Source organism: Pezoporus flaviventris, unplaced genomic scaffold (assembly GCF_033815535.1).
Source record: "Pezoporus flaviventris isolate CSIRO_AGI_PZ_B2104156 unplaced genomic scaffold, CSIRO_AGI_Pfla_v1 ptg000063l, whole genome shotgun sequence".
NCBI classification, from domain to species: domain Eukaryota; kingdom Metazoa; phylum Chordata; class Aves; order Psittaciformes; family Psittacidae; genus Pezoporus; species Pezoporus flaviventris.
Window position 1 is genome coordinate 1,382,927 of NW_026892611.1, and position 1,128,228 is coordinate 2,511,154.

Sequence of the window (1,128,228 nt, forward strand, 5' to 3'; positions counted from 1 at the left end):
GTGCCCGCCGCCGGCTTCGGCGTCAAGCTGGAGAGCCTGCCGCTGTCCCCCGGAGGGCCGCCCGACGGCAAGGCCGCCTTCGCGCCGCTGGCCAACGGGCACGGCAAGGGCAAGCTCTCCGGCGATGAGGGCTCGGAGGACGGCGACGACTTCGACACGCCGCAGATCCTGCGGGAGCTGCAGGCGCTCAACACGGAGGAGGCCGTGGAGCAGCGCGCAGAGGTGGACAGGATGATCAGGTACCGACGGGGACGGGACGGGACGGGGCGCACTCAAGCTCCGCTCGCAGCCGCTCGGTCCCGCAGACCCAACAGGTTGCAGGCACCCCGCACGGGGGTCTTGCCCGGTGCGCCCTACCCGGGGACGGGTCCCGGTGCGCCGTGGCCCGGCGGGGCTGTGCTTGGAGAGGAGTGGGCAGGGAGAGGGCCCGGGGCTCTCTGGCCGCGTCCTCCCGCCCCGTCGGGGAGCTGCCAGCCCGGGCGCAGCGGCCGCGGAGGCTCGGAGCGGCCGCCGGCTCCGTTTGTCCGCGTCGGGAGCTGCAAACATAAACTGCGACACGTGGAGCGCGGTGCTATTAATTTATTTCTATAAATCATCAACAGAAGATACACAAAGGGCCGCGATGAGGGCGAGAGCAGCCGCGGGTTATTCATTGCCGAGGTTGTAAAGCGGCCCGGGAGGGCGGAAGGAGGAAACCCCCGCGGGCTGCGCTCCTGCCCGTCCCGGCGATGCTGCTCCGCTCCGGTCCCGGCCGTGCCGAGCCGCCGGGAGCGGGGCCGCCGTCGGGGAGCGGAGGAGCTGCCCCGGGCTCTGCGGGCAGCGTCTGCCCCGGGCCGGTCGGGGCGCGGACGGCGTCGGCTCCGTTCCGAAGCGCAGTTGGGGCCGGTGTAGGAGGGTGGGAGCCCCGCGGGACACCCCTGAGTGCGCCCGCGGCACCTTTGGGTCCGTCCCCCGCCTTGCTGTCAGGTTTTATACCTGTATCGGGGCACCGCCGGTGCCTCCTGCACCCGCTCCCAGCCCACATTGCCTAGGGCAGCCCCGGCTCTTGCCCCCCAACAGCCCCGGTGTCTCGGCACTGATGGGGACACCGCCGTGGTCGTGCCCCAGGCCTGCCCCGGGGGCAGGCGGTGCCTTTTGGGAGCAGGGTTTGGCAGCGGCGCCCGTTCCAGCCAAAGGGCTCGGCTGGGACCCGGCTCCATGCGAGGGGGGAATCACTGCAGGCCGTTTCCATTGGGATCCCACCCCTCCTGCGCAGCACCGTGCCCTGCACCTCTGGGTGCTGCTGCCTGGCCCCAGTCCCCCACTTGTTGCTGGCCGCATCCATCCCGGGATGTCCGTAGGGTGCAGAGCGGGCTCAGCCCCGGGGTCCCTGTGCTCCCACAGGTGTTCTGTGCAAAGTTTGCCTTTGGTGCAAACAAGAGCAGGCACATGTCCCTGAGGAGCCTTTGCAAAGAGCTCGTGTTTGCTCTAAGAGAGGCCTTTGTACTTGGAGAGGGAGCTGGATAGGGGAGTTGGGATCCATTTATTGCAGCTACGCATGGGGAATAAACCCCCTCTGCTCCCGCTCCCCAGGGATGGCTCCGTCTCGGGCTACTCCCACGTCCCTGGGGTGCTCAACCCGCAGCTCCTTTGGGAACGTGGTGCTGGCCTCACTGCCCGCCGTGGCATGGGCTGGAGCTGCCCATCCCAGTGCAGTGGTCCCAAGTGGTTCACCCCAGCCACAGCCCCTCAGCAAGCAGCGCATTCCCTTGGACCCCTTCATGGCTTCAAGGGATGCTTCTGTGTTACGGGCTGGGCTTAAACCACATCAGGGTGGCAGAGGGTGAGTGCCACACACGGGCGGGCTGGTCCCACACTGGCACTGTGCTTCCTCATGGAGCCTGGCCATGGGGGTACCGGCGGCATGGAGAGCCCAGCGCTGGGGCGCGATGCCCCATGGCTCCATATCCCTGCCCAATCCCACCTTCCAGAGCTCACAGATCCCAGCAGATCCCATGGGCCTGGCGTCCAAGGGAAAGCTACACACCCTTGGGGACCCGGCTGGAGATGCCCCAAAGCCACCCCGATATGCACAGGGAAGGGTGGACATGGCACATGTCCCCTCGCTGGCTCCCCATGCGCAGGGGAGATGAGATTCGGGAGGTAATTTCTGAGGGAGCCAGGTTTATGATCCATCTGTGTAAATTCTTGGCATATTTCTCCCAAGGATATGGAGCGTTTTTACCTGTTTGCAAGGCTGACAAAGGGGGTGAGCAGGTCTTGGAGTCCCTGGGGAGAGGGACAAGAGGCTTCCTATGGAGCTGGGATGGGAAATGCCCTTTTCTTCATCAGTGTTGGCGGCTGGGCTTCGCTGAGGTTAATTTTGTGCATGAAGAAAACCCCTTTTCCTTGGTTTTGGTGGTGAAGAACCTTGCGGCGAGGGCCATGAACTGGTTCTCCAGTGTTACAAAGCACTCCTGGCTTGGGTGGGTTATTTTGCACGTAAAGAAGATCGGGCAATTAATGTGGTTTTGTTTCATTTTGGTGACAGAACAAAAAGCCAAAGGGCTTGCATTGAAGCGAAAGCTTTTTCCTCTCTTGTTTTTTAGGTTAAGCAGAAAAGAAAAGCGGGGGGGGGGGGGGGGGGAGAGGTGAAATAAACACTGAAACATTTCATTTTGGGTCAAGTCCAAACATTTTGTTTAACATGAAACAAAATGTTTGGGTTTGGTTTCAGGTTGTTTAACCCTTTTGAATGCGGTCAAGTTGATCTGTAAAGAGAAATCCCTGCTCAGAAAGGCAGGGCCGAGGAATTGTTTTGAAAGTGGAAGTGTGAAACAGGCTGAAACCCTCCTGAAAATAACAAAATGGAGGGAAACGCGGGGATTTTTTCCCCTAATTCTCACCTATTTTTTTTCCAGCCAAAATGCTGCCAAATTCCATGGAAATTCAGAAATCACGTTGTTCTGAAAGCAGCCCGAATTGTGAACTCTGGTGCTGGCTAACCCTTAACTTTGGGCAAGTGATGCCCTTGGTTTATTTGTGAACCAAACAGCTATTAGGAATGATAATGAGCTCCGTTCCATTAGCTTATTATTAATCAGTAATTAGGAGGATCACTTGGGTGACATGCAGGGCTCGTGGCACAAGTCCCTGTGAGCCCCTTAGCTCAGGCAGGGTGGCTGTGGGCTCTGCCTGGCTCCGTTGGGAAGGAGCGCTGCAGGACAAGGACCTGTTCTTTGCTCCCTTCTTGTTGGCTCCCACCTTCTCCTGGGGCAGCACAAGGACCCGAGAGCCCCAAAACCTCGGTGGGTTCGGGGCAGGAACAGGCGTTGCTGTTTGCACCGTGCTCATCCCAGCCCAGGGTCCCGGCTACTGGGAGAACCGGAGTCAGTGTGTGCCCGGGTCCGCATCCAGCTCCGTGTGACCATCACCGTGTTCACAGTGGGGTCCTCCTGCGCGGAGGATGCAGGACTGGGCACAGGAATGATGTCCCTAGGAAGGCTCCGTGCTGTCCTTCCCGAGAGGGACAAAGCCGCTGCCACCATCAGCGCGTTGGCCATGGCCGGGTGCTTTTGCTTTGGATCCAACCAGCTTTGTTTTCGCGCTGCGTTCAGGACAAACAGTAAGGAATCCATTTCTTGGGTTGTTTTTCTCCTCCTTGACAAGTCGAAGGATCCAAACCAAGGAACGAGGTGGGAAAGCAGCCGGGCGGTTGCTCCAAGTGCAGCATTATTTGAGTGCAGGACTGTGACCAGGCTCGGGCTCCGCACTGGGTTTGTCGGTGTTAAAGCACTTCCTTCTAGTGCAGAATAAACCTGGGGCTCTGGGGTACAGAGGAGGTGCTGGTCTGTTCCTCTGCCGTCGCCTTGTGCGTTCCTTAGGGCTAAGGAAGGCAGACGGCGTTTGATTTGTGGCTGTAGTTGTGTTTGTTCCTTAGTTCCCGGTTAGCGGCAGCTCCTCCAAGGACACCAAAGTAACGCGGGTTTAGGAAAGAGCCATTTTCCACCTGAAGCCTGCAGGAACAGAATTCGAGTGTTTAAAAATAGTCAAGAATGACCTAACATTATTGAGAGGTTTGGGTTTGGTTTTCCATTCCGGGGCTTGCTTGGGTTTGTGTGCCTGCTTTGACCTTCACTTCTCCGCCTCTTGCTTATGGCCTCTGTGCGCTGTTGTGGGAGCATGGAATTAGGGTCTCTTTTCAATGACTATTGGGTTTTAGGGATTTATCCCTGTGGGATGAAGCAGCAAGCACAGTGAGTGGGGTTTGGTGGCTGTGCGGAGTCCTCGGTAGCCGGCAGCAAGCCCAAGGGCATGGGGCAGGGTGCGGGTACTGCAGCCGGGGCAGGAAAACCATCCCAGCAGCTCCACATGGGAGGTTTCTCTTTCTTCAGAGAGATTCCCAGTATGGGTGTCCCAAATCCATACAGGTATTTGTGTGTGCGCATCTTCAAAGGGAGGAATTGTAGTGAGTGCAGTAATGGCAGAGATTACCGGGTGGGCTGCGTTCCTCCTTGAAGGATCTGGGTGTTAACGTGACCTTGACGAGCCACAGGGATCCCCTTTATTCTCCCTCCTTGGGTGAGCACCCTGGTGGGCAGCCCCGGGGTGGCCTTGGCACCCTGTGATCCCCTGTCCCACCAGCTCCTGCCTTCTTGGGGCAGGATGGGGCTGTTTTGGGGGCTCTGGGATGGCCATCGGGGAAAGGCAAATGCCCCAGGGTTCTTGTGCCCTTCTGAAACAGGTTTAGGAATAATAATAATAATATTAATAGTGATAATGATAATAATAATAATAATGGGTTTCCATTATGGGAAGAAGAGAAAACCGGGAGCTTTTCCCCCATCAGGACTGGTTAACCCTTGTTCTCCCTCCCCGCAGCGAGGACCCGTGGCGGGCGGCGAAGATGATCAAGGGGTACATGCAGCAGCACAACATCCCGCAGCGGGAGGTGGTGGACGTCACCGGCCTCAACCAGTCCCACCTCTCGCAGCACCTCAACAAGGGCACCCCCATGAAGACGCAGAAGAGAGCCGCTCTCTACACGTGGTACGTCCGCAAGCAGCGGGAGATCCTCCGGCGTAAGTACCCGTGCCAGCGCTCGCCATCGGGGATAACAGGGATAAGGGGGTCCCGCATCCCGGTCCTGCCAGTGGGTGCATCCATGCCTGCTTCCGTGCCTGACCCAAGCTGCACAGCATCCGTCCCAATAGAGCTTTACAAGCAAAATGCATTTAAGGCATAGGAAAACTGCTCAAAAGCGCCTCCTGATCACAGGAGCACGGTTTGGGTTTCCATATATTTGTTAGAGCTGGGAAAGCAATGGATGGTTACACACAATTTGATGCCTTTCCCACCTCTGCCCCCTTTTCCCTTCCATTCCCTGAGGCCCTTCACTTTCTGCAACTACTTGCAAAAAAAGTAGAGAGAAAAGAGGAAAAGCCTGTGAAGGGCTCCTGTCTGCAGCACGGTCCTGGGGCTCTGTGCTATCTAAACTAAGACCAAGTGCCCAGGCTGTTGTGCACCTCTCTTGTATGGGCCAAATTAGCCCCGTTTTTGGCTGAGCTGCAGTTCAGGGCACTGCCACTCCTCCGTCCTCCGAAAGGATGTGATCTCCATCGGACGGGAAGCTCAGAGAAGGGTTTAGCACCCATGCTTTGAAAACACACCTTGAAGCCTTAGAGCAAACAGAGCCTGCTCCAGCCTTGCCCTGCGCTTCCCCCCTTGTCACGGGGGGAAAAGCCATTAAAAAAGAGGGAGAATTCCCCTGCAAATCTGGGAATAATAAAACCCTCCCATTAATCTCCCTTTACTGCCACGGTGACAAGCGCCGGGTCCAGGGCGGGCGGCTGGGGAAGGTCACCTCTAGCGCTGCTGCCCCGGGCATGGGGCTGGTGTCCCACTGCACTGGAATGGGAGCGGGAGCTGGATGGGGGCTCTGTGCAAGCAGAGCAAGGCACCATCCCAGGGGGGCTTTGCAGCCACCCTGCCTGGCTCCTTGCTCACACAAATCTCCCCCAAACCCATTCACCCCCGGCGAGGACCTTGCCCATGAATATGCATGTGCTGCACGTGCCTCCCCATTGAACACCATCCCGCAGGGGTGGCAATATCCGCCCTGGCAGGGCGCAGAGCAGGTCCTTTCCTTGGGGTGGGTGTTGGGGGCACCAAGATGCGCTGGGGTTGTGGGTTTTGGGGTGCTGCAGGAGGGGACACGGGGACACACGCACCACTGCGGCGGCTACAGGCCGGCTCACGTCTGCTCCTTTCTCTTTCAGAGTTCAACCAGGCAGTCCAGGGTTGTGGAAATAGGACAGACAAAAGCAGTCAGGATCAGCTGCTGTTTCTCTTTCCAGAGTTCAATCAGCAGAACCAGGGGGCTGCCCAGCTCGACGACGCCTGCTCCGAAACCCCCAGCAAGAAGATGCGCCGCAACCGGTTCAAGTGGGGGCCGGCCTCCCAGCAAATCTTGTACCAAGCCTACGACCGCCAAAAGAACCCCAGCAAGGAGGAGCGCGAGGCGCTGGTGGAGGAGTGCAACAGGTAAAGGCTGCCCCACGCTGCCCATCCCGCAGCCTTTCTCCCAAAAACTCCATGCGATTCCAGGCTTCCGGCCGCTGGCTCGTGGCACAGCTTTGCTGAGCTTCCTGGCTTCTTTCTGCCTCGTTTTCCCCATATGGGTGATGTTCGGGGCTTGGTGAGCTCCATGTTGGGGTAGGGATGTTGCAGGGATGCTGCAGAGATGCCCTGGAGATGCTGGCTGATGCCCTGGGGATGCTGCAGTGATGCCAGGAGGATGCTGGAGGGATGCCCGAGGGATGCTGCAGGGATGCCCGAGGGATGCTGCAGGGATGCCTGAGGGAATGCTGCAGGATGCCCAAGGGATGCTGCAGGGATGCCTGAGGGATGCTGAAACATCACAGCAATACCAGAAGGAGAGGGGGTGGCTTTTACAGCATGGATATAGTTGGAAAGAGGAGGCAGGCTCCTAGGAAGGGTTTAACCCCCCCCAAGTCTGCCTGGCGGTGCTGTGGGAGCCCCCCTCCAGCAGCACCCTTGTTCCAACGTGTCCCCTTGCACGCGCAGGGCCGAGTGTCTGCAGCGGGGGGTGTCCCCGTCCAAGGCGCACGGGCTCGGCTCCAACCTGGTGACAGAGGTGCGGGTCTACAACTGGTTTGCCAACCGGCGGAAGGAGGAAGCTTTCCGGCAGAAGCTGGCCATGGATGCCTACAGCTCGGGCCAGCCCGCCCCGCACAGCATGAACCTGCTGCTGTCCCACGGCTCCCCGCACCACAACCAGCCCAGCGCCTCGCCGCCCAGCAAAATGACAGGTAAGCCCTCAGCAAGGATGCTCGGGTGGTGGTGGTGGAGCAAATGCGGCGCTGGGTCCTGTTCCTGCTGGAGATAGGGGTGCTGAGCCCTTAGGACGTGCATGGGTAGTCTTGAAGATGGGTACCCTGGTCCCTGGTGCAGCCTCAAGTGATGGTGGTGCGGTGAGGAGCAAGTGGTGTCACTGCAGTGTTACGGCCCCATGTTTTGGGGCTGGGTTTCCATCCTGTCTAGGATTAATTGGCATTTGCTTGGTTGGTTTAATTCACTGGCGTCCCTGTGTGGGCTCTTTGGGGCAGGGAGATGAGCTGCTCTGTGCCTGATGCATCACTGCTGGGGACTTGGGATGCAGCCCACTGGTGAGCACTGGTTTTGAAGGCAGGGGTGCACAGGCAATGCCGCAAAGCCCATAAGATGAAGCAGTGTGTCCTGGGCTGGAGCTAGCCCAGGCTGGGTGCGTGGTGCTGCACCATCCCCATGCCAGCGCGGAGGGAGGTGGATGAAGGAAGCTGCTCAGGGGTGCCGGGCTCAACCTCCACCTCTCCCCATCACAGTCCAGCCCCGTTGTGCTCAGTGAGGAGGCGGCTGGGAGAGCAGCCCTGCCGAAAGCTCCGGGGGGATTTAAGCAGGAGATAACAGCACCGGGGAGGAGAGAGGCATTGTTGGGAGAACAATCCCCATTGTCCCCCTCCTGCCCTCCGCAGCCAATGCACCGGGTCCTGGTGTGCAGGAGCAGGCACTCAGTGATGGGGGGTCAGCAGAGGGGCTGCATCTCAATCACCTCTTGGCACAGCATGGCCAGGGAGGTTAAACTGCTTGGAAATGACCCTGCCTGCCTCGTTAGGCACCCCCAGCTCGTTACAAAGGCAAATTAAATGAAACCCGTGCATGGAGAGTCCCTGCGGGAAGGGCAAGGTGCTCATGGAGAGGAGGCTGAGCTGGGGACGGTGCCAGGCCATGGACACCAGCCCCTGGGTGGTAGCAAGTGAGGACAACCCAAAGGTGGTACCCGGGGCAGGGCGGGGGGGGATGCAGCAGCATCCAACCGCTCTCCCGCAGAGAGACAGGCAGCATCCATCCCACTCCCGGGTACCACTCTCCCTTAGGGCCGGCCCGCGGTGACCACGGTGTGACCCTGCCCCAGGAATGCCCCCGCACAATGGCGGGGACAGGGAGGACGTTTGCCCTCCTGTCACCGGCTGATTGCTTACAAGGTGCCCTACAAGCACATTGTCAGCAGAATCAGCTGTTTTCAGTGTCGGCCGGCGGGGCTCCACAATGCCCCACCAGCATGCAGCCCCGCATTGTCATGGCTCATCCCTGTGCATGCTTAATTGACAATTAAACCGGGCTTTGAACGAACCCCAGCGCCTTTGATGTGCCCCCGGCCTGCCAGCACGCATGCAGCACCCCCGAGAGCCTTTGTTTGCTTCTATTAGGGGATGGCAATTACTGTAACTGCGGGCATTTATCTTGGGGCTGGAGGGCCCTTAAGCCCCGACCTTTATTTTCCCGTCGGAGCAGTGCCAGCAGGAGCCGGTCCCGGCTATAGGGCCGATGACAGCCCATTCGGAGGGGCTTTTGAGCAGGGCAGGAGTGATGGTTGCGGTGATGGTTCATGAAGGGCCCCTCTGGAGGGGTCAGGAGGGCTTGGCTGCAGGAATTTCTCAGCGGATGGTGCTCATATCCATCAGCCTTGCCGAGGAGGAGGAGATGGGCACTGCGAGGTGGGGTTTTAGGACTGGTTTGGGATGGAGCTCAGCCGTGATTGATTCAGGCTCACCTCGACCAAGCTGGGTCCGGCCGGCTTGCAGCTCCCAAAACCGGCTCCAAACCCGTGTTTAAGATGCGACGCCTCGATGGGATGTGGGGCAGTGCTGCCTGGCTGACCCCATCCCGGGCTGGCCATGCTGGGATTTGAACTGCCCTTGCACCGCTGCGGCGGCGTCTGGGGCTCTCAATGCCTTAACAGCTTAATGACGGCGCAGGGATGCTGCCCGAGTCCTGCCCTGCACAGCCCTGTCCCCCCCCCAGGACATCCCCCAGCAGGAAACGATGGGGCTGGTGGCATGGGGCAGCTGCACAATCGCTCCCGTGCCCGCAGACAAAGGGGGCTCGGCTGCTCCTCAGGACATCAATGGGGTCTTGCAAAAGGGGGGGTGTAATGACAGCCGGGCAGGGATAAGGGCTGTAAAAGTCAAACATCCTCCTGGCCTCTTCTTGGGGACCCATCTGTCAAGCCTCAAGCTGTAGTTAACTGTTTGGAGGTAAATACTTAAAGCCGGTCTATCTCGGAGGCTTCTCTCAGACTCTGGACTTTTCCCTTACTGTGGGCTATTATCAGCGATCTTGGTTCCCTGTTTGATTTGAAGGTCACTCGGGGCTTTATCTCGGTGCCATGCCGTAGACTCTGGCTTATGCCATCTTTATCTTCAAGAGCCCCGAGGACAATCGGTGCATTGATGAGATTAGGGGAGGCACCGCCCGCCCGCAGCCCCCCGCCTCCCCCTGCATACAAAGGGACGGCGGCGCCCGGCGGAGCCCGCAGAGCCCTGTCCCCATGGCCGGGGGTCACAGCATCGCCTCCAGCCCATCCCGGTGGTTGGGGTGTCCATGCATCCATGCATCCATCCATGCATCCATCCGTCCGTTCCTGCCCTGCAAATATCAGAGTAGTAGAGCAGTATCAGAGTGCGCACTTATATATGTATTTATATGTATGAATGTACAGTACTTCTAGACTTTTAGCTACCCCTATAGATGGAGAGCAAACATATATATGAATGTACCTTGCTTACATATTTTTAGATATCTCTGTAGATGGAGATAAAACCCATATATATAAATGTACGTTACTGATATATTTTTAGATGCCTATAGAAGGAGATAAGAAAACATTTCTATATATGAATGTACATTACTTATGTATTTTTAGGTATCCCTATAGATGGAGATAAAAAACATATATTTATATAAATGTACATTACGTATATATTTTTAGATATCTCTGTAGATGGAGATAAAAAGCATATATGTATTACTTATATATTTCTATTACTTCTATACCTATATAGTCACATTACTTATATATTTTTAGATATCTCTGTAGATGGAGATAAAAAGCATATATATATATTACTTATATACTTCTGTAACTTACACACCTATATACTCACATTACTTGTATATGTTTAGATATCTCTATCCACGGAGATAACAAACATAAAGATAACTCAGCACCACCCCCGAGATCCTTCCTAAACCCACTTTAAGGGTTTTAACCTTCCCTTAAAGAAGAGCCCATCAATAAACCCTCGGTCCAAAGGTGCTTTGGTTTCTACCTGGATCCTACACGTTGTTGCCCCGGGGTAGGTGCTGGTTCTGATTGCAGACCCAGTGCCAGCGGTTGTAATGTTTTACTGTTGGGTGCACTGTGGGGCTCGGTGGGTACAGGGCGCTGTTAGGAGCTTTTCCCTCTTTTATGGGGGGTAATTAGGACTTTATGACAGCAGCGCAATGGGAGGGTCCAGTCCCCATAAACAGGTTTATAATGGATATAAACTATGCACCTCTGTAACATAGCAAGATTAACACTTTAGGGACAATTTGAGTGGCAGCCCAAAAATCAGAGCTGGCTTTGGGAGGGTGAAAAGGTGCCATCACCAACCCGGCTGCTTCCACGGTGTCAGTGGGTGCAGCATTGCTGAGTCCTGCTTCACCCCTAAAGTCACACTTTGCCTTTTCCACCCCACTGCCGGGCTCCCGATCATGCCGGCTGCATCCCTGTGGATCGGGCTGAATCCCTGCCCCCGAGTTATCCATGGCTGGGTGTGCAGCGTGGCCGGCTCTGTTTTGGGGTTGGGCATCGCTGGTGATTTACAGGATGTTTGCAAAGCTCCAGGGCAAAAGTGCAGCAGGAGCTGCGGGAGGAGGTTGGGATGTGCTGCGCGATGGTGGTGGCACGGGAGTGGTTTAGAAGTGCAGTGATTTTTCTTCTTTAAAGTGCAATTTAATGGTATCAATGGGACATAGAGGAGAACCAAGAGGCTTCATTGCTTCTGCCTCCCAAAGACACAAGGTTGGGGTGTGCCCAGAAAATGGCACAAGTGGAGATGAAAACAGCAAAGGTACCAGAATGCCAGGTTGAGGTTTCCATGCTACTTTCACAACCCCATCCCGAAAGCTGCATCAGGGGAATGGTTTTGCCATCCCTGGAAGCCGGGGGGGGGTGCTGGGGCTGGCTGTAGAAAGCCATGGGGGCAGGACCCCCTGATTCCTGGTTGGCTGGAATGCAGGGTTAAGGCTATGGGAGCCGGACTCCACGTCTGGAAACATGGGAAAGCAGTAAAACAGTTCACGGGCTGTGCAGCTCAGGGACTGCATGAAGCCAGGTCCCATAAACAGACTTTTATGTTATGGCTGTAGCTCCAAAACAAGAAGCTTTTAACAAGGGCAGGCTCCTTGGCCAGGCCCATTCCCAGTGATCCCCATCCTGGCTCCTCTCTTGGGCTGCCGTAGAGGTGGAGGAGGAAGAAACCTCTTTGCATGGAAGCTGCTTCCAGCTGTGGAGGTGCAGGAAGGCGACAGGAGAATGGTCATGGTGGGCTTTGACAGCGCCTGAGCCCCTGCTCCTAAACCCTGGACCCCAAAGCCCCCTGTTTGCTGCAGGAGGAAGCTTTCACGTCCTGGTGCACACCAGAACCATCCCTGTGTGTTCACTCCGGCTGTTGGGATCCCGGTGGTTGTGCTGCCAGGGGAGGTTGTTGGAACAGATAGAGCCCAAAAGCAGGAAAATGGGTCCAGCAACGGGGATGGGGAGGAAAGACAGCTTGAAGGTGGCTAATGCCCAGGTCACTGCATTAGGCTAGGCTGGGCTGGAATGTGCAGTGTTCCCAGGGGATGGGGAGCTCGGATGGAAGCTCCCCACAGTCATCCGGGAGCTCAGTTGTAGCAGTGACAATAGCAACAGCGACGTGCTGGTTTCCTAATATTAATTATTTAGTTTGCCCAAATCCAACCCAATCCTGAGGGCCTATGGACAGCAACACCCCTCCCATTCTAGGAATGGGAAAAACCCAAGCCAGGATAGTTGATGGCTTCCTAAAGCTCTGCAAGGTGGCGATGGCAGAAGGCTTTTAACGTGACAAGTGGTTCCTGGGCTTTGGGGATGCAGAAGCTTGGTGAGAGCAGGGTCCTCAGTGGGGCTGGAAGGTGGTACCATTGCCCCCAGCCCCATAGCCTGGCCTCGCACTCCTCAGCAGAGTTAATCTTCATCAGGGCTTGGAGTCTTCAGTGGGTTTATCAGGAGCCCCAAAACCTCGGTCACCAGACTATCAGAAAATCTCAGCATTGCTTATTGTTCCTCAGACAATAAAAGTCTTGTCCTTGAGAGCTTTTAGCCTCTCATATGTTTTAAAGACAACTTCCTGGCTTTGGGTGTCCTGGCAGAGCATCCTCAGCTGGACATGGCACGATTTTGGGTTGAAATAGGACTCTTTTTGGTTTTGCTGAACTCGAACTCGAGTGAGGATGGAGCAGAAACCCTGGGTTTCTTCCCCATGGGAGCTGCCTGCCCTCCTGGTCTATCTTTAAGATCGTGCTCAGAAGAAAGGGCTCTGTTTTATCTCCCCTGCCATTGTTTGAGCAGCGCCGCAGGATCTCGGGGCGGCAGCGGCTGGAGCACACTGCACGAGGCCGGGAAGAATGCGTGTGACAGTGCCCTGGTTGAGTAATGTTTACCCTGTTCATGGCAGGGACGTCCACTCGGGCCCGCAAACACCCACCTGCCAGAGGACATTCTTGTATTATCAGGGATAAAAGGGGTTTGCTGGGAAATGATCAGGAGCCAGACATCGCGGGAGATCCCTATCTGCGGGACGTGTTTAACCAGCTGATGGGGGACCTGCGGGGGTCATTAAAGAGGCTCTTTGCTGTGATTCGTGGTGGAGGGCTCAGGGAGCTGCCTGCGCTGTGGTAGATGTTTATGGAGCTCGTGGAAAGCTCCTGGACCCCACTCATTGTTCCCTTTCCCTTGATTCAGAGGTATTTAGTGTGGCTCTTAGAGCATCCTTTGCTGAGCCGGCCTGTATCACATCCTCCCTTCAGGCCTCTGGGAGGAGGAGATCCCAGTATCCCAGTAGGACAATCCTTTACCTGGGGATGTCTATGCTGGAACAGAAGAGAAGCTACCATAAACCTCCACAGGCTGAACAACTCCATCCGATGGTGATTTTGGGGAGCCCCTGTGGACGATGCTCTTGCTGGTGCCGGTTGGGAAGGTGGACTTTGCCTCCATGGTTTTCCTTCCCAGGAGAGCTCTGGGCTGTCCATCCCTGCATCCATCCCCTGCTCCCATCCCAGGGCAGTTCAGTGAACCCATAACAAATGGCTTTTCGCCGTAGCCGTCAAGGCAGCCTCGTAAAAGGCGCTTTTGTTTCCCGTGGGTTTTCCTGGGTTAATTATTTGTGATCTGTGGATGCCTTTCCATGACACATGGCTGATGATCCGCTTATCAGCATGGGGGGGCTTAGCCAAATTAAATAGATTGATATGGAAGAGCTGTCCTCGAGCCAGATTTCCCTCCTGGTGGCGGTGGGCTGAGGTCTGGTTTGGAGGGTTGTGAGTGTCTGGTCCCTCTGTGCTCCTGCAGCAGTCTGTTAATCATACACTTGTCAAGAGGGAAATCGGATGTGGAAGGGCCTGGGGGAGAAGTGAGAGTGGTGCTGCTCAGAGCTGGGGTGGCCATGGGCTGTGTGGAGCTGGGAGGGAAGAGCTGGAGGATGCAGAGCTGGTCCCTGCAGCTCAGGACCCCCAGGCTGGTGTCTGAGAGCTGTGGAATGGGCATGATGGATGCAAACGAGAGCACGAGGGATGCAGACCAGTGTCCAGGCTGCTGGCCTATTTTGTGCTCCCTTTCTGAGGCATTGACACCCGTGGGCAGCCTGGGTTGGGTGCTCAGCATCCCTCTCCATAAAACCTCTCACTATCATTTCAGAAGATGAGGTGGGGAGAAGCCGGGAAGCAGCACCCGAAGGAGGAGCAGGCACGTTGCTCCACGCTATCCCTTCCGTTTCCCATTCCAAGGTGCCATTTAGGAGCTTGCACATCCCTGTGCCAAAGGAGCCAAGGGAGCGGTGGAGCCATTCCCCTTTAGAGGCACAAGGCACTGCCCCACCCGTGCTGCCCGTGGGGTGACCCCGATCCTGCCGCGGTGTTTTGCAGGGGTCCGGTACGGCCAGGCGGCGAGCGGCGAGGCGGCACCCTCCGGCACCATCAGCCACCACGGCAGCGGCGCCATGGTCCCCACGAGCCAGGCCGTGCTGCCGCAGGTCTCCCCGGCCGGCCTGGACCCGGGCCACGGTTTGCTCTCTCCCGACGGTAAAATGGTGAGTACACCTGGGCTGGCGTGGCGGCGGCGCCGATAAGATAAGAGGGCCCAGCGGGCAGAGCAAACACGCTTCCCCCCCCCCCCCCAACCCTGGCTTTCACACGCGGCCCATAGCGAACAATGGCGCATTGTGGGGTGCGTGTGTTTTCCATGCTTCCCATAGAGAAGGAGCCCCGCTCCCGGGTTCATTGATCGCATGCCTGGCGGATGGGAGGAGCGCTGTTTGTTTTCGGCTGCCAGTGACACGGGTGTCGATGAAACGCTCCTGCAGGTGTTGGTCCCCGAGCCCTCCCGGGTCCTGCTGGGGAAGTGCGTTCCTGGCAAGCAGGGATCTTCTTATCCCGAGGAATCACTAACCCAGCTCCTGCTTCTCCCCATCCCCATGTGCTCAAGGCTCTAGCAAGGGCTTTGCTGGGCAGATGCCGTTGCAGAGAAGTGGTTGTAAATGCAGGGTTGGGCTGGGCTTCAGCGCCCAAGCGCTCGGGCTGCTCCTTTCCGTGGGTGCCTGGCTGGTGCAAAGCCCTTTGGAGGAGGGCGCGATGGAGTGGGGCAAGGAGGAGGTGCAGGGGGCCAGGGTGGGATGAGATGGGATGGGAGATGCAGGCGCAGGCTGGTGGAGGTTCACGTGGAGCCGCTGCTCTTCCGGGAGGAGGATTGTTCCCTGCTGAAAGCGAAAGTCAAACATGGCTCTGTGTGGCGGGGCCAAGCCCGCTCCTCCGGGGTTTTCACTTCCATTTTCAAAGGCTTGGCTTTCACATCCGCCTCCTTACAAAGCTGGGTGGCTGGGGGGGGCCTCATTGTCCCTCCCTCAGCTATGGCCCCATTCAGTGTTGCCTTTCCTTCCATGCTCTTTGGCTAGCGAGGGTCTCTGTGCACCCGCTCACGTGCTGACCCTGCAAGGCCAAGCATCCCCACCGAGCGGGGGGGATCTTCCCAAGCACAGTCCCAGCCCTCCCAGCACTCTCCCTTCACCCCAAGCGCACCCATATCTCCTCCAGGGTGTGTTGAGCCCTATAACCCTGAGCCTTGAAGCCATAAAATGAGTCAGGACTGAAGGCGGCAGCGGCAGGCACCGGGTGCCAGGGCTGCGGCGTGGGACGTGGCAGCATGGGAATAGAGTGGGTTAAACCGGGAAGAGCAGCTTGAGCACTGCAGTGGGCACTGGAGAGCCTGAAGAGCCCTGCTGAGGTATTCCCACTTCATGGACACTGCACAGCACCATCCGGGACCGCTCGGGTCCTCGGCAGCGTGCGGCCCTGCCAGCTTATCTCTGATCTTGAAGCAGGGCTAGCTGGTGCTTGCAAGTGATTTAATAGAACATGCTGTAGGCTGCGGTTTCCAGTGGGTAAATGTGTGCCTCTGGTACCCCACATGGAACCCGGGGCCGGCAAGGAAGTTGCTGCCTCTGAAGGCAATCGGGGAGGAGAGTCACTGAGGCTGCACAAGGCTTTGGTGGTGCAGGCTCCAGCGTTGCCCTTAGTCCTGGCAGTGCAAAGGGGCTCCCTCAATGCTTCAGTGCCTGGAGGGTCTTTCCCACTCGTGCCATCTCCAGAGGCGATTGTGGGCGCAGTGCTTTGGATCTAAACACCCGTGCAAGGAGGCTGGGCTGCGGGCGAGCAGCGTGCGCTCCCCGTGAGCTGTTTGACTTGTGCAGCCAAGTGTGTTGTAACCTGGCCTTGAGGAGGCTCTGGAAGTGGAAAATACCGGATCAGGAAATACGAGTCACTCCCAGGCCTTGGAATTTATTGATGGAGTTGTTTCAATGGCAGCTCACATGTGCACAACAGACACCGTGTCCAGAGGTGTCGCACCGAGAGCCGCGGGGATGGCTCTGAACGGGGAGCGGCGCTGCTCAGTGCAAGGGGGCTGAGGAGGGGGATTAGGGGAATGGGCAGCAATTAAAGAAATAAGGCTCTTAACCTCCTGTCTGCCCTGGGGACCAGCTCCATTCTGCTCAGCACGCTCCAAGGGCCCTTGTGTGTTTGATCCTTAAGCCCTGACACGAAATGCTGTGAGCTGGCTCTGGCTGAGCTCGCCTGCCTCATCTCACCAGTATCCTGCCCATCTGCAAAAGGGGGCACTATGATCATCACCATGGGGCCCTTTTTACCTGATTTCTGCCTTTTTTCTTTACCTTTCTGAGTTCATATTTCCCACTTTCCCCCCCTAACTGGGGTAGTTAATGAGTGTTGAGAGTCCTCAGCTGTCCCCGAGGGCAGGAGCTCGGGCCTGGGGGACAAAATGGCAAAGGGTTAGGATGTGCCATGTCTTGGCACCATGCTCTGCTGGAGCTGGAAGCTGGTGCCAGCAAAATCCTTCGCCGCTGCTGCTTTGCTATTTATTAACATCACGATTGTGCACCCAGGCTGGGTTCTGTGCCCTGGGGTGGTGGGAGCTGTGTGCTGCAGCAGGATGGCACCGCTCGCCTCTTGGATGGGGGTTTAGGTTCCCCCCCATCTCCCCAGTGAAGCGGGATGAGGACGGAAGCAGCCCCCAGCTGTGTCTCTGATGTGTGTCCTGCTGGCTCCTTGGCAGATCTCGGTTTCGGGGGGCGGGCTGCCCCCGGTGAGCACCCTGACCAACATCCACAGCTTGTCGCACCACAACCCGCAGCAGTCCCAGAACCTCATCATGGCACCGCTCTCGGGAGTTATGGCCATCGCACAGAGTAAGTGCTCCTCTCCACGGACCCCACTGTCCCCCAGTGGGAAGAGGGACCCCCTGCCCGCTCGCTGTCACAGCCCTGTTCTGCTCCCTCCCAGGTCTCAACACCTCGCAGGCGCAGAGCGTTCCCGTCATCAACAGCGTGGCCGGCAGCCTGGCAGCTCTGCAGCCCGTCCAGTTCTCGCAGCAGCTCCACAGCCCGCACCAGCAGCCGCTGATGCAGCAGTCGCCCAGCCACATGTCCCAGCAGCCCTTCATGGCCACCGTGACCCAGCTGCAGAACTCGCACAGTAAGGAAGGGGCCGGGTGGTCCCTGCCAAGGGGAGGGCACTGAGGGCGAGCTCAGGTGGAGAATGGGCTGTGTTCTCTTCCTGCTCACACCCTTGGCTGCCGCCTCTCTCCTGGGTACCAGTGTGAGTGGGATGCAAGGTGCTGCTGTATGGCCGCATCCCGCCTCATCCTTTCCTTCCCCTGTGCCATCAGCTGTACCACATCTCCCATATCACTCTGCTACTGCCCCGTGGGTGGGACGCAGCCTCCCCTTCAGCACCTTGTACAAACTTCCATGTGTTTTCCCTTCCATGTTCTTAAATCACCTGCTTTGACAAAGGGTGGCTTTGTGCTCCCTGCAGAGCAAATGCTTCTCTGCTGTGCCCTGAAGGGATCTGGCTTTGCCCCTCAGGCTCATCCATCACCCCCATGGGGCTCTGCTGCAGTGGGGTTGTGGATCTCCAGTGTCTGGTCCAGCCACAGCCCTGCAGTCCCCGCTCAGGGCGAGCTGCTCCCTGAGGGAGAGGTGGCTTAGAGGCTTTCCATGCCTTGTTGTATCTCGTCCATGTCTCCACGATGCTCATCACCGTGCAGCATCCCTGTGACCTGCTGTAATGCAGCACTCGGCTGCTCTGCCCTTTTCCCTGACGGCTGCTTGTCTCCCTCCTCTCCGCAGTGTATACACACAAACAGGAGCCTCCCCAGTATTCCCACACTTCCCGCTTCCCCTCAGCGATGGTGGTGACGGATACCAGCAGCATCAGCACGCTCACCAATATGTCTTCCAGTAAGCAGGTAATGGCCCTGCAGATGGAGATATGAGTGTGCACAGGGTGGGTGTGCAGAGGTGGAGCAGGGATGTTTCTCCCCTGGAACTGGGGCTGGAGGAAGGTGTAGCTGAGGTTGAGACCTCCAGCACTGAGAACCCCATCCCAGCCCCTTCACAAACCCCTACTTGCGGATGGGGTGATGGGCATTTGGGTGATGGACCAGCTGTGCTGGGTGGTGAGGACTTGTCTAGTGGTACCAGCTGGGCCATGCTCATCCCTGGGGCAGCCTCATCAGAGTAGGAGCATCCTACTGGGGTACAAACTGGGCTGAGAAGATAAGGACCAAGCAGATTTTGCTGCCTTGGTGACCAGGGTGAATCAGCCCTGCTTGAGTCGAGTGGAAGAGCCAGGTTTCGATGCGCCCCGACTTCCCATAAACCTTTATCATCATCCCAGTGGCAGCGCAGGTGTGAGGCTGGACTTATCCTGGCTCGCATCAGGTGTGTGAGGCCTTACTCAGACAATGGTCCCTTTCTGAAAGCCACCTCTGGGGACTGTGGGAAATATGTGGCCCTTATTGATCACTAGATAAATAAGAGAGAGCCTTGAACTTGCATCCAGATAAACTTCCTTACGGAGGTTTGACAAGGGCAGAGGGTAAAAATGCCTGCAATGACCACAGAGTAAATACAGCATGGGATTGCTGCGAGACAGCGCCGGGGATGGATGGTGCAGGGGTGAAGGATGGGGCTGGGGTGGCAGGCTGGGAGCGGGGGTGCTGGGGAAGGCGATGAACACCATTGCCTCCGGCTGGGGTCGGGCTCCGGTGCTTTGTAGTGCTGCGGGGTGACCATGGGTGTGCAGGAGGCGGTCAGGCCTCGGGAGCACCATTTCCTCCGTGCTGCTTTATCAGCCCATCTGGTGTTCACCCAGCCCGAACTGCCCCTGATTAACTGAGCTCCCCCACCACGGGGGCTGCCTTTGATGCCGGGCTGGCCACACGGAGCCCTGGGCACACAGGAAATGTGCCTGGCAGGGAGATAGCGCCTGGCCATCCCCGCTGCTGCACTGATCCCCCCCGTCACTTTGGTTAAAGCAGGACGAGGTCCCACGGCTCAGGAGGGGGGAGATGGGGTCGGGTCCCCAAGAATTTGCTGTAGAATGGTCCCCATGGGTCCATTCTACAGCAAATGGGTGCACCCACCCCGTTAGCCCCCTTGTACACGGCGAACAAGCACTGCAAGCACCGGGGGCAGGATCAGGCTCTTGTTCCCCCGCAGCCCCTGGGGTCTCTTCCTACCAACCATTCAAGCTAAAGCTGGAGAAATTCCTCTTTGAATATTGATTCTTTTTCTCAGGGGTTTCATTAGCAAGAGGTGAATGAAGTGTTAAGGGGGAGCCCGAGGACCCATAAGTGCTGCTCACCCCCCCACCCAAATGGCTCAAATGCCTAAATACCTTGGGTGATTTGGGTTTCTGTTCCTGAATGGGGCTAACAGGGGCCATCCCTTGGCTCCTCCATGCTTTGCCTTAGCAAAAGGCAGGCATGAGGATACCTGGCAGCAATGGGATGCTTCTGAGGTGGGCAGAAAGGATGGGAAGGTCACTTGGATCCCCAGTTTTCCAGTGCAGTTTGCCGGGGAGCACGTGGATAAACCCAGAGGGTGTACAGCCCACATAAAACCCCAATCTGGGGGCTTGTGCTGCTGCTCCTTGAGCAACCCCCTATTTGCAAGAGGAGAGGCTTTCCCCACACAAAGCAAAGCCTCCAGCATTCCCTGGTGGCAATCCTGCACCCCATAAGCTCCATGTTGGATGGAGGGGGGATGCTCCCGGTCCTGCTGGGGGGGATGGAGGTTGGAGTTGCCCCCCCAGCTCTCCCCTCGCAGCCCAATGCTGCGGTTCACTTATCAGATGTTGTTATTTAGACCTGGAAGGGGCAAATACCTCCTGGTTCCTTTGACAACGCTTGAGGCCAAGCCACCATTTTTATGGTGTTAGCAAATACCCGATAGCCACGGCCCGGCCCTAATGACATGTCATGGGAGGCTCCTGGCGTCTCCTTATCTCCACCTTACCATGTTTGCTGTGAGATCCAGCCCGCAAGGTCACTCCCAGCCCCACACCGGGCACTGGGGGGGACCCTGGGTAGGGAGCCCAGCCTGCAGGATGGAGAAGGGGCTGCTGCCACAGGATGGATGCGGTGGTGGATCAGATCCTTCCCCATCTAGTGTAATGGCTTTAACCTGCCAGAAAGGTTAAAAGAGATGGAGATGGGATCTTAAGAAGCTCTTCCCTGTGAGGGTGCTGAGGCGCTGGCACAGGGTGCCCAGAGAAGCTGTGGCTGCCCCATCCCTGGCAGTGCTCAAGGCCAGGTTGGACACAGGGGCTTGGAGCAAGCTGCTCTAGTGGAAGGGGTCCCTGCCCGTGGCAGGGGTTGGAGCTGGAGGAGCTTTAAGGTCCCTTCCAACCCAAACCAGTCTGGGATTCTATGATTCTATTACTGTTTGGGGAGAGGGGGGCAATACCTGGCTTAGAAAGCATGCTCCACCTCGGGGCCAAGCAGAGCTCCCGTGGCACCACTGAGGTCTGGGGATGATGCAGGAGGCGATGCCCCCAAACGCTTTGCCATGGCTTCCCCTCCCGCCTGCCTCTCACTGCGCTGCTCTCTCCTCCGCAGTGTCCCCTGCAAGCCTGGTGATGCTCCACACCTCGCTGCTTCCGCACATAGCAACGGGATCTTATTTTCCACAACATCCCGGAGGTGACCCGTGTGCCGAGCCCGGGGAGTCGCCAGAGCAAAGCCCAGCGCCGCAGCGAGGAGCCCAGCAACCCGGAAAGGAGCCGGAGGCTCGAGATTCCCCATCGGAACGGGCCCGGATTCAGTGGGGCCCACCCGGGACCTCTCCTTCTCTCCGTGCAGTATTTCCAAGCTGTGTCTTGGGGATTTTTTCCTGAAGTATTTGCCTTCCACGAGGCCGCTGGCTCTCCCGAGGAACTGCAACGAGCTGTGCTGGGAACTGGCAGAGGGGGAACATGGATAATATTTAAGTTATACTCCTCCACCCGACGGACTGAGAGGGACTTGGGTCTGTTACGTGGCGTTTGGAAGGAGGAATCGCATGTGCTGTTGAACTGAGCCAATTGAACTGTAAATATAGGTACAGTCTGCTCCGTCCTCACCCTTCCCCGCTCCTATACATAGAGATTTATATAAAAAGAAGTAAATTTTGTCCAATGGATGTAAACTACTGTAATTAAGTGCAATTCTGCCATCTGTATATATTGTTCCCAAATCTCTTCTCTTTCTCCTTTTTTTTGTTTTTTTTTTGTAAAGGTCAGAGCTGAGGGTGGTTTTGGTGTTGTATTTCTCTTCTTCCGTTAAATGAGTTAATTCAAAGGCCACACTGGTCTCTGTGGGAGGACAGGCAGAAGTGTGTCCTCTGCATGGTGACATCCCAGGTGAAGGAAAGATACAGGGCGGAGCCCCAGGCAGGACCTGGACCATCTGCAGGGGGAAAACTGCCACTGTGGAGATCTCAAGGGACTCTCCTGCCTTTGGGGGCTCTGAGGTCAATGATGGGGTGCAGAAGTGCTCAGCAGCCTGGTCAGCACATCAGGCTATTTGGGAAGTGTTCAGCATCGGCAGCTTTCAGGTGAGCCTGTAGCATTTGCTGCTACAGAGGTGAATGGGGCTGCAAGGAATTCTGGTGGGGTCTTCCTCAAGTGCAGTCCAGAGACTCCTTTCCTCCCCTTCTTGGGGCGCAGAAGGTGCCCAGTTCCTGCCCAGTAATGGCCAGTACAGGTGGCTTGTTTTCCACCATTAGCAGCTTGATGATGAGCCTTGCTGGTCCACTCTTATCAATAAACACAGTGCTGCAGTAGCTGTAAAAGGCACCATCTCCCCTCCTGTGAGACACAAGCTCCTCCATCCCTGCTCCCCCTTGTAAACAGATTGAATGCTCCCCAGTTTTACAAACCTTTTGTTAACTCTTGAGCATGTGCCAACTACTGAGAGTGGTTTCAAGAGGTGCCCATGGATGGATGACCACTGCTAAAAGGAAATGCACTGGATGCTTTCTTTGGGGCAAGAAAAGCTCTTTTGCTCTGTGTTTGTACAATGTCGAGTGCAGTGGGACTCTAACTCTTGCTGGGACTGATAGGAGTTGCCCTGCTGTAAATAAGTCATCATGAATTGGAGACCAATACTCAGAATGACATTTAATTTAATGTATACCGTAATTAAACACCATTTCTTCTGAATCACTGCTGCTGTGTGGTGTGTAAATTCCACAGCCATCATCTGCTGTGGTTTGGCAGGAGGTGGGATGCTGGCTGATGGCAGGGATGTGTCCCTTCTGCTGTCCCTTGCAATGCTGATCTGGGTTTCTACCTGCCTGAACATGGTGAGTATCGTGGTTTGTGTGTTTCATATGAAGCCCCAGGTACCAGCCAAAACTAGCAGGAGGCTCTAAGAGATGGGGACACCCTTACCCTCCTAATGATGCTCTAATGAGTTTGCCTTTAGCCCAGCACAGTTTATTCCTCATCCTCTGCTAACTTTAGCAGCTGAGTGTTAAGCAAACCAATTAGGAGCTGAAGGCCAGACAAAGCCAGACCCTATCACTGTTGATGCTGAGGCTGTGGGTCAGTAAAGCAGGAGGGGAGGTGGGAAGGTGTGCTGTGGTTGCTGTAAAGCTTCAGAAGATCTTTGATTGCAAGGAGCTAACATCGCTGAGTGACTCAGAGCACATCAGTAGCTCTTTATGTGCTGTCACCCACCCCTGGGTAGCAGGAGAGGGGAAGGTAGAACGCATGATGGGTTGCTAAAGGATGCTGCGAATGCTACACATACCAATGCCTTCATTCAGAGTAAGCTCTCCCTGATCTAGATTTAACCTCTGGCTGAGGAAACCTTTCTGCCCAGGGAAATTCCATGCAAACTGCTCCCTGAGCAGCCTCTGCAGCAGCTGGCATAGTGATGGGAATGGGGCTGTCCCTGTCCAGACCTTACCTTGCCTGCAGAAGCACTGGGTGCGGTGTTTGCTCCTGTAGACACCCTCACTGCCTCATCAAGCTGTTGCAAAGTACAATGTAATGTCAAATGAGGCTCCGCTCCTGGAAGACCTTTCTTTTCCTCCTGTCACTGCTGGGCATGTTGTGTTTGGCCATGATGCAGTTATGGAGCAAAGAAGCTATCAGAATAACAGCAAAGTTCATTTATGACCTATAGGATTTTACAGGGCTGAGTGATTACTTTATAATTCAGAGCTGTTCACAAGGGAATTCCTCGCACATGAGGATCCACAGGCTGTCAGGAGGCTTTACTGGTCACTCTTCAGTCCAAACCAGGTTAGTGCCACCCTCACTGCCTGCCCCAGAGCCACCATAGGGCTTTAGGAGACTGCGATCATGAGCCCTCAGCGCGGGGCTGTTCCTTGGTGCTTATCACCTCTGTAACTGTGGGAAGGAACGGAGCCAGGGAAGCCCTATCCAGGGCCAAACCCTGCGTGCCACTGATGCTGGAGGGCTGGGACACCTTGGTGCTGGGCTCCCCATCCTTAGGTGTGTGATGGCAGCCTGGTTGTGGTGCAGGCCTTGCTGCTAGAGCAGTGCCGGGGCTCAGCCACCGTCCCCAGCGCTGGCCAGGCTCTAACCCTGCCGCAGCCATTCCAGCTCACATCAGCCAGCATCATGGGGATCGCTCAGGAAGTCCCAGGTCATTCCCATGGAGGAGCAGACGTCCTGCTGGCCATGAAGGCAACAGGGATATCTCCAGGGATACCAAAATACAGACGAGCTATTCCAGCAACTTTAGAAATGCCATTTGGCGCGCAGGTAAACGTAGCACGCAGTTGCACAACAGCACGGGCTCCAAACGCTGCTGCTTTCCAGACTTGTTCTGCCAGTCCAGCCAGATGGACAGATCTGCTGGAAATTTCGGCAGGAAAAGCAGCAGAGCAGCAATGTGGGGCTGTGCTCCCCTGCCCAGTGCAGCCTGCACCCCGCTCCCCATCACCCAGTGATCCCAGCGCTCTGTGATGGGTCAAAAGGGAAAGCATTGTCAGTCCCCTGCGGACAGCAAACACGCTCCTCCCTTTGAAGCCTTTGAGAGGATTTGGTTGGGCTGGTGGTGAAGTTTGAGGAGTACACAGAGAGGAATGCAGCAAGTGCTTGTGTTGGGAGGCCGGGCTGTTGGCAGGCGTTGCCAGCTCCCCGCTGCGGTCTGGCCATGGGAGCAGGGATACGGAGCTGGAGGAGTCCCTGTGCCAGGCAGGAGGCAGCTTTGGGCAGCATGCATTGATCCCACGGTGTGTTTGCAGGTCTTCAAAGGCCTGTGAAATGTGGGAAGGATTGATGGGGGTAAGAGATGTTAAGTCATAAACAGCAGCAGCAGCAGAGAATAGCACTGTGGCAGTGTCCTTTCCTCATCTGACTGAGCGCTGCTAAACACCTTAAAATGCTCTCAGCAGGTAGAGAAAACCCCACTCTTCCTGCTTCAGTCCATCTCCAATTGCTCCTGCAGCTCTGGGTGCTGACCTCCACAATCCCTGCGCTAACCTCTCCACAGCAACCAAGAGACCTGGGGGTTCACCAGCCTGCAAAGGTCTTAGGGGGCCTTGCTATCCCATCACCCAGGGCTGCCTCTCCGGCTGCAAGCAGCCCAGCACACCCACTGCAGCAGTTATCCCACCCCAGTGTGTGTGTAATATGGAGCCACACAAAACCTGGACCTCAGACATCCCACGTTATCTTGTGATTCAAGGAACTTTGATTTTACTTTAATATTCAGCAGAATTAATTCTCCTCTCTGTAATGAATACGCTGCTCAAATGGGTTCTTAATTGCAGATAAATCACAAATCTACACACTCAACTGTTATGCTTTTCAAGTAATAAACCAGATCATTTGTCTTCCTCAGCTGAACAGAGACCAACCAGCGCAGTGTTTCCCCCTTTATGAAGAATTCATTTGCCTTAGAAAGAAAGCCTTAAAAAAAACAGTGCCAGGCTTTCTTGCAGAGGGGATCAAAGCTCCCCCACTGCTGGAAACCAGTTTTGCTAAGTAAGATGTGGGTAAAGGGAAAGAAAGTAAAAGTTTTTTGGGAGCTGTTGGGATTACAGCACCCTTGGGAAGGATGAGGACGCGGGGTCAAGAAGTTGTGACCAGGTTAGCAACACAGGGAACAGAAGGGAAGGACAAAGGAACAGAAAGTGGAAATGGACAGATGAATGAGGAAGCATGTTTCTTTGCCGAAAGAGAATGGATGCTACATCAATTCATACTGAGAGCTAAAGGATGAGGGTCTGTTAATGGATTGGGGGACACAGCAGGGATCAGAGGTCATGAGTGCACTCAGCTGGGCTAATTGACTGTTATGTGCATATTAGTGATGGTGATGCAGTAGGATAGTGGGGAGCAGATATGCAAAGGTTTCCCTGACAAGCACTGTCCTGTAATTACACCTGTAAAATGAAGGCACAAAAGACGCTGGCCTTACCTGGCTGTCTTCAGGAGGGGACCCCATGGCTACAGGTAAGCATCTCTGACCTGATGGGGCTTGTGGTGGAATAAACTTGCTCACCACATTTGCTTTGTAATCTAATGGGGGTTTATTTCAGTGCTGTGTTGGGTATGGAGCAACGATCTCACCTCCTACACTGTCCCAGCAGTCCCCTGAGCACGCCTGTGTGAGATGGGGGCTGTTTTGGGGTCAGGGGTGTACCCTCCTATTAACAACATACTCGTACCTGCTGCGGTCCGGTCCCTGGGGCTGTCTGCCGGGATAACAAATGAAAGGGGGAAAGCATACCTCCTGGGCTCTCCCCCACACAGCAGCCCAGTCCACAGGCACCCTGCCAGCAGCTCCAAGCAGAGCAGGCTGGTGGCTGCCCTCCTCTGCTAGGACTTTATGCCAAACCTGGTGTGTTGGAAGCTCCGTGTTGCCCAGCACGTACAAGTGAGTGCAGGGGGTTCATGTAAAGACCATGAGCTGATCTAATACAGTGTTCACATTGTGCAGTATGGCTGTGTCTTGGGGGGGGGGGTGTTGGTGCCCCCTTAGCTGGCACGGGTGGCTGTGCCTTGTTTGCTGTGGTGCTGATGGAGTGAGAACTCCCTGGCAGAAGGCACTGTGCTTTCCCTTTACTGGTTGGGATCAATGATAGGGAACGAAGCCAGACATCCTTTGCCTTGGGGTGCTCTGCAGTGTGTACCAGAGAGGAATGCTTCTGTGGGAGGCTTTAGGCCACCATGCTCACAAAGCAACAGAGAAAGAGTGAATTCAGCTCCAGTTGATCCAGGTACAGGATCAGGTTGGGAGAGCAGGTGAAGTTTTGAGCTGACTTCCATGGACTTGAGATCCAGCCTCCACGTGCTCTAATCAAAAACAGGATTGCCCAGGTTACACCAGGCTATAGGGGCATTAATCACTGTATCCATGGCTGGGCTGAGCTGAACAGCCTGTGCTCCTGCACTGCGTGCACCCTGCAAAGGCCTTGGTGGTCATCTGGTGTCAGCGCTGAGTTGGCAATTAGCACTGGGTAATTGATAGAGCAGCACTGGGGGAGCAAAGTTAACCCAGCAGCATGACAAGAGCAGTTGCGCTGGAATATGGGATGATACCACCAGGGACTGCTCCTGATGGAGGTCCCTCACTCCTGGCACACGGCTTTCTGCCCCCTTGGAAGCAGAAAGTGCCTTTCTCCTTACACAAAGGGATTTCCCAGTCGACTGATGAAGAGAATATTTCCCGTTTCCTCACTCTGGAACCTGCTGACAACATCTCTTGGCGAGTGATGGATACTGGAGATGATTTATAGTGCTTTGTTACACAAATGCCTCCACATTCTTCCCCATCCTCTCGCAGCAACCAGCAGTCACTTCTCCTGAAGAAAACAAGAGCCTTGGCCCAGGCATGGCCTGAAGGATGCGGTGTCGAGCCTCTGGCCTGCAATGGCTTTACCTGGGGACACAGAGGAGGGAAGTGTTGGCATCGCGGTGCTCTGCACCCAGCTGGGTCTCCGTGTGGCTGCTTCCACCCATCCATCGGGAAGTCAAAAGGCTGGCAAAGGAAAAGCCCCATAAATCAGGCAGGAAGGGGCTGCGGGAGGATCGAGTTTGTGCCATTTTTCATCTCCAAGTTTGTGATTAAAGCAGTGAGCGTTAACGGGGGAACAGCCCTTGCCTTTGTGTCTTAACGCTCCTGGGTTTTGGCAAGACGAACATTTAGCCCTTAAGACTTTTATGACATAAAATAGTTCCTGTAATGTTGTTGTAACTTAATGGGATTCCTGTTTGTTTTACTTCAAAAACACCCGGAAAAATACGGTATTGTTTGATCTGATACCGAGTTCTAGGAGACCCACCTGCGCTACTGGGTCCCGCAGTTTATCACAATGAATAAATACATGAATTAAAGAGATTCTGATCTTAATCTATGCAGAGCCTCTTGATTGCCCTGTGCAGCTGAGCCAGTTGCTGGGCTGCTCCTGCCATTGCCTCCAGCGCCTCTTTCTCCGGGCACTGCAGTGAGGCTGGGTCGTATCTGTGGGAATCAAGGACTGCGTTAATGGGCACATTCTTCAGTTTAGGTGTCACTGGGACTGCTACGGGCTTTGGGTCAAACCTGCACTGAAATGGTCCATGTGGGTCTTCAAAGCATGGAGTCATGGAACGGTTTTAGGGTTGGAAAGGACTTTAAGACCAGCTAGGTGAGGAGGGTCAATGTGGCATTGAGCCCTAAGTGGGTTTTAACACCACAGAATCAGTTTTAGGGTTGGAAAGGACCTTGAGACCTTCAAGTTCGAGAGATCATCAGAATTAGGAGGGTCTTGTAGGACTGAGCCCTACATACTTTTTAATACCCTAGAATCATGGAATGGTTTGGATGGGATGGGTTTAACTGGAAGCAAGAGAAAACATTCCTCTGCTTTCAGTTGTTGCAGTACACAAAGGCACTTCCCCATCAATCCACAGACAGAACATGACACAAGGCAATGGGAAGTGCTACAAAGGCGCTGTTTTGCCTCCTCTGAAACACCCAGGACCCAAGTTTACATCTGTAAGGGGCAGAGCGGCTGTGCCCAGCAGTGATCACCCCTGCTTGTGGCGCTGTGATGGATAGAGCTCAGTGCTTTAAGAGCAGATAATGCTGGTGTAAATCACCACCGCCCAGCCGCAGCCCAACAAAAACTGCCCTCAAAGGCTTTTGTCCTCTCATTCAGCCGAGACCTTCCTCAAAAACAGCGCAATTAACGCGCCATCAGGAACACACAAAAGGACAAAACGCTTATAAAGGTGTCGAACAGTTTTATGACTCATACCGGATTTGGGGTTTCTGATTTGTTTAGACCTCACATAAATGGTAAAACAGAAAGGAACCCGGGGATCAACAACCACCACCCTCCCCTCCCGGCCCTTCCAGACCCCGGTACAGCTGCAGCGATGGGTCCGGAAGGGGCAGGAGGGGGGGACCCACGTCCTTTCCACCCTCCGGCTGCCGACACGGCCGTGCCCTCCTCGGGGGTATCCTCTCGCGGTGCCCCGGGCCTGCTGCGGCCTAGAGCGGCGCTCGGCCCGGTGGAGCCTGACAGCACGGTTGCCATAGCAACACGGCGCCATGACACACCGGCCGTGGCGCCGTTGCTAGGATACGCAGCCAAGGCAGCCCGCCTCCGCGCTTCCGGAAGCGCTCGGTACTTCCGGTGTCGCTGCGCCGAGGCAGCATGGAGGCGGGGGACCTGTTCCGGAGGCTGGGCGCCGGTGCCCGCTTTGACGTGCGGCGCTTCGGGCTCGATGCGAGGCGTTTTGGGGTGCGCTGGCACCGGGGGGAAGGATGGGAAGGGTTTGGGTTGCGTTCCCTGCGAGACGCCGGCTCCAGGGCCCTGTTCTTTCCTTGCGGACGGCGTTCGGGCCTACCCGCGGCCCTGGGGTAACGGTCCGGGTACCTCACCGTTGTCCCCGCGCTCTTCCCGCAGGTGGTAAGGGCAAACAGCGGCAGCGCCTCCCTGGAGAGCCTCGACTTCTTCGGGCACAAGGAGGGAGGCCCTGAGGGGGCTGCTGAGGAGGGCTGGGGGCTCGCAGGGGCGGGAGAGGAGGATGGAGCCGGGGAAAGCGGTGGAGAGACGGTGGGAAAGAGGAAAAGAGGTGCAGAAAGCGGTGAAGGGAAGAGAAAAAAGAAAAAGGCACGAGGTATTCATATATAGATATATATATATGTGTGTGTGTGTGTGTGTGTGTCCCTGGTGGGAAGCCCTGATGGGAGTTCATGTTGATTACTTGTCTCGGTGGACTTTAAATCTGAAGGTACTGTCGGGCATTCTACCAGAAAACAAGAGGGTCCTGGGTTCATTGCCTGTGCTAGAACTAATAAATAATTGGCTAGATTAAAGGCTCAAAACCAGGTTGGACGGGGCTTGGAGCAAGCTGCTCTAGGGGAGGGTGTCCCTGCCTGTGGCAGGGGTTTGGAACTGGATAAGCTTTATGGTCGCTTCCAACCCAACCCATTCCATGATTCGGTGTTAAGATATGGGGAATGTGGCTGCCGTCCTTCTGGAGTCTTCATTAACTTTAGTGGGAATGAGAGAAAAACGGTTTTGCAATGTTCTTTTCTACTAAATAACATTTGTCTGGGTTTTACTCATGAAAGATCTATTTTTATGGAACCTGCAGGAGCAATACCAGAGTTGTTGGAAAGTAACGGGATAAAGTGGATGTCCTCTCTGGAAGCAAAATACGAAGATGCAAAAGACAAAAAGCCTACTGCAGAAAAACTTGAATGCTTGAGAAGACAAAAGGTAGAACCATGGGCTTCTAATGTAGCAAGAGATTCCTTGGATTCTGTGGGCTTTTCAACTGAAAATTGAGGTTCATTTATGGGAGTTTCTGTTGGGAAGAGGGTGACTGAATATGGGGGAAAATAACCAGAAGGTGAATCCATATTTCTTTTGCTTTGTACTGTCAGAGAAAGAAAGAGTTTGTCTTTTGCCTTTTAGATAAACCGCTTCAGAAATCAACACAAGATCAGTGTCCAAGGAACAGATCTTCCTGACCCGATTGCCACGTTTGATCAGCTTCAGAAGGAATACAAAATCCACCCCAAAATCATGGAGAATATTCAGGCTGCTGGTTTCCGGGTCCCAACACCCATCCAGATGCAGGCAATCCCTGTCATGCTTCATGTAAGCTTTTCTGGTGCTGCAGTTGATTAGTATGGGAAGGTTTGGAGAGCAACGTTCTTGCGCTGTGCTTTTAATGATGTATTTTGGGTTACTTCGTGGCATTCATATTTATATGAATGTGGGGTTTTTTTGTTTGTTTTTTTTTTGGGGGGTGTGTTTTGCTTTGGGGTGGTTTTCGTTTTGTTTCCTTAGTAAAATATAAGACCCTTCTTGTTTTCCTTATAGGGCCGGGAACTTCTGGCTTCAGCTCCTACTGGGTCTGGAAAAACACTGGCATTTTGTATCCCTCTCCTAACACACCTGAAACAACCTAGGAACAAAGGATTCAGAGCTCTGATCATATCACCTACCCGAGAACTTGCTAGCCAGGTGGGTGTTGAGGGGAAAGTGGTATCATATTGAGGTACTTCAAAGTTTTCACTCTGAATCAGTAAAATAGCACCTTAGTAAATAGGTCTTTTTCCTTTATTACCCTCATATATCAGAGGAAAAAAAAGCTGTTTTAAACATTTCTTTTAAACCTTTAGTCTTCTGTGAAATAGCTACATATCTAGTGCCTTGGTCTAATCTGAATGAGGCTGAAGATTCTTTGGTCGCATTTAAAACTGCCCAGTGCTTAGATGCTCTTAATCCCTGCTTTCATATTTGCTATAACAGATAACATTTTTGTGATTTTTTTTTTTTTTCCCAAACACAGAATTTCAACAAATAACTTCAATATTAAACTGAAGTAATAGTAAACTGAAATCAAAACTTCAATAGTAAACTGAAATTAAACTTCAATAGTAAACTGAAATCAAAATGACATTTTGGGCAGAGTTCCATTTATATTCAAATGGGCTAGAAAGCTGCATTTTATTATGCTAAGGAAACTAGACAGCGCTGGAACTGAGGTGATGCTTGAAGCTGTATCTGCAGCATTGTCTGCAGGTTTTCTGGTTAGAAAAGCTCATCAGCTCAGTTTAAAAGTTAATTATTTGATCTCTGTTGCTGCCTCCCCAGACACATCGGGAGCTGGTGAAGCTGGCTGAGGGGACAGGCTTCAGGATACACATGATCCACAAGGCAGCTGAAGCAGCAAAGAAGTTTGGGCCCAAGTCTTCAAAGAAATTTGGTAATTGTTGTAACTACTGAAGTGCTTCTAAAAACTGAAAGAATGTCCTTGACCTTTCTCGTCTCATCTGGCCTGTGTGGTTTTGAAGAGCTCAGTTCATACCACTCGAGATGTGCGATGTATTGCTCAACACTAAAAAAGTAGTTGGTGTGGAAGAAGTAGGAATTGAGACTGCCAGGGGACCTCTGGCAGACTGGGTTGGAACTTGTTTCTCAGGGCTCTCTTAGTCTGGCTTATTTTGTGTCTTTTTCAACATTTTGCCTCTTTTCTCTTTTCTTCCTATAGATATACTGGTTACTACTCCAAACAGACTCATTTATTTGCTGAAGCAAGATCCTCCAGCAATAGATTTGACCAGGTACTCAAGAGTCTTTCTCAAATCTGGCTTTGCTACTAGCTTTGACACTAAAGGTTTGAGTAGCCCTCACATCTGTGATGGGTCTGTTAGCACTACTGCCTTCTCCCCGCATGACTTGCTGAAAGGGGAACCTCTCTGTTCCCAGTGTGGAGTGGCTGGTGGTGGACGAGTCGGACAAGCTCTTTGAAGACGGGAAGTCAGGGTTCCGGGAGCAATTGGCCTCCATCTTCCTGGCATGCACGTCCCACGTGGTGAGACGAGCCTTGTTCAGCGCCACCTTCGCCCATGACGTGGAGGAGTGGTGTAAGCTCAACCTGGACAGCGTGGTTCTGGTGTCTGTTGGAGCAAGGTGGGTGTGCAGGTGGATGCTGATTGTCCTCCTTGGGTTGATGACTCTGCTGTGAGTCTGAGAACTGCAGGGTTGTGTAGCATGGAGATCTTTCTCACATGCTGGGAAAAGAGTTTTCCTTTGCTCATTACTTGATCATCAAATAACCATCAGTCTTAGGAGTGTGTTCTGGTGAGATAAGTTTGTCTTGCAATATTTCTTGTTCACCAGCTGGTATTTTATGGTGTTTTTTTATGAAAACCTAAATAAATGTATAAATAGAGAATATATTATAGATTATATTTTTGTATACTCTATAATAATATATAAAGTATTTTATGAAAATGTAGACTTACATATTTATATTGTATTTTGGTTAGTATTTTTTCAGTATTCCATTAATTTTATATTTTATATACAATTGGATATTTTAATTATTTTAATATTATTAATAGTATATTAAACTAACTATGATTTAGATTAGATGTTATTATTCAGCTTTTCAACAAACTAGTTTACTGCCATTTATAATGCTATATAACAAGTGTGGCAGGCAGGCAGCACATGTAAACACGTGTGTCTAACCCCAGTGACAGTAGCACACTTCTGCATTCCTGCTTTTAGGAACTCAGCAGCAGAGACGGTCGAACAGGAGCTGCTGTTTGTTGGCTCCGAGACAGGAAAGCTCACAGCCATGCGGGAGCTTGTGAAAAAGGTAACTGGGAGAGATGGAGGACGTTCTGCTTGTGGCCACACTGAGCTGTGTGTTCTGTCAGAGATTCAGTTTCCTGGGACAAAGGCTTCCCTGGGACATGTGTTAATCCACTGTCCAGATTTGGTGTGCAAGGGAAGTACCTGCCTCAGAAAACTGAGTGTTCTCCATTCTTGACTACGTATTTGAGTTTTGCTTTGTAGCAGTTTGCATTAACAGTCTGTTTCATTTCACTGGGCAGTGTGAGTGGGCTGTTCATATTGGGGGGGGGGGGAAGAAATCTGATTTTGTGGATTAAAATGGCACCAACAGCCAGGAACCATTCCTTCAAAGGAAGTGGAGGTGAACCTGCCTAGTTCTGACTCCCAAAGATTTGACTAGTCAAGAAAATACTCCAACCAAACCAAAGTCTATCCTCTGAGATATAAAATACTGGGGCTTTTTAAGTCTCTTTAGTAGCTTGGGGTCTGCAACCAGTAACAGTAGGAAAAGGACTTGACCCTTAGACAAACTTATTCTTTTGCAGGGTTTTGCTCCTCCTGTCCTTGTTTTTGTGCAGTCTATTGAGAGGGCTAAAGAGCTTTTCTATGAACTTATTTACGAAGGCATCAATGTGGATGTCATCCATGCAGACAAAACTCAGCAGCAGGTAGGAGGATATAATTTCTTCTCAGGAAACACTTCAGAAGGAAAGGTTTTTACACAAGAGTTAGGAAGCAAGTTCAGATTAAATTGCTAAGTCTCTAAGTACCTTCCTTTCTTCTTTCTAGAGAGATAACGTAGTTCGCAACTTCAGAGCTGGGAAGATCTGGGTGCTCATCTGCTCAGCCTTACTAGCTCGAGGCATTGACTTCAAAGGAGTGAATATGGTCATCAATTACGATTTGCCAACGAGTGCAGTGGAATACATCCACAGGATAGGTGGGTGATTGTTCACAAGTTATGGCCTTTATGTCATTTCCTAGATCTATAAGGTAGATGCTGCTGTGCATGAGCAAAAATCCTGAAACCAAGCCTCCTTTTGCTGCAGCATGAGCATCTACATTGCTCGAGCCAGTTTATGTCTGGGTTCAGCTTTCGGTAAAACCATGTTACTTTTTGTCAATCTTCTATGAACCTTAAATATTCAGAAATACATAAGGAGGCCAACAAGAGAGCTGGAGAGGGACTTAGAGCATGTGGTGATAGGATAAGGGGGAATGGCTTTAAACTGACAGCAGGGAGATGAGATATTAGGAAGATGAATAGAATAATGGGATATATTTAAAGGAAAACCTCTCTGCAAATCTTTGTTTGGCAGGTCGTACTGGAAGAGCTGGGCACACAGGAAAAGCAGTCACTTTCTTCACAGAGGACGATAAACCTTTATTACGGAGGTAAACTGGAAACATGATAGAGCTAAAATAGTTTCTTGTGTTTTGTATCGTGTGCTGCTGAGCCATGTTGTGCCTGGTACCACATACCTTCTAAGCACAGTACTGCCATACTTTGGAAACCCAGTGCTACTGTAAAAAACTCTTAAATAGAGAACTCTGTGTCAGCGTGGTAGAACTAAAGGCAGTACAGTCGTATGGGAAGGACTGAGAACATTTCAATGTAAGGTTTCTCTGTGAAGCCTTTCACTAATGCAGCAGGGGAGGAACTAGCATCCTTTCCCTTCTTTCAGTCACGATGCCAATAATGACAAGGTGATGGCTGTCCAGAATTACTTGGTTTCATTCTCTGGTTTTGCTTACTGCCTGTTCCTCATCTCCTTGAAGACTGTACTCACCTAGTTTCCATTTGTTTAAATGTATCCAAATGGAGTCATTAGTTTCATTTAAGCCTTTTATGTCTTTGTGTTTCTTCTTCATCGTACTTCAAATTTGCTTTTGTGTACACAACAAGAAGACAGCCAGTTGTTAGGGATTGTTGTTTTCCACCGAAGATGCTTCCCTCTTGTCCAGGCACTCGCTACCAGTGTTGATCTCTTCCCCTCTCTCCTTTCCAGTATAGCCAATGTTATTCAGCGAGCTGGCTGTCCTGTGCCAGACTACATAAAACACTTCCCCAGACTGCAAAGGTATGTTCACTTGAGTACTTTCCCACTTTGTTTTCCATTTCTAAAGCCTGCAGGAGTGGTGGTGTTGGGGATCTAGCTGTTTGCAGTGTAACTGCAGTTTAGCTGCAAAAGGAATTTTGGACAGGATGGGGGGTGGCCATTTTTACCCAGACAAAAATGGAAACAGAATTCCCAACTTAGGTTTTTTCTGGAGTAAAGCTTGTTTGGATGTCTTGGAGACAGCGTGGCTAATCCTGAAATAAAGAAAAATATATTCAGAGGCATAAATCTGTAACCAGTAAAGGTTTCATTATCTGTTTTACTTACTTTGGATGTTAATTTTTGCCCTTTAATCCTTCATCACTAAATGTTGTTCTCAGCAAACAAAAGAAGAAATTCATTAAGAAACCACTGACAAGAGAATCCATTTGTACCACTCCTGAGTGCTTCTTGAGAAAGGCCAAAAGAAAAATGTAAGTAGGTTTTTCTCAAGAGGAGGTGAGAGATGCCGTTTACCCAGAGAAGGCTCAGCAAGCTTCTGCCACAATACGAACTTATTTAAGTGATAACTGATTTTAGTGATGGTGGAGTTTTAGTGTCAATACCTGTCCTGTGGGAACTGGATTAATGCTGTCAGTTTGTCTCAACATGGTGCCATGTATCAATGATGGCAAGCTGAGTTTAAACCGCTGTCCTTAAAGCTGGGATTCAGAGTAGCTGTCGCTTGGCAGAACTCATCCTCTGTTCTTCTGGCAAAGGGCTAGCTTTGATTTTAACACATAGAGGACTAACACAGGAAGCAGATCTTATGTTGTAGTGATAAAGCTCACAAAGACTTGGTGCGTAGCAGTTTGCTGTAGTGAAGTGGTCATAAAGAACACCGTTACCAGCGCTTTGGGGTGTTGCTACTGAAGGATTTATGGCACAACTGCTGTCTGTGTCATGGCTGTCGTACTTCATACATGATGTTCAATGTGTTTCTTGTAGGAAAACTACCAAGCAAAGTCTTAAGGGAAAAAAGAAAGCTAAAGAAGATAAAAAGGGCAGTAAGCTACAGCCTGTTTCCAAAAGCTGAATAAGAACAGACTGTGTGGGAGCTGGGGCTGACATGTCCATACTGAAGAACAGAAGAATGAAGATAGCTGCAGCAGTGAAGGGAGAAAAGTATCCCTAATGCTTCTTTCTGGGTGAAGATGGATGTTTACCTGCAAGAAAGTCTCTACTGAAATACTGGTAGAGGATTCCTGAATGCTTCTTATAGAAGCTGAAGACTCTGCTCTTGCAATAAATGGCTTCTGGTTCTGAACAATAGTTCAAAAATAGCATCTGTTTGTGTTGCTCTCACACAGTTTCACGTTAACTCCTTGGAAATGCAGTCAGTTCTGTATTCAGATCAGCCCTACTATGTTTGTTAGATGTCAGAAGATTCAGTGGCAGACAATTCCCTAGGCATTAGGAAAAATCCAAGCCAAACCCACTTGTATGTGAAAGTAAAGCCTTTTGCCTCCTCCTTTTTTGCTTTTATAAACTCATTTTGAAATAAGTAATGCTTTACATGTCTGTAACCCTCAGTAATTTTGTACTGTTCCATATGTAAGCCTCAGAACAAAGTCATGAAAGATTCTAATAGAGGGACCTGCCTTGATGGAACAAGTCTGCAGGCTTTATTCCTTAGCTTGGCCACGCTCCACATGTTTTCTACCTTCCAAATGGGTTCTGAGTCCACCGTGGCCATGTCAGAATTCCAGTAATACAGGAATGGCTTCTCCTTTGCACCTCCAGTTCCTTAAGGAGGATTTTCTTCTTGCATTGTCCTACTTAATGCAGTTTGGAAATGGATCCCAGGTCCTTATAGCTCATTTACAGCACATTGTGCTGTGAGACGCTGATGGAGGTCCTGTGTCCTGTTTTACTTGTTTCTGAGCTAGACTTGCTTTGTTTGCAGAAGCACATCTTGCGTTAGATAGGAAGCAGGGTCTTCATTTTGACATCTATGAATGGATAGAAGTGAAGCTGTATATTCTGGTAAATACCAAATTGGCTGCTGCAAGATGATGGATGCGATGTGGAATGCTTAACAATGAGTGAGAAATTAGCAATATTCACCTTTAAAGGCACTGGTAACATGTAGAATAGTGTTAGTGGGAGAGAAAGCAGCTTTCTTACACGAGTGCATGTTTTGCATAGCAGGGTGCAGTTCTAACTGTGCTGAAGATGACAGCACAGCTCTTTCTGAGGTACTTTGCTTTAAAATGAGAACTTAGATCTCACTTTGCTCTTTCTCTGAGGCTGTGTTTGATGAACACCGGTCAGTCGCTTATGAAGGCCTTTAAGCAATGGCCTGTATCAGGATTTACCCTTCCGTCACACCAAGTGCCTTCTTTGCGTGAGCTGAACACCAACTCCACAGCTTCCACGCTTTGTCACGTATTTTATGGAGCTTTGGCCATCCTTACGAAGAGAGAGGAGCTGCTTCCGCAGGACTCTGTCCAGTGCCTCCTACAGCACCTCATCACTTGCACTTGGCAATGCTTGAGGGCCCAGTGACCAGGTAATAAACACCCCCAGTGCCCCGGCGCCCTGGGGCTGCGTTTATCCCCTTGGGGTGAGGGAAGGCCACGGGTGAGGCGGCTTTATCCGCACAGCCTCGCGTTTAAAGCCGCTCCTGAGGAGAAGGCCGGGCCCTTCCGCCCGCTTCATCCCCGGTGCTGCCTCTGAGGGGAGCCGCGCTGTGGGCGGGCCGCGGCCGGGCCCGGCCCCGGAAGCCGCCGCCGCCGCCGCCGCGCTCAGCTGACAGCCGGGGCCGGAGCGGGAAGATGGCGCTGCGGCCGGGACCCGGCGCGGGGGGACCCGGCGCGGCGGCTGCGGGCGGCGGAGCGGGGCCCGCCAGGTCGGTGGTGGCCGAGCGGGGCCGGGGCGCTGCGGGCAAAGGGAGGAAGGCAGATGGGGGGAGATGGAGGTGTAAGGGGGGCGCTGAGGGGGACATGGGAGGGGCAGAGGTAAGGGGGAGACCTGTGGGGTGGAGGCTCCGGGTACCGGTGGAGTGTGGGAGCAGAAGGGGCAAGGGCCCAGCCGGGCTGGGGGGGATCGGGTGTGAGGTACGTGGGGTCCTGGGTGGGGTGCGAGGGGCCTGGGTAACGTATGTAGGGGTTTAGGTGGGGTATGTGGGGTCCGAGGTGAGGTATGTGGTGTTCAGGGTGGGGTGCAGGTGCCCTAAGTGAGGTATATGGGGTCCCGGGGGGGGTATGTGTGGTCTTGGATGGGTTGTGTGGAAAGCAGCCATGGAAGCTCCAAAGTGCATTGTGATTCATTAGCGTTTTAGGAGCCCCCGGCTTGTCCAGGCTTGGGCAGGTGTAGCCCCCTTGCCATGAGGCTCCGCAGCCGCAATCTCAGGCATGGGGTGGAGAGGGGTTCCGGGATTTCACCATCCCTGCGTGCTGTCAGCAGTGATAAATGCTGCTTATCACCGCAGCTGCAAGCCGGAGCCGCTGCTGTGGGGAGCTTTGTGTTCCCCTCCATCCCACAAAGGGCTCCTCAGCAAAGAGGGAGGAGTGAGGAGTAGTGTCAGGAGGAAGAAACAGTGGTCAGAGACCTGTGAACGTGTAGCTGTGTTCCTAAAAAGGCCTTTGAAGACTTAAGTAATTATTCTTTTTAACGTGGGCTCTTGAGTGCTCTTTATCTGTTGTCCTGCTTCCAGGGAGAGTGAGTGAATTTTGTGCTTCATAGATACGGTCCTGAAGTTGTCCTGGATCTCTGATGAGTGCAGTTTTGTTGGTGTGATTTGGGATGTGAGGAGGGCAGGTCTGCACCGGGGTGACCTCGTGTATATAGATGTATGTCCAGGTGTATGCGTGTGCCTGTGCAAGGGATGGGATGCTGTCGTCGTGTTTCCCCATGTGTATAAAGCTGGAACAATCCTTGTGAAGGGCTGGAAAACCCCTCTGACCTCTTAGAACAATGCTGGGAAGTAAGATTATAAGGCTTTCAGAAATAAAGGGATTTAAAAGGCGTTGTTTCCCATGGTTAGTACTGTGGTTTCCTTGAGAATGAAGTCTGGAGGTAGAGGGGAAAAGTTCCTTTCCCTGTGTGGGTTCTTTGCCTTGTTTCACATTGATTTGTGAGGATTTCTGCCACTCACCAATACTAGGACAGCCTGCATTGCGTTGGTAGAGTTGTACTGATGGGGAGTGAAGGGGTTTAAAAATCCACCTGTAGATGGGAAAATGCTGTGTGTGGTTTGGAGCTCTATGAATACAGACAAGGATTTGCTGCTTTCCATGCTCCTGCGTTTGGACTGAAGCTGATGGCTGTTTGGCTTGGGTTTTGGTTTTTTTAAAGCTTCATGTTTAAAATGCTCATAAGAATTCACAGATTTATATTACTGCTTTAGGAGCCCTGTTGCGTAGGGCAAGTGCTTTGTTTTCCTTCTGTTCATTTTATTTGTGCATTGCACACATATTACACTTTCTTGTCGCATGAGCCTAGGTGGTGAAGTGCTTCTGCTCTTAGAACCACAGAAATATCTGCAGGTGCATTAAACCCTTGTGGAAATAAGAAGCAAGAAGCTCTATTGAAACATCATGCTTGATGATAGTCCACTAATCTATATACTTTAAACACCTAGGGTCATAAGGGTTCCCATTGTCTGGAAAGTCATTTTAGAGCATGCAGTCAGCCTGCTATAAATGTTCTTTTAGCCTCCAAGTAGCGTATTGCTCCTTTCAGATGGCTTAATTTATCATTCCCATCCTTTTTTCTTCCCTTTTAAAAAAGGGAAGCTATTCTAATTTGGTTAGTAATCGTTTTGTCTGTTCTTAATCCTCCTCTCGGTGCTGTTATTTGGAGATAACTGGAATCAAAATGTTTTCTTTAAAAGAAAGTTATTTCTGTTACGTTTATCACTGCGTGGTTATGAAGTTCAGTGGTTTTCTGTGGTACTTCAGGTGACCTCAGAGGTGCCTGTGCCTCAGCCATGAGCATCAGGTGTGTCTGGGCATTTCTTTAGCACTGTAGTGTAGAACTAAAGCTCCTGTTGCTCGAATAAAGAAGTTGATGGGGGTTATGTGTGAGGCTGACGTTGGCCCTTGCACATCTGAGTGAGTGAGGTTCGTGATGAACTCAAGCCGCAGGTCTGGAGCACTGTGCTGTAGGAGCTTTGCTTTGCTGCTTTAACTACCTCTTCTTGCAGTGCCCTCCAATTAACTGCAGGGTTTTTTGTCAATTGTTTTCCTTTCAACAGAGACTCATAAATAAGTCAGGAGCTCTGTAGAAAGGGATAAATATTTAATAGTCTGGCCTTTATTTGCCTCCAGCAAGCAGTGGTACCTTGCTATGTGTGTTCAGGTTCCAGTAGGTATGCTGATTTGGAAGAGTTCTTTTTGACTGGATTCCCCAACAAGAAGGGAAAGCATGAAGCTGTGAACATTCATCCATACTTGTGAGCTTTTCAGAAGTAACTTTTGGTAGTTCATCATTCTGACTAAATGAAGAATGGTGTATTTTTATGATGCCTGCAGTTGTTGCACTTGTTCTCTGGCAGTGCTCAAGGCCAGGCTGGACACGGGCTTGGAGCAAGCTGCTCTAGTGGAAGGTGTCCCTGCCCGTGGCAGAGGTTGGAGCTGGATGAGCTTTAAGGTCCCTTCCAACCCAAACCCATTCTGTGATCTGCACTTGTTTTAAGGGGGGATATTGCTGAAGGGGCAATCTGCATGGACAACTGTTGCCATAGCTGAAACCAAATGCAGGCAAAATCCCTCTGTGATTTTCAGCCATTTGTCTTCATGATGTTAATATTTGTGTGCTAATAAATGGACTAAAAGTGACCAAACTGAACCCCAGTCAGTTGAATAGACCTTGGCTGCAGTGTGAATGGTGTGGACTAAACCCCATCCAGAGAAGCCCAGCTCTTGTTTTGGGATGAGGTAGCGTGTGTCTGCACAGCTCTTCAGAGAGAGAAACCAAGCCCTGTGGAGCTTGAGGCTGATGAGACCTGAACCTGTTGGAAAGAGTAGGTGTGTGTGAGTTGTGGAAGGAGAAACTAGCACAGAGTGGTCAGGGTAAAAGAGGAAGCTTCAGTTTTAGGAAGGTTCTGAGTTAGAGGATGAAGTGAAGAGTAATACGGGTTGTCTTGGTGACCGTGTAACCTGCTGTCTGTACGGTGGGTAGGTGCAATTTACTCCTGGATAAATGCATAATTTAAATTCCCTATTTTATCTCAGTGCTCCTGTTACACAGCTCTTTTATATTTATAAACCAGGTTGGCTTTCAGAACTTCCTGCAGGGTTTGAAAGCCTGTCTGCAGCCACCGATGGCAGCGTTTTCTTCTTCAGTTTCTTTTACATCCACCCTTGTGCTGAGGAATATTGAATATCTATAAGTGTGTTCCCTTTCATGGCATTTTGATGTAATAGCTGAGACAGTGGGCGAGGTTCTTGTCTGGTGAATTACTGCTGACGTGGGTTTTGGGGAGCTGCTTGCAAATGAGACTTGAAGTTCTTTGTTGCTCTTTGGCAGCACAGCCCATGCTCTGTTTCAAAGTGAGGGCTAGCAGTTTCCATTAGGGTTTCAGCTGAAATCTCAACAGTTCTTCCTCCAGGTGCACTTTGTCCTTGATACTGGAATGGATATTTTTCCAAGGCACTGTTTTTCTTGTAATTAGGTATAGTAGAGAAATTAGAAACTGCATTATTTTGTGTTTCTTAATGTTTTAAAGGGCAAAAATGCCGAGGTGATGGGGTTCCATGGATAATTTACCTCTATGCAGAAAACTATTCCTAAGCAGCTGAGAACTATTGTTTGGTGCAGGTAATGGTCTTGCTGAATCAGAGACTTCAACAGGAGATGCTTATTCATTCTGCAGTGCTTGAAGGCCAACACTGACAAACTGACCTGTTCCCAACCTGCATAGGTGCCGAGCCTTGTGGGTGATGTGGATGAGTCAAAGCCATTTTAGCGCTGCTGGGGAGGATAAGATCTATTTCTTCCTAGCCTGGCAGCCTGTGATGGTGCTGGTTAGACTCTGGTGCTTTGGGGCATCCCTGTGAGGGGTGCCTTTTCCCTGTGGTGGGGTTGTGAGACCTGAAAGATGAGGGGAAGGTGCTGACCACAGGTGGGCAGGGATGTTGATGTGCAAATCGAGGTAGCTTTTTCAATCATTTACATGATAGATTTTCACCTATCCTTGTTTTCCTCCTGCAGCTTCATGTTTCCTGTTGCGGGTGGTTTAGGCCCCCCTCAAGGTATGTATCATCTTAAGGTTTTGAGCACAAAGTTCTTTGTTTCAGGTACATTAAACAACTTAAAATAGTTCTGCACTGATGCTCAGAAGTGTGATTGTGAATTCAGCTCCACAGCTGGTTTTCCCCTTGAATTCAGTGCTGGTGATCTGACTCTCACAGCTCTATTTATATAACTTTCTGTGCATTGTTGCAGAAGCAGCATTACCAGAATGCTACATTAAAAGATCTAGGAAAAATACATCTCTGTTTTTTAACCTAAATTCGCCTTTAAGATGTTTGTGTTGTTTTGAGTGTGGTATTTAACCTCTTTATGCTTCATCTACCAGCTGTGTATACCCATATTGTGTGGGTGTTGCAAGACCTGGTAAATATTTACAAAGCACAGCAAGACCCTGGGACAAGAGTCACAACCTGTGTGGAAAGTATTAATACAATAGGAGAGCCTCAGCCTTAAATTACCTTTGTTCTCATTCCTGCTGCAGTGCTGTTTGTTTAATTAATGGAAAATACAGGGAGAACTCGTAGGGAAAGCAGAGAGTTTCCTTATAAAAATCGCAGGGACTGATATATGGATCATTCCCCAGTGTGTTGTGTCCCTCCTGGAGTGCTTTTGCCTGTGATGTTCAGTTATGCACAGTTATAATTGTCTCATGGTGTGTTGGCAACAAATGACAGCAAAATATGAGATATGAAACTGCCGCAACATGATCCACTTGGCTTTATCCAGTGAATGAATACACTCCAGCTTGGTTTGTCCAATTCTGTTGAAGTTTAGCTGACAAATCCAGTACCCATTCCCGTACACATAGTGGGCTAATGAAGCTACAGACAAGTTACCCAGCCAGATCGGGGTGTGAAGCTGCCTTGTGAAGTGATGATTTTATTTCCCAAGACTTATCTTCAAAAGCTGCCAGTCGGTTTCCCTCTTCAAGAGGAAGGGACAATTACAGCACCAGTCAGCCTGGTTCATTACATCTTGTTAATTGGAGCTGACCCTTTCACAAATCACAGGGGAAGAAGCCCACAGAGAGTCCTTAGGACTGTGGGAGGATTCATCAGCTTAGTTGGTGGGAAAGCCCTGTAATGATTCTTCCTTCAGACTGATCACTTATCCAGACAGCCCAGCAAGACTGAGAGCTTTTTCCTTCCCTTTGGTGGCAATTAAACAACTTTAACACTAACTGGGAGCTTACCTTATTTAATGTTTTGTTGTAGGGATGATTCCTATGCAACAGCAAGGATTCCCAATGGTTCCTGTCATGCAGTCCAACATGCCAGGCATGATGGGGATGAATTACGGTTCTCAGATGCCTCCTGGACCCATGACCATGCAGGTGAGCGGCAATGAAATACGGACTGAAGTGGGATAATGTAAAGAATTAAAGATAAATTAAAGAATTCTCCAAGTTTCATTGGGATCTGGATGGAGGCACTGGGGGCATACATTACTCACTGTATAGAGTCGAGAGAAATGAGGGTGTAGTGCAAGGATAGCATCAGTAATATTTAAAATAACCTGGATGCTATAGGCCAGTCAGAGATGTCAGAATCTGAACATTGATTTCAGTACACATGCTGTGACACCAGGGTGTGATAAGGGAAGCATGGTCTCAGAACAGGAAAGGAAACAAAAGCATCAACAAGATGGTAAAAAGGTACCAGATGCCACCTACTCCAAAGTGTGGTTAGTAATAGTATTGAATTGTTAAGTCACTGTAGTTCAAAACTCCCACAACACACCTCTTCTTAACTTTGCTTTGTGCTTTTTCTGCCTTTGCTTTATGTACTTACTGTTAAAGTGGTGTCTTGGGCAATGTTTTACATAAGACCTTCATAAACTGATCAGAAGTGACTGTGTCCGCAATCTGATTGTGGCCAATTCGCTTGAATGGTCATATTCCTTTGTAGCTCCAATGCTGGAATTCATAGAATGGAATTTCCTGAGTGTAGGTGGCAATTTATAAGCTTTGGTTTTAAATACCTTGACGTAGGGAGCAAGGAATCTCAGATGGGCTGGATTTTCTCATTTGACCAGTTCTCCTGTTTGTCCCATTTCCTATGTTTCATTCTCATTCTTTTTGTTGCCTAAAGTAACTCTGTCTCTAACTCTGCTGTTGCTAATTGAGCAGTAAGAATGGAAAATGAGGAGCTAATATGTTTTCACTCCTTTAATGTTTTTTCTGTTTAGCACCATATGTGCTTATGTACAAATTCGCACTCTGCTGAAATGGAACGTTTTGGCATGGCTCTGTAGCCAAATTGCTGTGTGACAAACTGAACTGATCACATCTGGCCAAGTCTTTACCCTCCCTTCATTTTGTGAAATCCATAGTAGGAAGATTGAGAGCTGGTCTAAAACTAATGAACGACTTTTGTTCTCTTTTTAAGTGTTCTGGTACCAAATACAAAATGAATGGTAAGAGAAGGAAATTATTTTCTGGACCTTTCTATTTTAAGCAGTCTCTGCTGCTATAGTTGTACCAGAATGTATTTCTCAGCAAGTGTTTCTGATACAGACACAGGTTATTCAGACAAGCCTCCTCTTGGCTGCTGTTGTATCGTGCCTCCCTCCCTTGGACCCTGGATAAGCTGTTAGTGAAATGACTAGAGCACGTTTTGTGGCATCCTTTGTTGGACAGGAGTGTGCACCTCCAACAGGGAATTTAAGAGTATTATGTGATCACTCAGCATAGGAAACAAAACCCAGCTGTAACTCTAGTGCCATCTACCGAGGGACCAGCGCTCTGTGCTGTGGCAGCGAGTCTGTGCTGCTCGTCCAACTCTTCATTTTGAGATCCCCCTCGTCTGCAACGTGTCAGGGTGTCACTGCGAGAGCTTTGGCTTTTTCTATGGAAAAAATGGAGTTGTGTTATTTACTTCTTTCTAGGGTGGCATGCCCTTAGGGCCCATGCCAGCGACTGGAATGCCTTACATGGGACAGGCTTCTTTCCTGGGAATGCGCCCAGCAGCCCCGCAGTACACCCCGGACATGCAGAAGCAGTTTGCAGAGGAGCAGCAGTAAGTGACACTTCACTGACTTGGGAAATTATTCTTTTTAAAGGGGAGATGTACTGTGGAGGGGTGGTTTACTCAGTAAATATATTGATAGTTCCTCTACAGACGTAGTCTGTTTAGGGCTGTAGAACTTTGTTGAGATCATTCCATTGCATGTGAAGGCATCTGCGAAGTTAGTAGTGGCTGTCACCCAGCTCTGAGAAGAAGCAGAAATGGGTACACTGAGCCACCTGAATTAGAGACAGAGCAAATGGAAAAATCAAGCCGAAGTTTGCCATGAAAACTGTAATGAAAAAGTATTTTTAGACTTGTTTTTTAACATCATTTTTTCCTCAGGAAGAGGTTTGAGCACCAGCAGAAATTCTTGGAGGAGGAAAGGAAACGGCGTCAGTTTGAAGAGCAGAAACAAAAGCTGAGACTCCTAAGCAGTGTGAAACCTAAGGTATGTCCTAAGTAACAACTGCGGTGTTTCTTTCTGCAGGCTTTGTTTTAGTGGCTTGTAATGGGATGATCTTTTTCAACAAGCAAATAAGTGGGGAACTAGTATGAGACATCAGGTGACATCTTGGAAGGCAGCATCTGGAATAGTACTTTCCACACTCTTGGTGCAGTGTAAACAGTCTGGTGTTGAAGATGAAATCAGCTCAAGAAAAATAAACCAACCTGGTGTGTAGCATTTGGGAACAGATGGAGTTTCTAGAATATGGAATGTTTGGTTGCTTGTTTGTTAACTTTGGACAAAGTTTTGGACACTTGTGATGAGCTCAAAGGCCAGAATACAAATGGCTGAGAAAGGTTTTATATATTGTTCTTGTGCATAAAGCTTTGCCTGATGACTGGGGAACGCTGTTATGGTGTAGTCTGCAAGAGAAAAGCTTTCTAAGTATGGGAGTTAATGCTGATGTGCTTCAGGAGGGCACTGCTGGAGAAAGAAGGGTTGAATCTAGCGGCAGGCATTGCTGATTTTTGTGTGGATACTGAAAGAAAACTGAGCTGATCTATGAATGTTCAAAAGCGTGTTCTGTGTTGTTCCAGACAGGTGAAAAAAGCAGGGATGAAGCTTTGGAAGCCATTAAAGGAAATTTAGATGGTTTTTCTAGAGATGCTAAAATGCACCCAACACCAGCAGCGCATCCCAAAAAGCCAGGTTTGTCATTTTTCTCATCTTCCAACTGAAACTAAACCACTGCTGTTTGAAGTCCTCAGCAGGGGAGCTAATTCCAAGAAGTGTTTTTATTTGGTGGCACAAAGTGAGTGGATTAAAAGTGTCCTTCCAGCGACTGTTTGTTGCATAAAGTCTTTATCTCTACTGTGGATTTGCTCTTTGGTAATTCAGAAGTTACAAGTGGTTTCTGACAATTTCACATTGTAGATTTGCCCATCCTGCATCAGTTCTGTTAAATGGATGACTGTGGAATTGATCAAAACCGTCTAAATGAATAGACATTTCTTTTGATTCTTATGATCTATTCCTGAGTTTCTGAGGATGAAACAGTCCTTTGAGGGAGAGCATCCCCCCGTGCAGATCCCTGTTATGTCTGGTTTGAAATGGTACCTCTTGATTTGTTTGTTCCAGTCTGTTTAAATAGAATACTTTCATAGCCAGTATTAAGATCCAAGTATCAACACCTTTACATCAAATCTCTGGGAGAGAAGATGCACGGTTGGAAGTGGCTGCTCAGCTTTACCTTATGTTTTTGTTATGTTGACAATAACAGCTCTTCACATCCCTGTCAAGTGATGCATCCACTGCTGTTCCCTTACCCATTTGCTATGTATTCCTGGTATTTGCCACTTCTCCTCCCTTTCCACCCATGAACCTTTTTCCTCATCACTTTCCGTTGTGTGTTCATTCCATTTTACAGATCATCCCACATCATCCCATTCTGCTGTATCTGTTTCCCACTCTGCTTTTGTTGATGATGAAGAATTTAGTGACTTTATACAAGGGCCTGTTGAAATCCCCACACTGGTGCCTCAACCCACCTCTCAGCCTTTTCAGCCTTTCCATTCTGCTGCTGAGGCTGGGCAACTGCTTTCCGAAAAGGCTGTGGTCCAGCCTCCCCCTGCAGCCCAGACTCCAGTGTTACCCATCCTTCATGGTACAACTGGGCAGGTTCCTTATTTTCCTACCTCTGCATCTTCACCCAATATCCATAAAACAGGTAACTCTAAGTATCTTATTTATTACATGTCACCTTCTGTCATAGAGCTACACAGAGTCTTTACTTATTTTGTTGGGGTTTATTTCAGTCTGGCCAAAAGAAGTAATATATAAGCAATTGAATAAAAACGTGCTGATCCATGGGAAAAGGTGATTTAAGTCCCCTTCTTCCTCCCTTAGAACTGCACTGTAAATGCAAGTCATGGGTGGAACCAGACATTGCTAAATATGCATATGGCTGATCTCAGATGAATTAAATCTTGTGTGCTAGCATCTTTGTAAGCCTGTGTAGTAGAAAAAACGGGTGAGATGGTGGTATGAAAAATAACTCTTATGCTACATGGAGCACTTGTGTGCTTCCCCTCTTGGAGGCTAAATGGATGTTGGTGAGAGTAACATGATGAATTTTGCTGGGGTAAGTAGATATTGGGCATTACTGATGCCTAGATGATTATGCAGTGGTAATCCCAACAGAAAATAGTTTCCTATATTCCTACGTGGTGCTTTTTGTTTGTTGAAGTTGTGTATCCATGGTAAGTAAAGGGCAGAATCAGGCTTATAGAAGTGTTTGCACAGGGTGCTGCTATTGGTCTGAGCTGGGATGGATGCTCATCGTCATAACCCCTCAGTGGTACCAATAATACTTTTCCTTTGGAAGTGTGGAATTGTGATCTGGATGGTTAATAACAAAACATAAATAATTCCTCCTGCTGTTTATTCAGGCTCTTCCTTGGAGGAGAAAGGCTTAGATAATGGCTCAAATGACTCTGAACAAGAGCAAACCACACTTAAAACATCCGAAGTTGGGCACAAAGCCTCGGCTGCAAGCCAAGTTCATCCCAGTCTAACCATCAGTGACTGGGGGGTTGTAGGTGGCCAGGAAAGTGGTACCACCGCTGCAGAGGTGCCCAAGGCTTCAGAACAAAACAGAGCAGTTGAAGAGTGTGGTGAGCAAATGAAACATTTGAGAGAATTTACATCTAATGAGTTGCTGCTTGGATGCTAACACACTGTGCACTAATTCTGAGGCCAGGCCTGCACAAGTTTGCTCTGAATGCCTGCTTGAATAATACATCAGTGCCTCCTGCTCCTTGCTAAAAGTATAACTATGATTTTGCTCTGAACTTTTTCCACTCAAGTTTATTGCTGTAATCACTTTTAACGTGTGTTAATCAGGTCTGCTGGTTTCAAATACTCTGTCCTCTTTCTTGAGGGAAGATGTGCTCTCTGAAGATTCCTCTCATTTTTATGTGAGGAAATTTATTACTAAAGATGGTCAGTGTCGTGGTGGGTTTTCATCTCTTTACTTTGAGGAGGACGTGGTCTTGTTAGGTGAAAACTCTTAGCTTGTTTCCCAGACAATTTGCTGCTCATGTGTGTTATGTCTAAAACTACCTGTGCTGTAGGGATCAAGATTTCAAAAGCTGGTCTAGATGAAAACTTCAGGCAAGTTTTACTTCCAACATCAACTGGAACTAAACAGTTCAACTGAACAGCTGTTATCAAAGTTTCGAGTAAGACTCTCCTGTCTGCCAACTAAATATGGCTGAGAATTCCTTTTTGTTTCTAGTATCATTTGATTTTAAGGGGCTGAATTTTGCCAGAGGGATTCAAGGGTGAGAAGCAAGAGTCAGTAGGATGCGGAAGTGAATGGAAGGGTGGTTAAAGCTGAAGGATAAGGAGCCCGGAGGAAGCAGCAAATTTATTTTACTTGGCTGGTGAAATGGAAGGAATTGCTTATATAAAAATGTGCTTGGAGTTGTGGGGTGATTAGAAATTAGTCTGCAGCCAGGAGAGAATCCATGTGGAAGATGAGGAGGTGCAAGGGCATTGGGAAAGGCAATGAATTATTCTGATTTTTGTCAGAGCTCCATCCAAGATGAGCGTAAAATCTGCTCAGGGAGACTAGATAGGAAGTGAAACTGTGAGGCTGAGGGGAAGAGTCCACGCAGTAGAGAAGGAAATAACATGTTCAAAGGTAGTAAAGTGTGGTAGATCATGTTATGAAAGCCTGTAGTAGTGAAGGTGGCTGTGATGTCTTCCGGATCTGAAGACTGGGAGCAGTGGGGCAGTGGATAAGTTTTTATGAACACAGGGTAAGATTTTGCTGAAATTCATCCTGTTTGTGGATTCCCCTGATAAGGATGTCCTGGTGGTAGGTACAAGTTAATTTACTCCCCAGGTAGCCCTAACAGCTGCTATGAAAGTTCAGGAGATGATGAGACTTGAGCTTCTGCACAACTAGAAATTAAGAGGGAGGCAGATGAGGAGCTCCTTATTTCAATATGTATTCTTGCTGTTACTGCCAAATCATTCTAGTTACTAGGTTGAAATACGTATTCCTGCAGTAGCTGTTTGTCCTCTGAGCGCAGTGATTCCCATCTGAAATCTTTGCCTGAAATGCTAAATAATACTGACCAACTATGATCTAGTCTCTTAAGATCTTTGTACTCTGACCCTGTATATCCTAATACAGTTGTCTTTCTTTTTCTTACTGAATGGAACACGTTTAGGAGTCGGAGTATTCCCTTCACAGGACCCAATTCAGCAAATGATGCCTGCTTGGATTTATAACGATAACTTGGTCCCAGGTAAACAAGAAAATGGCATTTAGCCAAGCAGCAACACAAGGTGTGAACGTACGTGAGCTGTTGTTGGTGCTTACTGAGCAGAGTTGTTACTCTGCAGGCGTCAGATGAATCCTGTATCTTTGATACGTTATGAATTTATGGTGGCTTTATGTGCATTTGGAGAAGTGTGTGTTTTATTCATGCTCAATGTTTAATCTAGAATTTGTTATGACAGCAGATTAGGCTAGAAGAGGTTGTGTCGCTGTGATAATACTGCTTTTATGGGTAGTCTGGGTTTTGGCCTCTCTTGTAATTAAGCAGGCTCATTTCTTAAGGCTATTTATCGTACATATGCAAATAACCCAGTAAATAGGAAATGAAATGCTGTAGTAAATATTGATTACACTGAGGTTTAAATGCATAAAGATGTTATAACTATATTTTATATGGATTATCCTGCAATTTCATTAAAGAAACATGTTTTGAAGTAGAGCATTAAGTGTATTTTAAATGAAATATTTCTTTGTGTTAAACTGTAAAGACCATCCTATAACGCATTTAGATGAAACGTGATGATACAATCCAATGCCAGAATGCTATTGCCTTACCTTCTACTTTGAGTATTACTGATTTGATAGGATGTTGAGGCAAAATAGAAAAGCAGTTGTGAATTCCCTTGAAACCAGCAGTTGTCTCTAACACTGACTCCCTTATCGCAGAGTTGTATAAGAAAATCTTAGAAACCACTTTGACTCCTGCTGGAATAGATACAGCTAAACTCTATCCCATCCTGATGTCGTCTGGATTGCCCAGAGAGACCCTCGGACAGATATGGGCTCTAGCCAACCGTACCACCCCTGGGAAGCTCACCAAAGAGGAGCTGTACACTGTCCTGGCTATGATAGCAGTGACTCAGGTATGGATAACCCTGGAGATCAGCATGTTTTGATTTGGAAGGTTTACCTGCAGCTTGGCCAGTACCTGCTCTTTCATGGTGTCAGTAACACAAGCTAGAAACTGGAACTGAGAATGCAACGTGTCTTTTTGATGTTGATTGTCTTTGCTTTTCTGCCTTTGCAGAGGGGAATCCCTGCAGTGAGTCCGGACGTGTTAAACCAGTTTCCAGCTGCCCCCGTTCCTACGTTAAGTGGATTTCCAATGCCGCTGCCTGCCGCAGTGAGCCAGCAGCCTCTGCTGCCCCCTGCACCGCCCGTCTCCATGCCTCTGAGCATCGGGCCGGCCGTGATGGGGATGAGCATCACGGCTCCAGCGGGCGGAGCTGCAGCACAGCCTTCCGGAGGCTTCGTCCCGTCCTACCCGCCCAGCCAGGTCAGCTCGCTCTGTTACGTGGCAAATCTGCCTTGTCCTGGAAAGGGAATTAGCCTGGCTCTGTCTGAGCTACGTAGTGACAGCAGCCTTTAAGTAAACAGCAAAAAGAGGAGCTGAAATCCAGCATGTGACATCTGAAAACATAAAGTCATGCTGCTAAGGAGCGTAGAATCATAGGATGTTCTTTTATTGTTCTTCATTTCTTTCTGGTGGCATTAGAAGGGGTTCAAAAGCATTCTCCATTACAAACTAGTGGCATTGAAAGAGGATTTTAGTTGTAATTAGAATCTTGTAATGCACATTAAATGGGATTTTAAGTTAAACTACACAACAGACTCTATTAGCTTGTAAAGTAAGTGACATTCTTCAGAAGAACCAAGGACTGAGAGAACCTTTGGTTTCCAGCACTGTAAATCATATGGGAGATAAATTTTGCTCTTTGAAGATGTGATTCATCCTTCTTCAGAAAATATTTCTTCTGATGCTTTTGCTGTGTGTATTGATTATAAATTATTGATTGATTTGAATTTATTAATATTTGTCCTGTATTAAAAGATGGCATGGCTATGCTCAGTAACACTTTTAATGTGAAAGGAGCAGAGTTCCTTGTTCCCCTGTTCTTTGTGCATGCTGCTTGTAATCCTGTACACCTTGTGGGTGTTTTGAGTTGGTGCAGGTGAAGTGGAACCAGTGACCATGCTAATTTTGCATGCTTATGTTGAAAGGTTTTTTCCTCTTCTTAAGTCAGTCACGCTGCTCTAAACTGCTTTCATGCTACCTGACAATTTGAAAAGACAACAGAACAGCAATTGACATGATGTTTGTCATTCAGGTAGTAAAACCAGAAGATGATGACTTCCAGGAGTTTCAAGATGCTTCAAAGTCTGGCTCGCTAGATGACTCCTTCACTGATTTCCAAGGGGATGTGGCTGGCTCCTCTAAAGCAGCCAGTTCACAGCACCGGAGCAGGTACCACATCTGTGTATTCAGTATTTGAGAGCTCTCTTAAGGAATTAAATGTTTTCCTCCTTTGTGGGTAGCTTTCTAGCCTGTAATTTGCTTTTGTCACCTGACTTTTACTCTTGCCAGTTTCTTTTAAAGGTTGTTACAACCACAATTAGGCTTTCTGAATCAAAACTGGCATTTGATGTGCCATAGGTGGTTGGCCATTCTTTAGCATTCTAGTCATCATGCTGAGGTAAATTGCACATACAAAGTATGGGGGTGAGTTTTCAAGTGTCTGTACTATTGCACAGGCAATTGGAAGTTATTTCATGCTGTGCATTCAGGGAAAATCTTACGTAAAGCTATTGAGAAAACATACACCAGGTCGGAGGAGTTCTGCTTTTAGTGTGTGCTTCCATTAGAAGTATGACCCCACATTTGTGGGAGTTAATAGAAACCATTTGTTGACATCAAGACCTTTCTTCAGGCCCTGAATATGGACCCCAAAATTAATGTAAAGAGCTTGACATCATACTCTGAAATGCCTGAGAGCTCCAGTGGACAAGGTTTTGTTAGCTCTGTCGTTTCTCTGGCCAGTGCTTAAGCTTTCAATAAGCGACGATAAATCTCAGTTGAAATCTCATTCAGACTTCAGCCGTCTTGGCTTTTCTTTTGGGAGGCTGCCAGAATGTAGCTCGGGATCAGGGAAATTTTGTATAACAGAATAATGGAGCATGTTTGCTCCCTTGGAGAGTTTACAATTAATCTCTCAAAGTCCTGTGATTACAAAATTCACTGTTGTTTCCTCTTGCTGCACATGGCAAACTTTCGTGTGCCTCCCAGGTGTCTAATTGTGGACACAGACCTTTTCTGTTCCTAGTTGCAAACAGAGCTGGCTCTTTCCAGGTAAGCACAGATTACCAGTTGCTTCCTCAGCAGTGACGTCAAAAGGAGACACTAAACCAGATTGTTCTGTTACACGGTGCCTAATGGCATTCTGTGCAAGTGATTTCACTTGGCTGATGTCATGTGTAGCTGAAGATGCTCTCTTTTAAGTAGATCTTGATTTGAGTTAGATGGCATTTTGTAATTAAAGCTGTTCTGCTGTTCAGAGTTTTACCGGAAGCATCGTTTGTAAATTCCACAATGGAAGTAAGTGAGTCCAGCAGTGTTTCTTTTTCACTGCAGCAGCTCTCTTCATTCAGTTGTGCAAGTGTTCAGTTTGGAGCAGAATGGTACAATGAGCTATAATCTAATTGCTTATGGAGCTTTACTTGAAAAAACCCATCTGCAGAGCACAGATGATTAACCATTACATGTGCCAAGACTGCATAGCTAATAGCCTGGTTTGCAGTGATGTGAAATGTAATTATATTACCATAAGCTATATTTTGACATTGCACTGTCTGTCTGCAAGCACCGCAGACCGTCATTAGCACGTGTGTGCAAGTGCAAGGTTTGGGTGTTGCTTGTAGGCTGCTGATAAGGAGATTTAAATGGCTCTGGAAAGATTCTTGCTTCAGGCTGAAGAACGCAGTAGAAATTCATTCACATTTTCAACGTGCATAGCGTTGACTGACATGAACTAGAGGTAAAACACATCATTCATATGTAAAGGATGATGTTGTGTAAAGCTGCCAAGGTCTGATAAGGGGCCTTGCGTGGAGGGCAAGCAAAGCTCTCACAGAATGGCTTCCCAATCTTACAGCAGTTGCTACATGGTGTTATGTTATTGTGGCGCTTTCACTATAGAAAGCAGAATGTGTTTATGTGCAAAAAGATTTGCTTGTGGAACTATGGACTAATCCTTGGTTTGCTCCTTAGATAGCTACCTGAGCTCCCTGATTTGCACTGAGAGAAATTCAGAGTTAGCTTTTCCTTCCTTTAGTGGTTCTGCTTTATTCTCTTAATATGTAATGAAATATAACCAGAAGTAGATAAGCTGAAAGCATGGAGCTGGCAGAATGTCATGCAGTTTTAACTCTTTATCTAGTTCTATCAGGGAGAATTGTCATTACACTGCTCGGGACAAAGTGATAAATGAAATGGTGATTCCTAGGGTATGTCTATGTGCATGTTCTCTCTGGGCTAAGAATTCCTGTGGAGTGAAGCTCTGGAGTGTTCAGTTCATGGTTTGGTGCAAACTAGAATCAAGAATGGAGAAAATTGACTTCTGGCCTAAAGAAATAAGATTAGGTGAGATAAGGTGTGAATTAACCCATCAGTTACCAGCTGCCTGTGTACATGCTCTTATTCCCAACTGACAGTGATGGAGTTACACCAGGTTCTCAATCAAGCACTCTTTTGGGTACAAGCTTAGGTTTGTGTAGTCTCAGTAAGAGGCTCCTTTGCATAAAACCTGGAAATATAGATTTCTTATGGATAAATTATGGAACTTTGCTTTTCTCTCTTTTGTTTTTAGTGTTCCTTCTTTACTAATGCCACTCCCAGGTAATAAGACACTCTCATCAACTGATAAGTATGCTGTGTTTAAAGGAATTGCAGCTGAGAAGCCTGCTGAAAGTACAGCCACTTTTGGAGGTAAAAGTTAAAATACACAACCACTATAAGCAGTTTCTTGTAATGTGTCCTATATCTTGGTTTTGGCATTGATAAGATATTAGTCTTTAAAAACCAGAGCAGTTATGCCAATATAATGTTTACAGTATGAATCCATAATGCCTTTTTGTGAATGTATTTCTTTTCTCATACTCACTAGATGGTGGAGACAAGTACAGTGCTTTCCGTGAATTAGAGCAGCCATCAGAGAGCAAATACTTAGGTAAGCAAATACTGAGGTAACTTATGTGGGGTTTGAGCTGTTTAAACGTATTTTCATTGTATTTTTGTAGCAGTTCTCTATAAGCTGCAGCATCTCCATTGCTACAGTTGTAGAATAATGATGGTTCTGCTTCCCTTAGCAAGAAGTATCCTGGAAAAACAGTGCACTATCCTATTGGAACAATGTACAAATTGTATTTCTGGAAGATTGGCATCTCTCCTTGGTGCTTCTGAATTTTATTTTAAGACAGTATGGTTGGAATTTATTCATTTTAAGGAATTTTATATCCTTAAAGACAGAACAAGATGTTTCTGGACAAAATTGCAACTTTTTTCTCTTGTTAAGGTGGAATTAAACCTTCTCACTCTGGTACTCTAAGAATAAATCTTATCCCTTATATTAAAATTTGTGGTCAACTGGTTTTGATTGGGCAAAGTAAAACCTAGGATAAAGCTGCTTACCTGAGTTCATTCCTGCTCCTTGTTTGTCAGAGACAGAATTCCTTTCAGAGACTGAGTTTCTGAAACTCCTGTAATGTACTTGTGCTCAGTACCTCTTCAGGATTAGACGCATGCAATGAAATGAAGTAGTTTTACCTCTTTCCATGCATATTCTGAACCACATAAAATTACTATATTTACCTGTTATCCAGCTCTGACCACTCTTAACCCTTTCACCAGCTCACATTTCTGATGGAAAAGTTTGCAATTCAGCAGTAAGTGTAGTTTGCTGTGATGTGTTAGTTTTGATCAATGAATAGCAATTCCGTGAGCAGTTGTGTTGTTGCTGGGCCAAGTGAACTGATTTGGAGGGGAGGGAGAATGGAAGAGTGTGTCAGGTGTAGTCATGGTCCTGTACTACTGTTATAAAGAGTATTCTTTTAAGTCTTGGTTAAACACATTTAAAGTATGATATTGGTGCTGAGGAATTAAATGTTAGTGGTGTACTTCTAAAATAGAACAGAATCTGTTCATTGGACACTTGGCTTAAAGTATGCTCAAGACTATAAAATGACAAGTGGTCTAAGTATGCACATGCTGGTGAATGGGTTAAACATTTTTCATGTTCAGAAGATACTGCTTTATAAAAGGTAATTGTGTATGAACAGGAAAAACTTCTAAAGTCAGTACATCAAAATATTTAATGTAAATTCAATGAAAATCCTGTTACCAAATGTTCAGTCAGGTTTGAATTATCATCCTTATGTAGCGTGATCCTACACTTAGTGGGTAGAGGAACCGGAGAGCTGCGCATCTTACGATTAATCGTGCTCACTTTCATGTGAAAGTATCTCCAAGCTTCTTAGTAAAGCTGGAATCAGTCTTAGCAGGAGCTAGAAGATGCCTCCTGATTGAGTTGTATTTACTGAAGTTCTGATCACGCATTCTGTAGTGTATTTAGGTGAACCTGCTAGACTAAAACGAGAGCCTAAAAATGTCTTCACCCTCTGCTGAAGCCCCACAAAGAAACTGCATGGGGGCAATATGTTGAAGGGAGAGGGGTAGAATTGCTTCTGTAAGAAAGCACATATCGCATTGGTGTAAGTGAAATTCAGGATTACATTCCTTGCTTGGCAAATATGAGGATGGGGTGAGAAAAAGAACTTGTGTGGAAGCTGAATAAGACAGATCACCTTTTGAATCTGTTGGTCAAGGTGTGTTTTGATATTAACACAGTGTAAAGGGCATGTCATATGACTTTGAGGCTGTTTGGAAGACTTAAGTGTGTGCTGGAATGACTTAGAATTGCTGACCTGGAAACTTGGGTGGTTCATAGAGGTTGTATTTGCAGTTCTAGGGCTTAATTTAAACAGTTTGCATCAAAACTTCTGACACTGCATGGGCTAATTTGCTTGCTTGCTCGCATGGTGTGAGTATGATGCACTCGTCACTGCAGTGTCTTTAATGATTGTTTCCTCATTGTTCTTGCTCTCAGGAGAGAACCTTGCAGAGTTCAAGCCTGCAGGATCCGATGATGGCTTCACGGATTTTAAAACCGCTGACAGTATCTCACCCTTAGAGCCACCTACAAAGGACAAAACGTTCTCTGCACCCTTCCCTTCTCTGCCCGTTCAGTCAAAACAGCAAACACAAGCAAAGACCTCTTTGAACCTAGCAGACTTGGATCTCTTTTCCTCTACTGGAGAAACCAAGCAGCCGTCCTTTCCACCTGCGTTTAACGCGACGAAATCAGGCTCCTTTCCACCACCACCCCTTCCAGCTACCACTGCCCAACCAGCACCCAGCAAAAGTTCAAGCTTAGCTGATGACTTTGGAGAGTTCAACCTTTTTGGGGAGTTTTCTAACTGCTCATCAGCCAGTGGACAAGACGACTTTGCAGATTTTATGGCTTTCAACAATAGCAGTGGAATTTCCGAACAGAAACCAGAGGACAAATACAATGCACTCAAGCTAGAGCCTGGTCCTGTTCCTCAGCCTGGCTCCTCTGCCAGCGCGGTGAAGAGTGGGCAGAGTTCTGCCCCTACTGCTACACCCACCAAATACGATATCTTCAAACAGCTTTCTCTGGAGGGCTCTGGAGGAGGCTTTGAGGAGGCGAAGGACAACGCGCTTTCTTCAGTGAAGAGCGATGATGATTTTGCCGACTTCCACTCTAACAAGTTTTCTTCCACGTGCAACAGCACAGATAAGTCCCTGGTGGACAAAGTTGCAGCCTTCAAGCAGGCCAGAGAAGACTCTGCTTCAGTGAAGTCTCTGGATCTTCCTTCCATCGGAGGCAGCAGTGTTGGCAAGGAGGATTCTGAAGACGCGTTGTCTGTTCAGTTTGACATGAAACTGGCTGATGTGGGAGGAGATCTTAAGCATGTCATGTCTGATAGCTCTTTGGATTTGCCAACAGTTAGTGGCCAGCATCCACCAGCAGCAGGTGAGGAACTGGTTAGATTGCTCTGGTAACGTAGGTGATGGAGGTTTCAGTGTTCTTCTGTGTGCTAAATTACAGTATTATGCACTGGTCTTTCAGTAGTGAAAGACACTTCAATCTGTGTACCCGCTAGCCAACAGCCCCTTGGCAGGGCAGTGTTTCTTTCTTTGTCTTAGGAGACTATAAATAGACTGAACAATTTGAACTCCAGGCCAGTTTATTTCTGAGATTTGACATCGTCATCATAGTGCTGGTACCTGTCAGCTATTGTCCCTTAAGGGATTTGAGTGGAACATTTTCCAACGCAAACGATGTCGTTCCATTTGCGTTAGCAAGAGGGATGGCAGAGTCTCACTTTAATCTCTTGGGTTCAACAAAGCATTTGGTTTGAGGACTTCATCCACTCTGGGCTTCTACAGGGGAGGCAGAACACTGCTTCATGCTGCTGATGAAAAGCTGTTTAATAACACCACAAGGATATCCCCGGTACAGTGGGGCTTAACCTGTGCAGGCAGTATTTTGCAGGACTGCAGGTAGAAGTATTATAGAGTTGAATTCCTCACTGGACTCGTTGAGCAAAGGGCCTGTAAGTGCTACTCTTAATGATTGGTGACTCCTAGACCTAAACTAAAACCATGGGCTTTTATTTATGAGGGTTTCACCTTCTTTCATTCCCCCTTATGAAAGTCCTCCTGAGGGAGCAACTCAACCGTCTCTGATCTGATCACGTATCACCAATCCAATGCCCCAAGTGTCCTGCTTTTCACGTGTACGTAGGAAGGTGAGGTGTAGTTAAATGTTCTGTGGCCTTCAATAATACAGGTACCATTACTGTGTTCTAGCAACAAGTATTGTGCAGTCAGAGGCTTTTCTGAGCCTACAGACTGTAAGTGTCAAAGCTGTTCCTGCAAGGATTGGTTGTTTTCCAGGTGAAAGATTTCTAGTGGGTAGAGATAAATAAATACACAGTGCTGTAGGTTTGCATTCTATGATATTTTTAAGTAGGGGAGACAATTAAGGTGGCAACTTCGTGGAAGATACTCTCCAACAGGGTACAACGTATCAGGAATAATTTATTAGCAAAGACCTTTCGTTTTCCTCTTGCTGCTTGGTACGATGCCAAGGGGGTGAGCTGTTAAACGCAGCACCTCCAGTGTGGTCTGCAACATTTACTTTGGGTTTGAAAGCACTTTTTCCTAGTATTTTTCTAGCCTCTTTTGGTGGTAGTTTGACTCCTGGAGCTCTTCGACAGGCCGTGAGCTTTTGCCACAGGAATCAGTGCTGAGTGATTGCCGCTTGGGGCAGGAAAAGACTTTCTGGTTTGTTTAAAGGGGTTGGCCGACCATGTGCTTGTTGGTGAACTTTTGAACTCTGAAGTATTAATTAGAAGCTATTTTTATTGACCTTCAACGAGTCTGCACTCTCCTCTGGTGCCAAGCGGGCTGTTTGTCCACAGGGAGAGTTTTACTCCATTGAACTCTGTTTGGGTTTCGTAGCGGAGCGTGCTCCGGCCGACCCGTTACGAATGCTTGTGTGCTTACGTGTTCCTTCCTGTGTGTTTGATGCATTTCAAGCTCTGAACTGCTGATGTTCGAGTCCTCTTTTTTCAGTTTACATGAAGCTAAAAGCAGATTTCTTCCCTCCCCCCCCCCCCCCTTCATTTTCTTCTATCTGTAACTCTAATGTCAAAAAGGGACAGTATCCCTTTGCCATCCTCCCTGCTGAGACTAGTCACTGGGAGCTGTATGTCTGCAAGCACCGTGTAACACCTCCAGTGAAACAGCAGCAGCACAGAGGTGCTGATAAATGATTTGACTTTTCTGACACCCTGACACAGAGGTCTTTATCCTTTGGCTATTGAGATTTCACCTTGCGTAGCTTCCAGGTATGGGCAGGTAGGTTGCTTATGCTGGGATGCTGGGAATTAGAAATCACCGAGTTGCTTCCCAGCCTTAGGTTTCTGAGGGAAGAGAGGTTTTCAGTTTTGCTCTGTCCAAAGGGGATACAGTCTCTTTAAACTTTGCTATAATTCTTTATGTGGAAGGTAGATGATGCTAATGTTGCCTGATTTCTCTTGCATTTACTTCGTATAACCCTTTGAGCACTGGCTGCATGCTGTTAGTTTCAACCAGGCTGCTTCTTTTAAGCCAAATTTATTTCCCTCTAAGACAAAAGTCACATGAACCCGATTCATTCTGTTGCAGCGAGAACATACCCTCACCCGGGTATTCTCAAAGGGTTATCCATTTGCTGCACTTACCAATCTGTAAAGTACCTTTTTCTTTGGCATTATTGGAGATATCTGTATATTTTAATCAACTTCAGGTTTTTTGCTGCTTTTCTAATGTCTAATTTCAACTAAACATTTCCTGTGTGAATGTGCCTTTTCAGATCTGCTTTGGTATCTCTCTTCTGCAAGTATTGACCTGCATGCTTTATTCTGATAACACCCTTCCGAGCTCCTATGTATCACTATCTTTTGTGATCTGTAAGTCCTGCTGTGTTAATAAATATTATCTTGGCATATTTTGAACACGTGGGGATGTGTGTGATTTGTTGCAAACCACCATGTTAAAAGTACAAAGTTTAAAGTCGTAGTATCCCCTTCAGCTGGCCCGTGCCTTTCTCTTGCAGAGCAGCGTGTGAGTGAGCTTCTTTGTCCTCTTCCAACACTCTGACCTCGCGCCCTGTGCACTGCTGAATCTTCACCTATCAGGCTGAATAACTTGTCAAAAGAGCAGGTTTGGAGAGGGGTTGAATATAGTGTGGATGGCAGAGTTGTTGCTGTGCGTTGGTTTGAGGGTACGGAGTTAGTTCAGACTGAAGACAGAGAGAACCTTTTCTCTGTCCTGTTGTCTCCCCATCTGGATTTCCCTGCTGCCAGCCAAGGCTGTGGTGCACCTTTGTGAAGGGGACCAACTGGAAAACAGTTTGCTATTTAGGCCTTTGTGATTGGGAGCCCATTAAGCAATATTCAGATATTTATTTAGCTGATCTAAAGCAAATTAATCAGTGTCCCAAAGTGAAGGCCTCTGCTTCCTATCTGTTTGGGAAGTCCTGCCTTACTAAACATTGAAAATAGCAAACATGAATGCCTTTAAAAGAGAAAAAAACAAAGCAACACCCCTCTTCCATTATGGAGAACCAGTAGCTTATGCCTAGCCCTAAAGCTTTTTAAACTTGAGGGCTTGAGCATAAAGCCAAGAGATTTAATTCTGCAGGGCTCATGTTGTATTTATCCATTAGGATTTCCTATGAACTGATATGTAAAACCTGAAGGTCTCAGTCCTGGTTAAAATCCCTACGTGTAGTACAATCTTCTGAAGTGTCTTTCCCAGTTTTCTTTAGAATATCACTAACACTGTCAAGGGTTTTCCTTATATGATTAAACTGTTGCCATTGAAGCCTCCAGCTTGTAAATCGCCTCCAGCCATAACGTAATCCGTGCTTGCTGAAATAAATTGTTATAGTTGGCTCCAATGAAGGATGTCAAGTTTTCCTCTTAGATGAGATAACACTGGGAAGCAGTGTTATAACAGTGTTCAGCCTCTGTCAGTATTCCCTGTACGTCCCTTGGCACCTCTTGCGTTGCCTGGCCCCAGCAGCGGCATGGCTGGCTTCTAGTTGTCCCCAGGCAGGTTGGACTATGGCTTTGGTGGTTCAAAAGAGATGGGAAGTTAATGGTAAACATCTCAAACCTTTTCTGTTGGAAGAAATACAAACTGGGTTTGGTTTCTGAAGCTTTTGGGAAGTTACTGCACTCCAGCATGACACGGTGAAGGTTGCTTTTTCCAGTCTTGGTCCGCTAGAAAATAGTTCTAAGGGGGAAAAAATGTGGGTTTTGTGATATGTGGACGGATCTGACTTTGATTTTTACAGAGACACGTGCACCCATCCCTCCCTGCCCCATTTCGAAGTGATTTGAGGATCAATACCAGTATTGATGTGTTTAGTCTGAGGGGTGTTTCATGGTCTCACCAGCGCGCAGCTGATGGTGCTAATGACACGTGGCTTTAATCTGAGTCAGAGCTTCTGGGTTTTTATAACAAAACTAAAATCTCCTGTGTCATTTCTGCAAGGCACCACAGAATTGCTGCTGAGAGTACTAAGGAATGCTGTTTCATAATGGTATATTTCACTGAAATCTATTGATCCATCTCCTGTGGTAGGATTATAAGATTCCAAAAGCATGATCAAGTCAAGATTTGCCCTGCTTCGACAGGAATTTGCTGTACGCTCTCCAAAAAAAGCTAATTCAGAACTCACTTTTAACCTCACACAAAAAAGATGGCACATCCCCAAACCAAGGCATTTTCATAGAATTTTGCTCATTTTTTGGGGGTCAAAATTGATGAATTCTCATGAATTCAGATTCTGTTCTTACTAAAAGTGTCCTCCGGGAGCAAATGGTGGTAGCTCCGTAGCATCTCTCTTCATCAAGTGGGATGCTTAGTTAGAAATAATTAATCTCTTTTCCCACTTAATCATCTCTTGCTCTGCAATAATACCACTGATACCCATGCATCTCTCTAAATTCTGAATTGCCATACCAGCAAAAGGAAGCTTTTATTCCATCGGAGGCTGGAACTGCAGTGTTGTAACCGGAGCTCTTTTATTCATCACACGTACCTGTGTTCTTTAAGGCAAAGGCTGTTGAAGGAGCAGTTCTTAACGCTGCTTTGTTATAGCAAAAAGAGTGTTTTATTAAGATACCCACATCATGAAGAGCTCTCTGGGGTCAGCCAATGAGTGCTTTTCACACGTAAACTGCTGCTTCACTTATGAGCCTGGTGGCAAGTTGCTTTGCTGCCTGGCAGGGGGAAAGCTCCTCTCTTCATTATGCAGCAAATGTGCCATGAGCTCAGGTAAACCTTGAGCTTTGCCCTTGCTATGGCAAAGTTCTGATTTCACCTCCTCTATTCAGAAACATCCAGCTTGTGGGAAACAATGCTATAAAGTGCAAAGCACAGCACAGCAAAATGTGGGGTTTTTTTTTCTCCATAGAATAAACCCCAAGCGTTTCCCTTGGATTATGAACTGTTCCACATTCTTATTTTTGATGCTTTTCAATAAGTTGCTGTAGGACTATGTCAGCTGTAAGCCTTTTGTCTCTGAACACAGTGTTCTTCCTGTGATATAATGGTGTTAGGAAAGTTTATTCGCTGGAGTAATCCTTTAACAGCTATCCAAATAAATGTACTGAGTTGCACTGTGACATTCTTCTCAGCTCTTGCACCTATGCAGATGGGTTCCACATGTGCCTGAATTCACCCATTGAGTCTTGCCTCTTAGTCTGTAAATGACTGAAATCCTGTTCTGCCTTCCCTGCCATGACCTGTTGATTCAGGACTTCCGCTGCTGCTCCTGACTGCCCCTGAGCAGGGATCGGATCAGGACTACACCGACCTGGTCCTTAAGGATGGGTTTTCAGCTCAATCTCTTCCCCATTATCAAAGGAATAAGATGTGAATGTGCAGATCCTTGCAGTAGGAGCATCGCTCTCTCCTTGCATTTCCCTTTGAGCACTGAATCAACTGTGATGCTTAAATCTTTGCTGGGTTTGGAGTCAGCACAAGCTGGGAGATAAAAAGAGGCTGCCTCGTACGCTGGTGCTCTCAGGATTAATTGCAGCTGGCTAACATTGTGGAGGTTATTCTGGCACTGCCTTCAGTGCTAGCGAAGCTTTCATTTCGCTTCTTCAACAAACCCGTGTGTTTGAGACCACGAGGTGTGGTTTCTTGTGATCAATTACTGATCCCTTCCACCTCAGCTCCTTTTCACCTCAGAGCCTTCTTTCTCTTCACTGTTGCCACAAGCAGGTGATTTCAGCTCCCCCCCTGTTTGCACTTCTGGAAGCTGCTTGCTCTATGTATTTAATACTCACATTGGAAACCTTGCTGCCTACATGTGGGGTGTGAAGGTTCGCTATTGATGTGCTGTCATGGGCAATGCAGCAGCTGCAGGAAGACTGTCCCTTAGGAACATCTGATGGGCGCCGCACTGTGCCTCGCTGGCCCGTTGCAAAGGGCCTTTTATTGCCGTAACCATGAAACTCCATCCTTATATTGTATATTTTAGCTAATCTATATATTAAATTTTTTATAGATATTATATATATATTATCTTTAGCTAATAGATAATTAGCTCTGTATGTGGAAAGCAGCCTAAGCACAGTGTGCTCCCCACTTCCAGGCAGTAATGCTTAACAAAGTGGCTGAATCCTCAGGCTGGGGTGGCCAGATTGACTAAAGGCTGGTAAACCAGCTTCTTCCCACCCGGGCTGTGTTCAACCCGAGCTGCTGCTGCCATGTGCCAGTTCAGACTGTGATGTCTGCCCAAAGAGCCTCAGCTAAAACCATCCAAAGGCAATGTATTTCTGGTTTAGGTTTGCTTAACCTCGAGCCTGTTTGGCTGCAGGGCTGAGCCCCGGCTGAACGTCTGATGCAAGCTGACAGTTGGTAATGCTGGACAAGCAATGCCACATGTGGTAGAGCAGAGGTTGGTTCGTTGGGGTTTTTTCTGCTTTAATGAGAGCTACCCAGCCCCTGGCTCTCTGTGCCTTTGCTATGGATCAGTCAGGCTTAAACATGAAATGAGTGAATGAGTAGCGGACCCTGGTCCCTGTGCAGGCTCCTTTGTTGGCTCTAATGTAACCAGGCTATATCTCATACCTGCTCATGGCAGTGAGAAGAACCTGTTGGCCCATATAATTGCCAGGTGAGTATGAACTTCGGGAGCTTTCTGCAAAATGATTGGATGTGCTCTGTATTTACTAAGTAGTCTGAAAGCTAAACCATGGTCTGCAATGTTCCTGTCATTCCTGGAACCTGGAAGTTGGCCGTGTAGCCGAGAGAAGCTTAAGCAGCATTTCTGGGGTTTAAAAGCCCTTGCAGCACATTCCTTATGCATTAATTTTGTATTCATGCTTTGATCCAAATCAAGTGTATTAATACTCTGTCGGAGGGGATGGGAAGTTAGCCCGGTCTTCTCTGCGGTTGGGTTTGATAAGGTGAACTAACACGTTAAGATGTTTGAGTTGCTAATGGTTGTATTTAGAGCATAGATTGTGCAGCCAGCATCAGAGAACTGAACCAGTGATGTGTGCAGGCTGGACTGTCTGCTTATTTTATTAGTGCTTCTTCACTGCCTGTGGTGGGATGGTGACTTTCAGCTTAAAATATAAGACAGCATTCAAAGGTCAAGGCTTACGTTTATTAAATGGAGGGGGTTTTACACCAAAGACTTAGGTATTTGTCAAGTTATTTTTGTGCAAACTCTCGTTTAAGCCTCACTGGAACAACAATTCACTGTGTGTGTTCTTGCAGGCCTTTAAGACCCTCAGCAAGTTGCTGTTGGTTTTATGCAGCGTAGAGAGACGTAACGTTTGAACTTCAGCTTCTAATTGCAGGGGTTTGTTTTTCTCAGATATAGATGACTTAAAATGTGCCCCATTTGGAAGCTATAACAGCGGGTCTGCAGTCAGCAGCCTGGCAAGCTATGACTGGTCCGACAAGGAAGACATTCATCAGGGCAAGAAGCTCTCCTCCTTTGTCCAGTGCTCCGGAAGTGGATCCTCTGCGGCTACTTCTGTCCTTCAGAAGAAGGAGACCTTGTTTGGCAGTTCAGAGAACATTACCATGACAACAGTTTCCAAAGTGACAACCTTTCCTAGCGAGGATGCTTTACAGGATGTTCCCTTTGCAGCCTTCGCAAGCTTTAAAGACCCCGTGTCCAGCGCTCCAAGTGAGGATGACCTCGGAGGCTTCGGTGATTTCGCAAGACCTCCATCGGAAGCCCAGGATGCAGCAGCTGAGCAGGAGGCAGATCTCCTTGGGGGTGCTGTCTCCTCAGCCCTGCGGAGAGAATCCACGGATGACTTTGGAGAATTCCAGAGCGAGAAGCCCAAAATCAGCAAGTTTGACTTCTTGGTGGCCACTTCCCAAGGCAAGGTGAAATCCAGTGAGGAGATGATCAAGAGCGAGCTGGCCACTTTTGACCTGTCTGTTCAAGGTAAGTGTGCTCAGGGTGGGGGATGCTCATGATGCATGTGCTTATCAAAGACTGGTTTTTGTAACCAAATCACCAATTAGTTGATGGGGATTGGTCCCAAGGCCACTGGAAATGAGCTGAATTTCTCTTTGATTCCTATGGCATTTGGACATCTTCTTTCTAGATAGAAAATATTGTGCCGAAAACCTGGAGAATTGACGAGCTGGGGCTTTATTAATTTTAAATAGCCTGTGCCTTTATGAGTAAAGGAATGACTTGTTTATAACCTCGCTTTTTAGGGTCTCACAAAAGGAGCTTAAGCCTAGGAGACAGAGAGATAAGTCGCTCTTCACCTTTACCAGTCCTGGAGCAGCCATTTAGAGATCGTTCAAACACTCTAAGTGAGAAGCCTGCTTTGCCTGTCATCAGGGACAAATACAAAGACTTGACTGGGGAAGTTGAGGTAAGGAGTTCTCTGGGGTACGAGTAAATTGGCAGTGACTTCATCAGTGTGATAGCAAGGGTGTTCTGTATCCAGCTCTTTGGGACTTTTGCTGTTTGAACTTGGGGTATGATTCTAAGACAGCATCTTATGTTGGATGTTTTGATTGGAATCTCCTCTTAAAGGAGGCTGCTTCTCTCCTGTCTTTTAAATCTTATCAAGTGGGAGAAGTGCTGTTGCCTGAAACTCAGAACCACTTGACCTTGTGGTCTAAGCCTGTAACTGGAAGTTAGTTACAGCTTGAATCTAATCCCAGTTTTGGCACTGAGACCATTGGCTTTGGGAAATGGCTAAACTTTTTTGGCTGTGTGGTAGTTATTTCCCTTGCTCATCTTGAGAATAGATGGTAAAAGAGCTCAGGTTAGATTCTGCCAATCCCCATTTCTACAACAGCAGGTCTGTAACAAGTGTGCTGGGAGTAGGCGTGCACAATGCAGACCTCTTCCCCATTCAGCTGTGTTCTTCCTTTTGAAACTGGTTATAACTCCCAGAAACCAAATTTTAGAGTTCAGGTGCAAAGGGAATATTTAAAGAATGGGGGGAAAAACCAAGAACAGGTCTGTGAGAAGTTTTACATAGCTGCTCTGCAAATAGTCTCTTAAAATACCTGCCCACTGTGTGTCTGTTGTGATAGGGGAAAGGGCAAGGCAGGAACAAGATTCAGACTGTCCTTTTCTTCCAAATAGGAAAGCGAGAGGTATGCGTATGAATGGCAGAGATGCTTGGAGAGTGCCCTGCAGGTAAGTGCACAGCCTCCTCCACAGCCCTCCCTCCTTCCTGTAGGTACCAGCTCACCCAGTGTTTAAGACCATACAGGCATAGAAAGGGGGGGAATCGGCCCAAGTAGATTACAGCTTTTAAACCCAAAGCTGTCACGCAGCAGAAGCATAACCCCTCACTTAAAGATCCTGTCCTAATCTCCTGTCAGCTGTGATTAGGTTGGCTTTTGCCTCCAATTACAAGTTAACTGGTTACTGTGGGGGTCCTGTGTTTGGGTGCCTTGTTCAGGGCACTGATACCAGCATCTGGCCCACCAGCACTGCTTGAGAAATGGGCTTGAGGCCATTCATTTTCTGGTGATGGGTGTCAGGTATTTCACAGCCAGACCTTCTTTGCATTTGTGTATCAGCCAAAGCTGTGAACGCTGCTATTAAACCATACAGCAATGCATGCAGCTCTTCAAACTGTTATTTCAGTAATGAAAAGATTTGGGGGAATACATTAAGGTTTGAAATGTTCATATTCTCCCCCTGATCTTCTTATAGTTACAGCTTGAATATATAAAACCATGATGGAGTATGGCAATCATGTATTCAATTTGCCTCCTTTTTTTGCCTAACAGCTTCTGTTAGGGACAATCTTGTTGGTAATAATTGTTTTAAGGTGGATAACACCATCATCTTATGAAATTCATTTCCACCAGGTCATCAAGAAAGCAAATGATACCTTAAATGGGATCAGCAGTTCATCGGTTTGCACTGAAGTCATCCAGTCTGCCCAAGGCATGGAATATTTACTAGGTATGTTTTAATGTACCTTGTCTCTTGCACTGGGAGTTCTCCTCTGAAAAACAGCAACACATACTCACTCTTTCCAAAACAGTATTGCTTTTTAGCTTAATCTTTTGCCTGCCCCTAAATAAGGACCAGCTCCTCTGCTCAATAAATGTAATACTCCCTTGAAATACCTGTCCATGACCACCTTTTGTGTTCTGTGCCTGTTCTGTGCTGTTCCTCAGTTAAAAGCTTCAGGAACCTGTGCTGGCAGTGAGTTCTCTGCAATCCCCCGCTGTGTTTTGTGTCAACAGGGGTTGTGGAAGTCTATAGAGTAACAAAGAGAGTTGAGCTGGGTATCAAAGCAACTGCGGTTTGTAGTGAGAAGCTCCAGCAGCTGCTGAAGGATATTGATAAAGTGTGGAACAACCTGATAAGCTTCATGTCACTTGCTGCTTTAACGGTAAGACCCACGATAAGTGATGGCTTTATTAAAACAAATGCTACAATTACACATAAAGTGACTTCGTGGGGTGCCCTAACGTTACAGTTTGTGTTTTCCTCTTGCAAAATTGCCATTTGTGAAGTCCAATTTAGAGCTCTCTGGAAGAAAACACCATTCTTTGTACATAAATAAGAGTTTTCTTAGTGTCTTAATGATGTTGGTGATACTCTATGTGTCTGTGGACCTCTCCAATGAGGGCAGTTCAGTAAAACTGAAGTTCATTTAGGAAGCCAGAATAATGTGGGGCATATTTTGGCTTTGTAAGATCCCTGCAATGAGTGTGAATGCTTGCAACTCAAGAGCACGCTGTGTAGCAGCCCAGGGATAACTAAACTGTTCTTTTGAACTCTTTCCTTTCTCTCTGCTTCTGGAAATGCCCAAGTTTGTTTTGGTTCATGCTACAGACTGAATTCCTTCCCCTCCTCTGAATGGAGCTGCCAGAAAAAGCTCACTTGCTCTGAGACAGTCTGGTAGGAGCTTGAGAGCTTTCTGCATAACTGGGCAAGGGCTACATGGAGCTGTCTGAGGGGTGGCCCTTAGGGAGGCAGCAGCCCATGGGAAGGGTCTGCAAAGAGGCTGGGAGAGAGGACACATTGGGGCCAGGTACAGAATAAATGCCATTAGAGGGCAATAAAATCACTTTGCCAGTAAATGCTTTGCCCTTCTTTGTGTATGTATATTGCAGGAAATGCAATGAGCAAAATGGCTTCATTTATCCATGGTAAAACTCCTAGTTTTAGGGAATCATCTACTGGTAGGTGCTTGATACCATCTTGCATAATGGATCCCTTTAACTCATTATATACTTAAGGAGTCTTTAGCTCTTCGTATCAGTACATCACACCAAGCATCAGTAAGCAGACCATTACCATGGTTATGTTTTCAGTGACCATGTTCATTCGTGGCTTCCTTCTTGCAATACAACTATGGCCACTAAAGGTTTTGGCTTCTCAGTAAACACTCGTTTATAAGCAAAGCCCAGAGTCCTTGGTGTCTGCTTGAAAGACTCATCTTCAGCTCACTGTGATGCCCTGCAAAACAGGTATTGTAGATGCTCAGTCCCTTCTTACACACCTTTCACACATTTTAGCCCTCTCCAGTACAAACAGCTGTGGCAAGCAGGTATTTTTGGTGCTGTCCTGTGTTATACTTTCCATACATTACTGCTTGGTAGCTGAAGTTGATAGATGGGGATTCATCCCTTTGAACTCTGGCGCTGTTGACAGTAACATCTAAAGAGCTATCGGGATCCTCTCCTGCTTTAAGCAAGTGGATTAAACTTTAGCTCTTGAAGTGCTTTTCCTTGGAAGCTCACAGGGATTGCCTTGAAGTCCAAGGCTTGGCCACGTGTTCTCCGAGCCGCAGCAGCTCCTGGCTGGTGGGAGGCCAGCTAAACTGTAAGCAATGGTAGGAGCTGTGAGCAAGGACTTCTCTTACACACACAGTACTCCTGGAGTTATTTACTAGGCAGGGACTCCTCACTCCTCCAGTTCTCTCACATCACCCCTTTTTGTTCCTCTCCTCCACTGGGTCACTGGCAGCTGTGGAACCCACACCTCATGTTTCCATCACAGATCCCAAGTGATGCAGAAGTGCCAGTGAACCAGGAGTATTTTAGCTCAGATGCATGTGCTGGGAAAGGTTGACTTTATCTTTTAAAGGCTTTTGTTACAAGGGAATTTTCTGCGGAGCCTTGTGGTTTTCCAGTGCAAATTAGAGGCTGACCTTCTCATTTGCTTCCCTCATGCATCTGGTAAACAAATTTTAGAGTGCTTTATTAATTTGATTGATTTACTTAAGGATTAAAGGGTGTTTTCTGCAGGATTCCAATTATTCTCCAGCCCTTCCGCGGGGGAGCATGGCCAGCATAGCAGGAATGCGGATTAAGAGCACACGTGTCCTAGGAGCACACCATTTGTTTAAGCTTCTTGTATCTCCAGTCACTGCACTACAATCTGAAAGCAAATCTTCAACACTTTTATGCCATCCTTATGCAAAGCTTCCAACTATCATTTATCTTGTGGCTGAGATGTAAGTGGAAAAGGGGTTATATTCATGTATTACTTATTTGCAGGGTTATTCTCCCATCCTTTACCTCTCTTTAACCTGAGCTTGTGTGTTGCCAGTGACCTTAATTCTTCTCTGGTTTGCTTAACCTTAATACTTTGTACTTCTGTGCCATGGTCTAGATGCAGAAGTAACCTTAGGAGAGAATAACAACTGCCCGTTTTCGCTCAGGCAATGAGAGAGCATCCAGGACAACAGACACCAGCACAGACACCACTTCAAATGTGAGCAGTGCAGGCCGTGCTGGCCCGTGCCTGCTTGCCTTGCAGCTGCACAAATAGCTGTTGCATACCACTGTTTGTCTCCGTCCAGTTCTTCATACACCGAGTTGAAATGGAGCAGCCACTGCCTGGGCTCTCTGCTCAGAAGTTTCTTCCCCTTTTTGATGTGGGAACGTGGAACTTCAGAACTCTTTCCTTTGTAGTCTAGCCCTGTCTTCAGCTGCTCGAGTGTTATAAATGAATGCTGGTGGGGATTGCGTGGCAGGATTGCAAACACACACCAGTGACTTCAATGAAACCACGCAGGGGTTTGTGCAGGAGTGTTTTAGGTCGTCCCTGCCACGGCTCTTGGGAGCAAGCAGATTGATAAGTTTGGTCGTGATGTCTGAAACGTTTTCAGTTACTTTAAGTAACTCATTTTATTGCCTAATCATATAGATAGGTATAAGCCTAATTTTGTTGTCTCTTTTCTTCAGCCAGATGAAAACTCGCTGGATTTCTCTTCTTGTATGCTGCGGCCAGGGATTAAAAATGCCCAGGATCTTGCCTGTGGAGTGTGCCTCCTAAACGTGGATTCAAGAAGTAAGGTAAGTCGAGCAGCCTGTTAAACTCAGTTTTAATCGACAGTTTGGACTTTCATTTAGACCTTGGGTGTGTTTAAAACATTTTCATGGCTATAATTTATAACTGGAAGTGGAAAAGGCAACATCTGACCTATAGATGGGACTCAAATAGTCCTGTGTTACCCTGGGCTTTGGGTGTGACACAGATGTGGATAAAGGGTTAAATTGTTCACAGAAGGGGGAAACTGGGATACTAAGACTTAAAAGGCGTGTGTGTATATATCTGTGTATTAAAAATACAACTTTTAATTACTTTTCTTTATGAAATGCATCTCTGAGGCTCACCAGGAGGGGATTGTTGCACTTAGCATTGCTGGGAGGGGATCCCAGGATGTTTACAGGGTAATGCCAACCCAGTAACATACCCGGGCAGTTTTGCTGACTTTTTGGTTTCAACGTTATTGCAGAAAGAAGAGAAACCTGTGGAAGAGCTTCCTAGCAAAGTATGAACCTGTAAAACCATATTCTCTATAGACTCATTCTTAGTTGAGTGTGGGAGGCTGAGCTGGCTTTCAGCTGTCATTCGCGATTGTATCAATCATTACTCCTTTTCTCCTAGTCATCTTTTGTGACCGTAACACTTGATCTGATCAACTAACACGCTCTAGAGCCTCCCCTTTGTCTTGTCTGCATGCTTGTACCTTGTGAATAGCTTCCTGGTTCTGTGCCTCTTCTGTTGTGTGGTAGGAAACGCACTGCAGTGAGTTTCTGAGTTCGTAGCTGCCTGTGTGTCTGTTGCAGGAGAGGGGGAACTGTAGGGGTTCTGTGCTACAAATACTGACTTTTGGCTATATGGAGTAGGCAGTGGCATTTTTAGCAATCTCTGCAGGAAATCCAGGGTGTGGGGAACAAGGGTAGAATGGGGGGTTTTAAATAGGTGGCTGTGAAGCATTGGAGAGTATCTCCTAGCAACAAACATCGAGATGTTTGAAGCTTGTTCACGGCTTCACATGCTGTTCAGAAGCTCCTATTGTAAAGCGGCTCCAATTAACAAAAGAAAGTAGATCAGATTCAACCTGAAATAACTCTATTATCAAGAATGGCACCTGCCTAAATCACAGACAGATTGGAGCTGATGAAGTAAGTACAGTAGCTACCCACTGGCTGGCAGAACAAGGTTTTATCCTTTGTGGGTCTGTAGCCAAACTAGAGGATGGATGAAACAAGGTGAGTTAGTTGCCAGGCCTCAGATCAGGCAGCAGGGTGCTGATCAGATGGCTCCTTACCAGGGTGTAAGAGGCAAAGTGGGCATCAGCTGTGATGGACGGAGCTTGTCCACTTGTAAACCCTTTGCAGGCTAAAGTAGAATGCTGGGTGTTCAGAGGGAGAGGGCCCCAGCACAGTGTGCTGGGGTGATACCTGGGCAACAGCCATTCTCCACTCGAGTTTCCAGACCCTGGAACAGATGAGACCATCACACTTGTTCCATTTCTTGTTATTTTAGGCCTTCAATTCAGAGACAGATAACTTCAAGCTGGCGTATGGAGGGCACCAGTACCACGCAAGCTGTGCAAACTTCTGGATCAACTGTGTGGAGCCCAAACCTCCAGGTCTCATTTTGCCAGACCTGCTCTGAAAGCAGTGGCACTGAAGATGGAATTTCTGGTCTGATAATGCACGACACTTGGGGTAGATGGTGTGATAGGGTAAGTGGAAAGGCCTGGGGTGTGCGGTTAGTGGCCGAGATTGGAGTTTGGTACCTAACAGGTTAAAGCCACCATCACATACAAATTGCTCATGAAGAATTCCACTTGAAAGGGGCAGGGGTGTAGGGATAACCAGTGTGGCAAAAAAAGCAGCGTTTCAGTCTTTCTGATGGAAGCAGGTTAGCCTTTATATGCAGTGCAGTCTGCTAACCAAGCGCATAAACCTGAGAGAGGCCAGTACCCAGCTTCCAAGAAAAACTGGACTGATTTGCACAGAAGTGACCACTTAGATACTTGAAGGACAGCTTTGCAAACACATCTTTTCTTTCGGTGTATGGACCATGATGGTTTTCTTCATTTGCTGCTCCAATATTACGATGCACGAGTCACAGTAACTCTCAAGGCAAAATGAATTATTGACTTAGAAGGAATCAGGCTGCAGAGCCACTGTATATTTATACTTCCACTGATCTGTACTGTAAATTATACTGTGTTTGTGTGTGTCACTGGTTAGTGCTGGGGGATAAGGACTTGAAGGAATTGTTGACATTTTCCCTATATACCTGGGTTCTTTAGTGCAGGCAGCTGGATTTTAGACCTTGTTGTCTTTGCTACTCTTGTAAATACAGACTCCTTCCTTGGTTTATGTTCCACCTGATCCTTTGGTAGTTCTGTGGCTGCATCACTGTTGAAAACTGGACTCCACTGACAGCAGTGTGCGTGTTCCTGTGTGTATGTATGTGTGTTACCTCTGTCACACCTTCATATGCCTTTCTCCATGGGATGCCTGTGTGTAACTTGTGCTCTCTGTAGTAACGTGTTTCTCTGAGTCAGAGCTGGCAGCACAAGGTGGCCCTGAGCTCCTGCTGCAGGTGGGTGTGATTTAACCCTGCAAGGCACTGGTGGGCTGACGCAGGCTGGGGTTTGAAGCAGGGTGTTGCTGTTGCCTATGGCAGGTACACCTGTATGGACAGGAGGTGGTCAGTGGAACAGCCTAAAATGTTACACATGCATCTAAAATACCCGATTCTCTCTTCAGATGCAGTGTGCAGATGACAGTGCAATCAGCTCTAGTGCTAGTAACAGAACTGTCAACTGTGGGAGCTTCATGGCATTAGTGTAAGAGCCTTAGCACAACAGAGTCTTCCTCAGTGTGCAGTGGGGTCTGCATCCATCAGGTACAACTTGCTTCTTAATTCTTTAAGTTTCTCAGCTCTCCACTAGAATCTCCCCTCTCTCCAAAGGTACCAACAGCTTGTCCAAGCCTTGCCTCTGTTATAAGTAGCTGACACTGGGTGGTTATTTGCTGTAATAGAAATTCCAATGAGGAGAAACGATGCTCCGTATTAAAAAAAGGCTGAGTTATCCTCAACTGCGAGTTACACCAAACGGGAGCATCTTGGCTCCGAGGAGTGCCAGGCGTCTGGCCCCTTATTTACACGAATTAAAACACATCATCTCCCTGCCTGAAACCAGCTCCTTCATGAGCTCAGCCTCTTGTGCCTCCAGCCACAAGCTCACGCTCAGCCAGAGCTGGGTTTTCCCTTGTGTGAGGGTGGCTCCTGCCTTTTGTTGCCCAGGATTTACCTGCGAAGGGGCAGTCACTCCCTGCCTGCTCTGCCTGTCACGCCTTGGCTGTGTTCCTTAGGCAGCACCACAGCTTTCTGAGCACAGACGTGGTCCCCATCGCAGTCAGGGGCTGCTGTACCAGTGCGAGTGTTCCCACTGCTGCCAGGGCTCCGCGTGGCACAGGGAGCCAGCCCTTCCTTTCCCATCCTGAATCCCAGGAGCACTTCAGCATTGCGTGGCTGGAAGCAAACGCCTCTCGTTGCTGCTAGCGAGGGGACTTCTCAAGTGGTTTGGAGCGGCTGGGCTGACGCAAGGCTGCTGCTTATGAAATGCTATATTGGGAAAGGGAGGTTATTGTTAGCGTGGGTTTCCACCGCCGCTCCTGCGCGCTGAGCTAGATGGGCTTCTTGGTTTTCCTAATGGAAAGGGAATGCCACAAATAAAAGAAGCCACGATGTGAGACTTAAAGCAGCTGCAGCACCGGCTGCACTGACGTGAAAGCAGTTTGCAGTGATGTGTTCCTTGCACTTGTTAAGCAGGTGAGTTCCCTTCCGAGCTGCATCCAGCCTGTCTGGGGGACCGTAAAACCAAGGAACCGACATGTACCACTGTAATTGCAGCAGAGCTAAGTGGAGGATGGCACCACTGCAAAGGGAAGGCACAGGCAGTGCTACGGTGCTTGTGGCAAGCAGAAAGTGCTCGGAGCTGCACCCCTTTACGTCATGGGAATATCCCGAATGGTTTGCCTGTTGATACCCTTGATAAAGGCATTGCGCAAGGAGGATCATCTCCCATCTCCGAGTCATTACAGTGACTCACTGTTGCATTCAGCATCTTCCCAGCTCCTGCACTGCCAGCCAAAGCCCAGTGTCCTTGCAATCTGTATCCAAGGTTACAGCATTTTCTACAGCACTTCATCTCAGACCACGTTCCCCCCTTGCTTTGCATAGAGGCTGATGGGCACACTGCCTTTCGCTTTGGTTGTCTTGAATTTCATGACTCTAACTCCTCCTCCTGCATGTTCTTCACTAGGAAACTGGATTTTGTTCCTTGTTTTTAATGTACTTGTTCTCTGAGCCTGCCCTGGGGTTACCTATGGGAAGTGATTTTTATCTATTTGTGTATATTTGGAATTCTACAGGATTATTTGCTTGGCTGCTTAATGTATATATTGCTTTATCCAGTTGTATTCCCAATGCATCCGTGCTTACCTGTGCACTGCAGTTTTTCCATGGGGGAGCTGGGGAGTGAGCAGAACATCCCCAGCCCATTCCCTGCCCATCCATTCCCACATCGTGGTTGAGCATCTCCCCAGCCTTGCTGAGGTTCTTTGTGGAGTGGGAATTGTTCCATTCTATGCTTGGCTCTTCCTCTCTGGCAGCAGCTTCTCTTCACCTGGCTTGGTTTGAGCAGCCCCTTCCTTGACATTGGTGCAGTGATAGTGGAGTTCAACCTAAGGGTGGGATGCAGCTCATGAGAAGCCAAGGAATGCTCCAGTTCCTGGTTAGCTCCTATCAGGTGAATCAAACTGGAAACAAAACCTGCCTTTGCAATAAAAGCTGCTATTGTACAAACTGCTTCTCTCAGAAAGATCTTTGCTCTGTATGGAATCAATATTGAAATATAAATGTCATGATTTTATGAGGAGAAGGGGTCAGAAAACTTCTCTTTGCTTTGTGATCTTTACCCTGCCCTGGGGGCGAGCGTTAGTTCTCTCGTAGAAGTGGTTTTGTGATCAGCAGTTGGAGCAGTTTTGGTTTGTGCAATGCTGAAGTCACTGCTGGTGCTTTAAAGCCTATGAGAAGGATGTGATGGACTTTAATACATTATGAACTCCCTTGATCCCTGCGATGGGTTCCAAATCCTGTGTCGAGATTCAAACCTTGGATTCAATAAAGAGCCTGTTCCCTGTCTGACCGACCTGTGAAGTGGCTTGTTCCAGGATGTTCCAGGATACAGCTAGGAAAAGCATTGGGGTTTGGTGCTTGTTGGTGCCACAGGTGTCATCTCCATGAGGGGGAAGCTGGGCAGGGAGAAACCTTCCTGTGACAAGGAAAACACGTGTCTAAAACATCCTTTGTTGAATGAACACAAGAGGGACTTCTGCAAAGAAACAGCCACAAGTATTAATACCACGGCACTGCTCCGTAATAGAATCCCTAATGGATATTTCAGGTGGATTCTTCATTTCCTAACATGCTTTACTAGGCAATTACATTGGTTTTATAGGTTTCACTTTCCCTTTTGTTTAAAAGTCTCACTCTTGATGCTTTCCTGGCTGATCAGTAGGTTCTTCCTCTTCCCTGGGTACTAGGGCTTTATACTGGGTATATAATCTATATGATAATTCAAAGCAGAGAATTTCAACCTCCCAGTTCTTACATAGACAATAGTGTTAAATCGGACACAGTCCTTTTGTAGGGGAAGTTTACTTTTGCAAGCAGACCTCAGTTTTAGTGTGGTTTTCCCCTTTGAAAGGTCAGGCTCCAGCCTCATGATCAGCCTTGATTTTTCCCCTCTAGTTCCTTTTCTCACTGCCCCTTTCCCTGGTGTAACCCATGGTAAAAATAGAGAGATGAGCAGAGAGTGGTTTGTAAATGGATGATCTCCTGTGTCTGTCACTGAAACCAGGACATGAGCATGAAACCCGAACTGCATGCAGCTGATGGCAAAACCCCCCTTTTATTCCAGTGAGCTAAAAGCTCCTGCTTGCTCAGCTGCAAAAGCAGGAGGAAACTTCCCTGTGCCAGTGTGGGGCTGTGCTTCCCACTCGTGATGCTAAAGGATGTGTTGAAGTTGGTGGGGAAACTGGTGTGGAAGTATCTGGAGGGGGGGGTTATGTGCAGTTTTGTCTAACAACATCCTGGATAATGGCTGAGAGAAGGGTTTGGAAGGGGAATGGGGGGAATATCAAAGACTTTTTGGCTCTGGAGCCCTTGCAGGGTTGAGTTTGCACTAACTCGTTTCACAGCGGGGTCTCCACGTGCGGGACTGGCATTAATGCAGAGCTGAAGCTGTGACAAGCCCCATGACTTCCATGCCCACAGTGGTTGGGAGCACAAACCCCCTGGGTAAGTGGCCTTGAGCCCAATGTGAAGCTGTGAACCTGCCCAGCCATCCTCACTGGGAACACTCTGCTCTGTACAGTGAACTTGAAACCTCTGGTCAAAGCCTCTGCATCCAATGCACTCTGTTCCAGACTTTTATCTTGGAAAAGACCATTAAGATCACAGAGTCCAAGACTGTTCAGTGTGGAACAATCCTTTAACCACATCTGCTGCTCCTTATAACCTCAGCTTCAGCCGGGGCTAAATGAGATAAAACCTTTGATACAGCCAAATGAATGGCCTGGGGTTTGTGATGAGGACCGGGGATTGCAGGACACCCGCGTGGCTGTGAAGTGATCGGCCAAGTGATGGGCACAGACCACAGCATCTTCCTCAAGACTGAGGTTCAGTGTTACACCATGTTCTCGCTGGTACTTGCGGTGCGTTAGCGCGGTTCTGAAGAGGAAACCAACACATGTTCTTCTTTAATCTTTATTGATTTTTGTTGTTTTACAAGTATAGAATCTCATTTAGATCAGCTACCTCAGCATCCAGCAATCTGCTTTTCCTCCTTCAGAGATGCAACAGAGGACACGAGCGTCTTGGCGAGGAACAGGCTTGCCTTGCTCTCCCCATGGGCCTGTCAGTGCTTCAATGAAACAGGCGGCGGCTCTGCCATGGGGAGGCTTCTCCCCCACTGGGGTTGGAATCATTCTCCTCGCACACAGGACAAGGCAAAGCCTTCTCCATGAAGCCATCCTTGCCCGGGAGGGTGAGCGGGTCGCCGTTCTGCGCAGAGCAGCTCTAGAATGCAGCATAACCTTGAGGACGTGGTGATGTAGAAATGGGCTAAGGCAGGTCACGACCGTGCTTAGGGCTCAGTAATCAAGAGGATTTGCCTAATTCCGGTTTCCTGGCAGGTTGCTGTTGGATGACAAGGCCCAGCCCCTTCGGAAGGTGGCCATGCACACAGAGTCCCCTGACCATCTCTCTGGCTGTCCAGTGCGGGCAGGGTCAACCTCTCACTCTGTCTTGAGCCACGTTTGGACCAGATCTCTGCTTACTTCCCACCCAACAAAGAACGCCAGCGGTTTTCAGTAGTGTATCCCAGGACTATTGCCCTGGCATGGAAGGAGTGAAGAAGGATCGGGTATTATTTGCTCTGGATTGTTGGAGTTTTGTGGCTGACAAGGACTGACCTCACTCTTTTTATACTTTTATTGGTTTTTTGGTTTGTTTTTTTTTTACTTTTAATACAGATTAAGAGCTAACTAAAGATCTCAAACACTACATACTGAGAGTCACTACGGGTGGTAAAGAAAACACCAGCACTAGCACCACAGCACCTGCCTCCCTCTTGGAAGAACCCACCACCGCAGGGCAGGACCTCGCTCCTCCCATGCTAGTGCTGCTCCCAAGCCTTTATAGGGATCTGCAAGGAAGCAAATAAGCTATAAATGAAATATCCAGGCTACCGCATCCCAGAGCGCGCTTTGTTCATCAACTCTGCCAAATGCCTTTCTGGTCTTTCCTCCTAGGATACTCATAAACTGGCTAAAAAAAGGGGGGAGGCTTTATGGAAGGAATAAACTTATAAGGAGACCTCATTCTAAATCAGAGAAACGGGGGTGGGGGGAATCCCTGTAGAGAGAAATGCTTTGAAGGGGATCGTTGGCCTTGCAGGTTAGTGAGGTGAGAATTAGTTGAGGTTCTGCTGTATGGTAAAGAACCCCAGTTGGCTGTAGAAGGAGAAGGGAATGTCCCCAGTCTGGTTGACTCAGAACAGCGCGTCCCTTCTGTTGTGCTCCCCGTCTGCAGTCCCATTAAATCCCCCAGTAAGGCATCAGGGGTCTCCTCTCTCTCTCATAAACGTCTGGGATGATGCCATAGGGTGTCTGTACCATTTTAACCGTCGTCTTCCCAAAGAGCTTCCTCTCGTAGTCTATCAGTTGCCTCCAGAAGCCCACGTTGGGGCGTATAACGGGGCGCCTGGACTTGACCCAGTTGTATGCCTCAAAGAGGGACACCTTGTGGTACTTCATCAGGTAGGCGATGCAGAGGGTGGCCGACCTGCTCACGCCGGCGGCGCAATGGACTAAGGTGGCCCCGTGCTTCCGCGCCACGCTGTTGATCTTGTCGGCGACGCTGTCGAAGTAGAGGGAGATGGGAGCGTTGGGCATGTCAGCCAAAGGCACTTTCACGTATTCAAACTGGGGCCAGTTGAAGTTGGGAATCTCGATGGTGGCATTGATGATGCAGGTGATTCCCCGTGAGAGGAGCAGGTGCCGGTTGGAAGCGACGCTGCCCCGGCTCAGGTACAGCGAGGGGGTGATTTGGGCAATGCCCCCCAGGGCACCTTCAGAAAGCATTCGTGGAGCCATCAGAGTTCTCGGTAAGGAGTTGTGGCTTCTGGAGGTCATGGAGGAGCTTGGCACTCACGCTTCCATTATGGGAAGAGATCCAACGGGATCTTCAGCCAAGGGGAAGGATTGTCTGGCTTGATGGTGCAAGGACAGCAAGGGTCACTGCAAAACACAAGCAAGGCCACATGAGCTGATGGAGGAGACCAGGTCTGGGCATGGAAAGGGAAAACCCAGCTCGCCCTGCTGGGGCCTGGCAGAGCTCTTTGGGAGAAGTGGTGTTGGTCTGCACCCAACTCATTACCAAGGGGCCCCCGGGCACTGCCTGGACAGATCCTCACCAAAACCTCTTCCAGCCTAATTAGCTCCAATTACTCGTCAAGGGTTTAGGCAGGTCCCTGTGGGCCAGGCCAGCACGGGTTAGCACGCGGGAGATTACCTCTGCCTGCGCCATGCTCAGAACCAGCAACTCCCCAACTGGCCCCAGTCCAAAGGGATGGTGAGAACCTGCTGCAGATGCCAGCAGCTCCGACAACCCTGCCCTCGCCCAGTGCCACCCTGCTCCCTTCTGAGGGGCAGGATTGGCCCCGCCAAAGTACACAGGCAGCAGAGAGCTGCTGGGTGGAAGGGCCGTGACTCACGTCCATCCGCATCAGTCAGCGGCTCTCGGCTGGGCCGGGAAGTGTGGAAAGAGTGACCTGGTTCTGTCAGGAGCCGTGAGGAAAGCCGAAGCACAGGCTGGGACACGGGAGGCTCTTCTCCTCTGCTCTGATGACTGAGTAATGCTTTGGAGACAGCCTCGCTCTGCAGAGGCTTGGGCTTGCCTGCATGAGCCACGCATCCCTGGCTGGGGCACCCAGGAAGGAGCCTCACTTCATTTCCCCCTCTTCCTTTAGGACTTCTTGGAGAAGGGGATGAGCCCTGCAGCATCAATATGCCCAGTCCCTTTTAGCTCTGTGTTCTCCCAGGCCATGGGAAGGCTCTGGTCAGTACATGCTGGGGAGTCCCTGCTCTGCCCAGGTACATCTGAGCCCAGCAAAGCATCACTGGGCACCACACGGAGGGGACCTGGGGACCACTTTGTCCCTCCAGCCATTAACTGTGGGTCAGAGGGTCCTCAAAGGGCTGAGAGACCCCTCCTGCAGCCCTGACACGACAGCACAGCCCTGCCTGCATCCCGTGCTCCAGGAAGCAGCGGCAGGTCTCAGCAGCGGCTTGTAAAGCTGCCAGGGGATTTTTGGCACGGCTTTGTGGTACGGGAACTTACTGAGCATAACACGGGCTCCTCTGTGCCTGATCCCTGCTGGCACCTCCTTGAGCAGCCCCTGAACCACGGGCCCAAAGCGCTGGTGCTGCACTTTGAGTTCCTGCCCCAACAAGGGGAGTGCTGGTGCAGGGGGGAGCACTCAGCTTCCCCTGCAGGCACCCCAGTGCAGCGCCCAGCGGGAGCAGCAGGGAAAGGCACGTTCTCCCAAAGGAATAAAGTCCTTTGAGCAGGGGGAATCAAGCAGCTGTTACTGGTAACACAAAGGATTTGGGCACTTACCCTTGGTAAGGAAGCGTCCTGCTCCAGATCACCAACGGGCTCACGGGTGTGATGGGCTGCTGAAGGGGGGATGTCTCACAGACCACGTCCAACGCTCAGCTGGGGAGAGAAGAGAGTTCACGGGGTTTACTGGGATCTGTGCTGGACCCAGACTCGATCCCAAGCAGCCCCTCTGCTGAGGTATGGTTAACCCCCAGTCTGGGTGCTTGTCCAAGAACTGGGAGCAGCATTAAAGTCACTCAGTGGAGCCTGAGCTGGCACAGAAGTCATGGCTCAAACATAATAGTTTAAGTAATTAATTTGCTCCCCAAATGGGGATTTTAATGGCTCACCTCCCCTGAGGATGGCTGGGAAGAGTTAGCAGAGGGTGACTGCTGGAGCTCCTCATCCTGCTCACAGCCAAGGGCCTCTGGTGCAGGGCAGAGCATCCCAGGACTCACCTGCCCTATATCTGTGGGGCTGCAGCCACTCCCCACAGGCACCCAGGGCGCTCCTCGGGGCGCTTTGGGAAGGGCTTCGGCTGCTTTCCATAAAGTGGTTCCTGTTTGCAGGCACCAACTGAGCCAGGCATTTGCATGTGACAGGCTGGGGCTCGCTCAGCAAACCGGGGTGCACTGAGCACCCCCGGGACAGCACCACACGGTCAGTGATGAGCAGCTTCCTGCTGTGGGACACGCTGCTCCATTGGGAAGAGCAGAGCACGCCAGGGGGGTGTCCATCTGCCCCAGCTCTGCTTCCTGCCACCAGCAGAAGGGGAATGGGATGGATCTGGGGCCAGGCGGGTGCCCGTAGTCCTGTGTCACAGTCACACACCTCACATTAGACCATGTCCAACCTGGCCTTGAACACTGCCAGGGATGGAGCATTTACCATGTCTCTGGAGTTCCCTGTGGCTCCAAGGGGCTGACACTGGGCAGCAGGAACCAGAACAGAAAGAGTTAATGTTCTGGAGCAGAGATCCTTATATAAGCAAGAGATGAGGCTGCTGCTGCCCAGCAGGAGCAGATGCAGGGGGAAAGATGCTCTGGAGAGGGGCAGGCCCCGCATCCCTTCCCGTGTCCCACAGCAGGAGCCGGCTGGGATGCCATCGGCTGCCACGCGCTGTCGGAGGCATGTGACAGAGCCCGGTGCCCACACGAACCGGGCTGAGCAGCTCCTGGCTTGCAGGAGCCTGGAAATGGGAAGGAGCCTCCTGTGCCATCAGCAGAAGCTGCTGCAGATCAGGAGCCTCCAGCAGGCTTGTGGGTGTGAGCCTCCAGCTGCCCCGTCTCCCACCGCTCCTGCCTGGCCCCAGGGCAGGGGCTGCCTGAATCCTGTCCTGCTCCCATCAAGCTCCCTTTGCCTTTCCCAACGCGCCCTCTGATACAGCCGCTTGGCACCATCTCGTGTCACACAAACCCCACAGCTCCCTGGCCTGAGTTTCTGAGCGGCTCCATCCCAAAGGGATGGATGTGGTGGTGGGCTCCTGCAAAGGCTTTCATTCCCAGAGGATGCTGCCCTTGGGTAAACAGTAGCTGGTGCTGGGCTGGTCGCAACCAGGTGCTGCTGCTCCTGGCCTCGTTTGCAGAGCTGATTCCAGTGAATGGGATCATTCATCTCGGAGCACTCAGCAAATCCCTCCCTAGGCTCTGCCCTGGTCTTCCTCAAGCACAGGGACCATGGTGCTGGGTGCAGGGGGTCCCTGTTGGCACGGGGCTGGGAGCAGGGCAGCCTCCTCCCTCCCCAGCAGATTGGTGGCTTCTGCCATGTGCCTCATCTGGATAATGAGGGGTGGGGGAACCAAGTGGGTAATGACAGGCTCTGGTTCTTAAAGCCTCCAGGTCCTCTCCACACAGCTCCTGGCCAGCACCCTCCATGGCTGGGACCTCATCCGGCACCCACCGGCTCTCCACTGCTCAGGTAAGTCCAGCTGGCTCCTATGGGGCACTGTGGGTCCCTGCTGTACCTCCAGGTTTTGCTTTGGGTGGTTCACCTGTGGCCAGGCCCATAGGGAGATGGGGCAATGGTTGCTCCCATGGGAGGCTGGTAGTGTGTGATCCTGGTCTGTATCCCACCTGCGCTGGATTTCCTGCCATCAGAGTGCCTCCAAAGCATTACCAGGATGCTGCTGGGATGGGTTGTGGATCCAGTGGTCTCCATTGCCCCAAAGGGGTTGCTGCAGGCAGTGCTCGTGGCTCTGTTCTTCCAGGTCTTGCTGAACTGGAGGTTTGGTTCTCTTGCTTTTGTTCCCTGGAATGCATCCTGCTGACAAAGGCTGAAATTCCCACAGGAAAGCAGTCCTGGTTCCAGGACCTCCTGAGGAAGGCTTGAAAGCACCTCTGAAAGCTTAAAAGACAGAGGCAAACAGGCAGATGTTAGTTAAACACACTGTGATCTCTGGGGCAGGAGGGGAGAGCCTTGTTTGCTGGTCTCTAGACAATGAGTTGGCAAATCTGAGCTTCTGCTCGCTTGTTCTGGTGCTGCTGGATGGTTCCTTGGATGCTTTGGGGGGATTTTCCCTTTTCTGAGGGCTCTGGCTTGTGCGCAGAGGCTGCGGCTTGGTTCTGAGAGACTCAGAGTTAAGACTTGCAGCTTGTGTTGGATTCTGTGTCAGCAACGTGGCGCTGTGGCTGTACCTGGCAGAGGTGGGAGCATCCTCAGGCCCTTCTCCCCCTGGGCCATGTGGGATTGTGCAGCTGTGTGACTCGATGGCTGGGGGGGGGGGGGGGGTGCTCGGCTGGTCCCCCTCTGGCTTTGCTGCAGAGGCACTGGTTGTGTTCCCAGAGCATCATGCGGGGCTCGAGGCAGGTCTGTGGGCTGGGGGGGTGACCGGGTCCTTGCTGAAGCAAGAGGAGAAGCATGACAAACGCTCCCTAACGCTGCAGTGAAGAGGAGAGTCAATACTGCAGGTGCTGGAGGAACGAGCTCAGGGCTCTCCTGGCCAGGCTGAAGCCATTTGCTGCTCAGAAGTGGTTGTGGAGAGCAGCACTGAACGCATCTCAGCAGAGAGCACAAACCGCAGCCATCCTCAGGGTCAGGGCCTGCTTGTGCTGAGTCCGGGGGAGCTCGAGGTGGGCCCGAGGCCAGTGGCTGCCTGCTTATCCTGGGTATCACTTACACCCTTATCCAGCAGTCACCTGGCAGAGCCGAGGGGAGGATGTGTGGGAACTGCTGGTTCTTGTGCTCCTCTTCCCATCCATTTGCTGTGCTGGGTCTTTGCTTCCTGCCTTTGGCTGTTGTGGATGTGCTCCCAAAGCTGTCACAGCCTCCTCTTGGGAACATGGTTCAGAACCATCAGCACACGAGGGATGGGTGGCTTGGATTTGAACTGGGAAGCAGGAGGGCAGAGACTGAGGCTGATGGAGGATGCCTGGGCTGAGCCCTCATCGATTCCTGCTCGCAGCCTGCGTTATCCTCCCAGGCGAGCCCAGGCTGGAAGCTGTCGGGTGTTAAATCCAGGTAACAGCCTGGGTACCCAAAGCTGTGAGCAGGCCTGTGCAGCACCCAGCAGGACCCCGTGCTTGCAGCCACACACCGGTAACTTCACAAGGGTTTCAGGCACAGGTCCTGGACTTACCCTTGCTCAACAGCCCCACATCAAACACATTTACTCCATGAGCACAGCCTTGTGCCAAGGTGCAGCTCTGCCTCCTCCACACAGCCGGAATTCGGGCTGCTCCCATGACCTGAGCCAGCTCTCAGGGCTGATGATTCCCAATCAGCCTGTCCCAGCCTGCTGTGATGCTGCCTTTGGAGGGGTGACAGCAGCATCGCAGCCCACCTCCCTTCCATGGGCACCAACAGTGTGCCCTTGCTCTTGCAGCTCCTGCTGCAGGCACATTACCCCACGGTCTGTGAGCAGATTAATGCACTGAGGAAGCCTATGAGGGGTTAACCAGCGACTGTAAACCCCATGGGTAGCATTGCAAGCGTTCACAGACCATCAGGGCATACGTTATAGTTGGAACTTGTAAAACACACGTTGGGCTGAGCTCCTAAACGTCTGGCAGCGCTCTGGATCCCTCCCTGCTCTGCCAGCCAAAGCCTGGCTCCTGATTTCCTATTCTCCCAGCCCCAAAGGAGCTGGAAAAACGGGTGGTGAGGTTTTGGGTAGGATCCATCCGAGGATGCTCCTCGGCTCTCCCATGTGAGGGGAGGCAGCTCCCGCAGAGCCTGCCCACGGGCACGCTGCACGTGCCCTGCTCCCTGCCACGCAGCCGCCTCTTCCTCGCTGCTGTGGGGTTGTGGATTGGGATAGGGATCAGGCAGAGCTGCTTCCTCTCTGCTGCACAGCTGGGTCCTGCCGGCAAAGCCGCTGCCGTAGGGATGGCTCCCGGCTGGCGTGCGGGAGATGGGAATAATCCAGAGCACGTTGGTCCTTGTACGTGATGCATGTTGTATCCTGTATGTGATACAGCCGGGGACAAGCTTCCCTCTGCAACAGGGTTTTAGGCAGGAGAAACAAACCATCTTTCTTGTTAAAGCAGCGTCTGTTATACGGGAGCTGCTGGCTCCAGCGTGCCTGGGGGGAGCAGTGGGAGCACAGGGCTCCCAGTACAAGCCTGTAGCGTGGCCATCTGTATCGTACTTAAACCCTCTGAAACACCCTTTACAAACCAGACCCAAGCCTTGAGGCGGCATGAACAGGATTCCACAGTTGTGTGCAGCATCGGTTCTGGGCTCAGCTGGACACCAAGGGCTGGTTTCAAACCCTGAGTGGAGACAGGGGCTGTTCAATGCAGCTTATTTGGGTGCCAGCGTATGGCACCTGGCTTGCAGGTGGGTTAGAAAAGCTCCTCTGCTCCATCCCCTGCTCCCTGTGTCCATGCGTGACAAAGGGGACACAGAGCAAGCTGCTCTAGTGGAAGGTGTCCCTGCCCCTGGCAGGGGTTGGAACTGGGTGAGCTTTAAGGCCCCTTCCAGCCCACAGCATTCCATGAATCTATGTTCCAAATGCAGCCCCACTTCCCAGGAGGGGTCTCCAGTAAACCTGACTGTGACAGCTCCCGCTGGAGGAATCCCCTGTGGATTCCAGGTAGCAGCTCGTCACAGGCCAGTCAAAGCAGGAATCAAGAGCTAGAAGGAGGGCAGCAGGAAAGCAGATGGAAATGGACTGGTCGTAAGGAATGAGGTCACCTCTGAGCACATCCATGGGGTTGCTTTGGGTAACAGGAAGAGAGGCCAATTTTCATCCATTAGAAATCAAGTTTACGTGTGGCAGCAAACACTCCCTGTGCCAGCAGCACGAGCGCTGGGATTCCTGCTGCTGGGATTCCATAAGCTGCTGCTGAGCCTCCCAACGGGGAGGGACCCTCCGTGCTGCAGGTGGGATGGGGATAAAGGGGAATATTAAGTCTCCTGAGCCCAGGAACCCCAGTGCAGCACAGGGCAGGGATGAGCGGCGGCACTTGTTGAGCTTCCTGCTGGGAAACTAAAACCTGCCTCGTTGTTACTAAAGGCTCACTATATTGTTCTCACTATCTATAACTATTATTACCATGATCGATCACTCTATAGATTTAAGTGGGGGAGCAGCTGTGTGAGACCAGCCCGAGCTGCAGTGCTGGTGCTGGGGAGTGCTGGGCACTGGGGCAGCCTCCGCCAGCCCTGTGCTGCTCAAGGACAGTGGGCAGCGCATTTGCCTTCCCGTTTAAAGCTTCCTACCCAGGGAGCTGGAGCTGCTGTTGAGGGATTCCTCAGCTGTTTCCCAATGGCAGAGCCTTATCTGCTGGCTGTTTGCATTCCTGAGCACTGTGGTTGCTCAGTGGGCTGTTTCCTGAGCGATAAATCAGTGTGTGTGTGGTAAGGGCTGCGTACCTGGAGAGGAAAGGGACTGAGAGAAGCTCCTGTACCCGATTTGAGGCATTCCAGGGAAAGCCACCCCATAAGGAAGGTCCTGCAGTGGTAGCAGGGAACTCCTGGCTCTCCTGGGGAGCGGGAGTGAAGCTGCTCCTGGTACCTGCTGCCTTTCCCAGGTGCCTTTTCCCTTCTCCTCATTCCCGACTTCTGCCCGGGCACCCCGATGTGCCCCATGGCCGCTTCCCTGGGATACAGCCGGTACCGACCCAAAGCAGAGATCCGCTTGAGACTTCCCATGCAGGCTCCTGCATTTCCTTCCTCCCTCCTGCAGTGCCTGATGGTGTAGGCAGGTTCTTCCCTCCACCCCGTACATTTCTAACACCAGATCAGCACGAGCCCTCTGCCTTTCCAGCTCCGAGATTCCAGCTGGAATCAGGTATTGAATTAAGCCATGCAAATTCCAGTATTACCCTGACCAACGAGGAAGCGGCACCAGAGCCTGGAGCAGACCCAGCAGCACACAGCAAGGGCTTGGATGAAATCCATGGGATTTCTCCTTTGTTCCCGCAGGAAGGATAGGATGTGCCTGCCCCGTCCAGGGCCCTTGGTGGCAGAAAGGACAGGCAGAGCTGCAGGCTCACACCTTGTAGGCGTGAACCGACTGAAACCTGCTGCATTAGTGCTCCCCTCCTGCCTCAGCCAAGCCGTGGGAATGGTGCGAGCTTCCCAAACTGGGGACTCCTGTTACCCATTGCCTGGATAGCTGGGGTGTTACAGATCCCATCCTCACCTCCAGGAACAGGGATGGAGAGGCCCTGCGGGAGGAATCTGCCCCCTGCCCGAGCAGGGACAGCCGATCCCGTGTACCGTAAGGGAAAACAGTGTTTTGTCAGCGCTAACCCAGCCACCATTCCTGTGGTGATGGCATTTAGGGATAAACTGACCCTGCAACCCGATATTAGGACGTCTGTCAATACCGGGCGCTCCGGCACACACACCTCATCGCCTGCCCGGCCCAACAGGTCACAACCCTTCCCCATCTCCCCACGGCCAAACGCCACTCATTGACTCCGGCCGGACTCCGGAGCTGAGTCAAGGCCCGCGCACGCAACCGGTCTGGTTTGGAGGCCGGCGAGCCGCAGGCACGCCATGGGGTTTGCCAGCACCGGGGTGCCCAGGGCACCCCATGGGCTCCCATCCCGATGGGCAGGAGCCAGGCAAGCACTGCCCGCGGTGGGGGGGGTGATGCTGGCTTCCACCCCAACCTCTGCGCCGATCGGGAGTGAGTCCGGCTGGGCTTTACCCATCCCCAAACAGGCTCCTGCCTTGTCCTGCCCCTTTTGGGGCACCTCTTGGCACTGCCGCCTCGGTGCTCCGCAGCATCCCAGCACCGCGGCACCATCCCTGGGCACACGGGACCATCCCAGCCCGGCGATGGGCACAGCCAGCTCCCAAACCATTGGGTCCCCATCCAGCCCCAATGCCCCAGCGGGGCTCTAAGCCTCAGGACCGCGCTCTGATGATGGTGGGCGGGGGGGATCTCCTCGCATCCCAACGGGACGGGTAAAGGGGGGGGACCACCGGCTCAGACCCGAGGCGCCGGGGGAGGCCGGCGGTCTCCATGGGGACACGGCGCTGGAGGCAGGGAGCGCGGGGCGAGCTGTAAATAACGCAAGATCGGCGGCGAAAGGCGACAAACCGGTACCCCCCCCCTCATCCCCGGTACCCCCCCATCCCCGGTACCCCCCCATCCCCGGTACCCCCGCCGCCCCTCACCATGGCTCCGTGGCGGCTCCGTGGCGGCTCCGCGGCGGGCGGCGGCCGCGCAGCACTTTTATCGGGCGGCCGCCGGGCTCGGTCTCCGGCGCTGCCACCTGACCGCGGCGCTGCCGGGGCCGCCCTCCGCCCGCCGAGCGGCGGTTTCCAGGCTACGGCGGGGCCCGGCCCAGCCCGGCGCGGCCCCGGGGCGGAGGCAGCTGGCGCCCGGCCCAGCCTTAAAGGCGCCGCGGCCTCGCTGGGGTTCCCGCGGTCCCTGAGGGGATTTTGGGGGGGGGGGGGGGGTCCTGTGGGGACGCGATGGAGGCTCATGGGGATGGCGGTGGGTCAGGGAGGGGCACCGGGACATGGTGGGGTCCTGAGGGGATGTGGCGGTGTGAGGGGGCCCTGTGGGCATGGCGGTGTGTCAGTGAGGGGATATGAGGGGGCATGAGGGGCGCCGTGGGCATGGGGACGTTGGGAGTCCCTGTGGGGACAAACAGGGGTCCCTGAGGGGATATGGCGGTGTGTCAGCGGGTCAGTGAGGGGATATGAGGGAGCATGAGGGGCACCGTGGGCATGGGGACGTTGGGAGTCCCTGTGGGGACAAACAGGGGTCCCTGAGGGGATATGGAGGTGTGTCAGCGGGTCGGTGAGGGGCCATGAGGGGATGTGGCGGTGTGAGGGGTCCCTGTGGGGATGGCGGTGAGTCAGTGAGGGGACGTGAGGGGCACCGGGACATGGTGGGGTCCTGAGGGGATGTGGCGGTGTGAGGGGTCCCTGTGGGGATGGCAGTGAGTCAGTGAGGGGATGTGAGGGGCACTGGGGACATGGGGACATGGTGGGGTCCTGAGGGGATGTGGCGGTGTGTCAGTGTGGGGACGTGAGGGGCACTGGGGACATGGGGACATGGTGGGGTCCTGAGGGGATGTGGCGGTGTGAGGGGGCCCTGTGGGGATGGCGGTGGGTCAGTGAGTCAATGAGCAGCCATGAGGGTCCCTGAGGGAATATGGCGGTGTGTGGGGGGGGTCCCTGTGGGGACGCGATGGAGGCCCATGGGCATGGCAGTGAGTCAGTGAGTGAGGGGATGTGAGGGGCACTGAGGACATTGGGATGTTGGGAGTCCCTCTGGGGACAAATAGGGGTCTCTGAGGGGATATGGTGGTGTGTCAGTGTGTCAGTGAGGGGACATGGGGGTCCCTGAGGGGATGTGGCGGTGTAGGGGTGATCCCTGTGGGGACATGAAGGAGGCCCATGGGAATGGCGGTGTGTCAGTGTGTCAGTGAGGGGACATGGGGGTCCCTGAGGGGATGTGGCAGTGTAGGAGTGGTTCCTGTGGGGCCATGAAGGAGGCCCATGGGGATGGCGGTGTGTCAGTGAGTCAGTGAGGGGACATGAGGCGATGTGAAGGGCCCTGTGAACATGGGGACGTGGTGACGTCCCTGAGGAGATATGGCGGTGTAGGAGTGGTTCCTGTGGGGACATGAAGGAGGCCTATGGACACGGTGAGTCAATGAGGGGACATGGGGGTCCTTGTGGACATGGGGACATGGTGGGGTCCCTGGGGGTCCCCGTGGGGATGGCGATGTGTTAGTGAGTTAATGAGGGGACATGGGGGCCCTTGTGGACATGGGGTCCCTGTGGGGACAAATGGGGGTCCCTGTGAGGATGGCGATGTGTCAGTGTGTCAGTGAGGGGACATGGGGGTCCCTGAGGGGATGTGGTGCTGTGTGTGTGTCACTGTGGGGACAGGGACAAGTGCGGGTTCATGGAGGGACATGGATGGGGCTCTGCAGGGATGAGGATGTGGTGAAGTCACTGAAGGAACATGGCGGGGTCCCTGTGGGGCCATGAGGAGGTCGCAGTGAGGACATGATGGCGTGTGGGGATGCGGCCACATCCATGCTGGGGCACGGTGGGGTCCCTTGTTAGGGATGGGATGTGTCATGTCCCCATGGAGACCCTGCCAGTGTGTGTGTGGGGACAAGGTGGGCTCCCTTGGGATGTGCCAGAGTCCCTGTGGGGACGAGGTGGGTGCCCATGGGGTTGGGGACAGCCCTAGCAGAAGGACAAGCCAGGTCTCTGTGGGCTCGGGACATTACCAAGCGGCAGCCACTGCTCTCTCCTCCATGTGTCAGGAGCAGGGAAAAGGATGGAGCGTGGCTTGGGAATCCTGGCTCCCATGGGCACTGTGCTGGGTGGCCAAGGTGGTCCCTTGCTGGTGGCAGGGTGGGCCAGGATCCCCATGGAAGGGCAGGGGGATCCACATGGCTAATGGGATTCTTTGGCTTCGTTTGGAAACCACCTAACATGGAAGGCTCTGCTCCCACCTCCATGGCAGGGCTGGCAGAGGCAGAGGAGGAGGAGGAGGGCAGCAGCCTCCGCTTTAACTCCCCAGCTGCTGGAGCGAAGCGTTCTCACCCTGGCTCCTTTTGGTTCAGTTTCTGGTGGTGTTGTCGCACGTTCTGGACTGAAATAGCACTACATCCCTAATAGGAAGCTCCCCCAGCCCCAAGCCCTGTGGCTGGTGTCTCACTGGAGCAGGTTTCGTGACTCAGCAGCCCAGATGGAGCCATCCCTCACAGCCCTCAGCACCAAAGCTGTTTATTGCTCCAGAGGCTGTTTTTCCATGAGGCTTCCTAGCAGGCAGCGCGCTCTCCCTTCAAGCCCTGCCTCTCCAGCGCAGGCTCTCGTCACTCTGCGCGCGGAGGTGGGCGAGGAACAGAAATAGACAAATTAAGAAAGCCTCAAAAGGCCAGAAAATGGAAATGTGAAGGGGTTCGGCTCTGCCCCCGCCTCGCAGCAGCCTTGCTCTTCCTCTGCTGCCTCCCTGGAGCAGCAGCACCGTGGGGCAGAGGCAGAGCCGGGGTGATGCTGGGTTTATGGAGCGGCTCAGAGGCAGCAGAACCTTTGGGGTGTCACCTCAGGAGCTGGGGGCAAGGGACCGTGCCCTGGCTTGGGGGCTCTGAGCCATTGCACTGCACCCCCAGGGTGGTGTCAGCCACAGGCGGCATAGGGAGTGATGAGGATGGGGTTTGGGGTGCAGCCTTGGGGGTTCCCTCCCAAGCATCTCACCCCCTCATTTCCCCCTCCTTTGACTGTCATTAAGTGAGAAATAGGCTCTTGCGCAGCCCCAGCTCACTCTGGGTCGTTCCGAACTCTACAGCTGCATGCAGATGTTTTAAATGCTGGTGTAACTCGTGCTCTTAACCTTCATCTGGCCAGGACCTGTGTGTGATTCAGTGTGGGTGGGATGCTCTCCTAGGAGGCAGACATCACTTTCTGGACTAGTTACCCCCTTCCCGTAGGGACCTGTGCATCTCTGGAATGAGATACAAAGACTGTGTAGGGAGAAGATGCTTGAAGCAGGATGAGACCCCCTCAATTACCCATGTGGTGCCTTTGAGCACTGGAAGGGCTCTAACCCACCTCACCGCAGTCCAGCCTGGCAGATACACTCTGTGCTGGGGTGAGCGTGGCACAGCGTGGTCCAGGGCACGTTCCTGAAGGATGTGTCCAGCCTGCAGTCCATCAACTGCTCATTAGGGCTATTAGCTTAATCACACGGGTGTTTTCCTGCCATGCTGGGTGCTCACAGCCGCAGGGGCTCCGGAGGCTGAGTGGGGAGCAGGTGGCTGCTTGTGGCACAGCGCGCAGGGACCCGCTGCCATCCCTCCATCCACCCATCCATCCATCCTCTCCAGTTTCCATGGCTACGCCAGAGTTTACTCTTCCCCGCCTTCAGCCTCCCGCACAGGCATGATGCAAGGAAAGGTCCCTGTGTGATGCTGAGGGCTCAGGGACATGGGGCCTCCTGGGGTTTGGGAGCAACAACTGCATCCCAGGGTGGTCAAACACGGAGCAGCCGGCACTGACCATTCTGGCAGCACTTGTGTCCTAGGCAGATGGCACTTTGGAGAGCTGTGGCAAGGTTTTGGGGTGATGCCTTCTCCTCCTCACCTCCCTGACAACAGCAGGGACCCAGGGGGCAATAGAGGGGATAAATCTGGCCATGGAGCCATCAGTTGCCTCTGCTTCAGTGTGAGGTGACAGCATGGAACAGGGATCCCTGAGCAGGCGCCAGCTCAGGCTGTGGTTTGTTAATGGGGCAAAACAAACCCGGGGTTTTAGGTCACCACGTGTGATTAAAGTGGCTGAATGTGGGTCGCTGGAGGCTGCTCTGGGGATGTCACAGCACGACAGGGATTTTGATTGCTTCCCAGTGACACCGGGAGCAGAGCAGATGGGATGTCCCAGCCCCGTGATCCGTGGGCAGGGGGAGATTCCAGTTTAGGGCTCCTGGGATGCGGCTGGGCGCAGCTGGGTGTGTGGCCATTCCCAGATCCATGGGATGCTCTCATCCATGGGACTGTGAACGAAGGGGAAGTGTTTCCACAGCCCACGTGAGTTGAACCCAGCTGTGGGGAGCTGTGTGTGTGCCAGAGGCTTAGTCACTGCTGGGGCAGTCTTGTGCCTTGCCCAGGTATCCCTGCCTGCTCCTGGCTGTCCCATCACATGGGGCAAAACACCATCCCCTAAGGCCAGTATTCCCTCTGCTGTCCCACTGGATGGGCTGGGGTGCTCTTTCCTGCTTCACTGATGCCCATTGGGGTCCCACACAGTCCTGACCCAGTGCTGCTATGGTGTGCCAACACATGGCTGGGATGTATGTTCTGGCTTGTGGTTCCCTGTGGAAGGACAGTGGGATCTGTGGGGAGCATCCATGTGGGATGCAGGCACAGCAGGACAGGGGAGCTGCAGATACTTGTGTGCATGAGGCTGTATCTTTGCTCCTTGGCATTCTCCATCCATTCCAGTTGAAGGGAGCAGTATGGAAACCCATGTGTTTTTCCTGTGCCACTGTGTGTGCTTTCACCACCACCAAATCCATGCTGGCTTTTCCTGCAAGGTCACTGAACCAGTGTGTCGGAAGAGTGGGAGATCACTATGGGGCATCACTGAGTAGCCTGGATTTTTCCCTTCTTGGTGTCGCACCATTCCGCACACCAGCTCCGGTGTTCCTTTACCCACTGTTGCCGTGCCAGTGCCCTGGTGTCTGTCTCCAAAAGGAGGTTTAGGTTTCACGGGGCACATGGGATGGGAATTCGAGCAGGCACTGCAATGAGGGCTCCTCTTGCCTTCGTTACCAGCATTATCCACCCCAGTGCTGCTGTGGCAGCTCCAACCTCTCTGGCTGAGTCACACCAGGCCCTGTGCACTTGCTGCTGGTGTGACGGCAGTGAGAGACCCAAACCCAGCCCAGTGCTGCTGCTGCTGCTGCTAATGACAGCGAGTCACAGCCCTGGAGAGGGCTCATACCGTGCATTCCTCCTGCCATGGCTTATTAGTGACTAAGAGCTGGGATGGAGCCTCCCCGCAGCGTCCCAGCCCTGGCATCCTTAGTTCCGCAGGTACCTGTATGGGGACGTGAACCCAATCCAGCTGCCTGGCCACAGCCTTGTTCCATATTTAATCTTTCATGTTCACCTGAGTCTCTAATTAAGCCAACTCCAATCCCTAGCTGGGAGCCTGCAGTGAGCTAATGAGGTTTGGTGTTCCTGGAGCGCCGTGTGTGCGAGGCCCACACAGCAGCAGCACACCAAATCCAGCCTCCAGGCTGATGGTTTTTCCTTGTTTTCTCTTTGCTTGAGGCCTGTTGGCAGCAAAGTTCCTAAAAAAGGGGTGTGGGGGTGCCTTTTATATTTTCCCTTTTTTATAGCAAAGTCACGACTGGTTTGAGGTACCTAATTTGGTGCTTTGATTTGGTTGCTTTCTATTGGCAGCACATGTCCAGGATGTTCATGATGTCAGACAACATAGAAACCCCATGAGTTGCTTCCCAACCCACAGCCCAAGCACCCAGGCACTGCCTCAGCAGTGGGCAGGATCAGCCTCTGCCCTGCCCCTGCCATCCCGCCTGGCTGCCTCGTTATTCCAGCATCTTGGTTACGAATAAAGCCCCATGCCAAGGCAGTGAATGGGGCTCTGATTTCCCCGGGCTGCCGCACGAGGCTGGGTGCTGGGGCGAGGTGCGGGTTGTAAATAGAGCAGCATATCCATGGCAACCCCAACTTTCCATTATTGTTAATTACTTGCACAGTGCCAGAGCCGCGCATGGCGCTTCCCGGCGCGGATAAAGATAGATCCCCCTTTTGAAAGCCTCTCCAGATGACAGCAAGGAGACAGCGAGCTCCTGGGAGGCTGGAGCTGGCTCTGGCAGCAGCAATGGAGACATTTTGTGAGGAGTCGGAGAGGAGCCGGGATTTAAAGGAGGAGGGACTGGCTCGGGGCAGCTTTTGTCCCCAAATCCCACCTTCCCTGAGCCTCGGGAAGTGGTTTGGAGGGGCTGTAGCAGTGTGCACCCGGCTGGGAAGAGAGGGATGAGAATAAGGGGCTGTCCCGTGCCTTTCCTTTCCTGTGTGTTGAATGGTGCTCGTGGCAGCCTGGAAGGGAGGAAGCACCAGCAGCTTTTGTCACTGAAGGGGCAGGGAGTTGGTGGTGTTGGCTTGAGCCCTTGTGCGCTGCAGGAGCCTCCTGCAGAAAGCGGGCTCTGTTTGGAAACCAGCAGCACAGCTGAGCCCGCTCGGAGCCTCAGCTGCAGTGTTTGGGTCGGTCTGCTTGTCTCTTCATTGGGTTTTATTCAGTTTTAAGTGCTTTGAAAGCCCTTGAGTGAAGAGGTTCATGTCCTGCCTCCCTCTCCTGGCTTTTCAGCTTGGGTTTGGGCAGTTCAGTGCTTGGTCACACTCAGAGTCCTGCTGTGGTCCCTTTGGGACACAGCAACATCAGTAAGGTTTGCTGGGTAGGGATGTGGCAGGTTTTGGGATGGTTGCAGCAGGGACCAGTGTATTTAGCTCACCTACTGCTTTCTCGTACCAGTGATGGCACAGGAGACTGGGCAAGAGGAAAGTAGTTTGGCTGTTTGGTGACAACTGGGAAAAACATTCCCAAGGATTTACAGCTTACTTTGTCCCTTCCCTCGTTGTTCAATCTAGAGAGTCTTGATTTCTACAGCCCTTAATCTTCCCCATGTAGTCTATTACTGCTGCTTTTCTTTAAGTGTTACTATTTTCTAGGTAATTTTTTAGTGATCCATGCAACCACTGTTGTGTATTTCTCTCCTCTCTCATGGTGTGAAGCTGATGGATATAGATACAGGCAGTTGCTTGACCTTTATAGTCTCACTCAGAGTCCAGGAACGCGGCTGTAAGATTGTTTCAAGTCATTTTGATTTTATTACAAACCAGAATACTTCACATTCAATGGCACCTCAGGTACACAGGGCAATTACTCTTGGGGAAATGAACCTTAAGTAGGCATTGATACAGCTGTAGCTCAGGCTTTTCCATGAGATCCCAAACTTGAGAGCACCAACACCCCACCTGCTTTGGCTGTTAGGTTACTTAAGGGACGTTACTGCAGCATTAATGGAATGGAAGCTCTTTGATAAAGACTCTATTGTCTAGTAAACCGTGCCAAGCCGCATCTGAAAAGAAGAGTCTTCATCATCCAGCTGTATTTCCAAACACAAATGGCCTGTACTGAAGTTGTGCAGTGATCATCTGATGTGACGGGGTGGGGAGTGCGTGTGTAGTAACTTGGAGCTCATCACTGCTTTCTTCATTAACTGGGTAATGTGGTAAGCTGAGAGTAAGGCCCCTGAAAGGGCTGCAGTGTGCTCTGGGTGGTTTGTGGTGCTCCTTGCTTACTCTCTTTAGTGAGAGAAGGCCGGGGCCCTGAGCATCTTCATACTTACGTTCCAGAAGGCTGCTCTGGTTGTAACATCCAGCTTTTCCAGCAAGCAGGAGCAACAAGGACTTAAACCAAGGGATTAGATAGAACTTGACAATCGCAAATCAGGGAGCGAGCAGATGAAGCTTATTGGTTTGTACAGCGCTCTCCTGCTGTGCTCTGTGCTAATATCACATAAAAGCAACAACTGTTGAGGAGCTGCCCTGCAATGTCCTTTCCCATCCTTTGTCACAATTAAGTTAAAAAGACTGGACCACTCCAGGCTCTATTTTTACACCCTCAGGCAAGTGTCTTCTCCTTTGAAAGCTGCTACTGCTTTAGGAGAGAGGACAAGAAGGGAGGGGATGGCATCTCTGTACCCCTGTACTCACACAAAGTCAAAGTGTGACTCATTATGTGCTGCTCTTCTGTCCTCATTCTGGGTCACTGCCAGCATGAAAGTACCGTGCTTCTCTTTTTAGTTACAAGAGGTGTTAGAAACGAATGCCCATTCACATTCAAGAGCAGCTCATATGGCATATGATTCTTCCCAGCCCTATGTGGCACTGGAATTCTGACAACAGCGGTGTTAAACAGCGGAGTCAAAAGGAAACCAGACAAAGAGATGTCAGTTTTCATACAATTTAACACAGCTCCCTTCTTGTTTTTACCAAAAGAAAGAGCCCCAAAAGATTTTAAACAAAGGGAAATGTCCTTCATTCAACACTGTTAAAACCTTTCAGCGCTGTCAAAGTGACTTCAGAGCTGCTTCACGTCTGTGTGCTCCAGTCCAAGCACCCGTGTCTGTCCTCAGGCTTTGGTGATGTACCCTTCCCTGATCAGGAAGTCATAGATTTTCCTGGTCTTGTTCACATCGATCTTGATGAGCGCTCTGGCCTGCGCCAGTCTCAGGCCTCCTTGTTTGTTACACTCGTTCACTAAAGCAGCTTTGTATTCTAAATAGGCTCCAGGGACCAACCTCACCATCTGACAGAGCTGGAAGACAAAAGGTGGAGTTAATAAACACTCATCGCACTCCTTCACTCTGCGATCCCTGTTGGGGGAGTAACACTGGGAATGCTCTTCTGAAAGCACCTTCAAGGTGTGTTTTTGCAGGGACACACACACACGGTAATGGCATTGCGAGCTGTTTCCAGCCACAGGTAGGGAGGGAGGGGAGGAGCTTGTTGGCTGCTGCATTCAAAACCATTCCTGACTAAACTAGGAGGATGAAAGCGAGCTGGCGGCTCACAGGAGCGGAACTATGAGTGTGTCCTGTGTGGGTGGTGTTCTTTGCAAACCAAGGGAAGCACACATGCCAAAGAGACTTGCAACCAGCAGTTCGGCACGCTGGAGCAGAGCCAGGGAGGGCATCTGGCTATTAATCCCCTGCAGCCTAAGTCTTTAATACCCTTCTACAAAAGCAGCGATGCACACAGCCCCCTCTGGAAGGCTGGGATGGAAACTGTGCAGGGAGGGCATGATGTGGTTGCAAGGCTGGTAAAAGGAATTGCTTTCAAAAGCCTGCTGTTGGGCTGCAGTGTTCCCATTTAGCTCCCAAATACCAGCTGCCTTCTAGCTGGTGTGTTGTATTACTCCCGATGGAAATAGTGGCTGTCTCCTCCTTTTAATAAGGAAATGCTTAATGCTTGTTCCTCATTGATGGGAAACTGCAGAATTCAGAGGGACTCAGACCTGTCTCAGCTCACAAGGAAATCAGATTCCCTTTATAATGTCCTAGTCACAATTATTTATATGCTGAATGGAGCCAGAAGTGCCATGTTCCATGGTGAATCTGTGATCTGATTTTTAATGCTGCCATCTCCAGTGAAGGGGAAACAGCTTCTACACAGAGGGGAGAAATCTGAAATTCATCTGTGTTTCACATACACTGAAATCTGCTTGTGGTTAAGGGCAGGTTACGAGTTCTATTGAGAGAAAGAAATCATCTTTTATTTCAATAGTTTTCTGGTGTTGCCTTTCACTGAATTAAAGAACAGGGCTATAGGTGACTGTGGCGAGGGTATGGGACTGCAAACTGTAACACTAGGCTGAGCTAACAACCCATGGCTTAAAGAAAACCGGATTCTATTCTTTGCCACATGTGCATACAAAAACCTTGGTATGTGCCTTTAAACCAGAAACAGGGTGGTGTTCTTTCCATGGCTTTCCCCTGTTATGCCTCCATGGTTCACATGAGTGCTGCTGGGAAAAAGCTACCATAACTGGTTGGGGTTTGGCTGGGAGATACCTTTAACACAGAGCTCTGCTATAGGTTCAATGATGTGTCCAGTGAAGCCCTTGAATCCTCTGCCTGTTTTAAAGACAATGTTCATTAAGTAAAAACAACCTTTCTGCTCAGCCCAGTCTCACAACAGACAGAGAGAGGAGATCACACTGTCGATGTTGTAATAGCACCTCGGTGCTCTCTGCCTGTCTTTGCTAAACAAGCTGATTTGCTACAGTAGCTGAAATTAAGAAGCCAACTGGAAAACCTGAATGAAGCATAGACAGGGCATGTAAGCGGGGTGATAGTCAGAGCACAGGGGACAGCTGGTGTGAGCACGCCTGCACTGTGAAGGTGGTGTTTCGGATAGGTGTATCTTTCCAGGCCTTTCCTCACCTCCTTCTCCTTCTCGTTCAGTTTCTCTGTCCCTGGGAGACCCGTGAGGTTCAGCGGTGGAGCGCTCCGTCTGCCTGCGGAGGCAACGTGGAAACCAGTGAGTAACTCTGAGCACTTTGGTGGTGACTGTTTCTTACCTGCGTTAGCACAGAGGCAATTCAATCCGGGATGTTAACCCAGTGTGATCCAAGTGTTTATAGCAGGGTTATTCAGGGCTTAACAAAAACTGCACTGATCTGATAAAAGGCAGGAGTTTGGAAGTGACAAAGCGCTGTGAACACATGAGACTCTCACACTGTTAACTCTGCCTTGCTAGCTTTTAGGAGGAACTGAAAGACAAATTAGCACCAACCCTCCTTAAACTGGGCTGAACCTCCTGACTAAAGCACTCCTCCAGGCAAATCAGGGAGGTGGGTGCTGCATGGAGGGTGTGCACAGGGTGCAGGGCTGACTCCCGTAGGTGTGAAAGGGTGTGCTCTGCAAGGGTGCTGGGATTACCTATTGCTGGGATTAGCAGCCAGTTTCTCTGGCATTTGACAGCTCCATGAGGCAGTGTTCTTTAGATGCCCCCAAGTACGATGCAGATGTTGCAAAGCCAATGCAGTTTGTGGATTTCTTTCTGTTATGACACAAAACAGTACTGATAGTTCTCTCTTTCACTGTTGGTCATAAACTTTGCTCTCCAAGAGCTGCCTGCTTGTAGGTTGGTTGGTTTGTGTTGCTAATAGTATTTCCCAGTGCTGCTCCATCTTTCTATAGCCCAGAACAAGCATGCTATGATGAGCCATGCCAGAATCTGATTTCTACTCTCTTATAAACCTAGGAAATGCATACAAACTACATTAAAGAAAACATATTACTGCTGTAAAGTCAAGATCTCTCTAGAAGTAAGGTTAAACAACATTAATTTGCTCTCTTGTATATTCAGTATGATGCAGCCTTTAATTACAGAGACACGTGGCAGTTTTCCTGCAGTAGCCTTGCCTTATTCACTATGCAGGATGTTTGCTCAATTAGCAACTATATGGTGTTTTGTTTGGGTTTTGTTCAACATGTGATGCTGGCTGTAAACACTGCCTGCTATCTGAGCTCCACAGGCACAACAATCCATGTTCTCTTGGGCTTTTCACCTTCATGGGCCACTGCATTCTCGACAAGAAGTGAGTTTCATTCTTCACACCAGCCCTTCAGCTGGGGGATGCTGTCCCTGCTTCACGGGCTTTGCATGCCCTGAGATACACAATGCTGTTTTCTCTCCAAAGAACCAGATCTTAGCAAACATATTTAAAACACAGTGCAAACTGCAGTGACTAACTGCTTGGTATTCTGACCCAAATTTCCAAGGCTTCTGGCAGGAATGGGGAAAAACATATAGACTCAGTGTCCCCCTCTGAGTTTACCAGCATCCACATAAAAACTAGTTATAGAGACAGAGCCAGAAGCCAGTTTTCCCTGGCAACATTTAACAGCCTTATAGTAAAACTTTATTCTAGTCTAATTCATTGCGTGCTACCCTGTGACCTCAACAAACAGGATGGAGTTTTGTAGAAGTCTTGTTCATAAAGGCTTTGAGCCCTGAATCTCCTTTCTGGGCACTGAAAGAAGTAGGGATTCTCTTGATGGAAAAAAAAACCCACCATAATTTGTGATTATAGAATTAAAGAATATAAAAGCATATTCATGGAAAAGGAAAACTGAGGTTGCACAGGCAGCCTGTACCATCTCATTCTGTCACTCCCACATCTGCCTTCTGTCAGGCTCCTATTGCTACGGCATGTGCTACACAGCTCCATTAAAGCCCTGGATTACCTTCGTCTTCTAAAGACAAAACTTTGTTCCCACATGCAAATTCTTTCCTGCCTTGTTAATGTAGCTCTAGGATGGGTTTTCCACCTGTAGCCAGAAAGATCTAGAAGCTCAGCAAAAAATCCTACAGGATCTGCAGGTGGAATGAGCTGTGGATTAAGGCAGACTTACACAGAGCTTAACCATGAGGCCTGAGGACTGATGCTTCAGCACTCAAGCACAAGAGCCACTCTCAGAACAGTACTGCTGGTGCATGGCTGGCTTTTTATCATCATCATCAAGCAGTTACCTGAATTTGAAGGAACTGGGACCGTGGGGGTCAGGCCGGAATCACTGAAAAGAAAGGAAATATTTAATTGCCTTCATGTTTTTCTTCTTTAAGAGTAACTGCATGTATTGGCTATTCCCCCCCTCCCAGCTTCTAATAATGACACGATTCACTTTGCATAACCCAGGCCCTGATCTGAAGTAGAAAGGATTCCTACATATTCAGCACCCCCAGAAGGAGAGGATGACAAAAAGTCAGTGAGTGGGGAAATGACAAACCATCTTGTCAGAGCACGTGGATTCAGGATGTACTTCCTCTGCCGTGCAGCTTACTCCTTAAATCAAAGTGCTCGTGCAGGGTGACTACACATTAATAATGCTGCTACATCTAAAATCATGTGAACCATCTCCAGTGTCATCTCTGCACTCATTACTATCCATAAAGCCCTCACTTCCCTCTATGATTTTATTAACAGCAGTTCAGGTCCTGAAATATAGAATACAGAAAACAGAGACTCTTGAGCCTTTACCAGTCACCTCCCTGTCTGCACTTCAACAAGCACTGTTGCTGTTGCCCCCAGTTTCTTGCTCTGCTGAATTAATTGGAACTGGGATAAATTGGGAAAGAATCTGTTGTTATCACACAGAGCAATGTGTTGTCTGCACCTGACTGGAGCAGAGGGGTCTAAATGCACAGCCTTACTGTAACCATACATATCAGCTTGGCGACTGAGCCACTGCTGGCAGGCACTGCTGTCCTGGATGTACTGCAGGACCTCAGAGAGCATCGTCCGCTTCAGGCGCTCCTCATCTCTGGTCTTCTTCAGGTGGTCGTATGTCCTGGCACCTATGGCAAACAGAAACCACATCTCACAGCTGCCTTGGGCAAGATTTGCAGGCTGTTGTTGTTCTGCAGTAGGAATTAAGTGAGAAATTGTTCTCTAGGTCTGGACCAGACTCTGCTATTCTCCCTCATGACGACTACTTGGCATTAGAAGGTATCAGATTCCACCCTGCACCCATCCCCTGTTAAGTTCAGGCCAAAAACCAAACAAAAAAGCTTCCATGATCCAATGCCAGGATAAAACAGGCTATTTCGTTTATGTAGAGGTCTTAGGCCTCTCTCCAGACATCACACTTGTTGACAGGCAATGAAAGTGGCCAGAGATAAAGCACTGGGGAGCACTGTGCCATGACAATATGTACATATGTATTCTTTCTGACTCTTTGCAAAGTGAGACAGCACATTCTCCAAGCCGATGGCTCAGACTAGCTTTAAAAAAGCACAGCTGGACTGAAGCATTGTTGCTAGAGCCCTGTTCAGTTAAAGAGGCAGGCATTTCCCAAAGAAGTCTCTTTATTCAACACATCCTAAATGTTGTAAAATCGTCCTTCCACACCTTGATGAATGGGAATGGGCTGAATAATGCATCAGGTACTTACTGCAGAAGTTGGTGATTCCTGCTGCTCTGTATTCCTGCAGTCGCTTTATTTCCCTTCGCAGCTCAAATTCCACTGGTTTGCCCCAAGAGCAAGCAGAAGGGAAAGCCAAAAGACAAATGTGGGTCAGTGGGAGTGGCAGTGAGTTGTGGTGCACCAGGAACGTTGCTGTTTCTTCTTTGTCTGCATGGGTCAGGTACACAGAACCACAGCCCAGCCTAACCTTCCTGTACAAGTCTGTATCAGATCTCATATTCACTGTGTTTAACACTCCTTGATCACAGATTTAACTTGTTTCTAGCATTTGTGTGCTTGGACAAGTTAAGTTTATCTTCATGCTTTGACAGTTCCTTTGCCACACCCTGAACAAGGTAAGTAACAATAACACAGGTTTTCTGGAAGGCAATTCAATAGGTCTGAAAAACTCCTCCATCCAGGCTCCTTATAACATCCAATATGGTCTTTGAATTATGATTTTCATAACAGGACCTTCCAAACCTTTTCCTTGCAGACAACTCTTTTCCTGCAGTGAGTAAGATGAAATACCCATGTTCTTTTGCTCAGAGGTATTTACTACCTCTAGCTTTTATCAGCTGGCTTCCAGGCATTGCTCAGTTTTACAGTGAGCAAGTTTGCTTCTCTCCAATTTGGCTATTCATACTACTCAGGAGAGCTGGGTAATGCCTGTGCTTGACTCTCAGGTTAACTTGAGGACTTCGCTGTCACTACAATAACAAAACTAGGTTCCAGGGCTTGCACTCACATGTGGGACTCCTGATTCTGCAGGATCATGCTTTTGGTATTTCACTCAGGGTGTCCTGAAAATGCAGTCACAACTGCTTAAATGCTTTGTGCCTCCTAATGAGCAACAATTTTCCCAGTTTAAGTCACAGAATTAAGCAGGATATAATGACTCCTACTGGAATGTGGCTAAATGCATGCTATGATTATGCATAAAGACTTGAGATGATTCAGTGATGGAACAATGCCTCTCCCTTTAAGGTAAGGGACATAATGACCACAGTACTATATAATTATGTAGATATGTAATAGCTTAACATGGATCTTTCAAAGAATTCACCATTTGCTGCCAGCTCCCAATCTCTCAATACAGACATACATGCACTTTAGGGATTTTGTTCTTCCAGTGGTACAGAGACCCAGTAAATGAACAGTGCTCTTTTGATAAGAAAATATTACTTCTAACTCCTGACCAGAATGTTCAGTCAGCTGAGAAATCAAACAAGGAACTCAGACAGAGCTTAGTGGAAAAAAAACACTTGCTGCTCATTTAATGTATGAAACCACAAATGCATTTGTTTTTCTGAGGTAGGTAGATGGGGAGGAGGAGAAAAACAACCTCCTGCCCTCCAGGAGTGGTATATATTTAGGAAAGACTGTAGATGATGCAACCCCTCATTATGCTGATGGCAGAAGATACATGCTAAAATCCTCCAGATACTTACATGCATGGCTCTCAATGAACTTATCATGCTCCACTGGGCCGAGAATCCGGGCAAATCGTCGCATTGTTTCATAGAGGTCTTGAACTTCCTTTGGATATCGCCTTTCCAGAACTAGGGAAGGGAAAAGAGTGACACTCCTTATCTCTCCTGCTGTGAGAATAACTGCAGTAGAACCTGAAGTGAGTACCAGCCCCTGTGATCTGCCCAAAGGTCCAGATTTGGTACACTTCCTAGATCCAGATTTGGTACGCTTCCTAGATCCAGATTTGGTACACTTCCTAGATCCAGATTTGGTACGCTTCCTAGATCCAGATTTGGTACACTTCCTAGATCCAGATTTGGTACACTTCCTAGATCCAGATTTGGTACGCTTCTTGGCCATTTTGCTGTCACAACTACAGATTGCTGGGTACAGAGCAACACAATTATGCAGCCCTTAGAATTCTGAAAGCATAAAGGATGATGTTTAAATGTTGTCTGATGTAGTGAGATGCACTTAAAAGGTCTGTATTTCACCTTCATCCCTCTCCCTACTCAGTGGAGCCCAAAATGCTTCTGAAGAGCAATTCCAAGGCAGTAACGAAAACTGAGCTGGGAATAGTTAGAGCCATCTGGTTGGAAATGGTCAGGGCAGGAAATCTGCTGGAATTCAGACCATCTGAATAGGGTCCAGCATGAATAAACCACACTGGCGCACTGGAAACTGGGAACATGCAAAGCTGTGCTTCCCAAGTAGAGGCCCCTTTAAAGTTAATCAGTTACAACTGATACTCACTCTGAAATTTCCTGAGGTTGATGAGGCCATGATCTCTTATAATCCTGTAATTAGGAGCAAAGTGGTATTAATAAAAGGCATTAACTTGTGTATTACCTCATAACTGCAAAGGCTTCAGAGAAAACCTTGATTCAGAGGGGTCTAAAACCGAACACAGATGAACTCTCCATACCCCTTGAGCTGGCCAGCTGAGAACCATGATGCAGTGATGCAGCGATGCAGCATGGCTTTAATCAGGGTCAGTTTTGGATGGTGATGTGCATTAGTCCAACCCTGACAGCACCAAGCACAAAGGGAGCTACAATTGCTTTAAAGCTTTGAAATTGCCTCTTTAGCACAGATTTTGCATCTGTGGTGTCTTACAACTTCTCCATCCAAAACTGAGGTAATGTCTCATGAAACATGATTTCCAGCCTCAGAGAGGGACAAATGTCCTGCTGCTAGAGCAAGGGTGAGAGATGGACTGTAAACTTCCCCTCTGGAGGAAGGATTTTTTCCATGACAGGTTAGATGTTAAAAAGAGGGAAGTGATTTGGGTAACTCATAAGCTGGAAATGCTCCTGCCAGCATCAGGGAAATGAGCAGAGCGAAAAGGCAGGTAAGAGATTTACAAGTGCATGACAAATACATCTGTCACAGGCTGCAGCAATGTCATGAGGTTATTGCTATGTGGTGATTTGATAAACACCCCACTTTTGCAAATGGGGAGAGATGCTCCAGAGCTGGGCTCATCGAGGTCAGCCTGGAATCTGCTCTACAAAATCATTCCATTTTCTTTAGTATGTATAAAAGAGTACTGCTGTCCCATGTACAGAGGCCTTTCTGAGAGCGACATCAGCATTTTGGTGCCATTTTCCAGGCTTTTGTCCCATTCTGCTGTAGAAACTTAGGAAAACTGACACCAGTTTATGTAACTGAGCCTCATGGCACTTTCTTTTAGTGTGATGTGATTTATCAGAATGGAAATTATACCACAAATGCTTTTTTACCTATGAATTCTAAAGAACAAGGTGAACACATATCAACTCCTACCTGTCACTCAGCAGAACTCTGCTGTATTATAAGGAGAAGGAATGGAGGAGTCTTACTCCAAATTACCAATTCTTCCAGCAGGGAGTAATACAGCAAGATGTCATTTAAAATATTGAACAAAGTCTTCCAAAGTTAAAATAGGAGTTAATGAACACATTGAGTCATTCTCAAAAGCTGTCAAATGAACTGACTAAACTATTCAACCTCACGTCAGCAATGTGGTTATCTTCATTCCGCAGAGGGGAAAACTAACTTAGGGGCCCCTAAGAATGAAAACTTCATGATTCAACCATTTCTGTGGAGAAAGTAGGGGTTTAGCAATTACTTACAGGCTGGCAACTTTTTCCTCCCCTAAAGCAGAGAATGAATTATGGGCAGTCCCTCAGCATTACATAGGGAACAAAAAGAACAGAGATTTGCCTCTTTTTTGTGGTTCCCAGCCCTGGATTTGTGACTGGTTTCTTGGGTACTGTTTCAGCCTCATTCTGCAAAACGCCTGTGTGACTTACAAGGTGTGTTAGCAGGTTTGCTATCCATTTACGTGGATTTGGGGTAGTAGTACGAGGAGAACTGTGTACATGACTTCTGTGCACTAAACAGGACTGGAAAATAGGCTTTTCCCAATTAGTGAGTTGGTTGGAGAGTTTAAAGGAGTTATGGTGTGTAGGGATCTTTTGTGTACAGATAAATATCAGGGTCTGTTAATCTGCCTTTTCTGGGCTGGTACCACTGCTAAAACCATGTGCCTGATCTTAATCTGTGCCCAGAAGGAGAACCACACATCCAAGATGTAGCCTGTTATGCAAATCTCATAGAGGACAGTCTGGAATGATGCTATAGGAAATAACGATGTTTAGCATTAGGACAACACTGGGGACAAAAATGTGGTCATGAAGCAAAGGAACACAGTGACTGCTTGAAAACTCACTTTTTTCTTCTCTGTCTTTCCTTTAACCTGGAATGGTAGATATCTACAACTGCAATCTTCAGAGCTGCAAAGTAATAATAATAATAATGAATACTAAATATTACAGAATGCATAAGTAATCATTGCATTATGCTAATTTCCAAGCTTTTATGTTCATGGTAGGCTGAAATGGTCACTCTGCTTTGCTGTTTCAAATATCCCATGGTAATTTTACAGGGACATAAACTCACTAGAGGATAACCTTCTGCAGGAGCTTTCTTTTGCTTACTCCTTCCAAATACATCACTGCGTGCACCTATGAACCTGGGTAGATCCTAAGAAATCTTCTTTCTTGGAGTGTTTCACTATTGGGACTTATTTGTTCAGTCACACATGGAATTGTTAAGTATTCCTTCTCCAGAAAAGCAGACTTGTCAGATTTAAGGAGCTGAGGTATCATCTTTGGACAAAGGCTTCTTTGCAGAGAACAAGAACTCCAGAGCAATGGAAAGACAGAGTTCTGTGAAGATCTTTGCTGCAGTTCTTAAAAACATCGACAAACTTCTAGCTTGTTAACTTCTAAACTTCTCTGTCTGCCAGAGGAACAAAGAGGATAGTTCATGACAATGTGAAGCAGCACAGGAAAAAGCCATGCTCATTAGAAATCAGATCCTCTCCAAACTCTTGTCTGCATGCACTCTGGCTGATCCACTCAAGAAATCCTTCAGCTTCTTTCTCCTGTAAGCACTGTGTTAATGAACTGGTTTTGGTAAAGTCTTGAAAGGAAAGCTAAGGAGACACCTACCTTCCCTTCCCTCATTCTGTTAAATAACACAAACCTCTAGGTCATGGAGTAAGTGTGGAGTTGGCTGCTGTCTTGGTTGGCTTTTTTAACTTTAATATGCTCTGAGAAGGAAGAGGCTTAAGACTTGACAGGCTGTAGAGACAAGAGCATGTCCCCTTTGAGCCCAACGTGCTGCAGAAACAGGGGTGACCCAAGTGACAGTACCCAGATTCTGCTCCTCTCTAGTTAAAAGAGCGAACCTGATACTGGTGCTTTATTGATTGCACTCTCAATAAGTAATTAAGAAAGCAGTGTGGTTATAAGTCTATTTTAAAATAGGTATTTCTGTGTAAAGCTCAGGAAGCTCCTTGCCAGTTCATCTGGTTCTAGACTTTCTTATAAACAGGGACAGCTAAAGCCCAAAGGCTGTGTGTGCGTTAGCTCAGGAAACAACAGTTCTGACTTACACTTGCTGATCCTTTACTTGCAAATAAACCCCTTCAATTTATACAAACCTGATGTGCTGTCAATCTAGGAGGAAAAGATTATGCATGAGGACAGGAGGGGGGTACAATATTCATAGTTCTTTTTGTGACTCTCTTGTAAAACCAGTGCTCAAGACTCATCGAATGCTTTGGCTTGGAAGGGACCTGTAAAGCTTTTCATTAAGAGGTATTTAAGGTTCCTAATTTAAGAACAAGCACAGGTAGCAGATTTCTCCTTGTTTAAGTATGGGGCCAAGGAAACGGGACACGCAGCAAGTTAAGCATGAATGAAATCTCTTCCTAAGCGGTGGAATCGGTGCCAATTTATGGGAAATATTTTTCTGTCTTTAAACCCTCTGCAAGCTCAGCTCACACTTGATTTCTGGGGTTTGTGTGGGCAGAACTTAGAAGTACAGGCAGAAACTGCACTGAGAACCTCTATAAATGTCACAAGTAGTTACGCACCTACAACCATCGCCTTTTGAGGCTTGCACCTGAGCGCACGAGATTCTGAAGGAAATGAGGATCAACTGGGGAGGGAAGGAAATTCCTGATAGCAAATGAAGGGAAAGAATGGAGCTTCTGCTCACAGAAAAATTAGTATTTGCTGCCACATGCACTTTTTGGAGGGGCTTTTGTTTTTAATAGACATATTCACCCAGGAACAGCCAATTACAGAATCTGGAATGCATGAATAACTCAGGCTACTACACTGTTCCACGCTGCATTGAAATGAGAAAAGAGATGCTGTATGAATGAAAATGATTTGCCTGTGCTTTTCCCCATGGATTATGCTAGGGAGGCAGTTGTTTGTACCGGCAGCTTAAGATAATCCAAGCTGACACCATGTTCAAAGTGTCCATTTTGGGAAGTGATAAGGCCCTTTGAGCTGGTCGGAGTAGCTCGGAAGGATGCGGCGATAGGCAGGAATTCAAGGCCCCTTTCTTCATTCCAAAGAATCCAAATATTTTGGTTTCCCAAGAGTGTGTCCAAACCAGTTTCTTTGCTTTTCATTCCTCTTCAGCCTCATTTGCTCTGCACAGACTTTTCTGAGCACTAATGAGTGAGACCTTTGTTTCACACTCATGAACCTGTTTGGGATGCAAGGCCCAAATAATGGGAAGAATGCAAACCAATCAAAGTTCACAGGCTGTGTCCAGTGTGTGCAATGGCTACCATCCAAATTCACCCTCCCTAGAGGAAAGCAGGACCCTGCCTTCAGAGCTTCTCGGGAGACTATGACTAGAGAAAGAATAAATTCATGTAGTATTTAGAAGGACATTGACTGCCTTGTATCTTGTACAATGAAATGTCCCTGCTGTCCAGCCACATTTGCAGTCTATTCCCACTCATTTCTTGTGGTTTCAGCACTTACTTTCCAGTGTTAGAAGTGAAAATCATTTACATGAGAAGGAGAGGGCAGAAAAAGCCAGGATAAAGATAAATTACTGATGTTATAATTCATTCTGGGGCAAACTTGTAATTCATGAAATATTCAAGCGCTCTGGGCTGACTGAGATTTGTAACTGGTTGTTTCTTTTGATCCATCCATTATATTTGTGTTCAACTGCAATATATATGCTGGCATGCACTTATTACATTGCAAGTACTGAACAGAAGTTGACAGTTCAAGAAGTTAACTGAAATCTGAGGTTTCACACCGTTTCTGCCATCTCACTTATGTTCGAGAAGTGACTGAACAATGTGTGTGACCTCCTGTGTGGTGGGAGGAGCTGGTGTGTCACAACACAGGTTTCTGGGGTCCTCCTAAAAGGCTGCCTGGGAGGCTTTCCACCTGGTGTTTAACTGCACTTTTCTTTCCTGTGGGAATACTGAGAACTTGTTCAGGGTGACACAGGGAAAATGCAATGGTATCAGGAGACAGAGGCCAAGCAGCTCCGATCCGGAGCTTTTTATGGAATGATTGTTACACCATTTCAAGAAAAGCAGAGCAATGTGGAGGGGGAGAGGAAAGAAGGGGGAATTCCATTTCAGTGCAAGCAGCAAATCCTCCTGTGTGTTATGTGCGAGTGAGACATTGCAGCATTGATCTGTGACTTGGGAAACGGAAGAAACGGAGACCGTAGAAATTATCCTGCAGTCAGAGCCAAATACTGAGCCATTTTCTATAGCAGGAAATCCTAAACCAGGTGGCAAAGTATTCTCAAGCAATGAAGCAAAGTCAGCACCTGGGATGTTTAAAACTGCGGGACAGGGAGGATGCAGCTCCTTTTTCCTGTTAACTTGGAAAAGGGCAAGACCTAATCCCGCAGGTTTCTAGAAGCCAGCTCTTTCTGTCCCCAAGAGGCCTCATGTAAAAGAAAACCAGCTGGTTAGACCCTGGGCTTCATCTTTAGAGGCACTCTCTCACATGGGCAGATCCAGGACAGCTGTGGGAAGGAAGATGCCAGAGTTCTTGAGCTAAGAGATCAAAAATGTAGTTGGTCACGCTCCATAACCTCTGCCAAAGAGTTTTCACAGGGCAAATGCCTGATATCCCATACTAAATACTGGAGACGACTGAAGAATGGACTAGAGAACCTCCAATGAAATTATGGGGCGAAAGCTCAGCTCTGACAGACAAAAGGAAGTCTTTATTCACACAACGCATAATGAAATTGTAGGACTCCTAACTCGACTGCTGAACTCGCTGCTGCAGGATGCTATGGGAGCAGGAGTCCCAATGCATACAGTTCTACCAGTAGTCAGTGAAGTTCGTGGAGGACAGGTCCCTTGGTCAAAATGGCCTGAGCACAACCTGTGGCTCAGGGAGCCTCCACATGTATCACTGCAGGAAACGTGGAAGATATGCCAGGAAAAGGATCTGTCTGTACTTGCCTTTTCTTACATTCTTCTCCTGTGCAAATGCTGTTGGGTGCTAACAGGAGATTCTTTGGCTTTTTCAGTTTACCAGGACTTGGGATAGGACATGGAAGCAAGAAAATACGTCTTTTAATAGTAATAAGAAGAAACAGCGTAGAAATGGCTTGATGAATCTGACATGTCCACAAGCCAGTCCCCGTTTCAGTATGTTAAAAGGGAAGAGAGTCTGCCATACGATTCTCTAACCTTGTCTGAGCCAAGAGAGTTTGCATTCCTTAAAGCACTGCTAAATTTCAAAGTGATTTTTTAAGTTTGGAAAGACTTTCTGTATGTAACAGGATTTGTCTGTCTCCAAGGGGTGCTGAGGCTTCAGCTTAGAACTGCCTGACACAGATGGGAGAATTCTGGGGCATAAAGACAGCGCTTTCAAACACTGCATGTACTTATAACTGTGGGGAAAAGCATGATCTCTTTTTCTCTATGGATTAAAACATCATTTTAATAATTCCTGTTATTTGGTATTAAGGCAGATATGTTCACAGAAACCCAGTAGCAGTAATGCAACAACCACCCCTTTCACAGTACGTTGTCACATACAGCTAATGATACTGTGAGTGTTCATGTTTAACACAGGGAAATCAAACAGCTTCAAGAGTAGAACAGTTTCAATGTGTTGCACATGAACTGCATAACCTGCTTGCTGCCTGCATTAATACCTGTTCTGATACCAGATCCCCTAAACTAACAGAGGTTAGGATAAGTGACAGACCTAAGGAACCAGATATAACAGGGGAAATAGGCTATTAGCACCAGAGAAGAAAGTGTTCCTCTTTCTGGATAGAACAAAAGTTGTGCCTTGCTATGATACTCACAAACATTATGTAGATGGAAAGAGTATCTTTCAGCCAGGGAGAGGAAGTAATGTCGAGGCATTGGTGTTTCTGGTTTTAATAGGCCTTTAGGTCTATTTATTCAAGGGGATGTGCTGCTACCTGTTTCCAGACAAACTGCTACCTATCTCAGATGATTTGCTTCTACTTAGCTAAGCTTTCTCTGGAGTTTATACTGGATAAAACATCATTTGTGTCTTTCCTAAAGAGGGACCTACTACTGGTGGAGACTGGTTTCAGTTATGTTCTCCTTTACAACTGGCTGTATTTCAGCAGTGAGTGAAGTGCATTATTCTTTATACAAGTACCATTTGTATGTCAGTTGATTAAGAGCTTTCAAAAGAGGTTTGAAAATGAGGACTGCAGAAATGCCAGTGTTTAAATCCCAGCACACAGAACTGAGATCATTAATAGATGTATATTCACTCTTTAGTGTGTGGAGAAAAAAGAGACCTGATGGAATGCTGTGTGGGCAACTCTGAAACATTGTTTTCAGACAATGTACAGAAATATGGGACTTACCATGCAAAATGTCTGAATCATCTTCTACAAAATCAATATCTCTCAAATCCCATTCAGCATAGTTGTCAAACTCCTGTTCAGAAGTGATTAATAGATTGTCACTAACTAGCAGTCAAAAACGGCTCTCAAGTTCCAGTACAGATAGAAGTACTGAAACCAGAGATATTTACTCATACACGGTTTGGTACAAAGCTCCATCCTTGAGCAACATACATCACAGGGGAGATTTAACTAGGGAAGGTATGATGTGCACCCCCATGGCTGGAATGAGAACAGGATGCTGGGATAGGATAATGAGAATTAATCAGGCAATCTCCATGAATCCCACACTGGGGTGGAAATTCTGCTCAGATGTACAAAACCAACAAGCCCCTATATGGCTGAATTCATGCCTTCATGTACGGGAGCTTGTTTTGCAATAGGAACTGGGGCTCTGGGCCCACAGCTAAAACCACTGCAAACAATGCAGGTCTTTCAAGCCATCTTTGGATCAGCCTCATACGTGCTTCTCTAAGGCAAATGAAACAGAAGCATGCTGAAGCTGACCCCTTTTGCTGAGCGTCTAATTCACCACATCTAGTCCACTTACATAAGAGCCATTCATTGCTGGACATCTGGTGGCAGCAGCACGCTTGCCGTAGAGCCCCTGTGCACAAGGGCAGGGACTCCTTGATGCCTGCCCACAGCTCTGCAGGGCTGCAGCACCACCTCTGCAACTAAATCCTTAATGATCACTGTCCTGTCCTCTGATTCATTTTATATGAAGAGTAAAGACCTATGGGCAGGAGCAAACAAGTGTGCTTTGCCGATCTTGCGTTCAGTAGTACCTTTAAAGTAATGGGAGAAGAGGGAGTCTTACCTCAACAAAGTCTGCTCTCGCTGGCATGTACCCAGCCATATCCCTGGAGAGCAAGGAATCAAACGTAGGCCGTGGGGGATCATCAGCAGCTGAAAACATAAAGGGTTGCAGTTGTTGTGTAGGGCTTTTTTCACTCTCTGTAAATAGGTGCTTCTTTTGCAGGAAAAGTGGGAATAATTAGTTGGAAGAAAACCACCCTGATCGGGCTTTAATTCAGCATTACATGGAGAGCGAGACTGAGTTTACCCAGAGAAAAAGACAGTAATCTGAGATCTTCATAGGACTCTCGAAAGTCAAACGCAGAAATCGGAGGTAATAAATAGGTTATAAAATGTAAACTCTATATTTCAGAGCTCAGCATCGCCCCAGCAAACCTCTGCAGATCACCTGGCCTCAGCATGCAGCTTCTTTTAGTTAATAGCAAGAGGGGTGCTAAATCTGCCATCTTCTGGGTGCTATTTAGAGAGCTGCAATTAAAGCCACATGACCCTGATCTTTTACAGTGCTTCCCAACTGAGGAGCTCAGTGTTTTACAGACAATAAGGGACTGAGGCTCACAACACACTTGTGAAGGAGCGAAACATTAGAAGTCCCAGGCTACAGATTAAGTAAGTTGAGGCACAGAGAACACGGCTTGGCCCAGGTCACATAAAATAACAACAGCCAGGGACAGAACCAAAATTGTCCAGTGCTGCTTTAGCTGAAGCCACTTCAGCATGGAATTTAAACCTCCAGATACCAAGCAATCCCTTTACCCAGCCATTCTGGGGAGCTTTACAATGGAACACGTGCTAGATGGAGGGGAGGGGGAATCCTAAAGATGTTATATTTAAGGAAAACTGGAAATCTGTTAAAGTGATGAAATTTAGCATAAGCTTTTGAAAAGGCACTTTTAAAGAGAGCAGTGTGAGAGGGACAATTTAAAGGGAGTGATTTTAGGACACATCACATCTATACCGAGTGGATGATCAGATGAAAGGTTTTAAAGGCCCAAGTCCCTTCTCAGTTAACATTGCTACGCAAGGTCTAGACAAAAATAACCAGTCCAGGGTGAGAGCTCACACTGGTATTTACGATGAAGGAAACGCTGTTTTACCATGCCACATGTGAATTAGCTTTGAGGTAGCCTGTCCCTTAAATGAATATGCACATCCAGGCTTTTGCTGTGGTCATTTCTGTGAGTGACCATTGCACTGGCTGTGCAGGAACTTCTGGATCTGAGAACCTGTTGTTTGTATCAGACCATGCTGTTCCCTCCCTTTCCCCACTGAACTGTCAGTTGTGTCTATTTGATACACCAGGGATTTACTAGCCTGAAGAAAACCCTACTACTAACTTTATTCCAGTCAGTGAAAGCAAACTGAATGTATGATGCATGCCTTTCTCCACAGCCTGCTCATTCCAGTTTTGGAAGAGCAGAGATCTTCGGGAGAAGCTCCCTGCATGTGCTAGGAGATACTCACGGTGGAAAGGAATGGCTGTTTCGTTGTGCTGCGCCTCCTCGGCCTGCTTCAGGTTCAGTAATGTAGATGCAAACAAGGGGTTGTTGATAAAGTGTTTCATGTAATGTTTCTCACACTCCTCCTTGGATTTTGTACACATCTGGTTGGCTACGTCCTGCCTGAAGTGGGGAGAGGGGGAGGCTTAATATGGAGAACACAGAAATGCTGAGGGGTTTTTACCTTTCTCTAGTGGGAAAAGGTAATTGTGGACAAGAAAGTGATGGCATTGTGTGCAGCCAACTGCTCTGTGGTGCTGTCTGAATTCACATTTTGCATACTAACACTGAGCCAATACTTACAGGTTTGCTAACAGTGCCAGGCAGCCCTTTTCTAGTGGTCATGAGCAATGCAATTCACATTTCTGGTGGTCACGAGCAATGCAATTCACTGTCTTTACAGGAGAAACTCCCTGGCTGACAGCATATACCAAATCTTTTGTACGTGTGAAACCTGAGTATTGTGATTTGAGAGCTTTTTATACTTTCTATTCATTTATACATTCTACCAGCTCCAGGTAATGGTAAATTTGAAGTCTGGAATTGCAGTTTGCCTCTCAAGTTTCTCTTGCGATTTTAACTGGAGGGCAGTGGTTTCCCCTTTCATGCAGCAGTGTTAAACAGGCTTTTTCCAACAGCAAAACAGTTTTACAAAACACAGTCTAGAAATCTTTGGCAAACTTTCTTGGAGAAGTGGCTGGCCAGAAACATGAACTATTTCGTCTTAATGAAACGCCTGGGTAAGTTGAGGACTTTCAATCAATAATCCAGCAGCAACAATCACTGCAATTTCTGTTAAACTGAAAACTGGATACACAGGATTCCAGGAAGAAAAGTCAGTTTTTCCTTTATTTGGTAAAGGCTGAAAAAAGCCAAATGTTTAAGGGAGAAGTTAAGGTTACTTGTATTGCTAAGTAGGGCAAAGTGTACTAGACAGCGTACTTGCAGCACATAACTGCAACCAGCTTTCAGTCTTAATCATGACAGCATTGTACACACAAGAATTCACAGTTCTGTTCCAGTGGAGTCTGGAGTTCTATACTTTTAATACAGCTATTTTTCCATGAAGGAGAAGAGAGAACTCATGACTATCAGTCTCCTTTATTTACAAGTGCATAAAAATCCTGTCGGACAACAGATGTGAACATAACATAAAATATACTTAATGTTTCCAGTGCTCTACCCTAAATATGACACAGAAACAGGAAAGCTCCAAAAATAACAATACCCAGCTGGTCAGCTGTAAGCAAACTGAAACCACCCCAGGTAAGAAGTTCAGTACTTGGTTTTCATGTAGAAGTAAACTGAGGCACAGAAAAACCTTGTGCAATAGCTGAACTCCTTCAAAACACAAGGACTTTAATGTGAACTGAGGGAACTTCTTCACTGGAGGTGCCCTGCATCCCTCAAGAAGCCTTTAACAATTTCCCTGTATATCTGACAGCAGATTGGAAAACAGAATCTGCTACCCTAGTCTGCCACTTCAGCTGCTGAATCAGTGTCTCACCCACAGAAAATCACTGAACGTTCAGTGTGCACTCATGGATTCACTAGCAAGATCCAATGAAATGAAAGGAAAAACTACTCATCGTTCACTGAAGTTGGCTGAGCCACTCAATTCTCACCAGTTTCCAAATCCACAGTCCATCACAGCTTCTAGGAGTGCCATTTCCTCTTGAGCTGTCCAATTAGGATCCAAGACAGGGAAATCTGAAGTCTAGAGAAGAAGAAAGCACGTAAGACTGCTGTGATCCTCTATTCTAATCCATCACATGAAGAGCAAGAACTACTTCTAAACTACAGGGCAACACAGTATATAATACTGATAGTTTTCAACTTCTACTGTGTCCTATGAAACCTGATCAAGTAATTGTTGAATTATTTAGGGCACTGGGCCATCAACTACAGCAAAAAGTAGTTTGCCACTATAGATCTTCTGCTGCACTGTTACATGTTGTATCAACCAGCTGCAATTGAACAGTGTCATGCTATGAAACACAGTAAAAATTACTGAAGGCTTTAAAAATTATTGATTTGGGGCAAGAAAAAACAAGAATAGAGAAGCAAAAGTTGATTCACATGCTTAAAGAAGTCTAGTGAGGTGTATTGTGCTATCCAGGCACAATCAAAGATGTAGTTTTAAATGTCTCCGCCGTTTCATTATGTTACAGGTGGACAATTTGTTTTGCTTCCAAGGAATACTTTTTCTTCTTTGGATGATTCTAAACCTCTGACTGAAAGAATTGCATCACTTCACTTAACTTTTCAATGCAATATTAGTAAGCAAGGGTCCAACTCCTGGGAAGTTATGAAAGCTCAAGAGTAGGAGTTACCAAAAAGGACTATTTACCATTATCTCGTAAGTATGATCACTTTGGTGTTTCTTGTATTCAAATCCTCGGGTGAAACACTGCAGAACAAAAGATGAGCATGATGTTAGGCCCTTACTTCTGCCCTGAGAGCATTTTAACTGTCTCTTTCTTCCTTGTATTCCCTGACCACTGGGTACCCAAGCCTGCCCACCTGAGAGGCTGAAAAAGGTATTACTCTTTTTCTGATTTCCTTTTAGAAAAAAACATAAAAAGTAGGAAATTCTGTGTTAAAATTGTGTTAAATCTTTGCATCTTGCTTGTCTTTTGCACCAAGACAGAACCCCTGTGAATCAACATACTTATGGCAAAGTCAGGTGGGTGAAATAAGCTCGGTGGTATTTGTAAAGTGGATTGTTCCAGCAAGAGAGTATTGAAAACAGTTTTCCTTTAATCTTGGTTCCCTGTTTAAAAAGCACGAGCATGCAGGTGTTTTCAACAGTTACAGTTGTGGTTTTTTAAGTAGAGGTAAATGAACACAAGTATCCCCAGTACACAACCCATGGGTTTATGTATGTTTTACATATCTGGGCTCCTCTTTCAGCTTTAGAGGCTATTGCCATTTTTAAATAATACAGGATAGAACCTAATTATTTCATAATAAAACCTACCAGCACTTTCTGTGCTTATCAGATCACACACACACAACTTCTAAAGAACTGTATCTGGTCACAAATAGTTCTTGTCAATATGGCAACTTTTTCCCAGACATCCATTTGGGAGGGGAAAGAAATGTGTGGGGACAGGGAATGGGTGTTTCATGATGGCTTTTCTTTTCCATGCCATAAAAAAGGACAGAAACGATACCTCCCTAGACATGCAGCAGCATGCTCTGTTACAGAGTCAGGCTGACTGCATGCCCTTACAAAGGTCTCCTTCAGCTGCTCATGGCTCATTTCTTCTCCAGCATTTTCTTTGTCATTTCCCTGTCCCTGAGCAAATAAGTGTGTTGATCCGAGTTTACAGAGACCAGTTATTAATGTGCTCCTGGAACAGCTTGCACTGGACAGGCTTTTGATGACCTTCTCAAAGAAATCAATGCTTATGCTTTTATCCTTGCACTCACCTGCAAGCAGAGGAGGAAGGGAGGAGGCCCACACTCAGCACACTTCACGTAGGGCTCTGTGAGGTACGATGAGCAACCTCGGCATGGAGGCTTATCAAAAGGGTCATCTGTGAACCCAGAAATAAACCTTATGCAACACAAACACTGCAGTTTTGCAGTCACCTAAATTCACTTGTGCCCAGTCATCCTAAGGGAAATCACATAACCTCTCTGAGTGGATTCAAAGGGAAGTCTCTGTATCAGACCCCTGGTACAAGTCATCGAACTGTGCTAGCTGGTTGATTTGATCCAGTACATCAAAGACCAGACCCAAGATCTTATGTGCAGAGAATACTGCACAGACAGCTGCAATCTCCCATCCACGTCCCTCAAGTACCTCTTATGAGCACACTGCTGTGGCTGCACAGGCATCACAGGATTGTTCTGTTCTGTAACCTGGCCAAACCTCAGGCTCGGCTCAAATTCCTGAACCAGGAACGAAGCATTGCTCTGCAAGTTGTTTCGTTCATGGCAAAACAGTCAAAACAGACTGTCAAGTTATAAGGCACATTTTACCCAAGAAAATGGATTTGAACCAGCCCAACTATAAAAAGTAGATACAAAAAAAGACCTGAATTCTCACTGCATCATTCATGTACTCGTGCTCTTGAGAACGGGATCAAAGAAGTGACCCTGTGGACCAGACACCACTACTTTTCTGTCTCCTTCCCCCAGACAGCTGCTAATGCCTTTGAACAACAGCAAACTCTTTCCAAATGTCATCTTATGGTACTTACTACCGAAGGAGGCCAGGCGCTCCATTGCTCTGCCTCGGTAGTGTTCTTACTCCTCTGAGTAAAACCTGTCTTGCCTAAAAGCCCGCAACATAAGCCCTGCCCCAGCCAGGACGTGCAGGAAGGGTATTCTCTCCTGCAGACGTCCTCTCACACAGCCCTCACAGATGAGATCCTCCCAGGGCGTCCTGAAGCAAAGGGCTGTCAGCAGTCTTCTTGAGAGGGACCATCTGACGTGGCTGAGGGTGTTTTCTGTGCATAAGAAGAAATCAAATCCAAGGTAAGAAGAGATGTGGTGTGGATATAAACCAATCCCAAACTGAGGCTTTTGGTGGGAATGCGCTGAGCAGGAAGTTATGAACAGCTGTTATGCAAGAAGGTGGTCTGCACCTCTAAGAAGCACCAAGAACAGGTTAGAGGTGGCACAGACACAGCAGAGCAGAACTCAAGCGTGTTCATGTCGACTGCGTTTTCAGTGTTCAGTGTTCTAGCTTCTATGAACAGGCCTGATTGAACAGCACTTGTACAGTGATGTTCTACACTGCTGCACACCACCGGGGAGCAGAGCTGTGTTACACCGTGGGCGCTCGAGTACGTCTCCCTTTGACAAGGTAATTTTGCTTCTCATTTATTGAGATTCATGTTTCTCTTTCCAGACCATTCCTCTCCCCACACCACGTGAGGAGGCATGCTCCTGCGTGCAGGGACCACGGAGGCTCTACAGCCCCTCCACGCACATGGCAGCTGCTTCAACCCCAGATACACATCCCTGCTTGGATCCTCAGGGAATCGAGAGCAACTTCCAGGCTGATTTCCACCCCATGCCCCCAGGTGACACCGCACAACATCTTGGGGCACACGCTCCCCTCTGTGAACTGCCACCCCATTTAGCCCTATCTACACTGCTGCTTGAACCGGTACGACACGGACCCGAGCACAGCGGCACAGCCCGTTCCTGCGGCAGCCCCGTGCACTCCCCATATCCCAGTCTCCAACCCCATTATCCCAGTCCCTGTCCACCCTTGGCGGACCCTTCATCCCAATCACCGCCAGGCGGCGCCCTCCGCCTCGCCAAGCCCCGCCCCCCCAAGCCCCGCCCACAAGCGCAGCCGGTGAGGCTGCTATAGGAAGCGCTGGCCCCCGCCCGCCCGCTCTCCGTTCCCCGCCCCGCCGGCTGCCCTGACACCGCCCTCCCCGCTTCCCGCCCGCCCCGGAGCGGCTCCTCCCCGTTACGGTGCGGTCCCGACTGCCCCTCACGGGCCGGGCCGGGCCGGGCCGGGCCGGTTCGGTTCCCCGGCCTCCTCTCACCTCACGCCTCGGGGTTGCGCGCCCGGGAGCGTGCGTGCGTGCGGACGTGCGTGCGTGCGTGCGTGCGCGCGCGCGTGCGCGCGCGGCGCCGGCCCCTTCCCGCCCAGCCCGTCCCTGCTGAGGGGAGGCGAGGCGGGCGAGGGGCGCTGAGGCGGAGGGGAGCGGTGCGGGAGGAAGAGGAGGCCGGGGCTCCCCCCGCTGTGCTGCAGGTATACCTGGGAAGAGTTCAACTCAATTCCCATAGCAGTTAATGATGGTCCCTGCCCATCGGGTTTTTGTGGGTTCATTCACCCATCAAGTTTCTGAGGTAGTGAAAGGCAAATCCTGGCTGGGTGTCAGTTGAGAGGGCTTGTAGGGGTAGGACAAGGGGGAATGGGTTAAACTGACAGAGTTTTGGATTAATATTTAGATTATTTAGGTCTTAGAATCATAGGAAAGGACCTTAAGATCATCCCGTTCCATCCCCCTGCCATGGTCAGGGACACCTCACACTAAACCATCTCACCCAAGGCTCTGTCATATGTGGCCTTGAACACCACCAGGAATGGAGCATTCACAACTTCTCTGGGCAACCCATTCCAGTGCCTCACCACCCTAACAGGAAAGAATTTCCTCCTTATATCCAATCTAAACTTCCCCTGTTTAAGTTTTAACCCGTTACCCCTTGTCCTGTCACTACAGTCCCTAATGAAGAGTCCCTCCCCAGCATCCCTATAGGCCCCCTTCAGATACTGGAAGGTCTCCACGCAGCCTCCTCTTCAGGCTGAACAGCCCCGACTTTCTCAGCCTGTCTTCATACAGGAGGTGCTCCAGTCCCTGCTCATCCTCATGGCCTCCTCTGGACTTGTTCCAACAGTTCCATGTCCTTTTTATGTTGAGGACCCCAGAACTGCACACAATGCTCCAGGTGAGGTCTCACAAGAGCAGAGCAGAGGGGCAGGATCACCTCCATGACCTGCTGGTCACGCTCCTTTTGATGCAGCCCAGGATACGGTTGCTTTCTGGGCTGTGAGCGCACACTGAAGCCGGCTCATGTTCATTTTCTCATCAGCCAACACCCCCAAGTCCTTCTCCTCAGGGCTGCTCTGAATCTCTTCCCTGCCCAACCTGTAGCTGTGCCTGGGATTGCTCCGACCCAGGTGTAGGACCTTGCACTTGGCATGGTTAAACTCCATGAGGTTGGCATCAGCCCACCTCACAAGCGTGTCAAGGTCCCTCTGGATGGCATTCCTTCCCTCCAGGGTATCAACTGAACCACACAGCTTGGTGTCATGGGCAAACTTGCTGAGGGCACACTCAATCCCACTGTCCATGTCAGCGACAAAGATGTTAAACAAGACCGGTCCCAACACTGATCCCTGAGGGACCCCACTCGTTACTGGTCTCCAGCTGGACACTGAACCATTGACCACAACTCTCTGTGTGCAGCCATCCAGCCAGTTCTTTATCCACCCAGTGGTCCATCCATCAAATTGATGTCTCTCCAATTTAGAGACAAGGATGTCGTGTGGGACAGTGTTGAACACTTTGCACAAGTCCAGGTAGATGACATCAACTGCTCTACCCCTGTCCATCAGTTCTGTAGCTTCATCATAGAAGGCCACCAAATTAGGCAGGATTTCCCCTTAGGCAGAAGCTCTTCCCTGTGAGGGTGCCGAGGCGCTGGCACAGGGTGCCCAGAGAAGCTGTGGCTGCCCCATCCCTGGCAGTGTTCAAGGCCAGGTTGGACACAGGCTTGGAGCAAGCTGCTCTAGTGGAAGGTGTCCCTGCCCGTGGCAGGGGTTGGAGCTGGATGAGTTTAAGGTCCCTTCCAACACAGACCAGTCTGAGATTCCATGATTCCCTGCCTGCAGGCAGGCATCATGACATATCCTGGCTGTTTCCCATGTGCACTGTGGGTGTCCTTATGGACTAGGTGAACAAAGCAGGCTCCCACTTGTTAAGAACATCCAGCCAGAGGGATCTGACCAGGGCTTAACAAGTCTTGCATTGCATAAGACACCAAAGCTCACAAATGATTTAGCTAGTTGCTTTGTTTAAAATGGTTGTTTTCACATCAGACAGCCTGTGCACCAAACCCTGTGCAGTGGCTGTACACATCCTGTGGTATCTCATCATCTCTGTGGTAGCCCTGTGTGCTATATTGTGGTGGACATGGTACATTTTTACTGGTGCAATTGTAACAGCAGTGCCAACAGTGAAAATGCAGTTTAATGAAGATATTAAGTAGATTCTATGTATGGTTTTGGTGCCCTGGTGCTGGGAAAGGTAAGTGGTATTCCATGCATTTCAAATACTTGCTTACACTTAGGGACTGTTCTTGCAGTAAACTCAACTTGCCCAGGTTGTGTCAAACCCACGTAGCACAGTGACCCCATACTTTTCCCACAGAAACCTCCTGTCATTACCATTTCTGTGCAACATTTTTTATGCTATTGTGAGAAAATGAGTAATTTTGTGTGAAATTATTGTGGTGCCCCGCAGAGCATGGATAATGTTGATTCAGATGAACAGGATCTGCATCACTCTGCGGAAGTGGTACACTGTTCACCGAGAGGCTCAGAGGCTGCTGCTATTCATTTATGCAGATTCTGGGAACTTGATGAGAGCTGTTCTCTGTAGCAGACAGATGTGGCCTTTGGCAGTTCATGTCTGAGTGCTGACAACTGTATTAGATAGAAGTACCTTGCAAATAGATGAGAAATACATTTTCTATCAGCACATGGAAATGTGATGCACCCCCTCAGACTGAGAGAAGGGCTGAAGCTCAACAGTTAACATCTGCATTATTCTTGTTGAGGCTGGAGAAGAAGGTCTGCTATTTGTAAGATGAGTTTGCTACATGTATGCTCCTTGTCTAAACTATTTCACAGCAAGATTAAAAATCCTGGAAATTATGCGTGTGAAAAATTATGGGGAAAAATTAAGAATCTGGAAGAGGCAGGGTTTGAAATGGCAATAAAATATTTATTGATTATTCTTATTCATAGAGTCTAACAGCAGTGTTGGCATTCTTCAGGTCTGGGGGTTAGTGGTCGACATCTTCTGGTTGGACTGAAGGGAAGTTAGCAGCACGCCTGGTGTCTCCTGGAGGGAGCAATAACACACAAAGTCTTTTGCCTTATGCCTGTTCAACTGATTTCCAGCTTAGCAGAGGCCCAAACGTGTTACCACCTGGTCAGTGTTCAGTGGCTTATGTGAAATAGCTCTGAAGGGCCTCAGTTCAATTTCTCAGCCTCTCACTACAGCACGTTTTTCACTACAGTTACACTCTGAGAAGATCTGAATGGATAATTTGTAATGAATAATGTGCCTTTTTCTCCTCAGAAGTTCTAACAAATGAGGTGATTTTCATTTGCTGTTTGAAATTATTTACTGCTAATTTCTGCAAGTTGAATGCTCTCAAGCAGTTTGTTCTGTATGTGTGATATGCAGAAGGCTTCTTGTCTGTCAGCAGGGCTGAGCAATCCGGCCTCACTATAGGGCAGTTGTTAGAGCTGGGTGACAGACAAGTAACTGGATAAGCTGAAGTGACTTGATCCCAAGTCTCAGTGAAAGGTGGGAGTAAAGTATAGCTGTTCAACCTCAGCAGTTCACTTAATGGATAGGAAGAACAAGATTGTATAACTTCTTTATGAAAATGCACCTTAATAATTCAGGGATGTGTAATTTTTTGAGGGGGAAGGGATAGGTCTATCTTCAAGCCCAGTAACTTGAACCTAAAGCCAGGTTACTCTGGGAAGAGCAGTATGGGTTAGCCTATCCCCATACATCCTCCCCACGCTGATGGTCCCTGCTTCCCTTCTGTCTCATTTAGCTCCCTTCCACCTCTGCTTGTGACCATGGGCATGATGATGGCACATTCTGCAGGTGCTGTTTGCGCAGCATGGGGATGGCTGAGCCCACCCAGCTTCCACCAGGGACTGGTTTAGCTGTCTCCTTACTACCTAATCACTTGGAAATTACTTCACTTGGAAACAGCTTGCATTGAGGCCTGCTATCCCTCAGTCAGATTTGGTTGACCATGACCAGCAGTACCTGGGGAAGGAGAGTCAGGCAAAAGTTTCCAGTGCCGCCTTTTCTATCATACATGGAGTTAAAAGCTGTACTGTTTGACCATATGCTGGAACGTGGCCTGCAGGCTGTCTTTTGTAGATGCTGATGCCCTTGATCCACGAGCACTGGGGGAAGGAAGCAAAAGCAGTTAGGGGTCTGTAGGTTATGGTGGGGAATATGGGGAATACCAGCTGTTCAGAACTAAAACAGCACTTGTTTCTGGAGGGGCCATGGTGATGCTACTGGATTTTTAGGCATTAAAGTAATACGGCTTTATGGGAGGAAGTTGGCATATTGCAACCCCTGGTGTCTTTTGTTCTCAGTATCTCCTTCTTATATATACACCCTCCACCATCATGCTTAAATAGTTCATCCTGCAGCCTAGAAGATGAGAGAGGGTGACCTGTCCTTTGAGCATGGGCATCTGCTGGCCATCTGCGAGAGGTAATCCTGATGCCTGAAGGAGGACAGTTTAGAGGTGGAAGACTTTCTAAGGACTCAGCTCATCAGTCATGCTTACAAGGTTGTATTCTGGATGAGTGTGAGGGACTAAGATGAGAAGCTGTTGTGTTCAGAAACTTACCGAGCAGGGAATTTTGCATATACCCACCACTATATAGCACATTGCAAAGGCTATTAGGATACCAGCAATGAACACTTTGAGGATGATACTAAGTTTCTGTCTGTTCAGCATATCTTTGTCATCTGTGGGTGGAATTCCATCTAAAATGAGATTGAGAAGAGTATTTCAGGTGTGTTTACAAGTCTTTGACAGCTCAAAGTTTTCTTCATTTTGGTTGGGCAGGGCTAAGTTGGGTGGACCTGAGCAGAGGAACAGTTCAGAGTCTCCCATAGGCTTTCACAGGAAGCTCTAAATCTCTTTATAATCTCAGAAACTTTTTACCTTAAATTACTTCAAATATCTTTGAGTTCCTGCTGAAAAGGGTGTGCAAGCCCAGCCACAGTGGTAAGGCTTGTAACTTCCACTGAAGCCCAGTGAGGTTTTTAAGGGAAGCTGGGAGCCCTTGTGGAGCACAGTTGGACACAGGTAACTTCTTGTGAAGGTCAGGGCTGAAATGCTGTTCTCTCATTACAGCCGTGGACTGACAAAGTGCCAGGGACTGTTGGGTCTCTTGGGAGAGGCAATACAGCTATTCACAGAAACGGTTCTGCGGGAGAACTTCACCAAAGCTGTATGTGTGAAAGCTCTGTCTTTCCCTACTACCCTTACACTGCCCCTGTGCTGCTTGCATGACTGCAGGGAGCAGTGGTACTTACCATGCAAAGTATGGTTTCTGTGGTGCATCTTTGGGACAGCCAAACCCTCTGCAGAAACTTTCATCTTGGGCAGCTTTGCTGTTACAACACAATCTGACATCCCTTCCAGAAACACTGGGAGCAAAAAGAAGGTTAAAAGCAGATGTTTGCTTCTGTGTAAAGGGAAGAGCCAGGAGCAGCTGAAGTGCACACTGACACAGCTGGCAATTTGCAGTGAAGTGCTAGAGATAGTTTTCTTGCTTGTATGCAGTTTCCAATGTACAGAATTTCCTACAGGTATTAATATTGGAGACTCTATTTGCCAAAACGTCCTGGCCTTCCCAAAGGAAGTGAGAACAGCAGCACAGAATTGTCCCGAACCCTGAAGCTTTCAGTAATGTTAATTCTGGGTCCTTACTTTCTACTTAATAGAGAGATACAAATAGGTTTGTTGTCTAAAATAACTGCTGGGGAATCAGCTGTATGAAATAGGACACTGCCATCCTCTGACATACCTAAACTTCTCTTTGTTATATTGAATTTCCTACCTTTTTCTCTAATGATAAGTTTGTTTGGAAACATCTTCCTGTGCTGTGTTTGTGAAACACACGTATGGCCGGTGGCAGGTTTCCCATCTGCATTGCTGAAGTTGTTCAGGCCGTGTAGGATTTGCTTCTCTACTGTCCAGTCTGTCACATATCTACTCATGTTCTTCAAGTACAGCACATCTACTTGCACGGGGCTTTGATGACTGAAGCATTCCAGAGTCATCACTTTTTGGGTTCTTTTTAACTTCCTCTTGGTTGCTGCTATGCCAGGGGCTGGAAAAGGATAAGAAACATTAGAAATGGCTTCTGTTAAATTATTTGCAATTCTTCTCACAAAAGGTTCAGGCCAGCCCAGTTTGATGAGGTCGCTATAAGGGTCTCTTTGAGTTGGTTTTCTTTCAGCAAAACAGAGCTAAAATTTTGCATGATCTTTTACATGCTTTTTGGTCAGGTGGCTGAGGAGTAGCTGAGACAGAGGAAAACAGTAACCACACGGTGCAGAGCCCTCACAGCTTTCCTCTCCCAGTGGCTCTTTACCTTGCAGGAAGATCTTCAGGCTCTTTACTCTGCCAGCTATGTCTGAGGCATTTTCCACATGACATTTGTAGCCTCTGAGGTCTGAGGGAATGAAGCAAGGACCATTTTTACTAACAATGCAGGGTTAAGTCACTACTCCCCTGTTTTAGTAACTACTTTTAAATGTTAACCTTTTGCTGACAGCAAAAGTGCAGAATTTGAGGTGAGGGTGTAAGGATTAAAGACACAGTTCAGAATATGATAGAGGAAAAGTTAAATTACAAAGGTAGATTTATTCCTAATACTATATAAGGAAGTCTCTTAATGCTTAGTTTAATTCAGTTAGAACTTGCAAGTATGTGACCCACTCACCTTCTCTGCTGAGATTGTTGACCGCAAACACTAAGCTAAATATTAATATTATGAACATAATTATATCTCTTCTTGATAATCTTGAAGCCCTTTTTATCTTTACTGCTTCCTTCGAGTAACGTTGTAAGCTGTTTAAGCAGATACTGAGCGATTAGGAGAGATCCCGAACCTCTCTGTTATCATGCGTCTTTAACCTGGTCAACATATGGAGAGTTTGAAGTTAGAGCCTGAACTCACTGTAGATGGTTCTACAGAAAAAAAATGTTAAATTTGGTAAAAAATGTACCTGAAAATCTTCTCTGTGGGTCAGATTTCCTTTCAGTAGGTACGTCACAGGTTCACTCTGGTCCTGAGTCCCAGAATTAAGCACTGAAATGGGTGAAACAGGGGAAAGTAGTGTGCCACGGGAGAGAGCCCTGAGACACACTGGGGTCCTGGTGCAGGCCACTGGTTGCCATGGGACTGAGCTCCTTCTAGAATGGGGCCCCCATGGCAACGCCCCATTGTTGAAAGACAAACAGAACCCTTACCTAAAGCCTCTTCCCTCAAGGAGAGGGACCTCAGCAGCCTCTCCTGGCCCTCAACACCCGTGGGCCTTGCTGCACAAGCCTGGCTCAATACACCGTGCCACTGGGCACAGTAAAACCAGCACCACGTAATCCCTCAGCCAGCATCACCTGCCCTCACAGGTCTTTTGGCACTGGCAGGGATTTCCACTGCAGTGGTCATGCCAAGCAGGCTGGTCCCAGGCCATTTCCTGCTTTTCAGATTGTTAATAAAGCCTAAAAGTGCTTAGGAAGTGGAGGGAGCCTGTGTTTACCTGCTGGCCCTGGTGCTGGTGTGTGCTGGGTGTGCTGCTGGGTGTAGCTGTGGGGGCATAAATAGCTGTGCATAAGTACAGAAATAAATACAGAAACAAATCAGGCTACTGCCTGCAGGTTTAATCAGAAAGTCTTGGTGAGATTCCTTTAGGCTGTTGTGCGGATGGTTTTTGGAGGATGGGCATTTTCTGTTTTAGACAGAAGGTGGCGATGGAAATCACTTTTTCCTCCAAAGCCTCCGCTTTTAAAATGCTGATTAACCACAGGTTTATGGCCCCCATCACGGAAGGATAGAATTTTGCAGTCCAATCGTCTAAAATAACCCCTGACATTCCAAAATGTGACTGATACTCGAGAGACTCAAGAAGTATTGGCAGTGTTTAAGATGTTTCAGTTTCAAAAGAGAGCAAATGAAGTGGCAAGGGCTTGCATGTCAATATTTATTTTGCATGCCTATTAAGTTTAGCTATTCATGATGGGTAAGGATGGATTTTAGTATAAATATTTAATATTTACAATCTATCAGGTGCTATAAAACCAGATTCTCTTTGCACTTTTGCAGGATTTTCATTTGAGTGTATTCAGCTGCTTTAGTTCAATGTGATTTTTTCAGTGAAAACTGAAAAGCCGGTAGTAGAATAGGAAGAAAAACCCCCAAACCACTATGGTAAAGCTGTTAAAAGATAAGATAGTTTGAGAATCTCACATGGGCTGACTCGTGAGGTGCATGTGGTCTGCTCCATACCTGGCAGGGCTTCCCGATAAACTGGCCCTTGTATTTGATTGTGTCGGTGTTTTGCTGAAGTGCTGTGCTTGTTTATTACTGGCAGCCACTTACTATAAACTGCAGCCTGACGCCAAGCACAAGGAAGGAATGTAAAGAAACCATTCCCCATCTTCCCGTGTAAATAAACAAGGTTTTAACTCTTCCTGACACCGTCCTCCCCTGGAGTGTAGTACAATGAATATGTAGCAGCAAAGCGACACATTTACATGCTCACTCGGCTGAACGCATCTTTTGTTTAGGAAATAGCATATTAATGCAGAATCAAACAAAAATGGTTGCTCACATTCCTCTGCCTGTGAAATGCAGTTCATGGATCTCCAAGGATCCTATTAGGATCGTTTATAGAGGAAGATTTTGTCTTCTCAGTGTGTTCTTGCTCAGCTGATCAGAAACATCTTTAAAAATGAAAGTTTGGATAAGACACTTCTGTGTCCTCTTTTTAAGGATATTTTCGTACTTGCTAATTCTTATGCAACTTCAGATGGAAATCATTTGGAATCAAAAAACTACTGGAAAGAGAATTAGATTATGAATCATTTCAAACAATTAAATATTTCTTTTGAATGTGATTAACCAATACCTTCACTAAAAGTTCACCATCCCATCTACAGTGCTCAGTCTTGCTTTCCAGTTAGTTCTGCTGTTCACTTCCTGGGCTGGGAATGCCGAGACAATCCTAACACCAGTTTTACAGGATGATTTAGGGCACTTCCTGAAGCTGTAAGGAAACTTGGGACCAGTAAGAGCACATCTCGTGCCTGGGTTAGTGATGGCGGCAAACCTACCAGCTGGGGAGAGCGGGGTGTTTTGTTAGTGATTATCCTTGAAAACAGGCAGATATTGTCAGCGTTGCGGGGATTAACATTTCATTCCTAATGTTTAAAACCTTCTGGAACATTTTCTAAGCAGCTAAAACAGGATTTTGCTTTAAAACATGCCCTGACCTTTCTCTCCTTTACTTGCTTGCCAGGACTTGAGGTGTGCCAGGATGGATGTCGTCACTCACCCCCCAAACCTGGGATGATCTTTCCTGTGTTTGCACTGGGATGTCATCAGAGCTGAGAAGAGACCTGGAGCCCTAACTTGGCATCATAAAAGGTACTAACGTTTCCCCTGTATTTGTTTGGCAATGATTTTCTTGCATTATTGAGGCTACACTTGCTTTTTCTGAGATGCGTGGGTGGGTGTTGGGGTTGCACACATAAACAGTGCCTGTGCTCATAACTCATGCAATAGGAGTAAATAATGTCTGTAGTGTGCCTAGTTTATGAGCTTAACAGAAACAGGACCAAGCAGAAATGCGTTTACAATTCATAACGTGATAAAACTGTGGGAAAGTATGGCTGAAGTTTGTAAACAGTCTGTTTGTATTAAACCACAGATCAGTGTGAGGCTTAAACACTTTTTAACTAGTCCTTTGTAGCTATGCTTTTACTTGCTTAGGTAGAATTCACATCCTGGAGTATTTTGGGATCCATTCCCTACTGTACATATACAGGCTTTTAACAACCAGCCTTCAGAATGATGGGTGGTAGTTACAGTGGTGAATGAAATGCTGCTCTGAGGCCATCAGAGCTGAGCATGGCCTGGGGCTGCCTAATTTCAAAATCACCTTCCAAGTCCCTGCTTTATTTTTAAGGTTAATGTATTTGATTTGCTCTTTTTCCTGTTTTCTCTTTGCCCTTTGAATTGGGAGAGTTGCTACAGGATTTAATTACATGGAGCAATCACTCCTCCAGCAGTATTTGAACAGTGTTTATTAAGTGAATGGGTGAGATGGGCAGGTTTTAGCATGACCAGGGTACTCAGAGCACTAGACAGGTTGAACCAAGCACCTGTTGTAATCTCTGGTTTTGTAAGTTCTGTATGTAGCTATTATCAGTGATTTAGGACATGATCCCTCGGCGTGCCAAGTACTCCCCCTCGCTTCTGCAGGGACTGAGCACAGTGGATGATTAACACCAAGTAGCCTTTAGGTCCTTCATAAAAAAAATAGAGGAGGATTTTTTTAAGTAAAAGACACATCTACAGAGGCATAAATTAAAGTATCAATGCCCAGAACAATCCTCCAGGTTCAGTCCAGGTGGAGGGGAGAGCACAGTCTGTTCCCCCAAATAGTATGATTAACCACAAAGCCCCCAATCAGGTTTTCTGGATGTGGAGTACTTGTGCAGTGGGCACAGACCCCACCATGTGCTCCAGTCAGTGTTTCCTGGGGGAGTAGTTCTTGCTTATCCTGGAACCACTGATTTGGCCTTAAAGCACATTTTAAGAAGAAAATACCCAGAGTTTTAAACTGAAGTGGGTGTCTGAGGAGTTTGCTGTTCCGTTACCACTCCTGCTGCTGCTGTGAGCTCTGAGCAGTGTCCTGGAGCAGTCCTCAGGCTGGGGTGTGCTCTCAGGGGTATCCTCTCAAACCTGGCAGGGGTAAAGAGCCGAGCACGTGTATAAACGATACAAGAAACCCCTGTTTCCCCATGAAGCAGAGGAAGGCACAGCAAGGGACTGCTGTTCTTTCTGTCCCTCTGAGCACGGCAGGAAGGCAGCATGGCACTGAGCCCTGCCAGAACATGGGATAGAGCCCGAAGCTGCTTGTGTGGGTGCTCAACAGCACCCCTGGCAGCACTGCCGATCGCAGCAGGAGGAGGCTCTGCCTGAGTAGGGCGCAGGTCCGGCAGCATCAGGAATTAAACTTGAGTCTTTGGTGTGGATTTCAGGAGCCGGGCAGTGCGGCCATCTTGAAATGAAACTTAACAATCGCTGCCCATCCGCACAGCGATGGCTGCAGGTCAAACAACAGGCAGGGAACACGCGGGCAGCGCCTGGCCTGCTTCCCAGCCGCCTAGCACGTGTATCTATCTGCCCGGTGTCCGGGCCGGTGTTCCCGCTCCACGTGGGTCCTCCCCGCCGGGCGGTGCAGAGCCGGGGGCGAGGGGGGATCCTGCTGCTCGGTGTCCGGTCCAGGGCCCCGTTATCAGCCCTGTTGCTTGCCGGTGGTGCGGCCCGCACCGTGCGGGTACCACAGCGGTTTGGGGACCGGTGTGGGGAGCCCCGGGGGTCCCGCGAAAACAGAGACCGGGCGTGGCGGGGGGGGAGACCTCTGGTGCGTACAGGCCAGCCCGGCCACCGGCACCCCTCCCCAGCACCGGGAGCCAGTGGGCGGGTCCAACCGGCCGCTCAGGCCATAGGCGTCTCCTCATTGGCCACGCCCGCACGCGCCGCCTGATTGGTCACGCCCCCCGCAGTGTTCCCTCCGGCAGCCAATGGGAGCGGCGCAGGCGGGGCAAGGTTGGAGGTGTCTGACCTGAGGTAACTCCATGCATCACACCACCGCGGGGGCGTGGCCGGACGAGTGGGGGGCGTGGCCTGTGTAAGGGGGCGTGGCCTGGCGGTGGATGGGGGCGCCGCGCCGCGCCCCCGCCCGCTCCACCGCCCAGCCGCCAGGTCGGGGGCCCGCCGCGCCTCCGCAGCGCCCGGCACGCTGAGGTGAGCACCGCGGCCCGCTCGCCGGGACCCCGCGCTGGAGGACCGGGAGGCACCGGTCACCGGCGTCCCGCCGGGCGGTGCTGCGTGAGCCCGTGGGGCTGGGCGGGGCCGGGCCCGGGGGAGCGCGGGATGATCCGCTCACGTTGTGCTGTGCTGAGGCGAGTCGCGCCGGCCGCTTTGTGCTGTCTGGAGGGCGCGGTGCTCGGGGCTGTAGGCTCTGCAGGGCGGCCTTAGGTCCTGGAAGGTGGGATGGGGGTATCCAGCAGCGGGGAAGCGGCGTGGGGCCGCGCCCGCCGACCGGAAGCCTGGTTCGTTTCCTCCTGGTGCCCCGCTGCTGCCCATGGCCGCGCTGTGGCCCGGCCCCGTCCCTCGTGGGGCTTCCCCGCTGCTCCAGCGCGAAACAACGCGGCATGAAGGCAGCATGGTTTTGATTGTGGTTTTGTCTCCTGCGAGAGGGCTAATTCACCGCCAGACCAGCGTGGGGCCGGCGCTGCTCTGCCCGCTGAGGCATCGCTCCTCATCCCCAGCATCCTCCCATCCCTGATCGCATGTCAGGATCTCAAGGGAAGAGTTCGGGCCCGTTTCTTCGGAGGGCCTGGGAATGCCCTCCCGAAGGTGCTGCGGAGTACTTAGGAACAATTAAGTTATAAAAGCGTATTTGCAGGGCAAAACATCGTTATTGTCACCTCTCTTTTTGTGGTGTCGCTTAAATCTGCCGGAGGAAGTTTTAAAATGGGTTATTAACCTTTTTTAACGTGGCGTATTTCAAAGCAATAGTGTGGTCTGTGCCAATTTATCTGTAGGTGATCAGCAAACTATTCAGGTTATGCCCAGTTCTCCCAGAGACAATGGGATTTACACATACTCTTGAGTGTCTTGACAGATTAGGATGGCTGTAAATACCGGCACTTTTGTGGTCATCAAGTTCTTCTGGGGAGACATAGACATATTTACCTGAGGAGACCTAGGAAGCATAAATTCCACTTGTATGTTTATGTGTCTAAGCTTGATACAGTAAACCTGGAAACAGAGTGGAACTTCTAACCTGTGGACATGCAGTTTGTGAAGTACCTTTCGATACATTGGAAGCAAAAGAGCTTCACAGGGTGCTTGGTACTTGCAGAGAATGTTTTAGGGTAGGGAGTGAAGCGAAGTGCAGTTATTAACTGAGAGGCACGGCCCGGGGGGAGCAGGGTTTGACCCATCAGCTGCACCAAACTGGTGCTGCAGGGAGCTGACCTGGTGGGACATGGGCAGGAGCAACCTGGGTTTGGTGTGTGGTGGTTCCTCTTGGTGCAAAACTCATCCCTGTGCCCATTCCCAACCTGGAGCCCTGCTTCCAGGTGATCAGTAAAAGCTGTTAAGTACTCAACTTGTTATGCAGATACATCGGTTTTTACTTTGTCTGTACCTTTGTTGGTCCTTTGCTTTCTGTTACTCATTCAGTTTGGGTGGTGAAAATACACATCCATTCTGTTGTTTTATATTTGTGTTCTTTACCCCCCTAAGCTCAGTAGGGGCTGGGTTGAAGGCACAGATCCCTGGCCTGTAAACGGGAAACCTTGAAATAAAACCAGTTCTGTTAATTTCCTTTTCATATGACATATCATAGAGGTGCTATTCTGAGTCTTTGACAGAACCTATAGCTCGTTTTCGCTGAAATAATGCCCTTTTCAAAAGTATAATTATCTTCAGAATGGGATGGCTTGGAAATAGTAGAAGCTGAATTTCCAACTGACATTATTTTTGTGCCTTAATGTGTTGGGTAATAGTAAGAATGAGCTTAAAATGAAACTGTTAAAGAAACTTGCAAAGGCTGTCACTGTTCCCTGTCAGGCCAAACATTGTACTAATGATAGTAGAGCCTCAGGCAAAACCAGATACGTTACTGTTTGAATTTGGATTGCAGAGTTTTCATTGCTTGTAGCGTGAACGCCATTTGGGTCTTACACCACGATGCCAGCAAAGCTGGGGAGTTACGGAAGTGCTGGATGTCTTCAGACCTGTAACACGGGCTGATCCCTTCAGGAGGAGGGAGGGCAGCACGGCTTGGGCTCTGTGTAGGTTCAGCTGTCATTAAACGTATCTCTGTAGCTGAGCAGGCTCAGAGTGCTCAGTGTTACGTGCTCTTAAATCTGCAGGGTTGAATTCTCAATCCAAATCCTTCTGTAAATCACAGGGGTTTTTCCGGTCTCTCTGCAGAGTTAGCCTGTGTGCCAGCCTGTTGCCTGCAAAACTATGTCTAGGGGCTATGTTGAGGGTCCTGACTATTTGGGGTTTTAGGCTCTGGTTCATCATTATTAAAACAAAGAGTACATCCACACTGGTTAATGGTATGTGAGCCTTGTCTTGGTGGTCAGCTGAATTCAATATGCGTGCTAGGAGCTGGGGCAGTTATGTCTCAGGCAGAGAATATAACGTGCAGAGGTTTGGTGAGGTGCAGCACTGAAAGCAAAAAGGCTTCTGTGAAGACATCTCTGAGAAAGTCTACATTTTGTTTAGCCCCAGACAATGCTGATACTAATTTAACTGTGAATAATGTGTGCTGAGAGCAAGCTTATGTCTAATTCAGAGCAGTGCTGAGTTCCCAGCTGATTGCAAAACGTTAGTGGGACTCCTGGCTTTTGGAGTGGGTTGGAAGTGTGTTGGTGAGTGAATTTGAATGGGCCTTCATGGATAACTAACTGCTTTTGAACAGAGTTGTACAAACAAGATGCTTGAGCAACACCGGGGCTCAGGAACTGTGGTGTTAGTTTGGTGCTTTCTGCTGGAGTATTGGAGTGAAACACTTCACTGCCTCTTCCTCTGTTTCCTTCTCTGCTTAGCAAGGAGAAAACAAAGCCTCAAAACTTGTTTATTAACGTGTAAGTCCTTGATATGAGAAAAAGTTTTCATTCATTAAGAAAGCATTGAAGCTGCTTTGGCTGTATCCCAGGTTCTTCAGCACTGGTAGCTGTGCCAGCAGTAAATTGTCTGAATGTGATTTGATGCCAGACTAAATAAACATGTAAATATTGTCTCCAGGTTTATATGCACAAACTAGATTGGATTACACTCAGTGCTGTCTGAGCTGCAAGTCCTGCCCAAGCACCTCAGCTAAAGAAGTCTTCCTGTATGGTTTAGTTTATGCATCGATTTAGTCACTGATGGGTATGTGGGCTTTGCAGCCACGCTTCCCCTTCATATCCATTGCCACCCTATCGGTGACCCTTTCAGACAGATATTTGTGGCATTTTGGTCACAAAATGATCAAGTGTGTCTGTAAAATGAACCACCTGTGGCCGCAGTGAAACTGGAGTTTGTGGGAGTAATGATGTCAACACAAGTTGGGGTGTACATAGTTCAGGCAAGTACATTCATGGTAAAAGTGCATGAGCCAGTTGGATCAGTTTCTCATTCTCAGTGATGAAAAGAAAGAGCACCGTGTTTAAGGATTGCACTGCCTGTAAATTCCTTGTCTGTGCTCTAATTAAAGCTACTGTCATGTCTTACTTGTGTTATAACATGGTTCAGTTTTGCTTGTGTACCAGATGAAAGCTGTCATGTTCCTATCAAGCATACCATGCTGCATCCCTGTACTTGGCATAACATGGCTATCATTAGCAAGGACCGCTGAGGTTTTTGTGTCGGTTTAGGATGTAGATGTCACTTGGGAGTTAAGGGCATCAAAAGAGTCCTTCTGCATAGTGAAGTCCATCTTGGGAGAATGGGACCCTGAAGTGAATATCCCCTCATCTTGCCCTTGTCTGTGTTGCTGTATCATGGTTTGTTTTACTGGTGAACTAGTGTCAGCTGTGTCTTCTTGTCACCAGTTCCTCATGAGATTTCTAATTATCAGGGTTTACTCCTGACCATCCAATGCAGCTGAAGGCAGTAGCACATTCAGAAGCTGACAGGGAAAGATTGACATAAGTAGATAGCACTGGCAGAAAGCATAGTTTCTTCTAGAAGCAGAACTAAAATACACATGGGATGATGAGGTGTGTGCCAACACCTTGCTCAGAAGGTGCCAGAGAGACTTGACTGGCAGGCTCAGTTCCTTGGTACTCTGTGACCTGGAGCAAGCCCATCAAGTCAGTTTGGTACCTGTGGCTTTTTAATAACAGCTTTTTGTTCCAAGATTCAGGTAGTTTGGAAAACACAGAGAATTCTTCTTTATAATAATATGTGCTTGTTAATTCTTTTATTTTCCAGTTCGATTTGGAAGTGGATAACTGCTCAGCTGGCAAGGATAACAAGAGGTTGGTGCACACCTGATCTTATAATGCTGTGATTTCCAGCTGCATGTAATTACCGTGTAAGTGCCTGGAAGCCCGGCAGAGCAGGGCTATCAGAGCTGTCCCATCCCACCTGTCTGTATGCTGTGAGGTACTCCTTTGGTTTCTCTATCTGTCATTTCTCAGTTGTAATTATTCTATTCTTTTTTAACTTTGAAGAAAACACATTCATTCCCTGTTGGAACAACACTGGATGTTTGATAGAGTTCTCTGTATGAAGAGATTCTTCTCTATGTAATAACTTTTAATGGAAAATGGAGACCTGAACTTCTGTATTTTCCTGTGACAATTGTAAATCATGCCACTAAGTTTCAATATATTACCATAAGGTGGATACTATCCCCTAATTGATATGGATGTTGTGGGACCAAGAGGTTAAAGTCAGGTTGAAGGTACGGAAAATGGCTGAGCCAGTCTGACAGTTCACTGCTGCCAAAAAGGGGAGGTTTTACTTCTGGCTCCATCATTCCTTACCAGTGTCTTTCTGTCTGATCCCCTTGCTGCTCCTGTTCCACATGCTAACCTCGCAGGAAATGATCTTATTATGTTGGTTACAGCTCTGATGATTCTGTTGAATCAGAGCAGAGGGTGGACTGCAAAGCACCTTATTAACCTCAGGGTTTGTGTTTTGGCTTTCTTTTGTCCCTTACAGTGCTGAGAGCCCAATTTGTAGGAGCCATGGAAGAGTCTTCCCAACCCACCAAACCTGTGGAGAACCCCCACTCTCGCTTTATTATTGGCTCTGTGTCAGAGGATAACTCGGAAGATGAGACAAGCTCCTTGGTGAAACTTGACCTGCTAGAGGAGAAGGAGAGGTCTTTGTCGCCTGTATCTGTGTGCTCAGATTCCCTGTCAGACTTAGGACTTCCCAATGCTCAAGATGGCCTGGCAACCCATATGAGGTATGGATAAAACAGTACCTGGATTCAGTCTTCTTACCCCATCCATTCCAAAGATTCAACTTTATATCCAGGTTTGGCTCCAGTTTTTGTTGTCCCAAAACATCTTCTGGCATTCTATTTCTAAATGACCTCTTGTATGTTTATTTGTATCAAAACCTTCTCTTTTCTGTTGGTTTTAATGAAATAGCTGTGCTTCAATTCCTTGAGCACCTTTCAGACACCTCGGCTATTGAGTGTTGTGGTGGGTTTATGGGCACTGCCTGTCTCTTGTCCTGCTTTTCAGAAAGTTGTCGACTGAGATCTTTACAGGTTTCACTTGTGTGTCTTTCAGGTGGGTCATGTTCCTTGAGAACAAGAATGTTATTTGCTTATTATGTCTTTATGTGGGATTTGCTGTTTTATATGTAGCCAGAGAATTGGCATCACCCCTGGAGAAGGTCAATGACTCCATATTGCTTTTTGGCTTGGATGGAGAAAGTTTTGTTGATGGTTAAATAAAAGGCTGTCACCCTGCAGGGTGGTGATGAGCCAAGACTTGCCGTGATAGCTGCTGCTGCTTGAGGCTCAGGCTGATGTTGGCCTTCTGGCTGGGAGAAGGGTGATGTTGCTCCTGCTCCTCGTTCTTTGTGGCTTAAATGAACTATGAAGTTGGGCTTTTGAGGTCCTGGTGTTAATATTTCTCTGTCAAAAGGCCCCTTTATTTTTACAGTGGTGGTGGTTTGCATACCACTAGTGGGATGTGTCCGTTGGATTTGCTCTGTTACAGAGGAGGTGTCTTGTACTTTTCAGTGTATACAGATGTTTCTTGGTGTCTGGTCAGTATCTTCCATGTCCCCTTCCTTTGTTTCCCACATCCCAGGAGGTCTGGTGGCCAGTGCTGTACTTGAGGCCTTGCCAAGTGCTGGGTAGAGCAAGGAGGTGATGTATGTGGGGAACAGCAGTCCATGAACAATCACACCCTGAATGCTGATAAAGTTATCTTTTACTAGGTGTAGTATTATTTGCACCTATCACCGCTGAATTGCAGCAGCTCATTTCAGGTTACTTTGCCACCTTGTCAAATGCCTTTAGAATTAGATTCTTGATTCCAAAGCATCTTCAGTCATTCCTGATTTGATGGTAAGCTCATAACTGATAAATGACAAAGTGTTGGTGTTGGAATGAATCCTTACCAAAGCTCCACTTCTTGCGTCCTTCCAGTTTAATGCTTTCCATCATCTGAATTCCCACTACCCTGCAGTTGTTTCATGTCTGCTTGTTCTGTTGATGAAAATGGATATGTGACACATCCAAAATGTCATTTTGGATATGTTAAAAAGGCTTCCCAAGACCCAGATTTACCGCAGCACTTGACAGTCCCCTGTTTGCAAACCTTCTTAGCATGGTAAGGAAGGAAATGCATTTCTGAATCCATGCTTTGCTGAGTTGTTCTGGTCCTGCTGATGGATATGTTCAGCCAGCTGGCACTAACATAACAGATGTAAAATCTTAAAGCAAATTTAAAGGGGATTACCTTTCCAAAGGCTGCCAGTTTGGCAGCACAAAAGGTAATTTTGCAGCAGGAAAAATTCTAGCCCTGTAACTATATATATTTTAGGAAGAGAAGAAACTGGATGAACACATGATCATTAGTGTGGAAACAGACAGTAGGAGGGCAAGAAACTCAAGCAACCTTTAGGATGCTGCCTGGCATCGGAGAGCTGTAATGCAATAGGTGTGCAACCTTGAGCTCCTCTGTTGCAACTTGCTTACTTTGGCACTCTCTTTGGAGGGTACTTGACTTCTAGTTAAATTGGAGAGAAATGCCAATTCAAATAAAAAAGTTCCATCATTATAGGCTGTTTTTCTAAGATAAAGCAGGATGGCAGTTCCTTTCATGAGGAGATTTCCACATAGTGTTTGCAGATGGAGAAACTGAGACAAAGACAAGTTCAGCAACTATCCTGCGGTCACTCCGTGACAGTGAATTAATGGAACACTGGTGTTCTTGCTTCCAACTTCCTTTTGGTAATCACAAAGGTACCCCACTTTCTAAAGTGACCAAGATAAATCTGTGGGGAGTTGTGTGCAGTGTGACCGGTGGATCAAGCAAGGTCGAGGTCCAAGAGAGCATATCCTGTTTGTAGGAGTTGCCAGAAATCTTTCCATTCGGTGGTTAGTTTCACACAGGAGATTTTGGTCAGGTGAAGATACAGACAGGTTGTATTTGAGGTCAGGGGCTTTGCTGCGGAGTCCTACTTGGGGAACAAGTATGTCTAAAAGCCAGAATTTAATCAGATGAAAAAGAGGTTGTGAGTTGCCTGTAGCAACAGGCATTGCCACTTCTTTATTGCTCTTGGAAGTGACATTGTGTTGCCAGTTCATGAAGCATAGGTGCTTCAGTAGACTGCTTGGTGTGTGTTCAGTACCTGAGCTTTGCCGGTCTGAGCTGCTGGGAGCCTCCTGTGACGTCTAATCAATCAATCCTGATCCAGCTCAGGATGCTCTGTGTGCCAACTCCTGTTTCTTCATTTGAGCATGCAGAGTGTGTGTGCGCTGTGGTGTTCCATCACCTCCTTATCGATCTTGTTAGGTGTTTATGCTCTTGCTGGGTCAGGTTGTACAAACCAGGCTTCCATCCTGAGAGGGGTCTGTGGACAGCTTTGAGCCAGTTGGCTGCTGCTATAAAGGATTGAGAAAGCCACACTGATAATGAACTTCAAATTGGTGGTGTGGAGCTGTAGCACTCAACAGAGGTTGTGTGTTGGAAGAATAACCACGGGGACTAAAATGTTCTGATTCTTTGTTGCTTGATTTAGAGTTATGTAGTAATAAAAATCATGTAAATGCCCTTCTCGCTGTGTTAGTTACAGCACCTACCATTGAAAACAAGTGTCCTTGAAGAAAATACTCTACTGATGTGCAGTTCCCATCAACAAAATTTACTCTTACTGCATTTTTGTGGAATCAGGGAGTGGTTTGTGTTGGAAGGGACCTGAAAGCTCATCCAGTTCCACCCCCCTGCCATGGGCAGGGACACCCTCCACTGACCAGGTTGCTCCTGTACATAATAAACCCAGCATATAATTGTTTCTTGTTCCTTCTGCTTCCAGACAAAATAATTGTGTTGTCTAAGTTCAGAAGTTTCCACCAGCACTTACAGCTGAAGGCAGTAGTTTTGTTGGCATCCAGTTGTTGCTCATCGTGTGCTGTTAGCCAGTTGCTCTGCTCCATCCTGGGATTTCAGTGGTAGATTAAAACCCTTCTCTCTAAATACCACTTGGAAAGTCTTTGGGTCTGTTTGTTTTGTAATAAATTGTTCTTGACTATTACTAAAATTAAATCCCAGCTTCAAAGGTAGTATCTTGTATCAAATTCTTGTTTAAAATAGACTGAAATCCTGCACGCCTGCTGGTATTTATACATGAGGGCTCTGGTTTCATAAGCAACGGGTATAGAGCACCTGACAGGCCAGTTCACAGTAACTGGAAGCCAAATTTTAGGAAATAGTTTGTCTGTTACTTCTGATATTAAGCCCAAAGAGGCTTCAGCCTTTAACATCTCGTACTGTTTGGACTTCTCAGTAAATAGTCTCAGTAAATTACTGAGGTGCTTAAGAAGAACTAATTGGCTATTTAAGTAATTTTTGAAGAATGCCTCAATTCTAGTGTGGACAGTGGTGTGTTGAGTGTGCCCAGCCTGGCCCTGGGACACTGCTTAGAAACCAGTCCCTGCTTAGAAACCAGTTGTAGAGTGAGTGCACAGAATACTGAAGGAAAGAAAGGATCCTTTTGAGCTGGTTCTGAATTAAGATCAATCCCTTTCCAGTCAACTGTTTGTGGTCAGGAGAAGATTACACTTTAGAGCATTGATCTGGTAGAAATGGTCTTGTAAGAAAGTGGTGCTGTGATAGTATGCACAAATGTGTGATAGAAATGCAGGCACACTTCAGTATCTGCAGGGCTGATGCTGTCACTGCTGCATCCAAGACTACTCCGGCTGCACCAGAAGGGATTTCTGCTTTGCTGAACTGAATCCTTCCCGTTCCACAGCCACTGCTGGCGTTGAAGGCTCCTCCTCCTCCTCTGGCTCTGCTGTCCATGCTCTTGGTTGCCATGATGCTGCTGAAGTTTTAGCGCAGGGGTTGGCATCTCAGGGACCAGGAGGCCAATAAATAAACTGGAATTCCATGCTGCTTGCTGAGATGTTTTCCTTTGCTGTGATCAACTGCTGTTGCCTCAGCAGGTAGGGCAGAGTGATACTGCTGTGTGTTTCTGCAAGTTACTGAAATAGAGCTGTGCATCCCCAAGGAACCCCTGCCAGACCAAAGGCTTTGATTCCATTTTGTTCCCCCTTCTGACAACGAGGGACGTTGTGATGTATGTTTAGAATTTCATCCACCAGGAGAGAAAGGTTGAATTCCCTCCTGTATCTGCTGGAAAAGAGGGAACTTGTCAGGTGTGTTGGATTCTGAACTGCTCTCAGTTACACCGACCACCTCTTGAAAGCTACTCTGTTTAGTGAACACATACGCTTTAAAGAACTTTTCTTCTGCATACTTCTCAACAGTGACAGTTTTATAGTGCTGTAAGAGGTATTTTACTCCCTTTGACTCAGTTAATGTGGGAAACATCATCTCAAAACTCAGTAATTTGTAGGGAGGTATTGCAGAGATTTGTGGGCTGAGGTACCACAGCGGTGACAGCAGCTCTGACTTGCTTACTTATCTGATATTTATAATTGGAAAGATGAGGAGGTTCTGTTTTGCCCCTATCAGAATACTCTGTATCAACAGCTGTGTAGTTTGGGAACCAAAATACTGCCTTAGGCTAAAGACCTGCCCTGAGGCTGCTCAAAACCTGCACTAGCAGGGAAGTGGAGCTGTTTAGCCAGGAGTAGGGAGAAGGCTGAGCTTGTTTTTTTGTGGTGCATCCTTGATTTAATTTCCTGAAATCCTTGTGCTCAATCCTTTGTCAGAGTTGGGTTGAGTTTTGTTGTCCTTGATTTATAGGTTGAAGCACTGATACCCATCAGGGTCTGCATTCAAGCCAGCTGCTCTGTCTCTTTAAAATCACGGGTGAACGCTGTCTCTGAATAGGTCCAGTTTGCTGCCTCCCAGTGCCTATTGCCCGAGACAGAGTGAGCCATTTAGTCCAGCTCTGGAATTCTGCATTCCTTACCACACTGTGCCTGTCCTTGCTCTTTCTCCCTGCCTTTCTGTGAAATCGATTGGAAGGGCAGATCTAAAACAGGAGCAGATCTTGTGGATGCTCCAGCTGGCTCGAGCCTTACCGCCCAGATCAGATATATGTTCACATCAGAGCTTACATATTTGCGAAACGGAAAGCCCAAACTGATGGTGCTGCTGCCATCTCCCCACATCCTTTGCAGGCCAAATCCAGAGGGGGAAAAAATAGTCCATTCTCAGGGTGTGTGTGTGTGCTGCAGCCTCCTGAAGGCTGCCTTTCAAACAAGGCAGCTGATGCATCACTGCCTTTGGAACAAACCGCTACGTCACTGATGGCACTTGGCATGTTGCAGTGCTGGGATCAATGCAGGCTCCTGGCTGCGATGTGCGTCAGGTATGTGGCTCTGATAGATGCTTTTTGTCTTGGAGGCTAGAACAGGAGAGAGCTGCACAGGCTTCCCCTTTGTCTGCCAGCAGGCCTAGGGACTGAAGAGGGGGATGGTTTTCATATTCTATTTGCCTTTTGAGCTCTGAGTAGTGTTACGTTTAGGAAATGAGGTTTGTAGGGAGTGTGCATGTTCCATGGTAAGTATTGTATGAGAACAACATCCTGGGGTAGCATATTTGTGCAGGGATGTTGCAGCAAATCGTGGCTGTTGATTTCCCAGCAGTGAATTCAGCTGAGAGGAGGTAGGATGAATGGCTTTGAGCAGTGCTGAAGCTGCTCCTGTAACGTCAAGCTGTGTGTGTACGTGTGGGATTTGTTTCCTTGCAGCTACAATGCTCAGACACTGTTTGGGTTTGGGGCTGTGGGTGTGGCTTTTGGAGCAGGTATTTGGGAAACTGCTTTTGTGAAGCCTGAAAAATAACCTTTCAGTTGTACTGTGTACAAATTTTAACCAAATCAGGATCAGAACCAGAGGAAATGTAACAGAGCTGTAGATCATGCAAGTGTTTTGTTTTGAAAATGATGGAATATAACATTTACTGCTTGCATCCGTGGCAGTGTTCAAGGCCAGGTTGGATGGGGCTTGGAGCAACCTGTACTAGTGGAAGGTGTCCCTGCCTATGGCAGGGGTTGGAACTGGATTCTATGAGCATCGGTTGGGTTTTGCTGGTCTCATGTGATGGGAACCAGAAGAGAAGGTGACACAGATTTTCTCAAGCAGAGTCTGTAGGTTCATGATTCTCAGTCCTTATGATGGCTTCTTTGGACCCGATGGAATGGTGGGTTTGTGGTGGCCTCCCTGCAGAGGTGAAGGGAAGTGGGAGCCTGGAGAACCGGGGAGAGCAGAGTGTCATGGCTCCATCTGTGCCTGCTGGGTGTGGGAGCAGGGTCTGCAGCACCCCTGGGTGAGTGCTGTGGCCAGAGGCCCCTCAAGGTGGAGCCAGTGCTGATTTTTCTTGCATACTGCTGTTTTAAAAGGAGTTAAATGGGAAAGTTGGGTAGTTTGAGCAGTTCTTCAAGTAGAAACAAAGGCGGAGAGGTGAGAGAGCCATTTAGTTATTAGGTAGATATATAACGTTGGGGTTTTCTGTTTCTTCTTTCCCTGTGTCTTGTCTCTGGTGATTTCTCTCCCCTCTCACTACCACAGTGTGTCGCTGTCCCCTTTACCCTTCTGCTGACAAAGCTTGAGGAAACTGGATCTGCGGAGGGTTGTTTTGCTTACACTTTATCGGGCACATGCTGGTCGTTGCTGATTTTGTCTGCTGTCCTTAGCTCCCTGTCCCCTGTAGTGACCTTACCTTGCCCTCAGGGTTCCATGCTGTCATCATGTGAATGTGACACTTTTCCTCCTTGTTCCTTTTTTTAAGCGATCCTCTCCTGGGTGATGCACACATGTTCCAAGAGTGTGTGCTATGGAATAAAAGCTGTGCTGCCTGCAGATGGCCCTCCACTGGAACAGAGAAATGTGGCCCGGTTGCTGTGTCTAGTTCCAGGCCAGGTTTGCTCCTCGCTGTACTGCTATAGTCATCGTCCTTATCCTGGCCCTACCCCCAAACTTGTAGTTTATGTATTCACATGGGCTCAGTGCTGAGCAAACTTTATTCCTTTCTCCAATGATGTTATTGAACCTTGGAACCCTTTATTTTGATAGCACTTGGAGGAATCTCGTTTCCATTTTAGAGGTGGAGACACAGAGGCACAGAAGCTGTGACTTGTCCGGGTCTCCCAGCTTCCAAGCTGGTGCCCAGTGTGTTCTGTTGTCTCTTGGCTGGATCACTACTGTGCCCTGTGTACCTGTGCAAACTGTGCCTCTGACTTTCTTCTTGGCACCTCTGGAATTGCTTTCCTTGCCACCTCCCCACCCCTCCTGGAAATGCGCTATTAAATCCTACGTGTGGCTTGAATTCTTTGGGCAGACCAGCCCCTGTGCTGCTCCTTTGCTGTCTGCAGTGAGGTGCCTGCTCCCATCTAGGCATGTCGGTTTCTCTGGATGCTGAGGGAGCACATGGGGACAGCCCTGCCGTCTCCACTTCCTTGCATGACCTCTGCTGTGGGGAGCAGGAGCTGGGGCTCACCGCTGCCTGCGGGAGCCGCCGCACATCACCCGGGCTGCAGCAGCGGTGCTGGGCGTTAAGCCTGGTTGCGTAACCTGTAGCTCATTTTCTCTCTTTCCTGATTAGCTGCTTTCCTCTGAATGCAGAAGGGGGAAGCTGCTCCCTGCACTGTGCGTGCTGCGTCACAGGAGAGCGGCTCACACACAGAGAGGGGTGGTGGAAAGCAAGGGACAAAGGTTAAAAGAGCGAAGCAATCTGGGAAGCGCCGCGGCTTGAAGGAGAACTGCACCGAGTGCAAGAGGCTGTTTGCAGCTTTCTCCTGCAGGGGTTTGAGCTGCAGGGCTCTCAGAATCAAATAGCAGCAGCAGCACTAGAGGAGTCGTAAGCGAGTCTCAGATCTGTTCATTCCCTCACTGAGACAGCATGGAGGATTCTGCAGAGCAGAGTCAGGAGATGAGGTATCACATGCTGCAAAGGTAAGAGTTACGGATGTGAGTGTCTCCTCGGTGCAGCATAAGGATACACAAAAAGTGGGAATGCCACTCCAGACTGGGAATGCATACTGCTGTTTTTCCATGTTCATTTCATCCTTTGAAACCTTGCCAGTTACCTTGAGGTATCTGTGCATGCAGTCTCCAAGCAGGATGCTAGAATACGTTTTAGTGGGGGAATCAGTGTTAAAAGAGTTGGAGATTCTGCATGACTTCCTGCTCTGTCAGCTCTGAAGGATAGATGGGTCTTTTGGAAGGTCTTGCCTAACAAAACACAGCATCTGTGAGCTGGTGATTAGGAGGGATGGCTCAACTCAGCATTTATTCTGTTTTGTTTAGAGCTCAGTGTTCTTTTTGCTGCGCTGCCCAACTTCTGCCTCATCTTACCCTGCAGAAAAAGAATCGCCTCTCCTGTTTTGACACAATGTGCAGCCAGTGGTTATTGGTAAATACAGCTAATGTTCTTGATATGTTTGCTGCCACAAACGAAACTGAACTCTACTTGCTCATGGACAAGTGCTTGTGCATTATTTTGGATGACGAACCTCTGGTTCTTTTGACATTTGAGCTGGAGCAGTATCTTTGTGTGTATAGTAGAAATTACTACAGGCAGGATGGTTCCTATTCATGTGTGTTCACACATTCTGACCCCAGGATGTTGATCTCTTATTCCTGTTTTTGGTGTGACTGCCCTCAATAAATCTGCAGTGAATAAACCTTTCTCACTGGACTGTGCTCCTTGACATAGAGTCTGACCCTCTTTAAACACACAAATTTAGTAGAAATTCAACCTTAACTGCACCTTTCCTCTTTTTCTTGCCTGTTAGCTCCTCTCCTTGAATTCCTGAGCTTATTACAGCAGTCTGTGAACTCTTGCTGATAGCGACAAGTTTTAAGTTCATTGATGGTGTTTATCTCTGAAAGTGCAGTTAAGAAGAAGGGAAAGTAACACAGGGGAGAAGCTTTGCGCACCTCACTTGGTCTGTGCCTTTCTCTTTGTATCAGCCTAGCAGGTTACTGGACTGGGTGTGCAGCCAGTTGAATATCCCAGGCTCGCATCTGTTTTTGTAGCGTGCTTTAAAATCACCCCACTGATCTTGTTTCCCTGTTACCTTCTCCACTCTTGGCTTCAGGGATCGCTTCAAGGCCGCTTTCACTCTGCATAAAACAGGTTTTCACTTATACCAAGACTCAACTTGAAGTCGGGCATGGCCGTTTGTCATGGGAGAGAAAGACTGATGTGTCTGAGCTTCAAGGGCTGCTTTCTTGTTGTTCTGGAAAACCTTAAAAACAAAATCAGGGTTTGCCACAGTAGAAGGGAGGAACCTGCTTCGTCCTGTATGGGATAGATTGGCATGTCTTTATGGTCAGATCTGAGCATTCATCTTGCCTTACCTGAAAATGGCACCTTTCCTTCTCATACAGTTCATGGTTGGTTATACCAGATTTGGCACATAGCTTTTTGAGTAGGTTGTTCTAGATGACATGGGTCCAGATCTTCCTTGTTAATGCAAGGTGTAGGCTGTTTTAGCACTGTGATTGCTCAGAGGAAACATGCGTAAGAGAAGAATCTGGAGTTAACCGGACATTTGCTACTGTTTGACCAAGGCTTCTTTCATCAGCAGATTTCTCAGTCAAAACACACGTTACTGCTGCAGAGTTAAGGAGGGTCTGCATTCCAGATGGGTAAATCTTCATAGGCTGTAACGTATTTATGGGGAAAAGTGAGGGGCACTCTGCCTGTTTCCTCTTAGGCTGTCACAAAACACCTGTAACAGCAGCTCATTGCAGCTGGGTTGCTCCAAACCTCATGTGGGGCAGTGATCCCCACAGTTACAGCTCTCAGCTACCTGACCTCGGTGGCTGTGCTTATGAAGGGAGATCTCTAGATGCTGCATGTGTCCTTGTTTGGTTTTTGCATCATGCCCTCCTTGTGGTGTTGCTCAATGGTAGCAGCTCTCCAGCAGCTGATCAGGGCAGAGGTTCCTGATGGGTTTCCCGTGGCCCAGGGGCAGCCAGCAGTGCCTGCCTGGCTCCTGGGGACTGATGCTGCAGTGGCACCACTCCTCTAATAGCGCTGACCCCCTTGGTTGCTGTTGGGTCTTCCCAAAGCACTGAGTTGTTTAAATACCTTCGCACTGTTCATCCCTCCTTCCTAACCAGTCATCCCTGTAAAAGCTGAGGACCAGGTCCTGGTGGCCTGGAGGCAAGGAGTGATCTGCTTCTCTGCCTGGGGAATATGGTCAGGGGGAACTTTACAATGATCTGTGTACATCTGCGCTGCCAAGTTGCCTTTTTCTGTCTCCCACAATTTCCCTAGGCCCAGCATGTCTGGTTTACACCTTGTGAAGCAAGGCCGGGACAGGAAGAAAGTTGATGTGCAGCGGGATTTCACTGTGGCTTCTCCAGCAGAATTTGTTACTCGGTTCGGAGGGAATAAGGTTATTGAAAAGGTAAATTATTGACCTCTTTAGCACATTGCGTTGTGTTCCCTTCCCTTGAGCTAGGGTGTCTCTCAAGAAGGTATCACCAATGGACAGCCAAGCTTAATATTCCTGAACTTGAAAGTTGTGCTTGTGCCTGTAACCTTTGTGTTCCCATTTCATTTTCTGTGTGATGAATAAACATCCCATTGTTTTAGCTTAGTGTGACGGGGGAAAAATTGAGTGAGGGGTTGAGCATTTCTGCAGCTACAGAAGGATTTATGGAGAGCTGTAACAAAAGTAGACTGGAAAAACACTGACGAATGTATTTAGAAATATCATTTAATGGATGAGGTCTCTTCTTATCAGGTATTGGAAGTTTTAGGTACATGTTAGACCTATTTTCCTGTGTCCTTCTGCTCTTTAATCCAAATGAGACATAATACATTAAAGTCTTTAAGGTCAAGCAAGAACCCCTTTCTAACTTGACTGATGGGTCATTAAATGTTCTTGCTGAATTGAATGCTGCCCAAGGAAACTGCACAGCCCCAGAACTGGACCCAGAGTCTGCAGAGAACCGTTTTCATTATCATTTGGTGGTGTTTAGACTCTGTTTCATCCCTGCTTCTAACGTGCTCAGGTGCTGATAGCAAATAATGGCATTGCAGCGGTGAAGTGCATGAGGTCCATCCGCCGGTGGTCCTACGAGATGTTTCGAAATGAGCGGGCCATCAGATTTGTTGTTATGGTGACTCCTGAGGATCTGAAAGCAAACGCAGGTGAGTTCTGAAGACCACTGAAGGTGCAGCACCCTCTCCTAGCACAGACCTCTGTGCCCCCAAGAAGTTCAGTGTTTGTCCGTGCATCACATCCCATTCTGGCAAGTAACTGATCCTTCTGGGAGGAGGTGGAGTACTTCCATCCGTTCCATTTAGGGAATTTTAGAACAAGTCCCGTTTATTAGATTTGCAACCTAAAAGAGCCCTTCTTTGTGTTTGCAGAGTATATTAAAATGGCAGATCACTACGTCCCAGTTCCAGGAGGACCAAACAATAACAACTATGCAAATGTGGAACTCATTCTTGATATTGCGAAGCGGATTCCAGTGCAGGTGAGAAGGGTCAAAAGTACTTCTCAAAACAGGAGCTAACATACTAAGCAGTCTTCTCTCTGGGGAGAAAGGTCAAAGAAATTGAAATCACAGGTCTATGCTAGCACCAAAGGGCACAATGCTTGTTACAGTGCAGTGGATTTCCCAGCATGAATACCTGCAGGAGGTGGAAGGTTCCCTTCAGCCCTTTGCTTCCTTGCACTTAGTTGCTCTTCGACAGCTTCCTGCAGCAGCCTTCTTTGACTTGTCTACAAGATGCAAGGCAGTAGCCCTTTAAACTGAACTTACCGTGTAGTTCAGGGGACTGGTTTGGCTTCTGAATGTTATGAGGTTGTTTCCAGTGGGGAAAAGAAAGATGTTAAGTATCTGCATGCTTCCTGTTTCCACTTGTTCTTCTAAAACAAAGAGTAAATTATGCTATTTTCTTCTGCAGGCTGTGTGGGCTGGCTGGGGACATGCATCTGAGAACCCTAAACTACCAGAGCTTCTCCACAAAAATGGGATTGCTTTCATGGGTGAGGATATACTCTTCTGATCTAATGTCTGGTCCCTATTTTAAGACGGAGAAGTTTAGGGGGAGAAAATCCTGAGTCTAAAAGAGAGCCATGACGGATGGTTTACAAGTGCAAGGTGAATGATACGTTCTTTACAGTAGTCAGAGCAACACACTGTGCTGTCTAATGGTGTACTCTGTTACCAGTCACTGAGGCTAATGAAAACGGATGAGGTTTGGACGTATGCTGGGAATTAGTTCTTGTATGGGAGAATTGGCAAGTTCTCCAACACACCTTTGACTATTGTGGATACAAAATCACAAAAGATTCCTGTTAAAGCAGGTTGTTTCACAAGCTGAATGTCCCTATTGTCATTTTGAAGAGGGTGTTTGTAGTCAGGGTTTCTGGAAAGAGTGGAGTTTTCCATGGACAGTCCATGAAGTCTGTGATCTGGTTAGCAGTGTAGTTAACTAAGTGCTGGAGATGTTTGGTGCAGTAAGCCTCATCCCCTGAACCACATGAATCTGCATGTTAGGTAAAGTTTTGGACACGTGTGATGTTTAAAGATAGGCATGAAACCTAGATTAGACTTCTGGATGTTTGCCTAATGGCTGCTATCTCTTGTGTTTCTCATGTGTTGTTTTTGCTCTTTGCAGGTCCTCCAAGCCAAGCAATGTGGGCCTTAGGAGATAAAATTGCTTCTTCCATAGTGGCACAGACTGCTGGCATTCCAACTCTTCCTTGGAGTGGCAGTGGTAAGAAGGAAACTGCCATGTGCTTATCAAGATCATTCTAGTAATATTTTCTTCCCCACATCTCATCTGTAAGAAGTGTCTCTGCACAAAAAGGTGTTCCAAAGGATGTTCCATCTGTTTAGAATTTCACATCTGTACTTGAGGCTTAGCTACTGTGATATATATGGGTATGCCAGGCAGAATTTCCATGTTGTGTAATGGGCTGTAGCTCTAACAGAACAGCTGCAGTTTCTGGCGTTTCTGCAGTCTTCTAGCATGGAGTGTGTAGTTTTGGAGCACATGGCCAATACTCTACTTCCATGGAAGCAGTATGCAGTTTGAAAAGACTGTAAATGGCAACAGAATTACACAGGGGAAATGAAAGAGGATGTAACTTGTTGCATCTGCTCTCCAGGAAGCAGGAATATCTCTTTGCATTCTGCATTCTCTCTCTTCTAAATGCTTCCAGACCAGTTCCTTGTGGAACTGGATTGTTTCTGCTGTGGCTGTGTTTGACTGCTGTTTGTTTCACTCATGTCTGCTGTGTGAGTTCTCTCGAGCTAAGAAGATGCTGCTTTTATTTCAGGTCTTCGAGTGGACTGGCAGGAGAATGATCTGCAGAAGCGAATCCTCAATGTTCCTCAGGAGCTGTATGAAAAAGGCTACGTGAAAGACGCGGACGATGGACTGCGGGTGGGTGGCTGGTGGTCTGGAGGTATTTGAGGTCTTGCTGGAGAGAGCTGGAGGTTTGATGTATTTGTAACGGGAGGACAAACTAGAACTAGGCTGTCAGCCTCACAGAGCTGAGCCTTGGAATCTGGAAAGCGATCTTTCACATGGACCCAGCCTGCAGGATGAGGTGGGAATTAGGAGAGAGACAAGATACGGAACCAGAGTTGTATTTCACTAAGGACTCTTCTGGTTTTTGGTTAATGCAGGACGGAGGTGTTTTTAATAATGACCCATGGCCTCATACTTGGTCTCATCTTTTGTTGAGTTTCTCTTTGAGGAAGATTTCTGGAATAAGAAATATTGCTGGCACAATGCAGGATTTGGGAGTCTTCCTTTGTGAAGGAAGGGAGTGGGATACATGATCTTTGTGTTACCCAGTGCAACGACTTCCCATCTTTTACAAAAGCTTTTCTGTGAGTTAGTGAATTTAATGACAAAAGATTTTGTAATCGCTTTGAGAAGCAAGAGTCACAAAAGCACTGCTCCTTTTTCCAACTTCAGGCATCCTCTCAAACTGGGATATTTGGTTTCTGTCCCAGTCATGTCTTGGTTACTAAATAGGCAGGCATAGAAGCTTGGACACAAATCAACAGGAAAATAAAGATCTTTTCAACCGTTTTGTACTTACCCATGTTTTTTCTGCCCATCTTGGTCAGGCTGCTGAGGAGGTTGGCTACCCTGTCATGATCAAGGCTTCTGAAGGAGGAGGAGGAAAAGGAATTAGGAAGGTTAACAACGCAGATGACTTCCCCAACCTATTCAGACAGGTAACTTTTCCTGTTGATTTGTGCTGTCTTGTTCTGAATGCTCAGGTTAGGTGATTCTGAGACCCCTGTATCAGAAACATTAAAGAGCTGAAGAAGACTGCGTTATGTGTCAGAGCATGTTTAGCTACTTTGAATCATGAGTTCATGCTTTCTTTGCTCTGTATGTTGACAGGATTTCACTCTATCTGCATATCCAGTACAGTTGTTAAATGCCCAGACTTTACTGGAGGTGCTGAAGAAATCCAAGTAATGGAGGGCATGAGCAATGTAACTCAGAAGTGTTGAGGGACATGTGCCTTTTTTAGCTTGTGAGTTACTTAGGAAAGGTGAGAGGAAAGGAAGTGGTACTGTAATTGTATACAAGTGAACAAAGTGTATTCTCAGCCTTAGGTGGCCCAGGGGAAGCATTATGGCTGTTCCTTGCTTAAAAAATCAATTGGGATGATTGTGACTAAGGTGCTTACAAGAAATGATCAGTGTATTTGTGTTGTCTCTGCTGTAGGTTCAAGCTGAAGTCCCAGGCTCTCCAATCTTTGTGATGAGACTGGCCAAGCAGTCCCGGCACCTGGAGGTGCAGATCCTGGCGGATCAGTACGGCAATGCCATCTCACTCTTTGGCCGGGATTGCTCCGTGCAACGCAGGCACCAGAAGATTATTGAGGAAGCACCTGCTTCTATTGCAACTTCGGTGGTGTTTGAGCACATGGAACAGGTGAGGGGGGCTCTGCAGGTTCTCTTTGCCTTGTGAGGCTCCAGAATCAGGCAGGACTTAGGGGTATTTTTTGACATCATCAGGAGTTTTGCACTCTTGAATCTTCTATAGGAGCAATATAGGGTTGTGTGTCGCACACTGGTTAGTGTGGACTCACATTCCCAATGGGACTCGCATTCCAAAACTGAGTCCACCATGAAATAATATGACAAAAAACATTTAAACCACACTTCTCTCCTATTTTTGGGGTACACGCGTTTTAAAGGCTGCTCCACAGCTGTCACATTAAAAGCAAGCTGTAAGAGTTACATGAATTGTTTGATGCTGAATAATAAATATTTGCTTCAAACTCTGGCTTCTGTAACTTGTAAACCAAAGCTCCTGTGCCACGTGCTTTTCTCTGAGCAGTTTTTAGGCCTGTTCCAAGCTTTTGGGTGTTTTGGAATGCCAGCCAAAAAGTCTGAAGTGGGAGGAATGGATGAACAGAGCGCAGTAACTGAGCGCAGGGTCTGGAAATCAAATGCTCCTTTTCCTATATCCTAGTGTGCAGTGAAGCTTGCCAAAATGGTGGGATACGTGAGTGCTGGCACTGTGGAATACCTGTACAGCCAGGATGGCAGCTTCTACTTTCTGGAGTTGAATCCCCGCCTGCAAGTGGAGCACCCTTGCACAGAGATGGTGGCTGATGTCAATCTGCCTGCAGCGCAGCTTCAGGTGAGTCAAGTGCCCAGGCCCTGGCTCCTGGAGGCTTTCAGAAGTACTCAAACTGTATGAAGAGGCCCAAGCATGAAAAACCTGTTCTGCTGAAGGCTTAATAAAACAGGGGGGTGGATTGTTCTCTGAGTCAGAGTTCTGTGTTAAAACCAGATCACAGACTCACGCTGCAGATGAATAGATTGTGGTACTGATAGAGGAGAGAATATAAAGCCAAGTGTTAGAGAGCTCTCCTAAACATGGCCTATATCTGCATGTGCGGATAGGTGATACATGGCATGTCCACATTTCCTCCTCTACAAAACACCCAGTAATTCAAAGGCCTATTTTGGTCCCCCTCTACAGAACACCCAATAATTCAAAGGCTCATTTTGGTACTCTCTCATCTTGGCATTGATCTTTTATGGCTGGAGCAAAGCTTTGTTCAGTATTCCAATGTATATATATGTATATGTGTGTGTGTGTGTGTGTATATATATATATAGATGTATATGCATCCATCCTATTACAACTGTTTCGCTAAGTTATGGCCTTGCTGTTTGGCTCTTTCTGATTTGGAAAGCAAAGAGAGGTTATTTTCTAGTTGTTTCTCCTGGACTGCTTCAGGTAAAAGGAGTGTGAAGAGAAGCTCCTCTACTCTGCTCTTGTGAGATTCCACTTGCAGCACTGTGTGCAGTTCTGGTGTCCTCAACATAAAAAGGACATGGAGCTGTTGGAACAAGTCCAGGGGAGGCCATGAGGATGATCAGGGGCTGGCGCACCTCCCGTAGGGAGACAGGCTGAGAAAGGTGGGGCTGTTCAGCCTGGAGAAGAAAAGCTGCATGGAGACCTCAGAGCAGCTTCCAGTGTCTGAAGGGGGTTACAAGGATGGTGGAGAGAGGGACTCTTCATCAGGGACTATAGCGATAGGACAAGGGGTGATGGGTTCAGACTGAAACAGAGGAAGTTTAGGTTAGATATAAAGATGTTCTTCCCTGTGAGGGAGGTAAGGTGCTGGAACAGGTTGCTCAAGGGAGTTGTGAATGCTCCATCCCTGACAGTGTTCAAGGCCAATTTGGACAGAGCCTTGGTTTGGTGTGTGGTATCCCTGTCCATGGCAGAAGGGGTTGGAACTGGATTATCTTTCCACCTCAAATCATTCCATGATTCTATGACTAGATCAACTTTAAGCACTGAAATTTTTTTGTGAAGCAAGTTGACAATTAGGAGCCTTCTGTCTCATGGGGACCTTAATATAACAGGCCTTATGTGTGCCCATCCTCAGCTGAGCCAGCCCTGGCCAGCTCTCTCTGGAGCCTTTTAATCACTCAATGGAAAATACTGGCTGAAGGGCTTAAGGTGGATATTACACTGAGCTCAGCTGTCCTGAGAAGTATGAACGTTCCAAGACGTGTCAGTGGAGACCAGAAAACAGGCATGTGTGTGTATCTGCTCTACTGGAACCGCAGCATCAGCTTCTGCAGAGTTGGAGTTAATTCCTCAAGGAATAGGCCCTCTCAGCGAGGAGGGAAACTTACTTAGCAGTACTTTATTATTTGCATAATCATAATCACTATTATTATATGTGTCTTTATCTATTTGTATTATATTTTTCCTTAGATTGCCATGGGGATTCCCCTCCACAGGATCAAGGATATCCGAATGATGTATGGTGTTTCTCCGTGGGGAGATGGATCTATTGACTTTGAGAACTCAGCTCACGTCCCCTGTCCCCGCGGCCATGTCATCGCTGCGCGTATCACTAGTGAGAATCCTGATGAGGTGGGTGCTTTAAACTCGTAGTTACTGACCACATGCTGAGAACTGGGGCCTTACACCGAGGTTCAATCCCTGCTGCTGCTCCCTGCTGAACATTTTGGCAGCAAATATAAAGCATTCTTCCTTTATCTCATTTAGCTGATGGTTCTGTTTAGACACAGCCTGAACTTATTTGTGTATATGTGATGTTGCAGCACAAAAGTGCTCTGGCCTTCAGAACTCTGATTACTTCCCTAATTCTGGATTATTTACTTTTTCTTTAGGGTGTATAGCAATGTCTGTCTGTCTTTACAGGGATTTAAGCCCAGTTCTGGAACAGTTCAGGAACTGAACTTCCGCAGCAATAAGAATGTCTGGGGCTATTTCAGTGTGGCTGCTGCAGGAGGGCTTCATGAATTTGCTGATTCTCAATTTGGTCACTGCTTCTCTTGGGGAGAAAACCGGGAAGAAGCCATCTCGTAAGTAGTCAGAAAAGTGGGAGAACCTTGGGAATTGCTTGGTTTTGTCCTCTTTGATCCAAAGTGCCATGGAAAAACAAGGCTGCTTCCGTACTTGTAGGCGTTTGAAGTTTCTCTCTCTTTGCCTTGTTTCCCACAGCATGGTCAGGCTTCTCATCCTGTCTTGCTTTGCAGTTACACTGTGTTGCACCTACATTTCTACACTTTTTGCTTACTTTATAGTTTATCTTTCTGTTTCATTCCTGCCTTGTGTGCCTACTGCTGGGATATGGTGCAGCTACTGTTGTGTTGAAGTCCTTCCTAGAAAGCATTTGGGTGGTGGAAGGCTTCTAAAAGGAGAAACACTGATAACTTGTTAGGCCAGTGCCTTATAATGGTTTATAAACCACCGAGCATCCTTTTGTCGTGTGGAATGAGGAAGCATCCAGTCACAAGACGGGACTGTCTGACCTGTCATCTAGGCTCTGTTTGTATCCGTAGCCTTTTCTCTCTTCTGTTCTTTGTGGGATGGAGACCACATCTGTCTGTCCTATCTACGCTCCTGACATGTGGTAAATGCCTGTGTGGTAACAGTGGGAACGCCTGATCTATATCTTGGCTGGCTGAGCTGCTCTCATTCCCACCTGCACCAGATTGAAGGAAATTAACATTCTGTCATTCCCAAGCTTGTTATACGGGATCTTGGTCCAGTGCACGCGCTCTTCTGCTGTTACCTTCAGACTGCTTTTCCCCAGCAGCTCATAGGGGGAGCTACCTGAAGTTAACCAGTTTGCACATCGTTGCTGTTAGTACGGGATAGATAATAGGTTTTCTTCTCTCTTTCAGAAACATGGTAGTGGCTTTGAAGGAGCTGTCCATCCGAGGGGATTTCAGAACCACTGTGGAGTACTTGATTAAACTCCTGGAAACAGAAAGCTTCCAGCAGAACCGCATTGACACGGGCTGGTTGGATCGACTTATCGCTGAGAAAGTTCAGGTGCTGCTGCTTCCATTACAGACTACAGATTGGAGTGAGAAGGGAAATGGCATGAGGACAAGCTTGGTGCATGCTGGTTGCAAGAGGATAAGGATTTAGGAGTGGTTAATTTCTGCTTATTGCTTTATAAATTAATATTTTCATTTGCTTTAGTTCTTATTCATAGCAAACAACTCCTCAACCATCATGAGATTGACCAGAAAAGCATCTTAGTGTATGTGGGAATTAAGGCTGGTATTTTGGTTTGCAGTTTGGGACATGTAGGTGGAGCCTCAAGGTGTGATCCAGGAATTCAGAAGTGTGGTTTTCTTTGAAGGAATTACAAATGTAATTGCTTCTATTTGTACTTGCATGGATTCCTTGTCAATTAAGAAAGGTTGGCCGTGAACCAGAAATAAAGCTGAGATTACTTGTTTCTGCAAGTGGTTGTCCAGAATGGACTGAAGCTAAAGGAGATGGAATGGTGTTGTGTACCCTTCCTTTCTAGGCTGAGAGGCCTGATACGATGCTGGGTGTGGTGTGTGGAGCTCTGCACGTGGCTGATGTGAGCTTTCGCAACAGCGTCTCCAACTTCCTGCACTCTCTAGAAAGGTAAAATTGCTGAGAAGCCAATAGTCATGAGCTGTGATTTACAAGTTTGATTCAGGTCCAGTCCAGAAGTATGCAGAGCTTGTTGTCTGCTGACTGTTCACTGGTAGACTCTTCTAGGAAGAGACGGTTTAAAAGCTTGTTCCCATCTCTCTGCTAGTGTTTTCCAAACTCTTGCATGCATCCTTGAACCTATTTGGGCCCCTGGTAGCAGTTTGATGGCTTCTAAAAGACCAGTTTTGTTTTATACTTCACTTTCAAGGGGCCAAGTCCTGCCTGCTCATACACTGCTGAACACTGTGGATGTGGAACTCATCTATGAAGGACGGAAGTATGTGCTGAAGGTACGATGCACAGTGTGGATACCCATCCTCTTGTCTCTTTTACTTGGGAATGCCTGTGCTGTTCTTGCTTAATCTTTGTAATGTATAATTACTGGAATTAAATCTGTGCAGAGTTCATTTTCTCTGCTTTAGTGGGGTTGGGCAATCAGTACTCTCTCCCTTGTGATGATATCCCATCATGTCTTTCCATTGCAATATCTTTCAGGGTCATTTTAATCTTTCAGGCTCAAGACATGGTCTGAATAGGGTGGAGAAAACTTTGTGATTGGCAAAGAATACTGCCTGTTGGGTGACCAGAACTTTCAATTGATGTCTCCGAACATGTAGATCTATTCTGTTGGTGTTTTGAGCCCAGTTTCATCAGCATGACCAGAATCTATAGTATTTTTTCCCTTTAGTGGTGCTTTTTCATTGCTGTGTGCAAAAAGACCATGTTAGAAACACTGTTGAGAGGTTTCAAAACCGAGTGTACAAGGGTTAGGAAATACTAGACTGAAGATTGCCTGTGCAATCTCAATGAGCTTACTTGGGCAAATTTATTACAGTGTAGCTTTTAGTGACATGACCATGCACTGCTTTTTGCAGCTGTAAAGATTCTGCACCTCCAGGATTGTATTTTGGCACCCCTTTGGTGAGAGGCACTGAACAGCACTAAAGGGTGCTCTAAGTGTTTACCCAGCTTCAAGCAGGAGCTCTGTGGCAGAGGCTGTGGTAGGATGCCTTTCTCCAGGGAGAGCTTTAGCTGCTTTCTCCAGGAGACAGTCTCTTTCTTGTTACTTCTCTCGTTCATTAGGCAATATTAGTACATGACTGAGCCTTGTATGTAGATCAGGGTGAAGAAATGGTATATGATTGCATAATCAATCCTGTACTATTAATGCATAGGTGTGAAAGGATTTAATCAAGATTAATGGACAGCATTAGTTCTGGCATCTCTCGACTGCTAAATGCTTGGCCTTGTGATCCCAAATTCTTATGCTTTTCCCATCTAACATAAGAACAAGTGGCTCTGTTCCCCTTCATTTCCCACTGTTGGAGTGCTGGAAAACTGTCTGTTGTGGCAACCAAGGTGCTGTAAATGCTGGGTTCATTTCATGGGCTCCATACTGTTCTTGTGGACCTGCAGGTGACCCGACAGTCTCCCAATTCCTACGTGGTGATCATGAACAGCTCCTGTGTGGAGGTGGACGTGCACCGGCTGAGTGATGGAGGACTGCTCTTGTCTTATGATGGTAGCAGCTATACTACCTACATGAAAGAAGAAGTGGACAGGTAGCAACCTGTAAAGGTCACTGTTTAATTTGCATACAAGCCAGAATTAGGTGTATTGGTGACTTTACACATCAGTTGGGAATGGAATGCTCTCCTAGGAAGGGGCTAGTGGGTGTAGCATGGATGAGTTTAAAGGGAGAATTTGCCTTCGCCTCAAGAGCAGATCTTGGCTACTGTTAGAGCAAAGATCTGGATGTTTGTGGAGTCCATGTTCTCCTGATGGTTCTTTAAAAGTGCCCTTTTGGGTTATTAAAAAAAACCAAAAAAAAACAGAATATGAAAATCTTCAAAATCCTTGAAACCCCACAAGTGCCTCAGAAACAGACCCAAGATTTGCTGTTTCAGTGCATTCCCTCAAAACTCCCTGCAGGGATCAGAGCCATAAGGTCCGTAAATCTCCCATCTTCTGGAACGTAAACCACTGCCCCCTCTGCTGGTTTCTTTTCTGTGACAAATGCAACGAACCTGGTCAGGATTACAAGAAAAGTTTGGGTCACTCCTGCTCTCTCCAGCTTTGCGCTGGACACAAAATGATTTTGTGCGGGCAGTTTGGTGCATGTGTTGAGTGTTCCGTGTAGCAAGTGTCATCTCCAGTAACACCAGGCTTTGTTTATATGAAATCTGGAACTTCCTTGCTTCTGGTTCTGGTAATGAGTGTTTTGTGGAGAAGCAGCACAAAAGTGGTGCACAACGAACCTTGCTAAGGGCTGTTGTGTCTGCTTGCTGATCCTTGGCTTCCATAGACTTAGTTTGATACAATTAATGTGAACTTTCAGATGCAGGGCTGGGCCTTTCAGCTCGGAAGAGCTGGTTGAAGGGGGTTTCTTTAGAACAGGGAAAGAGAGAATGCATTTTCCCCTTTGCATGCTTTCCCCAAGAAATTCTGTTGCAGCGATTTACCCCGTTCTTTCCCAGGTATCGCATCACTATCGGGAACAAGACCTGTGTGTTTGAAAAGGAGAACGATCCCTCCATTCTGCGCTCACCTTCCGCTGGGAAGCTCATCCAGTACGTGGTGGAGGATGGGGGCCACGTGTTTGCTGGCCAGTGCTTTGCAGAAATAGAGGTAAAAGAGTCTCGGAGAACTGACTTGGCTGCAGATGCTGAATCTGCCCAGGCAAAAGCTGCTGTGAGGGGTGAGAAGTTGAATGTTTTGAACCTGGGAACTGAGCACAAGGGATAAGTCACAGTATTTCCTTTCCAGATGTTGTCTTTAACTTGGGCTAACACAGGAATCAGCAGTGACAGCTGATGGGGTGGGGAAGAAATTAAGTGCTTAACAGCTGAAATTGGAGTGCTGATGACTGTATACCACGTGATAAGCAAAGTTTCTCTCAGATAACCATAACCACGATTATGATCTTGCTGTGACACCAAGGCAGAGTGGTGTCCATGTGTACTGTGTTTTCTAGCTGTGGTGAAGAAGGCTGTCTGTGTGTATATCACTGTTTAGTACTAACACAGACTCGGAAACAGTCATATGACAAGATTAAGTAGCAAATAAAGAGTTCTCTGATTACCTGTTCATTTATCAGGTCGATTGGATGAGTTAATCAGTGTCACTCCTCCCTTCTCCCTTGGAAGTTCGTTAACTCTTGGAGAAGAGGAGGATGAACAATTTCTGCATCACTGTGAGGAAAGCATGAGAGATTGTGTAGGAGTGAATGGCTCAAACAGATTTGAGGGAGGGGAGGGTGTGTGTTGACAGAGGGGCAATTAAACCCATTGAGGACAATGTGTAGGAGAAAAATACCAAGCCAGAGATCCACATATTTTATGTAAGTGCTTTTACGCTGCAACAGAGCCGTGGCTAAGAAGGAACCACCTACTCGATTCCTGTGTTCCCAGTTGTGGTGTGTAGTATACCAATGGTAAAACTAAACCATCTCCCCTCATACCCAGCCCTTCTGCACTGAAGGCAAAGAGCTTCTATGTTGATGTAAGGAAGAATCTCTGCAAAGAGCAGTCTGAGACCTGTGACCTCTAGAAAGCAATCCTGGTTCCCTCTGCTAGAAGTAAATGTGTTGCTGTAGCTTTGGCAAGTGGCTCACTCACCTCTAGTCTTTAGAGTGCAGTGAACTCTATTGCAGCAGTAAATTGTATCTGCTTTTTTAATTGTGTTGAATATGGGACCTTCACGAGTACCTATTGGTCTAGGCAGTGTGGAACAGATGACATTCCTGCTGCGCTGGTTTGTGGCCAGTTATTCCATTCTACCATTCACTTTGTTGCCTGGGGTTTCAATCCCAGTGTGTGTGTTTTTAAGCCTTTGTGAAAGTCTGAACCCAAAAGGTGCTCATGAAGGTTTGCCTGTGGCAGGACATTGGCTGCTGGCTCACAAAGCTAGAACACTGGGGTAGTGTGGCAACTGTGTGGGTAACATGTTTCCCTTGCTACAGGTAATGAAAATGGTGATGACACTAACAGCAGGAGAATCAGGCTGCATCCATTATGTCAAACGCCCAGGAGCCGTCTTGGATCCAGGCTGTGTGATTGCCAAGCTCCAGCTGGATGATCCCAGCAGGGTTCAGCAGGTGAGAAGCTGCAGGAAGTGCAGATGTTTGCTGTGGTTTGAATAGGGGAGTGATGTTGAGAGTGGTACAAGATGGTCCTGTGTAAGGAACCAGTTTCAGATGTGTGCAGTGTACTGGCATTGTCACTTTACCACTCATTTGTCTCAGGTGAGGACTAGAACTCAGGTTGTCTCTTTCTTTGATTCAGTGTAAAGTTACATACATTCTTGTTCCCTTCTTACCTCAGTAGCACCGTTGGCCTATTTTGTGTGTATACACAACATGGAACTGTTGGAGATCCAGCTCATAACCTTCCTGTCTCTCAACCAAGTGCATTTTCCACACAGGGAATTCTTCCAAGTTCAGTCTGAGCCTCCAGTTGAGGGTAAACTGGATGTTACCACCGTGGATGATGCCGTGCAGGTGGCTTAGTGACAAACTGTGCTGTTCATTGTGTTCCCAGGCTGAACTGCACACAGGTACCTTGCCTCAGATCCAGAGCACAGCGCTTCGAGGTGAGAAACTCCATCGCATCTTCCATTATGTCCTGGATAACCTGGTCAATGTGATGAATGGATACTGCCTGCCAGAGCCCTACTTCAGCAGCAAGGTATCCATTGGTTCTTTATCAGTTCAAGGTTAGGCTGGCCAGTTTGCATGTCAGGATTCAGGCAGTGCTACCCTGCTAGTGCCAGCTCAGTTCAGTTCTTTTTTTTCTTAGACTTCCTCCCAGTCAATCTCACCAGAAAGTAAGATGGGAAATCCCATTGGTGGCACCCAAAACAAAGGCAAGGAGTTGAGCTAGATCTTTACTGCTTGTCACTGCAGCCTTGTACATGTGTAGCCAGCTGTGGTAGAAGTCCTAGAGGGAGGAGGTAAGAAGGTGGATGAATCTGAGTCAGCTCTTGGTTTAAGGTAGCACAGCAGCTGTGTCATCTATTCCAGCTCTCTCTCTCAGTCCCTGGATTAGCTGTGTGGTAAAACAGTATTGAAGAAGACCTCAATGAAAAGCCTTTTCTCCCTTTTTGCTGCTTACTCTTTTCTTCATACTTGCCTTTACACCAAGTTGTCTCTCTCCAGGTGAAGGGCTGGGTTGAGCGACTAATGAAGACACTGAGAGATCCATCTTTACCTCTGCTGGAGCTTCAGGACATCATGACCAGTGTTTCTGGACGGATTCCACCCAATGTAGAGAAATCCATCAAGAAGGAGATGGCCCAATATGCCAGCAACATCACATCAGTCCTTTGCCAGTTTCCCAGCCAACAGGTGATGAAACCACACTTTATAGGGGAACAAAAATTGATTTGTGTTGGGGCAAAGAGAGAGGGAGGGAAGGCTCCTTTAAATTATCTGGAGCTTAGTTGGACCTGAAGGATGCATTTCAACATGAGACCTTCATGATGAAATGTACTTACCTGTATCACTTGAGCTTGCCTGCTTTGCCTGTACTGAAGGATGTGTGTTCCCTGCTCAGTGTAGCTTTAAACAGGCAGTTTGGCAGCAGTTTAATCCTGTCAGTGGCCTTGTGGGCGTTTACTTATTTGCTTTTTGCCTGGTGCATGTGCTGCAGTGCAATATGTAGTGTTGACGTTAAAAAGGAGTGATTGCAGCCAAGGGAAGCCTGGTCACGTAATGAGGTGTTGGAAGATGATTTCCCCAGTATATGGTACTGTGCATTGATTTCTGTATCATTGTCAGGTCGTTATCTTCCTTAGCACTTTATAAGGCTTTGGCCTTCGCTGGGGTGTGCTGGAGCTCTGGTCTGTTTGGAAGAGCTCAGTTTCTCTGCTGGTTGCTCAGCCAGATTGTCCCACTGGGACAGGGACGCTGATGTGATGGCTCTCTTTCAGATTGCCAATATCCTGGATAGCCACGCAGCCACCTTGAACCGCAAATCGGAGCGTGAGGTCTTCTTCATGAACACTCAGAGCATTGTGCAGCTGGTACAGAGGTGAGCCATTTTCAGGGCTGCTCCCTAACTGTTGGGTGGTTGGCTGGGGTGTTCTGCTGCTGCTTGGAAGATCTGAGCCTGCTCATCTGTGTTCAAATGGTTTTATTACACTCGGAGTCTAAATCACGAGGAGTAAGCCTGCACGCTTCCCTCAGGTCCACAGGGAGGAGGATGTGTGTGGCTCCTGGCACACAGACACATCCTGTTTTGGTCATTGCCGTATGAAAGATTTAACTTCTATCCTGATGCTGATCATGTCTTGGCCATTTCACTAAGCTGCTGGTGTGTGTTACACCTTCCAGTGTCTGGAGTTTTGAGTATTTGTAGAAGAAAAGGATAGTTGGTTGCAAAACATGAGCCTTGCTTCCCATAATATTAATGGCAGGAATTATGCATTCATGTAACAATTGGGATTTTCAGGTATGTTCCTTTCTGTAAGCAAACAGGTTTGCTCTGCCACTCCTGGTGAGTGTTGTTCACTTGTGGGTCTTCAGAAGCTGTGCTTGGTCAGTCTCACTGACAGTAAGTGCTAGGTTTCACTTACTTGCTTCTGCAGGTACCGGAGTGGCATTCGAGGTCACATGAAAGCAGTGGTGATGGATCTGCTCCGTCAGTATCTGAAGGTGGAGACTCAGTTTCAGCATGGTGAGTCTCTAAGAACGTCAAGGATTTGACTTCTGAAAGAACCACACTTGATTCCAGAAGGTCCACATGGACCCCCCTCGATAAAGACTACTCTAACTTTGTGATCAGGGTTAGGGCTCCACATGTAGAAGCTTCATAGTAGAAGCTTGATTTATTTCCTGATTCCTGAGTATCTGCAGCAAAATTAGAGTTGGAAAAACTGTTTAAATTCACCACCCTGTTTAGGTCTCTCTTGCCTGTTTATTAAATTCTATGGAAATAAAATCAAATGCAGTGAAAGAACCCCCAAAAGATCGCTGAGTTGTTTGCACCTGCAGTAGAACACCCGGAAACTGCTTGCTGTTCCCAAGAGCAAACCTCAGCCTGAAACACAGTAGAGTTAAATGCACTGCACTGCTGCATGCAGGCACAAGAGGGCAGTGGAGCACTAGGTGATTTTGAGGCTCCAGCTCTTACAGGTAGTTCAGATTCCACTCTTCTTTTGTCCTGCTCCATTACCTGCACCATCCTAATGGTACTGCAGCTTCATTTCCACTTCAATTTGCTGGTAGTAGAGGATGGAGCAAGTCTTTTTGCTGTTATTTTATTTTGGTTGTCACTGAAATGAAAGACTGAGCTCACCATTCCTCCCTTTTGAATTGCTCACAAAGGAGGTATTTGGTGTTGGAACTGTTTTAACAAGAGTAGGATGTTCAAATTACAGTTTGCAGTTGAGGGCTGGTGGAAGGAATGCTTTATTCTCAGAGCTGGGTGGACCATGCAAAGCAGATTCTCAAAACATGTATGGAGAAAAATAAAGGCACATCTTGTAACATGTATTCCTTAACACAGGGGTGTGGAGACTGGCAAAAATGTGCCTTTCTGATTGCAGGTCACTATGACAAGTGTGTCTTTACACTTCGGGAAGAGAATAAAAGTGATATGAATGCTGTGTTGAACTACATCTTCTCACATGCTCAGGTCACCAAGAAGAACCTGCTTGTTACAATGCTCATTGTAAGTTGTCTGTTGGTGCTTTCGAAATTTGCTGCTTCTTGTAGTTGTGTGTTTGATGCTTTGAAAGGTACTGAATTGATAGCTCTGTTCTCAGAGGTGGAAGCTTCGGACTACAGAAGCAGGGGCAGCAGAGGGGAGTTTCTTCATGTGTTCTTGAGGCACGTAAGCCATGTGTTAGAAGAGACCAAGGACACACTGTCCTGCTCAGTCTCTGTGCACCTTTTGGTTCATGACTGTCCTGCAATGGTTGCCTGTGAGAGGCAAGTGATTTGTGAGCATCTGTGGGGAGATAAGGATGGAGACTTCACTCTTACACTGGGAGGATGCTAGAGGGCTGTGACTTGGTTTAGTTTGCTTCTTCGTCTCCAGAGGCTTCAGAGAGGTCCTGTCTTTATATAGCTCATGGTACTCAAATTGGAGTTGCTTGGGAAGCAAAGCAGTATGCTGCCAGCACAAAAAGCAGATGTTGTAATAGCAACATTTTTATGGCCCTTATTTAGTAATGAGGGTGATATCCTGGTAGGGAATAGCACGAGCCAGCCCATATGGAGGCCCCTGAGGAGTTTCACATGCTCTGCCTTGATGAGCTGTAGTTTAGTCTTACGGGTTTGATGGTGACTCTCTTGGCTTCTTCCTGGTTATGGTCTCAGTCTGATCTCAGGCCTGCAGTGGTTCTTTCGGACCAGTGTACTCTGGTCTGCATGGTGGAATCTGACTCACTATCTCAGCACAAAGCTGGTCTCTTCACATCAGGCCTCTGGCCCTTGGTATGGTGTCCAGCGGGCTTGTGAAAGGATGGGGAATGTCCTGGGGTCAGAATTCCTCTTGGGCAGACATAGATTCCACCCTAGAAACACAAATGAACCCTCATGCCAGCACCCGCCATCACCTTCGCCGCTTCTTCTGGCTTGCTACTCCATGAAAACTTTCAGTTTCATCTACTTCAGTCTCACTAATGGGTAAAACTCCCAGTAAATGACTTTCCCGGGAAAAATAATTAAAACCCGGTTGAGTCCTGTCTCCTTTATTTCATATTTCATAAAAAGCCTCAAGAACTCCTTGTCCCACAGAACGCTTTGAAGCAGGATGAATGCCCCCTTCCTCAAGGCAGGCTGAATTTAGCTATGACAGACTACAGCTAGGTATCCTGCTTTGTAAGAGGCTCATTTCAATACTATCTCCCTCTTCTCCCCGCTCCTTTTCTATTTCATTTTACAAGCACAATGTGGGCTGGCACTGCCAAAAATCTGTCCAGAGTAGCCATGCCCAAAATAGCTCTCCAAAGCAGAAACAGAGTCATCATTGTGCTAGGCTGAGGCTGGGTTTCTTCAATTCCCATCGGTGAGGTAGAAGGACCGGTTCTTTCTGTCTGCCTCTCCTTTCCCCCCTCCTTGTTTTTGTCCTCCTCTTTTCCTTTCTTTCCCTTTCTGCTGTGCCGTGTGATTGTAAGTAACACTTGCCTTAAGAATCTCATTATTTGAACACGGAGCCATATTTCCTCTGAGAATTCTGGAGTAGCTTTGAGCCGGGGCTGTTCATTTCTCAAGTAATCATGCTGGTGTGATGGAGAGAGAAAATGGCAGCTGTTCACAGCTCAGGCCTTCAATTTGCTTCAGAGTCCAGTCACTCAAGTGTGTAATTACACGGGGGTGCCGGGGAGGCCTTAGGCCTTGTCAGAGAGCTGGTTTGAGGCTTTGCTGCTGCCTTTGCCAATCAGTGCAGGCAGAGCCAGTGCGGTGCCAGTTTCCCTGCTTCAGTTTGCTCTTGGCATCCTGATTGTTTCTCCCTAAAACAGGAGTGAAACTTTGCTCTGTCTGGTTTTTCACCTCTGGACGTGCTGGGTGGTGGAGGCAGAGCTGTGCTGTGTCTTTGTATTGGTGTGTGCTGGGAGACAGGGAATGCAGAGAAACATCAAAGCCTTTTCCTTTTCCTTCCTCTGCAGCCATTCTGCCAACCACTGTCAGTTGCTTCCCAATTCCTGGCCTAGGAATTATTACTAGGCAGAAGCTCTTCCCTGTGAGGGTGCTGAGGCGCTGGCACAGGGTGCCCAGAGAAGCTGTGGCTGCCCCATCCCTGGCAGTGTTCAAGGCCAGGTTGGACACAGGGGCTTGGAGCAAGCTGCTCTAGTGGAAGGGGTCCCTGCCTGTGGCAGGGGTTGGAGCTGGATGAGCTTTAAGCTCCCTTCCAACCCAAACACTTCTGTGATGATTTTATGATTTCTACTCGAGTAAAGGTTGACATCCCAATTTGCGAGAGCTTAAAACACACTGAAGGGATCCTCTGATGCTTTTGGTGGGCTGTGGCCTTTTGTTGCCAAATTATTTCTGTGGGGTGGTTTAAGTTTGTCCTCCAATGGCAAATGTCGTGTCAAAATACCTTCATGCTTATCCTGTTATTGAGGTATCCCTGGGAATCCATTAGGGGCAAGGGGCTCTGAGGATGGTTTAGCAATAGTGTTATTATGCCATCCTTCACCTTTTTTAGCTAGCACATTTAAAGCAGGATGGGAACCACTTCATCCTTCCTATGTGTGTTGAAATGTTTGCTGGTCCAAGACTGGTTAGTAGTGGACAATGATCTAGTAAGAGATAGTAGCTGTTTACCTTTGGAATGGCATGTAGCATGAGCTGTAATTTGTTAGTCAGTCTATGGGACTTGTATTATTTGTCTTTTGGGTTTTTAGTTTGTTTTCCCTGGCAGGCTTATCAGTGTAACCTGCTGCACAGAGGTTTCCCTTTTCCCCTTTCTGTTCTTGGATCTTCAGAGGGTCTTTTCTGGATTCTGTGTTTGACATCTCTTAAAGACACCAGCACTCTTTCCTGTTGCAAATCCCAGTTTCATCTCTCATTTCCCTCCTGTGATTCATTTGCCAAGAGAAAAGCTGCTAAGTGCTGGGTAGAAGAAACACATTAGAGGCTCCTAGAAGGTTTCCAGCTTCGGGAGTGAGAGGAAGAGGCTCCCAGGCCACTGAGCCACAGTTGAGTCAAAGACTGGGGGGTTATTCATGGGAATTGAATTATGATTTTACTCTAGCTTTGTGTAGTTTTGTTAGAAGAATGACAGGATCTTCCATTTCTGGTATTGCTGAAGCTGTGTTAAGTGTGTGGTTGGGGAATTGTAGGGTTTTGGGGGGTTTGAGGTGGTTTTGAAGTGGACTTCGGGAGGTTCTCCTGCCAGATAAACGCCTTCTGTTGCTTCACCATGAAAGGTGACCATTTGTTAATCCTTGCATGCAACAAAAGGCATTTCACTACGATTAAATGCTCTTTGGGTTTTGCTTTGCTGCTAGAAGGGAGTTCTTTTGCACAACTGAAATTGGGTAATGGAAAAACGTTTAACCCCAGTCTCTTTGACAAGTCAGTATTTCTCATATGTTTGAGTGCCACAGCACATGCTACAAACAAGAAAATGGGTGACAGTGCCAGTCCCTTCTTTCCTCTGTAGCTTTATTTATATGGGTAAAAGTATTGAGAGCCCGGCATTACAGAGTGATTGAGATGGGGGCCTGCAGAGGTGATGTGGTCCATCGCGTGCGTGTGTAGTTCAGGTTTCAGCTCCTCTGCAGGAGGATGGGAGATGGTTTTCCTCTGTTCTAAGCATTTTCAGTTCTCTTGATGTTTAGGACCAGCTCTGTGGCCGTGACCCCACCTTGACAGATGAGCTGATTAATATTCTGACAGAGCTGACCCAGCTCAGCAAGACGACCAACGCCAAAGTGGCCCTGCGAGCGCGGCAGGTAAGGGAGCGTGTTCAGAATCCGAGCTGATCCCTGCGAGAGCCAGGCTGTGCCGTTGCTGGTCAGATCAATAGGGGCTGCTCCCGCTTGGAGCTCTCTCTTTTGGAAAGTCTATATCTCTTGATGTTTAGTTTGATTACTGTGCAAATGTGACAAGTAGATTACTGTGAGCAGCTTTAACGGTGAAATGAATTAACTGATGGTGAATCACTGTGACAGGCTAACAAAGATTGCAGTGGATTCCCAACCACTGTAATATTTGAAGTACAGATTACATTCCTTTTTTCCCTCCTCATCCAAAAGGTTTTGTCTGGCTTAAGTGGGAGTTTGTGTGGTTTGTGTGACAGAGGAAGTCGAAATACGTGGTTGCTGTGGTTCCTTCTGCCTATATAATCTGCGAACCCAACTAGCTCAGGCTGCCTGGCATATGGAGGCAGCTGTGCAGTGAACAGCCAGGACATGAATCTGGGTTCACCAGCAGCCTTACAACTGTGAATTGATGTGCACAGAACATGGAGAGAAATCTACACAAGAGCTACGTGTTCCTTGCAACCACTAAGGAATTATTGCAAGGAATTATGTTGGTCTTTTGCAGGTTTCTTTTGGCTTTGAATTGTGTTTTGTCAATCTCTTTTAATCTGAAAATAATTGGGAGAACTCTTGATATTGGCAGTTCCAACATTCTGGTACAGATAATAATCTGAATGCCAGATATGTACTTGGATATTATTGTGAGCTTCCTCTTTAGCAGTTAGTCTGTAGGCAGGAAGGAGTGAGAGGGCACAACCATTTCATGGTAATGCCAGCCCCATAGCCTGACCACTTCTCTCACTCCGCAATCCCTATCTCCATTCTGAAAGAAGGGAAGCTGACACTTTGAGGATCACACCTTTTATTTCAGAGCTTGACTATTGAAAACGAATGGGGCATTTGAAGCTGCTCAGTGACCTTATGTTTCCTTCAGGATTGTGTTTGTGTCCTTGAACCATTCAGTTATTGAACCTCTCAGCAGCATGCTGGGGATGGTGCTGCTGTCCTTGTCTATGTCTTTATGTTGCTCTTTCACTTCATTTTCTCCTGCAAGCTGCTTCCCCTTCCTATCTCTGCATCCTTCATGTTGGGCATTTAATACTTGGCACCAGTGTGTCCTGGTGCCTGTGCAGAAGCAGGCTCTGGTGCTGCTCCCTGCAGCTGCTGCCTGCCAGCTCTGCTTTCCAATTAACAGCCGGTCAGGCAATCCCCAGGACTGCAGCTCTGCAGTGCTAAATCACATGCACTGATGGAACTTGATTGAAGCTGTTCCTTTGCTCCATGGGGAACTGCCAATAATACAAACGGAGCAGATACACAAATGAGGCTGGGGAGGGGAGAGAGTTTGCAGCATCACCCAGGTGCCACAGAATTCACAGGAGAAACCAGCCGCCTCTGCTGGGATGGAGCAGGCTGGTGCTGCTCTGGAGGTAACAGCTGATGGCTCAGCATCACTCCTTCCACTGACATCCCCTGTGTGTGCTCTTCACCAGGTTCTCATTGCTTCCCACTTGCCCTCCTACGAGCTGCGTCACAACCAGGTGGAGTCCATCTTCCTGTCTGCTATTGACATGTACGGACACCAGTTCTGCATTGAGAACCTGCAGGTATCTACCAAATTTCTCTCCTTGTTTCCCTGCTTTCTCCTCTCTGATCTCCATGTTTTGTATTAAATCTCACCTGTAGTACCAAGGTCCTTGTGGCTTTAAATTGTATTGTTCTGGTTTGTAGCTTCCCTCTCATATTTGTTTTCATCCCTACGCTGATACCAGAATGATCTCATCACAGTCTACAACCTCCTCGAGGAGGGCAGCAGAGGGAGAGGTGCTGGTCTCTTTCTGGGGACCAGCAATAGGACACAAGGCAATGGGATGAATCTGCATCAGGGGAAGTTCAGATTGGACATGAGGGAAGGATTCTTTACTGAGAGTATGGTTGGTCCCTGGAACAGGCTCCCCAGGGAAGCAGTCGTGGTGCCAAGCCTGTGGGAGATCCGTGTCCGGATGATGCTCTTAGTCACATGGTTTAGTTTTAGGTAGCACGAGCAGGGAGTTGGATTCGATCCTTCTGGGTCCCTTCCAACTTGAGATATTCCATGCTTTAATATAAAAAGGTCATAATCCTTGATGTGCAACAGGAAAAGCACAGAAATGAGAACTCGTCAGGCTTCATTTGGGGTGTGTTTGCTTTTTTTGCCTGACCCCATTTGGGAGACGGGCAGTTCCCTCTTAAAACTCATGCCTAATGTGGTCTCTTCTAGAAACTCATTTTGTCCGAGACATCCATCTTTGATGTGCTTCCCAACTTCTTCTACCACAGTAACCAGGTGGTAAGGATGGCAGCTTTGGAGGTAAGCCTATTGCCATTGAGAAAACCAAGTATCATTATTTTCTGTTATGGGGTGTTTTTTTTTGAGCACAGGATTAGAAGAGCTGCCGGTTGCATGGAAGCTGGCATACTTGGAGCCTGGCATTTAGCAACATTAATATTAATAACTTGAATCTGGAACTTCATTCACTTATCTTCTTTGCTTGAAGAATCAGATGGTTGAAAGGGTTGAAAATGAAGCTGCTGTCAGAGAATGTGGTCAGCCTCTACCCTGTTCTTGGTTGCATCCTGCAAGACTGGCCTTCCTCAAAGGATAACTTTAAATTCTAGTGAATTAAGAGTTCTATTGAGATATATCTGGGGGGCTATCTGCTTCGGTTTTACTATTTTTAAGTCTCTGGTGTATTATTTGTCTCTTTGTCTCTGTCTGCTTCCTTACCCCAGGTAAGCTGATGGTGTTTCTCTCTAACTAGGTGTACGTTCGAAGGGCATATATTGCCTATGAGTTAAACAGCGTCCAGCATCGCCAGCTGAAGGACAACACTTGTGTGGTGGAGTTCCAGTTCATGCTGCCCACCTCCCACCCAAACAGGTCAGATCACGTCTGCAGGCGCCTTTGGAGCGGCAGGTTTAGGGGGGGGCACATCCGATCTTAGCAAAGGAAGCTTGCAACAAAATTGGTGGAGAAAGGGAGAGTCCCAGTGCCTCAAATAAGCACAAACTACTTAAGATAAACCCCTGCATTACCCAGTGCCTTCTCCTGAGCTATTTCAAACCTCAGGAGCTGTGGGGGTTAGGTTCTGCAGTTTGGATTCATTTGCATACAATAGTTTCCATGTATTTTCTGATGAAGTTCAGCTTCTGTAGGCAGTTTCCTCTAGAAGTTTAGTTCTAGCTGAATCCCAAGCCTTCCAAAAGATACAATTCCAGGCAGAATAATCAGTTACTTGGAATTTCAATAAAGAACAGTCAAACATCCTCTGTCCCTTCTGCAGCACTCCCCTGCCAGCCCTTTGTATCTGTTTGGGATTGGCTCTACTTTCAAACCTGGCTTTACTGGATAAGGTGAAACCTTTTCTAGCATGTGTTTTTCTTCTTTTGGAGCCCAAGATGCATGTGTGAATGGGTTGAAATGGAAGTGCTGGAGCTGACATACTGTGGCTTTCAGCCAGTGTTTATCAGATGTATTTCTTACGTCTGCAACCAAAAGCATCAACTGTTGGCTGCTCCATCTTACAGAAGCAGGGTCGCATCTCCGACTGTGTGCTAAGATCATTTAAAAACCCCACCAAACACAAAACCCCAAACCACTTGGTTCTCAGAACCCCTTCAGCACTGCCAGCTGAGTCAGTTCCCGTGTTCTTTCGCTTGCAGGAGGAGCTCGGGGGTATTTTAGCCGCTGTTCTCTTTCTGGCGCAGTGAGTCTCGGTGGCCGCCGGGTGCCACTGTTGGGCTGTGCTGGTTTGCCTGGAGGGCACCGGCTCTATTTTTCTCCTTTGTTTCCAAACATCTTTTTCCTCCTTTTATTTTTGGTGGGGCTGAGCAATGGGGTCCAGTCTCGCTTCATTGAGAACCCATCAGTACATTTTATGAGATGGTTTTCAGAATCTGGTTTGCTAGAAATGAATGACTGTCCTCAACAAGCAGCACAAACCACTCCCGATACAAATGGGACATGCATTTGGTCTCATCTGGTTCCTACATTTCTAGAATATTTGTAAATAATTGCATACTATTTTTAGTATCCCTTTATAATGCTCCCCACCCCCAGCCCTCCTCTTCTTTCTCCATTTCTTCCCTCTGCTGGTCTCAGTTACCTCTGTTGCTTGGGGTTTATCTGGCCTGCCCGTGCTGCCCATGGCTCTATTACTGCCACAAGCTTAATTGGACAAGGTCAGCTGGAAGAGAACTGTTTCCTGCTTGGGGAACTGCTGCTTTGTCCTGAAATCTCCTTTCCCCTTTGTGCTGTATTCGCTGGGGCAATGTTCTGCCGCTCAGTTCTGCTGCTCAGCCATCAGCACTGCTGATGGCTGACTGAAAGCGCATTGCGGTCCTTGTGCAGAGGCCAGCAGGCTTGGGGACAAAGCCACTGCTTGCACAGGCAAGCCCTTAGAGTTCAGTCCCTTGGAGTTGCACCTCAGTCTGTTAGCAATGAATTTGGCTCCTGTTGCTTGATGCAGCTTCTTGCAGTGTGCACCAGCTTGTGCAGCTATTGTGTGCCCGGGGGCTGAAGCACAGCCCGGAGCAGGATACCTGGGGCTTAAGTTAGCTATGTGTGTGGAGGTTTAAGCTGGGTATAAAGGCAGACCTTGTGCTAAGCCCAAGATACAGAAATCTCAAAACTGATATTGTCTTGATGAAGTCTTCTTTGTTGTTTTTGACCATGGTCTACGTCCATCGTTTGTTTTTCTGTATCTTGTGTAGCACCAGCTTTTAGACTGAAAAGCTAAAAATGCATTCCAAGGAAAACCCCAAAAGGCAAAGTATCCCAGCTGACCAAGCAAAAGGTCCCTTGAGGCTTTGAGGTTGCGTTCTGGTCAGCCAGAGAACATTAATTTGGAGCTGGTGTTACTAAGCTCCATCGCATTAGTATGATGCCACGTGGTTCTCAGCACTTTATCAGGTATTTTTAAGCCCTGGTCCCTTTTGTGTCTGATTTCCGTGAACATTCAAGGGCCCAAATGTTACTGGAGCAAATATTCATGTACAGAAAACTGCAAACTGGTAATGGTTACTATATTTAAATTCTTTGGTATTTAACCCAGCCATGTCTTTACTTAATTGTAGCAGCAACAGTCACAGTCACTACTTCTGATCTGACTAATCACAGCCAGCCACTCAGGCTTTGTATTTCTGGCCACTGAACAATTGCCATCAACTACCCACAGGAAAGCTTTAGAGAGGAAAGAAAAACTATTAAATCTGCTAACAAAGTCATAGAAATTCAACCTGCTCCTGGTGGGTTTTGTGGGCAGAAACTGTTTTGGGTATTATTTGTTTAAATTAATAGAAAACATCCTGTTGTAAGAATCCCCACTGATCCCAATTGCAAGGGTAAGACATAGGGAGAAAAACTGCTTATAATTGAAACCATAGAGGGCTTTCCAGCTCAAACCCAGCATCCTTATTGCCCAGTACAAGGCAGATGAGGAGCGCAGTGTAACCATCTGGTGCCTTTTTCAGTAAATGGAGTTTGCCAGCCCTCTCCAAGTAGAGGGCGTTGCAGTAATCCCATCTGGAGGAGGCGAGATGAGAGTGTCCACGGGATGCTGATGGCTGCATGCTGCAGCAGGGTACTGCAGACAAATGCTCATGTGCAGAGCCCCTTGCATTTGGTTAACCTGCCTCTTTCAGTCATCTAGAGTCCTGGTGAGAAAAGATGGGAGAAAGAAATGAGCCCTGTTCTGAGCTGTTCTTTGCTTCCCTCTTGTTCAGACTGCCCTGCTGAGATGGGAAGCTAGTGGAATATTGACTGGTGTTTAGAGAGTTCAGCTTCCTTTGTGAGAATGGCAGGCCAGGTGACAGACACTGAAAGGCCTTTCTTAGGTGTTCAGTGCATGAAACAGTGCTTGCCTAATCTTAGCTTAAAATCTGTTCAAAGAAACATTGTGTGTCTAGGAGAGGGAATTATAGTGCTTTTTCAACAGGAGAAGGGCTTTTTCTAATAATCCCCTTTGCTTCTCCTGCTTTTGGAATAGCCCTTCTTCTGTCTGAAGCTGTAAGGTTTAAATTAAACTGGGACATTGTCTGCTGTAGCCAGCTTTTGGAGCCTGCTGCAGAATGGTGCTGCTGCCCTGCTCTTCCTGAAGCATCCCCTGTCTCCAGCTCATCGTGTCCCCCAGCCAGGATGTTCAGCTGTTCTCTTGCTCTCTCCTTCCCCAGTAGCAGATGTACTGGAGGATCAGAAGGGAAGACCTCAGAGGTAACCGTGTTCCCTCTGTCAGATGCCAAGACAATTGCTGGCAAGGGGACCTAGAGGTGCTGGGTGTACCTCTACTTTGGGGTGTGGCAATGATGCCTTCAGAATACACTGAGCCCCAGAGGAAACTGAAGTGTAACCCAGCCTGGTTTGCTCCCTCTGATGCCTTGGCCATGCCTTTCCAATCCATGCGTGTGCTGAGCCCACGCCTTCCTTTTGCCCCACATGCCACCCCTCTCTGCCACACTTGGCCTTGACATGTCCTGAGGGAATCCCTGAGTCAGGAGGTGCCATTGGAAGGTGGAAGTAAAGGAAGGTTTCCACAGTGCAGATTAAGACTTCAGGTGTTGATAACTGGCTTAGCTTTACCTTTGAAACTCGGTAACAAGCTGTCTGATGCCAGCTCACCCTCGTGTTTAGAGTTGGGAATACACACGACTTGGAAAACATGGACATACAGGCAAATGCCTTACTGCAACTTGCCTAGGCTGAATCCATTCTTGGGACTGCATCCTGCTCTCCGTGATGCTTCCAAGGGTGGAACTCAAGTCTAGTCTTCAGTTTCTTTGCATTTCCAAAGTTAACAGTATCAGTGTCTCAACTATCTTGTGCTTGGCTTTGCCCAGTATCTCCTCTTCCTGTGCTTGTGGATGTTTGTTGACGCCCTACTTGGACTTTGATGTTGCTGATTTCGAGGCTTAAGAGTGGTGCATGATCTCTCCTTTGCTGTCTCTTGATGTTTTATCATCTATGGAGTATTTTGGTTGTTCTTTTTTTGTCAGCCTCTTCCTTAGCTTATAGGTAGAAACTCATTCTGAAGGCTGAAAGCCAAGTGAATTATTGCTGTTTCCAAACAGAGCTTTTACAGAAGAATAAGAAAACAACACTTAGAGCAGGTTTATAGGTTCCCTCCCACTCTCATTTTACTATGATATACTCCTAAGATTTGAATTTCTGACAATATAGGAGTGTTTTCTGGGGACTAAAGGAGTTGTTAAAACAGCCTCTTGTATCAGTCCTTGGAATGCTGGTACTGAAGCAGCCGTGGCTGCTCCGGGCTCTGACTGCACTGCAGACCCAGCTGTACCACTCCGGTGTATCATTAGGTAGCCTGAGCTCCCCTCCTTATTGGGAAAGAGCGGCTGCTCTCAGGAGGGAGGGGGAAAGGCTTCCAGGACACCTGTAAATCCCTGCAGCTCCATGCTGAGGGTTGGATGTTAATTAGCCAGCAGGCAGCAGTAATGTGTTGCTGTTCCCTTGGCTTTGCCTGTTTCCAAAAGGGCAGAATCTTCCAGCAGAGCAAAGAAGGGGCTGTTGAAGGGGCAGCAAACTGAATGGAATGGCGATAATTTTATGCAAATTGGACTTGAGCAGCAGCTTCAGCTTGGCTGAATCACAGAGGGAGCAGAAGAATGAGGGAAGAAAAGAGGGAGAGGAAAAAAAACCACCCCATCAAAATGTATGGTTTGAGGCATGTTTCACAGCCTTCTGTTTAGATCCTTCTGCAGAAATGAAGAAACAGAAGAGGAATGCCACTGGTCAGAGTCAGTGGAATTGCTCTTTCTCCTGTGGTACTGCTGTTAATAACTACAAGTGGGTTATGCAGCCGACCTCTGCTGATTCCGCTTTGCTGCCTCATTTCAAAAGCTCTGCCCGGTGCTGGCACTGGCTCTCACAGCTTGCTCTCACCAGCGGTGCTTTGCATGCCTTGCCATCATTCCATAGGGGAGTGCTCCTGCTGGAAAAGAAATAAATAAAGGGAAGAAAGGGAGAGGCAAGGGGAAACAAATCCCCATTCATCCCGGGGGTGCAGGGGGAGCCAAGGGCGTTTTGGCTTGCTTGAGCAGAAGGAGGCATTGTAACAGTAGAGTGTGTGTTGGTGAGGAGCAGATTCCCGGTGAGATCAGCTTCCCTGGTCAAGAAGAGAGTTCAAATGAGACAAGAGAGAAGGGCTGGGGCTGGTGTGGTGGGAAGGTTTCTGCTCCTGTCACCAGCTACATGGAGTTGGCTGTGGAGGATGGTGCCTTTACACAGCTCCCAGCCCCTTGGTGCTGCCCAGGGCTGAGCAGCGTGGCTGGTAGCTGGTGCTTTATGTCGAGGTGCAAGGGTGTAGTAGCCCAGTGAACTGCAGTGCCCTTTCACAAGGCCTGCTTGCACTGCAGATACCAAACCTCTGCTCTTAGCATGTGGTGGTGACAAGTGACAGTGCAGCTCCTGTTATGAGAAGCCCTCTGCAGCTACCTTGACCTGTAGATAGAGAGCCAGCCCCACAGTGTGCAGCTTGGAGACTACTCCATTCCATTCTGACATCCCCAGGCACTGGGTCTTCTGTTTTCCTCATTGCAATTACTGCCATAGTCTCTTCAGCTCCGTACTGAGCGGCTGGAGTTCCTGGAGCAGGGCAACAGGGAGCCCTTTCTGAGATGGAAAGGAACATTTGTTATGCTGGGGCTCTTTTCCTGTCTGTTTCTGAAAGCATCTCAGGGAGCACTGCACAAGTGTACCCAGTGTAGGAACTGCCAGGCCTCTCCAGACCGTTTTTCCCACCTGAAATAGATCACATGCAGCTTTCCCACTATTTGCCAAGCTAAACAATAGCCCAAAAGGAAGTCTCACACCCCCACCCTGAGGCCCCATGGCCCCTTTGGGTCCTACCCACAGGCTCAGTGTCTCTCCCCACTGCCTCCAAACAACATTAAATACTATTTACCATTGAACAGATAGGTCTTTAGGTCATTTTGTGCTTTCTCCTGTATGGCTTAAGGGGATCACAGGAACTTTTCATGCCTCTACCAGTAATGCACCAAACACACAACCTTGCAGTGACAAAACCAGCTTGAGAACAGGGGTATTTAGCAGCCTTAACCTGGGAATACCCTGTCAGTGAGTACTGAAACTTCATGGCCACTAACTTGGGGTCTTGCCTATGGACAAGGATGTTAAGAAAGTCTGTGGTTTGATCTCCTACAGGTTTCTATAGGGAAGGGGAGGGTGAATGTCCAGTTACATGCTCCCTGAAGCTTCGCTTTCCATCTTGCCGTGTTTGCTGATCTCTTTGTGCAAGCATCCTTATGCATGGTTTTGTTTCAGCTTAGTCTTTACCATTTTGAATGTCAGATCACAGCTGTTTCTACATCTTGCATGGAGCAATATGCAGCCCTGTGCTTTCATGAACGTAGCATGAGCAGTTCTTCACACACGCTGGTGTGAAGATGTGCCCCTCAGCTCTCTTCTGCCTCACGTGCATCGCTAAGCTCTGGTCTGCATGCAAATATGAGAAGAGGTGGACTGGCATGAAATACTCTTATAAATAGCCTTAAGTTCTGCGTGTTCTTCTGGGTATTCAAAGCCTTGAAATGCTGAAAATGCCACGTGTTAAATGGTGTTTGTGCATGTATTTGCTTTGTGACTGCCTTGTTGTGGGAGCCAGTGCATGGCTGCTTAGTGGAGAGGTTTGGCAACGAGGATTTGCCTTGTTTTCCTGAACCTGCTGCAGTCTTCCTGTGTGATACAGTCACTTTTAGCATCTGTGCTGTTTGCCCTTCCATCAGGGAGTGTAAACTCCCTGCTCTGGTCTTGCTTGTGTGCACGCAAAGAGCTTGAGGTGGGTCTGATGCTGTAGAAATGCTGGTACCTTGCAAACGCAGCGTGGTTTCCTGGGGTATGTTACCTGCATGTATGCTCCTTCCCACGGCAGCCCTGCAGGCGAGGTCAGGTGGTGGGTGCCTTCTCATGGTCCAGGAAGTTGAATCCTGCCCCGTTCCTGATGGTTGACAAATTTGGGGTTAGTAAAAGTGTAAACTTGTTGCTGGTCTGCGGATCAGCTTGATGCTAGTTCTTGATGATGGCTGTCACTAACCAATCGGTAACTAACTGTGGTTGTTTGATTACAGAGGGAACATCCCCACGCTAAACAGGTATGGTACTTGTCATCTTTTAACATTTGAAAAGACAGACTAGAAAGAAGTAGCCTAATACTTAATGTTTTCACTTGTTTCGTTTTAGTGCCCTTACCTTTACTTGGGAAGCTTTCAAACATGACTCTTCTTTTTCCTTCCCTTTTGCTCTCCCTTTGTCTAAAACATGTTTTCAGCTTTTCTCTCCCCTTTAAAAAAACCTTTGCATGCAGCAGCCGTTGTCACTAAATTTGCCAGGGCACTCAGCTCATCTGCAGTATGGTACACAGCAAACTGCCAGCAGGATGCTGCTTGTAGGGTCTGGCTTTCGGGACTGGATTCCAGCTGTTGCCCCTCTGGTAGGGTGTCACAGGGAACCAGGCAGTCACTCCTACCTGATACCTATCGCTACCCTAGTTTCTTGTAACTAGCTTCAAGGCTCTTCCACCTCCTTCCCACCATAGATGAATCTACATCTCAAACAGCTGACAGCATGTTTTGTTGTGTTTTGGACACTAATTTTTCCTCCTGTGTCTCAGTTGAAAAGTATTTCTTGTTTTAAATAATACATGAAAAATGTCTGCTGTCTCTTTGTTTAGTTACTGTTCTGTGGTAGTTTTTTGTAGTGGTTGTAAGAAATGTACACCAAGGCATGTCCTGAAAAATATTTCTCTTTCCAAACGTGAATACCTATTATTTATTGCTGCTTACAAGCCTATTTAGGGAAAAATAGTAAAAATAGGTTTGGAAGTCTCCTGGCTCTTAATCAGAAATAAATTACAGGAACATAGAGTGACTTTAAGCATGGAGAGCTATTAATCAAACTGCTGATGTTTTAGACTCTTTAACAATGTGCTTAGGACCAGATCACAGTGGTTTTCTGTGTGTGGAGAGGAAGAAGTCTTAGTAAAGCTGGTAAGTAGCAGCATCAGCAGCCTCCAGTCCCCATCCCCTTCTGCCTCCTGTTGTGGCACCAGTTGGGGAGGACAGAAGCTGAGCTCCATTAGTGCCTTCCTAAGCTCTGGGGAGAGCAAAGCAAGCACGAGTGCACTGTTCTGTGTTGCAGAGCCCTGCCGTGTGCCAGTTCTGTGTTCCTCTCTCTTCAGAGCAGCCTTGAGGGTCTCAAGCATGTTGCAGGGAGCTTTGAAAGTGGGTTCCTCAGTGGATGAAGATGACTCTGTAGTCATGTTCAGAAATGAGAAACAGTTACTAAAGTGAACCAAACCCCAGTTTTTACAAGAGCTGAGTGATGTTCAGTATACTCAGGATCTTGCCCTCTGCCAGGAAGGAATGATGATCGTTAGGAAATGCTGCTTCTGCTTTAAATAGAAGTCTCTTACTCAGTGCCTTCCTCTGAGCTTGTGTAAATGTGTTGCAGTCCTCCTCACTTATGTAAGGGATTGGTCCTGTATGAATGATGTGTGTGCTGTGGTGGACATCAGGCATGAGTATGACAGTAGTGAGTGTCTGGAGCTCTGTGTCCTGTGGCCAACTGCTTGTATTGAGCAGCTGCCACCTTTTAGCAATCAAACCTGACCTAAATAAATAAGGGGAGTTGCAATGTTTTTAAAGTATGGATTAAATGAACTGGAGGAGTGCATCTGGTGAGTAGTTAAAGTGGAAGGCACTGCAATAGGACTTTATTTAATGGCAATTCCAGTGTCAGACTATAAACCCCTCCATTTCTGGCATCAGGCTTTAGGGAGGACACTGTACCACACTGCATTTGAGGAGCAGAAATTATGCTGTGGCCAGAAAAATTGTGGAAGCAATAAGATGGCATGGGTACACTTGAACTTAATTGGTAAAAATTTACTAAACCTTTAAAATGCCAAAGCTTAGAATTATTGTTGTTTATCTCAGCGTTCCACCTGTAAAGCAAAATGTGCATACAGGAGGAAAACCACCTTCAGCTTTGCATAGCCAGAATTGACCTGCCATCGCAAGAAACTCCTTAGGGAATTCTGGTTGTAAAAGGTTATAACATCCTTTCCCAACTCCTTTAACTGTTCCTGTACACTGGGACAATGTCCAGGTAAGGGCATTGATGGCACCAACGCGTGCCAGCCCTGCAGGGGCTTTGTTGAAGGCAGCACTGCAGGTCTGACTTGCTGAAGAAGCTAACAAATGATGCAGCAGTTGTACTGGATAAACAGCCACGCTTCAAGTAGCCAGAGCATACGTGCACAGATCTTTATCCAGGGATGCCCTTCTCTCCCTTGTCTGTACTAACTGTTATCTTGTTGGATTGCCATTTAGAATGTCCTTCTCTTCCAACCTCAATCACTACGGGATGGTCCATGTAGCCAGCGTGAGTGATGTACTGCTGGATAACTCCTTCACCCCACCATGCCAGCGCATGGGTGGCATGGTCTCCTTCCGCACCTTCGAGGATTTTGTCAGGTACGTGGGGCAGGGTGAGGGTTGGGTGTGTTCCCACCTTCCTGGATGGGCCCAAATGGAACTGGAGAAAACCTTTGTCTTGTCTAGAGGCAGGTTTAAATGGGGCTGGAGCTTGTTAGCTAAGTTCTGGGATTTCAGGTGGAAGTTTGTTTGGATCCTTGAGATGGCAACGGAAAGCTTCAGACTGTTATAAGAGCAGTTTGCAACCAGAAGAATCAGCATCTTGAATCTCTGCTGATTGAAGATCATTTATAGATGTGCTGATTTCCTCTAACGCTCTTGTTCCCATGTATGTCGGTGGGAGGATGTGGGCCTTATGATTTCAATCTTGTAGGGGTGGCCAAAACCCACCCTGCAGAACCTTTAGCAGTTGTGAGGGCCCGCAACCACGAGATCTCTGACTAACGTTAGAAGATCCAGGCTCTGCTTTGTTTAGAGGGGTGGAGGAGGTATTGCCTCCTCATCTTCTGAGTTTGTCCTGCACAGGGAAGGAGTTCCTTTCTCTCCCTCCCCACTTTAGCGACATGATTTGTGGCTCTCAGTGCTGTGTGGGCTTGCAGCAGTGTGTTGACTAATACTCCTCTGGTGTATTTCAGAATCTTTGATGAAGTGATGGGTTGCTTCTGCGACTCTCCTCCCCAGAGCCCAACCTTCCCCGAAGCTGGCCATGCTTCCTTGTATGATGAAGACAAGGTACAGCAGTTTTTTCTCTGGAGGTTGCTCTCAGCCTGGAAAGCGAAGGCGTGCAGAACGCCGCAGTGACTGCAGGCTAGATACTTTTCACTGGTTCGAGTGCTGGAAGCAGGAGTTAAGAGCTTTATGTATTTATGTATGTGATTCGTTTGCTTGTTCCACAGCAGGTGATTCAAAGTAGGTGGCCATTTTGTGACTCTGTTCTAAAACTACAACAAAATCTCTTGCTTCCCATGTAATTCTAGTTTGTAGCTTTTAACATCAGCACAATTACAGGATCCACAGCAGCGTAACTGAGAGTTTAGACCCACAATTAAGTGCATCGGGAAATTGAACTGCATATTCAACTACCTTTACCTTAAGTCTGACTTACTTTGTGCCTTCCACCCTTCCTAGTCACGTTACCTTCAGATTCTTCCCTCTGTTCTACCTCTCAGCACTGTTTTGAGGAGGAAAAGATGAGAGGAACCCCTCGGTTTTTGCATTAATGTGGAGTACAGGGGCAGAGGGAGCAGATGGTTCATAGTCCTTAGTAACAGAAGACCAATTTCCCTCAGAGACACAGGTAGCTGCTCCACTGCTCTGTCCTGCCCCCCAACAGCAGGAAACTCTGTGGGAATGCAGTCTGTGTCCAGAACAGGGCTTGGTTTTAAACTGATCCATTAATCTTGATGTGCATGAGTACTGTAGCCTTGTTCCACAATATTACCACCAGCTTTAATGCCCTCAGATCTCTCTTTACCTCCCCCTCACCTCACCAAGGATAACTTCCTTTTCATACTCAGTTTTTCACAGTTAACCACAGGCTCTTGAATGCTGAATTTGACATTTCTCAAAGCTCTAATGTAATTTGTGCTTCCACATTACTGCATTTTGGTGGAGATCTGAAAACACACATTGTTTTGCTCCTACACTTTGAATTCACTTAATTTCATCACCTCTCTTGATGCCACAGTCCTCTAAAGTCCTGCCTGTGCTGTGTCTTGTAAAGAAACTACCTGACCCTACATTCCTTCTGCATCCAAGTGCACCACACTCGGGTTAGCCAAGTCAGATGTGACCATCAGAATTGGATTCTCTAAGTGAAGCTCCTGTTGTGGGCATTAACTCTTATGCCTGTGAAACTTCACATTTGTAAGGCTGCTTGATCAATGATTTCCCTCATGGTTTTCCTTGGTGCGCAGCATGTTCTGCTGAGGCCATTTCCCCATGAGCATCTGTATGTTAGAGTTGTGTTTAGGGATCTGCTTTGAGAACTCCTTGTTAGTGACTGTTTTCTGATGGGGAATGTTTCTTTCGATTGCAGGCTGCCCGTGAGGAGCCCATTCACATTCTCAATGTTGCCATTAAAACAGACAGTGACGTGGATGATGATGGGCTGGCAGCCATGTTCAGAGAGTTCACACAAAGCAAGGTAAGTCACCTGCATCCTCTCCCTGGAACTGTGTCGTTGTGCAGGACGGTTCTGTTTGCTTTGGGAAACAAATAAATGCAACAGTTACATCCTTCATTTATCCTATCAAAAGCCTTACTGCTGCTTTGGATGTAGCTGCACCTTTCTGAAGCCTCTGGGCCATTGTTTCTCTTTGCAGTGTGTTCTAATCCATCAGGTCAGGATTTCTGCCCTTTAATTTTTGGTAGGATAAAAGGCCTTTAAGGTTTTAAATGCATCAGGTGAATCTTGATCTGTCTTCAGATGCTCTGCAAAAATGTCCTGCATCCCTCTCCATGGTGACACAGTTGTTTAAAGGCATGGGAAGTGACATTAAAATGGTCTGTATTTGCTGTATTACAATAGTCTTAATGCACTTAAAGTTTGTTCTCTGTGGTGTTGGCATCCTGGAGCATCTAGTAGGATATTTCTGGCTCAAGGTGGAATTGATATGGTCTGTTCTGTGCCTCTTCCATAAGCATGGGCCACACTGCTGCATCAGTGGTACCTGCAAGCAGTGTGCGAGGACTGAGCGAGTAGCTTCTAAAATGGGGCTGGAATCCACATGGTTTCAGCAGTTCCCTGTCTCTTTAAGGAAGGAATATACCCAAATATTAAAATTAAAACTAGTTCTGCTTTTCATCTGCTTGATCATGCTCCAGGCGTTTTATGGGAGGGGATAAAAGGAAAGAGAGAGGGGGGAAAAAGAATTCCAAACCACATTAAACTATCAAATAGGTTGATCCAAATTGTCCAAATAATCTTCTAGTCCCAGCATGTTGTGTGTGGTTTTTTTAATAGAAATTAGGATCATATACTTGTAAATGACTTGTGGAGGAGATTGAGGCAGTCAGTGTAAATGGAGTTTCTCCAGGTGCTGATGGCTAATCGCTCTGTAATAGCTGTGGACTTGCTGTGAGACCCACATTATTACGATGTAATCAGAATCCTGTTGCTATGCTGTTATTGTCTGCCACTTGTGGAATTTTAAAAGCAATAACAATTTTTGCTTTTTAAATCATGGCATTATTAAAGTTATTTTCTTCCTCTTGCCATGAATATAGTCACTGATGCTCATTTTCAAAGGGCTTAACCTTAGTAAAACATTTCACTCTGTGCTGAAAGGGGTTGTTTTGTTCCTGCTCTGCCTCAGTTGTTTCTTTTTTGTTCTTCCTTTTTTCCATTGCTGTTGCTTTTAAATTGGAAAAAGGAGGAGAAAGGCAGAAGTTTTAGGAGCAGAATTATGAGATCTTAACACTTCAAAAGAGCAGTGATGTGGCAAATACTGACGGCAGCGCTCATTTGAAACTTGGCTTAGTGGAATGTGAGAAAGAAGCAACCAGAATGGATGTTCTCTAATCTACTTGAACCCCCTCCCCAAACGAATAACACCTTTCACTTCTCACCTTTGCAATGTTGACACATCTGGCCTGGGTTGGCTGTGTGCTTGTTGTGCCAAACTCAAGTATGTGCTGCCTCCTTCCTTGGGTTAGCTCCTTTAAACCTCATTCCCCGTTGTTTTCGGTCTCTGCTGGGCTCCCTTCGCAAAGGGATCGTTGCAAAGAAAAGGCCAACTTCCTTTGGCAAAGGAGCAAGAGCGTTTCCTGCAAGGCTTGGCTGCGACTCTTCTGCTGTACTTGTTAGCGCGGCTCAGCTGGAATGCCGTGTTCCCGTGATTCGGTTACTTACCTCTTCAGATTTAATTAATGTATTTGCTGTGTGTGCTGCCAGACGGTCACCACATGAGAAATCCTACCTGCGAGCAGGCTGAAGCGGACTGGGAACTCGCAGCGGAGATGCAGGAGCTTCCGTGGAGCTTTTCCAGCTCATAGGAAGGCTTTGACATGGTTTTGACTGGTTCTGGTGCTGTTACTCCACTCACCTACTTCCATCCTTGCCTTTCACAGAAATCAGTCCTGATTGAACACGGGATTCGGAGGCTGACTTTCCTGGTAGCACAAAAGGTATTTTGACATCTCCCGTGCTGCTCAGCACTCTTCGCTTTCTAGCTCATAATAGCTCTGACACTTCATGTGTGTTTTCCCCCCATTAAAAGCTGTATTTAACTATGTTTAGTTCTTTCTTCACTGGTTTTGTTCTCTAAAATTTGAAATGGTTTTGATGAATTTGCTTAAGAGAATGAATTTACAATTGTAACCATCCTTGCAGCCTTTGTGTTCTTGAATTAATTCGTTTTAATTTTCATCCTAATTGGTAGCTTTCTTCTGCTTTGTTTTTCCCCTTGTCTCCCTGTGTTTGTATGTTTCGTTTGTAAGGACTTCAGGAAACAGGTCAACTATGAGGTGGATCAGAGATTTCATGTAAGTAAAAAGGGCCTAAACCACGGTGGTATTCTTGACCTGAGGCCAGGAGACACGTAAATGACTCCAGGTTTCTCCTTTGGTTCTCAGTCCAGGTTGGACGGGGCTTGGAGCAACCTGCCCTAGTGGAAGGGGTGCCTGCCCGTGGCAGGGGGTTGGAACTGGACGAGCTTTAAGGTCCCTTCCAACCCAAACCAGTCTGGGATCTATGATTTAATGCCAACGTTGGTGTCAGAGTTACGTGGAGTATTGAAATCTCATTTCAAATACAGGAACAGGCCTTTTGCACTCAGCAGGGTCATTCACGTGCTCAAGTTCCTCTTGATACCTGGCTGAGCTCATGACTGCCACATTAATAAAGGGCTTGTTTGGTTTGGTGGTGTTTTGTGTTCTAAAATGCAATCATCAACTTAAATGCTTGTATTTCTTGCATAGTGTGGTGATTTCTTTAATCTTCTCCCTGGCGCTAACTCAGAGGAGTAGTTGAAGTGACTTGTTGGACTTCTCATAATAGCTTTGTGAGGTGGCAAATGTTTGATGCTCTTGCTGCTAAGGATTACTTCTTTCCCCAGGGCTTGGGCAGCAGTGAGGGCCACCTTAACCCTGTTTTCAGTGTGGCATTGTAAGGCATCAATAAGATTTTTATCCCTTGTATATCTGCTTTACAACTCTGGACATCATTAGGAGTCTTGAAGGTGCAAGAAATCCCTCCTGTGCTCCACACATGCGATTTAGCAAGTTGCACGAGAGGAAAAGCAGCCTACAAACCAGTATAAATAGTGTTTGTACAAATGTGGGTATCACCACATGGGAATTGCTGCCGCAGTACAGGCACAGACATGTATCAGTCAATGGCTTATGTAGGAGATAGGATTCTTTGGAGAGGTGTTGGGATCTTAAGGAAGGAAGTTCAGGCTTTAGATTTTAAAACCAGGAAGTTTTAGAGAAATGAATTGATATTTGGGAGTGAAAAATGAAAGCCTGTGAATAATGAATGTAGCATGTGTCAGTGGTCAGAAAGGAGGGAAGGGATAACAGGAGACACCACTAAAAGCTTTCCCTGAGCTGCCATTCAGAGCAACGGACTGCTGGGATGCTCCTGGTTCTGAAGCTGGAGGAGGCAGTGTGGTGTATCACGTGCTTGCAAAGTTTGTGGAGCACCTCTGGGACCTCCTGTGAGTGTCAGTCTTTATTACAGCTCCTGTTCTATCCCGTTTATTACTGGACCAACTATTAACTTAGCCAAGGCCTGGGCTTGGGTTTGTTTTTGTTTTAATTACAGTCTATATAATTAGTTCTCAGCATGTTGAGGTAATAGAGAGTTGCTCCAGCAAGCTTCCAATTTCCTCATCTCATTAGGTTTTTAACGTGATTATTAGTATAATAATCAACTGTGATGATTTCTGTTGTAGCTCTGCACATTCGGTGGTTTGCAGGGTGTCTGGATTGGCTAATTTAGGCAAATTATTGTGATTGTCTTGATGATGGTTGGTTGATTAGAACACAGCAGGGGGATAATTCTTCTGCCTGGGAAATGGAGCGCTCTTTTGGATTTTGGTACCCAAGCACTGAGAATTTTTGTGTGTGTGCACATCTAATTATTATATTTGCCCACCACACTCGTCAAATGCCTTGAAAGCAATTACATTAGGGATAGAATGAGCATGGATGATGAGAGGAGGAATTGGCAGCATGCAGAGGAGGACAGGTAGGAGAGATTTGGAAGAGAAGGGAGGAAATCCGGAAGTGGTAGTTTTCTCAGTGCAGTTGATGCTCGTAGATTCATCTGATGTGTCTGAATTATCAGGTGGGATTTCTGGTGGGATTTATTTTGCTCAGTTGAGGTTGATCAGGTGAAGTTCTGGGGACTTTATAGCAAGTAAGGAAGATGACTAGGTAGATGACAAGTCATAGTTTTCCTTAGGAAGAGAGTATTCCTAGCAGTAATAGTATGAAGAGAGCTATAGAATGCACATCGTTGTCGTGTGTACATCTGCCTCCATGATGGAGTGTTATTATCATTGTATGGCTCCCAAACATTTCCACAGGAATCATAATCAAAAAAAAAGTTTCCCACTGTTGTCTGGACAGTTCCCTGCTACTGTCTGTTAATAATTATCAGTAATGATAAAAACCCAGTCAGGTATCCTCTTCGCATTAGCAGTGAAGACAGGTTTAAGCTTCCTCTGCTGTCTTCTGGAGGGAAACTTGATTTTCCACCACCCTTTGTGCTGTCGAGCACGTAGCTGGTAATGACTCCTGTCATCTGCTGTGCTGTGGTGCTGCCCAGGTCTGCCTGGCAGCACTCTGGGTAGAGCAGAGGGGTTACTCTGGAGGGCTGACACTGTTGTTTCTGTTTTCAGAGGGAGTTCCCAAAGTTCTTCACCTTCCGTGCCCGGGATAAGGTGAGTTGGGTGTTCTTAATAGTTGAGCTTGAGGACTTGCTCTCCTGCAATTTGTCTTCTAGGCTCAGTGTTTCAATTTCAACGCAGCTCTTGGTGTTTCAGCTTCTTTAACCCACCCTCCTCATTGACACTCTTTTCTACCTGTTTGATGCCTCCAGTTTGAGGAGGACCGGATTTACCGGCACCTGGAGCCAGCTCTGGCTTTTCAGCTGGAGTTGAACCGAATGCGGAACTTTGACCTCACTGCCATTCCCTGTGCCAATCACAAAATGCATCTCTACCTGGGAGCAGCTAAAGTTGAAGTGGGAACAGAGGTGACAGACTACAGGTTCTTCGTGCGGGCTATTATAAGGCATTCGGATCTGGTTACCAAGGTGAGTCTTGACCATGCAAGGTCTCTTTCCAAAGCCAGGTCTTTTGAGCCATTTTAGCAACCTGCATGCAAACATTTTACCTGTGTAGAGTGCTGTGTATGTGTGCCCTCTGTTTGCTGGCTCTGCAGAAACATGCCTTCGGGGACCTTGTATTCCTCTGCTTCAGAGAGATCTTTTGGTGGCCCAAGTGGCTTGTCTGAAGTCCTTGCATTTCGAGGCAGCTGTAGTTCCCCTGTGCTTCTCCTGCCCTATCTAGTTTTGGATTTATGCTGAGGGCACAAGGCAGCTGGGTGCACAGATTGGGCAGTGGCAGTTCTGGCTCTGTGATGGTGATGAATCTGCTTCAGGGTTGCACATCCTGCTGAAACTCATGTAACCTCTTTTCACAGTCAGCTCCTTCCACAGATTTTCAAACACTCTATTCTTGGGCTGTGAGGTTTGGAGTAGAAAGTAAATTATCTGTTCACAAAATTTGGCAGGAAGCCTCCTTTGAGTATCTGCAAAATGAGGGGGAGCGGTTGCTGTTGGAAGCCATGGATGAGTTGGAGGTGGCATTTAACAACACCAACGTGCGCACGGACTGCAATCACATCTTCCTGAATTTCGTGCCTACTGTCATCATGGACCCATCCAAGGTAAGATCTCCCCCAGCTCCAAACTGCTGTTTTCATGGGTGTGACTCACCAGAATTAAATGGTTTCTTGTTGCCTTTTATTGCTATTTAAAGGCACCTATTGATTGAGTACAGTTTAATACCCACTGGGGAGAGGCAAGTGGCTTCTTTACAACAGAAGTTGCCACTTTACAACAGAAAGCCCAGGAAGCTGGGACCAGTGTTAAGTGGTAATGTGAAGGCCAGTTTAGTTATTTTACAGATCCTGGAGTTTTGCTTTTCAGTGAAGAAAGTGGAGTCACGTAACTTAACAGAGCCCTTTTGGCAGCAAGGAGGGAAGAAAGCTTTGGGTTTTCTTCTAATCTATGAATAAATATTAAATGTAAGAGTCCAGACCTAGCAGAGCTCATATGTTTAGTGGAGTAACACTGTCCTTCAGGCAATGCAGCTCTCTTCCTCTGTGGGAACCAAGGAATAGCTTATTAAAAGAATGGTTTGTATTTGAAGTGAAACTTATTTTTTCATTGTGTGTTTGATAGAAACAAGTTTAATAAGCAAATAGCTTTAAATGCTCCTCTGTTTGTTACCAAAGTCCAGATTCTGTCCAAGTAAAACATGAGATAAATCGTGAACTTAAAAAGAATTTGTCAGTTCAGCTACAAAAAGTGCCTCATTTTCATTCCCTGATACCAAACCACAGAGATCAACATCATAACTAAATGAACCTTAAACTTTACAGATGCATAAATGCAAGTGTCAAGGCATAAAGCATGTTTCTGGTTAGCAGAAGCTCTGCAAAGAAAGTCCCCAGTAAATTGTAAAGGCCACATTTAGTGGGAAATCAACATACTGTTCATGGCTACCCAAAGGTGAGAGCTGACCTTTCCTTATGAGAGTAACTGGAAGCTTAAAAAGATGACTTGGTTATCAAAGTAAGTGTCTCTTGCTTGATGACTTTTAAATCAGGATTGAAAATCGATGGCTTAAATCGCTTTGGAATAAATCATCTCTTGGCACATCCAAAATGTTTAGGTTTGGGAAGTTCAGAAGAAGCCTGGCTGCTCAGCCCTTGGAATTTCAGCTGCCCTCAGATGTGTACCATGACTTTTCCCTAGGCTGCTGTGGAAAAGAGACTTTAGTTTTTGAAAGACTGTTAAAACCAGCCTATAAATTGCCTTCTTTTAATATGCACCATTTGCCAACAGCACTATATTATCAAGTTTAATAGAACACCAGAAGGCCAAGCTCCAAGTAGTAATTGCTTTGGTGATTTAGAGCACCGTACCGCGTGTGTGGTGAAACATGATTATTGTGGTGCTACACAACTGTTTGTCAGGGGTTTCCTTTGCCTGCGTTCTGTTCTTAGCTGTGAACTGTGCCTGGAGGAGAGGCCGAGCAAGGGGAAGCAGTGGGCACGCTGTGCCATGCTGGGCTGTGAGGTGCCATGAGGAAAAATGGGAGTGATTCCAAGTGCTGTCCCTCAACCTCACTAAGTCCCAGGCTGAGTTTAGTTCCTGCCTGTCTCAAGGCTTGTTGGGATGAGAATGAAGGACACCGAGGTGCCATGGCAGCACTGGGCACGTGCTGCACTTTGGTGCTTCCCTCTCTCCTCTTGTGTGATGTTCCCCAGTAACCCTTTGAGCAGGACCTCGCAGCAGGGGGATGGAGGGGTGACCGAGGGCTGGATGTGTCCAGAAGGGTGAAGGGAATTCTTGTCCTGTGTTTTAAGATCGAGGAGTCGGTGCGGAGCATGGTGATGCGCTACGGGAGTCGCCTGTGGAAGCTCCGTGTGCTCCAAGCTGAGCTGAAGATCAACATCCGTTTGACGCCAACTGGGAAGGCGATTCCCATTCGGCTCTTCCTGACCAACGAGTCAGGCTACTATTTGGACATCAGCCTGTACAAGGAGGTGACAGACTCCAGAACAGCACAGGTACGGTTCCCTATGGCTCTGTGGTTTGATGAGCAAATCATTTTGGGGGGAGATACATTATACCTAATGAAGCTAGATGATCTTTGAATGGACTAGAAGACCTTTGAAGGTCCCAACCCAAACTATTCTGTGATTCTGTGAAGCTCTTCTGTGGGTTGTGGTGTTTTCAGGCGATATAAAATTGCTATTCAACTTGCCAAAGGAATGTAAAGCTAATCTTGCAATAGGTGCGTAGGTGTGAAGAATGCAATCAGTTATGTGAAGTGCATGCCTCCTGATTGTGTTTTATGCACCTTTGGTCATTTGTACATCTGTTTTCCTCTGGCAGAGTGCTCAAAGAAGCAATAGAAAAGCAATTGCTGTTGGTGCTCATTCTGTAGGCTGTAATAAAAAATATTACTAATTATATGTTTCTCTGAGTAGATGGAGAAAATCCGTGAACTTGTCTTTTAAATTCTAAAGATACAGGGAATGACCTGGGTAGGATGATATAAAATTATTGAAGGTGCTTTTATATCATTTTTATGAAGCATAATGGGCTCTTTTGTAATGGTTGTGGCTATTCTGGTATTGCTGCTTTTCATGGCGCAGGAATAGTGTGGTTAACTGCAATCCCTACATATGCTAAAATCCATGGAGCATAGGATGCATGAAAAATATTTAAATACAGCAATGTTTACTTCTCCCTCTGTAATAATCTCTCTGCCATGCAGAAGCAGCAGCAGAATAAATCACTTGGGCACCATTAATGCTGAACACAGAGTGCTGAGTCACCTGTTCTCCTCCTCTTCTCCGTTTAAATGTTTCCAGCAGGCTGCCTGGCCATACAGTCCATCCAGAGATCCCAGGGCAGATAGGGGCTGTGTGCTTTACTTCAGTTCTGCCTTGGAGTGGGGATGGGGAAAGAAAAGAGCATTTTCATAATCTCCAGTAGCTGAGCTTAACACTTGATTCTTGTTAGCCATTTGTGAAGGTCACCTTTGCTCTTAAACTCTGTCTCTGATGAGCTTTATGTTTTTCAAGCTGGGGAATGTGCTTGTGAGTGTGCAGCTTTTAGCAACCTTCCCAGTATTTGATCCTTTTTCCATTATATTAAACCAGGCTCTATTAAAAAAATTTACCATAGGAATTACTATGGAAAAATTATCATAGGAATTACTATGATTAAACTTTGAGTAGTTGAGAGGAAGGTTTGACTTACAGAGCTTGAGGCGCTCGGTTTTTAAGTAACCTCGGTAAATCTTCCCCCTCGTGATGGAGGTTTATAGGATGGGTTTGGGTCTGTGGTTATTTTGAACTTAGAGCACTCTTCTAACAGAGCTCAATCATTGGTGCTGAACTGGGTGCTTTGACTTCTGAAGACTGGAAAAACAGATTCATCATGAAAGAGTGAATGACCCCGATCTCTTGTTCAGTTTCTGTGGCACTGGGTGGTGATGCTCAGTACACATGTCCCAGTCACTTCCCACAGAACCATTCTGAAGCTTTCCAGAGATCCAAGAAGAACTGGGCTCCAAGTGTAGTAAAAGCTCTCAACACAGGCCCTGTCACAAGCACTTGTTACCCTGAATAAATACTTCTCCCATTGAAGAAGCTGCTTCACAAAGGAAAGTGTGTGGAGACTGGAGCGAGCATGAACTACTATTTTTAATCTAAAACTTAAAATAGACTTTACTTAGTGAATTCTTCAATTAATTCATCTTCAATTAGAAAAAGATGTGCTGCGTGTAACATTAGAACTGATCCCCGTTCTGTTTAAACCAAGCCTTAATCATATCTCTTCTCTCAGGCGTGTTTCCATTAAGCATCATTTGAACAGTGTTGTCCCACTTAAGCAGCTCCTCCTGTTCCTTGGTTGCAATAGATTTCTTCCGAGTCCTGCCTGGGTGGAATGTATGGTGCCATGAAGCATGGCAGTTGATAATTCATGTTGCTACTCGGGGAAAATCTTTTCAACTTACAATATCAAAACTTCAAGCCAAATGACATATGCAAGTCTTGACCTAGCTGCCATGATCAGTCAGTGGAGATGCGGGTACCGTGCTCTTCAAGTGCATTAAATAACAGAGTTCTCCTCTCTGCTCCCAGCTATCACAATCCATCGGCATAGATACGGTGTCAGGGGAAATGCTGGGGAATGCAAAGTCGTCTAAGTCACAGACTTTGTTCTGTGGGGATGTGGCTCTGTTCACGCTGCTCTCTGCTCTGATAGGGCAATAAGTCAGTGATACACGGATCCGTGCAGTAATGGTCCACTCTGTCTCCAAAGGGTAGTAATGCGTGATGAAACACAGTGTTACATCCTGTGGGAGTATTAACGTGCTTGTAGAGCACAGAAACAAACCCGATCAGTCTGAAATATCCTGATGATTTTTTGGTGAAATCTGCATGAAACAGGTGTATAGGACCAGTGGATGAAACAGTAATTGGTCTTGTTTTGTGGTGCAGATTATGTTCCAGGCATATGGGGATAAACAAGGACCACTTCATGGGATGCTCATCAATACTCCCTACGTGACCAAAGACCTGCTGCAGTCCAAGAGGTTCCAGGCACAGTCTTTAGGGACATCATATGTCTATGACATTCCTGAGATGTTTCGGCAGGTAAGTGCTCTTGGGGCCTGGTGGGTAGCTCTTAACTTGTATACCTGCAGAGCACTACTATCAGTTGCACCCTTGCTTGTCAGGGCAACAAATGGCCTGAAGTGGCTGACAGGGTTTATACAGCTATGGATTGAGTCTGCTTTGGGAGAAATTAGGACTGTGGATGCACTGCTTCTGTAGTTCCATTAATAAGTCAAACAGCAGAAGCTGGAATGTAAACCAGAGCAAGTGATACCCACGGACTGCTGTCAGTCAGGCAGGGGAGGGATGTTTTGGAGTGTTCTGTCTCGAATATTAAGTCTCAGTGGATTAAATAAAACTATTTGCAGTTGGTCTTAACAAGAATTTCTCTTTCCATTGCCCAGTCTTTGATTAAGCTCTGGGGTTCTATGAATGAACACGCATTCCTGCCAACGCCACCGCTGCCTTCCGACATCCTCACGTACACTGAGTTGGTGTTGGATGACCAGGGCCAGCTCGTGCACATGAACAGGCTGCCAGGAGGAAATGAGGCAAGTTGCCCTTTCTTTAATGCTACTTTTCTTCCCACGTCCTGCAGTACTTTGTGGTTTGGACTAGGTTTGACAATGGTAATGAAAATTTACCAACCAGGCACAAGGTCTATTCATTCACTCTTTCACAGATGAAATCTCTCCCTTGAAAATGAGGTTTTTGTTTCATTAAAAATTAATACCTTCTATACAATGGGTATTTTAACCTCCACAGTAAATGATGATTCCATTTCAGACCCGTGCCTATGCTGGTTTTCCTTCATAATTAAAAGGTGCTCATTCAGCGATTCCAGGTACCTGGGGTTTGTACTGGAGCAAAATCTGTTTTACAAGGCTAAATAGAAATGTTTTCATTTGCTTAAAAAACAAAAAGTAAAAACGTTTTTATGCTCTCCATTGACATATTCACCCTGCAGTGTTTGTGTAGCAGGCACTGGAAAGGTGTGTGCAACATCCCCCTCTAGTGAATGATTTACTTGAGACTAAAAACCTGCTAATGCTACCGGGATAATAGAGCTGCTCCTTCAGGTGAAGCACGAAGGGGCTGTTGTGGTGGGGTTTGCTGGTGTGTCATTCCACCAGCAGACCAAAGATGCAGCACTGAAATGACCAGAGGGTAAAGCTCACTGGTAGAAGATGTGTTTATTTCTTTTGCCAAGGCTAGGTGGGATTCAGTGAGTGAATTTTCCTGCTGTCATTTAAATCTGAACACTTCTAAGTGCTGGTATCATTTATTTCTACTTGGCATCACTGAACTAGCACCATCCTTTTCCTAGATACATCAACTTCAGATTTGCAAAAGCTCCGTTCAAAAACGTCAAGTATAGTGATGGGAGGAAATAGGGGTTTTCATCACTATTTACTGCATGTGTCTTGTCAGGGGAAGGGTTTGAATATGATGTTTGCAGATTGAACCTAATCAGTAAATGGTGACTAGGGGAGCTCTGCGTCCTTGTCTTTCACAGGCCTATAGGAGAACTGCTTTAACTAGTATAATTAAACCTGAAATGAGCTATTCCCTGCATTCTCAGTGAAAGCTGAGGCTGTGGTGCTGCTGTGGAGGCTTATGCCATCATCTTTTTCTCTTTCTCTGTTCTCATTCAGCCTTTGAGTGGATGGTGGCTGGGGAAATAGCGAAGTCCCTCAGGGATGTAGCTCTGTTCTTGCTGAAATTACAAGCACAGAGCTGCCTGGGCATGAACATGTAGTGTTTACTCTGCCAGTATGAATACAAATAGTCTTATTATAAGAGATTCTGTACCCAAAGACAACCAAAAAAAAAAAAATTAGGAGGCTTTTTTAACCCTTGGTAGACTTAGTTATGTTCAATCTGTAAAGAAATTACATGGCTGTTGTGGTGCGTGCAGTGGTGGTGTCTAAAGCACAAGTTCCAGCCCTGCCTCTGTGGCTGTTATGCCAAGGGGTTGAGTTGCTGGAAAGTGAGATGGACAAGGGGGAAGCATGATGTTCCTCTGCATTTTTCAGTCTGGCTGCTGAAGATCCCTTCCTGTGGAGGTATGGACTGTAACATGCTTTATAATGACTTCTAGAATGGAGGTGAAATCCCAGCCCAGGGCTCGGTGCTGAGCCCCAGGAAGTGCCCTGTGCCTCCCTAGGGAGGCTCATGGATGTCAGCCCAGCCTGACTGGAGCTGGACAAGTCGCTGTAGGACCGTGTGCAGCTGGGATGAGGTTTGAGGCTTTGGTATTGAGTTGTGTCACCAGTCACCACCACACACAATAGCACTCATTCACAGCTGAGAGGAAGAGGTTCCAGCAGCAAGCTGAAGGACAGGTGACATTCAGGAGGCGACGAGCTGCTGAACAGATTCATTCCTCTGTGCTGCACTTGCTTTATCTGGATGAGCTGACTTTAGGCTTTTATGGTTTAATTCCTTTCAGCTGAGGAAACACATTTTCACAAAGGCACACTCCAGGTTCTCTTTCCAAAGGAGATGGCTGCAGGGGTGGAGAAGGAAGAGACAGGATGCTAGATAAATTCAGAGCATAAGCCTTTTCTTTGTTAAGGCTGTAAGTGGATCCATTCTCCTTTTGTTTGAGAATCAGTCTGCATGGCATCTGAGCAGAGAAATACAGCATCTTCTCTGCCAAGTAGCAGAGATCCCTGGGGTAACCCATCAAGGTGAAAATAGCTGGTAGCATTGCACAGGAAGAGGAGTCAGGCCGCAAGGAGCAGGAGAAAATCATTGTCATCACAGACTGGTTTGCGTTGGAAGGGACCTTAAAGCTCGTCCAGTTCAACCCCCTGCCATGGGCAGGGACATCTTCCACTAGAGCAGCTTGCTCAAAATGTGAATTGGTTCTGCACTTTTCCACATGCTAGGGACCATTCTCAAAACATGGCACATTTCCTTGGCTCTCTAAACTTGCCTGCATTTCTTAAGGAAGAGTTTTGTCCTCAAATAGATGTACTTGACTTCAGAATGCCAGAAGCCCCACGTACACTGAAAATCACCTTACAGGGGAGATGATCACTAACATAAGAGTTTTTGAATTTGGGTTTGCTAAATACGTGCTGCTTATTATGTTATACAGCATTCCCCCAGCTTTGGTTAGTTAATGGTCAGTGCCAGTGGGGTCTCTGCCTGAGATCCAGGGGTATGAGCTGTTTCCAGTTCAGCCCCAATGAGCTGAGTTACTAAAGAGGAAATGTCTGCTGAAATCTTCTGGCTATGGTAAATCTAGCTGCTCTTTAGTGCATTTCACTGTTGTACTTGGTTTAGATCAGACTCAAACACAGCTATTCCCATTGGAAGTTAGTGCCTCACCACTGTGGTACCAGCTGTTCTGAGGTAGGCTTGTCTTTCCTGCTGGAGCTGTGCTACACCCTATGAACAGTTATGTTTTCTGTCTGTGAAAAGCAGTCAAGACACTCTTCCTCTCAAAGCATTCAGCCAGGCTGAGTGCTCTGATTGTTTTAGCTGGCAGGGAAATTGAGAAACCAGCAGAAAATGCAGGAGATTTGTGGTCAAAGCATTCAGCAGGATGGCAGCAACCGCAATTCCAGTCCCTGCTCCAACACCTGCAGAGCAGGAGCTGGGAGCCGAGTTTCTCCTGTCCTCTCGGAGTTCACAGGTAGCATTCTGTAACCTGTCTGTGTTTGCAGGAAGACCTGTGAAATGGGAATTCTCAACAACTTTCAGAGCACAAGAGGTGTTTCCCCGCTTAGCTCCCTGCCACTTCACCGTAGCCCACCACCTCATTTGGCAGTGATTATCTCTTTGCTGGGAGTCTCAACAAAAGAAGCCAAGGACTTAATGGACCATGAAAATACAACTTGCTCTTTATTCCTACACTGTGCTTGCTCCTTCTGAACAAGGCTCCTGCCTCTTGCCACAGTGCATGGGGAGCATGCAGTGCTGCTGGCCCTGCTGCCTGGAACACATCGCTAATGCTGGGCCTTCTTCCAACCTCTTGTTCTCAGCGCAGCCAGAGCTCTGCCTGAAGTGCATCTGCTGTTTCTTTGGCCTGCAGACGATCTCCTGGATGTTGCCTGCTGGATGGTTTCTGTTCTGGAGCCTTCATGTTAAGCTTGTGAACTGTGTCCTGCTCTCTAATTGCTCTCTTTTTAGGAGTTTGGCGGGGTTTTGGGGTGTTGGGTTGGCTTTTCTTTTGTGTATATCCCTTCTATTACTAGTCTGGCTGCTTTGACACCTCTGCTCATGTGTCAGACTCTTGTGTTGAGCTCTGCCTGCTACCGCAGGATTTCAGTAAGCCCACACCTTTGACAAGGCTGAATGTGCCACACTGAAAAGTGGAGAACAGTTTGTAAGTAATCTCAGAGCCATCAGCTATAGAAGGGAGCTGAAGATGACAGTATTTTATCAGCAGAACCAAACACCAGGTGATAGCTCCCTGCTAAACGCTCCTGAGTAAAGACTGAAATAGACTTTGGGACAAATGGGGTCTAATTTAGTGTACAATTGAGCATATCAAGAACTGAGGACCAGAGGTGGATGCTCAGCCTGACTCTTCAGATAGACACAGACCATTGGAAAGTACAGAGTTTATAGAGGTGGGAAAAGTCCACTTGTAATTGTTTGTAATCTTACATATTTTAACCTTAAATGGCTTTGAAGAAGAAGACTTTAAGAGAAGCCTCTCATTTCCCTCTGTAGTTACATGGCTGTGCTAAAAGGAGGAGATTTCTGTGTTACAGTGTGAACACAGAGCAGTGAGCAGGGCTGGGGGTGCAGAACTGCTGGTAACTCAGAGAGTCTTTAAAACACTTGGTTTAAAGAGTTCAGCTGTTGATTGCAGTGGCTCTGCTGATGGCAGGACCTGTAATGCCCATTGAAGGTGGCTTTACTCTGAAGATTAGCATATTAACTGAAGCCTTAGTGTGAAAAGGTGATTTCCTCAGCCTATGTAAGACTTGTCATTCTTGAGCTGGGCATTCTCATGTTTTCCTAGAGCACTTTATGTGTTTTGACTACAATTTACCATGATCATCTGGCACTAGGACTGCACCATCCGCTGATAAAATCCAACTCGTCTTCAGGGGCAAGGAGAAAGTGAGGGCAAGGAGTACCTGGAGCAACACCCTGTGTTACCTTTCAGCCCAGGCTCACGCAGTGTCCGTGGAAAATGTGTCATTTTCCCTGTTGGCACTAGATGTCACAGTTTTCCCTTCTCAGCAGCATGAGGATCAGCAATAATCCATGATCAGAGCTGGTAGCTGGCAGGCTTTGGAAGGTCTGGCCAGGTGAAACTCAGGATGGTGGTGGACAGAGGAAAAGTCCCTGCATGGCCTGGGGCTGAAAGTGCAGCTTAATGAATATTGTACAAGCAAAGCTTAATAGTTGAACTGCATGTTCTGCTTTGTCACCCCATGTTCCTGTGGTTAATGACAGGCACAGGGTATCAAAACCCCTCTAATGTCACTCTCTGGTGTATCTTTATCTGTCTGTAGCTTCACTGCGTGCAGACTATTTCAGCTGACGTTTTCAAGCCTCACATTCTGCCTAGGGAGAAGTTATTTACTGTTTTGTTTGGAAAACTTCATCAAAAATGTTTTTGTTGGTGCAAAAGCTGCGGTGTTGTTCACAATTGACTTTGTGGGCTTGGAGCAGAAGCTTGCGTTAGATAGAGAATCTGGTTTGGGTTCAGCGTTAGGCCATTTGCTGTCCCCACGAGACACTGCACAAGCTTCATTCCTTCATTCACAGATGTGTGCGCAGTAAAAGCTCCTCTAACAGGTTATTTTGAGCTTTCCTTTTGGTGCTCTGCGTGTCCATCCATTTCCCCTGACCATCAGCCAGCTCAGTGCTCGTTTCCACCCTGGCTTGCCATCCGAGCACCCTCCAGTCTAGTGCAAAGAACCCGGACAGGACAGAGTCACATCTCCTCCAGTCCCTGGTGCCACGTGATGCTTTCACTGAGCAAACCTTTGTCACGTTTCCTCCTGGAACTGTTTCTTCCCATCTCTCATCCGCTTGGCCGCGTGCTGTTGGGAAGGACCGTGCCAATGCGCGCTTGGCTCTGCCGCCTGCGACCGCGGCTTTGATGGCTAAATGACATCTCTTTCAGAGCCAAGAGGAGGATGAAGGAATCCTGGGTTTTGGCATTCCACCCTTGTCAAGGCGTTGAGGCTGAATGCCTCTAGCAGGACATGTGCATCACGCCCTGGTTTGGGGAGTTGGGTCATGCTGAAGATAAACTCCACAGCTTTTGGTCACAGTGTGAGTGGGGATCTGAAGGTCTGGGCATCAGATTTGAATGATGAAAGACCAAAACTTGCTACATCTGGGGATGTCTTTGGTCCCTTTCTAAACACACATTATCCGTGGCTGTGCAGCATCCTGGGGCTGTGGCCGCTGGTTTGCATCCAGAATAGACAAGAGGTTGTAAAGGGGTAGTAAACCCGATGTTCCTTGATTTTACATGTCAGAACATGCAAGTACAGCAGGGGAAAAGCAGGCTTTCATTAATGTTCAGCTTCAGCATTTCCAGTGCTCACATACCAGACCCCTTCAACTGTTGCATTTCCTTTCTTATTATAACTTCTGTATGTAATAAATACTGACATACAAATGTATTCATGCTTTCTATCTATTTTTACATATAAAACTTACATATGATGTAGGTACCACAGAATGGAAAGAAGTCAGAATCCTTACCAGGGTTCTCTGAGCTCAGTTGTCCAACTTAGAGATTTCACGACCCACATTCAGGTCTCCAAACCGGGATGTAAATAAGTAAAAATGAAGCATGATCAAGTACTTCAGCTCAAGCATCACCCTTGTTGTGAGAGAAGCCGAGTAAACCAGCACAACTGGCACGGCTCAAGCATAGATGCTGTCAAATACTAAACTGCTCTCATTTACATCAGCTTTTGTCAGCTGTGCTTCTCCAGGGATTACAGATCCTGCCAGACAGAGACTGTAAAGCTCCCTGTGCCTGGACACCAGCCCCTGTTTGCCTTGGCTGCCTCCCGTTCTGAGCCTCTTGTGCCTTCAGGAGGAGCTGGGATCGGTTTCTCCCCCGTTCCCCTCGGTGCCTGTTGTCAACAGCTCCGGCTGCCACTCGCAGTCGATTTGTAACTGCATCAGTGTGTGTATTACTGTTCCCATCGATAGCGCAATTAATGTTGAAGTCAATTTTGGTGTTAATTTTAGGCCATGATTAGTGTTGACACTGTGTGTCAAACTAACGGCATTTACGAGCACCATGAAAACGAACGTTAGTTAATATCGTGCTTTTACTATCTGTTAATGGTTACATTAAGGCAAAGCGCTGGTGGGAGAAGATGTGTATAAAATTATATATCTAAAACTTGTGTGTAATGTATGTGTGTCGTGCGAGTCTGCATTGCTGCTGTGCTATTCAGGGAGCAAATGACATCTGAGCACTGAATCCTAATCACAGTTTGGAACATCAGAAATAATGATCACTTCTGATCGCAGGTTGTGAATAATTCATCCGCTTTGATTTCCACGTTCTGTCCAGTGATACTTTTCAAACCAAATGTGTTCCTACAGGAGAATAATGGCCCCACTTCTTATGGAAATACCGGGGCACAAATCATTTTGCCAACATAAAAACAGTTAAATAAGAAGGTTCCTGCTTTTATTTTTCCCCTCCCTCTCGCCTTCATTCCTGGGTGTGCTGGGAAGAGAGCTGGGGCAGGAGCAGCTCTTCCAACCTGTGCTGGCTCTTAACAGGAGCCCGTTCTGAAGGCACTGCTCCTTACCATCACCCAGTCTTGTTCTGACAGTGCTCTTATGTGATTAGCTCAGCCTGTCTAATTAACCTGTGAACTCACCACTTTTTGGCATGCTGCCCTTAACTTCAAAATCTCCTTTTTTCCCCTCAAATAGAGAGCCTCCCCTGCCCATGAATTTAGACAGAATCCACGTTGTTCATAGCAAAACCATCCTTAGTTGTGTTCTGTGCTTTTTCTTACTGGATAAATGGCACAAAACATGCTGTGCATGGGGGAGGCAGGAAGACACAAGTTAATAAAGTGGAGCACTTTAATTCTTCTTTTCTTAAACTGCTCCATATTTGTTAGCTATAAACTGTTTTTCTCTTTACTTTGCCCTGGCTAGGTAGTTTTTCCTGTTCTACTCATCAGCATTAACAAAAGGAATTTTATTTGTGTAGAGGATGCACAGTCTCAGGTTAGGAAACTATTCCAAGAATTCTATTATAGTCTGAGTTATCTAAATAGGAAAAGCTTTTAATTTTCCTGTTTTCTACGCTGTCAAAAAATCAACAAGTTGATGAAAGCAAGGAAAATCCCTTAGATGCATAGGTGAGAGCCTGTGGACCCAGTCCTGGGTGCTGATGGAGCTCAGTCACTAGTCCCTAAGCCCTGGGGTGAGTGTTAAGTCACCTGCCTTGCAGGTGAGCTGAGGGTGCCAGGATGTTAGTGCCAGTTCACTGTGGTTATCATGCAGGTTTCTGGCAGTGGCTTCATGTGTTTCCATCTTGCACTTTACTTTGGTAATGAGTATTTAGCAAGTATAAAGCCTGAGCATCTGAGTTGCTTGTGTGGGTTGTGCTCATCTAATGGTGCCTGAAGCTTCCTGGGGTGGTCCTGGCTGATGGGATCAGTGCAGCTGCAGGGGCACCCTGTAAAAGCCCTGTAAAGGGTGGTAAAGAACTGAGCTGCAGTAGGTGTCAGGGTGTAGGCAGCCATCCCTTACTTCTTAATCTTGAAGTCTTTAACTTTGGATTTGCAGCCTTTTTTAACCTGCTGTTTCTAACTGCGGGCTTGAGTTAGCGCAGAGGCACACTATGCAGCCCATGGCATCTCTTTTTCTGCTATGAAAGTCCATCAGCAGAAGAGCAGAAGTCCAAGGAGCCTGCGTGGTTTTGTTTGGGATCCATTAGGTTCCTCTGTCAGGCTCTGGGCTAGTCTCTGTGTACCCACTTGATTTACATCAATACATTTTTTTCCTATAATTTGGCAATAGTACTGGTATTTGAGCAAAGCATCCCACTGGTTTATCCTCCTGCTGTTCAAAGTGCTGCAGCATCTCTCTCTTCCAAAGGCTGCAGTTGGATGCTGAGATGTAACTGTAAATCTGCAAATACTCAGAGGCAACCACATTCATCCCTTATGACACATCAGTCAAAATAGCAGTGGATGGAACTGAGGGGAAGGTGAACTCAAACACCCTCATTCTGTTAACTTGCAATCTCAGCTCTCGGAATGGGAGGTGCAAGGGGAAGGAGCTGCCAGTAGCCAGTTGTAATGGCTTTGGATTGCTGCCTGCTTTACTTCCAATGACCCTTTGATTAATTCCTCTCCCATTTTATTTTTTTTAATGAGCCTATTATGGCATATCTTATTGCAGATGTTGATTGGATCTCAACTGTGTATTGTGCCGTTTTGATTTGGATTAAATGGCACATATCTATCTGCTGCTTCTCCCCTCTCCCCCTCCCGCTTTAGTTCATCATGTTCAGAATTCAGAGTCTCCACAATGAGAGTTTCAACCCTCCTGATAGCAGAGGATGTGCAATCGGCTTGAGGAATGTGTACTCAGAGCTTATGATCCTTGGGCAAGCGGAGACTGGGTGATGCATGTGGCTTTCAAGGGACGCTGCTATTTCCATCTGTTAATGGCATTCCAGGATGGCCAAGTCCCAGTGCAGCGATACGTGGCAGCTGAGAGATGGGAGATGCAGGGTACAGATGTTGCTGATCTCCATAAGATGGGTCAGAAGAGATCATCTGGTGATTTTAAAAAGAGAAATATGCAGCAAAAAGCATTACTTATCCAGGCAGGTTTGGAAAGAAATAGCTGCAATGTTTGGGAAGCAAAAAGGGAAGAGCCAAAGAAATGAAAGGAAGGACAGAAAAATATTAATGGAGGTAGTTATGAATAATAGGATGATTAAAATGAGGGAAGGGTGACAGAGAAACAGGGTGATGAGGTTCTGGGGTGATACCTAGGTAGCCCAAGCAGGTGGTCAGGAGTCTGTACTGCAGCACATCCATCCTCACCCTGGGAGCTCTGGCACATGGAATAAATGCAGAACCCTGCGAGGGCTGTCTGCAGGATGTGTTTTGGATCCATGACAGATCCCTGAATGGGGAAAGAGGGAGCCAGTGTTGGTGTCTGGGGTGGGAAGAGCAATGGAGGATGTGCTGCAGGAAGTCTGAGAAGCATTAAGACTCCCCAGCTGTGTTCCACACTGGCAGCACATATCAGAGCTGGTCTTGTCGGAGCTCCCAAAGAAAATACACCAAGTGCAACACAGAGTAAAATGCATAATTCCCCTCTTTCCCATCTTGAAGATCTACACTTAGTTGTTGTTCTCTGCTCTTTGATTGCAGGTTGGGATGGTGGCCTGGAAGATGACTCTGAAGACCCCGGAGTATCCCGAAGGCCGTGATATCATTGTCATTGGCAATGACATTACGTACCGCATCGGCTCTTTCGGGCCTCAAGAGGATGTGCTGTTCCTGAGGGCCTCAGAGCTTGCTCGGACACATGGCATCCCCCGTATCTATGTGGCTGCCAACAGTGGAGCCAGGATTGGTTTGGCTGAGGAGATTCGGCACATGTTCCAAGTAGCCTGGGAAGACCCCAATGACCCATACAAGGTAAGGAGGCACAGGCAAAGCTCTGCAGCATCTTACATTTATACTGCCTCTTTTAATAGAGGTGAGGGTAGATGTTTGCCAGACTGTTAGATCCAGAGTTTTCCTTGCTATTGGATCTCTCAGGCAGCAGTCTTGGCATATGGAATGAGCTGGTGCTAAATGCTGAAAGCATCCCTCAGCTGGAGCTCTGATGTTAAGAGCAGATTTTCTTGCTGCTGTCTGGGATTAAATCCTGCTCCCTCAGAATGTTCTTTTTGGAAGGGGTTATTGGGAATTTGGAAGGGAGTCCAGGTGGGAATTAAATGAATGAACTGTTTTTCCCTGCAGGGATACAAGTACTTGTACCTGACTCCTCAAGACTATAAGAAAGTGAGTGCCCTGAACTCAGTTCACTGTGAACATGTGGAGGACAATGGAGAGTCCAGGTAAGCACAGATGAGTCAGGATGAAAACCTTTCTGTTCAGTACATGCTTAAATACCTTGCTTAGTAAGGGCATAGTGGAAAAGACAGAAGCCAGTCTGAGGGTGCTAGGTAAGAGGGGATTGTGCTGGGGAAGGAAGGCATGAAAGATGTAAAGGAAAGGTAAGACCCTCATTATAATCTCTTGTTCTGTTTCTTTTTCCTTTGAGCTGCATTCTCTTCCTTTCTGGCCCTTTTTCCTATAATCAGCCTGTTCCTCACGGCCTGTTGGAATGACAGAATGACTTTTCCATGGGCATTCCTCTCCCTTGGCATTTTCTCTTTGCTGTGCTTCTTTGGCTACTCCCATGCAGGCCTATTTCATGCAGAATGAGCCCATGTACTGGTCCTGGCTGGTTTTTATGCACATTATTCTTTAGAGCCTTAATGTTATTTAGTCACTTTCCATTTTCTGGGTAGCAAACTGATTCAGCGAATCATTGGACCTTGTGACTCAAAGGCTGTATGTGTCTCCCTCAGGTATAAGATAACAGATATTATCGGAAAGGAAGACGGACTTGGAACAGAGAACCTCAGAGGATCTGGTATGATTGCTGGAGAATCATCTTTAGCCTACGAGAGTGTTATCACCATCAACTTGGTAATCCCCCACTGCTTTCTGTTCTTCAGACTATTGTCTGCTTCAGCTAAAAACCCTGCTGTGATATCCAGAAGGGACATCTGGGATCAGACTTCTGGGTGTTATGAATTGGCTCCCGTAGGCTTTGAGCAATGCCACTGGCACCACTGTGGAGCTGGGGCCCTTCCAGACTAAATTTAGAACGCTTGTAGAAAACTGTTATTTGGCTTCATATTTGCTCAGTCTCTTAAGTTGCTAAGTCTCTTTTTTTAAAGTAAAGATACCGTGTTTTACCTAAAAATAGAATCTGGAGTTTTGCAGTGAGAACAGATTTCACAGCCTTGTAATACAAACATGTCTAGTGTTATCTAAGTGTTTGAATCAGAGGGGTTTGCCTGTGTGGTAAGACAGAAATCAATGTCATTGCTTTATTTCCTTAAGGTTACATGTCGGGCAATTGGAATTGGAGCTTACCTTGTCCGGCTGGGTCAGAGGACTATCCAGGTGGAGAACTCTCACATAATCCTGACTGGCTGTGGAGCCCTCAACAAAGTGAGTCTTTATGTGTTTCAGTCTTCAGAGCTATGTGAATTGAGCTGGTTTTGTGGGTTCTGCTGGAGACCCGGGGAGCTGCCACCACTCTGTGTCACTGTGCTCAGTCCCTTTTGCTTTCCTCCTTCTGGGGCTCCTTTTGATCAACACAGGGCAGCAGCTGTGGAACTTGCCTTTGCAGTGTCTTTTCTTTGCTCTCTGGTCAGGAAGCAGTCCTTTCTTGACAAGAGCATCATACCGACAGCCAGAGGCACTGTTCCAGGCATCCTGGCTGGAGATTGGCAGGGCACCTCCGCACAACTGCAGAGTAAAGGGCTTGAGCATGAGCCAGGTGAAGGGGAAGAAGGAGGAGCAGCTTCTAACACAGCGTTGTGGTTTAACCCCAGCTGAAACCAAGTCACGTAGGTTGTGTGCAGTGACTAAATGACAGCAGTGGGGAAGCCCACAGCTGGGCAGCATCTTCTTCCACCCACTGCGTACTGTGATAGAGGAAACGGGGCTGTTTCCAGTGTCTGGAAGCTTGTGTTTCAAAATTCATGGGCCCGAATCTCCCTGAGCTTTCAGCCATCCACAGCCTTGTGGCGTGGGGAGCAGTGAAGCCTGATGAGGGGTGTGTGGATGGAGATTTCCCAGGGCTCAGGAATGCTGTGGACATCTCGGCTGTGGGAGCAGGAGGAATGCCTCAGGCTGTAAGGAAACTTACTGCTTTCACTCCTAAAGTGGCTCTTCGTCTCCCCTCTTCGCCAGAGGTGCTTTTTCTCCCTTTGCTGCCCCAAGCCTATTAATACTACAGCCTCCAGCTCCTTGTCTGAGGCAGGCACGGCTCCGTTCTCATCCCTCTCACTGAGGGCTTTGTTTACATGGGAGTTGGGATTGTGCGGCGCGAGTGCCCTTCCCATTGTGCAGCTTTGTTCTCAGGCCCTCTCCAGCACCTGGGGTGGTTGTGCTTCATCGCAAGCTGTGCTTCAAGGAGTGCCTGCCTGACAATGGGAGATAAAAGGAAAATAGTCTCTCGTTGAATTATTTCCCTGAATAAAGGGGGCTCTGCAGAAAATGAAGCATTGATCCTATCAACTCCAGGATGCGGTACCCTCAGTTAGATCTCTTACACACGTCACACACCTGCATCAATGGAAGGAAAAGAGGCATTTGAAGATCCATCCTTTAAAAAGAAATTGAGTCAGTTTAGTGCTTGCTCAAGTGGAGTAAGTTGCCTGGTTCCAGCTGTCATTTAGGAGGGATCGGGGCCCTGCAGAGTTTCCCAGATGGCAGGGGCAGGCTGTTCAGTCCTTCTCTCCTCCTCTCTTCTTCCCAGGTCTAACTGCTCTCTCTGCCCATGGAGTGAATGTTTCCATAGGATTAGATTAATCTCACTACCTTTTAGACACTTAAAAATTAAGGATTCACCCTAAATTAAGGCTTATGTCAGCTGGTGCAGGCAGGAGGAGATGCTTTCTGGGACTGACTTAGCCCATTCCAAGAGTTTTCCTCCCTGTGCATGTGTTTTTATGTAAGCATTGAACCTCTGCCTGGCTGAAGGTCAGGCAAAGGAAGAATCTGTTCCATCCTATCCAGCTTTCCCAGTGAGACAGCAAAGCCCAGACCCAATAAGTTTACCTGTCCTTGAATAGTGGGAGACTGGGAATCCAGTTCTAGTCAGAGCTTTTTGAATGGATGCAGCTATAATTGTGTCCCAGAAGAGTGATGTCCAGTGCTAACCTGAAGTGACCAAGCTTAGTCCAGGGGGGATCTTAAGGAGAGTGTGAAGCAAATGGTGAATGCTAATGCAGGATCTACTTCAGGCTTACCCTCTGCTTCCCTGTTCTTCCATGTAAACTGTTAAACTCCTGTCCTTTGAATTTAGATGGACAGTTTGAACTGTCTTTTGGCTAGAAAGTGCCTGGCCCAATGTCAGCCAGGGCCAGCTAAGCAAAGTCTTCCTTTGTAAGGAATGCAGAGGCTCTTGGGGCGTGATGTATGAGGAGTTCTTGTTTATTCACATGAATAAGACTCCAGAAGGGTCTCGTGGTGGAAACCCATTGTAGTTTTCCTCTGTGGAGTGGGTGAGCTCCGCTGCTTCTTGTTCCCTTAGAGCAGATGGTGAGAAGAGCCGTGCTTTACTGCACGGGAATCAGAGGTTCCAGTCCTGCTGACAGGGTCTGGAGGAAAGATCATGGCTGAAACAGAAGTAAACGCAAACTGCTGCCTTGCCTGACAGTTGGAACTGGAGGTATCCTGACCCAGTTGTATGGAAATGTTCCTTGAGCTTTTCCCAGTTAGGTCCCTGAGATCTGGGACAGGTTTTTCCATTGCTGACTTCTAACTGCTGTCTTCTGGAGGATGCTGTGCAAAGCTTACTCGTGGTCTTGTGTCTACAGACCCATCTTCAGAATGTCTTCTGTCTGGAGGAAGAGAGCATGCAGTGCAGGAATGGGGACAGCTGGCTTTTCAGGGAGCAGTGAGGGGGCTTCGGGGGTGGTTTGAGTTTTGGTTTGAATTTCCTTTATTGAAATACAGGATTCTTTCTCATTTAAAGGGGAGCAGAGGGGGGCTGTGACAAGCGTTCTGTGCCAGCAGATCTGTTGCTGGTCTTGTTCATTATCATTATGTAAAACCAGCCTGAGGGTTTAGGTGTAGAGGGAAAGGTCCAGCTGCCAAAACCAGACTGTAACCTATAACTTAGATGATGAGCTCAAGGTCAATAGCATTTTTAGCTGGAGCTAATGTTTGGTTCTGGAGGTTGGTTAATCGCGTGCTGGCTGTGTCCGTGTCACTGCTTTGTAAGCAGAGAGGCACATCACTGCGAGACACCTGATACCAGGCAGGTTTAAGCACTCTCTCAGCCCCATTGCCTGTCAGGGGTGACAAGAAGCAGCACAGGAGCCGCGTGAGGCTTCCCTCTGCTCCTGATGAAGCTGTCTTTGTTCCTAGCCCACACCAACAGGCACTGGGGGGGAAGACCTGGGCCAAAGGTGGCGATGCTCCGTGGTGGGGGGACAGCGCTCTGCATGCGGGGCACCGGGGCTGCGTTGCCTCCGTCCCCCTTTTGTCTTCCCCCAGTGCATTTCAGCAGGGGGTGGAGAGGTGGAAATGACATTTCATTCCTGTGCCGGGAGCGTGTGCGCGCGCCTGTGCCGAGCCCGCTGACCCCCCCTGGAAATGGAAATAATGATAATGCGCGTCTCCTGACTGCATCAAAGTATCAGCACATCAAAAGCCAGGAGGCATGAAATGCAAATGATAAAGTGAAAGCAGATGGATTGTGCATGATCGCCTGATGCCCAATGAATTTTAAGAGCTGCCGGTTCACATGGGGAGAGGGGCTGAAATAAACACGTTATCCCGGCAATTCTGCTTTTTGTTCTCTGCTGCTCACTCCTGACAATATTTTTTCACACTCCAGCGAGCAGCCACTCCATCTCCCTCCCTCTCCCTCTCCTGGCACTCGCCCTCCCTCTCTTTCTCTCTCTCTCTCTCTAGCGCTGTCTACCTCGCACACGTCTCGGGTCATGTCGCCGCAGCTCCGGTGGAAATAATAAGATCTAAAGCACGAGGTTGTTATTTGCATAGAAATAGCATGGAGCCCCAGGCAGCGCGGGGGAAGGACACAGAGATCATTTGTCTAAAATTTTAATGAAAACTTTTGCTGAGGCAGAGGTTTTTATGTGTATGTATATATATATATATATATATATTTTAACTTTGCCTCCCCCCTTTTTGCCACCCCCCACTTCCTCCCTCAACTCCCTTTCCCCCTGATTTCATCCCTAACAGGTTAATTTCCACTGGTTTTCTCTCTAATAGAGGGAAGAAGAGCCCAGTGCTCCCTGTTTATGCGTTGCTCATCTGGTTCGAGCTTCCAGTCCTCACAAGGATGTTCTCAAGTCTGTGGCTGACCTATTTGTAATGAGTTTGCTCCTCCTTGCCTTTTGTGTTGAAAAGGAAGCCTGTCTTTAAGGGTGTTTTGTTAATGTAAACACATAGTGTCTCTCAGTCACATCTTCTCTACAGAGACATGGGCTTCCTCTAAGGGAAACCAGGTTTAGCAGAGATCTTCAGAGCCCTCTACTAACTTGATACACATCAGTGTTATAGAGAGGTCTTCAGAACCCTCTACTAACTTGATACACATCAGTGTTATAGAGAGGTCTTCAGAACCCTCTACTAACTTGATACACATCAGTGTTATAGAGAGGTCTTCAGAACCCTCTACTAACTTGATACACATCAGTGTTATAGAGAGGTCTTCAGAACCCTCTACTAACTTGATACACATCAGTGTTATAGAGAGGTCTTCAGAACCCTCTACTAACTTGGTACACATCAGTCTGTTATAGAGATGGTCAGCCTGGTATCTCAGTTTATTTTCTGAGTGATGATGAACTGTCCCCCACAACAGGACATCTGAAGTGGTCATCGCATCACTTCTGGAGGTGAAGGGAAGGATGTAACCAGCAGTGTTCTGTTTCCTTTCCTCCTGTTTAGCTTTATTTTCCCCCAGTGATATCCTATAGTACATAGGGAAAGAGGCAGTGAAGAGTCAGAAACCACTACAGTCTGAGATGTTCAAAGCATAGCTCAGAACCAGGACTCTGGGTCTCATTTTCCAGTGTGCAGCCAGCTGCCTGGTTGTGGTGTGACACGTTTGATCAGCAGTTACCCGCTAGCAGCTTGGCCTTGAATCCTTAGTTCATTTGTATTTGGGATGTGTTTTGAGCTCATCAGATGGGAAGAACCTGCATTGGCAGGCTGGGTAACCCCATCCTTGGGATTTCTTTCTGTGGAAGGTTTTGCCTTCAAAATGATCTTAATTTAAACTGTGTATCTGCTTGTATAACCTATTCCAGAGCTGAAAATGCTCAGGAACTAAGCAACCAGGTTAGTAATGCACTGTTTCTAGCACTGAGAATTGGTGGGGTTTAGGGGGGAGAAAACACTTCTGAAGAACAGCTTTTTAGGGGGGTGTTTTCAGGTGAACTGACGAGTGGAACCTTGATTGTTTGCTAAGGCAACACGTAAATATCCAAAGAGCTTCCAAGCCTTTGTCCAGTGACCCTTCTTGAGTAGCAGTTCCATTGATGCAGACACGACTGTGGTGGTGAGGACGTTAACATGATGGGCAGCAGAGTGTATGTGTCAATCGAGTGACTGTGGGTGAGTCCCTGAGGACTTGTTGATACAACAGACCATAATTGCTGCGAGGATCGTTTTGACAATCTGCATTTAAAACCCAACAACCCCTTTGCAGGAGGCCAGGAGAGAATAGCCTTGTATTTTAATTCAGTCCTGAATTGTATTGGCTGTCAAAGCCAGAGCTGAGGTTGATGTGGCTGCTTTTGAGGAGATTGATGGTTTCATTGGTGTAGATCTGCAGCTGAATGGTGGGAGCATCCACATGGCAGGCAGAGAGGAGCAGTGTACATGTGAGAGAGCTTGAACCAGCTCATTGGGTAGTGGTTATCCCCTGCTGTAGGTTGCTTGATGACGCAAGTTTATATTGATGCACTTCAACCAACCTGGCTCTGTGCTATTGGTGGCTCTTCAGCATCTTCTGCCTGCTGACACGTGGGTGTCAGGTGCTGGCAGGGTGTCATTTGGTCCCAGTGCTAACGCAGCCTGGCACTGACCTGATGGTTGCAGGCTGTGGCTGAGGGAAGCTGCAGAGCTCAGTGGTTGTTCTGGGATCAGTACCAGGGTGAGAACATGGGTCAGGGCTTGGGAGGACCAGGCAGAGCTGCTCAGGGTGCTGGGTCAGGTCTGAGACTCGCTGGAGGAGCTTGTGTGAGGAATAGGGAGCTTACACAGTCTGTCGTGTTTGAGTGATGGGTCTTCAGTCTCGCGAACAGTAATATTTACCCCTCAATTTCACAATGTGGAAGAATAAATAGAAGCCCTGTGAGACTGATGCTGTTTGAGGGATTTACTGTAAAATGCAGACTGGGGAAAGCTCTTCTTTTGAGATTCAAGGCAGGGATAGCTCAGTATCTGCTCAAGATGACTCCAGTCTTGGGATTAGATCAAAGCAATCATGTGAGAGCAATCATGTGAGTTAGAACAGCAAGTGCCATCCCTGTCATTCAAAGGAGCATTATAATTATTAATGCATGATATGAATCTTTCTGTAGTGGCACAGCAAGACTATTAGGAAGATAGGTATGGGTGCCGGGTGTTTGAGAATGCTAATCAAAGAGGGTCTAGGAAATGTCAAACAGAAATCGACACTTCAGCAGCATTCAGCATCCACGACTCCTCATGGATCTCACCAAGGTTACCCTGCTCTCGGCTCCAGCAGTGGGGGAAGCAGGAGGAGCTGCTCAGCTGGGTCTGGGGTGGATGCAGGAGGTGATGCGATAAGAACAGGGATGCAGGCTGGTCTCTTCAGCTCTTTCGGGACCAGTGCAGGACCTTGGTGCTGGTGGAGGTCTCGCTCATGTAGGTCACCTTCACTCACACCCTAACCAAGCCAGTCTGGTGTGAGAACCAAGGTCACAGTGAAGCTGTAGTAGATCAGTCCCGTTTTAGCAATGGTTGGCAATAGGAAGAGAGCAGAACTGATTCCTTTTAATGCCAGTGAGAGGCGTTAGCTGCTGGGAGAGCTGGTTGGTGGCAGTGCTGGTCACACAGAGGTCTTTGCTTGGTCTAGAGAGACAAATGTGAGCAGGATGGATGCCTGGACTTTGGAGGAGTGCAAACAAACAAACATTACCCTCTGTTTCTACATTTTATTTTTAATTGCCTTTCTTTAAGTGCTGATATTTGTGTATTGTTCCCATTAGAGACAATTTACGTTCCAGGCATCGCATTATCAGTCCCTTTATGTTTGCTTAGGGAAGAAAGTCTAATAGATTTCTGTTGACTTCTTTTTTTCCTCCCTCCTTCTATCATTTTTAATATGGATCTTGATTGGTTTTATCTATGGGAATGGTGCTGGTGCTGTGTGTGTGTTTATTCCTGCTAAAGAGGAGGTTATTTAGCGCAGTGGCCTGTATTCTGCCTGTCTAAACCTGCCAGGAAAACTCCAGTGGATTCTAAACCCTATATGGGTATCGTCAAACCAGGACTGTATCCCAGTTCCTGGAGGGTTCCCGTGCCTGCAGGGTGTGTTCTTACTGGAGCATTAACTCAGATTCCTGATGTTCACTGGAGCTGAAGAGAAGAAGGCCCAAAATAACTGGTCCTGGCCACCCTTCTTTTGGAGTTTTTCCTCTGTGGTTATCAGGGACCTGCCTGGGGGTCTTTTCTGTAATGACTTGTGGAGAAATTACCTGTCCTGAAGGGTATTCTGGAGGTACTGCCCTTCCCTGGGCACAGGGTGCCCAGAGGAGCTGTGGCTGCCCCATCCCTGGCAGTGTTCAAGGGCAGGTTGGACACAGGGGCTTGGAGCAAGCTGCTCCAGTAGAAGGTGTCCCTGCCCGTGGCAGGGGGTTGGAGCTGGATGAGCTTTAAGGTCCCTTCAGCCCAAACCAGTCTGGGATTCCTTTGGGGTCCAGAAGGTGACGAAGGGAATGGCCAAACCAATATAATGAAGTCGGTCATTGATGTTGTTTATCAGGCTGGGGGTGGATGAGGGACCCCCTGGCTGGGACAGGTGGGATTTATGGGTGTTTGCACCGTGTAGAATCAGGGGCTGTAATTTTAGTTGGCAAAGTGTATTGAGTCCTTTTGATTTAGCACTGACTGGTGGAGTGACCTTGAGCAAACCGGGCGGTCTCTGTGCACCATGGAAGGAGAGCCAGGCAGGGATTCTTTGACAAGCTGTATTTCATTTGGAAATGCCACCTCTGTGAAACTGGAACTCTTCAGGAAAAACCACCAGGTTTGATGAATTTCTCATTTGGAATTTTTGGGGTCAGATAAAAAGTTCTTTTTTTGGGTTTTTTTCTTTGTTTTTCCCAATTGACTTTTCAAAGGAATTTTTTCTTTCTAAGATTTACAAGAAATAGCTCACAATTGAGAAGCAAACATCTTGACCCTCTCTGATGTTTGACCACATCTCAGGATTGCAAAATGTGATGGTTACAAGCCAGACACCTTCAGAAATCCTCATCAGTCCGTGCAAGATGGAAGAGCTGTTCCCTCCCAATAACCTTTTGTGTTGCCACCAGCAAACAGAGGGAATGTCTCCTCTGCAATCAGCCTGGAGCCCTGCTCCTGTGTACTGCTGAGGTGCCTTGGCATCCTCAGGCAGAAGGTAGCGGAGAAATCCCAGCTGCAGCCACGGTGTCCATCTGGATGTGTCTTCCCCTGCTGCCTCTGGGGTGAAGTGCAGTTGTTTTGCCTCCTTTCCCCCCCTGATCTCACCAAATTAGAGCAAGAAAAAGGCTCCACCAGCAAGACCTGCCTGTGGATTTGCAGTCAGTAGCCATCTCCAATAACCATGAGGCTGTCAGCTTCCCCCCACCTCCCCCTGCCTCCCACCTCCCCCATCACTCACCAAAGGGAAAAAAGAGCTGGAGCCACAGCTTGAAATATATCATGCAATAGTGTATCATGAATTTCTTGTGAATCACATTGGTGAAGCAGGTTTATTTATTTCTGAGACTCTAAATCAATACAAAGTAGGTCTCTTAGTTCTGAAGCTGGGATGGAGTGTGAAAAAATGAGCCCATTGTACTCTTAAAACTTTGGGGAAAGGAGATGACAGCTATATAATTCCATTTACCAGGCACTAGGGGCTTTAATGTGAAGGTGACAGGGAGCTCTTTGTGCATTTAGAGCACCATATCTTCTAAATAAAAGATCTGTAGACTTGATAGTGGAGTATAGCTCTGACTTTAATAATCTCCAAGCATTAGACCGAGCCAATATGTTCCCAAGTCAGAAGGGTCCCCCACTGAACGCTCGTAAATTAGAAGTGCAGGAACTGCACACGTTTGGATTAGAAATGCAAGAGCAGGCTGCAGGCAGGGAGAGGGGGCCGTGGATGGGCTGAGGACTCGGGGCAGGGCTGCAGGAGCTGGGCTCTTCCTGGTTCTCCCATCCAGCATTGCTGGTTTGCCCTCTAATGACATGATATGTGTGCGGGGAAGAGCTGAGTGATGGGCATGACAACGGGGAGATACGTTGGGGCTTGACTGCACATAATGACAGTGGGCTTTGGAGTTCCTACACTGTGTTTTCATTCCCATCCTTTCTGCCTGTTTATGAAAAGTAGGCTCTTTAGAGTACGTGCATGTGCCTTTTCTGCTTCGGGTTTCTGGCAGATAATATGAATGGTGGGATGGGAATTGCAATTATTGAAATTATTTGGATAAAAATCTGGCACTTCTGTTTGATATAAACGCATGATATGCTCTGAATAATAACAGCACTTACGTTACCTAATGATTCCCATTCAAGCCCTCTGCTGTCATCTTTTCACATCTTTCCTCTTTGATGGAGCCAATCAAGTTTGCAGCCGAGCCAGCTTCGTAGGGAATGTCTCAACTAACCAGCTTCTGCAAAGGAGCAGAGAAAGCAGCTGATCATCATGGGCTCGAGATGATTAATGTGCATCCAACATGCCTGTAGACCTGTTGAAGATGGTCTTGTAAAGGCTGAAAAGGCTGCTAGAATCCTGGCTTTCCTTTGTACTTCCTAAAAGGTCCTCTGAAGGCAGAAGAAACTTGGTTTCCTATTGTGGTAGTGAGGGGTCCTCACTAGAGACCTCAGAATGGCCAGGTTTGGGGTCTCTGTGTGGGGCCACCAACCCAGAGCAGCTTCCTTTGGTAGCATGCCACACTCAGCGTGGACAGAAACACAGTGCTGGGGTTTCTGAGCTTTCATAGAGTGGGAACAATTCTAATGTAAAGCCCATTTCCTGGTGCCAGAAGCTGGTGTGTTGCTGTTTGGCTGCTCTTTTCTGTCTGTTTTGGCCATCAGATTAAGCACAAAATCAGAGGTCAGTAGTGCCAAGATGGAGGTATGTGTTTGTTGTGTATCTGAGCTTTAAAATCCTGGAACCTGGTCTTTCCCACCCCTCTTGCTGAGCCATTCTTGATCTCAGTTCTACAGCAGCTGACTGCTGCAGCTGCATCTGTTTTCCCTGGAGTGCCAGTAACCTTCCTGCTAGGAAGGACCTGCTTTGCAAACTTAACCTTCCATGCACATGTTTGGTCATTAAACTGATGCCTTCTGTAAGCCTTGGGCTAGTGCTGCTTCCACTTCTGACCTCCTGCTTTGTGTGACTCAGTGGACCTTCATGGTCACCCCAGCCTCTCAGGGTTGAAGTTTTCCCTTTCAGTACATGCTGGCCATAACAGATAGAGGATTTAATCCTGTGCAGTCTTTTCTCCTACGAGTTTCTTTCTAGCATTACTGATTTAGCAATATAGAATCATTTCTAAATCCACTTGTGCCTCTGCTGTGTGTCTTACTGAGGGACATCTGAGTCTCTTTAACTGTATCAGGTTTGGACTTCTCCAGCCGATGTGTTCTCTTTTACCCTTGGATATTTTCTTGCTGAAACATTTATACAGCAATATGCATTGCACCATTTAAGATTGTTAATTGGAGATTGAATTACTTGTCAGCCTTTAAAAATGTAGTCCTCTGAGGTCAGAGATGAGGTGGTTAGCAGAGCTGAATGGATGAGCTATCGCATTCATTTCTTTCTCAAGCCCAACGATCATTGTCTATAAGCTGGCTGGCCCTTCAGTGCCTTTTCACCTCTGGCACTCAATGCAGTCTGCAGCTCTATGTGTGGAGCGCCGTGGCAGGATCTCCCATCGTTCCTGAGAAGCTGGGGAGCACATGGGCAGGAGCAGGTTGGGGACCAGCCCCCAGCCTGGCAGCATCCGTGGAAGATGCCTCTTTAACCCCGTATCTTCACAGTTCCTGTGCTGGGGAGTGAGTGGAACAGCTTGCTTTGCATTTGGACTGTGCTTACGTCAAGATTCTGAGCTTGCATGTGCCCTTATTACGTGTCCCTCTTGCTGCAGTGAGCACACACGTGTGGACATGCACCTCATATGAACAAAGGCAGCGTGCCCTCATCGCTCCAACTTTTACCTGCAGCTAGGGACTCGGTGCCTCTGCTGCCAAACACTGATGGGTAAATACAAAGCTGGCTCAGGACTGCAGAGGGATTGCATTTGCAGAGCCCCTCACCCCGCTCCTCCACTTCACTGGAATGTCTGGAGCACTCGGGAAAAGGAACTGCATATTTATCTTGATCTCCAAAAAGGGATTTAAGGGCGAGAGCAGGCGGTATATTAGACTGTTTTCATTGCCTGTCAGCAGTGGTAAACCTGAGCTGTCTACAGTGTCTCTAGATAAGCAGCAGCAGAGGCCCATTTTGCATGTACATACGTTTGCATTAGTTCATAGATGGGGAGCTTAAATCCTCTTTATTTTTATTTTCCTCTGTGGAAAGCATTTAGCAGGCTTGTGCCTGGCATCTGGAAGCCTGTGCTTTTTCTTTTCCTGGAACCTAAATCTATGCTGCTGTCTTCTTTGCCATGCTTTTTCATGGCACTGATTTTGTTAGGGGAAGATGAAGGTCTCTGAGCTCAGAACGGAGACCCAGGAACGTCTCTGTGCAAAACCACAGCACTGACATTGATTTATAAGTGTTTGAGCTACTGCATAACTGCTGTGCCTCCGTTTCTTCTGGATTTAAACCTCAGCTGACATCTGACATCAGGAGCTTTGTGAGGATCATCTGGTGCTTGTAAGATGCTGAGTTTTGTGAAGCACCAGACCACCAAAAGAAGATGAATTTGGAGTTAGCAATGACGGCATTGGGCCTTACAGCAACTCAAGGCAATGCTTTGGATGGGCTCAGTGACTCCCTGACCCCAGCTGTGATAAACCGAGCTTGCACCAGAGGAAAACCAAGTGGTCCAGTGGAGCTTTAGCACCAGATCAAACTTTTCTATTTTCATATCCCTTTGACACCTTCTTTACTTTCAGCCTAAAAGCTCACATCCTGAGACAAGGTCAAATACTGAGACATGAGGAGTTCCCCTCTACTATGGATAGATGAGTCATGGCCTGAGCCCTTGCTGTAGGATGAGGATGAAGTCAGGAGCAAGCATCCCTTCCATAAGGACCAGGCTCCCTTGGGCTCCAGCTCGGGGTAGCCCTTCTTCCTAGAACAAGCTGCTGATGGTTTAGTGGGGGAGAGCAGGTTGGCTGTGTGTGTTTGAGGGCTTTTGTAAAGACCTAAATGAAGCAGGTAGGTAATGCCCTCTGCCTGTTAGAAAGACTCAACCCGTAAAAATAACAAACGGCATGTATTTGCTAGAATGTCAAAGTTATGAGTTTATTTTGTAATGATGTGCTCCTGCCTTCATGAGGTAAACTGGCCGTGGCAGAGGTGTTATTAGTAATATGGACTCAGCGGAGCAGAAAGCCGAGTGACCGAGAGATCAGTGTATCAGTCAGGGAGAGGGCAAATGGGAAGAGACAGCAGGGGAATGAGAAAAGAGCTGCGGTGTCTGGGCTGAGATTAGAGATGGAGCTGTGCAAGAGAATTAGAAGCCCAGGAGAAGCTTATTCTTTCCAGTCTCTCTATGGAGCTGGTAGGGCTTTGTCTTTGCTCTACCTGCCTTCGTGCACGGTGTTTTTTCCCCAGTTAGAGGTTTAAATGGGTCCATCCTGTCGGTTGTCTTAGTGCAAGTTGGAATTAGTGAGCTTGGGTCAGCACCCAGGAGACCTTGTCATGTATCAGCTTCATTGCTGCCTCCTGCCTCAGTTTCTCCACTTGTGTTACTCCCTTGGGGGTCGCTGTTCATAAGGGCTTGGGAAGAGCTGTTGTGAGTTGTTTGCTCCATCCTTTGGCGCCGAAGTCATCATGACTTGCTGCAGGGATGGGTTTGTATGTATCTCCTTAGCCAACACCTCCTGGTCACATCCCATCCACTGATGGTTTTCCTCTTCCTTTCAAAAGGTGCTTGGACGGGAAGTTTATACCTCCAACAACCAGCTGGGCGGGATCCAGATCATGCACAACAACGGAGTGACCCACAGCACTGTGTGTGATGATTTTGAAGGAGTCTACACTATTCTGCAGTGGCTTTCCTACATGCCAAAGGTAATGCCTGGCCCTGCAGGAGTGCAAGGTTTTCCTGTGCTTGTATGGTCCCTGGCAAAGTGGTTTAGGCTCCTGCCTGAGGCTGTAAGCATTCTGGTACTGAAGTCAACAAAGCAGTTTTTGTCTTAAAGTGCTGCAGGAGCTGGGATGTGGAGCAGCCTGGCGCTGCCTTGGGTACCTCCACATCACTTCCCTGCTGTGCTGCCCTCACTACTCTGGGCAGCAGGATTTTCTGTAAGCAGTGGATTGTCTCCTACTGGAAAGACTCTAAAAGTTCCCCGAGGCAGTAATTTGTAGCAGTTGATGTATAAGTGCAAGCTGCTCTGCAGCCAGGGAGGCAGCAAGAATGGGCAGGTCACCTTCCTTCAGGAAAGAGTGCATGGAATGAGTCAGTGGCCTGGGCACCTTTCAGAATTAAATTGCAACCCCTCACTAATTCTGGCTATGCCTGAAGTTCAAGAGCACATGAAGTGCAGTGCGTGCCAGATGATTCCAAAGGTTTGGGAGAGAGTATGGAGCACCTTGGAAGTTTCTCCAGGCTCTTGCCAAGCCTTTGGAATCCCATCAGGTGAAGGGTTGTGCAGTGTTGGGGGAAAAAGAGAACTCTGCTCGTGTCCTTTTGATGCAAAGCCATGCAGATGAATGACTTCCTTCAATGCTTTTCTTTCTCCCTTAGAGTGTTTACAGCCCTGTTCCCATCCTCAAAGTCAAGGACCCTATAGACAGACCCATAGAGTTTGTTCCTACCAAGACTCCTTATGATCCTCGCTGGATGCTGGCTGGGCGCCCCAATCCGAATCCAAGTATGTAGTTCTTTGGTGGGCAGGGTACTCAGGAATGTGTCTTGTTGCAGGACTGTTTGTCCAGGCTTTGTGTCTGCAATCCAAATATACTTCAGAGCTTAGCAAGTGATTAGTTCTAAACAATTTGAATATAATATATAAAATAGCATACCAATTCTGAGTGCTTGAGGCCGCCTACAATTATTAGTTACTTATAGATATTTTTATGGTTCAGAGGAAAGTCCATATTCAGAGAGGCTGCACACTGAAGCAATCACAGTATTCCTGCAGATCTTTCCCAATAACTGGATTGGAAACCCTGGATACCACTGAACCCCCATGCGTGCTTCTGGCGTTGTGCAGCCTGCGTATGGGCAGGCTGCAAAGTGGGTGACCGTTCCTCCTGCAGTTATTAATGAGTTTGGGGGGCTAAAATGAGATGTGTGATAAACTAAGTTTTCTGGGTTTGGCTAATATTTTTCCATCCCCTCTCCAGTAATTCATCCAGCTGTCTGAGTGCAGCCAGCGCCGGCTTCCGAACCCAGTGACTTCAGTTTTTAATTTAGTGGAAGCGTTAAGGAAAGCAGATGATTCCCTGTGATAAGTTAAAGCAGATATCTCCTAGGTGAAAAGTTAAAGCCATTTATTAGAGGAGATATTGCCGTGATATTCTTCAAACTGACGCCCGACACGAGGCCAGAATCGAAACGATCAGCTTTGGGCTCGCGATAAAGAGATAATTTTGAAATGGATGGTCACATTTTACAGTGGGGCCACAGAGGCAAGGAATGTAGAACACAGTAATTACAAGTTTGGTCTTGATAAAACACTCTCCATCCTGTTTAAGTCAGCAGAGGTTAGCTTGCTTGGATCTCCACTTTTTAATTGGTTTTGGACTTGGGTTTGCAGAAGCAGAGGTGCTTGTTCAGATGAAAGCATTCCTCGGAAGCTGTGTGCCAAGGGATGAAGCTAGGAGGGATTCTGGGGGGGGGTGGTTAATGTGTTTTGCTGAGCTTTGTGAAGCAGGTGCCTCAGAGAGTTGTGATTTCTGTAGTTGTGTGGGTGGGTAGAGTAGCTCAATGCCCTGACATTGGGCTGTTCAGCTTATACAGACTGCACGGAGCTGTCTGCACATCTGATTTGTCACTCCCCAGCCCAGCATCAGCAGTCAGCCCAAATAAAAGCTCTTCATCGTGGCCTTACCTGTTCATTGGAGCAGGGGCCGAGCTGAAATATTGGGAAGCCTTCCTGCCATGGTGTTTCTGCCTGCCGTGCACTGCACAGGTCAGCATAGTGAGGCTTAACTCCTTCATAGTGTCTTTGTAAGTGTCATCCCAAGAGTTCTATCTGCAGGAATACGTGTGGATTGTTAGTGAACAGGTATGTTCTTGCACAGGGGGATCGTCAAATCATAGAATCAACTAGGCTGGAAAAGACCTTGAACATCATAGAGGTATTGGCAATATATTGGAGTTTGTTGTGCAGGAGGAACCCCAAGTCTGATACTGCACTGGCTTTACAAAGGGCAAATAATCCTAGTGCATGGTTAACGTGATCAGGGTATTCGAGGCCTCAGACTTCAGGGTAGAAGCTGACGTATGAGACAAGTCATTTGATAACATCCTCTTCAGGAGCAGCTTGGTTCCTCTCAAGCATTAGGAAGTTGCAAAAGAACAGGTCTGGGAGCAGATGGTCTGCTCCAGGATGCTGACTCCCAAAGCATCCTTGAGTTCAGGGAGAGGTGCATCAGCTGGTGTCTTCTGTGGAGCAAGGAGGCTTTTGGTATTGGAATATTTCATACCAGACTTCCTAAAAGAAGCATGGGAAACATGCTCAGGTGTGTGGTCTGGTTTTAAAACACCACAGGAGTTTTTACGTCTAGTTCCTGGATTTCTTCAGCGTTCCTTCTTTAAAGGAAAGATGAGGCAGAATCAAGAGGAAAAAATGTGAGAAAAGTTCCCAAATAGAAATAAGCATTTTGAAAGACATCGTTAATGACTTTACTGCCTTTTGACAAATGTTTGCAGTGTCTTGAAAAAAACAGTTATTTATTTAAAGGCATGTGAAGTCCCTCTGCTATCCGAACCCCATCGTTTAACAATAAATGATGCTTTTGCTGATAAATTACTGTCTTTATGCAGGCTAGCAAATGAAATAAAGACATGATGGCTGAAGGCAGACAAATGCTCAGCTGTCTAATGTTCCCTTATATTATAATCTATTTAAAAATAAATAAATAAAGAGATGGTGCTGCCTCCTCCAGTTGGCATTTCCAAGCAAGTTTCAGTTGCTGCTTTGATATTGTCTCTTGTTTGCTTCCCTCCCCTGATATTTCCATTTCTGTTCCCTTCCCTTTAGGTCAAAAAGGACAGTGGCTGAGTGGTTTCTTTGACAATGGCTCCTTCCTGGAGATCATGCAGCCCTGGGCACAGACAGTAGTGGTTGGTAGAGCCAGGTAAATGCTAAGGGGTGTTTTAGATGTCTTTAGAAATCAAGTTTTTGTTGTGTTTTGCATTTTTCTGGGCCATCCTTTGGAAGTTGATGGCTGTAGGTGAAAATAAGTCATTACTTGAACAGGATATTCCCCAAAGGGAGTCCTTTCCCCTCACCTTGCTGCCAAGTGGCTCTGCTGCAGGATTCTAAACTGTTCCCCATGGCCTAGAGTTTAGATCTGTGCCTTGGAAACATTTCCAGTGTGGATCATTCTCAGTGTTGCGCATCTGTGATCTCAGAGCTGGCAGGAAGCAGAAGCCTGGAGAAAGGATCCTGTGTTTTGAGAGGATGCAGATCAGAGCTGAGCTCAAAACCCCCTCAGCCACCTCTTTGCTAGCTGCTGCTTTAGTTTTTTGACCCCCTCTAATGGCACTGTGAGTTTCCTGATCTGATTGTCTGCTTCCTCTCAGAGTAAAGCCGTTCTGAAGGAGTACATTTATCTCCCTCGAGTTTCCAATAGAAGTGCTTGAGCTGTCCAGATGCAGCATCCTTATTCTTTGTCACTCCTCAGGCTACCGGCAGCTCTCCTCTCAAGACAGAGCTTCATCCTCTTGCCTCCAGCAGCTCCCAGCTCCTCACTGATGTCAGTGGCTTTGGTTAATTGTCAGCCTTTTGGTTTTTTCCTTCTTTGCAAGCAAGTGAGAGGGAAGAAAAAACCCCTGAAATGTGTGAATGGGATCCTGGAGGCTGCAGGTGTTACACTCGATGAGATACAGTCGTGCCTGTGCATGATGGCTGTTCAGAGGGCCTTAGTTCCCAGCAGAAGTCTGCATTAAAGAAAAACCGTGTATTTCTTTCACCTCCCGCACTGTCAGTATCACAGTACCAACAATCCAGAGCCACAGCACCTGATACCGGTGGAATTCCTTCTGGAATTCCAGTGGCCACCCCTGGGGGCTGACTCCATCAGCCTCAAGCCTCACCAAATCGGTGACTCAAGGACTGGCCATAGCACCAGGGTGTCCCTGGTGATGCTGTGTTTGGTTGCCAGAACAGGGGGACAGGGAAAGACACCACTGCTCCGGGAACACAGAGCACACTGAGGCTCTGACCAGGGTGCATCACCATGAGCCAGTGCTGCTTCTTATCTCTGTTATGATGGTAGCACACGTGGCCCCAGAATTTGGGATGTCATGCCACCTTTTGATACACTTTGGTATTTTTATCTACCATGTGAACTAAAGTTTTATCTCACAAGGTCCTATAATTATTTAAAGGCTTTTATGCTAAGCAGTGTGCTTGGGGAATGAGGGGAAATCAATGATTTGGTAAAGCTGGAAGGCCCATTCTCACCTTCCTTTCTTCTGACGAATTCCAAGTTGCTTTGAATGGACTCTCACATAACAAGTATATATAACAAATGAAACCCACTTCTTTCAAAAGCAGTGGCATTTGAAAAAAAAACAAATCTGAGTGTATTCCTCTGGGATTGTTACTGTAAGTGCTGCCAAAACTCATCTTTTGTATGTATGTTTGGAATATGTGTGCTGGTGGCTGTAAATTGTCTTTTATTATTCTATGGCAACTTGTCCAGGGACACACTATAAAACAAGATGTAGCATCTTCATGTGCTAGCCTGATAAAATTTATATGAAGTATTATGGAAAACAGAAGTTGTTTTGAGCTGTTTTCAAGTTCAATAAATAACTGTAATACTTGGATAAAGATGTTCTTTATTAGGTCACATGGGCCCTAATATGGAAGTTATAAGTTACCGATTTAAGACGGCTTCTGCAATTACGGGTTTCTAGGCAGACTCTTAATCATAGTGAATGGGAATATTTTCAACCCCCATGTGCACATGGGCCTTGTCACTCTCTCTGCCTGCAGCCGTGTCATCCAGCTTGGGGTGGTTGAGCAGAGAGTGTTGGCTCTGCTGGGACTCCCGGCCTGGGAGTAAGCACTTGTCAGCACAAGCAAAAGATGCTCTTTGTCTGCAGGAGCTGTTAGATACAGTGAAAGCAGAGCTGAGAATCCTCCTCGGTGTCACTGCACCCTTCCCACCCCTGCAGCATCCCACAGCAGAAGGGCAAACCCAAACCTTGTCCCCACCTTTCACCCTAACCACTTGGGAAAGGGAGTTTTTGTAAGCAGAGCAGGTTTAGGGTGGCTGAGACATCAGCATTGCATAGACATGCAGCCTGCAGATGTGCTTCTTCAGCTGACAGCTCTTGGGAAAGCAGAGCCTGGGAAGGCTGGGGTCTTCATGCTTGTTTCTCATGGTCAAGGGTGTCAGTGTCAGGTGAAGGGTGGTGAAGATGCAGTGGTATCATTCAAACTTCAGGCTTTGCTTCATTCTGTTGAATTTTTGGTGAGTTATGTCCTAGTTTTTAGAGCTAGATTTTGCTTTGAGAACTGTGACTTCTGCTCTGGAATTCTCCAGCCACATGCCTAAACTCTTCAAAGAGGAGGGAATGCTGCTCCCACCGTTTGCTTCCATCCCTTGTCTCTCTTGTGTATTCGATGTGCAAATCAGAAATAACGTGTTGAAATCTGAGGTTTGATTTGTGTTGCTCGTGCCCAGGCTGGGAGGAATACCTGTAGGAGTTGTTGCCGTAGAAACAAGGACGGTGGAGCTCAGCATCCCTGCAGATCCTGCAAACCTGGACTCGGAGGCCAAGGTGGGTTGAATGTGTGCTCAGGGCTTCTTTGTCCTCGGGAAAGGGCCCTTGCCTTGATGGGATTTTTCACCCCCAAATGTGGGGCAGAAAGTACAGGTGTTCCTTGATAAGGTGCTGATGCCTGGTAGTTGCTGGGAAGAGTGATTGGACAGGAGGCCCATTCCCCAACAGTCCTGCTTCCCTTAGTCTGTGTAATTCCAATCCCCTGCCCCAGGCAGGGACACCTTCCACTAGACCAGGTTCCTCAAAGCCTCATCCAGCCTGGCCTTAAATGATGTGGTGAGAAAAGGATTGTCCTGATTTTTCTGTGGGAAAGCAGATCCCAACCATTTCGTGCTCCTCATTGCTAATTCCATTGCTCTTGTTCTATCTATTTCTGTGGTTTTATGCTAACTCTTACATGAATGTATCTCAAGGCTTACCAGTCTTCTTCCATTCCCAACAGATAATCCAGCAGGCTGGTCAGGTGTGGTTCCCTGACTCTGCCTTCAAGACTGCACAGGCTATCAATGACTTCAACAGAGAAGGGCTGCCCTTGATGGTCTTTGCAAACTGGAGAGGCTTCTCTGGTGGGATGAAAGGTAACCATCAGTTTGGATCCCCTTTTGGTGTGGTCCTTAGTGTGGGCTGTCTTTCACTGGCCAGGAAACTTCTGCTGTTCCCTGCTGTGGCTTAGCTGTGATGACAGCTTGTACCTGTGAACTTGCAGAGCAAAGGGACATACCATGCAGCAGTAGGTGTGGTGACCAAGGTTTTCATTCCTCTCCTCTCCATGTGTGTCTTGTCTTTAATAGGCATGTAGCAGGAATAACGCAGACTATACAAGGTGCAAATTGGTATCAAGTTCTACCCAAAAGATGCAGCGCAACTGTATTTTTATATATAAGCTCATACACAGTTACAGGAACTGGCAAGATCATAGAATTGTAGAATCATAAAATCATTTAGATTGGAAAAGACTGTGAAGATTGAGTCCAGGCAAGTCTCATCTGCAGTGAGAACCGGTAATTGGATGTTAACAGTGCTGTAGTTGCTAACAGAATTTACAGCTGCCAACCTGGGTTAGTTAAACACTAATCTCAGGAAACCCCTTCTGCTCAAAAAGCTTTATATCCTTCTGCCTCAGCTTAAACGTGGGGCTGGGGAAGCCAACAGCATTGCCTATCAAAAATGTACAGGTATCTTCTGTCAACACTGTCTCACTGATGATTCTTCCCACTGTAATGTTGTCTTATCAAGGACTGTCTCCCAGCTCACTCTCTTGGTGGTGGTGATGTTCAGAGGAAGTGAGCAGCTATAACTGCTCAGTTAATGTACCAGCAGTTACATTTTGTACCACATTGCTGCTTTAAATGTCGTGAAGTGCCAAGAATGGGAGATTGATACTATAAAATCTAAATAAGTAAAAGATTACAGCCTCTTACTGCACGTGGCAGTTACCAACACAGGAGTTAGAGATGCACTATCACGGTGAGAGTTCCTGCTCCGGACAGGCTCACAGGGTGGCAAAGGCAGAAGCTGCAGAAAGCAATGCCATTGAGTTTGCAGCTGCAAAGATGGAAGATGGCAAAATTCTTTCCTCTGGAAAATACCTGTTACCTTTCAGGCTGGTTTCTGCTCCATGTGCTGCTGCTGTACTCCCTTTGTGACTTGCTTTCCTTACTGCACAGCTTAGGGGGAAGCTGTTGATGTAACTTTGCCAAGGGTTGGTTAAGTATCATTTTGTTTTACTAAGTTTTGTCAGCTTTGACAGTGCCCTTGGCTGGGCTCCTCTGTGAACTCTATAAACTGAGCTTAGCTTTAGAGTTGAGACCAGAAACCCAAGGTGGAAAAGGCACTACAAGGATTGCCAATACTTATATTGTGTATCCTTCACGTTCCAGCCAAACTGGGAGGAGAAGGAGGACCCATTGTAGTTTGCACGTTGGTCCTTGTGTTCTCCTGCCTCTGGGTTGCTGTTGGGGCTGGCACAGCAAGTGCAGGTTGCTGCTGCTGCTCCTGGTGCTCCTTGGGGAGTTGTTTGCAGGTTTGGTTTCAGTGCTGGCTGGGGATTATGCAGGGAGGGAAAATAAACAATTATGCCACCCCTCAGTGCACACAAACACACTGCCAGGAGCCGACTGCACTGTGGGTAAAATGACTCCAAAATTGTGTGTAATGAGTAGGAAAAGATTAGAGACAGCTCTTGCTATGCTGAAAATTGACATTAGTGGAGGGGGAGAGGGGGGGAAAAAAGAGAGAAACAGAAAAATCAACCCTCTTCCCTGGTCGGCCTGGGAGGTCTAATTCAAGCCATCAAATAAGTAACTAACTAACATCAATAAAGGCGGCTCACAAGGGTGGTGGTGGTTTCCCCAACGAGCTCTCTCTGGCCAGAAGGCTCTTCAGCATAATGCAAAATTAAATTATAAGCACTGGCTGGAATCTTTAGGTGGAGGAGCCATTTGGAAGGGGTTTATTTAGGCGAACCGGCAGTGACCCACGACGGGGAGACATCAAGCGTGAAATTCACTGGAAATTAGCACCAGGGTCTTGGGCTCGGCATGAATAGTTTGATGGCATGAATAGTTTGATAGCATGAATAGTTTGATAGCATGCAAATCCCCACGACATTAAACTGCAGCTTGTGCTACAGGGTCACTCGCAGTTGGTTTTTCATGTTTTACTGATTTTTTTTTGGCCTGGGACAGGTTATAAATAACAATAAATATCTATCTGTATATAATAGATGCAGCAGAATGAAAAGGCTGGTTTAAATCTCTGATTACCTGGCTGTTGAATGGTGGTATTGCTTGTACCTAATGGGTTTAGGAGGGACATTATGTGTCTGCAGCCAATATGTGCCTGGTGTTTACCTTCAGGTCCTATCGGATAATCCAGCCAAGCTGATGAGATCCGTTCCAGCTTTGGAGGTTCAGGGCACGCTGCCCGACGCACTGGAGATGCAGAAAGCTGTCTGCAGCCTCTCTAGCATGCTTGATGCATCCCACGGCCAATATTTACACATCCAGTGTGATGATAACAGCTTCCAGCAGCTCTCACGTCTGTGTGTTGTAGACGCGGATGCACGCTGCAGCTGAGCAGGCAGGCAGGGAATGGGAACGGGTGCTGGGAACCAGACACCCCTGCTCTTCCTCAAGGACTCCTGCAGCATTTTTGTGTTGCAGGTGGCTTGTTATATGAGGTTTAAATGAACACAAGAATTAAATTTGGCTCAGAAATTTCATTTTTCCAGTGTCAACATAAGCCACTTCCTTGCAAGAGCAGCCTGTGCCTAAAATGTGTGTGGAGTTCTTTGCTGTGGAGATGAGGATGGAAGTGCTTGGGTTTTGTTTCAAACATGGTGTATTAGTTCCAGTACTAACAGTTTATCAAGCTGCACCTACCAAGGCATTCTTTAGGAGTCCCCACTTTGCTGAAGTGGTAAGTGTAGGCAGATTGTACAGTTGGGATGAGGGGAGGAGAGAACCCTGCACAAGAGCAGGAACCCTCCTTAGCTTGTGGGCACTCAGTTCCCCTTGGCTCATCTCTGGAGCTCAGCAGGTTCCATGGCCTGGAGCTGCATGTGGCACTGCAGGGACCCTTCAGTTGATTGTCTCTTTCTTATTTGAGCAGGACTTGGTGTTCGTGGTGGCAGCACTTACCATAAGGAGAGATGCCCTGCAGACAGGTGTGGAAGTATTGAGGTGTATCTGTAGCTCAGGAGTGCAGCAGCAGGGCCAGGACCTCAGCAGAGGTTTCAAGTGTGCAGAAGGCCATGGTTGGCATAAATACATATATACAATATTAACTAAGGCTTTGGGAAGTGCTGTGGTGCAGTATCCCCAAAGGAGTAACTGTGCACAGACCCACATAGCTGCTGGATAGCTTTGAAAGTCCAATCCTGAAGGTACTGTGGGCACAGAAAGACTTCCCTGACCTTGCCAATGCCAGGTAAACCTGGAAGAGATTTGGAGCTGTGCATGGAAAGCATCGAGTTCGTCCTCTCAGATGCTCCTCCTCCCTCTCTGCCTCCTTCAAACAAGGAGTGGTGCTTTTCTTCTACTCTTAACCTGGGTAAAATATATACCCTTGGCAGGAGTGACAAATGTATTGCTAATTACACAATTATTTTATTATGTAGCACTAGTAAAAAATGTCTAGTAAAGAATTAATTCCATTAAAATAATTTGAATCAAGCAATTATTTTCTTAACACTGGAATTAGCTGAAAGTACTTGAAGTACTTTATTACTAGCACTACATAATAAAATAATTGTATAATTAGTAATAAATTTATCACCCCTTTTGAGGCCTTTTCTTCTTCACCCAGGACAAAAGGAAAAGGTTGGGAGGTTTGTTTGGTTCTCAGTCCCCACTGTCTCTGCCAGGATTGATGTTCAGTGACAATTGGAGGCAGTAATTTGTTCTTTTCTTCATCAGCATTTGACATTCCTTAAGTAACACGGGCTTCCTTTTGTTGGGTACTCGGACAGTGACCTTGGAAATGAACTGGAGAGGTCACATCAGTGCCTATGGTGCTTTCATACATCTAATATGTATATGCACACACACTTTATATATGCATCTGCACACAGTTTATATACACCTCTCACTTGCTCTATGTATGTTACTGTGTGTAGTATATAAAACTGTGTGTATTTCCCAAAGAATTAAGTGCTTAATTATGCTCATATTAATGCTTAACATTAAAGTGAGGGTTAAAGGACAAGGGGACCTTGCTGGAGTCTCTTTCTTGCCAGAAATGATGGTTTTCTCAAGTGATGAAGGATTTTAGATGTATGGAATTGTCTCGGTGATGTAACACTGATGGCCAGCCTGCGTGTGTGGTACATACATGCAGCATGTTTGGTTTGTTTGCCTTGTGCAGTGGTATTTTAATGCCCCAAAAATGAGGTAAACTGGGAGATGCTGAGCAGAGAACAAACATGATGAAGGGGATTGAAAACACAGGCCTGGGAGATGTGAGAAATGAACACCTATAGTGTGTCTAAGGGAAAAAACCCCACTGAAAAGCCTACTGCTATTTATAGCAAACCCAGAGGAATGGAGAGGTTGTGTAGGGTGGTGGGAGGAGGAGTAATGTGAAATGAATGGGGATGGGGAAGGGTGAGAAGTTTGGTTGAATACTGAGGGAAACTTCATCTGTTTGGCTGTGGATATGCCCCTGAAGAAGTAGTAGATTTAGTGTTTGGGATTTCTGAATGAACGCTTTAAAAAGCACTGGGAAAGAAAGGTAGGATATGGTCCTGTGTGAGCAAAGAGATGGACTAGATGATCCTAATAAGTATTTTTCGTTTCTTGTATATTTGATTTGATATTCTCTATATAATTATGTGTAACAAAATATTATGTATATTCAAGGGTGCCTGTTTCCATTACAAACTACATCCATTATAAACTATATCATCTCACACAAATTCTTTTGCCTTCCTTTTTGTCTCTTTTATTTAAATCACCTCTGGGGCTGATATTTTCAGTGCACTGTCTTTACACAGAGGAGTTGTTCTTATTAAGCTGGAGCAAAATGCCTTAAACAAATTCTAATGCAAGAAGAGAGGAATCACAGCCCTCCCCACACGCTTCATTTGTATAAAGATATGTAAAAGGTCTGGTGCCACAAAATGTGCCATATACTCTACACGAAGGCAGTAAGTCTTGCCCAGGTCCAGTAAGGACACCTGGATCCTGCAGTGTTGTAGCAGGAGGTGGATAGAAGAGCTCAATAACTATTTCTTTCCTGGTTTGACCAGCAGGGTAGGGCTGGAGCACTGACACACTCTGACTCCAAACTCCATGTCCTTCTCCTGCAGACATGTATGACCAAGTGCTCAAGTTTGGTGCCTACATCGTGGACGGCCTCAGAGAGTACCATCAGCCTGTGCTGATTTACATCCCACCTCAAGCAGAGCTGAGGGGAGGCTCCTGGGCTGTCATTGACCCCACCATCAACCCCCGTCACATGGAGATGTATGCGGACCGGGAGAGCAGGTATGGCAGCTCCCTCCAGCACCTCCTGCCTTGCAGCATCCCTCCCTGGCTGGGTGAGAAGCTCTCCGTTAAGAATGTGGCAGTTCATTGCTAGAAGGACCTGGCCACTTTCCAGTTGTAACCTCTGCCCTTGCCTCCTTCTCTGTTCAAAAGAAGTGAGAAACCTGTGGTCTGAAATGATACAGCCAGAGAGCATTGCTTGTTGAGTGGGCGTGCTTCTGTGTCCTCCTGTGTATTTGGTGCGTTGGATAAATAACAGCTAAGATTCTTTCTTCTCTCTTTCTCTTTGTTTTGTCTCCCTCCCCTCTTCTTTTCTTGCACACTTTCTAGCCAGCATTGAACCATTCCATTGCGTGTTTCCCCTTGTCTGATGACCTGAAAGTGCCTTTCTTTTCTCTTTTCCCCTCGCTGATCAGAGGAGGAATCCTGGAGCCCGAGGGGACGGTAGAAATCAAGTTCCGGAGGAAGGATCTGGTGAAGACCATGAGGCGAGTGGACCCCGTCTACATGCGCCTGGCAGAGCGGCTGGGTACGTCCGTGCTGCCAGAGGGGAGACTGAGATGAGCTCTTAGGCAGAAGCTCTTCCCTGTGAGGGTGCTGAGGCGCTGGCACAGGGTGCCCAGAGAAGTTGTGGCTGCCCCATCCCTGGCAGTGTTCAAGGCCAGGTTGGACACAGGGGCTTGGAGCAAGCTGCTCTAGTGGAAGGTGTCCCTGCCCATGGCAGGGTTGGAGCTGGAGGAGCTTTAAGGTCCCTTCCAACCCAAACCATTCCCTGGTTCCATGTGTGTTTAGCATGCTGAGGCTGTGTGTAACGTGATGTCTTGTTGAACTGATTCCTTTTTTTAATGGAACGGGTCTTACAACAGATGCTCCAGTCTAGTTTCTATCTGAGCAATTGCTCAGCTCACTAAAAGCTCGTGGGCCAACCTTTCTGCTGGCCTCATTTCATAGAATCATTGAATCACAGACTGTTCTGTGTTGGAAGGGACCTTAAAGCTCATTTCCTTCCAACCCCCTGCCACAGGCTAATGTGGTATTGTGGTGCTGTTGCATTTGGCATAACAAAGAATCCAGCCAAAGACATTTTGGGCTGCTGCACTATCGCTGTGTGTCTGAGGTGGTTTCGAGTGATGATGTCTGTCTGCTCTTGAGTTGTAAGAGAATAAAACATCCTCTTCCCCTCCTCAGTAGCACCCGGGTGATGTGCAGTGCTCAGTGACTGGCACATCGCTGCCTGTGTGGGATCACTGTGCTCTGCTCCAAATGATCCCAGCACCTGGTATATACCCAACAGCCCCAAATAGAGAGTGTTCAGCAAAATGCACTTAATATCAGATATGTGCTCTCTCAGGGGAATAGACTCTTTAAATAGTTCTTTACTAGCTCTTACTATAAGAGCATAATCTTGCAGAGCCTCTTTTTACCTCCAAAATTGACTCCATTTCAGCAGTGGAAGAAGCCTGCTATGTGGGTATGGTTTGAATTTATAAAGCCTTTTGGGATCCTTCAGGAGGAAAACTGTTCTGCAAATGACTGATAAATCGTGGCTATTGCTGCAGTTACATTTTATTATTGGGCTTTTTTTAATTTATGGCAGTGCAACAACTTATACAGCAAACAACCATTCTGATATGCCTTGGGAAGAGAATAGTAATTGTGAGGGGTGTGGGGAGTGTTGGGAATGAGGCTGTTTGCTGAACACCAGGCTCTTACTGAGGTCTTTGATAGCATCAAAGATATTTTCCTCTCTTTTTTTAATGACAGTGTTTGACACCTTTGTTTTCTCTCCCTGTGCCAATTGCTTTCCGGGCAGGAAGCAGGGGTAGCAGGAGTTTGCAGACCAGCACAAGGCAGCAGTTTTATGTGAGTTCAGGTCTTGCTTGTGTACGCTCTGTGTTACTGCGAGACATGGAGGATGCAGGTACCCAAAAGGATGGATGTGGTGTTCCACCTGCTTGTGTCTGTTGGAATGAAAACCCAGGTTTAATGTTTGTAGTTGCAGCAAGGAGACTTCATTTCACCAAACCTCACTTTTAACCTACATTAAACAGATAGTGTGAGCACACTGCATTGCTAAGACCCAGCACAGGGTCCCAGCAATTGCTTTCCAAAGGTGTTTCATGCTTTGCAGTGTCAGGGCTGTTTAAAGTGGAGTTCCATGCAGTCAGGACTCAGCTACACCTCCGTGCCCATCACAGGGGAGCTGCCTCTCTGGTGATCTAGGCTCCAAATCAGATGTGTGGTTAGAGCAGGCAGTGTGCTGAGCAGTCGGCTCCAGTCCATGCAGATAAATGGCACTACAGCGGGAGCACTGCTGCTGAGAGTATTTACCTTCACCCACCATAAAAAGCACAAACCAACCTATTGCTTCTGCATCAAAACAGTGTCTTGTGTGCGGGGACTGCCCCGTGAGTCCTTTCCCAGGAGCAATCACTGGCTGTGGACACAAAGAGGGCTGATGGTGTTCAACTGCTGGAGCGGTAGAGGAAGGGGGGAACAGAGCCTCGCACCAATTCACTATTGGGTTACCCCTCCATGGGGTCTGCCACCCAGGGTGGGTGCAGGACACCTGCAGAGCACCCTTGAGTCACACCATGGGACCTGCACCAGCATCACTGGAAAAGAACACAGGGAGAAAGAGGGGAGATGCTTTTCTGTCCCCAGTCTCCAAATCCAGCCCCACAAATCCAACCCAGCGCTGTGTGAGGAGGCAGGAGCCTGCTCAGGGAGTTTTTTCCCCCTCTTCCTCTACAGGGTAATTACTCCCAGCAAACTCCATAGACTTTAATTAAAATGACTGCAACACCAGAGCAAGTCACTTACAACTGTACATACCCAGAGCTCTAAAAGCTTCAGTCACTGATAAGCATCTCCCTTAGATGGATCGTAATTGCTCCCAACGTCGGGTGATCATTGCAGTCGTTTTGCCACTAATTCGGTGCCATAGCAGGGATTGCAGGACACAGGGAATTGCATAATTTATTTTTTTTTTATATTTTTTTTTTTTGCTGGTTTTCTTTCTGGCCAATTTAAAATTTGTCAAAGTCGGTCTTCTTCTGGATCACTGCCCTTTGATATTTCGCGCACTCCATTTGCCACAAACAAGCCGCAGGGCCGCAGTTCATGCTGACTCCAGCAGAAGCAGAGAAAGCTCCATTTATCTTACACTGCCTGCTGAATTCTTACTCATTAGCTGGGGGTTCACTGCCTCTCTTTAACCCCTGAGTGGCTGTCATCCCTCCCTGGAGCTGCTGAAGAGCAGGGGAGAGGGAGATGCTCTACATCGTGCGGAGAGCAGTGGGGAGATGGGGGCGACAGTGGTCTCGTTGCAGGCATCTGGAGATGCCGGGGCTGGACTTGCACTTGAGGAGTGTGAGAGCAGGGAAGGCTGGCAGATATTGAATAATTTGACATAAATCTGTTCATTATCAATTCTCCGGCGCGGTCGCTGCGATGTTTTATTAGCCCCATGTTTTGTTAGAATGTCACTCAGGAGCTGTGCTATTACAAACCAGCAAACAGCGAGGAGCAGAGGGCAAGGGAGGGAAGGAGAGCCCTGGTCCTGCCCACGAGCACGGCTCCATGTGCAAGGGGAGCAGTGGTTGCCTAGAAATCACCTAGAAAGGGTTCAGGCTGTGGTTAGGAATACAGAGATTCCATGTTATTTCTTTATTACAATTAGAGTGAAATGTGGGGAAGCAGAATGAAAATCAGCTTTGTCATGGGGATTCTGGGCATGGCACAGTGGAATGCGTGCCACAGATGGGGGGAATGGGAAGGGAAAGAATGGCAAAACGGCTCTGGTTAGAGCAGGGTTGGATTTTACATTTCTATATTCCTCCTGTTGGGTATTTATCTCATAGTAAAGGGAAGCAACTGTTCATCACTTGATACATGTTGTAATAGGGGGAATATCCTCTGGCTGATCCTATGATCTGACTGTACCGCAGGGCAAGGACTTTGCTGGTGACCTGGGGCCAAGCCTCTTTTCTTGAGTGCCTGAGCTCTTCCATCCTATCCTGCCTCCTTCCAGGCTTTAGCATGGAAAGTTAAATTGCGTCTCTCAAGCCCAGTGGTTCTGGGTTTGGGGGTGTTGGTTTGTTCAGTGTTGTAATTAATCAAAATGCTGGTTGTCCTCTTGAGCAACAAGCAAGAAGGATGCTGCTGCTGCGATCCCATCGCTCACCGCGTCTTGGACCAGCGCGGGCGGCGCGGTTGTAACTTTGTCTTCTCATAGATGCTGATTCCCAGTAACTGCTTCTGTATGCAAGTGCTGCTGCATTTAAATTGTTGTTAATTCCCTATCATGAGTCTAGGAGAGCAAGCGCTGCTTTCTGTCAGCTCCCTCCTGGCACTGGCATCTTGCATTCCTCCCATAATAGGGATGTTTTGGCGTTGCATCCCTGCCCCTTTGCTGTGATCCAGTGTGAGGTCTCAGGAGCACAGAGGTGGAAAGACCAGGGCAGAACATCCCACGGTGCAGTCGTACAAGGATATTTCAAGCTCATGTCACGGGGATGTGTGACCTTCGCTGCTGTTTCCTATTGCACCTTTACAACATAAATCCTGCTGAATATTTAGTGAAGCAATTACAAGCAGCCTCATTTAAAGAAACAAGCAGCAATCCGGAGCTGCCGCTCTGTGCGGGGACGTGAGGGGCTCTCGGTGACCTTCCTCCTCCCCTTGCAGCAGCCCCGGGGCTGGGGTGGCCGATGTGTCCCTGGGCAGCCCCCACTCTGATGCCTTTCTTGCTGCCTTGGCTGGATTTTTGCCTGGCAAGAGCTTTGTTAAAGGCAGAGGGGGGAGAAGGTGAAATTTGGTGTGTGGGGGGGTTATAGTTGCAGGTGTTGCCCATCCCTGGCAGTGTTCAAGGCCAGGTTGGACGCAGGGGCTTGGAGCAAGCTGCTCTAGTGGAAGGTGTCCCTGCCGTGGCAGGGGTTGGAGCTGGACGAGCTTTAAGGTCCCTTCCAACCCAAACCATTCCCTAAGTCTGGAAAGACACAGCGATTGATGATCCATCTCCTCAGAGCAGTTGGGTCAGAGGCTTCGATGCTGGGTTTTGCACAGGTCTTTGAGTGAATGTTTAAGGAAAAGGCAAGAAAATGGAGAGGTAAATGCTTGGCTGAGGCTGTGAGCTGAGGGCGAGGGAGGAAATCCCACATTTTACCATCTTGGGCACCACAAACGATCACATTGACTCCGGAGCCTCCTCGCTCTCTGCAGTCAGAGGGATCCCACAGCAGCGTTTCTGGAAGTCCTTTTGTCTGACCTCTTAAACTGGTTGTATTGAAGAAAACCAGTTTGCTACTAAATGTTATGGGAGCCATGATTCTTGGTCCTGCCCAGCCATTCCCATCTGCAGGAGCCTTATCCCAGCACCCACTGCCCTGCACTGCAGCAGGCTCGGTGCCGGCCCTACGCAGCTGGCGGCTCCCTCTGCCCCATGCACATACAGAGGATGCTCAGAGCCCTTTCTGTTTAATGGGGCACAAATCAGACCAGTTCAGGTGTTGCTTTCCCTGCTGGGATGCTTCCCCTTAACTTTTGGAGAGGAGAGCAAATGGATATTCAGCATCGGAGAGGGGTCGCTGGGATTTATTGCTGCAGCTCTTGCATTTGTCTGCGTGGGGAGGGCACTGAAACCTCTCCACCATCACAGGCTGCAAAGTGTGTGTGCAGGTCCCTGTGCCCTGCCTGCAGCTCATCTCTGCACTAGGAGGAGTTTGTAACCCCCAAAGCCAGGGATGGGGAGGCTGGAATCACCCCATGGGGAGACGGACATAGGCCAGGGAAGGGACAATGGGGGACATGGGCAGGCAGGAGCTGCCAGCTTCCTCCAGGGAGCATTTGGGAGCATTTTAGGTTAAATACTCCTTATGTGCTGTTTGAAAGTGGGTTTTGTTGGTTTAACTGGGTCTGTTTGTGCAGGGGGGTTTGGCAAGGCCCTGGCCACTGCTTTTGCCCTTTTACCCTGGTGTTAGTGCTTCCCAGAGCACTTCTGTAACTTGTTTAAGGCAGTTTTGCTACTGATGAGGAAAGAAAAAGGTAAAGACACTGCAGAATGGAGAGGTTTTGGTGCCTTCACCGCTGTGGGGAGGCTTTAGAGGTGTTGAGAGCAGAATTAAGACGTTTACGTGGCCTGTTCTGCTCCTGCCAGAGCAGGGACCATACCAGCACCATGCAACAGATCCCAGCGCCCTCGGAGCCTGCAGAGCAAACTGCAGCCCAAGACAAATGTGACGTTTTATGGCACGTAGAGTGCTGCCTTAGACAGTGCCTTGTGCTGCTGCCAGGTTGGGAAGGTCACCCCTGCTCTGCCTTCCTCTGAATCGCCACCGTGTCTCACCTGGGTACCAAAGCCCTCCGCGTGCTGTGCGCATCGCAGTGTCCTGCCCTGCATCGTGGTGTCTCTGCCCCTTGCAGAGAGCTGCTGCTTTTGTTTCCCTATTGATTAGCAGCCTGTCCGTTCCCGGAGCTCGGTAGCGTTGCTATGATTTAAGCTTTCAGTTTCATTAACTGTCAGGTACCTCTAGAGCAGAGGCATCCCATATTTTAGCTCCCCCCCCGTGCCAGGTGAGATTTGTGGAAGGAGACTTCCTTTTACCACCAGATGACTGAAGAAAGCCCCAGCTCCCTGACGGACCCCGAGGCCCCGAGATCCGAGTGGGGAAGAAAGAAACCCATTCCAAGATATTTAATTGTACAGGGGGCTTACGGGATTGATCGGGAGCTTAGCTTTGTACAATAGTGCAGTGAATAAGAAATGCTCCTGACAAACGATCGATGATGGGATAATCACTCTTTATCCCCCCTCCTCATTGTTACCTCCTTGCTTGCAGGAGAACAGGGTTCAGAAGTCAAAAATCTTTATAGACGCTGCTTTTAAATTAAGCAGAAAATAGACATTGACATATTTGTTAATCTCACCTCCATCATCCCTGGGCCTGCCTGCTCTGCCTGCGCGCCAGCGGACGGGCTGGGGTGCGCCCGTTCCAACCAGGGAGCGGAGGAGCCGTGAGGGAAACGGGGATAGACACAGATTGTGGGGGTTGTAAGAGCAGCTGCTCTGAATTCAAACCTTCCTTGCAGTGCTGAGGCTGGGCAGCATTTCTATTGGGAGGCACGTAATGCCTTAGAAAGAACGGGGTCTGGCCGGTGGCTCGGGAATGTCTGTGTGTGTGTTCAAACCCTTCTGGCTTGGAAGAGGAGCTCCGGAAGGAAATGGCTTGATACAAGCAGTGCAAAGTAGGAAGGAGCAGGGCCTGCACTGAGCCCAAGCCCTGTGTCAGGAGCTGCTCGTGCTCAGGATCGGTGTGTCTGTGCTTGCTGAGGCAGGGATGCCGATGGAACCAGCCTGCAGGAGAGCCTGGAGCTGTGCAGGTGGTTTTACACTGTCCCCGTTTCCTGCTAAATGAGCTTTGTGTTGGGACATTATGCTTTTTGAGGAGGAAGCCCAGTAAATGTCACTTAATTGATGGCTCAGCTCGCTGGCGGTTAAATGGAAGAGTTTCCATGGTGAGCTCTCCCTTGGAGCTCTTGCCTAAGTACTGGTGGCAGGAAATCCAGGCTGGAACCCTCACCCGTGGCTCTACTTGGCCTTGCTGGGAGCTGATGCTTGGTGTTTGTCCCGGCCAGATGCAGTCTGGGCTTCATCCCGACGGAGAAAACTCCCATTCTCTGGGCTCTGCAGGGCTGGTGGCCTTCCCCCCTGGGCTCCCTCTGCTTTGCCCCATCTCTCACATGTGGCTGTGCCTGGTTGCAGGTACCCCTGAGCTGAGCCCCACGGACCGGAAAGAGCTGGAGACGAAGCTGAAGGAGCGGGAGGAATTCCTGATTCCCATCTACCACCAGGTAGCCATGCAGTTTGCTGACCTGCACGACACGCCCGGCCGCATGCAGGAGAAGGGGGTCATAACGGTGAGTGCCATGGGGCAGCCCCTGCGGGTTTGATGTGGGAGGAATGGGGAGTCTGGTGCACGCAGAGTAACCCAGCACCAAGCCCATCAACACATCACCAAGCCCCAGTGCCTCTTCCCACAGGAGCAAACCCTCTGCACCCACCAGCTGCGTCCTGGTCCCAGGACACCAGCGTGTTGTGCACCCCTACCTGATCCATGTCCATTTGAAACCCCACGTTTTCTGGGCCTGATTGGGACGATGGGTGGAATCTTCAAAGCTCAGACATGGGAGTGTTTGTGTTTCTCTTGTGCAAGCCTGTTTTGCCAGTGGGAATAAGGGATAGGTAATTCTCCATGTAAGTGTCGTCCCTCACTCCTGCCTCCTTCTTCACTTGGGCAGGATATTCTAGACTGGAAAACCTCCCGAACCTTCTTCTACTGGAGATTAAGACGGCTTCTTCTGGAAGATGTGGTCAAAAAGAAGATCCACGATGCCAATCCCGAGCTGACCGACGGGCAGATCCAGGCCATGCTGAGGCGGTGGTTTGTGGAAGTTGAAGGCACAGTGAAGGTAAGTGGGAAAGCTCTCACCAAGGGGTTGGTTCTCCCAGGTGGAGTTTGGGTTTGATGCCTGGGTTTTACTTGCCATGCCCACAGGCACTTGAGGTGAGCCAGAAACTTGGGGATGGTGGGGTCAGATCTCAAGGGCCTGGTGCTCCTTCACCATTGCCACATCTCACTTAGCCCAGGGGAGCCCTTGGCTGTCCTCCCTGGGTCATGCAGTGCTGTTAACACCCTGTGGAGCCGTCCGAGGCCGGGACACGGATCTGGGCTCCCCTCGGCGCCATCCTCGGCCTCATCCCAGCGCTGGGGCCGGGAGTCCTTTAACGGTGCTCAGCCGGGGAAGCCGCGATCCCTGCCGCTGCTCTCGGGGTGTTTTTGTCAGAGGTCTCCAATCGGAGCTCGTGGTTGATTCGATTTGATTTGATTCTATTTTTGAAGTCACAAACACTGAGGGGCTCTGGGGGGGGGTGTCTCTGGGGGGCAGCGGCTTTATAAGGTAGTGTCTCAGTGTCTTTAGAAGCGGGCATCTCGTTAGCTAATACATTACACCAATCAAGGAGAGTTATCTTAAGCCACAATTAATCTGCTCCCTGGCATATGTTGATAGGAAAGCATCATGCTGTTTCTTAATTAAAAGCAAACGGATTAAAAATGATTAATAAGAGTATTAAATATTCTCCTAAACTAAAAGCTTTGGGATTCTTGGGTAAATCGAGCTTTGCACAGGTCTGCAACTGTGAAGGCAGCTTCACAGGCCTCGCTTTGTATGCACGGAGCGTTTCTGGCCTGTCTGGGGGCAGAGGCAAGGAGCAAAACCTGGAGTTTAAATGAGTAATAAGAGAAAACAATGAAATAAGCAAAATCCTGAGGTTGAGGTGACAGCACTGCGGTCACACAATCATAGACACGATGCTAGAGGTTTCTTATTAGTGTTAGGTAGGGCTGGGGCTGGAGTAGGGTCTGTGCTTGGGGCTGCTCATGGCAGTGCCAGCTCTAACCCGAGGGTGCAGCACCATCTCCATCATCATTCGGAGGAACACGGCTTTGGAGCAGCCCAGGGAAGGGGAAGACAATTTCTTGGCCTTTGGAACAGGTAATTCAGTGTATAATGAGGGGTGAGCAGTGAGGATGGGTGAGTGCTGCCTTTGTGCTCCTCTCTGGGGTTTAAGGACGTGGGCCATAGCTCAGCAGGATGGGAAAGATGCTTCCAGGGCCCTTGCAAAGATGCTGCATCTCCCCCAGCCGAAGGCTTCACTTTTGGGTGCAAACACCCATTGGATTCTCCTGCCTCCTGCTCACAAGCAGCCCCAAATCACTCTGCTCCCAGTCAGGCCACACGCACAGCTGTGAGCATCCCAAGTGTCCAAGGTTCCCTGTTGCAGCTGCTGGGGTCTGCCCTATGCTGCGCCAGGAGGGTGCCCGCTCACCCCACGGTGCATTGCACCGAGCTCATTGTCATTCTGACTTTGACTTGGTTAGTGATAACAGAGAAGGATAGTGCACCTTTAAATGAGGAGCTTTGTGTTTAATTACCCAAATAAAATGACATAAATATGAATGAGTGCTAATGGTGGTACTTGCTTTTCCGGAAACCATTAACAAAACGATTCTTAAATGATTTGTAAAGAAAATGAGAGGAGCAGAGAGGAGCGAGCAGGCTATTAGGAGTCTCACACACTCCTGAGTTATTATGTAGGCAACTACCAGGCAAGTACCAGGTGAAATGATCTTGCAAAGGAGAAAAGGGGGAGCTGGCACCAAGGCTTTTGGGGATGTGGAGACCCCGAATGTTCCCCCCTCGCCTGCCACTGACTGTGAGCTGGGAAGGGCGCATGGGGAGGGCAGAGCAGGACACGGGGTGACGCGTGGGGGTTGTTCACAGGGCTACTTGTGGGACAGCAACAAGGACCTGGTGGAGTGGCTGGAGAAGCAGCTGACAGAGGAGGAGGGAATTCGCTCCGTGGTGGGAGAAAACATCAAATACATCTCCAGGGATTACATCCTCAAACAGATCCGGAGGTGAGGCGCCCGCGCACGGCCTGGGTTACGGAGCTCGGCCTCTGCCGGGGCTGCGGCTGCAGCTCCTGCCCCTGCCGGGACACTGCACGTGCCTGGAGCAGGATCACACACCAGCAGGGACGTGAGCAGAGGGATCGGACCCTCTGGGGCCATCCCTGCCCTTTCCTGGGGCAGAGCCAGGGCACAGACACTCCATTGGAGTCAGGTAATGGAAAACTATCTTAGATATATACATATATACACACACACACACACACATACACACACACACACACATATATACACACACACATACACACATACACATATAAACACAAACATATAAACACACACATATACACACACATATACACATACACACACATACACACATACACACACATATACACACACACACACATATACACACACACACATATACACACACACACACACATACACACATACAAACACACACACATACACACATATGCACACACACACATACACACACACACATACACACAAATGCGCACACACATATACACATACACACACACATACAAACACACACACACATATACGCACACACACACACACACAAACGCGCACAAACACACACATATACACACACATACACACACACATATATACATACAGACACATATATATACATACATATACACACACATATATACATACATATACACACACATACACACATATAGACACATACATACATATATATACATATACACACACATACACACATATAGACACATACATATATATACATACATATACACACACACATACAAACATATAGACACATACATACATATACACACACACATACAAACATATAGACATATATACACACATATATATACATACGCATATATATGTTTATACACACATGCATATATATACATACCTATACATATATATACATACACGCATATATATGTACGTTCTCTCCTAAAGCCAAGAGAGCTCAGCCCTGAGCTGTGCTGCCCACACATGGCTGAAATATCCATACCTTTCCTTACCTTCATTTTTATTAGCCCCTGACCTCTTGCACTGGTTTCCTCTCTGCTCAGTGTCTTAAAGCCCAGCTCCCTTTGAGTGCTCTTCAGAACTACACCAAATAACCGGTAGAGCATCATCTGCTCCTCCTTGCAGGAGTTTCTCCATTGGAGCCAGTTTGACCCTCACAAGACAAACGAGGCCGAATTCAAACAGATCTTGTTTGGTCATTTTTATTTCTTAAACTGGAGGCCCCTTTTAAAGCAGCTCCGGGGAGCGATGCTCCGGTGGGTGCAGGGCCCCATGTCTGCTGACTCAGGGCATCTCTCACCATCCTTTCCACCAGTCTCTCTGCAGATGGGGCTCTGCGATGGCGGGGTGTGGGTGTGGGTGCGGGTGCTCCCAGCTCTCTCGGGTTCAAGTGCCGGGGCTGCCCTCACTTAACTCTCGCCTCTTTCCAGCCTGGTCCAGGCCAATCCGGAGGTTGCCATGGATTCCATAGTGCACATGACCCAGCATATATCACCCACGCAGCGAGCCGAGATCGTGCGGATCCTTTCCACAATGGACTCCCCTTCGTCAACGTAAGAGCATCGATTTCCCACGCTGCCCCTGCCCGGTACAGTGGAGGATAAAAAGCAGCAGCTCAGAATTGCCCTTTGTCTGCTTGACTGCGCCCACTGTACCGCGACCGGGAGGCTCAGGGAGCGCTGCCACCGGGACATCTGTATTGTTTCCAATCAGACTGACCAGAGGAAGCGTGTTCCTCGGCCAGAGACCCGAGGGAGGTGATGGATAAACACAAGCGCCTGCGGAACCCAGGCCCCGCTGTCTTACCTGTACCTTATTTATTTAACAAAGCGTGACTGGACCGACGCTGCTCAGCGCCACAGCCAGGCAATGACGGGTGCTGCGGCACCGTGAGGCCTGCGCACCGCAGAGCCCGCTGACAAGTGCCAATGGGACCCTGTGAGCGCGTCGCCAAGGCTGGGCTCTGCCTGTGGGAGCCCAGAGCCGTCCTGCCTGTGTCCTGCGGGGGGGGAAGCAGCGCTCTGGGTCAATCTGTCTGGTTACCTGGGAGGAGTGGAGGGGAAAGAGTGTTTCAGGGCTGTCCCTGTGCCCTGGAAGGCTGCGGGGATGGCTCTGGGACCGCCATGGTGTCAGGGCAGGACTCTGGAGGGCTGTTCCCTGCTTGCGTTGCCTTTGTGCCCAATTCCTTTAGACCTGGCCAGCAAACTGCGTGAAAAGCTCTTCTCAGAGGAGGTTAAGAGAGGAGACCACAACGCAGCTGCTCAAACACCTCTGCTCCTCCTGCCCTGCTTACTCAGAGGGGTTTGCAGACACGAGCATCCCGTTGTGTAAGTGCTAATCCCTTTTGTAGGAGTGGGAAACTGCAGCAGAACACAGGGGAGGGGAGAAGGCCAGAGCCACGGACAGCAATGGGGTTAGAAACGCACAAGGAAATCTTGGTCCAGTGCATCCAAGCAGAGGTTTTTCTCCATCACTGCCTGCACACGGGAAGATGGGAATGTAAGAGAAATGATTTCTGGTAATCCCAATGATCACTCTTGGGGCAGGTCAGGAACGTGTGTGGCAGGTAAGCACCCATCCCCACAGGCTGACCCAGCCCAGGCCCCAGCTTATTGCTACACTTTTGTATTTTCGTGCGCCTCCTGACACTAGTAAAAGCTCAGAAAAGGTGGAATTCTGGTTGGAAGCACAGTCAATCCCTAGTACGCAAACACTGTAGTGGATCTGGTCTAACTAGCACTGGAGAGCTTACCCCAATGATGGTCTTAAAGGTAGTTCACATTTTACAGTTCCTCTTTTAATACAGATAAATAGGAAATGTTTTAATGGGAGAGTTAACTAATGATGGTGCCAGTGCCTCACACCTGTACCTTTTTTCCTTCTGAAGTGTAATGCAGCCAATGCTGGAGCTCATCCCAAATCCAGGGTAACCATGCTCCTCCCAAGGGACCAGCAGCCAAGGGAGCCCTGTCAGCTGAAGGACTTTGCTAAGAACCCCAATTTCATTTAAAAGACCTTTTTTCCCCCCTCAACAAGCCCCAAAGCTGCTTTTCCTTATGCCAGTGTGCGCTGCAGCAGGACACACAGGACAGGCAGGAATGTTGACCGCTCGGGGGGCATCCCAAGGTACAGGCACCGGGTGAGGCTCCGCTTCATCCAGGGGCAAACCCAGCCCCTGGGTGGCATCAGTGCTGGTCTGAGGTCGGGCTCCAGCACTATTCCCTGGCAGTGGCACCGGTGCCGTCCCGGCGGTGGACGCGGTCACCGGCAGGCAGGGGTGGGGGAGCTGCCCCCGGGCCGCACGGTTCTGCTGGTGCTGAAGTCTTTCACTTACCTCAACTTCTTTTAATAAAAGAATGAATTACAGCTCTGCTGCCTGCAGTGTCGATGTGTCCCCCCTGTCCCGGCTCACTCCCAGCCCACTGCCACCATCCCGGCGTGGCGTCAGCGGGTCCTGTTCCTCCTCCGTGGATTTATTGTCATCTTTAACATGACACTGACTGGAACAGTGAGCAAACACCCAGTGACTGTCCTTAAGGGGGTGGGATGGTGGCCTTGGACCTGGCCAACAGGAGCCCCTGGAGAGGAAGCACCAGGATGGAGGGTGATAACACAGACACCTGTTGGCAGTTCCCCACCTTAAAGGCATTCCTGTGATGTTAAATGGGGGCACATTTCCCAACACAACTCCAGCAGTTGTTTCTCAACCCAGAATCCTGACAGTTAAAACTCTGGGGGGGGGGCAACAGCAACACACGAGGGGCAGCCCACAAACTCCAGAAACACATTTAAAACTCTTTAGCCTAAAATATCTACATATTAAACCCCCACGAAAAGCAGCACCAAAGCTGCGAGCTCTCCAAAGCCCAAGATCAAAGTGCCATCATCTTTTAACGCAAACCTTTTGTTGCAGCAACAGTCTTAAGAGGGATGAGAAACATCAAAAATACAAACGGAGGCAAACTGTGGCTCTGGTGCTGTGTTTTGTTTTAGTCTCTTCTCTCAATGTGGGCCATGAAATAGGTCAGCTCCATTACTGCTCAGCCTTCCCACAAATATTTAAACCAAATTGAATTGCACACCCAATACCCATCACAATTACAGCCGGCACAATAACTAAATTAGCAATTCAACAAAATAATTGGAAATGCGATTCTCTCTATTCCCCAGCCTCCCCCGGGGCTCCGGCCGATCTATGGGGGGAAAACTCGGCTTTACTAATTCTGCAGCTAATTAGAGACACACTTGTAAATGAAGTTGTTTGTCTGAAAGTTGAAATTCTTTGCTGTTGGAAGGTGGGGGGGAAGGATTAACACAGCCCCTCTGTGTCCCTCCCATCGCACGCATCGTTCCCCGATCCACTGCGTAGCTGCTCTGCAATGTTTGGCAAAGGTGTAACGCCCGTTTGTGTAGGTACTAATTAGCAGCTGTATCATGAATTAACAGCCTGTGGGGTGGAGGGTGGTGTGTGAGGCATCTCCCTTGCTCTTAACTGGCAGCGTGAGGAAAACTGGGTGGGAATCATCCCGGTTACCTGTGCCTCCATGGAGGGCAGAGCTGTGTCATCCCACTGCTGGGCACGGGCACGGGCACGTCACCTCTGGAGCCTCTCTGCTGCATTGCTGCTCAGGGATTACACAGGCTGCACCTCCTCCTGCAGCACACTCCAATCCAGGCGAGCAACCGCTCCGACAGCAGGAGTGAAGCCCTGCTCTTAACAGCACCATCAGCAGACGAAACGGGACTCGTGAGTGGGCACTGCCAGTCCAGGTTCTCCCCATGCAGCCCCTACCCAGGTGGTGACAGGGGACAGCAGGAGAAAAGGCTGGTTAAGCACTGATAAGTGAATTCAAAAGCATGCTTAGTAGGGCTTTGACTCTTATCTCCTCAAACAATGCGAACGAGCAGTTATCAGATGTAAAGCATTTGTGTTACCCTTTAACACTACAGCCAGCTCCCACTCACAAATAGGAAAAAAGGGTAAAACATTGAATGCCCTGGTGCTAGGAGTGTCAAGGACACAGGAGTCAAGCAGAAAGGGGTGGCACAGCACTGGCAGCACCCCAACAACCTGCCAGCACAGCAAACCAAGAGTAGGGCAGGGCCATGGTGTTCTCTGTTAAACACCCTTGATGCACTGACAGTGCAAGCAGCATGAACCCATTCCACCACCACCAACTCTGGAAGCAGCCGATTTACTTCCCTTGATGCCTTCCAGAATGGTGGTTATTAAACCATGAGATTTTAATGATGTTGGAAGACCACACAGCTTTGCTGCTGCTGAGAAATCAGTGCAGGTACAGTTCAAGGGGTGGGGACACCGGCGTCTGCTGGGGAGCTGGAACTAATGGAGGATAGACAGAGGACAGAACCATTGCCAGGATGTGCCTTGGATGATGGTTACACCAAGAGGAGGCCGCTGACAGGCATCAGCCTAAACTAAACCAACTGGCTCACCAATGAACACGGGATTACTCACCATATCCCAGCACTGGTGGCTTAAAGATCAGCCATTCCCTGCAGCCATGGAGCCTCCGGGCCCTTCTCCCCACAGCTCCCTGCATGTTGCTTTACCTGCGACTCTGGCACCTTCACACAGGGACGAGCAGTGCTGCTGGGCTCTCTTGCTGTGCACAAGGTCATCAGCAGCAGAAAGGGAGCAGAGAGGAGCCAACGGTGACATTCAGTGTGTTTTCCACCTGGCAAATCCTGACCAGAGAGCTGCAGGGGGGGGAAGAACAGGAGAAATCAATGCACTTCCCTGCGAGCTGCAGCTCCTGCTCCGCTGCGAGCAAGCACCAAGATTTATTCATCCATGATCCGCATGTTTTCCACACAAAGTCAATACTCACCTTGGCACTTGCTTATTTTCTAAAGCCAAGAAAAATGCTCCATTCTGCACAGGGCTGGAGCCTGCCCCATGCTGCTGCTGCTCCCTGCATCGATCCAGAGGGGTGAGGACCAGCACCGGGGAGGAACAGGGAAGAGAAAAGCTCTGATGGCTTCTGGAGCCAGCAGCTCCCTAAAGACAGGGCAGAAAGGCAGCAGAGCTCCTGGGAGCAGCAGTTGGAGGAGCTGGGTTTAGCAGCATTACCACACTTTTTATGCCCTGCTTTAAAACAGCAAGTCACAAAAGAAACCCCTTTCCCAAAGGAATAGTTCTGTGAGCAGCCCCTCACATGGAGTTGCAGGATCTGCTTTGTGCAGGCTGGTGGAACCCAGCAATACCCATCCCCACACACAGGTGTACTTGTTCTGCTGTTAAACAGCATTCAAACCCTCTGTGATTTCACACAGCAACTTGTTCCAGGCAAGTCTCTGCAGCTGAGCTGGGTCTCTCTTGCTGTGGAGGGCTCTTTTCTCCCCATACATCACTGGAGGTGTTAGGAAGCCAGTTACTGGAAGCAGGTGACTCCAAGACTTCAATCTGTAATGATGAGGGGCAAAAATGATTAATTAGTATTAGGTCTGCAGACAGCTCTGGGGACTGAGAAAGCCTTCTGAGGGGATAGAAGGATAAACCTGTGCTGTAGCACAGCCCTTTTCAAGCAGAGACAGGAACAGAGGGACAGGAGCAATCCCCACATGGAGATACAAAGTGGGATCATCACCTGTGCACAGGGTCTCACCTGAAGCAGAGTTCATGGCTTGGGCTTCCTTCCTTGTGACCTAACCTGTTACACATTTAAAACCAGAATGCATGTTTATTTAGGAACAAAGAACAACTGAAGTGAGATCCTGTAGCCCAATGGGCAGGGAAAAATCCAACTGACCTTCCCATGGAGTTCAGAAACGGTCAACAAACACGTCAATACAACTGCAAGCCTTTACATTCCCATGCTGTGTGCCGGGTGTCCTCAGAGCCCCCAGCACACGGGGATGGGCAAAGCAGTGCTGGTGAAGTGACACCGTGCTGGTGGGGTTTCCTGCCCTGACCACACTTGGATCACCAGGTTACAACGCATTTTAATTGGATTGCTCAAAACACACAAAACAAAGCTCAGTTCACGTGGCCACAAGCAACGGCCCTCGTACACACACATGTATGCACCGATTATTTACGCAAGATAACCTTCACTGCAGATTGATCACAGCAGGCTGACAGATCCCCCTTGCAGGGATTTAATTCCCAGCTTCTGCCCTTTGGATATGAACACCCCACAAGCCCCTCACATGAGTCCTCTCCTCCGGCCAGTTTTACACCCATGCTGGCATCCCCCAGCAGCGTGTGATGGTGATGGTGAAGGTGAAGACAGGACGGCTCAGGGTCATGATTGGCAGAAACGATTCAGTGCACAGGATCAGTGCTGGACTCCACCAGCAAACAGCCCCAGATGTACCCCAGTGCTGTGCTCATCACCAGTCAGCAAACATCCCTGTGTGCACTGAGAGCTCACTGAGAAACAGTGTGAACAGGGAGCTCTGGCTGCCTGCAAGCGAGAGCACCTTTTCTCTGTTTTAAGGCCATGTTAATTATGTAAATGACATTTAAATCCTCTTGACTCGCTGAAAACTAAAGTCACACATTCCAGATATGCAGCCAGCCACCAGAACAGCACGCTCCAGCAATCCCCCCGTCTCCCAAATGAAAATCTCTACGGATTTAATACAAACGTGGGTGACCTGATTGCAGGGGGGGCTGGTGGTCCCTCTGCTCTGAATCGTGTGTGTCCCCCTGGCAGAACGCTGTGCCCAGCTTGTAGAATCAAGGTCAGGAATTTCAAAGAGAACAGTTAAAGCTGGATTGTCTTTGGGAGGAAGCAGAGTTCATTTTCAAGGCAGAGAGAGGGCGTTCAGCCAAGCTGAACCTCCCTGCTCTCCTTTCTGAGCCTGTGTGATTCAGCAGAAACTGCATCGGATGCTCCTTCAGTGGGGTTTTATAGCAACAAACCAGCAGCTGGAGAGACCTTGCTCTGGGTCAGACGAGCAGCAGCCCAGACCAAGGAGACAGCAGGAGATGGGGCAGTGTCCAGTGCAGGGAGAGGAACCCGCTGCTGTGGTCGATCCCTGCTAATTCTGCTCCGGTTCTTGGGGATTGGAGATCTTTCCAAAGAGTGAACGATAAAGCTCTGTCCTGGGGAAAAGAGGAAGGAGGAGGACAAGTTACTTCCCAAGGTCAAAATGGAAGCAGGAGGCTGCAAACCCATCCCCTCCTTAAAATGAAAAGGCCATGAGTAATTAAAACTGCATTCAACAATCTTCATTACCAAATACGGGCGAAGGGGAGAACTTGCCTAAGACCAATCACACGCACAAGGCAAGTATGTACACACCTCAGTGTGCCTGGGTACCGTGTCTCCAGAGAATGAGGTGTTCTCTAAGTCTGCCCTTTACAGACAGGCTTGTCAAGTAAGAAACCAAGATTGAATATTTTAATAGGCTGAGCCCACAGAGCCATGAGGAGGATTCAACCACGCATCTACATGGGACTATAATTCAGCTTCCATACATTGTCTTGGACCTGACGGTACTTGAGAAACAACGAAAACAACCCAGCAACAAGACTCCAATTAATAGCACCCAGGCAGCAATTCTGGTAACAGGAGCAAGCTTCCCTTTTACAAGAATGAAGTGGGCTGGTGGTGTATTTATCTTTAACTTTTAGAACCAAAGTAGCCCGAGATGAGAGATGGGGAAAGGAGAGTGCATGTTTATAAATCAGAGGTATCTGGAAATCAAGGGAAACGCATTGGGAGAGCCTTATTTTCTAAGGCTGGTGTGCCAGGCACACACGAGTGGAGTGATGGTTACAGGGAGGATGGGGTTTTTTCCTCCAGAACACACTGATCATCACCAGGTTTTCAGAGCAGTAACCAACTGATGCATCGCTGGCGGCCAGTGTCTCAGTGGTCCATCAGGGCCAGCACTTGGGAAAGCTGCTCCTGGAAAACTGTCATCACAGACAAGAGGAAAGAGACTTCTCCACTGCTCAAGACTGCATAACACATGGCTTCAAAGGATGAAATCCAGACCTGACAGAGACACTGTGATTTCAGCCGCTGCCTCAATGGAGGCTACAACAGGGACCACCCTCGCTAGGGGCTGCTTTGATGCTTTGCTCCTTCACGGATCAATAAGAGATGGCAACTGGTTTGAAAACTGTCTGCAGACGCTTCCACTGCAGAAAGTTACCTGTCAGCCTCGAGAAAGAGGGAACTTCTGAGGTCTGATGGCAGGAAAACGCCAGCCATTAATCCCAGGAAGACAAGGAACCAAGTATCAGCTCCGGCGATGCAGGAGGATGGACAGACACACATGGACCACTGAGACAAGCCACCATCCTCATTCACAGGGCCACATCTCTCCCATTAATTCTCATTTAGCAGCTAATTAACCCATCACTGCTCTACCCTCAGCAAACGAGGCTTTGGTGAGGGACGTGCCCATCTCCTTATATGACAAAATGGTTGATGCTGTGTTTTGTGTGTACAGAGTGTGAAACCCCAGCTGGAGCTTGTGTGTTACACTGGGAGCGAGCACAGGGGTTATGGCAAGTTTAACACAAATGCCAAATCAGAACACCTCTACAAAACAGGGCTGACGCACAAAAAGCTGTGAGTACTGACACCTCAAAGGAAAAAAGAGGAGGGAGAGGAACGCCTTACCCAAACCTGCACCATTTTCCATCTTTGCTGACTCCTATCTGATAAATGCAACTCACTTTTGCTGTTTCAACTGAGAAACCAGGTGGCAAGCGGCAATGGGGACAATGTGACCTTAAGGCTGTGTCAGTGCTCAGAAGGGAGATGCAGAATGCTGCTGTTTTGTCCTCTGACAATCACAACCCTCAGCCCGGCTTTGCCCCCTCGGCTCAGGCCCCCGCATTACAGCAACGACCGCTTCCCCCGGCGCTGCGATCGATGGCATCCCCGGCCAGCAGCGGGGTTCACGTGCCGGGAGCAGAGAGGGAATGCTCAAAGTGGTGCTTTGATAGGAGATCGTTTCACAGGCAGGTGGCCAAAGCTGACAAACCCCATTGGAAGAGGCTGAGCAGCTCGGGCACTTCCAGGGAAACGTCCACTTTCATTCCTGCTCCCCTCCCTCTGCTATGTGCTGTTACCTCTCCCATAGGATGCAGCCTTCTCCTTCCCCGCACCCCGGTGCCAGTGAGCAACAGAAACCACTTTTGTTTTGCCCACAAGCCTCACTCACAGATAACAAGCTTCAAACCTTCTCACTGCTTGCCAAGCACACCTCAAAGGCATTCTGCAGCATTCCAAGGGGAATTCCTCCCAAACATCACCTCCACTGCACAGAGGGGCTCCTGCCTGCAATTCCTCTACATACACCCTTCTCTTATACATTCAAGGAAGTCCAAATACAATGGGCACATTCTGGGGAATGCCACAGAAACCAACCACAGAAACAGGAGTTTTGGTGGTTTCCTGGTGAGCTGGCAAAAGCCAAAAGCAATGTTTCTTTGCAGCTCACCCTGGCCTTTCCCACTGGTGGAGAACCAGTCCCCTCTGTTTTGTGTTCATTTTTGGGTTCCTGATAGCCTCCTGATGGGTACAAGAGTTCAGGGATCATGGCAGCATTTGCTCCAACCCTACAGATTTTACATAAACAGCCGTTTTCCAAGCAAGCAGGGCCCAGGGAGAGAAATTCAAGCAAGAATTTATCTTCACCAGCAGAGAAACGCTGCCAGCACCAACTGAATCTGACATTCACACCCTGGGTTTCATGGGTGCAAAGGGGGGGCTGCACCCACAGCCACAGGCAGGGAGCCCTGCACCTCACAGCACCCCGCAGCCCCAACCTCCTGGGCTGGTAACCTCTGTTTAAGTCAAAATCCAAGTGGAGCTGTTTGGATAATAACACTGCATGGGCAGACACTGTCAAAGAGCAGCAGGAGGAGGGGAATCAGGTAAATCCTGAAAGAGAACTAATGTTTCATCCTGAAAGAGAACTAATATTTCACCCTGAATGGAAATACCCCAACCCACAATCTTTTTCCCCCCTCTTCTCATCATCTGGGCTACCTTCCTTTTACAGCATCTCCCCTCAGCAGGATTTAACCATGCAGAGAGTAAAACTCATCAATCCTCCAGGTTTAACCTTGTCTCTGTTTCAATTCACCAGGGTAAGTGTGGATTTTAATACTTTCAGCCCCCTTAAGGCTATGCATAATGAACCTGGATTTTGGTTAAAACATACAAAATTCCTCTCCTCCACCCACATATATTAAACACCAGACTTGAGCTGAAGCAACCCACCCTGCTGCAAGCCTGCTACCTCTGGGTAAAGGAAAGGGGACTTCAGCACAAAGAGGTGCTGGTCTTAGCAATGTGCTGAGGAGTAACCTATGCGAGTAATTAACAGCACTTACACCTCAGGTAGAGAGTGTGGAAGAAGCAGGTCGATACAGGGGTCTTCCTTGAATTAAAATTTAACTTACCCTTTATTGCAACCTACAAAAGCAAGTAATGAGCACTAACATTTTTATTTCTTTTAAACTGTCATTTAGGCTGCAGAGGGGATAATTACCTATTTCCACTGTAGTAAGGTTTTATCACCCTTAGTGAGGCATTTTCTAATTTAATATTTTTACTATATTATCATAAAACCTGTTTCTGGAAAAAATGATCAGGAACCACACAGCCATTTGCCATAAAACATGTGTGTGTAACTACCTTGCCTTCATTATTTATGCATGTCTTCAGAGCTGGCTCCAAGGGCTGAGGACAGCACATGGGCTGGATGCTCTGGGAGCGCTGTGCCCAAGTACTCCCCCTTTTCCCAGCCCTAGGGCTCACTCCATGGGCACTCAGCACCTAGAAACTTTGCACAGCCCTTTCTCAATGCACCAGCAGCCTGAGACAAAAGGTGTGTGTGAGGGAGGTGCTTTATTCTGCTCCCTGCACTGTAAAAACAGTCCTGGTTTTGGTGTTATTTCCACCTCAGTTGTGTGGGAAGAGCACGGAAGGGATGTCCCTGCACCCCGGCCATGCTGTGGACCCCCGGGAGGGCATTCCCCATGCAAACCTCAAGCCAGCAGCTTGACTGTCTTCCCATTCACAGCTCTAACACTTGCACAGCCCTTGGCACAGTCACAGCAATGCTCAGGGCTGTGAGGAGCCCCTGATGTGCGCTCTGCAAACAAAGGATCTGCCTGTGCAGGGAAGAGGTGCCAAGGCCCGGCTCAGCACCACTCCATGGCACTGCAGGGATGCCAACCAGCTCCTCAGCATTCAACCTGACGGATTTCATGTCGACAACATGACTTTAAAAAAATCAAATGAAAGGAGCAGTTACTTCAGACAGTTATCAGTGGTGTACAACTGACCGATGGACCTCACCACCCTCCAATCCCAGCTATTGATGCTACACACAGGCAAAATCCTTGCGACAGACAGCAAGGAAACACACATACCAAGGGCCAGAGGGCCCTGGCTGAATATTAATAGCAACAGCACATTTGATCAATCTATGAATCATCAAAATATACATCATTAAAACTGTTAGCAGTTCCTTTGCCCATCCGCAGCAGCACTATTCCACCAAATACACAACAGGGAAAACAAACACCTAAGTGCACATGGAAGGGGAGAACAGCTGATGGTGGGCTAGGCCACTTAATTACAGCCAGCTTACTTCTTGGGTTTAAATACAGTTCTGTAAACGAGCAGAAGAACAATATTAAGGAGGAAGATTCCGTTTCTGGTGGTTTTTTTCCAAGTGTTATTAATACAACATCACTGCCTGAGTCACTGCTGGGCTGGTTTACTACAAACGCCCTCCAGCAGGTTTCTGTACCTTTCCCCATGTACCTTTTACTTCTTCCAGGCCCCAAATTAAGAGGATAATTTAGAATATGCCACAAGCAATACTGAACTGTACCTACTCCAATCCCCCTGACACCCTCCACTGGGACCAATGAGTTTTTAATTCACAAAAGATAGAAAGATAGAACATGACCCCACCCCCCCACCCCCCCCCGAAGAAAGGGGGGATGAAAAACACACACCCCAGATGAAAACTGAAGCTGGCTGTGGATCACTTCCTTGGAAAACTTTCTGTCTGTATCCTAAGAAATCTTTTAGCCAGTGGTATGAAATTCAGATGACCAGGTGCCCAGCAAACAGAGCAGGTTCACGGGAAGATGAAACAAATTGAAGCCCCTTATTTTTCAATTCCTAGCCAAAAAGCAGTACCCTACATCAGCATGAGCGGGGTGTGGATCTGGCTCCATATCCACACACCTTCCAACACGCACTCCCTGCTCCTCTATTTCCCCAGCAACAAACCCATGGTACGGTCGATGATGCAGAGCAAAACAAGCAGCAGTAATCACTGAAGGAGAATGAAAACACCCTTGTCTTTGAGAGCGAGGGGGCCTGACTGGCAGAGCCGAGCGCTGTGCGCTGTGCCGGGCCATGGCATCCACATCCGTGTCCGGCGGCAGCGCGGTGACACGGTGCTGCCCGGGATGCAGGCCCACGAGATGGCACTCTCTCCTCTCACTCGCTTCCCAGCACGGCCCAAACCCGGAGCGTGCAACTCCAGCTATAAATTACCCAGCCAGACGGCTCCCATCACCGTGCCCGGCGCTTGAAGGAGATCCAGACAGGTCTGCCGCAATTCCCCCTCGCTCACGCAGGTCGGGATCGGGTCCTCCAAGTCTGTGCAAATGCTTTTAGCCCCACGGCTTTAAATTATGACAGGTGACATGTGACCTCTGGTTTGTCTCCTGAGAGCAGGCACGAGATTTATAAGTACTTCAGAAAGCTGGTTCCTGCCTAAACAAAGGGACTCTGCACACTTTGTGAGGCTGCATCTGGGGACGGGGCAGGGAGGAGAGGATGGAGATGCTGCTCAAGGTACCGCACCCCAAACTTAACCAGACCCTAGGTTCAGACCTGCCACCTCTGTCACTAATTCCACACGCTTTGCCCTTACACCAGCACACAGCCATCTGCTTACTGACCAGCCCTGAGCTTGGGACTTCTCTCATCCTGATTTTGATCCTAACAGCATTCAGCATTCACATTTTCATCTGAGCTTTTACAGCACAAAGCGTAAAAGGTGGGGACAAGTGGCTGCAGAAGCAGCAAAACACAGGGACGTGCAGAAGGCTGCTCCCCTGGCATGCCTTCCAGCAGCATTCATTTCCCCATGAAATCCATAAAATGTTGCCTTCCCACTCTTTGTTTTTAGACAGGTATTCGAGCAGAGCAGCCACTGTAATGCTGCACGTGAAGTGCCCTGCAGACGTGCACGTAGGCGCACGGAGGGGACCATTCTTTGTGTACCTTAACATCCCATATTCCTAGGATGATTTCCCTCTTTCACAGCTTGCCTGTTTTATAACAGATTTGATGCAGGAGAAGACAAATTGTCTCACAAAGGGAGGATGACAAATCATCTTGCAGCTCTTAACAGGTTATTTTTTTCCCCTTTAAAAAGGAAATTTCCATAACAGAAGCGCCTGTCGTCTTACATGGGATGTCAAACATCAAATGCTGGGACACGATGATTTCAGCCCACTGGCACCAGCCAGGGTCACGTATCCCACTTCACTACTGCAGCCTCAAAACATACAACAGCTCCTCATTCAAATGCCAGCCTTTCTAACAACCGTGGTTAAAAGCAATATGGGATCCTTAACTGCATCTACATGAGCTGACTTCTAAGGCAAAGCCAAAGGTTAGGAGGGTAAAATCCACCAAACAATGATACACAAAGGGCAGAATGATACCAAGGCCATGGTGCCTCAGGACCTACAGTCAAGCCAAGCAGGTTGAGTTTCACAGGACAACAGTAGGTTTTTTCTTGGTTCCCAGCAGAGCTCAGGTCTAAGGCTCCGTCCCCCCATGCACTGTCCCTGAGTGAACTCAGGCTGTGCAGCAGGCTACACATCACCTCCCCAAGAGAGCTCATACATCCCTCAAGGGGGTCCCTGCCATTCCAGGGGGCTCTTCCAGAGGCTACAGCGCCCAGGCAGGAAGCTCACCCTCATACCCACACCTCATGCCAAGAATAACAGCTTCCCCTCAAACCTCAGAGCACTGCACACTCAGAAATGGCCCTCCACGTCAGCACTACTCCCTTTCTTTCCCAAAACAAAGCCAACACAAAGCAGGGTAACCCATCATCCAGGCTGGGTCTACAGAAACTCAGAATAACTCTTCTTCACCAACACAGTCCCAGAAGCTGCTGGTTTACTTGTTCCAGAAATAAGAGCTTGGCTTCCTTTCAGGGACTTCTGTCGTGGTGAATGCATTGGATTGACAATCCCAGAGCCCAAATTCCTCCATTAATCTAGTCTCATGGTGTTTTAATACCCAAAGTACAAAGTGAGCTAAGTTCAAGGCTGGTATCTCACGAACCTTTCCTTTTTTTTTCCATATTAAACTCTTATGTCATATAAGTAAACTAATCTTTTAATACCAGGATTTCCTAGTACGTACCCCCCTCTGCTTGCAGAAAGAGACACTGTGACAAAGCAACTGCACTAAGTCCAAGAGTGAGAATGCTGATGGGGAAAATACACAACATCCTGCCTGAATCCAAGGGAAATGCTCTAATCCAAACCTTGCTGGCAGCTGGATAATCTGTGTCTTAACTCAGCTTCCCAGCAGGCACTGGTCTGCTCCTGCAAGAACAAGAGTGGGCTGGATGCTCTTCTATCAAGCATGACTTGAGGCCAATGGGATGACCTTTGTGGATTCAGGGGCTTAAGTCCTTGCCCTTGGCTGTGGGATTTCAGGCAGTGATTCCTGAAACACAAAGCCTACTACAAGAGGTGTGGAGAGACAAGGCATGGGCAGTACATGGGAGCTGGAAGAAGGGAGCCACAACACTGGCACACAGCCCTGTCTTGAAGTCCCAGTTGCCTGGGGTTCCCACAAACCAGGGACATTAAGGGAAGTGCCACCACAGGCACAGAGGCTATCTGGCCAAGCTACACCATCAGCTTGTGGTGTATGACCAATGCTGCCTGAGGGCAGGGACCAGGTCATGAACTGGTGACAACCCAGTGTGGAGAGGTCTGGGAAGAGCAGGGGAGACTTCCCCAGCTCCTGGAAGGGCTTCACATTGTGGTAGAAATGCAGGGTCTGACGCAGTCCCACCACAGCCAACTTCTTCCCCCTAATTTGGCTCATAAGAGATGCAAAGTCCTCCTCCATAATGAAGACCCATTTGCTGAGGCAAAAAGCAACCTCACTAAAAGCTTGATATATTCTCCCCCCTCTTCACTCAGTTATAAATCCTGTCCTGAACTCCAGCTTGCACTTGAGAACATGTCTCTTTTGTCCTGCCTGACTTTACTGCAGAAAAGCCTCCTTTTCCCTCCCATTCCTGCACTGGTGCCATCTTTAATGATGATGTATGGGTGTCCTTTTCCTCGGCGGTGCTGTGGGGAGGGGGTCAAACATGTGACACCGCCAGCATGTGTATCAACAGCAAATTATAAACCGTGTCAATCCAAGTTAATGCAAAGCTGTAATCCTCTTTAACAAGAGATCAAATCAGTGCCATGAGTTATGTTCATTCTGTAATCTGATAAGAAATAGAGTGAGCCTCTAATAAAAGAGTAATGAGAGCCCTTAATGATGCTGTTAAAAGGTAGCGCCAGTTAAAATATTGCTGTTGTTCCAGCTGATTAGATCACTGTTGCATATTTGCACAATCTTGTTTTACCTGTCAGAATAACCTGAGTCCTCCTGGGAGATAAAGGTGTTTGGACCAAACATCTGCGTCCTTAAAGGGTGTCTCACCTGCAAGTTACTGTCCTCCAGAAGTGAAATCACGATGCTCACCTGACTTAGCAGTAATTTAGTATTACACTTTTTAAAGTGTCTGTGTTTAGTCTCTGTTTCACACACAGGTACACTGCAGAGATCTGAGGATCTATGTATCAAAGCTGACAGAGAGGCAGAACAAAACCAGAACCCACACACAGCTCATCCCAGGAAGAGAGACTTTACCTGACCTTGCCACAACCAGGCTGCTCACAGGGTGCACTCCTGCAGATACAGCAGCTGTGTGTGTGCTGAAAAGATACTCTATGTGGGCCTTCAGCTTGAACACAGAGAAATACACCTACCCAGCACAGGAGCTGTGAATGCACAGATACCTGAGCCCCTGAAAACACGAGGCTGCTCCAAGCTGGGCCAGCTGAAGGCTCACAAGATCCCGTTTAACTACAGCTCTAGCCCAGACCCGCCGTGTCACCTTTGGCAAGTCACTGAGGCTCTTGATTCATGGATTTCTGGACCCAAAAACCTTTGGAGATACGGGCTGTGATTGATCTGTGCTGCATTTCCCAAAGGGTAAACCAGAAAAGGCTGGAATTTTCCCAACTCTGCTGCACACGGTGATACTGAAGGATGACTGTGTTAAAGATTACACCAGACCCTGGAGCAATGGGATCAGTGAAGTACCATAGGTCATGAAGATGGGACAAAAAGGATTTCAAGGGAAGCCACCCTCAAACTCAGGTGAAATCACCACCAAAGAGAGATGAACTCTGTTCTAATCCTGGGTAATTCCTGCCCAAGACACCAGCCCTCTCCTCTGGACAATCACCACAGTGCACACTCAAGCCTTTGCCTCCAGCTTCCTTGTCTTAAGGTAGGTCCATTTACATGGTGATGACCTTGGCCCAATTACAAAAACCTGGGCCCAAGAGCACAATAACCGTATTTAAGTCTATAAACACATACCCTGAGATAACCATAAAAATCACTTCCCAGTGCAGGTTTTAAAATACTACCAAAGAGGGGTTAAAACAGAGGAGGGCTCGAGGCCACCAGTGTCCCACACATTACAACATAATATATGTGAGCACAAGGTTAAACAGCCATGCCCATGTGTAGGGTGCATGAAAAACTGGCAAGTGGAAGATTAATTGCCTGCACAAATGCTATTATTCCAACCAGCAGCAAGAATAAGAAAGAATGTGGCAGTGATGTTGACAAAGGCAGTTATTATATGTGGACATTTCCCTTCTCAAATTTAGGCTGTAAAACAATTCTGGAGTGACTGCTCATCCTCTTCTCCATGCAGTGCTCAGGCTGCTTCTCCTCACACATATCTCTTCTTTGTTTCTCCAGCCAGCAGCAGTGTGAAATGACAAACTTGATGTGCCACATCCTGGGTATCCCACATGCAGCAAGCAAAGCAAGACAACAGTCTCAGACAACTCCCTTCTGCTTCTGCCCCAGTGACAAAGGGCTTGTGCATTCATCAGGAGGTGTGAGGACTTCGCACAACCAACGAAGAACCAGAATGACACCACTCTGTCCACATAGCTTCTGCCCACCCACATCTGCATTGGCATTTACTGGCACTTCCCAGGAATCTACCTTCATTCAAAGGAAATGTTCTGCCAGCTCTGTTTCTACAGCCCTTTTCTACGTGTAGCTCACCGACACACTAAAACTCCTCATACCACAACAGAGAACCCCGTTGTTCAGATGTGTATGTGTTTTGGGGTCGTGCTTTTACAATGCCTGACCAGAAAAAGAAAGGAAATGGCTCAGAGCATGATCACATCCTGTGAAGTGTATACCTGCATTTTCAATCTAGTAATTCACACTTGCAAACAATAAAATTACCTTTTTCTCTCACAAAGGAACCTGTTCTCATTAATGCTTCCCTCTCATGCGTACAGGCCTTGTCCTTTCTTTTTAATTCACTTGCACTTTAAAGCAGATGTTGAATTCTTCTTGCCTTGTCTATACATTGTGCGCTGCTACAAAGGTATTATGGCCCATGGCAAGTGCAGAGGCATTTTAAACAGAGATGTCAAGTGACCCCTACAGAGTGGCTGTGATTTAAAAAATGACTGATAGCTGCACGTGTCTTCATTTTGGGAGAGCTGAACCAAACACCTACAGAGGGCTCATTTCAGACACTGGCCACTCCAGGACTTTGAGTATGTTTTATGTCTGGATGCAAACACAAACAGTGTAAAGCAGGGAGGAAAGGAAAGAAACTAAAGTTAAGTAACACCTAGGTTTTCCCTGTGCAGAGCAAGAATGCCCAAATGTGGAAGTGCTGCTGCAAAGAGGAGGCAAGAATCTGTTCCTAACAGACCCAAATTACAGCAGAGGGAAATTTAGGCTCAACATTAGTACTAAACATGCTAAAGCACATCATGTAGGGAGGAAGCTGCAGAGAAACTGTGTAAGGAAGACTGCAAAGTCTGCAATAGCAAAGGTAAGGCATGCTCTTTGTGTTACAGGTAAGCAGCAGGCATTTGGGCACACAGCGAGGGAAGCTTAGGCTTCTATTTGTGTATCTAAAACTAAAGCTTTCCTACATAGGTTAAAAACTTAAATACTCCTAATACTAAATGACTGATTTTGACAGGCACTTCTCAACAGCAGAGCTCTGCGGCACAGAAGAGGAATCAGAGCCCCAGAAACACGGAGTGACCTGCTCAAGGTCATCCACAAAGCCACTGGCAGAACTAGAAACAGAACCTGCCCGCTTGATTCCAGCATTACCCCTTCCGGGTCCAGGGTTTGCTTGAAAACCTGATCTTGGCAGAAGGGGACACAGCTGCCCACAGGATGTGACCCTCAGGCACACTCGCTGGTGTGAGAACACATCAACTGACAGTCTCGCTGTAGCTGGATAAACCAGCATCAGGAGATGAGTGACTGAAATGCCATTAAGAGGAAGTATGGCGGGCCTCCAAAGTGGCTAATAAACTTAATGTAAGAACTAAGTTCCTGCAGTCAGACAATAAGCAGCAGCAGCTGCTGCCACCAAAGACTCTGTAAAGCATGCAAGCGCTGTAATAACCCGCTCGACGTGGAGAGAACCCCCAGGAGACATTTTCAGTAAACCAAATGTCAACCACTCTGTCCCTACCACAATGATAACTGTGTCGACACAGCAGAACGTAGATGGCATCCTATTAGCTGTAATAGCTTCTGAGGGTCAGGCAGGCTTCGTGCGGTTCGTGGTGGACTCAAGGTGCCTCCTGAGAGGAGTTAAGATAAGGGTTATGAAGATGGCAGGCAGATGAAGTGTAGCTGAGGCCCAAGGAGGCTGTTGTGCACAACAACTCCACCATCCCAGCTGCTTCGATGCACTTCACGTTTGCTGGAGGATTCTGGCTTACAGAATGCATTTTCTATGCAACTTTTGGATCACAAGTGAACGCAGTGGACTGTGAAGGAGCAGGCAATGTCACCTCTGGGGACAGCAAACATGGTGTAACTACTACATTATTAGGATCAGTCTCACTGGGGGTTTTTCACCTTCCTCCCCCCCCTGTGTTCACCCCATTACAAGCTAAGAGTGCCTTCATTCTGGGGACAGAGCTACCTGCTTAATCTGCAGGACAGCGCGATATACAGTGTACACAGTGTGTCTAATCTCACAGTGCTCAAGCCACTTCCGTCCCTCTCTTCCTATATTCCAGGTAAGAGAGTGGAAAAACTGACCACTTTAAATGGCTGGAGGCACAGCTTTCACCCCATACATGCACCACATTTATTTTCATGGCAAGAGGATTTAGACACTATTCAGGAATCAGAGCAGTTTTCTCACTTGAAAAAAATAAGAATAAAGAACTATGAGAAAGATTCATGATGAAACAGCACAGGTCATATTATGACCATAAAACATCTTAGTGCCAGCTTACTGGAGAGCTCTCATCCAGAAGCCTGTGCAATACCCCAAAAGGCAACAGCCTAAAACCAGCAGGTATGTGATTGTCATTTCACAAACAGACAGATGACATCTCTCTCTCTCACAAAGCACAAACATGTTCTGCAACCCAGGGGAAAGATGTTTCTCAAGCTTTCTACATCCATTCACTGGAAAAATTATCCCACCTCCTTCCCACAAAACGCTTGGCATTTCCAGCTTTAGTCTAAAAATGTAATACCAAAGAAAAATGGGTGTAGATGCAGAAAAGCTACCTAGTAACCATGCACAAAACTTCATTGATATTTGCTTCACTAATGAGCACATTAAAACAGTACAGTCTTCCAATAAAATTCCTTGCTCTTTAAACAGACACAAACATAAGCAACATTTAGGTCTTGAGTGTTTCTTGACTGAGCTATTCCAGTCATTAACTGCTTTAAGGAAACACATACTAAACACATCTAAACCAGTTGCCATTTCTGTTAGAAGACAAGTTATCTGTAAGTTTTGGTTATACCTGAAGAGATCATATAACCTAGTTGTCTGTTTCCAAAATAATTCCCCAAAATGAGATTTCAAAATCAGAGGAGTTTTAAACCAGGAATCAAAACGTAGCTACTGAGATTTATGGAAAGTTCTTGTTTGGTGTCACGGTAATTACAGAGTGAAAGCTCAGCCAGAATGCCTGGGCAGATGTGACCAAGACACCCAGGCTATGATGCCAGTGACAAATGGTTAACTGATAAGAAGAAATGGAGGGGGCGACAGACTGAAGAACAGGTCAATATCATGCTGTCATGAAGCCATTTGAGAAACGTAATTAATCTATTACTCACCTGGCATCATCATTCATTGTACAGTGGTCAATAGGTGCCATGAAGCTCACCAGCTTGCTATGGACATGATACCTGAATAGTGCAGGAAATAAGCAGACAGCACATTAGTAACTATTAATGAAAAGGAAGTGTTGCTGCTTGAATAGAAACATACCAGCCCCTGAGATGCAAAGCACTGGCTTTCCTGGTGGCTGGTATCTAATGAGTCAGTAGTTGTAACTGGCAATTCCCTCTCCTTTTCCTCCTCTTCCTGTCTTATAACACGGACACAAGAACAATCAGATGATACAATGAACTGAATGGCAAACAAATCGTTTTTTATCACAGCCAGAAAGAGGACAGACAGCATCCATTAATTGTGTGCAAGTACCTAATCAGGCTCCCAAACAGACAACCCTGAAAACTCAAGAGACAAAGAAACAAGAACTCGTTTTCAGCCTTCCCTTCAGCTGGCATCTTAATCACCTTCTGGAGTTTGTGCCCAAAGAGCCCACTGCGGGCAGCAGAAGCAACAGAGCATCAGATCTTCTTGAGCATCCATCTGCTATCACTTTCTTCCTTGCTCTGTGGTATCTAAGGCCTTAACGGATATCAAAAGCCTACCCTGTGAGCCATACCTGCAGCTGGGAAGCCTTACGCTGAATAACTTCTAAATGGAGCACGTAAAAAGAAGCAAAGGAGAAAGACCTGCGCAAAGAAGAGATGTGAGACAGTGCTTTATCTGCCTCCACTCCTGATCCACCAAACCATTTTTGCAAGCTGTATCGTGCCTTCAGGTACTGGCTCCCCTTCCTGCTCCCAACTCTGGGCTAGGAAAGGAACCTGCAGTGTTTTCATGACTTACATTCAAGGGCTTGGCATAAAATTTAACAGAGGACTGAAAAAATTCAGAATGAAAAGGTGGCTTTAAGCACTGGTGTGTACAGGCAGGGGATTCCAAACCAGTGTCTTTCGGTGTACTCTACAATGCTGCCCACCCAGGTCTGAAATGTTTTATCCAAGCTCCTGCTATTTTTAGAGCTTGACAAATAGCAGGCAAAAGGATTCACAAGCATTTGCCCAGAATCACCTTTCCACTCTGCCACCTTTGCACTCCCTTCTGTTTGCTTATGCAGGAACATTCCCTCAAGGGGATTTTTAGCTCACAAGACTATTTCAGAATGGCTCTTCAGGCACAGCACACACTCACCCTTACACAAGGGCTTCTCTGCACAATCAAGTCTTTGTCACTGTTAATGGAGGGAACTGCCCTGGTCTGACTGTGATGGTGGAGGCAGGGGACAGACATGGCTGTGGAGGGCCAGTTCTGAAACAAACCCCAGGTCAACAGGCTGGACTATCAAATAGTTTGCTTATGAGACATTATCAAGTGATGGGTTCATAGAGATCAACGCTTATACAGGGACAGCAGAGTGGCAGAGGGACCTGGCAGCTCAGATGAATTCTCTGACATGAGTTTGTCTGCCCAGAACTCATTAATGGCACGTTTCTTTAAATGAGCACTTTACACACCCCAGTCGAGCAGATCTAAACTATTTCATTCAAAGGAAGACATCCCACGTGGCAGCAGCACAGGACCAGGAATCACTGACATGAAAAACAGGGTGCACACATCACTCCTTCATGTCTACTGCAAGAAAAGGCGAGTCCTAGCGAGGGACAGCAGAGTTCCAGGCACTAGGTTTCCTAAGCTCAACTGGAGTTTTTAGATGAGCTCACTTCCCCTCTTAGTACCCCAGTTTACCTGTCCATGGAAGGGACAGGTACTCATGGCAAGTGGAAGATCAGCTGCTTTTCAAAGCATTTGAAGATCTTCAGACCCTAATAAATTAGCGCATCTCATCCAAACATGCTCTAATATTGAAGGTTTGCTAAAGGACTGCTTTATTTGCCAAACAGAATTATGAAGGAAGAAACAAAAAGGAAGAATTATGGAGACAGAGGAAACTTAGTATTAATACTTTGCTCTCCAGGATCTCCAAGCCCTTCATGAAACCAAATCTAGACACTGCTGCTTCAGTTTTAGTTGAAGGGAAAGGAAGAATAGAGGATAAGTGATCTACTTGGGGTGACACGGAGTCTCTCAGTGGAAGAACCAGCTTTGGGCTCCAGTGGACTATACTGAAGAGATGCTGGAGTTAACTGCATGTTAATCCAAAACACAGACAATGGCACTTTTTTCTGTTATTGACATTTTCCCTGCAGGGTCAGTGCAACTTTTATTTAAAGAAGGAAAAAAAAAAGGCCCCTAAGATCTAAGAGGCAATTGACTTGGCCAGAGAGCCATCTCTCAGGAATGCTGAAGCACACAGACTGCACACAATGAGAGACTTCCCCATTATTCCTGGAGGTTTATGAGTCTGACTCAGTTGTGTGATGTTGTCAGTAGTTTTGACTGAATCATGAATATATCCAATTATGTGTGATGCTGACAGAAAAGAATATTGATAGTCAATAATTATAGGCTTTTCAGGCCAACAAAGTAGCTCTTCCCTCTTTCAATAAATTATCTTATGACATCTATCTTAAAAATTGCTATGCCAGGCCTGACCCAGACTGACTCCACTGACTTTCTATCAGATGCCATCTAAACTCAGGATTTATAGTTTACTCACAAAAGGATGGTTAATGTTGCGGGTTTTGCAGGAAGCGGTGCAGCTTTGCTGCTGCCTCCCTGCCACTGACACCTCTTCCACCACAAATCATGCAGTCATGCTCAACTCAGGGAGACTCATGTATCTGCTCTGCAAAGATGGGAAAAAAGCCCAACCTATCCTTTCCAGGCTGCTTCCCTTCCCACCCTACCACATGGAAGAGTCTTCCACTGGAAACATAAGGGGAGAGTTCAACCCAAATGAGTGATCCAGGAGTCAGGATGTGAAATAAGCTGAAGCTAAAGAAAGCTGTGATGTGACTTAAGACATTAAAGAGAAATTAGTCACCAAATTCCAGCCGACAGTCAGTGGAAAAGAGGCATCTACCTCACCGAGGTGTTTCGATACATCTTCCCCTAGAGCTGCTACCCACATTTCAATCAGCTAAATATATATTGCACAAGAGGTGTTTATTGGCTTTCATTGGGAATTATGGCCCCAAATCGCTTGGGGACATTTCAACACCTCTATCCAGTGTTTTCTGAGACCAGTGAACGCTCTTGCCAAGACTAATCTGGGCAATGCTCACAAGCTGCATCCAACCAAGCCCTTATTCTAGGCTCAAAGAGCATTAAGATGTCCCAGTGGATATCCCAGAGCATGACATCTTGCCCCTAAAAGGCATGAAGAAGCCTCCCAGTGCACCCCAGAGCCAACCCAGTGCAGTCAGACTTTATGTGGCAAAATCAGAACTGTTTGCTTGCAAAAGCTGGCACCCACCTGATTCTCCTCCCTTTACTGGCTTTCCTGTCCACTTTCTTCTTTATTTTGCTTCGTAACTTCTGGATGGCCAGCCACTGCCTGCAGAATGCAAAAGGACACTTACACAACTAAAGAGCCATGAGGAAAATGAGCATTAGGTACCGTGGGGTCTGAGGCCCTTCCCAGCCCAGCTGCCTATTGCATTTACACAAGTGAAAGAGATCAGAACCTCAGGAAAACAAGTGTGAAACTCCAAATGCCTGTGAAGCTGCTTCACTCCACAGACAGGGCATTTAAACAACGTGCCAAAAAAAGGCAATAACACTCTGAGAAAGTGCTGTCTGATCCCTGCCTATATTGAGAAGGGAAAGCCCAACTTCTCAGACAGAACTTCATTAAACCAAAGAAGTTTTCAGCAGGGACAAACTTCTACCAGTTATAAATATTTCTTCACAGGAACGAGCATCATTTTACCTGATTTATACAATGAAAACTCGACATCAGGGGAAAAAATCTAGCAAAATCCAATTACTGCAATCTTAATATAATCTTAATTACTGTAATCTATTTTATTGTAAAGTCAGATAAATGTACAATGTAATCACCACTTAAATGTAATTTTGTCTATATCATGTTAAATTATAGTGAAGAGCTTTCCATAATATTCCAGACATACACAAAATAAATTTGACACATTGCACTAAAATTTGGGTAATATTTCACAAGGATAAAAGTTATTTCACCATCACAAAATTTCCTAATGCATTTTCTTCCCCTCCCTATACATATACCCCATAGCACTTTTGTAGTGGAGAGCCCTACTCCAGCCTTCCTCTGCTTTTCTACTACTCTAAATTAAAGCCCACAGCTATTTTAAATGCACCCTGTTCATTAAGAGGTATTTGGAAGATTCTTTTCTAACTATAGAATTTAACAGAAATAACAGTTTCCCTGCACGGAATTGTATTTACTTCTGCATCCAGGAAATATTCCCTGATATTGTTTTAACTGGATAGTATCTTTTCTTACAGCAGGGAGAGAGCATACATAGGAATTGCTTTAACTGAGCTCGTGACAGCAGGTTTGCTCCTCTAAAACAATGACAAGTGAGAGCTTGTAACGAGAACAGGCCCAATATCAGCAGCAGGCAGTCACTTTGTCTAGTTCCCCCTCACTAGGGTGGGTTAAGACACCTCTCTATGGATCCCATTTGTACTGCATGAACCACTGAGAGACAGAAATACCCAATGTCTGGAACAAGCCTTTTACAACTGGAACTATCTTCAGGGGATCACAGAGAATCCAGGGCACAGCTCAAAGTCTGGCAAACTTGGAGTCACTGTGATCCGTAACTCAGGAATCTGTTACAGAGGATGACTTTCCTGACTGATGTCATACTGGTTTAATTATTTGTTATGCAGTTTCTTACGCCCAGATGATGCTTTCTACAGCCATTCCAAATGTGACCCTCTACAATGAATAGGACTAGAAACTCACAAGTAGTTCTGGACTGGAATGCAGTGCTGGGGTGAAGCTACTGATGTTACAGACAACTTGCTACTTACCTGCCCATCGCCACCTGGTCATTGGGGTCCAGTGAAGTGGTTTTACGTTCTATGAATTCTCGAAGGAGCTAGAAGAAAGACAACAATCCCATTGAAAAGCACAAAAAAGACATGTTAATGCCAAGAGGCTCACAGGTTTCTCAAAACACCTGGACGCTTCATTTCTTGAAACGTTTCCTCTGCATGAAAAAGCTGATGGTGATGCTAAAAGTTTAAGTTACTGCAGATCATCACCCTCATCCAAAAAGGTCCCCACAGCATGTATGACTAAAGCATAACACCAAAGGCCACTACAAAGAGTTTCTGCATATAATTTCAGATGGATATAGGAGTAGTATAGAGTCGAGTCCCTGGGGTCACTGCAAAGCTTCCCCTGGGGCTGTCAGATGGTCGAGTCGTTGGGTAACTGCTAGTCCCAGGAGCCCAGAGCAAAGTGCACAATCCCACAGAGGGCAAACGGGAGATAAGCTTGGAGGGATGTGAGCAGCTGAGCCTCAGCTTGTGTTTTCAAGGCTGGTGCTGTTCCTTGGGCTTTGGAAGAATTAAACAGACCTAAAAGTTCACAATCTGTTGTGTATACAACTCTCATGGGCAAGAGATACAAGGCAGGCAGATCTGCAGCAAGACCTCTGCCCCACACTTTGAGTAGGGAGGGCAGGGGGGAAGTGAAACACTTCACCAGACAGAAGTCAAGCATTTCTGGGCAGTAATGCTCGCTCCAAGGAACAGCACAGCAAAATAACTTTTATAGCTGGAGCAGGAACACTCAAGCAGACTCTTCTATTTCTTTTCATGTCCTGAGGGTTGGGGTTTGTATTTTTTGCTTCCTGCAGCCAAAGAATATTGTGAACAGTCTTTTTGGATACTTGACCGGTGCTGTATGTTTATCACCACTCACTGTAAATTGTACGTGCTGTGCCTTGGGTATCAGCCAACATATTAACACAGAGAACAGAAATAAACCTTCCAAAACCAAGAGGCACAGACTGCTTTATCGAGGCTGACATTTCACTGACGATGGAAGTTACTGCCACAGCTCAGAACCCAAAACAGAGCCTCCTGCAAACCACAGTCCAGGCAATTCCACATTAATGCTAGAGAAGAACAGAGGAAAAGTGTTTTTCCTCCACCTATGCTGCTCCACTGAGCACAGCTGAGGCCAAAAGCTGTCCCAGGCTCACTGCTGCATGAGAAACTCACTGACTCCTGTGGTTTCTGATCACTTAAGTACTACTGAAGTAAGGAAGAGAAAAGGTCTGCACCCCCCAGAAGAAAACTGCCATAAAGGTAGATGGGTATCATTTTAGGAGACTGTATTTATTATACCTGTCCACATCTTTCCTCTTCTTCATGGCACATATCATATTACCAGAAAAAGAGGGATTCAATCATAACTAAAAACCTGATATGACTGTTTCTAGTTGCTTATTTTTTGAGATTCTGACTGCAGCAATTACATTTAAACACCCCAGGAAGAGAGGCCACTGGTTTATTATCACTAGAAAACAGCAAGCTACTTCTCTGCCCTGTTTATCTGACTGATTCCCAACATCTTTCTGGCACACAATCTATCAGTTTATCTCTCCCACTTCATCACAGTCACTCCTGGCAGCTAAATACAAGATCCAAATCCAGTGTTACACAGACATACGACACAGTAAACCTGTGTAACACCACCACTCTGTAAACAGCTGCCCTTAAGGCTAAGCAGAAATGGGATCTTGGTTCCTAGTCAATATTCTGTCAAAAGCAAGGTGGGAGGGAGGGTTTTAGCAGCAGCAAGAAATGGTGCAGCAGGAGTTTAGTGGTTTCTTCCTGTACCAGCAATACAGTGTGTTTACTGCCCCCTGTTATCTTGCTTCCTTGGCACAATGCACTGCAAAACCCACTGAGCAGTAACAGCAGAGACTAAGGAATGAGAAGACAGTGCACAGACATCCTATGCTCTGACAGAATGAAGCAGCAAGGCATTTTCAGCAGGACTTGGACCCACCAAACCCAGAGCTGGGTAGACTAAGGAGTGCTGCCATGATCTTACAGCTTTGGTCACACTGCTTAGAACAAGATGCGTTTTTAGGGCAGGTTCCTCGTGCTGTACCTGGGAAGGGGGCAGCATCCTGTTGAACAGAATCACTCTCCTTTTGCCATGGCAGTGTTCCCCATGATGGATCGGGAAGGACATAGAGCTGACCTATGCCCTGCTTAGCAGGGATCCCTATTTGCTGGAGGGCATATCCTCTTCTCCATTCACAGAATTAGAAGGGAAAAGCTTTGTGCAGCAGTAGGAGACTAAGCCCTGCACACAGTGGTCCTCTCTGCCCTAACCAGACCACCAGTCCATCAGCCATTAGCTGAGGCAGTTTGGTTGACCTTGGTGCTGACAGCGAAGTGTCCCTTCAGCACAGCATCAACTGCAGGACTGGGGATGCTGCTGGGGAGAGGAGAGAGAGGCAAAGAGGATGGGGGTAAATGAAATAAAGCAGGAACCAGAGGGAAATTAGGAAGCAGAAATAAAAGCTGCAAAGCATCTTACTACATCTAAATAGCGTATGTCTTAAAGCTAAAGTTATAAATCATGCTAACAATGGTTACTAACATAAAAGTGGATGTAGCCAGAGGCTACCACTGAAAAAGTCAGTCTAGACCTGCCTCGCTGCCTTTGGTCTTTAAGGATTTGATTAGTTTTTCCACTTTCTAGCGGAGTCTTGCATTCAGCCCATGCTCCAGAGCCAGCTCGGGCTCAGGATACAGAGGGAATGATAAATTCATTTACTGAATAAAGCAACACTGTTTTCACAGCACAAGACTTAAAACCCTTCCGAAGTGGTAATATTTCATTAAGCTTGGCGATTCTGGTTAAAATTTATTAGTCAAAACGGAAAACTCTCATCAGACCCCATATATTCCATTAGGAGTGATATATGGTGTCTCCCAATGTCTAATTATTAACTAGGAAGTGTAAGTAAATCACTATCAGCATTAAGCCCTGATGTGTGAAGACAAGAGTTTGAGTTAGGCAATTCCAGCATCAAAAGGCTTCGATTTGAAACGTATCCTTCTTGCTTTCTCCCCTTCACCTCTTCACATCTTCCCTGAACTTCAAAAGCCTTAAGCTCAGTCTCCCATGTAAGCAAACACAACCGCCTACTGCAATGAAGTGCAAGCACATCCAGCAGCCTGCAGCTCAACTCCAAGCTTCTCCTACCAAAAGCTGGAAGCAGGAAGACAAACCATGTGCGGAGTGGACAATGGTAAGCAGAAGAAAGTTGTTAATGTGAGTTGATTTGTCTTTGGAACGAAGCGCCGATGACAAGAGTGCTCCTGCACGCGCATTTCTGAACTCAACAAAGCTTTGCTGTTAAACCCAACCCAACCAGACTCCAAAACCAGGGACTACCAACCACGTGAGCAGAGGAAAGCACACGGAGATTGTGTGGTTTGCCAAGGACCACAAAGCCATGTATGAGGAGGGCTGGGAGCAGATGGGGAGAGAGCTTTAAATCTGCTGCACTAGCAGAGAGCAAGGCAGTGCTCCCACAAAACATGTCCAAAGGTGAGAGCTCCAGCAGTGGTTAGTGCTCACCCACCTCTGCTGACACCAAAGGCACTGTTAAATTGACACTAGAGCCCATGATGGGTGCATTTCTAAAGAATTCACCTTAAAAGGACTCCCTGTCTGCGCTGGTTAAAGAGATGCACACAAAGTACATTGTACAAAATTAAAGGGATTTAGAAATGCCATCAGGGTGTTGTTCAAGGGTAATAGAGATTCATTTCTCATTTTAGAGGTCAATTTTCATCTTAGAGGTTAGGTCTCATTTTCATGCACTATCTATCAGTGTTTCTAATAGTACAGTTGCTGACCTTTCTGATTTGCAGACCCCTAAGAATTTCCAGTTGAGACAAAGAGCTAAATATAGCTGAAATAAGCCTGGTGACAAAAGACTCCCTCTTCTTAGACCTTACAGATCAATTCAGATTAAAACCTCACAAAAGTTCATCTATAGTGTATCACAGGAAACAGTCGAGTTTACAAAGCTTAGGAATACAATCAGAACAAAAGGAACACTTTGATGTTATTCAGACCTTCAGAAAAGCCAGGAAAGGTACAGGTCATTCCTGCTACAGTGCATCAAAGGTACCTGCTCTGCCTTGCAAGTGGCACTGCTGCCTTTGAACTCACCAGCTCAGGTATGAGAAGAGGTGAGCAGCACAACAGAGGAGTCAAAACAAGGCCCATCAGGCTCTCTGTGCTGATAACCATATCAAACAAGGGTCTGACAATGCTCACGTTAAAGCAACTGTGTAAAACAACAGACAAGCAGAACCTCGTATGGCTTCTGCCATCTTGGTCACTTGCTAAAGCAGCAGGATCACACGAAGATTCTATACTTGTGGATTGTGAAACAATGAGAAAAGTGGGAGAAAGGCAGACTTCAGCTGCTTGCCTTTAACAGAACACTCTGTCACCCCTTGGCTAAAAAACACTCTCTTTATTAGTGAGGAACTGTAAAGTATTGGTCAATCGCTTCTGTGGGCTTCTCCAGCTGAATGTGTGTTTGTTCCTAGAGACAGTAAACAATTACTATGGTGCAAAGGTCTACTAATGGCATTCCACTATCTTTTAACATGGAATCATAGAATAGTTAGGGTTGGAAAGGACCTTAAGATCCTTCAAAAGCTCAGACAAATTACCTTCACCCTGCTTCACAGAACCACAACATGACATGTCGCACACTGAAGAAATGTGCTGTTGTTAAATCATCTTTTAAAACGGGTTAAAAAGCAGGTCTTTTTTAACAAGATCACTGTAGGAAACAGCAAGGGAGAAGGTAAGTACAACTGGTTGAGTCCAGGAAGGAAGACTACAAACCCCAAATGCTTTTCCTCTTTCCTGAAAACAAAAGTTGACAAAGCTGTGTTTTAGCAGTATGATTTCAGTACTTTTGTTTGTTTGTTTCTCCTTTAGCCTTTGGAGAGATCCATTTTTTTCCTCTTTTTCCTATTTATATGCCATACAATTAGTTAAACCAGCATCAATTACGACAAGGTGCTATAGCCCAGGACTCACCCAGCCCACATTTTACACCATGTCCTGCCCAGATGTAGAAACAAAGCTGTTTCTTCTCCTCCTCCAAGCTCCCACCCCACAGGACCATAACACGATTTGGATTTCTAGCAACACCAGAGAAAATTCAGACTGCAGCTCAAGTATTATCTTTAAATCTCCTTGAACCACTTTCTGCCATTATTTATAATGTAAAAACCAAAAATATGAGATGAAACCACTGGACAGCCTCCTTTTAGAAAGCCTTTTCTCAAAGTTGAGTTTTGTACAGAATAGGCATTGACTTGCATATTTTCTCATAGCCCATTAAGAGAAGTTTCAAATCAAGCTTTAAAACGTGTTATTAACCATCTACCCAGCCATTTGAAAGATACATGCCTGTGATAAGAGTATTGTATTGCCATTAACCTGTGGGATGGTTCGAGACATCTCTTCTTCACACAAAACTCTAAATGCATCTCATTAAAGCCACGAGATCAACTGTCCATATTAATCACTCACCAGTTTAATTAAGGTAAACCAGCTTGTCACAAAGCCACTCTTCTCTCTATTCCTCACCATTATCGACTTTTAATAGTTCACTGCATTAGTAATTACTTGTTTAGGGCATTATCAAATACCTGAGAGAGAAAACCACAGTTTGTGCCCCAGAAACTGCTTTAGGCCAACTCTTGCTTGGGACATGAGTTAAAGTTTATCCCCTCAGGTGGTTTTCTAAAACGCCACACTGTGGTTTAGACACAAATACAACTCGGAACAGAAACAAACTGAGCTAGAAGCATCTTAACAAGAGATTCAGGGTTGCAAGCTTGTGGTTACTCCAGTTACAGCAGGTAGTTGGGATGCTGAGCTAAGAAAAAGGAAGTTAGTGAGATTTCCTGCTCACTTGTGAAAATCATGCCAGTCACAGACTGTGCAAGAGTGGGCAGGCACAAACACTGCCACTTCACAACAGCAAAGCTGCAAGTCCCACAGTTAAACAACATTTTCTCCAGGATTAATTCCTTCCCTAAGTAATGAGGGTATAGATATGCAAGGGAAAAAAAACTCTTCTTGCTACTGATGCTCACCTTGGGAACAAACCCCAGCACACTGCAACATATGACAACCCTCTGGGAGCTACTGGCAACCCTGCCTGGCAAACTGCTGGCCTCCTCTGAAGCCTTCAGCGTTTCCTTGAACATTCCCCAGCTTGCTTCCAACTCAGCTGCTGAAGTCATGGTGATCACAGACAACACTGGTGATTGTGGGTTGTTACAGAATGCAGTGACATACAACGTACCCAAAATTAGGGAGAGGAGGGAGCAGGCGAGCAAAGGAAGAAAGGGATTATGTATATTCCTAATTCTTAGGCGTACCTGCTGCCATCAATGATGAACATTTGTTCTGGGAAGAGCTGCTACCAGTGGAACGCTTAGCATATGAACACTAACCTAATTCCTGTTGGGAATAAACCAATTTCCACTCTCTCCTTTACTAGAGGAGTATTTCAACCTAATAATAAAATATCCACTGTAGCATGTCAGACCAGCAGCTCTCTGGTAGCAGGCTGGAATTTTAAGTCTTAATGCTGCAATATCAGCTGTAATGAATTCTACGTAAACATGACTTGTAAAAATAAGAAAAGCCTTTTTCTTCCCTTAAAGCCATGTATGAAGGAGAGTTTAAAAGGAAAGGAAACGGAGTGGAGCCTCTCACTGCTGGCAGGAATGAGGATCCGCTGACACAGTTTCACTATTCCCAGCCAGTGCAACCCAGGTGACAGTATTTCCCCTGCATTACTCAGCTCAGCTTCACATTACTATTTACCATGGGCCACCACAATAAAAATTATAACTGCTTATAAAACAAGTGAAGAAGATGAGAAAAGGCAAAATGGGATGAACAGACACAACAGAGTTAAACTGTGAACTGCCATAAAATTCCACCAGCCCCACACAGTGAACTCCACTGAATACCAAGACCTGGACAGGAAAATTGGTTTTCCACAGGAAAAACAGATTCATTGAAGAGTTTCTTTAGGATAATCTGTAACAAAATGGTGAAGCTGCTTATTCCATTATTGGTAACTTGTGCACATTCATCAGCTCTCCTTCATTTTTACTTGATTTCCCACTGAAATACACAGGAGTTGGTTTCCAATGTCCTCCTTTATCTGGATGTTTGCTAAACCCTAAGCAGTATTCAAAATAAACTGATCATTAACAAATGTTAATTAGAAAAATGAAAGTCATACTAAAAAAAACTCTGGATCTAAACGCAAATACAAGGAAAAAAGTCCCCACTGAAGTGTACACGTACTCTCTGCGATAAGCATAATGCCCAGAGGTCAGAGATCCTGGGCAACCTCAGCTCCAACAACCAGACACATTGCTGATTACTCCTAAAGAACCAGGTCCCTTTCAACGTTTTATATTTGTATGTCCACACACACAAAGTGCTGCCCAGTTATGACCCATCTGAGAGAAAACACACTCACTGCATTGTCAGCACTCGATTGTAACGCACTCTACCCTCTCTGGGTGCAATGTTCAGCTTCAGTTTAGCACCGTGACAAATAAAGGAAAGCCCTTCATGAAACCAATTTAACTGGGAGGTGACAGGAACCATACAGCAGTTTTCTTTAGCCTTATCATTGAACCGGCTTCAGCTCCCATCTCTGCCAAATCCCACTCAACTGAAGACATTAACCAGGTCAGCGGCACAGGTGCCGCACGCTGTCTGGCAAGGGGCTGGCATCCCCACAATTACTTGCACACAATGAAGCAGTAATCTTTCCAGATCATCTCTCCCAAGAAGCATATTGGGGATGGGAGGAGAGAAAAACAGTGGAAGAGAAGGGAGGGTGGGGTATAAAAAAACCCCAACAAGCAAGAAAGGAAAATGAATGTGTGGCTGCCTCACGGCTCAGCAGATGTCTGTGCGTGATGTACGAGGCTCGGATAAGCTGTCGTAGCCCGCTGCCAAAGAGTGGTAAGTGATTAAAGCCTCCACCAGCCTAAGCACCATATTTAGAGTCCATGGGGTGTTGAAGGTTGCACCCATTCCTTGCTGTGCTGCCAGATGTTGTTGGCTGGTCCTGCTCCCAGTCGCTGTGCGCGGGAGGCAGCAGTTGGTACAGCAAGGAATGCAATCTGGAACGCTTCCGGAGGTGCCGTACATTAAACCAGTGTCACCCATCCTTCACCTCTGCCGAATGCTGAAACAACTCCAATTTGCTGCCACTTCCCTCTTGGGAAATGGCCAAGATACAGTTGTGCCTGGCAGCCCCATTTGTTTTACTCAGGTGATTCTCTTCCCTCAATGACCTCTATTAGTTTAAGTTTTAATTTAGATTAACCCCAGCACCCCAATTAACCAGTGAGGGGAAAAGCTAAGCTGGGACTACTCATATTTCTGAAATCACGATGCATCGAAGTTGAAGTTATTAGAAGGGAAGATGGGCCATTCATCTATTGCTGCTTTTCTTTTACACATGTAACATTTCATGGCCAACAAGCACCTCCCCTGCACAGGTCCACAGGCTGTCAATCGCAGCTATTTCTCCTTGACCACTTCACAGTTTTGTTAAACAAACTTCATTTACTCAGTGTTCTTATGGTGGCCCCCAAAGCTGGGCTTCTGGGTCCACCTGGACCCCAAATTCCACCTCAGTATTATCTCCCTGCCTTACAGATTTGGCCTCTTCAACCACTGATGACCACAAGAGGAGCACTCAGAGCCTTCATAGATGAACCCAGCACCTTCACCTGCCCAAGAGATGTTCCTCAATTGACAGCAGTGCCTGCAGAGATGCTCCTACAGTAAATACACAGCCTGGAGAAGAGCTTGCTCAGTACAGAGTCCTGGCTCTGAGGCAGGCTGCCTTGAGTACATCCCTCACAAACATTAAGTATTCACATGGTCCTAATTCTGCACTAGGTGAGATCTACTGCAAATATTTGTCTTGGACAGTAGGGTTGGAAGCGTGTTGAAAAACTTTGTTGGAAGGGAAAAAAAACCAGCAGCATTAGAGTTCCCTGTATTTCCCTTCTGTAAAACACAGGTAAGAATTGGCAATTTAATAAATCCTTTATTCACCTTTAGTCCTGGCTCTGTACACGAAACCTCAAATTTTAGAACTATCCAAATGCTTCTGGTTAAATCAGTTAACAGAGCACAGGCACGTGGCAACAGCTCTCTTCCACTGTTCTAACACTTTCCTAGCCACTCTAATGCTATTCAGATCAGAAAATTCAGCCTTTCTAATGTGATAATGGTACTTGTTTAGTCCTGAAGTTAAAGCTCTCTGTGGATCATCAGAATAAAATTGGGTTTTGTGCAGTGGGGAAGGACTTATAGTGAATCAGACTCCTCAATATATGGCCATTTCCGTAATGCATAAAGCCGGCACTCTCATTTCTTAAATGAAGCACAAACATGAGGTTTCCCTAAGCTGCAGCCTCCATGCACTGGGTGCACATTCTTTGTGTCTAGGAATTTTGCAAATAAAAAGAGTAACTGGCCTAAACCCAAGCTGGCACAATACCAAGAAAAGTCCTTGCAGCTTCTTCATTCAGTAGGTAGATGATTTAGGTTGAGCTGAGAGTAACTCAGGTGCTCTTGAGGATCTACCAGACTCGTTTTTCATAATGGGACTCTACCCACAGAGAACAGTCACCTTTAGAGACTTCAGTCATTTTTCTCTGGTATAGCAACATTCACCAGCAAGAACAGAGATAGACCTTATCCTGTGGCCCTGACTCACTCAAGTACAGCAGTAAGTTTCCATCCACAGTGCAACCTTAAGCTCATGCAGCCATATATCAAAAGTTGTGAGTGAGGTCCTCTGAGGTACCTACAGAGATTCCAGGTGTTAAAGAGTAACTGAGTTTCACTGGTAAGAGAAATGTAGAGCACAGAACCAACCACATTAGCTCTGTAAGTATTAAAAACCAACTGGAGCCATAATTTCAACACAGATTTACCATCACCTACCTGGTGATAAAAGTCATCGTCATCAAATATCTCCTCATCTATGTCCTTCAGGTGCCTGTTGGACTCTGACTCAGGAAGGACTTCCTAGAAGCACAAAGGAAATACTGAAAGCTCATGTGTGTGTAATTCTGTCCCTAACTCTGATGACATCACGTGCAGCAGCTTGTAAACACACTTGAAGACAGGAAGGCATGGAGAAAACCTCCCAACATAACAAGCTGTTAAGGACTAGGAATACATTTAAAGGCAAAGCAGAAATGCTGCCAGCGCCGAAACAGATTTATGAGACCTTTACTGGGAAATAAATAGGACTGTGCAAAGTCTTTCTGGCAAAATACTACAGATATTTTTAATGTAATGGCAAAAATACATCTTGCAAGTGCAGTAATTCTGCATGATCTCTCAGAATCGAGTATTTATTCATTCTTAAATACTAAATTAATAACAAGCTTACTACTAATATATTCTGCAGGTTATATGCAGTGTGACTTCAGAAGTGACTTTCTGGGTTAAAGATTCTAAACTCCAGAGTAAAACCAGCTCTGTAGCCACTACCTGAAAAAGCAGATTTAGTGACAGCATCATCACTTCAAAGAGCACAGAAAGAGCACAATCACAGACAAAACCTCATTTTCCCCTGTCCAGAACTGGCACAGGAGATAACACAAACACCATAAAAATGGAATGGAAATGTCGACATCTTCTTCTTAGCCATTACATTAAAGGAATCAACACTTGGGTATCTCCTCCATAAACCTCACACAAACAAGAATATTACCTGCTAAAGGCTTGAGCTAATTGTTTTGCAGCGTTTCTCTGCTGCTATAGGGTGAGTTATAGAAAGAAAAAGCCCTTACCAAATTTTCAGGCAAAGACTCAGGGATGGGATGAGTTTCCCGTTCCTGCTTCCCCAGCACTGTATACACGGATCGCTTGGTCTGTGTCCGCCGTAGTAATCTCTCTTTGTCCATCATAATATGATCAATCTGAGTCAAGATTGAACGCTCAAAGGCACCGAAACCCTGCAATAACATTAACTAGTGTCAGATAATGCAGAAAGCTTTTCCTCAAGGCAGCAGTGTTCCTCTATCTTTCCATGTCAGTGGATAAGCAGACAGCATTCCAAGAGGAGGGGGCCTGGGTTTCGTTGCAGGGATTTCTGCTAGGATATTTTATTTGTTCTCTCTCTCTCTCTCTCTCTCTCCCTTCCCAACCTGAGGCAACCTGACGCCTGGCTTAACAAAATGCCTTTGCTGTTCTGGTTCAGATTAACTTCTCAATGATTAATACTGACTCACAGATGTTAGCAGACCCTGGATCTCCGGGTGAAATGATTACCCACTGCATTAAAGTGTACACTTCATGGAGAAGGAGAGCCACAAAAGTCCCTAGTTCTGTTATAAAACACAAACAGCTTGCTGCTAAGCACTAGTGGCATTTTCACAGGGCTTACTTGCTGCTGAAAACTGGCTATGATGAGACTGGCTACTGGGAGAACACCAACATTATCCAAGAATTTTTCCCAAAACCTGGGAAACCATTTGCCCCTGAAAATGTTTTCTACCCATCTGCTCAAAACAAAGGAGAAGAGCTTATGCCTTTGACATCTGAGGGTTGAGTTTCTTTCAGACTCCTGTAAGGCTGGGGAAGACAGCATACTTGTGTATTTAATTCTTACTGCTGTAACTCTCAGCTTAATTTGGAACATCCATGATACAGAATTTCCACATCAGCTTGTTCCCCAAATCTCTGCTGAACAGTAAGCATGTGAGCACACATTAACAAACACTTGCCTTTCCCACTTTGCCAGATGCCAGCTTTGTCTTCTCATGCCACTTCTGCAGGACGCTGTTCCGATAGGTCCTGAAGTCAGCATAGCGCTTGGCTATGAACTCTGGGTACTCCTCCAGCTTCAGCTTTCGCTTGGGGAGGCTCCTCCTCTTCTCCTGAGCCTTATCCACTTGCTCTTCATCACTACTGCTAGGGATTTCATCATCACTGGAACAAAACCACACAGATTAACCACCCTACACCTCTCTAAGGAAACATGTGAATTCTTAACAGCCCCTTCACTACCACCCATGCTCCTTCCACACCATGGTGAAATTTATGGTAAAAGACCCAAGTTTTAGCTCTTTCTGTTATCAGCAAGATTACAAACCAGATGTTTGTTCAGAGTAGAGCAGCAACTGAGAGCTGAGAGAACAGCAGAGAGGGAGGATGGGATGGTCAGGAAGGTTCTGCATTGCCCTGTTTATTGAAGAACAAAAAGATTCCAAAAGGTCCTGTCTTGTTTTGTGGTTACCTCTCAGTTTTGGATTGTTTTCCGTCTACCAGATGCCTCGTGCCTGGGTATTGATAAAGCAGCTCATCCTGAAGCTCCACTAATACTTTCATCAACGCCTCCAGGGCTTTACAACCTGCAGAAGAAGAGACACAAGTGACCATTTCCCACCGGTGAACACTTAGGTTTGCTGCGCTTAGCTTCTCATCGTGAATGTGAATTTCTGCCACAGTTACTGCCTGTCCCATTAACTGTTTTTCTCTTAAAGATGTGTTTTTATCTTCAAACTGATTTATAGCTGTTAATGTCAACCACCACCACGCTGGGAAAAAAAAGGGAGGCAAGGAGGCAGGACTGCCTCTTAAGCATCCACCTGGCTGCACACTGGGAATATACTGAGCTAGCGTTTCATCCACAAACATTCCAAACTGTAGAGCCTGAAGGATTAACATACTAAAGAAGCAAGTACTATGTGCAGAAGTGTCTGATAACACACACATATGACAACAACCTTTCTTGCTGACTCACCCATTTCTCTCCTCTGTGAAGCTCTGAAGCAGATGCCAGCTTCTGAATAGTATAAAGCAACACAAGGGAAAACGTGTATGTGTACATCTCATCTAAACCTGACCTCTGACCTTCCTTTCTTGTATATAATGTGTATGTTATAGGGAGCAGGAGGAAGGCAAGAAGAAAAACCAAACTCCTGCAGGGCTGTGACTACCACTGGTTTCTGTGCCACTGTGCTCACCACACAGGAAGTGTAAGAAATTAGACTGTAAGTAAAATTAAATGTAGCAAGATCTGATCTATGGGGGACACGTAAACAATGACCTGGCAAGTTTAATGAGGAGATTCTGATCAAAAAAGAAGAACTGCAGGCTCAGAGAGCCTTAGAAAGAAAGTGAAGAAAAGACTCGGGTGGAGAGGTGTACAAAATGATTAATATGTGGTGGGAAGTTTAGTTTTACAGGGATGAGTAGCTGCTTTCCAGGGTGTTTGCAGACACAAATGCTGAATGTAGATCTGATGCTGTGTATCCAGAGGCTTTGACAATTTCCCCCTATGCAAATGCAGAGAAAATGGTCTCTGTCCAATGATCTTATGCTCTCCAAGGACACAGAGTTGCAGCTGACTGTGGGAGGGGTTAACTGCACACTGCTGCAGCATCTGCTCTTTAAAAACAGTTCTTCTGTGGTGACCAACAAGCCTCCCTGCAGCACGCTCTGATATAAAACAAGTGTTTGTCTGGGCCTACACAAACTCTCCCTTTGTACATTGCTACACATCAATCACAGCTCAGCTCTTACAGGTAAAACACTTGGCACACTTCTATCCAAAAGCCTAGGCTGAACTTCATACAGATTCATTTCTATTTACCTGCCTCTGGTGCACTACCTTCTACTTTTACAAAGAAGCACTACAGGAAGGGGAAAACGGGCCCTGCCTGGGGGAAGGTAGCAGCACATGGCTTCAGGATCTGTTTTCTGGCAAGACAGTGAGTGGAGCTGCTCTGCTTAACCCCCAAATCTGTTTCTTTCTTTGTAGTTACCATAAAAGAATGGAGAGAACTTCTCACCACTCAACTCTATTTCTTTTTTATAACAGAGGAGCCAGAGATCATGGGCAGAGTGAGCAGCAAATCTCCATCAGCTAGACAGAGACACTGCAAGCAGAAATCAGCCCAGACATTCAGAGGTCTCAATCTCCCACATGTTACCACTGTGATATTGCTCAGTTGTCACCATCTTCAGATAGATTACAGCCTGACCTCAGTAACAGGAATGTCAAGGAGAAGATGCTTTAAGATTTTTGTTGTAGATCAGTTGTTGGACTCATCCTTCCCTGGCTCACAGTTCACTACAGACACATTCTGCCCCCTTCTCTATGTAAACCTATTAATGGATTAGGTTTGCTGTACTTGTAAGAATCATGTGTTAGCATCAAAACAAATCCAAGAGACAGACAAAAGCCCCTTAAAAATGCATGTATTGTATGTGCCTGCAGCTAAAAGATCCCTTGAAAAAGGAAAGTGCCCCTAGCCCAGCCTCAGAGCTCAGCTTGCAGCAGCAAAATCTTCCCAACTGCAACACAGATGAATGTCTCCAGAGCTTCCCAAACTGTTTATTTTCTCCCTGTTGCCTACCCTCCAGCAGCTAAAGCACCCCAGGCAGCTTTGATCCTGTCAATTACAACCGGAGTAGCACTTCAGCTCGTCTGGGCCATGGTCAGCAGGCAAGGAATAATCTGCACTATAATGTGCTGGGGTAAATATTCTACCTTAGATAGACATCATTGTCAGAACTGACACCTTTAGCACTGGGCTGTATATCACCAGCAAGAAACACCTCCGGAGTGTCTGTAGCGAGACACTAAGTTGTAAAAGTCACTTTTAAGAGTCCATGGGAGCCCCTTCACTTTGTGTTCAGGAGTGAAAAAGTTGTTCCAGGTCCACCAGACAGCATATCAATCCACCAAGAAAGCTGGGAGCCAGCACCAGTAAATCAAAGTGTGCCTTTCTGTTAATACTCTCTCATATGTTCTCATTTTATACATCCCTTCACCCAGTCAGAAAGTAGCCCTGGAGTATTTAGCTCCATTCAGGGATAGCACTGCCATGTATCAAAGTGTCAGGAGACCCACACAGAGATGAAATCTGTCCTACTGCTCTCAACCCACAAAAATCAATTTTGTCAATGCCAGTGCTTACAGACAAACTGTCTGTGCTGCTGGCATCCCCTTGTATGTGCACATACATGTGGAGTGGCTCCTGGTACCATCCCCACCAGCCTCCTCCCTTCCTCCTGTGCCTCCACTGTCACTGAAGCCTGAGCACCGCCACACTGGGGACTCGCAGGGAACATAGCTCTTGTGCTCACCCATCACTGTAGGTTCTGCCTTGCTGTAGAAATGCTGCTTCCTGCACAGAAAAATAGCTGTGCTCTTATTCCTGACCTCTAAAAATGGGGTCTCATTTCATCTTCCCAAGCAGCTGTGGAGAGCAGCAGCTGGTGCAGAGCAGCGGGGACTGGCCTCATGTGGAGACACTTTACGTTGATGGAAAAAAGCCTGTGCCCTCAAGGCCAGGCTGTCAAAGGTATTCACAGAGAGCCAAACAGTGGGATTCCCAAAACTGCTCCACCCAGAAAAGCTCCTTGGTGCATCCAGCCAGCAGATTTGGGGTAAGATAGGGAGGGAATCCTAAAAACTGGGGCAAAACTCCCTGAATTTTTAACTCCGTGGCTGCATGTTGCTGGCACCTAACGGGGTGTGATGGGGTGGCAGTGCTCCCTTGCAGAACAGTCTCTTGCTTGCTACTGTGTACACACTATCTGCAAACAGAAACAGGAGCATCCTTACTGTGATGTACCAGCAGGAAACACCACACACCCAGGCCACAGCTGAAATTCAGAGCCCATGCCAAAGCTGGGAATTAAATTACTTCCCCCCCACCTCAATTAAATCTGAGGCTCTGGCATCACAGGAATAGCATCACATGCCAGCTTTTAATTTTCTGTGTATCTCCACAGGCTGTATGAAGTGCTCACACAGGAAAACTGGAACACGGCTGGTGTTTGAACCACGGTTTGCAGAGCAAAGCCAAGCTGCCAAATATTGTGTGAGTTCCTTGTGCCACTACCATGGGGAGTCACCAAGTCACCGCTGCCCAGGGCGGGTGCAGTGCCCCACTCAGATAAAAAAGGAGAGGAATCAAACCTCTTCTACTTTAATATCTGCACATAATGAAAAGCATCTTTATCAGGTACACCCATTTATCCCAACGTTCAGCTGAAGAGGGGGAATTTTCACTCCTTTCAAACGACTGCGGGACAGGAGTTAAACTACAGGTCACAATGGCACTCGATATGCTGGCCTGAGAACAATACTTCTCATTCAAATCCACAAGCCAGCCACTTGCACTAGTCATCCCCAGCAATTAATCCCCCCCGAAACACGTTTGATTAAATCTTTTCAAGCAAATCCTTTGCTTTGCTTTTGTTAGTTCACTTCTTGTCAACATCTATTAAAATATGCCTTTAATTCTCCCACAATCTTAAAAAACACCGATTCCACTGTCTTCAACTTTAATCAACTGTATGGCCGGCATTTTTCATTTCATAATAATGTGCTGTTTGGAATTCAAGAGGCAGGCTCAACATCAATCATTCGGCAAGAATTTTTCCACTGCAATAAATATGCAAATGAGGAGAGGCAGTCAGTCGTATTTCAGGCCCGACTTGCCAGTGTTTTAAAAAAGACACAAATTTATTAATTGCCGTTGGCCAGCGGAATCCTATTACTTTGGGCATTGATTACAAAGCTGTGTGAGTGATTATTGTGCAACTCGCAGGCTATCCAGGCATGAGGAAAAATTATTAAAGCAAGGCAGAGATTATCAACTCGGAATAACAATAAGCCTTAACATTTTAGGCCTCTAACTTCTTCAACAAAGAATTACGCCACAGCTCCAGTGTATCATAATTCTGAAGTCTGTCAGTATTACTTTTGGAGCTTGCTCTATATTCCCAACAGCAGAGCAACATTACCCAGCTAGCAAAAGGCGGGGGGAATTCCTCCAGGTATCACATCTTAAGCATGGGGCTTTGGACAACAGCTTCCCTAGCATTCCCGCTGCGTTAACTCACTGTAGGAGGAACAACGCGGTGCAGGCAGGACTTCACTATCTTCAGTTTTGCACCGCTGTACATCCTGGTGCCAAAAGGCTACTGATAAGTCTAAGACAGATGCCACAAGAGCCAGCATAGGCTAAATTATAGGCTGGGTGCGAGCCCTTTGGCAGCGGAGAGTGGATTCTTTTAGAGGTGGTGGCGAGTTAAACACATGTATCCAGAGACCTGAGCTGAATCCTAGCACAAAGTACTTGTAAATCTGTCCAGATTATTTGGGACAATTGGAGTAACATTCCCTTCATGCTTCCCAAAACACGAGTTTGTGAAATTTTATCAAATGATAGGAGGAAAAAGGCCAACTTTTCTGCTGATTGCAATAAAAAAAGTCTGCTCCAAACCGAAGGCCCAATTTGCTGGTTCCATTGGAATGCAAATGATGCAAAAGCCTTTGCAGAGGGGAAAATTGTATTCCTTCAGCACAAAGGAGCCAATGCTGAAAACCCCTTTCACACCAGCAGTTCAGCTGACTCCCAAAGAGTTACAGAACAGACTCAATTTAGCCCTTTCACTCAAATATTACTGCATTTGGCGGCAAGGACAACAGGATCAGACATTGATGAGTTTGCTAAAAGTAAAGAATATAACTAGATGCAACAACAGAATAAAAGGTTTGGTATTCAAGGATTTTATTAGTGGGGGCTGGGGGAGGGGGAAGGCTGAGAAGGGAGAGAAAGAGAAACCCTTCCATGAAGTTCATGCTCTACTGATTCGCCTCCACCGGCATCTTTTGATATCAGCCTATACCAGGGAGGGGATGGGGCTTTAAAAAATGAGATTTATAAAACCTGATGTTTTACATTACTGTAAATGTAAAGAAGCTGACAGCACACATCCCATCTCTGCCAGGCAAGAACCCCCAGGTACACAGGCAGGAATGAGAAAGGAAGAGGAAATGTGAAATTTCATAGTTATCTAGATATTAAGGCCAGAAGAGAACATTAGCCCATCCAGACTGACCTCCCCATATAACACCAGGCCATTCATTATATTTATCATGACAAGCACTGAGTTTCCATCTCAAGGTAACCAATTGCCAATTAATCCAAGTTAGCTGACATTTGCACATGCTTGTCTGGATGCACTGCAAGCCTTTGTTCCCCTGTATCTTGTTTGTGGAGTACACAGACTCACACACACAAGTATTTAGCTAAACTCTATTTAATTAGCTATTAATTATCTTTGGAAACTCAAGTGCAAGCAAACCTATTTGATGTGCTTAAAGTATGGTGTAATTCCGCGGTCCAGAGTTGGGATGGTATGGACTCTTCTACCACTGCCTGCACTAGAAATTAAGGCAGCTTTAAATAAACCTCAAACACCACTAGTGTCCAACCCATATGGCTATGGAGTTTACCCGTTAAGTGGGAGCGTTTCAGTTTTACCACATCTGTACAAGAGAAGCAGACAATTCTGTTCAAAAAGACTAATTATCACATGCTAAAAGCCTTGGCACCCCCCCTGAGGAAGGGCAAGATGGGTTTTGTCAGAGAAAACCCTCAAAAACCAGACAGAAAACACAAACTAAAACTGCATGTTAAATAAATAAATATCCTGCACTTCACCTTCCACACAGGATTTGTGAACAATTCACAGCCAGCAACAAAAAAACACGAAGTATCTTACTGGTACCTTGCACAGCCCAAATCCTGCACATCACACACATACCGTCGCCCACCTAAACATGCACAAATAACTGAGCTCCAAAAATGAGACCTGTGCCTTTGTCTAAAGCTTCTCACTTCATCTCCCTTCCCTCTCACTCACTGGCATGACACACAATGGCCACCCATGAGCAGATCATCCTTTCTGACCCCAGTTCTTACCAAAAGCTCTCCACAGCATAGGATCATTACAACAAAGTCTACAAAAAACAGTCTGGTTCATTCATTTATTTCAGTTGAGAGAGAAGTCTTCATTATTGTCAACAGGCTTTGGCTCAGACCCAGAAAGAGTTGAATAGATTCTTCATTAGATCAGAGAGAAAAGGTGAAATTTGGGGACACCTGCATCCACATCCATTTAAATCAAATTCAGCCCTGCATGGACTGAAAAGCAGGATGGGTTTTGTATTCAGAAAGTGTCTAGACTAATACAATTCAATTAAAATGAACTACCAGTTTTAAGTAGGCTAGATCTGATCACAATAATTTACACTCAGGCCTGAAACCCAGTTCTGCTGTCACACATTTGCACAGGCTCCCAGTAAAAATCTTCAAAGCAAGAACGCATTTAAGTCCATGATCTTGCCTAGCACCAATTAATCCTGTAACTGCTCTGTGCCTCTGGAAACTGTGCAATCTGCCTGTGCCTCAGTTCCTCCCCCACTCCCCTGTGACACCTACCCTGCTCTGTGTTAATGTATTATCATCTCCAGATGTATGGGTGGATACAGTTTAGTTTTAAAAGCCATCCACAAATAGAGATGATGATAAAATTACAAGTGAATTATTGGCAGCTGATTCCTGCACAGCTTCTCTGGAAAACCCAAAGTCTATAAAGCACATTTCATGTGACAGCTTCCCTCTAACCAGATGTGTAAAATGACAACCAGGTGAAGGCAAGGAACAACCCCACCAGAAGGAGGATGCTGCACAATTGGAGAGGAGGACACCTTGCCAGATACATCCTCTCTTACAGGAAGTGGAACAGGCTCTTTGCTACTTAAGGCAGACTTGATCTTACTCAGTCAATGCTTAACCAGCTTCTTCAACAGGATTTACCTGGATGTCCTACAGAATGTATTTGTTCATTTTTTTAAAGATCAGGAACCAAAGTAACAGAACCCAGACAAAATCCTCTATTCAAAAGACACTAAGAACATACACTAAAGAGATACCGAATAAAATCAGTCCTGAGCTCCTTTCCAGCAAAATATTACAGAAGCAACCCAGAAGAAAATGAAGCTATTCAGTTGTGAAGCATTCATACAGAAGCATTTAATATGCAAGAATGTAAAACCAGAAAACACATCACATCTTTGGAGGTCTCCTGCTGGCAATGAATGTAAGTGGGATTCTTAATCACATCCTTAAGAGGCCTTGTCCACAAATGTGCTGTTTAGTCACAAGCCACAGATACTTGTCACAGGAGCAGTTCACCAACCTGGCAAACCAAGAGTCTTATGCAGGTCCGCACAGCTTCAGGTGCAAGCACAGTCCTTTACCAGCACACTCAAAACAACATACCTTTTTCCACCCCAGAAACAGACATTTCTGGGTCAAAGTGTTTCAACTGGACCTTACATTTGAGGAACAAAAAGTCAGCATCTCCTCCATTTCCAGAAGGCAACAAGCACCCAGACCTATACAGCCCCAAGCAAGGCCTGCAAAGTTTATGTGCTCCTTTTAGCTCTACTTTTCAGTAGAACATAATTAAACATCAACCCTTGGCTAGCTGCACCTGAGATGTAACACCTTAAGGGAATAACTAATCAATGTGTAATACAGATTCTCCAGCAAGTGACTCTGAGTTGCAGAAACTGGCCACAGTAAGAGTATGAACAGTGAGCCGTTTCCTGCAAACCTTATGTGTAGCTCACACTCATTTCCCTCGTTTCATCTTTCTACATTTTTCTTTTGAATCAAGTTTCTTCCCAGCATCCTATTTAAAACATATACTGACCAGGCACTGTACTGAGAAGTTGAGGCTGCTGCTCCATTAATACATTTATAATCCAAGCAGCTTTGGGGATACTGGCCTTGCAAGCACATGGAGCATTTCATTTGCTTTTATCTGATTCACTTTATTCAGGTTTATTTTCTTACTGATCACAAACTTTTGTATAACTTCTCCACAGCTCAACAAAGTGCAAAGAACAGTTAATATTTGTTGTCCCCACTTCTGTTCCTTCAGTGAGCAAACCCATTCTTCCACACCCTGCATATCTGCCTCTTACCAAAACCAGTATTTCCCCCATTTCTCCAAAACAATTTATCTTGAGCTTATGCTAAAGAACAGCCATGTGGTATTCCAGAGTTTTCTCTTAATCCACTGACAGACAGAGTCAAAGCAAAAACACCTACAAAAATTAAGCCAGCAGTTTGCATTTCAGGCACCTACTGAACTCTTAGGAAACATATACACATGAAAACATACACAACTACTCATCCCTTTAAAGTCTTGCCATTTCCATCAGGATCTTGCAGAATCTCACCTGGGTTTCTGCCTGCTTTTAACTCATCTCACCAACTAAAACCTGAAAATAACATGTTATAGTATTTAAAAGCCAGAATTCCCAGCTCTTTGGGAACATAAAGTACTAGTCAACAAAACATTCCCAGCTCAGTATTTTCAACCAGAATTATCTTTAGACAAAGTAATGCAAATAGCAGGAACAGAGCTACACATCAGTACTTGGGAAGCCCAGCTACAGAGGGCACATGGAACAACAGCTTCTAGCCTGCGTCAACTGAGAGAGATCATTGCTTAAAGCTCTTGTTGCCCCCCTGCCCCCCAATTAGCTGCAGGGTTTTTGTCACTGTATCAAGATTTAACAGAACAAGCCCCAGACGTAGGAACTGGTTAAATCCTGACACTGGATGTGGCTTCACTGATGTTGCTTCCACCTTTTCTTTGGCTCTTTCACAGTCTTGAGGTCATTTTTTGTGACATTTTCCTGAGATCCACTTCTAACCTTCCTCCCCCTTGAAAACACACGCACAAATATGAATGGCAGGCATGCAATCTGCACAGAGCCACAGCACAGAAACTTGCACCTTGCACTCTTTTTCTATGTAAATAATGCAAGGATCCTGCGGGAACATGCCAGGGATTGGAATTTTTAATTAATGGGTCTCTTTAATGTGCAAATCAGGAGCAGGCTGCAAATTCTGACTTGCATTGATTATGAAAAACATTAATTGAACGTGCAAGACCCCAAACAGAGGCAACATCTCAAGCCCTGGACTAGACTGGAAGATATGGTGCAAGAGAATACAAATGTATCTTGAAGAAACAGACCCTGGGCAGCAGCACCTCAGGAACCTGAGCTGTGGGAGCTCACGTGCGCGGTGCATTAAACATTTGCGCTCTGCTGTGATTTCAGCATTAAAACCCACTCTAACTTGCTCCATGGATGCAAACCAGGAATAAACAGAAGCTCCATGACCACAGTTTGCTCTCCAATTTGTATGTAAAAAGTGACAAAAAAAAAAATATCTGGAACGTAATTAAAGATTAAATAAAAAAAAAAGGAGGGGGAAAGAAAAAGTAAGACAGCGCAAACAAAGCAAGGCTGTCTCTTTAAACAGAAATTCATCCTATATAAATTATGGCCATAAACTTTTCCTGCAGTGCAGCCTAATTAATTCTTGTTCTATACACAAAGGGAAATGCTGGGTGACAAATGGGTGTGAAGCCTGAAAGCTGCCAGGTCTGCAAAACATTTTCTACTTCAATTTATAAGCAATTTTGCAGTAAATCATCCAGCAGAACCTGAGATCTCAGGAATCCAGAGTGTCCAAACCATGGGGCATCATTAAAGAAAAAAAAAAAATTACAAAAAAAAAAATTAAAACACTAGAGGCTTTGTAACCTCTACTCTCAAAATTGGGAAAACAAGCATGACCTTACTGCGTTCACTCAGATTTAGCTTTGAAACTGCAAATGTATAGAGCACTGCTGCCTGCTCTTTAACACAATTATACTCAAACCTAAGGGGATTTCACTACCACCACTAACCGCACAGAGGGTTGCCACAAGTGGGATACAGCAAGGAGACAAATACACGAAGGACCATTTTCCACTTCAAAAAATTCATCCTTCTTGTGAGCACAGAGCAGAGATTTCCTGAGAAATGGAAGAACTTGGGATAAATCACTGAGTGCTCTGGGACAGCTTTCAGAGATGCAAAGGACCTGTGCAGGTCCTCAGAGAGGTGGGTGCAGAGACCTCTATGCACTCCTGTCTTCAGCAGGCTACAGAGCACATCCAGAGTCTGAATTTTTGGCACCAACTGCTTTGTGCAACATCAACATGAAATCATTTCTTCCTGTTCAATGAAAGCATGCCAAATTTCTGTAGTGGATTTGGAAAGGAGCTGAGGCTTGCCTGAAAGGGGAGTACTATCCTGTCCAAAACAGTGTCAATGTCATGATTATCCCAAATCCTGTCCAAGACCAAAGCGCATCACATACAATGAACCACCTCAACATTCAGTATTTAAAGTCCCATCTTACTTTACAGGACACTCATCTTTCAACTTACTCATGCACAATTCTTCTATTTTTTCAAGTCTGGGGAATGGGATCCTACTCACCCAATGGTAGCACAGAAGGGATGAGAACTCACGAGTATTTACCCAGCCTACTACATGCCCATTCAGAACCAAGTAAGACAGTTTATTAAATATATTATGATGTATACTTTCAGAATTACTTAGTTTCACCTCCTGAATGGACAGGCCACAGCCCTGCTATCCAGGCAGAAGTTCTGGACTTAAAATGTAGCACAGCTCAGCCTGCACACTGGGTAACGCTCTAGCTGTTGATCAGACATGAATCCCTCTCACAAGGCCTAACACAGCAAGAGAGAAACAGGTCTTTGCCACGTAACACCAACTATATCCCTAGTCTTTCAGAAGATCTTCATGTCTAAGTTTACTCTTTATTTCATGCTTGGCACTTTGTAACCTCTGGAAAGAGCATCTTTGCAGGACAGTGAAAGACAGCTGCACTGCATGGTAGTGTAGCTCATCAAAAACTAGTTTATTGTAACCTACTCCAGCTTTATTTTCTTCCTGTCTTCACAGATGAAATCCAGAACACAAACCTAGGCTACCAGGGACATCCGAGTACACTACCGCAACTTTCTGTGATAAGACTAAGAGATGAGAGTGGGGAGGAAACTGCTGGGCAGTTACTAACAGTGGATTTTGCTTCAGTGTTCTGAACAACTGAAAGATCAGCCTCCCTGCTGTACTGCGTACAGTATTATACTCCATGATCTTGGATGTATTTTGCTTATGGGAAATATCAAAATGTCAACCATTGTTTCTGTTAAAGGTCTTTAATGATATTGCATTTTAGACCTGTAATGAAACATGGTGCTCGGTGCAGTTTGTAATGCATCTCATTAAATACATTAATAACATGTATTTCACTGAAAGGTCAGCTTAGTATTGTTGGGAGTTTGCCTTTTTTCCCCTTAATCACTTAATTTAAAGCAGCAGAGCTAAGTTTAAAATGTAACAGATCTCACCTGCTGTAACTCCAGATAAGCTGATTAGCTGCCATGTTCAGGTGAGGTATACGCCCTAAGATGGGAGTCTACACCTGGTGTAGGCACAATGATGGGGAAAGTTCCTAATCCAGTTTTGAGATGAATTGTGCCAGGCCAGGCCAAAACTGTCTCAATGCCTCTTGATGTTCATTAATTTGTGACTTCTATAAAGTTCATTAATTTGTGATTAACGCAATCAGAAGACAGCATGTCAGGGAGAGACACCAATACCTGCAGTCATTAGTATTTGTTCCTAAGGATAACGTACCAGACATTCATCTCCCTGTGCATTTAACTCCAATAAAAAAAGGTGTCTAATTCTAAAAATTAAATAGACCCACAACACAGTGAAGTACTTTGCAATTACCAGCTGGAGCACGCAATTGTATTTGCCATATTGGAGAATCTACTACAAATCTCACCAGATCAATATCATTAATAGTGATCCTAAGAAATAAACAGATAAAGCAGCTCCAAGCTGAAAAGGTATTTGCTGCTGATTTAACAGCACAGGCCCTCTCTTATGGGCTTCATTATTCCTGGTTAAGGCAAATTTTTGTATTCACTGCCCCAGCACAAAATTGCTACCACAAGGTGTCTCTGGACAAGGTGTCTCTTTGTCTGGGGTAGAAAACAGGTGGAATTTCATTAACAATTAAGGCAACACAAACCAACAGCTAACACAAGACACCTGGAACTCAAAGCCCTCACCTTCCTATTAACTCTTTCCTACACAGGCAAACCATACTGGCTACAGTAGTCTAACTAAAGTAGAGAAATAAAAGAATTCTTACAGTTCTCAACAGCGTTGTCAAATTCCTGTCCACCTTCCTTCCTGAAGGTTGGGTAAGTGTCTGGCTGTGGAAGCCGGTTGACTGTTACAAGCGCCTTCTGCATCTTGATTCTCCCTTCCAGTAGCTGATCCCACAGAGCTTTATAAAACAGAGAAAATAAAGCAATATGATCCTGACTGCAATTCTAGAATCCACAAAAGAAAAATCATCTTTTTCCTTTACTGTTTAAAAGTACATTCTGCACATGGGGGTTTGATCATTTAATAGGACAGACAGGAAGAAACTGCAGTCAGTATAACATTTTCAGAAGAAACAGAAATGGCATCAGCACTCCCACTGTGGTAACTCCCCATCCCCACCAATACCACAAGCAATTTACTACTGGTTCAGTTAGGCCAGTGGATAAATACACTTCATAACCTGAGATTTTGTAGCAACAGTGACACCAGCTTGCCTAGCAGATTTGGCAGACCATTTGCAAATGTGACTAGAGCTGCTGTAGCATGCCCATGCAGTATGCTAACAGCATGTTAACATGCTGAAGTGGTTCCTAACATGGCCAGTTTCTATGATGTCAGCAATGTGAAAGGCTTGACAAAATACAAGGCAAATGTGTACAAACCTAGCTGATTCTTCACTGCTTTTCCTTTTTCTACTTCTTCAGTCTCTTGTCCTTTTGAGAATGTCATCACCCCCCCATCATCTTCGTGGTCTTTGGTTTCTTCTACACTGTCATGGCTTTCACTCTCATATTCCTCCTCATCACTTCCTTCTTCCATGCTGGCATCATCTTCATCTTCATCTTCCCCTTCACTGATTCCAACATCATCCATCCCCTCTGTAAATTTCTCAAAGTCTGTGATGTTCTGGAAGCTGAACTTTGATTCCTTGGTCTTGGCAGACGGATCTGTCTCTTCATCATCTTCCAAGTCATCCTCTTGGTCACTGCCAGCACTGCCCAGCTTCTCCTTTGTTTTAGTGCCTAAGCTGCCATTCTCTTCCGAATCCTCGCTGCCACTGTACCAGTCATCTAATGCTTCTTCAGCTAATAATTAAAAGAGAAAACAGTTATTTATTTACCAGCAAAATACGCCTTTTTGCAGCCCGCATCATCAACAGTTACAGGTTTGGCCTATTTGAGCTCCAAACTCCATTTTATCATCATACAACATTACTCCTGAATTTCGGGAAGGCACTTCAAGACGTCCAACCTAAATGTACCTGTTTATTGCCCTGTAACAGGGACCTAAAGTTTGGCATCTCAGCTCACACGGCCCTAGCTCTGTAGTTAACTAATAGTTAACTACTCAAATTTCAACTAGTCTAGTGAAAAGGGGAAAGAAACGGCATTTCTTACCGGATCCTTCTTCAGATACAGCATCTCCCCAGAGTTCTTCCTGCAAAGCTTTGCGGGATGTTGCTTTTCCACTGTACCTTTTATCAGCTTCCAAGAGAGAGGCTGAAGCTTTTTTCCGTATGTTACCAACAGGTAAAACGTCATCTGCAGTTTCATCCTCAAATCTGTCAATCACTTTAGCAACTGTAGCTGTGGGGAAAAGAAAAAGGGGGGGATGTCTAAAATGAACTGAATTTCAGACTAGAACCACCAGCTGCAGGAAGGAGTCATGGAAAACTCCCCATGCTCCACAAACAAACATATACTGCAAAGGTGAGCTGGATAGCAACACAGCCTCACAGAGGAGCCTGGCTTTTAGGCCCTGAGAGCTGAATTCTTTCTTTTGAATGAACATTGCCCACATTCACTCTTTCCTTCCTGCCTCCTCTTTAGAGAGCACACCTGAAACTAAGCCTGCCCAAGCGCTTCCAGAGATTCATGAGAAATGCAGTCCTCCAGGTGCAGGGCTCAGCAAAGTAGGACTGCCTTCACTCCATGCTTACAGAATGAAAGAGGAAGCCTGCAGTTCAGATGCACTTTGGCCTCTTGCTACACAAAAATACATAAACACTTCAGAAAAGCTAAACAGAGAAAAATCATTTCCCTTGGTTATTACCCTCTTTCATACCCATCTTCTCCAGAACACAGGTACAGAGCAGTCCAGCAAAGAGAACACACCATACCAGCCCACCTCCCTATTTCCATTCATGTGCAAGACACCCTGCATGCAAAATTACAGGGTTAGCTTTGTTCACCCAACTGAGTGATCCAAGTGGCTGAACATCGCTAAGTGCTCTTTTAATGTTCTTTGGAAATGTAAATGTCTCACATATAGTGTTTACCCGAGGCAGGGGGGAAGGAAAAAACATCTGCTCACAACCAAAGCAGGTCTAAATACAGTCAACCCAGCTACAAGAGATGCAGAGCACAAAGGAGTGAATGGGCAAAAGGGGCAGACCTGTGGCGCTCAATGAGTCTTCTGGCACTCTCTGTCTTGGCACCCCTGATGTATGAAACTAAACCATGATTATTAAAATGGGGAAGCATCTCTGCCGACTACGTTAATTTCCCAATGGTTACTAAGAGGTTGCTTACAAGACATTATTGCTCTCACACAGATTTGTACAGAGGATCCAAGCCAGCTGGCACATTTACCATGAACAGCGCCTAGTACCTCCTATCACCAACCAGTGCCAGTGTGTGAGGGCTAACTCACAGTCTCCAGAGGCGAGTGCAGGAACCTGGGACAAGATGTCCTACAGAGGAGCCCTACCCCATGGAGAAAATGCTCTGGAGAGGGTAAGCCAAGGAATCAGCAGGCACCAGCCTGGAAAGAGGACACCGCCACCTACATGCCATGGGAGAAGGGATGGATACCAAAAACCACAACTAAGGCAAAACCACCTTGGTTAAAGATACAAACCGAGACTTGCCCGTTGTTTGGCATCAGACAACACGTGTGCAATGTGCTGAGCCCTACTCCGCGCACACGGAATGTGTACAGGGCTGTCACCAGCGGCCCGGCCTCCCAGCTCCCTCAGCCGGCCCGGCCGCGCTGCTCCGGCAGAGGAACCGTCCCGTCCCGTCCCGCCGCTCCGCTGTTACAGCTCTCTTCTCCTGCAGATTCCCAGCCGGATCTGCTCCCAGCCCGGCTCTGCACAGCCCAGCCCGGCCTTGGCAGGCCTGAGGAAACTCGGCGCTGAGGCGACTCCAGCCCGGGGCCCTGAGGTAAACCCGCTCCTGAGGTAACGCCGGTCCCCAAGATGGCCGCTACCCCTGAGGTAACTCTGGTCCCCCCGGCCATGGCCCCGACCCTAAAGAAACAAACCCTGCTCTCTGAAGGGGCCCTGAGGTAACGCGGGTCCCCATGAAGGTAACTCCGATCCCTGAGGTGTTCCCGACTCCTGAGGGAACCCCAGCCCGGGCTCCTGAGGGAACCCTGGTCCCTGACGTAGCCCCTGCCCTCGCAATGGACCACCCAGGCGCGGTGCGGCGCGGCGGGCAGCTGCGAGCCGAGGGCCGCCCGGCTCTGGGAGCACAGCGGGGACACGCGGCTCCCAAAGGGGGCAGATCGAGGCGTCCGCGGGGATGACGGGGTCCCGTCTGCGGCACCGGACCGGGCATGGCCGAGCCACCCCCTCGACTTCCTCCGCCACGTGCGGCCGGTCCGGCGGCGCCCAGCAGCGCCCATCGCGCCCCCGGCGGCCGCGGGTATTAAACCCTCCTCCCGGCCCCCCCTCACCTTCCTCCGCGTCGTCCTCGGGGTCGCGGAAGCTGGGCCGGGGGTTGAGCAGCTCCTCCAGCTGCTGCGCTAAGGGCGCCGCCATCTTGTCACGGCAGGGAGGAGGGAGAGAAGGGAGGGGCCGCGGGGCGGGGCTATACAGGGGTGGAGCCATGCGGGGCGGGGCCTGAGGCGCGGGGCGACGGGCAGGGTCCTAGCTCCCGCCCGCCCGGCCGTAGGTGCCGGCTCTTGGTCCCCCCACTGATGGAGGATAACGATAACCGCATATCCGAGCTGTGGGAAGCGGTGTGATGAAGCTGAGCAGCACTGGGATAACGGTATAGTGGTATAAAAGCAAAATCCTAATATATAATATCAAATACTACAACTGCTTTAACTCACATTGCGCCTTTTTAGCACTGGTGGCTGCACAGACCTGAATTAGCTCTTTCCTTGTTCCATATGCTGAAGATCCCCAGCCTCTGCTGGAGCCAGGGTCTCTCTTAGAACGGGGGGTTCATAGTTAGCCCCAGACCTGGTACACAGACAGCTCCTTACACCAGACTTACACCAGATGGCTCCTTACACCAGAGTTACACCAACCTCACCAAATCCATACCAGCACCAAAGCTCCTGGGGTGCTTTTGCCCAACTCTCACCTAGAAGGAGCAACGAAGTGATGGAGAAGTGGCCAGCCAAGAGCATTAATGAGAACAGGTTCTTGGGTTTGCCACCAGCAGCTTCTCCAGGCTGCTTTGTGGGGTGAAGTGACCCCAAAACACACAGGTGGACCTGGAATTAGGGAATGCCAATGGGAATTAGCACATACTTTGTCACAAGGGAGGAGGGACCTTAATCTGCATCTTGGATTCAAGTTGCAGACACAGGTTTGAACTTCAGACCCTACAATGAACAGCTTCAGGGGGTCAGCCTGGACTCCAGGACCTGGGTTTTCCACAGCTGGCATTGAGATTTTCCCCAGGAAGGTGCCAACAGCAACCTGCAAACTTGAGCTGGTTTGAGCCCTGGCTGGGAGAAGAGCTGCGTAAGCTGCTGCTCATCCCCTTTGTGTCCACTCAGGACTCTTACCTGCTTTTAAAGGCTCTACAAATGAATCCGGACCTGGTTTCTAATTGGGATGCAGAGCGGTGGGGGCTGCACAGGTCGGGGTGCTCCCGCAGCAGCATTCAGTGCGGGCAGCTCTCCTACAGAGGGCAGAGGAATATCATTAATTATCGCAGCCATCCATGCTCCCGCCACCGGGGTCCTGCAGGGGATGGATGGGAAACACCCCAACGTCTCACCCCTTTCTCACACGCCCCGGGGCCTCCCCCTGTAAAACCATATGATCTCGGGTAGTGCACAGACAATATACAATTCAATGTTTATAAAAACTAATATTCACTGAAAATCACATTTCCATCACAAGCAAAACCCTTGGAGTTCATGCTGTTGAGCATCTCACTCCTTCATACTGTAGTTTGTATTTATTTCATCACGCCGTGATTGACAGGTATAATGCTCTGCATTATATACTATGTGGGTTTACCATTGCTCCAGCAATGTGACATTAAGCACTACTATCATTTGTTTTTCATTAAGACATGGGTTTATAAACCAGGAAACCTGAAAACCAGGGGACGGGTACTGTGTGTCTTCCCTGGCTTTGCTTCTAGGTCTTTCTTTTTCCTTTGAGTTCGTAGGTGTTTTATTTCCAGAGTAAAAGATGCCATTGCAAACAAAGGGAGGAGCCTGGAGAAATAAATCTACGGAAAATTAAGGAGCAGAAACAAGTGAAACAGGAGTAACGAACCACTCACCTAAGCAAAGAACCAGTGCCAAGAACCCCCCTGCGTAACTGCATTTTCAAACCTCTGCACTCTTAAAGAGTGAAAAGGGGATGTTCTCTAACCTCACGAATAATAAATAGCCCTGTTAATAAAGGAAGAGAGAGGCTTTTAGTGATGGTTAAATACTACATACCCAGTATAATTAATAAAAAATACACAGTGAGCTGCATTACTCCTTTGGAGTGAAAAATGGGCTGCTTAAAGTCAGCATTGTTTTTGCCCCTCACGCCAGCGAGATCAGGATTTCACCCACTGAGACTAATGGGACAATGGGTCGGTATAAATCCCAAATCCAGCAATGCATTAAGATTCCTGTATGTACAACTGCAAACTCTAACAGAGCCTATAGACCTGTTTCTTTTCTGTCCTGCTTCCATTGCTTACACTGGTGCAAAACAAACAGGAAGGCTACACTCACACACATGCATTGCACACATACATTACATGTGTCCTCCATGTGCAGGGGTTAAGGGGGAGCCCCAGACTGGGCCCTGCTCTGGTTACTGGGGTCAGCACAAGGAGCTGGTAGTTCACAGTGTTTGACAAGGAGATCCAGTCACTATAAACCCACATCAAGCAGAAAACGCAGTGTGTGGAAGTCACGGATTGTTAACGTATTGCACTGCCGGAGCCTCCTTCCTCCCCGTTCATTCCCTCTCTTTTGCCTTTCACTTAGCAGGGTAATTAAAAGAGACTCTCAGGCTCGCTTTTAATTTCTGGTTCACATGCCCTCAAACCACGCTGCTGTGGTTTGCACTCAGGATCATGCGGGGGAATATTTGTACCAACCCAAATCTATCAATACATCTTAATTCCAGACAATCACGAAAGCCTTTCCTGCATCACGGTGCGCTCCGTAAACCCCTCTGCCTATTTATGAACTATAAGCAGAAGCCATCAAACTGACTGACAGAATTCCTGTGGCATTTTTTCCTCTTAATTTTCCTTTCTATTTACACGCTGATTTGCTAAATGGAACTAACACCCTAAACACAGGGCACCTAAACAAGTGCATCTGGAACAGCCTGCGCTGCGAGCAAAAAGGCGCTTCTAATGCCTCACACCCAGCCTCTTGTGCTCCCGTGTATCCGTGGAGCTTGTCATCCTGTAGGAAATTGTCAGATGAGAGGGTAGCTTTGGCAGTGAAGGACCACATCATCCTCATGCATCTGTGTAATTACAGGTTATTAACAGGAATCCATTTTCCAGGGCATTTCTTAAAGGTATAAATAAAGGGACGTGTTGGAAACGTGAAGCCGTTCAGACACCACCAGCGAGTAACTCGCTGCTCGCCCGCGGAACCTGCGCTCAGCGGAGCGGTGGGAGCGAGGTGGGCTGCAGGCTCCGGGCTGCCATGGGATTCCCATAGAGATCCACGGGAATGACAGGCGCCGGAGCCTCGTCTCCTGGATTTAATTGAATTGCATTATCAACGGCAGGATTTGACCCATATCCGGAGGACTGCGCGCCGCCCAAAAATAGCTGCAAGCCCGAGCTGAGCTTATCTTTCCAATGCTTTGGCTAGCAAATGTAATTTCCCAAACCAGGCTTTCTCATTGCAGCCAGGCTATTCCATTTGAAATTTCCCTTTCTTAAATCAGCAACACAATTTGTCAGGGAAATAGGGGGGAAAAGAAGAGGAAAAAATTGGGGAGAAGCAGAAAAGAGCATTCATAAACCCACCTCCTAAAATAAATGACCCGAGAGGACATTTCGGTTATGTACATTAAAAACCACTCTCCTTATAAATATTTATTGCTGTTTCTCACCTGTGTTTTTATTGACTGGGGTGGTTGGGGTATTCCTAACCCACCACTCACTCAGAAAACACAACTGTTTTAAAGATTTAATCAACCCTTAATGGCTCTTACATCTAGGACCAGAATGAATACAGTGAGCCTGAATAGGCGCACAGCCTGAAGATGCTTCCAGCAGATAAGGATTTTAAAGGCCACCCAGAGACAATCCAAAAACAGGAAGAAAACCTTTTTTAGACAGAGCCAAAATCTCTATTTTTCATCTACAAAAAGCACACCACCACCACACCCCCCCCCCCCCCTCCGTGCAACACCCCCCGTGCACACTGGTTTGTGCAGGAACACAGTACACAGCTCTCACGGAGACACTGAGCACAACCATGCAGGGCAGTGCTCACTCCCAACACTTCCCCGCGGCTCGCTCCGGCTCCATGGAAGCCGGGGGGATATTTTCCAGCTCACATTCCCAGGCTGTGCTGTGTGACCGTTCCCACACCATATAAAGAGACCTTTTGACCATGCCACACTCAACCTGTCCTGCAAACTTGGGCTTCCTCGAGGAGCAGAGTGAAGAGTTTCATTCCAAACCATGTGAGATACCAGCAGCTGCTTTAAGGCTTGGATTCTGCAGGAAGAACTTGGATTAAAACCAATCAGGAAAAGAACTCGAATTCTTGCAGTTGCCAAAACCACTCTCTAAGAGCGCACCAAATGGCACCCAAGTGGAGCTGGTCCTCATCTGAAGGCAGCCTGTAACAGAAGGCTGCAGAGAGCCCCATTGTGCCCCTCATCCCCAAGAGCGGAATGTTGAGGACCAAGGGCATTCTCCAAGAACCAAACCATGACGTGCAATAAAACCAGCTGCACCCATCACCTTCAGTGATCCCATACACATATAGGGAAAACACTGCAGGAAAAGCAGTTGCCCTAAGACTGCCCTTACAGGAATCCCAGGAACAGAGGGGTGGTAATTTGGAGCTGTGAGGTCACGTTCACCCTGCAATCTCTGCAACACAATTCGGCATCTGATGCATAAAAGCTCTCCAAGCAACAAACTCCACTTTCCAAGCATGACCCTATGCTCTACAGCTAAAATCACCATAATAAAAATAACAACCAGAAAGGAAACACAAGATGATAGCAATCCCGGATGGATTTAGAATCAAAATATATTTGCAATGGTCCCTTTAATTTCATTTATAACTTCATGGATATTTTATTGGTGTGAGGAATGCCGAGCACCCAGTGCCATGGCAGACACAAAGACAAGACTTTCCAGAAGCTGCTCCAGCACCACAGTTCCCTGTTCCCAGCTCAACAGTGCTGGCAGCATTTAAGGATAGGTATCAGTTGTTTAAACTTAACATATATGAATTTATCTACATGGGGCAGTAACAGAAAGAGAGGCTGCAAATGCTTATATTTAACATTGTGAGAACATGCAAAGCTTCAATGCAACACTCTTATCCAGGATAAAAATCCAGACTATGGCCAAAGGAATCATTCCTGAGAGGACACTGCAACATCTGCCACCTCCTGGGATGGCAAAAGAATGTGAATCACCCTGATATTTGAAAACTGTATTTATTTATAGCTCTGTATCATGTACCCATCGCGCAGCATCTGGGCACACATACATGTATTAAAATAATAGACATCATTGGTCTACAAATCATAACTGAAGTACACTCTTCCTCCTGGGGTACAGACTTACAAATCCCCCTCTGTTCCCCAAGCAAAGGCTTGAGTAAATGGATACCAGGAGTAACAGGAGACGAAGGGCAGCGAGGAGCATCGCACAGTGATAGCGCAGGGGGACAATTAGTTTGAGCCAAAAGCAGAGGTGTTGGGATGCTGGAAACTCAAGGCATGTTAAAGACACTTTGATCAGCCTTCAAACTCTCTCTGTATAGATTAGCTCAATAGGAATAATACTTACAGGGCCTTGTAACTTTTTTCTAGTAAATGGTCCTACACATGGGCTTTGCACGAGTCCTCAGCCTCACGCATTGCAACACCCTCATCCGGGCTGGACATAGCAACAAGGTGAAGGTCAAGGAAGAAAAGATCAAAAGAGAGCAATTGCTTCTAAAACCACTCTTGAAATCCCACCGCACGTGCTGCGTGCCCATGGTTCTGCATGGAAAACCCACGGAGAACAGCACAGATTTTTCCAGGCCCTTCTCCCGCAGACCGCTATTCACCCAAGTAACGCTACTGAAGTCAATGGAAACGCTCTTGTAAACAAGGACTTACAAGAACCCAACGTGACAATGGTTTCAAAAGGAGTTTTGACTGTGCAATTGTTGCTGGATTAGGGTCTTCAGAAACACCCAGCCTGCTCTGAAGAGCACAGAATTCAAATCCACAAAGCGCAGGGGCCTCCGGAGCGGATCCCAGGAAGCACTGAAGGACACGCTCAGCCTCAAGCATGGGATCGGCTCCCGGGCTGCCCCCCCGACGATGGGCAGAACCCCTATGGAAGGGATGGAGCGTCAGGAATAAAAAAAGACAGGCTCTCCTCCCTCCCTTTTATAAGCCACTGACCTAAACTGAACCATATCGCATCGCTGCCTAAAAGAACACGGAATGAAGAGGACAAGCACCTCATTACAAAAGGGGAAAAAAAAAGGGGAAAAAGGAAAGTAAAAGAAAGAAATCTCGCTCGGCAATAACGGGTTTTCTACAAAATCAACCTATTTGGTGAAATCCTCATTGAAAAGAATTGATTCAGCAATAAACTAGCAGCAAATACAACAGCATTTATCAACAGCACTTGCCCAGATAGGTAAAAGTTTGTAATAAATAGATCGCCCATTACTTTGCTTATATAAATGCAAAAGAGCCACAAACCAGAGCACTCATACAAAAGACAAATAAATGAGTTCGACACAGGCCCAGCAGTTTAAGAAGTCTCCCCTGTATTTAATAAAGCATGAATTATTTTTATAGAAACACTTACAGACCCCTTGCAGATAGGGGGGTATTTTTACCTTTATATTACTAAATAAGACATTTTGTGTTTAAAGTGAACTATTGCTTCATCTCAGTGGCCCCTCTGCTAGGGCACAGAAATCAGGCTGTGAACAAAATAAAAACCACCATTGAAAATTACAAATTGTACAACTTTAAAGCATTTTGATATCCCCCCCTCCCCCCCCAGTCCAAAGAGATAAAGAACTGAATAGCTGGGAAGGGAAAAGTTGCTGTTTTAGCATCAATTTCTGTGTTTATGTAAAATAAAAGAGAAGCCACAGTCACTATTAGCTGAGAGACGGAGGGAAATCTGCAATTAGAGCTCACCCTGTTCTAGCAGCTCAGCAGGTGGAAAACATTTAAAGCAGTGACCTTCCAGAACCGAACCTGCTCCTTTGTGTCTAACGCAAGTCCAAGTCCTCTTGGAATCAGTGAGTTTTCCTTTTGAAGAACTGAGCATTTGGGATTCTGCAATGATTTAGAATGAAAACGTTACATCTGTTATTTCACAAGGCTCCGGGATTTTTTTGTTTCGCTTCATTTTTCTCCCTGTATCTAGTGCAAAGCCAAACATTCTCCCTCGCTGCCCCTTGCAGAACTTCAGACACACCAAATGCTATCAAATAATTGACTTTGTACCAGCTCTAAGAAAAAAGGATTAAAATGACTTTCATGCCATTGAGGTTCAAAAGCATCCAATCAGGAAAACAAAAGAAAAAGGAAAAAAAAAAAAAAAGAAAAATTACCTTTGGAGAATTAATCGAACTAAAAATGCATCCATTAAAACTCACATTTTGGCACGCTTTTTACATTGACAATACAGTTTTGTTTATGCATAAAATAAGCATTTGGAATCTGTTTCCGAAGGAGAAGTGAATAGATTTCACAACCTGATTGGTTTCCAGCTGGGGAATTGCATGCACGGCGTTAACGTGGGGTTTGTGCTCCAGCAACTGAGCCTGAGATAGAAGGAGAGGCTGGAGCTGCCGCTGAGGGCGATGCGCGCCGACGCCAGGGCTTAGGCTTCCACCAAGGCAAAAGAGCTCTACAGGATTATCAGTGGAGTGGATCAGGCTTCTCAGGGCTCTTTAACTCGAGAGAATCCCTTTTAAATTGCTTCGAACATCAAATGAAACACAAGTTATCTAAACATAAGATTTTCTAATTTTATTAAAAACGCACAAATTTTATCCAACATGTTTTCTTTCATACAGTGAATGGTCTAATATGCACTGGAGGTCACACAAGCTTAGGTTTATTCGAACAATAAAAGACATATGAGAAATTTAATATATAAAGGAAAAAAGTAGCAGCTGTTGACTGCATATTTGACCATAAAATTTAAATATTTTGGACTTTTATTTTAAAGACACAAAAATAAAACCTGTGTGGGTCTATATAAGTCATATTAACAACTCCATGAATGTTCAACAGGACTAAAAATTAGCAAAGATGTCGGGTTTTTTTTTTTTGTCTTTTTCTCTTTGAAACCTTGTAACACTTCTTAAACACCTTCTCGGGTTGCTGGTGCCAAGCACCTTACAGTATTTGTGCTATAGATTCACTTTATTTGGCAACTGTCTGGGTTTGGTGGGGTTTTTTCTTTGCCTTCTGTAAACAACACCTTTTACAAACTAGCACAGTGAACCACAAGCCCTGCGATCTGTTAGAACAGCGACAGAACAGAAAAAAGGAACTATTTTGGTTGGTTGCTCAAAATCGTTTGCTTTTGAACAAGAGGTTCTAAAACAGGCTTTATTAGCAAAACACTGAACTCCTGAATTTAACATTAGACGTAAACAGTTGACTGTTTTTAGTTCAATAGAGTCTTTTTTTTGTTTAGCTTTTCTCTCTCTGTGAAGGTAGAATACTTTGCGTTTGTTTGCTTGGTTTTCAAGTCATTTTGCCTTAGAGGTCTGGCGACCTTCGCTATGCCGAGGAGGTTTTGTACGTGTAGCTTTGTGAAGGTAGAAGAGTTGGTGCTGAGGGCTTTAACATTGAAGTATTTGCTATTTTGGCAAAGAAAACACACACAAAAAAAAAAAAAAGGAGGAAGAAAGGGGAAAAAATAAAGGAAAGTTGTCCCACCTGGTAGTCAGCAGGCTGCAATGGCTGGAGCTAAAGAGAGTGTCTTGTTGGCGAACTTTCTGAGAGACAGAAACTAACAAACAAATTCAGAATGCCAGAACCATCCTTAACCGGGAACGCTAGAGTTCTTGACGCTTCCTTTTCCCCCTTTTTTTTCCTTGACTTTTCCTTCTTTCAATTATTAATTTGTGGGGTTTTTTGTGTTTTAAAACAAGAAGTTCCTAAGGATTGTGGCTCTTAGGATGACATCCGACAGGGTAAGCACACTCACGCCATCCTACGGTATGGCAGCACTTTACTGTACAGCTTCACCAGTTCCTTTGTCAGTGGTACAAAAAAAAGTCAGTCCCTTTGCTTGTTGGATACAACCGTTAACGCGGAGATTGTCCTGGTCTAGAACAAAGCTTCCCTTGGAGCGATTTGGGTTCAGTTCATGCCCAAGGTAATATTGTCTCAGGGCAGGAGAGATGTTCTATGCATTCATTTCTGTACACCGTAACAATAAGCAGACTAGATGATCATCACTTACTTAGACCCAGTTTGTTTTAAAGCTACCACACTGCCGCTTCGTTCATTTCGGGGGGGTGTGACAAGTGATTGCCGTAGTTAGCACCGCCGTTGACAGATAGCGAAGAAAACGGAGGACTAGGGCCAAAAACTTCCGCGGACATGGAGTGCAAGGACCCGGGCAGGTTGGGTTCGGGGCTGGGCGAGTCTCCCGGGGGATGCGACATGATGTCAGTGAAGCGCTGGGCCTCGCTGGGGGGGTGATGTCCGGGCAGGGGGTGGTCCATGGCCCCCAGAGGGGTGCCCGATGGCCCCGACGAGGGCACGAATGGGAGATCCACGGGTGTCTGAGTTTGGGATGATGGAGGTCCTTGTGGGAAGAAATCGTAATTGCTTCCAGGGCCGTAATACTCGCTCTGATAATCTGCCGGGCAAGGAGAGACAGAAGGAAGGTAACACACAGGCAAAGCAACCGAGTGGAAAAAGACACGAGAGTGCATCTGGAAGGGGGGGGGGGTTAGGGGGGTGTCTTGAAATGTCACCCAGAGCTCAACAAACACAAGGCAGGGGACGTGCTGATGGCCTGGCCAGGGTAGGGGGGAGGCGCTAACGGCCTGGCTGGTTCCCGGGGCTGCCCTTCCAGCAGAGCCCGGTCTGCAGAACCGGGGGGCCCCCGGTGCGGGCGCGGAGCCGGAGGTGCGGTATCGCGACAGGGGGTGTCCGGAGGAGAGGGGAGGGGCGCGATACCCACCTCCGTAAAAGGAGAAGGGCCCGTTGGGGATGAGCTCCCCGGGCTCCAGCCGGTCCACCAGCGGCCGCATCCTGCGCGGGCTGCGGAAGAAGGCATGCCGCCGGGCGCCCAGCGCGCTCAGCTGCTTCATCCGCCGCTCCTTGGAGCGCCGGTTCTGGAACCAGACCTGGGCGGGCGGCGGGAGAGGAGCCGGTCACCGCGGGAGGGGTCTCTGCTCACGGCAGCCCGGACCCCCCCCACGTTTCCCGTTCGTTCCGGCGGGGGGGACCCGATCCGGTGCACCCCGCTCCGCGCTGCTCCTCGTTCCAAACGCGGCCGAACCCACCCGTGACCGCGGCCCCGCGGCCGCTCCCCGCCGCCCGCAGGTCAAGAATGATCGAGTTAATTCTTATTACCCTGACAAGATTACTCCTAATTACCCTCACACTGAGCCTCTCCAATCTAACCTCGTCTTTAATGGTCCTTTAACCCCCCATTACCCCCAGCGCCGCGGGTTTATAAACCCTTTAATAATTCCAGTGTATTCTCATTCTTATTTATCCATTAACCCCTCACATTTATGGTTATTAATTTCGATACCATTTGCAGCATCCTTTAGGACTTTTTTAAAAGAAACCCGCAGCTCTGCCCCTGCCCTCACCGGGCCGCCTCGCTAACAACGATTTAAACGGGAGGCGGGGAGGTTGCCCCGGGGCTTCCCCCGAGCACCGGCCCCTCCGCGGCAGCGCATCCCCGGCGCCCGGGGCCGCGGTACCTGGATGACCCGCATGTTGAGGCCGGTCTCCTGTGCCAGCTGCTCCCTGATGTGCCGGGTGGGTTTTGGGGTGGCCGCGAAGGCGGCTTTCAGAGTCTCTAGCTGTTTGGCTTTGATGGTGGTGCGGGGCCCCCGCCGCTTCGCCCCCAGGTTCTGGTCGTCGTTTTCGTTGCTGCCCGTCTCCTTGTCGGACACGTTGGCGCTTTCCGAGTCCTTGGCGTCGTCCTGGGAAGGGTCTTGGGAGTCGGGGGACAGGCTGGGGTCACTGCCGGTGGTGGCTGGGAGACAGCAAAGCGGAGCACGCTCAGATTGGGGGGGCCCGGGAGAAAACACCGATTGCGGGGACGGGCCGGTAGGACCAGGAAGGGGAAAAGGGAGAGGAGAAGAGAAGGGAGAGGTGAAGGGGAAAAGAGATGAGAAGGGAAAAAGAGGAGAAGGGAGGAGAAAGGGAGAAGGGACCGGAGCGGAGCCGCTCCCACCCCGCGCATGCCGAGCGCATCCCTGCAACTCCCCGGCCGCGCTCCCTCACCTGAATGCAGGCTGTTTTCTTTGGCAGTATTGCTGTTATTTAGGTAATCTTCTTTGCAGACAAACTTGTTTTCGTCTATGATGTAGAGCTCCTCGCCGGTGGAGAGTTGCTTGTTACACATCATACACGTAAAACAGTTCAAGTGGAACACTTTGCTCCGCGCCCTGCGGACCAGATCGCTGGGGGAGATGCCCTGGGCACAGCCCGCGCACTTGGTCCCGAAACACCTGCGGGGAGAGGCCGGGCAGCGGGTCAGCGCCGCCCGCCCGAGCCGCGGGGACCGCTGAGAGCGGACCGCAGCCGGGCCCCGCGCCCATCACCGCGGCCTCCGCTCGCCCCGCGCAAAGGACATTCCGTAAAATAAAGCATCCCTCGGATTGTTTCCGTCCCTAACCAGAGGAGGCTTAGAATTATGTCTTAAAAGAAAAAAGAAGGAATAGGGAAAAGGACCCGATCCGGGGCGGGTGAAGTCTGAGGGACGATTCAGCATCGAGGCGATGTCCGGGGCTCGCCCCGGCACAGCAATTAACGACACGTTAATCGATATTAAGCATAAATTCGTGTTCGTTATTCACCGGCCGCGGCCGCGCATCGGCCGGAGCAGCGGCCGCTCCAGGCCCGGCGGGCGCTGGGGACCCGCACCGGAACAGCACCAGAGCCTGCAGCGCTCCGCTCCACCGGGGCACCCCACGGCCTCTCGGTGCCAGGCAGCTGAGCAGCGGGTCACTGGTGCAGCCTTCGGTGTGCGGCGAGGAGGGCCCGGAGAGCACACCGGCCCTGAACCGGTCATCGCTGTCGCTGCCGGTGCGCGGCGGCCCCGGCCGAACAGGGGCACCAGGGCCCGGGATTCGTTCGATGGAGCCCGCCGGGATGCGCGGGGGATGCGGCTGCGAGCGGGTGTCGGTACCCAACGCCCCTTCCATCGATCCGCCAGCAGTGGGTGGCTACCCGCCGGCGCGGCCTCGGCTCCGTTTAACGGGAGTTACAGGGCCCGCGGAGCCGCGCACTGAACCGCGGAGCTCCGCTGCACTGGGCCTCCATCGCGGTGCGGCTGCGGGCAACGCCGAGCTCTGGCCGGCGGAGAGCGGCTGCAGCGGCGGCGACAGCAGCACCGGGACCCGCCGGTCGATAGTTCCGAGGCAACTTTGGGCAAGTGGAGCGCGGCCCGGCCTCGACGGGGCGCCAGGGCCTGCCCCGGCCTGAACCCCCCCCCCCCGCCCCACAGCGGGACCGGCGGGAGGAAGAGCGACGGGTGCGGAAGAAAAAGGTGTTTGTGGATCACGGTGACAACGGGGGAAGGCGCATAAAAACGAAACGGGGAAAAAAGGAGATGAGAAACGGCTGCGGAGGAGCTACGGCCGCGGGCAGGGGCCCGGTACTTACCGAAAGAAGTCGTTTTTGCAGTAAAGCTTGCCTTCTCGCGAAAAGCATTTCTCTGTCAAATTGCATTTACATTCACAGCACTGAACACACTTCACATGCCAAGCCCTGTCCAGTACATTCAACAAAAACCGGTCCAAGATTGGCCTTTTGCAGCCTGCACAGTGAACCATTGTCTTTGGTTAGTTCTGAGAGCGGGGGTCGGTTTCCCAGATGTCAAGCAAAAAAGAAATTAAAAGATGCGGTTTTTTTTCAAGACGACACCGGCGGAGGTTTGCTTAAAATTTGTGTTTGTTTTAAAAGCCTCGGAAAAGCGAAGGAGGAGGAAAAGAAAAGGGAGGATGAAAAAAAAAAATATTAATAAAAGAATCTTCGTTCGAGTGTCCTAGGAGGGATACACAGGAGAAACCACCCACTGCCCGAGGAGACCAGCGCTTCCACACACCGCAGGGTCCCGGCCGCTACCAACCACGACAGCAACAGCGAGAGTAATTATAGGGACGAGAAAAGGACAACGACAGAAAGATCGGCGCTCGTAAAAAATTAAAAACGATTCAAAAGGGGAAAAAAAAAGGAAAAAATTAAAAGGAAACAAAACCCAAAAACCCAACGGCAAAAAGCGAGTGACGAGTGTTTCTCAGGTCTGAGGTAGAGCAGTCAGGAGTCAAAGTGCTTTTCCCAAAGAGAAATCAAAATCAAAATGCAAAATTAAAAAGGAATAAACGACAAACGGAGACATGGGGCCGCCGCGCTCACAGGGGCTCTGCCCGCCGCCGCGGCGACATGGCGCTACGCGCCCGCGGAGCGGAGCGGGCCGCCGTCCTTACGCGGGGAGGTGGGGGGGGGACACGCTCCGCAGCTCCTCGCTCCGTCCTCTCGCCTCTTCCTCCTCTCCTTATCTTTTTCGCCTCTCTCCCTCGACGTCCCGGCGGTGCCGTCGCGCCTGGTTCCTTCCTACCTACCCCCGCGCACCGCCCTGCGCGCTACCCGCGGCGGCCGGCCGCGTCCCCGCCGAGCCGGCGCGGCATCGCCCGGTGCTGCCGGCTGCAGTGGAGCCTCCCGGGGCGGCGGCGGGCCGGGCCGGGCCGGGCCAGGGCAGGGCGGGCAGAGAGCGGCGCGGGCCGCGCCGTCCCGGCCGCGCAGGGCGCTCTGCATGTTCCCGGCAGCCCCGCGGCCGCAGCCTTATGCACCGCGCGCACACGTCACCGCCGCTCCCGGCCAATCGCCGCCGTCGCCGCTGCCGTCCCCGTCACCCCCCCCCCCCTTTTTCCCGCGCCCGCCGCGCCGCCGCCGGACGGGGCGTCCGCGCCCCTTTATAGAGCCGCCGGGGCGCCGCCGCCGCCGCGCAGGGACGGGCGGGCGGGTGAGCAGCGGCCGCCGCCGGTCGGGCCCGGCCGAGGCGCGCCCCGCTCGGAGCGCCGGGAGCGCGCGGCAGACGGTAGGTGTGCCGGTGCGGTGCCAGTGCGCGGGGGGGGGGGGGGAACGGCGGGGGAATAGGGACGGTCGTTGAGGTCTGGCACCCCCACGGGGCTGCGCATCCGCTATAAGCAAACACCGCCCGGGGCCCGTTGCAGACGGTTGAAGAAGCGGAGCCAAACGAGTTCCCGGTTTAACGGGGGTGCCCCCGTCGTAAACGGCGGGTCCCGAGGCCGGGGGCGCGGAGCGGTGTCCCCCGCCGGGAACGCACCCGCGGCGGATCGCCTTTGCCGGAAGGAAAGGCGCGGAGAGGCCGGGCCCGCGCGCTCCGACGGCAGAAGGCAGGCTCCGGTAGCGGACGGTGACTCCGTTCCCGGCGCTCGTAGCGCTGCCGCGGATGGACTTTTTTAGCAGTTGTTTGGGTTTTTTTTGTTGTCAAATAAAGATTCCTTTGCTTTTACCTTCCAGGGGCCCGGTCTGTTCCGGGCCGGTTTAGGAGGGCCGTGATTTCTCTTTGCTGCCCAGCGCTCCGGGAGGTGTCACCGCCGGGCCCGGGACCCTCCCGCTCCTCCCCGCGCCGGAGCCCCCGTGCTTCCCCCCGTCGCGGGCGGGTGGATTTCGCTAGCGGGAAATTAGGAGGGAAACGGGGGATTAAAGGGCCTGAGCGGGTTACACGCACGGCAGCGGGATGCGTACTTTCCGCGGCTGCCCGGGGAACGGGGGGTGACGGAAGCCGACCCCGGAGCCCGCAGCATCATCATGCTCCCCTTTTTATGTCTCTTTTCCTCGTCCTTGTGAGGAAAAATAAAGACGTGGAGAAAGGAGAAATTGGAACATAAAAAAGGAAGCGAAGGCAGGAAAACCCTCACCGCGGCGCGGGGCTCCGGCCTGGGGCGGATGGGCCCGGTGCGGGGCCTGCCGAGCCCGTAGAGCATCACCCCGTGCCGAGGCACCCCTCGCTGCTTCTGCGGGTGTTTAAAAGCCGCGGGCCCTGTGTCCGTCCGCCGCCCGCCCAGGTCTCCCCGGAACCGGCCATCCCCGCCCTGTCGGGGCCGCGCAGGGCGCTCCGCGTCCCCGCCCAGCTGTTGCTTTGCTTTGCCGGCGGTTGCGGGATCAATGGAGGCCCGGGCGGGCTCCCCCCGGCCGGTGCCCGCAGCTGGGCAGCTCCCAGGCGGAGCGGGCCCCGTTCCGCCGCCCGGGAAGGCGACAGCTGCGGGCTGGCGTCAGGGGACCCTTCCCTTTGACCGCGGCCCCCTGTGACATGTGGCGGTGGGGATGAATGAGGGGAGGGAGATGAGCAGCTTATGTCCATCAAGCACCAGGGTTTCACAGCGATTTTGTTGTGTGTTTTTTTTCTCTCTCCTTTCCCAGGCGTTAGCGAAAGCAGCTGGTTGTCCCCTGCCCCTCCCGTCCCGACGGCTCCGCGCAGGGCCTGGGGACGCCGAGGCAGGCACACATCACTATGCCCCTATCCACATCACGATCCCGTCCGGTCCCCCGGGGTGCGGAGGGCGAGCGGTACCCGGCACCCGCAGTGCCGCGACAGTGACTTACCGGCGGGTCTCCCTTCCACCCCAATACACGCACATCCCCGTTGCCGTGGGGTGTAAAAGGGCCAAACACCCCCTAGGGAAGGGGGACCCCGGGTTAGAGAGGGTATTTGAGCGGTGAAAATACCGGTGCTGTTTCCAGCGAGATCCGAGAAAGCAAAACCCCACCGAGCTCGGTCCCCAGCGGGACACGGCGGGGGGCACCCACGGGGCATGAGGGAACGGGAGAAATCCCCGCAAGCCACGGGGATGGGCGGCACGGCAGCGCCCGGCCGGGCACAGCGCATGGGGTGGGGATTTGATTTCATTTCACTTCGGTTTTTCATTGTATTCCGCAGTTCCCCCAGGCCCGGTCCCGGCCGGACCCAAGTCCTTGGTGATGATGGGGTGGCGGGGCCGAGCCTATCCATACCCGGGGAAGAACTGTGCGGGCTATTCAGAGCCGAGCGGCCCGGGAGCCGAAAAAGAGGGAAATTAAAAGAGGAAAATAATGTTAATAAAACTCCCTCGAATTTATTTTACATCTGATACATAAGGGGGAAAAAAGGCCCCTTTTAGGCGCGTTTGAATTTGCATTTTATAGGTGTCGTTCCCGTCTTTTTAGTTAAACATCACTCCGGTTATCAGCAGCCTTTCTACACCGCTGCGCCCGGTAATGGGATTTCTCTCTCCTTTACGGGGCACTAGTGCTGTACAAACACCGGAGCCGCTCGCCCGGCCACCGGCAGAGCCCCGCGGCGAAGCTGAAGAAGAAACGTTCCTCCCGCTCGGGCACGGACGCGCTCTCCGTGTCCATCCCAGTTCTTTCCCTCCTTCCCGGACTCCTCCGCATCCCGGGGGAACGCTGCTCCCGCATCTATCGGGGAGCACCGCGGCGGGTCGGAGCACCCAAGGCAGCGCTGCGAGGGGACAGCGCGGGTGAAGCGGGAGTATCAACCCCCGGTCACCCCTTCTCCCCTTCCCGAACTTTTCCCCGTAGGAAAAGCACCTCCGCCTATTAAACATCTTCGCGGCCGCTGCCCTAACCAAACATTGAAGATGTAATTAAACCCGGTAAAACAACCCCGCGCGATAACCCCGTTGCTGGACAGGATCCATCGCCGCGCCAGGTTTGGTTTAGAGGAGCTTGGACTCCCCAGAAAATTCCTTAAAATACCTATCGGAGGGTCCCGCTTGGTTCTGCTGCGCTCGGGGCGATGCCGGGGCGGGGAAGTCGGCACTGGCTCCGCTCGCCTTTCCCTGGCCTTATTTATTCTGCTGCCCCCTTGATTAGCTTTCCCCCCCTTGCCCCCCGCCCGGGTTTCTTTCCATGTCGCTAAATGTTGTCGCTTACACTCGAAGCTCATGCATTGTTTATGGGAAATAGAGTTAATAAATTATTGCAAATCCGAGGTGTGCGCCCATGCGTCTGACTGAGGGCTGCCGGCCGAGGGGAAGGGGAGAAGGGCCTGGGAAAGGGAAAAGGGCCCGGGAAAAGGGAAATTCCCCAGGAAGGGAAAAAGAGCCCGGGAAGGGGCCCGAGCCCACCCGGGAGCGCGCTGGGGGTCGGGGCAGGGCTGTGTGTGACAGCCGAAGGGGATTCTTCCCCTTGTTAAAGACAGAGAAAAGGGCAGAGAAAAGACGAATAAAAGAGAAAAGAAGGAAAAGTAAAGAGGTGGCGGGGGCGGGGGGAGACTATAAAAAAGGAGGGTGAAACAAACCCCGGGAGGACGCACCGATCCCGGCTCATCCATCTTCATTGTCTCCGTGTGTGCAAAAGCAACTCCGGTATAAGGAAAAGCCACTATCAAAGCCATGGCTTTATTTTATATCCTATAGATCAGGAGGGAGGCAAAGCTTTATTTTCGCCCAGAGACAGATATTTTATTTCTCTCTTACGGTTTTATGTGTGAGAGATGTCAAAAAGGTAAAATGGATTGCTAATGCATAGGCAAAACGAAGCTGTTTTGGCATGCTCTGTGTCAGGAGGTCTCCCAGGGAGCGCGGGCTGGGGATTTAGGGCTGAGGGGAGGCTCGGGGGGATTTCTGCCAAAACAGCGCTCGCCATAAATCCAGCGCCGTGGTCAGCTCGGGCGGAAGGAACAGGGTTTAAAGGGGAAGAGTTGGAGCGGAGCGGGGACCCCCGAATCCCCTCCCGGTTCCCCTCAGCCCCGGGGGGGCCCCGTCGGCTCCTCGATCGCTTCTTGCCGCGGCGCTGGGGACCCGCCCGCACACCCCATAGCCCCGCTCCGGCGCACTCCTCACCGCTTTAATCTACATATATACATACATATATGGATTTTTTCGCCCCAAAACAAGGAAGCAGCCCCCGACCGTCGGTCCGAGCCGCTCTGGAGCGGCTGCAGGCACCCACCAGCGCAGGGCACCGCTCTCCATCCTCCTCTCCCCGAACCCCTGCAGCGGGTTTGCCAGGACCCTTTGCGAAGTTAAAATATATCTCCCCAAGCTGCAACAATTTTCCTACTTTTTGACCTCGGGGATTTACTTAGCGTGTTAAGTTCAAGGCTCAGAAGCCCAGGGCTATTACTCATGGAGGCACTCCCACCACCACCACTTTTCACCACATATTTTATCATTTGACTTCCCGGCTTAAATTCATGTTATGGCAAATAATGGATGGTAATACTTTCCCCCTTCCCCATGTTAATTGTCTTGTCTGACAACCTCCGCATTTGAAATGATTTAAAGCAAACAACGGGCGCAGTGAGACCAGGAGACAAACCAGGAACCGGCTCTTCCCTCGCAAGTTAGTGCCTGGATCCGGGGTTTGCCTTTGCCTCCAGAGCCCCCCCCCCCCAAAAAAAAAGCATCACCCAGTGCTTGTTGGGGTCACTGTTCAGCTCTGCCCCGCATCCCTTGGCCTTTGCTGCCCGAAATCCCGCTGCTCTTGAGGCGGCTGAAATGGGGAAACAAACCCGAGTGCTATTTGCAAATTAAAAAAAGCAAGGTGTAGTTGATTAGCAAATTAATTATTTCAGTCCCCCCAGGATTATATTGTTTTTCCAAGTTCTGTGGGCCTGTGTAATTTACTAATTTCACAGTCGCTGAACTTCCCTGGGAGTGAGAGTCAATCTCAGCCACCCATCTAACACGTACACGGGATCTTGTGCAGCGGCAGAGGGAAGAGGGTGTCCAGAGCTTTTCCCTGCTCCTGCCACTGACTTGGCTCCGGGAACATTCCCTGGTTTTCTTATTTCTGAGGGCCGACAGTGCTCTCCTGCCCAGCAGGATCAGATAGATCTTCGTGCTTAGAAAGGAGTAACTGCATGGACTTCTCTCTACAGACCACTGTCGCTGGCTTCCCAGATGCGCGCAGAGAAAGGGCTGCTGCATCCTTAGCAAACTGATGGAGAAAAGGGTTCCCAACGCCAAAGGGGTTTTGTCATCAGCAGAGCATCAGCTTTGGGTGTCTGCCACCACCCTCATGCAGAGTGTCTGAGGAAAATAATTGATATAAAAGAAAAAATAGGACTATCCCAATAAAACAGAGGGATAATATGCCTGAGGTGGTGGGGAAACCAGCACTGCCCTCTGCCTACCTGCTGTGGAGCACAGAATCATAGATCACAGAATAGTTTGGGTTGGAAGGGACTTAAAGCTCATCCAGCTCCAGCCCCCTGCCACGGGCAGGGACACTTTCCACTAGACCAGGTTGCCTCAAGCCTCATCCAACCTGGCTTTGAATGCAGGAGCAGGTCTGGGTTTGAGGTGATAAAGCAGCATCACCTGGACCAGGTACCACAGCACCAGGGACTTCCCTCACTCCTATGAAAATGAAGCCAGAGCTCCCAGCTGCGTTTATATCTATCTGCTTAGTCCCCACTGCTGATTAATCTTCTATATATAGATTCTACAATTTGATACCACATTACTATATAATATCCTATGTCACCCCCTATTTATATAGACTTCTATTCTAAGGCTACTGACAGGGCATGGAGGCTCTGGCCAGCATGTCCTGCTTCCTCCCTGCTTCATCACACACACACAGACCAAGGCACATGGGCTCACACAGCCTGAGTCCAACAGAGTTCCTGGATGCTGGGTGTCTGTGGCTCAGCACATTCTGCCTGCCTGGGCCAGTGGGTGAGAGCCAGGTAAGAGGCAGGGGCTCACTCAAGTGCTTATCCCCCTGTGCTGTGAGTGTGCATGCAATTAAAGAGGTCACCAGCACGCTCCAGACAGGGCTAGTTAGCACAGCACAGCACACACTGCTTGTGACACCTGAGCTGCAAATGGAGCAGTGGATTTCTATAGGGTCACCTATAGAAGATGGTGTGAAACTGGGGCATTGCAGTGAGGAGATGTGGCCAAACACCTTGTTTGATTTAAAAGATGCACATTTAAAACCCATTCCCTCCCCTTTGTACAGTAAGCGATGCTGTAAGTTTGGCTGTACACACACACAACTTATTTCCACTCTACAGCAAGGATATGGCATGCACAGCCACAATCCCAGTGCTCTGAAGTGCATCATTACGCTGTTTTCAAGATGAAAACAAACCATTTTGTTCTAGAATGTGAAATTTCATTAGTTTCAGCTAATTTTTCCAGGAGGAGCAGGGATACAGCTCCATCCCCAGGAGGGCCCTGCCTGCTGATGCTCTGCCATGCTCCAGGACAAGTCCCCCATGCAAGGCAGAGGCACACAGCAGTGTTACCAAGGGCCAATCCTCCATGCTCAGAAGCTTACATTAAAATATACATATTATTCTAAACCAACCATTCCTTATCATCTTTGTCACTCATATTCCAGCTGGGCCTGGAGATCCCTGTGGGATGGGGATCAGCTTCTTGAGAATCACACAGAGATGGGCACAAAGCAAATCTCCCAACTCCCACATGGAGGTACTGCACCCTTTAGACTCCATCACTTCTCACTTCCTTTCCTTATTGCGTTCCCTGGTAAACAGGGAACTAAAACTCCTCCAGACCCTATTTGTGCTGTCCCTCAGGAGGCTGCAGCAGGTTTAGATGAGGCTCCAGGGTCTGGAAGCGCTGGAGAGCATCACCTGCACTGGAAACGCAGCCCCATGGCAACATTATCATTCCGCAGTGGCGAAAATGTCATGCAAAAGGCTGCCCACCCCTGGCTTTGTTATGCCACAGTTGGAACTGGTCTTTCACCCGTCTGGTACTTCCAAGGCATGGTTCTTTGTTGAAGTCCTGGCAGCACGCTGTTAACATCACACCTCACAGCCTCTCACACCACAAACACATGCACACACGGTGCTATGTAACCAGAGCAGCTCATCAGTGGCTGGGAGACACCTCCCTGCTCCCATCCTCACCATGGCCTGTCATACCTTGTCACTCATGAGAACTTCACATCAGGTGGGTCCCACTGTGCTCTTATCACCTCTCTCAATCCACAGGTGAAGGTGGCTCTGGAGCCTGCAACCCTGAACCAGTGTAACCCCAAAGACACAGAAGCCTGTCCTCCTTACAACAAGTAAACCTCGTTTCAAATGGAGGGTTGCTTATTTGGGGAGCAGCCCCAAACCCCAGTGAACAGCTTTACAAAGTATGCTTCTCCTGTAAACGGTGAAATTAAACCGTAAGCAATGATCTGAGGGATCTATTCTGTGCCGACCTGCAGATCATGCCATGCGCATATGAAAATGGAAACCATTCCACCCCAAACCATTCGGTGATTCTATGTTCAAACTCAGAACCTCTGATTCTGCAGAATTCCCGACCAATGTGTATTTTCCCAGTTGTTGAAATAAAATCTTCCTTGCTGTAATCGGTTAATACCTGTAAAGCCTGTAAGATTCCAGAATAAACGGCTATTAGATAAATGTGTTAATAGTAATGATGGTTGCTGAGAAGACATCACTCCTAATGACGTACAAACTATTTCCTTAAGGTTGTGCTAATAAATGGAAGTCCATGTTTAAAATCTGGCACATTTATTCCACCTACGCTCTCAGATCAACCGAGTTACTCCAACAACAGAAGAGGTCTTCTTCTTTTCTCCCTCTCTGAAATGTCTCATTAACGCTTGCTGGGCTGATGACTATGAGGACAAACACTCCATCCCACCTTGTACCCTAGATATTAAAACCCATGCCCTCATCCCCGGCCTGCCCACTTCCAGCCAAGGTAAGAATGGCACCAGGGCCTCCCAAAGGGTCATTTAACCTCTGCAGAGGAGCTTGGGTGTTCATCCTCATCCCAACCTGAGCTTTGCAGTGAGTCCCTAGACTGATGTCCAAGTCCCGGACCAACCGCATCCTCTCAGACTAACCTAAACCCCCACCAAATCTTATGTCACTTCTCTTGTGAAACCAGAGAAGCTGCTCCAAGCTTGTGAAGGAAGGAAAGAGTTTCCTTTCTCTTAACCGGGTCAGCCCACGGTGTTTGCAGCAGCTCCATCACCGTGGTGTCGGTGCACAAGGTGAAATGCAGCGGGAGAGCAGAGCCAGCGGAGCTCTGCGGGTGCCGGGTGGGCGCTGTGCATAATCTCTGCTCCCTCGGATGGCTTTGCACGGAATTGAGATGATGTTAATTCCAAACAAATCTTCCCTGCATACCTGCAGGAGATTATAGCCCTGCACAAGGAAGCCCACAGAAAGGTTCCCTTCCCACCACCGTCCACAGGCGGGACAAGCAAACATGCAGTGTCTTCCAGTGCTGCCGGATTGCTCCTGTGTTTGAGGAATGGTTTAGGGCTCTGTGTGCTCTGGAAGATGATTTCCTACTGTAGCTTTTAAAACCCCCAATTAATATTCTACAGGGCTGATGCTTCATGCGGGAAGGAAATGCCATTTCCAGCTACTGATGCCACTTTCATTCCCCTATTTGAATTCAAGCACTCTCATACGTAAGACACCCACTTGGTTTAGATTTAAAAATGACCATGGAAAAAGCTTTTCCACACCTCCAGTGTCTGCACCACCCCCGCGAGCTGCTGTGCCAGCCTACCATGAATCACCAGACACGGACAGACACAGTCGTGCTCAGGGACCCCATGGCATTGACGACAGCAGGGTTGGTGTCCAGAGCCCTGGAAGCGAGTGTGCATCACCTCTGCTCTCCAGAGGAGAAGGAAGTGGATGTAGGCACCAATAAAGCACCCTGATCCTTCTCTTCCTTGTGGAAATCCCTGTCTCGGACACCCTGGGATCCTGCCAGGGCTGTGCCTGGTGCCTGGAGCCCAACTGAACACGTGCTGTCCCCAGACGAACACATCCGCAGTGATGTGTGGCTGTGATGCTGCTCACATAACACGCTGTGATCATTGCGAGTGTTCCAAATTTAGAGAGAAAGAGGAAGAAAAGTGAAACCAGCAGGTTTGGAATTAGCAGAAAATATCCTTTTCTTTGGGTGAAATCCCCTGCTGAAGGCCCAGCTTGTGAAGGGAAGGAAGCAAGGCTGGGCCAGCCCCTTACGAGGCTGTTACCTCCTGAAGCTGCAGTTGCCTTTAGAGCCCAGACCAAGGGACACAACAAGATCAGCCCCACCAACACTACACTCACCAGCAGCAACAACACACAACAGGATATAAAACACGGAAAGAGGAGGAGGCAATGTGCAGGTCCAGTGAGGAAAAGGGTGAGAAACACCTTCTATGGGGAAACCCAAGGATGGGTGCGAGGGGTCTTCACGCAGCCAAGGGCACAATGTCCCTGTGTGATGAGCAATGAACCATTCCTGTTACATAAAGAAATCCCAAGACAAAGAAGAAAGATCATTCCAACAGGAAGCAATCTGGGAACCTGTGCATCTTCTACTGCGCTTCTTCCTGTTTATTTTGTGTGTGTGTCTAGAACAGCAACTCAACTCCTGAGTTTCATAGGAAAACAAAACCAATACAGTTAAAACACCTCTGAAACGGGTGCACCACCCCAATCTGTGCATTAGATGCTAAACCTTCTATCAGAGAGCTCAGCTGGATGAGGGGGTTATGTTCAAATCTGTAAAATAGAATTAAATTGTGTTGGTAAAAAGATTAAAGAAAAGGCAGAGATAGCCCCATCCAAACCCTTATAAGGATATTTCAGGCATGCTGAGGTTCCTTTTCCATAAATGTTAAGCAGACATCTGTAAATATAATTGGAATTTACTGCACACGTGAATAACTGCATATAAATTAGCCTGTATCATTGGGGTTTATAGAGGGCTGCAGGTCCCCCCCCTTGTCGGTCAGGTGATGGTGTTCCCAGCGCATCCCAGCTCCATTCCAAATGTCAATTTCCTACATTTTAATTGTCTTTCATTTTTTGGCAGAGCTCTTGCCTTGTTACATTTACCATAAAGGCCTCGGTACACGAGCCATTCCTCTGCATTCCATGCATTTCCAGCTTGGTTTCCCAGGTTAATCTTTGGGAAAACGCAGAGCAGTGTTGTCAGGGATTGCTTAATATTAGTGATGGAGCCCTGGGCATCTGGGGGAGCTGAACGAGCACAACTTCATTCACAATTCCTCATTTTCCCAGTGTTTTTCCTTTCCTTTTCTCTGCCTTCGCCTTTGTTATGGGCGGGACCCATCAGGCATGGAGCCCTCCGGCGTAAACCCACAGGGACCTGAGGCCAGATCCTGATCCTCCACAAGTTAATGGAAAAACATCCAAATTCCATAGCTCAGGATCAAGCTTTTAAGCACCTGCTTCACTTCGTGCCCAGTAGCTGAGAAGTCTTGGTTAAGCCAGAGTGAAGCCTGAGCACCATGATGAGGCCTGAAGCTTTCAGTAGAGGAAGGAGCTTCCTCCTTCTCCTCATTCCCTTCTCCATCCTCCTGGCTCCATCCAAGCCCAGTGAAAAGCTGGGAACTCCGTACCTTGGAGCACAGGGGAGGGAAGGAGGGGCATGGGCAGCTTGAGCTTGGTTGAGTCCAGTGTGAAAAGAGGTGGTCAGATGCATGTAATTCAGCTAAAACAAGGATTACTTCCTTGGATTCAGTCAGGAGTGGGATTTACACAGAGCCACATCATGTGAAAGCCTGATTTGATGCAGATTTAGTGAAAACAGAGTTTCACCCTCTCTCAGAGACACTGACACCCAGCTTCTATCAGCTCAGCCCTAGTCCATGCATTTACAGCAGCAAATTCAACCAACCCATCAGTTTCAGCCAAATATGAGCCTGAAACACACTGGACTGAGGTGCCAAAGCACCTCTGGGGCACAGACCCACATGCTCCCAGGCAGGGGAAGCACCACACAGTGCAATGGAGAGGCAAGCCCAGCAGGAAAAATCCCTCCTGCCCCAGGATAAAGCCTCAGATGAGGCCCCCTTGATCCCAAATCTGTTGAATTCCAGGGAAAAAACTCACAGAGGGGAGGTTTAGACATTGAGAAGCTCTTCCCTGTGAGGGTGCTGAGGCGCTGGCACAGGGCGCCCAGAGAAGCTGTGGCTGCCCCATCCCTGGCAGTGCTCAAGGCCAGGTTGGACACAGGGGCTTGGAGCAAGCTGCTCTAGTGGAAGGGGTCCCTGCCTGTGGCAGGGGTTGGAGCTGGAGGAGCTTTAAGGTCCCTTCCAACCCAAACCATTCCATGCCTCTATGAAGGCAAACATCGGCGTTAGGTTATGACACTCCCCGGGGCGGGCAGAGAACAACCCCACTGTGGAAGGGGCAATCATGCAGCCCCCCCAGCCCCAGCACCCCCAGCCCCTGCTGTGGCACCCTCACCAGCATTCCCCACAGCCCCTTCTTGACGATAACGGCATTATCAAGTGTGCCAATGGAGTAACGGGTGATTTATTTCATTGTCACTCTTCAAAGGCGCATTTGTTTACCAGCACCTCTGGCCCCCAGCTCACCATAAGCTGTGTGTTTGCTTGGGGGGGGGGGCTGTGGTGCAGGAAGAGGGGGGCTGCACTCACCCACCACCGTTGTCACCTTGACTGCGAGCGGCCGGAGCCGCGGGCACCGCCGGAGCGCGGATCCCTGCGGCTTCCCAAGGGATGCGCTCAGAAACGTGTGACTGGGGAGCCCTGACCTGAATTTAACCTTTCTCCGTGCCCCACCTTCGATGGGGATGGGAGGTGAGAGATGTGGCAGCCTGGCCAGAGCCAGAGCCAAACTGCTGGGATGAAGGAGATGACATGGGGGGGAGGAAGAGCCGCAATCCCGTCCCGCAGGATGCACCGGGCAGAGCTGCCTCTTGGCTTGGTGGGGCCTTGGGACACAGCATCATAATGATGGTGTGGTACCCTTGCTTCTCTTTAGGGAAAGACTGAAGGAGGAGGAAAGCAAAAACAAGACAAAAAGCTTTTTTCCTTGTTTTTTTCCCCCCTATAAAGAATAAAAGATGAACTTTTGGTCTAAAACCCTGGCTGATATGACCCTACAATGTCACAAGTCATGAATCTTAATCTTGCCAGACCCAGCTAAGCAAGGGAACAGCTCCCACAGCAAGGTTTAGGCAGGGATCTCAGCCAGAGGAAACCATCATTTGCATCCCAGGGCTGTGGCTCCCAAGGATGCTGCCCGGATAACTGCGCTCTCCAGGTGCCATCTCCTCATCTAACCAAGTGCCAAAGCGGATGGAAGTGATGGGAGGGCTCGCAAGGGTCTCTGCACCGTGCTCAGGGGGTGCAGGAGGGATGGGCATGGGGGGCCCTGCCCCACGTGCAGGCAGCAGCTCCTCCCTGCCTGCACCTCACACCAATGGGGCCACGACTTGTGGTCACGTTGGGTCTCCCCATCACCCCCATATGGCAGCATAGAACTCAAAGTTATCGACTAAGCAGCTCTTTCCAAGCCATTCCAATTACTTTCAAGCACCTCTTTGATTTTTGTGTCAAAGAGATGTTTTTTTCTTCTCTCTCAAGTTGTTTCCACTTAAAAAAACCCCAAAGTCCTGGAGCACCAGCCGGAATAATAAGCAGACTCACTAGTTAGTCATAGAATGACCTGGAATTTCTCCAAGGAAACATATTTTTCACTGAAAAATACTGGAAGAGTCTGTATGAAAGTTTTGCTTTGCCATTTGCTGGGTTTAGAGGGAACAGGAGAGCAATTCTTCCCCATCACTTTCATAGTTTGTTATTTTTGCTTCCCTCTCTTTACTCATCCCCAAGAGTTTCCTCTGGGACGGCCACTCACACAGTAAGATAGAAAGGAGTGGGATGAACAAGGCATTGGGACCACTGAGAAACAGGGACGCAGTGAGGAGAAATAACCAAAGCTCTTTTGTTTCTGATGCTTTCCAAATAGATATCAAAATGCTTTAATTCTACAGGGTGCCCAAAATAAGCCAGTTTTTTATGTTTTCCATGCTCAGCTTTTATGAGACTTTAGTTTCCAGCGACATTTAAATTGATAATCCTTAAGACCCCTGGAGCTGGCAAGAGTGAGAATAGCCTGGGGGGGGATGGACACACTTGGAGGGCTGCTTGTCCCCATGGGGCTCTATTATCCCGGGAACATCACAATCCCTACTCATGGCCCTACCACCCTGTTACAGAACAGAAATAAACTGCTTCACGTGGGGTTTGTGATTTTAAAGCATAATCCTGTATAAAATACTTTGAGGTCCTCAGATGGGAGCGGCTACAAAGGCCCACTGGGCATCCCCTGTTCCAAGGCTCCTTCTGTGCCTCAGGTGTGGCTCTTTGCACTTACAGCAGTTTGCAGCTGATCCTCTGCCAGCAGAGAGCTGCCAAACGGCCTCTCCTCCACCTCCCTGCAAAGCCCAGATGGAATTCTCCTGACTTGTGCAGGCAGTTCCAGAGTGGGGATCAGAACGTATGGGAGGGATTCCATTTACAGTCAAATTCACAAGAATTTGGCTATTTTGGAGTCCCTGCCCCAAGAGCTCCTGAAGTCAAGGGGAACCTTTCCCCTCCCCAGCATCCGCCTGGATGAGGCTGTGTTTTTCCCTGTTGAACTTGCTCTATGAAGGACCCCACTCCTGTTCCAGCTGTTTACACGGGAACACAGCTGGATGACCAGAGGAAAAAACACTTTGCCAAGAACGCAAGGGAGATGAACCTGCACCAAGGAGGGAGTGCTGCTGAGAGCCAGCCACAGCACCAGGTCCTTGGCATGGTCAGGGTGCCATAAACCCAGGGCACAGGGGGAAGCCATGGGTTAATCTGGATTGGGGGGCATCCACTTCCACTCCCTTCATTTATGGCAGAAATCGGCTATAAACACTATATAGTCTCTCATGCTCATTTTGGTGAGCCCATTTTTACTACATGCTAAGGCATCATGCGATAAGAACCATAATGGGATAACCTTGCTTTGAGCTCCCTGCTCTCAGCTGGGGGCAGCCAGAGCTGTTCCAGCCTGTGGGATCTGATCAGCTCCCATGGGGACACCCAGTACCGAGACATGTGGCTTCCTGGTTTCTGAGCCAGAAACCTAAACCTGAGCCTGCCAGTTGCTTTTGTCCTGGTTTTTGAAGCCCTCCTGCCATCCAAGCATCATGCCAAGGGGTCTGTGGCATTTAAATACATGGAATTATCTATTACAGTGCTTCACTATTTATTACATAGCTTTCGCTTTAACTGCTTTGTAAATCATAGCAGAAATAATGGCCGAAATAATGGCCTTCCAACTGAGAGTGAGATGCCATCATCAACCAACAGAAAGTCACGATTGTAATTTAAAGTAGAGATTAAAAACTCCTTATGTGAACATTTTGCTTAAACTAAGGGACGGGACAATAAGGCCTCCCCAAAGGCTATTTTTCCTAGCATCAGTCAAGGGTTTAGAGGAGGACAAGGGGGGGTGAAGAGCAACCTCGACCTCCCAAGACTACAAATGTGTGCTTGTTGTCACATTCCTTGAGCAGGAGACTGTGCCCAGCCTGCCTGGTCTGTGTCTAAGCGGCATTGTGGTGGTTTCAGCAGTGGAGCCGTGCTCTCCCGCCTGGCAGGAGACACCAGCAGCAGAGCTGGACACAGAACAGCGTCCTTGGGCCATGGCCAACCTCCCCTGGGCAAAGCCTCGCTGCCTCCAGCCCCGTCTGTCACATCCCTCCCCAGCCCCAGCGCCCGACACGCGCCGTCTGCTCGGCCTCCAGCACCGGGAGGCTCTGCTTTAGCTCCCCATGGCCAAGCTCCTCACCGCATCATTGTGACTGCAGCCCCCATCCTGCTCTGCTGCAGCACGATGCTGTGTGCCTGTGCTGTGCCACTGCTGCTGCCAACCAACCCATGGCAGGTATCCAGCTTCACAATATGATCTCTCCATACTGCACCAAGCATGTAACTCCAGGTCCTGGAGCTCCAGAGCCCCTCTTCCCACCGCAGGATCCATCCCTGCCCAGCCCTAGCCACAGCTCCCTTTGCACCCACAGAGAACCCCTTGGATACCCCTTGCCTGTGTAACCCCATAGTGAACCAAGCAAAACCCAAAGTACATCATCCCCTGGGCACCTCATGAGTAGGACTCCTTTGGGAGCCTTCTTGCAGCCCCATTCCATGCAGAGATCACCGGGCATTTCTGAGCTGGGTTCTCCCAGCGGATCATGGTATTCCAGTATCTCTGAGGCCTCCTTTCAATAATTATCACGCTGTTACATTGGTGAGTTTCTTGACAAGTTATTAAATCATAATTTCTAATTTAAATGCCAGCTTTTGGCGTGCATGCCTGCTCAGGATAAGCTCATTTTCATTTTTATTAAACACCACCTATTAAACACACGGAGAATTTTCTTAGGAATAACAGGAAACACCACAGGTGCCTTATTTCCCAGCTCATTTTGTAATGGTTGCAAATAACTCCCCAAACGCCTAACCACACCAAGGGGATTGTTATATGGTGAGGGCTGATCTGCAAAGACCCTTCCTAGAATCCCTTAGGATCTTCTCCTTGCCAGCCCCAGGAGGTGACAAGGGGCTGCAGGCTTTTGCGCCATAAAGCACCTTCCACCTTCCAAACCCGAAGGAGGGTTAAGGATGTCTGAGCCATACATCAGTATCCAAAGCACCCAACTTCCAGAGACATGCGAGGGCTCCTGACGTGACAGTCATCCTTCAGTGCCACCCAGAACGTGGCTTCTCAAGCAGATGGTCAATTAATTATGCTCATTTGGTGTTTGTAGTGCCTGGCCCTGGGCTCAGCATCCAAACTGTGTCCCCCCCATTGCAGGAATGGTTGCCGCAGCACTGCCGGCTCCATCCATATAGGGTTATCCTCCCACCCCACTGAATTTGTAGGGTGAGGGGTTATGCTTAGGGCTGAGCTTGTGGTGGGGCACAAACCATGCAAAAATGGGACAACACAGAGGTTGAAAATGGGGATTAAAAGGAAAAGAACAACTCCAATACAAGAGATGTGGGGTGAGAGGATGTCCAAAAACATCCCTTGGGATGAAGGGTCATGCCTTGGCTTAGCCCCTCTCTCTGGGCTGCATTTTGTGCTGAAAGTCTGCAACACTTCAGAGCTGATGGGAAAAGGAATTACCCATTTCCCCCAACTGATTTCCATCTCCAGACTATACATTTTCTGTGATCAGAGTGATTAGTTAAATAAATCATCCTTACCTGAAGATAATCCATTTATGCTTTTTAATTAAGCACAATTATGACAATTTGTTCTGCTGCCTGCCAGACTGCGGGTGCAATGGGAGCCCAGGGCAGGAAGCTCTTGTGGATGTGTCTACCTCCAGGATAAAGAAAGGAGCTGAAAATGCACCTTTTGATGCTGGTGCTGGAGATGGGCTGGGAAAAAATAACAAGGGAAGACTGAGGAACTAGTTGAGATGACGGGTGTCCTCTGGAGCAGCCATGGGCTCTCTTGTGCCGTGCCTCACTGGTATTAGCCTGGGCCCCATGGTCCCATTGGGTGCAGAAGGAGCTCAGTTTTGGGGCTGTGCATCCCCCCTGCTACATGCAAAGCCAGGGCTAGGTGCAGATAGGAACATGTCAGTGTTCTTAAGAGCATCGTGTCCTTTTCACAGTCCAACAAGACAAGAAAACAGCTCCCGTTTCCTCTGCCAAGGGCTTTTACTCAGATAACTTCCCTTCAACTTGCTCCCACGGAGTGAGAGGCAAAATAAGACATAAGGAGCCAGCTTAAATAGATGTTAGAGACCTTGAAGTAATTTAACAACCCTCTGCAGCCCCTCTCTACTCCCCTTGCCACCGCACGCTCAAGTTCAACTGCAAGCGAGTACAGCAGACTATGTGCTGTTTGTTTTGGGTTCAATGGCATCTCATTTACACGTGTTAATTGCAACTAATTGGCACTAATTGGATGAACAGGAAACCCTCTGGGAGCACTCATACCTTTAATTTGTAGTAAATATCATTAATTAACATATGCTAATTAGAGCCAATTAACATTGATTAAGGGTTGCCAGCTACTTGGAAAGTACAACTATCCGTGTTGTATTAAGTCAGCACAAAATATGATGCATGCTTTAAGTAGAAAAGAAGAGGCAGCTGACATGAGGCAGCATCTGAGCTCACAATGCATCCTAGCACTGTGCAACCTCCTGTGGGCAAACACAGCGAGGGGAGCAGTGTGATACCCACCACGTCCCGTGCCTTGCGCCCACAGATGTCATAGGAGAGAAAACGCGTCTGCAAAGGGAGTTGTTCCTACCCAAAGTATGTATAAACCATCACTTGGGGCTCCAGGGAAGCTCAGCACATCCCTGCCATCAGATCTGTGAAAGGGGATCTCTGGCCTTTGAGGACAACCATAGAACCATTTTTGTCGGAAGGGACCTTAACACTCATCCAATTCCAACCCCCTGCCACAGGCAAGGACACCTTCCGCTAGAGCAGGTTGCTCACATGTTCTAACACTGCCTTTTCCCCATGGAAAACCACTGTTGAGAGCCCCAAGAGGGCTCCCATAGGATGTTTCTGCCTGCCTGGCCTTGGCAAAATAGACATCACAGAGAGCTCAGCCCAAACACTTGTACAGGCACTGAGCTGGATCCCTGCTCTGCCCACTCCTAGGGGCAGGCAGGTGTGAAGATAGCCTGCAGGCACTGTACCTGAGACCAGGACTTCCGCAGAGCACAGCTACCTGATCCGGCAAATATGGGTCACAGCATTCCTGGGGTCCGCAAAGAGCCCGGGGCTGCTCTGCACGGAGCTCGGCCCTGCTCTGCCAAGCATAGTTACCCAGCAAACCTGGGAGGTGGGAAATAACCCAGCAAAGCTCCCGCAGGGCCAAATCCTGCTGCTCCCACGTCAGCGGCACTTTTGGGTACGGATACCCTGCAGCTAGGGATGGAGCTCTGCACTGGATCTGAACGAGCCAGCTCAGACACTGGGAATACCAATGAGGCAGCATGCAAATGTACTCCCTGCAACCCCACGTATCCCAGGGAAGAGTGAAAGACTGGATTTAGTCTGCTGTTACAGTTAGTGAAGATGACCAAGGCCAGGTTGGATGGAGCTTGGAGCAGCCTGGCCTAGTGGAAAGTGTCCCTTCCAAGTTGGAACTGGATGCTCTCTAAGGTCCCGTCCAACTCAGACCAGCCTGTGATTCTATGAGTAACCTGGGGGCACGCAGCCATGGCCAAGTCTGCCACAGGAGGCTGAAGCTCAAATACTTCTTGCTCCCCTAAAGCTTTTGCACTAAAGTCATCACCAACCTGTTTACTCTGCTGTTTACCATTTATTATCTGATAAACTGAGTGCTTCTCAGTTTGTGTGGAAGGACAGGGAAGTGCAGCGCTTAATCTTAACGAACACCTGGGAAGAGACGTCGTTTGGGCTGACACCGGGTCTGTTTCCCAATTTCCGTGTTCCTAAAAGGATTAGCTTTTTACACTGAGAAAACAGAGCCCCGGCGGAGACATGGCAGGGAGGAGATGCACAGCAAATACCTTGAATTTGGTTGTTTGGCTACGAACCGGGCTTTGTTAGCAGAGCGGGAAGCACGAGGTGCTGGTGGAAGGGGGTGTGCAGTGGTGTGTCCCTGTGCTTTCCTTTCCCAGCTCCTATAAGTGTTGACTGCACAGCATGGGAACACACAATTGGAATCATCATAGAGTCCCAGACTGGTTTGGGTTGGAAGAGACGTTAAAGCTCACCCAATTACAACCACAGGCAGAGACACCTTCTACCAGAGCAGGTTGCTCCAAGCCCCGTCCAACCTGGCCTTGAGCACTGCCAGGGATGGACATTCCCAACTCCCTTGGGCAGCCTGTTTCAGTGCTGGACAGCAGATAGCAGAGGTTTGTCCAGACAAACACAGAGAGGCAGGCGCTGATGAAGCCGTGTTCCCCTTCACCCTTTCTGGTAGAATCCTCCTACCGCATCCTGCTCTGCAACTTCCCATTTGCTGGGCATCATTTTGGGAAACATTAAATCCCACTGTCCTCAGCCTGGACAGGAAACCTCAGGGAAAAAAAAAACAAACCAGGATTGCCTGGCTAAAAATGGGCTGCAACAGTTCAGACAAGCGCAATCGGAGGGGACGTCTGAGAACCTGAAAATGGGCTTCTCACAAGTTGAATATAAATGTCTGTTGGAGAGGAGCATCACCGACACATTTAAAGCAGTATCACAAAGCTGATAAGCTAAAAATGCCAACAGCATACATATATATATATATATATGGCCACATAACCTGCCCCTCTGTGAGGATAGGCTCAATAATCCAATAGGTCTGTTCCACCTCTAATTACAGTGATCCCGCAACCCGGCATTGCTAACCAGGGCTCTAAATCTGAGTTTACAGTATTTAGGAAGCATTGTCAATAATGTTTACAGTGAATTAATTACCGCCGCGATTTTAATGTCTTTTCATTAATTATAATCTTATTAACCAATTAATTAAATCCAAATATGGGCTGTGACATTGTTTGGTGGATACACCCTGGTAAGCAAACAAGCAGCATAATCATACTTCCAGCGAAGCAAATGGGCAATGCAGGAGGGATCCAGCACCAGATGGACCCATCTAAGGGTTGCATGCTTTTGGGATGCTCGCCACAGCCCATCCCATTCCTGCTTCCTCACCACAGTCAAGGAAAACCCAACAGGGTGGTTTTTCCCTTGGGACTCTCCCAAACATGAAAAGCTTTATCCAAATGGCCCCCCAGTTCCAGCCTATTGCTGCTTCTCACCCTTTACCCATCCCATGCACTGTCCGTGGTGGGATGTTATCAGGTTTGTAGCAATGCCACATGAGAAATCTGGGATTATTTGACAACAGAGTGTGTATCCCCTGGTGAAAAGGAACAAGTTGAATGAACAACTAAACCACTTGCAAATTCAAGATCCCTTTTTGTTTTACGGCTGCCTTAGCATTCAACTGCACATGGATACAGCCCCCTTCAACAAACATTATGCACAGGATTTATTACAGATGTATACTATTTACTAGGGTTTACAGTGATATATAGTCTCTCTTCATCATTTGAGCAGTAAAGTATATTGTTCTGACCCTTTCACTCTCTCCATTTGCCTAAGACTCCAGCCACTTGATATTTCTCCAGTTCTGACATTTCAAACATGCAATGCCATATGTATTGCCACTTTCAGGTAATTATCACGTAAAATTAGGCTAGTCTTGTACATGAAACTAGCAATTAGTCAAGGATTGAAGGTCAAAGAGATCTCATTTATAGAGTCTCTAACAAAATGTTAAGTGTAAATGTGTGTCAGATGGTCCAGGATGCCGGATTATATGGGGTCATGACAACGGGTCTGAAGTGTCATCAAGCACGATGTAACCAGTCTGTTGGGCACAGCAGTACAATCTGGGACTTCTCTCTTTCAGCCTTAGCAGAACCTGTGCTAAATCTAGGACACGGCCTTAGAGGAGTTTCTGCAAAAAACAGGAAAATCACTCACAGCCCATTGTTTCCCTTGCTGGCACTGTTAAATGAGCTGCTCTTTATTACAGTGCGCTCGGTGTGACAAGCCTGGTCCTCATCCTGCAGGACCCCGCTGCTCCCGCTCGGATGAGGGCAGGTTTAGCTCCAGCCACACGTAAGGTAGGGCAGCAAGGGCTGCTGTGGCACGAGGAGGTGAGTGGAAGTGCAGTGCTGCAGCAGTGCTCTGTTGTCCTGTGTGGATGATGTAGACCTCCCTCCACCCCCAAAGAGGCTGCTGAGAACATATCAGCTACTGACACCAACCCATCATCTCTTAATGTCATCAGAGTGGGTTATCCAGAAGGCCCAAAGGCGTTTAGGACCTTAATCAGGTGCTAATTGGTTCAGCCCCGGTGAAGATACCAGCCTTCCTTTTTGCTGATGCAGGGCCTCATCATGATAGCACCGAGGAAGGCAGAGCAAAGCTCCCAGGGACACTGTGGGGCTGGGCCAGACCTTCCTTGCACGAGCACAGCAAAGGAGGGCTCCCACCACCTCCACAAGAGGACACCAAGCTTTCTGCTCCTTCCCCAGCACCTGGGAGAGTCCATTCCATGTAGAGAAGTCAGGGATGCTTCCATATGTGTGCATTTTCTACTCATTTTCTTTCAGTGTTTGCAGCTGAAATCTCTCACAAGCCTGATCCCTCTGTTTTTCCCTCCCCAAATACAATACTATCCCACTTTCCAAGTGCACTTGGGTGAACAGAGACCAAGCACCAAAGCTAAACCTGTGGCAGGACTATTGCTGAATGAGACCTTCTCCTCCAACAAGGAAGGCAACTGCACCCCAACCAGGTGTTAAACCCCCTCCTTGCATGGTTTCAGTTACTCTCACCTGTATCAATATTCATCCTTTCTTTCTGACACCCTGTCAACTCCAGAGTCCCCGTTACAAGCAACTATTTCCCACTGCACATCCACGGGGATTATGGCAGGGGATGATTTCATTTCACACACTGACGGGGAGAGCTCACAACCTTTTCCTTCCAAGTTTCCCCCTTCCTTATCCCTCTGTTTTCCCCGGCTCTCTGACTGCCATCACCTCCTCTGTTCTCCTCCCCTCTCCCGCTCCGGTTTTCCGCCCGCATCCCTCCCGGCTCTGTGCCCTGACTACCAATGATGCTCCCAGCCCTGCTCTGTATTCCGGCTGGCGGCAGAGGTGGGGGCACGCTCGCCCGCTCCGCTTCCAGCCCTTCCTTTTGCCTCCCGCTCAGCAGGGCCACAAAACCCTGGGAGAAGACACAAACAACATTCCCATTTTCCCTGGCCATGGCACCAGTGCTTTTCTAACTGCAACCAACCAAACCCATGGGCATATTGCACTGCTCTGATCTGGGAGCTCTCCCCATCCTTCCCTGCCTTTCCAGCTGTGGTGGTGAAGGGAGAAGGCACACTCCTTGGGCCAACACACTGGAGGTGTTGGGCTTATTGCAGATTCACCCTTTGATTTGCCATCCAGACCCATTCCCCATTGAGGACAGCCTCAAACTTCTCTTCCCCCGTGGCGGCTCCGGCTCCTAACCTCCCTTTCCTCCTTGAATCCCAGGTCGTAGCGGCACTTAGCTAAATGCTATAACTGCAAACAAAGTGTGACAGCTTTATTTGTAATTATACCGCGTTTAAAGGAACAAGATGAGCTTAATGAGTTAATAAAGTGCCTGCCTGTCAAAGCAGGGGCTGCTTTGCATAGGCGCCCGGCGGGGTCCCTACTCATGCATATGGAGGGGTACAGGAGGTGCCCCCGGCCATGGCAACGCGCAGGTAGCAGCCCGCGGCCAGCTGCCCCCGTCCCGGCAGACTTGTATGAAGTGAAGACTTGTGAGCAGCGAGCATTTTGTCTCCGCACACTTGACAAAACAAAGACAACTCACTCCTCTGGTTTCATGCCACATTTTTTATTCATAAACAAGCTGTTGGCTGTAAAGACATGATAAAACTCAAGCTCAGAGGAGGCTGGCGCACATTTGAATGCAAATCCTCAGCTGCTACAAATCCCTCCTATTATTCAGCTGATTTCTTTCTCTCTTTTTTTTTTCTCTCCTCTTCCTCCCCATTTTTGTCTTATGCTAAGCCAGGCAGGATCCCAACCAGAGATATGTGATAAACTCTGGTCAATGCAAAGAAAGGCACCGGCATAAAAATGCAAAGGCTTGCCTAGGAGAGGGGAGGCAGGCAGGCTCTGCGGGGCCGGGAGCATGAACAAAGGGCACCGTGCTGCCGAGGGCTCCTCGGTGGCAGCAGAAGGTTTAGCTCTACATGCACAATATTGCCTGTTTGTGATCTTGTTTCACCTTTGTCTCGCCCTGGCCAGGTAGCTTGCTCCCAGAGGGAGTGCGTGGGGAAAACCTGGCATGCCAAGAGGCAGGGAGGGCTGCACAGCAGCAGAACACCAGTAAAACCAAGAGATTCCCAACACTGTGCAATGGGAATATCCGACAGGGGAAAAACCCTCTAAAAGACACAACGCAGATTGGTTTTATTACATTGGAAAGAAAGCGTAACTTAGTATTTAACATTTTCACCCCCAAACCTTCCGGTGATCACAGAATCCCAGCCTGGTTTGGGTTGAGGGGACCTTAAAGCTCACCCATTTCCAACCCCGTGCCTCAGGCAGGGGCACCTTCCACCAGAGCAGGTTGCTCTCATGTTCTAACCCTGCTCAGGGTCGATTCAGACCCTTTGCATATGCAAAGCTCCTCACAAGGGAGGAGTTCCTGGGGCTGGTGCCACAGCCACGCATCTGGGCTGAGAAAATAAAGTCTCAGGTTAGTGCCAAGGCTGGTGCTGAGCGGTGAAGGGCATGGATGGCTCCTTAGGTCTGTAACTTAAACCCAGCTGTGCTGCTGCCCCAAACCCTGCTGGTTTAAGACCAGATATTTCAGAGAGCCCAGCACTGGAGCTTAAGGTTCCTTTTAAGCAGGACCTGACCTGGCTCCTGAGTAGCTCCCTCCCCTTGTAGGCATTTGTGCAAGTCTTCTAACCTCATCCAGTTCCACCCCTGCCACGGGCAGGGACACCCTCCACTAGAGCAGGCTGCTCCAAGCCCCATCCAAGCTGGCCTGTTGGTGGATGTTTCTGCCAGCTCCCGTGTAGCTGGAGGAGGCCCCAGTGCAGGACATGCTTAGATGCGCATTCAGCCTTCACCCTGTGTTAAACCACAGCTTTGACCCCCTCTATCCTCCCTTTTCCCACATTTCTTAAGGTGCCTCTTTATATAAAGCAGCATCAGCACTGCCTGCTTGGCTGGGGACCTGTTTCTGCAGATGCTGAGGCCAGGAACCAGGAGAGGGATCAAGCAATGGCACCTCCCCAGCTGGGCACAGCTCCTGCTGCTCCCGCCACTCTGGGCACAGCCCAGGTTCCTGGCGTTCGCAATGCGATCAATGCAGGGCCCCTGGTTGTGGACAAGAGGAGAGACTTAATTCTAATCTGTATTGACTGCTCACTGCTTTGTCTGCCAATTTGCATCATGGACTTGTCTCAAACAATGATGTGGGCCTGGCAGGTTCTCTCACAGTAATCTATACCAGCGGGTCAAAATCTCGGAGCACTCGTTAAAGTCCATCCATACAAAAGGCACGTTTAACTACTGGAAAGATGCTGAGGTGCATCTGTCTCAATATTTATCCACCTTCATCTGGAATCTGCTTAAATCCCAAGAAAGCTTTCAATTCTTAGCAACAGAAAGAGGCCGTTTGATGCAGTGGAGAGTATTCCCGTAAGTTTGTGTTGTAATATTTTCTCATGCTACCTCGTGTCCAAGGAACAGGTTAATGGAGGTGGATGGTAGGAAGGAGATGCCCAAAGGAGTAAACTCAGTCTCCTGCCTCACACTGTAAATTCCTGCTGTGATTGAGAGAACAATCTCTCAGTGTATTTTGGGTAAAGCTCTTTGGAGCTTCCCCTATTTTTACATCCATTTCCCGCCAGGTTTGTAGCTGTTGGCAAAAGCAGCTCTGGACACAGCATCCTTACTGCTGCCGTGGGGTGGATGCTGGGGCTGAGGGGCACACATGATACCCTATGGTGGGATGGCATAGTGGACTGGGGAGGACATCCCCAGCTTTGGCCACTCACAGACCCCCCAGATCCACATCCAGCCACTGCCAGGTCAGCATCACTGCTCCATCCCTGGCTCCTGATGGACAGAGCGTGGACAGGAAACCCAGGCGAGGTTCTGGGTTAAGTGCTGAGCTGACAAAGACGCCAAGCTCCGGAGCCCAGCCCGGGCATGCGCTTCCATAGAGCCTGATAACACAGCGTGTCAGCAGTGTGGAGATGGAGTGATTAGGCTGGGGACACGGACACTTGTCTACACTTCATTTAAGCTCTGCCACATCTGCCTGTTTGTCAGCGGCGGTTTAGGGCTGTGGCGAGGGGGTAAGTGTGCGTTTGTGAGCGCACGCACCTCTGTCCCGCTCCGTGTCCTGGTTCTGCATCCCTGTGCTGGCTCCTGAGCAGCTTTGGCTTCCCTGTGCTTGGGTGACAATTTACAGCCGCCGTGACCCTGGCCCCGGTGCTGCCAAACCCTGTGTCCAGCCAGCGCTGCCTGGACCATGACTGCAGCACATAAAGGTGATTTATAGGCAGCCATCAGGGAGAGACACTGCCTCGCACATCAGCTCCTTGCACCAGATAGACTGGCTGCTACTTCAGCCATGGGCTCGGGTGGCTAGGACACTGCCCACCTCCCTCCACTTCCTAACTAGATGGGGTTTGCCACTTGTCAAGAGGTGCCTGAGTTTTATAAATAGCTTTCTGCTCTTGGGTATTTAAGAATACAAAGCATGAGGAAGGAGGATTTGAGGAGGAACAGCCACTTTGGGCAAGAAGAAATTGAAAAGCCACTTTGATCCTGTCCCGGTGCCACCAGGGCAGCAGGACAACTGATAAACCATGGCAAAGAGGTTTTTGGAGCCATGTAGGCACCATCCACCTTGCAGCAGTGCCAAGAGGGGGGACACTTACATATTCCCCATGGCTTGGCTGCTTTGGGTATCTGCCCACATCCAATGGCACAGGCTCCTTGTCAGGATGGAGCCATTGCAGAGACAAGACAGAGAGCAGTCACCACCCCCCACCCCCCCACCCCCCAGCATGGACAGCAGCTCCAAGAGACACAAATATGTTAAATAATGTTTTCCCTCGCTCCAGATCCATCCTGCAGCATGGAGAAATGGCCCTGCTCATCCAGCAACCGTAGAAAATCTCAATTTCCCACATAAAAATATTAGTGGCTGGCTTAAAATATTAACATGTGGATCGCATTGCCCTCAGAAGCTGTGGGATCGGAGTTTAGCATCAGCAGTTAGACACAGATATGGAATTAAAAATGTAAGCAATGGCTTTTCAGGCTTTATCATTGCAGCAGGGAGGCCCTGCAGGATGGATGGCGGCGGGAGGGAGGAGAAGAGCACAGGGCTGGGGTTTCGTGCCATGGCTCCAAGGGATCTGCCCCAGGCTCTGCCCCACAAATCCTGTGTCACATCCCACAGAGCCCCATCCCTCTGCTCCAGCACCCAGAGGGGACACCACATGCTTTAGGGTGGCTCTAAGGATATACTCAGCTTTGGACCAAAGCGAGCATCCTCTTTGCAAAGGGCTGGATGCAGGCTGGGGGTCAGCACACATCCCCCTGCATCCCTGGGATATTGCCATCCCGCTGCATCCCTCCCCATGGCATTGCATGGGGACCCAGCCCTAGACCTGGTGAGGCCTCTAGGGGCTACTGTAATACAAATAATGAATAATTACAATGCTATTAAATGGGCACACGACAGATATTCCACAAGCCCTGCACGTAACACATGTGAAAGCTCCCTTCTGAGTACAGAGACCTCCTTCCCTGAAGGTTTGGGCTTGGCTGATTTCACCCACAAAGGTGCTGGGTGCATGCCGGTGGGTGCCCGAGTGAAGTTGGGAAGAGCAGAGTTTGGCAGAAGGTTAGTGTCGGAAACAAAAACCCTGCACTAAATTATCATTCCACCCATAGCCTTCCCAAGGAAAATAGAAGCAGCAGATTGAGGCCTGTTTTCATATTTGATAGGGAACCAGATAAATGGCAGGCAGCTTGCTCTGATAAGGCCTTGCTCTGGGCATAACCTCCTTCTCTGAAAGCCTCTTACTATGCATAGAGTCAGGCTATCTGTGCAGCTGCACCTTGACACAAATATATCTGCACCCAAGATGAACCAATTCCCCCAGAAATTACAGGAGTGGGATTGCATCTGGGGAAGGGGCCGCAGCCACTGCTTTGCCACCTTCTTTTCTGAACAATACTCTCTTTTTGCCCCAAACAGCCTCTCACACAAACAGTTTTCCCGTATTCTCCCTTCGCATCGCTCCGTCCCCTGTGCCTGCAAAGAGCAGAGAGGGTGATGGGGATGCAGAGGGAAAGGGATTTAACCCTCCTGAGCAATCTCATGCTTGGGAATCACCCCCAAATGGTCCTCAGCAGCAGCTGGGGTGACATCAGTATAACCTGGGAGTTCCCAGGCTCGTAGAGGGCATGAACAAACGCGTGATGCTACAACCAGTGTGCCCACGCTACTTCCCAAACTCCCTCCCTGCGTGGCCACAGAGCCCAAATCCCCTCCTTTTCTATGGGACTGGCTCTTCTGTACCAAATTACTTTGGGAAATGGGTCTTGGCTCCAGAGGCCAAGGCATAAGAATAAATATCCGGAGCACCACCAGTTCCCAAAGAAAACCAGAGGGAACCAAAAGAAAAGTTGGTTACAGAGATTTGGGAGAAAAGGAGAGATATCCAAGGAAACACCATGCTAAGTGGGTTTGAGCAGCTTCTGACCAAACCCATATTCATTTCCAGCCGTTTATGGACACAAATAATATCCTTTCTCCCAATTCCACTATGTTTTTATATCCAGAAGGGACTGGAAATGAGTTTTCCAGCTGCACAGCCACTTTAAGGACTTTATCCTAATGTTCTGTTTCGTGGTGACACGAGCTCCATCATCATAAGAAGAACAAATCAGCAATTAGTCTGCGACAGGCATTGCCACGGAGGTAGAACAGCCCCTAGTCAAGAGGGAGAGGGAATCCTTTTCCATGGAAAGCCCCCGGGAGCGCCGGGACCTGGCGCCTGTGACGATGATTGATGCTGGCTCTGCAGAGACGCACCACACCTCCCCAGAAAATTAAAAGCCTATTTGGTACGGTGCTAACAACGCAGCCCATTGATATTGTCTCATTACCCATCAGCACTGGGCCCTCATCTTTCCATCAGTATGGTATTAGGGGGAAAAAAAAAACCCATAGGACAAGCGCTTTTCCTCTTTTCTCCTCATCCATCCCACAACATGCTTGGGAAACCTGACAGTGAAGGTTGGGCAGATCCAAAGCTCCTGTATCCTTCCTTATGCAGCATTATTATTGATATTATTGGGATTTATGTCTCACTATGAGCCCCTGAAGCAGCTCTCACCCACCGGAGCCTTGCCTTTACCCAGGCACAGGGTGATGCTGGCTGCACGGCTGTGGATTAGCGCTGACCCTGCCAGCACCAACGCTGAGCACCACATGCCCAAACCACCGCAGGGATCTGCATGGAGGGAGCACACGAGCAGAGAATGGGCTTGCTCTGCAGCCGGAGCCGGGGGGGAGCGGAGAGGCAGCGCTCGGGGCAGGGACACGGGGAGGTGTTTGTGAGATCCATCTGAAAACCGCAGTTGCCGAGGTGCAACCGGCCCCGCTGCCAACCGTGAAGGGCCGTCGGTGGGGAAGTGAAATATTAGAGCTTCGGGGGGTTCCCTGCCCCCACCGCTCCCAAACTGGCATCTGTTCCGTGCTGGGTTGGAGCAGCAGATGCCTGGTTGCAGCTAATGACAGCAGTAGGCTGCTAACAGATGCCACGTATCCAGCAACAGCCTTTGTCTGATCAAAACACCAAGTGCTGATTTAGCTGTAAAGGTAGCGGGGACGAGGCCTGCACCTCCCTGCAGCCGGGTGGCTCCATGCAGGAGCAATGGACTCACTCCTATCCCTTCCCCTGGTGACAGAGAAGATGCAGCTTCAGAGCCTGGCTGGACCAGAGCGTATAAACCTGCCCATCCCATGGAGCGGGTGATGCTCCAAGATGAGCATCCCTCTTTTCCACACAAGCACTTTGCTGGGGGCTAAACCTGATGCTTGCAACCGCTCTCTTCTAGCTTTCCCTGCCCTATTCCCTTTGGGAGCTTTGGATGTGTTGGCTCTTCCTTGCCCTGGATCTCCCATCCCATCCCATCCCAGCATGTCTCTGCACCTCAGTGCATCATTCTGCCTATGGCAGCACTGACATCTCCACCACCATTAACCTGCTGCTGCCTTCCCTACCCCAAGCAGCAGAAGAGATGCCCATTTCTGCATGGGATGTTTAAGAACAGGGGCTTAAATAAAGCATCACTATTGCACTGCAAGCCATCCTCCTGCTGTAGCCATCACTTGTTAGTTCAGCTCCTGATGCTGAGCAGACAGGGTTGAAGTTTGGTGGGTGAGATAACTCAAGGCTGCTGGATGTGTGGCCAAAGCACAGAGATTGTGAATGGGCTGCACAGAGTCTTGCTGCTGACCAGGCTCCCATAAACCTCCCCAGGCATTAACTGAAGAGAGCAAAGGGAGTGCCAAGGGTTGTGAACGGCTCTGGATGGGGTCCTGAGGGCACGAGCACAGACACTCATTTTTCAAGGCTCTCTCCATCAGCCTTCCCATTTCCATCTCCCAGCCCTACCAGAGATTAGGGCGCATCCTGGGACCCACAGGCTTCCCGGTGACATTAACAGCAGTGCCATGCCTGTATGCAGAGCAGGGGAGAGCCCTTATTGCTGAGCAAATTACACGTTTAAAATCAAACCTGTCTCTGGGAAAGAGGAAAACACAGCGCTGCCCACAATGGAGAACTTCAGTGTGCTACAGGAGGTATTTAAATAACAAGATTAACCCCCTTTCCTTTAAACTAGTTCATAAAAATTGATTTCTCCTGGTGCTGAATACTTGCTTTCACCAAACTGCCCTTCAGGGGTACTTGCAACTTCCTAATGTTGAGAAAGCTGAAGAACAGTCAGAGATTTTGGGTCTTTCTATGTAAAGATGAAAGCTTGGGTATCCGTGCTCTCCGTGGAGAGCCTGGTGCCAGTTCATGCTCCACAGAGGGCATTGCAAAGGGGAGTTATTGCTAAGGAAGTTATTTCTAAAGGGGAGGCAAGGAACCACGCATCAAAAGCTCTTGATCTGGAGGTCAGCAGGGATGCAGGGATGCAGCACTTCTCCTCCCTGAGACCCTTCTACTGTAGGAGGCGACCCTCCTGCTCTCCCATGGCATAGATAGAGAAGCCAAGGCCTGGAGCAGCCCCTTCCACCTCCCCACCGCGGAGCATCCTTCCTCCCCTCAACATTTCTATCTCCTTACCACCCTGCCACACTGGATAGGCAAGGACAATACGGCGAAGCACCAAATGAAGAGAGTTTTTAACCAACACACAGGAGCCTAAAGGATAATTAAATGACAAGACCTATCAGCCCCCGCAGGGCATTCCCATTGTATCACAGATTAAAAAGTGTTTCCTTTCCAAAGGAAAACCAGCCACTGATCTACCTCTGGCTGAATCCATCAGACAACTCAGCTGAAACAAGTTTCCCAGTTTTTAATTCCGCCAGCTGATCCAATCCCCCCCTCCTTTTGATTTCCCCAGATGGCAGGAGCAGCTGGAAGGGAAAATCCTTCCCTGCCAGCGCTGCAGCATCACCTGGACATCCACAGATCGCATCACCCAGCCTGAGGAGCACAGAGAAGGGCTCAAAATGCTTTGCTCTTAGCAATCAAACCAACAAACCAACCATCCCCTTGCATTTATACTGTCTGGGGAGGCTTTAAACAACATGGGTACGTATTACAACAGCTACAAACAACATAAAGCCTCCAGGGAAGCTTTAAAGGCATCGGTATGTCCATACAACTAAGTATGCAAGGAGGGAATTACTGTATGAAAGAAAGTTGGACCAGAAAGAGGAGTCAAAATGTCTCCACTAAAAGTTCTTCTATGGCAATACACTGCTTCTTTGCTGACAGGATCTTGCTTTCTGCAGGGCATTTGCATTGACTGTGAAAAGAAGCCCATAGATGACAGCAAACAGCCTTGGCCCCTGCCCGGCCCCGCCATCCCCTCAGAATGGGGTGAATAAAGAAAGAAATGGAAAGAGCATCAAGGTTTTCCTTGGCATTTCCATGTGCCCTGGTGCCGCAGCCTGAAGCTGGTGGTGCTGGTGCCTGTGCACTGCTTTGCCTCCACCAAGTGCTGTGTATTCAATCAACTGTTTACTCGGCATCGCCTATAAATGTGCATTTAATTGGGCACCTTTGCTCCCTCTCCCCTCCTTCCTCCGAGGGGGAACAGCCTCCGATTCATGCGCCACCACCCTGGGGTCCCCCCCTCCCCTCTCCCCGGGACCCACAAAAGAGAGGTCGCTCCCATGTCAAGTGGGGTGTGGAGACCAGCTGAGGAGCTCGAGAGCTGAATTGTGCCAATTTGTGCAGCCAGCGCCCGCTGAAAACCCTCCGGATCGGGAGGCAGGAGCCGGCATATGGTGCCTCACTCAAGAGCCTGTCATTCAGGGGACCGGCAAGTGATGGCTCTCTCTCACCCTCCCTTTATGGCCTTTCTGCCCCCCTCCCGTGGGTCTGCGGCGGGGCCGGGAGGATGAGGAGGGCTGGGGCACGGCATCCCCTCTGCCGCTCCATCTGCACGCGGAGCCAGCGGAGCGTGGATGCTCTTTCTTTATCCCGCTCCCCTCCTCCGAATTTCTCCGACGTCCCTGTGAATAAAGCACTCATGTTTCTGAGGGACACACGTTTGGGCTCAATTTCATGCTAGTTAAATCCAAACTACAGCCTGTGAGAGCGGCTGTGGACCGTCCCTGCTGCCTCCGACACTCCATGATTCCCAAAGCCCTCTCCCGTCTCCAAAGCCAGCTCTCCTTCTCCTTCCAGCCCACCCTTTAGCCAGGGCTTGTTCCTGTCCTCAAAGCTGCCCTTTTACAAGCAGAAAAGCTGTTGGCATGAAAGAACTATGAAGAGCCACCACTTAAAGCCCCTTTCAGGAGCAGAAGGTTTTCAGCTCTCAAAGAAAGAGGGTTTTTGTTCTGGCTTTGATGTTTCTGGGGTTTGGGACTCTCCGCTCTTTTCTCCTCCATCCTGAGCGGGCAGATATAATCACCCTCCACCCTCCCTGCCTCTATTCACTGCTGCATTTGAAATAAGGGAACAACACAATCCCCAATTTGGGAACCAACCTCAAATTAGTGCCTGCACCGCTTCAGCAGGGGAGATTTAATCAGGTAGTTAAGACCCCGTTTGTGAGAGGCGGCTGCCCTTCATGGGGGGTTTGAAGCCCTCAGTGTCAGTGTGGGGCAGGGGGAGGGGGGAGCTCCAGCCACATCCCTGGCAGACCCCTGAACTTCAGGCTCCCACTTATCTCCATCTGAGATGCCAGGGATGGGAAAAGCCAGGTCTCCACGTGAAGGGATGTGATTTGCCAGGTGTCTTATGCCACTTCCACAGTGCCAGGCGACCCCTTCCCATCCTCATCCTCATTCCCCCTGATCTTACTCTGCTTTAACAGCAGCAACTTCATAAACTCTCCTGCTCTGTATAACAGAATGCATGGAAAGGGTCAGAGCCAGAACATTGACAGGGAACTTCATGGACATGATTGTTACCCCACAGCTGGCTCCGATGAAGCTGGGCTTGCACTGATTATGGCTACGATTACTGAAAGCATCCTTATGGGGGAGGATGCTTCACTTGTAGCAGGTACTTAATCCCTTTTGAAGCCAGATGAGTCAGCTGGGTGAGTGCAGGGGGATGAGAAGGAGTGGGGAGGTGCAGGATATGGGGTCTCAGCAGCACATCCACTTTGGCCTCATATCCACCCTATGGGGAGGCCCATGGATCTTGCACGCACTACACTGTGCTGTGGCCATCACAGCCCAGGTAGTGAAGGTTTGGAACCCCCTGCTCTTGATGGGGCAGGAGTGGGCAGGCAGAGGGCCCAGCATGGCGCACAGCATCCCTGCAGCATCCCTGCAGCATCCCTGCAGCATCCCCGCAGCATCCCCGCAGCTGCCGCGGCAGTTGGGGGAACAAACCTTTAGAGACACCGTCTGTCAGCAGCTCTGGGGACATTGTCTGGGATCCCATCACACTCCACCCCTTTGGAGCTCTTGCTGCAGCTCTCTCTGCCCTTCCCCAGCAGCACTTTCCAGCCACCCCTCACTCTGATTTAATGACAGCACCCTCAGACCCGGCCGGCGGTGCGGGAAGGGATGCGGAGCACGGCGCATCCCACCTGGATAACTCCCTGCAGACCTTTGGGACCAACTCTCCACTTGCCAAGCAAGTTGGCGATTGGGTACTGCGCTAAACATGTGTGCCCACGGAGCCCTCCCCAGCTGCCCGCTGGCTCCGGAGGTGAGCTTCCCAGCCACGCTTCCCAGCTAATCTCCGAATGCTTCCCTGGATGTCCACAGCCTGATTTCCCTGAAGTTGCTCAGCCCGCATTGAATGGAGGCGGCTTTAATGTCGGAGGCAGATGGGCACCTCACAAAGGCCCCTCACCTCTCCAAGCTGGTCTGTCCACATGCCTGATTAAATCCTAATACAGAAGTTAGAATTGATACAGTGGCTCTGGGGTGATTCAATTAGTGCAGCAGGCATGGAGAAAACAGCACAAAGAGATGTGGTAGTTAGAAAGTCATTTTCTTTTGATCATTATAGCATCTCACACGTGGAAGCAGAAAATTATAGGCTCATGCGTCTTTGCTTAATATCCTCTGGGGCCAGATTTGTCGTAACATTGAAGTTAGCTGTCAGAATTGACAAAATCATGTGGTGTTGATGAATTTACAGTGCTGCTCTTAAAAGCCGAAGCAGAATCCAGGAAATCTCTGCCAGACAAATGTATTCAACTTGTATAAAATCACCTTTCCCTCCCTGCCCCCTCCCTTGGCTGCAATCCCTCCCCTGCCTTTGTGGTCCTTGTGCCGCCGGTACAGATGCCGGGCTGGGATGGGAGCCAGCTGACTTCATGTTGGCCATCCCCATGTGCTGCCTTTCTTCTCCAAGCGCCACGGTCCACACTGAGCTCAAACCCATCACATGGTTTAAACGGTGCCAATAAGGACCTTTTTTTAGCTCCCAAAGGAAGTTTGGTGCTGGAGAGTGGCAGCCAGTGAGGCTCGAGCTCTAAGCATCGCCACACGATGGGTATGGCAGTGGGAACACAGCCATGGCCAAGGGATGCTCAGGACCTGGCGCTCCTGCTGCAGCACAGACCCATCCATATCACCATCAGAGGGACCCATAGGGCTGTCTGAACGGGTGAGGAGGAGGACCCCAGCAGTTGTGTGGCTGATGTGTCCCCTGTGTCAGGGAGAACTGGCTGTTCTGCATGTTCAGATGGCAAAGAGGTTTAGGGACAGACATGGGGCATGGGAAAACAAGCAGTACAAATGTGTCCTTGCGGCTGATAAAAAGGGTATTTCTATTGACAACAGACCTAACAGGCTGCTGAGTTTTATAGGAGGGGAATGGATCCATCAGGACAAACTGCTCTTTTTCCTCAAAATGGGAAGAAAGGTCCCATTCTCTGTATTTTTTGAATAACAAAACTAAATTATCAGCTGGTGGAGCTAGCCCAGCTTCCCTGAAGCAACACCCTGACCAGGAGGGAACCTGGTCCCTCCATCTCTGTGGGACTGCTCAGTACCCCTGCACCCACCATTGGTGCTGCAGCAGACTGTGGCTGCCCGGTACTTTACCCAGCCCCCGTAGCCCCTCAGAAGTCCCAAACTGCTGGCTGCATTCTAAAACTAAACCTCCACCAGCCCCTGATCCCAAACACCATCAGCGCATCTCCAACCGTCTCTCCTGTTGCTGTTCCGCAAGGTGAGGACCATCCTCTTCCAGAGTAAGCACTGCTTTTCCCCAACCAGACTTCAACTTACTGGTGCTGCACATCACTCAACACCAAAAGCAACAAACCATGACATGGGAATACGCTTACTCCAGGCCATATTTTCCTGATTTGCTCTATAGAAGTGGAAATGTTCAAAGATCCCATTGCCTCCTGCCTGGAGAATCCCTCTTGCTGTAAGATCCTCAATGCCACAAAGTGGGGCCGGCGCATCCTAATCGCTTCCTGCGCAGCAGGAGCTCATCTATCTCATTAACTGAGCTGTGCTCATTGTTTTGCCCTGGCTTAAGCAGATACAATATTCCTCCTGTATTTAACACAAACCCCATCTCAGCTGCTCTCTCCACACATACACGCACCAAGGGTCCCGCTGGCATATTTGGATGACAGAGAATAAAACAGATAAATGGGCTATGGAAATGCTTCTTTCCCATCACAACTGCCAGAAAGGAAAAAGCCAGACCCCACCATAGCAAAACCATGTGTGGGGCCAGGTCTGCCTGCTCTCAACCAGTGTAGCACCACTGAAGTCAATGGAGCGGCAGTGGAGCTGGTTCATCTCATGGTGCTCCCTAGGCTGGACCTGCTTCCAGGCACACAGTGCTTGGGGGGAAACCGAATGCTCTTTAATGCTGGTGGGAGAGGCAGCACATCCCGCTGGCCTTCCCCTTTCATCTCTTTGTGGCCGCCCTTCCTCTGCAGAAGGATATTCCTAGCAAAGTTTCACACACTCCATTTGAATTTTCTTTCTATTTTTTAATTTCTAATCAAGAGGTGAGCTTGTGAAGAGTTTTTTTTTCAGGTTGCCTTCCTTAAGAAAATGCTATTTCTAAGTAACTTCTCTGATTTTGGGGGAGCGAGTTTTCTACAGTTTGTTCATCTTGAGGAATATCTTTACCTTCTATTCTTCCATCTCTGTCTGGTCTTCAAGATATGCTAATCAGTGTGTAAGTATATCCTTTCAAATAATTATCATACATTATACTCTACTCATCTCTGTATAATTTCCTCATATGCATAATCGTATTTGACTTCCTTATGAATGTAAAAACCATCTTACCTTGGGCAAGTTAATCTTCATTGATTGAATATCAAATTCATTTGAATGTGTTAGCAAAGCCTTCCACCTCCCTCCTGAACAGGAGCAAACGGAAGAGAAATACACATTTCCTATGCTGGTGCTGAAGAATTAGTGTGTTTACTTGGTCTTTATTTCTCACTTTGCTCTTTAAGGCCCTTTTTGCTGCCCCACTTCTTCTCCCTCCCTTGTTCTTTAAATAAGAATTAGAAAAGAGGAAACCTGCATAATAACAGCACTTGATTTATTTTCAGGTGCAAAATGCTGCTCTCCCTCCATGCTTCTGAGGAGAATAATTAAGGCACCGCGGCACCTTGATAATAACTAACTTCAAAAGGGTGAGAAGCAAAGCCAAAACTGCTCCAAATGAGGCACAATCCACCCAGGAAACGCTGGTGTGGGAAATCAGGCTTTCTTCTTCAGACCATTTGTGGGTTTTGATAGCAACAAACCTCACACACAATTGGGTCCCACCAGCACATGGGTTTCAACCCAACCTCCTGCTTTGGGTGTAAAGGTGTGACTGCTCCTGAGCCTGCTCCTCCTCCTAATCAGACCCCGGGATGCTTTCCTGCCCAGGAGATGGATGAGAGACATCCCGGCCCCAGACAAAACTCCTCTGCTTTCCACAGGGATGCACTTTCATCTGGGACCAAGGCAGGGATTCCTATGAGTAAGCTTCCATTTCAGGATCAAGTGCCCCGATGGTCGCCCACTACTACTCATGCCACCCAGCAGCTCACCTGAGCTATGAGCTGAAATGGTTAAAGCATCTCTCCTACAGGAGGCAACCATTAAACAGCACAGTCAGAGCTTGCCCCCAGGATGGTAAAAACCATTCCTGGTGCCATGCTCCTGCTTCCATTTCCTTGCTCTGCACCCAGGCCAACTCCTGCCCTGCAGTCCCCAGTGTCACACATGGTCTTACCTCCTCAGAGGCCAGAGATGAAGCCATGCATCTCCCATTTGCCACTGCTCCAAGAGCCTGTAACAAGTCCCTCTGTCCCTGAGCAGCCCACAGGGCAGGGATGCTGCCCACATCAGGGGAGAAGGTATCCTCCATGATGCCTGCCCGGCTGCTGTCCCCATGCTATGAAACATTCCCAGCTGAGTTTAACGTTTTCCAAAGTTCTGTTTTGCCTTAAAAATATATAGTCAAAATAATAACAAAGCAGAAAATCCTGAATTCCAATAACATTCAGATCTCCCCAGATTAGGCTTCTCACTGGCCTCAGCTGGAGCAGACGCCAGTAAATCAGCGCTGGGGAAATGCCCTGGTGAGATTTTCTTATCCAGCATTTAGGAAGCAAAGAATATTATACATTAAATTCCAGTATTACATATGGCAGAGCTTTGCCAAGCTCCAAGGGCCTGGAGAAGCAGCCCAGCACTGCTCTATTGGCCATTCCACCCACTGGGCATCACCCCAACCCACAGTGCTTCTAGGTGGGGCTTTGCCATCACATTTGGCAGGGTGATGGGTGGCTGTAGCCCTGGACAGTTATGATCCTGTTCTCCCCCTCAGCAAGGTGAGTGTTTTGCTACCTCTGACGGAGTCTCTTTGGACCCTTCTCCAAAGGCAGTGGGACATCAGCCCCTTTATGGAGCCGTGCAGCACACTGGGCATTTACCTGTGACTTCCAGACATCCGACAGCTCGGTTGGAGCTACCGCTATGAGTGGGCTGACGGATGTCCGGAAATCCAGGCACGGGGCCAAAGTCCATGAATCCTGGCTGGGCAAAACTTCCAGGCTGGGAAACCTGGACATATGGGAGCTCCTGTCTGTGCCATTGCAAGCCCCGAGCCAGGAGGGCGGCAGGACCAGGATGGTCAGAACATCGCTGCGTCTATTTTCAGCTCTGCTTGGACCAGGAGGGAAACGTGTGTTACATAGCGAGATGCGGGTTTAAGCTGCTTTGGGGATGGGTGAAGGCATCAGTGCAGCAGACAAAGATCATCTTATGATTAATCAAGTTAATGTCCTGTACATTGTTAACCCTAAGATTTTCAGAAGAGGCGTGTCCAGTCTGTGTGTGTGAGGTTTGATTCCTCGTGACTGGAATGGGCTAATTCCTAACAAACATGGAATTATATGGTTTTTCCTTTTTTTTTCCCCAAAATTCCTCTGACTCAGTGAGCTATTTTGGGCTGTAGCTCTGGCAAACCTTCCTGCACAGCTCTTCGGACGCCCTCCCCAGCCTCCACCAGCCTTCCTACAAAGTGAGGGGCTGATCCAGCAAACCCCAGGTACTGCACACTGTGCTCCCTGCCTGGAGCAGCCCCTTGGAGCCCAACGAGATGCTTCCAGGCTGCGGCAGGAGAGGGCCAAGGAGAATGTGGGACATCAGATGGAAGGAAAGCATAACAAGGCTGTTGGGTGAGAGATGGGAGGCGGAACTGGATGATCTTAAGGTCCTTTACAACCCAAACCATCCTGTGATTCTATGGGTACAGCAGCTGAGAGAACTTTGGGGCATTTTCCTCCCTTTATACCGACAGTGAAGTTGATCCCAACACTTCTAAAAGGATCACTCTTCACTAAGCAGGTCACAGCACTGATGAACAACCCCGAGTGCATTTTACTCTCCAAGTATCGATGACCTCAAAGTAGGCAAACCCACATCATCCCACGCTCCATCCCAACCCCGGCATGTGCTCGGAAACAGTAACTTTGGGCAGAGGATTGGGATGAGGTGCTGTCCCTGAAACCTCTTCCCCAAACATCACCCACCCCCGTGCATATGCACAAAGGGGCACAAATGGCCGGTCCAGCGGAGGTCCCCCGGGACGATGACCAGGGGTGCTGGGGAGAGGGAGCAGCTTTGCCACGTGGATCCATCTATCAGGCCCTGGCCAATGCCTTCCAATGGGGATTTAATGATGATGAGCAGCAGACCCCTTCCTGCTTTTACGTCACCCCTGGGAGGCTGTGGACAGACAGGCTTTCACAGCCGCCTTGCACTTTCCCTGACCCTTGAACCTCGGGGCCAGCACTTTTATGGGGATGAAGCGACACAGTTCCTGTAACCTGCCTCGGGGGCCCTGAAAAATTAGACTGAATCAAAGCAGAAAATGAGTTTTCATTTATCTTGTGATGATGCACGAGGTTACATGAAAGACAAATAGCTGCTTCTGACTCTTCCTTTATCATTGTCACTGCAATTAATAGGCTGTGGCCTTCGTTACTGTGTTAGTACTAAAGAGACCACGGGCCCCGGGGGACGTTAACGAGAGGAGAAAAGCAGCCCAATCTTCTCCAAGTTCTGTCACCTCACGATGTGCTAACCTGCTTCTTTTCAACTTGCTTCTGAAGTGCTGGGGACTCAGCCGGAGGAGCAGAGCAGTGACAGTGCCAGAGCTCATCTGCCTCCTCCATCACCAGCATCGCCGGTCCCGCTCCCTATGGCTGGGACGGTGGAGACTGGACATGGCAAAGGCTTCCCAAGTTTTGATGGCCTTCAAGGCCCACCGTGCTGCTGAGGATGTCCCAAGCTTTGGTGGTCCCCAGCTGGCACCTAGGTCAGCATCTGAGTTGGATGCTCCCATGGGATGGTGGGAGTTCAGGTGTTCTCTCCAGGCCCCAAGGCAGAACTATTTCGAGCACGAATGATGCTGCTGCCCTGGCAGTGCAGCCTATCCCCAGCAAACACCACTGACCACTGCTTTCCAAGCTTGCTGCAGCCTGTGCCTTGCTCCTCCATCCCAGCAACAGAGCCACTTCCCCCCATCCTCTCCCAGAGCCCTCACAGCACCTCTGCTCACAGCACCACCATAAGACACCTTCTTTCCTTCATTATACTGCATCTCAACCATCAAATCCCTATCCCAACAGAGTCAGGAAAGCAGTCGAAGTTATTCCCACCATCAGTTACACAGGACAGGGAGTCATCTGTCACCTGAACACATGCACCACCACAGATCTTTTCCCACCTCATAAAAGCAGATGAGCCGTGTGTGTGCCTGTGCGGTGGCTTTGGCTGTGTGACAAGAAGGATGCTCGAGCTGAAAGCTGGTCCAGGGGATACGGCCGGGCCTGATCTCCTCACCAGCTCGGTGCTGCCAAGCTCTGTGGGACTTATTCTGCCTGCCTGGTGTTCAGACTGTGTGCCCCAGAACCAGCTCAGGTTTTGCCATTGCTTCTGTCCTCTCACTGCCAAGGATGAGGATGCCAAGGTTTCTAAGTCTCCTGTCCCACCAAACACCCCCAGGGACAGCACTGCCCCTCCAAAGGCTGCGGTGACAGGGAGAAAGTTTGTCACCTCACAAAATGATGGCAAAAGGGAGGAGGACAGACAAAAAGTGATACCACAGAGCCCATACAAATTCCCACCCCGGCAACAAGCCTGTCCATGTATCCCTGAGTCTTCCTGTTACTGGTTTTCTCAAGAACTGCTCAGAGCATCCTTTGCTCAAGCCGGAGATAAAGCCCAGCATCACAGACCAAGTGTCCCCAGGCCAGGCTGCAGACCCTGCTCTGCAATCTGAGGGGCAGCCCCTCTAGGACCTGTGTTCACACCTAATCTGAAGTGGAGCCGTTTTGGCTCTCCCCTGCTGCTCCCTCCAGCTGTGGGGAAGGACTGGGACCAGAGGGAACCAGCAATCCCACCCCGGAGGGAGCTACAGAGCAGGGAATGTCCCTGGGGCTCCATGTGCGGAGCCAGACTTCTCCCCTGCCTCCCATCTGAGACTCCAACACATTCAAAGCTCTTTCCTCATCCCCGAGACAAACTTGGAGGCATAATTAGAAGCTTGAGTAAATCTACCCCAGGTTTTCAGCAGACTTTGTGGGCTCCTGCTTACATTAATTTAGGGGTTTCCCATGCAAAACCACCCCTGCACTGCAACCTGCTTTTGACCTTTATCATTAATTTTTGGTGCTAAACCACTTCTAAAGGCTTTGGTGTAGCCTATTCTTATGTGATTGCAGCACTATTCTCTTTAATTGGTGCTTTTGGAGGTTAATTGAAAAGGAATCCATGATTGGCAAATCAAAATTAAGGGAATTTTGTAGGGATTAAAGTTGTCCTGAATCAGGAAGGGAAAATGTTTATCCAGGAATATTCAATTGCCATGCTGGTGACGTGCGTTCCCTGTCCCACAGCTCGGGTACCCCCATAACCTTAGCTCCTGTTAGGGTGAAATGAGGGGCTGCGCTTCCTGGTCCAGACAAGGAAGATGCTATGGGTATAAAAGCTCATTTTAATCTAAATGCAGTTAACATGCTCAGAGTCATTTGGGATAAATGGGATACTTAAGGACACACGATAGCTAATCTCTGCTATGACATTTGTGGAGGAGGAGGAGGAATAATTTAGATGGAGGGTATTGTACTGCTCAGGAGTTCTCCCCTCTCCCATCATAACTGGAACTAATTGGGAGGAGGAGACCTGGGCACAGTGTGGCACCTCCTGGTCAAGGGTTCAGAGACATCTTGCCAAGGTCCTCCAGCTCCTCTGCAGATGCGTTACTGACCCCGTCGTGCAGGCAGGGAACTGAGGCACAGAGCGCTGCAATACAGCATTGAGATGTTTCTGTCTCAGACTCCTGGCACAGGCAGGAGAGACAAAGTGGTACCAAAAGCAGGAGAGAGTGATTAAGCTGCTCCCTTACTGGCAGTGAAACAGTGCCTGGGGCAGGTACAGACTCAGGTACAGCTCATCTGCATTCCCAGGCACAGCCAGTGTATTCCTAATGCTTGTAGAGCAGCGCTTGCACAAGAACCCCTCGTGTTTCTAAACTTAAGGAGAGATGTTTTTGACACATACTTTTAGATGCGGATTCCAGACTTTGCACCTCTCATCCTGCCCAGGCCCTTTCAAGCACCCATTTCTTAATCTGAATTTGCAAAACATCACAGATGATCAGCAGAATCAAGAAAGCCAGGAGCTGATTTCCCACTGGCCTTTGTTCAGCAGCCCTGGCTCCGAGTACCACTGCTCCCAGTGTCACTGCTTTAGACAATCAATAGACAAATACTCATTATAGCAAACGTTGCAGCATGGGTTTGGGGGAACCACGAGGTCATAGAAGTGTGAAAACATCACTCCTTCCCAAGTCCTGACCCTTCTGAACTCCACAGCAAAGCTCCCCTTTACTTAATGGAGCCGGGATTTCGCCCCTAGATGGCTCTAGGATATAAGTTGTTTCAGGCTGCACTGAAGGATGATTTGCAAATCTCGGTTCCCTGTTTGTATCACAGCAGTACTTGAGGGTCTGGGTACTTCCTCCCAACACTGGGGGTAGTGGGTGTCCCTGTCCCAGAGCACTGGCATACCTGGTGCTGTGCACGGTGCGATGCTGCTCTGCACAGCACAGAGCCCCCCAGCAGTGCGGCAAATGCTAGAGACCATAGAAAAGACCTGGCAAGCATCAGTGTGTTTGTAAACTGTTGTCCTGAACCCGAAACAAGAGCTTGTTTGGTTCTTGTACCGTGAATCCCCCTGCCCTGGTATGCTGCTGGTGCCATAAGCAATCAGGTTTTGGGGTTAAGATCAAACACTTCGCTTTGGATAGGCAGAAGGTGTGTCAGGAAAAGTGTCAGATCCCAGGCAGGGAGAGGAAAAGGGAAATAGGCAATTTAGGGAAAGAAGAAAGGCAGTGAAAAAGAAAAGCTTTTCCCTCCTGCTCTGCTGGTGAAGCTTTCTCCATGTATTGGTAATGAAACCAGAGATGATTTGGTCAGGATACCCCTGCCCGCAGAGACACGTGGCCCATTTCCGCCGCTGAGATGAAAAGTTTAAGCACCAGTAATGGAGTGGTGGGGAGAGCATTGCCATACACACTCCATCACATATTTATGATGCTTGAAAAAAGATCAATAGAAGCTATATGCAAGGGTCTATAAATTTAATGTAGCGTGATCATTTAGTATCAGTTGTTTCTTAAATTAATAACACGGGGACGAGCCAGAATCCTGTAGCATGATAAAGGGATGCTTACGTACAACTGATGTTATCTCCATCACCCTTTGCTACAATGCTATGGTTGAAGCCACTGATGTGCACAAGCAGCAAGTGAATAGGGAATGAACTGTGCTGTGAAGATGTCCCTGCTGCAAGTGTCACAGCAGAAGGATGAAGCTCTCCCAGCCAAGCACTTGCTCCCTCCTGCCTGCTGGAGGCAAAAGTGCTCAGCACCCCCCTACCTGTGCTGACACCTCCCTGCCTGTCTCCACGGGCTGCACAGGGGGGCCAAGGACTGACTCTTTGCATTGACCACAATATGTTATGGTTCAGTGGAAGGACCTTAAACTTACAGACAAGGACAAGGCAGTAAAAGATGAAGCACCTGAACCCCCCATTTCCAGATTACTAGACCCCAGGTGTGTGCTAGGGAGCAGTTAAATTTCATCATTACCCTTTCTTCTATGGTATTTTTTATAGTCCTTTTTACTACTGGCACTAAAGGTGCCGGACGCATCCCAGGAGCTAAGAGGACATCACTCGTCAACCTGACTGCTGGCTGATATAAAAAATGACAAGTCCTGGCTTAATCTTTCTGATAACTGTGTTCTGCATGGCCCATCCATCTCCATGGAGGAGTTTTGGTGAAGCTGGAAGACAAGAACATCACAGCATTTAAGAATGAAAAATTAAGTGCCCTTTTTGAGCACAGCATGGAGCTTATTACCACAGAAGTGGTCGCCTGCTACTCCTCAGGTTGTGTGCATGTGCCTGCACTTGTCTGGAGAGAAGCTCCTGCTTCCAGCCTGTAACAACGTGGATGCAAACAGGAAAACGAGGGGAAAAAAAGGCAGATTGTCCAACTGATTCCAAAGACCTACAAATTCGGAGGCCTCTGACCTCAAACCCAGGGATGCAGGGACACAACAAGCCTGCCTATGGACTTCCAAACCACTGCTGCGGCTCTGTGCTCCGTAGAGAGCTCAGGAGAGTCTCACATTTAGGTGTCCTAAAGCTCCAGCTCCTGGATTCAAGGGGAAATCAGGAAGTTTGCTGTATGTATAAAACCGGGGGTCATGGAGGAAGGTTTTAAAATTTACAGCTCCAAGCAAACACAGGAAGTCCCTAAAATGATCATTTTCCAGTATCTTTTCTGCTGAGCTTTATCAGTGAGTCCCCGAGACCCGAAGCAAATAGCTGCACCCCCCCAGCTCCCCTTCACTTGACGACTCTTAAACCCCCAGGCACAAGCCACAGATATTACTGTGTCAGAAATCAGGCTCTTTGTGGAATGCTGTGCCTCCTCTCTCTGGCTGCACTGCCAAAGAGCAGGTGGAGCTCTGCAGCCCCAGAGGCAGGACAGCATCCCTGCCTCCCACCCCTCCATCCAGCCACAGATGTTGCAGCTTCATGTGAACTGGCAGCATAGCAAATTGTAATTTAATTAACTCCTAAGCGCTCCCATAATCCAGGCTGACAGGGCCCCCCCCCCAACCCCTTTGGTTCACAAAAGTCCTGGCTGCATTGTCCCTTTTGGCAGGCCATGGGTATTGTTTGAGGAGCCAAAGCTGATTGAGTCGTCTTGGAAAGATGACCTGAAGCCCCTGTGCTGGAGCTCAGGCTCCCGCCACCTCCAGCTATGGATGTCAGGCTTAGAAAGGGCCAGGCTGGCTGGTTTGAGGCTCTGATTGCTCATTTTAAACACTCAATTGAAAGTGACTTTAGTGATGGGAAAGGAGCCAGAGGGATGGGCTCGGGGAAGGTCCCACTCCTGGCACAGGCAGGCACCGAGCTGCAGGAACCACCTCCAGGGAGAGGGGAAGAGGGCTTCCAGAAACAGTTGCTCAATCCACAGCTTCTGTACAACAACCAGATGAAGAACAATCAGCCCTAGCAAAGAGACAGTCCCCAAGCCCATCAGAACCATCCTGCTGCCCTTCCCACCGTGTCCCACTGATGGTGCTGGTGACGGCTGGAGGAAGATGCGCTCGGATGCTGCTCCACAAGGCAGAGCTGGGCTGATGCTAAGTGAATTCCTGTTTTCCCCAAGCCCCAGGTCTCCCTCAGCCACAGTAAGACCAGGATGCTGCCCTCAGCTCAGGCAAGGAGCTGCTCCCACCACAGAGAAACCAAGATGCTCTTGGCCTCACTGCCATGTAGGCCAGCATGCCAGCACCAACGTCCCCACAGCCCGCTTCAGGCACCTAACCATGAACTGTCCTCCTGGGTCATTTGAATTGGTTCTTTGCATCCTTCTGCTCCAAGCCTGAGGTGTCCCTTCAGGCAAGACAACTCTCAAGGGCTTTAACGGGGAGAAGGCAGCCAGCATTAAAATAATACACAAGGGAGAGGTGGAAATTTTCCATTGGAACCTACTTTTGGTGGAAAATTGGGTTTCCGACAAAACGAAAGCAAGTGCTGTGTCTTTTCCTGGTGTTTTGATTTTCTCATCAGAAAATGAAAGACAAAACCACTGTCACAGTTCCTTTCCCATTTTCTTTTCTTCGCAGTTTCTTTTGGCCAAAGGGTATAAAAGATATTTTGGATCCCTCCCCCAGTTTCTCAGGTTTTGTATTTTCAGCTTCCCGACGCAAACCTGGGATTCCTATAGGGAATTCAAGCAACAACCCACCCCCTGAGCATCCCCTGGCTCACTGCAGCCCTCTTGTCCGGGGCACCAACACACTGCAGTACCATTCCATGCGGAATCTTAGCAGCTATGTCATTTTCCATAGGGTTTCTGTGGATTTCAGGTTTCCTGGTCCTTCCACACTGAAGCTATTTGACACAACACATGTCCTGGACATTATCTCCATTTCCTCCCCTGCTGTACCTTATCATGTGAACAGGACCCCTGTGGCACACCTTGCCCAGCACAGAGATGCTGGGCTGCTATCACAGTGCCACGATAAATAACAACAGCACGTCTGGCACATCGGGCCCTGATGGGAAAGCAGTTTTGCTCCTTCCTCCACTGAAGACAATTAATGCTCCCCCAGCACCCTGGCAGCAGCCACGGTCTCAGCAGAAAGGGTCACAGTGCTGCTACCAGCACTCGTGTGCAGCGGCTTCGGTGGAGTCAATGTACCAACAGCCCTTCTCAACGTCGGAGCAGTGGGACTGGCAACTGCATGCGCCTCTTCCCAGTGCTTTCAGCATCATGAAGGAAAACTGCTAAATAACTTCTGGCAACGAAACCAGCCGGTTCCCTCCGTTCTACCTGTCATCAAAGAAAGTTTCATTTATGGAACGCATTAATCGTTGGATCTCCAAAGCCCCATAAACCTGTGAACCTGTGAATCCTGCCTGGTGTCTAATCTTCTAATCTCCTCCTCCTTAATCTGCTCGCTATGGAAACCCCTGTCATTAGGAAACAAATGGCTTCGTGGGCTGCCTTATTATTTGCAAGGCAAGATGTAAAAGAGGGCGAAGCTGATCTGGGAGGACAGTATAAATTACCGTGGTGTTTACTTCGGTCATGTAAAAGAGCTAAACAGTGACTGGTAATAAAATAGCAATCCCGTTATCAGAGAAAAGTTTTAAAACCAGATTAAGGGGGATGCTGTTTGCTTTGTTATCGTGCCTGCCCTCTTCCTGCCAGGGTGTTTATCAGGTAAGTGACTTCAGGCAGAGCTGCGTGTGTTCATTTATTACCAGTTCCTGTGCTGTTCTGTGAGAGGTGAAGCCACAGGCTAATGAAAGTGGGCCACAGAGTCTGGCTGCTGGGATGCACCCTGAGCACAGCACCGGGCTGGTGGCAGCCCCAGTGCCCACAAGGAAGGGGACACAGCCTGCTCCCCATCACTTGGGTGCAAATTACTACTGATGGCTGCATTGCCACTGCGCTTGCACCCAGCCTTTGATAGATCAGCTCACATAGCATAGCTCCAGCTCTGCTGTTGTACTCCTTGGTAGTTGGTGTTTGACCTGCAGACTGCACCCAGGGGTGATTGCTGGCTCCCTGTCCTCTCAGCCTCGGTGCTGCAGGCATGCACCCTGTATTCTCCCATTCCTGTGCTGCCCTTATTTATCTCCCTATCACAACCTAGGACCATCCCCAAGCCCAGTGTGGCATGATGCTGAGTGTGGTAAATACAACACAGGGCAACACAAGTTGTGCACTGTCCTAGCTCAAATCTGACTAACAGCAGTGACAGTAACAGAAGTAGTGACAACAGCAGAGCATCTAGATATAAACCATAACTTGCTCCCTGAAGATACACCCAGTGTGAAGATACACTGAGCAAGTGCCTGATATTTTTAACCTGGAGGACACATCAAGTCTGAACGATGAAATACTGGGGTCATTCTATGAAATCAAGGTGAGATGCAGGATGCAGCAGTGGAAAATCCCTGGGCTTGGGCATGACTGAAAGAGCAGGGCACTGCAGAGGGGGAATTGCTGAGCAGCTGCTTTCTCCAGAGCCATTACCAGCACTGACCTTCAGCTCAGGCAGCGTGGTACCCACCACTGCTGAAACCTCATCCATCAGTGATCCCGAGGAGGAGGAGACACAGGCGGTAGAGAACCAGGGGAAAAAGCAACGGGAAATAAGAAGGGAATTAGAAAAGCAGGGACCCCAGTTCCAAATGTGCTGATGGTGCTGTGCTGTAATTAATAAGCACCAAATCTAACGGGGATTCGTACAGCGCAGGGAAGAGCACATCATTAATCAAAGCCCAAGGTGTCAAGATGCCAAACAGGAGGAGGACCCGCCAGACACAGGCAGGGAGTGAGAGCTGTGGCTGCAGCATTCCCTCTGGAGCAGGCAGGTACGAACCAAAACTAAACCCCCACAAACCAAACACCATGAACAGCTTCAAGCAGAAAGTTCTAGAGGGTTCTAGCAGCTTTTTCAAGCCTGGAAGAGACAAGAACACCACAAGCACTGTGTTAAACAGGATCTCATGTCTAAAAGCGTTACCAGGAGCCTCAGCTCCCTCAGCCCATCATTTGTCACCGTCTCTCCTGAGCAGAATGAGGACAGTGGAAGTGGTGATTTCTGTGTGAGATCCAGCAAGGTAAGGTGCCAGAGCAAACCTGGCAGGGGTTGTCAGCACTAACAGGTCACCACGCTCCAGGTTTGATAAGGAATGCCGGCGTTATCCCGACCGCTGCATGAGCCTCTTCCCGCAGCATCCTGAACAGCTTGGCCAACCCCAATTCCTGCATCCTCAGCTAAACCCCACACGTTTTAGCAAAGGGTTTCCACCTGCACCCATCCACCCACAGCAGCACTGTACGACCTTTTCCCTATAAATATAGATGCATAAAACCAAGAGCAACACCAGCAATAACATATTAATGCCTCTAGTTGCTTATTCACAGTCAATGGTTATGTTTTCCTTCAAGCAAGCCATTAAACTTGTTAGCTCCTGGTTAGACACTAATTTTCCTTTCCAAAGAAGCAATGTGTTAGGAATTATGTTAATGAAGTATAAATCAAATCCATGCTTAAGTCAAAGGGCTGATGCCATCTAAACATATCCTATGTATCAACAGCAATACAATTTCATAGGTGTAATCCATCAACAGCCAATCTGGTCAGCTACTTCATTAAAGATAGAATTAATGTCCAGTAATAATCTGCTGCCTTGACTTTGTTCTTCTTGAGTTAGAAAGAAAAAGGAGAAAAGCCAACATTTTTAGGCAGTCTTAAACGGCCTATTTTAAAGGAAGTAATTGTTGGGCATTAATTTGCTATCAGTCAGGAGTGCAGTTAGAGTTATTTATCTCCCTACCTGATCTTGCTGAAAAGCTTGGAGGGGAAGAGCAAACAGCAACAGGAGGCTGCTGGGAACAAGGAGCTGTCAATAACTGCATTGGGAAATGAGGAATTCCCAGGGTAACGGTGACACTACTTAGATATGAATGGTGCTTCCAATGTAAAATATGAGATAACCAAGCAACAAATAGGTCATTTCTTGTAGTACTTCCCAGGCAGAGAGTATTTGTGCCGCACGAACACCATCTGTTTGCTGAAACCACAGTGATCTGGGGTATTTATTGGTACTTGCTGTTGTCCCAGGACCTCTCTGGAGAGGATAGCTTGATCCAAAGTGCTTCCTCACTTGGTGTGTGTGAGATATGAGAGAGGTGGTTATCAGTGGGGATGAGGTATCAATCAACTGGATGGTGATGCCCATGAAAGAGAACAGAAAAGAGAAGGAGAGAAAAGGAAAAGGGGGAAAGGGGGGGGGGGGGGAATCTATCTCACATTTGAGCTCTCCATCATCCAAAAAATACAAGATACAAAAGGTGTCTTGGTTATACCACACCAACAAATATCACCCCCCTGTCTATAACTGTGCCAGGCCTTCAGCCAAGAAATGTGCTGGCATATTCAGACCTGAGACATCCCAGGGAACGGCAGCAAAGGGATGCTGGGGATGGACTTGGCAGCCCCCATTTGTGGGGAATAAATAAATACAAGTTCTCCCTTAAAAGCAGTAACAATAAAAGGAAAAAGCCGTGTAAGAGACAGAACTTGTGCTTAAAAGCAGAAGCACATGGGAATAGGACAGGACAGACTAGGGGTAAACAGGCAAGGATGGTTTAAAGCATTTAAGTTGTAATTAAGCAGAAGGGGAGAGGAGAGGCGCTGGGCTAAGTTTGGTTACAAACCTCCTGTACATCCCGCTGCTTTGGGAAAGCATCCTTCCCTGCTGCCTCCCCCTCATTACTATTATTTGCACATGGCACACCGTACAGCATCTCATAACTCACCGTGCTTATGATAAAGCAGAGCAGTTGGTTTTGGAGACAGGCACTTTGGTATGCAGCAGCCCCAGAGGCTACGCCGCGGTGTGCTCTCCCCACCACTCACTCCTGAACGTGCCCATTTTTCCCTCCCCTTTCTCGCCTGTGCCTGAAGGAAATTTATTGCAGCAGGCGCCTGCTATGGGCAAACACTAATAAAATGCTGGTTTGCTGCAATTTGTTTAATTGGCCACAGAAGAGAAGCCTTGCATGTTAGATCCCGCTTCTGACACCTCCTGCCCAGTCCACAGATGTTCTCACCATGAAGCGCTCGCATCTCCGTGTTTATGGTAGGGAGAAAACAAACCCCTACTATTAAATCTTCGCTATTGCTGCAGATCTGATTTGATTTAACATGCATATTGACTGTGGCAGGCTGCTGGCAACCCCTCTGATGTATTCAGTGAGAGGTTTGACTTCACACACATTCTCCCCTCCTTGCCACCTTCCAGATACTCAATCCCATCCCGATCCCACGACAGACCCAATGGATGTGCCTCATCTGCTGGGCAGCAAAGGGGGAAGGCACAAACAGCTCTGAAACCAATAATCCTCAGAGCCACACGTGTTCAGACATGAAAGTTTCTGTCCTTTGCTTACCAGTACAACTGAGTTCTAACTGCATGGGGTATGGGTTGTGTTTAAGATATTCTTCTTCATGGTAAATACAGATTTTATGGCATGAACTGAAAGGTGAGGGTCAGGATTGGGGCTGTATTGCACTGCCTGCTGCACAGATACAGAGGGGTCAGGGCAGGCACTGGAGGGTTTATCATCTCCAGCATTAATAGGAAGAACATAAGAGTACACGGATGTGAAGAAAAGGACTCCCCAAAACCTGAATTCATAGATTTGTGTTGAGATGTGACTTAGAAATCACAGTACCCAGGACAAACTCCTGGGTGTCTTCCTTCCCCAGGGCTGTTCATGGGAGAGACAGGGAGCAACTATGGAGTCACCACTTTGGAGGAGCCCATTGCCTCCCATGGAATCAGGAGCACCACCAGCTGCCTCGGGCAGGGGACAACAGCATCCTGAGCATCACAGCAAAACCAAACCTTAGCAAGAACAAACTGGGAGCCGTGCAAGTTCATCAGTGCAGTGAGTTTGTGAGTCCTCAGCTCTCCTCCCATCCAGGCTGACACAGAGGAGCCTTTACTGGGAGGAAGCAACAAGAGGGACCTCACAGAGCAAGAAGCACCACGTCAAAGGGCAGGAGCTGCCCAGGGTGAGCCCAGGAGCCGGCAGACTTGGGGGCATTGCACCCCATAGGCCTCCAGTCCCGGTACACAACACCTCCTCCTGCAGGGATTATTTTCTTTACACACCAGGCTGTTATCTGAAGGCAGAGAATGCAAATCATCATCCCCGGGTCTACCAGATCAGCTCTTCCATTCTTTTATCCTCTCTTCTTGAGCAGATTAAACCACTGCTGTGCTCAGCGAAGTCCCCCCAGGGCAGAGGTGCTGATTCCCGCAGGAATGGGAGGCTGTGCTCATTCTCACCTGAGTTTAGCTAATCAAAATACACATGTGGGTCATTCTGACATGGGCAAACGTTGCAGGGCATCTCCAGGGATAGAAGTGGCCACCACAGTTCTGTGCAGTGGAGAGCACCTTTTCTGTGCACTTACTATCCAGATGGATCATTTTGGGAATACAAGAGAAAAAGCCTCATTGCCTGCCTGTTTTGCCTTCCTCTCTCATGGCAGGGCTAGGAGGGGCCACTGAGCCCAGGGTCTGGGGCGCTGCTGCTGTATAACTGATGGTAAAACACCCTATTCAACCGTTCCTTGCTAGGGACAGGCTCCCAGTGCCTGGCTGAACTCCTCCAAACGGCTTCAGATTAAAAAGTGGGGCAGAAAAACATCACAAAAAGAAACTTTCAGCGATTTCCTGACTCCAACGAGGCCAGAAGTTCTGGGACAGCAGGTCGCACACATGCTGCTCCCGACTCCGGCACGCTGCCTCTGCCAGGCTCACCCTGTCTCCCTCAGGTAGCGCTGAAAATGGGTTGAACACACATCTCGGGCCCGAAGCAATATTTCACAGCTCTTCTTCCAGTCCCTGGAGTTCACTCAATTTATACTTATTGTGTCTTGTTCCTTGCTGTACTGCTTGCAGGAACCCCAGAGCTGTTACTCACCCCATGGAATTAATAATAGCACTGGAGCAGCTTAAATTATTCGGGTTTGTTCAGTGCAAACAGAGGCTGCTGCAGGAACTGGAGGCAGTTGGATGGGGCAGCACAAGGGACGCTGCCCATGCTGGGAGATGGATGCGTGCGGAGCAACCCGGCAGGAGCTGGGATAGGGGAAGGTGCAGGCTGCTTCTCCCAAACCATCACTTCTTGGCACCTGCACCCTTGGGCAGAGCTCCAGCAAAACTTGAGGCTGGGCACGGGGCCATCGCGACAGACGGCCCCGAGTGTAAGAACCGCGGCTCTGCCCGTAGGCACCGACTTTGCAGGGCTTGGGAGATGGTTTCCAGGCACGGGCTCCCAAACACGACCCCACTGGGAGCCGGGAGCTGCACCATCAGTGACTGGGAACAGGATTCATGCCCGAGAAGGAGAGGACCCCAGCAGTGGGCCTGAGCATGGTTTTGCCTGCTCTGGTTGGGGTGAGGAGGGGAACCAGGATGCTACAGACGCCAACCCTCTGCTAAAATCCTCTCTGCTCCCTTTTCCATCTGCACTGGGGACCACAGAAGCAAAGCGAAATCAAACCACAGCCTCTCCCCTACCCCTGCTGCTGCTTGGAGGGGAGCTGAGATGCTGCTGGAGACCTGAGCTGGTGAGGAGAGGGAATCCCAGCCTGGCGCTGCAGGAGAAGGCCCCATCTTCTTTAACAGCGCACGTAATATCCTTTCCAAAGGTTTACTAAGGTTACTCGTGTATTAAGTTAAGCTAACCAATTTACAATGCAAATGTTACATAGATTACAAAGGGTAAATGAGTTGTATGTTGAAGAAGATAGGCTTTACCCAGACAAAAGTGGAACAGACCTGTGGCAAACTGCAATTAATGACCTGAACACATCTTCCAGAATGAAAAATTCATCGAGTCCTCTAAGGATATATAGCCCAAGCAGAAGAAATTATTCACCACCTTCTACATATCCAAAGTGTCACCAAGCCTATTTATCTGGCAAATAAAGTACTTCCCTTCAGCCCTAATATTTCTGCTACTGCATGGTCCAAAAGCTCTGAGAGGTTTTTGAGGTAGATTCAACAAAGAAAGTGCAATTCCAGGGAACGGGAAAGCTGGGCAGCTGCTGGGAGAAGGAAGATTGTGATAAAATGAGGACTCCCCTTGTACTAAAAGCAATGGATGGGGGTAACAGCAGCTATTTGCCAACACTGGCTTTGCTTTCTCCAGGCAAGGGGAAAACCCTGAGAAATCACTGTGTGCCGGCATCTCTTGTGCAGGCAGAAAAGGTTTTGTCTTTAAAGTCAAAGTGAACAAAAGCAATAGGTTTCTTTGGGGCACATGAGGATGGGCACCTAACATTTGAGACACCGAGTGATGGATAAAACCTGGGCCATGACATTGAGGGAGGTGATTCACAGTCCGACCACGTGCAAAGGGGAGATAAAACCTAACCGTCCCGTTGGAGGAGGCACTGTTTGTGTCATTAATGCATGTAAAGCACTTTTGTGGTCCCCAGGTGGGTTGGGAAGTGTTGTTATAAAACTGGGACTAAATCCGAGATATTCTGCTCCTTGCCTGTAATGGGAATGAACAGAGCAACTGCTGAGCAGACCCTCTATGGTTCAAGTGATTCACTGCTTCTTTATGCTTTACTATCTTAGTGAGTAAACAAAGGGAAAACCAACTCTGGATGCCACAAAAACCAAGCTTCCTTTTGCCATAAGCATCAATTGTACGTGTTCACTTTGATGGGTACAAGCTGGGGAAAATGGGGAAGGGGCAGAGGCTGCTGCACACCTCAGCCACCCTGGTTTTCCTGTTTCTACTTCCTGCTGTTCCCATAACCCCATGCAGCCCTTCCATCAGCAAAGCCCTTCCTAGTGACCTGTTTGCAGGATCCTGCCTTCTCCTTTAACCCTTAAGGCGTTAAGCTGGTATTGCCTCACCTGCGTACACTTAACTAGTGGAGGCAAAGCAGTTTACGCATTAATGCTGTCTAGCGAGGCTGGCACCCAAGCGATCTCAAAGAGAGGGAATTAAGGGAATTCAGTGAGAAAGCTGGCGCTGGGAAGCAGGATGCTCCCAAATCACTTCAGCTGCTTCCCCTCCAGTAAACCACCAGTATAAACACCAGGAACAGGCAGAGAGAACCCAGTGCTGGGCGCTCTGGAGGGGGGGTACCACAGGATGACTCCATCACCCCCCTCCCATTGCAGAGGATGAGGAGGCAGCAGCGAGTGCTGCCCTTCTGCTCCTGTTTGCTGAACAACCGCAGTGTGCAGCTCGGAGCTCACTGGTTAAGCAGCACTCATCATGCCTGATTTACAAAAGAAGGGGCATATTTCAAAATATTTATTCTGCCTTTCCCAGTTGGATTGGCATAAGCATGTGGAAATCTTTGAGGAATCAAACAACTGTTAATCACCTCAAGCTATTCCAGGCTGAGTTTGCTATGTAAGCTGCCGCCCTCTGTTTACACATAAGAAGCAATGACTCAAAGAATCCTATAGAGACTATTTTTTTTCCCCTCCTTTTTCACTATACGGTCTGGCCAAACGGCTTAAAGGGCCCAGCTATTTAGTATTGGAGCTGCACCTCCTCGCCTGCCTCTCTGCCCTGTAATATCTGCATTTGTATTCAGCTGGTGGGGTGGAAGGGGAGGGAGAGGCTGGGGGGGTTCGCAGCCCACCCGCCTCGCCGTGCTGCCAACCCCGGGGCTGGAGGGACATGGATGCTTCCCATAGAACTGGGTGGAAAAGGGCAGTGCTGGATGTGTCCAGTGGCCGGTGCAGCATCCCAGCCGCTCTGGGAAGCTGAAGGGGGTCAGATCCCAAACCCGCAGCAAAATTTCCCACTAAAAGGCACCAAAAGTGGAATTTTGAGACTCAGCTGCTGCTAGAGGGGGATGTCAAGAGCAGAAGCAGCACCTCAGCTGTGTGGGTCGGACCCGCTCCCCTTTCCTGCTCTTCAGCCTTAGCACCCCTTTACCTCAGCATCTACCCAGGCAGGGTCCCAGCTCTGCTGACCCCAGATCCTTTGGCTCCATGCCCTGGGATGAGCCTTTTCCTCTGCTAACACCAGGCCTGTGGACAACAAACCCAGCACTGACCACGTTCAGTGCTTTTCCAATTACACCAAGCTCCAGCCTGCTCTAAAGCAAAGCAAAGCAAACCCACCCGTGCCCTGCTCCCCTTCCCTTTCATCCTGCTGCCAGCCAGCAGGCTGCGAGCATGCGCCGGGCTCTCCTGCACACATGGCACTGGAGCTGAATGCTGATGAGGAATTCTTGGTCCAACCCCAGGCACTCATTTTCAAGTAATTAACTTGGCACCACCATAGCACACAGCAGATCCCACTCTCCCGACCAGGAGATAACTGAATTAAAAGGCCAGGTGTGGGATTATTTATGGCCAAACTTGCTTTTCCCCACTCCCAGTTTTAAGTCAGAAATGATGATTTTATCCCCACTCTCCCTCTTCCCACCCAGCCTGGAGGTGACACGTTCCTTTGTTGGGGAGCACAGCACACGGGCTGCTGAAGTGGGAAGCAGTGCTGGGATGCTGGAGGAGACCCTAAGGGTGGCCTACAGGGCAGTTTGGGGGACAGCTGAGGGGTTTTTACCCTTTCTAGTCCATTGACATGCTGTACATGACATCACCTATTATCAATTTTTTTATTCCCGAATTGGTGTGGAATGACTGAAATCCCAGCCATGCAAATGCTGCTGTGATGCTACTGCCCCATGGGCTATGTTGGAAAACTATTCATGGCTGCAAACCCTGGAGTTCTCTATATAAAAACCCAAGTCCAAGCAGAGGGAACAAAAAGAGGTGACAGACACAGGTCTCCTGCCCACGACCCCATGCTCCCAATACCAGCATCACCCCTAATGATGCTCCAGCTGTGATTTCCAAGATACGCAAGATAAGGTTCTATTCTTTACCAAACTTGGGACTTCTCATGCCAGAGCCTGAAGCCTCCAATGCAAATACACCTCTGCAGGCCTGCCAGGGCTGCTCATGGGAAAGGTGAAGCAATTCCCCAAGGTCAACAGTGGGAGAAAGACCTTGAAGCCTCCCTTTGCTCAGCCACTGGTGCTTTCCTCCTTGCTAAGCAGCCACTGAGCACGGAGCTTGGGGTGTGCTGCTTGAGGGCAGAACTGGGGGGAACCCGGTCCCCAAAGGAGCACACTGGACCATGCTGGTGCCTGAGCAGACCCCATGGCCTCCCCAGCCCAGGCTGGAGCCTGGCTGAGTGGGGATGTGGATGGGAAGAAACCATCCCTGCCCACAGCGAGAGGAGGAAGGCTGCGGAGCGGTGACATATGAGGGTAATGAGTGTTGACATATGAAGATACAGCCAAACTGAAAGCTACATCCTATTTAGCTTTTAATTTGGATGCTCATAGAGTGGATTCTGAAGCCCTGTTTCATCACAGCTCTTAAAACAGATCTGACTTAGAGGAAACAACCTGATGTGGAACTGCATTACTTACAAACTCGACTTGAATGCCACCACCCGCCTTCCTTGACAGCCACCCTCTGAAATCCCACCGCATGCTTGGGCAGGCAAGCTGAGCCCCTGGAAAAGCCATCCTGGCTTGGGAAACCCACTTTATCCATGGGAAACCCATGGATCTAGCCCCAAACTCTGCAGCTAAGACAAGTGGGGATGATGTGCTTACCTTAGCCACATAGGTTAGGGCCAGACCTGTATAACACAGAGGCACCTGTGGAGTCCTTACTAGCATCCCAGCAAGAGCCACCCAGACCAGAGCCAGTCTGGAAACCCCAGCTATGATCACACTATCCTTCCCTTGCAAACCTCCTCTGGGCCAGCATCAGTATGGGGACTTCCTGAGCATCATTTTGAGTGCCAATGCCCAGGCAGAGGGCAGCTGCTGTCTCTGTCTCCCATGGGGACAGCCTGGGGCAGGAATTGCCCTGGTGCCCTCTGCTCTTCCTGCCCCACTGCTCCTTCCCACAGGTTTTCCTCTCCCACTTTGCTCCCAGCCAACCTTCCAGTTACTGAACTTAACTGGGGAAGGGCAGCTAAAGGTTTGCGACCTGCAGCTCCTGCTAATAGCATCCCAGATCCCCCCCAGCAGGAACATCAGCCAGACTAAAATAACACCAACCATCATACGTTGCTATCTTCATCCCTGGTTTTGCTTTCTTCTTTCTACAACTAAATCCTGACTCGGAGCAGAGAAGAGGCCCCTGTGATCCCCGGGTAATGGCCTGCCCTCTATGCAGAGTGGAATAGAGTTAGAATGAACGCTCCAGAAACCCTGACAGCCCGTTTAACAAGGTGTCTAACATCCCATTTCCTCTGCACTTCCTCTCTCCTTAATCCTTTTATGCGAAACTCACTCAGGAGTAAGCACGTGTGAAATTGAGGACTCTCTAATACACATTGCTCGACACAGGCTCACTGAAATGGAGTGTCTCAGCCTTGTTCCGTCAAACAGTGCCAAGAGGAAGCTGACGTTAATCAAAGAGTCTTTTCCATGTGTCCAGGGCCTTGTGCGCCCGCAGAGCAAATAAACAGCTTTCCACTGACACCGCCTTCCCAACACTTTCATCTCCTGAAAGCTCCGGATCCAGAGACACAGGAAGGGTGGAAACGGAGAGGAACAAGGAACTACCCCGCACCCAGCTCCCAACAGCTCCACTACTGGGTTTTGGTTCTGCAAATAACATCTATTGGAAGCATGAAGCAGCCCCCAGGCTGCCGAGACCTGGAGCATCCGCAGCTCCGGGACATCCCTGGAGCATCCCAGGACATGAGCAATGCAGGGCATAGCTCAGTTTGGAGGCAGGAGCAAAGCATGCAGAGTAATAGAGAGGATTGGACTGAGGTCAGAGCTCAGGTCTCCCAAAGCCTGGGCTGAAGCTGCTTCAAGGATTATTCCCATATTTCCCATGACTTCCTAGTTCAAGCATCCCAGCTGCCAGGTTTGCTGGTGGCAGCACTGGGAAGAGTTTGTCAGTCCTGTGTAACTGTGACTGGTGCCAGGCTGGCCCTGCTAATGCCAAGGGAAGTTTATCCTGACATCAGGATCTATCATGGAGCAGCACAGAGAGGCCAAGCCCCTGCATGGGGCTCTGTGTGTTACAAGGCACCTCAGCACAGGTGACCCAGGGAATTATATGTATATAATATCTATATTATATACAATATTCATTCTAACTAGCCTCATTCTGCAGTGCAAAATGCTTTCAATTTCCCTCACTAACTTGGATTCTTCAGCAGAAAGCCTTTTCTTTTCTAGAATAGGGAAACCAATGCCAGGAAGGAAACCAACTGCCCTCCTCCTAAGTATTCCCAGGGAATACTTACACTATTTTTATGTGTATTTTTTAACCACAAGCCACATCCACCGAAGATGTGAGCAATTCACTCTTTAACACCGGGTACAGCTTCTATCAAGGGGATAATATGCTGCAATTGCAGGCAGACAGACTTGATCCAATAGGTCTATTATCTCCCCCCGTTACTATGATCCTGTCCTAATTAGGATCTCACACAGACCAGATACACCAGAAGTCAATGACAACTTCATTTATCCAAGGGCTTCGGTCTAGGAAAGCTGTCTGGTGTTTTTAAGTCACCATCAAGTAGGTATTGATTTGGAGAAGTCAGGAAATGATGCTTCATTTATGTGCTTTAGGCTGGAATTTGGGGTGCAGGTTATTGCTCACTGGGTGGCCCCAGGGCTGAGCTGGGGCTGTGGTTTGCAGGATGAGCAGTTACAACACTTAGTTTCCCTCTTACAACACCCCACAGACTTTCTGAGGGTTAAAATTCATGGTAAATCACAAACATTTGGATCAATAAGGGATGCAGGGGAGCGATCTGCATCAAAACCTCTGCTGGAAGAGGAGCCTGGAAATAGGGAATATATGGAAAGATGGAGAATCCCTCTAATTGCACAGTGGAATGCAGATTACAGACCTGGAGATGATGAGCAGTGCTAAACCCTGTGCCTAAAAATAAGCAACCACACAATATAAACCCCAAGTGAATGAGATTCCCCTATTATCATCGCACTGTGTAAATGATCGCGTCCCTCCGGATTAGCCAATGGAGTGCGGGCTGGGGCCTGGCAGAGATAAGGCAGTTTTAATCTGCACACATAATCAGCTGCAGGGAAAATATAAAATGCTAATAACAAATTGGGATTCAGTCTAACAAGGATGCAACAAACACCAGCACCCTTTTCCCCTTCTTGCCTTTGGGAAAACCAAAGAGCCAGTCCCCCCGCTCCCACCACCAACCTCTTGGCTCTTTCTTCCCCTTACTTTTCCCCTCCACAATGCTTCATTACAACACTTTAGGGGGTGAAATCTTCCCACAACTCACTTGGCCACCACTGTGCTCTGCCCCATACATCCAACTTTATGTTTTAAACGGATCAGTTTACTTGTGACTAAATATAGAGTGGATCTCCACATCCCTCGCTAGGTGGAACACTATAAAAGGTAAGTGGTACCATACATCATCTTAAAAGGTGGCTTATCTGGAGAGGAGGTGTAGGAAATACTGTGCGAGGGACTGTCTGCATCTGAGGCAATTGGATTCCATTTTTCCTCTTGAAATAGGGAACAGCAAGTTTGTGGCTAATGCCTGAAAAATCATGTCAAGCCATGAGGCAGGCAGTGAGGAACAGGCTCCCTTATCACGAAGGGGATGCTGTGCCAGCCAAGCCCAGGGCAGAGAAGTGCACAGGTTGAATCATTCCTAACAGTCCCCATCTACCCCTTCAGGAATGTACGTGTATGCCACGGTAGTGAAGATCCCAAAGCCCTGTTGACATGTTGGACCTGCCACTCGCAGCGAGGCAGCAGAGCCCTGGCCAAGGCCAAGAAAGCTCTTTTCCGTGTTCAAACCAGCATCATGTCAAATAGAAAGGCAATTTTTCTTCCTAACGGTGACGATCCCAGGGGCTGTGCCTACGTGGCTGCATTGCAGAAGCAAGTCACATCCCTGGGCAGCGTCGGATGTGGAGCTGGGGATGCTCCACATGGACCTGTGCCGGAAGCCGCTCCGGTTATTGGCTCTAGCCTGAATAAGACAAGCATTTCTGTGCTCACCCCTTTAGCAGAGGGACTGCTCTTTCCTCCTGCACAGAACACCACTCCGGCAGTCAAACCCATCCATTATTTAAGCTTTACAAAACATCGCTGACCAGAATTAAGAGATATTTCACCCAATTTCTGCCTCCCCCCTCTCCACTTAATGCAAACAAACCACAGGCACATGCTCTCCTCCCAGACCCCAGCACAGCCCCATCACTGCATTCAAGTGACCCGTGGTCCCTGATGAGCTGTGTCACTGCTTGTCACTAGGTTCCAGAATCAACATCCCGCCCTGAATGGGGGGTAAGATGCGATTGTGGTGCTGTTTTGATCCCCTTTGCTGTGCCATGTGGACTATGCTCTGTATTAGGAATCAGTCCTTTCACGTACATTGTGAACACCCCCTCCAACGCAGTTTACAGAGACGTTACTTGCAGACCAAGAAAGGCTCCTCTGTAGCATTTAAAGCTCATTCTTCCACGTCCTCACAAAGTCAAGGCTCCGTGGCAGTAAAGAAAATCCAGCATCAACGCAGAGATTTGGGGTTAAGCCACGAGCTGCTGCAAACCACATAAGCCCCAGTGACAGTGTATTTATTTCCTCCCCACACCTCTGCTCAGCCGCTGTAAACAGGGCAGATTTCCTATTACACCACCCAGCCAAATCCTGGGTATTGGGCAGGGAGATTATTGAACAAAAGTAAGTGATAAAAGCACGGGCCACAAAGATGTGTTACAGTGTTTTCCTTTGAGGCAAAGACAAAGAAGACACTTTGCTGTTTGTTGTGCCAGAGAATCATCTCTGATTGTTTGTGTCACGGTGGCAGATAAGTGCAAAGGAGATAGATGTTCTGTCTCCGAGGCACAGTTCTCATCTGTATAGTATGAATTTATGCCTGCTGGTTGCAAGCCTCATGATTCAGAGCTGTATATGACTGTGAGCCGAGCAGGGGAAAGCCACTGCCTCGATGCCTGACGTTGATCTGCTTCATTCCCCTTGTCAGTCGGCCACTGAGCAACGTCCCCTCACATTAGAGTCACCCACTCCTCTTGCCCTGCACAAGGGGCTGTCCCGCTCCTGCTTCAGTCCAGCTCATCCCGCCCAGCTCTGGCAATGGCCTTGCTTACCAGGGAGGTGCATTTTCCATTCCCTTCCCCTCCCTTGTATTCCCTTCCCGCAGTCTGGGATTCCTTCATCTTCCCACTCCCCAAATCCGAAGCCATTTCTCTGCACAAACCAAGCACACAGGCTGGAAAGGAGGAGGATAGTTTGGGGAGGTGGCCATCCCTGCGCTCCAAACCCCATTCCCTCCTTCCCATTGCTCTTGGCCACCACATCCAGCTTTACAGGAGTTATCTGCAGCACAGCAACACCGCTTGGTCTGGATTTCAGGAGTCCAATAGCTGCCTGTTTGAGACTTAAGTGTTCACTGGGGCACTATCAAGATAAATATATAATCGAAATAATTATATTCCAACTGAGCTGAAAGAGCATCTTGGCTTCAGCATTCCCCCATTCATTCAATACCCTGTTAATGAAGTGTACCTTACAGGGTGCTCTGAGGGCTGCCAAAACCAGGCTTGGAGAGGTTAATGAGGCAATGGTAAGTTTTCTTACACAGCATATAACTGTAGCTGACATCTTAATGCACAGACAATTAACAAGGATCAGATTTGAGCCCAGAGCTCTCACACCCTTTTGCATCTCCCTCAATGGGCTTCACTTCCTGGTGCAACAGGAGCTGTACTCAAAGCTTTGCTGCTCCTCACTGTCCTTCACCTTCCTAACACCAAACGGATGAAGCACCCTGTTCCTCCCTTACGCTGCTCCTCTGGGACATGGACCACATCATTCCTTCCCCCTTCCCAATCTCCTGGCCAGTCCCTCTCACTTGCAGGACCCTGAAGAGGTACATGACCTTTCAAATGTGTTTTTACCACAAGTATTTTCTAAGAGAAGTAGAGGATTAAAAACAGCATTGATTATTTCAATTCTATGCTTTCAAGTCCATTTACAGGGGCTTGAAGGTTACTTGAAAAGTGAAGGGTGATGGAGAGAAGCTGTGTTAGAATAGATGAGCAAAAACATGTCCCCAGCCCCTGGCAGCAAGTGTGAGCAGAGAAAGAGGCAGAGAGAGATGGGGAGACTGAAGAAGCCCTTTCCCTTGCTGACCAAGAGCTGGGAAAAGCCTGTTCTGAAGACAAACTCCGTCAAAGCAACAGCATCTCGAGACCATCTCCCATTCTCCCACCCGAGCCAGGCCCTGGGAGTGCTCCTCCCCACGTGGAGGTCAGTCATGCCTTCAGGAGATGAAGATGAAAACCTCTGGGTTCTGATTTTGTTTGGGTCCCTGAACAACCCCAACTTCCCCCAGCTGCTGATTGCTTCATTTCATGCTCCTCTGAAACGGAAGCAGTATCTCAGCTCATCTCCTTCCCAACCCTGCAGGCAATTACTCACACATCCACCCCCTCCCTGCTGCACCAGTGTGGAGGGACCAGCCAGAAAGGGGATCCCGGAGGAAATGAGCTTTGCTCCTGTTACTGGACAACCTGGAAGGGATGGGAAATGAGGCCCAAGCCCACAAGTTTAATTTTCCCTTGTGATGATCAAGGGACTTCCAAGATTCCTTTTGGTACCTCTGAAGTTAGAGGGAAAACAGCCAGAGCCAAAGACAAATGAGACAGTTCAGTGGAGGCTCAGGACCTCACCACAAATCACCCTCCCCAGGGAAGGTTTTACTGCAGGAGTTTCTGGGTTAACCCAACACAGGAGCAGAAGCGCTACCGACCCCGAGAGCCACGCTTGCTTTGTGCAGTCAGTGGTTACCTGCCACCTGCTATTCCTGAAATGGGATCCAAACCCATTCAGCATTCCATAGGGACCCCCATTCCCCTGGGAGTTCTATGAGCAGCAAACTTGCTCCCTGTTTTGGGTCAGTAAAAGAGCGATGCAGCAGTTGCTTTGCTACAAGGCTCATGTTGCCAATGTGAAGGACAAATCCTAATTCTCATGTTCCTGAAGCAACCCGCTACCAAACACACGTTAAAACAAGGAGCCAGGGCAGAGCTAAAGTCATGTGCTTGGTTCCAACCTCTCTTGGGGTGATCTTATCTCTAACTTTCCATTCCCATGTTTCCTTTCTGTTGATATATCACCGCAATAGCAATGTGATGGTCTGCAGATAGATCTGAACCCTGGCATTCCAATAGTGAGATCTGGAAGAAGCCCAGGAAATTCCTCAAGCCACAGTATATAAAATGGGGCACAAGTAACCCTGGACTTGCCGAGTCCTTGGGAACTGGGAGGTATCTGGGTCGCTAAGCCCCAAAAAACAGCACTTCAGTCCCAGTCTTGCCATGTTCCCTCTGTAAATCACTGAACCTGACTAGACATCAATTCCCCACACCTGCAAAAGAGAGAGCAGTGCTTCCTTCCTGTGGAACCCCGCTAAAAATGCCATCTTCTCACACGTGTATGGCACTGGGCAGCCCTCATGCATCCCAGAGAGGAGTAGGGATGGAGAAAATCAGCAGTACATCACCACTCCCTTGGGTACCATTCGTGACTTCTCGGGGAACTTTGCACCTCTCTCCATGGCACCAAGTTCCTTGGAAAGGAGACGTTGTCTCCTGTGTCATGTACATTGTCTCAGAAGATTGATTCTCCACCTGTAAAAGTGATCTACACTCTCCTTCCTCTCCTGGATGCCTTAGTCAAAAGAGAAAATGGATCTTTTAAAGATACATGTATCCATCACTATTATTTACATTCTAATATGCGTCCGCAGCTCTGCTCCAACAAGGGAAATGTAAATCAGATGGACATCGTTCCCCAAATGCCCTAAAGAGCTCCATTCCCCCCAAATTAGAATAGAAAATGCTCTTTTAAAATGCACCTTTAATATGTAAAAGCTGCTGCATCCTGACTCTAAATAAACCAAACTTGAGCTACATGCCAAATATCTTAGATAAAGGACAGGTAAGATGGTAGTATCTGGCCAAGGAATCGGTCCTAAACAGCTATTTATATTAATGCAAAGAAGGTACAGTGTTCTTCCTCTTGATATATGCTGCAGTGGGATATAGTTTTGTCCCACTAGTGAGAATAAAAACGTACAGTTCATGATAGGCAAAGTCACATGTGTGAGATAAAAAGCTCCAACTATAATATATGTCTTCACCATGTATTCTCTTCAGGATTTTCTTTAGATCTTTGGATGACAACAAGAAAACACTTACTCAAGGTTAGACACTGCTCTCTGGGCTTTTTAATAACCATTCCCTCTATCCTGGGGGATTGCATCCATGAAATAAGGCAAACTCGACTTCAGTCGCCGGCCTTGCAGAGACAAGGCAGAATCCTGTGTGCCTTTGTTCCTGCTTTGCTGTGCACGCAGATGAATGCTGCGCAGGGGCCCTGGGCCAGGGCATGGGGAGGTGATGGTGATGAACAGCTCTGCGCTGGTGACAGCAGAGCCGATGGGCCCTGAGGTGGGAGCAAAGCCCTGGCAGGGGATGCCCTGCTGAACACTTGTATCCAGGTGCCTGAGCCCCTCTCTGGCTAATGCAGAGGCTCCATTAGCCACCAGGTTCTGAGGCAAGTTCTGCCTCTTCCTATTCCCAGGGTCTGGGGACTCACCATGCTCACTAGAGACAATTCCATGGCCCTTGCTCAGAGGAGAAAGCCCCTGCCCTCTGCAGCCAGGCATCCTCTCCCCATGGGTACAACGGGAGCCCACATGCACTGCACATCCCCAGGAACTTTTCCAAGAGCAGGAGCAGAGGCTGCCTGTGCCCTGGGCATTCACTGACTTGGAGGGGGAGCATCACCACCTTATAAACACTGTCAGACTTTACAGACGACCATGAAAACTAGCAGTTGCGTTGCTCATACTTATTAAAAGGAGACCCATGCTCGCAATAAGACAAAAAACTTGGTTTAAAAGCACATCCCTCCCATGTACCTCCGGCACAGGGCTGCAGCCGGAGCTCTGCACATGCCTCTTGGCCAGCCAGGCTTTTCCTAACAAAAGCAGAGACCTCTCCCTCCCAGCAGGCTCCGATACATCTGCGGTGTCGCAGCAGTATATCACTGAGCAGAGATGGTATCTGCCCCGTGCCCTGCTTGGTGGAGCTGAGGCAGGTCCCTCGCCACTGATAGCATCTCCCTGATGGAAACGAGGGGAGATAAAGCAAAGCAGACGTGCACCGAGCACAGCCCCGCTCCTCCCGGGCCATGCAGCACAACCAGGCCAGCACAGGGGACACCTCTGCTCCTGGGAGGAGGATGGGGTGCACTGTGGATGGAGGCCGAGCAGGGCATTGCATTGCTCCCCTGTATCTGGGGCTTCACACCATGTAAATCCCAAGGGCACACACATACAAGGCACAGGCATGCAGCCAGGGGCCAGCCTCACCTGAAAACCTGTATCTTGGCCATAAGGCTGGTCCCTCAGCCTGGCTTTTGGGGTATTTTGTTTGCTGGCTCTTCATGCACACAGTCTGCCCTCTGTGGAGTAAACTCCCGAAACCCCGCATCCCCAGGGACACAGGAAACATTTTACCTTGGAAGCTGAAATTTGAGTACATGGCACAGAGCAGCTCACAAGCCAGTGGATCAGAAACAAATCCCAACCCACCTATGGAGGACGTGGCCACCGTTTGCTGCTCCAGACCTGGCTTGGCTTTGGGAAGAGCTTGGCTGTCTTTGCCCCAGCAGGACGTAGCCATCAGTATTCCACTGCAATTCAAATGGATGTTAAAAGGGGAGCTACTGAGCTACCCTCTTTCTGCAGCTCAGGCATCCTTTAAGCATCACCTTGCTCCTAACTATCCCGGTGCACCACACTGCAAATGCTCCCCCTTTTTTTCTCTCCTGCTGTCAACTGATAAACCCACGCATACATCCTCTGACCAGTGGCTAGTGCTTTACACCAAGAGGCACAGTGTTATGATATGCTCAGCTTGATATTTCTTCCAGCCCCAAAACAAAGCTTAATCAGGCAGAAAGAGCGGTAGGGAAGTATTCTGGGATGGTTTTCCTTCTGGGTTGCTGCTTTTTGACACATCCCCTGGTCCAGCAATAACACGTTCTCGACTTTGCATTAAGAAAGACATTAGCATGAGAGGTTTTGCTACTGCATGAAAGGAAGGGGAGAGCCTGGACACTTGGAAGGAGGAAGGGCAGTGCAAGAGGCAGCCACGAGCCCTGAGGTGGGGATGGCCACAAGCTCCTGCCCTGTCCCTCTGCTGCAGTTCTGAGCTGTGCAGTCCACCAAAGCCAACCAAAGCCAACCAGCTCTGGCTGGTATTAAATGCATCAGATGTTGTCTGCCATGTAACCTAGCTGCGTGATGGAGCAGTGCATCGCACTGCACCCTGCATCCCTCCCCCATGCTGGCCTAGGAGACAAGTCAGAATCCACCTTTTATATTACAGCCTCTGCTTATTATTATCATCACTAAACCTGGTTTGTAATTCAACCGCATTAATTGACTCAGATCCCAGTGCTCAGGGAACAAGGAAGCGTGGTGAGCCATGGTTGGAAAGCAACACCCACACAGTGAATACTGGGATGCTGAGTGGTAACACAGAGCTGGGCAGGAGTGACAGCCACATGCTGCTGGGGAGCTCAGCATCTCCTTCTACCACGCAATACATGATGCATTAAACCCCCAAATCCATTAAAATCTAGCCAGCTGCCTACACGTATCCATGAGGATACAATCCCGCTATTAGAACACGTGTCCAGGTATTACCGTGCCGACCCTTTAGCTGTAAACGACCCAGGATAGTTTGGAAGACAAAAACAATTTGCTTCCACTCTTTACTTCTTTGTGCTGTTCTTGACCCTGCGAGCGTGCAAACGTTTGTCTGCGCCCCGGCTCGGAAAGAGATGCTCTCATCAAGGAGGAGTAAATCACAGTAACAGGGAGATAAACCTTCCCCGGAAAACCATTCCCAGCCCTTCGTTCATTTATTTCTTTATTTATCTCGCTCCCTGGCTCTGCGCAAGCCTACATCCGAGTGCATAAATTGCGGTGGTGGCTGACGAGTGTCCCGGGCTCCAGGCGAGCATCCCGGCTCCGCTCCCGGCTCCGGCAGGGCGGTCGCGGGCCACGTCGCTGCTGTTTCCCTTTAAATCTAACTCAGGTAATGAAACCGCGCAAGAAAATAGTGTGGGTGCATCTGGGAGCAGTAGAAAACAGTTAGATCTTCATAGAGCCATAAAGAAGTAAACAGTAGGCTGCTATGAAGATCTATGGGACCCCGCAGTGCCATTGTCTTCAAAAGGAATTAAAAACAAATTGCTGAGGGCCAGCACATAATTTAGAGACTCACGGCAATTTTATGACTTGCTAATGTTCCTAATTACATGCCCGTGAAAGGCTTAATTAATTGGGGGATGTAGCAAAAAGTGGAGCCTGTGTTTGTTATCATGGTTCCACTGCATTGATTTTAGTGCCTATGGAGAATTTAGGGCCTCTTTATTTGCACAAAGAAAATGCAAGTCTCTCGAAAAAATGCACATTAAGATCAACCCCTCGCTGCTATCTAATATACTTTCCTCTACTTAACCAAAGTGCTTGTAATCATATTTTGTAAATGTTGGTGCTGTTAATTGCATTGTGAAAGAAAATAGGTTCCGCTCCACTGGTCATGGAGAATTTTATAAAGTTCTTTCCCTGCTCCCAATTCTGAGGACTGCAAGAGAGAAACTCATCACAAGTTGCTGCATGGGCAGGGAGCGGGTGATGCTCTGCTGCTGCCTATGTGCTGGAGGCATCTCCCGCAGGCACCTGGCTCAGCTCTGCCACCTGCACCTTAGCAGGGCTGAGGTTCACCTGCATCCTTCCACTCAGGATGCTCTGGCATGTGGAAAAGGCTCTAAACCTGCTTGTGCCAGGGCAATTGTTAACCCTCAGCCCCCACGCAGCCCTTTGAATGTGCTCGTTGTATTCTGAGCTCAAGGGGTTGCTGTGATTTTCTAGAGAAAAGGAAATCTTATGACATATAAGCCTATGTTGCAATCCCTCTTCCCTAAAATGCCTCTGGGATCAGTGCATGGAAGGCACAAAGTGACCATCTTCAACCAGACATCACTTAATACTGAAGAGCATAAAACCACACAAGGAAACACACAGTGCTGTAGAGCACAGAAGTACTGCGGAGCTTTGGTGCATTGGACACGACACTCCTGCGTTTCTCAAGGCTGGAAAAGATATTTGCACTTATTCACATCCCAAAAAATCAGAATAAGAGCATAAGGAGTTTAAACAACTCCATCTCCCATCTCCCAGCTCGCAATGAGAAACTAATGCAGGACAAAGACAACCACAGAGCAGCTGAAAGCGCCCATCCAGAGTAGGAAAGCAAGTGGGGAGGTGGATGGAGCTGGCCTGCAATTATTCCAGGAATGGAAAGCCAAAGCAACAGCCCCTGGATAAAGAAACCTTCCTGCCAAGGCAGCACTGTTTGCCTTTCCTGCTTCGTCTGTTTATCCATGCACCCAGGAAGAGAGCAGGGCCGGGTGTGAGCCCACATGCACGAGCAGTGTTAGTGCACGCTGCTCCGAGAGGATTTATGGGCAGTGAGGAAGCATTTCACAGGGCACTACAGGGAGGAGTGTGAGTATTCACAGGGGGAACCCATGGGCTGCTTTGTGCTGCCCAGTCACATCCCTGGCTCCTGTGCTTGAGCCACTGAGCATCACTGCCTGCCCTCACCCAGCACCTCGCCAGGAATCCCTGCAAGCCTTAACTGCACGGCTCCTTCCCAAAGGAAAACATCACAAATACAGCTGAACATTTCTGCTAAGTTGCCTGAATCCAAATCTAGACTACATTAAAAACCAGAAACAACAGAGATAATTTTTACCATCTAATGCTTTGGTTGAAGGCAAAATCTCTCCACAAAAGGACACACAGCCAGAGAGCCTGGTCCAGATGAGCTCTCAGTCTGTCCATACAGCAGGAGCAGGTATCCAGAGGAAAATTAGGAGAACAGCTGTGTCTAAGCTGTGAGGGCCTGACCCAGCAGCCAACCAGCCTTGAAAGCCAACTGAAACAGAGGCAGTAAACAGCAAGAGACAACGCCAGCTCTAGCATCCTTCTATGTCCAGACAGGGAGGATGGTGCCGCTCAAAGACAAACATCTGGAACAGCAGTTTTGGTCGGGACAATGCTTCTAGCGATCGATAATGCCAGGAGTGCAGGATGGCCAGAAGGAGCCTGGACAGCCCCTTGCTGCCTTCAGGTACCTGCATTTCCATGCAGTGAGGAGAGAAAAGGCCAGGCAAAGCCAAATTTGTCTGTTGCTCTTGAGAAAAGGAGACATCTCTCTCAATACAGTTGGTGCTTTGACGATAAGACCTTTGACAGAAACATGAATGCCATGAATACTTTGATCTCTAGTCTCAGAAGCTTCAACAGCAATTATGAGTCAAGAGGGGTGAATATGGGCAGCAGCTAAAGCAATGCCCCGGAGGGTACTGATGCAGTAATTAGAGACAAAACTCAGAGCATCTCTGCCTGCACCATGCACAAGAACCTAGGAGGAGGTGGGCCGGGGGGAGGCTCCATGTAAAAAAACAACTCTTATTCTTCTGAGAGACATAAAATCAACATGACTTTATACATTTCAAAGCCAAGATCTTCAAAGCCAGGTAAAATGCTAATTCTGCTAATGTAGGTTTTTATGTACATGCTCTGAAAAGGTAAAGCAAATTAATCACCAGCTTTACCCCCTAATATATATCTGTGTTACAAATATATTACAGCATGTCAGATCTGAGGAGATATATCTGAACAGCGGTGGTTAAAAGAGCATTTCCCTTTTCATGCTCTAATACAGTTATTTTGATCTTTCAGTCTTCATATTTTTTGTTCTCATCAAAGGAATGATGGTGCCAGAGATTAGGATGTTATTTATTTCCCTCTCACTGTCCTACCCATGTTAATCACTTCTAGTGTCAACAGCAGCAGCGGTGCCAGCAGTGCCCGCGGGAGGCTGGTCTTGCCTCTACCCTCCTCCTGCCTCCAGCATCCCTTGGGGTCACCTCCAAAACCATCCCGACCTTCATGGAAATGCTATGCAAATGGAGGGCAGGGAGGGGATGGAGATGCCTGTGGAGCAGAGGGATGGTGTCGGGAAGGCACAGCCCTACCCCTGGCTCAGCCTTCTGCATCCCAGAGGTGGTTGTGGAAAGCATCAGGAGAACAAAACGCGGAGGGCATGGCAGCAGGGTGTTAGGCACTGCCAGACATCCCTGCTCCAAATTCTGCACAGCCTGAAGGGACATGGGAAAGAGAGGACACAAAGAGGGAAGGAGGCACAGGGACAGGGGACCTGGGTGTTTCTGTGTGTCAGGACACAGTCCCACGTTCCAAGGTTGATTTCAGACACCTCCCAGTGAATTTAAATCTGTATTTCCATGGCACATCTCTGTTCAGCCTGACCTCACCCCTCTAACAGGAGCACATCCCAGGTTTAGGCACATAGGGAAATGCCTCCACACCACATCACAGGCTTGGTTTCAGGAACATGCATTGTCTCCAGGCACTGCAGCAACTTTTTCCCCCAGGTTCTCCATGCAGAGACCTAGGAATTAAACTCCTGGCTCCAAGAGACCCAGGGCTCCAGGCTGGAGCCCAGCATGACTCCCTACCCGAAACCAGACACTGTGAGGGGCAGACAAAGGTGGGAAAGGGATGCGGGATGCAGCCGAGAGCTCAGCTCCACACTTTGATCCCACTGGGGAAGCTGCTCAGCCGAAACACCTACAGCCCTGGAGATTAATGATCCTGGTTCCTCTACATTCAATTACACCTCGGTCAGGACAGGCAGGGCCCAGAAGAGTTTCGGCTGTCTTGGGAAGTGCTGAAATTTGCTCTGGGAAAACAACCCAGAGAGCCTGATAGCATACATGTGCTCATGACACAGCCGCATCACTCCTACCCTGTAGTTAGCATTGGTTCCACTGTGCCAGCGTCCCCATGTACCACCACAGCCAGTGGTTTGGGCACGCAGTGACTCCAGTTTGAGCTGTGTCAGTTCACCCCTGGCTCTTAAGGCAGCCTTGTCCCAAAGGGTTTTGCTCTCAGAGAGCAGATCCATGTGGAGTTTGCCCCTGGAGCCAGGGCTGCAGGATGGTAACTGCTGTCAACACATTGCTTTAAAGCGCCATGAGAGATCCCAGAGTTTAAAGCCCAAGCCAAATAGCTGTTGGCCACATTTGCAGCTAGCTGAGATGAACAGAGGAATTTGTTACGAGAGGAAGATGGGGATAAGCAGGTACCTCCAGAATTATTTGCAGAGATTAAGTGAGCAGGGGCACTTCGGGCATAACTAATCCTTGCGAGCCACGGAGCAGGAGCAGACTGCAGGAGCTAATGTCTTTGAGATAGGTTAAACCAGTGACATTGCCCACCATCAGCATTGTGTTCCTTGCCTTGAAATTGCTGACACTTACAGGTTTGATGGTAACTAGACTGCATAGGGGCACCTTTGCTTTCACATCAGATCTGCTGACATGAACAAGAGTCGATTCAGATGGGCATCCAAACATTAAAGTCCTTCCCTATTTCCATAAAGTGATTGGCAGGATGCCTACTGCTAGCGGCTGGTAGCGCTGCTGATAAATGGCATCTTGATAAAAACTTTTTGCTGTTTTAAGAGAGAGGGGGTAAAAAAAGCATATTCTTATTGTAATTCCCTCAGCTGCTGACAGATGAGATGGCTCATCTCGAAAAATAAGATCCCTGGTATCTTTGCTGTCTGCAGATAGAGAAGACAGGATCCAGAGGCTGGGATGGGAGCATGGTGTGCCCTGCTCTTCCGCTCCCCTCCTGTGTACTCCCTGCAGTGGCGCATCTCCCCCTTTCCTTGGCACTGAAAATGTACACGTGGGTACTCAGCAGAAAGTACCTAAAGTATGGCAAAGGTTGTCCCTAGGAAAAGAAAAAGGGGTTTTCCTTTCCTGGTCTTCAACTCCTGAAGCTTTCCAAGGAGTCCTGCAGGTAAGATCAGCTGGAGGAGCTGAAATCCAGGGTCATTTCTAAGACACAGAGACCCGACCCATGGAACCAGCTCCTTCCGTAACTTAAATGTTAACAAATGCATAATTCTTAGGGAGGAAAAAAGGAACTTCACAGGTCACTTGCTGCTGATTCCCAGCTAATCCATCAGTAGATCAATGCAAGTAAAAGAGAGGGGGGGAAAAAAGCTCATTTTAAGCCCTAATAATAGTATTATTCAGTTTTTGTAGTTTTTATAAGCACTTAATTCTAGGTATTTTTCTTAACTAAAGGTTTAAAAATGGCTTTTAAAATTAATCTGAATGTTATAATGGGAACTTCTTACCCCCTGAGATCAACTGTCTCTTTCTCTCCTACCTTTGCATTTCAAGTCATGCAAAACCCCATGAGCTGGGAGGCCCTGCTAGGCTCTCTGGCACTGCAGGCACTCTATGCACATTGTGGACCCAGATCTCACCTAAAAACAGTTGCAGAGCAGGTAACACCTATTGCCATTTATTACTATTTATTACACCCTCTGGTGTATGAGGAATGAAGCTGCACAGGACGATGCCAGGGTGGGGAAAGCTCCTCCTGCTCCACTGCTGGGGACCAGCCAAGCAATGCCACATCAGCCCTCACCCACCACAGCCATACCTCCCATCCTTCGCAGGACACCCACAATGACACAACGAAGAGCAAGAGCTCCATAAAGACTGAAGAGGGAACAGTTGAGATTTCTGGAGGATATCCCATTCTCCTGGAATTTGCTTTAAAATTCCTTAAATAGCTTTGAAAATCTCAACAACAATAAACGGAGACTGGCAGAGCTCACTCTGCCTCATGATATCACCCACTTCATTTTCTTATATAAAAGTCATCTAATCATTCATGATGCACCAAAGGATAACGCAAAGGGTCCACAAACATTCCCTGCCCGTCCAACAGCCACAGACAAGGACAACACAGTAAAGCCTCAAAGAATCAGTTTGTTGCTGCTCAGAACAACCTGGGTGCCTACAGACAGTAACCAACCAGCAGCAGAGCTCCCTTCAACCACGCTGTGATTTATGGAGCTGCTGCCCTCCCCTTCTCCTTCCTGCCTCAGTGCTGCTTCCAGATGTGCTGCCAGCTGTGCGACACCAGCACTGAGATCAAACTGAGACATCTGACTGCCAAGCAAGCAGCTCTGCACTCTTCCCAGCAGTGGTGCCAGAGCCCAACCTTGGCCTGCACCCAACAAAGCAGTGCCTGGTACCTGGCACTGCCCACACTGGCGGAGCAGCACCAGCTTGTAACCACAGCTCAGAGACACACGTCATCAGGAAGACACCATGATACAGGCACTGAGTGCCTCCAGAACCAAGGCACGGCAAATCAGACCAACCAGAGTCTCCAGGCTGCTCAAGGAGAGCATTAACATGCTCTCCATCCATTTCTGCTTGCTCCTGGAGACTGCTCAGGGCTCCTGAGGTTGGCTGGCCACAAGTAACACCATCATAAACGCAATTAAGAGCGGTGACATCCCTACCTTGATTCCTGTCATGGTCCGCTGGAAGTTGCTTTGAGAGCTGGGGCTTCAAACCCGCTTCACCATCGGGTGATCTGACATCGTGGAGAATATACTGTGGAAACAAGAAACCCCACAAGTGTGAAATGTGACTGTCGATAGAGTAATCCCCAGCAATCAGACCAAATTAATTGTGTGAACATCATTGATCAAACCTCCTTAATACATTGGGTTTGTAGAAAGCTGGAATGTAATTTCATTACCAATCTGCTTCATCCTAATGAAATCTCTAATAATACTCTACTTTTGATTTCGGGTAAGAAGAGCGTGATAGAAATTTTCTGTTGCCTCTCCTGTAAGGTTTGATTTTAGTGGTTTGCTGCAATAGGAGGGATACTCGTTATATTTGGCAATCTGACATTTTATTAGCAGGGGGTTGAATATAACAACGCAGATAAAACCCCAGGAATTAGCAATGAGACAAACCCTCCACAAACAGAACTGATGTCGAAATTAAGGGGGTTAATTTTAAAGAAATGGATTTATTTCAGGAGGGGTGAGTTAGGCTTTATTTTTGTGAAGTTCTAGCTGATTTTCTGACCTAAAGTGATTTAAATAAGCCAAGTTTGCAGCTCCTTTTGTCCGTAGTTCTCACAGAACAATGCTGGAGGAGTTCAACTGCACGCGAGAGGCACCAACATGCCCACATCTGTAATGGGTAGAGTAGGGTGAGAAGACCCCAGCCCTACCCACGTCGGCGGCAAGGCCATAACCAAGATTTCCCCCTTTGAGTCAGGTTTCAAAGGAGACCATTCAGCCTTTCAGAGTCCCTTGTGTGGGTGCAAAGAGAAGGGTTAGAGGTTAATCCAATCGGGAGTGACGGAGCATCAGGTAGGTAACTAAATGGTGGTGGTTGGGATTTGCATGAGTGGGGTGCTCCATGCGCCCAGACCCAGCCTGTGCTATCTGGGACTCCCATCCCAGGATGAAGAGGTACAGATGGGTCTCAGCACTGCCCCAGCATTCCCAATCTCCCCCTGCTCTGTTTCCAGCAGAAAAGCTCCTGGATTACAACAGAGAAAATACAAGTATTACAAAGGAGGACCAGAAGGAATCAAACAGATAGACCTAAGGCTTCAAGCCGCAATCCACCCGCCCAGGGATGCTGTGGTCACACATCCTGTGAGACTGGAGCCTCTGCAAAATACATTCACTGAGAGCAGGGGACAAGCTTGGAAAACTCAACTATTTTGTTGCTTTTTCTACTACTGAGTACTGAAAATGAGCAGCGCTTGTCTGCAGCACGCATGAGAGGGCAAACCCTGCTCTCAGAGCACCTGGAAACTACTGATGGCTTGCCTGGCAACGTGTCTGGTGAACAGAAATTGCCTCTCCCTGGCCAGAGTCCACATGCGGTGGGATCTGCATTTAAACACAGAGGATGTGCAGGATGCAGGCTGGCGGTTTGCAGAGTTTTGGGGCCCCTGCATGATGGGACGGGACGTGATGAGCAGACAAGGGAGCACAGAGCACGCGTGCTCGCTGCGGGAAGGTGATGCTCTTTGACTACTGAACTGGTGCCTATCTCTGGTATTTCCATTTTCAGCAATCTGATGTGATTTGGTGATTTATTCATGACTGGTGTAGTGAAAAATTGGAAAAGGCTAGCAGGATAGCCATGGCCTGGAGATCCAGCGTCTGATTGAGCCTACAACTGAATTACTGTCAGAGGCATCATGCAAGATTTACTCCAGCGAATGTGAAGTTGAATCTTTATATTAATAAGTGAACATGAACTATCAGAGAGACTGGCATATGTCTGCTGCCAGGCTGGTCTGGAAAGGAGCTGTCAGATCAATAGGCAACTTGAGCAGACAAAGAGAAGCTCCAGTGCCCTCTTCACACGTTAGAGGTGTCTGCAGGCATTCACCAGAGCCACACAGGGGGAGACTTTACTCACGCACAGGACAGCTAAAAAGGCTACTGCAGGCAAAGCTGTATTGTCTTTAACATGGGCTAAACTGAAAGCATACAGGGGAGGTTTGGCTTTCGTTCCATTACTGAAGCACATGTGAAAATCAAGCCCCTCATTCAGGTTACACCCCTAAAGCATGCATGCAAACACTGCACATCAAACCCCAGTGCAACCAGAAACACCATTTCAAAGTAACACTCCCTGAGCAGCATATCTCAGGGAGATACCTTTAACACAGCCAAACCCAGGCAGCCCAAACCTACAGCAAAGGGTAGTTTTTTTGCCCTGTTTCCAAAAGGCAAAGGGAAAACGTCCTGTTCAGTGCTGATGCCACCCGTGTGAGCTGCCCTCCCCTACAGCCTCGGGGCTGGTCACCTTCTAAGCTGCCCCACGCTGATTTTCACATCAAGTATAAGAAACCACTTTCCATTTGGCTTCCAACCTGCTGTAAAAGCGAGGTGAGGAAATGTCCCTCTGCACAAGGCTCCTCTCTGAACTGGAACTTTTGGGGGAAACAAAACAAAGCAGCAATTACTCCAAAGAGAGTAAAAGAACAGGGCGGTGGGGAAGGCAGCAGCAGAGGAGGAAGGGAAGGCTGCGGTACGGCAGCATCTCGCAGCTCCTCATAATTACTGTTTCAGTTCCACATCCAGCTTCCCACCTAATTACTGCCCTGTGGTTGGTGTGCACAGGCTCCAGAGCAGCAGGGTCTCTATTTCCCTCACACTGATCGCTCCTCAGCTCCTCATTACCAACCACTCACTTTGGACCCATTAGACAGCCCTGGCCCTGCAGACCCCACAGGGGCACCCCCAGACCTGCTTGCCTGAAGCAGGCAGAGGGTCTAATCCCTTACTAGAGAGAGGGCAATGAGACTGGACCCCACAAACATGCACAACGGGCACTTCAAGGGCTCTCAGAAAAGGGGTTTCTCCCTCCCTGCTCACTCTGGATTGCTGCTATGAAAGGATCTTCTGGATCTCACCTGCTCTAGGGGAAGGTGTCCCTGGTCCTGGCAGGGGCTTGGAACTCAATGAGCTCTAAGTTCCCTTCCAACCCAAACCATTCCATGATGGATCTCCTCAGGTTACATCAGGAAAGAACCACCACACTTAAATCTGGTCCATGATTCATACATTATGGGAACGCTTCAGACAGGAAAGCTGAGAGCTGACTTTTGGTGTTTGAACCCTTAATTTCTTAGTAACCAGGTTTAACCCATCTGAGGTTTTGCACCAGGTCTCCTCTGAACCAGGCTGGGCTCGAAGCTGTGTCGGCAAACTCAGTCGTGCGAGCATCTCCTGCCATCTCTGAGCAAAAGCCTCCAGTGAAGGCAAGCCAAGGCTGACCGTGGGCTCCCATTCTGCTTTGGGGATTATAACCCTTCTCCTGCTTTCTCTGCACTTTGCTAATCATTAAACCACCGCTGTCCTTGGCGAGAAGCAGAAAATGGGCCTTCTTCTACCAGGAAAGCAGGAGAGCTGATTTCCTTGTAATTTATGGCTTAAGCAAAGTTGCAGAGCAGCGACCAAGTATGCAGGGAAGGTTGGGGTGAAAAATTAGTTACAAAGTGAATGCCCTGAAGACACTTGTACTGGACAACAATTACAGCACCTTAATTAACTGAAATTTAGTTCACCCGTCGACTGAGGCATGTCCAGTGCTACAGTTATGCCACTGCTGCTGTCTACTACTGGTTAATGAATATAAATCAGATGGTTTATAGTTAGTGAACATGTAATAGGCTTGCAATGAGTTGAATTCCAATGCAAAATGCCTGGGGATAGGAACATGCCATCCATAAAACATATATAAATAACAGATTTACATTTCTACAAGGGAAAAACCAAAGCTTCCTCCCATCTTGGTATTCTCCCAGCTTGACAGACCTCTGCCGAGACAAGGGGTTGGTAAGTAGGGATTTAACAGTCTGGTTACCCAAAGTGTGGCTAATCAGAGGCCAAAACTCTTCCATGTCCTCGGTGTTTCCTTCCCAACCACTGAGCCCTGTCCTATAGGTTCATCATGTGCCCATTCCATGCTGCTTGGGAGCAGAGCCTGAGGGGCAGGAGCACTGAAGGTGACTCCTGAAGGTGCAGAGCACAGGGTGCAGCTCCCAGAGCCTGAGCCAGAGGCAAGTGAGGCCTTGGCTGGGGTTTGGCTCAAAGCCCTTTTGCACTCAGGCATGGGCACAGGTTGCAAGCAAGTGAATATCCCCAAGTTTCTCACATGAAAAATAACCTTTACTTTATGTCTGGCTGCAGTGGTTCAGGCCTGGCCAAAGAGTCCTTGCAGCTGGGTAAGGCTTTGCCCAGCCTTTGCATCATCCAAGATGTTCAGTTCCAGGCCAGGGATGAGAGACCCAATTTTTGGGGTGCACTGCAAAGGAGCATCTCATCCCCCTGCCTACAAGATGATGTGCTCACATCACCAGACTCATGGGGAGGTGCTGGCCAGGGGTCTCAGGGAGGTAGGAACGGCCATTGAAAAGAGACCCAATGTCAACTCCCCTCTGCTCTCAGCTCTTTACTTTTCCCTGCTGCAGAAGCAGAAATCTGTGGACTTCATTTATTGCACAAATGAGGTACAAGAGAATTATTTTCTTAATGTGCGCCTTGATGAATGTTCTCAGCTCTCCACCCCGCCAGGAAGAGGGGCTTACAATGAAAATTATTTACAAAGCATGTGCTACCCTGCAGGGATATTTATTCAGGCAGGGGATGTTGCCACCGATTTTGTTGACAAAGGCAAATCAAATTACATTTTGGGGAACATTACAACAAGCATCTTGATTTGCTATGGACATCAGCTGCCTTCTGCCAGAGCCTGGGAAGCAGCTCTGGAACAGCACCCTCCAGCTACCTGCAAAGGTGGTCATTAGTATTAGTAGATGGATAAAATGCTCTGCAAGCTGTTCCTGCACTTCTAAATACCGATTTGAGGGTTTTATTCCTTTAAAATGCAGACAAATAAATCCAGCACCCAGATTACAGAAAGGTGATGACTGCAGGAGCAAGGTCCCAAGAGACCCTGCAAGACCCCCACTTGGGTGCTTGTACGCCTGGCCAGGCTCCTCCATAGAGCCCCAGCAGAGCAGCAAACTGCAGGACCAGAGCCTTGCCCCTGCAGAGCTCAAACCAACCCTGCTTGCACTGAAACTACACATGTAGGTGTATGCACACATGTGTACGTGTATACATTTACACATATAACACGTATAATAACAGGGGAAGGTGCACTAACATAAGGATCCCTAATCTGTGTTTAAGTGATTCAACCACAGACCCTTCCTTTCAGGAGGAAACAAGCAGCTTGGCCCTTCAGACATAACTCAGCTTCACAAGGGAAAATACTGACACTGAGGGCTCTTTCCTGCAGCAGAGGAACTCATGGCACAAACCTATAGTAGGAGCCCACACTGGGCAAAGTCACAGAGTGGAGGTGTAGCTTATGGGCAGTGTAATCAGTAAAGCGTGTGAGCAATGCACTATGAGAAGGATGGATTCTCACCTCTCACTACCTCTTATTTGAGCCAAGGTTGCCTATCTAGCATGAATCCTGTGCTGCAATAGAGGCTACTGGTCTGAAAATACAACATAACAAGGAAATTAGCTGTGATACAGAAAGACTGATTAGATAATCCATAGATCCTGTTGGGATATAAAACCAGTATCTTGTGCCATGCTGCAGTGTTGGTGTTTCTGGCTAGTGAAACCAAGCAGCTGATCACTACCCCAAGATCTACTGCAGCTCTCCACCCACAGCCGCTGGATCAGGAGGGATTTGGGAAGTGCACAAGAAGCCCTTCAGATTTGTGGGATGGAAGAAACGGTTCAGAGCCCCTCGCTAACAGGAAAAATCACAGCGCAACACCATTGATCCCCTCTGATTAAACCTGTGGGTCTTCAACTTGGTCTTCAATCAGGTCTTTGAGAAGTCCCAACAGATTACAACATCCCTGTGCTTAGCCATCATAATGACTTGCAAGTGATTAGTTTAACCAGCATTTCACCCAATTCAATTTCCATGGATGGCCTATACATACCAAGGAAGACGTTCACATTAATTTTTACATAATTAAATCAGGAATGACCCCGGTGCCAATGAAATAAAACCTCAATTCTTCCTGGGCTGCACAGAGCTCATCTCGGCTTTAACCCTCAGAACACGAGACTCACTTGGCGGGGAGGGACAGATCCAGCTCCAGATCCTCTCCTGCTCTCCCCAGCCTCTTCCAGCCCCTTTGTCCTCCCCATGTTGAGTGACCCCGACACCCATCATCCATCCTGTCCCAGTTCCCCCATAACAAGCGGCACAGCAAGACAACAAGCTGTAGATACACAATGTCCCAGCTCACGGGGCCACGACTGGAGCTTCATGATTGCTGAGGACCATCCACCTCTGCTGCCTGTCTTATGGCCATAAGCCATACGTTTCCCAGTCCAAACGATGTCCCACAGAACGCAGTACTCAAAATCACAGCAACACCAAGGAGACAGTAAGCACAAGCTGTGATAGCCCATGAGCACTTGGAAAACCAAGCAGGCAACATGAGTGTGAAGGACAGGGTCTTTCCACAGGTCCCCTTGCTTGCAGGCCATCCCAGCAGCTCCACAGACCTCCTGGCCCTGCTCCTAGTGCTCGGTGCCCAGGGTCCTGACCTGCGTCTGGCTGCGCCACCAGCCTATGCCAGCTACTGAGGATAATTACAGTGTGTTTCATTAAACAAGCCCCCTTTGGAGGCGGCAGCACTTGCTCACTTCTACTGTAACCTTAATTGGTGGGCAAACACGATCTTTGTAGAGACAAAGCCTCATTCTTCTCTTTCTTGTAGCAGTTTAAATCAATACTAACCCGGGGCTGCTTGGAAATATTTAATGAAAACTGTTTTGACAGAAAATTGGATTCTTGATGAGGCAAAGTATTTGTTTCCAACCAGAAAGTTTCACTTTGTTGCAAAGCCAAAACTTCTTCAGTTTTTACTGGAAGGTCACACTGCCCTCCTGCATCCCTTGCTGCGGATGCTCCGGTTAAACGGAGGGTGTGCTGGCAACCATGGGATAAGGTGAATTCCAAGCTGGAGCCAGAAGCCCTGTGAAACCCACTGAAGTCTCTTTGCAAGGGACAACAGTCACAACCTTCATACTGTGACTTATCCCGCTGTGACAACCGCTATCCAGGCACTGAGGGTGCATCCCAGAAGGAGGAGCGGGAATTGGCGCAATGGCACGCAGCGCACACATACATCACAGCAAACACGGCGCCGGAGGGCTCTGCCTCTGCGTTCACCTTGAGGTGAAATTAGTGATGGCAAGGAAAAAACCTTACTCAGGTCTTGGCTAATGATTATCCCATTAAAGAATCAGCTGACATCATATCATTTGGTGGTTTTATAAACCTTGGTGACAACAAGACTGATGAGAGCTAAAGCCCTGACAGCTCGTCTGCCCAGAGAAGAGGAAGGCACAAGGATTTGCTATTTTACCGTACTGCAGAATGGTATTAAACCCCCCTAATTAATAACATACTCCTTGGCAAGGTGGGTAACCTTTGCCCACCTCCAGAAGCACATGGATACCCACAGCCAGCCCTCCCCACTCACTGGCAGATGTCCATCAAGCCTAAGAAATGCAACTAGAGCAACTCACAGCGAGCAGCCAGGCTCACACGCTCCCTGGACGTCAGCAGGACCATGGGGATGCAGCGGCCGTGGGTGCCCTATCCCTGATGCTGAGGTCCCCAGGGCAATCCCCAGGCCCCACCCCTGCCACTGAAGCCCCTTGCTGCAATGACCCCCCCAGGAGCCCTACAGCTGATGCTGAGGAGCCATCTCATACCCTCGTTCTGCCTCTGCCAATGAGGCACAAGGTGAGGTCAACCCAAAAAGTCACTCACACGGCGCGAGTGTCTGGTGCAATTAGCCCAGTTAGTTAACTAAGAAGAAGGAAAATAAAGTGTGTTTGCTGCAGTTCCTCTCCTCACCCCATCTCTGCACTGTGTCCAACGACATTCACCTTGGTTGTGATACGACACAAGTTATTCTGGGGGAGCATGCGGCCTGCTTTGCTGTTCTGTATAAAGAAGGGGACATCACAACATGCGGATGAGCACTGGCCAACAATTAGCATCCACTATGGGTTTATGAACCTATACATATATAATATATACATACATATTTGTTATTATCATTTACAATAATAATCCCCTAAAAAATAGCCAAATAAAATAAAGCATTGGCCTAAGGCATGGCTGCATCCCTCCTATTGACTATTATGCATTTGAGAAGGGAAAGGGGAGGAAAAAAGAAAGCAGCTTGCTTTTCCCCCCCTTGCCTGAGTGTCAGGAGCAAGAAATGAGCAGCTGACCTGAGTTTGAATTTAGAGTGTTCATTAATAGGATATTATGCCATATGCTCAGCACACTGTCTTTTTTTTTTTAATGCAGCCGCCAATTTGAGAGAATTTCTAATTAGTAATGGTATAATGAGAGTATTCAGAGGCTAATGTGGTGGGTGGGGAAGTGAAATAGATCGCTTGGTGTGGACTGGAAATATTTCTGTTCCAATTCCTGGTGAAATAATGACCCGCCGTAAAAGGCTGCGATCTTTGACAAATGAAGGACGTGCGGGGAGGTTCCATTAACTGCAGAGGGAGCATTTATCAGAGAGGGAGGGGGAAGGTGAGACAATTTGGGCTGGTTCAGCTTAATGCAGGGAATATCTTGGAAGGAAAAACATTTAGGTGGGGTTGGGCTCAATGGGAGGAAGCACAAAGGAGGCCCCCGGTGGGGAAGTCCTGGAAGGAGGAGATGCTAAACTGGAGGGCAGGGAAGAGAGCAGCGATGCTGGGAATCCCAGCCTGGGGGGTATTAACCCTTCCCAGCAAGGCATCAGCAATGCCGTGGGTGCAAAGCACAGCAGGATATGGCAGTGGTGAATATTTAACTGGTGCAGGAATACAGAGACCCTGTGATGAGACACACACCTGAGCCCAGTGGCTGATGCTGAGCATCGCACGGGACCGGTACTGATGTGTGGAGCACTGGGGCGATGCCACAGTGGCTGCTCAAGATGCCCGAAATGCCTTTGAAAAGTGCTTTTGTGGTATGTTTGGGGGTCAGATCATTTAACATGTACTCTGCTATAGGAAATTAGGATTAATGAGGTGTGGCTGCAGGTTGTTGGTTTGTGGGGACTTGCTGGTATGAATTGTTCAATGTATTTTTAATACAATAAAGCTGGTGGAGAGCAGTGCTGGAAGCTGGCACATGCTTCACCCTCCCTGCAGGGAACAGACAGGAGATGGTCCTACACAAACCACACCACATACAGGCCCAGAAGAGTCCCTCTTAACATCCCAGAGAATCCTTTGATCTGAACTGATTATGAGTTTTGTCTCCCAACCCATCCAATGGAGTGGGGACCATGATTTTACAGACGAGAACTGGGACAGATTTTCAGTGGATTGCAAAAAGCCAGGATAATTCCAAAAAACACTCGTTCCCCTGTTAAAAGATGACAGACCTCATAACACTGGAAAACAAAGTGTTTTCCCACACGAAAAGGGATTTGGTCTGGTGTGGACATGGGAATTGCTCTGTTTGGTCAAACAGCACAAACCCATTCCTTTGGCTCCAGAGGGAAATTCCAAACAGCGACAGGGAAAATCTGAGCGGTTTAGGTTTAAAAACAGAATAAAATTAAGAAATCACTGTCCTTCTCCCATGTCCCAGCCAGCACTAAGTCCCTTCTGAGGGCATACACCCTGTGCTGCAGAGGACAGCATTCCAGCCTCCAGCTTTGCCAGCTTCAGGAATGCCACAGCCCCTCCATGCAACCTCTGCACAAAAGCGAGGACACATGCAGATCTCTCCAAATGAGCCACAATTAATTTGCCTTTTGATTGGGCCAATTAGATCTTTAACACTGTAGGAAATAATATTTTACTAATGATTAAGCTGAGGAGCGGGAGTTTTCCTCTCCTGTGGAATGCTTTTACTGTATTATGCCATCACCTTTAAGAAAGCCACTAAAGTTCTACGACTGCGGGGTCTCTCCAGTGCCCATTGCAACACACATGAATTACAGAGGAACAGATGCCACAGGACAAAAGCAGCCTGAGATGAGCAGTAACTGATGAGTTCCGGTAGACAGGCACCAAGCAGAAAGCCAGTGTTGTACTGGAGCAGACCTGCTGGAGCTCCCCACCTTGGAGCTTGCTGAGCGGGGACCGTCCGAGCCACCAGACACTGGCATTGTGTAAACCCTGCTCTGAAAATGAAATATTCATAATGCTCCGATTAGATTCCACAGCACCTTTGAGGACGAAATAAATGAGATTTGCTTTAAAAGAAGAAAAAAAAAAGGCAGAGGGGCCATGTAGAACCAAGCCACAGCTTCATCAATAATATGTTTTTATGCCAACACTCAACAATTAAAAGGCTTCAGGTTTGTTTTGGAGAATGAATCAAGCTTAAAATTCATTCTCTGACCCTCGTCCACGTGCCATGGAAAATTAATGCATTCATCCAGTGTATTTTTAGAAGGGATTTATTCCTTGCTCTCACGCCATCCTTATTTTCCAGAGTAATAGATGGGAGTGCTGAAGTGTAAGCAAGGGGTTTTTTTCCCTTCCTTAAAGTAAATCTCTGTCTTGTTGACAGCACTGCCCAAATCCGTCAGACCTGAAGGGTCTGCATTGTCCAGCCTGTCTCTTTATCCTGAGCTGTGCTCCCCCTTCCTGTGCCTTGGAAGTGAGCAGGGGCAGAACCACAACCACATTCCCAACACTTGGGAAAGGGTGAGGATGGAAAGGGCATGGGCCAGGCCACTGTGGGCAAACACTCATTTCCCCCACCCAGCCCCAGGGTTACTGGGAGGCAACAGGCTCCCCACAACATGTCCCTGTTGCCCCTACCGAGCTGCTCCCACCTTTCAACACCACATCCCACCAGGAGCATCCCCCAGCTCATTTCGCAGCCCATTAGTGAGAAATAAATATTAATACAATATGATAGTATTCTGATGAAAGTGACAAATGTGACTATAATAAGGCTCTTGTGTTCTACTGGATTAATCTGCCTGTTAATTACCAGCAGTTCCTGTGGTCTGCAGCCTAACGGATGGCTCAGCTCTCACGTTCAGGAGGTTCATAAGGAGCAAAGCAAGCCTGAAGTGACGCTGGTGCGTCAATAACCAGCCCATCACATGCACTCAGTTCCCATCTGGAACAAGGAGCAGCCACCACCACCTTCAACCATGGGGACATGTGGTGGGGATGGTGCCTGGAGACCATGCACAGGGCTCTGGCCACCTTGCAGGCTCCCAGTGCCTCTCTCCTATGCCTCCTGTCAGTGCTTGACATCTAAACTTCAAAGGTGAAGGTAACAGCATTTTGTGCTCTGTGACTTGAGTGGTTACAGGGAAGAAGCCCCCGGTCCTGACAAATGTTTGCTTCTGCCCCAACCAAGCTAAAGCCCTTCAGTTCAACTCAAAATGAAGCTTCCTATTTCATTACAAGAGTCCATAATGCCAAAGTTGAAAACACCCTTGATAAATTCACTCCCAAATTGGAATTCCAAAAACTTCCTTCTCAAACTGCCAAAGGGAAACGTTATTTTCTAGCCACCAAAAATCCATTCCTTGTTTCTTTCTACCTAGAAGCACTGTCCAGACTCAGCCTGAGCTTCCAAACAGGTTCTGGCATACCCAAAATCACATTTCTCAGTGACCGAGCCATCCATCAAAGAACTCCCTCTCCCACAACAAACCCAGGGGATGGCTGCGCTGCATCCCACTTAGCACCAGAGCGCGGCATTCCTGGCAGGTTAACAGGGATCAGAGCACTAACACTGGGGAGCTGCAGCTGCAGGAAGGCTCCGGCATGATTAAATAACCCTCACCACAGCATAGAGCCTGCTGTGGATGCTCCGTGCTGGGAGCCAAAGTGTCCTCTGCACATGGCCCCATGTCACGCAAGGAAGGGCTCCACCAGAGGCAGCCTGAGCTCCCTGGAAAGGTCAATCCAAGCCAGCTCCAACCCATCCGAACTGCACAACTTACCCCAAATTTCCCATCCCCACCTCATCCCTTTAAACTTCGCACCCAGCTTTGCACTTCCCATTCCCCATTTTCCCACCTGGCACAGGAATTCCCACCCAACCACTAGTCAGGGAAGGCAGGGAACACTTCGCTCCTTCCCAACACGTGCGCATCCCCCGGGGATGCGGACCGGATGAGCTGCCACCTCTGAGGAGGTCTGGGGATGAAAAACGTTCTAGCGATGACAAAGACATGTCAGCACAGCCCCAGGGCTGGCAGCTGCCGTGCCCTGTCCCGAGCCACCCGTGCGGGACACAGCCTTGGAACAGCCTCATCCATGGGGAACGCCTCAGCCAGGGCTCCGCTCCCTTTAAAGGGCTACTGCCGAAGTTGGGTCAGTTTTGCTGTGCACAGGCTGGCGCTGCTCATTTGAGCTTTGCCAGAAATGTGCTCCAGCTGAATCCTGAGTGAAATAAATTCCAGCCCTACTCTGCAAATGACACTGCACATAAATATTCAGTAAATTAGCAGCACACTTTTATAGATTTATCAGTCATTGCTGGCACAGAATGACAGGCAATGTTGGAGCTGAAATATTAATGCTGACAAATTAATGATTTCTGAGTAAATGATGTCATTTTTGCACCGTTTCATTAAAATTTACTCACTTTCAATATCAGCTTCAGGCCGACGCCAAAAAAAAAAAAAAAAATTAAAATCATTTTCATTCTTTTTCTCCCTTTTCTCTTTTCCTCCAGGAGCCTTTTTTTGAACCCAAAGGGCATAAATTTCCCAGCGAGGAAGAAGAGGGGATGAAGTCTGCAGAGAGGGGAGGCAGCAGAGCCCCACGCTGCTCCAGCAGCCCTGTCCTTATCCTGCCCCAAAGGGAACCACATCTTCCCTCTGCACAACATTCCAACTGGGCGCTTCCCACTTGGAGCGCTGCTGGGATGCTATGAAATAAGCCCATTCCTCCACTGGGATCATCGCTTCTGAGCGCAGTAAAACCTACAAACACCACCAGCAGCATGTGACACCACCACCAAGCCTGTCTGTGCAGTGAAGAGCAGGAAACACCACAGCAACCTGTTTACCGCACTGGACATTAGCAGTGTATCGCCAAGAGCATCTTCCTCCTCCCATACTCATCCCAGAGACATCACAGCACCTGAAGGCCTGTGGCAAGGGGGGACAGGCTGCAAGCGCAAGGCAGATGGAAAGGGGATGTCATGGTGCCACCCCAGCCCACCCTACACACACCAAGATATCCCCAGAGCATCAATGGATGGAGCAAGGCTTTCCCAAAAGGCAGTGGTGCAATCCCATGAGATCCTAAAACAAAGGTGTGAGTACCTTTGGGGTTCACAACAGTTTTGGGAAGAGAAAGGGGGCTTTTACTCATGGCTGCCTAATGAGGATCTCTTCCCTGGAGCCTTTGCCTCCCGCTGCCATCTTTAATACACAGCATTGGGCATTCTGGGCAAATTACCCCATCAAAAGGCTTCCTGCCCTGTCTGTCATCCTGGACAGGCCTGGTGACATCTCTGACAGGCGACCGACAAAGACAGCTGTCGTGGGTGAAAACAAGGGGTAAAGGAAAAAAGGAAAGGAGGGAAAAAAAGAGGCAGAGAGAGAGGAAAAGCGAGCCCAGAGAAGGTTTTACCCAGGATTCCCTGGCTGAGCTATATCAGTCAATCTCCGGGCTAATTCGTGTCAGTACTTGTTTCCTATCTCCTTGAGTCTCCAGCGGAAGGTTGATAAAATTGAAGTGGAAATGAAGTTGGATGCACAGGAGGATACATACAACAATAGCCTGGTGAAATGGGTTTGTATCCCTGATACACTCTTTGGAGCATCAGGATTCGTGGTGACCTTGAGAGTGTCCTTGGGAGAATAGAATAAAATAAAAGGGAGAATTTCGATCTCTGAGAAGAAATTTAAGCAAAAAAAGCTGCATTTACCACATCAACTTTGTAGTGTGAAGGAGCGATGCTGTGGCTCCCAACATCCTGTACCCAGCTGATTTATCCAGTGGGAATTTACGTTTGCACAAGTACTTCCCCAGCTATCTAACATGCAAAGAGAGCGCCTTGTACAGCGCTATGAGATGCCTGTTTCTTGTAAGGAAGTCTCCACGGCCTCAACTGGTTGTTGATGAATGGAAGGGGAGTTGTCACAGTTTAAATAAAAGGTACCTCCAAGTGTATGTAGAGCGTGTTTCTCCCCAGGCTGCCTGGACCACTTGTCAGTGCTGTGTGAGCATCATCTGTGAGTGAGACCCCACTGATGCGCTCATGGTTAAATACAAGCTGAATCTCTGTTTGCCAGCCCCCTAAAATATAATCCTGGAGAATGATTGTGGTGAGATGCAGTGGGAAAGGGGTAGAGAGCCCATGGAAGCATTCAGAACATGGAAAAATAGGAGCTGCTATTGTAGAGTAAATGCAAACAACAAATACTAACGCGAACCTTTGCTACATCAGGGTTTTAAGCTGGGTGTACAGACGTGTAAAACCCTTTGCAGCCCCTTGCCTGACACCATCGCATCCTTATGGAGAGCTGTGATGCTCAGGGCTGCATGCTGGGGCTGCATGGCTGGTGTACAGCCTCACCATGCCTCAGCAGCACAGGAAATGGTGATCTGCCTTTATTTACTACCTACAGCCTCTTCCCTTGCTCCAGTCATTTTGGCTGAAGTGCCTGCTGACTGATGGAAACCCCAAGTGCCCAGGTTTATGGAAAGCCAGTGGGCGGATCTGCAAGCTCTGGTTGGAGCCTTCCCTTTTGGCTTCCTGAAGGATTTCTTGAACTGTCCTGCCTGAATGATGGATCAAGGGCTTCCCATAAAACAGAGCAGCCCACGTTCTTTATGGGGTTGGAGAAAGGAGGACCACGTAGGTGTCTATTTTAACTGTGGATAAGTATGAAGAGGCAGACAAGAAGAGGCTGTTCCCAAAACAAGTGCAGAAGATTGAACAAAATCATTTAACAACATCAAACCAAACGGATCCTGGAATTGCTCGGAGCAATGCCAGCTTTGACGAGACCATGGAAAACCGCAGCTCCTCCTGTTTGCCTGAGCCTGGCTCTTAGCCCCAGCAGTTCCCGCAGTGAAGGTGGAGTTAGACCCTACATTTACAATGAATAAACCCAAACCTCCAACACTTCCTGCACCAGGAAGCGAATACCAGCACCCAGAGCAGGTGCATCCCCAGCCATGGAGCACCCACCGCCTCCAGCCTCCCTGGGTTTGGCTAATAAACCCAGCTGGCTTTTTCCACTCTGATAGCTGTGAGAAACTGATGACAACCTGTTTGACCACTGACCTCTGAACTTGACCCCCTGCTAATACCTTCAGCTGCTGATTGTCATGGGTGGCTGGCAGAGCCCTTTGTCTTTTGCTGTTTTGGAGTCCAGACAGATAAATGATTTCTATTTGTCCTTTGGCGCAACGGAAGAGCTGATCGATATTAGCCACGAATGATGTCAAGGATTTGTCGCCACAGCTTATGAATGACAAAACACTACCCAAAAAAACACCTTTTGGGGCAAAAGATTGAAAGCTGGAAAGGTTTATTGATTTTTGCTTTCTTAAATAGCAGCTCAAGCCACAAAAGAGAAAACGAAAAGCTTTGTGTGCTAAAATGCAGCAAAAAGGTTCCTTGCGAACAACGATTAGATCAGCTCTTGCATTTAAGTACTGTATGCTTTGCCACAGTCAACTGCTCAATTTTGTCTGCTAAGCCCACTGCAATTTCCCCCCATTTTTCCTGATTTCAAAAGCGCTTGTATAGAGAAATACCGGCCTCAGGAATCAAATGCTGCTGTGCATTGCCCACTGGTCAGCCAGGAGAGGAAGGTGATGCATCTCCCAGGCAGGCAACAGCGAGTGCAGCAGAGCAGGAGAAAAGCTTTTAGGTGCAAGCACTGGAAAGGTGGGCTCAGAGCCCCCCTCAACCTGCCCCAGGCACCCCCAGCACGTCACTCTGGTCCCACTGCACCTTGGCCAATGCAACCCATGGCCCCGCTTTTGTTCTTTCTCTGGAGAAAGAGGCATTTAGGGACTCTTGGAGCAAGCTGCTCTAGTGAAAGGTGTCCCTGCCCATGGCAGAGGGTTGGAACTGGATGAGCTTTATGGAGAAACCGACTTCTGAAGCTCTAAACTTCAGTATTTTTAAAGCTCATTTCTTCTTTGCGTTGTATTTCTAAAACCATTTCCCCTCCAGCTTGCAAGTGAGATTTTATGAGTAGCAGAGAATCAAGGAGGAGGATTTCCAACACAGACGGTGTCAGCACAGCACATGGACATGTATGCACACCCCCTTCATATCCACATCCCACCCCAGAATGGGTCCCTGCATTAAAATGATGGTTCTAAAGAACATTTCCAGGGAGAAAGCTGACCTATTCCCAAGCAAGCAAGATTCCCACAGAAAACAGGCTTGGTGAAGAGCAGGCAGCAATCGTGTCCCACGCTTGGAGCAGCACTTGCAATTCAGCCACGCAACTGGAGATTAAAGGGAATTTAAAGGAAGGGAAGAAACCCAGAGTAACGCAAAAACCCAAATGCCAGTGGAGATAAGGATCATTACACTGGTTTTAACTATGAGGGAAACAGAAGAGCAGAGATGAGAAGGACTCGCTCCATCTCCCTACAGGCAAATAGAGTTTGGGCAGCCCGGGGTGCGAGCACAGCAGGGTGCTGAGCCAAGCCCAGCCCCAGCACAGGGCAGCCGTTCCCACCAGACCTTTCCCTTTCCAAGCTTCACACTGCTTGGCTCTCTGGCCAAAACCAGCTTCAAAAGTCAGTGCCAACCGGAGATGAAACCAGAGAGCTTCCCCCAGCTCCCACCCGGCCCCAGCCCTGCTTGAAGTTCACTGAACCTTGCCCGGCCCTCAGGTATGATAAATGCCTGCTCGGGGTCAGAGGGGTTTGGTTTCAGCAGCAAAAGGCCTGGCTCCAGGGAGGGGATTACCTTGGTTTAAAAGGCTGGAGCTCACTGGGGTGAAGGAGGCTCCTCCTCCCAGCACGCCTGACCTGCACCACTAACACCACTCAGCACATAGTTTTGCTTGGGAACTTTGACTACTGACATGAGACAGCGCTGGGAAGCACTCAGCGAGGACATGGAGAACATATAGGAGTGCAGGGACTAAAGAGGGACCTCACCTGCTCTGTTTGCTGAGCCTGTTTTGGGGGAACACGGTGCAACATGATGCATGTTCCTCCAAAACGCCCATGATCCTCCTGAGGTCCAAGGAGCATCCCGCTCCCAAGCCCACCACAGCATTCCAAATGATCTAAACCACTGAACGCTCCCTGGCCACGTCATTCCTCTCCTCCCCTTTGAGCTTCTATTTTGATCTGTGAAGTGTGTCCCACCGCCGGTGCCAAAGGAAGTTCCCGAGACAATGTGCGGTGTTGTGCTCATGGCACTCACCTCCCATTTGTACTCCTTGGGTAGCTTGACAGCTTGTTTCCCTAAATTTACAGAGCTCACATTTCATGCATATATTACTCATCATGAAAGAATCTAAATTCCTACACAATATCCTGAATCAGAGCACAAACTGATTTAAGCACCTTGCCTAACAAGCTGGGTGGCTCCAGCTTTGGGCTCTTAATCAGATGCTCATTAAAAGGCTCAGCCCGGCTTCTACTTTTGGAACTGAGACTTAATAAAACCATGCTAGAGCCAGCCCCCAAAGAAAGGAACTGAGGACTGCTGCTCATCCCTGGAAAACTCAGCTTTCCTAAGCCACATCCTACACCCCGCTTGCGGCAGCAAAGACGCTACTGAGAAAGTGTTTTCTGTGTAATAAAACATCTCCAAGTGTGGGGATTAGACATAATCCAATTCCTTTATCAAATAAAGATGCCATCATGGCCTTTGAAATACAAAGGAAGAAGTTCCCTCACTGTTTCCCATCGCACAATTATATCACATAACACACTCGCCGGCGGCTCGGCCGGCACCGCAGACATCGACATAATGAGAAATGGAAAGGGCTCGGCCTCCCCTGCCACCTGCTCCCGCTTCTGCATAATCTGGCGAGAGAGGGATTAATCCCTACATTTTGCTTTTCCATCTGCATTGCATCAAAGGTAACCCCTGTCAATCCTGAGCCATAACCCATGTGTAAGCGCAGGAAATACCCTGCTCCGGCGCCGAGTCCGCTGTGACAAATGGAAAGGCTTTCTTTAGGGCTCTGTTTGTTTAATTCAATTTTACGCACGGATAAAATGTGTTGTGAAATTTCCACTGTGGGGTGTTGTAATTAAAAACTGGTTGACTCGGTGCAGACAGCAACTATTGTGAAGCTGCCTTTGTCTGCCATTTGAATACCGGCAGCGACGTTTAGCTCTGCAGTCGGGGTTTGCTTTTGGATGCCAAGTGCTTTCCACAGGAGGTGCAACGTGGGGTGATGCTCATCAGTGAAGTGCATCTGGTTAAATGAGGACACTCCTCCTCCCCAAACCGAGGAAATAGAAAAGGAAAAGGAAAGGCAAACCAAAGCAAAAAGTAACTCCATCCAAAACTCTGTGAAATCTCCGACTTTTCCTTGATGCTCAGGAGCTGGCGTGTTCCTCAAACGGATCAGATTTCCCCTTAGCTCCAAGTATTCTGCATGCTGCAGTGAGAGGGGTCCTGGCTGCTACTGCTGCTCAAGGAGTGACCCAAAGTGCATTTCAGTGGGGTAGATGACTAAAGTGCTTTGCTACTCCCCCTGAACACGAGGAGGAAAATCACAGGAACAGATGGAAATCGCGAGTGATCACAGTAGATGTTGCCTCAATTTCCTTAAAAATGAGATTCCTTGTGGAATAAACGCTCCGCATTGCAGCTGTGGGTTCAGATGGATGTTTCGCTACAGACCTGGCTATTTCCCCGTGTAGAAGAGTAAGGAAATATCCTGGGGACCAGTGGTTTTGGAAGCTCAACCCCACCAGCAGCAAGAAGCAGTGGGATGGTGGTCTGGGTATGAAGCAATTCCCACATTGCAGGGAGAGGAGCTGGCAAAAAGAGGGCTCACATCCGAACCCCCCACATGAACTCACTGCAAGCCCATGCTTCCATAACAGATTGACTCCCAGTGTAGCTCCACAGCCAGGAAATCTTAGATCTTAATTTTATCATATCAGCCTCCATTCTATCTGACATTGATTTTTCCTCTCAGTCTCAGTGCAAACCCATGAATGCGCCCGTGCACGATAAGAGAAATAAAGAGAAATAAAACTGTTAAAAATATTCTTATGATTCTTTTTCCTGGAGCTGGCAGCAAAATCTCAGCAGGTCACTGCAAACCAGCAGTGGGAATGCATTCCCTTGAATTTTGCTCCACCCTTTGGTGGTACAGATTATGCAAAGAAAGCCTGGAAGGGACTTGTGTTACAGAGGAGGGTTGGTGAGAATCGAGGCGCAGTGGTGAGCGCAAAGCTTTTCCTTTCCCCACACTGACCTATTTCTGTGTCATTTTATCTGCACGAGGCTCGGGACAAGAGCCCGATGTGAATTAGTGGAAGGGCCATTCACCACCTGTTTGAGCTGTCAAGTTATGTGGGAAAGCATATCAATTCACAGCCCAGATTGCCTCATCAGCCTTCCCATCTGACAAAACAGTCACCCCCTTTGCAGCTTAATCCCCCTGGAAAGCCCCGGTGCAGGGCAGTTAAGGGGTAGTGATGCCCATGCTCCAGGCTCCGCGCTTCACTGTGTGCAGCCAAGTAGTTTCAGCCTGCAGACAGCAGGTATTTGGGTTAAATTCCCAGGAGCCTCCTATGTTCCCTTATAGCTTAAAAAGCTGGGACACCGGCCAGGAAAAGGGACCTTCCATGACCTGCTCTTAACCCCCGAGGAAAGTTACACAAACTCTTTCACGCTTCGCTGGGATCGCTGTGTAGGAGTTGGCCAAAACAATACTTTCCCTTGTGTTTGCCTACCTTATTAAATATCAATTAATATTTATGGCAGTTTATAAACAGTGCAGCTTTGGTTTCAAGGGTGCTTAGAAATCCGATCTCCACCTCCTTTCCTTCCCCCCCCCAGCAGCATTTCTCCTGCTCACTGCTGCATGGTGAGAGCTCTGCTCCTCCGCAGCACAACGGGGCTGGGGGCTCCCGGGATGTGCCCCTTGCTGCATACCCCATCCCTCACTGCTGCAGCCCTTCCAGGGCACCCCCAGACCGCAGCACCCTGCTCAGCCCCATGCGAACGGCGGCACAGATGGGTGTTAGAGCAGGATCAGGCCTGATGGATTTAGACCAAGTAATCTGTATTTATCAAAAGTCCATTCTCTCCCCCCCCCCACCCCCCGACACCCTACTTTGTTTTAAATTATGTTTAATTTAAAGGATTTTTTCCTGTACCCTTATTTCCTAGGAAGAGGCTTTCTAAAAGGCTCCTGCTGATTAATTGTCGCTGGGCTCCTGCCAAGTGTTGGAAGTTTTACATGTAAAGAGAAAATACGTCTCCCTCTCTCCACTTGCCCAAGCCTTTTCTATTTGGTACTTCAGCCTATTTTACAAACATATGGCCTGTCATTCAAGCCAGAGAGCACCATCCTGCTGTCAATATTTCCCTCCCCATCACAAAGATTAACATCAGAGGCTCGAGGCTGGGGTTTCTCTCCTCTCACCCCGTGCTGCTCTTTGCCATGCAGCAAACACGCTCCCTGCAACAGCCAAGTGCCACTGAGGAATGACTCCTGCTCCTGCTTTCACTCTTCTGCTTGTTTGTACCAAATAAATCTACAGAGCACAGATGTTCATTGCCCTATTTTTCACGGTCCCTTTTAAATTTACTCCTTCTTATTTGTAGCAACTTGGAAAACTTGAAGTTTAATAATATTCAAAAAACAAGGTTTTTTTTTCCCTGCCTGCCCTTGGTTTACCCTTCACATGAAGCCAAGGGCTGTAGTACCCTGCAAGAAGGGCTTGACACCCTGTGGGCAGTAGCTATGAAACACTGTAGAGCTGGGGTTCCTTTTATACTCTTAACACGGACCTCAGCCAACACTGCCATGACTTTGCATTTATTTCTTTAGCATAAGTTTACCTGCTGGATGCCACAGGGGACAGGGAGGCCAGAGGGATGGGAAGGAGCTGCTGCCATAGTCATAGAATCCCAGACTGGTTTGGGTTGGAAGGGACCTTAAAGCTCATCCAGTTCCAACCCCTGCCACGGGCAGGGACCCCTTCCACTAGAGCAGCTTGCTCCAAGCCCCTGTGTCCAACCTGGCCTTGAACACTGCCAGGGATGGGGCAGCCACAGCTTCTCTGGGCACCCTGTGCCAGCACCTCAGCACCCTCACAGGGAAGAGCTTCTGCCTAAGAGCTCAGCTCAGTCTCCCCTCTGGCAGGTTAAAGCCATTCCCCTTTGTCCTGTCCCTACGGGCCCTTGTAAAGATCCACACAGGACCTCATGCAAAATACCTGTGACTGTGCCCCAGCTTCCTTGCAGAGGTGAGCCAATAAAGCAACACTTACCACATCTCAGGTGAGACAGAGCAAAAAGCCTCGTCCCTAATGCCATCTCCTCCCCATCATCCCCCTGCACAGAACAGGCACCTCTCTGGGGGAGCTGCCAAGGCTGGTGGTATCTCATCCCACTTGTGTGTGTAGGTGGCTGTTCCTTTGGCCATGGGCTATCCATGCCAAGGCCCAGGGGCTGGAACAAAAGCAGCTCCAGCCCTGGCCGGCTTACCTTCAAGGGCTATCACAGGGACCATCTGAAGGCAATGAGATAAGAGGGTGTCAGGTTTAATGCATAAGGCAAACCTGTGCGCTTGGCTGGCCAGACCTTGCAACCTGAGAGTTTAAGAGGAGAGGGATTTAGGGCTGGATTCCTTCCTGGCCTTCCAAAAATAAACTTCTGCTAAGGCCTGTTTAAAAGCAACACTCATTAGAGGGAATACCCTTTGGAAAAATCTGCTACATTTCTGCAAGCACATGGGCTGTGGATGATAGTAAGGAATAGCCAAGGAAAAACAAAACAATCCCCTCTAGCAAGCAAAGCCCTTAATCTCATGCACAGTTGTTATTTTTCACTCCTTTTCTCCATATTCACCTCCCAAACCTATGGCCATTTAAAGCAGAAAAGTAGCTGTGATGTTTTAATAGCTCAGATCAATAGCAGCCCCCTCCATCTTTCTCTTCTTTTAACCTCCAAAATTATTTTAGGCTGAGTTCATTTTATCCTTATTTATTTATTACTTCATCAGAGGAGAACCCTTGAGGCAAAATAGCCTCGTTTGCAAGAAAGATCAGGTGCCAGCAGCAGCAAAGGCAGAGCTACAAATCAGTATGCAAACCAGCCTCAGCCACCAGCGCAGGGATCTCCAATGCAGCCCATGTGTTATTTGCTTACATTACTTCACACCGTTTAACATGTCTTTTTAAACACAACACTTGTTTCCAAGCTCCACAATATGGAAGGCTGAGAAGCTGGCTCCAAACCATGATAAACAATGGAAAAGGCATTTCCATCAGGAATGTGCATCTCTCCGCAATCGGTTTTTGCCTCGTTCCATGGAAGATGCCCTGGCCATGAAGCGTTGTCCCTGCATGTTTCTCCTAAATCTTTGATATTGTTAACTATTATTGATACACTTTCATGCACTCCAGAACTGGCAAAAGGTGCTGAATTAGCTTCTGCATGGGAAGAGCTGCTGCTTCTGCAGAACATTAAAAAGACTCCCAATTCTTCTGCCCCATTTTAAGCCTGACGACACAAATGGGCCAATTCTATTAAGATGCTCACTCAAAAGAGGGGTGGTTTCAGCCCTTGCTTGTACCCATGGAACATGATTCAATGTCATTAATCCTCCACGGGTCCAGGGACATCAAGACTCAGCTGGAATAAACCCATCCATTAAAGTGAAACACGTGAAACTTGCTAACTTTGAAAGTAAGCTGTTCGTTGTTGGAGGTTTTCTTAAGCTATATTTCTCCAATTCCAATGATTAAAGGATTCTCTCATTTCTTTTCCTCGTGCCTATGTAGGGAGACAGGTAATAGATCAATCAGATAACTGGCATTAAGACGTCACTTTAACAATAGCTTCTTCTGAATGGTGAAAACAGTGAGGACTTGGATGAAAGATCTGGGCTGAGAAATGAGTGCCCATGTCAGGGGCTGGAAGACGGCAGGAGGATGATATTGTCACGCTAAGGATATCTAAAAGAAGAGGGAAGGGAGGAATCAGCTGACAGGGGTAACAGGAGAGATAACCCATCTCCTACTCTAGATACAGCCAGAGTGGGTATGGTTCCACTCAAACACGGTAACACACAGCATTATAGAGGGGTATTTAAGTGTCAGCAAACTTCAGGCTACACATCTGAATTATTCTTTAATGAACAATTTGTTGTCCAGAGGTATTTACAGCCCGTGCTGGCAGCACTGCAATAACCCCATGGTACAGGGCTGCTTACAGGATAAAACCACTGCTCTTAACCAAGCATACTGTAAATTATCCATCCAGAGCTGGTGTCCTCTTGAAAACAGGGCCTTGCTGTGAGCAGCATCTGATTTCGAGTAACGTGTGCCTTACTGCTTTCTTTTGCTGTCTTTACAACTTTTACATCTGTGTTCTTTCACATGGATACACACACATATGTGGAAAAGGTGAAATTCTCAGTAGGGAAACTGAGGCACGATGAGCAAAACTTATCAGAACTCTAGAAAAGCTCTAAGGTTTCTGAATGGCAGAGAATGAATGAACAACAGCCAAGAGCTGGCTGTTTGAAACAGGGCTTTCCATGGCCTTAGCTCCCTGCTCATTGTGTCCTCAGGGAGGAGGAAAAGGAACAAAACATAGCTAATGATTGCACACCACAGCTCTCCCACAAAACCCCTTTCAACCACTAAAGATATTATTCTCCCACTTCAAAGCTTACCCCAAAGTCCTACCATTGATAGCATCAGCCATCAGCCTGCGATGGAGTGACCTGAATCCCCTGGGTCTGTGGGCCAGCTCTTAACCCCAGTGTACGACAACCCTCACTGTGTGACCTCCAGACTGATTCAGAGCACAGTGAGGGGACAGTGGGTTAACAGTGAGAAAACACCTCAGCCTGGTTCAGATCCAGCTGTGGGAAAACTCGGCACCGGCTCTATTCCAAAGCTCATTTGCAATTGGAGCTCCCGGAGCTGGTTTTCCAGCAGCAGCAATCCATCAAAGTCTCCAGTAAGAGACATCCCAAACTTCCACAGAGCAGCACCGCTTCTCCTCCTACTCATCCCTCTTGTTTGTGTTACTTCCAAGGGGAGATATTTGCCTGAGAGGCCAAAGGAAGAAGGGAGAGGGCAGTGAACTTGAGTGTGCAACCTGTGCTTGGCTGGAGGGGATGGGAAGGAGGAAGAGTGTGAGATGCAGCTCTCCTCAGGGCAAAACCACAGCAGAAAGGAAAAATCACTATGCAAAACCAACAGTGACCCGGGTACTGCAGGATATGGGCACAATCCCATAGGAAATCAAGGCACCAAACTGGAAAGGTGCTGGGATGAAGTCTGCCAGCAGCTCTCACAAACACCTCTCACCTTTTGGTGATGGGGAGCACGACAGTCAATCCCCAGCAAAGATTACATTTACCCTTGGGGGTCTCTAAAGAGACTTTTGGAACACACTTCATTCTGGGGGCTTTGGGAATGAATCAGATTTCACAAATCACCCAGTCCTGGAGTCCCTGTTTCCTTAATCCCTTTGAGTGCCCTTCTGCCCAACACACAGGTCTCACTGCACAAATTGGATGCTTTGCTATTATTATCCTCAGTATCCTGTCCAGGGGCTATGTACAGTGCACACAGGCTCAGCGTGTTTAAAGTTTGCCTTTCAAGTGGCATTGCCTTCCCTCTTTTTCTCTTTCCTTCCACTGAAGTAAGAGAACACAAACAAACCTGCTCCCTCGGAGCTGTCTTGAGCTGTGTGCTCTCTGCTGGGAACGAGGATGCGCCGCAAATTAATAAGGATTAAGGAAAAGAGGATGATGGACACGATACTGAGAACTTCCACCCATTGTAGCTCATTGCTACATAGAGTTTGAAACAGAGATTGAGCCTGCTCTTGCTTGAGCTAATTCCTCTCTGAGATCAGCTGTGAAGTGCACAAAGTTCTCATCCCACCAGAGGCATCAGTACCATCCCAACAGGCATCCTGGTGAACACCAGACCTGAAGCAGCCCATCTGCACTGGTGGGGTTTGTGCAAAGCCCTTCTTAGAAGGGTGCCTCACCCACAGCCACCCCACCGCACTGCAGGTCTTGGCTCCTCATCTGCCTCAGCCAATCCACTCCTGTCATGCCTCATTCGTTTATACTGGTAAGTGTTAATGCTGCTAATAAAAGACCGGCAGAGTGCTCTGCTTCCCTCCTCCCCTGGTGCTCTCTGCAGTTTGCCTTTTGCTGTTTACCAAGTTGCTGTCTCCCCCCTAAAAGCTGAATCCTGTTTGCAGACCTCATAGGTAGTATGTGGTCCCCTCTCCTGGCCTGAGGTGGCCGAGCTGGGGACATCACACCTCCTGGACACAGACCAGCACGATGCCATTCTCCATGCTCAGGTTATTTAAACACTGAACCAAAGACACTTGCTACAGAGTTCTGCTGCTCCTCATGGAGTGTAAGGATGTGGCACCAAGTTTAGGTGGTCCAGACCACATCAGTTCAGGAACTAGGGGGCTGATGGCACAGGGAACCAGAGGCTCCTCTTCCCCCGGGCACATGGGGAGCTGTGGCATCACCCTCCCTGCTTGCAGAGCCTTTCCAAGGGACTGCAGCCATCCCTTGGAGGAGGACAAGCCCATCTGCAGCTCATCCTAGGGAACTTGGTGGGGCTTCTCTACCAAACTGCATTGACAAGGGCAAACTGATCCAATCTCCTGGAAAGCCCCACTGGCAGCACTGATTTCAGGTTGTTACTAAACAGGGCCAGAGCATAGCTATGTGAAGGGCTCCAAATACACTAAACTTGCCCCCTCCTCCTCCCTCCCTGGCACCATGCATCCTGTGTTTTGCATGGACAATCCCTTCTCAATCTCTCAGGGACTGGTAAAACACCAGAGATGGTAAAATTTGGCAGAGCCAAGAGCATTCCCCTACACCCAATGCACGCATGTGTGTGCACACACAGCCACACCACCTCCCCAAAGCTGCTACGTCTCTATCTGAAGTGACAGAGGCAACAAAAGGGATGTCCCCCACCACCACCCGCCCCCGTCTATTGAGTGATACAGATGGGCAGTTCGGGAGGACTGTGTGCACATATGCAGAGATGCTCTCGTGTCCTTTGACCCCTCATCCCTCCATCATGGGAGATCTATAACATTTACAATCCAAAAAACAAAAGAGAAGGGAGAGTAGGGCCAGAATTCATCTTCCAGGCTGACACCCAGCGTTAATTAACGACTTAAAAATCAATGACATAAGGGACAGGCAGCAAATGACACCTCCACACAGAGCCTGTCTGCTTCAGGAGCAAGAAATAATATCTCTGTGGACAGCTCTGACACACACTGTACAGGGGGGACCAGGAAGAGCAGCAAGGCAGCACCCCCAGCCCACTGAGCTCTGCCACTTCAAACACCCTAAATTCCCCTACTAGTTCTTCTCCAGACACAACAGTGCCATGGTTGGGTTTCCCCAGGGATGCTGATCAACAAGGTAGGGGAAGTCTGATGCGTTTTAAAGCTGAGCATACAGAAGGTGTAAATGGGAGATGCGTGTTTAAAAGAAGTCAGAGATGCTTTCTACTGTATATTTTGGGGGTTGAAAGGCCAGTGCTCTGCATTCACATGGATCCAGCCAGTCTTGCCCCACAGCTCTGGGTTTATTCCAGTATCCCAGGTGAAAGTAAGGCAGCTCCATCTATTGCTGATTTAAACAGCAGAGGCATCCTAGGGGTCCCAGGGCTTTTTCATGGTCAGGCTGGTTTTACACCCCTGCACCTCCACTCCTCAGTACAATTGCTTGTGCTACACACCACTGTGGGATAACCCAGGGCCAGAGGTTTCTCTTTAGACCTACAAGAAAACTGAACTGTGTGAGTGGCCAAAGCTTTGCAGGGAAAATAGAGCCAGGGTGTCTTCAGTGCTACGGGGTGCTGTGTCCCCAGCTAGACTGCAGCCAAGCAGCCTTGCAGGAGATGGCACGAGTTGGGGGCAGGATGCCAGCAGGTCCCTGCAGCATTTCCCATGCACACTTCAAACAGAGAAACAGCAGAAGGAATTACATCTTGACTTTAATTGGGGAAAATACAGGCCTACTTACAGACAAGCCATCAGAAAGGCACGTTTGTTAGCTCTCTGTTAGCACAGGAGAGAAAAAGGAGGCCAATCCTGCACCACTCTCCCTGTGGCTCTGTGCTGTGGAGCATCACTGTCTCACTGGCACCAAGCACTGGGCAAACTGAGACTGGGAGGAGACTGCTGCTTCTGCTGAGATGAAAGGCAGGTATTGGCAAGGCTTGCAGCTCCTGCTGGCCACGCAACTTGGGCACATGCAGCAGAGACGATGCTCGGAGAAATGAGGGCTGTGACTTTTCCTAAGTGCAGCATGAACAACCTTTATTGCAGTGAGAGCATCCAACAGGCTCAGGTCCTTCCTGATAATCCACAACACGCACTGTCTCACCAACTAATCTAGTTAAAACAAACCACCCAGCCTGGGTGGGATGCTCAGAGGCAAAAGGGTAGAGGTGCGACTCCCAGATGCTGCCCATCCCCAGGCCTCAGCACTTCTGCTGCCACACAACTTTTGTGCCGGCGCTGTGTGGAGGGCCGGTCCTGCAGAGCAGATGGTGTGCCTGCTTTTTTTCTCTCTCCCTTGAAGAGCAAACCTTTCTGGAATACTAAATCTTACAGGAGCTGTAAATGTCAAATTTAAATTCATACTTTGTACCACCTTTGATTTCAAAGAGGATTACACCTATTCGCTGAAAGCAAAGCAACACCAAAGCTACATGAAATGGAATTACCACTACTTAGGCCTTTTTCTATTGCCTCTTTATATTGTTAACTCCTTCCAATTCATTAAGTCTAATCCTTATTAGGCTAAGTAACACACATCTGAATAGACAGGACTGGACACAGGAGCATATGTGCCTTTTGTATCACTTCCTGGTTAATCCCTAGCCCGGGGAGGGGACAGACACGGGGGGACGTGGCCGTCCCTTGCCCGCGCTGCCCGAGCAGCGTGCCGCCCTGCAGGGAGCACAGCACGAGCTACCGCGCACCCCGGGCGGCCACCCCGGCACTCTGCTTCCCTAATCCATCTGCCACGGAGCCAGGCACCCGGGGCTGCTCTGTTATGGAAATCGGCTGGACTTCGGCAGCCCCAGCGTCAACTTTGTTAGTGGGAAAGGTGGGAGGGAGGGAAATACGTTTGTGGGGGGGGGATACAGAGCCTGGGTTTAGTTTGCCACCTCTATCAGCAAAAGCCTTCCAAAAGCATCCCTAAGCCATGTGTTGTCTCCATACCTCGGTGCTCTCCGCTGTGTTTTGGACTTGCAGCTCAAGGAGCAAGACCACAATAAGGCTAAAAACTGTGCCCTTTTAGCACCAGGGATGTCCCCATCACATGGACACATGCCTTTGGCAAAGTGCCCCTTGCAGGTTTATAACCCAGGATTGCAACAGAGAAACTCCACTCCATGCTGAGCTGCTCACACAGCAGCAGCATCTCCTCTCGCATGCCCTCTGCAGAAAGACAAGGGGTAAAATCCCGCTTTTCCCAGGCAAGATGTAAATCAAAAACGACCTGCATGGAAGTCAGTGGAGTTACACAGCAGTAAGCAAGATGGGAATCAGACAAAGTATATAAAACAGATATTTATACAGCACCAGCGTTGCTCATAGTGTTTTAAAAACAATAAAGCAGCATCTTATAGAGTCTCTTGCATATTGCAGACATGAAATAAAGCCAGGACAGGAGCTAGAACATCTAATTCCCTGGCTACAAGGAAGAGAGAGTGATTCAGGTTTACAGGGTGCCATTCAGTTTTATGACAATATCTCCTAATACAGCAGGTTTATCAATTGAGCAAAAAGGCACAACGGGGTGTGTTATTATTGGAGGCTAATCTCATGCCTTGGGTGTGCTGTGCGAGGCACGAGGGCAAAAGGCCACACCACTGTGTGATTATCCAGCAGCAATGCTCGCTCCGGACGCCGTGTCTGGATTATAAAGTGGATTGGCTTAGGTTTTAAAATGAAATGTTAACATTTGTTGCTTAGGTTTCGAGTGAGGATGGATGTCCCTGCTATGAGTGTAAAGTATGAGGAGCACGTGGAGAGCAGAAAAGCAAATACCCTGCTTGGCCTCATTGGGTCTCCTCTTTGCTGGCCACGTGGCCCATGCCTTGGGGTGCCGCACGGCCTCTAACCAAACACTAAAGAGAAGAAAGCATCTTCCTGGGCTGTAAGAATGAGCTAGGACGTAAAGTTACACACATAAACCAGGAAGTACAAGTCACCTCACCACAGAAAGCCTCACTGCGCAGTCCTCCAGTCAATCACACACTCCTTGCTGAAGCACAGCATGCTCCAAGCTTCCCTACACAAGCCCTGGCCATGGAGGAGCACCCACTGTGGGCCTCATTCTTCCTGCCCATAAAACGGACCCAGAGAAGAAGCCCAAGAACATGAGCCCGGAGAAGAATGTTCTGCCCAAAGAAGCTGTGGCTGCCCCATCCCTGGCAGTGTTCAAGGCCAGGTTGGACACAGGGGCTTGGAGCAAGCTGCTCTAGTGGAAGGGGTCCCTGCCTGTGGCAGGGGTTGGAGGTGGATGAGATTTAAGGTCACTTCCAGCCTAAACCATTCCATGATTCTGTGTTCCTGAGTTCCAGAAGCTGTCTGAGATCCTGGGCACATGCATTATATATTAAATGGTAACTGAGCAAAAGACTCACTGGTGTACAAATAAATTGCTCCTTGCTGGATCAGTCCCATTTACCCCAGTGGGATACAGGGCATGTGCTGCATACCCGGAGGGAGACCAGTACCCTACAGGTTTTAATTAGCACTCTTCCAGCAGCAAAGTTCCTGTCTATTGTCACTTAATTACTGTGTATCTACCCCAACAGACATTAAGCTTTCCCTATGACCTCTCGCTCTCTCCACCCTTGTCATTCTCTCTCTCAGAGCCCCGTGTGACACTGGGGAAACATGGAGCAAGTTCTTAATTAATTGGACTAATTAGTCTCCTCGATGGCTGGACAGCTGGACCCTATCTCCTGCCTCATCTCCTCGTGGAGGGAACAATCAAATCCCAACTTGTTTCTCCGGAGTTGACAAAGTCTCAGCACTGCCCGTGATCCGGTTCCTATTAACCCGACTCCCCCGGGAGCGCTCCAGAGGATGAAGACGTTTTCCCTCTGGCTAATGAAGGCTGTAGCAGGACCACGCTATCACCACGACAGCACCTGGTGGCCTTATAAAGGGTCAAGGTTTCTTCTCCACCTCTCCCCGGTTTCGTGGGGCTTGTAATGTGGTTGTAAAAGTTTGCTCTGGCTTGAAACCCTCCCAGCCCCACACTAGCTCTTTACACCTTCCAAAACCACATTTATGCCTTTCCTTTAACCCTTTGAATTAACCTGACATTTCAAAAAGTCCAGTATTTAATCCTCCTGAACGGGTATTCTTCTCTTCTGTATCTATATCCACACTCAGCATGTGAGACCTGACACCGGCTGGGCCTCCACCCCAACACAGAGCATTTACCTCCTTTTCTTGCCCTGTAAAGTGGCATTTTCCATTCAGGCAAAGGTTTAGGTAATGCCACAATTGCAAGGGTTAACCTGCATAGCTGGGCTTTTTGTAATTCTCAGAAGGGATGGACTTCTCCTGGGTTTTCGATGCTTTCCTGCCTTTAGAGGGCTCAGAAGTACCTTTGATTCACAATGGGAACATGGGGGATAATTGGTCCAAACCGTCAATAACAGGAGAAAAGAAAGCAAGAGGAGTGCAGAGCCAACCTTGGGAAGCAGCAGCTGAGCCAAGGGATGGGACCAACAGCGAGAGGCTACTGGGCTTTATCAAGCCTTATCAAGCACATTAGTATGAATTAATGCAACATGCAGAGGGCTACGCTGGAGAGCAGGGAGCACATCAGACCCTTCGTGTCATTCCTCTGGTTGATGGATAGCTCTTGGGCATAAACACCCCTCACTTGCTTGTATTTGCACTAATACAAGTATCTATGTCTATATGGTAATGTGCCATCAACTGATATGAAACGAGAGGGAGTGAAACACGCTGAAAGCAAAACCCTGTGTGGTTCAATACTAGTGTTAGAAAAAGAAGGGAAAGGAGACACAGATAAGATACTCTCCACAAGAAGAGCTTTAATCTCTGGGACCAGCACACCTTGGCATGGGCTGCCAGGACTGTGGGTTTGACCATCGTCCCATTATCTACAATCTGGGATCAAGCTCTGCAAGTTAAGCTGCACAGACACAACCAAAGTGTATCTCCATCCACACTGATCTCTGCTCCAGCCCACAGCAACCCCTGGGAAAACCCCCCAGGAACCTGTACCTCCTGAATTACTGCATCCAGCATCACACCTCCTCGCTCCGGATCAGATTCTTGCACTGAGCCTATTCCTGCCTCATGTATTTCTCCAAAGCCAGGTTTTGATCAGAAGGGGAAAGCCACAGTTTCACACATCCACACACTACAACTGGGGAGAAAATGAGAAATTGTTTCCTATTTATGAAGGATTTTTGTAATTCTCAAAGTGCTGAGATTTTTCCTGCCAATTTTCTAGATGTGAACTCCACCTAGAAGCAAAAAAGGGGATTATTTCTTTCCCACCCTGCCTATATTATTCCTTTCAGGCTACAAGAATCTCCCCAAATGATACAGCTTTAAAAGAAACTGGGAACAGTGAGTATCCATCTGGAGACTTAAAATAAAAGACACTTGGTGCATTTTGGAAGCAAATCCACCCCAGCTGAACAATGCAGCAGGAGGGAAATGCGAGGCAGCCACAGTAGGCTGACGGCAGAGAAGCAAAGGAACCGTTAGCGACCGGAGCAGCAGCACTCACATAAAAGCTATTGAGCACTGAAAGAGCCACGGTGCAGGAAGCACTTCCCAGAGAAATCAAAAGCTACAGACTTCATTTAGATCAGCACGGAACCCGCGCGCTCGGCTGGCTCTGCTTTTACTGGTCTCCAGCCTATTGGCAGAGGTCATGTAATGTGGTTGAAAGGAAGACAAGCAGGCAAGGAAAGCACTTCCCCATCACAAAGGCAGAGCCTGCCTCCTCCTCCCCTGCTACAGCAAAATCCTCCTAGGGACTGCATTCAAATGAATGAGGGAGCACATCTAGGGAGGCTCTTCTCTCCTGGGCTCAGCAGGCAGGAGCTCAGGGGGCTTCCCTGGGTACCACAAGTTAAACAGAGCAACAGAAACAGGAGCTGCAGTTCAGCAAACCTCATTCCCATTCATCTATACACACACTGGGTACCTAGATCACCTAGTTTGCTTTGGAAAACTATAGATGTAGGAGGGGATGGTTGCTGCTCTAGGACTCACAGACCTCGTAGCAGCCTTCCAGTATCAGAAGGGGGCCTATAGGGATACTGGAGAGGGACCCTTCATTAGGGACTGCAGTGACAGGACAAGGGATAACGGGTTAAAACTTAAACAGGGGAAGTTTAGATTGGATATAAGGAAGAAATTCTTTCCTGTGAGGGTGCTGAGGCACTGGAATGGGTTGCCAAGGGAGGTTGTGAATGCTCCATCCCTGGCAGTGCTCAAGACCAGGTTGGACGAAGCCTTGGGTGACACGGTTTAGTGTGAGGTGTCCCTGCCCATGGCACGGGGTTGGAACTGGATGATCTTAAGGTCCTTTCCAGCCCTAACTATTCTATGATTCTATGACTGTCCCATAGACCTCTGAGCTGTCAGGCTTTGCACTAGATTGAAATGAGAACAAGTGGGAAAAGGCAGTAAATCCTATACATGGAAAAGACAGAGGTGACCAACTTCCAGGTGCTTTGATCCTTAGTCAAGCAAATGATCAATTATTTGATCAATTACTCCACCAGAGTTGCTGCACTCTGTCTCAAGTGCTGCAGGAGCAGCTCGGCTCTGGGGGGTCTATTATGGTCCTCAAGCAGGGCTTTGTTCAGCTCAGAGCCAGGGCATCCCTGAATCCCTGCAAGAGTAAAACATGACTGAAAGAGCACAAGGCAATACAAGGGCTCCAAACCCGCAGGTCCTTGGATGTAAATGCCACAAGATCCACTGAGCTCCTCCTGGCTGGCACCAACCTGAACTGAGACACAGGAATTTAATACACACAGTCCCAGTGGCTCATCCACAACTTTCTCTTCCCCCCCTCCCCAAGAAACGGCATTTTGTTTTATAAAGACATTCAGCCTTTATTTATAAAACTTGAGAGTGATGGAGCATCTACCATATCCCCTGGCAATTTTCTCCACTGGTTAATTACTGTGACTGTCAAAACACACACTTCAATCCTCATTTGAATTTCTCTGCCAGCACTTTCCAATAGAACCTAGTAATGCATTCTTCTTCTTTCTGCTCAGCTTTAGAGTCTTTTACTGTCTTTTCCTCTTCCCCACGCTGGTATTTGTAGATTATGACCACATTGTCTTTTAACCTTTTCTCACGTAAAGATTGGTTTGAACTCTTTGGCACCTGATAGAAGATTATCCTAATGCACTCCTGCACTACAGAGAGGCGCTGGAAAGGGACAAGGAAGGCAGGCAGGAGGGACTGTACATATATGAGAAGAAAGGCAATCAAGCCCTAAAGAGCAACCTGTGCAACTCATCATATCCATGCTGCCTCTTTGCATATTACCTAAACAACGGACATTTAAACACACAGAAGATAATGACTTAGAAGTCAAAGATATCAAAGCATCCCCGATAACTGGCCTGTTGGGCAAACAAATGGGCTAAATGAAAGTCCTCTCTTGCTAAATACAGCATTCCCCGCTGTCTGAACCCGAAAACCATCAAAAGGATGGCACAGCCTGCTTCCCCATGGCCTGAGCACTGAACCCCCACCTCCCATCTTCCTTCTGGAGGGAGAAGAGAGCCTGAATGTGCCCCCTGAGAGCCTCGTACCTCCCACCGATCCCAGGGAGCAGCTTCCAATTCACTGGCAAAGCACCAACTATTACCTTTTTAACTCACGTATTTTCAATACATACAAAGAACATGTACAACAAGGTTTTGCTGTGGTCAATAATCCCTGAAATGATGTTTTCAACAAACCTCATTTCAAGTCTAGATCTGGAGTAGAGAAGTGATTGGATGAAAGGCCATTATATGACTGCTGTAATTTATTCTGCAGAGAGCTAAAACCACCAATTATCTGACATGAATGACACCACTTCTTTTTCTTACCAACACAAAGGTGCACAGTATCTATTTTCTGAGATCTCATTTAAATTTTAAAAACCCTCCTATGTTTAAATAAAAGGTGGTGGATACAAACCAGCTCGAGTCAGAGAGACCGAGCAGAAGTGAGAAACCAGAGCCAAGGCCCGCGCTCCATCCCCGATCCCCTGCGTCCCGCTCGGGAAGTGGCGTTTCAAACCATGCTGATTTGCTGCTACATTAGCCCTGTTTCCACACAGGCAGAGCTGGGAGGAGTTGGTGGTTTATTACTTTAACAAGTGAGAAGAAGTGGGGGTGCAGAAAGGGGGGGTTAATTTCATGCAAGCTAGAATTATCCATGTTATGTGAAGCAGAAGCTGGCTGGCAAACAACCACCACGTTAGCCACCTGATTAGGGTTGAGTTTCTTATCTGGTGCCTTGCTAGGTCCAAGATGCAATACTCAACTGCTTTGTGTAGGTCATAAAGTGAAGAGAAAAGCCCAGAACCCCACTGTATAAAACCTGAGGTGGCTATTTAAGGGGCAGCATCCTCTGCTGAGTTCCCCATCCACACCACCTGCCTCTGGCTGGGGAAACTGGTGACCCATTTGCTGGACCAAATTAATTAAATCCCATTCACTCATTACCACTAACTAGAGAGCAATGGCTTATTTTAGAACTGCAATTACTCCCCGTCCCCTCCTCCAGAAGGACCACAGCATCAGGTAACCAGTTGTGTGGGGTTTGGTAATGCTGCCCAGGATGCTGATGCTGGCTCTAAGTCGTGCAGCGGCAGTTGGTGTCCAAGCAGCGGTCAAGTGTCACTGGGATGATGCTGAGCCAGCGCTGGGAGCTCAGCTGATGCTTCAGCTGTTAATTTACTGCAGGGAAAGGCTACAGCCGCTATATACTGGTTTATGGCAAACAGGGCAACACCTTTAAACTGACAAATGTGAGTGACACAAGGGCAGTGTGCGACAGCATCGTGCCAGGCTGCTGCACGGGATGGAGGGAAGCAGTCTGGATCAGAAAGCACTGGCTTTAATCTTCCACGGGAAGAAAATGTACAAGCAAGAGCAGCAAGATAAATATAATTACAATATTGTGAAAAGCTCTGTACATATGTGCATCTATTTCTGATATTCACCAGGGGAATTACAATGTCTTTGTTCTGCAGCACGGTGTATTTAGACAGCAAGGTACCCCCAGCTCTGTGCAGGCAAATACAACTCCTTGCTTTTAACAAGTGTTGGCTGGTAGTTAGAAGGGGACAAGCTATGGGCAGATTGAGGGTTACCTTTCCCATGTGGCTGCCCCATCCCTGGCAATGTTCAAGGCCAGGTTGGACACAGGGGCTTGGAGCAAGCTGCTCTAGTGGAAGGTGTCCCTGCCCATGGCAAGGGTTGGAGCTGGATGAGCTTTAAGGTCCCTTGAACCCAAACCATCCTATGATCTTATGTTTCATCTTCAACACTGAGATTTCTGGAGCTCAGTACTGGATGGGGAATAAAGCAGGTAGGGCCTTTCTGCACAAATTCACAAGCTGAGGCTGAATTGAGGCCATCTCCTCACAGCATGCTGAGGACAACACTGACCTACACCACCGGCAATAACAGAAATTAATGTTTTATCTGGCATTTTGAAACCTCTGAATTAAATGACAGTATCATAAATCCATGCTATTACTTTTAAATGTCATTAACACTGCTGATGATTCAGGTCAAAGCCGAGTTTGAAACCATAAACAAGCCAAAGAAAAACATTAGCTCTCAGAGGCGAAAAAAATACCATTTATGGGATAGGGATATATAGTTTTCTAAACTAGGTTGAACTTATTGCAGCAGCTCCTATTTATCTTGAACAATGACTTCATAAACTCCAATTCCAGGACTAAAAAGAAGGCAAACACTTTTTATGGACTGCCTCAGTTCATTTAGTTCAATTCATCATAGCTTTGTTGATGTAAGTTGTGAGCGGATCCGTTCATGCCGTGCAGCTTTATGCCAGCGCAGTCCTTTAGGGATGGTAAGTGAGATGACTCCGAGCTGTCACTTTCTTCTCCCGATGTTTTACAGCCACTGCTGCTGGTAGGAGGTTTCTGCTTTTCCTATCACGGTGACATCTGAGTGCTGCTTTCAATGAGGCCAAATGGCCAAGTTCTAGCAGGTTTTGGACACTGGGAATTAATCAAAGTTCAACGTTTATGTCCCACGCTCATTCATCAGTGGGAAGAGCCAACACCGCTCCAAGTGAGGACACATGGGTTTTCCTTCTGCTTTTCTTTCCCAGCTCTGCAGAATCAGGGAAGTTTGGTCACAGAAAGCCAGTTTGGATGATCCCAGCTGGTCCTGTTTAGCATAAACCCCCTCAAATTCCCTGTCTGATCTCTAGCATGTCACTAACCTGCCTGAGAGCCAGTTCATCAGCTGCAAAGTAGGTATGTGTGACATGCATAGCCGTGTCTGCTGAGTTAAATGCTGATTATTTTAACCCTCTCCTGTAAGGGTGAGCCAGAGGGCAGGAAACTGAGCCATCTGCCTTTGGGTTTTCTGCCACATTTCTTTAGCAGGACAAACTTTGAACATTTCCATTTTTACCTTTACCCTATGCACCTACAAAAGCAGAGCATGGGGGCTGATAGGTAGAAGGTAAGATTTTCTAGAAGATTTTAAACATCAATTTGATGCTTTTCAGCCTCTTTCTTTGGTGTTCCATTTCTCCCACTTGGGAAGTGCAGGGGGAGATGGGCAGTAGGTGGTCTGGGAGGTGCTGGCTGCTTTCCTTCTCCTCTCCCTGCTGAGGGCAGGAGACAAAAGCGATGCTCCTGTGGCTCCCAGCTCCCTGGCGCACACAGTCCCCTCACTGCTGATCTGCAACATATTGTCTCTGACTCATTCGTGTTTCGAGAGCAGAGTGAACAAGCTGCGAGGGAGGGAGGGATGCGGGATGCCTCCGCGGTACCCACGCTGGGCCCAGGGCGAGAGCTGCCAAAGGCAGAGCCCTCTGCCAGGCACGGCACTATCCACCCACAGGAAAATAGGGCATTCGTAGCCCTGGAAGCCAACGCTGAAACCCTTGAGAGATTTAACTCATCAAATGTGCCACATGTGATGGAGATGTTACCCAGCACCTTGTAAAGAGGGCTAGAAAATAGCTGCTGCATATTTGAAAGTGGCTGCTGTGAAGAATGCTTTAAAGAGGGTGAGTTTGGGTGTGCAAGTGTAAGAGGGAGGGAGAGTGCGCACATGCCTCGAGTGAAAGAAATATTGCATGGAATAAAGAACCAATTAAAGGGGGGAACAGACTCTTCAGAATGATTGGCCCTGTCTAAGCAGAGAACTGGAGCATTTAACCTTTTGTTTGTGTTTCACAGAAACGTTGCCTTGCTATCTGCTGGGGTCACAACCGGGTCACAGCCACAAACCATCCCCGCTGCTGCCACTCCCCGTAAATCACAGGGCTGGGATGCAGCCGGTGCCCAGGCTGGCCTCCAGTCACCCCTGGAGATGGTAATGGGTGGCAATCAGGCACAAATGGGGTTTTGGTGGTGCTTGCTTCTTTTGGAAGAACTGGAAGAAATCCAGAGCTGAGCAGAAGGGATTTGGCAATAGCATGGGCACTTCTCCATCAGTACGGCGGCTGGGGTTATGTCAGCTTTACAACAGGAATAATCTACTCGGAACCTAAGAGACCAGAGTCCTCGTGCAGGACCAGCTGATGGAGTCACACCAAGCCACCAACCTGCTCCTGTGCTCCTTCCTCTGCAACCAGTTAAAAAGACTTTGCTCCCTCTAATAAACAGGCTATGATGCAGAAAGCCCCTACAACCCTCAGCCACATCTCCTTTCTCCATTAACAATTTTGCCATGTTTTGCCCATCCATCCATCCATCCATCCTTGGGCAGGGACCCCTTCCACTAGAGCAGCTTGCTCCAAGCCCCTGTGTCCAACCTGGCCTTGAGCACTGCCAGGGATGGGGCAGCCACAGCTTCCCTGGGCACCCTGTGCCAATGCCTCAGCACCCTCACAGGGAAGAGCTTCTGCCTAAGAGCTCATCTCAATCTCCTATCTGGCAAGTTAAAGCCATTCCCCTTGTCCTGTCACTAGAAAAGATGCAAGATGCTGAAAGCTGCCCCACAGGAAGGGCAGATGGGAGCACTGGCAATGCCCAAAGGAATCAGCCCCTTACAGCACTCAGGGACTATGTTCTTGTCCTGGCTAAAGAACATCACACCAGCATCACCTCCCTAGAGAGGAGGAAGCTGCACTCTGCCCAGCTCCACACCGTCCCACAAATACCACGACACACAAGGAGGGATGGGAAGCTATTAACTTCCAGGATCAGAGACAAACTAAAAAGCAGAGACAAGCACATAGCTGTGCGTTCAGACAGGAGAGTGCTCTGGTTCACCACAGCCACAAAAACCAACCCAGAGGTCCTGGCTCAAGACCACAAGTTAAATGTGGATCTAGCTCTGTTCATGCAGATACCTCACTTAAAACAAGAAGCCATCCCATCCTAAACATTCCTAACGTGCCTTGCTAACTGCATATTGCACCTCCAATCATTTGTATGACAGAAAAGGAACCTAATCCTGAATCGGAAAAACTATGTGATGGAGGATTTACAGTATTAGAAGGCAAACAGTGGCAGGTGTAATTAGGAGAAAAATTTGTCATGCTCTTGACTCTGGGAGAGAATGAAAGGTCTGGAATAGCAATCTCCCAAGTGTTTACCCAATGTGAGCGCACACAAGATGGAAAGCACATTTCCAACCACGGCCAGATTAATATTTGATGCCAGAAAGAGAAATGCACGCTGTTCATGTTTATTTAGGATATTGTGAAATACAGGGAAATTTGCAATTTTATTGGATTCAGGGGTTTGGTGTTTTTGAGAAGTCCTAAGCTACTGTATGTTGGCTAAGCAGCACATATGTTTGGAGTTTAGACATGCCAGCTGCAGAGGATGGATGGGCTTCCCCTCCCCCTGATTTTAAAGAAGGGGAAAAAAAGATAGATATAAAAAGATTAGCTGCAGGATAAAGTGGGGAAACTCCACTGAGCTTTCTGTGTCTCTTCATACTAATTTTAGTGGCTAGAACTGACACAAAGGAAAATTATATCTAGGTTACTTTGCCAGCCACTGCATCCCTGAGACGTGGTGTTAAAGCAACATGCTCTCTAATGGGCTGTGATGAGTCCTAGCCTCAGCGGTGCTCTGCTCTGCCCCATGAGGGTGGCCCAGGGACACATGGCACTGGTCACCTCCCTGGTCCCAAGGTGATTTTCCAGCACTGGGACTTTGCTGTGTTAGTAACAAACACCCAGTTCTGCCCCCCAAAGTGGGTGCTCCAGCCTGGCACCCTGTCCCATGGCTTTGCCTCACAGGTTCCCAGGATAACAACAGGATGGCCTGGGAACATGGCATCATTTCTTTGTCTGTCCTTTCACTAAGCTGCAGAAATCACACATGCTCTTCCACAAACCTGGCTCCCAAAAGCTGCCCACAAACCCCATGAGCTCCCTGGCTGTGTCACCTGCAGAGCCCTTCCAGGAACAGGTTTTTCCTCCCTAAGTTGCAACTTTGATCACACACTAAATAAAACAAGATAGGAAATGATACAGATATGTACTAACCGCATACAAACCCTCGTGCACATCACAACCCTTCATCAGAGGGCCCTCTGGGCTTTTATTTCCAAGCTGGATTTGGGGTTGGATGCAGCCATCCAGAGCTGGTGCATGGAAACCCAGGACTAGTTCTAGTACACAGGTCTCGAGCAGCCATACTCTGTCCTCCCTGCATAAACCCATGTCCTCCCCAGTGCTGTGTGATGCACACACCTTTGTACTCATCCCTTTATCCCTTTCCAGCTCCAGGCACTGGAAACATTGGTTCTGGAAAAGCAAACTCTTGCTACCTGCTTTTTGGCACTCATTTTACAGTGCTAGAACCTCTATGTCCGCACAAGGGTGGAAGAGGTCAGGCTGGAAAAGCAGCGCTGAGTTATCCGGCCCGTGTCTGTGCCTGGCAGTTCAGCTCCTTGCAGCCCTGCCTCTGCTCTCAGCCGTGCAGCACATCCCTGTGTCACTGTAAGGTGCTATCCCTGCATCCACACGGGCTTTGTCCCCAGCGACACAGCTCAAGCCTTTTGAGGGGGCTCCACAAAATCGTTGCTGGGATGTTAACGTGATAACATGTGTTAGCGTTAAAAGGGAGTCAGGATATTCTGGGTGAGGAAAAAGGAGACAGTTTGCTTCCCTCATTCCTCTACCCAGTCGTGAGCCCAATAAAAGGGATATATTATTCTCCTACACATCATTGGGCAGGAGAGGAAGTGTGTGACAGCTTCCATATTCCTTGCACAGGCTGGGTAGGGAAGGAGAAGGACGGGAATATTCTTCTCTCCCACTCGCAGCGGCAGAGCCGGGGGTACCCGGCCGCCTCGCAGTGATCCATCGCACACAGAGAAATGGGCTGCAGGAGCAGACACATAATTTGTAGCTGGAGGAAGGACTTGTTTGTAACAGAGAGGAGGGAATGGAGCAAAGAAGGGAATAAAGAGTGAAAACACACCGAGGGAGGCAGACAAACCTGGAGAGATATGTGCAAAAAGGCAAGGGGAGAATGAATGGGAAGAGTAATAAATAAAGCAGGTTAATGGAAGAGACTGCAAAACACACAGGGAAATCTTGTCAATATATGCTGGTATGAGAGGAGGGGAGAGCAGAGCAAAGGGTGAGATGGGAGGAAGAACACGTGTGAGGGTTATGTGGCACCTTCATTCATTTCCGCACCGAGGATGCTGGCTTCCATTAAAATACTTAAAGTGACCAAAGAGCCACAGGGGCTGCACGACCTCGTGCTCCAGAATAAATGACCCAAAATGGTGAAGCCAGGGTCAGCCCCAGCTCCTTTGTGAGAGGAGGCACCTCTCACAGCTCTTAAGACAATTGAAATAGGAGCAACACCAATTCATTAACCCGGCAGTGCCTTGATGGGCAGCAGGTAGAGGGAGATGCGCAAGCTTTGTGCATCGCTGCACAGGGCTGCCTATTCGTACCGGGGCTTCTTGGTGCTGCACTAAGCCCTGGGGTGCGATTCAAAAACTCTCTCAACTTTAGGAATTAAAAGCACTCTGGCTGTCCTAAAGGATTCTACTGCCTGTGAGTGTGTATCACACGTGCAAACCCAACTCGTTTCGATGAACCGCACAACAAGCCATTTTCTCCCGCTGCGTATGTACATACACACTGAAGTCTCCTAAGAGCTTTGCACGAGGCAGACTTTTCCATGAACCCTATGCAGCTAAAATTAGTATGAAAATGGTGGTGTTTCATAAAAGAAAGATATGTGGATGCCCGTAAGTGCCATTTTATTTCTCAGTGAGAGGATAAAGTGTTTTTTCCTACATAATTTTTGATGTAGAGGCTAAATTAGGCCCGAGAAGAGGGACAATACAACTTTAAACATCATTAGTATTCAGTCTACGTAAGCCAACCAACAGCAGTTATGTATTTTTGCAAGTATGCATATAATTTATTGTGGAGAACACAATTTACATGGGTAGTCGATGCCTGTTTTATAGCCTCACAAATAGATGTATGAACTCAAGCATATAATGGCTCAACCAGCAGGCGCAAATACGTTCTAAATCTTCTAAATGTGCTTCACAAAAATGTAACTGAGGAATATAAAACAGATCAATTCTTGCATGTTATATATTGGTTTTTGATTTACAAATCTAATCTGGGAAATTTCTTTAGAAATGAGTGGATTCTTTTTTTTTTACGGAACTTCTTCTTTTACAGGATGGTGCCAGTCAAATCCTAGAGGATTCCCTCCTGTATATGACTGGCTTTAGAAGGGTTTTATTAGTAGTTTAATCTATGGAGAGAATACAGTATATATTTGTAGCATTTGATTTCATAGCTTCCTGGATGTCCTAGTGCTAATTTCCTAAGGAAACCCTTTTGTGTTATTTACAAGCCCATAACACACAGTGTGGTTTATCTCTGTTTGTCCTAATTAGCTTCCCAAAGAGAAAGGGGGGGGGGGAAGAGGGATAAAGGAAAGCAAACCACATTACTGTGTGGATTCTTGCACATCCGAGAAAGTTGGCAGTTTCATTTCTAATTCAGGTGCAGGGGGAAGATAAAATCTGGGTGTCTGGAATAAAACACATTTCTAATGGGATGGAACGACAATCCCTTATTACCTCCCACCATTTTTCTCATAGTTTTGCTCCAAGTACAGCAAATCCCTGTGCTATATTTTTTCATAATGTATAGCTTGCTATTACCTCTCCAGAACAATTTTTATAGAGAGGGTGCCCTGTTCAATAGATCTGTAGTGTCTCCAAGGGGGAATTCACACAGGGTTTTATTTATGGTTACACTCAACTATACCATGTTGCCAAGCTTCCCCCTTTGGATTTGTCACAAAAAAAGCCTCCTTTCTGCACCAAAGCCTCTGCATCACATGGCTATTAAGATAGAAAGGAAATAATTATTTTGCCCTTTTTAAGGCCCTTATAGCACTTGCCTGATACAACATCAAAAGGCTAATAATAATTAGAAGAACAAAGTTGGCCATTTGAATATCAGAGAATGAATATTCCAAAACACAGGTTCTGCTTTGAAGCACGGATTATCTAGAATCTCCAGAAAGATGATTGTTGCTGCCTGATTGTGTGTTTTCTGACTCCCACACGATGTATTTAGCTGCCTCCAAAGGTTTCTGGTATCAGTTGTGCTGATACCAGAGCACAAACAAATTAATTCTCTCACACCCCTCAAATGTTCTTCCATTTCAATACAAATTGTAGCCCTTCCCACATCCAGTACCATGTTTTCTGTCCAATTATATTATAGATATTAAAAGTACCACTGGAACTTCAAATCCAAGGAGTAAAATGCTCCATAAATAAAATGAATTCCACATCATGATGACCTTTTCCTTGGCATTAATTCCCCTGTGGCTGGGTGCATCTGAGCGTGTCTATGTCTCATTTGGGTCCCCATCTCTTGTGTGGGCACTGGCAGAGGGACACATAATTAAACCCATCCATTATAAAACACATCTGGGAGTAGAACTGGGGATTTGGCTCCCAAAGCCCATTGCTCCAGCTCTGCTCACCCAATCCCTGGCACAACACGGGTGCCCCAGCAGCAAAGGTGAGAACAAAGAGGTTGTTCTGCTTGAGGCAGACCACATATTTAGATACCACAAAATAGGTGTAGATTGTCTTTTCCATGACAGTAACTTCTACAACATTTTCTACCTACTGAAGATGACCGTGGCTCTTAAACTGGCCCAATTCCTGTGAAAATCCACCCTGAAGAGCCCAAAACAACCATCCTCTGGCACAACCCTGCCCAGCACATGGCTGGGCCATTCCTAATGTCCAGGCTCAGGCTGCTCCAGAACAGCAGCAGCAATTAAGGAAAATCTGGCAAACAAAAAGGATTCAAGTCATCCTCATCCCTATTTCCCTGATGGCTGAGCAGAGTCTGCACCGGTGAGAGCAGCCCTGAAGGTCAGAGCCCTCAGAGACTGCAGGCAGCACGTATCCAGGTTAAAGCATAGCAGTTCTTTCAAGGTGGCTATTTATACACCAGGAATGAAGAGGGAGCCTAAACTCACTCCATGTAGGACAGCAAAGAGTCACCACGACAACTTTGAGCAGAGATGTTTAAAGTGAAAAATACCAATAGGTCATGGAAACATCCAGGAGGAAAAGCTCTTTTCAGAAGGTTAAATGAATAAGATGGAAAAGAGGTACCTAGAGACAAGCTCTGCTTAAAATAACAGATTTAAATGTTTCTATGCAAAAAAAAATCATGGGATCACCTGAGGATAATTCTCCTGGGCCAGACCCTGCAGCTAAGGACAGGGAGAGAGCACTCTCCTCTGGAAAACCAGGCTCCTGGAATGCCTGGGAGCTCTTGGGGGGCTCCAAGTGACCCAAAGCACAGCCCCAGCACTCCCACAGGCTCCTCCATCTCAGGGCAGCAGTGGGGTGCAGCAGAGGGGACCCCAACTTTCCCCTTGTTTCACCTACTCAGACATCCCATAGCATCCCAGTGCTGCGGGTGTCTAGAGAACGACAACCTGCATGACATAAAGCCTCTTGCTGATGCTCTCATAAGCAATGACCTCAGTAGGGAGGTTCTGGCTCTATCTTTCACATTACCAATCTCAGTAATTAATAACCCCCTTCTAAGAGCCAGTATGAACATATTCCTGTGTTAGATCCTTAGTGCTGCTGCAGTCCCTGGAGATGGGGATAATCCAGCCCAGGAGTTGTGCAAACGCAGGTTCAGACGTGGGAGTACAACTGGAGTTAAATTTCCAGGGCAAGGTACATGGAGCATCCCCACTTCATTTTAATTGATCCTGCCAAGCAAGATTGATTATCTGTGAAAGGGCATATTAACACTAGAGAAGTAAACAAGGATCTCTGCTAGCAGGAAGCAGATGCCATGAGACAGTAGTGACTCTGCTTTCAGAGAGCACAAAATCCTCTGGAAATGGGGAAAACCAGGAAAACTTCATAGAATTCCTTCTGAACAGGAGAGAAGGATGGTTTGTGTAGGAGAGCAGCACTGGTGGGGCTCCCAGTACAGCTCCCAGCACAAGAAAAGCCCAATGAGATCCTGGTTGTCACAATTCAGTCTGACAGTGTTCACAGGGTTTATGGAAGGGATCAGGACCAGACCAGTGGTGTGTGCAGGGACCACCAGGACCCTCAGGTTCCCACTGCACAGCTCATGCCCCTGACTTGGGATCTCTTCAAAGCAAGTCTCAAGAGGAACATCGCCACCAATTTTGATGGGCTTTGATGGTTGAGTGGCCTAAAGCTGCTCTACTGGAGGTCCCAAGTTGGATTTGCACCGTGAGGATGCAGCACATGCCCCATGCTGCAGGTATCTGATGGTTGCGCTCGATCTCACCACCTACTCCCTTCTTCCCAACTACAGCTTTGCCAAAATGCCACCACCACAAATGACCTCCACTTACAGTTGCAAGGGGAAAACAATATATTCTTTCTCCTTTTACTACAGGCTAAAGCAATACTAACGTGAAAAGCCACACATGCAGGGAGAGCGCGGCGGCTGAAGTCACATCCTGTTCCTTCATTACAGTAACAAATGTGTTCGACGGTAATTATCCAAAGGGGAGAATTCCAAATCTTCTCATCTTGCTCCCTCCTAATTAATTAATAGTTTAAATGTCATCATGATGGGAAGTGCTCATCAGAAGCCGAATCTGCTGCCATGATTTACAACTCTGCCTCCAAAGGCTCTGAAGCAGTGGCACCCCGGGGTTAAATTTAATTCAAAAACCTAAGGCTCTTATTTTGCTCCTGCCCAGTTTTGCTCTGAAACTCCCCCATTGAGTGAGTGGTGCGAGGGGAAGATGGGGGGGGGGAGCACTTCCTTTCCTTGGATTTTGGGGGGTTTGTCATCATTAAGTTGGCAAGTGAAAGATTAAATGAAAATCAGTCGTTTGTCAACTTGTTCCAGCTTTGTTGCAGATGGCAACTGAGGGACAAGCCTGCTGCGGCACTCAGCAAAGCTGATCTAAAGAGGGGCCCTCATGCTTAGTGAGTGTCTGTGTCAGAGCTTCTAATCCCAGCTGGAAAGGGAGCTCAGCACTCCAGCTCGAGAACAATGAGGGAAAGGATGCTGCCTGCTTGCAGAGAGCACCGTGGTCCTTGTTCCCAGGCAGCTTCCCCCTGCTATGAGCATTCAGCTCTTCTCTCTCAGCACCTCTGTGCTGCAGTAATTAGAAGCTGCACTTAACGTGGCCTCTCCTGCTGCAAGAGGTTTGTGCCAGCAACCCAAAGTGCTGAGGTAAATTGCAGCATCACACCCAAGCGTCCAGGAGACATCCCCGAGCCCTCAGCTCCCTTCCACCCTGCCTTTCCAAGCAGTTCTTCAACCTTGGAGCTACCAAACCCCTTCTGGTGTGCATCAAACAGTGCTCCCATGAAGGAGAAGCAGATGCAAGTTTAGAACCAGAGCAGTTTTGCAAGCCTGCAGCCCCAGCAACTGTACAAGAAGTCAAGATGCAGCTAACCCGGCCTGCCAAGCTTTCCAAGGGCTCACATGAGGCAAGATGGTGCCTGAGCTTATGATTTCTGCATAGTTTTATACCCACCAAAATCGCCTTTGGGGGGAATAAACTACACTTGGAGCCTTAAGGGAAAGTCCTCAAAACAGGAAGCTGCAAAGTAAAACTGATCACCAAACCGCCTGTGAACAATTAACACATTCTCCCCCCTTTAGAGCTGGTTTTGTAAATATTAATTTATCAAGAAGACCTTCAAGCAGGCTGCCCAGGTCATTCCAAATGAAACCAGGACTACATTATCTGCAAGCATCACGTGCCTAACGACAGAGTAGTCTCATGGGGACTCACATGGGGAAAAAGTCTCATGTGCTCAGAGAAGCCTATACAGTGATCTGGACTTTAATATATCAAGAGGCCAGTTGGGAATGTCATCTTCAGAAGATGCCCGTTCCCATACAGGTATGCACATAACTCCTTGAGCTGCAGAAGATGCTCAGCACCTTCAGAGTGCCTGCCTTTACAGGTCTCCCAGAGAACTTAGCACCCTGTGTCCTGCAAAGCTCATTCTAGTTTAGCTACACCTGAGCTGACAAAGCCCAGATTTTCTGCTACAAGAGGATGGGATTCAACACAACAGCAGTGAATGACCCAGGGCATATAACTACAGCCACCAGCCACGTGTCCTTCACCATGTGCCTGGATGTCACATCAACCTGCTCGCCTGCTTCACCCATCCCCTGCCCTTCCCCTCTCCCACCTGCCTTGCACACACACATGCAGACACACGCACATGCATTTCAAACCCATGAGGTAGAAAAAGGGACATTACAGATCTTTGTTTGCCAACTTTGCACATTTTCCACCTCCCTCCCTTCCCATAAAACAACTCTTTTATTCCCAAGAAGGAATGGGGGGTGGAAGCTTGTTATTTTTCTATTTCAGATAAAAGGCTGGCAAAAGAAGAACCCGATTCATGTCATTGTATTTCCTTATTGTCTGCATTAACCTTCCCCATGGTTACTTGTTCTTTGTAATGTTACACTTGTCTTGCTGCAACACATGAATACCCGAGCCAATTTTGTCATGCAAATGAATTCAGTTGGATTGTAAATTGTGTGAAGGAGCATTAGTTTATCAGGAACCCGCCTGCATGCTGCACCCAACTGATTTCTCCTATTCACACCAAGAGTGCAATGTTTTCCAGTTGATCCTGAATGTCCATTCGAAAGCTGGGGGGGGGGTGTGTGTATTATTAGTATTATTATCATTATTTGTAAGGACTTTTACATTTGCATTTACTTATTTATTCAGTCAGTCACAAAGCTGTATTCCTTTTCTAAAGCCTGATTTATATAATCAAAACCCACGGCTATGCCATCAAGAATGAAATATTACTGCAACCCATGTTTGGATTTATTGTAAGCCTGAATGGAAGGCTCGTCCCCATGCTGGTAAGGAACAGATATTATAATCTGAGAGCCGTCAGGTAGAGATTGTTGCTGGCATTTCACACTCGAAAATGAGAATATTTGTACCGAGGTCAATACCTGTATTTAGAGTGACATTTCTTCAGCCAACCCTGGGGTTATCACCAATCTGGAAAACCCACTCTGGACAGAGACACAAACACTGTATCTACACAGCAACCTCCTCCCCTCCGGCTGCCAATCATCCCAGAAAGGCACTGCAAGGAAATTCCTGAGCTTCCCTTAGTTCACTCCTGAATCCTCATCTAATTGCATGCCTGCGCAGCGGAGGAGAACGCTGCCCATGTTAAGGCCCCCGATCCCAACCACCTCAGGCCCAGTAGCTGCAATGCCACACACCATTACTTACCCCAAATCCAGCTCTGTCCCCCAAACCAGTGCAAACGTTCACCCTACCCCCACCAGGTTTGTCAGGAAGAGCTCACACAACTTCACTTTTGAGCTGGAAACCGAGCCCAGGATCTAATTCTGGTGCCCATGGCAAAGCTGAAGCCGGGAACACAACCAGATAGCAAGAACCAACCCTTTGGCCTGCCTTGATTTGTAGCCAAGCACAGAATTATCAGTAAGTTGGTGGCAACAGCAGAACAACCTCCAAATCAAGTGCAACAGCCTCACTGCTGCTCTCATCTCCCTGCAGACCAGGCACTGTTTCACTGGGAAGCTGCAGAAATTAAACCAGAATTCACATTTCCTCACAGTTTTCTTCCAGAATTAGAGATGGAGTCAATGTGCTGCCAGGCATCCGATCATACCTGATTAACCAACACGACCCAGGACTATCACGTGCATTGCCTTTCAGGCACGGAGGGAGAAATGGCAGTGGCATCCTTCCTCTCCCCATGGCGCAAGATGCAAGGACCATGCATACCAGCTCTATACCGTCACCCAAGAGCACCAAGATGCAAGACTGTTGCTTCGTATGGTCACGATGCCCACAGAGCTATTGGGAAGTCTGCAATGCCCCAGAGCTTCTAAGAGACCTCACTGAGCTCCATGTGCCATGTCTGCCCCATTCCCAAGGTTGCATTCTGCTGAGTAGCCATGGCAGTGTCTGCTCCTCCTGCCACCAAACCACCCTACAATGACAACAGAAGATGCGGATGCATTTCACGTCATGAGCAGATGGACTGGGCTCTGACCCACAGAGGACAGCACTTTGTGGGCCATGGCATATAGGCAGAGGGAAGCAGCGAGGGCAGCTGCATCCTTTGGGCACTGCAGCAGCAAATCTAACATGAATGGGCTGCAGAGACTCTTCTGGGTTCTGATCTCGGGGGACTGCCCCATCTAATCAGCCTTGAAATACACCGGCAGCTCAGTGGGTAGATCCTTGCCCTGCATGCACCATATGGAGAGCAGATTAGGAGCCTCTGGGGCCACTAATCCAGCACAATCACTAAAAAGGCACTTGGTTTAGTTATTAAAGCTGGGCCTTGGGACCGGGCTCTGGCAAAGCAGCTTCACAGCTTCACCCAGCTCCTGGGCCTCAGCTTCTACAACTGCAAAAAATCCTTCTCCTCACCCCAGGACCATTAGAAACCAATTCCAGTTTAGGAAGTACCTGTGAAAACCTCTGATAATCATAGTTACGGGTCTACAGAGTGCTTTTTACAAGCTTGCCTGGTAAAAAAAACTGAAGGAGTGTGCTTTATCTGCTGTGGACCCAGCTTGAATTTGAACCTAATTCTTCCCCCACCACACCGAACATAAAAGATCAAACTGTAGGTAACTGAGGACAAAAAGGGAAAAGAGCAGCACTTACAAAGAGCAATGGGAAGGAGACCTTTATCCCTTTGCAGAAAAAGGATTAATGGAAAGGGCAGGGAAGCAATGCAATGGCACCAGTGAAGACATCACCACTACCAGCATGGGAGATTCACTGTCCTGTTACCCTTTTAGGTTACTCCAACTGCAGCCCCTGGCCAGGGTGGCTTTTCCAAGGCAGAAGTTGAATCTCAAAGCAAAATGACATTTTTGCTCTAGAGATTCCAAGTGAGGATGAATGCCTTCCCTGACCTGCATCAGGAAACCACCAGGCTTAGGGGTTTGTAGGAACAGTAGAGGTTGAGCAGATCCCCTCCATGGTCCATGCTACTGTTGGAGCTGCCTGCCTGCAGACAGATGTGTGCAGCGGTGCAATCGATAGGAAGGCAGTGCTGGTCACTCCACAGTAAGCGCTCCTGGTATTTATTGCGAGGCTGTGGAGTAAACAGGGCTCAAGCCTGTGTCATTATAACTTCTGCAAAATAATGATGCTGCCTTTAGTTTTTTTGCTATAATTTATGCCCAATGCACTAGCGCCAGTCACTCAATACTGTAGAGTCTGCAGAGGTGGAGATAGCCCTTAATGAGAAGAGGTTTTGCCTTTATCTCCTTTATACTTCAACCATTATCTTCCTCCAGTCTATAACCATGCGGTTACCATTGACAATAATGCTCAGAGGCAACAAATGCTGATGAGTTTTCTATGCAGTCTTCACAATAAGTCTATCAAAACAACCTCGAAAAATTATGAACCCTAGTGACAGACAAATAGAACCAGCTTCAGCACGAATTTACAGCCCAAATGCAACGTTCCTTTTAATTCTTCAGGCTTTTCTTATCTCTGCTGTTCCTCTTCTGGCTAGGAGATAACAGTAATTCTTCTGTATGCTGGGTTGTTTTTTTTTTTTTCCAACTGAGTAAGATGTTCCTCGTGTCTTTCTGCTTGCTAAAGATAAAGGGTTAAAGACCAACTTGTGTTGGTCGCTTTGTGTTGGGGGAAAAAAAAAGTAATCAGTATTCAAGAGATTGTTATCGGAGGCAAAGCGCAGAGAACAGTAATTTTGCTGCTTCAGTTCGGGTTGGGGCTCTTTTTTTTTTAAGGTTTTTCTCTCTTTTTTTTTTATGAATGCACATAATGCCTGGAGTGTTGGGGCCAGATAAAAGAATTAGTGGCAGTGCAGGGGGACGGAAGCACAAAGTACACCGGGGAATTAGACTGTCTATCTTTGTCTCTCGCAGCTCATCCCGGCAGCCGGGGCTCGCAGCTCGTAAACAATTTAATCTTGGTGCTACAGTTAAAATACAAAGCCAGCCAACCTCCTTCTGCCCGAACGAGGAGCGCGGATGGAATGGGGGAATGGGGGGATGGAATGGTGGGGAGCGGGGAGGGAATGGTGGAATGGGGGGGGGGGGGAGGTGGCAATTAGAGAAGAGAGAAACCAAAAAAGGGCTGACACAAACTTTGCCGCCTCAGTTTAACCTCTCGCCTTCCACCATCGCTATAATTTTCCAGCCAGAAATTCAGGAGGATATTTTATATCTCGCCAACCAGCCCCACCTCCCATATGTTTTCCCCATCCTCTCTCCTCTCCACCCTCCCCATCTCCAGCTCAGAAGCTTCCCATTGTTGGTGGCTGAGAATTCCTCCGGCTCACAGGTTCAAAAGCTAAACAGATTAACTCGTGTAGGGAGAGGGGGAAGGAACAAAATGAGACATGAGGCTTCTTCCCCCTCCCGGCAGGAACATGGGTTCTGGCTCTACAACACAAATACAATACTGTTGTATCTCACTCCTTGCCGTGCAGGGGAGTCAGGGTGGGCATAGCCTAGGAAGAGGAAAAATTCATGTACAGGGACCAGTGCCTGAGCCCAGCTCCTGATCCACGCTGCATGGGATAGAAATGGCCAGGCAGCCCATCCATCTCCATGAGAGAAAGGTGGTTGATGCTCCTGGCAGGGTGGGAAGGAGCTTTGCCCTTGTCTGCGCAAGGCACCTGCGGTGCCTTTGAGAGTCACCTCTGCTCAGTGAACAGCATCCCGTGTTTAGAGGTTTCCCAACCGGAGGCAAAAGGTACCACAAGCACCCCAGGTGAAGCAAATGAACTTGAGGATGTGCTTAACATTGTGCTAGAGGGAGACAGCTTTGGAGCTTTCCTAAATTAAGGCTTAAGCTCTGGAGACTGAATCAAGATGGACCAACCAGCCCATAGAGACGAGTGATGACGCCTGCTCTGCAACTATTGCAACAAGGCCAACTGAACAAGCAAGCCCAGAGAAACAAGGGCCGAGAGGAAGAGGCAATTTCAGCATCAGAATTCCCTTAAAGCTATTTACACAGCACCTCTACTGCTCACTTCTGAACAAAAGCTTCTCTCCAGGAGAAGTCACTCTTCTCCATCCCCAAAGTCATGTCTTTGGGGTAATAATTGTCTGGGATTAACACATGAACTAAACACTCATGGGCTGGACTGTGCAATCATTCCTCCCATGTGCCAATCAGTATGAAAAGAATCCATTTTTGGCTATTGGTCCTTAACCGATCTGCACATCACCCATCAATATCACTCATACGTAAGTGACATTTACAGGATAATAACCCAAAGGCTTAACACACCAGCCCAGGAAAGCAGAACTGTGTTACGGTGTCTGGGATGAAAATAGCATGGGGCCAGCTGGCTTTTCTGACCACCCAAATGACATTTTCTCTGCAGGCTCTAACATCTCCCAACACGCATGAGCCCCTCTCTTACCTATTGTATCTGCCTTTGAGATTGCAGCAGAGACAAACTACTTCTAGCACCAAACTACTTTGAGTTCATTTTTTCATTTGGCTGAAGACAGATCGGGGACACAAACAGAAAATCAGAATAAAATAGCAGAAACATAAGACTCTGAGGAAGAAATCAGGGCTAATCAATACAAGCAGAAGGTGCTGCATATCAAAGCCAGAGGCGCATGGAAAGGCTGAAAGCAAAGCAAGGCGGATGCTCACACGCACGGCTCTGTCGCTGCACATCACTTCCATGAGCGTTAATTCAAACACTTCTTTTCTTGCACACAGTGAGCAGAAAGGGGAAATAGTTAAATGATGTTAATGTTTTTTAGATTAGGGGACAAGGAGATCCAGTTTAAGAGTCAAAGGTTGCTCTCACCCAAGGTTTTGTTTTAGAAAGGAGTGCAGAAGTTAATGAACCCAGGATAACCTTTAATTTTCAGTGTCCCTTCGCTGTCTATTCATTCAGCATTCATGGCACTGGCATTGCTCCTAATGAATGACTTGGTATTCAAGTAGCTCTCTCAGTATTACTTATGTGTCTGATCTCTCCTAATGGAAAAACTGATTGTCACTGGGAAGTTATGAGGAAATATTAAAAAGACCTGATCCACAGTGAAAGTTTCTTCACTCTAAATGAAACTGCCAGATAACAAATGCAAATAAATTTGGGGAGCTTATTGGCACTGAAGTTTAGTGCCTTGATAATTTATATCTTTACTGGGAAGCATCTGATCTCCAACTGAAATGGAACCAGGAGAAGAGGAATCACCCTCCTTCCTGAATCCTTCCACCAGCAATCACAGCCTCTCTGAGCCTCGTGTTTATATCACAGCTAATTTGTTTTATAGCCATGCTGGGGTAAGGATTCCTCACTAAGCCAAGGGAATTTCTCCTGATTTTTAAGTTATTTACACTGGGCTATACACACATTCATAGAGAAACCGTGGTGTGCATCCATCTCCTCCTCTGCCTCCTGGGGGCCTCTCTTCAGCCGCTCACTGCTCAGCTCCCACAGAAGCTGCTGCACGAGGCAGGCAGTGGGAATTCCATACCCCCAGTTATATCCAGTTTATCACCCTGGTGTGCATCCAGCCTCACTCAGCACTCAAGGCCCTCTGGTCAGAGATGCTCACAGTTTCCTCAGTGTCTGCCACCCCGTTTCTACTGTACCACAGTAGTTTAAAAAGGCACCTGGATCTCCTGAGTGTGAGGATGCATAAAGATAAAAATACAAAGAGAGGCAGATTCACTGTGCTCCTGCTTTCTGCTTCCATTAAAGCAGCAAGAGAGGAGGCCTCCCGGATTCCCATTTGGTCTACACAAGCCTGGAATCATGTTAGAGTGGTTAAGGTGAAACTCAGACTAACCTCAGAATGGTTAGTGTTGGAAGCAACCTTAAAGATCATGCAGTTCCATGGAATGATTTTTACTATTAAGAGTTGCACAAACCAGGAAGAGCAAAATAATTCACAATTTCCATCCAGGGAAGATGTAGGCAAACCAAGCTATACATAAACCCTCTGAAAGCTTTCCTTGTGATTTGTATATTTGAGCAGGCTTTGGCATTAAGTCTGAACTGATTGGGAAGATCAGTTCAGAGACATCACACCAGAATACCAACAGGAGCTCCTTCTCCTTGTGTAAAACTCCCCTAGAGGTAGCAAACATCTCCTCTCCTTGCAAGCACTTTGCAGCAGCCTTTCTTTGGGATAATAATGCTAATGAAAAATGCATGGGAATGATTAGTTCTAGCAAAATAAATTCCCTTCCCAGAAAAGCTTGGAGTTAACAGCACACTGGTGCCCCACCACAGACCATGCTGCTGCTCCCCACCCCAGCCAGCTCTCCTTCCATGAAGACACCCCTGGCCCTTGGTCTCTAAAAGGGATTGAAACCCCATTGTATTGGGCTTCTTTAGCATAATCCAACTTCCTGAAGGAAGCAATAGTTTAATGCCTTCCAAGAACTGTGTTTTAGTTCTGCCACTGTCTTCCCAAGAAGCCAAGCTACAGCTTCCAGTTCAATTCAACGTTACCAGGCAGAGCTGATAATTCTATAGGGGTCTGCCTGGCAAACACCAGACATTGTTGTTCTCCATGCACCTGCACACTGCTACAGCTGCAGTCCAGTCCTCTTGGCTAGAAAGACTTACAGATGTTGAAGCATCTCCATGCACCATGGCCCTGCACCAAGCCGCATGTGGCTGGGGATGGCCAAAGCCTGATGCTTACCACAACCCAAGCTCCTCACATGGAGACAGCCCTGCACTTCCACACTGCCTCCAGCACCACTGGCATCCCACCATTACCAACAGACTGACCCACACCCAAGGGTGGCTGCCTTCTCCTTTACCCAACTGGTGGGATCTTCTTTCCTGCAGCAATGGCCACCATCACTCTGCCTTAACCTGAATCAGCGTGAGGTGCTGAGGAAGAGGAGAACCCCACAGCTCTGTCTGGCACCTCGGGGGACACACACGTGTGAAATGCCTCAAAGCTCCTCTCTGCAGCCCCAGCCACCCATGGCTGGTGTCAGGCTGGCTCACGGGGCTCTGTTGTGGCGCTGCCAGATGGGGTGGGCTGGGGGTCAGCCCTGGCAGCAGAACACAGAGCTGCTTTACTCACTGCAGCGTGAAAAACGTCACCCTCCTCAGGCTTGGGTTGCGTTAGATTCCCTGCTTCTTCCCTTTCCCCTTCCACACAGCTGTTAATGAGACAGTTTGCTGGAGCCAGCCAAACGCAGACAGGCACCGGGCGGCTGCTGCCCGGGGGCCCGGCGCTGGGAGCGGGCACACAGGGCAATGGGGCACTGTTGGTGTAAACATGTGGTATGTTGGCGTGCCAAAAGCCTGGCTGGTGGCCTCTATTTGTTTATCAAAGAGCTTGTCAGGTTCATTTACACACGTCACCGCCTGCATGGGCTTAAAGAGAGAGGGGAAACACATTCTTTGTCTGCCCCGTTCCTGGGAGCGCTGCAGCTTCACTGCCTTGGGACCAGCGGGCTGCTGGAGCTGCAAGCAGGAAAAAGCATCCTCCTGGATCACCCTGCGCTCCAGCTCTGGGAGCAAAGGCCACTATCCTCTGCCAGCCTGTATGCGAAGCAGTGTGAATGTCAAGACCTGCCCTGTCATACACCTCATCCTGCTCTTCCTAAAGCCAAGCTTTTGCTTCGGGGTCCAGAGAAGGCAAAATTTAGATCCCGTGTGATGGGAAGAACACCAACATGAGAAAGTTTTGATTCTTTTTCTGAGCTGTTTGCTGAGTTTTGCAAGGAAGCTGGCTCTGGAATGGCTATCACCTGTCAAAATTGCTACCAGGAGATAACACTGCTTTTAACCAGCTCTGAAACGCTACTCGAGTGAAGTGGAACAGGATTGAACCAAAACGGTTTTACCTCCCCGGTATTAAGTGCATATTGAAGATTTAAGTAGCAATTAAGGTTGCTGTAGAAGATGGCAAAACAGAGTGTTTATTTTCCAGAGAGAAGGCAAAAAAGGAGCGAAAGAAAGAGGAAAAGAAAAAAAAAAAGGGAAAAAACCCAGCAATTAGGAGAATAGACTGGGGGGGGAAATATTAAATGGATGTTTCTGCACAAAAAAAACCCAGGCTGACAACATTTCTGCTTTGTAAGGGGGAAATGACTGTAACGCAGTGTTTATATAGCAGAAATCAGGGGAAATTATGCTGTCACACTGACATCTGTAGGAGAAGGACAATTTTAAAATTACACTGTTCAACACCTTTAATGATTTGTAACACAAGAGGTGTGGCTACTCCTATTAAATGTGTTGCCAAATCAATAAAAGGCATAATTGGAGTTGTTAGAGCAAATTATAGCACCACCGCTATGTTGCAATACAATGTTCCCTTGTAAACTGCTATTACGGGTAAAGCTGTATTTCTCTCTTATTTGGCTGCTTTGTAATGAGTTGGCATTTTGCTCCATAATAGTTCCACTTTCTTTTATGGAGCTTTCACTTTTACTTTCCTCTTTTGTGCAGCCTATAATTTCCCTTCCCTTCCTCTCTGCCTGTTGACAACTGGTCTATACACGGTTGAAAACAGCCCCAAGGTTATAAACTATATTATTTAACATTATTTGTAATCTTTTTCAATTGGAAGTCAAGGGGGAGGCACAACATTCAGAATCCAAGACGGCTTTAGGCTGGGTCTTCGCTTTCCCTGGAGCGGGGCAGAAGGGGTGGGAAGATGTTGCATAAACTCTTCAAGGGTCTTGCTACTGGCATTTCAAATGAGGGATTTGGGCTTATCTAGCTAGAGCAAGGAGTGGCTGTGGAAGTGCTGGCAAGGCTGCATGTTAGTTGTACATCACAAGATGTGCTGAAGTTACCAAGGTCTTGGTACTGTCCGAGAGGGGACTGCTGCTTCGCTCCTAATGATGAGGGGTGATTTGTCCCCCTAGTAAGGAGTCTAATATATATTCTAGATATAATATTGTACCTATATTCTATATATAGTAGTATATATATCACATATATTATCCTTATATACGCTCATCCCTATTCCATGGCTCTGCTGGGATACAGAGGCAAGCTGGGGCCAAACCACAGGGTGACTGCCTTGATTCTTCAGTGCTCACATAATGCTGCTGTGGGCTCTCTTGCTCTCAGTGCAAGGGAATGGGAAAGATTTACTATTGTCCAACAAAAGTATCCAGTTCACAGTAAAAGAAATAGGGGAGAAAAAAAGAGGATAACAGAAAGGAGAATTGATTTTGATGCTGGCTCACAGCATCTGTGCCCTCCCAGCATCCACGCTGGGCTCTGATCTCCATGGCAGGCACAGTGTGACACAGGGGAGTGCCCTGGTGCTGTGGGGAAAGTTCTTTCTGAAGTTATATTTGGCAACTAGAAAGCAAGGCATGAAACAAGGTGCAGTTAAAGTGTGGGGGGGAATGGTGAATGATGCCATTATGGAAGTGTTTGCAATCTCCAAACAAACCAGGAAAAATAATTGCATTGCTGTTAACTAACACAGAGATGTTTGGAAATCCAGCGTTGGCAATCATGAGAAACAAAGGGTGGATGTTGGCCTTTGACTTGTGTCTGCTTTAGCACCAGCATGCACCTTAATGCCTCTCACATGGAGATGATGCTCAGGTGGGAGCCTTACACACAGTTTGTCCAATAGGATTTATTTAGCCTTGTTTTATTAATTGATTTCTAGGACCTGCAATAAATCTGTTCCTCTGGTTTTATATAGTTTTCTTTGAGCCCTATACCAGCTTGTGCTCAGATCCTGGCCTCTCAGCCAGGAGCTGTCATTCAGCATTCATCAAACAGGGAAACAGAGGCAAAGGGAGGCTCAGGAGCAGTTTTCCTCACAGAAGGAGCAATTTTTGAAGAGATGCATGTAAAGGACTACAAGAGCCTAACAGAGAACACACTCAGGTGCCCTCATGCCCTGTCTGCAATGGTTCCAGGGCCCCACATTCTCACCTACACCATCACCCCAGGAACACAGTGGGCAGCAGTAGCTGCAACAGGGGCCAGCACACACAGACACTGCAGTATAAAGACACTTCTCTGAGCTCAGCATGACCCCTCCCGCACTGTGTTTTCCCACTGAACCAGGAGGGATTTGTTCTGTTGTGATGCCATCATGCTCTGTGCACTGGGGGCACCCACTGGTGTTCAGACCCTTGGATAAGTTACATGAGCACAGCCCAGGCACTGCAAGGGAGGAATGCAGGCAAAGCGAATGCAGAAGGTGTGCTTGTAAATCCCTTGGGATATAACCCATACCCAACCAACGTCGCAGGCTGTCTCACAAAACTAACGTGGTAATTCCCCAAAAGCACATCCAAGCTGAACGTGCAGTGGAATCCCAGGGTGGCAATGGTAGAAGAGGATGAGCTATTCAACCCCAGGTCTGGTAAGGAGGGAGCCAACACACACGTTTGCCTCTTGTGCAAACCCCCTCAAAGCCATCCAAAGGGATACCAAGGGGGCAGTGGGGAAGGAGAGGGGCAGCTCCATGTCCATGTATTCCCAGCTAGACAAGATGCAAACACAAACCACCCCTTGGAGAAGTGGCAGATGGAAACAGGCGTTTTTCCAGGCACTGGGGTTTTGCCTCAAGTCAGAGCCCTCCTCCTGGATTCATATGCAGAAAGATGGGAGGGGGACAGCCAAAAAGAAGAGTGAGGCTCACATTTCCTATCAGCACACGTGCCCATTTCTCCTGGCTTACTGGGAATAAGAATGCATTGCTCGTAGCTCAGACGTAAAGCAGTTAATAAACAGGCTGTTAATGTGTCAGTAGACAGCAGTAGACAAGGCACACTGTCCTAGCTCCCCCCACCTCCTCATAATCCTAATTGCATCAAATCTAATCATTTTTATGGGATAAAAAGATTTCCATAGCTGACAAAGGGTTACATTCTCAGCCCTGTTGATCCATCCAGCAAAAATTAGATAAGAAATAGATTTCTAGGCAATGCATTAAAGACGACTGGGGGGGGGGAAGGTAAAAAAAAAAAGGAGAAAGGGGAGATCATTTACTGCAATTCTGTGTCTCACTCCCCGGTTCAAGAAAGAAAATGTAAATGTGATGTTCGTTTGGCCACAGGCAGCTGCTTCTATCAGGCACTGCAAACTGCAGCAGGACAAAGGGGTAACTCTGGTAAAAGGAAAGGTTAATAGCAAAGCAGGGGAAGGGGGGGCTGCTCATCGGCATGTGCGGCACGTCGCAGCCTCGACACTCGGTGATGGGTTCGAACTGGGAACTGACATGAGATATAGAAGTGCTCACTGAAAATAATTCAGAGTGACGGCCGCATTGGCCTGAAAATGGAGAGGGGCTGAATCACCCAGCACTTGGCGAATATGCAGGAGCAGGGTTGCCAACTGCTCCTGATTATTCCCAGTAATAGTGTGGATTTTACTGACCACTCCTCGCCTCTCCTCACCAGCCTGCCCCCAGCAGCCCTCCTAAGTTGCAGATTCAGTGCGCTGCTGGAGGCAACGCTGCTGCTGGCTTGCGTTTTAAGCAGAAACATGCCTAAATCCTTGCACATCTGTGGTTGCATAACTGAGGGATAACATTGGGAATGCTAATAAAGAAATAAACCCTCCGACTCTAATTCATTTCACCACAAATACCTTTACAGAGTCGAACTGCACTACTCAGGCTGAAAATGAGACATGAAAGAATCAAGGCCTAGTATATTGTATATGTATATACACTATGTATATATACATTGTGAGTGTGTGTATATATATGTTGTATGCATATATATGAATGATCAGCCTGCTCTAGTGGAAGGTGTCCCTGCCCATGACAGGGGGTTGGAACTGGACGAGCTTTAAGGTTGCAAAGAGCATCAGCACAGAGCTGAGCCTGCTCTGTAACAAAATGCAGTTTGAAAAGCTCTGTATGGTATCAGAACTTCCAATTACACTCTTCCATCTATACAGACACTTTAAGTTAGGGGCAGATATCTCAGCTCCCCCTCCCAGGAAGGACAGAGAGCAACCTGTCTCAGGTAGGATGCTGGGGTCCTTCTAAGAGGGCAGCACACATGGTGGCAGGTCGCAGCTCAATAGCCCAGCCTGCCCCTGTGTAACTTACTCCAAGAGAATAAGAGGGTCCCTGAATCCCAGAAGGCTTCTTGCAGGTATGAACAAATGAGTCTCACTGGGCACCTTGGGGGTTTTGTTTGGTTTTTAAACCTGGCGTGAATGCGTTTGGAACAACGAAAGAGGTGGTTAAAAATATGCTAAAGCAAAAATAGATCCTTCACCCGCAGTTCGTCTGGATGGTTGGCACTCACCCGAGAACATGAGTTATTGGAAGATTCATAAGCTCTAAAAAAATCACTGTCCAAAGGGAAAGGATGAAACTGGAGGCAGTCTCCTGCAATGCACTTGTATGACCACCAGCACGACCCTCTCCTCTTAGGGTACCCTTCCAGGTGTAGTGCTGCAATAGCAGTACAAGCCAGAGCTGAGGCAGCTTTTGGAGCACCACCTGAACAAGACAATGCTTCTGCAGAGAGACAACCTGTCATGTGGGGATGCCAAAGAAGCATTCTTCTAATGCTGAAGATAACTTGGAAAATGAAAGCAGGGCCAGCCTGTGAGCCAGACTGTGAAGAGACCTGAGCCTCCTCTCTAAAGCATGCTCCTCTCTAGCTCACGTCCCTGAGCAGAGCCTCAGATTTGACATGCACTGAAGAGATCAGGGATGTATTGCTTGGATGCCAGGACTGAGTTTTCCTCCCCCTTGCACGAGTTCATAGAATCTCAGGTCTGACAGCATGCTGGCAGGTCTGGAGCCACAGGGGATATCAGGGATGGGATGAAGGTCCCAGGAGATGAGGCACAGCCATGGTACCAGGTTGGTTCTAACCCCTGTAGCTGAGCTATACTGTGTGGAACAACACGTGCTCAGTACCAACATCCTCTCCCCTTTGCAGGCTCATTCTTCAAAAGTACATTTTCCCAAAGCACTGCAGGATTTGGGGTGCAGTTAATACAGGACCTGCCACCCTCAGCCTTTCCTCTTTCCTTATCATTTTAAAGCTGCCATTGTGAGGGCCCTTCTGAAATTATGTAAAGCCCTGCTGGTTAGATGAGGGCAACCTGTATTTATAACACCAGTGTTGAAACACACACTAATTCCACATAAATCTATGGCAAGTTAATCATGCCTGCATTTCCAATCCAGTTTTATGAGGTCAGAACTATTGGTCCAGCACTCCTCCTGTGGCAGAGGCTGTCGATGGCTCAGGCTGTGCACACCCAAGAGCTGCAGTGACAAATCAGCTCCCAATAAGGCTGTCCCAAAAGGGTCTCTGATTCCATGGGCTTTGGTCTCACTCCCTTGAACTCATCCTACATGGTCACGGATGCCAAGAGAAGTCAGGAAGGATCCACCCTGTGTCCACCTGCATTGTAGCCTATTTATGTTTCACTGTTGCTGCTGTGCCTACAGAAAGACACCAAGTTGTGAGTGATTACAACTGGCAGAATGACCCCATTTTGCTCTCATCCAAAGCATCTATTTTATTATGAAGTTTCAAAGCAATCAGTCTGCCCTGTACCTGGTTTAGTTGTTAGTGGAGATGGGGAAAGCTGGCACAGACACCTGACAGAAGCCATGGCCAGAGCCTACAACCAACACGAGGCAGCACATCGCCATTACTTCTCCATGGAAGAATAAATTTTACATCCAGACCTCCTTAAGACCTTCTCCAGCATTTGAGGAGTTTTACTAATACCTCTGTAATACCTAAACCTGGTGTTAAAGCTGGTTAATGTATACCCCCTCTCATCACAAGAGCCAGAGTAGATACCACAACATCTGGGGTCTTCTGTTGAGTTGCTATGCAAACTCTGGAGGAAGATGCTGCCCCAGTTTTCCTCCTCTGTACTGACAGCATAAACTCTTGCTCAGATGCTATTGTTGGTGCACTGTCAACCTTGCTAAGGCTTGGCAGTGGCATAAACCTTTGTTTGAAGAACCAGAGAGAATTTGGATCCCAGCTCAGGAGGGTTTTGGCACAGATGGACAGAGAACAAACAGATTTCCAGCCACATGGAAGCACTGGAAGGAAACAATAGCTTGCAGCAAAGAAAGTGTCCAAGATCAGTGGCACGTCCTGTCCCTTCCCATTCCTGTGCTTGCATGAAATTTCCAAAGAGGTGGGGAACAAACCCAAGCTTTGGTGTTTCAGTTGCTCTTCCCTGTGGATGCAGTCACTGAAGCAGAGTAAGGAAAGGTCAGCTGGCTACAGTTATGCTTCCAGTCCATTTCAGGGCTTTAGCACTGACATTAGCCCATAAATAGTAAAGGCATCATTTTGTGAGATAAATTTTTAAGCTGTTCTGCTTATACTACACTTAGTAAAACACATCAGGTCATGCACAGCCAGCTATGGGAGCTCTGTGAATTAACATCACCTCAAGAACATTACAGGAGGGACAACTGGTGATCTGAGGATGCAGCTTTGTACTTATTTCACATTTATTTCCTAGCTTATATTAGCTTGCAATAAAGCACAATTATCTAAACACACTTCTTCATTGTTACATAAACTGGCCAGCAAAGACAGCTCTAAAATGCTCACAAGTTCTCCCAGTGCACGCAGGAAGCTGAAGGTTCTGGCCTTCCGTGTGGGTTTCTGTGCTTGGGTATTTGGCTGCAGAACAGGCTTATCGGTTCACTAATAACCATCTGCTTAGAGCTCAGTTCATCCCATTCAGTCTGCACTCCACAAGCTGAAATTAGAAATATTGACAGGAACAAGTTCTGCCAGGCAAGAGAAGTTCAAGCTGTTCCTGTATTTGTGTGTGTTTGTGCTGAAGTTCCTGGGCCCACCCTCTATCACCTGCCAATTCTTACTCTATTTTACACTTAAAACCTAAAATATTAACATAAACATGTAATACAGGATGTAATCTCTCCTGCAAAATGCCCCACATGCCCCTCACACCCTTCGTTCCTACAGCCCAAGCTTAGGGTGTGCTGAGCACCTCCTGCACTCAAGGCTGTGAGCAGCAAAGGGTGATGCAGGACAAGCTCGGTTTCTCAAAGAATACAGGATAAGCAAATCCTACTTGTTTGGAGCATTAAAATAAGGAAAACAAGAAGAACAAAGCTGTAGTAATTACACTCAGTGGGACGTATTTTACTCAATTCAAATGTAACAGGAGCATCACTGAGCGACTGGGTAAAAGCACACACATGAACACTCCCTCTACACGTTCTTCATTCAAATGTATATTGCATGCACAAGAGATACTTTGAAACCAAATATATACAACACTAAGATTATTTTTATTAGCTGAAATAAAAAGCTCCCCTATACTGTATATGCAACTACCTCTGCTTGACAGGGTGATGCTACAAACCCTCCTGCACAGCCACAGCAGACTTTGCTACAGAATTTCTACCTAAAGGATTTAAATTCTTTAGCTTGTCCACCATGATTTAGAGATTAAAAAAAACAACCCCAAACCAAACTATCTTTCCTGAGACCATTTACAGGGCTTTTAAAGGAAAATTAAACCCCTATTACCTCTTGGATCAATACTCGATACAGCAGGCCATTAGAGCAGGGCTGCCCCAGACCAGCACCCTTCATAAAGGAGGGGAGGGAGGGAGGAAAGGAGAGGGGCAGGAAGGAGTAGTTGTCCTCATAGTGCTTCAGTCCTAACTCTGGAGCCCAAGACCCCCATTTTGGCAGAGGCAAAATAGTCAAGTGAAGCAGGAACAAGATCCCACCACACCAGTTCTTTTCATGCACATCCAGCTCAGATTTCACTGGTGCCTTCTGCTTTACAGCCCCCCGAGCAGCCAAGCTTCCCTCCTACTTTATTTTTGCCTCAATATAGCTATTCTCTGTGAGGAGGGATGATCTATTTTGAGTCGAGCTCCTGCATGTAGGATTGTTGTCTCTTGGACAGACTTCTGTCCCCTTTTCTGCAGGGAAACCCCTGGAGAAGGAGCATCCCAAGAAGGCTGCGAGCATCCTTCTTGTTTGTCTTATCAACCTCTCTGCCACAGATCAGGCTAGGAGGCAGGAGAGGGATGTCACACACTTGCCATCATCTCTGCTCCTTTTGCACCTTCTTTTCAGGCTCTCTCTCTCTCTTTCCCCTTTACCAGCTTTGCTCCCATCTATGAAAAATCAGCAAATAAAAAGTTACATTAACCCCACCCTGACCTCCCCGACATAATACACTGTGGGCTGATGGGCTGCCTTTGGAGCGTCAGTGAAAAGCTGTCATTCCTTGGCATCCCAAGCACAGCCTGGGGAGCATTTACTGGATAATTAATATATTAAATGCATGAAAAATAGTTTCACAGGGGGCCCCCCCACCAGATCCTTCCCCCACATGCATCTACTGCCACCTTTTTCAGGGAAAGAAGGGATGTAAAGAAGAGAAGGGGGGGAAAAAAGATAGATACAGCATGCGCACCATCAATATAAAAGCATCCCCTGAATAGCCATCATAAAAACTGTTCATAATTTTATAGCTTCATTCGTGCTGGAGCACCATAAAGGCAGGCCATATTTTTTACACTCAGGATGCCTCATAAAAAGAGAGAAAAGGAAGGAAGGAAAGTTGGCATGGGAGACATGGAAGCACAGCGCACAAGCCATTGGCTCACCTGAGGACAAAGGCTCGGCAAAAGGGGGTTGGAATTTGTCCTCTCTGACCTGTGAGGCTCTAAATCCCAGCGGGACCATCACAATAATTATTAATTGGGAAGTCTTCAGCTTTTTTTTTCCTCCTCTTTTTCTTATTTTGCTGACTGCATCTTTGTCTTTTAGAAGGGATGATGGAAGGGCAGAAGGAGGCAGCCCTGCCCTCCAACTGTGTCCTTCACCTTGCAGTGGGCCAGCAGCTTTTTAGGTGCTTTGAACCCCGTTCTCCTTTCCCTTCACCTCCCCAAATGCAAAATTCATGAGCTGCAGCATGGATTAACAAATAAATTAGAATGAAGGCAAATGGGTGGCAATAAAAACCAATAATAATAGAAAAGGAGGCCTCACCTTCACGTGCCAGAGCCTGGGCAATATAACAAACCACAGCCTGGTCTCCTGCTGGGGAAGGGAGGGTTTTAAAGCATTTTATCCTTTATTTCCTGTAATATATATGGACAAGGTAGCTGTAAATTGGAGGTAAGAGGAGAAAGCAAGTGGCAGGAGAAGATGGGGGTCAAAGGGAAAGGAGCTGTGTTGGTTTGTGGGTATGGCCCCTGAGCTTTTGTGATCCAGGGATTCAGCATGTTCACATACAGAGACCTATTTGCTGGGCTGGCTGCCCTGCACACACTGAGCACACCACACCACTGCTCCTGGCCACCTCCAGGAGCAAAAACCATGCCTTTGCAATACATACATGTGTGTATTTTAAGTGTGATGTGTACAATAGCAGAGATACCCCTAAATTTACATGTTACACCTATGAGACATGGACTTCACTGATTTTGCTGAGACCTCTTACAAGTTCACACAAGTTGAACTCAAATCTAGTGGCACCTGTGGCTTACAGGACAGCCAAAAAGCTTCTGGAACCACACTCAACCTGCTCACCAAGCGTGCCTGTGCCACGGTGTTCACAGTTTGGGTTCCCAAGAGCTGGGAAGAGGAGTCATAGAATCATTAAAGCTCATCCAGCTCCAACCCCTGCCACGGGCAGGGTCACCTTCCACTAGAGCAGCTTGCTCCAAGCCCCTGTGTCCAACCTGGCCTTGAACACTGCCAGGGATGGGGCAGCCACAGCTTCTCTGGGCACCCTGTGCCAGCGCCTCAGCACCCTCACAGGGAAGAGCTTCTGCTGAAGAGCTCATCTCAGTCTCCCCTCTGGCAGGTTAAAGCCATTCCCCTTGGCCTGTCCCTACACCCCTTGTCCAAAGCCCCTCTCCAGGTTTCCTGCAGCCCCTTTAGGCACAGGAGCTGCTCTAAGTTCTCCCCTTCAGGAGCCTTCTCCTCTCCAGGCTGAACTGAGTCCAGCCCCTGCATCTGAACAAACACCCCCAGACCACTCCTGAGGAGAAGCCATCCCACCAGGAGGTAGGTGAGCACCTCCAGCCCACGGCCCAGCCATCTGCGTGCGGTGGGGAGGGATAACGCTGCAGAGCAGCCACCAGCGAGGCCTCATTTGTCTCTTTCATGTTTATTCATGGAGAACTCTGACAGAGGATCCGGCTCCATTCGGGAGCTGTCAGCAGGTGGCCTAATAGTGAGAATTAGTGAGGCACATAGCAACGAGACACACTGGGGCTGCCTAATGCTGCCCGTATTAACGCACGCCTCAGAAATGAATAAAGCTTCTTCGAGGGGAAAAAATAACAATAATAGAGGAGGAAGAGGAGGAGGAACCAAGGGGGAGCCCCATGCACTGTGTGAACGCTCACTGCAAAGGTGTCCTCCTTCCATGTGGGTGCTGGCCTCAGGCCATGTGCACACACCCTGTCAAACAGCTCCACGGGGGGTTGGAACTGGGTGAGCTTCAAGGTCCCTTCCAAACCAAACCAGTCTGGGATTTCTGCCTTCCTCTGTGCTAACACAGCCTCTGCTGGCAGCTGCTGTCGTGGTGGGATGCACTAGAGCACCTTCTCCATCTGACGAGTGCTGGAGAGACATGGGAGAGGTTTCCTGGGCCATACCTGAGCTCTATGGATGGGAAGGCAGAACCCCAAGTCACTGCCAGCGTCATTTCCTGATGCTTTCACTACAGCCTGGCTCACAACCTCTGTGTTCCCAACGTAATCTCAGCACAGTCTGCCTCTGGAAACAGTTAACTCCTCAGGAAGGGAAGACAGGAGACTCAAAGTGGTTTTGCTGCATAACACCAATCCTTTTCACAGCCTGTTTCACCTGCTCTTTGGAAATCAGAGGCCTAATTTTACAGCCTGCTCCCTCAGTCTCAGTGGTCCCAAGAGCAAGACAAAGACAAATGAAGAAAGATACAAGAGAGAGAGCTGGGGAGCATCCAGTTTTCATGCAGAGAATAGGAACCAAAACTACACACATCTGAACAGGTCTCCAAAGGTCCCTTTTCACATTTAGCTGCCATATGACATTTTCTGACATAACTACCAAAAATGATGGCAAAAGCTGAAGATCTGCTCTGAGAAGCAGCATCTCAGCAGCCGGTTTCCTTATCCCTTTCCTCCTGCACGCATACCCAGTAATCCTGGGCAGAACTCTAGACACCAGGATTTAGAAACAAGGACCTTGGAAAAATCAGAGGATCAAATAATACCCCATAAACCACTTTAAAAGAATGGTTCTGGAAGTGCAGGATTAGGCCCTAGAAGCAGCTTCTGATTTCCCCCTCAATGTGCTGGTCACACCTGCATTAGCATCACTGGCAGCTTTGAATTTAGGGATAAAAACCCCAAACCAAAGCACTGCTCTGCCATGCCCCTACGTGTGCACTGAGCCCTTTCACCCTGGCTGGTATCTGCACATCAAATACCACAATAAAAAGCAGAAAGATGATTTTGTTTCTTCTGCTTATCATTTCTTCCCATTATAAAAATGTTAGTTTTGTGTTTGCCTTAACAGTTTTTCATCTTTTAAATTCTAGAGACACGTACAAGCTGAAAAACCCCACCCAAAGCCCCTTTCCTCACATTCCTGTTTCCTGCAAATAGGAACAGACACACACAAATATATCCTATCCCCTTGCATGGAGTGCCAGACACACACAGTTCCAGCCTCACACTACAAACTCACCCATAAACCCTCTTTATGAATGAGGTACCTGGTTGTTGGCTTTCCCTTTTGCATTTTAAACGCTTTCCACACCTGGGCTGACAAAGGTGCAAGTAAATGACGGAAAAAAGCACTGACTAATTTGAGGAAATACTGAAGAAACTCCAAGTTCCTGCCTCTTTTACTATCCTCTGCTCCATAATTACATTGCACTGCCTGATATTTTCATGGAACATTAACCCAAGTCAGGTGACTGCCCCTCACAGTCTACGCCTATCCGTTACCCATAAGACCCCCATGGACCTTGACATTATTAATAGTCCTATTCATTAAGTATTACTCTTGTAGAATGAGTAGCATAATATTGGCCTGGAGATAGGAACAGGCAGAAGGAATAAGTCAAATTAATTTTCCGCAGCAAACGCCCCGATTCTGTAAATGACATTCTATACTGTTAGCATTTTAAATGTGACACAAATGGCAGGAGATACAATTTGAAAGCAAAATAGTAGAAGACATGGCTCAGGGTGTAATGTGCTGCATAAAAATCCAATAACATCAGTTACATGAAGGAAGGGAATGAACCAACCCGATGGAGGGGTTTAATTTGCATTTGTTTAAAAAGGCAGGTGAGGGAGGCTGCAGCTCCCTGGGGAGGGGGCTGTATCCCCTTCCACTGAGGACAAGGGTGCGGAAGAGCTGTGCTTGTCTCCGAGACCTCAGAGCATCCTCCCACCTTCCTACCACTGCTGACAGTCCTGTGCCTCCACTACACTGCTGGCTGAAGGCAGATGAAAGGCACATTAGAGGAGGGCCCCATCCAAAAGGCTCTCTGCACATGTGGAAGCAGCACACAGGCTCAGCTCGCCGAGTCCCTTCAGAGAGCTCGGCTTAAACTCCAGGGAAATGAAGGCTGCAGCAGGAAGGCAGAGCGAGTGGCTCATAGGTTCCTATGAATCATTTGATTCATAGGAACCAAATCCACAGGCAATGGCCTGGTCTGAACATGCTCTACCAGAGAACTGCTCTAAGCTATAGCATATTTGATCCACAACTTTAAGGAACGAACAAAACCACACATCCCCATTTGATTGGGTTCCTCCAGCATCAAAGCTGACACCACCACTTCTAGCATCAGACAAAAGGCCAGCCCAGAGCTGCAGGATCTTCTCTGGATCTAGAAGAGATGGGCAAAAGCCTGAGCCCTTGATTTAAGCCAAGCAGAACAGCAGAACACAGCCCCTCCAGGGGAGTTCAACCCCAGAGCTAAGGCATTTTGTGAGAAAACATTGCCAGCTTTGTCTTAGTTCAACTCAAACTCTCAAATCTAAAGGCACTAAGAGCTGCCCAAAGGATGAACGGGTCTGAAATTCAAGACTAGTGCTGAATCCTGTGCTTTCAGCCTTTTTGTGTGTTTTTAATATCTCAGTGCATCTGGTCTGGAGGAGGTAGAAGAATGCAGCTCTCCAAAGCACTATGCATGTTTCTACATTCTCTTCTTCTTTCATTTCCCTCCTTACAAAGCTCCCCACACCAAAGCTGCAGACCACCAGACAGGAGAGCTCAGATCAGGAAACCACAATTAAATGCAAAGCCTGACCTCCATTAGTTTTATTTAGGGTAAAGCACGGCACTGTAGTTTATTTATTAACAACATAAAAAGACATTGCCTATAGAACATAGAATAAATACACATAATTTCCCCACAAAGAGCACTGAGCTGGCTTCCTGAGGGAAAAACAACCTATCACTTAATTGAAGCAAGAAATGTCCAATCCAATAATCTATAATTAAATATTTTATGGAATATGTTACCTAGAGATGTTTATTTATAAAATGCTTCTATCAATAACAAGTTGTTAGGAGGGGGAGAGGTCTGGTCCATGGCTGGTTATGTCTGAGGGAACTGCATCAACATTAAAGAGGCTTCTTTCTGCAGCTCATGGTATGGGGTATGGGATCCTCCCTCAGCATCACCAGGGGTTCAAGCCATACAAGTGTCATCAGAAACTTAAAGACAAGCTTCTAGACATGCTCAGTGACAAAGGCAGATGCTTAAAGTTACCTCAAAATAGAGAGAGACGAAGAAAGTTTTAAGGACTACGCCTGAAACAGATGCGGACAACTGAGGATTGGAGCCACAACCTATGACATTCTAATTTCAAAGCCATGAGATCACCTTAAAGACTCTTCCTTTCATATTCATGCACTCCAGAGCACATGGGACAGTTCACACAGAGAATGGGAGTAAATATTTGAACATTGTTCTCATCAAATCAGCAGGACTTCAAAGACAAAGAGAAGATGCCTTGGAGTAAGAGTCCCACATATCCTATAGACCCACATGACACACACACAACCCTCCACTCTGCTTCCCACTGCTGGTTTTCCTCCAGACAAATGACTATATCTGTTGGTTGCAACCCTACTGCAGCCCTTATTAAAACAGCAATTCTTCCTCTCCCTTTAATTTGGGGTTGCTTTGCAGCGCTCGGTGCTCCAGCTCCTTTGCGGTATGGCCAACTGTAAATTGCGTTTGAAGCTACAAAGTGCAGAATAAAGCAACTGATCGAAGCAGTAAAAGGAAAAGAAAACACAAAAATCCATGGCAGTGGAAAGGCTATCGGAAAAAAGAAACTTCATCCATCAAGGTAACAAGATTTGGGAGGGCATATACATGTCAGATGAAACACGAGAGATACACATATCCTAAACGAGACAATACCATGGCATGAAAATGCTGGTGAGCGAAGCAGGGCAGGCTCTGTACAATCATTAACAGGAGACACTGGGACATCAGGAGTGGAGGCAAGGTCAGGGGTGGAAACAAAGCCCTGCAGCCCAAACTGAACACCCAGGGGCTGCTCTCCCCACCACCCACACTGGACTTAGGGGAAGGATGAGCGGGTCTAGTCTTCAAGTCAGCTGTGATTTTGGTTTGGTAACTCAAAATAGCATTTAGTGGGTGCCAGGGAGGTGGCACTGCTGAGCTACATGGCAGAGTCACCAAAGCACAAAGCCCTCAGTCCAAACCCAGCAGGAAAAGCAGGACAGCAAAAGGAACACAGGGCAGGGACGTGCACTAGCATGGAGGCAGAGCATCAAAAAGCCATTTTCCAGGCTAACGCTTTGTTTCCCAGCTTCAGGAGGTGCCACCTGCAGTCACCTCCAACACCAGAGGCTGCTCAGCCTGTCTCCACTGGCCCCCCAGCCAGGCCCTGCTCAGCCCACAGCACCCTGGGCCCAGCTCCCCATCCGCTGGTAGATGGGAACTGTGGCACCTCGGATCCATCAGCGGTGTTTACACTTGGCTCCCTTGCTCTGCCACGAGCATGAAATGGGGGGAAAATTATAATAATATCACAAATGAAATTGAATGAGTAACAACATTTTCTAAGAACAGAATAAATACAGTTGGTGGCGCCTTTTTTTTTTTCCAATTTAGTATTGTTTAATATGCATTTAATCAACCCATTCAGTATTATAGAGTCTATGTACCGTGACACCCTCCTATGCCACAGAGGAAGCATTCATAGGCCATTAGGCTAAAGTAATATGTATGAGGAACCACTTTTCCCCAGGGTGTAGTAACTATTTTTGCTCCCCAGTCGTCCCCATTAAATCATTAAACCTCATGACTATGCTTTCTGAACTCTACCCTGATCTTTAAAAAGCAGAACATTAAAGGGCAACTGTCACCCTCCATTGCACAGGCCTTGTGTTTTATATATTCAAAGCATTAAGCCTTTTGTCAGTCTATACATCATAAGCACTGGAAGACTGTATGCACAAACAGGAAATGTTTATAACTGATGTCCCTTTTATAGTGGATGTGCGAATGGGCAGGATGAAAAGCCCAGGCTCGGCTAGTTTATGGAAACTGAAGCAACGTGATTTTCCCCAGCTGCTTGCAATAAAACCATCTTCCTTACTTATCTTTATGTGGCCACTTGCAGGGGGAAAGAGAAGTAGTTTAGCATAGGCAGAGAGTTGGAGGTCCAGGGGTCATAAGGTGTTGCCAACTTTGGACTTGCAGATCTCATTTCCCTGCTTATGGCAAAAACTTAATGAAGAGAAAAGCAGCAGGAGGTATCTACTGAGAGAGGCTGGGCTGGGCTTACACAGATCCTGCCAGCTCCCAGACATCCCTTCACATGTGGAGCTGTCACTGCTGAAATGCACCCGTACACAGGGAGGAGGAGGTTAGCAAAGAATTTGAGGCACGACCACCTCTGCCAGCACCAAGTTCACTCCTCTTGAAGGCTTCTTGGAAGACCTCTCCCAGCAAACTCACCTGGCCATCTCCATTTTGCTCCTCTCCATCTATATCTGCAGATATAATGATACCTGAAAACCCAGCCTTGTACACCTGGAAAGACTGGGAGACTATTTCCAACTCTACCACAGAGCCTTGAAAAAAGAGGTATCTCAACTGCTTTGTGCCTTGCAGCTCCTATTTTCCTTCCTATAGTAAAATTAACTTGCTCCTAACATGTGCTAATGCTTCTGACATTCTCTCCTAGGCTTTTGAGAGGTGAGGTGCTGCAGACACCCACACAATGTGGGTGCATAGCTGCAGAAACCCCTGCATGGATTTTGACTAAGATTTTGGACAAGCATCCTGCCCTGTATCTCCCCTGTGTATGACCACTGGGCTTTAGGTGTCTGAAGTCTCATTAAGAGCAAAGGAAGCACCCAGCATAGGGCAGAGCTTTCCCAGGGCTTTTAGTACTCGGGCAAGGGGAGACACAAAACAGCCCCTAGAAGAGGTCTGTGAGAGCATGGGGATGGATGCAGACAGCGGTAACCCTAAAACCAGAAAACTAGCAAATACCTTTCAAAGCAGGGAAAAGAGACCAAAATAAATGTCAAGGTCAGGCAAGGAGCAAGGGAGAAAAACACTTCCATGTTTTTGAGCCTGTATTACACAGGTACCACTGCACACTTCTAACGCACCTCAGCACACCCTCCCCATCCCCGGCATCTGAGGACGCTTCCCAGTTACCTGCAGATCCCTTGTAAAACAACAGGGAATGGTAGGTTAACATGACTTAGAGAGCGATAGTGTAGCTTGCAAAATGTCAGAGCTTTCATCCTGTATGTTAACTTCCCAGCCAGTGGTATCAATCTGCAGCAAAACACAGTTATTTCATCATGACATTAGTTCACCTTTAAAGGCATATGGTAAAGCCTGCTTTGTGGCTTGCAGCAGATGAGCTTCCTATAATTACAATTTGAACTGTTCCACAGGCAGCTCTATAGATAGCGGATCAGTGATTAAAGTTGAAATCACAGGGTAAGTAGTTCTGTGACACCGTGAGTCACAACAATCATCAAAGACTCAACTCTCTGGTTTCTGATGAAGTGGAGATAGTGCAGTGATTCAAGTAGGGGACTGAGACTCAAGTGCTGCTACTTGGAGGCAGGAAAAGAGCAGACACATTCTTGAGGAAGATACTCAGTGCGTGCTATTGACTGGCCCCAAGCAAATCTTTAACCCTGCGTCTGGGAGAGAGCATGACTGTGCATCTCATTGTGGTGGGGCCCCCAGTGTCACACCTGAGGATCACAGGCTCCAGTTAAACATTCTTCTTGCTGATTCCTCCTTTGATTTGAGGAATAATGCATGCAGGGCACAGGACTGCAATGCTGGGGCTTGGCGACAGGCTGACGTGTGCATTGGTTTTCCCTACAGAGCTTTCCTGCTCCCCAAATCCCATCAGCACAAGGCATGGAAGGGAAAGAAGTGTGCACTCACACTGCTGTACCCTTTGCTGACCCCCAAAAGGGGGTTTGATTGTTTAACTGTGCAAGAAGGCACCTTCTGGTCTATGAACAGAGAAAATCCTGTCACTGCCTCTCCTGGAAGACCCCCTTTCCACAGTGCTCCTTCAAGCTTAGGTGAAGCTGATGCTGAGAGAATTTGGGTCCAGAAAAATCAATGGATTCAAATTTGTAAGGAAAAAAATCCACAATGGAATTGACACAACAAAAGAAAACCCCCATATAAGAATTCACTTAGTTCCTGGCAGTGACACCTCACTCGTACATACAGTAAAATGAATTATAGCACGTGGAAGGAATCGGATCTCAGCTCCATTCTCCGGCTCTAAGACTTGCTCTTTCCCAGCCCTACACACATTCACTGTGGCAATGCACAAATCCAGGTGCTGAGGAACTTTTACCATCTGTAAAATGAAGGAAAAGGGTAAACTGAGGCACAGGGGATGTGGCACCCATGGCTCAGGTGATACCAAGCCACCAGCCACAGCAGTGCCCGGCCTGGGTGGCACTGACTGCACCGTGTCCCAGAGGATGAGGTCAGGAGAGTGCTAAGGGACTTCAGCAGGAAAACCTCTGTCAGAAGAACCCATCCCATTGCAAGGTCCTGTGCTTTTCAGATCAGCCCAGTTGTGCAGCAGCCTGCAGCACTGTGCACCAGCTCAGATGCTTTAAGGGAATTGCTTTCTCTACACTTTCTTTTAAAGATGAAAGACATTTCATTTAGAGCAGGGATGGGGAAGGGGAGGGTGCAAGTGCAGTTACAAAGCCAACAAGCTCCTCTCTCCTCCAGGAAGATTGTATCATGGCTGCTGGCTGCCTGCCACCGCTGCTTTAGCATTAACCATGGACAGTGACTGATGGGTGCCTGTGGTGCCAGCTCAGAAAGCCAGCCAGGAGGACAGGAGATGGCCCCTGTGCTCAGCACGAGTGCCCCACTTGGAGGAATGGGGTCAGATTTGGAAGGCAATCAGCTCAAGTGAGCTGAGCCTGTTCTTGCCAGTGTGTCCTGGCTGGATGCTCCGAGGCTGGAGACAGAGACTGGGGAGTGGAGCACTGGTTCCCGGTCAGCATTTGATCCTCTGAAAGGGGATGAGCTGCAGTAACAGCCCTGCCCAGCTTTCAGACATCATTCAATGTCTCTTACAACTCAGCCCATGTGTCTTTTACAGGTTGTATACCAAGACTTTGAGACTCTAAGGGAAGATCTGTGCTGTACACTGGTACAGGAGAGGCTAACAGAGATCATAGAAAGGTTTGGGTTGGAAGGGACCTTAAAGCCCATCCAGTTCCAACCCCCTGCCATGGGCAGGGACACCTTCCACCAGACCAGGTTGCTCCAAGCCCATCCAGATAGGTAATAAGAAAGAGAAGCTCCACAGTGCCTGAAGCCTCTGACCCAAGCGAGTGGATGTGACCCACCAGCTTACAAGGAAGTTCTTGTCCCCTGGAGGCTCACCCTGGCCAGAAAGTGCCACCCTAAGGACCTGCAACCATCTAACACAGACCAAAAGCAAAACCTTAGTGCAGGAATTCTGAGGGATTTACCATGTGCTCCCAGCTTTATGGTGCTCATTTTAAGAGGATAAACTGACGCAAATACATAGCAATATTCACCACAGGACATTTTAGAACAAATAAATGTAAACTCACACAGGTGAGTTTCAAACCTACAACCCCATGTATGTGCTTAAGCAATATGAAGACAGAGATTTCTATTTTCCTTGCCGTCCTCAGAGAAATTGTCAGCAGGCTTTGGGCTGCAAGAGATTCAGACCCAACAGCCCGTCTGGACACCCCTACCCAGACGAACAGCACAGAGCATCCACTGCTGGAATCCATCAGCAGTACTGAACAGGGAAGGGTTAAGCCCACAGTGCAGCACCAAGGTCCTTCCCAAGGCTACAGGGAACAATGCAGCCATCAGTCTATATTTGGCCTTTGCCCGTGGATCATTTATGACTTATTCTTCACCTCTGATGACCACAGCAGCGAGCTCTCAATCTCTGCTCCCTAGCCTGGAGCAAGGGCTCTCCCTCCCTCCCCCTGTATAAAATCACACCATTTGCAATTAAAAGCGGCTGCCAGGAGGAGGTCTGGAGCAAGTCTTCCCTTGCCCCTTTGTGCCCTTTGCCTTGCAAAGCCCAGACTTCTGGCATATCATCATGTCGGGGCCAGGATGGTCCTGCTGTAGCAAGATGTGGAGAGCAGGGAAATAGAGACATCATGCTAGTCTACAGCTTCAAGACTGTGCTTTAAGCTTAGGGAGAAAGTTTAAAGAGAATAAACAGGGTTAACATTTTCCTCAGATGCTTGGTGGTAATAGCACTTTACGGGTAGCATTTCCAGTATCTAAAGGGGTTACAAGAAAGCTGGACTGGGGCTTTTTGTAAGAAAAGGCAGGGACAGGACAAGGGGGAATGGCTTTAACCTGCCAGAGGGGAGACTGAGATGAGCTCTTAGGCAGAAGCTCTTCCCTGTAAGGGTGCTGAGGCGCTGGCACAGGGTGCCCAGAGAAGCTGTGGCTGCCCCATCCCTGGCAGTGCTCAAGGCCAGGTTGGACACAGGGGCTTGGAGCAAGCTGCTCTAGTGGAAGGTGTCCCTGCCCGGGGCAGGGGTTGGAGCTGGAGGAGCTTTAAGGTCCCTTCCAACACAAACCAGACTGTGATTCTATGATTCTCCAGCCTCAGACCTCAGCCACAGAGGCTCTGGACATTGACACCTTGTGAAGTTAAATGTGCTCCTCCTAGCCCTTCCCAGAGGGGCAGGAGGAGGAAGGTTACCACCACGCACTGCTCATCTCCTTTCACAGCATTAGGATGTAGGAGATGGAGGTTTGCAGTGCTTGCAGTTATGCTCAAGGGCCCACTGAGGACACACAACTGAACTGCAGCATGTTCTGGTCTGTGCTTGCACGGACCAACCTCACACCACAGCTCCTATGCAGCCCCCAAGGGCCTGAGCAGCCACAGAACAAGACAAAGCCAGGATGTACTATGAGATCAGAAGATACTAATCCATTTTCCACAGTAATGAGGATGAGGTGAGTTGATCTTGGTTTTAATGCCTACGACACCAGTGTTTGTTTTCCAGAGACCAAGGTCAATGAACCATATTAGTTCTCCTGCTGCTTCCCCGGGTACAGCTCCACACCTGACAACTTCTACCCCAGCTGATCAAACCCAAAGCAAGCACTGCTTTTGGGGAACAAAAGCCATGGACAAGCTTCTGCTCTTCATAGACCCAATCCTGCTCAACCCCACAAGCTCAGCGGAACACAACTAAATCCACAAGAACTGATAGTATCAAGGGATGAGTCAAGAAGTCAATTAGCCTTCAAAATCCTGTCTAAAGCACAAAACAAAGGCAAGAAATAGACACATTTTGGATCTAAAGTACTGGATAATGCCTCACAGTTGGATAATGTGGTTATTTTCTTTTACACTCAATACATTTACACACTTCAGCAACAGTTTGAGTCTCTCTTTTTGTCCAAGTGGGTAAGAGAGAGGAAAAGGCAGGGCAGGCTGCAGGGCTGCTGGGATGAGCACCCAGCCTGGCCAGCAAGATCCATGCATGTAATGCAACCACCCCCAGCTCCTCCTCTCCCCTCCTTCTTCCCGACTACATGTGCCTTGCAGTTGGTTTTGATTTGAGAATTCCAGCTCTGGCAGGTCTGTCCCAGCTTTCTGTGTTCCTAGGAAGTATTTCTCCCTCTTCTGCAAAGGCTTATCTCCTCCAGCTCAGAGCGCTGGAAGTTGCAGTTTTTCCTATCCAGCAAAGCAAACAGAAAACCCTGTTGCTATTTTCAGCTACATTGCTTCTTTTTTTATTAAAGGAGCCCTTTCCCTCAGCTTTCACTGGGGATTTTCCTGCAGAAACAGGACATTCATGTGTTAATTTTTCTTCCTCTATTTGCACTTCCCAGCATGCAGGGACATGTCAGGCACTGACCAAGAAGCCTCTTCCACTTTCTTCCAAGATGACAAATATTCCTGGTGCAGGAGACCCTAATGCATCACTGGATATTTGTTCCTTTTGCAGGAAGAGGCTTCTTCCAACGATGCCATTTGCACTGATATAATTCAATTCATCATGTATTAACCTTTTCCCTTTATTCATGCAGGATTAGGAGGGAAGTATCTAGCTTGGGAGTCTCATGAAGAGCTTTTCATCCAAACCATGACCTGTGCCTTCCAGTAACAGGTCAGTCAGCCCAAGTTCTCAGGTGTTTTGTTTCATAAACTCAGGATGCTGTGTTTGGGTAAGAAGAGGTGGTTTGGCTCTAAAATACCCATCTAGGAAGTCATTTGTTTTATCAGAGCTGCTCAAGCGAAGCACATGGAAAATTCCCAGATACCAGGAGGTCTGATTCCTGCCCAAACACCACAAATAACCACAGGGGGGGCCGTGGGAATGGCACAGCCATTTATATGTAAGCCACAGGATTGCAAGTCAAGGTGAAGAGAGATGCCTGAAGTCTGGAAAGCGACAGCAAACATCACACACCGCTCTAACCCTGCACCTCCATCAGCTATTTCAAACACACAATTCACCTTTTCCTTAGGCAAGGGCTCCACATTTCCATGCTGCACATCGAGGACTCGGCCCACTCAGCAAAAGATCTCAATTCAGAAGTTCATAACGAATAACCTCATTATTAACCTCCCCCCCCCCCCCCAATCTCAGATCCGCTTTCGAGCTCTGACATCTGCCCCCTCCTGTCGGCTCAGAAAAATAACACCAAGAGCTTCAGCACTGGGCTCACACCAACTGAACCAAACCCCTCCTTCCCTTCCCTGTCCTCCCTGAGCTGTCTCCTTGTCAGAGCCTAAAATTCTCCACCTATGGCTGCCCAAATCCAAGTGAATACTATAGGAATGCTGCCTGATTCCCACCCTGTTCCTCCCAAAGAAAGTAATCTCACACCATTAGAGCAAGTGGGTTTGACAGAAGAGGTCTCTATGGGGCTTTTGCACCTCTTATTTTCACTGTTCCCCCCTTAAGGCTGCTCTGCCCTTGAGGTCTCTCCCAGCACTGCTGCCTCCTGCTCCTCAGCATCCTCCTCACCCTGGTGCTTACAACTGGAGTGTGAAGGCAGCGTCACTTCACCAAGCCATGGTTTGCTGAGTGTTAACGTTCAAGCTTTGGTTGCTTCCCCTCTCTGCTGCTGACAACTGTTCGTTTTGTCACATCAGCCACTTCTCTAGATTTAACTTGGCTCTCCTGCTCCAGCCACTGGAGCTCCGTAATAAATCAGGAGCCTGGAGGCTTCACGTGGGATGCAAAGGCCGTTCTGGTGCATGTGGAGAAGGGAATCTACATGTTTAAGTAGACTTTGTCACATTCATGACAGGTGATAAAACAATTGACATTTTGACTTTCAGGACTAAAACGTGCTGGTGGAAACACACTGTTCTTGGGGCTTGTTCAGGACATGGGACATGCTTCAGAGCTCCCAGAGAACATCAGATTGGACTCTGAAGCCATCAGCTCAGCTCTGGTAGGCTAAAAGTGGTTTGCAGCTTTCCCTGAGGATGCTGAGCGCAAACCTTGCAGGTAATGAATGCCAGCTTCAACTGCAAGATCTTCCTGCTAGGTCTCCTTTTGGAATTTATACACAGGGAGAACAGCAGGACTTGCACTACAAGGCAATGCCTCCTCACACACATGCTGACCGTCCAGCAAGTAAATGCCCCATCCCATGGGATCCCACAAGCTTCTTGGGATACTTGCTGTTACACAAACACCTCCTTAGGAGGAGGCAGGACAAAGCATTCCCATACCTGCTCCAGCACCACCAGAGCCCAAAGCTGGCATATGCCTGTGCATTAGCCACAAGGCAGCATTTCTTTTCAATTCCTCCTAGGATCCATGTCAGAGTCTTGGCATCCCAAAAGGCCACATGATTCCCTGCAGCACACTACAGCAGCCTAAGGGTGCAGGGCCCGCTCACAGATGGCAGCGAAACCCTTAAAGCCGCCAGCAGCACGAGGAGCGCACGCGCCTGGCACACACAGAAGGACAGATCCGTGCACAGGGCCCTGGGAGAGCTCCAGCGGAGGGCAGAAAATAACCCAGCAGCAGCCTCTCCCCAGTCAGCAGCTTGTGGAAAATGGGGCAGCGGGTTCCTTGCTCCTGCTAAAAGGAGTCTAAACGTGTGTTCAGGTGCAGCACCGCGCAAACGCTCCCCACGGCTCGGCCTGGCTGCTGTGGCACACGGCACAGCCCCGGTGCCAGGAAAAGCCAACATGAGGCCCAAAGTGGCCTGTTGGGGAGGGCAGGGGGGCTGGAGCAGGCTGGGATGGATGCTCAACTATCTATAAACCCTGTCTCTCTGCAGACAGGCTTAGGGGAGGGTCTCCTGTAAAAGCAAACCTGCCTTTTGGAAGCGGCAGCAGCTGATCCAAACCCAGCGTTTTCCACAGATTATCTCTTCCTGTCGTTTCCCTTCTGGACCCGGCTCGCAGGCTCGCCAATGCCAGGGGTCCTCGCAGCGTGCACGGGCAATCTGTCCTTTCATGAACTCTGCCAGCTCAGGCTAAAAGATGTGGAGTGTACTTGGAGCGAGGCAGGGGAAAAGAGGCAGCAGCCTCCTCTTGCCCTGTGGAGGATAACCTCACATGCATATTATTTCCCACCATAATCCTACTGTTTTTAATTAGTGCGCTGTAAAAGGAAGAAGCACCACATCTCCAAGGGGAAAAGGAGGAGGGAAGAGAGGAAAAATCAGCACAAAGGATTCTGTCCAACTTTTCCAAAAGCTTAATAGATTTTTAAATGGGGTTATTAACACCACCTAGGAATTATTTTAGGGACCTAATTATAAAACCCAAACCCCAGTTAATGAGGTTTCCTGAACTTGCCTTGACACAGGTGAAACAAGATCTCTAAATGCAGGAGGATTGAAAAGCGAATCACTTCAAACAAAGAATCAATGAGTATTATTGCAGAACCAATTGAACAATTACTTCTTTAATTGTTGGCACCCTGCTACTTTCACTTAACAACAGGATGGATCAGCAGAGTTACTTAACCTCCTCCAGTAACTAAAAAGTACACTGTTAAAGCCAAAATAGATTGCTGCACTTTGCTGGAGGTGAATTAACCACACGCCATGGGGCATGTGCACAGCACATCACCTCCCGGTACCTGGCTGTGGAAGATGCTCTGCTCCTGCATCCCAGGACCTGCTTTATCCGAGCAGAGATCCCAGAGCTCATCCTGCACCACCCACACCACAGCACCGACAAGGTGAGTGCAGCTTTTTCAGGCTATGCTTCTCAGCAGGAGTCGACGTGCATGGATGAGGGGGGCTGAGGGTTCCCCTCCTGCTGATGCAGAGTCCCAAGAGGATTTCCATACACACTGCTTCGGCTGAAACTAGACACACTCCCTCTCCAAACAGCCCGGAAAATCCCAGCCTGGAGCCTCGCTTCGATGCTACAGATTTACTATCTCAAACAAATGATCCCCGTGGACAAGGAACGGGAACATGGCCGGGGAGAGCGCTGGTGGATGGATCACCACCGCGGTGCCGATGGCGGAGCGCAGGGCTCTGTTACCACACAGCCTCTTGCCTGTTTGTAAAGAACTTCCACCCCGTGCCTGCAAACCCCACCGCCCAAACGGAATGCCTGCGATTGAAAATGAAGCAGAGATGACAGAGCGCCCTCTTATGTTGGCAAAGCAGGGAGTGGGGGAGAAGGGAGCGGAGAAAGCGCTCGCCCAGCACCGCCCGAGCCGCAGGATGGGTGCTCTCGGTGGTGGGTGATGGCAGAGCCGGGCTCAGGCTGCCAGCATCCCTTCTCCGCCTTGGGGACACGGGGCCAGCCCCAGTCCCTCCTGCTCTGTCCCCCATGGCATAACCAGCGGCCCATTTTTGCCTGGGGACCCGCAGAACTGTGAGTGTGTGTTACCAGCTACGCTGATGCACTAACAGGATTAGCTCTGTCTCTCTCCCCTGCGTGCCAAGAGCAGCCCTGAGCCTCTCACAGCCTGGACAGCAAAGTATTCCCTGAGCCAGCGCTGAAAGCAAACCACAGAGTGTAAAAACAAACTAGCAAATCCTAACCACACAGGGAAGAGGGGTCCTGGAGAAGCCTCCTGCTCCATGCAGCAACTCCACATCACACAGGTCTCATCATGCACTTTTTAAATTCCCTTCCATCCATCCATCCATCCATCCATGTGTGGCAAGTTCAAGCTCCCAGAAGAGCATCAGCATAAATTGCTCACCAGTAACCTAAAGATGAAACAACAGCTGGACAGAGCCAGCACTGCTGCTGGCCACGGGGGTGCTGGCACCTCTTGGTTATGGCGCCCCACATCAGACCCTCCCCATCACAGCAAACAACAGAAAAGAGCTATTGAACAAGCCAATAAACCACTCAAAACATAGGTGATCTTTTCTATTGCTGGAAACCAGGCTGGCAACTTCGGGAGTACAAACACAGCTTGAGAATGAAGGTAGTAACAATGGAATACAGTTTTCCGTAGGTTTAAAAAGAATAGCCCTTTTTATTATATAGGAGCTAGCACTGCTGTGCTCAAACTGCATGGAGCAGAGAGCAGGAAAGCAGCGTGCAGAGGGCGCTTGTTTAACACTGCCAAGTTCATCTGAGCACAGGAGATTGGGTGGCAAAACCTGGGACCTGCAGAGGTGAGTGTTTGAGCTGATCCCTGCTCATGGGCATGGCTTCAGGCATAGAACATTTTACCCTTAGGGAGCACTTTTCACCTGAGCTGACTTCCTCAAGTCCATCATTTCCCAGATGTGGAAGTGCCATCTCCCTGTATATTAACAAACACTGCACCTCACCCACATGGCAAGAGGGGATGACAGATGCAATAACCCCTTGACAGTGGAAGAAAATAATACACAGCAAGTGTATTTGGGATCCTCTCCCTGGTCTTCAAGTACATTACTAAAATCCTTCAGGAGCAACTCAGTACAGTGGGATTTTGATTTCTCTTTCCTAATGATTTCTATGGAATAGCTCCTATTTCAGCCATTGAAATTTTAAGTTTTTTCTGAGAAGTCTAAATTTAAGATACCTTTGAAGATGACACCCATAGCAAGAATCACACTTCATATACAGTGCTAATAGCCAAGAATCAGACCAGAAACATCATCTTTGATATTTAAAAGCAGAAGCAATTAAAAAAATCAGGACCTTTTTCCCTACATGAGCTGGTTTCCTTATATATATAAAAACATCCTAATTTTGACCTTCATATTTAAAAGCAGGTTTCGAGTCAGCTGCCCACTAGCCCATTGGATTTCACAAGTGTAGAAGCATAGTTCTCCATAGGAAACAACTCCTTCATTTTGAGAGTCACATTTTTAGAACCATGATTTGATACAGCAGCAGAGAACACCTGAAACCAAAGGGGCTGCCAGTGCACACCTGAATTTACAAATTCACTGCTACTGTTTTTAATTAAAACAGTGGTTCAGATTGGGAAGGACCTTAAGATCATCCTTGTTATGGTTTCTTACTCTTATATCTGAAGCACTTAATTTCTGTACCCTTTCCTAAAGAGGGTGCAGAGGGAAGCCACGGGACAGGCTGCCCAGGGAGGTTGTGGAGTCTCCTTCCCCAGAGACATTCAAAACCTGCCTGGACACATTCCTGTGTAACATTATCTAGGTGTCCTGCTCCGGCAGAGGGATTGGACTAGATGATCTTTCGAGGTCCCTTCCAATCTCTAGCATACTGTGATACTGTGACAGCCCCATGGAGGTGATGCTGTGCCCTCCCCTGGACCAGGCTGCTGAGCCCATCACTGCAGTGACACTGCACAACCTGGTTATGTCGTTCAGCACTGATGAAGAGTGGCACTGGAAAGAGGAGCAGAGGTGGTTTGTAGATGAGCTGATTTTCACTGCTGTTAGGTAAAAGAAACCCACCCTTCACTGCTGATGTTATTAAGCTCTTGTCAACCTACACGCACTTCCAAAGCGCTGCTGCACCTTCCTGTACTTTAGGAAGAAGGCAGAGGGGAATCACTCAAAGCTGGCAGCGACAGGCACAGCACGGCCTCTGCAGCCTTCCCTGTGCCAATGAATCTGAACCCTCCTGTCACCCTGACCCCCACTGGAGTCTCTCAGAGCCAGAAATTAACTGATCAAATATGCAATAAGTGGTCAAGCAGTGTCCCCCACAGGCAAAGAGAGATTGGACTCTGTTTAGAAGTGATGCTCAGCAGCCAAGATGCTCTCTCCTCGCTCAGATCAGAGAAAAAGAGGATTCTCTTCACCTCCACAATGCAACAATAACCAAATTTAGCTTAAGAAAACACACTACATTAAGTAAGAGACCTAATGGTAGTGCACTTGTCCATTTTTTAAATTAAATGATGTTCATTAAAGGAACATCACCTCCCCATAATTAATTTTGCTTTGAGAAGGAAAGGAAAAAGCTACAGACAATTAATGTACCATGCAAGCTCTAGTAGATGCTCCATATATTTTCTCCCTACAACCACCCCTCCTCCATAACAGCATCTCTGCTCATCTCCCTTCCACTTCAGAATGCAAGCACTGAGTTTTGGGCAGGGAAGCTGCAATAACAGACAACACCCCACCCATATACTTCACCCAGCCTCACAGTGCTTCACAGGGGTTACACAGTCATGTACTGAGATCTACAATCATTTCTCCACTCCCCAGCTTACAAAGATCCAAGAAAACTGTTGAAGACACCCAGATAATGAAATCAATGAGATGACAATGAGTCTGCAGAGAGCATCCTTCCTCCTGCACTGACTATAAGTATATGGGTTGCACCAGCATGGAGGCAGGCAGTAGGGAAGAGGGCTCGCTTTGGGTTGGTATTTTGAATCTCTGTGTGCATTTTCCCTTACAGAAGTAAAAGGAGCACAAAGCTGATGAGCCAAACCAGGGAAAGAAATCACAAATAACATAAAATTATCCTTGAGCTGTGAATCAGGAGCTAGCACTTCCTACAGGCCAGCGTGCACAAGACACTGACACATGTAAGGTCGTAGAGTGATAAAATCAATAATTCCCCAAGCAGGGAAGAGCAGCCCAGTGGTTTCAGCAAATGACACAAATTAGCCCTCTCCCCACAGCTGTGTGCAGCTCTTTTGGAAGTGTTCAGGAATGAAACCCTCCTCGCCCCAGGAAGGTAACAGGCTCCAGCCCCAGGCCTCTGTGCCCCTCTGTTTCTAAAGACAGGGATAAGGATGCGACTAGGAGGTGTTTGCTTATTTTATCAAAGAGCAAATTGATTGTAGCTGTTGGATAAAAGCACTGACATTTCACAAACTGCACAGAAGGATTCTGCTGACACAACTCCAAATAAGTCCAATTTGCTTAAACTAACAAACTGCTCTGGAAACACCTACAGATTTGTCACTACTTTTACAAACCTGAACTTTTACTACCTTGTCTCCTAAGCATATAGGTGTTAGCTAACAACTACAGCCTGGCTTGAGAGGGATTAAATCTCCCCAAACCCCCATGCTTTGGCATCACGCTGGGTGGAAACTGAGACTGAGGCTGTGAAGCTTAGAGAGCCCTTGTCACAAACAAGAAATGCATTTCTCAGGGCCAAGCACAGCCACATCCCACGGTGGCACAGAGGATTCCCTTCAGGTGAGAAGCAGGAAGCCCTTCTACCCCTACAGAGCTTAAGCTCTCACACATGTGTTACCCACACTCAGAGTTGGTACCAAGCTGACATCTTTCCTGTCCTAATATATCACACAGGACTGCCAGCATGATAGTCCACAGTGTGACTAGAGGCTGGCAGGAACTGGAACAGCTCTGCTCTGCCTCTTGGAATGGAATCATGGAATTCCAGACTGGTTTGGGGTGGAAGGGACCTGAAAGTTCATCCAGTCCCAACCCCCTGCCACGGGCAGGGACACCTTCCACTAGAGCAGCTTGCTCCAAGCCCCTGTGTCCAACCTGGCCTTGAACACTGCCAGGGATGGGGCAGCCACAGGAAGTTCTCCCATCCCTCTGCCATTTTAGAGTGAGCAGGAAAACAGCAGCTTGCAGTAGCTTAAAAAGCTGCCTAATGACAGAAAATTGATTTCTCCCCCATTAACAGAGAATTTACTGACATATACTGAAAGTCATCACTGGCCTAACTCCCCTTTCAGGTTCCCACTTTTGAAGGATCCAGGTGGATGTCCAGGTTTTACTGCAGATGCTAAATACCACAAAGAGGCAGTTTCACTTCTTTTAATGCTCTGCACAATTTAAACCACCATCAAATTGTGTTGTGTTCAGCAGGACCCCACAGGAGACCAGAACTTTGCTCCATCAGGTAGTGATGGGCAAGGCCCTTCCCACCCCACAAGCCCCCAAGAGCTAATCCCTCTTCTTCACACACATCAACTTAGGCCTGGCACATAGCTGCATTCTTGAAAAACTGTTTGTGTAATGTATGAAGACTAACTTGGATTCATGAATATTTGATTTAATATACATTTATTTCCCCTAAAGGAAGATACATTTTATTTAATACTGATTGCGGTTCTTATTACCTTCCTAAACCCAGCACACCACTCAGCATTCCAATTACACCAGCACGCCGCAGTTATGGCTGAGGAAGCACTTTCATTATAAGCTTCTGTTCTTAGACACTTGTAAAACTCCCACCATCACATGCTCTTCCCCAGCCCCTCCTGGAAAATGGGCCTTTAGCTGAAAGGGTTCAAGCTGCTTCTTAGAGCAAGATTTAAACCTGGTTGAATCAAACCCTCCTGATGCTGATTTAAATGCATGACCAAGCATCGGTATCTGACAACAGCAACAATATCCTAGTGAAAAACTGAATGACAGAAAAACTACAACCTCACTTCTAAATTTAGACTGTGATTTAGATTGAAGTTATTTAAAGCTGGACCTGCTTTAATTCAACCATGCAACACAACACAGAATGAATAACCCCATACACAGCAATCCCTGGATCCCCTGTGGATGCTCTGACACTTGGTGGAGGCCTTGGATATGGAGCACATACAGAAGGAGCAGAAGCCTAGCAGCTCATATATTTTTTCCCCACAAAGCTTGTGTTTGTTGAAGAAATCCCTCCTCTCTCAGGAGATCAATTGCATTTATGGAGCAGAGTTACTGCTAAAGAGGCAACACTTCTCAAGTGACATTTTGCCTCGTGTCTTTATGTCCCTGGCTGGGATGCTGAGCATTCCAGCTCACGCAGCAGCTCCTCCAGGATCACCTGCCTGATTTAGGACAGCAGTGGACTTAAGAGAAAAATACTTCCCACCGTTATCTTCATGACTGCAGTCAATCTCAGCAGCCAACGTCTGCAAGAGAGTTGGTTGGCTGGTTTTACAGCTTAAATGGTGCTAAAAAGAAATAGCAGAGGTCATTCTACTTCCTCTCACCCAAAGTGTTACAAAGCACTTTGCAAGGTACCCACCAGCTTCAGTTTAGACTTGCAAGTGCCTTCATCAGCTGCTGAGACACTGCCATTTCAGAGGGGGAAAACCAGCCACTTCCAGACAGAACCAAACAACATTTAAATGGCAGAGCCAAAAATATCCCTCATCCAAATGCAGCGAGAAGACACACGTAAACAGGGGCACAAAATAAAGACACAGTTAATGAGTTTCAAATTCTGACTAGGACAAAAAGTAAAACCCATGAGATGGCTCATGCAAAGCATGCCAGGGCATTGTCTGTAGACTGCAAGTGGTGAGGAGCCCTACTCAGCACAGCACAGCCGCCTCGCAGGCAGGATGGGGCTGAGATGAATAGGAATGCTGATTACTTGTACCGGAGCTCAGGCAATGCTCTCCAGTCTCATTGAAGTCTCCGGAACAGTATAATTGCTTCAATTGTCTAACTCAATCCATATCTGCAGCAATCTATTGTCCTTCCCCAGCCAGCTCTTGCTGCATGTATTCTGTGGCAGTCCCCCTCTACACAGAGTGTTTATCCCATATTATATTCAAGATTAGATAAGTGGTGTATTGCTTTGTGCTGTAACGTGTTACTGTTTCGTGCTGAGATGTATAAAAGGAAAATGCAAACGAACGCTGACCGAAGGGGAAGGAAGGGAGGAAAGGAAGCAGGGAAGGTTTGAGGCTTCATTAATCTCTTCCAATAAACAGATTTTTCAACAGGTTATAATCTGACTACTTGTTTAGATGATGGTTGGTTGGGATGTACAGGTGAAATGTGTGACATGCACTAAATCTGGTTGGAGAACTCAAGGGCATGGGAAGCTTGGAAAAGTCACCTGCAGAACATCACAGCAAACTCAGGCCGGGCTCTGCTGCTTCTCCTGCTGTAGGAAAAAAAGGGTAGAGGAAAAAGTCCTTGCCCTGAGGAGTTCACAATTCAAACTGCTGCAGAGCACACAACTGACAAAGGCATTGCTAGGTCAGGATGATGAAGGAGGGCCCAGCTGCCAAGCCGTGGCTAGCAGGAACAGCGGGTGACCAGCAGCTCTGAGCCACCCGCCTCCAGACCCCTGTAAGGTCAGCCTGAGCCTGCACACGCACAGCAAGGAACAGCTTTGCTTCCCCTGGTTTTCCCCCTCAGCATTCCCTCCTTTCTTTAATGCTCATTATATTCCAGGCAGGCCCCAGCCGGCAGCACAGCACATATTTACCTAACAAAAACCTGCAGCATCACACGCAGCGGCTGAGCTCTGGCTCCCAGCAGCAGGAACACAAACCTCTCCTACTCCACAACCCTAAGCCCGAGCTTTGGCCACCTCCTCTGGCAGGAACTGGAGCATGCAGGCCCAGGTTGTGCTCAGCAGATGAGCACGAGCCCTTTGCTCTTCCACAGTGCCTTTTATCCCCTGTACTCCAACAAACATAGATCAAACCTTCTCTGTGCCCCTCCTCCTGGAGAGCCACAAATCTCTCTGCTTTATAGATGGGAAAACCAAAGCACAGAGGGATTTAAGGCTGAATCCCGTGAGCTTCAAGCAAGGGAGCCTATCTCCTCCCTACCAGCACCCAGAGGCAAAGCCTCCTGCTGCCCCTGGGCAAAAAAGGGTATCCCAGCCTCTGGGGACAGCAGTGGCCAGAACCATGCCTGGGGTAAGGGCTCCCTCTCCCGTTCCCAGAGGCTGTGACCTCTGTCTTCAGGGCCATACAAAAATGCAAAGGCAGCGGTAGGACACTGGGGGGGATCAGGCCCTGGATTAAGAAAGCATTACCAGTGACTCTGCTCCAAGACTGGGGGACCACCAAGTATTTATTAATCAGAAAATATATAAGGGTGGAGATCCTCAGAACAATTATTTCCCAAGGACAGGAAAGCCAGGATGATGTGTCTGTGCACGCGGGTACATTTGGATCCAGGGTCAGCACCAGGATAAAGCTTTGGCAAATCAGAGCATTCATCCAGTGTTTACTTGCGGCAGTCACTGCACCAAAACACCATCATCTTTGCTTCGAGGCTGGTGTCACACGGTAGTGCCTGGCAGGGGAGGTGAGGGGTGAGACAAGCGTGTGCTTCCTCCTGTGATCTGAAATCACAGTCCCCAGCTATTTCCTGCCTCTTGGCTCTGCCTATCAAACCATTATTAATCTTTCTGGCCTGTGTATATTCATTAGATAAACACCAAACTGTGATGGTTTTTATTGTCTGCTCTGTACACATCATAACCCTGGGAAGACAAGATGAATTTGACAGCTAATGTAAAAATTACAGCAGGCAATATATCTTAGATTTGGGTGGAACACCAAGATGAGAGTTAATCAATAAAATCCTAACTTAGGTATTGTATGAAATGGCACTTCATTCATTATTAGGAGTTGGTATAACACATGATTTACTGGTTTGATACACTGGCCCTTCACCTTAGGGACCTATTTTCAAATCCAGTCCAATCCAAAATTACTAAAGATCCCTCTAGCCTGAGGGCTTGGGAACGATAGTGTTGCCAGAAATTTATGGGAGCTTGCTTGTAATACATGGGTTGGAGGCAATGAGAATGGTACAAGGATGCTGGAAGGGTCAACCCCAAACCAACATATGCACAGAAAGTCAGCTGCTTCCTTTAAAAAACATTAAGTAAAACCACACAAGTGGTGGGCATTATATCCTCTTCTCCTGGATTTTACCCAACCCCTTGTCAGCAAGTGCTCTATAACAGCCCTCAGACTGCTTTCCACTTTCATTTCCTTTTCTCTCTGCCTCGTAAGGCTCCAAGAAGAGTAGTGTCGGGATATTTTTGTGGACCTCAACCCGAAAGGCATCCTCTAACCCCCGAATATGTGTTCTAAAACCCATTGGGATAGGGCATCCCAGGGACTGCCCAGTCCAGCTGCTCCAGAGGGTCTCACCATTTCCCAAAGTGATAGCCCCCAAGGAGTCAGTTTTGCATTTAGACCAGTTCTACCTGGCAATAAACTGCAACACAGGAGATAAGCTTCAGCCCTGCACCACCTTCTCCTCAATGGCACAAATCAAGAAAAACCTAAAAGAATCTCCCAAATAAGCTTTCCATTTATGAGACTTGAGGCTATTGCATTTGGAGTTAGTGGTTAAAACACCTCTTCGGCTTTTCCTCTTCCACCCTAGCAAAGGACATTTTTGCTACATTGGAAAAAATAGGCCAATGTTCTGTACTGTTCCATTTCTTGTGGGGAAAACAAATCATACAACTGACAACAAACCTTTCCCTTTCCTCAGTACTTTGGTATTAAACTGCATTGAATTGTCCCAGTATTTTAAAGCCATATTAACACATTACCCTGTGCTCCAGCAGCTGCTGAATCATTCACACTAGATGTTGAAGTCTGTTCCATGTTCTTTGTCGGAGAAAAGCCTTATTTCCAAGTTTAACTACAATGTTAACTATAATACCCCAAGAGCAGAACTCTCATGGAGCTGCTCCACCATAGAGCTCCTTTGTCTCCATTCCCCTCCCACTCCAGGGAAGATAGTGAGGAGATGCTCACACGCTCCAGTATAAGAGATCCTAAAGCACCCTTGAAAATTAAGTGGGTTTTGGCTGGATGGTTGTTAATTCCCCCCCAAAATCCCCACAGTTTATGCATGAGGCTGTTGTACCAGTGTGCACAGCACAAATTCAACCCTTGTACCATATTCCAGGAAAAAGACACTTCAATAATTCATAGAGCAAAGCCACGGTAGCACAGCCCATCCTCCCTGTTCAAAAGGCACAGAAACCAGTGGTTTCTCTCCTGCTGTCTTTTTACAATCAATTGCTCCATGAGACCTTGTACAAAAGACCTGGCTCAGGTGTCCTATGAATCTAGTAGCCATCACAGCCCAGTAAACCTGAATGAGAAGTGGAATGATTTAGATGCTAATGACTAATGGAGTGATATCTGTCTGTGCAACTGGCAGCCATGCAGGAATAGCAGCAGCTTCCTCAGGTCTTGTCTGTGCAGGGAGAAGAGACAGATCCCTTATCGCATTTTATAAGTTTGCATTTATAGGGCAAATAAAATAGAGCATTTTAAAAACCAGAAAGCATTTCAGAGGACAGATAATTTTTTTTCCATATAAAATCACAGATAGAATTTAACTTTAGATACTTTTCTGGCTGGGGGGGGGGAATAAAATCAATTGAACTGATTACCTTGGTGGTACCAGTGAAGATTTCAGTTGTCTTTGTAATCGCACTTTTTCCTTGCTGGCTTTTAAACATAAAAGGAAAGTGACTTTACTGCTGTAGTAAAACCATGGGCCCTGGTCAAAAATCAACAGAGCAGATGTTAACCCCCTCTATGCTGCTGCAGTTCCACAAGCATCTTTTAAGTCTTTCTGTTCAAAAGACCAGTGGTGAATTCATCTCCTGTGCTTTAAAAGCCTTTTTTTTCCCCTAAAAACTCCAACAGCTAATTCTGTCAAGCTCCTACAAAAAGAAATTGCAAGGACCTGATCAGTCAGTTTAAAACCTGTGTCCCAACACACTGCTATGGAGCCACCAGGCTGCTGGAAGCACCATTTAAAACCCTACACAGCCCTATCAGAACTGGTCAATACCAAAGGTTTTTAGGTCAATACCAGTTCCCAGGCTGTGACAGACAATGCCAGCAGCAAGATCTGCCTTAGCAGATTCAACAGACCTTTGGCATTAACACCTCCAGAATTCCGGAGGCCAGTTTGGATGGGGCTTGGAGCAAGCTGCTCTAGTGGAAAGTGTCCCTGCCCATGGCAGGGGGGTGGAACTGGATGAGCTTTAAGGTCCCTTCCAAACCCAAACCAGTCTGGAATTCTGATTCTCTACCAAAGAGACAGAAACCATTCAGACCAAGCTGGACCACTTCAGCCTCCCCCACACTTCCCTCCTCCCCGGTTCACTGTATCATCGCGCCTTCAATGCCAACAGGATTTTCACACTGTCATCTGCTCGTGAATAAGATCCTGCACGTGTGTCTCCTGAGATCCATATACACTGCTCGCCACTCATAACACACATGGTTGCAAGACAATCAGTTAAAGGGAGCTAAAATAGATTTCCTAGCCCAAACATCATAAATTCAGTGCTTCACCCCTCCTGCTTTTTGGACTCCTACAGTCAGCTCAGGCCCCTCTCTGCATACTTCAAGAAGCAGCTGGGCAGAAATGAACGTGCACTTCATGCACTTAAAGGGCTCTGCATTTTCCTATTTTGCATGCCAAAATTACATCTGATGTGCACACATCATGCGTGTACATGGACAAACAGAGGGGCACAGTAATCTGACCGCACATTGAGAGTTGCTCTGCATTTGGAGGAAGTCCTATGTTGTGGCCACAGCAAGTCAAACTGTGATGTTTAGAAGAGGGAGACACAGATCAGTGCCTATGTGCACACACAAAGTGTCTTCAACACATGGGTTCAAACACACAGAAAAGAGACAGGTAGAATTCTTAGCTTAGGGAGAGAAGCAAAAAGTTAAACAAATTTAAACTGACCCATTGAATTGAAACTTGTTCCTGCTACAACTGGTTTTGAAACAATTATCCAAGGAGCATTTAAGATGTCTGTGTTACTCACTTCGTGTTAGTGCTCTCTGTTCTGAGCTGGGCTTTCATGCGAGTCTCACACAAAAGTAGACAGTAGCCAGGTTTCTATATGGTATCTAGAAACGCCAACATGTTTAATGCCATGGGAGAGGTTCCCACATCTCCCCGCCAGCTTCCCCCCCCCCCCAGACCCGACACGGAAGCCTCACGCTCTCCACCCTTGCGCTGCATGTTTCTGCCCCCGTTCTGACTGAGGATTTAGCTCCTTGTTGTCAGAGGATGAATGTTTTTATTCTGTTTGCTCCCAGGCCAGTATCAAAAGCTCCCAGTACATGGGTTAACCAGATGATCCTTTAATACACAAAGGACCCCCAAACAGCTTAACCTTAACCCATCCGTAAAGATTCCACCCAGCCTGCTAATGCTGTCCTGAGTCGTGTTCTCTATTATTACATCTGAAATCCGTTAAAATTTCACACAATTTCCTGCACAGCAGTGTATATAATAGTGCTGGGAGCCAATATGTTTCTATAATTGGGCCTGTAGTGGGGCAGAGTCCAAAGCAATTAATCCAGCCTCCTTCCTTGTTTGCGCCCATAGAAAGCTGACAGGGTAGAGAGTAATTGGAAGTGAGCGGCCTCTATCCCCTACTTTAAATTAATATTTTCCTGTTCTGATTTAATTTCACTCGGTAACAGTGACACAAAGACATGCCATGTCAAGCACTAAGTAATCTGCAGCAGCTGCCTTAGGAGGAAACTTTTATTCATCAGTAATATACTGACCTGTATATCACTCCCCATACAGTACACAATATTCCTGTCAGACAGCTGCATTTAACTCCGTATAATCAGGGAGAAAGAAAAACCTATGTATACTGTATATATAGTCCTGTATATATGTGTGTTTGTCTGTCCACAGAAGATACAGACACAGATTTATTTAATCATGAAAAATTCAGCTTTCCAAAAGGGGGGGGGGGGAATTCAATGGCAAATATAAACCTCATGCTAATGAGCAGAGGCAAGAAGCCATGCAAATGAAAAGGCAGAAGTAATGGCCAAAACACCCAGGCCATTAAATCAAATCACTGAGAAAATAATGGCTAAACTCTCTCTTACTTGTAACACTCAATTTATGTAGTCAATATGGCTCTGAATGAATGAGTGAAGGTACTAAGAGCACAAATCTAAATTCAATATACATATCTTAGGAAACTCCCCAGCGCACGCACACGCACGCTGACAGGCCACATAAAGCGGACGCTGCTGCTGCACATGGTGTAGGAACAAGAGGAAAACTAGCTCCACTGGAGATGATTCCCTCTTTACGTCAGGAAAAATATGTAAATAGACACAGATTATTGTACCAAATCCACAGCTGCCAAGGAAATCATAGGAGTCTGTGGCAACCTGGGACCAGTGAGGACTTGGGAGGAGAAGAATGGAGACCTTTCTCCCTCCATACAAGAGTTGCTGTTCCTTGAACTAAGCCTTGATCACTCTGAGCTGCAGGTACATGAGGTCTGTGACAGTTAAGCACATCTTCCAGTCTACTGGAAAACACTAAAGCTGTTTGCACTTCAACACGTGGTATGTTCATATTCAAAGGCTAAAAAGAGCACAACTATTTTTATACCCTGGTAAACTGCTCAGACATGGAAGAGAAGCAGGACCTCCCATCTGGAACAGCATTACCTGACGGTTTTTGTTCTTCCAAATAAATAGAGATGCTCAGTGTTACCTCCAGATTTCTCTTCAAACTTACTTAGCTGAATTTCCATGGCTATTTGAATATAACAGCTTCTTTCTATCCAGCACACATTTAAGCTGAAGGCCAGAGAAGAGAGTGGCATGCTGGACAACACCACCATGGCCACAGACAGTTCCCCTAACCAAAAACTTCCTGGCCCAAAGTGTACCAACACCCACAGGGAATGCTCAGCATGCTCAGTTCTATGTATACTCGGGAATGGAAAGGAGCCCCAGACAACCCATTTGTACAGTGAAGAACCCACATGCCTTCAAATACCCCAAACTGGAGGCCACAGAATACAGACTGATGCTTGATAAGCAGCCAGCAGCAGGGAGATCCCAATTCATCAATGATACAGGAGGAGCTGCACAAGGCTTACACAGCAAAGTGTAGTCTCAGGAGACTACTGAGGGACACGGCAGCTTAGCTCTCTGTGGATCAGCAGCTTATTTCCAGTTGCTTAAATTTTCTCCTCCTCTCTTGTTCTTGATTCTGCGGGATTTTCTTCCTACTCACCAGTATTACATTTTCATTTACAGTCAATATGCTTAGACCAGAGATGATCACCAGCACTGGTAAGCTGACAATAGAGCTGACACAGGAGCAGCCTCTGAAGTCACCTGCATTAGAGCACAGCTGAGCTGCCAGATGATGCTACAGCAGCAGTTGTACCCCCAGGAGACCCCATCTGCCTGCCCTCCGGGAGCCAAAGCCATCACTACCAGCCACCATGGTACATCCCCTTGCTTACAGGAGTGGCTCTTGCTCTTCCACATGACTGCACTTCCAGAAATCCTCAAAGCCCTCTGATCAGGCATCTTCCCAACAAACTGCATCACTTTCCAACAGCCCTGCACCAGCTGTGCTCACGAGGGGCAGGATCACCCCAGACGCCCCACAGGAGACCCAAGCAGAACAATCCCATGAAGTACCAAGCTGGTTAGTTAAAGGCAGGTTTTCCCTGTAAAGGAAGTGACAGCAGAATGAGCTGCAACAGCATTGGAAGACACAGAGCCAGCCCTGAACCCTCCTGGTCTGGCCTGGGAAGCTCAGCATGAGAATCCTTTTTATTTCAACAAACCCATGCAATGACACCACAGCAAAACATCTAACACACACCCTCTCCTCTTACTCAGCAGTTTGTCTCAAGGCTACACTGAAACAATCCCAGCCTTTATTTTTTATTTTCTCCTTAATTTTGTTAAATTCCACTGTCAAAAAAACAGTGGATAGGAAGTGAATAGATCACACCAATTCCACTCATTATTCCCATTGATTTTAAGTCTGGCCAGGGCTATTATGATCATGCTACAAATTGTCTATTTATAGAAGGGAAAGTTTAAAAAGCACTAGGTTATCCCTTCTTGCCCCCCAGTGATGGGCAGCTTCTAACCAGCTGGTGCCCTTCAGTGCCGAGGTGGCTGCAGTCAGTGGCAGAACAAATGATCCCTTTGTGCAGTTTTGCATTAATGTTTGTCAAGTGTCTTGGGCTTCTCTCACAATGTTGGCTATCAAGGAACAGGAGTAAAATTCCCTAGAGCAGAAGTGTGGGGTGTGTGTGTGTGTGTGTGTGTGAAGGGGGGGACTTATCCACTTAGGCTAAAACCCTCATCAATATGTTTGTCTCATGAGAGTCTGCATGCAAACAGGAGAATAAAGTGGGTGATAACCATGCAAAGGGTGGTTGCAGAGGGACAGGCAGGTGCAGGGAGCACTTCAGTTATGCTGTAGTGGCCCTAAACCATCTCTGCCTGGCAAAAAATGCCAGAGCCAGCATTAAAACCACCCTCCAAAGCTTTTGAGCATCAGCCTTGCAGCCAAGCACACCCGGCACACTTCGATTTTGATGTACAGTTTGAAACAAATCAATAGCAGTATAATAATACTCAGCACGCTGTGTAATTTTTATATCATTAGTTTTCATTTTCCGCTCCCCATGCATCAAAAAACTTACAACGGGCTCGTAAAGTTTATTTAGTATTCCATGAATTCCTAATCAGTTTCATTTCATAATGATTCAGAGCGGCCGTTGCCAGGGCCCCGGTGTCAAAAAATCGATAAAACCAACACACTTTTCCTGATGGCGGCTGCAAAAGGATCTATTGTAGGGGAATTATGATTTATGTCTGGGCTGCAGCACGAGCAGCAGCAAGCGACAGCCTGGCTCAAGAGCTGAGATGGTCGCCAATAATGATTTATATGCAATGCCTTTCCCCTCCTCCCCCAGCCCTTCTTGCCCCCTCCCATGCACCACCACCAGGCCCCATGTGTTGTTTCGCAGTGGCTTTGGCTCTTAGGTGCTGCAGACACCAGTCGTTAGGTCCACAGCTCACCATGGCTGATGCTGGCCCTGCATCCCCTGTTGCAGAAGGACACTGCACCACAGCACTGCCCCCCTAACGCCCTCCTTGTCCCCAGGCTCTCTGACAATCTATTCAGCTCCAGATGAGCATGGGGACGGTTCGATTTTCAGCTCCATGCAGAAGGTGCCTATTTATCTTGGGGCACCCATTCTGTCAAGCCTGGCTGGGGTGAGGAGAGTGGTATGGGAGTCCAGGAGCAAGCCTGTGCATGACTGGTCCTATGCAGACTTGTGCCAGAGGAGGGTAAAACAAAGACTGCACAGGGAGATGAGGACACACAGCACTGAGGGACTCCAAAAGTTGAAGACTTACAAAGAAAAACACAGTTCTGAAGACCAAGAACCCAAAATCTGAGGGATGCAGTTACCCTCTATCATGCGCACAGTGTCCTTAAGATACACATATTCTGGGTTAGGAGGTTGGAGGATGGTCATAACTGATAACGTGGAAGATGCTCACATACCATCAGGAAGCAGTCCTATGCAGAGACAGCAGTGGGATCTGCTTCATTTAACATATTAATCAGGTTGGTGGCTCTCCACATGGGAAAGGGAACAGGAAGAGCAGGTACAGTTCATTGTTCAAGTGCTGTTTACAGAAAGGATTAACAGCATCATTTAAACATCTAAATTAATTTCTTGAGATGCCTTTACTCCCCTTTTCTCATTTCAACAGAGAACTGTCAGCAGGCCGGCCCCATCAGGAGCTTCACTCTCCTCATGCTGCACTTTGACACTCCTTCAGCCTCAAAGCCACATCCACCCTTCCATCCTCATTTGATTGCCTGTATTAAGATGTACAGCAGCATCTGTGATTAACAACTTGCTCTCACCTTTTCTGAGCTCTGCAGAAGCTGCAAGAAGATGTGTTTTGAGTCACCACAAACCGAGCACCAGCAGCTCACAGCACATCCTGATTATGCCAGTTGATAAAAGGAAATTAGTCCTTTTCCCTATAGCAGAAACAGCCTGTTTTATTATGTGCCTTAGGCAAGGGAGGGAAGAAAAGAGGGAGAAATACTAAGACAATAATCCCCCTTTTACCTGAATTGCTGACTAGCAATAAGCAGGTTCATGTCCAGAGCACAGTTGCTCTTGCCCTGAGCTGCAGACAGTGCAATCATTCATACTTTGGAGCCTCCAGTCATCACATAAGAAAACACTCAACTTTGGGGCCTGGCTGGAAGGAAAGTGTGTAACCTTCTAGGAGGACAGTTCATGCAAAGCATCACCTCCCTTCCCTGCATCTGACAAGCTGGAATATTGCCTGGAAACTACAGCAAATATCCTGCCCAAAGCAGCTCTAGCTCCTGTCCAGTGGTTTTACAGCTTGGAGAAAAATGGGGATATTTCCTCCCCCCCTAGTTTTGCACACACAGAATTACCAGGCTCACTCCCTGCTCACATCCCTGGGCTGTATACCCTGCGTTCCTTGCAGTGGGAACACAAGTTATCCAGGTACAACCAGTCCCTAAACTTGGCTGCTTACCATTAACTTCTCAATACAAGTACTATTTCATCTCCCTCACGTTCAACAGGGATGCTAAAACATTTCATCCAAGTAACACCTAAGACTCTTACTACAGGCTCCACAACTGGCATATTTTCCCCATTTAATGCAGCAAAAGAACCAGGACATCACAGTGCTGTATTAATGTCAGCATGAATTTGCCTGTATCAATGCTAAAGTGGTATTCTGGGCACTCTGTACAGTTAAAACTTCTTGCCTGGTGCATCAGAGCAGAAGTCAGGGCTCAACCGGAGCTACAGTATTAATTTGACAGGCTGAAGGACACAGACACTAAGCCACACACTCAGCCCTGTGCTTCCTGAGAACATCTGTGAAAGTTAAAAATAAGCAGAGGCTTTAAACAGTGTGCAAGTATTAGAGAATGTGCCTTCAGCTTCATCATCCTCTATTTAAACAGATCATGTTCATAAGGTATTTCTCTTAAAATACAGGCCTGAAATACTATTTTTAAAAGCAAGCTGAGATTTATGCCTTGCTTACTCCTCCTCTACTTCTAGATCCGAGTTAAACATTCCATCCAGCTATCAATACATGCAGTTAGGTTGAAAATTCAGTATTCAGCACAAGCTCTTCAGCAAGTCTCTAGTAAACAAAGGGGAAGTTTAAGTTGGAATTATGCCACTTGGTTAATAACAAGCAGTTATTACGAGATGATTCAATAGCTTGGGTGAAATGAAGGTCCCACTGATAGTATTTTATCCATTTATTTACACGTTGTGTGCACACACACACACATTCACACTGTTTGCTGATTATCTCAGAGAAGCAAAGGTTGAGATCCAAGCTCCTCTTGGGCTCCCTGCTCCAGTATAAACATGGTGCTTGCAAATGAGGAGTACACCAGCAGGAAAGCACTCAGACACCCAAAGGTGCTGGTGCTATTCTTCAGGGAGGAATTCTAGGAAAAGCATTATGGATCACAGCATCCTCTTTAACAGGAACATGCAGGCAAATCATGACACAGTTTTAGTACCTAGTTTTTGAGAGCATTTGCTGCCAGGGTGAGGCTGAGTCTAACATAAGCAAATCGACCACCAGCTTCTAAAGTCTGAATACTCTTTTTGGAGACAACAGATTTATTTTGGTTTAGATCAGGCTGATGAATCACAGTGCTTTAGGGAAGCTTAAGTGACACTGGAGTTTTGTACAGCAGCTCAAAGCAAGAGCAAGTTTCACTAGGTTTTTTCTCCAGCTGGATTTTGACAACACAAATGAAGCCCAAAGCGAAGAGGAGATTGGGTTCAAAGTTTACAGGTGAGAAGTAGCAAGATGTAGCCTGTATTGAGTAAGGGGGAAAAGGTATTTCAGTGGAGAAAGATGCATGAAATAGTGCAAGGAGTGAGGATTAGACTCTTGCATTTCATGGCAAGAGCTGCTTTGCAGCTACATGCTCCTGTCCCATTCACAGTTGGCTCATGCTACCTCCAAGATGTTGAGTAGGAACTTGGTCAGGAAGGAGCAGGTCCCCAGGAGCGAATGGAGAAGGACTGGGCCGGCAGATAACACACCTGCATGTAAATACCTTCTGCAAAGGAAGGTATAGACCCACTTTTATCACCTTTGAATTTAGCCCAGGAATTACTGGACAGGGTCATTAAGACCTGCAATCTTATTTACAGGACATCTTTCAGCAAGACAAAAGACCTGCACGAACACATAATTACATTTTGCTTAGCATAAGTCAGACATTTCATACAGCTACACTAAAAGGAAATAGAGTTTTCTTCCCCTCAAAAAAGGAGGTGCTGCTCAAAACTGCACTTTTATTACAGAGGGGGGGAAAGGAGCTCAAATACTGAGATTTAAGGGAAAAAAATAATCATGGGTTTATGTTCCCAGGCTCCTGTGAATATTTTCAGCATATTTCACCATATCATTGCACGGTGGGCTCTGTTCCTGCTGCCAGAATGGATGTTCCATCATTTCTATAGTGGGGCTGTGTGACATTCATTAAGTGCAGCTACAAAGGGAGAGGGTTAACCAGCGCGGCCTCTTTTCCCTGATTCGGTCATACATCAGCGGGCGCTCCAGGTTAAATGCCCAGAATCCCGCAGCAGATGGATAGGGAGAAGGAGAGCGGCAGATACTTCACCCCACACTACTTAACCCAGGGAAATGAGTCTCGGAGTCGGTGTCATGGTAAAATATGGAAGCTCACTTGGATAATGTGCAGTTGAAGATTTTTTTTCCCAAGCCTTTACAAGTGACTGCACGTTGAGACACCCCCTCTGCAAACTCACCCCGGCAGGAGCAGCTATTTGTGTGTGTGATTCATCTATATTGGCTATCAAATACGAATTTTAACCTATAGTGCAATCACTGATACAAGCCCGCAACGTTTCTTTGCCTCTAATATCACTCCATGAGAAATCGTGCACTGGGAAGTTTAGTTTCCTTACCCAAAAGCCCTTATGAAATAGTGGACATTTAGTGCTTGAATACTCGGGGCCTCCCAGTGCCAAGTGCTGCTCACAGTGTGGTTCCTGCCCTGTCCCCCCAAGGAGCTGCACATCTCACCTGAGATTCCTCTGCACCTCCAAACTGCTGCACTTTCAGGTGGTTTTATTTCATGTTTTACTAATTCTCAGTCATTTGACAGCTAAAGGTAGTGCACATTTTTGACTGAGCAGTGTTCCAGTATTCTGGATTATCCCGGCTCCACAACTGTGTTTTTAAGCAGTTCTGCAAGAATCCAATGCCAGCACCTTTTGGGAAATGTACTAGTTGTCCTATCACCAGACTGCTGTCTCTGTGGCATTTTTGCAATGCAGTCACAAGGCAGGAAGACACAAAGATGATACTCCTACTGTTCACAGTACTAAAAAGGCATCCATTGTACTATGCTCACCTGATATTAAGCATATACACCCAACAGCAAATAAGCTGCTCACAAGACTATCAGGAAGTGAATATATACTTGAAGAGAGCCTTATTTGAGAGATTACAGAATCATAGAATAGTTAGGGTTGGAAAGGACCTTAAAATCATCTAGTTCCAACTCCCCTGCCATGGGCAGGGACACCTCCCACTAAACCATGCCACCCAAGGCTCTGTCCAACCTGGCCTTGAACACTGCCAGGGATGGAGCATTCACAACCTGTGTCATGCAGCTTAATGACAGCAAAAGAACCAATACAGTCTAGTCTGTACATCAGACCTGCACACACTGGCCCTTTCTCGGATTTATTCATGGCTTCATAAAGCTAAGTTTAAAGTTTTACTATCTTAGTTTACTTAGAGAAAGGAAAAAGGTGAGGGTGAAGACGCACTGCTCCAAGAACAAAGCACTCGGTACTGTCTGCTCCTGTTGATTCTATCCCCTAATAAAAAGTATTAAAAATCACTATTTAACCAGTGCAAATGAAGACACAGATAACACACACACGTGTTTGGTACATGAGTGTAGATGCACATACAACCATAAGGCTATGCCAGTAATTCACATTCTGACGTGGAGAAATAACTATCGAGTTGTAACCACAGCCTTTCCTTTCCCTTCATAATCACCAGGGAAACTCCAGAGCCCTGCAACATCTATTGTGGGTTTTAATATCTCAGAAATAATTGCTAATCAAAGCTTCACGCGGTGGGGCCAGTAGGAAGCGGCTCCATGGCCTCAACACAAAACATTTGTGTGAGCTGAAGGAGTGGGAAGATGCAGGGACACCTCATTTCCACCTTGCGATCCAGCTCCATCTGATGAAAAAGATTGCCCAGCAGTCAAAAATCAAAGCGGCGGTGTCGTGGGGAGCGCCGGTGCGGTGACAGGCCTGGGCATGCCGGGGAGCAGGCATGCAGCAAGTGAAAATTTGGTCTCCACTAGGTGTGGAAAGTCAATGTTAGTTGTTTTTAAAGTTATTTTAGCAAACATGGAGGGGTTTTGTTCTCTTATCGAGCCTGATTGAATACACGGGGGTTCTACTGTCTTATTAACCTTACCAAGTCTTTGCCATTCGATTGTGGTTTTAAGACATTAGGAGTGTTCATTAGTGCCAAGAAATGCAGTGGGGTTGTGGGGTTTGCTGGATCTGGGGCAGTTACAGCACTTCATGACTTGTTCCCTTCTGCCAGATGAAAGAGAAACATACACAGAAAGAGTTTAGAGCACTAGATGTTCAGCATCTAAAAGAATGTTTAAAGCTGAGTAATGCAATACACACATAATTAACAGCTTCTTGCTAATTAGGGAACTCCTTGCTAATGAGGCAGCAATAAGCTGAGCAGCAGGCAGAACACAAAGACAGGGTCTTCCCAGGCAGGTTGTTACTTCTGTCAAAACAAGCACTACCACTTTTCCTTCCCAACCAGCTTCCATTCCCCCCCGCACACACACAGACACAGTTCAGGAAGTGCTGAACACGACATTAGCAAAGGAAGGCTGTTGTGTTCCCTGTGTCTTTCTTCACGGCATCCCTGAAACACTGGGCAGTGCCACTTCCCATCCCCAGGGTAACTCCCAACTCCAAATAAGCTTTCCAAACCATCAGAGCTTGCTGGCATCCCCAGTCTCACTGGCACCAAACAGCAACCACATTTATAACACCATTCAGGAACAAACACCTTTGTGATCCAGCCCTTTGCTCTTCCCAAGGGCATCTTCCAGACAGGTTTTCTGCCAAGGGGAAGATTTAAGCCATATTTTTAAGTACTATCTGGAAAGGGCACAACAGTACAAGACTGACAAACCAGCATCATAGGAAAGGTGACACATTTGGAGAAGGAAAGTTCAAGCACAGACAGACCACATATGGCATTCCTGTGCTGGGATTCAGTCTTAGAAGCTGCTTCCTTGCTCCTGATTCGTTTTCCCAGTGCACAGACAGGGGCATGGAGCCTCCCACAGAGGCAAGCAAGCAGCCCAGAAACCCTCTCCCACTTCCAGTCCATCCCTAGTGATTATTACTAGTTACTTATACCCCAACAACACAGAAGCTTGATAGAAGAAGCACTCCAGGGGATAAAACCACCACCACACACGTGTATGTCTCTCCCCCAAGCTGGGAATGCCAATATAAAGACTAGGAGACTCCCAAGATCAAGCTTCCCAAGCCACTTGTCCAAGTGCCTCCCCACCTTCAAGAAGGGTTTCTTCACTTCTCCTAAGTGTCCCTACCATAGCAGTTTTCACCTTCCCACTGCCCAGCTGCTGTCATGTTTGCCTGAACCATTAATACATGGAGCAGGAACTGCAGCTGTGCTGCTTAGAGGAGCAGTTTCAGAGGACAAGAACAATCCTCATCTGTGCTTAAAAGCATCTTAGACCCACAAGAGCTGATTTCAAGTCAATATTCAGTCTCTTGGAAATAACTGTGTGGAATAAAGAGACTTCTTGATGGTGACAGTTGATTATTTCCTAATGAAGCAGATTTGGAAAATTCAGATAAATTTTACTTAAGTCTGTTCTTTAAAATAAAGAAACAAAATAGATACCCAAGGCTGAATAGTAAGGGTTGCAAAGGAAAAGCAGCCAAAGGCAACCACTCAAGCTCCAAGCAAGCAAGGCTCCTTGCTGCCACTGACAGCTGCAGTTTTAACAGGCTTTTGTAGCATTTAACTCTTGTTATGTATTTATTTGTGCCAAGGCTGTAAATCTTCCATTGCTATTTAAGCTGGAGATAATGCCAGGACTGAAATGAGCTTGAAAGTAACGTGCTTTAAGATAGCAAAGCTGGCATGGCTGTGTGAAAGGTGCTGCTCACAGTAAAATTCAGTGAGCAAAGGCTGGAGCTGGATCATTTGTGCCTTCTCCTGCCAATACCATGTTTGTGTCAAGGTAACTTATCTCCATGGAGTACCCAATACCAAATCAACAGGATCAGCTTTCAGTGGTGTTGAACTTTGCACTGTGGAAAGACCATGGCTCAAATGGAACTTTAATTCTTTGCATTATAACAGCACCCCAAGGCCATGTCACACAAGGACTTTTCCATCAAGGAAGAGGAAACCACAACAGCAGCTGGCCAAAGATGTCAACATTAGGCATTTGCACAAGGGTATAGAAGTGTTCTGGGTTTTATCCTTGCCAGAGTAACCAAAACCCAACTGTCTCTCAGATAAAGGCAAGGCTGCGCTTTCTTTTCCAGGGGTCCTTTACAAGTAACAGCTGGTTTCTATAAAGAATAAAGATAAACCCTTAAACTCCATTTATACCATCCTTAAAAAGAGAAAAGGGAGGGAAGGAAAGGTTAGGGGATTAAAGCTTGCAGATGCTTTGCACAGCCTGGCTAAAGCTCTGGAAAGACCATCTCAACCTTTGATCCCTGTGTGGAAGGAAGCAGTTATTTGAGCGGGCTCTTATGGGACACATGCTGGGGACATCTGTGCCAGCAGACCCTCATCAAGGCAGACCCGGAGCGCTGGACCAATTTGTGTTCCAGGATTCAGACAAGAATATGAAATTCCTGATGGGATAACTAGCTACCTGTAGGGGCATGGATGAGTTTCCTGGATGGATTGTGAATGAGTGACAGTTTAATCCAGGTTTTTTTCCACGTCTGGTTTTTTTCTGCTTTAAATCTAGGAGTCTTTTAAAGAGACAGATGTGCAGAGCATTACCCAGAAGTTTGCTACCTTCAGAAGGAAAATTACTACTTTGTCCTCCCTAGATCCAGCTCCATCTCCCCCCACTCCAAATGTGAAGTAACAAGAGTCAACTTCTCAAAATCCCAGATCAGAAGGTACAGGAAGGCATTAGGGCCTTAGCAAGGCACTCAGCCTTTTCCAGTGGCACAAACGAGCAGCAAAACCAAAGTAAATTGACCAACGAACTAATCCACACACCAACCCAGCTGGTTTCATGCGTGGCTCACTTTGACTAGTGCAAACCACCTCACCTAAACAAATAACTTCCCCTGCCCCTGGCCCAGATGTGGGCACACAGGACCAGAATCCCCATCAGGAGCAGAGCCTGTGCTTCAGTCTCTAGGACAGAATGGTTTAATACAGAATTTATTAGACAGTGAACCTCCATGAACAAAACATATGATACCTTTGCGCACACCAGTGCTCCAACACAAGGCGAGAAACAGGAAAGCAGAAAATGAGGATTAAAAAGACCCCCAAAGAGTAAAAAAGCTCCACAGATGACCACAACACATCCTTGGTTTTGTAAGTCTGTCCCTTATTCTCCAATTTACCCCCACATCAAAAACCTGGAACAGGGAAGTCCAGCTGTTTCAACAGCATAGACTAACATGGGTCTTTGGCACGAGGATAAATTGTGCCCTGAATTAACAACAGCAATAGTAACTGGAGTCTTTGAGAGGCACTGTCAATATTTGCTCCACTTGTCATTGACAGAAAGCACAAATCCTGTGCCTGGGTGTCAGTGCATGTCAAACACCCCCATCTGAAGCAGCCTGCTCAGGGTGCTAATGAGATGAGCACCCAGGAGAGACCTGCCCAGGCTGTCACCTGATGGGTGGGTGAGGAGAAGGGAGAGAAGGGGAAGAAAATCCCACTGCTATCATGTAAAACGGCATGACTAAAGTGACATCAGGTAGTAGACAGCATCCATTCTGTGTTATAAGTAAATGCTTCATAAGGACAGGTATTCTCCTGAGAGCATCTCTCTGATACGAGACACATTTAGCATCTTGCCATGAACAGACTTACAGGAACCTTCATAAATTAACCTAAAGCCTTGCAGATAATTTTTTACTTCCCACACACATACACTGGCATTGACAAGGAGTTCCCAGGATCTGTGGTCCTAAAACCAGTCTTAAAACACTAATGGTATTATCTACCATTATCACCAGAGTATGCCACTGCATTTTGGAAGTCCTTTCCTGGTTGGACACTGGGCACAGCCAGCACTATTCCCTTGGCATGATAGTGAATGTCTCCCCTTATCCCCCTTTAGCGGGAAGTAACTCCTGGAAACTCTTCCAGCAGGACATAATGCAGCAGAAGTGTGACTGAAGGTTGCCAAGCTCATGAACAGGCAGCAGCCTACTTCTCTTGCAGGGAAATTACTTCTCTGATTTACTAAATTCAGACAGCAAATTGAAGGAGCCATGTCCAGGGTAAAGTCCAGCCAGGGTCACCATTTCAACTGCTCTTCTCAACACACATCTTTATGGCGAGGAAGAAAGAACCAGGCGACTCACCATCCTGCCACCCAGATGATGATGTGAAAGGAGAACAAGAAGCAGCTTAAACATCTCTTACTCTCCAGGCTGGCAGAGATTTGCTGTGCACATTGGTGAGGTATCATAGAATCGTTAGGGTTGGAAAGGACCTTAAGATCATCTAGTTCCAACCTCCCTGCCGTGGGCAGGGACACCTTACGCTAAATCATATCATGATGAAGATGCAGCACTAGGTGTCTGCATCTTCACATACATTCTTGCTCCACTGTCCCTTGGTTTCTCTCCCATCTACAAATTCACATCTGTGTCATTTCATTACTTTCAAGGCAGGCTGGTTTCAGAGAGCCATCAGGTTTCTTTGGTCAGTGTTTAATATAACCTGGAGCAATTCTGGAAACACATGCAGCCTCAGGACAGCTGGCTCTGGAGCCCCAGTGGGGACTGAGCTCCAGCTGTGCAGGAGGAAAGGCTGTGCCAGCCAGCTCCAGATGTGCAAGCAGGTCTGTGATGCAGCCAAGTGACTACAGCCCACCCAGCCTATCTGAGCTGGCCTGGGTACCAGCGATGGTCAGAGGCATTCCCACCTTCAGCATCACACCAACACCCAGATCGAAGCCTGCTCCTCTGCTGTTACTGTGTTTAACACACCACACTGCCGGAGGAAGCTGTCTCAGCCACACAAGGCATCTGCCGTCTGGGGACCATCCATCCACAGAAACACCACTTGAACCTCAGCTGAGAGGTCCCATTTCATTAGAGCAATCCAGCTGCACCCAATTCAAACAGCAATGAGCTTGCTGTCTGCTTGCCTACATTACATCTTCCTGAATCCTTCTGCTCCACTCTGTATCAAGGAAGGGGAGGGATCATTTCTTTCCTCCAGAGCTAATTCCCATACACTGCAATGAGAGAAATGCAATGTTCTGAGCAATAAAAGCTGGAAAGTGGAATTATTTTCTGTCCCATTCAGATGGAAATGAAGCCAAGCTTCAATCCTGCCACCCACCTGGAGCCATGGTATGATCCTATAGATCTTTGGATCAATACTGCATCATAGCTACAAAACTAGAAAGGGGAACAGAAGAGGCACAAAAATCAAGGAGAATAAATTCTAACTAGATTAGTTCTGTGAGGGTTCCCCCCTCAATGACACTGTTTGGAAGGAGGTCCAGCAGGCAGCTGGGGCCAGAGGAGTGCAGAAAGAACACTGCTTCCTTTACAGACAGCTGCTGTTTATTCTGAAGGCCATTATCCCTCACCCCAAATAAACGCACAAGAGTACGTTGTTTTCTGTTTGACTGTGTGCAGAGAACAAGAGTGCTACACCCTGTATTATTCCTCAACGATTCACTGAAGGGCAGCATCTCCAGGGGAGGAGTGGCTTGAACTGCCCCCCCCCCAGTTCCTCTCCACCCAGGCGTTCTGTTACAGGCAACCAGATGAGTTTCTGCCCACACAGCACAGTAAAGAGATGAAAAACGACAGGGTTTTGTGTTTGTTTGCCTGTAATTTAGGGCTGCTTTACATGCCAGCATGCAGCCGAGCACAACGTGGGCAGGGAGAACGGCTGCTCAGGGCTGTTTTCCCAACTGCCTGATTCCCTGGCTCTCCAGGGACACTGGTGTCCAAGGGGCAGTTATTTCATGGACTCCAGCACACAGGCTCAGAGAAGCGCTGCTCAGAAATCACCTGAGCGAGAAAGGGGAACAGAATTGTGTTCCATGTATTTACTTCGAGCTCTCAGGGATTTCCCACCTGGGAAGTTCACCTCATTCCTTTTCTCCAGAGAAGCCACTGATCCTGACACAGAGACCACTCCACTGCAGAGGGCTCCCAGCCCCACACCTCCGGGCATATCCCCAGAGGCCAGAGAAGGAGAAACAACACATCAGAGCTTTACAAGCCCTTCAGTAGCTGCTTCCTACCAAGCAGAAGCACAAGAAGCCAAACACAAGCACCCAGCAAGCCTGCTACACGTGCAAGGCACACCACACTGCAACAGCAACATCCCCAGCCACCCCAGAGAAGAAAGCTGTAATGCCTTACCTTCCCCAACAGATGAATCACACGCATAGGTCTCACACCAAAGCCTTGGAGCCATAGGAGCAGCTCCACGTGTGCTTTCCAATGATGCATCAAGCGGGTTATGCCCCACTATCCTGCAGCAGCCTGGCACAGGCACCACTCACCCTACTAGAAAAGGAGCAGCCCCTCCAGCTCCTCTTTTCTTTTCTCAGGGTCTTGCTAAGCACCCACAGCTGCAGATGCCCTGATGGGAAGTGGAGGCAGGTTTGCAGGTGGGAGCAGCCTGCCTGGCCTCCCCCTGCCCTGCTCAGCCACCAGCCTCTCCTTAATGACCCCTCGTCAGTGTTTGGGCTGATGCATCAAAGGAGAACTTGCTACTGGCCCCCAAACAGTGTCTCCTAGCTCACAGTGATGGTACTTACCACTTTCCAAATCACTTATGCCCTTTAGTTTCAGTATTTCCTGACTTACTTCATGACTGTGAATGCCCAACAGTGTAACTCTGAGCTCAAATCCTGCACTACTGTACACAGAACAGACACAGCTCATTCCACCTTTAACCATCCCTGATGCCAGTGAGAGCCATGCAGGCTTAAACAGGGCACAGAAGTTCATTCCTTGGATTTCATCACAGGTTCCTAATCAAGGGCAGTATTTATAACCCTGGGTTTGTTTCTGTGGTGTCCCCAAACACTCCAGCTAATAGAGATGAACCTTCTTGTACCAGTTTATCTTTTCTCCTTTATGCCAATATTTAATGCCTTCTTTCATCCACTTCAGTAATGACTCGTCTGGTTTTGTACGATTAGGGTTCTGAGCAGCTCAGTACTTGTGCACTGGAACATTAGGGCAGGGATACAGATGCCCATAGGACAGAGATAAGGATTCATGAAAGAGGAGACTGGGCTGATGCAAGAGAAACGCGTTTAAAAATGCATTAGTGAAGAGTAACAGAATGAAAATACTTGATGAAGATTTTAAGTGGCCAAATCTAAAACTGTGTGTCTGTATGTATATATTCACAAAATGAAAAGCATTTGGTTTAATGTCCAACCAATCTTTAATTTGCATCACTGATGGGATTTATGTGAATTTGGGGCAGGAGTCTGCAAGGTGCTTGGCTGCTGATCCAGATCTGCGGGGTTTATTCATCTGAGGGAAGTTGAGGGTAGAGGACAGGACACATTGAACTGCTTTGTGGGGACAGACTGTCACAACCCACATCTCCCAACACTGAACACTTCAGACCGACTGTAATATCATAGTGTTTTACAGGGAAAGAAAGACAGAACATTGACATTTTACCTACAGTCTCACTATCATGTGATATAAAAGAGAAAGAACTGCTTTCAGAGAGTCCTGGGAGGCTCTGCAGTGAGCAACAACCTGAACCTTGCAGTATCCAACATCCCCAGTGACTCACGATTAGAGAAATCTTCGTAAGTTCCCATCTCTGTAAGGGATATACAGTATATGCAAAAAAAACCACACCAAAAACAGGCTGAAAAAATTCTCCAATGAAAAACTTCACAGGAAAGTCAGAAACCAATAAAACACCTCAAAAACTAAGTCATGCTCATTTAAATAAGCCTGAAATAATCAAATTAAAAACAAGGTGTTTTTTTATACTCCTACACACATGGATGTCACACATAAAACTCCATCTCTAAGGTGACAATTTCACAAGAAAGTCCAACCAATCTATTAAAAAGTTACTACATCTCACTAAATCTCAAAGCATTTTTCCCTAAGAGTTTGTAAAGCCTTGGAGACGTTTCTGCAGTACCGCCTAAAAGAACAGAGCATCCCCTGGTCCTGCCCCTACATCCCTTGTCCAAAGCCCCTCTCCAGGTTTCCTGTAGCCCCCTTAGGCACTGGAGCTGCTCTAAGGTCTCCCCTTCAGGAGCCTTCTCTTCTCCAGCCCAGCTCTCTCAGCCTGGCTCCAGAGCAGAGCTGCTCCAGCCCTCCCAGCATCTCCATGGCACCCTCTGGACTTGCTCCAGCAGCTCCACATCTCTCTTGTGTTGTTGGCCCAGAGCTGGATCAGAACTGCAGGGGGGGATGAGTATCTTAAAGCTGGGAGAATTTGTAATAAAATTTAATATAATAAAATTAACAAATATTTTGGGGAATTTGCACTCCTGGACCTTTAGAAAAAAGCAGTATGAAACAATGCAGGTTGATCCACAGATGCTTTGTTGGATCCGGCTGCATTTCCCCCCTCTGGACTGCCATCTAAAGACAGCGGTGAAAGCTGCACACGTACTTCTCCGACCAAGAGAAGCAAGAGGTCTTGCTAAATACCCCTGTCAAAGAACCCCCAAGGATCTCCAGCCAGCACATCCATTTCTACCTGCAGTGCTTCCTGCACCCACAGGCAGACCTGCATTCTCCTTATCAAGAGCATCTTGGGCTTTTGCAGCCTCAAAACATCTCACAAACACTTTTAATTAATTTTCCAGCATGCAGGAGGAGTAAACAGACTATTGTGGATGCTGTCAGTGCTTGAGATCAGGCCCAGTCCTCTTTCAGTTTCCCTCAGAAATACTTTGACCCCTGTCAAAAATGCATTGACAGGAAGGTCTCTCCAAGCAAACGTTTGCAGCAGCAACAAAAGAGGAGGTAATAGTAGGCCTGCTATGCATACAAGAGCTGTAATACTGGTTTAGATTTCTATGCTAATTTCCTCAGATACAGTAGCAAGCGTTGGGGACTTTTTAACTGCTGCATTACTGTAGTATTTCTCCTAAGAAATCCCGAAACCTAGGTTCCAGGCATAAAAACTCCATAGATAGATTTTGTACCCAGCAAAAAGCTAAACCTTTATTTATTTATCACTCAGAGGAAAGGCTGGCCAGCAGTCTGTGAAATTATGGCTTGCTTCTCAATGTAGTTACCACAGCTGAGGACTTAATACTTGGCTAATGCCAACGATCCTTATTACCATAAATATTGTAACAGTCAGGAGGGATGGGAGTCATACATGAGATAAGATCTTGTCTGTGGCTGCTGATATGATCTCAACATAAGTCAATTAAAAGTGCTGGAGTATTTTGGAATCATTGTCATATCAAATCACTGCACAGATGCAGATGTTAAGTAGGGGAAGTTATTCCATTGCCGCATGGGGCAAAGAAGGGCTAAAAGAACACTACAGTGCTGGTAGTTTATGGAGGCATAAAAATGAGTGTGGACAGTGTTATAGTTATTCCGAGGGCCACTATAATTGTATAATAATTCTGTTTACACTTGTCCATCCTATTTTTCTTATAGGGAGTTATATATGAAACGATTCTCCAGGACTGTCCAAGGGACTAAGATATAAACCCTGGGAAATTGTTTTTCTTTACTCTTACCCCGGCACTTTACAACGCACTCTCCTTTGCCGAGGCTGACTTTGGGTAGTCAATATAACATATTCCTATAACTGTCAGTAGGATTGGTAGGGTAATTTGCAGAGGTTTTGTGGATCTGCAAATTGAGAATCAGCCCTTGGAGGATTAAGGTTTCACATTTAATTTTACACTAATTCCAGGCATTTTTTGAGCAACGACAAGCTTGGCTTTACTCCCCCATCCACACCACTATCTCCTTCTCCTCGGCTCCTTTTATTGTTCTGGGAGGATCCCAGGCTCATGTAGCACTGCCCTATCTGCTCAGCTGCATCCAGCAAGGCCATTGCATGCAGTGTAGCTGACAATGCTACACTGCAGAGTTCATTTGCACGTAAGCAAAGCAGTAAGAGGTGCTGAGGCCCAATTCTGCTCCTGTTGCTGGTGAACATCGGCTAACTGCACTTACTATGCAAAAGACATGTGGGTTTGCATCAAATGATGCCCTCCAAATCTGCCATTCCCATCAGTCTGTTCCTTTTTATGCCTCCTGGATTGTTTTGTTCTGTCATACTATTAGTAGTTGATACTTTTAACTGGAAATACCTCCTCAAAAACCTGACCCGTGTCAGGGCTGTGAGAAACACCAGAACACAAAGTTAGAGAAAGTTCTTGCCCCCAAAATCTCCAGGCTGAAACCTCAACAGTGTCAAGTACCAAGGCCATGCACAGCACACACGAGCTTATTTGCTCCAATAAATTGCAGATTGTTATTTTTCCTTTTAAGAGGCAACGAAAAAAAAACACACAACTTGGAGAGCACTTGTAGAAACGAGGAAGGTTTCACCTAGTGATAAAGGTAGTTCTGCTCCAGTAATGAGGAGAAAGGGAACTTGCTAGCAAGAATTAATGAGATCACAAAGAACAGGCAGGGGAAGTGAACGTTTTTAAACTGTCCCTGCTGAACACCAGGAATAATAGAGTGAGAAAAAATGGAGTAGATCCCTGTGGTAAAAACTATTAGAGGCGGCGAATTATAAAACTATTAACCAGAATGTAACTCCCAATTAAAAGATGATTTAACACTGGAATCTGATGGATGAATTTTGATTAAATGGAGAACTATTAGGAGCCCTGGGAAATGGACTTCTCCTGCCAGTTCTAAAAGTTAAAAGGCAGTTTGATATAAAAATTTATAAATTAAGGTTAATTACTTTAAATAACATGGCTGGAAGCAATAAAAAGAAATTTATAATATTCTCTGGAGTTTTAGGAAAATAATATAGATATCCTCACCTCTCAATGGAAAATCGAATTAGCATCCCTAAGTACAGGTTGACAAAGACAAAGGCAAAATAAACTGCCTGACAAAGGGGCTGCATGGGAAGTTGAACACTCTCAGCCTTTGATCTCCTCAGCCAAAGAACTCCTTGTCCAGTGACACACTGACTCCATTCCCAGGGTGTTCATGCAAAGGAGAGGAGCTGCTTCACTTCAACCTCTGAAACCCACCGCAAGAGTGCTGCAAACCAAATGATGGATGTTGAAGATGTCCATGGAGGCTGGATGATCCTCCTGCCCTTGAAGGAAGGTTTGGCTCTGCAAGCTGTTAGGCAAAAATCAGGTAACCAAATCTGTGACAGCAATGGGAGGGGAGACAGTAGCCCAAAGCAAGGTCAAACAGTCCTTCTCTTAAGGGCTCCTCATTGTTACTTATGAACCATTAACTACTGTTAGAAATGACTGAGCCTAGGTGAGGAACGGGCTTGTCCAGAGAGATGTGGTGGGTTATTCACAAGTGTGGAGTCGAAGAGCAAGTGCTGCTCCAGCCAGAGGGCTCCAAAATGCATGACAGAGAAGCTCAGCTGAAGGTGGTTATGTGGTATACGCTTAACATAGAGAAATAAGGGTGTTTGGGGCAGGTAAATGCACTTAGTTCAGACTGAATCTCCTTTACCCTTTCAAGTGAATCCCATGGAGGAGGCAGGGACTGAGGAAGAAAAGCATGTGCCCGTGTTGCTCCACATTAACTGCCTGGACTGGATCATTCCCCAAGGAAATACAGCAGAAGGCAGCAGAGGAGGCTTCTCCTGTGACAGCCCCTTGGGATTTTTATATAACCATTGCCAAAGAGGGTCACAAAGAAGGCAGAAAGCCTGGAAGGTTTCCACAGATCCCAAAGGATCCCCAGGAAGCTGGAACCATTATCCAGAGACATCCTTCACTAATAGAAATGTCTCCTTTTCCTCCTGCAAGGGCTCTTCCTCTGAGCATTGCCAATGGGAGAAGAGACCTTGCACCACACAACAGCCATGTTCTGCACCTCATCCAGCTGGATGTGTGCCCTCCTGACTGCTTGCTGCTTGGAGCTGGGGTCCTTTCTGTGCTATCTGAATGACCACCAGGGTCTGCTCTCCTGCTGCCCAGTGTACCTATGTCTGTCCATTTACAAACACTGTTTCAGCCTCCGCCTGTCACCTTCCTCCCCTCAACATTCCCCCCAGGGTGATTTTGTGCCTGTTCACTTGGATCTAAACCCCGGATACCCCCACCAGCACACAGGGTAACCCACCCTGTTCTCCAAGTCACACTGTTCCATACCACGATCAAAAAACCTCTCCATGAGTGACCCATTTTTCCTAGTTTTCAGTCCCTTTGAGTGCTGACCCTTGAAATCTCCATCCCTTCCCTCCCCTTTCCCCATACACACTGCTCCAGGGTCACCCCATGCCCCTAGTGCTTTGTCTTACAGGCTTCCCTTGCCCCAGCCAGGGTAAGTGCAGTGCTGCTCCTTTAAGGCTCGGTGCCTGTAAGTGATTACTCTTGGCTATCACTTTTTCTATATCAGACATGTCATGGTGAAGAATCTTCAACCTTGACTCTTACAGCTGCCCTAATTATAGGACATATTTTTGGTGCTGTGTCTTTATTCCTTCCCGTGCTGGCACTCTGACCCCGGTGCTTCCTCCGTCGCGCTTGTGTTAACAAGGTTGTCCATTCTCCAGTTTCCTCACTCTGATTTGTAACTGGAAATTACCATATCTGGCTTTCACTCACTGACAACCGTCACTTTAAATAGGCCTTTTAAAGTTAATACGATGTCCATTCGAAAGTGGAGTATTACTTTTCAGTGATGTTAAATGAGCAATTTAAGGAGCTATAGGCTTTTCTTTGAAGAAAAATTAAATTTTATCGGCCACTTCATTTATGAAGAGGGCAAACCCCAAACAAATCTGTCAGGAGCTGCTGCCATCCCTAAAAAAAATACTAATACAAGAATAACTCTAGTTAATGGTGGTAAAATACTGAAGAAATATACGAATTATTCATAAAAGCATGTCTAACTCGTACTTCTTAGAGCCTCAGGTACCTGCTGCAGCGGGAATATACTCCCTTTGAGGTCTCATCTGGTGAACCTGGTGGATTTGTGGCCAACAGGGACATATCACTCACTAGGTGATGTTCAGGCCATGCTATCAGTGGTGCCGCAGGAAGTAAAACAGGTTTTGACTTGCTGGTTCACACTGTTTCAGGGATGTTTAGACTAAAACAGAGGTTTGCTGAGATGGACAGAGTTCAGCTACCACTGGAAAAGGCTTTGTCTTGGTCCTTCAGCTTCACAGATGATCAGTGAGGAGTCTGCCCAGCTTCCCTCCAGAAAACCCAAAGCTTCACAGCCTGCTCAGAAAGGAAGGAGATGAGAGATCTGGCCTGTGCTCATGGTTTATCACTCACAGCCTGCTATGCCATGCTCACTGACCAAGATTTTCAGAGTCATGCATGGGTGCCTGGTCTCTTCTGAAAGCCTCAGTTTCCATCTCTCCACCTTCCAGCACTGCCTAAGCAAGGCCATAAATCTCCTCAATGGGATGCAAGACTTTGGTTCCCTCCTGTTTGGTAAATGATTTGAGTACAAACCTCCCTTCTTGCAGAAAGTTCCTGTCTCCAGGCAGCTCAAACAGCTCCAGCCTGCCTGAGATTTCAGTGTTCATGTGGGATCAACATGCTGGGCCTAATGTTTTTCCCCCTGGCTTCTGAAAGGTCAGAACGGCAGTATATTGAATCTCTAAACATACTGATCACACAGCTCTGCTAGCTCACTAGAATCCATTAATATCCAAGATACTGGAAGGGAAAGGGGAAAAAAAACCTTCCTCCATGAACTTAAATCAATTAGCTGGGACTAAAAAATGTAGATTCTTGTGGAAGAATAAAAAATGGAAAACACCAGGCCTCATTATCCTGTCCCTGAAGTGCCAGAGGGCAAAATTATCTTTCATGATGATGTTCTGCATTGATTAGTCAAACATGTAGGAAATCATATTAAAGATTTGACACCTGATGTGGGATCAGAAGAGCTGTATACTACAACAGCAGATGCAGATGTTGTGGTGAAGTGGTATGTGCTTTTGCCAAAGGAAAGGAAGATGAGAGTGTGGAAAGATGATGGGAAAAAGCAAGCTTGGAAAATTCCCCATGGAAGAATGTTGCAGGTTTGAGGCTTGGTTTGAGCAAAACAAAAATCTGTTTCCATAGAAGGTACTTCAAGAAGCTAAGTAATAATTTCCAGATCATTCCTACTTTGCTTGTTGTTAATCATCCTGCAGAACCCTGTATTCAGCAGTTGATTAGATGCATTCAGGTTCAATAGGCAGAGGAAATTCTAGAGAGCCAGATGAAGAAATCAAGCACTCTCAATGAGACATGTTATCAAGGTTTACAGTTCTGTAGTGACCTCACTGTGGATTCAATAAAAGAATAGATACAGCTAGAATTAATGGAAAGTAATATTGCCCTGAAATGGGAGAATGAGATCTACAGGTGGATTGAACTGGCATAACTCGCTGAATTTCAGAGGCCACCTGCGACCAGGATCCTGTAGTCACCCTAACAGCAGGGTAGAAAAGGCAGATCAGGTCACTCTTGACTAAGGGTGAAATCCTGGCCCTGCTGGAACCCACAGAGAATTTGGGTTCCATGATCCCTGTATCTGCAAACACCTGCACAATAAGCATCTCCCTCCTTCAGAGCTGCCAAAGGCTCACAACTGGCTGCAGCTCTCGTCTGCTGAGTACCTGCAGCATCAGGATGAAAAAGGAGCTTTGTCTTCAGCATCAGCCAGGCACCAGGTTAGAAAGAATCAACCCCAGCTTTGACAGAAGCCGTTTCACTGAATTCCTCAGCTTTTACAGTCCCAAATCAGGGAGGGGAAAGAAACAACTTCTAGCTCTAAGTAGTGCCACTACCATAGTGCCTGCATCAAGGCCAGAGACAGCTACAAGAATCTGCAAGTTATTACTATAGCCTTGCAAATCAAGTAGCCTGCAAGAGTGGCTTTCCTTATGACTCTGAGCTTCCTAATGCACATTTCTGATCAAAATACTGACTGCCTTCAAAACCAGATGAACCACTAGACAAAAACATTGTATAAAACCATTATAGGCCGATGCTTTTATCAGACAACCATAATCAGCAGCTCTGGGATCTTCCAGCACTTCAGGGCTAATTTCTACGTCACTGTTGAGTAAATTCCATGGCATGGATAACCTAAATTATTTGGAAGATTAGACTGCAGGAAGCATAGCAAATATTACTTAAAGCCTTTTTAAAGCTGCTGTACAAAGTGCACTATAGTGATAAAATAGAGCAATACCTAATTAATATGCACAAAAAAGCCCTATAAACAATTTTAACCCCTTCCTTTCCACTGATTCTTAAGGGTCATGTGAACAGAACATGCCGCATTCAGCAAAGCAGAAACATATCTTGGTTATGAAGCTGCTAGGAGTGCAAGTCTCTTACAGAGGAAACTACCCATAAACACAGTGAGAGATGAGGCTTCCCCATTCAAAACTATGGTTTTTCTTCTTATTACTCTGATGTTGGCAACCCTCTACCAGCTCACCCAGCTCTCTTAGCACTGAGCTCCTTATCTCAAGTTCTCTCTCTGTTTACTTCCCTTGCCTGTGCATATGAACTTTTTTCTCTCTTCTGGATTACAGGAACCAAGAATTTTTACTGTAGGGAAAGCCTCTGAACATGATATGCCCTACTGCTTCATCTCATATGTGCTCCCTGCTTCTTCCCATCACTCTACCATTTTCTGCCCTCCACATGGTTGTTCCACAAGGTAACGACACGTGCTTGATGTATGGGCCAGCCCACTCATCAAAAGTCCACGCTGCCTTCAGGGAGGTCCTCATGCACTCTCAGATCTCTCTGTTGTTCTTTCAGAAAGGACGCTCATTTAATGAAAGCAGCACGTACTGCTGAAGACCACAACTCCATGATGATGCCTGTGTCACCCCAGAGCCAGGGGTGACCTGATAGTGTGAGAAAACCAGGCTAAATCTGCAGAAGATGATTTTATGAGCACAAAGTTACAGAGAACTGCTGACAAGAAGCCAATACAGCTCAGGCACTTTCCTGGACTATTTAGACAAATGGTCCACACAATATAGTTCCACTGGCAGCTCCGTGAGTAGTCGGGTAGCAGGAGGCAAGTGCAGCATCCATATATTCACAGGTACATGTAATGTACACAAAAATATATAATAAGCATCAGCAGCCTTCATTAGAGCGCACCCAAGAATTATGGAGATCCCAACCTTGCAAGCCAAATAAATTATTGCCAGAGGATTATTATGTATTCTAACAATATCTAATGTACCTCTTTGTCTCTCATAAATTACAGGGCATCCTCTGACTCCTGGAATACACTCTGCCTCATGTACAGCCACTATGTAGTCTTTTTTTCCTCTAAATACACACAATAGAAACTCTAATCAGCATGGTCTTGCCTAGGGATTTTAATAGCCGAGAAAAAGGTACTTGTAGTCACACGTTCACTGCCCTGGTGTAACTATTTCAATCACCAAAGCAAATGACCACAATTTAAATGTGCTGATAAAGGGGAAGCTCATTTGCAGTGTGTATGTAAGAATATCATTATTAGCTACACACACATCTCTGTTCACTGTGCCACGGGAATTTTACCACTGTACAAAGTATCTCCATCCACTGCAAACTGTAACAGAGTCTCCACAATCATTTTGACTTTCTGCCTTTCAGTCCAAAAATTGGCAATAACACAATGCTTCTGCATTGACTTGCCCAATGTGGACTTAACGATGACTCTCAATAGCGGGTCATCGAACTCAGTTCACTTCAGCAACCACCCCAGAAAAAAATCCCTTATATTTTAACACCTTACACTCACAACTGATCAGCACCCAGCAAATCTCAGCCCTGGTGTTTATTTGCATCAATAAATAGTTGAACCTCAGGTGATCTTGAAATTAGCAGAACTTGGTGCTTTTGCCCATACTGGAATTGGCTGATTACTGTTTCCCAGCAGATTTATCCAGACATTAGATACCTGCTTCAAGACTGTTAAATGTCTGGATATATCAAAAAGCACCACAGATTCAGGAAGTTCTGTACTTCAGAACCAGCTCCTTTATTGTCCATTTCTGCTGGGAAAGACATGAAGAATGCATTTGCTTGCTGAACTGCAGAGAAAGCTAAAATTACTTTTAAATGTCCCATTTCATTTACAAGGCCATAAGGACAGTTGTTTTGCATTATTTTCCCAAATTCTTTCGGTTTCAGGTTCCTTTTACCACTTACACTGTCGTATACACACACACACACACACGCACACACTCACATTCTCCTTTAACATGAAGAGTCCAAGAAGGAAACTGTGCATAAGCTGGGCTGTATTTTTAATATACATTAACAAGATGACAGACACCCTGAGTAGCCTGGTCAGGGAAAGCAAATGAAGACAAGAAATATTCTCAGAGTGTTATTGATTAACTGTTTTTCAGAACAGAGGGAATCATTTTTAACTGGTTTCAACTATGATGGACTCAAGTGGAAAATGCAAGCAGAGTTAGCAAGGAGCATAATTGACTGGGCATGGAACTAAGTAACCTCTCAGCACGCTGGAAGTGGTGGAGCCAGGGGGGTTACAACCAGGGCTGCTCCAGACCCAGAGCCCTTTCTTCCCAAAGTGAACTCTGCCAGCAGCCAAAGACGGCAATGACAACAAGTAAAGGGAGGGGAAAAAAAAGGAGGAGAGAAAAAAAGGTCCAGCCACTCAGTTACATGATCTAAATTCTAATCAAACATCATTTAAAGCATGTTTTATTTCAGCCTCTGGAGAGATAGTCCCTCCTGACTCCTCACCATGGCAACCGGTGTCTCATTTCAGAAGTGTCATGCCACATTATCATCTTACCGGCTCACACACTCCTGCCTGACAAGTTCTCTCTGCCCCTTGTGACAACCGTTCCAGGCTTATGCTGTTTATTTTTGGTGTCAGGCTGGCCCTGGCAGATTGAAAGGCAACCTCAACCCCTTGAACAACAAGCACCACACCCCACTTGGTGATAAGAGATGATTTGAGAAGATATTTGCTTACATGTGTATAAGCAATTTGCTGTATGATGAAGCCCCAGTGTGTTTGTGTGAATGCATGCCTATGTGTATGTGTGCAAAGGGGAAGGAAATGGAGAAGCGTGACGTTCCAGGAGAAAGCAAACAATTCATTTCAGATCCCAGGTAGTAGATTTTAATCATCAGATCCTGTAATTCACACAGAACAGTATGAAATATAGGCTAAAAAGGCATCCTAGGTACTCTATCCTAAGAGACATGAATGCGAAGCCAGACATTGTCTCTGCAAAATACCCTCACTGCGTCCCTGCAGAGGGGCTGTGAGACGCAGCAGCAAAGGCACTCCATGGAAGGAATGGGGACAAAATGTGGTATTAATTGCTAAAGGAACACACCAGAGAGACGCTCTGGGCCAGATTCATCTCTGCTGTTTTAGTGTCAATTTGGAGCAACATCACTACTGCCAGTGAATTTACCTGGGATCATCAGCAATGCGAATTACAGAATCTCTACTCACCTTCAAGTAACAGATTCTCTTCAGCACAGCCAAGACTTTCTTTTAACTGTGTGTTTTCTGCAGCCTCTACATAGGTAGGGCTAAGCCTGCAGCTGGGCTTCTTCATGTAAACACAGCCATAATGCTGATACTCAGTAGGTATTACATTTACATTTAATAGTAAACATAAGAGCAGTATTTCTGACATCCATTTGACTGTTGAGACAGTGGTAGTAAAGCAGCAGTTCTTTCCATTCAAGAGACACAGAATTAGGAACAGTTTCCTACCTTCCCATCCAAGCAGGTAGAGAACAAACTGTTTTTGGATTAATTGTGCTGTTGTTACCTATCATCAAGCCTGGGGGGGAAGCCCCAGGCTGTCAGATATGATATCTAGGTAGCAACACCACAAAAAAGAAATTAAGAAATAGGTGTCGGCAGTAAAGACATCAGCACAGATTTCATATTTACTGTTCAGACCAGTTTCAATAGCCCATGAGAGAAGATGGGTGAGGATCCACTCTGAACAATGCACTACACAAAGGGAAAGTCCCTCTCAGGTAAAAAGGGAAGGAGTCATGAATAGTGATTTTACTTTTTTCCACACAAGTTGTAACTATGCTGGGACACTTGGAACCTTGGTCTTACTTTAATCAGTAACTGATTTCCCAGTTATCATTTTCATGGACAATAACCACTTTTACTATTTCTAACCAAATTAAATGAATGTCATTTTCACACCAGCCACACAAACCCAGCACAATATCTGACTGTGATGGGTCATTCAACACCATCACAGTCACCAGGAACATCATTATCATAGTATTTGTATATTTTTCCAGAGAGAGCCAAAGGAGTAACTTAGAACACTGAGAAATCAGCCAGTTGGGAACACTTGGGAACATTTTACTTAAAAGGAGAAAAGCAGCATTAAATGCAATATGTGTGACATAGAGCTTATATATTTCAGGTCATCTACAGACACTGGAGTTCCCATTCGCATATTTCATGGAGACAACAGAGCATCTTCCTCTGATAAGCAGCCAAAAAGGGCTGATTTCTGGGAACTTCATTGTGATTTCACACAAGTGATTCAGAAGCTGGTTACTGACAAATACAGTTGCTGCAGCGATCTCTTTTTCTGCTTAACACAGGTCATCAAACGTCTGCGCTGTTTTCTCTGTGGCTATGTCTATCCCAACAGAGAGCAGAACTCTTCTAGTAAAGATCACCAGGCTATGGGTAGTACCTACAGCTGCTGATGGAAGACTGATTCTGAAGTCAGTCCACACAATGGGACAATATAAAAATAAAACAACATCTGTTCAAAACAGCCATCATGAGGACACAAAATTATGGGCTCAAGAGACAAAGCAGCTGGACAGGGACCCTGGTGAGAACAGCCCTGTTAATGCCAAGTGGAAGGATATCAAATAGTTCATAATTACTTTGGCAGTGATAAGTGTTTTGGGCAAAGCTGGTATGAGCCATGCCTCCCAAATTGTTCTTACCTTTTCAAAGCTGTGTGCTGAGAAAGGAGACCGTGATGGAAGAGACTAACATCGGAGAAGGTTAGAAGAGGAACAATCTGAAGCCTGGCACAGCACTGCAAAACAAGGTGCAAGAGCATTTAGAAGAGAGATGAGTGTGGTTTACATGGATCGCAATGTAAATAAAACTTGACCCAGTTATCTCAGAGAAAGAATCAGAGACTGGGCAAAGCCACACAATAAACTCAGATGCAATCTTTGATTAAATAAGGAGCTAATTGGAGAACAGCTTTCAGTAAAAACAAACAAAGCAATATGTTCATTTAATTTTTAATCCATTTTCTGGTAATTGTACCACAGAAAGACAGAGGTTTACAATATCTGTAAACAAAATACGATCATCCCAAGACACACTAACGGCATTTTACAGAGTTTGTAAGAGCAGAGTGTGTACATTTTTAAAACCATAAAATGAGGAGAATTAGCACTGATTATGGAGCAGCAATGAAACTCCCGTGCTGCAAGTCCCATAAAAAGCTATAAACACAGCAAATGCTACAGGAGGTCTTTCCAGAAAAAAAAAGGAAGACAAGGGGAATATTTCACAGTGCAGATATAGCATCCAGGGAAGGAACAGAGGAAGGAAGGGATGTCTGGACGGCTGCACTAAGCACGGGCTCAATTCTGCCCCCAGCTGCAAACCTGCAGCACCTCACCAGCTAAGATTCCTCCATTTCCATATCAAACACAAGCATGTACCTAGAGGCAGAATTTAACCTGCTCCATCAAACAATGCACAGCTAACAGAGATGGCCACCCACTGTAGCAAAACATCACACTGCCCAGCCACCTTGTTTTACAGGAAACATACAGTATAGATGTAAATCAGCAGTCTTTTTTTTTTTATCCTGAAAGTGCCTGGGAACCTCTACTCAAAATTGCATGCACAGTCAGGTGTAAAAATATGTATACATGTGCACGTGTTGCTATTAACACATAATCCAGCCTCGGAGACTTCCATTCCCAAATGCCCTAGGGAATAACTACCTACTCCTTCAAAGGTGCAAAAATCCACCTTGCATAATGATGAACTGTCATGTTGTCTGTGTGGTCCATCTATTCCTCTCTGCCCACAGGTCTTCCTCACACCAGTACATGCTCTTTATACTCCATTAAAGCAAATCACTGGTGTTCTTCAGCAAACAATGTCCCAGGAAAGGACTCAAGGACTGGCAGGAATTCAGCTTTGGCAAGCAAATCCTGTATTTTTGTCTTGTATTTGCAGTTGCTCAGGCATATCTATATTTCCATCTGTACACCTGTCTTCATAAAAACCTAACTGCAACAAAATAAATGAGAATAATTCTGCTGTTTCTGTGTTTCCGGTATGTTCCACCAGCAAGTGGGTAATAAACCAGTAAACTCTCTAAAGGAGACATTACCAATCCAGGCCATGCAAACAAACACTTCACCATTTTATAATCTCACATGTCGGATGAACATCATCGTTCCCTTTGGTGCCTTAAAATATCAGGTCCATAAAATTACTAAAAGGCAGAGCTGTAAGCTCTGCCTAATGCTAGGAACATCTAGAATAGACACAAAAGCTGACAGTGCTTTTGTTTCCCACAAAATCCTCTCCTCTCCCCAGACCCAAGTGATGGTCCCTTTACAGTCTCCCTAAATAAACACCCAAGTTTTGATTTCTCACATTTGCTATGTCAGTTCTTCTCTTTTCCCCCGCCTTAAAGTGTAAGACTGCATAAGGTATCTGTGACTCCATTCCCCTCTTGGCTACCCACAAAGATAGAATCACACTTGCCTCTGAGAAATAATGTTCATTTGCAAGTGAGTCTGAAGCCTCCAAGCTATGTCTGTATCATCTTCACTCATTTGTGGCTTTGCATTTGCAGACCAGGTGTTTGCTGTGTGAAATGCTTGCAGAGGCAACGGGGGAGCGAGACCCATCTTGTACTTGAGCTTCCCTGGAACAAAAGCTGGCTGGAAGCTGGAGTTGGTCCCTCTGTGCTGTGGAAGCAGTATGCTCAGAGCAAGGACTTGATGGCCAGATGCAACCTGAAGCCACCCAGTGTGGATGCAGTTCCAGCTCCTGCCCATCTGCAATAAGAAGATACCAGCACTTCTTTACTGTTTAATTCTTGTTTAGAATGACTTTAGAATTACAAACTTCTCAGGAGCACTGCGAGGCTAAACAAGAAATACTGTGAGACACTGAACATGGGAATTAGAGTGAGTAAACTCCTGGTCTGTCCATTGCCAAAGTAGTACACATAGTGTGGCAGATGCTGACACAGAGAAAGTGGCTTTTCCAGGAAATGGAGAGGGTTTTCCAGCTTTATCCTAGTAAGAAAACCACTCCTGGACCAACTTCCCAGATAAAAACCCCAAATGAACCCATGAGCGTGGCTGCGAGGGGTCCTCCTTAGCTCCCAAGGCCAGGTTTACGACAAGGTTATAATTTTGCAGACTAATAAGATCAAGCTGGTGGCAAAAGAGGGCGGAGGGAGCGGAAATAAAGTCAGAGCTTTGGGAAGAGGAGGAAGGAGGCTGGTGAAAATGCTGATATTTACTTACTGTAAACGTCGAGCCTATAAAACCTTCCCTCACCCAGCAGCCTAAAGTGCCAGGCAGACAACAACAACAGCATGCTTGAATGAAGTTGTATATTGTTTTGTGAGAGCGGCGGCTCACAGCAGAACAGAGGCTAATAACAACCGCAGTTTTCTGGGTGTAAGTCACAGGAGCACACCAACACTTGCTGCTGGCATTCAGCCTGGCAAAGCAATTGCTGCAGCACCAGGGCTCCTATTTACACCAACACAGCATCTCTGAGTCTGTTTGCTGTTGGGTTTTTTGGGGTGTTTTCAAACCCAAGTGAAAAGGGGCTGAATTTCTGGGGGCTGCCTGATCAACACCACATGTGCCTGCTCCCGAGACAAAGGAATTCAACCTGCAAAGAAACAGCTTCAAAGGAAGCTGAGGCATGTTTAGATGCATTCCTTGCAAGGCTCTGCCTGGCAAAGCCACCAGGGATTGCCGGGATTCCAGAGCAAAACTTCTGCTATACATAAAGACACTTACGTGGGGGGATAAGTTTGGTCAGATGTCCCCACTGTCTTTCTGGTACATGGAAAACGGGAGGTCAAAATCCCCCGGTCAGGATCCCTCTGTCTGGAGCAGCCACCAAAGTCCTGTGGTGGAGACCCAAGGTGACGACCGCCATGCCACTGCTCCTCCGGCCCCCGTCAAGGCCCGGCTCCGAAGTGCTGCCGGGGAAAGCCACGTTCGCAGCGGCTTCTTCGTTAATGGTTGTTTTTATTTATTTAATGAGGTGTGGAGCAGCCTCTAGCGGCGGGCGGAGGGCACCGGCTCCCCCACAGCCCGCCTGAGGCGCGGCGGGCACCGGCTCCCCCACAGCCCGGCTGAGGCGCGGCGGGCGCTTTCCCGCCCAAAAGCTACCTCAGGGGGCGGCCTTGCCCAGCCGCCATGTTCACACACCGCCTCACAGCACCCCGTTCCCCTTATGGCCACCAAGTGATGATCCCCCTGCAAAGTCACCTTCCACCCGGGGCTTTACCTGAGGAAGATGCACGCAGAAGCTGAGCCATGTTTAGCCTCCTTTACTGTGAGGCCATGCTGGTCCAAAGAGGAGCTGTCAGCAATGGGGTGCAGTTACGCAGCTGTCCCACAGATGTTAGTATCTGGTCCAAGCCCACAGTGGAGTGAAGCACATTCCACAGGTTGATGTTTAAGAGTTCGAGTTTGGACACAGGGGCTTGGAGCACCCTGCTCTGGTGGAAGGTATCCATGCCTGTGGCAGGGGCTTGGAACTGGATGAGCTTTAAGGTCCCTTCCAATCTCAACCATTCTGGGATTCAAGGATTCTTCTTGTTTTCCTTATTTCCTTCTCTCTGAGGCACAAATGCAGTTAAATTAAAAGGTGGATACAAGTCAGTCCTGGATAACAGGAATCCAGTGGGCAGCACAGCCGGGGCAGATGTCTCCTCACCCAACATGGCTGCCTGAGGCGGCTGCGTGCTCCCTCACGAGCAGCACACTTGGCGTGAGGCGGCTCTGGTTCAGTTTCCTCTTCATTTACGCCCCTCAAACCCACCCAGAAGCACTGGAGCTCAGAGGAAGGCCCCAAAAGCCTCCAGTCCTCCCCAGCCCAGCAGCCGCTCACCCGCTCCTGTCCCTGCTGCTTCCTGAAGTGCTTCTGGAGCGGGTTCATCCATGGAAACGTTACCGAGTCTGGTGGCAGAAGGCAGAAGACAGGCCAGGTATGGGATGCAGCAGCTTGTCTGAGGTGACCAGCGAGACACACAGCTCTCAAGGCTGGTTGTAGGTAAGAACCCAGGCTCCCATTTTGTTCTGGGGGAGAAAACCCGGCAGTTTTCCCAACCCAAAAACGTGAGTTTCAATAGGCAAAGCCCTTCCTGTAGTCCCTGTTACCTGCTTACTGTAGACAATGAGTGCTTTAAAGCTGTTTGGGTACAAAATAAACGGTCACCAGACAGAACCAAAACAATGCTGGTTTCCCCCAAAACACAAGAGCAGTTTCCTCCTGGTTCACCATTGGAAAGTCAGACACAGCATGGCTGATTGTAGCTGTTTAGCTTGCACTTACCTACTTCAGGGGTGCTTGAATTAATTAGGAGTGCATGAATCAGAAGTCTTCCATTGGAACCTGGTGCAGAGACGTGCCTGAGCAGTGCTTGGATTGAACTTGTGCTCATCTGCAGCCAGACCAGGCACCCTCAAACCCTTGTACCATTTGTCCCTTTGTCTCTGCTGTAGGGATGCTGGGGAGGGACTCTTCATTAGGGACTGTAGTGACAGGACAAGGGGTAACGGGTTAAAATTTAAACAGGCGAAGTTTAGATTGGATATAAGGAAGAAGTTCTCTACTGTCAGGGTGCTGAGGCACTGGAATGGGTTGCCCAGGGAGGCTGTGAATGCTCCATCCCTGGCAGTGTTCGAGGCCAGGTTGGACGAAGCCTTGGGTGAGATGGTTTAGTGTGAGGTGTCCCTGCCCATGGCAGGGGGGTTGGAACTGGATGATCTTAAGGTCCTTTCCAGCCCTAACCATTCTATGATTCTATGATTGCGCTTCCTTTGGTTAAATTCACCTCAGCACCCACTTTATCTTGTGTCCTGAAGTCCTTTCACATCATGCTTCCTCACAGCCAGCACACGGGCATCCTCACAAGTAGCTCAGCTGCAAGGACCCGCCAGCCCAGTGCTCAAATTCCATGGCCCACACTCATCACTTCTACTCCAGATTACACTTCTTGACTGTGTTATACCCAACCTTTCCTGCCACTGCACAAGTTATATCTGTTGGCTTTCCCTGCCCTCTGATTTGCATTCATTCCTCAGAAAGCCGCTGTCAGTTTTCTTTTCCCCTTATTGGCACAGCTTCCAATCTGTGAATCCTTGATGGCTTTCCTTAATTAAACTCATAACTTCTCCTAACTATTTCCCCACTGCAACCCCAGATTAAAGGCCCACTTTGGCCTCCTGGCCATGCAAGGTACCTGCCTCTGTACCACCACCTTTCATTTCCGGAAGGCTTCTTGGGACCTCTGGGCTTGACACTTGCAGGAACCTCTCCATTACTGGGCTCCAAAGAGGTTCTCATTTCCCTCCACAGATCTGTCATGCGTTTTGCTGACTCAGCTCAAAACCCTGGAAGGGGTTGACAAGGACCACATGCTTTCAGGGTCTTTTTAACACTCTTAACTTCTCCATCACCTCTGCTCGGTTTCCTTCAATATTTCTTCTTTATGCAAAAGGAAATTTATCTTTCACTCTGGCATGTGCCCTGCCTCCTGCCTTTGTGAACATGAAGGCAAAACTGGAAGGGATTTTTCTGTCTTTTTAGGTTTTTTTCTTACGCAGTGTCTATCAATAACTCTCAGTGGCTTTTAGAGTCTTTCCATCGCTGATCTATTATTCCTTTGGCCCATGCAACGTTTCTTATTATTTATTAGAACCATTTTCACGGTCTTCCCTTCATTTCCCATAACGGCTCATCTTGTCACTTCTTTAGCTCCTTGCTTCATTCTGAATTTGTAGTTTCATGGACCACATGTTGGCACATCCTTGTTCCTCCACGCAAACAGGGCTCCAGGTGCCTCCAGGTAGGAAACCAGGAGCTTCAAGAGGGAGAATTCAAAGGGTGGCAAAACTCGGGCAATTTTGATTCTATGGATACACAGCACATGAAAGGGAAGGCTGCAAAGACCTTGTGTTGACTGTGAATGTCACCAGCCATCTTATACCAAGTGTATATATCACACTATAACATCATATATTGCCTTCTTGATACCTACCCTTGTATATTTTTCACTTCCTTCCATTTTATTCTGATTTTCTTCCAACTTTCTGCTTGTATTTCCCAAGAAGAAATTCGTCCCTTCAGTTTCCTGAAACTCAGTTTATTTTCTGCAATAGCAGTCACAGATTGTGGTCACTACCTCTAATCAGCATAATGTACCGACCAGAATGAAACCATAACCGTGATTTTTAGTTCATATATGAGGTACACTACAAGGGTTCTAAGAATCTGGAAACCTTCATAGTTAATGCTCCATCCATCTCAGCAGAGGAAAAGGTGCTGTTATCCTCCCCTGAATTTCCTTGCAGCTTATCTCTAGCTTTTAATAGCTGTGACCACCTTAACTCCTACAAAAGTAAGCGCTAAAAAGCCACAGCCCTGAGGGTCAAAGTAGAAATGTTCTTTATTTATAGGGAGCACATTTAACTGTCATGCAGTTCCTGCCCATTTTGTGTGTCACCATTATTAATAGGTTTCTGGAGTCATCCCTGCCTCTGTATGCACTCAGTTTCTGGGGATGAGCAGCACCACCTTGGACACTTTGTGGGACAAGGGAACCAATAAAAAGACATTCATGAAAATGACCATTTCAGGGGAGATAAAATATCATTATGTGAAATGGATTTGCTGGCACTCCTCACCAAATGTAGCACCTATTAAATTATAGAAACCATTATTCCTCTTCTACAGAAAAGTCTGAAACTTTCCCTCAAAAGATCTATTTTATTGTTTTAAGTGGGGCTTAAACGTATTTTTTTTTCCTTGTGATAAATTTCCACGTATGAATTTTCTTAGAGATACAACAGGTTCTTGTTCTACTAATAATTTCACTGATCAAACAGGACAATACTTCCCTTTTCCTACAGCACAGGAATACTTCCCTCCCAAAGGGATATAGCTTTATTTTATCAACAGGACAGCCTACATGAGGTAAACCAACTGCTTTCACACATGCCAAGCATGATCCGTCTGAATTCTCTCCTATGCTTTCCTACATCACTTTCTAAACTCTGTCTCCTCACTGGCCTTGCCCAGTGCACTCTTAGAGGTGTTTAGCACAGGTTGGCCTGTTTGGAGCCATAGGCAGGGTTGGGTTTTCCCCTTCCCTGAGCAAGCACTCTGGGAAGACTGGAGGCTGCCACAACAGGAGTGTTCAGTGGGTCTGTAATCAAACCTCCCTGGCTGGGCAGGCTGGGTGCAGGAGGCCAAACAGATTAAACAGAACATCAACGCACAGAGGAGCCGCATGCCTGGAGAAAGCTGTCTGGAGAAGGAGGAATGGGTTGGAAAAGGAGGCGCCTCAGGAAGGAGGGAAACGTGGCCTGGCAGGACAAAATGACAGTGGGCTTGGAATACTTTCTGCAGATGCAGATACCCAGCAGACGCTGTTACAGACACACATCCAAGAGACAACCTTGGAGGGAAAACGCAAGAAAGGCTGATCCTGTTTGATCACCGAGCATAGAGAGCAGTGGAAGAGAGTGGCTGCACCTCTGCAAAGAATTCCTTTTCCCCCTCTTCCTTTTTAACATGAAGAAACTTTGAAACACCTGCAGTGGGAAACAAAAGGTTAATTAACAAGAACCCAGTCTTTGCACTAAACTGATTGCTGGGACTCCTGCCAGCCTGGGAAGGTTAAAGAGCTCAAGCATGCGTGGGCTGCGGGGGGAATGGCTAAAATTTACAGCTAGCTCCCTGGAAAGTCACAGTTCAGCTGTTCTCCCGGAGCAGGTGCTCATGGGAGCGGGCCTGTCCCTTTCAAAGCGTGAAGATTGATGAAGCCTTCGCTCTCACCAACTGTAAATATACAACCAGCCTTGTCAGAGCAGGTTTGTAACATCACTTGCTGACAGCAAGGAATTGGTTTTAACCTCCTAAACACACACACACACACACACGCCTGCCCCACACAGGCTCACATACACGCAAGTACTTAGGGGGGAAAAAAGGCTTTTCCCAGGAAACAGAGAAAAGCCAATAAATAAAATGGTGGGCAAGGCATTTATGTTTTCCCTGCCCAGAGAGGCAATAGATAGAGGACATGCATGGGGTGATTTTCATCCTGGCCTTCAGAAAACAAGCAACATCTTCCTTGGGCTGTGCAGTTTATGGCCAAGTCCTGTAAGGCAGCTCTGAGCCAACATGGGAGCCTGCAGAGCTTAAATCAGTGGGGCTGCGTGCTGCCAGCCGCCGTCCGTGGCGATGGAGGACAAGCAGTTGTAATACCGCTGAAGTAACCATTTTCCTCTGCCCCAATGCCTGCCAGCTGAGCACTTTATAATGTGTTACTGGCAGGAATTAGTTATCCTTTGCAGCCACACCTTGCGAAGTTTGACACACTCTTGTTTAAGTTGGGATTTTCAAGAAGGCCTTGGAGAGTCCCTCACTGATGGAATACAGGCAGCCTGTGAAGGGAAGGAGGTCTCCCTGGGGAACAGAGAGACAGAGAAGGGGTCAAGCAGCACCTCAAAGTGATGGGACATACCTGGGGTCTCAGCCTTGGGATCTCCTTTTCTGCTTTACCTTCATGTAAAGGTAAAGATAAGATACAAACCTCAGCACTCCTCTCCCATAATTAGTGGATTGGTTCCTTGAAGGCACTACAGCAGAGGTGAGTCCTCAGAGGGGGTTTTCCCCAGGAGAAGACTTGTCCTTCATGACTGGCTTCATGCCTGGGTAATTGGCCAGAACACGGAACACCACCCTGCAGGCAGAGCACTTGGTGCTGTCTATGAGGATCAAAGGAAGACGCAATGTACAATGGAGCAACCCACAGCAGAGATGGAGAGCCATGGGAGATGTGGCTGCTTCTCCATAGAGGAAATGATTCCACTAATAGCATTGAAAAGTTCCAGGCAAATCTAGCAGGAAATAATAGCACCGGCAAAGCCTCCCCATAGCCCATGGAAACCAGACAGACTGAATTCACTCCTGACTTCAGTGACTGAACTCCTCGCATGATTGGAAGCAGAATTAACATTCTTCTATGAGTTTCTTTATTGTCCTGCCCCAGAATTAATTTTTAGCACTGCAGTCACTTTAACTAAAAGAATTCTGCAGCATCCTTTTCTCAGTTCTCTCCCAAGGAAATTCCTTCTGTGTCATCATTTCTCTAAGGCAAAATTTCAGGATAATAGAAAATGTTTAGCCTAATTTCCTAAATTTCTTGAGATGTTACCCTTGCAGTGTGGAGGGATTAAAGTGGTTGTTTTAGGAACCATCAGTGCATTCCAATCACCCCAAAATTCTGCCTTGCAAAATAATCAGGTTTGGTTTTGCTCCGCTGCTTCTACTTTCTTCTGCTTATTATTAATAGATTAGCACAAGACTGCCCTTCCCTTGGGCTCAATAATACATCCCCTGTGCTCTTAGGCAAAAACAGGCTTTGGATAATTTCCTGCATGTTTCAAAAAGCCCTTTGGTTATCTCTTCCTACAAGAGAAAGAAATCTCTACGTGTCTAACATGCAGCTCCAGCAGATCCAGCTTGCACGCAGACTTGTCCAGGGTAAAATTCATTTGCATTTCCTTCAGGATACTTAAGGAATGAACACACCCATGAAAAATCATGCAACTCACTCAGTGTTTGCAAACTGCCACATTCTTCCTTTTCCTTGTGTTACATCCCTGCTCTCAAATTCCTTGACTGACGTGGCTGTTTGAGTTGCTAACGCTCTGCGATGAGGACTGTCACTGTCTTTTCTGCTGTGTTTACCCAGTGTTGCTCACAACAGGGATCCCCCCACCCCGCCCAGCACAGTCCCTCACACTGTGGTACATGCTAATAAATAGTAAGAGCACAAGGCACTTCCCTCTTTTCAGCAGCAGAAATGCAACAATCCTGATGAATAGGCCAGGCACTGGGAATGTTTCCAGAAGCTGTAAGGGAAAAAGAAGTAATTTATTGCGGGTGCTAAGCATACATCATCTACCTGTGAATACAGGTGACCATCACTTGCTCAAACGACTGGTGCTGTCCTTGAAGGGAAAAGACCACGAAGGTCTCTTTCTACCACAGTGAGCAGCAAACAGCAAAGTCCTCTATGAGTTTCAGGAGGGGCAGGCGTTGGTGTGTGCTTCCATTCCACTCCACAGCAGAGCTGGCCTGAAACACAGTTACATTTTCTCAGGAAAATTACATTCAGGAAGTGTAATTTTGCTGTTATCATAAGATCTCCCTCACTCCCATTGCTGCTCTGCAGCCAGAACAGGCTGGGACTCTTGGGACTCTTCCCCTGGAGGGGGGCAGTCAGGTGCTGGGGGGACATGGACCCTCTTTCCCACATGTATAAAACACCCCAGGCCACCAGGGCTGCTCCAGAATAACCCTGCTCTTCTTCACCTTTGCTTCTCCACACCTCTGGGATGGAGCTGTCATTACATGCTCTGGGCTGACCCGGGTGGCAGAGCTCCTCTGGGTTTCTGTGGGATTTTGAGCCAAGCCGCATTCCCAGGTACATTCTCAGGAGCCCAGCTTTTTTTGAGCCTGAAAGCCAAGCACCGCTCAGCTCCTGCTCTCCATCCTGCCCATCCCACCCCGGGACACCACAGCATTACACACTGCTGCGGCTCAGAGGCTCTGATTATTTGTATGGAAATTTGCTCCCAGTTCAGAAGTGGATCAATGACAATTTCTTGAGCTGGCTCCACTTTGAGCACCAAAATTGACTTCTGGAGAAGCTGCTTCATTTCCCAGCTTTCCCCCCACCAGAAAACAGATCATTGCATGGGGCACGGGTGATACAATTCAGCTCTGAATAGGCACTGGGCCTGTTAGACCCCAATATAAAACTCACCGAGGCTCCAAGGAAAACCACATAGCTGCTATAATCCTCCCTGTCACCTCTTTACACCAGAGAGAAATGGAAGCAAATCCATTTGCTAATATTCAATACACCACACAGATATAAATGGCAGCTCAGAGCATAACACAGGAGAGACTCATTTGGAGCAATTTAGTTCAGCTATTCCTTTTCTGAGTTCCCCAGTTTGCCCTGTTTCTATTACCCAGCCCTGCCACTTCTTTGCTTTCTATATTGTCTTGCTGTCTGCCCATCCCTCTCCTTGTTCTTCTTTCTTTTGCATTTGAAAATACTTTATATGAAAGGCCTCTCTGTCTCACTCTCACCCATCACCTACCAGGTCTCTGCATCTTGGCTGGCAGCACGAGTAGCAACTCTCTGCACTGAGCTCCTCCCTGGCACTCTCCTCTTCCAGGGGCTCCCAGGGCCTTTCTGCCCACACAGGGGGAGTGGGAGCTGCCTCAGGCCCACAGGAGAGTTGCACAGCCCACAGGACACATTGCCAAAGCTTTCTCGTTTCTTTTCCCCCACACCTACATGCACTGTGTTTATCCTGGAGAAACCTGACTTACCTTTGGCTCTCAAGTGCCACAATTCCTATCGTTTAGGAAGAGTTTTAATTGAAGATTCTGCTCATAAGATGTAGCATGCTGTCCAAACTGCATTTTTACACCCAAAATAAGTCAGTGGAGTGCATTCTGCACTGGACAGGCACAGGAGGAATGGGAACAGGGGAGATTGAGATGAGCTCTTAGACAGAAGCTCTTCCCTGTGAGGGTTCTGAGGTGCTGGCACAGGGTGCCCAGAGAAGCTGTGGCTGCCCCATCCCTGGCAGCGTTCAAGGCCAAGTTGGACACAGGGGCTTGGAGCAAGCTGCTCTAGTGGAAGGGGTCCCTGCCCATGGCAGGGGTTGGAACTGGATGAGCTTTAAGGTCCCTTCCAACTAATATCATTCTGTGATTCTGTGGGAGGAAGAAAAAACCCAGTGCCCAGCGCAGTCTGATGGGGTAAATTTATATTTCATGGGGTGTCTGCAACGGAGCCTCAGGATCTAGTTCTATAACTGAGTGCCTCTTAGTAGAGCCAAGTGACTGCCACAAACACAACCCCTCTAGTCTTTCACTGAACATGTTAAAATCATCTTAGGGGCACCCGAGTTAACAAAGATTCAGGCTATTAATGCAAATTCCAGGCTTCAGGTTAGCCCAGTGCAGCACTTTGTGCAAGGCCTCCATAAAAGAGGCTTTTCATTTAGCTCTAATAGGGAGGTTATTGTATGTTAAATAAATACTAATTGATTATTTAATATCTATGCGTGGAGGGTTAACTGCTCTGTAATGAGCTCCTCTCCATTAGTGGAGCTGCTCAATGTCAATTAATGTGGGGTTTATAATCAATTGATATTTAACTTGCCCTAACTTCCCTGTTTAGACTCATGGGTCAGCATTCATGAAGTGGCCAGGGCCAGGAGTTTCTTTCCAAATTGGAAGAATATTTGTTGGAAGATTTACAACAGGGTGGAAACTATGAATCCATTAAAAGCTCGGAAATCAGCTCCATAGAACAGGACACAGCAGTGTTAGTCCGTGGGATACCAAGAGCTGCACATATGAGAAACCTCTGGGAATGGGAACAAGGAGCCACATTCCCTTCACTTCTGTGGGACTTGGGCTTTTTTTCCCCACAGTTTCCCAGGAAACTCTGTACCATTTCAGAGCTTTGTACCATTACCCTCTCTCCTTACTCAGAACATTAAGCAGCACATGGGATAGAGCTAGGCTTGTCCCCTCTGTGATCCCAGCTTTCCTGTCCAGTTGCACTTCGATACACGCTGGAAATGGGATATGCAATGCCCCATTTGGAAGTCAGTGCAAGGGAAAGATTAGGGACAAGGTTTTCCAGGATGACCAGGGGATTTAGACACACAGCTGCCATTTATTGTAATAAGCAGCTTGTCTCTGAATCTCCCAACTGCCTTTTTAAATGGCTAATGGCTAAGACTTTATTCCCTTTGCCTCTCCTCCCCAAACACACCCAAATAAATCATGTGCAAGCCGTTTGTGGTGTACACCAGGGAAAAAACAAGGAACTTTCTCATGAAAGGAGTGATCACAACTCATTTACAACCATTATCCAACATTATTTCTTCTCTAATTTCCTTACTTGGCAGCTTTCAGTTTCCATGATGTGGCAGAGTTTAGCTTTGCTTGCCAAAAATTTGGGCTGGAAGAGAACATACATGGAAGTACAGGATCTTTTCCTGTCTGAGAGCTTACTTTTCCAGTTTGCCCTCTCTTGCACCCAGCTAGACCCCCGCACCCTAGCAGGCCACCCCAGAAGCTAAATGTTCCCTTTAAGTATTACTGTATTTCTGATCAGCAGGGCTGGGTGCAGGATGATGGATTCCCATTTCATTCTGCCATGCAGCAGCACTTGTTAAAGGCGACTCACTCACTTTGCCATTGTGGAAAGCAGCTCATCTCACCCACACTGAGAGCAGGTCAGTCCATGTGGATTGTCTAACTGATACTAACATCACAGCCTAAATCCTAGCCTAGATAAGATCCCAGTCTCCCACACTTGCTTTGTAGGCTTTCTAAAACGTGTGGATGTTTTAAGCAATAAAAGAGGGTGCAGAGCAGATGAAAGTGTTGAAATCCCTCCTCTCACTGCATTTGTTCAGCGCTAAGACAATGGAGCTTAAAGCATCATTGCAGCTTTCCGGCGGTGTTATGATGCAGATAATGAAGATGAAGAAAGAACAAAGAGGCCAGATCATGGTTTGAAGTCTACAGACTGATTTATGTCATCTGAGGATCTGGCCCAGTTAGATCTAATTTTAACATCCTTGACAAATTCCCTTTAATGGCAAACTGTCAAAAGGGAATCTTTTCTCCGCCCCTCATCCTTCCATCTCCATGAGCTGTTCCCTGTGACAACACTGTTCTCCAGCAGTAATTGGCAGTATCATTCCATTATCACTTATTCTTAAGGCCTGAGGATTTCATTCCTTGCAATTTTCCTGTTGTACAAATTCATGTCTATTAGTTTAACACACAGGCATGCATTTATTCCCTCTGTCTGTGTGTGTCTGGGGAGGAAAACACTACTTAAACCTGAAAGGAGCCACCGTCTTGTAAAAAACCTTAAGGAAGCAAAAGAGCTAATTCCTGACGACCCGTAGTTGTGACTTCCAGTAGGAGGTGCCTTGGTCTCTGTTCTCCTTATAAGCATTTTAAATGGCTGATGATCCAAATGAACTTAATAGCATCACTACCCAGGGCCAGCATCAATGCATTACCATCCCATATTTTGCAGAAATAGCTCCTCTTTAAGCAGCGTGCCCCTGCTTTGAGCAGGAATGGGGTTTAAAAGTGTCTGAGCACACAAAGGCAAAATCTTTTTTGAAACAGGGTGGAATTGGTTGGTGATTATCACTGAAAAGCTGGCAGCCACCAGCTAACCTTCTAACAATGAAATATGGGAATTTACCTTCATGCTTCAGTGCTTGCTATTCAGCTGTCTACCAGGGTCTAAATCAATGATTCTACACCCTCCACTCAAGGTTTCTCTTTCAAATGCTGCAGATATGACCTTAAGTTCATCATCTAAACAATGCAGTTCACGTTTAATTTCATTAATCTAAGATCTTCCATAAAATTGCAATATGGCACCATACCTTTCAAGTGCCTTCATTAAAACCCATGTTATTTCTAAATCCCATGCATATCTATGAGGTCATACGGTGGTTTATGAAAGTGGGTTTTTGAAAGGCTCACCTCCTTTATCACCAATTGGCATAAGGTAGTTTACAACAAAAAACAGTCAAAATAAATCCTCGTCTATTGCTTAGGTGATGAACAGATCACCCATTTCTGAGAATTACCCCTTTTCCCAGTTTTTAGCCTTTTCCCAGGGATTTTGCATTTGGAGGGGAAAGGAGGAAATTATGATACCCTCCTTGTTCATAGATTTTGTGCTGTTTACGATGCCTGGTGCAGTGACCCTTTTGAGATGCATCACATCATTTAGCTCTGGTGGACATCATTCCCAAGATTTGCCCCCAGATATCCATATGGCACCATGGTCTCAAACTGCAGATTAGATTTTTTTGCTATTCTTGGAATAATACATTGGCACAAGTTTCTTTTCCTACTACGTGCCTTTCCCTATCTCTAATCTGTATTATGCATCACTTGGCATTGTGATAACACTTTGGAAGGCCAGTTGGAGCAGGGACCTCATGATAGTAGATGCTGAGAGCATGAAGACACATCCTGCCCCCCCCCCAAACCTCCTCTCTCAGCATTTCCAACCCATTTAGAGCAGAAGATATCCAAAGAAAAGACTTTTCCTCTTTATTTTGTGCTCGCATCAAGCAAGCACAATTTGTGCAGTAAAGTTCTTACCTAATTCAGGTTTATGTGCATAATATAGCAGCAGAAATGCAGAATAAATAATCATCTTCCTAATAAGTGTGCTCTGAGATGCACCTGCAGAACCCCCCCTGCACACCTGCCTTCCTGCACTCCAGATCCCTCAAGACTCCACACCCTCCTCCAGGCCACTCGCTCTTAGACAGGATTGTTTCCAGGAGCAGGGAATAAATTCTTCCTGAGCTTACCTGAGCCGTGCTTGACTCTGGGTGTGCACAGACATCCCCCACTGCTTTTGTAAGCAGCATCACAGCAGGGAAGGGGCTGAGCTCCCTCTGGAAGCATCTTAGAGGTGGGGCCCATTCCCCCAGCCTTCCACAGGTGTTGCCAATTCCCCATCTTTATTAGCACTTGCTTTACTCCCTTCCTGCAATGAAAAGCAAAATAAAGTGCTGTGCAGCATCATTTATTGCAAAGCCACCAAAATCCACTTCCCTAAGAAATCAAAGCAGCAACAAGTTCCTTAAAACAAGGATGTTTTATGTGTCTCCTTGTGAACTGGGAAGCAAAAATACCAGGTAAGGCTGGAGTAAAACTGTTCTGAAGCATTGTAGAGTCTAAGGAATACTCTGCCTTGCTTCAGAGTGACAGGAGCACACTGGGAGCACTGGCGAGGGGCAGAGGTACCCCAGGTGCTGCTATGAAGCACTCAGGAAGCACTTGAAATTCATTCCTTCTCTACACGTTGAAGCAGAGTAGTCCCGGAGCCTACTGAAGCCACTAGAAGACCTCTCTGTGTGTATGGGCTCAGTTTAGACCTTGTTCTCTAATTAATTGCAAGAGAGGCTACATTGGAGCAACCATTGCTCCCTCCTTAATTAAACTTGCCACTTAAACCTAAGTTCAGCACCCACTCTATCAATCTCTTCTGAAATAACCCACCCCTTAGGTCAGTGCTAAACAAAACCAGATCCCTAAATACATTCCAGTATTCAGGTTTTCACAGAGGTAGAAAGGACACAAATAACAATACCTGTGCCCAAAGTAAAATTACGATCCACAGTGTTTCCATCTCTTAAGCAAAATCTTAAGCAGCCTGAAGCGATGAAGCTGTCCCATGGTCCTGCCCTCATCCTCTGCACTGTTTGACTGAGGCTTCAGCAGGAGGCACTGAGACGGTGCTATTGAGATGTCATTTGTGACAAACCTCCCACAGTTAATATTGGTTGATGACTTCAACCTCGCCTTCCTTCAGCCTTCCAGAAGAACATACCCCAGCTGCAGTACTGCACTGGCGGTGTAACATTACTCTGAAGAAGCAATTACAGCGAGCAGAGGAAGAAACTAAAGACAGGTCACCTAAATGAACTGAGGGAAAAGTACATGAGAAAACAAGAAAATGTCTTCATCACTTTTCAGGCTTCAAATTGGAAAAACAGGGATCAATACAGCAGAACTTCATTTAATGGTGTGAAAAACAATCCACCCCAAGACAGGCAGGAATCACTTACTGCAAAACAAACAGGCCAATTAGGCCTGGGCAGGGTGCAGTGGGACACCAGCACTGAAGCCATTCCTCCAGCCTCCAGATGAAGCCCCCAAGGCAGGATGCTCTGAGGCCACACAGCAAAATATCCCCCTAAAAGGGCCACGTGGCTGCAGTTTGCTGCTTTTTCTCCATTTTTTTCATTCCATTGCACTTCCCATTTCATTTGAATGATGGCAGAAGTGGTGTGCAGCACTGGCTGATGGTGACACCAAGAGAGCTGGGCTTGGGAGATGGGGACACAACACGTTCTTATGCGTGCTAAGGTTTGGCCAACACCTCTCAGTCTGGCTCCTAGCACGGTGAGGAGGGGGATGTTCCTGAGCCATGGGTTTGTGTTGTCCATGATGCTGGGGATGTGCAGAACCCCTTTACTGTTGCTGTCACACCAATACCATCCCTCATTGAAAGCAGCAGACCCTGCAGAGCCACACTTGCATCCCTTCTGCATCTTTCCTCAAGGCTTGGTCCAGAGTGGCCTTAAAACTTTCAGTGTTAGAGTCCAGCACCTTCCCCAGGTAACTCATTCTGTTGACCGACTGCTTCTGTGTTAGGAAGTTTTTCTTCCTCTAGAGAGATGCCAGCTCTGCTCTCCAGCGTGCATCCAGGACACAAGCATCTGCCACATGAGGGTTCTGTTGCGTTTGCTGCCATTACCACTGCCAGCTCCTGTAGCATATTAAACAGATTAATTGAAGTGATACAGAGGGAGCATAAAACCCACCAGTCTTCACTGGGGGCAAGTGCCACTGAAATGGAGAAGGACTGAGGCAGGAGCTGACATGTGCAGGAGTAACATCGTGTTATTAAGAGGAGGAAAAGACATTTGACTTGCACTTAATAACAGCTACCAGAGCGTATTCAAACCCAAATAGTTGTAAGGCAGCAAGTTCACATCTTATCCCCACCCTTGTCAGTCAAAACAAGCCCTGGCATTCCAGACTCACAGAGCTGCTGGTTTTAAAGCACCTCACAATGCAGCATGGACACCAGGCCTAAAGCTCAGACCTAACTTTGTATTTATGTTTGCCTGCAGGAAAATAATCAGCCCCAAAACGTGTGGCCACAATCCCTGCTGCACCTCCAGAAAACTGCTGTGCAAGGCCATTTTCCTCTCTCTTTTTCCCTCCCTTCTGCCGAAATATTGGTTGTATTTTCTCCCTTTATTTATTGGAGTGCTAAATGGATTATTTCAGTAATAAATCAGGCCCTTTCATTACAGTTTTAAGGTGTTGTCACTGTTGTGAAGTACAGTGTGCCATCAAAATTAAGCTCAGATTGCATTACCACCTCTTTTACAGAGAGAGAATGACTTGATGGTTTTTTTTTTTCCAGCAGTCTAAGCACTTTGTGTCTTGCCTTCAAAGAACAACTTGCTGTTTAGATTCAGAAACCTTCCTCCCCAAGTTATGCAGTTTCCATTCAGGTTGCCTCACAAGTATCTTTGCATCAGGTTGGAAACCAGAGGGATGATATTTCTTCTAGCTCAAGCTAACTATTCATGTAAATGGGAGGAACTGTTAATGGGAAGAGGTGATGCTAGAGCAGAATTACACAGTATCTGGCTCCTCTCTCACTTCCCAAGGTTTAAATCAGAAGTAATTCCACTGAAGTCAGTACAGCAAAAAACAATTGCCTCAGTGCTTTTGAGGCAGCCTTTTGGTTTTGCTGTGCTCATAACAAAGGTGACTGAAGGAGATGCTGATTGCCAGGGTAATTTCTAGTCGACTTCACCTGAGCAAGACTCCATTCTCCTTGTCTACCCCAGTGAGCAAACAGAGCTCTCATCACCATGCCCCCTGCTCCACGGCTTCAGTGAGGACAAAAAGCATTATTGGGGCGTAATAGCCAAATAGATCTCCATCTGTGTTTAGTATTAACGTCCTCAAACTAGCAATGGAAATGCCTACTTGGGTGTTTGAAACCCATATGAAGTTATGTGAATTTATGGAGCATCGATAACAACCAGAACTGTGCATGGTGCAGGGGTGAGACAGTGCAGGGTGGCTTCCAAAATCCAGAGTTAAAGCTCTGAGCTGCTATACGTGATGGTGGCAAGTGACTTCAGATCTCTCCTTGCAGAAGATGGAGCCATGCTGAATCCCCACCTCCAAGGCCTGCATGGAAGTCCAGACAGGAACACGTGCAGAAAGCTTGTGTGGTGACAGCCTTGCTGTTCCCACCCCAGCACAGGAATCATACACGCACCCTGCTTTGCCTCCTTGCTTGGGCTCCCCATGGAAGCTGGGGTGGGAAAGCCCTATTTAACCCCCCCCCATTCGAAACCCAAAGCATAAACGCTTCAGCTGAAAGGAGCATTAAAACACTGCTCTGTTAAACATATGTTCAAGTTCCAGTGCTTTTAAAGTTAAGTGTGTTATAAAAGGCTTCCTGAATTGCATCTTTACGAGTATTATATTTATCTTAGATGTAAGATGCAGAAAAGGCATCTGTAACAGAACCAGCCTGAGGGCACGGCCACATTGCACTGGGGAATGGGCTGAACTGCACAGGTCAGGTCAGGTAGAGCAGGTGGACAGGGCTCTTTATCACACAGGTTAAACTCAGACCACTGACCTGTGGTCTCCTCACCACCACCACCGTGATGCTGCTGGTTTTAAGCAATAGGTGGCACTTCAGGAAAAGGAGTTTTCCAGCATTCCTGCTCTGTGCGTTCCTTTAAATCGACACTAACATTATTGCCAGGGCTTTTAAAAACCACAATATCCCAGATGAGTCAAGAACGTCTCACCTGCAAATAATAGAGCCTCCTCCAACCTCCGCTGTGCCTGCTCCTTATTCCACCCCCTGACACAACCTGGGAGCAATCCAAAGAAATAAGTGACATTATCCTGCAGTAGCCTGGTGACACTTAGGTTCCAGTCTTTAGAAAAGCTGTGGGCAGGTCTGCCTGGTGCTGCAGAAGTCATTTTAGAACACTAGCTCCTGCACATTATGGGCAATACTTGGAGAGCTGTATGTGAGTGACCTGCTGCTGCTGCATCCTCTGACAGCTGCAGAGGGTTTCATTCATCTTCCCTTTCTGGCCACAGCTCTAGCAAGATGAGCCTGGAATCTTATGTATTATTTAATCCTTCTCTTTATTAACTCCACAGCATCTCTGATTGTCCAGTCGGGATGGCCACAATGGGATGTACCGTGTCTCCGCAGTCCCAGTGCTGCTGCCTCTGCAGATCCTCATCTAGAAGCTGGCTGGTGACCACCCTCTGAGCGAGGTGAGGCTCTGCAGGACTGGAGCAGAATGACATCATAGAATCACAGACTGGTTTAGGCTGGAAGGGACCTTAAAGTTCAATCCATGGGCAGGGACACCTTCCACTAGAGCAGGGTGCTCCAAGCCCCTGTGTCCAACCTGGCCTTGAACACTGCCAGGGATGGGGCAGCCAGAGCTTCTCTGGGCACCCTCACAGGGAAGAACTTCCTAATACTCCATCTCCATCTGCTCTCTGTCAGCTTGCTTCCAGAACTTCGCTGCTGCCAGGAAACAGCAATATTTTCCCTTTAGAGCTCAGGGCTGAGTCTCCTTCAGTGCAGAGGTGCTGCTGCACATGCGCGGTGCTGGCAGGGAAGGACCGGGGCACCCTGCAGTGCTGCCCACCACAAAACAACTATTGACAACTCCGAAGTTTTCCCCTTCATTAAAGACATAGCAGAGGCCCAAGCTGCTCAAGGAGTTAAATGTATTAAGCAATTTACAATTAATATAGAACTCATTCCAGAGATATCTACCAGAGAGTACAACAGGGCAATTAACCCACTAATACACTAGGCTATTACATCGCTATGTCTCTTATTTTAGCCTGAGGTGATTTGAAACGCATTGGATTAAAGGATATTACAGGAGATAGCATGAAAAATAGCTTAATGTAATGAGCCATCCCGTGATGTCTGCTATTAAAGATGATTTGCAGTTGAAAACTACAACATACAGTAGTTCAGCCATTTAGAAACATGAGTAATTTAACCCTTCCCTAGCCTGTGCCCCTTAGATGAATCGGTGCTCCCTCTCCCCCCCCCACTTCAATGTCTTTATCTGAGGATTATCAAATGCACCTTATTAAAGTACAATGGTATCTTTGGGAGATCGGTGCCCGAGGTTGAGAGGAACCAGTAATCTGCTAATAACTTTTAAGAATAGATCCCTGAGCGAGTAAATAGGCTGAGGCAGAGGGAGGCTGTTTGACTGGCACCACGTGTGTGAGATGGGAACTTGTAGCAAATTCCTAGAGTAGCCTTAGGCCTGTCATATCGGTTTCAAATGGTAACTCAGAACTGGGAAACAAAAGCATCTTATCTTAAAATCTATAACCGTACAGCTTAGCATGGAAATGGCAGCACCCAGGGAAAGGAGAGCTCAGTGGCTGGAAAAGTTCCTGCCTGAGGAGTAGACTTGCCATGGAGACCTCTTTGATAGCTCAGGCACGTTCACTGCTGGGGTGGTGCTGCAGCTCATCGGCTTCTTATCTTTAGTTTAGCCTGGCTTTGGTCAAGAAACCAGCACCAACAAGCCTGGGTATTGAATAAAGGCACCTAGAAGCCATCCTGTTCCCAAAGAGGAAAACACACTGGAGCAAACACTCTAAGCACAGAGCTTTGGCCATGGGCTTTTTTCATCCTCGCTGGCAAGGAAAGGACTGTGCTGCTGATGTGTGAACGGGATGATGAACACATGGAGGTGCTGGGTGGCAGATCCTGCGTGCACAAGAGCCCAAAATCTGCACTGCAGCCAAGTGCCTTCCCATGAGTGGCTGTAGCACAGTTATGCATTAGCAGAGCGCTCTGCCAAAGGATGCAGCTGTAAATCACCTTCCAAACCTGGATCTGCACAGGGAGGTGATGGGGGAGCAGATGAGGAAAGCAAGGAGGAGGTTCACTGTGCTCCTGCAGAAAACCACTGCCTTCACGGAGCATCTGCCTGCTCAAGGCCTTCTTCAGATGAATTTTAAACTGTCCAAGGATGGAGATTCCCTCACACCTCAGGTGCTTCTTCCAGTGCTTGGTCACCATCAATTAGAAAGAGGTTTTCTTACATCCAATCTGAACTGGATTTGCTGTTGCTTCTTTCGTTTTACTGAAGACCAGGTAGAAACACCTACAGAAGACACCTCCAGCCGCTACATCTGGTGTAAAGAAAGGGGAGACATCAAGTATTCAGCAGGAGCAAATTAACTCAGAGCAGAACCATCCCATGGCCTCTCCCAGAAGCCAGCAGCCTGAGGCTGAGCCAAGGCAGCAAATCCCAACCCTGTCCAAGCTCAGGTACCCCACTAAGAAGGTCTGAACAACACCACTGGGGAAGGAGAGCCTGTCCCTGGGCTTGATGCTGATTATGCTGAGCTTCTAACCATAACACAGGTTTTAGTGCTTACATCTGTGGGTATTTCAGCCCAGCTTGCCCCCTGCCAGCTGCCATCCTCCCAGCCCAGATGCTGCTGATTTCAGTTCTCAGGAAAAATCACAGCGCTGGGAAACAGTTTCTACCTGGGCAGCGTGTGTTTCTCTTGCTCTTGTTTCTGTGTTTCCTCCTCCTACCCAGAATGCAGTAAAATCACTGAATTCATGCTGTCAGTCATGAGGCTTTTTGTCTATTGAGATGGGGACCCCAGGCACAATCTCTCTTTTTAAGAACCCCATTGACACAGAAATAGAGATGAACAAAACTGGCACTTATTTTTCCCCCAGGAAAAGATAGGATTTCTCTCCCCATGTTTCCTGTCAAAAAGTTTCTTTCTTCAACAAACAGAAAGAGAGTAAAAAATAAATCCCATGCAGCCCATTAAAGATATTGCAGGGGGGACCTGGGGAAGAGTTACAAGTACACGAAGAAGTGGGCAGGATGGTTTGTAGGCAGGAGGACACAAGTGCTGCCTTGACCCATGCCACCCAAGCATCCTCTGCTGTGGGTGCAGCTACCGTTTCCCAGGAGTTTCCATGTGCACCAGCACCCCCCTGGGAGAGGTGGCCCAAAGCAGGGTCAGTGGCTACTCAAGGAAGTGCCACTGGTTGTGTTTGCTTTCAGTCATTACCTGGGATTCAAAAGGGGTGTGCCAGCTTGCACTGAAATCATGAGGAGGATGGACAGCATCATTGTGGTTCCTTTGAGCAAAGTGTGAGGAATGAGGGAAAGAAACCCAAATACCAGCAAAAAAAAGCACTCTCAGGATGAGATTATCCTGATCCTGAGCTGAAACATTTCTGCACCAAAGTGGAAAGAGAAGGCAAGAAAAGAGCCATTTCCCCAAGTGCCCCCCATGCAAAGCATTCAGTGGGGATTTTAGGCAAAGGGTGGTGCTTTCCACAACCCCTTCTGCAGGGCCAGGAGGGAGGAGGTGGTGGGGACCTCCTTCTAATCAAAGAACTCGTCACTGTCACTTTGGCGTTAGCAGATGCCACGAACAATAACCAGGATCCCGTGCCTCTGAAATGCATTATTAACAGGCTACATTCATTGCTACCCACCCCTGCTCCAACCAGCTTTCCTTTTTGTTTCACTCGGGACTGCCTGCATCCCAAGCGGCACGGGAACCTGTCATTTCTCATTTCCATCCGGAGGAACAAGTGATTTGGGAGAAGGGGAGAGGATGACCAGGGCTTTCTGACCTTTTCTCCTTCAATTTCACTCCTCTCCTCTGTGAGGAGAAAATGGCAATCACACTAGGTGGAACCGACAAACTCATCTCTGTGTCACTGCCTTACGTGTACAATAGCTGTGTCACTCGGCGTCAGGAGGAGGAGGCAGTGACGGGATTAGGGGCCCATGATGGCCCTTACCTGCGAGCAGATTTAAGCCTTCCCATTGCACCCCATGCTCGTCGGTGCCACCCAAGGTGGGGTTATTTAATTGTGAGCATGGTGATGTGAAGCTCACCACAAAAATCCCATGTGATTTGTCTGTTCTTCCTTTCCAAATGGGATTGGTGTCTCCATGTGCCTGCAAAACCCCTCCTCAAGGAGTAAGACCTTGTGGCTTCTGAGGTTACTAAGCTTTTCACATCACCTTGTAAATTCAATTGAAGAGCTCTCAGGGATATACTACACTGATGGAGAAACTGAGGCACAGCCAAGGAATGGGGCTATCCCAAAGCCATGCCATACCTCTGTGGGTACTGAGCATCCGGGTCCCTGCTCTATTCCCTCCAAGGCTGTCCTGCAGCCAAGCAGGTGGGAACACACAGTGCAGGAAGGCAGATGGACACCCAGGGATAACCCCTGCTCTGGAGTGCCCACCCTGTGCCACCCCAAATCTGCTCCTCCTGTACCCACAATTATCCCATGGGGCGAAGATGAGAGACATCAAATGTCCCCAACACCTTGTAGCTACTACATGGAGGAGAGGGCAGTCTGGAGCATCACAGCCACAAAGAACCAGCCCAAGGCACTACCAGAGTGCTGATGAGCATAGGAATTAATGAACACGATTGCTTGCACAGGAGCTCAATGGGCTCAGCCCCGGCATGGAGCCACCACCATGATGACAAAGCCACCATCAGCTCTAGTGCTTGGATGGGCACTGACAATTCCCATTTCACCTGGTTTGCAAACACACCTGGATTTGTGAGGGGGATTTTCCTAAACCATTCTCAGCCTCCAAAGACTAGAGCTCAACACAAACCCACCAGAGACAAGAACAAAGAACAACTAGAGCATCATTTTAGTCAACTGTAACCAGTCCTAGATGGGATACGGTGGTGCAGGGTGATGTATTCCTGGTTGGCATGATGCAAACTGGCTGATTCCTCCTAATACTTGAATGGAAAAAGTGCAGGAAGGTGAAGGGGGGAGTGGAGAGAAGCAGGGGAGGTGGTTTCGTACGGAGAGCTCTTCTGCAAGAAAACTCCCTTTTTGGAGGGTAGGAGGGATATTGGTTAGGAACAGCAAGAGCGTGGATTTTTCAGCTCCTATAAATCATTATTACTGGAATGTCCCTGAGGGGATGAGAAGAATGGATCAGTTACAGCCAAAACTTTTAGAGGGAGAAAGAGGAAGGAGGGAAAAAGGGAAATAAGAGGGGGAAAAGGGGGGGGGGGGAGAGGAAAAGGGGGGGGGAAGAGGAAAAGGGGGGGGGAAGAGGAAAAGGGGGGGGGAAGAGGAAAAGGGGGGGGAAGAGGAAAAGGGGGGGGGAAGAGGAAAAGGGGGGGGGAAGAGGAAAAGGGGGGGGAAGAGGAAAAGGGGGGGGGGAAGAGGAAAAGGGGGGGGGGAAGAGGAAAAGGGGGGGGAAGAGGAAAAGGGGGGGGGAAGAGGAAAAGGGGGGGAAGAGGAAAAGGGGGGGGAAGAGGAAAAAGGGGGGGGAAGAGGAAAAAGGGGGGGAAGAGGAAAAAGGGGGGGGAAGAGGAAAAAGGGGGGAAGCAAAGATTAAAAGGAGGGGAAAAAAGAAGGAAAAAAGGAAAGAAGAGTGAAAAATAAAAACGAGAAAAAAAAGCAAATGAGGAGACAAAGGCAGGAGAAAGGGAGGAAGAGAGAGAGGAAGAGAGAACAAAAGCAAACGGAGAAGGAGGAAGAGAAAGGGAAGAAGGAGAAGAAGGGAATGAATGAACTTTGGAAGCAATTTCTAATTCCTTTCACCTACATCATGAATTGAGCATGCAAAAAAAAGGAGGAGAAGGCGGCAGGAGGCAGGGAACTATTGCGCCTGGCATGCAGATTATCATTTGAAAAGCTTCTGTTGCTATGTTTTTGTCCCTGGGTGATGAAAATGAAATTGTCTGATGTGTGCGCCGTGTTAGATTTACCTTTGCAGGGTTCACCCACAATCAGTAGAGAGGGGTCATGCCACAATATGTCATCTCACAGCTCCATCACACCAACTCCAATTTATACGAGGAGGTATTATGCATTTCAAAGGAACCCCCTGCGCGTGGCTCTTGTTACTGATCTATATCGCAGCTCAGCTGAGGGAAGATTAGTTCTGCTGCAAGGGCAACCAGACTTATTTGTTTATGATTATATTCCCCTTAAAGACGCACTATTCCTTTTTTTTCATGTCTAATTTCAAGCATCACGTTAAAGGGGATGGGGGGGGGGGAGGTGTAAAAGGTGAGAGAATTCCACACTCTCTCCCACAAGGAAACCTAATAGTCCAAGTCTCCCATGCATCCTGCTCATTAAAACCAAAAATAAAAGCTCCATTTAAATGCAAATGTGAGTTTTAGCTGGGGACTCCCCAAAAAGCTTCTCTTGGAAGCACCAGGGAAATAGGATTCAGGAAGCTAAAATGGCTGACAGCAGCCGAACGCCTGCGGAAAACACTTCCCATCTAAATGCCCTCGTCCTTCCCCCTCCGATGCCCCCCGGTCCCACATCCTCATCCTCATCCAGCCCGGCTGGCTCAGGCGCAGCATCACTTATCACCGCTCTCCGCTGCAGGATTGTTTTACCTCCGGCAAGCACCACCCCAGCGCGCTAAAACTGATAACATTAGCCTTTTAACTCCTGCTCGCTCTTGCTTTAATCAACGTTTGCCCAGAAAGTCGACGGGTTTGTCCCTGATAAAGGCTCTGAAGGATTTAATGAGGCGACCGAGTGCTGCAGACCCCAGGAAGCCCCTGCTCAGCACAGCTCCTTCCGTGTTACTGAACGTGGATTTAGTTTGGGGGGCTCCAGATGATAGTGGGCACCCAGGATATCATCAAGCAGCTGGCACTGATTCAGTGTGGTCCCTGAGCTTTGGGGGCTGTGTAACCCCCAGCATTAAAAAGCCAATGAGTCCTGGGAAGTTTTTACAGTGGAAAAGCTGATTTGTTTGATGGGCGGGGGGGGGAGGGGGGGGGGGGGAGATGCAGAAGGAAAGGACCTTGATGGGGGAAAGATGCAGAAGGAAAGGACCCTGTGGTCCTGCCCATGGTGGTGGGATGTTCAAAGCTGCCGTGGCTGCTCCGAAACCTGCCCATTGCAGGTACCCAGGGATGCTCCTCCCTGAGAAAGACCCCACACACGGTGGCGCACCCCTCAAAAGCCAAATATAAAAATAGATTTGGGGTTTTCTAATGGAGAATTAGATAATGTGGGATGAGGGAGGTGAGGACACTTGAGCTGTTCCCATGGTGGAAGGGTGTTTGCCTCCACAGTGAGAGCAGGGGAGGATTCATGCCGAGCTCTCACGCAGAGACACTTTTGCTTATCATCACCAGGCCGGTTTCTGACTCCTCTGCCCATGATTAACGTATCACTGCTTATAATAAATAGGCCCATTCCATCTAGGAAATAAATGGGTCCAGCAGGGACCTGCAAGGAGCAGAGACACAGAGCTGCTGCTCTCTGGCCCCATCTCCCGGCTCCTCCAGCCCCTCCACAGAGCAGAGCCAGCAGCACTGATGGGGTTCAGTGGGAGCAGAACAGCAAAGGTCACCCCTGCGCCCCCAGCTTTTCTTACTGTTCTGATGATGCATTCTGCCAAAGTTTGCCAAATCCAAGCAGAATCAGGAGCACCGAAGCTGCTGTTGCCTTGGCTTCGCATCGCTGTCAGCCACGTCAGATGCGCAAGACTGAAAGTGATGCCCGTCTCCCTTCGTGGTGCTCTCTGCCTGCTGGAACAACAGATGAACAGGTGAATGTATATAGAGGACAATGAGCAGATTAATTAAGGGTGGAATTGGCTCACGGTTCACTTGAAGCCTACCCTGTAGTTATGTGGAGCTTCCCCTCATCTGGGGTTTGAGCACTTGGTGGGATGACTGTGGCACCCACCAGAATCCCACTCCAGAGTGCTGCCGGCCCCAAAACAGGTCCCACTCACCCCGGGGGCCTGATCCTGCTCATCCTCATGCTGGGGCACACCCAGGGACCCCCCAGCATTACTAAACCCCTTTGCATTGGCATAAACAGGAGGAAGGCTCCCAGCAGCTCGGACCCAAAGTGTTAAATATTTTCTGCTTAAGTGCAGAATCTTTCCAGCACAGCTCATTGAGCCCCTTCCTGCACTGGACACTGAAAACCTGAGACACCAAAGGCCAGTCGCAGGTCCCCAGAACCCACGTTCATCCAAAGAGCCTCACAGCCATCAGGCTCTAACCGTGTGACACTCAATCTGTGCCAGCCACAGCATCACCCTGGGTGAGGAACCAGGAGCCTGGAGCAGGCTGCAAGACAACCACCCCATCTTCAAGGGCCAGCCTTCCCTTTCCCTGCCATTTCCTCCCTTGTTCTTCATGAAAAACACACTCATTCCACTACTTGGGAAGCTCGTAATATGATGGGTGAAAACAATTAAATGAAATAGACTGGTAATACCCATGGGAAAACATTTTTAGATATGATATTACAATCTTGTTTCAAAATTGGATTTTGCCAAGAGGAAATACAGTTTATTATAAAACACATTTTCTTTTAATTTAATTATATAATCTTTTGGCTTCAGAGAAGGGCTGCTTAAATCAGACCCATTTAATTTTCAAGTGTATTCACCCATCACCCAGGGCAAATTGGTTTAAATTAGTAGGTGACTACACAAGTTCGAGATATGTGTCAGACCAAAATTTATCTGCGAACCCTCTATCAAAGCCCATCTCCATCAGCAGCACAGCAGCAGAAATTACCAGGGATGAAGAGGCAAGTGTCTGAAGAGCAGCATTTGCTCTGATTTCAATGACACCCACTACAAACCCCGACATGGGGTTATTTATTTTTGCTCTTTGGGAATGTTTTGCCACATCAGTTCATCACGCTGCACGTCTGCACCGTGCCAATAAAACCTGATGACCTGCAGTTACTTTCTACCAGGTGCATTAAATTCCCATAACAGGAACAGATCTTGCTAAGTCTACCATAGCCTCTTCTTTTGCAGAGATTACATTTCCAGCCTAATGACAAGAGTGGTTTGTTCAGAAGCTGCAGTCGCCAAACTCTGCCTGCGATCCGTCACGCTGACCCGCTGCACGCCGCGCTCCTGCAACACAGCTCCACATGGACAATACCTTGTGAGTTATATCATGACTCTCTTCCCATCCCACCCTACCCTATTTTTCCCCATTGCTCAGCTCCTAGAAGCCTGCTCCTGGTTCACGTTTAAAAGCGGCCAAAGAAAACGCATCCAAACCCATTCAAGCCTGGTTTTGCGCAAGCATCCCTGCGCTTACGGCTCCCAGAGCTTGAAGTGTGTGGTTTAGTGCTGCTCGCTGTGGTTTGGGATAATCACTTGCAAAGACAAGGGAGGAAATTCCTCAGCAAAGGGAAAATACTGCAGTGCAGTCGAGGCTGACTCGGAGGGAACACCACAGGAAGAATAATCATACATGGGATTTGGAAGGGGGTTTTCATCATAGGTATCAAAATGCGCCCCATGAGTACTGGCTGGGGGAGGATGAGCTGACCCTGAGCAGCCAACCCAGCCTCACCCCCAGCATCCTTCTGTGGGGCTCCTGCACTGGGTCACGTTTGGGAAACATCCTGCTCCAGCAATGGGTCTGCAGACCCAGCCGAGCCCTTGGCTGGGCTCACCCCCATCAGCCCTCCCGTAGCTCTGCTCTCCTCAGCAAACACATCCAGTTTCGTACCCTCGAGAAAACCCATTGATGTGGTGCCACCAGCAGCAGCACAACCACCCTCATGTTAAATAAACCCCGAAAAGCAGAGGTTTCTGCCCTGGCCCAGAAACGCAGCCAGCACCAAAAGGCAGCAAATAAAAGCAATACCAAAACAGGATTTGGTTCTTATTCTTCTTGCAAGGTTGGTTTGGTGTTAACCAAAACAAAACGTCTATCATGATTCTCATGTCAGGCAAAAAGCCTGGGAAGGCTCCCAATGCAGCAGCATCAGCTGTAGATACAGAGAAATATACATATATATATATATATACATATATATATACATATATATACACATATAAAGATAGACATGCATCAGTGTAGGGAAGTTCTGAAAAGGTGGTTTGAATGAACTGAAAGTGTTGTTTAAAGGCAAATACTTTACTGAACTCCATCAAAACATTATCATACAGACAGTTATAGGTAAGGAAGGCTCTGTGGAGACCTTAGAGCAGCGCCAGTGCCTAAAGGGGCTACAAGAAACCTGGAGAGGGGCTTTGGACAAGGGCCTGTAGGGACAGGCCAAGGGGAATGGCTTTAACCTGCCAGAGGGGAGACTGAGATGAGCTCTTAGGCAGAAGCTCTTCCCTGTGAGGGTGCTGAGGCGCTGGCACAGGGTGCCCAGAGAAGCTGTGGCTGCCCCATCCCTGGCAGTGTTCAAGGCCAGGTTGGACACAGGGCCTTGGAGCAAGCTGCTCTAGTGGAAGGGGTCCCTGCCTGTGGCAGGGGTTGGAGCTGGAGGAGCTTTAAGGTCCCTTCAACCCAAATGATTCCATGATTCCATGAGTATTTCAACAGGTGTTGGACACCCACCTCCTTCTTGGTCTTTGCTGCTCTCCCATTCACTGCCCACTTTGGAGATGTACCCAACCCATCCCACAAGCCCAAACCCTGAGCAGCGCATCCCTGCCAGCTGCTGAGCTGCAGCTGGACCCCAAGTGTCACGAAAACATATGATCTCAGCCATGCCTGGCAAATAAACATTACAAGGGGCTGTTTCAAAGCTTTGTAGTAGCAAATCTCAGCACTTAACTAGTAATGCAATAAGTCCTATCAAGAGCATGCTGAAAGGTGGAATAAATTTCCTGGAGAACAATGCGGGTGATGGATGCACATGACCAACACACAATAAAACTGTAGAAGGGGAGGAAAAAAAATGCATCCAGTCAATACAATAAAATCAGCACAAATACAGGCGACGGAAGCAAACAAATCCAACAATCCAAAGATTTTACAACACTCTCACATGCAAAACATTTCTTTTGCCTTCTTTCCTCCCCCCCCCCTCCCCTTAGAAATCTTAGGGTAAAGAAAAAAAAAATGGGCCTGTTTTGCATCTTGGTGCATTGTGAAGGCACCGGCGGCTGTCGGCACAAATTACCATTCATCCAGGCGTTGTTGTGGAAATTTTCAAGGGATTTGCAGTAATTATATGACAAAATGCTTGCAAATCTCACTCATTGCTGAATAGAAACACACGGGTCAAAGATTGAACACTCTCAGCTTGGTAATTTGTAAATGTCAATCAGACGGGGGCCACGGGAGGCACCCAGGCACAAGCAGTGAAAGGCAGAGCGACGCCGTAGCAACCAGAGAAAGCCTTTTCAGTGCGCCGCCGCTCGAGAAGGCACCGGGATAGTTTCGGTTCCCAGTTAAAAAACCCAAACCGATCACCTTGCACCGAGAGGAGGAGGAAAAGGAGGGGGAGAAGGGGAGGAGGGAAGGGAAGAAAGGGAGGAAAAACAGTTTAAATAAAACTGGGGAGATTAAATTAACTGATACATACATTGGCGGAGGGAGATGGTTTGCTCGGTAATAAATACGGGCTCCTATCTCCCCCTGTGTGAGACAGCAAGGAAAGCAAAATAAAATTAAAAGATATAACAATAAAAATTATAAATGCATTGCAGCCCCTCCGAGCAAGAGCTGGTAATGAACCCGCGGCGAGCCAGGCAGAGCCTTATCTCCAGGGATCGTAAAGAGGCAAAGGAAAGCAAGGTGATGGGGACCACTGTCCCCCCTCCCAAACCACCACCCTCCATAGGGACACAGAGCTTCTTGGAGAACTCAACCCCACCTTCTTCCATGTTCCAGGAAGTGGGATTGGGAACTGAATTGTTTTAAACGATACAAAAGGAATAATCCCGGGGGCTCCCACTCCACAGGGAATACATTAAAGCAACCTGATCTGCCTCTAAAGAGGAGCAGCTCTGCTCCATGAGGGCTGTTTCAGAGACAATTACAGCCCAGGCTGGGGCACTGGGAGTTTGTGGCACTTGCCCTTGGGGCCCTGCAGCTTGGTCTCTATTGTACTACTAACAAAAATGACATTTTTGGTTAAAAATGGGGATGTTTGGGGGCTTCCGAGGTTGGTTCCCTTTGTTTTCTTAAAAAGAAAGGGGAAAAAAGCCCATAGAAGACGAGATGCTGCTGGGTCTGTCCTGGAGGCTATGATTTCAGGGCTGAAAAGGCCATTGCAGGAGAGCTGCAACACCCCAAGAAGCCATCAATACGTTACTATGGATTACTGTTGGGTCATGCCCAAGTTTTCTTAAGCTCAGCTTCCTTTTGGGTGAGTTTCAAGCACAGAAATGCCAAAGCTGACAAGCTGCAGGGATGTTTTTTTCCCCACACAAACCATCCCCGTGGTGGTACCGAGATGCCATCACACACTGGGAAGGGCTGGCATCAGCTTAACTGCAGGGTGAGGCTTTAGCACCCTTAAAACACAGAAACGCTGCCTTTGGTACAAGGAATCTACCAAAGCAGAAAGGTTACAGTGAACAGAGCACCGAATTTTGTCAATACCAAAGCCCAAGCTGCCAAAACGCCCCTTGGTTTTAAATGCAAGATTTCCCTCCTGCTGGCTCATGGTTATGGAAGGAAATAACTGGTTTAACTGGTTCAAGAAGAGGAAAATTACCCTAATCTCACCATGGATGGAGGGCACCTTTGAAAGACACTGATGACCCCAAGAAACATTATTCTTCCTCTCCCAGGACTCCTGGGGCCTGCAGGCAATGTCCAGCATCCCTCCTGTGCTTGCCCCGGGGCTGTTTTGGTATGATATAAACCCTAAGCAGATGCTGCTTCTTTCAGCTCCGAGGCCCCCAACACAAGAGGGACGTGGAGCTCTTGGAGCGAGTCCAGAGGAGGCCAAGGAGATGCTGGGGGGTTATGGACTGCTCCATGGCACTGGGAATGCATCACCTGCCATTAGCTCCTCCCTCAATGGGATTTAATGAATCTGAGAGAAATTATGAAGTACCATAAAGCCACAGGTATCATAAAAAGTCTAATAAAATTGAGAAAAGCTATTAAGTTATAAATACAACCAATACATGCAGCATCACTCAGATGGCAGAAACTAGCTATAAAATCAAGTCATTTTAGACCATCACTCTACAAGTTACCAAGTCTTTTAAATCACAAGTCACACGTCCCTTTATGGCATCCAATCCTATTGTCTGTAGGACATCCATCTTCCAGTTAAACATACACGAGCCCTTATACACAATGTAGGACAAAGAACTTCCATCAGAGCTTTGGTAGCCCTTGCAGGAAGTAGCTGGGCAGGTCTCCACTTTGTGCCTGTGTGATGTCTTATTTAACCCACTCCCTAAATATCTGCCATTGAAAACAAATAACCCTAATAAGTTGCTTAGTAAAGGATATATTTATTTCTTTTATATATATATATATATATGTGTGTGTGTGTGCATATATATATATGTATGTATGTAGCAACTGCAAACCTGAGGGTTTACAGTGCAGGTGTATTGCTTCTTGCTCACTCAATTTAAAGACAAACCTTTGCTGATCAACCTCCCAATCACTGTGGAGCAATTTCTTCCCTTTATTTACTCTCAATGTCCTGTACGTGATGAATATTCACTGAAATAATTAAACACCCCATTCACAGCCTGTTGTGTTCACCATTAGCCCAATAAAACCCAAACAGGTTAATGATGAGCTTTAATATGGGGATTTAATATCATTTCCCCTATATATTGGCTAAAAGTTTAGCTCCCCCTTTAAACCTCATCAATTAACTGGAAATAAGTAACCCCCATAAAACCACACTGGCTGTAAGTCACAGGTACATGTGCTACATGGCTGTATGCATTTGTCTTCTGTGCTTTTTTAGCAGAGTTTCTCATTTTGGTTTAGCTACAGCATTAGAGAAAAACTGAGGTGGGATTTCCCCCACTGAGGAATTATTTCCCCATTGAGGAATTATTCCCAGTGCAGATGGTTGGTGGAACGGGAGCACAGGCTGGACCAACAGTGCAAAACCACCTTGTTACTAACCAAAGACTGTGTCCTAGTAAGGAAGCCTCTTAAAGAACATTGGAATTGGTGCCTCTGCTTTGCCATGGGATGAAGAGGCCACAGCAGCATCCTGAGCTCTGTCAGCACCCAAAGCAAGGCTGGTACCTGCTAATTAGCCTGCTCCAGCAAGGCCTAAGAGCTCCCCATTAGCAGTTCAGAGCAGGCTGTCAGAGCCACGCAGGGAGAACAGGAAGGACCAGCACAAATCAGGAGAGTTTATGAGGATAACTTACATTAATTTTATCCTTTATAGGCAATAAACCTTTGCTGGTTCATTACTGGCCACTGTTAAGTTTTAAGGGAGTTTTTTAACATGCAGGGGAGGTGCTGCCTGTCCCTGCAGGCTTCACTGCGTGCTGGCACCTCGGAGGCAGTGAGGTAGGGTTTGGGATGTGGTGGAGTTGGTGATGGAACAGGGGAGGGGACACTTTCAAACCTGGGGAGGCTTGAAAGTACAGAGGAAAAAGCACATTGGAACAGCTGTGGCTGCCTCATCCCTGGCAGTGTTCAAAGCCAGGTTGGACACAGGGCTTGGAGCAAGCTGCTCTAGTGGAAGGGGTCCCTGCCCGTGGCAGGGGTTGGAGCTGGAGGAGCTTTAAGGTCCTTTCCAGCCCAAACCAGGCTGGGATTCTATAAATGCATCCCCAAAGGGCTGGGGCAGTACCTGCTGCTACTGCCCATCTCCTCAGCGCAGGACCCCACCAGCTCCTTGCCATCACACGATGAAGATGAACCTCCCTTTATTTGCTGCTTAACTTCATCAGCTGAAACATAGCAAAAGCAAGTGCCATTAGGTCAGAAATGACAGAGCAAAATACCCATCTGCAAGCAAAGTGATACTAAAGGTACAAAGCTGGAAAATAAAGAGAAAGGAGGAGTAACCTGCACACCCCACCAGTGCCGTATCTATAGCTTCACGCTGATTAAACAGCATCAACTGGGCTGTAGACTTACCCCAGGTCCTGAACATTAGAGAAATATTATTCTCAGAATTACCTGAAGTTTTATTTAATGCAATAAAAGCTCATTTTTGATGGGAATTAGTCCTGAAATAGATGACTATTAAGAAACGCTGGTTGATGCACAGCTCAGCCCTCCAAGCTAATGAACTCCAAATGGTGAAGTGCAGGGGAGGGAGCTGAGGGGTCTTTGGTGCCTTTCTGTGGGAGAGGTGGTGAACAGCAGGAACAATGAAGAAAATGCCTAATTTAGCACTGAAATCAGTGGGAGGCTCAGGATTTCCATCAGCTATTCCTCAACCAGAGCTTTGGGGCTCCACAGACTGAACCCAAGCAAAGCTCCTCCCTTTTCCAAACTACTCAAAGGGGAAGAGAAACTAAAACCAAAGCAACAAACATCTCCCACCCCAGAAGAAAGACAGAGCAGGGGAAAACCAGAGGTTTTATGGCTTTTACAAGGCATTTTCTATGAATAGAATTATTAGCATCATTTAATGAGAGATTATTCCCAGGGTCCCCTCCAGCCTGAACCAAGAAGATGAGAAGAGAAGGAGAAACCAGTAAAACAGAATCAGTAGCAAGGGGATGAGACAACAGCAAACCTCCAATTCCCTTTGGAAGTCCTCAAGCTGAGGGTAGAAAAGGAAATAACTCGAGGAGGTAACTCTGCACTCCAGGTAATCTGCAGCCATCCTTACCTGGCACCTGGATGGAAAAACTGAGGTTCCCAAGGGAAAGCTCCACCAGATGATGCCTGGGAAGCACCTGAGCACTGCCTCCAGAGCTCTCACTGATGAATTAAGGGATAGGTTCATTCAGGAATCATTTGCTTCTCTGCAGTTCTGTTTAACCCTGCAGTGAGTCTCAGCACCCCCCCAGCAGCAGCAGCTCTTTAACAAGTTCCCTTCAACATTCCACTGTATAAGAGGGATAATAAATCCCATTTCCAGAAGAAACCAGGGGAAAGGCAGTTGGGAGAGGGAATCAGCTGCACTTTGGGACAGTTTAGCCCAGAATCGATGTGTTTGGTACCAGGGCTGCAGGGAGCATCTCTTCCACCGGGAAGGCAGGCAGGAATTCCAAGATCCAAAATGGATGGTGTGAAGGAGGAGGAACCCAACCTGGGAAAGCAGCTCCTGTCTGCTGGGTAAATGTCGTCTCTTGTGAGGTTGTCCTTTTTAGCTGTCTGTATAAATAAAGAGGCTCCCCCTCGGCTCCATCGCTCCCTGCCGAGCCGCCTGTGTTCATTGTAGCAGTAAATGGAGTTCTTTAAAGAGGTGCACGGGAGCTCTCGGTGCTGAAGGACAGCATCGATCACACAGTAACACAGAGCAGTGTGGATGCAGGGCCTGATCCTGCTCCCACAGGGATGGGGAAAGCTCTGGGAACCTCTGACCTGAACAGGGCAAGGGTGAAGCCACCCCAGGAGCCGTGGTGCCCAGAGCACAACTCAGCTCCTGTGCTGGCAGCAGCAGGAGAGCAGCACTGGCCTCGTGGAGGCAGCATCCCTTGCAGTATCCTTAACAACATCCTCTGCTGCCTCCCTCACAGCATCCTTCATAGCATCCATGATGGCATCGTTTGCTGCATCCCTTGTGGCATCCCTTGCAGCATCCTTCATAGCATCCTTTGCTGCATCCACGATAGCATCGTTTGCTGCATCCCTTGTGGCATCCCTTGCAGCATCCTTCATAGGATCCTTTGCTGCATCCACGATAGCATCGTTTGCTGCATCCCTTGTGACATCCCTCGCAGCATCCCTCATGGCATCCTTTGCACAGGGAACAGTTTGGCTTAACAGCCCTGGCTCCCCCGTTGCATTCATGTCTGCCAGCATCTCCTGCCACCTTCTCCGTCTTCACCTAGGGCTGCAAAGGGAGAAACCACCGATGTTATCTCCAAACTCTACAACAATGCCAGATGTTGATTTACTTGATCGAGTTCCCATGCTGGGAACCAACACGGATGGATGTCCTGGTTTGCACCCTGAGGCTGTAGGTGCTCTGGGAGGTGCTCCTGGCCGGAGCCATCCTCACATTTCACCCAGTTGTAAGCAAATTATCACACGTGAGATTTGGAAAGAGGAGGTTTTGGCACCTCATAAACCCACACACAGTAAGGTGAAGCAATCTGGAATCTACTACTCCTGTTAATACACTCTCTTATGTGACAAATAACAACATGTATTTATAAACATCTGTTGCTGCACAAATAAAAACTGTTCTAAAAGAGAAACCTGATATAAACCAGAATGACTTTTTAACTTTAGAAATTGAGCTGCAATCACAAGAAACAACCCATTTCAGATGGCAACAGAGACGGCTGCCTTGTCTGAAACACCAGCCAAGCACCAACCACACAATGAGCAGGAGGGAAAATGATCCTTAAAATGCCATGCAGGGCCTCAACATTGCCCTCTTCTCTCACCCTCCCATGGTCCTGCCCAAAGGGTGCCACCGCCTGCAAGTGCCTGGATCCTGCCTCCAAGTATCCAAAGGGAAAGCACTGATGAGTGCCAGTGATGACTTCCTCACCCACCTCCATGCAGATGGAGGGACCACAGCAGCGTCTATCACCCATCCCAAAGACAGACCCTGTTTGGAATGACCAGAAAAGGGTGTCCCCCCCGCCATGTGCTCAGTGCTCTGCTGTGCCCCAGCAGGTTCCTCAGGACAGCCCTGCTCCATCTGCATCTCTCATGGGTGGGATGTGCCATCTCCAGCAGCCACAGAGGACAGAGCTGGACCACGATGGGAGTTTCCACACCCAGCATGGCCACATCCTGCCCTGCAACATCCCATGGCTGCCCTTCACTCAAGACCCTCATCCTTGGGGTTCCCATTTTGCTTCCCATCACTTTGTCCTTCAGGGGGTCCGCAGGACCCCAGGGCTCATCCACGGGTGCAGGTTGGGCACCCATCCCTAACATCGGAGCTCCACCTAGCGCTGTGCAGCCCTTCCCACCACCAGCCTGGGCGAGGGGAGGTGGGAAACGGGGGGAAAGGAAGAAAATTAAAGCATATTAAAGGTGTTAATAAGCGACTTATTTAAACGGAGCATCACACATTGAGCATTAATCACCCCGCAGTAAAAGTGTAATTAAGGAGTCACTCTGCCTTCTGGGGAAGGCTCGTGGAGGCCGAGAGGAAACGGGCTCTTTATTAACACAAATTATTTTATTTGGCTAAAGGTAATAATTCTAAGTGAGGTCAACGGGACTCGTGTGCATGGAGCAGCGCCGGGGCCCGGCCAGCGTTGCCATGGAGACTGAGCCAAGTTCATCCTCGCCGGTAATGGCTTTGCTCTGCCACCACCGCTTGGGATTGTTCCTTGGGAACAAACAGGCTTCGAGCCAGCAGCGGCATCTCCTCGCTGGAGAAATCCCCTGGGGATTTCAAGGGGGAGTTGGCAGGAGTGCCCTGTTGAAAGGGTGGAAGCATCGTCCCCTTCCCAGCTGCTCTGCGCTCATGGGATGGCACCCACCAGATGTTCTCCATGTGGGAATGGTGCTCCACAAGCAGGACCAGCACTTGATGTTCATGTTCTCCAGCACAGCTACAGCCCAGGATGGGTGTGGGACCACATCCATCCCAGCCACGCAGAGCCAAGCTGAGGCAATTTTCCCACATCACCTTCCCAAGGGGAAGCCGGAGCTTTATGGGGCTGCAGCTTCCCTAGGGAACACCCCAAACTCACAAGGAACAGCATGCCAGGGATGCGACCAGAGATGTTCTCCAGGCAGAAACACGTTTTTCTCCCCATTTTAGCCCAGCTCTAGCAAATGCATTTGATGTCTAACGGGACCAAGTCACAGCGAGTCACTTACCTGTGAGCGCATTTCCAGGCTCCTGTAGCGCTGAGTGCAGGGCCCAGCATATTTAAAAGTACATCTAATTCCCTAAAAGCAAACTCTAATAAAGGCACGAGTAAAAGCCAGCCAGGATTTGGGCTGTAAAGCCCTGTTTTCCCAAGCACATTCCTCTGCTCGGAGAACTCATGTGTTATTCTGTCTCAGGCAGATTATTGTCTGAACACAGAGGTGATTTATCTGTCTCCCATGTCATGTCATCCGTTTATGTACAGTATTATATGTAGAGTACAGCATTAACATTTTACTATTATTCTTACCTTTCAATGCAAAAAGATAAGAGTGTAAATCTGGGAGACAAGGGATGTGTCACCAGAGCTGAGGCAGCGCTCCCGGTATCCTCATCCTCCTCCCTCTGTGCTCCAAGGCTCAGTTCACCACGGGACCATGCCTAAGTGATCACAATGGGGATATTTCCAGCACCAACACGTGGCTTCACCCATGATCCCCCCTTAATAAAACCACCCCCTTTAATAGGAATATCCCCCTTCAGCACAAACATAACCCACCTCCCTGCCACACCACAGGAGCAACAAACAGCCTGCTCACAACTTACGGGCCTAGTAACTTATTAGCACCTAGTCAAGATTAATCAAGCAGGGAAGACTAAAGCAGGTCCCTAATTAGTTGCTGATGATAACTATATTTGTCATCCTCTCCCAATTAGTCTACTGTACATTTTGGAGCTTAATTGCACCTTGTTCTTCATTTAAATGTCATCACGTGCATCTATTCTCCCCGTTCCTTAGGAAATTTGAGACAAATTTGACATTAAATATAGATTATCTTTAGATTTTCATAATTAACACAACTGAACCCTCTTTGGCCTAAATACATCTCCTTATGCTATAAATCTGGCTGGGCTCTTGGAAGCGGGTATCTCCAGGGATGCCATGGATGGGGGTTTGCATCTCCGTGGCACTGGGGTCATGCACAGGTGGCAGTGGTGGCTGCGGTCAGGATGCGGCCTTAGGATCCCCCGCAGAAGGAAGGGATGGGGCAGCCTTTGGGGTATTGTTCTTTCAGGGGTTTTTGTCTCCGTTTTCACGGCTGAGAACATCTTCAAGAGCCCGATTGTGAATGGTGGGTCAGGTTATGCCCAGGGAAAAGGGAGGAGACTGATTCACCTCCCTCCATCCCACTGCCACAGCGAGGGCAGCCTCGCTCAGCCCTCCCACCCTGCAGCACCCTTAGGACAAGACACGGCTGCTGCTCCCCATGGATCTCACCCCGTTCCCGCAGATCCAGATTAGAGGATATTCAATATATTGATGTACAACAGAAAGCTCCAGCCACCATTAACCCTTCATTCACTGCCCACAGCTCCCTGGCAGGACTCTGCACCTCCAGCCTCCCCTGCCACCCAGCAAAGGGGTCACCAAGGCTGGGGTTACATCCAGCTGCAACACACGTGGGTGCCCTGCATCTGGTCACACGCCTGTTTGCTAACCTGGTGTCCCTGCATGCCATGGCAGCTTGGAGGAAGCAGCACCTGGGGAATGCTGACCATGGGCCATTCCCCACCATCACCATAGAATTCAAAGCCCCATCTGAGCACAGAGCCTCTCTCCTGCTATATCCAACATACCCCAGCCATGTCCCTACACCGAGCCCCACTGCAAGGGACCAAATCCAAAGTGATGGCCCAATGCACTAGGACTGCAGAAGGAGCTCCAAGGTGAAATGGGATGAGCCAGAATGGGGTCTGCCCTGCAGTGCCAGCATTCCAGCCACTGTGTCCCACAGGGGTCTCACACTCACTGGCTCCCCGGAGCGACGCTGGGTACCAGGACACACCATCCATGTACAGGCAATACAGGAGCTGCTCCACAGCCAAACCTCTGCTCACACTGATCAGTGCCAGAGGCAGGGACCAGCACAAGCCCCACTGCCCACCCCAGCCCACCAGGACTGGACACAACCCATGGGGCAACCTCCTGGACACCCAGCAAGGTGTAGGAGCTGCTGATGCCCAGCAGCAGTGCCCACAGCCCCTGCCACAGCGATGCTCTCACTGAGAACAGCGGCCAGGCTTACAAAGAGGAGGAAGGGAAGGGAAAAAGCAATGTATGTTCCTACCTGTCCCTTAGGAAGATGCTCAGCGCACAGATCATCCCTACTGCCTATTAAGAGCCAAAAAGCCCACGTTGGTCTAGGCATTTCCCAAGTGCTCTGGGGCTCGGCACATCCAGCACAGGGAGTGCTGCCGCTCGCTTCCCCGGAGGAGGCTGCTGCTGCGCGAGTGGATGGGGAAGGAGAGGAGAAAGGAAAACTGAGGGGGGGAAATAAATGAATTAAATCAAGGAGTAGTCAAAAAGTGTATTAGAAGCAAATTTGGAAGGAAATCAATGGGCTGTAATTGGGTTTGATTTTTCTTCACGTTTTGTTTGGCTGGGGGTTAGGTACAGACTCCCCACATGAGCAGAGAGGAGAGATTAAAGCACAGGGAAAGGTGCCGGACCACGAGCCGGTGGCCACCAAAGCATGACAGCTCCATCACCCTGTCAGGAGCATGGCAGGATCAACACAGAAAGGAATAAAGGGGAAACCATGCAGGGAGGAGACGGGCATTTGCTTATTTACTCTTTTAGCTGGTGCTTCCCTATTTGGCACACAAACCCATCCTGGCAGCAGGATAGGGGTTGCGCCCAATGCCTGCCCACTGGTGCTGGGGGTACCCAGAAGAGTCCTGCCCAGTCATACACTATGATAGTGATATCTCTAAAAGCATGCAAAAGGAATTCCATGTCCCTCTGGAAGAGATGCTCTGACACCCTCCATATACTGGTGTAAGCAGTGACACAGGTGCATGGTCACTGGAAAATGAGAAGAGAGATCATTTGTACCAATTCATTCCATGTCTCCAGAGAGCATTGATACATGCCTTTAAAACCACACTTGTTCCTGCTGGAGGTTTTAGTTCTCCTCCTCTAAAGGGGAGTGATCCATACAGTGCTTGGGAAGCAAAGCCAAATCCCTGCCCAGCGTGGTGTGGGCTGCACACAGGGATCTTGGTGTGCATCATTATTCCTTAGGTCAAACAGGCCAACAGGAGGCTGAAGAACACTTCCCACACACCATGGTGTGGTTTGATGAACCTGAACTGATGGTGACCTTCAGCCCAGCACACCCAGAAAAAGCACCCACTGCTTTTCCCTTTGTACCAAACCTTTCCAGAGCTGGAGAGTTCAACTCCATACAGCAGGGGCTTGGAACTGGATGAGCTTTAAGGTCCCTTCCAACCCAACCCATTCTGTGATTATATGACAGTGTTGAGCTCCAACCCTCCCTCCTCATCCTCCCAAGTTATGAGCTGTTTTTCCTTTTACCCTTTAACCTTGAAAATTAACCTAAAACACAGGGCCCTGCGCACATGACTTACTCAAATAAATTGCATCCTTAATTATGAACACCCTCGGCTCCTGTGTGCTCCAGGCCACGCTGCCCCAGCGGACACCCCCCTCCTGATGAGTGGTTATTGAACACACGAACAACAATCAACACTAATTAAATACTCAGCTGTGGAGAGGAGACAATGTTTATCAAAAACTGCAAGAGGAGGGGAGAGCATCTTCTGTTTGCTATAATTAGTTTGCAATATTCCCCAGGCGGTCTTGGAAATCGAACTCGGGTTTGTTCACATCTGTTTGGCACAGGCAGACAAAGGCCACTGCAGCCCTGGTCCCACTCTGTGTGTGTGTCCCCGCATCCCGGACTTACATCCCCAGTGAAGCACAAGGGGTGCAGCACCCACATGGCATCACTGCAGCAGCACTTGGTGGCAGAGGAAGGCTGCCTGCCCTCCTCATCCCCTCTCTGTGGGTGTCACCAACGGGGATGACATTCAAGGGGGAATGGGTCAGTGGAGGTATCCCAGCACATCGGGGTCAGTGGCAAGCAGTGGTCGGACAGGAGGGTGATGGCACAACACCTTCCCTCACCACCCCCCCATTAAAACCAAACCCCTCATCAGGAGGAAAAATCATCTAAATGCAAATTTATACCTTTATAATTCTTTAATTCCGCCGTTTTCAGCCAGGGAAGAGCAGGACGAGGCCGTTAATTTCCCTCTGTCTCACGTTATTACCAGCTTAAAGATCTACTCAGCGGCAGAGGACAGGAGTTAGAATTTCCCTGAAGGAGGGGAAATAAGGCGATTAGTGATCACCAGCCTCTGGATGCTGAAGCCTGGGACAGCTCCAGATAAGAAAACGCTGGTTTCATAGCGTGTACATGAATGAAGAACAACAGGAACAACAAAACCTCTCCGTCATACTCCACACTCCGATATTTATCCAAGGGCTGCTGAACCATCCCCATCCTCTAGACCCACACTAGTATTGCCGGCTTCCTACACACTGTGGTAGTACAAATAGGCCAGTGGTGAAACTGGGTTTGCTAAAACACCAACCTCAGGCAATGCTCTGGAGTTACTACACTGGGAGTAGTGGTGAGCCCTTTGCACACACGCCTATAGAAGCTTCTAGACCTATAACACACACTGCCATATATATAATAGACGCTTATAATAGCAGTATATATATATAATATACTGCTACTACTCATAGGTGCCCCTGCACGCAGACACAAGGCATCCAGATGGACACAAGTGCCCTTCTCAAGTCCATTCCACTACAGTTCATCTTTCCAAGCACTGTACATGATTCCGTATTAAAGAACATTCCCTTTGCAGCATCATCCCCAGCCTGACCCTGGGGCGGCTGCATCCCCTTGTGCTGGGATGATGCTGGGGTGATGCTCAGCACGAGCCCTGGGGACACCCCCACCACGGCACCTCCTGCTCCCGCCAGCAGCCGTTGCTTCCCAGCCTCATCCCTGTTCGATCCATCAATACTGGGCACAGTCACTGGGAAGGGCAGCCCCGGTCCTGATCAATAGCAGCAGCAGCCGCTGGCCCCGTGGGTGCTGCACTTGTTGAGTGAGGCTGCAGTGGAAGAGAAGGAACCACATTGAATACATCCCTCCCCCATACAAATGGGATGGAGCAGAGGGGTAAAAACATCTTTTAGTGCCTTGGAGAGGATGAATAACACAAAAGCAAGTGCTGGGAACTGGGGAAGAGCAGCGTTCAGGATGTGAGCACATCTGTATCCCCGCTCTTGGGCTTCATCTGATGCACCTGACACCACTTATAACAAACAAGATTTGGTAGTAAAATACACTGGAGAGAAGACTGAAGTTCAGCACAGCTCAGTGGTGCTGCTGGACGCCAGCCCTGTGCATGTGTGGGTGACAAGGGCTTCATCTCCTCTTGCTCTAATCAAGAGCAAAAGTTCACTGGGGATCAGGACACAGCAAGTTTGGAGGTTACAATACATAGTAAATCGTGTTTCCATGGTGTTTTTCATGCCAGGGATCTCAAACCAATTCATTCATTATAGAATCCCAGACTGGTTTGTGTTGGAAGGGAACTTAAAGCTCATCCAGCTCCAACCCCTGCCACGGGCAGGGACACCTTCCACTAGAGCAGCTTGTTCCAAGCCCCTGTGTGCAACCTGGCCTTGAACACTGCCAGGGATGGGGCAGCCACAGCTTCTCTGGGCACCCTGTGCCAGCGCCTCAGCACCCTCACAGGGAAGAGCTTCTGCCTAAGAGCTCATCTCAGTCTCCTCTCTGGCAGGTTAAAGCCATTCCCCTTGGCCTGTCCCTACAGGCCCTTGGCCAAAGCCCCTCTCCGGCTTTCTTGCAGAGCAGGAATGAATTCGTGCTCCTCCCTATGAGGCATCAGTGTGGATGGGAAGGGGTTGGCACAACACAGTGAGCCAGGATGAACCAGGATGGTGACAGAGCAGAAGCTGCTGTTGTTGTGGATGCGCTTCCCAACTCAGCTCGTGGCATCAGCACTACAGCTTTATATAACCAGGCTGAGGAATCAGTACATTGCCCTCATGCTCCACTGTGATCTACCCTAAATACCTACAATATTTCTGGTACTAAACAATCTCCAAGACTCATTTCTTCAAGCAGCAGCAGATGGTCAAGAGCATTTCCTGAAATTGAACTTTATAATGAATTTAGGATCGAAAAGAATTTACATAATAATCTGGTTTAGATTCTGATAGGGAAGAAACCTACATAGAAACTGCTTCTTTTCAGCTCTTTGAACTAAAGTATAAATCTCCAAGTACTTTAATTATAAACAAACTTCACTAGCCCAGATCCACGAAAGAAATTGAAAAATTAACTACCCAGAGAGGCTCAAGGCCACATGTCAGGCTTAATTCATCAGCGGGTTTACCTCTCGTGACCCAATGGCAGGAGCAGGATGCTCAGGGGCCGTGCCTGTTGCAGATGAGTTGAGATGTGGCTGATGCTGTCAAGTCCCCATCAAACTGTATGATCCACACCGGCTCAGCTCAGACTGGAAACGTGTGGAGCTGGCCAAAGGCAAAAGCTCTTGGAACAGGGTGGAATTATGGCCCTTTAATGTATTGCTATAGGGTGTCCACATGCCAGGAATGGATGGGGTGAAATGAGAGGGGAGGGATGGGAACAGGGGAGATTCAGGTTGGATATAAGGCAGAAGCTCTTCCCTATGGGAGTGCTGAGGCGCTGGCACAGGGTGCCCAGAGAAGCTGTGGCTGCCCCATCCCTGGCAGTGTTCAAGGCCAGGTTGGACACAGGGGCTTGGAGCAAGCTGCTCTAATGGAAGGTGTCCCTGCCCATGGCAGGGGGTTGGAACTGGATGAGCTTTAAGGTCCCTTCCAACCCAAGACCACCCTGGGGATCAGCTGTGCCTGGATCCTACTGGAGGAAGCATCTCCAGAACAGGCACAGACACTGGGAACCAGGTCCCACTGTGCCTTCCTCTTGCTCCCCCCACAGACACAAGGCTGTGAAGCCCCTCAGGGATCATCACCCCATCGTGGCACCCAGCACAACCCCGGCAGAAACAGCCCCATGCAATGGGATGAACCCACCACGGGGGCAGCCAGTGACGTCTCCATCCTCTCAGAGGTGCTGGACCACAGGCAGATGCTGCTTCCTCTCCTCACTCCAGGCGATGCAGAGGGCCTTCCCTGTTAGAAAAGCAAATATTTAGTGTAGATAAGCAACGCCGGGAGCGTTTTCCCCAGGTAATACTAGTAACTAAAATAATCCCATCCACTTTGCTGGTTTAATTTTATATTTCCATTTCTACCTTATCTTTTTTCTGCAAGCATCATTAAACCCCACCATAACAAAAATACATGAACTGTTATTCTTTCAAGAGAAGCCATAAACCACCTCAAAGCTTTTCAAGCTTATTCTTATCTCGTACATCTTCCCCTGGTTCTTCCTTTTTTTCTCCCCTCCCCTTCATGCATTTCAGAAAGGTAGTTTTCCCTAATGTTAAGAATAGTTGCATTGAAAATGAGATGCTGCCTCTGAAAAGCCCCTCTGGAGGATTAAGTAAGTAAAATATAGCCAGAAAATAAACTGGAACCTCATTAAAATAATTTTGCAAGGAGAAATCCTACTTTACAATAGGTTTTCAATATCACTTAGAAAATTCTTAGAGTCATATATGTTCTTAATTCAGGACCTTCCATTAAAAAAGACATTACAGAGGGAACTGAAAGGCCATTTAGTACCCTTGTTTATATAAAAACGCATATTAGGCACAGATGCAATCTCCAGCAAAAGCCCTGTGATACAGAGTTTGAATAAGCTCTGCTCTGCTGAGAGGTGCTAATGAGGGTTGGCAAAGCTGAGAAGGCACCGCCAGACACCCCCCCTCAGCTATTCTGCTGGGTGACACAAGCCCTCAGCATCACTCCTGCATCCCCCTTGCTCTTAACTGCTCCCTACTTGTGAATACCCTGTGCCCAAGGTGGATTTATGGCACCAACTTGCTCCAGACTCAGTGGGGAGGGATGGGGTTCACCCTATCTCATAGGAAGGAGCTCATGTGCCAGGAATTATCCCAAATGCAAAAGGGAAACTCTCCTTGCTGTAATTCCATGGCATATATATATTTCATGTATGATGCTATCCCCACACATTGATTGAAGCATGCTGGTGGGACAACCCCATCCTGCACCACCTGCAGCATCACTTCACATCCCCTACTTGTTCTCGTGCCAGGACCAGCTCACTCCTGTTCCCACTCCCAATCCCAAGCCAGCACCAAAAGACCCAGCCCCAAAGTACAGAGGAAAAGGCATACTGGAACAGGTAGCCCAGAGAAGCTGTGCCTGCCCCATCCCTGGCAGTGTTCAAGGCCAGGTTGGACACAGGGGCTTGGAGCAAGCTGCTCTAGTGGAAGGTGTCCCTGCCCGTGGCAGGGGGTTGGAACTGGATGAGCTTTAGGGTAGGTGCTGGCACACCTGGGCAACACCTCTCCAGGAGCCTGAACCCAACTGATCAGGCAGATGTTTTATCTTCTGCACAAACCCCTCAAAGGCAGCTTTAAAATATACAAAAGAAAGGACATTTATACCCAACTGCAGCTCTGCAGCTTCCGTGGTCATGAAAAGGGAGCCACTAGAGTCAGGGCTGAATCCATGGGATGTAGATGTTCAGCTTTCCAGAGAAAACAGCTGAGCTCTGGCCTGCCAAGCATAGGAAGCACTGCTGAGTTTGCAGCTTCTAAAACAGGCCAGTGAGAAACAAAATTGGCAGGTTTAACTCTGCATCAATTCAAAGCGTGTTGTTACATTTTAAAGTATATAAAACTATTGATCATAAGCAAGGCAGTTACTTCTGCCTGTATTTAAAGCCACATGGAGGGTGATAAGGAGTCGCCACTGAACACACCCAGCCCTGGTGCAGGAGGGGGCAAAAACCTCCATCAGAGGTAAAAGCTCATGAGCGTGGGGTCCTCACACATGAGCAAAACACAGCAAAATAGAAAATAACAAAGAAAATAATGGAAATTGCCAAGCTGGGGACAGTTCTGAACATCCTAAATTACAAGAATCATGGAATCGTTTGGGTTGAAGGGACCTTAAAGCTCCTCCAGCTCCAACCCCTGCCACGGGCAGGGACCCCTTCCACTAGAGCAGCTTGCTCCAAGCCCCTGTGTCCAACCTGGCCTTGAACACTGCCAGGGATGGGGCAGCCACAGCTTCTCTGGGCACCCTGTGCCAGCGCCTCAGCACCCTCACAGGGAAGAGCTTCTGCCTAAGAGCTCATCTCAGTCTCCCCTCTGGCAAGTTAAAGCCATTCCCCTTGGCCTGTCCCTCCATCCCTTGTCCAAAGCCCTCTCCAGGTTTCTTGTAGCCCCTTTAGGCACTGGAGCTGCTCTAAGGTCTATTCTCCAGGCTGAAGCTAAGATACAGGTGATCTGCAGATGCACCCCCAGAGAACTGACAATTCCTTAATCTCCAAAGGTTTCAGAAACCATCATACATGTAATTACTATTCCATTGAAAACACACGAACTCCTTCATCAACCTCCAAACCTCCATCATTTTAAGTTGAGCCTTGAAATAAGTGCAATAATCCTGAGCCTGAAGCCTAAGGGAGGTTAAAGCACCTTCCCTTGAAGCAACATAACCCCTGAACCTCCTGGTCAGAACCCCCCAGCCCTTAGGATGAAAGGGATCAATGCAAATCCAGAGCTGTGTGGGCGTTACACACAGCATAGCCACTGCAGAGACACCAAACCTGATCGTACACGATATTTGGGTAGCAAGTTTTGTAGAGAATAAATATCACACTTCAATTTCATGGTAACTTAGGAGGGTTTACTGGCAAATACCATGGCTTTTACATGGTTCTACCAATTACTGAGCAATTACATGTAACCTAGATCTGGAGGACATACAGTAGGGCTATAATGTATTCCTCTCTCTGTTGAAAAGGCAGCAGTTAATAGAAAACACACTCTCATATTATAAACCCGTCCACAATATTCCTGTGTGACATTATTACAACTCCACATCGATATGAAACCCAAAGCAAAGCCTCTCTTCCCATTAACACATCACTTGTGGGATGATCAATAAAAATACACTTTAAACCGCACCGTGTGTTGCTCCCCACAAAGTTTCATTCTTCAGATTCAGCAGTTGGTACCTCAACCCCTGTGCAATTAAATCCCATTTAGCAGCACTGACCTTCTGATTTGAACTCATTCCCCCAGCTCGTTTGGAGTTGAGCAGTGCTTTTAAAGAGGGAAACCAAACTGTCTGCGCACTAAGGGCGGGATGCACGGAAGCCGTCGCCGGGAAAGCCGCAACGGAACAGGGAGAGGAGAAAAAGGGAATGGAAATAATAGTGCCAGCACATTTTAACATGTTGTAGCATATTTGTAAACATCATTAATCAGGGATTAGCAGATGGTGATGTTAATTGCACCTGTGGAAGTAACAAGACCTCGAGGTTGATTACATTTACAAACTGGGAGTAGGGCTGTGGCGCAGCAGAGGATTCCTCACTACCGGCGAGGAAGGGGCCCTGTGGGCTCCTGCACTCAGCAGCACCCCAGGTTATTCCCTTCAGCCCTTCCAAGCTCTGCAAGGAGAGGTGTTCCCTGTCCCAAATCCAGCCTCAGGAATCCTTCACTGCAACCCAGCGATGGATTGGATGGGATGGGATTCCTCCCTGTGGTGTTAATCTGTGCACTAAAGCAAAACCCAGGGCAGGAGTTTCTCTTGCAGCCAGGCGATTTGGGGAGATGAAAAGGTTTGTGCTTGCCCCTGTCTGAGCACTAAAAGGCCGAGGCTCTGCACGCATCTTCTGACCCAAGGGGGCAAATATTGTGCCACTGTGCTCAGAGACACTCTCATTGTTGAGAAATCATTTTGGAAGGGCACTGACTACATTTTAAACTCCATTTGGTAAATAAGCCTCTGCCAAGCAGCAGGGAGGGAAGAGCTGACTTTCACATTACACACGCACACTTTATTCATATCTAAATATCAAAGAGACTGTATGTACACACAGAAGTAATCAGGAAGCATGTTTTGATCTTGCTGATGTACACAAGAAATGACAATTAATGTCCTCCTTTTATGATACAAAGCTGGGAGGTTTTTACAGTTACATTACAGGGACGATTATAGGGAAGCTTAAGGCTAAAAATAATGAAAGACTATAAAAACTACATTTTAACATTTAAAAATACCCAGGAAATTAACTGGAGAAGTGGGCAATGATCCAATTAATGGCTCGCATTTATTAGATATGGGGCAAGTCACACAGCACAAAGCTCCATCTCCAAAGGTGTGATTGCGCAGAGGTCCCTGTGCTCCTCACAGGCTTCAGCCTGAAGCAGGAGAAAGCATCATCCATGGCAGATGCGTCCAAAAGCTGGCCAGAGGGGGGATCCCAGTGAGACAAAGTGAGGGCAGAACTTCCCACCGATGGAAACAGGCTACATGGGAACAGCAGAGCTACCCAGAGTGGGATTACTGCACTCACAAGAGCCTGTATTGCAGCTCTCAAGCAAAGAAGTCTGAGCTGCAGCCCTAGTTACATGCTTAAATCCCTGTCTCTCAAAACCCAAGCCTTATGCAACTGCCTGTAATCCTTGCCTGATACTCCAGTGCCGAGTCAAGGTGCTCCATGGATACAGCAGCTGCACAAGGAAATCCGCAGGGGAGTCGCAATGTTCGATGGACAAATGGGAACTTCCATGTACCACATCACCCTGTTGGGAGAACTGCTGTGGGAATTGAGGTTTCAAAGGTTTTTGGGAGCCTCCTAGAAGTAAAATAGCTGCGCCATCGTTACTCACCTGCCTCCTCATTTGGAGTGGCTGAGAATAGTGTGTTTCCCAAACACACACGATGCCAGTAAAGTGCCTCTTCTGTTAAAGTACTGCTCAAATAAGAAAGAAAGTAAAAGGAGAAACAGCAGTTCCTATGAAATTGGAAATGTATATACTTACCTATAAGTCAAGAATACAGAAATGGCTTTATCCTCATCCCTGCTGCTCCAGAGGAAGGATTCAGTCAGTCTCAAGTGCGGAATCCTTCCTCTGAGAATGAGCAGATCTGAGCCACGGGCACCCTCTGCTGGGGTACCCAAGGTGAGAGTTGTGCAGCGAGGCTGCTCTGCAGCCCCCTGGCCCATGGGTGATTTATTTCAGCATTAAAATAGGGGAAAAGGGAAGAAAAGGCACAATTCAGGCCACAAAACGCAAGAGATGTCACCCCAGTGATGCCACTGTTATTCAGTGGCCAGCTTGCCTTCAGATTCGGACAACAAAGCCCTGTTTGCCACAACTGCTGTCATTTCACAGGGATTTGGGGGTTGTCCTTGGAGAGGGCAAAGGGGCAGACACAGCTCAGGATATGGGCACCCATGCCAGGCATCCTCTCCATCAGAGCCACAACCACACAAGTGAAGACTCGGCACTTCTCAGGAGCTCCATGTCCTGTCTCATCCCTACCCCAGGCACCTGAGGCATCCCCAAGGCCAGGCGTTCTGAGGGAGACATGTGAAAAACCTCCACATCCACAGGCGGGTTTATAGACTTCATTTAGCTGAAAGGAAAGTCCTAATTAGTCACTGTGAGTGATTTACTTGTTCATTTGGAAGGGGGGAAGGGGGAGACTGAGCTGAATTGTTTGAAATTATCCCTAAAGGGCACTGTAAATTAAGTGTTAATGAGGAATCCTATGCAAAGGGCCACAGCAGCTAAATAAAATAATTAAGGTGCTAAGTGATAACATTCATTTGGTTCTCAGTAATTCAGCCTGGCTTCAACCAGGATATCTGCAAATGAAGGCACCCTCACCCCACTGCTCAGCAGGATGGTGGTGCTGGGGCAGCCCAGCACCCAGGAGGATCAGGTCTGCCATGGACAGGAAAGTTCCCTGGAAGAAGAGGAATTCCCGATTTCCTCTTCCCACCTGCAGGAAGTGCTGTTTCACTAGTCACACTCTGGATTTATGTATGACACAAAAAGGACTGATCCAAGTCTACAACCAATCTTTTTGGAGGCTTTATTGCAATGGGCAGTGTTTTTTCCCACTACAGCTGTTTTCTAACAGCTCATGTCCATCTTTTGGCAGGGCTGCAGACCTGTTTACAGACATCCAAGCACCAACAGGTAACAGAGAAACCACCTCATCATGAGGAAACTGCTACTGAGTAGTCCCAAATCATACCTGGCTCTCACCAGCACCCTCTCGGCTGCTAAGGGGTGGTGGCCTCAGGGCACTCTCGGAGGCAGCAGTTTCTCACCGAGAACCCAAGTTCTCTCCACAGCACAACCAATGTACAAAGTCCTCCACGCAACAGGCACAAGTCTCAGCCATCACCACGAATTTTACTGCAAGAACTGAAGGATACGGCTGTCTGCTTTAAAAAACTACCTCTGCCTCCCTTCCTTGCAGCTGCTCCTCCGAGGTGCAGGTGGGAGGTGGTACCCAGTACACGCAGCATTAAGGCAGGGTTCTGGTGGTACCGTGTGTCAGCCAAACTGAGATCAAGTCAACGTCTCTCCCTTGTAAAAGTTGCAGCAATGACGAAGACCCTGGAAAGGGCACTTCCATATCCACACCAACAGAGCACCGAGCAGCTTCCACCACCGAATCGAACATTTCAGTCACCGTGCCTCAGCTTTTGGCTGCAGATGGAGTGCAGGAGAATACCTGTAGCAAAGTAAATAAATAAAGATACGTTTTAAACCACAAGAGAATCATTCTGCAGGGCTGGAGGTTTGACTTTTAAATACAGAAAATGGGACTGTGATGCCTTTGTGCTTGGAACTGTTCTTACCAGTAGCAACAGAGACATTCAGTGATTCGATCCCAGGGTGAAGGGCTCTGCCAGGGGGTATGGCCAGCATCCGATGGCACAGGAGCTGTGTCTCTAGGGACAGCCCATCCCCTTCACTACCTGCAGCAGAAAGACACTCAGGTCAGCTCACAGCTGCTGCTACATCCCTTCCCCCCCCCCCCCCCCCCAGTACAGTCCTTACTAATGCTCTGTCACAAGTACATCCTTGGCCCAAAGTTCACCAGCAACCTCACCAACTCCCACGCAGCAACAGCCAAGAACCACCAGAGGCGAGAGGGGCACCTTCGTGGCCCACTCCAGCTCCCCAGATCTGTTGTCCAGTATGTGAAGTGGTTTTGAACAATACCAGTGCACCACACCTGCACGCAGAGCATACAGCACAGACCCTTGTAGCCTGAATGCAAGCAGCCACTGTGCCCACAATACACGAGCTGCTGCCAAAAGGATGAGGCAGCCAAGAGGCCATGGGTCTGATCTGGTCCAGCAAATCCCACATCCCTATTGATAGTGACGGGTTCAGCCTTTTCAGCACACAGTACCACCACCTGGGTGCAACTTGTGAATGCAGACAGTTTAACCAGAGGCTTCAATTGATTAGTTGTTAAACCATCCAACAGCCCTGATATGTTTGGGCTGATACACTGGTGAAACAGAGTTGAAATCTATCCCAGGTCATTAATAGTTGTTTGACTCACACTGTCACAAAGGGAAATGGAAAGGGAGAGGCTTTAAACAATCCTGCACACAGACAAGCGAGAATGCAGAAGACCACAGACCTCCCAGCCTGCTCGGCTCCCCAAAGAATTCTTCCACATTCATTATTTAGAGCTACACAGACATGTGTACATGGCTGCAGGAACACCAGCTCATTCCAAAGGCTCTGTGCTCACCCTCTGACCAAAGAGGCTCAGCAGGTTGGAAGCCAAACACTCGCCTTCAACAGCCCACCCCTGGCCCCAGCTGAAGCCCAGACCTGTGCTGGGACAGCAGTGCCAGGGCACACGCTGCCAACCAAGTGCTTCTTCACCTCTGCCTGTGTGACCAGTGCTGTCTCACCTAAAACAGACACTTACCTGAAGTTTTAGCAGCACTTTCTATGCCACTCACTCCTCCATAAGGCAAACAAAATCCCTTCTGGGATAAGTTGCCACAAAACTCTGGTGCCTATTTACAGCACTTCCCCAGCAGATCCCTGTGTATTGATCTGCACAACACCCCTCTGACCACACATAGCAGGAAGATGTTGTCATTCCCATTTCACAGACTGGAATCTTAGTATCCCAGACTCAGTATCCCATTATGCTGCCCTGATTTAACTAGTAAGGTGCACTTTGGGTAAGGAAAAGACTGCTTTGGGTAACACATCTTGCATCACCTTCCTGCATGAAATAAGCCATGCAGGCAAGAGCATCCTTTGGCTGAGGTAAAGTGAACCTCTAGAAAACCAAAATCTCACTATTTTCCTCCTGCTGTAAGCCAGCAATGCAGGCAAAGCCTGGGTGAGTTACTCAAGGTCACAGGAGAAGCCTGGGTTGCACAGGAATGGAAGCCAGGCTTTCCACAGCCTGGCCTGCCTCTCCGTTGCTAAGACTGCGGTTCTCTAGGGATGCTTCCAGAAACGAAAACACATTATCCTACTTTCTCCTGATTCAACACAGAAAACTTTTACAACTTACTGTCATATTTGCCTCCTAAGCCTCTCAAACCACACTCTCATGGGACTCTTCAACTGGGACAGCAGCTATTGACAGAGACGGGATGGCTCCTGGAGCCATCCTCTCCTCTCCCTGGTAAGAGTCTTACAATTCCTAATAAAGACAGTAATTTTGCTTCCAGCTTTTACAAAGCTTTTTATGGCTCTGCTGCTTAAAATAATGAGGAACCATAAATTCAGGGCAAAAAGACTTGCCCAGTGTGACACAAATGAGGGAGTATTGACTGAATCAGATTAAATCCTAGTTTATACTGGTGAACAAAACCACTTCCCACTTCAGACCTTTGACTCCCATCTCTTAGCTTTATCCTTCACTGACAGCCCTCAAAGAGTAGAGCTCGAGCTTGGACAAGATGATAAACCAGGTTTCCTGCCCCATTTACAATTAACACCAGTGTAACAACTGCAGCTCCCAGTGCAGGAAGTTCAAATCCAGGCAGAAGCGAGAAGATAAACCCACCAATTCCACAAACAGCCTTAAACCCTGAGCAAAAGACTGAAGGTGTAAGAATAAATTACCCAGAAGCTCTTCTTACACAGACGTTTAAGTGCTCCCAATCTGCTCCTGTTCACACACAGCTCCCAGTCTTTCAGGCAGCCAGCCTGCCTGTCACCTTCAGCAATGACTCCAGTGCAGACAACATTAAGCTGGACTGTCCAAATCACTCTCTGCCAAGCCAGCAAGGTGCCAGGAGGGTGAATTCAAGTCTGCAAATGCTTAACTTACAAGACAATCTGTGCAGTGCTCGGGAGCTCACGACCAAGCTGAATTATCTCTGCTGCAGCTACGCTACATATTCAGATGTAGGATGTTTCTTCCAACAACCTCAGCATCAGATGACTGTAATGTTCAATTTTCTTTTCAGCCAAGAGTTAGTGCTCAGCAGAGAGTTGAAATCATTACCGCTGCAAGGTCCAGGAGGCTCTCCTCATGCATCTACCAATCAGCCTCCAATCTCCCCTGACAAAAGGATAGTTGGACTTTTTCCTGGAGAAATCTCTCATAACTCAAGGTAATGACACCACTGCCACTCTTGCCCCCTTCCTCTCTCCTGGTGTTGTCATCATTTCTGGGATGCATTTCTTTGTGGTCCATCAGCAGCGCTGCCAGCCTCCCTGCTCCCTTTGTAATATAGCTCCACACATCTTGCAGAGATGCCAGATTTGCAGCCTTGTCTTGTCAGTATTTCTAGGAGTTCAATAAACATTTTAATTAAAGGAATCTCTTCTGAGCCAAGAAAACCCCAGCACGGGGCAGGATTACAGCCCCTCGATTGCTCATCGCCAGTGTGACACTACTTCCAAGTGTAAAAGCTCAAAGCAGCTCTTGTGCCAGGTGACACAAAGCGGGGGAGCTACAGCATGGCCACACAACGGTGCCTACAGCAGCACTCTGGGGTGAATTTCCTTCTCTAGCTGCCACGAGGCTGCTATTCCCCTTCGCTGCTGCACAAACCCAAACCCTGCCTACAAAACAGCACACAGGTCTAGCAGGGAGGTTACACCTCCTCCTGATGGTACCACAGCAGCCAACAGCTCCTGTTGCCTTCTCCTAGGCGTACAAAGCCACCACTGACTGGTCTCTGTGGTGGTCTCCATGCCACAAAGCCCAACTCTGTGTTCAAACCATTCCCAGCAACAGCTCCTCATGCTTCTTTCTGGGCACAGGCACACATTCCTGTATTTTTAAAGAGCAAACATGACAGAGCAAAGACATGGCTCAGCTCATCCTTCTAGTCCTCAGCAGATCTAAAGCAAACATGCACTTCCTGGATCTCTCACTCAGGTTTGTGGTTTGCCAACACAGAAAATCCAGGTTCAAGACTACAGGAAAGGGCCAAAAGCACCACAGAACACAATGCAAAACAACAGCCTGTGGCTACACTGCCCCAGACCTGTCCTGCCACTGAAAACTGCCATCTAGACCCCATGCAGCTGCTAAATTCCCTGTTCAACTACACAGACTAGTTTGTTCCTGCAACGTGTTCTTCTGCCTCCCTATTTCATTTGCAGCCAGATCATTCCATTACTTCTTTCTCAGCTCTTCGTTTCCAGACCAAAGTGTGATGTGATGCAACAAACCCAAAACTAGCTTTGGAGTGAAACATGACCCCTGTTGCTTCCTCACACGTGCACTTCCACCAAGCCCAAAGCTCAGTGAAATGCAATACCTATTACTATAATAACGGGTTTATTCCACTGAAACTCTGAGCAGCTGATGACAGGGATATTCTCTGCATCCTCAGGCTTGCTGACTGTTCCCAGGACTTCCCAGCCTTCTGCAGCTTTAGCCTAGAAAGAGAAGAGAAATAAATGTTAAAAACCTGCCTTCTTTTCAAGCAAAAAAAAAAAAAAAAAAGAAACTAAGCCATGTATATAAACACATTTGTTTTCTCCAGCAATAAAAAAAAGCTTTTTTTTCCCCCATAAAACAGTTTTAGGAAGGTTTGGTTTTTTGCCAGGAAAGCACACAAAAAGAGTAGTGTTAAATAAAATACCATGAGGCTAATCCACAGAGCAATGCAGTGGAAGTTCTCAAGTGCAGGCTCAGCCATCAGAAGCCCATGGTAACGTTTTCAAACACAAGTGCAAGTAAACTCAGATGCCAAAACTCAGCTCATACAAAAGGCAGAGCACTCAGTGCCTCACATACCCAGAGAAGCAGCTTTCCCTCCTGCTCCTTAGTAAAAAGAGCTTTTATATTTGTCTTGGAAATCCATTTTAACAATGAAGGAGCTGCTGTTTCTTGCCAGCTTCGTTTCCTTTGAAACTGGCACCTTTTATATTACATCACATTTGCACCAGCCAGGCAATGCCAAGGGTTGGGGGAGTGAACGTGGGCCCAATTACATGAACTGCTGCAATGGTTCAATATGTTAATAATTAAAGATTTACAGTCACAAAGTGATTCTTTCAGGTGTTTCAACTGAATATCAATGCGTTTGATGTAGCTTTCATTTCACCATCATCCTGAAAGTGCCACAGACCCATGTTTTCCCATATGCATTCCCTTTCCTTTTGCAGCACGTTCTGCAAAGGGTCCTCTCTCATCTCATCACATAGGTACAGGCAAAAACCTTCCCAGCAGCTCACACCAGCACTGGTTTCTCCTCTCTGCTGGTCCAAAGGTTGCCCAATGCTGCCATCATGTGCCTGGGCCCTGGAATGCAACCTCCGACACAGCCAGGCAGGAGCTGCTGCAGGCAGCAGCTGTAGCTTCGGCCCCCACGGAGAGGAAGGGACAAAGACCTGGTCTTACCGAGCTCGCAGCCTCTCAGGAGGCAGACACAGCGTTATCCTGCTCTCGCCATCTTCCAGAACACCCACAACTCGGACCCGTTTCCCCACCGTTTGGAATGGGGTTGGTTGTGCACACCCGTCAGAGGTGATCCGACAGCACAGACCACCGGCAGCAGAGAGGAATGCAGAACAGGAACACATGCAAATAGGAAATACTTTTCCTGTACTGCCTCTCTGTTCAACACGTGAAATATCTTGAGGTTTCTTCATAGGAAAGGGAAAAAAATGTGGATCACTCTACCTTCAAAAAGCTCTGGAGATCATCGGTGCTGTAGACATCGAGGACTTCCATAGCTCCAGAGCTAGCTTTGCTCACTGTTGGAGTCAGGGGGCAGCTGCAAGGGAAAAAAGAAAGGAAAAGCATCATGTAAAAGTAAAAAAAAAAAAAAAAAATCCAGGAGAATTTTTGTTTCTCCGTTTCCTTCTGCAGCCCAATTCCAACTAGTCCACTAGATATCTTGCTCACTACATAGATGTATTTTGCTATGGAGAATAGAAGGGCCCAGAAATTAACCCAAGAAATAGAGGGCAGTTTTATGCACCGATGGACAACTGAAACACAAAGTGGCTTACAACAAAGGGTGCCCAGGGAGGTTCTTTTCCAGCCTGGAACACCACATCCCATAGCCTCCCTGCAGAGTGCAGCACAAAGCAGCAGCTGCCCAAATTCAGCTCCAGCTCAGTCCTGGAAAGCCCTCTAAAGCAGCTGTCGAGCAATGCAGGCTGGAAACCTCTTTGAGAGCTAGCAGGAAAAGACAGAGAAGAGCTGAAGGAGCAACCAACCAGCCCCATACCTGTTCCTCCGGCTTGTCACCACTCTGTCCACCCCCAAGAAGTACGCAGAGCGCAGCAGTGCCCCCAGGTTCATGGGATCCTGGATCTGCTCCAACACCAGCCAAAGAAGCTGCCGGTTCAGGCTCTCTTCATCCCTCAAATCAGGCTTTTCAGCTTCCTCCAAACTCTTGAAACGGAGAGGAGTGGCCTCCAAACAAACTCCTTGGTGGACCTGACCTCTGCAAAGAGCATCCAGCTGCTTCCTGTTGACATAGTGCACAGGGACTCCCCGGGCCGTGGCCTGAAGGGCAAACTCACTCATAAGAAACTGCCGGGAGCCACTGCTCTGCTTGAGGAACAACCTGAACAGGTCCCTTCTCGACTGAGAGAGGGCCAGGGAACACGGGGAGATCCCAAACAAGATCTCGGAGCCTTTAGTCCTTGCAATGACCAGAGGCTTTCTATCCATCCTCTTCCTCACCTTCCACAAGCCGCCTTCCCTCGAGTTCCACAGCTCCCCGGCTGCAGGGGCAGCCAGCATGGCCCCTCTGTCTTTGGATCTATGCCCTGGTCTTGGTTGGCTCTGCGGGACCAGGCCCTCAGAGGAGGTGCTGGAGGCCCGACAAGCCCTAGGCAGGGCTGAAGGGTGAAGCCGACCGCCACCTCCCACAGGGCCCGGTGCTGCCTCAGGCCCACCTTTGGCCGAGCAGCCCCTCAGGCCCCTCCACCACAGGCCGCAGTGAGCGGGTGACAGCCCCGCGGCCCTCCACACGCGGGCCGTGAGCTCCATTGGTGCCCCGAAGGCCCTTCCACGTGGGACAGGTACCCACGGGCACCGGGGCAGGGCACCGAGACCAGCCCCGACCGCGGCGGCAGCACCGACACCGCAGAGCCCCGCACCGCTTCCGGGTGGGCACATGATAGCACCACCGAGACGGGGTGAGCCGCCCGCCGCGGCAGCGCCGCCTGGCGGTGGGAGGGAGCGGACGGGCGGTCCACACGGCATCCACCGGGAACCGGCGGGTCTGCTCCCGGCCACAGCCATTGCATTAGCAAGCTCATTCCATTAGCAAGGGCAGCAAAGAGCTGTTTTCCCTCTGACCCCATTCCCAAAGGTGGTGTGTGCTCAGAGAGGCTGTAAAACCCACAATGGCAAAAAGAGGGGAGATTGAGAAAGGGCTCCAAGTGTGTTCAGCATGCCCTGTGGCTCCCCAGCTCACTCCTGACCTGTAACTCCAAAGCAAAATGCTGCTCTTCTCATTATGTGCTATTTTCTATCCATCTTTTTTTCATAAATGGGTAGACAAGGGGCAGGCAAACAAGGAACCAGCTCATTCACAGCAACAGGTTTAGGGCTTCCAAGGGTTTATCCCACGGGAAAACATACCTGCACGGACCACGGGGGACATGCCACAATATGATTGCTGGACGATTTTGCAGAGAGAAGCCACAGTTTTTTTCATTCCTTTTCCATACCATTACTCTGAAGCATTAAGTTACATCAGGCCTCAAAAAATACCATGAAATTGCCTTTACAGGTTCAAAGATCTTAAGTAAAATCTTGTTTTTCCTGCTGCTTCCTAGGGCCAGCTATGCTTATGGTTCCTTCCCCACAAAAATGAGAGCTGAGACTACTCACCTCATCCCAATCTGCCAGATAACGTTTGCTGATGCAGCTGCTCATGACTTACTGGCAAAAACTGTGGATTTCAGTGACTGTAAACCTGAGCTCAGGAATGTGGCTCTGCACTTGGACATGCTGAAAGGGGATTGGGAGACAAAAATGCCTTCAGTTAACAAAACAATAACCTGTTTTGCTTCAAGGAGAGATTGAAATAACTCAATCTCCAAGTCTGAGAAGCAAGAGCAGTTCATCCCTTGCATAATTTAATCCAACCTGGTCCATACCAGCAGCCTACCTGAGGATTTCAGTGGCTTCATTGGAACAAGGATGGGCAAATCCAACCTCCACAGGTTATCAGTGAGACAACTGGATGCTGTTGTGCTCTGGAAAACAACTATGAAGAACCAAACACACACATTTCTCTCTGAACTCTTCACAAAAGGTTTAGCTGTGAAGAGTAAAAAGGATGTTATAGCACAAGGATGTTATAGCACAAGAACTGCAACATACACAACAGGAGAACCACAGTGTGCCTCTCTTTTTATTCTTTATTTTACAGTTCACAATGAGAAACCTACTGATAAATTACACAGTTCACCCTTCTGTTTGGGGGTTTAAATGCCTTGGAGTTATGCTGCCAATCCCATCTCATCCCAGGGAGGCGGCACCGCATTCACGAGGCAGAGTGGCCAGACAAACCCCTCCATGGGCCATGCTTCATGTGGGAAGTTAATGGGCAGCAGGGATTATACCCCTAAAACCACATTTGAAATGGAAAAATATACTGGATATCATTTCAAGGTTACTTTATAGACTTGCAACTGTTACCAATGTTCTCAGGGAAAAGAACAGAACAAACTTCCAGATAGCTTGTATTTGCAGGGAGCAAGTACCCAGAATGGCCCTTTCTCAAGGCCCTGCATCTTAAGCAATTCTCTCCAAAGCCTCTTTTACAGAGCAGAAAGATAAGTCAGGTCCCTCCTCGGCCATGGATTTCAACATCTGCTTAACTCAGCACATAGTTGCAGCCATCAATACACGTTTCACCAGTGCTATCCCACACCCTTGCTCCTTTTCTGCTCAGAAATATATACCTATATATATATCTCCTAATTTCTCAACTCTTTCTGAACTCCCAGTTCAATAATCTTCTCTTAAAAAGATGGCACACACTGCACAGCACATCTACTGCACTTCAACAAACTCCTGCAAAAGAGACACTATGGAAAACACCAGTTTTCATATCAAGTTTGGCTGAACATCACAGGGGTGTTACAGAAAGCACAGCAGGGACTGAACCTTCCTTAGCCAAATGGCTCTGAATGGAGGATCACAGCGGCTTGGAGACAGAAGAGCTTTTCCAGCTGGCAAAAGGGATTGCTGGCTGCGTGCAGATCTGGGCTGGCTGTTCCTTGCAGGACATGATCTAATCCAACGCCACAGCTGAAACCCAGCTCTGTGCAAAGAATCCAACACAAAGCCACGACCTCAGCAAGGTGAAGATGGGCAGTGCACTACAGGCGTCCAAGACCTCATGGGGCACAAATTTCACTCACAGTAAATGAAAAGGCCAACTCCGGAGATGAGGCTACAAGTACTTGCCAGCAGAAACTGGTGACAAGAGGAGGAATGAACAGAACACACCATGAGCATGTATTTATAAAGAGGAAAAAAAGGGGCAAACTGCCTTTGTTTTGGCATTACAAAGTAAATGTTACCAGTTTTCTCCTTGTATCCTACAGTTGCTCACCTTTGGCACAAGGAATTCTAAGTATCATGAGATTTCATTAATAATAATACTTCATCTCAACACTCAGCACTTACACAGCGCTTCTCAGATTCAAAGTGCTTTACAAAAGTCTGTGAGTCCTCACAACACCCCTGTGAGGTAGGCAAGTATTATTATCCCCATTTTACAGATGGGGAAACTGAGGCAGAGAGGTAAGGTGACTTGCCCAAGGCTATATAGGGAGTTGAAACTCATGTTCTAGTGGCCCATTTTTAGTCTCCCTTATGGTGGTGGAACACAGATGAACTCCCACTGGTGTAAGCAAATCCAATCCAAGTTTCTCTGGCTCCCAATCCTCCACTCCAATCAACTGACCATTCCTACTCCACCTAAACCAACCTTTGCCTTCCAAAACACTACAGGAAGTCCAGAGGCAGCAAGAACAAGTCTGCAACCTTAAGGCAACATGTACATTAACAGCTCCATAGCTCTGCAGCGAGTTGGACTACACACAGATGCGCTTCTGCCACACTCAAGAATCTTAAGACAACTCAAGTGGCCTCCAGCTCTGCACGTATCAGCTTTGAGGCTGATTCTCTTCTCCCTCAAGCTAGAATAAATCCAGAGCAAAACAATGGGGCTGCACCAGTGTAGAACTAACACAAGATCTCAACCAGACCTTTCACCTGCTGCTTTGCAGGCAAATCTTTTCCTTTTGGACAGCTTCAGCATGGTTCATTTCACTCTCACTCTCTCCAAGTGTGTATCTCTGCATATAAGCAAACTTTCAACATTTCCAGCTCACCAGCATTTAAACAGAACCAGCATTTAAACATCTTTCTAAGACCCATCAATATTTCCAGAAAAGTGTCAATGCATGCAAATATCACATACAGAAACATGAAGAGTGCTGGGAGATAATACCAAGCATAGAGGTGATCACAAGACAGCACACATTTAGTTTTTATTTAAATTACCAAACAACTCACTCTTACTGTAACTATACCACTTAGATTATCATTCTAACCTGCAGAAGTACAGGTGCTCGTCCTCCAACTATTTACCTACCTACCTAGAAAGAAAGAGAAATAGCAAGCACACACATTTATACTTCCTCAAACTCGGCAGGCATGATTCATGTGAATGGGAAAGGAGAGCTTGGGGAGGAGGGCGAGATTGTACATTGGGTGTAGGGCAGTGGAGTAAGAAGTAGAAAATACCACATGCATCATTACCATCAGTAATCAATCTGATGAAAGTAAACCCCAAAATTAGATGGATTCATGTATGACATCTCAAACCCTAAGCACACTGAAGCTGGCAAACACCTTGTGCCACTTCCCCTGTGTCCAGACACAGCATCAGCAAATAAGAAACAAACCTTATAAAGAAAGAAAAAGGAAGAATAAACCAGCCTGGAGACAATAATCTTCCACAAACCACTTCCCTGCATTATTTGCAAACACATTTTACTCTTAAAACAGCGTCAGAAAGGAGTGGGGCACAAAGAGACCCACTACTCGTTTTTCATACACTGGCTCAGCACCAGCACCAACTCAGAGAGAGGGAGAGAAAAACAATTCTTCAAACATGATCCTTGGTACTTGATTAAAACGTTGCCAGCCAGCTGATGGAACCCTGAATTGCCAGAGGGTTCGAAGTGGAGTGGATACACGGTGCTGCTCACAGTCCTCTTCATCTGCTATGATATCTGTTCTGTGGGCCTCATCTGTATATCTCCAATCTAGAAGAGACCAACATAGGATTTTACTGGAGCACTGAGGTTTCATTTTATATCCTGCACTGGGCACTTCCATGCTGCAGCACTACAGTGACAAACTGCACATGAAGAACGTTCCTGTGGCTAGAAATGAGATTGCTTAACAGAAGTATTTAGGAAGGAATGAAGGTGAATGTGACTACTCTGCCTTCAGCAGAATGGATAAAAGCATAATATATGGGCAGAAAAGGTTCAAGATAACACTAATTGCAAACTCAAGTTTTTAGTTTAGTCCTGCTCATAGGGGGCCAGGCAGAAGCACTGCTTGATCAGCCACGGGCTGGACTTTTAATGTTAAGACAAGACAGCCATGTCTTGCTGCAAAGGAGCAGAGTTCACACGAGGGGCTCCTAAACCTCTCCTGATCAAAGTTTGCTTTTGCAACAGGAACTTTTTACATATACTAAACTTTGACACTGGTCCTGCCTCCAGCCCAAAGCTGGTCACTTATTTCTTGTTTCACAGCTGGGAAGCCCCTTTAGCTGCACAAGCATCGCACGCTATCCCTCCCGTTGACATAGCCTTGCACAGTCCTCCAGAGTCAGAGCAGCCTTTGCTGCATCCTCCAGAGTCCTCCAACCCAGACCAGCCTACCTGTACGTGAGGTGGAGCACTGAGGACATATATGACAGCATTAGCCATATCTTCAGCTTTGAGACACTGCAAAGACACCAAAGAGATTCTCAGTCAAAGGGCGCCTCAGAAAGTGAGCCACAACATCACTCCTTTCCTAACATCAATAACGAGTTTCGACAGTGTCACTGGGGCATGTCAGAAACATGCAAGCAAGCAGGAAAGTAGTAATTCATTGAAAATTTATCAAAGGACATGTCTGGTGCTGATAATTCTCCATTTGCTGTGAATACTCTTGTTCTACTGGCACAGTAATTCTGCCAGGTCAGGCATTGCCACTCTTATCAAAAATGCCCAGGGAAGCATAAGGAATCCTGTGCTAGCCACCTGCACAACAGGCTCTTCCATCTCTTCTTGTGCAGGCATGTTTACATATTGTATCTTCTCATCAGTAAAGAGCTCACAGCCTGCAAAACATCAGAGCTGACTGATATTTATTTATAGTGACACCCAAATAAAAGGAAAACAATATAGGGAGTTGAAAATTGAATCCAAATGAAAGTCTAGTGTGTAAATATCAGTGCAAAATCTGAGCTTTGAGTGCTGAGACTCTGGGGATGCTGATAACATCCTGGAAAGCACTGGGCACTCTGTAAGGAAGAAGTTCTGCAAGAGCCAGCTCCCTGTGCTATCAGCCAGGAAACTGCTAAATTATAATCAGAGCCACTTCCCTGTTTCCATTCCTCCATGTCCTACCCGAATGCTCTCGTAGGTTGCAGCAGCTCTCTCGGGGTCATTGTCATGAAGTTTAAAAGCAAATCCTGTTTCCACCAGTCCTGGGGAGATACACTGGAAAAAAGCAGAGCATATCCTAATAGGATTTGTCATTCCCCTTCAGTAAAAGAATAAGAAAAAAAAAAGAAACAAAGAACACTTTTTAGCACTGAAAAAGCAAAAGCAAACCAAAACCCAGCCCCCTTTCTATTGTTCTTCTTCCCCACCCTCCTTTTACTAAAGGAGTAGTTCCAGTGAACAGGTTTTGCCTCAGTGGTTGTTGTGGCAGGTACTTCCCTCTTTGTGCCCCACAGGGACAGAGAAGCAGAGAAAATAATGGAAAACCTTGCAATGCAAATTCAGTTCTGGACACACATCACTCCTGAGATGCAAGCTGTGAACAAGAGCAAACAGCCCAGCTGACTGCCATGAGCTCCCCCCCCAACAAGCAACTGCCCATTTTGTGCACCCAAAAAGCTCATTCCCTGATACAGCTCATTGCTGCCCTGCTTTCTCCACCCCAAACTCTCTGCCTGTGAAAGAGAGGTGGCCAGCGACAAATAGCCACAAGACTTGAACATTCCCAGTTTTACACTTCCTTGCCTGTCTTCCAAAGGGAAAAACCTCTGCCCCATAAAGCCTGCCAGCTTTCAACCACCCATAAAAGCAAGAGAGACGAGGAGAGCCCACGGTACTCACTGTAGCTCGTATATGAGTCTTTGCTTCTCTGAGTTCTTGCCTCAGCCCCTCCGTGAGGGCTGTAACTGCGTATTTGGTGGCACTGTAGAAATGCACCACTGACTGTGGCACAACACTGTGGCCATTCATGCTGGGGAGAGAGCAGAAAGGTAAGTGCTGAGAGGTGAAGGCAAACAGAGGACGAAGAAGAAAACAACAGGATATTCAAACCACTGTAACAAACACAGAAAGAGAGGCTGACACAGTGGGTACATGAAGAATTCCCTGCTCCTGCAGGAAATGCACACCACCAGAGGCTCCTCTCCACATGGTTTCCTGGAACTGGTCGAGAAGTTTCAATCTTCAACCTTGCACCATCACAAGTGGTTGGCATTATCCTTTTCCCCTTGGTTTGTTTTTTCTTTCATTTAGATCAGCAGAGGTTAAAAACAATGGTTTGAAAAATCAACCATCCCAATCCTTAGAAAATCCATCCCTGGGCACCACCAGTTCACTTCAAGATTAAAGCTCTGCTGCTTAAATCCTCTTTATGAGACAGGAGAAAGCCCATGTGGCTGATCTGACATTCCCCCCTTGCATACCTGTTAATGTTAATAATATGCCCATCATCAATGTTTCTCTCTTTCATGGACTGGTAGGTCTCTCGGGTACAGATACTTACAGCCATTACATTGACCTGAGGGATCAGAAAAGAAGAAGAAACTAAGGCTAGCAGCCCTGCCGGGCACCCTTTGACTTCCCCACACATGTATGAAGCCAAGAATGCAAGTTCCAGTCCCCAAACCCATCACAATTCCCACAAACAGAGGGAAATGCACACCCACTTCACTGCCACCAAGCTGGGGCTCAGTCACAAGGTGCTTGGGCCACAGATACCCAGTTCGTGAGACAGCCACGGCTTGGTTAAACTCAGCCGTATCACCTCTGCAATGTGCCACCTTTAATGCATGGATGCCTTGGGCATTCGCTGACCATAAAACACAGAGTCAAAGGTTCCAGGAAGACGGAGGTATAGAAGCTCCCCCAGCCGGAATACAAAGCAGCCAGAGGCATGTGCAAGACTGATGAGCAAGTCATCTCAGCAGCTGAAATTGCTCAAGTTTATAGTGGTTTAGATTTGCAGAAGTGGCTGAAAGGTAGAAAGTGTTTGCTGACACTCCCTAGAAAGGATGCAGCCATTTCAAAGCAGGTCCTACCTAATGGCACATCACTTTGCCAACAAAATAAGCAGGCCAGGCAGGACTAAAAACACCATTTGAACTAAATACCCAGGAAGAGCTAGATTTCTGACGAATCACAAGTCAGGTGCAACTATAAATGGGAGGAGCAGCAGGAACAAGGCCATGTGGCAGTGAGCAAAAGATATGTGAGAGGGTTGGCTATCATCACTGTGAAGCTTATAAACAAGAGTAGGGCAGGCTAACCAGGACTTGCTAGCACAAAAGGATGTCCACCTTAGTTTGGAGACCAGAAGCTAAGAGGCAAAAAGGGATGGATTTGAGATGTAATTACTGAGCAGCACATAAAAGACCAACAGGGTCAGCTGAAGGATCTTCTAGTCACTGCTTTTGCCTCAGATGTTATTTCCTACTGATTACTAGAGGCCCTGCTTGTGAGCTTTTGTCTTGGCGGCAGATAAATGCATGCTTATCTGATCCTGGGAGCACCCAGGCAACAAGTAGAGTCATCATCCTCATCCAAGTGCACTTTGATTAAGCACACAGTCACTGCCGGGTATCTCAGTCATCATACCTAGAACTACAGATAAATTCCCTGGCATTAGGTTGAAGATTTACCTTGACTGTGCAAGGAAGAGTCAGCAGACATGTCACCTCAGCACTGGAGCGAAGCCCAGAGCAGGAGGGCATCTGAAGGCTTTTGGATTTCACAGTAAGGTGGTCAAGGAAAGCAGGAATAACCTGCTCCAGTCTGATACACTAACCAAGTGAGGAGCCAGTCCTTCCAGATATAGATCTGGGCAACTGTCAGTTTAAAAAGCCTCCATGACAAGCAATAGCTCTGCTTTCCTCCCTGCCCCAATACACCCTGAAGCTATCAAGGCACTGAGTCTTTGGTGCAGTCACTTTCCAATTTCACTGCATCTCGGGAGGCCACTAGAGGGTAACATCAACCTAAAGCCTGAGACCTGGCTCCACCGCTGTGCTGAGCAATGCTTCCTTGTGTGGCAAGAGTTACAACATTGTGACAACTCCTGGCAAAGCAAGATACTAGTAACAGCCACATGGGAAAGTCCAGAGCCTGTATGATAAGACACCTGGGACAACAAAACAAGTGGCTAAAAGCAGCTGAGCTGGGAATGCCTCACTGCCTTTTCCTGATAGAACCCACTGTATTTTTAGGTGAAATCCTATTTCAAAATGTGGAACAGGCACTCAGGAACCTAACAAAACACGCCTGGAATAATAAGCAAGCCTTAGGGCTGTATCACTTTGAGAAACAATCTACAGGCTGTTGTCACAAATACCCGCACAAGATGGTTTTCAGCCTTGTTTCTATTTTAAGAACAAAAGGTTCAAAAGTCCCTCAGCAGATGGCCAACATATCTGTGCTCTGCCCCTGCACAGCACGCTGCAGGTCTGTGACCACCACGTGTGTGTGTGCTAATGCAACAGAAACAACAGCAGCCCAGTTTCTAGTCATGAATGAATTCCAATTGCCAGGCTGGGAGAATATAAAAGACCGTGTTCCTGGAAGGGCTGAGCACTTCCCAGAATCAGCCTTTTCTATAAAGCTTCAAAATGAGTATTGTAGCTCCTAAGAACATAGAAAAACACAGGTTACAGAAAACTTACATACCATCTGTGCTGAGATACAATCAAGAACAACAGAGCCTCGCTGCTCAATGAATAATGCCAAAAAGAATCAACCCCATTTAGCATTTAGAGCAGCAAGAGGATGTGTGCTACAGCCCTTTGTGCCCTGAGCAGTGCAAATGGAAAGTTCAGCTCAAATGCCTGGCTGTAAAGGTCAGTAGGTAAAATGTGAAGGAGGTGTTCAAAACCCAGTGCCTGGAATCAGTATGTACACAGCACCTGGCCCCAGAGACTCCCGCACAGGTCAGGAACGGCTGGGGGACTTTGGTCCAGCCTCATGTCAAGCACAACCTTACAACTAAGAGGAGAGAGAAGGGGGAAAGCTATGAACCAAAGGATGATGGGCTCAGAACCTGACTGAGGTAACACACACACACACACCAAATTTGCTGGCTGGCAGCACTGGGCTCTGTGCTTCTGTAAAGCAACAGATTCCTAATCCAAGACTCCTGCAGTTCAGGGAGAAACAGCTTCCCCCTTGGGAATAAATACCAGACAATAAGGAATGGACCATTAAAACAAAGGAGGAATATGTAAATAACATGATTTCAACTGTTAGATGTATAGCAAGAAATTTTATGGAATATTGAAGAGGGGAGCCTGGAAGGAGGCTCAAAGCTCATAAAAAATGAATGGAAGCAAAAATCAATTTAGCAAAAGGAAAAATATGCCTTTAATTTAAGGCCCTAATGCCTCCTAAATCGATAGATCAATGGCTGTTTAGAAACTTCTCCTGTCTTGCAGCCAGACGCACAGTGAAACTCTAACAGCATCTCAGACCATGCTGTTCTCTAACACCCTTCTCCGAGGGACCTTTGGAAGAAGCCTCTCTGCTCCCACCCAGCTCTGCAAAGCCCAGTGATCCATGGAAGGTGCTGGCAACCTTCCCCCATCCTGACCCTCTGAGAACTTCAGAGCATGTAGGAGAAACGGTTGAGCATTTCCTTGGGGCTGGTGTGCCACAGCGGGGAGAGCTGTCACTGCAGATCTCTCCCCAGTCCTCACTGCTACAGCATGAGAGAGACTGCCACGCAGGGAGGCTGCAGCCACAAAACAGGGGCACACAGCAAAAGGAAAAACCCTTTTCTACCCCTTATCAGCAGGGTAAAAAGCAAAGCCCAGGCCTGTCAGGCTGCTTAGGCTGAGTGGGGTGAAGTGTTTGGCTCTGCAGTTTCCCAAGGCTTCACCTTTGCATTAAAGGTGTGAGTGTAATTCAATTCCACACAAGTCAAGAGCAGCTGCTGGGAAGCTGGTGAGGACAAAATCTGCCAGTGAAACATGAAAATTTGGTGTCTTAATCTGTTCTCTGTGCTACAACAGCATTTTTGCCAAGCAATGAGAGCAGACACAGCTGTACAGATCACCTCTGGGAATAAAACATGTCCCCAGGCTGGTTTCCTAATGCTGCCCTTGCAAAGCCATCACCCTTCCTCTCCTCCCACCCCATCCGTCACCCCAAAGCAGCTCCAAAGGGTGCACACACCAGCACCCACAACAAGGGGGACACCACAGGCTTTCGGCTACTGTAAATAGCAATGCTGGAGTGCCTCATACAGGACAATCCTTATTCCAAAGAATTTCTCCCTAAAAAGTGGTGGCAGGTGGGATAAAGGAAGCACTCCCACCTGAGCAGCCAGGGAAGGGAGCACAGAGAGGGGAAGGGCCTTCAGCTGGCAAAAGCCACGTGTTTCCCCACTGCCTGGCCATGTTATAGAGAACAAAAGGTCAGAAGAACAAAGACAAATCAGTGCAAGCAGCTTGCAGCATCCACAGAGGCCTCCACACAAGATGCAATCACAGTGATCAGGACAAGGGGTTTACAAGGCACAGGTGACCCACAGGGCCAGGTGGGCAGCCAGACAGCACTAGGGAATGTCCTGCTTTACACCAGCTCAGCCTCAGCTACACTTCATTTTCTTTAAAGACTCCATGGCAACCGGGACAGGGAGATGCGGCTGTGCAGTGACCCAGGCTGGGCAGCCCACAAAAGCCTGCCTGGGCAGACAAAGCCAAGCTGAGCTTGCTTTGGCTGCAGTCACAGCGACCAGCAGACTGGCCAAAACCCTAACAAGAGCTTAATTAGTCAGGATACAGCAGCTCTTGCCCTGGCAGCAGGAGTTGGAGGCCTCAACAGGCTTCTCTTGCTTCACACAGCCCCTGAAACTACTCCTGATGAACAGACGCTGGCTGCTGCAGGAGCCAACAGACCCCTGCTGACTCCACTGTCAGACATAGCAGACCTGAGCCTCCAGCTTTGAGCAGCTTTTCTAATAGACATGTCTTTTCCTTCACTAGGACAAGCTCTCCTAGCTGCTGGAGGGCCCACAAGTCTTACTCAAGGTTTATTCAAGGCCATATTTCAGCATCTCACTGGCCAGAGCTGCAGGATGGCCACTAAAAGAGAGCTGTTGCAAGAGTATGCAAACTGGCCTGGGGTCCCACAGCTGCAGCTGCCACTGCTGCATGCAGAAAGGGCCATCACACAATGACAAAAGATGGTGAAACCCCCAAAGATGAAGAGCAGGACCTCAGGGCAGCAAGACCCAGGGAGAAGTGCTGCTGGTACATGGCAAACTCCCAGTTGAGCACAGGAAATTACCTCATTCACATCCAGCTCTAACCAGATTATGGGCAGAAAATTAAGCTATGAAGACAAAAAGCATTACAGCTTTTTAAGCCAAAAAGAATCTGCCCATTTTACAACCCACTGCTACAACTAACAGGATTAACTACAAAAGCCAGTGCTTGGCATTCAACTTCCTATTTTATTGAAGCAAAAAGTGCGAGGCTCATCACCCTTTAGAAAGCCACTGAGTTACAGGGGGAAAGTGTTACTGAAGGTATTGAGTGTTTTCATACTCCAAAGTAAAGGCAGGTGTCTCAGCAGTGCGTGATGTCTTTCCACTTCCCAATCATCAAACCCAGGCCATATCAGAGCCAGACGGGAAGCAGGTCCTCAGCTTTACATGCATGCAATAGATGGAGACAATGATGCTGGTGGCCAGAAGAAATCAGAATCTAGCACAGTTCCCACTTTGTGTGGCACTACTCACATCTATCATCGTTCGCCAACCCTCTGTCTTCCCCGAGAGCAGGGGCTCTGGCCGAGCAAGCCCTGCGTTGTTGATGCACACATCAACTCCTTGGTGAAGGGTCTTGATGGCAGAGAACATTGACAGGATCTCCTCTTCGTTGGAGAGATCACACTTGTATGGGATGAGGGTTCCAGGGTAGCCAGCACTCTGGCATTCAGCTGCTAGTTTCTAGGGAAGAGTAAGGGAGGAAGAAAACAGCCATCAGCAGCATATAAACACACACGTTTGCTTATAAACACACCCTGGAGCTAACAAAAACCAGCAGGCTTCTGGTGAGCCCGTCTTAAAAGCAGAGACTAGGAAAGTCATTGGAAATGCTAAGAAAAACGAAATATCCATATTCATGAGAGGCTGAGCACTTCAGCATTGAAGTTATTAAACTTGAGGACGCATTCTGTGCTCATCCATCACCCCAGGCAACACAGGTTGAGGTAAGGAGGTGTTAGCAAAACACAAATAAATACTGCCATGGCATCAGGCTGCCACACTGCTGTATGGATAAAGGATACCGCAATAACATGCCCGACAATGTTACCAACAATTATTTCAAGCATCCACACCTTTTATCAAAGTAGGTGATATAAAGCACATGAAAGGCCAAGAGCTGTGTTAATGATGTGGCAGCCACCCCGCCAAATCCTCTGGAGGATGCCCTCTACCCTTTGATGTTAATGAGAAGCAGCATCTCATCTCCAATGTGTGGTATTAGCGACAGTGACAGCTTCCAGCGTGAGGAGAGCCACATGGTGTCTGGTTTCTGTGCAGACAGACCCCGGCTACAAACGTCCACCAAATCACTCGAACACCATTGCCCGCAGCGGCTTCACCAACGTCATATCTCAGCGGGTGCAGTGAAGCTTTCCCTGGCCAGAGGCAGCTTTCCCACTCCTCCCCACATACCAAGGACTGCAGTTCCCAGCTGTTTATGAAAGGAGTGAGGCAGAGGGCACAGGACAGACTGTACATAAAGGCAGCTATTGGAGCAGTGTCTGTCCTGAAGCTCACCCAGCCTTGGGTGAAACAAAGGTACAGGGAGGCCAGGACACCAGCCATGGCCCCTTGGGAACATCCAGAACATCCCTAGGAAGCTCACGTGAGAGGGATGTTGATGTTCTTTTTGCTTGCTATGAGGTGCAGCATCACCTCCCAAATCGTAATATGTGCTCATCATCAGTGGCTTTTTCGGTGACTAACTTTCTCTTAGCCAAGTTTTACACAGAGCAGGGATGAGCATCTTCACTGGGGGAGGAACAGACAAGCCAGGACCTAAAAACCCCTCTCTGCACACCAAGCACATTCATCTTACTACGGGGCAAGTGGCTCTATTTGGTAAATAATTTCTAACCTTTCTCAATACCTGAGACTTCAGAGATGGCCCAAGTCCCTCAACAGCAAGTTTAAACTTTTCTGCTTTGCCTTGCACAGCTCTCAACAGACCACAAGCCAAAACCAGCTGAGGTCTAAGAGTCTGGTCAAGAAGCTGCTCTCCTGTCTGGGTACTGCTTCAGTGGGGGCAGCGCAATAACACAGGAATTATTATTGCTCTCACAGCACCAAGCGGAAGGGGGATGGACACAGAGAGTCCAGCCCAGGGATCAATACTTCCCAACAGCATCACACTCTCTGGAGAGCTCTGCCTGGGCTGAGCTAGACAATATTGCTGCTCGACAGAAAACAAAGGTGCTTCTGGGGCTGAATTTTACCTCTCTGTACCTCCTGAAGCTGGTTCCACTTTGCTATACATGCAGTCTTGTTGATTATGTGTTGGTAATAGTAGAAATATATGTACTTTTTAAAGATCAGAGTACCCACTTGAGAAAACAGTTGGAAGAAAATCTGCAAGAGCAGCATTTAGAAAATGAAAAGCAGTATGAAGGTGCTAAGCCACTCCAGGGACAGGACTGCCTCCTGCAAACACAGTGGAAGGCAATATGGACAAAGGGCTACCAGTCACATTCTTCATGATGTCACCAAGGTGACAGCTTCAGAGCTCTCTCCATTCCACTGACCAAACTCGACCACTCTACTATGGAATCCATTGCACTCAGTATTTGCTTGTGGAGTACCACAGCTCACATCTGGTACTCTTTTCGCCTAGCTCACCAGGTGATGGCCAGAAGTATGACCTTGATTTGCTCTTGGAAGAGGACTCTGTCCTCTCCTGAAAAATCAAATATCTCTTAAGCTCCTTCTTGTCCTGTCTGGTGTCTCCCCACCTCAAATGAGACTCAACACAGAACCTTTCATCTCTCAGGCTACAATTTATTAACAAATTCTCTTTGAAAATGAAGTGCCAAACACCACTGACATGCAGGCAGAGCTGAACGTGCTTCAACCAGCTATAGATAAAGAGCCATCACAGGCTCTTCAAAGAAACATCAACTGCAGGCAAGTTTGCAAGAGGAGACACATGTAAAGCAACTTTCTGAATTAGGGAGCTTGCAATATTCTTTCAGAGCCCCATTAAATCACTCAAAGCTCTTTCCACTTTAAGCACACCACATGCACAAGGAGGGGAAGGAAAAAAAGCTAGTTTTCCAGATTTGATAAGCAACTTGAATGACCACATAACACAACACCAATACAGACGAGGGCAGTGCACCTCCGCCAGCTAGAGATGAAGATCTGAACAAGACCCGAGCACCTCCATACCAAACTGTTGTCACTGGATGCCTGGAAATGGACAGCCAGGAGCTAGAGCTACTGGTACAAACTGGGATAATGCAATATAAAGAAGAAACAGATACCCTGTATGTTAAAACATTTAATCTAGAGCCATCCCCACCATGGATGGAAGCCCTTACCCTGCAGTTCTGATACACCCAGCATGAGCACAGTACCCAGCAAGTCAGTTCTCCCAAGAAGGGGTTAATGCTCTTCATGCATATGATGCTTGGAAAGGGCACAGTGCCATGCATTTAGATTCAGTCTTGGTTAAATGGTTTAACAAAACTAATTGATATAAAAATTTAAAGGGACTCTTAAGGGAAGTGGAAAAAAAGAAGAGAGTCATGTAGAGCTTTATTTGGGAAATGATCCCATTAACTTCAGACACATTTAGTTCAGAGAGATTAAAGCAGAAGAAGCCATTAGGTAATTTTTAATCTAACCTGCCATTCATCACAGGTGTTTGCATCCTACTGATTTAGCTTATGCTTAAATACACAGCTGGGCCAAGAAACCAACTGGAAAGAAACTAAAGTCACCCCAATTACTTTTGCTGTCTAAAGGAAATGAAAGAGAAAAAGCATAATGAGCAGCATCACAGTTGTGAAAGAAAACTGGAGGCTTCGAAATCCTTTCATTGTTCTGATTGGCAAATTTGAAGCTTCTTTTAATTAAGATTTAATACCAGTGCAACAGCATAATAGAAGAAGAGATATACAGTGAATAAAGCACTAGACTGAGGTTTATTCCCATAGTGAGTTCTGTAACTATGGGCAAGATTCAGAGCTGATTCCCCATCTGTAAAGGGGGATAATCACACTGAGCCCCTTCCCAGAGCTGCTGGGTACCCAAGGCTTTTTGCCTGCATCCGATCCAAGGATCAGTGTTGTTTCACATTTCTTCCAGGTCCTTTTGCCTGCATCCAGGTGCCCAGAGAGGGCCTCTGTGGGAGTCTAAAGGGAGTTTTCAAATGGATAAAACAGTAAAGTGATTCTCTTTCCCTCTCCTGAACTTTAAATTGATACTTCTCAATGATTGTTCGCTGATCCCCACTCCTCAGCTCAGATCTGTGCCTGCTCCAGGACAGAACGCAGAACGGTGGGGATGGGAAAGCATGGAAAATAAGGTTTAAATGGAAAAGCAAATACTCAGTAGTCAGCTGGGGCACCAATGACAAAATCTAGCACAGATGAAGAAAACTAGCACCAGTTTCAGACTGTTTAAATGAAGTACACCTCAAGTACAGGCTGCCCGGTAAGCAAGACTGAACTTCTCAGACTGCTCCAGAAACCCACCACCTCTTGGCACAGGCAAAGGTGAAAGAATGACCAAAACCTCCAATGCCCTTGTCAGACTCCCTGTTGAACAGGGATGTCATAAGTGTTCAGCCATTTCAAACATCCAAGATGATTTTTATCTAGCTCATTGAGTTTTAAATTTCCAGTGTCATACACAAGCCAAATCACCCCATTTACACTGCCCTGAACATTCCTACTACCTTAAGACGTTCAAACAATCACTCCTTACATCAAGGCTGAAGGCACTTGGTTTTTTGCTCAGATCACATTGCTCCAGGCTGGCATGGGGGAGGAGGAAACACTGTTCCTACGATGACAGCTCATTAGAGCAATCTCTCTTGCTTATTCTGAGGTATGACTATCCAAAACAAGCACCATAGGTGCCTGCCTGCTCTTCATCTCCAACATGCATAAAGCAGATTCCCACACAGCCAGGCATGTAGATGCTTTCCTTCCTCAGAAAACCCTTATACACTTACTAATGAAGCTGCTCTTTAGCAGCCACCCATGGTCCTTCTCCAGCCCTGGGTAGCCTTCACAAGCAGGGTTCAAAGACAGAGTGGTTCAGCACACCCAAATGCCTACAGACAGCAGACCTGAAGCGTCACAGGCTGGATCACTGCCTGCTCAAGCAACCGATTTCCAAGGCAACTGCAAACACAGCTCTCAGAGGGCAGAGCTGAGCCTGAGCTTCAGCCTGACACCCTCAGATCATCGAATCATGGAATGGTTTGGGTTGGAAGGGACCTTAAAGCTCATCCAGCTCCAACCCCTGCCATGGGCAGAGACACCTTCCACTAGAACAGGTTGCTCCAAGCCCCTGTATCCAATCTGGCCTTGAACAATGCCAGGGATGGGGCAGCCACAGCTTCTCTGGGCAATCTGTGCCTGCGCCTCTGCACCCTCACAGGGAAGAACTTCTGCCTAAGAGCTCATCTCAATCTCCCCTTTGGCAAGTTAAAGCTATTACCTCTTGTCCTGCCCCTACATACCCTTGCAGCACCCTGGTCCCTTCCAACCCAAACCCTTCTGTGACTCTGTAACATTGTCAGCCAGGAAATAACCATTAACACTTCCCACATGGACACTGGCAAAAGTGAGGGTTAAAGCTCAACTTTAGCACAGATGCTACTTTCTGCAGAGCTTGAACTACCAAGCCCCAGGAAAACCATCATCATACTTACTCCCCACCACTGCCGGCTGCATCTTGACCTCCCCACCCAGGGACACTCTCCATTAACCCAAAAACCAAACCAGAAAAACCCCTCTGTGTGTGAACGCTGCTCCTGTACAACCTTCCCCCCTCCCCAGAGCAGCACAGCCAGGCTTTACACAGGGAAGCTGAGGTACGGGACAGTGACCTGATCCACACTGTTACACAGTAAGGCAGAGGCAGAACAAGCATCCACCACATCTCCAAAATTCTAAGAAAAGCTAAGTTATTACTTATTTTTAGGTGTGTAAGCACAACATATACCTATTGCACAGGGAACAGGAGAGAAACAGAAAGGGGAGCTGCTACAACAAGACAATTTTAAAGTGTATTTTGGGGGTAGGAGAATGAAACCAACCTGGTTTAAAAGCAACCCTTCTCCCAAGCACCTCCTGAGCTTCAAGGCTGAGAAAAACCATCAGAGAGCAAAGCATTTGTTCCCATTACTCAGGACAGCAATTACAGAGATCTCTTTCGCATTTATCAAGAAAGGTCAGGGACAAAGTGGCAATAAAAGCACCTCACAGGCCCTGGGCACCCACCCTCGGCCTTCACCAAACAAAACAAGACCTTCCAGAGGCCAAGGAGATTCCGAAGGTCATTTATTTACACCTGACAGTGCTGTGGGATTATCCTGCCTGAAGCTGCTCCTGCCTTAAAAAATAGCTCATCGAGCTACTGAGCAGCTCTGCAGCATGCAGGCTGTGAAAGCAACACCGGGGCCAGGGGAAGAGGAGATGGGAAGAAAGCCTCAGCCAGGCTGCCCAGTGGTGAGAGCCAGGCACCAAAATTCATCCCTCACATTCAGCTATGAGCACGTTGCTTTAAGTCACAAGATTAAGACAACACAGGCTCGGAGGAGAAACCTGTGGTTTGGGAAATGCGTTATGAAACCCAGCTGTAAGGCAGAGGGACAGACCCCACTGCAGCGACATCCATGGTTCAACTCAACAGACGTGACAGCTGCAGGAGGAGGCCAAGATGTTAAACACTGGCACAGGGTGCCCAGAGAAGCTGTGCCTGCCCCATCCCTGGCAGTGTTCAAGGCCAGGTTGGACACAGGGGCTTGGAGCAACCTGTTCTAGTGGAAGGTGTCCCTGCCTGTGGCAGGGGGGGTGGAGCTGGATGAACTTTAAGGTCCCTTCAACCCAAACCATCCTATAGTTCTATGACAATTAAACACCTTGGTGCACCAAAGGGATCAAGAGTTGCCTTACAGCCCAGCCAGTGACTGGTGGAAGCAATCATCCAGCCTACAAAGAGTTACCTGGGATGCTCAGTTCCCAGGAGGAAGGCTCAGCTATGTCCTCCTTCTCCCACACTGCCATGATGCCACTCAGAGAGAACACTAACCTCTTCAGAGATTGGACTGCTTGAATCTGCAATCGATAGCTCAGCTTATCAAAGGCTATTTCCTGAGCAAGAGATAACCTTGACAATGCAATCCCTGGTTATGAATGTTACCTTTGATCAATAACTGTCACAAATGCATTAGAATTAATTGTTAAACCTTGTATTTTAAACTACATTTATTGCTTCCTGCACAGCTCATTCTCCACACACCAACAAAGGAAAAGAGAAGTATTTTTCTTACAACATGACATCCATGATTAAATCTCTCCAACACCTTGACACACGCCATTGCCCAAGGGCCCCAGTCTCACCTTGCTCACTGACAGCCTCTGGAGATCATTCCCCCAGCAGCATCCTGCCCCTCTGGCAGCACAGCCAGGTACTGCTGCTTTAGGGGATGCTCCCAGGAGTGCTTTGTTATTTGGCCTGTTTTAAGGTCTCTTCCAAGCCAAATCAGTCTGGGATTAATGAAACTCTTACAGGATGAACTGTGACTTAACGTGCTGTTGCGTACCAGATGAGTTGTGTCAAGTCATTAAATCCCAGCAAGTCTTCCCACACACTGGAGAACCCAGTGACCAACAACAGTATCCCTGTGAAGGTGATTATCTAATACAGAGCAGCTTCCACCAAAGCTTGGTCTTACAGGCTGCTAGAAACTCTTGGCTAACTCATTTAAGCACTAACACTTGCTCCTGACTTGAAACATGTGTAAGTATCTGAAGAGCAGAAAACACTGAGCAAGAGAACATGCCAAATCATCTGTTAGCACCTCAAGGATTCTCATTGAAAACAACCTTTCAACCTTAACTATTTCCTGGCATTCAAAAGTATAATAAAGCCACTTGAATTATATTTTATCCCTCGATGTCTGACTATTACAGTTACTGTGGGATGACCCACACAAACAGTCCCCACTCACAATAGCAGCATAAAAAAAAAAAAAAAGAAAAGAGGGATTTCTGCAGTTTTTGCAAGCCATTAACATTTTTATTTCAAAGTCAAATAAGGAGCATTGGAGTTGTGACCAGCTCTAACACCAAACCCACAATTCTGCAGTTTCTTCAGTATCTTGCCTCAAGCCCTTATCTGATTTTCCAAGAGATTAAGAAATCTTGACAGAGCATTTATTGCCCAAGTTAAACTCCCTACAAAACATCACCAGTTTACAGGAGGTGATAAAACCACCACACAGAATGGTTCCAGCCACTTTACCTTCAAATGGATGACTACTGTCTAACATTAATGAAAACATAAGATTTTGGGCTACGAAACAAGCTCTGTGTTCCTGGTTTTAAACTGTACCATTTGAACTCCTCCCATTTCAAGCTGCCTTGATTTACCTGGAGGGTTTGCTCCTCTGTACACCATTATTTACAACGGTATTTATCAAATTAGTGAATTTTGATACAGCAACAAAACTTATCCTGCAGCAACTGCAGCCATGATGCTCTAACCTCCCCTTTACTCACATCTGGCAACACCAAACCCATAGCTCCTTCATATTTCTCTTCTCTAGCCCCTCCATCACTGGACATCAGCACCACCTCCCCATCATATCCTTATGCGCAAGCTGCTCTCTCTGATACCTTGAGTTCCCACCAAAGCTTTCCACGGGGATGCTGTACCCCAGCTCCCAACCAAGAATGACTTGAAAATTCAGGTGCCAGAGATAATAGATACGTGTATTTTGTGGACAGATCTGACTACACAGCAATCCAGGTCAGGACATGCTCGCAGAGCACTGATAGCACGGACCTTCCTGTTCCCTTCTATGCTCAGTGCATCTGAAGCTTCTCTGACAGCTCCCAAGACACGGTCTGGCTGCATCACCCACCACAGTCATCCCCACACACAACACCAACTCCTGCTCCTCCAGATACTCTTATAGCCATGTCCAAAGTCAAGCTCCAGGTCAGTGAGCTCAACAGTCTGATGCCTAAATTTCTTTTTAAAGAAAAAACCCACAAGGCAAAGCTCCCAGAGGAAAGATTTGTTACAAACAGCTCCACTCCAAAGGCATGGCAGGAGTGGGTAAGAAGCTTCATGTATGCTGACACAAGCATCCCTGGCAGCCAGTCAGCGATGGACCTGTTCCCAGCATGACCTGGCTCTGCCCCTTCCCCACATGAGCAGCACCTCTGGGACTTTCTTCCTCTTTAAGGAAACATGCTTCACAATAAATAAAACCAGAATAGCAACGGAGCAAAACTGAGTCCAGACACCTACCAAAACAAATGACAGTGTGCTGTGAACACAATTCAGTCCTTGGAGAGGACAAGAGAAAGAATGAAGCAGGGACAAACATCAGATGCAGTGTTAAGCACAAGAGGTTAGAACACAACAGTAACAAGAGGCTTGGAAGATGCCCAACAGTCAGCATTGCCCAGTATGCGTGCACACCATGCAAGCCAGATAAATCACCTATATCAAACATGACTGCATTTTGAGCAGGTTCAAATAAAAAGGCAAAGCCTGTAAAAGAGTATTCTTAGATATATATTGTGTTTCTGCCTGAAAACTTTCAGAAAGGTAGGCTTCCAGGCTTCAGAAAGGAAGGAAAGTCCTCTGAAGCACTGAAGGAAAATACAAGTTTCATTGATGTTCTTTACCAAAAAAAAAAAATCAAAAGATTTCAAAGTCCAATAGTGGAAACGACAGTATTGGAAATGGCTTTTCTGTCGGTTTTGGAGGAGAACGGCAAACAGCATCCTTTACAGCATCCTTTACCAGCCTCCTGAAGCCAGGCTGTGGAAGTGTATTAAACACCATCAGTCACACATGGGAAAGCCTTTGGAGAGCTCAGCTTTTCCTGAAACCACAGTATCAGAACACTGGGAAGCCCAAAAATTAGAAGCAAGCCCCAAAGAACAGTTAAACATGCACCAGTGTGGCTTATTATCTCTGCAAGTGGCATCTTTCTGATTCATGATGTAGAACGGGAAAAGTTTCGTTTCTTCCAAGTGTTTCTTTATTTAACCCCACTCCCCAGCAGCACCAGCAGCATTATCAAGCCTTGGTTTCCATAATTTTTGGGGACACAACTTTATCTTGGTGTGGTCAACTGTGCAAGCAAATCCTTTGCTAAGGAAATACAGACACTGGATGCTCACATACATCTCCTTCAGCTTGACAAGCACCAACCAAGATGACAATATTTACGCTGACTAAACTTTTTTCTTCCCTCCCAGGAAACTTCTTGAGAAGTAAATAAGCTTTCACTTATGCCACTGCACGGTGAAACCTGCAAGTGCATCTGACTAGAAGAGATCCCACAGAAACGATTTCATTTAAGCACCTTTACTTCTAAGCCAGCAGCAGGAGGTTTTTGACTTAGTTGTAGAGATGCTCATATCACAGGGGTAAAATCACATTAGGGACTGAACCTCTATTTTCACGTTGTCCCAAAAGCTTGCTGTATGTTTTTAAGAGGCTCCAGTCTCCCGAAGGCCAGCGGTGGTGCAGAAGTGCCTTGCACCCCACACACCAAGCAGCGTTTAACGTGCCCGTGGACACTTCTCAGCCCAGACCAACTCCTCATAGCGCTCCGCCGGGTCACGCAGATGCTATTTATACCCTCGCTAAGAGGCAGCTCAACAAAAAAGCCCCAGAACTGAGCCTGCTCCTCGGTAACTTCCAGCCAACCGTCCCTGCTCCTCCAGAGGGGAAAAACCCCACCGGGAATCCCGCCTAGCCAGGGCAGCCCCCGCGCCGGCTGCACCCGGCTTCTTCCCCGAGGCGGGCTCCGGCAACCGGGGCGGGAACACTGCGGGATCAGCCCCCTCCTGCCGGGTACTCTCCACAGCCGGCCCCCACCGTGCAGCCGCCCGGACCGGAGGGAGCCAGGGGCGGCCCCCGCCCCGGCGAGCCCCCGCCTCACACAGCCCGCGGCCCCAGCCCTGCGGCCGGTAGCCCTCCCGCCCCGGTCAGGCGCCGCAGAGAGGTGGCCGCTCGTTCCGAGGCCCGCCCGTAGGGGCGGCCGCCACAGAAAGATGCCCCCAAGCCCCCGCCTCGGTACCTCGATCTTGTCGACGCTGCGAGCGCACCCCACCACCTTCATGCCGTGCTGCACCAGCGCCCGCGCCACAGCCGCGCCGATACCCACGGAGGCACCGGTGACCAGCGCGACGCGCCCGGTCCAGCGCTCCATGGCCCCGGCCCGGCCCCACCGCCGCGCACAATGCACCGCCTGCCCGCACTGAAACCACGCCCCCTATACCCTAGGCCACGCCTCCGAGGCGGACATCACGCCCATGGCCACGCCCCCCGCCTTGCATGCATCGAGTTTGTGAAGGCTCAGCCGGCGGTAGGCCGGGAACGGTCACAAGCAGGTCTGGGTTTGGGGGTTTCCTCCCCAGAATATTCCCAGTGAGAAGGGGTGTTTTAAACCCAGAATAGCACAAAATGGAGGCATTAATTCCAACCATGAGACAATGCCATAACCACGTTCACCAGCACACGCAGCAAGGAGGAAAAAGCTGCTTCATTATTTCATACAGAAGCCAAAACACATCCAAAAATGACACACAGGTTCTGAAAGACTACATGGGGAACATTTTAACCGCAATGCCCCATGGCAGAGTGGGTGATGTGTGATGGCCCCTCCTGCTGTAGACAAGATGCTCATACCTATCCACATCCTGAAAACCCAGTCATGGGAAGGACACCAAACAAGGCACCCAGCACCAGGCCAAACAAAAACCAAGGCACAGCCATGGGGATGTGGGAGGGAGGAAAGGCGTCTGGTGGGACCAGGGGACAGAGCTCTGCTGCAGGATGAAGTGGCTTTGTGGAGGACCTGTCATCCCCAAGGTCCAGGGAGCACATTTAAGTAATTCACAGAAACTTCTGAAGAAACAGATTAATTGAAACAGGAGAGACAAAGGTCCAGCTGTCTAATTTATGGAGGAAGAATAGGCTGGGATTCAATAGAATAGTTAGGGTTGGGAAGGACCTTAAGATCATCTGGTTCCAACCCCCCCACCACGAGCAGGGACACCTCACACTAAACCATGTCCAACCTAACCTTGAACAGCGCCGGGGATGGAGCATTCACAACTTCCCTGGGCAATCTATTCCAGTGCCTCACCACCCTCACAGGAAAGAACTTCTTCCTTATATCCAATCTAAACTTCAATTCTGTATAAGCTCAGGAGCCTCAGAAACTCAGCAGTGAACCCTGGCGAGACCTTCACTACCTGCTGTGGGCAAACAGGGAGCTGTAAACATCAGAGTGTGAATAACCAGACAACTCAGTCCACCCTGTGGGCACTAAGTGCATAGACCTGGAGGAGGATAAACCACAAGTATCTCTCAAATCTAACGTTTTGGGCATCCAAATTGCACAGGTCTCGAATAGCTAGTGGCAGTTCTTTCACCAAAAGGGTGAAAGAACTGGAGCAGGCTGCCCTGAGCAGGGGTGGAATCACCATCCCAGTGTTCAAAACCATGCAGACAAGGCCCTTACTGACATGGGTTAATGGAACGGTTGGACTTGATGATCTTAAAGATCTTTTCCAACCGACTTGATTCAATGATTCTATGATTATTGAATGTCTTAATTCCTAAGTAGCACCCCTAAAGCTGCATGGGCAGCCCATCACTGAAAATTAAAACACTAAAAGAAGAAAATGCACAGGTACCCAGCATCTTTAGGGTTTGTTAGAAATAAAGCAGCAGTTGCGTACCTCATCAGGGAAGGGGTTCAGCTCCCCATGGTGCGAGGTCCTCAAATGGGCTGCGGCCTGGGTGCTGGACACAGGAGCTGCTGTGGTGAGGAGGGCCCCTTGGGTGTAATGAATTCATTGGGAGCGCTGTAGAGGCCACCATGCTGCACACAGCAAACAGCACCAACAGCATCTGCTGATGGCCAACGGGGTCCTTTGGTCCTCTCTGTGCTCTGCGTTGTTGGGGAAGAAGGAAAACGAGTGTGGCAGTCTCTTCGTTTACCAGCATCTGTGACTGTCTTGACGGAAAAATAAATGAAGCCCCCAAAATGGTGCAGAGTTCAAATGCAAATGGCAGTAGGAGGCAGCATGAGCCCCCGAGAGCTCCGGCAAAGCGTATGGAATGTTCTGGAAGGCAGCAGGAGCACTGGTGGGCGCTGGCAAAGCCCATGGAATACCCTAAAAGGCAGCAGACCCGCTTGGCAGGCTCTGGCAAAGCCCATGGAGCGCTCTGGAAGGCGGCTGTGGCAAAGCCCGCCATAACTCCGCTGAGGCGACAGGGAGCGGCCGCCGGCCCCATGAGGGCCGCCTTCCCGTTGTACATCGAGCGCGAAGCCGGCGCAGGCGGTTCCCCGTCAGAAGGGCGACGAATTGATGAGTTGAGGGGTGCTTCCCCTCACAAAAAGCGCAGAAACGATTAAAACCGGTTAAAACAAACTAAACCAAACACAAACCCGCTGCAGCGGTGTGAGGGGCGGGCGGGCCTCCCGCCGGTGCCCGTTCCCGCCTCGGCGGCCCCGCCCGCGCAGGACCCGGATGGACCCTACGTGACACGGGAGGGGAGCGGCGGCCGCGGTGGCTGCCCGCTCTGCGGGGCTGGCAGCAGGTGAGGGCGGGCGGAGAGGCGGTGCCCCCCGGCTGCCCTGCTCCCTCCTCCGGTCGATGTGGAGCCGGGCTGGGCGAGGAAGACGCGGCGGCGATGGCTCCGGCAGCAGCTGCAGGTGGTTCCCCCGCGGCCCGGCAGGGGGCATGAGCGCTCGCCGCCGGTACCGGAGCGGCGGGAGGAGCCTGTGAGGTGAAGGGCGGGAAAGCACCCGCGGGGCTCGGCTGAGGGGAGCGGGAGGGGGTCGGGGAGCGGCGGCTTCCAGTGACCTGCCATGGACCGCGGCCTGGGCGGAGTCACACCATAGAGAGCCAACTCCCCCACCTTCAGGTGCTTTGTGCGGTCCCTGTTACCATTTAGGTTGTTTTAAAGGACTTATCGAGGTGCTCAGTATTGAGGTGCCTAATTAATGATTAATTTGATAAGAGAGCTGGCTTAACCACACCTCTGACTCAGTTTCTGAGCTGTTTTGGGACTGTGCTGCCCTGTCCCGAAAGGGAATGGTGGCTTCTCACCTCAGGGGGTGGAACTGGGAAGCTGCTTCGAGCTCATTGTCCATACTGTGAAACTCTGTGTAAGGCGGTAGTTGCTGCAACCAGTGAGTACAGCTTGAGTAGCCTTTATCCATGGGTTGTTAGGCAGAAGCTCTTCCCTGTGAGGGTGCTGAGGCGCTGGCACAGGGTGCCCAGAGAAGCTGTGGCTGCCCCATCCCTGGCAGTGTTCAAGGCCAGGTTGGACACAGGGGCTTGGAGCAAGCTGCTCTAGTGGAAGGTGTCCCTGCCTGTGGCAGGGGTTGGAGCTGGATGAACTTTAAGGTCCCTTCCAACCCAAACCATTCCATTATAATTCGGTTTACTTCAGCTTGGGGATCTCAGCCCTTTTTCAGGATAGTTCTTTGCTATTCTGACATGGATTCATTAGAATTGACTGAATGCTGTGTCTTTTCCCTCTTTGCTCACACGAAGTCTCTGGAACAATGTTATGGAGAGCCTGCTAAGTCCCCTCTTCTGCATTCTCACAGGAACCTAGTTTCCTTTGGAAAAAGTGAGAGCCTTCCTAACAATGTGGTTGGCATCTCCCCAGAACAAGCATTTGCTGATGAGTTAGCTTTGGATAGCACGTTGTTAGGTCTCCTATGAAGCATTTGTACATTAATACCTTTAAACAAGTGCATTATGTCACTTTTTTGTAAGTATGTAACTTTGCCAACACCGGTGTAACCTCGAAAGGTATTTAAGGGAAAGTTGTTTAAACCAATACAGAAAAGTTGAGGGAACAGCAGAGCCGTAAAAAGCTCTTTTGAATCTTGGAATCAAGTGAAATTTGATGCAGCTTGAGGGTTGCTATTATTCCCTAGGGAAGGAAGCAAAACATGCAGGTCCAGTTCACTTGGCAAGTGTACGTGAGACAGTATCTGAGCTGTGGATATCAAAGCTCTGGGGAGTAATCTCTGCCATTTAAATTACAGGTAGGTTGTAAACTGGAAGTCGTTTCTGGTAGAGTTGGATGGTGCTGATGTATGGGTCAGTTACACATTTGATTTAGTAGTAATGTTGTTTATTGATGATGTTTTCTCATTAATTATCTGTTCATCTGGACCTAGACATATTTGAAAGTGAAATGGGTGCATTTCGTAAATAAACCCTGTAACTTTAAAGAGAGATTTAGCAAAGAAGTATTTTTGTGCATAGTTAATGATTGTGCATGCTTTAAGTGGCAAGAAGAGGATATTCAGATGGATGCGTATTCCTCATGAACTGAAATGAAGAGAACCAAAATGCAGAAGACTGTATGTTAGAAAACTGGTCAGTGATCAGCTTATGTTTGTCTTTCAGGAAAGAATACTCTCTGTTCCAGTCACAACTGCTGTTGCACTACTCCATGTCCATGGGTGAGCAGGAAGTGAAGCAAACCAAGAGAGGAACTTCACATACCCTTTCATGAGCGTCAGAAAACAGGTTAAACTTGTCAATGATCAGTCTCGTCATTTAACTGCCACTAATGTTATTCCTAAATCCTGGACTAATTATGGGCTGGGATCTTGTACACTAAACATCACTATTTAGGGGATTGCTCTGTGTTCTAATGGCAATGAAGGTTGCTGCTCACAAGCACAACATAATTATTGTATGCTCTCTCACGTGTTTTTCCTCAACCTTGGTGTCATGTTGAAGGAGAATTATGAAAGAGGAAGAAAAAAATCCTTTTTCTCAAACCTCTGTTTCTGTTGGGAAAGAGGATCTTTTTGGTACAATGCCAAATGAATGAACTTGCCCAAAATACATTTTGTGGTCAATGATGGTGATGTACTTAATGGAGCTGAAGTTGTTTATTCAGAATATGCTCTTTTTATGTGAAGAACATTGGACTTCCTTGAAAATTACAGAGAATTAAAGATCATAGTTTGGGTCAGTCTTGAGTTGTTTTGAATAGTCTTAAGAGAACTGGAAATAGAGCAGTCAAAGCACGTGTGTCAAGTAACAGCATTATAAATAATACAGTCACAATAAGTACAGGCCCGCAGTCAAGTTTTACTGTGCATCTTGTAAATTAAGCTCTTGCAAGCTGTTTCTTGATGATAATTAGTTTACCTCCTTGAAGGAGTCGCTGCCAAAATAATCTTTCCTTTATGTTGTATATATTTTTTATCTATGAGGCATAGTTGACTTGTTTTGATAATTGATGATATCAGAATAAATGTTGTTTCAGGACAAATATTAAAGTCATTAATAAGGTGTAGACTTTGAGAAGCTCTTCCATGCTCATTTCTTTTCCTGTGCATTGTACTGTTGTAGAAAAAGGATGATGAAGTGAAAATCCATCTTTTGAAATGTAGAGAAGAGAAAGTAAGTCCCTGTCCTGAGCTGAGACAAGCCTCTTTAACAGCAGTTTAAAAGGAAGTGTTTGAAACTGCACAATACCTACTCACCTAGGTTCATTAGGGTGCCAGACAGGATCTTGAATTCACCTCCACAGAATGTGGAGCGTTTGATCTGATCAGCTCTCTAAAGATTATCTATTTTGGCTGGAAGCATCCCAGTTCTGTCTGGGTTCGTTCTGAACTTGCAGTGTTCCCTTTAAGAACTGAGGTGTACAGGCAGGCTGATGATGTGCATGATGACTCTATTAAAAGATTTCATAAGGCAGAATAATTAATCATGGCTTTTAAAGTTTTATGTCATTTCTGCGTTTTGATTTGGATTGGAAGCAACCTTTCTGCAACATTTATTTAGTCAATAAATAAATGTACCAGATGTGCATGTACAAATACTCCTTTTCTGTTTATGTTTTATAGGGATTTCAGAGAAGGAGCTTGCAGGGTTAAAGAGCTAGATAAAGCCTCTGGTAGTATAATGTCTTTGTTAGGATGTTGTGATGCCACTGGAGACACCCCGGCAATCCTGTAAACAGAGGTACTCTTTACATAATGCAGTGTAAAAAGAGCAGCAGGGTTTCTACTCTTTCCTACTCTGCTCTTCTAATTATTGTTTTTATAATGCAAAGTATTGTTACTCCATCCCATCCTCCAGCTGAAAATGGACCGTAGAAGCATTGTAGTTGGCATTTCTATGCATGTTTTTTCTGTGCAGGAAAGGAAATTGCTGATAAGCAGTAAAAGCACAATGTAATATGCTGAGTTAAATACATGCTTATCAGATATGTGTGTTTATGTACAGTGTAATGTGATGCAGTAGGCAGGAAAATGTTTTCTCTGTTGGAAAACTCCTATTTCCTCATCTCGCAGGAAGTGCTAGAACTGGACAGAGCTGTTACAGTGTGTGTCGCTGTGCATACAGGCTCTGCTCCGCCTGTGCAGCTGAAGGTGATAGACCCAGAGGTGGGTTGGGAGCAGCAGTCCGGGTGTTGCACAGCACCCATGGCCAATGAGAGTGTGCGGTCAGGACGCGCTTGTGCCGGCGGCCTATGGCGATGGATGGGCTGGAGCAGCAGCCACCCAAATTCCCCCAGCAAATGACATTGTGCTGCAGCAGCGTGGCGGAGCCAATCACACCCGCACTGCACAGCCAATGGGCGCCGGTGTCTTACCCAGCCACTGGCAGGGGCTCTGTGACTGTAGGACCTTGGTCCAGCTGTGCAAACAGCCTTCCTGCAGAGACAACCCCTCCAAGTTGGTTTCTCAGCACGAGAGCCATCCCTGCTGTGATTCATTTCCCAGCAATAACAATGCCATTGTAAATTATCCGGGGAGTGACGTGCCCTGCCTGCCACGTGATCTGCCGCTGGTGGGGAGGGCGCCGAAGTCATTTGGGTCTTGTTTCCCATTTAGCATTGCCACGGCTGCCTACCCAGCAGACCTGCCTCCGAGAGCCAGAGGGATGGTGGTAGTTACGGGGCAGAACAAAGTGAGTGGAAACCCGGATGATGCCATGTCGAGCTCGGATGCAGAGGATGATTTCCAAGAGCCAGCCACTCCTACTGCAACCCAGGCAGGACAAGCACTACCTCTGCTGCCTCAGCAGGTAAGAGCTCCCTGGTACTGTACTGATAAAGGCCAGTTATTGCAGCACGTAATGCTCAGGTGTCAGAGAATTTGCGATTTCCTTGTTGGAGGATTTATGGGTATCGAATTCAGTTTCCATTAGTAGCTAAATGGCTGGATAAAGCTAAGTCTCTTGATTTTTTTACTTCAGTAGCTCGGCAGCATTACTCATGTTTGATGTTCCATCCATGCTTGGACTTGAGAAATAACAACTGTTTATTCTGATACCAGAGCATCTTAAGAAGTGATATTAAGATTTTAGGCCTCCTATAAACCTAAATAGAGAGTCGGTGTTTTTTTTTTCAGTGCATCATATAAAATAGTATGGTATAGTATAGTATCATAAAGGAACCAGTAGAGTAGCAACTGAGTGCAAGTCCACGGTTGGAGAGGGTGGGTTCTTTTTGTTTTGTTTCCCCGGAAGAGCAGGAGGAGGCATTCATGCTATTAATGAATATCTGGTATTAAAGCTGAGTGATTACTGCTACTTCAGATTCCCAATTGACATTAAAACATCCCTGATTACACCCAGAAGTCAGCCAAAGTATTCAGGTTCTTAACCCCTGAACCTTACTGCTTTGCGGCAACAGGCTGGGAAAGAAAGCATTTGTCAGACCAAGTCATGTCACATTGGCAAAGACTGCCTGCTGTGTCTTCTAGAGGTTGTAACCCTTTCGGCCTGAACGTGTCTGGCACGGATTAGGGGCTCATTTGCGATGATGTGGTTGCTTCTGCAGTTTCCAGAAGTTGTTCCACTCAACGTAGGAGGCATGTATTTTACAACAAGACTGTCGACACTGAGGCGGTACGAGGATACGATGCTGGCGGCTATGTTCAGTGGAAGACACTACATCCCAACAGATGCTGAAGGCAGATATTTTATTGACAGAGATGGAACCTACTTTGGGTATGTGTCCTCAGTAGTATAGTTTAGAAGTTGTTGATGAAGAAAATTGTTTTTAAAGAAATGAAGAAACTATTTGTTTTACTCTTAAGGGCTGAAGTTTTACAGTAGGAAAAGAAAAACAAGTTTTGAATTTGTACGTTGTCTCCTCCAAAGTGTCTCCTTCCAAGGTATCAAGTTATTTTGAAGTTTTAAAAACGAATGTAGTTGGCACTGCTTTTCACAGGAAGCTCTTTTGTACAACACTGGTTTTAATTGATATTACAGTATATATGATAAAGAGGGAATGTAAGGAATGCATCTAAGTTCTAAACAAGCTGTTTTCAGTGTTTAAATAGGATATAACATAGCTGGTAAAAAGCACAAGCCTCAAATATTATTACTGCTGATAGTGCTATGTTCCTTCACTTTCAGCATTCCTTCCTGTGTGTTTAGCTTTGTTTTTAATTAAACTAACCATGATCATATTAGTACTCTGAACTGGTATGAGATCACTAGCAAAGGTAAGCAGTGTTCATGGTTTAATGTTCATGGGTTAAGGTCTTTGCTCAAAGCACACTTTGCAATTTAATTTACATTTCCTTAATCTCTTCAACAGAGAAGGACTGAATTAGTTTCAGAGCACATCTGGATTGTGCTGTAATCTGGGACAGAAATAGATTAAACCACTATATTTATTAGAAAATAATTGTTTCTCTACATTTGGTAATTTGAAAGTGCCTGGCACTTTGTTGGCAAATCACTTTATTTGTCATGTTGTCAGTCTGAATTGAAAACATAGCTGGAACACAGAGCCAAGTCAGCACGTGCTGTGTTTGTTGACATGCTGATGAAGAATGCAGGAATGCTTTGTTTTGTTTGCTATGGTCAATAATAGCTTTCTTAATGCTTATGAAGTGATTACTTTCCATGCTAAAAAATCTTGTAGCCTAACACTCTTTCCAAACTAGAATGAAGTGTTATTATCATTATGATATATACTAAAAGTGTATGTGGCCCTGATCCTGTGAAAACTTCCCTTTGCAAATGCACCATCCATTCACTACAGTCCTGGTTCTCTGTGGGATGTTGTCCATGTATATAATTCTTCAGGAAAATGGAAAAGATCATTTTGTCACAGACCTAAATTTGAAATACAGTGACTATGTTCTCTTTCCTGTAAAATACTGTCCCCTCTTCTGTTTTAAGTGGTTACGCCACTTCAACCTTTTTGTTTAAAATATGATGGTATTTCTGTTTCAGTGAGTTGTTCACTGCATTTTGGCAGAAATATGTTACTTAATAACATTTTTGCCCTTCTTTTAGAGACATACTTAACTTTCTACGATCTGGTGATCTGCCGCCAAGAGAACGTGTGAGGGCAGTTTACAAGGAAGCTCAGTATTATTCCATAGGACCATTGCTAGACAATCTAGAGGATATCCAGCCTCTGAAAGGAGAAAAAGTTAGACAAGCTTTCCTGGGCCTTATGCCGTATTACAAAGGTAAATAAATAAAGTAGTATTGGCTGTTTGTTCCAACATGATTTGAGTAGTTTAAGTGGTGCTTGCAGCTCTGCTTCAGCTTTGAAACTCCACTGTAGTTGAGAAGTTTATTGTGCACTTTTCATGCTCTTTAGATCTTTGAGGTCTCCACATCAGATTTGTTCCTGCTGCATCCAAGGATGTGGAATTTTATGCTGCCTTAAAAGAGAGCAAGATCTAGGCCACAACATGTAAGGCTTATTAAAAGAGGAGGTTTCTCTGTGTCCGTGTTTGTGCCATTAGGATGCAACTGAATGAACTTGGGCACATTGTAGGGACACGGAGTTCACAAGATGACAGACTGGTTTAATTACTATATATTTAGCTATGTACAGCTTTTTTTTTTTGCTGCTAATATTATGTTAAGAATAACTTAAGCACTGTAGTAATGTTTCACATGAAATAATGGCATTTGTTTTTCTTTTGCCAAGTGCTTCAGTGTTATTTTCAACTTTTTCATTCTGTTTTTTAGATCATTTGGAAAGGATCATTGAAATAGCAAAGCTCAGAGCTATGCAGAGAAAAGCAAGATTTGCAAAATTGAAGGTCTGTGTCTTCAAAGAAGAGATGCCCATCACTCCCTATGAATGCCCACACTTCAATTCTTTACGTTTTGAAAGGAGTGAGAGTGAGACAAAGCTATTTGAACATCACTGTGAAGTAGATGTATCTTTTGGGCCCTGGGAGGCTGTGGCTGATGTATATGATCTCCTGCACTGTATTGTGACAGACCTGTCTGACAGAGGGATAACTGTGGATCATCAGTGTATTGGGGTGTGTGATAAACACCTGATAAATCACTATTACTGCAAGCGTCCTATCTATGAATTCAAGATTACTTGGTGGTGAGTTACCTTGTCCAGAACAGTGCAGGGGATAAAAGGACTTCTAGATGACAATTGCTTTTAATATTTTTGCAACGTGTCTCTGGAAATGCATTGCTGCTAACAAGTATTGGAATCAGTCTGCTGAAACGTTGGCTAATGCTTAGCTGCTCAGCACAAGGGAAAACCTGGTACAGAGGTTGGCAAACCTCTGCAGTCTTGAAAAACCAGCCTGAAACAAGACTCTTGGCTCAGGTACCTTAACGAGGCACAAAACAAAATCACCTCATGGAAGTTACAGAGTGGAGCATCTAACATCTTCTATAAGGTGGCCCCTTCCATGTAGCTTTAGTATCAGAAACTGCAAAACGGACATTGCAGCTCTCACCTGCATTGTTATAAAGTGGGGGTGCTAAGAATGCTGACATAAGGTGGTTGAATTTTACCCACTTAGAAAAGTTTTAATCACTACTTAAACTTGCCACTTCCTAAAATCGAGTAACACCCAGCACAGAGATTCTGGAAATGTAATTTTCGTGTAATAGATCATTAAAAAAAGCAAAAAGAAAGGAGCGTTCCCTATATAGTATTAACTGTTGTCATGATTAAGCTATATTTCTTTTTTAATTAAAAATCTGCATTGTGACTTATAACATTATATTTCAATTATTTCCATTGTTATAAGAAGGAATAGCAGATTTGGAATATATTCCTTAATGCTTTTAGGAATAATAACTGTTCATGAAAGACTTGTGCCTGTTTTTAGCCTTAGAAATTCTAAATGTTTACAGTATCTACAAAAAAAAAAAAGCTCTTTAGAATCAGGTCATTTACAAAGGCTTTTGGTAAATGAGAAAACCCTATGTGTATGTTCCTATTAGCAGAAGTAAGAGGAATATTTAATGTATGTTATTTTATTACTGAGTCTTTTTACATTCTGTGATATTAAACTTTGTTCTAGAGTTAGAGTCAAGTGATGATACTAGACAAGTGCTTTCTTCACCTCACCTTCTCCAGGCAATTAAGTCTCATTTTTAACATTCTTGTTGACCCTTCCTGGTATAATATCAGGAAAAATAATTTCATAACCTTCATATTCAAATAATTCTCCAATTATAAACCAATATATCTGTGTAGTAAATGTCTTTCCATGCTGAAGGAGGCAGACACTGCAGAATCGTGTTCTTTTCTGAAGGTAATAGTTGCACTTCTGACATTAGTAACCACATTTCAAGGCTGGATTACTTAATGTCCAAAACTGAAAGGGAGAACTAAACATCTGAAGATACAACTGTTGTGTGAGGGACAGAAAATCAAGTAGTTCTCCAAAAGACCCCACGTGAAGTAGCCTCAAAGTAATCTTAAAGAGAGGGAAAATAAATGTTTGTGTATTGCATTCCATTGGATTAGCTGATCCAAGAATATTGCTTAATTAAGCTTGTGACCAAAACACTTAAGAAACATGTTAATTAGAATTATTCTTAAAATTACCTCAGTAACTGAGAATTTTCATAATTATAATAACTTTATGATCAAATTGTCTTGCAAAAAAAGAGGCAACTTGTTTGCGTTGTCACACTTGTATTTATGTAATTTAGGAGGTTTTAGTCATGTGCCTCTCTGAGGTGGGGGCGTACAGCTCTGATGATCTCTTTTCACATGTTTACTTACAGAGGATCATTGTCAAGTGCTGAGGTTCAAGTCCAGAGCTTAGATTTTGAAATGGAAGGAGGGAGGAAATCATGTGCATTTGGGTCTTCATTTAAGTTCATTTCAGTTGTTTTTTTAAATATTGGCCTTATGTTACAAGGTGTTGGACTTGTGTTTGACAGCGCAAAATTAAAAGTCAAATGAGACTACTTAAGATATTTAAGTTCAGGATTTACAGGACCAGTTTATATAAAGATTACAATGAGAATTGCAGTCTTACTGGGTTAATCAGTAACCATGTATGTATTTCCATGGGACATAAGTCTGGTTTGAATTTCAGCACAAATGGAACAGTTGGATTTAACAGTATGTTTTTAGTTTGGCTGTAAGACTTCTGCTGTTACTCTAGAGAAGCTGTGATGGCAAAATCCCTGTTTTGATCATGTTTGCTATTTCTTAATAGGCACACACTGATATTTTATAACATTCCTCCTAAGGAAGACTAACTAAAAAGACAGTCTTAGTTTGTATCACTTGCATCTCATTTGATGCTTTCATCCTTCAGATCCTCCAGAAGACAGCAAACATTAAGTGCAATATTGAAAGAGAAAGCAGGGATTTGAGCCAACATGCTTTCATTAAACATGTACATTCTGTGTTGTGACTTGTGCAGGTTAATAGTATTGTTACTGACTACACTCCTTCTAAGCAGTCTTTGTTTACAATGATTTAGATGATGTTGCCTAATGTGGGTTCATGTTTTGGCAGAAACAGAAGAGTTGGGCAGGCGGATGTCAGGGAGTTCAATCTAATAACTGGTTTATTATTGACTTACCTTTTCTTGGCGTGTAGCGTAACTTTTGAATTCTGCATTTGCAACAGAAATGTGAGTAGCTGATCTACTAAATCCATATTTAAGATGACTGATGTTTTTGTATATCGTGGATGCTTTATAATTGTCTAATTAAACTAAATGCCTACGTAATACTGCTTTTTTTCTTTAGGACTTTCTAGGCCAGAGGTTTGCTAGAACATATATTTACCCATTTTCTTGTGCTTCTCCTACTTAGCTTCTTTGCCACTTAAGCATCTAGATAACTACTTTTCCATCCCCAAATACCCTGTGTTTGCAACCTGATGCCACGGACAAATTGGTCAGGCAATGAAGGGTCTTGCGTTACCAATATAATAATTGCTATGAATATCATATTTGCAGATAGTTAGAAGGACAATGCATGTCCATCTGTTTAGCTCAGTTCCATTTGAAGGAAAGACATTGTGCTCTAAGACAGGATACATGCTGCTTTGGTTCTTTTGTCTATGGTTCTTAGTATATCTTTGCTTTTCCTAGTGAAATCCAAAGTTGCCTATCACTGCCCCCCCCCCCCGAATTGAATGCAGCCTGTTCCAAATCTGTCCTGTGCATTAGGCATGTGTTGGTTTTTGCAAACATGGAAGAGGGAGGGAATTAGTTCTGCAGCGTATTTCCCCAGGGACAACCCTTGCTAGCTCTGAAGGAATGCTTCAGTAGGATCCTGATCCACACTCCCCCACATCTCCATTTGTAGATGAAGAGTAAGAGGCATAAGGAGATGAAGTGCTTAGCCTGAAGATTCATGGTGAGCTGATGACTCTGGATTCCCCCTTTATCCTTACCCCTTTCTCTAAGATGTACAACTTTATGTGCAGGAAATTTACTACTTCTCTGCTGCTCCCCCAAATTTATTTACAAGGTGATTATTTAGTCTGGTTTAAAATTCTTTTAACATTACAATATAGTGACTGATAATTGCTAATTACTGGCAAAAAACCAGGACTAAATTAATTAAAATCCCTTATTTATAGCATAGTCACTTTAATTTTACTTTCTGCATTGTTTTTTCCTAAAGGCTGTTAAGAAATGTAAACTCTTAGGGCTTATGTCTGTTTCACAGTAATATGTTTTCCGCCTAAGTACCTGTATTTTGGGGTCCCAGGGCCTTGTTTATTGTGTGCTCTGAGCTGAAGGAGAAGTGCATGATCCCTTAAAATAATTAGTGATATAATTAAAGGTCATTATTTTCATTTGGCACTTGCACCCCTGGGAACCTTCCTTCCCAACATTATTCTCGCCCCTCATTCTTGTTGATAGATGACCTGGTTCAGGTGATATGATGAGGAAGATGATGGAAGTGCCAACAGGGAAAGCCTTGTGTCCGAGCTGATTGTTTGCACTGCATTTCAAGATTGTTTCCATTTTATTTCAAGAGGAAGGCTCATCACCATTTATGTGAGGTCAGGCAGAGGATCCAGCCTATCTGGAAACCCATGTCCATCCGTTTCCTGTGTAAGTTCATTTTGTTGCAATGTGTTGTTAAGGGGGTGGGAGAATCCAGTGGCTGTGGACTGTACAGCAGTGACCTGTGGGGTGGCTGCAGGGTCACACTACTTGAATTTCAGCATCACTCAGAGATCTGAGGACCTTTATGTCCCATCTTATACACTGGATCTGTCTTTTCTGCATAGCAAAGCAATCAAGTTTGAGATGCAGCTGCCTGGCAGGCAAGAGCAGACTTCAGAGACTGTTGAAAGATGCTCTCTTAACTGCTCATAAATCTCTGGGACATGATATTTCTGTCACTTAACAACTACTTTAGGCAATTTATAGACCCCTCAGGCTTTAAGTTATGGTTGGTATTACTGAACCCTGGAGTTGTGTTGATCTCTTTGGTTACCTATAGATAAACAGTTTTCAATGTTTTCAGGTTGGTCACACACAGCAGAGAGGGCCCAGCATAGTCCTGAGTTTTGGGCTATGGAAACATGATTTAACAAACAGAAAAGAACCCTCCAGTCTTTCCCTATCATGTTCTGTTACTATCTTCTGTATGTAGTCCTCTAACTGGAAGTTGCTTCCCAAACCAGTTCTTAGTCATTTTACTTACACAAGCTCAGTATAAGTTTACTTCCACTTTCACTGTGACTTTTGTAAATGGATTTTGTGTTGCTGAACTGTAAATTGTATGTGTCTATGCATTGTAACCCGTAATGCCTTTGAAAATCCAGCCTGGATGCTACCAATCAGGGTTTGATGTTTAAGTAAGTTGATGCGTGATGTTTAATACTGTGGTGTATTATTTCTTACGACGTTTGACTTTTCAGTTCAGGTAATACGTAGTCCATGTTTTTTAGCTAAAATACATAGAAGAAAATGTGGATATCAAGTCTCTGTTGTGCAATAAAAGTACATTCCACTGAAAACTGCTGGAATCTGGCCTGCAGCCACTGCAGTCCCTATGATTTGAGCTTGCTTTGCAAACGAAAATTAAGACACAAATCTCCATTGCAGGCTTCATTTTAATGGCACCAGCTGCTAACTTGTTCACCATCATTTCCCTCAAAGGAAGGAAGTACTTTTGCAGTGTCTGCAGTCTCCCTGGGGAGATGGGCTGGAATCAGCCCTTTCAGTTCTGCTTCTTTCCCCCCATGCCCTTCTGTTCCTATCAAGACAGTCCCAAGGAGGGCCAAACTGTCCCCCCTTGTGCAGTGCTCAGTTTCTGAAGTAACTAAATTACTCTTTTCCCTGCTATTTGTCTTGCTAACACCATCCCTTGCTTTCACAGCTGCATGTCTGTGTGGAGCCCTGCTGTGGAAGGAAAAAAAACCCAGACACCAAAAACAGCACGAGAGGACTGTGTAAATAAGAAGGGAAAGAGGAATAAGGTTTAAATAGCACTAGCTCTTTCTGTTCCCTCTGCAGTCTCCATAAGCACATGCTCCAGAGTGCTGCCTGAGTGTGAGGTAAAAGCAAAACATTTGCCATAGAATCATAGAGATCGCAGAATGGTTTGGTTTGGAAGAGACCTTAAAGCTCAGCCACGGGCAGGGACCCCTTCCACCAGAGCAGCTTGCTCCAAGCCCCTGTGTCCAACCTGGCCTTGAACACTGCCAGGGATGGGGCAGCCACAGCTTCTCTGGGCACCCTGTGCCAGCGCCTCAGCACCCTCACAGGGAAGAGCTTGTGCCTAAGAGCTCATCTCAGTCTCCCCCCTGGCAGGTTAAAGCCATTCCCCTTGGCCTGTCCCTACATCCCTTATCCAAACCCCTTCTCCGGGTTTCCTACAGCCCGGCCGTACCCGCCAGCCGCAGGCGGGCTCTCCCTGCCTTCCTTCCGGGATCGGGCGCGGCCCCCGGAAGCCGCTGCCCGTCCTTCCGCCGCGGAGGGGAGGGGAGGGCAGGGGAGGACGCGCCGGGCCGCGCTGAGGGCAGCGCCGCCGCCGAGAGAAGCGGAGCAACGCGGAGCGGAGCCGCGGGTCTCGCCCCGCCCGGGGCAGCCGGTGAGCAGCGGCTCTGACCCCGCTGAGGCGCTGCCGGGCCTCGTCGGGGGCTGCCCCGGGGACCGCTGGGCCTGGCGGCGGGAGGGGGTCCTGCGCGGAGGGAGTGGTGGCGGTTGGGGCAGCGCGGTCGGTGTCTCCGTTCCCCCGTTGCCTCTGATATAAGTGCCGGCCATTGCCGTGTCGGGGCCGGCTTCGAGGCCGGGGGACTGGGGGATGTCGTTACCGGCCCCGCCGCCGCCGCCTCCCCTGGGGCTGTAAACGGGCTGAGCGCACCGGGACGCGGAGAACCGTGCTCAGCCCGCGGCCTCTGCGTGCAGCTCCTCACGTTCGGTTGTTTTTATATGTATTTATCTTAATGCCATGGGTGTGTTTCGATAGTTAATCAGGGTGAAGGTGCCACTAAAACTTTGCAGGTCGGGCCCCTCTGTTTCCCTACCAAGTTCCTTGTGGAACTCTTTGCTTATAAGCATTCTTGCTGCATGTCTGTCTGCTGTAAGGCTGGGGATCAAAGTCCTTGAAGCCCAAACCAGATGGAGTTTGGAGTGTGTTTAAGATGCTGAGCAGCGCGTTTTGGATGTTTCTGTGGGTATTTGTCACCGTGTGAGCACCCTGTGCCTGTTCAGGTTGTTCTCTTGCAGCAGGGAGTGGTTGTATATTCAGAGAGGGTGTGTGAGGTGTTGAAAGAGAAATGACACACCTGGAGTAACAGAACGTCTGAGGAGGTGGTTTAACGCCGGCTTAAATCCTGCTGGTGTGGGCAGGGGCACTGATGCTTGTGTGAGGGGTTGTGGGGTTAACTGAAGGAGTTGTTACAGGCAAAATTGAATTCATTTTGGGGATCTGAGTGGGGCTCTGATGTAGCCCAGTGCTGGGAGTTGGTGGCACTGCCTGGGTTTGGAGAAAGGGTGGAAAAAGGGAGGTTGTGATTTAAGTCCAGTATCGACTTTCCATACTTCTCTTGTTTGGTCGTGAAGGTATTCTTTGAAGTGGTGCTTTGTATTAACAGTTCTTCATGGGATGTGTATGGAGCAGCTCTTGGCTTTCCAGTTGAGACTCCTTTGAGACAGCTCAGCTCAGAAGGACGTAGCATTTTCCAGGAACAGAAGTTTACTTGGCAATTGTTGGCCTTCTGGACATGGTTGCACAAGTGTTTTGCAGCAGGGAAGGTTAGGAAGAGAACTGACTCAATGGAATGCTTTGCTGACAAAACCCTAAAACAGCACACAATAGAAGGGAAGAAAGGGATATAAATCAGGTTACAGTCGTTCTTAAGATGACTTTATGCAACAAAGTGATTATAAGCTTGATGATAGTCCATGATTCTGATATTTAATCTTGGCTTGCAGTGTTATCTAATCTAGAACAGTCTCAGCTCCCTCCTGATGTTTGCTATGTAATGCCTGATTATGGGTGTTCTTCTTTCTTTCTGATATTGGACTACTTGTGAACTCAAATGGCACCTAAAATTGTGCTTGTGGAGTCCTTTAAAGTACTGTCAGTAACAAGTCAGGTACAAAGTGTATAAGATGTTCTGCAGTTTTTCTCCAAGGTTTTAACCTGTAGTTTGAATCCAGTGAGTGTGGTTGACATCTTGGAAAAAGCACAGAGGGTGTAGAAGGTCCATCACTGCTGTATCTGAGGAGGTTTGACAAGTTTTAGCTAATCCCCTTCATATTCTTACTTGTTTTCCCAGTCAAACCGCACAACGCAGTTTTCAGCTGTTTCTTGTGATTTTGAAGCACAATCATGAGTCACATGTAGGTGATGAGACACAGCCTGTTCATTCATGAATCCATGTTACTCCTGGCTGAGTGGCCAGTGCCACGGGCTGGAGTTAAGGTTTCAATGTGGACAAACACTACTGTAGCTTAAGGTCTGTACTGACATTTGAGGGGAAAACACATCTTCAAGTTGAAGTTGTGAGCTCTGTGGGTAGAGTGGGGAAGCCTTGTGGCCACTTGGTTTCAAGAGGTTTGAAGCAGTGGCTGCAATTTCCTCTGCCAAATTACAGCTTCAAACTGTGGTTATTTTCAGGTGGCTGATGAGACCGTGTGTCTGTCATTACAGCTAATGACTTCTGTCCTCAGGATCATTAATTAGCAACGTGCACTGTTTATACCAGGAAACAAGCACTGCAGCTGAAATGTCTTGATTGCAAGAAAGATGCACGTTGAAACTGAAGACTCACGCTCTGCAAAGACAGCAGCCATGTTACTTCCCTAATTCCTAAGGTGTCTAATGGCTTTCGTGTTTTCTGTTCTGAGTCTCTTGGATCATGCTGCTCCACCCATTCCTTTAGAGGAAGTTAGCTCATTAGTTAATTATCCTTCTGCTGATTACATGCTGCAGTGTTCAGGGTTGCACATGAATCATGCACGTTTTGACACTTAAGTGGCTCTGAAGAATGTTGTGGCATTTATCTTGTGGCATATCATCTTTGGAATAAATACGTGCTATTTTAAGGATGTTTTCCCATTGGCAAAATACAGAGTTTTAACCAGATCTCATCCTTCCACCCCTCAGTTTTGATGCACTTTCTAACCCACCTTGTAAATCTGTGTTCAGTAACTGAAGTTGCATATGCTTTTCGGTGGGACTTGCTGCTCACCTGATCTGCTGTCAAGTGTGATGTTCTATTCAGGCACCAGTAAAATGTAAACCAGAAATGTGTGTTTGGAGACTTCCTCATTTTTTCTTCTCTTCCTGCCTGGGGATGGCCACTAAGGACCAGACAGTTGCAGAGACATTGTCAACATTCTTTGGAGCACTGTGATACTGTTTAATGAGAAGAATGAATGCAAGTTGTTCATTAAGTGCTATGAAGACTTAAACTTGAAAAGCCAAATCACATTCGCTTCAGTTGCTCATAGTTGTGCCAAGAGGTTTTTGAGAAGTCTTGATTTCAGGGAGTAGAGTAAGATAAAGAGATGAGAGAAAAACAAACCCAAACGGAAAGCAGGCAGAGGGATGCAGATGCGAGGAGACATGGGTTTGTGTTCTGAAGTGTAGAAGGCTGAAGTAGGCTTTCTAGAAGTCAGAGGCAGTTTCATACCTTTGTGGCAGCCTGCCTGTTCTGTTACCTGAAGCCTTTTCCTATTTTGGGCTAAGTTTAAGGGCCTTTGTTACCAAAATTGAAAGTCATTCATAGAACAGTCTTATACCGCTTTCATTTCCAGTGTTAGCACACAGAGTTGGCTAGAAACTGGTTTTCATAGCTTGTAGCAATTTTAAACTGACTTGCAATGACCTCTTACTAAAGGCATCTCATTAAATGAGACCCCTTTCTACTCAGCTTTGCTATCTCAGCTTTCTCAACCAGCTCTTCTACCAGAGGTGACCCTAAGCAATCCAGGACTGATAAATAGTTTATGAAGAAGTCAGTATCTCGTTGTGGCTGTGATGCAATCTGCATTGACAAGAAGGGTATCTGCTTACTCAGCCCCTGGGAAGTAAAGTAGGTAGGTACTAGAAAGGAACAAGAAATACAAGCTGCTGATAAATCTATACTCCTATCCCTCCTTTCACACACAGTGGTTTTCCTGAAGCCAAAGCTGTGTCTGCAGTCTTTGGAAACCCTAATGTGTTATGAAAATGATCTTGGGTTTGTTGCTGGAAAGACTGTGTTACGTAAGTGGAATCCCTTTCATGTGTGTGTTAAATCAGCCCTTAGTGACAGATCCTCTTTGATGAAGGGAGCCCCTTTTCCATACCGCATTAAAGCTAAGAATGCACTTGCTCTTTGCTGGGACTATGATATCTGCTTTAATAAGTTTACTGTAATTTTTATAGGTCTTTTGTAATCTGGTCTGTGTAAAAAGTAGAAGATAGTCTTTTGCTGTTGTTGAGATCTTTGAGTCACAATGTCCTCAAGCAGCAATTGCTGCTACTTCAGTCCATAATGTCAGAACCATTATAGGGTTCTGACCAAAATGGCCTATGGATTTATGAATTTACAATTGGAGGAGGCGGCACCTTTTGGAAATGTAGAGCTAGTTTTGTGCTTTACGTAAGCGGCCTGCAGATCAAGCTGTCACGTGTGGTTATCGGGTGTTGACAACCTTTTGAGCTCTCTTCTTATGCCATAGTTTTAATTGTGAAATAGCACTGCTTGGGAAAGTTTTCTCTTTAGTGCCTTGGGAATGTCATGGGAGATCATTAGATAAAGTAGTAGCAAAATAGTTGCACTCCATCGGTGCAGTCTGGTTTGTTCTGTGCTACTGTTGAACTTCACTGTCTTTTTATATGAGCACTTAAGATGTCAGAGGTCGAGTGTCCTTTAGGTGGGATGTGAGCAAGGTGTTGCTGCCTCAGCTTTGGTGACTGTTGTAGGTTGTGTTCTGGTCTCTGTAGCTGTTTCCCAGCATTGTACAGGGAATTGAGATTGTAGATTGTAATCTGCAAATACTGCCTGAAGACTAAATGCTTTGATGGAATCCCTTTGTAGGTTTAGATATACCCTCATTGCTTCCCATGAAAAACTTGGTCTCCCAAGACCTGAAACTAGAAAATCCTTGGAAACTAGGATGTAGGTTTTATTAACTGCATTCAGTGAATGCTGCTGCCCTTCAGGTCAATGGAAAATACTTCTTAAGAAAACCCTTTCCACTTTGCTCCACTCCAGGCTGACCTTAACCCTTTTGTTGTTCTTTGGTGCTACTTGCAACGAAATGTGTGTTTTCTGTGTCTTAACTCTTTCTGTGTTTCCTTTAGTGAATCTTCAGAGTTGGATTGAAGTGTATGAAGTATGATCACAGGGAAAGTGATGTGGTTGGAAAAGTTGGGATTTCTGGTTTTGGTACTTCTGTGACTGCGGTAACTAAACCCCTGTCCTGTTTGCATGTGTGCTTTCAGCTGCAGCGTTGACAGAATCACAGAGGAACTGTTGGAGAGACAGCTTTAAAAATTTAGAAGAAAGGGAAAAGTTGCAGCAAAACGTGTTTAGGAATGGCAGATCATGAAATTACAGCTATTTCATTGCAGAAAGTCAACTTAAGATTTTCATATTCAGTTTATTAAAATGTATTGAGTTGTTCTGATAAATGTGGATGCTGCCCTGCAAAAATTGGCTGTGACATTTTTAGTGTAATGCTTGCCTGTGTTTAAGGAAACCAGAGAGCCTCTGCTCCAAGTGCAGCATGTGATTCCTTCATATTGATTCAGGGTGACCTCTTTTGTCCCTGGATCTGAAACTGATGCAATCAAAAATGCTTGAAGGGGAGGAAACAGAACAACTTGCTTTGCTTTGTGACTTGGCTTTGTGACTATTTACAAATCTCTCCTGAAAGAATGCAAGAAAGAGAACAATATTGCTGTTAAGAGACCTGCTTTGCTCACTGCAGGGAGTGCTGCTGAACTTTGACACTGAACAGAACCTTAGTTTTAGTTTTAATGTACATAAAGAGCTAACAGGGTGCCAAAGATAACTGTGGTGGTTAAAGCTCTGTGGATACGGAAAGCTAATTCATGGTGATTTGGATAAGAACAGACATCTGAATTCATGAAACTGGCCTACAGACTTGTAACTTACCCTATTGAGTGAGTGATAGGAACAGGGGTATCTCCTTGGGTTATAGAAATGGGTGTAATATTTCTTTGAAGCTTATTATGGAAATATTTTTGCCCATTGTGTATTTATAGCTCCCTGCAGTTTGCAATTAAAACATCCAGGCTGATCAGCTTTACATTAATGGCAGTAGTGGAAATTCTGTGTGTGGTTTCTACTAGTACAGGCTCCTCCAATAGAAATCTGTAACCAAAATGCTGCTGCAGCTTCTAGTTTTGGGAAGTGGTGTTTAAGCTGAATCAGCAGCAACTGGAGAGTTTCAAGCTTTTGATTCCCCATTCTTTGCAGAGTTGGTGATAAAGGGGGTGTGTGATGCTCTGAGAATGGGCTATATTTCCAGACAGCGCCAACGTGCTATTTCTGTCCCAGGCTGTGCAGTGGACAGACATTTGCTGTTTGATTTCTGGTCTGGTAGCTGGATTGTTGGTCGGCAGATTTGTGTATCATTGCAGTCAACACAAAGACCTTACTTGTGGAATCGTAAAATGAAGGTAGCACAGAAACTAGAATGTTTTGGTGAAGGCAGTGTCCTGATTTCCCTCTGTTTGTCCATGTGGGAATGAAGTAAAGCTCTCAAATACTTAAGGTGTAGATGGTTGGTTGGTTCTCATTTTGCTTTGCAGAAGTGTATTAATGCCTAACTGTCAGGCATTTCTGTGGGAAAGAGAAGCATATTCAGCTGCGCTCTGTCTATAGAAATGGGATGTGTCATTATAAATGATGTCACAAAGAAACTGATTCCCTCACTATACTCATCCCTACAATGAAACTATTTTTAGACACTCGTTTCTTTCAAAGACAGAAAAGCTGTTCTTGGAAGGAGCCTTAACACTTACATAGATAAGGTGGAATACTTAGTTTGTTCCCCCCTCATAAAGATCATGCCCCAGGGACGGGGCAGCCACTGCTTCTCTGTGCACCCTGTGCCAGAGCCTCACCACCCTCACAGGGAAGAGCTTCTTCCTTGTATCTAATCTAAATCTCCCTCCAGCATTTAAAATTGGAACTAGTTGAAATGCCCTTGGGAGCAAGCTGGTATGTGGGTTGGTTTCTGTCAGGCAAGGAAAGAAAAGGGAGCGTTGGATTGTTGGAAGACAGGCTCTGCATAGTGGTGGTGTAGGCATGAGAATAAATCAGTCAGTATATATAAATTCTGTAGAGCTGTACTATGTGCAGGTGCCCAGCTTAACTCTGAAGTAACTTGAGAGCTAAAGGAAATGGAGATCAGCCTCATCCATCCTGATGTGCCCTGCTGGATTAACTATGATGTTCCACTGTGCTGTGAAGACACATTCTTCGAGGCCAAGGATCTGTTACATAGTCTCTGCAAAGAATCACTTTGCAGAGGCAGTCTCAGCTTGAAGACAAACCTGTTTGGGTTTTTTCTCTTACTCAGTTTGCTTCCCTTGTTGGTGATTAACTTTCTGTGTTTCTTTTCCTCCATTGCTTTGTGCCTGTTGGAACAACGTGCTTGTGAGATCAGAGCCTTTTCCCATGTGTGGAAGTAGCTGGCTGTGACTGGTGCTGCTTTCTAGGCCGGCTGTTTGCAGGTCAACGCTGTGCAAACACAGTAATGCTGCAGTTGGCTTTGGGTCTGTGTGGTTGTATAACTGCACCCTTCCTCTGCTGACCTTTATTTTATTGTTATGGCACTATTAAATAATGAAAACAGATTACTTCTTTCTAAAAGGCAAGCCTTCAAAAGAAATGATTTCTAGCAGGCTGCTGTTATGTTTCTGTCTTTAACCTTTCTCCCTTTAAACAGGAAGAAAATGAGCCTGAAATCTGAACGCAGAGGGATTCATGTTGATCAGTCGGAGCTACTGTGCAAGAAAGGATGTGGTTACTATGGCAATCCTGCTTGGCAGGGATTTTGCTCCAAGTGCTGGAGAGAGGAATACCATAAGGCCAGGCAGAAACAGATTCAAGAGGACTGGGAGCTGGCAGAGCGGTAAAGAGCCCTCTTTATTCCTTCATCTCCTACAGCAGGGTGACTTCACCAAATACCATTCCCATCTCCTGTTTTCTAGCTCTCTCTCAGTTTCATCACAAGTTCTCAGTTTTGACCTTTCCATCAGGAATGAAAATGTTCCTTTTGATGCAAAGATGAATATTTATGACGTTCTAATTTAAGAGGTTTCAAAAGAAAGTCTGTGAAGTAACAAATGGAAACACCCCCCCCAAGCTCTCAACAAATGCTTTGACCTGATTTGCATACTGAAGTCTGTAATTCTGACTAGGGTGAAAGTGATAATTTTGATTAAAATACCTCTGCCTCTGGAGACCGAAGTTATTGTCTTGAATAGAGCCAGCACAATGGTTTTCCATTGCAGCTGCTGAGTAAAAACTGGTTCTAGTCTTGTCTGTTGTGTCTTTTAAGCTGAAGGGTTAAGCCCAAAAGAATCAAAACTTTGGCTTTAATAATTTAGGTAAGGTTTCTAAGCACTTATTTTCTGTAGAGCAGTCTAGTTTTCCTTGCTTGACCCTGAAAATAAGTGTTGAAGGAAACCTGTACCTGAGTGAGAAAATAAGAGCAGCTACAAATGCTTTTTGTTGGGTAGAAAGCAAAGGATTTATCCACTGTCTGAGAAACTGCAGAGCATCCTCTTTGTACTACAGCTGAAACATCCAGGTGTGAGTTGCATGACACCCGCTCTGCATTAACTGTTTCAGGGGTATGTGAATTCTTGAGATGGAGGAGCATCTAGCTGAGTTGATTGGTAGTTGACTTGAGACTTGTTCATATTGACACAGTTCTCTGCATACACTTACCTTAATGTATTAATGCTGTATGTCAGAACTCTAGAGATAAATGCCCAAGAGACTTATCTGCCCTTGAGTTTGGAACCTTCAATGAACTTGAGTTACCAAGTGATGCGTTAACCAAGGTCACTGGGGGAAGAAAACGAGGGAAGGAAAAAAAGGCATTAAGTGCAGTGTTCACATCAGCCTTCCTGAAGAAGATGACATCTGTGAAAGCTTTCTGAACTTCAGCTGGGTCCAGGCTGATGGTTGTAGTTTGGAAGCCCAAGGTTTGCTGGTATCCTTTAGACACTCTTACCTTAAGCCTTGAAGGAATTCGGTTTGTTTTAAACTGGAGCTGGAGCAGATAAACTTCTAAGAAAGGTAGAAAGAAGTGCTTGAAACCTTTTCTAGCCTTATCAGAAGGTGCCAGGAAAGCTGTTGAGTACAGTACAGAGGACATTTTTTGCTTTCTCTGCCATAAATTTGGCTTTAACAGTAAATAAAAACTTAAGTTTTATCAGAGCAGATACTTACACTGTCAATCTTAACACCTACATACAATAAAGTGGGATATTTAAGGAATTCTTTAATACATAACTGTTCAGTAGGGAGATACTAAAGGAACAGATAAGCTCAGGTTGTTTGTTGTAGCAAACAGACTTGTCAGCATGGATAAGAGACAATTCCCTACTCAAGGGATTACAAATGCAAGACCATTTATGGTCCATCCTGAGCTGGATGGATGTAAGTTTAAAGAAAAATGGCTTAACCTGGTAGGATCTTGAAGGGGGATCTAGCTTAACTTATTTTAATCCTCCTGTATAGGAAGAAAAGTAGGATTGGTATGTGTTCCCTCCCCTACTTTCTACATGTAGATTAAAAGATGGGCTTGGTCTTTGCAGAGCACCCATCAGTGTTACAGTGGTTTGCCTCATTCATTCAAGAAGCATATGTATTTCCAGGGCTTTGAAAACCAATTATGACAACAGTGGTTTATTCCTCAGAATATTTCTGAGATTGTGACAGGGTATTTCACTTGTTCAGCTGTGAACCACAGTTTTATCTTAATAAGATAGTAGAGTAATAGGTTGTGAAACTTGGAACATGATGCAGGGAGGAAGGCAACTGAATCAATTATTGGAAGTCCTCCCACAGTCTTTCCCCTCACCTCTGCCTGTGTAGATTTGAGGGCTGTGACATGAGGGGAAGGTGACCATGATTATACTTCTGTCTCCTCCCTTTTGACTTTACTACTTAATCCTCCCCAGCCGTTATAAGCTTTTCCTTGCTTTCACCATTGCAACATGGAAAGAGTGGATATAGTGAAGTGAACGGAGATGTGGTAGGAAGCAAGGAATGAAGATGGGCATAGAGGAGAATTAACATGTCAAATGAGTAATTCATTGCGCAGCTTATTTGTGCTGGTTTAAGACCTACACTTTCTAATTGCAGGCTTCAACGTGAGGAGGAAGAAGCATATGCCAGTAGCCAGAGCACCCAAGGGGCACAGTCACTGACCTTCTCCAAGTTTGAAGAAAAGAAAACCAATGAGAAAACACGCAAAGTCACTACTGTGAAGAAGTTCTTCACTGCTTCTTCCAGAACAGGGGCTAAGAAGGGTAACTTCCTCCTTTGTTTTTAATGGTTCTGAACAGCATGTTAAGTTAAAAAGTGGTTTTGATGGATGTATTGTTCTAAAAGGCAGGGTAGTGCACTGTGACTTGACTTCAAGAAATTGGAGGGTGATTACTGTGTGTGAAGTCTTCCTGAAAACACATTAAAACGTGAGCTTTTGGGTGATGCCAAACAATGTTTTGAGTACAGCAGTGCACTTCTAAACCTGTAACCATGTTTGTGTTAGTTATACAGGAGTTCTTCCACTGAAGTGTAGCGCAAACGTACTCCTGGTGGTGGTACACCACTGCACTGAGTGGAAGTATCTCATTCATATGATGCATGTTCCTGCCAGATTCATGAGTCAACCATAGTTGGATACTGTGGTGTAGGACTTGAAAGGGAGCTAACTCTTCCTAAAGAAAGCAGGAGAAAAGGGCCTGGCTGTCAGTCACCTCAAACAGACTGGTATGTCCAAGTGTGATAGAAATGCTTATGTATCAGCTGCTGCTGCTGTAATGATCACTCCAACAGCTTTAATAGGAAAAAGGGAATGTGTAAGCAGGGTGCCTTTAAATGAGAATGAATCTGAAAGGAAACTTGTGCTTATGTGTATGTGGGTTGTGAATATCGAGTCTGTGGTTGCCTCAATGTTTATAGCATGTGTTATAAGAATGATTAATGGCGCTGAAGTCTTTGCATAGCAGTAGCTTACATGGGCAAAAGCTGGAAAATACTGTGGAATAGGCATTCCGGAAGAAAAAGCCACATTAATGTATCTTAGCCTTATAGATGATGCATTTCCTTAATGAGAAATACTGTGTGCCTGAATTTCATCTTAGACTTTGTCTTGGTGCATGGGCAGCAACTGGCTAAATGACACATTCAGCTATGTATTGAAAGCTCCTTTTTTTAAGTTCATTCATTCTCACTTTCCGTGTTTTCTTTTTGTTTTTACCCCCTTCACCATCTCTCCCGACATGCTCCTGCTCTTGGTGGCTCGCTTGGCTTTTGCATTTATTTCAGTGGCTGAAGAGAAAGGCGTTAAGCAAGGACAGCCTGGGAGGGAGCGAAATGCTGATAACATTCTCAGGGATTTGAAGGAGATTTTTACTCCCTCCTGGGAACTGGCTTCCCCTTCTGAAGGTAATGCAGTACAGCTTGAGCAAGCTGTCTGCCTGATTTTAGTGAGCTTTACTTCTTAGTTGGGCTTTGCAAAATACAAACTAGGGTTGTGCCAGTTATAACTCATGCTGTTGGAGATGGAGGTGACAAAAACAAGCAATTCCAGCATCTTGAGGGGAACTTGAATCACTAAACCAATTCTTTGCTCTTTGGTGGGGAAAGTGTAGAAATAAAGCTGGAGTTTCTGAGCTCTGCCTCAGTGTGTCATCTGAAGGGTTATGCAGTAGCTGCATCTTGTGCTGCTTCATATTTGTATCAAAAAATAATCCCAGGTTGCCATTATGAATCAGATTATAAATTGGAACTACTTCAGTTTAATAATCCACACTTCCAGAACTTTTGCACTCTCAAAACATCTCCAGATGTTTGTTATATTAGTGAAGAAGACAGTTTCCTATCAAGAGAGGACTTATTGGTTTCATTTAAGCCAAAAGGACACCAAAACCCCTGATGCAAACAGCTTTAGGATCTTGTCCTGTGTATATGTTTGCAATTCTGATGTGTTCTGCTGACTAAAGAGATTTGAAGGTGTACCAGTCTTTGTAAATTATATGAAGAGGAGGAATGGGTGTGTGTTACAGAGCTGAAGACAAACACTGTTTATATTCTTTGCTTGGACACAGATCCATGACCATGGCACAACCATAGTGACTCACTGGAGTGCTGATGTTCTGCTGTGACAACTCGCTTCTATGTAGAATGCCTTGAGAAAGAGCTTCATATTAATAGCCTTTATTCTCTGTAAAGGTGATCCTTTCTTAACTCTTCCCATCCTTTCTTTCATTTTGGCCTATCTCTTCTACTAGGTTCTCTTTAACTTGTTCAAATGGAATTTCTTTGATCAGCTTCTTCTTAGTTAGACTTAACTCTTCCAGAGTACATCACAAAGATGTTCAGCAACATTTTGTTGCTGAAAGTCCATTTGTTCCTGCAATCCTTAGGAATCAGTGCACATTGTACAGAGTCATTTTCCTTAAATCAGGATTTCAACACTGAGGTTAATGAAGCTGCATCACTTCTGAGTGACAACATGTAGTTCTTGGTGTGACTCATTAAACACACTTCATTTTAACATTCATTTTTTTAATGCATGCATTAGCAGTCATCTGCCTCAGTTGACTGCATCATTTGAGTAACTAAAAATAATCCATTTTAAATCTATGACTGAAAGTGTCATACCCCTTAAGGTCCAATAGTGGAACTCTATTTGATAATACAGTGAACTCGGTGTTGAAGTGAGTAATACTGACTTCCTTTGGAAGTTGAAGTCTTAATTGTGGAAAAAAATAGCTTGGAATTCTATTCTTTCAAAAGAGGATCTGCTTTCTTTGGGTGTTATTTCAAAACTATGCTTTCTGCTTATTGGTTGCATGATGTTAAATGTGGCAAATTTAGTTCAACATACAGGAATAGTTGCCATTCAGCTTGAATGCTATACATGCATTCCATCTTGAATCTTAGAGATAAAGAAGTTAGAAGGAAATCCCTGCTAGAAAAGCATTCTTGTGTAACTAGGAAGGAGGTTGATTTGCACTCTCTATCTTGATTGCTACAGCTGGAATTTAAATGTCAAACCTTTTCCATTGTTATCACTTAAATACCTTAAGTGTTCTACTGGTACCTGACCAAAGGATTATCCAGAGAAGGTTACTCTGCAAGGTCCTAATGAGTCTTGTGATGTGGTCAGATGATCAGTGGTTGTTGGTCACTGGATTGTACAGCTTTGAACTTACTATAGTGCTGGATCTCTTGAAAATCAACTAACAACAAACCAAAGAACCACCAGTAAGTTACCTCAAATCCAAATGAAACACGCCAACTTAAATATACTAATCCCATTCATTTCCTTTGATTTTGTTTCCTTCTATTTCGTTCTGCATGTATGCTTATGGAAACAGATGGGTTTTGTTGTGCATGTTTGTGTTTTCAGATTGAAAGATATGTCTGTATCATGTTGACCATGAATATTTTCATGTTTTCTGTCTCTCTGCTGCTTGCTTTTCATCATGTTCATGTACATCATCTCTATTCACTCCTTCATTTTGAACAGTGTTGGCTGGCAAGCTGAAAGGTGGGTGAACTAAACTCGGGTAGTGAAGGTATTGGATCAGTACAATTAACTTGCAGCACATGCTTTGGAAAGTCAGATGTGTTTGCATGGAAAAACCCCGTGGTTGCAGCTGTATGAACTTGCATCCAGCGCTGTGTGCAGTCTGGTGTTCCTGCCTCCTCCTTGAGTGTGAAGGACATTCTTCCTCCAGCAGACGCAGTGCTGCTGCTTGCTGAAACACAAGTGACCAGGTTCTCATTTGCACTGTGGGTGTGACTGTGTGGCATTTGCTGCCTAGCAAAGAAGGGCTGCTGTGTTTGCACCAACCTCATCCTCCCATTCCTTGTCTTCTGCTGCTGCTCATGATGGGAAGCCAGCCTGGGGAGCTGATCAGGAGGGAAATTAAGCCCATAAGCAGCACTGATTTCTCTGAGTAGGACTGCCCCCTGAGCTAGTTCATGAGCCAGTTGAGAACTTGTGTTGGTCCCAGCAAAGCAGGAATGTGAAGGTGAGGGAGAATAGGGAAGGGACCCCTCCATTATCTTAAACTGCTGCAGAATCCCATTTGGAAACCTTGCTCTTACATAGTTATCTAACCTGGGAATGAAAAATGTAAGAAACCCAAAAGCAAACCCATGTTATGGTAATCTGCTAATATAAAAATGCCATTAAGTGTAAATGGGTTTGTGGCTATAAATGTTTTGCTGCTGTGGGTTACTCAGTTTCCTGGTGTTCTGTTTAATAATATCCAGCATTTCACTGCTAAAGCTTGAGAAATAAATGCTCATTCATCTGCGCAGTTGAAAAAACAACCTGTAGTTTTAAGACACGTTAAGCACGTCCTGCATTCGTCCGTCAGTGTAAAAAACCTAATCTGATGTGCCCCAATTTTCCCAGCAGAGATCCAAGAAGCCAAGGCTCCCAGCCCTTCTATAAACAGGCAGGCCAGCATCGAGACAGATCGGGTATCCAAGGAATTCATAGAATTCCTCAAGACGTACCATAAGCCTGGACAAGATATCTATAAGCAATGTAAACTCTTTTTGGACACGATGAATCATAAAAGGGTAAGTTTTGCATGCCTCTGACATAAATAAATGGGGAAATTAGGGAGAAATGGAGAAAATGCTGCTCTTCTTCCAGCAGTTTGGGTTTGATATATACAGGAGTGTCATATGTCTGATATGCGTAGTCAAATGAAGAACAGTGGCAGTCTTAACTTCTGAATGCCTTGCTTTTGGTATGCAAACAGATCTCCAACCCCAGTGTCTCGGGTTTATAAGAGCTTTCCTTTACATCCCAGAGAAATTAAATCTGAGTAAATCCCACATAAATCAGATTGTGGAACAACAGTCTTCTAGACAAATGACTTGTGGAAATTAGAATATAGTACCTTGTGAGTTTTTAGGTATCTTAAGTCTTAAAAAGTTATAAAGAAAGTATCAACCCACACATCTCCTTTCCTTTGGGGAAGGGGAATTGACTGTGCTTTTTTAATATGGAATACAGGTTACATCTTCATTCTCCATTAAAACTTTAATGTTCCTTAAATGTTAATGTGTCACTAGTGCCACCTGTGGTTGAAATGAGTCAGTGTTCAGCACACCTGTATTTTTTCCCTTTCTACCTTTCCTGTTTAGTGTGTAGTTAACACAAGTTATATCCTCAAACTGGACTGAAATTACAGGGAGTTGGGGTGCAATCTGACATGCCCTCCACTTTGAAAACAGCTTGAAGTCTGTTTGGAACTGATTGGTTATAAACACTGAAAGTCCTTTCATTTCCTAGTTCCTCGATGGCTTGTGCTAGACAAAAAGGAGTCTTTCTTAAAATGTACAGTTTGCTCCTACACATAAATCAGGCCTAAAATGCAGCACTGCCATCAGAGCTGAGACTGCATCCAGGGTAACTGTCTAGTTTTTGGCCTTAGAGAATTCAGGATCTGAGTTCTCTCTAAGTTCTGTTTTGGTTTTAGGTATGGTTTTATACTGACATTAATAGTACAAAGAGACCTGATGGGTAAAGTCAGTTTTAACCCTTCAATCTGTTATGTTCCTCAGTAGCTCAGTTAGCTAACGCTCAAAAGACAGCGTTGTTTCACAAGTAACACTGAATATTTTTCATGGTCATTAGGAGCCTTTATTGGATAGATATTATTTCAGATTATGATTTATGCTCTTGGGTTTTTGGTGGACTTATGGTGTCTCTTTGAAAAGTTAGAGACAAAATAGGGAGAAAGCATTCGGCTTCACAGTCTGCAATGGTCAGTTTGTGACCATTACTCAGGGGTGTGTCTGGGGAAAGTGGCATTCCACCTGTGCAATTTTATGGCTAATATACGTCTGTTCAGCAAATGTCTTTCACATGCCAAGGAGTCAGTGCATCTTGGTTCTCACATTTTGGATATAATTTAGCCAACAGAAGCACCTCTGGTGATGTATTTACATTCTCAGACTGTTACTGCAGCTGGACACTTCCCTTAATCAAACCACAGAGGAACTGCTGTCATTTCTTCCATGAATGCACACTTAATCAGCTTTCTATTACAGGACTTAAGTATTGAGGAGCAATCTGAATGTGCTCAGGACTTCTATCAAAATGTAGCAGAGAAATTACAGACACGTTGGAAAGGTACCGTGTTCTTCTGCCTTGTATCTTACTGCTCAGAAAGTAATGATTTGAGGGTAAAGCCTCAAGTAAAAACAAAGCATTCCTAACCAGCTGTCAGAAGTGCTGTTAACCAATTCTAGTACCATAGTTAGGACTGTTCCCAGCAGCACCAGTTCTGTGAAGTTTTACAGTCTAAGTAATTTGTTAATACAAATTAAAATGGGTTCAGTTGTTTTCATTTCTTGTTTTAAACTCAATACTGTTTGTTTAAAACTAAAGTTGAGTGTGGAGCTTTAACCCAATGAACAGGCTGTGAGCCTCGCATTACACTGTAATGCAGAAGAAGTCAGTGAGACAGGAGCTTTTATGTGCCCGGTGTGTAAGTGGCACGGTTTAAATATATCCAGGGATACATTTAAAGGAGTAAAAATACTCCATTTTTTAATATCCATTCTATTAACTCAGGTTGGCACAAGTCAGCAGTACTGATCTGGTGATAATAGGACCAAACTGTATTAAATCATCAAAGAGCCACAAAATACTTGATTTACAGTATCGGGGGTGGGATTTGTACCTTTCAGTGAGCCCTGAAAAAGTGGAGAAAGCAATGGATCAGATTGAAAAATACATTATGACTCGACAGTATAAATATGTCTTTTGCCCTGAGACAACAGATGATGAGAAGAAAGATCTTGCTGTCCAAAAGAGAATCAGGTAAGGCTTTAAAGGAAAACTATTTGGGTAATCCTCAGCCCTGTAAATGAGCTCTGAATGGAGCATGTTACAGACCTGCTGTGCACACAAAAATGCCAAGCTTCTTAAGCAGAGGGTTAAACTCACTTGATTTAAGAAGCAGAAGGAATGAATAGAGTGAATAATGAAAGTTGTTACATTAGGGAAACAAATTGGTTTGGTTTTTATAAAATTATAGCAAAAAGAAAGTATTTCTTCTGGAAATAAATTACTTCAGTGGAATAAAGTAGCTTATGACTGGACTGGTGCCTCATTTACACAAAGCACTCCTTGTGTGCCTTGAATTCAAGCAGCAGCTTGTTTCCAACACCTGAATGTCACTGGCACAGAACAATTTAATGGGTTTTTTTTTTCCTTGTCACAGGGCTTTGCACTGGGTAACTCCACAAATGCTCTGTGTTCCTGTCAATGAAGAAATCCCAGAAGTCTCTGATATGGTTGTAAAAGCAATTACAGGTTTGTGACCAATGAAGTTTACATTTCCAGCTTTCATTTTCATCTCTTTTGCTCATGGAGGTTACTTTCTGCTGTTATCAGAAGGGGGTCCAGGCTTTTAGATTTGCAGTAGTCCTTATGGTATCAGACTAGTACGTATCTGTGGAGCAGGGGTAAGTGTTCTTCTCCAGAAGAATCTATTTGAAATACTTGGACTGAACCAAGAGAAGGTTGAATAAACAGCTCTTTTATGGATCTCCAAGCACCACAGATAAAGCTGCTGCAGTATTAGTATTGTCCAGTAAGTGTCCTACTCATTCAGGTGTCTGATTAATACAGTTGTAGTGAGTGGAGAACCTTTTTATCTTACAGATATCATTGAAATGGATTCAAAGCGTGTCCCTCGTGATAAACTCGCATGTATCACCAAGTGCAGCAAGCATATATTTAATGCAATAAAAATCACAAAAAATGAACCGGCTTCTGCTGATGACTTTCTTCCAACACTTATATACATCGTTCTGAAGGGAAACCCACCCCGTCTGCAGTCTAACATCCAGTATATCACCCGCTTCTGTAATCCAAGCAGGTTAATGACAGGAGAAGATGGTTACTATTTTACCAATCTGGTAAGTGTGGAGGTTTTACACAAGATTGTCCTTTATTTGGATGGAGAGATTTCAACAAAAGCAAACACAACATAACATAGAAGGGAAAGTAAAACTAATCTTCCAGTAGTGGTTGATGATACTTAAAGTTCAGCAGCTCTTTTGCTTTCTATCTCCTCCCTCTTCCTTCTCTGTTTTCCAAACCAGACAGTGCTTTGCTTTCTCTATAATGTTAAACCCTTCATTTGAACAGTCTGATGCTAAGGCAGGTTCTTTAAAGCTTCTGCAGCAGACATTTATTGGTGTGCGCTTGTTTAATTGGGAAGGAATTATGACTATGAACATGGCTTCTCTGTATTTCATTGTGAAACAATTCTTGAGGGAAAATAGATGAATGAAATACTTGGAATGTTAAAAATTCCTTTGAGGAGAGCATCTGTAAGGTAAGATGGGCATTTGACATTCCTTCCTTCAGAAAGTGAATAAAGAGCTTATTAGATCCCTGCTGATGAGATCATTAAATACCAATATAGTGCTGTTGTCTAGCTGCCATGTACCTTCTGTTCTCTCACCTACCAGAGAGACCTTAGAGGTTTGTGATGTACAGCAGGATAAAAAATGAAGGTGTACATTTCAGTCTGTACCTTGCAGTGACGCTCACTCTCTGTTTTGTTTGTAGTGCTGTGCTGTGGCCTTCATTGAAAAACTGGATGCTCAGTCTTTAAACCTAAGCCAGGAAGACTTTGATCGGTTTATGACTGGTCAGACATCCCCAAAGAAGCAAGAATCCGACAGTTTCTCACCTGATGTGTGCCTGGGTGTTAAGCAGATGTATAAAAACTTAGACCTCCTGTCTCAGTTGAATGAGAGGCAGGAAAGAATTGTCAATGAAGCCAAGAAGCTTGAGAAAGACCTAATAGATTGGACTGAAGGAATTACAAAGGAAGTCCAAAATATTGTTGAGAAATACCCATTAGAAATAAAGCCAAAAAGTCAAGCCTTAGCAGCTATTGACTCTGAAAATGTGGAGAATGACAAGCTGCCCCCACCACTGCAGCCTCAGGTGTATGCAGGGTAATTATCAGTGTTACCCTTGAAAAGCAGCATTATTCTCACCTAGTGTTATCTGCTACTTGGGGAGGGAAGTAAATTTAAGGCTAAAAAATCAGATGAGCTTAAATCAGTACATTTTTTAAGGTGCATTTTGTTTTGGTTAAGTGTAATGAATTGTATTTATTTTAGGTGGATTTCTATTAGGCTTTTGTGGGTTTTTGAACTGAATTTCAATTTTCTACACAAACTGGTGTAATTTTTAAGCAACACTAGTCCATTGACTTTTTTCCTGAGAGCTTCCTTCTGGGCATGCACATACTTGGTTTTAATGATTAGTTTAACTTGAATTCAAGTTCCAGCAGAACCTTGAATGGCACCCATGTGAGCCTGAATTTCTCCTGTAGCTGTAAAGATGAAATATATATTGTAAAATATGTAAAATTGTAAATAGATTTCAAATCTTAACGTCTCAGCTGTGCATGACATCTTGTGTTTGAGTGAAAATGATGCCCAAAGTATTAATTTTAACACCTTTTGGTTAAATCCCATTGCAGTATAAAGGCAAGTACACTGTTAATGATTCAGTAAGGTAGATGGTATTGATTGAATTAGAGGAAATTGTTGTAATGATCTGAAAAGTTCACACTAATCTCAATCTGCTCCGTAAAAAAAAAAAAGTGCTATTTAAAAGATGGTATTTCTCCATGTGAACGTTCTCTCTGCTTTGTCAGTACAACTGATAGCCTTCAGTGGTGCACAGAGTGCTGGTTATTACTGCTTCTGAAGAGGGTGTTGAGCCAGGCTTCAGAAATAGGAAGAAATATTTGTATTGAAAATACAAATTCATGAGGAGGAGGAGGAGATAGCACAAGAGTTGCACCAGAAGTGGCTTTCTTTCCTGGCATTGCCCAGTAACTTCCATCAATGGGTTAGGTCTTGATTGCTGTTTTGGCAATCCCGGTAGGTAAATAAGTCCATATGATTAGAGTTTGCTTTTTAGAAGCAGCATGAGCAGAAAAGTGCACTTTAATTTCAGGAAGCATCAGTCTTCTGATCTTTAATGGGCCTCCTTAGCAAAGGGACTTCCCTTGCTAAAGCACTGAGCAGCAAGGTAAATAGGGCTTTATGCCCCCATAAGGTTAGATGGGTGTATTTCAAGTTAAGTCTCACACTCCACAGAGTAACCCCTTGCAATATAACTTTTTAATGCCAGTGAAACATTTATATATCATTTGAAGTATCTTCCAGTTCAGCCAGTCTGCCGTGACTTGTTGGTGTACCTGAGATACCCTACGTAAAGCAACTTAGCTTGAGCCACGATGTTAAGTTCTTACCATCGAGGAGGGAAGTACCTACCTCTTTCTTATGTTCTACTGCTTTACAAACCCTGCCATTGAAAACTTGCGCTGCAATAATTTCAGACCACAACTGTGATTTGTCCCTTCTATTTAGCCTTATGAACTATGCATTCCTTGTGTTCCAGAGAACAACCAGTTACCCAAAACTCCACTGCTATGGGGAAGCAATGAGTTAATCGGATGATCATAAGAAGTTTTATGACTTAACATATCCATGTGTCACTGCACTTAAATTGCTTAAGATCTGACCATGTTTGCAGTAAATAAAATTGTAAAGTCTTTATTTTCTTTATAAACAGTAGGTGCTAATTCTTATATCCAGGTACACCGGTTTTCCCAAGGAGGGAGGGGGGAGGAAGAAACCACCAAACTGAGCTATTGTGTAAATTGCCATGTTTAAATAAAAGTGTGTACGTTATTCCCTTGTTAATGAGTCCCAGGAATTTCATCACTGGGTTTTGTAATGCTGTTAATGATTAATGTGAATATAATTGTGGCTGCTTCAGCATTCCCTCCGTTTTGGGAGGCACAGTTCTCAGCCATTCAAGTGCAAGTGTAGGTAACAAGGTCTTTTTCTTTGCAGAAAGTTCATTGTAGTGATTAAGTACTTAAGAACGACTTGCTGGTGCATTTGTAACTAAAGTATCTCTTATTCAAATGTCATCTTTGTTATCAAGCCACTACAGTGGGAGTGTTTTCAGCAAACAACTCCTCCGTAAGGCAGGTAAGATGGATTTCCATACCCTATCTAAAAGTTAGCCAGCAGGCAGGAGTAGTTTGCTCCAAACCCATGGTAAATCCTGGGTAGTAGCAACACTCGGAGCAGCTTTCACAGGTTAGTGTTGGAGTAACTCACTGTCAGTATTTTATTAGACAAATGACCTGCCTGTAGGTAAAACGGGGATGTTGTCTTGCATAAAAGTAGTTCAGTTGCTCTAGTAGTAACTGCAGAGTGCCATTCCAGGGTTAACCATTCAGAATGGCAGCCCCCATACCGCTTGGGACCAGGCACTGCTGCTCTTGATGCTCTAGTCCCAGAGGCAATTCAGGGCGAGATACAGCAAGAGCCACTAGTGATGTAAAATGTTATGGAATAGTATCTATGGACAAGTTACTTGTAACCCAGAGAGTTTAAGTGAAATGCTGCCTTAGTGAATTGGAATTCACAGCAGCTGCTGCGCTTTGGTGACAGCCACGGCATCAAAAATCACTTGTTTTCAACAGCCCACTACTAGTTCAGTATTACTGAAAGCTTGTGCAGCTCATTGCTAGGAATCAGAACTTACATTGTAAGCTACTTTGCATGTGAACTCCTTTTTCATTTTGCTGTAGTACATATATTTTAAAGGAGGACTGGTTCATTAAACTGTACAAGGGCTTTGGTGTATGATTTGTTGTTTAAGTGTCTTGAGGCTTGCCACATGTGCGTTGGGAATGCTGCTTCTGCCTTCCAAGCACTAACTGAGGAAGTTAGTGGCTCTCTTTGAAGACAAACCCATTCCTCACCTTTCTACCTTCATGTAACTACTGCTTCCAAGGTACCGCCACTATTGCAAATGCTTAGGGATGCTTTTCTTCCAGTGTGTTGAACTGCTGTGGGTTGCAGAGAGGGGACCTTGGCTCTGAATTGCAGCTGCCCTTGCTCTAGTGGTAACAGTGGAGTAAATGGCTACAACTGGGGATGCTGGTGGGCTGGGAATTTCATTGCCTTTCATTGGAGTATGTCACATAGCCACTGTCTCTGCTGCTAGCATTCCACCACCACCACCGTTAACCACATGCCTCACACCTCCCCTAACAAATTCCATCTGTTTTTTAAGGTAAACCCCCAAAGTTTTGGATAGTTTTTAGTGGAGAGAAGGGGGAATGGAGGGAGGAGGTGACCCTAAGGGATGCAGGAGCGGGTGCTGGGCATCTCGCAGCCCCCAAGCTCCCCTTTCGAGCCTGTCCCCAGCCCTTGGTGATAAGCGGATAGACTCCACAACTCGTTAGAGTTGTAAAGTAGGCATGCTTTTCTTCAGCGCTGAGGCGCACGGGGATTGCTTCTCCAAAAGCATGCGCACCCCTCCTTTGCCACTCAATTAATTTATATTGCATATAATAATATATAATATAGTAATAATATTCCCATCTAGTATTATAATTAGTTTTCTGGCATTTGTCCCATTGGTGCGCCCGCACAGTGCCTCCTGGTGGTGGTCGTTAGGGGGTCATGAGGATGAAGGCCTGTAGTTCCTCTTCATCACCGTGAGTACCCTCTTGCAGACTCAACAGGGTTTCGGCTCCTCTCCAAACCTCAGGTTCGGTACAAGCCGGTTTTATGTATCTTAAAGCAGAAACTTGTCAAGTTTGTAAGTTTTGTTACTCTGGCTATCTTTTGTTCCTTTTCCTTCTATGGATCCTCTTTAACCAAGAACGTCCTAAATGTTGAGCTATGAATCTTATCTCCTACAGTTCTGCTTCACCGTTCTAGCAACTTTGCCTCCTACGGTTGTGCTTCACCAAGCGCAGCGACTGCTTAAGCAAGCAGGCACAGTGTTAACCCTTTATCTCCCGGTATCACTGGTACCCGCTCGGGGCTGTTCCGCGCCCGCCGCCGGCTCCTCCCTCGCAGCAGTTTTGTCCCTTCCGCGCCGCCATCCGCGCGGGGTGAGAGGTGGCGGCCGCGTCCCCGTTACCCCCCCCCCCCCCCCCGCCCCCGGAAGCAGCGGGCGGAGGAGGAGGCGGGTGTCCGGGAGCGGCGGCGGCAGCGGCCTCCCCGCAGCGCCCGGCAGGGCAGGGCGATGGTGCAGAGTCCGCCCGTGCCGCAGCCCCGCTGAGCGCTGCCGGGACCGGAGACCGGACCGGACCGCGGCCGCCAACCCCGCTGCGGCTCCGGTAAGGCACGGACCGGGGTGGCTCTGGGGGCTGGCGGGGCCGGGTGGGTCGGGTTCCTCTTCCTCCTCCTCCTCGGCCGTGCTGGCCGGGGTACGGGGCACCGGGTGCGGTGTGGCGGGCGGGCGGGCTCGGCCCATGCGGTTCAGCGTCAGTTTAGCTTCGTTATTTACTTCATATTTCGTTTAAATAAGGCTGTCGGGGTGCGTGCGGCCTCGTACCGGGGGGGAGCAGCGCGGAAGAGTGATTCCGGTAGCGCCAAACGTGTTTCCTTTCTGAACAGCGATTCCTTCCTTGGTTCTTTGCTTTTCCCTTCGCATCCGTGTTTTGTGGCTTTTACTCTTTTGATTTAACTCGTCTGAATGCCTGAAATTGATGTTTCCAATAGTGGAATTTCTGGTGCATCATGCCTAGAACATGGCTGCTGAAGCCGAATGGTACCTGCGAACCGGGTATGGCAAGCGCAGGTAGGGGCACAAGGAAACGCCAGCAGAACGGGGCAGCTCAGAGCTCCAAAGCAGTTTTGGTGCTTCCACTTTCCTTTCGTTTGCTTTTTAAGGGCTTGTCTTCTCCGGGGAAGTTTGTTTGCGTGGTGTAATTACAGGGGTTAATTTGCACTGTTAGACAGGCGTTGAGTCTAGATAGGAGTTCACAGAGGATCCATGGCACATCCTCATCCACCTTCTGGAAAGTTGTGGGGTTAAAAGGATAACACAGGATCCCAGACTGGTTTGGGACCTTAAAGCTCATCCGGTTCCAACCCCTGTCACTGTCAGGGACACCTTCCACTAGAGCAGCTTGCTCCAAGCCCCTGTGTCCAACCTGGCCTTGAGCACTGCCAGGGATGGGGCAGCCACAGCTTCTCTGGGCACCCTGTGCCAGCGCCTCAGCACCCTCACAGGGATTAAGGCCTGTTGTGGTAAATCATTAATGCACTTCTATATATGTTTGAGTTATAGGACATGTGCACTAATCCTTTTGCATCCAAGCTGGACATACAAAATGGCTCCAAGTTCATCTTGTGAGCTGCTGCCGCTTCCATCCACCTGCTTTTCCTTTGGTCTCTGGGAATAAACTGACGCCCAGCTTCTGGCCAGCAGGTCTGCAGGAGAGGGGATAACTTAGGCAGAGGGAGCCGAGATAACATTGAATTGTGCCTCCGAGGCTGATCTTCAACCCTAGATTTAATCGAAGGGGGTTAAGACCTTAGTAGCTTTGTTACCTCCTGTGGTCTGAGGAGTGGCTCAGGCCAGTGGAACGTCATTCTTCTGCCCCACTTGAAAGACAAGAGCTTGAAATGCCGCCTGATAACACAAAGTGCTCTTGTCAGGAGAGAGGAACATCTGAGGGCACCAACAAACAGACCTCGGTGTCCTTTGTGTGAGCCGGATGCATCCGGTGAGAGCCAGGAGGCTGGCACGTCCATCACCTCGGGACAGCGTGCTGGGGAGTGCAGCTTCCTCCTTAAACACTCCCTGACAGCTCCTGCAGCTCTGAGCTGTGGTCAGCTTTATTGTCTTTGTTAAATACCATTCCATAGACATGAAGCTGATTTATCAAATGAGCTTTAAACTAAGCATTCACCGAAGTTATTGGTGTCAGAATGTTGCTGCTTTTCCCAAATGTCCCCTTGCCAAAAGCAAGGCAGTGTTGGGAGTTTAGTTTCTTTGAGGAGACCATTCTGACCTGTGACTAAAGCTGATTCCAAACTCGGCACTCCTGGGTTTTACTTTGGAAGAAAGCTTGCGTCTGTCCTGGCACATGAGGTTTTGTTAATTATCCATCTGGGAAATGCAGACTGTACTTACTTAGGTGAGTTTGGGCTAAGGAAATGAAAGTCCTGTTTCTTTTAACAGGGGTTCGAGTGTTCAGAGAGGGTAATATTTCATATTTCAGCTATTGCCCAAGTCTCTCATTTCAGTCGGTTTTGCTGCTCTTGGTATTTTCTCCTTCACAGCCTCTGGCTGTTTTCCTGCTTCTCTTACACAGCCAATGTTACCTTCTGTCTGCATCCAGAGCTCTTATTTTGCTGTTCCCACTGAAGCTGCCATTTCCTCCGCTTGTCAGTCATTTTCTGCTTGTGATTCAAGCTGTGTGTCTGTCTGCATCTCTGTCTCCTCACAGTTCTCATTCCAGCAACACTTTCCATTAGTCTGAAGAGCCTTTTCCTGGCATTTTTCTGTACCTTGCTGGATTCGGTACCACATTCCTCAATGGGTAGTTTAATGAAGTCAACGATTAACCTCCTTCACTTGGCCACTAAACCAGTTTCCGATTATTAAACTGTTCCTGAGGCTTTTAATACTTCTTGAGTCAAGTCTGTGAACTGCGCTGGTTTGGCTGTTGTCAGTATGGTAAATGCAGGATTTAATTTCCTATAGAACCTTGATGGATCTTACAAACACAAATACTTTTGCCTTCCTCTCCCAGGCTCTCCTGCTAAGCAGCAGTAACCAGAAGAGCAATTTTTAATGCAACTTTAAAGTCCTGGCATCTAATATTGTATCTTTTGCTGTAATCCACATTAGATGATGATAAGTCATGTTGGAAGTCATTGGTTTAGTTTGCAGAAGATGGAAGGATTTAAAAATGCCCAAGCCAGAGCTCTTGTATACAAAAGTGAATATGAACACTTGAATATAAATGCCCTCCTTTGACCTGCTGGTCCTGCTCTGGGGATGCAGCCCAGGACATGAGTGGTTATTGGGCTCCAAGCACACACTGCTGGGTCATGGGGAGCTTCTCATCACTCCACACCCCCAAGTCCTTCTTCTCATGGCTGCTCCATCCAGTCTCTGCCCAGCCTCTATTTGTGCTTGGGATTGCCCTGACCCAGGCGTAGGACCTTGCACTTGGCCTTGTTGAACATTATAAGGTTTGCATAGTCCCACCTCTCCAGCCTGTCCAGGTCCTTCTGGATCCCATCCCTCCAGCATGTCGACTGCACCGTACAACTCGGTGTCATCAGCAAACTGAGGCTGAGGGTGCACTAATCCCACTGTCCGTGTCACTGACAAAGATGTTGAAGAGTGCTGGTCCCTGTACCCATCCCAGCTTCACAGCTAGCACAACTGTGTTCAGTTTTGCTGTACTATTTTAGTGGTTTAGGTGTTAGACATCAGGTTCATTTGAAGAGAAGAAAACCAAATTGGAGATATTTTTGGTACCCGCTGCTGTTTACTGTTGTTAAATGAGAGGCACTTTAGTCTGAGATCGACACTGTGGCTTTGTTTGCATGTTATTTCTGGATGGCTTGCTAAGAAAATCATCCTTTGGTTCAGTTGTGTTTATGAGTGTTTACCTGGCATGTTATTTTCATACCAAATAGTTAACCCTGATCTGACCAATTTCCTAACCCCTGTTGTGCTGCTGGTAATGGGGTATCTTTGAAGACAGAATTGATTTACAAACGAACTGAGCTGCACAGTTAAGATTAAACATCATTATGGGCAATAGGATGGTCAGGCTTAGAAAACATGTGAGGTCTTAATGGAATGCTGTTGGGATGGGTTAGTGCCGGCCTCCCATCCTTCTCTTCCACCTGCGGTTTCATTCCTTAAGATGTTTCAGTATTTATTGCTATTTAAACCCCTCTAGATGTTGCATCCATGACAAGAAAGGGAAATATTTGTAAGGAAATTACATTGTTCTAAGCTTTCTAGTGGAAAGATGGTAGTTGTCGTTACAGCAAGATACACATAAAGATTGCCAGACGTTTGCTTTGACCTCTTTGAACTCCAGGGTTTGAGGTTCTTTTCCTTTTGGCAACTGCAGTTTTACTTTTAATACTTGTTTTAGGACAGCAGACATCTTTTAAATTGATGTTAGGAATTAGTTCCTGTGCTGTTGAGCCCTGAAATGGGAATTTAATACTTCTGCTATGATTGACTGCGTTGATTTTTCGGTCTTTGCAATAGACTGCCTGATTTTCCTTATTTGTTGGAAACCTCATAGGTCTGTTTCAGAAGTTACCTTTTCTCTGTGCTTTCATATAGAAATGAGCAGGGATTGAAAATGTTACTTCTTTAAGGTTGCTGTGCACGGTCTTGGGCTGTTTTACTCTACACTTTAGGGAGTCTTCCTATAAGTGACTTTTTAGGCTCCCCCATTCTGTGTTTGCCTGGAACTCTGACATATGAACTGTTGTGCCTTTCCATCCTTCCCCATTTGTATCTTTTTAACTGTATAACACCATTTCCGTAGCTTGTAGGGCCTGATTTAAGAGCATGATACCTCCCTGGTGCTTGTTGAGTGCTTCCTGGTGAGTACCATCAGCTCTTACTCTGCCTGACCGCGGCATTTGGTCTTGATGAACACACCTCAATACCAAGCAATTACTTTGGAGTTGGAAGCCGATGTTCCAGGCTGGCAGTTTTCATTCTTCCTGTTGTGCTTGAGCTCCTTGTTAGGCTGACTGTGAAGATTTTTATTGCACCAGTATGAAAAGGCTGAGCCGGAGTGCAGAAAGGCCGCAGCGGTTATTAGAGCTGCTTCCTACATTATTTATCTAGCTAAAAAAGTGAAACCTGATCTCGCTTTCTGACCTGCCGATAGAGTCAGGTCCTTTTGTTGTTTTTTAAACGGGGTGAAAAAGAAATGAAAATTTAGATGATATTCATTAGGTATTCATTTATCCAGGGGAAGTTGTTAGTTACAGCTAGAGCTGGGAGAAGAACAGCATTTCCTAGAATCCCAGCCTGGTTTGGGTTGAAGGGACCTTAAAGCTCATCCAGCTCCAACCCCTGCCACGGGCAGGGTCACCTTCCACTAGAGCAGCTTGCTCCAAGCCCCTGTGTCCAACCTGGCCTTGAGCACTGCCAGGGATGGGGCAGCCACAGCTTCTCTGGGCACCCTGTGCCAGCGCCTCAGCACCCTCACAGGGAAGAGCTTCTGCCTAAGAGCTCATCTCAGTCTCCTCCCCGCCAGGTTAAAGCCATTCCCCTTGGCCTGTCCCTACAGGCACTTGTCCAAAGCCCCTCTTCAGGTTTCTTGCAGCCTCTTTAGGCACTGGAGCTGCTCTAAGGTCTCCCCTTCAGGAGCCTTCTCCAGGCTGACCCAGCCCAGCTCTCCAGCCCTCGCAGCAGCTCCATGGCCTCCTCTGGACTCACTCCAACAGCTCCCCATCCTTCTTGTGCTGTTGCCCCAGACCTAGATGCAGGCCTGCAGAGGGGATGTCACCAGAGTTCAGTAGAGGGGGTTGCTAACAGCTCCTAATAGAAAGGAGGAGTTGAAGTGAGAGGAGCATTAACCAAACCCTTAAATCTAGTGGGAATGCACATTTTCATTTCCATGCACTGATCTGATTCACATGTTCTTTGATAATTAGTGTTATTTAAGCACGTTATTCCATGAAAAAAACAGGAGTTCAGCAGGCAGCAGGGTGGAAACGTTCCTCTTGGTCCTGCTTTGCACCAGCCATGTCTTACTGCTATTTTCACATCAGCTCTAGCACTGAAATCCACAGTTGTTCCCTTTTCTCTCACAAATGCTCAAAAGGCACATTACACTTCGGAAATTGCAGCTTATAGCATTTCCTAATTGCTTTCAAAGCCTGTGAGTTATGGGAGCCTATTAAGCAAGCAGCACTTAAAAGCTGGTGATCTCTTACATAAAGATATTAACCCAAATATTTTTATAGGTACGCTTTTCAGCACATCCAGTTTTACAGCTGATTTTAGCCCCTGTGGTAAACAAGCATGCTAATGGAGCTGTTGGAAGCCCCTTTAAAAAGGAATCACAGTGCTGTATATGCTGCGGGTGACATTCAGCTTTGATTAAATGCTGTAATAAAGCCTGCATCTGTGTTGTTATTTTCCAAAGGAAATCCAGAAGGGAGCACTGAACACAACTCTGCTTTTGGTTTATCTTTTGATCTTTTTCCATCTCAACATGTGTCTCCAATGCTTCTAGATGGAGTGTTTGGCGTTTTTAACTAGGGCTCATTTAAGGAATTAGCTGCCAGTGACAAGATAGGAAGCAGAAGCACGGGTTGTACTCGGCATGATGCTAACCAGCACCAGTGTTCCCTTTCCCTCTCCTGCCGCCTTTTACCTTTCCCTGGCCTGTTTGGCCGTAGCGCAGCTGGTCTTGGACAGAGATAGAAGTTAAGGTAAGGCATGTATTTATATCACCTTTGCTTCCCTCCTTCTCCATCCTTCCTCTGCACTGTGCGTTTCACTCTCAGTCTGTCCTGGGTTCAGCAGTAGCAGTCATTTTTCTCCTCCTTAGTAGCTGGTGCAGTGCTCTGCTTTTGACTTTCAGCCTGGGAACAGCACTGATAACACCGATGGTTTTAGTTGCTGCTCAGTAATGTTTACTCTGATCAAGGACTTTTCAGTCTCATGCTCTGCCAGGGAGGAGGGGAAGCCAGGAAGAAGCAGAGACAGGACACCTGACCCAAACTAACCCAAGGGGTATTCCACACCACAGCACGTCATGCCCAGTATAGAAACTGGGGGGAGTTACCTGGGAGGCCAAGATCGCTGCTCAGGTTGGGCTGGGTATTGGTCGGCGGGTGGTGAGCAATTGTATTATTTTCCCTTGTTATTTCCTTTATCGTTATTACTATTGATGGTAGCAGTAGTGGTTTTGTATTGTACCTTAATTGCTGGACTGTTCTTATCTCAATCTATGGGAGTTATATTCGATTCTCCTCATCCCTCTGGGAGCAGGGGGGGAAGAAAGGAGGGGAGCGAGTGGCTGCACAGTTCTGAGTTACCAGCTGGTCTTAAACCATGACACAGACACAGTGTGTTTGTGTAAAGAGATGGTTAGCACCCATTCTTGCTGAGGAAAAGTTGCTGGCTTCCCTGGTCTTTGCAGAGCGGATGAAAGACAGTTGATGGTGCAATACAGTACACCCAGGAGGTGATCTTGTGCTCTGGAGAGAGCACTGGTTCAGCACATTTCACCAAGGAGAGCAAGTAGGTGTGTGGGGACAAGAGGGGGAAAGTCAGCAAGCGCAGCTCAGTGCTGGGTTATTGCCGCAGGACCTTGGCTCCCTTCTCAGGGAGTTGAATTTTCTCCTCTTTGGGCAGTTTTGCAGGTTTTGACAATATTCCTTCTGTTAGGAACAATGGAAGCATTTCTGCCAGTAAAATCTTGGATAGACACAAAGTTGTGATCATTGTAGGATCTGAAAAAGGCTTTGTCTGAAAGCTTGGCCTTTTCCCTTCCCTTGCTTTCTTTTAAATCACTAGATCAAAGATCACTCTCTCCCTTGCCCTCTTTCCCAAACCTGCCCCTCTCATCCTCTTACCCCTCCTCAGCCAGGCTACATCTGGGCTGTAAGTGACGTGTGCTTCTAGTAAATGAGAATCACCCAGACCTGCAGGGAGCAGTGTCCTTGACTTAATTAAATGTTATCAGATCTGTGTGAGTGCTCAAACATTAACCGTTGAAGTGCTGAACTCTTTAGATGCTAGTCCTGAAGTTTGCCTTTTCCTATGGATTTGGGTTTAAGCAGCACTGCTCTAAGGTCTCCCTTTTCTAGTTTAATTGGGGTTTAAAAGCCTTTTCAACCAGGATTTTTAGGTAAGACAAAGAGAAGAGCTTTGCTTGAGGTTCCTTCCATGTGAAGCTCCTGAAGTAGATGCCTCAAGGCTGCCCTTTAACACTGGACTTGTGAGTGAGTGGCGGTGGGGAAGCTGATGAAGCAAACTGAGGTTGAGTGTTTCTGCTCTGCAAGTGAGCATTCCGAAGGGGAATCAGGCAAAGTATAACATTTAATGTTCTATATCCTGCAGGAATCTCATAAAGAAGGTTTCCAGCCTGCATTCCAATGCAGTTTTTAGCTGATTCTGACCACAGGGTTCTGGTGCAGAAGCCTAAAATGTTGAGCTGCTTCTCTGCTCCCAGTTTGAAGGTAGACACATCTGGGACTAGGGACAGGGTGAAGAAGGAGCTCTAAGGCTTCAACCTCAGTTTTGAAAGTGTATACAAGGACACAGAAAGTTTGATTTCTGGGTTGCATTGCAACTCCATCCACGCTGTAACTTGATAAATTCAAATATTACTGGAATTAAGGTGTAGCAGTGCATATCCTGCTTTTGTGTGGGGGGAAAGGAAAGAGCTGGGTTTATTGCTTAATATTTGGCTGTGCTAGAAGTTGTCTTCAAGTCTATTCTGAGTTGGCAGTTTCAGGTGCTGAGGAGGTGATGTGGAGCATGTTTTGATTTGGGCTTTCTTTAAGGCTCACTGTGTTCAGTGAACAATACAGAGTCATGAAATTGAATCTCGTTTTAGTATATGAGCCCATGGTTCAGTGCCAGACTTCCCTCTTACATGTACCAACCCCTACCCCGTCCCACACACAGCCCAGTCACTCTGCTGTAATGTTCTTTGCTTTCAGGTGAGCAATCAGAATAATGTTCTACATAAACTTGTTGGAGAACCTGAAGGTTTACATCAGCAGTCGACCTCCGCTTGTGGTCTTTATGATCAGTGTAAGTGCTATGGCAATAGCTTTTCTGACACTGGGCTACTTCTTCAAGATCAAGGAGATCAAGTCACCAGAAATGACTGAGGTAGGTACAGCAAGTTTTCCTGAGCTAAACAGTGGGAATACTGAGTTGAACAACATGCCCAAAGCGAATGAGGTGGGATTTTCACCCCACAATAACGTGGGAGCGTGCAGAGTGTAATGGGAGATTGCCTTCATTTATACTTGCCTCTAATTCCTTAAGGAAAGAGGTTATTGATATGAATATTTGAATAGTCTTTTATTTCAAGGACAAAGCAGAACCATCTGACATGGATCTTTACTACAGCTAGAAGCATTTCTTACTCTGTCATGTCAGCTAGTTTGTTTGTGAAACTTCCTTATCATGGAATGGTTTAGGTTGGGAAGGGACCTTAAAGCTCATCCAGTTCCAACCCCTGCCATGAGCAGGAACACCTTCCACTAGAGCAGGTTGCTCAAACCCTGTCCAACCTGGCCTTGAACGCTGCAAGGGATGGGGCATCAAGTATTATCTAATAGTACTGTTCCCTAATGAGGGAAACCTTGCTAGAAACTGCTCATAGCCTGAGTGTGGAGAGAACAGACCGAGTCAGCACCTTCCTGTTGTAGTTTAAAGGACGTTCTGCTGCTGCACTGAGCAGCGGTCAGGCAGTGGCTGGGATTGAATGCCTCTGACTCCTGTAAACAGCTTGTTGAGATTGCGATGGTGGTGTTTGTGCTGCTTTGTGAGCCGTGTAATTCTGTTCAATGGCTTGGAAGCGCAGATGGGATGGTAGCAGCAAGATCTGCACTGCTCTAGAGAAGGGTGAGCCAACAGTTAACGTGCTGATCTGGTTGAAATCTTCATGTTTGTCTTAAGGACTGGAATACCTTCCTCCTGAGATTTAATGATTTGGACTTCTGTATATCTGAGAATGAAACCTTAAAGCATCTCATCAATGATACCACAACTCCAGAGAGTACTGTGACTAGTGGCCAGGCGAGATCTTCCACACAGTCTCCACAGACTCTTGAGGACTCTGGTCCAATAAACATCTCTGTTACCATCACGTTGACACTGGACCCACTCAGGCCGTTCGGCGGGTATTCTCGCAATGTCACACATCTAAGTTCCACCATTTTTGGACACCAAATTGGACTCTCAGGTATGTGAGACTTGACCTTTATGCATTGGCATGCTAACTATATAATCCTGTAAAAATTCACCAGCTTGGTATTGTGAGATCAATCTTTGCTTAGAACGTATATATGTTTCCAGATTCATTGTGAGTATATTCCTCTATAGAGCCCTTCACTTGTTTGCTAGAAACACTTTTCCCTGCATTCAGAATGGAAAAGAACCTGCAGGTATGCTGAGATTAGCCTTTGCAGCTTTAAATGATTAACTTATTGACAATGGAAGGTAATTTTTAAGCCAACAAAAATCCAAGCAGCAAAAGCTTCTGCAGTGACTATCTTCAGTTGTATCGTGATACATCTGCAAGTCCTTAACTCACATTTTAAAGGTATTAATGTGCATACATTCGAGATCAAGTACTATGTTGTCTAACAAAATAGAGTTTAAAATGCATACATGAATAAGCTTTCATATTACAAACAGCAACAAATAAGATGGTTACTGTTTCTTTGATGTGAAGAGATCGATCTGCTGTGTGGCTGCCCACAAGCAAGTTTTGACAGGAGACTGTAGGAAATCAGTAGAAATCAGTAATAGAACCTCATTGAGTTTTAGCTTTTACCAGGGTTGCATTTTATATTCCTGCCTGAAGGTGTGTTGAGCCTCAGAGACCTGTGAAGAGACATTTGCCATAGCTGTAAATCTGTGTTACTCTATTTTGTTGCTGATATTTTGCTGCTGCTTTAAGAGCTATCAAATGCAAGTTCCATTTCTGGTAGCCTGGATTTATTTTCAGTGTGGATATATCCACAAGGAGTTCATGTACATTGTTTAATCTGCACCTTTCTGTCTACAGGAATATCTCCAATTTGAAAAGTAAGCATCAGCAAAAGCAAGTGTGGAACAAAGTCTTTGGGAGGAGGAAGGCTGCAGATCTGTGATTTACTTTCTAATACAGTTCTCCAACCATGCATGAATTCACTTAGAAACAGTGAGGTTTTCATTGCTGCGAGGAGCTCAATGACCCCATTTCTTCTGAGGCAGGAGAGGTTACAAAGACCAACAGCGGGGATTTTTGTAGCTTGGTGTGGTTTTTAACTTCCTTTTTGCTCTCTTTGTTGATAGCAAAGATCCTGGATGACTTCAGAGGCACAGATTCAGGGTGATGGTTGCTGCCTTAGTCATTTGCGTGTTGTCCTTATCCTAGTGATCGTTGCTCAGATACTTTTGTGAATGAAACCCAGCTTTCCTTCTCTCTTTCTCAAAGGCAGAGAATCCCATGAGGAGATAAATATTACGTTCACCCTGCCGGCTGCCTGGAATTCCGATGACTGCGTTCTTCACGGCCACTGCGAGCAGGTTGTGTTCACCACCTGCATGACTGTGACAGCAGCCAGCAATGTGTTTCCTGTCACAGTGTAAGTGCATTTTAAACGCTCTTTCATAGGCTCATTACTGGGTGATTAATTCCTGAGCTGTTTCTCTGAGGTTGTTACTTCCTCATGAGCTTTAGCATTGACTGGAAATGATGTACGTGCCCTCCTCCCCGCAGTAGAAACCTTGAGACTCTTGCTCTCTTTTGGCAACACTGGATTTCTCTGTGGATGTTTTGAGCTGTAGTCCCTGCCTTTCAAAAGGTGATTTAAATGTCACTGGGAACAAAAGAATCTGTGACTATTTGAGGAAGATGCCCTATAGTTTGGTTTCACCAACTTGTGTGAGAGCTAAGGCTGGACACTAAGGGTTTTTAACTGTTCCCTGCTGAGAGATCAACGTAAGCCAAATGGTAGCAAAGCCACATACCCCAGCAGGTACAGACCTTTCATCAGAATAGTTTCCCTTTGTCTTCTCTAGACTCACTGCCACTATTCAATACAACCTGGAAAGCCACCAGATGAGTTCGGGAAGCCTTATGAAACCCGGTGTTGTTCCACTTCAGCTGTGGGAGGTTGACTTACTGAAACAACATGCAGTTAAATTCTGATCTTAGTACAGGAACCATATGGTTTTTAGACACTTTTTTGGTTAAGCTTTGGGGTTTGTTCTTGTTTTGAGAAGTCCAAACTAAACCCATGTTTTGTGCTGCTTGACCGAGTTCTAAACATTATTCTTGCTGAACATGGAGAATGGCAATTAGAGTGCTAACTCTTTCTGGTTTTAATGCAGTCAGCCACCACATTGTGTTCCTGAGACATACAGCAATGCCACGCTCTGGTACAAGATCTTCACCACAGCAAGAGACTCTAATACAAAATATGCACAAGATTATAACCCTTTCTGGTGTTACAAAGGAGCAATCGGGAAAGTGTATCACGCTTTAAACCCCAAACTGACGGTTATAGTTCCAGATGTAAGTGCTGGGGTGGTTTTCTGTGTCATGTTGTATAAATGCTTAGCTCTGGTTTAGCTGCATATGGTTCTGTTCATGTCCTAAACCAGTCACACTCGAGGCTGGTTTATCCTGTAGTGTGAGGGCTGGGACAGAGTTAGATGTGCTTTACACCTGGAGGGTGTGATGGTCTTCTCGTAACCTCCATGTGCATCAGCTTTTATCAGCTAACATCTGTGTTTTGAAATCATTTGGCAAAAGACACTTCCAGTATATGGGAAGAGATCTCTACTATGAATGTTGAGCATAAGGAACGTTTTGGCTCTTTGTGCCGCGATTAGGAGTTGCTTCCATTACTCTGCCAGCTGCATCAAGGGGAGAAAGTTGATTCATGAAGTAATTTCTTTGTTGCTCTGATAATTACTGCTTTAATATAAAATGCCAGCTGTTGATGCATTGTCAGTAAGTGGTTTTACTTCTCTGTGCAGGACGATCGCTCTCTAATAAACCTGCATCTCATGCATACCAGTTACTTTCTTTTTGTGATGGTGATTACCATGTTCTGCTATGCAGTTATTAAAGGCAGACCAAGCAAACTGAGGCAAAGCAATACAGAATTCTGCTCTGAGAAGGTGAGTCTGTGTAATGACAAAATATTGACTCAGATAAGGAAACATGGGAAACCTCCTTTTTTACATAGTACAGCCTGGTTTCTCTTATCTCTGGAGACGTAGATTTAATTCCCTTTCAAAGAGACATGGGCGTTTCGTTGTGGACACTACAGATGGGTGCCACAAAATACGTATGTGTGCTGTGTAGATCCTCTGAGTTCAATTCCTCTCCTACAAAAGTGGATTATTGCAGTTCAGTAAGTGCTGTAATGCAACTCCTCTGTGTTACTTGCACTGTTTTAAATGAAGTATTGACTAGATGGTATGGAGTAGTTTCATTTCTTATCACAGCAGATTGAAAACTGAATAAAACATGATACCTGATTCTAACAGTTGTTAATCAGAATTCAGTTAAAACAATGGCAAAGCCGTTGGAACAGCCCTTATTCAGTACTGTGCTGGAGACCTGCACTTTGCTTGATGGATTAAATATGAATATATTAAATCGTGGATGTGTTGGCACCTTTTGATCATAATGATATTTTGTAGTATAAGCCGGGGGGTTTGGTTTTGTTTTTAGTTTCTTTCTTAGGTTTTAGGGCTTTGTTTAATTGATCATGCAAAGTACAAAACACCTTCAGACTCGCTTTGATCTCCTTTCCAAGTGTGACTTTTCAAGGTTCTTTGGAAAGGCAAGGACAGATATGCCAGCTGCATGGAGATAAGTACTATCACTGTCACAGGATTAAGAATCTGAGTTTAATGAGATGTTTTCTTTCCCTTTTGTTTAGGTTGCTTTGTCAGAAGCATAATCCATCCTCTCCTTTGACTGAGAATGACTGAGAACCGAAATCATTGCCTGCTGAACCCGGACTGGGTCTTAACACTCTGTGAATACATTATCTTGCAATGTTGGTTTATTCCAACCAAAGACATTTCAAGTGCCTGTAATTGATTTGTACATATTTATAAAGGTATATTCAGAATAGGTGGGATGATGCACTTGTTCCGCATTGCAGTGCGGCCGGAACCGTTCAGTCTTTACCTGTGGACATAGCCGAATGTTTGTGTAGATATCTTTAGTGATATGGCTACATATAGTCAGAGCAAGATATTTTTGTCTAGCTGCATCTGGGCAGGTTAAGATGCCTTTGCAAGTGTCTCAAACAGACCAACAGATCTTTGTTGGTTTTTTTTGCCCAATGATATGTACAGTGTGTTCGAAACAAGTATGCACCTTTGATAGAATACTGCATTTCCAGTGCCACCAATCTACTACATGAATTAAATGTGTGTTTGTGTGGCCTAATACTTTCTTCCGTTTGCTCCTTGCTTGCAAGAAACGATATCAAGGTTTTAGATACTTTTTTTCTTTTGGAAACAAAGAAGTACATATTCACATTTTAATAGTGCTGTATTTAGGACAAACTTGTGCTTTTATTCATAGTAAAAAGGAAGTGAAGTCCCATTTTAAAATGTTTCTTACTGGCAAGTATGAAGTCTGATTAGTTTGTTCTTGATCTTTGTCATTCTTTTTGTTTCCTTTGGCTTGCTGAATGCCAGAGAACCGGTCAGCATCGAGACTACCTGAAAGCTTTCCACTTGAGCTCCCATCCGCAGCCCTCACCACCAGGATTGGGTGTCTCTGCTGCAGAGCAGCTTTCTGTAACCTCTTGGTTTTCTTCCTAGAAGAGGGAAAGCTAATAAAAAGGTGCATTGTTTGAACAGGCTGATGGGGCTCTGCACAGCCTTGGGCAAGTGCAAATAATGGAAGACTAAGAAATCCCATAGTCTGTTACAAGGCTTCACTTCAGGACTCTCCAGCCATCTCTGAAGGAGAGCTGAAAATGACACTTTTATTAGCTTTGTCCCATTTCCATGTATTGCTGTCCACTCAGGGGAGAAGGACAAGGAGAAGACCAGGGCTGTTGTGATTAAGGTCACAGAAACCACACTGTAAAACACATACTGTTCTCTGTGTCCATTCTTGAGTTAGCTCTTTTATTCCATGCATTTCTCCTCTTCCTGTTCTGGCTTTTGCTGTTTCATTCTGGCTTCTTATTGAGCAACTTCCTTAAGCTTTTCCTGCAGACTTTTCCACCACTGCTTTTACAATCCCACTGGTTGCCTTAACTGACCTTTCATCTTGTCTTTCAGCTTTCTTGTCAGGTGGTATAACTGCAGGTTTGCATACATACACAGGGTCTTTTTTTTTCCCTCTTCCTATTGCTTTAAACTACACAAAAGAAGAAACCTAAGTCAAATATCTCACAGTCTCAGTTATGCTGGCATAAGATTCTTGGTTTACACCCTGTAGTCACTATTTAATGGTATCCTGCTGGTCTGTATGTATGGGACTTCAGTCACTTCACCAGTTTTCAGAGCGTTTGAAGCAAAATAGTCACACCTTCTTCAGAACACGTTTCCTTTACAGAATTCCAGTTACTTCAGTGGTATTAACTAATGTGTGTTTTCCTCCAGGGACGTTAAGGCAAAGCTTTAGAGATGGCCTAGTTTGAAGTCTAGGGATAAAATGAAGCTTCCAGTTTTCTCCTGATGCTGCTGTGGGCTCACACTGCTTCACTGAAATGAGCCCATGAAGTCAAACCAGGTAGATGGCTTCTCTTGGAAACTGTCTGAGCTGTTCCTTAGCACACACCCCCAGCCTTCTGACTTGGAGAGTTGCTTATGAGGGTGGCTTGATCTGGGGACCAAAGGCAGGAATAGGAAATGGATTGGGGTGATGGTGCAGGTAGAAAACACCCAACAGAACTCCTTTAAAACAGCAGAGCCAAGTCCTTTCTGTTTCAGCCAGTTTAAAACCAAACTCCAACTGTCCAAACTGGAATTTGGTCTGTTGGGCAAAGCAGATGTATTGGGCTTTTTAAATCTGGTTTTTGCTGTTGGGTAACTAAAGGAACCTGCTTTGTAACTTATCACCCACTACACTGAAATACCCAGAAATAACTCACAAATACAGAAGGGAAGACATTAGAGTTGTGTTTTTTGCCCTTAGTTTACACCTTTGCACCCCTGTGTTGCAGCAGAGAGGGTGTCCATCAGGCTGAAATGCTGCAATACTCAGGGATACTGGGTTGTTCCTAGGCGCAACATACAAAAGTTGAATGCAGCCAAACAGAAGAGTAAAAACTTAATATTAAAGTTCAGATCATATTGATCTTTCCTTTTTTTGTTTTGTTTTCTTTTCTTTTGAACTATGACTTGAATCAGTTTTGATTCTATTTGTACGTGTTTTCTTGTTCTTAGAAAGCTGCCATTTCCTTTTGCATTTTCCTTTGGCATTACATAGAAAATCTGAGCCTTGGTTTTCAACCCTCTGCAGGTGACCGTAGGGTTAAGATGGCTGTTTTGGTTTTGTTCTTACATTTCACTTGTCTTGTTGCATGATGGTTAATCGCTGATTTGGAAATGCCATTTCTCGCCTAGATTAATTTTGTGTTTGTAAGATGTGCATATTGCTTTGCAGAATAAAAACAACCGACTTTATCCTCTCGTCTTTTGGTTCTACTGCCCAGTTGCTGTGGAGGGGGTGGTAGGTGGACCATTGGAGGAAATTAGTTGTGAAAGTCAGCAACAGATGGGAATGTCAAGCCCTTTGTTTGCTACAATTTGCACCTTGTGTACACTTGGTTTTTCTTCTATATATTATGATGTAGGTGCCCATCCACAAAGCAGACTTTGTGACCTAGAGCCATCTCTCCTGTGGCTGCTCCTTCATGATGACTCACTACAAGCACTGTGTAACTTACTCAGCTGAGCCAAGACCAGATGTTGGGTGCTTCAGAGTGCCTGGAGGTGACTGGAGATGGTTGGAGGAGTTCTCTGGGTGGCTGTTGAAGATAAAGGGTGGTGAGGCACTGGAATGGGTTGCCCAGGGAGGTTGTGAATGCTCCATCCCTGGCAGTGTTCAAGACCAGGTTGGACGAGGCCTTGGGTGAGATGGTTTAGTGTGAGGAGTCCCTGCCCATGGCAGGGGGGTTGGAACTGGGTGATCTTAAGGTCCTTTCCAACCCTAACTATTCTGTGATTCTATGGTTCTGTGATTAAGTTCTAGCTCCAGTCACTGTGCAGCTGGAGTAAGCTGCACCTGCGTGTTTTCAGTGCTGGAGAGGGTAGGAACATACCTTGCTTTGCTCTTGGAAGCTGGTTAAAAGCTGGGTTTTGTGTATGTGACTAATGTTAAGGCAGCCAGACTATCTTCCCTCTGCAAAACAAAGAGTTCAAAGCATCCAAATGATGCCTACTCCCGTGTGGTGGCAAACGAGAGCTTTGTTTAAAAGCAGATTTGGTTTGTAAGTTTTACTGGGGAGAGGGACTCTGAGAATGAGTAGAAGAAAGTGATTTTAATTGACCATTTCTTATGCATCCCCTTGGTTTGGCTGTAGGAAACCTGCTTGGGAAGTGTCTGCCCTGAACCAGCATTGATGTCCTGTGTTAGCATGGTCTGAGCTTGGAGTGAGGCTGTCCCTACTCCGCTTAACACAGCAGTCATCGGCCCCCACTGAATCCTGTCCTTTAGCCAGCAAAGAGGAAGAGAAACGCAGTGGGACACGTACCCACTTGTTTGTTAAAGAACCTCTTTCGTAACTCGAGCAGCCGCTATTTGGCGAGTGCACAGCTTTGTTCAGTGACTTATAGAACTTCCTTGAAGCAAATCCTGTTTCCAGAGCTCTTGCTGCGTAGTTACACTTGAGTAAACTTCGAGGAGTGAGTTCCCACTGGGAAAGAAGTCCTTGGCAAATCAGCATGTGGTTGAATTCACTTTGGTGTTTCCCAACCCTTTTACATAGGGGAAAGTCTTGCTGGAATTTAATGCTTTTAAATCAGGTCCTTCCAAGGCTCAGGATAGTATGAGCAGCTTACCACTGGGTGTCTTGCACAGCTGGTACAATGAAGGGGGAGAAAAGGCTGTTTTGCTGCTAATCCCAGGTGCTGGCAGGTTGGATGGGTGGGGAATTCCTTTGATAACCCAGTCATCAGGCTGTTTGCTCATAACGCTGGTGTTTGCTAACAAACTGAAGTGAGGGCAATGAAAAGTGATGTCAAGCTTGCTCCTCTGGAAGAAACCCACGTGGGGGGTGTTTGCAGTCACATTACAGCCACCGGGAGCAGCCTGCTGCAGGTCAGGAGGAGCAGCAGCATCTGCCATCATCCATGGCTACTCTAATCAGTGCTGTGTGCAAAACACTTTGGGTTGCATGGAAGCGTTGCTGCAGAGGAGGAGCAGCATCCCCCTCCTCACAGCAGCACCTTTCTGTGAGCAAATTGAGCCTTTTTCTTCTAATACCCTTTCAAACAAACATGCTCATATGTTCATAGGGAGCTGCCCACACAAAGGCTGCTCTGAGGTATCCATTAACTGGGTATCCTTCCTGTTTGCTTTCACCAGCCCTGGGAGCTGACCTTGAGGAGTCTGGTAACCCCAGGCTCCACTAAACAAATAGCAGCCATGCTGAGCAGCAAGGTGCAAGGCTCTCAGGAGATCAAGGTTCCTTTTGGGGTGACTTGAGCTGCCTTTGTGTTTGTAGGTCTGTTTCTCCTTTACAAAGGGCTTTTCCAGCTCCAAGAGCTGTGACTTTTACTGATGGAAGTCATTTATCCTCTGGCTATAAAATGCATCCGATTGACCGTGCTGCTGGGAGGAGGAGGAGGCTGTGTCCTAACCTGCCAGGCCACCCAGCAGAACCTGTATTCCCTATTTACCTTCTGAAGGTGTTCCTTTACAGGGTGTTCAAGAAACGGCTGGGACCTGAGCAGAGATTTCCTTGTGCTCTCTTTATTGTTAGCTCCTTGCAACGTGACTCTTGCACCTTGATGAAACAAATAGGATCATGGGATGGTTTGGGTTGAAGGGACCTTAAAGCTCCTCCAGCTCCAGCCCCTGCCACGGGCAGGGACCCCTTCCGCTAGAGCAGCTTGCTCCAAGCCCCTGTGTCCAACCTGGCCTTGAACACTGCCAGGGATGGGGCAGCCACAGCTTCTCTGGGCACCCTGTGCCAGCGCCTCAGCACCCTCACAGGGAAGAGCTTCTGCCTAAGAGCTCATCTCAGTCTCCCCTCTGGCAGGTTCAAGCCATTCCCCTTGGCCTGTAACTACATGTCCTAGCAATGTAAGGTACAATCTCTAGCTGCAAAAAGAGTAGAACAAGCCATAGACCAGCTTTTTCATGGACCTTATTAGTGTCTGGGAGTAAATCATTTCACAATACATGACATTATCATCTGTTCTTTGAAAAGATCCCTTCTGTTAATGGCCTCTGTCGTCTATCAAGAGGAGGTCTTACAGCAATATCCTCTCTGAGGTCTTGGTATGAATTACACCATGAAGTTGTTTCCTCTGTAAGGAAGGGATGAGAGCCCAGGAGCAGCTCGGGGAAGGTGAGAGCCTGAAAAACACGGTTAAACCCATTATGTCCTTTTAAAACCCTTTATGTCCTTGTGCCCATTTCACCCCAGAGCCCTGTAATGAACGCAATTGGCATCTTCTAGAAGGCCTAAATTAGAGGCAGGTGTGTTGGAGTCCTGGTCCTGCACAGCTGGAGCAGGGTATGAGATTGCCAAGCACAGCAGATACCAATCACCCCTGAGTGCTCCTCACCTCTGCAGTGAGAGGCTTTGGGTGAGCAGGGCAGTTATCATATGGCAATCCCTGCTGGTTAGTGGGGTTACTTGTCCCCCCAGGCGACCGTGGAGAGGGGTTTCCAGCAGTGAATGGATGGCTTGGGTGCAATGGAGTAACCCCTTGGAGGTGAACAGGCTGCACTGGAGCTACCGGACTCCTCCTGCCCTGGTGAGTCCCAGTCCCTTGCAGGGATGGTGGTGGTGGGGTGGCTGCATTGGTGTTCCTTTGGTGTTGTGGGGCAAAGCTGGGCTTCAGAGAGACCTCAGAGGGCGTTAGGAAATGGTGGTCAGTGGTTTAGGGGCTTGCTGCAGGGCTTGGAGCAATGCAGGTGGCTGAAAGTGCCCCCCTCATTGATCTTCACCCTCCTGAAGCCCTGGTTGTGTTCGTTAAGGCTCAGAGATGGAGCAAACAGCTGGAAAAGGGAGAATTCCAAGGAAATTCTTCCTTGATCATAGAAAATAATGTATAGCACTGGGGCAAGGTGAAAACTGCCGGATGGGGAAGGGGGGGCTGCCTGCCGGGAAGGGGACGAAGGCTGGGAGCGGGGCTGCTACCCCAGGAAGTACCGGTAGGTGGCGACAAGAGCCCGGTCTTGGACCACTGGGAGCTGGTTTGGGGTCTGCGCCTCCTGAATCCATAGGGCAAGGATGGGCTGGTTCCATCCTTGCCTCGTGTTTCCTTGTCATGTTGTGGACCCCTTAAAATTGGGGGGGGGAATTCATTTAGGAAGGGATGAAAAGTTGTTGGAACAGCAGCAGTTTTCCAGCCCTTTCCCTTGATGTTCCTGAGTGGGTTCTTAGTTCAGGTGTTCCCGTGGGCTTGGTCAGAGGAGGCCACAGAGATGCTGCGAGGGCTGGAGCAGCTCTGCTCTGGAGCCAGGCTGGGAGAGCTGGGCTGGGTCAGCCTGGACAAGAGAAGGCTCCTGAAGGGGAGACCTGAGAGCAGCTCCAGTGCCTGAAGGGGCTGCAGGAAACCTGGAGAGGGGCTTGGGACAAGGGATGTAGGGGCAGGCCAAGGGGAATGGCTTTAACCTGCCAGAGGGGAGACTGAGATGTTCATGTTGGAAGCACAGTGTGCTTAGGAGAGGTTTCTCCAGTGTGATCTGTCCCCTCTGAGGTGTCTTAGTGATGAACCATCATTGCCAAACGCTGCTGCTTCCACCCTCGCTTCACGTGGCACAGCTTTGCCCATACACACACCACTGATTGCAAAACCAGATGGTACCTCGCTGCCAAGAGATCTTGGGAAACATCCCCCCCCACTGCCCTTTCCATAGGGATGGGGCATCCCCCTGCTCATTTCCCTGCAATAGGGCCCTTCCAGCCCCAAGCCTGTGGGGTTCCTGCTGTTGTAATGAGGCTGAAACCTTTGGCATGGCTGGGGGGGAGCCCATTCCTAGAAATGGGAAACCATCCTCTGAACTGACCATCCATCACCTCATCACCCGGCCCTCTCCATGGAGAGGGTTAGCAGGGGTTGCTTTTCCTTCTGGCAAATGGAAGTGTGTGTGTGGGTCTGTTTGAACCCTGTGAGACGAGGCCAAGGAGGTGTTAGAGGAGTTCAGTTTAACTTCTTGGGCTCTCAGAGGGTGACTCACTAATCCATCCCATGTGGAAAGACCGGGATCTGCTCCATGCCAAATGTGTGTGTGCGTTTTTGATGCTGACATAAAGGCAAAGCAACGTGATGGATTTATCTGCTACCAAAGCCACAAGAGGGAAGAGCCCCCTGAGCAGAGCCAGAGCCATCACTTGAGCCAGAAATCCCTTTGGAGTCTCTGGATTGGTTTGTGGGATCTGCATTTAGGGATCATTTAATGTGCATGGATGGATGGGGTGGGAAGTGCTGTGTGTCCAGTGGCAGTGGGCAGGCTCAGTGGTTACTTTCTGGGGCTGTCATAGCTTTGTGCAGTGCTGATACAGAGCATCCCAAGTCAAGATGCCTGCTGTGATGGATGTAGGACCTGACTTCTAAGCCTGGTATGTAAGCTCTCTATGGATGGAATTAACTCCACTGGGCTCTCACTCACCCACCCCAACCATTCACAGGGACTGAAACCTCCCTGCAGTGGTTGAGAACACAGAAGGAGCCTTGCATTGGGATGGGATTGGTGCTCCCAGCAGGGAAGAGCGTCGGTGTAAGGCTGCTGTGGTTATAGGTGGCAGCCCCACACCTCTGCATCCATGTTTGTTAAATGAGAGGCTGTGTTTAGGAGTAGTTTTGGGGTGTGATGAGGTTTTTAAGCCTCCCTACGATGCCCAGGAAGGAAGGCAGGGCCCTGTGCTTCCACTGCGTGCTGGGTTAATGCTGCTGGTGCTCACTGTGCTGCGGCTTCAATCCGGAATCAGATGCTCGGAGCCCTCTCTGCAGGGATTCAAAGCGCTCCTGGGTGATTTCAGGGCTCAGGGTTGCAGCAGAGGCAGAGCTGCAGCGTTCAGCTTTGATTTCTCTTTCTTCTTGTGCCTTTTAAAGCTTCCAGGCCTGTAACTTTCCCTCCGACCCCCTGGGTTCACCCCATCACATCCATCAGCTCATCGCTTGTCTGCAGCCGCCCTTGGCAGCAGGAACGTGTTGACAGGCATCCTGATAGCACAAGCAAGGGCTGGAACGTGGAGGTCTCCCTGTATCTTTCCTCCTAATTATGGGCATTCCCAAGGGACAGGATGGGGGAACCCGGTGTGTCCATTGCCCGTCCATGGGCTGACCTTCCAATGGCAGCTGTGCACTGGGGTAATGGGCTCTTCTTTCCCAATGGGTGTAGGCTACCCCACGTCATGTAGTGATTTGCCCCCACTTAGAAAGAAGGGTGAGATTGGGCACATCTAGTGCAAGGTGTGGGTCTAGGGATGTCTCATCCCCTCTAAATAGCCATACTCCCCTGGCTCACAAAGATTTAACTCTCATCTTCTTACAGTGCAAAATAAGCTCTTTGCTCAAGAAGCAAAGGCTTTTATCTAGATTAAAGCTGAGAAGGCTAAAGCAGGGAAGAGGCCTCTGAATTTGGTCAGGGCTGCTTCCATCTGGCACTTGGAGCAGCTTTGTCTGTTCTTCCCTGAGTCTTGTTGTGCCTTTGGGTTAACGTGTGCTCATTATGCTGGAAACAGAAATGAAACCGAGCGTCTGAACTGGTTGTCCCAGGGCAAGAGCGTCTCCATCCCGGCTGCTCTCATCCCTCTGATGGCAGCTGGCTGTAACAGAGGCTCTGGGTTGTTGAAAAGGGGTGTTTGTTATCATTGTGCTCATGATAGGGAGCCCTATAGCAATGTGTTAGGTCTGCACTGGGGAGGGGATGGAGCCTCTGTGTTGAGTCTGCTGGGGCGGGATGAAGGTCTGACCCGTCAGTGGTTGATTTCTGTGATGCTTTTAAGGTTGATTTTGTTCATTTGGTTAATTTAAGGCAATTCTTTTGCTGGTGGCTGTTCCTGGTTACTGCTCTGAGGTTAAGTTCAATCACTGCATTCAAAACTGATGTCCCAGCCTTGAAGTACGTTCGTGTTGCACGGGGTACCACTGCGATGCTGAGCAATGCCACAGCAGGAGCCCTATGGCAAAGGGAAAGTAGATCCATGCTTCTCAGCACTGCTTCTATATTCCCCCCCCCGCCACAGGTTTTAGGTCTGTATTTTGGTTTATGCCTCCTCTTTCCTTTCTAAAGTGCCTTAAACTGTTGTTGCTCCCATCTGTGAAGGGGAAGGGGCTCCTCACCTGCATCCTCTTCCTCTAGCCCCGTTTTTCCTTCTTCCTTCAGAAAGCTGCAGTTTCTTTCCCCCTCTTTACCTTCATCAGGTGGTTTCTGCCGTTGTTTTCTTGTCGTGATGAGGGAGGTGATCCTGTTTGTGCTGTTGGAACAAAGAATGAAAGCAAAGACGGGAGAGGTGGAGTTTGGCTTTCCCGGGTATCACCTGCAGCATGAAGGCTGCAAGAGGCGCTGCCCTCGCTTGTTCCCTTCCATTCCTGCCCTTCTTCATCCCCCCCCCCCAGTTGTTTTGTATTTAACATCTTCCCTTTATGAGCACATTTCCCATCTGGGCTGGATTATTCCGGCATCCCAAGGAATGCTTTAAGCTGTTTCCCTTCCCCCTCTTCCCAGGAAACAAATGTCTTATACAAAAGACTTCACCAGCCCCTTGTTTAGTGCCGGTTAATGGGAATGGGGCTTTGGAACATAGACAAACCCGAGAGCTGGAGCTGAGGGCCTGAGCACCTGGATCTGGGCTTCTTGGCCAGGCTGGGATAGGAAAATCCTGGGTTCTGACCCTTTGGGGTGACCAAAGGATGAAGGGGAGTGCTCACCAATGAGGTTAAATCTGTGCCAGATCCACTGTGTATTAATGGGGGGGGGGTCTTGGGCATCTTGGCTGGGAATTAGGGCTGATTCCCTCTGGATGTGCTCAGGGACAAGACTTAGGGAACGTTGGGATTTTACTGCCTGAATAAATCCATTTTCTATGGTCTAAAGCCAGGTTTGGCTTCAGAAAGCCCCCCGCTGTGACGGGAGGGGATGGGGGGCCCTGACCACACAAGCACTCGGGATTGCTCCACAGTTCTCTCTTAAACACGGTGTGTTCCCTATCACGAGAGCAGATGATGCTGGCTCAGCTCGGCCTGACTCACATCACCCTTCCTGGCTGCAGTGACCCCAAAGGGCTTGATTATGCCAATGAAACGGGATGGAATCTCGCTGCCGGTGTGGTGCATGATGCAAGGTGGGGTTTATTGTCTATTTTAACCCACGGACAAGGCTTCCCAGTGAGGTTTACCCCTCTGCAGACCTTGTTAGGGCAGCTTAGGAAGTGGCATCGTCCCAGGTTCATCCCTGGACCCTCCCCAAAAGAGAGGACAAAGACAGAAGGAAATGCAGTCTTGAAGAGAACCACAGTGTAACACTGATATCAGCTGCCTTCTTTCTAATCACTTTGTCACAGTAACCTGATAAGAACATGAGTGTTTCCAGAATAAGGAGGTTTTCCTTATGCCAGTGACTGAAAACCGTGATTTCTAATTCTTGCTTTGAAACTATGCATTTTTTACTCCAGGTTGGAAAGAAACCTGTGGTTTCAGCCTCTCTGTGGCCAGGAAGCCTTGGATTTAGGTCAGCTGTACCCCATGCTGGAGAGATTGGAAGTGCAAACACAAAAGGCTCATTCCTTCCCCAAAAGAAGGGTCTTTTCACCTCTATGAATAGAGAAGGTGCCTGAGCTGGATCACAGCATCGCTTCGGGAATGTCCAGCTCTTGGTGCAGTCCATGCTGGGGGTCTTGGGGAAAGCACGCCACTCTGCCCTCTAAATACAATACAGTGCTCTTCAGCTCTAACAAAGCTAAAATGGGAAGGTTAAAGCTGAATTCTGCAATTAAATTAAGACTACATCGTGCTGCACATGGTGCAGTTTGTTTCTCATAACTAAGTTATAACCCTATAGAAGTTACAAGCTTGAATTTCTTGCTCTTTTGATATGGCCAGAAATGAGTTTCTTCATCCTAGATAAAGCCTGTGATGCCAGCCTAGCTCATTGAGGCCACATCACTCAATGAGCATACACAGCCCATAAGGGAGATGAAATGATGAGGATTTATTTGTTGCCCTCCCCTCTCCATCTGCATTCCTTTTCCTTTCAGGCTCCATTAAGCAGCAGGTACCAGAGCTTACAAATTCCCATTTCTTTACTGTTTTAAGCCTGGAGAGCTGCATATTTCAATGCCAGGCTCGGGTGCTGAGGCTGAATGGCAAACCCAGGCTGGAAACTCCCCTTTCCCTTCACCCTTAGCAGCAAAACACCCCAGCCCCTGCACTGGGCGAACGGAAGGCTCCGAACACAGGGTTTATTTAAGCAGCTTTGCACAAATAGGATTTGCAGCCGTTTGTTCCTGATAAACAACCCCCAGGTTCAGCTCCTGCTCAGCCCCAGTAGCTCCAGTGGATGGAGGTGGTTTTGTTCCTCCTCTAAAGGTGCTGCCAGCTCGGCTGGAGCTTACTGAGTACAGTTGTGGGGGTAACGAGGCTGGCACCGCTCTTCCTGTGTCTGGTGCTGAGATTTGATGGGGTCAAAGCTGCCAAATAGCAGCAACTTGGTCTTTAACTGGCTTTAAACTGACAGAAGGGAGGTGGAGGTTAGATAATGGCATGAAGTTCCCTGTGAGGGTGCCCAGAGAAGCTGTGCTGCCCCATCCCTGGCAGTGTTCAAGGCCAGGTTGGACACAGGGGCTTGGAGCAAGCTGCTCTAGTGGAAGGTGTCCCTGCCCGTGGCAGGGGTTGGAGCTGGGTGAGCTTTAAGGTCCCTTCCAATCCAAACCAGGCTGGGGTTCCATGATGCTTTTATGGTCTCAGGCACTGAGCTCTGGGTCCTGGAGCAGCAGATGATGGTCAAACAGAAACTGGAGAGCAGAGTGTTGGAAACCAGAGTGTTTAATCCAGTGACATGAGCATGTGCAGAATGGACTCAGTAAACTCATAAGTGATGGCCCCTATTCCCAAGGCCAAACGCACCCTGCTCTGGGCTGTGGCAGCAATGGATGGGGTCAGCCCCTCCAAAGCATCCATCTTCACGTCACTGCTGGATGCTGGGAAACACTTGGAAACCCTCAGGAGCGTGAGTCAAGCTGACTCGTGGCTCTTGGCTCCAGCCAGGCGCTGCGCTCGCTTCCCGCTCCGGCTTCTCCGGGAGGGATGGATGCGATCCTGGCCCTGCGCTTCCCAGGCACGGAGCTGGTCCTGGTTGGATGTCCCCTTCCCAGTGATTCACCTCTCCCAAAGGCAGCAACCAGTCCTTCATCCCCCCCATCACTGGGTGAACCCCTATAGCACTGCTGGGTGCCTGCACCCCATTATGGATGGGTACTAGAGCATGGGAGAGGATGCAGCTCTGCAGCATGATGCCGTCTTCAGGATTCACTCCCAGAGCTTTGACTCCCAAACCCACATTGGAATTAGCTGCCTCCCTTGCTGCAGCACAAAAAGAGAGCTCTCCATTAAAACACCCGCTGATCTTTGACACTGCTAAAGCATCTCAAGGCAAGAACTCTCCCTCCAGCCCAAAGTGCACAGAACTCCCCAGGCGGGTTCGTTCCTGCTGCAGGGACAGCAAAGGGTGGGTTTCAGGATGACTCCAGCAAATATTTGGCAGCTTTAACCTCTTGCTAAACAAGTCCTAGCCGGTGTGTAAACAGCCTTTTTGGCTTTATAAACACAGCATCCAGCTTGTGGAGTGGGAAAGAAGCTGGAGGCATCACGTGAAGGGAAGATGGATTGCTTCCGGCAGCTTAAGTATTTTTGTGTGTGCTCAGGGCGAAGGGTTTGGGCCTGTTTTGCATGGGAAATCTGGGAGGAGAGAGGTGAATCTGCACAATGTGGGGTTATGGAAGAGCCTCTGGAGCACGGAGCACGTGCATGGATCCAGTGAGCATGGGGGATGTGGGCTGTCCCTGCTCCCCTCTGCTCGTGAGGGGTCAGTGCGGGTGCAGAGGGGTGCATTCACCCAGCGCCCTCTCAGCCACCCCTTCTGTTTGAGGGCATGCTTCTGGCATCTAACAGATGTTTTTCTGCTCTTCTGATTGGGCTCCATGATTGAACAGTTTTCAGTGGCAAAAAATAGCTCAAAAATGCAAACAAACACCCAACCCCCCCCCAAATCCCTATCAAACCCCATAGCAACCCCCATGTGCTCTCAGGAGATGAACACAGCCTTTTGCTGGGTTGGGTTTGTGTTAAAGATACAGGAAGGAGTACCAGAGGGACCTCCTCTTGTGCTCCCCAGGGTGGTGGAGGAGAGGCCTCTCAGTGAGCCCAGCTTGCAAGGGGAATGGGGGATCTGGAGGTGAAATGGGTTGGCCAAGGGTGCTGCATGAAGCATCCCCACTTCCTTCTGTTGCAGTAGAATTGCTTGGGAGGGGTCTGGGCTTTGATTTGAATGCTGATTCTTTCCTCACAAAACCATTTGTGTGAGCACAGTTATTCTGGTGTAATAGAAGTGATGAGGGGTAGCAAATTAACAATGAAGAAGACAGCTTTCCACGTTGGGATCTGGGGGTTTGGCAGCTCTGTGCTCCTGCCTGCGGTAACCTTGTTCCCCCTGGTACCCAGGCTCAGTGACTGCATCCCCCTTTTCCTCATCTCTGGCCCTTCTCTACCTATTGCTGAGGCGAGGCTGTGAGGAAGAACAGGAGGAAGATGCTTCCCTCTGTATTGCACTGATATTTCCTATTCAGGATGAAGACAGGGATAGTTTTTAATCCTTTTTCACTTGCCTTTTCTACCTTGGACTAAATGTGTTGAGTGAATTCAAAGGTGAACACAGGAAAACTTCATCCATTGCCTGGAGGAAACATAAGTGCTTCTATAGGAGAGTCTTTCATTTCTCCTTAAAAACCTCTCTCGGTGCATGTAATATTTCTCATCATTACATTGCCCCATTTATCCTGGAGTTTAGTTCAGCCGCAATTACATCCCATAGCATTTCAGGAGGCCCTTCAGCCCTGTCTCACCGCTGCGCCTTGTCAAAGCAGAATTGAATCAAGCTTGGGATATGGATGGCCTTTTGTTCTCTTAAAATCCCATTTCTCAATTTGCCCTTCATCCCCAGAGAAGGCCTGTTGAGGCTGACGCCTCTCCTCTCGCTGGGTTCGATGCTGTCTTACACTGAGGCTGGGTTTTGAGGGCTTTTTTGGTTGTTGTTTGTTAAGTAAGAGATGAAAATCCCATTAACTCTGTGATTCCTTTAAATGCCATCTTGAAAGGAATATTTCTCATAGTCAGCTTAGTCCTTTCCACGCAATGGGTAGCAGCAAGCTGAATCTGATGCTGACATTTAAAATGAATCCCAATCATTCCATCCCCAGCAAGAAAAAGCAAGTCCTGCGCTGCCCTCCTAAACCAGAGAGCATGATGAGAGCTTGGTCTCGGCTCAATCTCTGCTTTGAACCCCTTGAATGCTTGGGGAAGGGACGGACATAGATGGGATTGGGGGTGCTCCAGGTGCTTGCAGTTGCCGTGGCTTTGTCCCCTCCTGGTTGTGGGAAGGGTTTTGGGAGTGATGAAACAACTGTCCTTGGATTTGGGGGTGTTTCTTTCCTGTTCCCTAGAGAAACAGTAAGTGTGAGGTTTAGACCAAGAAATGACCCCCAGGACCTGCCGGGTGAGGCAGAACTCATGGTCCACGTTGGGCCATACTTGTCCAGAGTGGGTTTTCCCATTTAGGATGGGAATCCTGGGCAAAACCCGGGATCAGAAAGGGGTTTTCTACCTCTGGCAAGCTGTGAAGCCCCATCTAAGCCTGTGAGTCCATGGATGGAGGGGTTTGCTGCAGGATTTCAGGAAGCACATCACAAAGGACGACACGAGCGGGCTGGCGAGGGAGAAGTGTAACTGGATTGTGATCTGGCAGTGATTCCTGGAAGCAGGAAGCCCGTTCCATCCGTGACTAATCTGAAACCAAAGGTAGACGTGCACACACACGCAAAGCGGTTTGGCGGCGGATGCCCACACCTGGGTGCTGGGGAGCTGAGCACAAACGTCTTTGTGTTGAGGTATCTGCTGCTGGAATCCTGCACTCCAGCTTATTCCATCAGGTTCTGCGGTACGGATGCTCCCTGGCTTCTGCGAAATGCATTGGGAAGATGCGGTTTCTTTTTGATGTAGGAGTGAGAACGTTCTGAAATCTCAGCTTGAGGAAGAGGAGGAATGCTCTGTCATGGGCTCAGTCTGGAGTTATTCTCTTCTGAAGCATCAGGCTTTTCTAACACACCCTCGATGTTAGGTAGCAGAAAGAGCATGGGCAGAGTAACAAAGGCAAACTCCCTTGGGCAGCCCTCAACTGGTTTGCAGTTTGCACACATCTGCACGAAGGAGAAACGCATATCGGCTGCGGAGGCACTGATGACTTTAGCAGAACCCATCACGAGTGCTGGGGTCAGGCCTTTTGGCACCGGTGGGTTTGTAGGCGGGTGTCTTGAGTGCCTATGGAAGCTCGTGTGTGTGCATGGAAGCTGAGCGCTGCTGTTAGGTTGGGTCTGCAGCTGGATGAGACCCTTTTGAGGGTGTGAGAGTGAATAATGAGCCGGGATGGAGCATCACTGAGGGACCTGAATGTCTTGTACCATGGAGCCACCAGTGCTGAGCCTGGAGGTGACCTTCGTGCTGCTCTGAGTGGGCATGGGGCCCTTGCATGTGCTCATGAGGAGCTTTATGATGAGCAAGGATGCTGCAAACTGGCCTTGTGGCCTTGCTCTTGTGGTCCATGTATAGAAATGCATTAAATCAATCGGTCTTTGGAGTTATAGAAACAGTGACATGGGGTCTCCAGGTATTTGGCTGTTGGGGAGGGCTGCCTTTTATTCATGAGCATACCATGGCTTTTGTACGTTTGGGGATCTGCAGTTGCACAGGATGCAGAGGAAGCAAAAAGTGCTCGCCTATTGCTTTGGGATTCATTCAAACACAGTTGCAAAACGCCCTCAATAGCACGTTCCTGCTGCAGGAGGGGATGCTCTCCCAGCCCAGGCACTGCACAGGGGCTGCAGTGGGGCTTCTCCTGCCCTATCTAAGCAGAAGCGTAAGGGTGGAGACTTTGCTGCATGTCTGTGCTGGAAAACAGCCGCTTGCAGTGGGAGAGGGTCTGAGGCTCCGGCTGGGGCCTCGTCAGTCCAAGCTTCTCCCTCCCAGGCGTTCCTTGAGCAGTGTCTCCTGCAGCAGGTGAGCTGTCCCTGTCAGGAAGAGCTGCTCATGGCGATCTTTATCCAAGAGCTTTAATCCGTGCCCTAAACCCTGCCAGCAGCGGAGTGCCTGGAAGATAAGGAGCGATGGAATATGGGATGCGGAGCTGCTGGAAGGAGCAGCGCGGAGGGGGAGGCTGCAAGCGCTGCATGCGGGGGTGTGCGGGTTTGGCTGGGGATGGCAGGACACCAGCGGCGACTCCCAGATGTGAACCGGGGCTGCTGCTGGCAGAGATGCGGGTGAAGGGGGCCCAGGAGGTTTTACCACAGGTAGAACCGGAGCTGGGGGAGCTCCGCTCTGGGGCATCCCCCCGGGGAGAGCCCCCGCCGTCGGCGCCCGCAGGTCCTTTGGGGTGAGAAGCACCGGGAAGCCCCGTCGGGGATCCCCCGCTCCACCTCCGCGCGCTGCAGCAGCCGAGCCCCGCTTCTCCCCACCCCAAACCCGCTGCAGCCCCATCCCCTCCGGCGGCGGCGGAGGAAGGAAGAGCCCCGTCCGGCTCCGGCTTCCTCCGCAAGCCCAGCCTCGGAGCACGGTGCCCGCCCCCGGCCCTCCCCCGGCTCTCCCCGGGGCGCACCGCGCCGCCTCCCGGGCAGCCCCCGCCGCGCAACAGTTGCCCCCAAGTCGCGGCCGTTCTCCCGCATCATCCTCAGGGAACATCTCCCCCCCCCCGGCCCCAGCCCCAGGCACCGAGGGGAGGAGGCGAAGCTGGGGGGGGGCTGCGCGGAGCCGCCGCCGCTTTGCAGCGCTGAGCACCGCGACCGCTCCGCCGCCGCCCGGGACCGGCAGAAAGAGAAGGAGCCCCGCGGATCCCGGCTGCTCGCTTTCAACCCCGCAGCGATGGAGCGGGGCGGCGGGGCCCAGGCGCGGCTCCTCTCCGCCCGGAGCAGCCGTTCTCTCCTCCGCCCGCGGGAGCGGAGCAGCCCCGCCGCTGGGCACCGGCCCCCCTGCTAGGATACCGGGGTGCCCAGCCCCGTCCCGCACCCCCGGAACCCCTTCTGCATCCCTCTGTGCATCCCCCGAACTCCTTGTGCATCCCCCTGTGCACCCCTTGAACCCTTCGTGTATCGCCCTGTGCACCCCCAAACCTCTTGCGCACCCCCAAGCCTCTTGTGCATCCCCTCCGTCCTCCTGTGTATCCCTTTGTGTCCCCTCAAACCCCTTGTGCATCTCCCTGTGCACCCCCTGAACCCTTCGTGTATCCCTCTGTGCACCCCCAAACCTCTTGTGCATCCCCTCCGTCTTCCTGTGCATCCCTTTGTGTCCCCCCAAACCCTTTGTGCATCTCCCTGTGCACCCCCTGCATCCCCTTGTGCATCCTTTCCATCCCCCCCATTCTGCACTCCCAAACCCTTTGTGTCCCGTCTCCGTCCCCCCCCTCCCCCGCTTCCGTGCCTTCCACCCCCAAGCCCCCCCTTGCATGCAGCCCCAGGGCCACACACGATGGGCACCAAGCAGACTAAGGGCTGCCAAGCGGGCAGCGCTGCCGAGAGCCCCCCGGCCCATCCCCGCAGGAAAGCGCCGCCCAGGGAAAGGGGGGATTTCCTCGCTTCCCTCGTGGTGAAGTCCGGCGAGAAGTTCGGGAAGGGCGGCGGGAGCAGCCTCCCCCCTTACCACCGGCGGATCTGCATGATCCAGGACATGCTGGTGCTGGTGAAGCAGGGGAAGCAGGAGGAGGCCACCGAGCTGCTGAGGCACCTGAGGCAGGTGAGGATGGGCAGGATGCTCCCTGGGGGGGGGGGGGGGGGGGAAGGCGGCTTAGGAGCACGATGCAGTCTAAGAGCGCATCCTGGTTTCTAAAGCCCCATAGCAAAGAGGGGGCACGCTCCGCTTTTGGAGGGTGGAACTTCAGTGGTGTCATTCGGAGCTGCAGGGTGGTCATGGATGCTGGAGACGGGGAAATAACCCCCGGGGAGGTGCTTTGCATTGTCTGCAGCGAGGAACCCTGCTGGGTGCGGGTTCCTCCTTCCCTTCGTTGCCTGTGCTGATCGCCCTAGGGTTTGAACCCCGCTCATGGAGGTTCCCATTCAACTTTGGGAAAGTTTGGCGTTGTGCTGAGGCCGTTGGAGGCAGCAGCTTCTTGAGGAGCATCCCTGCTCCCTGGCTTGGAAACACCAGGAGTTGCCAGCTCGGCTTTTATCGTTGCTTGGTGGAGTTTTGCTGGTGTTGGCTGCAGCTTGGAGACCCGAGTGCGTGAGGCGCCGTGTGGGAGCAGGGAATTCATTGTGCGGAGCCCAAGACCTTTTCCCCTTGCCCGTCTGTTTGAGCCGGGCATTAGCGGGGGAGCAGCGCTACGGGAAGCTGCTGTGAGCAAACAGAGAGGAGCGCTGCTCCGTGCCCAGCAAATCACTGTTTAATCGCTTCTGCTGATGGACGGTGATGAGAACGCCGGTGCGCTGGGTACTGGCGAGGCGCTGGGGTACGCAGCGCTTTGGAAAGCAGCAGCTTTTCCATGCAAGCTGAAACCAAACCCATCCTCAAGCTGGGTTTTCCTCCCAGGGCAGCGGCTCGTGGTGTAACCAGTTCTACCACCTGAGGACAAGCTGCTCAGATCTTTGCTGGGCACCAGGAGCTGTGGTTTTGCCCCCTAGACCTGTCTGTGCATGGGAGGATGTGGCTGGTCCAAAGTCTGATGGTTTTCCTCTTGGGTTTTGTGTTTGGGTTTTGCTCTTTGCCTTTGTTCCACCTCACTTCCTAGTCCTGTTTTAACTTCTTAGCAAGTAGATGTGTGGCTTGGGGCATGTCCCTGACTGCCATCAATCAGGGTCCCTCTGACCAGTCAGTTTATGGGCTTTAGGGCTGTCTTTGGAGCAGCCAAGATGAGAAATCCCAATAGTTTTGTATGTGCTTGTGTCCCTTGATAGAAACCCCTCTCAACCTTGATAACGTGCTTGCTCCCAGATGGATGTGCCCCTTTAATGGGAATTGGGGGTGTAACTCTTTGGGACAATGACCTCTCCATTGGGATCTGTGCAGCCACATGGCCCTGAAACCCCCATGGGACAGAAGCAGCTGGGAGTCGGGCAGTGGATCTGTGCCCAGACCTTGCACCTCTCAGCCATGCCAAAGCCCTCTCACTGTATAGCTGCCCATTAGAGCTGGCAGGGGCTCGTTTTAGAAGGTGTTTATATCAAACTCCCCCCCAACAATGAATCCTGTGAAGCACCGTGAGCTGCTTCCAAGTTCTTTCCTGCTTCAGATGCTGTTCATCAGCAGCGATGCTCTGGACCATCCTCTTCCTCCTGTGGGCTGGCCACGCAGAGCACAAGGGATGTGCCCTAATGACAAATCCGACCATGGGGACATCCCATCGTCTGAGTGGGGGCAAAAATAACCTCTAGGAATGGATTTTACAATGCTGGGGGAAGCGAGGAGCCTGTTCCAGACAAATGAGTCTTTGTGAGTGTTTCTGAAGGGCTTGCTTGGATAAAATAGAGTGCCAAAATAAGGAACACTTTGTCCTAGATACAATAATAGACTCGAAGCATGTTTTTAATGAGGTGGTTTTATTCCCTGCCTTCAGGTAGCAAATATGGGATGCCCCACTGAACAAATCCCGCTTGCTGTGGTTTCCCATAGGCTGGCTTTGGGGAGGTGCTGGTTTAGGGGTGCATCGGTGGCTGCAAGGGATGCTTGGTTTGCTCCCAAGGAGCTGGGGCTGGGAGGCTGTGGGAGGCTGAGCTCCAGCCTAAAAAGTGAGGATGTGGGGGGAAAGAATGAGCTTGCCCATGCAGAGAGGGATCAGTGGGTGAGCCTGGTGGGGCAGAGACCTTTTCCTGTGAGCCATTCTATGGTATCCACCGCAGAGGGGCTGCCGTGTTGGTTGGTCCATGAAGTTGCTAACGTAACGTGTGATGCTGCTGCTGCAGAACCCGGGGTTTGGAGCAAACCTGGTGCCAGGGTCTCAGTTGCATTTAGACTTTTTTATTGCCTGAAAATCCCAGAGATTTGGGTCACTTGGAGGCTTTCCCCTCACTTCCCCTGGCTCTGAAGCCATTCCAGTGTGCTAGAGAGTAGATAGGTGACAGCATCCCAGCGTTTGGAGGTGCTCCATCCTTCCTTTCAAGCAAGGTGACCGCGTTGGCTGATCAGCTTTTCAGCTCTCCTTGGCATTAGCATCCTGCCCTATCCACCCACTGCAAAACAAGGTTCAGGGGGGCTTCTCTTACCTGTGTTTAATAATCAAAGGGCAGGGTAGAAACCATGCAGGGGCATGGACACCTCCTGTTTGAGAAGGGCATGGATGTTTACTGCTGGAGAAGGGCATGTCCTGCCCTTCCAGCAGTGTCCAGGGTGGGTATCTCCATCCTTCCCCCCCTGAAATGGGAGTGATGCCGTTTGCTTTACAGGCTCTTGCAAGGATTAATCAGCATTTCCAAGAACCCTTAGAGGCTGCAAACAGCTACGCAAGCACTAAGGTACAAAGTGGACTTGTTTGGGTTTAAAGAGATAAAGGATGGGAGCAGCAGGCGGACTCCTTCGCTTCGACGCTGCTGCTTGGAGAGGTCAGAGGCAGTCTCCGGTGCGGGGGCAATCCGATCCCATTGCCTGCCCTCACAATAACACTTGTGGTGTTATCCCTGCGTGCCGGCGCTGGCAGCGGCCGCTCAAAGGGCATGTGCTCCTTTGGCACAGCAGTCTGATTCAATGACAGGTTCTGGTTGTGCTTCCTTCTGCTCTGCTGTCAACAGCCCCACACTGCAAAAAGGAGCTCCCCTCTCCATTTGCTGCCCTCTTTATATAGGGTGGGTTTTCCTTTAAGCTGTCGGTGCGCATAGGGTGCTTTTGGCAATGAAACGCATGGGAGGATAAGCAGAAATACACCGAGACGCTTCCCGTTTTATTGAGGTTGGAGTTTGGGATTGCAGGAAGTGTCTCCCTGGGTACCTGGATGGAGCCGGTCGCCTTTCATGGAAGTAGTTCTTGTCCTGAGTAATGCCGAATCCAGTTTGCTGTAAAGCATCATTCTGGGTTTACCTGGCAGCATCTCCTCTGCTTTCTGCTGCAGGGCCTCACCCTATGAGAGGGGGAAAACGGAATTAGTTGTGTCCAGCACCTGGGAGAAACATGGGAACCCACTCCCATTCCCTGCACCCCATCACGGGGGACGCAGAGCTGCAGCTCTGAGTGGGTGCCACCGGTTGCAGGGTAGCACAGGCTTTGCCACCACACAGCGCATCGCTTTCTCCTTCGGCACTCTTGAGTTTCAGTGGTTAAAGCAGCCGAGCGCTCTCGGGTTCTTACATTCTGGGAGTGTCTGTGCTGCTGGGGGGAGGATTTGTAAAACAAAGCATGTTTTCCTCCTCGCTGCTGCCAAACGGATCGTCTTCCCAAGTGGAATGGCGAGGCGCTTCCCAGCGCATTACATTGCACTCCAAGAATTTGCCATTGGTTATGGCTCGACGTGGAGCCTTCTGGCTGGGCTTGCGGCTGCAGAGCTGGGCTGGGGGGAGAGGAAAGGAGGAGGAAGAGGCATCCGGGCATCCCCTGCATGGGGCAGGAGTCGTGCAGCAGATCCAGGAGTTCAAACCCCGAGAGAACAGGGAAAAAGAAGGCAGTGTTGTAATAACCCCCCCCTGCCCCGGGCGCTGAGGGTGGCTGGAAGCCAAATGGCAAGGTCCAAGGTGCGGCAAAGCTGCCCGACTTGTAAAGTGGGTTCTGAGCTCACATGGCCTTGCCTGTGCGAGGAAGGGCAGGGGAAGAGAGGGGTCAGGGTCCCCAGTGGGCAAAGACACCACCAGAACTCCTGTTTGCAGCAATGGGGCTGCAGGCAAACATGCTCTGGTGCCCACCAGGCGGTGCGGGCGGCACCTCTTTGCCATGAGCCTGTTACCCCCCTGTTCTATCCCCCACATGTATCCCTGCCGTGGGTACTGGCATCCCCTTCCCTTTTCCAAGGCTGATCCCTGGGTTTTGCAGGCAATGGTTGCGGGAAGCAAGTCGTGACATGTCCCAACATCCACCCTGCTGGCTCGGGGATGAAATGCTGCCTGGTGCGATGGGGACTGCCTGGCGCAGGGATGCTTCCTTAATGAAGTGATGAATATCTCCATAATAAGAAGGTGTTTGGCCAAGGGGGGAACAGAGAAACAAAGAGATTGGAAGATGGTTAATGCAGAGAGAGGTCTCTTCAGGCTCTGGTGGCCTTCTCCTGCTGCACCAGAACAGAGGGGTAAAAAGCAATTCTTAAGCCCAGCCCTTCTGCTTAGTTAACATTAAGTGCATTAAGTAGCAGCTGATGCAGAAGAGGGCTACTTATCCCAGTTGTCCTGGTGATTTATCACACGTGTTCCTATTTCCCCCCTGCTCCAGTTCCCCCAGTGCTTGGCATTTTGCACTTTCCAGGGAGGCAGGAGCTGTTGGGGACACTTTGGAGCAGGGCTGTGGAGGCAGCAAGAAGACACTGAGGGAGCACTGGGACATCCTGGGGAGGGTAAGCACTGCTTCTGGAGTTCTCGTAGAGAGCAATGCAATGGTTCCAAACCACCCTGGGAAGTCAGCTCAGAGAGGCTGGGGTGGGGAGGGAGAGGTTGATCCGAGTTCAGACCAAACTGGTCAGCGTTGCACTTGCATGGGCTGGGAAAGCAGACACCCATGAGGATGCGATTTGCCCCCTTGGGCTGACTTTGTGTGTTCAGAAGCATTTCATGGCCACCGTCAGCCTGGTCTGTGTTACACTTGGTGTGTTACACCATGTGCACCTTCACTGTGGGTTAGGAGTGCTCTCGGGGTTATTTATCCCATAGAACGGTTTGGCTTGAAAGGGACCTTAAAAATCATCCAGTTCCAACCCTCCTGCCCCAAACAACACTTAAACCACAGAGATGCTGTTGCACAATAGATCCCCATGGAGGTGAGCATGTTGCAGGTGAGTTAGGGATGACTGCAGCGTCTCCAGCCACTCATCAGGGTGAAGGGGATGGTTTGGGGGTTGCTTTATCTCAGATTCATGCTTACTCCCTGAAGGATGCTGGCCCCTGGCTTTGCACCAGTCCTGCCAGTGCCAAAACTGCTTGGCTGTGTGGTTGGGTGTGCTTATGGACATCGAGAGCAGAGCTGGGGGTGGGCAATGTGGTGTCATTGAGATGATGCAGCTTAGCTGCACCCTGTGCATGCCTTGTGTATGGTCTGTGCACTCCAGCTGTGGGGACTGCCCTGGTCCACACGAGCAAGCGCCTGGTCCCTTCTCCTGAGTGCTAGGAGCAGCCAATGCATCCGAGGTGATGAGGATGGGGTTTCTCAGCCCCTCAGAGATGGAGGTTTGCAGCACTGGTTGCTGTGGGTCCATGCAGGGTGGAAGTTGGGTAACGGGGAACAGCGGGGCAGCTTTGGGATTAGCACTCACTTCCTCTGCTTTGGGCTGCTGACAAAACCACCAGCGCTCCCCACAGCTACTTTTAACCCTTAGGCTGCTGGAGCCGTGCTTCCTAACCCTGCCCTTGCAGCCTGCTTTTTCTGCTTGCTTCCCATCCTGGCTCCTTCTGCTCTTTTTCCTCCCGCCATGGGATTCGCAGGTGGATGCATCCCTTTTCTGCTCAGCATCCCAGCAGCCTGGTTTGAATTAACCCCCTGGAAGGTGGCTGCTGCAGCTCCTCCGAAGGCAAACGTGTCCTGGGGGGATGCAGAGAGGGAGGGAAGAGGGAATTCGTGCTCAGCAGCGTGGGTTCAATCCCAGTGCGGAGCTCCCTGTGCGGCAGTGATGCTCGCCCTGCCGCTGGCATGGAGCAGAGCGGGTTTTCTCTTCCAGCAGGGATGTTCCTCTGGGATTGGGGAATCACTTGCATAAGGAATGAGTGTTGCTAGCGGATGCATTAATGCAGTGCACGCAGCACACCCCGGCAGGCTCTGCTTGCTGCAGGGATGGCAATGAGAGAGCCTGACATGGGCAAGATCCATGTTCATATATCCACTTGCACCTGGGGGGCACCCCTCCATGGCCAGATTTCCAAGTATCCCTGGCACAGCCTTCTGGGAAGCACTGCTGCCTTGGAATGCTGTGTGCCCAGGGAGCGATGGCTCCCATAGCTCAGGATGCAGGAGGTGATGCATCTGGAAGGGTCAGAGATGAAACTGATAGGTCAGACCTTGGTTTCCTTCCTCTGGACCTCTTGTGCTGGATGCTGCTGATCAAGGATGCTGGGCAGCTGCTTGCTCCCAAAAGGAGGGGGAAATCCTGCCTGTACCCTCCCTGGAGCCAGCAGTCTCCACACTGGGAGAAGTTAAGGGTTGCAGTTGGCAAGCCAGCCCCTATTCAGCGCTTTATCTGTCTGTATAATAGCAGGGATGTGTCTTTTCCAACCCCCCCTTAGGCTGCTGCTGCTGCTTCCACATCTGACGTGGAGCACAGGCAGCTCGGGGCTCCACCTTTTATTCCCCTTTTCCTTTCTATCTTGCTTCACACTGTAAAATCCCCGTGTCTGAGGATGCCTCCTCTCTCTTGCCAGCCTACGGGGGTGATGGCTGTGTAGGGAGAGGCCTCCCTGCAGATCCCAGTGCTGTGATGGAGCGCGGGGGGTCTCGGGGCAGGGATGCAGGGGGATGCACTTGGAATTCAGTATATTGTAGCTTCGTGATGGCTTTAGTATTCCACGTGTTGGGCGTTTGGTGGGGGTGGCCTCCCTTTAGGTAAGGGAGGTGGTTGTAGACTAATATTTGTTTAATTCTCATATAAAGAGAGGGGATTTCTTAGCATTTAAGTTGTGCAGGTCTTGGCCAAAGGCCTGATGTGATTCGCTGCCTAATTCCCTTTGTCTCTTTTGTGTATCTCGGCTTCCTCCTCCTCCAGATTTTGGAGGAAAGGCCACTGAATGGTAGGTTTAATCCGAACGCAACAGCAAATTGTCCCTTGCATCCCTGCCCAAGCAGAAGGTTTTAGCTCCAATTACTCGTGGCTCTGACCTCGCTGCTTTGTGAGCAGGAGCTGCTTCGGCTTCCTCAGATCTCTTCAAGGCTCCTTTCACCTTTCAGGCTTTGCCTTTCAGAGGCAGCAAGGGCCCCTTTGTGCGAGGGTTTGAGCGCAGCGCGTGGGACACGCACCAGAGCCGATGGGAGGGAGCTGCCTCCTTCCTCATGTCTTTGAGTATCTCAATGGATATCTCATTCCTTAGGGCCTCTTTATAACATAACCTTCCCAAAGGCCTCTCTTGCCATTAGGTTTGATACTGGCGGATATATTGCTCTGTGAGATGCTTCTGGGCTCCGCACTGACTGCGGCAGCCTCTTCGTCCTCGTTGATCCATGGAGGGTTTCCATGAGGTCTGCAGTGCACAGGCAGCGGATGGGGCTGCTGCTGCCGCTGCCTTCAGCCCTTTAATGTCCCCTTTGCCTTTGAGGCTGGCTTCTGGGAAACAGCAGCAGCATTTCCAGGGCTGCAGCCCTGCCTCTGCTCCCCGCTGACGCCGCTCCGCCTGCTCATCCCCATGAGGTTTTGCAATGGTTGTGGGTTTGCAGGGGATTGCATGCTCGTGTTGCACAAGAGGTTGTTTGTCAGGCACTGTCCCCAGACTCCTCATAGGGATCGAGTTGAAATGAGCCTTAGTTATTGAATGGGGAGCCCAAACCAGCCGCCTGCACTCGGAGCAGAACCCTCTAGTGCAGGGGATGGGTGTGCGTGTTTCTCCGGAGGATGAGGAAGCTTGTGCTGGCTCTCTCAGCTCCTTGCTTTACATTTAACTGCAGCACATGAACAACAATGCCTTTAATGGTTCTCCTGTCTTCATCTCTCACAGGCAGCAATCTCCTCTGTGCAATGGCAGAGATTCCCTGTGTTTGTATGACTGAAGGGCATGGGGCTTTAACCAAATCTGTGCCTTGGAGCCCCTGGTTCCATGGCTGGGTACCACACTGGGAAGCACTCCCAGAGCTGCCTCCTCTGTCTCTGGGGGATGCTTAAACTGAGCCCTCTGGGGTGATGGCTGGAAGCTGAGGAACAATTAATTGCAGTCTCATTGTGCAGTGCTGTTTCTTTGCCCCCATCCTCCCCGAGGCCAGGCACATCTTGGCACAACGATTAAATCCCGGCAGGAGAAAGCAGCATCTGCTGAGGATGTAAAAGGCACACGGGTCTTTTGAAGTCTATGGTGGGAAAGGCTTATTTTAGCCAGAGATGTGCTGAGGGTTTGTACCGGGACACCTCTGTCCTATTCCCACCTTGCCTGTGGAGCATGGTGCTTGTGGTGGCTCGGTACCATCTCTCTGACCATGACTTGGGGCATCCCCACCTCCAGTGGGAAGTGCAAAGCAGGAGGTTGGGAAAGATCCATGAGATGGTAAACGCGGTGGTGAGAGCCTCAGGTTGGACCTTTAGGGGTTCGAATGCCAAAGGGAAATGAGCACACTGGGGCAGAGCCCTGACTCCCATGCAATACGTGAAGCAGTTTGGGATGCGGATGCGAATGACCACTGCATCCATGGTGGTGGCCGCAGCCAAAACCAGCAAGGGAGGGGATCTTGATTAAAGCAGCTATTTTTTTGTGGATAGGGTCTCTTCTTTTTCTGCCATTCCATAAGAAAGAGGATGTTTTCCTGCTGGGTTGCAAAAAGCTGCTTGGTGTAATGAGATCCTTCCTCCTCTGAGCAAGGAGCCCGGTGTATCTGGGGAGGTTTCTTTAGGCAGCTGTTGGGCTGGGTGATTCTCTTTGGTGGGAAATGGTGAATTTGGGGGTCACACGACTTGATTTGTTTTCTTCCGTGTTTCTGACTCAAGTTACAGGGAGATGAAAGCAAGTTTCAACCGCAGAAAACAACCATTCCACTGTTATTTGATGGGTTCATAAACTCGGAATATGCTGGGTATGTGGGGCAGACAAATGCCTCAAACCACGTTTTACATTTAAAACCAGTTGATGTGTTAATTGTACCTAACGAATTACACTTGTGGTCACCATAATGAGCAAGCTTGGCCTCGCAGGTTGCAGTTTGAGTTGCAGGTTGGAAAACAGGCATTTCCCCATCGTACTCCTGATTTGCTCATTGCCTTGTTGAAGTCAATGGACTGGGTGGATTAAGTGAAATGAAGGTGATTTTGTTGTCTTTATGAGCCAGACTCTTCCCCAAAAGCTGTGTTCGTGCTTCAGTCTCTTCTGGTTGTCTTTTCTTCAGTGGCTTTCCCTAAGCCTTTGGTAGGCACACGTCCTGCTAACCTAGGCTAACATCAGCTGTTGAACATTAAAGCATGAGCAGAGGTTGGCATCACTTTAAATTGCTCGTTTGAAATGTGTTTGAAAGTAAATGTATTAGGTGTTTAAAGCTGTTCTAAAGAGCAGGATTAATTGAATTTTAATGTCATTGAATTGAGTCCTTGTCCAACCCATCCCTTCATTCTTCCTTAGCGAGGCTGGGCATTTACTAAGCTCTTTGCTCAGCCAAATGCCTTTACCATTGGGTTTCTTGGAAGAGGATCCCACCCCTGTAGCTGATTTACTTTGCTTCCCATATTTTGGAGGCATCCAAATCCCCTGGTGCCAGACAGGGACATTACTATGAAAGTCTTCAAGAAAGATGTTTCTTTCCAAGCTTCCTCCCTCTCAGCCAAGTACCAAACACTGCATCCCAACCCGGATCAGTCTTTGCTCTACCTAATGGTTATGCATCTTATGCTGGAAATAGAAACGCGCAAGCATGGGATAAAACATGGGAAAACCTTAATTTCTTCCTTAACCCCCCAAACCTACTGACTTTCCTTCAACGATACATCCCTTTTTAGATAGGGGGAAGGTTCCCAGTACCCTGTGGTGTGAGTCGCAGCACTGATTGAACCTCGGGGTGGGAAGATGGGAAGCATTTGAAACACCCTGAGTTAATTTGCCCGGTGATGGTCTCATCCATTACCTTCCCCATCAGATTCCCATTTTTCCATGGGTGTTTTGAGAGAAAACCCTCCTCTGGCCAGTTTCCTTCAGAATTCCACCCGGCAGCCCCTTATAGAGCAGAGAAAAATCCCTGTGTTACAGTGTGTGCCATTCCCAACCTGGCAGGCTGGAGAATGGGAATTACAGACTGCCTGCCCAAGCGAGCAGGGTGGAAGGTTGCAATTATACAGCTGCTCTGAACAGCTTGGTAGCTTTGAGGGGAATTAAGGGCACTGAGCATGGCCCTGTTTATTGCAGGTATGGAGCTGTGCCCGCTGTCATCGCTGAGCGTCGGGCTCTGCTTTTCATCCTCTCCTCAGATTAGAAGTGCAGCTCTAAACCATATACCTAATGCCCTTAAAAGCACTGAGCATCACCAGTGTGGGTGATGCAGACAGGCTCCCTTCATGTCTCTGCAGTGTTACTTGTGGTGGGGCTGCGATGCCCATGGGTTTAGGAAAGACCCTGACCCAAGCGAGTGCTTGATGGACATGGGTGAAAGCCCTAATTCTGCCCCAAACCAGAGATGCTGATGTGTTGACTGTGTGCTGTGGCTGCTGCTCGTAGCAGGGAGATGCAGCCCCAGCTGATGCTGCTGGGGCTTTGTGTCTGTGAAGTTCCTTGTGTCTCAGTTTCCCCCTGTGTAAAGTAGGAGCGTACCCTGGGACCGCATCCATCGCATCCAAGCGGGGACTTGGATTAGGGAAAGCTGCTCTTGCCTTGGACTCGCTGGTGTGAGCAAGCTGTAAGCATTCAACTGAGTTATTTCACTGATCTGGCTTCAACAGGGGGGAAAAAAGGTGTCTTTGACCAGTATGTGCACAACACCTGCTTTCTGCACATCATTTCCAGGCCTTTCCATGGGTGAATGCCACAGGAGGCATTTCTTCTCTCTTGCCTTGTTGCTTTAGGATGAGGGTGTCAGCAGCTCTGATTGCTGCTAGGACTCTGGGTTATCCTGGCTTTTAGCTTGTGTGCATCTCTGTAAGCCCCTTGGGTGCATTGCAGGCTTCCCAGTAGTGGCACTTTGTCCTTAAGTGGATAGGCTGAGCTGCAGAACACAACCAGCGTTGGTGCCCTTCCTGAGCCCCTTCATGCTCTCCATGGGTGGCTTGGGGCTGCTTGGTCTTCCCTCTGTTTTCCTTCCCATCTCCTTGCTGTCCAGAGAAGGAAGGTGGAGGATTCGGCTCAGTGCAGGGGATGGGGTCAGCCTGTCTGCACCAGCCTGAGGTCTGGCTCCAATGAACCTCTCCATCCCCAGTCAAACAGATGTAAAGCAGTTCTCTGACGAGATTAACTCCCTGACACGGGGTAAGCAATCTCTGCTTGGGCTGCTTTCATCTCTTGCCCATCAGCTGCTATTCTCCACCAACACAAAGCAAAGAAAGGAGCTGAACCCCTCTCCTGCAAGCCATTTCTCTTTTAGTGTTGCCACATAGCGTAAATCAACTGCATTTTTAGGAGCCGTGTTTGCTTATTTGTGCTCCCTTTGGAGGAGCCTCGGAAGCCTGAAATAATCCCAAAGGCAGGAATGAAAAGCACCATTCCTGCAGGTTTAGATCACTTCACGGTGCTGCCTCCGCTCATTGCAGAAGGGTGAGAATGACATCTTGCCGCTGAGCACCACGTGCAAGGTCCTGGTGGGACCTTGACGCTGACCAAGCTCCATCTCTGCGTGCTTCATCCCTGGCTGACCCATCCCTGAGCCTGTGGGATGCTGCAGGGCTCATTTGCAGCTTGAGGGCTCCCAGGCTGTGCTGCTGATTAAACAGGATGGGTTGCATGAGGCAAAAGGAAGAGGTGGGAAAAGGAGAAGTTGGGTTCTGGAGCAGGACCTGGGAGTTATGAGCTTCTGCTCTGTGTGTGTGTGTGTGTGTGTGTGTGCAAACCAAAGGAGGTTGTTTTATGGGCGAGATCAGCTTGGCCAAAAGGGTTTTACTAATAGGAGAAGAGCGATGGTGGGATGCAGGCAGATGGGGTCTCAAAGCTCCCCTCTTGCAGCAGCTGGGTACCTTGTGGTCTTTGCCTTCATCACCCCTCCAAAACCCACAAAAGGGGGGAAGCATCTCTCCCTCTGACTTTGGGGAGGGAATGGAGGGGCAGAAAGGCTGGAGATCCCCCTGATAAAGGGGAAAGGAGCTATCCTTAGGAAAGGGAAGTTCCAAGAACAGGGATGGTGGGATCCAGAGGTGGCAGAGCCACAAAGAGGGCTTGGGGCAGCTCTTCCTTATCTCTCTGTGAGCAGGCACGTCGGGGGAGATAAATAAAGGGAAATGATAACACATTGAGTGCGCTTGTCAGCCTGCCAGCCCTCAGAAGCAGGTTTTCCCAACCTATTTACTTGTCAGTGGTGATCTTGCATCAGTGGCACCTTCAGACAGAAAGAAGGGTTTTGCTTCTCATTTAATGTCTTGCAAAAGGAGTCTTTCCTTCAAGCACGGATTTGGGGAGGGGGGGGGCAGAGGGTTCCAAGCCTCATTTGGTGTTATTGTGTGTTAAAATGCTACCCCAACCCACCGCGAACACCGCGGCTTACCCCCGTCTCTTGTGTGGGAGGTTGTAGGTGTCTGATTCACCGCAGGGCAGTTGCTTTTACCCTTGGAGAGCAGCCCAGTGAGTGCATTAGTCATGGCTCAGCGCTGCCCTGATGCTGAAACCGCCTGTTTCATGGCCAGAGGAGGAGTTTCAGCCCAGGGTTGTGGATGTCTCGGTGGGACCAGAGCAGGGAAGGGAAAGCTTGGCTCGGATGGGGCCGCGCAATGAGCTCATCCTGGCTCCGCTCTTGCTCGGCTCGTGGGCTTGCATCAGGTTTCAGCAGCTCCTCAGCCCTGTGGTTGTATCTGGAAAGCAATGTTGAGGAGTCGGTCCTGCACCCTGACAGCTTGGAGGGTTCTTTTTCCTCTGCTGTTAAAGCTGAAGAGGAATTGGTGGTCAAAAGTACTGGTGTTGGCTCTTCGGAGGCTGGAAAAGAGATGCTCTGGGCTCGCAATGCCAGAGCTGTGGTGGGGGTTTCAAGCCAAAGCCTTTGTTCTACCTAGAAATACTCTGTGGCCATAGCATTTCATGGGGTGTGGTTTGGTGTTCCCAGGAAGGCTCAACCGCCCATGGAGAAGGATGAGGGATTAGCAGGGTACTCCGTTACCATTGGCATTCCAGGCCTCTCCTCCTGGCGAGAATGGAATGGGGTCACATTGTAAAGAAATAGGGAAATAGCTCAGGGCATGGAGACAGAGGCTTCTCGCTGGGTGCTTTGCTGATGTTTGTGTAAGGGGAGGTTTGGGCTGTCCCTGCAGACCACAGGAGCAGAACTCATGGCTACAACGGGTGCCAGGAACTGGTGGAGGAGGAGGAAGGATCTGCGGTAGGATACATGAAGGAACAGCCTCCAGGAGGTACCCATAGGCTGGGTAGGCAATGTGTTACCCGACAAACTGCGGTGCTTCTCTGTGGATGAAGACTGCAGAGCATTAAGATGAAGGCCCTGGGGGTTGTCCTGACCAGCTGACGTGTTGGGTGCTAGAAGCCTTCATCCCAGAAGCACCCCATGGAGGTTTATGTCAGCATCTTCATTGGAAGAACAGGCTCTGCCCTCTGGGGAGGAAACCATTGCCAGGAATGCGAGTGAAGCACCAGCCTTTCCAGCCTTTCATCCCTCACTGTCACTCTCCAAGAAGGAAACCCCTGCACCCTGTTGGGCACCTCCATCCTGCATCCTCCTGTGGCTGATTCTAGCTGGGATATCTAATGGCTGAGGCAGCAGTGTCTGTTTCATTCAAGCAGTGACTCTTTGCTCTGCCTTCCTACCCTCTTCTAGAGCTGCATCCAACTTCGTTCCTGGCACTGGGTGGTGGCTCCTGTAGGACCCCAACAGTGGAGGTTGGGTATGAGCCATAGGTGGAAGGAAGCTCCCGGTCAGGTTGGGAGCTATGAGAAGCACTGCATCAGCTGCAAGTGCAGAGGCTCTGCCGTGACTCAGCAGTGGAAGCTCTCTTCTGCAAAGCGAACAGAAGATGTGGTTCTCATCCCATATAGTGTCAGCTATAGCGTGCTGCTGTCTGCTGGGCATTGCACTGCCACAAAGCCATCACGTGCTGGGTTTCCTTCACGGAACAGAGGGATGTTTTATGTCCCCAGTTCATTTGGCGCACGCTGCTGGCATCTTTGCTGGGAAATGGAATATCAACAAGAGCAGCTTTAATGGCCCTGAGTGTCAAACAAAGCAGAAAGAGTCTCATTTTTAATGAGGGCACAGGGCCTTTGACATCTCTGATTGCTGCAAAGAGGTTCTGCTGCCTGTCCTGTGCTTCTCCCAGCCTGGCTTTGGGGTGCTGCTGTGGGTTTGGGGGTGCAGAGAGCATCTCTTCCCCCTTGTAGTGTGAGGTGTCCCTGCCCATGGCAGGGGGTTGGAACTGGATGATCTTAAGGTCTTTTCCAGCCCTAACTATTCTGTGATCCTGTGTAGAGGACCCAGAGCCTGCAAACAGGGCAAGAGGCATGGAGCACAGCAGTAAGGTTGTTTACTGTCTGTGTCTCTTCAGCACCCTCAATGAAACCTGGCGTGAATTCCTCTTCTCACCCAAGTGCAGGGGCTCTCTGGCCATGTGTAGGTTAATCTGTCACACCCCAGGCAGCCCCTGGGGATCAGAGGGGCCAGCAGCCACCATCACCCTCACGCCTTTCCGCAGTGATGTGTGGTGAAACGAAGAGGAGGATTTAATAGCGCTGACTGGAAGCACTGGCTCTGGCAGGGCAGAGAGCTGCCCAGCCCAGCCCAGCCTGCAAATTGCCTGCATCTCCTGGGATCTCGTCGCCTGATGCTGTACAAAATGCTCTTCCAGTGAGCAGTGGAGTTGCATCTCACTGATGCTCATGCTGTGTCCTGGCCATCGCCTCTCAGGCTGTACCCTGCGCTGATGTGAAGGGACTGGGGCGGAGAGGGCAGCGGGGGGAAGACGTTTTGCTTAGCAAAGACCTTTATTAAGTGCTCTGCTAATCAAAACCCTTTGGCTTCAGTGGGACTTAAACATGTGCTTGTAGTTAATCAGGTATTTAAGTGGTTTCCTGACTTGGCAAGCATGAGGGAAGATATCCCGGAGGAGGAGGAGGAGAGCAGAATCGCAGCCTCGCAACCGAAGGTGTTTGCAAATGTGGATGTTAAAGGCAGGAGGCAGCAGATGTGAGGCTGGGGATGTGGGTTTAACTTGCTTGGGCTCGATCTCTCCACTTTGTTCAAGGGAAGACTCTCTGCATAACCCACATTGGCTCTGAGGAATTGAAGATGACGAGGACAGTGGTTAAGGGGAAAGAGGGGATGAGTTGGGCTCGGTGTGTAACAGTAAATGCATCTGGAGGACAGGAAAGGCCCCACCAGTGGCTGATGAACCCTAGGAGCAGGCACCCAGGGTGAAACCAGAGGGGTTTGAGGAGGGATTTTAAGGGACATTGTCCCCCCTTCCACCTTGTAAAGCTGCTGAGCATGAGGCACCCGATGGCTATAGGCTAATAGAGCGCCTCGCTTGCGGCTGCTCAGGGGTGTAAGGAATACTTACCCTTCCCTCACTGACTTCACCCTGGAGAGGGACTATGTAGTGTGGTTATCAGGGTTAGCTCAACAAGCTCACACTGCCCCAGGGCTGGGGACCAGGCCTTTAAATATATGAGGGGAGGTACCCCTGCAGCAATGAGCTGCTCAGTTGTCCATCGGATTCATCTCCATCTCATGGGTGAGAGTGCCACCCCTCTGCATCAAATACCCCCTCCCCAAATTCTTTTCCCTGCTGCAACCCCTTTGTGCATGTGTTTATCTGGTTTCCTTGCTGGGTATTTCTGCTTTGGCTGCTCAGCCCCAGTCCTGGTTGTATCCCACCAGGAGAAGAAGCCCAGCTAAGCTCATTAGGTGGCCTGGGCTGGTCTTGAACACGTCTCCCTATAAGCACACAGCATTATGGTTACCGTGATTATTATGCGAAGCGTAGATTATTCTAGCACACAAGTGTGTTTATGGATTGATGTGCCATTGCTTTGAATCCCATTAACATGAACCTGCTTTATTAATGGACTTTGTCCGTGCTTGAGATTAACTGTGATGCTGGATTTGCAAATGAAAGCCCTGAAGTTCACGTTGTCCATATCAATGGCTCGTGTGATGCTGGCCTCCTTGGCAAGCTGTTAGAAGCTGTGGGAGCCTTTATTTCTATTCCATTCCTGTTGCTCTGTCTTCAGTAAGAAAACCAGTTGAGTGCTATGGGATTTCTTTGGTTTGCTCCTTTGTTGGAGGCCTCTTTTAACTGTTGAGAAGGTACCAAGAGCTTTATGCTTGGTGTGGAATAGGCTGTGGTTAAGTCAGAGCAAGTGTTAATGCAGAAAAGGAGCAGGGAGTTTTTAGTTCAATGTCAAGTTCGACCCTGGTTTTCCATCTCTTGTTCTGAGCCAAAATCTGCCCGTATCTTGTTCCCTCTAAGCTTTTAAAGTGCCAGATCTCTAGTATGTGTCTCCTTGCAGGGATACAGAGCCAGATTCTGGTGTGAGGTGCAGCCAGGTAGCTGGAAAGGGTAACTCCAGTGCCGTGTGTGTTGCAGGATATACACGTGCTCCATGGGTGCCTATGTAGAGGATGGGTGCTCAGGCTAAGATGGGAGAGGAGCATACCCATTGCCTTGCCTAGAGGGGCATGGTTTTGGCTATGGCAAAACATCTCACCTGCAGATTCAGCCCTGTGTTTGCTTTCCAGAGGTACTGATGGCAGCCCAAGAGCACAGCAGCGCATTGGGGCGTATTTGGTGTCCTTCGGGTAGTACCAGTGGTGCCTGTTGCAGCATCTGGCTCTCCCTTTGCCACTGTCAATGCAAACCCATTTCTGCCCCTGTGCTCCCCTGGCCCAGGCTTTGGAAGTGGTATCAAACAGCACTAAAAAAGGTTTGATGTATTTTTATGAGTCAGCTGCAATTTGTCCACTGAAAGGACCTTTTCGTAGCATTCGCATCCTTCAGCCGGTGTTCAGAGTTAACTGAATATTTCTCTCTCTCAAAGCTGTCTTAAATTACTTCCCTTGAGTAACCTGCTCTGGAAAAGGGCTGTGTTGGGGGATCAGCGGTGCTTAGTTTCACTAACACTTGTATCAATAAGATCTGGGGTTTTATCCTAGCCCCCATCAGCTTTGAGGGATCCCAAAGCAATTGTCAAAGCATTTGTATAGTCTCCCACCACCTAAATCCAGTCCCTTTGAAGCAGAGCTTAGCATTCACTGGGCAGTAACAATACATCCCTCCATAGCTAATGCAATAATAATCAGCCCAGGGCTTGGAAGTGAAACCAGGTTTTAGATAGCAGTTATTGGATTGCAGGCTCTTGTATGTGCAGGAACGGATTGATTTCTTTGGAGCAGTGAGGGCGCTTGTCCAGGAGGCTTCCCGGTGATAGGGTAACATCATTCCTGATGCTGCAGGACCAGCGTGATGTGCCTGGGAATTTGAGTGCTTGGGGATGATGCAGGACATGGCTGGCTCTGTGCTGGCTGCTTGGCAGAGCTGGACATCGCAACAAAACCCCTGTATCACATAGGAGGGGGTAATCCCTATCTCAGTGGGATCGGCAGCACTGATAACACAGCCCTGATTGATCCCTAGAATAATCAAGTTTCTTTCCCCACAGTTAGCTTGTAACAGCAAGTCCTGGCTGGGGAGAGGAGGGGGCACCTTCAGGAAGCAGCGTTTTGAACGGGTAGAGGAGCAAATGTGCCTCTTCAGCTGTGATCTGCAGTTCCTCCTGTACTGGGATCCCTTGGGAACAGCTGATCACACCGTGCTCAGAGAGGGCAGGATTGCACCCTTGTACATCAGGAGACCCGCGCTGACCTCCTCCTGAAATCTCTTATGGTGGCAGCTGCTGGGAACAGGAGCTGGGGCTCAAGTGGGCCAGGACAATAAATCCCGCTTTCCCACTAACCAGAGGCTGGTCCAGCAGGATTAATGCCAGAGCCAGGCTGTGTCGTGTTAATCTGTGAAGTGAGGGCTGGGTTGGAGGAGGGCAAAGTAAGAGGTGAGGGCTTCCATGCTCCCGTGCAGGACCAGGGGATGCTGCCTTTCCCGCAGCCTTATCTTGGTTGTCCAATACATCAACCAAACCTCAGCTCTAGGAAAACCCAGCTTCTCCCAGCGTGCTCCTCGAGGCCTCAGCTGAGTAACCCTGCTGCCGTGCAGGGTGTACTTCATGCATCAAGACTGTTGGATTCTCTTCTTGGCACACCCATTAGCAGAGGTGTTTGCAGGGATGTGTAAAGCAAGGGCGCTTGGCTCATTGCTGTGAACGAGATGCAGGGCGTGCAGGTGGGGATAAGGAGCAGGTTGCACAAAGGGCTTGCAGACCTGGTGTTGCTCTAAGGACTCCCATCGATTGCAGCGTGTGCGTGGAGACTGTAATTCCAAACAGGGGAAGGTGTTTGTGAATGCAGGGGTTGTATTGGGAATCATTCCCTTCCTGTGTGCCCAGAGAGAGGGGCGGTCTCCAGCAGGCAGTGGGAATTATGCAGAAGAGGGATTCCTCCCCACCTGACAGCATTGTCTGCTACTTGGAAGTCTTTTTCCTGCAGGGATCTTGGTTCTGCCTTTTTTCCCTTTGTTCTTATAAATACTTGATCTAAAGATGTGTGCATTCGGTGCTTGTGAACACAACGCAGTACATTATCTGTATGCACCTATAAAGGTATTCAGTGCCCGTAAGTCATCTCCTATCACCTTCCAAGGACAAGAGTTGTTTGAGCTCCTAACTACCTCCAACAAAGCAGTGGGGAGCCCTAAAGCAGACCTTCAGAATGTGACTGGGATTGATGGGTGATCAGCTGCAGAACAGATGGGGCTGTTCTTTGGCTGGGAGAGTGGGTACAAAAGCCATGCAGAGCACTGCGCTTGCTGTGCTGGAAAACAAAGGTGAGGACGGTGGGGTTTTCCTGCTCCAGTTGCCTAAACATGGAATGTCTAGGATAAACTAATTAGATGGGCTTTTGTTGGCTGATAACTGATTGAGACAGCCCCAGCCAGAGACTGACTCAGCCCAGCTGCCTTAGAATAGGATGAATCACAGTCTTCATCTGAATTGACAGTAGACTGAGCTTAGGTGTCAAGCCTGGATCCTTACCTGACAGGAGACGAGATGTATCCTGCCCTGTAGGTATGTTTTCCAACGGAGATCTCGGATTTCTGCAAGGGAAATGAAGTCCTTTTTGCATGTGGGGTGACAGGGTGAAGGGATGCAGTTAGGAGCTGGCAGCCATCAGCACAGCACGGTCAAGGCTGGGGCTGGTGCATAGCCTGGCTTGGATGGGAGACCAAGATACAGGCAGGTCCTGCTGGTTTAGAAGGGGTGTGTGAATAGCACGTTGTGAGCTTGTGTTAAAGGCAGTGATGGATCTAAACTGTTTGGATTGTTCAGAGCAAATCCTGGAGTTGCCTTCCCCTGACAGTGTTTCCAAGCTTCTTCCATACTGGGACCCCACTGGCTCTGTGAATCAGGATGGGACTGGTAGCCGAGTCTGTTCTCATTACATATCCACAGGCACTTTCCTGAAGAAGCCTATTAGCTGTGGTCTGGCCAAACTCCACTTGGGGCAACTGCATTTGCCTCACAGTTTCAAACTACCACAGTGCCTTCTACTGCAAATCCCTTAGTCACAGTTGTTTATTATCGGGATGGTGGCATCGTATCTCTGCCCATTAATCTGCCTCTCCAAGTTTCTCTCATTCCAGCCTCCTGGAAGGGGTCCAAGCTGCCACCATTTATTATTTGAGTCAATCTGCCAAGGAAATGTTTACTCCTTCCTTGAACCATTGGGTATTCCATAACCGTACCCTCACTTCAGGCTTGAATGTGCAATTGTTGGTCCCAAACCAGTATTAACTCTGCTAAACAGAAGCTATCCCACGTATTTAAACCCCGCTTTTGTGCCAGGCTAGTGGATTAGAGGTGGGAATTTGCAGTAGCAATTGTTGGTTGGTTTGGAGGCTCCCAGGGTGCCCTCTGTGATGCTCCATCCGCATGTGTTGGTCCCACCACCGGCTGCCCAGTCACAGCTGAACCACGTGTGGATGCTATGTGCTGCCTTCCCTCTGCACAGGTGCAGACTTGGGCATCTTTGCGTTGTTGGGGCCTGTTTTCACCCAAAACCTGTTGGAACATCATTAAATACATCACTTTCAGATGCTTTACTCCTCTGTCAATCCGTTGGTTCCTGTGTTTAAAAGGGGAAGAGGAGGAGGAGATGGATGAACTGTGTGACTATTTCAGCCTTGTTTCCTTAGGACACCCAGTTAGGAATTAAGCAGTTTCTAGCCTGATAAACCCCCTGATTGCACCATATAAATGGATGGTTTATAGGGGGTGTACAGAGACGACCAGAGCTGTTGGGCAGCAAGAAGTGCATCAAGCAGATAACCTTTCCAGCAATGCACTTCCACATTGCTTGGTCTTATCTCATAGGAGAGCAAAGCAACACCAAATTTATTAGCTGTGAAGCAAATGCTGGAGGGCTTATCATGTGCAGAACAGGGAGAGGCTGCTTCTAGGCACCGTGGCCAGCCTTAGAAGCCCAGAATCCAATTGCAGCCGGGAAATCCATAAATACTAAGTTTTAAGGTGTCTTACTAACCTCGTAACTCAACCAGACATCAGAGGCTTTGCGATGGAATGGAACATCCTAAAGATGAAAGGCAAGAAAGACTTTGTTTGCTTGTTTTCAAGGGCAGCCTTCGCAAGGCCCGGGGGATTGAGCAGCTAAACGTGTGCTCCATCAAGCCTTTGAGCAACCCACACTGTGCTTTGAGTCACATCTCCCATGCCTGTCCCCCCTGGTCTGCCCTCACCCACCACGTTGCTAACGCTCACCTCGTGCAATCATTTTGCCCAGGTAAGCTGCTCGCAGATGGTTGATTGCAAACGATGTTGATGCTCCTCTTCCCTCGCGCTCTATTACGCCAGCCTCTCTGCTTGGAAATTCATTGGGCTGCCCTGGCTATTAATAGAGATAAGAAGCAGGGTTTGGAGGAGGCGCTGGCCAAAATAGCAGCTCTCAGGGTATTTAGGAGCAGGAGCTCGGGGTGGCATCTTCCACAGCAACCTCATTTGGGCAGCTATAACTGCCTTCGCTGCCTCTTCGTGGAAGCAGCAACATAACCTGCTCCCTTGTATGACTTCTCACGTGGACCTGCTGGAGTTCCCTCTCATTGCCATTCAATTTGCAGCAATAAATAGCTTAATAGGTGCAAATGGGTTTGATTTGTGCTGTTTATGGCTCCTTGTGGCTTAGGGGTGTATTACACCACGGCGCACCTCGTGGCAACCCAACTTGGAGCTTCAAGAGCTGGTTGCTCAGCTGTTAGCTGTTGTGGTGCGGTTGGGCAGGCAGCAGAAGGACAATAACAGGTTGTTTTATCAGGCACCGAGGAAGGATAAGGCGGGGAACAGCTCCCATATGCTTTGCTTGCACTGATTTTTCCTTTCTGACTGGGAAGATGGCATTGCATGGGTAGTGTCTTGGGGAAGTCAATGCTGAGCTCTTAGTTCGGGTTGGTTTTGGGTGGAAGGGCTGTTTCTGTGATTGCTGTTTGCAGAAGGGACCCAGGTTGAAGAAGGGCATCTAGCACAGCATCAGCTCTGCAGGGCAGCAAGACTTGACCATAGCTGGGCTCTCACCTGGTTTGGTGTTCTCTTATGCCTTTCCTGGCTGTGGCTGGGCAGTTTGATTTGCTGGCTGCCATGGAAGAAGACATTGCATTTTACTGCTGGAATTCTTTGATTTAAACTTCTAATTCCTTCACTTTGTTGTTGTTGTTTGGGTTTTTTTGTTTAGGTTTTTTAACTCAAATAGCTTTGCATTGATACCTTTGCAGAAGCTTCCTCCTGTGGAGGCTGAAGGCAGGTAGTTGGTGGCAGGAGAAGTGGCCATATTTAGAGTGTATTAATACTTCAAACCATAGCTGGTGCTTGTAACCCACAAGGTAATGCACTGCTGTAAAAGAAGCTTTGCTTCCCGTGGGTAAGCCACCCCCAAGGACTTGCTGAGTGGTTTGGGCCTCCTCTCAGCCTCTTAGAGCTGGAAACAAATCAGACTGCAGGAAGGTCACTGGTGACGGCAGGGAGGCCGTGCAGCAAAAGGACTTGAATGAGGCTCTGCTTTCCCGTTCAGCCCCAAAGGGATGAACTCTTCCTACTCCTTAATCTTGCCTGGCAAAGCAAGGCTTTAGCTGATGTGCTCAGCGAGGGGCACAGTGTGGTAAGACAGGATGAGCTCAAGTTGAAGGGAGCTGCAGGTTTTTGATCCGCTCACAGCCTTTGGGTTGTGCTCAGTCACTTCTGCATTCCTTTCTCTGCTTGTTTTGGGCTGTTAATCCCAAATCCTGCATTAGCAAGGGCTTCCTCACCGGGGTAAATGAAGCCTTTGAATATGCTGCTCTGAAAAGTCCTCTCGGCGTGGTGCAGGGGTTTGGGTGCGCCATAGGAAAACACCTTCCCAGCCTACACCAAGAAAGCCACGGCTCGTAACCACCATCATTTTAAACCCTTCTACCCTCCCTATTTGCAAATGGCCCTCGTTGGCCAGGTACAGCTCCCCTAGGAAAAGGGAACGTGCTAAACAAGCCCAAGTGACCGGAGCCAGATGCTGGGCGTTTACTCCCAAGGCAGTGACTGGTGATTTGCTGCCGACAGCACGAACTGGTGTGAGGTTATTAAAGTGCACATGAGCTCATCACTTGGCCTCGGACGAGGTTCAGCCTCGAGCCCCTTGGAAACATGACATGTGGTGGAAAAGAGACGATGCTGGTGTGGCAGGGAGGTTGGGGAGCAGCTGGGGAAGACATCTGTGCGTAGAAGGATGCGTGCCAGGAGGGAGGAGGGAATGCTTCATGTGAGAAACCTAAGCTCTCCCAGGAGAGAGGAGCAGCAATTCCCTGATCTGTTGGCTCTGTGTTTTGACTTTAGCTGAAGGGAACACTGCCACAGCTGTGGGATGCTCAAAGAGAAGCAGTCAGGTGCTGAGCTTGGGTTGATCCCCAAAGATCCCAGCGTGGCGGGAGCTGCGTGTGCAGGGCTGCTTCTACCAAGCGCCACGACTGGCTCCTTCACGTGGTGTTTGCTGGTGATGCTGTATGATCAGGTGCCAAATCCAGCTCTCTGTTGATGTTTGCTTAATCCTAATGTTGAGCTCTACCAGATTGGGAAGGTAACATCCGCACTGCGGGTAGGTAGGAGAGGGTTTCTCTCCCTGGAAGAGATGGAGTTTCCTTTGGGCACCTCCTGCAAAAAGCAATCTTCCTGACTCAGGATTGCAACTCATTGGAAATAGTCTTGGAGGGGGCCTCAGGAGGTCTGATCCATCCCTAGAGCAGGATCAGCTTGATCTGAACTCTTCCTGACACTTCCTTATCCATCTCCAACGGCACAGCTTCCGCCCCTTCCCCAGGCAATCTAGTCCAGCACTTTGCTCTTCCCAAACCTCCCCATCTTTTATCCTGCTGTTTCCATTGCTGCAATTTCAGGCTCATTGTTTCCTCCCTATGCACATCTAATATGGCTCCTGTACCCTGTTTTCCATAGGATTTAGGAATGGAGTCGACCTCTCTGGATGATGTCCTCTATCGGTACGCCAGCTTTCGAAACCTGGTGGATCCAATCACTCATGACTTGATCATCAGCCTCGCTAGGTACATCCACTGCCCCAAACCGGTGAGTACCTTGCTCTCATCACACCTCTATAACTGTTGCTGGCTTGGAAAACCACTCTGTTGGGAGCATGAAGCTTCTCCTGGAGTGCCAGGGGAAAAAGCCTCCTGGTTACTGCTGTGCTTGTGTGTCTTTGGACCAAGAGGACCTGCTCAGAGATCATGGTTTGATAGCACCACATCAGCCTTTCCAGCATGACCAAGTCGGTACTGTGGGTGTTAGCACTTTACTTTGTGCACTACTGCTTTCTGCCACGTTGTGTTTCTGTGTTAAAGACCCTATCCTATCGGGAGCACCTTCTGCCTCACAAGGATGAAGTCGGTTCCTTGCCCTTGTGTGATGTTCGGTTTTCCCTCCTGGAGAGAGCAAACCCGGAGCTCGCTCCTGGGTTCTGGTCTCTGCTGCTGAGCTGCAAGGCTTTCACCCATCTCCTGCCTCCTTTTGACTTGCACAGGGCGTTTGAAAGCTTTCCTTGGGAAGGGACCATCCGTTGGTGTGATGGAGCAGGGCTCCATCCAGTCCAAGCTGGCACCTGCAGGCATTGCTCTGCTGTGTTTACTGCTAATAATGGCTCTTTAATTTCCTGTGAGAGTGTGTGAAGGGATCGAGTTATTGACTGCTGCTTCCTGAGGATGTTTTCCTCAATAATAGCCTCCAACAGTATTTAAAAATGGGGGAAATTGCTTTCTTCTCTTAATTTTGCTGAGGAAAAGCTTTTGCTTTAGTGTGAGGTGTCCCTGCCCATGGCAGGGGTTTGGAACTAGATGACCTTAAGGTCCTTTCCAACCCTAACTATTCTATGATTCGATGAAGCCGCAGGGGTGTTCAGAGTGTGTCAGCCTGGTCTGTGGTGTGGAACAGGCTTTGGAAGTGCTCCATAGAACTCTCTAGACTGTGTTGGGAAGGGTGAAATGGGTGCAGTAGTGTGCAGACATGGCTTGGGGACATCAGGGACCCACATCGCCAGCTCCAGCCCAAGGATGGATGTCTCGTGTCATGATACAGACATAATGCTGCTTAGCTAAACCCGCACAAGGATGCTCCTGTATCCCTATCCCCTTTCTTATGAAGAATAAGGTCCTTTCCTCTCCTCCCCCATGGGGCAATGAGATGGGAAACTGGAGAAACCCATTTGGATGGGCACATGTCCAGGCAGAGGCCCCATTCCCCCTCTGAGCTTACCCCTTTCCAAAGTGTCGTGGCGAAGCTGGTTTCTCCTCCACCTTTTGCCCTGGGAGACTCATGGTGAGCCATGGCCAAGTGTGTGAGCTGCTCCTCATCAGAGCAACCTGAGCCTGCTCCCCTGCCCAGTACCTGCTTTTGCACTTCTCCCCACACGTTTCTCTTGGCACTGAGCGCTGCGAAGGAGCTCATGCCAGTGTAAGCATGGAAATGCAGACTCCTAACACTGAGTCATAGGATCACAGGATGGTTTGGGTTGGAAAGGGCCTTAAAGCCCATCCAGTTCCAGCCCTCTGCCATGGGCAGGGACACCTTCCACTAGAGCAGCTCCAAGCCCTGTCCAACCTGACCTTGAACACTGCCAGGGATGGAGCATTCACATCTCCCTTGGTCAGCCTGTTCCAGGGCCTCACCGCTTTCACAGGGAAGAACTGATTCCTTATATCCAACCTCAACCCCTTCTGTTTAAGTTTAAACCCATCACCCCTTGTCCTGTCGCTACAGTCCCTGATGAAGAGCCCCTGGAAGACACTGGAAGCTGCTCTGAGGTCTCCAGGCAGCTTCTCTTCTCCAGGCTGTGCAATGTTCTCAGCCTGGCTTCACATGGGAGCTGCTCCAGCCCCTGCTCTGCTCTGCCTGTGCTGCATCCCATGGCATGAATATGCATAGATACGTAGGTGGAGGCAGCTGCGAACTGATGGGGCTGACCCTGGTCCCTCTTAACCTGCCCTATTAAATATATGTGTCTGCTCGGGGTTATGGGGTCTTGCTTTCCTCCTCCCTCCTGGAGAGAACGCTTCCCTGACTCCCCGTACATTGCTTTTTCCATTAGTCTCTATTTATACCACCCTCAGCTTAAAGGTGACCCCTTGGTCTCTGAGCTAAAATAAAAGCTGAATTGTTTTTCCGAGCTCTGGGTAAACACATCCTGGGCTCTATGGCCAGGAAAAAAGCTGGCCTGGGCTCTCACAGCTCAGGGGATGCTTATTCCAGCGAGCAAATTCAAGCCAGCAGCAAGGCAACGACTCCAGCTGGAGCCTGGAGCGCTTTGACTGAGTGGGAATTGGTTGGGTGAGCTGGATTGGAAGTCAGGGTTTGGGTCTGATCCCATCCCAAACGTACAGCGCGGCTCAACCAAACCCGTGTCTCGAGTATCCCTTCCTCAAGGGGCTGGGGTGAGCCCATGGCATCACCGTGTGGCATCACCAGAAGCGCCAATGGAGCCGCAAGAGAGCAGCCACCCAGCTCTGCTCTGAGGCTTGCTGGGTTGCTGTCTGAAGGGGAAGCTTTCCGGTGGAGTAAATGCTATTGCGTGTGGATGTTGGGTTGAGTGCTGGCCGTAGGTACTGCGCTCCGTCCTTACGGCCTTGTGCAGCTAATGCAAACCTTGGGGGCTTATTATAGAATCACAGGATCAACTCAGCTGGAAAAGACCTTTAAGATCATCAAATCCAGCCATTCATTACCGCAGGACTTGTTAGAAAAGGCAGGTTTGCTCTCCAGGAACCTCAGACCAAGCAAGTTTTCCAGCACCACTCCGAGGGGGTCCTTGCACAGGATCAGGGACATTTGAACAAGTGTTTTCTTCCCCATGGCCATGCCCTTGGGCAGTGTTTTATCATCCTGCCTCGTGCCACATGGAAAGGTGCCAGGCGGGCTCCTTGGAAAGCAGCTCAGCTCCGGGCACAGCGGTTGGTGCTCTCGATCCCCAGGGTGATGTCTGTCTGCCCAGTGCATGGGGAAAGGGAGCAAAAGCTGTTCCGAAGCCCTATGGCGTGGGACAGAGCCGCCCCGATGCCCTGCATCCTTGCTGCAGCCGCTCAGCTTTCCAATGGGAGTCGTTCCAGGCCAAAGGAGCTGAGAACACAAACGTGTAAGGAGCAAAGGGCCCCCATAAAAACTTCACAGCTCTCTCTGCCAGCAGGAATATCTGGCCATAAACCACTGGAAAATTAAACCGGGTTCTTTTTCCACAGACCAAAGCCACGTGTATGGAGGACTGATGCCTGCGATAGGGAGTGAGTCAGGTTTTCCTCCAGCCTGAGGACTTGAACTCGGGATAAGTGCGGAGCAGAGCCAGGGAAGAGGAGAAAGTGAAGCCTTCAGCAAAGGTGGCCTTTTTCTCCCTTGTGACCTCAGGGTGTTTGGTTGCACATGGGGATGTACCATGGAAGTGCCTCCAGCCGCTGCAGGCTGCCCAGACTAAATACACAGTGAGCGTTTGGCTTTGCTGGTCCCCATCCTGCTGCTTTCTTTGAGGGAAAGCTCTTCTGGTGGTCATAGAAGGGTTGGCAAAGCAGCCTAGCAAAACCCTGTCCCAAAGTCCAGCTTGACCTGTCCGTTCTTCTGTTGGTGCCTGCACTTATTGGGCTGCAGCTGCACTAAGGAGATGGGTGAAAGATGAGATCCTGGTGGTTAGATATGGGCAAACATCTCAGGTAATGTTGTCCTTGGCTTCCCCACCAAGGTTTGTAGTGTTTCAAGGTATATGGTGCCAGCAATGTGTTAGGGAGGGCGTTGAAAACTCTTCTATGCAGTTGGTGTAGCTGGAGCAGTGATCTACTGGGACTGGAAGTAAAATGGATTTAGCTCTGGGTAGAATGGAGATCTGGTTTCTTGTTTGCTGCTGTGTGGTTTGAGAAATAGCTGCTTAAGCCCCGAGCCTGGCTCAGAGGTCTTCTGCACGAGCTCCGAATCGATCAGGTTTGCACTATGGGTTTGATTCCATGGATTGTCACCCGTGAAGACAAGAAAGGAAGGAAAGGAAACGTGGTTACTGGGACCTGGATGAAATCATCCATTGCTAACCTTCCCTTCAGGCCTCAGGTATGAGGATTTCACTTGCAGATGATGATGGATTTTTTTATGCCCTGCATTTTTAAGAGGGAGCTGCGTTGAGGCTAAAATGAGCAGTTTTCCCCTCTTATTTACTACCCTTTGTGCTGCGACGTGTGGCTAAAACTGGATGAATAAACCCAGATTATCCAGAGCGAATATAATCAGGACACCGTGACCACCAGCTCGGTGCCCCTATGCCCTGAACCAAGCACATAATCCATCTCCTCTGCTGTACATGTTGGTATTTGATCTTGAATTCGCATTATCATTCCAAGTCTCTGACACCATGCTCGTTTTTACAGCTGAAATGATAGGTGTGGGGCAAGGGCACATGGAGGGAGCTTGTCAGCCTCAGCAACTTTCCCAACCTTCCCCTTCTGCTATCAGATGTGCAAGGAAAATGCATCTTGCACATCCTACAAAGCTCCCAGGTTCCGGATGCCAAGTGCAATGAGGGCACGAAGTATTCTTTGTTCTTTGCTGTGCAAAACAACATAAAAGGAAGCTGATTTAGGAACGAGAACCCTCTAAAACCTCAAATACCTGATATAAAAGCAAAGGGGGTGATGGGGACTCAACTAAGTCAATTCTGTATCAAGTAAGTCAATGCTGTGTTCTGCATGAATGGCTTTTTTTGGCTGGTCTTGTTCCAAGTGTGAAGATGGCTATTTAAGACATCTGCAATGCATTACCCTGCAGTATGGAACAGGCTGCAAAGCTCAGACCCCACTAATGACAACTCTGGTTCTTTCCTGCCTTAATGTGTCATGCCTTTTGCTCATCTTTTCCTTACAAAGAGAGAGATGTTCTCTAAAGCCCCTGTGTGAGCTAAAGCTGAGCAGGGCGCCTTGAAAACAGGGGGAAATTGCACTTAGCAGGGTTTTGAAGTGTTAAGCCTAAAAGGCAACACCAGTGAGGTTTAGATGGGCTGCCATGGTACCATTACTGGCAAATCGTTCTTCCCTCACCTCATACTCGCCCATCTGTGCCATCTCCCGTGATTAAGTCAGATCTTACCTGCCTCTTCCTTGGGCCCTCAAGTCAGCCTAAGCAAGAGCTGTCAGCTGTGTGTCACTGCCCAGAAACACCAGTGCAAAGGCAGGTTTCCATCCCCATCCCACGAGCTGAGCATCCGGCCCTGTCCACCCCGCCACACTCTTCACCTGCAGCCTCTCCCCCACGTGTCCCTGAGGGAGAGGATGGGTGAAGAAACAGGTACCTCATTGCACAGTAACAACTCCTTGGATTGATGTTTTCTGATGGTAACTGACGTTCGAGTTCAGCTCCTTTTGCTTTTAATCAGAAGGTAATTTACTGCAAAGGAAGGAAGTGCATTGATTCCTGCCTCCTGGTGGGAGCATTGGTTATTTACCTGGAGCACTGAAGAGTGTGTGGTGGGGACCTCTCGTACAGTGTGGCTGGAGGGGGGAACTGGAGGATTTGGGCACTTGGATGGGTATTTTAATCCCTATTTCTAACCTAACTCACAAGCGTGTGGATACTGAGCAAGCAAATGGTCTGCTGGCAAGGTGGATTTGAAGGAATGAATGGTTTCATAGGGAGAGTTTGAGGGGTTCAATAAGGAGAGGGTTCCTATCAATTGATTGATGACTGAGGAATTGCCCAGCCGTGGATTATGGCCACATCTGACTTGGTTTAAGCAGAAAAGTCCCACTCACCGTTCATCAAGATGGGCTCTAATGGATACCATGATTCAGTCTCGGCTCCTGTCTTCAAGGAACTGGTACTCCCATTCTCTTGGTGCCTATGAGGGCCCCACAGTGATTAATGAGCTGAAGGCAGTGCTGCTCTGGGGGTTATGCCCTTGCCTTGGGCTTCCTGTTTCTGTGCCCGCCCGCAGCAGGGACTGATGCCAGGGGGTCTCTGCCGCCCCTTCCCAGGCCCTTGTGCACGTCACGGCCTGAGAGCCCCTATGGAATGACATAAATATTTGCAGTGGTATCCCAGGGACACTCCTGCTCTCCTCCGACAGCAGGAACGGACTGGGCTGGGGTTTGCTTCCCGTGGGATCTGGTGCGGCGCAGCTGAGACAGGCTCCATGGGGCTGGGAAAATCTCTACGTGATGTCCTACATCGGGGACATAAATAATCAAATCTGCTTCTGGTTTAACCCCTGGGGGGGGGGAGAAGGGTACAGAGAACAGCGAGGGGTTCCTGCGTTTAGCAGCAATGGCAGGTGCTGGGCTCCGACCTGCGGTTCCAAATGGGATGTCCCCTGGGTAATGCTGGTTCCTGCAGGGAATGGTTAGGGCAGGCTCTGGGGGAAGAGCCACGTTTGCTGCAGCAGGATAAGGGGAGGTATCACGGAAAGCATGCCAAGCACTGTGCACCCATCTCTCTGCAGCAAGCATCTGCATCCTGCGTGCATCGCCCCGAGAAGGGGCCGAGAGCCTGAGGCCACGTGGGTAAGCACAGCCATCAGGTCTGTAGGTGAGGGATGATGCTGGCTGCTTTTGGACAGTGGCAGTGACTGATGGCAAGTGGCTGAACCTCTCTGGGGTTCTGTGTCCCCAAGGCTCCAGAATCAATCCTCCCTGTCTGCGTGCGTAGGAGGAAGGCGAGAGCCATCATCCACTGAATACATTGACTTCAGCAGATGTTAGCGCTTGGCACCTCCAACCTCTCTTCCCATTTGCAGTCCAGTCAAGTGCAGCACCTTGGGTGTTTTCCTGTCTCTGCTGTTCCACAGCAGCTATAATGATTAACCATTTCCAGGGGAATGAATGACTCTTCTGGAGCTGCTGCTTTGCTTTGTAACTCCCTGTGTCTATCAGAAGGCTACAGATGCATTTGTCGTTAAAAGGATGGTCCTGTGACCCTCCAAAGAATGAGCAGTGGTATCTAAATAGCTTTCCTGGTAGTGACTTTGTTTACAGCACTGAGTGGTTCCAATGTAGCTGGCTGAGGATCCTGCTCTGTGTGTCAGGAGCATGTGTTGGTGCTCAAAAGCCTCCTCCAAAGTCACGCTTTTACTGTGCACATCCCAACTGAGGCTGCAATCAGTGGCGTTAAGCATCGCAGCGCGGGGCGATGCAGCTACTGGGTGCAAAGCAGCATGCAGGTTCCCCAGGGTGTTTTGACTGCTGCTCCTTTTGTGCTCTGCTGTTCTGGGTACCCTCCAGTAGCTCTCACCAAAGAGATTTCTACTCTGTCTCTGCAATTTCCCTTTATCTTACCCGTTCCCCTCCAGGTCATCCATCACCTCGTGTTTTATTGCCGCTTTTAATTGCTTCTCTGAAGTCCAAGTGTAATATTACTCCAGGATCCTTTCGAATAACTTCCTGAGTTGCCGTGATCCCATTCATCTCGTGCTTCTGGCTCTCTTGATAAGCCCTATTGTACATTGCTTTTCATTTTGGTGTGTCAACACTGAATCTAATGCGTCGCTCTTTGGCCTCTCGTCAAAGCGGATGCTGAGCGCCGCGGCTGAGCTGCAGAATGGGTTTCCATTTCTTGTTTTGTTTCTACAAATGTCCTTTCTCCGTGTTCTGCTCCTGCTGCAGCTTCCCCAGCTCCTCATTTGGGCTCGTTCAAGGCAGGGTTTCATTGCTGGGGTCCTTGGTAGTCAGTGGTTGCCAGAGGTGAGCACTCAGTGCCGTGTTGGAGTGACCAATGTAGATGTCTTCAGCCATGGGTTGCCCAGGTTTGTGCTGTCCAGGGCTGGTTTGGTTCTTATAAGAGCTGAACAAGAGCAAACTCTTTACTGAGAGCAAAAGAACTGACCTTGCTGGTGCTCAGTCTCTTGCTGGTTCATCTTAGGGAGATCAGCATCAACTCCCATCTCTGCAACCAGCGTGCGATGGCTAGATGCGGTGATCTTGTGCATTCATAGTTTGGGCCATATAGGGGAGAGGGTTTGCACCATTGATAGGTAGAGGATTTGGGGGTTTTTGAGCCATGGAGTTAATGCATGTGCCCGTGGCTGAATATTGGGTTAATTTGAGCAAAGCCAGTCGCTCCTTTTGGACCAAGGAGTTAATGGAGACCGGCTGCAGTCAGCACGGTGAAGAGCAGTGGGTCAGGCAGTTCCCCTGAGCTGGAGATCCTGGTTATCACCCCTGGGGGCACCTCCTGCCAAGGCGTCCTCAGGCTGAGGCCAACTTCAGAGTCTGCATTGAGGTTTTTATGCTGCTGTCAACCAAGGGCTCCTCCAAGTGTTAATTACGCCACGCTTGGAGGCAGAGCTGATGCTGAGAGCCCTGGCACTGAGTACCTGCCATCTGCTAAGGGACACCTTCAGCCACTGCACTTCAGGCTTCTCCAATAAGGTGGGGAAGACCAAAAGTGCTGCTGAAGTTACGTGCTAATTGCAGCCACAACCTGCAGTTAGGCTCATGTAAAAGCACTTCCAGGCTCGGGGCTGTCATTCCAGTCTCTGCATACCTGGCCTGGTCGCTGCAGGCTTGGATGTGGGGCTTGGAATTGCACCGGGTGGTTTGGTTGCTGGGTCTGGGCTTTGCCAGGAAATGGGATGGGTTTTCCTCTTCTCAGTTCTTGCAAGGCCTCCAAAATGCTCCTTTCAGTACAAAAGGGCTGGTGCTGGATGGGAAGGTTTACTTTCTGATAGGCTTCTACCAACATGTGATTTATAGCTTAATAGAAGAGCCGTCCTTCTGCTCCTCTCTTTGCCTTTTATTTGTGCTGCTTTAGGCAGCTGCTTTTACCTATACCTTTCTTTCAGAGGGAGTTGTTGATGGTATAAGCCTATATCCTAGCAAACCATAGGGAATGGAGTAGGATTTCCAGTATGAACATTCCTTAGCCAAACATGTGGAGCTGCTTGCTTGGTTTGCATTGTCTCTGTGCAGCACCTATGTCCATTTCCATTTCTGTGTGTCTTTTACCCTATTCTCAGTAGAATTTCCCACAAACCACTTCCTAGTGTTTGGGATAGCTTTATATGAAAACATCCCTCTGTTAGGTGAGTTGAAATAAGATAGAACCTGATTTGATGCTGGCCTTTGTCTGTCTGTTGAGTTCCTGTGGACCTACAGCTCTCCTTGTAAAATACAACCCTGCAGAACAGGAAGGAGAGCTTTATCCAAGGTGGAGATGCTCTTCCCCTGGCAAAGAGCCCCCAGGAAAGGGAGCCAGCTCTACATGTTCATTTGACAGCTCTGCAAGGGTTTTGCTGGCTGTTCCCAGGTCCATGACCCAAATCCTGCACCCCATAGACCTGGCTCCACCACCGAGTGCCCTTCTGCAGTGGGAAATCAGGAGCTGGTTTGGTTTTGCTGCCTTTTCAAGCCTCCTTCTGCTACATGGATGGCTGGAGAAGGGATGTAAGCAGAGCTTGGGAAGGGCTCTGCAGGGAGCTCACTGCTGGAGCCGTGCTGAGAGAGGGGTCACCAAGCCCAAATGTGCATTTCCCATGCCAAAGAAATGTGTTTTTCCTGCAAGAAGCCAAATGCTGCCTCTCACAGGAGAGCCCTTCATCCCCTTCCAGGACCAGCTGGTGGCCTCTTGGCCATCTCATAAAGCCAGTTGATTCGGGAGCACATCCTCCCATTACTCCCATTGCGGAGTCTCTGGTGCCAGTGAGTGCTTGGCCCTAACCTTGAGCAGGATGAGGCATGGGAAGGCGTTTGGCCTCATACCTGGGGAAAGTCAGGAAAGATCAAGTGGATGAGCTCAGTTATAGTGGCTGCTGCTGGGAATGACCTCATCCTTGTTAAAACGGCCTTTACTGAGTTTGGTCCATTTCTCCTCCAATTTGAATGAAAATGACCTTCTTTTCAGAAGAGTTTTGGCACCAGTGTGTCGGGTGGTCAGATGGACCCCTTTAAAGCCCTACTGTTACACTGTTTGGGTTTTGTTTTCTTCTGTGTGGGCAAGATACATCACTTACACCCAGCCTGCCCGTATCTGCTTGCCTTCGGGCATCATCCACCTCATTGCTCATTCCCACGCACTGGGATCTCCTCCCAGAGGAGACCGAAGTGATGGAGAGGGAATTGCAGTGTCCTTATGAGGATGTTTTGAGCTCTTCCCTGTAGCACAGTGAGGACTTTTTTCCATGGGTATTCTCATGCCTTGCCCAAGGAACTCAATGAGCAACCAACAAGAGGAGTTTGGTGGTGGGGTTGTAGATAGGAGCAACCCCTGAACCTCCTGCAGTGGGACCATCACACACCAACGTAAGCACTGGGTGCTGCCATGTTTTGGCCTTCAAAGCAGTGGATTTAAAGCCTTTCCTACCTCCTCAACTCCTCCTCTCACAGGAAGAGGAGACTTTGCTGGAGAAACTCCACTAGGGCTTCAAAAGGGAAGCCTGGCAGTGACTTGCTGGGGCTGGCTGCAGCGCAGATGTCTGCATGCAACAATAGGCTGCAGTTCAGCCCCGTGCTTTGAAAGCAAGGAGGAGGGAGGGGGGAAAGAAAGAAGAAAGGAAAGTAAAAAGGAGAAGCAGAAAGCCATGAGATGACTTCAGCTCTGCGTGACTGCAGCAAAGGGAGGGCATCCTCAGTTCGGTTCCTGTTAAAGGCTGGGGAGCAGGACGCTGTTCTGGTGCCAGCGGTGGGGGAAAGGTGTTTTGGGGCTGCTGCAGGTCTTGGGGGGGCAGAGCTTTATCCCAGCTGCTGCGTTGACCTGGGCTGGGGCGGGGGTTTGACTGCTCTGTGTTCATGGTGATGGATGTGGCTTTCACCAAGTGATTGCTTGAGATGCATCCCTGTGCCTTCTCCTGCCACCTTCCTAGGAGGTATCCAAAGGTCCCTGTGCCCATCAGCTTTGGCACGTGTTAGAGATGATCCAATGTGTATGGGGGCAATGCACAGTGCTAACATTTCCTCTTCCTTTTGTTGTCTAAGTCTATCCCTCCATCAGCATGGCTTAGTGGGGAGTTGGAACTAGCTGGTCTTAAGATCTTTTCCAACCCTAACTATTCTATGATCTGTCCTAGGGCTTCCTAGAGCATCTCTTCCTATTTTATGTCTTTAGCTGTGTAGTGACTCTGTTTACCACTGTGAGCATACTTTTTTCCCCTCTCAACTGTTGTTTTTTGCTTAGTAGCCCAAACTGTCCTCCTATTGTCTTAGTTCATCACCCAAGCTAAACCAGGAGGGGGATTCAGAAAGAAATCTATGATTCTCAGTGTTTTCTGGGTATGAAACAGGATGCTTTAAGCATCATCATCCGCTGAACTGTATGGAGAGCAAACATCTCAGCTGAGGGGGCTCCACACCAAGTGGGGAATGGTGCTTCCAGGATGAGTGCAGTGGCCTGTGGCTGCAGTGGTTTGTGCATGGACAGAGCTTCTTGTGCCTCAGAGCAACGACCCCAGATCCTGCAGCATCCAGAAAGAGACGCTGCGAGTTTGAGAAGGCTTTAAAACAAACAGAAAAGGAGAGGGGTGGAAATAGATTTTTGAAAGTCAAAATCATGATTTCAGAGGGCAAACAGGGGGCTTCCTGCAGACATTGATTCTGCGTGACAGAAACGTGGGGCTGTGGAATACCGCAAGATAAAACCTGTCGCTTCCTCCCACCCCAGACAATGGCTGATTGCTCTTATTTGGGTCAATCCCCTGCCGTGCTGCAGCAGGGGTTCCCCACCAGGGCTCCTGAATCATTAACGCTGGCCTATTTTATGGGATGCTTGGCCACTGTGCGACACCCTTAGGGCTGTGCACAGCACCAGGGATCCCGCTGCTGCAGGAGGAGCGGGTGATTCGTTTCTTAATGAAAACAAATTAATTTGCAATAACATCTTTATCACAAGGCTCTCCTATGGGCTGCATCCTCCCCGAGCTCTCTGCCTGCTGCTTTTGCTTTGTGGATGTAAGACTTAAACCTCCTCGCGTCGCCACGTTGGGATGCGGGGGGGAAGGCGGTGATGCGGTGGTTGTTTATCCCCATCAGAACCACGGTCCTGTTCATTCCATGTCTGCTTTCCCATGGTGTCATCCCTCTGCTTCTAATTACCTCCCCTCTCCCCTGGCAGAGCGGTGAGGAACGCGTCCAAGGATCGTTCCTTTGTGGTTCAAGGTGGTGCGCAGATGCTGGTGATGCTTCACCACCAGGCTCTGTCGTGGGGTGCTGATAGATGCTGAACGCTTTCGCTCCTGCACTGCAGGGGAGACCATCAGCGAGGATAAAACAGGTCCCCGTGCAGAAAGCAGGGGGTGAATCTGGCTCTTTGCCTTTACCAGCTCTTGCTTATCCCTAGGATGTAACTGATTCCCATTTCAAGCGCTGTTGCTCCATCCCTTCATCCAGAGCGCTCTCTCTGGGGCTGGAGCCAGGGTGAGGACCAGCATGTGCTTGGGGACATAGAGGGCTCAGCTTATGCTGCCTTTTGTTTTCCATCGACCAAGGTCCCTTTGGGCTGTGGGTCACAGATGGGGTATGTGCCACGAAGCCCTCTCCCAGCTGGAATCTGTTAAGGGATTAAAAAATCTCATGAATCCTGGCAGCGAGCAGCCCTCTCCTTCTCCAGAGGGCTGGAAGCAGGCGAACACGGAGGAGGAACAACGGGGAAAGGGGCCCTTTGCGGGGCAGAGCCTCTGCTCTCAGCTTTCTCCTCATCCCTCCTCCATCCCACACCCAGCATCGGGGCTGGTGGCAGGGAATTGCACTGAGGCTCTGCCAACGTGGAGCAGAAGTAGGCTCGCTTGAGTAGAAGCCCCAAAACTGCTTCTCTGAGCTAATGCTTGTACCCCATGGGCTTGCTCTGTCTTGCTGCGAGCCAGGGTGCTGCATAAATGTGCAGCTAAACAGCTAAGATGACTGGAAAGGAAAGAGGGTGCCCTATAGCTGCCTTGCTCCTTGTAGGGAGGCTTTGCCCCCCCGTTTGTGTGATGCTCAGAACAGTTTTGCTGCAGGCGTGACACAGGAGCAGGATCCCATGTGCAGGGTCATGGCACCAAGAGCTTTTGCTTCCATGTATGTTTCCAGATGTGCAGGTGATGGATCTGTGGAGAGCTCAGCTGAGGGCTCGTTGCCCGCTTCTTACCAGCACATATCAGGTGCCTGTGGATGTAATGCTAAGAGAAAGGGCATATCCGAGCTCTGTGGGAAAGCTGAGCTCTCAGTGTGGTCCCTCCCATCTCCCCAACCCTGGGATGCTCTGGAGTTTTCCTCCCCAAGCTTGGAATCCAGAGTAACAAACACGTATTTCACACATGCGTATTGTGAATGTGATGCTAGGAGGGACCAGGCCTTCCTTGGCATCACTGGGGATGCCTTCCATAGAGAAGGATCCTTATGTGTTATTTCAGGAATGATCGCTGCTGCCATTTGGGTCTGGTTTAAGACAATCATAGAATCATGGAAGAGTTAGGATTGGAAAGGACATTAAGATCATCTAGTTCCAATGAGCTGTGTCAGGGCAGTGAGGTTAAACCTTTAGCAACACAAGTGGATTGGGCTGGCTTTTAAGCTGACTCGGTTTTCAAACAAGCTCTTTGGCTCCATCCCATCAAGTTTGCATCATCTTCAATCACTTCTTGGTAGATCTGGATCATAAACAGCAAAAGAAGCCTTTGTTTAGACCATAAGATGAGGCTTTGGCACCCCATCAGCTACACCTCTGTTCTGAGCACATGTTTGGGCAATCCAGGGCAGCTTCCCTACCCCTGGGGTCCGGCCTGGAATTGCAGGGAGGTAAAACTTGGGTTCTTGGCAGCAGAGAGGTTTGTGTCTCGCCCATGGGCAGGTGAGGTGCAGTGATGGAAATGAGATGTGCAGGAGCAAGGAGCCTCGCACCAAAATAGCATCTTATGAAGCCTCTGAAATGGGCTGTTAATTTATCCCAGTGCTGAAGTGGGGCATTTGTCTACAGGTCAGGGTGGAGAAGACCATTCTTTTGTGGCTGGCTTATTCCCTCGCACTGTACCAAGACCAGAAGGAGTTCTGTTCTCTCAGTCGTGTTTTAAAACCCCAAAATAGAAGCAGCCCAGTACTTTCAGTGCTTGTGAGTCGAGCTTGCTTGTGAAGTATAAAGGGATGAAAGAGCGGCCTGATAGGGATGACTGTGTGAAGGCTGTGAGATAAGGGTTAAAATACGCTTTATCCTGCTCCAGCATCTTTCCTTGGAGCTCTCGATGTGCTCCCTTTTCAAAAGGAGTTTTTCCACACGATGCAGTGAAGGTGTTGTTGGCAGAGAGCAAATGGAGAGCATGGTTAAAGGGAGCAGCCTATGCTGTTGCCTCCCGAAATGGTTTAACTGAAGCATGGCTGCAATGTGCTTCCAGGCCTTCCAGTGGCAAACATGCAATGAACCCTCCTCTTTCATTATGTTTCTGTGTTCATTTCATAGGCTGAGCCTCCCAGGGTTCCCCCATCCCAAGCCTGGAGCAATAGATATTCCTTGCCACAGGGTCGCCAGTGGGAGGGGGGGATTTTGGCATGCCTGAGGTTTAGCATAGGCTGACATCCCACTGAAATCTATGGGATTCAAATCCTTGTTGCAAGTGAAGCGTGGTGATAAATGAGGTGTTGAAAAGTATGGGTTTAAATGTGCTCTTAAACCCGTATTTCCTGGGAATCAGGAGGTACGGCTGTCAAATGCTTTCTATGATGCGAAGCGGCTCCTGATTCATGCTGTATCCAGCTTGTGCTCACACGGTGTTTTCCATACACCCTGTCCTGCTGGTATCCATGTGTCTGGAGTTTCTACCTGAGCTGCTGAGTTCATCCATCACTGTGTGCCTGATGGAGGCGAGTGAGCATTGATGCTGTCACTTCGCTGCCAGTTAGCACGGATGGAGCTGGGCAAGCATCACCCCTGCACTAAATCAGCTTTTAATTCACAGTAATCTCTGTGGAGGCACCTGGGAATAAACTACCTGATTTCTGCCAAGGCTTTGTGTGTTACAGAGGAGATGGAAGAGAGGAGATAAAGACCATGAGTCCTACGCTGAGATTTGTGCTCCGGCCATCTGCGGATGTGCCCTTTCTGCCCCGCTTTTGTGCTGCTTGGTTCCTGTCCCCTGTGTCAACCCGATGTCATTGTTTCCCTGCACACCCAGAGGTGATTTGTCAACAGCCCCACTGCTCCTCACTTCATCCACTCTTTATGATGCCTTCAGCTGGCCCTGCTCTGCAGACTTGGAGGCGAGGTGGGAGAATGTGCTGTGTAAATCAGGCTGCTTGGGGAGGATGTGAAAGCAGCAGCAACCGGTGTCCGGCAGAGAGGATGCAGCATCTTCCTCAGCATCCCTACCCTGAGCAACCAGGGGGTGTGAAGGGCAGCAGCAGGGCTTATTTTAGGGCTTCTTATTTGGTTTCTTTGTCTTCTTTAAGGTGGTTCATGATACAGCAGGTAGATAAAGCCACAAATAGTCACATCTTGATGCTTGTTATCACTATTGCCCTTTAGGTAAGGTTAATCTCTGCTTGTGACTTTTCAGAGAGTCAGACAAGCAGAGCAAGAGGGGTGGTTTCCATTATCGGATGTTATATCAGGCATTAGGATATTAAAGATCTTGAAGCATGATTGAACAGTCCAGAGAGTGGTATTTGATTGGGGTTTGGTTTTAGGAACCAAAATCTCTAGAATTAAATGCTTGCATACACTGAGAGTTTTCCAGGTACCTCTCCTTTGGGGTGATTTGGTAAATTTTAATCAGAATTGAGGAGAGTTCACCAAAATCCCTGTTTTCCTTGAAGCTTTTATGTTTTGAGAGTTTCTGTTCCCAAGATCTCCATTAGCTCCTAAAGCCTCTTAGTGTTTGCTCTTCCGTAAAGCTTTGAGGGCTATGGATGGGTAGTTTGATTTACTCACTCAATCTCCGCACACCTTCAGTGCTGAAAGCTAGCAGGTAGTGTCAAATGGTAACGGGGCTGCTCTGCATGGCCTGCAGGGACAAGCCTGCCTTGTGGATCCCCTGAAGGGACCTCATCATCCTTAAGCAGGCAGGACTCGTGCACCCCTGTGTTCATTCCGCAGCAGTATCCAGAGGGGTGCAGGGTGGGTTGAAATGCCCCATCCTTGAAGCATCTTAGCAATCAATGGGGATTCTTTCCCCCCTTCTCTTCTTATTTCAGTGTGGTTCCTTATGGCCTGCCAGCTCCTAGCAGGGAGCGCTCTGGGGTCAGAGCATCCTGTGGGTGCGATGCTAACGCTCCAGGCACCTTACCTGGTGTCCTCCCTTGTCTTTGCAGGAGGGGGACTCCCTTGGGGCCATGGAGAAGCTTTGCCGGCAGCTCACCTACCACCTCAGCCCCCACTCGCAGTGGAGACGCCAAGGCATCATGAAGAGGAAGCCTCAGTCCTGGTGAGTCCCCCCTCCATGTGTTACCAGGTTGTTTCCTGCTCACCCAGAGGTGTTTTCCTCCTTTTCCATTGCCCTTTCCCTGCTGCATCCCAGTTGCAGAGGAGAGCAGCGTCATCATGCCTGGGAAGCAGGAATGGGCTGGAAAACCTGAAGCATCCAGCCTCCAAACATCCCCATGGTGGGCATTGGAGAGCAGGAGAGAAGCTGCTCCAAGATACCCTAAGTAGCTTGTATTTCATGTGCAGGCACGTGTTATTCTGCACATTGTGGCTTGCAACGTGTTTGCATGAAAGGAGCTGGGTGAAAATAGGGAGTAAAGGATCCCGGTCCTCTCCTCGCCTGCAAAGCCTCAGCTCCAACCTCCTGGATCCATGGAGCTGTGGAACCTGTGGCTGAGGCTGACAGGAACGGAAAGAGCTCCTTGTCTGCTGTGGTGTTATGCATTATATTTGTTATTTTCATGGAGGGAAGTGAGAAATCCAAAAGGAGCCACAGTCTGGCAGAGTCAGGAGTTGTATCCAGGTGCTGGCTCATGGACCCGAGAGGGGTTTGCTTCCTGTGGTAGCAGATGCTATTTGTAGCCATAGTGGGAAGTAATCGAGTGAAAAAACAGTCTGGAAAGAGAAGAGCAGGGGAGAAAAATGAGGGAATAAAGGATTATATGGCCAAATAGGATTAGGACCATATTGCCTGGAGATCTGGCTCAGCACACTTGCACCCTGTTGTCCTCAGAGACCTGACGGCGGAGACACATCTTTTTCCTTAGCAATGGTAAGGGTATTTTTGTGGTGTTTTAAGGTGTATTAGTGACTAAAGCTTGCTCTGGTGGCAGAGGGTCGGAGCTGGATGAGCTTTAAGGTCCCTTCCAACCCAAACCAGCCTGGGATTCTATGAGCTCTGTTGGGGCTGTACAGCCCGAAAGACAAGCAGTGATTTGTGCCGCTCTGTCTTTAATTACCAGTCCCTGGCCTTAATTATCAGCTTGGAGCTTTAATGCCAGCACATCCGCATGGCAGGGATTTGCCAGGCTTTATCTTACAAGCCTGCTGTGTAGCACTTGCCTTCCCTTGGAAAAGCTGGGAAACAGCTGAGGTTTTCCATGGTTTTAATAGCAGGGGCTGAGGTTTCAGCCTGAAATGAGCCCTGACCACACAGCAGCGACCGTGGGGCTGTCAACCCGCGGCGCTGGCTCTGCTCCAGCCAGGGTTTGTAGGATGGGATTTGCCTGGGTTTCTGGTTTAGGTGCTTGTTGGGGAGGAACAAATCCACCATGAAGAAGGGAAGCGCTCACAGCTACGAGCCAGGGCTCAGAGGGAGGCAGGAGATGAACCCCTCCCGAGTCCTCAGTTATCTCCAGTCTCGTCACTGTTTCCCCATGCATGGTGTGTTATCAGGTTGCTTCCTGCTCACCCAGAGGTGTTTTTCTCCTTGTCCATTGCCCTTTCCCTGCTGCATCCCAAGTGCAGAGGAGAGCAGCATAATCGTGCCTGGGAAGCAGGAATGGGCTGGAAAACCTGAAGCATCCCTCCTCCAACCATCCCCATGGTGGGCATGGGAGAGTTGATGCCAACCTTTTGCTGCAAGTTGGAGTCAACCTTGGGTTTGGGTGGAAACTGGCTTAAATTCACAGCTGTGATAACAAGCCTTTGGCTATAGTACAAGCAGAGCTCGGGGGGCTCTGGTGGTGTTTTAAATCAGGGATTATTATAGGGAAAGGGTTGGAAAATGGACTGTGATGTGCATGCTGTTGTGTTGCAGTAGTGCTTTAATAGTGATTGGCTTACCCAAAGCACATCAATCAGCCCATGAGTTGTCTGTGCAGGGATGGACACTGGGGCTGCCCGTGCACCTGGGTTTGGGAAGGAATTGGGGCTTAAGTATCCCTGCGATCAGGAGCTGATGGGGAGTGCATTTGTAGGAATGGATATGCTTGTGCAATGCTGATCTCTCTTTGATTAAAAGGCTTTCCAAGTTGTGGGATCAAAGGGCTTTAGTGGGATGTTTCTCTTCTTGCTCAGGGCTGGTGAAGGGATGGTAACTTCTGGGTATCTTGTACTGCCACCTCCTCCGATGCCCACAGTTAATGGGTTAGCATCCCTTCCTCACGACATGCCTGCTGGCATTTCCCTTGGGCAGCACGGGATGTAGCCACCAGCAGTGGGGTGGATCAATGGCTCCATCTCCCTTGGACCAGCCCACCCTGGGACCCCGGCTGTGAAGGGGAGCCCCGCACATGGGCACAGCTCAGCCCTGAGCAAAGCCAAGGAGCTGTAATGAGCCTGAACAGACACGTGGGCCAACGCTCACAAGGGAAAATGGCTTTTCTTCATGCCACAACTGCCGTGTTCATTACAGGTGCTAACGGGAAGGGGAGCAGCTGCAGGAGGAGGATGGGGACAGAGGGCTGGAGCTGGCTTTGCAGTTGGTGATGCTACATCCAGGCAGCGTAGGCAGAAGGGGGGAGGCTGGTGCTTTCCCTTTCCACCTCACCCCAGGCATGTGTTCAGCCTCTGTGTGTGCACACACGGAGCTAAATGGAGGGAGGAAGCTCTCAGCATTGGCTGCCCCGCTCTGCTGTGCTGCCAGAGCACCCAAACCTGTGCCAAACAGCCTTATTTTTATATGTATGTATTCTAAATCTGTCTGTCTCTCACTTGCTGTCTCCCTCTGAATCACATCCCTTTATGTTAAGCATACATCATTTTGCCTGGCCGGGTAGCCAATAGCAGGAGGATGAAACCAGCCTGCTAAAGTAATTTGGCCGTCTCTGGCTCTGCCTAAGGACACAATTCCAGCCCAGAGTTGAACTGGCAAGTGTCAAATTAGATGCTGGAATCTCCCTCCTCCTCCTGCTGCCAAGCGCTTGCCTTCAGCCTTGGAAAAGCAGAGCTGGTAATCACAGCTCCGTGTGTCTGTGATTGCTTTGGAGCACGGGCTTGCGTGCTTGGAGGGGAGGGAGGAGGTGTTTCCCAGGGGGAAATCGCTTCCATGGCTTTCCTGTGCCTTTCCCATCCCTGGGTTGTGCGTTACCTTTGTTTGCTGCTGTGCATGCAGTGACAGCGATGAGCCAGGGATGCACCAGGGAGGGGATGGAGCGGTGGTGCCTGCCCCACCAGGCTTAGCAGCGGGCAGCACCTGATGGAATATGGATTATTCATACCCTAGTTCCCAATCTATCCCCATTTTACATCATAGAATCATCACAGAATGGTTCTGTAAAGCCTTCCTTTGCACGGGGTTCCTGTTGATGTCACCGGAGTGTGAAGCATTGGGCTGTAGGGTGGAGCAGCTCAGTCTGAGCACTGGGATTAGATGGAGTCAATCTGGACCTAAACCCATGGATTTTTTTCACTCTGTCACATGAGAAACCCCCCAAAAGAAGCCTGTGCCTGCCCTGAGCCTGGTACAGAGCTTACAGGGGGGAGTCCACACTGGGAGGAGCCAATGTGGCACCTTCTTCACTTCATAAACCCGTTCTGTGCTTCAGAGCTCCTGGCCCTCGCTCATCCATCTCCTTCCCCCATTGCTCTGGGCCATGTGAAGGGCAAGGATCTGATCTTTCTCAGTTCACATGCGTTTTCCCGGTGCCTTTACTTCTCTCCGCTCCTCAAGCAGCAGGAATCGGTGCCCAACCACATTCCTGCTGTGTTACCACAACAGCCATTGGGTTCTTAAGATAACCTTGATAGCGAGGGACAAGGAAGGGACAAGGTCAGTGTCTGACGGAGGCACAAGTGTGCTGGGCACCACTGAGGTCTTTCCAGTTGGAAAAGTCAGGCCTCAGGAGGCTGAGGATGGATTTAGGACCCAGATCTTAGGCGCTTATTTCCTTCACTCTCTTAAAGTTGAAGCCTAACTTCATAGTCTGTTGTTTTCCTCACAAGCCAAAGGCACCCAAGCAAGCACCCATGGGGATGCTCTGCTCGTGTGTAACCTCAATAAGTCATTGCCAATGGGAAGGGTGAGCCCCTAATTCCTTGGCCAAGGGGGTTTGGCAGCCCCACACGTTTTAGCTTGTGGCTCAGCGCTGATTCTTCTCTGGGTCAGGCAGTTTTGTGGCTTGAAAACCTCAGGACAGGTTAGGAAGGTTGTGTCGGATGGGCTGTGATTGTCTGAGATGGAGGATATATTTAATCCTGAAAGTGCCCAACAGTAGCTGTCCTGTTCTGTGGGTATGAATAAGGTGAACACAGCAAATGAGTATTTATTTGTTGCCATCCATTTCTGTAGGGAAACGGTTGCCTGTGGCCCTGCCTCGGTGGGAACCACACTGGGGGTGTAAAAGCCATTGTCTAATAGGTATTTCTCCATGTAATGTGTGCAAATTACAGGGTTTTAGATGCTAAGGACAGAAAACTGTGTTTGTTTTCTTTGCTTTTCCCAGCTGAAGCAGGGCTGAAAATGCAGCAGCTCCTGGCTCTGGTTTTGTGCATCCCTCGGGTACCAGCAGGACCTGGGGAGGAACCAAGTGATGGATTAGGCCTGTGAGATGCTGTTTTGCAGCGGCTGCTGATGCAGCAACAAGCCAGGGAGGGTATTTGGTAGCCTGGGGTGGGAGGTAAACCCTGCTGGAGCTGGTTTAAAGGGCTGATGCCTCCAGCCCCTGGTATCTGCAGTTTGTCCCATAGGCCACAGTGTGCCACATCCACCCTGTGTCAGCACCATCAGCATGGGGTAAAATACTCCTGCCAAGGGCAGAAATGCTGCTTGATTCATCGTCCTCCAGCTCCTGGCTTGTCCCCATTGCACAGGCCCATGGTGCATTTAGGGTTGGGGACATTAAGTTTGGGGTTGCACATCCTTGGGCTGGGACAATAGGTAGTGCCAAAGCAGCCATGTCAGAGAGGATGGGACCACGGCTGCTGCTTTATAGAGGCAGGAATTGGATTCACAAGGGGAAATGCAGGTTTTATCCCAATGTGTTTTCCCTACAGAAGGGAGCTGTGTGCCTGGGACAAGGCTGCCTTGTTCCCTGCCTGCACAGGAAGCTAAACCCCTTTCCTTCTGAGTAGCCAGGTAGTGTCAGTGCTCAAACAGAAGAGGAGGGTGTTCTGCTTTAGGTTAACAGGGGTTAAGCAGCCTTGTTTGGTTGGTAGGAATGATCTTTTAGCATCCCACTCCTAATGTCACCAGGGGCACAAACCATCTCTGTCCCGGAGGAATGGTGGGTGCTGATTTTCGTGCTCGCTTGCAGTGCCTGCTTGTGTTTCCTTACAAAGCCCTTGTGAAGCCAAGGAAAAAGGGAGTTTTATGGGGGGGGGGGGGGAAGGCTGATGCATGAATAATGTGCCCTTCCTTCTGGAAACAGAATGTTTGTGGATGAAGGTCCTCTGCTTGTGGGCGAGCGATAGGAGAAGTTGTAGCTGCTGCCACAAAGAGTCCCTTCAGTGCATCCAGCACGAAGGGGTGCTGGTGGGAGGATGTGGAGCAGGAATCACACAGTCTCTCCTCTGCCTTTAAACCCCATCTATGTGTGTGTGTGTGTGTGTGTGCGCTATAGAGAGACCTTTGGGACCCATGAGTGGGTGAGCTCTTCTGCCTGTGACAGTGGGGCTTGACTTTGCCCTACATTACATGGGTGTCCCAGGGATCAGAAGGGGCAGAGAACCAAAACGCAGTCACTGAACCCTTGCGCTGCCATCCAGGTGGGGAGGCAGATACCTGCTGCAGTGGTGTGATGGTGATGGCTCCGGAAGGTGCCTCATCCCCTTGGGTGGACCAGGCTGTGACCCCCTGCACCAGAGGCTGCTGGGGTTTGCCCTTGTCCTGGCTGTGTGTTGTAACACAGGGCTCTGTTTGTTTGGGATGATTGCATCGGGATGCAGGCGGAAAGCAGTTCATTTCCCAGGGGAGGCACTCGATACCAACTGCTGGCTGCTGGTGCATGGCAATTGTTAATAAGAGCTCTACCGGGCTGGAGCAGAGCTTTTCCCTCTGTGTATCCTGCAGCATTACAAATACCGGGGTTATTTACTACGTTAGCTCCGTTCATTGCCCTAGAAACACAAGAGAGGCATTCTCCAAGCTTTATTGTACCCCTCCTCTTGTGATTGCCCCTATCAAGAGGGCTGGAAATGAGGATTTAATCTCTGCATATTGCTGTGGTTCAGCACTCAAATCCTCTGGAAGTATTAAATAACCACCAAAAGCGCCCTGCAAGGTGATGCCTGGTTATCCCTTGTCACCAGCTACTTGTTGGCCACGCAGGAGGGAGCCCCCTGGGGCAAAGGGGTATCCCACACTCAGAAGTGTGGTTCCCAGAGGAAATGTGTGCTGAGGCTGACCTCATCCAGGATCCAGCCTGGGAGGAAAAGGCATTTAGATGGGTTGCATTCCACTGCCGATGGAGCCTGGAGCGTCCCCTTGGCAGGGTCCCTTGATGGCAGGGTGGCCTGTCCTTCCCAAGAGGCTCGAAAGGAAAGCACTGGGATGTTTGTTGTTGAACGTCAAGAGTCAGGAGCACTGGGATGACCTTTGGAGTGACGGAAACAAGGCCGAGCGGCGCCCCAATGGAATGCCTGGTGCGGGGGGGGAAGGTGAAGCCCTGTAAATCCAAGGGAGGAAACGGTTATGAGGGCTGTGATGGAGCAATAACTCCACAACGCGCTGCTCGGGGCAGTTTAAGAAGCTGCCATCCTGTTTGCTCGGTGCTGGTCTTGAGGGGGAATCCGATTTGTTCTGTGCCACCAAGTTTGGGATGGGAATGAGTTGGTTTTGCTGGACACCACAGCAGCATCTCCATATGGACCATTGCTGGGCATTGCCCTTGCTCTTCCCATCCAGGGCTGCTCGCATGGGGCAGCGATGGGGATGAAGGTGCTCGTGAGCTGAAACCAGGAGGCTGAAATCAGGTGGTCCCTGGAGCTCTTTGTTGCTGGCCAGGGGTTTCCTCATGGCTGGCACGGCTCCGGAGAGCACAGCGCTGCTGTACCTGGGGGCATGAGCAAGGGATGTTGTGCCCCTTCGTGTGCATTCAGACCCGGTGCTTAAGAGGCATTTGGATGGTGCCCTTAATAACGAGCCTTATGTCAGTCCTAAAGGGGTCAGGCAGCTGGATTAGGTCATCATTGCAGGTCCCTTCCAACTGAAATAGTCTAGTCCTATTCCTTTCCATTCTGTTCCCTTCCATGCCATGATCTAGATGATCTTTAAGGTCCATTTCAACCCAAACTGTTCTGCAGGCTCAAACGAGATGCTCTGTGTCATTCCCAGTTACAATCCCAATTCTTATCCTGTATTTGTTCTGGTTTCTATTCCATTGACACATTCAACCTAGTAAACCTTCTGGTGTGTAACCAGCTGCTTCCATGGCTTCTCCCACATCATCCATCACCAGGGCATCCCGGCTTTGTCTGCCTGTCTTTCTGCTCTGTGCAGCTGAAGGGAAGCTGCTGATGAGGTGGGATGTGTGGTGTCTGGTGGATGGTGTCTGATGGATGGTGTCTGGTGGATGGTGCTCAATGGATGGTGTCTGATAGATGGCATCTCATGGCTGCCCTTTTGTGCAGGGAGAGGTTATCCCTCCCAGCTCCCTGATCCTGGTGAGGCTGCAGCTCCTTCCTCTGCACCAGGAGCTGGCGTTAGCAAAGACCTGCTTTGGAAGCTGTAAATAATGAATGCACATTGAAATGCCACCCGGGTGAGGGCTGCAGGCCAAGCTGGCCTGTTGGAAAGGGGCTTGAGGTTTTCCATTGACTCCCTGTGTAAAATGAGCCCTTGCCCTGTTCATTGCCCTCTGTGAGCTGTCTGCGTGGCTCCACTGTTTAAAGCCTGAACCCCAGAGCACCAGGATTTGTCCCTTGCTGATGAGTACAGGGCCTGGCACTGGGAGCACTGCTGCTCCTTGCTGCCATGGGGAAGGGACCTTAAAGCTCATCCAGTTCCAAGCCCTTCCACTAGAGCAGGGTGCTCCGAGCCCCTGTGTCCAACCTGGCCTTGAGCACTGCCAGGGATGGGGCATGAAGCGTGTGAGCACTGGGAGCAAGGCTGGACCTTTCCTGGCCTGGGCTCCTGCATCTCAAGCCCATCCTACCTCTGGTTACTCACATCCAGGCCTTCTCCATCTGTCCCCCTTGAGGTCCCCACTCACCCCATGGTGACCCAGGCACAAACTTGTCTCATCTCCCTCCAGTTTGACTCTTCATCATCAGAAGTGGTTTATAGGTGGTGGATAGAGGGGAGAAAAGCCCCTTTGGCCACAGGCTGAGCATCCTGCCAGCCCCGGGGAGAACACAGAAGGCTCTTTTGCATCTCAAAAGGGGTGCTTGGCACCTCTGATGAAAGGGAGATGCAATCTGAGAGCCCCTGCCCCTGTTCAGGTCTGAACTTTGGGGTTTGCATCCCTCGCCAGCACACGGCAGCATGTGTTTTGACACATCCCGGTCCCTAAGAAAGGGGGCACTCAGCCCCAAGACTGCTGCAACGTGTTGCCCAGGGTGGCAATATGCTCTTCCATGTGTTTCACCCTCCCCTTGTGCAGGATTGGCACCAGACTGGGAAGCTGAGGAGGGGTTTGGGGGAGAAAAAGCATCCCAGTGTGCTCTCCCAACGGTCACGTCTCACCTTGCTGTTGGGAATGGGGAGCATTCCTCGGCAGCATCTTGGCGAAGAGAAATGCCCATCTGGAGCGAGGCTTCTCCTGTGTTCCCCTGTTTAATCAGCTGTTGGGTCCTGCTGGCTACTGAGTGCTAAAATGTGGCTCATTATCCTGAGTTGGAGACCTGGGATATGTATATACACACAAATATATATATACACACAAATATATATATATACACACATAAATATATATCTATGTGTGTTTTCATGTAATACAGACAAATTACTTGCCTTGGGAGGATCTGTTGTTGGCCACATCTCTCCAGCACGGCCCCTTCCTCTCTAACAGGCAGCTCAGAGCACAGCCACAGGAAACCTCCCTGCTGCTGGCTATGGAAAACAGAGAGAAGGACAGCATGTTTGTGTTTGGAAAGCTGGATTGGTCTGTGGTTTATTGATAGAGCTGATAGCAGAGCCTGGCCTTTAGCAAGCAGGTTACAGAGCCAGCCAGGGGGGAATCAGGGAAGCTTTTAGTGGTTTTCCTGCTTGGATTTGCAGTGCCGTAGGGATGCAGGCGCTGGGCAGCGATGGTGTTTTGCTATAGAGAGCAGCCGCTGGAGTTACTGCTCTGTTATACCCAGCAGCCAGCTTCACCCCTGCTATTAGCTCTGTTTCCATCCGAAATCCCCACCATTAGCAGGGAATGATGTGCCCAGAGCAATGAAGTGCTGGGGGAAGAGGAGGTTTTCTTTGGGCACTTAAAGCCTCAGCGCCTGCTCTCTTTTGTTTGCTCTTGCAGCCCCGGCAATGGTAACGCTGCTTTCTGCTGACCTTGGGCCCACGGAAGGGGTCTGTTAAATGAAGGAGCTTTGTGAGCTGCATGAAAGCCCATGGCCAGGAAAAGGAGCCTACAGGATGCAAACAAAGCAGGTTCAAGCCCTTGCTCCAGTGAGCTTTTGGCTGCGTTTATAAAGCCAGGAGGACATGGGCGCTATTAAATCCCATTGGAACACAGCATGAAAAAGCTCGGGGTGGGGGGGGGAAACCATCCCTTTTCCTTTTGAAGCCACGAGCAGGGACCCAGCAGTGGATCAGGTTGTATCCTGTTAGTCCTCATCTGATGAAAGTCGAGGTTACAAGGGTGGCTCTGTTCTGCCCTGCTGAGTGGGACCCGTTCTGCTCAGCGCACGCTGATGTAAAGCAGATGCATCCCCCCGGTGCAGGGAGGGCTTCCTTGGCCACAGTCATCTCTGTTGGTTGAAAATCACACAGAACGGAGCTGTTTGGCTTTGAGAGGTGTGCAGATCGCAATTAGAAGCCGATAGCAAGGCTTTAATAACATCAAATGCGAGGCATTCGTGTTGGTTGTCTCCCTTTGCCTGTATCTTCTTCATTTGGAAGCTGGTTGCTCATGCAGCCAAGGCTCCCAGGGATGCCCCATCCCTGGCAGTGCTCAAGGCCAGGTTGGACACAGGCTTGGAGCAAGCTGCTCTAGTGGAAGGTGTCCCTGCCCATGGCAGGGGTTGGAGCTGGATGAGCTTTAAGGTCCCTTCCAACCCAAACCATTCCATGGTTCTGTTTATTCTATGAGACCTCCTCACTGCATAGAAACGCCCTGGTCTGTAAACAGGGTGCTCACAGTAAGAGCTGGTGTGGGGCTCCTGACCCCCTAAACATGGTTGGAGGAGCCCCACAGCTATGGGATGGCTGTAGGCCATGGCAAGCAGTAGGTGTCAGCTGTCTGAAACAGAAGGAGGTGGCTTCTTTCTGATCCACCTGGGAGTGCACTGGGAGCTGTGCTGGGATTCAGAATCTCTCATTGGACACCACTGGGATGGTGATGGGAAGGGCAGGGATTTGGCTTGAGGTGGAAGATGTGCCAAGGATTTGAGAGGATAAGGGGAGAACAGGAGGGTGATACCAGCTTCTAGCCATGGAGAAAGCCTTGTCCCACTGGGTGCGAGGGACAAGCAGGGACCATGGGAGCGGGGCTGGTGGCTGCATCCCGGGCTCTGGCTCTCATTAGAGCAGCGCAGGCCATAGGGGACCTCTGCCTGCCTAAACTCTTCCACATGTGATCTGTGCTCCACTAAAATAAACAGCTTAGGGGAAGCAAAGCCCCCGGCGCACACTTTGGCAGCCGATCATTCCCCATTGCAGGAAGAGCAGTTGGGAGAGGGGCTTCTTTTGACTCTTAGGGCTGGTTTCTGCTGGGAAAACGGGGCTGGAGGATCAGAGTTGAAGCTTTTTCCTTAATCCCCTTCCCCCAGCCCAAATCCTGTGTTCTTCCCCTTTGTGTTAATGGAATTCAGCTTATTTCAGGGAACAGGAAGCACAAACAGCCTCTGCAAAGCACGAGCCTCAGCCCTTCAGTGGCAGCCTGTTCAGTTTGCATGCGTTTCCTCCATCCCAAAGGTCCCCAGGCCCTGGAAAGGGATGGATGGGACATGACTAAAACCAGCCCCTTTTGACAAGATGCAGCAAAACTCAGTTCTTTGTCCCTGAAATCTCTGGTGGGTGGGACAGAGAAGGAGCAGGCAAGCATTGATCCAGCCTGGTTTTGCAGGAGGAGCCCCGGCCATCAGGATGCCCTGCTCCATCCATCTATCCCCATGGATCTCCCATCTCCCACCATTGTGCCCCTTCCTCTTGCCGCTCCCCACCCCTATTTCTTTTCTCCTCCTTTTCCTTTGAGCTCACCATTTTTGGAACTGTTTTAAACGTATTGGCAGGAAGTTGGATGAGTTTATGAGCAATTTACTTGTGATTCCCTCTGGTGTCTGCTTTGGATACCGAGGGCTAGAATTCAATTCAAAGGCCCTTTTCCCACTCAAACCACAGCACATCAGCTTCCTTTCTCTCTGGTGAGGAGCTGCTCTTGTAAATCCAATACTTCCTTGGGTGGTTGTTATCTATCAACTCAAATCCCCCCTTTCCAAGAGTCTTTTCAGCCTTTTCTTTGAATCCTGTGTTAGGATGTAAAGGAAATGGTGTTTATTGGGTCACCAACTGTCGGTTGTTACGATGCAAACTTGGACAAGCTCTTATTCTGCTCCAAGCCTCCTCCAGGAGGTCATTTATAGAAGCACCAATCCCAACGTGTTGTTTTTCCTTTACGTTTCTGGTTGTTCTCTCTGTTGGCACTTGTGCCAACGGCCTTTTCTGCCACTGCGCGCTGGCAATGTGGCCTCGGCTGCGGTTCCTTGTTGCGTTGCCATCGAGTTTGTTGGGTGTATTCCAGCAGGATTTCACTACAGGAAAAGGCAGGTTTCTAGAGCAAAATGTATCACAGGAAAGAGGGTATAAATTAGTTTCATTTTGGGGAGGATGGGGCTGGAAAAAGAGAGTATTCCAACAGCAGGACAATGACGTTTTCTGGTTGCAATAAGTTTAAGGCAGTTATAATTATAGCAAAGCATTTTGATGGATCCCAAAGGCTTATTTTTAGGATTTTGTTCAGCAGGAAATTGGAAACAAGCTGGGGGAAAAGAAATCCCTGTCCTTGTAACACAGAAATGGTGGTTCTTATGCGGAGCTTCACTGAACGCTTGAATCTTCACTCCTCGCATCTGGACCGCGACAAGGAGGTGGCAGAGCAGCATCAAAGGAGAGCAGCGCTGCTTAATTATCCCTACTGGGGACACTCCTCGAGCTGGTTCTTCAGGGAACAGAGCTTCATTTTCCAAGAAGCTTCTTGCTTTTAAAGGTTGAATTGGGTCCTTTGGCTGAACACCACAAAGATGCTGTGAAATGATGACCCAGCAGTAACCCCGCAGCTAGAGGCAGGGGAGGATGGGTTGCTGATGGAGCTTGGCCAGGAGAAGGGCTGGGTGTGATTTTTGGTCCATCCTTGACGTGGTTTCTTTCTGGTTTAACCTTGCCATGGGATCTTCTCTCGGGGTTACCAGCACAGGGCCCTGTGAGCAGCTATAGGGCACCAAATAACCCCAATAGCTGGACCTGGGTGGACTTTCCTTGAATTCCCAGGTAGTGGATCTGTCATTGTCACTTGGGTAATGTTAGGGGGTCAGATTTATGTGGTTTGGATTGAAAACCAAAACCACTGTATGAGTTCCCCCCGCCCTTTACATTCATTTCAATAACTCGTTCAATGTGTCTGGCTCCTTTTGGGTGTTGATGTTCTCCTCCTCGAGGCAGAAGATGTAAATCAATCCCAAATCAGTGCAGCCTTTGCACTTGCAGCAGCCCACAAAAGACAGGGCAGAAGCCCTGCTGCACTTTTGCCCTGACCTTCCTTCCCTTTGCTTTCCCTTCTTGGTGCTAGCTCAGGATTGAGGCACATTGGCTTTAGAAGGGGACTAAATATCGCATTGCCAAAGACTTAATGCCAAGAAAATGTGTCCTTTATTTCCCTTCCTCAGGAAGATGCTCTGGGGTGGAATTAGAGGCATTTTGGGAACTGTTAAAGTAAATTCATCCACCCAACCTCTAATAGCAACTCTTCTCTGTTTCTTTTATTCCTCATTCTCTTCTTCTTCACTCTGCTTCTCCCCAAGGAGGTATTTTGGTGCTGGTTCAGATTCCTTCCTCCACATGCATGTTAGTTGGACTATATTAGGGTGTTTAGGTGTGTTCAGAGCTGGATCTGGGTCTTGAAAGCCTGACTGCAGCTCTCCAAAGCCATCGTCAGCTCTTGGCTAACTCTGCCTACGGGACATACCCAGCAGAGGAGGGCAGGTAGGGTATCTAATGGCACCGGTGTGCCTTCACCATACCAGAGATGAGACGGTGTCTGCAAGGTGGAAACACATGTGCAAGGTACAGTTCTTAGGCTGTGTCCTTTCTGATGTGGGTTTGGGGTGATTTGCTGGCTTTGGGGCACCAAGGGCTGGGTGACAGTGCTCTCTAGTGGATGGCTCTTCATCAACCGGGTCGAGATGAAGGAGGTGGGGTTGGTGGAAAGGGTCAGCATCACCCAGGGCTAAAACCGGCTCTTTCTCCTTTGTATTTTAGACTTTAATGCGTGTCTGTGGAGACATGGCACAGGTTTGGGGTAATTTAGTGAAGAAATGAGTCAATTTAGTAAAGAAACGTGAATTAATGGGCTTTATCTCACTGTGATATGGATCAAGATCTTTCTGATGCCCGTGGTCCTTCCACCACCGCCCTGTGGCCACAGCCACTCGGCCCGTATCAGTTATCCTGGTGCAGGGGATGCTCTTGCGTGCACAGAAATTACTCTTGCCATCCAACAGCAAGCTTGATGGGGTAAGGAGGAGCAGGCCTGCGGAGCCAAGGAAAACGGAGTGGGATTTGGGAAGATGTGTAAACAGAGAGCTATTCCTGGAGCAGCGCCTGGGCACGCAGAGGGCTGCTGCGAGCATCCCGCACCACCAGCAGCAGCCTGCAGTGATGGGATGCTGCTGCAGGGAGAACACGGAGGGAAGGTTTCAGCATCCCCTCCAGCTATGCTCTTCTGATGCTTAAAACCAGGCTGTGCTGGAGCTGAGAAGGAGCCCAGGGTCTGCTCTTGCCATGGCAATAGGAGATCTTTAGGATCACCGGAGGAGCAGGCTGGACTTCTGATAGCAGGGAAAGTAAGTTAGCAATGGGGATGTCCAGGCTTTATAACATTAGAACTGCATACCTTAGCAAAACTGGAAGGCTCTTGGCTATGAGAAGAGCCCGAAATAGCTAATTCCCACTGGGGCTTTAGCTCTTAACAGCAAAGACTCAGGAACTGGTGATGTGTTTATTGGTAAGCTTGCAAGGGGCTTTAAAATGACATCTTTTTACATTTATACCTTTAACAATCCTCTTTCCCCTGAATCAATTTGAGAAGTGAAATCTTTCCATGCTATTCCTTTGTGAAGGCTGTGAACAACAGAGAGTGTCAATTATGCTATTTAAACCTCTATTTAGGGTGCCACTAGACAAGGAGCTTAGGAGTAATCACAACAGGGAACACACACATCGGAGTGCCAACATAAGGATGAAGTAAAGGGTGAGCATGAGCTGTGGTGGTCCCATGTAGGCTCCAAGCTTTGGGAGGTCCCATCCTGACCTGGGCTCTGTCCGCATTGCTTTTGGGCTTCATCCTTCACGTTGGGGTTCTGTCAAACAAAAGAGGAGGAGGAAAAAGGGAAGTATCCAAGCAGGCAGCATCACGAACCTGGTAACAGGAGCTTTTTGCATTTTCAGCTTGGGAAATAGGGTCATTTCCTTGCTCCTGGTGTAAGTAGAAGCCTTTTGCTCTGGCTCTTTCCCTAGATTGAATAAGGAGCAGCTACAGAACAACATACACAGCACGTATGGGTCTATTCTGATATGCTCCCAGCCTCCTGCCACAGCCTTTGGAGCAGCATCTTGGGGTCTCAGGCCCACCAACCCTTTTCCAGGCTCCTGGTGATGAAGGGAAAGGGCCCTGTTTGAGTTATGGGATTCCTCCTATTCCCCCCCAGGACACAGACCCGATTTCCTTTTGTTTTCTCCTGTTAAATCCTAGCAAACATGACTTCCCATGTTCTGCTCTGGACCTCCCACAGAGCCCTTGAGCTCAGTGATATCTCCTGGCTGGGGCTGGGGCTTCATCCAAGCCCTGTGTACAGGCTCCTTCCCTTTCATCCCCTGGGAGTTTAGTGTTTGAGCATCAGTGGGTGTCAAAGCGCCAAAGAAAGAGCAGCCTATCCTCCTCTTCTCTGTTTTATTCATCCTTACTATTACATATCCATTTTATATACACAGAACATAGGCTGCTATATAATGATATATATATATATGATCTATAACACCTATATAATATAGCTGTATTACATACACCTCCATCACATCCCTCATTAAAGCTAAATAATTAGATTTCCCTGCCTCTGGTCCTCCTCTAAGGCTGGGGGAGTTTAAACCCTTTTGTCAACACTCTTACTAACAGCATTTACTGCATTTCTTTATGTTCCTGCCCTCCAGTCCCAAACGATCCCAGTCTTTTGCCTGTCATTTAAAGCAGGAGTAGGGACATTGAGAAGGCTCTGCAGGGCTTACCTTAGTAAGTAGTCCAGGGCAAGTCTTTTATCTCAGCTTTGTCCTGGTGACTCATCAAATCCACCCATTTTCAGTAGTTTTCTCAGCTATAACTCTCTTACTGAAATTCTTCACTGTATGGGGCTGCCTCTTCCTTCTTCTCAAGCTATTCCTTTGCCCACCCCTAAGGAAGTGGCTCAACAGCCCAATTCTACTTTATTACCTGATGCATGGGCAACTCATGTCCTGATCTGTGCTTTAGAGCAATGAAACCAGGAGGAAATCCCTTTCTTTTAATGCTCTTTGATCTAAACATCACTGTTCTTGTTCAGGGGAACGTGTTCTGGCCTGAGTTAATACCGCTTTCCCATCAGCATCCTGCCAAAGTGTTATCAGTTTAGTGCATGACTGTATACCCAATCCTATCATTATGCTGGTCAAAACCCCACAGAGTGTTTCCAGATGGGGAAGAAAATCTGTCTCTTCCCCTATGGAATATCCTTATGAAATGAGAGGATGAAACCAAGCGGGAGTAACTGATCCTGTGCTAGAGCTCATAGGGATTTGGTTAAGGGTAAGCTTTTCCTCCAGAGCTTTGGAGCCGTTCTGCAGCAACCTTTATGGCAGGGCTGAACGTTTTCACAGCTGTTTGCTAGCAGACATCCCCCTCGTTTCCACGAGGAGCTGTGGAATATCCACACAACTGTTCCTACTAAATCAGGTTCGGGATTGCTTTGTTTCCCAAGGGACAGACTGAGCGCAGGCTGCTGCAGAACAGCAAATTCCACCCCTCCCCAAACACAAGCACAGGGGCTGCTCCAACCCAGTGATTCCAGAGATTTCCTCTGCCATGGATACAGAGTGCAGAGCATCAGGGGGGAAAGGCTATTTATACAAGATAATCAATCCATTGCAGTAGGTACCAGCTAAATCCCTCTCAAGGGGAAACGGATGGAGCCCTAGTGAGGAATTCTCTTTTAGTTGCTGGCAGAAGCAAGGAAAAACCCAACGTGAAGCACTATTGAAGGCAGCTCCAAACAACACAAGAGCTGCCCTGAAGTTATCCCTATTCCCCTTTTGTTACCCTCATGGCTTTGCCAAGTTCAAGCCCCACAGGCAGTTGCATGAAGGCAGGCGCGCAGCATCCCTCTGTGCTGGATGAAACAAGGATCAATCCCTAGATGCTGATTTTAGCCAGACTATTAAATGGTTCTCACTTCTTTGCAGGGAAACCATGCTTCACTTGACAGCTTGATCCCGCTAGAACCACCTTTGGTGCTCAAACGCTGCAAGACAAGAGTAATTTAGTTCGGTTAGGTGGGAAGTGGTTATGAGTGAGGCATCACCCGGAGGGCTCCAGCTTCTCTACACCTCGCTTGCTGGGGCTGTTCCAGCAGTGATGCAGTGGTACAGATGGGAGAGCAATAGCTGCCAAAAGATGAGCACCACTTTATTCCTTGTAATAATAAATATACTATTTCACTGGTTTCTTTCCACCACCCCCCCCAAAGTCCCAATTGAGAGAAGCACATCACATTAACAGCTATCTTCCTGCCCACGTACAGGTTAAATGAGCCCTTCTAAAGGGATAAGTATAGATCCTGTTAAATTACTGTGGAGGTGTGCGTTTGAGGCTGCAGCTAAGCCAGCAAACCACAAATAGCAGTGCCCCTGCAATGGGTCCCCGGGGCACAGGGCAGTTTAGTGGGAGTCCAGATTGGTTGATGTAGAGCAATAAATGGCACTGGATCATTTAATAATAGGTTTTGCATCGCCATAAGAAAAAGAACTACAAAAACTTGTATTAAACAAAGAGAACTATCGGTAGTTTAAGTTAGCCTTCTTGTTCTGCAACCGAGGGGTGCTTGGGGATGGATCCCTGGCTGTGTTCAAGGCTAGGCTGGATGGAGCCTTGGGTGATGTGGTCTCGTGTGAGGTACCCCTCCCTGTGGCAGGGGGGTTGGAACTGGATGATCTTAAGGTTCTTTCCAACCCAAACCATTCTATGATTCAATGGGTCCTGCACCCAGGTAAGGTATTTCTACTGGAGCTGTTTGGTCCTACACATCTGGAGCTATTTTCCCATGTTAAATAAGCTTTAAGACTAGAACTGACATTGTTAAAGCGAAGGCCTGACTCTTCAGATGAAGGATGCTTAAGGTTCAAGGCCACGTTGGACAGAGCCTTGGGCAACCTGGTCTAGTGTGAAGCAACCCTGCCCATGGCCCTAGATGGTCCAAAGGACCTTTCCATTCTATGGTTCACCTTGTCACCACTGATTTAAACCAGCCTCTCCTTTTCTTCCCCCTGCTCCAGCTTGAAAGCTGTCCTGATGGGAAAGCCTCAGGACAACACGGTGGACTTGTCGGGCATCCCGCTGACCCTGAAGGACCTGGACCGCGTCACGTCCTACCTGCAGCACAGCTCGGAGCACATCGACACGGTGGAGCTGTGCTTCACGGAGCTGACGGATGAGATGCTGCTGCAGCTCCTGCCCGCCCTCTGCATCCTGCCCCACCTCACCACCCTCTCCCTCAACGGCAACCGGCTCACCAAAGGCATCCTACGGGACCTCACCGAAGCCCTCAAGGACCCCAAGAAGTTCCCCAGCATCACCTGGATCGACCTGGGTAACAACGTGGACATCTTCTCCTTGCCTCAACCCTTCCTGGTCAGCCTAAAGAGACGGTGCCCCAAGCAAGGGAACTTACCGACCATCCTGGAGTTTGGAGAGGGGCAGGTAAGCGATATGGAGAGCCAGGATGGTCTGGCTGACAGTCAGGAGGACCTGCGAGCTGGAGCAGACAAGACTCACACCACAGGCTCGCAGCAGAGAGACAGAACAGTCGAGGTTGGGGAGCTCCCCAGCTGGGAGCAAGGTGCTGCTACCCCACAGACGTGATGTCCGGCTCTCTTGGGCGGGCACGTTGAGCAAGGATGGCTTACAGCTGAGACCTCGGCAATGGAGGTTGATCCATACAGCTCTGGGAGTCCAGATTGCTGCCTTCCTCCTCTTCCATGTGTGTCAACTTGTTTTTCCTTTCAAAGAACACGTAAAGGTGATTATGTTGAATGCTTGTGTCTTATGGAAGCCGGCCAGGTATCTTTAAACACGAGGGATGTGCTGGGCTTTCTAACCTCTCAGAAATGCATCTCCAAGGTGGTGTAAAACGAGGCTCCGAGAAGAAATAGAGGGGAAGAAGTGCCCAGCCTTAGCAGAGAAGGACTCCCTTTCCTTAGCACTGGGTCTAACCAGACCCCAGCTGCTCTCCCATGTGTGATGGGCAGAGATAAACCTTACATCCTTTCCAATCCCGACTTCAGGAATGGCTGAGGAAGAGTGTTATCTGCTGAGATACAACCCAGGTGTGACCACCCGCTCACCGGGGGGGGTGTTTGTCTTAACATTGTGAGGCAGCCCATAGGAAAAGCTTTGCTTTCCTAGTGTGGAGCTAAACCCCATCCCACAGTGTGCCTGGACACCACTCACCCTCCAGCCTTACCTAGAGCAGGCTGGCACTTGGGCCTGCCCACTGCTTGGCTGTAAAACCCAGCTTCCCTCCAGCCGTGCTGCTGGAGCAGCTCCAGAGCTGTTCAGGTGGTACCTGGAGCACTGCTGGGGGTATTTGATCCATTCTGGGGAGGGATCTGCAGGATCTGGAGCCGGGGCTCAGCTCAGGTTCATTCCTGGCAGCAGGAGAACACGATGCTGGTTTAGAACAGCAACACGGCTGGGTTCAGCCCCGTGCCACTGCCGGCTCACTCAGCTGTGTCCCTCGCCCACAGGACCAGAAGTGCTTTGTTTCTAGGACACAGTTTGGGGATTTTCCCCCAGAACGTGTGGGTTCGATGGGGTTTTAGATGAAAACGGCTCAGCCCCGAGCAGCAGCAGCCCTGGGATGGGCGCTTTGGCTTGTGAACCAGAACTCCATCTGATCCCAAACCTGGGGGAGGGCAGAAAAGGGGTCAAAACCCCCCTCTCCCTTCTGTTCAAAGGCCCACATGTGACTCCCTTGCCTCACAGGGAGCCCCTTTCTACCTGTTCAAAGCCCTGCTTTACCCCGTTTCCCTGGCTCGCAGCACTGACTCCGGCTTTGCTTTGTCTGGGGGCAAACATGGACTCTTGGCCATCTCCTTGGCTCTGTTCATTCAACATCCCTGCACCAGGAAGCTGTTTCCACACTGTCAGTGGCTGTAGGTATCTTAGAAGAGACTCTGCTGCTTGTTTTAATACACTTGGCACCATTCAGTAGGATTTGCATGTATCCAAGCCTTTTTCCTTCTTTTTTTAATGCTAACTCGTCCCAAACAGGCATGAGAAGAGCTCTGCAGTGAATAAACTGTTCTGTTTGAATAAAGGAGCTTTCCATCACCTAAATAAATGACAATGGTGTTTAATAAAGACCCAGCATTGAGTTGTGCCTCTGTACAGGGTGAATTCCCAACTGACAGCCCTAGAGCATCCCAGTTATGACCAGAGGATAAAGCAAGTGCTAAGCGACGCAGGGCTGGTTCTTGGTTATGGTTCCTTGGTTATGGAGCCTTGTTCCAGCACCCAAACCGTGGTAGGGGACAGGACATGGGAGCAGCGTTGTCCTAACTCACACAAGACCCCTCCTGCAGCACTTAGGGACTATTTCCACCATTATGAGAACTTTAGTAAGGTATAAATCCCTTTATATAGATCTATATTTATAAAGTATAAAAATACAGTAGAAATATAATAAAAAGTATAAAAATACATTTTATAAAGTATATTTTCTATATAAAGTGTATTTTTATGTGTGTGTATTACTTATACATACCAGGGGGTACAGACGAAGCAAGATGTGCTACACCAGGCTGACCAGGTCTCAGGTGCATCCTTAACCATCAACCCATCCTTGAGGGAGGTTTGTGCTTCTCCCCCTCCCCAGGATCCACACGTGGGGGTCCTCCTCTCCTGGCTGTGGGACGGAGGCTCTAGAAGGTGTTTTGTTCCTATGGGAAGGCTGACAGACACCCGGGGCAGGCAGTGGGACACAGGCAGCAAATCCATCATCACTTCTCCATCCACCACGTGCACACGCGGCCCTGCTGTGCCAGCAGCACATCCCTCATGGGGTGTTGTTAACTCAACATGGGGGGGTTCATCAAGAACAAGATTTCTCCTTGCAGAAAGGAAACTTCATTTATTCTATAAGAAGTCAGGCCCTGGTTTGCTCAGCACCTCAGTGCCCAACCCCTCCTCAAGCACAGCGCAGGCCCCTTTGTCTGTCTAAATCACAAACCCCTTGCTGCAAGCTCTGTATTTTCAGCTAAGTATTTGCACTGGAAGCAGCCTCCCTGGGCCTCAGCATCATCTGGACCCCTGGTTTGACCATGCAAAGCCATAAACCAGAGGCCCTTTGCCTTTAGAGCGCTGCATCGTTTACTGATGCTCTGCACGCTCAGCTCCCTCATTGACACAAAGCACCCGGGAGGCTGGTCCTGCTCTGCTCTTGCTGTGAAGAGCATCAGTCGGGACACACTTTGCCCTTAGCAAGTTCTTTCTACAAGGGGCTGCCCAAAAGCCAACCAAAAGCTCCCCTTTTGGCTGCAGAGGGCTTCATGCAAGGCTCTGTCCCCAGCGCCGCTGCTCTGAAACGCTGTGATTGCATCCCTTGTGTGATCACCCAAAAAGGATGAGCTCTATGGAAGAAGAACCCCACATCCCTCTTTGCACCACTGGTACAGACGGGCTGTGCCAGTATCTCTGTGCCCAGACAGGATTTAGCCCTTCTGAGAAAGGGAAATAACTAAAAAGGGCACTTTTTTATCACTATATTGTGCGTGTTGAAGCATTGCACCAAGTCACTGACTTTCATAGGAAAAGAAAAGGCAGCTCTAGTAGAGACAGTGACTGTGGGATAAAAACAGGAGGCTGGAGCTCATCAGTCCCTTCCTCATGGCGTGCATTGGGTCAATTAGGCATTTATTGCACTTCGGGATCATGATGATCCTGTGGGCTCAGTAAAGAGAGGGAGTTTTGAAGCAAGCAGCATGAGCTGCTGCCTTTCCCCGCTCATCAGCATCAAAACAAGCCTGGAGCTCGTGCCATATATAATCAATGTTCCCTGTGCTGCTGCTCCTGGTCAGAGGCTTCTAAGCAGCCCTAGGAGAAGTATTTGAGTACTGAAAATCACTGCTGTTAGGATATTACAGTTACAGAGGTCATTTCTTGTCAAAGAGGGGAGGAAATGGCCACCATCGAGTTAAAATGGCCATAAAGCACCCACGCCTGGTTTGGTTTGTTATCTGCACCAGCACCACACAGCTCTGCCTCAGAACTGAGAGAAACGGGTCTGTGGGAGAAGATTTACACCTTCAGCAATGAAAATGGAACTGGAAATCATTGTGCACAGGTTGAAGAGCCCACGCTGAGGGGATGCTGAACGCCAAATTCTTACCCAAACCCCTCCAAACCCTTACCCAAACCCCTCCAAACCCTTACCCAAACCCCTCCAAACCCTTACCCAAACCCCTCCAAACCCTTACCCAAACCTCTCCAAACCCTTACCCAAACCCCTCCAAACCCTTACCCAAACCCCTCCAAACCCTTACCCAAACCCCTCCAAACCCTTACCCAAACCCCTCCAAACCCTTACCCAAACCCCTCCAAACCCTTACCCAAACCCCTCCAAACCCATACCCAAACCCCTCCAAACCCTTACCCAAACCCCTCCAAACCCTTACCCAAACCTCTCCAAACCCTTACCCAGACCCCTCCAAACCCTTACCCAGACCCCTCCAAGCCCTTACCCAAACCCCTCCAAACCCTTACCCAAACCTCTCCAAACCCTTACCCAAACCCCTCCAAGCCCTTACCCAAGCCTCCCCAAACCCATACCCAAACCCCTCCAAACCCTTACCCAAACCTCTCCAAACCCTTACCCAAACCCCTCCAAACCCTTACCCAAACCCCTCCAAACCCTTACCCAAACCCCTCCAAGCCCTTACCCAAGCCTCCCCAAACCCATACCCAAACCTGCCATAGAGGAAAGGCCAAAAAGCGACCAGGCACCATTTGTGTCCTCAGAAACACAACTGCACCCATGTTGCATTAACTGGGAGCGCATCGCCAAGAGCTGCCATTGCCAAGGAAACAGACTGACCTTCTTAGCAGTATCCCTCTATTAACGCTGCTGAGAAAGGGAGAAACCACCCAACCTTGCCTCTCCAGTGCAGTGCTCCTGGGGAAGCAGCAGATTTCACCTCTCCCGAATGGAAACACTGCGCTGATCCCATTCTGCCTTCCTTCCAGGGGCAGCTGAGCTTTCGGCCGCCTGGGGGCCGTGCTCCACCGCCAGATACACACAGCAAGAGATGATCTTTCCAGCTCTGTTGAGCATCTTGAACATTCAATCCTGCAGGACAAAGGGGAACCGGATGGGTCACTGCCAGCATGCGAGGGTCGCTGCTTCATAGAGCCAGCCCCATCTTCACTAAGTACTATCTAATGCTCAGCAGTTGTAAGCAAAAGAGCTAATGGCCCTGCAACACAGAACCTGCTGGGCTCTGGGGATTCAGCCTTCCCTTTCCATGCCTTGGAGGAATAGAAGTCCTATGAGATGGAGTTAAAGCTCAGTGGGGATCGCTCCCCTCCCTCACAGCACCCCACAAGCAGCGATGGCACACATGGGTTTGCAGCACATCGTAACTGCTATTTCTCATGCAAAGTTAGACAATAAATAAGGAATACAACAGGTTTGGGCCCTATGATGTGTTATATATATGGGAATCGAGGCATCAATCCCTGACACCTACAGCCCAGAGCATCCCTTGCTCTCACTTTACTTACACCATCACCCCCCATCCTCCCTGGTCTTTATTCAGGGGTTCCTGGGTACTCCCATAGGTACCCAGGAGGGTCTTTGGCCTGGGAACACAACCGGCTTTGCCTGCATCCACTCAAGAGCTGGGGTTTCCCCGACGCAGCCTTCTCTCTGCCTTAGCAAAGCCCAGCTTGGGTTCTATTTATTCCCATTCCCTTCTTGAGCTTTAAGGCAGAAACATCCCTTTGCAGCCTGCGGAGGATTTCCCATGTGCTCCTCAGGGGCAGCCAGCACTGCAGGGGAGAACTGAAACAGTGATTAAACTGCAAGGGGGGGGTTCAGGCTGGGGTGTTTCCTTCCTTCCACCTGCATTTTGCAGCCTCTGGGCTGTACAGAAGGAGGCTGGTGGGAAAGAGCTGTGCATGGGGAATGGGAATGGAAAAGAATCGCAACTGCTGCAGGAGAGGGTGGGTTTCAATGTGGAAAACGTGGGACCCGGAGAGCAGCGGCTCTCCTGCCTCCTGCTGTCACTACAGGCAGGAATGGGAAGATGCAGGGCGTGGGGAGTAGGAAGAGGGTTTCGCAGGGACAGAGGAGGGTTTCTTACACTTGGGAGATGCGGAGTGAGCACCCTCCTGGGCGCAGATACAACCCAACCCCTAAAGGCAGGAGCGCTCCAAGCAGCCTGGAATAAAGCTACATCAGTCTCATCCCGTTAGCCCAAGCCCAGCAATGCCGAGCTGCCACGTCCCTGAGCAGAGCCACCAACCCCACGTATACCCCAGGGTCCCTCCTTCCAAAACCATGATCAGGCCACATCCATCAGGCCTTTCCCACCTAAGACATAACAGCCAGGGAATGCTTTTGAAGGCGGGGAGCCAAGTGGTAACAAAACCTCTATGTACTCTGCTTATTGTGAGGAAAATCAGTCCTTGAGGGAGTGCTCCAGCTGCAGCTGGTAACATAGAGAAGAAAGCAGCAGGAGCTCAGGAAGATGTCTGCAGGATGCTGTTTCCCCAGGGAGAAAGTTTGCAATAAGGGATATGAGACCAGAGAACACAGAGACCAAGGCAAATCTCCCCCACGACATCTGGGATTAAAACCCATCCACGTAAGAACCCAGTAAGAGGTTAGGCTGAACCTTCCAGCTGCTCCCATGCCACCTGGAGCCTGATGTTCCCCCCCCTTATAGAAGTCCTGGGTAGGAGAATCTGTTGCATTATTCAGCAGCAGCTCATGCTGGTGTGTTTAGTGCTGGCCCTGGAGATGGCAAATAACCTGCTGGAGCTCAGCTAATGGGGAAAACTTATCTATTGGCACCTGGAAAAGTAAGTGTTACCTCTCAAGGAGTACCTGGTTTACATACAAACCACTGAGCATCGTTAGATACCAGAGATGCTTTAGCTCTTGCAGATAAAGAGCTCTGAACCATTACATTGCAGTTCAGATGGGTGCAGGTCTTGGAATCGTTCTTCTTGGTGGGGTGATACCAAAACACTTCAGGAACCAGGAAAAATGCCAGATGCCAAGTAGTGGGGAGGACCAGCTTCTTGTGAGCAGGGATGGATGGATGAGACCACCTTCCCCTTGCAGCCCCTCAGCCATCTCCCAGATTTCACTGTGCAAATACTGCACCCAACTGTGAAATCTCCCTTTTACTACAACCATAAAGAATAAATAACAATAATCTGATAGATCCTAGTTGTTGATGCTTATGGCAATGCTGCAGGTCTTGGCCGGGATGAGGGCTCTCTAGCAGCAGACGCTGTACAAACACAACAGCCCCAACCACAGGCAGCACAGCATCCTTTCACCACGCACTCAAAGCTAACCACCAGCAAAAGTGAGCCCCTCCAAGGAACTTCTTTACAAGAAGATGGATTGGGAGACCAGTTTCCCTGATTTACACTGCCTTTGGAATCACACTGCTATGGAATCCCTGTGTCCTGCACTAGGAAGAGCATCGCGGGGGTGCCTGCCAAGGCTCACGGCTCCAGGTTTGAGTTGGCAGATGAGCCTTCAGAGGTCACAGCTAAATGGAGTCATTTCATTGACTGCACCATTAATTGCCTGCCCAGCAGAAAGCTGCTGCATGATGGACAAGCAGCTAATTTACAACAGCTCTCTCCTAGGAAGCTTTATTACAGAGAAAGGCAGTAGCAATTGGCCAGGCAGCAGCGACTCCTGCTCCCCTGCTACCTGGTGAGATGGTCGAGCTTATAACAAGCTTACTGACCTCCTTTTTCAGGCACTGCAATAAGCAATGGCTCCAAACAACATCCTAAAAGGATGGCAAAAAAGAGCTGTACGACCAAAAGCTGTCATTTAGAGAGCTGAGCGCTTGCTGCGGATGAAATGGGGATGTTAGAGCGTTTCTTTGAGCAGCCATGATCACTAAGGTGGTGGGGAAAGGAAGTATTGCATCTGCTTTGCTTGTGCAGCACCATTAACAAACGCTAGTGCAGGATTTGGCCACAAGCTTTGCTAACTGGGAAGGGTGGAAGTGACACTGGCTCCCAAGCTGGCAAGCATTCAGGAATACAGTGCCAGCTTCTTTCACTCTAACATCATAAGCCCAAGGCTCAACTACTCCCGATGGATGGGGAATTGGAGACACTTTGTTTATAGCCCCTTCTGGCAGTTTTGGGCTTGCATTTTCTAGCTTCTATAACCATACAGAGGAGACAGCTGGTTTTAACCTGGCTTAGTTTATGGTTGGCCATGAACTGATCTAACAGAGAAGACGCAACCTGTTCACCACCACCTTCAGTCATTCGTGCGGATTCCTACATTCATTCCCTGAGTTTTCTGCTTCCTCATTGATTCCACGGCCCCTGTGCCATCTTCCACTCTTTGCTAGTTTGTTAATTCAGCCTGAGGAGGAAATAAACCTGCAGAGCCTATACAGCATCCTTCAAGAAGGGGTCCCACCTGGCAGGCTGGGCTGAGCAATCGGTTGCCTCTTGAGTAAGCCCATTGAGGGCTGCATCTCTTAGAGAGTTGTTAGTGGAAACAGAAGCAGCATTTGAGGTTTACAAAAGGGGACAAAGATTGATCACTGAAGATGTGGCCAATGCATTTAGCACTCTGGGTAAGGGCTGTGAGGCTTCTCTACTGCTCTCCCCATAGCTTGCTGTGTTACCTGTCAGCTGTGTCTTTCCCTAAGGGAAACCAGAGCTCCCCTTGGTTTGTACAAGCCTTTGAGATGCTCAGTGAGGAGGATTTTGCACCCCAAGCAGCAGCTGAAGGCCTCCAAAAGCACCACAAGCAACAGACAATGCAAGATCACAGCTACACAATTAGACCTCAAAGCACCTCATTACAGGCATAATGGATAACCAGCGACCCAGGTATACACAGAAAACCGCAAGATAAGGAAGGGACACTGGCTGTTAACGCATACAGACAATCCTGCATCACCATAAACTGCATCATCACAGGAATGAACCTCTCTTTTCCTCTTTGGCCTCTTGTCTTGCTATTACTTCCAGGTAAGCCCTGCAATTCCAGCTGCTCTTATGCAGATGGAACACAAGGCAGTATATAAAAGCAACCTCTGAGCACCACGGACATCCCATTTTGGTACATGATTCCTGCTGAATCCTGCACAGAACTGCAGGCAGAGGTGGACAGATTATCCAACACACAAAGTAAAAGGCATCTGCTTCAGATTGTGCCTTCACACATCACTCCCCAACAGAACTTCACCATCCCATGTTTGCTTTATTTCATCTCCTTCGCTGCTTGTTAAATGCTGAATTTAAAGGCTAAGCACCTTTCCAGGCACTCTGGGGGAAGCTGTTCTTCTTGCAGGCTCAGAGCTCCCCTGCACCACGTGCACTGGGAACAGCACAGAGCTGCAAGCTAAGATGCAAAGTTCAGCCTCTCTTTGTGCCCTCACTCGCCTCCCTTTGTCTTTTTCCATCTCTTGCAATGAACGTGAATGCAGTTGGCAGCTTTTCACGGCAAACAGGCAAACGATAAGGGGGAGAGCATGAGAAGAACAGAGCATTTACTTCCCCTTTCCAAGCGGAGACGAAGGGAGGCTTTGCAAGCGCGCTCAAAGCCAACCGGGGATCCACGTTTTGCCAACAACCGGCAAGAGTTGCTGTCAAACTCACTCCATTGTTCAGCCAGGATAAAAGAGCAATAAACCAAAGCAGCAGAACAGCCTAAAGCGCTGCAACAGCCGGGAGATGCAAGGCGGCTTTCACTAAAGCTCTCTTTAGAGCACAGGTCCAAACCTCAGCTCCCATCAGGGCTAAGTCAGGTAAAGCCATTTGGTGGCATAGAAAGGCACCTGCAAGGCAATAAATGAAGCAAGCCCTCAGTGCTGCTGGGGGAAAAGCTGGCACCCATCTCAGAGGTAAACTCAGTCTTCTGCCTGTGTCTCACTGCTGAGACTGCTCTCATTCTAGCTCATTAACCAGAGTGGGTATCGCTTCTTTAAGCAGCGGTACTATTAGGAGGCAGTAGAAGGCAAGAGCTATATTCCCCACCCAGCACACGCAATGGAACTGCAGCTCTAATCTAGGAGGTGCAGCCCAATCTTAGCAGCTCAGGTCTGCACATCAGCAAAGTGACCTATCCGATGGGCAGAGCCCGCTCCAACCTGCCAAGAGAGCCTCATATTAGTTAGTCCCACACTAATTCATGGACTCAGGGATTAAACCAGCCTTCCCTCATGAGAACTGCCAAGCAAGAGCCAAGCAACCAGTTAATAAGCAACACCATACACTCGCAATAAATCATCACCTCTGCTGCACAGCTCTTACACGTTTAAGTTTCTAAAGGTCTTTAATCACTGTGCTCCTCCAAATCATCCATTGCTTTCCCCTTTCCCTCCTCGCCCCCCCAAACTCCTTCCAAAGTAACAGACACCAACAGCCCCCTCTTGCAACCCTCTCTGTGCACAAACAGCAGCATTTCCCCATGCCCAGCAATTATTTCCATCTCCCCTCTTTCATTCCTAGGAAAACCTGAGAAGTGTGCTCAGGATTTCTCCAGGAAATCAGAGTTTTTCTTACCTGCCTTCGTTTTCCCTTGTAATGGATGTAGGGGCCACCTCTCCCTCCTCCTACAGCCATGCCCTTCTGCCTTCAGGTCTGCATCTTCAAAGGCTCCTTGCTTAACCATCCATCAGAAATGCATCTCTTCCTTTGGACTACTTCCAAACCCACCCAGCACTGCCCTATTCCTTCCTTGGAGCACAATAATTTAGTATCACTTTAATAAAGTAGTGGATTTTGCCAAGGGAAGAAAGAGAAGGAAAACCCAAGATCCTCACCCTATGCAGGAGCACTAAATGGGAGGGGTTAGAAACGAAAGGGAGATAAACAGCCTCACCTGAGGCCCCCAACAAGCACCAGGTGTTCAATCAATGACTCAGCGAATGGCCTGACCTCCAGCCAAGCCCTGCAGCAGCCCTGAGGCTTCTAATTGCATTCATCAGGCTCTGATGTTGTTCAGCACAGATTGGGCCACCCCTTCTTGCAAGGACCTGCAAGACCTTGGTTTTCCACAGGTGACCACATTATCAGGGGCTAGGGGGAATTGCAGGTGCCGTTTTAATCCCTTTGATTAAGACCTGTGAAGGTGAGAAGCGTCTGACAGTTTAAATCTGCTTTCATAGTTACAGATCTGCACAAACATCCCCTCTGAACAGGCCAAAACTCCACTCCCACAGCGATCGGGCTCCTGAATGTGCTTCTCCAGAGGTTCAAGAGGGAAGAAGCTTCCCCAAAGTGTAACTTCACTGCCACTTTCCGCTTTCCTTTTATCCCTTTCCTCTGACTTCGTGATCTCCAATTTCCTCCATGTACTTCACACATCCTTTTGCAGCATCCCATCTGCAAACCCACTGCCTTGACTTGCTGCTCCCCTGGACTTAGGGGTTCAGGAAGCAGAGCTGCCTTTTCCACCTCCCTCTTTCCATTGACACAAGCTGATGAGTGTTCACTAAACCACTGACCCCCAAAACCTTCACCAAGAGCCACCCAGAGCAGCGGCAGCCATCAGACCAGAGCTGTGCCTCCATCCATGTAACCAGCTGCAGGTACCACATCAGGTGTCATTGTTGCTACCTCGGTCCTGCTCTTCTCCACCCTGAAACCCTTCTTCTTCCTCCTCCTCTTTCGCCTCTGAGCTGCTGATACGCTGCCAAGAGGCACAGCATTGCTGTCATCTCCAAAGACCTGTTTGAAGCTTTTAAAGCAGGAGCTTTGAAATACCTTCTCTTTGACGTGGTCTCCTGTTTTGGACTACCAAACAGCCTGGTGCTGACACAAGAGCTTTATATTGCCCCTGCAAAGACAGAGTATCTTCCTCCCCCAGTGCAGAAGCATACAGGCTGGTTGAGAGATGACTGGATACATACATGATCAAACTGAAAGCCCACACACCTTGGTGCAGCATCCTCCCATTACCTTCAGAAATCACTGCACTTCAAAGCTCCCAGCTCACCCCTTGCCTTGACACGATTCCCATCATCTTCACAGCAAGTATCTTCTGTATTCACATCCCCAGGAGCACTTGGCACAAAGACTATTATTTACTGCTATGGCTGAAGGTAATGAACACCAGATTGGACACAGGTCAGTAAAAATGCTTCATCCAACTGACCAAATGGGGCTTCCCTTTTCTCATCATCACCCCCCAGCAAGGCTCTCATCTCCAGCTTCTTTATCTGGAATGAGGAGGTAAAGCTGCTTCATGGGAACACTAGCAGATCAGTTCAAGATTATGTGATGGAGGCACAAGAGATGTAAAGCACTATATAAAGCATTTCATCTCCTGTTGCTGTGGGCCACATTATATTGCTGTGCATATTCATAGATCACCAACACATCAATATTGCCTTTGCTGTCAGATAAGAACCAAATACCACTCAAATGTTGACCCAAGTATTTAATAAAGTTTAAACTGTTCAGGACTATTTATTATATGGGTGATAAGCTTAGACTTAGCTAGGAAGGTATCTCTGAATGTGCTATCAAACCTCTACCCTATTCCACAGTTGTAACTTCAGTGATAACTGCACTGAATACAAACCCATAGGCAATGCAAACGAATCAAGTGCAGCCAGCATGTGTACAGAATACAAGAGCAATGAAGAAAACCAAACCTGGAGAATCCTCCTAAAGGGTAAGGAAAAAGCACAAACAAGGAAATCATTCAGAAGACTAAGAAAGAAATTAAAAGCATTAAAAACCCCAAGGGCAGCCCACCAGAAAGCCATAAGCAGCTTTAGAAACATGGATTATTTCATTGTTTAGAGAGTTCACGGTGCAGCTGTGCTATGCAGTTATTTTATCACAAATCCTTACAACTAAAAACGCTGTTACAAAGAAAATCCAAGCATTGACTTGCAAGCATCAGCAGGAGTCCAACACCCAAAAACCAGCACGTACAGGAAAGGCCTGAATTCTTGGAGCTGAAACTCTGAATGTTCCAATTTGATTCAAACAGCAGGATTCCAAACCCAATCTGCAGCCTAGAAATGATCCTCTCATGGGTTTACAGCTCCACACATAGGTACTGGGCTGGGAGGTGTCTATTGACTTCAGCTGAGCTGATGCTCAACATGCACCACCAAGGAACCACAGCAGGGCTTTAGCAAGCAGCTGGGCTGAAGTCCCTCCAACCACTGCATTGGAGTGAAAAGCAGATAATCCTTCATGTAGTTATTTTTACTAAAGAAACCCGAATTTTAACTCTTTTGTCTTCTAATTATACACTTTATTCACACACTCTTGTGTCACTGATGACTGCTTAGACCAAAACCACTTTGGGGCTGGGATTGCTTGCATAGCATCAAAGAAAACAGAGAGGTTCAGCCCTTGCTGGTGCTGCACTAACAACCATTACTAACAGCCAGATAAAGAGGGGTATTTTCCCTGTGCAAGGGATGCTCTGCATGTTAAAGTTGCAAATCTTATTAGACAACCAGGAAGGAACCAGCAGTAAAACTGTGGATCCCCAAACAAGATTCTCCCAAGGCTGCAAAGCCTTTCTCTATGATAAACCTGAATTTGATCACTGCACCATCTTGTGGGCTCCAGCTTCAGGAGGTAACACGGGGCAAACGTTATTCTCCCTCTTCCTGAATTAAGAGTACAGGAGCACAAAATGCTTTTTGTTCTTTAGTTCTGTCCTTCTTGCATGCTCTGAATCAAGTTCCACCCATTAAAATCTTACACTTTTAAGTACTGGGAGCAGTTGGTAACATTTGCCCAAAACTTGATTTTAAGCCTAAAACTGAGACACTAAATTACACAAACTGCCAAAATAAGGTGCATGTTTGTCATCCTACCAGACCACTAGATGATGTGTCAGCCTTGTTCTTCATAGGAAGACATGAGATGTGAACATCAGAAGCTATGAACAGCACTGAGCCTGCATGAGAAAGGTCAAACACCCCCCAGCTGTTTTGAGCCTCCACTCCTTGCTCTGAGTTGCCTGTAGCATCTGAGATTACAACAGACAAAGCATCTGCTAATGTGGCAGTTGGAAGAAAACAAACCCATAAATTTCCCTGGCATAAAACTAGTATCATCTCCGTTGTTCCTTGCTAGAGAACAGAAACTCTTCTGATGGTGCTTTGCTTCTCTTTCACTAATTTAAATAAGAGGGAGCAGAGGTGAAAGATGAACTGCTTTTCCATCTGCCTTCAGGAGAAAAGGAGTGAAGCTTCCAAATTTAGGGCTTATTTTGTTCTGAAAAGGTAAAATACAGTGTACCCCTTCCTCCCTTCTCATTACGTGGCTACAGCCAGCTAAAACTGAGCTGAAATGGCAGCTACCAAGCCAAGAAAGAACATCTTTAGATTTTAGCTAATAGCTGGGATATATTAATTATAGTAATTTACGGGTTTGCATGAGCGATTTCAATGCTGATGGAGATCTGATTGCTTTATACTACTAATCAAGAAATAATGATGATAACCAGCACTTACAGGAAATGTAGAGCTTGTGATTTACAAAAAGGAAGCCAAACACTGGCAAGGCATCCTCATACAGAAGGGAAGAAGCAAACAGCAAGGCTACTACACGGAGCAGCTACTCTCCACCAGGTCAGCAGTCAGAGCACGTATTGTGCAGCTCACACGTAATCACTGTGTTTTCTCTCACAAATGAATTACTACATGACGTTGCCATCTCTCCCCTTGCTAAGAGCTGGCGCTCAGCCACGCTGAGCTTCACTGGTTTTTCTTTCTGCTTTAATCCTCTCATCTATTTCAGATCTATCCATGGTTGTTAGCGGCTGTTGAGTGCCAGGGCCTCCTGCCAACTGTTCTCTTAAACCTTTAGAAAAGCCAAAATAATGGTATTTTTAAATCAGGATCTTTTTATTCCTGTTGCTTATTCCCCAACACTGTGAAGCTGATGTGCTCCAAATGTAATCAAAACAGAATGGCTCCATTTCTCCTCCCCCCAAGCACTGCGAGATGAATAGTGAGATTATCTCAGCTCCCCTGAAAGATCACAGTAATATGGTTAGGCCTTCTATTTTGTTCCATATTCCAATAGGAATAACACTTTCCCATTCATTCCTTTTAAAACCCCAGCCTGTTAGAGGATCCCTGCTGAGGAACTTTGGTTTTGATGAACACAATAAACAAGTAATACTAAAATGAAACTCATGAATAGTTAACTATAATAGAGAGCAACTTGTAACTTCAATAAACCCAGACACTTTCCTGTTCACAGTATTCCCAGATCAACTCTTCTCCGTTTTAGTAGTTCTGATACGTACTAGAAAGAACCAAACAATTAAAAACCCAAGCTGCAGCAAACCCATCTTGAGCAAATTAAAGTCACATAAGAATTTGTCGAGTTGTTCCTGTTTACTAAGGGCATTTTGCTCTGAAACCATTTTTAGCTCTAATGTGTATTACACCATCTAAGGAAGATCTTCTGTTGACATGTTCTAATACACAAGCTCTTAAAATCAGGCAAAAATTAGTTCTCTTTAAATGCTGGGAACAGAATGCAATTCTACTTTAAAATGTTAATTAAAAGGAACATTGGAGTAACCTGTTCTTCCAACTGCTCAAATGCATCAGAGAGATAAAAAGAAACTAGTTAGTTCCAACCACACTTTGCATACTCCACGGACACAGCCCTGTGATGCCAGACGGGGAGCACGGAGTCACAGCACCTTCCTTCGTTCAGGTATCAGTCAGGAGGTAAGTCAGACAAACCAGATCCAGGTCTTTGCAGTTGAGGCAGTCCCTGAGCCAGGACTGAACTCACATTTATGTCCCACTGTCACCACTTCTCCATGTCCCATCATGAAAACAAGCAAGCACTTGCCAACAGTGCGTTTATGGACTACAAATCCCTGCTTTGTTTGATGACAGCGAAGAACTGTTCACCTAAATTACTACAGTAACTATTACTCATGAGAAAATACCTATTTTTGACTGGTTTGTTGCCTGTCCTGAATGGCTCTTTAACAGCCACACCCCCTCTGGCAATATTCCCAACTGGGTCCAAGTTTCATTGCTTTCAGAAGGAATACCAAAGTATCTTTTACCTGGAGCTGTACAGTTAACATTCCTTCAGTCCTTGCTGGCACAGAATGAGTGCATGCTCACAAGGAACTAGTATCTTAATGAAGTTTACCTTGTCTCAGAAAGCACACGAAAAGCTGTACTAAAATCTTTCATTTGCTGACACCAAGTGGGCAAAATGATCAGTAACATCTGGTGGACGTGCTCAGTCACTCCAGGCTTGATGAGACTCTTACATTCCACACCTCCTGTAATTATAGAGTTTGAGCCTCTTTTCCTTTACATCTGGTGATTAATGTTAGATTCACACATTTGGACCATTATTTAGTTAGAATGCTGCTGCTGCAAGGACAGATTCTTCTACAGCTGTAGCAGACTTCAGAAAAGACTTGAGGCCAAAATAATGAAGAAATGGCCTGGAAACAAGCTACAGAAATAGCTGTGTTTGCTCTTCTTGCTGTAGAGGTATTTAAGGCCTCGTTTCTCCAGTAATTAGAGCAGCAGTGTAAGCATCGCTTGTTTAAACCGTTTAAAGTAAATTGCCAAATACCAGATAGATGCTGACACAACTAAAACCTAATTATCTGCAGCAATTACACTGTGGTGTGTATGCATCTCCTTTATATTATAGTGAATTCTAGGAGTGCTCAGCATGGCTTTTAAAAACATGCTGGGTAATGGAAAGTCATTCCTTAGTGCATCAAGTGACAAAACCAGACCCAGTTGTTTGCTTTGAGATAGGGTTTTAATAGATGTGCCATCAAAACAGTGTCACTGTTACCATTTCTTAATGTTTTAAGTACAAACACGGGTCTCCAAGCTCACACACGGGTTTTGCTGGATTCCTTCTCCCTCAGACAAGATGTTCTCAAGCGTAAACACCTGTAACACAACAGCATGGGTGAGTTAACCACTCCCAGCAAGTATCAAGCCATTTGCTAATGTAAGGGATATCATCAGAAAACCCTTTGCTCACCACCAGTCAATCTGCCGGTAATTCCAGCAACTTGTGGTTGGTTTCATCACATGATACCTTTATTTCTAGCAGAAAGAAGACCTTTATCCCTTTGCTCTACAGAGCCATCAGCAAAACCGCAGTGCAAAAGACAACAGCTCTTACGCATCTGCTGCCCTTGTTTTATTACAAGCTACTTTTTGGCCTAGAACTTCAATTATTATACTTCTAGAGCTAAGAATATACAGACAGAAACACAGCCAACGGGAATGTTCTCAAGCAGATCATGTTTCTGAGACTGCAGACAAATCCCATCATGTTAAACTAACAGCACACCAAGTATTAAACTCACCTAGAGGAACCTCCTGCTCATTCTGTCTCACTGCCTTCTGCAGGACTTGTGAAGAGCTGTAACATCACGTGGTAGATGTGAGGAACAATTAGTACATGGCAGCAGAGACCTGCAAGCTACACCTAAATATAGATACCAGGAAATAAGCATCAGGCTTTGAATACTGAGGATGAGAGGAGGGGAAGTGGATCGATTCAAGTTATGAAGTACGCTTCTTGAGGTTTTTTGCAGCCTATAAACCTCACTTGTTCCCAATTTAGATCCCACATGGTACAAAGCTCTACATGAGTCACTGAAATTTTTTGAGGCCAGGTTGGATGTGGGTGAGATGGTTTAGTGTGAGGTGTCCCTGCCCATGGCAGGGGGGTTGGAACGGGATGATCTTAAGGTCCTTTCCAACCCTAACTATTCTATGATTCTAAATTCATCACTCACCTTCACATTAGGGCCATCTCCAAAGTGTAATCTACTCCCTATGACACCTTCATCGGGAAAGCCAGGCTCTGCAGACAGTGACACAGATGGACACGGAGCTATGTTAAGATATGACAAGGGCAATTTTCACGGACAGCAAGCATAATTAAGGGTTGCCCCATTAGTTCCAGAAGACAAACTTAAGAACCCAAACCCCGCAGGCACGCAGCTGTGTTTCAGACACGTGAGGATGTTATCGTCAGTTCTCGCATCTGACGGCACTTCCTATTCAGGGTTATCATCATCAACAGCCAACTTTTGTACCCGAGCCCTTCAAACACCACAAAGTGCTTCATCCTGAACCAACAGTCATCCCCCCCTTGGCTTATGAAAGGCATTAGCTCTCTTAATGATGTGTAAATGAGGCTTGAGCTAATTTGCTTTAAGATGCAACTGCTACATGTTATTTTTTACTAACTGTCCTGCATTAACTGCTTCACATCAACAACTTTCCATACACCTTAGTGCAAGTTAAAACTTTAACTTACCTTTTCTACTTCAAGTCATCTTCCTGCTGTGGGGATAAAGCAAAAGAAGCATTACTAGAAGAGTCAGCACAGTGAGTTTAGGAAAAAAGTAGGTTTCTAAAGTAACAGCTTATTTTATAAAGTAGATTTATGCAGGAGAACAAATCAACACGCAACCAAAACCAGGACCTCAGGACCAATGCCCTAAAACCATCACCTACGTCCTGCTGCAACAGGCCCTGATAAAGTCTCTCCCCATCTTTCCTTTAGCCCCTTTTAAGTACTGAAAAGCCACAATAAGGTCTCTTGGGAATCTTCTCCAGGCTGAACAACCCAAACTCGCGGTCATTCCTCACAGGAGAGATGCTCCAGCCCTCTGATGGAGTGATCCATTTGCTAAATATATCGTTATAAAGCTGAAAACCCACGGAAGCACAGGAATACCATGTGCTAACCGCAGTGTTACCCCCACAGCCCCGAGCGGGGCAGGCCTCTGCCCCAGGAACGAAGGCCTAGCCCGAAAGCGACCAGAAGGCTCACGAGGAGGCAATCGAATGTGACCGGGGTTTAACCCCCATGTCGAGCCCTTCATAGAACAGTTAGGGTTGGAAAGGACCTTAAGATCACCCAGTTCCAACCCCCTGCCATGGGCAGGGACACCTCACACTAAACCATCTCACCCAAGGCTTCGTCCAACGTGATCCTGAACACTGCCAGGGATGGAGCATTCACAACCTCCCTGGGCAACCCATTCCAGGGCCTCAGCACCCTCACAGGAAAGGATTTCCTCCTTAGATCCAATCTAAACTTCCCCTGTTTCAGTTTGAACCCATCACCCCATGTCTTATATCACTACAGTCCCTAATGAAGAGTCCCTCCCCAGCATCCCTATAGGCCCCCTTCACATCCTGGAAGCTGTTCTGAGGTCTCCATGCAGCCTCCTCTTCTCCAGGCTGAACAGCCCCAACTCTCTCAGCCTGTCTCCATACAAGAGGTGCTCCAGTCCCTGAGCATCCTCGTGGCCTCCTCTGGGCTTGTTCCAACAGCTCCATGTCCTTTTGTCCTTCCTACAGCTCAGGCATGGCGGTGCCCGGCGCTACCTCAGCCCGCGCCATGCCCCGGCCTCCCAGCCGCAGCCCCATCCAACTCACCGAGAACGGGTTCGCACCGCTCCCAGCACGGTCCCGGCTCCTCTCACGGGGTATCGGCCCCCCCGGTGCCGGTTCCCACCTCCATGCCCGGCCCTGTGGGGACGAAGGCCGTCAGCGCCACACACCGCCATGCCGCAGCCCTCCCTTACCCGCCCGCTCTCCCTCCGTGTGTGTGCCCCCCCCCTCCGCTTCCCCCAATGGTCCGGCCCAACCCCAGCGGCCCCGGGGACCGGGAAGCACGGCCGACACCACCGCTGGCGGGGCGGGGGTGCGGGCCCCCACCTCATGGCTACTTCATAGCGTGCTACACCCAAACGGGCCCTCTCCCTGCCCACCTTTACCGCCCAACCGCCCCATGCCCGCTGCTCTCCCTACCGACCGCCCTGCACGCATGGCGAAAGGGCGCTAAAGTGGCGGCGACCGCTTATAAAGGCTTGGAACGTACCACTTCACGGGGGGGGGGGAGCCGTACCACTGCTGCAGCAAGGCGGGGGTAGCTGGAAGCATCCATCTCCTGCAGCGGGACACGGGAGGGAGGCGGGACTTGGAGCGGCTTTGAGCATCACCGGGCTGGTGGGCCCCTGGTTTGCGGCACCCTGGAGGCAGGGGAGTGGGGTGATCCCGGCTGGGATGGGACCGGCTGCACCTGGAAGTGGGGATCCCCATCAGTGCGAGTGAACAGTGCGCAGATGCAGCAGAGCAAGCCAAGGGGATGCAAAGGGACATCAAGAGCATCATCAACAGAGATAAAGGTGTCATTGTCTTGCTCTACTCGGCACTTGTCAAGCCACACATGGAATTCAATTCCCTGCTACGCAAAAAGGTGTGGACAGGCTGGAGAGGGTTCAGAGGACCACATGGATGATCCATGGACTGGGAAGCGTGTGAGGGAAGCCAGGAAAAACTGGGTTTATACAGTATTTAAAGGGCGGCTGCGAAGAAATGGAGACTCACTTCTTACACACGTGGAAAAGGCAAGAAGGGTGATGGGCATCAGTTACTCCTGGGGAGATTCTGACTGAACACAAGAGGAAAATCTGTCGCACTGAGAATAACCAGCCATTGGGATAATGATGGGATAGTTTGGGATCACCCCAGGGAAGTGGTGGATTTCCCAAGATCGGGTATCTTTAAGGCTGGACTGGCCAGGGTACTTACCTAGAAAGGTTGGAACAGATGATTCTTGAGGCCTCTTCCAACCTGGGATTTTGGGATTCCATGATCTCGTCCCCAGAAAGGCACAATCCCCTCTTAGGATAGCCAAGGGAGCACCCACAAGCTCCTCACTGTGAACTGATGCAGCTCCGCTCTGTATCATCTGTGTTCCAGCACACTGGGATGGGTCAGCGTGATTCCAGACCACTTTTATTTGGGACAGAAAGCTGCTTAAATATAAGATTTGTTATTTTCACATTTTAATGTCATTTTGAACTGAAAATAAGGGGTTTATTTTGCTTTCCTTTTCCCTGCTAAACACATGGGCCATCATCTTCGAGAAGAAAAGCAAAGCCCTCTCTTTCAAGTCTCCCATCAATGTCACACATTGAGAGTCTGCCTGAGGGCAGCTGCAGGCACAGAGCCTGCAGCCCCTACAACTCTTTCTTCTACGCAATCAAATCACCTTATAGAACCCCATAAAATCCAAAAGACCCTGTTTTAAACAGCAAAACCTTCCCAAAGGAAGGATTCTGTGGTCCTGTGCGGAGTCACCCAAAATTCAGACCCATCCTTCCCTCCGGCAAAAGCCAAACTTTTCCTTGTGCAATTCTCAACACAAGTTCATTTTAGTACCATAGAAGGGGTCTCAGAACACAACTCTCCATCCAATCTCTCTCTCTCCAGGTCAAACAGGTTGCGGTTAACTGTCTTGAGGATAAAGCACTCACTGAAGATTCAGTGCTCATTTTGAATGAGCAAAACCCAGCAGTTCATGTGCAGGAAACTAAAGACCAAAGCTAGAATTCCTGATACCACCAAATATTAAGGCTTCTCTGTATCACCCAAAAGCAAAACCAGGCAAACAAGCAGGAAAAACCCCACTCTGTAAGTCCCTTCAACACTAAACCTCTATTTTTCTTGCAGCAAAGCTACTGTGGTGTCATTAACACACAAAACTCTCCCTTCTAAACCATAACTGCAACAGACCCAACTAATGTGGACACATTTAAAGGCGTGTTTATGACTATCTGGAAGACAGAACCAGTGTTAACAGCTCCTCTTCCTCAGACATAAGCCTTTGCCTACATTGCTTGGCTTGATTTCACACATCCATGAGTTCAGAGCCTTTCTATCACAGTTAAGATATTCTCTCTTCCCATCCTGCCCTTCACCAGGCTCAAGTTATGAGTATTCACATGGAAACACAGTGGTTATCAGCAACATCTACAACCTGTGGCTGAGCTTAAATGCATGCAAGGGTCCACAACACCACAGAAGCCTGTTTTCATAGGTCAGGTGCATGATTCATATCTACCATCTCCTCCCAGGAAAAGGGAAGGTCACAACGGGAAAAGGGAAGGTCACAACGGGAAAAGGGAAGGTCACAACGGGAAAAGGGAAGGTCACAACGGGAAAAGGGAAGGTCACAATGGGAAAAGGGAAGGTCGTCACAACGGGAAAAGGGAAGGTCACAACGGGAAAAGGGAAGGTCACAATGGAATCAAAGCGGCAACACAACAAAGGTTTACTGGCAAAAAGACACTGGTTAAATAAATTTTATCCGTATGTTGAGAAATGGGCATGATTCTATTTGAAAGCTTTGGAAGGGGTACTGATGAAAGCACACATTAAGATGAACTCTTACAGTGATCAACCATTACAGTCATTTACTCTCAACAGGACTTTCATGAGACATATTTATATAGTCAATAATTAAATAGAAAACCAAGGATGAGTGTCACAAAAAGAGGAAATAATAAGGCTTTAAGCCCAGTCAGTCCCCAGATACCTTCTAGTCACTGTACCTTTCATTTTTCCTTTTGTTTCCCATGCTGCTATTCTTTATCATAATAAAGCGGTAAGAAAAGTTAATTGCAGATTCCTTGCTTTTCGGAAGCCTCAGACTTACTTCAGCTTAGTACAAAAACAGGGAGGGAAAAGATAAAACGTTTGTAAAAAAGCAGGAAGGGGAAGAGAGATTCAGAGATGTTTTGGACTGAGAACATAGGAAAGAGGGACAACACAAAGAGATTTTTTCAGCCTATCCAAATGTAGCAATGGTTTTGCTACCTGTTCTGTTTACCAGGCTGTGATGTGCTGCATCATTCCTTATTTCAAACCACTGGCAATGCAAATATATGCCACAGGCAACAAGAGATAAAGTCACTACAGCTGCACACTGATCAAACCTTTTTCTTAGCTAGAGAAGGGGATGCAGGTAAAAAAGCTGAATGTAACAAGTCAACCATGTTCACATCCACATGAATGATACAGGGAGAACATCCAAAAGTATTGACATGAGACAGTGATCCTAGAGTTTTCCTTTTCTCTTTCAGTTATATATATATATATATATATAGTTAAACAGCATATAGGAAAACACTACTATAGCTTTCACCGTGGCCAACAGGAAAATCCTCACAAGTAGAGAAATGGATGCTTTTCAGTTGTTAGATTTCTTCAGAACAGAACACAGAGGAAACGAAAGAAATGGGATTTCTCATTGTGTAACAGCAACAACAAAAACTGAAACCCTTGGCAATTTACACAGTTCTCAAACCTCCAACTTTGCAGTCTTGACCATCTCAATCCCTACTGCAGCAGAACACAGTATCACCTAAAGAAACAAGCAGGACTCCTCAAGCCCTGATGCTACTTGGATACTGTGTGAAATTCCACTGTACTAATATGTTTAACTTCCAATTCACATCCCGTAGTTTGGAGGAGGAGAACGTGACAGTCCCGTTCAAGCTTATCCCTGCTGGCTGCCCACCCAGGAAGGGCATTACTTGTTATTACTTCAAGAGGAAAGGAAAGGTGCTGCGTAAGAGCCAGAAGGGCAAGGCAATGATGTTGGTTATGAAATGCCCTGTTCTTTGGAAGGACTGTGTAAAATACGCTGTTAAAAGCCTCCGTGTTAAAAACATTAAGAACAAAAAAGGTCTTAAAAATACAGAGCATCTCTGCCTCTTCTTTTCAGTTCAAAGCTTGGGGAGGAAAGTGTTTTGCTAGAATTAACTACAGGTTTGCTGTAATAAACATATATGACAATGCCCTACGTAACACAGGGCCAACCACAGACTCCAGACAAACGTGACTGCTTCAGGTTTCAAGTGGTGTTTGCATCTCTGGTTTGCATAAAAGGAACAGAGACACTTCTGGAACCTTCACTGCAGAGTCTTTGCCAGCGTCCAGCTTTTGGGCAAAGGAAACCCTGCCACAGTGCAGAGTTCTAATGCTGAGGATCGGGATGTAAACCCGATCATGACTCCGAGTCTGATCCCGAGCTGCTTTCTCGGCTGATTTCGATTTGTAGGGATGGTAAATTATCCAACCGGCTCTTCTTTTGCCGAGACTGTTCTTTTTCCTTTATGAGAGCACCCCAAACCCGCTGGAGCTCTGAGTCGTCCTCCTCTGGAGCTGCCACAGGTTTCTCAGGTTTATCTGAAGTCTTTTCTTGGGTCTTCGGAGCAGACCCTAATCGGGTCCATAGATTACCTGGTCAGATGAAAAACAAACAGCTTTTAGGAAGACAGGACTAAGAGGAATGCTGGAGGAAGTCTGAGGAAACTAGGCTTGAATTCATTTAAACTCCTCATCCTTCTCCCACCATCGTGTTTGGCATGGATTAGACTGGATATAAGGAAGAAGTTCTCTACTGTCAGGGTGCTGAGGCACTGGAATGGGTTGCCCAGGGAGGTTGTGAACGTTCCATCTCTGGCAGTGCTCAAGGCCAGGTTGGACGAAGCCTTGGGTGGCATGCTTTAGTGTGAGGTGTCCCTGCCCATAGCAGGGGGGTTGGAACTGGATGATCTTAAGGTCCTTTCCAACCCTAACTATTCTATGATTCTATGGAACTTACTATACTTTGAAGCAGTACTTGAAACTAAAATATGGGAGGTCTTGTTCCCTGCTTCCCATTTGCAGAGAATGATACATGCCACTGCGTTCATGACACTTGGTTTAGTGCCCTGTTTTGACCTCAGTTTTAAAGTAGTCCTCTACTTTTAAACATACCTATATAAAACTATTTAAAATACTCAGCTCAACCTACATCTATTTAGATTTCAAAGCTCTGAACGAGCATTTGTTGATTCAGTGAAATTAAAGAACATCCTTTATGGTTTGCTGCTGACACTTCCCTTATACTCTAAACCCAAAAGGAATTGCACCATTACATTTTCTCCATAAAACCTACCTGATTTCTTCTCTCTGGTATCAGAGTAGAGGCCTTTAACATCTGGCTTGGGGAGTCCTAACCGGCTGTGGACATCTGATACGGGCTCTCGACGAGCAGCAGAGGTACTACTTGGAGGTTTAGTTTCTGGAGAATGTGGTCTCTTTCCCAGTCTTCGCCGCACATCTGGGGATATTTTCAAGTGATTAAAATGACAAAAGCCACGCTGCCTTTATTCCAGCTCTCCCAGCTAGTTTTATGCTCGTTCACCATGTGTACAACTTGAAACTAGACAGATTCCCTGGTCTTTGAAGTCTTTCATACTCAGATTTCAGTCCTGGCAGTGGTGGCAATACAGTGTATCCAAATTTAATCTTTCTTTTTTTCTTGGCAATAAGTTTGCCATTTAATGCTTTCAGGTTGTGCTCTGCCCAAGAGATTGTACTCTATGGCTTGCTCCATTTCTGCTTTAGGAGCATAGCACATCTGCATCCAGCATGAGGTAAGATTACACGTAAATCAGTACGCTCCAACAGTTCCTTTCAGATAAGGGACACCTTGCTTTGGACTTCTAATACTGCTTGATATTTTGCAGAAGACAATGAAAACAAGAATACGAGAATCCTAAATATATTGCTATTTGACCCACAGTGTGAATCTTGCCTTCTGAAGTTTGCCTGTTTTAGCTGGATATTTCTTGTCTTAAAGGAGGCTCAAACAAAAAGATGAAGGCAAAGGGAGTTACAGGACTTCAGCGCCAACTTAAACTGTGTGAATGCAGAAACTGCTGCTGCACAGAACTCCCTAAGGTTACTTGCAACGGAGCACAGTGTAAAAGGAAGATATCCCTTTTAATGAGCCAGTCAAGTTCTGCACAATGTAGGAGTTGCTAAGTACCTGATTTTACAGTGCTGTTTGGATGACGCGGCCCACTGTTGTTCTGACGTTTTTCTTCTAACAGTAGTCTCACATCTGCCACCTTCTCTAACGATCCTTTACTGCCAATCCGGTTTCTGATGTTACTGGTTGCTATGCTATCTGCTCGCATGGAATTCCTAAAGAAAATAACAGATTTCACATCCCTTAAATGAAATGAAACCTAGCACAGTTCTGAAGTCCTCTTGAACGTAACATTACATCATAGAGAACAGTAATATCAGGATCTCTAAAATGAGAAACAATAGTAAAATATGACTTGGAAGAACTCATATTCCAGTCAGAATCCAAGTTTAGCAATTATCACATGAATATCTCAGTATCTATTGCAAAGCAAATATTGAGTTTGCCTCCTTAAGGCTGTGCCTCTGTGTCAAAATTCAGAGCAGCTGTGCAGTCTCAAAACTGTTAAAGGACTTGATGTTATAATGAAGTCTAATGAGACTACTGAAGGGACATATTAAAGTGATATCAGTAATCCACAACGTAAGTGATTTTGGTTAATATGCCCATAACAAACAAATTCCTTTTTGTCATCAACACTGGGGGGTTATTCTTCTTTCTGAGGAAGAGGAAGGAGTAAAGGGAAAAGAGAAAGAGCAGTTATTGAGTTATTTCTTCGTGGCCTAGTTATGAAATGCAAGAAGTTAATTGTGCTTGCTTGCATTAATTTCTATTGATTCCACTTTGAGCTCCATCATTATCAATAAGGAGGGTTACAGAATCTGCAAGGGAAGCTGTATGAAGATAGGCTGAGAAAGTTGGGGCTGTTCAGTCTGGAGAAGAGAAGGCTGCATGGAGACCTCAGAGCAGCCTTCCAGTATCTCAAGGGAGCCTATAGGGATGCTGAGGAGGGACTCTTCATTAGGGACTGTAGTGCCAGGACAAGGGGTAACAGGTTAAAACTTAAACAGGGGAAGTTTAGATTGGACATAAGGAGGAAATTCTTTCCTGTGAGGGTGCTGAGGCACTGGAATGGGTTGCCCAGGGAGGTTGTGAATGCTCCATCCCAAGGCCAGGTTGGACGAAGCCTTGGGTGACACGGTTTAGTGTGAGGTGTCCCTGCCCATGGCAGGGGGGTTGGAACTGGGTGATCTTAAGGTCCTTTCCAACCCTAACTATTTTATGATTCTATCTGAAAGATGTTAATTGTAATTAAAAGCCTGTATCACTGTTGGCTGTATTTTGCATTTATTTTTAATATCTACTACAAAATTAGGTTAAGAAGTGAAAAGGGAGCATTGACACTTTGCCTTTAAGCTGCGACAGCTCTGTCACTAACTCAGACTGCCTCTTCACTGATCCTTTTAAAGAAGGAGAAACTTTTACCTAATGTTTTTCAGTTGTGACTCCACCTCGTCTGCATACATTGTCATTTTCATGCTCTTCTTGGGAGAGGGCGTTGATATCATTTTCAGTTCAAGATCATAGTCCATTTCATCAGAGTCAGATGCACTTGCACTTGACCTTCGCGTTGCACTGCGCTCTCGGGACTGCTTGAAAGCTTGCAGCTCATCACGGTACTCTACCACAACTCTGTCATCTTCATCCATAACCTGATCTTCTTCCTCTTCTTCCTCCTCCTCAATAGGCTCTTCGGGAACATTTACTAAGCCTGTAGCAAAGCAAATTACTTCTGATAAACTGAATTTTGTCATTCGTACAAAGTACTTTAATGTGGGGGAATCACTGTAATTAACAATCCACTAGAAGTAAGACTTTTGTGGCTCTCTAAGGCTGAAGTGAGAACAGAGCGTAATACAGAGTGGCATCTATATTACAGAACAGCCTAAGTGGAAGAAAATCGTCACAGGACAAAAGCAGTCCATGGTGTTCATGACCTCAGAAGCCTGTTCAAGCACAAAGCTGGATTTTGCTTCCATGCACTATAGGGATTGGAGGAAGGACTGATTAAGGCTATTCCCAGCCCTCCATTCCCCAGCTGTGCTCTCACAGGGTTGACACACTGGCATCCATTACCTGAGTGACGATGTTTGTAAGGAGGAGTCAAGCCAACATCGTCCCCAATAAGCGTCCTTTTCTTTAGCACATCCCGATGGATTCGGCGGGAATGGTACCTTCGTTTCCTGAAACACCACAAAAAGAATGACACTCCTGTCACAGGAGAGGCACAATGAATGAGCCATATTCAGTCCTGGATTAAGCATACACAGTTAGCACTCACTTTAACATCAGACAGACTTTTACATCAGAAATCTGTCTGGTTTGAATGTAGACATTCTTTATTTTCATGGGAAAATGCTCCCCTTGCACAGTCATGTTGTAAAAACATTATTTACACATAAGGAGCATCTCCATGAACCAAACAGAAAGAAAATCCACAAATTAAAACCGTTTCAGACGCTCTCATCCTGCAATATTCCAATTCCTCTATCCAATACTCACCATGAATTGCTAAGAATCCCCTTCATGCCTCCATAGTTGGGATTGCCATACTTCATGTAATACTGGCTTCGCCTTGCAGCTCCCAGCTCTTTCTTATCATCTGGGAAAAACACAAATTAAAGGAATATTTCCCTTTTAGAAGGTATCTCACAACACCAGCACAAAAATACATAACCCTCCAGTCAAAGACACTGAGGGAAAGCAAGACTACGTGTTACAGATCAGCACTACTTCAGTCTCCTTCTGAAGGATACAGCTTTGCTGACACCACTGGAATTTCTCCTACCACCAGAGTTTTGCATCTAGAAACTTGATTCTAGCAAGGCTGAGTTTCCACATATCATTCCACAGAGCATTCCATCCCCCTGTAACTGCTGGAGGCTGTACTCACCTTCCTCATGACCTTTCTTTTCCTTATGGATGTGTCACTTCCCTCATGGTCCAGAAATCATATGGATTTTCATTTTATTCATAAATATCGTTTAACATCTCAACTGTATTTAGAAAGAACTTCCACTAATATCTCATCAGCATCTCTAATTAATTTCTTATTAATAAACCATGAAGTTTACCCCTATGGAGAAGGGCATCATAAAACCTACTCCATGGTATTTGCAAGAATGCCCTGAGCCCAAGATGTAGGTACCACAGTTTTCATACAACTGGAACTGGATTTAACTTACACATTAAATGTGGATTTATTGCAAAATCTTAATACCTAACGATTAGCAAAGAAAGTAACACTTGTGCAAATAGAAAATCAGGTACTTTGAGTCAGGGATTAGTCAACAAGTAAAACTACAACAAGCAAGAATTCATTGTGCTTGTTAAGCTGGTCATTTACCTTTAGTAGCAAATCTCATGAACAGCTTGTTTCCTTTAGCCAGTTTATTGGCAGGGCGAAGATCATTACGCAGGAGAGAATCCTCTTCTACCTGGGAGAGGGCATCCAACTTTGGGGGGCAAAAGAGGTATTTTGGACTCAAAAATAAGATTACTGTTGAATGAAAACGGGTTGCTTAGAGAGCAGCAACCCACTGAGTATTAAGAAAGTTACTTCTCAAATTATGCTCAAATAATTTGCTTTTTTGCTTGACAAACTGATGTGAATTTGTAAGTAATTTGCCCTGAAGGTTTAAATATTTCCTTCTCTTACTTCATAACATTCTCTCAGATTATTAAATCCAGTCACTTTCAAATGACACCATCCTAATGGCTGAAATGCAGACAACAAATAACACAACTTGGACACTGAGACTTTTTCCTTTTTGCTTGGTTCATATCTAAATGGTTTCACTAACAGGTTCTCATGCCCTCCTGCAATGACTAAAGGGTTTTCTTTTCCATTTGTATCTGCTTTATGGAAACTGAAATTCAGACTTCCATGACGTACGAGTGTTCACTAAGCCATTCCTAAAGAAATTCTAATCACACCTATTCTATATTCAGCCAGTGAAGATTACACCATTTACAAAGCATCAATGTATATGCTGATTCCCACAAATACCTATGGTCATTCTAAACCGTATTTGTCTTTTTAAGCACTGCCTATGCCTGCTATTATTGTTCTTTCATTGCCTCCTCTCAGCAGAAAAGAGCAGCCAGTCTGGCTCTTACACACTGGATGCCCCATCACTCTTCACAAAACACTCTATATTACAAGCTATTCTCACCACCAGCATACCTGCACTCCTTGTCATTTCCCCATCCAATTTACTTTGATCATTAAATTGTGAATTACAAGTATATACAGTTAAAAGTGTAATGTTACGAAGGCTTCACAGCAGCCAGAGCCAAACTTCCATCATGGTGTTTTCACTTCCCTTTTGTACTGACCTCAACATCACTTGGATTGTCATCCTCAACCTCGCCTTCTTCCGTCTCATCATCAGAGATTTCCTCCTGTTTTTCTAAGAAGGAAAATAATTGGGGGGGGGGGATAAACTCCATTTAGCATGTCAGTTATATTTGATTATTATTGCCTACAGTCTCTGAAATCAAAGGGAAGGTATTATCCTTTCTTCTGTACAGCCCAGAGATAGTCAAACCAGTAAATGTCTATAGAAATGTGAAGCACATCTGAACACGGAACACAATGAACCAGGCAGCCACTGTGCCCATAAATGCCCGCAGCAGCACACATGGATTAATTTAATTCTCTGAAAGCAAATGAAGCTACACTGCATTTCAGGGTATGAGAGATCAGCAAGGCCAAGACCATAAAAGACAAATTAAAGCTTATTTCCTTTAGTTTCCCTTTAAAATGCTGTGAGGACCCACAAGTATCCAATACTACCAAAGTAAACAAGGTGAATATTCAAAAGCTTAGAATATTCTAGGAGAGAAGGAGGAAAAACCCCAAACCACCACCTGACTTCATTTCAAAGTGAAGTAATTGACAGAAGACTGCACACTTCCAGAACTACTACAATGGTGAGACGCTTATATAGAGTTTTCAGGGTTCTTTTTAGCTCAGAGTAAAAAATACATCTTGGGTTGCCCCCCCACCAAGGGATGCACAAGGAATGCATCTAAGCCAGTTACTCTTGTGTATCTGGATGCATCTCACACCTTGAGCTGTAAGTGAACAGTTTGTACTTTATCCAATATCCCACTTTTCCGGCTGAACAGGATTAATTTAGATGACAAGTTTTGTTTTGAGATGTGGTGTAATGATAACACGATGTGTAACTTGTAGCCAAGAAGATTAAATACATGTATTTATGATCCACTGAAACAAGACAGTCACTAATCCCTGACTTTGTAACAAGTCTTACTGAAGCGTTATCAACATTTGCCCCAAAGTTAAAGCCACATGGATGGTTGAGGAGCCACTGCATCGTGGAGAAAAGCAACAGGAAAAGGGGATGAATTAGAAGGACCCACATTTGTTCATAAAGCATGATGCATTTTGTTCATAAAGCATGTTTAAAAGACAACCCGTGGAAGAGTTCATAAATACAACATCTCTCTTTGCTTTGTACTGCATGGTACAGTGCTTGGAACCACAGCAATTTATCACACCAGCCTAACAGCAAATTGTCCTAAGGTAGCAAAAGCCTGATTCTTCATTTACACCCATGGAAGTAAAATCAATTCACAATTCAGGCATTCAGGTACCAGATTTAACACCACATTAAGATGTGTTTTTCCTGCTCTGCTCTTGTATAACTGACCTTTCAGTGTGCTGCTTTCTTGAAAGTATAATGGCCAGATTTAGAGATGACGTACACAGCGGTGAAGTGATAACCTGTCACACCAGCGCTAACAATAAAGGATGGTGATGCACCAAGAAAGGAATCAACTGTGGTATTTCAAAACCAGGACATTTTCTTACACCTGCTTTTTCCACACTTGGAATTCACCCTTTTACTGCCACAGACTTACTTCTGTGCCACAAGTACCACTACAAATACCGTATCTGAATATGACCCTGTATCTAACACGTTCAGTATCGACTGAATGACTGCTTTTGGTCCAGCTCCAACCCACCTTTTAAGAAGCAGCTTCTTCAAAAGGTTTCCAAGATGAAAGCCTTTTTTAAAGTGGCAGAATACATTTACCTGAAACTATACGACAGAAGCTCCTTCAGTAATTCAGGTTATGCAGTACCCAAGCCCAAGTTTAAAGTTGCACTGATTTAACTGGGTGAGAGCTATATATGCATATCCCAATCTACCTTTCTTGGCTTTTTCAGCTGTCTTCTCTTCATTGTTTTCTCTGCTTTTTGTTTTCTCCTGATCAGGCAAGGAACTCATATTAATTAAAGCCCGTGTTGCTGTTACTTCATCAAGCCAGACCACATTACCTGTGACATATAAAAGCACACACAAAACCATAATGCACTTTGCATAATCAGTCACATGCACTGCCTTACTGGAAACTGCTAACAGAAGTCCAGAAACACTTTCATATGGTGACATAGCAAAAGAAGGAACCAGATACACCTCCTGAGGGAAAGTCATTCTTGAACACATGTGGGAAGCTGGAGGACATGCACAACAACTGATTCAAACCAGAACAAGTGAAATGCACAATCATATGTATCAAAGCCTGCTTCCTGAGTGTAGGATATTGGATCAGGATCAGTGCATTTCAAGAGGGGGGGAGAAAAAAGCCTTGATTTTTTTCCCTTTGACAATTTAACACAACCTTGGACTTTCCTATGGAATTCTGTTAATCGTTTCCAAAAAGCAGGAAAATAGGAAAGCCTACACTTTGCACTGATCATCATGTCACAGGTTAACCATGTGATTCAGTACATGCCTTGCACGTACCTTGAATCAGCAGCTGATACTAGAACATAACTTATTAGGCCAACTAAAAGCATTTCAAAACCATCAAAGTTGAAAAGAGCTAAAACTGCTTAGAAACAGGTTTTGAATAAAAGCTTTCTGCATTCAGTGCAAATACAGCAGCAAATGTAATTTACTGCTCTGCAGTTAAGCAGAGTGTATTCAGGTATCACAAGAACTATGCAGTGTCCCAGAAGAAAAGACTCTCTCAAACTACTTGAACAGACACAATTTACAAGGTGAAGAACACCCACTTTTGGTGCTAACTTCAATGACTGGCTAATGACTTTCCATTTCTGTATGCCTACCTGCTCTTCACACCTCCATATTCAAAGCCTTTATTGTTATGTTCAATCTGAAATACAGAACACCATCTAAATCCACCTCTGCACTAAGACACCACGAGATATAATTCAGAGGGGAATGTGACACCTTCTGCCATGCTGTGACACAAATCTATGCTGAAAGGACAGTGGTCTTCCTTGTATTTTCACCAGGTAGCTGCCATGCTAACTCATACAGCATGAAAATTAATCAATAATGAAAATGTGTTTTAACTGTAACTGGATAAAGTATTGTTACGACTCTGAAGCCTGCATTTCTGCATTGCAAGCTCACTCTGGTTCCACACTAAATTTACTCACGTACCACTTAAGAATAAGGATAATAACACAGAAAAAGGATAAACATCAACCTTAGAAATGCAGCCTCAAATACAGAGTTAAGCTGTGCAGTTGCCAGCTTATGCATCACCACAGCAGCTCTTTGGCCACCCTGTGCTCACTGTGTTTCAGGTTTTCTGGCAGCACCTCAAGCTGTCGTGCACAGTGACTCCAAGGTTACCAATAGTACACCATGTATTTTACCTTGCACTGGAACATAATTCCTTCAGGGTCATTCCAGGGAACCAGGCTACTAATTCTCGAGTCTTAGCAATGCTTGCTAATAAATCAGTTTCCAGCAATCCCAATCAATGGAAAACCTGCACTGGCTCCTACTTTTTACATGATTTCATTTACAGCATTTCTAGCCACTTGGCAATCTCAGAGCCTTCCAGTTCCATGATCCAGCACCCACCTGGAGCAAACAACTCTTACAGTTTAGTATCGTGAAGAAAACACGGCTGTCAACAACCCTTTATCTTCCTGGCAATCTCACTGCATTAGTACTCCCCAAAACAGCCCTTGCAACACGAATTTACATTCCTTTTCCAATCTATGTAAATCACATTCAGCCTCTGCCTTCTTCCACCCACTGATTTTTCCCTGCGAATGCACTAAATAAATATGGCAACAAGTCTGCTCCTCCGCAGCACAAAACCAACCTGCTTAACTGCACACAGGCATGCTCTCTCACAGTGTCATCTGCTGTGACACTCATAGCAGGTATACTCTGCATGTCAAGATGTAATTTTATACCTCTTTTCCTCCTCTTAGATGCCTGCAAGTTGCTCTGTACTATCTCCTTACAAAAGCAAATATTCAACCAGATAGTGGGTTTGATTTCCACTATATACTATATATTTATAGTATATTATTAATATATTATTTCCTTCTGAACCTTTTTTACTAAGGCAAATGACAAGGAAACACACACAAATATCAGTGACTTCGAAAGCCACTAGGACACATGAGGTACAGCTACTACTAGCATTAAAACATGAGTAAGAATTACAGACAAAAGGCCCCGCTTACTTACATGATGTATCATCTAACCACTCAATATGAGCAGGAGGATACTCCTTGAAATAGGCAAAGATGTCCTGTGTACTCATCTCATCCACTCCACAGATGTAAATTGTGTCTAGTCTCACTTTTGGAATTGCTGCACAAACGAAGGGATATAAAATTGGTACTTACTCATATCGAGGAAGCTGTTAAATTAGTAATATATGAGTTTATAAAGCAAACATTTTAAATAAGCTAAATGGAACCTGATTGAAGCAAAGCATGAGGTACACCATTCTAAACACCATCACTTGAATTATTCTTCCACAATGCAAAACTTTGATAAATTGAGAATTAAAAAGAGGTAACATGACAGGCATTGGTAGATGCAGGTACTGCACAGTAAACTGCCTTATAAACTTTACTACTGGTATCACCTAATGAGAGCTGCTATAGGCCACAGGGCTTAGCAGGTCCAACTAACTGGATGCCAAAAGCACTGATCTGCCGTGCACACACTTCCTGGCTGATCTGCTTCTATTCCAACATGCCCAGCTTGCCATCTGAGGGCACAAGCACAGCAGCCCAGCTTCACTGTGTGTACAGCACAGAAGCTGTTCTCGCTGTGCACAGGACACTGTGTGCTTCACTTGTACACACAAACAGTGCTCAAGGTCTGGTCTGCTCACAGAATTTAAAGGTTCTTAAAGCAGCACTGAGGCAGAAGATGAATCTTGGACATGCAGCACTAGGTAAAGATAAAATTGTCATCTTCTTTCTGGGGTTGATAAAACAAGGAGTGAACTGAGAACAGCCAAACAGCTCATAAAATAACAACTTTAAAAGGTGAAAAAAACCAGAAGTGATTTCTTTTGGCAATAATCTGGGAAAACCTCTGCAGATGCAGGGAATATTATAGGATAAATCAAGTAAAGGGACTGTGAGGGATCTTTTCTTCTTGGCTGCTGGATAAACGCCTACCTTTCTTCATCATGTCCCGATCCAGAGCCACATTCCTTTGGGCGAGATTCACTTCAGCTCGAAAATGAAAGCGCTTTGCTCTTTGCTCCTTCTTCTCAATGGCTTCCTGCAAAATGCACAACAATACATTCAAAACAGGAATCTCAGCAGCATTCCCAACAAGCAGCACCGAAGGACCAGATGCTTAAAATCTCCCAGACAGCAACAATCCATATTAAGAGGTTTATTCATTCTGAAGAGACTTGAGAGTTTCAGAGCATTGAAATCATTCCCTAAAACATCTCTGCGATGCTTAATATTTTTAACATAGGACCAGCAACATAATGGATGCTATCAGGATGCATGGAAAACAAGGCATCTTGGACAATGCTCAGACTCCATGATGGAACAGTAACATTATCTTCTCCTTTCTAACAGAGGTACAGAGGCTGCACTCAAAAATAAAGCTTGCTTAAAACAAACATTTCCCCCATGTGGAAAATTCATGTTTTAAGATTATAGAGATTTTTCCCTGATTTTTAAATATATACAAAATAAAGACTCGTCTCTCTCCGCATGGATTTAGCGACACAAGCTGGAGTGCTGACTACTGACATCTTTAGACTGGCAATTCAGCTTGCTCATGAGCAACAGCTTATGTGGATCTTGTCCAAGTTCTGCAACCAACGGAGAAGCACCTTGCTCTGCAGAACGTATCAGGAAGCTTTATAGGGTCTGGGATCTTACTAACCAAAGTCAAAACTTGGACCACAAACTGTGCTTAAGCAGAACCTGCCACCAATGACAGCCAAATAAACACAGGGGTTTCACCACTTTTTAAAGGTTGCCACAACAGCTTTGGCCACATCAGAGTTGCATCATTAAAGAACATCACAAAAGATGACAGCTTGGCCCTGACTTGAGGCACTGCAAATCCTTTATGGAGCTACAGAACAAACAAGCTATTGAAGCCAAAACCTGATTTTCAGTCTTCATCTGGAACCCTTTCTGTACTCTTTGATAAGTATGAGCTTCACTAATGCAAATGGGAATATGTGATTTGTCAGCACACTGCTGTGGTGAGGATTCATATTGACTAGCACATGTAAAATTGTATCAGCCCTGTAAAGCATATGACTAAATGCTTCTTCTCTACTACTAAATACCAGTTTTAGTGGTCAATTGCACAGTATGAAACAGCCAATTCACTATTAAATGTACAGAGATGAGCTGTAGGGTTAAGTTTCTGAAGTTCCATGGAATTATGCAACTTTCAGTTATTTCAATGCAACAGCTGCTCACATTCTTCAAGCTGTGTCTTAAATAATTAAACAAGAAGATGCCCTTGGAAGATACAATGCAATGGAACTTGATTTTCCTGCCAAGCACTTGTTCTTCCTTCTGTCACACTCCCAAGAGGAAAAGCCACAGCTGACTTGTCTCTTAAGGGTTTGGCTTGGCAGTATCGACTGGCACTGAGGCAGTTGCAACAGAACCATTGTCAGGTCTTGGCACACAAGTTTTTGTAACTTAAAAACACCAGTTCTCACAAGTTTATAAGGGAGATCAGGTCCTGATGCAGGCCACAGCTAACAAAAGGAGAGTTAATTCCCTAAGTGTTGAAAACTGCAGCTCTCTGAACACGAAGCTAAGCTTTTGTTCATGCTGGGAAGGCAATAATTCCCAGTAGCAATCTTTAGGATGTTGAAGTACATTGAAGAACCACAGCATAGGAATTACCTTGGAGGTTACATCTATTCCAGTAATGAAACTTCCAGCTTTGTTTTCGTATCTCCTACTAGTGTCCTGAAACAAAGGGAAAATGATGATGAAATCTCAGTGAACACTGAAAGCAACAGACTTGTTATGCTGAAAATAACAAAATCTGGCCATTTCTATGAGAAATACATCCTCTTCTCTTTGAGCCTTACTCCAAGTGACACCTCTAGTACATGAGCAATGATCCTTGCTGATGTCAGTAAAGGTAAAAGCATATGAGCTGAACCAAACTTCCTTTACTCTAAGGATTCATTCGTTTGGCACAATCTAGTTTCTGTGTCTGCTGCTGTGAAGGTTCTTACTTTCTCTCAGCAATGCAGAAGTCATCAAACACATTTCTTAAGTAAAACTTCCACAATCTTGGCTTCAGATCTAATTTCCTTGTAAAACACAAAAGATTGAACAGTGATACCCAACTCCTGAAGTGTCAATTTGCAGCTTTTAGTCTCAAAAGTCCAACCACCAAGACACAACCACACTTAAACAAGCAACTCGTTACTGCTGTCATTATTTCAAACCCAATCTCCAAATACCTGCAAGACAAAACATTACTGTTTTGACACAACCTGACTGATAGAGAGCAAAACCAGAGAATGCCGAGTTCACTAAACCACACAGACCCCGGACCAATGCCCCAGTTGTACTTTCCCTTGTTTGCCTGTGTAAAAACTGCACCTCCTCATCCTGGCACCCTCAGGACCATCATCTGGCAAAAGTCTGGAGCAGGAAGGACACATCTTGCTTTCTTTAGGGGTAAATAGGTTCTTTACATTTGTGCTGCAATAGTTATTTTGGCTAAAAGTCCTTTTTTTCTACAAAGTAGGCCAGTCTTGGTTTAGAAATACCAAAGGACACACCATGTAACTGCTTTGCTCAGTAACAGTAGCAAAGTTTGTGTGAAGTTGCCAAATGTTTAGTTATTAAAAAGCAAAATAAGTATTTTTGAAGTTCAAAAACCTGCTGTCTAGGGTTGACTCATGAAGCACAAGGAAATACAGAACGGTGCTGTCTTTTAGGCCACGTATGTGGCACAAGCTCAAGCATGGTGGCAGATCACATAATTAGAGACTAGTGTGTAAAGTAATTCCCATGCAAGTTTTGAGAGCAAAAGACGAGTGAGGAGTTTAGAAGAACTCTGACCCATTTTTAGGTATTAAACTTAATCCTACTAAAACTTGTACAGGACCAATTTGAGACAATGAAGTAAGGGGGGGGGGGGTGGGGTGGAAAGGAAACACTCAAACCTCACTCATCAGAGCCCCATTCCCAGTGCCTCAACCCGAGTTCCCCCACTGCCACCCCCAGCTTTAGGTGCATCCTGAGCTCCTTTGACATTCTCCCACCCACAGCCCTCCCCGCAGTCCATTACTACCCCCCAGATCCTCTTCTCCACCACCTTCTTCATCCCTTCGAGCCAAAGCACGTCCTCTGACGATCTGCTCCTTCATTCCCCCCACACCCTCCGAGTTCCCTTTATACCCCCACTCCCTCCACGCACCCCCAGTATCGCTCCTTTTCCCACGAATGTCCCCCCAAACGCCCTTACAGACCCCCCCAGCCGCCGGTCCCTCCATGTCCCCCCCCCAGCCCATGCCCACACCTCACACCCCTCACCGGAACGAGCTCCCGCAGCGAGCGCCTCACAGGGACGGTCTCCAGCTCGCCCTCTTCCACCTCCATAGGCTCAGGCTCCGGGCCGCGGGGCTCCGCCGCCGCCTCCGCTTTCACCGAGACCCGCAGGCCCCGCACGGCCGCCATAGCTCCGCCAGGCCCGCCCTGCGCCCGGACACCGAGACGGCGCCACCGCCTAGAACCACCACCGAGACGACGGGGTGGGTAGAGCGCCACACGAGGCCGGCGCCGGGTCGGGGCCCACAGGCTGAGAGGCCATAGAGAGACGGGAACAGAGCGGCGCGCCCGGCGGTCCTCCAGGGCTACGGCGAGCGGGAGGGCTCCGCCGCCATCTTCCCCGCGAAGCGGGATTGGGTCAGCGCGGAGGAGTTATGGCTCCCCACAGGCTCTGCATCCCCTTGTTCCGGGGCTCAGTTACTCTCTTTAAGTGTATTCCCAACCCAAGGCATTGGGCTGCTTCAAGAGTGAAGCCCCATCTCCCCTTGGCCTGAATAAACCGTATGGGTTTTACTTGTCTCCATAAAACAAGTTTCTCATTCTCGTTAACACTAATTAGCTCCATCCCCTCACACACAACAAACCCAAATCACATCTTGCTTCTGCCGTGGCACCATTATTTCCCCATCAGGAGCTCCACACCTCGCTGTCAGCAGCGATTACCACCTTTTCCATGACACCCAGTGGTTTCATTACAATTCCTATTATTTTAGTGGAGAAATCCCACCCGGGGTGCTCCATTCTCAAGTTCTGCACCATTTCCAACCCAAATCCCACTTTTCTGCGGCTAAAATCTCATCTCTTCAGGTCATGGGGGACAAAAAAAAACAAAGATGCACCTTTTCCTCCTTTAGTTTTAATGTCATGAGTTGGGTACAGTGTTGAGCTATGCCATTTACACCAGGTCTACACAGCCTCACCCTATGAGCTAGGTCAGGATTACCGTGTGCAGAGCTGTCTCACCAGGAGCACGACCAACGGGTCCTACATCCAGCTCTGGGGGGGGAACAAGCAGGACGTGGAGCTGCTGGGACAAGTCCAGAGGAGGCCATGGAGCTGCTGCGAGGGCTGGAGCAGCTCTGCTCTGGAGCCAGGCTGAGAGAGCTGGGCTGGGTCAGCCTGGAGAAGAGAAGGCTCCTGAAGGGGAGACCTGAGAGCAGCTCCAGTGCCTGAAGGGGCTGCAGGAAACCTGGAGAGGGGCTTTGGACAAGGGATGTAGGGACAGGCCAAGGGGAATGGCTTTAACCTGCCAGAGGGAAGACTGAGCTGAGCTCTTAGGCAGAAGCTCTTCCCTGTGAGGGTGCTGAGGCGCTGGCACAGGGTGCCCAGAGAAGCTGTGGCTGCCCCATCCCTGGCAATGTTCAAGGCCAGGTTGGACACAGGGGCTTGGAGCAAGCTGCTCTGGTGGAAGGTGTCCCTGCCCGTGGCAGGGGTTGGAGCTGGGTGAGCTTTAAGGTCCCTTCAACCCAAACCTGTCTGAGATTCTATTCCAGCATAAAAATATCAAAAGCAGCATCTTACACCAGCAGCGTTGTCCGTCCCCTCACCCCTGACCACCAGAGGGAACTCTTGCAACGAGTCCCAACTGCTCGCAGCAGAGAAAAACGCATCTGATGAAACCCCCCCAACTTCAGCGGTTTCAGCTGAGAACAGTGGGAGATGGGGTACAACAGTGGGAAATGGGAAGCGGGGGGGGGGAAGCAGCCCGTCATCGAAAGGAGACCTTTTGGTCAGAAAACTCTGTTTTTAGCCAGACAATTACGTTTTTCTGGTTTATAGTCAGAACACTAAATTTCACCATGGTAAGAAACCTCACGATTTATTTGCTTGAAGTCTGGGAACAACTGCACAGAATGAAGGTCTTTTCTTGCCGCTGCGATTTAATATTCCTGATATCCTGGCTTCACATAAACCACCGCAACAAGACACAGGAGCTGGGAAGCCACCAGGCAATGGTGACTCTCAGGGCGCTACTCTGCCCTCCTAACGGGATATACCACACGCAAAGACGAATGCTGCCCCTCCTCACGGCAGCCCGATGTGGGATATACCACACGCAAAGACGAATGCTCCCGTTCCTCACGGCAGCCCGATGTAGGATATACCACACGCAAAGACGAATGCTGCCCCTCCTCACGGCAGCCCGATGTGGGATATACCACACGCAAAGACGAATGTTGCCGCTCCTCACGGCAGCCCGATGTGGGATATACCACACGCAAAGACGAATGCTGCCGCTCCTCACGGCAGCCCGATGTGGGATATACCACAGCAAAGACGAATGCTGCCCCTCCTCACGGCAGCCCGATGTGAGCGCACCGCGGGGATAAACCAGCCCGGTACCTCACGGCTCCTCCTTCCCGCCTCTTCCCCGCTGCTCACCGCGCATGCGCCACTCTCCACGCACACGCACCGTGGCGCGCGAGGCGATGACGCCACGCGTCTCCCGTGTGCGCTCACATCCGGTAGGTGAGGTCAGGGCGGTGTCCGCCATTTTGGGTGGCGGGGCTGGGCGCGGAGTGGGGCACCGGCGGCCCGCGGGCGGCGGCGGCGGTGGGGGGGGGTGCCCCATGGCCGGGCAGTTCGACTCCGAGGACCGGGCGAGCTGGTACTGGGGGCGGCTGAGCAGGGCCGAGGCGGTGACGCTGCTGCAGGGGCAGCGCCACGGGACCTTCCTGGTGCGCGACTCCGGCACCATCCCCGGTGACTTCGTGCTCTCGGTGTCCGAAAGCTCCCGCGTCTCGCACTACATCGTCAACAGCCTGGGGCCGGCGGGAGGCCGGCGTGCCGGCGGAGAGGGCCCCGGGGCCCCGGGTGAGTGACCCCCACCGAGGGCTGGCGGTGCCCGGTGTGCGGCGGTGCGAGTTGCGGAGCTCTTTGTGGTGGAATGAAGTGGAGGTGTGCTGCTGGGGCTCCTGACCCAGCTGAGCCGGCTGCCTGCACCTGCCTGCCGGGCACCTCGTGCTGAGGTGTTCGCTGGAGCTGAACGCTTGTTGCAGCCGTCCTGAATGGGTTCTACAGCCGTAGAGCTCAGCCGTTCTTTCGCTTTCATAAAGCGGTTACTTACAGTCCACAGATCTTGGGTCGCTTCAGCTAGGGTACGGTTCGGTGGAGGTGTCACCTAAATGCCTGGATTCTGACTAGTTTTGTATTAGCAGGGAGTGAGGCTAAACTTCAAGTAATGAGTCAAAGTATTAAGTAGTGGGAACTCTTAAGGAATATAAGTCCGATGTGAAGTTAAGAGGGGGAGTTCCCCCCTGTGTCTTAAAAGGGAATGTTTGATGTTATTCCTCAACCTAACATCTGACAACGATGTGTTTAAGTGTAGTGCTTATAGAGCAGAAGATACTGATTGTGCCAGAGGGAGAGCTACTATGAGAAGCAGGATTTCTACCCGTAAAAGTGCAAGTGAATGAACAAGAGTCCCCAGCACCGTCCTCGGCTGTGTGAGAATGTGTAATACAAAGGCAGTGGCCTGACTGAAGTTATAGTGGAACTGCTCAAGTTTGGGTATTAACGCTTGCAGAATGATGTGGGTGTGTTGCTAGCATCTCAGAGAGGAACCAGCACATGATTGGGGAGTGCAGTAAACCTGTGTAACAAGAGATCTGCTGAGCTTCTTTGGCAGCGTGTGAATTGTTCTTTCCGGTGTAGCTCTGGTTGGAATAAGAGACCTGTATTGGGAAGATGCAACAGTACTTGTTGTGGGAAGGATTCTTCAGCCTCTGCACAAGCTGTAGTTAAGAAGGAGATAATCTAAGCCAAACAAAACTGTTGGCAATAGGTCTGCATGGTTACGCGGTAATTTCCTCTGCCGAGGGGAACATTTCCTATTGGCAAATTTGGGAAAGCCCGAAATCATCGTGTTTGTCCCAGGAACTTGTGACAGAGTGCACCCAAGGCACGAAAAGCTCCACAAGGTAGAAATTAAAGGTGGCTGAATTCACTTGGAAGTGGAAGTCATTACTGCTGCGGGTAGTAAAATGGTTTGCCACAAGATGTGGTGGAGTGTTCACGGGTTTGTGTCTGAGAGGACAGAGGTTTATGTATTGTTGTTGCCATGCATGACTGGTGTTACACAGAGCAGAATAAGTTACCAGGGTGGCTTGTTCTGGAATCCAGCCCAAGAGGATTTTAAAGACAGTAGCGATGACCAACACTGGAGGATGTGCGTCTGTCACTTCTGGGCAGTTGTTTTCCATCTCTGGAAAACCGGTGTTTTCCATGCTCCTGGGGTATCACCTTAGTACCATACCCATCCTCACTTTTAATTGTGTTACATTCTTAAGCTCAGCAATGCTTGTGGCATTCCACGGGCTGGTTTATGCTAAGGGTGTTAAAACGTTTTGGTGGTGGTTTTAAAAATCCCTAAAAATACCCCTTAGCTAATTCTCTTCTGGTTTAGATGTTTACCCATTTTAGAAGAGTGGCTGCTATTGGAGCCGTGTAAGCTATTGGCACAATAGGCTTAATAGATGTTAAACAGTATAATTATGCTTTAGTTGGTCTCTTTTGATTTCCCCTGGATGTGCTGAGGACAGGTGATGCATCACTCCTGCACCACAGATAGTGCAGTGCTGAGATTTTAGTAGCTCCAAATAAAGCACGTGTCCATGCATTGCTCTCTTTTCACACTCAAACCAAAGAAGGTTCTGGGGTGTCTGTGTATTAAATTAAACTTCAAGTGTAATTAAGATTTTCTTCCAGGAGAATCTTTACTGTGTTAATTGTATAGTTAATGGTAGAGGTTTTTTAGCAATTGGTTCTCACTGGGAAAGCTGAATATGCCAGATCAGGTTTTTTAGGTTGGTTTTCGTTTGTCTCAGTATGTGTGTGTGCAGTTCATGACTGCTTTAACACTGCTCTGTGCAGAATGAATGAGATGAGAAGCTTTGGCTTCCCTAATGTAAGAGGAAGCCAAAAAACCCTGTGATGCTTTCATCCATTTCCAGAGTATAAAATAAACTTGGTAAGTTTTTCTTAATTCACCTTTTGCTTGGTATGCTGCAGTTTATAACTTCTCACAGGTGATTTTTCAGCATGAGGAATAAAGAATTTAACAGAACTTCTCAAAACAGCTGCGTCTTCCTGAGATGTTTTTAAGGTCATTCAAAGAAAACAGGATAAATCACTGGATTATGGGAAAGCAAAACACTGTTTCCAATGGAAATTAACAACTGAATCAGAGCTGGCTATCATTTGTGCTGAAATATCACAGTAGCAAACAGGACAAAGTACTCCATGCAGGCATTAGTATGGCCACGGACAATAGAGGAAACATCGAAATGCATCATATGTTTGCAATTTGACATGCGAGTCCAGGGGAAAAATGTATGATATGCACTAAACCAAAATGCCTAAAATATCTACAGAAAGATATGATTTCTGTTGAAAGTACAATGTAATAAAGCCAGAAACCTTGTAGTGTTGTAAAATTTGTCTCTAAAGCAGGAAGTTATGACAGATACAATGTAGAAGGTGGTGTTTTCAGTAAGTTTGCGTGGTAAGAACATGCTGTTTGACTTGCATTTCTAAATCACTTCCATTGTGACTGTACTTCCTGGAATCATATATTTACATAATGATATCCATACTCAGCTCTGTAGGCAGTGTCTTTAGATATGTGTGAGCAGAATAATCTAATTCTGGTACTTGGGAGGTTTTGAGGGTTGTTTTTTGCTATTTGCTGTTATTTGTGGGGGGTTAATTTTATTTTTTACATTAAGTTCTTAAAATGTGAACTGTTGGAAGCTTGGAAAGTGTATACATAGGCATCTACTTTAATCCTCTGATTATCTGCAGAAATGACAATATAACTCCTGTAAGAACATTCTCCTGCTGTGCTTAGAGCTCTTCTCAGGAACAGAGAATGGGGTTTTACTGGTTGTATAGGGTGTTCATGGGTACTTACTTGTTTTAGTCAGGCTTGAGTAGGGAGGTGCTTGAGAACAGGGAAGAAGGTGTCCCTATAGGGGTGGGGAAACACACAGGCTGGAATGTGATGCCTTCAAGCAGGGCTCCCAAATGCTCCAGGAGGAAACTGGCTTACATCACTGAGATGTCTTGCTTTGAAATGAGAGCCTCCTGTCTCAGTACCCAGCAAGATAAGAACAGCTTTTCTTGCCCAAACATACTTTATAAGTTGGGGAAAAGGGTGCACTCTTATAGACTAGATCTAGATACAGAAATGAAAGTCTCTTTCTGGGAGGTCTTCCCTGCACTGAAGAGGAAAGCTTGCTGAAGTTTAGGATTAAAGAGTAAACTGCCCCATGGTACTAACACAACCGGAGTGAAGAGAGAAATATAAAACCCTGAGATGTCTGAGAAAGTGAGACGTTACTCTGTGGTTACACCTGCCCACACTCTCAGAATGTGAATGTTAGGTGGTTTATACCTCTGCTTCCCCAGTATCTGTCCACTATTTAAAACGTACATAAGCAGTCTTTTCCAGACTGACATGAAGCCAAGACAGGGTGAAAGTGTTTTGTCAGGAAGGAATGTGCATCATAAACAGAGAACTGACAGGGTCCAGATTTGAAACTTTCATTCTGGGACACTTTGGATTTTAACTCTTTCCTGACCTTCCTGAGAGCAGAGGTTTCAGTGGCTCTTCTGACATGCTGGAATGGGTGGAATTGGGTTAAGTCACAGTGCTGGTGGAACTAGGATGGAATAAGTAAGAAAGGTGATACTCAGCCCTTTGTGCTTCTCATTTAAAGGAGTCATCTTACGAGCTGAGTGGTAGAAAGAAGCTGAGGTGCAAGCTGTGAATAGCTGTTCTTCCTTTGGATGTGCAGAGCTGGGAGAAAGGAGAGTTATTCCTCCTACTCTAATGGTTGTCCAGCTTTAACAGGAAGTGACTAAAGCTCCTCCAGTAGCCAGGCTTACCTTTACACGCCTTCTGTTCTTCCTGAGAGCCCTCAGAAGATGCAATGGGCTGCTCAATACTTGTGCTTCAGGAGTACCAGAATCATGAAGTGAAACAGCTCTGGCTCTCCAAAACCCATTTCCTTTTCTGCTGTAACCTTTTCTTGTGGTACATCTTGCCTTAATTTTTCCATTGGTCTACAGGTATGAGAAGTGTTGCAGCTCAAACAAGAAGCTGAAGAATTCCTCTGAGCCTGAAATCTGTTAATCTTTGAGTTTCATTAATGACAAACTTGGAAGCCCATAGTGAATAGAATTATTTCCTCACTACACAAGTGAGCATCATTCAGTTCATTTCCTTGTAGCCAAACAAGAGTATACACAAAAGACTTAAAGAGATGGGAAGCTTACCACTTGCTTGGTGAGGTGTAGTCGTGTTTTATTTCCAACCTGTGTTTTCTTTTCCTAACTGTGAGTTTCAACCATTTTTGTCCTTTTATGCCTGTTTTAGCTGAATTTAGAAGCCACCTATTTAAATTCTCCAGGCAGTGACCAGGTTGCTGCCTTTATATTCCCTGATTTGGATTAAACTTGTAGATTTTTTTGTTGTGAAGAGGTTTGTTTGGAAGATCTCTGTTATCTCACTCCTATCCAGTTGTGTGAAATGTCTTTTAGAATGTGATTTTTCCGGGATACAGTACACTGATCTCGGTCACTCGTTCCGCACACATAAACTTCAGTGGATTTTCCTTTTGGAGTCCAACTTCAGATTTATTCAGGTACTTTTGGCAGCTATTTCAGGCAGTTATGCATTAATTCAAGAGGGTGAACCTGCTAAAGAGAAAAAGGAGGGAGGAGAGAAAGACATCCCAAAAGCCCCTTGTTCATCATAGTGATGACTTTGGTGCTGACAAGGCTGATGAATGTTACTGAATTGCTCATTTCCTGTGAGTTTTAAAGAGACTTCTGTGTGTACTTTGCTGGTGGCTGAAGATCTCAGCCTTCTGAGTCAGTTTGTAGCAGGTTTTACAGAGGTGAATTAGAGTTTCAGGCTGTAGATTTCTGTCACGTGTAAGTTCTGTGTCCACAAAATTACCTGAGATTCAGTCTTCTCCTTATAAGAAGACTCCTTCAGGACTTGTGGTCCTCCTAAAGTTCCCTTGACTTCTTCTTTTGACATAAGTGTCTACACAAGCCTTGAGCCTTAAAGTTTGTCTTCTAAAATAGCAACAGATGTATGCTAATGTTTGTCACCAAGTTTGTTCTGAAACTTGATGTCTGTACCACTTGTTACAAAGCACAGTTTCCTGCTTCCGATACTAGCGGAAGCACAGCATTCCCAGATCATATTATATGCTTATGCAGTGCACATAAGCTGTAGTGAAGCGGTGTCAGGATGCTGCCTGTCCAGCCAGAAGTCACCTCCTGTGAGACCACAGAGCTAAGAACTGCCTCTGAGGTGAAATTCCAGAGTTCTTGCTAAGTCTGGAGCTGTAAGTTACATCCCATCAACAAAACTTGAGGGGGAGTTTGCATCTTTTCAGCATGACACTTTGGGAGAATAAGGTGGAATCTTCCTTCTCTTTCTACACTGGGTTCATATTTCTTACTGATACTTCCATTGACTTCCTTATCTCTTGTGATGCCAGTTTGTGTTTTGGGTTTTTTATTTTTTGAGGGAATTGCTTCTGGGTTTTGGCTCATTGCATTTGTGCTCATTTCTTTTGCAAGGCTTTCAGGGCAGTTAATGCATGCAAATGGGCATTTTCCAATGACTTAGTTCTGCTGCTTTGAATTCCCTGAAACCAACTTCACTAATGTGCATGTTCCTTCAGGATACTTCAAAACTTATTTATCGGGTGTATGTCTATGTTGGTCGTATTGAATTTGCCCCTTTCTCTGTTAGAACCCCTTTTTAGTCTCTTGCACTGTTGGCTTTCCATGCTGACAGTGCTACTTTGAAGGGGGTTTTGGATCAGTGACAGCTTGAAGAATTCTGCTAGCTTTGTACTCAAGAGCTCAGTCTCGGAACTGTTAGATATTCCCTGCAGAGAACCAGACTTGCAAAGTAAGCATCTCTTTCTTCCTAAGAGTTACTCATTAAAGCATCAATCTTTCTCCTGCACTACCCTCCCCCAGCCTTCCACAATCCTTCCCATAACTGATTACAGTTTATAGGGCTTGTGGAAATAGAACATCATGTGTATGGTTTTTCCCCAGCCAAGGCTGAAGAACATAAAACAGGGAAAAAAGTGCAGCACACAGATTGAAAACTAATGGATATCTGCACTTTGATACTTCTAATGACTTGAATGTGAACATCGTCTGTGTTTTAATGGATTTGAGGTTGAGATTTATAGCTTAGGCTCCGTCTGACAAAGAAACTACAAGACTTGAGATTAAAAGACTAAATTATACCTGTTATAAAAACATACATTGTTGCTTTGCATTGCATCAAATAGACATAATGTTCTTTAATGGTACCTTTTATCAAAAAGAAACTCATTTGCTTAGTCGAGTAAGTTGTTCACTGCTGTGCAAAGCAGTTTTCCGTGCCTTTAACCCAAGATCCATTACAGCAGGTAAATAACCATTATTGCGACGTGTCCTTTTGAAGTAACTTTCAAAACCCCAAATTCCTTGAAATTGCACCAAAATTTCATTTGCTTCCTGATTTATAGTATAAAACAGGAAAAAGGGAATTGTCTGTTGCTGAATGTACAGGCTCCTGAGAAACTCAAATGTACCAAACGTTTATATCTGTTGGGTCCATGTAACATTCAAGGAAATGGGGTATTTTTATCCTCATTTGGGATGTTTGGCAGTGCCAAACAACTTCTTTAACAAAACTTTTACAAATAAAATTCTATCCTCACAATCGTGATAGTGCTGTCTCCGATTAGAAATACACAGAAGAGCTGAGTAGGGTAAATGTTGATCTAAAGATGACCAAATTCACTATCGAGTGATGTATCTGTAAATATAATTGTCTTCCCAACTGTTTTACTTGGTTTTAACTGCTGTATGCTCTCTTTGACATGTTACCTTCTTCTTTCAGGGTTGAATCCCAGCCGATTTCGAATAGGTGACCAAGAGTTTGATTCTTTGCCATCTTTACTGGAATTCTACAAAATACACTATTTGGACACTACAACCTTGATAGAACCAGTTTCCCGATCCAGGCAGAATAGTGGTGTTATCCTCAGGCAGGAGGAAGCTGAATATGTGCGAGCTCTCTTTGACTTTAATGGAAATGATGAAGAAGATCTTCCATTTAAGAAAGGAGACATACTGAAAATCCGGGATAAACCTGAAGAGCAATGGTGGAATGCAGAAGACAGCGAAGGGAAGAGGGGAATGATACCTGTTCCTTACGTCGAGAAGTATAGACCTTCCTCTGCTTCACTATCTGCTCCGATTGGAGGTAACCAGGATAGTTCCCACCCACAACCACTGGGTGGGCCGGAGCCAGGGCCCTATGCCCAGCCCTGCATCAACGCTCCGCTCCCTAACCTTCAGAATGGCCCTATTTATGCCCGGGTTATCCAGAAGCGAGTCCCTAATGCCTACGACAAGACAGCCTTGGCTTTGGAGGTACATAATGGGCAAAACTTAGAAAGAAGAGATCTGTTCAAGGGATTTCCCTTTCAATCACGTTCTAGTTTTGTAGGAATAAGAAAGGGAAAAGCATTGTAATACTGGTTTTACATCATGATTAATAAGTTATGGATAAAAGCTTTTTTTTTGAATGAATAAGTGACTAAAGTCACTTGTAGACTAGAGTTTGATTGTTGTAGCATGTTCAGGTTACTGTGTCTTTTGTCAAACATCACTAACATAAGTGTTTCCCCATCCATGTTTTCACTTCTGAAGTCTTTATTTTAGGGGGGAGGGAGAGGGAGCCGTTCGTAAGTTGTGTGTCTGAACCTGTGTTCACTGTCTCTTGCTTCACCCCGAGCTTTAAAAGGTATGCTGGGTTGTTTCTTAGCTTTCCCCCCCCTAATCTGTCAGCAGTTCAAAAGCAATCACTGGAAACATTGAGAGTCACTTGAACATTACACAGACTGAGAGGATGATGATCATGCATTGGTTTCTAATTGGTGAAGCAGGATCACATATTGTAGTTCATTAGGGAGGTCTCCTGTAAAGCAGTGATTGATGGAATATGATTTGTAATAAAGCAGTGATTGATGGAGTAAGATTTGTAATAAAACAGTGAGTTTCCCTAAGGTTGATTCACTTCCTGATACAATCAGTTACTTGACCATGCCCCTTTTTATTGCTTTCTTCTTAAAAGGAGACTAGATGCTCTATCTCTGCACATCAAATAGCTACCCCCCAAATTATAGTTGAGGAAATTGAGACTTAAGGTATTCTCAGTGGCAGACCTTTCCCTTAGGATGATATGTAAATTGATTCTTTTAATCTGGGCTTTCTTTGAGCTAAAGGCTCTGGAATTTCCTGATACCTAATTGACTTCCTGTTTATATAACATTTTAAGTACTTGGGAAAAAACAGTTTCTGTGCTGAGTCAGAGCATCTCCTCTTCACTCTCAAATACTTCATTTAATTGTGTGGAGCACAGAAGGCACTTCAGTGATGTGGCAACTGGAGGTCTGTGTCTTTAGTACAGAATTTGCACATGCAGCACATTCTACAGACCTGATGATGTACAACCTGGGAGGTGAGAAATACCCTCATTGTAGATAAAATTTGTCTAGGGAAGCAGTGTAAATATACCCTGAGGTACTATTATATCTGTGAATTGAGATTGACAGGATACAGAGTGTAAATTTGGGGGTTGAGAAGCATGTCTAGAAATTCATGCCAACTCACCAGGTTTTGGGGAATGTGGAGATTTTTGACCTTCAGGCTTTATATAGCCTAAACCACCTTCTTTTTCCCTTTTTCTCACTCTCTCCCGCCAGCCACCTCCTGGAGCCTGGAAATATTCCTGCAATTACCAGATGTTAGATTTTCTTTGAGCTGCGTTGTTTGTCAAAACCTTTTGGGTTTCTTTCGGGCTTTTATTTAGCAGTGTACTAGCAGTGTTCTCTTAAGCTTAACTTTACATTTTATTTCACTTAAAGTGGATCCCCACAACACTGCCCAACTGCCCAGTTTGGTAGCGTGAAGTGGGATAGAGTGAGAAAATGGATAATGCAGGCCATTGTGAGCAACTTTGAGTGAAAGCAAAATCCTTTCCACACTGAAGAACAGCTTGTGATTGCCACAGCTGACCTTATGTTAGTTCAGTCCTCTCCACTACAGCCCACATGACCTGTCAAGTATGCTGTGCTTTAGTGTCCTGGGTTTGGCTGAGGTGGAGTTAATTTTCTTCCTAGTAAGTGGTGCAGTGCTGTGTTTTGGCTTTAGTCTGAGAATATTGTTGATAACACACCAATAGTTTAGTTGTTGCTCAGCAGAGCTTAACCTAATCAAGGACTTCTCAGTTTCTTATGCCCTGCCAGAGACAGGACACCTGACCTGAACTAGCCAGAGGGATATTCCATACCATGGAATGTCAGACTCGGTATAGGAACTGGAAGAGAGTTGGCTGGAAGGGGCAGATCAGGCATCAAGGATGCGCTGTGCATTTGTTAGCAGGTGGTGAGCAACCGTGCATCACTTGTTCATTCCTTTCTCTCGTATTATTACTATTATTATTATTTATTATTATTGTTATTTCTCTACCTTTTTATTAGACTAGGGGTCTTTGTAGTTCTTGTTGACTTACTTAAATACTTCACAGTTGACATGTTGAACCTCTTGGTTAGAACGCTATATTCCTGTCTTGCTATAGCTCTAGATTTAAGAAGAGTAATAACAGTGGTGGTTCTTTATTCTGTATGTAATATTGCATTATATAAAGTGTGAGCCATTTGTCACTGCTTCTCATAGGCTTCCCCAGCTTCTTTGCAGCTTTTATCATTTCAAATCACAATGTTACCAAGTTGCTTTCAATGTCTGTACAGGACAAACAGCAATACACACTTCACTCTCTGCAAGTTTCTCTTCATCTTGTTTATCGAAGTACTGTTTCTTGTTGTCTCCTTTTTCCCCATTTCCTTTCACTTCATTGTGTTCCTTCTCTGTTTAGAGATCTCTTCTTAGATAGCTTAGTAGAAAGCATTATGTGACTCTTATCAGTCCATTTTTGCCCAGACCTCTTTAATAACTATAGAAAGTGGGATTCTTTCCAAATTAAAACTCTTATCATTAAATCTGGCACTGTGAATGGGTGGGGGTGGATCACACTGTTGCTCTTAGGAAAATACATCCTTAATATCAAACATTTTTTGGTCCAGACTGCAAGCAGAATACCTGGCCTCTTGTTTTTAACCTGACTTGGTTTTAAAGAACGAGGTTTTAAGGAAGGAGGGTCACATGTTTTAATAAGGGCTGTGCTGTGTTACGGAAAAAGATTCAGCAGGAGATAACTTTGCTTATATCTGGACCTGTTCAGGGAGTTGTCAGTCTATATTAATTAAAAGATAGGAGGAAATGAGATCAATCCATTGTTTTTCTTTGTAACAGTAGCAGACCTCTGCCATCTTGACCTTGGAATAAAACCACAGCATTTAGAAGTCTTCACATGAACCTTTAGTTTTGCTTTGAAGCATATGGGATATATTTAGTTTTAAAACTTCTAATGAAGACTTGAGACAGATCCGGCCTTTTAGCGGGAGGAACATTATTCCCAAGGTGCTGTGCTTGGTGGGATGATAGACAAATGATACCATAAATCAACCTTAAAAGTGAAAAGAATTCAGAGAGAACATCCACTTCTGGTCTAAATGCTTTAAAGCTTTCCTTCCTAGTGGCTTGTAGGTTATATACTTTTCTGTTGGAGGCTGATACATAGATTATATCCAGGTCTGAAGCGATTCACAGTTATCTAGGATAGTGTTCTGGTGATGGTTGTGATTAGGAAAGGAGATTTTCTTCCTTCTAGTATTGTCACAATTAATCTTCCCCTTGTTAAATTATAGCTGATGTATCGGTACGGTCAACTGAGGTTGGTGTAATCCCCCAGTGATTATATGCAGTAGGAAAACTATCCATCCTACTTGATTGAACTCCTCGAGAGCAAAACCAAGTGTTCAGTAGTTCACAAAGGCTTCCTTTTGCCTGTAGCAAATAAATAAGAGGATTTTCTTCAAAACATGATTCATTAAAATGTCTCTACTAATGGCTACAAAAGGAAAAACTGGAGTCCCAGGCGTGCCTCTCATTACCAGAGAAGTAACCATCAGAGGTATGGGAAGCTTATTTAAATGTCCATGGAGTGGTTTGAATTTATGAGCTGTTAAAAGCTGTTCTGGCAAAAGATTGCAAGTGATTAAAACGCTTAAAATTAATGGATATTTGTAACATCTTAAATTGCTTTCCTTGTCCTTCATTCACTGTCTGGCAAGTGAGAATAGTGAGATTCTCTTTTGGATGAATTTGGAAGGCAGTGATGAGCATCTGTGTAAACTAGTAATTGTATATTCAGTGAATTTCTGGATGAAATGTGGTAATACTAGCTTGTGGCTGTGCCTGGAGAGTTTATTTACAGTATTAGTGAAAGAAAATAGAGTGTATCTGTCCCAAAAGCATTTTCCATCTGTGACCTGGGAAGAGTTCTGAAAACTGCTGTATGTTACTTGTAACTAGGATTACTCATAGAATTCAACAGAGGAGTAGAAATGGGCAGACAGCTTTTCAGTGTTGCACTTAACACCTCTCCAGTGACAGTCTTTACAATGTAAATTGTGCTGTCTTAGGTTGTGTAAGTGCTCCTTAATTAAAGTATCCTTTAAGATTAAACAGTTTTAGGGACTGATTAGACCTAGACTTGCAGCCCTGACCTGAACTACCTGACTGCACAGCCTTGGGAAAGGGACTGCTGTACAGTTCTCCACCTTTGTCAGAGGGAGACGGTATCTTTAGAACTGGTTATGTGAATATAGGTTGGAGATGAGAATATGAGATACATTGCTGTGCTTATGTTTAGTGTGGTACATGAGAACTGGACACTTTTAAACTACAGCATATTGTTCCATCAGTCCATAGTAACCATTCTTTTTGTTTTTCTAGCCAAACAATTCAGGTGTAAGAGGGAAAGGGTAATTGTCTTTACCCATGGTATAGTAATAATCTGTGGCTGGATTATATCTATCTATCTATCTATCCATCCATCTTCCACTTATCCAGATCTTTTCCAATACAACCTGAAAAGCATTTAGTGGGATTTCCAAATTAAGGAGCTGTTTAGCTTGCAGATTACCCCTGCTGACATTCTGTCCCGTCATGAGGTGGTGGATGGAGCACAGAGTGCAAACGTCTGTCCATTCAGTGCCATGCATTTATTGTGATGGTGCTCTGGCAGGTTGGCACTGAATTACAGGCTCTTTGATTTAGGTAGTGCTCACCTAATCTAGGTACACTGCTTTCTCTCTCTGCTTTCTTCAGGAGTGAATAACATCGGGTGTAGGCTGTAACATGGTCAAGACTAAAACTACTTTTTATAGAAGTATATTTGGTCCACTTGGGTTTTATAATTGTAACACATCCTTATTTCCTACCCTGCAGGTCGGTGAGCTGGTAAAGGTCACAAAGATTAACGTGAGTGGTCAGTGGGAAGGAGAGTGTAACGGCAGACGTGGCCACTTTCCATTCACACATGTCCGCTTGCTGGATCAACAGAATCCCGACGAGGACTTCAGCTGAGTGTGGCTCAACAGTTGCGATTCCAGATGGGAACAATCTCAACTCGTTTTTATTGCAGATGCCATCAAGACTATGTTCCGACAGATGTTGAAAGCGGTATCGCTTGTCTAAGCATTCTGATAACCCGCAAACCCCTGGGACTGAACACCACCATTCCTTAATCAAGGGTCATGTAATTCAGGGTACGACAGTAGATAACTCGTGTGTCAAGTGGCAGAACTAGTACATGATTATAGGTTGTAATGCCTGCTTCTGTCCATGTGCACAGCAGACTGGACCTTGCCAGCAGCAGCAGTTGGAGAAGGCAGTAATGTAGATGTTAAGGTAACATTTATAGCTCTCTCCGGTCCTATTGCTTATGTTGCTTCTTCCTCAGGCAATGAACATCAACCTTAGACAATTCAATATATAGATAGAAATGTCACAAATTTATCCTGGAGCTTTCTCCATATTGTTGTTTTTTTTCCATCCTGAATCCTCTGTCCTGGAAAGGCTGTGGAGTACTTTGCGTGGTCAGTTACCTGTGCGCAGTACAGATCCACATAGAGCCCGTTGAGGACAGGCTTATGATTTATTGATGCTCACCATTTTAATGGTAAATGACAGATCAAATCAACCTTGGAATTCTAGAAGCTTGTGGACACTAGATTGATTCCTTCAGTACTGTTGATGCTTCAAACGTAGCAGCTGATTTTAAATTAAATTTTTCTATTAACACACCAGTATCTCTTTTTATCCACAAATATAAAGCTTATGGAAGTGTGAACATCCATATCAGTGCTGAAACATATGTGCGTAGCACTTTAATGCATAGCTTTAAAGCAGTGTTTGAGTCACTAAATATACTAAAACATTGACACTGCTTTCCAGTAATACTGAATTATATAGGGCCAGTTTAATTTTTCTGGAGTTCTTCAATAACTCCTCTTGTACAATACTCTTACAGTACAGATCAGTGTCAAACATGGTGAACTGACAAACCAAATATTAGCTTTTATTTTAAAGTTACTCTGGGGACTCCTCTGGTTTAATTCCCATCTGTAAAATATTTGATAGTGAATTCACAAGGATTTTATTTTTAATAAACTAATGGAAAATACTTGTGTGCTTCTGGATTGATTCTCAAAAGGCAGAATAGAGTAACTATGGCTTCCTAGCTCGTAAGGAGAATCAGTGCATTGAATAGGTGGTATTATGCACTGCTTGGTTTTGGTTTTTAGTCTGTTCTTCTAATTATCTGGTTTTCTCTAACATAAATCAGAATGGATTCAGTAAGTTTTGTAAACTGAAATGAAACACTGAAGTAACTCCCCCTTGCCTGTACCCTGGATTGTTTTCCAAGCACAGCACTCTAGTGACCAAACTTAAGCAAACAGATTTTGTAACTTTGCCTACAGTGTAATTCATACACAACAGTTTTTCTGAATAGTAGCAAACTGAAAATGTTCTTTGGGTTGATAGAAGCCATGTGCTAGAACAGCTCATTGGTTGTGTAAATGCTGCAAGGGCTGGTTCGCGTGGCAAAGGCTATTGCTGCAAGGCACCGACCCGGACAACAGAATCCTGGTAACACTTTACCTCAGAACTGTAACATGCTGGAAATCATAATATTTCTGTTCTATTTAAGTACTAGTTGTTTTACTTCAAAACTAATCCATCAGCAAGCCTGACTAATTTTCAGGTAATGGGCACTCATTAATCTGTAGCCTAACACCAGTGTTCATCGTGCTTTTCCATCACCAATCTCATAAGCACTACTGAAGATGATGAGAAAACTGACAGTGGTGGCAGAACAGTAACAGAGAATTGCAGTACTACTAGTCCAGCTCGGGGTGCTCTTCTGGTTAGAGCGATCTGCCAGTGATTGTGGGATCTCTTCTAGCTTAGGACAAGATTTACTTTGAGGAAAAGAACTGAGAAACTAACTTTAGGTCCTGTAACACATTGGTTTTGTTAAGGCTAATTTGTATATTTCCTCTCACCTGGATATTTACTAGGACTATGTGTTTTTTCAATAGCTGCATTCTATATAACAAACTTAATTCCGAGTTTACCAGTTGCCCATTTAGGCTTAGGTTGCAAAAGAAACATAATGAACTGTGTGTTCTTACAGTAACACGGTTTGTTCTGAAGTACTTTTTCCAGTTGCAGGTCATGAAAGTCCAGATGTTTGAACCTTTCCAATCACAATTATTTTAAGATACCAAAAGAACATTTTTCACCTGGTTTTATTATGCAAATCTTGCCTTTTTAATACGAAAGATGCAAATTGAATCAAGTAGCAAATACCCTGCAATCTTTGTAGATGTGGTTTTGTCAAGACTGTATAAATGGCGAATATTTGTACACTTGGAAAGATTTAATAAAAGCAACTAGAGGAGTCTTAATAGCTGCTGTTGTACTAGAATCTGAAGATCTTGTCAAGCAGCTTCTTAGGCAACTGATACGTTAATGCAACTGTTTTTCACCATTCAGTTCTAAGCCGAAATGTGATTTTGTTTCATAGATGATAGAAATGAGTATGTTTGCTTTCAGACGAGATAGACATTTCAGCTTCTCAAAGCTCTTAAAGGAAAATAGGTAGAACCTATGTTCATGAACATGTAGATGAAATCCTTTTGTGGCCTTTGTTTAATCCTCTTCTGTTTGTTCCCTCCCTCCTCCCGGATGTGTGCAAAAAAAAATCATTGCTAAGAATGTTGGTCACAATCTTTTGTCTCTCCTTGGCTGTGGTTTTGGTCTCTTGTGCATAGGCAGGTGTTAGAACTAGAATAATCATTTCTAGAAATACACCGTGAAAGCAGAATGCTCAATTACACTGTGTTCTCCTGGTGCATTTACACATGATATCACACTAAAAAAGTACAACTGGCTGCTATGGTTTTTTAATCTCTCTTTCATTTTGGTAAACCCCAGCCTTTTTACTAATATTTGCCCTGGTTAAATCTTGTTAATCTGTTTGAATTGTATTTGTTAATAATGCAAATATTTCTAATCATCTTAAAACACTTCATTTTTTTTGTGTTAATGGTTTTGGAGAAGGATTCTAACCAAACCAGTTTGAAGACAAATATGAACATGTGCCATTGTATTATAACACTATCCACTTTCTTGACAGTTAAAGTCTTTTTTTATTTTTTTTGTAGCATGTAATGTATATGTTCATAGTACGTGAAGTAAATAAAAGTATAGCCAAAACTTTGACTTGGTGTCATTCTCGATCAGCTCTCATTGGGACACTTGTATTGAAAATAGAGCAGTGAGTGTGGCATTTTGAATTGGCCATACTCATACGAAAACAACATAGATGTAAGTCAAACCAAGGTAACTAAAGTAACTCATAACTCAGTAAGAAAGCAGAAAAATAGAGGTTTTACAGTCAGGTAAAATCACCAATAAAACCAGGGTGACTTTCTGTTGCTTGAGTCAAGGGGGTGGGGGAAAAAGTGTATCTCACTGCAAAAGAGGGCTCATGAAGAACAGTAAGATGGGACTTTGTAGCTGTTAGTGTCACTTCTACCTCCACAGGTGTATCGGGAAAGAGTTTGGGGATTCTTTGGATACTGGGTGACAGTTTGGAAAAATAAAAAGCTGTTTAATCATTCCTAGAATTGTCAGTAAAAACATACATTAAGGTATACAAATTGATACCAGAAAGAATCTCGTACAGATGTGTAATAATGGGTCAGGATGACTTCTCTGTGAGGGTGGGATAGCACTACTTCAATGAAAAGCTCCAATGTGCAGTCTGCTGTCAAAGGAGGAAGCACCAAAACTGAGGACCAAAATGTCTATATCCCATGTGGGAGAACATTTGTAACGTGAACCTGCATTAGACCTACTTTTGCTATTGTAATCCTTAAAAACTGCAAGGGGACAGCGGCCTCTCGGCCACAAGGATAAGAATCTTGGTGGCAATACTGTATATAAAGCCAGTTTAATTTGGGGTGTATGCCAAAGCACAGCTCCAGCTCCACGCCAGTGGGTTCCTGTTAAATTTTCATGGGTAAAAGTGCTGCCTCCAGCTTTGCTCCAGTGTTCATACAACTTGGCTGCAGCAGAGCTGCAACCCAAGAGGGCCTTTTAATGAGATTCCCAGAGATAATTCAGTAGGAAGAGGTTCCATAGACCCTTCCACACTCCCCTCTGCTGCTTAACCTTGGCCTGGTATAAGTGTCTGTTGCTGCAACACATGGCTCGTGCAGAAACCTATTGCCCCTCCTTTCCCCCTCTTTCCAACAACTGTTTTCAATGCAGCAGTGGTAAAAGTTGAGGGTGCAAGGGACAAGCAGATTGCATCAGCAAATGATGCTGCATTCCCCTGCACTAGACTGTTTATTCCTTGTGATTGCCAAATCCCTGACCAACTTCCAAATACTTGCATGCCATCTGTAACAAGTGCATCCAAATATATTTAAGGTATTTAGACAATAGGTTATCATTTAGCAAGTGTATCAACTTTTGCCAAATAAGCACGCTTAAAGTGGCCTCGTTTATACGTATTGTTGAGGTTTCTACAACTTGAGTAACTGCTGAACATGAGGATCACGGAAAAGTGCACCTAAATTGATGCAAATCTGATTTATATTAGGCACAGTTCCCACATCAAACAGCCTCAGTTGCTGAAAAATAGACTTTTTGTGGTCAAGATTATGAAGCGCAGAGGTGATTTTCTATTTGAGAACGATTTTTAGCATATTGATGCAAATACATGGTGACTGTATACCGCTGGGGTCTTTTGGGTGCCTACCTGAACTGCTTTTGTAGTAGTACCATGTATTTAATGAAGAATTCTGAGGTAAATATGTATAATGAGTCCCAATTTTAACAAAATCATCATTTTTTGATCATATTTTGACTACATTGAAAATAGCTTTTTTTTCTTGACATCTGCTTTTGACCTTAGTCCAGACACACCAATATCTTTGTTTTTTCTTTGATGGAGTTGTGATTTGAGATTAGGAAAAGAGGGCCAAAATATCCCCTGGAAAGAGACCATCGATTTTGTGGGTTGGCAAACAGTGATAGAAAAAGAATCCCATTATAGTTTTAGACTTATTTGTATGAAACCCATAAGGTTCTGTTCATTTTACACACCCTAAAGCTCTTGTTCACCAGCTGAAATACTGTGTTAAAATGAATGAGGAAACAATAGCCTGTAAAATACATGCTTTAAACGGTGTTTTAGGTCTGTGCCCTCAGTAACCCATCAGGAACCTGCTTCAGTGGGCACAATACAATGGAGTAAATGAAAGGGTACCCGATGCCATGTCCAAGAGGTGCCAGCGCTGCGCCGCGTTATCAAAGGCTGCCAAGATCTTTGTGCGCTTCCACACCTCGGGAAGGCCGAGTCTTTATCCTGCCCATCCGGAGACACTGCGGAAAGACAGATACAAGACTTCATTCCCAGCGACCCTCAGCAAATCTTTGAAGATGAAATTTATGCTTTATTCTCTTTTGAGTTTCCTCAGACCATTCTGATGTCAGAAATTGAGGCGTTATCTCAATTATTTCAGAGCTTTCTCAGTTTTTTTCTCTTCATAAGTACTCTGTGAACTAGCGAAAAATGCAATTTTAACTTCCAGTTCTCCCAGCCTCTTAAAACTGTGAAATTACCATGTCCCACGTCAGACACAGCACTGGAGGTGATACTTTGCTTGAGTAAACAGCCTGGAGAAACCGCAGCAAGCTGCCAAATCAGCCCTTCTGCCTTTCACTGCTTAGATTCCCCATTGTGTGCGGAGCATACCCGGTGGTTTGTACGGAGACACACACAGAGGTATTCAGACAGCGTCTGAGGGCAGCAGAAACGCTTTCTCTCAGAGGAACGGGAGCGCTGAGGGAAACGCCGCCCTCCATGAGCACCCCTCAGCCCAGCGCTGGCGGCCCACCCTCAGGCGAGGCAAGGCCCGCGGGCACCCTGCGAGCAGCTCGGCCCAGCCCCACCCGCCATCGGCAGCCCCGCACCTCGCCCCTCCGCCTCCTCTGGCACAACGGCGCCCTCTCGGCTCCGGCCCCGCCACAGCCGGGCGGGGAAGCGGCGGCTCCGGCTCCGTCCCCGCCATCCCCGGCCGCCGCCTCCCGCCCGTTGCTAAGGAGCCGCCGTTGCCATGGGAGGCCGCAGGACGCATGCGCGCACTTGCGCAAGTGCCCGGATGCAGCGGGAGGAGGGGCTGCCGCCATATTTGCCCAGAGAGCAGCGAGCTAGTAGCTGCTGAGCCCCCCGGACCCATCGGCTTCCATCCGCCCCGTGCATCCCCGGCGCCGCCCCTCCTGCAGGACATGGACGATCGGGAGGACCTCGTCTATCAGGCCAAGTTGGCTGAGCAGGCCGAGCGCTACGATGGTGAGCGCTGGCCGAGGCCGTGCAAGGCCAAGGGGAGAGGGAGGGAGCGGCCACAAAATGGCGGCTGGGCGGGGGGGGGGGGGGGGTATGGGCGGAGGAGGAGGGGGGCTCAGACAAAATGGCGACGAGAAGCGCCCCAAGAGGGTGGTGGAGCTGGGGATGGGGGCCCTGAAGGAGTGGGTGTCTTGGGCCTGGGCGGGGCCCGCTTCGGGGGGGCGGTGGCGGCAGAAGCCGGGAATAAAATGGCGGCCGCGAAGGGCGAGCCCCGGGGGGGAAGGGGAGCCGCCCCCGCCTCGGGGGGGGGGCCGACAAAGAGACCTCGTTGCCCCTCATCGTGCCGCTGACCGCCGCGGCCTGAGGCGGCTGTGGTGGGGCCGGTCCGGGCCTCGCGGAGCGCGGCGGCGTGGGGCTCAGGTCGGCTCGCCGCAGACAACGCCCAGCGCCGTGCTCTCCGGAAGGTGGGTGCCCGGCTCCCTCGGGAGGGGATGCTGGGGGGAGGCTCGCTCGCCCTATGGGGTGCCCGAGGGAGGGGGGTAGCGCTTTTCTTTCTCTTCGCCGTCGGTCGGACATAGTGCCGCTCCTGGCAAACCCAGAGAGAGCGAGCTCTCACCGTGGAGGGATCGAGTCCATGATACTTCATTGCCTGAAGGAAATGTGTGTGCTTTCATTAGGTGGTAGGCATTATTACAGATCGCTTTATTTTCCTACCTTTGTCTTTTCATCCTTTTCCCCCTGTAACTTTGGGCGCAGTTCCTGATCGTATCTGGCTGAAAAGTGGCAGAGTGGAGGAACTGGTACCCCTGAATGATGTCTCTAGCTCCCAAAACGTCTATTTCGTTATCCATGTTTCCCTTGCATATAATAGAAAGGGCCTTTAATTTTCTCAATGGTGTTACTCTCCGGGGAGTGTTACTTTTGCCTTAAGGCCTTATGCTTACTCATTTAAAGTAAATAAATCCCTTTATAGGTTACATTTCATTTAGAAGTAGGAAGACACTCCAAATATTTGCTGTTAGTAATTTTCATAGCATAGACAAAATTGACCAAGTTCTGGCCAAATGACATATTTTTTAGAGAGTTGTGCTTGAAAAGCTCCCAGTAACACTATTGCAGAACACCTGAACAAGGCGTGTTTTGGGGAGAAAAGCAGAAACTGTAACAAAAAAAAGGAGAGCCTAAACAGGACTCCCTTCTGTGACCATTCCAGTAGGGAAACGAGGTAGAACTGAGAATTGCACAACATGGAAGGAGTCACTTCTTCACAGTAAGTGTAAGAAGTAAGAGAAAAAATAACCCCCACCCCCAATCCAGATATTGGAGTACAACATAATTGACTTGTGTGGAGGGATACGTGCGGTTCCATAGTCCGCAGTAAGTGTGGACTTACTGAGGATTTGGGTATTTTTCTGTGTCTTAATTACCTACCCTAAAGGATGTGAGATGAGAAGATGCATTTCTTCCCCCCTCTGATCCCCTCTCCCAATTCCAGTAGCATTCCAGGGCTTGGTTTGGTGGGTAGGGAGAAGAGGGTTCTCCACCTGGTACAGATGAGTCAGTGCAACTGAAGTGCTGGCTTTGATTTGAGTGGAAACCCAGGCTGGTTGCTTGGCCAGCATCCTGGAGGATTCATCACCTTTGGAAGTTTTTGAGGCAGGACTGTCTTCCTGGTGTTGGGTTAAGTCAGTGGTAAATCAGTTATTTGGGAAATAATCAGCTTCTACCCCATTGTAGAGATCTGCAGTGCAAACCAACCAGACTTCTGTCAACTAATAAAAATTGATTAGTAGAGAATTGCCTTGGTGCAGCGTTTCCCTCAATGGACTTTCTATTCTACCAGCATCATGGATATGGGTGAAACAAGGTGGCTAGATGAAAATGTGAAACGTTTCTTAGGCAGTACTGTATCTGAATGGTGACGGGACTGTTACCGTTTAGGAGAAGCACTAAACTTAATCAGTGCTGTGGCTTTTAGACTTGCAAAGTTTGTTGGAATCGAGCTGAGTAAATAAATTTAAGGTGCACCCTCCAGTTCTGCTCCCAGTTCTAAATGCATCTCCGTGGCTCTTACATCCAAAGCCTGGAAGAATATGTACTGTAGGTACTGTTTCAGCATCTAATTCTGTATTCTTGTTCAGTGAAACAGTAAACTATTGGCATAATTCTTGTTTCTGAGAAATACTGAGTTCTGCCAAGATAGCTGTTCAGTATTTCTCTGAACAAAATTGTTGGAAAGCAGTATGGTGAAATAAGTTAGTCTTAATTTTGCTCTTCAGTTTGGTCTTTGAGATAGATGCCCATGAAGTAAGGGTTATTAATTGACCTGTATAAAATGGTGTGATGGTAAGTACTGTCCACGGGTCTATGGGGATACAGATCTCATGTGTAACTTGGGTTTGAGTGTGGAATGGCCATATTTCGTGTTCGGTAGCAGGATAGCATTAAGTTTTGTCCCATCTTCCCATGACTTCAGAAGGGTGGTGTGTGGTGGGTTGCTTTTTTTGTATGGTTTGTGGTATTTATAGCAGCACTTATGGTGGGCATCTGACTGTAGCTTCTTTGGTGTTACTTACCTGACCCATTTAGAGAATTCGTGAAGTCTTGGAAGCTGTATTTGGGGACCTGTTGGGAGTTAATCCTATATCCGTGCTGTCCTCAGTATACTGGCCCAGATTAAGGGGACAACTTTCTAGGTACTTTTGTGGTGTAGGTAGCACTTAAGCCCTGATCTCTAGAGATATTAAGAGATTTGGGTAACTGACTATCTTCACAGATCTGCTTTAGCATGTCATGACAAATCACAAAATGCCAGGAAGCTTACTTAGAATACAGGAAGCTTTGTGAGAAATCTCACTTAGTGCTGTTCTTTCAAAGACTATTATTAATAGAATAATACATTAACTATAACCTATTTTTTCTTCCCCAGAAACAATTGGACTAGGTAACATTATGTTGTTTTTTGACATTATCTTACATTTGAGTCATTTATATTAAAAAAAAAAGTGTATCTTGGTTCTTGTAGACTGCTGCTGAATGTTGAAACCATTTCTTCATTGTGGAAGCTAAGTAATATCTTTTAATCAGGAGAGAAGCAAGCTATGACTGTAAACGAGAACTTAGACTCTGAACAGCAGTTTTGTACTATGTCATGAAGTATATGACTTAAGATTTACATAGAGTATAATTCAGGTGAGGTGAAAGGAGTGTGGGTAGGTTGTTTGTCCCCAAAAGCAGATAATGGGTCAAGGCACAGGTAAGAAGGGAAAAAAAGCCCAAACTATTGGACAGGTCTCCTGATTCCCAATACATCAAGTTAATAGCAGACTCTTAATGTCTTTATAAATCATCTATCAGGGAAATGTGTCTATTATGAAGGCAGTACTGTGTGCAGCAGTGGTCTCCATTTGAGATTTGAACCTATTAATATCTGTTTGCAGAGGACTTGTCTCTTTCAAGCAAATACCAAGCACACTTCGTGTTGTTTGACTTAATGTCAAACATCAAGGTTGGGTTTTGTGCCTGGCTTTTTTTTTCCCCTTCCCCCCACGTTAATGGTTAGTACTTATACCTGTCTGTCAAAGGTCTTACTGTTCTAGTGACGTGGGGTATGACTGCTCTCTTTGTCTCAGAATTGGGTAGATGTGAAAGTGCTAGAAGGCAGAAAAATCTCAGTGTATTCCTAAGAAATGTAGGAAGCTAAGAGGTAGATAAAATATGGGCAAGACAATTAGATTGGAGTTAGGAGGAATTGTTTTTTTAAGTGATAATTGTTCACATACTGGGCCATAAAAATGGACTTCTCGTGAGGAGCTGTGTGAGAGGGCCTTCTAGAACTGGCTTCTTGAATCTCCTGAGGTACCAAGAGCAACCAAAGGAGACAAACATCTATAATTAGATGGTTTGATTCTCTGCAAGGAGTCCAGAAGCTGAGTAGGTGTCCATTACATTTGAGTACACTTGAGTGTATTAGCAGATTAGTTGGTAGCAGATCTCAATCAGGCTGAGAAATACACTCAAGTCTTTAGATTTGCCTGTGTATTGCTTTAAACTAAATCTTCTGCTACAGGTACCAGAAAAACCCTGGTTTACTTAGGAAAGTATATGTTCACAGCTTGAAGAGGTAATAGTGATGACTTGGAAATCACATTCATGTTGCAAGAAAGACTTGGGATAGTCCATAGGATTGATTATTCAGAAAATGCCACTGTTGCTTGGATAATTTAGCAGTAGCCCATCTGTTTCTCAGAGTGCATAAAGGTAGGAGTATATTGCAGAGTCATGCAATCAGATGTTGGCAATATCTCTTCTGTGCCAGCTGTATACAGTGAATATTAGGATAATCTGCTGCTTTCTCTGCAAAACATAGTCTAAAGCACTGTGCAGGATGGATATTCCTTGGTATTTTTTTCCCTCTTCTGCCTGTTGGTTGTCTTAACTTGTGGGAACGTAGCTGCTGAGTTCTTTCATGCTTGTATAAAACTTGATCGTTTTGGTACTACATGCTGCAGGTAGGGAGTTTAAGATTGGATTATCAATTTTTAGTGCCTCAGTAGTTGCACCCTGCTTTTAATACTGACTGTACTTGGGATGCTTCAAGCACATGAAAACCTTGAAGAAAAATCTCAAACCTGTATAGTGTATGGGGAATGCTGTAAATGGGTAAATGTAAAGGGTAAATGCTGTGCTCATTTTACGCTTTTGGAACCATGGTGCAGTGCTGCATAGTGGGGTGAGCTAATCTGCTAAGCCCCTGTTGAAAGAGGGGTGTCCTCTCTTCCCTGGCTGTTTTTCTCTACTCTGACTAGAACTTGGGTTCTGGTCTGACTCTTAGGGCCTGTTCAGTTCCCTAAATTACAAGCTTATTTGTTGGTTTTCTGGGTGGTTGTTTCTGAGCTGGTGACCTGAGCCAGCCAGTTGAGAGGTCAAAAGAAGTGTTGGGCTCTAAAAGCTGAGAATTGATAGGGATAGAGGGAAAGCCTCCCCCTCAAGCTGCTGGCAGGTTTAGCTGTCTCTTAAATCTCGCTTGCCAAATGCAGGATTTCTTAAGAGAACAGAAAAACCCAGTGTGGGTAATGTAACAGTGTGTTCAGAAGAAGAGTTCCTGATGGATGAAATGATGAGCTCTACCTTTTCTTGGCTTAAATTTGGAGCTGATAGTTGCAGTGAATAGGATGGTGCCCACTGATGCTGGGTGGAAGCCTGCAGTTGTAGAAAAACTCAGTCTATGTGCGTTAATCGTCACAGATACTCTTCACTTAATGAAGAAAATAACATTTGCCCCTGTTTCTTCAGCTCTTCTTGCATTTGTTCTTAGCACTTTGCTGCTTCTGCTAAGTTAGTACTTAATATTTCCTCCCATTTTTCTGGATCACAGATGTTAGCATGTTCCCAGCACGATCACTGTGTGATTCCACTCGTGATCTTTCTAGTTCTGAACACTTGAGTTTTCTATTGATACCCTGTTTCCTGTCTTTCAGCCAAGTGTTTATCCATGTGAGGACTTCCCTTCCTATTTCATGGCAGTTGAGTTCCTCAGAGAAACTTGGGTGAGGGACCTTGTCAAATGCATTTGGGAATCCAGGTAGACCATGTCAATCGATCCTTCCTTGTCCATAGGCTTGACCCATTCAAAGCATCACAGAAGATTTGTGAGGTGTTACTTGCTTTTCCAGAAGTTCATGCTCTACCTTATAGTGTTTATGCATATACCCACTTATTCAGTAATTCCTATTAGCTTAACCTCTTGGGAGCATTAAGTTAATGGTTCTGTAGATCCTCTTGACTGTCTCCTGGAACCCTTCTTGAGTATTAGCATAGTCTTACATCTGCTTTGTGTTTGCTGTTGCTATTAGAGTCTTAAACAAGACATTATATCCAACAGTTTAGAATGAAATACTTTAATTTGAACTCTTACGACTTAATACTGCTCTTCTTTCATTCATTCCAAGAATGAACAAGTACAAGACTAGTACTGAGTCTTCTCTGAATGGTGGTTATGGTGCATGATCTTTTGTGGTGAACACATGTGGGAAGATTCCTTTCTGCTCTGTTCATATCCTTGCATCACACTCAGCTTTTAGTAGACACTGGCTACCCCTTTGGTATAGTCTACTCCTGCTTAAGTTTTGTATCCTATACTGCAAAGATTTACCTAGAAGTTTCCTTATCTACTGTGCCCTTTGTGCAGATTCTGTGTGTTGGTCCCTAGCAGATGGTTATCAGACACACACTTCTCAATACTTGTAGAATTCCCCATTGCTTTTTAGCTTAAAGTAAGGAATAATCTTTTGTCTTTCACATTAAAACAAACAAAAAAAACCCAATCCCAAGCAACGTACCAGGCTGTTTTAAGTATCTTTCTTAGGTAGCACTCACTGTAGTGGTGACCGCTGTCCAGATCCTTTGTGCTTTCCAAGCTATGTATGCATGTCTTCACTGTTGCTCCACAGTGGCTGGAGGCGAGTCAGCTATCTTTGCAATGAGGTGCATATTAATCATAATAGTAGACTTTAGGAACAACAAAAAACAACAGCACAGGTGTTATTGTAGTTTTGTAGTATCTTAAGCAATTGCTTTGAGTCTTAGTTAAATGCCCTTTTTTGTTAGCATATACAAACCTGATCAGACCAGATGTCTGGTTTTTGTGATGCTTCTTGTAACAGCCAGCAGCAAATGCCTGGGGAAGAGTATAAATCTCGGGTGTGTCATTCTCCAGAATATTCCCTTACCCTTCCATATCTTATACTTTGGGGATTTCCTGCGCTGATGGTATGTTCTGACAGTAGCATAATAAAGTGACAGCCACAGTCATCTGAAAAAAAACCTGGAAGGTAACCACTGAAACTACAGTATTTGTCTTTCTGAACCTGCATAACACTAGTTTTTCCATAACACAGCATAAGCATCTCTGGATTGTGTGTGCAGTGAGTTGTCATTGCTGCAGTAATCCTTATTACTAAAATGTAATCTCGGACTTGCATTTTTGTCTTGAATGGTCTCTGAGGTTTTCACATCAGGGTGAAAGGTAAAGCTGTACTTACAACTTAAATACTTGCTCTGTTAGCAGGCATAGATGGCTTTGTTAGAATTAGTTCTCTATTGGAGAAGATACAAAAGCAAAAGGACAGCATAACTGTATTGCTGAGTGATTAAAGGCTTAAACTTTCAGGGCTGGATTATGGCTTTACTGTGGAAGACCAAGGTATGTGCATAACATTACTTTGTCTTGTTGAAATACCAGCCCAGATACTTGTATTCTGAGTCAAAATTGGCTCTTTGCTAAACTAGAAACATTCTTCTCCAACAGCTTTGTAGGTAGGCTGATAAATCTTTCTCTTTGGGCAAGATACTTGTTTATAGGTGGGATTCTAATTTGTAATACATGCTCTGCTCAGTGGGTAAATCACAGCTTGTAAAGGTTTTATTAAATCCTTGGTAGTTTTTTTTTTGTTACTGTCTGTGATTTGGAGAAGCAAAGTCTACTGTTGGAGGTAGGGATTCCCCCCCCGGGTAATGGAGTCACTACAGAGTGTGGAGACCTGTTGGAGACTGATAACGTTGTTCCTGCCAGGAGAAAAAGACTGAGCCTACGGTTTCTGTTGCTGACGTGGCTTATGCCTGTGAAGATGGTGAATTTTGGCACCCAAGGACAAAAATGACAGTTAAGTTTCATGAGTTTCCCACTGCTCGTGCTGCCATGACACAGCAGAACATAATGACATCAAATGGTGGGGGTGGAATGATGAGTAGGCAGGATAAATAGGCCACAGAACTGTGAGGCAAGTAGGCTATGTCACCCTGTGCATCACCATGCTTTTAGCAGACTTAAGTAGTCATTCTAGTGTCCCTCTACCTGGCAGATAGCTCAGAAACTGTTATCCTGTTGAGTAGGTGGTGTACTTGGGTCTTAATCTCATTCATTAATGCCCTTCTTTTCATCTGTGGGGTTCCCAGCAGTTTGAGAAGCTGGAAGGTAAATGGTGAATGAGCTGAAGCACTGTGTGGCAGGACAAAACCTGTGCCTCCTGAGTGTCTCATCCTAGCCTCTCAATTAGGGTCTGTTTAACACTTTTGTCTTTTCTATGTCGCAAGCAATCATACTGTGGTTAGGTAATGAAAGGATTATAACCTTCCTTAAGTGGTTCAAGCATTTGCTTCCACTTGAGTAGAGGAAAGCTGTATTTAGTCATAATTGTTTTAACCTGAGGTTTAGAAGTCCTTTCCAAAAGGTTTAAACTATAAATATCAAATACTTGATATTTTGTGTGTTAATTTTCAGTGTAAGTAGCTGCTTGGCATGAGTAGATATGGTTCCTCTGAGTATCCTCAGGATGACTGTTTTGTTGCTTCTCTAAGTGCCTCATTTCTCATTTGGTGGTTCCCTTTGGCACCTTGAGTTGCTTTCCTAATGGCAGTACTCACACTTCATCTATTCAAATCTGGATGTTAGACTCTATTCCAGTTGACACATCAGTGGAGCCTTCTGTACTTCTTCAGTTTATTCTCACTGTGCTGAAAGCCAGGTTACATTTGTTCATGTTCTTCTCACTATTTGTTGCCTTTTCTGAAGCACTCAGAAGAGCTGGCATTCCTGTAGGATTGGACTGGTAACTCTGATCTGCTGTGGAAAGCATGCTTGCTGCTAAATCCTTTAGTCTGTCTCTTAACAACCCCCAGAAAACCCACCCAAACCAAAACCTAAACTATCTATAAAGGCTTTTGGGGGGGACCCTTGTCAAATACATTTAAAAGAACATCAGATACTTCCTTTGTTCACATGCTCATTGATTTGTTTGGAACACTCCAGCATAAAAGTGAGGCGAACTGTGTATGAAAGGAGGAGGGAAGCTGTTTTCATAAGCTATCATTAACGTACAGCTTGCATCAAGTGGTTTGACAGATGCTTCAGCTCCGAGAATAATTGTCTGGCCTTTTCCTCCTAGAAATGGTTGAGTCAATGAAGAAAGTGGCTGGAATGGATGTGGAGTTGACAGTGGAAGAAAGAAACCTGCTTTCTGTCGCATATAAAAACGTGATTGGCGCCAGAAGAGCTTCCTGGAGAATAATCAGCAGCATTGAACAGAAAGAAGAAAACAAAGGTGGAGAAGACAAATTAAAAATGATCCGGGAATATCGGCAAATGGTAAGATGTAGTTGGTGTTGCAGAATAATGCCACTTAGTTAAGGTCCAGTGTTGTTGTCCTTGCCATAACTCTCCTGATGCTCTAGATAGGTAGCAGTGTGGTGACCTGTTATAAGGTGACTGTCTTGAGAGGATGAAGCTTGTTCCTTTTCTGGAGGATAAATAACACTTGGTGAAGGGGGGGAGGTTGGGTGTTCCTGTGTAAACACTCACAAGGGCAGTAGACTGGAAGGAGAAAGGGAGGGGTTTTCCTTCAGTGCAGCTATTATTTGCTAAGCATTTGAACTAGGCTGGCACTTTCTCTTCCTTGCTTAAGTGTGAGGCTGCATGTGCTCAGGAGGCCTTTTTCTTTCCCCTCCAACCTGATTTACCCCAACCAATGTTGTTTGGAAAATTAACCATGTCAAAGGTATGTTTGGCTGTTAAGCTTCTGCCTCTGATGAAAGCCGCTTTGGATCATTCAGACTTTGACACCTGGGGCTTTTGCAGTACTCTGCCTTACCTAGTTCAAGGCATTAACACTGTTAGTTGAAATGCCAGTGAGGAAGGATCTTCAGTGGTGTTCTTGGCACAAAGCTGGGCCATGTGAAACCAAATGGCCGCTTTCTTTGACTCCTTATCACTGTGATGGGTGCATTTCATGTACATTAGCTTTGTTTTCTTCCTTCTTCCCTTGAAACTAAGTGCTTCACAGAAGAGTAGTTGCCTGGTTAGGCTTGATAATTGAATTGGCAGAGCTCAGACAGCAGTGCCTATGTTGAAATGAGTATTGGGGTAGTGTGGCTTCTCTGACAGCATCTCATTCTTGATATGTAGAATTTTAAGTTTCTTCTTGTCCTAAACTGATCAGCTACACTGACAGCAGTTAAAGCAACCCATTTGAGATAAAGCATTCCCATATTCCTTATGGATTCCTATGGTCATCTTAACTGTGAAGCTTGCATGTGCAATAACCTCTAGGGTGTTGCTGTTTTCTTTCTGTCTCTCTGTAGAGAAAAATGGATCCACATAACTTCATGCTGACTCTAGTCAGTCTGTGCAGCTTTACCTAAAATGGAGAGCTTGGAGCAGGCTTTGACTTTTGTCAGGAAGGGCTAATGAAACCTTCAGCTATAAGAGCAGTCAGCTTTGTTCCCCCCTGCCCCACCTTCCTTAGATGATGGTTTAGCACAGCACAGGCATGCTCCTGTGTTTAAATCCCCCACGTTTCTGCACATCTCTTAATCTCCATTATTTCATGACAAGTGCCTCCACATGGTTCAGCTCTTCACTCAGGGAAACAGTGGAGTCTATTATATCACCTGGCACTGATTCATATACCACCAATGGAAATGATGTTGGCTTGCAAATCTTTCCTCGGGAATGGCTCTGGCCTGCTTTCTGTTGACTCACAGGGTTTCTGTTGCTCCATGGAATTGTTCAAGTTGTGAGTTTCTAATTTTATGCTGGCATGTTGATGGGATGAGGCTCTGCCAGTTACATAGAGTCCCAAATACCATTTCTTGATGGGTGTCTGAAATCTTCCTACCAGAACATATAAGACAATAGCTATCAGATGATTGTTTAAATTTGTCTTAACACTCTGTGCTTCCAGGGTTGTTTTTGCACAGGGTTTTGTAGGCAGTTACTGTCTTCTGCCAGAGAGCCTTTAATAGTGAAAAGACTTTTTTCCTTGTTTTTGAAAGGACTGTAAAAAAGGCTTTGCTCTGTATCTCTCTCTTTGTGAAGAGACCAAGTGCCATGCCGAACAGACCGATGTGCAGGAAATGTATGTAGTCCTTGAGTACCTATTGAGAGAGAAGGCCAAATGAAATGCAGGGTTGTGCCAACAGTATCTTCAGCTGTTAAATCCTTAAAGGGAATAGCTATGACAGTTGCTGTAGGTGGAAGAGTGCTTTGGAGAACTTTAATGCCTTTCCATACCAGAGACAGATGAACAGTGTCAGCTCTAGCTTGGGTTTTCCAGGAGGCTATCAACTGCAGCTGAAGATTAGATCCTGTTTGTAGCTGCTGGGAGACTTAATATGAGTTAGCAGCTGCTGTAAAGAGAGTGTTAATGGGCTTACCAAGATGGCATGGGAGTAGTAAGGGTGCATTGAGCATACTGCAAAGGTTTGGATGATGCTTCTTACTGTCATTGCTGGAACGGTAACACAGCTGTCCTGTTGTCGTGCTTTGTGCTTCTCTGCAGAGATGAGGTCTGGTGCAGGCTCAGCAAAGTTCAGGTTATTGTTCTTACCTTGTCCACAAATACCTGCTCTTGTAGCATTTCTCAGAGTAAGTTGAGTTGTGTGGGGGCTGACAGGCTGAGCTGAAAGCCCTGGAGAGTTGGAGGGAAGTAACATCTTCAGGAAACACCTCTCCTACCACCTGAACTTGGGTGTATGAGCGTGCTCAGCTATGAAGTGCTGCTCAAGTTGAAATGGAAGTGTAGTTTGTGTGAAAGCAATTATTTAATGGTGTCGGTGTACATCAGTATTTATTGCAGCTTAGCACATGGCTCTTAAATGGTTGGAGTTCGTTTGAGCTACTGTCCAATGTGACCTGGGGCAGAACTCTGAGGGATGATGGTGTTGTCAGAATAGGGCTGGGCTGGTTTTGTCTGAGGCATACACTAGGCAATACTGAGAGGTAATTGGAGATGCCAGGCTGTGCCTTTACCCAAACCACTAAAGATAAATGTAGCAAAACCCATAGATAGCCATGGGGGGAAATTCCACTTCTTGCTTCTTTTGAAGGCAAGCTGCTTTTCTGGGTCCTGTGGCCATTTGGATACACAAAAGTAGAGCCCCAGGCTTTCTCATCTGACTGCATCTTTGTAGATGAGCAGAGAGGCCTGCGTCCTTCATCCTCAAGAGCTTGGTGTATGTCTGCATGTAACAAAATTCATTTCATCCAGTAAAACCAAATCCCTTCCGTAATACCATAGGAGAAGTAACCTTCCTCTTAACTGGCCTGTATGAGTATGTGCGTTCGTAGTGCTCTGGGTTGTATTCTGGGGCAGCTGCAAGGCTCTTCTCCTTCCCTCCCACTTAGAAAGTTGAGGGTATGAATTGGCATAAATGTGGGTGGTTAGCTTGTTTGTTTTGGCAGGGCTGGGAGGGAGGTTGCAGGTTTTAGCAACTGCTTCCTACGTTCTAGTTTCGTGGTGCATCTCAGTTGTGAGGTGCAGCTATTTTGGGGGCTACGTACTAAAACAGGTCAAAGAACTAGCGCAGGTTACCCTTCCCCTGGTTGCTTCTAATAAGTTTCCTTTTTTAGATCACCAGGTGGTTTACAAGCTTTTGTATCTGCAGAGCTAAGAACACAGTCTGGAATCTGATTAAGCCAGCACTATCACTGAAATATAGAAGCAGGGTGCCTATGGGGTCAGCAGTCTTTCCTTGCTGGCCAGAGCCTCTAGTACCCTATGTCATTTGGAGCTGGAATGGTGATAGACCCTAAACCTATAGTTTCTGAATGCTCTGAACAAGCTTAGTGTGGGCTCTTGTGCTGCTTTGCTGCTTTGAAGAGCTCATTGAGCCACTCTGTCTACAACAGATCCTTGTAAAAGAGCTTTTAGGGTTTTGGTGGGGGTTTCTTGTTTTGTTCTTCATTTATATAAAACATATTCAAACTAAGCTTGGTCAGGACATTTGCCCTGGACAGCAGCTGATCTCTGATAACTTGTGTGAATGATCCTTTAAGCAAAGCTGTAAAAGGTCTGTCTGGGCTGAAATAGACGTTTGTACGTGTATGGTTATTTAACAAAAGAGGATTAGAAACTGATTTAATTCTTTGCAGTTTTGCTGAAGATCTCTCTGCAAAAGAAGTCATTGAAAAAGAGGATCAAGAGGAAAGAAGTTTGCAGGAACTCACTGCTGGCCAAAGGTTTTCTAGCTTTTGTAGCCCAAGAACATATGAAGTAGATTCTTCTCAAGTTGACCATATTTCAGCAACTTCCTTAAGCATTTGTCACATAACTTTATAGCATCTAACTCCTCCTCTGAACATTAGGGCATTCTGACATTGTACATGACATCTGCTGTAGATTGATTTCTCTAAAGGAACTCCTGCACATCTAAGCAGTTTTGTACAAATCAGTCTGTGTATGTATGTGCCAGCTTAACATCTATTTTGGATTTGTAGTTTTAACAGCTTTTGAGGGTAGATGTGGCGGTAACAAACCCTAATAGAGCTCTATGGTGATAAAAATACTACATGGCAAGAAAAATGCTTAAAGAACTGCAGGGGTGGGAGGATGCAGAGGGATAATGGACTAAGTAAGGCAGCTCTTGTGATCCAGGGCATGCAGTTTCGGGTAGTTTCTTCTAACTAAATTGATGCCTTTGCTTGAAACCCTCTGCCTCATCATGCATAAAAGTAGCTTGAGCCAGTGAACCAACCACTGCTACTGTGAAGGACATGGGATGCTCAGAGCAAGTCTTCTTTTGGCAATGTTGATGGCAAAAGACAGGGTGTTTGGGTATACTTGGTTTCGTTGCTTTCATGTGTGGAACTTTCTGTGGTAAACCCTAACCTCATAGACCTTGCTTTATATTCTAAATTAAAGGGGAAAATGAAGGTGCTGTGACCATATTTTCAACTTTGGCTGTTAACATTCAACATCTGTTTTTAAATAACTCTTTATAGATGGGTTTTCTTTGGCCACAGATCTCAGTGTTGATGATTCCTGCTTTACCTCTGAGTTGGTGCACTCTGCCTTTTTTGCCTGCTCCTGGAGTCTGTTTTCCTCTCGTATCTGACCTTTATGTGTGACACATCTTTATTCTCTTCTGATACTCCCTGATATTTGTCTTAAGGCTCTTCTGTTAGAGCTTTGCCTCCCACGTAGTCACTGGAAGCTTGTTCTGAAGGTGTCACTTAAACTCTAGGGTGCAGTGGAGCTTAGCTGATTTGTATTAATGACCTTCAAATTATCCCCTTCACCAGTGCTGCTTTGAGGGCAGCCTTCCAGGAGCAAAACCGTAAGGAATTAGGAGTTGTGCAAGCCTTGCAGGAAGGAATTACATATCCTGAGACAAACTTCATGCCGCTGTCTAGTGAGATGTCTTTCCATTATTCAGTTATACATTTCATCCCACATCAGTCCTTGCCTCTCTTGTGCCAGCTGATCACACAGAACTCTTTTGCTTATTGCACTTGTGGAGCAGGTGACTTCTAATGTCACTGTTCTTCTGTCTTCCCTCTTTTGGATTTGTGTGCTGCTGCCTGCTTTGATATTTGGATGCTGTTGAAGTAGCTCTTAGTCTTACGTGCTAACCTCGCCGCTTCTTTTCATTTTGGGTGTGTTTTCCTTTCTAGGTGGAGACTGAGCTGAAGTTAATCTGTTGTGACATTCTGGATGTACTGGACAAACACCTCATTCCAGCAGCTAACACTGGCGAGTCCAAGGTTTTCTATTACAAAATGTAAGTATCATGTGAGGCCACATCATTGGTCTGTCTGAACTAGAGACAGAAATAAAGCAAGATTGATCAGTGCCATGTAGTATCAGCTTCAGAGTTGTATTATCAGGTGGGACTTGGCCTTGGAGTATGGTGCTGTAGTCACTGGTTTGATGCATCTTTTCTGCTTTCTGAAGCACAGTTTAAATCTTGACATGATCAGAGTGTTTTCCTCTGTAGCTGAATTACCTCTTTCTAGGATAGGTACCTATCCTAAATTTGGCTAGTTTAGATGAGATGCATTTGTAGAGACACAGATTAATGATGGAAAGGGTAACACTATGATCTTGTGTACCAATACAAGAAAATAAGTGAATCCAAACTGGTTTTCCTGCATGATGGTTTCAAATTCACTCCAGTACTAACGCACCATTGCAGTAATTCAGCAGCAGTGTCCTTTGTGTGAATATATAAAGAGGAGTTTCTGAACTTGACTGTTAATTTAGTGGGGAAATAAGCACTGCTGACTCCCTAATGCTTCTGTTTCCAGGAAGGGGGACTACCATAGGTATCTGGCTGAGTTTGCCACAGGAAATGACAGGAAGGAGGCTGCAGAGAATAGCTTGGTGGCTTACAAAGCTGCTAGTGACATTGCAATGACAGAACTCCCACCAACACATCCCATCCGCTTAGGACTTGCGCTCAACTTCTCTGTATTCTACTATGAAATTCTTAATTCTCCTGATCGTGCCTGCAGGTAAGTGGTGATTTGGAAGATGGGGATGTGAATACCAGACACGGATGTTGTGAGGCACGGGTTTAACTTGTGCACTCCTGGTTTCTGTTGAGCACTGCGTTCAATCCGATTGACTCTGTGCTTACAGGTTGGCAAAAGCAGCTTTCGATGATGCTATTGCAGAACTGGATACACTGAGTGAAGAAAGCTATAAGGACTCTACACTTATCATGCAGTTGTTACGTGATAATCTGACACTATGGACTTCAGACATGCAGGGTGATGGTAAGTAAACTCTCCTCTGAAATGCTGCTCTCTCCTGACCTCTATCCAGAAGTGAAAGCATGGAAATGTGGATTGGTTGTTGTTTTACCTCTGTCTTTCCTAATAGTTGACCCTCCTGGATTTATGTCCTCCCTTAGCACAGGATTAAGTTGATAGGGGTGACATTAGCTCCTCTCACTTGAAGGAGGGAGTTGTCAGTAATGTCAGCTTTCTTTTCCTCCCGTCTGGCTGTTTGTGATTATTCTAAAAGCAGTGACCTCACTGAATTCAGCTTTTCCTTCTTAGGCTTGTCATGGTCACCTGTGGTTGTCATTCTGAGAGATGGGAATTGCCAGAGCAGGAGCAAGTACTGCAGCCCATCTTGCTGCCCTTTGTTTTTCAGGTCACTCAGTGTTTCTGTTGGCATTTTAGTGGAGGATTTAGTGCCATGATGCTGTAAAGGTGCAGAGATCAGTAATTCCCATAGCTTTTCTTCTTCTTATGAAGAATTATTGAGTATGAAGGGAAGAGGGGAGAGGGAGTTTGTAAAATGCTTTGTTACCAGAGGAGGTGATGTAGAAGCAGCTTAGAGAAATCTCATTTCCTATTTGAGGTGTTTGAAGGACTTTCTTTAACACTGCCCAAACCCACTAGGTTATACCTCCTAAAGTGGGCCATTGCTACAGCAAGTACTGAATCCAGAGGGTGGGACACTGCTTCTGCTTACTGGTATCTGATAGTTAAATTGTTAAGTGTCCTTTTGGCATCCCAATGGACTTCCTCCTCTTATACTTTCACATACATGCCAACTTTACTCGTTTAGTTCTCTGCATTAGGCCTTCGGTTTCACTGATGATTGGTAGGGAATGAAACATCATCTCTGTATAGAGAAATGAAACTCGTGTTTAAAATACAGCCTGGAGAGAGAAGTGGCAAGAGCTGAATTTCTTTAACTTGGAAAGGGGGAAGAAGTGTCAGTCCTGTTTAATGTACAGTAGGTGCTTAGAGATGCAGAGGTTTGAAACATCACTGCTTAACCCAGAAAATACATGTCTTAAATACTTAAGATGTTACTTGGAGCATGGTGATAGCCTCATAGAGTTACTTTGGAGTACTTCAGTGGTATAGTGTCCATTTGAAAGCAGTTGTGGAGTCTCTTTACCGAGTACCTGTCTTGTGTAGGATTGATGGGTTAGTTACCCGAGAGCTTCCAGCTCTTTGCATAGATCCCAAGTATTGGATGTGTGCTGGTGCCATTTCAGTGCAGTCACAAGGCTGTGGACTGCTGCTGTGAGAGAGCAGCATCAGAACATCGTCCTGTGAGCTGCCACCATGTATCTCTGACAGTGTAGATGTTCACCAGGGTTATTTACAGAGGCTCTGGGTGTTTCTTTTTGCATAGTCTGGATTGACATTTCTCATAACGACCTCCATAGCAAAGCAGATGGATAATTCTGCCCTTCCTGAAGCGTTTCAGATCACCTGGTTACTGCTCATGGAGAACGATGACAAAACTTACACCACCGCAGAACGCCTTAGCATTGTAGTGTGGTTCTTTGGGTTCACATAGAACACGGCGCTCATGAACAATGTGCACACAGGTGTCAAGTTTTCTCACCACTCGCACCATGCTGATGCACTGAGGGCATTTAAAACTGGTGCTTCCAGAACTCCGTATTGCCAAGTGAGGCAGAGACTTTGGAAGCTTGTAAAGGTTCACGGTGGCACTGAGGAAGGAAACTGGTACGGGGGGGATGACACTCAAGGGTTTCTCTTTCACATTCAGCCTTGCCTGTTTCATAGAATCATAGAACAGGGAGGTTTGGCAAGGACCTTAATGTCATCCAGTTCCAACCCCCTGCCATGGGCAGGGACACCTCACACTAAACCGTGTCACCCAAGGCTTTGTCCAGCCTGGCCTTGAACACTCGATTTCAGTTGTGTAGGTTTAGGGCAGGACTCTGAACCGAGGTGTTCCTCAGCTGCTGCACATTTCATCTCATCTCCTGTATCTTTTAACCATGTCATAGGCCAGCTGTTGAGTTTATTTTCATTGCTTGTAATGTCACCTTCATGATTCCTGTTCTCCCCTTCTTTCCCGCTGTATAGATTCCTAAAGGGAAGTCCAAGTGTTCATTTCCTAAAACCTCTACTTTGTAAGTCTCTGTCATGGCTGAATGAACTTTCCAGTGTCAGTTCCCTGCAGTCACTAACGGTGCTTGCCTCTTGTCGCTCCTGCTGCTCATGAACTGCTTGTGTCTGACTCCATTCTAGGGCTGAGCTGTGACCTGCTGCCCCTGCCCAGGTCCAGTGTGCTTGACTAAGGCCCAAAGTAACGTTGGTTTGGGAACTGAGCTGCATTCCTGGATGGATATTAAGAATATTTGGGCATGAAAAGTACTTTCACAATCGCCTGTTACAGGAGTATTTGCTTACGTGTGTCAACTAGAGCATGCTCAGATCCATTAATCCATCTTCCTGGGTTAGGGCCTCTGCTTCCCTCTCAAGTGATGTGCTTCATAATCCTAAATGTAGACTTTACTGTTGTTGAATGTCAGATGTCTTGTGTTCCTGGAAGCCCACCCTGTATTGTACCTGGTCCTGTGCTGAATCTGGACATGCTGGAAGTCATTAGGCTTGTTGGATTTTAATGCGTATCAACCTCTTTAATGGATAGCTTTTCTGGCCCTCAAACCATCTCGCATGGTTATGGGTAACTGTAAAGAAAGCACACCTGAGTGTAACCCACACTTAACTACAAGAGGTTTTAGGGGGAGATTTCATTCCCCTGCGTGTTGCAGCCTGGGTCAGTAGGTCCAAGCCTTCTGTTTTTAAGAGAACATGGAACATTTAATAACACACGTCTGGGACGTGAAGCTGCACTTGAAGCAGGGATGTGGTTTTAGACTTCTTTTGGTACCTTTAATAATGCCTCATCAGCGTTCTTTATAAAATCGACTGCAGGACGTTGCTGTGGGTGAGACTTGAGGGGGTTTGGGTAGAGAAAGCTTGTTTTAAACCCGTTATCCCTGTAGGTAGCGAATAGAGGTCCTCGGGGCTTTCTGGCACAGAAACAAAGGGTTTGGGGAAGGTATTTTGTGACTGAAGGATGCTGAGCCACAACTGTTCTCTTGGCTGTTGATGATCCCATGCACAGGCTGTTTTCAGGACCCGTGGGTTGCTGCTGTTTGTCCTTAAAACAAAAGTCTTCTAATAGCCTGTGCTGCAGCTGTGTGTGAAACGCACCGAGGTGGGGATGAGGCTGAATTCCCATGGGAACGCTTCACTCCGGCCCTGGCCGTGTGACGTGTGTGTGTGTGTGCCATCGATGCGAGCGTGTGTTCTGCACGGAGCTGTTAACCTGGGTGCCTGTAGAGAGCCCCCTCGGTGTGTTTAAAAGTGCCCCTCTCCCTCTGACCCCGCTCCGCAGGTGAAGAACAGAATAAAGAAGCGCTGCAGGATGTGGAAGATGAAAACCAGTGAGACACAAAGGCCAACAAGAGAACCCATCTCTGACCATCCCTTCCCCTTCCCCACAACAACCCTCAGTGTCACTCTGAGAACCACCAAATCTGACTTTTACATTGGGGCTCAGAATTTTAGGTTCCTGCCCTGTTGGGTTTCTTTATTTTTATTTTGGTTTATTTTGTTTTGGGGTTTATTTTTGTTTTGTTTTGGGGTTTGGTTGGTTTTTTGGGGTTGTTTTTTTTTTGTTTTTTTTTTTTTTACACAATTTCAAAGTTCTTAAAGGCAAGAGTGAATTTCTGTGGATTTTACTGGTGCCAGCTTAGAGGTTTCCTTAAGACACTAACAGGTCAAGGCTCGCTCAGCATTACTGTATTGTCTCCCGCCAGATGGGGCAGGGTAGAGTGGCCGTTCCCCCTCGCAGGGCAGGGATGTGTCACAGCCCAGGAGTGCTGGCAGTTCCCCTTTCCTTTTCTAACTGTTTCCAAGTGAATTTTATACCAACGGCGTTGCTCAGCTCGAAGGTCCAGGTTGCTTTTGGGACACGGATCGTAATGGGGTTCGGAACCTTGCTGCGAATCATGGTGCTGGTAACAGTTCAACAATCCGTGGCTGCTCATTCTTGCCTGTTCTTTACTTTTCCTCCAAGCAGGTTAGCATTGAAGGTGGCATTGAAAAGCCTGCATGCGTGTTCAATATTTTTTCTTTCTCCCCTCCCCTGTCCCCCATCTCCCTTCGCTCGCTCTCAACCTCTTTTGTTCAGTATGTGTAACTTGAAGCTAATTTGTACTACTGGATATCTGACTGGAGCCACAGATACAGAATCTGTATTGTTCTTACTGAAACACAGCATGGAATTAACATTAAACTTAAATAAAACAAACCTAAATTAAAAATGCCAACCCACGCCGAGGATTTTCTTTCCTAGTTTTACTGACTTGGCTTTGGCGCGTGTAACAGGAGCGGTTGGAGGGGGAGAACGAAGTGACGGCACTGGCAGCTTACCTCTGCCTGAAGAACAACCTTACGTGTAAGTAGTGTAACTGCATCTTCTCCACACCATTTCCTACCTGGAAGCACAAAATCCCCCATGGTCTGCTCAGTGCGTTCTTCTCATAGAGCGTTCCTCATCCAGTGACGCGGATGCACAAGGGCGGCGTGCTTAGCTTGTATCCTAGGAAACTCCTTGTAGGAATGGGCTGCTCCTGGAGGAACGTGCCCACAACCCAGACAAGATGGAGGAGGCTTCTTTTCTGTACAAATTTATTCAGTGTAGTCTCGACGAGGTTACAGAACAGCGGATACAGCAGCCGATGGCATATGGGGGGGGTGTATGTACTACAGTGTATACAGCAGCCCAGGCCCTGGGGTCTGCACCGTAGGAGACTGAGCCAATTGTATGCACGTGGTCAACGTGGGGTTGTATTTTACTCGGGGCTTATGGTAGGTGGTGTTGCTGCACCGGGATACAGGCGGAATGTGGAGGATTCCTAAGGCAGGTCGAGCTTGGAGATGGATCCGGGGCTGGGATGCAAGACGTGGGCGCTCAGCTGCCCACCCTGCAGCCTTGGGGCTTGGTGTTGGCCTGTGGTGCGGGCTGAGAGCGTGCTCAAACCAGGTTGGGCTGGAAGTGGGGAAGGAGCCCTCCTCCTGACGGCAGCGCTGAGCAGGGGCAGGTAAAGGAGGAGCTTTTCTGGGGGGACTTCAACTTCCAGTTATTGCTAAACCCAAGGGGATGTGGGTATGGGAACAGTATAAAAATACCACTATAGAGCAAGGAATGGGATGGGTCACTTCAAAAGGTGAGAGCTGCTGGATCCAGAGGAGAGAGGAAGTTAAATGATGGTTTCGTGGGTTAATACCTTGTAATGACGAGCTAAAACCAGGAAAACCTCCCAATCTAAACCATAAAAGGTTCCACATCGCCTCCCTTTCTCATAGTGCATCTCTCATACTCCACTCTAAAGTATTTACAGGGCTTTTCTTACTCATTTACATGATATGGCTTTAATACAAACGTCTCGGAGTCGAATTCTTCATGACACATTCTGTCTGGATACAAAGTTTGGCATCTCATGGATGGGGCTGGCAAAGCAGCAGAGTTCTGGGGTCCCGTTGTGCTTTTGGATGGGGTCAAGCACAAGGCTTTTGGTCGCTACCTCTTCCCTCAGAGCCCACGGTTCCAGACGGTGCCTTGGACCCACGCCTTTGCCACTAAGGTGAGGAGGAGAAGGCCTCTCTTTTGGGACTGGGTATTAAGACAAGAAAGACGGAGTTGTGGGTTTCTGGAAGTGCAGGTCTTTGGTAACAATTAAAGGAGCAAAGCGAGGAAGAAGGGGGTTTGCTGGGAGCGATCCAGCCAGGTCCGTGGGGAGGAGGAGGAGGAGGAGGTCCTGGCCTGGTGGCACGTTATCATCGGGAGTTCAGCCGAGGAGCAACCTGCAGGAGGAGGAGGAGGAGAAGGTAAGGGCGCGGAGGTGTCGTGTGAGGATCTTCAGGAGCCAGCCTGCAGCCTGCTTTGGAGCTGAGCTGTTTGGTAGGGCACAGCACGTGTTAACGCTGTGACCGCCTCACAGGGAGCGGAAGCAGGATTTGGCCATTCAGTGGAGGAGGGAGGGACGGGGAAATGGCTATCACTGCACACATCTGCATTGATTCCTGAATGACCTTTAATGGGACAAGGCATAAATCAGCTGTAGGGCTGGATGTGACCAGCAGGAAGCTTGGGAAGGGAAAAGGATTTTTTCCCTTAGCTTCCTGTGTTCTTAATGTCTAAATTTGATGTGCAGGGCACAGAGTTAAAGCTGGATCTTGGGGAGGGGAATGCAAGTGACTGACAGGCACTGGATGAGTCTGAGCGAGCCTGGTTGGCTCTGGGGCCTGCAGGCAGAGCAGTGGGGAGCTCCTGGGTGTTCAGGAGCATCATGGGTCCCGTGTCCATCTGCAGCAGCTCTGGTTTCATCCCAAACCCAGGGTTTGGAGCTGCTGCAAGCTCATCAGTGCCCTTCGGTCCCAAGCCCGGAGGTACTCACCACTGTTAGATGGCCGTTCTTGGCTTTGGCTATGAGCAGTTCTGATCCTGATACGAAGTCAATGATCCCTTCTTTGCCTTGTCCAACTGTAAATTTGATGCTGTGAAGAGGCAAGAAGAGATGTGAGTTGTTGAGGCCCCTCTGCTAGCTCAGTTTTACCCTTTTCTGCTCAAGTGGCTGCTCTGTATTGATGCCTGGCTGCACCATCTGCCACGTTCATAGCCAAGATGTACTGGATAGGTTTTGATGCATGCAGGGGGGTTGCTGTAGCCCTCCACGGCTGAAGCAGAGCTCCCTCTGGAGCTTCCCTCACCTGCCCTGGTTGATGTTGACGTTGTTGACTTTGCCTGCCTGCATGGCTGTCTTGGTGAGGGTCTCGATGACGTGATCGCTCTGCAGCACGACATCTCCCTGCGGGGAAGGAGAGACAAGAGCTGGGACCATGGCTTTACAGTGACACTGTTCCTAAATGACAGCGATAGTTAGCGTGGAAAAACACTTCTCCAAGTGGCCCAGGCTTGACGGGCCTCTGCTGTGGGTCACACTGTGCTGTGACCATTAAGTGACAACGGGCACACGAGACAGCACCAGTCCTGCTGGTGAGCAAGTCCATGGTGAACCCATTCTGAGCTCGAGTAACAAGAAAACATTACTTGGAGCTGGCCCCGAGTTAATTACAGCCATGGCACTGTCTGTGCCCTCCCCACCCAGCTGCATCTTCTGCTCTTTGTGCCTTAAACCCTGTTCTGGAGGCGGTTGGAGGAGGGATGGGTGAGTCCCGGTACCTTCTGCTTGTTGTCCTCGCAGTGCACGTGCAGCACAAACAGGTTGTCGCTCAGGCTGCTCACCGAGATGCCTGCAACAGAGAACAGCCACTCGGTACCCAGCACAAGGGGACTCTCACAGGAACGCAGGGGATGGACAACAGGCTTAAACTGTGCTCTCTAAGGTGGAAAAGAACCTTCCAGGTGCCTCTGCCCATCAGATGCAGGGGGAATTCCTGGTTACAAGCTGTCCTGGCCTTGGAAAGAGAGGTAAATCTGGCCACTTCAGGGACCTATGATCAAAACTGGTCAGGTACTTCATTCTAGCCTGGGAGGTGGGTGAGCGGGGTAACTATTGGGATACTAAGGATTACTTTAGCTCCACACTGGATCAGCTGTTTAAACTGAGCATTTGCTGTTTAAATTGACCTGGTCCAACCTAGCAGAGATGAACACACATCTCTAATAGCGTCTTATGGGGGTCACAGAACCCCAAATTAGTGTTGCCCTTGGAAACCACTTCAGATGGTGACAAACAGCAGCAGTCCCATCAGGGCTCGCATTCAGTAGTCACTGAATGACCGGCACCAGAACTGGAGCTGGGAAGTGAGAGGTTTCAGACCAGCCAAGGAATAACCCCAGGGCTCCAGCTTCTCCCTCTGGAAGGATCCAGGCCATGGCAAAGAGGGCCCTGAGCAGCTGCTGTGCCCTAATGGTGCAATTCCCTATGGCAGAGACATGGGAAATGATGGAGGAGGAGTTTGGGGAGATGGACTGAGCAATTCTGGTGACACTGGATGGAGTTTCATTGTAGGAAAACACAGTTTCAGGCTATCCCAGACTTCAAATGCTGCTTGTCAGTACCGGGTCATCCATTCCTGGCCAGGACAAAGACAGGGTTACTGTCTGAGCACTTGACTCTGGCCAGGCCTGCTCCCATCCCCACCTGTCAGGTTGCCGTAGTCGATCCGTTGTTTGATTTTGGACTCCTCGATGATGATGGCTGCGTTCTGGGTCAGCAGCAGCTGCCGGGCTCTTGCCTTGTATCCTTTCCGGTCGTACTTGACCACAGGCACTGCGTACTGAAACAAGCGTTACCAGTGCTCAAACTGCACTGGTTCCACTGGCCCTAGCCTAGAGCAGGAGGCACTGACAGAGCCTGGTAACCAGAGACCAGTTCTGACTCCTGTTCTCAGGTCCTGGCTGAGCTGGAGGGGTCCTGAACAACGTGATGGCTACAGCCAGCTTGGAGAGCCCGGGTTTAGTTGCAGGCTGGGTGGGTTTCCCCTTTCCTCTCCTCAGTTCTGAGCTGATGCAGTTTGGACATAGTTGGACACAGGTAATGTCCAAATAATGTTTGTGAGCCATCAGCTCTTCAAATGGAATATCTTCCAAGGGTATAATATAATATGATATGACATAATATGATGACAATATAATATGCCATAACATGACATAATATCATAGAATCATAGAATAGTGAGGGTTGGAAAGGACCTTAAGATCATCCAGTTCCAACCCCCTGCCATGGGCAGGGACACCTCACACTAAACCATCTCACCCAAGGCTCTGTCCAACCTGGCCTTGAACACTGCCAGGGATGGAGCATTCACAGCCTCCCTGGGCAACCCATTCCAGTGCCTCACCACCCTCACAGGAAAGAATTTCCTCCTTAGATCCAATCTAAACTTCCCCTGTTTCAGTTTTAACCCGTTACCCCTTGTCCTGTCACTACAGTCCCTAATGAAGAGTCCCTCCCCAGCATCCCTATAGGCCCCCTTCAGATACTGGAATAATATAATATAACATAATATAATTTCATATCATATATCTTCTTGGTGTACTGTGTTCCTAAATCTAACCTGATATTCTACTGAATAACTCTAGAAGCTTGACCAAAGTATTAACACACAGATCTCACCTTAATGGCTTCATTGTCTAAAGCCTGCAGGACTTTGGCATTTATCTCTTCGTTACCTGGATTAAAACCAAAACGATGGGCTCAGAAAGAAGCTTCTAGCAAGAGAAGAGCAGATTTAATTCCCCCCCCATCCCTTCCTCCTGTTACGCTCACCCAGGCGTGTGTTGATGAAGAGCCTTGGAACACTCTGAGGGTAATTGTCCTTCTTACCCTTGAAAATCTCACTGGCAATGACTTTTTGTTCCAGCTGCAAGGACAAAAGGAGATACTCTCCATCAAAAGATAGATTTCTCTTATAAAAGATGTTCCCTTTGCTTTCTTTAAGCACTTGGCATCTAGTTCTGACCTTCTGCATTAGACACAATGTTCCGTACATCCCAACAGTGCCCCTGTCTTTAGGCCGGAGAGTGGTGGTTTTTTCCCCTTCCCTCGTCTCAGAAGTCTTCCTGTCTCCTGTTGGAACCCACCTGGACCTGGCATCCATGCTTGGGATTTTGGTAATGCCCACTGACAAAGCAGGAATGGCCTTATTGGCACCAACGCATCTGTGAGAGCTCTGATGCCCGTTGCACAGTATGAAAAAGAGGTGAAAATGGAGGTAAAAGGTATTTCTGTGTGAGTCTGGGGAAAAGCAAGCATCCAGCACCGTCCCCAGCTCAGTCAGAGCCTGTGTTAATCCCATGTCCTTAATCACAGGCTCAGGCACTCATTGATCTATAGCGCTCTGCAGGCCTCCCCCAGCAGCAGGATGTAGGATGCACCAATGACAACCCTCACCATCGCCTCCCACCAGGTACCCATCAGTGGTTCCGTGCTCACATCTCCCATCGTGTCCCTTCACTGAGCCTTTTGTTCATATTAAACAATAAATCCCTCCCCTCTACCTTTCCATGGCTCAGATGAACCAAAACCTCTGGCTCATTTTTACTCTTTTCAGCTATAACAGCAGCTCCCAGTGTGTTCGTGTGATGTCTCTGTTTGCAAAAGGACTACTTCTGTGTCTGCAGAGTTCTTAGTCTCTAGATGGTACAACCAGGATAATGCAGCTGGTTACACTCTTACCTTCCATGGGAAGAATAACGGAGCCTTTCAGTACAGACATTGTATAGGGACATGGAGATACAGCACTGCTCCAATAGCATGTGCTGGAACAGGTGTACCATGCTTTGTCTTTTATGCGTATCTAGTCCATTAGGTTTTTGTATTTAACCTAAAAACACCCCACAATGTGTCTGTGGAGCCATTAAATGAGCTCCTCCACCTCAGCCCTGCTGCAGGGAGTCCCCTTAGAGTAGTTCCTCTGTCCCTCCCCTCCTGGGGACACCAGTGTAGGTTGTGAAATAACATCAAGTGACCTCGTACCTGCTGCTTCCACTCGGGGCTGATTCTCTTGCAGTAGGTCCAGACCATGTTCTGCATGCAGAGCTGGCGCAGGAGCTGGGAAGCCTGCGCAGGAAATCACACCATGAATGAAAGGAGCTTCAAACTGTTGACAAACCAACTCAAACCGCAGGGAGAGATGAGAAAACCTCAGAAACTGCATCACTGCATTCAAACAGCATTTAAGTACTGAAAGTTCCTTCTAAAATTCAATACCAGGAAGCTTATTTCCCCCCTTTCTAAGAGGGTTTCCATTCAATGCTCTCCACCTGCGTTACACTGGAGAAGGAGCACCCAGATGCTCCCCTTACACTGCTGTGCCCTGCCTTGCATCCAGTGCCTGCAATTGAGCAATCAAGGGCCTTTCGTTGGGTAAACCAACCAGGACTTTCTGCAGCACCTTGTTTTGAGCAGATAAAAACCCAACTGAGGGTTGGAACTGGATGAGCTTTAAGGTCCCTTTCAACCCAAACCAACCTGTGACTCTGATTCTCAAATGGTGCTGCCATAGCACTGCACTCCCAACTCCAGCTCTAGTAACTACATCTTGTGCTGTAATTACATCTTGTGGTGACGTCTGGATTAACTCTACCAGTAGAGACGCTGAGGTAGAGATGCCGATGTAGATAAGCCGTGTGAAAGCCTGGCTCCTCCTTGCACTGCTAGTGGAGGGTCCCCTCACTTCACCACCACTGCCCCAGTGCCCTCCCATCCGCCCTGTACCCACCTCACAGAGCGATGGAGGAGGAGTCGGCCAGGACTTGTCCAGAACGTTCTTTGGCAGGTTCCGTTTGAGGTTCATGAGGAAGGAGAAGCGGATGTAATCCAGGAAATACTCGTTCTCTGGGCACCGCGGGTGGTTCCGGTAAATGAAACCTTTGATGAACCTGAGGAAGCAGAACTGGTATCAGAACAGTGACCAAAATCAGGGCTATCTGGAACCTGCTTCTTGCCAACCGTGTTCTGGCCTTCATTTACAAGTCAGAACCTGTTTTAAAAGTACTTTGGGGACAAGCAAGTTTATTCCTATCACCTCACTGCCGAGACCCAAGTGCCCAGTTGAGGGCCTGGGTTATCCTTCACATACCTTCTGATAGTCTCCACTGCCCACTTCCTCTTGGCAGCTTTCCTGCGCCCCAGCGTTCCCCGCCACCAGGACTGGATGGCTATTGCTAAAAGTAATACAAACCAGCAGTTAAAAGCACTGGCAGATGGGAAGTGCTGGGAGAACACGATTGAGTTTGCTTCTCCTGCTCAGTCTCCCACGTGGAATCACTGGGGACCACACCGACACCTTCCACTCTACTCCCAGCAAGGCTCTGGGGATGTTCCTTCTCGCACAGCAAACACAAACCACCTCTGACAGCAGCAGCCACCTCAAACCACGCAATTCCCAGCCCTGCCCTTGCCTTTCTCTCTCTTTTTCTCATACCTGAGTGTTTCATGTGCAAGAATTTCTTTCGACGGTAGAAACCCCTCCACGTGGCCTGCATCTTTGTGGCTGAAGTGGCAAGAAAAGGAGCAGTTGGGAATTGGGACCAAGCAAATTTTAGTCAAAAAAGGCTCAATCTTTTAAACAAAAAAGCAGAAAACCATCATCAGAACTCAGCCACCCACTGTCCGTGAAGCTGCTGCGGTGTGTGACTCACCCAGGCTCTGCTTCCTCACTTCCAGAGCATCTTCCGTTGCAAACAAAGTCTTGGGAAAGCGGATAAAAATCTTTGTTCTAGAAATAGAAATGCAGAATGATGTCTGACAAGCTGGAGGAGTTCACTTCCTGCCCTCAGCATCCCCCCTTTGGGCTCTCTAATCTCACCCCTTAGAGAAGCCCTATTTAAAAGCAATGACATGGACATCCAATGATTCATCACCTCAAACGAAGGAAAGGGCAGAACTCACCGTCCCATTTTGTACTCTTCCTGTTTGTAGCCCAGATGCTTCACCAGCACAGCCACCCCGTCGTGGGGCCGCCCGTCCCACGTGGGCCACGTTTCTGGACAAAGGGATTTGTACCTGGGAATCCAGAGCAGAAGGAACTTTAGGGAAAGAACAAGTCCAGTCCCTACAGGGAAAGGCCCTTTGCTGCTCTGAGCATCTATGGGACCGAGAGCAAGGAGAGAGCAGCTCAAGGAGGTCCCACCTCTGCAGGAAGACTTCGTATTTCCTCCGATAGGCAAAGCCGGCTCTGCGCACGCGGAGGTTCTCCATCAGGCCCAAGTACTTCACCTGGTGTCGGATGAGAACTTCATCAAATCGGTCTTAAGAGAGCATGGAAAGAGAGAAACATGATCAGAACATAGCTGACCCTTCATCTGGAGATGGGGAATGGTCAGTTCTTATGTCCTGCACAATTATCTTTAACCTCTAACCCATCCTCACGCTGCAAGTCCCACATCCCGCTTTACCATACATTTATCTTTAGTTCCAAACCAAAGTTCTCCTTTAGGATGTTCTCTGCATGCAAGGAGGAAGATGGAGAATAAAGGTCATTAAAAGGAAGTTATAAAGGTTAATAATTACTCGCTTTAAACGTGACCCTACTCCACCCAAGAGCAGTGCTCCCACTGTGACTCCTGTGCCATCACCTCCCCACAGGCAGCTCTGGCACCAAGCCCAAACAACAGAATCCCACAGTTCTTTATCCTGTGCCTCCCTGCCTGGGACCTCGTGTCTATGTAAGAAGGGAGTCACCAGGGTCATACCAGCCTGTTTTGCATCGTTGGGTTTCATGCAGCGAATGTAGGAGGGTTCTTTGGACATCAGAATTTCCATGAGCTTGGAGAGGCTGTTTTTAAACTGAGTTGCTGCCTAGGAGAAAAGAAAGAAAACTCCATGAAGTGATAACTCAGAGCTAGTACTGTGACCAAAGAACACACCTCAGTCTGCCAGCTTTAAACAGAAGAGGTTTGCACCCACATCCCTGTGTTAGATAGGATATGTCTTAACAAGAGGGAATAGCCACACTTCCAGCCAGCTTTGTGTCCCTACCGTTTCAGGTCTCTTCTTGTCCGTCAGCTCTGTCCTGTCAAAACACTGGTTTATGATTGGATTCTCAGAGTTGCACATGGTCTGCAAAGAGAGACACTGTCAGAGAGAAAGCACAGAGAACTAGCAAAGAAACGTGGCACAAAACTGCTCGTCTGGGGGCTTTTTGGTTTGATTCTTCATAATAAAGTGAACTTTGGGCACCTCAATTTGTCTTTTCGTAGCGGGTGTGCGTTCACCAGGTGGAGTCTAGAAGAACCCTTTCCCCTCAGGTGCCACCCCCTCATTTTAAACCCAACTCCTCGTTGTGCCGAGTTGGAAACATCCTCCATCCACACTCACCTCTTTCAGGTTCCGAAAGAGAAGGTCATTGTTTTTATCCAGAAAACCTGGAGGACAAAAGAAACGGCTCAGGCTGCCACCCGTGTTCCATAGGAACATCACAGGCAGGGCAGGAGTGTGAGGTGGGAAATTCATCTGGTTCAGCAAATGAGGTGTGGATGTAGTCAAGTTTTCTTTGCTCTATAGTGAAGCTGTTTGAATTCAAAGGGCAGGACAGGAGGAGGGTGAGAGGCAGCAGAGATGATGATGCACACACTGACCTGCAACGCTGTAGGTGACCTCTCCAGCATAGTGCAGGAGTCGGAACTCTTCCCGGCCCAGGGACTTGCGGGTCTTCTGGTCAGCGAGTTTGTGCCTGGGGAGGAAGCAAAGGGGCTTTAGGAGGAGCAAACCTCTGTTTCATGGGGGATCCTCCTCATAAGGCACTACAGCATCTGACCCAGAGTGGGACTGTGTGAACGTGGAAGGGAGCAGGGGATAAACCCCACTTGCTGATTTTCAAGGCCAAAAGGGAAGAGCTCTCAACCAGCAAATCATAAACATAAATCCATTTTCTGCCATTGTTATTTCCAAAGGGTGAACTTTCAGCTTCCTGGTGAGGTTGTGGGGTGGTTCTGTGTGCACATGAAACTAGAGGAGAGGCAGCAGGCAAGAGGGCAGAGAGATGCTGGCAGCAGGCTGGCGTACTCATGAAGGTGCAGAGATCCCACTCTGAGAGCATAAGCAGAGCATCCAGTAAGAATAAAAAGACATTTGGAGCTCCAAAACAGAAGCAAGCAATCTGAAAGGTGAAATATGGAATTGTGCCAGGAAGAGGTAAGTCAGTAACCAGACTTTTGTTGTTCCTGCTTTAACCTGAAGCATACTCTTGAGAAGAGCGAGAGAGTTGTGTTGACAGCTTACTATTATCTTAACTCACAGTCAAGGCTCTTTGCAAAAGAGAACATCATCTTTCACATGGGATCCAGTACACCTTGGATGGTTTTAAACACCAGGAGTTATAATGTTATCTAGGAGTTAATAAAGCTCTGGGCTTTATTACTGGGATCCTACCAGTGTAACTGTGCGACCACTCACGTGAGAAAATGAGGATGGTTCTTCACGGTTTCCTCCAGTTTCTCCAAGAAGGTTGTATCTGTGGCATCCCCAGGTCTCAGGCACTCTTCGTCCTACAAACACACCCATTCCAGTGCCGAGTTCCTACTGTTCTCAGCAGAGCACCATGGCACAATATGTCACTGTTCAGTGTACCCGTGCTCTCCCCACCTGCTCAAACAGCCCTTGTAGAAGATGAAACCATTATTTTCAGGGTTCTTGCCCCTGGTTTGCATTACACTGCCCCAGTTTTTCATCCAAGAAGGTGTTGTCAACTCACCAGAATAGAAATGATGCCTTTGAACTTCTCCTCCACCAAATCACAGATTATTTTGTTATTGAAATACTGAACCGGCTCCCACTGCAAAGACAAGAAACCACATTTGGGTGAAAACTGTTCTGGCCTGGAAAAAATGAACATTTCAGAACATTTTGGGCAGCACCTCACTAAAAGAATCTTTCTGTCAACTTGGAAACAAAGCTTTTTCACTCCTGAATTTGCCTTCCTAAGATTCCCTTTAGAAAGCATCTTTTTGAAGCAAAGACTGCAATGGCATTACGCACTTCTAGCTGTATCACACAAAGTACTTCAGAAAGAAAGGAAAAAGGGAAGCTCTTTAAGTCATCTACTTTAGAGACCACGATAAATCAGCAGCTCCTTTTCTAACCTGAGCTCTGGCCTGCAGGAGATGCTACAAAGGAGAAAGTGGAAGTGATGATAGTGGCTCTTACCGCTATGCCTTCTGACTCGTACTCCTCTTGTTCTGACTTTAATGTGAGCTCTATGAAGAGCTGCTGCAATTTTTCATTACAATAATTAATACAAAACTGCTCAAAGCTGCAAACAAAAATCAGAGAAATAATCACTAACACTGTTCCACAAGTAAAAGAAGCTCTCATCAGTGGGCAGCAGCATGAATCTCTCAGTGTAAATCAAGAGAAATAGAAGAAAATTGGGGAAATGTTTATTTATTAACTATAAATTAGATCTTAGGCAGAAGCTCTTCCCTGTGAGGGTGCTGAGGCGCTGGCACAGGGTGCCCAGAGAAGCTGTGGCTGCCCCATCCCTGGCAGTGTTCAAGGCCAGGTTGGACACAGGGGCTTGGAGCAAGCTGCTCTGGTGGAAGGGGTCCCTGCCCGTGGCAGGGGTTGGAGCTGGAGGAGCTTTAAGGTTCCTTCCAACCCAAACCACTCTGGAATTCCATGATTAATTACTCTGTGTGAGACCAAACCCAGATGGCCTCAGAGACAGCTCATTTCACAACGGAGAGAAACACCACAATGAATGAAGTCACACAGAATTTACTCAAAACTCAAGTTATATAGATTGAAACAAACCTGTTGTGCTGGAAAACCTCAAATCCATAGATATCGAGCAACCCTAGAACTGTTGTGCTTCTCCAGCCTGGAAACTTTCCTTCCTGCAACAGGGTAAAAGATGTATGTTGCTATGTACTAACAGCTATGATCCATCACTGGATCTTACCCACTTAGTTACAGAATTTACTCTTCACCCTCCTCTTAATGGAAGACAGATTAGTTTAGAAACCTTTGTAGAGTTTGTAATTTCTTTGCCTTGCAGCTAAAAGATGTAGAATTTCCTTTCACATCTGGTTGGATACCAGCAAGCAAAAGGTTCATTTACCTCATATGCCAGAGACTTGTTAACCTTGTTCACCAGCCAGGAGAAAGTGCGTCCGTATATTGCCTTGGCAAGAGCATCCCTTGCGTAGGCTGCCTGCTCCAGGTTCAGGGGGCTGATGAGCTGTGTGCAGGAGGAGACAAAAGCCACTCAACAGCCATCCCCCTGAGGGACTGAGTTTCCCCTAGTTCACTCCACAGCACCCTGTCCAGGCTCAGCTCCCATCACTGTCACCATCAACTTGTGGGATCCTGCACTGACAACCTCCTTCAACAAGGGAGGAGTGACACATTCAGTTCTGGTAAGAGCTGATGGTGTATCATTGGTTCATTTAATTCCATGTGCCTCCCAGATCCCCAGATCATGCTCTTACCTCTTCCCCTTTGGCTATGATCTTCTTGTGGATCAATGCATCTCGAAGAACAGAGCCTTCAACTGCTAGAAGCTGCAAAGCAATGAAGTATTAAAGTCATTAATGAAGCAGTACATTCTATCTATTAGTAATAGTTTTAAGACACCAGAAAGCCTGATCCTAAAACCCCAGTGAAACAACCCTTTATTTCCCATTCACACTGCAAGACTTCTGCAGCATCAGTCTGTCCTGCTCACCAGCAGTGATACGACCTAGCACATAAACTGGCTTGATTGTTCTGGCACAAAGAACTGAGTAAGCAAAGCCACGAGGGTTCTTCTTTCTGTAGAACTCTCTGGAGTAAGTCTACTGCTATCCCACAGCCTGAAGGTGAAAACCTCAAGTTTGCAGCGGATCACATATGGATAAGTTGTCAACTAAAGGGTTTTGATGTTAATATTTACACTTCATTTAGGTCAAATAAACTTATGAAAACTTCCAAATCATATTCTAAATAGGATCAAGTTCTAAATGAGGAAATCTCCACAATTGATTTTCCTGCAACGCCTCTCTCCCTGGTGATACTCACCCTAGCCAGGTATTTGATCTGATTCTCTGTGGTGACCTGAGCATTTCCTTGCTCATCAGCAGCAAACTGCACATTCCCCAGATGCAGGACACTGGCCACAATACTCAGCAGATCCTGCAGAGCAACAGTGAGGAATCAGGATGATGACAAGAAGCCACAGTGGCAAAGGGCAGTGAGTGAGGTTTTGGTGTTAGTAACCCTTTACAAGGAGATTTTGTGGTTTCTTTTCAGGGCTTTTTCAGGTGATACATATGCAGAAATAACAAATCAAAGCTGAAAATATTCCCTATAGGTAGGAAAAGCAGCTCTGCTGTTTAACATGTCTTACCTCCACCTCATTGTCCTTGAAGCTTATAATGGACAGAGCTCTTCGCACGATCTTCCAATCGTTTTTATCATTTATGGAACTGACCCTTGCACAGTGACCCTAAAAAGACACAGTTTGATCTAAGTAAGTTATTGTCAAAGATGCATTACTCATGTTCAATATGTTTCTTTTTATAGCAATGTTATTTCTGAAGTGAGGGAAGGAAACTAGAAAGTCAACTGAGAGTATACTGATGCTGTAATAAAACAACATTGTAAGAGGTACTGGTTAACACACACCTTTACTAAGTAGTGATACTGTTGTGGGTTCTTCTCGAGGCCCAGTCTTCGCAGTAAGTCCTCTTCCCCTCCTTCTAGCAGCTGGTAGAAAATGTGGAAGTTCCTCTCTCCATGATTCTGGTGCACAACTCGGGATTTCTCCAGGAGGTAGTTCAAGATGTGGCCCCCGACAGGAGCTCCCTAAATCAAACCAGGTACATTGAATTAGCTCATGAACATAGAGGAAAACATTCCTGCCTCTTGGTGGGCTATTCAAAGACAAACAAGATGGGAAACAACAGCCTACAAACAGAAAATAAGCTGTCATTTTGTATCACAGTGGCAATTTGAGTTCTGAAGTGTATGCAAAACGAGCTCTCAGGTGACAATAACGTGCCATTATACAGGTCATGGCTACAGCACACGCTGAATAGGATCCTGTTTGTGTAGATTTCCTTCTCAGAAGGAATTTAACACAAAAAGCAGCAGAACTGTGAGTGTGGAGGGATTATGAACTGAGATGTTTAAATGACTGCAGCACGGTGAGCTACGCAGTTCTTGCACTACGTTCATCCTCAATTGTGTGGAGCAATTTGGATCAGAATGGAAGGAAACACTGTGCAAAGTTACACCTGACAAAGGTTATCTTCAGATCACAGCTGGGAACAGAGACCTGCTGTGATGAGGACCAGTTCTGAAGTGTAACACAGATATTAAGTTACCCTGTAATCAAACTGCACATCCATGTATTTCCCAAATCGGCTGGAGTTGTCATTCCGAAGGGTTTTTGCATTTCCAAAGGCCTGAAATGACAACGATTCAGAGAAAAAGGAGTAAGCATCAAGTAAGATTATTTATAAACACTTTGGTGAAGCTGCCAGTTGCTTATTTACAGCCATTAAAGCCTCGGGTTTTCCTTTCTGCAAGAGCAACCAAGAAGGAAACAGATTGCAACCCAAATTCCAACGCTGTTCATTATACCCAGTGCAAGCACTGCAGATGGAATATCCCTCTGAAAACATTCCCATCACCCCAGCAAGCTTATTTTAATGCCAGTTCGCTGCTGACAACATATGTCACGTCTGACAGCCTTTTCAAAGCTTCCTCTTCGATGACAGCTATTTGCTTTCAGTCACCCACAGCTCTGCTCCCAGTAGGCAATGCCCTAATGGGCTGGGGCTGTTCCCTCTCACAGGGAGCACCTTTCCCAGTGCATGCAGCACACAGTTGATACAGAGCTGAAATATCAAAGGGAACTACAAAGACAGCTCAGGACTGGACACTAGAGGACACCACAGCACTGGGAAATACACCCACAGATGCTTGTATCAGAGGGCAGCTGCCCGCAGCCCATGTGTCCACTTGTGGCTTTACAAACTCTTCCCACGCCAAATGCTTCTATCCCAGCAGCCCAGCTATTCCAGAATTGCTCCTGGTGGACTGGAAAGGGTGAGCTCAGCTGCAACGGCCCTGCCTTTGGCTTGGAAGCACAGTGGGATTCCCCTGCGTGTCGTGTGAACTATCCTGCCCACACACCATGAACCAGTGTTCCCAGGATACGCTATCCCACCATCCCACTATCCTGTGTGCACTGACAGCTCGGTCCTGCCCAGAGGAGTCCATCTGCCCCCACTTCCTCTGCTGGAAAATGTGAGTGCTGCTGGTGTGACTCAGTGACTCCAGGTCAAGCTTCCAGCCTTACCTCCAGGACAGGGTTGGATTGTAACAGTCGGTCCTTCACGGTTTCCACCTGCTGACTGGCCGGGCAGGTCACGGCGTAGTACTGCAGGATCTTCTTGGTGGCCTCGGTCTTGCCAGCCCCGCTCTCCCCGGAGATCAGGATGCACTGATCCTTCCTCTCCGTGCGCAGGGAGCGATAGGAATTGTCTGCGATGGCGTAGCTGAGGGACAAGGATGACCAGGGGTTAGGGTGTTCCTGCGAGTGAAGGGCAGAGACTCCTCAGCTAAGGCCAATCCGCAGAAGGAACTCCTAGTAGAGGCATACTCCTAGCAGTATGTGTTCATGGGCTGCGTGCTGGGGATGACATCTCTATGCACATCCTAACCACCGAGCCGAGTTTCTGCAGGGTCATAGCCCAAATCTATCAAATTCCTTTTAAAACTGTTCTTTTTGACTCTGACAACAGAAGTCCCTGTGGAAGGGACTAAAGCATGGAATCCCAGACTGGTTTGTGTTGGAAGGGACCTTAAAGCTCCTCCAGTTCCAACCCCTGCCACGGGCAGGGACACCTTCCACTGCAGCAGCTTGCTCCAAACCCCTGTGTCCAACCTGGCCTTGAACACTGCCAGGGATGGGGCAGCCACAGCTTCTCTGGGCACCCTGTGCCAGCGCCTCAGCACCCTCACAGGGAAGAGCTTCTGCCTAAGAGCTCATCTCAGTCTCCCCTCTGGCAGGTTAAAGCCATTCCCCTTGGCCTGTCCCTGCAGGCCCTTGTCCCAAGCCCCTCTCCAGATTAATGGTGCAGATAATGGTGCAGGCAGAGTTCCTTTTCTAAGTATACAGGATCTCTCAGCATTGGTCCTGCAGGACAAAAAAGTTTTACATTCAGGAAACATCTTGTTTCCCATCAATCTTTAATCCAGCTTATATTTGAAGTGATGACACACTCGGAAGGTCACACCTGCACTTTCCAATCTGGGCGGCTCCAGAACAGCCCAACCTCTCTCAGCTCCTCTGGGATGGCAGGAAGAATTGGATGAGCCAGCACAGATTAAGCAGCATCCTGGAGGCTACATAAACTATCACCAACTCTGGCCAAATACTACCCAAAATACTGGATACTTCCTCCTGCCTGTACCCAGGCAGGTTTATTGCTGCTGGCCCTGGACCCAGCTTCTTCCTTTGCTCCTTTTTCTTTCACTTCTCTTTTCCTCCCCATGCAGACAGGATCTTCTATCAAGCACCACACACACTCTTCCAACACCAGAAAGCAGGAAGATGAATCTGGCAATGGTGGCAGCTGCTTACAGAGGGAAAAGACCAGATAGGTGCGATGGAAGAAGTTAAAAGAGGAGCATCAGCCCTTCAGCGTGCGCTCGTAAGACCACCACACCAATATTTTCAGCTGGTGATCAAGCAGATATCCTGCTTCATGCACTTCACAACCCTTTTCTTTAACTCTCATGCTGTGAAATTAATTAGAAATAATCACACCAAAATAACTGCCGTGGCCTTCTCAAGTCTATTAATACTTGGTGCTAAGGCAACACCAACGAGCTACCTAGCAACACAACTGCACACTCACCCCACCGAATTCAGCAAGTCCTTCTCTTCCTATCCAAGTTCTGTCTCCAGGGTGTGTTGAAAACAGTCGAATACATGTAAATCTAATTAAAGAACTGCCTCTACACTGCACTGGGGGTTTCACAGCACTAGAAGGGAGCAGTCCTGCATACAGAACCCCTTTACTTAAAGATGCTTATGGCCTATTCCCAGTTCCCATCTCTGGCAGTTTTCATCAATCCATTAAAAAACATTAAAGACACTGGCACAGGGTGCCCAGAGAAGCTGTGGCTGCCCCATTCCTGGCAGTGTTCAAGGCCAGGGTGGACACAGGGGCTTGGAGCAAGCTGCTCTAGTGGAAGGTGTCCCTGCTCATGGCAGGGGGTTGGAGCTGGATGAACGAGCCAGGTTAAATCATCCCCCGTACAGGTCCACACAAAAAGCCTGAAACACCATAAAAATCCCATTTTTATCCTAACAAACACAACTTCAAGTGCTCAGACTTTCCCAAGTGATGGTGTTTCTCCCCCTCTCTGGGCTTGCAGCGCATTCTCTTTTGCTTACTCTCTTGGGCTATGTGCCAATAATAAGAAACAACTCAAACAGTTTGCTCAAAAATAACATCATTTACTCTTCCAAGACGTCTTTAAAGAAAAGAAAACCCCACACACCACACAAAAAAAACTCTCCAAGAGGTACTCAGAATTTGGTCCTGAAAAACCCCCCCAATTTGGAGCTGAATGTCCTCAGCTCTCATCATCCTTCTCTTTCAGTCAGACAACAGAAAAGTCAAATGCTTTCAAAAATAACTCTAAACCTCAAAGTTGGTTTTTTTTTTCTAAATGGGAAATTGGGAATGCTCAGCAGGCCAGACCATGTAAATAAATACATTCCATGTTCCAACAGGCTAGTTGGAACAGATGGTAGCGTAGCAACCAGGGAAATACCAGATAAATAGTGGTCAGGCAGTAAGAGCCAAGGTAGGAAAGAAAGCACCACACTCAGAGACACACTCCTTTGCCCTGTGCTGAAGGAGCAGTGTAGAGGGAAACACAAACCCCAAGTAACCCTGGAACAATGAACTCCTGTCCTGCCAGGACTGGGTAAGCAGCTCTGTTCTTCCAGCCAGGAAGGAACCAACTCCCTTTCCAAATACTGCTCTTGCAAAGGCAACTCATCCTCTTTGGAGAGAGGAACAGGAATAGAAAGAGCCGTACACCACACCCTCTGGAGGAGCCTTTCTATCCCTTTAGCTCTTTAGTGTGCATGTGGGACAAGGAACAGTCCTCTGTGCTTGTTTTCACATGTCATTCCTGCACACGCCTGCGTGGGAGCAGCACAAGAGCAACTGTTTACCCACAGGCCACTCACAGGTGAGGGGAAACTTCATAGAAGCTGACGCCACGGTATCGCTCCATGTTCTGTTTGCTGTAGATTTCCAGTTCCTTGTATGGATTAACAGACACCAGAACTGAGCCAATGTACGTCTGGAAAAGAGAACGTGAAGCAGAGAGGTTACAGAAGGTCTGGCTGCAGATGCTCCAAGAGACCAGACTGCTCTGAGAGCTGGGTGTTGTTGACAAGGGCTGCCTGCCCCAGTGTGATGGGGATGCTGCTGAGGGCCTCCAAAGAGGCCAAAGGTGCTGAAGAAGCGACCTCTTAGCACAGTGAGAATGACACTGCAGGAGTTACACTTGCCATGTTATCCTTGCTGGATAAACAGCACCTGCAAATGGTTTTAGTGCTTCTAACAAGCAGGAATAGTGCATTATTTCTGATATATGGTTCAGGATCGAGTTCAAGCCTAGGGTTGCTGAAAGCCCACCACAAAGTGAATTTACGAAATGGAAGAATGTGGTGTGAGTTGGATTTTCAGAGCTGTAAATGCCAGCAGACCTCAGCTAGAGCACTGCAGCGAGTCCCTACATCTGTTAATGTGGCAGGAGCCCACACTACTTCTGACACAAGCAGCCATAGTCTATTAAAGCCAATACCACCACCTCCAAATCCAACTGCAGAGCAAAGCTACGGCACATCGCCTGCAGCAGCCACCCCAGTGCTGGTGACCGAGGAACACCGGTGTCTGTCACTCTGCTACTCACATAGATCAAGTTCTCCTTGAAGCGCTTCCGCAGGTTCTCAATGAATGCTGCTTCACTGGTGAAGTTCTCGAGCAGGACAAAGTCCTGGACGCCCACCCGGTCACGGGCGGTCAGAGCACTCTCCATGGTCAGCCGAATGCCGTTGGCCCCCGCTCCCTGCAAGCAAAGCAGAGCAAGGTTGGGATATCCCATGGTTTTACTACCTGCAGGTCACCGAGTCCACAAGAGCCATTAACCACAATTACCCATGGACAACCTATGAACAGGAGAGGAAGTCAGAACAACCCCACTACTACTCCATGCTGAGCTACTACATGGTGAAAATGTTGGTCACCGTATACTAACACTTCATCAACTGGTTTCCCCTAATTGCTTTGGTGGAAAAGTTCTTGCTGAATTTCTAATTCAGTCTAACTTTCAAGCAATCATTTCATAAGGAGAATAAAGCTTGGATTTCCCCTAGCAGGAGTGGGACTGAGATGTGTTCTCTCCGCTTTTCTCTCTCACTTCATAACGGGAAGTCGTTTCGAGGTGAGGAATCTTTCATGACTAATGGTGATTCATCTCATGAGCAAACAGCTTCACGCTGCTGACCAACTTAACAGCTTTAGCAAAACACCCAATGGGAAAACTCAGAACTAACGAGAAGTGGGCACTTCTGCATCCCATGCCACTGAATCTAGGCTGTGACACTAACATCTACCCCATGCGTCAAGCAGCTTCTCCCCCCTGACCCTCTTTTTGAGGGTTTTTGACACGACATGGTTCAGATACAACCATCTCTGCACGACACAGGTCTGCTGACTTCTTACTCCACTCAGCCTTAGGTACTAAAACAGGGAGAGGAAATGTGCACCAAGTGACTCAGTCGCTGCTTGCAGGGAAAACTTCTACACAGCAGACAGATGATGTACAGGGCACAGAAGAGAAGCTCCAGAAATCAGAGACAGGAGATCCAACACAGTAAACCATTTGCCTCACATCTGTGCTGAAGGATCTGCATTTCCTTATCACATCCTTAAATCCCTCTTACTTTGCAAACTCCTCGCAGCAATCACCCTTCTCCTAAATCATTTCCTTACAGCACTAATGCATTTCAGAGAATCTATTATTACACTCTGGGATGTTGCCATCGCTGGCACAAACACCACTGGTGCCTGCTGCTCACAGGCTAACAGCAATACCCAGGCAGTGGTGTTGCAAACCAGGAATGCCAGACCCCTACTGCAGCACTGTCATCCAGCCCCCACACCCTGCACAGTGATGGAGATGTTTTTGCTGACTCACGTTGTCAGGTAGTTCCTTTCTGCTCCTTCTCAAGACATAATAGTGGTCAGAGCACGGGGGCTGATGGCGTGCAGGAAACAAGAAATGAAAACAACCTTGGTCAGAAGAAAATTTACCCTCAGTTTTGTTAAGTAGTAATAAAGGTAAGACCCAGGCAAGTATAAATTTGGGCCTGAACCAGTGCAAATTCCCTCAATCTGCAGCTCTTTAGACTTACCAACCACACACAAATGCAGTTTTACCTGCTCCTTTAAGTTGTAATTGTCTTTCTTCTCAAAGCCCTGGACATAAGTGATTGTGTGAAACTAGCAGCTTTCAGGAAGACAAATCAGTTCCTCCTGGAACTCTCAAACCGAGACCCACTGTAATGGCTCAAGCATCACAAAGAAACATTCATTTTCATTTCCCTTCTTATTTTTTCCGAGGAGTCTCCTGGATTTCGAAGCTTTGAAAGATGCCGTTTGGGAGGAATTCTGCACATACTGTCACTAAGTAATCTTCCTAAAAGGCCCCAAACTTTCCAAGCCAATTCCTCCACACCTTCAGCAAAGCGCTTTGTTGTCTCCTTCAACCCTCTTTGCCAAGGTGAAGAGGAAAGGGGGAAGCCCTGGCGAAAGAAAGGTGGTGACATAAAGGACAACACTGGCAAAAGAAATAGAGAACAATCCCATACAAATAAGCTCTGCCTAGAGCAGTGCAGTCCTGAAGCAGATTTTGGGCAAAAATAATGGTAACAAAGGAAAAACCAGAAGAAAATCACCAGTTTAAGTGGGCAGGGTCATGAATACCGAGGAGAAGCTTCCACCCTCACACACTTAATCCAAGTTTATATAATCCTGCAGACTTCCACAGAAAATGTCACTTAACAACTTCAGCAGCTCCTTCATCAGCCACTCCCTCAGCGCAGGACACACTGATCCCAGCGGCACACATCCAGCCTGAGGAAGGAGCAATCCATCCTACTCACAACACACAAAGTGCTTCCGCTGGGACAGGCAGTGAAAGGCTGAGGAGCTTTCAGTTTCTCCTCATTCAGCTCCAACCTCTCTTTGTGAGAACGACCTCATACCTGAAATCTGCAGGCCAAAACACCCCAAAAGCAAGCAACCTTTCAGCAGTAGCTGACTGTGACCCGGTTACGTAGTCAGGTTCTCCAGAAGATCATTTTAACCACAGTGTTGTACCCTCCCAAGCCTAAATCCAATGCAAATATGAAGAGCAGTCATAAACCACAGCTGAGCAATACGTGCTTCTCCATGCCAGCATTTGCTCATTTGCCTTACTGCTTATGTCCAAGTCTGCCACCAACTTAAAACATCAGTGTTAACTATGTAATTGCCAGTGACTTCAACATGCAGGGTAAAAGGAGGTGAGAATAACCCTTTTACTTGCAAAATGGAAACAGAACAGTAAGGAAGGGGGGAAAGAAGACACTGTTTAGCAAAAACTAATCACAATGATGACCATATGTCCCTGCATATGATGAGTGCGACCGTAAGGCCCTGAATACATTACAATAACAGAAATGTGAAGTATCTGGTGCTAGCAGGCAGCCTTCAAATCTGGTGGCTGTAAATTAATGCTAGAAAACCCAGTCGGGGGGCTTAAATAAGTGAGTGGAGCTAATTAACCATTAAAGCACTTTGCCCACGGACAGCACGGGCTCCCTCAGTGCCTCTGCAGTGGATGGATTTCTCTGTGCCAAACCGCCTCCGGGCGATGAACAGCTCATTTCCAACGTGCTCCTGCTCTGTGCTACGTGAGAAATCAGCTTGGGCAAGCCCTGTGATAGGGAGTGTGTATTCTGGGTAATGAGAATACAGGCTGTGAGGGTTTGATTAGATCCTTCCTTGTGAAAATCAGTTCTTCTTGAAGCTGCTAAGAGAGTTCAGTGCTAAATGAGCTGCTGTGACAGGGAGAAGACAGGCAAAAGGCCCATCCCACAGCCCTCTGTGCAGCTGCACCCTTTGGCTTCCACCAGCTCCAGTGCTTGTGCAATAAGCTATGCTGGAAACCTGACATGGATTAAAACTAGCTTGGGTTTGGGTTCTTTTATGAGTATTATTTTAATCCAGGCCACTTTCCCACACTGGTTCTACACATCCTCACTCGCAGCGGCTGACAGATGATGGTGGCACAAGATTGGGAACCACAGTGGAGACTGAGAGGAGGGAATGTTGCAGCAGCAGGGCCAGTTCCTGCTGGGTTTAAGTGCTGGTGAAACTACCACCAAAGAGGCAAGTTAGGTGTAGTCTAACAGCTCAGCACCACCAAACCACACACAGCCTTTGCCTCCCTGGCATGTGCTCATGCAAGCAATTACCTGTCTTGAATCAATGCAACTTGCTAAATCAGCTAAACAAAGCACAGGGGGGGGGGGAAAAAGGAGGTGATAATTTTCTATCAAGGTAGTGAGCTGAATCACCATAACCATGGGAACATGGAGTGTCAGACCCAGGGCAAGGAGGGAAGGGAATGCAGGCGCCCATTGACAGTAACAACCCATTAACTCTACCATGAGCAATTTGACCGTGCCCATAGGAACCAAAAGGAGGAGCAGGCTAAGGATCCCAACCTTCCTAGGATACACCATGCTAACGCCACCCCAAAACAGGCTGCAAACAGGGCACTGCAAAAATCTGAGCAATCTCCAGCTGATCTTGGTGCCTTTCCCTCTCAAACTTGCTTAAAATCACAGCCCTTTACTAAAATCACATCCTGATGGTCACTCCTACTCGAGAGAGTACAACCTGCCACAGCATTTCTCATACCTACCCCAGGGCACAGCTCCCAGGGACTCATTCCCACACTATTTTAACCCACTTTTTTGCTTTTAATCACTTCTCCAGAGCCGTTAGCACAACAGTGGCTCACGGCCAGGGAAGGAAAAGCCATTGCTCCTGAATGGTGGGGCCCAAGCCAGTGCAGTTACCAAAGCGGCACCACTTCCACATGCCTTTCTCTTCCGTGTGATTAAGCTTTGGGAAAGACTTTTTGCTGGTGTAAACTGGTGCTGAATGCAGCCTGCAGAGCCAGGTTTAGCTTGGCTCAGGTTCCAGCTTTTCTTTGTATTCATCCAAGAGTCAACAAGACCAGAAAATACCCCGTCACAAATGAGAGTACAAAAAGCACTCAAGATTATACCAGAGTCTCCTAAGGTGAACTGGTAAATCTCTGACATGCACTGCGAAGGTGTAAACCAGTAGTTCTCTTTTTAAACTATGCTAAAAGAGTATGAGAAGGACTTTCCCCTGCTTAAGACTTAAAGATCCAATCATGGGATGGTTTGGATTGGAAGGAACCTTACAGCTCACCCAGTTCCAACCCCCTGCCATGGGCAGGGATGCCTTCCACTAGAGCAGGTCGCTCCAAGCCTCATGCAACCTTCCAGCCAGCAAGAGATGAGGAAGCATTCAGTAGCTCAGGCAACTCCCAGTCCTTCCTGGAGCATCCATGAGTGATGCTTGTGGAAACACCTGAAGCACTCCAAATGAATGGTCTTACATGGAGCAGGGAAGCACTGTAGTCATCTGATGTAGAAAGAAAAGTCGTATGACAAACATGATTTCTGCTTCAATGTCTGAAGATGTATGTTTGACTATTTTCCTCTGACAAGGAATTAAGCAGTATCCATCCAGCAGAGCAGAAGACTTGCACTAAAACCCCCTCAGGAAGTGGGTGCTGTATAGAAAGAGGCAGCATCTTTATCTTGGTATGGAGTGGAAGATGATTGATCTGCAGGCTCCAGAAATAGTTACAAAGCCGGGAACGGAAGAAGAGGCAAGAACCAAGTAGGAGTGGGAAGGGAAATTCAGATTAGATTCGGGAAGACAATGAGGAGTCTGAACCAAGAACGAACTTCTCGTGGGGAGGTGGCAGTGAAAACACATTTGTCTCGTGGATAGTCTGACATTCCTCACTGTCATGCCAAAGTTGCAGGAAGGAAAACAATGCCTCTGGTTTCTACTCCACTCTATAGCCTGAGAAAGGGTTTGGACGCAGCCTGGGCTAGACAGCAGGGCAGACAAAACTCAGCTCTTTTATCCAGGGCCTCAATTCCTGAGGTGCAGAATGGGAGAGCTCCTCATTTCCTTTTACATAGAGAAAGCAAGAAGGAAAACAACTGAGGTGGACCACAATCAAGGGATCTTAGTCAAGCACTTGCTGCCTGCCAGCGAATCCCTGACAGGCTCAAGTGCAGCACTTGGGATCCTCCTCCTCCTTGCCACACTGAAAATGAGCTGCACTTTTTGGACTATGTTAGTCAACAGCAGGGTTGGAATAAGGGATCCCTGAGAGGCAACTTGGGTCTCCCGTAAAACACCTCCCCGAACAGCCCCATGGATTTATTTGCCCCTTCTGAAGCCACCTGAGCTCAGCTAATAATCCCAACACAAATCCCATGTATTTAGCTTGTTTAGTTAAGAAAATGAAGTAACAAAAGCAAACGTTTCATTCTGGCTTTAATTCTGTAAGCTTTTTTGGAAGTTATTTCCCACAAGGTGTAAGCCTCTGGGAGAGGGGCTTTGGCCAAGGGCCTGTAGAGACAGGCCAAGGGGAATGGCTTTAACCTGCCAGAGGGGAGACTGAGATGAGCTCTTAGGCAGAAGCTCTTCCCTGTGAGGGTGCTGAGGCGCTGGCACAAGGTGCCCAGAGAAGCTGTGGCTGCCCCATCCCTGGCAGTGTTCAAGGCCAGATTGGACACAGGGGCTTGGAGCAAGTGGAAGGTGTCCCTGCCCGTGGCAGGGGGGAGGAACTGGATGAGCTTTAAGGTCCCTTCCAACCCAAACCATTCCATGGTTCTATGATGATTCTATGAAGCTGTTCTGAGCAGACAACGCGGGTAAAATCAGAAGTGTCAGATCAAACAGGCCCAAAAGCAGGTAACAACTCTGATGACACAGACCAGTGGAGTTAAAGGAACAACTTGAACTTACAAACAAGTCACCATTTATAGCAGAATCACTTTTCTATTACTGCTTCTTTTAGAGCAATACATGGCCAGCAATGGAATGCGGGAGCCCATGTTCAGAGCCTGCTTCTTGGATACTTCCCTCCTGATCCTAAACCACATGTTGGAAGGATCTAACTACAGAATACACTATTCAAGAAATTATATTAAAGAGAAAGAAACGCTATTTCCTTGACTAATTCTTGTAAACTGTTTATTTTGAGGTCTTACGTGTTTTAAGTAGGGACAAACTGGAATACATTAAACCATAAAATAACCAGAAATACAGGGGAAGCAATCTCAGTCTGCTCTCACAAAGATTTCTTACATCACCACTAAGAAACTGCCTAGAAACTAAAGTTCTGCCTCCCTCACTTTCCAGGCTACAGAACCATTTCATCTCATGCACCATCATGCAAAGCACAGTGGGAAACGGGAGCAATGGGTCACCCTGTGTGCATTACTTTAAGTATCTATCAAACACACAGGGGATAGAACTGGGAAAGCAAACGTTTCATCTTTTGAAAAGCAATAATGCAGGGTGCAGATGTTGCAGCAATTAATATGACTGTTAATACAGTAATCAATGATGCTTGACATTTGCAAATAGGAAGTATTTAGAATAGTAAGAATCCATCCAAGGAGCTCGAATGTAAATTACAATGGACCAGAAACCAAAGCAGGCCATGGAGATTCAATGGCAAGCAGGCAACATAATTTGTTTCCTGTTTATAATGGAATTACATCTTCTAGACTTTACTTTTTGGGGGGATAGGGAGGAAGTTAGGGAAAAAGAGAAGGAATCAGTAGTGAAAAGGAAAAGGGCATTGTAAGAACTGATTCAAAAGAGAGGCAAAGCATCTACCCCTTAGAGGGGCTGCTGATATTTCAATCAACAAGTTAAATATAAAATAGCAGTAAGAAAAATGAACCAGACAAACCAGGAACTCAACCAAGGCTGGAAAAGTAAATACACTGGATTTCTATATTTAGGGAGCTGACATTTTTGCTCCTGAACAGCTGACACAAGCTGGTGCTGCTTGAGAGATGCTGCTGATCACTTCTCATTGCAGTACTACCTGTGCCCCCAGGGTACAGGCCTGGGCATCCCTCAGTAGCTGCAGAAAACAAACAGAGGGCATAAGAAGCAAAATCTCACATCATTGCCCTTCCAAGAAGTTTTGCCATTGACTGAGCTGGTGAGAGGAGCAGAAACCCAGACACCAGCCTACAGGTAAGAACTATGGGATGCACGTGCTCCCCCTGCCTCCCCACTCGCAGCAATGGCGTGCCCACTCTGCATCCTGGTTCACTGCTCTGGGATAATATTGTATTTCCCTCTAAATCCATGCATCCTTCCATCTCACTTCCAACCAATACTGCAGGTTGCTCCTGCAGCACTCTGTCCTTCTATGGGGCACCTTCCCTGCTGGATTCCCCACGCCCCACTCAACCATTTCAGACCATGAAGTCTTTTCAGAGACAGTAAAACTTTCCCAGCACAGCAAGCACTCCAGAGCATTCCTGGGGCATGTGAAGGGCACTTCCACACCCATGTGTTCTCTTGGAGAATATCAAGCACCGCCCTGGACAACACCACTTATCACACTCTCTCCATCACCAACCTTTCTGTCTCCTGCTGTAGGTGAGTTTGCTGGCTCCAGCATCCTCTAAGCCAACAGAAACCCAAGCACAAACCTCTCAAGCACTGTCACCTCCACCTTTGCATGTGCTATCACATCTAAGCAGGTTCTCCAGAAGCTCTGCTCTTTCCTTCATCACCAAGACCCCTTTTTCTCAGAGTGGTCAACACTAGACTATTGGGATGCACATGAGGATCTCTACACTGAGCAGGTATGGGATACTCCAATCCTTGCTACTGCTTCTTCAACAGAGAACTCCTTAAATCCACAGACATGATGTTTTCAGTCCTTCTCTTCCTAAATTTGGGAAGTTACTGCCAATTAGAGCCCTGAACATTCTCATCCAGCCAAAAGCCCACGTATACTTCTGTTACAACATTCCCTCATTCTTGACCTCAGCATCTTCCAACGTCAGTGAATTCCATGGCCCAATTATGCATTGTACAACCATAATCTTTGCATCAGTTTAGCAACTCCTAACACAACTGAATGTCCCTCTTCCTGTGCTACAACACAGAAGAAAGAAGCTCATGATCTGTCTTCTCTATGGCGTTATTGTATATGGACTTTTTTCCCCTCCTCTCTTACTCATCCCTTTCTCCAGGTCCTAATCCTGGTCTTCTCAAGCTTTTGCCACGTACTTTCCTAAGCTCCTGGTGCAATGCAGTACACAGAGCCAGGCTTTCTGGTTGCTGCTAAAACATGGACAAAGTTTGATAAAGTAAATACACCCTGGAGGAACCGAGTGGCAATGAGTCCTTAAGCAGGTATTTCCTGCTATTCCCGAGGGTGGTAGTCAGACAGAACGGAGCCCATCATGGCCCTGGGAAGGACACAGCAGAGCCCAGCACCAGTAGGGTACCTTCCCATCCTCAAGCCCCTTCCCACCCAAGCAAAGGCTCCACCCTTTCTTCTCCCCTAACGCAGAGCACAGCTTTTCCCCCTCTCTTCCCACTTCCTCAGCTCCCACCTTGGCTTCCTCCTCGAAACATGCGTTTCCTTGGGGGTTTATCCCATTCCAACCCCTTCCAAATCACTTTCCAATGAAGGGATCTCTCGCAAAGCTTTTCACTCCCCTGCAGGAACCTTGGCAACGTGTCTCCCTTCTCCTCAGGGCCAGACACACATCCCAAAGCTGCAAACCCACCAAGAGAGCGGGAGCAAACCTTACCGCGCCTCTGAACTTCATCTCTGCCTCCTGGCAGCTCCAGCAGAGCCTGAGTTCACCCTGCTGCAGAAAGCAGGAATCTGAGGACAAGTTCTCCCTCCTGTCAGTTGCCTTTCCTTTCCCTTTTTTTTTTTTTCATGACATTTTCGGTGCAGTCACAACTCCTTCCCTCCCACCAGCTCCTACTGGAGCATCTCGGAGAGGGCGTTTTCCAAGGAGAAGGAGAGGAACTCTCCTCCCCTTGCAAAGAGGAGAGCCGGGTGTGCAGAGCTCAGGAGAGGCAGGCCAAGAGCAGCCAGCTGTCCTCTGCCTTCCCTGCAGAGTGCCTAACCACAGGGAAAAACAGCAAGGAAAGTAATCCCAGGCGCTGGAAAAGCTGGTGCAGAGCCCAACACACGAACCCACAGCGGCGGGACAGGAAGAGACGTGCTCCATTACAGCCAGTTTGCACTGAAGCAGCAGCAAGAGCGTTCCCCAAACCTGCTCCCAACTCACCCTGACAGCAGCAGAATCAATCTCCTGGGCTTACAGTTACACTTGTAATTATGCTCTTGGTGAATCAAAAGACCACAAACAGTCTGAGGATAGGATGTAGTTTGACTTGTCTGCTCCTGCAAGGACTTTTAGCCTAGTGGCTCAGGAGTATTGTAATCCAGAAACATTGAGATATGCACCCTCAGAGCGCCCACTCTATGTGGAGGTCCTTGATGTCCCTATGACAAAACAACCTGCACTACACCAAGTAAGACCCTTCCTAGGACATACTGAAGCCACTGTTGCCCTTAGTCTCCAATCCTTGCAAACAGTATTTCTGTCTGGGTTTGATCACACACAAACCACAGCATGCTTTGGGTTGAAGGGACCTTAAAGCTCATCCAGCTCCAACCCCTGCCACGGGCAGGGTCACCTTCCACTAGAGCAGCTTGCTCCAAGCCCCTGTGTCCAACCCGGCCTTGAACTCTGCCAGGGATGGGGCAGCCACAGCTTCTCTGGGCACCCTGTGCCAGGGCATGCATGCAGCCTTTGCTAGCATTGGGTGGAAAGTGAAAGCAGGAGAGGCAATGGGTGAAAGCTGGAAGAAGGGAAATTGCAATGAGATATTGGGAAACTTTTTTTTTTCCACAGTGAGCGCTGTCAAAGACTGGAACAGGGGCCCCACAAGTTGTGAAACTTCATCCTTGGAGATATTTGAGACTCAATCAGACAATGCCTGAGCAACCTGACCTAAAACTGGCCCTGTTTGAAAGTGGGGTTGGACCAGAGATCCCCACAGGCCACTTCCAACCTAAAATGAGTCCATGTATTATTTTGCTCCTCTATGATCTAAGCTGTGTCCATCCTAAAATGAATTACAGGTACAGCAAAACTGGACTGACACCTCAAGTTAGGAAGGTCTCAAACTTAGTCTAAGCCTACAGATAAGAATATGAATTTTCCAGAGGTCACTTGCTCTAAATGCATGTGGCCACATCTGCACTGAGCAAACATGAGCCTGATCCAAACACCCCCTGATTTTCCATAGCATCCTTATCAAAGTTAATGGGAATAGAATCTTGCCTGCTGTGCATAGGGGCTTCTGAAAAGACAGCACTGCAGACTCTCTTGCATCTGCTGAACATCTCTTGCGTGCTTCTGCAATCAGGTATGACACCAAGTGTCAGCTATCATCACCATAAGCAGGGGAGCAGAGGTGGCAAACTCAGTAATGCCCTTTTGTCACCGTAAGACTTTTTGGGAGGGTATTACTCTGTTACCTGTTTCTCTCTTTTCTAAGTGGGGAAGGCTTTTCTCATGATTGTAGAATAAAGTAGACATAAACCAATTTCCCTTCTCCAAAAAGGCTCTTTGACCCTCAGGTGTGTTAGTCTCAGATCAGCTATGACTGCAGGACCCCAGGCAGCATGCAGCACTACTGAGTAAGCCCAGCACTATCAGTACCTCAGTTGTTGGAATCTATTTATTTGAGTGGTCCCTCATGACAGTCATCCCCCAAATCCTGCAGTACCAGCAGGCAGATTCTCCAGCCATTGAATGCACAGAGTCATGAAACCATTCCCACTCTCAGCTGCTGATATTTCATGACTGGCACTATCTGGAGCCAGCTCTGCTTAAAGGTTGCTTTGGTTTTTTTTTTATTTCATATCAAAATGCACACTGCCCAGATTCTATTGCAGAAAGGGTAAAGTCAAGCATTAGAGATTTAAACCAAGAAACTAAAAAGCTTTAAAAGTAAAGCTCAAACAAGTAAAGTAAAACAAAACAAGGCCACTACTCAGCCAGGAGGCTATTTAAAACCAAAGAAACACAGGGGATGTTTGTCAGTGGTTCAGTGCAGGGCTCCCCTCTCATTAGCTCTGCCCCAAGGCACTGGGCCCATGGTGGATGCCATTCCTCACAGGAAGGACGTGCCAACCATTGCAAGGATTTGTGATGAAGCTCTTCTGAAGGGTGCTATGATGCCACTAGCGCTTCTGCCTTCATCAGATTCCATTTTGAGAAGTGATTGAAACCTTACCTCCCAGTTTTTACACAACTCTCTTTGGCATGACTTCTACTCCTTTTATCAGCTAGCTGAGAAGTTGGATGAATTAGTAACAGAGGCAGCCTCAGGACATGTTTCAGAGAGGGGTTTAGCATTGATCTATGTCAGAGCATTGAAAGAAATGGACAATACTCCAAAGCCCTGCTCAGTGCAGGAGAACAACTAAGATCCTAGGTAATATAATCTCTGTTCCCCTGAGCCATATGAGCCATCACTGAGTCTCAACAGCAAGTCCTGATCCAGGAGTGTTCCAAGTCTAATTAGAGCTGTGGCCTGGCAGCTCTAATTCTTCAGCAGGAGAATGTCAGTTCTCCACCATCATTCCTCAAATCAGTCCAGTTGTAGCCAAACAACAGCCAATAAAATTCATGTTAAGTATTAGTAGTGAGTTATCTTCACATTAACACCTTTACCTTTCCCCTAGTTCACACCTCCTAACACTTGTCAGGACACACCTCAGCACTGGAAATGCCATTTCCTTGCAGGAGAACCCTTTATTCACTGGGAATTCCTTTACTCAAAAAGCTTTCTTCTGCAGCCAAACTACTGCCCAGCTCCTGTTGGCACACGGGTTAGCCTAAAGTGGGAGGGGGAAAAATATGATTGGAAAACAGAGATAACCAGCATCATTTTGATTTAAAAGACCTTGATCCTGGATTATTAAAGTGATAAAACCAGGCTCTTTCTTTCCAGCAACAGAGCCCAGCCCTTGTCTCCGATTTCTGCTGAGGATGGCTGGCTGGGTCTGCATCACCACTACAGGCAACTACAAGCAGAGGTATGAATCAAGTTTTCCAGGCCTCACCAGTCAGAAGGGACTCATATAAACCCTGGATTAGAGCACTGGGATTGCTCTGCTCCATGCTGATAAGCAGCTGATTCCCTGCATACAATTCCACATTCAAAGCAAGGGGACTGGAAACCTTTCCTGTCAGCCCTGCTCCGGCAGGCTCACAGAGAGCAGTGCGTGGCCTGCTGAGCTGCACTCACAAGTAGTGGCTCTGCTGGAAGAGAACAGTTTAGCCCCATTAAACCAGCCTAAAACCAGTGAAACCATCAGCAGGCCAGTGCAGATTCCACTGCACAATATAAATCTGGAGGTAAGGGATGCTGGTCTGGGTTTATGCTACTCCAAAAACCAGTGTGGATCACATCTACATTATTCCAAAAGCAAAAGGTGTCGAGTTCATCTGTCAATGTGTATCTTTTTTATCAGGATTTCTATAATATTCACTATTTCTGCCTTGCAAAACAACTCCAGAATAACACACATTCCATAATTAGAAAGCACTTGGCAAAGATACCATGGGAAAGAAACCACCCTCGACAGGCCAGGAATTCAAGGGCCCTTCCTCTTGCAGGTCAGAGGAACATCTTAGAAAATAGGAATTTCTTTAACCTACCACATGTGTCCTGCTGTCCAGACTGCGCTGATCTAAAGCTGATTCAAATGCCTCACATTCCTAAGACACCCTATAGCAGGAACTGGAGGTTCCAAAGGATGCCTGGACCACACCCTGGGGAAAAACCTCTGTTCTAGCAGAGATGGACATTTGACTGCACAATAACTGCATAAACCAATGCCCTGCCAAAGAATCATCAGTAAATATTGCAACAGGCTCTATAAGGAGGCAGAACCTCCTCCCCATACCATCAGCCCCGGTAAGAATTGTCTGGTTTCTACCCTCTTTTTGTTTGTGGTAACACATCTCCTCTTTCCCCACGCAGAAAGCAGCCAGACGTCCCCCAAACAAGTAATTGGGAACAGAAGCCTAGGACATAGGACATTGGTCCCTAGAGACACAACTGGTCAGTTCTGGAACTGCAGACCTACGAAGGTTAAATCAAAAGCCCATTATACTCACTCAGAAGGTGTCTCAAGATGGCAAAGTTCCTTAATTTTCCTGCAAACTTCATGACATCGCGAGCTCTGGGAATGCTCTGATTCTGTGTGGATGTGTTTGCACGTTTACAGACAAAGGCTGAGCAGTATGTTAAGGTGCGGCCAAAAGGGTTCAAAAACCCAGAAGACAAAAAAGCCTATTTAAATGATTCTTTTGGAGTCTAATTTATGCTTTGTAACACCTCGAACTGTCAATACTGGTTTTGTTTGTTTCGAGAAACCTTCAGCAGTGAGAACACCACACTTCTTTCCTTCCCAAGCTCGGTCTTCCACTGATAAACAGGAATATCACCAAAACAGGGAATATTAGGAAGCATGAAGATGGAGATACACCTCTCCTGGGACTCCTACTCTGTCTCTGCAAGCACCAATCACTGTTTTGCTACCCCTGATGATAAGATGCGTTTGAGGCACAGCAGGTTTAAAAGCACACACACTGCGTTCCTGTTTAGTCATGGCTCCCGCACACACACAATAATTCTGGGTTTGTGACGTGGGTGAAAACCAGAACTGGGTTAATCTAACAAACTGAGATACATTTTCCTTGTTGTTGCTCTCTGCTGAAGCAGTGAAAGAGAAATGGATGAGTGGCTTTGATGATCAGAGCAAAGTCCTGCTTTATCACGACCAGATGCCCTTAATACGCTGCCAGTGCGTCTCGTGCATGCGGCTGCTCTCGCTCCATCCCTGTTACAGCTCTGGTGGCTGGTGAGACAGTTGATTTACAAACACACTCTGCCCGTCCTGAGTCCAACAGTCATTGTTGAGCTCGCTGCAACAGCACAGAGTTTGAACCAACAGTTAATTCAGCTGGATTGCTTTGCCTTCACTTTGATACCATCGTCTCAAGCAGCTCCCCTGCAGCGTCTGTGGCAAGAACAAGAAGAGCCCTTCTGGAGGGAGCTGTTAATACAAACAGCCTGACTCAGTTCTGCTAATGTGCATTCCTCCCAGCTGACTTTCTAAACAGTCCCTCCCAGTAGCAGGACCTACATCTTCCTTTTAAGGGGAAAAAATGTTTTCACAGGAAAAATGAAGTGTTCAAAGCCTGTGCATATCTCTGTGCTTTCCGTGACCGTCCTCTCCCTTAAACACACGTTTCTTTGCATGCAGAAAGAAACTCCTCATTAATATAAAGTCATTTCTCTCTTTTAACACAGCCATTAGCTTTGTATCGATGCCCTCCCAGATTCAGGTGAAACATCCTATCATAGCAGTCACAATGAGTAAGAGAATTGGTTGTCCAAAGCGTTAGGACAAGTAAACCTGAGAGTCAGAGCTGAGAAAGAACAGGCAGAACTTACAGGCTGGGGACAATGCTTTACAGCTCACATGGGTGGCTGACAGTTCCTAATCCTTCAAAATCCTTTTCCTGCATTTCTGAAAAGAGGTTTAGTGTTAGAAAGGAATTAAGACTGGAAAGCATATCATAACAAAAACTTCTTGTTCTATCACCACTAGATAAGGAAAGAGTGAACAGTGGTGATTTGCCTGCACGTTAGATGAAGGAAACAGGATTTCCCTCTGCTACTCCCTGAGCAAGATCCCAAGGAAATGTTTCTAATAATAGGAAATGACTATATAAGGCCAGATCAGCACTAAACCGTTTGCAGTCTGGAAGAGAAGAACATAGAAGTGTACTGAGGAGGGACACAAGCTGGACTCTTCACACATCAGTACTATCCAGGAAGGCAGAATGCGGTAAGCTAAGGTTCCCCCACCAAAGGTGGGCAGCATTTAACCCCTAACTCTTCTCTCCTGAGCGGAGAGGGGCCTCTCCCCAGCCCAGAATAGAAAACTGAATGTACAGATTAAAGCTGCCGTGTCCTTTTTCTATCATGGGAGGCAAAAGATAGAAAGAAGACTTTCAGATCTACAGAACAGCGCCTGCAGAACAAGGCTGAGCACATCCCTGATATGAAAGGGCAGGAAAAGACACAGCCGCATCCTAAAGCATGACGTGGCCAATGCTAACGCAGAAGGAAGGCTGACAGCTCCCCTTCCTGCCCTTCCTGGGCAGTCAATCCACAGAGCACGAGAGTTTGTGACCAGGCCAGTGCTCTCTTGCTGGTTTTAAACTGTGAGGATGCTGGGCACATGTGGAAGAAGCCATTTAACTTGATTTCCAAACTGTTCCCACACAATTGTGTGCATCAATGTCTCACAAGCCAGCAGTTCCAACATCAAGCAGTTCCACACAGCTACAAGAAGCTGTGTGAATGCCTCAGCCTGACTTCTGGATGGAGCCGGAATCGTAGCTCCAACACACACTTTTCCCTGTCACTCCATCAGACACAAAACCTGCAAGTCCAGTTTAAGAGAGATTTCCCTTCTTCTTATACAAATGAAACAACGCTCACAAAGCCCTCATTTGGATCAAGTGATATCACTGGAACATTGCCCTGTGATCCCCAGTGAGGGGTATCTTTCCATCTCTTCTCTGCCTTTGGATAAGGCCAGCTCCCAGCGCAGAGAAGCTTGCTGAGCAAACACAGTCTGACACAGCCCCATAGCTGCCACGGAAATGAGCACAATATACATTCCTAGACAGGTTTATCACCCAGACTTCTATTTCTGAGAGCAAAAGATGGGTTGTGGCAAAATGCACAAATCATTTGCTATCTGCAGCTCTGCTCCATCCTATGTCTACAAATCCAGAGCTGCACAGCTTCTAGTGGACCAAATCCCAGCCAAGGTTTCTAATGCCTTAACTAGTTATCTCCTTGAGCTGAAACGATCAGTTTGCCACGGCAACAACGTTAGGCTGAGAGCCTTAAAATGCAGCAAGCCAAGTTACCCTTGTGAAAGACTCCTATATGAGATGCAAGAGAGAGTTTTAACAGCAGCAACGCTCTTCTACATCACAGCATCAGGAGTTTCTGAGAACACAGCTGAGATTTACAATTCCCTGTATTGTTCCAGAGGATTGCTCCAGTGTAACCAAGGCTTTCAGGTACGTTCCTCACCAGTTGCTCATACCTTGCCCTTATCCTCACACTACCGGGCCAGAAAAGGGTGTGCACTCAAGGGTGTGTTAAGCTTTCCTGGCTATACAGCAAATCTGTCCCAAGAGGATGTTTCGTATTTGGCTTATCTCTGGGGACATCTCCATTCCTGAAGCTTTTTAAATTGACCTTTTCATTTCTGACCAATTCAGTGCTGACATTCCTGCCTGCACAGAGAGGGAGAAACGAGCGCAGCAACAGGCAGGTTTTCTTCAGAACCAGTAACTGTGAGTGGTTATGACTTAGGGAAAACTAAGTACACAAAGAATGCCTTTTAATACCCTCATACCTCTTTTTGCATGTAATAACTCCTCCATACCCATTATAAGGCTCTGAAAAGGGAGAAGAATCGTGGGTATGAGTCTAGGAGTCTGGAAGCAGAGATGAACCATGCCTATGAACGTTATATTGACAGGATCCCAGGTTTCCCCCATGCCACCAATGATGATTGTAGAATTCTTCTCTAAATATAGGAACTGCCTGTTCAGAACTCCTGACACCAACCCAGTTAAGTTTAAGCTGCTTTTTTTCTGTAGCAGGTTAAATCTGAAACCCGGGGAAGGCAGCCTGACATGTCACCACCTATCACACAGAAATCCAAACAAGAGCTTTATCTACTCTATCAGACTGCTTTATAGGAAACAACTAAACTCGACTGACTTGTCCCAAGCTGTCCTTTTTTCTTGGAACCGACAACTTTCATCCATGTAGTTTTGCATTAAAACAAACCCCACCCAAACCGAGACCACTTGGTACTGTGGAAAACAGTTTAGAAAGGAAATACCTCCCTCCAAAATAGCCAAATGGAATTGTTTCCTTCAGTTCACGCGGAGCTTTTCCTTTTCATAAGGTCTGAATAAAGCTATTGTTGAACTCCTGGTTTGCTGTCAAAAGCAGGAACTTTTCTGCTCTGGGGAGACTGGAGCACAGGTAGTACCTACATTATATTAGTGTATTCAAGCTTCCAATGGCAGAAAAGTAAAGCATAAATGGCTAAAACTTTCCTGGAAAGCACAGGGAGAATATATTCCACAGATGGAATATATTGCCTGAAATTGGAGGGGGACGTCTATAAAATAGGTTGTACCCGAGCGATGCCCCACCAACTACTCCTCCATCCCAATCCTGTTCGCGTAATAACAAAATGCCAAGTATGGAAAGCTTATAGTAGCATAAATCAGTACAATCTGAACCCCAAATTCAGGGAAATACTTCATATGGTTCAGTGGCATCTGTCAGGGGGTTGTTGCATGCAATGTCTATAGGTTCCTTAAGGAAAGGAAGGAACCAGCCCAGTCTGCAAGTACTCTTGCGACACTCAGTTCTGCTGCCAGGAGCGGGTGATACCTGGGAGAAACAAGTTCTTACTTTCCTCCTGGGTGTGCCTCTTCTTTAATGCAAACTTTGCAATGCTGAAAGCCAACTACAAACTAGAGTGGAGCCACTCTGCCAGCCCAGAGAAAGGGCACATTCAATGCTTCAGCCATTCAAACAAGCGGAGGAGGTTTTGATTTGATGATTTACAAGCGTGGAGTTTACAGGCACAATATGTACTTCCACCCGGGTTTCTTTTCCCCTCTGTCCCAAACTGACTTTGTTGGCCTGAGGCAGGCAGTTATTTTGGGACAGTGAAGTTATAAATAAATCCTAATGAAACTATTAGGAAGGCATATGGGACTGAACTTCTTTCAAACCCCTCTTTGTAAGGGAACAAAGAGCATTTTACATTTATTAGCATGGCGTAAGTCCTTTATGAAAAGCTGAAGTTTCAACAACAGTCTGCAGTAAAACTGGATTGTGAGCCCACAGTAAGACTATCCAACCATGTGTAGAAATTCCAGATTATGCTAAAAGCAATGGCCTAAGCAGTTTCCAAAAGCAGACCAAAGACGAGTAGACACGCAGTGCAGACTGGCTTCTGGCAGCGTGTCAGGCTTGAGGCCTGGCAGCCAACAGGGAGCACGTGGACAGATGATGTTGCAGCTGGCTTATGTCTGAGCTGCTTCCCTTTACCCTGTTGCTTCTGAAAAGGAGGGTAAAAGCCACCAGATGAAGGGTATTGTCTGAGGTAATCCCCTTCTGACCAGCCTGACAGCACCCCAAAGATCCCCCAGTGAGCAAAGTCTGTGAATTGCAAACAGTTTTATCCCAAAACAGATGTACCTTTAGTTAACAGTAAGCAGGGAATGATGAGCTGCCCATCATGTTGGCAAAAGTATTCCAGGATGCCTGGAAAATAGGGACATCATTACAGAAGGCCATCCAACATCCACCAGCATCAGCTTGCACTCCTCAGACAATCCAGAATATTGATTAAAAAGTGATACTCCTATTGAATCAAAACTGCATTAAAATCCTTGGCTTGCAGCTCAGAGGCACCCGTTGAAAAGAAAGGGATCTCTCGTCTGCAAGACATGGGTTTGGTTCCCTGCCCACTCAGGTGAACTGCACTATGGTGTTCCCAGTGCTTTCAGCACTTTCTGCATCATCAGGACATCAATTTAATCAACCCAAAGACAAAACACAAGCCAAAGAATAACCAAGGAGCCCATTCCTTTGCGGCTCTCAGGAACGCCCGTTCCACATCTGGATAAACATGGGCCTATGCAGTGAATGGAAACATTCATGCCCCAGCTGTGCCTGGGTCCAAATCCTTTCTTTCTCTCTCTGATTTACTTATGGTCCTGCATTGTGTGGTTGAAAATCTGCACACATCCCGCTGAGGCAGACAAAGCAGGCAGACCCAGGCAGGCCCTTTACATCTACTACATAAACACAAACTACTTCTGGGCTGTGATCCTGAAGGAATCCCTACAGCTGATACAGACATCATTATGCTCCTATAAACTTTCCATACTAGGGAGAGATCTCTTGGAAGTCGGGTATCTTTTGTTCTGATGCTGTCTGAGGAAACCCTCCTGTCCATGGCAGCTGGGATGACATGAGGAACTGTCAGAAGCCTCATCCCACTGGGAAAGAAACACTTTCCTTGCTCTGATTCAACAGGTACAGATTCCCTAGGTGCCCTTGGGGAAAGTGAGGGATGAGGGCCATGAGGGAGTCTGACCTCTAACCTGCCAGAAGGGTTCAAGAGTCTCAAGAAAGGCTGTACTAAAATCAAAGCCTATAACGTAAGGAATACATATAAAACACAGGCAGCTTTGGTTCCTTTGCTTACAATTCCTGTTCTAACAGCTCTCAGACACTGAGATCCTTTAAATCACCTAAAGAGAAGCATCAAAACATGAGGGTTTGTTTCAGGAGCTGTTGTTTGTATGTCTGAACTGGAAGAACAGAAGGACACGGGGCAGTTCATCACTGTAAATTATTGATCTGCTTGCTTTCTAGACACTGAAACTGGTAATTAAACAAATGGTAAAAAGATACTTCATCAATTATAGAGGTGTCACTTTCAATTACACTTGCTCCAGGATGAATAAAACACAGAGGTTAAATGCTATGGGTGCTTCTTTATGCTGGCTTCTTGTTCAAAATCCTCACTACAACACTGATTCCAACCCTCTCGTTGTAAGCAAAGTGCTCTTTGCTCACATTAAGTTAGATAAGGGGAAATGAGAGCTTTTGCTTCACCCAGCTTTTCCCCACAATCTTCAGAGAGCAAACTTCCATGGTAAGGAGAGAGGAACTGGAGCTGGGACTAGTGGGATGGATCCCTTTTCTGTTCAACATGGTTACGTGGCCCTAAGCCAAGGCCACAGCCCCTGTGGAAACAGCCCACCTCAAAAATCAGACAAAACCCCCTCAGTTTTGTCTATTAACAACCAGTTGTGAAGTACTGGGCAGGCATTTGATACTGGTAGGTCTTACATACACGTACATATCCTCCACAACCAAAACTAACACTGGCAAGCTGCTTCTGAAGCAGGATGATGACATCCAAGATACCCTGCTAAGCAGGCATCATGTCACAACCATAATGACCGCTCCGATTTAAGAGACATTTTTCTATTAGGGTTCATGCCTTACTGCATCAAGGTTAAGGTTATCTCGACTTCCTATGTTAAATATTATATGAACGTAAAAAGATACTTGCTCTAATAATCACTTTGAAACAAAAACAACATCCAAAGAAGAGCACAGACGCTCTCTGGAACCATTATTACACCTCTTAAATGGGCTGCACTCTGTGAAAGCATTTATTGAAGGCTGAGTTCATCAACTGATTAAGATGGGCCAGGGAGTAGAAATACTCCAAGTGAAATACGCAGCATAAGCAGACAGCTTAAAAGCACATGCAATAAAGAACCCCTTACAGGTGGGTACAGCCACATCCCTCACCAAGCAGAAGCAGCAGTGAAGCAGTAACGCTAGGAGGCAAGATCAGGAAGTGAGAACAGGGAAAAACACAAGTTCATGGTGGAGCCAGGTCAATCCTAGAAGTCACAGGACATGTCCTTGGCCTGGTGAAGGTAGGAGTTCAGAGAGGCCAAGGTGATGAACTGAAGGAACACACTGTGGATATGATGGCAACACCACATCATCAGGTGATGGCAACAGAGTGGGAGATGAAGACCGGATGACAGAACCCGAATGAAGGAAAGACCAGCTCTAGGTAAGGGGACAAGATGATCAAAAGGCTGAGCTGACTCTGTTTACCACTCCCCATATAATGAGGCTGAAGCACAAGGAGAGCAAGCTCTGCCGCAGGCCTGATGCCAGCTGCTCTAGGAAGCTTTCCTTGCCTGTTTTAAGTAGTTTCACAACATAAAGCTTTATTCATAAGTGTCTGATGGCATCCTGGGCATACAACAGCTCTTACCAGCAGAACAATGTCTGTGGGAAACGTTAGGAAGAGTGTCTAAGAGAGATAAAGCCTCTGAGTTGCAGACGAAGCTGCCAGTCCTCATTTCCAGCTTGTCAGAGCAAGTCCTTCTTGAAGTCAGCAGCCTGGAATGAAGAGAATCTGGCATTTGGGAGGCATGTATGAGGCTCAGACAGCCAGGGCGGAGCGGCTGACTTTAATCATACTTTCCACAATGGGGGGGGGAGTGGCAAAGCATAGTGAGTGATGGGCGTTATCTGCTATATACTCACAAATTCCTCCTCTTTGGAGTTCAAACCTGACCTCTTTTCCTGCTCCCACTAGCCCCTGGAGGAGGAGGGGAAGGGCAGGCACACAGAGCTGGGATTCCAGAGTCCTTCACATTCTTGGGATTCCTGTATCCGTGATGGGCAGCACACACTTGTCTGCTGGAACAGCTGATGGGTTGTGACCACAGGAGTAGCTACATGCAGGTATTGCCCTTCCTGGAAAGCTGGACCTCATCATTCCAAAACTCACTAACCCAGGTGCTAACCCATTGCTGCCTCTGCTGCTCCAGCTTACCTGCTGGGGGATATTTAGTATGCACATTCTAAAGTTGTCTCTCTGGCTTTTGCCAGAATATCTCTATTCGGGGGGGGGGGGGGGAGAGGGAGAAATATCAACAGAACATCTAAAAATATGGGCTTGCACCAACCATTGCCAACTTGTTATGAAGCCTCTTTAACAAGAGTGCTAGTATGGTATCAAAAAGGAGTAAAGCTCCAAAGTATCTCAACCCAGCTGCCCACTACAGCGTTAGCAACAATACTCTATAAAGAATTCCAGTCCAAACCACTTTTGGTTGCCTTCTGCCCTCACAATGAAGCTACAGTGCACTAAATCACATGGAGCTTCAATTCCATCTAGAAATAGCCTCTTCGAGTTCCTATTGCAGGATGGCATTCCTCAATTTTGTTTACTTGGGTGCCACTACTGGTGGTGACAGCAACAGCAGCTACAGACTGCATAACCTGTGTGTACACCCAGAAAAGCACGCGTCCAGATCCAACCTCTCGCACGAAAAGGTTTTGGCAGCAAAATGATTTCCTTCTCCCTCACCCTTTCTCCCTGTGTCGATCACATCATGCTCAGATGCCACAAAGCAGTAACCTTGTCCTGCTACCCACAGAGATACATTGCTAAAGCCCCACGGGGCCAGAAAGTTCTTTGACTCTTTAGAGCCATGTAGAACAGTGCAAAAGTGAGCATTCAGCCTAAGAAGGCTCTGAGACCTTAGAGCATCTTCCAGTGCCTAAAGGGCATTGACAAGAAAGCTGGAGGGGGCTTTGGGCAAGGGCCTGTAGGGACAAGACAAAGGGGAATGGCTTTAACCTGCCAGAGGGGAGACTGAGATGAGCTCTTAGGCAGAAGCTCTTCCCTGTGAGGGTGCTGAGGCGCTGGCACAGGGTGCCCAGAGAAGCTGTGGCTGCCCCATCCCTGGCAGTGTTCAAGGCCGGGTTGGACACAGGGGCTTGGAGCAAGCTGCTCTAGTGGAAGGGGTCCCTGCCCGTGGCAGGGGTTGGAGCTGGAGGAGCTTTAAGGTCCCCTCCAACACAAACCATTCTATGACCACCAGCTGGGCAGGGTGTCCTCCCTCCAGGCTCCCATTGCACAGGCTCTCCCAGACTCCTTCCACAAGCACTGGGAAGCAGCAGAGGTGCATGTGCTTCAGAGGGAGCAAAACACTCCAGACATCAGCACCCAAGTGACTTACCAATGTGGGCTCCCTGCTTGGAACCCAGGCGCTCGGCATGCTGCTCTGGCAAGAAGCAGAACAGACACCAGCTTCCCTTGGCTCAGTGTCTCAGTGGGCTCACCCCAGCTGTCTCTCAGTGCTCTCCATTGCTGACCTGATACCACGTAATGGGCAACAGCACTGCAGGCACTCCATGGGCAGATGGTTACTGCACTGCTCAGGAGCTATAATAGGTATTACAGCCTGGGAATCCCCACTGCAAGAAGTGGAGTGGAGACAGTGTATTCTGTTCCATTTAGAAATCTCAATAAAGCCAACATTTAGAAGACAACTAGCTACCATTTATGTTCCAAACATCTGGCCTAGCTCCACAGCCACAGGCTGGGAGGGTTTAGTACCAATCACCCACACACCAGGGCACAAAAGTGCCCCCCAGTGTGACTGCAGAACCTTCTAGCAAACTCCTCACTACCACTGACTTCAAGGATTACGACCCAGTAGCATAAGAACAGCTACACAAGCCGTCATTCCCCCAGCATTCCATTCCAAACACTCCTCCATGATGAAAAGAGCACAGAAAGTGTCCTCCAAAGTGTCAGAGTACAGTCCCAGGCTGTAAGTGGACTGTGATGCAGGATAAACCCAGCTGTGCTTATCATGGTCCTCCCCCTCCTCTGTCCTGGGACTGAGATCTGCCCAGCTCTGTCATGAGACAAGGAACTAAACAAACAGAAGAGGCCTTTTCACGTCATCACTGTATTCCAAACTTGGTTTCAGTTGATTCAAAGGGTCAAATGGATGCTGGTGCAGGGAGTGGAGAACTACAGCAAAAGCAATTTAAACAGAACTTCATGGCAGTATAAGCTCACACCAGTTACTGTAGGAATACACCCTCCTGGCAGACAAGTAAAGAATGGGCATTCCAGTAAGAGTGGTGTGGATGAAGCTCTGATGCTCTGGCTGCTTGCTCCATCCCCTGCTCTTACACATACATATGCCTTCGAACACTTAAAACCTTGGGAAGTGATGCATGATCACCACCAGCAGCCTCCAGGACAAGCCCAGGAATGCCACAGACTACACTGTCAGTTGTAGTGCTCCACAGTCAGGGAATCAGCAATACAAATTACCTGGTGCACATGGGTATGTGTCCCACCAGATCTGCCAGCAGAATCACACCCAGCTAACACTGGTCTGATACCCAACAGCACTGTGAACAACTGACACCTAAAAATGAGGGCTGGTGAGGCTGGACTCTGCACACAGGAGGGATGAGCTCACTCCATGCATCCCTGTGCCACTTACTGACCCAAAGGAACCTTCCCATTTCCTATCAATCCACAAATCTCCACACAGCCCACACTAAACACTGACTGATCCACTGTAACCAGCACCGTGTCACATCTGTGTTGACTCACCATCAGCTAAGTGGTTTGTAATTAAGATAATGTGGTTTGGGGCCAGTGAAAGTGTGGCCTGAAAAGCACTTTCCAGAGTTCAGCAGAGTGCTAGAGATCAACCAGAGAAATTCACCACTCAAACGAGGAAGGTACCAAGCCCACAGCTACTTTTAGACCTTTATACCAGAATTTACCTTTCCAGCCCATGCAAAATAAAAGCAAGATTTGCCACAAAGGTTTCCCTTGGAAAATAACAGCTTGCTTGTACAATGCTTGGAAATGATTTCTTTCCAAACATATGCCCTCAATGTGCAACAACACTGATTTTCTTCCACTCAGGTGGCAACGCGGTCTTTTCACGTGCTCCCTACTTCTGATGGCACAGAAACGCATTCAGTGACAAAGAGCCAACTTAACTGAAGCCTCTAGAAAGAAGTAAACAGTTACATGAGTGCAGCTTTTGAGTTCCATGGACTTCAGCCTGGACATAGTTCACATTCCCATCCTACACGGAGCCACTTCGTGGAATATTCCTCCCGTTGCAAGCTGAAGCAGGGAAGTGGTTCGGAGAGCAGCAGCTGGCAGGTGAATATGTTCCAGGCTGAAGGTTCAAGGAGCTCCATGATGCCCCCACCTAGACACGGAATCATCACAGCAGAAACAGACACCTGGCAACCAGTCAGGTTGCAGTTTAAAGAGAGATCAAACACCCCCCTTTGGCTCTGTGCAAGGGGTTTTTGCATACAGAACTCTGCATCTCTTGCAGCATTTCCTCATCATGTGGTGCCTTCATGACCAACGTGCTACAAGTGCTCACTGCCAGCACTCCCTACCTGCCAGGCTCACAGCTCCAGCCATCCCTGCTCTGGCAGCTCTCACTGACACAGTAAAGGGAAGTTTCAAGGTGATCCCTGTCTGCAGCAGTTTCCAGGAAGAGCAGCTCATCTTTGTCCTTTCCTTTATACTTCATCCTTGGATCAGGACACAGTTATCTCAAATCAGGTTAGTTTAGACTTGGGACAACATCTGAAAGCTTAACCCAAATATATAAATGGTCCATAGCCATCAACCCATGTTTTCTTTAATTTTATCAAGCAAAAAGACAAGAGATTGTGCTCGGACCATTATGTCTTCACATGTTTTTCTTCAGTGTTCTAAGGACTCCAACAAACCTTGTTTAAACAAATATAGATGTTCCAGCTTTGCTAACAGCTCCAGAAGTTGCTCTCAGTTCCCATTCAGCAGCTTTCCACACAGAAGATCAGCAAGATTAAAGTCATCTGCATTCCCACAGGGTGCTATGACCAGGCACACAAAAACACGGGCTGTGCTTCTCTGCTATCGATTCTCTCCCATAAGAGGAAAAAAATCCATGCACAAATAAAATGGGGATGTTGGAAGTTACGTATTTTGTATTTGCCCTCATTTTCATACAAGACCTTTCCTATTTTGTGCCCCCAAAAGCTTGGGCCTCGAGGAGAAATCAGGAATGTCCATTTTGAATACACTATTTCAAATGCAGCGTGTGGCTCACTTGAGAAATGTGATAGGCATTTGATTTTGTTTGTTGGTTTTGGAAAGGTGCAACAGATAGAAAAACAGTTCCTCATGATACATTACTCTGCTTTTCCAGTGCTCATATTGCTCTGGATCCTCTCTTCCAAGCTGCAGTATTGTTTTAGTTACGTGGTGCTTTGTAGCTCGGAAGGAAAATAAGAGAACTGAGGGTAAAATTCAGAAATCCATCAATCCAAGAGGAAGAAACAGCTTCAAAGTTGCTTTTGAATGGTCCAAACACCCTTCCCACGCGAGTCAGGCACGCTCAGCTGCCCCCACTTCACTCCCACAGGAACAAAGCAATGGAGAAAGCTGACTATATTGCATTGCGTGCGCTCGGTATTGCTTGGTCTGTACACCAAAACCAACCAGGGATCCAAACCCTGATGGTTGTTATAATCATAATGGTTGTTATAATCTTAATACATGTAATGGTGGTCAGGAAAGGTACCTGTGACACAATAAGGTGCAAACACAAACCAGCAGGTAAGGAGGGAAGAAAACTGCTCACAGCTGAACTTAGTGTTCACATAAGGCAGAAGAAACATCTGCTTTGCTGTCCAAGTTCCAGCTCTGTCAGAGAAGGAATTCCTGGCTTCCTGGTGCAAAGGTGTGGCTTTCCCTCCCAAGCTGCAGAAGAGGCAATTCTGAACAGCCTCCAGAAGTCCTCAGAGCATAAGACAAGCTGTTATTTCAAACAACAAGCAGTGTGGACAGAGACTTCCCTGGTCTCTAATTTGGAAAGTTCAATAAAACTCTAGGAAAAAACCAACCCAACAAGAACCCTCTTCTCCAAACTGCACCATTGGACACATCAGCCTTCGCTGCAGTCAGAACCTGAACTGCAGCACTACTGTTTGTAACAGAAGGTTGTATGGTGGTGTCTGTATCAGCTTTTGGTTTCAAGATGTTGATGACAGTGTGCTGCCTTGTGATGTGTGGAAGTGCATATTTCAGTTATTAAAGTTAGCAAACAAGTCTGGCTGTTGAGAGTCATTTCCTTGAGTAAACAATGACTCAGTGTGGGCTGTATAATGTAGAAGTTATTAGTTACTGTTCACGAGTTGAAAAGACCCAACTCGCAACAACTACACAAAGACACACTTCAGGATGGAAAATAGTTTTCCTCCTACTTCTGTGGTGCCACTTCTACTGTTTCAGTGGAATTTAATTTGCTCAACAGATCACTGTCTCCTTAGGACAGAACAGGACATTGACTTAACTGGACCCTTCAGCCACAATGAGCAGTAAGAGCGGAGTTTCTGGTCTCAGTTTGTCATTATAACTCTGATGTAAAGATGATTCTTTCTTGGGCAGCAACAGCCTACCTAGAGCAGGTGTTAATGAACACAGACAGACAACCAGGATATATTGACTATATGGTAATGAAGAAGAAAACCGCAGTTGTAAGCTCACCAATATCCTCTGACACTGTTCTCTCGTTGAATTACAGCTCCTTCCCTAATCCTCCTCTTCATTAGTAAAATGGCCCAATACACCTGGTGATTGTCAGCTGGCATCAGGCACCACAGATCACTCTAACTAATGAAATGCAACCTCAGCTGCTGAGGCACAAAGGTTTCCCTGAAGCCTTAAAACCACTACAAAGGCTGTTTCTCCAGCCATGAGTCCACACTGTCTCAAAGATTAGGACCACATCTCTACTACCTTCGGTAAGGGTGAAATCTCTGGTCAGATGCAAGCACACTACAAGGAAATGCAGGGTCAAATATCCCCAGTAAACTTTAAACTGCCTTCAGAAGAAACTGCCAACATAAATTTAAAGGCACAGCCCTTTAAAGCAGCTGTAGCTTGTAAGGTCCAGTCTGCATCCCAACAGCAAAACTGTGGTTTTATCCACCTGCATCTTTTTGCTTAGCAGTGATTTTAGAAAGCTCTGTTACAGAGAAAGAGAAAAGAAGTTACCTTTTTAGACAGCACAGATGGATTATTTTTTTGTCATTCACAGACTATGCATTTTCTGGCTAAAATCACAACACATTTTGACATTCCTTTGCCACTAACAACGACACTGCTCATTTGGTAACAAAACTGCCCAATAACTGCAGGCTGGTGTACCTCGCAGCTCCAGGACCTTCCTGCCTACAAGGCAAATATTGCAGCAGTCCAAAGGTACTGCCAAATGCTAAAAATCTATGCATTTATTATCAGGAGCTGAACTGAATCACAGGAAGGGCAGTGGCCAAGCTGGAGCAAGGTCAATGTACTGCTTAAAGGGCTGCGAGTGTCCTGGTGAGGCTGTTCATCTAGAATCACAGATGATTTGGGGTGGAAGGGACCTTAAAGCTCAGCCAGTTCCAACCCCTGCCATGGGCAGGACCCCTTCCACTAGAGCAGCTTGCTCCAAGCCCCTGTGTCCAACCTGGCCTTGAACACTGCCAGGGATGGGGCAGCCACAGCTTCTCTGGGCACCCTGTGCCAGCGCCTCAGCACCCTCACAGGGAAGAGCTTCTGCCTAAGAGCTCAGCTCAGTCTCCCCTCTGGCAGGTTAAAGCCATTCCCCTTGGCCTGTCCCCACATGTGACCAAGTACCTTCCTAAACAGCTGCCAGGAAGAGCCAGCCATGCATGCATGAATGTCCCAGGAGTTCTAAATACTAAGCTTTACTGCCTTCCAGTATAGAGATTTAATATAAGCCAGACAACACTGAAGATATATATTAACACACAAGGTACTGGCCTTGCTGCTCCTTGAAGAGCATTTAAGTAACACAGGGCAGGGCTTTAAAGACTACCATACCTGCCACCCCCACAGAACATGACTCAGTTGCAACAAATGACTTGAGATTTGTCCACTCAGAACCTTCTGTCATTACAAATGTACTTAGCCTTTCAAATCTACCCACACTGCTTGCTTACATCTTTATTAATGCTTTCTGGGAAGAGCTGGCCACCTTACCCTGCTGATGCATCAACAAGGAGTAAGGCATGCAGAGGAGGGCACAAGATAATCTCCAGCAGGGAAATCATTCCATCAGTCCAAGTGGCTCCCTCCAGGCAGGAAAATAACTGCCACAATCTCACAAAGACAACCCTGCAAACCTCATCCCCCAGAAAAGATGGCAGAAGGTGAGGTGCAGGGTTTCTGTCAAAGTCAGGGGTAGTAATCCCAGTGAAAGCCAACCACATCACTCAGGAGTTGGTTATAAAGCAGTGTGTAACACAGTAAAACCCCTAATGGAAGACAAACATGCTGTAATTGCAATCACTTTATGCCAGTACAAAGCTTTGCTGCTACCACCAGGGCAATCCCCACCTGATTCCAGCCATTTCTTCCTGTGCCACTGTATTCCTTGTGCAGGCAGAGATGTTCACATGCTCACACCATAAGCTGCTCCAGAGGAATTCCCTATTTGTTTTGCCTGCTCTGTTTCCACTTGGATCAGTTCTGAGAAGTGAACCACACATCTGGCTGTCACTGATACAGGTAAGCCAAAGCACAATACAAATGGTTTTCCCCACAGCAATGTTTTAGGAACACACAAACAAGCCTTCACAAATGGTTCTTTAGCTTGTATGAAGGGACAAGTGATTTAGTTCCACTTGCATCACTTACACAGGGCAGTAGGGCACACCATCCCTAGGAAAACACACTGCACTTCACGTTTTCTGCACCTCCTTTTCTGCAGCACCAGTAACCCAAGTGTAAATTTGTCTTACAGAAGGCATTAGTTATTTGAAAGCACACTGTGAACATCCCTCACCCATTCCTCCTCCAACCTGGGAGGCAAAGTGCTCCAGCTCAGTGATCCTCAACATTTTCCATGCTGGAACTATTCAGAACTGCCAGGTAAGAGCACTCGGCTGAGGGAGCAGGGAATGGACTGAAGCACACGGGAGATGCAGTTCAGATATTGCTGCTCTTGACTGTGACCAACTGCTGCAGTTGGTTTCCCCTGCATTTGGTGCAGACTGTCTATTTTGACAGTGGTAAAGGAATCTGTACACTTCCTAGAAAGCAATTCCCAGCACAGCAAAGCTGAGTCCTACAAGAACATGACACTACAAACAACAGGAAAATCCCAAATGTCTGAATACTACCGGAACACGGCTAAAACCATCTCACCTCTGCATAAAGGCATCTACACCTATCCATCCTTCATACCACGATAAATCAGGACAGATGAGCACAACCCAGCACTCCGCTGGTCCCTGCCAGGCACAATAGAAGAGATTTTTATTTACACAGCCCCTCCCTGCAACACGGGATTACATCCAGCATCATCACTGAAAATCCCTCAGTGTTATGACAGTGGTTGCCGTATCAGGGTTTACTTAAAACTTAAGAACTCCTAAGTTCTGCAGACCTTAAGTAGCTTTTGTAAAGGTGCTGACAACTGGTAATTGTCTACTGCTCCAAAGGGAGATGAAAGACTAATGCTTTTCTTCCCACTTACTCTAAGAGGTGGTGCTGCTTTCACAGCTTGTCCCACCAACCAAGCACATTTTCTCATGTGTCACTATCTAAAACCCTGAAACCAGGCAGCTGCCACCTACAAGTTGTTCCAGAGAAGCTTTCCACCTCTAGCAACCGCCACAGAAGGAATAAATACCACAATAATCTCTGTATTGCATCTCACAATCACTTTCCTTCTGTAACCCTCCCAAGCGGGAGATGCAGATCAAGCCAGCTTACGTGGAACGTTCAAGTTACTAGAATGAGACGTTCATTCAGCCCAGAGCCAGATTCCTTCCACAGACCCCTATCACTTAAACCAACTAAGTGCTAAGGTATATTACAATAAGGGGAAAAGTGGCATAGAAAGGAGCACAACGGATGGGCACCCTTGGGTGTAAGTGGGGTGCAGACCTGGGGTCCAAGCTGGAGAAGTTACAGTGTTCAACACCTATGAGAAAACTAAGAACAAGGAGCTTTCTTCACGAAGTGCTTTTAGGCACCTGTGCATGCACTAGCAAATGAGGAAGAACTATTCCAGTATATATAAAGGCAGAATTGTTCTAGTATGAAGCACTATCATACCGCCCATAAACACACAGCAGCACGAGAAGGTACAGAACAAGTTCGGTATGGACAGAAAGCATTTCTTCAGGAGAACCGGGCAGGTCCTCCCGAGCACACCGACAGCGACACGGCCCCGTCTCCGCTCCAACCTTCCTCCTGCCTCGGCAGGGCTCGCCCCGTCCCAGGCAGGAGCGTTTGGGATCCCGTGAGGGAAGCGTTACCGGAGCGCGTTCCAGTAACGCTACGGAAGGGGAGGGGAGGGCAGGGAGCGCTCCGCGCTGCCGGAGCCAGGATGCCGGCTGCTCTCAAAGGGTTATTTGTTTCTACCGTGGAAACGTTAGAGTTTCCGGGAAGGTCGCCGACTTCGGGGGCACGGCCAAGCCGCGGCTGTCTCTGTCCGTCCGTCTGCCTGCCTCTATGTGTCCGTCCTCCCTCCCTTCCCCAGAGCGCCGTCCGGTACCGCCCCAGCTGCCCCCCCCCCTCCGGGCACAGCCCCCGACCCGCGGCCATGTGCCCGCGCCCCGGCGCTCCCCAGTGCGCCCAGGGACGGCGGATGTGCGGCCGCGCTCACCGCTCCCGTCCCTCCGCTCCGCACCGCGCTCACCTGCGCTCCGCGCCCCCCGGGACGCGCTGCTCGGGGCCCTGCGGCGGCTCCGCCAGCGCCTCGGCGGCGACTGCCCACGGGAGCCCGCGCCGCGCCGTGCCGCTAGTGAGCATGTCCGAGCGCCGGGCATGCGGAGTGAGCGCGGCCGCGGCCCTGCCTCCGCCCTCACCTGCCGTCAGCTCCGCGGGGCGGGCAGCGGGACCCCCGGGGGAGCGCGGCGGCGCTGAGCGCCTTGCTCGGCACAACCGCATCCTGCCGGTAAGCGGGTGGGGTTCCCGCTGCTGCCGAGCCCCGCAGCACCCGTTGTCCTGCGGCTGGAGCGCGGACGCTGATGGTGATTCCCTCCTGGCTGGTGGGAAGCATGAGCGGGGTGTGCTTACGTGAAGGTCACTCTGCAGTGACTCCCCAGAGAGCTCCGCAAGTTCAGGTCTCTGGCTTCTCCAAGCGGCAACAGGCAGCCCGGTTCATCTCGGCCATGTGTGGGGTACCGGAGGCAGTCCAGGATCCACAGGGAATTCTGCACGCGTTGAATTCCAACGGCCTGAAGCACACTGCGCTGCAACAGTGAAGCTCTGCGCTTGCCGCTCGTGCAGCAGTTTGAAGTATTGTCAACCACAAGCTTCTGTTTGTGCCCAGCACGTAAGACCCTTCCCTCCTCTGGCCATTCCTGCAGCAGCAGCAGTACTTGACAAGCACACACTGCTGTGCTCAAAGCAGCGAACTGGAGTTTATGGGCTTCTTATGAGTACTTGAAACTGCTTAGAAAGCTGAACTAATACATTGTCTCTCTGAGGTCTCCCAGGACCCTGGCACATACTAGTTGGGATACTGTTTAAAGGAACAGTTCCCTCTGGGAACGACAGCTCAGTCCCACCAGTGTCCTCTTACTGCTGCTACAAGTCAGTCAGTAACAATCCTGGATCAGTTACTGAAACCCAAAGATCAGAATCATCTCTCTCTCCAGTTCTGAGAGCGCTCAGGTATCTCTGACAACCCAACAGCTGTCACCTGCACAATGTCCTTGCTAACCTTCAGGTGGAGTTTCACATTAGTTACTAGAAAGAGAACGTAAGGAAACTGGAGCAACACACAGAGAGGTGCAAGAAGTGCCTCTGCCCACCACAACCTGCAGCCACAGCTGAACCCTATGACGGTTTTGAAGTACCTATTACAAAGAGATACAAATTCCAAGTTTTACTTAGGGATGTTTTTAAAGGGCTTCTACACAGTTCCTTCTCTTTAAACTCCTTTAAAAAGGACACAAATCCAGTTAGAAAACATCCTGCAGCAAAACACACAGATTCCCATTCATTCCCAATACTGAAAACTGAAATTATCCTTAGAAAAGCACCTAGCTCTTGATGTCCACCACATCAAACCGGAAATAATCAGCTGAGGGATTTTCCATCCCTCACATACAAACCTGGTCTAGTGTAAGGTGCTCCTGCCCACTGCAGGGGGCTGGAACTTCCAACCCAACCCATCAATAACACTCCACTTATATCTTCCTCTGCCACTGAATTCCTGATGTGTGAACCTTCCTACCACATTCAGGGCACGGACCCAGTGACAGCATGGACAATCAATATTGAAGAGGATCAAAACACTCTTCAAAGCTCTTTCCCTTCCTTTGTAGTTGGAAAGTGCTTCCAGAATTCCAACAGAATGAATATGGCCAGGCCAAACACTGATTGCAACTCTGGTACACCCAAGTGTTTCTACAGGAAACACTCTTTATATGCTCCCAGTCACTCAACATTAACATTCAGGGCTACACATTTCATCCTAGTGAGAGAAAACTGTTCACAACACAGCGACAGGCATCCCAATGACCAGCCAGTGCTGCAGAAGCTGCACATTTTTGTGCCAACATCTCTCAGTTCAGAACAGGAGGGACCACGTTGGTTATCAGGTAACTACCACCATGAGAAGGTCAAAAAGACAATAAAGAAAACAGGCTTACAGTCTTGCATCCTCCACTGCGACTAGCCACGCGGATGATTTCTCCTGTAGGAATAAGTTCAATCTGCAGCTCCATTTTTCCCAGGGAAGTTAGTGCATCTCTCTATTCTTTATGGATAGTTCTTGTTTCAAAGCGCAGCAGCACCCGAGTAGCCTGGGAGAAGACCTCGACTAACTGCAATCTTGGGTTCAGAGCCCTGTTGCGAGAGGAAGAGACGAACCTCTGTATTTATAGCAAGTGTAGGTGTGAGTTGAAACAACAATTAAGTTCAAGACTAGCTTCCATGGGTTACAATGTGTTGAGACAGTTCCAAGAAGCCTGAATTTATGTTCGTGTTTATTGCCGCAAACTGTTGATGTTCCACTTTAGTCCCAATGGGCTTAGAAAAGTCCGGATGCTGGTTCAGAGGTGTTAGCACGAAACAATCATATGTTAGACTCTACACATCTACCAAGACGTTTTATGTAGAAAAGATTCTTCCTCTCAGCCCCCCAGATCCTTGGTTTAGAGATAGAGCAATGGAAAATACTGATTGCTCCCATGGTAAGGACAGGAAGTTCCTCAAATTGCTGTAGAACTGAATCATTATCAAGTGAATCTTTGATCATGGCAAAGGAAATTAACTTGTACTTTGCTGCACAAAGATTCCTACTATGAACATGAGGAAAAATAATGTGGTGAACACTGGTGTAAGACATGTCATCCATCCATGCAGTATGTAATCCTACCACCCTCCCTTTGCACACCCTCAACAGATGAAGATGTACTGCTTGTGATCAGGCTAAATGTCAGGTATTTTAAGACCTGCTGTGAGGAGACAATTCCTTCTCTCTTATTGGAATAGCCACGTTTGAGTTTTAAATTTACTACAAACCAGTTCCAGATGCTGCTTGTCAAAAAGCCATCCAGTTATGATGGAGCCCCTGGCCATTCCAGAGCAGATACAGGGAACACCACTCTGCTCTGCAATTGAAAGGAGATGGCCTGTCACTCTCCCATGTTGTGTATCTGGAATTACAATTAACATCCCTTAGCTGTTATATACAAGATGGTTCCAGTCCAATAAGTATTTCCTTGACCACTTCCCAATACTGAAAAAGATTTCATCACATCTGAAGAAACCATCACCGTCACTTCCCCAAACAAACCCACCCAAGTAACGTGGAGCAACACATGGAGCAAGAGGAGATAGCCTCTTATCTACCCTTCCTATGCAGAGAAACGACAAAGAGGAGTAGTCCACAACACCAGAGCTGTTTAACTGGAATGATTCTGTGACTCAGAGACCAGAATCATGTGCAAAAAAAATCCCTCTGAAAATGGGTTACAAGTGAGAATGAGAGGGGAAAAAAGGAAAGGATAAAGAAAGCAGACAGAGGGTGAAAAATGTAAGAGAGAACAAAACAGAAGAGGGGAACTGCAGTTACAGTGAAGCTCCTGTCTGATAAGCAATGCTGAGGCTGGTATTTGATAACTGTCAGTTTCCAAGAAAGGGTCACAGGTTAAAATGTCTGTCATCGTGGTTTTCTTCTCTTTGTGGTGCCAGAAAATTCTGATTTTCAGGATTTTCCTGTACCTCTGCACTTCCTCTCACTTGTCTGCATTCCGAGGTTGTCTTCCAGGAATCCTTCCAACCTGAGCTCGACTCTCCCACACAGACTTCTCTTCCTACTTTCTTGATAGCACATCGGAGATGTTCTTTTAATTGCAGGGACCTTGCAAGGGGAAGATGACAGCTCCACTGTAATACAGGGAGTGGGATGCACACACAGAAACCTGATGTTTCTTAAGTTGAAGCAATTAAACAGACAAACTCAGTGTAGTTCCCAAGTAGATCAGTTTCCAGTGGAACTAAATGTGCACCGCGCAGATCCACTGGGTGGGGATTGCCACTGCCTTGGCTCAATGAGCGAGCCACACAGAGTAACTCACTCTGCACTACTGTGCACTACACAGCTCTCCAGTGTTTGAGTTTATGCCTAAAGAGAGTAAATGACAGCAAGCTGTGCACACAGAAAACTGGCTTCAAATACTTCTTCCATATTTACACAAACACCTCCATTCTCTTTCAAGAAAAAACAGCTATAAGGAGACTAGGATATTGGCTGCTTAATGCATGAGTTATAAAGTTAAGTAACACCATGCAGTGACGAGTACCAGAATCTTTGTATCTTGTTATTACAGAAGAAATTGCTTCATTTCAATCCCTTTCAAGTAACAAGTCCCTATATCCAAGGACAAAAAGGGCCATCGGAAATACTCTGTCAGTAAGGCAGAGTTCTCAAAAGGCTTCCTCTCTCAAGGAAAACCTAATTCAAGCTTTGCTCCAGTGGCCTTTCCACTGCACTACATTAATTCAGCCAAGTTCATCTGAGTGTCACTCAGTGTCCAAGAGCAAAGAAGGAAGCAGTGGTAGTAGAAACAATGGGCTTTATCTGAACGTATTTTTAGGGTCTAACAAACACGCAAGACATCTTGGAAGTATTTCCTGTTTACAGAGAGCTGCACTATCTATGTGCAATGATACCCTGCACATCCTGAGCTAGCCAGGCATCAGAAATATATGGAAGTCAAATGAGGCTATACTGGACAACATTCCTTGGTAGGCATATAGCATTATAGAATGGTTTGGGTTAGAAGGGACCTTCGAAGCTCATCTAGTCTAACCCCTCTGCAATGAGCAGGGACAGCTTCAACTAGATCAGGTTGCCCAGAACCACAAGTTATCCTTCGATGGAAATGATGTGATAGCAAATGTATATTAAAACGTATAAAATTTGAAATATGAAGTATAATGTAGCAGATCTTTCACAGAGACAAGAATAAAGACCTCGAATCAGGTTGTGAAATATTCACTGTGAAAAAGTGAAATTAGAAGAATCTGGACTCCAAAATTGAGAAAGCAGTTTAAGCATTTTTACAAGGAAATATCAAACCCCCTTGATCCAAACCAGAATTCCATTCTAAAACACTGGAATACTGTTGTATCTATGCATTAAACATGACCAAAGTTCCATGGAGAAAGGTCACCATTCACCAATTCATGCTCCCCCCACCCAAAACCAATGTGCTCGTTCTCAAATCAGTCGAGGCCATGTAGAACACTTCACTGCCAGGATTTATTTTAGTGGTACATGAAAAGAAACCATGTGAGTATAAAAACATTTCCAGTGGTTATAGCATCCAATGAAAGGTGTTTTAAGAAAAAATCATCAGAAATTGCATCATTACAGGTGATGGAATAGTTTGGAAAGCTACCATAGGTAACAGTAGTAACAAAAGTGCCCCTGTGTGCATAATACTGAAGAAGGAAGTACCCAGTTGTGTGCAGTGTCCTACTACCACTGAAGCAGATTCAATCACAGCTGCTGTGGGCATTCTCAGTGAAGTCCTGTGGGTCAAAGGATTAGTTTACAAAATGCAGCTTCTGTGTCCAGTGATTGAGAGAGGGTTATCAGCTCTCACATGACATTAAGGATCTTGAGTTCCTCGCTCATGTAAAGCGGCTGTATGGCTCCCCCTCTGAGCTGCTCATGAACAGCAGATGCACCCTGATTAGAAGAAACTGGATCTTGGTCCACAATAAATCACCAGCTGTGCTCTGGAGTACAAAGACCACTCTTCTCTGAGCCCTCCATACAATCTCCTTGCATGGAGCACGGTAACACAGTTCCACAAGTGAAATCGGAGAGAGTACAACTTGAGAACTGCAGAAGTCCTTTGCAATTCAGTAGGGATTTGTCTGATGCCCTCAATTGCCATAAAGTCACACATCTGACAGATCTAGTGCAAAACTAATTCTTGTAAGACCAGGGCAGATGTGAAAACCGTTTCTCCTATTGTTCCAAAGTGTAAGAGGAATGTATAGAGTGTAAACCTCAAGTTTACACAGTTTTAATCCATGCAATGAACACAGTATCCTCTGAACCTGCCCTCACTACTTACAACTGGAAACAATTCCCAACACCAAGCATTAAGGCTGAGATACCACTAACTAAAATGTACAGAGTCAAGTGTTCTTACACTCCACACTGCAACTACCTGCCCAGTTAGCCTATGTAACAGTTTCCACAGCATACAAAGACATCCAGACCTCAGAAGACTTTATACAGTGAATACTGTAAGCAAGTAACTGCAAACCAAACGTCACCTCAAGGTGTTAACTTCTGATCTCAAAAGAATCCTGTAAAAACTAAGGCTTTGAGGAAAAGAGCACAAAGGAATCCACTGGGTTCTGAAGCAATATTCCAGCGTAAGTACAACAACATCCTTTGCTTTGCTCTTCCATGTGAGCCAAACTTTCTCTCTTCCATCCATAAGCAACGGAAGAGAGTTTAGTAACTTTACGTACCACACGTGGTAGGTAGCTTGAGGTTGTGTATCTACAACATGGGAGACTCACAAGTGCTCTTTTCCAGCACTGCACTCTGAGATTCTGTGGAGTGTTGGTGTCTCTTCCAATCCTTTCCAAAGATCTCCATTTCCTCATCAAGAAACAAAACCATTTCTGAAGATAACTACCTACCTTTCAGGTTTTTAAAGGTATGTAATGTTTCTTAGTCCACCTCCACCCTCCAGTGGGAGGATACATTAAAGGTTTAAGCACCTCTAGAAAAACAGGAATTTTTCAGGTCCTATATTGCTATAAATTGTAGAGATTTACAATTTTCATAGCAGAGATGATGCCATGAGAAAGAATCTGTTCCACAGAAATTCCCCATTTACAATCACATCATCTCTGTAGCAAGAGTAGCAATGATATGGCAGGATGGTACCAGGGAAGGACTTAAATTTGACTTTATGTTTTCAAACTCACTACGACAACAAAAACCAGTTGGGGTTAAAACCATGAGCTCTGCCACTCAGTGCTTCAGGAGCTCTGCTCTGCTCACCTGGTGTCAGAAACCGTGGGATCCTGGTTATTTTACTTCTCTTAAATCAGAGGGAGAAATGTGATAAGCAAATTGCTAATTTGCTTTATAAAAAAGCAGGAAATGTGCATTTTGATAAATGTATCTCAATTTGGAAAACTGAGAATTGGAAAATCCTACAAACTGCTATCAGTAAGGCATGGAGAAATGGGATCTACCACCAAAAGAGACTTTAAACACTCCAAAGATGTTGTTTTCATGTGACCTGTTGCTACATGTGTTTCCCCAAGGGCAACCAGCTAATGTTTGAAAGGCAAATAAAACTGTAAAACCTGCTCTATCTAATAAATAACTTCTTAAATAACTTCATTTAAACTCGAGATCTGGAAATCAACAATTGAGGGGTTACAGTATAGTAACTATTGTGTCATAAATAAAATATCCTCTAAAAAAAAGAAGCAAGCCCAAAAATCTAATACAGATCACAACTTCCTTAGCTTAAATCCTTGTACTAGAAATGTCTATCATCTTAAAACATACAGCATTCAGCAGGTACTACTTCTATGGTTCTTTTCCAGTGCAAGAGAGTTACTCTCTCCATACCAATAAAAATACCTGTTTCTGCAATAAATTATCTCCTATGAGCTTACAAAGTTTCGGAACAATCCTACCTGTCTTACTTGCACTGTCTTACTCCATCTTCTGATTATAAGCTTTTATTCTTACTAAGACATAAAGAATCATCTGACTCCTGAATCGGGACCACTAAATGCCCTTTCTGCTTCAGAACTCGTCGTGTGATTCCAGATTGTCAGGTCTCTGCATCCAACTGTCGTCTTCCTGTGGCAGCTCCTTTCCTATTAATGTTCTGTTAGGCTGAATCTGGAAGAAAGACAGCAGTTAAAAATCAAATTAACACGTTCAGAAACACTGTGCTGCCCTATACTAACAATACACCATTAGAGAAAGATGTCTTACACACTTGCTAGAAACTGAGGAAATTAAAAGTGATGCATCTAAGCAGCAATTATGGAATTAGGAAAATAAAACCTGATACCACTACACTGGTATCAAAGCATTAAGTGTCACGCAAAAAGAAAGGCAGATGGTGTGTTGTATCCACATACAACTGACAGCCATCCTGCAGAGTGTGTGGCAGATATTAAGCTCAGAGAAAACAGAAATACTGGTCTCTGGGATGTTTCTCACCAATGCAGAAAGAAAAATATGAACAGCAGCACTGAGATATACCAGGAACTTTCATTACTGTATCCCCCAAGGTAATGGAGTTTCACTGAATACATAGGAAACATTTCTGTGCAAAACTACCACAGAACAGAGCACAAGGAGCAAACAGCCTGTCAGAAACTTGTCAGCATTTAAGCTAAGGTGAGTTCTCATCTTTACAGAAACTAGGGACCTAACATGACAGAGCCTGAAATTCCAATAATGAAAGCTGACAGAGAGAAACTCCTCTTATTTCACTACAACAACATATTGTTATAATAGTTACTCAGTCTTCTAGCACATCAGCAAATTCTTTCATGGGATGTTAGCCAGGACATATCCTTTTTGCAATTACTTCTGCTGCCAACACCTATGTTCAGCTGCACACGAAAAAAAAACTCACATCAACATTAAGCAAAGCTTCCCAGTACATTACCTGAAAAGGCTGGCTGACACCAACTACTGATTGCAGATTATTGCTATAAAAGCAAAGCAAGAATTCTCCTCCCACATCTGGTATTTCTGCAGCACTCATGTAAACCTGTCAACAAGAGCAAGAACAGGCAATGGGCAACTTCCACAGAGAAAGCTTACAAAAAAGCAATTTCTGCTACTCAGGACACCACAAAAGTCAGTATTTACTATTTATAAGCAAGTGTAAAGCTAAATATAAGCTAAGAAAGACGAAGACAGAAGTAAGTCATGAAGGGAATATCCCTCCCCATGTTAGTGAGCTGACTGGGTTCAGCAAGAAGAAACCTAGAGCTGTTGGAGGGGAAGGAGCAAGGCCACGAGGGCAGAAAGGAGGGAGATGAGCTGCCTCCTGGTGGCAATGTATTACATGGAAGAGCATAATGAACGTAACATTATATACTTACAACTGTAATGAAAATCACATAATAAATGTTTAGGCTACATCAAGTAACTTTAAAAGATTAAAAGAATGGCCAGTTACTTACTTCAGGGGCAAAAACCAAAATATAAAAAGACAGTAGTTTTTAATACAATGAAAAGCCACTACAGCAATAAATTCCTTTTTCATAAACTCCCTTAAGCAACATGATCCCCCCTGAGAAGGTGTGCTACACTACCTGGAAATTACTAAGAATTAGGAAGAGGGATTTTAAACAATAGTATCGCTTCCAATTTGCTTTGCCTGGGAAAGAGGATACAGAACCTGCAAAAGGGGATATGGAACAAACAGACCTTAAATACTACTCTAAGGGAAACAACATTAGAAAGAAATACCACTGGCTTACTTGTTTACCATCTTTGTTAGAAGAAATTTCATCATCTTCTACCCAAGAATAAGTAACATAGTCATTCACATGCTTGAAAGTTACCTGCAAAGAAAGACAGAAACCTGTGAAGAAGCCTGCTGAAGGAAACAAAAACCTGTTATCTGGAAAAGTCAAAGTTGTGACAGAAGACTATCAACCTCCTCCAGTCATATTCACCATCTTCATTAAAGAGCCATGAAGAGGTAACATTACCTTGAAGAGGCCAATCCAGTCCCAAGCACTGCTTGGGAATTCAGGCACTGCAGAATAGTTGATGAGAACATCGTGTTCCGCGCTCCACTCGCCCTCAGGACTCAGTGTGACCAAAGGTTCTGATACAAGAGGCTTCAACTAGACAGAAGAGAGCTTCAAGTGAGTCATGTTTGTCATGCTTTCTGTTATTCTTTTCAAGTTATTCTCTGCCACATCTGCTGTGGGACCCTGAACTGAATGGAAATAACCTGAAAGCCATTTGCTGCCTTCACTGTAATCAGAATGAAACAGAGATTGACTTAAACCCAGCTTCTGTAAGGCAACACTGAGTAAAAGCAACGTTTTCTTAAGGACGTAAGTGGGAAAGCACCTCAAGCCCAAACGTTCCTGTAACAGGTTTGTGATCGCTGATGCCATAGCTCATGTGACTGATATAATTATTCAAAGTAACAGAAATTGTCTGCTGCTCCTCAGAGAATTCGCTGCCTTTCGGTGCATGCTGGCAGAGGTTCTTCACTCTCCAAAGGATTCTGTCTGTCCACGCTGGCTTTCTTTTCTTCTCACTGCAAGAGTGTAAGGTAAAGGCAAAATGAGAAGTGAAAAACAGCTGCCAAAAGCTAAAAATACTGAGACAGATCTACTCAAAAGTTGAAAGATTGTCAGATGTATATTAATAAGAGAAGGGAATCACATCCAGGCTTCATTTTACAGCTCTGTTCGATATACTTTACAAGCAAGGTTTCCTCAATTTGAACTCAACTCCTTTTACCACAGATAAGTTGTACAGGTTTCTGAAAGAGGAGTAAAATGAAGGGGAGAAGGGAATTTCAGTGGGTTAGTCGGCTTCATACAGGAAATGATACTTTCTCCTAAACCACTCCACAAAACCATGCAAGAACACTGAGATAATGCAGCAACTGCCCCAAGCTTCAAATGCAGTTATTAGAGCAAAGAGGCATAACCTTATGGAGGATGTGGGAAGAGTGTGAATGATGTTCAAAATTACTCAAAACATTAGAGAACAAGGTTCTTATAACAACAAAAACCAGGCAAACTCAGGTTGCTTGAACTAATCACTGCTGTATTTCAAATTCCTCTACATTGTACTAGCCTGCATTTCAAGTTTGTAAGCTACTGCTGTCCCATCATAAAAGAAGAATTCTATCATCAAGACAGTTGTGCCTGCAGCCTGCAAGTGTGCTACACATCAAACTGTAATTGTAACTCAGAGTTTCCTTTTATACCATAACAACAGAAGACATGAGCCTTTCCTGGGTCTTTCTGTAGTGGGAGGAAGACTTAATAGCAACTCTCTGTATGGACGTATCACTTCAAATTGAAATGGAGAAAAGATCATACCCTATGGAAGAGCAATTAGAATGGATGGGATTGAATTATAGAAGTTAATGATCAGGATGTGTAAGGAAAACTGTCAGTTTATTATCTATCAGAATCACCATAATCTGGAAATGCCATTTAGCTCTTTTTGGTTTACCCCTTCCCATATCAAGTCTGACTCACCTTTAAGAAGGTGGAAGGATTTTAAATGACTAAAGGGCCATATCCCACTTACTGCAGGAATTCTATAAACCGACAGAAATCTTTGAGCTGCCAGATGTCTGCTCTGCTGTGCAAGAAAATACCAAACCAACAGCTTAAGCTAATACACTCACTGTTTTAGAGAAGAAAAGGTGTAATAGATGGGAAACAAACCCTCAAAATCCACGCTGAAGATAACAAAATGCTGTGTGCTTCATACAATGCACACTTTTTAAGGAGCTCGCCTTGACACCTACTGAGCACCCCCATCCAACCTGCTTGAAGAACAGTAGAATGCACACAGTATGCACAAGCATGTTTTTTGTTCTTTAACTGAGCCAATACAGGCTATGGCTCTAGGAATCATCCTTAGAATGTTTAGGTTTGGATTATTATAAGTATTTTGTGTTAACTGGATTTACTGCTGGTTCCATTATATCTCTTCACACTCAATTACAGTGTAAAATGTCTTTGGATCCAAATGAATAAGCTTCCAATGTTAAGTGCAACAGCAGAGGAGATAACACTGCAGCTTCCAGACAGGTTCAGAACATCCCTGAAGAAAATCAGCTGTCATCTGATTTTCAAATATTTCACAAAAATCAAATCAAAAGCTCAGGAAGGAGCATTGCTTTGATTTTGAAATATTTACTGATCTATGAAATCCAGAAAGTTCTCTTCTTACTTAAACCAAAAGAGGGACTTCTGCTCTCTGGAAGTAAAGAAAAAGATCAGTACAAACCCCCTGTTTGGACAGGAACTTATCCTTCTGTTGAAACATAAAGACTAATACTTTACAACAGATTTTAGTGTCAGAGAAAAACTTTGGAAACTTAACCAGCTTTCAACTTAAAATAATTTATAAAGACATATTTACATTAACTTGTTGTCAAATGAAATGCTTAAACGAAAATTGCAGCCAGTTCTCTCTTCCCCTTGCTCATTTCTGACACCAGTGGGCACTTTTAGTATTAACAAGCAAAAAAGAAGTGGCTTAAACAAACACTGGTTTATTCTATTAATCCAGTCTTTCCAAAAAGAAAGCTGGGTTGTTTCACCACTTCCCTCATGCAACCAGCAGACTCAGGCTTCTTCAGCCAGAAATACTCATTTCTTCTGATGTGGCACTGAATGAGCCTAACAGAACTGCTTCATAGCCCCAGTTAACCAGTACACTCATTACTAAAGTGGTATTTGGCCAAGCACCACATTCACTCTAATATTCCATGTCTAAACTCATCTGCTATGCTTTTACCTTGTGTCATATACATCCGAATAAAGGTCAAACTTGTAGGTGGGTTTAAAGTGCAGAGGACCCTCTATGAATTCCTGAAGAAACGCTTCCTTCTTTTTAGCCATATTTAACTGCAGAAAGAAAAAGTAACTTTAAAAGATCATGTTTAAAATCAGAGCTTAATGGGCAACTGGGAACGGAGATGAGAAAACGTCTTCCAAGAATCCAATACGCCAGTCAATATAATATAGATGGAAAGGTAAATTCAGAATTGCCTCTTTGCTACTGCCAGAACTCCTGACATGATCTCTTTAAAAGTTTGGTAGCAGTTCTATTCAAAACAAATTCCAGAATAAGCTTCTCTTAAAAATAATTCTTTGGAGAAGTAAAAAAAGGAGAAGATGTTAAGGTGAGGAACAAATCACAAGCCATGACGTTCAAAGAACACTTCAAACACAAGCATTGTAAACAAGTAGGAAACTAAAGAAAAGCAGAAATGGACTGCAACTGATTGGGGGTTATGCCTGAGAAGGGAGAGAGGGAACAGCCAGATCTGTTCCACCTCATGTGTACTCTGAACTTGTGTTCTTTAATGGAAATTAGAAACTCCAGAGGTAATGTTAACTACAGTGTTTGTGTGCATTAAAAACAAACCAAACCAATCCCCCAAACACATTAAGACATCGTACCTGGTCCTTTTCCCAGAGCAGATTGTAACGCTTGTTGTTTATTGATTCCCGGACAAAGTGTATGCCATAATCCGCGATCCGGAAGTTCAGATCTCCAAACCAGAAGAGAACACTTAAAAGAAAGGCAAAAACCCACGGAAGATTTATAGGAACCCATTAGCAGGAGAGAAGAATTCAATACAATATGTGCCATTACTCTAATTAGGTGCTCTAATCACTTACACTACTCAATCTACAGCTTAAACAACAAACATTAAGGAGCTACAGATAAACTCACACAGTGATCACCTGCTGCTAAACAAAAACTTAAGGGAATTGAAATACAAAATAGATCACTTGATTCTTGCTGCTTGCTCATTACTGCCTGAAAATTAACTTCTCCTAATGACTTACATCTCCACCAGAGCTAGAATTAAGTTTTAACGGTAGGTAAAGTCATTCACAAAACTCTCAACCTTTGCAGCAGTTGGTTATGTTAATGCACTAACTCAAGAGCTCTGGTTTAGTGCCTTGGGAAAGCAGGGATACATCTTGGGTGTTCTATAGTTGTTAGGAAAAAAAATTACTCCAAAGCACTGGAGTGTATTATCAGCAATGTTGCAAACAACAGGAAAGCTGTTTTTTCAATTTTTTTGAAAAGAATGCAGGAAGATAAACATTTCATAGCAAGCTTTAGGATTTTTGGTATAAATGGGCTTTAGCTTCTGAAGCTCTCTAGCACAAGACATGTGCAGTACATAACCAACAGATTTAATGCAATTCAAGACTGGAAGAGAACAGTCTTGCAAAATAGACCTCCACCTTTCAGGTTACCTTTTCCACACAGGATTCAGGGTCAAGGCTGAAAAGACATTCAAACCAAAAATGATGGATGAAAACTCCAAACTCCTCAGTGCACGAGTTTACCCTAGAACAGATAAAACCACTACAGCCAGAAGAGGGTCTGAACAACTCACTCATGTTCCAAGGCACTTGGAATATTCTCTCCTTCAAACTGCATTTCCAGAATTTTCTCAAAGTCATCCAGCCGCTGCTCTGTGTTCTCCATGTGAGCTGGCAAGTGGCAGTTCATGAAACAAACTGTGTGACCATAGAGGGACATGCGAATGGTGACTCCTCCTTTGTTGCCCTGGCATGGAAGATGAACAATGTTCTCTGAAACTACAGTCAATACCTGCAAGCATAGCTATTACCACCACCTATACGTCTTTCAGTCTTGCTACTTAGATTTAAATGAATTGAATCTCTTCCTACACAAGCTGCATATCAGTTATTAAGTTGGTAAAATTATGATCTGTCATGTGCACTTGCACACAAGCTTCAAACAAGTGAATCTCACTGCTGAACAGTATTCACTTTCAAGTAACCCACCTATCCTCCTTCCCACCATGAAACCATGCAGAGGCACACACCACATAATGAACCAGGTAATCAAGTCTCAGACACTTCCTCACCCAGTATCCATAGAGGCCTGTGCGTGTGAACTGGGTATGAAGGTCCCGTATGAAAGGCAGGTGGACGTGCTTCACAAAGATCAGAAGTAGCAATCCCTGCATGCGAACGGAGGAGAGCTGGAAGAGACACAAAAGAGGGACTGGTCACTTCCAGGGAGGTATTTGGAATTCCTTGGATTAGTTCATAAGAGCTTTTAGGTGCAGAATGCCATAGCAGAAGTTATGCAATTCCCTCACCAAACCTGGCTTCAGCACTGTGCTGTGAGAACACATCCTTATGGTACACTTGCTTATAAATGGTCCTGATGAATCTCTCAACTAATCAGTTGAGAGAGTAATTAGTTGCAACATTATGTTACAAATCTGAAGTGGACCTCAAAACACATGTATTTGCCCAAACATCTTTAAGAACCTTTCTTCTGCCTCACCAATCTTCTGTTTCTATCGTTCTGTCTGTCCAGGAAGAACCAAATCCTTGGTTTTTCATCTATAATAAATGGAACACCTACAAGTCCTCCAACAGCTTCTTTGAATTGAAACATCCTTCAGCAGAAAAATCATCATTCTAAATGCCATTAAAATGCCTAAAAAGCACAGCATTTAATTCTGGGCATTAGCAAAACCCATAAGCTACAAATAGCAGTAACTCCTGCCTGCAATGCCTGTAAAAGCTGATTTACCAAACAGTTCCAAAGATGTTTAAGTTTTAAGATACTGTTTGGGTTTTTTGTGGTTTGGGGTGTTTTTGTAGTGTGAGTGGAAATAGTCTAAACAATCTTGCTCTTCATTAAAAATGTATGAACTTTACAATGGTCCTGGCATGAAAGACAAAATTCATTTTAAGTGTTTGTTTTAATGATAATGATTCAGTTTCAAATACAGACACTGAAATAGATTAATTGTAGTTCAGTTTTATGCTGGATGAACTTAGAGAAAGACTACATTAGGATAAAAGCTGATTAAGAATAACACTGTCTATGCAAACGCTGGAAGTACAGAAACTCAGCCCCAATTTAAAACAGAATTCCTCCTTTCTTTGCCGCCACATCTACGCAATTAAATGGGTTCAGAATCTGTGTTAATATTTTCCTTGAACCCAACAAAATACTAAGCAGTATATTGAAATGATGGATCACAGTTACTAGGTAATGCACAAATATTTGTGTCTGTTCAGACATTTGGAGCAACCAGTATTCTCCTTTCCATAATCATGCTCAGGAGATACCAAGATCTTTCAGTTCCTTTATTTGCTACGTTTCATTCTGCTGTGGGCCAGGCCTCACATATTTCTCAAGATTCATATGAAGCCTCTTTTCTCTGTAGGTCTTGAACATCCAAACACAATGGATCCCTCCTCTGCTGGAACCAGGGCTCTTCCCACCAATACTTAGTGCCAAATTAAGCAAAGAGCTTCCACAGAGGGGACATGATTCTGTTTATGGGGAAAGAACTGACTGACCAGCCAACACAGCACTCTGAAAACAGACCCTGTTTTGAAGGGGCAGAATGCCCCAAGGATGACACCCTCTACACCCAACCTTGTCACAGGTCAGCAAAGAGTGGGTAACTGCTCCTCTCCTCCTCTGCCAGCTTCCCAGACAAGTCCTAGCAGAAGCTCTCCTCACTGCCTGTGTTGATTCTGACCTGGCCTGACAGTTGCCTTATTGTGAAGAGATGATCAAGTCCTCCTGAAAACCGTTAGGTGGCAGCATCCTTTCATCAGTGTGTCCAAAGGACCACATTTCTAAATCGGAATTCAGAATCAACCATGCATTCCACGAGGAATTCTCCTCAATTGCCTGTACACAGGGCCTGAATGTCAGCCCACAGCCAGATTTTGACTGTTTATCAGCGATGCCTTACACCAGAATGAACAATGGTTTTTTCTTTCTTTTTATAAATCCCAATGGGTCCTTTGTTTTGTTTAATTACAGTTAAAAGAATGGCACAACTACTCAGTCTGATTGGCATGCAGTCCATAATACAGTAATACAGTCATCTCAGCAAAATCACCCCGAAATACAGCTTTAGGAAACCAATATAACATTCAAAAGGTTTTAATATCTCTATATTAGAGAAATTCAGGATATCCTCCTATGTTTATTGTTTGCATTATTAAAATAGCCACTACACTAGCTGATCCCATGCCTCAGATACTACCAAAAATCTTGTCATTTAAACCACCAGAGTGCTGCTGAGTGTAAGGTTACATCATATTTCATTTTAAATCATCTTCATTACTCTGTTCCTCGAGAATGTATTTATATTATGACAGGGGTATTTTTCTATTCATCACAGGTTCTGCAGTACTTCACATGCTGTTGCCAGTGTATCTGAGCAACGTCCTGCTGCTTGTCAGCTGAGCTGCAAAAGCACCAAAATTGCCCAACTGTTCCAAATGAGAACTAAAAATCCATGTCTAATTGTTACTGCTAAAATTAAGGTCACTAGTATTAGTAGAGAAAAATTAAACTGCCTTTATCAACAAACCAAGACAAAACAAGTGTGATGAAGAATCACTTCTAACACATGTGCACCATGGAAGTGATTGACACCTGCAAAAAACACCATCAACTTATCTTTTATGGAGAGCTTGACAGGAAAACACATCTATATGGAGCTGGGGAAGACATTTTCCTTCACTGCTGTGACACTTAAGAGATGGCAACAATTACCTTGATATATCCCAACGGAGACAATACAGTCATGAGGAAAATGCTCCACGGATCATCAAATGCCAAGTCAGACAGGAAATTTGTGATTTTTGAGTTTACCTCCTGTAAGCTGAAGACATCAAGATTACTCATGCTGTATCACTTGGTTTTGACAGCATTAATACAGCCTTTCCAGAACACAGACCACAGCATCCTAACAGGGCTCACATAACTCTTATAACAGCATAACTCAGAAATGTCTTGCTGTTCAGTTTCTGACAAGCAGTTTAACCCATCCACAATCTAACACATCTAACACTGAGAAAAGGCAAGTTAAAGCAGCTTATATACAGCTGAAAACAGAGTTTAAGGCAATGCTAGACTCAAAAGATGTTATCATAAATAACCTGACTGCCAGGTTCCAAAATCTCAAGAGAGTTTGTAAAGCAGGATGGCAACTTGTGCCTAATAAACTTGAACTAATATGTTTTAAACATGCTGAATTTTGGACAACTTTCATATCAAAATGAATATGCCTTCACATGCCAACAAAGAAAACAGCAGCCAAAGACTGTGTTTGGAAAAGAAGGTATTCTATATTTTGTCACAGAACAGCAGCACAAAGGAAAAGCTCTTCTTGCTATAAATCATCTCTGTTCTAAGTCACTAACTCTACTCTTCACCTTCTGTTAGCAGTAATGTCAAACTGTCTCCCAGACAGCGATTCACATTGCACAGTCACCCCAAAGCACACATAAAGCTGTTTGAAATTGAGCAATATTGCAATAAACTTACAAAGCAAGTTCTTTAATATATGCAAATATAAATATACACTTACCCTATAACATACATATCCATAGTTGTGCCCAGTGAATCGAGCTGAAGTAAACTACTGACATCAGGAGGTGGAGAAGCTGTACCCACATTCCAGGTAACTAAGTGTAGTCTACAAAGAAAAATCACATAAAACCAATGCTAAAACTAAACCCTAAGGGCATCTAATTTCCTCACAGAGCATCTAGCTACAGAAACAACAACTTCTGTCGCTTTTGAACAGTCAGAAATTTATTTAATAGCTAGCACCACAAACCCCAGTAGAGGGAACAAAACCTGAATTCCTGCCATTTATCCTTCAGCTTTTTCCCCCAGATAAGGAAAGCTTCATCCAGAGTGCGGGACACTTCTTCATTAATTTCATCATCCGAGCTGATGTCCTCTACACAAGCCATAAGCTGGGCTACTCGTTGTCGGAGCTGCAAACGGCCACTGGACCCTGTGCTGCTGAAACTGGCGGACCGGCTGCGGACGTGGTGCAGGCTCTCCAAATCGGATAGGGACAGAGCTGCTGAATCTTGACATGCATCTTCACTGCTGGGGGATGCCATGTGCTCCAAAAGTAACTACACTCTGAAGGACCAGCTCCTTAAAATCCTAAGTATATAAGAAGTAGATAGCCCAGGGTCTTCCGGATCAAGTCTGCACTCGTGTGAGATGCTTTTAAAGCAACGGGACAAGTGTAGATGCAGCAAGGCTGGAAAAGCCTGCAGCGTTACCACTACACTCACTGGATTGGTACAAAAACAGCAATCACGTCCTGCCTCACACAGGGAATTGTTTCTTCGTAATAGATTTAAGGTGGTTAATTCTATAAGCTCAAGATTTAAAAGAATTTATTGCTGATTTGAATCAATCATGTGCCTCCAGCTGCAGACTACCAGAAATATAATCTCCAGCTCCCAAACACGCAAACACACAGTTCTGACCAACACCAAGCAGAGCTGCTGCTCCCCTCCAGCACTGTCAGAAGCATTCATGTGTTCTCTGACTTGCTGTTTCTTCATAAGATGGTAATTTCAACATCAGAGCTTCTAAAAAGGGGATTCACTTTACAGTCAGTCTTGTTACAGGTCAGACAGACTTAAAAGACAATAAGCTGTTAATTTCCCATCCATCTTAAGGTCCTATATTATCAGTGAATAGTTAGCTATTAAATGATAGTTAAATAATGAATCTCATCAATACATCCACTGTTACGGACATGTTTTTATCCCACAGCCTGCTCAAGGTGACACAATGGAAAATGACCTTGCACACCAGCCTAAAGCGATCCATCATTTCTCTCACCAATTGATTCTCTTTGTAAGACTACACTGAAGTCAGCCAAAAGTTCTCCTAAAACACATTTCTAGGGGGAAAAAAGGAAGGAAAAGGTATTTATGCTGCAAATTTAGTTCGGCCAGAGATGTGTATCACTTGGGAACACCACACTTACTATTTCTGTAAAGGCAATAACCTGATTAAACAAAACTGAAATAATATTGAGGTTATCACTTATTACTGACAGAAATCGTATTCCTCAAAGCATCCAGTATCCACACTGCTATGAACAGGGGGAAACTGCAGCAACAGAGTTTATACCAAAGGTTTAACTGGTACAAATGTCAAGAACATCCCTAACAGTTCTGTTTCACTGGAGGTTATAATGTCTGCAGGAAAGACTGAACCATGAGGGAGCCCTGGGTGACACGGCTTAGTGTGAGGTATCCCTGCCCACGGCAGACGGGTGGAACTGGATGATCTTCAGGTCCTTTCCAACCCAAACCATGAATATCCATGCAAAGCAAAGCAAATAACCTGCAGCATTATGCAATCCCAAAGGTCTGCTGATGCTTCACCAGGCCACAGCATTACTGCCCATGGTAAGGAGGGAACATCAACAACACCAGGTTTCACTGGTGCCACAAGAGCAGCCTTTACCAAAGGGAAAAGGCTCAACCTCTTCCAGAAGCTTTCCCTACCACCAGAACCCAGGCTCGGGTATGCTCTCCACCAACACATTCCTAAATACAAGCGAACTGCTGTTTCGTGTCACTGATTCCTGACGTGATTCAATAGTTAAGAATCTTTTAGGGTCCCCGTGTTAATAATAATGCATTAAGGTGAATTTTAATCTCTTTGAGCAAATGTTCGTACTGTTTGGTGTTCTATTTTCCCAATACAGACATTATCCTTTACAGAGCCAAGCTCACGGTGTGGACACCACACAACCCACCACCTCAGCAGATGAAACTTATCACCTCAGGAGGCGCCACGAGAAGACACAACGTAAAATCAATAGCCAAAGAGTTATCCGAGCCCCTTTCTCCTCACAAAACCCACACATTTGAGACAGCGGCTAAATTAAATCGCATTAATGCCCTCATTAAACCTAAGTAGGGCTCTGGCAAGTCCCTAGGACCCAAACAATACTCAGTAAGCCTCCCAGTCCCGACGCTTTCAAACCAGATCAGCTTTTCTTTACTCCAGATGACTATGTAACACCGCCAATTAGCGAAACTCCTTCTTAATGAGCAAAAACACAGGTTTCGCTAATTCCGACCTAACTGCGTAACGATTTAGCGACTTTTCCCCCCCGTACTCACCCAAGCTCCCCTCCCACCGACCCCTCGGCTCACCTCAGCTCCCTCACGGCAGCGCGGTGCTCCGGTTCCATGCCCATGGACCCGGCCGGGAGGCGCTGGGAAGGGGACACCGGGCGCCCCGGCCTCCGCTCTCCCGGCCCGGCCCGCGGCCTCCTGGCTCCCCTCAGAGAGGCCACGCCCACGGCCGGCACCGCCCCGCGCCGATTGGCCCTCGTGACAAGGGCGGGACGGCGGAAGGGCGGTGGCGCCCCCAAGCGTGTGGGAGGACTCTGGAGGGTTTCGCGTACCGCCCCCCCCATCAGCACCCAAAACAAAGGAGAAGGAGGCGTAAAAAGCTCTGTCTAGTATTTTATTAGATTTCGTTTCCAATATGCCTGTATTGGAAGATTTAGGAGACAAAAAAAGGCACAAACTCACATTTAAAGAAACAACGAGATAACCTAACCCATCCTACAAAGTGTGTGTTGCCAAAGGAAAGAGCACGATGATGGATGAACCCAGCAGAACGGGGCAGTGGGGATGGACAAACCAGCCCGAGGCGAGGTACCAGGCTCCGGACCCCCAGTGTGGAGCAGAGAGGGGGTCCCCAACCAACCATCACCCTACAATGGACCAACAGCCCAGCAACAACCCCTCATGGAGCTGGCAGATTGAGGGGTTCCTGCTGAAGCTGATGAAAGACACTCACCACGCATCGAGGTGGGAAGGTCGTGATAGGATTTGTCTATCCCGAGGCTGAGGGATGCTTCCACTTTGGATTAAACTGGAAGGACAGAAAGCAAAAGGGCAGGGAAAGGTGGAAATATCCAAGCTGGAGTTCCTGCTTCTTGTTTTTCTCCCATTTTTCCCCACTAATCAGGAAAGCTTTGTGTAAAAGCTCTCACTCTGAAATCAGAGGATCAGAAAAGGATTGCAGGGTGGAATGTTACAATCTGCTTCCACTGCGATTAGTGTCACCGGCTCGAAAGCCTCTTGGATAACAGGAACTGAAAGAACAAGCGTGCTGTGTCGTATTCCCAGGTTGTCCTCAAGTGTAAGGATCCCTCGAGACGTAACAGACAAACAGGAACAGAAGTCAGTGCATGAATTCTCTGTTAAAATACTCGCAACTCAAAGAACTACAACTGGGGCCTACTTCTGCAACAGCGAGAGGAGATGCCACGAAACCATCCTGGTCCCAAAGAGCCTCACGGATTAAAATGCGGTTTAAGTATTCTACATGAAATCTGTTTTATTTGTGCCTGGTGAGAGCGCTTAAAAACCCCTCAGAGCCCACCCCTGCCCCACAAAGCCACCTGAGGTCACTGAGAGGAGCCTGCCAGAGTTACTGGTACAATTCAGAGCTTATTGCACTTTGACATGAGTAAGGCAAACAGAACAAACTAAAAGTAAAGGGATAAACTGCCCCCTCCCCCAGGAACCAAGCACCATCCTCTCCCCTCCAGAGCACGCCTCGTCTTCCCTCGCTCCAAAACCACTTCGGATCCCTCACTGGGATCATGTCAGGATCTCCTGCTCGCAGGAATGTGAAGGGCTGAAGGAGTCAACGCCACAAAGATGCCTCAAAGGCGGTGACAGAGCCACGACTGTGCTTGGCATTGAGTATTTCATGTTAGCGCCGCCAAAGACAGAAGTGGAACGTAAAGTGATTGCTACTAGGAAAACAAAGGATAAATCAAACATTGGGCCTTAGGCATAAGCAAGGAAATTGGGTTTTCTTCTCAAATGTATTTAATAAAGCAGCATTTCTTTGATTCTGTTCTGCTTATTTGATTGTCTAAAGCTGATATCAACATAAAGGATAGTTACAGCAAGTATTGGAAGTTCATTAAATAACCAGAGCTCTTTATGTTAACAGTGTCCTTTGTGATTTATAATAACCAACAGATATCCTAGAAAACAACTGCAGGTCTTTAAAAGCTGCTCTTTTTTATAGTAAGAAAGGAGATATTTTAGTCAGTCTTACAATGGGAAGAATATTATTGCTGAGCAGAACCACCAACCCAGGCATCTGGATGGACTCAGATACCAAGACTTTACTTGTACCCCAGCTTTTGCTACACCCCAACTTGTCTAGGAAATCACATCATTATTATTATGGAGCCAAAATCATTTAGCAACATGTGCCAAGCAACTTTCCATAATGACTATGTAGAAGTGACACACGCAGCTGAAGGACAACAGAGCAACAGAGGCCAAAGGGACCACGTGCCCCTAAAGTGGAACACAAAAGTTAAGTGCTGAAGGCCCAAGCGCGGGGATGCTGCACGCAGCTTCTGCACAGCCTTTAATTCATGTGTGCTAAGACAGAACCAGGTAATGCCGTGCAGAAGCCACGGATCACAATTCATCACAGACCAAGAACTATATCTGGCTACTCCTGATTATGTATTCGGATTACATGCCATTAAATTTCTTACCCTGGGAGCAAGGGTCAGAGCATAGCATTTTGTGGAATAGTTCTGCACTCTAAAATACTGACAGTTTCCCCTCTCCAAGCAGACTATGCAAAGAATGGTGAAGGGCTGGGGCAGGAACAAAGGTGGCAGTTTATCCCACTTGGAAAAAAAAAAAACAAACCCCAAAAACATAAAAAACAGGGGAAAAAAAATAATAAATCTAAGTCACCACATCACAAGACTATTTTAGCTAAAAATGTCACTTGGAAATCAAACAGGGCCACATGGAAATTGGTCTGAACACAATGAAAATAAAGGAGGGAGGAGCCGTAAATACAGCGATCTCTAAAGTCACACGTCTCCAAGGAGCTGCCTCCTTCGTCCACGTGCTAACGTTGGAGTGCTTAGTACCAGACGGTCTATTTGCTCACAATATTAAGGGGCATCTAGAATTAGCTATGGGAGATTTAAAATCGCCTGCCGGTTGGATAGAGAAAGGCTTGATCCAGAGATGGTCCGTCAGTCAGAGTGTGGATTCCCTGGGCCTTCCTGACGACTGTCTTGCAAACTATGAGAGACAAGAGGAAAATGGTTAGAAGCACTTGGGAAGAGCAGCTGAGCCTTTAGAAAGCAAACGTGGGTCACGCTGCCACCAGATAATGGCAACACACCACTGCGTCACTACACTTCAGCACTGATCCAGAGCACAAGTTACAACACAGCTTAAAAGCGACAAGCACAAGTTGTGATTTAAACCATCTCACAAAGTCCAGAGGCTCTGATACAACCAAAAACTCATTTCTCCAAGAACTGAGCATGAATCAGGAGGGAACTAAAAAGCCTGAAGTTGCATTAAATAAATGTTATGTATCTATCAGAAGACACTCCTTTGGACACTCCCTCACCTTGTGTCACCCACCACCAAACCACCAGCAGGTAACAGAGGACAAGCAGAGGTAAACAGAGAGTCCTTGATGGTGCTGTGGCTGTGCCTGATCCCAGTCTTTCAAAGCATAGCTAGGATGGTGTTTTACTGCCCTGGAAAAGTCATGTCTAGTGACTTGGATATCTCTACCTATATGCGCAATCTCTTCTTTCTCTTGCCTTCTTAATTCCCTAATGCTATTTCTGTACAGTAGCTAAGAAAAAGTCACCAAACCCAAACTGATGATTCAATTTAACAGAACGAGGCTGAACAATCTCAGCACTGCTCACACGTCACCATCCAGCACACAGCCTAGAATGCATCCTGGGGACTTGGCCAACAAAGGCAAATTCATACATGCTCTCCAGTGCGACAGTCCCTCCCATGCCAAGTTAACACACTCAGAGGGAAAGAGATGAAAAACAAGCCAATAGCTTTAAAACTGTCATTGCTGCTTCTCCTGTGATGTGCAAATGTTGCTCCAGGCCTCGGTCCATTAGTAACTACTGTTAAACAATGCAAGAAATACATTCCAAGCACATCTGCAAAGGAATTTTCTATATATTCTAAGTATCTGCAGGTCCAGCTTACTCTTTTGGACCTGACAAAAGCTCCTCTGCAAGTCATGGGAAGTAACACATGCATTGCAGAAATAAGAACAGTGGTGAAGACTACAAAATGTTCTAACACATTTCTCTTACACTTTTCCCTCGGGCATTTCTTTAGGATAGCTCTGAAACAAGACAGTAAAGTCACTCCTCAACCCAGCAATGAAACAGGCTCACTAAGAGAACACAGTTAATACGAAGATTTGCCTGTCAGAAGCTATGAACAGGATCATTTCTTACCCAAATATGTATTTTTTTCCCTCCTAAATAAAGCAACACAAAGCTTTATCAATTTCTTTTGATACCTACAGTGCACAGGAAGAAGTCATGTTAGTCATCTGCAGCTGACATTCCTTTCACTGGATCTTTTTCTCTCATCTGAAAGAAGAAACATTATTCCAGTGCTGATTCTCATATGATGTTATCTCAGGATTTACTGGTATGGAACAAGTTAAGCTACTTCCTTTATGTAAGCCACCAACTGTATCTGAGCATCCCAAATCAGTGCTTGGGCATACACACGCGCAGGGACCATTTGTGGTTACTAAGATCTGGGACCATTATCCAAAGGGCAGGGTGTACATGAAGCTGTAATGACAAATCCTGAGGCATGAAGGAAGAGAAGGGTGCAGTGCAGGACACGAATCACAGAACAATGTACTCCTTATTACCAAACCCTGGTACATACCCCCAGTACCTGCTTATAGCACTTAAGCGCTAAAATCCTTTTACTGAACTGTTTTTTTTTTTGGAAATTAATGAGGACAAAAATGACCATTCAGCTTTGGGTAAAAGCTAATAGAAGATATTAAAGCAATAGAGGAACCATTGCCACTCATACTCTCATTACCTGTGGTTCAACACATTTACTGGCTCAATAACAAACAGAAGGAGAAGTCCATAATGATTAGAAGGAGATGCCAGCACAACGGAGTCATAGCCAATCATTCAAACCACAAGCAGCATGACCTAAATAGCAGGAGGACAATACACACTATGCTATGACAATGCTGCAGTCTTCCCTCTCTCACTGTACTGGATAGCAGCAGTGTCTCACCCAACCCACACCTGCCCTGCTTTTCCACTGACCTCATCCAGCTGTCTCTTGGTCTCCTCTTCCATCCTACGGATGTCCTCCATAGTCAGATCAACCCACTTATCCAGCCAGCAAAAGAGCTGCCGATGGAAGTTTGTGAAGAGACGCTTTTCTTGCTGCAAAAGCAGGAGGAGGGAGGAGTAAAACATACAAGGAGCTGACTCAGGGGGCAATTAATATGGATCTAACCGGATTGTAACAATTGTCAGAGATGCGTACACTGAAGCACTGGCTCCCTCGCCCACCTTTCTGTGGCGCTGCCACAATTGGAAGCTGGAGCTAGCTCATTTGTATTCCTTTAACAGAATATCTACAGCCTCAAATCCACAGAGAAATGCTTTCTTTTTCTCCCCCAAGCCTAGACAGAGCATTGAAGGAATTAGTGAATGCTTTAGCAATTTCCTTTGATTTGACAGCAGTGTTCCGACTGAACCAAGCGCTTCAGGTTGGGTTTACTTAAAGCACAATCGTTGGCCTGAAGGTGCAGTAAAAGGGAGGACCAGAATAAAAGTATTTCTTAAGATAATCCTTGCTGAAAACTGGAGGTTACCAAGAGGAAAGGGTCCGTCTGCACTTATCTTGCTTTTTTTCTTTTACAGTGACCTAAAAACAGGCCTAAACTTGTTTTCCACACCCGAAATGTGCAGAAGCTACTTCGTTAGGAGCAATTTACTTCCATTTTATAGGAGATAAGCTAGAGAAAATCATTACACTAGACAGGGGTACACAATGCCTCTTGGAGAGATCGCATTAAGGACGGACACTTCAGCTTTACCAATTATGGTTTCACATCTGATAACCCGCTCTCATCAAAAGCGGTTTGACTACTTTGACACAACCGTGTAGCTGAAGAGACACTCAGGAGAAAAGGATACAAGACACTGCTTTGTTCAGGGCTTTTGTTACAAGCATTTGAAATCCTGCAGCAGCACAGTCATTCCCCTTCAGGGTTCTCTTCAGGTTATATCACCAGAGAACTGCTTTTGCAGAAGCAGCACTATACTTCATCAATATTAAGCACTGAGCAGTCTCCGTGCTCTGAAGTCATGGGCATTTTATGAACACTGCACCTACCAATTCCCAGGTCCAGCATCCTGCTGCAGTTCACGGGTTAAGAACTCTGCTGCAGAAAAAGCTCTTTTCAGGACACCAATTACTCATGGTTTTAAGTAATAAAGTTTCCCACCATCTGCTTATTTTTTAACACAGGTTTTTCAAGCAGCAGAATAGGAGAGGAAAACATGACTAGAGCTGTAGCACTTGCCAGAAAGATCCTCAGCTGATCAGCACTGGATAACTGAAGCTGTAGGTATCTACCCACGTCTTGCCCCTGACCAAAATAACCCTAGTATACACGCATCATCTCATCATCCACAAATCGACTATCAAATGACCCCAGTTCTCAGGCTGATCTATCAACCACCACCAAACAGCCAGTTTACCTTCATCACCTTCTTACATTAGAGTGAAAATGGTTCAATAGCCAATTCACAGAACAACCAAACTGAATCCAACTTTAACACTTTGCAGTGTATCAGGCAGAGGCTTTGACTGTGTTGCCTGTGGTGACATGACTGGGTTTCAGGTTAGTATCACCAAGCAGAATACACTATTAGCAGAAGCTGAGGTGCCAGAGCACGTGGGAGATGATGCCTCATTTCCACATGTCTCCCTTTCAAAGGGCTCACTTACCTTCTGTATAAAGTTCTCGACTTTATTTTGCAGACCCCACCACTTGAACTTGACTGTTACCAGTTTGTAAGCACACATGTATGGACAATCTGTCTGTTTGCCCAGCTCCTTCTGCAAAAGCACAGAGACATTCACATCAGGACTCAGGTCAAATGCCTCCAGGAAAGCAGCTCCTTCAGTCACAACCATAAATTCTTTCCACAATTCCTCAGATTCATCTTGCATCCTTGCACCTTACCTGTTTTTTACTGACATCTTTTTGCTCACCCCTTTTCCATGGTATTTCAGATCATGATGAAAATCAATCCTAGTTCCTCCACAGATGGCCTTCCCTCCATTTTGAGGATGGATTATTCCTTCCTCTCCTCTATTCTTTCCTCCACTGAATTAATGTCTTTCAGCATGTTCACTATTAACACCACAGCAACTTAGTTTCCTTAAAAGTCTTCTGAAGAAGTCCCTCCCTAAAACATTTGCCAATAGATGATATCATCCAAGTCATCTGCATCATTATCAAGCCTTAAAGGAACCTCCACAAGGTTTGCAAGATGGACTTCCCTGCTTCCTTTTACAGGAGCCACATCCACTCTTTTCAACCTCAGCTTCTAGGCTGACCTGCTGGAGATCAGATTTGCACACTCATAGCTCCCCACATCCCCCTCAAGGTCCCTTTTAAAGACTGGCATCATATTTGCTCTTCTAGAGTCTTGAGATTCCAAGGATTTCAGTGAAAGGTTAAACACTGCTACTCATAACTCTGCTATTTCATCTCTGAATTCTCCTGGGTGAACCCTTGGGCTGAACACCAGACAGCCCTGGTGATTTCTTGGAACTCACTCTGTTTGTACCAAACTCTTCCATTTCCTTTAAATCCAGAACAGATCACCAGCTGAGTCCTGCATTCCCTTCCACAGAAGGGAATCCCATGGTTTAGATATCTATCCCTGGCTCCAAGCCCCAGTATCTATACTTCAGTCATGTAAGCTGATACAGCTCCTGATCTCATCCAACACATACCTTCCAGTTGGGACCCAGAGGTCCACGTCCAGTCTTGACAGATTTAAATTTTGCTGGATCTTCTTCTGCCTTGTAATCCTATTGGACAGACACGGGAGATTAACCATAAATTATCCCACTCTTACCCAGCTGCTCACCACCACAAAGGATTTATGTTTCTGGTGGGCAAAGACTAACCTCTAACTGCCTTCTCAAGAGCTACTGTTTTCAGACTTCAACATTAGGTCAGGCACTCTTCAAGGAAACATATTTCTCCCCCCTGTGCTGTGTCCTAGACCTATATGAAGAAGTGGTAACACACTGATATGACCTTTGTAAGGACGCCTTTGGGGTAAATCTATCAGAATATGTATAAACCTTCAGGATAGGTTTCCTCTAACCACTCATTCTTTGGCAGCTAAATACTGCTGCTGCAGAAAATAGCTACGTTTTCTGGAGCTGTGATAGCTTGGATTTTTCATAGCACTGCATCAGTATGATGCTCACATACTGCACACTAGGAGACAAGTACAGACAAGCTCGTAGCACCATCAAAAAGAAAGAGGCATCAGTTATGCCCCCTATTGCAGAGGAAATAATTCGCAGCATTCCCCTCCTGCATTTGGGGTATGTACTCGACTCCTACCCCCAGTTCAATTAAAATGAAACCAAACTCAAATCATCATCAGTTTAGTGCCAAAAGTGATCAATCTGTAGCATCTTCTTCGTGAGTCTTCTGCTCCAGGTGTATTTTCCTTGACCAGTACAGAAACATCCCTTAGTTTCTTACAGTAACTGTGGTGACTCTTAGAAACCAGGATTAGCTACATGAACTCAAGACACACTTGTGAAGCCAGGGGTCAGTTTCAAAAAGGAGGCAGTTTAAAAATGACCCTGTATGGAAAGGGCAGCGCCATCTCTTGCTATTCAAGCATTATAACCAGCTGCAGTGCTGTAGAACTACATATATACACTGTTTTATAGGCAGCATTAACATAGTTTTTAGAAGAGCTCTTCCTCTAGCTTGCTTAAACACATTTAAGGAACGCTTTTCCTCCTCTTTCCATCCTCTCATTTGTCCTGTTACCTATGACCATCCCTGAGAACACAATGTGTACATTATTTCTCTTTTAGCACAAGGCCTCCAACACTAGGGAGTTCTTACCCACCTACCATACCTTGGGAAGCACTTGACTCCGATCAGCAATGTCTATATAAATAGCTTCTACACTCTTCCATACATCTGGTTCCAGTTTATGAACCTGCAGGGAAAGCACAAGACTAATGTAAACGATTCCACCACGGAACAATCCCATCCTAAGATCATAAAACCCCAGATGGAGATGCAGACACCCAGTGTTCCCTGTCCACACACAGAGAGGCCACTGTGGTAAACACACAACCTTCTAGAGAAGCAGAGGTGCTCACACAGAGAAAGTGCTTGGGGGACAGTTTTGTGCAGCAGGTATGAGAAGCCAGCAGGAGAGTCTCTGCCTCGGTAGTGCAGTAACACAGCAAACAGACAGCTCCACACAGCAACTATCTAATCTAGCACGGAAAGCAGCACTGTGACATTAAAGAGATGACTAAAACACGCAACACAAGTACTTACATTCTCTTGTGTTCCAAGATCTGATATATGCCAGGTTTCGATTTTGATCAGGAAGTCATCCTTCATATACTCATTCTGTCATCAAAATAAAGCTTCCTGTTATTCTTTGGATATTTAACTCGTCTTCCATTAGCTAGATAGGCAGTAGGAAAATCAACTCCAAGAATTAGACTTGACTGGGGTTTGATTTAGGGAACTTGAGAATTATCTGTAAACACATCATTGCTTTTAGCAAAATTGTTTGATCACTAAACACAGAAGATCAAACAAACCCCAAGTCATTTACTTTAAAAACCAGAAGTATCATTGCTTTAGCAAAACATTTGGGGTTTATAAGTAGCTTTCTCTTTAAAGGACAGTATCTGCCACTTCACTGAGAGTTTAGAAGGGGTAACATAAGTTAACTAGGCAGAAATTGTCTTTTCAAAGAGATTATTGATCCAACACCAAGTACGCATTTGTATACAACTCTTCCAAAGAACAGTATTAAACTGATGTGTTGAGAGCTTTTGCCACTGGAAAGGGAAGGGACAAGAAGCACAGTAAGCAAAAACACTTTCCATTTCTCATTAGTACTGTGAGTAGAAAAGGACTTCCAAAGGTAACCCTATCCTCCCTCAAGGGAGCAGAAACAAAAGCACAAGCCAGTGAAACACTTGGCATGTAAAAAGGAAATATCAAATTCATAAGAAGGTTATTAAAAGGGATCTAATGGTATGAGCTAACTTTCTTTGAATCCTTTATCTAGGCAATGGTACATTCCCACTCGTGAAGCTGAGCATCGCTGCAATCAAGACCTCTGTCCCTAGCTACAAACTGCGGCTGTGCCACAGTTGGTAAGGGGGCTTAATCTACATCATCTTACAATGACAAAAGCCAAAGGGCCTTTAGCTCAAGATAAAGACCTTCTCCTACCCAGAACACTTCATTTCAGACATTACATATGCTTCCATAGAGCATCAGTAAAATCAATACTTACTGTAATAACTGGTCCAAGAAATCAACACATGGAAAGAAAAAGATACAGTACTTTAGTGCAAAAAGAACGTACAGCAACCATTGCCCTCCTCCCACTAACAGCAAACCAGGGACAACTTCAGCTTCCCAGGGAGCTGCTGAGACCACCCTACAAGTCACTAAAGCCCAGAGAACTTCACCCCCTTCTCCTCTGGAACTCCTCAGACTTGGAGAAACCCAGAGGAGCAGCAATTAATTATGTACTGCCCCTTCTGCTCCCTGGCCTCCAGCCAGCTGGATGGGAAGATGGAATGAGTATGTTCAGCTGAAGGGATATTACCAATCCTTTCTCAGCTTGCAGATAAGAAACCTCTCCACAGTTCTGAGGCAAGCACATGCTGGGTTTCAGGCCAGTGCAGACCTCATCACTGCTGCCCGCAGTAACCAGAGCCTCTGCATCTCTACTGCTCCTGGTAACCGAACTCCCTGGATAGTAAGGCTCAATTATTCAACACAGAAAAGCAATTTAAGATCCTGTAACAGTCAGCATCTGCTCTACCTGAGCCATCAGAGCACGTTAGCAATTCTACTTGAGAATAAGGGTGTCTGAAGCTTTGCTGCTTTGTTCTGAAGTTTCACAAGGGCTTTACTAAGAAGGAATTCTGGTTTAAGGACACTATTACAACTTACGAGTCTCCAACCCAACATCATGCAGGCCCAACCACCCTGTATCACCTACCATGCACATCCAGCTACCTTAAACTCCCTGCTGCTAGGCCTTGGAGTGACCTAAACCTTTAACAATTTGAAATGTGCTTTTTACAGCAATTTAAATGAAGAAGGCTTCATTATTTAGCCTGACATGTTGGGGTGGAGGGAGAGAACAAGCAGAGCTGAGCCTTATCTTTAAAAGGCTGAATTTCATCTCAAAGAACACTTCATTATTTCTCTAAGAAAGAGGGTTTTTTTTCCTGCTAGTCCTAACAAAACCCAATAGTAATCATAAGCCAGAGTCTTCCCACCTTCCCATGTCTCTGTGCCATGACTATGCAGCTGCCTTAAAACATTTCCCTTCACCTTCCTAATCTCTGTGGGGAAGACACTTCATTTGCAAAGCAAACAAACGAATCCCTTTAGAAATGCCTACTAAAACTCAGGTGCTCAGCTTTTCACAAACCAGGGCCTGCACTGAGACACTGCAGCAGCAACTCCTACACTTTTCAGCTGCAGTTCTAACTCCTCAATTGCCTGACATTTGGCCACGGGCCATGCTGACACTCACCACAGCAGAGCACACTTTCAATTGCTTTTCTACCAACATTTCAGAAACATTAATATTTAAGTCAGACCCCAGAAAGAGAACCAAGAACACTCCTTGGCACCAGCCCACAGTTCTAACTATTAGGCAGCCCTCACTTCATTTCTACTGGAGAAGTTGTAAATGCATATGACAACAGTCTCATTTACAGTTCATGCTCTCAAAGGAGCTAAGCAAGGATTCCATTCATAGCACAGAAAAAAACCCATACTACAGCACATGTGTGCAGAACTGCAGGGAGGTATAAGCTAGGCATTTATATTCCCTCAACCTGCAGTAGTTATCATAGAATGGTTTGGGTTGGAAAGGACTTTGAGATCATCCAATTCCAACCCCCCTGCCATGGATCACACTAGATCATGCCACCCAAGACTCCGTCCAACCTGGCCTTGAATACTGCCAGGGACGGTGCAACATCCTTCTTTGATAATGGTACATGATATGCACATTAAAGTAATGATTGAGCTTTCCAGAGGAGGTATAAGAAAATGTAAGAAGGATGATCTAATCTACTTAAAAATATATATACCATGAGGCACAATTAACTAGAAGTATGGTTTTATTCAAGTTTAAAAGGCTCTGTATAGTAGCTGATGTGCTGATGTGCTCCAGAGAGCGGCATGCTAATTCACTTTGGTCCAGGAGGGCACAGGCACAAGTACCACTAACTCCTACACAGCCAAATCAGGTTTAGTTCTTGCTGCGTCCCTGGCTCTTAGATTTCAAACTCTGGCACGGCTCTCAGCCCTCTCACTACTTGGTGTAAGCCAGCCTGGCATGATCAAAGATTCACATGAGGCCATCCAAGTCTTCTCACATAGGACCGAAATACCCGAAGTAAAACGATAATGCACAAGCAGCCTACACCACACACTGGTTCCTCCCTCTTGCCCAGTGCTAACAAGTGAAGGTTGCAGCAACTTCTTGGAGCTTTTCTTGATTCATGTCAGGCTGGCAGATTCTCTAAACAGATTTGTCAGCCCCCGCAGAAAAACTGCCTTCTGCTCCAGCCCCCACAAACCAGCACTTTATCTCATCTCATAGCGGTGTTTATTACAGTTGAGGATTTCTTTTGTTGGGTGTTGTTAGCATTTCTAGCATACCAAAACCTGAAACGTCTTTGACTGTGTTAGAAAGTCTTGTACTTGATTTTAGTATCACTTTTAAGTAGAGTTTTAGCAGTGTTTAACTGAAGGATATGCAGCTAAGACTGACAACACAAGCTAACCCCATACCTTCATTTCAGAGGAGGAAGAGATAGGTAAAGCATTACATCTAACAAAACCTACTACAGTCAACTGAGATCTGTTTCCACAACTTAAAGCATTAATGAAAGAACTATTTGTGTTTAAAGCAGTTCATTGTACTTAACATGGGAATAAACCAGACATCTACTGGCTAAATTAAGCAATATGCAGCATGGAAACTGCATAAAAATGGGAAAGCCCATGGCAGGGGAGCTGGAACTAGATGATCTTAAGGTCCTTTCCAACTTTACCTATTCTATGATGCTATGAATTAATGTTGTTTCAGCATCTTGCGTTACGTGGCACATTAAAAACTTACTCTGCAGTTGATGATGCATTTTGTATTTGAAATACCCATTCCACTATGCTGCTGCTGAAGTAACGTTATCCTCCCCCACCGCAAAGCTTTCTCCTTCTTTTAAAAGACTTCATTTTAAATCCTCTCAAGTAAATGGTTGAAAAAATACAAATGGTTGAAAAAATTTTTCTATCTCGAGTTTCAAGGCCAGTTGGGATTTTTAAGTTTACAGTTCCCATAGCAACAGTGCCACTACCAAACGGCAGAAAAATGCATCCTTCAGATACACAAACAGCATAAAGCACAGCCAGAAACACTACGTGAGTTTGGAGGCAAAGTCAAATTTGCAGTTCCTACAGCAACAAAGACCAGAAAAACAATAGTGGTTAAACATAGAAAGATTTGGAGTGGAAAGGACCTTAAGATCATCTAGTTCCACCCCCCTCCATCATGGCTGGTAACTTCTGTGAGGATTCAGTGTAATAGAGCTGTTCCTTTAGTAGGACTAACATCTGTTTCTTGGTATGTTCTTTCCCATTGTCATCCAGCAGCAGCACACGAGACAAGGGCAGATCTTTTAAGTCCACAGCACTGTATTTTGCTTCTCCTGACCAGGAGAAAGGGCTTAGAGAACAGAAATCCAAGATTTAAGAGCTGAAACAGCTTCTATATTGGTTGTCTCCTTCCTTATCCCCTCCTACCCTCTCCTCCACCCCCAAAAACCCCAACAAACCAGCAATACACAGTCCTTCCCCACGCACTCACCAGTTCTGCAGTAGGGATAAGCATTCCATGCTTTTTCATGTATATTCAGAGCTCCTTCAGGGGCCAGCATTCTCACAAATGTTGGCACCTTGCTGCAGAATTTGGGAACAGGAAGAAAGGCATTGATAAGAACTACAGGTAATAGGCACACCAGTGATGCTCACTTCCAGCTGTACCAGTGCCAGCTGCTGTTATACTCCTGTCTTACCTCGATGTCTTTTAGCTTTCACATAATCCATGATTTACAGTCACTGCAACCCTATTGTATTTTCCTTCCTTGAGGCTCCTGCCTCAAGAGCCTTTCCCGATTCCAGGAATAAAGTGTTTTCATACCTCTGTAAGTGGTAGATCTTGTGTGTGTACTGCCCACGCTCCCCATCTCTCTCGTAGGGTTCGTTCACCAGGACCTCCACTCCTTCACCTCCACCAGTTTCATTTTTGCTGGCTTCTGCCACAGAATACAGCTGTCCCACTTGATACTAAAGAAGGGAGAGACACATTATTGTGAAAGCTGTAATTTAGCAGAAGTAATAACTTTACCAGAAGCAGCCAAGGATAAATTTATCATCTGGGGAGAAGGCAGAGAAAGGGACATCCACTTGTGTGTCCAGACAAGCAGCTCTTTCAATTTCATTTTGATATAGTGGTAGTTAAGAGGAAAGCACTGCCAACAGAAGAGTTACCTTTAACCCTTCAATCCCAAGCTCCAAACCAACACAACTTCAGGAGAAAGTAAAACAGATTAAAGGTGTGTCAGGACAACATTTAAACACAGGCATACTGTAGAAAAATCCATTGTTTTCCACTCTTTTTGGCACACAGGAGCATCAATTGTTCAGCTCAAATGGAGAATAACGCACTGCCAGTCCTAAGTTAAAAAGCATAAAGTACTTTTACCCAGGAGAGCCCCAAAGAACTTCACATGAAGTTCCTTTGACAATATGGTAGGGGGAAAGGAAGTGCAGGACTGCAGGAGGGAGGCAGAACACAAAGGGTACTTGCACCACCCTTTAAATGCTCTGAGAAACACACTTGTTAGATGTGCACAGCTTAGGAGCACAGTAGAGTCAAAGACGAGTGCTGTTGGAAACAACAAAGTAAGAAGCTTGAAGTAAGGAGGGTATTTGCACCCGGGAGTTTTCCAATTAAATGCTGCTACATTTTAAGGCTGAATAGACTGAAATTACCCTTCTCAGCCTTTACTACAAAGCCTACGACCACACCAGTATGTTTAAACACCTCTTGCCAAACCTGACACTATGATCAGATCAGGTCATTTCTCCCCAGTGAACACCCATTTCTCTTCTGCACCTACATCAAACTCTGTTCTGTTAGGTCCTCTACAACCAAGCCTTTTCCTCCTTCCCAACTGCCTTTATCCATCCCTATATGTTGTTTTACCTCCACATAACTAAACCCATCCTGAAAGCTTTATCTAATGAAATAACTTAACCAATAAAAGCCCCAGATGAGCAGCTGATCCATGCCGGCACTGCTCCCCCTATTATTTTGGGGTTGGGTTGGGGTTTTTCTGTATCAGACTTCCTCTTAAACCACGAGCACTAAACCACTGACAGGGAGAGCACAGAATTTCAACATTCCATAAAATTCTTACCAAAAGATCATTTTTCACTCACTGGGCAGCAACATTTCACTCAAACTACTTGCCACTACACCATCTCGTTCATTAGAAGCATGCCCAAATGTTTCACAGGGAAGAGAAGAGGAAAAATCACAAACATGAGCAAAGAGAACATTCTGTTCCGCAGAAAATGTAAAGACTAAAACACTCTCACCTCCGGCAGCAGAAAAAGGGGATGCAAAGCTCAAAAGAAACATGATCAAACGAAGAAAATTCATGCAGGTGTCTTTGAGGTGAAGTTAGATGAGCAGACAAGGTTTGAGGATGAAGAAATTAAACACTAAGTCAAAAGGAAGTGTTTCAACTTAACAGAGTTAAGCCTTCAGAACTGAAAGTGAGCAAGACAGCAACCATTGCCAAAGGCAGTACAGAGAGACAGTCTGGAAGGGTAATGCACTAAGTGTTAGGCATCAGAAGTGCAATGATATCAAACCCCCACCAAACCCTCCAAAACCCTCCGAAACATAACTACAAAACAACGGAACACTGCTTAGGCCTTCTTCCTTTTCCCCAGCACAGGATCAGGAATAGCACCTAGCACTCCATACACTGAAATCCAGGCTGAAAAAGTGTTAGCTCAGAGTTAACAGCCCTGAAATACATCTCTGGCTGGTTCATCTGCAGCAAGGAAGGAAGATTTCTACAGTGGTTAAGTGTTGTTGACAGAGCACCCAAAATAACAACGGTACCCAAGCTCTGAGGTTTTGTACCACCTGGTGCTCACCAAACCCAAGGAAACATTTATTCCTAGGGGAAGGGTAATAGATGGTAAGCCAAAGTAGTAATGCTTGAGGACAGGACATCCAGGGGCAGGGCAAAAAGCATCCCAGGCCACTTTTGAGCTAGGAGCAACAGCTCTGCTGGACCTGGCTCTGTAGGGCCAGGTTATACAGGCTCTCCTCACTTGGCTAGACGGTTCCTGCACTGTCTCCAGCAGATTGGGTTTCAGTCTGGTGGCTGCAATACAACTCTTTGCCTTTTGACATTTCATACATAACGCTGTAGATGACCCATACGAAGCAGAACACTCACCTCCCTCCAAACAAGCAAAACACGAGAGCTGGGAAATCTTAGGAGCAAGTTGATTTAGTGGAGTAAGAGCCACATGGCCACTCAGAGAAGAGAACTCACCACGAGTTTGGCAGCTACAATATTAAAGGGGAGGACTGAAGTCTCAGGACAGGTATCAAGGGCACAAACTGATTTCTCTTAGTAACAGCCATTTGTTCCTGCTCCCTTTTAAATACATGGGTCAAAGTTCAGGCACTAAGAGGATAAGCCCTTTGGTTTAGCATCTTCACCATTTAATCTTCCCTGTTATTTCTGATCCTTTAATCACTTTGATAAATGGAGGAAAAGGCGCAAATAAAACTATCCCAATGAACAGATCCTACAGCATCTGCCTGCAAAAGTTAACAGAAAACCACATTTTGTGAAGCCCAAAGTGTCACAGACCTATTCTTGCAGACCTGAGAGCTCCAAAAAACCTTCTTCTCTTCTACAAGAAGTTATCCAGATCAAGAGGATCTGTCTCATAACACCTTATACAGCTGACAGCACATCTTCATTACATCCAATTTCTTTCAAAAGGCCTAATCTCTATGTAACCATCTTCAAAACCAGTCATTTCCCTGAAAGCAGCTTTGAACACAATTAATAAATAAGAGCCCTTTGTGTTTGGCAAGCTCCTTCCCATGTGAAAGGAACAAAGAGGCAGCACAGAATGTGTACACACAGCTCTAATCCATACCAGCATTTCCAAGCGGCAGCTGGCAAGACACCCACACAGCCACTCAAGACCGCGCTCTCCAAGCTGGCACCGTGCAATGTGATGTTGGTCAGGGTACAAAAGTAAAGGTTAGCCCCTAAGATACAACAAGGTGTTTTTCTTCTTTCTCCTTGCAGTGTGGCAATGTTATAAACCAACAGAGGAGTGCAGCTTGCAGCCTGCACCTAAACAGGACCATGTTTTGGCAGAGTTTCCCAGCAGAAGACAGTCTGCTACAGTCTAACTCCTACATCCTAGCCTTCAAGTTTTAGTCATCACCAGGTCTTCTTTTCCACTGTTTTGTTCCCATCTTAGCACTTACTTGGCTAACCATTCAGCACTGATCTCTTCGTTAAGTTCAAAGCCTTCCTCATCACTAGGTTTCTCTTGAATTCCTTACTACTGATTAAGCCCCATTTGCTAGGGGTGAAGGACCTGAACACACAATCCCTGGCATATCAACAGAACACCACAGCAGAATCCATCAGCCCTATTACAATGCCTCAAAGTCATAATTAATTTCATTCCCTGTGTTACACATTGGGATCAGACTTCTGGCAGCAATTTGCATGCAGAAGGCGTGAGCTCTTCAGTATTGCAAGCAAAAATTGCCCATATTAAAGGGAAATCGTAAGCCTTCTTGCTAGCCAGAGATGCTTAATGAGCAGCTACATGGTCAAGAGCCACAAGAAGTCCCCAGAGCCCTGTTTAAGAGGAAATCCTTGAAAGCAATGAAGCTTTAACAGCTGTTTTGTAGTACAAGACAGCAATGTAGCCACCAAGTGATGCACAGATGTGTCAGCATCTTTCCACACAGGAAAGGGGATGAAGCAATCCAGAAACCCAAAGCAGGAGTCATCCTTTGAGTCAATATGGAAATAACCTTTCTGCTTAAGCATACCTCTAAGACTACCACATCACATAAGTACTTATGCAAAGCTAAGTGAACTTTAGAGCTCTTCCCACTTCCTTCAGGAATTGGTTCCTGGAATTCTGGCGTATCACAAGAGAACCACCAGACCTTGAAGAGGAGCATCACCTGGGGAACATAGGGACAGTATGTGGATTTGGAGATAAAGTCTGATCAAGTTGGCACATATTAAAGTGTTCTCTTCAGTATTTTTGTTCCTTCTCTCCTAATGCTGTTTATTTGCTCATCACTTCATAGACTTTTCAGGTTACTCAGCTCTCTGGTACAACTCCAATCCAGAGGAGAGGAATACACCTCCTGAAAGAGATGACCCCAGGGCATCCACAGACAAGGAGGCTGCTATACAGACAGATTTACATACCAGCCAGTCCCTCAGTTCTCCACACAGGCAGCCTACACACAAGGCTCAAACCTGCTTGGCACTGAACAGCCAGCCAGGGAGGGAAAAGAGCATAGCAGTGGATTCACTTTAACTGGATGAAGGTTAATCCTAGTATCAGAGAACTTGGAAAAACCCTGTGCTGGGCTCCATCCAGTCTAACTCCCTCGAAGATACAATCTGTATACTGATGCTATGACTTTGTCTTTACATGGCTTGATACCTAGGAGGCATATCAGTATGAGGCAGGGCTCCTGTTATTCAGGCTAAGGTCTTCTGTTTATTGAGCTCTGGAGTACCTTACCATTTACTCACAGCTTTTTCTAACTTGCAAGTCTGCATCCTTTGCTGGCTCGATAAAGCTTATCATGTTAGTCCTTTCTTTGTCAAGGACTTCCCCACACAAGCAGCACTCAAGCACAGTAAAAGAGCCAAACAAACCTTCTGTTAATACTGCTTGAAACAGACTGATGCAGAAAGCATGTAAGGCGCAGGTAAGGAGTAAACAACAGACTTGTGGCATTAACAGCCTCATTCCTGCACCAGCATAGAACACGGATCTAAACCCATCCTCTGATCAGAGGTCTAGGTTTTCTGTCAGCATGTGATGCCTGTCACAGCAGACTGATCCACAGGAACAAGGAATTCAGCTTTAACATAGTTTTTCTATTACTAGCCAGCCTCATGGTTGCAGAAATACACACTGTGCTCTGTCAAAAGAGCAGCAAGTTACAAAAGGGACATGCTTAAAACAGTGCTGCCACAATCCAGCTCACCACTGTCTGTGCCACAGTAGCTGCCATAGTCAGGGGGAAAGAAAAATGAACAAGAGTGCTGTTATCACAGCTCTCCCTGAGAGTCGGAACGAGCCCTTGATCAGAGCTCACAGACCTCAGGCTTACAGCCAAGGATCACAAGAAGAAAAACAATGCATCTGGAAGAAGGAATCTCCTACAGAAGTGCTATGGACTCTGCAATTCAGTCACTTCAATTTCTCATCTCCCTTGCTAGTGTGAACATTCAGAAATGGAAAACATTTATATGGTCAAATTCTCTGCAAGAGTGGTGTTCAGTGCAGATGGAAGAAAAGGCAAGCTGCAGCTCTCAGAGAGAGCAGCAGGGAATCAGCCACAGACACTGCACAGCCATTCTCCATGTCCGTCATAAACTACATTTATTGCCTCAATTACAGCTTTACCTAGACAAAAAGACAGTTTTCTTTCTGTAAGAGCTATAAAGGTCTTAAATAGTCCTAGGAAAAATATACACAAGCTTTCTTTAGCTAAGCCAGCCTCACAAATCAGAAGAGGTTGTTGGTCTTTGTATAAAAGTTTAAAACAAAAGACTTCCAGCAAAACACAGTTTAAAGGGTAACATAAATTTGTACTAAAGCTTCCTCTTCTTGTTAAAAACATAGAAGAACAATAATATTAATCAAAAGGAAACTGCACTTTGTAACAGTCTGAGAAGTCAAGATATGAAATCGAGACATCTGAAAGGAGAGAGAATCAGTACCTTCAGGCTTAAAGAAACTCAATTCTTTGGTCAAAATGATGGTGAGTGAATAACACACAGGGGTCCTGAAGACATTTACATCCTTCTCGTGCATCTTCCAGTTTTTGTTCATACAGACTGCTTTGATCACAAGTTTATTTACAGTCCTAAAAGAAGGAAGCAAGAAGAAAAGGACTTACCTCCTCCACAGACACAGGCAGGATAACACGGCTGAAAAGGGAACACAGAAACGGCAAGTTAACAAATATCCCTGCAGCTGCAACATTTACATGACCCATTCCTCACAGCAAAGGCTGCACAGCTCTGCCCCTGCAATATTCCAGCATCCACCCAGTCCTGGCACCCCTAGAGCTTACTCTTTAGTCCCAAGATTATACAACAGCCTCAAAGAGAATCAATACATGATATAGTATAATTGCAATCCTATATTAAACCTGTGCAGTGTTCACAGACCCTTGATGGTAATAGCAGCCTAGAAGTCTACACAGCATCGAAACAGTTTTGTGTGCCTTCTCACAACATCCTTTCAAGTCACATCTTATTTCTTATCAAGCTGTTGCAGAGCACTGCTATGTGCTTCAGCAGTTTTGCAGAGATCTGTGACAGTCACAAGCCATTTGCTTCCATGTCCTATCCAGTAGGAAACAGCACTAAATAGAGAACCCTATGGAAGGCTTTCTCAGAGCTGACTGCAAAGGAAGGTGTTGCCTCTCTATAGATGAGTCACACTTATTCACATTGTGGTTTCACAAATGCCTCTTGGAATCAACTGACTGGACAAGAGGGCAAAGACTGCCTGAAGCCAAACTGAGATATTTGGAAAAAGGCAAGAATAAAACTCAATTTAAAGCTGCTAAAAATGCAGGTTAAGGCCTTTAAAAATACTATTTAGATATATATGTATATGATCTCCAAAACTAGATTTGCATTTGACCTCTGCTTTCGCTACCAATGATGTTGAAACAAGGAACCAAAGCGTGACACAGATATGACACGGATATGGCTACCAGTGATGGAAGAATTCCAAGTTCTCTGGGAACTAGTCTCAGAGATATCAGGATATAATGGGATCAGGAAAGAGTCCTCTGCATTAATAAACTGACTCTTAAAAAGCAATACTGGTGAAAATAGGTATTTTTTTCCCTTCACTAGAGGAAGGTTACCTACAAGATACTGTAAGAACAAACTGCAAGAGGGGCAAAATCTGCAGATTGTGCAAGATTCCTTGTGACACTGAGAACTGCAGATGTTTGGTGGCAATAAAAGGAGAATCATGCATTATAGACACATGGGGTTAATAAGACCCAGCTTAGCTGTCACCAACAATATCTTGGTGTCCTGATGGAAGAGCATCTGGAAACATCAGTTCACTGGTAGCTCAAAAGCAAACATGACATCAGAAATGGGAACATCACACACACATACCAAAGAAAGGACAGTTATGTCACTATAATCTCTCACGCATCAACATCTTGAATACTGCATACAGTTCTGGTCACCTCCCCTTGATTATGATACAGGATACAGAACATATGAAGGAAGGCAAAAAAGATGATTGGAGATAGGAAGAAGCTTCTGTGTGAGAAGAACGCAGTTAGACTAAGGCCTGTCAGCTGAGAAGAAAAACACCTAAAGGGTTAAGAGATGGTAGAGCATTAAAGAGTCATGAATGGTGGGAAAACAGTGAATGGAGAAGGAAGAATGACTCTTACAGCAGAAGGAAAGAATAAAAACCATCAGGCAACAAATTTAAGACCAGTGAAGTGTATTTCTTCCCATTATGAATACCTAAGTTGCAGGATTCCTTGCCAAACGCAAGAAGTATAAGCAATTTTAAGATGGGATTTGATCAATTCATGGAAGTCCTTATGTCACTTACTGGTAGGATATACTGAACAACCCTGCTACTCACTATTTATATAGTTTCCTAAAAATACCTGCTAGAAGGCAAGATGGAAGAGGGCCTTTGATCCACTTCAGTATGGTATTCCTTACATAGGGAACAAAGAAAAGAAAATGGATTTCTACAGGTAGACCATGCCATCAAGCATGACATTAGGTTTGTTAACTGGCGTAAAATGATTGATGTAAGGTAATAAAATTGCATTTCTGGAAGACAGTAGATCTGAATGTTATCTTAGAGGTCAATGTTCATGAACAGAAAAACAGAAACACAGGGAAGATAAATAGTTTACAATTCATTTAGCCTAGCAAACCAAGAGTGCAGGGGATGCCTAGCACTTATAGGTAGCCAAACGATAAAGGAAGAGGAGGGAAGACTGCTCAAGAGGATGGAATCAGAAGAAAGGCTTCACAATGGGAACACAGACTCCCAACCTGCGGACGGAACTACATCAACATATCAGAAATTATATGATGTGGTTGGCCTGAAACTGGTGAAGAACATTTAACATCCCTCCTAGATTAAAATCTGCCTCAAATGACAGCAAAGGGAAGTACAGCTGCAGAGGAGGTCAGTGTCATTATCGTCACTTCACAGGAAAGGGAAGTCAGTCTTTACACTCTGATTCTCCTCAAGGTCTTCTGATGTAACTGAAATCACAATAAGGAGAACAAGCAGCATCTACAAACCCTGGAACTACAACAAAATCTAAACCCAATCAGTGAACAAAACCCATGCATCTTATCTGTAGCATGGACAGGTAGAAATGAAAGATGCCTGATAAGACATCAGATGAAAACGTTAAAAGCCATCTCTGCATAACCATCAGTACAAGAAAAGAGGATACAGATTGACTGACAATAAAAGATGTGACACCAGGTCTTTGTTACATTGCTCTATTTCTGTAACATCTCCTACAATACCTATGGAGCACATCATAAAACCCATTTGATTTCGTAGGGAGGATGTGACAAGTGGTCTCAGAGATGGAAGAATGATCGGCTCAGATGACACACAGCTACAGTTCACTTATATTTTTACCACCTACACTCAGGTACCTGTACATGGTGTTGGGGCAACCTGAACTAATTCAACAACAGCAGCAAAGTCCTTCAACTAGACAGGTCACACCAAAAAGGGCGGGTTTCATATGCTGTTAAAAACCGCTTCCTGGAACGTGAGATTTAGGGAAAAACCATCACAAATAGCACGTAAAATGGGCAACTTCCACACACAACATCAAGGAAGATTTAGATCAGAACCAATACCGTGGCATAACTCAATGTGCAACTGTTACAACCAGTCCGGAACCCCAAGAAGTCAAAAATAAATGCTCATTTTAGAAGTACAGTAGGAACCTTGAGTGTCCTTAAAGTCACTTATGTCTTAATAAAGGCACAAAGAAGGGAAAAAAACAAACAGGACAACATCACTAATGACAAGACTTTAAAAGTTTAGTGACTCTTTTGAAAACAGAAATAGAAGCCTGTAAAAATAAAGCAAAAATAAGGAATTCTGGTCCTTTAACCTTTAATCTGATAATGTGCACTTCACATTTTGGCTCTGACACAGGCAGTGTGAAAGCCAGGCAGGTATGCTGATTTGCTGAGGTAAATAATATCATCAAAATGACTTGTGGAAGTGATGCTCATCCAAATGAGCTTTTGATACTCCCAGAAATCTGAAGATCCAAAGTATGTTTGCCTCCTATCTTCATGAGGTGCCCCGTAGGGAGCTTATCTCACTGGCAAGTGAGCTTTACTGCAGTACAGGACAAGAGACTGCAAGCAGAAGCATGGAAAAGATACATGGATGCAAACAGAAAGAAACCAGAGGGGTGCTATAAGAGGAAAGCTTACATTAACCAACTAAATTCACAGGAAAACCTCAACAAAACAGATGTTATACAAGCAAATTAATTACCTTTTCACGCAACTGAAACTAAGCACTTAGCCCTGGTGTCTTGCCGGCTACCCAGTTTAACACTGCAGAAGGTAACTGTGTCTCTGTGTTACAAAGACCAGCTCTGCTGCTGCTCTTAAAGTCTACACCCCTATTATTGGCTAAAAATAGAGAGAGTTTAAGGATTGGTGGGGAAAGAAGAAGTTAATCAAGTTTGAAGACAACCACAAGGCTCAGCACAACCCCCAATGCAGTTCTAACATTTAAACCCACGCCATGGTCCATGATCTGGCAAAGAAATTGCTATAAAGAGGCCACCAAGAAGACCTGAAAACCCATTTAACCATCAGGATCACAGCTATCTTCTGTGAGGGAAAAAAAAAAAGAAGGAAAAAAAAGCACAGAATGCACTTAAGAATGCACTTAAGTTAACCTTAAGAATTCAGGGCAGAAATATGTGCAGGACAATGCAGAGCTGAGGACACGGAGCCAAAGTGCACAGGTCCAAAGGAGTACACCACGTTAGCAAGGATGAATCAAAGACTGCCAGAGCAATGCGACCAGCAGTTACACACTCCCCCACAACAGATCCTCCAGCCTGTTTTCCACCCCACGGCGGGGCACAACAACCGCAGCAGCCTCAGGGACAGCAAAGAACTCCAAGGTGAGGCTTCCACATCAAAAAAGAAGCCACGTTGGAGCTATCTTATTTCTGCCACATTCACTCTTAGTGGAGGCTCTAGTTAAGAAATCACACAGCTAAAGGAAACGAGGGGGGTCAAAACCCGCCTGGCCACTTCCCCCTGTCACAAGGAGAAGGGGGCAAGATGCCGCTGCCTCGCACAGCACCCACCGTGCACCGATCCCACCGGTAGGAGCCCAGCAAGGCCCTTGGCACCATCAGCACCCCCCCAACTCCCCAAGAACACCGAGACACCCCCCCCCTCATTGCGGAGGACGAAGGGCCGGGAGGCCACAGGGGGCACGACCCGACCCCGGCCGTGCACCGGAGCGGCGCCGCAGCGATGCGCAGAGGCAGGAGGAGGGGAGGGGGGGGAGCCCCGGAGCCGGTGCTCGCCAAGCGGAGGTGCCGCTGGGCCCCTTCCCCGCCGTGACCTTCACTCCCGCCCGCACCGGCGCCGCGGCCCTCACGCAGCGCCCCCCCCCCCCCCCCCCCCCCCCGCTTTCCTGCCTCCCTCCCCGGCGCTCGGCCGCAGCGCAGGGCCAGGCCGTGCCGCCCCCCCCCCCCCCCCCGCGGCAGGCCCGGTGAGCGGGGGCATAGGCAGAGGTTGGTGAAGGGGACCGGGGTGAAGCAGGGGCTCCCCACACTCACTATTCCTTGATGAGCACCATGGCGGAGCCGCACGGGCCGGCCCCGCTGCGAGGTGACAGGCGCCTGCGGGCCGGACCGCACCGCACCGGGACGGGGCCAAGGGGAGGGGGGTGAGGGAAGGGGGGGGGAGCCTGAGGCGGCGGGAGGAGAGGCGGGGCGTTACTGCGGCAACGGCTGCGTCACGGCGCCACGCAGGCGTGCTTACGTCACGGCGTGCGTGGGAGGGCGGCGGGTGTTTACCTCAGGAGGGGGATGAGGGAGCGGGGTCCACTGCCGTAAAGCACACGGTGGTTGGGGGGCCACGGGCAAGGCACTCGGTGCCGAAGGGCTGGTCAATGAGTTAGGTATTAACGGGCACAGCTAGGGGATGAGGCAGGGCTGCAGGCCGAGGGGTGTAAATTGAGCTCTGGAGTCGTCAGTAGGGGAAGGGCATAGGTCTCTTCAAAGGGCAGTAAAAACGGAGCGCTTCTCCGTGAGGGTGAGAGCTGGGGGTGTTCAACGGAGATCTTACAGAGCCATGGAATGGGTTGGGTTGAAGGGACCTTAAAGCTCCTCCAGCTCCAATGCCCCTGCCACGGGCAGGGACACCTTCCACTAGAGCAGCTTGCTCCAAGCCCCAGTGTCCAACCTGGCCTTGAACACTGCCAGGGATGGGGCAGCCACAGCTTCTCTGGGCACCCTGTGCCAGCGCCTCAGCACCCTCACAGGGAGGAATCTGCCCCTGCTCCTCCCTGTTTATTGCGGCTTTTCGGTACTTAAAAGGGTCTTATAAAGATGGCAAGAGCCTTTAGAAGGGCGTTTTTGACAAGGGGTGATGGTTTTAAACTAAAAGATTCAGGCTGGATGTGAGGAAAAAATGCTTTACAATGAGGGTGGTGAAACACTGGCACGGGTTGCCCAGACCATCCCTGGAGCCATTCAAGGCCAGGCTGGATGTGGCAACTCGGTCCAGTTGAAGACAGAGGGATTGGACTAGATGAGGGTAAGGTCCTTTCCAACCCAGGCTATTCTGGTTCCATGAAGAATTCCAGCAACAAGGCTCCACCTTGGCACCAGATCACAACTCGCAGCGTTTTCAAGGCCTTACCCATTTTCATGACTACTCCCAGGCAGCAGCCAGCCCAGCTGTAGTTGGCATTAAGAGTAACCCCAGTTAGTCATGACAACTGCAAACCCCCTTTACAGGGCCTGCACTCAATAAAGAACAACTAACAAGCCCTACCTTTATTACTTTTGTTACTGAAATCACAGGGCAAGGCTTCTCTTTGTGTGATTGGAAACAAAATGCCACATATCCAGTGTGGATAACTGAGGTGATGCTTTCTTGCATCGCTCCTGTAGCATTCCCACCTAGGGTAGAGTTGTTCCTCTTTCACTGTTTGATAGCTATTCACGCTGTGGAACTGAGCTTGAGCTCTTTCCCAACTTGCTGTGTGTATTACTTAACTATGTATTTAAGAGATTACTTTTCTAAGATTAGTTGACATCTGGCTGTTCACACCTAACCTGAGAAGAACCAGTCAAGGGCAACACTCGACACGTCTCATGCCACTGGGCAAATGACACCATGTAAAGCATTCATGCTTCCATAGCCTCATTAAGAACCAAGCAATACCTTTATTACAGGAAAACTAGTGATTAACTTAATACCACCTTTATTTGTAGATATTACTGCAAGAGTGCACATCACCTTACACACACAGAGAGGATGACACAAGCCTGCCACGAGGAGCTTACAGTTCAACTTTGACAAACAGCACATCAACCCTGGGAGCAGGAGGCATTGGGAGAGGCTAAAGCTGGCAGGTTAAAAAGAGAGGGCTTCCTTTAGAAGGGGATTGTCCCAAGAATGAAAAGTGACAGAGTCAGGCACAAAGAAGTGGCAAGCAGCAGGGGGAAGGATGACAACAGGGAGCACAGGACATGGTAAAAACAGATTGCACAGAGACAGGCAGAAAAACAAGGACCTGTAAGGTTTATAATTAACAGGTAAGAATGCAGCTACATAACACGGCATTGTTTCAGCCAGTCCACAGAAGAGAACGTGGTGACATATAAATCAGAAGTGGCTTTTTATTTTTAAGGAAGCAGCCCCTTTCCCATCAGGAATGCTACTGTAATACATATTTCTATTATGAGTACTTTGCACTTCTAAACTGGGAAGTGGGGAATACCAAAAGCTCTGCAGATAATAGAAAAGACTCAAAGAAAACCAAACCAACCCAACAAACAAAACCCTCAACACTTGTCATTTTAAATATTTCATTCTTTTTACCCTACAGTATCTGCTCTATAGTTGTGGCGTATTTTCCAAATTAGCAGCCTGTCAAGAAGGAAATCTCCCACTTTAAAACATGGTAGTGATTTACTGAGTTAAAATCTCGTTATCCTACAGTTTTCCTTTGTAGACGGAGCACGAAGAAGCCAGGCTTTGCTGTGGGAGTTAAGCATTCAATGCCTGGAGCAGCATTGCAGTGAAGTTGGAGTCTCAGCAAGATTTGCCTCTTTTGTGTTTTTGCAGACATCTGTGTCCAGTTTCATCTCACGGATCCTGACTCTCTGTGTCAGCAACTGAATAAAGCTGTAAGTGCCCTATTAAACAGAACAGCACACATTTTCTCTGCTACTCTTGACAGCATCGCTGCTATGAAGACTGTGTCAATGGTACTGACAGATTAGTGAAAGGAATAAGCCGTCACCCTCCCTTCCCCACTCAGTTTAATTCTCAGTTTATTTCCTGTAAGTATGGATACATATTACACACATTTAAAGTCTGTAGAGGCCAGGAGCAGTGTTTCCAAAGGTGCAATCACCCTTACACAGCAACACTCTTGAGTCTGAGGGCTCCTTCTGTGAGCAAGTACACACATACCAGGTCTCTACTTCATTAGCTCTAGCTGGGGATGCTGCTACAGAGGAGACAAGGGCTTTTCCATCATCACACTTTGGTGGCCCATTAATCTTTTTTTCCATAAGGTGGCTCATGCCACATAGAAAAGCACATCAGGAATCATCTTGGTCCCACATCACTTGGCTAAGAAAGCAGCAGTGCCGTTTTCCACTCCAGACTCCAGTAATCCACAATTACACTTCCATAACGGCCAAAGATCAAGGCAGGCTGCCCATGAACAACCACGTGTAACAGGACTATCCGAACAGCATTCACTTCTGCACCATGCAAAACGACATATAGAAGAGGCTGAAGCCACTATGCTCTATCCTCCAATGGGCCCACCCTGCAGGAGGTACAGTATTTAAGCAGTTGTGCCACAGTTGGTGGAGTATTTGCACACCCTGCCCACAGATCCAGGTTTTTGATAGATAAATGTGGGACTGCTCTTTCAAAGTAGTTTGGTTCACAATTATCAGAGTAAATAAAATCCTGCTACATCAGACCAGTTTTTCACCTAGCCCAGCATTTATTTTCTCCATCCTTGACCAATTCTTAAGAGACAGAGCACATAGAAAAAGAATTTTTCCTTGGCATAACTTTCTTATATACAGCAACTAAAAGTCTCCCTGAGTTAACAGATGTATCAGACCACTTTTAACCAGCCCCATGTTGGAAAATAGGCTTACAGAATAGTTTGGGTTGAAGGGACCTTAAAGCTCATCCAGTTCCAAACCCCCTGCCACGGGCAGGGACACCTTCCACTAGAGCAGCTTGCTCCAAGCCCCTGTGTCCAACCTGGCCTTGAACACTGCCAGGGATGGGGCAGCCACAGCTTCTCTGGGCACCCTGTGCCAGCGCCTCAGCACCCTCACAGGGAAGAGCTTCTTTCCCAATATTTCATCTAAATACTTCTCATCCCACAACTTCCCACTTGTGTACCCACTGCTCCTGGTGACTGCCAGCTGAAGGCACACTTTACTCACCATCTGCAAACAGAGCCTGAAACTCCAGCTCAAAAAGGAGTGAGGTTCTATTCCTCACAGCCGACCAGCAGCTTCTAAACACCACAGCCCATCAGCAGGGGTGCTAAGCACATACATCCACCATTTTATCAGATGAAACTGGCTTAGAAGCTATTCCACATAGAAGGCAGGAACTGGGAACTGCAGTAGGGAGGTAGATGGCAGAAGTAAAACGGTGATGTTTAATTTAGCTGCATCTCTCCTGTGGCTTCCTGAAAACATGCCACTATTCCCCCATTTTGCAGAGATATTTCTATGGGGAATTCAAGTGGCCAAAGAGTGGAAGCTACCACGTATGATGTTCTGAATGTGAGGTGGAAGTAATGCTGAGTCAGCACACCAACAGCCATCTGTTTTAAGACACTGCCAGTCTGAGGACACTCACCTGTCTGAGCTCTCACTGATAAAAGAAATAAATAAGTTACATTTAACCCATTATTGTCATGTCACAATCAGAGCACAAGTTGGAATCTTCACAATATTTAGGAGTATATAACATGAAATGCAGAAATCCATAGAAAGCCCTCTGGAAATCTAGGCAAGCTGGTGGTCTCCAAACGTGTACTTGAGACGATGCCAGGTGAACAGGAAAATGAATCAAGACTCTGCCTCCTTCATTATTGCTTGACACAGAAGATAGGAAAGCTGGGGCAGTGGCTAACTCATACCAAAGCTAGAGGTCAACAAAAGACAAGAAGTTGTACAAGAGTGAAGTGTTGACAGCAGGCAGCAAGGCTGTCTTGGAACAAACACATTTAATAAAAGCAACACATTAAAAAAACAAACCCACAAACGTGTAAAATACTCAAGTAGTGAGCTATTTCCAAAGGAGTGACTGCAGACTAAGAGGTACCACGGGGTGGAGAACCGTCTGAGCTGCCCGCAGGAGCCTGGCTGGAGATGGCGCTGCTGCCCCACAAAAGCTGCCTCCTCCTCCTCCTCCTCTGCTGGCAGGGTTTCCAGCCGTCCTGCCCAAGAGGTCACCAGCCTTCTGTAGGAAGGGTGAAGACCTGGCTGGGCTGAGCACCTGCATGCTCCAAGCCTTCTGTAACGGGGTTAACACCCAGTTTCCAGGTCATTTCCCAAAGGAAGGTCTGAGCGCGCTGTTGTTTCCAATCTCCAGCACTAACAGGGCAGCGATTGACTCTCAGACTTTCCCAACCAGACATAAAGCAGTTGAATGATTTACCCCCTGCCAGGCTTTGCAGTACCACAGGGGTCAGCAGTTCAGAAAGCACCACCACTGCATCTTCAGAACTGTTTGGTTTCTGCTCCCAACCCTCCCGACAGCCATTAGCTCAGCCCACTGCATTTGGTGCTGCATGTCCACTGGCAATAGCCACCCTCAACACTGCACCTTTCTGCTCCGAGCAGGTCCAAATGGTGCACTGGTTAATGCTAGTCACAATGCCATAGAGGCTGAGCTACCAACCTCAACAGAAAGGTTAAGGGCAGAAACATCAAATTTAGACAAGACTTAGGAAAACCTCTATAAAAATAAGCAGGTTAAAAATTCCCTTTATATTCCCTCCATGGTGAACAGACCTGGGGGCACCTTTACCCACACGTATTGCTCTAAGTCAGCTTCAGCATACAATCCATCACCATGTACTCTGTCCAGACAGAGCATCAGCGTTGTAGAAGGTTCTTAATACAGCCAAACCGGCAGCTTTTTGGTCAGTCGCAGTAACCTGGTGTTCAGCAGCTTGGGGGCTGTTACCAGAATGGTGTAAATAAGCTATGGCTGGAGGAAGAATTACTTCGCCACATCACCCATATGTCCACAGGATCCAGTTACCACACACAAAGGAGTGTTCTGCACTCATTGGTTCTTTTCAACAGCAAGTCAGCTCACAACATGTGAACACCAAGGTATTTGGAGCCCCAGAGCTCAGCTTCAAGAACCTTTTCCACCTTTAGTACATGCTGCTGCTCCCCTCCCAGGGTCACGGTGGAAGGAAGAAGAGGCAAAAGGCAACAAGTCCCAAAGCACTTCATCGGTAAATGAGACCCAATTCCTATCTCAAAGGTTCCAGGACTGCAGACAGTTTAAAACACGTACAGGTGGTTTATGGGCCAGGAAGAGGAGTCGTTCCAGGCCTTTGAAAGCTTGATCTAGGACCAAGCAGTACGCTAGGCTCTTCAGTGTGGAAGGCAGATCCATTGCTCACAAGTCTGTGTCATTTGCAGTAATAAAAGGTTTGGGAGCTGTCAGTGCTAGCAGCCAACATTTAGCAATACACTGAAGCTGTGCTCACACACGTAGGAATAAAATCCCCTTCCCTGCCTCAGGACCAGTCCAGGGTATGTCTGGATAGGCAATAAAACCACTGGGTCCAACTACATATCAAGCAGAGAGACCACTATGAAGCCTCAGGGAGGGAGGAACGTGCAGCTTGCATCCGAGACAATGTCACAGCCAAGGTTGGGGGAAGAGGAGGAGAAAACAGACTTCAGTGTGTTACCTTTGCAAACTCAAGTTAGGGTCTTTCTTCCCTCTTCCCCCATCCCTCTGTTCCTTCTCTCCCAAGTTTCCTATGCAGAGGCTCTGCCACTGGAGAGTGTGATCAGGGGATGGTTTAAGACACAGTATCTGTGTGGCCTTTATAAAAAGGGAAAGAGACCCGTGTTCTGGAATAAGGAGTGGGAAGTCTCCTCCTGCCACGTGTCTGAGGAAAGCACAGTCATGAGGTCCGGCCCTCACTCCAGTGATGGGCAAAGACTGGCAGAGCCAGGGGAGAAACAACCTGGCTTACACCACAGGTAGAACCCACGGACGTGGTAGGAACCTGTACAGGGGAGGTTGTATTTGAAGCAAGAGTTTAAACAAAGGCTTCCTCATTGGGAGTGCCGTTGATTTTGAAGAAGAGTTTGGCATCCTCCATCTTCTGCTTTTTTTCCCTCTCTAGCCTGCGCCTGTAGCACACCAGGTAGATTGGAAGGCAGAAACCCAAGAAGCTCACACCAAGCAAGCCGACATTCACCTGCAAGGAAGGAAGACAAAACACACTCAGGCAGGCTGTGAAGACAACCCAGTCACGCGTGCCACCGTGTCAGAACCCAGCCCACATCACTCAGCTGCAGGCAAACTGGGAGCCGCCCTGCTCAGGGTATTGACAACAACCTCCACAGGATCACATTTGCACTGCTGTGGCCAGAGCACCACGGGTAGGAGTTAAATGCTGCAAGGGTTGGAGGCTCTGGATCATGGCTGCAATGGTTTTGCTCCACAGAACAGTCGACTCCTCAACAGCCCACTGGGGTGGGCACAGGGGGAGAGTCCTGGTTTCTAGGCTACAAGACCCTCCTCATGTCATGATTTTACTGAGCTGCCCAGACAGGATCTCATCAAGAAAGAATATTAGCCCTACCCTTGGCTTTTCAGACATTAGCCCTTGGCTTTTTAGGCATTAGCATCAGCAACCCCAAATTTCCTGGTAATCAGAGGTAATAGCTCACAAGGGAAAGGGTATTTCTATGGCACTAAGGTCCACACAGCTTCACCCGCTTTTACTTGACAGGTTTTGACTTGCCACACAAACTGTTAGCACAAAGCACACCTGCAGCCTTTTCACTCCCTTTCTATACCACCAGCATAAGGGTTAGTGGCTTTCCCTCCCAGGGAGTCATTACCCACACACAGGGAAGTCTCTTGGACAGCACCAAGGTAACAGCAGACTAAAATTCCAGCTGGTTTTAACCTTGGTCCATACACAGGAGTCCTTTTGTTTCCAACGGAATGAGCCCAAATCATCTTAAACACTAAGCTTTGACGTTAAGTTTGGGAAGAACTTGCCCAGAGGGGGTCTCCTTCCAAAGGTCCCGTCAATGCCATGAAAAGAGGCTGCTGCAGAAGGGCGAAGAGGGCACTGATCAACGACTGCAACCCTGTCAAGCTGCCAAACTGGGTAGAGGGGTATCTGTCAACAGAGAAAGCAGCATTATTATATGTCACCTTGACTGTTCACATCACCCCGGTCAGATTACATTCCCAGTCAACTCCACAACACAACACAGACCCCAGACATGCATAATATGAAGAACTTCTCTCCCCTGGACTTATGTATAACTACCTCTTTGTGTGGAGCGTGTAGCTGTACCCCATGGTGTGCACAGTGCCTTTCTCTCCAGACTATTCTGATCCTGAGCTCTCAAACTCGATGCTCAAGCAGCATCAGATCTAGCACTTGTTTTGTTTCCCAGCTGTACTGCAGGCAGGTGGAAGTGCTTATACAACTACTGTTGCTATTGCAAAGGGACGAGAGTGTTGACATTTACAAGCTAAAAGCAGGGCCTCTTTATCCAGATGATTGCATTTGTGGCTGAGCAATCACTGTCATCTGGTCATAACAATTTGCTCCCTGTAGAAGTGAGTGAAACCTGAACAACAGGTTGGTGGGTGTTTTCCTTTTTAGAGGACAAGTCTGGTCCTAAGTCAAACTAAACAACACTGTTGATTAGGAAGTGCTGAGTATCAGACACTGCTCATGGAAAAACAGATTTCAGGGACAGCCTAACATCCTTCTCTATCCGTGACTGAGCAGCGTTTAAAAAGGGTCAGGTTAAACTAAGCTTGGAAAGAAAGAAGTGGGTCCAAACCTTGAAATATTCAAAGAGGTCACTCTCAAAGCAAAAACACCTCAGTCCAGGAAGTTCCAGAGTTGCTTCTACACTGATCCTGTTTGACTATTGCCAGATTATACATACAGCAACAAGCATTTATCTTGCCCAAGACAAAAACACTTCTAGCTGCCAGGGAACCAAAATCATATGCATTTTTGAAGCAGAATTTAGGCTGGTTTTCTAGTCTGAATTCCTTGGACATTGGGACTAAAACCCTTGACAGAAGGGATCTGTGGAGCCTCTATCCACAGAGATATTCAAAACCCAATTGACACAGTCCTGGGCAATGTGCTGTAGCTGACCCTGCTTGGACATGAGGGTTGGAGTCAGTGGTCTCGAGAAGTCCCTTCCCACCTCAACAATATCTGAAGGATAACAGCTTCTTTCTGTTCCTCAGGACAGAGGGGCAGATCTATTCCCAAACCCCAAACCATTGCTTCATAAGGAAGAGAGTACTTAGATTCAGCTATTGATAGTTTGGTGCATTGGAAACAGGATGGATGATGGCCTGGGAAAGGGAGTAGGCATCACTAATGGGATCTTGAGCAATGCTTTACTTCAGAGCAGACCAGTAGCAATGTATTATGTTAATGTTTTACCCAGACACGTAGCTACTCATTATAAGACAAAAAAAGCCTTGGAGTTTTTACTATATAACCTTAGTGTCAACAGCCTAGTATCATACCCAAGGCCCATTTACAGCTGTTCCTGTCTCATTGCAGTAGCTGTGCCAAAGGGATTAGCTGTTTCTGAACAAGGAAAACATCAGCTAGGACTTCAGTCCAACTATTATCATAGCCAGTGGTGACTGAGGAAACAAGTTGCATCATTTTTGCCCTCTGACCACAAAGACTTCACATCCTGATCCCCCTCTCACGTGAGCAGCTTATCATCCCAAACCAGTTTACCTGGCCAGCCATGTATTGTAGGCAAGCAGAGACTTACACAGCTGCGTAGAGGCCTCCCACAGCCGAGTGGATGAATCCTCTCACAATGGTGTGCAAAATGAAGGAAAGAATCTGGGAAGAGAAGCAGAAAGATGTCACATCCTAGATCCCACCTGGTTGTACCATACCCCAGCGTAACACTCCTAAAAGCTCTTCTTTGTAGCACAAAGGTGGGCTCGAGGAACCTCAAAGATCAGCACAAGAAGTTTCTATTCCTCTCTAAAAGCTCTGCTTTTCCATACTTGACAAAGGCCAAGGTGCAGTGCCCACTGAGGCTAAGCACACACAAGACCCATCTCACTTGTAATGTCCCAGCATCCCATGGCTGGTGTCACAATCCCTCCTGCTTGCTCTCGGGGATGGTTTAGTTAATTTTCCACAGGTTATTGCAGACAACACGTAGGTATGAGCAAACTGGCTGTTTGCCTGCATCATAAAGGCACATTGAAGGATAACATCAAATCCCTAGAACTCCTCCACCAAAACCAGATGGTGCCACAAAGTAAATAGGTTTATGACCCCACGGGTACCATTGAGCACAGCATCCGATGCAGGAAGAACCTGCTGTATAGATCAGTGTCATGCTTCTGCAAGCTATCTGACCATGAGCAGCTTATATCGAGCCCTGGTTAAATGCACCCACACTGCTGGGAGGATCTTGGTAGGGAAGTATTTGTGGTGACACAGCTTGAGTGTGAATAAATGCAGCGCCAACTCTGACATTTTAACTACAGCTGCTTCTTTAGGTTCCCTCAAGGGATGTAAACTGCACGGTTCAACTCTTAACACTGGAGTTCCCCAAGGAGTATAGAAGTCTCCCAGCCCTCCTGCCTCTAGCTGGGTCTGCTGGCTCACAGGACCTCGTGGCACTGTCCTGCCTGTCACTGTGCCAGGACACACACACCCCAGCCCCTCCATCACCCCCATCCGTTTGGCCTATTCACCTGCAGGGGTAGATTGGGAATAAGACAGGTGATTCCAAATCCAACCAGGAGGACGTTTGTGAATGCAAAGGCATTGGTGGCATTGGTGATTTTCTGGATCTGACGGTCACGCTTCTTCTTTTTCTTGTCACTTCTGGAAGGACAGCAAAGCCTGTGTTACACAAAGCACGCTCAGCAGCTACTGGAACTCACAGCAACATTCTCCACGTATCCCATCAACTCTATCTAAATGGGTTTGGCTACAGGTCTGCCTAAGGAGGTGGTGGGGTCTCCACCAGTGGAAGCTGAGGAACATCTAGGCAATCATTTCAGTGCTGTTAGTCTTACTGTTTGGCTAGAAGGGAAGTCTGAACCTCCCCTTGCTATGAGTTACGTTTGCTCTTCTTGACTGATCTCAGTGGACATGGAGGGCAGTCTGGTCCTTTCCTCTGCAATTATCAAGTCTTCCTTCAGGCTCGCTTTCTATCCTGAAGAACCAACATCCTTTCCAGTCCTTCATCACCACACACATCATGCAGAGCAGAGGGGGGCCTGCTACGCGGCTGCGTGTCCCGTGTGCCGCACACTACGCACTGCTCAGCGTTGCTCTCCTCGGTCTCTTCTGAGCCATCATCGCACTCTTTCAGCCTCCAGTCCATGATGTACCCGATCACAGGCGCTGTCAGCAGGCACAGCAGTTGCAATACCCCAAAGATGGAAGTGTAGAGAGCCACTGCAGGGAAAACAAGAGAGATTTAAGGAGCTGTCAGTCCAAGTGATACCATAGCAGCAAGAGAAAAGAAACTGCTCCTCCCTACAGATCGCCTCTCATTAAGAGCCCAGACCCAATCTACTCGCCAACTACCAGGCAAGGGCTTAAGGAGACAAGGTACCAAAGCCCCATTCCATCATATAGGCTCCCAGAAGCATGACATTAGAGTGGACATACCAGGCACACTTGCTTCAACCATTCTAGTGATCCTGCATCAGCCCAACAGCAGGTAGGGCTCCAGAAACAGGATGCAGCTACTGCTTAATGCCAGTGAGGTTTATGCTGGTTCAAACCAAAAGGGAAAGTTCTTACAAGCAACACATCCTGCATTAGTCATCCCCTCTCCCGCCTCACTGGGACCTGCAGTTACATCTTCTCCAGCCAGGAAGCTCCAGCAAGAACCAGCCAGGCCATGGAGGTGAGGACTAACCCATTTGGTGCTGAATGGGCAAGTTTGGAGGCAGAGGAAGGGGAGATTAGCAGCAAAAATCCCCACAGCACCATTAAGAACTCAAACCGATGATAACTCCCCTTGTGTTAAAGACGGGAGAAGCATCTACACAGCTTCCTAAGGGAAAGCTGATGCCAGCAGACTTCGAAGAAACCATCCCCTCCCGTCACTGAACAGTTCCCCCACCCTGCAGCACTGTTTCCACTTCCTCTCCGCAGCCCATGTGATGGGTTTGGGCATCACACAGCAGCGTGGTGAGTCACTGGTGTACCACAGCTCTGGAGGAAGGACTCCGAAACTGCCCACCTCAGCACAGAGCGTTCACCAGCTTACAGCGCCGAGGAAAAACAACCAAGAATGTCAGCGTGTCCCTCCCAGTGCATTTCCAGACCTACCCAAAGAACTGGAGCCAGGATTTATACCAGAGTTATCTCAGTAATGGAGAGAAGTTTCCAATAAGCCCTTCTCTTAAGCTGCTGCAGCACAGCCCAGCAGGGCACCTGATGATACTTTCCTGGCTCCAGTTGCTGGCAAAGGAACCAAGAGGCACTTCCAACTCCAGCCTCACATTCATGCCCCCATTACCTCCTCAAAGGCAAGGCCTGAAGTGGCCCCACATCCCCATCTCATTATAGCAACTGCTGTAGCCAGGAGAGGCAGGTGGCATCACCCTCTACAAGCACTCATGGAGCTGGTTTGCTCTTGTCTGGTTATTTTTTAATAGAGGGTAAGAAGCAAGCCATGCTGTCATGCTTTGCCTCTTCATGCCATTCTGAACACTTCATCTTGGGCTCTACGCAGCAAGGGCAGAAGCCAATGTGAAGCAGGGAATGGAATCTATGGGATCAGCAAAAAAAAAAGGAGGATAGCAGCTGCTATAAAACTGGGCCGCCTCAATTTGTTTATCATCTTAAAAACCATCCTTTCCTAAGGAGAAATAAAGCAAACAATACCTAGCAGATACCACCAGAAGTAGAAGCCTGACTAGAGCAAACAAAGGGTGCACACGTGGGGACAGCCCCTTACATCCACTGTTCTACATGTCTTTCCCTCAAAGTTCTCCTAAGCAAGCACCTCATACAACCCAAGGTCTCCAAGTATTACCAGATTTGAAGCAAGGTGACACTTCAGTAAAGATGCAGCCACATTTCAGCTTCTAGATATCAGGTTTATCCTCTCCTGCCTGCCTTTTACAGGATGACTTGCAGAGCTACCAAACTTCTTTGCTTCTCCCCCATCTTTTAGGGGTTTTTACAGGCTGACTGCTCTGTCCATGTCTAGGTTTTCAACATGGTCTGAGTCACCATAACTGCTTCAAGGGCACGGTGCCCTGCTGCAGCTTAAAAGACTTCACTTTCGGAGTGATTTTCCCCACATCCTTCTCTCCTGCTCAGGAATATTGACGTTTCCTTTGACCACCACACTTGCAGGATTGACTCAACTCTCCCCTTCCCTTGCTGAATGCAACCAAGAGCAGATGCAGGTGGAGGGAGCTCTTTAAACAAACCCATGTTCAAGTAAACAACTGCAAGAAGAACAAGGAATGCTAAGGGAGCAGCATCCCACCCTCTCCTGATCCGCACAGATCACAGTCCAGAGAGCTCCACATGCCTTGGAACTGCTCTCACAGCCTGACACTGCTGCGACTGGACAATACCACTGTTTTGCTGATGCTATGGAAACACTAAGACATTGGAGTGCACTGTGAGCCCAGGCTAATGCAGGGGGAGGAGAGGGGAAAACGGGAAGAAATCTTAAAGGTGGCACAGAGAAAATGCAAGACACCCAAGGGACAATCCCTTTATTAACATGGGAACTTGACCTAAAGAGAATTGGCAGCACATATGTAAGTCGAAAATACCAAGGAGGGAAGGAGAGGAGGGGAATGAAAGAGAAATAACTAAAGCAAGCCAGGGGAAAAAGGAAAGAATCCGGGTGGAAGAGTTACAAGGTAAGCAGAAACCGAAGCAGTGTTGGGCAAGGCAGGCAGCGTGGAGTTTGTCCTGTTTACTGTTTCATGTCTCAGTGAGCTCTTGAGCCAGGAGATAAAGAGCTGAATGCTGCAGGCTGTCAAAGGCTCAAGAACCAAAGCGATTCAGGGAATGCCAAGCCACTTGGAGTTTCCCAGTTTCCATCCCTCCCCCAGAGCTCCCTCCTCTTTCCAGAGGCGTGCCTCTTGATTTATCAGCTTCATGCAATCCAGATTTAACAAGTCCAAACTGGATCTTACTACAAAGGACACACACACACACACACACACACACACACACACGGGGTGGGGGGGGGAAAGGCTAAGTCCTGTTTTGCAATCCTGGGTATTTTCAACAACAGCAAGCTAATGTATTCCTTCCCGTTTGCTCCATGTACTCAGAGCTATAAATACAAGGCCAGGGCAATGAGTGCCCCTGAGCCTCCCCAGCACACAACAAGCTGCACAAAACAGCCCTGACTTCACTTCTCCCCCCTGCAGCTGCTGGTTGAGACACCTCTAAGTCCAACCATTAGTCACTGGAGTCAGCTGCGCCGTCCTTTGTGCTTGCTTGGGATAACCAAGGCAAACACCTGATGAAATAGGCTTTCCCATGAAAACAATTATCACAGTGCAGCCCCAGAGGCTGCTTTCAACAGCCCATCTGGGGAAATAACATGGAATAGTGTTTTAACAGGCACAGGGCTAAAATTAGCTTGACATTCAAGTGTCTACCTCCCTGCCCCGCTGTCCTGGGCTAGCTCCAGCCCTCCACTAGACCCTACCAGCAGCTGTCAGCCGCACTCTGACACCACTAATGGCTACACACGGTGTATCTGCTGAGTAATCAGGCTTGCTGGCCTCTTGTAAGGACCAAGTCCAGGTCAGGTCCCACTTCCAAGGAAGCAGATCGATGTTTTCGGGTTAACCTTACCTTGATCTTTATCTCCAGACAGAAACTCAAGGATGGTGTTCATGGCTCCCATGTAGAAGATGAGCCGCAGCTGAGTGACACACATGGTGATGAGGCTGAGCAACAAGATAGGACTGAAGACACTCTTCATGAAGGAGGGAGAAGCTGCAGAAGGAATAACAGAGTCTCTGAAGAAGGCAAAAGGAAGCTTCAAACCATTCACTTCTGCCATACCACCGCGTAAGGAAGGGCTTGGTCATGATGGCAACAGTCTAAGAGACAGCAGTGACCATGCACTGTCCTCCTGCAGCCACACCAGTCACCCACGCTGTTGTCCCCACCACTGGCAACACCATATGGTACATTTAGGCAAGTATATAAGACCAGGATTCCCTATATAGCTGAACTTGTGTTTAAATACTGGTGGCTGGCACATGGCCCTGGCAACGCACACATCACCTATATCTCTTACAAACAGGTCTGGAGGCAACAGAGAGGCCAAGAGGCCTTGTGCCAACACAAGCATCCCACTCCTAGAACCACACCTGCATTGTCAGGCTGGCACTTCACTTCCAGGTCCACTGTGGACAGGCAGAGCTTGTTGTTCTCCTGCAAGGCTGTCGGCTCCTTGGGGCCCTTCATGGAGCTCCCCACGCTGAGCCGGCGCCCCACGGTCGTCACTTGCTTGTAGAACTGTTTCCCAGTGATTTTGTGGTCAAATCCCAGCCAGCTGAACTTGATTTTCACCCTGTCGGGTAGCAAAGAGCATGAGAGCTGCAACCCAGGGCAAGGAGTCAGAGGCAGTTAAAGCTGCAGGATGAAAGGCTACACGTGGATTTAATGAGCTGGTTTCCATCGACAAGCCTACAAACGGTCTGGATCCAGAGCACAGAGTTACTTCCCCAGGGCCAGTTTGGCATAGGTCAATATAGAAATACTTATGACTACTGACAGATCATTTTTCCTTCTTAATTCCTATGCTTTGGGAAGCTCCCCTTCCCACAGACATCCACCAGCCAAGACATAATGCGAATGGCAGACGTAAATCCTCAGCCTAAGAAACGGCAGCAATAAACAACATGCAAGGGAGTTCCCTGTCCAGCACTCCAAATGAGGTGTGAGAGCACTTCCTAGAGGATTAAAAATGGGATCAGCCCTCCAGGCCAGTCTAGAGGACACTTACGAATAGTCCATGTCTTCTGGTCCTGGGAAAGGCTCCAGGGGCCAGTTGAAGAAGCAGTTGAGGAAAACTAATCCTGCACAGCTTGCCCAGACCAGCAGAATGAGGATGAAGGAGACCCCAAAGTCGTATATAACCTGGAAATCACAAGGGAACATGGTTTTGGCTATAAGAGCAGGAAGATACTTCAATAGTCTTTGAATGAGGACTGAGTGGGAAAGAACATCCTACATTTAAAAAGGGTTTAACTCAAGTAGTAACAAAAGCCAGGTTTGTGACATGCAGGTTTAGGAAGAGAGGTGTATCCACATCTTTAACAGCAGCTATAGCTGGAATAACATGCATTTCTCCTTGGAACTTCTCTGCACACTTGCAGCTCACCTGTACTATATCCCCTTTTATGCTAACTCTGCAATGAAACACCTTGGTTCAGAGCCACTATTGCTCCACCAAGGCAGCCCAAGTGACCATCTCCTCTGTCCCTTCAGTGTGGTTTGCTCACTCTGTGTTCAAAGCCAACCACCATTAACAATCACACAGATTAAATACACACAGGTATTAAAAATACATCTATACATTCCTTAGAGCATAAAAAACCCAATCTTTCATAAAAAAAGATCTTCAGTTTGCCACTCATTTACCACTTTGAAACACTGTCTATTAGTAGTGTAATAGTAGTAATAGTGTCTATTATTAACAGACCCTTCTCTTTGCAGTAGTCGTTGCATTCTTGAGGCCACCTTCTAACACAGAAGGGAACTGAACCTTGCAAATGCACACCTCCAAGTGGTTTAACAAACAGCCCCTTTTTCCTTGCTGTATCATTGCTAAATGGTGCAGGATGCCAGCAAACGGCACCGGTGGCGAGTCATTATCCCACAGCCTCACCTTGATTCCTGGAAAAGTCACAGCAGAGGAAGCATAGGAGCCAATCATCAGGGCAATGAACGTGGAACGGAGGTCACCAAACATGTTGGGCAGCTGGGGAAGGAAAAGATGGGCTGAAACAGGGAAGGGAAGGAGGCTTTCTTGAGAAGATATTGGCATTTAGGATTAAGGCTCCCGGATACCACAGTCTGAAGCAGCCGGTTTTACTCCAGAATGGCTTGGCTCCTCAGGTTGCATTGATGCCTGCAGCATCAGGGAATATCGACAGTCCAAGAGTTATGGGCTTAACAGCACTGTTTCTTTCCAGACTGGCAGCATAACTTGGCATCAGTTACCTTTAGCACAGGAGCGTTTGCTCCTGCCCTTGTGCTTTAAGAGCTCCTTACCCCAAGCCCGTAGCCACCACCACCTTTCTTGGCCAGGTTCTTTTACACATCCCCCTCTTTATGGCCAAGAGCTGTTAGACACAGGGCTGTGATCGCTGCACAGCCTTCAACACACCCTGCAACTCCTTGAGCTGCCAGGTTGGTTTATGCACCCAAAGCTTTGCAGTAGACCAGAAAGTTCCTGTTGCAACAAGAAGGAGCAGAGACAAACACGAACTGTGTTGCTGTTTGAGTTTCCATCTCAAGGTAGGTTGCTGCCTCCTTCCATGAAAGGAGGCTCTCTTGTAGAGAGGGGCTCAAGCTGGTTATTTCTGCATCAGCTGCATGCCCAAGCACACTATCTAGCAGGGAGGTGCAGGAAGGCAATCATCACAAACACAATACCCACGGCTTTATTGCCTGCTGCAGGTAGGAAGCTGCTGAACTCTGCATCAAGCAGCAGGCAATAGCACCTCATGTTCCTGCCACCTCCCCACTTCAGTGCCTGAGCTCCTACCAGGTATGATGGCATTGCTGAGAGCAGCCCAGGCTGGTTCTGCAAGGATCTATTGGGAAAGCAAAGCTCTCTGTAGGCACGGCTAGAAGCAGCCCACAGCATCCAAGTCTGCCACCTCAACACCAAAAGCACTCCCAGGCTGGCTCTCCAGCTCCTGCTTCCACTCAGGACCCAAAAGCAGAGTGGAACAGGACACAAAGACCTTCCCACCCTCTTGGGAAAGGATGACCTCCCCATTTTCCCAAAGCACCGTAATTTAACCAGCTTCCATCACTAATGCTAGCCTGCAAGCTGGAGATTCCAGGGAGAAGCTCTGAAGTGGCAGGCTCAGAGCTTGGCTGCTACCTCCCGAAGCTGGTCAACACACAGAGATTCTGCTGCAGGATGACAGCAGAATCCCCTCCCACCTCCTTTTTTGGGTCACTCCATCCCCAAATTCACATGGGCATCGCTACCACGTCAGCCTCAGAGGGCCTTCAAAGCAGGACACTGCGGGAGCCTTCTAGGACTAAAGGCATAACCAGCATTTTATCTGCTTAGAGATGCTGCTGAGCAAAAATCATCCAGAGAATATTAGATGGAGCCTGAGCAAGCAAACGCTGTCATCGCATTCCCCTTCCCCGCCTGGAAAACAAATCCATCTTTCCCAGGAGCAGCATATAAGGCAAGCAAATCTGGCTTGTGTCACGGCAGGGCCGGCGTGTTTACAACGCAAGTATGCCTGTGCGGGAGCACTGGAGGATCCATCTGCCTGTTTATCATCCCTCTGTCTCACTGCAGAGCTTCCTATGCAGTGCAGTCTCCAGGTCCTCACATAACCCCCGGCCAAGGGAGCGGCACCAATGATGCTGGTGGTGAGCCCTGAGCAGAGGCAGAAAGCACTGCACTGCTCTGCAGAGAGCATCCATCCCCACACCCAGCCCCGGCTCCCTGCATGCGGGATGGCTGCCAACAGGCTGCTTTCAGGAGCTGCAGGCAGGAAACGGCGAAGGATCCAAAGGTCTGTTACCAGGCACCAAAAAAAAAGTCTCTTCTTGGAAGCAGTGGCCTAAATACACAGCCCAGCAAACAGCATCTGCAGAGCACAAGAGCTGCAGGTTACAGAAGAGCCGGTGGCTGTCGCCAGGGCAGGGCACTGATTTAACGCCAAACATCCCCAACCTAAAGCAGTCTCCAGCAATGACAGTAAACAGCAGGGAGCTGGGAGCAGGAGCTCCACAAACACAGCTGCTGCTTGGCTCGGGCTGGTTTCCCCCCGCCCCGAGATCACAGAAAGCCTTTTTCCTAACACACAGCTCCCAGGTGGATCCTCCTGCTCCGAGGGTCACTGCAGACATAGATGGGTATTAAAGCAAGCAGTGTTACCCAGCAAATCCCAAGTGTGCTAGAACAGGAGTCCTAGAAACGCTAAAGATGCCCAAAATGCTATTTTGGCACCAAGCAAGCAGCCAGATGACAAAAAAAAAAGGACATTGGAGATTTAAGGTCTTATCCAACTCAATCTAAGGGGAAACTGCCAACACCGAGCACTTGGGAGGAAAAGAAACCTGAGCCTATCTGGAGGAGGAGAGGGGAAGCAAAAGGAACAAGTCATCCATCCCTAGGCAGAAAAACAACTAGTAAACCAGCTAGTAAAATAACACACAGTATCTGCTAAGCCATGTTCTCATGCTGTCTTCACAGCAGCAAGCATGGGGCAAACCAAGCCCCAGAGCAAGGGGCCTCTTTGTCTTCCTGCCTCCAAGAGGATCTGCCCCTCATTCTGATCCTATCCCACAGCCAGAAGGGATTCCTCCTCCTCCTCCACCTTCTGCCCATTCTGGTACAACCGCCCCAACCCCACGATGACAGAAACACAAACTCCTCCTGTTTAAAGGTCAATGATACTCAATGTATTATTAACTTCATGCCCTGTCCGAAAGACAGGGACTTCATTTTGTCATGCCCTTATTACAGGCACGCAATCCTAAACTGATAAAACACTTCCTTCTTGTGGATTATTTTCTCATCTGTCCTATAATGAGTTGAAGACCTTAAATCTTCTTTTTTTAAGCAATTTTATCCACTTTTGCCTGAGGACAACCCCTCTACAAGATACCACAGCAGTATTACCAAACCCAGTTCCCCTCTTCTTGCAAGGACTGTTTGGGAGAACAGTGGAAGGAGTCGAGGGATTGAGAACTAGACTATAGGGGAACGGTGTTTTTGTCCAAGCTAAGCTTTGTTTTCCTTATCAGGGGTACATTTGGACACTAAAATGTCCTCCAGGAAAGCCTCAAGCTGCCCTCTTTGTCCAAAGCAGATGGGAATTCCTGTTCCCGTTCTCCAACGGAAAAGAACACAAAGCCCTAAGTTTTCCTACTATCTCCAAGCAGAAAACACTCCCTACACAGAGATGCTCCCCTGCTCCGACTCAAGGGTGAAGAGCAAAGCAGCTGTGATTCTCTGAGAGGAAAACAGGGCAGGGAACAATCTACCAAAGGCTCTTTGTGGTAATTTATCACACATGTTTGTTTCTCTGCATGAAATAGCTTCTGAGCAGAACCAGCACCAGATTCCTGCCTTGTCCGAGCCACCAACACGGAGCCGTTTCCATTTCCCACCCTCGCTCACATTGGTTCAGACCGAGTCACGAAGCAGAAATCTCCCCTCTGCATTTGAACAGCAGGCACAGCCTGACCTTGTTCCCAGAAGCAGGAACATCGCCGCTCCCTGGCTCTCCCTCCTCCCCACGGCACACAGCGCAGGGTACCCAGAAACAGCAGCTTGCTTTGGCTCTGCGTGTGCTTACATGATAGCCAGGGGACCTGTTAGTGAGGAAGGCTTTGAACCCAAAAGACAGAGTGGAATACTGTCCCAGCATCCCTTAAAGATCCCGTTTATCCTTTTACAGGCATTGGGGATCTCCTGCCCTGCCATCAGATCGCACCATGCCCATGCACAGCGGTATCCTGGGGAGCACCCCAACTCCTGCCTGGGGGGGCAGAGCAGCAGCTCACTCAGCAGTGGGATTGTCCCGTTTCCTGGAGCACGTCAGGACACTCGTGGCAGGCAGGAGAAGGAAGTCACCTTGCTTTGACTCCCGTGTGCACGTGGGTGCTCGGCAGCCAGTGCCTGCGGCAGCCAGAACGAGCTCACTTGGCACCACGAGCTGCTCAGTGCTCGCTGCCTCCATAGAATGAAGGTCATAGAATCATAGAACAGTTAGGGTTGGAAAGGACCTTAAGATCATCCAGTTCCAGCCCCCCTGCCATGGGCAGGGACACCTCACACTAAACCATCTCACCCAAGGCTTCGTCCAACCTGGCCTTGGGATGGAGCATTCACAACCTCCCTGGGCAACCCATTCCAGTGCCTCACCACCCTCACAGGAAAGAATTTCCTCCTTAGATCCAATCTAAACTTCCCCTGTTTAAGTTTTAACCCGTTACCCCTTGTCCTGTCACTGCAGTCCCTAATGAAGAGTCCCTCCCCAGCATCCCTATAGGCCCCCTTCAGATACTGGAAGGCTGCTATGAGGTCTCCACGCAGCCTTCTCTTCTCCAGACTGAACAGCCCCAACTTTCTCAGCCTGTCTTCATACGGGAGGTGCTCCAGTCCCTGATCATCCTCGTGGCCTCCTCTGGGCTTGTTCCAACAGTTCCATGTCTTTTTTATGTTGAGGACACCAGAACTGCACACAATGCTCCAGGTGACCTTACAAAGGTCTTTGAGGCTGCTCTTTCAGTGTTGGCTTCAGCCTTCCCTTGGTACAGGATCATCCCCATGTCCGCGTGTGGAATGGACCCACAAGAGATCCCCACATCACTGCAGGCACCACGAGCATCCCAGCTCGCAGGTAGAACCACGCAGGGACAAAACAGGAAGCTGACAGTGAGCAAAATACACCTGCATTTAACAGCCACCACCACAGCTCCGTTATGATGTGGGGGAAGAAGTGCTCCCCTCCCACTATAAGCTATTTATAATCACATTCACATGCCTCAGGTACCAAAAAGCAGCTACATCTGGATGTGAGGAGCCAGGCCTGAAGCCACCTCAGCTCTTTACAAAACACACTGCTGTTGTCCAGAGGGCACGGGCTCCACCTGAGGTCTCCCTGCAGGCACTCAGAGCATCACTGCTTACCCCAGACCTCCTCAAGGCTTGCATCTCTTCTTGGAAGATGTGACCTTTCTCCTGCTGCTGTACTTCCTTAGTGCTGTGGAACAGGCTCACTAATGACAGAGCTAATAAGTGAGTGGCTTTGCTTACTTTTCCCGGTGCTAAAAGCCACAGTACAGCACATCCAATACATCTCAGCCCTTGCCCTTCCTCCTCTCATCACCAGTGGCTCTAAAACAACCCACGACCCTTTAATAACCACTCGGAGAGACAACAGCAGCAGGGTGGGGAATCCTCTCCTCTCCTGCAGCAGCACTGATGTGCTCCTCTCCTTGCTCCCATTGGAAGCGTGGCAGGATGACGTTTGCCCCATAGTTCTTGGGAGCACGGCCAAGGCTTCCAGTGAAGAACACCCATACAGAGCAAAGCCTGACCTCTGCACGGAGCTTCGGAAGCTTGGAGCCTATGAAGGCAACAGCAGCCCCAGTACACAGTGATCTGTAAACCCAGCCTCTGCCAAACCCAGGTCTCAGGCAGTGTGGGAGCCCTGTTGAATTCAAGGTAACCTTAACAGAAGGTTTCCCTTCCATAGCAAGTTCAAGGTAATGCAATCCAAATCTGAACGGTTTCAGTCGCAGCTCAAGAAGCATCAGTGCTTTGGGAGGCTTCCCACCCAGCCCCGTTTCATCCACACTGACAAGGATCAGGGTAATGAGGTAGAAAATGAAGCAGCTGCTTGAAGGACAATAAAGCCTCTGTCTCTGAGCAGAAAGAGCTCCAAAACAGAGATCCAGCTGACAGGGGTTGACCAATGTTTGCAATGCAAGCTATGGACTAAACGGATCCAAGTGGAGCTGGGTGCGTTCAACAAGGCAGCATTTCTAAGGAAACCTGGAAGGGAATCCTGCCCTGCTTGGGAGCAAAAGCTTTTGTGCTCAAGAACAACCATTTCCCTGGGCTGAGATGCAAACTGTGCTTGCAGAAAGCTGCCTGCACCCAGCTGCAAGGGGTTGTGCCCTGCTGAGCCTTCCTGCAGCGTGTCAATGCCAAATCCAGTGCAAACACATGTCCAGGCTGTGCCAGGTAGCTGAGCACTGCATGTAGAGGTACGTGACAATGGATAACACCACTTCCTTTTCTTTCCCCATGCCTTCACCTGAGATGCAAGGTAAAAGAGGAGGACTGGGTGGAAAAGAAGCCTCGGAATAACCACTCGGCCTCACAGATAGGAGGGACTGACCCTTTGTACCAGACAAAATTACATGCTATTCAAGCCACAGGCAAGCAATCCACTTTGTTCTTTCCTGCTAGCCCAGCTCACAGCCATAGCAAGGAACAGAATGGAGTCAGGTAATAGCTCTTCACTTACCGTAAGCGATGTGAAGGTCATACACATCCCCCCAAAGCCATTCAGAGCCAGCGCAATGAATATCAGCACAGACAGAGCTGCAACAATAAAAAGCCACCTTTAGCTTTCACTGGGGCGAAGAGGAGGGCCCTGAGGGCTTTGGTCCTGACACCTGAACACCTCAGTGGGCCCTCAGGATGTGCCACACTGTCCCTGACCCAGCACCATCTCCCCAGGCACGCAAAGGAGGGCCAGGGCTCTCCTCCAAGAGAGAGCTCAGGCTGGGCTCATCCCTCCAGGATGGAAGGGTTTGGTTTCTCTAATGAACACACTTGCTGAGGCAGCTTGTCTTAATGGGTCTTAAAAGGAAGATTTACTTGAAAGAAGTGTCATTCAAACAGCCATCTCGCTATCTGGTCCTGGGGAGCCAAGGCTCCCTGCATCCCTGGCCAGAAACCCGATCACACAGCGCTATTACCCATTACCCATTGCTATCACTCATTTCCCAACCCTGAGAAAGCCATGAACTCGTTTGGAATTGCTCTTTTCACAGGACCCAGCCCTGCCCAGATGCAGAGCTGAGGGGCCTGGCTATCGCAGACACTTGGCCCTTGCTACACTCTCTGTTTAGCATTGTGAAACACCAGAGCCACTCAGCTCCCGTGGGGCAGCAGATGCTTCGCCGCGTCCTCAGCAGGACCCCGGTGCAGCACCGGGGATGTGCCAGCGGGAGCACGCAGTGCCATGTGTGCCCTCTGCTTCCACCCCCTAGACAGCCCCAAAGCCGCAGCCCCACATTGCCCCCCAGCTCAGAGGGGGAATTCCTACTTACAGTCCGGGTTACTGGCTCCATAGGCGATCAGCACACAGGACACGGCAAAGCAGGCACTGAAAGGGAACCAAACCCATGAGTTTCTTATAGCCAGCCTTCTACACAGTAAATCACATAGGCTTCTACCTCCTGAGCCCCTTAAGCAAGCACAGAGTCAGTCCTGTAAGAGGAAGGGAAGAAAACCCCAAGGGAATACCCAGATATCACAAGCAAACCTTGCACAAGGACTGAGGAAACAGCCTCTCCTCCCAGTACTGAGGCAGCTCTTGCTGGACCCAAATTCCCCACTGGTTTTCCAGCACACAGCTTTGCCAATCCTCATAAAGAGGTGACCAAAGACCTTGGTCCTGAGACCCAGCTGCGGTCACAGCACTCAGAGCCTATTCACTAGCTCTCTTGGGTAAGGGTTCAAACTGAAACAGGGGAAGTTTAGATTGGATCTAAGGAGGAAATTCTTTCCTGTGAGGGTGCTGAGGCACTGGAATGGGTTGCCCAGGGAGGTTGTGAATGCTCCATCCCTGGCAGTGTTCAAGGCCAGGTTGGACAAAGCCTTGGGTGAGATGGTTTAGTGTGAGGTGTCCCTGCCCATGGCAGGGGGTTGGAACTGGATGATCTTAAGGTCCTTTCCAACCCAAACCAGTCTGGTCCTATGATTCTAAGGTGTGAATCAGAGACTTGCCCTGTTCTCCCCCCTCTGCCTCCAGACCAGCTCAGCTTCTGGTAGCGTTTTAGTGCACTCAGACTCAGCAGCGCTGGGGTCCACTGTGCCCAACAAGTCCCTCATCCCTCCCCACCGTGGAAACAGCCAGCAGCTCTGCTATTCGAGGCAGAAAACAAGGCAGAGAGGGCCTTGAGCAGACAGGCAGGACATGTTTATCCCCAAGTTAACTCCCCGGCTTGCAAGCAGTGATGTAACATCTTGGTTTGGTGCCTCCCAGGACATAGCTCCCAGCTCAAGGAAAAAAGCCACCCTCCGTGAGTCACAAATGACTCCGCTCTTCCTCCAGGCTCCATATGGCCGGGGAACACAGAGCAACACTGCAGAGCTGAAGTGGGGACACACAGTCCTGAGCCCTTCCCTGATGGAGCAACTCACTGCACCGGCCAAAATCCAGCGTCCTGTGCACGGCCAGCAGCTCCCAGCCCCATCCCTCGGGATGCAGGGACCCACAACAGGCACAGCACCCACCCACCCCACACAACGCACGCATTCACCCCTCAGCCCACTGGGGAGCCCAGGACACCGACCTGCCGAGCAGCCGGAGCTTGCGAGGTCCATACTTATCCATGACAATTCCCAGCGGGAGCGTGATGGCACTGAGCAGGAAGGACCCAATGGTGAAGGCCAAGTTGAGCATCTCATCCTGGGCATTGCAGGAGGGCCATTTGTGCTCGGAATCCGTGCTGTTCTCCTGGGCAGGGCTGCTGGTGGTGTTTGCTGCATGGGATAGCAGAGGATCCTTATTACAGGGTTAGGGTGAGGCTTGCAGTGATGCAGGAAGGAAAAGAAAAGCCCCGTATTCAGGTGCCCCAACACCCTGGGAATACTCCCTTTGCACTCTGTATTCATTATAACTAGTGAGAAATGGAGAAGGGAAAGAACAGCAGGGAAGGGGAAACCAGTTGGGAGCAGGAAAAGCACACACGGGTACCCAGGGCACACGTATCCCAAGCAACAACAGGGTGACAACCTAAGGACAGAGATTCACTATGAGAACAGCTATAGGGCAAGGCCCTGGGAATTACAGGGACTAAACCCAGAACCCAAAGGGACTAATACAGAAATAAGGACCTCCTGTTCTACACCCAGCATGTTCTCAGAGCTCCTTCCCCTAACCAAACCAGGCACAATACCCACAGCTAAGGCAGTTATATATAGCCAGACACGGAGTTGACAAGGCCTGGCACAGAGCAGCAGCCTGCTCAAATGAAAAGCTTCCTACCCTCACTGCAGGCACGGGGATGAGGGATGGCTTTGCAGCAGCCACCCCGCTTCCCGACTGCTCTGGCTCCGAAACCTCCTTCCTGGCTTTCATACCCTGCTCCCAGGAGGGCTGGCAGCTCACCTGCCTTCTGTTCGCCACACGACTGAGGCATCTTTAACTTCTGCCCCATTTCCCATCCTTTCCCAGTGGGTTTGGGCCATACGGATCAACTCCATCTCCAGCTTTCAGCTCTCGCCCTCCCATGAGGAACTCCGCAAGCTCCCACGCTGAACAGAGCCACGTTGTGTAACAGAGGCAGGAACGGGACAGTTGAAAAACAGAGGAAGAAAGCACAAGTTCCCTTTTCTCTGCAGCAGCACTTTTAATGCCTCCTGTTAGCTCCGCTCCTGTTACAAGCCTGTCCCGAGGTGCTTTACAACCCCACGCCGGCACAGGCGCCTTTAGGCTTTCATTAAGCCCATTGCACTCCACCTCTCCTCCTCCCAGTGCTTATCTGCCTTTGGAGCCTGGGCTGCTATGACAAAGCACTTGCTTTCCTACCGCTGCCACAAGCCAGCAACGTAAAACTGCTCCCTATTTAATAATGGATCGGATGGAGTTCAATATTAAAGGAGGAACAGAGAGAAGTGGCTTACATCCACACGGAGCAGCACCAGAGAATCCCAGTGAGCCCTGGTTAGCGTTAACTAAGTAGGAATCCCCCACGTACAAGTGGCTTCATGTTCACTGCTTGGAGCATCTGTGGAGGAGATCCCCTTGGCTGCTCATGCCCCCCCATTGAGATCACACAGCCCCATCCGCTCCTCCTTCCCTTCTACCCCATCCTTGGCATCACACGTCACTGGTTCCACCTTGGCTCTCCCAGCTGCTCCAAAGAACCCTCCCAGCTTTGTGTCCATTGCAAACAATCCCCGCTCCACCTTCCTTCATCAGGGATTAGCAGGAATTGGAGGCTGTCCTGCAAACCTCCCTCTGTCCCCTCCCAGCGCTGCAGGGAAGGCACGTGGCACTTCTCTCCATTGACATGGCTTGGAGCAAGCTGCTCTAGTGGAAGGTGTCCCTGCCTCTGCAAGGGCTTGGAACAGGATGAGCTTTCAGGTCCTATCCAGCCCAAACCATTCCATGATTCCCTTGCCCTGTCCAGAGTAAGCAACAGATATCCCACGTGTTCCCTCAGCATCCCAGAGCTCCAGCCTGAGGTTCCCACCTCACATCCTCACCGATCAGCCCTGGGCAGACATGGGAGGCTCTCTGCAGCTTTCCCACTACGTCTCCATCCGTTTCATCCAGCTTTCCCTCACAATCTCCTCTTGGTGCTGCTCAGGATCTTAAACACCAACTCGTGATTAAACACCCGTCTCCACGAGGCAAGCACAGGCACACAGCTTCGCCCACAGCATCCAGGCTGCTGGGGCTCCCCACGAAGGTAAAACCCATAGGGAACAGATGTGGGAGAGAGGTTAAACTTGGGAAAACAAGGAGTTGGGGTGAAACAGTGACAAAGGAGTTGTGGTTTCCCTGTGTCAGCACTCAGCTCAGCTGCGGAGTGGAAGGAGGATGGAGGGATGGGGACAGTGCAATGACCTTTAGCTTCTGGCTGCGTGTGTTAAGGAGCCCGTCAGCCCTCCCCATAGAGACCTCAGAGCAGAAGCAGTCAGCATTTAAAGCCTGGACAGATGAATTCCTGTTCATGCACTGATGTCTACAGTTACAACATGACCCCAAGGAGCTCCCATAGCATCCTCCTGCTGCAGACCCTCCCGTGGCATGCACGATGAGCAGCAGTACCAGGAGGCAAAGAGGACACACTGAGGGGGACTCAGACCTTCCTAAAGGCTTCCTGCAGCCAGGAAAACTGGGAACAGGGCCCCCGGACCGCAGCCCCTGCTTGTACCAAGCACCTTGTTCACAGCCAGCTCCGAGGAGGGGCCAGGCCACTGCGCTGTGTGGAAGTACAAACGGCTTGTGAAAATAGAAGCAGCCCCTGAGCAACAAGGGAAGATCCAGCGAGAGGCAATGGAACCGATTCAAGCAGCCCTTGGCACCCTGACACCCCTTGATCCATCGCCACAAATAGAAACACATTGGAGGGGCTGCGGGAGCACGCACCGGGTCCAGCCAAGAGCCACCTCACTGCGGAGCGCAGGCTTCACGCGCCGGCGGCTCAGCGGCACACGGCATGCACCTAGGAGGAGATTAATGGGCAGAGAACCTGCCTAACTGCTCACCTCCCTAACGCACCCGGGCACAGCAAACAGCACTTCCCCGCAATCACTGCTCCGGATCAGTGCACTCCACGCACTGACAGCGATGCCACCCCCAAAGCCAAGTCCACCTGCGTGCACGGGCGCCGGGGCCGCCACGCAGCAGAGCCACCCATGCGTGCTCACTGCTGGCTGCCCGAAGCTGGAAGCAGCTCCAAGTCTTTATTGGCAATTACAAGAACATCCTGGCTGGTTTTACACCGCTTCCCCCCCCCCCCCCTCCACCAAGCAGCAGGATTTCTACTGCCCAATTAGTAGTTCAAGTTACTATTTAAAGAATGACAGCTCCGGCTGCCTTGGTAATCTTTTATGTCAAGCTCGGCGCTGGGATTTGTTCAGCCTCTTACTGGAACATTTAAAGTCACCCTTTCTCCCCAAATTAAGTGCTGTAGGTTCCACAAGAGGGTCAATCATTAACTGCTCTTTACCGACCTCTTCCAATCCCAAGCGCACAGCAGAGGAATGCGCCCGGCTCTTTCCAGCACTGCCTCCTTGTCTCATGGATCACACTGAAACAGGAGGACCCCCCCAGCCACCCAACGGCCCTGTGGGGCACAGCCACAACCCTCCCCTTTGACTGTTAAAGGGGGCAGAGAAATAAATCGGGGCCAAACAGACTGGGAGCATTGGTTGAAATGAAGTCCCAGGGAAGGATGTGTACAGACGACTGCTCAGCAGCCTGCCCACATAGGAACATGTTTTCCCCTCTCAGGATGGTGTCATACTTCTGGGAACTGGGAGGAGATGTTCTTGCTTTATACGCGATGCGTTGGGGTGTCCTTCCCTGCCCGGCACCTCCACAATGCCCCTCTCTTTGCACTCAGATGAAAGCCTCTATAACAGAGCTGAACTCGGTTAAACTCCCCTTCTCTCCCCAGCTGTGGTTTCATTTTGCAGCTTCAAGAGCACCGAAAGCTGCTGCTCAACGCAGCGTGTTTCCTGCACAAGGAGCATCTACCGCCTTCGCTCTCTTCCTGTTGACAGGGCCACAGGCACAGCCTGCCCCTGCATCTTGACAGCTTGGAAGGGACCTTCAAACCTCGAGCTCTCCGCCACAGAGCACATACATAACAGCGAAGAGCCGTAAGGCAGCACCTATGCCCACGGTCAGGCACACTGCCCTGCTGTAAGTGAATTAGCTTATCATCCCTTGGGTTTGCTGCAGCCCTGGCTCAGAGGAAGGTCCTCTGTTCAAGCAGCTCCTTATCTCTGCTCTGTGTGAGCAGGTTCAAGATTGCTTTTTTAAACATCTCAAAGCCAAGCCTCCAGCCCCTTAATCCCAAGCACAGCACAAAGCCACGACCAGATCAAGCTCCCCAGCAGCCGATAAGGCCCAAATCCCGATAAAGACTGCGGAATCAGCGCTTCCACCAAGGAAAAGATGCTGCTTCAGGCGGTTAAAGGCCAAGCCGTAGCGTAGTAAAGTTAAAAGGCGAACAAAGTGCCACGGACAGCCTCTTTGTCAGCAGATTTCAAGCATACCTCTTGGGATGGGATGTGGTCAAACCTGCCACCGGAGCCGGGACAACCCCTCCCAAGCACAACTGCTTTAAGGGGACGTGGTGTCTGGATGTGCATTTCCATCTCACGGCAGCGTTAAGGGCTTGGCAGAGCCCGCGTGTTTGCACATTGGCCGAGCGAAGCCCAACAGGAGCCAAGGGCAGGCAGGGGAAAGGGGAGATTCAAGAGGAAGACAAGGAGCCCTTCATGGATGGCAGTCGCTTTCTGCTACCTTCACAGAGGAGCCTGCAGAAGGGACAAGGTCTGCGTTTCACTGGAAGGCATCACAAAGTGCAAGAGCTTTTGCTGACGAATGGAAAGCCCGGCCAAGAACCTTTGGCTCAATAGGAAAAGTCTCTTTTCTTCTTCTTCTTCTTGTGGTCGTTGCAGTTCTTGCATGCACAACAGGATCAGCAACAAGTGCCCAAAGGCAAGCGGTTATAATGTGCTTGCACCGAGCTTCACGCCGAGGCTGCGGGGTGCCATGGGTTACACGAAGAGAGGCAACCGCTCATCCCAGCCAAGGTCGAATTCAGCTTGGTGCTGATCATTCAATGAGCACTGCGGGGCGGCTGCATCCCCCACGCAGGGAGCCAGGGCTCTTCCCAACCGAGTTTATGACACAAACAGAGGAAGGGAAGGGAATAAGTAGGGATAAAGGAGGAAACCGGTGTAACTGGTCCTCCATGCTCCTCACCAGCCTCATCACCAGCAGCATGCCCACATATTTGAGGACAATGAGAACATTTGGCTGCATCGGTTTCTCTACAGGGGCTCCATTCTCTTGCCTCAGGGCACAGCTTGGTCCCTGGGAGGAAGGAATTGCCCCCCTAGGGCTGCAATTTCACCATAGGCCAAACATCTGCATTATCCCTGTGGTTCCGTAGCACTCCTGTGGGGGAGAGCCATTGGCAAAGAGGGGTGAGGAGCAGAGGTGAATCTTGATTTGGGGCCAAGGTAGACGAGTTGAAAGCCATCAAAGCAAAGGGTAGGAGGTGGGCCCCAAGGGAAGCAGGGCTCATGTCAGGAAGCAGATAGGAAAAGGGTTGCTTTAGGAGACAGTCAGCGTTTGCTTATCAACCCTTGTGTGCCTTATCTGGGAGGCAGAAAGCCTCTGCCTGATAGGTTTAATGGGATCTCTTCCACAGGCTCAGGACACAGTCACTGTGGCTTGCAGATAACAAGCCCTACCAAACAGTCTCCAGGGTTGAGGACTCCTCCTCACCACCCCAGTGACGTGCACACTGTGAGCAGAGCACAGGATGGAGATCAAGCAGCCAAGCTGGTGGAGGACTCGAGCACTTCCATGTCTACCAAGTGCACCAGCATCTCACTGCGTTTCACACTTCCCCCTCTATCCTCAGCCATTGCCCACTGAGGGTCCATGCACTTATTTCCAACCCCTTTTCTTCCCCTTATGCTTCCTCCTCCATCCCCATGCTCACCATGGGCCGATCCACCATCACACAGCCCAGACACCTACCTCCTGCCTCCCTTCTCTTTGCTATTCCCTTCCCTGTGCACATGCAAACCTTTGTCACCGAAGCAGCTTTCCAAACCCACACCACACCTTTACCCTCAGGTTGCTTTTAACCCCACTGTGGGACACCCCTGCCCACAATCCTCTCCCTGCTCCGGCTGGGATACCCATCCACCTACACGCTGGTGTTCCCAGGGTTATCCTTCCCACACCACAGGATCGCCTCCTTCCTGGCAAGGATGTGGCTGCTACACAGACAACTGCTTCCTCTGCTGGGGCCAGAAGGTGGATCTCAAGCCCTCAGAGACACAACCTGGTTTAAGCACATCCTGGGTGTTTGAAGAGGGAAAGGAACAAAGCATCAACAGCATTTACTTCTGCAGCGTCTCCCCCAACAGCAGCACTGGGCTCCCCTAATCCTACGGTCACCCATGCTCTTTTCCTACCACTAAGGAGAGAACACCTATAGTTTCCTTCTACAAACTCAGAACACCCTCCCCACAAGTCATCATCTTCCAGATGCAGAGGAAGACCCCATGGCCAAGTGGGAAAGGCTGTCAGAAAAGCCTTTACCTGATCTGTAAGGCTTCTTTTCCAATCACTCTGCAAAGCAACCACAAGGACAGGCGCATCACAAGGATGCCATTGGCTTTAGGAAGGAGCACACATCCCTTCCTTCTGCCCCAGGGCAAACCTGGAGCTCAGCCCTGCTCCAGTCAATCCCACAGCACCAAACCTCATCAGCACCTTACTCACATGAGTCTCCAGAGCATCCTTACCCGACTCGTAGCACAGGTAGGAATAAAACCCTTCTGCTTTCAGCATGATGAGGAGGGAGCCCCAGCCCAGCAGGACAGCAGAGAAGAGCAGGCTCTCAATGATGGCTGTGGATGCCATCCACCAGCGCCGGCGATGGGCCGTAGCCAGTGTGGGTGCCATGGCTGGGTGGGATGATGGCCTCGATCAGTCCTAACCTGCAGGGACCAGAACAACACCCATCATCCACTGCTCAAAGAGTGCAAACCAGCCCCGGTTAAGAGATCTCCCCAGTGGAACACAAGCAAACCTGCCTGTGAATACAAGGCACTCAGGTGTCAAACTCGTTCTTGCAGGTACCAGCCTGCCCAAGTGACCTGGAGGGATGCGGGAGCACCGATGCCCTTGGAGCAGCCCCTCTGGTGCACACAGGGTGACAGAGGAGCCTTCAAGGACTCCGTTCCACCTCCTGAACACCAGGTATGGAAATGGAGCAAGGATCAACTGCCCGGAGCCCACCGCCCATCGCCTGCCCGGGGTGAGCAGCCCATTGTAAGGCATTAATGAATCAATGCCAGAGCAGGGGGCTTCAATCTCATGTCTGCTTAAGGGAGAGGCTGGGATCCCCACAGCACTTTAGTGACCCACCAGGTCTGCTCTGCCCCATGCAGGCGCACAGAGCTGCTCTGGAAGGTGAGCATGGGGTCTTATATAGGATCAGAACCAACCAGGTTGGAAAACACCTTTAAGATCAAGTCCAGCATTACTGTGGCTGCCCCATCCCTGGCAGTGCTCAAGGCCAGGTTGGACACAGGGGCTTGGAGCAAGCTGCTCTAGTGGAAGGTGTCCCTGCCCGTGGCAGGGATTGGAACTGGATGAGCTTTAAGGTCCCTTCAACCTAAACCATGGCTCTATGGTTACCCCAGGGCTGGCAAGTCCACCACTAAACCTGTACTATCAGTCCTATAAATGCAGTTTATATACAATTATGCATATACTGTACCCAAGATGGCTCATCAAGGAGCCGTTTTTGCTAACTACCAGACCACCCATCCAGGGGCCAAGGCTGCACCAGCCTGCCCCATCCCATCCCACACTGCTCCACCTCGGCACACTGACATGCCCTACGGATGCTGCAGTGGGATGAACTGTCCCAGCTCCCAGCCCCAGTTCCTAGGGCCCATAAGGATGATTTGGGACCAGACCAGGGGCTGCTCTGGAGAGCCTCGAGATGCAGCAGCCCCAGGGCTATGAGGCAAGTGGCCATTTTAGACAAGCTGAGCCGCTTCCCAGCCCAGAGCATGCACTAAGGGGAAACCCAACTGGTGCCACACAGCCTAAAGCAGCTCCTCAGGGCTTTCCACAGCACAGAGGCCCCAGCCCTGGTTGCTTTGGGTAGGGGAGGACACAGGCTCCCCCTCCAGCCATAAAGCCCCCCCCCGGCTCATTTCCTCCTCTTCCTCACCTCTGCTCCTATAGCCCCATCCCCATACCAACCCCGGTGCACCCAGACCCCCCCTTCTCTCCCAGTCACCCCACACCCCCCCCCCCCACTCTCCCAAACGAGCCCTGCTGCATCCTGCCCCCAGCCCCAATTCACCCCGCTCCCACCCCACCGATCGCTCCCATGCACCCGCCCCGTCCCCATCCACCCGCTCCTCCTCCGATTCACGCCATTCCCACCCGCGCACGCCCCCGCTGCACCCCGGAACACCCCATTCCCCCCCATCAACCCCCGCAGGCCTCCTCCTCATGCAGCCCCACGGGGCAGCCCCATAGGAGCCCCGCTGCTCCCCGCTCGCCGCCGCTCACCCTCGGCCGCCCCCCGACTCCGCTCCGCGCCGCCGCGGTCCCACCCCGGGCTTTTTATCCGTCCTGCGGAGCAAACAGCCACCGCCGCTGATTGGTCCGTGGCCAGCCAATGGGTGAGCGCGCCGATGCTGCCCGTGCCAGTGGCGCGCCCCCCGGTACCCCCTATAGCACCCCGGTACCCCCCTATAGCCCCTTCATACCCCCCATATAACCCTCCATACCCCCCATATAACCCTCCATATCCCCCCTATAACCTTCCGCGACCCCCCTATAGCCCCTCATACACCCCATATAACCCTCCAATATCCCCCTATAACCCTCCATATACGCCCTATAGCCTTCTGGTACGCCCCTATAACCCTTCATACCTCCCCTATATAACTCTCTGATACCCCCCCTATAACCCTCCATATCCCCCCCTAACCTTTCAGTACCCCCTATAGCCCTTCATACCCCCCCATATAACTCTCTGATACCCCCTATAACCCTCCATATCCCCCCTACAACCTTTCAGTACCCCCCTATAGCCCTTCATACCCCCCATATAACCCTCTAGATACCCCCCTATAGCTCTTCATACCCCCCCATAGAACCCTCTGATACCCCCCTAGAACCCTCCATATCCTCCCCATAACCCCCCGGTACCCTTCGGTATCCCCCTATAGTCACCCGCTACCGCCCTATAACCCCCCCGCTATCCCCTTCCCTCGCTGCCCCCGGCCTCTCCTAACACATCCACACACCCCAACGTTGTACCCGTTGTTTCCGACACCCGAGCACCGCCGGGACAGACACCCCCGGGGGGGGGGGGGGGGGGGGGGGAAGCGGACCCTTGGCTTAAAAACGGGGGAAACGGGTCAAAACGGGAGGTGACGGTGGAGCGGGATGGGCTGGAGCCCCACCGCCCGCCCATCTCCGCCTCCCGGCTCGGCGGGGAGGTCCCTGCGGGCTTTCGTACCGGCTCTTGCCGGTCTCGACCGGCTCCTGCTCGTACGGAGCGCAAGGAGCTATTCCGGTAGCAGCAGCACCCGCTGCTGTCTCATCCGCAGCGGTTACAGGCACCCTAAAAAGCCCGTTTTGGGACCCAGCACCAAGCCCGGGGCTGACCGGGACTGGGGGTAAGGAGCCTGGAACCCGCCGGCCCCCAGCACCAGCTATTCCATTAAATAAATCAGATCACTGCAGTGCGAGAGCTCTTTGCATCCGAGCTCAGAGCCCTGCCCTCTCCTTACACCAAATTAGCTCCCAGAGCATTCCTTTGTGGGATTTCCAGTCCTGCCGTAAACCCATCACTCATCAGCCGGGCCCCGGGCCAGAGGAGGTGGACAAATATCCCTGGAAATCATGCGAAGGGAAGTTTTCCCAGCCAGAGGAGGTGGAAACGGGGCCTGGCGCAGGTAAACACCTCCCAGACGGACACCGGACACGCTCCCGCTGCTGCATCCCTGAGGAAGGGGCAGGCAGGGGCGGCTGGGAAGAGGAAACTCCTCAGGCTTGGCTGTGGGATGAGGGTCAGAGCCTCGCAATGGCTGGGAAGTGGATTTAAGCCAAAGCAAAGAAACAAACAAAAACAAAGCCCAAAGGAAACAAGGAGCCTGGAGCTGGGCATGGGGTTGAGCAGACGGGGAGGGAGCCCCCCGGGAGAGCTCAGCACCCAGCTCTGCATCCAAGAAACATGGACGGTGATGGGAAGGAGCACGAGGAGGGCGCAGGGGCTGTCTGGGGACACGGGAACCCTTTGGTACAGCGGGAGCATATTGGGGGGGGGGGTTGGTTTTCCTCTCCTAGAAGGAGCAAAGGAGCTATCAGATGATCTGTTGCCAGCTATAAATACACCCGGGGCCTGAGTAAACACCATGGAGAGAAGAAAAACAAAGTGGAGCTGAAGAACAGCGTTGACACAGAGAGACATTTATAGAAAGCAGCCAGGAATCAGTTTAGGCTGGATGGGAGCTGACGGCTCCTGCCCGGCCACCCAGGGAGGCTCCCATGTGGTCCTCTCCTAAAGCAGAGCTCAGGCAGTTCGGAAGGAGATGATGAGGCTGCGGTGATGGGGACAGATCCCCGTGGCCATTAGGGATGGCTTGAGGCTGCTCCTACCTCCGCAAGGCACGGACACCTCTTTGCTTGTGGATAGAAGGAACAGCTTCCCGGGGGCTGGCTTCAGTGGGATTCAGCCATCGATCCAGCACGGGAAGATGTTAACTCCTCCCTCACCCACCAGCCCTGACTTGCAGCCTTCCCTCACCCAGCATTCAAACCACATCAGGAAGCATCCCCAGGGAGAAGACACCAGCCCCACGCCGCAAATCCACCTCTCCCCATCTTCAAGCAGGGGCCACATCCTGCTTAGCACTGAGCCCCTGGGACGTGACGGCAGCGTTTTCTCAAGGCCGGGTGCTTGTTTCCATGTCAGAGAAGGCCGTTGTCAGCTCTTCACATGCTGTACCCGGGGGGAACCAGCTCGTGTGACGTTCCCTTCTGGCACAGCATCACTCTGCTCCCAGGCTGGAAATAGGATCAGGGCAGGAAAAACGGCTGCTTATAAGTAACATGTGGGGCTGTCCCTGCCCCTGTCGTATCATAGCGTCAAAACAGAGCGGGGCTGTGGGCAGGAGGGTGCGCGGGTCCAGGATGAGCGGGTTTATTCCTATACCACAATATTTGGTGCTGTAATGACAGCAGTGCGTGATGGCACTGCAGGAACGAGTGCTGCACCCTGCTGCTCATCCCCGCGAGAGCACGGGGATGCATCCATGAAAAGCATCCATGAGAAGCAACGGGGAAAAAGCAAACCCCACTGATGCTGAAACGCCCCAAACCCCAACTCAGCAGCATCAGAGCAGGGCTCACACAGAGCTCTGCACATGATGTGAGATACAGGCTGCAGGGTAGGTGCTCTGGATGCTCCGGTCTCCAGCACTGCTCTGGGTTCAGCTCTGTAAGTGAGACTTCAGAATTCAATAGAAACAGGACATTAGCAAACCCAGCAAACTGAAAGCTTCAGGCTATTGATGGTTTCTACACTTTAGAGAGTATTTCTTAGGGGTGGATGGGAAACCCAACTCCTTAAGGGCTTTGGTAACGTTTAATTTTCATCTAGAGGCTTCCACACCATGTGAGTAACAGAACGGACAAGAAACTTCTGGACTTAGATACATCTAAAACCAGTTCATGCTGCAAACCCTCTCTGGCATCTTGACCCCCCTTGTGCCCATCTCTCTGTGCTGCCTGAGCTCCTCTGGCCATGCTGGAGATGCTACAGCCCCTCCATCCCACCTCACGCACCCATGGTGAGGAGACGGCACCCGTGGCGATGTAATTTTCCATGCATGTCATGTCATGTCATGTCATGTCATGTCCTTATCAGCGCCATGTGCAAGGACAGGTCGATGGCCATGGCCCAGGTGCCACAGCTGCTCTTGCAAAACTGGAACTGGAGCCTGGTATTGCATGGAGTTTAAAAGGCCATTGATAAACTCCGTGCCACGCTGCGAGCCTTGTCATGTGCTATGCATGTACATAGGAATGAAGGCAGTCAGAGAGACCCACATAAACCCCTGCAGACCCAGACACCCTTCGAGATAAGCAGCTATAATCAGCTCTCACTGAAGCTGCTTGTCACAGCCCATCACCTACCCCCGGCCCCTCTCCACAACATAATCCCTCCCAGCAAGAGAAGCATCTTTACAGCAAGAGGCTCCAGGCAGCTTTATGGAGCTGGGAGAGGGAAAGGTGGAAGCCAGTGGGGTGAAACTGGTTTTTACCTGTGTGCAACCCCCAGCAGCCCCACTGTCATTCATGAGGAAGATGCGTGCCCCCCAAACCCAATGCTGATAGAGACTAGAAGGTGCCACTGCCGCATCCAGAGCATCGCTGTGTTGTGGCAGGTCCAAAGTGAAGCACACAGGACAGGGGGGAGCAGGAAACAGCCCTGAAGCACCAACCCATGGGGCTGCCATTGCTGTGGCTCTCGGCATCACCATCACCCATCACACATCACCCATCATCGCATCACATCACCCATCATACATCACCCATCATCGCATCACATCACCCATCACACATCACCCATCATCGCATCACATCACCCTTCAAGGGTCCACCCCAGCAACAGGAAAGGGATCAATGGGAATGCTCAATGCTTCTCCAGTTCAAGCTCGGAGGGGGCCCTCAGCTCCCACACTGGGCTCAGAGATGCCACCAGCGCAGGCAGCGGTGGCTCAGGTGGCCGCAGGGGTGGCCGCTGGCCCCTCGGTGATGCTGGGGGGTGAATCAGTGCCGCTGCTCATCACGTTCTCATACTTGGGCTCTTCCTCTGATGCAGCAAATCCCTTTGCTTCGAGGCTGAGGACTAACTCAGGGCTTTTACTCCTCTCCGTGGCACCTGCAGCATCGCAGCCTCCGTCCTGGTCCCCGATGCTCTTCAGTGAGGGAGATGCCAGAAGGAAGGACTTTCTCTTCCCAGGCTGATGCTTGCTGCTTGCCTCAGCGGCAGCCCCAGGGATGCTCTCCCTCTGCTTGCAGCTATTCACCGAGTCTCTGCGCTGCCCCAGGGCCCGGCGGGGTGGTTTCTGGATGACCTCAAAGCTCTTCCTCACCTTGGGCTCCTCCTTGGCAGCCCATTTGCCCCTCTGCAAGCTGCCCAACCGCTTCAGCACCGCCTGGACCGGGCCCTCGCCACCTCCCTCTGCCTTGGGGTCCTGCCCGCCCGTTCCCACCGTCACGTAGATGGTGGTGACGTTGGGCTCCTTCCCCTTCGCCTCCCAGCTTCCTGACCTCGCAGCCGCTTCGAGGGCCTCCACTCTCTGTGCCACGTGCCTGGTGCTGGACACCACGCGCCGGCGTCCTCCTGGGGTGGCCCTTGGGGATGGCCGGTGGCTTTCGTCCCCCTTGCCGATGGGATCAGGGCTCTCGTAGCAATCACTGCCCGGTCGCTCAGTGCAGGGCTCAGGTTCCTTGTCCCCAGGGGGTTGGGACAGCTTGGGTGGGCCCCATGGGGCCTTGGGCTTCCTCCCAGGGCTGGGGGTCTCCATCATCCCAAATTTGGTCCCCTCGGCAAAGGATACAGAGGGGCGCTTGGCCTTGGCGATGCTGGAGGTGCGAGGGATGGCGAAGGGCTGCGAGACATCCTCGGAATCAAAGGCGGATGGATCCGGGAGCACCTCGCCTATGGGGGATACCCCCTCCTGCAGCTCAGCTCCCCCCAGCAGTGGGATGCCTGCGGGAGAAGGGGATGAGTTAGGGCTGATGGAGCCCAGGGACACACTTGGGATGAGCAGGAGAGAGGCTGATGCAACAGGGTTGTCCCTGGGGATGTTTTCCTGGGAAGAGGTTGTGGCTGCCCCACACCAGGCACATCCCACCACATGAGGCCAAGCATGGGTGTCCTTACAGGCAGGAAAACAAGGGCATGAAAACAAGCACTGCCCATGCCCAGGACCCATCCCTTGGCCACCCAAGGGTGGCGATGGAGCAGGATTGATCCGTAGAGGAGGAGCAGGTCACCTTCTCTGGGAGGGACGGAGTACTCGGGTCCCTCGTTGTCGGTGTCAAAGGAGGAGAAGGAGCTGTCTGAAACCCACGCGGCCGATGGCGGCTCGATGAAGCTGGGGTTGAAGGGGATCTCTGTGTCGTGGTGCGAAACTGAGGAGGAGAAGACACCCAAAAAGTGAGCTCAGACACCCCCAGATGGTGACGATGTGGGGGGGGGAGCTCTGCTTCTTTTCACCTGTGACTTTGGGGAGCTTAGAGCCAGCCAGGTTGAAGCAGGGCATCATCGCGCTGAGGTTCGCCAGCACCCCCCGCACGTGGTGCTTCATCCTGGCCACCACGCCGTCATCCGCCACGGCTGCCCTGCACAGGGGATGTGGACATCAAGGGATGCAGGAGATGGGGTTTTCCATCGAGGACTGGCAAACTGGAAGCAATACCTGTCCCTGGCGTCTGCTGGACCAGCTCCGCAGCAGCAGCAGGCGATGCAGAGCAGCAGCAGCAGGAGGGGGACGAGGATGGCGGCTGCAAGAGCTCCGTGGTCCTTTAAACCTGTGCGGAGCAGATGGGTTGAGTCCAGCACGTCCTGAAGTTGCCAACCCCAAAGAGCCACCCCACCGCTCATGGTGGGGCCGTGAGGCACAAGGTGGGGTCCCAGCACCACGCACAGCACCAAGGGGTAAATCTGAGGTTGCCCTTACTCAGCACACAGTCGCCTCGCACAGGGTCGCAGGTCCCCCGGGAACACTGGCACGATGAGGAGCAGTTCACCCCGTAATACCCCTCCGTGCAGGTGTCATTGCAGCTGGAAGAGAAAGGAAAGGAGGAAAACACCCCTGGGGAGAACGGGGGCCCTATCCCTGCCTTGCTCCCGGCAGTACCTGGCTCCCCAGTAGCCAGCCTGGCAGATACAAGCTCCGGACACCGGATCGCAGCTCCCCCTGACGCACTCGGGGCACAGGAGCCGGCATCCATCGCCGAAGGTACCCGCGGGGCAGGAGATGTTGCAGCTGCCAACACAAAGAGGGAAGCATCAGCCCCCTGCATCCCGCAGCGCAGCACCCGAGGCTTTGGGGCGGCTCGGTCCCGGCCGTACCTGGGTCCGGTCCAGCCGGGCTCGCAGCGCGGGCAGGCGCCGGTCTCCGGGTCGCAGGCATCCCCCTGCCGGCAGCGGGGGCAGCGCAGGAGGCAGCGGTCTCCGTGCGAGCCCGGAGGGCAGCGGTGCTGGCAGAGGGTCCCGTTCCAGCCGGGCTGGCAGGCGGGGCAGAGCCCGTCCACGGGAGAGCAGGGCCGGCCGAGCTCGCAGCGCCCGCAGCTGCACGGGCACAGGGGCACTGAGGCACGGACACGCACCACGGAACCCCCACAAACGCAGGTTTCACCCCGAAACAGCACCGAGCATCAGGTGGGGCCATGGGGGCTTAATGCTCTGTGGTGGCAAGAGGGAAGCAGAGATGCTGCTTTATCACGCCAAGGAATGGGAACAAGGACAACCAGGTTTTAGGATGACACCAGTGCTTTCTGCCGCCATCAGCAGCCTTCCAGTACTTAAAGATGGAAGAAACCTGGAGAGGGGCTTTGGACAAGGGATGTAGGGACAGGCCAAGGGGAATGGCTTTAACCTGCCAGAGGGGAGACTGAGCTGAACTCTTAGGCAGAAGCTCTTCCCTGTGAGGGTGCTGAGGCGCTGGCACAGGGTGCCCAGAGAAGCTGCGGCTGCCCCATCCCTGGCAGTGTTCAAGGCCAGGTTGGACACAGGGGCTTGGAGCAAGCTGCTCTAGTGGAAGGTGTCCCTGCCCGTGGCAGGGGTTGGAGCTGGAGGAGCTTTAAGGTCCCTTCCAACCCAAACCATTCCATGCCTCTGTGTTTCTCTTGGGACAGCAGGGATGCTGCATCCAACCAGGGATGCTCAAACCTCCCTAGGATGGTCCCCAGCCAAAGAGACAGACACAACCATGATGATTCCCCCCCCCCAAGGTCTTATTGCACCCCCTGGTTCCTCCCACACCCTCCCATTGCCCCCATCTCACCTGTGCATGCACTGAGACCCATACTGCCCGGGCGGACACGGCTCCCTGCAGCTCCTGCCTTGGTAGCCGGGGCTGCAGCTGCAGTGCCCGCTGACGGGGCTGCAGGAGCCGTGGATGCAGTCGCAGCGCCGCTGGCAGGCGGGCCCCCAGAACCCAACCTTGCATTCACACTTGCCCGTCTCCTGGGCGCAGGGCGAGAGGTTGCAGGAGCACTTGAAGCTGCACCTCCTGCCCCACCAGCCGGGCAGGCAGCGGCAGTGCCCGCTCACGGGGTCGCACTGGGAGCTGGAGGGGTTGCATTGGCATTGCTTCTTGCAGGTGGGCGCCCACCAGCCCGGCTCGCAGCGGCAGGCGCCGGTGAGGGGGTCGCAGTGCCCATGGGGACCGCATTGGCAGGAGAACTGGCACAGGGCACCCCAGTGGTTGGGGCGGCAGGTACAGCGCCCGCTCGCCGCATCGCAGCGCCCGTTGGGGTGACACGGGCAGCTCCGCTTGCAGTCGGGGCCCCAGTACTGCTCGGGGCAGGCTGCGGAGGGAAGGAGGTGGTGAGGATGATGGGGGCCATAGGGAAGCTTGGCAGCTCCCCCCCCCCCCAAGGATGGTGAAGTGGATGGGGGAGCCCATGGGATGTACTCACGGGAGCTGCAGTCTGCTCCGAAGAAGCCGGGTTTGCAGAGGCAAAGCCCAGGTCTCACACACACCTCATCCGCCCCGCAGGCATCTTCGCCCTCGCACAGTGCTGTTGGTGACAGGGCAAGCATCACATCAGGGCAGGATGGGGTCCCCTGTGCTTGCACCCCACTGCTGGACCGCATCACACTGGGGCATCATGGGGAATCCACCGTCCCGCTTCCCGCTCCATCCAAGCCACACCATCAGCAAGCTCACTCAGCGGGCATTTGGGGTCCCTACAACACAACACCCCACTCAAAGAGAGCTGTGGGGCTCCATCACTCACCGGCCGTGCATTCCTGCCCTTCCTGCTTCCAGCCGGGACAGCACGCGGGGCCGGTGGGGAGCCTGAGGAGAGAGCCACAGTGGAGCATCCACAGGGATGAGGGTACCAGGGTGGGTTCAGAGCATTGCTTAAGGCACAGCAAACACCCTGGCTGGGTCTGGCAGGCAGAGGCAGCGCAGCCCCGGGGGCTTTGCTCCGGAAGGAAACCAGTAAAATAGAAGGAAATTCAAGAGGCTGCAGCCCGGGTGGGCGGTGGGGCAGGTAATGGGGCAGGCAATGGGGCAGGCAGCACGGATCTGCCACTGTGGAGCCCGTATCGGGTCCCTGATGCTCTGGGAGCAGCCCAAAGCTTCACCAGCAACACAGAAGGAAGGCATTAAAGTGATGGTGATGAAAGGCGCTGCCATGGATGGCGAGACCAAAGGGAGAGGCAGCAGCAAAGCGGAGGGGAAAGCAGCTCCAAAAGCTCTTTGGGATTTGCTGTGCCTATGTTTCCCATTGGCACTTGAGGGGAAGTTTTGCCAGTGCTCCCAAATCCCATCCCAATGCCCTGTGCGAGAAATAACCCCTGGAGGAGGTTAAGGAACATCCGCGGGTACCAACAGCCGCGCTCCCCAGCATCACCGCGACGCATCCACGCGGTGCCAAGCAGCAGGTCTCTGTCCACGGAGCATGGACAACGGCCCCATGGAGCTGCCAAGAGGCCCCATGAGACGGAGGAGCACAAGCAGGGACCCCCATGGCACCCACCTGCAGACGTTCCTGCCGTCGGGATCGAGCTCCTGCGCAGAGCTCTGCACCCACAGCCACAGATGGAGGCAGAGGAGGTGCCGCGCGTTCCCCATCCCACCAGGGCACCAGGGCCCAAGTCCCTGCAGCTCCCAGTGCTGGCGTCCGCCTGTCCCGTCCCGTCCCGTCCGTCCCTCCCGTGCTGCGGCCTCTTCCTCCCGCCAGCCTTGGGTTTCTTCCTGAGGAAACGCGGGAGGAGCCGCCGCGATCCCGACGTCAGGGGACGGGAGGCCGGGAATGCCGCCGCAGGGGCTATTCCTGGCCCTTGGTGCCACCCCGGCAGCAGGAACGGGTGCCCGGGGGCTTGGTGCTCCATGAACATCGCCCCCGTGGTTGTCCTGCTCCCCCTTGGGCCATCCTCCATCACCCCCAAAGCTGCTTTAGCCAATGCCCACCCACCCCCCCCCCCAACCCACATGAGGTCCCTGCTGCATCCCCTTGCCCCCACCACTGTGAGCTGCCCTATGGCACTGCTGACCCCTGGTAGGAGCTAAGTGGGGTCCCCACGTCCCCCATGGGGACACGGTGTTCCTTTTGAACCGCTGCTGGCCCCTGTCCCACCTCTCCCCGTCCCCAGGAGCTTTGTGTCAGCAGATGCACAGGAAACACCTTTTTCCTACCCAAGGCCAGCTCAGCCAGGGGGGATAACCCGGGCTGCAAGCTGCTCCTCACACTTAACTCCTCCATAGCCAGCACTGCGCCCATGGAGCCACGTTCCCATTGGAGCCGACCCACTGAAAGGGTCAGCCTGTGCATGGGAAGTGATGGAATCCCAGCAGCATCATCCCAAGCAGGGGTACCTCGGAGGAGAAACGGGACTGATTTATTTCCAACTCCAGTTCTAAAGTGAAAGCACCTGAGGGGACGGATGCTTCCCTGTGAACATGAGGATTGCTCCTGTCTTCCAGTTCCCAACAACAGCAGGAAGAGGTCCCGGTACAAAATGGTACAGAGTGGCACTGATGGTGCTGATCCCGGCCGTTCCCAGCTCCGGGAGCATCCGTGCACCCGGTGCAGTGTGGTGATGCCGGATACCCCAACTCCACCTTCACATTGCAGGGATGAACCCCAACGAAACGAGGCAGGATCTGGGAGAGGTGTTTGATGGCAAGAGGCACGAGTGGATGGGAAGCGGGTGCAGACCCCGGTGGTGCTGAGCTGCAGGCACAGAGAAGTGGAGACCCCCAGAGGTTAAGCCATGAGCACAGTGGAAGGGTGGCCGATGGAGGTGCTGATCCAGGCTGGAAACCCACGGCCAAGTGTCCCAGTATCCCCATCCCCATGCCGTGGGGAAGCAGGCAGTGCGGCTGTGCCACCAGGAAGTGCTGCAGTGAGGCCGGTCCCATGGGATCAGGGGGGTGCTGTGGCTCTGTGGGGGGAGCTGGCTGTGGGATCGCTCTCCGGCTCCAGCTGCGTGTCCAGGGAGTCGATGACTTCCCAGGCTACGGGGCTGCTGGATGGGGGGGGATCTTTGCTGCTGTCCTGATACCAGAGCCCGAAGCTGCAGGGAGAGCAGATAACAGCCGTGGGGGGAGACGTCTTCCCAGGGAATGCGATGGGATCCCAACCTCCCCATCGGCTTTCCCAGCAAACTTACAAGCTCCTAATTCTGGATTCGGGAGGATGAGGATGAGCATCCACAGAGTCTGCGCCGCGGGCTGGGAGCCAGGAGCCCTCATCTTCATCGCTGCAGCACAAAGGGAGTTACAGGCTCGGCACGGGAGGAGGCACCCCCAAGCCAAGCAGAGCCAGGGACACGTGGAGCAGAGCTGGGACCTGCTGCAGAGCCACGGTGCTGCTCACGTCCCACATAGGTGTTCCATGGCAAGCCCAGCCCTGCCTGCGTGATCTCAAGGCTCTTCAGACACCAGTTTCAACCCCCAGTGCTGGCTCAATGATGTGTCCCTGGTTGCCACATCCTGCTCTAAAGCCTCTGAGCATCAAACCCCACGTGGCAAATGCTTCTCTGGGGGAAGAGCCCAACCATCAGCACTATGGGACTGAGGTGGGTGACATCCTGGCCTTGCAGGGAAGCAGGGATCATGAGATGCAGCATCCATAGGGCAGCAGCCACCTTCACCAGGCCCAACACCCCTGCGGCCAGCAGAGACCCCGACACAAGCAAGCAGCAGGCTTCAGCAGCACAGAAGAGCTCAGCCCCCTCCAGACCTTTATTAAAGCCCCCAAAAGGCAGTGAGACCCAGCTCCCCCCGTGCCATACAGCAGCTTTAGCACAGGCTTCACACCCCCCCCATTGCCAGCACACAGGCAGAGCTGGGGCTGGTGCCCAGCAAGGTGCTGCCCTCCCCATCGTGACAAGTCTGGTGGGGCCAGCGGTGCCCATAACGTCCTGCAGAGCCTCCAGGCAACATCTCTGCTGCCATCCTCAATGGCTCTCATCGAACAGCCTCCAAATCAGTGCCAGGAGCAGCAGTCCCACGGCCACCACCTCACCTCCCTTTTGCCATATCCATGGATGGGAGGCATTTGGATGGACCACGTGTGACTGGGGACAAGAGGTGCAGCAAGGAGCCCAGCCCCTGCCACGCTCCCAGGGTGAAGCCAGAGCAAGGCATCAGCTGCAGACGTTAAACCTTTGATCTTCCAGGTGGAAGCAGGGAGGAGGCAGCTCCGTGCCTGGGGAATTCCCTTGCAGGGTGGATGGAGCAGGACTGGACTCACCTGCTCTCCGCCTCCTCCGTTGTTCCCAGCATTTTGGCTCTGATTTTCTTCCTCTGCCTTTTGATGGTTGACTTCATCGCATCCAAGAAGAAGCTGGGAACCCTCTCCTCGTTCAGCAGCTCCCTGGAAAGAGGCAGCCAAGTGAAGGGAGAGCTGGGCACCCTGAGTGCACCGGGAGCAGGCTCTGATGGGCCATGGGCTGCAGGCACCAGGGGGAACCGGACTCACCGCTGGTAATAAGCCAGCTCCTCCTGCACCAAGAACAGGTTGGTCTTGAGCTCGTTCCGCTCCTGCAGGATCTGCTGCAGCTCCTCCTTGGAGAAGCAGCAGTGAGCAGGGCTCCTGCCCGCATCCTCGTGCTGCGGCTCCTCTGTGGCGGATGGAGCTTCCTCCTGGAGGGATGGGAAACGGGTCAGCAGGAGGCAAGGACCCCAAAGTGCCCCCCCTATGGCTGGCAGAGATGGGAATGTCTAGGGAATGAAGGCGCCGGAGCCCACTGCCCACCGCCACACACAGCAAACCCTCCTCATCCTCTAAGACCCGCTTGGCTTTTCCTGCCGTCAGCTCAGGCTTGCCCTCACCAGGCTGGGCTTCGGCTGCTGGATCTCGGAGGTGCTCCTGCTCCTCCTGCTCGCTTCCCTCTGGCTCTGCAGCACCGCAGCCTCCAGGTCCGACTTCTTCTCCAGCGCGCTCCTGAGCTGCGCCTGCACCACAGCCACCTTGTGCCGCAGCTCCTCGTTCATGGCCATGAAGCGGTGCAGTTGCTCCTGCAGCTGGAGGGCCCGGGGAGCGCAGAGGTGAGGCGACGGCAGCAGCTCCGGGTCCCCAACAAGGGACACCAGCACCGATGGGGAGGTGACACGAGAAGGGGGGGGGGGGGCCCAGACCCTTCGCACCCCATCCGCTCACCGCCTCCGTGTCTCGGCTCTTGCAGACGATCTCGTGGGCCTGGGCACGGAGCTCATCCCGCTGCTTGTCCACCACCTCCTTGAGCCGCAGCATCACCTCCCGCTCCTTCCGTGCCACGTTATCTGGGCACAGACACACAGGGACGGGGCTCAGCAGCCCTGGTACCCACGGCCTCCCCAGCACACCCCCACCCCGGACACCCACCTTCCTGGGACTGGCTCTCCGCAAGCTGCCCCAGGAGCTGCCGGTTCTGCTCCTCCAGGCGGGACAGGCGCGCACGCAGGGAACGCTCCCGGCGCTCGGCCTCCCACAGCCGCTGCTCCGGGTCCTGGGGATGGGGACAGGGAGTAAGAGCCATCCCATAGGGGATAGGGACAGGCAGGTCAGAGCCATCCCATAGGGGATGGGGACACACAGTAAGAGCCATCCCATAGGGGATAGGGACAGGCAGATCAGAGCCATCCCATAGGGGATAGGGACAGGCAGGTCAGAGCCATCCCATAGGGGATAGGGACAGGCAGGTCAGAGCCATCCCATAGGGGATGGGGACAGGCAGGTCAGAGCCATCCCATAGGGGATAGGGACAGGCAGATCAGAGCCATCCCATAGGGGATAGGGACAGGCAGATCAGAGCCATCCCATAGGGGATGGGGACAGGCAGATCAGAGCCATCCCATAGGGGATAGGGACAGGGAGTAAGAGCCATCCCATAGGGGATAGGGACAGGCAGGTCAGAGCCATCCCATAGGGGATAGGGACATACAGTAAGAGCCATCCCATAGGGGATAGGGACAGGCAGATCAGAGCCATCCCATAGGGGATGGCGACAGGCAGGTCAGAGCCATCCCATAGGGGATGGAGACAGGCAGGTCAGAGCCATCCCATAGGGGATGGGGACACACAGTAAGAGCCATCCCATAGGGGATGGGGACAGGCAGGTCAGAGCCATCCCATAGGGGATGGGGACAGGCAGGTCAGAGCCATCCCATAGGGGATAGGGACAGGCAGATCAGAGCCATCCCATAGGGGATGGGGACACACAGTAAGAGCCATCCCATAGGGGATGGGGACAGGCAGGTCAGAGCCATCCCATAGGGGATGAGGACAGGCAGGTCAGAGCCATCCCATAGGGGATGGGGACAGCCAGGTCAGAGCCATCCCATAGGGGACAGGGCCAACCAGGTCAGAGCTGCCCCAAGGGACAGGGAAAGCCAGATCAGAGCCATCCCATAGGGGATAGGGACAGCCAGGTCAGAGCCATCCCGTGGGAAATGGGGACAGCTGGGTCAGAGGAACCCCAGGGGATGGGGACAGCCAGGCCAGAGCCATCCCACTGGGGCAGGGACAGCCGGGTAAGAACTGTCCCAAGGCACAGCCAGGTCAGAGCCACCCCCATGGGTACAAGGGACAGCTGGGTCAGAGCCATCCCAGGGGACAGGGACAACCGGCTCAGAGCCACTCCATAGGGACGAGAACAGCCAAGTCCCCACGGCGCCTCCTGCCCCACGGCAGAGGGGACCCCCGAAGGGACCGAGCCCTTATCCGCCGCTCACCTCCGCTTCCTGCCGCCCGCCCGCCGGCCCCACCGCCTCCCCGTCGGGGGCCACCAGCGCCTCCAGCAGCTCCAGCAGCCTCACGACGGGCGGCACCAGCCCGGCCACGGCCTCGGGTCCGAAGCGGGCGGAGAGGCGGCGCAGCTCGGCCCCCAGCGCCCCGGCCATGCGGTAAACGTGCGGCGGGGCCAGGCGGCCCGGCGGGGTCCTCCACAGCGCCTCCGCCATCGCCGGCCTGGGCCCCGCTCTCGCTCCTCCTTCCTCCCTTGTCCCGCCCCGTCCGAGGCGGGGTTCACCGGTAGCGATCCCGTTCGTACAAAATTTATTGAGACACGGAAGGGGCACAAGGAGGAGGAGGAGGAGGGGGAAAGGGGCAGGGGCTGTGCGGGCACGGGGACGCAGAACACACACGCTGTTGAATATCAACAGTACGAGGAGCCGGGGCGAGGGCAGCACTAGGCGTAGAGGTCCTCCCTGTCGGCGGAGTAGACCTCCCCTTCCTGCAGCAGGGCGAAGTTGAGGAAGTGGGAAGGGCGATGGACCTCGTGGTAGAACTCCTTGGGGTTGGCGAGCTGCAGCTCGTACTTCATGTTGGGGTCGTGGCGCACACCTGGCAGGGAGAGAGAGAGAGAACATCACCCACCTGAAGGGCTCCTGCCCTCGACCCGCACATGACAAGCTTTAAAGCAGATCATGCTTAAAGGATGTGTAAAGAACACGCTGCTGAAGAGCTATTTCCTTCTCATAGCATCACAGACTGGCTTGGGTTCCAACCCCCCGCCCCAGGGAAGAGCTTCTGCCTAAGAGCTCAGCTCAGTCTCCCCTCTGGCAGGTTAAAGCCATTCCCCTTGGCCTGTCCCTACATCCTTTGTCCCAAGCCCCTCTCCAGGTTTCCTGCAGCCCCTTCAGGCACTGGAGCTGCTCTCAGGTCTCCCCTTCAGGAGCCTTCTCTTCTCCAGGCTGACCCTGCTCCAGCCCTCGCAGCATCCCCATGGCCTCGCTCCAACAGCTCCACATCCCTCTTGTTTTGGGGGCCCCAAGCTATCCCCACTGCCTCCCCCTCCTGCCCCTCTGCCAGCAGGGCAGCTCACCCATGAAGTTGTAGTTCCAGGACCCTTGTGCTGGGACCATGAAGAAGCCAAGGAAGCGATCAGAGAGCAGCATCTGCACCCGCTCGTAATGGGATGGGAGGTAGCCCTTGGGGTTGTTCCCCTTGTCCGTGTTCTGCCTGCCCCACTCATAGCCACTCGGGGTCAGTTTGTAGGCTGTCAGCGTGCAGGAGCCTGGTGTAAAACTGGAAGGAAGAAGAGATGTGGGAAGTCAGACTGATCCAAGGCAGAACAGGGAAACCAGGAATGAGCCAACACTGCCTTTCTGCCACATACTGAGACCTCAGCATGCTCCCAAGCACTGCAGCTTGGCAGAGAGGGCACAAGAAGCCTCCTGCCTCTCACCTGCAGGTGATGATGATGGTCTTCTCCCCATCCCAGGAGGGGTTGTCAGCCATGACCTTGGCATGGGTGGTGACATCCTGCGGCGAGAGCTGAGGGGACTCGTTTGGTTGGGTGTGAATCCACCCCAGAGGTTCCATTTCCTGACCAAAAGGAGTTTGAGAGAGGAATAAAAGGCATTTAAAACCAGGCCAACAAGCACACAGGGAGCAAAGGCTTCCCTTTGCCTGCCCCCAGATGAGGCTGGCATCTCCAAGTCCCTCATCTCCAACAGCCCAACTCACCTTGAGATACTCATGCTGTGGCAGCTGCCCTGGGAGGTGCACAGTCTGGTGTGTGCCCCACTGGGGCACCATCACAATGCACCGGATCTCCTTCACCTGGGGGTTATCAGGAGGGCTCACTCCATACAGGTAACCTGCAATCTAGGAACAGACACCTGCCTTAGAAGCCTACATGAGACCTCTGTGTAACCGTGTGAGAGCCCTCAGCTCCTCAGGAGCTGATCTCTCAGCCCACAGGCTCTCACTAGAGGAGAGCATCTTGGTTTGGTTACATGCTGAGCTTCCCCTCAAGTCGGGGCCACAAGGAACCATCCAGCCCCATCTAGAACTTGTGTGCTCAGCTGCATTACCAGTGCCTGTCTCCCCAGTACATCCTGACTGCCCAGGACTGGTGTGTGCCCCAGGAGAGTGTGGTACAGCTGTCACAGACTCCCTGCACGCCCACCTGGGCCCGCAGGTCAGAGATGCAGATGAACTTCTTCAACACGTTCTTGGGCAGGATGTACGTGTAGCCCGTTTCCTTGATATCATCTGATGAAACATAGATGTGGTTTGTTCGCAGGTGGAGGTTGGCAGCAGAAATGGCTCTGTGAAGAGGAGGGATGAGGATTAAAGGGTGCACAGATCCCTTCCCCAGCACCACCCAACAGCCCTGCCTGCTCGCCTACCTGACCCGCCACTCGGTCTTGGAGGAGAACGTCTGGGTCTCGTAGTTGCTGGTGGTGGAGGTGATGATTTCATCCCCGTGTTTGTTCACCGTGCGGGTCTGGGTAGCTGTGAGCTGTGACTGCTCCTTGGTTTGCTTCTCAATTTCAGCTATCTGCTGCCTCTGCTGCGAGGGGGCAGAGATCTCCATGCCCAGGATGATGTCTCGGATCTCTGACTGCGTCAGGGATGCGACGTTCACGCTGGAAGAGGAAGAATACCCAAAAGTCAGGTGTTTCTGAGCACACTGTGGACCCCTGGCACTCGAGCACAAGCTCAGAAAATCCACTTGGGGCACTGTGAAAAATGAGACCACAGCTTTATAGGCATGAGGGAGGAAATCACAGGATGCACGGATCAGAAAGCTTTGGTGCAGACACTTTCATCTGCCTTAGTAGAAGGCAATAAACAGTAACTCTTCATCAGGGACTGCAGCGATAGGACAAGGGGCGATGGGTTCTAACTTGACATGGGGAAGTTCAGACTGGATATAAGGAAGAAGTTCTTTACTGTGAGTGATGAGGCACTGGCACAGGTTGCCCAAAGAACTTGTGAATGCTCCATCCCTGGCAGTGTTCAAGGCCAGGCTGGACAGAGCCTTGGGTGACATGGTCTAGGTGAGGCATCCCTGCCCATGGCAGGGGGTTGGAACTGCATGATCATAAGGTCCTTTCCAACCCAAACCATTCTATGATTCTGTAATGATAACCAGTTTCCCTACAAAGCTGACAGTTCACTGCAAAAGGCCCTTGTAAGTCTTCTACTCTCCACAAGCAGCACCGTGTTCACAGCCTTTAGAGCAGGAAGGAAAAGCTGACAGGACCCTTGCAGCTGGACATTAACTTACTTGTTCTTCTTGCCATAGTCAGCAAGGATGAGATCCTTCAGCTGCACCTCCACCTTGATCCACTCCTCATCTGTCAGGGTTGGCCAGATGTGGTGAGGCTCCGTTATGGTTGTCTTGTCTGGTTTCAGAATGACTTTGGCTCGATCGTTATTCACGTGAAGCGCTCGGAGAATCAGAATCAGACGAGAGAATGCCTTGGAGGAGAAAGAGAGATGCAGTTAGAACAAGGAAAACAAATACACAAGGCCCTTGTCCAGCACTGTGGGCATGTGGGCACTGCATGGGAAGTGCCAATGGACTCAATCTGAAGGAAAACCCAGGCAGACTCAGAGATTAAGTGCTCCCAAGCAGCAAATCGTGAGGGATCTCTGAAGCCTTGGCTCCTGCCTCATGCAGCAGAGGCAAAGCAAAATGCAGCCTAGGCACGCTGTGCTCACCGTGTAGGAAGAGATGGTTTTCAGCCAGTCATCATAGAGATTGAAGAGAACCATCTGGGGTTCAGTAGCCTTCAGGATGAGATCCCCAAACTTTTCCACCTTCAGACAGGCCTGGAAGGGCAGCTGCAGCTCCGAGCCTTTGATCACGATGTTGGGGAAATCCAGCAAGTGCACCTGGGGTTTATGAAGAGGAGGAATTAGCTCACAACTACCACAGAACACTGGTCCAGATCAAGTCCTTCACAGGACTGTCTTGTCACCTGTCTTCTGCATTCTTACCTCAAGTGGGTCCAGCATGCCCTTCCGTGTCACTATGATCTGCTTAGGCTGCTCCTCCACAGGCAGCGATCGAATCAAGGCAGCCACTTCTTCAGCAGTCTTCCACTTGGCCAGCTACAGGAAGACAGCAGGGTTAGAGACCTCTCTCTGCTAACAGCAGTGTCTCCATGGGAATGAGAGAGACTCAAGCCAAATTCTATAAATACACCTGGAATGTATGGCTTGTTCCAGATCAGTGTCAAGGCCCAGCATTTCCTTCTTACTGGTCTCAGAGTTCCTGTTCCTGGAGCTCAGTTACCCCTGACTGGCTCAGAAAAACCAGCTGCCTACACCACCTCCCTGGCTCTGCCACCTGAGAGTCTTCTCACTGCACTGGATGTACAGCCAAGTGCAATGTGATTTGCTGTAACGCTGAGCACAGCCCTGTTTCTCAAGCCCTGCTTGAAGATGTCAGCTCTTTCCACCTCAGAGCCTCAAAAGCCTTGCAACATCAATGCCTGCTTTCCTTTACTTTTATATCCCATGCTAGCACTTCCCTGAGAACACGTGAGACACCAGACACTGCAGCTCCACACTTGTTAAGAGGCAGGAAGGTGAAGATTCTCATGCTGCTTTCTGCTCAAGTGAGTGTCTCAAGCAGTCAGAGCCCATCCCCAGCCCCCAGCCCAAAGCACAGCAGCAGCCAGGCCCTACCTGTCCCAGACGTTTCTGCCCTGCCCACACAGAGGTATGGATGATCTTCAGGAAGAGCTGTCCAGTTCTGGGATTGAAGATGAAAATGGCTCCATTGATGGGTTTTGTGGTCAAATTCCCTTCAAAAGTCTGAGAAAGCAAACAAAAGTCAGAAGTAGAGGGAGATAAAGCCTCCACAACCACCCTGAGCACAGGACATTGACAGTCCCTGTCCTTTCCCCCCCACGATCCTCCTCTGGCGTCACCTTGTGGATGGTCACTCTGTACACATTGGTGTCATCCACAAACCAGATTATCTGGTTGGAGAAGAGCTCTCCATAGTTCTGGGAGGAGAGGTACGGCTCTGTGGGCTCGGATGAGTACAGCTGCAGCCCCTTGCGGATCCGTTCTCTCAACACGTAGAGCGCAGGATTTGCTTTCATGATTTTGGCCATGGCCTGCTGGATCAGAGGTTTGCTCCCAGGGAACCAGTTCCCATAAGCACTGAAGAAGAGAACAAACAGAAGATGCAGTAGTTGCCATCAGCTGTGAGATGCAGAGACAACAGCCACACATCTTCCCATGCAGCAGACAGGCACCTTTCTGCCTGCTGAGTACTACGCTATGTTTTCTCTTCCTACATCCTGGGAGCTGCTTACCCATTGCTCTTTCCTACACCTCCTCTCGGTGGGAAGCCACAGCACACACATGCTGCAGCCCCAGAAAAGCCATATCTCCTCTAACAAGTATACTGGAGCAGAAGCCTGCTTGCTGGGACTTGAAACCTTCCCCTCACAAGTGAAGAATAACTGTCCCCACTTATGGGGAGCCTTAATACAAGGCCTACCCTTCAGCTCCAAGAACAGTCTAATCTCCTAAGAGAACAAATGATTAGTGAGCTGGGAGAACCATTATTATGGAAGAAGCAGGCATGGCTCAACCTGACAGGACTGACTAGGTGTCATATCCCATTCACTGCACCCCTCCAGCTTCTGCTTTCTCCCCTCCAGCCTCCTGCCTAGGATACAACCCAGTCCGGAGACACACTAAGACACAGCCACAAACTACCAATTACACTTAAAGATCTCACCTGTGCAAGTTATAGGCCAGATCAATGGCAATGAGCACCCCAGTAGGGGATGGGTAGATACTCATGTTGTCTGTAGTGTAGTCCAAGAACTTGGCTCGTGCGTAGCGCTCGATATCATGGGAATCGTAATCTCCCCAGCGCAGCTGGATATCGATCCAGTACTTCTGAGTGGTGGTGCTGTCCATCACATCCCTAAGGGGAAAGCAAGCCAGAACAACTTCATCTTGCACAAAACTCCCCTGCAGTTGCTACGTGTCTTTGACAGAGAGATCCTTCTGAAGCCATCCTGAAAAGGGACTCTACTGCTCCCTTCACACAGCAGCTGGATGCAGAAGCACTGAAGAGAAACCCTCAGACAATGGGGTTCAGCTGTAGGTTTAGACAAAGCAGTTACTCCTCTACTGTATAGTCAGGATGGTCATCTCCCCTAGGGATTGTCTGCTGAGGATTCAGTCAAACTGAACACAGCACGGGTACAGAATTGGGTCTGATTCACTCCAAATTCTGGCCCTAGGACACCACAGCTTTGTGGGGTTTCCTGAAGAACACTTCACAGTTCCTGAGCTCTGGCTTAGAGGAAGGGTCAACTGGAGGAGAAAACAGGAGCAAAGAGCCTTCATGATGTGCTAGAAGGTGCTGCAACCATCTGCCCAAACCACCCCGGGACTTTGCCAAGCATGTCCTCATGTGTCCCCAGTGAAAACCAACCCTACGTGCCCAAGAGATATAAAGAAGCTTTGGTTCAGGATGACAGGTTCAGCAGCTCTGCACCACAGCAAGATCAAGGAGAAGGAAAAGGGAAACACTCACTTGGAATCTGCAAGCAACGATGGACGTGACACATTCCACTTATAGGAAGCGAAGAGAAGGATATCTGCACATGAGGAATTCATCTTGTAGGACTTCCTGGGATGGATTGTCTCTTTCTGCACTGTCTCAATCTCCAGAGCATCCAGCTCTTGATCGAACACCTGGGGAAAAGGCAGTCGAAGATGGGTTGTGCTCAAGCAGCCTTGCTAAAGAATCTACCCTCAGCACTGAACTAAAACAGGCACCCAGGAAAAACCCATCTCCTCCCCTTCTCTGTCAACTGGGGAAGAAGGGCTAGGCCTGCTACAGCCCTGGGACAATCTCTGTTACTAGCAAGAGGCCGTTGGCACATGAGGAGCATACGTGCACTGCACAGAACCAAACCAAGTGAACACACTGCTCACCTGACACAAATCCATCACGATGCTCTCATGGATCTTCTGCCACAAGTGAGCTCGGAAAATCTGGATGAGAGAGATCTTCAGCGTGGGGATCTTGCCGTGCATAAAGATGCCTGTTAAATCCAGCTGCACCTGGAACCCAACGTACACCTGCAAAGGAAAAGCAGCTGTGAGAACAAGCAGTATCACTGATGAAGTTTAGAATAACCTCTGTTAAAGAGGTTCAGTTCATCTCTAAGACACGTTCTGAAGAGTTAGATCTATTCACTGCTCTTATTCCAGTGGCAGTTCCTACAGGTACAAACTCCAGGCACTTACATTGGCTCTGTTAATGGTAGGTGACCACCACAGGGTGAATCTTCTGTTTGGAATTTGGTTCAAACCCGACCTCTGGGCATTTGTCAGCTTCTTCCATTTCATAGACTCCTCAAAGCCACTGGCCTTCTCCCTAGAAAGGGCAGACAATCAGTTGCATAAGATGTGGAACATGGCAGTTAGCAGAAATAAGGGACGAGTAATAGAGGCAGGGAACACACACAGAAGGAATGGGGAAGACTGTTTCATGTAAAGACATGGATTCACATCCTGGAGTTCAGCTACAGCCCAGCCCCAGGTACTCTCCTAACCGAGCTATATCCACAGTGTGCTCAAGTGATGACTGAAAATGGGAAAAGGCTCAACAGAATCAGTACATCTTGAGCCAAGGACTCCTCCTGGTCACCAAATTTGCAAGACAAGGCAACACCAAGGCTCCTCTTACCAGAAGAGACCCTCCCATGTGGGGAAGTAAGTGCCCTTGAAGAGAGTGTGCTCCAGGATCCCTTCCACTCCACCAAGTGCCTGGATCATGTCTGTACGGTAGTTGTTCAGGTTCCAGAGCTTGCCATCGTGGCGCTGATGGGTCCACCAGAACGGGTTCTGTTTCAGGACCTGGGGACAAGAGCAGAATAGTGAGCAGCTTTGTGTTCAGATCATTTAACCTGCCTGCACTCATTGTAGGAACCAAGATGATGATGATGATGATGATAATGTCAGAGACCAGGTGAACAGCCTCATGCCTGCTGTACTGGAGGACACAGTTCACTTACAACATCAGTGCAGTCAGCACTGTTATGCGATTCAGACTGGGTAGAATGATGATGATGATCTCTCAGGGACTGACCTTCTACAGAGCTATCATTACAGGTTGTAAATAATGAATTTTTCCACTGCTGTTAAAACTTCAGATTTTGGAATGTTTCTTTTGGGGCCTATTTTCCCCTCTCCAGAACTGATCTCTTCTAACACTCAGTTGCACAAAGAGTGGTATTCCCCAAGACACTGTAACCCATCCAAACACTTCAAGAGCAGCTAGCTACAGATTTTGGAGCATCTGGTTTTCAACAGCCTCTACCAGTCCCAACACATGGCTCTAAAAGTTCTTCCTGCAGCAGACAGACAAGGAAGTGCACTCACAATCATGCAAAGTGAAAGGACATGGTCTGGAACAGGTACGTGATCCTCACATTCAGCCAGAGAAACTCCCAGTCCATACCTGATACTGTTTGAAGTCAGTCCTGACTCTCCATCCTTTATCATAAGCTAGGGTGTGCCGGTCCTTCTGGAAGAGGGTGTTGATACGAGGAATTCCCCTATCCCATGAGTCCTCCAGATCTTCCAGTGTCAGGCGCCTGGAAGAAACAAAATCCTCACTCTTTGTTACCTCTCAGTGCTACAGCAATTCATTAATGAGCGTTTCAGGGGAGGAGATGACAGAAACAGCAGAGACCTTGGGGCTCTGGAAGGAGATGCTCTACAATGCCAAGCACTAAGAGGCTCAGCAAAGTGCCCACAGCCATTGCTAGGAACATGCTGGTGTCAAAAGGCCAAAAGACATGGGTCTCGTGTCAGCTTCTGGCACCACCATTTCCCTTGAACTGTGCCACTGAGGCACTTTCTCCATGCAGAGTCCACACCTCCTCCAGAGGTAAGACAGAAGCTTTGCAGGCAGACCACAGGTCTCCAGAACACCGAGACGGTGCAAGACTTCACACCCCTGCCTGCCCTCACACACAGGGATCTGCCTGCACACTGAAACCCACCTGTTCTGGGCTATAGCCTCTTGTCTCTTCAGGGCATATTCTGCCCACACTCTCTGAGAGTCAATGAATTCACTTTCCCATGGCTGGATGTAACGATACAGATTTGGGATGAGCTGGTCCTCCTCATGACTCATTCCTGAGCGGAAGTGAGTGATGCCAACATCTGTCTGCTTGGACCACCTGGAGCACAGAGGCACAAGAGTGAAGTAGGCATCACAAGACTTTACAGGTCACATTGACATTCCCTGCTGTAGAGGCAACATAGCTCTTGAACATGGCAGAATCAGGTATTTTTATGGCAAAGAGCACCTAACAGAACCCTCATCCCATGCAGGCATCAGAGCAGCCCAACTCACCTCAGGTCAGACTGCGGGATGAGAACGTGGCCCATGGAGAGCATGCCGAGCCCCCCCAGCTCTTTAGGGGTGTAAAACACCACTGGTGGGAAACGACTGGGCATTTTGGAATTCAGGCCAATTTTGATCCGAGTCTGGATTTTATTCTCACACTTCACCAGCAAATCAAGCAATTCCTGGGTATTTACAACAGCTTCTCGGAAATAAGTCATCAAGCCAATGAGAGCTGTATTCCATTTATTGACAATCTAGAAAGGAAAGCAAGGATCAGTTCTCAGCTTCTTCTCCAAGCATCTGCAGAAAGCTCTGACATCCATCTCCCTCCTACCTTACCTTAGTGAAGGTTGTGGAGCCAGATGCCATGAGGATCTGCCTCACTCTGTTGTGGAATCTCTGCATAGACTCATCATCCACACGCAGGAAGCACTGAGCTGTGCGCTCCTTGGTGACCTGCAAGAGCACAGCCCCATCAGTTCCTTCCTGGGGGCCCTCTCTCCAATACAGACAATAAGCTAAGCTCTTGCCATCAGGAATTTGTGTAACACGGGGAGGAGAAGAGCCTGAACAGCACCTCTGCACCTTCGGGGCCCCCACCATCCCCAGCCAAGGATTTTCCATCCCTCCCAGCAAGGAAAATTCATACCGAGTTCATTTGTGCTGCCAGTTATGCAGCTGGCAAATAGCAGTTATCCCCCTCCCATAGGCAGTTCCAAGCTCTGCTTTGATGCCAGACACAGCCCACAGAGGGATTGCTCTCCCACCCTGTCAAACCCTCACCCTACCTCATTCTGCAGGTTCCAGACACCGTCCTTGTGGGTGAACTCCTCGTAGCTGGTGCGGCACTTGGGCAGGATGCGGCACTCAAACCCACACATGTTAAACAGCAAATTGGGGTTATCCTTGCTGTAAACGGACACGAAACTGTTCTCCCACTGCACTGTGGTGACTGAGCGAGGCAAACGGTTCTTGATATCCCAGAACACAGCACGACCTCTGGAAAACAAGATGCGCACGGTGACAGGCTGTCAGTGAAGAGGAACACTACAGCTCTAACACCGATCACTCTCTGTCAGAACCACAGCACAGACCCCTCACCTACTCTTACTTTTCTTCCTATCAGTCTCAACCTGTTACCTATTACAGGTAGTTTTTCCCCGGGGTGCAGCACTTACAGGTTCACGTCGTGTTTCATGAGGCGCATCCGAGCATCCCGGGGCCAGCACTTCTTGTTGTTGTAGCCCACAATGTTCTCGTTGTTGGGATCTGGATGCTCTGTCAGGTAGCGCTGAATCAAGTCTCTCGCCTCATCTGCTGTAAACCTGGAAACACACAGAAGAGCTGTGTGATCTACACGATCCACTTCTCAAGACACCAGACAGATAAAGACTTGCTTAGGGGCTGCTGTTTCCCACAGCATGTTTGAAGGTAATGACCCGTTTCCTGTATCCTCCCACTGAAGGCAGTTTCAGTTTCATTCGCTTACAACAACTCATGACTATTTGGGCTGTTTCTCCATGAACAGACATAAAATTCCATGTCCACTTGCTGGGAAGCCACAAAAGGCTTATTTTAGCAGTGGAAAATCTGCAAGAACAGAACACATGACACTGCTGTTTTTCTACCGGGCCACTGATGCTGCAGGACAGTGAACTGAGAAAGCAAGAGGAGGCATGTGGGCACCCAGTTGTTCTGGGAAATCTGCAAGTTCCAATATTCCTAATCTTTCTGAGCAAAAACCTGGAGTAGGAGCACACTAATTCCCATTTCCACAGCATCTGCTGCAAGGTGCCAGAACACAGGCTCACCTGAAGAAGATGTGAATGCGGTCAATGTATCTGCAGAAGAGGCGAATGGGATGGGCCACCTCAGTGGCAATGTCTTGGAAGCTGAGGAAGTCATTTGGCATCTGGGGAGGCCCAGCCATTTCACTGGCACGGTGCAGACCCAGCACCAGCAGGTCCATCACAAGCCCATAATACTGGACAATGAAGGAAGCAAACTGCAGTCCACGAATAATCCCATAGGAGTTTGTGTGATTCATGTCCTGAGGAAAACAAAAGGGAATTGCGAGTGTCGTAACACATCAGAGACCTTTTACCTGAGCAGCTGCTCTTTAGCAGGACCCAGAAAGGGTTTTCTTATTCCCTTATCACTTCTCTGGCAAGTCTTGGCTCCAAAACCTCTCCATTTTATAGTCCTGACAGCAACCCTCACCTTGTAGTTGATCACCACGTTGTTCTTGGCTGTCATGTAGTCAGCAATGTTGTGATCAACGATAAGACGCAGCAGCCTGTTGAGCAACGTCAGGTCAATCTTCTCATACATCTTCTCAAATCGAGACTCCAGCATCACGTTGCATTCACCTTCACTTGTTTCCCAAACATCTTGCAGATTATTAATGCCTGGGGAGACAAACATGCACATCATTTTATGTGACATGTCAGAGTGCAGAACATAGCTCCTGTAATGCCTGATCTTTCAGTCTCTGGTCCCTCCAGTCTATCCAGAACATAAATATGTAAGTCAACCACGTGCTATGGAGGTTCTTATCCTCCTCCACTATGTACCTAAATGTATTAACCTATAAAATACAGTGTCTGATTGTAAGGACTATTGGTTGCAAGTTGCAAATACAAAAACTCAGCTCCCAAGGTGACTTAAAGGAAGCAAGCTTCCCATAAGAAAACGCATTTTTGGAGGGAACACAAGACTCCACTAACCTTGGCACCACTTGTACACCAACAGTGGAGGAGGTTCAGTGTCAGCAGGTTTGATCCATGGAGGGAAAAGTCTTCGCTTATCAGCTTCATACCACAAGTACTGATCCAGATAAGCATCTGTGATCTTCTCCAAGGGCTCAACATCATAAACAGGAACTAAGTGGCTGTAGAGATCCATGAACTCAATACCCACCTAGAAAAGAAGAGGCAAAACTGAGACTTACAGTTGACAGCAAACAAAGTCTTAGCACCATTTAGATCCTGAACACAGTGTAACTTTGAGTACGGTCTGGTTTTCAGCAGGACACCTACCTCCTTGAAGGCTCTCTGAGTTAAAAGGTGTCGCTTGATTCTGGACAGAGCTTCATGAGGGTTATCATAAGCCTGCTCAATCAAGCCCAACTCCTCTCTCTGTGACTGGTTCAGGCGAGATTTCACACTGGAAGTGAGAAAGAACAGGTCAGGCACCTAAACATGAACAAACTAACAGCCACCACATTAAACTGATGCAAGATACTGTTCAATGAAGCAGATCAAGATAAGATTTGTAACTCTCCACAGTCCACATCCCCAGGCTTAGAAGTACAGTTTTGATGTTGCCCATTCCGGGATTAAAAGATAACAAAACAGCTTCAGATGCCTTTCCCAGTACAGATGTCTGTCCCTGCAATCGTTTCCCACTACTTACCTGTAAGCTTCCTTCAGCCTCTCCAGGGCTAATATGAGCAACTTGGTGTCATGTTTGTAGGACAGCGGAGGGAAAGGAATGGGTGAGAACCTCCTGCTTTCCAGCCAGTGCACTGTGGTTGTGTAGACAGCAACAGCTTCTTCCGCAGTGATGTAAGGCCCATCCTGCAAACCAAACCACCGGCATTAGCGAGTGAAAGCTTCCCTACAAAAACAGCACCAATTTCAGCAACCTCAGGCAGGAGAGAAATACCTTCAGGTAATTGTGCTGCCGTTCCTGCTCTGCTTTCAGGTAGAGTCTGGTCAGTCGGCCCAGATTCTTCTTACAGACTGTTTTGTCTACAGTGGCACCCCGACGGATCCGCTCCCTGTTGTAGTGAGCTGTGTTTGTCCACCAGTCAGCTTTTGCCTTCACGTACCTCAGGATCATGTTCTCAATAGGAGTTGGCAGCCCTGGCACCTGGGGAGGGACAGGAACTTGAGGGATGCAGCAGTGGGAACCTTCAGAAGAGCGGTTCCAACTGGGAGACGCTAAGACTGAACCAAAGGGCCAAGCAACAGAGTTACCTTCCAGGGAATATTGGCCTTCCAGCACCGCCAAGCCTCGCTCAGATGTTGCAGGATGGTTCTGGCTTTGTTCTGTTTGATTCCTTCTGGCATCATGTCCAGGATGTCATGCATAACAGCCGCCCTCAGCTCCAGGTCAAAGTGAGACTCCACACGCTGCTTTGTGACAGTCTTTGCTACACCCTTGGAGTGACGGCCTGGCAAGGGCAAAGTACTTCAGCAGTTCTGACATTACTGGGCAGTGCTCCCCTTTCTTCCCAGTATAGGAATGTGCAATGGTGCAGGGTATCTAAAGAAATTACACTGCTACATCACTGATGAATTTGGAGTAGACGATCAGGAGGCTATAGACCCCATAGTGCTATGGAGGAGGGAACCCCACTTCCATTTGTAACCTGTCTTGGGGGCACTAGTCTCATAAGAGCCCTAAAACAGGGACTGAAATGGAGCATGAATACAGACCACGACTAGGAACAGAAAGCTGGAGCTGGGAAGCAAGCAGTATTCATCTTTACCACACACGCCTCCCCCAGCCAAGCTTTACACAGTGTGCTGACCTTCAAACTGCCTGGCCAGCAGATTCCCCAGCCAGCGTTCCAGCAGCGGCGTGATGCCCCTCATGAAGAACAGCCACACTCTCCAGCCTGGAGCCCAGAAGCCGCAGCCAGGACCTTTGCCCACAGGCCCCTGGAAGAACAGAGACACGGTAAGAGCAGGTCACTTACTGACACTCCCTGCTGCTCAGTTGACATGAGGTCATCATCACGTGGAAAGGTGGAACTTACTGTGTTAAACCTGTAGTAGATGAGATGTTTCAGGTCCTTGCACATACGAATCTGCCTCATCAGCTTGTACTTGTACCGGTACATTCCCGTCAGTTGACCCACATGAGCAAAGATGTACTGCAAACCATCTGCCAACTGAAACACAGGCAGCACAGCCAGAGGTAACAATAAACATTAGATGCATCGCCTCAGGTTTGTTTTACAGCCAGGAGCAGAGGGTATTAGGCCATATAAAGCTCCTACCACTGACTCACACAAGGATCAATTCTTATAAACCAGGTAAAAGAATGTCACGCAATGCTGCATGTTTTCATTGTTCCCACCTCTCTTACACTGTGACATCCTACAGAAGCCAGCCCAGATAGTCCCCTCAATTTCCCCTCTTTACCTTAAAAAAAAAACAATAAAAGTAATATACAAATGAGCCTACCTGAAATGCATCCACATTTCCAAGTCTGTACTGGACATGGCTGTCCACCACCAGCTTAGTGAGCCGCAGAACCTCTCTGCACAGGTGGAAAGCGTTACCGAAACGAGACTTCTTCCTTTCCTGGAAGAGAGAAAGCCCAGAACTGATGCAATAGGAGTGGAAGAGCTTCAGTTTGGTCAGTCTGCACAGCATGCAGATGTTTCACCATACTAGCTATTTAATCTTGAGGTAAACTTTACGCAACGGCACAGGGATCGATACCTTAGTGGTGAGGGTCTTCACGGGCTTCAGGTTGAAGTTGTAATCCAAGTGAAGGTAGTTCAGGTTCTTTCTGTGGATCAGCAAGTTCAGCATGTTGTAGCCCTGGCGACACACCTGCAGGCCAACCTCCACCCAGTCCAGCTTTGTGGACTGGAAAAACTTTGTAGCCTTGAAGGAGCGGAACAGGTATCTGGAGAGAGCAGAGATGATAAGTCAGCTGAATCCACATCACAGATCAGCAGCTCCCCACTGAACAGACCTCCACTTACCTCTTCTTCTGGGCCTTGGGAGGTCTGTGCTTGAGAGCATTCAGAACATAGTATTTCAGTAGCTTCTGATAGGAGACTCGCACTTTCACTGGCTGGCCTGCTGGGCAGTGCTCACGGTACCTAGGGACAAACCAAACCTCATTTATTCAGGTAACCCACATTCTTTAGAGCACAAGTCACCTGCAGAAACACTCCTAAAACCTCTAGAAACCAAGCACCACAGAAAGTCTTTATTTTCATTGTAAGATGACAATTTTCACTCAAGATAACAATACCAGCCCTTCCCCTAGGAAATAACTCACCAGTTCTTGACCAGTGGGATATCAAGAGCCCTGCGGGTCCTCCCAGACCTCAAGTTGAAGGGCCGTGGTGCCCACAGCAGGGCAATGCCATTGGCTGTGTTATCCGTGTACAGTGGGGTATCCTTCAGGAAAGGTTCCACGAACTCTGGCAACTCAAACTCTTCATCATCATCAGGCAGTGGTTCCTGACTCTGAAATGCAGAAGCACCACGCTGTTTCCTGCTTCCTCCAGCTCAGTTTTCCACGTTAAATAAGAACACTTCTTTGCTCCCATGGAAGAAGCGGGACAGTGCTGAGCATAAGAGAAGCAAAAAGCACTCTACAAGGCAAACTCTGGCTACCAGACCCTGAGCTCGGTGTTATGGAGGTGACTCAAAGCTTAAGTTCAGCTCCATGAATACACCAAGAGGAACTAGAAGGATACATAACCTATCAGAAGGCTCCAAAACAGTACTTTGCCATTGGACTTTATCCTACAGAGATCACAGGAGACAGCTTTGTGCAGCCCCAGAAGTAGGAAATGACTAAAATGACAACCATGGAGTTTTCTATGAAAGGGCTCATGCTCACTCCTGTGTGCTGCTATCAGAAGCAAGGTCACAAGCAAGATGCTAAAGCCCCATCATTTCCACGCAGTTGGGTTTACCACTGGCTCTCCTGAACAGCAACTCACCTTGACAGAATGTCTGTGTGAAATGGGGTTGATCAGTGGATCAAAGTAAAAAGCTGGGAGATCAGGATCTTCTGTCTTAATGAAAACAACGTTTGGAGTATGATACCTGCAACACAAAACACGCATCTGAGCATCCTGACAGCTCCCCCCTCCTCTCCCTGCTCTCGAGGGTGCTGCACTCACCAGGTCAGGTGAACATGGTGTGGCAGGTTATTGTACAGGTATGGGAAAGCAATTTTGTACTCTGTCCTGATTGGCTGCCTGATGATAATTTTGTTGATGTCATTAAATTCGTTCCAGTCTTCATCCCTTGAAAGAGACAAGAAATGATTACATGAGCAGTCAGGGGACAGAAAGGCAAACATTTTTGACTGAAGACACGATATCAATCCTCTTCCTTTAGGCTTCTCTTCACACTAACAACCATTTAGTGTCCAGAGCAGCAAGCACATCACAGACTTAATGCTAAAGAGAGTGAAGATCCAGAAACAGCTCACTCAAGGAAAGACACCAGACGAGAGATTTACCTCGAGCCCTTTCCAAGATAACCACTTATCTTTTTCCTCCTAAACCAACACTTACTGAAGATTGATGTCTCTAACAAGAGGCTCAAACTTGGGACCTCCAGGAATAGCCATGTTCAGTGCCTTGGAGGTAAAGAAAGCTTTCAGGTCAAACAAATAGAAGTAGTTGTCATCCACAAGGTCAGTGAGCAGCTGGTTGGCCAAACGGTACAGTGTGGACATCATGGGGAGAGTGAACTGCCAGCGCTGGTACGTTGAACCATTCACATACCTGGGAAAGAACCAAGCACAGACACTCAGTTCACTGCCAGAAGACAACTGGGCCTTTAGCAAAGGACCAGAAATAATCAAACACCTTTCATGACCCATCATTCACAGAAAACAACAAGGACAGCTAGCACATGGGCCCCCTCCAGACAGAAAGAGAGGCTGCAGGACTGCTGAAGACCATTACAGACTTCATCTGCCCAGAAAATACTGACTGCTCCAGTTTCTCTCCTCCTCCATATCCAAACTGATACACAACATACATGCACTCTCAGCAAGCATCAATTCAAACTGCAACTAGACAAGACAGGTTGTCATCTTTATGGCACGGTTAGAAACATCAGTGTTAGCAGTTAAACGGGCAGCAGCCCTCCTGGGCAGCAAAGACTTGTTTCCCATTGCTGGAAGCTGCAGACAAGAAGAGGTATAGCTTTACAACAGTCACGTTCCCCCTCTCATCCTTGAAGGCAGGCTTTTCTCCCCCACCACCACCATTACACACAGCCCAGCATAGCACAACCAAAGGTTATATACTGCTATGTATAGGCAGTTTATGTAGTGCATCTGGTTCTCCCCTCTCAATGAACTGCGGTACCAGAGGCACATACTTCCTGTTGTCTTTTAGTGGCTGGTGGTCATAGAACCAGTCCAGCACTGGGGCATCTTCCTCTGGATCCAGCTCTAGCTGAATGGCTTCCAGGGGTTCCACATCCAGGATGTTATCAGCATAATCCAGAGGGGGTTCTTCATCATCAAACGGGGGGAACCTCATCCTCTTGAAGTGACGCCTATCCCTCTTCTCTCGCCTCATCATAATCCACATCGACCTGGTAGGAACACAGAGGCCATTAAATACCACTTTTATTATGGATGCACAAATGTTTGCTCCTGAGTTCCCAGCAGGACAAAGGAAGAAGGCACTTACCCCCACTGAGCAATGTACACCGGCTCTATGACCCAGGGGATCTCATTCACAAAAGAGATGGCTCCTGTGATATGGTACAGGACTGGAACATCTCGGATTTGCTCCCAGGGCATGGGCATGTTCTCCAGGAGCTTCAGCACAGCATGAGGCATGTACTTCAGAGCACTGCAATCAGGAATCAAGGAGAATGAGGGCTGGAAGGCACTCTCAAGAGCGGAGCCATCCACTGCCACAAGCCAAATGACCTCCACACCTTTCACTGCTGGAAACTGCTCATCTAACCTGCTCATAAAGGCCTCCAGTGATAAACCCATGTACTGTGCCTACTGTCCTTGTGCTTCATGCTTTGCACTACCAAAAAGTGTTCCACTGGCTTGGCTTCCAACAGACTGTACACATTAAGGGTGTTACAGATGAAAACAGTGAGCTTCTGGAGGTTTTATGGGCAATGAATGATGCATTAGTGGAATGGACATGATATGCATGAGATAAACTCTCTCAACCAGGATAACAAACAACACTCACAACGCCTTTTAATATTGCAAAAAACCACATGCTGGCTACTTCACACTCTCCCCCAAGGTTCTTCTAAGACAACACATTAACCAGAGGAATGTTCTAAATTCAAAGCAACAACTTCCTACCCTGACCCCCTTCTGCACTGCTACCCTTATACCCTTATATATAGAGAATCACAGAATAGCTCGGGTTGGAAAGGACCTTAAGATCATCCAGTTCCAACCCCCCTGCCATGGGCACGGACACCTCACACTAAACCATCTCACCCAAGGCTTCATCCAGCCTGGCCTTGAACACTGCCAGGGATGGAGCATTCACAACCTCCCTGGGCAACCCATTCCAGTGCCTCACCACCCTCACAGGAAAGAATTTCCTCCTTAGATCCAATCTAAACTTCCCCTGTTTAAGTTTGAACCCGTTACCCCTTGTCCTGTCACTACAGTCCCTAATGAAGAGTCCCTCCCCAGCATCCCTATAGGCCCCTTTCAGATACTGGAAGGCTGCTATGAGGTCTCCACGCAGCCTTCTCTTCTCCAGGCAATATATATCATATATGTATATATTATATATATATATATATATAATGAGGATTATCCCCTGCTCATCAAGCCGCTCTGTACACACAGCGGACACTTCAAGCCCTTTGTAAACACCCTCCAACGACGATCAATGATGCTCAGCCAGGCCTCAGAGCAGCTCCCCCCCGGTGTCACACCCCGCCAGCGGCTGCCTTACCCCAGGTAAACCCTCTTGTCGTGCCGGAACTTCCTGTTGGTCATGTCGCCGTGGTCGCGGATGATCTTGCGGACGTGCTCGGGGGGCATGTCCTCCTTCTGCGCGTCCACGAACCCGAACTTCCTCTTCTCCGCATAGCGCTTGGCCTGCAGCTGCTGCCATTTGCGGGCTGTACGGACACAGAACCGGGCGGCATCAACCCCCTGCCCCGCCGGGCAAAGCACCGCGGCGCCGGGGCCGCCTCAACCCACCTTTCTCCTGCAGCTTCTCCTCAGACATGTAATCGGGCAGCGGCGCCAGCGGCGTGGGCACCGGCGCGCAGCCGCCGCGGTACGGGAACACGGCGGCCATGGCGACGCACCTGCAGACAGGGATGGAGAAGGGCTCAGTGCACACACGGGGCCGCTCCCCCGCTATCCCACCGGCACCCATGGGCACCCATGGGCACCCATGGGCACCCATGGGCACCCATGGGCACCCACAGCCCCCCGGCCGCCCTCACCGTCAACCCCGCGCCTCAGCACCACAATGGCGGCCGCCGCCTCCACCGAGCCTCGGAGACCCGGATGTGCGCGGGGAGCGCGCACGGAGCTGCACTATCCAATCAGGTTTCGCGAGACTGAAAGCGCAGCCTATCAGAAGGCGGAGGAGGGGAAGGAGGCGGGAACAAGGAACGGGAGCTGTTTCCGGAGCGTAGCTGCGGTGGGACGCCAGGCGTTGTTCGGTCCCGCCCCTTCTTGCTTATGATTGGTGGAGAGAGGCGAGGAGAGTGCGCGGCGCCGGCCCTGATTGGACAGCGCCTGGCGCTGATCACCCTGTGCTACCTATAGAGGGCACTGTGCGCAAGGGGGAGAGGAGTCCGCTATGGGGCCGTGTGTGGGTCCGTATGGGGCTGGGGAGGGTGGATATAGGGCTGCAGCTGTGGCTGCCCCATCCCTGGCAGTGTTCAAGGCCAGGTTGGACACAGGGGCTTGGAGCAAGCTGCTCTAGTGGAAGGGGTCCCTGCCCATGGCAGGGGTTGGAGCTGGAGGAGCTTTAAGGTCCCTTCAACCCAACCCATCCCATGGTTCCATACCCCTGGGTACACGACATCCACATAGCAGAATCCAGGCCTTGAGAAACGTGGCCAGAGGCTGTGCTAATGATGGAGCAGCTCCTGCAAGACTGGGTGCAAATGGCTCAAACCAAAGTGAAATCCCTGTCTGCCTCCCGATAGGAGCACACCTCACCTTGGGAAGCAACAAACCCCAACACCGACGGGTATCCCCTGTGCTCTCCACAAATAGAAACCTAAGCAGCTTTGGCCACAAGCCGCCTCCAGCCTCCCACTACCAGCACACATCACTTGTCTTTCCCTGCCCAGAGCAGGGATGCGCCTGCTCCCTGATGCTCCCCTTCTTCGCTCCCTGCAATGAGTTGTTCCTTGGCTTTTCAAACCCAGTGAGAGGGTTTGAGTCCAAGGCTGTTTGAAACACACGATGAATACAATGGGTTTCTCCAACCCTGGTACACGTAACCCTGAGTGGGAGGGTTTTGATCCTATACGCGGTGCTGCACTGCTGGGGAGCGGTAGGGAAAGGAAACGTGGAGTTAAAAACTGAAGGAATTCTGATTCCTTGTCCTAGGCAGCTTCCATAGAAAGGAAAAAGGGGGGGGGGGGGGGAACCCCAAGAGAGAGGTAGGCTGTGCCAGTGTACACTGATGGGGAGACATAGGGTAAGAAGCACTGTGCTAAGCAGTGACACCCCTGGAGCACTGGGTCCCTTTTTCCCTCTCAGCCCTTTTCCCCTCAAGCTGTTTCATTTGCAGCCATTTATTCAAAGCTGGTGTTAGTAAGAGCGTTACACTGGGCTCAGCAGCAGAACTTCCCATCCCTAATAGATGCTTATGCCTGAAAACACATCCATGGGAAGCGACCATCACATAGCACCGTCCTGGCCAGTGAGAACGCTCATTTATGGGCACTTAGCATAGCTGGGAGCAAAACAACATGGAAAAAGCTCCAGTTGTTAAGAAGTCGGTTCCCCATCCCCAAGCACAGCGCTGCCGGTCCCTGCTCCTGACCCGGGCATCCATGCAGGTCTCAGCCTCCCCTCCATCACCCACATTGGCCAATCTCCTTGGGGAGGACTCATGAGTGCAGGGTTTGGCTTTTACAGGGTGAAGCCTGGAGCCTTTCCCATGGGAGACGGCACAGAGAGCGCAGGGCTGAGCGCGGCGTCCCCTGGCTGAGGGGCCGCTGCAGCACCAAAGGGGTGAGACCCACACTGTGGTGTTTGGATGTCCCGAAGAGCAGTGGGGAAGCAGCGCTCTTCTGCTCCCTTCTCATCTCAGCGGCGCCTCGGGGAGCTCTGAGAGCCGTCGAGCTTCCTTGAGCAGCTCCAGGGCATCCAACCACATCACCCAAAGGTATTGGGGCAGCAGAACCCCATTAGGCCGTGACCCGGGATCTGCAGCCACAAGAAGAGCCTGGATGCTGTTAGTGTGGACCCTCCGCACCAAAACACCCACGCTCAGTCTCCGTTGCGCTTCGCTGTCCTCCTCCATCCTCCTGGGAAAGGGGCTATTGCTCCTTCTCCCACTGCACACCCCGGCTGGACTTGAAGAAGTCACTGCGCAGCAGGCGGTAGAAGAGGATGACGTTCATGGGTGTCATGATTGCCATTCCCACTGTGCCTATGGAGTACGTTGCCAGGGGCACGGTGCCTCGGTTGAGGAAGAGCCACCGGCTCATCCAGGCCAGCGTGGCGATGCGGAACACCACGTAGGTGCCCAGGTTGAGGATGCTGTTGAGGCGGTAGCAGGGGGTGTGCACCAGGTTGGCCATGAGCAAGATCTGCCGCACGTGGAGGAAGATGGAGTTAATCTCCACCAGTAAAGCCACCAGCGCAAACCCGATGTACTGATGGAGCAGCACTGCCGTACCAAAGCAGACAATGACCTGGGAAGGGGAAAGGAGAGAGGTTGAGACCGGGGGCTGATTGTTCTCTGCTGCAAGCTGGAGCCCTCCGTGCACTTCTCACAGCAGTGCTAAACCACTGGGCATCACCCCACACATATCCCTATCACTGTAACCTCCAGCATGAGATAAAACCTCCCCGGCATTGAATGGAACAGGAGCGTTGGGTTGGTTCTTTTTCCAGTGGGAAGGGAGGGAAACACTTCCATAAACTCCAGGCTGGAAGAGGAGACAGAGCAGCCAGACCTAACCCTGCTCTTGCGGCCGGGGAATGCAGCTCATTGTGGCTGGGCAGGTTTTGCCACACTCAGTGAATGACTGAATGGGATGGGGAGATGGGGAGATGCATAGCCCAGGGCTATGGTTGCTGCTGGCTCGGGTTTGGTGCAGCAGGGAGCCCCATGGCATACCCCAAGCCTGGCACGAAGCACCCTAGGGATGCTGCAGCAGAGGATGGGGCTGTTGGGCGCAGAGATTCCTGCCAGCTGGGGGAACAGGCTCTGCCAGCCTGTGCTTTAGCACACTGAGTCCTTTCTTCAGTTGATACCATTAATGCTGTTCTCTGTATTGGCTCTTTAATGAGATTATCTGCTCCCAGCTCCCTAAGTCACTGTCTCGGCCTGAATTAGCTCTGGTTTGGATGTGACCTTCTGACTCACAAGCAGTGGCTGGCATTGCTGCAGGGCTCGATGAGGCAGCAGCTCTGACCGTCGCCTTCCCCATCTCATCCCAGTACATCCCAGTGCTGCCCCTGTCCCTCATGCCCAGCCCCTGCAGACCCCTGTGCCTCCCCTGTACCCCACGGCATCTCTGCTGCTCATCTCCAGGCTGTGCCACCCCCTTGCAGCACCCGCAACCATAGAACCCTGGTGGTGCAAGTGCCAGGCTCTGCCCCTTGGAAAGCAGCCCCTGGACTCACCACGGAGTGATGGAAGAGCAGCTCCCAGGACTGGCGAAGCTTCTGATGGCACAACATGTCCACAAAGTCTTCGAGGAAGTAACCTGGGAGCAGAGAGGCCGTGAGCAAGGGAAGGGCTGTGCTAAGGGACCCTCAGACTGCACCTCAATGGCCTGTTTGTGCAGCCCCTCCAGGGCCGTGATGACCACAGCGATGTGATCGCTTGCATCTGTTCCTGGAGACAGGATGAGAGCGAAGGGAGCACGTGGACCTTCCCCCTGTCCCATAACTGGAGCCCTTAAGAGCTGCAGGGTTTGCTGCCACCAAACCAACCCTTTAGACCCTCAGACCTCCCTGCTGAGCTGTAGCCGTGCTGGGAAGCCCATTAGCCCTGACCGCGGGGCTGGTGACACATCTGCAAGGAGGTGACATGGGGACAGGAGGAGGAAGGATTCACACAGCCAGAGGGCTCAGAGCTCCTGGCTCCCCCAATGACACGTTCAGCTTGAAGCTGAGGGGTGACCTGCACCAACCCCGTATCATGGGCACTTCAAGGATGCTCCAAGCCCTGTGTGCCCTATGAGGACGGTGGTGGGCAGCCCGGAGCCCAGTACCTCCTGGCTGTGGGTGCTGTGGGACAGAAAGGAGCCACTGTCCTTTGCCAAGAATAGGGCGATTGTCTGGGGTGCCTGAGACATCTCTGCCTGCGACGTGGCTTGAGGGGCCGGTGTCAGGCACCAGTGAGCCCTTGGGGACCCCTTGGTGGGGCACAAGAGGGGAAAGAAGAGGGGGCAGCCCTCTTCCCACTCACCTACAGATACAGCGACCAGGCTGTGTGCCCCGGGTGGGTGCGTGCCCACCATGTCCTCAGATAGCCCGGGGTGGAGGCAGAACCTGTGGGGAGCAGGACTGTGAGTGCTGGGAAGTGCCTCTGGGTCCCCAGTTCCCTGCCAGCATCCTCGGAACCCACCTGGTGCTGCTGAAACCCCCTGGAGCCCTCCTGTCCCGTTATGGCCATCCCTGTCCTCCTGGTTCCTGCTGAGTCTCCCTGTCCCCTTCTGCTCTTGTCCCGTGATCCCTTCTCCATCGCTCAGTGCCCCCCACTTCCCACGTCCACAATAATCCTCAGGCTCCCCCAACGCCCCTCTTCCCGGCATCCACATGATCCCTGGTTCTAGGTTCCCTCGATGCTCCCCATTCCTCTCCAGCATCCTTGGTCCGCCCCCCCCCCCCCCGGTCCCCAAATGCCCTGCGGGTCCCCCCGGTGCCTCTCACCCTGCCAGCGCCCCGCCGCCGCTGAGCACGCTGTGCGCCAGCGAGGTCCAGATGTTGCGCCACTTCCAGCGGTTGCGCCGGGCCGACGGCGGCGGCGGCACCAAGCGCTCCAGCCCCCGGTTCAGCAGGCGGAAAGCGGCGAAGGACCCGGCCACCACCAGCAGCCCCGGGCTCACGGCCATGGGCACCCACCGGCCCCGCTGCCTCCCGACGGCTCCCATCGGCTCCGCCTCGCCCGGCTCCGGAGCCCGCCCCGGGTACCGGCACCGCCCCGCCGGGAAGGAGCGGGGATGCGGGAGCATCCTCGCTGCCGGCCCTGGTACCAGCATCCCTCCTGTCAGAGATGGGGACACGCTGGGGCAATGCTGCCCATCGGAGGGTGAGGGAAAGCACCCCATGGAGCACAGCAGCCACCCCTGGGTGCCACACAGCAAATAGAATCATGGAATAGTTAGGGTTGGAAAGGACCTTAAGATCATCCACTTCCCACCCCCTGCCGTGGGCAGGGACACCTCACACTAAACCATGTCACCCAAGGCTCTGTCCAACCTGGCCTTGAACACTGCCAGGGATGGAGCATTCACAACCTCCCTGGGCAACCCATTCCAGTGCCTCACCACCCTCACAGGAAAGAATTTCCTCCTTAGATCCAACCTAAACTTCCCCTGTTTAAGTTTTAACCCGTTACCCCTTGTCCTGAACTGCAGTCCCTAATGAAGAGTCCCTCCCCACCATCCCTATAGGCTCCCTTGAGATACTGGAAGCTGCTCTGAGGTCTCCACGCAGCCTTCTCTTCTCCAGGCTGAATAGCCCCAACTCTCTCAGCCTATCTTCGTGTCCCAAAAATTGACAAGCATGGCATGGAATGGGGGCCTAGGGACCCATCGCTGTGCTGGAGCTTGTTCCCTTGAGGTTCCTCCTCCATCGTGGTGTGAACACCTCACCCATGAGGCGCTGTAGCCCATGGGTCTTTACCCCAAAGCATCCCCAGCAGGTGATGCCCTGACTTAGAACACCCCACAGGCATACACTGTGGGGTCTGACTGCACATCAACAAGCAGAAAGACCTGACTTCCCTCTCAAGCAAAGAGCTGTGTCCACAGCACTGCTGCCCTTCGCTCCCTGTCCTATAGCTAGTCCCAGGAGGAGCTCCCCGCTGTCTGGGATACCCCAGCTCTGCTGCGTGGGGTTGGTGGCAATATAGGATCCTTTACCCACAGTCCCTTTAGTTCCATCCCACAACGACGCTGCTTTTCCAGCTTCCTGGAATTCCATTGCTCCCTCCTTGCTTTCTGATGCCTCCACCAGCAGCGTGGCTGCCACACAGACCTCCCTCCTGTGCTGCAGACGCCTGAGTCACCGTGTACACACGGATCGGTGTCAAACTGCCTCTCCTTTGAGCTGTTCATCACGGATGAAACCTTCCCCTTTCCCTTTGCTAAAACACAAAGAGTGGAGCTGAGCCCCCAATCCCTGCCCTAGCCGGGGTGATGGGCAGGAAAACACCAAGTAATCCATTGCTTAAGGGATGCTAAGGAGGAGAGCAATTAAATCAGGCCTGAAGGAGAGGGAGGAGAGTCCCAACTGTTCATGCTGCAGAGATTTGCTTAAAAGATGGGCAGGCCAAAGTAATTTCATCACCGTTAAGTGGCCGGGAGATGCTTCCCGAAGGGATCGGCAGAGCTGATTGCTCGGGGGGATTATAAGTAAGCTCGTGTGTTAGGACTTGAAGGATCACACAGGCTAAGCTGTCAGTGAGAAGGCCAAATGCAAAGACATTTGTGCTTAGCAGAGGATACGCTGAGGAGATGGAGACATTGCCTTGGAGACAGTCCTGAGGAGTCATTCCGTGATTAATTGCAGTATAAAGCTGCAGAGAGCTGATTTCCTAATGGGAAGTCATCAGTGATGCTTTAACCTCAGAATCCTGACTGCCCCTTTCCATGCTGACAGCCCTGCTGCCAGTGACATCCCGGACCATGGAATGCCTGCAGGCTCAGCCCCATTTATCCCAGGGCCTCTTCCATTTGGGGTGTTATCCTTCTATTATGTGGCCAAGGGACAGGAAGAGTTAAAATGCTTCTGGATGCCGGAGGGTTCTTCCTGCCACTTCCATATCAGAGGAATCTCAGCCATGATTAACTGAGCCTCTGGTTCAGGGGCTTTGATCCCACTGCTAAAGCAGTAGGAACAGCTCCACAAATACTGCCTTTTGGATCATTTTAGCCCACTGAATTTTACCAGTGGCGTGCTACAACCCCTGTTTCCTGCCTTTTCTCCTTGTCTTCCTCTGCACCAACGGCGTGAACTGGGGGCCGTTTTGGAGCAGGAGGCTTCCAAGCCCTGTTATAAACAGGTCCCTTGACACCAGCTCAAGCCGAATGGGAGCCAACAAATCCTGACCCACGGGCCCCAGGCTCGGAGGCCGGGCTTGTCCCTAAGGAAGCCGTTTGGGAGAGCAGGGACAAGGATGCTCTGGGGTTCGGCCGCCACAAGAGGTCCCTGCGCGCTCGCTGGCGCTCCGGGCAGAGCGGATGGGGCTCTTCCTTCGCCCCTTATTTGGGGATGTTGCCTTTTCCACGCAGGTTTCCAGTGGTTTCCCAGCCGTTCCCAAACATCCCCTGCACGGAAGGGGATCCCTTCCACATACCAGCCCGAGCTCCATCCCGTAACGCCTTGGGGACCACAGCTCATCCCATAGCGGGGATGTAAATCCAGGGTACAGCGGCTCCTCCCGTAGCTGGATAACCCATCCCTTTCACAGATTGGAGCTCCTCTTTGGCACGTTGGAGAGAGAAAACCCATTTCCACACTCAAGAGCTGGCAGTTTATTGATAATCCCCCATAGGAATTCCCCACTACTCCCAGACAGAGGTTTGGGGGCCCACTCTGCTCCCAAACACTTCCCATAGCCAAGAGATGGGGGAGCTCCTGACCCAGCAAAAGCCTTGCTCCTTTCATCTTCCTCTCTCCAGCCAAGGAGCCATAAAACCCATCTGCTCCTCTCATGCCAGACCTGGCTCACACCTCTGAGCATGTGAGCAGTCTCCAAACAAATCAAGCCTCCTGGCTTCCCAACTTGGAATAGCGGCCGTCTGCATCCCGCTCTGAAGTGGATGACACAGGAATGTCACTGCCTCGCAGGCAGATGGCACAGGAATGCTTTATAGAGCCACATCTTCATTCAGAAAGCCTCTAGCTCCCCACTTATGAAAGGATCCACCATGCAGAGCACACGCTGTGTACGGCAAAGCACGCCCAGGCAATGCAGAGGGAGCTGTGAAGGGAGCTCAAACCAGTGCAAGCTCCAGCATTCACCTTTCCCAGCCAGAAACGCCTTCCTGGTGTGGGAGCTGGATGTTCTCCAGGTGGAACTGGGGGTGTACTCACTGCAGCCCCGGGAGAAAGGCCGACAACACAGACCTCTGACAACAGTGCCCCTAAGGATGCTGCCAGCTCAAGGGCTTGCGCTGGACCAGCTGCCGTGATGCAAAGGATGTGCTCTCTCCTCCTCATTCCAGCTGCAGATATGCCATGGGATAAAACCTTCCATTGACAGACATTGATCAGGAAAACCCCTGCACAGCTTCTCTGGGCACCCTGTGCCAGCGCCTCAGCACCCTCACAGGGAAGAGCTTCTGCCTAAGAGCTCATCTCAGTCTCCCCTCTGGCAGGTTAAAGCCATTCCCCTTGTCCTGTGTCCCTACAGGCCTTTGTCCAAAGCCCCTCTCCAGGCTATCCATGTGCTTCCTGCCTGCACCATGATGTATTTATGCCTGCACGCTTTCTTTTGCAATTCAGACAGTTTCAGAATGAGTCCTGCAAGGTGGAAGCGCATCTCAGCCCCTGCACCCGCTGCGTGAGCATTGCACGTTGTTGAACCCACTCAGTCCCTCCTGCGTTACGAATGCAAGCACCGGAGCTTCCCCACCGCATCTCCTGCTGCTGTCAGCTCCTCCCCTTGGAACAGGTTAGGCTCCCCCCTGAATTCTCCTGTTATTAATATCACAAACCAAGCTGCTCCGAGAGCGGTGTCCCATTAATCATTTGAGCTCTGCTGCCGTCTTCACCTCGCTTCCTCTTCCTGTGCCTGAGCAGCCCTCAACAACATCTGACTCAGTGGGTGATGCTCGGTTAAAATCAGCAGGGGAAGACCCAGACCTGAGAAAGATGGGGCAAGCAAAGGTGGGACAAGGATGCGTCCGCACCACCATGGCTGGGTTACAGCAGGAACCCTGCGATGGTAGCAGGGCCTTGAAGGGAAAAGAGCAATTCCCCTTGGATCTGTGCCTCTGAGCTTGCGTTCTGTGGAGTGCTGACAGCCCTGGACACGCACAGAAGGGAAGGGATCTCATAAAGCACAAGCTGCTCATGTGTATCCACCCCGATGCAGGCAGCAGGGCTGGTCAGAGCTTTCTGATGCTTACCTGGGCTTTGTGTTTGAGGGCATCGCTTCCTTTGTCTCTCTTCCTCCCTACGGTTAATCCTGCTGTGTGTTACAAGCAAAGGTCAGGACCACCCCGAGTACCTACCTCTAAAAGATGCTCACAGAGCATCCTCCCAAATACCTGCCTCCAGGACCACCCCACTGCTGAACCCCTCGAGGACAGATTGTGTGCCATACGCAGTAGTACCACATCCCTGCAGCTAACCCCAACCCTCCCTCTTCCATCCAGTGCCCTTTGCAGCGTTTAATCCTTCCCCCATCCTCTTTGTCCCCATCAGAGATGGGCATTTTGCTTTGCCTTTATCCCTTCGCATTTACCAAAGGTGCTTGGCGGCTGAGCTGCTGTGAATGTCACTGCACAGCCCCGCGCTCATCCCAAAGCCTCCCCCAGCTGCACCACCTTCCCACCTGCTGCTTTTCCAGGGCGCTGCAGCTTTTCCTCCTTAAGCAAACGGCGTTTTCCAGCCCTTTCTGCTGAGTCAGAGAATGCCTCCATGTGGGAACGTGCTCCTGGGGGATAATTACAGGCACTTGAAACAGGGATGCTCGGCAGCCAAATTGCTTCACATCCAGGCGCCCGGCCAGGAAGGCAGAGCCCAAAAGCGGCTGTGAGAAAATGCCTCGCACCTGCACCCATCGTGGGTGTGCGTTGCCTTTGGGCTGAGCTCACCCCTTCCACAGCAGCACCCCAGCAATGACAGCGCACAGCTTGGTGGGTCCAACACCACGTCAATCAACCCGCTTACCCTTCCAGAGCATCCCTGTGCATCCCTCTTCCCTGGACCGTGCCCACCAAAGGGTCTTTGTCACCCCCCATGCTCAAGGGGTGAAAAAGCCCTGGTTCTGCAATGGAAATGATGGAATCACACTGGGAATAACTCCCTACCCCCAGCGTGTTTTAAGGTTGCGAAACACATCGACCATGAAGCAGGGATAAGAGCCGGAGCAGACACAAACAGCGTAGGAATTACTCCCAGCCTCTTGCAACTCCCACTCCGATGCAAAAATAGCCCTGCCAGGAGCACGCTGCTCTGTGTCATCCTTCAAGGACCAGGTGACGAGGCCTGGACATCCGTGGACTGAACCAGGAGCTGGGATGTAAAGCACGGACAGGGGCGCCGAACGCTTCGTGCTCCTTAAAACCAACGGAGGGGGATCTGAATGAAAAGAACAAATGAAACCATTGTAAAGATGATATAGAAAAAGTAGTGCTATCACCCCAGAGCGCTGCGAAACACTGAGCTAGAGCGCTTTGCACCAAGGAAAGGGGTGATAGAAGCCACAGTGGGGTACCACTGCATCCCCTCAAGCTTCTGTTCCCATTGCACATGACGCACCCGGTCTTTGCATCATTCCTCCATGCCCTCAATCCTTTTGCAATCCTATACCCAAACAAGATACACCTTATTAGGTACAGAGCACTTACAGAAACCAGGCAAGGCTCCCTGCCTGACAAGCAGCCTCTTCCAGGGGATGTGTCTCCTGATGGATAAGGGACGTTGTGCAATGGAAGGAGCGCATCACCCGGCCGTGGGCCGGCGTTGTTGTGCTTGCAAGGCACAAGGGTGGCACTTTGGTGGAGGAAACGCTCCCAGACAGCAGCACTGGTGGCTTTTGGACACTGGAAGTGGGTGCCTGAGCCCCCCATGGCGGGACTGGGTGAGTACAAACCAATGCTTCTCCTATGGGACCTGGGAATGGGCAGCGGCACGGTGGGAATTTGCAGGAGCCCCGCACCAAAACCTGCCTCCAAGCACTTCCTTTTGCTCCATTTCTCGCCTTCCTCCTCCGAAGCACAGAGGGAGGGTTTCTAACCAGCCCCTCAGCGGATTGCTAAGGCAGGGACAGTGCTAAGGCCTGAGGGTTTTGGCTCTTTCCTTCCACAGAGGGCATTTTGGGCAGGGATTACTGCTTTCATGGCAATCAGCGTGGTAACAGCTCTGCGCTGACACTGGAGAGGTTTCAGAGAGGCTGAAGCAGCTCTTCAAACCCCAATTTGGTTTATAGCAGCAGCACCTCCCCATAGATGTCTGTGTTTATGTACAACAGTCATTAATCACTTCTGCTCACTCGCTGCAGTGGAGTTGAATGGGACACGGGGCTGAAAACAAGAAACTGGAGGAGAGAAAGGCTTAGGTTTGCACACAAAGAGGGTTCTCCACCAGCTTAAGGGGTTTTCCTGCTGTACCAGGAGGTTGGGACCCCTTGAGCACACCATTGACCTGCTCGCATCCGGGGCAGCGGTGGCCCTGCATTGTGGGGTGGGAGCGTGCGGTGATGGGGGAAGCATCATCCACCGAGAGGCAACAGCATCCCTGGCAGCCAACCCTTCCCTCTGCTCCCCCCCTGCCAGGCAGCAGCAGGGATGGCAACGACACCGTCACCGCCGAGGTCTGCAAGGAGGCTGATGTTGGCGATGGAGAGTGAGTACCTCCGCGAGCGGACCCCAGGCTGTGGGTCCAGGGCTGGAAGGGGCCAAGCTCATCGGCTCCCACCTCTCCTGTGCTCCCGCAGGCTCTGGGAGGTGATGGTGGCCGGGTACCCAGTGCTGCTGGTGAGGAACAAGAAGGAGTTCAGTGCCCTCAGCAGCAAGTGCCCCCACTATGGTGCCCCGCTCAGCAAAGGTAGAGCCCTGGCTCTCACAAAGGGAAGAGGCCGTGGTAGGGAGCCGGGCACGGAGCTCTCCCCACCTCTATTGCAGGGGTCTTCAGAGGGGAGAGGCTGCGCTGCCCTTGGCATGGGGCCTGCTTCAACATCAGAACTGGAGACATTGAGGAGTACCCGTCCCTGGACTGTCTGCACCGCTTCAAGGTGAATTCTTGCCTCTTCCTCCTCCCATCATGGGTGGCATCAACCTCCGTAGCATCAACCAGGTTGGAAAAGACCTCTATGAGCGTCGAGTCCAACCTTTAAGGCAGGACTGGCAGCTCCACCACTAACCCATGTCACTGATGTCCTCCGTACCGTTGGTTCTCACAAGCTCCACGTCCCTCACGCCAGCTGAAAGCCCTGGCCACAGCGATGTGGTCCAGGTCGCACAGAGCTACGATGCATGGGATGACTTCTTGGGATCATGTAAGTCCCGGTCCTAGAGCTTCTTTCAAGCCAAGGTGATGCCGCGCATCCCGGTATCCCTCACAGCTCTTCGGCAAAGAGAGGAGGAATTCCACCTCTTCCTGAGGGCTTTTGGAAGGAGGAGGGAAGCTCATGAGCTCCTCGGCATCGTTTGACTCCCATGATCCCAACAAGTCACTCTGGGTGTATCGGAGCTCTCCGTTGCACCAGAACCTGCCAGGGAAGCTCCTACCACATCCTCAGGACCGCATGCACTGAAACACGCTCTCCTTTCCCCGCTTCAGGTGACGGTGGAAGATGGAAAGGTGTTTGTCACAGCAAAAAGGAAGGTACGGGCCTTACCTGCAGGCACCAAGCACAGGCAGCACCTTGGGGTAGGGGCGATTCCAGCACTCCCTCTTTGCTTCCAGGACCTTGCAAGCAGCCTGAGGGTGAAGGACACGAGCAAGCGATGCCCCCTGAGCCGGACCACGGTGCTGCTGCTGGGGGGAGGTCAGTGGAGCGGTCCCCACGTGCGCTGTGAGCCGCCGCTCTCCTCATCCCCATCACGGTGTAAGCGATGAGCATCCCTTGCAGGCGTTGCGGCTCTGGTGTGTGCCGAGACCCTGCGCCAGGAGGGCTTCACCGGCAGGATCATCATGGCCACCAAAGAGAAACACGTCCCATACGACAAGTCCAAACTGACCAAGGTTTGTGCGTGAAGGGCATGAGGGTACCGCATCAGAACTAAGGGCACGGTCCGCCCAGAACCGGGCTGAGTGATGAAGGGAGCCCTTCTGGCAATGGGGCGCTGGGGCACCCCCAAGCTAAAGGGGTACCATGTCCATCTCCCCCCCCCCCAGGGATCAGAATCCCCCATCAGCTGATGGCTTTACCCCCTTTTCACTGAGCTCTCCCCACTAGAGCTTGTGTTCACGGATGAGGGGGGACAAGAGGCGGATGGGGCAGTGTGAGGAGCTGTGATTTCCTCCTGCAAAGCGCACCTCCTGTGCGAGCTCACTCCCCAGTAAACCCTGCAAGCGTTTTGCTGCCTCTACTTCTGCTTTGTCTCCAGGAAATGAACTTGAAAGCCGAGGACATCTACATGAGGACACCCGAATTCCTCCACGCGCACGGCATAGAGCTCTGGACAGAGAAAGAGGTACACGGGCAGCTGAGCTCAGACCTCAATGGGTGGTTGTGTTCCTGCCACGGGGAGCCTGGCTTTGGTGCTGTCATAGCGCTCCCAAAGCCCAAGACCTGGAGGAAGCGAGGGAGAGGACCCCAGCATCCCTCCTCTCACCCAAGTGTCCAGAGACAGGGCACACAGCATGGATTGATGCAGTGGGACATCACTGGACCAGAGTTAGCCGGGAGGTCTTTGCCTCCTTTCCCCCACAGGCAGTGTCGGTGGATTTCCAGAAGCAGAAGGTGCACTTCGTGGATGGGTCCTCCCACCAGTACAACCAGCTGCTCATCGCTACAGGCTGCCAGTGAGTGCACGCAGCAGTTACCATTGTAGGCAGGACAAAATGGGTCAGCCCTGGGGTGTGAATTGCTCCGAGAGGATGCGTAGGGAAGAGGCGGTAGGCGATGCAAGGACATGCAAGGATGACGCAGCCAAGAGGTTGCACAGGTCTGTGCTCTCCCCTCGCTGCTCCGTTTCCCGGGATGGGATGTACCCGGATCCTCTCTTCCAGCTCCAGCCTCCTCCAAGTCCCAGGAGCAGACCTGCAGAACGTGTGCGTGCTCCAAACCCCAGAGGATGCCAGCAAGATCTTAGAGCTGGCAACCGGGAAGAACCTGGTCATCGTTGGAGCTTCATTCATAGGTACCAGGCTGGAGAGGGCATCAAATCATCAGTGATGCCCTGAACCCCGCTTGCGTTGCATGTGGGCATCAACTGGAAGCCTTTGGGGCAGGGATGCTCATTCGCTGCCTGGCTGGGCTCCTCGCAGAGCCCTATGGCTGGTGGGGGTATGCGTTACACAGCACACACTGATGCTTTCCTCCGATAGCCAGAAGCTTTGAGAGCTGGGAACAGTTCCTGCTCATGGACAGAGGGAAATGTGCCTTAGGGAAAGGTCCCTGTGCTCCAGAGGAGCCGATTCACAAGCAAAAGGAAAACCAAGAGATGGGCACTGTCTTGCACACAACCAAGAGCTGTTCTTTGCGCTGACACCCAGGTCCATAGCACATGAGAACACAGAGCAGGGGAAGAGCTCAATGCCTCAGCCCAGAAACACACAAAGGAGCAGCTAAGCACTGGCAAAGCATCAGATGCGTTCTCCTCACCTGGAAGGAGGGAAGGCTTCCGAGGAGCAGGTCCGTGCTTGCTCACGTCGGGCATTGCCTTTGCCTTGCAGGGATGGAGGCGGCCGCCTTCCTGTCGGACAAGGCTGCTGCCATCGCAGTGGTGGAGAAACAGGAGTTCCCTTTCCAGAGGGTGCTGGGTCCTCGGGTCGGAGGCGTCACCATGAAGGTGAGGGAAAGCTGGTGCCCATTCCTAGGATGGGGAACCCACCTTACCCGAGCAGCCCCGGTGCTGCTCACACCAAAGGAGCAATGCACACAGGCTGGGCCCAGCCTCCCTCACACGCATCACATCCCTCTTCATCCTCAAGCCCTACTTCATCCCAGACCCAACAGAGCAAAGCCAAGCTTCCAGGCACCGTGCAGAGCCAGGGACACGCATTAAACCTCGCCGTACTTACAGCATTCCAGCCTGGAATTCCCTAGTGAACGCTCGCCCCATCCTTTTCAGATGCTGCAAACCAAAGGGGTGAAGTTCTACATGAAAGCGGAGCTCCGCGAGCTGCACGGGGAGGATGGAAAGGTCAATGCTGCCCCTGCCACCCCGGAACCGCTGCTCTTAGGTGGAAAAACCCCAAACTGAGGATGAACTCGGTGCCTGCACCTGGGTTTCCCCTCCCACATCAACACCTTCACGTTTCTTTCCACCGAGAGCAATTCCGGGCTCAGAGGGCAGCGGTTTGTGCTTGTGGCAATGGTGGTGGGTGTTCTCTTAGCACACATCGGGTGGACAAGGTGAAGCTGGGCGAGAACAAGAGGCAGCAGAGAACGAGGCAGCGGGGAGGCTGGGAGAATTAGGACCGAGCTTTTAACCCTTTGGTAATGGCTCCTGCTTCCTCCCTAGGTCGCAGAGGCTGTTCTTGCCTCCGGAGAGAAGCTACCTGCGGACGTGGTAGTGGTGGGAATAGGTGAGAGACCCCAGGTGGGAGAGGGAGGCAGCTTTGGGAATGGGGTGGGGGGGAACAGGCGGTGAGCCCAGCTCGGTCCCTGCGGTCTCTTTCCCCCTGTTATCATCCAGCCCTTCCTCTTGGTCCCAAACACAGGGGGAAAGGCAGCAGCCCATGAGCAAACAGCAGCAGGAGGACAGCAGCGGCTCTGGATGCTCGCTGAGCTCCATAGGGCACTGCTCTGCTCCAAGCACGTGCTGAGGCCAAGGTTCCTCCCTGCCTTTGCTGCTCTCATCCTTGCTCCTCTCCCCGCAGGGACATTCCCCAACTCAGCATTCCTGAAGGGCACCTCCATTGCCAGAGACGCCAGCGGTGCCATCCTGGTGGATCTGGTGAGTGCCAGCTGCGTATTCCCTGTCCACACCTCCTCCCTCCCCTCTCACCACTGCACCGACTGCTTTCTGCCCCTTTAGCACATGCAGACCAACATCCCGAACGTCTTTGCTGCCGGGGATGTGGTCTCCTTCCCCGTAGCGCTGCTCAATGGGGAGCGGTGCAGCATCCATCACCAACAAGTGGCTGAGGCGCACGGTAAGGCAGAGCACCCACCTCGCCCCCCCAGCTCCCATCCCTAGGGATGGGCACGGGGCAGAAGGAACAGCAGGATAACAAGAGGCAGGGGATCTCTGCTGATTCATCACAGGTCACACTGCTGCCCTAAACATGCTGAAGAAAGAGAAGCAGCTGCACACCATTCCCTTCTTCTGGACCACGATGCTCGGGAAGAGCATCCGCTACGCAGGTAGGGGGTAGAGAGATGAGAACAGCAAAGCTGCTCCCCAGCCCATCTGCTCATCCAGGAGCTGGGGCTTAGAGACACTCGGAGCTCCCCTCAAGCAGCCCTTTGCAGTCCCTGCTTCCAAGGCAAGGAGAGGCCCTGGGTCAGTTCTGCTTGTCCAGGGTCTTCATGCCTGCTCCCCAGCCCGGACCCCACTCACTGTCCCCTCTGCCCCTGTGATGCCAGGCTGCGATGCTCTCCCTTGCAGGCTGCGGGAGGGGATACACGGACACTGTTGTGAAGGGCAGCCTGGAGCACCAGAAGTTCCTCATCTTCTACATCAGGTGAGTGAACCCATGGCCAGTCTGTGCCTTAGGTCCCTTCCTTACAGCAGGGGCTCCGCATCACCTCCAATGCCCACACACCGCAGCCACTAAAGCGGCAGCGAGATGGTGTCAGAGCAAACCAAGGCAGGGAAGGAGAAGAGGATGAGTTCAATGGAGGCACCAGCCGGGCAGGGAGCCTGGCACACACCTCTCCCTCTGCTCCCAGCAGCACCAGGCTGTGTGCCATGAGTCCCCCTGCACCCTGCACCAGCACCACCCTGCCCGGAGCCTCCAAAGCACGGGGTGCCACTGGGATGCTGCTGGGCTACGAGCACCGGAGACATCCACGTCCTTCTGCTCCCTCTTTCAGGGACGGTGCCGTGACTGCAGCAGCCAGCCTGGGCTGTGACCCCATGGTGGCTCTGCTCGCGGAGGCTTTGTACGCAGGGAAGCAAATCTCTAAAGAGGAAGCAGAGTAAGGGAGAGCCTGGGCGAGCTGCAGGCATCCCCCTGCCTGCAGAGCCCACTGGGAGACACGGGGCCAAAATGAGTTACTGCAACCCTCAATGCACCTCTCCTTCGCAGGGCCTGCGACATCAATAGCATACCCCAACTGGCAGAAACCTAAGCTCAGTCCACGCCTTGCTGTGAAGGGCATGGAGTCAACCAAGTGTTAACAGCTCCACACGCCCCTGTCCTGGCACAAGAGGAATAAAGCCATAGAGCAATAGAGCCATAGAGCCAATAGCAATAAAGCCATAGAGGAACAGAGCAAAGCTGGACCCAGCCCTCGGCTGCTCACTTGTGTGCTGGGGCAAAGCAAAGCAGTGCCTGATGCTCCCTTCTAGGCAGTGATTTGCTGGGCTGGGTTAAGAGGAGGATGCCCACATCCTGATGCTCAGCTGAGGGTGTGAGCAGACGGAAGCAGCCACGCATTCCCATACCCACCAGCCCACCCTGCTCCTCTTGGTGCTGCCATGGGGCTCCCATCCAGCCCATTGGACACACGCTGCCCTTCAGCTTTGCAGAAGCAGACATTCAGAGCCAGGGGAGCTCCCCCAATGGGAACTGATATAGCCTGTGTGCAGGAACCCCCAGGAAATACCCTACCCCTGAGGCCAGAGCTGCATCTGACCTCCAGCAACCTGCTGGCACTGCTACAGCCACCTTCAATGTCCTTATCAGTGAGCTCTTCCCACCCCGGGGCAGAGAAACCCCAGCCGCGCTCAGCATCCCCTCTGCTGCTGCATCCCTGCGCGCCGGATGCTTCCAGGAGGAGGCCAGATGCTGCAGGAGCACGGAGGCGATGCTGGAGGAGCATGGAGCTGATGCTGGAGGAAGGAGCTGCACAGCAGCAAGGATGTGTGTGCCACAGGAAACCCTGCACTTACTCACTGGTCACATGAGGCTCTGCAGGAGGAAGGGTAAACCCCAAGGGCCAGGCAAGTTCCCATAGGGACACTTAGGTTGTCAGCCTAAAACCCCTCTGCTTTGACATTCAGTGCGGGCCGGCCCGAGCCTGTGTGCTCAGGAGGTGAGACCGTGGTGCTTTGGTGTTCAAGTGTTCAGGCTTGCTCCTTTTTTATGCATGAATTTGACCCAAACTATGGCAATTTACATTGCCTGACCCCTGGGGCTCCGTGCTGCCGCTGCTCAGGGCAGCTCTGCCCCGAGATGACCACATCTTACCAGGGGAAAGAGCTGGTTTGCAGCAGAGGTCGGTCCTTCACGACGGCAGCGTTACACCGAGGCACATGAAGCGGGGATGCTGAGGGCTGGAGCACGCAGCTCCCCTCCTCTCCAGCATGGGAGCTGCTCCTCCTTGCCCTCGAGCACCCACACACGCACACAGAGCCCACGACTTCTTGCCCCCTCGGTGCACTCCAGGACTCGTTGAGCGCTGAGTGAGTGCCAATTGCTCTGCATGGACTTGCAGCAGGGCAGCTGCGGTGGAAGGGACGGGCTCTGCCTCGAGCTGGAGCCGCTCATCCACGGCCCTTTCTGCTCCGAGCACCATGTGAGGGGCTTCGGCTGGCAACGACCCTGAAGAATCTCAGCTGCTCCCAACCATGAGCAAGCAGAGCAGCTTTGAACAAGGAGGCAGGAACCCACAGACCTGCTTCACTGCTACCCCTTAACGGCCACTTCCTGCACATCCCCACGTGCCAGGATTTGGTACGAGCCTTGCCCTGGGCAGCTGGAGCCTGCTCTTGGCCCCAGACAGAAGCCCCCAGCATCTCTGCTGCTTCCCAGCCACCAAGGGAGCAGCAGCTCCGGGGGTGCAGAGCCTGCCAGGAGGGGCACACAGAAGCATCCACCGTGCTCTGAGCTGCAACGGGGCCACAGCTCCCCTCTTCCACAGTCTCTAATGCTGGAGAGCAGCTTCCAATCTCATTCAGGGCAGCTTTCTGCTGCTGGTCACCAGCAACACCGAGCCTGGACCATGGAGAAGCCCTTCTCCCAGTACCTAGAATCCTGGAGCTGCCTCGGGGCTGCCCAGCCCTGCAGAAGGATGGTTCCTGGAACAGGCCGTGTGTGACTCGGCCCTGAGTCACCCGCTCCCAGTGGCCCACACAGGGCAATGTGGGTGTGGAGCTGCTCCCATCCCACTGCCCAGCTCATGGAGGGATTCATCCTGCTCTGGAGCTCAGCAGCAGGTCAGACCTATGAGCTACACCCAGCCCTGGGTCACCTCCTGCTCTGGACAAGCTCTACAACCAGCTATGGACCCACAGTATGGGCTGGGGACCGAGCTCTGGCACTGTGTCCCCCCATCCCAGCACCCTCCTGCCAAGCAGGTCCAGCCACCCCATAGGCAACAGACTCCCTAAAACCCGAGCTGTTGAGGAGCACATAAAGTTTAATGCCTCTTTTGGTCTTCTCTAGGCAGCCCTCAGCTCAGCACCACGGCTCTGTCTGAAGGAGACACCTTCATCCCGGTTACACTCATCCTCAGCCTTCAAACGCTGCTCATCCCGGTTGCCGAGGGCGCAGGTCCGGCCAGCATCCAAGGTCCCGGTGACGAGTGTGGCTACATTCAACAGTTCTTCAACTGGCAGCTTTAGCTACTAGAGAAAGACATAAAGCTTGCCACTGAAGAACTGGTGCTGGTTAGCCAGGAGCAGGGCGCTGGGACAGCACCTGAGGAGGGAACGCACACGGTTAGAGCCAGGATTGAACCGCACCGAGCGGAGACATCACCCGCAGCAGCCACCTCATCCCTACCGCGGTGCCGAGCCCACAGGGCAACCCCTTGAGCATCACACGGGATCCAAAGGCAGCTCCAACCTCGACCTTGACTCTTCCCATCTCCCAACGCAGCCGCTGCGAGCACTCCATCAGGGCAGGGAAATCAAGGCCCTTTGTGCCAGGAAATAAGAGACAAGAGGACCTGCTCCGGCACGGACCGCAGGTAGGGGTTATGGCATTCCCTGCCTGCTCACCTCGGGCATCCGAGCTGGCACGATCCCAGCTGGCCGGGAGCCAGGGAACACACTTTGGCAGGGCGCCGCTGCCAAACCCCCGGCGGGGGAATTTCGGGAAGCTCAGCTTTATTCCATGCCGTTCTGATGGAGGACGAAGGCACCAACCCCCGGCGCCGGCGCGGGACCCTGCTGCTTCCCGATCCGCATGCGAAAACATCCCTTTTCCCCCCAACGCTTTGGATGCTGGGGATTGAGATCCAGGAAACCCCCAGCGTTCAGCCCCGATGGAGGGGACCCCTGTCTCGGTCACTGCCCCACAGCATCCCCCCCCCCCCCCCCCAGGCACTCAGCATCCCGGCTGGCCCCAAGCCTTGCTGGGGTAAAGCCGGGTCCCGGTGCTGGCGGCCGGGAAGCAGCAGCGGCGGTGGGGCCTGGCGGGAATGCCGAGCATTCCTGGCGTGCCGGGTACATCTGGTCCGGATTCCAACGAGCGGGTCCCGGCCCTGCTCCACCCCCGCCGGGCCGTGAATCAGCACCCGCCGCTCAGACACCGGCCCCGCCGGCACCGGGGGGGGCTCTGCAAGCAACCGACGGGGGGGGGAATATACCGGTAATAGCGCTCACCCCCAACCCTTCTCGGTACCGACAGACCCCACCAGCACCGGGGAGGGCCCCGGTGGGAGCTCGCCCCGTTAACAGCGCCCGCTGTACCCCCGCTGAGTGCCCCCCTCCCGGTGTAACCGGGTCACCCCCCCCCCCAATATCTCTCCTCTCGGTAGAACCAACTCCCGCCCCCTCGCAAACGGAGCCCGCTCCCCCTCCCCCCCTTTTCCCCCGTCCCCCCCGGTAACCCCGGTCCCTCCACTCCCCCCCATGGGGCACCCCACGGACCCTTCCGCCCCCTCGGCTGCCCGGGATGCTCCGGTCCGTGCCCACGGCGGGGAGCGGCCGCGGGTCAAAGTCTGCCCAGCCCGGTCCCGGAGTGAAGGTCACCCCCGGGGCGGCCACCGCCCGGCGCGGGGCGGCCCCGGCCGCGGCCCCGCCCGCCTCCACCGGGACCCCCGGGGGCCGAGAGCCGCGCCCCGGTCCCACTCTTTACCCACACCCCCTTTCGCTCCGCCGCTACCGGCAGCGAAGCCGCTCGGCCCAGGCGGAGCCTTGAAGCGCTGGGACCGAACCGAGCCGGGCCGGGCCCTGCTGCACCGCCCTACCCCGGGGAAAGGTGACCTTCCCCCGCAGGACCGCGGCGGGGATACGGGGATACCGGGACCCCGGGGGGGGGGGGGGAACGGGGACGGACGGGACTTGGCTGCCCTTAACGCTTGTCCCAGCGCGGCTCCACCGGACCGGACCTACCTGAGGGGCTCGGCCCGACCCAGCGCCCCGCTGGGCCCGTTCCGCTCCGGTCCGGTCCAACCCGTCCCGGTGCCGCCGCCTCCCTCCCTCCCGCCGGCGGCGGCTCCCGTCTCTGATCAGCTGGCGGAGTCATGACGCAGCCACCCACCGACCCCACCCCTGACCAATCACCGCCCCGCCCCAGCCGCGCCCCGCCCACCGCCGCGATTGATGCTCGCTCCCACCAATAGCGACGCAGCACGGCCAGCAGATCAACCAATGGAAAGGCAAAGACCAGCGGTTTTGCCCCACCCACCCCCATAAGGGGAACACCGGGCTCTCCCCCAGCCCAACCGGCGGTTGCCTAGGAAACGGGCGCGCCCACCCCGCCGCGGGGCATGCCGGGAGATGTAGTGCGGCGGGGGCGCTCCCGGCATGCCCCGCGCGCTGTGAGTTGGCATTTTCAAGGCGGGGGGGGGGAATGGAGGCTCTTAAAGAGCCCGACCCCCCCTCCCCAGCGGAGCGGGTCCCTGCCGGGGTCCCAGCGCTGCCGAGAGGCCACCCCCCCCTCCCGGGCCTCTTTCGGCCCTTCCATCCCCGGGGCCGGTGGCACAGCCCCAGAGTGCGAGAAGTTGCTGTCTAAGTCGGTAGCCAATCAGAAGTGAGCAGTTTCCGCATGCACCAATGGGAAGGCGCGGTGGGCGGGGCCGCAGGAACTCGGCTGACCCCGATGACTTGGCAGCGCCGAGCGATGACTGGACAACTTCTTTAAAGGGGCCGCGCCCTCCAAGTGCTGTAGGGGGGGGGGGGGCACAGGGATGGCACCACCGGATAACCGGGGCTTGGCACCCGGGGCCGGTAGCCACGGCGCTCCTGCCCTGAGCCCGCCGGGCCAAACCGGTCTGGGGATGGGGATGGGGGGGGGAAAATAGGGCGGCGGTGGTGCCCCTTTAAGGCTGTTTCCTGCCCTTCGCCCCAGTAACAGCTGATTGAAGCGGGCAAGGGGCGGAGAGCCAATAAGCTGCTGTGACGTACCACCCATGTGACTCCCACGCGCCACCGCCGCGCCATGCGGCGCTGTCCAGCGGGAGCACCCCCCCAGCCCCGAGCCCTTAAAGGGGCCGCGCAGGGTCCGGGCGCAGCGGGGGGTGGGGGGGTGTGTGTAGGGGGGTGACCGGGCAGATCTAACCCCGCTACCCCCCGGACCACGGGTGCTGATTCACGGGGTCGGGACCAGGTTTGCCCGGAGAGAGCGGGGAAGTGGCTGCAAGACCCGTCTGGGCTCATAGAACCGGGACCGGGCAGTGCCCGGCCGCTCCGCCACGCAGCCCCACGGGGAGGCTCCCGGGTGACAGCCGAGTCCCGCTCCTCATCACCGGCTGCACCGTGCACTCACCTTGCTGCCGGTGGGGTCCACCCAGAGCCCGCGGAGACCCCTTTAAGACCGGCTGCCTCGTCAGCGCGCCCGGCTCCAGCTGACAGCCGGGAGCGGCTTTGACGTCGCCGTGACGTCAGGCAGCGCGTCACGGCCCGTGTCCCGTGTGTTCCCGCGGTCCCGGGCACATGGCGGCGCGCCGGCGGCGGCGGCAGCAGCAGCAGCAGCAGGAGCATGTGACCGCTGTCACCTGACCAACATGGCCGGGCAGCGCGGATGAACGCGGAGCCGCCGCTGCCGCCGCCAGGTAACGGGGGCCCGGGGCGGAGCGGGAGCCCGCTATGGGGTGCGGGGGTCCCCGGTGAGCGCTTGGGCTTGCGGGGCTCGGCCCGGCTCTGGTCACCCGCACCCCGGTGGTGAGGGCCCTGCGGGGCTGGGCATGGGGCTGCGGCCCAGCTTGGGGCTGGCGGTGGGGACGTTGCTGATGGGTGCCCTCTTGTGTCACCCCCGAGGGGGTGTGGAGGGGGCCCCCCCACCGTGGTTCGGGATTGCAGAGGTGCCACAATGTCCCCCCATAGATCCCATCATGTTCCACTCTATAGGGCAGTCATAGGGCTGCAGAGGTGCCACCGTGTCCCCTCCACCTGCTTAGGGCTGCAGAGGTGCTGTTTTGTCCCCCCATAGTTCCCATCGTGTCCCATTCCCTGGCCCTGTGGGGGGTCCCATTGTGTCCCCCCCCCCGCCCTAGGGCTGCAGAGGTGCTGTTGTGCTCCCTCTCCCTGCCTCTGATACTACAGAGGTCCTGTCCTGTTCTCCCTCCACCTGCCATCTGGTCCTGCTTCACTGCTATGCAAGTGCCATTGTGTCCCCCCACATTAGCCCTGGCCCTGTGGAGGTCCCATTGTGTCCCCTTCCCCAGCACTTGGGCTGTGCAGATTGCATCCGTGTCCCTTTCTCAGCTGCCATCATATCCCTTCCCTGGCCGTGGAGCCATGAAGGTGTCACTATGTCCCCCTCTATGGCTGCAGAAGTCCCCCTCAAGCCAGCGCTGGTCCCTTCTCAACCCCTACCCCCAACCCAGTATCTTTTAACCAAGTTCCTAAAACCAGCTCTATTTTTCCCCCAGGTGGCAATGGGGAAGTGAGACTCACCGCGTGCCGCCGGCTCTGCAGGAGCTGGGGAGGCCAAGGCCAGCGCCGCGCTCCTCCTCTCACTCCTTCCTCCATCCAGCATGGATGGCTTCCTCCGGAGTGTGGAGAAGGACCTGAACATCGACCGCCGGCAGCTGGCTGCTGCTCCCGACAGGACCCACGTTACCGCCTTTGTCCCGCTCAAATGGCTGGCGAGCCTCAAGGAACGCCGAGTGCTTCCCGGGCTGTGCCCGCGCCCGGAGGGGCTGAGCGAGGTGGAGGTGAGGACATTCCTGCAGCATTCCGTGCAGAAGCTGCCTGCGGGCTGGACCCGGGTCGAGATCCATGGGCTGCGGAAGGAGCGGCTGCTGTACCCGCTGCGGGTGCAGCCCCCCGGCTCGGAGCAGCGCGGCGGCGGCTGCGGCACGGAGACCCTGCACGGCTTCATGCAGAGCGTGGCCTCGCAGAACTACCGCAACCTGTGGGGCCGGGCCCACCGCCGCTACGTGCGGCCGTACCGGCACGCCGAGGCACCGCACACCGTGCCGGCGCTGGGCGCGCTGCGGGCGGCCCTGCACAAGGTTTATGGCTGCCCCGTGCTGCAGGTGGGCAAGGCTGCACACGCCGCTTCTCCGGCCAAGGAGAGCCTGGTGGCCACCAAGGCTTGTCCCAACGTGCTGCAGGCTGAAGCTCTGCTCGAGTCGGCCGATATGGTGTACGTCATCTACCCCTACGTGCAGTACTGTTTGCATGATATCGTGACTTTCAGCCCGGCCAAGCTCACCAACAGCCACGCTAAAATCCTCTTCCTCCTCTTCCACGTGCTGCAGGCCATGAAGGCTTGTCACCAAGCGGGTCTGGCTTGTGGGGCCTTTTCCCTGCGGGATGTGGCTGTGGATGAGAAGCTGTGCAGCCGGCTCCGGGTGAACTTCAGGGAGTACGAGCAACCGGAGAAGGAGGAAGTGAATGTGGAAGCTGGTCTGGAAGGAATGAGTGAGCAAAGCAGTGCTGGTGTGCGAGGGCAGGAGGCGAGGTGCGCTGCCTGCCAGAAGGACCTCAGAGACCTGGTGTTGCAGTGGGTGCACGGGCAGGTCAGCAACTTTGACTACCTTATGCGTCTGAACAGCTTGGCTGGAAGGAGAATGGGAGACCCCAATTATCACCCGGTTCTTCCATGGGTTGTGGACTTCACTACCAAAAACGGGAAGTTCAGGGACCTCCGGAAATCCAAGTTCCGCCTCAACAAGGGGGACAAGCAGCTGGACTTCACCTATGAGATGACCAAGCAGGCGTTTGTTGCTGGTGGCTCAAGTGGGGAGCAGCTCCATGTCCCCCATCACATCTCCGATGTCCTTTCGGATATCACCTACTATGTGTACACGGCTCGGAGGACACCCAAGGCAGTGCTGTGCTGCCACGTGAGGTCCCAGTGGGAGCCCAACGAGTATCCAGCCAGCATGGAGCGCATGCAGAGCTGGACACCGGATGAGTGCATCCCAGAGTTTTATACTGACCCTTCCATCTTCCGATCCATCCATCCGGATATGCCCGACCTGGACGTGCCCTCTTGGTGCAGCTCCTATGAGGAGTTCATTGAAGTCCACCGCATGCTGTTGGAGAGCAGGGAGGTGTCTCAGGACCTCCACCATTGGATTGACCTCACTTTCGGGTACAAGCTGCTGGGGAAGGATGCTGTCAAGGAGAAGAACGTCTGCCTCCACCTAGTAGACAACCACACGCATCTGACCACGTACGGGGTCGTGCAGCTCTTTGACCAGCCACATCCCAGGCGCATGGTGGGACCTGCCTATACACCAGCTGAAGCTCCAGCCATCGCCCGGCCTCTTGTCCAGAACATCCGTGAGGCTGTGTTTATGGAGGATCTCCAAGTGACGGATGCAGTCAACGGGCTGGTCCTGGAGGCTACTCCCAGTGAAACCAGCTGGTCTGGGGAGAAATCCATAGCTGGTGAGGATGATTTAGAGCAAGGTACTGAAGCTTTGGATTCAATTCCTGCTACCAGTAGAGCTGCTGATCAGCCCTGCGCCGCAGTGCCACCAGCACAGCCCTCCACCCTCCCTGCTTATGCCACCGAAGGCAAAACCTCAGGGGTCCGACCTCTCCGTCGGAGCAAGGCGGGTGCTGTGGATCAGGCTGACATGAAGATCACGCTTCCCGAAGGCTTCAATCCGCTCCAGGCCCTGGAAGAACTGGAGAAATTGGACAATTTCTTGGTCAAAGGCTTAAGCAGTGAGATGCAGCTGATGGAGCAGCCATGGGAAGAGCCCCCCCTGGGTATCTCGGACCTCTTCCAGAGGGATATGCAAGCTTTGGGCATCCTGGTAGCTGAGATTGTATTTGCACCCAGGATTCGTCCTTCAAAGCCGGATGCATCCCTGTTGGAGCGGTTCCTGTTGGTGCGTAACCTGTGTCGCTATTACCCCAAGGAGATCCCGGCCCCGCTGCAGCACGTGCTGCATGTCCTGCTGCAGCTGAGCGTGCCGGTGGAGAAGCTGCTGAAGAGCAGGCTGGGCAAGGGCACGGTGCAGTTGTTTGAATACAAACCCATCTCCCAGGGCCTCCCTCCGCCCTGTCCCACGCAGCTCCTCAGTCCCTTCAGCTCTATTGTCCCCTTCCCCACGTACTTCCCAGCCCTGCACAGGTTCATTTTCACCTACCAGGCGAAGAAGATAGAGGATGAAGGCCAAGGCCGGGAGCTTGTTTTCCAGCTGTGGCAGCAGCTGGAAGGGATCCTTCCTGAAATCACTCCTGAAGGCTTGGAGATCCTCCTGCCCTTCATATTGTCACTGATGTCCGAGGAGAACACCGCTGTCTACGCAGCGTGGTACCTCTTTGAACCCATAGCTAAATCCCTCGGCCCAAAGAATGCCAATAAATACTTGCTCAAGCCACTGATCGGAGCGTACGAAAGCCCTTGCTATCGCCACGGCAGGTTCTACCTCTACACAGACTGCTTTGTGGCCCAGCTGATCGTGCGCCTGGGGCTGCAGCCCTTCCTCCTCAACCTGCTCCCACACATCCTGCAGGTTCTCGTCGGCATCGAGGGCTCACGGGAGGAGAGCAAATCCCTCCTCGGTGCAGCTGAAGATGATGAAAGTGGAGGGGAAAGCCCGGTGTCGTGTGTGTTTGGGGAGGAGATCAAAATGGACGTGGAGCACAGCTCGGCTGCGCTCGACCTCCTCGACTACACCTCTGGTGTCAGCTTCCATGACCAAGCCTACCTGCCTGAGAGCGAGGACTTCCAGAGTGGTCTCTATGTAGGGGAGTCCCTGCAGCCTCAGGAGCAGGAATCGCTCAGCCTTGGGCGGCTGAGTGACAAGAGCAGTGCCAGTGAGGTGTCCCTGGGAGAGGACAGGCCTGCGGATGGGGATTCCCAGAAGGACAAGAGCAGCTTGAAGTCAGTGGACAGCAGCCAGGACCTGAAACAGAGCGAGGAGTCGGAGGAGGAGGAAGAGGAGCGCGATGAAGAGGAGCAGGATGACTCTGCAGTTGATGCAGAGCTGACGGTGGCTGTGGATGCCGGTGCCTCTGTGGATGTCACCCTGGCTGATGACAGCAGCGAGCCAGAGGATGCAGAGGGAGAGGAGCTGCCGGATCACTCTGATGACAAAGAGCAGACAATACTCCTGGGTAAGACCCTGCTGGGGTTGAGCCTTTCCTGTAGAGCAGGGAGTGGGAGAAGGGGAAGAAGTGGGTCAAGGTGCTGGGGTATATGGGGCCAGCGATGTGACACTAGCGTAATAAAAGGCAAGGTCTGCACTGAAGTGTGTGGCTCTGAGAGCTGGGGAGCTGCCTGCAGAGCAGGCAGGGTCTGGGCAGCAGCCCAGCGATAGCTCTGTCCTTGGGGCTGTTTGTGTTTTGCAGACACAGCCTGTAAGATGGTGAGGTGGCTCTCAGCCAAGCTGGGCCCTACCGTCACGTCCCGCTTCATCGCCAGGAACCTGCTCCGCCTGCTCACGTCCTGCTACGTTGGTAATATCTGCTCCTTTGGAGCCCTGGGGTGGGCTGTGCCCCAAACCAGCCTCCTGGGTGCCTTGGTGGTGGCTTGGGGGTATCCTGCTGCTTCAGCTCATGGTGTTGTCTCTGGGCAGGCCCTACCAGGCAGCAGTTTGTACCAAGCAGCGATGAGAACAGTCCCCTGAGCACAGGAAATATCTATCAGAAGAGGCCAGTGCTGGGAGATCAAGTGTCCAAGCCAGTGCTGGCCTGTCTCCTGCACGTGGCATACCTGTATGGAGAGCCTGTCCTCACCTATCAGTACCTGCCCTACATCAGCTACCTGGTTAGTAATGTCCTTCTTCCTCTTCTCACATGTGTTGGGGTGGGAGCTGTATCTGGGCACAAAGAGGGGATGCACAGAAGATCATCCAGCTTCATCAGGAGCCTCCTGCGTATATACTTGTGCTTGGTTAAGCTTCACCTTGGGCAGCATGGGCTGAGCAGATCTGGATGTGTTGGATGAGAAGGGCTGTGCTGATGCAGCTGGAAGAGGCACATTCATTCCAGTGAAGCTTTTCAGCAAGCCACGGATCTACACGGGGCTGCTGCAGCCCCTCCTTCCCCATTGCATCCCTGGGAGGCTTTCCCTATCACACTGGCATGTGTGAAACCAGAGAGAAAGGTTTCCTTTTGCTTTACTGGGCGAGTGTTCCTACCAACAGAGCTGGCACCAGGGTGGGATGGTGATAACGGGCTGCAGGAGCAGCTTGGGCTGCTGAGGGATTGCTGGAGCGAGTGCTTTGAAGGTCTGTATGGGTAGATAGGGGATGAGAGGCTAAAGGAGGGGTTTCAACTGGATAAGAAATACTGGCAAGGCTTTTCAGCTTGAATTTCAGAGCTGACAGCAAGGAGAAAATGGGTGTAGTGCAGCTGGGTGAAAACCCACCATTTGTCATCAAAACCTCCCCAGGTTTGAACGTTTTTAACAGGGTTATTTGTCACACTGCTTCCTTTTTAGTGGTTCTGAGCACTTTGGTTATGGATCCTTGTTTTAACAGAAAGCTGATCATTTAAACATAGAGGAAAGGGGCCACAGCTGCTCATTTAAAGGAAACAAAAGGCATTGTCAGTTTTTCCAGTGTTAAAAGGGAGATTTTTCAGGGGCAGAAATCCCATTTTTCAGCAAAATCATTCTCCACCCAGTTGCAATCACAGCTCCAGCTGTGCTGCTTTGCTTTACTGGACTCATTCCTTGGGGGCACTGGTGGGATTAATACCCCTGTGGACAGCATTTGGCAACCTGATATTAAAGCAATGAAGCGTAAGGGTCACGAATAGGATACGAATCCTTCTTGCAGGATTTGGCAGAGTGGGTATTTTGGGAGAGGAAGAGCCTCTGTGATGAGCTGGAAGATGGCAGGTGTACAAGAAACAGAGTGGAAACTGGGATGTGCTTGTGGGTTTTGTTGTTGGCTCTCTCTGTTCTTGGGTGTTTGATTTGTCTGGGAGTTAGGAACTAGGACAATCCAGAAAGAAACCTCTTCGTGTTCCTGCTGATGCTGTTAACTCTCTGGCATTGCTGTAGTCAGCATCAGTGTGGTGTCAGCAAAGCCAGGATGTGCTCTTCTGCCTCATGAAATGATCAGCAGATGCATTTCTAGATGTTAGCAGCACGATTTGTGCTTGGATATTTCACGCAAGGGCTGTTCCTCTGCAGTCTGGGCACCCAGGCTCAATGTGACGTGGGGTGAAGATGCTGATTCTCTAAGTTGTACGTATGATGTAGGTTTCTCCTCTTCATATAGTGGCAAACAATACCCAGGCTAGTGATGGTCTGGGGTTGTCTCTTTGCCCTCTGAGTTTCCCATCTGTGAGAGCATCCTGCAGGGAGATGCTCTCCAGAGGATACCCATGACCTCGGGAATGTTGTGCCCCATTCTCTTTAGGCTCATCTCTTGCGCTGACATCCATGTGTCAGCTTTCAGGCTCATCCCTTGATGCTGAGACTCAGTGCTCAGGTTCCTCTTCCTTTTGAGGCTGAGCTCGGGTGATCCTGGGTGGAGAAGTGGTGTCCCTGGCCCTCAATGACTCCGTTTGCAGGTTGCCCCCGGCGGTGGCTCCGGTGGTGGCCGGCTGAACAGTCGGAAGGAGGCCGGGCTGTTGGCTGCTGTGACACTGACACAGAAGATCGTGGTGTGTCTCTCGGACACCACACTGATGGACATTCTCCCCAAGATCAGCCAGGAGGTGCTGCTCCCAGTGCTGGGCTTCCTCACATCAGCAGCCATCGGGTGAGTGCTGTTGTGCCTTCAGCGTGGGTTGGCACAACTCAAAACCAGGGATGTGGAGATGGTTCTGTGAGGGTCTTTGTGCTCCTGGGGTGGTGGGGCTGCTCCTGCCCTGATGTGTGCGCCTTGCATGCACACAGAGCTTGTGCTGCTCAAGACCTTCTGATAACACAGACAGGGCAGGAAGCATGGAGTAGAGAAGGGTCAAAAGGGATATGGAAGGGCAGGCTGGTAATGGATGTCCTCTCCAGTTTCCCCAGTGGTGCCCAGGCCCGTATTGTCCTGTGTGTTAAGACCATCAGCCTGATTGCCCTGATCTGCCTGCGGATTGGGCAGGAGATGGTGCAGCAGCATTTGAGTGACACGGTGAGGAACTTCTTTGAGGCCTTCTCGCTGCTGCAGGAGCTGCAGGACCAGGTCAGTGATGTGGGAGAGGTCCTCAGTCATCCCCCTGTACCCAGATGAAGGAATGTGGTGGGAATACCTGCATGCACCACTACTGGTGTCAGCAGCATGTAATTGGGCTTGTGTAATTACGTGGTGAGAACATCTGGTCTTGGCTATCTTCTCTTGTCCAGAGGACGGAGTCACTGAGCAGCTGTGAGGTGCCAGTGATGGAGGTGCCCCTTTTGGATGGGAAGCTGCTGGATCCAGCCGTGCTGATGGAGTTACAGAAGGTGTTTAACCCTGAGATGGCCTACATCACCTACATCCCTTTCTCTTGCTTGCTAGGTACGGCTTGGCCACCATCTCCTGGGATCTGTGCTGCTTGGTTTGGGAGCCCACTTCAGGCTGCTTTAGCTGGGAGCAGCATGTGGCTGGCTTGTGGGGGGACGCTGTGTTCACAGCCCTGTGCTGGCTCTTGTTCTGCTGTTGGTGGTGCTGGGTGATGGTGGGGATTTTCCTTCCCTTGAAGCCACGTTCTCCCCGTTCAGGTGATGTTATCCGCACGGTTGTGCCCAACCACGCGCTGGTTGAGAAGCTGGCCAGCCTCTACCTGGAGAACGTGAACCCCAAGAGCCTGCAGGTCGTCAGCCTGGAGCAAGCACCCAGCGTGGTGGGCTTAGACCAAGATACACGAGGAACTGAGCCCTTCTCTAGCCCCCACGAGGACACTCACTCCGGTACCTTTGGGAGCGTGCTGGTGGGGAACCGCATCCAGGTCCCTGTGGACACGCAGCGCGAGGGTCTGGGCTTACTTCACCTCAGTGCTGGCACTGATGGCTTCATCCCCACCTTATCCAGCGAGGAGAACACCCTGAAGCACGACCTTCCACGCAGCACCCACATGCTGTGTGGGAACTGGCTGGCCTACTGGCAGTATGAGATTGGGGTGAACCAACACGACCCTCGTTTCCACTTCCACCAGATCAAGCTGCAGAGTTTCTCAGGGCATTCGGGGGCCATCAAGTGCGTGGCACCGCTCAGCAGTGAGGACTTCTTCCTTAGTGGCAGCAAGGACAAAACCGTCCGCCTATGGCCCCTGTACAACTATGGGGATGGCACCAGTGAGGTGCCACCACGGTTCACGTACGCTGAGCACAAGAAGTCTGTTTTCTACGTGAGCCAGCTGGAAACATCACAGCACGTGGTGAGCTGCGATGGGACCGTGCACATCTGGGACCAGTTCACGGGTAAGAGGGGAAAAGGGGAGGGTTGGTTGGAGTGAACTGGTCCAAACCTTAAAGGCAGAGGGGCTAGACTGAGAATTGATGGTTCCTGTGCTGAACTGGAGAATTGCTGTTTAACATTCTCCCTCCATCTGCTGCCACAATGTCTCTGTCGTGTTTCCACAGGGAAACTTCTCCGGACTTTTGATGAATTGGACAACAAAGTCCCCATCACGGCTGTGACCACCATGCCACCTCCCTACCACAGCATCTCTGTGGCCAGCGCAGACTCCGTGCTGCGGTTCATCGATCACAGGAAGCCGGGATTACAGGTAAGGAATCCAGCGCTCTGCGATCCACCCTCCTCCATCCGTGTGCTTCATGATGGGATCACGCCTAGCCCAAAGCCATTTGTAATGGTTCCATGATCCCAGGGTCTCTTGTCCCCTAAATGCTTGATTCCCCTTGGTTTTGTCCCCCAGTAGCTGGACTTTCTCTTGCAGCACGAGTTTCGCCTGGCCAGCGGGGTGAGCGCTGGGCTCATCCGCTGCTTGGCTGTCAGTCCCAATGGGCGCAGCGTTATGGCTGGATTCTCCTCTGGCTTCATCGTGCTGCTGGACACCAGGACAGGACTCATCATGCGGGGCTGGCCTGCCCATGAAGGGGACATCCTGCAGATCAAGGTGAGAGCTGCCATCAGGGGCTGCTCTGTGGTCCTCATTGATCCTCACTGAGGTTGTGTGGAGCATCCTCTTGGCATGCGCTACTTGGCAGGGCTGGTCTGCTCCAGCCTCTGGGTGTTCCTCCATCAGTGCTGTGTCCCTAGGAGGCTGCTTAAGCTCTTCTCCCCTGTATTTAGTGCTGTGAGCAGCTTACTCTTGTTCCAGCCTGTGCTGAACAGAGATCAGCCCTCCCAGGTGTCTGCAGCAGGGACAGAGAGGAGCCCCATCTCCTGTGAAGAAGCAGATGCATTGCTTTCTCCGCAGGGCTCTCAGCTCCCCTGGGAGAGTGTCACTCTAATGAATAACTCTTGTCCATATTTACCCACCCTCAGGGAGCAGGGCTGGGGCTCCAGTGTCCTCGACCCAAGCACAGGTTAAATAAAGTTCAGCAGTGTGGGTTGTTTACCCTCTCACTAGCTAATAAGCAGCTCCAGGCTTCTCCTGCCCTCAGCAGCGTGCTCTGCTGTGAGACAGCCTCCTAATTCCTTTTCCTGAGAAGGAAAATCATTTGGCAGGTTTAATGGAGAGGGAGAGACTGTACCATAATCTCTATACAGATGATGAATTAGTTGTGTTGGGTACCACAGTGTTGTTAAGAGGCGCAGCCTGTCTCTGGAGGATAGCACTAGAGGAGGTTGCCAGCTACCAGAGAGTCCTGTAGCTTGCAGCATCCACCTGGATGCTTTGTTAATACTGCTCTGTACCATCAGTTGCTTGGAAATGTCTGGGACTTTCCCAAGGGATTACACTGTGACTGTCGGATTACTGGCAGCTAACCTCCTTTGCAGGTTGAGATACAGACTGTGATATAGGTTGGGAGCTTTTATTGCACCACTTGGTTCACTGGCCTTTCCCGTTCTGCAGGCTGCAGAGGGCAACGTGCTCATCAGCTCCTCCTCGGATCATTCCCTGACTGTGTGGAAGGAGCTGGAGCAGAAGCCTTTGCACCACTACAAATCTGCATCTGAACCCATCCACGCATTTGACCTCTATGGCAACGAGGTTGTCACGGGCACTGTGGCCAACAAGATCGGTGTCTACTCCATGCTGGAGTCCTCAGCGCTGCCCATCAGCACGACCAAGCTGAGCTCCGAGAACTTTCGGGGTACCCTGACCAGCCTGGCAGTGCTGCCCACGAAATGCCACCTCCTGCTGGGCTCGGACAACGGCATCATCCGCCTCCTGGCATAGCTGTCCCCAGCCTGCGAGCTTGTCCCACGGTGCTGGGGGCAGAGCTGAAAAGCCAGCGGTGTTCCTTATGGAGGAGGCAGTGAGATGTGTGTGAGCAGAGCATGCAGGGGGAGGTGTGCTGTTAGTGGTGAAGCATCTCTAACCTCTTATCTCTACAAAGAAAAAAAGCCATAACTGAGAAACCTCCACTGCTGCTGGGAGAGATACTGGGCGTTGTAGGTCACTGTCACCCTGCAGAGAGGCCTGGAGCTTTCCATACCATGTGTGCCTGATCCCCAGGGGACTGTGAGTTGCCCTCCAGAGTAATATGGACCACAGTTTTCCCCCTCCCTTTAAGAAGGGGTAAGAGGTGCCCCTTGACTAGAATACAACAGTATAGCTACTGCCATCTGCACTTACCCTTCACTTCCACTCCTGAACCACTGAACACTCCTATTAGGATAGCATAAGCTGGGCCTGGGAACTGCTGCCTTCAGGGCTGTGTGGTGCTGGGCATCTCCTCCTCCTGTGGTCTGTGCCTGTGAAGCCCAGACATGCACTCTGTTAACTTTAGGTTCTGCCAGCTGAGTCGGAGCCTGTATGGGAGGAGGAGAGGTTAACAAGAGCCCTTCTGCTGCCTTACTGGCTCCAGGGCAAGGACTGGAATGGAAATCAGCCAAGGCACAAACCCCATCTGCTTTGCCGTTTCATTTAGGAATGGGCTGCTGCAGAGGGATGGGTTGGAATGGGAACATGATCCTCTAGGGAGGCCACAACTACATGCTTCCATGAGGATTTTGCCTTCTGGAGCCGTAGGGTAGGGATGGCCTCTTTGTTGGTTCCTGCCCCAGAAGTGCTGCATCCCGTGGTTGTGTGAGGGGTGAGGAATGCCCTGTGTGCCACAGACTGGCAGGGGTTCTCCTTTGTGCTGGTCAGACTCCTGGGAAGAGAGGACAGCAGAAAGGTGCTCTGTTCCCTAGTGCCCTTACAGCGTGAAAACCAGGAGGCAGGATCCAGCATGGTCTCATTCTGACCTTCCCTTTGAGACCAGCACCCTCTGTTTCCACTCCAAAAGCAAGGGGAATGTTCTTTGACCCAGCTGTAGGAGCAGTTGCCTCACTTCTGTTGCAGCCCTTTTCCCATCCATCCTTCAGCCTAATCAGAGCCAGTATTAGGGAGTGGGAAGCTCTTACCTTGGGCAGAGGAGGAGCCTGCTGTGGGTTGTCCCGGGAGGAGAAAGGGCTTTCATCCAGCTGCTGGTTCGTGTCAGGAACTTGCTGTTGGGAAGGCTGCCTTCTGCTTCCAGGCAGGGTGGGGAGGTGAGCGGTTGGCCCTTGCTGTCCTTCCCTACCCAAGGGGAGCTCTCAGTCCCGTGTTGCCTATTAACCATTTGCAATAGATGTAAATACTTACTTCTAATAAACTCTTTGAAAGAGATGCAGAGGTGAGTGTGTGGGGCAGCTCTGTGCTGGAGGGGCCCAGCTGTGGGACAGGGTCTCCTGCTTTGGCAGCCAAAGCTCCAACTGTGTGTTCAGGCACCTCCTGTGTTCCTGGGTGAGCTGGAGGAGGGATGCTGTGAGGATGCCCTGGATGTGAGGTAGGACCTTGCTGCACAGGGACTTGGATCTGCTTTCCAAGGGGAAGTAGCTCCCTAAGTTGCAGCAGCGTATCCCAAAGTAGTTTCTGGTAGCAGAGCTCAAACCTGCCTCCTTCCCGGTGTCTGGGGTGTTTAGGAATCAAAAGCTGCTGCAATCCCATAGTGTTCCTTACTACTCCTTAGTGACTGCTCTCACACTGAGGACATGGGCAGAGCTGGGAAGGGTCACCGTGGCTCCCGCATATCCACTGGAGCTCTGCCCATTCCCAAGGCTTTTCCTCCATGTGTGTGCTGTGGAGCCCTGGTGCTGTGCCCCAGGGGAGGTACCAGCTGCTCTTGGCTCAGCTCATCCTGAGCATCACCGCCTCCTGCTCTGGTACATGGCCACAGGGCCTTGGGCATCAGCCATCTGCTGAAACTGGTGCAGCAGCAGCAGCAGCTGCGATACAGAGACAGGGTTCTGCAAAGTGACTTCCAAAATCAGAGTGCCCTATGGCAATAAATACAAAGCCCTACCTTTTCACTAATAAAAGAGTATATTCCCAGCACAGGGAGTATATGGAAAGTGGAGTCACTGCTAGAGACAACCGAATTCACGTGTTAGTTCTGCTGCAGGGAGTTTGGAGCTGGTAAACTCTGTGTGAACACTGTCTTGAGCAGCCCAAAGTATCTCCCACCTCCAAAGGCACCACAAATCCACTCCTATTCCCCCAAACCAATGTTTAACCGGATGCTGTGGGTCAATATTTGCCTCAAACAGGGGCTGGTGCCGAAGGTCGCTGTGGTGGGGAGGAGGGATGAGCTGGACAAGCTCCCCCACACAGAGCCATCAGCCACGCTAAGGCAGGTGCCAGCTCCAACCTGGACAACCTCAGGTAAGGGGCAAATGAACCTGGATTTGATAGTAAATAGGGGCTTCTCCAGTGAGCCATAGTGTTTCTCTGGGAGAGAGGGGTGAACTGGGTAGAGTGATAAAGGATGGACCAGGGAGGAAAGGGGCATTCAGGGTTATTATAGAGCTGCAGGATTTGGAATGAGGAATGGAATGACCTCAAGTTCTGCTCCTTCCACTTGGAAATTCGGGTCACAGAGCAGTAGTTTTGGGTGAAAGCTCAGAGAAGGGGAAGCAGCCCTAGGAATAAAGTGTCTGGCAGCTGTGTTGAGAGCTGCTCTTTGGGATGGAGGCTTTATGTCAAGAAGATCTGTTATTTAGGTTGGAAAGGGAGAAGTGTCGTTTATCCATAGCCCTGGAAGCCCTGCTCTCTGTATCCCATACTGGAAGCGAAGCACAGGGTTAGGAGAGGCTGTGATTTGCCAGCCAAGGGGGAAGGCGAATGCTGGGAAGGGGAGGACTCTCTATTCCAGGACATATTGCTCAGAAACTGCTCTGCCATTGCAATTTCTATGTGCAAAGTCTCTCCCAGACAGCACCTGCTGAGTGCCCACAGCCCCACTGAAGCAGGTTAGTAACCCTTCTCCCAAGAGCCAAGGATGCTGTGCCCATACCTCCATGGTTTGCATGGGGAAGGGAGCAGAGGCTCTCATCCTCTTCCAAAGGCACAGTGTGTGCAGGTCTGATTAGGAAAACACCATTTGCAATCCAGAGGAATGAGGGCAATGGGGTCAGAAATGCAGGATCCAAGCAGGAGAGTGTCATGGAGGAGCCTGCCTGTGGTTACAGCTCTGCTGCCGTGCGGGTCCCTGTTCCTCTCCGATTTCCCTGCCTTGGCATTGGACCCAGGAGCCCTGTGTTGTTTCTTTGCAGCATTGTGCAGCTCCCTGTTGCTTTCTGCAGGCTCCTGAGCCAACCTGTTTGGCCAGGTTGATCGTTTTCTCCCTGTAGACCCAGATAGGCTCAGCTTGCTGCTGCCAGGCAGCTGGAAAGAGCTCCTCTCTCAGCTGGTCCTTCTGTTCCAGAAACATGGTGCTCCTCTGGGGTCCGTGGCTGCTCTGCCTATCTGCTCTGCACAGTCACCTAAGGGTAAGTTGTGATGCTGGGGGGGCTCTGGCCAGCAAGGGGAGCAAAGTGGGTCTTCTGCACCAGCCCATGGGGCAAATACCGACTGATGCTTCTGGAAGCACACTGATGGAGGACGCTGCTTCTCTGCTATGGGGTTAGCCCGAGCCCTAGAGCAGGCAGGTTTCTGATCTTCTTTTTCCCAGCTAAAATAGGTGTGGGTGTTCTCATTATTCAAGTGGATTTCGGTAGAAGCTCTTTGGAAACTTGGCTTCGACTGTATTTAGTGTCCATGACCTTCAGGAGTTAACAGGAGGCTGTTTAGTAGCAGCTTTCTTTTCACCCCCGTTTTCAATCTGGATCCCTGTCAGATCTGAGATTGCAAAACTGCACTGCTCACTCTCCAAGGGATACAGGAGTTTGTACCCTTCTGGCCTGGTCTCTTTCCAAACAAATCCACTATTTGCAGCCTCTCCCTGCTCCTGCTCACTTCCACTTCTGCACAGTGGATCCCACTGCATCAGGGTCTGCATCCTGAAGCTGCAACTGCACTGGTGCCAGCCTCTGACCCGGCCCCATGGGGATGTGTTAGGAATGGGAGTCTTGAGGAATTGTAGCACATGACTTTGTTTCTTTGTTGTGTATTTTCCCTTCCCCTACAGTTTTCTTCAGTACAAGCCATTGAGCAAAAGCGTCTCTTCTTAGACAAGGATGGGGACCTGAAGGTAAGCAACGACTGGTTCCAGCAAGGGGACTGAAGTTCCACTGTGCTATTTGCAATGGTTTCCCTGAGATAGGAAGGGCTCAGGCAGTGCAATCTAACAGTGCCAGTGCAATGAGAAAGTCCATCTATCTGCTGGCTTCCCTCCCTGCTGCTGCCAGTGCTGTGCTCCTTTATGCTGCAAGCATATGGGGTAATCAGTAGCTGGAATGTACAGGGACTGGCGAGTGGGTTGTTTAAGTTCTGATTGATAAGGGAAGATGAGGAAAACAACTAGCTATGAGGGTGACAGGGAGAAAGACCTGGAGCTGGTGCTACCCATCCAGCCTGGCTCTGACAGCGCAGTAGAGGAATGTTATCGGATGTGTGTGGGAACAGAGAGATCTGAGGGGGAAAAACATGTGTTTCAGACCATGCCAATGTGAGGACAGTGGTGGCAGTGCTGTAGGCTACAGCTCAGAAAGATGTAAAATGAGGAAGTTCGGAGAGAAGAGGGATGGGATGGAACAGAACAGACAAGGCAGATGCCCGGAGGAGGATTTGAGCCAGAATGGATCCAGGCTGTGACAGCAGTAGAGGTACTGACCGATGCCGAGTGCTAAAATGTGTGAGAGGAGGAGGTGAAATCAAGGTTGAGGATGATGGATCTATGAAAGGGGAAGGCAAAGGACATGTGCTGAGCAGGTCATGGTTCTTGCCCTCAACCCATGCCTCTGGGCTCATTTACCTGGGGCAGGCCCTGGGACCAAGCAGAGAACCACTGCAAGACCCTCACTTGCCCATTCTCACAGGATACAAAACCTTCTGTGTCCCAAACTCATTGAGGTGCTTTTAACCTTCAGGTTAAAAGGCAAACTGAAGTGAATACACCACCAGAGCAGAGGAGCTGGAGTTTTCTGGACCCATTTAGTGTGCAGTGAAGCCCATGAGGGATGGTATTGCCCTGCTCCTGTTTTCCCAGCCCTATCCTCCTTGTTTCTCCCTAGGATGTGAAACACGCTGGAGTTGAACAGTCTGCTCTGCTGGGAGCAGGGGGGGTGTTGAACACAGACCTGGCAGACTTTGCCTATGACACCTTCCAGGATACTGATGGATCCATGTTACCTTTCACCACCAACTCGCCAGGCACGAAGAATGACTGGAACACAGATGAATCCATAGCTGGGGCTGTGGGCTGTTATGAACAGCAACCATCTGGGGAGATTGCCTCTTCTTCAGAAGAAGGACAGAGTGAAGATAAAAGCTGTGAGATGACTTGGAAGAAGAGCCAGAGGCTAGCAGATGGCTTGATGAGATTCAGCATCGATCTCTTGAGAGAAGTCCAGCTGGAGTCCAACAGGACCAATGTGATCCTGTCACCCCTCAGCATCGCCCTCGCCTTGTCTCACTTGGCACTGGGTAACTTGTTAGCTACAAAAGCACCGTTTCCTGTACCCCCTCCTAGGAACCACTGTGTCGAATGCCATGATTAAATACAGCACCTTCCACTTCATCTTACTCCTGCGGCTTTAATTAGGCACAATTACTATAGAAGCTGCCCTCTGTGGCCCTGCTGAGGCTCCTATGCTTAGGTTTCTCCAGCCTCATTTGTAAGGCACTGGCTGTTCCTAGCAGTGGGAAGCTAGATCCCTGTTTTCCACTACATGGGCATGACCTAACAGGAATCTGACTTTGCTTTTTAGGAGCAGCAAATCAGACAGAGAAGCACTTGCTGGAGGTGATGCATCTGCAGTCGGTGCCCTGTGTCCACCACATGTTGGGCACCCTTCGGAGGAGGCTCACGGAATCCACCCTCAGCCTTGCATCCCGTCTGTACCTGCAGAAAGGTGAGAGGAGGGATCCTACTGGCATGGGATAAACCTCTGCTTGACAGAGAGTGACGGAAGCACGCTGGCATACTGGGAATCATCCCTAAGCAATCCTCCTGGGGGGGTGTCACACTACTGGCTGGTAACTTTATGTGGAATTCTTCCCTTCCTCCAGGATTTGAGGTGAAAGACAAGTTCCTGGAGGATTCAGAGAAATTCTATGGAGCAAAGCCCATGACTCTTTCTGGGATCAATAAAGATGACCTCACAGCCATAAATAAGTGGGTAAAGGAAGCAACTCATGGGCAAATACCCACCTTCCTACAGCAGCTCCCTGAAAACATAGTGATGCTCTTGCTCAATGCCATCCATTTCCACGGTGAGGCCTTACTTTCCAAGAGCAGTAGTTAGAAATGTACCAGTTTCCTGCAAGCACTGTAGCTGAACGGCATCTCCTTTCATTGCTTCCTGCTAGGCAATCTGCTTGTTCTGTTCTTGTTCATCTGCTGTTCCTCTTGCTTGGATTTCTTTACAGCAATGATTCCCAACTGCTTCCCATGTGCTAAAAATGCTACCTGACAGCAGAGCCAGAATGCAGGAGGTGAAACCTGTATTTTTGCCTCCTTATTCAGGATCCCAGACAGCAGCACATCCCTGCTCATCTCAGTCACATCAAACGCAACTCACTACACAGCAACCACAGAGCTCAGAGGCAGCACAGTGGTCAGGCACATCTTCCTCTTTTAATTCCCTGAGGCTTCTGCATTGAAACACAGACCAAGCACTTGCTTCCAGTGTAAATCTGTGAATCTTTGAGCTTGGTCTTGGAACACTGTTTCACCCTGCACAGTACAAAGGCTCTCCATTTTTCAAAGCACAAACATCCTTTACTTTATCTTCACAGCCTTCAGTAATCTCCCACACTGAGGCATGAGGATTAATCCCTGTTCTTTGTGTTAGTCCACAGTCCCTCTCTGGAAGATAAGAGCTTCCTGCTGTTAGGGCTTTTCCAGCCCTGGTACTGTATTTCACAGCCCTCTTCACTGTATTTCTACTTTCCTGGTCACTAATCTGCCTTGTTGAAGAAGTTATGATAGGAGGGGTGTCAGAGGGGCAGTTTCTGTTTTCCTACCCAAATTTAACTGTTGATTTCTAAACTTCTGGTTTTGCAGGGTTCTGGAGGAGTAAGTTTGATCCCAGCTTCACTGGCCCAGATGTATTCCACCTTGACAATGAGTTTGTGGTCCCAGTTGAGATGATGAAAGCCCAGAAGTACTCCCTGAGCTGGTTTACACTGGAGTCCCACGACCTTCAGGTAGACCCCCATTAGGAGCACAAGTTTGGATTGGAATTACCTCTTCCTATGATATTTTACTGACTGCAAATATTCTCTCCCAACCCCCCAAATGTCTCTTAACAGGCATAATACACAAAAGCTTAATAAGCATCCTTTGCCCTAGCAAGAACGTTGAGCCTTCGCTCTCAGTCTATAGCAAAAAGATAGATAGATAGATAGATAGATAGATAGATAGATAGATAGATAGATAGATAGATATCCCCAGTAAGTGGGAATTAATGGAGTTTAAAAAATTAAAGATAAATGAGGAAATATGGGATATATGGAAAGGAATTCCCTCAGACAATGTTCTGTTGGAGCCCTTCAGAACACAGCTACTGCCAGAGTGGGTACAGTGTTTGTGCATGTGGGCTTCCACTCTACCATGCGTTCAATCTCTACCAATCAGTGGCTAAATACTACAGCCTAATGCTGTTATTCCAACAAACTTTGTCCAGATTCCTGCTTCCCAACAGGCTGTTCTCATCCCATAGCTAGACTGGTTCTGTAGACCAATTGGAAAAAGGCTGTATTAAAAGCATAACTTTCTGGACTTGCTTTTCTCTTCCCTGATTCTGGTTGGTTTTATTTCCAGGTGGCCAAGTTTCCCTTTAAGAGTAACATGAGTTTTGTGGTCATTGTACCAAACCAGTATACTTGGAATACCTCCCATGTGCTGGAGAAATTCCCTTTTGGACAACTATGCAGGCTTTTCCCCACAGAGGTACCCACTGCAGTGAAGATCCCCAAAATAAAATTGGATCACCACCTGGAACTCAACAGGGTTCTCAGTCAAATGGGTAAGGATTTGCATGGAATAAGTGAAGCTGATCACTCTATATGGCATCTGTTCGCTGACACCAAACCCTACCATTCTTGTTTCTAAAGCTGTGCCTCACAGCTTGCTCCAGATAACATCCAAACTCTTCCATCCCTTATTCCTTTCCTCCTCCTTACTCTTTGCTTGCCTAGCACCAAATGTTTGGCTCCAACAAGATGATACTATAGAGGAAGCAGCATTCACAGTTCCTCCCAATCTTTACAAGTTCTTCCTATTCCCCTGTTTGTAGCCAAGACCAACATCCTCCTGCATGTCAACCTTTATCTCTTACTTGGTCATTTAACATAGTGTCCAGGACACTAGAGAGAATGCAGATCACACTTACTGAAACAGAACACCATGACCTGCATTTCCAAATGAGAATTAATCAAGAATTCACTTTGTTTTGCAGAATTGCTTAAAAAATACCTCTAAAAATGTTCCCAGCCAAGCAAGAAAGAACCTTCAGCCTTGCTGCTTTTAAAGGATGACTTTAAGTTCTCACACTACCGTTCTGGTTTTGGCACCCTCAGCTCTTCATATAGAGAAGGGCTGGCTGGCTTGCAGCTCTTGTTTCTGTTTCCTGCCAGTTCTCCAGCCCATGGTGGACAATACAGATGAGGGAACTGCCTCCTTTGGACAGAGCTGGTGACACCAACTGGGTTTACTGAGGTTAACTTGGTCTCATTTCTCTGTAGGCCTCCAGGAACTGTTCACAAGCCCAAACCTCCAGAAGATCACAGAGAAGCCTCTCTTTGTATCCAGTATACAGCATCAGTCTACCCTGGAGCTTAAAGAAGACGGGGTGGAAGCATCTGCTGCCACCAGTGTTGCTATGTCACGCTCAGTCTCTGCCTTCAGCCTCGACCGTCCCTTTGTCTTCATTATCTTTGAAGATGAAACAGGCATCCCACTCTTCATAGGCAGTGTGCAGAACCCAAACCCCAATGCTGCTCCCCAGCTCAAAGAGCCACAGGACTCATATGAAGCAAAGGATGCCAATGAGTACCCCATGCCCAAATAAGAGAGGATCAGAGCCTTAAGTGTTCTGGGACTGCTACCTGACCCTTTGGACCAGCTAATAGCGGCCTTCTGTCCTTGGAGACCTCCTTCTGAGGCCTCAGGAGGCAATCCCTTGCTGTCTTCCTTTACAGATCCCTAAAGACCAGTCCTGGGATAGCCCATTCCAGCCTTGATGAGCTTCTCCAGGCTGGGGTTCCTCTCTGTTGAACCTTGAAAAGCTTGTTCTGCCTGGATTTCCCTTCCAGGGCTCTTAGTCCTCGAAGGGAGACTTCCTTGTCCCCAGACTCTTATTTAGAGTCTTTATTAAGCTCTTACCAGAGTCCCCTGTAGCCTGGAATCACCATTAGCATCTGGCAGCCTGGACAACAGCCAGAGATATTAATATGGCTCTTGCTTCCACAGTTCCTGGGAACATGTCTACTTCCAAGTGTTCCTCTGAAAACTATCTGTAACCACCTAGAAGCGACCTCTAGATCCCCTGGACCAGGAACCAGTTGTCTCCTCTAGGATGTGTCACAGCCATTTCCAGGCACAAGCTCTTCTCAAAGATTCCCTTTTCCTACTCCTTGGCTATTGGGATCTGATGGGGGAGGGCCTGCAGTGGGGGAACCCCTTTGGATCCTTATTGGCAGCCCTTTTCCTGGGAAACTCTAGGTTCTTGGGTAATGCTAGATTTTGAAAGACATATTTTATAGTGTTTTTTAGTAATTTTTATGTTGGCAGAATAATAAAGAGTAAAGCAGAATATACTTGCTTAAGGTGTTACATTGAAAGACCCAACAGAGAAAAAGGCACACAACTTGGATAACTGCAAAGAGTGGGAGGAAAACAGGGTCTGTAAGGTGAAATGGCTCATCCATAAAGACTGTCCAAGGACTGAGACCAAGAAGCTTCAGGCATCTCACTGCAGGGTATGCAGGGAACACTCACTGTCAGAGATGGCTTTGTGAAATGGGCAGAATTCCTTGCATTAGGAATGAGCTCAGTGGCACAGGGGCAGGACAGTATTCTGTCTGTGAGCAGCAGTGCAGTGATAAGCAGGGATGTGACAGTCCTTAACCTTTCTCTTAGGCAAAACCCGACTATTGCTGGTGTCTATTAGGAGGTTCAAAGCTGCTGATCTGACATCTACTATCTGTAATTTGTTCCTCTAATGGGATACAACATGATGCTATGGATGGCTGGGACAGCTTCCAGAGGAAGGAGGAGCAGATTTTGATGCCTGTAGCTGAATGTCACAGATTTTGCCCTGTTTCTGGCAAAAGGCAATGTCCTGTTACAGCTTCACTTCTGGGCACAGCTCCCTGGGTCCTTGTTCTGAGGTAGCAGAAATAAGCTCCCATGAAAGAATCTTGGGAACCCTCTATCCAACCAACCCATCCTAGCACTTAAAAATATTAATCTAACTCACCATAGCCTGCCATGCTGCTATTTCTGTGCAAAACAACTGCTATCCGTAGTAGATTCTGCTTCCAAACTCTCTCAGCTTCTGGGTAGAAGGGATGGTGCTCTGGTTTTGAGACACAGCAGTCAGAGAGCACAAGGGCCATCCTCCTGGCAGTGTTTTCCTCACTCGGGAAGTCTGCCTTCCCTCAAAGGAAGGAGCAGAATGCTTCTGGGAGCCTCCGTCCCTGAATAGTCTGCACCATCTGCTGGAATAAGAGAAGGACTGACTCACTAACCATGAATTTCGGGGATGCAGGAGACTTTGGGGAATAAAAAGCCCTGGCTCTAACCTGCAATTACATATTTCTTGCAGTCTAAAAGGGGAAGAACAGCTAAAGATAATATCTACCCCTCTAACCCATGCAATGACACATAGCCTTCAAAAAGAGGGTGTAATTACAGGGCCACGTAATTCTAACAAGTAAACCCACAAGAATTCAACCCTACTATGAGGGCATAGCTTTAGGCCACAGGGAACATTTTAGCTTATTTATACAGATTCATTCCAAACATTCAGAAATGCCATCCCATGCCTTAGGTAAGTATTGCTGTAACCTCAGCATTCACCTCCCTGAACTCCACTTTGTTGCACTGCAAAAAGTACAAGTCTTCCTTTTCAAGCCTCTGCCCTCCAGCTCCCCCTCCTCTATAAAGTTTCCCCACCTCACTCTCAGTTTCCTGAACATCTTGCTTCCTATTTCCTATTTTCTGTCTTCCTTCCATCCCTCCTCCTCTGAGCTATTCTTGTCAAACTATCAATTTCATCTTATTTGACAGCACAGCAGCCCTCCATGACTGCGCTTTGCTCAACAAATTATCAGTTACATCAACCTTAAGACTCTTTTTCACTCCAGCGACTCTCCAGAAGAGGCAATTTGTAACATGCAAAGTAATATTAATGTCTGTGCTCAGGAATTTCCACTTTGCATTGCTAAGCTTTCATTTTGACTGAACTCTCCTCTGAAAAGACAGGACTAGCACAGGGCGGCTGCTCTGGAGCTCATCTGCACCACTGGCTGAGAATACCAAATAGATCTCAATATCTTTAATATTAGATGTATTTTTCCCTGGCTACAGCAAATTCGTATGACCATGATCAGTATCTCCATAGGTGAACATTGTTCAGACAGCATATTGCCTGCTCTCTTGACTCCAACCCAGAACAACAATAAAATGTATTGATTTAAGAAAACTCATCTTGTTAGATGAGTATAATGCAGCATTTCAGGGCTACCCATCACCTACAGGAATAAAGCTTGCTTTGGTCTATAATAACAGGCTGTACAACTGCCACTCTGATTTAAATGGTTTAAAACCAAACCTGTATTTAAAGAGATGGGCTTTCATTTGAAGATACAGATGAGATGTAAAAACTTCTCTAGTGGTCCTTCTAGAAAGGGCCATTTAATACCACAAATAAGGTATCAAAAAGAGATGCAAACCACCAGAAGATCTCTCCACAGCCCCTCCTTGGGCTGACAATGGAAGACTAACAAGTACAAACATCTGTCTACAGATGATTCCTCACAGAGCAAGCTGAGAAGCAGTTGAAAGAGGAGCTGTTTCTCTTGTTAGAAGGGGTCGCCTTTGAAGCACTGACTAATCACAAGGCAGGCAACCTGCTTTGCTTTCCCAGCTTGCAAAACCAGCAGCTAAAGCTTCTCTAAACCCACCCTTTCCTCTTTGCTGAGGGACTGTATGAGCTCAGTGCCAGCGTGTACAAGTAACCCATCCCCACCTGTTAATGTCGAGGCTGGCAGCCCAAAAAGCTGTCCCAGTGCAGGACCAGGCTGGGGGCACTGGCATTACCGGCTGTAATTTACTTTCAGCATTTCCAAGTAGACAAAGAGCTACCCTGGACCAGCTATGTATTCAGTTATCCCAGCATCCTGGCTCTCCCAGTAGCCAGTAACAAATGACTGTGAGGGGGGAAAAGCCAAGAATAACTAGGGACAAGGAAAACCTACTGCTCTCTGGTGGGGTCACCCAGCCTGACCATTGTTAGCCTTCAATGGACCTGTTACCCACTAATTTGATTTGGGTTGGGGGTTTTTTCCCTCCTGAAATCTATATTTCATCTTCAGCAATATTGAGTTACAATGAGTTCTACAATTTAATCCTTATGAAAAATGGACTCTCTCGATTTAAACATGCACTGATGGGTGCTCCCCTATTGCAAAATAGAACTAAACCCCTCTGCCCTGTTGCCTTCTCCAGATCATTTATCATTCGGTAAGCTCCTACAACAGTCTGTTAATTCATCTTCTTTTACCCAGGCTTTTTAGCCTCTTTCTTTTCAGCCCAAAACTCTAAGCCAGTTACATTAATAGCTTCTTGTTAACCAGTAACTATCACTGGATAGAACCGTTTCTGACTGTTTTCCCTTTAACTGCTTTAAACAGCAACAGAATCCTGCTTCCACTTTGCAAGTCTCTCCCTTAAACCACAGATATAAATCCATCAATCTACTAAACATCTGCATTAATCATAACTCTGAGGAAGAAGAAATCCTCTCAAAACTATGGGGATAACAGACTTGCTCAAAACACAGGGATCATTCGCGTCTCTGACCTGTTCTTTGCCCACCAGACTGCCCTTATCACATTTAACTTGGAAGGCAGCGCTAAAAAATCAGTGCAATTCAATGTGAGGGGTGGCAGCAGCGGAAAATGGGAGCAGAGCACTTTAAGAGAGCCCCGGGAAGCTGTAATCTGAAGCCTGCCGAAGGCTGGGCTGGGGGAAGCAGCAAAAAGCAGATGTGGCTGCACCAACCCTGCACTGTCCCCGACTCACACCCGCTGGGAGTCTGCGGCTGGAGGAGCCCGAGGTAAGGGGCAGCTCAGCCCTAGCACAGGGGAAGCGGAGGGCAGGGGATGAGGATGGTGAGCCCTCAGAGGACCTGGGAAACAGGGGACAACGATTCTTCTACAGGTGTTTATGGATGGGATTCCCACCCAAAGAGAGATCTCACCAAGGGTTGGGAGCCAGCAGCATCCTAGGGTACCTCTTTGCCTCCGGGGCTGCACTTGGGAAGTGGGGTGGTTTTCTGCCTTTCTAGCATCTGTGCTGCAGCTGGGAACATGCTTTTTCTTTGCAATGGTGACAACTTTGTTGCTGGTCCAATCCTCTAAGAGCTAGTGGTTGCAAGATGCTTTAGGAGTTAGTGCTGTGGGGTGGAGCAAGCTCTTCGAACTCACGGGTGATGTTTCCTAGCTCCCCTAAAATCAGAAGTGTTTATAAATGACGTGAGACCTGTACTGCTATAGATGGAAAGCAAAAGATTTCCTCTGCACCTGCAGGCCTTCAGAAGCAGACAGCTCCCAGGCACAAAGTTCCTTCTCAGCTCATTTCTCAAGGTTTTCTTCCTGTACTTTCCTGCCTGTAACATCACATGCTGCTGCTCCTTCTCTTTAAAGGCAGCCCCAGATATGAATATCATGCCTGAAACCATCCCACCTCTGTTCCAACCCAATTCTTTTTCTCTGCATTTCTGGCTAGGGGCTAAGAGACGTACAAATAGAATCCACATGTTCAGGCCAACTCAAACGCAAAAAGGCTTTGTCTTTCTAAAATGGAAATTGCTTTTTTGGCAAAGCCTGAGAAATATGAAGCTGGTGACAGTACTGGCAAAAACAATAGAGATCTGCAAAACCAATCTCCGCTCGCATGCTCCCGGGAGCTCAGGGGAGTTGGAAGCAGAGGCTGTGTTGAGATGATGGTTTTTGTTTGCAGAGAAAAGGTTATGCTCCATGGAAAACCTTCATCTCTAAACTAAACTGAGCCAAACCTCTTCCGCTTGGTGCGGAAAGCCATCGCTAGGATCTGTTTAACTTGGGCTCAACGCAGGGCTCCTGACATCTCTTTCAGCCTGGTGTCTATTCATTGTAAGACTCTGCAATGGTAAGAGCAATCCCAACATCATCATAGCCACTATCACATCACCAAACACATTGGGTTTTGCCAGTATAGTAAATCCTTTTGATACACATCTTCTGCACCAGAATAGCTCAGCTGCTTGGATAGCAGCAGGATGCGAGTGCACAAGGAAAAGAGGGTGTCACTTCTGCGTTACCCTGTCTAAACAGAGATGAAAACTTAAAGCCACTGCTGGGACACCTCTTTTTTCAAGGCAAAACTATCACCAGAAGAAAAGGGTTTCAGCAGGGAAGGGAAGCAGTGAACTGCCTTTCACTGAAGCAGAACCTCTGCCTGCACAGACTGGGTCCTGAACCGGGGCTTGTTGTAGCCACGTGGCTTTATGTTGTGTTTCTACCAGCAGGCATGTTTTCTTTACAGCTGAAGTTAATCTGAAACACATGTTCTTCCTCCTGCTTCACTGGATGCCTGGATCACAGGGGTTAGCTAAATACAACCCTCTTCCTTTCATTTCTGGGAATCTCTATAAACACTGCTTCAGACCAGCCTCGGTGGCGTCTGTTCTCAGGGGCATGACACTCGTGCAGTAGCTCTGGTTTACCCGCAGTGAAACCCTGCCTTACACACTGCCCTTTGGACCAGACAGATCTGGTCTGGAAGGGCCACAGAGGCCAAAACGGCAGGGATTAAAAGTGGATTCCATGATCCACAGAATCATTCTATGATTCCACAGAAGGCACAGTTTTGGGGAGTTTAGTACTTTTCTCCCACCTCCATTAAAACGCTGAATAAGCCAAACCCTGTCTTTCACTTCTTCTCTAGATCTGGCCTAGGGTTAGGTATTTACTCTCAGCCCCTTTCCTTGCTGTCTTTTATGAAAGCTCTTTTACTTGATCAAATTGCAAATAAGCAGCAAAGGATGCATATAGGTTCTACAGCCTTGCAGACACAAGAAACATGACAATCTACTGCCTGAGGCAGGTAACTTGCACAGCAGAGCAGTAACCAGTCTGTTTGGCTTTCTGCTCCATTCAACAATATGGATTTGTTGCCTTTTATAAATGAAGTATTGATTTTTTTTTTAAGTCTAAAACCCAGAAGATATGATTTAGTGCTCTTCTGGACCTTGGCACTCAGTAACTGCCAGCATCAGCGTGGTTTGGGCCACACATATCTGCTTTTGTGCTCAGGCACACCCAGACATGTTTGCTTGCCCAATTTTAAAGTCATTGGGCTGAATCCTTCAAACCAGAGAAGAAAACCCAGCTAAGATCAGGTGTGTGTTTCCAAATTGGAAAGGACAAGCAGCAACATGTGTCATTGCAGTTCCTGACAGAACCAAGTGAAGAGAAGTGGTTAGAGATGTATTTGTTTGTTTGCTTAACTTCTTCTGTTGTGTTCTTGCTCTGTAGGTTCAGGCATGCAGATTCCAGTGGTTCTCCTTTTCTTGGGTCTCTTAACTGTCCCAAGCAGATCCCAGAACTCAGCTACAGCGCAGGTGAGTAGGAGACAACACAAGGAGAGTGAGGGAGAGATACTTGGAGCAGGTAATTCAATTTTAGAGAATCTTAGGGCAGGATTAAGCACTACCCTGCCAAGTTACTAGGATTTTATTTAGCAACATAATGAGACTAACTCCTGCTTTATCTAGATAAAGCCTTACGTCAGGGGATAACTGTGAGGCAGAAGTAGTGGATTCCAACCTGAGTGCTGCCTTCAGCTTTAATAGGACACTTTGTAAAGTAACTACACTCTCTGTTCCTACACTTTAAAGTTCCTACACTACCTGTAAGATTAAGCAGCTCACAGAAGAGGATCTGTAGATTCCTTGCCTTTGAAATACTTATCACAACCGTACCTACCCTTGTAAACTAAGTCTAACCAGAGTGCTCACTGTACCTGCTAGAACTCTGCCACTGCTGATGGAGCTGGTGAGGTTGAAGAGGAAGATCCATTCTACAAGAGCCCTGTAAATAAGCTGGCAGCTGCAGTCTCCAACTTTGGCTATGACCTGTACCGGCAGCAATCTAGCCGGACAGCCACTGCTAACGTCCTGCTGTCTCCATTCAGCCTGGCTACAGCACTTTCTGGTCTCTCACTCGGTGAGTTCTTGCCCCTTGCCCTCACGTGGTGTTGGGTTTGACAGACCTTCCCTCACACTGTTTGTCCTTGTCATTGGCAGGGGCTGGAGAACGAACGGAAGATGTGATTTCTCGTGCTCTCTTCTATGATCTGCTTAACAAAGCTGAGGTCCACAATACTTACAAGGAGCTACTGAGCAGTGTGACTGGGCCAGAGAAGAGCATGAAAAGCGCCTCCCGTATCATCTTGGAGAAAAGTAAAAGTCCTTCTTCCCCTCTATCAGATCTTACCTCAATAACTAGCAGCAGGTAGAACACACTGAGTAACACCACACTAACAGCTCTAGCTCTGACATACTCTTAAGCCAAGACGCAGACAGTGCACGGAATGCTATTCCTGCTCCAGAAAAGCCTGGAAGGTTTGTGTGCACATAAACAAAGACTTATGCACACAAAGACACTGGTGACACAGCAGCAAACAGAAGGAAGACCTAGAATAAACTTGCTGAGGATTTTGCCTTCACTCCAGGGTTTCTGGCAGGTGTTGCTAATTTCCAGGAACCACAAATCCCATTTTCTATTTGTGATAGCATTCAGCCATATTCCTTTGTTTAATTCCTTGCAGAGCTAGTTGAAATGTCTGCTTTTGGCATGAAATAAACATCTGCTCAGACAGCTAAGAGCTATCTTTTGGAACCTGCGGGTTCCAAGAATCCAATAGGTTGAGTAAGCTGTACTCTTAAAGCAAGCTGGAGAAAGAAGAAAGACTGATGTGTAGGAATAGCTGTGTCCAAGCCTTCTGTTCTTATCTCCTCTCTTTACTTTTCAGAAAAGAGTTATGCCACATTCCAGCATGGGTGGCTATAGGATTTGGATCAGTTTCCTCAATGTGCCTTCAGTCATTCTTCTTCAAAGCAGGTTTCTGTATACACACAGCCTCAGATGTTTTATGAGAGAACTGCTGCTGGGCTTTGGATTGCAATCTGCTGCCTTGAGATTGTTGTGATAAGGGAGCTAGCTGCAGTATCAATGTTTTTGCTCCCCAGGACTGAGGGTGAAGCCTGGATTTCACAGCCAGCTGGAGAAGTCCTACAGGATGCGTCTGAAGGCACTAAGTGGCAATACCCAGTTAGACCTCCAAGAAGTCAACAACTGGGTACGACAGCAGACAAAGGGCAGGATTATGCGGTTTATGAAGGACATGCCCACAGATGTCAGCATTCTCCTTGCTGGGGCTGCTTACTTCAAGGGTAAGAATGTTGTGCACTTGCTCACAGAAAGGGTCTATAAGTTTGTGTTAGGAGAGACAGGAAGGAACGCTCCCACTTCAAATAGAGCAAACAGACTGTCAAAGAGACAGTGTAAGAAGAAAGTGTTTGAGAACACTTAGCAAAGAACAAAAAAAAATGCATGCTACCTGAAAAGAGAGAGTCCTCAAGGGAGGAATCAGTGCTCTTGGGAAGCTGAATCTTGACCTGTTTGCAGGAAGAGATCAGAGAAGAAAGCTTAAGCACACAAAACTCCACAGCAGGAGACAGAATGTTGCCATTTAGGGAAGGCACAGCTTAAAGAGTGTACTGAGCCTTTTTACCACTGTAGAAAGGGAGATAGTAAAGGCTGTTCTAGAACATGCTGTAAGGCAGGGTCCCGGAGAATTACTGCTTAGAGACAAGGAGCAAAATAAAGGGTGGGGAGAGAAGCACTTTATATGCATTGACACAACTGTTACCCTTTAAAATAGTTTTGTAATTACATAAGTAGAAATCAACTACTCAATAGCTACTCCACCCATACACTGGCTTGATTTTTTCATTTCCCATTTAGTCAATCCTCAGATGAAAAGGAGGAGCCAAAGAGTGGCAGTAAATCAGTAGCTTTAATCAGTCTATTTCCATCCCTATCATCATTCAGTTATGCCTCCACTCTTAAAAGCACAAATACTGTATATATAAAGCACAAGATTACTCAGCCACAGACACAAACCTGGTTTCCTATGCTATTATTCCAGAAATTCCTGCATTTTTATCTTTTTGAAAAACAGGGACCTGGAAAACCAAGTTTGACACCAAGAAGACTGTCCTGAAGGACTTCCATCTGGATGAGGGCAGAACTGTGAAGGTGCCCATGATGTCAGACCCCAAAGCCATACTGCGATACGGTTTTGATTCCGAACTCAACTGCAAGGTCAGAGAGCAAATATTGCACAAGATCTCCTAAACCTACTGAGGAACAGGCTCAGCTACACTTACCTGTTAACCCACACCAGAAGACAGCCTCGCTCCTCCCATCAGCCTACTTTTGCAATTCCTATTTTGAAAGGCTGCATGTTGATTCTTTAGAACATCCCACTCCTACGTTGGCTATGTGACAAGCAGGCCAGAACTTAAATAACACACTGGTCCTACTACCCTGTATTGCTTGACCGAAAGTTGGGCAAGAAGGCAGAGCACACTCTGCCAGACTTCCATCTCTACCTCTTTCAACCAATCTTTCACTGTAGCATGAGCTCAAAGGTGTTCCAGATGAGAATCCCCCAAAGCAATACTGCAGCTCATTACAGGGCTCAACAGGGGAGAGACAATATTTGCCATGTAATAGCATGGGTTGATGAAAGCCTGGGTGCCAGAGGGGTCAGGAAGCATCACGTCCCATAAAGCAAACAGGGAACAAGACCAAATGTTAACTGGAAAGGCTGACCAGGCAGTTGAGATTCAGGCCTGGTACAGGATGGGTAAAACTGTTTATTATTGATGCCACCCTTTCTCATTTGTAATTTGCCTTCCAGATTGCCCAGCTCCCACTGACAGAGGGAATCAGTGCCATGTTCTTCCTGCCTACGAAGGTGACCCAGAATATGACTCTGATTGAGGAAAGCCTTACTTCTGAGTTTGTTCATGATGTAGACAAGGAGCTGAAGACAGTCCATGCTGTGCTGAGCTTGCCCAAACTCAAGCTGAACTATGAAGAGGCACTTGGCAGCATGCTAAAGGAGACAAGTATGTACATCACACAGCCTCTACAGACTGCCAGGGCTCAAAGCAGTGGGCAGGTTGCTTCCTGCTCTCAGAAGAATATGAAGCTGGTGGGTTATTAGTTAGGTCCTGCTGTCTGTGTAGAGATTTCACCAGCAACTAAACCACTTCGGTCCAGAACTCTTCAACTTTCCATCACACCTTTCCACCAAGCTCATACAATGCTTCTGATACTGAGAGGGAGAAGCTCAGTAGAGACAGATTAAAGCTCTTCCTGTGCCCTCCTGGATCACAGCATCAGCAGTACTGCTCCATCTGCAATCTATGCTTTCAGCTAATGGCATTTTCTTTCTCTTCTCCAGGGCTCCAATCACTTTTCACATCACCTGATTTTACCAAGATTTCTGCCAAGCCTATTAGCCTATCTCATGTGCAACACAAGGCAGTTCTGGAGCTTAGTGAAGATGGGGAAGGATCCACACCAAATCCTGGGGTGAATGCTGCTCGTCTGACCTTCCCCATAGAGTATCACGTGGACAGACCCTTCCTTCTTGTACTGAGAGATGACCCCACTGGAACCCTCCTCTTCATCGGCAAGATCCTGGATCCCAGGGGTGTTTAGATCCCTTCACAATAATCTGCAATGGTAGGGCCCAAATGGAAAGGGTGGTATTGGGAGGCATACTGGCTCCCTGCTCTGCTGCACAAAGACACAACTTGCAAATCTTATGCCTTCATGCTGCAATAAAAAGAGCTTTTGCTATTAATCTCAGTAAGCCCCAGTATTCTCCCTTGAAAGATTGTCTGCCTATGTCATATGCCTTCACGCTCTTATTTTCCCTAGATGAGCCACAATTCAGTTCTGTGTGCTACACCATCTGGTGTATACTGCATTTTCCTGTCTTCCAACCTGATGCCAGGTGTTTATACTGAATCCCTCAGCCCTTCAAGTTCTGCAGTGTCCCCTCCTATAGCCTATAAGTTTGCAATTCCCATCCTGCTGCCTCACCCATTCCAACCATTTACATTTCGTGCTGACAAGAAGCAAAGTGCTTCACAGCATTAGAAATAAAAGGCAGTGTGCTCTGGATGTCTGCATGTTCATAACCATCAGGGTACAACCCATGGGAGACTCCCATCTCTAGAAACACAGGCATACACAAGGATCTCAAAAGTTTGCTTCAAAGGCAGGAATTATGCAAGAGCATCTATTCCCACCATACCACACACAGACCCTTATGTTACAACTGGTCATTTTATTTACAACAGTCTCACTAGAGAGCATTTCAGACTTCATTCAGGTTGTTGTTACACATGATTTTCCAGCTTGTCCTACACGACTACCTTACCACATGAAACTTAGCTTTGATGAAAGATCACACTGCAGCTTCTTTTGACAGGGAAATTAAGTCCTCTGAAGGATGCTTCTGGGAAGCTCTAACAGGCAGGTCTTCATCTCTTGTAGCTCCTGGATCTGAGTACTCTGTGGACCACAGTGCACCAACAAAATCTCCTCTGCTCTTTGAATCGTGCTCAGAGCTTCAGAAACTGCAAATCTGAAATAGGAAGAGAATAAGAACAGAGTGTAAATACACTTAGTTCAGCTCTTTAACTTAAAAAACCTTTAACCCCTCCCAAATAAAAACCTAAACCTGTTCATGGGTACAGATCCTACCCTCCACTGCTTTTCAGCACTAGCTGTGCACTTCAGCTGCAAAGGGAAGATGGGGAAGGGAAAGGTAAAGAGATGGACAAAACCACTTAAAACATTATCTTGGTACTCACTACTTCCTCACTGCAGCTCCCACTAAAATCAATTCAGTTACAAGGAGGTGTTGTGAGAAGATTTTCAGAGGCAGTCAGGGGATTTGCTTGCCCAAATAGAGCAAGAGGATTTTGTTTCCTCCTTTGAAAGGATGTCAGCAACATTATACAACTGAGATATAAACACTAAGGGTGGGTATTTGTCAAAATAATAGGGCAGGGAATAAATGGAGCCAGTGAGAGGAAAAGAATAGACAGGGACAAAGCAGAGAAATGAGTCCAAAGAGAGTCATGAGGTATAAGTGATCCCCAGTGAGGTTAATGAACTTGCACTTGAGTAATGGCCAACTTTTGTACCTGTGCCAGCCTGGCTGGGGTCCTGTGAGACACTCTGGTGATGCCAAGGACCACTTCCCATGATGCTGGGTCAGACACACAGGAGTGGGGCATGGAAGGGATGGGACAGAGAATGAAAGCAAATTTACCCATTGAAGAGAATTTGGGCCAGCTTGAAAAGTTCATGACCTATTTCTACACTTGATGGTCCATGATGCATTTCCACAATCTCAATGCTCCTCTGCAGGTGTCTGGCTGCTTCCTGCCACTTCCCTGATGGCAAAAACAGAAAAACAAGAAATGAGTCATGAATAAATACTTTCTAGAGCTACTGCCACCCAAAGAATATGACATTATGCAAAATGCATCCACAGCGTGCTTGGGAGGCTGCTGACCTCAGAACAAGGACAGAGGATCTAGAACATGAGATGACATTAATGTTCATTGGCTGTTGGGGATGCAGTTTTGGCCAAAGCACTCTTTCCAAAAGCCCTTCTGTCAAAATCAGAGAAATAGACTAGGAAACAAGGGCTGGTCAAAGAAAAGGCAAGTCATGTTAAATTCAAAGGTCAGAAAACTAAAGCTAATGAGAAGACAATGCCATACCAAGAGTAGCATAGACCTGTGCCAGATGATCCTCCATCTCTCCCATCAGCAAATGCTCTGGAGACAAGAGGTTTCCAGCCTTCATCTGACACTTCTGGAGCATTTTAATAGCCTGATCTACAACAAAACAGGGTACAAAATTAATCCTCCTAGCCAGTTTCTAACTTTCCATGATCCAGGAACTAGTATCAGTCCAATCTCATCTTTGCATCTTACACAGCTAGATTTGGATTCAACATTGACTTCTTCTGCAACCCTGCTTATTATAATGCAGTGCTGGCCTGATTCACCCCAGGAAAGCAAGGCTTGGGAATGTGTAACTCCAATGTTACCCTGAGTTCTTTAGGTTACTATGGAACAGCGTGTGACTTAGATTAACACCCGGATCAGGGGTATAAAAAACCTAAAGCTCAAGTCCCCAGGGACACCAGGCTGCGTGCCAGGAGACCCCAACTGCATAAGCAACAGTGCCATCTCATGGCTAAAACTATGCCTCCCGATGTGCATTCACTAGCTGCTGACCTTAAAGCTGAGCCTTACCAGCCTTCCTGGCTCTTAGCAGCTCTAACGCATTCTTGATTTGTTGCTGAAGATCCTGCAAACGGTGTGACAGGCTCTCTCTGCTGACTGAGATTGCACAAGCTTCATTTGAACAGCAAAGCATGTCCTCCCCCTGTGGAAATCATCCCTGTGATCACTCCTGTTGCTTGCCATCTCTGTTATCTCTGCACTGTGTTATAGAGAGGCTAAATTGTTTCTCAGTTGCATTCATTAAACAAAGTGACTTGCTTTTAAATTGCTATTGAGTTATTTGATTTGATGATAAACTTCCAGGAATAGCTATTACTATGCGAGGTATAGATTAGGCCAAAGCAGGGTATGTGATACTCAACTGATGTTCATACAATACACGTACTGCCTTGGCTTCTCCTCATGTTTTAATTCACATCCTGTGAACTGCAGAGTGTGACTCTCTCTACATACAGCCCCTGTATGCACATCTTCTATTCTAGACTCCAGGCCTTCATTTTCTTTCCTATATATCTCCATTCCCCTAGAGTACATCATTGTGATATTCCCAAGTTCTTTCATCAAGTTCAAAGGGCTTTTAACTTGCTGTTAAAGGCATTATTTTCCCTATTTGCTGACATACAAGAACATTACAGGAAAGCTGCTAAGCACAGTGAGATACTCTCTTGACTCTACAGGGGCTTTTGCCTTCTGAGCAGAGATCACAGACTGAGCTCTTTAACTCTTGACTTTCCCAAAGACCCAAACACATCCCTGTAAGTTATACAATCGCAGCTATGGAAGAACTACCTGCATTGGAGCTCGGCAGGTAGGACAGCAGAATGAGTTTCTCATGGCCACCACACTCTTGACATCAGACTCTAACTCTTCAAGGCAGGCCTGGCAGCGACACTCAAAGAAATACTGTCTGAGAAGCTGTTGTCTCTCAGCAACCCTCATTCTACATCGATGAGGCCCTGTGAAGGGAGGCCAAGGGTGTAGAAATCTCCACACAGGTACAGTTCTTAACATCAGACTAAATATATCTTTGTTACACTTGAGACTAGACATAGCACCTTTTAGAGAAGACATAATTGAAGACCAAGAAACAGTGGGCTCAGGAGATACGATTTTACATTGACATCTTTGATCAAGGCTTACATATAAGCAACATTATACTGTGATTTATGATATCAATAGTAATCAGTTAGCATACCAGTAGAGGTGAGAGGATGTTTGTGCCTTGAGACAAACAGAGAGTTAACCTTACCATAGCAATGCAAAACCTCTTGGCCACTTGGGATTGGCTGCGATGCCCTGACAGTGGCAGCTGTGCCACTAAATGACACACTGATATTGGGCGAGCAGGAATGGTTCAGGAGGCTGAGGACAGGAAAGAAGGCTGTCGCCAGGCGCACAGGCTTCTTATTTACAACAGCACCATCTCCGGACCCTGAAGACAGAGGAAAACCAAGAAGGTTGAGAAAGAAAGCTCAGTAACCAATGCAACTTCTGCACCGAGCACTGTGACCAACTGCAGAGACTGGTAGAAAGGTTTCTGTATGTTGCTGCAATAAATAATAGCTATAGCTAAATACCCTCTAGCTGTGCACCAAAGAAGAGGCCAGCATGGGACAGGCCATACATTTTAAGCAAGTCATTCCCATCTGCAAAGGGAGCTTTCCAGAACTGAGCATTCAATCTCTTTACACAAGCTGGATGAGTAAGGGTAACAGAGAAGGGCTTTGAAGTTGTTATCTTACCTGCCTCCTGCATCACAGTGATGGCTTGTGCATTACACTGCAGCTGCAACACATGCCTCAGCATTGCTTCTGCCACAGTCTTCAGCTCTGGAGACAATTCACTCGATGTTTCTTCACAAGGCTTTGGTCTGGACCACTTCTTAGATGATTCCTGATTGAGAACAGCAGCCTCTAGGCCAGCTTCTTGCAGCTGTCTGCATATAGCTACGACACTCAGCATGCAAAGGAACTTATGTTCAGGGCTGTGCTTCTCAGCATGTGGCAAAAGGTTGAACACAGCCTGGTAAGAACTCTGGTACTGACCATCGTTGCTACAACCAGGGATACCTCTGGTACCAGCTCTTGTATCTGCTGCTTCGCTAACATGTTTGCATCTTGCCTCAGGGTTATGAAGGTCCTTGTTATCATCATGGGACCATTCCACCAGCCTCCTAACCTCTGGAAAACCTGCCAGTAGAATAGTCCTGAAGGCAACATGGCAGAAGACCCCTAATGTGAGAAGCAGTGGTCCCAGGGAGCACTCTGTCCTGTGGTACTGCTCCCAGGCCGTATCTGCACACTTCTGGCTGCAATACTTTGCATAACTGCACCCACAGCAAGGCACTGAGGCCAGGAGCTGCCTCAGACACCGGTGGCAATAAAGATCTGCATTAGTGACTCGAGTATCCCATGCTGTTTCACTGCTGTCCTGCAGAAGAAGGCTCTCCCCTGGGCAGAGCACGCTTACAAAGGCCTCCTCTTTCAACAGGCTCTGTCCTGGCAGGATGTCCTGGGAGGCCACCAAGTGACGTCCTCTGTCTGTATCAAAATTCAAGCTCAAAGATGAAGATGCTCCTGAAATGCTGTCATTCTCTTCCCAGATCTCTGACTCTCTTTGAATGTCACCACATGCTTCTCGTGCAGGCTCTGGGCAGGTCTCCTTCTCGTGTACTTTTACCTTCAGTTGACTTAACTTTTCTAGCAGTGTCTGCTGTGTAGGGATCGTCATGATCCCATCCATAGCAATCTTATTCTCTACCACACTGAGGGCACCAGCTGCCTCCTGTAACCTCCCCAGACGCAGCAGACATTCAGCTTTCCTCAGCAGCACCTTGGGCAGCAGCCTGTCCGGGTAGCCATGACTTTCTGCCCTGGCAATATCTTCCAAACAAACCTAGGAACAAAGACAAGGCCATCCAAATGCAGTCGAAACCAGCTGAGACTTGCACTCTTAACTCCATCTAAGATGCAGAGTATTTGAATAGAACCATGGAATGGTTTGGGTTGGAAAGGACCTTAAAGTTCATCCAGTTCCAAAGCAGGGACACCTTCCACTAGAGCAGGTTGATTCAAGCCCCATCCAACCTGGCCTTGAACACTGCCAGGGATGGGGCAGCCACAGTTTGATGATCAATGCCCATGCACATTTGTTGGCCAAATAAATCCTGACACAGAACAAGAAGCAAAGGAGGAATCCTTCAGAAAGTATTGACGGATGCTTTAAGCACTGCTTCAGAAGCACATCTGATCTATTCTAACAATCAAATACCCCTTACTGCTGGGTTTGCACCTGAACCCTGCGTGCAGACACTGTGGTTGGCTTTTGCAAATCATAGGTGTGGTTATGTGGATCTAACTGTTTACAATAACAGAAACAAAGCTGGCTAAAGACACAAGATTAGACAACAGGTTAAAAAGGGTCAGAAGTCTTGAGCAAAATGGAGTCACATAGCAAAAGAATTTGTAAAGATAAAAGAAAGAAGGGAGCTTGATATAAGAAAAGCTAGTGCCTGAAAAGCATAGAGTTAAAAGTACTTTTTAGTTTAACTTAGGTTGTAGAAAGACAACAACATTTATGTTGCAAGTCTGTGGAATGTAGCGGCCCCGCTAAACATGAGTTAATTGTTTCACACCAGTCTTCTAAAGATACTTTAGTTTTAAAGAGCAATGTTTGTGTTGTAAGTCTGTGGTGAGATAACAGGATTTAGTGGCCCCACTAAACATGAATGAGTTGTTTCACACCACCCTTCTACTCATCAGTTAGTTTAGAGACAGAGCCTCCCAAACATCTTCTAGCTTGGGATATTCCTTGTCTGCCCATCCTGCAATAAATTCTGCAGGAAGGTCACACTGGTTTACATCTTTGCTTTCTCAGAATAATTACAGATATAGCTGGTTGTGTGATTGCTGGGGGGTCCAACTGTGCCCAAGGTGAAAAGTACACCGTGAGAAAGACTGCTTACTGCATCTTGAAGACCCCGTGCTCACAAGAGGAAGACTGTTTACTTCATCCTCAGGACCCCTGCCCACAATCACCATAGAGCAGTGCGCAGACGCCAAGAGGAGGAGACTTATGATAATAGGTTCCTAGAGCTAGTTATAATATCCCCTGCCTATATGTGGGAATTATGAACATGCATGAAACTAATGTAATAGTGAAAGCATATAAACCTGTAACAAATACTGATCATTCCCGCCTCTGGCTATGGTCATGCGCCCATTGCTTTTGCTTTAGTGACTTTGTCCCTCAATAAAACCTTCTTATGTTGTTTAGAGGAGTGAGTTCTTACTTCACGGAACCCTTCAGAAAGTAACAATGGATGCTTTAAGCACAGCTTCGGAAGCACATCGCATTTACCCTAACAATCAAACACCCCTTACTGCAGGGTTTGCACCTGAGCCCTGCATGCAAGCACTGTGGTAACACCTCAGAGGGTGCTCGGCCTCATCCCCCAGCCCCACCTCTTTAACTACACGAGGCCTGAAGCCGTGTTCTGTGCATGCAGCCTTGCTTGGGGACCCCCAGGAGCTCGGCGGTGGGGCCAGGGCCAGGCCGGGCCCGTTTCCCTACCACAAGTTACCTCAAAGCACCCCAGGTGGAAGAGGGCAGCGGAGCGGTTGGCGAAGCACAGGGACACCTCAGGGCTGCCGGGGAGCTCATGGGACGCCGCCTGTGGGGAGCAAGGAGCTGCTGCCTCAGCGGGAAGGGCCCTCAACGGGGATCCCCTCACGGGTGCATCCTTTCACGGAGGCCCCAGGCTATGAGGGCCCCGTCCCGGGGGCTGCCCCCGCCCCACGCACCTGCGAGTAGAGCCTCCCGGCGGCACCGTACTGGCGGCGGCCGAACAACCGGTTTCCCTCCTCCCTGTAGAAGCGCGCTGCCGCCGGCTCCTTGCCCGCCCGCGCCCGGCGGCATAGACGCTGCAGGGCCGCCGCCTCCACCTCAGGCCTGCAGGACACGGGGGGGGGGGGGTGTCAGTTCCGCGCTCCAGCCCCGCTGCACTCCGTCCCACCCCGCCCCGCGGCTCACCGGAGCAGGCCGCAGCCCAGGCGCACCGTGTCCTGCAGCGACGCCGCCGCCAACCGCTCCCGTAGCGGCGGGTCCAGCGCTGCCCAGCGCCGGGCAGCACACAGCTGCCATTCCTCTACGGGCAGTGCCATTGATACCGCGATGGCGGCGCCCAGCCGTCAGCGGCACGACGCTTCCGCCGTACAACGCTAAACAACCAATAGGAACGCTTGTCTTGCCGTCGTGTGGCGCACGCACGGTGGTGATGTAATCGCGCGCCGGAAGAAGGAGGGCCGGCTCCGGGCGGCGGGAGGATTTGGCGGTAGTGGCGGAGCGCGGCTGGGAGCGCAGCACCATGAACGTGGGGCTGAGCGAGGGCGCCATCGCGGTGAGGGCTGAGGGGGGGCTGCGATGGGGCGGGCTCGGGGCTGGGATGGGTGAGGGCTTGTGGGGGCAAGCCTGGCCCTGGGGAGAACGGGCCCGGCCCGGCCCGGTCCTGAGGGAAGAAACCAGGCCCGGAGCGGGGCCTTGCCCTGGGAGGCAGCGTGGGATATGGCCGGGGTCGGCAGTTCCCGTGTCTTTGGTGGTTCCAGTGCGTTGCCCCCTCAGCTGTGGGTCTGGAGCGCTCCTGGCACCTTTCTGAGGGTCTCCTTTTCTCTTCTCCAGGCCATAATGCAGGGGGAGAACGTCTCCAAGCCGGTACTACAAGTCATAGTGAGTACGCTGCGTTGCCTCTTGTCCGGTCCTTTAGTGAGTATGGGTGCTTCCTTGTAGGCTTTTGGGTGCAGCCAGGCTTCCTTGTTGAGGAGCTAAGCAAGGCTGATGTAATGTTGTTTTGCATGGCTATGCTTTTGATAACAGTGCTTAAAAACCCAAAGCTAAGCTGAGTAAAAGGTCACTTGTTAATCATGTCTTGGTTTTGAAGGGTTTCTGAATAAATAAGCATTAATAATCTGTTTTTTCCCCAAAGAATACACGGGCTATTGCAACAGGAAATGGGCCACCACGTTACCGAGTGCTGATGAGCGATGGGGTGAACACACTGTCCTGTAAGTATGACAGGGTAATGCTAAGGGCACTAAAGATCCTGGTCTAATGGCTAGGTGCAAAGTGAAATGAGAATTGGAGGAGAATGTGGCTTCTATGGGAACCACACACTCTGAAGCATACAGCTGCATTTTAGCATTTAGACAGTCATTCTGAGACTTTCTCTGTGAATTTTAGGCTCACAAAAAAGAAGAATGAAAATACAGAAGTCTGTGTGTATTTTTGTAACCCTTTTAAGGCAATTTAGCTTAATATTTCTCTGACTTCATTGGCTATTTTAGCTATTACTACACCCTAAAGTTTGGGAAAATAAATGCAATGTAGCTGATGCTTGGTTTTGGTATCTTGTCAGTGGTTACACTGTTTTCTGTGTGTTAACTAACTGAGCAAGTTATAGATTTAATGCAATACTAGGCTGGCTGGAAAAGTTATAGCCAGCCATGGCAGCCCCTTTTTAAGGCTGGAATGTGTTAATTGTTTTCATGTTTTCCTTCTGTTTCTGCAGCATTCATGTTGGCCACGCAGCTGAACTCTCTGGTGGAAGAGGAACGCTTATCAGCACAATGCGTTTGCCAGGTTAACAGGTTCATTGTCAACAGCCTGAAAGATGGAAGGTATGTATGTTTCTTTTGAGCCCAGTCCTACAGAAAGGCAGCTGCACTTTCTGTAAATGCTGAATGCTTTTGATTGGGATTATCAAATGATGATGAAAGTACTAAGGTGCAGGAGGGACCATGCACAGCGCAAGCAATAGCAGAAACAGTGTGGCTGCAGTGGGTTCAGAATATGTCTAGTACAGTGGTTTAGTAATGTAAAGTTCAGTTGGAATACTCTGAATTCTACATAGTTTTATTAAAATTCACTTAAAATTATCTGCTGTGGAAAAGAAACTGAAGATTTCTTCTTACCTAAATGGTGTGGAATCTGGTCTTTCTTTTAGGAAAATTTGAGGGAAGGGAGGTAGGATACTGCAAAACAAGAAGGGATCTGAGTGACGTGATTAAAGGGAGACTATAATAGAATCCCAGACTGGTTTGGGTTGGAAGGGACCTTAAAGCTCATCTAGTTCCGCCCCCCTGCCACGGGCAGGGACGCCTTCCACTAGAGCAGGTTGCTCCAAGGCCCATCCAACCTGACCCTAGACTATATATGTGTCTAGGAGAATATGGACTGAATTCATATTTGGGGGGGGCCTAAGTAGACAGAGCTTTTGTCTTCCAGATTCCTCATCCAGAGAACCAGTCCCTAATGGTTGGTTCTCTTATCTGCTGCAAAGGGTATTCAGAGTGTAATAGACTTGCAGAGAGAAATCTTTATTGCTGTCTATTCTGTGTTTGTAGGAGAGTGGTTATACTGATGGATTTAAATGTTCTGAAAACTGCTGATAAGGTTGGTGGGACTATTGGCAACCCAGTGCCGTATAATGAAGGTGAGTGTCCTCTGTAAACAAATAGCTTTCTGAACAGACTGTTATGGTAGCTTTCAACTGGCTATTTCACTTTAAAAGCAGCAGTCAGACATGTGCAGCTTTCTTATGCCTGCAACAGATGTCCAGGTCTTGAAATCCTTTCCGTATGTATAACACAAAATGGGTTTTGTCCATACTTTAAGAAACTCTTCACTGTGGCTGAAGATGCAGTCTCTACATGGTATTGAGAAGTATCTATACCCTATGATAACATTGACAGGCTTTTATTCCATGTTAATGGTCTCTCCCTAGAGTTCCAGTAAGTATGCAGCAGCTATTCTATGTCTCCTCATAATGAGTAATCAAATAGATCATAATTTCTTCTGTCGGGAAAGAAAACAGGAGGAGGAAGATGTAATAATGATCTATGAAAGTATAAGACGACGTGGAGGGGATGAATAAAGAATGATGAATCTCTCTTTCTTTTCTGCATTCATTTGATGCTCTTGAGTTCTTCTATTGTCAGGTAGCGGTTTTAAAACAAAGGCTGTACCACATCCCCTAAACCACAGAGTTAAATTATGGGACTTGCTGAGGTAGCTGCCGAAGGTTGGCACAGGTTCAAAAAGCAATTAGACATGAAAGAAAAATCCATTAAAGGCTGTTAAACATAACAATACATCCTTTGCATGAATGTTGGGTTCAGGAAGCACTAAAACTTAAGATTGCTCGAAGTACATAGAGGAGAGGATGGCATGAAAACAGGGCCAGCATACAGACCAGACTTCCCTAAGCACCTATTCCTACCCTGCCACCTGGAAAACCATGGTACCCTGGGTGCTGCCATGAATCTTTTGGGTTTATTATATTGCATAAGTAACTGTGGTGTTCATTTTCATGTGCTGAGCTCACAGTTCTTAGGCAAGCATTTGTTTGAATTGATATGTATATATATATCTTCCCTTCCCCTGAGATGCATTCAGAAGTAGGTTCTGTTCTTCAAATTCTAGTCTTTAAAGAAGAGAGGATAATAAGCACTCAGAGAATATGTTTGAACAGCTCTGTCATTGATGTATTTACAGATAATTGCTGAAATTTAATAGCAAATTGCTTTTCTTGATCCCACCCCAGTGGAAGTGAACTAATATCTTTTTATTACTTAGGGACCACGCATCAGTGGCAAAAATTGTCTGTAGGATATTTTGGACAGACAGCAGTGGTAGGTACACTGCTATTCTGGTTAAAAAGCTCTTTTACTAATAGAGGTAGATATTAGACTTAGTTGTGAAGGCAGAGACATCTTTCTTTATTAACTTTTCTTTTTTCCTAGGGAATTAAAGGGGCGTTTGTTAAATGAGCCTAAAAGAATCCTTTGTTCCTTTGATAGTTACTTAGCTAATTGCTGTTTAAAAAATGTGTTGACATCTCAGATTTTATGGTTTAATCCCACAGTTGCTGTAGAGACCAAGATATTCGGAATAGCTGTGGAGCAGACTGTTTTGTGCCTTTCTCCCATTTCCCTTGCTTGTGTGGTACAAGAGCTTGTGAACTATAGTGTTTTTCAGTTATATTGTTGCTTAGAAACGCCTGAGAATGTGCTATGTTACAGAACTGAGCTGAAAATATACCTTTAAGACTGTAAATTTTGGTAAAATTACCATGACTTTGATCAAAGTTGTGTTCTTTGTGTGGGTTTACAAAAGTACGCAGCGATGACATTTTCAAATCAACACTTTTGGAGATGCTACGGGTCTGTGAGCATTGTAAGTGTGGTGTTGCAGTAGGTAGTTAAGAGATGCTGGATTTGAAGTGTTGTGCATTTCATTTTAGCTAACTTTATTCTGCTGATCTCATACTGTTTTATTTGATACTAAGGTTTCATCTACAGAGGACAGTAATAGTTTAGTTGAAGTGTGCTTAACATGCTTCTGCTCTACAGGGCTGCCTGATTTTGTCATGGAGGCCTTGGTAAAATGGCAGAGGTATATTTCAAGTTGCAGATTCTTTAAGTTCCTGTGTATACCGAGAGACTGTGTTTCTGAGAAACACTCAGCTAAAGCACAATGAGTCTCTAAAAGCACTTTGTGGTTTTCATGGAGAAAAGTTCAGGTATTCTAAAAATCCCACTTTTGGTCTCACTTGAAGTACGGATGTCAAGTTGCTAGATCTAGGATTAAGGAATAGTCTTTCCTTGACTGTAATACCCCAGTAGGACCCAGGGAATGAGAAGCTGGCTTTTGGCCACTTTCCGTTTGAGCAGTAGGTGGTTAATCTGCCTAACAAGGAAACTGGAGACACAATCTTCTTAATACATATCATAAGAAAAGAAACCCTTTTCAGGCAGCATTTCATAATAGTATTGAAAATGAAGACTGAGCAGGTTTTCTTCTTGTTGAAAACTAGATGGTAATGTTATTACTGTCATTAATCTCATTCAAATTACTCTGGTGCTGGACTTCCTTCTTACTATGACAATTACTTGCTACTTATGTTGAACTTCTGTCATTAATCTTTCAATGTTGAAGTGTTTGTGTACTTACACATTCACTTGAACTCTCTTCTTGCCCTTCCCACCATTGTGTTTTGGTGTACATGCTTTCAAAGTGTGTTTTCTTTCCTCCTTTCCCCCCCTCCATCCTGCTGCTCAGTTCTGGGACTGGTTTTCTGTCACCATGGCTCTGTAGCAGTACCTGCTGGCAACAAATTATTGGAAGCAGAGGATGATTGTTCTACAGCTATTAAATAAGAGTGGGCTGTGTTCCTGGCTTTAGCTGAAGGTCTTGGGTTTGACTAACGCGGGATATAGAGCAGAAATGTCATTAGGTATTTCAAGTGTTTTCAGCTTCTGGTAATAAAAACTAGCAGTGGAAACCAGGCAGAGGAGTGAGTTTTCTGAGCACCTTGAGTGATCTGTAGGCCACCAGCCACCAAAAATCATAGTTTGAGTCCTTAAACTCTACAAGTGAGAAAACTGGAGAGATATTTCTGCTACTTCTGTATTTGAACACATGCAGAAATGTGTTAATATATTCTTAATCTGTTGAGAAACACCAGCTATGGGTGGGCAGCCCTCGAAATGTGAATGTGTGTTTCGTAACACGCGAAGGTTCTAATGTATGTAGTGGTCTTTGGTTTAGTTTTTGGTGTTTGGTTTATTTTTAAACCCTAGGGGGGAAAACATTTGGAACAAAAGTAGCAAGGAAATCTCTTGCTGTTTCATAGGCACATCCCTCTTCTTCAGTATCCTTCCCCTGACCAGGCATTTTACTTTCAGTGTGTTTTGTTGGGTTTTTCCCTTTCTTCTCTCCTTACACAAGATGGGTTTAGGGTGATGAGCACTGACCCTACCTGGGTCCTCCCCATACCTGAGGCAGCTGAGGAGGGTGAAATCTGGTTCCTCCATCTAGTGGATTCTGCAGTAAATACACATTGCTCTTTGACGTCACTGTTGCCAGGGAGATTGCTGTCACCAGCTCACCGATGTGACTCTACTGCGGCAACTTAGAGGAGCAGACTGGGTTTAGTGCAAGGACCTTGTTCTGGATTATATATAAGCAGAGGGTTGCCTCTGTAGACTGTCCAACGTCAAGTGATGCTGCATCAGGGTGTCTCTGTGTTGCTCCTCCTTCCTTCTGTGCCATCCTTTCTTGCCCTTCTGTATGGGATTCTATGGTTTTGCTCTTTGTGTTGCTTATGGCTTAGTCTTGACCTTCTTCATCCACTTTTCTCTGACCATCTTCCTCGCATCCCAAAGCAGGGAGGTTTTGCCTGCTCAGGCCTAGGACTTCCTGCAAACCAATGGCTGAAGCATCACTTGCCTCCAAAGAGATGGGAAAATGTTGGCTATTTTCTCATCTGGAGGCAAAATAGGATAGGACAAGTATTCTGTAAAGGAATTTAAATTTTTGAACGGTAGATTAGTCTTCTAATATACTATTTCTCTAGGTAAGTCACTGTGCTCTTTCTTGTGTAATTTATCATCAGGATAAGGCAAGTGAAAGTCCTGGAATCTGAAAAATTGAACAATATGTACTTACTATGCCATCACTTTTCTCCCTGTGCAATAGACTGCTGCGTCCCAAGAGGGACCCTGGTGAATGCTGAAATGACGACTCCATCACACCCACGTTAAATATCTTCATATTTTGGAAATAAAATATAGCAGGTGTTTTCTTTGTCTTATGTTAGCTTCAGGTTTGACTTTCCCCAGTGGGTTTTGACCATTTCTGAGTTTCAAGAGGGAATTCTCCTACAGGTTTTTTTTTTTTCTTAGCTCTTAGGTAGTAACAGAAACTACCTGTCAGAGCAGTGGAAGCCTATCACCACTGAGAAGTTGTCAAGATTACTTCAGTGCCGTCCTTTTAAATAAGTGTCAACCCTGAGTTCTTTCAAAGTAGAAAGCAGTCGCTTGAGGAAAGAGGTCTGACTGAAATTTCTCCATGGTAATATGGCTCCACAGAGAGCTTGCTACTGCTGGGTCTAGAACACCTGAATTTTAGCACGTGTTCTGTGTTTTAAATGAACTTTTCTTCATGCCAGTCTTATTTCCTACCAAGGTTTAAAGGTAGTTTTAATTACTGTGCTCCCTGCTGTACTCTGTGGTCTCTCTTTTTGATTACAGGGCAAGGGCAGCAGCGTTCCTCAGCTCCAGCGGCAAACGCAGCACCCGGCAAACCACAGCAACCAAATGGCAATTTGTCAGTGGCAGGTAAGAATAATCCTGGGCAGGGATTCTGCTTTTCATTTCTGTGGTGCAAAACTGTAGTTTAAATTAGCAAAAGAATGTTTCTGTGATGGTGTTGCACAAGAAACACTTCATTAACCACTAACCCATAGCTTGACAAGATGAATTCTCTCAAGAGGCTATTGTACACTTGGATTTAATAATAAATTCTTAAAAACAGGGGGAAAATCTGTTCCACTTCCTTCTTCTTTCCCAAGGGGAAAAAAAGGGGGAAAACTGATGGCACAGTATAAACCGAACATCTCGCCTGATGGAATTCTGCCTTCTTGAAACAGTGCTCTATGGACACCCAAGCAGGCTGCAGTGTAGAGCTGGCCAACAGACGTGTTATGCTTGGACCAAACAATTTAGGTGGTACAGGACTGACGTTATTTGATAGTGTATCTATAAATGCAGGGGGGTTTGATCAAGGCTCTAATGAGATGCTGAAAAAGGCTGTCAATTTAAATGTCAGCTTGTAGACGTTTTTTAAAGCAGGAAAGATGTCAGTCCTAGCTCTTGGTGCTGCTTTAACTTGTCTGTATTCTTTATCCATGTGTTTAAGAAGTAGTTTAAATAGTAAAATTCTGACACTTGCTTCTTGCAGCAGAAAACAAGCTCTTCCTTCCTGTACTTAAAGCTGATTGTAAGAGTTTTATGCTTATACATTGACAAGAATGAGTTTAGAATTAGCAGTATTGCTTTGTGTCAGGAAATTATTTGATTATTTGATAGTGGAGTACTATTCCTTAGTTATTCCCTTAAAATAGTTCTGAAGTTTGATGTGCCATATTTCAGATGATTTACTACTAGCTAGCTGTTTCCCTCTTAAACATGGTTTAAGTGATTGACTCTGGACACATCCCCACTTCCAATGTAAGCGCTTTAAAGGTCTGAGAGTGTCTAGGAAATGCTTGTGACCAAGAGTAGAAATGATTCCATGAACTTTTAGCCGTGCTGTGGTGTCCATGTGAATGGAGCTTTAGGTGCCTCCCCCATGTTAAGTCTTCTGCAGGGCTTCCCATAGCTTGGAGGGAGTAGTTCTGCTTCACCTTGCACCATGAGTTGGTTTTCACCTGGCTTTTGCCTGCTAGGCTGAAATTCTCTGTGCTCTGCTGTGGTTTTTGAAAGGTTCTGCTGCTCCAAAGTACCACCCTCCCTCAAACCAGTTTGGTAAATCAAGTGCTCCCAGCACCATGAAGACACCAGGAGGATCACAGGCCAAAGTAGTGCCGATTGCCAGCCTGAATCCATACCAATCCAAGTGAGTTGTTGTGGTGTGCCAAGTATTACTCAATGTCACAGGCCTGAAGGAACAATAGCTTCTTTCTGCTTTCTCATGTGTGACTCTGTCAAATTGTTTTTGGAGTTCTTTTGACTTCATTGGTTAACTTTAAACAAATGAAACCAACAATAAGAGCAAAACCACCCAGAGAAACAAACAAAAAAAAATCCCTTCACAGCTGTATGGGCTTTGGTTTGGGTTTTGTTCCTTGTTTGGTGGGGGGTTTGGTGCTGTTTTGAGGGGGGGATTAATTTCATCAACGCTCTGACAATCTAAGGTTTGCCTCTGCATTGTCTTGGTGAAGTTCCCCTGCTGAGCATGATAGGTTCTTAATATTTTAGTTGAAAATCAATTGACTTCTCTTCCTTTTTTTTTTTTCTCCTAAAGCAACCTTTTTGGTAACTTAATGACAAAACAGCTCAGTAAGCTATTCACTTCGGCTACTGTTCTGTTGAAAAGCATGAGGATGTAATTATGTCGTGAATGACATTTTTAAGTTATGCAAACTGATTTGATTACCCGAGTTAAATGTGAATCCTATAATTGAGCTCTTGAGTTCTAGCATGGCTTTTCAGAACAGGCAAACTGCTGTCTGAGAAATGTACCCTGGAAGAGTCAAAGATTTGAGACCTGCTTCTGTGCAGAAGGATTGTTTGCCATTATTATCATATGAGATGCTTTATGGCTGGCTTTGTTGCTTTCTCTACAGCTTTCTACCTTTAGTGGTTTAGGCCATTAAAATGGAAAGCAGCCGAGGAGCAGGTAAGAGTTGCTGAGGTGCAGTGGGAAGATTCTGGCTTTTTAAAAGTGACATTCCAGTTCTAAAGGTTTGTCAATTCAGTCTGTTCTTAATATAAGAAACAATACACAGAACACTGATTTCTTGCATGATTTCAGGTGGACCATCTGCGCTCGTGTTACCCAAAAAGGCCAGATCCGCACATGGAGCAACTCCCGTGGGGAAGGGAAGCTCTTTTCTATAGAGCTAGTTGATGAAAGCGTAAGTGTCACATGTTGAGGAAAAGATAATGTATGCCAGATGCTGATGAGCCCTGCATAAAAACAGACTAGGGGAAATAAAGTATATTGTAGGAAATGGTGCTTCTTATTACAACTGAAGCTTGTGTTTCTGTATTCATTAATTGAGCATCAATGACCCGGTTTTACCCAGAATCGAGTCTTAAATGTCTGGTGTTACTGATTATTTTTCATCAAACTCTATCATCTGTGACTGAATTTTTGCAGCTTCAAGATATAGTTGTTTATGGAAGCTGACAGCCTGATATTGAGGTTTGTGGTGGGTTTCCTGTGGATTGAGACCGAGGTTTCATCCTTGCTTAGATCCACCTTACAAAACAAGGAGTGAGAGGAGCACTGCCTCAGAGTTATTATAAGCTTTCATTTCCATGAGGAAATCAGAGTGCAAATTATTGTAATACTAGGAAATTTCATCTGTGGTTTGTTTGGGGAATGGTATCTGGTTAATCTAACTAAACTTGCAGTTTGTCAGCCCTCTTATCAAATTACAGCCTCCCGTCACGAAAACAAACAAGATTCTGCTAGATTATGTTTAGTATAAAATGCAAGGTTAATAATGTAACATGGTGCCATCAGCTATTTGTTTCCTCTGCATACTGTCTCTATTCAGATGTAAAAAAAACCCAACCCAATATTTATATCCAGCAATTTTATAATTGTTATTAATTCTTACTGAAAGACTCGACATATCATGTGTGAGTGGGAGACAGCACAATATACTGTGGGCTAACTTGTGGAGCTGTGGAATCTATCTGAATTTTCTCTTTGCATGTAATGGCAATCAATGCCAGGTTTATGAGTACCTCTTCAGAGGTTTATATATATATGTCGCCCTGACGCATTTCATTCTGAAGCTCAAGATAATACTAATGAGACCTGAAAATGAGATTTGATGGTCAGGTGTAGAACAGGTTGTTTTATCTATAACTACAAATGTGAGGAGAATGTTGTTTGTTTCTCGCATGCCTAGAGCTAGCCTGGCAGACCACATTGTGTCTTGTAGAACTGATGCCACTTAACATTGCAAAGATTTCTTTTTAGTTTGTTTTCATGCTGAATTTCAAGCTCTGACCAGCTCTCCTGTTTTCCTGCAGGGTGAGATTAGAGCTACTGCATTCAATGATCAAGCAGACAAGTTCTTTCCGCTCATTGAATTGAACAAGGTATGGTAGCATTGTGCTTTCGCAGAGTGACATGAGCTAGAAAAGAGAGGATTTTTAAAGGTGAACACAATCTATTTTCTGTCTCTGACTTCTGATAATATCCCCTGTTTCATTGCTTTCTCCTGTAGGTATATTATTTTACCAAAGGCAATTTGAAGACTGCTAACAAGCAATATACAGCTGTTAAGAATGACTATGAGATTACATTCACTAATGAGACTTCAGTTGTGCCCTGTGATGATGCCCAGCATCTTCCATCTGTTCAGTTTGAGTTTGTATCCATCTCTGACTTGGAGAACACACCCAAAGACTCAATTGTTGGTCAGTCTAAGTAGCAAAATGGCAAGCTTTAAAGCTTTGAAGTTTTACTTTTGTGTCCTGAATGCTGGGGAGGTAGTGAGCATACAGTGCTTCTAGTGGCGCGATCTCTTAAGTAGCCAGTGGTGGTTGCCATTAAAAATACCTTGTGCAGCATTCCTGTTAGGATGCCTTTGCCCTCTTCTGCCAACAATATATAATAGCTTTCCTTCAAACTCGTGCTTCAAGCAAGGGCCAGTAACTGATACTTGTTTATTGTACTACGATTACTGTTTTGCACAGAAAAGGGCTGAGAGAAAAATGTCCTTGCTCAGCACGTGTGCGTTTCATACCTTCTGTGGTCTTGCTTTCTTTCACTATCTAATTATCTCTGTAGTGATGCTGGCATGATTCGTTGCATCCAAGTCCAAGTTGCATGACTGTTTTGGCTTGCTCTGTGAAGTATTGGAGGTTTGTTTTTCTGTCATTGGTTGGGCAGAGTACTCCGGAAAATCAGAGGCTGGGGTGGGGGCGAGGGTTCTCAGGTTTCTCAGGCACAAGATGCATGTGATTCAGAGGCTTTCAGCTAGCAGTATTAAAGGTAGATCTGTAATATTAAAAAACAGGATATATTTAAGGGGTGCAAAGAGGATGGTGCAGTCTCTTACTCACCCAAGCATGCAGACTTAAGTTTAAATTGCACATCACAGTCATGGGGCTACAGTAAAGGCACCAGCCAGTTGCTTTACAGTTGTGTTACAGTCACTTTGATACCTCTTGCCTGAGAGACTTGTGTTTAAACAGCGAGAGTGAGTATTACAGGATCAGGGCTGAAATCCTTTGGCAGAATGTGATGGGAAGAGATAGTACAATGCCTTGATCTCGCTAATGTGCTGAGGCTTGCATTCATGAATATCTTAATGAATTCATCAACAAAATTAAAGCACTGAAGAGTTCTGTAGTGGAGCATTCCTACCATAATATGCTTAATTTCCATATCAGATTTGATTTGAACAGGGAGCTAGGATACAAGGTAGAAATCTGACAGTAGGTTTGAATTCTTTTCTTGTGATCTTGTATTCCCCAATTGTGACCCTTGAGTAACTCTAACTCAATTGTAACTGTTTTTCAGATGTAATTGGAATTTGTAAGAGCTATGAAGATGTCACTAAAATTACAGTGAAATCTAACAATAGGGAGGTATCAAAGAGGAACGTGTATCTGATGGATACATCAGGGAAGCTGGTGACAGCTACGCTATGGGGAAACGAGGTATGTTCAGTCTTACCTGTTCTTAGGCAAAGGTCTCTTTGTGTAGGGTGAGGAAACGAATGTGCTGTTGTCATCCAAGATGGACATAGCACTGAGACGGAGTCCTGGGTGCTTAAGGATCGGGGCAGAGAGAAGGTGAAAGACTGTCTGGTTTCATTCAGGTGTGATGTTCTTAACCTTTCTCTGACAAACTGCTGACGTGATCTGACTAATGTGTTCTGAACAACTGCAGACATTATGTCTCAAACCAAAAGACTTAAGATAACAGGTTTCTGGCTTAGGAGAGGATATGAGTTGCAGTTTGATTATGGAAAAGCCTGGTGGCTACAGTGGTCTCATTTGAGATGAATTTTATTCATAGGGTGGGATACACGTTACCATGCATAAATTACTGCTTAACGAAGGGGTTGAGAAGCTGTATCTCAGACTAGTTTAAAGCATCAGAGCCTTAGAATTTCAAGTTTGAGTAGTTGCAGTAAACATGCTGCTTTGTCCTGTTAACAGGCTACTTTGTTTTCCACTGGTGTTGTAGATACTCAGGGATTTATGTTCCAGTCTATAAAATGGGAGTGATCCTGCCAGCTTGACAGTGATGCTTTATGGCTAAATGATCAAGTGCACTGATACTGGAGATAGCTAAACACTGTTAACCATCTGCTGATACAACTGAAGTAAACCGAAGTTCAATATCGCCAAGTTTTGAGGCTGAGCAAGGTTGTTAAAGGAGAAGCTACTGGTGATCAATTCCTGCCGTAACTCTTCCAACAGAGATCAGGGTCTGCATTTTACACAGTCATTGCCCTAAATGCTGAGATGTGTTTTGTGTTTTCTGCATCTCATGGATACATTGAATGCTACTGCTAACTCCAGCTTGTTCGTAATCTTTAAGCACATGACCCTCCCCTTGCTTACTAAGTGATGTGGGGGTCCAGAAAATCTATACCTTTCAAAACCTCTCTCATGCCAAGAGGTTCTTTGTTAGTGTCAGACTCCTCGGATAACGAACTGATGGCAATTGAACAGCATTAAAGCTGCTATATGAGATTAAAAACAGAAAATGGAAAGTCAGGAGAAAGCGTTTTGTCAGCACACCTGCACTTCTGCTGTTTCAGTTGTAGCAGAATAGACATGACTGGCTCAGTCAAGCCAAGTGAGTGGTTTCATCTCCTGAAGGGTCTAATCTGACCAAATAATTCCTCCTTTTTGGAGAAACCTCCATTCCCATAACCCATTCCCTTTCTAAAATCCTCCTAATGGAGGGGACCAGTCCCTTTTTTCCCCACCTGGCAGTGTGACTTAAGGATCTCTGGTTCCCCAGGAAATGGTAGTAGGATTGCAGCTTTATTTGTTAGCTGCTTTAAACTCCCAGTGATAGCTTATCTTCGAAATACAGCAAGATAGTTTGATTCGCATTTGATCTCTTGTCGTGCTCTGTGAGTTATGACCACAAGTTCAGTACCTTCACTGTAGCACACTACTAATGTGTTCTGTTTTTTCACACATGCAGGCTGAACAGTTTGATGGTTCTAGACAACCTGTGATAGCCATCAAAGGAGCCAGAGTCTCTGATTTTGGCGGTAGAAGCCTGTCTGTAATGTCCTCGAGTACAGTTGTCATCAACCCTGATACCCCAGAGGCTTTTAAGCTCCGAGGATGGTATGACTGTGTGTTTATGTTGATATAAACCTATTAGCATGCTGTGGAGTATTTGTTTTACTGTTTTTCTCTATCAGAGCAGCCTGTATAGTCCTGAAGAAAGGTAGCAAAGGAGATGAGTTCCAAGGTTATAGACACTTCTCTTCCTTGAAAGCACTGGAGCCTGAAAGGCTGTCTTCAGTTCAGAAGCTTGTAATTCCATGACAGACCTTGCAAAATCGAAATGGGAGTAGTGCATGCTAACCCAAAGCCTTGGAAGGCAGCATGAAATCAGACTTGACCAGCTCCACTTTCTGAGGCATGATCTGAGAGAACACTATTTTATTCTCAGGCTTGTCTCACGGTGTGGAATCTGATACGTGCTCTGTATGGACTGGAGGAGCTATGTTCCCTTCTTCCAGTGTGTGTTCCTTATTAGATATTTTTCAGGTAGCAGACTAACTTTTTTTATTGCTGTCAGGAAAACAGTGATTTCTAGCTTCTGCTGTAGGTAGTTGCTAAATTGTCTGCTATAGCTGCTAATATGATGGCATGTGGCATGTGTACAAGTAGTGTTGAGTGCTGACAGCATCAGATTCGTGAAGCCTGGGTTTTCAGGCTTTAGTTATATCACCCAAACATGGATAAAATACAATGGCATCCTCCATTTGCCATTGGGCTGTGGCTCTCTCTTATTTATTGAAGGTAAGCTTGATTGTGGGGTTTAGCTATTACTGTCACACTTGAAGTTAATTTCTGTGAGTCTCATTGGTGCATTACTGGGATCACAGAAGAAGCCCACCGCAGCAGGACGGCAGCACAACCTGTGGCTGCAAAGCTGTCCTTTCTTACTTTGACAGAGAAAGCATAACCTTTTCAGTGCTTTTCCTTTCGAAGCTGCTGGGAAGATAATGGTAGCCCGTAATTTAATTTTAATTACGGGAATATCTTGATGCCCTTAAATCTTGTTATCTGGCTTCCTTAAGGAGCGTGCAGTGCGTGGCTTGACCACTAGCTGGCAAACAAATTGCAGTTACATAGAACAAAGCCCGTTCTCCTTTTGTGGGTCTGTAAAATACAGCGCTAATTAAGTCAGACTATTAACTTACTCCGAAATGCTATTTTTGTTTGCAATAGACACAAATTATTGTAATAGTTTCCTTTGCAATCATTGACAAAAAAGTCCTTCGTGTATTAAGTCCATGGAACTAAATGTGAGCTTTTGATAAGTGTGTATGGTCTGCTATCTGAAAACAGAAGTGCATCTCTGTGCCTCCAGGTTCGACTCGGAGGGGCAGCTTCTGGAAGGTACCTCAATCTCTGATGTGAGGGGTGGGCCAGCACCTGGAGCAAATACCAACTGGAAGACTTTGTATGAAGCCAAAGCTGAGAACTTGGGCCAAGGAGATAAGGTAAAGCGTGACCACTGAGTGCAAGCCTTGTGGCTTGGGGAGAAAATAAAAGGCTAGACTTCAATAAGCAGAATGCCTGCGTGAGGTAGTCCAGTTGTTGAGCGGTATGGGCTTATTCTCTCAGAATTTATGCTAATAAATATACTTTTTCTGCTTCAAATAAATTCAGGCTTGTTGCTGCTGTTGCAACATGATATTATGTTTGCAAGAGAATTCTCAGCCTTGTATAAGTGGAGGAAGGAGGAGTTTGCCCCAAAGATGGTCATATAAATAGCACAAAGTGTTCTAGGAGAAACAGGGTACATTAGGAGGAAGTGGTTTTCAAGGGTGCACGCTTGGTCAATAGAAAAGCTAGGAATAAAACTAGGTCTCTGGCATTCCAGACCAGTAACTTCTAGGCTTATGCTGCTTTCTGACTGATTTTTTTTAATTCTTTTTCCCCAAAAGCTTAAATGCTAATCTGTTTGGGATATGCAAGAACTTCTTCATCAGGGATTGTAGTGATAGGACAAGGGGTGGTGGGTTTGAACTTAAACAGGGGAAGTTCAGGTTGGATATAAGGAAGAAGTTCTTTACTGTGAGGGTGGTGAGGTGCTGGCACAGGTTGCCCAAAGAAGTGGTAAATGCTCCGTCCCTGGCAGTGTTCAAGGCCAGGTTGGACAGAGCCTTGGATGACATGGTGAGGGATCCCTGCGCGTGGCAGGGGGTTGGAACTGGGTGATGTTAAGGTCCTTTCCAACTCTAAGGAAATTCTAAGGAAAAAAAAAAACTTACCTGTAATTCAGCTCTCTTCTGTGCTTTAAGCAACCTCTGTTTATCTGCTGAAAGATTTGAGCGTGGCCTTAAGCCATTAGGATGATTATTTTAGTATGGTGAGTGGGTATTTTGTTCTGCAGGCTATAGTTTAATCAAATGCTTATCTGTAATACTACACAGGAGCCTTTCTGGGTTTTGTATTGGCTCCCAAAAGCAGCATAGGAAAGCAGAGAATCTTAATCCTGTGACAAAGTGGAGATTTGAACAGACACAATGGCGAAGCAAATATGCTTTATCTAAAGAAAAACCAGCAATTGGAGTTCCCTGCGATGGAAACACAAAAATCATCTTGCTGTAGGGGCTTTAGTTAACATAATGGAAGCCTGACAATTATTGCAACAGAGGGCTTGATTTCCAGTTTCCCAATAATCCGGAGCTCTTAAGCTTTCTAATCCTAAATATCCCAAGTATGGGGTGCCTTGCTTTGTAGTTAATTCAGAACTGGAAGACACTGGGTATTTTGAGGCTAATTTGCACACTCACTCTCCTAGGCGGATTATTTTAGCTGTGTGGGCACGGTCGTACATCTGCGCAAGGAGAACTGTATGTACCAGGCATGTCCCTCTCCGGATTGCAATAAGAAAGTGGTAGACCAGCAAAACGGACTGTATCGTTGTGAAAAGTGTGACAATGAGTTCCCCAACTTCAAGTACCGCATGATGCTCCTGGTGAGTAAATGGATTAAAGGGAAGAGTGTGTTTCTTGCCCCTTTTCCTTGTGCAATCCGAACAAATCTTCCCAGGGAGTAAGGTGTTGGAGTATTGGGATGCCAGTGGGTTCGAGGGTAGGGTATTGAAATGGCTTGTGTGCTGTACCTGAGTGAGGGATGTTTCATTGAGCTGATGAGCAGTTTGTTTTGCTAGTACTCCAATTAAAAGCTTTTTGCTTTGCCAAAAAGTTGATGCTAGCTCAGTTGCTTCTGGTTTCCAAGTGTACTATGCAGTGCAGAGTACAGATGGCCTACGCCTCTTCAGTAGTGAAGATAAACTGAAGTAAATGGCAGTTCTGGAGAGCAGTAATTGCACTTTTACAGCTGCTACCTATATTTAGTACATTCTTTTTTTTTTTTGGTAGGTATTGTTCTGTCTCATGTTTTAATGGAACTTGCTTCAGGAGGTTGTCTAGGGATCATTATTGTGATGCCCTCTTATACCAGAAGCATTGAACCTTGTTCTGGTTTACATTAGAAGTTAGAGTTGTATCTGCTTCTCAGAAGTGCTGTGCCAGGTGGGCATGCAGAGAGAAGGGAACTATCCCTGCAGCCTCACTAAAACACAGACTGCTTCGGAACAGTTTCTAGTGGATAATTTCTAGGAATGCAGAACTACTTGACATAGCAAAATTATTCTTGTTAGAATATAAAGGGGAGGGCACAGAGCAGTGTGTCTCTTATTTTCCCATTCCTGATCATCAAAGCAGCCAGGAAATGCATGTTAAGCTAGTACTTGATCTTTTTACTGCTCTGTCTTGTCCTTGAATAGTTTTGATAGTTTCCTCATAACGTAGTATTACATGTCTTAAGTACTCAGATATGTACAAAGTAAAAGCAGTTTGTAGTATCACCGGTGTCCCCCTTGGAAGTGGCTGTTCTGGGCTACTTGTTCTTGCTCACAGCTCATCTGTGACAGCAGAGCAGAGCTGAATATCCCATTAGTATGTACCGTTGTGATGTTGTTGGCCTTTTCGTGTGACACAATGTACTGTCAATATTAACTTGAGTTGTTACTGTGACATTCTATGGAGCTTTTAGAAAAGAAGGTGTAAAGTCAGTGCCTTCCACCCTCGGTGATGGAAAGCAGCTACAGTACACAGGGCTGTCATAGTTACTGGAAATCTAGAACTCTCTATAGCAGTGAAATAAATTTCTCTTCTGTACTGTCCTCCTCGAGGAATAGGCAAGTGGGTGAAATAATCTTTTGGGTTTGGTTGGTTTTTAGGTGACCATTGCAGACTGTCTGGAGTATCAGTGGGTGACTTGTTTCCAAGAGGCAGCAGAATTCATCCTTGGACAAAATGCAGCTTTCCTGGGAGAACTGAAGGAAAAGGTCAGTCAGTAAGCTTCTTTTTAGTGAATCTCTGGAAGTTGAACTGTGCTCACTCATCCTGCTCTTGGCTGCTCACACATTTCTTGCTTTGCTTTGATCCTCCTGGTAAGGAAATGTTCTTGTCATATTGACTTTGAGAGACACTGGCACAGGGTGCCCAGAGAAGCTGTGGCTGCCCTATCCCTGGCAGTGTTCAAGACCAGCCCCCCAAGATGGGGCTTGGAGCAAGCTGCTCTAGTGGCAGGTGTCCCTGCCCATGGCAGGGGGTTGGAACTGAATGAGCTGTAAAGTCCCTTCCATCCCAAACCAGTCTGTGGTTCTATGATACGATTCTATGTACACCAGTGCTGATTCATCAGCGAGCATGAGCTCATCCTTGTGTCTGCACATACAGCACTCCGAAGTCAGCAGGGGTGGCAAAGGCAGTGGATTATGTTGGTGTAGTTGCTGTGGAAATTAACAGCATTATTAAAGAGTGCCATATGAAAGGGGTGTCCTACCTCATTTGGCAAGAGTTTGATGTTGCCCATTCTCTGGGTGATAGGCCAGCTCAGGGCCTGCCACCCTAGGAGTGTTCTCCAGATGTTGGGCTTCAGTATCTTTTACAGATTCACAAATCACTGCTCCTCCCTAATCCATGGTTCTTGGCAGGGACTTGTTTACTCTCCTCAGGATTATTTTCCATGGGCCATCTGCCTGGAGACCAGAGATTTGCTTGGTTCCCCCATAGTTTGCTCCCACAGGCAGTCTGTCTACCTCCGAGTTCTTTTGGCTTTGAGAAATGAGATCAGCCTGTCCTTATCACCTGGGACCTTGAGGGACAACTGAGTCCTACAGCCTTTAGAGGGCTGACAGCTTTAACACATGTCAAACTCCAATAGAAAGGACAGTCTGTGTTATCATTGTACCTAGACTGGAAGCATCTGCAAAAGAATTGGTTTAGCCCTGAACATTAGCAACATTATCCCTAATGTGTTCCAAAAAATTGTTTACAAAACCAGAAAGTTCCAGAACACTTTGTATGTATCTTTGTAAGTAGGCAGGAAGCTTTTTGATCTAATACATTTTAGCCCACTGCTGAAGGCTCTTCTCCCTGAAATACCACCAGAAACTTGGTGGGTCATGTGAAAACGACGACTTCTAAAATAGGTCATTGGCAGAGATGCTCAAGTGATCTTTCCTTGACAGATTAAAACAGTTCTTAAGGTTGTAAATCATTAAACAGTAACATACAGTGTATTTTTCCCTTTGTCACTGTGTGCTTCTCTGCTGCATTTTCCTTTCTTGCAGCCTAAATCTTTTCCTGATTTTTTTTTTTTTTTTGTAGTTGTCTGCTATATAAAATCTGAGTGCTTTCATTTTGGTTTTTAAATGATGATATAGAAAGCAGAATAAGTCTTGAATTGCATATGAGCGTTGATGTACTCCCAGGCTGGATCACACTGGGGCTTCATAGATACACCAGTTGTTGGTTAACCCATTGCTTGGCTGAGGGAGGGAACTGAAGCAGGGAGGGGTTGTTGAGGCTGTTGTCCTCCTTGTCCTGAGACACTGGTATAGACCTCATTGCTCCTGCAAAGCAGGGCTCGTTGTCCAGTAATACATATACAAGAATGGGGTTTAGACACTCCTGCACCTGGCTGCCTAAGGTAAGTGGTACAAAGCTTACGGCTCTGGGATGCTCAGGTTTTGTGATATTATGAAGGCTGGACACCTCTGTTCTGAAGGAAGCTGTATTGCTCTGGCATTCTAATTAGATGCGCTTGTGCTTCTGCATTTCCATTCTCAGACATTCTTAACTAGTCAATATTTTCTTACTTCGCTCCTGCTGAATCTCTGCTAGAGTTCAAACAAAATTTCTTAGTCACCTTTAATGCTGAAGAAAACTGGGTGGGGAAGGAGAGACAGCAGATCCTATGTAACGGTGCAAACATGTAATGTCTTTTGAAGAGCTGCCTAATGGAAATGGCTGAGGGTAGAAAATGGAACATAATATGGAATGAGCTCTTGAGCGGGAATGCTTTGTGTTCCAGGAGAAATTGGTTTTGATTTGACACTTTTATGAGCCTTTAAAAATGGTGCTTGATGCCTTTTCAGTGAGCTTTTCTTAGTGGTTTTTCTCTGAAGACATGATGCAGTACCCTGTGAAGTTGGTGGGAGTCTTTCCACTGCTCACAGTGTATATTGAGTCCACACACAGGCAGTGACCATGCTAAGCATAGATATGCATGGAGGGTTTTTCATCTGCTTCTCCACTGTGCTTGTTACCAGAGGAGGTAATGTAGGGTAGCAGTGACTGGTATGCTAACGGCATTTTCCACTCACTAATGGTTAGCATCGTTTGTGGCAGAGCTGGAAACAGAAGCCAAATGCTTTATTAAGGGAGTTTTCTTATCCTCTAATCCATACAATGGTCAGAAGAAGGGGTTTTTAATATTCAGGAAGGATATGCCTGAATTCTGCAGGCTGTGAAACTGGCTACTCCTGTTCACCTTCATTTGTTGTGTTTTTCTAAACCTTCAGAGTATCACTGTGTAGTGTAAAATAGTGCTGTGTGCATTTAAAAACAGCAGATGTAGCACTTGGAATGGGAGCAAAAGTGAGGTGGGTTCAGCTCCAGATCAGATGCTCTATCTGCTGCTGGAGTGACTGATGAAGTCAAGTGCATCTGGTAGATAGGTACATTAATAATTACTCGCCTGTATCATCGTGGGGCTGCAGAATTGTTGGGGAATGTCAGCAAAGGTTTTTTTACAACTAATTTTTACCAAAATAAACTTTTTTTTCTCTACGGTCTCCACAACTTGTCTGCTTCTCTTCTCCTGTTTTGACAAATTGTCTGTTATAAATGGTGATGTTTGGTGTTCATATGGTAATTAGAAGCAGCTTATGTTATAAATATGAGTTTTCTAATGGTTATAAAAGCACGTTTGGAACATGCATCCACTCTTTTTTTTTTATAGAACGTTCTCTTAAATAGGTCCATGTCAGCATATGAAGGATAGATAGAGCCTTGATGGAGAAGCAGAGAAAAAGAATGCCTAATGAGACAATTAATGAGGAAATAATTAACTCCATCAGTGTTTGTGGTCACAGCAGAGCATCAGAATGGGCCAGTTGAGCACCATGAGAGAATCTCATGTGGGTTTATTATGTTGTCATTCTGTACACTTGGTTGCAGGTTTGGTGCAACTGTGAGTAGTTTTGCTTAGGGAGCTAAAAAGCCTTCACCTTGAACTCTAACTTTTTCTTTAAAACTTAAAGTTATGGTTTTGGCATCTAAACTGTGATGGAAGATTCAGCTCTGCCTCCATGATCCAGTTAGTTCCACTCTTTTGCCAACCTCAGCAAAAGAGGAGCTGTTCTGAAAGTTCATGGCCCTGTCGGAAGCCTGGAGTGGCTGCAGCTGATAACTGCCTTTGTCCTTCCCACAGAACGAGCAGGCCTTTGAAGAAGTGTTCCAGAATGCAAACTTCAACACGTATGAGTTCAGGATCCGAGTGAAACTGGAGACTTACAATGTAAGTAACACCCCCCCCCTCCACCGAAGGCAAATAATGCAGCACGTGGCTCTTGTAGGTTGACTTGTCTTTGTTGGAGGTGGCTTCCTCCTCTTCGTGGGGAGAAGTTTCCAAAGATACTTGCTCACAGTAAATACTGTCAGTGTTGAGTGCTGAAGGAGGGCTCCACTGTCACCAACACTGCTCCCAGTCAGGTTCATCAAACCTGGCTTGTTTTCATTCAAAACAAGGTGGGAGCTCAGGGAGTCATGTTTGTACTCCCAGCTAACCCTGGTACCAAGAGCAATATGTGACTGGGACAGAAGGAGGTTAGAACCAGATGCGTGGAGTGCTCAGAGTTCTTTTCCATGCCATATTTCTCTTTCACAGGATGAATCTCGTATCAAAGCTACAGCAGTGGATGTCAAACCTGTGAACTACAGAGACTACTGCAAGAGACTGATCGCCAGCATCAGGAGAAACGCTCAGCTATGGTGAGGAGGCTGGTGCTGAGTGAAGCTAGGGCTTCCAGGAAAAGCTCAATAGATGATATTACACCAACTTTTTCCCCACTCTGTGTGTGACAATTTGGCATTAGTTACACCGTGCATGGTAGTGCCGTGTAGTGGGTTAAGTGATATGCACTTGGTAGGTCAGAGTGCACTCTTAATGGCCATGATCCTGTAGCCTGTTGTGATCTGTTAAGCTGTGACAGCTCTGAAGAGGAATCTCTAGACAGATTGCCAGGGTCTTTAGACAAACCATTCAGAACGTCTGAAGTAACTGCTCTCTTACAATATGTAAAGCTGAATGATCTAACCGTTGTCTTCTTTGCAAGAAAGTAGTGGCAACCTTGACACTTCGACTTGTTCAGCAGAGGGCAGGAGGAAGATTGTCATACGACTCTCAGATCTGGACGAAGGAGAACAGGTCTATTAGTGTGAGCTAGTTCCTTTCCATAGAATTCAAAGGCTTTCTCTTTCCACAGGTACCCATGCATTTGTTAATGCTTGGAATGGCAATATGGTAGAATTATTAATCAAAGACATATCTCTTGTATCTGAAGAATATCCTTCCTTCAGGGTTTAATAGGCTGAGTCAGATGGGTCTGATATTAATCAAAATTGTCTCTTCTGAGGAAGGCAGATAAGCATTGACTCTCTATCCCCCAGGGAAATCTTGGCAACTACAAAGCATTGCTTTAGTTTTTCTTCAATTAATGCTATGGATTTTTTGACTGATTTTTCCTTTTTTTTAGCTCACATTTCCTGCCTATACATACTTTGTATGTCTGTATGTTGAGTTTCTTTGGTTTTATTTGTAATGATGTTAATCAGAGACAGGTCTTTAACTGGGGGGAAGCTTTGTTTCAATAAATACTGTTTAATTCCTGTGTAGTGAATTTTGCTTTCTTTGAACACCAAAGACTTCTCATTACTGGAAAGCAATTAATTAGCTTTCATAATAAGCATTCACTTGGGGGAGATGTTACCTTATTACAAACTCTAAGGTTAGGCTGAAGAATGGAGACTTCTTTGCCTGATGTTAACAGCATGGAAATGCAGTGATATTTTCACCATTTCTGTGCTGAGAATGCTGATGAACTGGCACTTCTGGGATTTTTATTGACGTTTACACAGCAGTCTAAAACTAACCAGGCTTTGAGATTTGTTCAGACATAGAGCTAGTACAGAAAACAGTAATTATGCTACTGGGCTCTTCAGTCAGCAGAGCATGCTAGCTCTGTGTGCTCCTAATCACATTAATTATGTGTTCCCTGGCTGCAGCTCACAGCTTGGCATTTACTGCACAGCTCCAAGCATCCAGGCAATGCTGCAGTGGGTCTCTGGTAGGAAACCTGAAACTTCTTTTGCATCGTAGAGTGCTGTCTCTTCATGCATGCAGTTGGTGCCCTTTATTTCCCCATGATTTCCTGTTTGTCATCTTAAGTCTTTATGTTTAAGCACTGTAAATGCCACTTCCATTGATGGGTGTGAAGGATGTTATTCTGGGCCCATTAATTGCACCACCAGCCCCTTCCTTTTTCTTGGATTCTGAGGATCATGCCTGGGTTCTTCTGCTGATGTCTTGCATATTTTTTATTGTAGTGTTTGTTCCCTCTGACCTTGCTTATAAAGCATTGACTAGAAAATTACAGTCTTCAGCCTGGTTTGGGATTGGCAACTGCTAACAAGTGGTAATGCAGAAAAGTCTTCCTTGAAGATGTTTCTGATTGTCAGGCCTGTATATACCAGGAAGGTTTTTATGGACCTTTCTGTTAGCATGTACTTGCTGGCATCACAGCTTTATGAGACAATGGTGCACACCTGCCTCTGCCAGTGCAGCTCGTTCTCCCAAGGGGAATTACTGTGCATCCCTATTGCTGGGTTTACTGTACCATCAACCAGAGCACTTAGAGATGGAAGGTATCAATACTCAAGAGTCTTAAGGTATCTTAGAGGATCAGCTGAATGACCTTGAGAACTAGAAGAGAAAATCAACTTGAAACCATTTGTGTGAAAAGTCATTTATTGAGGACTAATAAAAACCCACAACCTCTGCTCTAAAGTGGATGCTCATTAGTGACTGAGGAGTTGGAGGGTTTTAATCATGCTTTAATCAGCTAGTATATGATAAAAACATCAAGCTATGTAAGGCAAGGTATTTCTAGTCCAGCTATACAAGTACCATAGCATTATATAAGCCTCTGCTGTGAGAGCTCATCTCAAATGCTATGTACAGTTCTGGTCTGCTACGTGGAGAGGCAAAAAAGCATCTCAGCTGGGGCGAGTACAGAGGAGGACTACACCACTGAGTAGGAGAATGAAGAGCTTTTTTAGGAGGGGCCTAGAAGAGTGAATATAGCAAATGAATTCCGTGAGGGGGGTATGATTTCCCACTTATATAAACTGTATATATGTGTATCTATATCTTGCTTGCTTCCCTTGGTCATAGGCTATAGAACTTTTGAAGATAACTGGTTGATAAATGGTTTGTCAATGAGAAGAAAGTGAGGTCCTGAAGCAGGCAAGTAGCTGAGGAGGACAGCAGGGGAGCTGTGAAGGTGTCTCCACTCTCCCGCCCCATGGCCAAGTGGCCATGACCATCCAAACCCTGGTAAGATCAATGCAGCCACCAACATGGGCCATGGAAGATGGGGCTTTTCAGAAGGCTCTGGGCTCTTTTGACTGTGCTAATTAAAGAGGAGTGAGCATTCTAATAGGGATTACTGGTAAACAACCCTACATCTTCTTTCCCTTCATCCTAAATCTTCCCCTCCTAGTGTCCAGGCTATTGCTGGGTGGCTTCAACCATTGTCTGGGCTGAATATGCCTTTGCTAATTGAAAGGATGCTGGAATACCTCATAACTAGATCTCTGTGAGGTGAAGGTCCCTGTGGCTGCTAATGTTCTGCTTTGTATTGGCTGTACAAAGTGAAGATGAAACTGGGAGCTGCTGGTTTCAAACGGGCAGGTGCAAAAGCTATTACAGGAGAACATAGTGTTCTACATGGCCAAGGGAAGAGCTGGAGCATGCTTTGACATGTGGCATTCAGGTATCTTGGTGTTAATTCCCACTGTTAGCACTAAACTCTGTTTTCATTATACATTAAATTGTTAGTGACCCTTTACAATCCTCTGGAGAGAGGGGATTGCATTTGAGTCGGCAGCAGGGTTTTAAGATGCATCAGGTGGTTTGTTCTTTTGGTTTTCTGGTTTTATCTCCCCAAAATAAAGCTTTGAGGAGCAGCAGTTACTAAGAGCTGTTGTTTAAAACTACATGGTGGTCTTTCACACATCAGAAGCGGCTGCTCCCTGTGTGTTTGGTAGGTGGTTGCTTTACACTGTGCGTGCTATGCCTGGCAGCTTGGATGAGTGTGTGTGTGTGTGTGTGGGCTTCCGTGTTCCAGCACGAGGGGATTGTCCTTTTAGTGCAATGAGCGTGAGAGTGGAAAGTGGTGAGTCTGATTTGATCCTTAATTCTTGGTGATACTTGCTTTTGCTGTCCAAGATCACAACAGAACATCTTGAAGGGGGGAGGAGGAAGATGGACTGACTTTGTGTCCTGTTTTATCACTTCTCCTTTTGTCTTTTTCCAGCTCTCAAACTTATCCGTTTGGAGAAGAGCAGCCACCCCATGCAGCTTCCTCCTCACCATGGCCATCCTCCCAGGCTGGAGGAGTTGCTCTAGGGCTGCTTAGGTGACTCGGGTGGGACAGAAAGAGAGATTTCCTATCACTTGTGTATTAAAGGCTCACAAATCCATGAAGTGGAGCAGGCTGCCTACTTCCAAAGCCTGCGTTTAGGGAAGGGAGTGGTCTGCAGTGTATTAAGCATTATTAATATTGGAATAATGCAGTAAGTATCAATAATCCTATTACAGGGAGTGGAAATACTCTTTAATATATTATCAGTGAGGAGGCAAGAGACCCACAGCCCTTCTCTCGGGTTTTGAGCCTGTTTTGCATGTTTACGTTTTTCCATCTCATTCATATGGGTGTTTGTTTTTCCTTTAAGGTGGTTTGAATTGCCAGATGGATTTTTCATGAGGACTGATACGTATTTTTCAGTTGATTGGATTTGAATACTGAGGTGGCTGTGTTTGGGGGTGGGGTGGTGTTTGTTTTGAGGGTTTTTTGACTGTTTATAGTGCATTGATTTGTTGTTAAATTCAGCCTTGCTGCCACGCCAGAAGCGTGCCTTTGGGAATGTTTCTAGGCTGCTTGTAGTACTTTCCTTCTTCCATCCTTGTAGATAACTGTTCCTGCAAGTCATTTAAAATAAGCCAGACCTTGCAAAGGTTTTTATTTAATCTTTATTTTTAATTTGCCCCAAACCTCTTGTCCTTTAAAGGGAGATTTTAAACAAAAAAAAAAATTACTCCTGAGCTCTTTTTCTGTTGCCTGATGTGATTTTAGAATTGTAGAATCCCAGACTGGTTTGGGTTGAAGGGACCTTAAAGCTCCTCCAGCTCCAACCCCTGCCATGGGCAGGGACCCCTTCCACTAGAGCAGCTTGCTCCAAGCCCCTGTGTCCAACCTGGCCTTGAACACTGCCAGGGATGGGGCAGCCACAGCTTCTCTGGACACCCTGTGCCAGCGCCTCAGCACCCTCACAGGGAAGAGCTTCTGCCTAAGAGCTCATCTCAGTCTCCCCTCTGGCAGGTTAAAGCCATTCCCCTTGGCCTGTCCCTGCATCCCTTGTCCAAAGCCCCTCTCCAGGTTTCTTTTAGCCCCTTTAGGCTCTGGAGCTGCTCTAAGGTCTCCTTGGGCTCAGCCTGGCTGAGCTCAATGCAGGTCCCACATGAGTTTGTTCTCTGAGGGATGTATTTTCCAGGGACGGTACAAGTTGTGATCAAGACACCTCAAAAGCTGCACTGCAGCAGACAGCCATGTGGGGATGCACTGGAAATGGGCTCTTTGCTCTGTGAGTTCATCCTTGGGAAGTTGCCTGGGCAGAGCTGGGCTTGCTGCCTTATCTGATGTAGAAATGAGAGATGTAACTGTTTGTCATGTCCACTCTGACATCGCCATTGAGCAATTAAGGGAAAGAAATCTAATTTTTTGGCCATCAGTTTAGCTCTTGGAATTCCCTCATGGCTTATTGCACAAAAGCCTGAAAAATAAGAGTAATAATCAGATTCCTTTCCCTCTGTTTCTTGTGTTTTATGTTTTCCATTAAGGCCTGGCTGCTTTGTTGCGCTGACTTTTTGAACTGCGGGATCCAACAATACTCCTCCCTTTCTATTCCCCTCTTTTCCTTTGGTGAAGACTGTCTCTGAGAAGGATAAATATTATTGATTGAGGTATTTAATACACTAATGAAACCCACAATTATTGACTAGGTAATTAATATTGTGTCCAAAAGTAAAGTTTGACAGTGCATATAGAAAAGCTATATTGACTTGCACTGCTTTGGCAACGTGCCTCGCAGGTTTTTATTTATAGGCACTGAAACACGTTCTCCTCCAAGTAATGATTCAATCCCACTTTCTGCTTGCCACAAACTAGGAGCTGCTGTTCTTGCTGACTGTAAGGGCTTTCATATCATCAGTGGGGAACAAAAATTTCCAGCCTCGAGCTTTGCTACCCTCTTGCATTAGATACTGGAGCCGGAGCATCCGTGTGCACCGTGCCGTGTTTCTTGCAGCTGGCAAACCAGACCTTTCCCAAGCAGCTTTCTGCTTTTGGTAAGCAAGTTTGCAGGCTTCTGTTGACTTGCTTTTGGTTTTGCTGACCTTGGCAATGAAAACATGGGAAATCCAAGGGACATCTTGATAGACCTGGAAGGGTGCTGTCAGACAGAGGGTTTCCTATGATGTAGCTCATTATGGTATAGCTGCTTGGGGAGTGGGTGCTCTGATTTAGGCTCAAGGTGACGCTTGGCTTTGTTCTAAGCTAAAGGGGCCTTAAGCATAGCAGCAAGATTTAGCCTTCGTCCCTGAGCTCACAGATGATCTGCAGCCTGGTCTCTGTTCCTGCCTTATTCCTGGGCATAGGGGTGCTGCATCCCCATCCTTTTGGCTGGCCGCAGGGTGGTAGCTCACATCTCCGTTAGCTTTCCTTCTCTTCCCACTTGCAACCCAGCTTCGTGTTCTTTACTGCTACTTAAGTTGCCATAAACTGTGTTGAAATTGCCAGGAAGCTGAAGCTGCATTTATAAATGGCTTTAAGTTGTTCATGTGCCCTGTGAAACGTTCAACTTCTTAGCACCAGGTGAAGTTATTTACATCGAACTCAGAAGCTGATAATGAAGAAGGGGTTTTTTTAAGGTTTCAAGTGATTTGAAAAAACCTTCCAAATCCCAAGTGTATCAGCCTGCTGGTAATTGGAGCTTGTGCTGTCATTAAAAATGACAGCTTTCTCCAATAACATTCTTAGTGCTTGTAAAATGCAGCTAACATAACCTATATTTAACTTGTATTAGCTAGAATTTCCTTTCTGTGCTTGCTTACTTTCAGAGCCCCGGTGTGAATACCAAGGCCCTAATGTATTATTTTACCTGGTTGGAAGAACTGAAAGCTTTTAAGCAGGGCTGGACAACCCAGGTATCTCTGTTGTGGTTTTTCTCCATTGAAGCTTTATTTCAGCCAGCAAGTTGAAGCTGTTCTTTGGGCAGAAATGAAACTGAAGCGATAATATGTGTTGCAAGAAAGCCCAACCTGGCTGAAGGTTAGCATAAAGCTCCTATTCCTTAACACTATGATACAAACAAAGCATCCCCCCTTCTTCTCCCCCCTCTTTTTATCCTCTTTTTTTCTCTGTGGTCAGTTAACAACATTTGCATGTGGAATCGTTAAGGCGCTGTCCCGTAATTGAGATGCTGGGTAGCAATCTGCTCCCCTCCTCCGCCTGGAAGTGTTCCACACAGAGCCCTCTAATTAAACAGAAAATGGTTTGTCATGTGTAACTGCCTCTTCTGAATGTAACAAACCCATTTCAAGACATGCCAACACCATCTTTATAGCTGTTTTAATACCTTCTCTTGAATCAGAGAGGGCTCTAACCTCGTATTCCACTTCACCAGCTGTTTATTTTGCTTTGTTGTTTGAGTGGTTTTTTTATCCCCCTTGCACTGCAAATGTGTAGTGTGTGTGCGTGGAAATCCTCATTAGAGTAACTGAGTTTGTGAAATAGTCTGTTAGGGCTGCTGCTTTTAAGCATTACTATTTACAGTGGGAGCACGTGCGGGCTTTCAGCTCCGAGCCCTGTCAATCACCTGCCTGTCACGGTGAGAAGGAGCCCGAACAGCTCCGCTGCCATCCCTTTTCTGCTGGGGAACGGAGGTGTTTAGGCAGTTTCCAAAGCTAACATCTATTTTGCAGACAGATGTGCATGCCACAGCCACCTTCTTTACACGCCTGTAATAGAAACCATTAGCTCCTCCGCTACCCCAGCGCAGAAGATTGCTGCAGTGGATTCTTAATGCCATGAAGTGTGTTCTGGGTAGGACACACAGAGTGTAGCAGATTACCAGGTAAAATTGGCTTTTACCTCTCCCCCATCCTTCTCAGACACTTCCCTGCCAAACTTCAGCTTTCAAGTCAGCCCTCAAAGAAATTCTCTCTGTGTAAAAGGCCTCTTGCTGCCTTTTAAATTGGCTAATGTTTGGCAGAAAACCCGAGTAGCAGGTACAGTTATTTAGTGCCTTCATTACTTACTGCCTGGAGACTTTCTCTGATATTAGTGGCTCCTGTTTATTCAGGGCATGCTTGCCTCTCTCCTGCCTGTCTTTGGGATAGGTGAGGACAGGGAGGGGAGGTCGCAGTGGCATGCCACAGCGCTGTGTCCCAGCAAAGTGCCTTTTCCTTTGGACAATCCCCATCCCCTCCACTGAGAATGAAGACCCTCCCTTGCCGTAACAGCTTACTTGCACCAGTTAGGAGCTGAGGAGCAGTGTTCTTCCAACAAGCCACGTTGTTAGCATCCAGCTGGGATGTGAAAATCAATTCTAGGTTTATATCTCTAAATATTGCAAGCCTGATGCCACCATCTTCAAAAAGGGAAGGAACAGCAAGCCGACTCCTGTCAGTTTGTTGGAGCATATTTATAACTCAAATGCTAATTCCTGCTCTTGACTCATAATAGCTTCTGAATTCTGAATCTTTAAATTCCGGATCTCATGTTTTGAGGTTAATCCATTCAGATAGATTGGGAAGCAGAATTTATAATTTGGAGGAGTAATGTCAGCCCTCCTTTGCTTCAGTCAGTCATTTCATGTTGGCAGTAGGTCCCACCAGCAAGCCGATACTTGACCCTTCCTTATAGACTAGTCAAAACCAACTTACTCATTTCATCTGACTTGATACTGCAGTTTCCTTTGGACTCATACCTTGGCCTGTAAGCTTAAGAGTTGCAATAGCTGGCTGTCAGCATACTTGCCTGATTCTGATTTAACTCATTCAGCTTATTGTGAGCCTTAACCTATTTTCCATGCTGTCTCCAAGCGTACAGCTTCGGCAAAGAGATTAATAAGACAAAACCATCTATCTTAGTTTTCCAACCTCTCCCATGAAGCAATACAGACTTACAGGGTTTGAAGAGGCCAGCAGTGGACATGGCCTTTAGCATCAGTCCTTAAGGCAGCCTTTGCAGTAGGAAGCCTATATCGCTGCAGCTCTCACTGATGCTCAAGCTCCAGGAGCTGTCTTCACCTTGCAGAAAGCTTTGCTTGACTTGCTTTCATTATGCTTTAGTCTTGTGTCAGGTTGCAGACAGAGCATGCTCATTGCTAAGCAAGATTTAACAGAAAGAGTAACTTTTGTTTTCTCTTTAGGAAAAATCAGTACTTTGGTTAGAATTAGAATTCCCATGTTTGGAAACAAACACAAAAAGGTAAGGCAATGAATGTGAATTTCCTGTTGGAACTTTAAAGCTTAGTTTCTGATGTTTGGCAACAAAAATGGTGAAAGATGGCATCATTTTAATGATCCCTGTTAGTGTCATTTCCTATGACTAATGAGATGTCATCTGGTGTTAATGACGGGTCTGGTCCCCAAGCAGCCACCTCTTGCCGTGCTTTGCCTCCTATTCTTTGAGCGGTTCAAGGACGTTTGATACCTTATAGCAGGAGATGCACCGTGTCCCCTCTTCCTTAAATGTGTCAAACGTGAGGTGGATGATGTAGCATCCCCTCAAGGGATGCTCCTGAAAATAAACTTTAGATTCTGCTTTATACATCTTATTTTACTGTGGTGGGTGCTCAGTGCTTACAGGAGGGCATTCATCCCAATTGAAGCTTACGGAACATAGTGTGCCAGCTGTGTGTGACTGCGCCCATAAATCCCCCTTCCAGGAGTTCCTGGCTGTGCACTTTATAAGGAGGCTTGCAGCAAACACCTTGCAATGCATATTCATTATCTCAGCTTTGCTTAATGCATGAGGCTTTTGAGGGGGGAGAAAGAGGAGGCTTCTCTCACCAATTTATGTTCCCTGAGTTAATCCACCTCCCTTGCTTGGCACAGTTAACTTTTAGTTGCAATATTGTGTATCTCACAGAAGCCAGCTTTAATTGCACTACCCAAGTCCCTTTCTGCCGGTAGTTCATTAGACTCCATGAATGCTGCAACTGAAGAAGAGTCTCTCTGGATTAGCATCATCTTCCAACACACCCTTCTTGTTGGATCGCTGTCAGGCAAATTGATGAGAGAATGTTTCTGGATTGAGCCAAAAAGTACTGGGGGTGAGGTACAACAAGCTCCAGGCTTCCAGACAAATGAGCAAAGCCCAGGGAAAGCCATAATTCTGCATTCAGGACGTCGCAGGCATGGCAGGAGCTTTGGAAGGTCTAGATTAAAATGGAGCTATTTTTCTTCAGGAAATAGGAAGAAGGGATTTGGTGCCAGTCAGAAGCAAAGCCTACCTGAGTCAGGCAGGAAGCTAAATTCACTGCAACAGTTCCTCTAAGAGCCGGAGAGCAGCCGCAGTGCCTGATCAATAGGCAGAATCCAGAGGTGCTGGCAACTAATATACCCATAGTAATTAACTCTGAACTATCAGGTGTATGTTTGAAACCCTTAACTCATCATCCTAGGATGCAGCAAGCAGTTTTATGCAGCTGAGTGTTCCCTTTTCCTCCCCATAACGTTAGCAACCCCAATTTGCATCAGTGGGGCAAGTGAGCTCCATGCTGCTGCTAAAGCTGAAGGTGATCCGGCAGTGCAGCCTTGGGAATAACGCTTGGAAGTAATAGGGTTTAGGCTGTAAACCTTGTTTCAGCTCTCTCATAAGAGCTGTTCATCCGGGGAGGCAAGTCACTGCGCGCCTGTCTTGAGAGAAATGACTGGCTCAGCTCTTGTCTGCATAAAATCACCTTTGTTTATGGAGCATCTTCTAATGGCTCGAGCAGCAGAGGCACATTTAAATAAGTCATTATTGTGCAGGAGGCACACGCTCAATGGAGCAGTGCCCTGGCTGCTCTGACCTCCTGCCCGCGCACGCCGAGTCCCTCGGTAAGCAGAGGGGTTCAAAGGGGCAGGTTTTGGCAGCTCGAGCACCTTTTACTCCAGGAGTGCTCCTGCTGCTCGAGAGCAGCCGAAGCAGACTTCAATCAGCTGAATTGTTGGGGCAGCCTAAGGAAAACATGGGCTTAGAGTGTGGGGAATGGGGATTTGGGGTTGGGGGTTGAGCATTGTGGGGTGGGTTGGTTGGTTGGTTTGGGGGGGGGAGTATTTTGGTTTGGTTTGTGGTTTGGTTTGGTTTAACTCAAAAAAGGAAGAACTTGGGCTTGGATTTTTATCCCAGTAATGTAATACAGGGGTTTAACTTGATGTCCTTCCAAGAAGTGAAGGCTTCCCATGGAGCCAGGCTGAGAGAGCTGTGTTGTTCAGCCTGGAGAGGGCTCAGGGGGAGACCTTAGAGCAGCTCCAGTGCCTAAAGGGGCTACCAGGAAACCTGGAGAGGGGCTTTGGGCAAGGGATGTAGGGACAGGGCAAGGGATGTAGGGACAGGCCAAGGGGAATGGCTTTAACCTGCCAGAGGGGAGACTGAGCTGAGCTCTCAGGCAGAAGCTCTTCCCTGTGAGGGTGCTGAGGTGCTGGCACAGGGTGCCCAGAGAAGCTGTGGCTGCCCCATCCCTGGCAATGTTCAAGGCCAGGTTGGACACAGGGGCTTGGAGCAAGCTGCTCTAGTGGAAGGTGTCCCTGCCCGTGGCAGGGGGTTGGAACTGGATGAGCTTTAAGGTCCCTTCCAGCCCAAACCATTCCTTGATTCCATGATTCTTCTGGAGCCAGCAGGTGGAGCCTGAAGAATAGCATCAATTTCCAAGCCCATTTGTGCTGGAGCCCATTGAGTGGGAGCTATCAGCTCCGAAATCCTGATTGAATAAAAGCTGTTCATTATGCAAACTGTCTGGTTCAGTACACAGAGGCAGCCCCCAGGCACAGACCCCAAGTAGCTGCTTTCTCTTTCCCCAGATTAAAACACATGAACTGCTTTGATGTAATCTTATAACAAAGCCTAATGGACATTTTATATCCTCTGAAGTTGACTGTCATTTCTCATTGCCTTGCTTCCTGTCCCTATTAATACTCCAATCCAGGGAGCAGTAGCTGAACTTGCACTCTTTTTTGCTCTTTAATACTGTATGCTCCCCCATCCAGGTTTTATGTTTTTATTTATGTTTAAATAGTGCTAGATTACATTACAGGATGTTTAATCCCTTGTTTTTTCCATGGCTATTTATCATTTTAATGGAATGTTGCGGGATATTACATTGTGCAACGTGTTTAAATTGATAAATTGTATTAGAAAGATATTGGATAGGATTTTTAATGGTAAGTGGGGCTTTAGTAGATATATTTTCTCATTAGCAGACTAGCTGCACGCAGGCTGCATGAGGCTGGAATGTTAAGGAATTTGGGATAAGCTATATTTATGACTTATTTGACTAATTAAGGCAGAGTTTTATCATAAAGTTTTACCCAGACTTTGCTGAGCAGGAAGGAAGGAGGAAAACTTGCCCCAGTGCAGTTACTCTACAGCATCAGTTGCCATAACAACTTCATGCAATACTATATTTTTACTTGAAATTCCTTTTAAGACCCAGTTGCTGTAATAATTTGTTTCAGCTGCTAAAAGGCATGTTTCTCTTTGTGGTGGTTTCGAGGCTCTCATTACAGTAACAAAGAAGTGGTTGTGTTAATATAGACTCTTTTCATTCCAGCATATGCAAAGGTTCAATAGACTCCAAAAATAGAATTAAAGGGTGGAGGTGATGAATCTGCTATAAAATCTCTTCCAGTCTTTAGGAAAGAGGAATGGGTTTGGCTGGTGAAGGTGAACTTTTATTAACAGCTTTAAGGAGAGATGCTGCGGCTACTCCCTATCCATAATTATGGCACCCATTGGGAATCTCAATGTGCAGCTTCACGCTGGATGTCCCTCTGCCTTGCAGCAGACCCATGCAGCTCAGCTTCAGCTCTCCCAAAGGGCTGAAGCCTCAGCCAGTTGTATTTCTAGTGATGCTCTCTTGCTGTTTGGGTGAAGCTGGTCCTGAAGCGGTGATCGGGAGGAGAACAGAACAGGGCTTCATCTCCTCCCACTGCATCTGCCCCTTTAATTCATTAAATAATCACCTCACACTGAACATATATTGTCTAGGTTATGGCCATGGGCACACTGGAAGTGCACAAGCAATTTCCAGGCAGCCTGGAGTGTTGTCTGCTTCCTGATGCCGATGTTAATTCAGTGCAAGGCGAGGAGCGCGTGATAAGAAAGTCCCTTGCTTTTATTTTTAACCCTTTCCCATGGCTTTGGCTGTTGCTTCCTTCCAGGAACACGCTGTGCTGGAGCTGCCCCTGCCCGTTAAAGCCAGCCTTGCGCTGTTCTAAATCCCCCATCTGGCTTTTGGCATCTCGCGGCTGAAGCAGCGATTCCTCAAGTTCTTGTTCTAGTTCAGCATATGGGCCCTGTTTCCACTGGTGCCAGGCAAATAACAAAGTTTCAAGCTATTTGGTTAATTGAGGCAGACAAAATACAGCTCTTTTTTTCCATCCTCTCCAGGCTTCTCAGGTCCGTGGAACAAGATGAGGAGATAGCCCAGTTATTTCCTCTTCTCCTACGGATGACGTGGAGGCAGGAGAGGAATCTGCTGCCTCCAGAGCTTGCCTGTGTGGAGGCTCAGCTGAGCTGGTGCGTTGATTTTGGTGCTACCCAGATGGATCGTGGCCTTTCTAACGCAGCCCTGTTGGACCAGGTTGTGCTGTTGAAGGTCATGAAACCACTTTTCTTCCATTAACCAGTGCATTTGCTTTCTGGAGCCAGGGGATGCAGAGAGCCTAAGCCCACCTTTACCCCTTGGCTCCAGAAAGCAGAGAGCATCCACCCTCAGTGCAGGAAGAAGGAAACGCCAAACCTCTTAACGTGCCTAGATCCCACCCCTCCATCTCTTTGACATGACCCTGAACTCTACTCTGCCATGTTACACATCTCCAGCTGGGTTGTAGCCTTCTAAAACACTTATGACTCTGCTTTTTTCCTGCATTGTGGTCTTTTCCCCTCCTTTTTCTAACCCTGATCCTCTGTGGTGAACTGAAAGGGTTAAAATAGGCCTATTTTACATTCATTCTCTCTGGCCCATTCCAACCAGGACCCTTGGATTTTTGATAACAGCGGGGATGATGGTCATTTAATGCAGCCCCCTGCCTGCAGCAGAATCCTCATCAAGCTTTTCCTGCAGCCTCCCTTGGGCAGCTCATCTCGGCGCTTATGATTGTCTTTTAGACTCCTTCACAGCTTCACGTTTTAACCCTGCTTCCTTCCAACTGCAACTGTGTGTGGCTCAGGAGAGTGACCCCTTTACAACTCGGTGTCTGCCAGGCCTGGCTGTGAAATTTGGGCTGGGCAGATTCTTTTGGGTGAGTAGAGATGATAGAAAAGGGCATGTCTCACCATGAAGGATGAATCATTCCTTTGCTTTTTTACTCCTTGTTGTAGCAACGTTATTCCTTATTCTTTTTTTTTTTTTCTTCTCCTTGGCTATTTATGGGATTGTCAGATGCGATTCCATCAGAATTACAAAGGAATTCAGCACGAATTAGTGGCCACTTAGTGGTACAGAGAGCTGCGATGTAAATGGACTCCATGAGCTCATCTACAACTCGGTCCTTAGCAGATGCTTCAAGGTAGACTTTTTTTTCCCCTTGTAAAGTGGTTATAAATTGCAACCAGTCATTGGACTCCCTCCAGTCCTAGAGCAATTACTGGGCCAGTTCAGCTGAAGGCTTTGATCAGGTGTTTTACTAGCAGGATTTTATTTCACTAAATGAACATCTCCTAAAGAAGCGGGAATGTAATATTTACACGTTAAAGTGCTGCTGTAATGGCACTGCATTTAACTTCACTAGGAGACCAGGAATCCCGTGGTAAAATGCCTGATAACTGCAGCATTTACCAGGGGAATGAATTTATAGCAGCTGAATTTCTCCAGCAGAACAAAGGGCTGCATTATGAAAGCATCCTCTTCTCCCTAACAAAAGCTTTGAGCTGGTCCTGTTCCTTGCTCTCGGAGAAGGTGTGGTGTGGGTTTGCATCCCTGTGGTTGTTGCCTTGCCTGACTGCCTGGAAGTACTTTGGATAAGTAAAAAGAGGGAGGCTGTCTTCCCTCTGTTTCAGCCTCAGCAGCTTGCATATGACTTCATCTCGTTTGGGAATTCTGGGAGAGGTTCTCCATGGAAAGCTGCTATTACATATGAGCTCAATATGTGGTGTGGCAAAGTAGGTTGGACTCAAATCCACCTACTTCAGCCTGGAGTCCTTGTCCTCCCAGCAAACAGGAGTGCCCGTGACACAGCTGCAGAGGCTCCCAAAGACCATCCCTCATCCATGGAGCATCCCATCCCCTCTTCCCACATCTGGAGCTTGGGATGAGCGCGCTCACGCCGCAACACCGTGCCGTCTTTACTGTTGGCTTGCATTACCCACCTCTGCATAAAGAACTTGTGTTTAGAGATGCAGCTTCCCTTTCCCTCTGTTTCCTTCCATTGGTATTAATAGTAGCTAATTATTGCTTTTACTATTAGGTCATGTGTTGTAAATACACTAAGTGCGGTGCGCAGCGCGCCGGCTTGTGTGCTAATGCCTGGCTTCTGCCTCGTAACATGCAGCCTAATTGTCTGCTTGCACTGTGCTGCCTGGTTTGGGGGATAATTGCTCCCAAAGTCCCTGCATTTTGATGCAGTTGGTATTACATGGTGTAACTAATAATTGTTCAACATAAACCTTTGGGTCCCAACCCAGAAGAAACTGTGTCAGAGCTTCCTGGGGAAAGCAGGATGCTTTTCCTCCTCTCTTCTATCCGTCCTTCTCTCTTCTGTCCTTCTTCCCCTTCTCTCTTCTTCCTCCTCTCCTCCCTGCAGCCCGCTGGGAAGCCCTGTGCGATGGGTGGCTGTGCAATGAGTCAGTGACAACCTGGTCACTAGTGACAAATCTCTTTAATTATTAAAGTGGTGGTAAATGCCTGCTTTTATTGGTATGGGCATAAGCTGTAGCTGCGCTAATTTTCCTCTTTAATCTCTCCTTGGAAGTGCTGAGTGCTTGCTCTCCTTGGCATTGTGTTTCCCTAAAGGAGGATGCTTTGGAGAAGTCAGCTCCCTGCTCAGGCCGCTGAAGTGGATGAGTCCCTCAGCAAACAAGTTTCAGGCTTTTACACTAAAAGCACTTGAGGGTTGTTTGCGAGTGTAATGTCAAGACAATCCTAATGGGAGACGTGCCCCATTCCGTTTCGAGCCACGCAGCTCTTCAGGCTTCCCAGGTGTGATGTTAGTGCTGATTTTGCCTTTTTCCTCCGCTTTCCGTCTGGGAGGTGGAATAAAGCAGAGCCTGGCTTTGCCTTTCACAAGGAGACAGTCTCCTCTGCTGGCAGCTCCGAAAGAAACCTTCCCATTTGTCTTTATGGGACCTTTAGCTTCCACCTCTCAGGCCAGTGGTGCAGGGGCTGCTCCTTGTGCATAGATGTGCTCACTTCAGCAGCAGCTGCCTATGGTAGAAGCAAGGTGAAAGCTGCATTGCTGCAGGAGAGCTGATTTTCCTCCCTTTCCCAGTCTTTGGGGCAGAGCAGAACATATGTGCTGTTACCTCTTAATTCTTCTGTGGAGCATTAGGACTAATAAAAACCTTTCTGGGTTTCTGATGTGAGAAGCAGGTGATGTTGCGTGCTAGGAAACAAAAAGAGGTTTAAAACAGAAAGGAAAAAAGCCCAATGTACTTCAGCAATGGTGAAAATGCTTGTGACCCCCTCCCAAGGCAGGTGATCCTCCTCTTTGCTTGGCGAATTGCATTGGGTCTGCAAATCGAGATGGTAAAGAGGGACTCGGGGGTACCCTTTAAATAACACAGCATTGAAGTGTCATTGCTTTCATGTTTGTCTACTTGCTTCTAATTATTGGAGGCAGATGACTTTAAAGCATAGGCCATTTCCTCCCCTTCCTGCAGCGGGGTCATAACAGCTTGTTTATATACTCCTAAGCTGGTTTGCTGCAACAGATTGTGACTGGAAATAGAAGGTTGCTAAGAGTGAGGTAAGGGTGCCAGGAGAAATGAGCTCTCCTCCAAACAAGTCACTTGGTATTTAGGGGAGAGAGGAGCAGCAGTCAAAAAAGCATCAGCGGAGAGGTGAAGGATGGGTGGCTATCGATGGCGTCGGCGTAACAGGATATATATAGGGAGAGGTACACACACAGATGTATATGTTCTGTCAGAAAGCAGAGGGTAGCGTGACTGAGCCACCCGTGCGCTGGGGAAACCTCTCCCCGGATTTTCCTGGACCACCTCACGAGACCACGCCATTGCTGGTTATTTATTCATCCTTGGAAAATGCCAACAGCGCCTGTTTGGCGTTAGGCTGAATATCAGGGAAGTTGATTCATTGACTTGAAAACAGCAAAGCGAAACCTACACCGGACCCGTGCTAGAAAACATGTGTTGGTAAAGAGGTGGACCGAGTGACGAGCGTGTTTTCTCTCTCTGATTTCTCTGACTCACACGGCTCTAGCTTAGCAGAGATGTGATTATCTTATCCAGCAATTAATTACCTACAACCTTTAATTTCATCTATATGCACTTTGAGATTGTTGTTTTGTCTTCCGATGCCTCTTAGCCTCTCCCCAGCAGACTGATGCTGCTAAAGAGATGGGATTATTTTCTTGGTGGCCATGCCAGATTTATTCATACTGCTAAGCCTGCTCTACTTGGGGTGAACACGACTCTCAGACTATCAAATTTAGCTTTACCCCCTCGGATTTAGTCCTTGGCAGCCTTCTGCTAAAGTCTTGGAAAGGAAAATTCATTAGATGAACCTTAGCATGATTTTTCCATGGCTTTGATTTTAATCAAAGTGCGGATTTGAAACAGTTTTATCATTAGAATCTGTTGACTGAAAGTCCGTGTGAAGCAATCCCCCCCCTGCCTGGTGGAGAGTCGCATCCCCTGTGCTTAGGTAAATCCCAGCCAGGGAGAGAGGAACAGCAGAAAGGGTAGGAATTAGCCTCCGAGGCTTACAGATACACTGCAGGCTGATGCCTTTTTGCATTTCAAGGACCTCAGTTCAACTGCAAGGCTGTTCTTTTGCTTATCCATAATGGGCAAGCTAATCAATTAAAATGGTCCATCCCTAAGCCGTTGCAGAAGGGGAGGCTTGTTTCACATAACTGCCTGGCGAGGTCTGAAGGATGCGAGTTAAACATTAACAGCCTTTTATCTCCACATCTGCAAAATCAAGGCAGCAATGTTTTACCTGGGAGCACAGGGAAGAGAAATCCTGGGGAAGCTCTTTAGCAGGTTACTAAAGAGTGGTTTTGCATAAGGCGAAGGAGTTGCTTTTCTCCAAAGACCAATTTACACAAGCCCCAGCGACTGCGGTGAGCCTGCAACTCCCAAACCTCAGGGCTGCTTCCCAGCATCCTAACAGGAGATGCTGCAGGGACCAGGAGGAGGGTTGCCCACACGCACTGGTTCTGTTATACCTGAGGATGGAAACGTGTGTTTTCCAGAGCTTGTGAGCCCGTGTTTTCTGTAACTCACGATAAAATCCAGACATTCTCCATGTGTATGTTTGAATTTTAAGGAGCTTTTTTTCTTTCCAGGTCAGGGCAGAGCCAAACTTGGACCCAACTTCCTTGTGAATGAAAAATGAGAAACAAATGAGAGTAAGGCCATCTGCATGCTGCTTCAGCTCAGGCTGTCAGGGTATGCTGACCACAGCATCCTCCTCACGGTAAGCGTAGCATTTAGCTCCAAAGGCTGCAGGTAACCTCCCTCCCTGGCCAAAACCCACTGTGTGACAGACAGCACTTTTCCTTGCTTGAAGGCAGGATGAGTTCAGAGCATCCTGTCGCTGGGACCGGTATAAATCGAGCGTAATTGGGCTGGAATTGGTGGTTGCAGCACTGTAAGAAGCAGTGTAAGGCAGAGGTGAAAGCAGACCCCAATGACAGCATCTGCCTGCTCGCTGAATTCCGCATAGAGATCAGCACTTCCAGCAACAAAAGAAAGTAGGTCAGTGGCAGGTCCCCCTCCCTGCCTGCGTGCTGGGAGCACATGTGTTGGATTACACGCCTGCAGATTGAGGCAGGAGGGACTGGGATGGGGTTTCTTTCCCTTTGGGAAGGTGCGTGTAAAAGCAATTCGGCGCTTGACGGCGTGCCGGCGCGCTCGCTCTCACCGCGTGGTGGTCATCGGAGCTGCTGCTTAGGGACCTGTTTGTGTGTTCCTATTGCAGAGGAGAAGCTCTCCCCATACCCCAGTGGGTTGAGGAGGGTGTGAGGCCGGTGGTGTCATGCGGGTGTGCTCCTGGTCCTTGTCCATCCCTTGATCCTAAGCCTTTCCTTGCCTTGCTCCAGCCACGAAGCTCTGGTTCGACTTGAACGATAACCTGACGCGTTAATTGGGACTCCTGCTATGATTAAAAAGACATTCCAGATTAAGCCCGCCATGCTGTAGAGCTCAGGAAGAAAACATCTCTTTAGAAACACAGCAGGAATGCAGGGACTCCATTATTACCATTTGCTTTGAACTTTGAAGAAACTGGCTCTCGCTGCTGTTTGGACCATACGTTGACAAGTGCAGCAGGCGCTCTGCTATGGTCAAAGCTGAGCGGAAGGGATGCTTGCAGAGGGATGAGATTGAAGGGTGTGTGTCTTTCCTTCTTGCTTGCTTTCTTTCACTCTTTCCTTTATGTATTCCTCAATGTGATAATCATAATGGATTTATCTCTGTAGACTTCAGATCCTGTCTATATGGGTCTCTGCAGGCTCCAGCACTCTCGGGTACAGCTCTTGTAGGTTGAACAAACGAGGTGAGTGGGCAAGTACGGTCCCAGCTCCGAGGAGCAGAATGTGGTGTTTAGCATCTTTAGTTCATTACACAACCTTTGCAGTGCAGCTCCAAAAGTATCTTCAGTTTGCAGTGTCCATGGGGAGAGTCCTCAGATGAGCAGTGTTTGGCTATTGGTCCTGTGTTGTTAATTGGAAGGGCACTGATGGCCATGTGAAGTGCTCTGGGACTGATGCTGACCTCTTAAATTCCCAATATAGGCTCTGTTTGGAGCTCAGTTTGGAAGGCTTCAACCAGAATCCATCCCTTCTCCACCAAACTCTGCCTTCTGGTGAAGACCATTGAGGATGTCTCCTCCTCAAATGATGCTTCCTGCTTGCAGTGTTTTAGGTAGGACCTGCTGTAAATCCTGCTCAGCCGAGTTCATACACAGCAGGGGCACGGGAAGCCTCATCCTGCCCATCACACAGCAGGGGACCAGCTCCAGCCCTTCCACAGCACCAGAAGATAACTGTGTATGCTCAATATCTGGAGCATGAAGCGCTGCAGGTCTGCAGCATCCCAGCCCTGCCTTTACTGCATGCTGGCCCTGCTGCATCAGTAGGCAAGGGCAGCAGTAGATTATCCCTGCTTTCCCCCTCTGGTTTTCTTCCCTTTAAACTCACCTTTTGGTGTTCCAGCTGAAGCAGCATGAGGTGAGTAAACTCCAGTGCTCAAAATAAGAGTGGATAAAGCTCAGTTTACTTGCATTTATTCATGACTTCATCACTCCGCTGGGGCCTGAAAATCAGAGCCAAAAGGAACTGCAGTGAAAATTGGCCTACATGCAATGGCTTTAAATAATCTGCCCTTTTGCTCTAGTTCTGTGTTGAGATGTGCTGGAAGCCTGAGGAGCCGGGAGCTGACTTGATGGAGGAGCTGTTTCTTGCATTCTTGCCCTCGTGTTTGAAGCTGTTGTTGGTTTTTCTGTAGCTGGTGTAACGGGGTGGGGGGGAGCTACATAGGAGGGGAAAGAGAAAGAAACCTGTTTGGGAGTTGTTGTATTTAGTGCATGACTCAGAATGATCAGAATCAGCACAAATGAACTGGCTCTTATTTCCAGAGAGGGGAAAAATAAGGAAGAAGGGAAAACAGCAATGAAGTGATTAGCGTCTGTCACTAATATTGACACCCAGGGACACAGGGAATTACACTGGGCTGGAAACCAGCTCTGCTGGAAGGAGAACGGTTCATGTTCATAGGGAATTCTTGTTTGTGCTTATATTTGTGAGGGCTGCTAAGGCAAATATGATTCCCAGATGATGGGCGGTGCATGCACATGCCTGACTCTTGGACCAGCCAGGGAAGAAGTCACGCAAGCCGTTGGAGAGCAGAGTGTGCTGGGTGAGGCTGGGCTTCAGCATCCAAGCAGGAACAGATCCATCTGCAAACCAGGTCATTGCTGCTCTTGTGCTTTTCCTCTTGGGCCCCCTTGAATCACATCCTGATTTCTTCCATCCCCACCCCCCCTTTCTCTTGCTCCCTGCAGCTGGGATTACTTTCCATGTACTCTGCTCACATAATTGCCTCTAATAATTTCTCAGCTGGCTTTCCTTCATCCTCGAGTCGAATACGACCACCTTTCCCTTTCATTCCCCCCCTTAACAAGGCTGCACACACCCGCTCCAGCCTGCACGTACACTCTCCTTCCCTCTGCTTCTCCTATGCGTTTGCTTCATCTCTCGCTATGTTCACATTGAGAGTTCCCATCTCCCTTCCTGAGATCCATGGGGCTGCCGGTGAGAGCTTCTACAGCCTTTGTGTGCTCTGTGTGTGGGGGTCCTGGTGCTGCTTCCCCCCCAGCGCTCCAGGGAAGAGGCTCCTACAAGGACACGGGATGGAGCATCACCAGAGGAGACACTGCCAGGCAGGACTGCTGGGTGTCTCTTTGCTATCAGGAGGCTGGCACTGCTGTTTCAGGGCAGTGCTGTGCTGGCAGCACTTGCAGGGGGGGATTTTGGAGGTTTCCCCTGTTTGCTCTATGGAAAACCCTTCCAGCCACCCAACACACAGAGTGGTCGGGGTCCTGCCGTGCCTCTGAAGTGCCAGTGTGTTGAGGCAGGCTGTTAGCATCCCACGGTATCTTTAGTTTAACGGGGGCTCCATGTGTGTGTGTGTGTTCTCGTGTTTCCTTTTGCTTTCTACGTGCTAAGTAGATGCAGGGATGAGGTGAGAAGTTGTCCCACGATGTCAAGGATGTGGTTCTGCTGCTCCGCGTGCTGCTTTCCTCTGCGGGGATGCTTCCAGGTTGGATGGGGCTTGGAGCAGCCTGCTCTAGTGGAAGGCGTCCCCTGGGTGTGGGAGCTGGATGGGCTTTAAGGTCCCTTCTAACCTGAACCATTCTATGATTCCTTTAGCTGTGCATTAAGAAAAGCATAAGAGCTGGAGAGGAACAAGTGTTCCATGGTCTTCTTCTATCCAGAGCCCCTGGAAATGTGATGAGGTCCCTCCACTGACAGGGGCAGTGGAGATGGGGCTGTGGAACGGTACCCTGCAGGCAAAGACTGATGGCTTTAGCATGTTTGGTCCCTCTCAGACCCTTTGGCAGGCTCTGTGCCGAAACGGCCACTCTGATTTTCCTCTCCATCCAGTTCTTTTTTCAATTTTTATATTTGGGAATGAGGTGAATTGAGAATAATACAGGAACTCTGTGAGCTGCCAGGAAGGTTAAACAGAGCTTATTCAGAGGACATGGGGGCATGCGAGGCAGCTCATGAGACAGCCCAGCTAGAAACGTTCCTTTAGAGAAGACCTGTGAGAAGGCAAGACCTTTGATTGCGGGCTATTTTAGCTGTAAAAGGATGGACTGAAGGAATAACGATGGAAACCTTCTCCAGGGAGAACAATTTGTATGCACAATTGAGAAATCAGGTCTATAGGAGAAAAAAAAGATAAGCAAGGCACGCTGGTAGGCTTGAAGCAGAGGTGTTAAATCTCAGCAGTGAGGTGGGGAAGGTGCAGCGCAAAGTCCTGTGCTGAGGATGCTGCGGTACCTGCCCACAGGAGCTATGGAGCAGAGGGGGATTGAGTGGTGCTGGTGCACCCAAATCCATCCCTGGGGATGGGAATGCTTGCTGGAATGGGGTCAGCTTCTCTGGGAAATCAAGTGTGCAGATGCAGGGGAAGAAAGGGGAATCGTTCCAGGTGAGTCAGCAAATGGCCAAGTTTCATTATTCCATCATGGCCTGGGAAAGCCACACTCTGCCATAGGAGCAGTTCTGTGTTTCAATAGCAGTGGTTTGCTTTTGACCCTGCGTGGCAGAGCAGCTCTTGCTGTTCCCATTGGATTCTGGTTTTCCTCCCTCTCCATTGTTTTAATCTTCTGTCCCCGTGGCAGGCTCAGCACGGGTGCAGGCACCTCACAGGGTGCAGCGGGACCTGCTTTTGGCAGGATGGACGTGACAGACACGGATGCTATGGCCAGAGATGTTCAGGTGGCCAGACCATGGTTGTTAATCATGATTTGGGCATTCAGGTAGTAGCAAGGTGCCTCCGTAAGCGTTGGGTGTAAGTACAAAACAGCTCCCATCTCCCACAGCTTCCAAGTACCAGCGATGCCTTTTGTCCCTCAGAGAGCTGGAGAGCTGGGATGCAAAGCATTGACTTCTACCTGGACCTGTGGTCGCTTTCCCTGGGCAATGACCCAAGGTTTTTTCATCCGTATGAGGTGTGTAACTTTAAACCCGTGATTTAGCATCACCCTCTGGCATCTAAATCCCAAGCATCTGGTGGGTACCGCAGTGCTTTGCGAGAAGGAGACAGCAAACAAATTGCAGGAAAGAGATGGAGAAAGGGAATTCTGAGTAATTCGAGGAAGCCTTTAACAAACAGTGCCTGCCTGACCTGCAGCACCGAGGGCTTTGACACGACTCCCCGGGAGCAGGGAGTGAGGGAAGCTGTCCATAAATCACAAGCACTGAGACTATCATATTTGTTTATTACTTGGGGTTATGTCCCCGTGTTCCACTCATGTAGCTGCTGTGTTTCGTGCCTCCAAGAAACAGCGGCGATTTGGTGGGGCAAAACAGCCCCATTCCCTTTATCTTTCGAGCCTCTTTGTGCTTTTAGTTCTTCCCTCTTACCCAGGAGGTAGTGGGTGAGCTGTGCTGGTGTTAATGTTCTGCAGCAGGAGTGAAATAGCCTGGAGATGTGCAGCGAGAGCAGGGGCGTGTGCCCTAAACGGGAGGGTTAAACAGGGCTTATTCTGAGGCAACGCAGTAATTGCAGCTTGCGTGAAGCAGTAATATCCTTTTGTGCATTATTTACCCGGGAACATCTGCTAATACATATACATTCCGTGGTGCGTGTAAACAACTTGTGCAGGAAGAGGATTAGGAGGTTTATAAAGAAATTAGAAGCGAGTTAAAAGGGCAATTAGAAGAGCAGAAAGAGAGATTGAGCCGTGAATTAGGGAGGATATTTTAACACACAATCAGAGCTCCCCGAGACGGATTCAGAGCAGGGAGAAGGTAAAAGAGAAAATTGGCCAATTACGACCTGATAGCGGGGAATTGGTGACATGAGAGAAGGTAATGGCTGATTTGTTAAACAGCTATTTTGATTCTGTTTGCACAAAGGAGGGAGAGGATGGAAGGACTCCGGTTGTGGGGACGAGCCTGCGGAGAGATCGAGATGTGTCTGCGGGCGCGGATGGATGCGGGGAGCGTTTCACCCCTGTTCATAGGGTGGGGAGAGAAACGGGTGTTAGGGAGCAGCTCCTTTAGCAATGAGCTGGGTAGTGCAACCTTGCCTTTGTTTGCCTAATCGGCCACATTTAAGCAGGCATGGGGGACTGAGATGAAAGGTCCTTCTCCCCTTTGAAGGCTGTTTCTCCCGGAGAAGGGAGAATGGAGTGTGTTGGGATATAGCGAGATGGATGGGGACTGTGGAGGGGTCCTGCCCCTGGGACTGCTGTTACGTGGGTAGAGAGGTGGTTTGGCACCTTCCCCAAAACACACATTGCCAACCACGAACACTGCTGCAACCCTCTGTGTCCTGTTTTCACAGTTGCTGTTGCTTCCATCTGTGACTCCAACACAGCAATACGAGAGCATCCCTGTAATCGCTCTTCCCATCAGCAGCATCCGTGGTCTCCTGTTTCACCAAAGCAGCTGTGAGCTGGATGGGTAAAGGCAGAGAAGAGGGCTGGTGGGGCAGAGGAGTGATGTCAACCTACAAGACCTCAAGGGGGTAATAAGTGATGGAGAGAGAAATGTTCTCAGTCGTGAAATGGGATCTTGGCAAGTGTTCCTGGGGATGTGGTTGAAGCTGAGGCACGGAGAGCATACACAGACAGGATTTAGGGAAGGGTGAACTTGAAGGACCACGAGAAGTGTTATTTAGCTTGTGAGAAATGTGAAGGGATGCTTTTGATCTGCTCTTGTCTCTCTGAAGGGGGTAAGAGCTGCAAAGCTACCTACTGATATAAGGCAATGATTTGGAATTGGTGCGGGGGGGGGGCACAAGGGTTGCCTGGGAAGCGATGGGGGATACAGGAAAACTGCGGAGTCATGGACTTGGTTTGGACTGATAAACTGGGAATCTATCCTCAATATCCAAGGGGTGTTTGGGTTTCCTCCTGCCTGGGAGGATGAAAGAGACGCAGTGTGGTGGGGTTTGTGTTTTCAAAGCGTGCACGGAAAGCTCCGTATTAGCAATTATGGGATGAAACTGTGGAAAAGCAGCACAAAGGAGGGAAAATTGGCTTTGACTCAGGAAACGGGATTCTGCTGCCGGGGGTGAGTTTCCAGAGGCACAGGCTGGGGTCTTTTCTGGGTTCTCTTTTTAATGGGAAGGATTTGCATGAACAGCCCAAAGTCAGAGCGTGAAAGCTCCCTGATGTAAATAGGGGGAAGGCAGCGACAGGGACTCGTCTCCTGGAGCACATGGAGAACGCTAAAGGAATGGGAAACCCATGAGCAAATAGATGCTTGAATGACACGTTTCCCAAGGGAAGCATTCAGAGCTTGCAGGGAGCTGCTGGGGAGCAGCATCCAACCACGCTGGCAATAGGCAGCCTGTCTGCCTGCCCTCCAGATAGGGGAATCAATGCATGGCCAGAGGCTGAGCTTGTGACAGTGACTGGCACCAGTTCACAGTTGATGGCCTGCACTGGGAAGGTGCACCGTGACACAGGCGGAGCTGTGGGGCATGGAGTTTAGGTTGAAAGTCATTGGAAAAGGCCTTTAAGATCATTGAGTTAAGCCAGCACTGCCAAGGCCACTAATCCATGGCCCCAAGTGTCAGTACCCAACCTAATCCTCCCCTGGCACAACTTGAGGCCATTTCCTCTTGTTCTGTCACTTGTTATTTGGGACTAGAGACCAACCTCACCTCACTACATCCTCTTTCAAGGTAGCTGTAGAGAGTGATAAGGTCCCCCCCGAGCCTCCTTTTCTCCAGGCCAAACAACCCCAGTTCCTCATTAGATTTGTGCTCCAGGCCCTTCACCATCTTCTTTGCCCTTCTCTGGACCCGCTTCCCAAATTTCTCCAGCCTGAGCCACACTGCCTTTGACAAGTCATGGTCATACCTCCATCCGCTCGACTGGAATGGTGTGTGCTTTGAGCTTGTGGGACTGCTGCTTTGGAGAAGAGGGGATTTATGCCAGCCCTCAGAGCAGCATTCAAAATGCATGAAGACATGCTGTATAAAGGGATTCTTTTTTTTGGGGGGGGGAACACCTGAGAGTGAAGCAGGGGCCATGGTAGAGCTGATGGGGAGGCAGTTATTGAGGTGAAGTGTCAGAGCATCCCAGGAAGAGTCAGTTTATCCTCGGAGAGCTGCGGTGGTGGAGGAAGGATGGGTGTACCAGGAGGGATGGCACCTAAGGGAAAGGCAGGAGGAACACCACAAACCTATAGCCCCGGTATCCTGATTTTGGCTGGGATAGAGTTAATTCTCTTCCTAGTAGCTGGCACAGCGCTGATTTGGATTTAGGATGAGAATAACGCTGATAATGGGGATGGTTTAGTTGTTGCTGAGCAGTGCTTACAATAAGGCAAGGATTCTTCAGCTTCTCACCCCACCAGGAAGGACATTGGAGGGGGCACGTGAAGCTGGGAGGGGACCCAGCCAGGACCATAGAGCCCAAATGATGCAGGGATATCCCACGCCGTATGATGTTATGCTCGGTTTATAAAGCAGCGGGTTGTGCATCGCTTGTTTTCTGTATCCTAATTCTTTCCCCATCATCATTATTTCCCCTTCCTTTTCTATCCTATTAAACTGCCTTTATCTCAACCTATGAATTTCACTCTCTTTTTCCCAGTTCTCTCCTCTGTCTCACTGTGGGGAGGGCAGTGAGTGAGCAAGTGCTGTGTGCTATTTAACTACCTGCTGGGCTGAAGCACGACACCATGTCAAGTGACATCTCTTATTTAGCAGCGCATCATGTCTCCATTCCGGTTTTTAAACCAGTAGCCTTTATTGCTGGGAGTTAGAGCACTTGATTGACAAGGCTTGTAATACACCGTGGAGTTGCCTTTATTTCTCCTACGTGTTAAAGGAAAAGATACTAAAAATACAATTAGGGTTTTGAGCCAGGCGTAATCTGTTCGGCTACAATTCCTCTCAAAGGCTATCCATCGCGCCTGCTGCACCCACATCATTTAGAAAGCATTAGCATCTCCTGTGCTGACATTTCACTCCGATATTACAGGAGTTACACGCAAACTGAAAGGAAAATATTAATAAAGTGCTCCTCTCCTTCATTCTCCCACTGAGAGCTTTGATTTCCAGAGTATGAAGCGAAATAACCAACATAACAACATCCTCCACTTCTAAGGGACAGTGCCAGACTCATTCAGTTGCTATTGGTTATAGAGAGTAGGACATGAGGGAGCTATTTCAGATCACGGCTTATTTGTTCTGGCTGCATTGGACATCCCTTTAGTGGAGCTTTAGAGCTCTGTAGACAGAAAAGTTTGGGTAGGAGCTGGAAGAGGGTTTGATGAAGTAACCTCCTCCTTTCTTCTCCTTGCCATTTCCCAAGAAGGGTATTTAAAAGCGAAGCACCCAAGCCCTTGTCCTCCTCACTTGTGAGATGGGCAGAAGAGGCTGTATCTCCCCCCCCCTCCCCAAGCTGCCAATTCCCTTTGCATTCCCAGATACCCCCAGGGGATGTGCCACTGCATAAATGCCCTCTTCCATCCCCAAAGCGCGTGGATAGAAACGTGCCGCCGCTGGGGTACGTTTACAGAACGCACAGCAGCCTTTTCTTGTCCAAGATCACTTTTATTTCCCTTGTTTCATTAACTTCAGTGTCTGTTTGGTCTCGCACATCCACGCTGACAGGGAATTCGCACCTCCTGGGTGAAGCCACCAGCTCTGCCGTGCCCCCGACCAGCAAACGCATCCCTCTGCCACAGAGTTGGATTCAGGATGAGGGGAACAAGGAGATGTGCTCCCTCTCCTCCACCTCTCCTCAAGCTGCTTTGTACAGCTGCCTTGGACCATCTATGTTTCCCTCCTGTGGTGGACCAGAAACCCTGGGCTCTGTGCTTCTCGCCAGCCCTCCAGGAGCTGTAGGTTATCTTTCCTCCGACTCTTCCCATGACACAACCTATTCCTCGTAGGAAAAACCTCTTCTGATGCTATCGGGACTATCCGCAGCCTTGGAACTGCTCCCTGCTGCCCCACTGAAAACCTTGGTCCACCTATAAAGGTCCTCACGCCACCGCCATGGCTGGAAGCCCCTCTCTGTCTCCAGCCCCCCCAAAAGCCCCTTTCCTCCTTGGGGCCTTGCACCTCTCTACGGAGACAGAGCTCTATGGCTCTATATATTCGGACTAACTAATCTCTCTCTCCCCCCAGTTACAGATTAGGACGTAAGGGTGAGTTTTGGCTCTCTGCATATGGGCTTTGCTGCGTTTCATACAACCACCCCCCTCCCACAGTTTAGTGCTCTGCATGGCTGAGAACATTGGTCCTGGTACCCCCCCGCCCCGCGCGTACTGAGCCCGCCCGATGGCTTTCAGCATCTGTAGGCACTGCTGCCGGTTGGTTGTCTTGAGGAAAAGAAAAAGGAAAACCATATACTGGTCTGCTATAAATTCCACAATACAATCCTTAGTTCCAAAGATATAGTTTCCATATAGTTTATAAACATTATAAGACATACATATGGATAGCTGAGGGGAAGAGGGGGGAGCCTGTGCATCTGTTGGGTCTGGGTTTCTTTTCAGGTGTGTGAACAGGGGTTACAAAAAGACGCACCTCCTGCAGGTACCTCATTCCTTTAAGTGTTGGCTTTGTCGGGGTTGGTTCTTTGTTTCCTTCCACCTCGAATCAGTCTTTCCTTTGGTTGTTGGCTACTCCAAGCCCAGCAGGCAAAGCCCTGTTCTGCTGTAATGCCTGAGATATTCAGGGGGTTGAGATTGTCTTCTAAGAGCTTCCCAGCCAACTTTGGCCTCTGGGTTTGGAGCCAAAAAGGGCTAAACCATGGGAGAACCAATGTCTTTATTACATCGGTATCCGTGTCCTTGCACTTGCTTTCAGAGAAACAATGTAGGCTTAATCGGTGATCGTCTTTACAGCAGTTATGTTCCTGTCAGTAATCGGAGGGGCCGTTCCAGCACGAACAGGATCTCACAAGAGCACGGGTACAGTCCATGTGTCCGGTTGTTGTCACCGACCAATTGGCTACCGTCCCTGTTATCTGCTCTCTTGCAAGGTTGGCTTTGTTGTTTGTTGTTGTGGGTGCTCGGTTAGGCTGTTTGTGACAAGGTGTGATAATGCCTTTTAATCCGCTCCCGCTGCGTTCGGCACAAGTCCGCGTTGGCAGCCCTTCCGGGGCACGGAGAGAGACCATCAGAAGCCGAGACAACGTTCTTCCCTTCGCCAGGCCAACGCTAGCCACGTACAAAAAAAGAAGAAGAAAAGAAACTCTGGTCCTTTGTAGATGGGTGGCAGTGCGGGCTCGCGCCGCGCTTCAGCGGATGACGGCCGCTACCACCGCCATAAAGACCAGGAGCGATGCCCTGAGCCCCGAGCAACCGGCTGCCTGCTGCACGCCGCTGGGCGGGCGGATGGGCGTCCGCCGGGTGCACTTACCCTTGCGTTTCGTGGGCAGCGTGGGCATCGCCCCGAAGCTGTATTTGTGCTGATAGTCAGGCACGTAGTCTGGAACCTCCTGCCCGTTTTTCCGCGGTCCCAAGGAGCCCGGTTTGGAGGTTCGGTTACGGCTTTTGTGGCTGGTGCAGTTCTTGCCGGGTTTGCGATAGCCCGGCCGGGAGCCGGGGGGGACGGCGGGCTGGCTGCTGTGCAAACTGTTCTCAGCCCCTCTCTCCTTGCCTTTCTCCTTGGAGGAGTGGTGAGGGTGATGGGTTTTGGAGGCTCCTCTGTCTGCTGTGGAGAAAGTGTGTGTTTTGATCTGATGGAGCGACTCGGACCCTGAACAGTTCCTAAAGTCTTCTGCTCTTAGCACCTTGAGGTCCTTGCCGTGCATCTGCTCAGGGGACTCGCAGATGACGCTGGAGCTGGAGCCTCTGAACCTGTGCAGCCATTCCCAGAGCGAACGGGCTTTGCAGTCGCAGCTCCATGGGTTCCCGTTCAGCCTGAGGAACTCCAAGGCCCCCAGGTGGGCCAAGCAGTCCCCGTGCAGCTCTGAGAGGCTGTTATTGAACAAGAAAAGGGTGGTCAATCTTCGGAGGTCATGAAAAGCCCGCCTGTGAATCCACTGCAGCTGATTTTGATGGATGAGCAGCCGGTCCAGGTTTATTAGTCCCCTGAATGTGTTCTGATGGAGGCTCCAGAGCTTGTTTCCATGGAGAAAAAGATGGCTGAGGTTAACCAAGTCAACAAAAATATCATCCTGAAGGAACTCGATGTGGTTGTCTTGCAGGTAAAGGTATTGCAGGTTGTGGAGGCCACCGAATATCCCGCTGGGGAGGGAGCTCAGCCCGCACTTGTACAGATACAAGGCATGGAGTTTCACCAGCCCTTGGAAAGTGTCTGCAGCTAAAGCCCTTAAGTAGCGGTTATCCCCCAGGTCCAGCTCTTCCAGGTTGACGAACCCATCGAAGGTGTTGGGGTCGATGAAGGTGATGTTGTTGGAGTAGATCCAGAGGGTGACCATGGAGGGGCTGAAGTGGCCCCGCAGCAGCAAGGTGATCTGGTTGTTCTGGAGGAAGATCCTCTCGCTATCCTCAGGGATGCCCTCGGGGATGGTCACGAAGTTGTGAGCCTGGCAGCTGACGGTCATAGGGGACGGGTAGCACACGCAGTCAGTGGGGCAGCCCAAGGCGCTGGGCACCTTCAGCCCCAGCAGCACCAGCAGCAGCTCTGCAAACCCCCCTGTGCAGAGAGAGGGGAGAGCGGCGTCAGCGGGGACCCGGGAGCCTCCCACCCACCCATCGCCTTCCATGGGGACTATTCCGGGTGAGAAACACTCCCTATTAACTCAGCCCTCCTCTCCGCTCATGAGGTACCCACGCTGCCGCGATGAGTGGTGGCTTAAACGTGATGTAGGGAGTAATCCCTGCCTGCACCAGGCACGTGGTTGTGCTCCCAGCCTGAAACAGGCAGGAGGAACCTTCCCAGGGAGAATCCACAAGGAGCAAAGCCCCCTCCTTGCCTGCAGGCAGGCAGCACAGTGAAGGGAACGCCATGGTGCAAAGGTGTGAGAGCAAACAGAGGAGATGCCAACCCTCGTAGGTGCCCATCCCTCCTGTGATGCATCCCTTTAATCACCCGCGCTTCCATATCAGAGAGGAAAAGGCACAGAGCTTTAGCAATTCCCAGCAAACCACCCGAAATTCCAGTGCTCAGCACAGACCCATCCCCACCACCTCTTTTCACTACCATTGTCAGACACCGCCTTCACCCACCCCGAAACCCAAGGGGTTTACAAGGAAACGCGTTGTCAGCAGTTGGTGGGAAAGGCTGAGCCGAAACCTCCGCTTGGGAGCGGGCTGCTCAAGACACGTTTCCAAAGGGATGACCTGTGGCAAAGCATATTGCATCCTACAGCCTTAGAGGACCGTGGCTTTCTCGCTGCAGAGAAGAAGGCAGCAATCATCCCCTCCCTCCGCTCAGCTCTCAGAGTGCTGGTTACACCACCCCATCCCCGTCTCGCTCCCACTCCTCGCACCAGGCTTGCTTTCAGGCTATTCCTTCTGCGCCCGGTGGCTTTCCAGACTCGTGGCACCAGACCTGTCATTTTTCATTCAGATTTTCCTCCTAGATCCAGCTTCCCCCCCGCCCCTTCTCACACACAGAATTTGCTTGTGTCTAATGAATTCTGCCTCTGGACTTCTTACAGGGGAAGGGAGTAACACGGGAGCAACGCACAGCTGCCGGTGTCATCCTGCCCACGAGTCCTGCTCAGCTTGTAAGAACGTGAAAAACAAGAGTGGAAGTGAAGTTCATCTCTAATTACTCCACGCCGTCATCACCAGCGAGTCCATGAGCCTGGACCCCTTGGGCTTGTTCAGTCCCTCTTTCGAGTGCCTGCAGCTGAACGCAAGTGGGAGGCAAAACCCTCTCACTGCTCCCTTATTAATTGTGTTTGAAGGATAACTCTGTGGTTACCCTTGCCTTTTGCCTGGCATGGAGATCTATTGCCATTTAGTTAACAGCAGGTGACACGTCCATCTGGACTCATCCTTTCAAGGCAAAGTTGTGTCGTTTTTAGATAAACAGGGTTATTCAGACCCTCCATAAATCACCAGTAAGAGGCAGTCATCACTGACTGCGCTGTGAATAGGAAAATAATAGCATCACTAGCCAAAGCGTTGGCCCAAGCCTTGGCTGCGATGAGAAGAGGGAGCCTTCCTCCAGGCACTGCCCTTCGGAAACAAAGCATTGGCCACGGGGATTGATGTCTCATCCCTGTGTCGCTGCCGGCAAGGGGCTGTAAGTCACCAACTCACGACAACTCCTACGGCTGCGTAGGAAAAGGAACGCTCTCCAAGTCACCACCGTAGCGTTTTGGCTCTGCTATCGTGCCTTTGCGATGGCAGAGGGGCTGTGGTGGTGGGAGCATCATTGCCAGCGCTGACTACCGAGCGGTCCCTGCCAAAACGGGAGCCCTCGCTGTGACTCGTGCGAGCACAGCCTGGGGAACAGCCGTATCCTGAGGATATTGCGATATCCGAGTGCCAGATAAGGATGGTTAAGGGTAAAGCTACATTTGTAGATGTGTTCTGCTGGGTTTTTTTTAACCCATGGATGTGCTTCGCCAAGGTAGGACGGCTTCATGTTCCCCGTCTTACCCCGGTGACACCGAGGCACGAAGCCTTCTGTAGGTCTGATGTTTATTAGTAAGATCCTGCCAGGCACAAGTGCTGTGACGATCTCCCACATGCGGAGTCTGTTATTGCAAATACCAAATCACAAGGGTCTGAATCAATAAACCATCTCCCAGCTATAAGCAGCAGGTTGGAAGATTACATATTGCTTCCAAACAACAGTTTTATGCGCTCTTCCGTGACACGACAGTTGCCAGGCTAACGGGATTACTGACAGGAGGTGGAGCCGGCCAGGGATCTGGGAGCATACAGGATTTCATGTATAGGGATGGTGATGACAGGCGGCTGTTAGCAACGCGTGGCGATGGATGAAGGCAGCTTGGGTCTCCCTGGAGCACGGCCAAGGTAGAGGCTCCTGCCGAAAGGGAGCACGGTGGTTAACAGCTCCAGGCCCACAGGGATAACTCCAGAGGTAAAGGTCAGAGGGAAGTGAGTCCATCTCTTTAATTAACAGGTTTTGAGCTAATGGCTGGAGTTCCTATGGAGAGGGAGACGTGGTTGTGGGGATCATCTACGGTGCTGTTGGTTCTCAGCTTCCCAAGAGTACAATGGTAGGGAGAAAAGCCGGGGATGTCATTCTACCTATGTACTGAAGTTCAGTGGTAAGGAGAACTGGGAAACAGAAGGACGGGTGCTTGGAAAAATAACAGTTAGGTGGGCAGGGCTTGGAAAGAGGAACCATATGGACTCCCCAGTGCATGCACTCATGGCGCATGGTCTCATCAGGGATGTTTTCCCTCCAAGCCCATAAAGCCTGCTGCTTGCCTACTGTTGTGAGAAGCTGCTCCTGGGACTGGTAAATTTAGATCCAGAAAGGAGACTCCCAAGAAACAAAGAGGTCATGGAGCCGTGCAGCTGCTGAGGCTGGTGACACCAGCATTGCAATGGGCAGCAGCCGAGCCCCGCTGGGATGAGACAGGCAGGAGCGCTGGGGTCTCGCTGGGCTTCCCAGGCTGGAAGGAGCCTGGCTCCCCGGGGAGTTACAGCCTGTTGAACTTGTTATTCCTGATAGAGCCCTTTCAACTGCGCCTTGTCAAGGTTGCGAGGCAGATGGAGGGTCACCAGCGCCCGTGTCAGAGCTCGCCGGGGAGGGAGAGCTTCAAAAGCATGGAAAAACCCTACAGGATCCTGCTAGGGAAGTGAGTGAAAACAAAGCCCCGCTGCCACCGATAGAGCCAGCAAGGGGGATTTCATCTCCTGCCTTTCTCCCATAGACACTGCACTATCACCTCGGCTTCTTCTCGCCGCATCCTTCTGCTGCCTCCTGCTTTTGACTGAGGTTTCAGTGATTGGAATGAATTCGTCTGAGTGTCCAAACCATTTCCCATGCAGCATCTCTCTAATTGGGCATTAATTAGGCATCAGTTAATGAATGCTCAAAATAATTTATCTTTGGATGCGTCCAGTTTGCAGTCTTACTTTTAACAGCGTTAGACTCATTATTAGATTAACATCGTTATAAATGTTCTCCATTACCTGCTTGTTTCCATTGTCTTTGCCTTATTACTGAGAGTGAAAATCACTCCTCCTGCATGCATTATTGATGAGTAAGGACTTTCTATATGTAGCACGGGATTAATTGTTATACAGCGTAATGCATTTAGCGTGAAGCCTCAATTTGTGCAAGAGCTGAAAGCAGCCAGAAGAATGCAGACACCCGGAGCCAGCGCGCTCAGCCAGACACCAGAACATCTCCACCAGCCAAGACCAGGATCCTCCGGGCCAGTGCCAGCACAGGAAGAAACTTAAAGAAGGCAAAAAGAAGCTGGTTTGATACCCAAGATCAAGGGGGGGAAGAAGGTTCAAAGGGTTGGAGCACTTTGCTGCCATCGCAGCAGGGATGCTGGCCTCAGCTCAGCCCATTGCCAGGGCACCCAGGGTCCCTGTGCTGGCACTTTTCTTGCATTCGAAGCTTTATGACACTTTACTGTGTCTCCAAGTGAAGCAAAACCTTGGTTTATTTGGGAAGACGTGATGCCACTTGTTTTCATTGGAGCCTCAGGCTCGAGGGGAAGAACTAACAGGTTTTACTATGGCTTAGGAGGGATGCAGCTTCAGAGCTCCCCAAAAGGCAGCCCCACCACAAGCCCTTTCCACCCCATGCCCATTCCCTCTCTGTAAGCTGCTGCTCTCAGATGGATGCTTCCACCTCTCCACCCAGCCAAGTTTCTATGGGTCATGACCCGTCTAAATCTCCAGCAGGATCTGGTCTAGAGGATGGAGCAGGTTGCTTCTCTTCCAAATCTCTCCTAAACCGCCATCTGCTTTGGGAGAGACCTATCTTAGCTCATGTCTACATGCAACTTGACTGCCTGCTTACTGTGTCCATTACCGGTGCTGCTCAAGCTGTTAGATTTATAAGCTCTTTAGAGCAAAGCCCTCGTCTTCTGGTTGCTGATTTATGTATCTTTACTGCCATAAAACACTATGTATAGCTACTACATAATATAAATAATAATACTTAAGCAGAGCGAGCTACAAGTGGGGACAAAACATCTGTCTTCTGCCTTTCTGATAATCCCAGCTGCGAGCAGAAGTTTGCTCATCACTCACCCTCTTCTGAAGCCAAATTCACACCTGGTGTAACACCACCACCTCGCTGTCAATGAGGACCAGAGAGATGTTTCCTGTCCTATTCACACCCTGGAGCTAGCAAAGGATGGCTTCGGAATCCGAGTGAACTGGGGCAACCCCTGGGCAAAAGACACTTTGAAACTGGGAGCTAACTCAGGATGGGACCGAGAAAGAAACTACTGCTTAAGGAGAAAAAGCAGCCTCAAACGTTCACAATTCCATCTGCTGGGTGAAGGACGATGAAAGGCAAGGCCAGAGCAGTGGCAGCAACTGGGTGAGAGCCAAGAGCGGAACTTCAGATCTGGGACAGTGCGACAAAGCGGTGTCAGACCCGTGCTTAGGAGCTGCAGGGGGGATTTTTTCCCTCTTCCCTCTCTTCTCTTGCCACACAGAGGATAAAACAAACCAGCCCATCCTGCCTGTCACCAGGACAATTCCCCAGCGAGCAGCAGCAAAAAGCCCCTTAAGGTGCTGCCCCGTGGTCCTGCGGTGATCACAGCAGGAGCATCCTCAGCGCGTTTGCTCCCTGCATCCCGGCGGGGACATGGGACAGGGCTCTCATCTTGCCCGAGCTGCCTGTCAGCTGTCGAGTGGCAGCCACCCATCCACCTTCATCATGTTTTAATCCTTTTCTCTCTTCCCCCCCCTTCGCAAACGGTGTCATAAATAACTGACAGATCCCAGCTGTTTGGAGTTATGGTTTCTGATAGAGTGACAGCTGCTCCCAATCCCCCAGTCATCACCCCGGCAGTTCTGGAACGTTTCAGCAACATAAAAATCATTGGAGATCATTCCGGTTTTGCATAATTTGGTTAGGCAAGCTGTGATTTAATGGCAATTATGACCTCCGAGGCAGAAGATGAGCTTGGAGGCTACCGGCTTCACACAACTTTAGCTCCGGGTGCAGCGGCAGGGATGTTCCAGGGAGAAGGTACTACAAGCAAAAAAAAAAACCCCATCTCCAGCTGCTGGAAATTGCCTTCCTTCACTGGCAAATGAAAAGAGTGTTCCCAGAGGAAGAAGCATGCAAGGAAATTTAGAACCAATATTGCTAAGGAAAGCTTCGGGAAGAGGTTGGTGCTAAAAGATGCATAAGGAGGTACCTTTTAAGGCTTTAAACTGAGGAGTGCTGGAGCCCCTACAAACCCTTCTTGTGTCAGTGGTATCTCATGTGTTAACTGGTAAAAACCTCCTCTTGGTCGCCCTGATCCTCACTTTGGTAGCCCCAACATAGCAAATCCTCCTCACACAACCGCAGTGGGAGGGCCGGCCAGCGCTGGGAATGGGCCGTGCCCTTTGCAGGCATTGGCCACTGCTCTTCCCTCTTACAGGGTTTCTCTTGCTCCTGGGTGCTTCTCATCCATTCTGGAGCCCCCAGTTTGCATTTCTGCATCAGTAAAGGACGGAGCTCCAGCTCCATCCAAACCCTTGGTCAGCCAAGCTGCACCAGGAGGGCAGTTAAGGATGGAGAACCATGCAATGAGAACATCATGGTGCTTCTGGCTGGGGGCTTCAAGAGGAGCAGCATGATGCTTAGCAGCAGCAGATTTTGTTTGGAGCTGAGAAGGTCCAGTTCTCCCCCTCCACCCTTGGTGTCCACCAATTTGGAGTCAGGGCAGAGACCTGGGGTGAGCAGCACCCCAAAACCACATCCTTTTGGGCGTCAGGAGTGTGGTTTACATTTGCTGACCCATTCTCTAGAGCTTTTCACCTTCCTCCCCCAACGCTGAGGCCAAGGTCACCTGGAAGTTTCTGGATGGTGGTCATTAACTCCGATTGCAGTTTGAAACCAGACCATAAATTTCATAGTGTAATAATGTAAAAATCGATAGCTCTGTTTGAAACAATAGCTTTGTCTTCCATTTCAGCCAGCTCTGATATCTCCCCATGGACCACGTCCCTCTGAATCACACACACACACACACACACACACACACACACAGAGGAGCTATGGGTGGTGGGGCTCCTGCTCTCCTGCCAGGTGCCCGGCCCCTCTGTCATTACAGATTCAATTAGTTAATCTATTTCTCTCTTGCAGTTAAACTCCAGGATGATTTAAAAGGGAAGAATAAGGAGGAAGCCTTTTATGCTCCGTCTCTTTGACATCCCGTCCGATGCAGCATCCCTGAGGCTTTCAGTGCATGGAATGGCCAAGCCCCTGCTGCCCATCGCTACAGGCAGCACAGCCAAAGCCCAAAACGCTGCTGGAAAGAGGCAGCACCCACTCACATAAGCAAGAAAAGAATCAAAGTCCGCTCTTTTCCAGCTCTGGCTCTTTGGATGAGCAGGGTCTGGCTTCCTTTGCTTCCTTATTTTATATTGTTTGCTGTAGCACTGACTCGAAATATACATCGAGAGGCAGGATTGTCTTTCACATGTTGGTGGATGTGTGATCCTCAAAAACAAATTAGTACCGATTCACTTCTATATAGAGTGCAGCCATCAGGGAATCACTCCTGAATTCACAGCGAAGGAAAGTAATAATGCTTCCAGCGTGCTAATCCTCTCCGAGAGCAGCCCCTGAACTCTCTCCTGGTGCTGGAGGCACCACTGGAAATTACAATTGTGCTGCAAAAATAATAGATAAATACAGAAATTGGCAGGGTTTGTGCTGGTCCAGAGGATTTGTACCCTAATGTGGAACTCCCTGTTTAATTAGCACTTCTCTCTGTGTCTGCATCTCCTCCTCCTGCTGCTTCAGCTAACGGAAAAGGAGGGGGGCGGAAAAAGGAGGTCAGTGGTGGAAGTGGCTTTGGGATTGGAAACTCGGCTATGGAAACTTGTTTCATTTAAAAGCTTGTTTCAGGACTAACTACGCAGAAACGGAGGGAGTGGGGAGTGTGTTTTCCCTGCGTAATCTGCTCTGCTTAACCCCGGTTTGCAGCACGCTTTCCGCTGCAGTGATGCCCTTGGAGTACAGCTGCAGTCGGATGCTGCTGGTCCTACGGATGCAGGCACAGGGCACAAACACAGTGCCACGGTGCAGAGCCTAAAAGCTGGTGTTTGGGAGACTAGATCAGAGGCTGGGCTGCTGCTTGCATGGGGTTGAAGGCAGATCAATAGGACAGGATAGGACAGGACAGAATAGAAGGGTATAGAATAGAATATTTCCATTGGAACGGACTTACACCCATCATCTGGTCCAGGGGCTTGCTATTAAGGGCACTGCCTAAATGCCTCTAAAGGCCTTGGGGCATCGACTGCCTCTCAAGGAAGCCTCTTCAGGGTTTAACCAACCCCTCAGTAAAGAAATGCTTCCTAAAATCCAGTATAAACCTCCCCTGGTGCAGCTTTTAACCATTCCCTCCCGTCCTATCCCTGGATACCAGAGAGAAGGGGTTGCCTTCTTCTCCCAAGTCTCCTTTCCCTGCTGCCGGAGGGTTTATCATGCCCCTGTGTCTCATCCCATTGCACATGATGGACCAGTGTCTCAAAAGCCACTGGGACCTTCCCAGCACAGTGGCCCACTGGAGGGGAATGGCTCATCCCTGTTTACACATGGTCCTTGGGTCCTACTGCTACTGGAGGTGTCAATGGGCACAGGGATGCTCCCGCTCCTCTGGGAGAGGACTGCACAGCCCATGGGCACCCTGAGCATGGCGTGCATGGATACTGCAGGATTTCAGGCATGGCCAAGGGCTTCAGCTCCTGGTGCTGCCATCCTGACCCCCAGCAGGCACCAAGCATCCTCTGCTGGTCCCCAGCACAGGATGGGGCTCCAGCAGCTTCCAGCAAAGCCAGGATGGGAATTGGCAAAGGATAGGGAGATCCTGAGGTCCTCCCAAAGGGACTGATAATTCCAATTGCCCCGGAGGAGAGAGAAATGCAGGAGGATGACTTGAGCTTAGTGGATTGTCTGAGGCTCTCAGGGGATCATCAGATACTTCCACTCCCTTTTTGTCCTGAGGTGACAAGTTTCCCTTCCCATTCACAGAAATGCAAAGCAGTTCATTCACAGTAGGAATAAGAATGGGGCGTCCTTTGTAAGTGAAACCCTCCAGAGGTGCTCCACAGCAAAACAAGCGCAGATGAAATGACAAAACCCACCCCAGACGAGCACCAGCCAGATCCCTATCGAAGGCTGAACAAGCGATAGGAGATTCACCAGCTCATTTCCCCTCCAGCGGCTGGCTGGGACCTACGGGGGGGTTCCTTTAGGATCAGAAATGCAGCCAGAATGGAGCACGTGTGAGATGGAAGAGCAAAGTGACAGCTGCCCGGGTGCACGCTCGGCTGCCCTGTCACCCAGCCCGCATCCACAGGAGATGCTAAGACCGGAGGCTGCGGGAAGCCAGGGATGCGCTGGATGGACCTGTACCTGGATGGAGCAGGTATTGGCCTGGAAGAGGGAGGCAAAGGGCCTTTCTGCAGTGGTTTTTATGCTAGCACGGCTAATAGGAAGAGCATTAGCTCTATAAACGTGTAATCCTGCTGAGGTCCTGACCCCAGCAGTGTCCTGTGCCACCGAGATCCACAAGCCAATTACGTACCGTGCCGCGTGGGCTCCCTTTCATCCCTTTTCAGCCCTTTTTGCATTCCTGATTTATTGGATGTCCTTGTGTTCAGTGGAGAAGAGGGCAAATTGGAGCCTGTCATCTCCCTTCTTCCCCATTCAGCGGCACATCATCCTGCCTGCAGCAGGGGGGAAGGAGGTTGATGTGCAGGCATCAAAGCCACTGCCTCTGTCACATTTTCTTCTCCTCCCCAAAATATAAAGGAGGAAAAAAAAAGAAAGGGGATGGCGTCATTTGGAGCCTCAGGCCTCAATCCCACATCCAAACCGGGTAGCAGCACCTTCCCCAGCCCCTTGGTCTCCCTCACAAGGTGGGTGCGTGGCGCAATGAGCCCTCCAAGTGACCATCCCTGTGGGTCAGCAGCCACGCGAGCATCGCAGGCAGCAGCAGAAGCCCAACCCTATGGGAGCCGTGTGCTGGCACGCTGTGGCTGCCTCTCACAGACCTCTCCTGTGCTTTGCACTCAACTTTGTACCCAAAAAGCCCAGTGCTAAAAGCAGAGCCCTGCGAATAGCTGCGCTCTGCTGCTCCTCTGCCCGGCGTATGGAGCCGACCTGCGCCTTGCACGGCGCCCTTAGGAGGTTTAATGACCCGGCAGGGGGATGCCGTGTGCCCAGCTGGATGTGGGGCACTGCTGTGATCCCTCCGTGGCTCTCGGGATGCTGCAAGGGGTCACCGCTCACTGAGCATCAACGCTTTGCCAAGGCCCCGAAACCTGTGCGCTTGGATGCTGGGGATGAATGTGCAGCGATGAGCGTGGCCAGCACACGGCGCATTGCTAATGGCCTGCTTTGTCTAGCTCCGGCGCTGGCATCTCATCCCAAAATATCCCTCCCCGTGCATCCCCCTGGGAGGGGACTTGGTGGAGATGCTGCACATCCCCCAGCACCACGCAAATGCATTAAGAGCCTCGTAAAAATAGCTTTGTGAAGAGGATGCGTTGCCATCGCCGGTGGCTGCGCCTTGAATGCAGCAAGGCCAAGTAATTATGGGATGGGGGCTGCAAGGTCTCGGCAGTCTCATTTCTATTAATTATAGCCCATGCACGAGCCACGCGCAGCGGGGAGACAGGGAGATGGGAAATCAATGGGGAGGGAATGGGAGATGCTGGGAGATGGTGGTGCCGATCCGGCCGCAGCCTGGACGCAATGGGGAGGTACACACAGGGGGAAGCAACAGGCTGGGCTGTATGGATTGACAGGGGTGTTTTACCTTGGCATCCTCGTGCTCAAATGCATGGTTTGCAAAGTTAAAGCAAATTATAAACAGCAGAAATTGGGGTCTATTTTAGGGAGAGAAAAAGAAAAGGAAGATTTTGGCAGAAGGATAAAGGAAGGCAACCGAGATGCTCATTAAAACCGAGGGGCTCTGTTTCCCTATCCAAGTGGCCATGTCTTCTCTGGAGGCTCCCAGATGCTTTGAAATACCTTGTCAGACAAAGCCTTTCATCCTACCCAATTCTGGCTAAACTCATGGACCCACAGATTTGCACTGGAAAAGGGAAAGAGGGAGCAACTCTGTTCTGACTTTTCACTTCCCATCTGATCGCTGTTGATACAGTTTATTCCTATGACAGCATCTGCTGCTTTCATGGGGTTTTCATTCTGAAGTACAACTCGTCTTCCTTAGTCCCATTTTTGGGCCTTTCATCATTTGAGTCACAACATAAAAGGCATTTAAGCAATCCTGCTCGGAAACCAGGCTGGGGGAGAGGAGTGAAGCAGGGAGACATCATGTATACCCAGCCCTCCTCCAGCACGAGATGGGGTATCCCAGTGTGTCACAGCCTCAACGTGCTTCCCCCATGCTGTCTGCTAAGAATGGCAGCGATGGGGACATCGTGTTGCCATTTTAAGGTGATGCTGTGAAATCCAGATGTGGTTTTTAGGCATGGCTTCATGCAGAGCCCTGCATCCCGCATCTCTGCTGGGGCAACATCTCTCCTTGGCTACCAGCAACCCTCTGTGTGTTCCCAGGGGATCAATGCCTTCTTCATCAGCCGAAGCTCTTGTTCAACAGCTAATTGCCAGGCTGTGGAGCGCATCTCCTTGTGCCCCCATGCCCTGGGGGCTCTTCCACCCCTTGCTAACACACACAGCTCACCATAGCCTCTTCTCTGCCCTGGTATCTACCGAGCTCCCGGAGGCATCAGGGAGTTCACAGCCACCCACTGAGTCCTACTGGAGTCTAATAATAGAGCCCTGGTGTCGCACCAGCCCAGAGCTGGAGCAGCCACGTCTGGCAGGGAGAGGCCACCGCTGGCTGCCTCCGCCTGCCCGTGCTGCTGCCTGCTCAGCTGGAAGAGAAGCCACCGGAGCCGCAGAACAGGCAGCATCCACCCCACCACGCTCCCAGCTTGACGCTGGCGTGAGCATCCTCAGCGCTCAGTGGCCGGTCCCCCTCCTGCTTTGATTCCCCTGCTGTGATTTTCGCTCCAATAAGTGCTGAGCTTCTGCCAGCCTCCGACAAGCTTCCTCTGGGGCTCTTACAAAGAAACCCCTGCCACATCTTCCTGTGCTGTTGCTCTCCCAGCGAGGGCACAGAGCAGCCCCTGCGTGCTGCAGGCGTTGCCGGCGCCTGAGCATCCTCAAACGACATCCTTCATCCTCTCGCCCTTTATCCCATCCCTCATCCCCCAGCTCCCAGGAAAGCCAGCACAGCTGGGAACCGTGCTGGCACTTACTGGAATAACCTTTCAGGTTTCATTTAGCACTCCTCACTTCCCACCCCACCTTCCCATCGTCAGCACTTTGTTAATTACAACTTTTAACTCCCTGCACGCAGGAAGCCCGAGAGCAGCCGCTGCCATAAGGGCTCCCTTTGCTTCCTATCTCTGCTCCGTCCCCAAATGAAGGACCAGCCTAACAAGGGGTTGTGCAGCACTGACTGCAGCCTGGTCCCGCTCCCAGCTCACCCCACGAGCTTCCCACTTAGGGAACAGAGCAGTCCATCCCGGCTGACCAAGAGTCCCAGGCACAATCCCTGCTGGGAGCATAAATCAGGGCACGGCTGGGCAGGGAGGAGGCAGGAGGTCCTGCCGGCTATCCGAGCGCGCTGTCTGCCTCAGCCTTATTCGATTACAGCTCTCTAGTTGAGCATCTGAGCGCGGCGCGGCGGGGACCGGCCCCGGGAGGGAGGTGGGTTACAGCTCCTAATTCAATCACGGAGCAGAGGCGATGGCGCAGCGGTGGGGGTGAAGAGCCATCGCTGTCCATGCAGAGAGCGGCTTCCAAAGCTCCTAGATGCGTTTCCTCATCCATTGGGAATGGTTTCAGGCCTCTGCTAAGAGCTAGGGGTGGGATGAAGCTGCAGTCCCAGGTCTGGTCCAGCCCTGCTGTTGGTAGAGGGGAGCAGAGCATCGGTGCCAATGCGTGTGTTTGCACTGATGAAGACCACTCGCACTAAGGGTGGGATGCTCCTGGCCCTGCCAACGCACAGCTTCCAGCACGAAGAGGAAACGGGCCAAGGAGCCATTGTTTCAGGATGGGTCTGAGGGGGTTTTTACAGAAGTCCAGCCAAAAAGATGAAGTTCCATTTCCCATCTGACACCGTGAACCAGCGAGCGTGACTAAAACTTGGGGGGGGGGGGGTGTTGCACAGCGTTTCTGCTGTGCTCAGGGGTTCAGGTGATGCTCATGGCAGTGAACCTTCCCCAGCTACCCAGGGAGATGAGGACAGAGGGACACAATCAGGTGAGAAAGAAGGAGGAGGGAGCTGGGAAGGCGGCTGCTTCCCCTGCAAGCATTTGCAAGGTCAACAACTAAAAGTGGGGCAGAGCAAGGATCTGGCTCCGGCAAAGGGGCTGGACCACAGCAGGATGCTCGGCTGGAGGAAGATGAACACCCAGCTCCCACACCAGCACTAAATTACCCAGCTGAGGGCTAAGGGAGACACAGAGACAAGGTCGTGGTCCCGCTGGAGCTCCGGCTGGGCCGGCTCCTGCCTCTGCGGTAGCAAATTCAATCGCGGCGAATAACAGAGTGGAACAAAACCCTGCAATGCAATCAAACCTCCTGGTGTCTTGTTCACCTGGGGCTTGTGCAGGAGGCAGCGCGGCCTCTGCGGGTAACCCAGCAAGGGGAAGGGAGGCTTTGGAATGGACTTTGGGGTGTTTTCCATGGTCACCCCGCTGCCAGCCAGGCTCCTTGGGGCCAGCAGTGGGACTGCCGGGTTTCCCAGCGAGGGGGAGATGCTGCTTCCTTAAGAAGCAGGGAGGTGAAATCCAATTGTGCAGCATCCACAGCTGCCATTAACCTGTCTGTGTACTCCTGTGGCTGCCCATTCCTCTCCTCCTGACAGCCGGGGTGCCCCGCGCACGCTGGGGGCTGTGTTTCTGCCGGATGAACCGGGCCACCGGTGCTTCTCCGGCGCTGTGCTCTGCTGCCAAAGTGGAGAGCTGGCTAACTATCCCCTGCGGGGCCACGGCGTGGGTTACCAGGGCTGGAGAAATGGTGGCAGGGCACGGTTGATGGCTACAGCGGGAGCAAATCTCAGCTCCAAACTGGGGGACAGGAAAGGAAACGGGTCCTCAAAGAATAGTTAGCATAAAGGGGAGGTTGAGATGAGATATTAGGCAGAAGCTCTTCCCTGTGAGGGTGCTGAGGCGCTGGCACAGGATGCCCAGAGAAGCTGTGGCTGCCCCATCCCTGGCAGTGTTCAAGGCCAGGTTGGACACAGGGGCTTGGAGCAAGCTGCTCTAGTGGAAGGGGTCCCTGCCCGTGGGGGAACTGGATGAGCTTTAAGGTCCCTTCGACCCAACCCGTTCCATGATGCCACGATCCCATGATGGGGTTTATAGCACCATCTCCATCCAGCACAGCCCATGGGACGCGGCAGGGCTCTAAACTCTCACTTTTGCTGCCAGATTTGGAATCACAGGCAGGTTTATGCCAGGATAAATGTGTTGCTGGAGGCGGCGGGGTGGGCATTAGAGCGTTCCGGACCGCAGGCCATTCAACCCCACGCTCACTCTGGCCCATGGAGAGAGGCTGAAAGCAAGCTAATGGAGCGGGCAGGGGAAGGGGAGGCAGAGGGGAGGTGGGGAGCGAGGCGGGAGGGCGCTTCCAGCCGCAGCAGCCACCTTCTCCTCTCTGCATCCCAGCTCCATTTGCAGATTTATTAAACCGGGAGCCAATTCCAACACAATTCCTTTCAAGCCGCTCCACCTCGCAGGTGTGCGGGGTTTGGCGGAGATAAAGAAAACCATTACGGAGAGACAGCAACCTTCAAAGCCCACCTCGCGGACCTGGGAGGAATAAAAACACTAGCCCGTGCAAATGTGCAATTAAGTCTCAGAATGCTCCTGCTCCGTGCACAGCTCCGTCCCTGCAGAGAGCGGGCCTCGAAGGCAATTTCCCCGCAGCCTGCTCGGCATTCACTCCAAAATGCCTTTTAAACACAACACGTGAATTGGTTTTCCCCCCCTTCTCTTTGCTTCCTTCCTCCTCCCTCTTTGCGCTTGCTCCATCGCGCTCAGATGGATGCAGGCAGGTGTGGAGGGGGTGAGGTTCACCCTGATTTGGGGGGTCCCATCTGCATGGGGCATGGCTCTGTCCCGTCCCCTGGTCATGGCAGATCCATGAGCCAGGAATCTCCAGAGCTTATCCAAGGAGAGCTGTTTTATCCAGGGGATGTTTTACCGACTATTCCCAACCGCTGGAACTTCGCATCCCTTATTCATGGGTCACTCTCTGCTTGGTGGTTAATTAAAAATGCGTAATTAACCTGTGGAACGCACTGCCACAAGGTACCGGGAAGGCCAGGAGCTTAGCGGGATTCAAGGGAGGATTATGCATTTAAATGGATAATGGGAACATCTGCTGGTACATTAACAGGGATCAAGGGGAATTAGGGAGAAGAGCCCGGCTCTTTGCAGGATGCGGGAGGGCATCCCCAGGGCTGGGCCCTGACCTCAGCGGGGACACCAGCACATGCTGGGGGAGCCAGGTTTTGGGCCTAAGTGGGTATCCCCAGGGATGAGGCAGTGATGGTGCTGTCACTGGCAATGGGATGGTCACTTCACCATCAACTCCCTGCCAGCAGCCACCTCTTGGACACCCCAAGGACACCCTGATAGCTCAGCCACAGCATCCTGAAAAGCCCAGGGGAGCATCCATCGGCTGCAGCACCTCCTGCGGATGACACCACGCTTGCATACAAGCAGAAGGGCTTTGCGCTGCTCTGCTACTGCTATTGGTGAGCTCCAAAGTTACAGCACACAACCGAGAAGCCAAGGGAAGTGCAGGAGATGCAAAACCAAGCCTTGGCCATGCTGGCCATGCAGCATAGCCCAGCTCCAGAGTGTGCAGCCCATGCAAAGGGGGAGTTGCTGGAGCTCTGCAGCCTCCAGACAGCACATTGCTCCCAGGGCACAGATGCTTCTGCCTGCTGCATCATGCCCATCCCCACTGGTCCACAGACACCTGCCACCATCCCCTCTTGCACAGACCACTCTCTGCTTCATTTTCATCCACCAGCCGCAGAAGTCTCCTTAGGCAAGCCAGCAACTGCAGAGCAAACTCCAGTTGATGGCAGGATTATTACATCCCTGTCAGCAAACCCCTCTAGGTTCAAGTGGCGGCTCTTTTGCATCGTAAATCGGATGCTCCAGCATAAGAATGGTTTAGGTTGGAAGGGAGCTTAAAGCTCATCCAGTTCCAACCCCCTGCCATGGGCAGGGACACCTTCCACTAGCACTAAGTGACAGCTGGAGAAGGCCTGGGGGACCATGATGTTTTGGGGTGCAGAAGCATTGAGGACCCTCAGCAATGTCCCTGAGACCTGGGGGTGGCATCCTCAGCCCTTCATCCAGCAGCATGACCCGGCACAACTCTGGCTTTGCAGCAGCTCGCAGCAAGAAGAGCATCATCCCATACCTGGGGGCGATGCTGGAACCCAGAGGATGCTCAATGACACCCAGGATGCTCCCACTCCCCCTACACATCATTTTGGAGCTGTCCCCACGGATGCAGCAAGCTGGAGCACCCGGAGGCACCCCTTCCATCCTCACTGCCCACCCTACGGGATTGAGGTGGCTGCAGCACGTCGTGCTCAGCCTGCCGAGCGCGGAGGGGACCTGCCGGGCCGGGGTTAATCTCGTTGTCACACTTTGCCTCCCTTCTTGCTGCCTCGGCTCGCTTTGACCCGCTGTGAAATTGTGGCCAACAGCACTGAATATTTTAAGAGCAGCAATGCAGTGGTGGCCGCACGGAGGAGCAGCAAGGCAGGCCGGGAGCTGGGCTGGGCCCTTGTTTTCTTCTCTCCCCCCCCCCCCTTTCCTCTTTCCCTGCCACCACCAACCCATTAGCACAGTTCAGGGAAACCTAAAAAATTCAGAAGACACTGAAATATGCAGCATTTTGCTCTCTCTGGAAATGACGCGCTTCGCTTCCCAGATGCTCCCGAGGAGGAGGCTGTAAATAAGCAGCTCCACGGCACGGGGGCTTGCTGCAGAGCTCCCATCGACAGCCTGCTCCCCATCCTTGCTCCGTGCTCATGGGTGCTAACACCCGTCCTTCCTGGTGTGATGGGGAGGTACCGGCCCTCTGTGTCCTCGTGAGCTGCTCTTTGCCCCTTACCCCTATAGGATATAGGGGGTATCTCCTTGCTGCATCCCTCCTCCCTTGGGTCAGGAGGGCAGCTGGACGCCGGTGCCGCAGGACCGGATGCAAACACCTCTCCTCAGCACTTCTGCTATCTGGGGCACAGCAGAGCAGCAGCAGCAGCAGCAAGGAATTAGAACAAAAAAAAAAAAAAAAAAGGAAAAGAAAAAAAAAGAAAAAAAAAAAAAGCCCTATTTGCATAAACCTCCCCAAAAGAGGAGCAGGAGCCTGATTGTGGAGAGCGGGTTCGGCTGCGAGCATCCCATGGGGACCACTGGAGCTGCTAGCAATAGTAAGGAGTAAAGGAGCATCGTCTGGACCAGGGGATGCTTTGCCACTGGGTGCCTGCACGTCCCCAGGGTGCTGCCCCAGGGCTTGACACCCCATCCAGGAGTGACACTGGGACACTTGTGCATTCAGGTCTTCAGAGGGCAGATTAATCGCCGTGCGCCGGCTCTGTCACACGCGGGGTTATATATTCCTGTTGGAATTTACAAGTAGTTCTGTCGGAGAAATAAACAACCGGAGATAAAAATTACATTGTCACCGTGCAGGTGTGATCAATGGAAGAGACAAGTCCTCGGAATGCCGGCGAGGAGCCACGGGGATAACGTGGCCAGGAGGTGCCAAAGGGGCTCGGAGAAAGACCCGACCCCAGCTTGTTGTGTGCCCATGCCAAAGGGAAAGGTGGGGATGGCCACTCAAGCCATTCCCAAAGGGGGGAGATGCTGGAGAAAACAACGCTGGGATGGGTGATGAGGACCTGCAAAGCAGCCACGGGAAGGATGCCTGGGGCAGAGCGGTCGGCAGCAAAAGGGGCTGCATCCCGCAGGTCAGCACCCTCTTTGGAGCCCCCAGCCCTCCTCTCCATCGTGTTTCCAAGGTCAGCGATGGGCAGAAGTCAAAGGCAGGCAACCACAACCCCTAGGGACCGAGCTGCAAGGAGGATTAATGCCCTTTGCAGAAGGCCTCTTGGCTTTAGTTTCTCCTTCATCCTTCTCTGCTTCCCATGGCTGCATTGGCTTTGTCACGGAGCACATCACTTGACGGGGTCACTGCCGCTCCCTGGGGAGGGACAGACATTGCCTCCTTCACAGCTTCAATCTGCACTTGCACTGCAAAAAGCACCACATGGATCCTCTTCCCGAGGAGCCAGGACCTTGGAGATGTCAAAACCAGCTGTGGGCTCCAATGCCGGTGCCTCGCTCCAGGCTATCAGCCCGGCAGCCGGTCCCACAACTGCCTTCAGTCTATTAATAAACCCAGAGCAGCTGCTGGAGCCTCTGCCGAGCCGGTCCTCGGGATTTATCCACATTACTCTGCCTTATCAGCCATGCTTTTCACAAGCACTTAAATTCAGGAGGAAAAGGGAAAAGTGAAATCAGATAGAAACGCAGGTCTGTTTGCTGTTTTCTCCAATGAAATGGTTCTGGGTAAACAGCAGACGCCTTTGATGAAATCCCAGCAGGCTTAAACAATAAAGCTGGTTACAAACTCAATCTGGCGCAGATATCAGATCTGAAATTGTTGGGAAAAAAAAACACCCAAAAACCCAGGAAAACATGTCAACATTTTCTAATGCTGCTGCAAAACTTCCTCAGCACCTTGCCACCAGCCTCTGCCTCTGCTGATGCAGGACCCGCGCCGCTGCGGGCCTCCTTCCCATGGGGAGTCCTGCTTCTGCACCCTCCTGTATCCCCTGAGCTGCAGGAGGATGCTCGGTGTCACCTTGGGGACGTGAGATGGACCTTTCCCCACACCGGGCTCGGGTTGTTTTCCAGCTGTAAACCCAGTTGCCATCCTCAGGCACAGCCTGGCTGGAGCATCACGGTACTGGAGGTCTGGCAGGGTTGGGTGTTCCTCTTGTTCCATCCCAGGGATAGCATTCAGCACTGGGCTTATCCACCAAGGACAATTGGCTTTTCCATGGAAAAACAGTTTGCAAAGCACTGTGGTGGCGGAGAAGAGCATCCCAGTGCTTCTCTTGAGTTTTGCATCCGGTGTGCCACGTCTGCATCCCAGGGCAGGATGAGGCTGTGTGGTGATGCATGGATCCATCCCATGGAATGCCTGGCTGGGACACGGCTCAGCCCAAATCCTAAACCCATGGCACAGGCTGGTGGGCACAACAAGGACTTGCCCGGCCGTGCTGGGGCAATAGGTGATGTGGCAGCTCCTGTTGATGAGTGTTGGAACAACAGGGACCATCCAAGCTCGGAAAACACATGGAGCCAGAGCGCAATGAGGCAGGTCCCACATTGGCATTGTTGGGGCTGGCACCAGCACTTCCCAAACAGTGTCTCCAGGGGACACCAGGGATGCAGGACCCCATTGAGGACCAAGGCAAAAGGGGAAGAGGTTGATGATGAGGACGAGAAGGAGGCAGCAAGTCTGGTCACACCATGAGGGAGGACAGTGTCTTGGCACAGGTTACGGAGCCAGTGCCAGCTCTGGGGGTGTCTGGAGTCCCACACCTCCATCCATAAGGGAGCTGCTCCCTTACTGTGGGAACAGAACTCCAGCTTTCCACGTTGGATCCATCCCTACACACCCCCCTGCGGAAGCCCCCAGCCTGTAGCTGATACCCAACACAGCTCATGTCCTGTGCGGCAGCAGGACAAGGGATGCCTGTGCTGGAGCAGCAGAGCCCTCATCCCTCCTGGCAGCCAGAGAGGACAAAGGGGATACGGGAGAGGAAAAGCAGGGCAGGAGGAGGAAGAGGAAGAGGAAGGCAGCAGGCCCGGGGGGGGGGGGGGGGGGGGCATAAGGGACCAAGCCCGAGCTCCGGTGGAGCACACGTGGTGGACCTGACCCCTCTGCGGAGGTTGCCTTCGCCATCGATCCCTGCTGCACTCAGGCTCATTAGGGCTTGGGAGCTGCTGCGAGCGGCTGCTGGAGGAGACAGAAGGGGGGGGGGAGCGCTCGCCGTGGCTCCCTGGATCCTATTAAATATTTACTTTGTTTTGTTTTGTTTTTTCCCAGCTCCATTGATCTGAGATGGGGCTTGGGGGGGGGGGGAGGCGCTCGGATGCTGGGAGGGAAGAGCAGAGACAACGGCTGGGATGCAAAACGGGGCCAAGACCCTGCCAGGGCGCTCGCACTGTCCCCACGAGCACCTTGTGCTTGTCCCTGCTCCCCCCACATCCTTTCATCCCCCTCCAGCACTGGGATCACCCCAGGGCAGGGAGGCTGTAGCGATGCAGCTCCGCCGCTCCCCATCCCACACCAACCCCATCCCAAGGGATGCAGGACGAAGGGATGCCCGACGCGATGGGAGCACATCGCAGGGGGTGTTCCCATACCCAGGGCTGGGATGTGCCCCCTGCAGCCAGGCTGGGCCCCGAGTGTGGCCACGGAGCCGGCGCTGCTTCTATTTTGAGAGGAGCTCTACTGGAAAAGGAACAAAAGCCAAGGGAAGCTATAAATAGCCTCCTCCTTCACACCAGCGCCTCCTCCACCCCAGCATCCCCCGGCCGGGGAGGGGGGGGGGGGGTGTCCCGCAGCATCCCTGCCATCAACCTCCCCCCCATCATTCTCCAGCCAACATCCCCATCTGAAACCCAGGGGGAATTAAAGCACACCGAGGACTATCTGCCGCCGAAGCAGAACTGCCTGGGAACAACGGCTTTGCCAAGTTGCCCGCTGGTTCCTTGCGGGATTTGCCACTGCCCATCCAGGCTCTGCACCCTTCGGGACGGACCCAGCTCCCGGAGGATGCTCCTGTCACCCCAGCGCATCCCTCCCTGGCCCCGGCTGCGAGTGGTGGGGAGCAGGGAGAGCCGAGCGGCTCGGGCAGACCTACTTTCAAGGCTTTAATCCTTTTTGCTTAAAGGATCTTTTCTTTCTCCCCCCCCCCTCCCTTCCTCCCTTTCTCCCTTTCTTTTTTTCCTCCCTTTCCACATGGCAAAGATGGGGTCTGATCAGAGGAGAGACGCAGGGAGCTGACAAGCGGCAGCGTACGGAGAGAAAGGAGAAAGAAATACATATTTATTACCCTCAATTATTAAGAAACAGATAGCAGCAGATCTTAGGCCCTGGCAGAGGCACTGCGGAGCCGTTTGGATGAGGACTATTTTGTTTTTTAAATTCCATTGAAATTATAATGCGCCGGGCTTGTTAGCACAAACACCCCGGCACATCCCCGCTGAGGGGGCTCATCCCGGCCCCGCTCCCGCTGCGCTGCCCAGAGGGTGGCTGTATCCCGCATGTGGGATTTGCAGCTCGGGAGGGCAGGAGCAGCCTTTGCCTTCCTTTGCCTTCACACTTTGGGGATCAGAGGGGCTCTGCACTACGCAACTGCATCCCCGTGCCCATTGATGCCCGGTTCGGGGAAGGTCTTGTGGATGATGGAGCTCACCACGGGCTTGTCACAGGGATGTTCTCCATGCTCAAGGATGGGCTTTGCACCCCTGGAGTGGCACCATAAGCATCCACGGCCACGGGAGCGGGGTTTCCCTGAGCAAACCAGTGCAAACACAGCTGGGAAGGGAAAAAGAAGCAATTCCCAAGTGCAGCACAGGGGCTGGCAGAGCCGCTGGCACCTCCCCTCCGCTTGCAGGGCTGTCTCTGTGAGGAGCCCTGCCAGCGCAGCAGCCCAAATCCCTCCTGCTGCTGCTGCTCCCCGGTAAACAACGGCTGCAGCCTCCCCGTGTGAGGGTGATGTTGGGACATGGGGTGCACATGGAGCATCCCTGATGCCGTCCGGCTCCGGTGCCGCGCTCTCCCCACGGCCAGGTACCACCGGGATGTGATGGACCACCACGGACATCCAGCCTGCCGTGCCATCACCTCGCCAGGGCCCAAACCTGCCGTTCCATCCTGCTGGCCGTGAGCTGGGAAGAGACTCTGGAAGTGTCACAGAGCTACCAGGCATCACAAAAAGCTGCTCACCAAAGCCAGGCTGACTCCAAGCTGCCGTGCCGGCTCCAAGCTGCTGTGCCAGCACCGCCAGGAAGCAAGCAGCCGGCGGGCACATGTGCTGTTAAAGAGGAAAAGGAGCTTTCTGCACCAAATGGAGCATTTTCTGCTTAATAACATCCCCACCCCCCCAATCCTAATCTGCACAAAGAAGATTGTCCTCCTTGTATCTCCCCATCCCGCATCTGCCGCTGCCAGCACTTAACACACGGGCAGAGCCACCGCTGCCCCACCAGCTGCTGGGAAATAGGGATGTGATGCCCGGTGCTGGGCACAAGCGTTTCCTCTGTCAGTGCTGAGCATCCATCATTTGTCATCAGTAAAAATAATAGTCCTAAAAGTGTCGTCGTCGTCCCCCCCCCCCCCGATTGCCAGGCGGCAGGCGCAGGGCTGCGGGTTTCCATGGCGATGCCGTTCCACAGGGATGGTACGGGGGGGATCAGTGATTCCTCAGTTTGGGAGATGGGACGTGGGGCTGGCAGAGGGAGTGGGGATAGCATCGGCTGTGGTGCTGGTGGAGCGACCCGAGGCCAAGCCAGATCATCCCCTCCTTGGACTCAGGCAGCATCACCCAAAAAAGCAGGGAAGAACCTCATTGGAGAGGACAAGGATGCTCCTGCATCCCAGAGGTGCCCCTGGGGCAGTGCCCTGCACCCCTTGCCCATGCAGGCACATGGAACCCCTGGCTCCTCCTCATTGATTCCCATCAGTACCCTGCTTGCTCCCAGCCCCACATCACCCTATGGCCTCCCACTTGTTGCCTCCACTCTTAAATCAGACTCCAGCCTCCTTTGGCGGGTGCTGGATCAGGGCAGCACCTCACCCATCCCAAACAACAGCCACCATTGCTTGGGTGCTGGTGCATTGCCTGAGTGCTGCTGCTGCCTGCTGCTCCACCAAAGCTCCTTTAAAGACATAATCTGCTGTTAATAACCACTTTATACCCAACGTGGCTAAACCCTGGGATTGCACTTCACAAACAAAGCCCGAGTTTTCTGCTGGAGCAGCTCCATGGGTTGGGAATGGGGAGCAGCATCACCCATATGGAGCAAAGTGGGACTGGTGGTTGCCACCACAACGCTGTGGGGCTGAAATAGCCATGTCCTGGGTCACTCCTCTGCAAGGGGGTTTGCCCCTGTGCTGCTCCAGGGCTGGACAAGGGCATCACTGGGAGCTGGGGATACCCCACTGGGGGGCATCCCTGGCTGCCCATAGCCCACATCATGTCCCTCCAGGCTCCTGTTCTGCCCTGCTTGGTTTTTGCTTCCAAATGGAGGGTTTGCCTCTTGATAAAGGATGTTTCCAGCAGCCCCAGTCCCTGCCCAGTCCCCAGGGAACAACATCCCACTTGCAGCCTCATCCTGCAAATCACAGGGACCCAGTGCCCGCAGCTCCAGCAGGATCGGGTGCCCTGGGGAAAGGTAGGTGTGAAATCACACCAGAAGATGCCTATTTTGAAGTTTCCAGGTTCACTGGTGTTTTTAGGGCAGCGCTTGGAGGCCACCTGGAATGTCACCTGCAAGCTCCAGCAGCCGGATGGGACCACAGGGCACCGGTGCAGCACTGTGGGCAAAAGGTGGGAACAGCTTTCATCCAAGCATGGACACAGCTCTGACCCTGCCAGGCTCCATCACTGCGGGTCACTGAGCAGCGACAGCTCCTTTGCATCCCGGCTCTGGCTCCAGGCAGGTCTCGCCTGCCCGATCCCCCCCTTTATTCCCCCCCTCCAGCACCACCACAAGGACAGCCTGGACCACATCCTGACCGGCCCCCAGCCACCCCCCTCTCTTCGCCAGGCACAGAGAGCTTGTGGCTTCCTCTCAGCTCTTTAGGAGATTAAACTTTTATAAGCAGAAAGGTTTCTGGGCTCTTGGCTCCGCGGCGCAGGAACCGCAGCCCAGCCTGAGCCCGCACCCTGCCCACCGCTGGCTGCTGCCATGCAGGGATGGACAGGGCTGGATGCCCTGTCGATGGGCTGAGCAGTGGCAGGGACATGGCTGCCCATGACCTTGGTGGCATCCTTGACCTGGAAATCTCCTTCTCCTGCGTTGCCAGCGTTGCACTGCTGCCTGCCGCCACCTCGGGCAGGGTGCACGGCGCAGGGCTGGTCCTGCTGGCACCCTCGCCCATGCTGTCACCCGCTGCCATGCCACCAATGATGTCCCAGTGCCCCAAATCCTCCCTGGATCCTTCTCAGTGCCTCTGCAGCTGGAGCTCTGGGATGCAGGAGGGCCCAGAATACCCACAGGCATCGCAGTGCTGTCCCAACCATGCTGCCACTCGACGTGTGAAGACATCCATCCCCTGCAGAAGGCACACAGAGCTGCTTCCCCTTGGAGACATCCCCTGAGCTCAGCTCCCGCCACCCCAATCCTTCCACATCCCTAATCCCTGATCCCAACAATAGGATGGGGAAGGCGCTGGCAGTGCCACCATCAGCCTGTGTTGCTTCCCACCAGCACAGCCCTGTGCTGCCGCGTCCCTCAGCAAAACCCTGAGCCCCACGGAGGGGTTTCACCCCGGTCCTGTGCCCCGGTGGCAGCTCTCCCCATCTCCCCTCACCTCACACGGGGGGGGTGTCCCCTCTGCACCCCAACTGGGGCAAATGCCAGGGTCTGGAGACAGCCGGTAATGGGGAGACAGGGAGGGCAGAGCCTTTGGGTGGGATGGAGGCCTCCTCTAACTGCCTGTTGAATTATTCAGGAACGGCATTAACTTATAAATGAGTGTGTTTGACTGATTTTGTGGTTGGTGTACAGATAAATTCTAATGAAAGACAGCTACAGGATTTTAAATAATTAATTAGGCTGCCACTTAACAAAGCCTATTTGGCACTCTATTTCCTTGCTTAACAAGACAAAAACTTTAAGAATAGGTCGTGCATTAGCCCACAGGCTCTTCAATTTGCATGTTGTTTTCCCAGCTCCAGAAATGAAAACTGTAGATCTTGACCTTAACAGGCTACCCCTGGTGGGATGCAACCCTGCTGCCTGCCTCTACCTCAGGATCCCAGTTTTCCAGCCTGGATGATGCTTTTTCTCCAGGTAGCAGCATCAAGGCTGGGCACTGAGGCTGGGAACCGGATCTGCTCCATGGGCTCAGGGTTTATTCCCAAGACCGCCAGCCTGGCTGGGTTAACACGCTGAACAAAGCCGAAGCAGGAGCTGGAGAAAGGAGCATCCAAGCCGCAAGGTGACATTCCTCCCAGTGGGATAAAGCTTCCCAGTGGGAAAAAGCATCCCCGGGATGGCAGCGGGGTCTGTGCCGTGCCTGGAGATCCGCACCCTGATGCTGGGGGGTGCTGGCACAGCATTGGTACCTTCTCCCGCTGCCGGAGCCTCGCTGGAGAGGGGCATGTGGTGATGGTGGTGGTGAGGGCAGGGCCCGGGGCTGTGTGGTTCACCCCAAACTGGGGTGTGCGCTGGGAATGGGGGGGTCCGGCCGGGATCCCCGCCGCCGTCCCCGGTATCTCCCCAGGGCTGACCAGGGTGCGGCGGAGCAGGGGGTACTGCACGCCCCCCGTCCCGTCCTGGACCCCCCGGGGGAAACCGGCTTCTCCCTTCGTTGTGATGTCAAAAAGCTCCCCTATGATGTCCCAGGCGGTTGCCATGGAAATAAGCGTGATGTCACAGCGGAGCGAATCTCCTCGGGGGGGCGGAACGGGACAGCTCGCCCCAACTTCCCCGCCGAACCCCCCCCGCGTCCCCCGCTGAGCCCCGTTTCCCGTTCCCTCGCTCCAGCGGACGAGCACCGACGCCCCCCCGCGCCCGCCGCAGCTCCGCTGCCTCCGGGACCCGCCGTACCCCGGCACCAGCGGGACCCGCCGCGTCCCCGGTCCTGCGGGACCGGGCGCCTGCCGCGCCTCCTTCCCGCTCCTCCCGCTCTCCTTCGCTATCGCGCTGCGCTCCCTCCGTGCGCCGCCGGTGCCGCTACCCGGGGACCCCAGGGGGTACCCGAGCATCGGTGTCGGTAACGCGGCGGCGGCGGGGGGCGCCCGGCGGCGCAGCCCCAACTTCGGCGGGGAGACAAACTTCGGGGCCGGCCCCGCTGCCCCCGGTGCCCGCGGTACGCGGTGCCCTCCCGGTGCGGCGCTCACCTTGGCGGAGCATCTTGGAGCCGGGGCGGGCGCGGTCTCCCGGCGGCGGCGGCGGCGGCGGCGCTCAGAGCCGCGGGCGCGGCGGCGGCGAGCGGCAGCGGCGGCGGTAGCGGTGGCTGCTCCTGCACCGGGAACACGGAGCCGGGGCCCGGGCGAGCGGCCCCCGCGGGGGCATGGTGGGCCGAGCCGCAGCGGCACCGGGGAGCGCCGGCCCCGGAGCACCGGGAGCGCCGGCCGCGCCTCTGCCCGCCGCGCGTCCCGCCGCCGGCTTTTAGGGGGGAGCCGCCCCCTCGGGGCTGGGGCCGCCGCCGCCCCCCACCCCCTCGGACCGAGCCTATAAAGGGGCGCCCGGTGCCGGTGCCGCGCTGCCTGCAGCGGCGGGCAGGGCTGGGCAGGGCGGGGCGGGGCAGCGACGGGGCGGGCAGGACCGGGCTGGGCTGGGCTGGGCTGGGCGAGCCCTGCCGGGCCCCCCCTTTTCCTCCGCCGCCGCCGTCTCTCCCGCCTCCCGTGGACAGTTCGTGAAAGTGCCGCTGCTCCCGTTCCCCGCTCTCCCTCCCCTCCCCGCTACCCCCGGTCCCCTCCGCCCCACCGGCGGTCACAGCCCAGCGCTGCCCCTCCGGGGCTCTGCGGTCCCCCTGGGACCGGCCGTCATCCCCGCACCATCATCGTCCCCTCCGCCGTCGTTCCGTGGCGTCGTGTGTCCCCACCCCCGGTGTCCCGGTACAGCATCGGGGGTCTGCTTCCCGACCCGTGCGCGCCTGCAGGGGTCACGGCTGTCTCCGCGGTCCCGTCTGCCTAGCGCCGGTCATGCCGCTCCCCGGGGACCTGCCGTCCCTTCCGCCTCTCATCGCTCCCTCCGTCCCCCGGTGTCCAGATCGCTGTCCCTGCTGTTCTCGCTGTCCCCTCTGCCCCGCACGGTCCCTGTCACTCCCTACCGTGCTTTCCGCCCCGTATCGTTCCCTCCGCCCTACCACTGCTATTCCGCCGGGATCACGGATGCTCCACCGGGAGCTCTGCTGTCCCCTCTCCCCTCCCTAGTCCCTGCTATCCCCGCACTCCTCACCGAGTTCCCAACGTCTCAGTGGTCCCGCTGTCCCCGGGCTGTCCCTTCTGTCCCTCTCGGGTCCCTCTCGCCTCCTCCCCTCAGTCCCGTTAACCCACCGGGAGCGCTGCTGTCCCCACCGCCCCGCCCGGGTCCCCGCTATGCTCGGGGGCATCCCGCTGTCCCCCCGTCCCCCCCCGGTCCATTACCCGTGCCCCAGGGGTCCCTCCTGCCCCACCCCTCGCATGGCTTTGGCTTCTGCTCCCTGACACGGGTGAGAGAGGACACGGCAGCAGCTCCGGTGCCTTCTCCCCATCCCTGCGTTAACGTTACCACCGGCAGCCCCGGAGCCGTCATCACCGGTATGGAGACGCGGCGGGGCCATATCCCCGGTGCTAAACGTGGCATCCCGACCACCACAGCGCTTAACACATCCCACTGCACACCCAAACGCCCGTGGGGCACCGTGTGTGTGACCCACCGCTCCCCTCCGCACCGCCCGTCCCGTCGGTCGCCTGCCGGTTCTTCCCCCCCCCCTTCCCCATCCCTCCCCTACACTCGATCTCTCGGCCGGCGACTGCTCTGGCCTAGCGCGGGGCTCGCTTAGTGCTGCCTTCCCGCCTTCACGTGCTCCAGAGCAATGGCGGCCTCCGTGAGGGTCGGCAGCGCGGCCCCGGTGCCCGCCTCAGGTGGGCCGAGACCGGGGTTAACGCCGTTACCGGGCTCTATTTCGGTTCCTCGGCTCGGCCCGGCCCAGCAGGCCCTTTGACGGTTCGGCCGTGGGCCGTGCGGGGAGGGTTCGCTGGCTCATGAGTGCCGGTGTTGGGCTGGAAATAGTGAATAAGCGCCCTGCTGTCACTCCCCCGCCGAGCCGAGCCGAGCCGTGGGGAGGCGGGTGGCGGCGGGGGCCGGCTCCGGGATGAGCTGCCCGAGGGACGAGCTTGGCTCACCCGCTGCTGTTGCCTTTGTTTTCCCCGCAATGGGATAACGGGATCCCCTGGATAAGGCAGGTTGGACCCCCACCCACCACCACCATCGGGGTGCTGTGGATGAGGCATCGGGGGTTGTGCCTGCTGGTCCATTGAATGAGTCTGCCCCCTCTGTAGGGGTGCTTTGTGGGCAAAAAAGGGGTGTTTTCACCCCCAAAATGCCATAGGGCAGAAACTCACCCCCTTCTGTTTGCTTATCCCCGGGGGTAGTGTAAAGGCAATGAGGATTGTGCCTGCTCTTGGGGCCATAGTTACAGTGGGCAAAAAACCCCATGCTTTTACCCCCAAAATGCCATAATGAAGGGCAGAAACTCACCCCCTTCTGCCCGCTTGCCCCCGGGGGTGCTGTAAGGGCAGTGAGGATGCTGGTGGTCCATGGGGTACGTATGGGGCGTGCTGCCCTCCTGGCCTCTCCTTTAGCCCCCCCCCCCTTTTGTCCCGCAGGCCGAGGCCGTGCACGGCACGTGGCACAGCAGGTTCCTGAGGAGATCCTTGGGAACGTGGAGCTACGGGAGGCGGCAGAAGCCCTGCCCCGAAACTACAACTTTGAGATCCCCAAGACCATTTGGCGCATCCGGCAGGCTCGGGCCAAGAAGGGTGAGCACCGACCCTTGGCAATGAGGGGTTTGGGGCTGCAGTGCGGTGGGGTGGTGATGCTGAGCCCCTCGGTGGCAAGGGGAGCTGCATGGGCCGGGTGTGGGGCTTGGGGAAGCTGGGCAGGGACGGTGCTGAGCTGCCCTGCGTGTCCTGGCGTGTTTGAACTCTCTCTTGGCGAGCTCTTCTCCCCTCGAGGGGCTTTAATAGATCTGTATCTCTGGATTGTAATCACATTGGACAGGACAGGTTGAGCTGCGCGGACCTGTCAGCCTGTGAGATGTGTCTGGGATACCAGCCAGGTCCCTGCTGCTCTCCTCTTTCCCTGCGCTTTCCTGCCATGCTGCTGGGGCTGGGCAGAGAGAGCCCCACAATTCCCAGCTCCAGGGGGCCTGGCAGGGAGCTGAGCCATGCTATGGTCTGGTCTGAACCCTCCTTAGGGGCTTGCTGTAGCCCTGGGGAGGTGGGAAGTGGCTGTGGTGGCCCTGGAGCAGGCGCCGGGATGCTTTGGGGTGGTGCCAGGGATGGTGTCCGCCCCCCCCCACTCAGTGTGTGATCAGCTGCAGGCATCATGGCATGGAGCATCCCTGGGTGTCATCAGTGTCCCCTCCCTAGCTTCATATGTAGGCAGGGATCACTCCCAGGGTTGCTGGTGCTAGAGGCTCCAGGCAGAGCCACATTTGGAATGCTGCATCCACCTGGGAATGTCTCTGTGTGCTGCAGCCGGGCTGGCAGCATCAGAGGGGATGTTCCAGGAGCTGCTGCTGGGCTGAGCCCGGCTGCGATGCCGAAGGGTTGGAAGCTGTGGGGCTGCCCGGTCCATCCCGGCTGCGGTGCGGGACGCGTTGAGGCTGCCCATCCGTGCAGCTCTGGCTCTCCTTGCTGTGTTCTGCTGCTTGGCACCTCCTAATTAAATGTAAATAGGCGTCTGGGATTTAGGTCTGGGAGCTGGGATTGCAGCCCATCAGCCAACCAGCCGTGCTGGGATTTAAAACCCTGCCTGAGCACAGCCCAGTCAGGGGCTCGTTGCTGGGGGAACGCAGCTTCCCATCGGGATGCAGCCAGCCCTGCCTGTGTCCTGCGTGCAGTGGGGCTTGGGGGGTGTTATCCTTTCTCCCTGTATTCCATGCTGGCACAGAGCTGCCTATTGCCTTCGCTGGGAGAGGTTTGCAGGTCTGCTTGTTGGCAGAGGTCCGGGGTGGAGGGCAGTCCCAAATGGTCCTAAATGTGATGGGGAATGCCACGGCCCTGATCCAGGGTCAGGCAGGGGCTGGCAGAGTGCAGGCAGCTTCCCTTGCGCCCTCTGGGTTGGAGCAGGGTGAGATTAACCCAGTTTAGGTCAGGTCTTTACATAGCTCCGTGCTGGCCAATGGGCTGGGCTTGGCAGCACAGGGATTTCTGTTGGAGGGGGATCTAAAGAGGATGCTTGGATAGATACTGCTGGGATGGGGAGGTGAGACAATGGGATTAATGGGGCCTCCTCCATTTATCTCCTCCTCCATAGTCCCTGCTCCTTCTACACTGGCGTGGGCAGCCCTGCGGGGATCCAGGAGGGGCTCCTGCCTGGACCCCAGGCACTGGGGGGCCCAGCTGGGCTGCAGAGGCAAAGGGATTGTTCCAAGCTGTGAGGAAGGAACAAACCAGGCAGCATCATTTGTTGATGAGTGTATTCCTGCAAGGCACAATGCAGCGTTGTTCCCAAAACAGGGAGGGAAGCAGGGAGAGGAGGTGTGGGGAAGGGCAGCGGGGATGATCAAAGGTTTGGAACAGCTTCTGTCTAGGGCGAGATTAAATAGATTTAGATCCTTTAGCTGGGAAAGAGGTGAACGAAGAAGGATATGATAGAAGGATGTAGAACAGTGAGTGATGTGGAGAGGCTGAATAGGGGATGATTATTCACTCATTCCTGTACCAGCAGAACCAGGGGCACATTATTAGGAGCAGGTTTAAAATAAACAGAAGAAAGTGCCTTTTCCTGAGCAGCACTTAATTAAAATGTAGAAGTCATTACTGAGGGAAGCGGGAGAGACCGGCAGTGTCAGCGGGTTCCTAATGGGATGAGGGGCTGGATCCAAGCAGGGGGAATGATACAGCCCAAAGCAGGACCGCGTGCACCCCGGCTGCCAGAGTCACTGGGGTTTTGGGCCAATTCCTGGCTGGTTTGGGTTTTTCTGTGGCCTGGCTGGTACCCAAGTCTCTGCTTCAGGGTGTCCCCTCCAGCCCCTCGTAACCCCGGGGCTGTTTCTCTTCCCAGTGGCCCTGCAGATGCCAGAAGGGCTCCTCATGTTCGCCTGCACCATCGCAGACATCATTGAGCGGTAAGATGACAGCTTTTCCATGCTTCCCTGCTCCAGGGGCTCCCGAGGGGATGGGGCTGTTGCTGGGAATGGGACGGCTGCTGGATGGGGCTGCCTGGGCAGGATGAAGCTCAAAGCTACTGCTGAAAGGGAGGCCCAGTGTGATTGCCCTGGCGGGGACACCTTGGCCACATCCAAGCGTAGGCAGCGCTGTGGCCCTGCGGCAGATCACAGGGACCTGCTGCCAGCCCTGGGGACAAGGGACGGGCAGGGTGCCAGCCTGGTCCTCGCTGCTGTGCTGGGAGCTGGGACAAGCTCAGGGTTGGTGCTGGAGCCGGGGAGCAGCCGTGTTAACAACCGCCTGACGCCAGCGACGGGAGGGAGGGCAGCGGGGCCACCGCTGCTGCGCACGTCTCCTGTCCTTCCTAGTGCCACCATCCCATCCCTGCTGCTCTCAGGGAAGGCCTGAGGCCATGGTGGTGGCCCAGAGCGGGGGGGGGGGTCTGTAAGCAGCCCCCGCCAAGTGGCTCCTTTCTTCATTCTCAATGCCACTTGGGAGGTGAAACCGGAGAGGAGCTGGCTGTAATGTCCCTTCCCTGCTGCCTCCCCAGCCCCTCCCTGGTTTTACCCAGTGAAGCGGTGCTAACAGCACCCTCTGCCCCATCTGCCATCGGGGTCGAAGCTCTCATTAGCGAGCTGCCTCCTTGCTGCCGCCAGCCGAGCAGCTGGAGCCGTGCCGGGTGGGAAGGGGGCCGTGCCTATGGCTTTGTCCCTGCTTTGCCATCGTTTTCCCCCGCAGGATCATGGCAGCCCCACGCTCGGGCTGGGCGAGGGAGCAGGGGGAAGGTGGGTGCGGGCAGGGGATGGGTGCTGGGGGGGGCAGGGGATGGGTGCGAGTGTGGGCAGCTCCGTGTGGGCTTGTCCCTTTAAGTGGAGCTGCCTCCTCTCCGGCTTTGGCACCCAGCCGCTTTCATGTCTCCGACTTCAAAGGCAGCGGATTAAGGGGTTTCTTTTATCTGAATGAAACCTTAAGCCCCACATCCCAGTGGATGCAGGGTGCTGGACTCACCCTCTGTACTGGGGGTGCTCCGGGGGGGTGCTGGCTGCCAGGGTGAGAGGTTGTGGATGGAGATGGGTGCTGCATGGGTAGAGGTGCCCAGCCGAGAGAGGGGACGTGGCAACACCTACGGGTTGGTGGTTGGGATTGAGATGGCTTCAAGGCCATGTCCTTGCCTCGCTCCCACTGTGCAGCACCCCAGTGCCTTGCTGGGAGCAGTGGGTGCCTCATTCTGCCTGTGGATGTGGCCATGCTGGGTACCAGCAGTGGGTGCTGGAGGATTGTGGCCATGGGCAGGATGAGCCCAGCCCTGTCCCTGCTCCCTTGGGAACACGTTTGGGACCCGGTTGCATGGCTGTAGTTGAGGTGTGAATCGTCAGGTGGCCTCCTTAGCGCTGCCTCCTCCTGCTATTAATATTCATCACGGGCATTGATGTGGAATCATGGCTCCGCTGCTCCTGCTGGCCCTCCTCACCCCCTCCTCACCTGGCAGTGGGGCTGGACGAGCCTCTGATGTGACAGGAATCCACATGCAGTCAGGCTGGGGATGGGAGCTTGGGGTGCTGTCACCCCTGGGCGGGGGGGTGTGTGCATGTTCCCTTCCCACTGGGGATAGAGGGGATGGAGGACTGAGCGTGCCAGGGATACCTGTGCCCACAAGGGGGGCATTGCTCAATGCAGCCCTTCTCCCAGCTCATCCCTGCAGCCTTCTGCTCCCTCCTCGTTGTGGGATTTGGGGCTTGGGGATGCCAGTGAGCTCCTCCTCTGTTGTGTGCCCCGGTAGTGGCTGCAGAGCCGAGCGTGGGGCTGGGACCACAGTGCCCATCCCTGGGTGTTCCAGCTCGACTGGCGCTGTGTCTGCTGCTGCTCAGAAGGAATATTTATCCCTTCTGCTGGAGCTGCCTTTCAATACACTATCTGTGCCATGACCCTGTGGTGCTGGAGCGCGAGGACCTGGCCTCGCTGCGCTGCAGCACCGGTGGCTTAGGGAGGATGCGGTGCTGTGGGTCCATATGTCCCTGTGCAGGGGGATGGCAGTGTCACCATGTCCCTCACTGCCATGTGGAAATCAGCAGCCCCCCCGGAGGACACCCCCACCCCCCCCCCCCCAGCATCTTGTCTGGTCTTCCCAGCATTGCACTTGCCAAGCCCCGAGGGGCTGCGGGGATGAAGATGTAGCTGGAGTGTCACCGTGTCACTGCTCTGGAAAGGAGTCTTTGAAGGCAAGAGGCGCTCACAGCATTGACCGGTGTGTGAAGCCCGCTTAATTAGCGTTAATGGCTTTGTCATTACCGAACCCACACTGGGGGGAGCAGCTGTCTGCGGGGGGGGGGGGGGGCGGCAGGGCCGGGGTCTGCTGAGCTGGTGGTGGGGCGGTGGGCTGCCAAAAATGCATCACGACGCTCTGGCAGCACCTTCCAAATCGGCTCCGTTTGTCACGGCTGATGCAATCCGGCGCAGGGTAACTCGTGCTGGGGGGCGGCAGCAGGGAGAGGAGCGTGGGGTGGGAGGGGGGGGGAAGCTTGGACTGCGGCTCCGGGAGGGGGGCAGCCCCCCAGCCCAGCCGTTGTCGTGCTGAGGAGGTGGCAGCGGTGCCCCCCCCTCACCTCCAGCTCCATGGGGGTCTGTGCAGCAAGGAGGGGACCCCTCCTCTCGCCACCCCAGGAAGGATCAGGTGGGGTTTTGATGCCGTGTTTAACGTCAGCTCTTGGGCTTCACGGCTGCTAATCCCTCTGTCTGCCTGTGCCACAACGGGGTGAGTGGCTCCTGCTAAGCAGTCAGTAGGGATGGGCAATGGTGGAGGGGACCAGGGGTTGTTCTGCTGTCCACAGAGGCTGCCCTTGTCGCAGCCTTAGCACCTCCTAATGACCTGATGGCTTTTGGGTGTCTCTGTGAGGCGGTGCTGGGAGCGCACAGGTCATCCTGGTGCCCGTGGTGCCACGGTGTACAGGGATGTTTCAGAGTGATGGGGGTCTTGAATCATCTCTGGTTGATCTGTATAGTGTTAAACGTCCATGCAGACAATCCAGCAGCTTTGACATCGGTTTAAGTGCCCCACTATGGCCAGTGGTTGTGACAACAAGGACAAAATAGCCCCTTATGGCTGGTCCCCAGTGCCACTGAGCAGCGCGGTGAAGCTGGCAGCATCACTGAGAGGTCCCAAAGGGCCATCCTGGGGCACTAACCCAAGTCAGGATCCAGCCCCAGCTGCACAGAGACGGAGGTGGGCCGGCCAGCGCTGCTTTCCCTTCTCCCCTTGTCCTCCAGGCGCAAGCTGGAGGTGCTGGCAGCGGGTGCTGCACCGCTGTGCAGGGGAATTTAATCACCATCATTAACCGCACAACAGCATCATTAGGGAGAATGAAGTTCTCACTTCATTGGAGATGTTTAAAACCTCAGCCCGGGTGATGATGGTGTGGGGGGGACGTGGCAGGGGGGAGTGTGTGGAGCCTATATTGCTGTCACCTCCCAGGGCTGTGATATGCCTGTTGTGGTGTGGTACCCACCACCGTGCGCCCCATGCCGCCTCCTCGTGTCCCCATGGAGCTGACACCAACGGGCAATGCTATGGCCTGGCCCTGGAGGAGAGGGGACAGGCACCTGTGTGCTGCATGGTCATGGTGGCTCTGCCATGCTATGAACCGTGCCTGGTTTGCCTTACTTTGTTCCCTAAAGGGCCAGCAAAGCCGGGGTAGCCCCAGGACATGTCCTTTGGGATAACGGGGCTGTCCCTGGCACCTCCTGTGAGGACAAAGGAGGTCCTGAGGGAGATGGAGGTGGGTGCTGCACCTTTCCCTGTCCTGACCCGGCAGCAGGGATTGCCCGGCTGCAGCAGGGCTCTTCCAGCGCCATTTGCAGGAAAATTGCAAACTCATTATTTTAATTAGGTGCAGTCTTCCTGTGCTAATGAAGTTGGGAGTCTGGTAATGGGGCTTGGTGGCTTCTCCACTAATTACACGCATTGTTCTCAGCCGGGGCTGCGCTCAGCCCCCTGCGCCCGGAGAGCAGCAGCCACTGCCATGGGCTGGGTTTGGGTGCTGCAGTGGGTGTAGGGTGGTGGGGTGACGGTGAGGCTCTGCCTTTACCCCAGGGGACAGGGCATGGGGTATTTGCAGGGCATTATCCCCAGGCAGGGAGGTGACAACGCGCCACAGTGTGACTGTGCTGTAAAGAGCCACATGCAGATGAGGCAGGTGGCTGTGATCCAAGGAGCAGCCCACTCCGTGTCCCTGTCCCAGCAGAGCACACAGGAGCCCCAGCTCCATCCCCCCGGGCTGGCTGCACTCATCCCAGTCCCCACCAAGGGCTGGTGGCACCAGGCACGATGGATGTGCCAGAGCTGAGGACTTCTCTCTGATGGGGAGAGCAGCGCAGCTTCACAGAGTGAGGAGCAGCACGGTATCATTCGCACACTGCTCTGGTGTCAGGGGACCCCACGCTCCTGCCAGCACCAAACACTCCCATTTATTTGTCTAGGAGCTGGGATAAATCAGTCCTGCTCCAGCCTGGCATCTGCACTCAGGTGATGGGGACTGGCTTGCCCCATGCTTGGGCACATGCTGGCCCTGTATCTGCTGTCTCTAGCTCCCACCTTGTCCCTGCGTTGTTGTTGCTTCCATTCTGCGTTGGCCAGGGGAGAGTGGGGCTGGAAGGGTTTGGGGATCCCAGTGGCCTGGGATCGGGGCCGGGCAGGCACTCATCCTGCCAGCACTGAGCATGGTGCTTTATAAATGGGATTTTGGGAGCCATCTGTTTAAAAGAGGAGGCAATGAATTAGGGGGAGATGAGAAAAATGCTAAGGCCGGGTGGTTTCTCAGAATGAGCCGAGCTTTGCGGGACGTAAAAGATGAATAACCTCCCCGTGTGTTCAATATTCATGAGCTCCCAGCTGTAGTGAGCAGCTCGGTGCTGAGTGGGGACAGCCCTGTCACCGTGTCCTCCTGCCAGCACGCTGCCGGGACCTCTCCATGGCTGTCACGAGTCGCAGGGACACAAAACACCCTCAAGGATGCTCCTGTGACCGCAGCTCTCCTGCATCCCGGTCCGGCCTGGTTGGTGCGCAGCTCCCTGACCCGCATCGCAGGCAGGTTGCTGCTAATTGATGTTTCCTTCCTCTGTAGTTTGATGAAAGGCTCCGGCGACACTGAACTGATTAAAACATCAAGGGGAGGCCCCCGCGCTTGCCTTTGATTTGCCTCAAGGGATGATTGCTGCTCCGCTCCAGCAGCCAGCCCAGCCAGCGCGGGTGACCCCGGTCTGTCCCATCCTGGTGCCTTTGGGCTGCTTCTGGGCACCCTTCCAGCCTCACCAGCCACAATGGCAGCACCACTGGGCTCCATCCTCACCAAGCATCATCCCATGGCCCCTTCCCTTCATGCTCAGCCGTGGCTCTGCTCCCTGCACCGGCCAGGGCAGGGCTCAGCCTCATCTCTCCCTGCCTGCGGGCTGGTGGCCATGGGATGCCGGCTGCAGCCCCACACGCTGGGCAGGGGCCACGGGTGCCTTTGCCCTCCTCCTTCCACTGTTGCTATTTCACTTTCTTGCTTTTCACCCCCAGGGACTTTCTCTGGGGTTTGGGCCAATTTGCATACATTTTAATCTATAAAAAATTAAGCGGCGCTGGCTGCTGCTCTGAGTCAGACCTCCCCGTCCTGAATCTTAAGGAGCTGAATAATTTTCCACTTTTGCTGAGATGTGTGGAGTCTGATTCATGTTCATCTCATCACCTCTCATTAGGGAAGGGGGCTGGGGGCTCAAGGCGGGGTGGGGAAGAGCCTTCTCGAACCTTCCTAGCAGCCCCCAGCCACGCAGCGTGGCCGTGCAGGAGCGGAGGAGCCGTCCTCTCATTGCCAGAGGTGAGGGACCATGGGGTTTGGGTGCTGGCTGGATCTGCTCCATCTCCTGACAGTGCCCAGCTGTGTCCTCAGCTCTTGGGACGTTGCAGGGAGCGGGAGATGCTCAGGCTGTACGTGGGAGGTGGGGATGGCTTTGCCCTCTCTCCGGGGGTGCTTCCAGTGGAACTACTCCCTTGTTCCCCTCCCCGGGCGCTGACGGATGGGCCGGAGCTGTTAATATTCAGCACGCTCCACCATTTCTCCACCTTCTGCCATCTGCCCAGCTCTGCCCACCATTTCTATTCTTGCCACCGACGTTAACGCTCCCAGCGTGGCGCTCGAAGGGGGGAACGTGCGGGACCCTGGTCCCCAGCCAGCACCGGGTGCTGCTGCGGGGTGATGCTGTACCAGGGTGTTCTCCTCCCCTGGCGTGGCCTCTTCACCCCAGCCCCACGTCAGTGTCAAGGGGGACTCCACTGGCATCGAGCTACAGCCTCTGGTGTGACCTCGGAGTAAATAAGGAATTAGCATCTGCTTTAAGCAGCCCCTTCAGGCTCAGGGCTTTGTCATCGCAATACCTGCTTTCATCCGTGAAGTGCCACGGCAGCTCCCTGGGAAGGCAGCCAAGCTAATAATCCCCCCAAATGGTGCCGTAAAATACCCACAAAGGTGGCACCTTTAAATCATGCCAGAGCCTCAGCTTTGCCACCTCGTGCCCCTCAACCAGCCAGCGGTTGCCAAGTGGGCTCAGACTGGAGCACCGGGATGTTGGAGCTGGGATAGGGGAACAGCGCCAGCTTCATTCAGTGCTTTTCCTTGCCAAGTGCCAGCTAAGCACTGTAGCTGGTCCTGGAGAGCACCCAGCTTGGCCAAACTGGCACCCATGGGTGATGTAGCCAAGCACAAGTTAGGATACAGGGGGCTGGGGGCTCAGCCAGCCTGGTTGTGTGACTCTTCTGGCCCATCCCAGTGGCTCTGGTCCCCAGGGCTGGCTGGTGGGAGCGGTGGCACCGCGCTGCGCCGGGTCTCCCTGTGCTCCTCTCCCCGCTGGAGCATTAGGAAGCTGGCAGCGTATTGTTTGATGAGCAGATAATCCGCTGAATTGCAAACAGCTTTACCCAATTGAAGAGGCGGATTACGGCTCTCCAGCTTAATCATGTTGACATCTCAGAGAGTAGCCAGTGCTTGTCCTCTTCGGCTCGACGGCAGCGCGGGGTGTCCCCCCCCCACCATGGTAGCGATGCCCGCTGTGGGGCAGGACGTGGTTCTGCGGTCCCGCACCCTCCCTCACCGTTGTTCCTCCCCGCAGGTTCACCGACGCTGAGGCGGTGGTGATGGGCGACGTGACCTATGGTGCGTGCTGCGTGGATGACTACACAGCGCGGGCCCTGGGTGCTGACTTCTTGGTGCACTATGGACACAGCTGCTTGAGTAGGTGACACTCGCCCTGGGGCTGTGCTGAGGCAGCCATGCGTGGTGGCACTGCAGAGGCTGCCACCGTGCAGCGCAGAGCCGCTCCCCGCCCTGCTCAGCGCCAGCTCGGGGATGTGGTGCCAAGGGCTAATCCCTTCCCAAAGGGATTTCTGTTCTCCAGCCTTGCTTGCTGGCTCTGGATGGGGCCATGCTGGCTGGGTGGCTGCCTGCGGGCAGGATTTGGGGGGCAGCAGGGCTCGGTGTGCTCAGCCGTGCGCCGACGCAGCGCGCGCATCGCGGCGCCGTGCCCAAGAGCAGAGCGGCGAGGCCATGGCTTGGCAGGACCCTGCTCGCTCAGGATGGGTTTTTGGGGGGCTGCTCTGGGCTTTGGGGGATGTTGGGAATGATGATAAAGGAGAGCAATGTGCTGGGGATCCCGCTCATCCCGAGCTGGGGAAGGCAGCTTTGCGGGTGCAGCGCAGGCTGGGCGGGGAAGGGAGGAGGAGGCTATGTGCTCCCCAGGCGGACAGTACTCTGGATCCAGTTGCCATGGAAACTGTGCTGCTGTCCCAGATGCTGCTAACTTTGAAGTCCACCCAGGATGGAATCAGCCCAAAAATAACAATAAGGCACTCTGGGTTTTAAGGTGGATCTGCAGAATTGTCATAGCGAGCAGCAGGAGAGTGCGTCCCTGCTGCCGCCGCCGCGCTCCCGGCACCTGGCAGCCCTTCTGGACGTTTATGGGGCCGTATAAATGGGTTTGAAGAATCACACCAGGCTCTGGGTGAAATACAGACTCCCCAGCTGAGAACTCTGTCCTAAAAGCTTTGTCGGCGTGAGCATTTGCAGTGATAAATATCTGTGCTGAGTGCTTTGTTATGGAAGGCGGGTTACGGGCACCACTGGAACAGGGACTATAAACCCTCTAGTTTGTGGCCTGCTCTTCATGAATGAACAGTGGAGAGGGACCCTATATGATGGTGCTTAGGAGTGTGCCTGGGCAAGAGCTGAGCTGTTCCAGAAGACGGGAATCACATCTGGAACTGCTCCTGTCGCCAGCTCAGCCACTATCCGCTGCTTATGGCTCCGTGGTCCTTGCCTGCCCAGGGCTGAATGTGTCCCAGGGTGCTGGGCTCCTTTTGGGCTGCCCATGGTGCTGCTGTCACCGCTGGTGGGACGTGCCCCCATGCAGCACACGGGTGCTTGCCCTCTCCCTCCCGGCCCCGCGTGCCCCGCGGGAGGGAGTAATTTGCACTTAATTGTGATCAGGCGAAGAGCGCCAAAATGGGAAGTGAACGCGGAGCCGTGGATCGATGTGGACTCTGTGTACTTTAATTATTCACTTAATCGTGGTGACAGAGGCTTCTTAGCACCGGGGGTAATTAGATTTGTGTTCATTGATTCCCCAGGCTGCCATTATCCAGGAGAGAAACGAGCAGGTGCTCCCCATGGCTCCCATCTGCACGCTCTGCCTGGGGTGTCAGCAGGGGCAGAGGGGTGGCACAGAGCACCCTGGGGAAGTCAGGGCACAGGGAGCCCCACGAACGTGCTTTATCCCCCCAGCTGCAGACAGCAGCAGCCAGGGGCTCACCAGGACCCTGGGTGTACCCCACACTCGCACCCTTTCTCTTCCTCTCACCAGTTCCCATTGACACCACGCAGGGGCTGAAGATGCTCTACGTGTTCGTGGACATCAAGATCGACACAGCCCATTTCCTTGAGACCATTCGCTTCAACTTCCCAGCGGGCACCTCCCTGGCCCTCGTCAGCACCATCCAGTTTGTCTCCACAGTGCAGGTGAGATGGGGGCACCCGGGCAGTGCAGGATGATGCTCGTGTCTTCCTCCACCTCGACCCTGCTCTGTTTCTGTGGCTGGAGCGGCTGCCCCGGGGTGCTGGTGGTGCCGGTTCCCCTCTGTCGAGTCGCTGCCATAATATGCTGCTGCTGTAATGTTGATCAAGTACTTTATAATAACTCTGATCAATGTTTCATGGCGGCACCCTCCCTGCCTCCCCCGGGAGCTGCTCTGTAAATGTCAGGGCAGGCAGTGGAGCACTTGGCATTTTGATGCAGTGCCGGCAGCGGCAGGGGAAGCTCCGGAGGGTCTGTCTGTCTGCCCCTGAATAGCCAGCTGGGCAGGACGGGAGGAGATGAATGAGCCTCCTGAGCCATGTCTATCTAAACACGGGGCTACTGAAGCGTTGAGCATGTTCTCTTGTCTTTTAATTGATATGTTGGCTAAGCCTTGCTGAGCGTTTTGGCTGGGCAGGACCATTACCCAGCCGGGTGCTGCCCCGAGCAGAGCGGTTCCCCTCCACTGCCGTTGTGCTCAGGCACAACAACTGCGACTGCCAGGGCTGGGGTGTCCCCAACACTGCCAAGGATCACCAGCCTCAGCCACACTCGATGCCGTGGTCTGCCCTTTGCTAACCCCACGTCTCCCATAGGCAGCAGCGCAGGAGCTGCGCTCCCAGTACAAGGTGTGTGTGCCCCAGTGCAAGCCGCTGTCCCCAGGGGAGATTTTGGGCTGCACATCACCATGGCTTGCCCAGGATACAGATGCCATTGTGTAAGTACCTGAGGTCCTCCAGGCTCCTCCTGCCTGTACCCCCTGCCTGGGCATGGAGTGAGTCGAGGGGGGGGGGACATCCATGGGCATGGATGGGCCCCCTCCATCTCCCTGTGCTGCTCGGAGTGGTGTGTGCTCCTAGCACGGAGGAAATAATTGAGTCGTATATCAGAATAGATAATAGATGGAAGGGCAGGTGGATAATTGGAAAAGACAAATGGCCGGGGCCCAACATCACGGCAACATTAATTTTATTTAAGGACAGCAAATTAGAGGGAGCACTTCGCTTCCTATCACCTAATTATTTTAGGTAATGGAAATGCTTAATGTACTGTGAATACAGTGTGCTCCAGAATAAATAAACACAAGGACCCCACCCTTGGGGGGAGCCGGGGAGCCCAGGTGTGGGTTTGGGAATGCTGTGCTGGTGCATTCCCAGGCATGGCAGTGTGGGAGATGGGATTTAGGATTGCTGGGCATGGGATCGGGGGGGTCTTTGGCTTCACCCTGAGCCACACCAGTGGCAAGGGAGAGGTGCTGCTTTCCCTGTCTCCCAGGGGTGTCAGAGCAGGCAGGGCTGGCACTGCTTTGGTAAGGGTGGGCTGTTCCCAGTGCCGATGGAGCTGTGGTGCTCAAGTGCACGCATCTGCTGTACCTGCATCCTCCCCATGTTGTTATTTTCTTCTTCCCCCCATGTCTCTGGGGCTAACTTTTGCAGACAAATTAGCTTTGATCTCCCAAAATGTCATTCTCCAATTAAGGGCAAAATCTAGTCAAGTTTTACGTCTGAATTCATTTTCCAAGCCCTCACTCCATTAGGGCAGCTGAATGAAAGGCTTTGAAATGTAATTGCTGACTTGAAATCTGATTAGAAATGGAAGCAGCAACATCTGGAAGCAGGCATTGAGATGGAGCAGCTCCTGGCCACCAGGAGCATCCCTCTTCATTTCTCCCACCCCAGCCCGCCAGAGGGCTGCATGGAGATGGGGAGCTTTGCCCACTGCCCTGCATCCCAGTGCGGGAGCTTGCATTCCCAGCATCTCCACACACTGTGGCTTAGGAAACCAGCAGGCCCATGGATGGGGGCTGCTGTTTAATGTGTGCCATAGCTTTTCCTTCCCTCTCGGCAGGTATTTGGGCGACGGGCGCTTCCACCTGGAGTCCATCATGATTGCCAACCCCGGGATACCTGCCTACAGGTACGCACAGCCCACGGGTACCACTCTGGTCCCCAGAGTGAGGAGCATCCCAGCTTCCCCAGCATGCCAGGGACCGGTTCTCCCCGCCATCCCCCCCCCCCAAGCACCCCAAACCTGAGGGCTGAGCTGCAGGCAGGGGCACAGGCAGGTGAGGGGTGAAGAGGTGCAGGGGGTGATGAACACCAGCCATTTACTCCGCCTGAATATAAACATTTTGACAAGTACCTGTGAAAGCTCGTGGAGGTGCAGCCATTAAAGCCCTGGCTGCTGCAGGCAGAGGCCATAAAGTGCGATGATGAGGCTGCTGAAAGCAGATGAAATATCAAGAGTGAAAGGCTGGGGCCATTTGGTGAAATCTGAATTTCCTAGTAGGTCGTTTGTTACTAACGGGAGGCGCGCGTCAGGTTTATGGCGCTTGGGGAAGCTGCCGAAACCCGAGTGGGATTTGATTAAAATTCTCCTCGTCAAACAAAGCAACAAATCAAAGATTTCTTCATAATTGATGAGCTGGGATGAGGGGGAGCGCTGCACGGAGCTGAGTGTGGAGCTCAGGCTCTGCCACGTTGGGGGGCTGAGGTGGGACACTCGCCTTGTCCCCTTCTCTGTACCCTGAGTGAGCTGGCTGGGCTCTTCTGCAGCCAAAGGGAGGGATGCCCTGGGAGGCAATTAGTGCTAATGAGGGGAGGGTATAATTTGGGGCCCGCATGGAGGGAAGGGGTCGGTGATGGGCTCTGCTTTGCAGGTATGATCCCTACAGCAAGGTGTTCTCCCAGGAGCACTACAGCCACGAGCGCATGCACCGTGCCCGGCAGGACGCCATCCGCACCGCTGCCACTGCCCGCTCCTGGGGGCTCATCTTGGGCACGTTGGGGCGACAGGGCTCCCCCAGCATCCTGCAGGTACCAGCGCCTTCCCCGTGGACACTGGGCACTGCCCCTGGGAAGGGGAAAGAATGGTACCACTGGCGCTGGCCTCGCTGTTGGGGTGAGGGTAGACCTGGCAGCCCACTGCTTGCCACTGGCCTCTAGGCTTAGCTGAGCAGGCAGGGCAATTAGCAGCTGATGAAGGCCTTGTTAAACCTGCCCCTTGCTGGGGAGAGCTGGCCAGCCCTGAAGACCCCCCTGCATGGGCAGCTTGGCAATTAATTCCCTGGCTTTGCTTTAATTGGATGAACTTCCAAGAGGGTTCACTATCCCTGCTCAGCCATCGCACTGACACTTCCTGCACCCTGGCCAGGCGAGGGGAGTTCAGCCCCATGGGAGCGGGGTGCCCTGAGCCCAAGGTTTTGGGGAGCTGCAGGTGAGATTTGGGGCAGTGCAGGAGGAACCAGCGGGCAGAACTGAGTGGGGAGGGCCCAGCAGCTTCTGTTCTGCAGCAGCAGGACACAGGCATGGCAGGGGCTGGCTGGGCACAGGGTTGGATAGTGCCAGCTCCGGAGGACAAGGACGTCCGTCCCTGGCCCCTCCTGGGCCATCCTCCTCCTCCTCCCGTAGCTCCTGGCCGCAGGCAGCCCGCAGCAGGCGGTCGGCCCAGGGAAGGCAGCCGCTAACGAGAACAGATTGTTGTCATTGAGCTGTAATTACTTCATTAGGCTGAGGCACGCGCTGGGGAGAGCTGGGATGGAGCTGGAGCCACGGCCACCATCCCTGTCGCTGCGTGTGCCTTGCCACTGCCGTGGGGATGAGGCTGTGGGGCAGAGTTGGGACACACAGAGGGTCTGATGGCCAGGAAAAGGGGCCGTAGGGGGCTTGCCAGGGACATTTCTCTGGGCTCTGCTAACCCTGTGGTGCCTTTTTCCCTCCTGCAGCACCTGGAATCGCGTCTCCATGCCCTGGGTCGGCCCTTCGTAAGGGTGCTGCTGTCTGAGATCTTCCCCAGCAAGCTGCAGCTCTTCCCTGATGTGGATGCGTGAGTGCTGCTGAGCCCCCCTCAAACTCCCTTCTGCTGGGGTCCCCAGGGTGCCTCATCGCTGTCCAGGCCTCTGATTCCCATTGGAAGGTGCCCTGCTGGCGCTGTGCACCCTTGTCCTTCCTATGCAAGGAGAGGATATGGTTGTCCTTGGCAGGGTGGCTCTGCCTCAGCTTCCTTCCAGGGGGCTGCTGCAAGACTTTGTGGCTTCTTCATCCCAAAATCCTCATCCCTATTTATCACCATGCGTTTCCTTTCCAGGTGGGTGCAGGTAGCCTGTCCCCGCCTGTCCATCGACTGGGGAGAAGCCTTCAGCAAGCCCCTGCTGACACCCTATGAGGTGAGGACCCCCAAACCGGGCTGTGCCACTGGGATTCCCAATCTCATGTGAAACCAGTGGGATTCCCTGTGCCACAAGCTTCACTGCAGCAGTGCCCTGCTGAGCACACCAGGCTGGGACCTCTCCTGGACTCTTCCTGTCCCCTCCACAGGCCATGGTGGCTCTCCAGGACATCGAGTGGCAGCAACCTTACCCCATGGACTTCTATGCCAGCCAGTCCCTGGGGCCGTGGACGGTGAACCATGCCGGCACACAGCCCCTGCACCGCGGCAGGGTGGCCCAGGTGGGCAGCATGGTGCCACCAGCTCCCCTCTCCATCCCTTTGCCATCTCTCTTGCATCTCTTTGCCTCTTGGTGGCCTTGTGGGGTGGAAGGGACGGGCGTTGGGAGCATTGGCACGGGTTGAACGTACGGTACACGGTGCCATACGGTGTATGCGGTACCCGGTGTATGCGGTGCCCGGTGCCATGTGCCAAAAGCGCCACCCTGTGGCTTCCTTCGGGGTGAACAGTAACGGGGCCGGTGCCAGCCCGGTGGAGAGGAGGGGACCTCGAGTCTTTCCCCCGGTCCTTACCGGGGTGAGCACCCATCTGGCTCCACGGCTCCCCAGGAGGGGGGGGATCCCCCCAGTCGTGCCCTATGGGGTGCTGTGGGCTGAGCACAGGCAGGCTCATCACGGCTCAGGTCAAGGTTGGGACCCGGTTCTGACTCCCTTCTCTCTGCTGCAGGGGAAGCCACCCGTGCCCCCCAGCCCAGTGGAGGACGGGCAGAGCACCAGTAAGGACAGGCAGAGCACCAGTAAGGATGGGCAGAGCACCAGTAAGGATGGGCAGAGCACCAGTAAGGATGGGCAGAGCATCAGCACCCCAGCAACCTCCTGAGCACAGCCTGCACCCCAGTCCTCTGTCGCCATGCTCCCGGACCCGGCACAGGCACAGCGGGCAGCACCATTGTTCCCCCCTCCTCGACGGTAAGCACCACCGGGGGCTGCCGGTACCAGCACCTGCATGGATGGGGTGCACCCCATACTTTGACTGGATGACAGTACGATGGACGAGCCTTCCTGCACGGCCCCACCGGAGGTCCCGTCCCGTCCCACCGGGGGTCCCGTCCCGCCCCACCGGAGGTCCCGTCCCGCCCCACCGGGGGTCCCGTCCCGCCCCACCGGAGGTCCCATCCCGCCGCTCCCGCGGCATCCTTCTTGGCTCCGCGACCTCCCACCAGTAGGGGGCGCCCTCTTCCCCCGCGCCGTCCAATGAGCGCGAAGCGTTTCGGCGGGAAAAGGGACGGAAGCTGCCGGAAGTGTCTCAGTTGGCTTCCGGCGGCCACGGGAGCCATGTCGGAGCGGGCTCCGCTGCGGCTGCTGGCGCTGCACGGGTACCGGCAGAGCGGGCCGCGGTTCCGGCAGCGCACCGGGGCGCTGCGCAAGGCCCTGCGGGGCCGCGCCGAGCTGGTGCCGGTCAGCGCGCCGCACACCGTGCCCGGCGGCGGTGAGGACGGCAACGACGACCCCCCCCGCGGCTGGTGGTTCTCCGGGCCTGGTACCTTTGAGGCGGCGGAAGCGGCGGCGGAGCCGGCGGGGCTGGAGGAATCGCTGTCGGCCGTGGCGGCGGCGCTGGCGGAGCACGGGCCCATTGACGGGCTGCTGGGCTTCAGCCAGGGCGCGGCGCTGGCCGCTATGGTGTGCGCGCTGCGGGCCCGCGGCGATCCCCGCTTCCCGGTGGGTTTCGCCATCCTGGTGGCCGGCTTTGCCAGCAGAGCCCCGGCCCACGGGCACTTCTACCGGGAGCCCATCGCCCTGCCCACGCTGCACGTTGTGGGGGACACCGATGCTGTCATCGCGGCCTCTCTCAGCAGGGAGCTGGCGCAGTGCTTTGTGGAGCCTGTTGTCCTCAGCCACCCCGGCGGGCACTTTGTCCCTGCGGCTGCAGCACAGAGGAAGGCGTACCTGGACTTCTTGGACCGATTCTGCCCTGCACAGGGACAGGCTGAGCCCTTGGAGGCTGGGACGGTTTGATGACAGGCTCTGTAATAAACGGTGCTGTAGCGAGCCGTGGGGTGGTGACAGAGCACCGTGTTTGTGACCCCCAGAGGGGCCAAAGAGCTCTTGACACCTCCCTGCTGCTCTGCAGTGTTCGTCCAGGCTGAATGGCCCTTTGTCATCTCCCTGTTGCAGGCATGTTATAGATACGAGTGTGTGGGTACGATGGGGTTGAGGACAGGAGGGTGACCCTGTGCGAGGTGCTCTGACACTTAAATAGGTGTTCAAAGTCAGGGTCCCCCAGCAGAGGTCTGCAGCGCACCCGGCTTCTGCAGCTCTTACCCCAAAAGTTCATGTGCTTTAATATCAGTTTAAGCCAACCTTCCAGCTGGTCTGGGTCTGTAAAGCCTCTCGTGTGTGGCTGGTGTTCCTTTCAGGATTGAAATACCTGCTGGTTCGGTGTGTTGGGACCTTTTGTATCATCCTCTGTCCCAAGTGCCTTTGTGAACAAGAACTTGTCGCTGTGCTTTTGGTTCCTGTGTTTGCCAGAAACATGGAAATCTTTTATTATTATAATTTCAGGGGTCCTGCTTGACTGGTGCTCTCTGCAGCCCAGAGGTACCATACCCAGGGCTCCTAATCACGGCTCTCATTGGGGGAACAGTGCAATGGACTTGGTAAAAGAGAAAAATTAGGTGAAACTTCTTCATTTGCCCCTTGTTTGTGCAGTGTGGTGTGTGCACTGCGAGGGATGGAGGATGCTGTGGAAGGAGCAGGCTTCGGGACAGGGACCAGCAGCGCTTTCAGTGTTTGCTCAGCCAGGAACGGGCCTGGGAGCTGCACTGGGATAAAACCATCCCAAGCAGAAGCAAGTCCTCGTGCATGTGTTTTGCCCTCTGCCTTGTTGCTGGTTCTGTGGTGGCAGGAGGATGTGGGGCTCGGGCAGAGCCTGCCTGCTCCATCACCTCCCAGCGCAGCACTGTGTCACCTCTCTGGTGTCTGTTACCCCTTGGTTACCGTACTGGGGGTGCCAGAGGCCGCTTTTTGGCAGGGGAGAGACGCACCTTGTGCCTGTGTCTGTGCTGCGGAGGCAGGATGGCAGCAGAGAGCTCAGTGGTTGCTCTTCCATCACCACGGAGCTCTCCCTGCCCAGCGGCGTGGCGGAGGCATTGCAGCCCCGGCGCCTGCACTGCGGGCCCGCAGGCACGCACCGGCGTGGTCCCGCCGCAGCTCCCTGCTCTTGGGACGGAGCCCGGCTCTGCGGGGAGCTGGGGCAGAGGGTGCTGCGGGACGGGGGTGCTGCGGGACCTGCTCCTGTACCCCTTGAAATTCATAGCGACAAATAAAGGTGACCCCCCCCCCATGAGAGCAGCAGGGGAAGGTGGTGCTTGGCCTCTGGTGCAATGGCAGGAGGGAAGTGGCTGCTGTGTCTATCACCAGAGGGATTTGCCTTGGGAATACCTCTTTTTCCACCTTCATGCTGGCCCCTGTCCCAGATCCAGGTCTGGGTCCATGCTACCCCATGCAGTTGAGCCTGGAAGCAAGAGACCGGTGTCCTCCCACCTCTCAGCCTACGGGGGTTTCCTCTCCCCCCACCCCACAGGGCCCAGAGGAGCTGGGTTTTCCCCCAAAACACTGTGCTGCAGTTGGGGTCCCTGAGCAAGGGGGGGTGACAGAGCAAACCCCAACCTGGGGCCAGCCACCAGTGCTACCCAGCCTGGTGCTATGGGAGTCACCCGTGTCCAAGTGGGGTCCTTCCCTACCCCAGAGCACCCCCAGCCCTCTCCCAGCAGCCCAGGAGGAGCCCAGCATGTGCCGCCAGTGCTGCTGCCACCCCCAGACACCCACATCCCTTCCCCTGTGCCGTGGCTGACTCAGGCCCTCCTCTGCTGCCCACCCGGTGGGCTCCGGGTGCGGATCCTGCTGGGTCTGAGCCTTACTCATCTCATGCTCTTCCTCCCCTGTCCCCACAAGAGGCTCTGTTGGGGGGGGTGTGGGGTGCTCCAGGAGGGTGCTCCACGGATGGTTACACAGTACAGCTCCCCCCAACGGGAGAGAGCCGGGGCCATCCCTGGGACCCGCTGCCGGGAGCGGGACGAAGCCTTTGGGACCAGTCCCCCCCTTCCTTTCCCCTTGTCTTGCTTCACCCGCAGAAGCTTCCAGTTGTGGCTGAGTCACTCCCGCTGTAGCTCCTTCTCTCCTTGTTTTGGATGGAAGTTTTCCATGGAAACCCACGCTGGGCCGGGCCGCGGGGCTGGGATAAACACGGCTGAATCACAAAAGCTCCTTTCGCCAAGAGCTGTGGGATGGCAACACCAGCGAGTGCGGCGGGCGGGCAGCGACCCTGCCTTCATCGGGGGGAGGCAGCAGCACCTCTCCTGCACCCCTCAACCCACCCCGGATCCCCACCGTTCCCACGTGGATCCCCCTTGGGAGCGGCTCACAGGCTGGGTTTCGGGGGCTCTCATAGGGATGCACGGAGAGCTCCCAGCCGGGGGGGGGACGGGACACACTTGTAGCAGCTCCATCATCAGCTGTGGGGCTCCATAGGGTCACGGCTGCTGGATATCCCCCTGGAAAATCGATCCCACCCCAGCACAGGGATGCTTGCCGGGAGCCAGGCTGAGGTTTGCACCCCACTGAGCACTGTCCCAGTGTGCAATTGGGGAGTCTCCATGCTGAGGAGGAGCACGGGAGCCGGACAACCTTCATCCCCCGGTGCTGATGGCTGGCTGCGGGCCCGGCGGCTTGGAAGCACCATTGGAAGACAAATCCCAGTGTCAGAAATCCGGGATATTTTTAAGGACTCTGGAAACAGAACTTGATTCCAGGGATGTCAGCAGGAGAGACTTGGCCTTCAAAACAACAACAGCGCAGACGGAGCCTTCCCAGGGCTGGAGCATGGGGTCCAGGGGCCACGGTGCTGCCCATGGGATGTGTCCCATCACCCATGGAAGGGTCCTGGATGCCGCAGCCCCTGCAGGGAATGGTTTTGGTGGCCAGCAGCAACTTTTGCTGTGCTAAACACAAGTTGGTTGTGACTTTACCTGAGCGGTGGTGGGGCTGCCCCAAAATCCCCTTCCTGGAGGTGCGTGGCACGTGGCCAGCTGCCATCCACAGCAGTGGGATAAAGCGGGGAGCAAAGGGAATCGCTGCTAGGGAATGGAGCAGGACACGGCAGAGACCCAGTGCCTGTGGTACCCCCTTGCTGTGCCATGGCCCTGGGGACCCCAGCGTTAGCCTGTGCCCCCCCCCCAGGTGAGGACAGAGCTGATGGGTGCTCCTAAAGGGGAGCATGGGCAAGGCCAACCCCCGCCTTAGGGGGCACCCCGTGGGGAACCCCTATGGAACCCCCGTGCTGGAGTTGCAGCACCCTTAGGATTAAAAGTCCTTGTTTGTGGGGAGGGGCTGGGACCTGTCCCCCCCTCCCGTCCAGCATCTCCATGGTCACCATTCCCCATCCAGCCCCATCTCCCGGGGCTCTGGGTCCCCGGTGGCCCCTGCGCGGGGCCCTGCCTGGCCGGTACCGGTCGCCGCCGGCCGCCGAGGGCCCGGTGCCCGCTGCCGGGGCAGGCCGGGCCGCTCTGACTTCGCCGCTCAGGAATCTCCTGGCCGCGCCGGGCCGGTTGTGCAACCTGCGCCCGCCCCCGGCCGCCGCCCGGCCCCGCTCAGTCCCCGCCGCGCCGGCCCGAGCTCCGCTACCGAGAACGGCCCCGCTGCCCCCTTCCCCGGGCATCCCCGACGGCGACACGGACGGGACATGGGGCGGCGGCTCCGGGCAGGTGAGGGGCTGCGGGGCCGGGGAGGGACAGTGCTGTCGGTGCACGGAGGGGTCCCGCCGTTCCCGTTGTCCGAGGAGGAGCCGCTCGGCGCCCGCCCCCCCGAACAGTAAGAGTTGATGTGCGGTGAGCTGCATCCTGCATGTGAGCTCCTACTGCCCCGGGAGGCGGGCAGCCCCCGACGGGACCCTAACGCTCTCCGGTACCCCCGACGGGCTAAAAGGTGGTGTTGGTGGTCGGGGGTGTTTAGGGTGATGGGGGAGCCGCTGCTGCCCGCGGTGCGAGTCCGCCGGGCCCGGCGACCATGGCTGTAGACTGTTACCCCCCCAGCGGCACAGTAACAATCTAAAGCCACGGTCGCCCGGGCGGCGTCGGAAGGGGGGGGCGGCGTCGGGGGGGCGGAGGACACACACACAGACACACACACACGGAGCCGGTGCCTTGGCGACGGCGAGGAGGCGGCCCCGCCACCGCAGCGAGCGCGACCGACACCCCCCCCCCCCCCCCCCGCGGCTCGAAGTGGGGGGATGAGGGGTGTCCGGTGCTTAAAGGGGGGGGGGGGAGTGTCGGTACCATCCACACCCCCCCCTACATCTCCCTCCCCGCCGCCCCCTCCCCTCCCCGCCGGGTGGGACCCCCCCTACCTGAGCTGCAGCAGGAAGGGGGGGGGGCGTCCGCCGTGGGGTGTCTGCAGGGGGGGAAAGAGAGAGCGGGGTCAGGCGGGCACCGGGACACCCCCCCCCCCCATCCTCAACCCTTTCCTCTGCCTTCCCCCCCCACACACACACACAACGCGGCGGTGGGGAGCGTTCCCCGACGGCTCAGCACCACGGACAGCTCATTTCCCCCCCCCTTCGGCGCTGCGGCGGGGCCGGGGCCGGTGCCGGCGGTGGGTCATGCTTCAGTAGCCATGACTGTAGACTGTTACTGTCCTGTCCCTACGCAGCAGTAAGCAGTCTAGAGCCAAGGTGCCGACGCGCTGACTCGGGCTCTCCTCGACGGGGGTCTCCGCGCTCTTCCGACGCCCCCCCCCCCCGTCCACCGGGATGAAGGCGATCCCCCCCCCCCCCCCCCCGGGGCTGCGGGGCTGGCAGCGGGAGGGGATGAGGGGGAACCCGAGGGGTTTGGGGGCTGCTGGCTGACAGCGGGATGCGGCTGGGGGGGCCCGTCCGGGATGGACCGGACAGGCTCGGGGCGGGGGGGGGAAGCAGGCGCCGGTGCCACCGGCGCGGGACGCACACACACACACACACACGCGGATGCGGTTCCCCGTCCCGTCCCCCCCAACCCCGTTCCGTGGGGCGAGGTGCGGGCGATCGGGTCCCGCCGTGCTCCCCCCCGGGGCGGCTCCGCCCCCCCCTCGGCCCCACCGCCCCCCGGCCCGCACGTGGGGCTGCGCCAGGCGGTACCGCGCCTCCCGCCGCAGAGCCCCCCCCCCCCCCCCCCCCCCCGGTTCTCCCGCCCCGCCTCCCCCCTTCCCCCCCCCCCCCCCCCCTCCTCCATCCCCGGGGGGGGGGCAGGTGCAGCTCCCGGTGCCCCTTCCCGCTCCCGCACCGGGCTCCGTCCCTGCTTACCTGCGGGCCAGCCCTGCCGGTGCCTTACCTCCTGCGGGCCCCGGTGCTTGGCCGGGGCCGGTCCCGGTTCCCCGCTGCTGGTCCCGGCGGGGGGACGGCGCCGGTGGCGGTGCTGCGCTGTCCGCAGCGCGCGGGGCTTTTATAGGATCGGGCTCGTAGTAACGGGGATCTCGGCTCATTCATAGAAAAGCATCAACCTACACAATGACGTGAGCGCTACGTCAGCGAGGAAATTTAGGGAACGGGAAGACGCTACTATTTATATCGGCGCGGGGGGAGGACGAGCGGCCCCGAGCCGGGCAGGGGGCCGGGATGCACCGGGACCACCGAGACCCCCCCCCGCTTCCCCGGCTCCCACTCCTGATCCGTTCGGTCCCCCCGGTCCCCGGCTCCTCGAGGTGCTCAGCATCCAGCATCCCACAGCCGCGTTCCACCTGCTCCAGGCTCGGGGCCGTGCACCCATCGAGGCACAAGCAAAGGGTCCCATCACACCGAGGGCTGCGCTGTGGGGCAGCGCCTGCTCCGGACCCTCAGGGCTCCAACCGGGCACCCAAAAGAACCCAGAGCACCCACTGCTCCCTGACCACCCCACTGTGATGGAGCGTGGCCCCATCCCGGCCTTGTGGCGTGACTGTGGTGTTGGTGAGATGGGGTTACTGGAGACCCCCATCGTGGGAAGGGGTTGCACAAGTCCTCAGGGGTCCCCACACTCAGGTACAAGCATGGGGGTGCCCCCTGTACACCCCATCCACGGCAATGTCCTGGTGAGCATCTCCAGCCTGCCCCTGGGCAGAATCCCCATCCCTCCAGTGCCACCAGCACCCATGGGTGCCAGCCCAGTGTCCTGCAGGAGGATGGAACAGCACAAAGTGATGGGGGGGGGGGAGTTTAGAGTACTGAGGGAGGGCACCCCATTGCTGCACCAGTCTGCCTTGTCGTCCTCTGGCCCTCACAGTGGGATCTGACCAGACTCTGGGACCCCCAAACCCATCGTTGTCCCAGAGCCGGATGGGTTGTGGGTTCCTGGCTGAGTGAATTCTGCCCTCCCCATCACCCCAAGTACCACCCCCCATCAAAATGGGGGTATCCATGGGGGCATCCTTCCCCCCCCCCCCCCCCACCTTATGCATCCATCCACACACCCCCTCCCCAATTCCTGCTGGAGCCGTCTGACCTCACTCTGCTCTGGAGAAGCATCATAGCGGTCTCCACAGCAACAGCGGCGTTGTCATTGACAGCAGCATCCGCGCCCGCCAGCATCCGCCGCTGCGCAAGGCCGCACGCTGCTATGGGGACCCAGGCCACGACCACCCCCCCCTCTCCCCCCCGTTTCCCATACATACACCCCCAAATACCTACAGAACGACTCACGGAATGACACACACACCCCCCAAACCCCATCAGCATCCTTCATCCTCCATCAACTCACTGTGCTTTCCCCCTTAGAACCCCCCAAAACTCCTTAAACCCCCCATGAAGGGGATATTAAGAGGGTGTCCCCCTTTGCCCCCCTTTCCCCCATATCATATGCCCATAGGGGTTCTCCCTTTGGGAAGGGGATGGAGGGGATGGGGTGTGCGCTGCCGCAGCGCTCCCCGCCGCAACCGTGACTCAGCCCCGGGATTAGTCAGCAACTGGGGCCGGCCCACCAGCAACGGGCTGCGTAGCTCCGCTGTTGTGTGTGTGGGTCCCCCCCCCCCGGGTCCGAAGCCGCTTTATACCCTCTCCATCTCGCCCCGGTACCCCCGACGCGCACCGGGGTGCGCGTCGGGGGTACCGGGGCGAGATGGAGGGGGAATAAAGCGGCCTCTTGGGGGGGGGGAGTGATGGAGAAAGCGGGGGGGGACACGACACACACACACACATCCCAGAGAGCGGCCCGTTGCTGCCATCTCGTGGGCTTCCCACTCGTGACTGGCTAATGAAGGGAGTCCCATTCCTTTGGGAATACCGGCTGGATGCGTGTTCTTGTTTGGGGTTGAGCATCCCCGGCCAAAGGGGAGGCGGGTGGCAGCATCGTATTGAGAAGTATTTGGAAGGGGGGGGGGTCATCGTCCCGGCAAGCATCGCACCATCGCTTCCCTGTCAGCTTGCAGGGAAGGGGTCCCATCAGCCCATCAGGTATTATCCCACAAGGAAAGGGTCCCATCACCCCATCAAGCAGCACCCCACAAGGGAAAGGGTCCCATTGCTCCATTAAACATCACCTGGCAGGCATGGGTGTCCCTGTTTGACTGAGCGTCACCCCAAAAGGAAGAAGTCACATCACCTCATCAGGTATCATCCCTTAAGGAAGGGGTCCCATCACCCCATCAGGTATCATCCCTTAAGGAAGGGGTCCCATCACCCCATCAGGTATCATCCCTTAAGGAAGGGGTCCCATCACCCCATCAGGTATCACCCCTTAAGGAAGGGGTCCCATCACCCCACCAGGTATCACCCCTTAAGGAAGGGGTCCCATCACCCCGTCAGGTATCACCCCTTAAGGAAGGGGTCCCATTGCCCCATGAAGTGTCATCACATAGAGAAAAGGTCCCATCACCTCTCCCCCCTCCAAATGCCACCCCACTGGAAGTGTTCCTCACTCAATTTGAGTATTGTCCCACAGCAGAAGTCAATTGACCCACAGGGAAGGGGTCTCATCACCCTATCAGACAGCACCCCACAGGGAAGGGGTCCCATTGCTCCATGAAACATCACCTGGCAGGGATGGGTGCCCTCGTTTGACTGCCCACAAGGAAGGGGTCCCATTGCCTCATAAAGCATTACCCCTCAGAGAAGGGGGTCTCATCACCTCTCTTTCCCCCTCCCCAAGTATTACACCCCTGGAAGTGCTCCTACCCAATTTGAGCATCATTCCACAAGGAAGGGATCTCACTGCCCCATGATCCATCACTCATAAGGCAAGAGGTCCCATCATCCCACCAAGCATCACCCCACAGGGATGGGGTCCTCCCCTACCTGCACATCACCCAGCAGGGAAGGGGTCCCACCACCCCATCAGGTATCACCCCATAAGGAAGGGGGTTCCATTGCCCCCTCCAGCTGACAGAGACCTCGTTCAGTGCAACAAGGGGAAGTTCAAAGCCGTAGGGGTCAGGATATCCCAGAGGCCACAGCAAAGACCCCGGAGGTTCTGGTGACCATGAGCCAGCAACGTGCCCTTGGGGTAAAGGAGGCGAACGGTGCCATGGGCTGCGCCAGGAGGGCGAGGGTGAG

The 1,128,228-nt window shown here is 48.6% G+C and overlaps 36 protein-coding genes, 11 long non-coding RNA genes and 2 other non-coding genes across 99 annotated transcripts in view; 21 read left to right on the forward strand and 28 right to left on the reverse strand.

Moving 5' to 3' along the window:
* HNF1B (HNF1 homeobox B) overlaps positions 1 to 22,662 on the forward strand; it is a 22,887-nt gene extending 225 nt beyond the window's left edge. The window contains exons 1-9 of one of the 2 annotated variants that reach the window (XM_061469979.1): positions 1 to 239; positions 4,861 to 5,060; positions 6,258 to 6,522; positions 7,066 to 7,310; positions 14,530 to 14,693; positions 17,231 to 17,363; positions 17,458 to 17,649; positions 18,306 to 18,424; positions 21,080 to 22,662. The exon at positions 1 to 239 is cut by the window's left edge and continues 225 nt beyond it. In XM_061469979.1, the coding sequence (XP_061325963.1) occupies positions 1 to 239; positions 4,861 to 5,060; positions 6,258 to 6,522; positions 7,066 to 7,310; positions 14,530 to 14,693; positions 17,231 to 17,363; positions 17,458 to 17,649; positions 18,306 to 18,424; positions 21,080 to 21,100 (1,578 nt within the window). In that variant the 3' untranslated portion in view covers positions 21,101 to 22,662. The remainder of the gene's footprint in view (positions 240 to 4,860; positions 5,061 to 6,257; positions 6,523 to 7,065; positions 7,311 to 14,529; positions 14,694 to 17,230; positions 17,364 to 17,457; positions 17,650 to 18,305; positions 18,425 to 21,079) is intronic. The other variant, XM_061469980.1, reaches the window with a different exon arrangement.
* Positions 22,663 to 29,088: 6,426 nt separating this feature from the next.
* DDX52 (DExD-box helicase 52) lies at positions 29,089 to 36,445 on the forward strand. Its single transcript, XM_061469981.1, has 15 exons — positions 29,089 to 29,213; positions 29,379 to 29,592; positions 30,073 to 30,197; positions 30,396 to 30,581; positions 30,807 to 30,950; positions 31,584 to 31,695; positions 31,981 to 32,053; positions 32,199 to 32,402; positions 33,006 to 33,096; positions 33,620 to 33,742; positions 33,864 to 34,014; positions 34,394 to 34,469; positions 35,084 to 35,155; positions 35,515 to 35,607; positions 36,122 to 36,445. Exons 1-15 carry the CDS (start codon positions 29,127 to 29,129, stop codon positions 36,207 to 36,209), a joined length of 1,839 nt encoding a protein of 612 aa, XP_061325965.1. The 5' UTR covers positions 29,089 to 29,126; the 3' UTR covers positions 36,210 to 36,445.
* A 1,487-nt stretch (positions 36,446 to 37,932) lies between these two features.
* SYNRG (synergin gamma) lies at positions 37,933 to 76,593 on the forward strand. 7 transcript variants are annotated; one of them, XM_061469983.1, is made up of 23 exons: positions 37,933 to 38,024; positions 42,332 to 42,372; positions 43,588 to 43,706; positions 45,260 to 45,390; positions 45,724 to 45,829; positions 46,423 to 46,534; positions 47,253 to 47,552; positions 48,274 to 48,498; positions 50,065 to 50,142; positions 50,841 to 51,037; positions 51,202 to 51,450; positions 52,283 to 52,419; positions 54,818 to 54,936; positions 55,115 to 55,177; positions 57,113 to 58,063; positions 65,486 to 66,070; positions 66,349 to 66,512; positions 67,238 to 67,291; positions 67,975 to 68,071; positions 68,359 to 68,507; positions 71,314 to 71,424; positions 71,868 to 71,903; positions 72,905 to 76,593. In XM_061469983.1, exons 1-23 carry the CDS (start codon positions 37,951 to 37,953, stop codon positions 73,034 to 73,036), a joined length of 4,230 nt encoding a protein of 1,409 aa, XP_061325967.1. In that variant the 5' UTR covers positions 37,933 to 37,950; the 3' UTR covers positions 73,037 to 76,593. The 7 variants fall into 7 exon arrangements, with proteins under 7 accessions (XP_061325967.1, XP_061325969.1, XP_061325970.1 ...); XM_061469984.1 differs by lacking the exon at positions 37,933 to 38,024 and adding an exon at positions 41,036 to 41,055; XM_061469985.1 differs by lacking the exon at positions 71,868 to 71,903 and having other exon boundaries at positions 37,938 to 38,024.
* A 1,605-nt stretch (positions 76,594 to 78,198) lies between these two features.
* Positions 78,199 to 80,236, reverse strand: DUSP14 (dual specificity phosphatase 14). The gene has a single exon (XM_061469990.1). The coding sequence runs from the start codon at positions 80,140 to 80,142 to the stop codon at positions 79,546 to 79,548; it is 597 nt and encodes a 198-aa protein (XP_061325974.1). The 5' UTR covers positions 80,143 to 80,236; the 3' UTR covers positions 78,199 to 79,545.
* A 16,129-nt stretch (positions 80,237 to 96,365) lies between these two features.
* TADA2A (transcriptional adaptor 2A) lies at positions 96,366 to 119,551 on the reverse strand. 2 transcript variants are annotated; one of them, XM_061469992.1, is made up of 15 exons: positions 119,278 to 119,551; positions 118,502 to 118,608; positions 117,417 to 117,476; positions 116,692 to 116,783; positions 115,032 to 115,189; positions 113,569 to 113,657; positions 112,710 to 112,782; positions 107,227 to 107,290; positions 105,267 to 105,310; positions 104,492 to 104,602; positions 103,029 to 103,100; positions 102,300 to 102,432; positions 101,608 to 101,651; positions 99,513 to 99,586; positions 96,366 to 97,885 (listed from the first exon to the last, which is right to left on the reverse strand). In XM_061469992.1, the coding sequence occupies exons 1-15, from the start codon at positions 119,300 to 119,302 to the stop codon at positions 97,700 to 97,702; spliced, it is 1,332 nt and encodes a 443-aa protein (XP_061325976.1). In that variant the 5' UTR covers positions 119,303 to 119,551; the 3' UTR covers positions 96,366 to 97,699. The 2 variants fall into 2 exon arrangements, with proteins under 2 accessions (XP_061325976.1, XP_061325977.1); XM_061469993.1 differs by lacking the exon at positions 117,417 to 117,476.
* Positions 119,552 to 124,634: 5,083 nt separating this feature from the next.
* LOC133278190 (uncharacterized) lies at positions 124,635 to 127,507 on the reverse strand. The gene is made up of 6 exons (XM_061470718.1): positions 127,328 to 127,507; positions 126,981 to 127,054; positions 126,444 to 126,716; positions 125,917 to 126,030; positions 125,222 to 125,361; positions 124,635 to 124,763 (listed from the first exon to the last, which is right to left on the reverse strand). Exons 1-6 carry the CDS (start codon positions 127,387 to 127,389, stop codon positions 124,635 to 124,637), a joined length of 792 nt encoding a protein of 263 aa, XP_061326702.1. The 5' UTR covers positions 127,390 to 127,507.
* Positions 127,508 to 129,913: 2,406 nt separating this feature from the next.
* Positions 129,914 to 243,036, forward strand: ACACA (acetyl-CoA carboxylase alpha). Of its 4 annotated transcripts, XM_061470003.1 has the most exons (56): positions 132,320 to 132,425; positions 136,620 to 136,666; positions 137,355 to 137,604; positions 148,085 to 148,217; positions 148,828 to 148,966; positions 149,189 to 149,298; positions 149,732 to 149,813; positions 150,449 to 150,547; positions 151,113 to 151,219; positions 151,915 to 152,025; positions 152,528 to 152,737; positions 153,281 to 153,451; positions 155,051 to 155,212; positions 155,504 to 155,667; positions 156,493 to 156,643; positions 157,131 to 157,234; positions 157,494 to 157,575; positions 158,702 to 158,847; positions 159,763 to 159,913; positions 161,247 to 161,381; positions 161,824 to 161,970; positions 162,441 to 162,629; positions 163,214 to 163,314; positions 163,871 to 163,959; positions 164,831 to 164,955; positions 168,578 to 168,691; positions 170,215 to 170,328; positions 170,982 to 171,071; positions 171,523 to 171,641; positions 178,862 to 178,885; positions 181,124 to 181,267; positions 181,864 to 181,960; positions 183,267 to 183,374; positions 185,300 to 185,356; positions 185,669 to 185,713; positions 188,077 to 188,118; positions 188,277 to 188,492; positions 188,972 to 189,127; positions 190,835 to 191,038; positions 193,487 to 193,642; positions 194,008 to 194,154; positions 203,965 to 204,234; positions 204,562 to 204,659; positions 205,176 to 205,296; positions 205,717 to 205,827; positions 218,699 to 218,842; positions 219,519 to 219,645; positions 221,983 to 222,079; positions 224,642 to 224,738; positions 225,184 to 225,319; positions 230,551 to 230,728; positions 231,145 to 231,257; positions 238,491 to 238,645; positions 239,027 to 239,197; positions 241,073 to 241,209; positions 242,676 to 243,036. In XM_061470003.1, the coding sequence occupies exons 3-56, from the start codon at positions 137,381 to 137,383 to the stop codon at positions 242,800 to 242,802; spliced, it is 7,047 nt and encodes a 2,348-aa protein (XP_061325987.1). In that variant the 5' UTR covers positions 132,320 to 132,425; positions 136,620 to 136,666; positions 137,355 to 137,380; the 3' UTR covers positions 242,803 to 243,036. The 4 variants fall into 4 exon arrangements, with proteins under 4 accessions (XP_061325988.1, XP_061325985.1, XP_061325987.1 ...); XM_061470001.1 differs by lacking the exons at positions 132,320 to 132,425; positions 178,862 to 178,885 and adding an exon at positions 129,936 to 130,037; XM_061470002.1 differs by lacking the exons at positions 132,320 to 132,425; positions 136,620 to 136,666; positions 137,355 to 137,604 and adding an exon at positions 145,558 to 145,749.
* Positions 243,037 to 245,119: 2,083 nt separating this feature from the next.
* Positions 245,120 to 246,810, reverse strand: LOC133277739 (uncharacterized). Its single transcript, XR_009746313.1, has 2 exons — positions 246,721 to 246,810; positions 245,120 to 245,931 (listed from the first exon to the last, which is right to left on the reverse strand). It is a non-coding gene; the product is annotated as an uncharacterized LOC133277739 (long non-coding RNA).
* Positions 246,811 to 247,376: 566 nt separating this feature from the next.
* On the reverse strand, positions 247,377 to 296,384 carry AATF (apoptosis antagonizing transcription factor). Of its 3 annotated transcripts, none has more exons than XM_061470017.1 (12): positions 296,286 to 296,384; positions 294,005 to 294,193; positions 293,270 to 293,692; positions 292,648 to 292,785; positions 279,966 to 280,080; positions 279,454 to 279,658; positions 278,518 to 278,682; positions 277,661 to 277,744; positions 267,616 to 267,683; positions 266,069 to 266,149; positions 262,695 to 262,766; positions 247,377 to 247,672 (listed from the first exon to the last, which is right to left on the reverse strand). In XM_061470017.1, the coding sequence occupies exons 1-12, from the start codon at positions 296,368 to 296,370 to the stop codon at positions 247,507 to 247,509; spliced, it is 1,791 nt and encodes a 596-aa protein (XP_061326001.1). In that variant the 5' UTR covers positions 296,371 to 296,384; the 3' UTR covers positions 247,377 to 247,506. The 3 variants fall into 3 exon arrangements, 2 of the variants coding, with proteins under 2 accessions (XP_061326001.1, XP_061326003.1); XM_061470019.1 differs by lacking the exon at positions 247,377 to 247,672 and adding an exon at positions 248,533 to 249,319; XR_009746353.1 differs by lacking the exon at positions 247,377 to 247,672 and adding an exon at positions 249,257 to 249,319 and having other exon boundaries at positions 266,069 to 266,178.
* On the forward strand, positions 295,032 to 298,283 carry LOC133277853 (uncharacterized). Its single transcript, XR_009746371.1, has 2 exons — positions 295,032 to 295,771; positions 297,983 to 298,283. It is a non-coding gene; the product is annotated as an uncharacterized LOC133277853 (long non-coding RNA).
* Positions 296,525 to 506,670, reverse strand: LOC133277850 (uncharacterized). Of its 6 annotated transcripts, none has more exons than XR_009746362.1 (5): positions 505,975 to 506,666; positions 504,945 to 505,039; positions 383,055 to 383,148; positions 298,085 to 298,196; positions 296,525 to 297,469 (listed from the first exon to the last, which is right to left on the reverse strand). It is a non-coding gene; the product is annotated as an uncharacterized LOC133277850 (long non-coding RNA). The 6 variants fall into 6 exon arrangements; XR_009746365.1 differs by lacking the exons at positions 296,525 to 297,469; positions 298,085 to 298,196 and adding exons at positions 332,160 to 333,019; positions 333,820 to 333,962 and having other exon boundaries at positions 505,975 to 506,670; XR_009746363.1 differs by lacking the exon at positions 296,525 to 297,469 and having other exon boundaries at positions 297,678 to 298,196; positions 505,975 to 506,660.
* Positions 302,776 to 309,927, reverse strand: LHX1 (LIM homeobox 1). Of its 2 annotated transcripts, XR_009746354.1 has the most exons (6): positions 308,860 to 309,927; positions 307,477 to 307,703; positions 306,948 to 307,225; positions 306,194 to 306,359; positions 304,936 to 305,866; positions 302,776 to 303,963 (listed from the first exon to the last, which is right to left on the reverse strand). XR_009746354.1 is itself a non-coding variant. In XM_061470039.1 (5 exons), the coding sequence occupies exons 1-5, from the start codon at positions 309,027 to 309,029 to the stop codon at positions 305,487 to 305,489; spliced, it is 1,221 nt and encodes a 406-aa protein (XP_061326023.1). In that variant the 5' UTR covers positions 309,030 to 309,927; the 3' UTR covers positions 302,776 to 305,486. The 2 variants fall into 2 exon arrangements, 1 of the variants encoding a protein (XP_061326023.1); XM_061470039.1 differs by having other exon boundaries at positions 302,776 to 305,866.
* Positions 310,226 to 311,607, forward strand: LOC133277740 (uncharacterized). Its single transcript, XR_009746314.1, has 2 exons — positions 310,226 to 310,294; positions 310,741 to 311,607. It is a non-coding gene; the product is annotated as an uncharacterized LOC133277740 (long non-coding RNA).
* An 18,423-nt stretch (positions 506,671 to 525,093) lies between the features above and the next one.
* On the forward strand, positions 525,094 to 536,151 carry LOC133277821 (uncharacterized). Its single transcript, XR_009746351.1, has 3 exons — positions 525,094 to 525,243; positions 533,808 to 533,940; positions 535,345 to 536,151. It is a non-coding gene; the product is annotated as an uncharacterized LOC133277821 (long non-coding RNA).
* On the reverse strand, positions 525,695 to 529,436 carry LOC133277820 (uncharacterized). The gene is made up of 2 exons (XR_009746350.1): positions 527,398 to 529,436; positions 525,695 to 527,148 (listed from the first exon to the last, which is right to left on the reverse strand). It is a non-coding gene; the product is annotated as an uncharacterized LOC133277820 (long non-coding RNA).
* A 1,117-nt stretch (positions 536,152 to 537,268) lies between the features above and the next one.
* LOC133278191 (uncharacterized) lies at positions 537,269 to 541,343 on the reverse strand. The gene is made up of 5 exons (XM_061470719.1): positions 541,328 to 541,343; positions 540,959 to 541,286; positions 540,536 to 540,627; positions 539,543 to 539,642; positions 537,269 to 538,173 (listed from the first exon to the last, which is right to left on the reverse strand). Exons 1-5 carry the CDS (start codon positions 541,341 to 541,343, stop codon positions 537,936 to 537,938), a joined length of 774 nt encoding a protein of 257 aa, XP_061326703.1. The 3' UTR covers positions 537,269 to 537,935.
* A 170-nt stretch (positions 541,344 to 541,513) lies between these two features.
* LOC133277848 (uncharacterized) lies at positions 541,514 to 554,310 on the reverse strand. 6 transcript variants are annotated; one of them, XR_009746357.1, is made up of 6 exons: positions 553,770 to 554,310; positions 547,710 to 547,839; positions 547,088 to 547,224; positions 545,785 to 545,939; positions 543,966 to 544,096; positions 541,514 to 541,705 (listed from the first exon to the last, which is right to left on the reverse strand). It is a non-coding gene; the product is annotated as an uncharacterized LOC133277848 (long non-coding RNA). The 6 variants fall into 6 exon arrangements; XR_009746356.1 differs by lacking the exon at positions 553,770 to 554,310 and adding an exon at positions 549,965 to 550,433; XR_009746358.1 differs by lacking the exon at positions 553,770 to 554,310 and having other exon boundaries at positions 547,088 to 547,521; positions 547,710 to 548,196.
* Positions 554,311 to 556,590: 2,280 nt separating this feature from the next.
* MRM1 (mitochondrial rRNA methyltransferase 1) lies at positions 556,591 to 564,212 on the reverse strand. The gene is made up of 5 exons (XM_061470034.1): positions 563,212 to 564,212; positions 562,659 to 562,752; positions 561,289 to 561,409; positions 557,383 to 557,502; positions 556,591 to 557,255 (listed from the first exon to the last, which is right to left on the reverse strand). The coding sequence occupies exons 1-5, from the start codon at positions 564,195 to 564,197 to the stop codon at positions 557,206 to 557,208; spliced, it is 1,371 nt and encodes a 456-aa protein (XP_061326018.1). The 5' UTR covers positions 564,198 to 564,212; the 3' UTR covers positions 556,591 to 557,205.
* Positions 564,213 to 567,483: 3,271 nt separating this feature from the next.
* Positions 567,484 to 587,021, reverse strand: DHRS11 (dehydrogenase/reductase 11). The gene is made up of 7 exons (XM_061470053.1): positions 586,849 to 587,021; positions 576,258 to 576,467; positions 570,952 to 571,046; positions 570,371 to 570,500; positions 569,654 to 569,746; positions 568,919 to 568,984; positions 567,484 to 568,288 (listed from the first exon to the last, which is right to left on the reverse strand). Exons 1-7 carry the CDS (start codon positions 586,978 to 586,980, stop codon positions 568,247 to 568,249), a joined length of 768 nt encoding a protein of 255 aa, XP_061326037.1. The 5' UTR covers positions 586,981 to 587,021; the 3' UTR covers positions 567,484 to 568,246.
* Positions 587,022 to 591,224: 4,203 nt separating this feature from the next.
* On the forward strand, positions 591,225 to 599,768 carry KCTD7 (potassium channel tetramerization domain containing 7). Of its 3 annotated transcripts, none has more exons than XM_061470041.1 (5): positions 591,225 to 591,337; positions 593,668 to 593,860; positions 594,618 to 594,787; positions 596,090 to 596,268; positions 596,780 to 599,768. In XM_061470041.1, exons 2-5 carry the CDS (start codon positions 593,717 to 593,719, stop codon positions 597,154 to 597,156), a joined length of 870 nt encoding a protein of 289 aa, XP_061326025.1. In that variant the 5' UTR covers positions 591,225 to 591,337; positions 593,668 to 593,716; the 3' UTR covers positions 597,157 to 599,768. The 3 variants fall into 3 exon arrangements, with proteins under 3 accessions (XP_061326025.1, XP_061326026.1, XP_061326024.1); XM_061470042.1 differs by lacking the exon at positions 591,225 to 591,337 and adding an exon at positions 591,358 to 592,991; XM_061470040.1 differs by lacking the exon at positions 591,225 to 591,337 and adding an exon at positions 593,023 to 593,572.
* A 3,197-nt stretch (positions 599,769 to 602,965) lies between these two features.
* On the forward strand, positions 602,966 to 623,501 carry RABGEF1 (RAB guanine nucleotide exchange factor 1). Of its 4 annotated transcripts, none has more exons than XM_061470026.1 (10): positions 602,966 to 603,097; positions 610,426 to 610,611; positions 612,858 to 613,024; positions 614,046 to 614,165; positions 617,152 to 617,321; positions 618,804 to 618,885; positions 619,446 to 619,578; positions 619,982 to 620,073; positions 620,425 to 620,681; positions 621,340 to 623,501. In XM_061470026.1, exons 2-10 carry the CDS (start codon positions 610,433 to 610,435, stop codon positions 621,736 to 621,738), a joined length of 1,599 nt encoding a protein of 532 aa, XP_061326010.1. In that variant the 5' UTR covers positions 602,966 to 603,097; positions 610,426 to 610,432; the 3' UTR covers positions 621,739 to 623,501. The 4 variants fall into 4 exon arrangements, with proteins under 4 accessions (XP_061326010.1, XP_061326011.1, XP_061326013.1 ...); XM_061470027.1 differs by having other exon boundaries at positions 617,155 to 617,321; XM_061470029.1 differs by lacking the exon at positions 614,046 to 614,165.
* Positions 623,502 to 623,628: 127 nt separating this feature from the next.
* TMEM248 (transmembrane protein 248) lies at positions 623,629 to 639,920 on the forward strand. 2 transcript variants are annotated; one of them, XM_061470046.1, is made up of 7 exons: positions 623,629 to 623,795; positions 634,296 to 634,470; positions 635,266 to 635,551; positions 636,791 to 636,941; positions 637,690 to 637,873; positions 638,341 to 638,484; positions 639,255 to 639,920. In XM_061470046.1, the coding sequence occupies exons 2-7, from the start codon at positions 634,312 to 634,314 to the stop codon at positions 639,273 to 639,275; spliced, it is 945 nt and encodes a 314-aa protein (XP_061326030.1). In that variant the 5' UTR covers positions 623,629 to 623,795; positions 634,296 to 634,311; the 3' UTR covers positions 639,276 to 639,920. The 2 variants fall into 2 exon arrangements, with proteins under 2 accessions (XP_061326030.1, XP_061326029.1); XM_061470045.1 differs by lacking the exon at positions 623,629 to 623,795 and adding an exon at positions 625,773 to 625,948.
* Positions 639,921 to 645,116: 5,196 nt separating this feature from the next.
* Positions 645,117 to 716,420, forward strand: LRRC75A (leucine rich repeat containing 75A). 2 transcript variants are annotated; one of them, XM_061470044.1, is made up of 4 exons: positions 645,117 to 645,273; positions 681,243 to 681,371; positions 697,514 to 697,626; positions 715,456 to 716,420. In XM_061470044.1, the coding sequence occupies exons 1-4, from the start codon at positions 645,199 to 645,201 to the stop codon at positions 716,039 to 716,041; spliced, it is 903 nt and encodes a 300-aa protein (XP_061326028.1). In that variant the 5' UTR covers positions 645,117 to 645,198; the 3' UTR covers positions 716,042 to 716,420. The 2 variants fall into 2 exon arrangements, with proteins under 2 accessions (XP_061326028.1, XP_061326027.1); XM_061470043.1 differs by lacking the exon at positions 645,117 to 645,273 and adding an exon at positions 657,244 to 657,516.
* Positions 716,044 to 726,118, reverse strand: LOC133277851 (uncharacterized). 2 transcript variants are annotated; one of them, XR_009746368.1, is made up of 4 exons: positions 725,960 to 726,118; positions 720,328 to 720,524; positions 716,745 to 716,826; positions 716,053 to 716,178 (listed from the first exon to the last, which is right to left on the reverse strand). It is a non-coding gene; the product is annotated as an uncharacterized LOC133277851 (long non-coding RNA). The 2 variants fall into 2 exon arrangements; XR_009746369.1 differs by lacking the exon at positions 716,745 to 716,826 and having other exon boundaries at positions 716,044 to 716,178.
* A 6,281-nt stretch (positions 726,119 to 732,399) lies between these two features.
* On the reverse strand, positions 732,400 to 732,473 carry LOC133278221 (small nucleolar RNA SNORD65). The gene has a single exon (XR_009746478.1). It is a non-coding gene; the product is annotated as a small nucleolar RNA SNORD65 (small nucleolar RNA).
* A 927-nt stretch (positions 732,474 to 733,400) lies between these two features.
* Positions 733,401 to 733,475, reverse strand: LOC133278217 (small nucleolar RNA SNORD49). The gene has a single exon (XR_009746474.1). It is a non-coding gene; the product is annotated as a small nucleolar RNA SNORD49 (small nucleolar RNA).
* A 2,528-nt stretch (positions 733,476 to 736,003) lies between these two features.
* On the forward strand, positions 736,004 to 737,741 carry LOC133277852 (uncharacterized). The gene is made up of 2 exons (XR_009746370.1): positions 736,004 to 737,341; positions 737,471 to 737,741. It is a non-coding gene; the product is annotated as an uncharacterized LOC133277852 (long non-coding RNA).
* NCBP3 (nuclear cap binding subunit 3) lies at positions 737,544 to 754,217 on the reverse strand. Its single transcript, XM_061470016.1, has 13 exons — positions 753,837 to 754,217; positions 752,184 to 752,249; positions 750,465 to 750,570; positions 749,515 to 749,640; positions 747,201 to 747,329; positions 745,358 to 745,431; positions 744,366 to 744,474; positions 743,522 to 743,621; positions 743,096 to 743,202; positions 742,445 to 742,730; positions 741,077 to 741,234; positions 740,201 to 740,365; positions 737,544 to 739,500 (listed from the first exon to the last, which is right to left on the reverse strand). The coding sequence occupies exons 1-13, from the start codon at positions 753,978 to 753,980 to the stop codon at positions 739,265 to 739,267; spliced, it is 1,806 nt and encodes a 601-aa protein (XP_061326000.1). The 5' UTR covers positions 753,981 to 754,217; the 3' UTR covers positions 737,544 to 739,264.
* A 2,108-nt stretch (positions 754,218 to 756,325) lies between these two features.
* Positions 756,326 to 772,637, forward strand: CRK (CRK proto-oncogene, adaptor protein). 2 transcript variants are annotated; one of them, XM_061470050.1, is made up of 3 exons: positions 756,326 to 756,665; positions 763,777 to 764,312; positions 769,296 to 772,637. In XM_061470050.1, exons 1-3 carry the CDS (start codon positions 756,422 to 756,424, stop codon positions 769,431 to 769,433), a joined length of 918 nt encoding a protein of 305 aa, XP_061326034.1. In that variant the 5' UTR covers positions 756,326 to 756,421; the 3' UTR covers positions 769,434 to 772,637. The 2 variants fall into 2 exon arrangements, with proteins under 2 accessions (XP_061326034.1, XP_061326035.1); XM_061470051.1 differs by having other exon boundaries at positions 763,777 to 764,142; positions 769,296 to 769,434.
* A 1,629-nt stretch (positions 772,638 to 774,266) lies between these two features.
* Positions 774,267 to 775,505, reverse strand: LOC133277849 (uncharacterized). Its single transcript, XR_009746361.1, has 3 exons — positions 775,401 to 775,505; positions 774,561 to 774,809; positions 774,267 to 774,326 (listed from the first exon to the last, which is right to left on the reverse strand). It is a non-coding gene; the product is annotated as an uncharacterized LOC133277849 (long non-coding RNA).
* A 65-nt stretch (positions 775,506 to 775,570) lies between these two features.
* YWHAE (tyrosine 3-monooxygenase/tryptophan 5-monooxygenase activation protein epsilon) lies at positions 775,571 to 794,905 on the forward strand. Of its 2 annotated transcripts, XM_061470048.1 has the most exons (7): positions 782,923 to 782,977; positions 783,347 to 783,404; positions 784,719 to 784,918; positions 790,223 to 790,329; positions 790,856 to 791,062; positions 791,190 to 791,326; positions 794,736 to 794,905. In XM_061470048.1, exons 1-7 carry the CDS (start codon positions 782,954 to 782,956, stop codon positions 794,786 to 794,788), a joined length of 786 nt encoding a protein of 261 aa, XP_061326032.1. In that variant the 5' UTR covers positions 782,923 to 782,953; the 3' UTR covers positions 794,789 to 794,905. The 2 variants fall into 2 exon arrangements, with proteins under 2 accessions (XP_061326031.1, XP_061326032.1); XM_061470047.1 differs by lacking the exons at positions 782,923 to 782,977; positions 783,347 to 783,404 and adding an exon at positions 775,571 to 775,779.
* A 1,897-nt stretch (positions 794,906 to 796,802) lies between these two features.
* MYO1C (myosin IC) lies at positions 796,803 to 849,025 on the reverse strand. 5 transcript variants are annotated; one of them, XM_061470006.1, is made up of 32 exons: positions 848,331 to 849,025; positions 814,804 to 814,959; positions 814,073 to 814,188; positions 811,160 to 811,358; positions 810,180 to 810,260; positions 809,479 to 809,658; positions 809,201 to 809,299; positions 808,873 to 808,986; positions 808,305 to 808,376; positions 807,935 to 808,054; positions 807,628 to 807,710; positions 807,022 to 807,127; positions 806,570 to 806,650; positions 806,272 to 806,363; positions 805,455 to 805,549; positions 805,195 to 805,241; positions 804,856 to 804,936; positions 804,570 to 804,675; positions 804,008 to 804,125; positions 803,767 to 803,880; positions 803,517 to 803,593; positions 803,300 to 803,368; positions 802,955 to 803,039; positions 802,595 to 802,754; positions 801,850 to 801,933; positions 800,641 to 800,734; positions 800,488 to 800,543; positions 799,513 to 799,648; positions 798,588 to 798,658; positions 798,116 to 798,213; positions 797,803 to 797,902; positions 796,803 to 797,209 (listed from the first exon to the last, which is right to left on the reverse strand). In XM_061470006.1, exons 1-32 carry the CDS (start codon positions 848,403 to 848,405, stop codon positions 797,183 to 797,185), a joined length of 3,192 nt encoding a protein of 1,063 aa, XP_061325990.1. In that variant the 5' UTR covers positions 848,406 to 849,025; the 3' UTR covers positions 796,803 to 797,182. The 5 variants fall into 5 exon arrangements, with proteins under 5 accessions (XP_061325990.1, XP_061325994.1, XP_061325995.1 ...); XM_061470010.1 differs by lacking the exon at positions 848,331 to 849,025 and adding an exon at positions 846,368 to 846,509; XM_061470011.1 differs by lacking the exon at positions 848,331 to 849,025 and adding an exon at positions 842,197 to 842,606.
* A 2,402-nt stretch (positions 849,026 to 851,427) lies between these two features.
* Positions 851,428 to 869,022, reverse strand: INPP5K (inositol polyphosphate-5-phosphatase K). Of its 6 annotated transcripts, none has more exons than XM_061470024.1 (14): positions 866,947 to 867,079; positions 864,602 to 864,922; positions 864,330 to 864,437; positions 863,513 to 863,621; positions 860,838 to 860,954; positions 860,340 to 860,512; positions 859,384 to 859,495; positions 858,716 to 858,825; positions 858,146 to 858,172; positions 856,292 to 856,484; positions 855,922 to 856,059; positions 855,696 to 855,771; positions 854,865 to 854,969; positions 851,428 to 854,083 (listed from the first exon to the last, which is right to left on the reverse strand). In XM_061470024.1, exons 2-13 carry the CDS (start codon positions 864,874 to 864,876, stop codon positions 854,908 to 854,910), a joined length of 1,500 nt encoding a protein of 499 aa, XP_061326008.1. In that variant the 5' UTR covers positions 864,877 to 864,922; positions 866,947 to 867,079; the 3' UTR covers positions 851,428 to 854,083; positions 854,865 to 854,907. The 6 variants fall into 6 exon arrangements, with proteins under 6 accessions (XP_061326008.1, XP_061326004.1, XP_061326005.1 ...); XM_061470020.1 differs by having other exon boundaries at positions 855,688 to 855,771; XM_061470021.1 differs by lacking the exon at positions 864,602 to 864,922 and having other exon boundaries at positions 855,688 to 855,771; positions 866,947 to 869,022.
* Positions 869,023 to 869,537: 515 nt separating this feature from the next.
* Positions 869,538 to 892,277, reverse strand: PITPNA (phosphatidylinositol transfer protein alpha). The gene is made up of 11 exons (XM_061470052.1): positions 892,200 to 892,277; positions 887,241 to 887,271; positions 881,160 to 881,305; positions 880,819 to 880,918; positions 876,242 to 876,316; positions 875,808 to 875,891; positions 874,651 to 874,728; positions 873,634 to 873,744; positions 871,935 to 872,057; positions 871,155 to 871,223; positions 869,538 to 869,880 (listed from the first exon to the last, which is right to left on the reverse strand). Exons 1-10 carry the CDS (start codon positions 892,217 to 892,219, stop codon positions 871,176 to 871,178), a joined length of 816 nt encoding a protein of 271 aa, XP_061326036.1. The 5' UTR covers positions 892,220 to 892,277; the 3' UTR covers positions 869,538 to 869,880; positions 871,155 to 871,175.
* A 4,546-nt stretch (positions 892,278 to 896,823) lies between these two features.
* On the reverse strand, positions 896,824 to 925,795 carry SLC43A2 (solute carrier family 43 member 2). Of its 2 annotated transcripts, XM_061470036.1 has the most exons (14): positions 925,705 to 925,795; positions 923,916 to 924,110; positions 917,195 to 917,384; positions 915,947 to 916,002; positions 915,136 to 915,212; positions 908,781 to 908,873; positions 907,896 to 908,029; positions 907,258 to 907,460; positions 906,734 to 906,877; positions 903,202 to 903,340; positions 902,629 to 902,761; positions 901,683 to 901,756; positions 899,911 to 900,034; positions 896,824 to 899,098 (listed from the first exon to the last, which is right to left on the reverse strand). In XM_061470036.1, exons 2-14 carry the CDS (start codon positions 924,073 to 924,075, stop codon positions 898,937 to 898,939), a joined length of 1,689 nt encoding a protein of 562 aa, XP_061326020.1. In that variant the 5' UTR covers positions 924,076 to 924,110; positions 925,705 to 925,795; the 3' UTR covers positions 896,824 to 898,936. The 2 variants fall into 2 exon arrangements, with proteins under 2 accessions (XP_061326020.1, XP_061326019.1); XM_061470035.1 differs by lacking the exon at positions 896,824 to 899,098 and having other exon boundaries at positions 899,910 to 900,034; positions 901,646 to 901,756; positions 925,705 to 925,794.
* Positions 925,796 to 929,061: 3,266 nt separating this feature from the next.
* SCARF1 (scavenger receptor class F member 1) lies at positions 929,062 to 935,344 on the reverse strand. Its single transcript, XM_061469994.1, has 11 exons — positions 934,936 to 935,344; positions 934,186 to 934,247; positions 933,865 to 933,966; positions 933,228 to 933,753; positions 932,294 to 932,512; positions 932,079 to 932,207; positions 931,899 to 932,002; positions 931,638 to 931,749; positions 931,436 to 931,560; positions 931,213 to 931,350; positions 929,062 to 930,925 (listed from the first exon to the last, which is right to left on the reverse strand). The coding sequence occupies exons 1-11, from the start codon at positions 935,028 to 935,030 to the stop codon at positions 929,928 to 929,930; spliced, it is 2,610 nt and encodes an 869-aa protein (XP_061325978.1). The 5' UTR covers positions 935,031 to 935,344; the 3' UTR covers positions 929,062 to 929,927.
* Positions 935,345 to 936,249: 905 nt separating this feature from the next.
* RILP (Rab interacting lysosomal protein) lies at positions 936,250 to 940,393 on the reverse strand. 3 transcript variants are annotated; one of them, XM_061469997.1, is made up of 8 exons: positions 940,119 to 940,393; positions 938,770 to 938,893; positions 938,566 to 938,687; positions 938,238 to 938,429; positions 937,885 to 938,048; positions 937,657 to 937,779; positions 936,572 to 936,661; positions 936,250 to 936,475 (listed from the first exon to the last, which is right to left on the reverse strand). In XM_061469997.1, the coding sequence occupies exons 1-8, from the start codon at positions 940,344 to 940,346 to the stop codon at positions 936,325 to 936,327; spliced, it is 1,194 nt and encodes a 397-aa protein (XP_061325981.1). In that variant the 5' UTR covers positions 940,347 to 940,393; the 3' UTR covers positions 936,250 to 936,324. The 3 variants fall into 3 exon arrangements, with proteins under 3 accessions (XP_061325981.1, XP_061325982.1, XP_061325984.1); XM_061469998.1 differs by lacking the exon at positions 936,572 to 936,661; XM_061470000.1 differs by lacking the exons at positions 936,250 to 936,475; positions 936,572 to 936,661 and adding an exon at positions 937,115 to 937,553 and having other exon boundaries at positions 940,119 to 940,392.
* A 60-nt stretch (positions 940,394 to 940,453) lies between these two features.
* On the reverse strand, positions 940,454 to 959,755 carry PRPF8 (pre-mRNA processing factor 8). 2 transcript variants are annotated; one of them, XM_061469995.1, is made up of 43 exons: positions 959,705 to 959,755; positions 959,447 to 959,556; positions 959,196 to 959,364; positions 957,942 to 958,106; positions 957,625 to 957,843; positions 956,808 to 957,020; positions 956,409 to 956,534; positions 956,226 to 956,331; positions 955,553 to 955,743; positions 955,251 to 955,370; positions 954,982 to 955,171; positions 954,721 to 954,840; positions 954,291 to 954,425; positions 954,063 to 954,192; positions 953,506 to 953,702; positions 953,192 to 953,398; positions 952,940 to 953,103; positions 952,564 to 952,690; positions 952,252 to 952,444; positions 951,746 to 951,933; positions 951,337 to 951,575; positions 950,704 to 950,850; positions 950,314 to 950,524; positions 949,865 to 949,981; positions 949,532 to 949,779; positions 949,176 to 949,355; positions 948,629 to 948,764; positions 947,855 to 948,024; positions 947,413 to 947,542; positions 947,098 to 947,244; positions 946,694 to 946,854; positions 945,884 to 946,075; positions 945,060 to 945,297; positions 944,815 to 944,943; positions 944,122 to 944,235; positions 943,843 to 944,016; positions 943,406 to 943,599; positions 942,522 to 942,761; positions 942,299 to 942,440; positions 941,854 to 941,994; positions 941,573 to 941,712; positions 941,210 to 941,412; positions 940,454 to 940,728 (listed from the first exon to the last, which is right to left on the reverse strand). In XM_061469995.1, exons 2-43 carry the CDS (start codon positions 959,544 to 959,546, stop codon positions 940,574 to 940,576), a joined length of 7,008 nt encoding a protein of 2,335 aa, XP_061325979.1. In that variant the 5' UTR covers positions 959,547 to 959,556; positions 959,705 to 959,755; the 3' UTR covers positions 940,454 to 940,573. The 2 variants fall into 2 exon arrangements, with proteins under 2 accessions (XP_061325979.1, XP_061325980.1); XM_061469996.1 differs by having other exon boundaries at positions 959,720 to 959,726.
* A 1,237-nt stretch (positions 959,756 to 960,992) lies between these two features.
* Positions 960,993 to 964,629, reverse strand: TLCD2 (TLC domain containing 2). The gene is made up of 4 exons (XM_061469861.1): positions 964,328 to 964,629; positions 963,864 to 963,946; positions 963,074 to 963,156; positions 960,993 to 962,136 (listed from the first exon to the last, which is right to left on the reverse strand). The coding sequence occupies exons 1-4, from the start codon at positions 964,627 to 964,629 to the stop codon at positions 961,759 to 961,761; spliced, it is 846 nt and encodes a 281-aa protein (XP_061325845.1). The 3' UTR covers positions 960,993 to 961,758.
* Positions 964,630 to 971,291: 6,662 nt separating this feature from the next.
* On the forward strand, positions 971,292 to 979,197 carry LOC133278160 (apoptosis-inducing factor 3-like). Its single transcript, XM_061470683.1, has 18 exons — positions 971,292 to 971,398; positions 971,476 to 971,585; positions 972,134 to 972,178; positions 972,260 to 972,341; positions 972,426 to 972,538; positions 972,904 to 972,990; positions 973,230 to 973,321; positions 973,529 to 973,659; positions 974,195 to 974,310; positions 974,593 to 974,664; positions 974,986 to 975,049; positions 975,344 to 975,420; positions 975,502 to 975,619; positions 975,732 to 975,830; positions 976,075 to 976,150; positions 976,503 to 976,607; positions 977,635 to 977,666; positions 979,019 to 979,197. The coding sequence occupies exons 1-18, from the start codon at positions 971,302 to 971,304 to the stop codon at positions 979,195 to 979,197; spliced, it is 1,695 nt and encodes a 564-aa protein (XP_061326667.1). The 5' UTR covers positions 971,292 to 971,301.
* Positions 979,198 to 983,324: 4,127 nt separating this feature from the next.
* Positions 983,325 to 994,590, forward strand: WDR81 (WD repeat domain 81). The gene is made up of 10 exons (XM_061470005.1): positions 983,325 to 987,048; positions 987,283 to 987,390; positions 987,510 to 987,700; positions 989,458 to 989,648; positions 989,897 to 990,062; positions 990,224 to 990,377; positions 990,581 to 991,279; positions 991,442 to 991,587; positions 991,759 to 991,938; positions 992,842 to 994,590. Exons 1-10 carry the CDS (start codon positions 983,499 to 983,501, stop codon positions 993,166 to 993,168), a joined length of 5,712 nt encoding a protein of 1,903 aa, XP_061325989.1. The 5' UTR covers positions 983,325 to 983,498; the 3' UTR covers positions 993,169 to 994,590.
* Positions 994,591 to 995,443: 853 nt separating this feature from the next.
* SERPINF2 (serpin family F member 2) lies at positions 995,444 to 1,003,156 on the forward strand. Of its 2 annotated transcripts, none has more exons than XM_061470031.1 (9): positions 995,444 to 995,619; positions 996,662 to 996,725; positions 997,364 to 997,426; positions 998,409 to 998,820; positions 999,105 to 999,248; positions 999,406 to 999,609; positions 1,000,403 to 1,000,545; positions 1,001,162 to 1,001,366; positions 1,002,085 to 1,003,156. In XM_061470031.1, the coding sequence occupies exons 2-9, from the start codon at positions 996,666 to 996,668 to the stop codon at positions 1,002,408 to 1,002,410; spliced, it is 1,557 nt and encodes a 518-aa protein (XP_061326015.1). In that variant the 5' UTR covers positions 995,444 to 995,619; positions 996,662 to 996,665; the 3' UTR covers positions 1,002,411 to 1,003,156. The 2 variants fall into 2 exon arrangements, with proteins under 2 accessions (XP_061326015.1, XP_061326016.1); XM_061470032.1 differs by lacking the exon at positions 995,444 to 995,619 and adding an exon at positions 996,108 to 996,206.
* Positions 1,003,157 to 1,006,524: 3,368 nt separating this feature from the next.
* On the forward strand, positions 1,006,525 to 1,013,556 carry SERPINF1 (serpin family F member 1). The gene is made up of 8 exons (XM_061470038.1): positions 1,006,525 to 1,006,682; positions 1,009,144 to 1,009,229; positions 1,009,638 to 1,009,833; positions 1,009,914 to 1,010,069; positions 1,010,859 to 1,011,062; positions 1,011,854 to 1,011,996; positions 1,012,598 to 1,012,808; positions 1,013,147 to 1,013,556. Exons 2-8 carry the CDS (start codon positions 1,009,152 to 1,009,154, stop codon positions 1,013,404 to 1,013,406), a joined length of 1,248 nt encoding a protein of 415 aa, XP_061326022.1. The 5' UTR covers positions 1,006,525 to 1,006,682; positions 1,009,144 to 1,009,151; the 3' UTR covers positions 1,013,407 to 1,013,556.
* Positions 1,013,557 to 1,014,020: 464 nt separating this feature from the next.
* Positions 1,014,021 to 1,021,224, reverse strand: SMYD4 (SET and MYND domain containing 4). Of its 2 annotated transcripts, XM_061470012.1 has the most exons (10): positions 1,021,053 to 1,021,224; positions 1,020,824 to 1,020,971; positions 1,020,604 to 1,020,693; positions 1,017,764 to 1,018,916; positions 1,017,271 to 1,017,453; positions 1,016,811 to 1,016,977; positions 1,016,031 to 1,016,163; positions 1,015,491 to 1,015,607; positions 1,015,034 to 1,015,157; positions 1,014,021 to 1,014,340 (listed from the first exon to the last, which is right to left on the reverse strand). In XM_061470012.1, the coding sequence occupies exons 1-10, from the start codon at positions 1,021,181 to 1,021,183 to the stop codon at positions 1,014,190 to 1,014,192; spliced, it is 2,397 nt and encodes a 798-aa protein (XP_061325996.1). In that variant the 5' UTR covers positions 1,021,184 to 1,021,224; the 3' UTR covers positions 1,014,021 to 1,014,189. The 2 variants fall into 2 exon arrangements, with proteins under 2 accessions (XP_061325996.1, XP_061325997.1); XM_061470013.1 differs by lacking the exon at positions 1,020,604 to 1,020,693.
* Positions 1,021,225 to 1,021,283: 59 nt separating this feature from the next.
* On the forward strand, positions 1,021,284 to 1,043,307 carry RPA1 (replication protein A1). Its single transcript, XM_061470015.1, has 17 exons — positions 1,021,284 to 1,021,419; positions 1,021,698 to 1,021,745; positions 1,022,002 to 1,022,080; positions 1,022,584 to 1,022,692; positions 1,023,419 to 1,023,507; positions 1,028,108 to 1,028,194; positions 1,029,341 to 1,029,473; positions 1,030,392 to 1,030,494; positions 1,031,627 to 1,031,695; positions 1,031,824 to 1,032,016; positions 1,033,125 to 1,033,264; positions 1,034,772 to 1,034,920; positions 1,036,179 to 1,036,311; positions 1,037,619 to 1,037,795; positions 1,039,065 to 1,039,172; positions 1,042,607 to 1,042,693; positions 1,043,063 to 1,043,307. The coding sequence occupies exons 1-17, from the start codon at positions 1,021,387 to 1,021,389 to the stop codon at positions 1,043,168 to 1,043,170; spliced, it is 1,845 nt and encodes a 614-aa protein (XP_061325999.1). The 5' UTR covers positions 1,021,284 to 1,021,386; the 3' UTR covers positions 1,043,171 to 1,043,307.
* Positions 1,024,375 to 1,026,905, reverse strand: LOC133277854 (uncharacterized). The gene is made up of 3 exons (XR_009746372.1): positions 1,026,852 to 1,026,905; positions 1,026,027 to 1,026,179; positions 1,024,375 to 1,024,497 (listed from the first exon to the last, which is right to left on the reverse strand). It is a non-coding gene; the product is annotated as an uncharacterized LOC133277854 (long non-coding RNA).
* Positions 1,043,308 to 1,070,663: 27,356 nt separating the features above from the next.
* RTN4RL1 (reticulon 4 receptor like 1) lies at positions 1,070,664 to 1,099,568 on the reverse strand. Its single transcript, XM_061470033.1, has 2 exons — positions 1,099,432 to 1,099,568; positions 1,070,664 to 1,073,774 (listed from the first exon to the last, which is right to left on the reverse strand). Exons 1-2 carry the CDS (start codon positions 1,099,442 to 1,099,444, stop codon positions 1,072,411 to 1,072,413), a joined length of 1,377 nt encoding a protein of 458 aa, XP_061326017.1. The 5' UTR covers positions 1,099,445 to 1,099,568; the 3' UTR covers positions 1,070,664 to 1,072,410.
* A 1,462-nt stretch (positions 1,099,569 to 1,101,030) lies between these two features.
* On the forward strand, positions 1,101,031 to 1,118,696 carry DPH1 (diphthamide biosynthesis 1). 2 transcript variants are annotated; one of them, XM_061470056.1, is made up of 12 exons: positions 1,101,031 to 1,101,162; positions 1,101,907 to 1,102,059; positions 1,104,311 to 1,104,374; positions 1,111,555 to 1,111,676; positions 1,113,301 to 1,113,455; positions 1,114,107 to 1,114,228; positions 1,115,359 to 1,115,427; positions 1,116,170 to 1,116,326; positions 1,117,235 to 1,117,335; positions 1,117,597 to 1,117,675; positions 1,117,827 to 1,117,958; positions 1,118,404 to 1,118,696. In XM_061470056.1, exons 1-12 carry the CDS (start codon positions 1,101,114 to 1,101,116, stop codon positions 1,118,554 to 1,118,556), a joined length of 1,356 nt encoding a protein of 451 aa, XP_061326040.1. In that variant the 5' UTR covers positions 1,101,031 to 1,101,113; the 3' UTR covers positions 1,118,557 to 1,118,696. The 2 variants fall into 2 exon arrangements, with proteins under 2 accessions (XP_061326040.1, XP_061326041.1); XM_061470057.1 differs by lacking the exons at positions 1,101,031 to 1,101,162; positions 1,101,907 to 1,102,059; positions 1,104,311 to 1,104,374 and adding an exon at positions 1,105,043 to 1,105,199.
* Positions 1,118,697 to 1,118,893: 197 nt separating this feature from the next.
* Positions 1,118,894 to 1,119,725, forward strand: OVCA2 (OVCA2 serine hydrolase domain containing). Its single transcript, XM_061470058.1, has one exon. The coding sequence runs from the start codon at positions 1,118,931 to 1,118,933 to the stop codon at positions 1,119,690 to 1,119,692; it is 762 nt and encodes a 253-aa protein (XP_061326042.1). The 5' UTR covers positions 1,118,894 to 1,118,930; the 3' UTR covers positions 1,119,693 to 1,119,725.
* Positions 1,119,726 to 1,128,228: the final 8,503 nt, after the last annotated feature.

Bases quoted from the DNA above. Each gene is read 5' to 3' on its own strand.
- SERPINF1 (XM_061470038.1), top strand. From the start codon at position 1,009,152: ATGCAGATTCCAGTGGTTCTCCTTTTCTTGGGTCTCTTAACTGTCCCA. The intron at 1,010,070-1,010,858 runs GTAAAAGTCCTT...TTTGCTCCCCAG, and splicing joins CCGTATCATCTTGGAGAAAA to GACTGAGGGTGAAGCCTGGA. The intron at 1,011,997-1,012,597 runs GTCAGAGAGCAA...TTTGCCTTCCAG, and splicing joins ATTCCGAACTCAACTGCAAG to ATTGCCCAGCTCCCACTGAC.
- RABGEF1 (XM_061470026.1), top strand. From the start codon at position 610,433: ATGAGCCTGAAATCTGAACGCAGAGGGATTCATGTTGATCAGTCGGAG. The intron at 610,612-612,857 runs GTAAAGAGCCCT...TTCTAATTGCAG, and splicing joins GACTGGGAGCTGGCAGAGCG to GCTTCAACGTGAGGAGGAAG. The intron at 619,579-619,981 runs GTAAGGCTTTAA...TCCTTGTCACAG, and splicing joins GCTGTCCAAAAGAGAATCAG to GGCTTTGCACTGGGTAACTC.
- TMEM248 (XM_061470046.1), top strand. From the start codon at position 634,312: ATGTTCTACATAAACTTGTTGGAGAACCTGAAGGTTTACATCAGCAGT. The intron at 636,942-637,689 runs GTAAGTGCATTT...GTTTTAATGCAG, and splicing joins AATGTGTTTCCTGTCACAGT to TCAGCCACCACATTGTGTTC. The intron at 638,485-639,254 runs GTGAGTCTGTGT...CCTTTTGTTTAG, and splicing joins CAGAATTCTGCTCTGAGAAG to GTTGCTTTGTCAGAAGCATA.
- TLCD2 (XM_061469861.1), bottom strand. From the start codon at position 964,629: ATGCTCCCGCATCCCCGCTCCTTCCCGGCGGGGCGGTGCCGGTACCCG. The intron at 963,157-963,863 runs GTGAGTGGGAAG...CTCTGCTCCCAG, and splicing joins CCTGGTCGCTGTATCTGTAG to GTTACTTCCTCGAAGACTTT. The intron at 962,137-963,073 runs GTGAGTCCAGGG...TCCCCTTCCCAG, and splicing joins TGCTCTTCCATCACTCCGTG to GTCATTGTCTGCTTTGGTAC.
- PRPF8 (XM_061469995.1), bottom strand. From the start codon at position 959,546: ATGGCCGCCGTGTTCCCGTACCGCGGCGGCTGCGCGCCGGTGCCCACG. The intron at 951,576-951,745 runs GTGAGGGTTGCT...TGTTTTCCTCAG, and splicing joins ACGTGGTGATCAACTACAAG to GACATGAATCACACAAACTC. The intron at 944,236-944,814 runs GTAGGGCCTGGC...GTCTTCCTGTAG, and splicing joins GGCAGAAACGTCTGGGACAG to CTGGCCAAGTGGAAGACTGC.
- SLC43A2 (XM_061470036.1), bottom strand. From the start codon at position 924,075: ATGGCACCCACACTGGCTACGGCCCATCGCCGGCGCTGGTGGATGGCA. The intron at 908,874-915,135 runs GTAAGTGAAGAG...TTCCTTCCCCAG, and splicing joins TGACCTTCACATCGCTTACG to CTGCCCAACATGTTTGGTGA. The intron at 899,099-899,910 runs GCAAGTTCTTCC...CCTTCCTTGCAG, and splicing joins TGGAAGGAGACCCCCTCTGG to GTGAATGTCGGCTTGCTTGG.
- DUSP14 (XM_061469990.1), bottom strand. From the start codon at position 80,142: ATGACCTCCAGAAGCCACAACTCCTTACCGAGAACTCTGATGGCTCCA.
- TADA2A (XM_061469992.1), bottom strand. From the start codon at position 119,302: ATGGAGCGCCTGGCCTCCTTCGGTA. The intron at 107,291-112,709 runs GTAAGTCCCATA...ATTACTTTGCAG, and splicing joins TGATTCAGACATTTTGCATG to CTCTGAAGATTGCAGTTGTA. The intron at 99,587-101,607 runs GTAACTGCTTGA...TTGCCTCCGCAG, and splicing joins CCCAGTTCCTTCAAATTCAG to GCAGACGGAGCGCTCCACCG.
- ACACA (XM_061470003.1), top strand. From the start codon at position 137,381: ATGGAAGAGTCTTCCCAACCCACCAAACCTGTGGAGAACCCCCACTCT. The intron at 149,814-150,448 runs GTGAGGATATAC...TGCTCTTTGCAG, and splicing joins AAATGGGATTGCTTTCATGG to GTCCTCCAAGCCAAGCAATG. The intron at 153,452-155,050 runs GTGAGTCAAGTG...ATTTTTCCTTAG, and splicing joins TGCCTGCAGCGCAGCTTCAG to ATTGCCATGGGGATTCCCCT.
- SERPINF2 (XM_061470031.1), top strand. From the start codon at position 996,666: ATGGTGCTCCTCTGGGGTCCGTGGCTGCTCTGCCTATCTGCTCTGCAC. The intron at 996,726-997,363 runs GTAAGTTGTGAT...CTTCCCCTACAG, and splicing joins CTCTGCACAGTCACCTAAGG to TTTTCTTCAGTACAAGCCAT. The intron at 997,427-998,408 runs GTAAGCAACGAC...GTTTCTCCCTAG, and splicing joins ACAAGGATGGGGACCTGAAG to GATGTGAAACACGCTGGAGT.
- LOC133278190 (XM_061470718.1), bottom strand. From the start codon at position 127,389: ATGTTCATAATATTAATATTTAGCTTAGTGTTTGCGGTCAACAATCTC. The intron at 127,055-127,327 runs GTGGGTCACATA...CTCAGACCTCAG, and splicing joins AATCTCAGCAGAGAAGGTGA to AGGCTACAAATGTCATGTGG. The intron at 124,764-125,221 runs GTAAGTTTCTGA...TCCTTCCCCCAG, and splicing joins TATGCAAAATTCCCTGCTCG to TGCTCGTGGATCAAGGGCAT.
- RILP (XM_061469997.1), bottom strand. From the start codon at position 940,346: ATGGCGGAGGCGCTGTGGAGGACCCCGCCGGGCCGCCTGGCCCCGCCG. The intron at 938,430-938,565 runs GTGAGCGGATGG...CGGGCCCTCCAG, and splicing joins AGAGCCGAGACACGGAGGCG to CTGCAGGAGCAACTGCACCG. The intron at 938,049-938,237 runs GTGAGGGCAAGC...CCATCCCTCCAG, and splicing joins AGCAGCCGAAGCCCAGCCTG to GAGGAAGCTCCATCCGCCAC.
- RPA1 (XM_061470015.1), top strand. From the start codon at position 1,021,387: ATGAACGTGGGGCTGAGCGAGGGCGCCATCGCG. The intron at 1,021,420-1,021,697 runs GTGAGGGCTGAG...TCTCTTCTCCAG, and splicing joins TGAGCGAGGGCGCCATCGCG to GCCATAATGCAGGGGGAGAA. The intron at 1,022,693-1,023,418 runs GTATGTATGTTT...CTGTGTTTGTAG, and splicing joins AACAGCCTGAAAGATGGAAG to GAGAGTGGTTATACTGATGG.
- DDX52 (XM_061469981.1), top strand. From the start codon at position 29,127: ATGGAGGCGGGGGACCTGTTCCGGAGGCTGGGCGCCGGTGCCCGCTTT. The intron at 33,097-33,619 runs GTAACTGGGAGA...ATTCTTTTGCAG, and splicing joins TGCGGGAGCTTGTGAAAAAG to GGTTTTGCTCCTCCTGTCCT. The intron at 34,015-34,393 runs GTGGGTGATTGT...TTTGTTTGGCAG, and splicing joins GGAATACATCCACAGGATAG to GTCGTACTGGAAGAGCTGGG.
- WDR81 (XM_061470005.1), top strand. From the start codon at position 983,499: ATGGATGGCTTCCTCCGGAGTGTGGAGAAGGACCTGAACATCGACCGC. The intron at 987,701-989,457 runs GTTAGTAATGTC...CTCCGTTTGCAG, and splicing joins TGCCCTACATCAGCTACCTG to GTTGCCCCCGGCGGTGGCTC. The intron at 991,280-991,441 runs GTAAGAGGGGAA...GTGTTTCCACAG, and splicing joins CATCTGGGACCAGTTCACGG to GGAAACTTCTCCGGACTTTT.
- SYNRG (XM_061469983.1), top strand. From the start codon at position 37,951: ATGGCGCTGCGGCCGGGACCCGGCGCGGGGGGACCCGGCGCGGCGGCT. The intron at 43,707-45,259 runs GTGAGCGGCAAT...ACTTCTTTCTAG, and splicing joins CTGGACCCATGACCATGCAG to GGTGGCATGCCCTTAGGGCC. The intron at 47,553-48,273 runs GTAACTCTAAGT...CTGTTTATTCAG, and splicing joins ACCCAATATCCATAAAACAG to GCTCTTCCTTGGAGGAGAAA.
- LHX1 (XM_061470039.1), bottom strand. From the start codon at position 309,029: ATGGTTCACTGTGCAGGCTGCAAAAGGCCAATCTTGGACCGGTTTTTG. The intron at 307,704-308,859 runs GTAAGTACCGGG...CTCTCCCCGCAG, and splicing joins TGCAAAAACGACTTCTTTCG to GTGTTTCGGGACCAAGTGCG. The intron at 306,360-306,947 runs GTACCGCGGCCC...CCGCCCGCCCAG, and splicing joins TCAACATGCGGGTCATCCAG to GTCTGGTTCCAGAACCGGCG.
- AATF (XM_061470017.1), bottom strand. From the start codon at position 296,370: ATGGCGGCGCCCTTAGCGCAGCAGCTGGAGGAGCTGCTCAACCCCCGG. The intron at 292,786-293,269 runs GTTTGTACACAT...TGTTTTATAAAG, and splicing joins AGCAGTGAAGAATCAGCTAG to CTCTGTGGGATCAGCTACTG. The intron at 279,659-279,965 runs GTAACCACAAAA...GTTTTGTTCCAG, and splicing joins AAACAATCCAAAACTGAGAG to TGATGATGAAATCCCTAGCA.
- DHRS11 (XM_061470053.1), bottom strand. From the start codon at position 586,980: ATGGAGCGCTGGACCGGGCGCGTCGCGCTGGTCACCGGTGCCTCCGTG. The intron at 576,468-586,848 runs GTACCGAGGCGG...ACTCTTCCCTAG, and splicing joins GCAGCGTCGACAAGATCGAG to AAACTAGCAGCTGAATGCCA. The intron at 570,501-570,951 runs GTATGCAAGGGG...CTCTCTCCCCAG, and splicing joins CATATTATTAACATTAACAG to CATGAATGGCCACAGTGTTG.
- INPP5K (XM_061470020.1), bottom strand. From the start codon at position 864,876: ATGGCATCCCCCAGCAGTGAAGATGCATGTCAAGATTCAGCAGCTCTG. The intron at 864,438-864,601 runs GTTTTGTTCCCT...TTTTCTTTGTAG, and splicing joins GATAAATGGCAGGAATTCAG to ACTACACTTAGTTACCTGGA. The intron at 863,622-864,329 runs GTAAGTGTATAT...TGATGTCTTCAG, and splicing joins ATGGATATGTATGTTATAGG to CTTACAGGAGGTAAACTCAA.
- SCARF1 (XM_061469994.1), bottom strand. From the start codon at position 935,030: ATGGGGAACGCGCGGCACCTCCTCTGCCTCCATCTGTGGCTGTGGGTG. The intron at 933,754-933,864 runs GTGAGTACATCC...TTCCCTCCGCAG, and splicing joins CGGAGCAGACTGCAGCTCCC to CCTGCCCCGAGCAGTACTGG. The intron at 932,003-932,078 runs GTACTGCCGGGA...TTTCTCTTCCAG, and splicing joins GCTGGCTACTGGGGAGCCAG to CTGCAATGACACCTGCACGG.
- YWHAE (XM_061470048.1), top strand. From the start codon at position 782,954: ATGGCTTTACTGTGGAAGACCAAG. The intron at 783,405-784,718 runs GTGAATTTTGGC...TTTTCCTCCTAG, and splicing joins GGCTTATGCCTGTGAAGATG to AAATGGTTGAGTCAATGAAG. The intron at 784,919-790,222 runs GTAAGATGTAGT...TTTCCTTTCTAG, and splicing joins TCCGGGAATATCGGCAAATG to GTGGAGACTGAGCTGAAGTT.
- LOC133278191 (XM_061470719.1), bottom strand. The intron at 539,643-540,535 runs GTAAGGATGGCT...GCTATGTTTCAG, and splicing joins TTTTTCCATCCAGGTGCCAG to CTGATGAAGTTAAGCAGCAA. The intron at 538,174-539,542 runs GTACTGCCCCAG...TTTCAATGGCAG, and splicing joins GAGATGGGCAGTAGCAGCAG to ATATTTAGGGAGTGGGTTAA.
- KCTD7 (XM_061470040.1), top strand. From the start codon at position 593,304: ATGGCGATGGATGGGCTGGAGCAGCAGCCACCCAAATTCCCCCAGCAA. The intron at 593,573-593,667 runs GTAAATTATCCG...TTTCCCATTTAG, and splicing joins CCAGCAATAACAATGCCATT to CATTGCCACGGCTGCCTACC. The intron at 596,269-596,779 runs GTAAATAAATAA...TCTGTTTTTTAG, and splicing joins CCTTATGCCGTATTACAAAG to ATCATTTGGAAAGGATCATT.
- LOC133278160 (XM_061470683.1), top strand. From the start codon at position 971,302: ATGGTGGCCGGGTACCCAGTGCTGCTGGTGAGGAACAAGAAGGAGTTC. The intron at 972,342-972,425 runs GTCAGTGGAGCG...CATCCCTTGCAG, and splicing joins GGTGCTGCTGCTGGGGGGAG to GCGTTGCGGCTCTGGTGTGT. The intron at 977,667-979,018 runs GTGAGACCGTGG...GGTCTTCTCTAG, and splicing joins CGAGCCTGTGTGCTCAGGAG to GCAGCCCTCAGCTCAGCACC.
- MYO1C (XM_061470006.1), bottom strand. From the start codon at position 848,405: ATGGAGCTGCAGATTGAACTTATTCCTACAGGAGAAATCATCCGCGTG. The intron at 805,242-805,454 runs GTCAGTGTGTGC...TTTGTCCTCCAG, and splicing joins GGTCACCTACAGCGTTGCAG to GTTTTCTGGATAAAAACAAT. The intron at 797,210-797,802 runs GTGAGTACCTCC...CTCCTCCTGCAG, and splicing joins AGAACGGCCATCTAACAGTG to GTTGCTCCTCGGCTGAACTC.
- OVCA2 (XM_061470058.1), top strand. From the start codon at position 1,118,931: ATGAGCGCGAAGCGTTTCGGCGGGAAAAGGGACGGAAGCTGCCGGAAG.
- NCBP3 (XM_061470016.1), bottom strand. From the start codon at position 753,980: ATGGCGGCCGTGCGGGGCCTGCGGGTCTCGGTGAAAGCGGAGGCGGCG. The intron at 745,432-747,200 runs GTAGATTGGGAT...TTTCCTTCTTAG, and splicing joins AGCTGAAAAAGCCAAGAAAG to AAAAACAGGAGGAAATCTCT. The intron at 741,235-742,444 runs GTAAAAGTTTCT...TATTTTCTTTAG, and splicing joins TCACAACTGAAAAACATTAG to GAATTCCATGCGAGCAGATA.
- DPH1 (XM_061470056.1), top strand. From the start codon at position 1,101,114: ATGGCGGCCTCCGTGAGGGTCGGCAGCGCGGCCCCGGTGCCCGCCTCA. The intron at 1,101,163-1,101,906 runs GTGGGCCGAGAC...TTTGTCCCGCAG, and splicing joins GGCCCCGGTGCCCGCCTCAG to GCCGAGGCCGTGCACGGCAC. The intron at 1,113,456-1,114,106 runs GTGAGATGGGGG...CGTCTCCCATAG, and splicing joins AGTTTGTCTCCACAGTGCAG to GCAGCAGCGCAGGAGCTGCG.
- PITPNA (XM_061470052.1), bottom strand. From the start codon at position 892,219: ATGGTGCTCATCAAGGAATA. The intron at 876,317-880,818 runs GTGGGGAAGGAC...TTTTGATGACAG, and splicing joins ACTGCAGAACTGGTGAGTGC to AATGAGTATATGAAGGATGA. The intron at 873,745-874,650 runs GTATGTGTTGGA...GTGCTTTTGCAG, and splicing joins CTCTGGGTCCCAACTGGAAG to AAGGAGCTGGGCAAACAGAC.
- SMYD4 (XM_061470012.1), bottom strand. From the start codon at position 1,021,183: ATGGCACTGCCCGTAGAGGAATGGCAGCTGTGTGCTGCCCGGCGCTGG. The intron at 1,020,972-1,021,052 runs GTGAGCCGCGGG...CGTGTCCTGCAG, and splicing joins CTGGGCTGCGGCCTGCTCCG to GCCTGAGGTGGAGGCGGCGG. The intron at 1,018,917-1,020,603 runs GTAACTTGTGGT...CTTTGTTCCTAG, and splicing joins TCCACCTGGGGTGCTTTGAG to GTTTGTTTGGAAGATATTGC.
- CRK (XM_061470050.1), top strand. From the start codon at position 756,422: ATGGCCGGGCAGTTCGACTCCGAGGACCGGGCGAGCTGGTACTGGGGG. The intron at 756,666-763,776 runs GTGAGTGACCCC...TTCTTCTTTCAG, and splicing joins AGAGGGCCCCGGGGCCCCGG to GGTTGAATCCCAGCCGATTT. The intron at 764,313-769,295 runs GTACATAATGGG...CCTACCCTGCAG, and splicing joins AGACAGCCTTGGCTTTGGAG to GTCGGTGAGCTGGTAAAGGT.
- LRRC75A (XM_061470043.1), top strand. From the start codon at position 657,253: ATGGGCACCAAGCAGACTAAGGGCTGCCAAGCGGGCAGCGCTGCCGAG. The intron at 657,517-681,242 runs GTGAGGATGGGC...TGTTTTCCATAG, and splicing joins TGCTGAGGCACCTGAGGCAG to GATTTAGGAATGGAGTCGAC. The intron at 697,627-715,455 runs GTGAGTCCCCCC...CCCCTGCTCCAG, and splicing joins AAGAGGAAGCCTCAGTCCTG to CTTGAAAGCTGTCCTGATGG.
- MRM1 (XM_061470034.1), bottom strand. From the start codon at position 564,197: ATGCCGTGTGGACCGCCCGTCCGCTCCCTCCCACCGCCAGGCGGCGCT. The intron at 557,503-561,288 runs GTATTGCATTTC...TTTCTGCTGCAG, and splicing joins ACCCGTTATTATAGTAATAG to GTAGTGAAGGGGATGGGCTG. The intron at 557,256-557,382 runs GTAAGAACAGTT...ACTTTGCTACAG, and splicing joins GAATGTCTCTGTTGCTACTG to GTATTCTCCTGCACTCCATC.